General features: G+C 47.2%; 6 protein-coding genes across 15 annotated transcripts in view; 4 read left to right on the top strand and 2 right to left on the bottom strand.

Moving 5' to 3' along the window:
* The first annotated feature begins 124,037 nt into the window (after nucleotides 1–124,037).
* SHD (Src homology 2 domain containing transforming protein D) lies at nucleotides 124,038–214,071 on the top strand. 2 transcript variants are annotated; one of them, XM_069216885.1, is made up of 6 exons: nucleotides 124,038–125,748; nucleotides 136,270–136,399; nucleotides 143,935–144,165; nucleotides 184,108–184,285; nucleotides 185,920–186,039; nucleotides 213,393–214,071. In XM_069216885.1, the coding sequence occupies exons 1-6, from the start codon at nucleotides 125,410–125,412 to the stop codon at nucleotides 213,403–213,405; spliced, it is 1,011 nt and encodes a 336-aa protein (XP_069072986.1). In that variant the 5' UTR covers nucleotides 124,038–125,409; the 3' UTR covers nucleotides 213,406–214,071. The 2 variants fall into 2 exon arrangements, with proteins under 2 accessions (XP_069072986.1, XP_069072985.1); XM_069216884.1 differs by lacking the exon at nucleotides 213,393–214,071 and adding an exon at nucleotides 188,721–190,704.
* A 168,599-nt stretch (nucleotides 214,072–382,670) lies between these two features.
* FSD1 (fibronectin type III and SPRY domain containing 1) lies at nucleotides 382,671–448,829 on the top strand. The gene is made up of 13 exons (XM_069217197.1): nucleotides 382,671–382,801; nucleotides 424,463–424,558; nucleotides 427,220–427,351; nucleotides 428,390–428,491; nucleotides 431,106–431,128; nucleotides 432,604–432,725; nucleotides 433,319–433,528; nucleotides 433,746–433,844; nucleotides 436,297–436,459; nucleotides 438,398–438,477; nucleotides 440,662–440,913; nucleotides 447,432–447,520; nucleotides 448,152–448,829. Exons 1-13 carry the CDS (start codon nucleotides 382,787–382,789, stop codon nucleotides 448,260–448,262), a joined length of 1,494 nt encoding a protein of 497 aa, XP_069073298.1. The 5' UTR covers nucleotides 382,671–382,786; the 3' UTR covers nucleotides 448,263–448,829.
* A 21,351-nt stretch (nucleotides 448,830–470,180) lies between these two features.
* STAP2 (signal transducing adaptor family member 2) lies at nucleotides 470,181–893,629 on the bottom strand. 5 transcript variants are annotated; one of them, XM_069217057.1, is made up of 17 exons: nucleotides 893,490–893,629; nucleotides 848,217–848,291; nucleotides 824,649–824,820; nucleotides 616,134–616,205; nucleotides 609,524–609,643; nucleotides 607,810–607,866; nucleotides 604,623–604,756; nucleotides 600,896–601,027; nucleotides 599,269–599,338; nucleotides 567,576–567,678; nucleotides 566,016–566,117; nucleotides 549,747–549,887; nucleotides 540,742–540,831; nucleotides 498,251–498,361; nucleotides 496,336–496,428; nucleotides 486,482–486,577; nucleotides 470,181–472,138 (listed from the first exon to the last, which is right to left on the bottom strand). In XM_069217057.1, the coding sequence occupies exons 5-17, from the start codon at nucleotides 609,605–609,607 to the stop codon at nucleotides 472,086–472,088; spliced, it is 1,266 nt and encodes a 421-aa protein (XP_069073158.1). In that variant the 5' UTR covers nucleotides 609,608–609,643; nucleotides 616,134–616,205; nucleotides 824,649–824,820; nucleotides 848,217–848,291; nucleotides 893,490–893,629; the 3' UTR covers nucleotides 470,181–472,085. The 5 variants fall into 5 exon arrangements, with proteins under 5 accessions (XP_069073158.1, XP_069073156.1, XP_069073160.1 ...); XM_069217059.1 differs by lacking the exons at nucleotides 848,217–848,291; nucleotides 893,490–893,629 and adding an exon at nucleotides 706,214–706,263 and having other exon boundaries at nucleotides 471,948–472,138; nucleotides 824,649–824,752; XM_069217055.1 differs by lacking the exons at nucleotides 824,649–824,820; nucleotides 848,217–848,291; nucleotides 893,490–893,629 and adding an exon at nucleotides 674,541–675,765.
* Nucleotides 893,630–893,683: 54 nt separating this feature from the next.
* Nucleotides 893,684–941,849, top strand: MPND (MPN domain containing). Of its 2 annotated transcripts, none has more exons than XM_069217061.1 (13): nucleotides 893,684–894,239; nucleotides 901,260–901,528; nucleotides 903,787–904,017; nucleotides 907,707–907,854; nucleotides 909,071–909,155; nucleotides 913,199–913,295; nucleotides 922,610–922,682; nucleotides 935,225–935,301; nucleotides 936,398–936,566; nucleotides 937,249–937,319; nucleotides 937,886–937,975; nucleotides 938,380–938,472; nucleotides 941,140–941,849. In XM_069217061.1, the coding sequence occupies exons 2-13, from the start codon at nucleotides 901,316–901,318 to the stop codon at nucleotides 941,224–941,226; spliced, it is 1,434 nt and encodes a 477-aa protein (XP_069073162.1). In that variant the 5' UTR covers nucleotides 893,684–894,239; nucleotides 901,260–901,315; the 3' UTR covers nucleotides 941,227–941,849. The 2 variants fall into 2 exon arrangements, with proteins under 2 accessions (XP_069073162.1, XP_069073163.1); XM_069217062.1 differs by having other exon boundaries at nucleotides 894,102–894,239; nucleotides 901,314–901,528.
* A 27,121-nt stretch (nucleotides 941,850–968,970) lies between these two features.
* Nucleotides 968,971–1,074,451, bottom strand: SH3GL1 (SH3 domain containing GRB2 like 1, endophilin A2). Of its 2 annotated transcripts, XM_069216497.1 has the most exons (10): nucleotides 1,074,180–1,074,451; nucleotides 995,841–995,909; nucleotides 995,171–995,243; nucleotides 994,284–994,427; nucleotides 993,164–993,297; nucleotides 986,434–986,592; nucleotides 985,582–985,685; nucleotides 980,236–980,360; nucleotides 976,172–976,225; nucleotides 968,971–973,299 (listed from the first exon to the last, which is right to left on the bottom strand). In XM_069216497.1, the coding sequence occupies exons 1-10, from the start codon at nucleotides 1,074,222–1,074,224 to the stop codon at nucleotides 973,103–973,105; spliced, it is 1,104 nt and encodes a 367-aa protein (XP_069072598.1). In that variant the 5' UTR covers nucleotides 1,074,225–1,074,451; the 3' UTR covers nucleotides 968,971–973,102. The 2 variants fall into 2 exon arrangements, with proteins under 2 accessions (XP_069072598.1, XP_069072599.1); XM_069216498.1 differs by lacking the exon at nucleotides 976,172–976,225.
* A 42,807-nt stretch (nucleotides 1,074,452–1,117,258) lies between these two features.
* The window catches only part of CHAF1A (chromatin assembly factor 1 subunit A), a 270,727-nt gene continuing 234,552 nt past the window's right edge, over nucleotides 1,117,259–1,153,433 (top strand). For all 3 annotated transcript variants that reach the window (XM_069216496.1, XM_069216495.1, XM_069216494.1), the window contains exons 1-3: nucleotides 1,117,259–1,117,522; nucleotides 1,127,756–1,127,809; nucleotides 1,129,048–1,129,871. In XM_069216496.1, the coding sequence (XP_069072597.1) occupies nucleotides 1,117,465–1,117,522; nucleotides 1,127,756–1,127,809; nucleotides 1,129,048–1,129,871 (936 nt within the window). In that variant the 5' untranslated portion in view covers nucleotides 1,117,259–1,117,464. The remainder of the gene's footprint in view (nucleotides 1,117,523–1,127,755; nucleotides 1,127,810–1,129,047; nucleotides 1,129,872–1,153,433) is intronic.

Genomic DNA, 1,153,433 nt, shown 5'->3' with positions numbered 1-1,153,433 from the left:
CCTCCATCTTTCTATTCCCCCCGCCTCAGCCTCTCCATCTCTTTCTATCCCCCCAGCCTCTCCATCTTTCTGTTCCCCTCCTCAACCAATCCATCTCTTTCTATTCCCCTCCTCAACCAATCCATCTCTTCCTATTCCCCCCTCAGCCTCTCTATCTCTTTCTATTTCCCCCCTCAGCCTCTCACTTTCTATTCCCCCTCAGCCTCACTCTTTCTATTCCCCTCCTCAGCCTCTCCATCTCTTTCTATTCCCCTCCTCCGCCTCTCCATCTTTCTATTCCCCTCCTCCGCCTCTCCATCTTTCTATTCCCCCTCAGCCTCACTCTCTTTCTATTTCCCCTCCTCAGCCTCTCCATCTTTCTATTTCCCTCCTCAGCCTCACTCTCTTTCTATTCCCCTCCTCAGCCTCTCCATATTTCTATTCCCCCCTCAGCCTCTCACTCTTTCTATTTCCCTCCTCAGCCTCACTCTCTTTCTATTCCCCTCCTCAGCCTCTCTGTCTTTCTATTCCTCTCCTCAGCCTCTCACTCTTTCTGTTCCCCTCCTCAGCTTCTCCATCTTTCTATTCCCCTCCTCAGCCTCTCCTTCTTTCTATTCCCCTCCTCAGCCTCTCCGTCTCTTTCTATTCCCCTCCTCAGCCTCTCACTCTTTCTATTCCCCTCCTCAGACTCTCCATCTCTTTCTATTCCCCTCCTCAGCCTCTCCATCTCTTTCTATTCCCCTCCTCAGCCTCTCCATCTTTCTATTCCCCTCCTCAGCCTCTCCATCTTTCTATTCCCCTCCTCAGCCTCTCCATCTTTCTATTCCCCTCCTCAGCCTCCCACTATCTTTCTATTCCCCTCCTCAGCCTCCCACTATCTTTTTATTCCCCTCCTCAGCCTCTCCATCTTTCTATTCCCCTCCTCAGCCTCTCCATCTTTCTATTCCCCCCCTCAGCCTCTCCATCTTTCTGTTCCCCTCCTCAGCCTCTCCATCTTTCTATTCCCCCCTCTGCTTCTCCATCTCTTTCTATCCCCATCCTCAGCCTCTCCATCTTTCTATTCCACCCTCAGCTTCTCACTCTTTCTATTCCCCTCCTCAACCTCTCGCTCCTTCTATTCCCCCCCCCAGCCTCTCATACTTTCTATTCCCCCCTCAGCCTCTACATCTTTCTGTTGCCTCCCTCACTCTCTCATTCCTTCTATTCCCCTCCTCAGCCTCTCCATCTTTCTATTCCCCTCCTCAGCCTCTCCATCTTTCTATTCCCCTCCTCAGCCTCTCCATCTTTCTATTCCCCTCCTCAGCCTCTCCGTCTTTCTATTCCCCTCCTCAGCCTCTCACTTTCTATTCCCCCCTCAGCCTCTCTATCTCTTTCTATTCCCCCCTCAGCCTCTCCATCTCTTTCTATTCCCCCCTCAGCCCCTCCATCTTTCTATTCCCCCCTCGTCAGCCTCTCCATCTTTCTATTCCCCCCTCCTCAGCCTCTCCATCTCTTTCTATCCCCCCAGCCTCTCCATCTTTCTGTTCCCCTCCTCAACCAATCCATCTCTTTCTATTCCCCTCCTCAACCAATCCATCTCTTCCTATTCCCCCCTCAGCCTCTCACTTTCTATTCCCCCTCAGCCTCACTCTTTCTATTCCCCTCCTCAGCCTCTCCATCTCTTTCTATTCCCCTCCTCAGCCTCTCCATCTCTTTCTATTCCCCTCCTCCGCCTCTCCATCTTTCTATTCCCCTCCTCCGCCTCTCCATCTTTCTATTCCCCCTCAGCCTCACTCTCTTTCTATTTCCCCTCCTCAGCCTCTCCATCTTTCTATTTCCCTCCTCAGCCTCACTCTCTTTCTATTCCCCTCCTCAGCCTCTCCATATTTCTATTCCCCCCTCAGCCTCTCACTCTTTCTATTTCCCTCCTCAGCCTCACTCTCTTTCTATTCCCCTCCTCAGCCTCTCTGTCTCCTTCTATTCCTCTCCTCAGCCTCTCACTCTTTCTGTTCCCCTCCTCAGCTTCTCCATCTTTCTATTCCCCTCCTCAGCCTCTCCATCTTTCTATTCCCCTCCTCAGCCTCTCAGTCTCTTTCTATTCCCCTCCTCAGCCTCTCCGTCTCTTTCTATTCCCCTCCTCAGCCTCTCACTCTTTCTATTCCCCTCCTCAGACTCTCCATCTCTTTCTATTCCCCTCCTCAGCCTCTCCATCTCTTTCTATCCCCATCCTCAGCCTCTCCATCTTTCTATTCCCCTCAGCCTCTCCATCTTTCTATTCCCCTCAGCCTCTCACTCTTTCTATTCCCCCCTCCTCAGCCTCTCCATCTTTTTCTATTCCCCTCCTCAGCCTCTCACTCTTTCTATTCCCCTCCTCAGCCTCTCCATCTCTTTCTATTCCCCTCCTCAGCCTCTCACTCTTTCTATTCCCCTCCTCAGCCTCTCACTTTCTATCCCTCCTCAGCCTCTCACTTTCTATCCCCCCTCAGCCTCTCCATCTCTTTCTATTCCCCCCCTCCTTAGCCTCTGTCTTTCGATCCCCCCTCCTCAGCCTCTCACTCTTTTTATTCCCCTCCTCAGCCGCTCCATCTCTTTCTATTCCCCTCCTCAGCCTCTCCATCTTTCTATTCCCCTCCTCAGCCTCTCCATCTTTCTATTCCCCTCCTCAGCCGCTCCATCTCTTTCTATTCCCCTCCTCAGCCTCTCCATCTTTCTATTCCCCTCCTCAGCCTCTCCATCTTTCTATTCCCCTCCTCAGCCTCTCCATCTCTATTCCCCTCCTCAGCCTCTCACTCTTTCTATTCCCCTCCTCAGCCTCTCCATCTTTTTATTCCCCTCCTCAGCCTCTCCATCTCTTTCTATTCCCCACTCAGCCTCTCATCTATTTCTATTCCCCTCAGCCTCTTCATCTCTTTCTATCCCCCCAGCCTCTCAATCTCTTTCTATTCTCAGCCTCTCAATCTCTTTCTACTCCCCCCTCAGCCTCTCCATCTTTTTCTATTCCCCCAGTCTCTCCATCTTTCTATCCCCATTCACAGCCTCTCACTCTTTCGATTTTCCTCCTCAGCATTTCACTCTTTCTATTCCCCCTCAGCCTCACTCTTTCTATTCCCCTCCTCAGCCTCTCCATCTCTTTGTATTCCCCTCCTCAGCCTCTCCATCTCTTTCTGTCCCCATTCTCAGCCCCTCCATCTTTCTATTCCCCTCCCCAGCCTCACACTCTTTCTATCCCCCCTCAGCCTCTCCATCTTTCTATTCCCTCCCTCAGCCTCCCACTCCTTCTATTCCCCTCCTCAGCCTCTCCATCTTTCTATTCCCCTCCTCAGCCTCTCCATCTTTCTATTCCCCTCCTCAGCCTCCCACTATCTTTCTATTCCCCTCCTCAGCCTCCCACTATCTTTTTATTCCCCTCCTCAGCCTCTCCATCTTTCTATTCCCCTCCTCAGCCTCTCCATCTTTCTATTCCCCCCTCAGCCTCTCCATCTTTCTGTTCCCCTCCTCAGCCTCTCCATCTTTCTATTCCCCCCTCTGCTTCTCCATCTCTTTCTATCCCCATCCTCAGCCTCTCACTCTTTCTATTCCCCTCCTCAACCTCTCGCTCCTTCTATTCCCCTCCCCAGCCTCTCATACTTTCTATTCCCCCCTCAGCCTCTACATCTTTCTGTTGCCTCCCTCACTCTCTCATTCCTTCTATTCCCCTCCTCAGCCTCTCCATCTTTCTATTCCCCTCCTCAGCCTCTCCATCTTTCTATTCCCCTCCTCAGCCTCTCCGTCTTTCTATTCCCCTCCTCAGCCTCTCACTTTCTATTCCCCCTCAGCCTCTCTATCTCTTTCTATTCCCCCCTCAGCCTCTCCATCTCTTTCTATTCCCCCCTCAGCCCCTCCATCTTTCTATTCCCCCCGCCTCAGCCTCTCCATCTCTTTCTATCCCCCCAGCCTCTCCATCTTTCTGTTCCCCTCCTCAACCAATCCATCTCTTTCTATTCCCCTCCTCAACCAATCCATCTCTTCCTATTCCCCCCTCAGCCTCTCTATCTCTTTCTATTTCCCCCCTCAGCCTCTCACTTTCTATTCCCCCTCAGCCTCACTCTTTCTATTCCCCTCCTCAGCCTCTCCATCTCTTTCTATTCCCCTCCTCCGCCTCTCCATCTTTCTATTCCCCTCCTCCGCCTCTCCATCTTTCTATTCCCCCTCAGCCTCACTCTCTTTCTATTTCCCCTCCTCAGCCTCTCCATCTTTCTATTTCCCTCCTCAGCCTCACTCTCTTTCTATTCCCCTCCTCAGCCTCTCCATATTTCTATTCCCCCCTCAGCCTCTCACTCTTTCTATTTCCCTCCTCAGCCTCACTCTCTTTCTATTCCCCTCCTCAGCCTCTCTGTCTCTTTCTATTCCTCTCCTCACCCTCTCTCTTTCTGTTCCCCTCCTCAGCTTCTCCATCTTTCTATTCCCCTCCTCAGCCTCTCCATCTTTCTATTCCCCTCCTCAGCCTCTCCATCTTTCTATTCCCCTCCTCAGCCTCTCCGTCTCTTTCTATTCCCCTCCTCAGCCTCTCACTCTTTCTATTCCCCTCCTCAGACTCTCCATCTCTTTCTATTCCCCTCCTCAGCCTCTCCATCTCTTTCTATTCCCCTCCTCAGCCTCTCCATCTTTCTATTCCCCTCCTCAGCCTCTCCATCTTTCTATTCCCCTCCTCAGCCTCCCACTATCTTTCTATTCCCCTCCTCAGCCTCCCACTATCTTTTTATTCCCCTCCTCAGCCTCTCCATCTTTCTATTCCCCTCCTCAGCCTCTCCATCTTTCTATTCCCCCCCTCAGCCTCTCCATCTTTCTGTTCCCCTCCTCAGCCTCTCCATCTTTCTATTCCCCCCTCTGCTTCTCCATCTCTTTCTATCCCCATCCTCAGCCTCTCCATCTTTCTATTCCACCCTCAGCTTCTCACTCTTTCTATTCCCCTCCTCAACCTCTCGCTCCTTCTATTCCCCCCCCAGCCTCTCATACTTTCTATTCCCCCCTCAGCCTCTACATCTTTCTGTTGCCTCCCTCACTCTCTCATTCCTTCTATTCCCCTCCTCAGCCTCTCCATCTTTCTATTCCCCTCCTCAGCCTCTCCATCTTTCTATTCCCCTCCTCAGCCTCTCCGTCTTTCTATTCCCCTCCTCAGCCTCTCACTTTCTATTCCCCCCTCAGCCTCTCTATCTCTTTCTATTCCCCCCTCAGCCTCTCCATCTCTTTCTATTCCCCCCTCAGCCCCTCCATCTTTCTATTCCCCCCTCCTCAGCCTCTCCATCTCTTTCTATCCCCCCAGCCTCTCCATCTTTCTGTTCCCCTCCTCAACCAATCCATCTCTTTCTATTCCCCTCCTCAACCAATCCATCTCTTCCTATTCCCCCCTCAGCCTCTCACTTTCTATTCCCCCTCAGCCTCACTCTTTCTATTCCCCTCCTCAGCCTCTCCATCTCTTTCTATTCCCCTCCTCCGCCTCTCCATCTTTCTATTCCCCTCCTCCGCCTCTCCATCTTTCTATTCCCCCTCAGCCTCACTCTCTTTCTATTTCCCCTCCTCAGCCTCTCCATCTTTCTATTTCCCTCCTCAGCCTCACTCTCTTTCTATTCCCCTCCTCAGCCTCTCCATATTTCTATTCCCCCCTCAGCCTCTCACTCTTTCTATTTCCCTCCTCAGCCTCACTCTCTTTCTATTCCCCTCCTCAGCCTCTCTGTCTCCTTCTATTCCTCTCCTCAGCCTCTCACTCTTTCTGTTCCCCTCCTCAGCTTCTCCATCTTTCTATTCCCCTCCTCAGCCTCTCCATCTTTCTATTCCCCTCCTCAGCCTCTCAGTCTCTTTCTATCCCCTCCTCAGCCTCTCCGTCTCTTTCTATTCCCCTCCTCAGCCTCTCACTCTTTCTATTCCCCTCCTCAGACTCTCCATCTCTTTCTATTCCCCTCCTCAGCCTCTCCATCTCTTTCTATCCCCATCCTCAGCCTCTCCATCTTTCTATTCCCCTCAGCCTCTCCATCTTTCTATTCCCCTCAGCCTCTCCATCTTTCTATTCCCCTCAGCCTCTCACTTTCTATTCCCCCCTCCTCAGCCTCTCCATCTTTTTCTATTCCCCTCCTCAGCCTCTCACTCTTTCTATTCCCCTCCTCAGCCTCTCCATCTCTTTCTATTCCCCTCCTCAGCCTCTCACTCTTTCTATTCCCCTCCTCAGCCTCTCACTTTCTATCCCCCCTCAGCCTCTCACTTTCTATCCCCCCTCAGCCTCTCCATCTCTTTCTATTCCCCCCTCCTTAGCCTCTGTCTTTCGATCCCCCCTCCTCAGCCTCTCACTCTTTTTATTCCCCTCCTCAGCCGCTCCATCTCTTTCTATTCCCCTCCTCAGCCTCTCCATCTCTATTCCCCTCCTCAGCCTCTCCATCTCTATTCCCCTCCTCAGCCTCTCCATCTCTATTCCCCTCCTCAGCCTCTCCATCTTTCTATTCCCCTCCTCAGCCTCTCCATCTTTCTATTCCCCTCCTCAGCCTCTCCATCTTTCTATTCCCCTCCTCAGCCTCTCACTCTTTCTATTCCCCTCCTCAGCCTCTCACTCTTTCTATTCCCCTCCTCAGCCTCTCCATCTTTCTAATCCCCTCCTCAGCCTCTCACGCTTTCTGTTCCCCTCCTCAGCCTCTCACTCCTTCTATTCCCCTCCCCAGCCTCTTATACTTTATATTCCCCCCTCAGCCTCTACATCTTTCTGTTGTCTCCCTCACTCTCTCATTCCTTCTATTCCCCTCCTCAGCCTCTCCATCTTTCTATTCCCCTCCTTAGCCTCTCCATCTTTCTATTCCCCTCCTCAGCCTCTCCATCTTTCTATTCCCCTCCTCAGCCTCTCCGTCTCTTTCTATTCCCCTCCTCAGCCTCTCCATCTTTCTATTCCCCTCCTCAGACTCTCACTCTTTTTATTCCCCTCCTCAGCCGCTCCATCTCTTTCTATTCCCCTCCTCAGCCTCTCCATCTTTCTATTCCCCCACTCAGCCTCTCACTCTTTCTATTCCCCACTCAGCCTCTACATCTTTCTATTCCCCTCAGCCTCTCACTCTTTCTATTCCCCCCTCCTCAGCCTCTCCATCTTTCTATTCCCCCTCCTCAGCCTCTCCATCTTTCTATTCCCCTCCTCCTCCTCTCTCTCTTTCTATTCCCCTCCTCAGCCTCTCACTCTTTCTATTCCCCTCCTCAGCCCCTCACTCTTTCTATTCCCCTCCTCAGCCTCTCACTTTCTATCCCCCCTCAGCCTCTCCATCTTTCTATTCCCCCCTCCTCAGCCTCTCACTCTTTCGATCCCCCCCTCAGCCTCTCACTCTTTCTATTCCCCTCCTCAGACTCACTCTTTTTATTCCCCTCCTCAGCCGCTCCATCTTTCTATTCCCCTCCTCAGCCTCTTCATCTCTATTCCCCTCCTCAGCCTCTCACTCTTTCTATTCCCCTCCTCAGCCTCGCCATCTTTCTATTCCCCTCCTCAGCCTCTCACTTTCTATCCCCCCTGAGCCTCTCCATCTCTTTCTATCCCCCCTCAGCCTCTCCATCTCTTTCTATCCCCCCTCAGCCTCTCACTCTTTCGATTTCCCTCCTCAGCCTCTCACTCTTTCTATTCCACCTCAGCCTCACTCTTTCTATTCCCCTCCTCAGCCTCTCCATCTCTTTCTATTCCCCTCCTCCGCCTCTCCATCTTTCTATTCCCCCCTCAGCCTCTCCATCTCTTTCTATTTACCCTCCTCAGCCTCTCACTCTTTCTATTCCCCTACTCAGCCTCCCACTATCTTTCTATTCCCCTCCTCAGCCTCTCCATCTTTTTATTCCCCTCCTCAGCCTCTCCATCTCTTTCTATTCCCCACTCAGCCTCTCATCTATTTCTATTCCCCTCAGCCTCTTCATCTCTTTCTATCCCCCCAGCCTCTCAATCTCTTTCTATTCTCAGCCTCTCAATCTCTTTCTACTCCCCCCTCAGCCTCTCCATCTTTTTCTATTCCCCCAGTCTCTCCATCTTTCTATCCCCATTCACAGCCTCTCCATCTTTCTATTCTCCTCCTCAGCCTTTCACTCTCTTTTTATTCCCCCTCAGCCTCTCCATCTCTTTTTATTCCCCTCCTCAGCCTCTCCATCTCTTTTTATTCCCCTCCTCAGCCGCTCCATCTCTTTCTATTCCCCTCCTCAGCCTCTCCATCTCTATTCCCCTCCTCAGCCTCTCCATCTCTATTCCCCTCCTCAGCCTCTCACTCTTTCTATTCCCGTCCTCAGCCTCTCCATCTTTCTATTCCCCCCTCAGCCTCTCCATCTTTTTCTATTCCCCCAGCCTCTCCATCTCTTTCTGTCCCCATTCTCAGCCCCTCCATCTTTCTATTCCCCTCAGCCTCTCCATCTCTTTCTATTCCCCCCTCCTTAGCCTCTGTCTTTCGATCCCCCCTCCTCAGCCTCTCACTCTTTTTATTCCCCTCCTCAGCCGCTCCATCTCTTTCTATTCCCCTCCTCAGCCTCTCCATCTCTATTCCCCTCCTCAGCCTCTCCATCTCTATTCCCCTCCTCAGCCTCTCACTCTTTCTATTCCCCTCCTCAGCCTCACTCTTTCTATTCCCCTCCTCAGCCTCTCACTCTTTCTATTCCCCTCCTCAGCCTCTCCATCTTTCTATTCCCCTCCTCAGCCTCTCACTCTTTCTATTCCCCTCCTCAGCCTCTCACTCTTTCTATTCCCCTCCTCAGCCTCTCACTCTTTCTATTCCCCTCCTCAGCCTCTCCATCTTTCTAATCCCCTCCTCAGCCTCTCACGCTTTCTGTTCCCCTCCTCAGCCTCTCACTCCTTCTATTCCCCTCCCCAGCCTCTTATACTTTATATTCCCCCCTCAGCCTCTACATCTTTCTGTTGTCTCCCTCACTCTCTCATTCCTTCTATTCCCCTCCTCAGCCTCTCCATCTTTCTATTCCCCTCCTTAGCCTCTCCATCTTTCTATTCCCCTCCTCAGCCTCTCCATCTTTCTATTCCCCTCCTCAGCCTCTCCGTCTCTTTCTATTCCCCTCCTCAGCCTCTCCATCTTTCTATTCCCCTCCTCAGACTCTCACTCTTTTTATTCCCCTCCTCAGCCGCTCCATCTCTTTCTATTCCCCTCCTCAGCCGCTCCATCTCTTTCTATTCCCCTCCTCAGCCTCTCCATCTTTCTATTCCCCCACTCAGCCTCTCACTCTTTCTATTCCCCACTCAGCCTCTACATCTTTCTATTCCCCTCAGCCTCTCACTCTTTCTATTCCCCCCTCCTCAGCCTCTCACTCTTTCTATTCCCCCTCCTCAGCCTCTCCATCTTTCTATTCCCCTCCTCCTCCTCTCTCTCTTTCTATTCCCCTCCTCAGCCTCTCACTCTTTCTATTCCCCTCCTCAGCCTCTCACTCTTTCTATTCCCCTCCTCAGCCCCTCACCCTTTCTATTCCCCTCCTCAGCCTCTCACTTTCTATCCCCCCTCAGCCTCTCCATCTCTTTCTATTCCCCCCTCCTCAGCCTCTCACTCTTTCGATCCCCCCTCAGCCTCTCACTCTTTCTATTCCCCTCCTCAGACTCACTCTTTTTATTCCCCTCCTCAGCCGCTCCATCTTTCTATTCCCCTCCTCAGCCTCTTCATCTCTATTCCCCTCCTCAGCCTCTCACTCTTTCTATTCCCCTCCTCAGCCTCGCCATCTTTCTATTCCCCTCCTCAGCCTCTCACTTTCTATCCCCCCTGAGCCTCTCCATCTCTTTCTATCCCCCCTCAGCCTCTCCATCTCTTTCTATCCCCCCTCAGCCTCTCCATCTCTTTCTATCCCCCCTCAGCCTCTCACTCTTTCGATTTCCCTCCTCAGCCTCTCACTCTTTCTATTCCACCTCAGCCTCACTCTTTCTATTCCCCTCCTCAGCCTCTCCATCTCTTTCTATTCCCCTCCTCCGCCTCTCCATCTTTCTATTCCCCCCTCAGCCTCTCCATCTCTTTCTATTTACCCTCCTCAGCCTCTCACTCTTTCTATTCCCCTACTCAGCCTCCCACTATCTTTCTATTCCCCTCCTCAGCCTCTCCATCTTTTTATTCCCCTCCTCAGCCTCTCCATCTCTTTCTATTCCCCACTCAGCCTCTCATCTATTTCTATTCCCCTCAGCCTCTTCATCTCTTTCTATCCCCCCAGCCTCTCAATCTCTTTCTATTCTCAGCCTCTCAATCTCTTTCTACTCCCCCCCTCAGCCTCTCCATCTTTTTCTATTCCCCCAGTCTCTCCATCTTTCTATCCCCATTCACAGCCTCTCCATCTTTCTATTCTCCTCCTCAGCCTTTCACTCTCTTTTTATTCCCCCTCAGCCTCTCCATCTCTTTTTATTCCCCTCCTCAGCCTCTCCATCTCTTTTTATTCCCCTCCTCAGCCGCTCCATCTCTTTCTATTCCCCTCCTCAGCCTCTCCATCTCTATTCCCCTCCTCAGCCTCTCACTCTTTCTATTCCCGTCCTCAGCCTCTCCATCTTTCTATTCCCCCCTCAGCCTCTCCATCTTTTTCTATTCCCCCAGCCTCTCCATCTCTTTCTGTCCCCATTCTCAGCCCCTCCATCTTTCTATTCCCCTCCCCAGCCTCACACTCTTTCTATCCCCCCTCAGCCTCTCACTCCTTCTATTCCCCCCTCAGCCTCTCCATCTTTCTATTCCCCTCCTCAGCCTCTCCATCTTTCTATTCTATTCCCCTCCTCAGCCTCCCACTATATTTTTATTCCCCTCCTCAGCCTCTCCATCTCTTTTTATTCCCCTCCTCAGCCTCTCCATCTCTTTTTATTCCCCTCCTCAGCCTCTCCATCTCTTTTTATTCCCCTCCTCAGCCTCTCCATCTCTTTTTATTCCCCTCCTCAGCCGCTCCATCTCTTTCTATTCCCCTCCTCCGCTCCATCTCTTTCTATTCCCCTCCTCAGCCTCTCCATCTCTATTCCCCTCCTCAGCCTCTCACTCTTTCTATTCCCCTCCTCAGCCTCTCCATCTCTTTCTATTCCCCCCTCAGCCTCTCACTCTTTCGATTTTCCTCCTCAGCCTTTCACTCTTTCTATTCCCCCTCAGCCTCACTCTTTCTATTCCCCTCCTCAGCCTCTCCATCTCTTTGTATTCCCCTCCTCAGCCTCTCCATCTCTTTCTATTTCCCCTCCTCAGCCTCTCACTCTTTCTATTCCCCTCCTCAGCCTCCCACTATCTTTCTATTCCCCTCCTCAGCCTCTCCATCTTTTTATTCCCCTCCTCAGCCTCTCCATCTTTTTATTCCCCTCCTCAGCCTCTCCATCTCTTTCTATTCCCCACTCAGCCTCTCATCTATTTCCATTCCCCTCAGCCTCTTCATCTCTTTCTAACCCCCCAGCCCTCCACCTCTTTCTATTCTCAGCCTCTCAATCTTTCTATTCTCAGCCTCTCAATCTTTCTATTCTCAGCCTCTCAATCTTTCTACTCCCCCCTCAGCCTCTCCATCTTTTTCTATTCCCCCAGCCTCTCCATCTCTTTCTGTCCCCATTCTCAGCCCCTCCATCTTTCTATTCCCCTCCCCAGCCTCACACTCTTTCTATCCCCCCTCAGCCTCTCCATCTTTCTATTCCCTCCCTCAGCCTCTCCATCTTTCTATTCCCCTCCTCAGCCTCCCACTATCTTTTTATTCCCCTCCTCAGCCTCCCACTATCTTTTTATTCCCCTCCTCAGCCTCTCCATCTTTGTATTCCCCTCCTCAGCCTCTCCATCTTTTTATTCCCCTCCTCAGCCTCTCCATCTTTTTAATCCCCTCCTCAGCCTCTCCATCTCTTTCTATTCCCCACTCAGCCTCTCATCTATTTCCATTCCCCTCAGCCTCTTCATCTCTTTCTAACCCCCCAGCCCTCCACCTCTTTCTATTCTCAGCCTCTCAATCTTTCTATTCTCAGCCTCTCAATCTTTCTATTCTCAGCCTCTCAATCTTTCTACTCCCCCCTCAGCCTCTCCATCTTTTTCTATTCCCCCAGCCTCTCCATCTCTTTCTGTCCCCATTCTCAGCCCCTCCATCTTTCTATTCCCCTCCCCAGCCTCACACTCTTTCTATCCCCCCTCAGCCTCTCCATCTTTCTATTCCCTCCCTCAGCCTCTCACTCCTTCTATTCCCCTCCTCAGCCTCTCCATCTTTCTATTCCCCTCCTCAGCCTCCCACTATCTTTTTATTCCCCTCCTCAGCCTCCCACTATCTTTTTATTCCCCTCCTCAGCCTCTCCATCTTTCTATTCCCCTCCTCAGCCTCTCCATCTTTCTATTCCCCTCCTCAGCCTCTCCATCTTTCTGTTCCCCTCCTCAGCCTCTCCATCTTTCTATTCCCCCCTCTGCCTCTCCATCTTTCTATTCCACCCTCAGCTTCTCACTCTTTCTATTCCCCTCCTCAACCTCTCGCTCCTTCTATTCCCCTCCTCAGCCTCTCCATCTTTCTATTCCCCTCCTCAGCCTCTCCATCTTTCTATTCCCCTCCTCAGCCTCACTCTCTTTCTATTCCCCTCCTCAGCCTCTCCGTCTCTTTCTATTCCTCTCCTCAGCCTCTCACTCTTTCTGTTCCCCTCCTCAGCCTCTCCATCTTTCTATTCCCCTCCTCAGCCTCACTCTTTCTATTCCCCTCCTCAGCCTCTCCGTCTCTTTCTATTCCCCCCTCAGCCTCTCCATCTTTCTATTCCCCCCTCAGCCCCTCCATCTTTCTATTCCCCCCTCCTCAGCCTCGCCATCTCTTTCTATCCCCCAGCCTCTCCATCTTTCTGTTCCCCTCCTCAACCAATCCATCTTTCTATTCCCCTCCTCAACCAATCCATCTCTTTCTATTCCCCCCTCAGCCTCTCTATCTCTTTATATTTCCCCCCTCAGCCTCTCACTCTTTCTATTCCCCCTCACTCTTTCTATTCCCTTCCTCAGCCTCTCCATCTCTTTCTATTCCCTTCCTCCGCCTCTCCATCTTTTTCTATTCCCCCTCCGCCTCTCCATCTCTTTCTATTCCCCCTCCGCCTCTCCATCTCTTTCTATTTCCCCTCCTCAGCCTTTCCATCTTTCTATTCCCCTCCTCAGCCTCACTCTTTCTATTCCTCTCCTCAGCCTCTCACTCTTTCTGTTCCCCTCCTCAGGCTCTCCATATTTCTATTCCCCCCCTCAGCCTCTCACTCTTTCTATTTCCCTCCTCAGCCTCACTCTCTTTCTATTCCCCTCCTCAGCCTCTCCGTCTCTTTCTATTCCTCTCCTCAGCCTCTCACTCTTTCTGTTCCCCTCCTCAGCCTCTCCATCTTTCTATTCCCCTCCGCAGCCTCACTCTCTTTCTATTCCCCTCCTCAGCCTCTCCGTCTCTTTCTATTCCCCTCCTCAGCCTCTCACTTTCTATTCCCCCTCAGCCTCTCTTTCTATTCCCCCCTCAGCCCCTCCATCTTTCTATTCCCCCCTCCTCAGCCTCTCCATCTCTTTCTATCCCCCCAGCCTCTCCATCTTTCTGTTCCCCTCCTCAACCAATCCATCTCTTTCTATTCCCCTCCTCAACCAATCCATCTCTTTCTATTCCCCCCTCAGCCTCTCTCTCTTTATATTTCCCCCCTCAGCCTCTCACTCTTTCTATTCCCCCTCACTCTTTCTATTCCCCTCCTCAGCCTCTCCATCTCTTTCTATTCCCCTCCTCAGACTCTCCATCTCTTTCTATTCCCATCCTCAGCCTCTCCATCTTTCTATTCCCCTCAGCCTCTCCATCTTCTTCCCCTCAGCCTCTCACTCTTTCTATTCCCCCCTCCTCAGCCTCTCCATCTTTTTCTATTCCCCTCCTCATCCTCTCACTCTTTCTATTCCCCTCCTCAGCCTCTCACTCTTTCTATTCCCCTCCTCAGACTCTCACTCTTTTTATTCCCCTCCTCAGCCGCTCCACCTCTTTCTATTCCCCTCCTCAGCCTCTCCATCTCTATTCCCCTCCTCAGCCGCTCCATCTCTTTCTATTCCCCTCCTCAGCCTTTCCATCTCTTTCTATTCCCCTCCTCAGCCTCTCCATCACTTTCTATTCAATTCCCCTCCTCAGCCTCTCACTCTTTCTATTCCCCTCCTCAGACTCTCACTCTTTTTATTCCCCTCCTCAGCCGCTCCATCTCTTTCTATTTCCCTCCTCAGCCTCTCCATCTCTATTCCCCTCCTCAGCCTATCCATCACTTTCTATTCTATTCCCCTCCTCAGCCTCTCACTCTTTCTATTCTATTCCCCTCCTCAGCCTCTCACTCTTTCTATTCCCCTCCTCAGCCTCTCACTCTTTCTATTCCCCTCCTCAGCCTCTCACTCTTTCTATTCCCCTCCTCAGCCTCTCCATCTTTCTATTCCCCTCCTCAGCCTCTCCATCTTTCTATTCCCCTCCTCAGCCTCTCACTCTTTCTATTCCCCTCCTCAGCCTCTCCATCTTTCTATTCCCCTCCTCAGCCTCTCACGCTTTCTGTTCCCCTCCTCAGCCTCTCACTCCTTCTATTCCCCTCCCCAGCCTCTTATACTTTATATTGCCCCCTCAGCCTCTACATCTTTCTGTTGCCTCCCTCACTCTCTCATTCCTTCTATTCCTCTCCTCAGCCTCTCCATCTTTCTATTCCCCTCCTCAGCCTCTCCATCTTTCTATTCCCCTCCTCAGCCTCTCCATCTTTCTATTCCCCTCCTCAGCCTCTCTGTCTCTTTCTATTCCCCTCCTCAGCCTCTCCATCTTTCTATTCCCCTCCTCAGACTCTCACTCTTTTTATTCCCCTCCTCAGCCGCTCCATCTCTTTCTATTCCCCTCCTCAGCCTCTCCATCTCTATTCCCCTCCTCAGCCTCTCACTCTTTCTATTCCCCTCCTCAGCCTCTCCATCTTTCTATTCCCCTCCTCAGCCTCTCACTCTTTCTATTCCCCTCCTCAGCCTCTCACTTTCTATCCCCCCTCAGCCTCTCCATCTCTTTCTATTCCCCCCTCAGCCTCTCACTCTTTCGATTTCCCTCCTCAGCCTCTCACTGTTTCTATTCCCCCTCAGCCTCACTCTTTATTTCTCTTCCCCTCCTCAGCCTCTCCATCTCTTTCTATTCCCCTCCTCAGCCTCTCCATCTCTTTCTTTTCCCCTCCTCCGCCTCCCCATCTCTTTCTATTCCCCCCTCAGCCTCTCCATGTCTTTCTATTTCCCCTCCTCTGCCTCTCACTCGTTCTATTCCCCTCCTCAACCTCCCACTATCTTTCTATTCCCCTCCTCAGCCTCTCCATCTCTTTCTATTCCCCACTTAGCCTCTCATCTATTTCTATTCCCCTCAGCCTCTTCATCTCTTTCTATCCCCCCAGCCCTCTTCATCTCTTTCTATCCCCCCCAGCCCTCCATCTCTTTCTATTCTTAGCCTCTACATCTCTTTCTATTCTCAGCCTCTCAATCTCTTTCTATTCTTAGCCTCTCAATCTCTTTCTACTCCCCCACTCAGCCTCTCCATCTTTTTCTATTCCCCCAGCCTCTCCATCTCTTTCTATCCCCATTCTCAGCCTCTCCATCTTTCTATTCTCCTCCTCAGCCTTTCACTCTTTCTATTCCCCTCTCCAGCCTCACACTCTTTCTATCCCCATTCTCAGCCTCTCCATCTTTCTATTCCCTCCCTCAGCCTCTCACTCCTTCTATTCCCCTCCTCAGCCTCTCCATCTTTCTATTCCCCTCCTCAGCCTCTCCATCTTTCTATTCTATTCCCCTCCTCAGCCTCCCACTATCTTTTTATTCCCCTCCTCAGCCTCTCCATCTCTTTTTATTCCCCTCCTCAGCCTCTCACTCTTTCTGTTCCCCTCCTCAGCCTCTCCATCTTTCTATTCCACCCTCAGCTTCTCACTCTTTCTATTCCCCTCCTCAACCTCTCACTCCTTCTATTCCCCTCCCCAGCCTCTCATACTTTATATTCCCCCCTCAGCCTCTACATCTTTCTGTTGCCTCCCTCACTCTCTCATTCCTTCTATTCCCCTCCTCAGCCTCTCCGTCTCTTTCTATTCCCCTTCTCAGCCTCTCCGTCTCTTTCTATTCCCCTCCTCAGCCTCTCCGTCTCTTTCTATTCCCCTCCTCAGCCTCTCACTTTCTATTCCCCCCTCAGCCTCTCCATCTTTCTATTCCCCCCTCAGCCTCTCCATCTCTTTCTATTCCCCCCTCCTCAGCCCCTCCATCTCTTTCTATTCCCCCCTCAGCCCCTCCATCTTTCTATTCCCCCCTCCTCAGCCTCTCCATCTCTTTCTATTCCCCTCTCAGCCCCTCCATCTTTCTATTCCCCCCTCCTCAGCCTCTCCATCTCTTTCTATCCCCCCAGCCTCTCCATCTTTCTGTTCCCCCTCCTCAACCAATCCATCTCTTTCTATCCCCCCTCAGCCTCTCCATCTCTTTCTATTCCCCCCTCAGCCTCTCTATCTTTCTATTCCCCCCCTCAGCCTCTCACTCTTTCTATTCCCCTCCTCAGCCAATCCATCTCTTTCTATTCCCCTCCTCAGCCTCTCCATCTTTCTATTCCCCTCCTCAGCCTCTCCATCTCTTTCTATTCCCCTCCTCAGCCTCACACTTTTTCTATCCCCCTCAGCTCCTGCATCTTTCTATTCCCCTCAGCCTCTCACTCTTTCTATTCCCCCCTCAGCCTTTCCATCTTTCTGTCCCCCTCCTCAGCCTCTCTTTCTATTCCCCTCCTCAACCTCTCCATCGCTTTCTATTCCCCCATCATCCTCTCCATCTCTTTCTATTCCCCCTCCTCAGCCTCACACTCTTTCTATCCCCCTCAGCCTCTCCATCTTTCTATTCCCCTCAGCCTCTCATTGTTTCTATCCCCCCTCCTCAGCCTCTCCATTTCTTTGTATTCCCCTCCTCAGCCTCTCACTCTTTCTATCCCCCTCCTCAGCCTCTCACTGTTTCTATTCCCCTCCTCAGCCTCTCCATCTTTCTATTCCCCTCCTCAGCCTCTCCATCTTTCTATTCCCCTCCTCAGCCTCTCCTATTTCTATTCTATTCCCCTCCTCAACCTCTCCATCTCTTTCTATTCTATTCCCCTTCTCACCCTCCCACTCTTTCTATTCCCCCTCCTCAGCCTCTCACTCTTTTTATTCCCCTCCTCACCCTCTCCACCTCTTTCTACTCCTCCCTCAGCGTCTCCATTTCTTTCTATTTCCCCTCTCTGCCTCTCACTCTTTCTATTCCCCTCCTCAGCCTCTCACTCTTTCTATTCCCCTCCTCAGCCTCTCACTCTTTCTATTCCCCTCCTCACCCTCTCACTCTTTATATTTCCCCCCTCAGCCTCTCACTCTTTCTATTCCCCCTCACTCTTTCTATTCCCCTCCTCAGCCTCTCCATCTCTTTCTATTCCCCTCCTCAGACTCTCCATCTCTTTCTATTCCCATCCTCAGCCTCTCCATCTTTCTATTCCCCTCAGCCTCTCCATCTTCTTCCCCTCAGCCTCTCACTCTTTCTATTCCCCCCTCCTCAGCCTCTCCATCTTTTTCTATTCCCCTCCTCATCCTCTCACTCTTTCTATTCCCCTCCTCAGCCTCTCACTCTTTCTATTCCCCTCCTCAGACTCTCACTCTTTTTATTCCCCTCCTCAGCCGCTCCACCTCTTTCTATTCCCCTCCTCAGCCTCTCCATCTCTATTCCCCTCCTCAACCAATCCATCTCTTTCTATTCCCCTCCTCAACCAATCCATCTCTTTCTATTCCCCCCTCAGCCTCTCTCTCTTTATATTTCCCCCCTCAGCCTCTCACTCTTTCTATTCCCCCTCACTCTTTCTATTCCCCTCCTCAGCCTCTCCATCTTTCTGTTCCCCTCCTCAACCAATCCATCTCTTTCTATTCCCCTCCTCAACCAATCCATCTCTTTCTATTCCCCCCTCAGCCTCTCTCTCTTTATATTTCCCCCCTCAGCCTCTCACTCTTTCTATTCCCCCTCACTCTTTCTATTCCCCTCCTCAGCCTCTCCATCTCTTTCTATTCCCCTCCTCAACCTCTCCATCTCTATTTCCCTCCTCAGCATCTCACTTTCTTTCTATTCCCCTCCTCAGCTTCTCCATCTTTTTATTCCCCTCCTCAGCCTCTCCATCTCTTTTTATTCCCCTTCTCAGCCTCTCCATCTTTCTATTCCCCTCCTCAACCTCTCCATCTCTATTTCCCTCCTCAGCATCTCCATCTTTCTATTCCACTCCTCAACCTCTCCATCTCTATTTCCCTTCTCAGCCTCTCACTCTTTCTATTCCCCCCTCAGCCTCTCCATCTTTCTATTACCCGCCTCAGCCTCTCCATCTCTTATCCTCTCATCTCTTTCTATCCCCCTCAGCCTCTTCATCTCTTTCTATTCCCCTCCTCACCCTCTCCATCTCTGTATATTTCCCTTCTCAGCCTCTCTCTTTCTATTCCCCCCTCAGCCTCTCTATGTCTTTCCATTCCCCGCCTCAACCTCTCCATCTCTTAGCCTCTCATCTCTTTCTATCCCCCTCAGCCTCTTCATCTCTTTCTATTCCCCTCCTCAGCCTCTCACTTTTTTTCTATTCCCCTCCTCAGCTTCTCCATCTTTCTATTCCCCTCCTCAGCCTCTCCATTGTCACGTAGGCTCTCATTATTCTAATGAGACTACTGGATTTTTGGGTGGCAAGATCATTCACAGTGTGGGGGACTAAGTCTGACCCACGGTGAAGGACCCTTGTCACTCCAAATCCGGTTTTCGCTCCGGCTAACTAGCAGTGCCTCATCTCTCCCAAAGGGAGGAGACGTTTGGGCAGCCGAGCGCATGACATCTTAGTATTTCCCAGGGAAGTCATGGTCACTCAGGTCACAACCGGTTCTCTCGTACACAGCGCGGTCTCATATATAAATGGCAAAGGTATTTTGAGTTTTAAAGGTTGGTTTAATAAAACAACTGCAGTTTAGATAACAAAGTGTGAGCTGCAATAACCAGAACTAAACAACACAATAGGATTGAAATAGTAACGAGGAGAGTGAAGCACAAGAATAAAGCTATCATAGTGCAACTAGATTATGTTCTCTCTGAGTTATATTTTGAGCACAGCCTATGAAGCTCTAACCCTGCCTTTCAGGTTCCCCTGGGAGGACATCAACCCTCATACCTGAGCAAAGGCCTGTAATCTGCATCAGCATCTGCAACGGGGCAGTCAGCATCTAGTTGTAGGTTCCTGGTCGGAATCTCCCTCTCCTGTGTACTAGAACTAGAAAGTGTTTTTATAACTAACACGCCGATGTTCTAAGAAATGTCCCTAAAGCACAGAGCGAGCAAGAATGTATTGTTTGAGAACACAGTGCTGAAGTAAGCTCAACAGTGTGATAGAATGAAATAAAAACAGGACCGTGGAACTGGTTATTGTAAAATAACAGTGCAAGGTTGAATAAAATGCATCTAGGGCAAAGTGCAGAGAGGCCTAATATGTTAAGCAAACGTGCATAAAGCTACATTAAAAATGGCTACACTACACCCTCCCCTTGTCGGTAGAAAGTGGTTTGAGCCGAAACTAAAAAATGCCCTAAGCAAAAAATATAAGTAAAACCCTATTTAATTTCAACAAGTTAAGAGGACATACAAGCATAATGATTTGTCAATTTAAAAAAATGAGCATGCGGCCAAATGCCGAATTCAAAGGACAATGTCAATTTAGAATAAGTCCAAATCAAGCGGTGTTCATGGAAAGCAGGAGAGTCTCCACTTCGGCTGATGACAAAACCGGAAAATCCACGCCAAAGATTATCAAGAAGCAGGTGTGTTCCAAAGCCCCAGTCAAATCAAATCATAAACATTTATCAAGCGCGTTACTCACCCGTGCGGGTCTCAAGGCGCTAGGGGGAAGGGGTTACTGCTGCTCGAAAAGCCAGGTCTTGAGTAGTCTCCGGAATGCAGAGTGGTCCTGGGTGGTCCTGAGGATGGTGGGGAGGGAGTTCCATGTCTTGGCCGCCAGGTAGGAGAAGGACCTCCCACCCGCAGTGGAGCGGCGGATGCGAGGGATGGCGGCGAGAGCGAGGCTGGTGGAGTGAAGAAGACAGGTGGGTGCGTAGAAGCTGAGGCGGCTGTTGAGGTATTCGGCTCCCTTGTTGTGGAGGGCTTTGTGTGCGTGGGTGAGGAGTTGGAAGGTGATCCTTTTGCTGACGGAAAGCCAGTGCAGGTGTCTCAAGTGGGCGGAGATGTGGCTGTTACGGGGTATGTTGAGGATGAGGCGGGCGGAGGCATTTTGAATTTGTTGCAGATGTTTCTGGAGTTTAGCGGTGGTTCCGGCGTATAGGGTGTTGCCGTAGTCCAGGCGGCTCGTGACGAGGGCGTGGGTCACGGTCTTTCTGGTGTCGGCGGGGATACAACAGAAGATCTTTCGGAGCATGCGGAGGGTGAGGAAGCAGGAGGATGATACGGCATTGACTTGTTTGGTCATGGTGAGAAGTGGGTCCAGGATGAAACCGAGGTTGCGTGCGTGGTCTGAGGGGGTCGGTGCGGTGCCAAGGGCCGTGGGCCACCAGGAGTCGTCCCAGGAGGTCAGGGTGTTTCCGAGGATGAGGACTTCCGTTTTGTCTGAGTTCAGTTTCAGACGGCTGAGTTTCATCCAGTCTGCGACGTCTTTCATTCCGTCTTGCAGGTTGGTCTTGGCGCTGGTGGGGTCCTTGGTGAGGGAAAGTATCAGCTGGGTGTCGTCGGCGTAGGAGGTGATGATGATGCTGTGTTTGCGTACGATGTCGGCGAGGGGGCTCATGTAGACATTGAAGAGAGTCGGGCTGAGCGAGGAGCCTTGTGGGACGCCGCAGATGATCTTGGTGGGGTTTGAGCGGAAAGGTGGGAGGTGGACTCTTTGGGAGCGGTTGGAAAGGAAGGAGGTGATAGGGCCTGTCCTTGGATCCCGGTGGAGCGGAGGCGGGTTATTAGGGTGCGGTGGCACACGGTGTCGAAGGCAGCCGAGAGGTCGAGGAGGATGAGGGCGACTGTTTCTCCGTTGTCCATCAGGGTTCTGATGTCGTCTGTGACTGAGATGAGGGCGGTTTCTGTGCTGTGGTTGGCTCGGAATCCAGACTGAGAGGGGTCGAGAAGGTTGTTGTCGTCAAGGAAGTTGGTAAGCTGGCCCAGTGTCAACCAAGGCGGCATCCCGTGTAGAGCCTGTAAACGAGTCAATATCAACTTCCTCCAGGAAGGGTATCTCGTAAGTAGCCTCACGAAGCAAACGCAGCTGCAGCGCGCATGTCTGGTTCTGAGCCCTCATCAGGAACATCAATAGATAAGCATCCACCACTGGGGGGTGTCGCCCCGAGAGACCGACATCTAGTGCATGTTCAAAAGAGCACCAACAGCACCGAAACACGGGCTGCACACAATCCAAAACTGGCCTGAATGACAGAGACCAGTCACACTCCAAATATTCCAGGAGTGTTGCTCCAAAGTGCTGCATCATGCGTTCACGACACAGCTGCGCTGATGGGAGCACCCTCATTTGTCCTTGTTGCGGTGGGACAGCCATTGCGGAAAAACAACAGCAAAATGCTGGCTAATAAGGCCAAAGTTATCGGAAATCCCCCAAAATTGCTTCCGAAAATTGAATGAATAGCCGAAGGTATTAAACTGAATATGGAAGAGAAGGTGTGAATGAAACCAACATCAACAGCTTTGAAAAAATGTGCTAATCCAGCTGTGCTGGACGCATTAAATATACGTCCCACGAGTTCACCAAAGTGGCTCGGAAAGTTGTTTTTTTAACAGGGACTGTATTTCCGCTGATGACCTTGCCACCTGAAGTGCGTAGGTCTCGCGTGCAGATATAAGGGCCACATGCTTCTGAAACAATAAAGCCTTTAGTCTACTTAACTTGTCGAAATTCACCTTGGAAGTAGCAATGTGAGGCCAAATATCTGCTACCTCCCTCAATTTAGTGGGGGTAAACAACACACTCCCGCAGCAAGTGACGACCTTAGTGACCGAAACAATGTAAACTATTCCGGGCCGCATGCCACAACAGTCTTCATTATTAAGGAGGACATACCTGCGGTTTGAAAGCACCTGGAATGTGCGTTTAATCAAAGGGACCGGAGCTCCCTTCAGATAGCAAGCCAAGTTCCCTACCGAGGCATTACACGCCCCATGCTAGGACAGCTGCTTACAAATCATTGAATGGCTGACTGAAGTCTCACATTCACTGCCGCTAAGAAAGACCTCTTTCATGCCATTGAGGCATTTGTACAAGAAAGGAAGCTCCCACACCTCATGGATGTAACTATCTCCCAACTTTTCGTATCTGCCTACCGGAACATGTTTCAAACAAGAAGTGATTTGTAATGTAGAAATAGGCAGATTAATAACCCTGTGTATCAACCACTCTGCAGAGGGAATCTCGGCCACGGTAAAAGGCAATCTTTCTAACTTTTCAATGTTGAACATGACATAAGTCACCTCCTTCTTAGCCATTAGTTGTTGTTGCGTTAAATTAAAGGAAAAAATATTTCCCTGGCACTGATGTGCTGCCACGGAACGCGACCCGCCTTCAATGTCTGAAGCGTCCAACCCAACTGCATAATGGGCCTGGTCTGACTCTGTCCATGATATAAACAAGACATATCAGATCGTATAATGTCTATAGCAGAGGAAACAATGTTGTTAATTGTATATATCCGGTCGGACAAGGTGTGAATTCCATTATCCACAACAGCTAATGCTTTTTTCAAATTTTCCTGATCTATCTGCCTTAACCGGGCCGCAGCCTCTTGTTGGGAAAGTTTCCATATTTCATTGTATACTTCATACAAGAAACGTTTCCTACGTGGCATCTTCGGGCCTGACCTACTCGTTCGGAAACCCCGCGAGGAGGTGACAAAACATTGATGACACCCGTTGGTGTCTATTGGCCACACTAACCACCCGCCTGGACGTGTCCATGAAGCGTTAAACGTACCATTCTGGACCCATTCAGTAAGCTCACTAAAGGTGGCATTTACGTATTTCTGCCAATTATCAATTTTTGCCGGGGCAGGTATACTAGGCATGTTCAATTCTCTGATTGTGGCTAAGCCTAAACAGCTAGTCTGTTGTACTGTTTCATTTTAAAAAATCATCTGAACAGGAATGAGACATGCTCTAAACAATGTTTCTCTATCCTTTGTTTGCCAATTTTTTGTTCCCCAAACACTTTTCAAATCAACATTTTTTGACCAATATTCATAACCTTCAATTGACAATCGGGAAACAAAGGAATCCGAATATATAAATTTCGTGTTGGTCAACAACATTTGTTTATCCTTAGTCGGAGTTAATCTAAAATAATATGACTTAGCATTCTTTTGACGATGCCCAGAAAAATACGTAAATTTATCAAAATATGTTTTGGAACTCCCTTGCGGTGGAGTTGGGCAATGTTCCCATTGCGTATAGTCAAATATTGTTTTTGGACTACTTGCTTTATGTATGAAGTGGTGCCCATAATAATTATAGCAAAACATGTCACCATAATTCTCTTTAAACTGGTAAACGTCTTCATTTTCATAGACAGTATAATATTGTAATTCTGTCATCATTGAATCAACAGTCTTCACATCCCAATCATCAGATACAATGCCTGGTATTACTATATCATTCATAGATAACTTTAGTACATATGGTATTTGAATTATCTCAGGGGGACCATATATATCAAACATTACTCAATCCCATCCGGAATTGGTACCGCAGATATGTTCACAAAGGACAAGTCTCTTCGAACCCTATCTGATGAAACATGTGATTTCAACACCTCCTCCACCTGTTCAACCGCTGATCTCTCAGGAAGAAAATGACATGTATCAATAGAAAAAAGGTGATAACAAACCCAATCCAAAGAAAAAATACTGTCATAGTCAATATTAGCCACAGATAGTTCCATGGAGAAACAAAATCCGTATATTTAAGCCAACACATCAGCTTACGTGGACCTGACAGGTCAGTAGTCAAAGAGGCAAACGAGTCCAATAGACCATTGTTGTAGTCGGCAAAGTAACCAGAGGCAGTTCGTGCAAAAGGCGTCGCCGTAGTCAATGGAGGAGTTGGTGTTTCTCGCGGTGGTACTCTGTAGATAGCACCATCCATAACGTCTGTAGTCATGGTGACTTGATCAAATGTTTCTAAATTAGTCATTGTTAGTGGAACCAATGCTAGATCATCGTCCACCCTCCCTAAGCTCTGAGAGGCAACAGTATTAGTATAGATGACTTGAAGTGGAACTTCTTCTCCAGTAGTAAGAGGGATTCGGGAACTACTGGATGTTCCTCTTGGTCGGCTGTGTAGAATCGGCCACATGTAACTTGACATTGTCAATAGAAACAAAGCGATTTTCTTTGGCACCTGGCAACGGGGGTAGAATAACAGTTCTCGTTCTGTGTATCCCCAACACAGGGACTGGTGCGCGATAAGAAGGACCAAATTCTTTCTTCACTGCAACTTTTTCACGCACAAGATCCCCAATCCTGGGAATCCAGCCGGTAGGTGTTACTGGTGTATCCTTAATTCCTGTGGAGGCGGCACTTTTAGAAGAGTTATCTTCACGGAACTGCTGTAATTCCTGTAAAACAGTGACACAATCATTTATGTCAAAAGGTGTTTCAGCTGCCTCCACACCAGGACCATCAAGATCCGGAACAAACATTTGTGTTCCGAACAGGCACTCATATGAAGTACGACCCCCCCAGGGACCTTCTAGGCAGGTTATTTAGTACTCTCTGAACACCATACAGGTGGGTTAGCCAACCACGACCCGTACCTAAGACTCTGGCTGTTAAGGATTGCTTTAAATCGCGGGTTAATCGATCCACGACAGAATTTCCCTCGGGATGAAATGGAGACGAGTACTGAAGCTGGACCCCCAATGAAACCATGGTGTCCCCGAATGCCCTTGAGGCAAAAGCAGGGCCCTGGTCCGAATGGAATGCTGCAACTGCATATGTACCAACAAAGCCTCGCAAATCTTTAATAACAGTCCGAGTGTCAGCCGAGCGCTGTGGTCACACCCACACAAATCTGGAACAAGAATCGACAGCGACTAGTATATATTTGTATGCATTATCTGGTGTTAGTGGACCGCAATGATCCAAGTACACACATTGTAATGGTCTGTTAGATATTAAGAGGGGTGTCTGCGGCGGGCGCTTAGCCGTAGAAACTTTAATTTGTTGACAGATATCACAACAAAGGATGTACTGCTTAGTCTCTTTGTAGAGACCAGGCCACCAGTAACGGGCCTGCAATAACGATATTGTGGCTGCCACGCCAGCATGTGCAGATGCCACTCCCTCATGCGCTGCTTTAATCAATTGTGGTCTTACATCTTTATTGGGGATGTCGGGTACGCCTACGCCAGGAATTTTAACTTCAGTGTACAGCATACTTCCCATGAAGTATTGATATTTATTTGGAAATCCTTTTGGATAAGGCGTGCCATCAACTGTAGCTTTTATGGCAGCCATAATCTCTGTCTGGTTTGGAACTCGAACGAGTCTCTACAGTTACAGTGGCAATTGCCACTGCCGACTTTGCGGCTTCATCAGCCAAGGTATTTCCAGCAACGTATATTCCAACGCGCTGGTGTCCAAGTGTATGCACAACATGGACTTTGGGTAGCGTCTCTTTCAGGTCTGCTACCTTCCCCCACAGTAGTCTGTGTTTTATGGTGTTGCCTTTCGAACCTCTGAACCCATTCAAGCGCCAGTAATATAGATAGTCATTAAAAGACTGGATGCAATAATTCGAATCACAAATAATCAGTGTGAACTACGTCGGATCCGTATGTTCTAGTGCCATCAATAGAGCCTTTAGCTCAGCCAATTGTGCTGTACAATCCCCTAGAGTTTGCGTATAGGTATGTTGGGGGCAGAATTTCTCCCCCTCCATACAGCCGCTCACTACCGCACATGCAGCTGAATATTGGTGTTTTGTTCCAACCGCCAGTTGCGGAGAGCCATTGGTGTACATGACTTCTTGATATTGATCAATCGGCAACGTGTCGGCGGGAACTGGATATTCAACTTCATATTGCAGAAATTCCTGAGTTTGTAACATAGGGTCAAAAATGTAATCTACATCAGTGGTTGTTAAAGACGTTGCCCATTGTATCCATCGCGGGTGAAGTGCTTTTGCGTTTCCCCTGGGCAAGAGGTCTTTCTTTAATAACAGCCATCTGTGCAGCAGTGAGAATTTTCTCTGTGGGTGCAAAACGTTGTTCAGCAGCAGAATACAAGTGTGACGTGTATCCTACCGGGACTGGTTTACCCTCGTTAAATGTGACATATGTAAACCCAATGGCCCCAGCTATCACCCTGATGACCAAATGCGTCTTATTGTCCCATGTGTGTACATTTTTCGTTGCTAGCAGATCTTCTTGCAACTCCCGAAGGGTATGTGTGTGTTCAATTGTCCAGAATTTACTTGAAAAATCAGGACGTATAAATTCATATAATGGTTTTATGCGTGTAGCATATTCAGGAATGTATGTTCTGCCAAAATTTAGAAAGCCCAACAACGATTGAAGTTTCTTAATGGTGTTTGGTGGTTGAAATTGGGCACATTTTTCTAAGAATTGTGGCGCTAGGCTCTTACCTTCATTGGACAGCTCATATCCCAGGAATATGACGCTGAGGAAGGCAATTTTTTGATTTTTTGAAATTAAATTTGTAGCCGATTTCGGCAAACCCCACAACAATGCGGGCTACCTGTCTTAAATGTTGTAGTAACTCTTCATCCGTGAGATATATATCATCCACATATCACGGGGGCGGAGCCAAGATGGCGGCCGGAGCGGACACGTAGCTCAGAGCTCCGCACCGGCCCCGGAACATTTCTCCTGACACAACAGTGTCGCAGCCCTGGGGCCCGAGGGAACACTGTCTGGATGTAGCCTGGAGGCTCCAGGGACAGCTGGCTAGTGTTTTTGGGGCGGCGAGGTGCCCCGCCGTCCCGCACGCACCGCCACGGCCTGGATGGTGTGGCCTGACACTGCGCTGGGGAGGCACCGGCGGAGGAGGGACCCATTAGCGCGCCAGCGCTGGCCAGGTGAGCGCTGAGTGGGGCGACGCGAGGGAACCCTAACGTGTTGCCCCAACCGGGCCAGATACTACCTGGGTGGACCTAGGCGAGCACCCGGCCTCATTGTGGGCGTGCCCCGCCTCCGGATCAGCGGAGCCTCCGGACCTGGCGGAGGACCGCAAGTACTGCACATCTCCTCATCGTTCTTGCGGGTGCTCGTGCCGTACCCCCACCGCTTGGGAGGCCTCCCCCGCGGGTGACGGCCCGCACGATCTACCCAGCTGGGCCTACTGCGGCCCCACATACTCATGCTGTACGCCGGAGCTGCTGGTTGGCCCCTAGCCGGGGGTCCCGGGGCGTTTGGGACACATCACTGGTGACCGCTGACTACCCGCAACGAGCTGGTCAAAGACGGCAGACGACCTTTCCTCTTACCGGGGTCCCTACAAATAGTACTTACAACACGCTCTGCAGACACCGAGAGGGACTTCCATCAGCGGGTACATCCAGCAAGGCGATGAACTACTATGCAGAGGTGAGCAGAGTTGTTAAAGGCACCCTAAAACTGGTGATTACTGGATCATCTGATACTGATAGGGAGTGCTCTACCTCGAGCTGGTTGCGTCATAACTGAGAAAATACTACCTCACCTATTACCTGCCTAGAAACGTTTTGCGACTCCTCTGGCCTTGGAGGTATCTGGCAACTTTCTTTCGCTCCGGCGCTGCCTGCTCTTGACATATCGATTTCACGGAACTACACACCGCTGCCTCTGCTCATTGCTTGGCTTCCACCGATACCCTTCTTCATTGCTCCATTCTATCCCTCCCCGGGTGGCAATGATGGGCAAACCTAAGGCGCCCAGGGCTCCGGGACCTGAGCTGGATCTCACCTCAAAGGAAGGGGGAGTCTTGGAGACCCTGGCACAATTAGACACTACACTCAAATCCCACTCTGCCCAATTCGATAAGGTTCTACAGGCTATTCTTAACACCAAAACGTCCTTGGAAACCAGAATCGACACAATCGCCACAGACGTTACCCTACTCCGGGCCGACCATCGTAAATTGGCTGATCGTGTGGAAGAAACGGAATCCTCATTGGCAGCTCTCTGTCCCACGGTGCAAGACCTGCATTCCCAACTGAAACAAATGCAATTGGATCTAACCACCCTACATAATCGCGCAGAGGACGCCGAGAGCAGGTCCCGTCGGAACAACATTAGACTTGTGGGGTTTCCTGAACAGGTTGAAGCACCCAATACTGAACTTTTTGTGGAACAATGGCTGATTGACCACGTGCTAGATGGCAAGCCTCCAAAAATGTTCTCCGTAGAGAGAGCACACAGAATCCCCGGCAGGGCCCCCCACCCGGTGGCGCCGCCACGACCCATTATCGCCCGGTTATTGAATTTCCGCAAAAGAGACTTAATTCTACAGCGCTCTCGCTCCCACGGCCCATGGCAGTACAAAAATGCTGCGATATCAGCATATCCTGACTTTACAGCTGAAGTACAGGCGAAGCGTAACTCCTTCACCAAAGTAAAACAACGCCTCCGGGAACTAAATTATAAATATGCGCTCTTATTCCCAGCTAAATTACGGGTGATTGACGGTGAGGCCACTAGACTTTTTCAATCCCCGGAGGATGCGTGGACCTGGTTGCATGCGAAGGGATTGGTGCACTCAGTTACGGACACTCTGGAGGACGCCACTTGGTTGACCCCACACTCTAAACGATGCAAGCGGAAATCAAGTAAAGCTGGCCCCTCTCGCGCTCAAGCGGTCACTGAACAAGAGAAAGCGATACAGGAAGCAGCGCACTTCTCTCACAACTCCTTTCTGGCCTTATCTTACAAGTTCCAGTTCCCCTCCGATTCAGATACTGGAGCCACGTCGCCTTCCAGGACTTCTGGCGATAAACGTGCCCCCCTGATAACTCCAAGACTGGCTGATGATCTTTGACACACCATAATCTATGGCTCCTAAATATTGGTGATGTTTGTCCCGTGTCTCCATATCATTAGCGCTTCTTATCCTTCTCGTGGCCCCAGGGCGCAATTGTATGAAGCTATTCCGGGGTCCCTGGGATGCTCTCTATTGTATTTCATGATACATGCACCACCCCCCCCCCAGACCACAGGGGATACTGTGGATATACTATCTCTTAGTCAGAGCTGTTTCATATAAAGTATTATGTGCTTTTGTTCCCTTTTAATGGGGTTATGGCATGCTATCTGTTACGATACAGGCCTGGGATCCGGGAGTTGTTCCAATGTTTTTTGTGGTTAGAGCCTGCTTGGTGTTAGACATGAGGGAGATCGCTTCCTTTTGGGGATTCCGGAGGGGGGGGAGGGAGTATTGTTATACTTTTACACTCCTACTCCCTATGGCTACGGACTATAACATATTAACCTGGAATATCCGAGGATTGGGTAATCCCATAAAAAGATATAGAATATACACTTACCTCCGACGGTGCCATATCCATATCGCCTGCCTGCAAGAAACACACCTGACTCACGGTGAATTACTTAAATTGCAGCGGCGCTGGAAGGGTCAAGTTTTTGGCACTAGCTATTCCGCGTATGCCAGAGGCTCCCTGATATGGCTCGCACCGGAAGTACCATTCACTAAAACTAGATCTCATGTGGATCGGGAGTGCCGGTATGTCATATTGGACGGCCTCCTAAATGGGCGTCCTATACTCTTGACTTCTATATACGGCCCTAACACCCTGCAAGGCACGTTTTTCGATGATTTGACTCCTACCCTATTGTTAGATCCCAATACTCCTAGTCTATGGGGTGGCGATTTTAACTGTATTCAACATACTGCAATGGATCGCTCGACTCCTCCCATGCCAAACACCCCTGGTCTCCTAGCCACTAAACATTTTCAACGCTGGTCACACACTATGCACTTACCCGACATATGGCATTTACACCACCCAGACGATAGGGAATATTCGTATTATGCCCCCAGCTACCGTATACACACTAGACTAGATTATATTTTTTGTAATTCCCTATTGTGGCCACACATCTGTAGCTCTGAATATCTAGGTAGAACTTGGTCGGACCATAATCCCCGTAAAGTGTCGTTCCAATGGGGGCCAACCAGACCGCGAATCCCATTATGGAGGCTGCAAGTGGCAGCTCTTCAAGACACGACTTTTAAAACTCAACTTTGTACCACCGTTACAGAGTACTTTAAACACAATGAAGGATCTGTTGGGGACCCTAGAACAGAGTGGGATGCTATGAAGGTTGTGATTCGAGGCCATTGCATGGCCTCCTCCTGGGAGCAAGATCGGCCCTTACCCACAGTATAGGGAAGCTTGAACACGAAATACGACAATTGGAAGTTGCAGCTGTTACTGACCCTTCCGTTCGTCAATGTCTATCCACGCGGCGCCGCCAACACCGGGAGGACTCCCACAGACTCGGCAAATTAGATTATAAGACATACTCTCTGCAACAACACAGAGAGGGTGACAAACCAAGATGTATATTAGCATGGTTACTGCGTTCTGAGGTTCCGCGAACAGTACTAGGTGCAATCCGTAACGAATATGGTACAGTGGTCAATACACAGGAAGCAATTAACGCAACCTTCGCTCATTATTATAAAAATCTATATACAGCACGGCCGACTCCTCCCACGTTTGATCTTCACCCGTTATTAAAGGATCTTCGGGTGCCCTTCCTTACACAACAACAGAAACAGGACCTTGACTTCCCACTGCACACAGATGAGGTGAACCTCGCAATACAACAGATGGCTAGTGGGAAGACTCCAGGCCCAGACGGTTCTACACCTCTTATGGGACCACTCTCGCACCCAAATTATTGACTTTGTACAAGACATCGTATCAGCAGGGCGCACTGCCCGCAACATTGAACGAAGCACTCATTGTGGTCCTTCCAAAGATGGTTTGGGATCCCCTTGAAGTGGGATCCTATCGTCCCCTCTCCATGCTCAATATTGATTATAAAATCCTTAGTAAACTATTGGCCAACAGGTTGCTCCCCCTTCTTCCCTCCTTGATCCATCCCGACCAAAATGGTTTTGTCCCTCACAGAACTACTTATGGTAACGTTAGACGTCTTTGCCACCTCACTGATACACTGTCCGAGGGAGACGGCTGCCCAGTGGCAGTGTCTTTAGACTTTGAGAAGGCGTTCAATACTTTGGGATGGCCATACTTATTGTGGGCACTGGGGCGCTTTGGTGTTGGTCCCCAAATGTTGCGATGGATAAAACTTCTCTACACAGCTCCTTGTGCTAGGGTTCGTACTGGGCACTGCGTATCTGAGTCCTTCCCCATTCAAAGGGGGACCCGTCAGGGATGCTCCCTATCACCGATACTCTTCGACCTGGCGATGGAACCTCTTGCTACACGATTACGGCAGGAGGAAACCGCGTGGGGCTTGTGGGCCGATGGTAACTGGCACATTACTTCTTTATATGCTGATGACGTACTAATTTATCTACGCGATAGGACTGCTGCCCTAGCCGATTTATTCCTCCTATTAGACCAATTCAGCGAGTTGTCCGGCCTCCGAGTGAACTGGAGTAAGTCCTGTATGTTCCCCTTATGCAAAGAACGCAACGCTGCATCCTGGACATCTCCTCAGGATAGACTTCCGTGGGTGGCAAACAGCTTCCGTTATCTCGGTGTAGATATATATCACACCACTACAGATTTTGTAGAAGGCAATTATAATAGTGCTCTCTTCCATTCGTGGGTCCATGCCCTTCTGGCTGTGTTTGCCTCTCTCCCCAATGGGTAGAGCGGCTATTGCCAAAATGCTAATACTTCCCCGGTTCTTATATCTCTTCATGGCCCTTCCATTCTTTCCGAGGTGACCTTTTTTCACAGCAGCACGCAGCTTATTGACCTCTCATCTGGGGCTCGGGCCGCAAACGGGTCTCTCTCGAGATATTACACAATCCAACTCAGGATGGGGGTATGGCGATTCCGGACTTGTGCCGTTATTACGCTGCGGCTCAACTCCACTGGCTTATGACGTGGCTATCAGAGACCCCTTCCATAGAAGGGACCATGATTCGCCAGATGACAGGTGGAGCGGGGGTACTGCATTGGCTCTTTGACCGTCCTCAACCCGGCATACGCGCGGGCCTGCTCCTTCGCACGGCGAAGGCCACCTGGGTTAAATTTATTCACAAACGTCGACAGCGATTTCCCTACACCCCGGAGCTCCCAATCTGGGAATTGCCCCAGATTCATGACCTCCAGCGACGATATGATCTTCACATGTGGCGCGAGGGAGGGTTGTCCCGCGTCGGTGAGCTGTTTCAAGATGGGAAACTACATACTTTCCAGACACTCAGTACCCTCTACCTTCTAGATCCCGGACAATTCCTAGCCCACGCAGCTTTACAAGCTGTAGTTCGACAAATGTGGTCCCTTGGTTCCTTGGAACCCCCAACACACGCCATACTTCACCATTTATTGACTAGGACGGGGAAAGGAAAGCAATCACTAACTTATATGCCCTATTGAGAGACACAACTGTAGTTTCCCACTCTCATAGTAGAACTAAATGGAACCACAGCCTGGGAGTGACCCTCACGGACCCCCAGTGGAAGATGGCCTTACAACAAGTCAAATACGTATCGCGGAATGCCAGACTGAAATTTACACACTTCAATTACATCCATCAAACTTACCTGGCCCCCCACAGACTGTATCGAATATTTCCAGGCGCTCCCTCGGTGTGCCCACAATGCGCCCAAAACAATGCCACCTTCCTACATATGACATGGGAATGCGCTGATATATCCCTTGTAGGAGGCTGGACTGGCTTGTAGTGAGTACCAAGGGGTACTTGCACCTTGCACCAGGCCCAGTTATCCCTTATTAGTGTATAGGGTGTCTAGCAGCTTAGGCTGATAGATAATGGTATCTTAGCAGAGCAGCTTAGGCTGAACTAGGAGACGTGTGAAGCTACTACAGTACCACTTAGTGTCATATACACAATATCATAAGAAGACACAATGCACAGTTATACTAAAAATAAAGGTACTTTATTTTTATGACAATATGCCAAAGTATCTTAGAGTGTACCCTCAGTGAGAGGATAGGAAATATACACAAGATATATGTACACAATACCAAAAATATGCAGTATAGTCTTAGAAAACAGTGCAAACAATGTATAGTTACAATAGGATGCAATGGGGACACATAGGGATAGGGGCAACACAAACCATATACTCCAAAAGTGGAATGCGAACCACGAATGGACCCCAAACCTATGTGACCTTGTAGAGGGTCGCTGGGACTATTAGAAAATAGTGAGGGTTAGAAAAATAGCCCACCCCAAGACCCTGAAAAGTGAGTGCAAAGTGCACTAAAGTTCCCCCAAGGACATAGAAGTCGTGATAGAGGAATAATGCAGGAAAGACACAAACCAACAATGCAACAACAATGGATTTCCAGTCGAGGGTACCTGTGGAACAAGGGGACCAAGTCCAAAAGTCACAAGCAAGTCGGAGATGGGCAGATGCCCAGGAAATGCCAGCTGTGGGTGCAAAGAAGCTTCTACTGGACAGAAGAAGCTGAGGTTTCTGCAGGAACGAAAAGGGCTAGAGACTTTCCCTTTGGTGGACGGATCCCTCTCGCCTTGGAGAGTCGTGCAGAAGTGTTTTCCCGCCAAAAGAACGCCAACAAGCCTTGCTAGCTGCAAATCGTGCGCTTAGCGTTTTTGGATGCTGCTCTGGGCCAGGAGGGACCAGGAGGTCGCAAATTGGACCAGGAGGTAGAGGGGACATCGAGCAAGACATGGAGCCCTCTTAGCAGCAGGTAGCGCCCGGAGAAGTGCCAGAAACAGGCACTACGAGGATGCGTGAAACGGTGCTCACCCGAAGTTACACAAAGGAGTCCCCCGTCGCCGGAGACCAACTTAGAAAGTCGTGCAATGCAGGTTAGAGTGCCGTGGACCCAGGCTTGGCTGTGCACGAAGGATTTCCGCCGGAAGTGCACAGGGGCCGGAGTAGCTGCAAAAGTCGCGGTTCCCAGCAATGCAGTCTAGCGAGGTGAGGCAAGGACTTACCTCCACCAAACTTGGACTGAAGAGTCACTGGACTGTGGGAGTCACTTGGACAGAGTTGCTGGATTCGAGGGACCTCGCTCGTCGTGCTGAAAGGAGACCCAAGGGACCGGTAATGCAGCTTTTTGGTGCCTGCGGTTGCAGGGGGAAGATTCCGTCGACCCACGGGAGATTTCTTCGGAGCTTCTAGTGCAGAGAGGAGGCAGACTACCCCCACAGCATGCACCACCAGGAAAACAGTCGAGAAGGCGGCAGGATCAGCGTTACAGTGTTGCAGTAGTCGTCTTAGCTACTTTGTTGCAGTTTTGCAGGCTTCCAGCGCGGTCAGCAGTCGATTCCTTGGCAGAAGGTGAAGAGAGAGATGCAGAGGAACTCGGATGAGCTCTTGCATTCGTTATCTAAAGTTTCCCCAGAGACAGAGACCCTAAATAGCCAGAAAAGAGGGTTTGGCTACCTAGGAGAGAGGATAGGCTAGCAACACCTGAAGGAGCCTATCAGAAGGAGTCTCTGACGTCACCTGGTGGCACTGGCCACTCAGAGCAGTCCAGTGTGCCAGCAGCACCTCTGTTTCCAAGATGGCAGAGGTCTGGAGCACACTGGAGGAGCTCTGGACACCTCCCAGGGGAGGTGCAGGTCAGGGGAGTGGTCACTCCCCTTTCGTTTGTCCAGTTTCGCGCCAGAGCAGGGCTAAGGGGTCCCCTGAACCGGTGTAGACTGGCTTATGCAGAATTGGGCACATCTGTGCCCAAGAAAGCATTTCCAGAGGCTGGGGGAGGCTACTCCTCCCCTGCCTTCACACCATTTTCCAAAGGGAGAGGGTGTAACACCCTCTCTCAGAGGAAGTCCTTTGTTCTGCCATCCTGGGCCAGGCCTGGCTGGACCCCAGGAGGGCAGAAGCCTGTCTGAGGGGTTGGCAGCAGCAGCAGCTGCAGTGAAACCCCAAGAAAGGCAGTTTGGCAGTACCAGGGTCTGTGCTACAGACCACTGGGATCATGGGATTGTGCCAACTATGCCAGGATGGCATAGAGGGGGCAATTCCATGATCATAGACATGTTACATGGCCATATTCGGAGTTACCCTTGTGAAGCTACATATAGGTAGTGACCTATATGTAGTGCACGCGTGTAATGGTGTCCCCGCACTCACAAAGTTCGGGGAATTGGCCCTGAACAATGTGGGGGCACCTTGGCTAGTGCCAGGGTGCCCTCACACTAAGTAACTTTGCACCTAACCTTTACCAGGTAAAGGTTAGACATATAGGTGACTTATAAGTTACTTAAGTGCAGTGTAAAATGGCTGTGAAATAACGTGGACGTTATTTCACTCAGGCTGCAGTGGCAGGCCTGTGTAAGAATTGTCAGAGCTCCCTATGGGTGGCAAAAGAAATGCTGCAGCCCATAGGGATCTCCTGGAACCCCAATACCCTGGGTACCTCAGTACCATATACTAGGGAATTATAAGGGTGTTCCAGTAAGCCAATGTGAATTGGTAAAATTGGTCACTAGCCTGTTAGTGACAATTTGGAAAGAAATGAGAGAGCATAACCACTGAGGTTCTGGTTAGCAGAGCCTCAGTGAGACAGTTAGGCACCACACAGGGAACACATACATATAGGCCACAAACTTATGAGCACTGGGGTCCTGGCTAGCAGGGTCCCAGTGACACATAACAAACATACTGAAAACATAGGGTTTTCACTATGAGCACTGGGCCCTGACTGGCAGGATCCCAGTGAGACAGTGAAAACACCCTGACATACACTCACAAACAGGCCAAAAGTGGGGGTAACAAGGCTAGAAAGAGGCTACTTTCTCACATCCCTTACCTGGGCACACGTTGTGCAGCATATTTCTGATATTGTAGACTTCCCCATCCCATTAGACCCACTGCTATGCCTCCTAGGGATAACCCGCAGATCCAAATTGTCCAAGTATTATTTAAAGTTTGTGGATCTCGCCCTTATCCTCTTTAAATGCTTGACTGCTATGAACTGGAAGGCCCGAAACCTCCTGACATATCGAAATGACTTCCAGGGGTACTACACTGGGCTACGATTGAAGCACAAGCACTTGAATATGATAACCACAAACGTGGGGGCGAAGGTGGGATTACACTATGGGACACGTACTTAGTGAAAGTAGAAGATAAATTGGCCGCTCCCGCCCCCATCGCCTCACCTTGTGCGGACACCTCATCCAACCCCAGCTAAATTAATCAAATGTGTCAGCTCCACGATCCTGACCCAATAGCAGCTCTCACGCTCCGAACTCGCTGCCTCCTCATATCATTCCATCCCGACCTTACAATCACTGTATCTCATCATTCATTGTTTCCCTCTCTTCTCCACCCTCTCCGATTGCGGTTGTTTCACATTAAACTACTGCGCCCCCTTCGATGATGTACCTATCCAAATCGTGAGCCAATACACCCTCTCTTCGCCAAGCAGCTCTTTATTGTTGTTTTCACTGTTTTTTCTTCTTTCCGTTAGACCTAATTGGTCTCTGTTGCTTATTATATATTTTTCCTGCATTGGACTACAGTACACCCCATAATGTCTCTATTTATAGAATAGTGTATACTCAATCATTCGCTCATATATCTCTGACCTTCTCTATTATGTATGAATGCAATACATTATCTCTCACCATCTGAATCACGCACGATGCACCACCACACTTATGCCCTACTAGCGTTAACGGATAATGCCTGACTGGTGCAGATATGTTTTCCTTCTTCATAACTATAATCCTTATCCGCTGTGCGTGATTGTATAATAAACAGATAATGATATGTAACAGATAATTTATACAAAGATACTTCATTGTGTATGTTTTATTCAATTTAAAATACCAATAAACACATTTAACAAAAATATCATCCACATATGACAACGCTTCAGGGTCTAACTCGTGTAAAATAGTCGTCACACGAGCCGCAAACAGTCCCGGGCTGTTCTTAAACCCTTGAGGCAAACAACAGAATTTTTTCTGGAAGTCTAGTGCGCTAAAGCTTGTTAAATCTCGGCTTTCAGGAGCGATATTCTGGCAGAAGAATCCATTCGAGATATCTAAAGGTGTTTTATATTTGTTTCGCACAATGTTGCTCATTAGTGCTGCGCTATGCGAGTTCTGTATAGCCTATGTACGGGTATGTCCATTCAAATGTCTGTAGTCTAAGACTATTCTATATGAATGGTCCGGTTTAGCTACAGGGAATAAGGGATTATTCATTGGTGAGACACAGGGTTCAATTGCCCCCTGGTATTCCAATTGTGTAAGTATTTCTCTCACTGGTGCCCTTGCTTCATGTTTTATTGGATACTGCGGTTGTGGCTAAGGATCACCTTTAATGGGAATTACATGATATGGAGAATCCCTGTCCCACCCTACGTGATTTCTATATAAGGCAGGTGCTTGTGCAAGAGCCCATTTTATCGAATAAGACTCTGCGAGTTCCTCTGGAACAAGGGGCGAGAAGGAGGGTTTAATAATCTCCTCCCCTACTGGGCAGGGGCGGACAAAATCAGGTGGGCAATTTTGTTCGGCCAGCAAGATATCATATATCTTAACTACACGATCCCAAAAGATTGCGTGTATAGTGCGCTCAATGTCTCCTTCCAATTGTAAAGTCACTGTATACACCCTATCGGGTTCGGAGACACGCATATCTGCGATTTCTACTTGTATGAAGTCATCAGTTGCTTTCACCTCCAGATGCTCTAGAAGATTCCGGCAAACTATTGTGACCTCTGCCGCGCTGTCTAGCAGTGCCAGAGCCCATGTCTTGTTCTTCAAGAGAACCCTCTTCCTGTGTGCATGTCTAACTGAGACTGCTGCCACCTTTTTCTTTTTAAACTGTTGTTTTAGGTGTATCGGTTTCTCTTCCTTCTTGACAGAAACCTCCGAAGAGCGTTGTGATTCCTGTCTCGGTTTCACGTACTCTGTTTTCCGCTCTGACCGCCCACCTCTCTCATTTCTCTTTTTCAATGAGTCCTGAAAGGAACGAGATTGGCGTGTATCAGTATATTGATATCTATCAGGCTTTTTTATATTATCTCTATTTCTGAGATTATACCTATTCTGCGGGTCTCCGTACGTGGAGATTCTCCCCTTTCCTTTTTAGGTGTTGTTTGTTTTTTCTCCCAGCGCTTCTTATTACCCTCAGGTTGCTGTTTAGTATTATCTTTATTAATTTTCCCCTGGAATTGAGGTTTCTGTGGTCTAGCCCCTAGGCTATCTCGACCGATACTGGAATATTTTTCCGCTATTATTTTAGGCAGTTCCTGCTCCTGATCTTGTTGCGGGACGTCACAAAGACGCATGCGCACTGCAAGTGCAACTGCTTCTCGTTTAAGATTGCTTAGGATTATTGAAGAAACCGTGGCAAAGTTGCCCATCAGTTGCATTCCCAAATCTAAGGCTGGGGCAGCCCCATATTCATCTTGAATTTGTTTAAGCACTTCCGGTAGGTTGGCTAATGTCGGTGTACCGTGTGCCGTTGTATAGAGCGCGGCAAATACCGTGCCCCATGTATTACAATGTTCCACTGTGGGAACCATCCCAAAGGGTAAACACATAGTACATATAAAAGAGAGGGTGAGTAAAGAGTAATAGGCGCTCCTGCCCTCAAATGAAAACTAGCCTTACTATAACACACTGCACGGTGCAAAACACTAGGGTTTCACCCTCCAAACACCCCACACGATAACACTATTTTTAAATTATCAATTGGTGATTGATGTACTGTTTCACTGTAATTTATACACGTGTGCAATTACCTATTGTAAACACATAGTTAGTATTCTATGTTTGTCCTGTATGGGGAAATACTGCTTCCAGCATGTTAATTCTCTGCGCTAGCCAAAATGGAGTCTCCTCCCGTTTCGCTGGTACTTTACCCATAATAGAGTGAACAGTCACCGGATTTATTCCTGGTGTTACTGCATGTGGTTGTGCTGGAGCAGCACGCGCTGGGTTTATATTTAGGGTCTGCATCACAAATTGTATGAATCGTCTATATATTGCTGTTAATTCAGTATATAAGCGTCGAACCTCAGCCACCGCCATATTAGCAGCCGCAGGATGTGGTTTATATGTGGCCAATAAAGGCCAGGTAGGACCATCATTACTTAGTGGACCTAACCTTACTGGTAATATTGTATGGGGTAGGGCGCCATCAAGCCAATTATTATGTTCTTGATAAGATAGAGGTATCTCTAAGTATGCATACGCCCTGTATTGTCCAGGCGCGTTCGCTACTGTGTATGTATGCAATGTATTTGTGTTACCATCAACTGCTGGAAGTGTGACCCAAGAGTAAAACAGTTCTGTTCGATAGGCTGCATGGCGTCCACCACAAACGTGACTGTACCACCCTGGGCCGTAAGGCCATGTGCTAGCAAATGTGCTGTGAGCGGTTGTCTCATGTTAAGAGCTATTTGTACAACCTGGGGATTCGCCATTTATAAAACCACCAGAATTCAGAGAAGGCACACCAAGACGTTTTTTTTTTCCTTTTAAGGTTCAAGCTTGAACAACCACCCGCTGTAAATAGGGTTACCTATACAGTGGTGGTGGAAGTCCTCAGTGCCACGGACGTCTCTGCAAAACGAACTGAGGGATCATTATATTATATGAAATTAGAGCCAGACCAAACGTTGGCGGCGTCATGTCGCGTAGGCTCTCATTATCCTAATGAGACTACTGGATTTTTGGGCGGCAAGATCGGTCACAGTGTGGGGGACTAAGTCTGACCCACGGTGAAGGACCCTTGTCACCCCAAATCTGGTTTTCGCTCCGGCTAACGAGCAGTGCCTCATCTCTCCCGAAGGGAGGAGACGATTGGGCAGCCGAGCGTATGGCATCTTAGTATTTCCCAGGGAAGTCGTGGTCACTCAGGTCTCAACCGGTTCTCTCGTACACAGTGCGGTCTCATATATAAATGACAAAGGCAGTTTGAGTTTTAAAGATTGGTTTAATAAAACAACTGCATTTTAGATAACAAAGCGTGATCTGCAATAACCAGAACTATACAACACAATAGGATGGAAATAGTAACGAGGAGAGTGAAGCACAAGAATAAAGCTATCATAGTGCAACTAGATTATGTTCTCTCTAAGTTATATGTTGAGCACAGCCAGTGAAGCTCTAAGCCTGCCTTTCAGGTTCCCCTAGGAGGACATCAACCCTCATACCTGAGCAAAGGCCTGTAATCTGCATCAGCATCTGCAACGGGCAGTCAGCATCTAGTTGTAGGTTCCAAGTCGGAATCTCCCTCTCCCCTGTACTAGGACTAGAAAGTGTTTTTTATAACTAACACGCCGATGTTCTAAGAAATGTCCCTACGTAAGGATGTGTACTTTCTATGAACCCTAAAGACTAAACTTCTACCACGTCTATTGGCAATGTACCTGACTGTATCCTTGGCTGAAGCACAGAGCGAGCAAGAATGTATTGTTTGAGAACACAGTGCTGAAGTAAGCTAAACAGTGTGATAGAATGAAATAAAAACAAGACCGTGAAACTGGTTATTGTAAAATAACAGTGCGAGGTTGAATAAAATGCATCTAGGGCAAAGTGCACAGAGGCCTAATATGTTAAGCAAAAGTGCATAAAGCTACATTAAAAATGGCTACCCTACACCATCTCTGTCTATTTCCCTCCTCAGCCTCTCATCCTTTCTATTTCCCCCCCAGCCTCTTCATCTCTTTCTATTCCCCTCCTCATCTCTTTCTATTCCCCTCCTCAGCCTCTTCATCTCTTTCTATTCCCCTCCTCAGCCTCCCACTCTCCCCCCCCTTCAGCCTCTCCATCTCTTTCTATTTCACTGCTCAGCCTCTGACACTTTCTATCCTCCCTCAGCCTCCCCATCTGTTTCTATTCCCCTCCTCAGCCTCTCACACTCTTTCTACCCCCCTCAGCCTCTCTATCACTTTCTATTCCCCTACTCAGCCTCTACATCTCTTTCTATCCCCCCTCAGCCTCTCACCCTCTTTCTATTCCCCTCCTCAGCCTCTTACTCTTTCTATTCCCCTCCTCAGCCTCTCCACCTGTTTCTATCCCCCCTCAACCTCTCCGTTTCCTTCTATTCTCCCTCTCAGCCTCTCCATCTTTGTCTTCCCCTCCTCAGCTTCACTCTTCCTATTCCCCCCTCAGCCTCTCACTCTTTCTATCCCCCCTCAGTCTCTCACTTTTTCTATTCCCCCCTCAGCCTCTCCATCGTTCTATTCCCCTCCTCAGCCTCTCCATCTTTCTATTCCCCCTCCTCATCCTCTCCATCACTTTCTATGCCCCTCCTCAGCCTCTTACTCTTTCTATTTCCCTCCTCAGCCTCTCGCTCTTTCTATTCCCCTCCTCAGCCTCTCCATCTCTTTCTATTCCCCTCCTCGGCATCTCCATCTTTTTCTATTCCCCTCATCACCCTCTCACACTCTTTCTACCCCCCTCAGCCTCTCCATCTCTTTCTGTTCCCCTACTCAGCCTCTCCATCTCTTTCTAGTCCCCTCCTCAGCCTCTCACTCTTTCTATTGCCCTCCTCAACCTCTCACTCTTTCTATTCCCCACCTCAGCCTCTTTCTATTCCCCCCTCAGCCTCTCACCCTCTTTCTATTCCCCCCTCAGCCTCTCACCCTCTTTCTATTCCCCTCCTCAGCCTCTCCATCTTTCTATTTCCCCCTCAGTCTCTCCATCTTTCTATTACCCTCCTCAACCTCTCACTCTTTCTATTCCCCTCCTCAGTCTCTCACTCTTTCTATTCCCCTCCTCAGCCTCTTCATCTCTTTCTATTCCCCTCCTCAGCCTCTCCATCTCTTCATATTCCCCTCCTCAACCTCTCCATCTGTTCATATTCCCCTCCTCAGCCTCTCCATCTCTTCATATTCCCCTCCTCAGCCTCTCCGTCTCTTCATATTCCCCTCCTCAGCCTCTCCGTCTCTTCATATTCCCCTCCTCAGCCTCTCCATCTTTCTATTCCCCTCCTCGGCCTCTCACTCTTTCTATTCCCCCCTCGGCCTCTCACTCTTTCTATTCCCCTCAGCCTTTCCATTTCTTTCTATTACCCTCCTCAGCCTCTCGCTCTTTATATCCCCCCTCAGCCTCTCCATCTCTTTATATTCCCCTCCTCAGCCTTTTAGTCTTTCTGTTCCTCTCCTCAGCCTCTCACTCTTTCTATTCCCCCCTCAGCCTCCCACTCTCTTTCTATTCCCATCCTCAGCCCCTCCATTTCTTTCTATTCCCCTCCTCAGCCTCTCACTCTTTCTGTCCCTCCTCAGCCTCTCCATCTCTTTCTATCCCCCCTCAGCCTCTTCATCTCTTTCTATTCCCCTCATCACCCTGTCTCTCTTTCTACCCCCCTCAGCCTCTCCATCTCTTTCTGTTCCCCTACTCAGCCTCTCCATCTCTTTCTAGTCCCCTCCTCAGCCTCTCACTCTTTCTATTGCCCTCCTCAACCTCTCACTCTTTCTATTCCCCACCTCAGCCTCTTTCTATTCCCCCCTCAGCCTCTCACCCTCTTTCTATTCCCCCCTCAGCCTCTCACCCTCTTTCTATTCCCCTCCTCAGCCTCTCCATCTTTCTATTTCCCCCTCAGTCTCTCCATCTTTCTATTCCCCTCCTCAGCCTCTCCATCTTTCTATTTCCCCCTCAGTCTCTCCATCTTTCTATTTCCCCCTCAGTCTCTCCATCTTTCTATTACCCTCCTCAACCTCTCACTCTTTCTATTCCCCTCCTCAGCCTCTCACTCTTTCTATTCCCCTCCTCAGCCTCTTCATCTCTTTCTATTCCCCTCCTCAACCTCTCCATCTGTTCATATTCCCCTCCTCAGCCTCTCCATCTCTTCATATTCCCCTCCTCAGCCTCTCCGTCTCTTCATATTCCCCTCCTCAGCCTCTCCATCTTTCTATTCCCCTCCTCGGCCTCTCACTCTTTCTATTCCCCCCTCGGCCTCTCACTCTTTCTATTCCCCTCAGCCTTTCCATTTCTTTCTATTACCCTCCTCAGCCTCTCGCTCTTTATATCCCCCCTCAGCCTCTCCATCTCTTTATATTCCCCTCCTCAGCCTTTTAGTCTTTCTGTTCCTCTCCTCAGCCTCTCACTCTTTCTATTCCCCCCTCAGCCTCCCACTCTCTTTCTATTCCCATCCTCAGCCCCTCCATTTCTTTCTATTCCCCTCCTCAGCCTCTCACTCTTTCTGTCCCTCCTCAGCCTCTCCATCTCTTTCTATCCCCCCTCAGCCTCTTCATCTCTTTCTATTCCCCTCCTCAGCCTCTCCATCTCTTTCTATTCCCCTCCTCAGCCTCTCCATCTCTTTCTAGTCCCCTACTCAGCCTCTCCATCTCTTTCTATTCCCCTTCTCAGCCTCTCACTCTATCTATTCCTCTCCTCAGCCTCTCCATCTCATTCTATTCCCCTCCTCAGCCTTTCACTCTTTCTATTCCCCCCTCATCCTCTCCATCTCTTTCTATTCCCCTCCTCAGCCTCTCACTCTTTCTATTCCCCCCTCAGCCTCTCCATCTCTTTCTAGTCCCCCTCAGCCTCTCAATCTCTTTCTATTCCCATCCTCAGCATCTCACTCCTTCTATTCCCCCCTCAGCCTCGCCATCTCTTTCTATTCCCCCCTCAGCCACGCCATCTCTTTCTATTCCCCCCTCAGCCACACCATCTCTTTCTATTCCCCCCTCAGCCACACCATCTCTTTCTATTCCCCCCTCAGCCTCTCACTTTCTATTCCCCCTTCAACCTCTCATCATGTTTCTATTCCCATCCTCAGCCTCTCCATCTCTTTCTATTCCCTTCCTCAGCCTCCCACTCTCCTTCTATTCCCCTCCTCAGCCTCTCCATCTCATTCTATTCCCATCCTCGGCCTCTCACTGTTTCTATTCCCCTCCTCAATCTTTCTATTTTCCTCCTCAGCCTCTCCATCTTTCTATTCCCCCCTCCTCAGCCTCTCACTCTTTCTATTCCCCCCTCCTCAGCCTCTCTATCTCTTTCTATTCCTCTCCTCAGCCTCTCCATCTCTTTCCATTCCCCCCTCCTCAGCCTCTCCATCTTTCGATTCCCCCCTCAGCCTCGCCATCTCTTTCTATTCCCATCCTAAGTCTCTCGCTCTTTCTGTTCCCCTCGTCAGCCTGTCCATCTTTCTATTCCCCTCCTCAGCCTCTCCATCTTTCTATTCCCCCCTCAGCCTCTCCTTCTCTTTCTATTCCCCTCCTCAGCCTCTCCATCTATCTATTCCCCTCCTCAGCCTCTCCATCTTTCTATTCCCCTCTTCATCCTCTCATTTCTTTCTATTCCCCTCCTCAGCCTCTCCACCTTTCTATTCCCCTCCTCAGCCTCGCCATCTTTCTATTCCCCTCCTCAGCCTCTCCATCTCTTTCTATTCCCCTCCTCAGCCTCTCCACCTTTCTATTCCCTTCCTCAGCCTCGCTATTTTTCTATTCCCCTCCTCAGCCTCTCGCTCTTTCTATTCCCCTCCTCAGCCTCTCCATCTCTTTCTCTTCCCCTCCTCGGCCTCTCTATCTCTTTCTATTCCCCCTCCTCAGCCTCTCCATCTCTTTCTATTCCCCTCCTCAGCCTCTCCATCTTTTTCTATTCCCCTCATCAGCCTCTCACACTCTTTCTACCCCCTCAGCCTCTCCATCTCTTTCTGTTCCCCTACTCAGCCTCTCCATCTCTTTCTAGTCCCCTCCTCAGCCTCTCACTCTTTCTATTCCCCTCCTCAACCTCTCACTCTTTCTATTCCCCTCCTCAGCCTCTCCATCTCTTTCTATTCCCCCTCATCCTCTCCATCTTTTTCTATTCCCCTCATCAGCCTCTCACACTCTTTCTACCCCCTCAGCCTCTCCATCTCTTTCTATTCCCCCCCTCATCCTCTCCATCTCTTTCTATTCCCCTCCTCAGCCTCTCACTCTTTCTATTCCCCTCCTCGGCCTCTCACTCTTTCTATTCCCCCCTCGGCCTCTCACTCTTTCTATTCCCCTCAGCCTTTCCATTTCTTTCTATTACCCTCCTCAGCCTCTCGCTCTTTATATCCCCCCTCAGCCTCTCCATCTCTTTATATTCCCCTCCTCAGCCTTTTAGTCTTTCTGTTCCTCTCCTCAGCCTCTCACTCTTTCTATTCCCCCCTCAGCCTCCCACTCTCTTTCTATTCCCATCCTCAGCCCCTCCATTTCTTTCTATTCCCCTCCTCAGCCTCTCACTCTTTCTGTCCCTCCTCAGCCTCTCCATCTCTTTCTATCCCCCCTCAGCCTCTTCATCTCTTTCTATTCCCCTCCTCAGCCTCTCCATCTCTTTCTATTCCCCTCCTCAGCCTCTCCATCTCTTTCTAGTCCCCTACTCAGCCTCTCCATCTCTTTCTATTCCCCTTCTCAGCCTCTCACTCTATCTATTCCTCTCCTCAGCCTCTCCATCTCATTCTATTCCCCTCCTCAGCCTTTCACTCTTTCTATTCCCCCCTCATCCTCTCCATCTCTTTCTATTCCCCTCCTCAGCCTATCACTCTTTCTATTCCCCCCTCAGCCTCTCCATCTCTTTCTAGTCCCCCTCAGCCTCTCAATCTCTTTCTATTCCCATCCTCAGCCTCTCACTCCTTCTATTCCCCCCTCAGCCTCGCCATCTCTTTCTATTCCCCCCTCAGCCACGCCATCTCTTTCTATTCCCCCCTCAGCCACGCCATCTCTTTCTATTCCCCCCTCAGCCTCTCACTTTCTATTCCCCCTTCAACCTCTCATCATGTTTCTATTCCCATCCTCAGCCTCTCCATCTCTTTCTATTCCCTTCCTCAGCCTCCCACTCTCCTTCTATTCCCCTCCTCAGCCTCTCCATCTCATTCTATTCCCATCCTCGGCCTCACTCTTTCTGTTCCCCCCTCAGTCTCCATCTCTTTCTATTCCCATCCTCAGCCTCTCACTGTTTCTATTCCCCTCCTCAATCTTTCTATTCTCCTCCTCAGCCTCTCCATCTTTCTATTCCCCCCTCCTCAGCCTCTCACTCTCTTTCTATTCCCCCCTCCTCAGCCTCTCACTCTCTTTCTATTCCCCCCTCCTCAGCCTCTCTATCTCTTTCTATTCCTCTCCTCAGCCTCTCCATCTCTTTCCATTCCCCCCTCCTCAGCCTCTCCATCTTTCGATTCCCCCCTCAGCCTCGCCATCTCTTTCTATTCCCCTCCTAAGTCTCTCGCTCTTTCTGTTCCCCTCGTCAGCCTGTCCATCTTTCTATTCCCCTCATCAGCCTCTCCATATTTCTATTCCCCACTCAGCCTCTCCATCTCTTTCTATTCCCCTCCTCAGCCTCTCCATCTTTCTATTCCCCCCTCAGCCTCTCCTTCTCTTCCTATTCCCCTCCTCAGCCTCTCCATCTATCTATTCCCCTCCTCAGCCTCTCCATCTTTCTATTCCCCTCTTCATCCTCTCATTTCTTTCTATTCCCCTCCTCAGCCTCTCCACCTTTCTATTCCCCTCCTCAGCCTCGCCATCTTTCTATTCCCCTCCTCAGCCTCTCCATCTCTTTCTATTCCCCTCCTCAGCCTCTCCACCTTTCTATTCCCTTCCTCAGCCTCGCCATTTTTCTATTCCCCTCCTCAGCCTCTCGCTCTTTCTATTCCCCTCCTCAGCCTCTCCATCTTTCTCTTCCCCTCCTCGGCCTCTCTATCTCTTTCTATTCCCCCTCCTCAGCCTCTCCATCTCTTTCTATTCCCCTCCTCAGCCTCTCCATCTTTTTCTATTCCCCTCATCAGCCTCTCACACTCTTTCTACCCCCTCAGCCTCTCCATCTCTTTCTGTCCCCTACTCAGCCTCTCCATCTCTTTCTAGTCCCCTCCTCAGCCTCTCACTCTTTCTATTCCCCTCCTCAACCTCTCACTCTTTCTATTCCCCTCCTCAGCCTCTCCATCTCTTTCTATTCCCCCTCATCCTCTCCATCTTTTTCTATTCCCCTCATCAGCCTCTCACACTCTTTCTACCCCCTCAGCCTCTCCATCTCTTTCTATTCCCCCCCTCATCCTCTCCATCTCTTTCTATTCCCCTCCTCAGCCTCTCACTCTTTCTATTCACCCCTCAACCTCTCCATCTTTCTATTCCACCCTCAGCCTCTCCATCTCTTTATTTTCCCCCCTCAGCCTCGCCATCTCTTTCTATTCCCCCCTCAGCCTCTCACTTTCTATTCCCCCTTCAACCTCTCATCATGTTTCTATTCCCATCCTCAGTCTCTCCATCTCTTTCTATTCCCCTCCTCAGCCTCTCCATCTCATTCTATTCCCATCCTCGGCCTCACTCTTTCTGTTCCCCCCTCAGTCCCTCCATCTCTTTCTATTCCCATCCTCAGCCTCTCACTGTTTCTATTCCCCTCCTCAGCCTCTCAATCTTTCTATTCTCCTCCTCAGCCTCTCCATCTTTCTATTCCCCCTCCTCAGCCTCTCACTCTTTTTCTATTCCACTCCTCAGCCTCTCCATCTCTTTCTATTCCCCCCTCCTCAGCCTCACACTCTTTCTATTCCCCCCTCCTCAGCCTCTCTATCTCTTTCTATTCCTCTCCTCAGCCTCTCCATCTCTTTCTATTCCTCTCCTCAGCCTCTCCATCTCTTTCCATTCCCCCCTCATCAGCCTCTCCATCTTTCGATTCCCCCTCAGCCTCGCAATCTCTTTCTATTCCCCTCCTAAGTCTCTTGCTCTTTCTGTTCCCCTCGTCAGCCTGTCCATCTTTGTATTCCCCTCATCAGCCTCTCCATATTTCTATTCCCCCCTCAGCCTCTCCTCCTTTCTATTCCCCTCCTCAGCCTCTCCATCTCTTTCTATTCCCCTCCTCAGCATCTCCATCTCTTTCTATTCCCCTCCTTAGCCTTGCCATCTTTCTATTCCCCTCCTCAGCCTCTCCATCTCTTTCTATTCCCCTCCTTAGCCTCTCCACCTTTCTATTCCCCTCCTCAGCCTCGCCATCTTTCTATTCCCCTCCTCAGCCTCTCCACCTTTTTATTCCCCTCCTCAGCCTCACCATCTTTCTATTCCCCTCCTCAGCCTCTCCATCTCTTTCTATTCCCCTCCTCAGCCTCTCCATCTTTCTATTCCCCTCCTTAGCCTCTCCATCTCTTCCTATTCCCCTCCTCAGCCTCGCCATCTCTTTCTATTCCCATCCTCAGCCTCGCCATCTCTTTCTATTCCCCTGCTCAGCCTCTCCATCTCTTCCTATTCCCATCCTCGGCCTTGCCATCTTTCTATTCCCCTCCTCAGCCTTTTCATCTCTTTCTATTCCCATCCTCAGCCTCTCCATCTTTCTATTCCCATCCTCAGCCTCTCCATCTTTCTATTCCCCTCCTCAGCCTCTCCATCTTTCTATTCCACTCCTCAGCCTCTCTCTTTCTATTCCCCTCCTCAGCCTCTCCATCTTTCTATTCCACTCCTCAGCCTCTCTCTTTCTATTCCCCTCCTCAGCCTTTTCATCTCTTTCTATTCCCCTCCTCAGCCTCTCCATCTTTCTATTCCACTCCTCAGCCTCTCTTTCTATTCCCCTCCTCAGCCTCTCTTTCTATTCCCCTCCTCAGCCTCGCCATCTTTCTATTCCCTTCCTCTGCCTCTCCATCTCTTTCTATCCCCCCTCAGCCTCTCCATCTCTTTCTATTCCCCTCCTCAGCCTCCCTCTCTCTTTCTATTCCTCTCCTCAGCCTCTCCATCTCTTTCTATCCCGCCTCAGCCTCTCCATCTTTCTATTCCCCCTCAGCCTCTCCATCTTTCTATTCCCCTCCTCAGCCTCTCCATCTTTCTAGTCCCCTCCTCAGCCTCGCCATCTATTTCTATTTCCCTCCTCAGCCTCTCCATCTCTTTCGATTCCCCCCTCCTCAGCCTCGCCATCTCTTTCTATTCCCCTCCTAAGTCTCCTGCTCTTTCTGTTCCCCTCGTCAGCCTGTCCATCTTTCTATTCCCCTCATCAGCCTCTCCATATTTCTATTCCCCACTCAGCCTCTCCATCTCTTTCTATTCCCCTCCTCAGCCTCTCCATCTTTCTATTCCCCCCTCAGCCTCTCCTTCTCTTTCTATTCCCCTCCTCAGCCTCTCCATCTATCTATTCCCCTCCTCAGCCTCTCCATCTTTCTATTCCCCTCTTCATCCTCTCCATCTCTTTCTATTCCCCTCCTCAGCCTCTCCACCTTTCTATTCCCCTCCTCAGCCTCTCCATCTCTTTCTATTCCTCTCCTCAGCCTCTCCACCTTTCTCTTCCCCTCCTCAGCCTCGCCATTTTTCTATTCCCCTCCTCAGCCTCTCGCTCTTTCTATTCCCCTCCTCAGCCTCTCCATCTCTTTCTATTCCCCTCCTCTGCCTCTCTATCTCTTTCTATTCCCCCTCCTCAGCCTCTCCATCTCTTTCTATTCCCCTCCTCAGCCTCTCCATCTTTTTCTATTCCCCTCATCAGCCTCTCACACTCTTTCTACCCCCTCAGCCTCTCCATCTCTTTCTGTTCCCCTACTCAGCCTCTCCATCTCTTTCTAGTCCCCTCCTCAGCCTCTCACTCTTTCTATTCCCCTCCTCAACCTCTCACTCTTTCTATTCCCCACCTCAGCCTCTCCATCTCTTTCTATTCCCCCCTCATCCTCTCCATCTCTTTCTATTCCCCTCCTCAGCCTCTCACTCTTTCTATTCCCCTCCTCAGCCTCTCACTCTTTCTATTCCCCCCTCAGCCTCTCCATCTCTTTCTATTCCCCCCTCAGCCTCTCCATCTCTTTATATTCCCCCCTCAGCCTCTCCATCTCTTTCTATTCCCATCCTCAGCCTCTCACTCTTTTTATTCCCCCCTCAGCCTCGCCATCTCTTTCTATTCCCCCCTCAGCCTCTCACTTTCGATTCCCCCTTCAACCTCTCATCATGTTTCTATTCCCATCCTCAGCCTCTCCATCTCTTTCTATTCCCCTCCTCAGCCTCTCCATCTCATTCTATTCCAATCCTCGGCCTCACTCTTTCTGTTCCCCCCCTCAGTCTCTCCATCTCTTTCTATTCCCATCCTCAGCCTCTCACTGTTTCTATTCCCCTCCTCAGCCTCTCAATCTTTCTATTCTCCTCCTCAGCCTCTCCATCTTTCTATTCCCCCTCCTCAGCCTCTCACTCCTTTTTCTATTCCACTCCTCAGCCTCTCCATCTCTTTCTATTCCCCCCTCCTCAGCCTCTCTATCTCTTTCTATTCCTCTCCTCAGCCTCTCCATCTCTTTCTATTCCTCTCCTCAGCCTCTCCATCTCTTTCCATTCCCCCCTCATCAGCCTCTCCATCTTTCGATTCCCCCCTCAGCCTCGCAATCTCTTTCTATTCCCCTCCTAAGTCTCTCGCTCTTTCTGTTCCCCTCGTCAGCCTGTCCATCTTTGTGTTCCCCTCGTCAGCCTCTCCATATTTCTATTCCCCCCTCAGCCTCTCCTCCTCTTTCTATTCCCCTCCTCAGCCTCTCCATCTTTCTATTCCCTTCCTCAGCCTCGCCATCTTTCTATTCCCCTCTTTATCCTCTCCAATTCTTTCTATTCCCCTCCTCAGCCTCTCCACCTTTCTATTCCCCTCCTCAGCCTCGCCATCTTTCTATTCCCCTCCTCAGCCTCTCCATCTCTTTCTATTCCCCTCCTTAGCCTCTCCACCTTTCTATTCCCCTCCTCAGCCTCTCCACCTTTCTATTCCCCTCCTCAGCCTCGCCATCTTTTTATTCCCCTCCTCAGCCTCACCATATTTCTATTCCCCTCCTCAGCCTCTCCATCTCTTTGTATTCCCCTCCTCAGCCTCTCCATCTTTCTATTCCCCTCCTTAGCCTCTCCATCTCTTCCTATTCCCCTCCTCAGCCTCGCCATCTCTTTCTATTCCCATCCTCAGCCTCGCCATCTCTTTCTATTCCCATCCTCAGCCTCGCCATCTCTTTCTGTTCCCCTCCTCAGCCTCTCCGTCTCTTTCTATTCCCCTGCTCAGCCTCTCCATCTCTTCCTATTCCCATCCTCAGCCTCTCCATCTCTTCCTATTCCCATCCTCGGCCTTTTCATCTCTTTCTATTCCCATCCTCAGCCTCTCCATCTTTCTATTCCCCTCCTCAGCCTCTCCTTCTTTCTATTCCACTCCTCAGCCTCTCTCTTTCTATTCCGCTCCTCAGCCTCATCATCTTTCTATTCCCCTCTTCAGCCTCTCCATCTCTTTCGATTCCCCCCCTCCTCAGCCTCGCCATCTTTCTATTCCCTTCCTCAGCCTCTCCATCTCTTTCTATCCCCCCTCAGCCTCTCCATCTCTTTCTATTCACCTCCTCAGCCTCCCTCTCTCTTTCTATTCCTCTCCTCAGCCTCTCCATCTCTTTCTATCCCTCCTCAGCCTCTCCATCTTTCTATTCCCCCTCAGCCTCTCCATCTCTTTCTATTCCCCTCCTCAGCCTCTCCATCTTTCTAGTCCCCTCCTCAGCCTCGCCATCTATTTCTATTTCCCTCCTCAGCCTCTCTATCTCTTTCGATTCCCCCCTCCTCAGCCTCGCCATCTCTTTCTATTCCCCTCCTAAGTCTCCCGCTCTTTCTGTTCCCCTCGTCAGCCTGTCCATCTTTCTATTCCCCTCATCAGCCTCTCCATATTTCTATTCCCCACTCAGCCTCTCCATCTTTCTATTCCCCACATCAGCCTCTCCATATTTCTATTCCCCACTCAGCCTCTCCATCTCTTTCTATTCCCCTCCTCAGCCTCTCCATCTTTCTATTCCCCCCTCAGCCTCTCCTTCTCTTTCTATTCCCCTCCTCAGCCTCTCCATCTTTCTATTCCCCTCTTCATCCTCTCCATCTTTCTATTCCCCTCTTCATCCTCTCCATCTTTCTATTCCCCTCTTCATCCTCTCCATTTCTTTCTATTCCCCTCCTCAGCCTCTCCACCTTTCTATTCCCCTCTTCAGCCTCGCCATCTTTCTATTCCCCTCCTCAGCCTCTCCATCTCTTTCTATTCCCCTCCTCAGCCTCTCCATCTCTTTCTATTCCCCTCCTCAGCCTCGCCATTTTTCTATTCCCCTCCTCAGCCTCGCCATTTTTCTATTCCCCTCCTCAGCCTCGCCATTTTTCTATTCCCCTCCTCAGCCTCTCGCTCTTTCTATTCCCCTCCTCGGCCTCTCCATCTCTTTCTATTCCCCTCCTCGGCCTCTCTATCTCTTTCTATTCCCCCTCCTCAGCCTCTCTATCTCTTTCTATTCCCCTCCTCAGCCTCTCCATCTTTTTCTATTCCCCTCATCAGCCTCTCACACTCTTTCTACCCCCTCAGCCTCTCCATCTTTCTGTTCCCCTACTCAGCCTCTCCATCTCTTTCTAGTCCCCTCCTCAGCCTCTCACTCTTTCTATTCCCCTCCTCAACCTCTCACTCTTTCTATTCCCCTCCTCAGCCTCTCCATCTCTTTCTATTCCCCCTCATCCTCTCCATCTCTTTATATTCCCCTCCTCAGCCTCTCACTCTTTTTATTCCCCCCTCAGCCTCTCCATCTCTTTCTATTCCCCCCTCAGCCTCTCCATCTCTTTATATTCCCCCCTCAGCCTCTCCATCTCTTTCTATTCCCATCCTCAGCCTCTCACTCTTTTTATTCCCCCCTCAGCCTCGCCATCTCTTTCTATTCCCCCCTCAGCCTCTCACTTTCTATTCCCCCTTCAACCTCTCATCATGTTTCTATTCCCATCCTCAGCCTCTCCATCTCTTTCCATTCCCCTCCTCAGCCTCTCCATCTCATTCTATTCCCATCCTCGGCCTCACTCTTTCTGTTCCCCCCTCAGTCTCTCCATCTCTTTCTATTCCCATCCTCAGCCTCTCACTGTTTCTATTCCCCTCCTCAGCCTCTCAATCTTTCTATTCTCCTCCTCAGCCTCTCCATCTTTCTATTCCCCCTCCTCAGCCTCTCACTCTTTTTTTATTCCACTCCTCAGCCTCTCCATCTCTTTCTATTCCCCCCTCCTCAGCCTCACACTCTCTTTCTATTCCCCCCTCCTCAGCCTCTCTATCTCTTTCCATTCCTCTCCTCAGCCTCTCCATCTCTTTCTATTCCTCTCCTCAGCCTCTCCATCTCTTTCCATTCCCCCCTCATCAGCCTCTCCATCTTTCGATTCCCCCCTCAGCCTCGCAGTCTCTTTCTATTCCCCTCCTAAGTCTCTCGCTCTTTCTGTTCCCCTCGTCAGCCTGTCCATCTTTGTATTCCCCTCATCAGCCTCTCCATATTTCTATTCCCCCCTCAGCCTCTCCTCCTCTTTCTATTCCCCTCCTCAGCCTCTCCATCTTTCTATTCCCCTCCTCAGCCTCGCCATCTTTCTATTCCCCTCCTCAGCCTCGCCATCTTTCTATTCCCCTCTTTATCCTCTCCAATTCTTTCTATTCCCCTCCTCAGCCTCTCCACCTTTCTATTCCCTTCCTCAGCCTCGCCATCTTTCTATTCCCCTCCTCAGCCTCTCCATCTCTTTCTATTCCCCTCCTTAGCCTCTCCACCTTTCTATTACCCTCCTCAGCCTCTCCACCTTTCTATTCCCCTCCTCAGCCTCGCCATCTTTCTATTCCCCTCCTCAGCCTCTCCACCTTTTTATTCCCCTCCTCAGCCTCACCATCTTTCTATTCCCCTCCTCAGCCTCTCCATCTCTTTCTATTCCCCTCCTCAGCCTCTCCATCTTTCCATTGCCCTCCTCAGCCTCTCCATCTCTTCCTATTCCCCTCCTCAGCCTCGCCATCTCTTTCTATTCCCATCCTCAGCCTCTTCATCTGTTTCTGTTCCCCTCCTCAGCCTCTCCGTCTCTTTCTATTCCCCTGCTCAGCCTCTCCATCTCTTCCTATTCCCATCCTCGGCCTTGCCATCTTTCTATTCCCCTCCTCAGCCTTTTCATCTCTTTCTATTCCCATCCTCAGCCTCTCCATCTTTCTATTCCCCTCCTCAGCCTCTCCATCTTTCTATTCCACTCCTCAGCCTCTCCATCTTTCTATTCCCCTCCTCAGCCTCATCATCTCTTTCTATTCCCCTCTTCAGCCTCTCCATCTCTTTCGATTCCCCCCCTCCTCAGCCTCGCCATCTTTCTATTCCCTTCCACAGCCTCTCCATCTCTTTCTATCCCCCCTCAGCCTCTCCATCTCTTTCTATTCCCCTCCTCAGCCTCCCTCACTCTTTCTATTCCTCTCCTCAGCCTCTCCATCTCTTTCTATCCCTCCTCAGCCTCTCCATCTTTCTATTCCCCCTCAGCCTCTCCATCTCTTTCTATTACCCTCCTCAGCCTCTCCATCTTTCTAATCCCCTCCTCAGCCTCGCCATCTATTTCTATTTCCCTCCTCAGCCTCTCCATCTCTTTCGATTCCCCTCCTAAGTCTCCCACTCTTTCTACTCCCCTCGTCAGCCTCTCCATCTCTTTCTATTCCCATCCTCAGCCTCTCCATCTTTCTATTCCCCTCCTCAGCCTCTCCATCTTTCTATTCCACTCCTCAGCCTCTCTTTCTATTCCCCTCCTCAGCCTCATCATTTCTTTCTATTCCCCTCTTCAGCCTCTCCATCTCTTTCGATTCCCCCCCTCCTCAGCCTCGCCATCTTTCTATTCCCTTCCTCAGCCTCTCCATCTCTTTCTATCCCCCCTCAGCCTCTCCATCTCTTTCTATTCCCCTCCTCAGCCTCCCTCTCTCTTTCTATTCCTCTCCTCAGCCTCTCCATCTCTTTCTATCCCTCCTCAGCCTCTCCATCTTTCTATTCCCCCTCAGCCTCTCCATCTCTTTCTATTCCCCTCCTCAGCCTCTCCATCTTTCTAGTCCCCTCCTCAGCCTCGCCATCTATTTCTATTTCCCTCCTCAGCCTCTCCATCTCTTTCGATTCCCCCCTCCTCAGCCTCTCCATCTCTTTCGATTCCCCCCCTCCTCAGCCTCGCCATCTCTTTCTATTCCCCTCCTAAGTCTCCCAATCTTTCTACTCCCCTCGTCAGCCTCTCCATCTCTTTCTATTCCCCTCCTCAGCCTCTCCATCTTTCTATTCCCCCCTCAGCCTCTCCATCTTTCTATTCCCCCCTCAGCCTCTCCTTCTCTTTCTATTCCCCTCCTCAGCCTCTCCACCTTTCTATTCCCCTCCTCAGCCTCTCCACCTTTCTATTCCCCTCCTCAGCCTCTCCACCTTTCTATTCCCCTCCTCAGCCTCTCCATCTCTTCCTATTCCCCTCCTCAGCCTCTCCATCTCTTCCTATTCCCCTCCTCAGCCTCGCCATCTCTTTCTATTCCCATCCTCAGCCTCGCCATCTCTTTCTGTTCCCCTCCTCAGCTTCGCCATCTCTTTCTGTTCCCCTCCTCAGCCTCTCCGTCTTTCTATTCCCCTGCTCAGCCTCTCCGTCTCTTCCTATTCCCATCCTCAGCCTTTTCATCTCTTTCTATTCCCCTCCTCAGCCTCTCCATCTTTCTATTCCACTCCTCAGCCTCTCCATCTTTCTATTCCACTCCTCAGCCTCTCTCTTTCTATTCCCCTCCTCAGCCTCATCATCTCTTTCTATTCCCCTCAGCCTCTCCATCTCTTTCGATTCCCCCCCCCCCCCCCCCCCCCTCAGCCTCGCCATCTTTCTATTCCCTTCCTCAGGCTCTCCATCTCTTTCTATCCCCCCTCAGCCTCTCCATCTCTTTCTATTCCCCTCCTCAGCCTCCCACTCTCTTTCTATTCCCCTCCTCAGCCTCTCCATCTCTTTCCATTTCTTTTCCTGCTGTCCCCATCTTTTATCCCTTCCGTCCTTCGTCCAATCCCCGCACCGCCCGCCCACCCACCCCACAACCAACTGCGCCTTGTCCTGGAACGACCCAGCACAAAAACTTATCAACCCCACCACCCTCACAACAGCGCCACGAAGCCGAGTCAGTTGTCCTTACTGCGCTGTGAAACAAGCATGTAATATGTGAAATTTCACTGTGCGATAATCCGCGTTTCACTGTGATCAGCGCGTGTCTGTACATTGTGTGCACACAACATCTGGAGTACATGAAGTGGTACTCCTGCAGCATACTTTTAGGTACTCCTGCATACTTTTGCAAATTGGCTCCAAAACATGCAACATGGTAATATTCACATACAGTTGATACAAACGCAGAGGACTGTGTATAATAGGGAGTTGGCCGTTTCGGAGCAGAATCACAAAGCCATGAAGGAGTACGGAAAGAGTACTCCTGCAGTACCACTTCCCTTACTCATAAATGCTTTTGTGAATTGACCCGGTGAATTCAGTGCTCGTCCTTCATCTTTGTAAGGTCGGTTAATTGAGTACCATTAAACTGGGCAGTAGTAACAGAAGATATTTACAGCTCTTAGAAAAGTCATCAGTGCGGTATTGAGCGCTATATTACAAACAGGTCATTATACGTAATAATCTTTCCAGTGTGTAAGGTGCTAGGACTTGCTCCATTTTAAAAAATGTTGACATTAACGCAGAATCAGTGTATGTTTTCAGTATCTTTTCATTCTAAACACCGCAGTCGATAGATAAATGATTTTGCTTCTAGAAGTGAATTGATCTCACATCTCCCGTGCGCCCGGGGCATCCGTGCCACATCCAGCCCTGTGCCGGGGGAGGGCGGCGAGGAGTGGGCCTGGCTGTTCACAGAGGCCTCTGAGCCTGGAGCCTCGAGTCTCTTTTAATGATACTGAGATGAAAGGCGGTCGGCCTCCCAGGGGCTCGGGGAGGCGGAGAAGGGTTGAGGCTGGATGCTTCCTATTGTAGGGGGGTGACCTTTGCTGCCGTGAAGGTCGGGGCGCGCTGTGGCCGGATGGAGCTCTTGCTTTGTGGAGGGATGCTCTGTATCTACACCTGTCAATCAGCACCCCTCGCAGCCCGCTATCGATGAATTTCACCCGGAATTAATGCGGCGCCTTTATGTGGAGGAAGGAATTTCATCCCAGACTAAAAAAGCTAAATTCCAGCCATGCTGGGGACAGACACTATTTGTGTTTTTGAAGGGGTGGTCTCCTAAGAGTGTGAGAAAGTGGCTTTCGCTTAATTACATGAAATGGAGGGGAAAGTATGTGAAATGGCGGGCACGCTTTTATTTTATCCCAAACGCGTCTTGTCGATTCTTTTCACATTTCGTGAAAACATATTGGCAAAAACACAAGTGCCATCAACTGCAGGTGCTTGCGTCCTGGTCGCAGGCATAGTTTCACAACACGGTGTGATTACGCAATGTGGCTTGACGGCGTAATTTTGGGGATTTCGCGTAATATGCGTGCTTATACTTTGTAGAGTCACGTTCGAATACGGCAGATGAGCGGAAATTTCACCGAGGCTTCATCTCAACTTACACCTATTAGGTGTACTGTTGTGCAGCACAAACGTGTCTCCTTACAGCTGCTTCTGAGCTGTCTGGGATACAATCCTGCAAAAATCCCAAAGGACTACGGTAGACTTAGTGGGCATGATGCATCGAAGTTCATACATTGGGAGACGATGCTCTGTCCCTGGTAGCTATTGAATCGCTGCCACACGGGGGTAGGTTCTAGATGTCTGCTAGACGCCTTAAAACTACTGCCTCTTACTCTTGTTCACTTCCTTCTCTGACCAGACTCTTTTCCAAGGCTTAACCACATCAGCAGACATAGCTCATGGATGCTATCTGATGATAAAACCACTGCAGACTGTTTTTTTTTTTTTTTTTGGTTGCTTAACTTACTAATGCCACTGTAGACTGAGGGTAGAAGCCCTTCATAAAAGAACACTAGTTATGTAATATTCTCCTAGCGCATAGCCTGCCATTGGTATGGTCTCGTAGCACTATCTAATGAGGATGGCTTTTTTTTTTTTTTTTTTCCAAGTTCACATATATGTGCGTTGGAACATGAGCAGTTGCTGTTCCCCTGTGTCTTTGCTCGTTTTGTTGTCTAAACCTTGTATCTTCTCTGGCTCAGAGAAGCAAAAAAGTTTGCGCTACTCAGACGCATCAGTTAAAGCACCTCAGCCACATCGGTTAAAGCACCAACTTCTCGAAGAACTCATCAAAATTGTCAGAGTTATCCTGCTCAGCAGCCACCGAAAACACAATCCAACCCACTCAGACCCTCTGCGACTCACTAGCTGACTACTTCACGACTAAATCACAGTCATCTACAGAAACTTTCACCCCCAACCCACCAGCACCAAACACCTACTGACTCCGTCTGAGGACTCCCCAGGCCACCTGATCACCAACTGGAAGCCACTATCCATCCAGGGAACAGCAGCGCTCATGATTTCGACCCACTACACCTCACCCAGCGACCCGTGCCCACATTGCATCCTCAACCTGGGCCAGAAGGAAATCAGCAGCATCCTCGCTCCCATCTCAACACCTCCATCAGGACTGCCACCATCCCAGAAGCACGGAAACGGTCAAGCCGCTCCTTAAGAAACCGTCCGCTGACCCCTGCGAACTCAAAAATTACCACCCCATTTCACTGCTTCCCCTTCCCAGCCAAGGTCCTGGAAAAAGCCATCAACAAACCGCTGTCTGAACATGTGGAAAGACACAATCCACTAGACTCCTCCCAATGCGACTTCCGTTCCAACTGCAGCACCGACACCACCCTTACCGTTTCAACGGATGGTATCCGGTCCCTCCTCGACCACTGAAAGAAGGCGGCCTTGATCCTCCTTGACCTCTCTGCCATGTTAGACATCATCTCCCACTACACCCTCACCTCCAGACTCCACCTCATTGGGATCCGAAGCAGTGCCCCCTCATGAATCCATGCCCTCCTTACAGGTCTCACCCAGAGAGTCCGCCTCTCACCTTTCACCGCAGAAGCTAAGAGCAAAATATGCGGCATCCGCCAAGGATCCTCACTCAGCCCCACCCTTTTCAACATCTACGTGATGCCGTTGGCTGAGATTGTTCGTTCCCACGGACTCAACATCATCTCATACGCCAACGACACCCAACTTATACTCTCCCTCTCCGAAGACCACACCACCCCAGAGACAGCTTCAGCAACGCCATGACACATGTTGCCGAATGAATGAAATCCAACTGCTTGAAACTGAACACAGACAAGACAGAGGTGATTATTTTCAGAAGTAACCTCTCCCATTGGGACGTCCCCCGGTGGACCTCTATGCTCAGAAAAGCCCCTGACCCGACCGATCATGCCCGCAATCTTGGCATCATCATCAACAGCAAACTCACCTTTAAACAATAGATAACTGCAGTGGCCTACTCCAGCTTCCACAATCTCTACATGCTACAGAAGCTTTTCATATAGATCCCCATCGAAACCAGAAAGACGGTGACCCAAGCCATTGCCAGCAGACTAGACTACAGAAATGCCCTTCACGTCAGACTCCCCACACCAGCTCATCCACCGCCTCCAGACCACCCATAACGCAGGAGCTAGACTCATCCTGGATCTCCACAGATGGACCCGCATCACCCCCCACCTCGAAGGTTTCCACTGGCTGCCTGTGCACAAGAGGGACAAATTCAGGGTTCTCACCTTCGCATACAAAGCTGTATCCAACATGAGACCCAATCTCATCAAGCACAGACTCTCCTTTCATCAGTCCAACAGGGAACTCCTCTCAACAACTCTTCCCTCTCGCTGAAGTCCTGAGAGTCCAACGCAGCTGGAGTAGAGGAAGCTCTTTCTACCTTGCTGCCAAGATCTTCAACGACCTTCCCTCCTATCTGTGCACCACGCGCACCCTCCTTGACTTCAGGAGAGAGCTCAAGACATGACTCTTTGAGGAGTAGCTGCTGATTCGCAGCAACAACCCACAGCATCTGGATGCCCTCTGGGGTGATAAGCCGCTCTTTACTACTTTAATGATTGATTGATTGAAACCACTACATTGCTACAAGCATCAAGTACATTGTTCCTCTGTGTATTTCTGGTCACCTCCACCTCTTTGGTGCCTTCTCCAGTGCCCATGGTGTTTACACACAGCCAGTCGGCCCCCATCCTTGCATACTGTGTTCTCTAGCCTTAAAGGTGCGCCCTCTTTGAGACCACTCATTGACCTTGCACTCTGGAATCTGTCCAGTCTCCTCCTGTACTAAGCCGAACATTTGTGCATTCCTGACACACACTAACATTTCTCATAGGATAATACAGGCCACCTTCTTTCCAGTGGTTGCATTCACCCGATATCTGTTTGGGGTATTCATAACTGTGGAATTGGATGTTGTGGAGACATCGGATTGTCATCTGTGTACCTTAAGTTCACTTTATATGTTGTGTTAATAGTTGAAATAAATATTACCTTTGCGTTTATTGTTGATTTTAGGGGTAACTCTGCTGTAACTGTTAACCACCCCTCAAAGCTCCAGTTTTAAAGTCTAGTCCTGGATTGATCGACCCTTTCTGACCCCATCGACAGAAACAAGCAAAGGGGGAACGATCTGACGAGGCTTCAGTCTGTTGTTTTTAATGTCTTAGAAACAGGATTCTCATAGTGAAGTTACTGGGGCTATAGTGAGATGTATCCTGTTTTTGAGTACTTTTGGGTACTCACTGTCACTTAATATAATGAGATGTTTAACCATATGTGCGTTCAAAAGAGATGCAATAGTGATGTGTTTCTGTTGAGAGTGTTTCTCCAGCTGCGCTCGATCTCTAAATGCAAACTTCATATCAATCAATCAGTGAGGATTTATAAAGCACGGCAAATTAACCATGAGCGTCTCAAGGCGCTGGAGTTGATAGTTGCTTTGTAGTGCTCTTTTAATTCGAACAGCCATGTCTTGATTTATTTCCTGAATTCCTAGAGCGATGCAACCATCCTGAGGTGCAGGGGAAGGTTGTTCCAAGCTTTGGGCAGCAGATGAGAGAAGGAGTGTCCTCCGCTGTTGGATCGGCAGCTCCGGGGGGGTGTCTGCAAGGAAGAGGGAGGCAGATCGCAGTTGTCTGGTCAGTTGGTGGAAGGTCATTTGTTTGTTGATGTGTGCTGGTCCGTCGCTGTGCAGAGCTTTGTATGTGTGGGTCAGCATCTTGAACTGCATTTCTTCTGTATTGGGAGCCAGTGTCGCTTCTTGTGAAGATCAATGTAGGAAAGTGCCCTCTTTCTTGGCATGGTTACCCCCATTTTATGCCTGTTGTCAGTGTGTTTGACTGTGTTCACTGGGATCCTGCTAACCAGGATCCCAGTGATTATGCTCTCTCAAAATTTGGTTGCTACTAACCTTTTCTCCCCACAATTGTCATACTGGTGCCCCCATGTAAGTCCCTAGTATGTGGCACCTAGGTACCCAGGGCATTGGGGTTTTCAGGGGATCCCTATGGGCTGCAGCAGTTATTCTGCCACCCATAGGGAGCACTTGCAAAGGGCTCTGCAGGCCTGCCATTGCAGTCTGCATGAACCGGGTGCACACACCCGGTTTCACTACAGGTCACTGAACCAGGTAACTGTAAGTCACCACTATGGTAGGTCCTCTCAGCCCCAGAGGGCAGGGTACAGGTACCTTGTGTGTGAGGGCACCCTTGCACTAGCAGAGGTGCCCCCACGAATTCCAGCTCCGTTTTACTGGACTTCGTGAGTATGGGGACACCATTTTATATATGTACTGGTCATAGGTCACTACCTATGTCCAGCTACATAATGGTAACTCCAAACCTGGGCATGTTTGGTATCAAACATGTCAGAATCATACCCCAATACTGTTGCAAGTATAGGAAGTATGATTCCATGCATTCTGGGGGCCGCTCAGAGGACCCCCAGCATTGCTACCACCAGTCTTACAGGGTTTGTTGGGCCCCCAGCTGCTGCTACCCCTCAGGCAGGTTTCTGCCCTCCTGCTGCTTGATCTGATCAATGTCAGGAAGGCAGAACAAAAGATTTCTTTTGGGAGAGGAGGTAACACCCTTTCCCTTTGGAAATAGGTGTGACTGGCTGGGGAGGAGTAGCCTCCCCAAGCCAGTGGTTTTGCCTTGAAAGGCACATTTGGTGCCCTCTGTGCATAAACCAGTCCCCACCGGTTCATGGACCCTCAGTCCCTGCTCTGGCGCGAAACTGAACAATGGAAAGGGGAGTGACTACTCTCCTGTCCATCACCACCCAAGGGGTGGTGCCCAGAGCTCCTCCAGAGGGTCCCTGGGTTCTGCCATCTTGATTCCAAGGTTGGCAAGGAACTCTGGGAGCATCTGAGTGGCCAGGCCAGGCAGGTGACGTCAGAGGAACCTTCTGATAGGTAGTTACCTTGTCAGGTGACCAAGCCCCCTCTTTGGGCTATAAAGGGTCTTCCTTTGGTGTGGGTCCTCAGATTCCGCTTGCAAGACTCCAGCAGGACTCCTCTGCTTCGACTTCTGGCCTCAAGAACCGCGACTGGACCCTCCCAGAACCTACAAGCTGCAGATCCACGAGGAAGACTCTTCTGAAACATTGTATCGGGAACTGCTGCCAGCTTTGCTACATTTTTCCGGCTGTGCATCCTAAGAAGACTGCAATTGTTCAGTCTGCACAAGAAGAAGAAGAAGGAATCTCCGTTGGGGTGTAGGGTTCATTCCCCTGTAACTACAGGTACCTGTCTGCATCGACAACCTGCTGCGTGGATCTCCCCTCATCCTGAGTGGCGTGGGTCCTGCATCACGAGTAGTGGTCTGGAGTGTGTCCCTTGGTCCTGTCTACCAGCTGTCGCACTTTGGTGGTGGTAATTCCTTTCCATCCCACGCAAGACAGTACCACCATGCACCGTGTCCTTTACAGCTGCCAAGGCTTGTTGCTTCACCTCAAAAGGGAACTTCAGGCGATGTGTAGCTCCAGCCCTCAGCGCTCCCTCCTGCAACTTCTGGACCTCTGCGTGGTCCTCCGGCGACGTGAGAGCAACTTCTGTAATGATGCGTGGGCTGCTTCTGCGACTTCTGTGTCCCTGCCCTGTGGGACACCTGTGGGTGCTGCCTCTGCTCCTGTGGGCCTTCTGCAACGCAGAGGGTCCCCTGTGACACTCCCTCCTAGGTGGAGTCGTCCTGGACCTTGTTGGTCCCTGACAGCACTTCTTTTCCTCCAATCGTGAGTTTGCGTTTGCCAGGACCTGTTGGTGGAAATCCTTCACTGACACCCATCTGCAATCCAGCTTCCAGCGTGGGACACCTTTTGCACACATCAGGAACTCTTCCCCAGCTTCTGTGCTGCAGTGCTGACCTGTTTTTCTTCTTCGTTGACCAACTCCACAGGGTACCTCTGGGTTGGTAATATCTCCCACTACCCCTGGACTACACAGACACTTCTGGACTTGGTCCCCTCTCTACACAGGTCTCCATCTTCAGTTTTCCACTGCTGGTTCCTTGCATGCTGTTCTGAGTGTCTACTTTTTTTTCTTTTTATCCTTTGGGGTGGTTTTGGAGAATATCCAGTGTTTTACTCCTGCATTCCTGGTCACTGGGTGGGGGGTACCGTATTACTTACCAGTGTGGTTTCTTAGTACTCTCCTATTCACTATTTAGTTACGTAGGTGGGGCCCTGTGTTCACATTCCACTTTCTTAGTATATGGTTTGGGCTCCCCCTAGGGCTACTTTTGCATATTGCTATTTTACAGTGTTTTCTATGCCTCTTACTGCTAGTGTGTGTGTATGTATGTGTGTGTGTGTATATATATATATATATATATATATATAGATATATATATATATAGATATAGATATAGTGTATTTACTTAGATCCTATTGGAGGGTTGCCTCTCTAGTATTTTCTGATACTGTGTTCCAAAAATAAAGTACCTTTATTTTTCTACAACTGAGTGTTTTCTTTCATGTGTAAGTGCTGTGTGACTATAGTGGCATTGCATGAGCTTTGCATGTCTCCTAGATATGGCTTGGCTGCTCTTCCACAACTACCTCTAGAGAGCCTGGCTTCTAGACACTGCCTACACTTCACTAAGAGGGGATACCCGGACCTAGTGTAAGTACCTTAGGTACCCACCACACACCAGTCCAGCTTCCTGCAGTCAAGGATGAGTCTATTAGGCTGTAATGCAGAGACAGCAGTAAACATCAAATGAAAAGAAGGGACTTTAAAACAAATGATCCAGCATGGTAAAAATTTGTCTTGTGAGGAAAGTGTATTCAAACATATTTTGATTTCAGTTCTTTTTTAGCAGCCACTACTTGCGTGAAGAATAAATAGTTCTTGTAATGTTGCTCTTCACAAGATCTACATCCATACTTCGCAGGACAAGTACATTGGGGAAACGCAAAATGCATCAGTATGTATATAAATACCCATGAGAATTTTTTTATAAAAAGAGATGAAGACCAATTAAAGTTTTATTAAAAAAAAAACTAAACAAGTTAACACCGTGTATTTAACCAACTTGTTAAAAATAATTTTAAAGAACAAAATTCTTGAGTGGTAATAAATCTAGATGCAGAATAGGCATTAGATGATATGATCTGGAAATGTCTATTTCTGATAATGGACCAGTTGAATTTAGCTGGGAAACTAGCTTCTAGTCTGAGCCCTTCATGCAATAGTTTGAAAGAAAATTTGTTGGGTAATGGAACCCTGTCTTACGAACTCATTATAGAGAGAGGAACAAAGCAAGGTTGTTACTTTTCACCTTTTTAGGGTTGAGCCTGCGTCAAATGTGCTTGCGCATGCATATCGCGTGCGAGACGCTTTAGTAGTTAGAAAAGGGCTCGGAGCCCCGTCCATGTCACGTCAGTGTCTTTCATTGGTTTGTGGGCTTGCCTTTTAAAATCTGCTTGCTTTCATTAATGGAAGGCATGCATACGTCATGCCTTTTCCAGTGGTTAGCCCTCCTCGAGGGCAGCGACCAAGTACTGAAAACATACAAGGCTTGCTGTTTTCTGTCCGGTTTGTGAACTACTTTTTATCTTTTTTCGCAGCGCGATCTCGCTTGGCAGAATTCGAGCGCTTTGCATGACATTGTTTCTGTTACATAGTTAATTGCACTTTTGCTGGTTACGTAGATAATTGCACTTTTGCCGATAAGTTTCACTACGAGTAACTGTAGCAGCGCGATCGCGCTCTTTTTTTTCCATTTAATGTGGCAAGAAAAGTCCTGTTGGGAGTTTACAACTGCTAATAGCTCTAACTCGTAGAAATGCGAAACCACTTGCATTGCAAATGCTTGTTAACATTGCAATCAAAATGTTATCTGAAGCAGTAACAAGAGAACAAAAATAAACTAGACAAATTTTGTTGTCAAAGGGATGTATAGTAAGTTTGTAAGGGGATGATAAGGGCTTATTCGAGACAACCCCTAAAACTTCTGTCCCATCGATTTCTGACGCGGTCAATTCCTTTGGTAGCTTATCAGGACACTGGTTTAATTAGAATAAAGCCAAGTTAATGAATGTGAATATGAAGTTAGATAAGGCAGATTTTGATAAATGGGTTATGGAGGAAGTAAAACATTTGTTTTGCTACCTGGACATTCAGATTTCCAAAATAAACTACAAAACCTGATCTCCAATAGTTTGTCAACCTTTATAAGCCAGCTCAAAAAACACAGGAACAAGTACCAAGATCAGAATCTGGGGAAAGGCGACTGTAATAAACATGAATGTGATGTCTAAACTACTTAAACCCGTTGTGTGCTGAGGACGGCTCTAAGCCATCCTCTCACCCACCCACAGGTGGAGCGCCAGCGCTCCCCGTGGGAGCCCCCACCAGGTCTGGCAGCACAAGCACTTCCACTGCCACCCCAAAGTCCCCGAGATCTAATGACATCGGCAGGCATGCTGCAAGCCGACGTCACCAGAGCAGGCTGAGGACATGCTGGAAGCAAATGGCTTCCAGCGCATCCAAAGGGGAAGGTGAGTTTTCCTCTGGGGAGGGCAAGAGGCACCGGGGGAGGGGAAGGAAAGTTTTTTTTTCCTTTCCCCCGGTGTTCCTTTGCAGTGCATTCCTGCTGCTCAATTGTGGGTGGTGCCACAAATGCACCCAATAGCCAACAGGGATTATTTTTGGTTGCAACTTCTGCAATTTTGTGTAGGGCAGCAGCACCTTGGGCAAAGGTTGCTCTCAATAAATTGGCCATATCTTTCGACCGATGTGCCCCGAAGGGGTGGGGGCAGAAAGCCACTATACACCAGGTATTTTATTTATATGTTAGGGAGCGTCCCCTTGGGTAAGGGATGCTCCCCATTATGGGGGCAATATTTTGGCTTTTTTCTGCTCCCTGGTGGCTGTTAAGGCTATATTTTTAGGCACATCTGCCTCCAAGAGGGGCAGAAAATCACTAGACACCGGGAATAATGTTATCAATATGTCGGGAAGCAGGATGGCCAGGGTCTCTCTTCACATCTGGGACAATATTTTGGCCATTTTCTTACTCACCCCCCCCCCCCCCCAACTCCCTCCCACCCGGGGGGCAAATGAGCCAGATTCTTAGGCCCATAAAAAACCTCTAGGCACCAGGAAACATTGTTGTGTGTGTGTGTGTGTGTGTGTGAGAGAACTGGAGTTCGTCTGACGGTCTGCATGCACTGGCGTTTGGCTGGCGCTGTGTGTAGATTGATGTTTGGCTGATGTTGTGTTTGAACTGGGATTCAGCTGGCGGTGCTCATGGATTGACGCTTGGCTGGCGGTGTGCATGGATTGGCGCTTGACTGGCGGTGTGTTTGGCTGGCGATATGTGTGGGCTTTGTGGTTGGCTAACAGTGTATGTAGATTGTAGACTGGCACTTGGCTGGTGGCGTACAAGGACTGGTGGTTGGCTGGCAGTGTGCATGAACTGGCGGTGTGTTGGTAGCTGAGAACCAGTATTTGTATTGACTTGCTTGAGGTGTGTTTGTCTTTTGTTTGGGTGCTTGGTGTTGTGATTGGTGTGTTAATCCTGTTGGCGTATGAAAGTGATGGGCTCTTGAATGGCACGGTTTGTAAATGTAAGTGTCTGTAGGCAATATTACTAAGACCAAGTCAGTTGTTTTCACATCTAGTCACTTTATTTACTGTTCAAAGCATGAAGATAAAAACTGGTTTTGGAGAACAACACGTCTTCATCTTTCATTCCTCTCAGCTCCCAATGGAGGACACCGCACCACCAGTCCCTCGGAGAAAAGGAAGCCTATGCAGGTAAGTGCCTATATTCCTGATAGGGACTGAATACCATCACATGCATCGTGCTTATAAAGTTCAGTGACCATTTTTATAAGGCAGAGGTTTCTGTGTAGAGTGTTCTTTGTGTAAAAACTGGGTATCAGCCACAGAGTATAAACCTTTAAGTGTTCCTCGAGTGCTACTGTCACCGAGCCCTGAAAGTGACACAATGGGGAAATAGATAATGAGAGAAAAAAAGAACTCGCTTTAAGACCCAAATCAAATCCCTGTGTGCATGAAGAATTCTGCCTTCACCCAGCCACTCTCCCTTCCTTGCACCTTCCCATTTTCCCCAGCCCCGTACCTGGCCACACATCTGTGTTGTGAGGTTACTTTAGCTATTACACAGGCAGTTATTTTAGCTTTCATTACGTTACTAATGAGGTAACCCAAACTCAGCCCAATGGATAGCTCATGCCTGCACCTTGTGCCCTTTCACTCCGAGGCATGCATTTTTTATTCTTCTATTATTTTAGCAAAAGCCTTATTTTAATGGAGATGTTTTTATTGTTTTATCAGCTTGTCCTTTCATGCAGAATTGTGTTATTCTGTTCTTTGCCCAGTATTTTCATTGTGTGCTGTATTCAAGGCTGTACGTGATGAATTACAAGTTATTGCCGGCACCTAGTGTTCATCGTGTCCCCAGCTCTCATACAGAGAAATATACCTGTTGTTATTTCAGGCCAGTTTTCTCTGAACACCCAATGTTTTATTGTAAAACACCTCACTGCCCCCTACACGATAGAGGGGAGTTCTGCCCAGTTGCCATTGTGCACTGTAAGTCGCTTTTGCAGCTTCTGGCGCGGTCACTTCCTCCATGTGGGAGGATTTGCAGTAAACCAATACACCTCTTCTTTACCTACAATCACAGTTATGGGGGATGGGGTTCTCCCAGGGGTCCTGGTGGGCAGATTAGGGCTTAGACTGCCATGCTGTTGTATAGAATCTTAGTAGTGAAAGTAGGGATACCAGAACCATTGCTGTGACAGTATGGGGGGAGGCTTTTCCTACGTTTCACTTTCCTTATCACTGCCTTGCTTTTATTATGTTTCATCATCCTTTTAATTGCGATACATGCCTTTTTACATAGAATGCAGTTGATTCAATAAAACGTATTGACCCTAGTCCTGCTTCTGTTTTGCCTTTGTATGCGTGAGACATATATGTGAATAAGAGAAAGGGGTAAGATCTGTTCCACCATGATTTGCCTGAGAAATCCAAATGTCATGCGTAGGACTGACAAAAATCACCTTTACCCTCAGGTACTGGTGAGCTGCTGCTAGCTGGCCAGAAGGGTTAGGCCAATAGCCCACACATGGCAAAGGATCAGACTCAGTCCCCCACACTCGATGGTGCTGCCACACAAATCCAGCAGCCTTGTTAATATAACGGGAGTCATTACAACACCTGCGTTAGCCACACTCCTACTGGAGCAAGGCTGGGAAAAGCAGCCTGCAGGTGGGGTTCTTTTTCGCCGCAGCTTCTCACTGGGGTGGCGAGTCCGCTCTTGTTTCATCTTCGAGTCGTGCTGTTCCTTCTGCTGAGGTCACATCTCCTTTCCGGGCCTCCAGGAACATTGCAGACAGTGGAATATTGGTGTCTTCCTTCTGCTTGACGTTGTATCTTTGTAACTCCTCCTCCAGCCACAATGACATGCTCTCAGGTTTCTCCACCGCCTCTTTGTTCCGGCCGTCCATCCCATACCACTCCTCTAGTCCTGTCTCCTCAGCTGCTGGAAAGCCTTTTTTAAAGAGGTAGAAGCTGGCTTGCGGAAAAGAAGGTGCCTTTACTGGTATCTTGGTCACCTGGTTACAGTGTTGTATTTTGTTGGGCCTGCAGCTGGCAGTGTGAATGGTTTTCTGTGTGTAATGCATGAAAGGTGTGTGAATGGACTGTAAAGTAGTTGGTGCCTTGATGTGGCCATACAGCTGACAAGCTGTAAGTCAGTGGTTCTCTGATCTGATCTTGAAATAATTAACAATGATTTTTGCACATTTTATTTTGTAAAGTCATTTGTAAAATGTTTTGTATGAACCATATCCTTACCCTCTTGCCAAATCCCACCAGTATGCCCGTGATTAACTAGTGAATGGGTGTGCATTAACATTTTGGTATTTTTTGCTTTTTACCATCAGCGCATACTCTCTTTGTAGTGAACACCTTCTGCCCTCATATCTTTTTGGAAACTGGTCACTAAAGGAATAGTTTGTGGTATTATTTGTGTGCATCCCACAAGGTTTATGTAGGAAAGTGCCCCTTTTTCACATGGCCATCCCCACTTTTTGACTGTTATTGATACAGTTTTGACTCAAGGTGCACTAGGGTCCTGCTAACCATGTCCCCTTTGCCAGTGCTTGTTCACTAAAACAAGCTAAATGTTTGATTATCTACCAATTAGCAAGAACTTTAGCACCTCTATAAGTCCCTAGTAAATAGTATCCTTGGTACTTAGGGCATGGGTATTAAAGAGGGTCACTAAGGACTGCAGCATGTTTTGTGCCTCCCTAAGGGACCCGCTCACAAACACATGCAGGTTGCCCCTGCATATTGCGTGAAATGGTAAAAGCCATTTTGAAAACACGACATGGGACGCACCCTGTGTGCCATGCCCACAAATACTTCTTGCAGTATATGTAAGTCGCTCCTAGAGCAGGCCTTACAGCCCTAAGGTTGAGACACCTCGAAGTGCATTATATTACATGTGAGGACATATCTGCATGAGCTCTACCCCACTTGTGTGCCTGGGCCTAGTTCCTGCAGTTAAAATGCATAAAAACAATGTTAATGTATGCCATGATATGTGCCAGCATAACAATGAACTCGTATCACTGTTGTCGAATCCACTTGACATGACCTCCCCATCAACCCTGAGTCAGAAGTATGTGGTCAGGCAAGCCCTGCGACCTATGCCTCAAGTAACTGATTGACAGATCACAGGTGTTGTGACTCATAGCCCATAGACAAATGTGCAAACAGGAAAAACCCAGATTGATTCCCCCAGATAGGCAGCAACACCACAAAAGGTCCTAGGAGATTGGTCCCCAATAAAACGCATTTGGCCGGAGGCATTCCTAAAACACCATAAAGTTAGATGCCTCATAAAGTTAGAAACACTCAACCAATCAGAACACAGCACGCACACTACCTGCAGTGATCACGCTCTCCCCATGTCGCACATCTGGACATGTTACCTACTGGCCCACACTATGTCCACACAAGGTCGAGACCCACCTGAACACTTTATCAGATGGTCAGATAGACAGCCTTGTGACTAGGCCCAGATTCCTTTCTCCAAAGAATGCATACAGTTGTTTTAGTGCACCTCAAGAAAATGTATAGAATTGCGCTCAGAACTAATGAACTTTGAGACTGTCATCAGACCCCCAAATCTTTACTATTCTCCTGGCTGCTGCGTTTAATTAAACCAACTGTTCCTGCTTTGGTAAACTCCTCTTGTCTTTCATTTTTTTAAGGTAAATCCGCATTCGAGTAACATTTTTAGTGAACCAGCAAGGAGAGAATAGCCCTCCGATCCTCGTCTGCAGCCGAAAGAAGGGGACTCCACCAGTACAGAGTCACATCTGCGAGTGGTAAGCAGGCGCCGCAATCGGCTGAAAGATCTACTGGGTGAAGGTCCATCCTGAAGATGCCATCAGTGGCTAAGATACTACACCTGATCCTTAGTCCCATCATTTGACGTACAACAAACTAGGGCTCTGCTTGGACCGCTGGGCAAGACAGATGGCATGCATGACCCTGGGTGTGATATAGGGTTCCACTTGGACCTCTGGGCAAGATACAGATGGTACGTGTGACCCTAGATGTGATATAGGGTTTTGCTTAAACCACTGGGCGAGATACAGATGGTATGCTTGATCCCCGAGTGTGACATAGGGACAAGGCCCAAACACTTGGACTGCTGGGTGTGACACAGATGGTACACTAAGCCCCTAGATGTGAAACAGGGTGCAATTCGGATGTTACAGAAAATTTGGATCTTGGAAATTAGGTGTAGCTTGTGCTTGGCCAAGGGAGGGCCTGTAGTTGTCTACTTGTTCCTTCTTCTCTATGTAAATTGTTGCTATCTTTGTCCGAGCCAAAGATTGACAGACTGTCAGGCTCACTTGGTCTGGTGTACTGTGCAAAGCCTCCCCTCTGCATCGGGCAGCATGTGCTAGGAGCGGGCTAAGGTTTTTTTATGGACAAAGCCATCATTTTTTTATCTGTCATTTTTTCCTCTCTTTTCTCTCCATTCCCATTGTGTTTTTTTCAGTTGATGCATTATTGATATTGTGGTGCTGATAAACTGTTGCAACTATATTCCATGTTAAAATGTTATGTCTTGTTAACTGTTTTTAATGTGCGTATAAAGAAGTCACTCTTTCTCCCTCACAAAGTTTTATCCCGTATCTGCTAATTCGCTGCTACAATGGTTTACTATGTTTTAAATTAAAAATTGCCCTTTCTTTCAGTTTGTGACCCTTTATATGTGTTGTTTTATGTGTTGTGAAAAGTCTGTTTGATGCATCAGTCTAAAGTTGAGTTTGTTGCTAATAATTATTGCGGGCATAATCCCATGTACGTATTTCCACACGATCAGAGTAGGACTTAGAATTTTAGAAGTTAGAACTGTACCAGTCCCCTCAAAAGGTTCCCGTCCCATCATGGAGTCGTCATTAAGTTACATGCAAACTAGATTCCCCATGCAGGCTAAAAATCTAGATAAATACTGCCATGAGTGGCACATACTAAGGCATACGTATTCCCCTGGCCAGAGGGGGGGAACCTTCAACTTCAGCACAGTAGAGCACACAAGGACACACATTAACACCAAATTTGTAGGGCGAAAAAAGGCTAAAAGAAGCACTGTTGGAACTATGGGGCAACTTCGAGGTGCCTCAACCTGCAACCACCCACAGCCCATAAGCAAGGTTTCTGCACCCCAGCCCCACGCATCACCATGCGTAGGTGCGGAGGTGCTCTCTCTGATGCCTGCCATCCCAGATGTTACTGCACTAGGTTACACCAATCCACCGTTTATGGGGCCGGAAGGCCCCCCCGCCGAACCGCAAGCTGCTGGATCCAGGACTGGGGGGATGCCAGCCCCAGGCCAGGTTGGCACTTGGGTTATCCTAAGTTTGACTCCACCCCGTCTGCTGCAGTCTGTCATTCACACCCCAGCACCGCAGGGAGCATACGCTCCAAGCCATCTGGTAGAACACTCTCAGGTAAATGGGAGGTTCATAGTGGTCCTGGGCAGTGACACCACCAGTGGAGGAGCAGAAAAAGATCCCAGCTTTCTAGAATCTGACATTGGGGAGGAAGCCACAGGGCACACTCCCCCACAATACTCTCAGGCAGCAGAAGAGATGACTGAAAGTGAGCTTGAGGGTATGTTCTCACCAAGGAGAAGCGCTTACAGCATCGAGCGAAGGAGGCAGCCCAGGTGGCATTTAGAAGAAAGGCAAAGGTTGAGGATAGAGAGTTAGCTCTCACCTGGGAAGTACAAGGAGAGAACAGAGCAGCGCATTCTCTGGAGGACAGCAGAGCTAGACCCTGGACTCCACATGAAGCGGAGTCGGAAGTAGAACCCGAAGGAAGGCCCCTTTCTGCAAACTAAACCACGCCAGACTGTCAGGGTAGGAGAGGGGCTGACCAAGAAACGAGAGATCAGAGTAGCCTAGTACAAACCTAATTAAAGTATAGGAGAAGCAGAATGGCACCTTTACACACAAGGAGAGTAGCGATGAAGATGTCTGTCACTCCCCCCGAACGTGCAGGTCAGACAGGCTGACCACTAGAGAAAGTGTGTGTCTAGAGAAGACTGTGAGGCCTTTGTGTGGCCATTTTGCTGCTCGCTGGACTAAAAGGTAGGGCCAGTATGACAAACCCTGGCCGGAGGAGGGATCCTTCGAACCAGAAAACATGGTGGTCCTGGAAGACTGCATCCAGCATGGAGGGGGAGGTGCCAAATAGAACTTCCCCTTCATGAGCAATGCCTGAGAAGATGTGAGTGCTACATTAAGGAAAAACCTGCAGAGCCACTCCAAGCCAAAATATGCCCATTGTTACAAAATAGCACGTCAGGGACCATCTATGTGCCAGGAGTGCAGATGGACAAAGAAGGGCTCATGACCAAACTACCCCCATTGATGGATGGGGGCAGGTAAATGGATCTCATATTTTAAGAAAAAAACCACGGGAATAAACCTATCAATAGGTGACGTCAAGCGTCTGCTCAGCAGCCTCAGCGGAGAGCAGACCTACACAGTGTTTTCCCGAGCCTGCTTCCCAGCAGTCACACTGACTGACACTGAGCATAGCGGGCCACATTAAATTCATTCAGACACCAGATATGGATGGCCCTGAGGGAAATATACTCTGACTGCCCAGATGTATGAGTATTGATGGCGGAGAGTATGAAACCATGACTGACTTTCTACATAGAGTAAGGGAACGATGGGGGCAAGAGACATGACAGCGATGGACCACCACAAGCCCCAAGATTGCATTCTTTTACAACATCCTCAAAAAGGGGATGCCCACCGAAACATAGAGTGGACTGGACAGAGTAGTAGGATTAGACACTGAAACCTTGGCGGGAAATCCGGGCCCACATATTACGTTACTATAAAAAAAACATGAAAAGGACAGGGAAAGCAGGCGCAAACCCAGAGAGACATCGCTAAACCGGTCCAACATAAATTTAAAAAGACTGCCCTTGAGGGGATGACGTTGACTGCAAGGTTGCAAATGGCACCAGTTTAGAAGGGAGCTCCGCCTCAGGACCCCAAGGGGTTTCCACCCAGTCCTAGTGGCAGAGGACAGGGAGGCTGGCAACTGCCAGACCTCAGAGGGTGCTACTATTGTCACAGAATGGGCCACATGGCCAACCAATGCTGCTTAAAGACGTATTATGAGCAGAGAGGGGTAAGCCTAGGACAGTCCCAGCAAAATCCCCATCCACAAAACCAAACCCAGGCAAACCCAAATGCATCCTACATTCAGTAGACAGGGAAACTCATCCCAGCAAGAACCGCAGCCACAACCACGGCAGGGAGGGGTGACTCTCTGGGAAGGCAATGCCTTTACACAATCACAAAACACAAATATGCAATAAGTCAAAACTCCCAATGAGTTTACATTCACCTACCCACTCCAAAACTCATTTCAACGATAAAGGCCAGTGACACAACATTAGGAGAAAATTCACACCTTTACTTGCGTTCTGGAAAACCTCAGGGCTGCTGTACATTTTGTCGATCGGGAATCCATACTAGATTCTGCCATTTGGGTGCCTGCAGCAGCCTAGGCCCTACTCTGCTGCTGGTCCCCCTGTCCCCCAGGGGGAGAGCAGTCTGATGACTGGGCAGGGCAGCCCCTGACCAACATATAAAAACAGGCAACCCCAGGTCCCCTTATCCAAGTCCAAATTGGGATGGGTCCTAATTACTAAGTGGAAAGGACCCCATTCTTCAACAACAGGCCTCCAGCTAGTGGAGGCCCCCTTCTCGGTTCCAAAACGAAGCGATGACCAGTGCTGGGAGTCAGGTTTGGGATGATGAAGACCCCTTAAATTCCATAGCACACGTACAAAATCTGACAGATTGTGAAGCATCGCATAGCACCAAGTCAGTAGGAAAATTCAATCCTCTACTCAGCTCATTGCCCAAATTGGGCAAATCTTGCTGAGTCCTGATCAGGAACCTGACTGCCATAGTAGAAAATGCTCTGCCTCTCCTCTACCCAAAAGGCTTCCAAAGGTTCTAAGCACGCTCATCGGATCATGTTTCTCCAAAACAACGAGAGTGGCATGTCACCGGTCAGAGGTCCCTGACCACAGCTAGGGGCAGCAGGTCTAAAACATCCTGCATCTGAGGAGAGGGGGGTGCAGGGAGGGAAAGGGACTCTGTAAATGACCATCACAGACTTGTGCGAGGCTCACAAATACGTTCGCCACTGAGTCCGACCTGTGGGTCAGATCACACAAGGCCTCACACACACACAGTCTGGGGAAGCAATAGTCCTGATCCCAGTCATTGCAGCATCAAAATCATATGGGGGCCACGGAGCATACCTCTGACCCCTCTGACATACCAATAAAACACCATCACATGAAGATTTAGGGAAGCATCCAGTGACCCGCAAAAAGTAGCCAAAAACGAAGTTTCCAGAAAAGGGGCTTAGACAAAAACACCTAACTCCATTAAGGAGAACCTCATTGCACACCACATGCAGTGACTAAAGGGGGCATACACGTGTCCTCTGAGCACGGTGCGAACACCAGCAACCCCCAAATTGTGAGAAGCCCCCTTCCTTTCACAGCGTTCCACGCACGTGTATATCAAAAAGATCCAGCCGCATCGGTAAAATAACCACAAACACATATGTTAGGGAAGATAGCTAAGATATAACCCCATGAAGATCACCCCTTAGAAACACTCCCTTCTACCATGGTGAGAGGAGAGGACCAAATGAACCACAATATAAAACTCAGGAGACCCATGACTAAAACACTCACCGCTCCCTAAAATAGTTATCCCAACTGGAGCCACTTCAAAAATAAATGTACAGAGCATCAGTAAAGAAGAAAGGCACAGGAATCTTCCGAGATTAAATAATGATGTATGTTTTTCTAAGCTAACATACAACCCATAGCTCTTAACCAGCAGGTCTACAACCAAACCAGGAGTGCACCACCTTTACCGTGGCCTGCCACCTCTTCAGCAACAACTGCCAGAACTCTGACAAGACCCAAGTGTGCAAAGACAAAGAACACAGATTGTTTTTTGGACATTCTGCTTCGAACTCTCTTGCACAAGCAAAGGCACCCCCGATACTGCAGCACTTGGCCAAGCAAAGACACCCCGATCGCTAAAAGACGGCAGATGTTTCCCCAGAAAACCATCCCAAGACCTGCAAAATTCCAAAAGTTATGTATTTTTGCACCATTGTATACCCTTTGTCTGTTATGGCTGTGGCCGCACCACTCCATAGCGAGAAATCTGCCTAGTCACACCAAGCCTACCTCGACATTATTACAGCGCTTGCGAAGGGGCCTTTCCCACATCACTAAGAATTGCACTGAACCTAATGTTAGTATTCCACATGTACTATACACGCACTCTTACACAACACATGGTATCAGCACATGACTGCCCAGACATCGGCCAGACCATGCTACGTCTGTTCACTGATACCACAAGCTGTAAGCGCAGATAGGCTTTATTTATCCCAGGATATAGCCCTCGAAAAAGCAAAATGTCTCATCCACCAGTACCTTTGGTAGAATCAGAGCAAAGAGACAACCTAATAGGCTAGAACCCCATAGAGTAGTAGTAAATATCACTCGATATTAGACCAATCCCACCGCACTGTACCTTTACACCAAGCCTAGCGATATTCAAACTGAGCTAGACAGGATGCGCCGGTGAGGCACTGTAACAGAGGGCACTGTTTGGCCCGAGATGTTCCAGAAAAGAGGTACTTGGAGGTAGCAAAACCACCACACCAGTGCACAAACACGTCCACTCCTGCTTCAGTCTGTGGTCCCAGGGTGGCCCTTAGCATGTCTGGGGCAGTTTTCATTAATAACAATTGGACCCTAGACATGAAGTTCCTGTGTAGGGCCATCCACCTCAATGATACAAGGTGAAATTAGTCTCATAGGGGAGGATTAAAAACCAGCATAGATACCCCATGTCAGGAAATCTGGGGTATTGAAAGATAGGTATTCGTGGTTGGAAGGGTAGGGACAACCCCTAATTGTATGGAAACTTACACTGTATCCCTTGTGTTTTACACCACATACAGGGACTAAAGGGTCATACACGTGTCCTCGGAGCACGCTGCGAACACCAGCAACCCCCAAATTGTGAGAAGCCCCCTTCCTTTCACAGCGTTCCACGCACGTGTATATCAAAAAGATCCATCCGCATTGGTTAAATACACACAAACACACATATGTTGGAAGATAGCTAAGATATAACCCCACGAAGATCACAAAGGGACAATTCCTCTCGGCAAGAATGAGAATTGCAGAGCAATGCTGCATGTACCAGACATGAACTGAGGCACCTCTGCGCTGATGAACTTCTACTGGCAGGAGAATTTGCCTACGCTGAGCTCATCCCCGGATGGCGGGACCTGTGCTCCATCATGACTGTGCACACCCCGTCCCTGGTCATCCCTGGAAAAGACCTGTCCGAGTTGTTCCAACATTCGCCACAGAAGAAAACAACTCTGTTGCATCAGGCTGGAGAGAAAAGAAGTGCTTATTATTTTGGCTTGGCTCAGTACAAGGACATTCCGGAAGAATTTAGACTATTCACTGACACTCAAGTAAATGTGGGAGGGTCCATACCCCTCTCTCTTCACCCTACATACAAAAGCGAACGCCTGCTGATTGCAGATAACCCAGTGGGAACTGCTAAAAATGATTAACAATGCTGAACTTTGCCTAAACGATGTCAAGGAAGAACTACTATCCATCCACCTCTTGGTGATGCAACATTGGTATGTGTTGGACTTGGTGACCACAATGGAGGCTGGGGTATGCACCAAGATTGGTGCATCCTGTTGTACATTTATACCCAGTAAAGACCTGGACAATAGGGCACTGACTTTCGCCATCCAAGCACTGCATTGTCTACAAGCCGACATGAAGGAGGAGGGAGGTGCCTCTGAGAAGGACTGGTTCTTCGATTGGTTTTACTGGCTCCCCCAGTGGGTGACCAGACTGTGCATGTCATTGATGCCAATTCTCATTCCTCTGCTGTGTTTGTGTTGTTTCCTACAAATGGGGGTTTCCAGCTGGAAAAAGCAGTCCTCAAATTAGGTAGAGTGCAAGTAACTAGGGAAATAGTAATAGACACAACAGAAACACGTCAAACCTCAAATAATGTGACTGTCATAAATGATGTGGTGGATCAAATAGTTGAAAATTCAACTACATGAGGGAATGTTAATATGCATAAAATTGATGTCAATGTACACCATGATATGTGCCAGCATAACAACGGACTTGCATGACTGTTGTCAAATCAACCCAACATGACCTCCCCATCAACCCAGAGTCAGAAATACGTGGTCAGGCAAACCCTGCAACCTAGGCCTGATGCAGCTGATTGACAGATCACAGGTTGGGTGACATGTAGCTCGTAGACAAACGTGTAAACAGGAAAAACCCAGATTGATTCTCCAGATAGGTGGCAAAACTCAAGGTCCTAGGAAATTGGCCCAATAAAACACATTTGGCCAGAGGGGTCCGCGTTCCCAAAACACCATAAAGTTAGATGCCACATAAAGTTAGGAACACTCAGCCAATCTGAACACAGCACACACACTACGTGCAATGATCAGCCGCTCCCCATGCCAGACAACTGGACATGTTATCTACTGGTGCCCACTATGTCCACGCAAGTTTGAGACCCACCTGCACACCATGATATGTGCCAGCATAACAACAAACTTGCATCACTGTTGTCAAATCCACCCAACATGACCTCCCCATCACCCCTGAGTCACAAATACATGGTCAGGCAAGCCCTGCGACCTAGGCCTGTAAACTTTGCACTTGTATAGCGCACTACTCACCCGTTAGGGTCTCAAGGCGCTGTACGCATACCGCTGTGGAACCCCTCCTGGCTTTTCCCTGTGAGGCACCCACTCCTGGACAGCCCCAGGGTGAAGCCAGGCATCCAAGCGCTGTGAAGATTAAGCAAGCTATTGCCCAGAGTTACAGAGTGGGACTCATTAATTAGATTAGGCACCGGGCGAGAATTATCTGGTCCAAGGGAATTGAGCCCAAGACCCGCTGAGGTGGGAATTGAACCCTGGTCCCAGGCTAGATCTCTGCATCAGGGTCTGCCACTCTAACCATTGTGCCACACTTCTCCACCTGAAGCAGCTGATTGACAGATCACAGGTGGGTTGACATGTAGCCCGTAGACACATGTGCAAACAGGAAAAACCCAGATTGATTCCCCAGATAGGCAGCAACAACACAAAAGGTCCTAGGAGATTTGCCCAATAAAACACATTTGACCGGCAGGGTCTGCGTCCCCCAAAACAACATAAAGTTAGATGCCACATAAAGTTAGGAACACTCAGCCAATCAGAACATAGCACACACACTACGTGCAGTAATCACGAGCTCCCCATGCCGGACAACTGGACATGTTACCTACTGGCCCACAGTGTCCACGCAAGTTCGAGACCCACCTGCACCCTTTATCAGATGGTCAGATTTACAGGCTCATGTCTAGGCCCAGATTCCTTTCTCCAAAGGAGATTGCAAACAATTGTTTTATTGCACCTCAAGAAAATGTATAAAATGGCGCTCAGAACTAATGAACTTTGAGACAGTCATCAGACCCCAACTGTGTACTGTTCTCCTGGCCGCTGTATTTCATTTAACTGACTGTTCCTGCTTTGTCAAACGCCCTTTGTCTTTTATTTTATTTTTATTTTTTAAGGTAAATCCCCATTCGAGCAACACCGCCACAGGAGTGGATCGCATGAGGGTCAACAGTAGTCCTTGCACTAGGTCCAGGTACACAATTGGGGCAGCATATTTGTTGCGACAAATGTGGGAACGCTGGGTGGTAGGAATTTTGTCGATGTCTGCACATTCCTGTTGTTTATGTCGCAGAAATGCACTGAAAAATAGTATTTTTATTCAACTATACATCTTTGCAGGGTATTTTGGGTAGGAAAACATTGGGGGACCCACCCAAGCTACACTTCCTTAGACTTCCCCTGTGTGTCTATTTTTCATAAATGTCTGGGTTTGATAGATTTCCCTAGATGTCTGCCAAGCGCTGGACAAATATCACAGATGAGGTGCCCCCTTGGAAAACCAGGTTGTGATAGATAATTTTGATGTATCCACAATATGTTTTGGGCCCTTTCCTGTCCTGGGCACGTGGCCCACCCACACAAATGAAGCACTGTTTTTCTCGGGCGACTTTGAGGAATGGTGGGTGGTAGGAAGTTTGTGGCTCCCAGCAGATTCTAGGACTTTTCCTCACAGAAATGCAAGAAAAATGTGTTTTTTTTATGCAAAGTTTGCATTTTGCAGGGGATTCTGGGTAAAAAAAAATCCTAGTGAGAGCCACACAAGTCACCCCGCCCTGAACTCCCATGGGTGTCTAGTTTAAAAAAAAATGTGTGGGTTTGGTAGGTTTCCCTAGGTGCCGGCTGAGCTGGGGCTCAAAGTCCACAGCTACCCACATTGCAAAAAACACATCCCTTTTCAGTAGAAAAATGTGATGTCTACATCTTATAGGAAAAATGGGCTATCTCCCAGTAAAATGTCAAAACTGAGTTTAAAAAATGTGTTTTTCTGATTCAAGTCTGCTTGTTCCTGAAAACTGGGAAGATGGTGATGTTAGCACCACAAACCCTTCCTTGATACCATTTTCAGAAACAAAAACAGACATTTTCTTCTGCAGCACTTTTTTTTCCCCAAAATCCAAAAATGTAACTATATTTTGGCTAATTTCTCAGTCCCCTCCAGTGGAGTCTGCAAACCCTAGGTATCTTTTGAATTCCCAGGATGTTGGAAAAAAAGGATGCAATTTGGGTGTGGGTGGCTCATATGGACAAAATATTATGGAGGCCTAAGTGTGAACTACCCAAGTAGCCAAAAAAAGGCTTCGGACTGGTGGGGGAAGGCCTAGCAGCGAAGAGGTGAAGAAGGAGATTGGTGTTTACAAACACCTCTCATTTTGCAGTCAGAGAAAGAAAAGTAAAGTGAATTATGTGACAATCTTGCTAGGGTACAGAAAGCGTGAAAGGAAAGGCTTTAGGATGTCATCAACAGCATGTAAATACTTGTAACTTAACTATACATATTCAGCAGTTAGGAAAGCAAAAATGAAGCACATTTGTGGTAATTCCGAAGTGTGATAGAATCAGAGATTTTAATTGGATTGAAAAATATCAAGACACTTTACTTGATGAAGCACAAATGATAAATATTCACTTAAATCTTACTTCCACACATTTTAATTTGTATGCAGTATAATTGTATCAGTAAAACTGTGTCTGTGCAAATTTAGCACCCATTTCAATAGAAAATATGCTGTCTGTAATTGACAGTACAATGCCACACAATGCTTTACTTACATTAAAACATTTCTCAACTCATCCACTAAACCTAGGTGGGTCACAAATGTTCATTGATCTAAAAGGTTTGAGAAACACTGTTCTAGAGCCTTGAATCCTCAGGTTACATACTATCTCAAAATACATATCCTTTGCTCTCTCTGACCACAAATTTCTCTAAATTACATGCATGATTGCTTTAATCTCGATGTATGTGTTTCTGCAATTTGCCCACAACTCTGTTCACTGATGACAACTTCTCCGAAGGCCCTAACCCGCAAACAAAAACCCCAAAAAACACAATGCTTAATGTCTTCTCACTCAGCTATTCTGTCTACCAACCAACTGCATGAACTCACAAACCTGATTCCCCAATGATCACACATGACTCCTATTAATTTAACCTACCACAGAAAAAGCAGAGAGAATGCATGGAATTTCTTTTGCTTGAGCACACAAGATTATTCCTAATAACCAACAAGATCCAGTAACACTGAACTAACCAGTAATCGTTGGGTTCTGAAGCAGAGAGCTGCCTGGCTGTAGGAAGCTGGCTCTCTATATAGTGTGCAAAAATGATGTGCACTGTGTAGAGAATCCAAGCAACCTCGCTTTCCTTTCCAGAGGTAAAAAAGCAGACCACCTAATTCTGTTTTTGTGGTAGTGTGGGCGAGCAGTTGGCTTATCTTGGAGAAGTGCTAAGCATTTGTTGTGCTCACAGTATCCATAAATGTGGACACACACACGAAAGAATAACTTGAGACCAATTTACAAAAATACTTCAGATTTTTATAAAAATGTTAAGACCTAGATCATCAAAATCGAGTAAGTACCTCTAAGTTATGATTTTTCAAAGTTTAGAAAAATGTTCTGTTTTTGTGCGTAATTACGCTCCATGGGAATCAATGGGAAAAAAACGTTTTAAAATCCAAATAAAATCAGGCAATGCTCTCACAAGTGTCACCTTTTGTTTCTAGGTCAAGGTCGTTAAGATGTCCTGTGGGCCAGCCGGAGAAGTTTGGGCGGTTCTAAATTTCGGTGGGAGCATCGGCTAAAAGTCTTGGAGCTGGTGCACCACAGAGAAGGGGACCACTGGGAAACACAGTGCACACATGGACTTAAAGGTAAGTCCGGTGTGTCCCCTTGGAGTGTAGAGGTCACAAGGGGTTGGGGACCCATAGAACACAGCTGGTTTGTCGATGCAGGGGCCAGGGAGGCCGGGCGCAGCATGGTTTGGTCAGCCAATGGTGTGCGTCCTAAGGTCCTTGGAGCCAGGGGTGGGTCACTTGGCGGGTGGATTGCAAGTCAGCAGGGCCACTAGGGGGTGCATATGAGGGGGTTGTTTATGGGTGTCCTTAAGCCCCTTGACTGGTGCTTGCTTATGGTCCTTTTGAAGTTCAGAGTGGACTTTTCTTCTGGGTGCCCAATGTTTGGAGTCCAGTACCCCGGGTATTGATACTTCTCGGGCCCTGAAACTCGCAGTGCCACCAAACTTGGCACACTGGTAGGCTTTTTCCTTCAGGTTTGGGTGGAGCTTGGTCATGCTACTTTGTCTGGTGTGTTGGTCAATGGCTGGTCAGTGAACTGGACTTCACTGGTTTCTTGCCTGCTGGGTGCAGAGAGTGATGCCTTCACTCTGAGGGAGGTTCTTGGTGATTTTCAGAAGGCTGAAACCTTCTGGGGTTCTTAAAGTCCTTCAGTGGTCCAGTCAAGCCCTCAGTGGCGATTGTCGAGTCCTGGGTGCAACAGACAGGGTTCAGCGCCTTTTTCTTCTCACAGCAGGGCATCTGTTCTCGTGCCCTGGGTCTTAATTGTCACTGGTCTTCTTGTGTCCATTGAATCTAATCTGCAGGTCTAGGGATGCCCACTGAATACTATAACCCCGATTGACTATTTTCCTGCCAATCAAGATGGAGGAAATGAAATGGAGTGGTCGCCTTGGCTGCCACTCCCGGGGGTGGTGCAGGCTAAGGGGGTGGCACTCCTTCTTCTCTGACTAGGATTTCACATCAGTTTTCCCACTCAAAGTGGGGGGGGGCCATTGGGGGGCCCTCTGCTGCTAGCAGCAGAGTCATGGGTCAGATTCCAAAGGTGGTAAAGCCTTTGAAGCTGACCGCTGGGCCTGAGTGGGGGAGGAGGTGTAACACTTCCACCCAGGAAAGGCTTTGTGTTCTGGCTCCTGAGAGCAGAGGCTCGCACTCCAGGAGTCCAGATCTCTGTCTGGTGATGGCAGGCTGGTAAAAAGCAATCAGCAACCATGCCACGATTGTTAGGTTTTGCAGGGGGCATGTCTAAGGTGCCTTCTGGGTACATAGTGTAATAAATCCAACACTGGCATCAGTGTGGGCTTATTATTCTAAGTTGGTTGATACCAAACAACCCAGTATTCAGAGAGTCCATCATGTAAATGGGGAGCTTGTAATGACCAGTGTCCAGCACATGTATTTGCTATGGCTTCCCTGTACACTTACTAAGTCTTAAGGTTTTGTAAAGATAAAGTAGGGGCACATTTGCTCACGCAAACATATGCATTATAGTGCACCCTGCCTTAGAGCTGTAAGGCCTGTCAGAGGGGTGACTTACCAATAATGCATGCAGTTTCAGTGGGCAAGGCACTTTTGGTGAGTGCCATTTAGAGTTTGCAACTTTTAAATTCACCTGGCAGTATGCATGAGGCTGGTTTGGAATCTCTCAGAGTGGCACAAATGATGCTGCAGCTCTGGGGGGCCCACTTCAGTACCCATGCCTATGGTACCAGTGATACATTTTACAAGGGACTTACAAGTGTGGCTGAAATACCATTACATAGTACTGTTTTGGGGCAAGAGATCTGGCCCTGGGAACCTACTTAACAGGGGCCTAGGGCACTTACATTTCAAAACCACATCAGGTTCCAGGCAAAAAGTGGGGAGAGGAGGTACTACAACCAAAGCCCGGCTTCCCACACTGGCATAAAGTGCTTCAACTCCTCCTCAGTGGTCGTAAGCGCTACATAAATAAATATAAATGCAATTACAATGCAAAATCAGAGATTCTACCAGGCCAGGCGGCCCTTCTGAGGTAACTGCTCTGACTCCACGGAGCCAATCAAGGAGCTATGGTGAGGGGGAGGCGGCCGGCTCCTTTAGGCTGCAGACACAGAGGAGGTCACTGCCCCGCCCCAAGGAGTCAGTCAAGGTGCTATGGTGAGGGAGAAGCGACCGGCTCCTTTAGGCTGCAGACACAGAAGAGGTCACTGCCCCGCCCCAAGGAGTTAGTGAAGCAGTTTTAGTCCTCCAATGTCCTCTAAAACGAGTATGTAGGTGGCCTACCTCTCTTGATTACAGGGGAGAGAGAGAGTGAATCAGTGGCCTATAAATGTATCACCATTTGGCAGCTGAAAAAAAACCCTCATTGCGGGTATTGGTGAGGGATAAAAGGTAATGCGTTTCCTCACCGAAGGAGTGCTCTGAATAGCCCACAATAAATTATGTCTCATTTTATGGGGTTTGCGCACGGCTCTCTTCTGCATGCATAGAGTGGAGCTGGCACTCTAAATGCTTAGGCCATCAAAATGCAGTTATAATGTTATAATTGGAATAGTGAGTGTAAGGAGGGGTGAATGGAAGAAACGGGGGCGCAGCGAGCAGTGGAACAGCAAGTTCCACTGGTGCCCAGGGTTTTGGGGAGCCACCGGCACCCAAAGTAAGCATTTTGTTTATTAACCCTGCAGGCAGTGCTTTAATTGGAAATATAAAAGTGCAGGGACTCACTATTCACAGTAGCTGTTTGCCGCTGAGAAGTGCTGGTACTCTTGCGTTAAATGTACTGCAGCAATGCTGAGAAGTGCAGGTACGGACAGAGTGTAGGTACTCAGTACCAGACAGCACCTGCCCATTTAAAGCACTGCCTCAAGGTGATTGGGCCCCGGGGGTAGGGACTTTATTCATTATGGTCCATGTTACCCTTTCTACATCATTAAGAGGCCAGTGGAATTAAATGTGCCTTACGGAACACTGAGAGAGCGTAAGAGAGTGCGCATATGTGAGAGAAAAGGTGCACGCGGGAGAGATGCGAGGGCAAAGGAAAGGGTTGCAAGTGCACTATGAGGTTAATAGCATCGTATGACGTAGGCAGGGGGAGAGTGGGTGAACTGGGAGCATTAGGAGGAAGAAATGGTTGAGAAAGCTGAAGAGAAGTATGGAGGGTAAGGAGAAAGAGAGATGGAGGGGAGGGGAAGGATAGCACTGCAGTAGAGGGGTCCCCACCCCTCAGCATCTCCTATTAGTATCAAGGCCCTCATAAATCTCTCAACCATCCACTCCAAAGTCGAACATTAGTGCCCCCCCTCAATCTTAAAGGGATTCCCATAAATCCGGGTTACAAATCCAGGTGGGGGATAATGAAGGCTAGACTGGAGGGTCGGTACTGGATGGAGGAGAGTAAGCGCTTGTATGGGAGCCGGTTGATCAGTGTAAGGCACATGCATCAGAAAGGCAATGGCCAGCGTCCGTTTTGTCTTGGTGACTCCTCAATGCTGTGCCCATTCCCAACGGCTGTTCAAGTGGCTGCCATTTTGTATTGGGAACTCCTCAGTGCCTGTGCGTATTCCCCACTATTGGCACTGTTGCCTGCCATTTTGTCCTAGGCCATGCTTCAAACCTTTGCTTTGCCATTTGATGCAGAATGACGATGGCTGCGGCCATTTTGTGCTGGGATCTCCTGAGTGGTTGCCCTGCTGCATACATGCCATCATTTTAAAACTGGGAAGTGGTGGATTTTGAAAAACAAAATTGGGGGGGATGTGTTTTCCCCGCTTGCTTATGTTGAAGAAGAGCAATTTTAGGTGGGAGCAGCTAAAATAAAGTAATTGTTGGCTCAAACAAATCGTGATTCCCCGCCTGAATCGGTTCTATTGGCATTAAGGCAACTGATATTTTCTTCATACGGGTGAAGGCTGGCTGCCATTTTGTCCTGGGACTTCCCCGGAGGCCTTGTTAATGTCGACCACCCCCCTCTGTAGAAATAAGGCGCGTGCTGCCCCTATGAACATTGGCTCTGCTAATGGCCCCCGCCTCCGTAGAGAGCGCATGGCCGCAGGGCGCAGGTTTCTCCTGCGCTGCAGTTCCCCCCCCCCACCCCCCCCCCCCCTTTGAGTTATGAGCGCACTATGTCGTCTGGCAGCCCCTATTCCGTCTATCGACCTCTCCAGCCCCCCCACCCCCGTCTCTTTTATTCCCAGGGCCCTCCCCTCAGGGCCTGCCGGACCCTTTTAGCCTCGCCAAATTGCTAGTTTGTGCAACATGTCATCCTGTCAGACTGACGCCCCCCCGCGCCAGCGGCAGAGGTGTACTAAAGGGCCTTTTCATTCCAGACACGGAATGGCATTACCTCACTGTGGGGAGACGGCGGGGCTGGGCCAGCGTGCATGTGTCAGCAGCGGTGACGGCTCCATCTCGTGTTATTGTACAGGGGGCTCGTTTATCTCCCTGTCACCCCTCCGGCCCCGTGGCACGGTCTGGCGTGGTTTGGAACAGACTAAGAATGGACTGGGAGGCACTTTGTGGACCAGGAAAAAGTTGAGGATAACATGTTAACTTGGAAAGCGTTGTGGGAATAGGTGGGCCAGGAAAGTATTCGGGCAAGACATTGGCTCGAGAACTAAAGTGGCCTTATTTTGGGCCAGGAAGGCGAGGGGCACAATCTTGGTTAGGTAGGTCTTGTGAGCATATGGTAGTAGGGTGACCACCTGGCACTGAGGCAAATTCTGGACAGGACTGTAAAAAATTCAGGACAAAGGGTCAAAATTCAGGACAAAAATTCAGGACAAAGGGTCAAAATTCAGGACAAAAATTCAAGAACAAACGTCAGTTTTACAGACACACGCAAGAGAGGCCATGCCTCACTATGTTGTCAGTGCATTTATGTACTCTTTTTTAACATAGCACTATTAATTCACTGTGGACCTTTTGTGATTGCCTCCTGGTGTGCTACATTCAGGTGTCACATTACGTCCTTGTTCAGTAGTAAATTAATGCCCTTCACGGCAAGGCCATCACCCCTACCCAAATCTACCCGATCTTTCCTGAAGAGAAAATAACAGCAACATTTTGATTATGTTTCTGAACATTTCAAAACCCCTGGCAAACAGTTTGGGAAACATTAAGGTAATTAACCTTATGCTAGTTTAAACAAATTGAACAAAAACACCTGGCTTACCCCAACCGCCCATGGACTTTCAACCTAATTTATTTTTAAAGAGGCAGGGCAGATGGTGTGGGTGACAGTCCCACACCTAATGACAGGATGTGATGTACCCATAACTTGTCTGTAGTCTCACTGCACTAGAGTGTATGTTTGGGACTCTACATTTATCTCAGAAATGGGAGCCCGGACTACCAATCAAAGATAATAAAAGAGTAGGATGAAATCGAGATCAAATGGGAGATCCACAGCAAGTAATTCAAAGGGTTGTTGCGAACAACTGGATAAATAAAGAAGAGAAGAACAAGGTGGGACAATTCCTAAAATCAGACAAGATGGGTCCACCAAGACTATTTGAAGGTATTGGGTACCTGGGGAGTTGTCTGCACACAGGAGCAAAACAGAACTCTTCTGGTGCAATGGTTTGCTGTTAGTGCTTGTGAAGGGTGAGCAGGGGCCAGACCCCTTGCAAGGTTGTGCAAGGCAATTGCCCACTTAGTCCATGTCTTTATATGGTTTTGAAATTGAGCAAAAGCCAAACTAGAGATCTGGGTTATCTCTAAGTGTCAAGTACACATAGAATCTTCAAAATATTTGGGATGTAAATTGCACAAACAAAATTTACAAATTTTAAAATGTAATTAGTGTTTCTTTAGCATATGGCACTGTTTTCGCCTTCATGCACAATTAGATCTCAGATTGAACTAGGAACCAGTTACCTTTCGATACCTAATGATTAATATCTACCATTCTTACACTGATTTCCAGGATGAAAATCTCGGCAGAGCGAACGGTCCCTCCAAGCCCAATTTGCTTTTTCGTCTTCTCTTCTGCTTTCTGTAGAGGCCATGTGGCACTAGCGAAGATGGTGTGCTACCACAATGATAGTATTATTTTGCAAACCTTCCCCTGCTCGTCCTTCATTCCTTCTTCAGACAGGCCACACATCTGATTTGGTCACTGCGGCGCCATCGGGAGCTCTTTCCACTCCAAAGCTAACTGTGACTGCGGGTGGATTAGATCTTCTGGACTTGGAATGCTTTTATTCAGCTGCAGATGTCCAATGGGTGGCTCACTGGCTTTCTGCCCACCTCTCTGCATGAGATGGGGTTTACCACTAAAGACTTTTAAGGAAGGCTTAATGCACTGCTCATCGTTTCCTACTGACCATTCTATGGATCACCATCCGGGGTTATCATGCATGGCTTTCTCTTGCCTTGCCAGAACCTGTAAACTCACTGACACGAAGAAACCCTATGCTCCTGCACTACCTTTGCTAAGCCTTCCCACTCGCACAGGATGGCTGTGCTCAGAGCAACTCCATCAGTGGCATGCTGCAGGTGTCTTAAAATTGGGGACTTTGTTTCAGTGAGCTACTAAATTTCCAAACCCTTGTGGCAGACTACCATCTTCACCCGGTCAACTCCTTACTTACAACCACCTTAAATAATCATTAAATGCCCTATTTCATGTCTGCTACCTAGCACTAACCCTACAAGAGGTGTGCCAGAAGCTCTGTACCATAGGAAATGGTGGCAAACTGATGGAATGGGTGTACAGACCTATCCTGCAACATGGAAACCACTCCAGGTCTTCTTGTCATACTGCCTGGGTGATTGATGTACCAAACCTCTGCAAGATATGGACTAAAATACTGGACTTTCCCCACAAAGTATCCCACAGCAGTCACTTTAAGTAAATTCATTGTGCTTCCTTGTGAATGCATTCTTCCCGTTGCTTGCCATTGGCCTTGTGGTTTCTAACTCACAATTTGTTGCTTTCAATTTGCTGGCTTTATTTGTTTTAGGCTATGCAGCTTGAATTCCTCCCTTCCCTTGCCAAACCCTTATTTACAGTATCCTGCTGAGTGCCCCCTTTCTGTAAACAGGCCTGTAAATCTTGTTCTTATCTTATCATATTTGCTGTGCATTCAAAGAACAAAGTCAAATATCAGGCTCTATCTTCATGGGAACTTAGGGGGTCATTCTGACCCCGGCGGTCAAGGACCGCCGGGGCCGGGGTCGGCGGGAGCACCGCCAACAGGCTGGCGGTGCTCCCATGGGCATTCTGACCGCGGCGGTTTGGCCGCCGTCAGAACAGGAAAACCGGCGGTCTCCCGCCGGTTTTCCGCTGCCCTGGGAATCCCCCATGGTGGCACAGCTTGCTGCGCCGCCATGGGGGATTCCGACCCCCTCACCGCCATCCTGTTCCTGGCGGTTCCGCCCGCCAGGAACAGGATGGCGGTGAGGGGTGTCGTGGGGCCCCTGGGGGCCCCTGCAGTGCCCATGCCAATGGCATGGGCACTGCAGGGGCCCCCGTAAGAGGGCCCCACTTTGTATTTCAGTGTCTGCTTTGCAGACACTGAAATACGCGACGGGTGCCACTGCACCCGTCGCACATCCTCCACTCCGCCGGCTCCATTCGGAGCCGGCATCCTCATGGAGGGGTGTTTCCCACTGGGCTGGCGGGCGGCCTTTTGGCGGTCGCCCGCCAGCCCAGTGGGAAACTCAGAATACCCGCAGCGGTCTTTTGACCGCGGAGCGGTATTCTGGCGGTTCCCTCCAGGCGGGCGGCTCCCGCCGCCCGCCGGGGTCAGAATGACCCCCTTAGTGTTTACTTTCCTTTCTCTGATTTCAAAGTGAGAGGATTTATGAAACAATCTTGCTGGATACTGGGGTTAGGAAAGAGTTTTTTCTATCACATGACAACATTTAAATAGACTTCAGAATATATCAGAATTTGAAGTACAAATCAAGCACATTTTTGTTAATTCTGAACTGTGCTGGAAACAAATACCTTGACATGATTAAAACAAATCATTGCATTAGGTGATGCAATTTCCACACATCATTGTCTCTGCACAATATAGTTTGATTTGAAAAACTGTATATCTGTGCAAATGTAATGGTAATTTCAATCCAAAATGTGTTGTCTGTAATGGCAAAAATGTGTTGTCTGTAATGGCATGCATGCTCCACTCCACTCTGCTCTGCACCACTCCACACCACTGCACCCTACTCTGTATCACTCCACTTTACGCCACTCCATGCCACTGCACTCTTCTCCATTCGGAACCACTCCACATTATGCCACTGCTCTCTATGCTACTTCACACTATGCCTCTCTACTTTACTCTGTACTACTCTACTCTAAGCCACTGCACTTTACGCCTCTCTACACCACTGCGCTCTGCTTGTCTGCACGCCATACCACTCCAGTCTAGGCAACACCAATCTAATCCGCACAACTCCACTCTCTGCCACTCTGCAATGCTGCACTGTACGCCACTGCACTCTAAGCTAATACACTCTATTCTAATGCACTTTACTCTGTAACACTCAACTCTATGCCCCTGCACTCTACAGCAATACACTGTACATCATTCTAATCTACTCTTCACCTCTGCACTCTATGCCCTGGCACTCTACACTACTTTACTCTATGCCATCACACTCTATGCCACTTTATGCAACTCGACTCTAACCTGCACTTCTCCACTCTAAGCCACTGTGAAATAATCTACTTTATGCCACTGCATTCTATGCCACTGCACTCTACCCTGCACCTCTCCACTCTATGCAACTGCACTCTACTCTGAAACAATCTATTCTACACCACTGTACTCTATACTACTCTGACCACTGCACTCTAGTTCAATGCACTCTACACTACTGCAAGCTGACACTCTGCAACACTGCTCTGGCCGCCACTATACTCTACACCACTCTGCTCTGTACTACTGCATTTTGCACCAATATACTCTATTCCACTGCATTCTATGCCACTCTACTCTGCCCAATGCCACTCTATGCAACTGCACTCTACACCAGTGTACTCTAAACAACAGCACTGCCCTTTACTCTGCACCACTGTACTCTATGCCACTGTTCTCTGTACCACTCTACACCACTGCACTGACACTCTACTCTGCAACTCTGCACTCTACACCACTCTACTCTATGCCACTGCACTCTAGGCACTATACTCTACTCTACACCACTCTACAATACTCCACTCTGCACCACTACACTCTATGCCACATGATTCTACTCTGCACTCTATGACACTGCACCACTCTGCATTACTGCACTCTCTGCTACTCTATTGTATGCCACTCTACTCCACTGCACTCTATGTAACTCTACCCCATGCCACTCTATGCCACTGCACTCTGCGCCAATGCACTCTAAACAACTGCACGCCACTGCCCACTGCCCTCTACTCTGTACCACTGTACTCTACGCCACTGCTCTGTGCCACTCTACTCCACAAAACATCACTGCACTGACACTCTACTCTGCAGTGTTGCACTCTCCACCACCGAACTATACACCAATGTACTACTGCATTCTATGCCACTGCACTCTATGCCACTCTACTCTGCATCACTCCACTCTACAGCACTTTGCCCTACTCTGCACCACTCTACACTACACCACTGCACTCCCTGCAACGTGAGTCTACTCTGCAATCTATGCCACTGCACCACTCTACACTACTGCTCTCTCTTCCATTCTATTGTATGCCACTCTACTCCACTGCACTCTATGCCACTCTACTCTGTCCAATGCCACTCCATGCCACTGCACTCTAAACCACTGCACTCTACGCTAACGCACTCTAAACAACTGCACTGTACCCCACTGCTCTGTACTTTGCACCACTGGGCTCTATGCCACTGCTCCTATGCTACTCTACTCCACTCCACACCACTATGCCACTAGCTTTAAGTCATGCTGAACAGCAGCTACTCTGGTGTATAACATGGCTAATGGCTAAAACACATTTGCAAAGCCAATAACTCTTTCGTAGATGAGACCTACTGGCTTTGCCAATGTTTGTTAGTACAATGAGGTACCGAGGTACCTGAAAGAACTGTAAAAAATACAATGACATCATAATAAAGGCTGCTACAAAATGTGCGAATACATTTCGGTTAAATAAAAAAAAAAAGAGCTTCTCAAATACAGATTTGAATAATATACAGTTTCTACCTAGTGCTAAAAAAATGTTATAACACTCCATTAAAACCACACACTCCACAGCTCACCTTGGAAAACCATTACAATACCTCTCTGAAAGAAATATCTTTCCCACCAGAAAACTTCAAGTGGCTCCTTTTAGTAAATTCAATGGAGGTTTTCAAGCCCCTTTGTATTTGAAAATTTACCAGTTGGGCACATTTGCATGTCTTTAGGGAAGGAGACTCCCTGGCAAGAAGGCCTTTTCTTATCTGTCTGCCCCCCCCCTCCCTCAGAGCACAGGAGACCCCCTGCCTTCCAGCCCAGCTGGGGAAACTCCTCCGCCCGTAATTTCGCCCTGCCTCCGTTGTCCTTTAGGTGAAAGGCTAAAATTACGGACAAATGCCGTCCGTTAAAACTTTCATCACGGACAACGGACAGCAGGGCGAAATTACGGACAGTCCGTGAAATTTACGGACGGGTGGTCACCCTATATGGTAGATCAGGAAAGCAAAGGCATACATGCCAATAGACCGGATTTAAACGGGAGACTTCCCATTTTTGAAGCGGAAAATAGCTGCCTCGCGCTTGAAATTACCTCTTCTTCAATAGAAGGTAAATGAGAGAAAATATATTCTCCCAAATATTTTTTTGATCTCTCACCTTCTTCTAAAATGTCGGCATGTATGCAAAGGGGCATATTGTTAGATAGGTTAGTGTTGAGGGCAGATGGTATGCCAGGAAAGCTCTGGGGCACAATGTGGGCCTGAAAAGAATTGCTCCCCCCAAGGGGAGGGGGTGGGAGGATACAAGGGGGGTAGGCAAGTGCTAGGGGTACTTGGAAAGCATCAGGGGGAGACAGTCTCAGCTAAATAAGTTTAGATGGTATCCCAGAAATAAAGTAACTTTTGGGGGTGCGCAAAGTCTGCCCTACAAAAGATTCCGCTGGGACATTGGAGTCTGGAGGTCTGGAGTACCGTACCCCTGCAGTTTTCCTCCTGCCCCCCGGTGCTTCATCAGTCTAGCTGCTAGCGCACACTCATCACAATTGTCCAGTATGGGTGGCTCCACCAGTTTTATTTTTGGCCCCTTGAGAACCTTCTTAAAATAATTTCAAGAGGCTGTACTGGAAGCACCTTTGAAGGCTCAGAACCCCTTTTTGGGTGCACCCAGAATCACGGCTCGGGGTGATGTAGGCAACACATACTGTAGAAAGAAAGACTTTCAGGGGGTATATTCTGAACTTTGAAGGCTAAAAGAGCCGCAGTCTTAGCTAGGAACACCTCACCCATTTGCGGGGTGTGAGGGTGGACACATTGAGGTAGTAAAGCCTTGAAGGACATAGGGGGTTATTCTAACTTTGGAGGAGTGTTAATCCGTCCCAAAAGTGACGGTAAAGTGACGGATATACCACCAGCCGTATTACGAGTTCCATAGGATATAATGGACTCGTAATACGGCTGGTGGTAAATCCGTCACTTTTCCGTCACTTTTGGGACGGATTAACACCTCCTCCAAAGTTAGAATAACCCCCATAGTCAGGAGAAAAAAAATAGTTTACAGGGGCCAAAGCCTCAAAATATCTGAACCACCATGGGATGTAGGAATGCTTTGGGCACAATCTGAGCTGGTAAATTTTGTGAGGAGTATCACCCAGGGGCGGCTCCTCCATTAGGGCGGAGGAGTCCCTCCCCTTCCCCCCATCCCCAGCCAGCAGCGGCAGCTGCAAACCTTTGAAAGAAAGGGATAATAAACTTTCTTTATTATCCTTTTCTTTTAAAGGGGAGGGGCCATGTGGGTGACGAGCAGCGAGGGGTGAGTGTTCAGCACTCCCCCTCAGAGCGCATGTGTTTGCCCGGCCATCTCGGGCCAGCCAAACATACATGCGCTGTAGGCTGTCTCCAACCCGGCAAGACCCTGCGCAGGCTCCCAGTCTGCCTCGAAGCACCCTGGCTGGGCGCTCCCAGCCAATCCTGACCCTGCTCTTAGCGACGTCAGGATTGGCCGCAGAGCAGGCTGGTAGCCTGTGCCTGCAACAAGAGTGGAGAGGAAAGGAGTGGAGCCGGCACGGCGAGGAATTAGGTACGTGTTTTGATTTTAATGTTAATTTCTCTCCCCCACCCTTGTGCAACACCGCACCCATTCCAAGCCCCGCGAGCTGCTCCTGGTATCACCTGAAATATGAAATCCCTGTGGGAAGAGACTGGGCTGGGAAAGTCTTGGGGCATTCACCCACCTGTAACGGTCCTGGGAGAAGGTAGCACAGTCTGAGTTAGGAAAAACGTAAGCAGGCACAGTCTGAGCTACTCAAGCCTTGAATGATGGCCCAAAGTCTGAATGTCTGGCGCATCCCGTTTCCTGGGAGTTACACGCTCACACTTGTGTGAAATTTCGGAAAATGTGGTTCACGTGACTACTTGCGTAACATTAAATTTTGAGAAATTTCACACATTTTACATAATGCAAAATTTGGGAATTAGATTTATATCCGCTGCGTAATTGAAATTTCACCTAGACCTCACTCACACCCACAAGAACTGCACATGGTTAACTTAAAATACGTTTTTAGCACCTTCCCAACATTTGTAGACCCAGCTGAGCGTGCAGCCTGGGCCAAACCTACATTTATATAGAGGAAACTAACATATTAGATGTCTATGAGTGCACATACCCAGTGTGGACACAGTGCATAAAAATAAAATAAAATGTTTCACAGTTTACCAAGCCCCACCTTTTTGTCAATTCAGAGGTCTGATTACCGGACTTGCATGGTCTGACTTGAGGCAGAGGGAGCGATTGCCAAAACACACTGAAAAACCTAAATTTAGCTGCTTTCTTGGTCCTGGAAAAGTAATATTTCTTCAGAGTTTAGTGGCATCCAATTTCTTACCCAGCCCTTGGAGTGCATAAAATCAGGCTTCAGGCCAACCCGTCAGCTTCAGTTGGTTGTCAAGTTCTAACTGATCCTTGGCATCTGGAGGCCATCTATGAACACTATAGTTAATATATAAATCATACTTTTTGGCACCCTGAGGTACCCTTAACTCTAAGCTGAAACACACCTGCACCTCCCCACATCAAAAGGTCTAAAAAAAAAAAATGCCCCTTCCTTGCAGGGCTCTGCACAAAATGTTAGACCCATAACCACATTCGCCAGCTGTGGTTGTGCTTGGTGACTTCACACCTCAGCAATGAGGCAGCAGTGCTTTCTCCTAGCAGGCTCTTATCCGTGCCTTTTGAACTACGTCTATGCGTTTTTTCAATACGTGTATTTTATTAGTGGAAGCCCTACCTCCCAGGTAAATTCTGTTAGCTAGAAAATGCATGGAATTATGTTAATGGATGTATTTTTCCTCTTGCTGTAATCACCTACGGTAGTACATGCCCCAGCTTTAATGCTGATTAGAAATTCTAGCTGGTAATCCTAGTGGAATGTTAATCTCAATGGAACAGTAATTCTCATCTGTCGCAACGTATCTGAGGGATGGCTAGTATATTTAAAAATCGGTGGGGCGCAGCGACCAAAAACTTACCGAAATGATGCTGTCCAGTGTCTCTCCTTTCCTGGATGACAAGCAGGAAAGGGAAAGGAAGGTGGTTAACTTCCTGCATTCCAATCCAACCAATCCTGGATCTGCTCTTGTGCTGTTTTCAGCATGAGAGCAGCTCCAGGATTGGTTGGAGCAGGCTAACCCAGCACTCATTTTGAGGCTGGGGGCCTGTGTCTGCAGTCCCCCAGCTGTTTTACAGTGCTGGGATTGCTGGCTCTAAAGTGCGCATGTCGGATAGGCCGGCTCTAGACAGCTGGGCGATCTGACATGCACCCAGACCACCTGCAAATGCCATACTGCAATCCGCAGGAATCTGCCCCGCCCCCACCACCACACTCACGCAAGCGCGGCTGGCAGCACACAGAATGATAAAATGGTAATGACTATTTTATTATTCTGTGTTTACATGTTGCGCAGCAGCCGGAGTGATGCTCCTCTGCCGTAAAACATAGGAGCTGCAGCTGTGATAGAGACTTCTAGTTGCAGATTCCTTACCTTTGAATTTCCCCCCGGCGTCAGACTGGGTCCGGAGATTTTCGTGAGCTCTATACCCCTGTGCGCCATTAGGTGGCTTGATTGGCACCATATCCGGCGGTGGTGGTGTCTGCTCCTGATATGATGTTGTGGTTCATATATAGGTGCCACCTTGGCATGCTGACTTCAGTTCTTTGCTTTCCGCACCAGCAAGCACTGATCGAAAGAGAGCTACCCCTCAGTCACTTTTTGACTGGCTTTTTTCGACTTTTTGTCAAGATTTTTTCGAGTGTTCTACTACAATAGTGTTTAGGATCTCATGTAGAAAGACTGACTTCAAGCCCTGTTTATATTGTCATAAGGCGATGTCCTTGACGAAACCGCACCTTGTGTGTCTTTGGTACCTGGAGCGCCACCATGACCCGAAGCTGTGCTCCGAGAATCAGGCTATGCATCCAAAGGCTTTGAGGAAGCAGTCCCTAAGCTGATAGCGGTCCGATGCTCGACTCGACGCAAGTCGAGATCTCAGTCAAGAGGAAGGTCCCATGATCAGTCGCAGAGTCCTCTTTCATCGTCATCCCATTCCAAGTCCTCTGGGCAATCGGGTAAGGAAAGGAAAAAGAAGTCATCCAAGAAGTTGAAGTGTTCTTTGACTTCTTGTCTGTCGGCCGGCGAGACGAAGGAGCGTCGACATTCTATGCCGCGCTCTGCGGATCTTGCGCTTGGGCCGACTCCATGCCTCCCCAAGTTTCTGGGAGCTGGAGCACCCCAGCCCAACTCAGGGAGTTTTATGAGGCCATGAGCCTAATTTTTGGGCAGCCCGACACTGATGGAGCTGCCTTGGGCCCCGTGGAGTTGAAAAGGACCCCCTTGGGTCCAGACCAGTGGCTTCAGCCTCTGCGTCGAGGGGCACCAGAGGATCCAGTCCTGGATCTGGACCAGCATCAGTCGTACAACCTTGACCTACCACAATGCAGGTCCCGACGTCGGTGCACCCGGTGCCACCCACGGACATTGCCATCCCCTCTGTAATTCCCGACTCTGACATGGAGCTGGATGAGCGTTGTATGATGCCGACTGCGAAACCGGCAGGAGCCTTGCCTCCTAGATCGGATTCTAATCTCTTTTTTATGGGTTAGGCCTCGGGGATGAATGGGAGGGGTTGCTGGACCCTTTAAAATACCAGCCCATGAAACCATGGACTGACATGAAGACTTGGGTGAGGCCAGCAAACTGGATACTTCTCCAGATGCTGGCATGCTATTCCCCCCCCCACCTTGGCTACCGTGGCTATGGAGGAGGGATCATCTTATGCTGTGGTGGTGAGAAGAGCAGCCAGCAGCCATCGCCTTCCACCAGGCGACCCACCTCTGAGAGCTTGATGGTCCAAGACTCTACCTCGCTGGATGCATTCTCTTCCGCACCCCTGGATAGGGAATCCAAAAGGTTGGACTCACTTAGGAAGAAGATGTTTTCTTCCACCAGCCTTGCATTGCAGTTCGTGAACACTACATGCCTTTTGGGCCTTTATTACCATGCGCTGTGGGACACGGTCATGGAAGTGCTGCCACAGTTACCAGAGGAGGCTCAGGCTGGAGAGACACAGCCAGGTTTACAATCCATTTTGGACTGCCTGCAACCAACTCACTGGGCAGAGCAGTTTCATCGACAGTGATCCTGAGGCACCACACCTGGCTGAGAACATCTGGCTTTTCAGGGGATGTCCAAGCTTCCATGATGGATATGCCATTTGATGGCACCCATCTCTTTGGAGACAAGCCAGGCTCAGCGCTCAAGCGTTTCAAGGATTCTGTGGCTACAGCCAGGTCCTTGGACTTGCCGCAACCCCAGTCTCCTGAAGTCTGCCTTTCACTCCTTTTGTGGTTACAGAAAGGGCCTCCAACCACATTTATTCAGAGGCAGCTACTGTGAGGCGCAAGCTGGCCAGCCTCTGCGTGGCTGAGGGTGCGGGATCCACCGACCTCATGGATCAGGTGGCCAGCCGTCAGGACAGTCCGTTGCCCTTCCCCCCCACTCTGCAGCAGCCTCTAAACCAGTGGTCTCCAAATTTGTTAATGCCGCGCCCCCCCAGTTGAAAAATAAAGATCATTGGGCCCGCCTCCGAATTTTTCACAATTATTTTATAAAGATGGCAATGTTTAAATATGTCTAGACCTATTTAAACATTGCAGTTAAGTACTGTTACCTTTTAAAAAATGCAATAACATGCTTCTGCTTAAAACAAAGGCCTGTTATCTGTATATGCTTCTTTTGGCCAGTGTCTGGCGCCCCCCTGGGATCACTTGAGGCCCCCCTAGGGGGGCCCGCCGCCCAGTTTGAAGACCTCTGCTCTAAACCTTCCTAATCTGTCTTTTCCTCACCATGGGGCAGTTTGCGGCAGGATGCACCATCACCTGCTTCAATGGCAATCCATCACATTAGACAGGTGGACTTTGCAGATAGTCTGAAGGCACTACTCCCCTCCCCTTCCAGACTACCCTTCAATCCATGCCACCATCCTACGATTGGATGAGGGAGGATCACATGTTTCTTTTCCGCGAATAAGTTACAGCTTTCTTGGCCAAGAGAGCCATAGAGAGGGTTCCCGTACCAAGAGTAGGTGATGGTTGCTATTCCCAATTCTTTCTGGTCCCAAAACGGACATGGGCCCCCACCCTATCCAATACCGTCAGTCCCTCAATCTCTTCCTCAAGAAGGAGAAGTTCAAGATACTCACTGTGGCTCAGGTTCTATCTGCCCTGGACCCAGGAGACTGGATGGTAGTGCAACTTGCAGGATGCGTATTTTCATATCCCCGTCCTGCCTGCCCACAGATGTTATTTGCGGTTCACGTTAGGCCACAAGCAGTTTCAGCTCCCCATGCTCCCCTTTGGCTTTCCAGGGCCCCTCGTGTGTTTTACCAAAGGGATGGTGGTAGTTGCAGCTCATCTCCAAAGATCAGGGATTTCAGTCTCCCCCCTATCTCAACAACTGGCTGTTGAAGGCGGGCTCTCCCCAGGCTGTTGTCTCCCACTTCCAGACTACGGCAGACCTGCTTTTGGTGGGTTCCACTATAAACGTACCAAAGTCACATCTGACTCCCTCTCAGATGCTCCCTTTCATGGGAGCTGATCTGGACACAGAGCAGTTTCGTGCTTATCCTCTGTAGCGGTGAGTCCAGGATCCTCAGGTATGATACTGATGTTTCAGCCTCTATCATGGAATTTGGTGAGAGTGACTGTAAGGCTGCTGGGCCTCTCCTGCAATCTGTTGGTGACACATGCCAGATGGCATATGCAGACTCTGTAGTGGGACCTGAAGTTCTAGTGGGTGCAGCATCAGGGGAATCTCTCAGACAAGGTCCAGATCTCAGTGGGAACTGCAAAAGATCTGCAGTGGTGGTTAACAAACCACGACTGGGTTGGAGGCGGATCCTTTTCCCTTCCCCAACCAGATCTGACAGTAGTGACAGATGCATCACTATCTGGGAGAGGTGGAGATCAGAGGCATCTGGTCTCCAACAGAATCAAAACTCTACATCAACCTGTTGGAGCTCTGTGCGGTTCAGCTTGCATTTAAAGCATTTCTTCCCTCTATCAAGGGAAAGATGGTGCAGGTGTTCATGGGCAACACCACCTCCACCATGTGGTATTGCAACAAGCAGGGCAGGTTGGGGTCGTGGCCCCTTTGTCAAGAGGCTCTGTGCCTCTGGATGTGGCTGGAACAGCACGGCATATCCCTGGTGGTTCAACATCTGGCAGGATCTCTGAGTGAAAGAGCCGACAAACTCAGCCAAAAATGGATCACGAATGGCATCTCCATCTGGATGTGGCACAAGGTCTCTTTCAGCAGTGGGTAGAGCCTTGGTTAGATCAGTTTGCCTCCTCAGAGAACGTGCAATGTCAACAGTTTTGCATGTTGGAGTTCCCTAGACAGCAGTCACTCATGCTTTTTGCCTCGAGCAGACCTCAGGTTTCATGTATGCCTTTCTGCCCATACCTCTTCTGCCTAGAGTTCTTCTAGCCAAGTGGTAGTATTAAGTGGTATGACTTGGAAGTCTTACCATGTAATACTACCATGTTACCCAGATGAAGACCTCAGGTTCACACAGTAAACCTTTGCTTAGTCCTAGTAGTGTGGCAAAGAGCAGTCGGGCTGCTTAGAGAATCATGTGTGAAGCATTTCACAACTGCCACATGGACGATAAGTAAATGACACAACTCGGGAGAAATGCAACACCAGTTGTGAAAAATAAAGCAGATTTTTATCTTATCTTACATACAACCCGAGTTGTGAATTTTTAAAGCGTTGACAAATAGACAATTCCCATTGAAGTCAATGGGAAAAATCACTGTGTGCAATCGGTCACTTGTAGGGTGAGCTCTGTGGAATCCACTTGGAGTTATGGTCTTGTGGCTCCCTAGACCATGCCTCAACAGTCAGTTTTTAGTTACCTTGCCCAGGAGGTCCCGATGCAGAGGTGTCCTTGCTGTCCTTGGTGCTGATGGGATCTGAAGAGGGTGTCAAAATTACAGAACTTGACAAAAGCACACTTCGATGTGGACTCACACGCTACCCTTGGGGAGTAGAGGCCTTTGAGGTCCCACGACCTGGATTCCACAGCTGGAGCTTTGCCACTACATCTGGCGGCTCCAGGTGCAGAGGTGGCCTTCAGCTGTCAATCACTGGACTGGTCGTGCCAAAGATGCTTTCCTGCTCCTCTCGAAGTCGCCTTCTTCAGGATGCAGGATCTCAGGTGATGGGTTGTTGCTGATGTCGGCATCTATGCTGAGAAAAGCTCTAGAGTCAGTGATGTCCGAGAAGCTGTCAGTTATTGGGCTGGCGACACACAAGCTTTGGCAGCTACAAAAGTAGTCAGTGGTTACTTTGTTGGCTGGAGGTTGTCCAGAAGGAAGTAACAGCTCAAAACTTGGTGAGAGCCTCTCTATCACTCCCCGGGTGCAGACCACCAACTTTCTTTGGGCTCACTCAAATGGGGCCCTACGGGTTGCACTTCTTATGACGCAGCGCGATGATTCTTCTGCAGGTTACAGGTGACTGGTTCCACCAGATAGGGGAATCTGTCTTAGTTTCTCAGTGTCGACTGGGATCCCTCTTGCTGGGACCAATAAGCTTTCACCACAGCCACATGTCAATCATGCAGTTCCAGTCGTAGTCACCTCAGGGCACTTAGGTGTCCTCTTCATGCATGGCGGCGGAGTCCTATGTCCTCTTGTTGGTGGCGGCATCTTCTTTGTGCCTCTTCTCGGTTTCAAGTCAGATCTGAGTTTCTGGTGCCAGAGGAGCCCTTTAAATCCTGGTTTAGGGGGGCGTTTAAGGGTGAGGGGGACAGTGGCCAATGGGCTACTGGTCCCTGAGGCTAGCTCACCCCTGAAGTGATGACTTCTTGTGGGAGTACATCACTTTTATACCCAGAACCCACTATTTCTAACGTTTGCCAACATGGCCAAACCTTCCCTCAGCTGTACAGACCTCGTAGCCCACCCTAAAGGTGTGTCTAGCCTTTTGGAGGTGTGCACCTCCTGAATAGCTAATTTTACCACCTACCAGCCTGGACAGGGTGGGAAGGGCTTTGTCCTCGAGTTGGGGACAAGACATTACACATCAAGGGCGGTAAATCCTTTGAGGTTCTCTGCCTTGATGACTGTGCACTAGCCATCCTGGAAGGGAGGAGGTTTGACTTCCTTCCTGCCCAGGTCTTTTGTGTCCATCCTGGGGGAAGTGTTAGCACGACCAGCAGGAGGACAGACTCTTGTCTTGGCGGTTAATGATTCAGGAGAGCCCGCCAAGGCAAGAGGAAGCTGGAAGCTGGTATCTTAGTGGGCATCCTCTAAGAATGCCATGAAGGTACATCCTAGTTAATTCTGGGCACAAAAATCATGCTCAGGTTTAAAAACCGTGGTGTTTGATACCATACACAGGGGGAATCAGCCGGGCCATCATGGAGCTGGACATCTGGGGACTGCCCAGGTGCCAGTCCATGTTATCATATGGACCATCGGTCACTTGTGATAGCTTTAAGTTTTAAATGCTATCACAGGATCATATATGCTTGTGTATGTATGTCCATACTCATAATACAGTGCACCCTGCCTCCTGGGCTATAGGGGGCCTGCCTTAGGGGTGACTGACCTTTGCTATGGGCAGTGAAGGGACTTTGTCTGCCCTTGGTGTGGCCAGAGTCAAACTCAAACAGACAATCTGCTCATGCCGGCTGACCTGGCAGCTCTTCAGGCTTTGCTTTTACTTGGGTCATACAGGGTGGCACAATCAGTGATGCAGGCCTGTTGACCCCTTTATCATCCCTGCTTTGGGTACCACTGGCACTATTTACGAGGGCCTTACAGGGGTGGTAAAGTCCTTGCTCAGTTGGGTTTGCAAAATTTCTATACAGTTTAGGAGAAAGCACTGGCATTTGGGTCTGTTTAGCAGTCCTCCGAACACTGTCCGGTCAAAAGCAACAGCATCCAACAGCAAAAAGTGGGTGGTGACCATCCTACACTTCTCAAAAACATCAAGAACAACAATGCCAAATTAATCCTTGTGGCTCCAGACTGGGCATGGAGAGTCTGGTATCCCGAGCCGATGAACATGTCCATTGATCCTCCAGTCAGACTACTCCTTCAGGAAGACCTTCTGTCGCAGCAGCAGGGGAGGGTTCTCCACCCAAACCTGTCCACTCCACCTTCTTCTGTAGAGATTCAGTTGTGATCGTTGACAGCTTTGACCTTCCTCCCGAAGTCTGTAAAGTAATCTTGGCAGCCAGGGGTCCCTCCACCAAAACTGTATATGCCTTTTGTTGTAAGTAATGTGTGGCATGGTGGCCAGACAAGTCTTTTGACCCCCCTTTCTGCCCCTCTCTCTGAGGTCCTGTTGTTTATACTTTGGCTGGCCCAGAAGGGCTCTGCTGTGGGTACCCTACAAGGTTATTTGTCTGCTATTTCTGCTTTTTTGAGGTTGCCTGATCAACCTTCTTTATTTAAGACCACTATCTGTACTTAGGTTCCTCAAAGGTCCGACACACATCTCTCTTCCATCCCCATTCATTATGCCCCAACAGGATCTGAATTTGGTTTTGGCATTTTTGATGTGCGCTCATTTCGAGCCTCTCCATAATTGACCTCTCAGGTTTGTTACTTTGAAAAAAGCCTTCCTTGTGGCCATTACATCTGCCCGCAGTGTGAATGAACTGCAGACATTCTCATCTATACCGTCCTACCGTTCCATCTATCCTGATAAAGTGGTGCTTCGCACTAGGGCTTGTTTTCTGCCAAAAGTGGCCACACCCTTTCATGTAGGCCAATCCATCACCTTGCCTACTTTTCATACACCCCCACATCCACATAGAGCATTGCTGTTCTGCGTTGATCATAGAAAAGATGTCCGGGTGGATGATTAACTCTTTGTATGTTATGTGGGTGCGAAGAAAGGTCATGCAGTGCAGAAGCAGACCATCTCTAGATGGGTAGTATTCTGCATTAAAATCTGCTACGCTCCGGCCAAAATGCAACCCCCTTAGGGTTTGCATGCTCATTCTACCTCAGCTAAAGCTGCGACCTATGCCTTAGCACACGGAGTTCCAGTCCTTGACATCTGTCAGGCGGCAACGTGAACATCTCTGCACACGTTTACGAAACACTAGTGCTTACACAGTCAGGTCCATGGGGGCGGGAACTTTGCCCGTTCAGTCCTGCAGGACTTTCTAGTATGGACGTGATTTGCAGTCCCACCTTCTGGGATGGTATTGCTTGAGTAACTATTCTAAGTTAAGGAATCTGCGCCTAGTAGTCTTTATCAGATGAACAAGTTACTTACCTTTGGTAATGCCTTATCTGGTAGAGGCGTGGAAAGTTATGAAAAGAAACTCCCATCAGCGTGCTGGGGTGGTGCCTATACAGGAACTGCCGGACGACGCCAACGATGGACGCAGAGCCGATTGACTCCACCTAACAGCGTGCTGGGGTACTGCTCATTAAAGTCTCTGGATTCATTCTGACACCTGGGGGAAATTTAAAGGTAAGAAATGTGCATCTAGATACTGTCTCTACCAAGATAAGGTGTTACCAAAGGTAACTAACTTGTTCTTTATGGAATGTGGGTCGTAGTTTTCAAGTATGAGTAGGTGGGTTTTTTTTTCCCTTCATGCTATGATTTTCTAGTTCTGTGTAACCTATTAAAAAAATAGGAATACAAGTCCCAAATTTCAAAGAAAATCCCTGAATGTGATTGGCTACTTACTCATGAAACTAGAAACTTGAGAGCTCCATGTTTAGTGAGTTGTGTTTTTGGTTGGTTGTCTTTCGTGAGAACGCCAAAAGTGCTGAAATCCAGTGACTGGGGATATGAATGCAATGTATCAAGCACTATGTAATTGCTACACTTATAATGTGTGTGAATAGCACCCGTGCGCTTTCACTGGGCTCTAAAGCCCAGAGATGTCCGGCGGGTTGGCAACAGTGCAGGTTTTTGCTTTGTATTCAGATTTTTGTAGTCATGACTTTGGCCCTGATTTAGAGATTGGAGTGCTGATTGTACTCCGTCCCCTTGATGGAGTACCAAACTCCATGTTTAGAGAAGTCTGCCAGCCCAGTGGAAAACTCTAGTCATTGACTGGAACTGCTGTCACAGTGGTTCTTGTCAGTTACTTAAATGTCTGATGGACAGCTCTGTCAAGCGTGCAGTCACCTGTCAAACCTTTAACTTGTTTTTGTTCCTTCAAAAACAAAATCTCAAAGTGGGATTTTGCTTTTGAGAAAACAAAAATAATGACCCTACTTCTCAGATCGTGTTTGGGGGGGGTCATTTAAAAATGTTTTTACTGTCTATTACCACCAGATGTTTCATGACCTTAAGGGATGCTAAAACTGGCCATTCGAACGCCCACTCTGTATTGATCAGGTGAGTGGTCAAATTGCCAAAATTTCAACGCCCCTTACTCCTTCGGGCTGTTGATGAGTATGCCAGCAACGGAGCCAGTGTAATATCTGTCACAAACATATTTAAGGCTCGCCCAACTCTAAATTAGATGGCCAAACCTTCAGTTTGGTAGAGAGGGTACTCCTATCTGAAAAAAACATCCTCACATCAACAGTATGGAGAGGTACCTATTTTGAGAGACCTACACAAGCGGCCACATACTTTGTTGCTCTAGGCACTTACTTGGGCGCCCACGTTTTTACCAACTACCCCTCTTAGCAAAGGCTGTAGCTGATCTTCTTCGCAACTAGGTTCCAGAGAGGAGAGTGGGAATAGAGGAGTCACCTGGTAGAATCTGCTCGTCCAGTCTTCACTTGGAGCCCCGTGTAGTTCTCTGACAAGCATGGGACCGGGGAAGGCTAGGCATTGGACCCCAAAGAGGAGATGACGTGTGGGGTCCAGGTTAGGGATTATGTGAACTGTGGCAATGCATTTAAAGGGCACGTCCTTCTTGACAGCCAGTTCCTTTGAGATGTTCACTCGTATCCAGTTGTACAAAAAGTAGAACTGAACGCTTTTGCAACCAGTTTGAATCACTCAAATTCAGTGGTCTCCAAACTTTTTAATGCTGCGCCCCCCCCGTTGAAAAATAAAAATTATTGGGCCCGCCTTAAGAATTTTTCACAATTGTTTTATAAAGATGGCAAATTTTAAATAGGTCCAGACCTATTTAAACATTGCAGTTAAGTACTGTTACCTTTTAAAAAATGCAATAACGTGCTTCTGCTTAAAACAAAGGCATGTTATCTGTATAATGCTTCTTTTGGCCAGTGTCTGGCTCCCCCCCGGGATCACTTGCGGTCCCCCTAAGGGGGCCCGCCGCCCAGTTTGAAGACCTCTGCTCTAATCCGTCAGAATAAACAGCTGTTATTCAGCTCCAATGATCCCCAAGGGTTAACTGTGAGCTCTACAATAAATACCGCGGTTATGTTGTGTGGTGCTATGTTAAGACTTAATGCAACTTGTTTTATCTGTAGTCTGAGGTGCCGTTTTTGCGGTGGGGTTGCGCTAGAGCAGACGGGTAGGTTAAGATGGGTTATTTTGAGTTTCGAAGTGTGCAGCCGGGAGTCCTACAGCCTCTGCCGCATCTGTATCACCAGGCAACGCATTGCTTTCCTCCCCTGAGGTTTCTCTGCTTTTCATCTTTTTCACCTGCTCACGTCCGAATCCCAGAGACTACTCAGATGCCATATTTCTTTAGATTAGGTTTGGTTGTGGCTGTTGCACTTACCAGGGTCCAGTTATTTCATAATCAGGTTTCCTACCTGTCAAAAGGGTGATTTGGACCAGTGCTGTGCACCACGGTTCCAGCTGCTGCACAGAGTAGGGCTGCAGCCATGTTTTCATTGCCAGTTTAGTGGATGGCACAGTAGGTGCTGCAGTCTACAGGTGGCATTTAACTTCCCATACCGGAGGTGTAATTCTGTCCTTTTAGGAAAGTTAAATGTGCCAATTGTGTTTTAAGCTAATTTTGAGATGTTTAGGGCTAAGAGCACATACACTGGACACTGGCTAGCAGTGCCCAAGTGTTAAGAGTTCGACATTACCAGCAACTGAGGCCCAAAAAAATCAAGCATTGGCAAAGCCAATAGGTGTCGCCTATGCAAGAACTTTTAGCTTTGCAACATTTTTTAGCCATGTTGCAAATGCCTGAATCTAAAGATAAAAAGCTTTATTACACGGACTGTGTTGACTGTGTTATAGTGTTTTGTCTTTACTTGCAGCTGCGCTGGGCTGAAGGCCAGCTCTGCTGTATAATCTACACTATAATATCCCTGTAGATGTAGAAGCGCCCTCCTGAACTTTGCACGTGCCCCCTGTTCATAGCGGGCAAGCATTTATTTTCAAGTTAATCGACGTGAACAAAAGCAAGTAACTGGAGTGTCCTGCACAGTTATCTTTAGGGCCACCTTCATTATGAAAGACAGTCTGCAATAAATGTGCAAAATATGAAAAAGTCTCTTCAGAAATTTCAAAAATGTATTTTATTCACATGCAGAACTGTCTCATCTTAGTAGTACATCAGATTACATAAGTGCACATATTTTGTTAAGGAATAGTTTTCAGACATGAATTTTGAAAAATTCATGCTTCCACCCACCCTGACAATGTCAATAGTGAACTAAGAGGCAAGTCAGTTATGTGCACCCTTTGGATGGCCTGGGTTGCTGTTTTACATGGACAACATTTTAGTCAAATCAAATGTTGGAGAAGTTTTCCCACAGCACACATCCTGAAGGTATATATTTTAAGATCATATTATGTATAATATTAAAGAACAAACATTGGCAAAGCCTATAGATTTCTCCTATGCGAAATCTGTTGTCTTTGTCAATGTTTTTGTACATGTTGCATATGACTATAATAAAGGGGGGAAGTAACGGAAAGAGCTGCCAACTTAAGGAACTGGGTTCGAGGTCCTGTGATCTTTGCCAAATCATGTTTTCTCCCCAGTGCCATAAAAAAGTGTCTTTCTACGATATAATTGGTGCTCTTGTTGAGCGCTGAAATACTTTATAGAACTTTCAAGTGCCTTTTAGGTTGAGCAGTGCCCAAGCGCTGCTTTTCGACCTGTTGTAATCTATTCTGTGGGATTTAATCACGCCCATCACACTCCCATAACGTTCATTCGTTCCTGGGCCTGCCTTTCAAAAATCCCTTGATGTCATTGGCAAATGCTTTACGTTTGTCCTGCCTTGAGGCTGTTTTGTTACTGCCTTGGAGACTGACTCTGTTACATGGATTATTGCACGATCAGCCAGATAGCTCCGTGTTGGCGCACTATTTTTCCTTTTGCCTCGCAGCTTTGCTCATGGCGGTATGTTGTTTCTTCGTCTTCCTTGGTTTCGGGCATCTAGCTGTTTCTTTGCGATGTCTCTGGGGTCTTTTTTATTTTGTTATATTTTTTGGAAGTTGTATGTAGCACAAACTCAACACTAAGGTATTGGGGTGCTTGATTTTTTTTGCAGTTTTATATAGCGCAAACTTGATACAAAGGTATACAGCGCTTTACATGAGCATCCACTACATTACGCTAAGAACACATTCATTTTAGGTAGCAAGGGGAGATTAAGTGATTTGCCCAGAACCACAGGATGTTGAGCTGGCACTGAGACTCAAACCGTGTTCTCCAGCTCCAAAGTCTGCAGCTCTGGCCCTTACACCACATCCTCTCCCATAGGTTTCTTTGGTACGTGCTGGGGCAGTCTGGGAATAACTATTTTGTTTTATATAACGCTTGGTAATACAGGTTCTGCCATTTCATAGCACTGCAAACAGGTGCCATTCATAACAAAATCTCTATAATTCATTTGCATCAACCTTGCAGAGATGAAGAGGTGAAAAGGCTATGTCAGGATTGTAATCTGTGGCATTTTCGTTCTGTCAAGACCTCTGCAGTTGGTGCATTAACCAACAAACTTGAGTGGAGCTTAACACTAGGCAATAGCACATGCGCTTGATAACCTCCAAGGGTCACCAGCCAAGCACATATGTTAGTTCTAGGCAAGAAGTGACAAAAGGTCTTGTCTCCAAAATGGTGGAAAAGGAGTTGTGATTCCAGACCCAAGCACTTCACGGCCTCAAGCTTGATAGCAAAAAGCATCTAGCCGTTGAATGTAAATGGGCTTCTTCAAATAGGGCGCACCCAATACAAAGGTATTACAGCGCTTTACACGAGCACCGGTTACATTACACAAGTACACATTCATTTTTGGTAGCAAGGGGAGATTGTGATTTGCCCAGAATCACAAGATGCTGAGCTGGCGACAAGACTGGAACCATGTTCCCCAGCTCCAATGTCGGCAGCTCTGGCTCTTATGCCACACCCTAAGGTTCTGTGTCAGGTGGGTGTTGGGGCAGTCTGGGAATAACTTGTTTTTTTAATATAATCCTTGTTAATACAGGGTCTGCCATTTCATAGCCCTGCAAGCAGGTGCCACTCTTAACAATATCACTATAATTCATTTGCAGTTAAGCTGCATCTTCTGTTATTCTCTTTGGATACAGTCAGTGCTTTTAAAAGTTAGACTGGTATTGCCAATGTAGAGGAGTAATTCCTTTAATAGTTTAACATACAGAAGTATGGCGTCCCCCTTTTCTTTGCTCCCAACTCTTTTGACCACCCTCATTCTATGGGTTAAATGCCACAAATGTGCCTCTTTGTGGCTTGTTTGGTTCTGTAAACGTTTAGGTACACACACTACAAAGTGTTGCATCTCTAAGGTATCGCAGCTAGTCTGTAAGAATGAGGAAAAAATACTCCCAAGACGGCGGCCTTGTTGTGTCCTCTCGCCTTCAGCAACAGGCCTGGGAGGGTTGCTGTGGCACCTGGCAAACACCCACTACACTCCAAACCAAAACACATAGGTAAAAGACAGTCAATTACAATGCTAATAGCTCTAACTCTCACAAGTGTGAGAACTATTGCATTGCAAATGCTTGTAACTAAAGCTTTAGAAAAAGGTGATCCATACACTTTTAAGGTGTGCCAGTGTGCTGGGTGAGAAGACGAGGAACCCTGCAAACAAGGAAGCATGCGAGGGGAGAGAGGAGGCGTGGAGGAGGCGGCGTTCACACTGCACCGCAGTTACTAGGGAGCGTGAGATATCAGCCATAGCTGGTTTTGAGTTAGAGGTCGTAGTAAAACATAGCAATTATTGGTGTTCAGTGGGCTTTTGGCCCCTGTGCTACTGCACCTGTTGCACCTTTCAAATCATGACCCTAGTACCTGCAAGGTAACTGCACTTGAGACTGCCTATTTAGTAGCAAAAGATAGCAATAACCGGTGTTCAATGGGTTTCCTAGAGCTTTTGGCCACTGCACCTGCTGCACTATTCAAATCACGGCCCTAGTGCCTGCAAGGACAAATCAGGAAATCATTTATATCCAATAATATATGTGTTCCTAAAAAGGCACACCTGCATACGGAATATATAATTGTTATGTAGCTAAACATCAACACAAAAGCTTTCATAAACAGTGCTTTTAAACGTATCCAGCTCTCCAAAACGAGTTGCCACAGATGTCATAAATATAGCATATGCTTCAGGCATCAAAGTGAAAACCAAGCATTGGATGTGTCATAAATAGTGTAAATTGCCTAACAGTTTTCAACCATGATTTTAGACATGTTCGTGCCTCCAACCACCCTGACAATGCCCATAGTGAGCTTCGTGCCCCACGAATGAAAGGCAAATATTTTGTGCAACTGAAGAACAAGATACATTTTGAGATGGCTGTCTCTAAAATAAAATTAAACAAGCATTTGCAACGCAACCGGTCTCACGTTTTCTCGAGTTAGAGCTATCAACGTTGTAAACTCCTAACTGGACTTTTTGTGCCACATAAACTAATAATGAAAAGTAAAACATTTTCACATATGTGAGCCGATGGTCACCATGAGTGTGAAAGAAACACATAAAAGGAAACAGAAGTTTGTTCTCAGAGAAAATTATCGGCAAAAGTGCAATTATCCATGTTACCGGCAAAAGTGCAATTATCCATGTAACAGGGTGAATATCATGCAAAGCGCTCAACTTCTGCCCAGCGAGATAGCGCTGCGCAGGAAATGAAAAGATAAAGTAGTCCAGAAACAAACTGAAAACATGGAGCCTTGTATGTTTTCAGTAGTTTACCAGTGCGCTCGAGGAGGGCTAAACACTGGAAAAGGCATGACGTATGCATGCCTTTCACAAATGAAATCAACTGATTTTTAAAAAGCAAGCCAACAAACAAATAAAAGAGGTGGTTATGACATGGGCGTGGTTAGAAGCCTACAGAGAGATTACAACATGGTCCAGAGCGCTTGCGTGAACTCGACCCTAAAAAGGTTACAACAGGCTTGATACGCTGTATTCCTCTTTCCTATAAATGCTTTCACCCTGAAGTCAGCCAACAGCAAAGTAAACACCAGAATCCCTCACAGACAGCGCTTGACATTTGACCTCAGTCTTTGAATGCCAAGCAAATGTGACAGCCAACATGATTTACGGTCCTGTTTAATATAGAAAACAAGTTAGTGGAAGGATACTGTAAGCGCTGCTTTGGGATGGGAAGTGTAGGAAGCTGGCTCTGTATATACTATTTCAAAATGAGATATAGTGTGCACAGAGTCCAGGGGTTCCCCAGAGGCTTAACAGAGGCTAAAGTAGATAATTCTAATGCCCTCTTTTGTGGTAGTGTGGTCAAGCAGTTAGGTTTATCAGAGGGTAGTGCAAAGCATTTGTTGTACACACACAGGCAATAAAGGAAGCACATACTCAATTACTAACTCCAGGCTAATGGTTTTATATAGCAAAAATATACTTTGTTACTTTATTTCTAGAACCACAAGATTCAGTTTGCAGGTAAGTACATTTGCAAGTAAGTATCAAACATGTATCAACACCACCTTGTTTCAATTTTGCAAGTTAAACGGTTCAAGAAAATAGCAAATATCTGTTTTGAAAGTTAACAGTGCAGTTTTCAGAGATAAGTCTAGGGGGGAAGAAAAGTTAGTAAGGTTCTGAGGTAAGTACAAAACTTACAGTTCCAGTCTCCGGGGGTTAGAATGTCCACAGGTTGGGGTTCAAGTTAACTCCAAACACCCACCACCAGCAACACGGGGCCAGCCAGGTGCAGAGGTCAAAGATGAGGCAAGATTGAAATGTATTCATATGGAAACTGGGGCATTCGGAATCAGGCCTGCTTGCAGGTAAGTACCTGCGTCTTTGGTGGGCAGACCTGTGGGTTTAGGAGGGCCACAGGTCAGCACCAAACACACACCCTCAGCGGGGGCAGGGTGGCCTGGGGCAGGGTGGAAACTCAGTATCGGCCTCCCAATGCTTTTTAATAGGGGGAACCTGGGGGTCACAAAGATGCTGCCGGCTAGGTCCAGGGGGTCGGTTCCAAGAAACCACAGGCTGGGCAAGAAGGAGGGTCGCCTGCTGAATGTTGCTGAACCAGTGTTCGGATTTTCCAAGGCCAGGGGGCTGCGGATACAGAGGTACACTCTTCGTCCAGTTTTCTTGCGGTCAGCAGGGTTCTCCGGTTTTAGGCTGCAGACGTTGTCATATTGGCTAGAAGTGGTCAACCCACAGTTGATACAAAGTCAGAATCGCCTGGGGACCTGCTCTGGACTGGTGGGCCACCTGGAAATGGGCTGTGGGTGTCTGGTGCAGAGTGGGCAAGGACTTTCGGATCTGGGGCAGTTCTGGAGTCTTTTGCTGGAGTTTCTTTCTGGACAGGGCCGCTGTCCATGGGAGATCTTGGTCCTCTGGTGTACAGGCAGTCCTCTTGAGGCTTTTAAGAGGTTGCTGGTCCTACAGGGTGTGTTGCCTTTTTTGTAGCAGGGCTTCAGAAGCTGGAGACAGGCCTGTAGGGTTAGAGCCAAATCAGGTGGTGTCTTCAGTCTTCTCTGCTGGGAGTCAGCTTAGCAGTCCTTCTTCTTTCTTGTCATCTTCTTGAGGTCACCAGGAATCTGTCGAGCTAGGTTCAGGGGAGCCTCTAAATCCTGGATTTAGGGGCGTTTCAGGGGTCAGAGGGCAGTATCCAATAGCCACTGTCCCTGAGGGCGGCTACACCCTTATTGTGTCCACTCCCTTTGGGGAGAGGGACACATACCTAGCCCTATTGGTCCCTGTCCTCCAAACCAAGATGAAGGATTTCAGCTTTTGACACGTTATGGGTGGTCCTGGCTGAAGTGGTTTTCCCTTGCTTTCCTTGTTTTTCCTAATTTTCCCTCCGGAATTGCTGCCAAAAGTGGGACTTTGTCTAGTGGGTGGGCATCTCCACTAGCTGGAGTGCCCTGGGGCACTGTAACAGGAGACCTGAGACTTTGAGGCTCACCAGCGGGTGTTACAGTTCCTGCAGGGGGAGGTGTGAAGCACCTCCACCCAGAGCAGGCTTTGTTTCTGGCCTCAGAGAACACAAAGGCTCTCATCTTATGAGGTCAGAAGCTTGTCTGGAAGTGGTAGGCTGGCACAGACTGGTCAGCCCTGCACTAGACGGTTGGCTAAAATACAGGGGACATCTTTAAGATGCCCTTCTGTTGCATTTTTCAATAAATCCAACATTGGTATCTGTGTGGGTTTATTGTGCTGAGAAGTGTGATACCAAACTTCCCAGTATTCAGTGAAGTCATTATCGAGCTGTGGAGTTCGTAATGACAAACTCCCAGCCCATATACTCAATATGGCCACACTGAACTTATAATGTCTAAGAATGGACTTAGACACTGTAGGGGCATATTGTTCATGCAGCCATGTGTGGTATAGTGCACCGTGCCTTAGGGCTGTAAGGCCTGCTAGAGTGGTGACTTACTTATGCCACAGGCAGTGGTTTGTGGGCATGGCACCCTACCAGCACACACAAGCTGCAATGGCAGTGTTTATTTGTTTGGTGGGGAGTCCCCTAGTGTGGCATAATACATGCTGCAGCCCTGGGGTCCTTCCCTGCCGACAGAGCCCTTGGTACCATGGATACCTTTTACAAGGAACTTAGATGTGTGCCGGGGGAGCCAATTGTGGAGAAAATGGTACAGTTTTGGGAAAGAACACTGGTGCTGGGGTTTGGTTAGCAGGATCCCAGCACACTCTCAGTCAAGTCAGCATCAATGTCAGGCAAAAAAGGGGGGAGGGTACCATGCCAAAAGTGGCACTTTACTACACAGAGGTACAAACTTTAGCTGGGGAACCTTAAGCAAATAAAGACAGCAAATGGAAACTCAGAAAATGTGAGTTACAAACCACAAAGCCAATCGCAAGCAAAAGGTAGAATGCATTCCCAGGTCAACTTTCTGAAACCCCACAAGATGTATTTCGCATACCACACTGCTACGCTGTCTGGTAGGCTGTGAATTAAAACCTCACAAGATGTCTTTTGCATACCGTACAGCTACGCTGTCTGGTAGGCTACAACCTAAAAATGAAAAACCGGGGATGACTCACAAAAAAGGATCACTATACAACCTGGATAGAATCAAACGAATGTACCAATGCTGGGAAATTGTGTACTGAGGCGTGGGTGCGATTGGTACAACTGGTGGCAATGAAATTGCTGTAATTTCCAGGCATTGGGGCGCAGGGTGGGGGAGATGAGGGAGCCTTTGTTTTGTCAGTAAATTTTTAGGTTTTTTTTTATATATGTAAAATACTATCTTATTAGCCTAAATCGTGCCTAAAGCCATGCGCGGCACAAGGTAGGCTAATTATGAATGGTAATAACAAAAGTACTTTACCTTAACAAAGCCCTAGGAATTCACTGGGGAAAAAAAAGTTAGTGATGTTATAATTGGGCATTGTTACATTATTTTACTTTACATTAAAAAAAACTCACTGAAAAACAAAGGTTAAAGAGACATTATAGTTAAATGAAAATGTCAGTTAAAATGTAACATTTCCAACAACAAAAAAATTATATTCACCATAGATAACTAAAGTTCCTTTGACTAACACACTCGCCTTGCACTACTTATTTTAACTGACTTTTCCATCTAACTATAAGGTCAATAAAATAAAAAAGTGATATATTTTCTGGAGTGTTTACTGGGTTTTTTTCTGCTTTGCCTGCGAGGTACACTTTTATACGCTCACACCATGACTGGGGGCGGGATCACTTTGAAATTAAATAAAATGCCACTAATGCAGATGTAATGGGGACGTGCCTCTGCGCCGCGATGGGGAAGGGAGGCGTGATGTGTAACTTACAGCCTCCCGGAAGCAGGGCAGGCCTCTCTCCCAGCAGGCCCTGCATTATTGTGTCATCTCTTCCAGCAGGGGGGACGATAAAAGCTTCAACCATGAATTAAACACAGAAAGCCCGCACCGTGCGAGTCCTACAGTGACGTCTCCTTGATTTAATGCCTAATATATCCCGGGGTGGCTCCCCGGGGGCCTGAGAGAGCCGGTACATCTCCATCTGGGCAGCCCGGGCCGGCCCTGCTCTCTCTCAGCTCATCGGGAGACGACCTCACACCGCAAACCCACCTCCCAGGGGGCGAATCAACGCAGAGAAAAACAGGCCGCTCTCCTGTGAGCTCACGAGGAAAATGATCTGAGAGAGACGGAAGCATAAAAAACATTAGTCACTGTCTGCGGGTGAACCAGCCCTGGGGTGACTGACTGTGGACTGCAGGCCGCTGCAGGTCAGAGGTCGCCAAAATGGTGTCCGAGTGTATGGAAACCAGTGCTTCATATGTAAAATAAAATGTGTAGGTTTCCGAGGCTTTTCTTAGGGTCCACCTAATTCGAAAATTGTAGAATATAGAGGCTGCTTGGTCTTGATAAGACCTCATGCCTCTTTCTTCCACCCCCCACACGTCCTGTCTCATTATCTCACGAATACCAAGGCTGCCTGGTCTTGAGTCCACCTCATACCTCTTTCTTCCACCCCTACAACCCTGTCTCTTTATCTCATGAATACCAAGGCTGCCTAGTCGTGATTCCATCTCATGGCTCTTTCTTCCACCCCTACACGTCCTATCTCTTTATCTCATGAATACCAAGGCTGCCTAGTCGTGAGTCCATCTCATGGCTCTTTCTTCCACCCCTACACGTCCTGTCTCTTTATCTCATGAATACCAAGGCTGCCTAGTCGAGATTCCATCTCATGGCTCTTTCTTTCACCCCCTACACTCCCTGTCTCTTTATCTCATGAATACTGAGGCTGCCTGGTCCTATTTCCACTTCATGTCTCTTTCTTCCACCTCCTACACTTCCTGTCTCTTTAGCTCATGAATATCAAGGCTGCCTAATCTTGATTCCATCTCATGCCTCTTTCTTCCACCTCCTCCACTTCTTGTCTCTTTATCTCATGAATCCCAAGGCTGCCTGGTCCTGTTTCCACTTTGTTTCTTTCTTCCACCTCCTACACTGCCTGTCTCTTTGTCTCATGAATACCAAGGTTGCCTGGTCTTCATTCCATCTCATGCCTCTTTCTTCCACCTCCTCCACTTCTTGTCTCTTTATCTCATGAATCCCAAGGCTGCCTGGTCCTGTTTCCACTTTGTTTCTTTCTTCCACCTCCTACACTTCCTGTCTCTTTGTCTCATGAATACCAAGGTTGCCTGGTCTTCATTCCATCTCATGCCTCTTTCTTCCACCACCCCACACCTCCTGTCTCTTTATCTCATGAATACCAAGGCTGCCCAGTCTTAATCCCACCTCACACCTCTTTCTTGCACCACCCTACACTTCCTCTCTTTTTATCTCATAAATACTGAGGCTGCCTGGGTTTCATTCCATCCCATGCCTCTTTTCTTCACAACACAATACTTCTTATCTCTTTATCTCATGCTTCAATGTGAGGTTGAAGCTCCCACCAGTATTATATTAATACCAGTGTTTACAGGTGATGGGCATTAACACTAATTTTTGGGGACCAGGACTTACTTTTCATCAGACTCTGACTGAAAGCAAGAGAGATAAGAAAAGTCACAAAATGGAGAAAGAAAGAAGGAGAGAAAAGTAGGAATGAAGTCACAAAACGTGAAAGGAGAGGTGAAAAAGAACATGCAAGAGTCTGATAAAGAGAAAAGTGTACATTGGTGGAAGAAAGAGACATGAGGTTGATCGAAGACTAGACAGCCTTTGTATTCATGAGATTAAAAGACAGGAAGTGTAGGGTGGTGGAAGAAAGAGGCATGAGGTGAAATCATGATTTCTCTAAACCTGTCCCCTACCTCAGCCAATACCTTACCCACTCACCTAATTAGCTTATTCACAAATGTTTTGCTTTGTTTTAATTAAAATTGCAAGTATTCACATTTTTAGAAGATACTTTTTTATGTCACATTTTTTTCTGTGAACTGATTAGACATGAGCCCTCTGCTCTGGGTGTCACCACCCCATGAGGATAAGTTTCCAATATCCGTGCATGATGCACAGCTCCAGTCCAGATTTTTTTTTCTTTGAATTCTGGGACTTGTAGTCCCCATCTATGTTTTATAATGGCATAAACAAGACTACAAGTTCCTGAATTCAAAGAAAACCCTGGACCGGAGCATCTCATCACACAAGGGCCTGGGAAATTTGTGAGGGCTGCCACCTGGGACGCCCCCCAGGAGAGAGAGAGAGGAGTGGGATGCATGAGTGTGGAAGTAACAAGTAGCCAAAAACATAGCATGTTATTTCTGTGCTCCACTGGTACTCCCCCGCCCCCACAAATGTAAGACTCCTGCATCCTGCCTGTGCCCAGATCACCTGCTGCTCACGGCCTTGTTCCATGCATCCATGGAATCTCACACCTTTGCCTGGGTGTTGTGCCCCTCCCCACTCTACGCAGAGTAACATCTGCGAGGGGGTGCTAATGAGTGAAGTAGCACATGCTCCCCCCAGCATGTGCAGCAGCCTCTGCCAGTGCCTCACAGGAGCACGGGAGCTGGAAGGTGATGGTGGGCTGTGCCTTTATGGGAGGAGGGCTGCGCAAATGTGAGATTGTCAACAGAGCCGGCCTTTGCTAAGATAGCACCCGGGCAACAGAGCCGGCCTTTGCTAAGATAGCACCCGGGCATGGGCGGAGAGACATTTGGCACCTCGCTGATGGTAGTGAATTAAATAAGACAGCAGGGGGGTCCCTTTTGTGTTAACTGGTTAGTGCCTGGATGAGCAGAGACTGCTCTTTGTACACAATCGTCTCCGTCTCCAGACCTCCCAGCTCACCTAAACCACCCATAGCGCAAGTAAACCACTCATAGCTCACTTAAATCACCCATAGCTCATCTAACTCACCCCAGCTCACCTAACTCATCTCAATCATCCACAGCTCATCTAACTCACCCCAGCTCACCTAACTCATCCATAGCTCATCTGACTCATCCATAGCTCGCCTAACTCATCCATAGCTCACCTAACTCATCCATAGCTCACCTAACTCATCCATAGCTCACCCCAGCTCACCTAACTCATCCATAGCTCATCTAACTCGCCCATAGCGCATCTAACTCACCCAGCTCGCCTAAAGCACTCCAGCTCACCTAAGTCACCCATAGCTCACCTAAATCACCCCAGCTCACCTACGTCACCCATAGCTCATCCCAGCTCACCTAACTCATCTATAGCTCACCCCAGCTCACTTAACTCATCCATAGCTCACCTAACTCACCCATAGCTCACCTAAATTACCCATAGCTCTCTAAATCACGGTGAGCTCACCTAAATCACCTAACTCAGGCCAGCTCACCTAAGTCACCACAGCTCACCTAAACCACCCATTGATCACCTAAACCATCCATAGCTCACTTAAAATCACCCATAGCTCACCTAAATCTTCCATAGCTTAGCTGCCTCCCTCAGATGATGGTTTTGTTGATGTGGTCAGCAGGGGTGAGAGGCTGAAGGGAGGGTAAGGAAGGGGGCTATAGGGGGTTAAAAGCATTGCCCGAATGTATGACAACGAAAGACTAAAACCAATGTAAGCTGACAAATCAGACCGAAACCAACAGGCAGGGACCAGGACAAGGCTGGAGCAAGATGAGAAGGGCGCTGCTGATGATATAACCTTAATGCACACAGCTCCATGCGCCCCTCGGGATACTGGCGCCCTGGGCCTGGGCCCAGCTCACCCATGCTAAAGGCGCCCCTCGGGATACTGGCGCCCTCCCTGGGCCTGGGCCCTGCTCACCCATGCTAAAGGTGCCCCTCGGGATACTGGCGCTCTGGGCCTGCACACCCATGCTAAAGGCGCCCCTCGGGATACTGGCGCCCTGGGGCCTGCTCACCCATGCTAAAGGCGCCCCTCGGGATACTGGCGCCCTGGGGCTGTGCCCAGCTCACCCATGCTAAAGGCGCCCCTCGGGATACTGGCGCCCTGGGCCTGGGTCCTGCTAACCAATGCTAAAGGCGCCCCTCGGGATACTGGCGCCCTGGGCATGGGCCCAGCTTACCCATGCTTAAGGCGCCCCTCGGGATACTGGCGCCCTGGGCCCTGCTCGCCCATGCTAAAGGCCCCCCTCGGGATACTGGCGCCCTGGGCCCTGCTCACCCATGCTAAAGGCGCCCCTCGGGATACTGGCGCCCTGGGCCTGGGCCCTGCTCACCCATGCTAAAGGCGCCCCTCGGGATACTGGCGCCCTGGGCCTGGACCCTGCTCACCCATGCTAAAGGCGCCCCTCGGATACTGGCGCCCTGGGCCTGGGCCCTGCTCACCCATGCTAAAGGCGCCCCTCGGATACTGGCGTCCTGGGCATGGGCCCAGCTCACCCATGCTAAAGGCGCCCCACGGGATACTGGCACCCTGGGCCTGGGCCCTGCTCACCCATGCTAAAGGCGCCCCTCGGGATACTGGCGCCCTGGGCCTGGGCCCTGCTCACCCATGCTAAAGGCGCCCCTCGGGATACTGGCGCCCTGGGCCCTGCTCGCCCATGCTAAAGGCCCCTCTCGGGATACTGGCGCCCTGGGCCCTGCTCACCCATGCTAAAGGCGCCCCTCGGGATACTGGCGCCCTGGGCCTGTGCCCAGCTCACCCATGCTAAAGGCGCCCCTCGGGATACTGGCGCCCTGGGCCTGGGCCCTGCTCACCCATGCTAAAGGCACCCCTCGGATACTGGCGCCCTGGGCATGGGCCCATCTCACACATGCTAAAGGCGCCCCACGGGATACTGGCACCCTGGGCCTGGGCCCCGCTCTCCAATGCTAAAGGCGCCCCTCGGGATACTGGCGCCCTGGGCCTGGGCCCTGCTCACCCATGCTAAAGGCGCCCCTCGGGATACTGGCGCCCTGGGCCTGGGCCCTGCTCACCCATGCTAAAGGCGCCCCTAGGGTTACTGGCGCCCCGGGCCTGGGCCCTGCTCACCCATGCTAAAGGCCAGACCAGATTGTCAACGAGGGGGCTTCCACTGATGTGTAAATGAGAACAGTCACGTTTCTTAGGTTCCAAGCCTGGTGTTTTCTTTCCATTCTGAGACAGGTAGTCTTCACATCATCACAAATTAAAAACCTGGAACAGATGAGATAGTCATGCATGGACCTGGAAAACCTAAGAGCTCGTCGTTAACTCTGTAGTCCTGTAGCACACACAAAGATCACCTTCACAGGTTTGACTCCATTAATATTTTGCATCCTGAATCTTGTGTTTTTTTTGCTTCACATTATAATTAGTAAACCCCAGTGTTGCCCGTCGTGATTTGGTGCTATTTACAAGTGTTTTTCCCTCACCCAGTACCAAGGACAAAAGCAAAACTACAATTCCCAGAATGCAAAGAGTTGCAGGCTAACATGGCACCACTGGCAGAGAATGGTGCTACTTGGTCCTCATGTAGCTAATGAACCTTGCATATTTCAGTCAACAAACACTGGATGCCCTTATTTCTCCCCCCCTGACTTGAACCACTTCCAACCAACTGCAATCCTAGCTCCGAACTCCATGGTTACTTTTAGGTCTCAGCTATAAAGAGCAGACCTATTATGTCCGCTGCATAACATATGCTCAAAGTGGGATTTGGGTCAGCCCCTTGCTCGTCATTGGATGGCTCTGTGTCTGTCTCAGTTGTCTGTTCTTGATCTGATTGCTTTCATGTGTGACTTGTGTCTGTCCCACACAGGGGTATATTTCACTATCATGCATCCGATTGTATTCTTCCACAGCACACGTAAGGGGACTTTTTTTTATCTTTTTGTTAATTTATTTTTTATTGTTATTGAGCAATCGTTTGGAGTGCATGTGTTTTCCTGGGCTTTCCTATTTTTTCAAGATTCTTGACCGTGGGTGTGCATGCGCCTTGACTAATGCGTTCGTATACCAGTGCCCACAGGCAATGCTGAAGCAAATTAGTCATCGTCTTTAAAGGAGAGAACTATTAGCTTGGCCAATGCTTGTTCTTTTTCTGTAGTTCTTTAACTTTCCATTTCACAAGGCCGCTACTTCACAATGGGTGCACACCGGATGCGTTTACGTAACTAGATGGCTTTGTCATTAAGACACAGGGCTCCAGTGCTTTTGCCTTGCTTTTACACATCCATTGTTCTCAGGTGTATATGGTCAATTGGATTATTGAAGTGAATTTGGACTACAACACCCAGAATACAATTTGGTTGTTAAGCTGAAACTGGGAAGTGGAGCACAGCCGTCTTGTTGACTTCTTCATCTGGTAGCCGGGGGCTCACTTGGGAGCCTCAGCAGAGAGACCGTGGAACGAATGGGCGTGGAGTCTAAAGCCTCTTTCCAGCTCAGCCAGTTTGCTCACCTCCTGAGCACGTACGCTCATCTGGAGTCCTTCTGGCAAATGTGCACTTTCAAGGGTATCTTCAGGCCCAGTCTAACTGTCTTACCCTTTATCTAGTCACCAAAGTCGCCTCCCAAAACCACTCAAGCGCCTAGAGGCGTTTCCATTCACAGTGTTCATAAACAGAAATATGATTGCATCCAGTTTCCTCAGACTTTCTTGCTATCAATATAGATCATAAAAGAAGCTCTTGAGCTGGACGGGAGGAGAGAGAGAGAGAGAGATGGGTGTATATAAATACAAATTAAAAATATAGAAGAAGAAAAGAAATCGGATCACCCCATGCAGAACAGAGCCAATGTCCAAGGCCCTCTGTGTGCGTGGGAACATTCCGCGTGGGACAGTGGGTCGGCGACTTTAGACATTAGCTCTGCTACCAAATGAATGACAGCACTTCTCTCCTCATATGCACATCCACTTGAAAATAAGTGCACTTCAGTGGCACGTCTGTTGGGCAGTCCTTCAGTTTTCCAGTTTTTCCCTATCATTTAATTTCTTCTCATCTTTTTATTGTAACTATTTTTAGAGGATACTACAGCTGTCCAGACAGTGCTAACTCACTGCTTGCCTGCAGATTTTCATCTGCAGTGCACCTCATCCTGCGAAGCACCAGCCTGTAGACTAGGCCACCATCGTAGAATGGTATTGTCTATTCTAAGATGGACAAATCTTTGGTACTTAATGTGGCAGCTAGGGCTTTAAGTGGGATGAAGACACTGGGGGGGCAGAGGTGGTCTAAAATTGGTGTGGACTTAGGGTGAGGCGGTTCTTCCCTTCACACCACATTCCTATGTAGTCTGTCAGACACTTGTGACCTTTTTCTATTGAACCCAAAGGCTTTGAGGGAGCGGTCCCTGCACAGACACAAAATGCACCCACTCACCTCTAGGCACTGCATTTTCTTTTATATGTGTCTTGTGAATGTTTTAACCACTGTTTATCTTCTTCACCCACATTTGCGTAGAATCACAGTTGCAACAGGCATATATGACCATACTCTTTGCAGAGAGGCCAAGGATTGGATGACCAACTACTTTGAACAGCTTTTGGCCCAGTGACAGCCCCTTTGAGGAATTTGCATTCCTTTGAGTCTCGACTCCAGAACTCACTCGTAATCCATCAAAAACACATGGATGCGACTCAGTTCAAAGTTTTCAATACACAAGAGTATTATGCTACAAAAAATGCAGAAACTTGACACCCAAGAAATTGCAAACACTTGCAGGGGATGAAAGATTGAGTAAACATGTAAAATATTTTACACATCCACGAACTAAATAGCTGAATTTGATTACAATGAAATACCATGTACAATACCGTTGCAAGATGGCCACATGCAGCTATGTTTAATTGTATTTATTGCAAGCTCATGTTTGCCATATTTATATTCTTTTACCTTATATAAGTTGTTTTTAGGTCGAGCATAGCAGCGCAAGCCCTGCTTTTCCAACGTGTTACTATGTATCTGAGCTTTTAACCACGCCCATCACTATCACTCGTTCATGGGCTTGCTTTTCAAAAATCCTTTGTTTTGGTTGATAAATGCTTTAGGTTTGTCCCTCTTTGGGGCAGTTCTGTTACCGCCTTAGCCATCTACCCTGTTACATAAATAAATACACTTTTGCCGATAACTTTGACTGCGAGCAAACTTATTTTTCTTTGTGTGTCTCTACTTTGGGCTCATGCTCATAGCAGATGTGGTGCTTTGAATTGTCTCCCTTATGTCAACTGTTTTACTTTTTATTTTCAGTTTGTGTAGCAAGAAAAGTCCAGTTAGAAATGTACAACGCTAATAGCTCTAACTCGAGCAAACGAGAAACCCATTGCATTTCAAATGCTTGTATATATCTTGCATAAGTTGTTGAGTTGGTGTGCAAGTTTACTGCATAAGTTGCTGAGTTGGTGTGCAAGTTTACTGCATAAGTTGCCGAGTTGGTGTGAAAGTTTAGTGCATAAGTGGTGGTTGAGTTGGTGTGCAAGTTTAGTGCATAAGTTGCTCAGTTGGTGTGCAAGTTTACTGCATAAGTTGCTGAGTTGGTGTGCAAGTTTACTGCATAAGTTGCCGAGTTGGTGTGCAAGTTTACTGCATAAGTTGCTGAGTTGGTGTGCAAGTTTACTGCATAAGTGGTTGAGTTGGTGTGCAAGGTTACTGCATAAGTTGTTGAGTAATGTTACTGTACGTCGTTGAGTTTGTGTGCAAGTTTACTGTAGTTGGGTGGGGGCTGAATGCCAGAATGAGTTAATGGGTGGATGAATGCATGGGTGCTAGGAAGGGTGACCGAGTGCTTGCGTGATGACTTTGTGAATGGCTAAACCCATCACTTCTTAGGAGACACTGATTTAAAAGACAGAGCTACTGGCATTCCCAATGCTTGTTGGTTCTTATTCTCGGTTTCTTTTTCTTCCCTCCCTCTCACGATCCCCCCTATATTTTTTAACCCCTACCCCCTCTCTTCTCCCTCGGTTCCTCCTCCTCTCGGCTTCCTCTCCTCTCTCTCGCTGTGTGTTCTGTGTCTTCGCCTCCTTCCCCCGCCCATGTCCAGCCTCTTTCATCTCCTCCTCCTCCGCGCCCTCCCCTGTCGCCCTCTTCCCCTCCCACATCGCCTCCCTCTCCCCACCCATCCATTGGCAGCCACCGGTCCAAGAGCGGCCACTGTCTCCGGAGCTCGGTCGGGATGCTGCGCTGTCCGGACCCCCCAGAGTAGCTGCTGCACCCCCTCGTTAGCTGTTCACTCCCCCTCCCAACCCGTCGGGGGCCCTGGGGGCAGCCTCCATCCTACGCCTTTGTGCGCTGCACGGGCGCCGCTCCGTTTCTTATCTCCTGCAGCTACCTGGTGACTCCAGGGACCGGAGGCATCTTCGGCGCCACCCCCGCCCCTCCACCATCCACCATCCATCATCCGAGCACGAAACAACAGCCCTGCATCACTTTCTGCAACTTCCAGGCGAAAACGGACCCCCTGGCAGGCGGCCGCCTACTTTTACAGAATTTATATAGCGCCAACAGGACGGTATTTCAAGGCGCCGAGAGCGGGCGGGAATATTAAAGCACTTTGGTTTGTGGGCCGCTGCAGGATGAAGAGCGGGGCCGGCCTCCGATCTGCGGTTTCTTCTACATCGCAGCGGGCGCTTTAACCCGCTGAGCCCGCGCATTGTTTCCTCATCTAGGCACTCTGCTGGACTTCCGGGGCCGGGTGATTGCTGAATGCCCCCCCCGAAACTGGAATTAGTTCTGGAAGAGTTGTTGTGGCACTTGAGGAATTGCGCAGGGGCAAAGGCCGGCGGGGCCTGGGCGCGAACCCTCTGAATAAACCCTGCAAGACCCAGTGGGACCGGATTAAACCCGTCGTCGACGCACGGAGTTACGTCGATTCACTCTAAGTTTGGCACTTTCTACAGCTGACTGTGAGAAACTTCCCTCTAACCTTTCCTTCAGCACCCGGAGTGGTGTTTTCACATCAGACATTGACTTATTGCTTCAGCCATAAGGATTTGTACTTTTTATGTGTTTGTAAAGCGCCTACATACCGACAAGGACCGGTTTTAAGGCGCACCCGGGCGACCAGTATATCAAAATCCCATGAGCCCACTGGAGTTGTCTACTCGGAGTGTGACATTGTACAACAGGTGCATTTGTTGCTCTGCAAACTGTAGCTGCTTCTTGCGGCGTTTACACCCCGAATGCAGCGCTGCCTTTGAACAGGACCTCTTTTGGGCGCTTGAGAGAATCTGGAGTGGTTTAAGTGTTTGAAAACTGCAGTTTAATAAGAAGTGTCGGGGTGGAGGGTCAGTCACCCTCTTGTGAGTGACACTGGGATGGCCATCGGAGGGGTGGGAGCTGCTGCTTGAATCCTCACCCCCCTCCCGCCCCCACACACATATACACGCATACACATATATTGCACTCATCTTCTCTTGACCCGGTGACCTCTGCGTCGCGAGGATGGAGCACATGGCCAAGTGGCTGAGGGACTACCTGAGTTTGGGGAGCAGGAGGTCTCCCCCGCAGCCCCCCAAGCCCGACTACACGGAGAGTGAGATCCTGAAGGCCTACCGTGCCCAGAAGAGCCTGGACTTTGAGGACCCCTATGAGGACTGCGAGGCCCCCCCGAGGGAGGAGGGGGCCCCGGAGGGTCACGAGTCTCCCTCGAGGGTGGGGGGCCCAGAAGTGAGGTTTGTGTCCCCCAAGCACCGGCTCATCAAAGTGGACTCCAGCGACCTGAACAGGAGCAAAGTGCTGGCGGCGGCGGCGGCAGGGGAGGCGGTCGGCAGGGCCGAGCCGGTGAGTGAGCTACGAGGACTGGCAGCTTACTGCTGACTGAGCTCCGGATGAGTGTGCAAAGAGGTCTGGCAGGTTACTGTGTGACTGAGCTCCCAGGGCAGAGGAATGTGCAGCAGAGACTGGCAGAATACTCAGTGACTGAGCGGAGCGTGCAGCAAGGACAGTCAGGTTACTGTGACTGAACTTCCAGGACAGATGCATGACCAGCAAGATCTAGCAAGTGTGCAACAATGACTGTCAGATTACTAGTGACTGTGCTCCTAGGACAGAGCAATGTGCAGCAAGGCCTGGCAGGTTACTACTGACTGAGCTCCAAGGACTGATGAGCGTGCAGCCAGGACTGGCGGGTTACTGTGTGACTGAGCTCCCAGGACAGAGGAGCGTGCAGCAATGACTGGCAGGTTACTCTGTTACTGGGCTCCCCAAGATCTAGCAGGTTATTGCGTGACTGAGCTCTCAGGGCAGATAAGCATGCAGCAAGGACTGTCAGGTTACTGTGTGACTGAGCTACCAGGACAGATGCATGAGCAGCAACATCTAGCAGGTTACTGTGTGAGTGAGCTCTCAGGGCAGATGCGTGAGTAGCAAGATCTAGCAGGTTACTGTGTGACTGAGCTCCCAGGACAGAGAAATGTGCAACAGGGAGTACCAGGTTACTACTGATTGAGCTCCTAGGACACAGCGGTGTGCAGAACGACATTGGAGATTACTACTGACTGAGCTCCTAGGACAGAGCAGTGTGCAGCAAGGCCTGGCAGGATAATACTGACTGAGCTCCAAGGACCGAGCAGCGTGCAGCAAGGACTGGCTGGTTACTGTGTGACTGAGCTTCCAGGACAGAGGAGCGTACAGCAATGACTAGCAGACTGGTGTGTGACTTAACTCCCAGGACAGATGGGTGTGAAACTGGGAGTGCCAGTTTAGGATGTGACTCGGGTCCCAGGGCCGATGAGTGTGCACCAAGGACTGACGGGTTACTGTGTGACTGAGCTCCCAGGACAGAGGAGTGTGCAGCAAGGACTGGCGGGTTACTGTGTGAGTGAACTCTCAGGACAGAGAAGTGTACATCTATGACTAACAGGTTATCGTATTGCAGAGTTTTCAGGGAGGATACACGTGCAACTAGAGCTTTCAGGGCAGGAGTGAGTGTAACTGGAGATCACAGGTTTGTGTGCGACTGAGGTCCCAGGGCACAGAATCATGTAACTGGTGTTCTCTCGGCGGGTGAGTTTGCCATAAAGTGGCAGATTATTGTGTACATGAGCTGGCAGGGCTCGTGAGTGCGCCCCTGGGACTGAGCTCCCAGGACAAGGGTGACTCCGCCTCCAGGGCAGGAGTTGCACGTGGACAGCGAGGTTAGTGTGTGGCTCGGCTCCTTCGGCAGGTGTTACCAGTGACCTATAAGGGAGTGGTCACAGATGCAGCTCGAGCTCACCCGATGCACGAGAGCCTGAACTGGAACTGACAGGCCAGTGTGCGCACGAGCTCTCGGGACAAATGCGCGTGCAACTAAACACGTCAGTGCTACACAGCTCCCAAGGCAGGCTAGGGTGGGCTGTGACTGACAGGTTAGTGTGACTCAGCTCCCAAGGCAGGCTAGGGTGCGTCTGTGACTGACGGGTTAGTGTGACTCAGCTCCCAAGGCAGGCTAGGTAGGGTGCGTCTGTGACTGACAGGTTAGAGTGTGACTCAGCTCTCAGGGCAAGTGAGTGTGCAACTATGACTGACAGGTTAGTGTGACTCAGCTCCCAAGGCAGGCTAGGGTGCGTCTGTGACTGACGGGTTAGTGTGACTCAGCTCCCAAGGCAGGCTAGGTAGGGTGCGTCTGTGACTGACAGGTTAGAGTGTGACTCAGCTCTCAGGGCAAGTGAGTGTGCAACTATGACTGACAGGTTAGTGTGACTCAGCTCCCAAGGCAGGCTAGGGTGCGTCTGTGACTGACGGGTTAGTGTGACTCAGCTCCCAAGGCAGGCTAGGTAGGGTGCGTCTGTGACTGACAGGTTAGAGTGTGACTCAGCTCTCAGGGCAAGTGAGTGTGCAACTATGACTGACAGGTTAGTGTGACTCAGCTCCCAAGGCAGGCTAGGGTGCGTCTGTGACTGACGGGTTAGTGTGACTCAGCTCCCAAGGCAGGCTAGGTAGGGTGCGTCTGTGACTGACAGGTTAGAGTGTGACTCAGCTCTCAGGGCAAGTGAGTGTGCGTCTGTGACTGACAGGTTAGTGTGCAATTTAGCTCCCAAGGCAGGCTAGGGTGAATCTGGGACTGGGAAGTTAGTGTACGACTCAGCTCCCAAGGCAGGATAGGTTGGGTGCATCTGTGACTGACAGGTTAGTGTGCAACTCAGCTCTCAGGGCAAGTGAGTGTGCAACTGTGACTGACAGGTTAGTGTGACTCAGCTCCCAAGGCAGGCTAGGTAGGGTGCATCTGTGACTGACAGGTTAGTGTGTTACTCAGTTCCCAAGGCAGGCTAGGGTGCATCTGTGACTGACAGGTTAGTGTGTGCCTCAGCTCCCTAGGTAGGGTGAATCTATGACTGACAGGTTAGTGTGCAACTCAGCTCCCAAGGCAGGCTAGGTTGGGTGCATCTGTGACTGACAGGTTAGTGTATGACTCAGCTCCCAAGGCAGGCTAGGGTGCATCTGTGACTGACATGTTAGTGTGTGACTCAGCTCCCAAGGCAGGCTAGAGTGCATATGTGACTGACAGGTTTGTGTATGACTCAGCTGCCAAGGCAGGTTAGGGAGGGTGCAACTGTGACTGACAGGTTAGAGTGTGACTCAGCTTTCAGGACAAGTGAGTGTGCAACTGTGACTGACAAATTAATGTGACTAATTTCTCAGTACAGGTGGGTGCAACCGGAATTGATGGCTATGTGTGTCTCATCTCTCAGGCCACGTGAGTGTGACTCTGGAATTGACATTTTAGTGTGTAACTGAGCTCCTAAGGCACGTGAGTGTGCAGCTTTAATGTACAAGTGAGTGTGCAGCTGCAATGTACAGGCGAGTGTGCAGCTGGAATGGACAAGTGAGCGCACAGCTGTAATGGACAGGTTATTGTGCAGCTTGAATGGCAGGTGAGTGTGCAGCTTGAATGGCAGGTGAGTGTGTGGCTGGAATGGGCAGGTGAGTGTGCAGCTTGTATGGGCAGGTTAGTGTGCAGCAGGAATGGACGGGTGAGTGTGCGGCTAGAATGGGCAGGTGAGTGTGCAGCAGGAATGGACGGTGAGTGTGCAGCTGGAATGGACGGGTTTGTGAATGGACGGGTTTGTGTGCAGCTGGAATGGACGGGTTTGTGTGCAGCTGGAATGGACGGTGAGTGTGCAGCGGTAATGGACGGGTTGGTGTGCAGCTGGAATGGGCAGGTGAGTGTGCAGCTGGAATGAACGGGTTAGTGTGCAGCATGAATGGGCAGGTTAGTGTGCAGCTTGAATGGACAGGTTAGTGTGCAGCTTGAATGGACAGGTGAGTGTGCCAATGGAATGGACAGGTGAGTGTGCAGCTGGAATGGAGAGGTGAGTGTGCAGCTGAAATGGACGGGTTAGTGTGCACCTGGAATGGACGGTGAGTGTGCAGATGGAATGGACGGGTGAGTGTGCAGCTGGAATGGACAAGTGAGTGTGCATCTAGCGGGACAGGTGAGTGTGCAGCTGGAAGGGAGAGGTCAGTGTGCAGATGGAATGGACGGGTTAGTGTGCAGCTGGAATGGACAGATGAGTGTGCAGCTGGAATTGACAAATGAGTGTGCATCTAGCGGGACAGGTGAGTGTGCAGCTGGAATGGACAGGTTATTGTGAAGCTGGAATGGACGGGTGAGTGTGCACTTGGAATGGACGGGTGAGTGTGCAGCTGGAATGGATGGGTGAGTGTGCACCTGGAATGAACGGGTGAGTGTGCACCTGGAATGAACGGGTGAGTGTGCAGTTGGAATGGACAGGTGAGTATGCAGCTGGAATGGACAGGTGAGTGTGCATCTAGCGGGACAGGTGAGTGTGCAGCTGGAATGAACAGGTTATTGTGAAGCTGGAATGGACGGGTGAGTGCAGCTGGAATGGACGGGTGAGTGTGCAGCTGTAAAGCACAGGTGAGTGTACAGCTGGAACGGAGAGGTCAGTGTGCAGCTGGAACGGACGGGTTAGTGTGCAGCTGGAACGGACAGGTGAGTGTGCAGCTGGAATGGACAGGTGAGTGTGCAGCTTGAATAGACAGGTGAGTGTGCAGCTGGAATGGACAGGTGAGTGTGCAGCTGGAATGGACGGGTTAGTGTGCAGCTTGAATGGGCAGGTGAGTGTGCAGCTGGAATGGACGGGTGAGTGTGCAGCTGGAATGGACGGGTGAGTGTGCAGCTGGAATGGACGGGTGAGTGTGCAGCTTGAATGGGCGGGTGAGTGTGCAGCTGGAATGGGCAGGTGAGTGTGCAGCTGGAGTGGACGGGTGAGTGTGCAGCTGGAGTGGGCGGGTGAGTGCGCAGCTGGAATGGGCGGGTGAGTGCGCAGCTGGAATGGGCGGGTGAGTGTGCAGCTGGAATGGGCAGGTGAGTGTGCAGCTGGAGTGGACGGGTGAGTGTGCAGCTGGAGTGGACGGGTTAGTGTACAGCTGGAATGGGCAGGTGAGTGTGCAGCTTGAATGGGCAGGTGAGTGTACAGCTGGAATGGGCAGGTGAGTGTGCAGCTGGAGTGGACGGGTTAGTGTACAGCTGGAATGGGCAGGTGAGTGTGCAGCTTGAATGGACAGGTGAGTGTGCAGCCGGGGCTCCCACGGTAGGTCTGAGTTAACTGGACTAACTGGATTGAGGAGTATATCAATCAGGCTCCTTGGCAGGGATGTTTGTAACTGACCTCCCGGCTCGGGGGGAGGGAGTGGTTGTCTGGAAAATAGTTTGCAGTCATGACAGCTGAGAAGGCAAGCCGGCTGGAGGTCCTGACAGCTGGGAGGACTCCGTAAAACCTAAAGCCTCTCTCTTCCACCCCCATGGCTGCTGAAGGAATGGGTCCAAGTTTTGTTCTATAAAGCAAAACAAAGGCTCTTCAGAAACAAGTCTCAGCTGTCGGTCTGGGTGATATCAGGATAAATCCAGTGCTGTGCTTAGGCCCACAGTGTCGATGAAAACCGTGTCTCACCTCTTCCGCTGAGTCTGAAAGCGTTTATTGCAAAAATGAGTAGTCTGTGAGTATCCCAGCTTACTGACAAGGAGCTCGCCTTACACCAGCTGTGGAGCCGGGCTACCCCGCGGAGCGCGGAACCCCGAAAATACTTTAATACTCACTCTGATTGTCTGCCAGAGTCTCTGAGTGAATAACCACCTGGCTAGATGAGCTCATAGGACTTAGTGGCTGCCTTGATGAGTAACAGAAATGGAAACAGTTGCAATCCAGCAAGTAGGTTCTCAAGGTTCACAGCTTGAGGGCCAGGATGAAGCGTATCCACAGCTCAGAGACGGTGCTCCCGGTCCGCTAAGTTAGCATGAGCAAGAAAACATAGCAGTAGTACGTTGCGTTTACCGTAAGACAGGTAAATACATTTACACTACTCTGTAGTTACTTCCCGGCTGTCCCTGGATGCACTCATTTCTCATCACACCACAGGTGGCGCTGCAGCGAGGTTACCCTGCGGAGAAAAACGCAAGCTGGAATTATCTGCGCAAGCGTTCTGCAATCTTAACCTTCCATGAGGAAGATCATGGGTGGAAGGATATTCTTTTTTCCATAATGGGTGGGAACAGGGTGGACAAAATTAGGGCCTGATTTAGAGTTTGGCTGGTGGGGTTACTCTGTCACCAACATGTCGGATATCCCATCCGCCGTATTACAATTCCATTATATCATGTGGAAATTGATTCCATTATATCATGTGGAAATTGATTCCATTATATCATGTGGAAATTGTAATGAGGTAGACGGAATATCTGTCACATTTGTGACTGAGTATCCCATCCGCCAAACTCTAAATAAGGCCCTTAGTGACTGCAGTTAAAATAACTTAGTTAGATCTGTATGTATGTATATGGTATTTCTATAGCCCGAACCTAGCCAGAAGGCCATGATCCTAGTCTGAGGTGCCTTAGCTGTGATCTCAGGTGGCTGTTGTCTGAGACTCCGGCTGCCACGGCCTTAGTCTCAAGTGGCTTCTGTCCTCGTCTTGTGTCACTCTAGTCTGAGTTTGGGTCGGTTGTGGTCTCAGGTGATACGAGAACCCACCACTAGATACTAAATTTCCATTTTTATTGGCCTGGGCTGGAGACCACTTTGGATGTCTAGCCGCCACCTATAATAGAAAAATCCTGAATAACAATTGCATGCCTACATTGGTACATAAAGGGCCTTCAGGTCAGTCCGCTTCATCCGTACGTCTGTTCAGCTGTCATTCACATTTTGTTTCTGCCTATCACAACATACAGGATGGACAGTGGGTCAGCCAGCTTCAACCACAGGCTTCTTGCTCTGTGAATGATTGCATTTTGTCTGATCACACGTGCACATCCGACAAATGCATTGTTGACCAGCGCTAGGGCTCGAGAGCAAATCATTTATTTTGCCTATGCTTTTTTCTTCCTAATTTTGTTCCATTTTAATCCTTCTTTTTAACAATCTACATGTTTTTAAAGTGTGCCTTTAAATTAGAGTGATGTAAAGCCTGTGATACACCTTCCTGCACCAATTTAGCTTGATGTCCATTAAAACTACGAAGTGTTTCTACCTATGCTTGCGTTTTAGGAAGTACCCATACTGTTCTGTTTAAAAAATGGGATGGTAGCTTTTTATTTTATTTTATTTTTAATTTCAAGCACTTGGCGGCTGCTTTTAGACAGTTGTATATTTTCTTTTCTGTTTTTGGCATATGTTTGGAATTAAAAAAAAGTATTACAAACATAAATAGCTATCACATTAGCTTGCCAACGCCTGATCGGATGTCTTTGACAATGCTTGGTTTAATTGCCTTCTTAGTTGCTTATTTCCTGGACTTTCAGGGCTGTAAAAAAAGCACACCAAGGGCCATACAACCAGGTCAACAAATAACCAGAAGGCTCCTGTTATAGGACACTCTCTGATCTATAGGTTTATCCTAGCTTAATTTGTCCCTGGAGCTTGGGGCACACCTCATAACTCCTACTCCCTCCGGTTGCTTCCACCATGATTCTTGTCAGCTCTTGGTGACCTGTGCGAACTTCAGTGGGTGTCTTCTGCGTACGGGTGGAGTTGTTTGCCTGGGAAAGTTCTCAGAATCTGACAATCCAGTCTCCCTCTGAAAGACTGAGAGTTTTTGGAGAGACCCCAGTCTAGAGGCTTTATAAAAGTGGTGCAGATGAACCATAAGCTATAGCTTCAAGGAGCTAAGATATGTGCCAGGAAGGAACGCCTGATGCGCCGAACATGGGACAGTCAGAACGTGAAAGATCTAGAAGAAAAAATATAATTTCTCACAACATTACGCCCAACGTACAGTGTGTCCCGGAGCTGCAACAAGTCCTGAAAGAACATTTCTAAAAAATAAACATGCAAGATTCTAGCACTGAAACTTTAGTGCAGATCCTTGTGGTTCACTCTGTCCTTCCTACCTGGCCTGATTCAACGTTATTGCTTTAACTTTCCAAGTTGCAAGGCAAGGGTTACTTTTCGTTAACAAAAGGCTTGGATTTCAAACTCCTTTGTGCCTTTGGTCGGATTTTGAGTTATTCGGATGTTGGACACATCCATTGCCTCATTTACTGTGTGAAACCTCACAATAGAAGTTACTGACCGCACCAGTATATACCTCACTCCGCAGTGTCAGTATTTACCAGATTCCTCGTTCCTATCCCTCCCAGTTGGGACCTCAGTTACTGTAATTTTATAGAATGTTCCTCCAAGCTCTGGGTTGAAGTTAAGCCCCTCCTGGCCTTACCTTTAAGCAAAGCAGAACGGGCAAGAACTTATCTTTCGAATTCTAAAGATAACATATCATCTCAGCGCATCAACAGTCCCCACCAATCACAGTTCGAGAATCTCCACGTGTTTGACTTCTAGTTCCCTTTACTACGTCCTACGTCCCAACCACAGGGTTCTAGAATGTCCCTTCGTTTCATGAGACCAGGTTCACCTTACTCAGTCCAGAAGCAGCAGCACCAATCAGGGTTCCAGCAAGTCCCTTTGTTTGCTGACACCTGGTTCTCTTTACTCAATCCACAACACAACCAGTCAGGATTTCAGAATGCCCCTTTGTTGATGGTTTCTGGTTCTCCATCCCATGCTGCAGCACCAACCATCAGATTCTAGAGTGTCCCTTTTTTTTGCTGCCACCTGGGTTTACCCCATCCCACGTCACCAACTATCACGTTCTAAAATAAGCCTTTGTTCATTGGTGTCTGGTTCTCTATCCCATCCTTCACCACCAACAACCAGATTCCAGAATGCCCCTTTGTTAGCTGAGCTGGTTCTCCTTACTGCATCCCACATCACCAACAATCAGATTCCAGAATTCCCCTTTGTTTGACGATCTCTGGTTCTCCACCACATCCCACACCACATCCCACATCGCTATCAATCAGATTCCAAAATGTGCCTTTGTTTGGAGGTGTCTGGTTCTCTACCACATCCCACACCGCTGTCAATCAGATTCCAGAATGTCCCTTTGTTTGGTGGTGTCTGGTTCTCTACCACATCCCACATCGCTATCAATCAGATTCCAGAATGTGCCTTTGTTTGGAGGTGTCTGGTTCTCTACCACATCCCACACCGCTGTCAATCAGATTCAAGAATGTCCCTTTGTTTGGTGGTGTCTGGTTCTCTACCACATCCCACATCGCTATCAATCAGATTCCAGAATGTGCCTTTGTTTGGAGGTGTCTGGTTCTCTACCACATCCCACATCGCTAACAATCGGATTCCAATATGTCCCTTTGTTTGATGGTGTCTGGTTCTCTATCATATCCCACATCGCTAACAATCCGATTCCAGAATGTGCCTTTGTTTGGAGGTGTCTGGTTCTCTACCACATCCCACAACGCTAACAATCAGATTCAAGAATGTCCCTTTGTTTGATGGGGCCTGGTTTTGTTTGATGGGGCCTGGTTCTCTACCACATCCCACATCACCGACAATCAAATTTCAGAATGTCCCTTTGTTTGATGGGGTCTGGTTCTCTGTCATATCCCACAACACTAACAATAAGATTCCAGAATGTCCCTTTGTTTGATGGGGTCTAGTTCTCTACCACATCCCACATCGCTATCAATCAGATTCCAGAATGTCCCTTTGTTTGATGGTGTCTAGTTCTTTACCCCGCCCTGCATCACCAACAATCAGATTCCAGAATGTCCCTTTGTTTGATGGGGTCTGGTTCTCTATCATATCCCACAACGCTAACAATCAGATTCCAGAATATCCCTTTGTTTGATGGGGCCTGGTTTTGTTTGATGGGGCCTGGTTCTCTACCACATCCCACATCACCGACAATCAGATTCCAAAATGTCCCTTTGTTTGATGGGGCCTGGTTCTCTACCACATCCCACACCGCTAACAGTCAGATTCCAGAATGTCCCTTTGTTTGATGGTGTCTAGTTCTCTACCCCTCCCTGCATCACCAACAATCAGATTCCAGAATGTCCTTTGTTTGATGGGGTCTGATTCTCTATCATATCCCACAACGCTAACAATCAGATTCCCGAATGTCCCTTTATTTGATGGTGTCTAGTTCTCTGTCATATCCCAAATTGCTAACAATCAGATTCCAGAATGTCCTTTGTTTGATGGGGTCTGGTTCTCTATCATATCCCACAACGCTAACAATCAGATTCCCGAATGTCCCTTTATTTGATGGTGTCTAGTTCTCTATCATATCCCAAATTGCTAACAATCAGATTCCAGAATGTCCTTTGTTTGATGGGGTCTGGTTCTCTATCATATCCCACAACGCTAACAATCAGATTCCCGAATGTCCCTTTATTTGATGGTGTCTAGTTCTCTATCATATCCCAAATTGCTAACAATCAGATTCCAGAATGTCCTTTGTTTGATGGGGTCTGGTTCTCTATCATATCCCACAACGCTAACAATCAGATTCCCGAATGTCCCTTTATTTGATGGTGTCTAGTTCTCTATCATATCCCAAATTGCTAACAGTCAGATTCCAGAATGTCCCTTTGTTTGATGGGGCCTGGTTCTCTACCACATCCCACATCACCGACAATCAGGTTTCCAGAATGTCCAGAATGTCCCTTTGTTTGATGGTGTCTAGTTCTCTACCCCGCCCTGCATCACCAACAATCAGATTCCAGAATGTCCCTTTGACAGATGATGTCTCATTCTCTTTACCAAAACCAACATTGCTAGCTATCACCAACAGTAGCGATTCCAAAATGTCCTCTTAAAATGTCTGATTCTGTTTACCCATCGTCCAATCACTAACATACAGAATTCTAAAATGTCTCCTTGCTTGCTGGTGTCTTAGCTGGGTCTAAAGCCTCTTGTTACATATTTTCCATGATGGACTTACTTACCATCCTGATAATGCGATAAACGGACTAAGACTGATCTCCTTGTTTTGCAGGTCTTAGAGGACAGTGAATATTCAGACCCTTTTGATGCACAACGCGGATCAAGAGAGGAGACAGAAGACGCACCGAGACTGGAGAACAATGGCTACATGGAACCCTACGAGGCCCAACGGGTGATCACAGGTAACCGCGCAGAGGACCACAGGTCAACGGTAGGGGTGTTACTTCAGAGAATGTCCCTTTGTTTGATGGTATCTGATTCTCAAACCACATCCCACATCACCAACAATCCGATTCCAGAATGTCCCTTTGTTTGATGAGGTCTGGTTCTCTACCACATCCCACATCGATAACAATCCGATTCCAGAATGTCCCTTTATTTGATGGCGTCTGACTCTCAAACCACATCCCACATCACTAACAATCAGATTCCAGAATGTCTCTTTGTTTGGTGGTGTGTGGTTCTCTACTACATCCCACATAGCTAACAATCAGATTCCAGAATGTGCCTTTGTTTGATGGGGTCTGGTTCTCTACCACATCCCACCCTGCTACCAATCAGATTCCAGAATGTCCCTTTGTTTGATGGTGTCTGATTCTCAAACCACATCCCACATCGATAACAATCAGATTCCAGAATGTCTCTTTGTTTGATGGTGTCTGATTCTCAAACCACATCCCACATCGATAACAATCAGATTCCAGAATGTCTCTTTGTTTGATGGTGTCTGATTCTCAAACCACATCCCACATCGATAACAATAAGATTCCAGAATGTCCCTTTGTTTGATGGGGTTTGGTTCTCTATAATATCCCACATCACCAACAATCAGATTCCAGAATGTCCCTTTGTTTGATGGGGTCTGGTTCTCTACCACATCCCACATAGCTAACAATGTCGCGGTTCTCAACGGTCTTACCCTCGCAGCGGAGAGGCGTAGGGGAACGGTCCTTGTTCCGACGGGTTCTGCTCTGGCCGAGGTAGGGGCGACCCCTTCCGGTAGCCACTGTGCTGTTTGGTATGAGCGAACCACTACAGTCCGTGCCCTCCAGAAGGAGTCCCAGAGGAAAAACCCCAGTAGGGTAAAAAACCTCCACAGGAACTCCCTGAAACGAAAAGGAGGACACCAGGGTATTAGGACCGCAGTTCAGGAAGGCAGGAAAACAAAGCAAATCAGGAACAGACATGATTCGCAGAAGGATATCAAATAGGAGCGTGACTATCACCAAGGAGTGTTGCAACGCAATGAACAGGCAGTTGGAATCCCCTTAAATACCCCTGGACAGGAAACAGGAAACAGGAAGTAGAACACCGCCATCTTGGATTGGGGAAAAGAAAACAGTAATGAATTAGGTATGTGTGTTAGACAATGCATGCTGGGTAGAGAGGAAGTGGTAAGCATGCTGGGAAGAGAAAAAAGGCAAGTATAAAGAACCCCCAGTGTAAGGGTTCGGTTTGTCCTAGGAACATCGGTAAGTGGTGGTGGGCAGGTGAATACATGCAAGGGAAATAAATGTTAAGCGCATAATGCGCTGTGTGCGGCCATGCCTGAAACCCCCTCGGGGTTTCAGGCTCTGCCGCGTCTGCCTTTAAGGCAGAACTTGAAAAAGGGGGAGCGGCGAGCGCCGTGACCCCCAGACCGGCTCCCTGGAGCCTTTATGGCCCTTGCCGGAGCCGCGGCGACCCCCGCGACCTGGGTGTCTGCCTCGGCGTCTACCGCGGCCCGGGCGTCGGCCGCGGCAAAATGAACGTGCCTCGCCGCGGCAACCTGAGCCCGCGGCCGCAGCGAGCGCTGCGGTGTAACAGTATGCCCCCTCCCCGAGGCCCCGGGTTTGTGAGGGAAGAGCCGAAAAAAGCGGCGGATTAAAAGAGGAGCATGGACCGAAGAGGCATCCTCCCAGGAACACTCACTCAAAGGGTACCCCTTCCAATGAATAAGGTATTGGAGGCGCCCATGGAAAAATCGAGAGTCACAGACCTCCTGCACTTCGTATTCAGGCACATTGTCAACCAACAAAGGAGGGGGACAGGGCAACTGCCTATGAAAGAGATCAGGACGGTAAGGTTTCAGTTGCGAGACATGGAATACTGGGTGGATCTTCCATGTCCGAGGTAGGCGAAGACGCATGGACACTGGGTTGATCTTCTTGAGAATGAGAAAGGGACCATAAAAGCGGGGCTTGAATTTGTTTTGGGTGAGTCGGAGAGGTAGGAATCTAGAGGAGAGCCAGACCTTATCATGGACTTGATATAGAGGAGCCGCACAGCGTCTCCTATCTGCTATTGTCTTCATGCGGGACTTGGTGGACACAAGGTTAGAATGGATAATTCGCTGTATACCCCGTAGCTGTCGAACGAAAGAGGAGATGGCGGGAAGGTTGGAGTTGTCTCTCAGGGGAGTTGGGAAGGCCCTGGGATGGAAACCATAGGAGCCATAGAAAGGAGAGACTTTAGAGGCACTGTGTAGAGAGTTATTATAGGAGAATTCGGCAAGCGGTAAGTAGGGAGCCCAATTACTTTGTGTAGCGTTACAGAAGCTACGTAAGTACTGCTCGAGACCCTGATTGAGTCGTTCTGTTTGTCCATTGGTTTGAGGGTGGAACCCGGATGACAAGGCCACCTGGATCCCCAAGATCTTGCAGAATTGGTTCCAGAAACGGGAGATATATTGGGGACCTCTGTCTGATATAATAACTTGGGGTAGCCCATGTAGCCTGAAAATTTCTTGAGTAAAGACCTGACTTAACTCCTTTGCCGTGGGTAACTTTCTCAAGGCCGTGAAGTGGGCCATCTTGGTGAAGGAGTCCACAGTTACCATTATGACGTGGTTTCCCATTGAGGAAGGTAAGGCGCACATAAAATCGGTGGATATGGTAAGCCATGGGCCTGGGGGAACAGGTAATGGGCGGAGTAAGCCCACAGGTCTGGTTCGGGGTGTCTTGGCTTGAGCACATGTAGGACAGGATAACACATATGCCTCAGTGTCAGCCTTGAGAGTTGGCCACCAGAAAGAGCGAAGCAAGAGATCTTGAGTCGCTTTCACTCCTCGATGACCCGCAATAGGAGAATCATGGCACATGTGTAAGGCTTCGATTTGCACTGTTTTAGTGGGTAAAAACAGGGCCTTATCATGATAATAGTAGTCATGATCTATGTGCAGCTGTGGACGTAACCTCTTTAGTTCTGTTTCGTGTAGACGGGCATATTCAGACTTAACTTGATCTAAAAAGGTCTGTGCTACCCCTATGATTTTATTGTTGTCAAATAAGTTTTGAACCGCGGAATCACCGCACCCAGGATAACGTCGGGACAGGGCATCCGCCAGGATGTTCTGAGAACCAGGGATGTAGGTGATATAGAAATCATACTGGCTGAAGAAGAAGGCCCATCGAGCTTGCCGGCTATTTTGGCACTGGAAATTTCTTAAACACTGTAGATTTCTATGATCGGTCCGGGCTTCGAAGGGCTCCTTTGATCCCATCAAAAAGTGTCTCCATTCAGTGCACGCGACCTTTAAGGCGAGTAATTCGCGTTCTAGCACGGAATAGTTTCGCTCAGAATCAGATAGAATGTGGGATAGATAGAATACAGGGTGTTCTAGGTCATCATCGTCTTGTCTTTGTAACAAGGCAGCCCCAATGGCTCTTTCTGAGGCGTCTGTGACAACAATGAATTGTTTGCTAGTGTCTGGGTGTCGAAGAATAGGGGCTTGACTAAAGGCTTTCTTTAAGTCCTGAAAAGCTGACTCAGCGCCTGGTGTCCAACAAAAACCTTTCTTTAGGTGTTCCTTTTTGAGGGTTTGAGTAATGAAGCTGGTTCTCTGGGCAAAGTCTGCTATGAACTGCCGGTAGAAGTTGGCTAGTCCCAGAAAACATTGAGTCTCCTTGATGGAAGAAGGAGATGGCCAGTTCAATATAGCCTGTACTTTGTCTGAGTCCATGGCAATTCCGGTTTGGTCTATACAGTATCCCAAATATTTCACTTCTATCTGATCAAATTCGCATTTTTCAGGCTTACAGAACAAATGATGTTGTCGGACTCTTTCTAAGACTTGGCGGACGTGTTTGGAATGTTCCTCTGGATGAACCGAATAAATTAGGATATCGTCAAGATACACTACCACTGTTTGTTGCAAAAGATCAGAAAAGATAGAATCCATGAATCTTTGAAAGATGGACGGGGCATTAGTGAGTCCGAAGGGCATTACTCTATATTCGTAGTGACCAAAAGGTGTTCTAAAGGCGGTCTTCCACTCATCACCTTCTCTGACTCTTAGCAGATGATAGGCTCCTCGGAGATCCAGCTTAGTGAACCTCTTGGCTCCTCTGACTGCTTCTAAGATGTCTTTGATGAGGGGTAGCGGATACCGGTCTTTGATAGTGATCCTGTTTAACCCTCTGAAGTCGATACAGGGACGCAGGTCTGTGGTTTTCTTTGGTACAAAGAAAAGAGGAGCCCCGGCGGGTGAAGAGGAGGGAGTTATTAACCCACTTTGTAGATTCTCATCTAGGTACTCCTTCAGAATTTGTTTCTCTGGTTCGGTGAGGGAGTACATCCGCCCAAAAGGAACTACAGTGTCTGGCTCTAAAGAAATGGCACAGTCGTATTCTCTGTGGGGTGGCAATTCAGGTCTTTCTGGCTTCTGGAATACATCGATATAGTCCTGATACTGTCTGGGAACTCCCTGTAGAACATTAATGGATCCTCCCACCTGGGCAGGTGCTGTTGAGAGACTTTTTGGGGACCAATAATCCCCGGCCGGATAGCAATGGTGTTGACAAAAATGGGAGGATAACGAAATGGTTTTTGTTTCCCAGTTGATGTAAGGATTGTGCCGTGTAAGCCATGGAATTCCCAGGATCATGACATGGTGTGGTGATGAGATTAAGTCAAACGAGAGAATTTCCTGATGTTTACCGAACTGTAAACAGAAAGTAGGGGTGGTGTATTGTACCGGTCCAGAGGCCAAGAGTGACCCATCAACAGTATGTACCTGTTCTGGTATTTCTTTGGGTATTTGTGTTATTTGTTGTTCTTTGGCCCAGGTTTCATCTAAATATAGGCCACTGGCTCCGCAATCCAATAAAGCCAAAGTTCTTGCTTCACGGCCATCAGTTAAATGGAGGATAACTGGTAAGAGAAAAAGAGCAGTTCCTTCCTCCCTGGAAGAGCAAATAGAAGGTATATCACGATATCCCGTCCTCACCCTTCTTACTGGGGACGGGAGTTGGCGTTTCCCAAGGGCTTGGTTGGACGAATGGGGCAGGCGCGAATTAGGTGACCAGCTGCACCACAATATAGGCAAAGCCCCTTCCTTCGTCTATGTTCCCTTTCGCTGGCGGATAGAGGTCCGCGAGCTGTGTCAATCTGCATGGGCTCTTCCTCGGTATTCCCTTTGGATTCAGGACGGGCTTCCTCGGAACGATGGGCGAAGGGACGAGATGGTACTGAGTGAAAAGGCAAACGACTCTTCTTTTTCTCCATTCGTCGTTCATTTAACCGATACTCTATAGTTAGTGCTTGGTCCATCAACCCTTTGAGGTTTTCTATCCTGGCAGAATGCACTAGTTCATCTTTGATGTCCTCTCTTAGACCTCTACGGAAGAGTGTCACCAAGGTACGTTCCACCCAGGTTGTTTCTGCAGCTAATTGTCTGAAACGGGTGATGTATTGTAATACATCCTGACTCCCTTGTTGGACTTCGCAAAGAGCCTCTTCTGCTGACGCCTCGAGTCCAGGGCGTTCAAACATCTGTTTAAAAGTAGTGATAAAGGTGGAATAATTAGATAGACAGGGATCGTTTCTGGTTACTAGAGGTGTGGCCCAGGCCAAGGCTGGTCCTGATAAGGCACTAATCAAATACCCCACCTTGGTCTTATCTTGTACAAATTGCGAGGGGCGAAAGGCAAAGTACACCGTTAAGGCATCCAGGAATTCTTTTAATGTGGTGGGATCCCCGGAAAATCGAGGTGTAGAGGCGGCTACTGCAGGAACATCTGTGGTCCTGGAGGCAAAGGTTTGTCGATAAACAGTATTCTCAGTACGTAATTGCTGGAGTTCTTGAGCCTGTTGTTGTATCGTCGCCAGTAGGTCCTGGTTAGTAGGTTCCGTGTTTACCACTGGGTTATCCATAGTTCCGGACTGCAACAGGAATTGTGGGCGTTGCAATCTGTCGCGGTTCTCAACGGTCTTACCCTCGCAGCGGAGAGGCGTAGGGGAACGGTCCTTGTTCCGACGGGTTCTGCTCTGGCCGAGGTAGGGGCGACCCCTTCCGGTAGCCACGGTGCTGTTTGGTATGAGCGAACCACTACAGTCCGTGCCCTCCAGAAGGAGTCCCAGAGGAAAAACCCCAGTAGGGTAAAAAACCTCCACAGGAACTCCCTGAAACGAAAAGGAGGACACCAGGGTATTAGGACCGCAGTTCAGGAAGGCAGGAAAACAAAGCAAATCAGGAACAGACAGGATTCGCAGAAGGATATCAAATAGGAGCGTGACTATCACCAAGGAGTGTTGCAACGCAATGAACAGGCAGTTGGAATCCCCTTAAATACCCCTGGACAGGAAACAGGAAACAGGAAGTAGAACACCGCCATCTTGGATTGGGGAAAAGAAAACAGTAATGAATTAGGTATGTGTGTTAGACAATGCATGCTGGGTAGAGAGGAAGTGGTAAGCATGCTGGGAAGAGAAAAAAGGCAAGTATAAAGAACCCCCAGTGTAAGGGTTCGGTTTGTCCTAGGAACATCGGTAAGTGGTGGTGGGCAGGTGAATACATGCAAGAGAAATAAATGTTAAGCGCATAATGCGCTGTGTGCGGCCATGCCTGAAACCCCCTCGGGGTTTCAGGCTCTGCCGCGTCTGCCTTTAAGGCAGAACTTGAAAAAGAGGGAGCGGCGAGCGCCGTGACCCCCAGACCGGCTCCCTGGAGCCTTTATGGCCCTTGCCGGAGCCGCGGCGACCCCCGCGACCTGGGTGTCTGCCTCGGCGTCTACCGCGGCCCGGGCGTCGGCCGCGGCAAAATTAACGTGCCGCGCCGCGGCAACCTGAGCCCGCGGCCGCAGCGAGCGCTGCGGTGTAACAAACAATCAGATTCTAGAATGTCCCTTTGTTTGATGGGGTCTGGTTCTCTATCCTATCCTACATCACCAACAATCAGATTCCAGAATGTCCCTTTGTTTGATGGGGTCTGGTTCTCTATCCTATCCTACATCACCAACAATCAGATTCCAGAATGTGCATTTGTTTGGTGGTGTCGGGTTCTCTACTACATCCCACCCTGCTAACAAGCGGATTCCAGAATGTCCCTTTGTTTGATGGGCTATGGTTCTTTACAACATTCCACATAGCTAACAATAAGATTCCAGAATGGCTCTTTGTTTGGTGGTGTCTGGTTCTCTACCACATCGCTAACAATCAGATTCCATAATGTCCCTTTGTTTGGTGGTGTCTGATTCTCTACCACATCCCGCACCGCTAACAATCAGATTCCATAATGTCCCTTTGTTTGTTGATGGCACCTCTAGAAAGCACCTAGTAATGGAGAAACCTCCCCATTTTCCATTGAGTCCCCTATACATCCAGAGGCTAATATTCATAGAATGTGGGGTGAGGTGGGGTGAACTGTGTCATATGTCAGTATCTCCCCCTCCATCCTTGTGTCCTTTCCAAATCCATGAACTTCATCAAAGTCTTATTGACCGTGTTCTTCTGGCCCCAGATTACCACTGGAGAGGAGACCGGGATCCTGAGGGAGCCAAGAAATCCACAAGGGTCCTACAGCTGTACGACACCCCATACGAGACGCACATCAGAGCCGACTCAGACCCTGAAGTAAGCATAGTGGGCCGGGGTCGCGAGAGCCGCCTGCCGCAAGATGACGAGAGGCCTGCCGACGAGTATGACCAGCCATGGGAATGGAAAAAAGACAACATCTCCAGAGCCTTCGCAGGTACCTCTCATGCCCATGTCACAGTCGCTCTCCTCTTGTTGGTGGGTAGTGTTATGGGTACGGCAAGTATACACTCTCTTTACCACATAGGTTGGGGGGATCTCATGCTCATGTCAACCACTATGCGACTCTCTAATTTTAATGTAATGTGACGCCCCTTGCGTTGACCACTACTAGGGCCCAGGATTGCCGAAGCCCTGATTTTGTGTGAGCCCACAATGGGGTGAGATTTTTACTCCTTCAGGTTAATACTGGGCTTCGGAGTGTGATATTTACCAGGTGCTGTAAATGCCTCTAATTTAATTTTGACACTCCAAAATAGGAAATGATATGTGACAGTATGAGCCTACCACATGTTTCATAGTTTCCCTGCAAGTTACACCCAGTAAGTTTCATTAGGTCTAACCTGTCAACATTTGCCAGGGGAAAATTGTGGGAAGTGCGATAATTACTTCCATACTTGCGAAACCTGCACAAAGAGAAGTTTACGCAAATAGAATGAGCAGCCCTCCCGTAATAGAGGCCTTTGTGTTATTCACTAATGCAGTTGTTCATGAAAAAGGACTTCAAGAGGTAAACTTGCAGAGAACAGATATCAAATATGCATAAATTTGGCATTGTGCATAAGAAAATCAGAAACATGTGAACCAGTTGAGAAAAGTCGTGCGTACATTTTTCGTTGGAGGTGAAATTAATTTGCTATATGTGAAAAGTTATTTTAATAAGTGATGGAAAAGCTTTCAGCACACAATGGACTTGGTAAACCGGGAAACTTTGTAAAAGTTGGGAAAGACAAAAACTTGAAAGGCTGCTAACATTTAGCAATGAAAAATATCTTGGCACACTCCTGTTTCAGCCAGATGTTGGTTTGGCTGCCGCTCACATGATGAGGTGTGTCTAGGTGTCTACATTTGGAACCAAAGATGGTGCCCTTCCCTGACCTGAGTTACTGAGTGCATGCAGGACGGGTTTAGGTTAAAAAAAGGTCCAGGTAACCCAAAAAAAGTGGGCCACATTCTCTGCTTTGGCTCCTTTGCAAGACACTACTTGGGTAGAATCGGGGGCTCATTTTTGGAGAAATAGGTAGTAAAATAAACATTTTGAGCCTTGTAAGGCCTTTGATATTGGTCAATACTTAAAACACTGCAGCTCCAGAGCTGCAACAGGGCTCATTGGCTAGCTGAGAAGGGGGGCGTGGCCAGTGTCACTCAAGCGACAATCTTCCTCTGGGCCTAATTTCCGGTTCATGTAGTCCAAGAAGGGTGAAGGGGGCGTGGTCATACAGAGGTGAGGTGGGCAGGCATACTTCTCGAACGTTGAATCTCCAGAGTTCGTATGTATCACTCATCTTCCCACTCTAGGAACAGCACACTCCAGAAGCCATGTTTTATTTAATTTATTTTCCTGTCCTGTCTGCTTTACCACTGTCCATTCCACTATCGGGGGGCAAGGCAGCAGAAAAGTTGTCGCAGTCAGCGGGAGAAAGCAGTCCTGCTCAGCGATCTCACTGCCACCAGACCAGTCAAATATTTATTTTGCATATCACTTTATCTGCTATAGCAGGATGGAGTGGCCTCCTGTAAACCTGTCCAGTGACAACTGCGGGGGGGAGGGGTCTCTAGCACAGGGGGTGGGGCGTAAAGTAAGGGCATACTGGGGTACTACTAGAAATGTTAATTACACCTGAGTAATTTAAGTAATTACGCATTACTCTTGTGCTCTGAAATTTCACGATTACACAAGCTTGAGTAATTAAAAGTAATTTGGGACAAAAATCCTGCTGCAGGATTAAATGAACAATAATCTAAGAGAGAGCGTGCGCCTGCTGGCTACAGCTGTACGTTTTCTGTCACGTTTAGTGCTAGTTTGTTGGCACAAAATACCTCCTTCGGCTCATTTGGGATGCGAGGGTCCATTGTGAAGAACCCGCGCTAAATGCTGGATTGCGCTTCTCAAGTAATTACGCATAACTACAAGTAATTTTGAGGTCATTACGAGTTATTGCCCTAGAGAGAATTACGCCAGCCACAGCCACCCCTAGGTACCACAACAGCACAGCCATGATCCTTTGTCCCATTGTTCACGTGAACACATATAAGAGAGATGTGCTGCAGCACGGTAGCTGTCAGGTACAATTAAAGTTCAGTCATGCTTCTGCCTCGTGCCCTGGTTCTGGAGGTTAGCTGGACTGCAGGAGCGACTGTCGGCAGGGCCGGACAGGCCTTTTACCCCATGGGCACTTCCCCAGTGGGCTGGATCCCTCAGAGGCCAGTTTTAAAGGTCCAGGCCTGCTCCCAGCTCCCTGGGGTTAATTGCTGCAGGCCTGAGGAGGCTGGAAGAGAGGGAGGGAGGCAGAAGGTGGAGAAAAGTGATCATAGAGGGAAAAGAGAGAGAGAGAGGGAAGAGGAGGAGAGGGAGAGAAGGGTTGGATGGAAAGAGAGAGATTGTGCAATGAGATGAAGGAAGTGGGGCGGGTTTTATCATCTTTGGGAGCTCTACATGAGTCATTTAGGGATCGCCCTTGTGACCCAGGGCCTCAGTTGTGGCACAATCAATGCCAGGAACATGAAGGACGCTCGTCCTTATGGACATGGGTGGGGGCTCCGCTCTCCTTGTTTATTGACACTTTTTTATTACATTAATAATGAATAATATTCACTATTAGAGTAACAAACATGAAGTACAGTTAGCTGAAATATGACCCTCACTGGCAGCTCAGGTAAGTAACAAATGCTTTTAAATGTTATGTGCATGCCTGTAGGTAAGAGTGCGTTCATGTGAGAGAGAGTGTGCGTATGTGTCATTGTGTATGTGTAAGTGTGTGTGAGTGAACGAAAAGGCCAAATGTCACGTGATGTCACTTCCGATACCCCTGGCCCTTTGGTGATTTTTCGGTCACTCAGGGCTGTATTTGGTTCTCCAGCCTGCCTGTGACTGTCAGGATGACCCCCGAGTGCCCCCAATGACTAATGGACGCCAAACCTCAGGCAAGAGACAGCTTTTCTGTCACATCTCTGTGTTAGCATTAGTTAGGCTGATCCATGTGAAACACTCTCAGGATGTTGGATCTGTTCTAAACGTCCATCAATAACAGGGTTGGACTACGGTTTGCCATAGTTGACCCTGGTGAATTCATGGTGGTGGCTTAGACATACCATAGGAAATAGATAAGCAAGCTGAGAACTCCTTCTTGTTCCCAGTGTACCGCAATGGGAAGACACGGTGCAACAGGTGTAGTGACACCGGCCTGGAGGTGAGAGAAAACCTCTACACCCAAGCGCAGTGGCGAGAGAGGTGAGTGACCCACCTGGTCTCCTCTGCTGGCCTCCGGGGAGGGTCCTTGGCCACCTGTCACCCCTTCTCTATTGAGAGTGTAACCATCAGGGTCCCCAGGAGTCGCCCGACCAGTGAGCCCACCCAGCAGCAGTCCGCCTACCCCTGGAAGGAGCCAACATCTGCTCCGTGCCTTTCCCCCTAGCGTGATCAGCCTATCAAGACGCCCCTCCCCGTAGACCCAGCTTTTCAGTCCAGCTTGTTCGGCATCCTAGCCAGTCCTGTACAATAGGGGGGGGGGTCGATAGCAGCCAGATAGCCCCCCTTCCCCCAAACCACCCCAAACTCACCCTCCACACTGCCCAAATAACCAGCACAAAGTTGTCCCTCAGACACTGGGCTGCGCCCGTACGCCCACATTTCCAGCCCGACACTGAATGCATGGATGAGTTAACATCTGTGCGCGCCCCCGAGCCCTGTGGGGTCCGCATACGTTTTTTGCGGGCTCTGTTGGGAGGTGACCTTTCCGATTTGCTGACACTGGTAGTGAGGAAGGAGGGGTCCGGTTCAGGCGAGTTGCTGACACGTCAGCCTTTCATGCAAGAGGAGGGCCGGTGTCCCTTGGTGTGCGGTGTGGTCTCGGGAGGTGACTCTTTCCGCCGGTCTCTATCCCGGGGGGGGGGGGGGAGACGCTGGTGGCATGGCCTCCCCCCTGGCACTGCTTTCTAAGCGCATCACGTGCTGGTCCTCTCCGTGCCCTGAGGGCGGTACTGTCTCTGGGTACGCCAAGGACACAGCAGTAACACTCTACGTCTGTGTGTGCACTGAACACATCTCGTCATGTTAAATGTGGGTGTGCGCACAGCGCTGTGTTTATAGGAGGTGTGTGCGTGGGAGCACAAGATACACACAGTCTGCACGTGGGAGCCCTGAGTACACTATAAACACAGTGTGAAATTTATAGTCTTTGTGTCTGTCTGCGTGTGTGTGCTCCATAAACACAGTGTGAAGTTTATAGTGTGTCTGTGTGCTCCATAAACACAGTATGACGTGTATAGTGTGTGTCTGTGTGTTGGTGTGTGTGCTCCATAAACACAATGTGAAGTTTATAGCATGTCTTTGTGTGTGTGCTCCATAAACACAGTGTGAAGTTTATAGTGTGTCGGTGTATGTGTGCTCCATAAACAGTGTGAAGTTTATAGTGTTTTTGTGTGTGTGCTCCATAAACACAGTGTCAAGTTTATAGTGTGTCTGCGTGTGTGTGCTCCATAAAAACAGTGCGAGGTTTATAGTGTGTGTGCTCCATAAACACAATGTGAAGTTTATAGTGTGTCGGCGTGCTCCATAAACACAGTGTGAAGTTTATAGTGTCTTTTTGTGTGTACTCCATAAACAGTGTGAAGTTTATAGTGTCTTTGTGTGTGTGCTCCATAAACACAGTGGCAAGTTTATAGTGTGTCTGTGTGTGCTCCATAAAAACAGTGCAAAGTTTATAGTGTGTGTGCTCCATAAACACAATGTGAAGTTTATAGTGTGTCGGTGTGCTCCATAAACACAGTGTGAAGTTTATAGTGTCTTTGTGTGTGTGCTCCATAAACACAGTGTAAAGGTTATAGTGTGTGTGCTCCATAAACACAGTGTGAAGTTTATAGTGTGTCTGTGTGCCCCATAAACACAATGTGAAGTTTATAGTGTGTGTGCTCCAGAATCACAGTGTGAAGGTTATAGTGTGTCTGCGTGTGTGTGCTCCATAAACACAGTGTGAAGTTTATAGTGTGTCTGTGTGTGTGTGCTCCATAAACACAGTGTGAAGTTTATAGTGTGTCTGCGTGTATGTGCTCTATAACCACATTGTGCAGTTTATAGTGTGTCTGCGTGTATGTGCTCTATAAACACAGTGTGGAGTTTATAGTGTGTCTGTGTATGTGTGCTCCATAAACACAGTGTGGAGTTTATAGTGTGTCTGCGTGTGTGTGCTCCATAAACACAGTGTGAAGTTTATAGTGTGTCTGTGTATGTGTGCTCCATAAAACAGTGCGAAGTTTATAATGTGTGTGCTCCATAAACACAGTGTGAAGTTTATAGTGTGTCTGTGTGTGTGCTCCATAAACACAGTGTGAAGTTTATAGTATGTCTGCGTGTATGTGCTCTATAAACACAGTGTGGAGTTTATAGTGTGTCTGTGTATGTGTGCTCCATAAACACAGTGTGAAGTTTATAGTGTGTCTGCGTGTGTGTGCTCCATAAACACAGTGTGAAGTTTATAGTGTGTCTGTGTGTGTGTGTGCTTCATAAACACAGTGTGAAGTTTATAGTGTGTCTGTGTGCTTCATAAACACAATGTGAAGTTTATAGTGTGTCGGTGTGCTCCATAAACACAGTGTGAAGTTTATAGTGTCTTTGTGTGTGTGCGCTCCATAAACAGAGTGTGAAGTTTATAGTGTGTCTGTGTGTGTGCTCCATAAAAACAGTGCGAAGTTTATAGTATGTGTGCTCCATAAAGACAATGTGAAGTTTATAGTGTGTCGGTGTGCTCCATAAACACAGTGTGAAGTTTATAGTGTCTTTGTGTGTGTGCTCCATAAACACAGTGTCAAGTTTATAGTCTGTCTGCGTGTGTGCGCTCCATAAACACAGTGTGAAGTTTATAGTGTGTCTGCGTGTGTGCTCCATAAACACAGTGTGAAGTTTATAGTGTGTCTGTGTGTGTGTGCTCCATAAAACAGTGCGAAGTTTATAGTGTGTGTGCTCCATAAACACAGTGTGAAGTTTATAGTGTGTCTGTGTGTGTGCTCCATAAACATAGTGTGAAGTTTATAGTGTCTGTGCTTGTGTGTGCTCCATAAACACAGTGTGAAGATTATAGTGTATCTGTGTGTGTGTGTGCTCCATAAACACAGTGTGAAGTTTATAGTGTGTCTGTGTGCTTCATAAACACAATGTGAAGTTTATAGTGTGTCGGTGTGCTCCATAAACACAGTGTGAAGTTTATAGTGTGTCTGTGTGTGTGCTCCATAAACACAGTGTGAAGTTTATAGTGTGTCTGTGTGTGTGTGTGCTCCATAAAAACAGTGCAAAATTTATAGTGTGTGTGCTCCATAAACACAATGTGAAGTTTATAGTGTGACGGTATGCTCCATAAACACAGTGTGAAGTTTATAGTGTTTGTGTGTGTGTGGTCCATATGTGAAGGTTATAGTGTGTCTGTGTGCTCCATAAACACAGTGTGAAGTTTTAGTTTGTCTGCGTGTGTGTGCTCCATAATCACAGTGTGAAGGTTATAGTGTGTCTGCGTGTGTGTGCCCCATAAGCACAGTGTGAAGTTTGTAGTGTGTCTGGGTGTGTGTGCTCCATAAACACAATGTGAAGTTTGTATTGCGTCTGTGTGTGTGCTCCATAAACACAATGTGAAGTTTATAGTGTGTCCGTGTGTGTGTGTGCTCCATAAACACAGTGTGAAGTTTATAGTGTGTCTGTGTGCTCCATAAACACAGTGTGAAGTTTATAGTGTGTCTGTCTGTGTGCACCATAAACACAGTGTGAAGTTTATAGTGTGTCTATGTGTGTGCTGCATAAACACTGTGTGAATTTTATAGTGTGTCCGTGTGTGTGCTCCATAAACACAATGTGAAGTTTATAGTGTGTCTGTGTGTGTGCGCTTCATAAACAGTGTGAAGTTTAAAGTGTGTCTGTGTGTGCTCCATAAACACAGTGTGAAGTTTATAGTGTGTCTCTCTGTGTGCTCCATAAACACAGTGTGAAGTTTATAGTGTGTCTGTCTGTGTGCTCCATAAACACAGTGTGAAGTTTATAGTGTGTCTGTGTGTGTGTGCTGCATAAACACTGTGTGAAGTTTATAGTGTGTCCGTGTGTGTGCTCCATAAACACAATGTGAAGTTTATAGTGTGTCTGTGTGTGTGTGTGCTTCATAAGCAGTGTGAAGTTTATAGTGTGTCTGTGTGTGTGTGCTCCATAAAAACACAGTGTGAAGTTTATAGTGTGTCTGCATGTGTGTGCTCCATAAACACGGTGTGAAGTTTATAGTCTGTGTGTGTGTGTGTGCCCCATAAACACAATGTGAAGTTTGTAGTGTGTCTGGGTGTGTGTGCTCCATAAACACAATGTGAAGTTTGTATTGTGTCTGTGTGTGTGCTCCATAAACACAATGTGAAGTTTATAGTGTGTCCGTGTGTGTGTGTGCTCCATAAACACAGTGTGAAGTTTATAGTGTGTCTGTGTGTGTGTGCTCCATAAACAGTGTGAAGTTTATAGTGTGTCTGTCTGTGTGCACCATAAACACAGTGTGAAGTTTATAGTGTGTCTATGTGTGTGCTGCATAAACACTGTGTGAATTTTATAGTGTGTCCGTGTGTGTGCTCCATAAACACAATGTGAAGTTTATAGTGTGTCTGTGTGTGTGTGTGCGCTTCATTAACAGTGTGAAGTTTAAAGTGTGTCTGTGTGTGTGTGTGTGTGCTCCGTAAACACAGTGTGAAGTTTATAGTGTGTCTGTGCTCCATAAACACAGTGTGAAGTTTATAGTGTGTCTGTGTGTGTGTGCTCCATAAACACAGTGTGAAGTTTATAGTGTGTCTGTGTGCACCATAAACACAGTGTGAAGTTTATAATGTGTCTATGTGTGTGCTGCATAAACACTGTGTGAATTTTATAGTGTGTCCGTGTGTGTGCTCCATAAACACAATGTGAAGTTTATAGTGTGTCTGTGTGCTCCATAAACACAGTGTGAAGTTTATAGTGTCTTTGTGTGTGTGCTCCATAAACAGAGTGTGAAGTTTATAGTGTTTTTGTGTGTGTGCTCCATAAACACAGTGTCAAGTTTATAGTGTGTCTGCGTGTGTGTGCTCCATAAAAACAGTGCGAGGTTTATAGTGTGTGTGCTCCATAAACACAATGTGAAGTTTATAGTGTGTCGGCGTGCTCTATAAACACAGTGTGAAGTTTATAGTGTCTTTGTGTGTGTGCTCCATAAACAGTGTGAAGTTTATAGTGTCTTTGTGTGTGTGCTCCATAAACATAGTGGCAAGTTTATAGTGTGTCTGTGTGTGTGTGTGCTCCATAAAAACAGTGCGAAGTTTATAGTGTGTGTGCTCCATAAACACAATGTGAAGTTTATAGTGTGTCGGTGTGCTCCATAAACACAGTGTGAAGTTTATAGTGTCTTTGTGTGTGTGCTCCATAAACACAGTGTAAAGGTTATAGTGTGTGTGTGTGTGCTCCATAAACACAGTGTGAAGTTTATAGTGTGTCTGTGTGCCCCATAAACACAATGTGAAGTTTATAGTGTGTGTGCTCCAGAATCACAGTGTGAAGGTTATAGTGTGTCTGCGTGTGTGTGCTCCATAAACACAGTGTGAAGTTTATAGTGTGCCTGTGTGTGTGTGCTCCATAAACACAGTGTGAAGTTTATAGTGTGTCTGCGTGTATGTGCTCTATAACCACACTGTGCAGTTTATAGTGTGTCTGCGTGTATGTGCTCTATAAACACAGTGTGGAGTTTATAGTGTGTCTGTGTATGTGTGCTCCATAAACACAGTGTGGAGTTTATAGTGTGTCTGCGTGTGTGTGCTCCATAAACACAGTGTGAAGTTTATAGTGTTTCTGTATGTGTGCTCCATAAAACAGTGCGAAGTTTATAATGTGTGTGCTCCATAAACCGTGTGAAGTTTATAGTGTGTCTGTGTGTGTGCTCCATAAACACAGTGTGAAGTTTATAGTGTGTCTGCGTGTATGTGCTCTATAAACACAGTGTGGAGTTTATAGTGTGTCTGTGTATGTGTGCTCCATAAACACAGTGTGAAGTTTATAGTGTGTCTGCGTGTGTGTGCTCCATAAACACAGTGTGAAGTTTATAGTGTGTCTGTGTGTGTGTGTGTGTGCTTCATAAACACAGTGTGAAGTTTATATTGTGTCTGTGTGCTTCATAAACACAATGTGAAGTTTATAGTGTGTCGGTGTGCTCCATGAACACAGTGTGAAGTTTATAGTGTCTTTGTGTGTGTGCGCTCCATAAACAGAGTGTGAAGTTTATAGTGTGTCTGTGTGTGTGCTCCATAAAAACAGTGCGAAGTTTATAGTATGTGTGCTCCATAAAGACAATGTGAAGTTTATAGTGTGTCGGTGTGCTCCATAAACACAGTGTGAAGTTTATAGTGTCTTTGTGTGTGTGCTCCATAAACACAGTGTCAAGTTTATAGTGTGTCTGCGTGTGTGTGCTCCATAAACACAGTGTGAAGTTTATAGTGTGTCTGCGTGTGTGTGCTCCATAAACACAGTGTGAAGTTTATAGTGTGTCTGTGTGTGTGTGCTCCATAAAACAGTGCAAAGTTTATAGTGTGTGTGCTCCATAAACACAGTGTGAAGTTTATAGTGTGTCTGTGTGTGTGCTCCATAAACACAGTGTGAAGTTTATAGTGTCTGTGCTTGTGTGTGCTCCATAAACACAGTGTGAAGTTTATATTGTATCTGTGTGTGTGTGTGTGCTCCATAAACACAGTGTGAAGTTTATAGTGTGTCTGTGTGCTTCATAAACACAATGTGAAGTTTATAGTGTGTCGGTGTGCTCCATAAACACAGTGTGAAGTTTATAGTGTGTCTGTGTGTGTGCTCCATAAACACAGTGTGAAGTTTATAGTGTGTCTGTGTGTGTGTGTGCTCCATAAAAACAGTGCAAAATTTATAGTGTGTGTGCTCCATAAACACAATGTGAAGTTTATAGTGTGACGGTATGCTCCATAAACACAGTGTGAAGTTTATAGTGTTTGTGTGTGTGGTCCATATGTGAAGGTTATAGTGTGTCTGTGTGCTCCATAAACACAGTGTGAAGTTTTAGTTTGTCTGCGTGTGTGTGCTCCACAATCACAGTGTGAAGGTTATAGTGTGTCTGCGTGTGTGTGCCCCATAAACACAGTGTGAAGTTTGTAGTGTGTCTGGGTGTGTGTGCTCCATAAACACAATGTGAAGTTTGTATTGTGTCTGTGCTCCATAAACACAATGTGCAGTTTATAGTGTGTCCGTGTGTGTGTGTGCTCCATAAACACAGTGTAAAGTTTATAGTGTGTCTGTCTGTGTGCACCATAAACACAGTGTGAAGTTTATAGTGTGTCTATGTGTGTGCTGCATAAACACTGTGTGAATTTTATAGTGTGTCCGTGTGTGTGCTCCATAAACGCAATGTGAAGTTTATAGTGTGTCTGTGTGTGTGTGCGCTTCATAAACAGTGTGAAGTTTAAAGTGTGTCTGTGTGTGCTCCATAAACACAGTGTGAAGTTTATAGTGTGTCTCTCTGTGTGCTCCATAGACACAGTGTGAAGTTTATAGTGTGTCTGTCTGTGTGCTCCATAAACACAGTGTGAAGTTTATAGTGTGTCTGTGTGTGTGTGTGTGTGTGTGCTGCATAAACACTGTGTGAAGTTTATAGTGTGTCCGTGTGTGTGCTCCATAAACACAATGTGAAGTTTATAGTGTGTCTGTGTGTGTGTGTGCTTCATAAACAGTGTGAAGTTTATAGTGTGTCTGTGTGTGTGTGCTCCATAAAAACACAGTGTGAAGTTTATAGTGTGTCTGCGTGTGTGTGCTCCATAAACACGGTGTGAAGTTTATAGTCTGTGTGTGTGTGTGCCCCATAAACACAGTGTGAAGTTTGTAGTGTGTCTGGGTGTGTGTGCTCCATAAACACAATGTGAAGTTTGTATTGTGTCTGTGTGTGTGCTCCATAAACACAATGTGAAGTTTATAGTGTGTCCGTGTGTGTGTGCTCCATAAACACAGTGTGAAGTTTATAGTGTGTCTGTGTGTGTGTGCTCCATAAACAGTGTGAAGTTTATAGTGTCTGTGTGCACCATAAACACAGTGTGAAGTTTATAGTGTGTCTATGTGTGTGCTGCATAAACACTGTGTGAATTTTATAGTGTGTCCGTGTGTGTGCTCCATAAACACAATGTGAAGTTTATAGTGTGTCTGTGTGTGTGTGCGCTTCATTAACAGTGTGAAGTTTAAAGTGTGTCTGTGTGTGTGTGTGCTCCGTAAACACAGTGTGAAGTTTATAGTGTGTCTGTGCTCCATAAACACAGTGTGAAGTTTATAGTGTGTCTGTGTGTGTGTGCTCCATAAACACAGTGTGAAGTTTATAGTGTGTCTGTCTGTGTGCACCATAAACACAGTGTGAAGTTTATAATGTGTCTATGTGTGTGCTGCATAAACACTGTGTGAATTTTATAGTGTGTCCGTGTGTGTGCTCCATAAACACAATGTGAAGTTTATAGTGTGTCTGTGTGTGTGTGTGTGTGTGCCCCATAAACACAGTGTGAAGTTTGTAGTGTGTCTGGGTGTGTGTGCTCCATAAACACAATGTGAAGTTTGTATTGTGTCTGTGTGTGTGCTCCATAAACACAATGTGAAGTTTATAGTGTGTCCTTGTGTGTGTGTGCTCCATAAACACAGTGTGAAGTTTATAGTGTGTCTGTGTGTGTGTGCTGCATATACACTGTGTGAAGTTTATAGTGTGTCTGTGTGTGTCCTCCATAAACACAATGTGAAGTTTATAGTGTGTCTGTGTGTGTGTGTGTGTGTGTGTGTGCTCCATAAACACAGTGTAAAGTTTACAGTGTGTCTGTGTGTGTGTGCTCCATAAACACAGTGTCAAGTTTACAGTGTGTCTGTGTGTGTGTGCTCCATAAAAACAGTGCGAAGTTTATAGTGTGTGTGCTCCATAAACACAATGTGAAGTTTTTAGTGTGTCGGCGTGCTCCATAAACACAGTGCGAAGGTTACAGTGTGTGTGTGCTCCATAAACACAGTGTGAAGTTTATAGTGTGTCTGTGTGGGTGTGCTCCATAAACACAGTGTGAAGTGTATAGTGTGTCTCTGTGTTTCTGTGTGTGTGCTCCATAAACACAGTGTGAAGTTTATAATGTGCCTGTGTATGTGTGCTCCATAAAAACAGTGCAAAGTTTATAGTATGTGTGTGCTCCATAAACACAGTGTGAAGTTTATAGTGTATCTCTGTGTGTCTGTGCTCCATAAACACAATGTGAAGTTTGTAGTGTGTCTGTGTCTGTGCTCCATAAACACAATGTGAAGTTTATAGTGTGTCCGTGTGTGTGTGCTCCATAAACACAGTGTGAAGTTTATAGTGTGTCTGTGTGTGTGCTCCATAAACACAGTGTGAAGTTTATAGTGTGTCTGTGTGTGTTCTGCATAAACACTGTGTGAAGTTTATAGTGTGTCCGTGTGTGTGCTCCATAAACACAGTGTGAAGTTTATAGTGTGTCTGTGTGTGCTTCATAAACACAGTGTGAAGTTTATAGTGTGTCTGTGTGTGTGTGCTGCATAAACACTGTGTGAAGTTTATAGTGTGTCCGTGTGTGTGCTCCATAAACACAATGTGAAGTTTATAGTGTGTCTGTGTGTGTGTGTGTGCTTCATAAACAGTGTGAAGTTTATAGTGTGTCTGTGTGTGTGTGTGTGCGCCATAAAAAACACAGTGTGAAGTTTATAGTGTGTCTGCGTGTGTGTGCGCCATAAACACAGTGTGAAGTTTATAGTCTGTGTGTGTGTGTGCCCCATAAACACAGTGTGAAGTTTGTAGTGTGTCTGCTCCATAAACACAATGTGAAGTTTGTATTGTGTCTGTGTGTGTGCTCCATAAACACAATGTGAAGTTTATAGTGTGTCCGTGTGTGTGTGTGCTCCATAAACACAGTGTGAAGTTTATAGTGTGTTTGTGTGTGTGTGCTCCATAAACACAGTGTGAAGTTTATAGTGTGTCTCTGTGTGCACCATAAACACAGGGTGAAGTTTATAGTGTGTCTATGTGTGTGCTGCATAAACACTGGGTGAATTTTATAGTGTGTCCGTGTGTGTGCTCCATAAACACAATGTGAAGTTTATCGTGTCTGTGTGTGTGTGTGTGCTTCATAAACAGTGTGAAGTTTAAAGTGTGTCTGTGTGTGCTCCGTAAACAAAGTGTGAAGTTTATAGTGTGTCTGTGCTCCATAAACACAGTGTGAAGTTTATAGTGTGTCTGTGTGTGTGTGTGTGCTGCATAAACACTGTGTGAAGTTTATAGTGTGTCTGTGTGTGTGCTTCATAAACACAATGTGAAGTTTATAGTGTGTCCGTGTGTGTGTGCTCCATAAACACAGTGTGAAGTGAATAGTGTGTCTCTGTGTATCTATGTGTGTGCTCCATAAACACTGTGTGAAGTTTATAGTGTGTGTGTGTGCTCCATAAAAACAGTACGAAGTTTATAGTGTGTGTGTGCTCCATAAACACAGTGTGAAGTTTATAGTGTGTCTGTGTGGGTGTGCTCCATAAACACAGTGTGAAGTGTATAGTGTGTTTCTGTGTGTGTGCTCCATAAACACAGTGTGAAGTTTATAATGTGCCTGTGTATGTGTGCTTCATAAAAACAGTGCGAAGTTTATAGTGTGTGTGTGCTCCATAAACACAGTGTGAAGTTTATAGTGTATCTTTGTGTGTCTGTGTCTGTGCTCCATAAACAAAATGTGAAGTTTGTAGTGTGTCTGTGTGTGTGCTCCATAAACACAATGTGAAGTTTATAGTGTGTCCGTGTGTGTGTGCTCCATAAACACAGTGTGAAGTTTATAGTGTGTCTGTGCTCCATAAACACAGTGTGAAGTTTATAGTGTGTCTGTGTGTGTGTGTGCCCCATAAACACAGTGTGAAGTTTATAGTGTGTCTGTGTGTGCTTCATAAACACAATTTGAAGTTTATAGTGTGTCTGTGTTCCATAAACACAGTGTGAAGTTTATAGTGTGTCTGTTTGTGTGCTCCATAAACACAGTGTGAAGTTTATAGTGTGTCTGTGTGTGTGTGCTGCATAAACACTGTGTGAAGTTTATAGTGTGTCCGTGTGTGTGCTCCATAAACACAATGTGAAGTTTATAGTGTGTCTGTGTGTGTGTGTGGTCTATAAACACAGTGTGAAGTTTATAGTGTGTCTGTGTGTGTGTGTGTGTGTGTGTGCTCCATAAACACAATGTGAAGTTTATAGTGTGTCTGTGTGTGTGTGCTCCATAAACAGTGTGAAGTTTATAGTGTGTCTGTATGTGTGTGTACTCCATAAACACAATGTGAAGTTTATAGTGTGTCTGTGCTCCATAAACACAGTGTGACGTTTATAGTGTGTCTGTGTGTGTGTGTACTCCATAAACACAATGTGAAGTTTATAGTGTGTCTGCGTGTGTCTGTGCTCCATAAACACAGTGTGAAGTTTATAGTGTCTGTGTGTGTATGTTACATAAACACAGTGTGAAGTTTATAGTGTCTGTATGCTACATAAACACAATGTGAAGTTCATAGTGTGCCTGTGCTCCATAAACACAGTGTGAACTTTATAGTGTCTGTGTGTGTATGCTACATAAACACAATGTGAAGTTTATAGTGTGTCTGTGCTCCATAAACACAGTGTGACGTTTATAGTGTGTCTGTGTGTGTGTGTACTCCATAAACACAATGTGAAGTTTATAGTGTGTCTGCGTGTGTCTGTGCTCCATAAACACAGTGTGAAGTTTATAGTGTCTGTGTGTGTATGTTACATAAACACAGTGTGAAGTTTATAGTGTCTGTATACTACATAAACACAATGTGAAGTTCATAGTGTGCCTGTGCTCCATAAACACAGTGTGAACTTTATAGTGTCTGTGTGTGTATGCTACATAAACACAATGTGAAGTTTATAGTGTGTCGGTGTGCTCCATAAACACAGTGTGAGGGTTATAGTGTCTGTATGTGAATGCTACATAAACACAGTGTGAAACTTATAGTGTCTGTATGTGTATGCTACATAAACACAGTGTGAAGTTTATAGTGCTTCTGTGTGTGTGTGCTCCATAAAACACAATGGGGGTCATTCTGACCCTGGCGGTCGGCGGTGAAGCGGCGGTAAGACCGCCAACAGGCTGGCGGTCTTTTTTCATGTATTCTGACCATGGCTGTTACCGCCATGGTCAGCCGCCGCTTCACCGTTCCGACCGCCACGGCGGGAACGACCGCCGGGCTGGAGACCTGGGTCTCCAGCCCGGCGGTCGTCACATACCGCTGGCGGTATTCCAACCCGCCTGACCCCGGCTTACCGCCATGGATTTCATGCGGTTGGGGACCGCCATGCGATCCATGGCGGTAAGCACTATCAGTGCCAGGGAATCCCTTCCCTGGCACTGATAGGGGTCTCCCCCACCCCCAACCCCCACCCCGACTCCCTCCCCTACCCCCCCCACCACCCCTGCCACCCCCAAAAGGTTGCAGGACCCCCGTCCCCCACCCCGATCCCCAACATATACACACACATACACACATACAGGCACGCATTCATGCACATACACACACCCCCCGCATTCATGCACGCATTCATGCACATAGACACACCCCCGCATTCATGCACGCATTCATGCACATACACACACCCCCCCGCATTCATGCACATACACACCCCCCCCCCGCATTCATGCACGCATTCACACGCCCCCTCAATATACACACACGCACACCCCCATGCACGCACACAACTCACAACACCCCCCCCTCCCCCCTTCCCTAGCGGACGATCACCTTACCTGTTCCTGGTGATCCTCCGGGAGGGAACGGGCAGCTCCGCCGACACCGATACACCAACAGAACACCGCCACAGCGAATCACAGGTCGTGATTCGCTGGGCGGTGTTCTGTTGGCGTGGCGGTGGAGGTGGAGCTACCTCCACTTCCCCGCCTGCCGCCAGTATGGCTGTTGGCGGCTCTTCGTCCGGTAACGGGCGGAGCGCTGCCAACAGTCAGAATGGCCCATGTGGAAGACCGCCAGCACTGGCGGTCTTCCGTACGGCGGTCCCTCGGCGGTCTATTGAAAGACCGCCGAGGTCGTAATGACCCCCAATGTGAAGTTTATAGTGTGTCGGTGTGCTCCATAAACACAGTGTGAAGTTTATAGTGTGTCTGTGTGTGTGTGTGTGCTCCATAAACACAGTGTGAAGTTTATAGTGTGTCTGTGTGCTCCATAAACACAGTGTGAAGTTTATAATGTGTCTACGTGTGTGTGCTCCAAGCAGTAATAAACCGAGTAATGTTTACAGAGCGTCCTTGTGTGTTTTAAGCACAGAATACTCATAACACGTTTTTATAGTGTGTGTTTCTGTGTGTATGTGTGTGCACTAAGCGTATGATAAATACAGTGTGTATGTTAAGTACACAGTGAACACACTGCAGTGTCTAAATCACGATAGACATGTTGCTATGTTTCTAGTACATCCATGTGTGCACTAAGCATATTGTATATGCTGTTTGATGCTTACAGTATGTTAGGGTGGGTACTAAACACTCAAGACAAACGTTGTCATGTTTACAGTCTGCCCGTTTGTGCGCTAAGTGCACGATACACAATGTGGCATCTTTACAGTCTGCCTGTGTGTGCACTAAGTGCACGATACACACAGTGGCACAGGTTAAATGGTGCACATAGTGGCATGTTTACAGTCTGCCTCTGTGTGCACTAAGTGGACGATACACACAGTGGCTACAGTGGCACAGGCTATATGGTGCACATAGTGGCATGTTTACAGTCTGCCACTGTGTGCACTAAGTGCACAATACACACAGTGGCATGTTTACAGTCTGTGCGTGCACAGGTTTAAATGGGGCACATAGTGGTATGTTTACAGTCTGCCTGTGTGTGCACTAAGTCCACGATACACACAGTGGCATAGGTTATATAGTCCACATAGTGGCATGTTTACAGTCTGCCTGTGTGTGCACAAAGTCCACGATACACATAGTGGCATGTTTACAGTCTGTGCGTGCACGGGTTAAATGGGGCGCATAGTGGTATGTTTACAGTCTGCCTGTGTGTGCACTAAATGCACAATACACACAGTGGCGCAGGTTATATGGTGTACATAGTGGCATGTTTACAGTCTGCCTGTGTGTGCACTAAGTGCACAGTATACATAGTGGCACAGGTTATATGGTGCACACATAGTGGCATGTTTACAGTCTATGTGCCTGGAGAATACAAAGTACTTAGTGCCGCATTTGTAGGCTGTATGTGAACCTAGCACATGATACACACAACACCAGATTTATAGTCTGTAAGCGTGTACTCAGAATACACGAGCATGCATAGTCCAAGTGTGCACCAAGCACATGATACAACTAATTACATAGTTATTGTCTGTATGAGATGCATGGGGAAAAGGCAAAGCACACAGTACTGTGTCTGTAGTCCGTGTACACACTAAGCACATGACACACATACATAACTGTGTTATAGTATCTATGTGCAACCTGCATACAATGCACTTTGTTTCATATTTACAGACTGCGTGTGCAAATAGCATTTGACCCACTTGGTACTTTGTTTATACCCTGTGTATGTATTGAACACATGATGCACACAGTGCCATGTTTATGTCCTGTGTGTGTATTGAACACATGATGCACACAGTACCATGTTTATACCCTGTGTATGTATTGAACACATGATACACACAGTCCCATGTTTATGTCATGTGTGTATATTGAACACATGATGCACACAGTCCCATGTTTGTCTTATGTGTGTATTGAACACTTGATGCACACAGTGCCATGTTTATACCCTGTGTATTTAGTAAACACATGCACACAGTGCCATGTTTATACCCTGTGTATGTATTGAACACATGATGCACACAGTGCCATGTTTATGTCCTGTGTATGTATTAAACACATGATGCGCACTGTTCGCTGTTTATACCCCGTGTGTGTATTAAACACATGATGCACACAGTGCCATGTTTATGTCATGTGCGTGAATTAAACACATGATGCGCACAACCCATGTTTATACCCGTGTATGTATTGAACACATGATGCACACAGTGCCATGTTTATACCCCATGCATGTATTAAACACATGATGTGCACAGTTCCATGTTTATACCCTGTGTGTTTATTAAACACATGATGCACACATTACCATATTTATGTCCCATACCATGTTTATGTCCCATGTGTGTATTGAGCACATGATGCGCACAGTGCCATGTTTATACCCCGTGTGTGTATTAAACACATGATGCACACAGTTCCATGTTTATGTCCTGTGTGTGTATTAAACACATGATGCACACAGTCCCATGTTTATGTCCTGTGTGTGTATTAAACACATGATGCACGCAGTCCCATGTTTATACCCGTGAATGTATTGAACACATGATGCACACAGTGCCATGTTTATACCCCATGTGTGTATTAAACACGTGATGCCACAGTCCCATGTTTATGCCCCATACCATGTTTATACCCCGTGTGTGTATTAAACACATGCTGCACACAGTGCCATGTTTATGTCCCGTGCGTGTATAGAACACATGATGCTCACAGTTCCATGTTTATACCCTGTGTGTATTAAACACATGATGCACACAGTGCCACGTTTATACCCTGTGTGTTTATTAAACACATGATGCACACAGTACCATGTTTATGTCCCATACCATGTTTATGTCCCGTGCGTGTATTGAACACATGATGCTCACAGTCCCATGTTTATACCCTGTGCATGTATTGAACCCATGATGCACACAGTGCCATGTTTATACTCTGTGTGTGTATTAAACACATGATGCACACAGTGCCATGTTTATGTCCTGTGCGTGTATTGAACACATGATGCTCACAGTGCCATGTTTATACTCTGTGCGTGTATTGAACACATGATGCACACAGTGCCACGTTTATGCCCTGTGCATGTACTGAATACATGATGCACACAGTCCCATGTTTATACCCTGTGTATGTATTGAACACATGATGCACATAGTCCCATGTTTATACCCTGTGTGTGTATTAAACACATGATGCACACAGTGCCATGTTTATGTCCTGTGCGTGAATTAAACACATGATGCGCACAACCCATGTTTATACCCGTGTATGTATTGAACACATGATGCACACAGTGCCATTTTTATACCCCATGCGTGTATTAAACACATGATGTGCACAGTTCCATGTTTATACCCTGTGTGTTTATTAAACACATGATGCACACATTACCATGTTTATGTCCCATACCATGTTTATGTCCTATGTGTGTATTGAACAAATGATGCGCACAGTGCCATGTTTATACCCCGGTTGTATATTAAACACATGATGCACACAGTTCCATTTTTATACCCCATGTGTGTATTAAACACATGGGGGGTTATTCTAACTTTGGAGGAGGTGTTAATCCGTCCCAAAAGTGACGGAAAAGTGACGGATTTACCACCAGCCGTATTACGAGTCCATTATATCCTATGGAACTCGTAATACGGCTGGTGGTATATCCGTCACTTTACCGTCACTTTTGGGACGGATTAACACTCCTCCAAAGTTAGAATAACCCCCATGATGCCACAGTCCCATGTTTATGTCCCATACCATGTTTATACCCCGTGTGTGTATTAAACACATGCTGCACACAGTGCCATGTTTATGTCCCCTGCGTGTATAGAACACATGATGCTCACAGTTCCATGTTTATACCCTGTGTGTATTAAACACATGATGCGCACAGTGCCATGTGTATACCCCGTGTGTGTATTAAACACATGATGCACACAGTGCCATGTTTATGTCCTGTGTGTGTATTAAACACATGATGCACACAGTCCCATGTTTATGTCCTGTGTGTGTATTAAACACATGATGCACGCAGTCCCATGTTTATACCCATGAATGTATTGAACACATGATGCACACAGTGCCATGTTTATACCCCATGTGTGTATTAAACACATGATGCCACAGTCCCATGTTTATGCCCCATACCATGTTTGTACCCCGTGTGTGTATTAAACACATGCTGCACACAGTGCCATGTTTATGTCCAGTGCGTGTATTGAACACATGATGCTCACAGTTCCATGTTTATACCCCGTGTGTATCAAACACATGATGCACACAGTGCCACGTTTATACCCTGTGTGTTTATTAAACACATGATGCACACAGTACCATGTTTATGTCCCATACCATGTTTATATCCCATGTGTGTATTGAACACATGATGCGCACAGTGCCATGTTTATACCCCGTGTGTGTATTAAACACATGATGCACACAGTGCCATGTTTATGTCCTGTGCGTGTATTAAACACATGATGCGCACAGTCCCATGTTTATACCCTGTGTGTTTATTAAACACATGATGCACACAGTACCATCTTTATGTCCCATACCATGTTTATGTCCCATGTGTGTATTGAACACATGATGCGCACAGTGCCATGTTTATACCCTGTGTGTGGATTAAACACATGATGCACACAGTGCCATGTTTATGTCCTGTGTATGTATTAAACACATGATGCGCACAGTCCCATGTTTATGTCCTGTGTGTGTATTAAACACATGATGCGCACTGTCCACTGTTTATACCCTGTGTATGTATTAAACACATGAGGCACACAGTCCCATTTTATGTCCTGTGTGTGTATTAAACACATGATGCGCACAGTCCCATGTTTATGTCCTGTGTGTGTATTAAACACATGATGCACGCAGTCCCATGTTTATGTCCTGTGTGTTTATTAAACACATGATGCACGCAGTCCCATGTTTATACCCGTGAATGTATTGAACACATGATGCACACAGTCCCATGTTTATGTCCTGTGTGTTTATCAAACACATGATGCACACAGTCCCATGTTTATACCCGTGAATGTATTGAACACATGATGCACACAGTGCCATGTTTATACCCCATGTGTGTATTAAACACATGATGCGCACAGTCCCATGTTTATGTCCCATACCATGTTTATACCCTGTGTGTGTATTAAACACATGATGCACACAGTGCCATGTTTATGTCCCGTGCGTGTATTGAACACATGATGCACACAGTGCCATATTTATGTCCTGTGCGTGTATTAAACACATGATGCGCACAGTCCCATGTTTATACCCTGTGTGTTTATTAAACACATGATGCACACAGTACCATGTTTATGTCCCATACCATGTTTATGTCCCATGTGTGTATTGAACACATGATGCGCACAGTGCCATGTTTATACCCCGTGTGTGGATTAAACACATGATGCACACAGTGCCATGTTTATGTCCTGTGTATGTATTAAACATATGATGCGCACTGTCCACTGTTTATACCCTGTGTATGTATTAAACACATGAGGCACACAGTCCCATGTTTATGTCCTGTGTGCGTATTAAACACATGATGCACGCAGTCCCATGTTTATACCCGTGAATGTATTGAACACATGATGCACACAGTGCCATGTTTATACCCCATGTGTGTATTAAACACATGATGCGCAGTCCCATGTTTTTGTCCCATACCATATTTATACCCTGTGTGTGTATTAAACACATGCTGCACATAGTGCCATGTTTATGTCCCGTGCGTGTATTGAACACAAGATGCTCACAGTTCCATGTTTATACCCTGTGTGTATTAAACACATGATGCACACAGTGCCACGTTTATGTCCTGTGCGTGTATTGAACACATGATGCTCACAGTCCCATGTTTATACCCTGTGCATGTATTGAACACATGATGCACACAGTGCCATGTTTATACCCTGTGCGTGTATTGAACACATGATGCACACAGTGCCATGTTTATGTCCTGTGCGTGTATTGAACACATGATGCTCACAGTGCCATGTTTATGCCCTCTGCGTGTACTGAATACATGATGCACACAGTCCCATGTTTATACCCTGTGTATGTATTGAACACATGATGCACACAGTCCCATGTTTATACCCCGTGTGTGTACTTGAACACATGATGCACACAGTCCTATGTTTATGCCCCATGCGTGTACTAAACGCATGATGCACACAGTGCCATGTTTATGCCTGTGTGTGTACTAAACACATTATGCACACAGTCCCATGTTTATACCCCGTGCGTGTAATAAACACATGATACACACAGTTCCATGTTTATATCCCGTGCGTGTATTGAACACACGATGCACACAGTGCCATGTTTATACCACGTGTATGTATTGAACACATGATGCACACAGTGCTATATTTATACCCTGTGTATGTATTAAACACATGATGCACACAGTGCCAGGTTTATCCCCCGTGTATGTATTAAACAGATGATGGACCCAATCCCATGTTTATAGTGTGTATTTGCACTAAGCAAGATACACACAGTGCTATATTTACCATATTCGCTTTCAATAGCACTTGAAGTAAATAATGCCACGTTAACAGTATTGTGTGCAGCAGAAAGTGACATGCATAGTGTCATGTCTACAGTACTGGTGTGCAACAGCACAACGTGTATAGTGTCATGTCTACAGTACTGGTGTGTAACAGCATAACGTGTATAGTGTCATATCTACAGAACTGGTGTGCAACAGCACAACGTGCATAGTGCCATATCTACAATACTGGTTTGCAACAGCATGATGTGCATAGTGCCATGTCTACAGTGCTGGTGTGCAACAGCACATAAAGTGCATAGTGCCATGTGCACAGTACTGGTGTGCAGCAGCACATCATGTGCATAGTGCCAAATCTACAGTATTGGTGTGCAACAGCACAACATTCATAGTGTCATATCTACAGTACTGGTGTGCAAAAGCACAACGCTCATAGTGTCATATCTACAGTACTGGTGTGTAACATCGCAACGTACATAGTGCCATGTTAACAGTACTGGTGTGCAACAGCACATAACGTGCATAGTGCCATGTCTACAGTACTGGTGTGCAACAGCACATAACGTGCATAGTGCCATATTTACAGTAGTGGTGTACAACAGTACATAACGTGCATAGTACCATAGCTACAGTACTGGTGTGCAACAGCACATAGCTTGCATAGTGCCATGTCTACAGTACTGGTGTGCAACAGCACAACATGCATAGTGCCATATCTACAGTACTAGTGTGCAACAGCACATGATGTGCATAGTGTCATGTCTACAGTACTGGTGTGCAACAGCACAACATGCATAGTGCCATATCGACAGTACTGGTGTGCAACAGCACATGATGTGTATAGTGCCATGTCTGCACTACTGTGTGCAACAGAACATGGCATGATTAGTGCCATATGTACAATACTGGTGTACAACAGAAGATGACATGCATATTGTCATATCTACAATACTGGTGTGTAACAGCACGACATGCATATTGTCATATCTACAGTACTGGTGTGCAAAAGCACGACGTGCATAGTGCCATATCTACAGTACTGGTGGGCAACATCACATAACATGCATAGTGCCATGTCTACAGTACTGGTGTGCAACAGCATGACGTGCGTAGTGCCATACCTTCAGTACTGGTGTGCAATAGCACATTACGTGCATAGTGCCATGTCTACAGTACTGGTGTGCAATAGCACAAGAGGCACATAGTGTTGTCTCTACAGTACTGGTGTGCAGCAGCACATGACACATATATGGTTTTGTCTCTACAGTACTGGTGTGCAAATGCACAAGATGCACATTGTGCCTTATCTACAGTACTGGTGTGCAGCAGCACATGACGCACATAGCGCCGTGTCTATGGTACTGTTGTGCAACAGCACACAGCACACATAGTTTTGTCTCTACAGTACTGGTGTGCAGCACCACAAGAGGAACATAGTGCCTTGTTTACAGTACTGATGTGCAGCAGCGCAAGATGCACACAGGGCCTTGTTTATAGTACTGGTGTGCAGCAGCACCTGATGCACATAGTGTTGTCTCTACAGTACTGGTGTGCAGCAGCACAGGATGCACATAGTGCCTTGTTTACACTACTGGTGTGCAGCAGCACAAGATGCACACGGTGCCTTGTTTACAGTACTGGTGTGCAGAACACCTGATTCACATAGTGTCGTCTCTACAGTACTGGTGTGCAGCAGCACAAGATGGACACGGTGCCTTGTTTACAATACTGGTGTGCAGCAGCACAAGATGCACACAGTGCCTTGTTTACAGTACTGGTGTACAGTAGCACAAGATGCACATGGTACCTTGTTTACAGTACTGGTGTGCAGTAGCACAAGATGCACATGGTGTGCAGCAGCACACGGTGCACATGGTGCCTTGTTTACAGTACTGGTGTGCAGAACACCTGATGCACATAGTGTCGTCTCTACGGTAGTGGTGTGCAGCAGCACAAGAGGCACATAGTGCCTTGTTTACAGTACTGGTGTGCAGCAGAACAAGATGCACATGGTGCCTTGTTTACACTACTGCTGTGCAGAACACCTGATGCACATAGTGTCGTCTCTACAGTACTGAGGTGCAGCAGCACAAGATGGACACGGTGCCTTGTTGACAGTACCGGTGTGCAGCAGCACAAGATGCACACAGTGCCTTGTTTACAGTACTGGTGTGCAGAACACCTGATGCACTTAGTGTTGTCTCTGCAATACTGGTGTGCAGCAGCACAAGAGGCACATAGTGCCTTTTTACAGTACTGGTGTGCAGCAGCACAAGATGCACACGGTGCCTTGTTTACAGTACTGCTGTGCAGAACACCTGATGCACATAGAGTCGTCTCTACAGTACTGGTGTGCAGCAGCACAAGATGCATACGGTGCCTTCTTTACAGCACTGGTGTGCAGTAGCACAAGATGCACACGGTGTGCAGCAGCCCACGGTGCCTTGTTTATAGTACTGGTGTGCAGTAGCACAAGATGCACACGGTACCTTGTTTACAGTACTGGTGTGCAGTAGCACAAGATGCGCACGGTGTGCAGCAGCACACGGTACACGCGGTGCCTTGTTTACAGTACTGGTGTGCAGTAGCACAAGATGCACACGGTGCCTTGTTTACAGTACTGGTGTACAGAACACCTGATGCACATAGTGTCGTCTCTACAGTAGTGGTGTGTAGCAGCACATGAGGCAGTTAGTGCCCTGATTTTAGTACTGTTGTGCAACAGCACATGAGGCACTTAGTGCCCTGATTACAGTACTGTTGTGCAACAGCACACGAGGCACATAACGCCTTGTTTGCAGTACTGGTGTGCAACAGTACATGAGGCACATAGCGCCTTGTTTGCTGTACTGGTGTGCAACAGTACATAAGGCACATAGCGTCTTGCCTACAGTAATAGTGTGCAGCAGCAGAGAGGGCACATAGCGCCTTGTCTAGCGTCTCTGGATGTGCGCACCAGGCGCATTAATAAAAGCAGCTTTCTTAAAAGAGGGTACAAATGCAAGCCTTTGTCTGCTTAATTAGAGTGATGTCTGCTCTCTCCTCTCCGCCTCTCTGTCTCCTCTCATCTCTCCCTCGACGGCTCTCACTTCTCGCTCTTCTCATTCTCTCTCTCTCGGGAATCCTCCCCCGTCCAGCCAAGATCCCCATCCGTTTCTCTGTCTCAGCTCTCCCTGTGGACGCCTCTCTCTTCTTCAGCTCGCGTGCTTTCTCTCTCTCTCTCATTCACACACACCCTCTTCCGCGACTTTTCTCCCCCCACCCATCCCCCCCTACATTTCTACATGTGTCAACTCCTCTCTCTACCCCCCTCCCTCCTGCACTCCCTTCCCCTCCTCCTCTGACCCGGCCTCTCACGTGGCGCTGCATCCCCTGGTCCCTTGGAGTATGTCTCTCTCATTCACCCGCCCCCCCACACCCCCACCCTCCACACTGCGTACACGTGTTCCCACCGCCTTGTTCTACCTGATTGTTCTTCAGAGCGGTACAAAGGCCTCTCCGGGGCCTGCAGTGGATTCTGCTGGCACCAGTCTCAGCCCACAGGCCTCAGATGCCACCGGGCACGTGAAGCAGCTGCAGGGGCTGTGCCCTCAGGGCCCCTGCAGAATAGCGCCTCGTTAATCTGCTGCCTCTACACAGAGTGCGCGCGACCCCTGCCTTTTCCACCTGTGAGCCAGCCTAAAGAGGCACTGTGTCCTCGTAAAAATAACATAAAATAATTTATAGAGCAACTAATGGATTTTTTATTTCTTGTCGGTTATGATAATATTAAAATCAAACAGCCGGGACATATAGCGCATAATCAGTGATCCTCTTCGGCCATCAAGTTAAAGTCCTGCACAGGATCCAGCGCTTTCTTCAGGGCCTGGGCCCCTCACTCCAACCGGCCTATTGTTCTCAATAATAGTGACAGAGACACGTGTAAGGCTAAAATGTCAAAGTCAAACACAATAATTCAAAACGATATATACTTGTGATTATACCTTTTACAAATTTCGATTACTCACCATATTTTGGGCGGCAGGATCCCGATCAAGAAGGCAAACAGCAGAAAGGAGGGTCAGACTCGAGGAAAGGAGATCCAGAGCTAGCCGGAGGGCATCTTACCTAAGTGAGCAGGAATATGAAGCGCCTTAAGGCGGTGCGCCTACAGACGGTATCAAAGCGCTAATACTGCGCTTCATGTTCAGAGAGCCTGAGGTGGCCGGGGTCAGCATCACACTTTCTAACTACTCCCACTCCGAGTGGTCCTTCGTGAGGCACAGCCCACGACCTTAAACTGAGTTCTGGTGCATCACTCGTTCCAAGGAAAAGCATCAGTGCCCGATACACCCCCCTTCCCTATCTCAGCCCCTATTCTTTGACTTAATTTTTTTAGCCCCCTTTGTACCAAACAACATTACTTTAAACAGAAGAATGCATGAACCATGTTCTTATTTCTGTCCGATCCCCTACAACTTTTTTTCTTGGCAATAGTTGTATACAAAACCCCACTCCTAACGCTCATTGAAAGAATTGTTTTCTAGCTCCTCAGAGCTGAGCGATCTGAGTCACGCCACGACTGTAGGAGTAAAATAACTCCGTACAGTGCAATGTAGGCAGAATATGAAGAAAGCAATTGCTGATGGCCACAAAAATAATAAAACATTCAAACAGGGTTTTTTTCTAGACAAAAAGTGGAGATTCCCCCATCACAGGATGATCTCACCTTCATACACTGCTTAGTGCTGGAAACGTATGAAGAAAAGGACGTCCCTTAATTTCAGGTGGGGTTTTCCTGATATTCGCATAAAAACCAAAATGCATCTCCTACAAGGCCGTTCATTTGACTCATGTGTCCAAATCTCCAGTTTTTACCTTGTTCTCCTGTTCTTCCTCTTTTGTCCTAGTTTTGTGTTCAGTGCCACGTTTTTGATCTCTGTGCTCAGGCCTTGTTCTTTATACCCGGGGGTATGTTTGCTACTTCCGCCCTGGAGGTTTCTGGGTAGTTTTTGGCCTAGAGGGCGCTCCTTTGATGGTGGCCTCAGCAGCATGGCTTGTAGTGCTTCTTGTTCTCTCCTCTCGTGTCATGATCTCTCTCTTCTGTTTTCTCTCCGCCCTCCCTGCCCCCGATGCCCATCGCCTCCGTAGAGGAGCTCCAGGCCACACAAGACCTCCCGTGACCTCCTCCGGTAGGACAGGCCTCTAACCAGCCCTTTAGTGACACAGGTGAATTCACAATGCACGTCTCTGAAGGATGCACTGAGCATCCCACCCCTGGGCACAGCACCCGCACTTGTGCACTCACCCTCTCACCCTCTCAACCCTGTACCCACCATCCACCCTTTGACTGCTGGCACCCTTGCATATACTGCACGCTTGTACACACCGACCCTATGCACACCCCAATCCTGCTCACAGCTTTCTTTGTCTTACAAATTCTTCCCACCTGTGTATGTCCCACTGTTGCATATATCGCTTCTGTGCACATCCACTAGCCTGGCCATGCTGGCGCCCCTACAGTCCCTGTAAGCCTGTGCACACAGCCTGGCACCCCTACAGTCCCTGTAAGGCCGTGCACACAGCCTGGCACCCCTACAGTCCCTGTAAGCATGTGCACACAGCCTGGCACCCCTACAGTCCCTGTAAGCCTGTGCACACAGCCTGGCACCCCTACAGTCCCTGTAAGCCTGTGCACACAGCATAGCACCCCTACAGTCCCTGTAAGCCCGTGCAAACAGCCTGGCACCCCTACAGTCCCTGTAAGCATGTGCACACAGCCTGGCACCTCTACAGTCCCTGTGAGCCTGTGCACACAGCCTGGCACCCCTACAGTCCCTGTAAGCCTGTGCACACAGCCTGGCACCCCCTACAGTCCCTGTAAGCCTGTGCACACAGCCTGGCACCCCTAAAGTCCCTGTAAGCCCGTGCACACAGCCTGGCAGCCCTACAGTCCCTGTAAGCCTGTGCACACAGCATAGCACCCCTACAGTCCCTGTAAGCCTGTGCACACAGCCTGGCAGCCCTACAGTCCCTGTAAGCCCGTGCACACAGCCTGGCAGCCCTACAGTCCCTGTAAGCCCGTGCACACAGCCTGGCAGCCCTACAGTCCCTGTGAGCCTGTGCACACAGCATAGCACCCCTACAGTCCCTGTAAGCCCGTGCACACAGCATAGCACCCCTACAGTCCCTGTAAGCCTGTGCACACAGCCTGGCAGCCCTACAGTCCCTGTAAGCCTGTGCACGCAGCCTGGCAGCCCTACAGTCCCTGTAAGCCCGTGCACACAGCATAGCACCCCTACAGTCCCTGTAAGCCTGTGCACACAGCCTGGCAGCCCTACAGTCCCTGTAAGCCTGTGCACGCAGCCTGGCAGCCCTACAGTCCCTGTAAGCCTGTGCACACAGCATAGCACCCCTACAGTCCCTGTAAGCCCGTGCACACAGCATAGCACCCCTACAGTCCCTGTAAGCCTGTGCACACAGCCTGACATCCTGTATAATGCTCTGCAGACCTCTGCATGCCCACCCCTTGCCTCCCTCAACCCAGCCTGTGAAGACCACCACCGGCCCTGAGTGGGCAGCGCTGGTCCCATACACACCCCTCTTTACTGTACCCCAGGGATGCACATGCCCCTTCCTCCTCGTGTACTTCTTAACCCAGCCACACCCCTTCAAAGCTGTCATTCCATCCTTCTGGTCCCTGGTCACCGTCCTCTTGAGTGTCTGCGGCCTCTCGCCTTCTCCCTCGCCTTCTCCCTCGGTTCTGCCTTTCCTAAACATGTCTTGGGTTGTCTCCCTGTACGGGTTGGCTGTATAAACCTTTCTCTGTGTCCTCCTTTTCTCATTTCCTCTGTTCTCTCTGTTACCCTCTTGTTTTCATCTGTCTCTTCTTGTCTGTTTCTCTCCTTCTCCGTCACTCTCATGTCTGTCTCCGCCTCTTCTGTTATTCCCTCTCTCTGCCTCTCTTTTTTTGTTTTAATATTCTCGCCTTTCATTTTAACATGTTTCTTTAGCCTGCATTACCCTGATGTCAGTCCCTTTCTCGAGATCCTATTGGTTGTTCGGCTGCTACTGGCTCTTACCTGTCCCTACTGGCCCACGTCTTGTCTGGTAGCTGAGGTCACGGCTGTTACCAGATCCAGTATAAGACGGGAGATTGCACTGTTCACCCTTTGAAAGGGGCCAGTCAGTGTATGACGTCACAGCCCAGCTGACATCATGAAAGAGGGCAACATTCTAGAATGCCTATTGTTGGTGATTGTTAGGGATGCAGGGATTGAGTTAAAAGATTGTTATGGGTGTAAGGATTGGGTCAAGATTGTTAGAGATGCAGGGATTAGGTTAAAAGAACAGTTTTTTATCATCTGCGCTGTACTGTAGCATCACAGCCTGCTGTCATAGGGTATACCACTCATCAAAGACTCTCTACCTGCGGCTCAGGTCTATCGCGAAGGCCCTTAATGACTGGTACAGGCCGATGCCAAAGGGTTAAAAGGGTTAAAATGCCAAAACAATATTCGACTATTGAGAGACTGAAGGTGGAGTTTTCAGGCTTTGGGTAAATGAGAGGGCTACTGTTATTCAATAGCTTAGGGGCTGTCTATGTACTAATGCTAGCCTATGGGTCTTTCAGCACCATGGATAGCACCCGAGTCATCCTTTATGATGAAAGTCTATGGGAGGAAAGTTCAACATCGAAATATGATTCGAGTGGTTTCGGGGGCTGTCCTGCTAGGATTAGAGCTTGTGACACCCAGAACACTGTCTTTTGTCGTCAGAGAACATTCAGCTTATTGAGCCATCCAGGAGACAGGGTAGCTGGGCAACAGCCCAAGGTTTTGGAACGCCAATATGATGAGACACTTGGAGATGTACTCTGATGCTGCCGTGGAACTAGGATAACCTGGTGGTGTACCCAGAGGTGCACAACGATAAACAGGGGGTCACAGACCCAAACCAACACTTGTGGGTGGAGGGAACAGGCTGTTGGGATTCGCCAACAAGAGGCTTCTTTTGCCACAGACGCTGTGGGTCCACCAGGATTGGGGTGCTCCCAGTTCAGTGGAGAAGCAGGGCAGGTCCTCTGGTCCAGGAGTAAGGCTTCGCTTGGTGGTCTAGATGAAACATTTGTACATGCCCTCGATCAATCATTGGATTTATAAAGCGCACTACATACCCGTGAGGGTTTCAAGGCGCTGGGGGTGGGGGGGGCTGGAGTTAATGGTCGAAGAGCCAGGTCTTGAGGAGTCTTCTGAAGGTGAGTAGGTCTTGGGTCTGTCGCAGGTTGGTGGGGAGGGTTTTTAAAGTACTTGTGTGTGCAGTGCAGTTCTTACCCAATTCTATGGGAGCCTTGACAAGTTTACTGCTCCCAATGAGAGTAAGTAATTATTTAAGTTCGGGTGACAAACATACTTACAGGGCATACTGCTGACTTTCTGACACGGGACTAGATTTGTGGAAAATGTGTGTATTCGCCCACGAATATCCATACCAAAACCAAAGAGTCCTTATATGCTTATCTGGGCATTGTTGGTCTAGCAGTGGCTTCGGAGGTGAGGGGGTGTTTGTGTTTTGAAGGGGGAGGGTGTCCTGTCCCACCTGAAAGTGGAGGATAGGAGGTAACTACACCTTTGGAACTCAATGAAGTAGAACCCCATTCTCATTTATGGAAGCCCACACCTCACGGTATGGATAGAGGGTCCCTTGAGGGGGGCAGCATTGATCTCTCTTGGAGAAAGTGGTAGCCATCATAACTGGTACAGCCAGTAAGCTGTACCCCAAATTTCGACATGGATTTCCACAAACCAGGTAGTATCCCACAAGGTAGGAATTCTGGGCACTTCCCGGTTAGAGACAGACCAGAATCCGCTGTTAGAGATCTTTTCAGAATTGGTAGAACTTCCTGGCTCTGAAGATTACAGCCCAAGGTTGAGGATGAAGAGGGGTAACTGGGGGGGAGATGCTTTTAGGAAAAGTGCCAGTTGCAGCTCCCTAAGTAGGTCCTCTTTTCTGTTTCATATTTTACTTCTTCTGCCCACTCTTGTTCCCCACCCATCTTCATCTTATTGTCTACCTCTCATGCTCTCTCTCTCCTTCAGTTGTCTTCCTGTCTTCTTTCTCCCGCTCTTTGTTTATTCAGTATTCTCTCTGCCTCCCACTATCCTCCCATTCTTTGTTCTCTTCACTACTCTTTTTACTCACTCATTCCTCTTTCATTCACGTCCTCATCTTCCTCTACCTATTTCTCTATGTCTCCCTTTCTCCATCCATCCATCCTTCCACCTCTCCCTTCCAACCTCTTGCACATCACCTTGCTGGCCTTCCCAGCTCCTGCACTGCTCTCTTGTTCGGTCAATTTAGACCAGGTTCAGCAGCTTCTTGTGATCAGAAAAATTAATTGTTGGAAATTGGGTTTCTAGGTGGCAGAGGTAGGTACCCTGTCCAAGTAGGGACCACAATCCTAGTCAGGATAAGTCAGATACACAAATTAAATTAACCTGTGCTCACCCCCTGGTTGCTTGGCACAAAGCAGGCCAGCTTAGCTTAGGAGGCCATGTGTAAAGTATTTGTGCAAAGGTGATTTACAGTACCACAGTGAAAGACACCACAAAACAACTCAACACCAGTTTAGAAAAATAGATTTATCTGAGCAAAACAAAACCAAAATGACAAAAATCTAATCAGTAGAAGTTGAGATATTAATTTTTAAAGATTAAGGGCCTGATTTAAAACTTGGTGGATTGGTTACTTCATCACAACGGTGACAGATACTCCCCTTCGCCAAAATCTAAATCCTATAGGACATAAAGGGATTTAGATTTCGGAGGACGGGATATCTGTCACCATTGTGACGCAGTAACCCATCAGCCGAGTTCTAAATCAGGCCCTAAATGTGAAGCTAGTGCTTTGGAATCTGTAGCTATAAAAAGGTTACTTGAGGTCGCGAGGGACGGGTGCAATCCGGAATCTAGGCTGCGATGGAGGGTAGGCCGGCTACAGAATGCCCACAAGGTCCACTGAACAGTACATTAGTTGGAACAACGCGTTGATGGCCAGGACCCAATGCGTCAATATTTCTGCAGCACTCGGAGTGATGAATCACTTTTTGAAGTTTGTAGCTGCAGAACCCCTTTCTGAGGCCAAGGACTGGAGGGTGGGGACGCCTCAGGCAGGAGTAGGACTCACAGATGGCAGAGTCCAGCAGCACCAAGAGAGTTGTAAGCAATCTTTGATGTCCCTGAGACTGCAGAAGAACAGGGGGCAAGCCAGCAAGCCCTTTAAGACTCTTGGGTTCAAGTATGTAGAGAGTAAATCCAGTCCCTCTCACTGCAGGACAGAAGGAGCATGCAGCAGACCAACACGGCAGAGCAAACAGCAGAGTGGCAGTCCCTTCTCCAGCACAGTCCACAGCAGCAGTAGGTCAACATAGGAATACAGTTGCAGAGTGGCAGTCCTTCCTGGCAGCACAGCTGTCCTTCTTCCTGGCAGAGTGTCCTTGGTTCCAGTAGAGATCTGCTTTGGTGGGGTTTGGGGTGCAGTATTTATACTTTGGTGCCCTGGTTCTAGAAGGTGGGAGAAGCTTCCAGAAGCAGGCCTTTGAAATGTACAGATGCCCTGCCTCCAAGATGGCTGAAGTGACACTAGAGGGTTGTTAATTCCTAATATGGGTAGACAGGACAAGTCTATTCAGGTGTAAATGAAGCAGTGCTAAGCTCTGCCCCCCATCAAGCCAGTTAATTGACCACTAAGGCCCATCACGTCACACCTAATCTCCCATTGTGTGTGGCTGTCTAGAGGGAATGCACAGAGTCTAGCTGTCACCCAACCCAGACATGTTTTCAGAGGCAGGCAGAGGCACAGAATGGTTAAAGTAAGAAATGCTAACTCTCTAAAAGTGACTTACAATTTAAAATCCAACTTTACCATAAGTTGTGATTTTAAATTGTGAGTCCAGACACACCAAACTCCACATTTCTATATTTTCCTAATTGGGAGTTACACTTAAAATATGTCCTAAGGTAATCTCAATGTTTCCTATGGGAGAGATAGGCCTTGCAATAGTGAAAAACGAATTTAGCAGTTTTTCACTACTTAGGCATATTAAACTTAAAAGTAAATTACCAACTTTTTTAATACAATGCACCCTGCCTTTGGGGCTAACTAGGGCCAACCTTAGGGTGTGACATACATGTAATAAAAACAAAGGTTTGGGCCTGGTAAATAGTTGCACTTGACAGGTCAATATGTCAGTTTAAAAATGCACACACAGGCTCTGCAGTGGCAGGTTGGAGACATGGTTTAAGTACTAAAGTCGGTGGCACAATCAGAGCTGCAGGCCCACTAGTAGCATTCAGTTTACAGGCCCAGGGCACCTATAGTGCACTTTACTTGGGATTCAAAAGTGAATTAAATATGCCAATTGTGGATAAGCCAATGTTACCATGTTTTAAGCAGAGAGCGCGTGCACTTTAGCCCTGGTTAGCAGTGGTAAAGTGCTTAGGATCTTAGAGCAAACAAAAACGAATTCAGCTATAAGTGGAGGGAAAAGGGAAAAAAGTTGGAAGCTGACCATGCAGAAAGAGCCATTTCCAACATTAATGAATAAAGATAAATACATAAATGGGCTTTGTGTCAACCACTTCATTGATTGGTTTATTCAACTGTCAATCAGTTTGCTTTTGCCCAACACAGCATCCAAGATGGAGTAGTGGGTCACCCTTAGCTTTCTGCCTAATCACATTGTGCACATCCATCCCATTTGGCTCCACACACCTCCAGCATCCCCTCCCACACACCCCAGCACTCCCACACCCCCCACACACTCACACCCCCTCACATCCCCCCCACACACACAATCTCCAACAGTGGAGCTGGAAGGTGCGTGCGGGGTGGGGCGCTGCAGCGCCCCCTGTTACCCTGGATGGAGTTCAGGTGGAGAATGAACAATAACGAGGTCTTGGGGTGTCCTCTGCTCTCACGCACAAGCTGCCACCTGACAAAGCGCTGCTATGTGTTTTAACACGAGCGGTGTGTTTACAGTTACTCTCTCTGGCTGCAAATCTAGGGTTTTTAAACATTTTAATTTGTGAGCGTCTTCATGAGGTTTTCCAACACACATGCAAATAAGGACACGTGCTTGCTTTATCAAGTGAGGAAGAAACATCTCAAAGTGCCCATCAGCAGCACGCGGAAACAAGGGAATGGGCCCCCGTTTGCCAGGGTTGATAAAACCAGATGGTGTTGATGGTCAGCACCCCCTCCCCACTCTGAAAATGGTTCCCGCCCCACTCATCACCAACCCAACAAAAGACCCCCGGCAGCACTCTTTCACCCACCGAAGGTACCCGGCAGAGGAGTCCACCCCCAGAAACTGACAGAACCCGTCTCCTCCTCCCCCACTTTCTCCCGCCCGTCCGACCCCCCCCCCCACCCCCCCCCGGGATGACAGACATATTTTGACAGATTAGGAGCCGTGCCTCTGCAGACAGTTTGTTAGGAGATAATGATTTGGCTGTGAAAGTCAATTCCTGGCATGTGCTGGCACTTGCGCGCGAGCCTCCCTACTCAATCTCCCCTTCACTCTCCCCATCACTCTCGCCATCACTCTCTTGCCCCTCTCGCTTCCCCTGTCCCTTTCTCTCTCTCTCTCTATCCCTCCATCCCATCTCTCTACTTCTTCTCCCCTGATGTGTCACTAACCCCCTGTTGAGCATCCCCTCGCCTCACCGTACGTCTCTTCTCTCCTCTTCCCCACAGCTGTCGCCTCACCCCTCCTCTCCACCAGTCCCTCCCTCTCTCCAGCTTTCGCACTTTTTGATTTCGGTCTTTTCTCCGGCTCTCGTGGTTGGTTTTATTTTCACCCACCTCTCCCCCACTTCCTCCGTCTAATGCTCTATGGATCTTCTTCTGTCCCTCTTCCCTCAGCTGTCCTTCCTCATACCCCTTCCTCCGTCTCTCTCTTCCTCGCTCTCTGCTACTCCCTCCTTTATCTCCCAGTTTTCCCTCTTTCTGCCTTTTATATGTTTCCCCCATTTTATCCCTCCTTCCTGAATCTCTATTCTGCCATTTCTTCCCTTTTCCCTCACAGGTTTTTCTCACCCTTTTCACCTCATCTGCCCTCCTTTCCCTTTCTTCCCATGTCTTCTTCTCCTTCCCTGTCCCTCCCACCCTTCCATAGCTCTCTGACTTCTTCTCACCTATATTCCCTTATTCTCTTCTTTACTCGTCACCTAGTTCTTAACTCTCTCTCTACCTCTCTTGTCTCCCTCTTTCACCCCCCAGGTATTCTTGCACTCTTTCTTCTCCGCTTTTCCCTCCCTCCTTCTCTTCTTCGTCCTCACAGGTAGGTGGGTGGATAGATACACTCACACACGTGGTATTGGGGGAAGGGGCCCTAAAGTGAAGGCCTTTTCAACCCAACTCAGGAGTCGGTCATTTTTCAACTTTTTCACATCAGGATTTCGGTCAACAAAAATACTGATATATCTTACACGGATTCAGTGTTTGCAGATACACTTATAGTTCTTTGGCCCTGAAGTCTCCCCTTAGCGTTATCTCGTGGCAGGTTCCGCTCTATAGAAAGTCCAGGCTTCCCTCGGTGTTTTCCTATGGTGGTTTAGCACCATGGATAGCTCATTCTGTGTCCTTTTTCCTGCAGTCTCCTCCTCAGTCTTGTCCTGTGTTCTTTCAGTACCACGGATAGCCCATACACCCTTTGTTATCCCCTAGCAGGGGCAGCACCATGGATGGCTCAGACACCCTTCATGTTACTCTATGGAGGGTTCAGCACATTCGATAGCTCATACTTCCTTCAATGTTAGCCTCGGCAGGTTCAGCACCATGAATAGCTCGCACACCCTTCTAAGTTATCCTGTGGCGGGGTCAGCACCATGGATAGCTCAGGCTCACTTCCGTGTTATGTTATGGCTGGTTCAGCACCGTGGGTACCTGAGGCTTTCATCAATGTTATCCCTTGGCAGGTTCAGCACCATGGATAGCTCAGGCTCACTTCCGTGTTATGTTATGGCTGGTTCAGCACCGTGGGTACCTGAGGCTTTCATCAATGTTATCCCTTGGCAGGTTCAGCACCATGGATAGCTCAGGCTCACTTCCGTGTTATGTTATGGCTGATTCAGCACCGTGGGTACCTGAGGCTTTCATCAATATTATCCCTCGGCAGGTTCAGAACCATGGATAGCTCAGGCTCCCTTCAATGTTATCCTACGGCGGGGTCAGCACCATGGATAACTCGGACCCTCTTCAATAATGTTATCCTGTGGCGAGTTCCGCACTATAGATAGCCCAGGCGCCCTTAAGTGTTATCCTATGCTGGGTTCTTATCGCAGGTACAGCTCTATAGGTTGCTCCGTCTTCCCTCGACGTTATCCTATGTCGGTTCAGCTCTAGTGATATCTCATTCTATGACTTGTTCCTGAAGTCTCTTCCTCAGTGTTATTCTATTTTATTCAGCACAGTGAGTAACTACATTTCTGTCGGTTCTTATGAAGTTCATGCTATATGATTTTAACAGTTTCGTCTCCCTCGTGTGATGCACACGCACACACACTCTTCATCCATTGGCCTTTTCAAGTGTCAGTCACATTTTCCTTCCACACAGCATGGAGCCACGCTCTGAGATGACATTTTCCTTGTGCAGAACTGCACAAGCACCACAGAAAACGTCCATTTCACAGACAGGCCTCAAGGGCCAACCTTTGCCTTAATTTCTTCATCAATTTCGTTAACCTTTTTATTTATTTTTTCCAATGTGTAATTTTTTTCTTACGTTTTGTAAAAACCATACATGCACAGGGATGATATTGGCTGGTATCATCCTTCTGCTCAATAATTCCAATGTTTGTCCTTCTGCTTCTCCTGTTTATTTAAAGCATTCTACCCTCAGCCCGGGGAATGTCCTAATAGCCTCACAGCCCTTCTGCCTCAGATCTGCGGCTCCTGCCTGGAACTCAAGGAGGAGGCCTTTAGCAACTGTTAGAGCCCTGAGCATAGGGCTATAATGTTGTTACCAATATTATCATTATTATGGCTGCAAATATCATTGTCTTCATGGTTTATTGTTATGCTGGGGCTATTATTACCATTCTTTAGCTTGTTTGATTATTGTTATCACTAGCAAAACCGACATCATCTGTTTCATTACTGTCATTGTGAGGCTTATTTCATTTGTATTAGTGGTAGTGATGGTTCGGGGAATCATTAGTAGAAGCAGTGATGATGTTAATATTAGTAGAAGTGATGATGTTAGTATTATTATTAGCAGTGATGATGTTAGTATTATTAGTAGCAGTGATGAAGTTAATATTAGTAGAAGTGATGATGTTAGTATTATTAGCAGTGATGATGTTAATATTAGTAGCAGTGATGATGTTAGTTTTATTAGTAGCAGTGATGATGTTAATATTAGTAGTGGTGATGATGGTAGTAGTGGTGACGGTGGTAGTGGTGTTAGAAGTGGTGATGGTAGTAGAATTATTATTAAGAGTAGTAATGGTGGCAGTAGTAGTAACAGTAGTAGAGATCAACCTAGTAGCATTATCATCATTAATAGGTATGGTAACAGAATTATGACTAGTAGTAGTCATGGTAGTATGATTAGTAGTAGTGATTGCAGAATTATTAATAATACTAGTGAGTACTACTGATTGATTGCAGTAGTATTATTAGTAGTAGTGATGGTCGTAGTAGCATCATCATCATTAGTAGTGATGGTATTAGAATTATGACCAGTAGTGGTGATGGTGGTAGTATTATTAGTAGTTGAGTTGTGAGGGTGGTTGTAGTATTATTAGTGGTGGTGATGGTATTATTATTACTAGTAGAATAAATACTAGAATGCATGCTATTTTTTACATATTTATTAGTAGTTGTTATGGTAGTAGAATTCTTATTAATATTAGTGATGGTGATAGTATTATTAGAAGTAGCAGAGATGCTGGTAGTAGAATTAATATTAGTAATTGTGATGGTGGTAGTATTAGTAGCAGTGATGGTTGTAGTAGCATTAATATTAAAAGTGGCAGTAATAGAAGTAGTAGTGGTCCTATTATTATTATGTTACGGTATGTATCTTTTCAGGTTCCATCGCCTTCTCTCTGCGGTCCAGTCCTGCTGGGCTCCTTACTCCGTCCTAAGTCCAGTAAGGTGAGATCCCAGTCTACCAGCTGCCTCCGACCCATTTTCAGTCCTAGTTCCACTGTCCCTCTCACCCTCAGTCCAACACCCTGTTATGTTTTTTATTAGTTTTCAGCCTTATTTCATCCTTTGCACCCACCACCAAAGCCCAGTATTGGGTACTTCTCAAACCATACAAGTCTTCTAACTCCTACGTCTTGCACCCCGACTCCTCCCTTTTCAAAGGTCTCCTACCTTCGCTGTCCTCCAACCCTACAACTACGCCCCTCGCCTCCTTTTTTAACTTACCTCCATGTCTCGTATCCCAAACCCTTCTCCTTTTCTTCTTTTTTTCTGCTTCCAACTTTGCACCTGTTCATTGTCTCTGGTGGTTTCCAAGCTCTGCCAACGTCTTCCCCTTGCTGCAGTCTACAGTCCACTCCCCAACTGGTGCCAACTATTGCTCCCTCCCATAGAGCCCGATTTCCCACTCCTTCCCCTTTATTTGGGACCCCCTCACCTTCCAGGTCTCTTCGTCTCAGCATCTTGTGTCCTTCTGTACTTTTCACAAGTCTTCTAGCTCACCGCCTCATAGACTGTCTCGATAACTCGTCCTCACATCACGATGATCCATTTATATCATTACTTAAACTAAATGTACTGTGTTTTGTGTCACCGGAGGCAGCACTCTGATGAAAGCGCCTATAGGGTCAATAAATAGAAACACAAACAATGTATGGGACGCGGCAACTGCCTCAGCCAATCAAATGATTGAAATACTGGCACTAGCTAGAGTAGTTCGACAGCATTCTGAGCCCATTCTCTGAGTGTGCCGAGTGAGTAGGAGGTTGGGTAATACTGCCCATGTGTTGTTGTGCATTAACCATTGTTAACTGCCCTACCCCTAATTATGCCTTGCCTGTAGTTCCAGCATATAATTGTATCGCAAGCAATTAATGCGTATTAATGACCTCTGCAGAGAGCGTTAATGGCTGTTAACACGAGCAGAGGGTGTTAATAATAATAGTTCTCATCTTTATTATTACTGTTATCAACATTTTTGTACTGTTTTATCTATATAAATATTACTTTTATGATTAATATTCTCATCACTCTTCTAATTATTTTTATATCAAGTGTTTAATGTTTGAATTTTCTAATATTCATTTTATTGTTATCAACACCAATGTTATTTTATTTCTAATTCATTTATTACTCTCACAATCCCCTAATATCTTTTGATTTGTATTATTATTATTAATAATAATATTGTTATAATTGTTGTTGTTACATTGAGGGTTGTGGCCTGTGGATATATCTACCCCCCTCTTCTTGTCTCCACAGTGCAGTTTGAGAGCCCGGCCTGGGACCTACCTCCTACCCCATCCATGGAGCGCCTTCAGCAGACCCGCCAGCTGAGCCCACAACTTGGACGATGCCGCCATGGCAGCGGTCGCAGCCAGGAGCGCCGGCCCAGTGTTGGCGAGAGGGTGGACCCCACAATACCGCTGGAGAAGCAGCCGTAAGTCGCTCGATGGGAGAGGCTGCAAGATGGCCGCTTGCCCCGGATTGAAGGCGGGAAGGGAGATGGCTATATGGATATACTGATGATTACAGCATTGCAAGAAGTGGTTTAATACCATGTGAAGGAGAAAAGCTTGTGTACCAACTAGGGGAAAACATAAGGTGCGGTTTGCAATGAAGTAATTACATTTGTTTAGTGCAGCACCTTAGACTAGATCAACTCGAGACCCTTCCTGAATGAAGAATCAATGGCCGATGGACTTTACAAGACTAAGACTGATAGGTGCTTCCTTTAACATCTCGGGGTAAATCTATATCAAGAGAGGCCAGTGGGGAAACAAATAGATTTCCAGATATGCTGGCGCCTCTAAAGAGCATATGGAGTGGTCCTGAGTGCAACATATCAGTCTTGCAGCGCTTCTTCAGAGGCATGCAAATGAATACCCAATCCTGCATCCTAAAATGTACTCGTACGCAGCGGAGTACCCTGTCCTCCAAACTCTAAATAAGGCCTCTAGTGTTTTTATACTAATGCCAGAGACAGAGTGTCTAGACAGTGTGTTTGAGAGATAGTTAGACTCCAAGGGGGGACAGAGATAGTTTTGTGGTACCAGTTGGAGCATGAAATAGGGATGGATCAGTGCCGCAGGGTGCTAGCAACACATTCTGTGAAAGATTATTTTTAATGGCTGAGCCAGAAGTTAGCAAAGTTGAAAGTTCTGTGGCAGTGCAATATAGTGCCAGAGATACGTGTGTGGTTATAGCATGGGGGGTGTTAATGACGATGCTAAAAGCTTTCAGAGATAGTTTTGTGTCATTGCTGGCGGGTACTACTGACAAGATTTGTCAAAAGTGTGACTATCTCAAATACAAAAGGGCAACTAGTCTGGAAGAGTGTAGAAAAGGGGGGTGAAAAAACACTTAACTGTCTGAATTAGACATCCAAAGATATTTGGAGAAGGTGCCTCATCCACTAAATAGTAGCATGCTTCATCATCGGCACCTATCCAGACACTGGTGGGATGATACCACCAGGGTGGATCTGACCAGATTTGGGAGTTCTTACGTAAAGTATCTATCTGGATAAAGCAGGGATCCAGGAATGAAAGAAACAGCTAAAAATACCTCCTGGTATACCCCGAGGGATTCCTCTTTATTCCAGGGTACTGGGGGTATGAGTAAAAACAAATGTGTGGTTTACTACATAATTAGTGCCTCAATTTCCCCTTGTTCGCCAACATGTTTTGGCCCTCGTCAAGAGCCCGTACGGGCCTGGGGCCTTCATCAGGGCTGTCGATATATATCCCTGCCTACCTACACATGCACTCCACGCATAACTGTCAGGCCTAATGCTCTCACCTGGTCTGGAGGAGATTGCTCGGTTAGAAGTTCCCTACTATTGGGTGGTTGTTGAATCATGCGTGTCTGGCTGGCGGTGCCATCCTATAGTCAAACATTCGTAAAGGGTCGGTCACCGCCACTCGCGCTTAGAGGCTCCACTTCAGACCAGAAAACTGTGCATATGCCAGTTGTTGGAAGGGCAGAGGTTTGTACGACAGTGCCTCAACACTGTGTTTCAGGAGGTGCTTCACCCCCCACTCACATCTGTGCTTTTCTCACCCTATTCTGCAGGTGGTTTCATGGTGCTATCAGCAGAGCCGATGCTGAGACCCTGCTGCTACTGTGCAGGGAATGCAGTTACCTGGTGCGGAACAGTGAGACGAGCCGAAATGACTACTGCCTGTCTCTCAGGTGAGCCGCTCAGTCACCTGCTGCTTGCTAGCATGTCTTCATCCGTGTTGCCTGTGTCGCTTACTGTTTGAAAACGGTTTACGCAGCCATTTACAGCAAAACAGCACAGATTTGTGAGGTCACTCACGTAGGGATTCCCTTGAGCACTGATGCAAAAAACAAAAAAAAAACTAATATGCATAATCCCACACTCCTTGATTCATTCACAAGTTTACAAAAAAGAGTTCTCTACAATTAAGTTTAATTACATTTAGGCTAAACCTGTAGATCTTTTAAAACACATCAGTGGCACATTTATTTACAACAGTCTTAGTGAAACACATAAACCCATAGAGGAAAGGACCTGATATTACACATCTACTCAATTACAAGCAAACACCCAAGAGTGCAAACTCAAATACTGAGGTAGGTGGAAGGCGCTGTATTCTCATGTTGTGCTCATCTAGGACCCTAACATCAGCTGATAAGCAAATCTTGCGTTCTCCCAGCCTCCATTGGTGCACTGTCGAAGACTTTCAGAAAGTGCCCAAAGAACCTCCGCACAAAGCACCACCGATGTAAGCCATCGTGTAGAGATGACTTTACAGAGAAATTCAAACTAGAGTAACACCTTACAAGACAGACTACAGAGAACAGATGTTACAGAGAAACTTCTTTGCAAAAAAAGACAGAAAAAAGTTGGTTTAGAGAAATGCCTCCAGAGAGAAATGTTTTTTTTTTATGGAGAAAAAATGGCATCTTCATTTTTGAAGTCCGTCTAGTGCTAAATGAATATATCCCTGTTGGGTTTTGATGTTTATCTGTAAAGGTATTTCTATGGATGGCCTTCTGTATGGAGATGTTCTTTATAATGACATCAACCCTTGGCGCGCTCCATCCACGGCAGTCTGTCTCCTATTTCACTTCTTGAGGGGTCAGGTGGGGGACTTTGGTTGGTTTTGCTCTCTATCACTAACGTAAGATTTCTCTCCGTTTATTCTGCCACGTGACTGAAACCTTGAAGGAGCATTTGGAGGTCCAGACTCCTGCAGGGAAGGCCCCCCATTGCAATGTGGATGTCCATTCTCACTGGGCTAGTTAGATAATAGTATATGCTCGACAGGATCATATGGAAGCTTCAGGCAGAGCCAGCAAGTAGCTGGAAGGAGCAGAAAAGGAACACAAGAGAAAAAATACAAGTACAGGCAAGAGAAAGATGCATGGATGAAGGAAAAGGCTGTCGGAACAATACTTAGTCCGAGGTGTAAACACCAAATCATTGTGTCCCAGCTAGGCATCCAGCTAGTGCATAATTTGTAAATAAAAACGTGCCGGTGCCCAAAGCCCTCCTCTTAATCACGCGGCTGCTGCAATTTAGTGTGCGAACACGGAATACTGAGGCAGCGTAATCCTGAAGCCATCTCGGGCCTCTTTAATCCATTTACAGCCACTCCCTGCCCCTTCAGCTCACTCCTGCAGCTTTCTCCCTTTGTGACGATTTTTCGTTTTTCTCTTCCTCCTTCTTTCCCATGTCTTTTGCTCGTAGTAAATGCTTGAGGCAGAAAAATAAGCGCCAGCCCTCAAAAATAAAATGCCGGTGCTCCGCACCGGAAACAACAAGCACAAATTAAGCACTGCGTCCAGCCAGCCTATCTGGGACATGATCCGCTGTGTGATCAGGTACACACTGAAAATTGCTATAAAAATGGGGAAAATTAAACTAGTGTAAAAAATGACAAGCAGCTCTTTTTAATAACTCTAAAGCCATGCAGACTAGTTTCTCAACACAACCCTGACGTATTCGTAAATGCTCTGTGTTGTCCTTTGGTCTTCCTGTCTCGTTCCTCACGTATGCAATATCAACCTCAATCATTGCTTGTGTGACACTGCCCAACATACCTCATCATGTCCATCAGATGCCCCTCTCCTTCACTGTGGACAAACACTGATGTGTTTAATTACTTAATCAGGCCTTACTCGTCATGCACACCACCGCATTGTTTCATTCCTTGTGTGCGCACGGTCACCCTGTCTCTTTCCCCAACTGAGTTATCTTACATATTGTTATTCAGCGCCAAGAGGCATATGGGTGAACGTGCGCTTTACAAATACACATGTTATGTTATGCGCAATGCCCTAGGCGCTTTCTCGTTGGGTGCGCAAGATGGTCTCATCAGGTGGCTTGGGTTGGCCTTCATCGTCCCCAGTTCAACTCGCCAGTACATAGTCTTCTACACCTCTTGCTACCAAGATTCTATCATCATACAAATATTATCCAGACCATCAAATTAAAGCGTTTAAATGGGACCATCCGACTGCATCAGGTATAATTCGACCAAACAGTCAATTCCCTGCCCTCAGTGCTCTCCTTTGTCCATCCAGCCTGACAAGGTCCAGTGTCCACGGAGACTCTGGTACGACCCCAAACCTCCTGGATATTTCTTAGTACTTGCCAAATCCTTGCATAAAATCCCGCAACCCCACCTTACACCCCAGACTGCAGACTGCTCTGAGATGGTTGCCTGCTGCATACAGCCCTCCAAAAAACAAAATCAAGGGTAATGAACACATAATTACCTGTCTGTTTTCTTCTCCACCATGCTCCCTCATCCACTGCCCGCGTTGACTTGTCTTGCCTCGTTCCTTTCTTCTGTTACTTAATATCACTTGTCACGCTCACTAATGGTGTTTTCTGCCCTCAGATGCTGCCAAGGCTTTATGCATGTGAAATTCACACACACAAAGGACAACAAGTACATCGTTGGTCAGAACAGTGCCCTTTTTGGAAGCATCCCAGAGGTGATACACTATTACAGCACTCGCAAGCTGCCCATCAAGGGGGCAGAGCATCTATCTCTGCTCTACCCAGTCACAGCCCAGACTCTCTGACAGGACATCTGAACAGCCTGGGAACCTACCTGCCCTTCTGCATCCTGCACACAAGGTCAGGTTGTTGGGAACTAAGGAAGCCAAAGGGCCAGATTCTGCTTTAGATATATCCAACATGCACATGGGCAGCAGGTTCTGCCTAAGAGGGTAGATACCAGGTGGAAAGGGCTCAGGAGGACTAGCTGAGAGCTGAGGTAGGTGGAGAACACACAAGCAGGCAACCACCGCAGCCAGACATAGCATCCTCCTCCGACTGACATAAGAAAGCCAATGAGAGTGGTGACCAGACAACTCATGCGATAGAAGCAGGAAACCACCAGTGTTGGAGAACACCTTCACCAAACACGGCAAGGCTAGTAGGAAGATGCCAGGACTGACGCTTGTGTGAAGGGTGGAATTGGCTTAAAAAGAGACGAGTAAGGAGGCAGTGACGAGTGAGAGGGTGATTTACCCCAAGCAGTTACGACAGAAGTGGCAAAAGGACATGAGCAAGGTAGAGGGCTGTATGAATCAAAGTGGAGGCTTTAGAACTGCATAAGCAACAAAAACAATGACTTTACTTGGCTAAAGCCTGGCCAACAGACATCAGCGAGGTAAAGAACTACTTCAACCAAAGCCAAGCCAGCGGAGGACAAGAGGCACAAATGGAAGACACTCAATGACTTAAAAAAGGCAAAAGAAACATGGCTAGCAACAGACAATCGCCTAAAATCAGGAGGAGCGGGGTGAAGGAGAACCCTACTTCATTCAGACCAAATTGGAGGACATCTTGGGCAGAGAAGAATGTCCCACTGAGAACCAGAAAGAAAAAGTACACCGACAGAGAGATAGGTCCATCAACACAATGAAGACAACAGAAAATTTGTAAAGAGAACACTAACACAAATATATGGAACATAACATGAGCCCATTGGAAATCCATTTTTACTAGAGGAGAGTAACGATAAGGAAATGGGCCTAATGTTACCAACAAAAGAAAGAAAAGGAAAGAACAACAAAAAGCACAGTGTCCACCACAGTTAAAGGGAATGCTCTCACAAAGGCAAGAAAGAGGCCACCGTAACCGTAAACAAGAAGGGAAGTTGCGCACATGAATAAGAGGGAGAAAGATGGCTAGACAGCGAGAAGAAAAAGGATGGCCTCAAAGGCAACTGAGTTGAACGTGGCACTGCCATAGACCGAGGAAAGAAGGAGATGGCCTATTAAATGTGAAGAGGAACGGAGCATATCAAAAAGATTATTAATAGGCGATCGAGGGACTACCTTTTCTGTAGCCCTGATGAAGTCCCGTAGGCGGGTCGAAACATGTAGCTGTTTAAATCCACTAATAATACTGGTATTTTTGTGATAGAATAATGATGAAATAAATTGTGAAGAAATGTTTCTACTTTTGATAGAGGACGAGCTAGTTTGGACTTTTCTGGAATTAAAGATGCAGAACAATGTGAAATCTGTGAACGGAGGGGTAGGAGACATATTAGGAGCGAAGGATTGTCGATTCTTTAACCTGCTTGGATTGCTATCAACCAAACACAGATTTTTTTGTATCCTGTTGTACTAGAAACGGTATTTCAGCAATAAGAGCCTCGCATTGGCTGCTCCGTCGGGTTGATCTCTGGACAGCGCTCGCAGCTTTGAAAACCTTTTCAGCTGACATTTGAGGGATAAGGACAATATGAAAATGTTTCAACTTCTCACATAAACTTATGAGGTTCATTTTGTGCGGGGAACACGCAGGCATTCACAAATGAGCACAAGGCATCGGAAATGTATCCATTAAACTCACTGCATCGTAAATGTAAAAGTTGTCGAAGTTATTACTTGTACAGTGAATACTCCTTGCTACGGTTAGCCTAACTCTCCCAGAGTGTGGCGGATGAAACAATGTGCCAACGAGCACACAGTGCGGTCCATCAGGGAAGCCAAGATTAGCACAGGTCTACCATTCGTGCGTCACATGCACGGCCCCCTCCCCCGCCGTCTCAGTGAGGCCATAGAGACATGATCTCGAGGGACACTGCTGTAATGATGAGTGCTGCAGGGAGGAAACAAGCTCAGGGGGTCTCCATTGAATACTTGGATCGGATCTGTCCAACGTAGGTCAAGGAGGGTCGCAACGAGACAACGTCACATACAGTGAATCTAATTTCAGCTCATTCACGTAGTCGCATTTTGGCATGACTTTGGCGCGCTTGAGCTAGGTTGAACACTCCTCTTTTGCAGGAGCACGGGTGGCTTGAAACAGCTGCCCAGAAAGCTCAGTAGATTAAGCCCCAGCTGTATACATCTGTGGGAGTTCATAGGTCAGCGATCTGATTCCTGGCTGGGCACACTCGGTCTTTCATTCTTCTGAGGTCGTTAAGGCAATAGTAGAAAATATTGTAAGTGCTTCGAAGCCTGCCAGTGTGATGAGCAACAGGCATTAAATATATGGCCGGGGTCAGCTGAGACGTGCAAGGCTCTCTGGAGAGGGGGGAACAAATGCTGCAGTGAAAACTCCGATTAACCAGTTACAGATGGTTTCACTGCATCCCGTTGTGACGTAGACATTAGAAAAAACAATATCTGCTGCTAAAATAAAAAATACACCTGCACCCAGGGAAGTAGCCTATAACTCCCACTAGGCTTATCTACAGAAACTTTATACCAGTCAAAAAACAGGGCAAATCCATTCAGCATTGTTCTGCTACTCGTGTAATCAAGGGGTTAACAAAGATTTATTCCAAGCTTAAGATAATGAGCTATTGCTAAAAGGAATCAATAATTGCTATAAAAAAAAAATCAAGCGTGCTCCTTGGGTAGCAACAAAAGACTGGCAAATTCTATGTTTCTGAAAGCGGCTGGGGTTCGGGGTGTCAGCCTTTCCCATTGAATAGCAGCCCTGCTTATTACAGCCCTGGACGCCTGTAATTACATTAACAAGCCCTTGCTCAGAGCAGTGATTGTGCAGTCTTTGTGAAGCTGTCGATGGCGAGGACGTGGAGAGGGCAGCATCACACTGGGCCCAGGCAGTCTTTGAGGAGGGGTGTGAAATCTGTTTTGCAAAAATACGCTTTTTTATACAAATTGCATATATTATGCTAAATTCATTTTGTCAGTACATCGAGAAACTTTTCTCCATCGGGGTATATCTTGCCAATAAAAGCCATTGAGATACCAGCCGAAGAGTGCTTCAAGTGGAGAAACAACATTGGCCCCAAAATCTTAATTATATTTAGGGCTCCCGGTTTCATGGTATTTATTTTTTTGCTATTTTCATCTGTATTTATCCATATTTATTTTTTGCTCATTTTATCTGTATTTATCCATATTTATTTTGTGCTTAGTGTAAAAAATGATGCTGGAATTGGGTATATTGCCCCCTTCATTTAACCGACAAATGTTTACTCATGTTTTAATTTCCAGTGAGTTGTCAATTTACAATGCAATACAGTCGTGAAATTATTTGCATTTTAGAGCATCTTAAACAGCTGTACTCCTGCAGTTATTTAAGCTTCATTACGAAATCGTTTTTCAACTCCCCTACATGTCAATCTGCACAGCTATTGACCTAGCACGCATGACTGACAGTAGTGGGACTCATACGCAATGATTGACAGTAGTGAGAATCACACGCAATGATTGACAGTAGTGAGAATCACACTCAATGATTGGCAGTAGTGAGAATCACACGCAATGATTGGCAGTAGTGAGAATCACACGCAATGATTGGCAGTAGTGAGAATCACACGCATGATTGGCAGTAGTGAGAATCACACGCATGCTTGGCAGTAGTGAGAATCACACGCATGATTGGCAGTAGTGAGAATCATCCATAAGACAATGTATTTTCTGATTTTGTCCATATTTAAAAATAAACACAGACAGGAAAATAGATTGTTTTCTGTCTATATTTATCTGTAAAAATAAGTAAAAACAGAAAATTGAGAACCTTACTCATACTTAAAGAGTGCGGCAGGCAATCCGTTTGGGTCCAGAACAATATCTGAGCCCCCTTTTTTTATTTAATAAGGGTGACAGTAAAACCTGACCTCTGACAGGGAGTGTAGGTTATAGATGAAGAGCTTAGTACATGGTCACGGCCTAGACTGTGAATGGAGGGTTTAAATCAAGGGTTAGGAGGTCTAATCATCAGAGATGGTGTAGACCAGAAGGGGTGGTTTTTAGCCACGATAGATGCCATAGATCATGGGCAGAGGGTTTAAATAGTGTGTGGGTGGTTTCAGTCATGGATGGATTGCAAAGACTGAGCATGAAGGACTTAGATCATTGTCAGAGGGATTACATATTTATCACATGGTTTAGGTTATAAACAGAGGGGATTTGATCATGGCCAGAGGTTCAAATCATGGATTGATGATTTAGATCACAGTTAGAGGGAACAATTCCTAGACAGAGGATTAGATCACGGTTGGAGGCCTTAGAGTTTTGACTGAAAACGTATATCTTCAGAGGACAGCAACAGAGATTAAAAAAAATATATTAAATGTGAGCGTTTCATTAATAAGACATACCTTAGATTTTGGGCAAAGAGCTCGCCACTGAAAACTCATCATCACATGTCAGTAAAGTGGAGCTTATTACTAAATACCAAAACCACTACAATTATGCTATCCTGCGGGTGTGGCGTTTTCCACACAATTATGGATTTGCCACAAAAGCCATCACCTGCTTCATAATCTGCACATTTTGAAAACAGAAATTGTTTGTAACGCAAACAGATCAAAAGTTAGTAAAATTGTAGCAATTTATTTCCCCACGCAGTGAAAGGCCCTTCGAAAAGGATGACTGGTCGTCTTTCATTTGCTTCTTTCTTTTTGTTAAACTGTTAGTAATAAGCTGCAATATTTCCTGAGACAGTGTTGCCATGTGTAAAATTGACAAAAAGTAATACTATCACAAAATGTGGCACGTACAGCACATAATGTGCCTTTTCTTGCTAAATATAATGTTGACAAACTTACCCCATAATTTGGCCCTCTCATGCCACATAATTCCTATGGCTCTCCTAAATATGTCACACACATCATTAAAAAAAATCGATAGCATGCTGAATGGGTTGACTGACTAGAAAAGACCTCCCAGAGGGTTACGTTAAAGGTGCCCGAGCAGAGCAGTGTGCAACATCTACATAGCACTTACAACCGCTGTGTGGGTCATTAAACTTGTCTACGTTGACAGCAAGCTACACCCTGTAGGGTGTGTGGTTGGAGGGTGTTGTCTTTGTCTTTTGATCTTGTATTGGAAGTGTTTCCATGTTGTGTGTGATGACCACTGAGGTGCGATTATCGTGTTACGGGGTGCAGCACTTAGCAGTGTGATGGATGAAGTGTGAGAGACAGGTGTACCATTTATGGGTTCAGAAAAAGAGAGGGATAGGGAGGGATTATGGTCCAGTGTATATCCTCCCAATCAGGCTATGAAAAATATATAATACACTGTTCCAATTAGAAAGAAGGGAACACATGGGGGGTCTTAAATTTTAGGAGCAAATAACCTCACACATCCATGAGGATGTCATGCTTCATCATCGGTGTAGCTCCTCGTCAGACCGGCACTGCAATGTCTGACAGGCACCACCCCAGATGGGAGGGCTCTTTGCCGGAGATCTTTTACAATGATGGTGCCGTGACCCCAAGAATGAGTAGGCAAAAAAAGTAGATCAAAACAGGAAAATGATTAAAATTGGCTCTAAAAACCTCCAACGGGTAAACGGTTTATTAGACCAGATGGAAGGTAGGGACCAAGATTAAAAAAGATGTAGTCAGGAGAGTGAAACAGAGATAATGATCAATCACTCTATATTAGAAAGAATGAATGGGAGGGAGGTTGGACAGTTTCCAGACCAACCCTTTCATGGGTCAACATGTTTCGCATCCTGGTGGCCCATACGGGTCCAGTGATGCTTCGTCAGGACCTAGATGACTACGTGTATCTCCTAATCATAAAGGGCAAGTGTGCCTTCTTAGTCTAAGTATATAGGTTACTAATAACCAGAGAGTTATGGAAAAAATAACCAATCACTTACATCAGTCGGGAACATATAGGCCCTCATTCTGCCCGCCAAAGTCCCGCCGTCAGATTACCGTTCCGCGGTCGAAAGACCGCGGCGGTAATTCTGACTTTCCCGCTGGGCTGGCGGGCGGTCGCCTTCAGACCGCCCGCCAGCCCAGCGGGAAAGAGGCTTCCACGATGAAGCCGGCTCGGAATCGAGCCGGCGGAGTGGAAGCTGTGCGACGGGTGCAGTTGCACCCGTCGCGTATTTCACTGTCTGCGCAGCAGACAGTGAAATACATGTAGGGGCCCTCTTACGGGGGCCCCTGCAATGCCCATGCCAGTGGCATGGGCACTGCAGGGGCCCCCAGGGGCCCCGCGACCCCCCCCCTACCGCCATCCGGATCTCGGCGGTCCGACCGCCGGGATCTGGATGGCGGTAGGGGGGGTCGGAATCCCCGCGGCGGTGCAGCAAGCTGCGCCGCCGCGGAGGATTCAATGGGGCCGCGGTACACTGGGGGGACCCCGCCAGTGGTGCCGGTCCGACCGCGGCTTTACCGCCGCGGTCGGAATCCCCATTGGAGCACCGCCGGCCTGTCGGCGGTGCTCCCGCGGTCCTCCGCCCTGGCGGTCCAAGACCGCCAGGGTCAGAATGACCCCCATAATTCCTATCTATGGCCCATCCCCATTAAGGGAGTGCGCTCCATAGGACCACATAGACCAATGGTCAGGCGCAGTTTAAGTTTTGAAATGCTGCCGAGACCGTCAGGGAACCTACCCGGGTCCGTGGATCCTGTATTGTAGAATTGTACAATTATGATTAGGAGATACACGTAGTCATCTAGGTCCTGACGAAGCATCACTGGACCCGTATGGGCCACCAGGATGCGAAACATGTTGACCCATGAAAGGGTTGGTCTGGAAACTGTCCAACCTCCCTCCCATTCATTCTTTCTAATATAGAGTGATTGATCATTATCTCTGTTTCACTCTCCTTACTACATCTTTTTTAATCTTGGCTCCTACCTTCCATCTGGTCTAATAAACCGTTTACACGTTGGAGGTTTTGAGAGCCAATTTTAATCATTTTCCTGTTTTGATCTCCTTTTTTTGCCTACTCATTCTTGGGGTCACGGCACCATCATTGTAAAAGATCTCCGGCAAAGAGCCCCCCCATCTGGGGTGGTGCCCGTCAGACATTGCAGTGCTGGTCTGACGAGGAGCTACACCGATGATGAAGCGTGACATCCTCATGGATGTGTGAGGTTATTTGCTCCTAAATTTTAGGACCCCCCCATGTGTTCCCTTCTTTATAATTGGAACAGTGTATTATATATTTTTCGTACCATTTATGGGTTTCAGTAAGCTGGAAGCTTTCAGCATCTCTATAGATCCCTTTATTAGGTTGAGCGCGCAAGTGCTCTGACCTGTTGCAATCTCTCTGTGGGCTTTTTAGCACGCCCACTGCACACCCATCACTATCACTGGTTCATGGGCTTGCCTTTCAAAAATCCTTTGTTATCATTGGTAAATGCTTTATGTTTGTCCCTCCTTGGTTCAGTTTTGTTACTGCTTTGAGCATCGACAGTGTTGCATGGATAAATGCACTATTGCCAATACGTTTGACTGCGAGCGAACTTATTTTTCTTTTTGTCTCTCCTTCGCGCTCACGCTTATGGCGGCCGTGGCTCTTGAATCGGCTCGCTTATGTCAACTGTTTTACTTTTCATTTTCAATTTATGTGGCAAGAAAAGTCCAGTTAGGAATTTACCACATGAACAGCTCTAACTGGAGCAAACACGAGACCCATTGCATTGCACATGCTTGTATTAGTATTATTATCACAGTCCACAGAGCTGGTTACTGCACTGGGTTGTAAAATGTGAGATATTTTGTTTATAGGTTTCATGGTCCTTAGATATCTCTGTCTCCTTCCCTCGTCTTGTCACCTTGGCTGTTGAGATCTCAATCCAGAAATCTATTTCCCACCTCCTCTGTTTCTGTCACATCATGTTAGCTATTTTTAGTGCGTCACACTTTAGTTCTCTTGTGCGTACTTCAAGTGTCTCTCTTGTGTACCCCTCGCGCATGTCTCTTTCTCTCTCCTGCTCCCCTGTCCTTGTCACCTTGAGCCTCTCTCCCTCCTCGCGCGCGCTCTCTCCTGGCCCTGGCTCCGTCCCAGCCCAGTCTCCACGCGCACAGTCATCTCTATGGCAACGCCAGGGTTCCCACCAATAGGAGCTGCTGTCATTTCAAGGTGAAAGGCGCCCGCACCATCACAATGGCCGCCGTTGAACTCCTCCACCTGACCCCCAGCTTCATTTTCATTTAAAAGACCGAAACATATGTATTTTATTTGTCTTACAGAGTGTCAAACACAAATCCCTCCTGCAAATTTAACACACTTCCCACCGTGACGTACTGGGGGACAGCTGCTCCCAGGGGTCCACTTACCCTGAGGTCCCAGGGTGGATGGGGTGCAAAGAGCAGGTGGGGTTATTTCTCTAAGTGCCTTTAGGCCGCATTCATTTGTGAAGCCCTGTCCAAGGCTGGGGCAGCTGTTGTAGACAAGCGCACACACCAGACGGTGCCTCTCAGACCGCATTGTGACTTGCCAGAGGAGGCGGGAGAGAGTTTTTGTTGTTAATGCAGCTGGAATAGGAATCAGCCTGGCACTTAGGAATAAAAACACACGAAAATTACTATAATTGCATTTAAAGGGGATTCACCGTGTAAGGATTTTGGGTGTGCGCAAATAGCTTATGTATTTCTTGAGCAGTTTTAAAAAGTGCCCGGGGAATTTCCGATACTACAGGATGTGCTGCACATTCACAGGCAGAATCAATATTTAATTTAAATTCTTAGAGTTGCCAGAAAAGGGACCAGTTCCTTTGAGTGCCTGAACGGGCTGCATGCCTTGCCTGGGTCTGACGGATCCAGTCTCATTTACATCTGAGTGGCCACAGCTTCACAAAATGCCTGCAACCTTGGATTCACAGTGCGTTCAAGCATTTCACTGTCTCCATACAATGAATCGTGTCACAAAAAACCTTCTACCACTTATGAATCCTCTGTGAAATCTATCCTGCGCTCCTACCGCCTCATAGGACTGCTCTCGACAAAGCCGATAGGTCTGGCGCTGGCCGGTTTCTTGGAGATACATAACCCGAACCAGGTTAATACCTAAATCGTATTGTTTGGGAAATAAAAAGGTTTCTAACCATTTCGCTGCCCCCCCTCAGGTGCCAGGACTTTTTTTGGCTATTTGGGGCAGGTCATGCTTAGGCCTTCATAAATTTTTGTCCACATAAGCTACCCACGCCAAATTTGTGTCCCTTTTTTTCCAACATCCTAGGGATTCTAGACGTACCCAGAGTTTGTGGGTTCCCCTGAAGGAGACCAAGGAAATAGCCAAAATATAGTGACAATTTCGTTTTTTTTTTTTAAATGGGAAAAAGGGCTGCAGAAGAAAGCTTGTGTTTTTTTCCCCTGAAAATGGCATCAACAAAGGGTTTGCAGTGCTTAAATCACCAGCTTCCCAGCTTTTAGGAACAGGCAGACTTGAATCACCAAATCATATTTTTCAACACAGTTTTGGCATTTTACTGGGACATACCTCATTTTTACTGTTTTTTGCTTTTAGCCTCCTTCCAGTTAGTGGCAGAAATGGGTGTGAAAGCTAAACTTAAAAGTAGACAATTCTGAATTCAGCAAGGGGTCATTTGTGTAGATCCTACAAGGTTTTCCTACAGAAAATAACAGCTAAAATAAAAAAAGTATTGAAATTGAGGTAAATAAAACAGCCATTTCTCTCCACATTTTACTCTGTAACTTTTTCCTGCAATGTCAGATTTTTTAAAGCAATGTACCATTACGTCTGCTGGACTCTTCTGGTTGTGGGGATATATGGGGCTTGTAGGTTCATCAAGAACCCTAGGTATCCAGAGCCAATAAATGAGCTGCACCTTGCAGTGGGTTTGCATTCTATACGGGGTATACAGCAATTAATTTGGTGAAATATAAAGAGTGAAAAATAGGTATAAAAAAAACCTTTGTATTTCCAAAATGGGCACAAGATAAGGTGTTGAGAAGCAGTCTTTTTTTGCACTTCTCTGAATTCTTGGGTCCCCATACTAGCATGTGAATTACAGGGCATTTCTCAAATAGACTTCTTTTTTACACACTGTCTTACATTTTGAAGGAAAAAAATGTAGAGAAAGACTAGGGGAAATAACACTTGTGCTGTTATTCTGTGTTCCCCCAACTCTCCCGATAAAAATGGTACCTCACTTGCATGGGTAGGCCTAATGCCCGTAACAGGAAACACAACATGGACACATCACATTTTTACATTGAAAACTGACGGCGTTTTTTGGAAAGTGCCTAGCTGTGGATTTTGACCTCTAGCTCAGCCGGCACCTAGGCAAACCTACCAAACCTGTGCATTTTTTAAAACTACAGACCTAGGGGAATCCAGGAGGGGGTGACTCTTGGGGCTCTCAGCAGGTTCTGTCACCCAGAATCCTTTGCAAACATCAAAATTTGGCCAAAAAAACACTTTTTCCTCATATTTCCGTGACACAAAGTTCTGGAATTTGAGAGGAGCCACAAATTTCCTTCCAACCAGCGTTCTCTCAAGTCTCCCGACAAAAATGGTACCTCACTTGTGTGGGTAGGCCTAGTGCCCGCGAAAGGAAATGCCCCAAAACACTATCTGGACACATCAAAATTATCAAATACAAAACTACGTGTTTTTGCGGGGGGCACCTGCGTTTTTGGTCCTGGGCTCAGCAGCCATACAAGGAAACCTACCAAAGCCAGACATTTCTGAAAACTAGACACCCGAGGGAATCCAGGGAGGTGTGACTTGTGTGGATCCCCCAGTGCTTTCTTACCCAAAATCCTCAGCAAACCTCACATTTAGCTAAAACAAATCACATTTGTCCCACATTTCTGTATGGGATCACCGCACCGGGACAAATTTCCTACCACCCAATGTTACCCTCAGTCTCCCTGGAAAAATGATTCCTCACTTGTGTAGGTGGGCCAAGTGCCTGTGACAGGGAAGAGCGAAAAACATGTCGAAATTGAGGGTGGACCAAAGTGGCTCCAAAAGGGCAGTTTGTTAAAAAAAAAAAAAATCATTTTTAGGCTGACAAGTGGGGCAGAATTTTTATTGGTATAGAGGTATAGAGGAGACGATGCTGGGTGGTAGGAATTTTGTGGATTCCTGCAGATTCCTGAAGATTCCATCACAAAAATGTGGGAAAAATGAGTGATTTCCAGCAAAGTTGGAGGTTTGCAGGGCATTGTGGGTAAGAAAATGGTACGGTGCATGTGAAGCACACCACCTTGGGCTCACCCAGATGTTTAGTTTTCAGATGTGTCTAGGTCTTGTGGATTTTTCTACATGGCAGCGTCCCAAAGTCCAAAAAGTGCAGCCCTCACCATTCCAAGTGGGACGATTTTGAGAGTTAGCCAAGCTCTTATGGCCCAAATGTAAAATTCTAAACCCAAAATAATCAAATATCCTCTTGCCTGCCATGGGATAAGATGTTTTCGTGTGCAGGGGGGGAGGTGAAAGACTGTTACCCCCTTCAGTTGGGGTGGTGGCATAACCATGCCCATACTGGTTGGTAGCCACCACCCCACTTTTTTTTTTTAATTCCCTGGCATCTAGTAGGCTTTCTGCCCCCCTCCCCGGGGTGTGGATCGGGGGTAATTGCCCCCTCTGCCTACAAGTGAGCAGAACAACTTTGGTCCCATTTATTTGGGATGGGGGTATGACCATACCCCCACTCTTATTTTGAAAAACAAATCTTCCCTGGTCTCTGGTGGGCTTTCTGCCCCCCTTGGTGGTAGATGGCCTTCCATAAATAGGCCGATCTGCCCCCAAGGGGGGCAGATAGGGGCAACAGTAATGTGCCCCCATGGGGAGCGACCCTTGCCCAAAGGGGCTGCCCCCCCAAACAAAACACACACACCAATCCCTGGTGCCTGATTGGGTATGTCCCCCCCGGGAGCAGATTGGCCTAATAGAAATAGGTCGATCTGCCCCCAAGTGGAGCAGAAATGGCCTAAAATAAATTTGCCCCCCAGGGAAGTGACCCTTGCCTAAGGGGTCGCTCCCCTTGCGTGAAATTGGCGCAAAATAAAATCCCCGGGGCCTAGTGGTTTCTGCCTCCCTTGAGGGCAGATCGGCCTAATGAAAATAGGCTGCTCTGCCCCAATGGGGCTGAAATGGCATAAAATAAATTTGCCCCCCAGGGGAATGACCCTTGCCTCAGGGGTCACTACCCCTGCATGAAAGTGACGCAAAAAAAAATCCCTTGTGTCCAGTGGTTTCTGCCCCCTTGGGGGCAGATTGCCCTAATATTAATAGGTAGATCTGCCCCCAAGGGGGGCAGAAATGGCCTAAAGACAATTTGCCCTTAGGGGAGCGACCCTGGGGTCACTCCCCCTGCATGAAATTGACGCAAAAAAATAAAAATCCCTAGTGTCCAATGGTTTCTGCCCCCTTGGGGGCAGATTGCCCTAATAAAAAGAGGTAGATCTGCCCCCAAGGGGGGCAGAAATGGCCTAAAGACAATTTGCCCTTAGTGGAGCGACCCTTGCCTAAGGGGTCGCTCCCAACATATAAAAAAAGAAAAAAAATAACATTCCTAGTGTCTAGGGGTTTCTGCTTCCCTGGGGCCAGATCGGCCTAATTACAATAGGCCAATCTGCCCCCAAGGGGGGAAGAAATGGCCTAAAACAAATCCCCCCCCCCAGGGGAGCGACCCCTGCCTAAGGGGTCGCTCCCCTCACGTGAAACTGGCATAAAAAAATATCCCTTGTGTCAAGGGGGGCAGAAATGGCCTAATAATAATTCCCCCCCCTCCCCGGGAAGCGACCCTTGCCTAAGGGGTCGCTTCCCATGTGTACAACATAAAATAAACAACAACAACAACAAAAATCCCTGATGTCTAGGGGTTTCTGCCTCCCCCACCCCCGGTGGCAGAAAAGGCCTAAAAATAATTTGCCCCCCTGGGGAGCGGCCCTTGCCCAAGGGGCCACTCCCCTTATACATGAACAAAACAAAAAAACTCCCTGGTGTCTAGTGAGCATTTTGTCTAGTGAGCATTTCTGCTGCCCGATCGCATTGCGATCGGGCAGCAGAAATGCTGAGAGAGACATGAAGGGAAAGGAAAAGCCTTTCCTCTCCTTTCATGCCTCTCTCGCCCCCTCCATGTGATCGGAGGAGAAATGGATCGGAGGGGTAGGCCTCGGATGAGGTCAGCGCGCAATCATGTGCTGACGTCACCATACGCCACGGGGGTGAGGGGATGGGGTGGAAGGGGAAGCAATTCTCCTTCCATCCCTGCCCAGGGAAGGGGAGAGCGCTAGAGCTTCCCACAAGGGCCCTACCCGGACGTGACGGTTACGTCCTGGGCTCCGAGCGGTGCTGCCCAGGACATAACCGTTATGTCCAGGGCACCCTAGGGGTTAATTGCTTTCTGAACTGTATAAAAGAGGGTTTGGAACAGATAGCAATATGTAAGGCATTCCAACAGTTGGCAGCCGCAACACAGAAGGCACAGCCCCCAACCATAACCATTCGTGTTCTGGGATCTTTCTGGCAATAAAGGCCATTTGACCTCAGGTGGCGATGGTCCATGGACCATTCAATTTTGCTGGCCTTAAAGTCACAAACTTTTTTGTTCACCACCCGGTGGATTATAACTATGGCTTTATAAATTATTATTTGCTGTATTGGGAGCCATGTAGTTCTTTGAAAGAAAAGAGGATATATGTTTAGGTTTAGGAACTCTGTAAACCAACAGGGAGCCACATTTCGGATCAGTTATAATTGAGGGGGATATCTTTGAGGAGCAGATGAAAGAATGCTCCTGCAGAACTGAGGAAGAGCATTGATCACTAGAATAGGATGATTTCTGGCCAAAAAAGGTAAAGATGTTCTGAATTGTTTTTAAGTTGAAAAAGCAGACACTCGAGAGTGTAGTGATATGCAAGCAGAAGTCCAGATTATTACCAAGGTAAATGCCCAGTATGAGAAGAGTTGTGGTGGGAGTTGAGCCATGGGCCTCCAGGAGAGGGTCATGATAATGAAGTTTTGGGTAAAAACCATTAGGAACCATCAGCAATTCGGATTTTGATGGATTTCACTTTAAGAAGTTTTTTGGCATCTACCAATGGACCAAATGCAGGGCGTAAGCAAGGGAAGAGGCGGTAGTGGAATCCTGTGTAAGTCCATAAATCAATTGGGTGTCATCTGCGTACATGTAGAGCTGTAACCAGAGTGATGCCAAAAGTTGAGAAAAAGGGCCCATATAGATGTTACACAGAATAGGGGTAAAACTAACACTGGCTGGACACCACAATTGAGAGCTTTGGGCCTGGACTCACACAATGGGGGTACCCCTGCCTGCAAACTGTTTGTTTAGATAGGAGATTAGCCTTTCAGGGACACGATATGCGAACATTGTAGAATGAGTCTCCATTTGTTGTTTTATGTTCCTGTATCTGTACTAAGTAATTTGGTTTAAGAGCATGGATGTAATCTTTACTCCATTTTCTTTCTCCTAATTGCACTGATAGCTTTAAATTGTCTAATGCAGAGCTTAATCACGAATTCTATCCTTGTCTTGTTTTGTCATTATTTTTTCAAACCTATTAATGTTAGGGAAACTGCTGGGCCCTCATCAATCTAAAAAATAATTGGCTAAAAGCAAAAATATGTTTTGGTCTCAAAAAGCATGCACTGCTATAGTTGTCTAGTAGGGATACTTAACAGAAGTTCTTTATGTTTGCTATCAAACATCTTGCTTTTTAACCCTGAGCATGATGCCATGCTCAGGATGAACTAGCATGTGCCCAGGTGTCACCCTTATAGGGTGCTCACCATGTTGCCAAGCTCCCTGCTGTTTTGGCAGGCTCTGTCGCGAGCCTCTGCCACCACAGACAGGAGTCTGCCCGTGCTGGTTGTGCTAGCACTTCCCCAGGATAGAGACAAAGGCCCTGGGCAGGCAGTAGGTCAAACTTCCTCCCTCCGAGGATGGCTATTATAAAAGGTAATCAAGGCAGTGAGCCTCAAAGGTTTCCCATGCTCTTGATATGTATTTACTTGGGCCCCAGTGGAGGACAAAGGCCGTCCGGCCCTGTCCAGCACGACGGGCAGGAAAATTAGGTATGCAGGATGTGAACCCCTTTGTTAGAAATGGGGTCTCTAGTTGGCAGTCGGTTTGCAAGTAGGAACCCTGACTCTAGTCAGGATAAGGGAGATACCCGCTCATATAACCCCTGCTCTCTCCCATGGTAGCTTGGCATGAGCAGTCAGGCTTATCTCAGATGCAATGTGTAAAGCATTTGCACATAACACACAGTAACACAGTGAAAACACTACAAAAGGACACCACACCAGTCTTAGAGAAATAGCCAATATTTATCTATTTAAAACAAGACCAAAGACGATAAAAATACAACATACAGTAATAAAAATATGAATTCTGCATGATTTACTCAAAAATACAGTTCCTTGAAGTCAATAGCTCCACCTGGGGCTATCACGGCGTGGTGAGCAACAAAACCAACAGTTCAGGCTGGCCGTGGCGTAGCAGGCCAGCTACGATGTCGGGAAGACCCGCAAACAGTACCTTGGATTTGTAGGGTGTTGTGATCCTTGCGGTGAGCTCCGTCGCTGATGTCGTGGTGTCAGTTCCAGAGTCGGTGCAGGAGTCGTTGGGTCCTTGAAGTCACACGCCCTGCGGATCAAACTCCGGGCTGATGAAGTCAGGTGCGCCGACGTTGATGGCGTAGGGGCTGTGGTGCGAAGCGGGACAATGTGACGTGCGGTGCCCACAGGTCACAGTACAGGCAGTTGCTCAGTGACGGCATCCAGCGGTGTCAGTGAGACCAGGGCTGCGATGTGAAGCGTGGCGGTGCAACGTGCGGTGTCCACAGGTCACGGTGCAGGCATCGGCGTCGTCACTGCGAAAGCGCTGTCGTCGGTAGGCCCAAGCCAGCGGTGAGGGACGGAACGGTGCTTCGTGACCCTCACAAGCGGTGTCCACAGGCCACGATGAAGGCAGGGATGCCTGATGATGACACTGGAGTAGATGGTACTGGCGTCGGTGGACATGGGGCTGCGGTGTGGGCCGGGACGGTGCTTCGTGCTCCTCACGGCAGTGTCCACAGGTCACGGTGCAGGCAGCGGCACCTGTGTCAGCAGGAGCATTGTCGTCGGGGAGGCACAGGCAAGCAAGCAGCGGCTTGGTGAAGTCATCAGATGACGGCGTTGGTGAGACCAGGATCGCGGTGCGAAGCAGGACAATGCAACTCCGTGCGGCTTTGGCAGGTGTCACGGTGCAGGCCAGTGGCTTCTTTGGCGGCAGCGCAATGGTTTTTCCTCTCGAACAGCACAAAACACACAGTTCCAAGTGCTGCAGGTCGAGGAAACTGAAGTCTTTGGTGTCCTTGAGACTTCCAACAGGAGGCAAGCTCTACTCCAAGCCCTTGGAGAACTCTCTTAAGCAGGGCACACAGCAAAGTTCACCCTTTGCACTCTTTTCAGGCAGAAGCAGCAACTGCAGGCCAGTCCAGCAAAGCAACACAGCAAAGGGACAGTACTCCTCCTTCAGCTCTTCTCCTGGGCAGAGGTTCCCCTTGATTCCAGAAAGATTCTAAAAGTCTGGGGTTTTGGGTCTTCTTCTTATACCCTGTTCTGCCTTTGAAGTTGGCAAACTTCAAAGCAAAGGGGGTCATTATGAACACAGCGGTAAACACCACTGTGTTCATGCTGGAGGTCTTTCCATAGACCGCCAGCCCCCTTGAGAACCCGCCAGCCGCATAAAGAACATTCTGCTGGGCCGGCGAGCGGAAACATTGTTTCCACCCGTAGGCTCAGCAGAATGCAGGACTCTGGGACATTGCCGACGGCTCCACATGGAGCCGCTGTCATTGCCGCTGTGCGGCGGGAGCAGCAGCACCTGTCTCGCAGATCACTGCCCGTAAATCATAAACCAAGTGCATGGGCAGTGCAGGGGACTCTAGGGGGGCTCCGGAGCACCCCTTCCGCCAGCCTTTTCCACCAGGGAAAGGCTGCAGGAAGCAGGGTACATGCCCTATCGGATAATGTATTCCGCCATCGTCAGGCTGTCTGTTGGCGGTAGCCTGGTGGTGGTGGAGGGCCGCCGCAGGCGGCTCTCCCTTTGTTAATTATATGGCGGTTCTGACCGCCATGCCGGTGGCGGTCTTTTCCGCCATCGCTGGCTTGGCGGTCTGAACCGCCATGTTCATAAGGGAGGCCCAAAGTCTCAAGTGTTTGCAAGATCCTTCCTTGTCCATGCCCCCGACGCACACCAGGGGGTCGGAGACTGCATTGTGTGAGGGCAGGCACAGTCGTTTCAGGTGTGAACGGCCACTCCTCCCTCCCCTCTAGCTCAATGGCTCATCAGGATATGCAGGCTATACCCCTCCCCCTTTTGTGTCACTGTCTAGAGAGGTGCAAAACAGCCCAGCTGTCAAACTGATCCAGACAGACAGACAATCCACAAACAGGCAGAGACACAGAATGGTTTAAGCAAGAAAATGTCTACTTTCTAAAAGTGGCATTTCAAACAGACAATTTAAAAACCAACTTCACTAAAAGATGTATTTTTAAATTGCGAGTTCAGAGACCCTAAACTCCACCTTTTGATCTGCTCTCAAAGTGAAGCTGCGCTTTAAGGATATTTAAAGGCAGCCCCCGTGTTAACCTATGAGAGAGATAGGCCTTGCACAGTGAAAAAACAAATTTGGACATATAAAACACACTTGTATATGTCGTACTTTAAACATACACTGCACCCTGCCCCTGGGGCTACCTAGGGCCTACCTTAGGGGTGCCTGACATGTAGTAAAAGGGAAGGTTTAGGCCTGGCAAGAGGGTACACTTGCCAAGTCGAATTGGCAGTTTAAAACTGCACACACACACACTGCAGTGGCAGGTCTGAGCCATGTTTACAGGGCTACTAATGTGGGTGGCAAAACCAGTGCTGCAGGCCCACTAGTAGCATTTGATTTACAGGCCCTGGGCACCTCTAGTGCACTTTACTAAGGACTTACCAGTAAATCAAATATGCCAGTCATGGTTAAACCAATCCACAGTACAATTTACACAGAGAGCATATGCATTTTAGCACTGTTTTAGCAGTGGTAAGGTACCCAGAGTCCTAAAGCCAACAAAAACTGGTCAGAAAAATTAGGAGGAAGGAGGCAATAAGACTGGGGATGGCCCTGCAAAAAGGGCTAGGTGCAACAACCTCCAAAAGGCTAGCCACACCGTTCGGTTGGGCTAGGAGGGCTGTACAGCCGAGGAAGGGTTCTGCCATCTTGGCAACCTTTAGGAGTAGTGGGTTCTGGGTAGAAAGTGACATCATCCCACAGGAAGTTGTCACTGAAGGGGGCAGATTAGCCGCGAAGACCAGTAGCCCATTGGCCACTATCTCTCACACCCCTAACGCCCCCTAAAACTATGATTTAAGGGGCTCCCCTGACACCAGACCCTGAACGGGACCTGGACTCAGGCCACAGCACGAAGAGAGGACACAGAAATGACCCACAGAGACCATTATTGGAACTGAGTGACCGGGGTTGTCCGAGGTGAAAGCTCATTGGTCCAGCCAAAGAGACCCCGGGGACACTGAGAAGCCAAGAAAGATCGACCTGACTGGTGGTACCAGTTCCCTTTAAACTGCAGGAGTAAATGCCATGCTGAAGTGGGAGTGAGCCTAAAGAAACACTGTGTTGAGCATCCAAAGAGTGGGAGTGAGGCCTCAGACAAATTTCAAGCCTTTACCCCCTTTCAGACGACCTCAAGCCAACGAAGTGCCAGTGGACCACCTTTGCAGCTACCAAAGCTTGACCTTCGCCAATCTGGTACCAACGGCCACTCAGACATCACTGACTCCAGAGCAGACCCCCAGCATAGAGACCGATGCTGGCAATGACCCCGGTTATGTAATTCTGCATCCATAGGAGAGTGATCTTAAGAGGAGCAGCAAAGCATCTTGGGCACGACCACTTACCATGATTGACAGCTAGAACCACCTCTGCACCCGGCACCACTGGTCATGATGGCAAAGTTCCAACTGTTGATTCCTGGTCCCCAAAAGACCTCTACATCCAGAGAGTAGAGCGTGTGTCCACCCCCAAGTACCCGTTTGTCAAGCGGAGCAAACGCACCAACAGTGGCAAACCCATCAGCAACCAAGGACAGCCAAAGTTCATCTGCACCCGGACTCCCTGGGCAAAGTAATAAGAAACGGACTGTTAAGGTTCTGCAGGGCCCTAGACCACGACTTAAGTCCAGATGGGCTCCCTGGAACTCACCCTGCAGGTGCCCGAGCGCACTCTTAAATTTCCTCCATTGACTTCAATGGGAGCGCTTTAAACTGTGAAAATACCCTCTTTTCTAAAGCTTCTAAAATACACAACTCCGGTTGTGTGTAACATAAAAAGTTCATTTTGGTGTCTAAATTCATATACAAATCTGATTTTCTAAATTGGTGTTGGATTTCTGTTGAGTTGTGTCATTTACTTACCGTCCCTGTTGCTGTTGTGAAATGCTTTACACATGTTCCTCTACGCAGCCTCACTACTCTTTGCCACACTACCAGAACTGAGCTGAGGTTTGCTGCGGTGAATCTGAGGTCACTTCTGGGTATTGTGTTAGTGCTACATGGGAAGACTCTCCAGTCATACCACATAATACTGCCACTTTGCTACAACAAGCATTGGCAAAGCCAACAGGTCTCACCTATTCAAGTTATTGGCTTTGCCAAAGTGTTTTAGTCATGTGGTACACCAGCGGGGATTCTGTACAGCATGGCTAAAAGGTAGTGGCATAGAGGAGAGTGTTTTGCAGTATTATAGAGTGGAATGGCGAAGAGTGGAGTAGAGTGTCGTAGAGTGGAGTGGCAGAGAGTGTTGTGTATTGGAGTGCTATAGAGTGGATCTTCATACAGTGGAGGGACTGGGAGACCTAATTGGTCTGGTATACAGCATCCCAACTATCATGTACAATGCATCAAAGTACAAGATCAACTGGGCACCTCTATAATTAGAAACAAGAGCCCTCACACACCCAAATAGGTGTCATGCTTCATAACCAGGCCTGCTCCTCGTCAGGCCGGCACTACAATGCCCAACAGGTCCCGCAAGAACATTATTTCCTTTGTCACTCCCCCCTGTTTTTAACCTTGACATAGATCCTTCAGGGATTAATAAACACACATGTACAGTCAATTTTAATACACACTTTCCAGTCCTTCATGCCCCAACTTGCAGGGCTAAGTTTATTCCTACATCCAACAACGTCACTTATCAAAAGATCTCTGGCAAAGAGCCCCCCTGCAGATCCTGTTGGACATTGCAGCACCGGCCTGACAAGGAGCAGGCCTGATGATGAAGCAGTTGATCTGTGTTAAGTAGTGGGTTCCAATTGGGATCCCCTATTTCGGAACCTTGTACCTTGATGTGTTGTCATCGTGGTATAGAGTGGAGTCACGTAAAGTGGCGTACGGAGGAGTGGCGTACAGTGGAGTGGACTAGAGTAGAATGGACTTTTGCAGAATATAGTGGCGTGCAGTGCAGCATCATAGAATGCAGTGGAATAGATTTGAGTGGTGCATAGTAGAGTGCATTGGCTTGGAGTGGTGCTGAGTGGAGTGGCCTAGAGTGAAGTGGTGCAGAGAGAAGTAGAGTGCAGTGGCTTGGAGTGGCATAGAGTGCAGTGGTGCAGAGTGAAGTAGAGTGCAGTGGCGCATAGTGCAGTGGCATGGTCTAGAGTGGAGTGGTGTAGAGTGCAGTAGTGCAGCATGGAGAATGCATAGTGTGGTAGCACACTGCCAGTACAGACAACGCATTTTCAATTGAAATGTCCATTACATTTGCACATACAGTTTTACTAATAAAACTATATAGCATGCAAACAATAATGTGTGAAACTGCCATCACCTAGTGTATTGATTTATTTTGATCATATTAACATATTTATTTCCAACACACTTCAGAATTATTAAAAATGTGCTTCATTTGTGCTTTGCTAATTCTGACATATTCTGAAATACTTGCACAGTTCATTTAAATGTTGTGTTATAGACAAAAAAACCTTTACAGCCCTTCCCCCGCCATATCCAGCAAGATTGTCAAATCCTATTACTTTAAAGTCCAAGAAAGAAAAGTAAACACCAAGCATCCTTGGAAGACAGCCTGATATTTTATGTCTGTCTTTGACTGCAGAGCAAATGTGACAAGACAACAACAAGATTTACAGGCCTGATTACAGAAAAGGAGCACTCATTGAAAAATACAAGGAGTGATATTGTGTAAAGACGTTGCTCCTTGAGAAGGACAAATTGAACATGGACAGTATAAAACAAATAAAGTCAGCAAATAGAAAGCCAAAAAATGTGAGTTGCAAACCACAAAGCCAGTGGTAAGCAACAGGTGGAATGCATCGCCAGGGAAGGTTTCTGAATGCTCCCCTAGATGCCTTAAACAAACCAGAGAGCTGTGCTGTCTGGTAGGCTTCAACCTTAAGAGAGGCATTGCGAAGCCAGCGCTGGGAACAAGGACAACAGCAGGAAGGTGAATGGGAGGGGGAAGACAAGGTGTGAGGGAGGTGACAACATGATCAATAGCAGGAGGGGGCAACAGGAACAATGGAGGGATTGAGTTGGGGGGGCAGCACGACAGACAGCGTAGGGTCTGTGGGTGGGAGAAACTCGGAGGAGGTAGAAGGGAGACTGCTGAAAAAGAAAACAGAAAATGAAGAGCCTGACAAAATGAGCAGTGGAAAGACATAAGTAATGCACATATGCTTCGTGGGAGGGATAAACACATGAAGAGGAAGGACTGCACCAAAAAGAACAGAAATCGTTTGAAGGAGATGGTGATGTGGCTACATGAAATTCAGTGTCAATTGTCAAAAAATTTAATTTTGCAACATAAACCAAATCTTGGGTCTGTGGACACATACTGAGCCCACCATGGATTCAACAAGCCTTAAATCCAGGTAGAAGGATTATTCCTCCAGTGATTCTTAGCACTATATTGCTCAGGGAAATAAAGTGTTTTATTGAGTTTATTTTTGGGGGGGAGTGGAGGGGTTAGTTTCCTATCTTGTTTTTCTAGGCATGCATTTATGGTAGTTGATCAATGTACAGATCTCTGTGTTAATGGTGCCAATTGCAGAACATTACCAGGTACTTCAGGGCATTGGTGGGGGTCGGCAGCATACAGTTGGCTGGTATCAGTAGTGGAGAAGCTGAGGGTAATGAAAGGGTGCGAGGTACTGTAGAACAATGTTGCAGTGCACTAGCAGATCAGTGGAGGAGTCACGGTACTGGAACTAATGGTGGTCTAGGACCAGTGCTGAAGATGGAAATATAGAAATGCATGTAGACGTTCAGGTACTCACTGTCCGAAAGACCTGTTTGCTACCAAGAAGTGACTGTACTCTCCCATTAAAGGTAACGCACCAGTGCTGGTACTCACCCTTTCAAATTAAGTGTAGGTATCAGTACCTACCCATTTAAATCACTGTCTAGGTAGGACATGACCTAGCCACAATCAAGGTACTGCCCCATATCCAAGGTCATTGGAATTATGCGGCAGGAGAGGGCCAAATCATGCGGCAGGATTGAGTAAATTATGCAGCAAGAAAAGGCAAATCATCCAGCACATTTTGTAATAGTATTATTTCATTATTTTTAAACTTGGTAGTGCTGTCTGGGCGTTGGTTGCATCTCATGAGTACCAGTTGAACACCCTAATTTAGCAATAAACAGAATGGTGACCAGTTCAGCTTTGCAAAGAGACTTCCACTGTGCAGCAACACGTCCCTGCATTTTTGTAACTTTTGAACCATTTGAGCTAGAACATTTTTTTTTTGTTAAAATCTGCAGATTATGTAGCAGATGATGGATTATGTAGCAAATGTGGGAAATCTATATTGCGAAAATTGCCAAGGCCACACAATCGCATAATTCCAGGGACCCTGTCAATACTACTGGTATTCCTGCTTTGTGATGGGACTGCATCACCAAGAGTGAACTGTTGGAAGTGTGTGTATTGTGTCAACCTTGAAACTTGTTTTGTGAAGTGAACGCATCTTGTCTGGGGAGTGGAGCACCAGTTACGAAATAAAACCCTGATCCAGTGACAGATAATTCTAAACCCGACATCTCCGTACCTGTGAGGCACCCATTAATTCACACCTAGGCTTTCCTTTTACTACGGTCGTTAACACAACATGTTCAGTGCTGCGCAGTGCAGATGAACCAAGACTATAAGCAGGGCATCTGGAATAATTATGTGGCAGGGTTGAGTACATTAGACAGCAAGAAAAGGCAAATCATGCAGCATAATGCGCAACATTTTCTAATAGTATTACTTCATTATTTTGCCATTTTTAAACTCAGTAACACTGTTCATAGCATTGGTTGCACCTAATTAGTACAATTTTGATACTCAAATATAGCAATAGGAATATGACCAGTCCAGCTTTCTGAAAGGGCCTTTCACTGCTCTGTAACACGTGCCGGTGCATTTCTAGTAACTTTTGAGCCATTTGAGCTGGAAACATTTTGTTGGGTTAAAATCTGCAGATTATGTGGCTAATGTGTAATTATGCAAAAATTGCCTCTTCCGCACAATCACATAATTCCAGTGACCCGGACTATAACTCCCAGAATGCGTTAGATTGGCCGAGCAAAATCCACGACGAGAAAGCAAGGGCTGATGAAATAGAAGCAAGTGACAGCCCTAACCCGTTTCTCCACTTTGCTTTATTCTCACCCAACAATGGGGCTACTTCCCCTATAGCTCCTGTCAATAAACTGTGCACGAGATACTCCCCTTTTCAAGTTAGTCATCCAAGGAGTTAAAGGGCCTGCTCAGACCAGAGACAGTCACTCACATGGCTGTGGCCTGTCCCCTCTCAGGTCCCTAGAAGTCTCCGGTAGATAAAATAGACACAGCTGGCACGAGCTCCCTAACCGCACCTGTCCAATCCCAGCCCCCGCTCTCACTCATGAGCCAATGAATTACACCCGGATTGTTCACCTGGCTGCATCCCATCGAGCTCCCATATGCTTTCTTCTCGCTCCCGCCAAAATAACATGGAAGCCTTGGATTGGCCAGGAGATTGTCACATTACTGAAATAGGCGTGGCCTGGAATTATCGGAGAGCCTCTGATTTGTCCAAAGGTGACCACGTGATCAATGCGAAGCCTGTCCTGCTCTATTTTTTTTTCTTCTGGTAAATAGCTTTGCATGTAAAATGGTGGGGGCGATGTTTATGTTGATAATTTTAGTTTTAGAAGTTGCGTTTCTTTGTTGTATTATTTATGTGTTTGTGCTGCTTAATTTTTGTAGCAATAATATTGGGTTCTTTTGCTGACAGAAAGTTCCCGGGTGATTTTGGTTTCTCTAATTTACTTGTTTTGTAGTTCAGGATTTTGATGCCCATTTACTATCGAAGTAGAACACGGATGAAGGCTAAAGATGGAACGGGTTTTCGGAGGTGGATGGACGAGCGTCGGTTGTATATTTGTTTTATCGCCTTTGTAAATCTTTATTTGTTTTGCGGTTCTTTGTTGTAATCTTTCTTAATCGGCCGTGAAGATGTTTTGTGACCAGGTAATGCGTGCCTTTCAGAGGCTGTCATAATTCATTTTAAAGTTCCAGAAGATTATTCTGTGTTTTTATTTATTTATTTTTAATTTTATGTCTCGTTCTTCTTTTGTTAGTATTTCAAGTAAACGTTAATTTGTTTTGTTTCGTTTCGTTTTTATGAATTTCATCCCTGGCCGTTTTGAGGTTAAATTGTTGTTTACTTCTAAAAATGTTATGCTTTCTCTATCGCTGAATGCTTCTTTCCACTTCCTCTAACAATAACTGTTTAATTTTTTTTTTTTTTGGTGTAGTTACTGTTAGATGCCTTGTCAAGTTAACTTTTTTTTTTTTATTACTACACGATTGTATTCTGGGAGTTGTAGTAAATATGTAAGAAACTGGAATAACTCCTAGCTGGAAAGGAAGCAGCGGTCTGTTTCTCCTAGACACTGTGGGCCTGATTCTGACCCTGGCGGCCGGTGACCGCCAGGGTCACCGGCCACGGGAGCACCGCCGACAGACCGGCGGTGCTCCGAAGGGCATTCTGACCGCGGCGGTTCAGCCGCGGTCAGAAAGGGTAAACCGGCGGTCACCCGCCGGTTTACCGCTGCCCTTCTGAATCCTTATTCAGACACCCCCTACCGCCATCCTGTTCATGGCGGGAAACCCGCCATGAACAGGATGGCGGTAGGGGGTGCCGCGGGGCCCCTGCAGTGCCCATGCCAATGGCATGGGCACTGCAGGGGCCCCCGTAAGAGGGTCCCGCAAAGTATTTCAGTGTCTGCTATGCAGACACTGAAATACGCGACGGGTGCCACTGCACCCGTCGCACCTTCCCACTACGCCGGCGTGGGAAGGTTGATTTGCCCTGGGCTGGCGGGCGGCCTTTTGGCGGCCGCCCACCAGCCCAGGGCAAATCTCAGAATCACTGCAGCGGTCTTTCGACCGCGGTGCGGTGTTCTGACGGGGTTACTTTGGCGGGCGGCCTCCGCCGCCCGCCAAAGTAAGAATGACCCCCTGTATCAAGTAAGCACTTTAGTAGGTTTAAATTATTCTAATGTCATTGTTAATTCACGGATACAGTGCGACTGATTGAAGCCTCGCAAAGAGAAGGGTCTCGGGGCTAATCTGAAATGTAGATGATTGAAGCAAATGTTACTTTCTTTGCGTTTCCAATGGATGTTGTTGGAACCGATGTTAGAGGTGGAAGATGGGACATTTTTATAGATTTCGGGCTTTAAGATTGGAGGACATCTAGTTCAGGCTGTTGGCCTTTGAAACTGAAGTCAGTTTCATGATTATATTGTACAGTAATGCTGTTTGGTGTGTGTGTGTGTTTTTTTTTTTTCTTCTTTTTTTTCCTGCAGGTTATTCTTGAAGCCCATGCGTCCTTCTTCAAAGTGAGGCACCAATGATGTTTTCTTAGGATGCAGCTTAAATGGGGGGGGGGGAGCGGTGGGGGGGGCTTCTGCAAGGTTATTTATCAGAGGGTTGTACTGCTTGGAGCACTGTGAGTTCAGTTAGAGAACATGTTATTTCTGATGGTGGTAGAGGCGCTTCAAGGGCGAGGAACACTTATTATGAATTTGGGGAGATGATGCCCCAGAACATAGTTTTAAGCAGTTGTTGGTGTTCGCTCTCTGTTTCCTGCGTAAGCAGCTGCAAGATCAGTGCAATTCCTTAGTTTGGTTACCCTTTTAGGGGCTGTTAGTAAGAAAAATATTTCTCTTTGCGAGGTTCTATTCGCGCTTTGGACCAGTAGAAGATACCACAGTTGGTACGTTGGTTGTGTAGGGGACACATTTCTCTCCATTTATGAGAGGGCGGTTTTGGGTTTCAGTGGGAGCACTGTTGAGGTTCTATGTCTTTCTTTAAATACAGAGTGTATTGCAATGTCTACTTTTTAGGGTCGAGCCTGCGTTGCATGCGTATCGCAGCAAGACGCTTTAGGGTTTAGAAAATGGCTCGGAGCCCTGTCGATGTCACGTCAGTGTTTTTCATTGGTTCGTGGGCTTGCCTATTAAAATCTGCTTGCTTTCATTAGTGGAAGGCATCCATACGTCATGCTTTTTCCGGTGGCTAGCCCTCCTCGAGCGCAGCGACCAATTACAGAAAACATGCGAGGCTCGCTGTTTTCTGTCCGGCTCGTGGACTACTTTTTCTCTAATTTACTAGCGCAAATTCGCTTGGCAGAAGTCGCGCGCTTTACATAGTTAATTGCACTTTTTCGGGTTACGTACATAACTGCACTTTTGCCGATAGGTGAAAAGTCGGGTTAGGAGTTTACAACGCTATCAGCTCTAACATGAGCAAACGCGAGACCCGTTGCATTGCAAATGCTTGTTGTTTTCTTGCAGGCTTGTAGCTGGTTCTTTGCCGTATGCAACTTTTCAGAACTCATATCAGTGAGTACAGTTGATCTTTGCAAGCGGTTGGGATGTAGCGGGATGGGATTTTGCCCACTAGCCTGTGTGATCCGCTGGAAGGTAATCTTCAGTGTGGTGGGCGCAGCTGTCTTTGACCGTCTGATGGGGCACTTGCATGTTTTCAGACTTAACCAGAAGTGAAATTCCTATCTTGATTTGCTTGAATGCTTTTTTTTTTTTTTTCTCTGTTCCCTCAATTTGAGTGGTCTGTTTTGAAGGGCTGCTGTCTTGGCTTGAGTTTTCCTTAGCTCTTAGTTCTTCTCTTAAGTTGTTGCAGAGGTGCAGCGTAACAAGTGGGTACGCTGTGGTATAATTTGCATTAGGAATTCCAAGACTTTCAATTTCTTTGGCTGCCGGTCTGTTGATTTAAGTCCTGATCATGGAGTACTTGGCTGGTTCCCTAGTGGGTCTTGCCTGCGGACATTACTCTAAGAGTGATCTTTCCTCAGCAGCTGGAGATGGGTTACCTAGCTTCTTAGTCATTGCGATTAAATTCTTCTGGTTTGCAAGTGGTTTGTGTGGACTATCCACAAAATTAGTGTGCTCATGACTTTAATTTGTACAAATTAAATTGGTTCAGCGAAAGTTGCTGACTGTCACTGAGACACAATTTCTCCAGCCCTGGGATCTGGATTCTCCAGGTTTAGGCCAGTGTTGTTTGGTTTTCTTTGAGTTGTCCTTGCAGAGCATTTTCAGGGAAGAATGAGATGAGCGCATTAAAATGTAGTGTGGTCCTGAGTGATCTGGCAACAGTGGTACTGATGCACGTGGTCAAAACTTACTGTGACAGTCAAGAAGGCTGCTTCTGTTGCGGACTACAATGTGGCTCTTGCCACGCGGACAGGGAGGACACAGGCAGAGGGAATCTACTACAGCAGCTGTGCAGACGGGGATTGTTCAAACCGGTTTCCTGGGCACTCGGGTTACTTCCTTGTACTTTTTAAGCACTTGACCCTCTCAGGTAGCGAGCCAGAGTAGTCCAAGGCGTACTCCAGGAGATGAGGTGAGTTTAGAAATTCAGAATACAGTGCACACATAATACCAGCTAATAAGATTGTTTTCCAGCCTGTGATTTACTTTTTTAAAAGAAAATTACTTTTATACACATAAGATAATTATACTACACATAAAACTAGGATAAACCGTGAAAACCAGACATCTCTTCAATCCTCTGGGCCAGAGTTCTGACCCCAAACAGTATTCTAGTGCCTAATCACTAAGCACTATAAAAACACAGCATGTAGACACGCAATTAGCATTGCGTATTACAGACCATGTTGTACAGGGCTGCTTATTTGCTAGAACCATGACACTAATCCTTTTATTGCACCGCTCTAATGGCGTCAGGGATCTGATCACAGATGCCTGATGTCTAAGCACAGTTTACTGGAGTCCTGCTAGTCCAGGAGCCACTGGCCAGCTGTAGGATGGGAATGGCCGGCCAGAGTGCCAGTACACCCTGGTACCCTGAGGTGTTGGAAAGAGAAATGTAGGGGGCCTGCACCACAGGACACACTCCACCAGCTACAGATTGTAACTGGAAGTATTGCACAGGCTCCCATAGCACAGGGGAGAGGTCTGGGCAAAGTGATCTAACGTTCAAGGACTGGAATCAAGTTTCCTCTTCTCCCTCTGTCTCTGTGCTGCAAGCTTTCTTATCTTGAGCAGCTGTTTGCAATTTCCTTGTCTTCCTAGCGGTTGCTCGACCAGCCTCGCACCACAGCTGATCCTCTGCGTTCATGCCGCTGACTGATGCCTTTGGTCCTTCACGGCAGTATTCATGCGTCACAGAGAAGTCAAGTTCAGACGCGGTGAGCAAGCTTCCTTACCTTTACACCAACGGCCCACAGCTGGCTTCTGTAGATGTTTGTTAAAACCGAAGACCACTCTTGAACAACCACTGACCACTCAGGCCAGACTTATCACCTCTGATTGATGGGCTGATTCAATCGGAGGGTCAGCTACTTTTGAATCCTCGTGCCTCTCCAATCGTGAGGCACGTGTTTCATGATTGCTCTGTGTGCAAAGACGTGCAAGGATGAGTTACTGTCCTTTCATTCAGGACAGGCTCTTGGTGTCAGCCTGGGCTATTCCCCATAGGACTTTTAATTAATTCCAGACCAGGAAGCATTGAACAGAAAGGTCCCTCCTAGCAGAGCTAGTGCAGCTAAACACAGATAAGAGCAAGTGTCTAACCCCAGCCCACCAGGCTTGTCCAAGGAAAAGGGAGGGCACGGGGGAGCTGGAATGTCATGCATAACAGCTCTGATCATAATAAACATGATGGCTCGCCTTACCCTCCTCCCCTAGCGAACCTACTGGTTCTCAAACACATCCCAGGTAGGCAAAGGCAACCGGACCACAGGCGAAGGCTAACAGTTTGGATCAGGAGAGTGGCTAGTAGCCTTAACCCCTTCCCCCACCCCACCCCCCACATCTCTCTCACTCCCACACCTCTACCTAGGGTACAGGTATCCCTGACTGTAGATTTATTGCTGCCACCACTGTCCATCTGCCACCGCCTTGGTAGAAAGGGCAGTAACCACTCTGTGAAATAGGGGCACATTATGCATGCCCCCCTCGACCACCGAGCTAAGCTCTGGGGTCTCAGTCCATGTAAACAGGGAGATCCTCCATGGACATGCATGATTGTCATATTCACTGAAGTATGGATCTAGAAACATACAGTAACCTTTTACGTGACTTGCCTGTAGAATACTGTAAGGCAGAGGAAGCACGCTCTCCAGAGACATGCAGAAGATGTACTGTCCCAACAGGTATGCAAGGGGAAATGGAGCCCTTAAAGCTGCAAAAAAAGTAACTGCAGAATCTCTGCCTTGTCATTAGTGCACATTATCACAGTAGTGTGAAGTACGTTAAACTATATATCTTTCCAGAAAAAGGCATTTCTGCTGTCATCTCATTCTGTTTGTGTGCTTGAGTTCTCTCAGTTGAATAACCTGGGCTAAGCTGACTCCTCACCCCCCCCCCCGATGAAACTGGCCATCTCGCTGAACTTAGTGCAGTAAGAGTGCTTGAAAGCCAAATCGGATCCTGCCATTGTACGATTCTGTGTATCCCACAAACTACAAGGCTAAAAAAAAAAAACACTTTCAGCTCTACATTTCTCAAGGCTAGAACATCCGACGTTTGAATGAACATATCTGGGAATGGGAATTAATTATATTGCCTGTCTCAAGGATGGACTTGCCCACATAAAATGAAGGAAACAGTTCAGTCTAGTTTTCATTATGCTCCTGCCTTCACCAAAGAATCTGATGCCAACCAGACTGCCACCCATGTGAGCAAGTCAGCCCCACCTCCAACACTTTCCCCTGTACCTCTGATATATCACAGTTCATAGTATGGATTCTACCATCTGTTCTTGTTTCTGTGCTTACTGTTCCTAAACAATTTCTTTCTTTGGCCCTTTCTGCAAACCCCTGTATCATGCTACTTTGCTGTTCTGTTTGCAGGTAGTCAGGCACCCTTGTTTCTGCAGTTAGTCTGCACATCTGATTAGTGTAGAGGGGCATCTTCTCATGAGTTTAAACATCCCGCATGCAGGGCTCTGATGTACCTGTTAACTGACTTGTGCGTAGAACATTTATAACCACAAACCTCCCCCAAACAGCCTTTTTGACTGTCCTTTTATGAGCATAGAGTGATGGTTTTGAGAAGCCCTTATTTGAATTGGTGAGTGATCTTCAGCTCAGATAAGGAAAGATCCCTTCATGAGTATCCAGCTAGCTTTAATAGTTGTAACTGCACCTGTACGTGGCAAACGAATAAGTAAAATTGACTACCAGTGTAGTAATGTTCTAGTTCTGTGGTCTTTACACAAGATCTTTGCATCTGTTTGCCTTCAGAAGGAGATGGTGGTCTTCATCACTTGAATCTGAAGTTAACTTGCATAAACCTAGTGGTAAGGAGTGTTTTTATTTTTTATTTTGCAGTGCCACCCTATATCCATCATTTCTGTTTACCGTACACTCCTACCAAAGTGCACTAGTGCCATTGAGGGCCTTGAAGGTTGTGCTTCGGCCATTACCTTCTTGTTACTGTGTCTTGGGCCTTGCCCTTAGGTGCAGGCTCTGAACTTCATGACCCTACTAAGCTGACCTAGCCAGAGAAAAGGTACAAATTGCACACTGCAAAGGACAGATCCTCATGGCCTGTCCCATGAGCGCTGATCTCCAGGGATGGCTGCATTATCTTCTGTGCTCGACTTCGGAAACTAAGGCCAGGCTGTTTCAACTTAACTATAAAAGGAATCTGAGATTCTGAAGACAAGGACTGTGGAAAGGTGCACAGTGGACATGTTCTAATCCATTCATTCTCGGGGAACGGGGGGCGTAGCTTGATCAGTGGGTATGAGCTTGATTTTCCAACAATCACACTGACATATTAGGTTAGAGTACATTATACAAGGGCAGGATGTGAGAGGGGCCTAAGGGGCTGTTGAAAGGGAGAGGAATGCAGATTGGTAGGGGAACTAAGTGAGGTGAAACAGTGCTGTGTAAACTTCCAAAAATTTTAAGAATTTCAACAGAGAAAGGAAGAGTAAGCATTTTTGTCTGTGTACATAAATTCCTCGTGCGTTCCGACAGACACCTCTCCATACTATACCAGACTGAAAGCACCTGTACCCAAATATTATTATTTGTTTATTTTTTTTATTTATTTTTACGCCTAGTGAGTGCATATTGTTCGATACAAATTTGGCTTAATTTGGAGCTTGTTTTAGTGATTGGATATTTCTGTGGGGGGGGGGGTGGGGGGCGAGGTACTAACATCCTGCTCATACCATGCTCTTGTAGGTCTGCTAGCAATAGTTATTCTTGTCTCTTTCCTATCCATGGAATCTCCACTCCCTCTACGTTATTATTCATACTTTTATTTCTATTATAGTATGACATATATATATATATATTTTTGTGGCTTTTATTTAAGCCTGACCTCAGCACTGCAGCCGGGCCCCCGTGTGGGCACCTGTTTTTGGGGGGTGCCCATTGGGTGAACCGGATGTAGTGCTGACGTCATCTGAGAGGTGGCAGAGATTGGCTCTGGTCTGTCACCTCTCTCTGGAGATAGTCTGAATTCTGGCACCCAAGGGCCCCTCAGGACGCCTCTATTCAGCCATCTCGCAGTGAAATATACTCCAATTCCTGGAGGAGAAACCCTTCTGGTGGACAAAGAGCTGCTAGCCTGGACTCCGGAAGGCTCTATTGCAGGTACAGGATGTACAAAAATTTGTTTCCTTCCCACCTGAAGATATTGGACTCTCCACTTAAGCTTTTTACCAGTTTGTCCTTTATCTTTAGCAGATTCCCACAGCTTCAAAAGCAGACTTTGGTGTCTCAGTACTGCACCACTTCCTGAACCACAGATGGTATTTAAGTTGCCTACATGTCTACCTTGACCCTATCAAATTCAAGCTGCAGTATTAAGGGTAAGTCATGAGTGTATATACAATGTATGGCAATTAATGGAAATTAAAACTGAGGTAACTAAATCGTGGAAAACCAATTTTAAGGAAATGTTATTCAAACTACCATTTAAAAAAAAAAAAAAAAAAAAAACACGAATTCAGTATGCAATATTTTATGTTGAAGAATGCAATATAATATACATTAACAATTGGGAAACTGTTCCCATATTAAATCCCAGTTAGACTCGTTTTAAAATGTACCAGAAAATATATTTTTCATTAAGTACCTGTCTATAGAACCTGACTGCATTTTATGTTTTTAAAAAAAGCGTTTGAGATAAGAGGTGGTGGGGAGACCATGAACACTGAAGAAAACCAATAGTATTGTTTTTCAGGATTAAAACTGAATCTACACCTCAAATATGCGTTTGGTTAAAAAAAAAATATATATACTTTATTGACTGGCATATTCACCATTTTATAGAAACCATTCACCCTGCAAAATTTCATTTAGCAGTAATAGTATTTCATGAAATAGCTTCTGAAGTCTGTTTGCATCACATTTTGGATACAAACCTCTTTGGGTGCTGAGTACCATCAACACCCACTGAGAAATATAATTTAAATTGTGTAATTTATTTACATAGTAACTGACACTACTTTGTCCTGCCTCTCGTCATTTATATTCCACCTTTCATCGGATTCTGCTTTCTTACCCTCATTTCTGTTTTATTGACTGCATTAAAAAAGTAATTGTTCTAGCTTGACTGTGGCGCCACAGGCGGGGCCCTACATGGCGTCTCTTGTGCCATTCGGCCGCCTGTTATCCTTGGAATGACCAAGGAGTGAACAGGCTGTCGTACTGGGGCCAACTGAGAAAGGGACGGAGGTTGGTCCGATCTCACCTCTCGCTGGTATCCCCAGTGCCTTTCTTGAGGGACTGCACAATCAGATGTACCCCATATACCCAGAAGTGACACTCTTGGAGTGAGGCAAAAGCTGGAGCCTTCAAGACTGAGGAGTCTGTGTCCTGCTGCTGTTACAATATTTTGATCAATTGATCACCCTCTTGATTTTCTTCCAAGTTTTGTAATAATTATTATCATTGTAAACTGACCGGTGTACGCGGTGCCTTCGGATTCTAATGTGTTGCCGTCTTCCACAGCCTCGGCGCGTAGCCTTCCGCGGCTGACCTGGTGATGCTCAGTTGTTGTGCATCCCGGTTTGCCTGCACCATGAAAGGTGCGTTTTGTGTTGATTGTGAGAATGTAACATGCGCTATAAGGAAGTTTGTTAGGCATGTGACTGCACTTGTTATAGTGGCTTGGATCACAGCCTTCTCCGAGGGGGCGGGGGAATGGCACGAGTAAGGTGACTGGAGGTGGAGGGCTCTTGCAGAATAGAAAGTGTCGAGAGGTAAGAGGTTAACGGTGCCATGAGCATACATCTGAGAAATAAACAGATGTGCTGCGCCAGCTGTGACTTGGATGTGGTTTGGGAGGTAAATCTGGAAGGGTTTAATGGCCCAGACTGAGAAGCTGTCCAAGACGTTGGGAGAATGCTCACCTTATGAGAACTTAACCAGGAGGGATGGCGATATTTAACTGTTTGCACAAATCTGTCGTTTGCTTTGCATCACTTGGCTAAAGCTTTAACTGAGGCTGCAGGAAATTGAGGAAACTGTTTATGTAAAGCTTAAAGGGTGCATAGAAAGCTCTATGTGAAGCTCAAAGGGTGCATAGAAAGCTCTATGTGAAGCTCAAAGGGTGCATAGAAGGCTCTATGTGAAGCTCAAAGGGTGCATAGAAAGCTTTGTCTGAAGCTCAAAGGGTGCAAAGAAAGCTCTATGTGAAGCTCAAAGGGTGCATAGAAAGCTTTATGTGAAGCTCAAAGGGTGCATAGAAAGCTTTATGTGAAGCTCAAAGGGTGCATAGAAAGCTCTATGTGAAGCTCAAAGGGTGCATAGAAAGCTCTGTGTGAAGCTCAAAGGGTGCATAGAAAGCTCTATGTGAAGCTCAAAGGGTGCATAGAAAGCTCTGTGTGAAGCTCAAAGGGTGCATAGAAAGCTTTGTGTGAAGCTCAAAGGGTGCATAGAAAGCTCTGTGTGAAGCTCAAAGGGTGCATAGAAAGCTTTGTGTGAAGCTCAAAGGGTGCATAGAAAGCTCTGTGTGAAGCTCAAAGGGTGCATAGAAAGCTTTGTGTGAAGCTCAAAGGGTGCATAGAAAGCTTTGTGTGAAGCTCAAAGGGTGCATAGAAAGCTTTATGTGAGGCTCAAAGGGTGCATAGAAAGCTTTGTGTGAAGCTCAAAGGGTGCATAGAAAGCTTTATGTGAAGCTCAAAGGGTGCATAGAAAGCTTTGTGTGAAGCTCAAAGGGTGCATAGAAAGCTTTGTGTGAAGCTCAAAGGGTGCATAGAAAGCTCTATGTGAAGCTCAAAGGGTGCATAGAAGGCTTTGTGTGAAGCTCAAAGGGTGCATAGAAAGCTCTATGTGAAGCTCAAAGGGTGCATAGAAAGCTTTGTGTGAAGCTCAAAGGGTGCATAGAAAGCTCTATGTGAAGCTCAAAGGGTGCATAGAAAGCTTTGTGTGAAGCTCAAAGGGTGCATAGAAAGCTTTGTGTGAAGCTCAAAGGGTGCATAGAAAGCTTTGTGTGAAGCTCAAAGGGTGCATAGAAAGCTTTGTGTGAAGCTCAAAGGGTGCATAGAAAGCTTTATGTGAAGCTCAAAGGGTGCATAGAAAGCTTTATGTGAAGCTCAAAGGGTGCATAGAAAGCTTTGTGTGAAGCTCAAAGGGTGCATAGAAAGCTCTATGTGAAGCACAAAGGGTGCATAGAAAGCTTTATGTGAAGCTCAAAGGGTGCATAGAAAGCTTTATGTGAAGCTCAAAGGGTGCATAGAAAGCTTTGTGTGAAGCTCAAAGGGTGCATAGAAAGCTCTATGTGAAGCTCAAAGGGTGCATAGAAGGCTTTGTGTGAAGCTCAAAGGGTGCATAGAAGGCTTTGTGTGAAGCTCAAAGGGTGCATAGAAGGCTTTATGTGAAGCTTAAAGGGTGCATAGAAAGCTTTGTGTGAAGCTTAAAGGGTGCATAGAAAGCTTTATGTGAAGCTTAAAGGGTGCATAGAAAGCTTTATGTGAAGCTCAAAGGGTGCATAGCTTTATGTGAAGCTCAAAGGGTGCATAGAAAGCTTTATGTGAAGCTTAAAGGGTGCATAGAAAGCACCCTAAACCATCCTTCTACAGGAAGAATGGTGAACTTTAAACCTGGTCCTCTGCCGAGACATGTACCACAGCAGACTACTCCCATGGAGCTGGTTTTAAACCGATGTTTCAAGTACCCAGGCATACATACACCCGCTTGGTAATCACTCCTTGAAGCGTGAGTTGCTGGGCTGCCCTTTGCAGAGATTACAGCATGTGAGAACTGCATGATTCTCATGAAGCCTACAACCCTATGTGCAGACTTACTACATACATGTAAAGTTGCAGGCTCCCAAATGTTGTAATCTGTGGTAAGGATGGCCCAGCAGCTCAGGTTTCGAGGAGTAAAGGTTACCAATGAGGTGTAGGTATACCTGTGTACTTGAAACATCAATTTAAAACCAGTTAACAAGGCAATTACATGTGCATACCCTTCTTTTCTATTTACCCTTAATATACAGGCATGCCTGAGAGGGCCTTCTCTCCACTGTAGGTTGAGGAGGAATCTTACCTGCTTGGTTTACAGCAGAGAGTGGAGTAAACTTGTAAATAATCTGTTAGTCGTAGTTGATCATATTGGATGCTTCAACGTCTCTGGCCTCACCTGTCTTCATTCACGTTCTTCTTGTTTTCTTGTAGGTGACTCTCGTCCCACAGGAAGCCTCTTGGAGGAAATCATGGGTGCCCAGACCTCGTCTCACTTCACAGCTTCACATTATTGTAAAATAAAGTACTGAACTGGATTACTGTGTCTGTGCTAATTTTGAGAAGGGGAAAGAGTGATCAAGGTTTCCTCGGAGGGGCTCTCCTGTGAGTTGATAGTTTGCAAATGTTATTCAGGTCCATCTTTAGAAGATGGAATATAGCACTTTCTTGTGATGGGTAGTGAACTCATTTCACAAAACTGCTTGTCCCATAAGTTTCTTCCAATGCAAGCTGACCATTAGATTAGTGTTTTCGTGGTGTTTGTTTGGGAGGGGGCAGGGGTGAGGGAGTAGGTGCTCTTGAGCTCTGGATGTTTACAATTGTAGTACAGTGCCATGGTTTACCTCTCTGAATCATTCCTTGTTAATGGTCTTAACCTCATTCGACTTTCTTAGCAAAATCATACAAGTATACTCGTTAAAACATTCCATCATATATATCCATTCAGTAAGCAACAGATCAGGGAACAGTACAATATAGATATACACAGAAAAATAAAAGTAAAATGTCATCAAGAAAAGAAAGACAACACCCCTTGCAAATAACCTGTCTACATGTGAAACAGTATAGAAACCCAGTGGGGTAATCTTTAAAACTGGACGGCATGGGGATAGCAGCGTTATACAAACAGATGTTTAAAATATTCTAATATCTAGAGCTAAAACCCCGCCCAGAAACCAAGGCACATAAACACAAGTTGTATGTCTGGATAAAAGCTGTAAGTGTAAAAAGGCAGGTCCAGACTGTCAAGTCCATAGGCAACAAAAGGGCCTAATACATTTGCCAGGGTGACCCAAGCAGATATTGAAAGTTCTGGGCTCACCGAGTCTCCTTCCTAATCTTCCCAAACGAGGACAAACTAAAGTGGAGACGCGGGCCCAGAAACAGCTGAACTAGGAAACAAATGACTAGAAGGTTAAAGGACCTTAAGACTTGGGACCAGGAAAGATGGGGTGCCTCTTCCTGTCGCTGACGAGTGCAAAACTGGCCTGCCCTCGGCCTTGGTTTTGCCTGGTGGCGCCCGGCACAGCAGAACTCCCAAAGGCACTTTATAGAGCTACTGATTGCTGGGGGTCGCCACCTCTGCCCAACCTCACCTGGCCGCAGTCTTCGTTCACTAGCTGCACCTGCCATAGCAAGGCTAACCTGGCTGCATCCTCAGCAGCACGTGGGAACCTTACTCTAAGGCTGCCAGGAAGTGGGTTTGATTCAGGGGTTTTATGCCCCACCTCCTTGTGACATTGGGTGGATATGAGGGCTTTGGGGTTTAGTCTTCTACTACATTGAACCAGCTTTCTGAACTATTCTGGCCTCGGAGTTCCTTCCAACACCCGGCTAGGCAGTATTCCACAGGGCAGGTTAGAGGTCTGCCCCTGTTCCAGACACTGGGTGATGCTGCTACCACAGCACCCCACAAGACCATGTCCGGCAGAGTCACTGCTAGGGACCCATAGAGCACCATCTTTCCAAATCGCGACTTCATTCCCAGTACTCAGTATTTCCGACGCTTAGTTGGAGAGCCTGTTAACCACGCCTTTCGTTGTTCTTCCTCCTTGGAGTGCAGAGTTCCAGTTCGTGTTTTTACCTAACACCTGATCTGTAGACCAAGCGAAGGATCGTGTAATTCCTATATATGTAGGTGAGACAATAGGTACTTGGTCTACATCGCATTAGGAATCTACTCCTAATGTTTTCTGGGAATGCTGGAATCACACCTGACTAGTCTGGCATTTGGCATCCTGGACACATGAAGGGGAATCTGTGCTTTTCTGGTTTTTTTTTGGGTAAATTGGGCCACTGTCTAACATGCTTCAGGAGAAACCTCCTATTGGGAGTAAAGCAGCGGGCATATCCAATGGGAGGCTGTGTTGGTAACCCTGCTGTGTTGGCAAAATAATAGCTGTATCCTCCCCCTTCAGGGAAGGGGGAAGTGCAATATTGCAGCTTAGATTCTTCATTGGTGCACATTTGTCCTAAGAATATTCGATGGGTAAAGCAGAGCAATTTATAGTGTATCTTGGTGCCCTGCAGGAAAAATCACTTAACAAATGTGCTTGAAGGAGGGAGAGCATCCCACCTCACAGGGTGCTTGTGCCCAGGCATAGGTCCCCCTTTTGGGGGATATGGTTGAGCATCACTGCTGTTGCTGTAGTTCTAATAAGGACTTTAGCAGATCATACATTTTCTTCTTATGGCTTCTAAGACTCCTATGGCTTCAGTGTAAATACTCCTGGGGGCGGGGGAGGGGGTATTTGTTCAATATCTATCTTGTCTGTTTTCTTACTTCATCATTGTCCAGTGATGTTGCATAGCTGGTGGTCTGTTGGTTGATGTTATTTCTGGTTGGCATGGTGTGCTATCAAGTTTGCTTCATCCGGATCATGTAGTAGACCACACCTGTGGTGTAAAGTGACATGTGAGGAGCAGCAATTATAGAAGGCATGCATTATTGTGAAAGATGTTTTTAAAATGTTTATGGGCCTTGTCAGGCTAGCATTGGCATGCAGAGGTTTGTTATGTGGTGCGCATTAAGGCAGTGAGTGAACTACTGTGTGTTTCCAGTGATCTTGGAGTACAAGGCAAAACAATGGAGATGTGTGCAGAGTCTGAAGGGGAGGTTTAATGGAAGATGAGTTTGTAAGACAACCTTAGGCTGGTTAAGGGGAACGTGAGATTGGATGGGTAGTGTATATTTGCATTTAGTTGGGTATGGGAAAGGCTGGGCGCGGCAATGGTTGGAGGATGGCTGGTGGGGGCTGGAACTGTTAGCAGGCGAGGTAGTGATGGGATAAGATTATTTGTTGCCCACGTGGGTCTCATGGATCATGGCACTTTGTGACTGGCCGTTCATTGACATTTTCTGGCCTGCTTGGAGCAGGCTTCAGAGCCACAGAAGCCGATGGTGGCTATGAGCAAGACTACTGGAATAGTGCTTTATTTTGCCCTGGCATTTGCCTCATGGGGTTACTGAATTCTGCAAGATGTTGCTGCACAGTGGACAGTTCATCTTTCTGTTACGTATTGCTGTATTTGGGTGTCAGTCTGGTACCAGTGAGGTGAAACCGTTGCCTGGCTAGTGTAACCATATGTAACCAGCATTGACAAAGCCAGTCTGTCTCACCTATGCAAGAGCTATTGGCTTGCTCCTGTGTCAGCAGTGTTGTACAACAGAGTGGCTGCTGTTCAGCAGGGCTAAACGTTAGTGGGGCGAAAGAGTGGAGTGGCATACAGTAGTGTCATGGAGGGATTAGTGTCTGAGTGAAAGAGCATAGAGTTGAGTGACGTAGAGTGCAGTTGAGTGTTGTGGAACGGAGTAGACTATTGTAGCGCTGAGAGGCATACTATCAGAGCGGGGTGTCCGAGCTGAGTGGTGTCATAGAATAGAATGGAGTAAAGTGGCGTTGATGGTGTTGCGTAAGTGGAGTAGTGTTGTAGAATGGTGAGTGACATAGGGTGGACTAGAGTATCAGTGGAGCGGAGTTAAATGGAGTTGAGCATCAGAGAGTGCAGAATTGGAGTGTCGTGGAGTATAGTAGAGTGGACTAGAGTGAAGCGGCGTAGAGTACAGTGGTGCAGAGTATACTAATGTAGAGTGCATTGATTTTGAGTGGCATGGAGTGCGGTGGCAGTACAACTGCACTACAGTGACATAGTGCAATGGCATAGAGCGTAGTGGCGTAGATTGGCAGAGTGCATTGGTTCTGAGTAAAGTGGTGTAAAGTGCATTTGCATAGTAGAGTAGTGTGGGGTAGAGTGCATTGGCGTGGGGCAGCATGGAGTATGGATGGTATGGTAGCATACTGCCATTACAGACCAACACATCTTAAATCGAAATAACCATTACACTTGCACTCACATGCAGTTTCACTGTTAAAAGTATGCAGCGTACAAATGATGTGTGAAAATGTCATCACCAAGTGTATTGATCTGCTCATCAGCACAGTACATTTATAGACATTTAAATTTTGTTGTATGCTAGATCAAAAAATATTGTACAGCCTTCCGCAATCAGACCCACAGCAGCCAGCATGATTGTCATATACTTCCTCTCACTTTGAAGTAAGAGAAAGAAACATCAAGCTCCCTGGAAGACTCAGCCTGACATTTGACCTCTGTCTTTGAATGCACAGCAAATGTGACATGATAAGAACAAGATTTAAAGGCCTGTTTACAGAAAGCGAGTTTGTGGAAGAATACAATAAATAAGGTTTGGGCAATGGGAGGGACGAACTCTAGCTGGACAGCCTAAAGCAGGGGTCTCCAACTGGTCGATTGCGAGTTACAGGTAGCTCGCAGACGCCCTATGAGAAGCTTGTAACCTGTGTCTCCTTTCATGCTCGTATAGCCAGTCCTTATTATTTTGTTTAATTTCAGGCCTCTTTGCAGCCTTTTCCTGGTCTCAACTAAACCATCAGCTCTGATTGGCTCAATTGAGCTTAACTTCGGTGGGGCTGGCTGAAGCCGGTGATATCAATGCTGAAAGCCTGACTCCGACACAAGCATTGTTGGACTGCCCAACAGGAATTGTGTGCTTGCCTTCTACAGTCGGGCACCATGCTTCCACTCTGCACAGCCTGTGCAGCTAGGGGGGTGAAGCCGCAGCCTTGACACTGCAGCCTTATTATAAGGCCCAGGTCTTCGGTTGCATACTGTGCTGGTGGTGGATCACAAGAGTGCGATCAATCAAAAGGTCAGGGGCTGCTATAATTTCCGGCTTGAGAGCTGTGCTGTCGCAAAAATTAAAAGTTCCTTTAGTTTAAAAAAATGCAAAACTGTGAATTAATATCAATATTGTTACAAGGCCCAGCTGAGCAGGCTGACTTTCTCTTTTGTTTCAGGCGTGAAAATGGATATGTGCTTATGTCAGGTGTGTGTTAAATCTTCCCCTACAAAGGAGAGAGAGGAGTGAGTTTGCAAATCAAAGCTCTGCTGTTTTAACTTACCGGAAGCTAATGAGATGGAACTGTTTTGATTTATTGAAATGCCCACATGAAGCTTTCTTCTTCTCTGCTGTGCATATTCAAGAGTGAACTATCTCTTCAACTTCAGAGCTTATTATATAATTCACTGTTGTATTAAAGTTGCCTGAATTTCCTTTCTTTATTCAGCTTTTTTCCACCCTGGTAGTGTAAGCTGAATCAAGAGGGAAAAGCCAGTCCATTCAAAGCAACGTAGAGGCAACTCTGAATTCTTTAATCATAAATACGTGCAGAGGGCGATCAGGGAGCTACACTTAAACATGCACAGCAGAGAAGGACTACGTTTCATGTGGTCATTTCAATTGATAGAGGTTTCTATCTCTTCAGCTTCAATTGAGTTCAAAACTGCACTACCTTTATTGCAGATTCATTCCTCTCCTTCCATACTGTAAAGTATGGTGACTACACAAACCCAAAGACATTCTTATCCGTGCTTCTAGAAAACTGAATGTATTTTATTCAAACCACAGTGGTGAATCTGTACACTTTAAGCTTATAGTTGGTGAAACTGGATCTGGGATCATCTCTCGGATCAATGCGCAAGCTGCACAGCCTTTAGTAGCTCACAATGATTTTCGGTGATCAGTAGTAGCTCTCACTGTAGTAAAGGTTGGAGACCCCTGGCCTAAAGCAAATAAAGCCAGCTAGAAGAAAGACAGAAAATGTGAGTTACAAACCACAAAGCCAACAGGTAAGCAAGGGGCAGAATGCATTTCCAAGTCAACTTTCTGAATGTCCCCAACCATAGTTGTCATTTAGGGGTCGCCGCTGTGACCTCTGTCTTGTCCTTTGCTACCCCTTGCACTGCCTTTGTGACCCCTAGCCTCAGAGATGGCAGATAGGGTGCCAGGACTGGAATCCAGAGGTAGGTCGTCAGTTGGGGCCCGCTCTGTTTTCTGTCTTTTTTATTTTATTACACTAATAGTGAATACTATTATCCATTACCTAATATTACTCTAATAAAAAATTTAGTACAAGTAGCTGAAACATGCCCTTCCATGACAGCTAAGGTAAGTAAAAGATGCTTTTAAATGTATGTGCTGACGGGTGAGAGCATGCTTATGTGAAAGAATGTATGTGTGAATTTGTGTGTGTGTGTTTGAGTAAGTGGAGATGAAAGGGTGTGTGATGTCACTTCCACTACCCCCTGGCATGTTGGTGAACATGTCCCCAAGATGTAGGGTGACCACCCATCTGTAATTTTCATGGACTGCCCGTAATTTCGCCCTGCTGTCCGTTGTCCGTGATGAAAGGCTTCACGGACAGCAGTTGTCCGTAATTTTACCCTTCCACCTAAAGGACAAAATGTAATTGGGACAGATCAGTTTCCCCAGCTTGATTGAAAGGCAGGGCGTCCCCTGTGTGAGGGAGGGGCAGACAGATTAGAAACAGTCCTTCTTGCCAGGATGTCTCTTTCCCTAAAGAAATGCAAATGTGCGCAACTGGTAAATCTGCAAATGTAAAGGGGCTTGGAAACCTGCATTGACTCTAATCTAAGGAGTCACTTGAAGCTTTCTGATGACAGATATTTTCTTTTAGAGCGGTAGTGTAAGGGTGTTCCAATGTGAGCTGTGGAGTGTGGGGGTTTTATTGGACTGTTATAAAAAAAATTAAAAAAGTTAGTGCTATGTATAAACTGTGTATTATTCAAATCTGTATTTTAAAAGATCTTTTTTATTTAACAAATGTATTTGCGCATTTTGTAGCAGCCTATATTATGATATGTAATGCTTGTTTAAAATAAGGACTCACACATTCACAGTTCTTTGAGCGATCTCCGTACCTCATAGTACTAATAAACATTGGCTTTGCCAATAGGTGTTGTCTACGCAAGAGTTATTGGCCTTGACAATGTGTTTTAGCCATATTATACACCAGAGTGGCTGCTGTTCAGCATGGCTAAATGTTAGTGGCATAGTGGAGTAGAGTGGCCTAGGAGCAGTGGCATAGAGCACCTTGGTGCAGAGTAGAGTGCAGTGGTGGGTACAGTGCAGTTGTTTAGAGTGAATTGGTGTAGAGTGCAGTGGTTCAGAGTACATTGGCGTGGAGCAGAGTAGAGAGGCATAGAGTGCAGTAGAGTAGAGTGGCACACTAGAGTGGCAGAGTGCAGTAGTGTAGTGGCAGAGAGTGCAGAGTAGATTCGTGGGGCATGGAGTGCAGTGGCAGTGCAGAGTATAGTGCTGTAGAGTGCAGTGGCATAGAATGCAGTAGTAAAGAGTAGAGTGGTGTACAGTTTCAAAGAGTGCAATGTTGCAGAGTGGAGTGCAGTGGTGTAGTGGTACAGAAAGCAGTGGTGCAGAGTAAAGGACAGTGGTGTACATTGCAGATGTTTAGAGTGCATTGATGTAGAGTGCACTGGCATGGAGCAGAGTAGAGTGGCAGAGTGCAGTGGCATACAATAAAATGGCAGAGTGCAGTAGTGTAGAGTGGTGCAGTGGCATAGAGTGCAGAGTAGACTCAAGTGGCATAGAGAGCAGTCACGTAGAGTGGTGCAGAGTGTAGTAGTGTAGTGTGGTGCAGAGTATAGTGCTATAAAGTGCAGTGACCTAGAGTGGAGTTATGCAGTAGTACAGATGAGAGTGGTGTAGATTATAGGGGCGGCCAGTGCAGTGTTGCAGAGTAGAGTGTCAGAGTGCATTGAAGCAGAGTGCAGTGGTTTAGAGTGCAGTGGAGTAGAGTGGTGAAGAGTGCAGTGGCGTAGAATAGATTGTTTCAGAGTAGAGTGCAGTGGCACAGAGTGGAGAGGTGTAAGGTAGAGTGCAGTGGCAGAGTGGAGAGGTGTAGGGTACAGTGCAGTGGCATAAAATGCAGTAGCACAGAGTGGAGCGGTGGCATAGCGTGCAGTGGCATAGAATGCAGTAGTACAGAGTAGAGTTGTGTAGAATAAAGTGCCAGAGAGTGCAATGTTGCAGAGTAGAGTGTCAGTGCGGTGGTGTAGAGTGGTACAGAGAGCAGTGGTGTAGAGTACAGTGGTGCAGAGTAAAGGGCAGGGGCTTAGAGTGCAGTGGCATGGGGCAAAGCAGAGTGGGATACAATAGAGTGGCAGAGAGTGCATTAGTGTAGAGTGGTGCAGAGTGGAGTATTGTAGCGTGGTACAGTGCAGAGTAGAGTATAGTGCTGTAAAGTGCATTGACGTGGCATTATGCAGAGTAGAGTGGTATAGCGTGCAGTGGAATAGTGTATTGGTGCAGAATGCAGTAGTGCAGAGTAGAGTGGTGTAGAGTATAGTGGCAGCCAGTGCAGAGTAGTGTGGCATAGAGTGCAGTGGCATAGAATAGAATGTTTGAGTAGAGTGCAGTGGCATATAGTGGAGAGGTGTAGGGTAAACTGCAGTGGCATAGAATGCAGTGGCGCAGAGTGCAGTGACATAAAGTAGGTTGTTTCACAGTAGAGTGAAGTGCCGTAGAGTGAAGAGGTGTAGGATAGAGTGTGATGGCATAGAGTAAAGTGGTGTAGAGTGCCCTGGAATAGAGTAGATTTGAGTGACTTAGGGCCATATGTACGAATACATTTTCCCATAGACACAGAATGGGCAAAACTGCTTGCTACATCTGGCCCTATGTGTATTGATGTAGAGTGCAGGGACATAGAGTTGAATGTTAGAGTAAAGTGCACTAGCATAGAGTGTATTAGCATAGATTGCAGTGGCGTACAGTGCAGTGTTGCAGAGTGGCATAGAATGGAATTGTGCAGAGTAAATCTGCGTTGCCTAGACTGGAGCGGTATAGCTTGCAGAGGCGCAGAACGCTGTGGGGTAGAGAGGCGTAAAGTGCATTGGCATAGAGTAGAGTGGTACAGTGTAGAGTAGAGAGGTGTAGTGTGAAGTAGCATAGAGTGCAGTGGCTTAGAGTGTAGAAGTGCAGTGTCCCACAGTGCAGTGGCATGGAGTGATGTAAAGTGGGGTGATGCAGAGTAGGGTGCAGTGGTGTGGAGTGGTGCAGAGTGGAGTATGCATGGTGTGGAAACACACTGCCATTACTGACAACACGTTTTTGTTTGAAATTACCATTACGTTTGCACAGACATACAGTTTTTCAAATGAAACTATAGAGTGCACAGACGATGTGTGGAAATTGCATCACCTAATGCAATGATTAGTTTTAATCAAAGAGGTATTTGTTTCCAGCACCGTTCAGAATTAACCAAAATGTGCTTCATTTGTATTCCTAATTCTGATATATTCTGAAGTTTATTTAAATGTTGTCGTGATAGAAAAAAACTTTTTCCTAACCACAGTAGCCACCAAGATTGTTGCATAAATCCTCTTACCTTGAAGTCAGAGAAAGAGAAGTAAACACTAAGGGGGTCATTACAACATTGGCGGTAAAAGCCGCTTACCACCGTGCAGAAGACCGCCAACACACCGCTGCGGAAATCCGCCACAGCTATTATGACCCACAGCTCGGAATCCGCCAAAATTCAGACACCCACACAAGTCCGCCACACCAAAGGTCAGTGATAAACTGGCGAAAACAAAACCTCCACCGTAACGCCAACAGAAATACGCCCACACTATCACGACACACGAATCCACACGGCGGTCTTTCAAACGCGGTATCCCATTGGCGGTACACACCGCTGCGCTCAAAATACACACACATTTCCAAAACACAGCCACATTGGACAATTCAAAATACACACACCTGATATACATACACACACCACTCCCACACACCCATTACAATATAAAACACACACCCACATCACCCACGAACCCCTACGACCACAATTACTGAGAGAAGGCCAGAGAGAGACACCACAAACAACTACCAAGCATCCACAGGCACACAATACCATCACCCACAGAACTTCCACGCACCTCACACAACACACCACTAAATATCACCCCACTTATCACTACACACACCACCCCACACATCACCCACACCACCCCATGGCACGGCAAAGACACCCAAGGTTCTCTGAAGAGGAGCTCAGGGTCATGGTGGAGGAAATCGTCTGGGTAGAGCCACAGCTATTCGGATCACAGGTGCAGCACACCTCCATAGCTAGGAAGATGGAGCTATGGCGCAGAATAGTGGACAGGGTCAACGCAGTGGGACAGCACCCAAGAAATCGGGATGATATCAGGAAGAGGTGGAACGACCTACGGGGGAAGGTGCGTTCCGTGGTCTCAAGACACCACCTTGCGGTTCAGCGGACTGGCGGCGGACCCCCACCTCCTCCCCCACAACTAACAACATGGGAGGAGCAGGTCTTGGCGATTCTGCATCCTGAGGGCCTCGCAGGAGTAGATGGAGAAATGGACTCTGGTAAGTCAAATCTTAACTATTACATCCCCACCCTACCTGCATGCCATCACATACCCCCACCCTCACCCACATCACTCCAACTCCTCACAAATGTCCCAACATCACAAACCACCCATCCCAGCACCAAGCCCTGCATGCAACAACAGAGCATGGACACCCATCACCAAAGCATGGCCACTGCACATACCCATACACCCCCCTAAACCACCATCACACAAGGACCCACACAGGAATGCAAGCACTGGGGTACACGGTCACCAACCTATTGCACACCATGGCACACACAGATGTAATAAACATCCTTTTATACCCCTGCAGGACCCCTACCCAACGTCACCAGACAGGAGGGTCCACACCACCAACAGAAGAGGCCCACTGTGATGACAGCAGCTCTGTCCAACTGGATCTAGATGACCAGCCCGGCCCATAGGGGACCTCAGGACAGTTGGTTCCCCTCACACAGTCACAGGCCACTACAGAGCTTCCCCCCCTCTGGAAACACCAGCACAGCACCCACCCAGCAGGCCCATACCTCTGTCCCCAGGACACGTCAATCAGCAGTGTGTCCACCAGTACAGGGAACCCAGGCTAACCCACCACCCCCAACAACACCAGGGACCTGGGGGCAGTGGTAGGGGACGGAGGCCCAGGAACACAGGGGAACTGGGAGGGCTGCTGTGCGACAGGGGGAGGACAGGCCAAGGGAACCCACTCTCCACGAGGCCCTCTCCAACATCATGGGAGCCTACCACCCAGGAGACGATGGCAACGGTACTGGGCAAGTTTCAGGAGACCCAGCGCCAGCAGGAGGAACAGTACTTGGGCTTCAGGGAGGAACTCGGAGCCATCAATTCCACCCTGGGCACCATCGTAGGGGTGCTGAAGGAAGTACTCAATACCAGGAGGGACACTGTGGCACAACAAGGGGCCCCTGACACTAGCCTGGACGATGAACTGCCCACCACCTCTGCCGGAGCCAGTGGACAGGAGGCACTGCCACAGGACCACCACACCAGCACCCCACCCCCTGCAGAGGGAGAACCACCGCGCAAGCGGTCCCTGAGATCCAGGACAAAGACAGAACGATGCCAAGACCCCCGCCAAGAAATGAGACCACCCTGAATGTCATCTGTCTGTCTCACTTTGTCACCCTGTCCATCCTCAAACTGCCCCAGCTCCACTTCCTATGGCCATTTGGGCAATGCACCTGTGAGACTAATAGACTGGACTCTGCCATGGACATTCCTCCACCATCACCCCTCACCATTTTACAACCCCCACCAATATTGAGCACTGAAATAAACACCCTTTAGGCACAAAACAATCTGGAGTCAGTCTGTGATTTCGAAATAGTGTATTAGCAATTACAGTGTAAAAATGCTCTTTCATATGTAATGTCAACATATCTATGTCACACAGCTCTAGTCCATGAGGAAACAAAGCAGATGTCACACAGTGGGACCCACATCTGTGAAATCGTAAGGGAAAGTGACAACTCAGTGACCATACACTGGGTGAAAACGACAGACAGTAGAGAGGTAGTAGTGTTAAAGCACATGTAGTAGGCAGGTTTGTATTCTTACCTGTGTCTCACTGGAAGTATTGCTGGATCACCGAGTTCCTGTTGTCTATGTCCTCTTCTTCTACTTCCTTGTCTTCACTGTCCACAGGCTCCACAGCTGCAACAACACCGCCATCTGGACCATCCTCCTGCAGAAAAGGCACCTGTCGTCGCAAAGCTAAGTTGTGAAGCATACAGCAGGCCACTATGATCTGGCACACCTTCTTTGGTGAGTAGAATAGGGATCCACCTGTCATATGGAGGCAACTGGACCTGGCGTTCAGGAGGCCGAAGGTCCGCTCTATTATCCGCCGAGTTCGCCCATGGGCCTCATTGTAGCATTCCTCTGCCCTTGTCCTGGGATTCCTCACTGGGGTCAGTAGCCATGACAGGTTGGGGTAACCAGAGTCACCTGCAAATGGCGAGGGACAACTGTTAGACACGCACTAACCTGTACGGATATCCCCAGACCCAGACAATCATTCCCACAGACTTGCTTCCAGGTGCTCACCTAATAGCCACACACGGTGCCTCTGGAGTTGACCCATCACATAAGGGATGCTGCTATTGCGCAGGATGTAAGCGTCATGCACTGAGCCAGGGAACTTGGCATTAACATGGGAGATGTACTGGTCTGCCAAACACACCATCTGCCCATTCATGGAATGATAACTCTTCCGGTTTCTGTACACCTGTTCACTCCTGTCTGGGGGATGGGGGGTACCAAAGCCACATGTGTCCCATCAATGACACCTATGATGTTGGGGATATGTCCCAGGGCATAGAAGTCTCCTTTCACTGTAGGCAAATCCTCCACGTGAGGGAAAATTATGTAGCTCCGCATGTGTTTCAGCAGGGCAGACAACACTCTGGACAACACGTTGGAAAACATAGGCTGGGACATCCCTGATGCTATGGCCACTGTTGGTTGAAATGACCCACTTGCAAGGAAATGGAGTACTGACAGCACCTGCACTTGAAGGGGGATTACTGTGGGATGGCGGACATCAGGTCTGGCTTCAGCTGGGCACACAGTTCCAGGATTGTGGCACGGTCAAGCCTGTAGGTAATTATCACATGTCTTTCCTCCTTTGTCGACAGGTCCACCAGCGGTCTGTGCACCGGAGGATGCCGCCATCTCCTCACATGTCCCAGCTGACGGTGCCTATGAAGGACAACAGCGAGCACAGAGTCCACAAACTCAGAGGTACGTACCCACAGCTTACACAGAACACGAATCATAATCCAATATTTGGCCTGTATGAGTGTTGAGTCTAGGCCTAGGTATGTGTGACGCAGTTAAAAATTAAGCCATGTGGGCCCCTGAAACGGCAGCTGCCTGACCTGTAAAGTGGGACAATGGGATGTGAGGTAACTGCGCTGGCATGTACTCCCTCGCGGTAGGCGGTCGAAGACCGCGGCGCAATGCTGCATTGGTTAACATTGGACCCTATGGGTCCCAGGAGCCAATGACTATGTACGCCGGTGGTGACGGTACGCACGGCCGCGGACGTGACCGCCATTTTCTATCTGTTCAATCACTCGATACCTGATCTTCAACAGGAGAGGACCTACACTGCAAGTGCTGCTGTGACCTCAGTCTGGAAGAGACAATGGCTCGTGCGTCTGGGGAAAGGGCCCCTGCCTTCACATCGGAGGAGTTGGAGAAACTCATGGATGGGGTCCTCCCCCAGTACACGCTACTCTACGGTCCTCCAGACAAACAGGTAAATACATTGGGAGCATGCTGTATGGGCTATGACTGTGTGGAGTGGGGTGGATGAAAGACGGGGGAGGGGGAGATTGAGGCGTGCATGAAACGACGGTGAGTGCATGTGCATCATGGCAAGGGTAGGGATGGGGTCAATGACTGTGACGGTGCATTTGGTAATAACTTTTCTTTTCCCCCTGAACAATTCATGTAGGTCAGCGCCCACCAGAAGAAGGATATTTGGCGTGCCATCGCCAAGGACTTCTGGACCCTGGGGGTCTACCACAGACTGAGCACCCACTGCCGTAAGAGATGGGAGGACATTCGCTGCTGGAGCAAGAAGATGGCGAAGGCCCAGCTGGGGATGGCCTCCCAACGTGGGAGGGGTGCCCGTCGCACCATGACCCCCCTGATGTACAGGATCCTGGCGGTGGCGTACCCGGAGTTAAATGGGCGCTTGAGGGCATCACAGCAGCCACAAGGGGGTGAGTACACTCTCATTCTGCTGATTTTGCACGCAGTAGAGGTGTCTGGGTGGGGGAGGTGGGCTTTGGGTTTCCCTAGGCCAGGGCGAGTGTGCTAGTTAGGTCCCCTTGTTCTGGCAGACCCTGTGGCACCCCAAACCCACCTGTGTACAGTGCCAAGTACACCTAGTCAGGCTCCTGTGTCATCCATGTGTGCAGATGTCATCCATAGCCTTGTAGGCCATGTCCCAGGGATTGAACAGTGGAGGCCAAGTCCGTGGCGTAGTGCAGGGGGCTTTTGTGTTTGTCGTGTCCGCCAACGGTAGCGGTAATGCATGCACTCAACATGTCTTTCTTCTGTCGTTTCCCCTCCCCTTTTTGTGGTCTCTCTGTTCTTGTGTGCATTAGCATCATCAGGCGGAGGAGCAGTGGCACCGGAGCAGGAGGGAGCTGCATCCCACATGGCCCTGGATGGCGACACTACGGACTCTGAGTTCACCAGTGGGACGGAGGGCGAGGGGAGCTCCATGGAGGGGACAGGAGCTGACACCAGTGACACAGACTCTTCCTCTGATGGGAGCTCCCTTGTGGTGGTGGCAACATCTGTGCCCCCTGCATCTACAGGTACAGCCGCCACCCGCCCTACCAGCACCGCCCTCCTAGCAGCCCCTCAGCCTTTGCCCCATGCCCGCTCACCCAGGAGGGTGGGCATCACCTTCGCCCCAGGCACCTCAGGCCCTGCCCCAGTCACCCCTGCTGCCCTCAGTGAGGAGGCCATTGACCTCCTCAGGTCCCTCACTGTTGGGCAGTCTACCATTTTGAATGCCATCCAGGGTGTAGAAAGGCAGTTGAAACAAACAAATGCATTCCTGGAGGGCATTCATTCTGCTCAGGCGGCCCTTCAGCGAGCTTTTCAGACTCTGGCCTCAGCACTGATGGCAGCCATTGTCCCGGTCTCTAGCCTCCCCCTCCAACTTCCTGCACCCAGACCCAATCCCCTGTACCTCAACCTATCCCAAGCACACCTTCAGACCAGCATGCACACACGTCAACACACAAGGGAAGCTCTGGCAAACATAAGCACCACACATCCCACAGGCACTCACGCAAGCATCACACACATGCAGACACACCAACATCCACTGCCTCCACTGTGTCCCCCTCCTCTTCGTATCCCTCCTCCCTCCCTGTCTCGTCTACACTCACACCTGCATGCACTACATCTACAGCCACTACTTCCATCACCAGCACACCCACCACCACACCCCGCTCACGTGCAGTCACCACCCCCACTGCCATTCACAGGTCCCCTGTGTCCTCTCCCAGTGTGTCTGTGACTCCCCCTCCCAAGATACACAAATGCAGGCACACACCCACCCAACAGACATCCACCTCACGACAGCCTCCAGCGCATGCACCTTCACCCAAAGTCACCAAACGTACACCTCCTACAACCACAACCTCTTCCTCCACTCCCAAACCCCCTCCAGCTACCCGTCCCAGTGTTCCCAAAAAACTTTTCCTGTCCAACCTTGACCTCTTTCCCACACCTCCTCCACCCCGTCCGTCTCCTAGGGCCGACTCTCCAGGTCCCAACCTAGCACCTCAGCCACAACATCTCGGGGAGCAGTGGTGCCTGTAGTCACCAGAATCTAGAGTGCACCGGCCACCAGGGCAGCCAGTGTTGCACGGAGCCACAGCATGGACAGTCCCCCACCTGTCAAGCATCAAAAGTTGGCCAGTGCCCGGCGGGAGAGGGGGAAGACTCCAGCCACCAAAGCCGCTCCCAGGGGTGCAGGTGGGAGCGTAGATTCAGCTGCGACACCTTCCAAGGTGGGGAAGGGCCACAAGAAAGTCCGCAAGGCTGGGAAGAGCAGCACGGTGGAGAAGACCTCCATCATCCCCGCTGCCCAGGAGGCCACCGCTAGCACCCTCCATGCTGCCCAGGAGGCCACCGCTAGCACCATCCATGCTGCCCAGGAGGCCACCGCTAGCACCATCCCTGCTGCCCAGGAGGCCACCGCTAGCACCATCCCTGCTGCCCAGGAGGCCACCGCTAGCACCATCCCTGCTGCCCAGGAGGCCACCGCCAGCACCATCCCTGCTGCCCAGGAGGCCACCGCCAGCACCATCCCTGCTGCCCAGGAGGCCACCGCCAGCACCATCCCCGCTGCCCAGGAGGCCGCCGCCACCATCCCCGCTGCCCAGGAGGCCGCCGCCACCATCCCCGCTGCCCAGGAGGCCGCCGCCAGGACCAGCCCTGCTGCCCAGGAGGCGACCTCCACCATCCCCGCTGCCCAGGAGGCGACCGTCATCATCCCCGCTGCCCAGGAGGCCACTGCCAGCACCAGCCCTGCTGCCCAGGAGGCGACCACCACCGGCACAGCTGCCCAGGAGGTCTCTACCAGCCCCGCTGGGCCATGAAGGACCGCCAGCACCAGCCCCGCTGGGCCAGACAGGACCGCCAGCAGTTGAGTCACTGCAAAGGACCCCGCCGCAACAAGCACCGCTGAACAGGGCACCACTGCCGCCACAAGCACCGCTGAACAGGGCACCACCGCCGCCACAAGCACCGCTGAACAGGGCACTGCCGCCACTAGCACTACCTCTGTCCTTGGCAGGATGAAGCACTCTGGGCACAAAGTCCCCTCCAGAACCAGTTGAGAAAGACATCCACTACCTCTGTCCTTGGCAGGATGAAGCATTCTGGGCACCAAGCCCCCTCCAGAACCAGTGGAGTATCACATCCACTACCTCTGTCCTTGGCAGGATGAAGCACTCTGGGCACAAAGCCCCCTCCAGAACCAGTGGAGAAAGGCATCCACATGAGAGACTGTTGCTTTGCACTCCCCAGGATGGTACAGTGGGCAAACCACCCACTGTAGAGACTTGAGAGACTGTGGCTTTGCACTCCCCAGGATGGAACAGTGGGCATGTGGCCCCCTCGTGGATTTGGCGTTGTGCACTCAACCGGCTGAGGTGCCCCCCCTTTCCCTTCCCCATGAGGTGCCTGTTTTCTTGCCATCTGATGCCCCTGCAGTGTTCTCTCCGTCATGGTCGGGGATTGAGTGTGGGCCTCGCCCATACAGTGTGGGCCCAGTGTTCCACGGACTTCAATGGAACATTACCTGGACTACTATTCTTGGTGTATATTTTGTTTATAGTGTGTATATATATATATATATATATATATATATATATTTTTTTTTTTTTTTTTTTTTTTTGCGTCCTGGATTTTAATATATTACAATGGTTACAATAATTTCCTTTTGTCTTTGCATTCTTCCGGGAGGGGGGGGTTGGGGGATGTAACTGTAATGTATCAATATGTATTAGTGTGTGTGTTGTCGTGGGTGAGGGTGGGGGTGGGGGTGTTGCGTGTATTGCGTGTGTGTGTCCCTGTTTTTTCCCTCCCCTGTGTCGTAGGTGCAGTACTCACCGTGGTCTTCGCCACCGGCGTTCTTGCTCCTGGTAGAGGAGCAAGAAGATAAGGGCTGGCAGGATCTGGAGCTCATGGCGTCCAAATTCCTCGTGGGGTGTGTAGAGGTGAGCATTTTCCCTTCGAAGTCCTGTTTCCGCCGTGTTTTTGTTCACGGGGAATCCGCACCGGAAAAGGTGGCGGATTGGTAGGTTGTGATACTGTGGGCGGTACATTGTCCTCTGCCTGTCTGTTGGCGGTGACCGCCAAGCTGTTTGTTTGTACCGCCGTGGCGGTCTGAGTGTTAAAGTGGCTGTCTTTGTTGGCTACTCACCCATGAGGGTCTCAAGGCGCTGATGGGTGGGTGGGGGGAGGGGCTGCTACTGATCGAACAGCCAAGTCTTGAGGTGTCTCTTGAAGGTAAGTAGGTCCTGTGTCTGTCGTAGGTGGGTGGGAAGAGTGTTCTACATCTTGGCATTGAGGTGGGAGAACGATCTGCCTCCGGTGGTCATTCTGTGGATGTGTGGGACGGTGGTGAGGGAAAGGTCAGCAGAGCGAAGCTGTTGGGTCGGGGTGAAGGAGAGCCATCTGTTGAGATACTCTGGTCCGGTGTTGTGTAGTGCCTTATGAGCATGGGTGAGGAGTTTGAACGTGATTCTCTTGTTGATGGGGAGCCAGTGCAGGTGGGCTGTGATGTGGCTGTTGTGGGGGATGTCCAGGATGAGGCGTGCGGAGGCGTTCTGTATGCGTTGCAGTCTTTTCTGGAGCTTGGCTGTGGTTCCTGCGTAGAAGGCGTTGTTGTAGTCCAGTTTGCTGCTTACGAGGGATTGGGTGACCATCCTTGTTTCAGTGAGGATCCATTTGTAGATCTTCCAAAGCATGCAGAGGGTGTTGAAGCAGGAGGAAGAGATGGCGTTGACTTGCTGGGTCATTGATAGTGAGGAGTCCAGGATGAATCCCAGGTTGCGTGCGTGGTCAGTGTGGTTCCCAGTGTGGCAGGCCACCAGGAGTCGTCCCATGCGGAGGGGGTGGAGCCGAGGATGAGGACCTCAGTTTTGTCCGAATTCAGTTTCAGGCAGCTGTTCTTCATCCAGTCGGCGATGGCCTTCATTCCTTGTGGAGGTCGGTTTTGGCAGTGGCGGCGTCCTTGGTGAGGGAGAGGATCAGCTGGGTGTCAACAGTGTATGAGACGATGTTGAGGTTGTGAGATCGGGTGATGTTTGCAAGCGGCGCCATGTAGACGTTAGAGGGTCAGGCTGAGGTACGATCCCTGGGATACGCCGCAGATGATTTTGGTGGCTTTAGAGCAGAATGGAGGGAGGCGGACTCTGAGTTCTGCCGGTGAGGAAGGAGGTGATCCAGTCCAGAGCTCAGTCACAGATCCCTGCGTCGTTGAGGTGTGTGCGTAGGATGTGGTGGCAGACGGTGTCGAACGCAGCCGTGAGGTCCAGGAGGATGAGGGCTGAGGTTTCGCCATTATCAAGTATGGTCCTGATATTGGCGGTGGAAGCGATGAGGGCGGTTTCGGTGCTGTGGTTGCTGGGGAATCTGGATTGGAATGGGTCCAAAGTGGTGCTCTCCTTGAGAAAAGAGGTCAGTTGTTTGTTGACAATCTTCTCGATGCCTTTTGCTGGGAAGGGGAGCAGGGAGATGTGCCGGAAGTTCTTGAGTTCCTTTGGGCTACGCCTTGGGTTTCTTGAGGAGGGCTTTGATCTTGGTGTGTTTCCAGCTCTCCAGAAAGGTGGCAGTCTCGAAGGAACTGTTGATGATCTTCTGGAGTTGGGGTGCGATGACGGAACTCGCTTTGTTGAAGATGTGGTGAGGGCAGGGGTCAGATGGTGAGCCGGAGTGGATGGTGTTCATGGTTTTGATGGTGTCGTTGACATGGGTCCAGGAGAGCAGGAGGCTGGTGAGTCAGTGGTTGACGGGGTTTGGTCTGGCTATTGAAGCTGTCATGGATGTCTGCGATCTTGGGGTAGAAGAAGGTTCTTTGAATGCACAGCAAATGTGATGAGATAAGAACAAGATTTATAGGCCTGTTTACAGAAAGGGAGCGCTCAGAAGGATACTGTAAATAAGGTTTGGGCAAGGGAAGGGATGAACTCAAGCTGCCTAGCATAAAACAAACAAAGCCAGCGAATTGAAAGCAACAAAATGTGAGTTACCACAAAGCCAATGACAAAAGCAACAGGCGGAATGCATTCCCAAGGAAGCACTATGAATGTACTTAAAGTGACAGCCATGGGGTACTTTGTGGGGAAAGTATAGTATTTTAGTACAGTCTGTATCTTGCAGAGGTTTGGCCACATCAATCACCCGCGTAGAATGACGAGAAGACCTGGAATGGTTTCCAAGTTGCAGGAAAGGCCTGTACACCCATTCTATCCATTTGCCACCAGTCCCTATGGTGCAGAGCTTCTGGCACACGTCATGTAGGGTTAGTGCTAGGTGGCAGACATGACATAGAGCATTTAATGATTGTTTAAGGTGGTTGTAAGTAAAGAGTTAACCGGGTGAAGATGGTAGTCTGCCAAAAGGATTTAGAAATTTAGTAGCTCACCCCAATTTTAAGACACCTGCAGCATGCCACTGATGGAGTTGCTCTGAGCACAGCCATCCTGTGTGAATGGGAAGGCTTAGCAAAGGCAGTGCAGGAGCACAGGGTTTCTTCGTGTCAATGAGTTTACAGGTTCTAGCAAGGCAAGAGAAAGCTGTGCATGATACCCCCGGATGGTGATCCGTGGAATGTCCAGTAGGAAACAATGAGCAGTGCAGTGAGCCCTACTTAAAAGCCTTTACGGATAAACCCCATCTCATGCAGGGGGGGTGGGGGGGGGGGCGGGCAGAAAGCCAGTGAGCCACCCATTGGACCTGTGCAGCTGAATAATAGCGTTCTAAGTCCAGAAGGCCTAATCATTAATGTTTCCCAAACTGTTTGTCAGGGGTTTTTAAAATGTTCAGAAACATAATCAAAATGTTGCTGTTACTTTATCTTTAAGAAAGATTGGGTAGATTTGGGTATGGGTGATGGCCTTGACACAGTGCTGAAGGGCTTTAATTTACTACTGAACAAGGAGGTAATCAACACCTGAATGTAGAATACCAGGAGGCAACCACAAAAAGACCACAGTGAATAAATAGTGCTATGTTAAAAAAAAAAAGTGCACTGATAACATAGTGAGGCATGGCCTCTCTTGGGTGCGTCTGTAAAACTGACCTTTGTTCTTGAATTTTTGCCTGAATTTTGACCCTTTGTCCTGAATTTTGACCCTTTGTCCTGAATTGTTTACAGTCCTGTCCAGAATTTTCCTCAAGGCGAGGGGGTCACCCCACCAAGATGTCTTCATCAAACCAAAGAGCTGCGACCTAAAAACCATCCTGGTGGAATCTTTTTACCTGTCTGAAACCAGCCAGCCTGGGTTGCAGAAGTGGCGTGGCACTCCGAAGCCGCTATCTGCGCGTGAATGGACCACCGGTGCTTGTCTCGGGTTCAGCGAGCTCAGGCCCCCGCAGGACCCTCACCGCCGTGGCCCGGGGGCTGTCGGTATTCGCAGATCTGAGCCCCGGCTGCTGAGTGCCCCTGCTCCCCGGACCCCGCTGTTAGATTCATTATTAATCGGACACGCTTTTGCACTTCTCTGCGCTGAATTATTGAGGGGCCCGGGGGCTGCCTGTCACTAGTAATCACCCTCGGTCTTCGGGAGGGTGGTGCGGTGTCTGGTCCTGCTCAGCCCGACCCTTATTCCACTCGATCTGACTGCATCAGGGATGTTTACGCGGCTGCGTGCAACAACACGATTCCCAAAGTGTATCCTCCTTCGAATATTTCAAGTTTTTTATCTTCCTACAATTTTGGAGTCATTTTTTTCCTACTTTAATCTTTCTTTCTCATTCGTCTTCCTTTCTCTGTTTTTCACTTCCTATAGCCTTCTTTATTTCATTAGTTGACTTTTCAGGTTCTTTCATTCTAGATTTCATTCTTTCTTTGTATTTTCTTTCCTTCCTCTGTTTGTATGTATTGCCTATGTTTGGAATTTCTATACCATGGACTTGACCAAAAGGCAGTGGACTCCAGTACGGGGTCAAAGACCAGGATAAAGTCAGTGGCTGACACATATCCTAGGTATAGCACGATGAGCTGCTCCAGTCCAGGTTTTTTTCCTTTGAATTCTGGGACTTGTAGTCTTGTAGCAATAAAGAAGACAAGTCCGTAATGCAAAGAAGAAACCTGGGCTGAAGCATCTAGTGAAGCACAGACCTGGGAACTCGGCAGGGGTGTAGGAAAGGTGTCTGGGTTGTTGACAGTTCATTTATTGTGATGAAGAGTTTTTAAAGGGGTGTATTTTCACCTCTTCCATAAATTGGGGCAGTGCTGTGGTGGTCCTGATGAATGCAGTGATGTTGTTCCAGATCCTGGGTGCATAGATAGAAATGACGTCACGACTTGTGGGTGCTTTTGAACTCTTCGTGGTCCTCAGTCCGATGGTGTCCTGGCTGTGGGTGTCCAGAGAACCACTAGATATGGTGAATTTGTCTGCAAGATAAGGGGGTGCTGCTAATGTTGGGTTTCCATACTTGGTTTCATCCTTCTTTTAATACTTTCTCTTTTTCTTTCTTGGTCTCTTTTTTTTTTTTTGTAGTCCCTTGCTTGCTTTCCATTTTTCCAATAAACGTTTTTTTGCCTCTTCTAATTTTCCCTGCTCTGTCATTGGTGGAGTAATTTTGCCTTTTCTTCTGTTGCAATCTTTTCATCAGCATTGCACAAAGGGTTCTCCCAGCTCTCTTTTTCTCACCTCTTCCGTCTGTATTCTGTTGTTCCTTTCCACCTTCTCAAACTCCTTTCTCCCCTCACCACCCTCTTTTTCCTACCATGACACCCCCCACCAGCCTCATCCCTCTTCTCCCTTGCCCTTCTTGTTCTCCTTGCAGTGAAGACGCGTCTTACATCAAAAGCTCTGTTGAGTCTCACAGGGATTAGGTGTGTTTACTATTATAATTGTTTTTCTGAGCCAGAGTTTGATGTGGCAAAAAGGGAGGGGTGGGGGTGGTTTGTGAAGGGAGGTTGGGTGATTGTAGTAAGGAAGGGGGTGAGGGGAGGCAGAACACCTCATCCTTCCCATACAGATATTTTCTTTTTTTTATTGCCTTTTAATAGTGCTTCTCTGGCAGAAAGAAAGATATATATATATATATGTATATATATATATACACACACACACACACATATTAATGTGTTCCTAGTGTTGTAAGGGCAGCAGTATAAGGACCAGTCACATGTATCTGCCATGATAAGATCTGGGCTGTATTTTAGTGGCAATGACGAGCGTGAGGATCAGTGATGTTCTCGCGTTGTGGCACTGTGAGTACTACAGGCAGAGAATAAATTGAAGGTATTTCATGCACATTCACCTGCATCCAAGGCTGTTCCTGTGACACTCATTACCGTAGGACCCAGTGAGAATGCAGCTGGTCCTTGCCAAGAGTGTGGTGTGGTTGCGCTGGATGGAAGCAGCCGTGTTGTCAGTGATTTACAAAAGGCTAAGCGCTTGTGATGCTTTGAGCATGTTCAAGAGTTCTGCAATCTTGACTTGCCAAGGATCTCCCAAATTCAGGATCTGCTGTAGGTTGGTGTAGATTCTAAACTGCATCTTTGAGCAGGGACTTCGGGGTGGTATAATGAGACTGGTAGGTGACCTGTAGTGCGGAAATTAGATGGCTTTGTAAGTTCTCCTTGGGAACGGGGTGTGGGGGGGCATGTAGCAAGGTGGCAGTATTATGTGGTATGACTGGGGAGTCTTACCATGTAATATTAGCCCATTGCCCAGTAGTTGACCTTGGGTTCACACTAGTAAACCCTAGTTAGCTCAGTCCTGGTAGAGTGTCAACGAGCAGTCAGGCTACCTAGAGGAACTTGTGTAAAGCAATTCACAATATCAACATGGACAATAAGTAAATGACATGACTCGAAAGAAATTCAACACCAATTTAGAAGAATAAAGCAGAGTTTTATATAAATTTAGACACCAAAACAAGCTTTTTATGTTACATAGAACCAGAGGTATGAATTTTGGAAGCTTTGGAAAATACTGTATTTCTTACAGTCAAACAGTTATCATTGAAGTCAATGGGGAAAATCAAAGTGTGCACTCGGGCCACCTGGACTTAAGGTTCTGCGGGGCCCTAGACCAAGAGCCAAAAGTTTCTTATTACCTTGCCCAAGGAGACCGGGTGCAGAGGTGCTTTGGCGGTCCTTGGTGCCGACAGGATCCCAGGGACTTGGCAAACAGGTACTTGGGGGTGGATGCACACTCTACCCTTGGGATGTGGATGTCTTTGGGGGGGCAAGAATCAACTGTTGGAACTTTGCCACCACGTCCGCTGGCTCCGGGTGCAGAGGTGGCTTCTAGCTGTCAGTTACAGGAGCTGGTTGCACCAAAGATGCTTTGCTGCTCCTCTCGAGGTCACTCTCTTCAGTATGCAGAACCATAGGAGAGGGGTCGTTGCCAATGTCAGTCTCTCTTCTGGGATTCTGCTCTTGGAGTCTGTGATGTCCGAGTGGTCGTCAGTTTCCAGATTGGTGAAAAACAAGCCTTGGTAGCTGCAAAGGATGTCTGCCAGCACTTCGACGACTGGATGTCGCCCGGCAGGGAGTAGAAACTTGAACTTTGGCAGAGACCTCACACACACTCTTTGGATGCTGGACACAGAGTTTCTTTAGGCTCCCCGACGCGGAGCCTGTTGGGTCACACTTCTTCGACTTCAGCATAGCGTTACTCCTGCAAGGTGCAGGGGACTGGTAGCAAAGATGAGGAGAGTCTTTCTTGGCTTCTCGGTGTCCACAGGGGTCCCTCTTGCGGGGACCAATGACTTTTACCACAGGCACACGTCAGTCACTCCATTCCAGTGATGGTCTTCTATGGTCACTTCAGTGTCCTCTCTTCGCTCTGTGGCGGAAGTTCAGGGCCTGTTGTCGGTGACAATGACGTCTTTGTTCCTCTTCTTCTGTGCAAGTAAGAACTGAGGGTCTGGTGTCAGGGGAGCCCCTTGAATCCTAGTTTAGGGGGTGTTAAGAGTGTGGGGGACAGTGTCCAATAGGCTACTAGTCCCTGCGGCTAGTCCGCCCCTGCAGTGACAACTTCATGTGGGATGATGTCACTTTCTACCCAGAACCTACTACTCCTAAAGGTTGCCAAGATGGCAGAACTCTTCTTTGGCTGAAGCAACATCACAAAACAAAATAAAATGATGGACGGAGTGTTGAAACTTTTCAAACACTCACCCCCAGTCACAGATCTGGGTTTAATCCATCATTATTTTGCTTGCCACGTCACCCCAGTTTGGACCCAGCCATATGCAAATCAGTCTTGACCCTGTTCCCCATGGGAACAGTCCAGCCCGAACTGCTAGGCCAGGTCCTCCCTGGACAGGAAACAAGCATCCTGGGACTGGTTTCAGGGTATCACCCTTCATCAGCCAGGCTAGCTTTAATCCAGTAGCGCAGCGAGCAAGGGACCCACGTCTGGGCATACTCCTGCCACTTAGAGCGCACAAAGCAACATCACAAAACAAAATAAAATGATGGACAGAGTGTTGAAACTTTTCAAACACTCACCCCCAGTCACAGATCTGGGTTTAATCCATCGTTATCTTCCTCGGCTGTACAGACATGCTAGCCCACCCTAAAGGTGTGGCTAACCTTTTGGAGGTGTACGTCTCCTGCATATCTAATTTTCCTGTCTGTCGGGCTAAATAGGGCGGGATGGGCTTTGTCCTCAACTGGGGAGACAAGGATTTACATATCAAAAGCAGGGGAAGCCTTTGAGGCTCGGCCCCTTGATTACCTTTCAGACTAGCCATCCTAGGAGGGAGGAGGTGTGACCTCCTGCCTACCCAGGCCCTTGGTCTCCATCCTGGAGAAGTGCTGGTGCAACCAGCAAACGGGCAGACTCCTGTCTGTGGTGGCAGAGGCTCGAGAGAGAGAGAGCCTGCCAAAACAGCAGAGAGCTTGGCAACTTGGTGGACACTGTATAAGGGTGCCACCTGGGCACAAGCTAGTTAATCCTGAGCATGGGCATTGTGCTCAGGGTTAAAAAGCAAGTTGTTTGATACCAAACATGGGGGGATCGGCCAGACCATCACAGAGCTGGACATCTGGGAAGTGCTCAGGGGCCAGCCCATGTTATCCTATGGACCACTGATTGGAATGCCAGCACAGGGTCATAGGTGCTCATGCACATATGTCCTCACTCATAGTAAAGTGCACCCTGCCTCCTGGGCTATAGGAGGCCTGCCCTAGGGGTGACTGACTTGTACTATGGGCAGTAAAGGGACTCTGCCAGCTCCTGGTGTGGAAAGAGTTGCACTTCAGCAGCAGGCTGCTCATGCATGCTGACAGGGTAGCTCTGCAGTTTCACTTTTACTCTGGTTACACAGGGTGGCACAATCAGTGCTGTAGCCCTGGTGACCCCTCTTTCACCATCGCCCTGGGTACCACTAATACCAATTAGTCCTTGCCAATTGGCCTATGCAATTCAACATACAGTTTAAGGGAAAGAGCAGAAGTTCTGAGGTCTGGTTAGCAGGCCTCAGTACACTAACAGGACAAAAACAACAGCATCAAGCAGCAGAAAGTGGGATGGGGGGGGAGGCTATCCAAAAAGGGGCACTTTACAACAGGGGGCAATTGGCTGTTGTGTAGTACTATGCCCACTTGCCTGGTGCCTTTCTTCATTTTACGTTTTAGAATTCTCTTCTCTTCTCTGATTTGAATGTGGAGGTTGGTTTTGTGAAACATTTCAGGTCTTTGAGGAAGCCCAGCCGAAGTTGAATGTTATCTAGAAGTAAAGTGTGTCTATGACCCAGTGTTCGAAGGATGGGGCTCAGTGATCCATTTGACAGAGTACCTCTAAGGGACTGTTGAGGTCATTTGGGATAGTCCACAGTATTCCAAATTTGCTGATAGTGGTAAGATTTCTGCATTTAGTTTTTATGGGGGTTGTCTTCAATGAGAGAGGCACAGCCTAGTGGTTTTTTAGGGCAAGTGAGTAAGGTTGGTGAGCCTAAGAGATTTTCCCCTTGGATGATCACATTGTACATTTGTTCTTCTGAGCATGTAGGAACAGAAACTCAAAGGCATTAGTCAAGATATTTATGCGGGTGGAGGGTACATTTTTTTGTTGCTAGGAACAGGCAACTTGCTCCATTTGTTGAAGTCACTGAAGATGACCGAGAGGGGTAGCAAAGCACCACTGAATGAATAAAACTGCTAAAGGAGTCTGGGAAGGAATGCTTTGAGGGCATCTTCAGTACAATAGTATTTAGGAGAGGGAGATCCTATGAGACATGGTTCACATTCAGGTGTTGAGAGTGCAGAATTGTGGTTGATCACAAGAGACCCAGCTCTTTTGTAGAGTCGATTATGTAGGACGCCTTTGTACCCTTCAGAAATATGACTTCAATAGCGGGTGCTCAGCAGTCCCTAAGTCATTCCTGGTAAGAAAAAAGTAGGTCAGGGTTGTCCTCGCTGAGAAAAATAGCAATTCATGGGCCTGTGTCTTGCAACGATCAGAAAACCAATGGTAGAACAGTGACAAAACTGAGACATGGTTGGAGTTGGGGTGAGGTACCAGGGCAAGTAGCAAACAGGAGTAGGGGGATTTGATGGAATCAGAAGAGATCGAGGGAGTATGATGAGGAGAGGGCTACATCTAATGTCAGAGGGCAACAGAAGCATCATAGGCATGTGGGGTAGAGGTGCCAGAGCATAATGTTCTTGTTTCTTTCTCTCAGTATATCATCTCAGTGTCTTGCATCTTTCTCAGTACATCATCATCTCTGTGTCTGACTGTTCTTCTATATCTCTCTGTGTAGGAAGCTGGCTCAGTACATACTATATCAAGTTGAGGTATAGTGTGCACAGAGTCCAGGGGTTCCCCAAGAGGCTTGACAGAGGCAATAATAGATAATACTAATGTTCTATTTGTGGTAGTGTGGTCGAGCAGCTAGGCTTATCAGAGGGCAGTGTTAAGCATTTGTTGTACACACCCAGGCAATAAATGAGAACACATACTCAATGACTTAACTCCAGACCAATAGATTTTTTTTATATAGAAAAATATTCTTTCTTAATTTATTTCTAGAACCACAAGATTCATTTAGCAGGTAAGTACATTAAATGAAAGGTACTTTGCATAGTAATACTTAGAACTTTGAATGGAATCAACAATGTACACAGTTTTCTTTAACCGCTTCTATGCCTTGGACGAGATGATCTCGTCCAAGGCTACAGTTCCCCTGTGCCTTGGACGAGATCATCTCGTCCATGGCACAGGGGAACTTGGGGGCATGCTAGCGCACCCCCCCCCCCAAGGCGGGGATGGAAGGGGAAGACCTTCCCCTTCCACCCCGACCCCCCCCCCCCGTGACGTCAGCGCACGAGCGCGCGCTGATTAGTCACAGGGGCCTCCCCCGATTGAAAGAGAAATGCTAAGCATTTCTCTTTCAATCACGTGGGGGAGGCCCGGAGGGCTTCAAAGGGAAGGAAAAGTATTTCCTTCCCTTTGAAGTCTCAACGAGGGTTTCATTTTTGTTTTTTAAAATTTTTTTTTTTAAGGACACGCAGCGGGTCACATGTTTGCAATAATAAAGAGAAAAAAAACAAAAAAAAAGAAGCATAAATACATCAATATTGTCGTACAGGTGAAGCAAACATTCTAAACAAGAGTCAATGATAATAGTTTCTACTCTTAGGGATCTCATAAATTTACTTATTTAGTCGGCACATTCTCGGGGCCCAAGAGCCATACGGAGAAAGGTGCCCAAGCTCTAGTGAATCTTTTACAGGCCGCTGCTCCTTTTAGTTCATACAGGCTATTCTCCAGGTGATACATAGATAAGAGTTGTGAAAACCATTGATTGAACCGTGGGGGATCAACATCACGCCACAGAGATGCTATGCAGTTACGAAATACTGACATTGCTATGAACAGAAAGTATCTATCTCGACTATTGCAGACTGAATGATCAACTCCCAGTAAAACCATTTGAGGTGTCAGATAGATAGTCTGTTTCAAGATTTTCTTCAATATATCGGATATCCCAGTAATCAAACTTCCCAGTTTTACACATTGAAAGAACATATGACAGAGATCTGCTTTCGGGCAACCGCATCGTGGACACATAATTCCCGCCGTTTTGCCCCAGCTCGCAATCTTAGCAGGTGTATAATATAAATTGTACAATACCATAAAATGTTGAGCTTGCGGTCCAGCAGACACTAAAACAGTCCGTGCCATTTCCATAGACTCACAAACCTCTGTCTCTTTAGCTCCAACCCGTGCTTCCCATTTTTTAACCAATGACGCCAGGTCATCTTGTATAGCATTTAAAAGCAGTGGATACAGGTTTTTAATACCGCAGCTAGTAGGGTGTTGTGAGACTTCCATTAGCTTAATCTTATCCGTGTGCCAACCTTGGGTCATACTAGTTAGTAAAAAGGCTCTAATCTGTAAAAATTTAAAAAAGTCTATTTTTTCCAACGCAAATTCCGCACTCAGTTCCTCAAATGATTGGAGGTGGCTGCCAGAGTGAAACAAGTCCCCGACTTTGTGAATACCCTGATTACTCCACCTCAAGCAATAGTGGTCTTTAAATATTGCTGGAAGCGTGGGGGTAATCCACAAGGGAGTGTAGTGGCAGATTCGTCCTATACCTATCTTACGCTTAACCTGGGTCCATGCCTTAAATGCAACATAAATTACCTTAAATTGAACCTTTTTATAATAGCTGGGTTCCAGAATCCGCAGGAAGACTGCGTCTGCTTCTTTGCCCAGAATCAGGGTATATATCGAAGGGAGAGCATCTTTCCCAGGTCTATCCGTAACATAAAGTATCTGTGCATACTGAAGCACTGCTGCCAGATAATAAAGTTTAAAATTGGGAAGTGCCCACCCCCCTTGCTCTCTTGGGAGAGTCATATAATGGAAAGCCCGGCGCGGCTTTGTATAGGACCAAATGAAGCTATTAACCAATCCCTCTATTAGTTTGAACCAATCTTGCCCAATCTCTAGGGGGATTGTTCTAAAGAGGTAGAGTACTTTGGGTAGAAACACCATTTTTATCACATTACAGCGTCCCATGAGTGACAAGTGTAGATTGTTAATGCGAGCGAGATCTTTCCTAGTCTTTGTTAAAATTGGGCACATGTTTATTTTCACCACTTTGTCAAGGTTTGCTGTAAGTTTAACACCTAAATATTGTACCTGTGTCAGCACCTGCTTGTCCTTAAAATCTACTGATTCATTCACCAATATTTGGCATTTACTCTTGTTCAGCAAATAACCAGATCTTTTCCCAAATTGCAGGGCTTCCTGCTCTATTTCCAATATAGCAGTCCTGGGGTCCGTGGTCACCACCGCAATATCGTCTGCATATGCTAAAATCTTAGTACACCCTCCTTTCAATGAGACTGGCATGATCCGACCATTCCGGATCATTTTCCTGATCAAGGGATCAATATATAGCGCAAAAAGCAGTGGTGAACACGGGCACCCTTGTCGCGTACCTCTCTGAATATTGATTGAGGACGACTTTAGCCCGGCAACTTGTATCGTAGTCGTTGGGTTTTGGTAGAGCTGTTGAATTGCCTTGACAAACCCGGGACCGATGTTGTTTTTACGCAGGACAGACCATAAAAAGGGCCAATGGACCCGATCGAAGGCTTTTTCCGCGTCTAACAAGATTACTGCCATGGGAAGCCTGGCTGTTGCACTAACATCAAGTAACGTAATAACTCGTCTTATATGATCTGCTGTGCTTTTCCCCGGGATGAAGCCATGCTGCCATGGAGATACTAAACCTGAGATTACCAAACTCAAGCGGCTAGCAAGTATTTTAGCGTAGATTTTGGCATCGCTGTTAATTAAAGAGATTGGGCGATATGAACCAGGCTGAGTGGGTTCCTTGTCCTTTTTAAAAAAAACTACTATCTTAGCCTCTCCCCAGGAGGCCGGTTGAGGAGCCCCTGCTTGTACTTCAATAAATAAATTAAGTAGCTGTTTACATATCTCCACAAAAAAAACTTTATAGAATTCTAGTGGAATTAGATCCCCCCCTGCCGCCTTCCCGCTTGCCAAGGCACGAGTTGCTACATCCAATTCTTCCAATGTCATAGGTGCTTCTAAACCTGCCTTATCTTCCTCTCTTAACTGACCTGATATCTCATTGCCCGCGGCATCGATCCCTTCCTCTTCTTGGGGCTGTTCTTCCTGGGTATATAATTTTTGATAGAATTGTCTAAAGACTTCCATATTCTCAGGACCGTTGTGTACCATAAATTTTTTATAGAATTGTCTAAAGACTTCCATAATCTCAGGACCGTTGTGTACCATCCGCCCTTCTTCATTCACTAAGCTTTTAATACTCCCAAATACCTGCTTTTGTCTTATTCTTAAGGCCAGCTGTTGGCTCACTTTCCCGCTATACTCATAGCATTTCTGACGATATACTAAAAATTTTGCAGCAGCCTTATCCATGAAAATCTTGGCGGCTTCTGCCTTAATGATATTCACATCACACAAAATGTCTGAAATATCTACTCCACTGCGGATCACTTCCCCTAGTCGCTGCTCAGCTTTAACCAGCTTTGTCTGAACTAATTTTAGCTGATCCGTGCGTATTTTCTCCTTTCTTAACCCATAACTCAGGGTTTCTCCTCTGACAGCAGCTTTAAAAGTATCCCAAACTATCTGGCAAGAAGCAGAGCCCTGATTTATCTTAAAAAATTCAGGGATCCATTCCTTCATTTTATGGATATACACTGGATCAGCTAATAGTGTCCTATCAAATGTCCAAGATCTAGGCTGCGGGCCCTTTCTCCCGGTCTCCAAAGCCAAAACCAATGGGTTGTGGTCTGATATGATTCTAGGAAGTCTATTGACCCCTATTTGGTTTTGTAGAGAGGCTGTCACAAAAAAGTAGTCTAACCTGACTAATTTCTTATGCGGAGCAGAGAAAAAGGTGGACCCTGAATCCTGCGGGCAACACAACTGCCAGACGTCGATCAAGCCATGATTAATGGCCAATAACTGAAGTGCCCTAAAAACTTTGTTTTTTCTACCCAGGTAGAGTGTCTGTTCCTGAATGGGTTCTTTACTATCTAAATGTATATTGAAATCTCCACACATTATGATAGGTGTTGCCCAATTCGTAAGTTCTAAATTAAGCCAATCCAGTATCTCTGGATCATCTGTGTTAGATCCATAAATAGAACATAGAGTGAACCTTAGTCTCTTAGCCGAGCATTCCAACAGAGCAAGCCTGCCAAGATTATCAGCAAATTGTTTATGTATAACCAGAGTACTGATCCGAGTTAATATCGCTACCCCTCTAGTGGTTGTGTGTTGTCGTGTAAAAACCGCTAGCTTCCACCCATAAAACTCCATTAGCTGCTTTTGTGTACCTGGAATATGTGTTTCCTGCATACAAATAATATCGACATTCCATGACTTGAAAACCTCTCCTACAAACTGCCGCTTCTTGTTATTATTGAGCCCACAAACGTTCACTGTGGCAATACGTATTTCACTTTGCTGTCCCATTTTTATGGATGCTGATCCTTCTAGTTCCCCTGTATGCCTCGTTCGACTTTACTGCTTTCACACCCTGACACCTTTTCCACTGATAAGAGCCATCCCTGCTCCCCCTGCTGCGTGTCCCATTGTCCTTTTTGTCCCTGTGACCCCCCCACCCTCCTCTAACCCACCCCCCAACCCTTACCCCTACAAATGGAATCGCCAGGCTTCTGAGCCTGTAAGATGGTATTTGCCAGTCCCGTTAGCCCACCCATACGTAAAACACCTTCACACACTTATGGCTTGCCAATCCATACACGCGGCCCCTCATCTTCACCCTCCCGATCAAAACCCTTAACCAATAAATGTTAAAAAAAAAACCACCCCAATCAGTATCACATACATTTACATATAAACAACTATTCACGGCAGTCCCTCCCCCCCCTTCTCTTGTACCCCCTGCACTTGACCGGTTTTCAGCTGCTGTACATATTCCCCCGCCTTAATTTCTGAAAGAAAAAATCTTGTAGTTGTTTTGTAGACAACTTTTAGACGCGCAGGGCTTAGCAAGTAGGCTTCCGCCCCCAACTCTTGAAATTGAGCAATCATCTGCCTAAGTCGCCACCGTCTTTCTACAGTGGCATGTGCGAAGTCTGGCCTACTAAAGAATGATACACCTTCCACCGTCACCTTTGAGTTGGGGCGAGCTTTTTCAAACACAGCCTGTCTCAGTAAAAAATTACCAAAATACACTATAATGGCCCGTGGGTAACTCTGGTCTCTATTAGTAGCAGTCAAAGCTTGTTTTTTCTTCATTAACGGAAAACGGTGTGCTCTCTAAATCTCCTTTTCCCAATCTCACCCATTCAAGTCTGGGAATGCTTTCTTAAAAAATGAAGCTATATAAGCCCTAGTATCCTGCCCCTCGAGGTCCTCTGCTATACCCAAGATCCTCAAGTTATTCCGCCGCTGACGGTTTTCAGCATCTTCCAGTTTCCATTGAATATCCGAGATCTGCTGCCCTTGTGTCGTCGTCTGTGCTGTTGCTGCTTTAACTTCGATTTCCAGCTCCTCCGTTCGAGTCTCCATGGTGGCGATGCGAACACCAATATCCTGGCAGGATTTGACCACTTTTTTAATAGATAGTTGTAGCTGTGTGCTTGCTGCTTTAATTTTCCTGCTCTCCCTCTGAGTCTGTTCATGATTCTGAACCATTGTCCTGTAAATAAGATCCAAAGAAGGAGGTTCTGCAAGGTCGCCCGTGGGGGGGGCACCAGAGTACTACAGGCCGAATCCCTTTTCGAAAAGGCCTGTTGGGTGGCCGTATAATCCCACTGCATTTCACCATCCTCCTCTTGAGGCTTAATCGGGTCTCTCCTAAGCGTGGCTCCTGAACTGCTCCTGGCTTCAGTTTGCTCAACTGATTTTCTTCTGCATGTTAAGTAGTTCGATACCCAGATACTTGCAGCAGAGCTGCTCTCGATATCTGAATCTGTTAAAGGAATTTCTTCGTCCAAATCTGAGTCTTTAGACTGATCGGAGAGAGAAAAAAAACTCTCTGCTGTATCAAATGGCCCCTGATCGGTGTTTGTTGGTTTCGCCTCTTTTCCCCTCTGGGCAGGAGCTAGGGGGGTAGTCTCATATATCGTTGAGGACTTGGCCATATCATCAATTTGTTGCAAATTTAAGTTGCAGCTTGATGGACTAGATTGTACTACACATTTCTCTGGAATGGATTCCTGAGACCTCTGATTTGACTCCTTAAGTTCCTGCTCAGATAGCTTTGCACACCCCATTGGGGGGAGGGCCACCCCCTCCCCGCTATTTCCTGGACTTGTACTGGCGGTCTCTTGACAGGGTGGCTCCCTCCCCCCTGCATCGAACATAGGAGTGAATGCTTCAGGAGATGTAAATGCAACAGGTACATGCTCATCGTTGACTCCTAACACGTTTGATTGCGCATCACAAGCTGCCTTTTCCGTGGACCTTTGCTTAGGCCGCATCATGCTAGAAAACCTTGTTGGAACAGAGTACCTTGCGTCTTTTTCCATGTCGGTTGTTTTATGCGGGCCCCCTTTCACATGAAGATTGCTGTGCTCCTTTGATCCGGGGACCGGTAGCTTTTTGTCCTTTCTGGTTCCTCCTGGGTCTTGGTTCTGCCGTGCCCGTAAGGAGCGAGGGGTCCTGATTATCTTCGGCGCCATCCGAGCGTCCCACACGCCCCAAACACCAACTAATATTGCCAGGAAGCGGCGGGAATCGCGCTTAGCCGAGAGGGACAAGAGCGCGGGTCTGGAGCGAGCGCCACGCTCGCCTATTCTTGCGGGGCCCACCAGTGCCTGCCGTTGCGGCCCCGATCCTGGCAGGGACCACCAGAAAGCCGAAAAGCGCCCGCAGCGGTCCGTGCTGCCGGCACACAGCGTCCGCGGCATCCGCGGCCGCGGGTGAGTGAGAGCCGCGTGTAGTCTGGGGATGGGCTAGAGCGGTAGTGGCGATCAGCCGGGAAATCCGGCCGCCATCTTGGATTCCCAATGTACACAGTTTTCTTTTACCGCTTCTATGCCTTGGACGAGATGATCCCGTCCAAGGCTACAGTTCCCCTGTGCCTTGGACGAGATCATCTCGTCCATGGCACAGGGGAACTTGGGGGCGCGTTAGCGCACCCCCCCCACCCCCCCCCAAGGCGGGGATGGAAGGGGAAGACCTTCCCCTTCCACCCCCAACCCCCCCCACCCCCCCTCCCCTGTGACGTCAGCGTGCGCGCTGATTAGTCACAGGGGCCTCCCCCGATTGAAAGAGAAATGCTAAGCATTTCTCTTTCAATCACGTGGGGGAGGCCTGGAGGGCTTCAAAGGGAAGGAAAAGTATTTCCTTCCCTTTGAAGTCTCTCCGAGGGTTTCAAAAGCCGGATTGCTTGCAATCCGGCTTTTGAAACCCCATTAGACACCAGGGATTTTTTTTTGTTTTGCTGATATTGTGATAAGGGAGCGACCCCTTGGGCAAGGGTCACTCCCAGGGGGGGCATGTTTTCGTGAAGGCCTTTTCTGCCCCCCCTGGGGGCAGATCGGCCTATTATTAGGCCGATCTGGCCCCAGAAACCTCTAGGCACCAGGGATAATTTTATTTTATTTTTTACGTTTTGTTTTGTTTTTTTTAGGTGGGGAGCAACCCCTTAGGCAAGGGTCGCTCCCCTTGGGGGGAAATTATATTTTGGCCATTTCTGCCCCCCTTGGGGGCAGATTGGCCTATTTTGATGAGGCCAATCTGCCCCCAAGGGGGTTAGAAACCACTAGACACCAGGGAGTTTTTTCTTTGCGTGAATTTCACGCACAGGGAGCGACCCCTTAGGCAAGGGTCGCTCCCTGGGGGAGGCCAATTTATTTTAGGCCATTTCTGCCCCCCCTGGGGACAGATCGGCCTATTATTAGGCCGATCTGCCCCCAGGGGGGGCAGAAACCTCTAGGCGCCAGGGCAAATTTTTTTATGTGTTTTTTTTTTTGTTTGTTTCTTTTTTTAGAGATGGGGAGCGACCCAGTGGGGGTTGGTGGGTCAAATTTATTTTAGGCCATTTCTGCCCCCCCTGGGGGCAGATTGGCCTATTATTAGGCCGAACTGCCCCCAGGGGGGCAGAACCCTCTAGGCACCAGGGCAATTTTTTTTTTTGTTTGTTTTTTTAGAGATGGGGAGCGACCCATCAGGCAAGGGTCGCTCCCCTGGGGGGCAAATTGTATTTAGGCCATTTCTGCCCCCCTGGGGGCAGATTGGCCAATTTTAGGTCAATCTGCCCCCAAGGGGGCAGAAACCACTAGGCACCTGGGATTTGTTTTTTGGCGCCAATGTCACGCAGGGGGAGCGACCCCGTAGGCAAGGGTCTCTCCCCTCTCCTGGGGGGGGGGGGTTGGGGGGACAAATTTATTTTAGGCCATTTCTGCCCCCGGGGGGGGAGGGCAGAACCCTCTAGGCACCAGGGCAAATTTTTTTATGTGTTTTTTTTTTTTTGTTTGTTTCTTTTTTTAGAGATGGGGAGCGACCCAGTGGGGGTTGGGGGGGCAAATTTATTTTAGGCCATTTCTGCCCCCCCTGGGGGCAGATCGGCCTATTATTAGGCCGAACTGCCCCCAGGGGGGGCAGAACCCTCTAGGCACCAGGGCAATTTTTTTTTTTGTTTGTTTTTTTAGAGATGGGGAGCGACCCATCAGGCAAGGGTCGCTCCCCTGGGGGGCAAATTGTATTTAGGCCATTTCTGCCCCCCTGGGGGCAGATTGGCCAATTTTAGGTCAATCTGCCCCCAAGGGGGCAGAAACCACTAGGCACCTGGGATTTGTTTTTTGGCGCCAATGTCACGCAGGGGGAGCGACCCCGTAGGCAAGGGTCTCTCCCCTCTCCTGGGGGGGGGTTGGGGGGACAAATTTATTTTAGGCCATTTCTGCCCCCGGGGGGGGAGGGCAGAACCCTCTAGGCACCAGGGCAAATTTTTTTATGTGTTTTTTTTTTTTTGTTTTTTCTTTTTTTAGAGATGGGGAGCGACCCAGTGGGGGTTGGGGGGGCAAATTTATTTTAGGCCATTTCTGCCCCCCCTGGGGGCAGATCGGCCTATTATTAGGCCGAACTGCCCCCAGGGGGGGCAGAACCCTCTAGGCACCAGGGCAATTTTTTTTTTTTGTTTGTTTTTTTAGAGATGGGGAGCGACCCATCAGGCAAGGGTCGCTCCCCTGGGGGGCAAATTGTATTTAGGCCATTTCTGCCCCCCTGGGGGCAGATTGGCCAATTTTAGGTCAATCTGCCCCCAAGGGGGCAGAAACCACTAGGCACCTGGGATTTGTTTTTTGGCGCCAATGTCACGCAGGGGGAGCGACCCCGTAGGCAAGGGTCTCTCCCCTCTCCTGGGGGGGGGGGGGGTTGGGGTGACAAATTTATTTTAGGCCATTTCTGCCCCCGGGGGGGGGAGGGCAGAACCCTGTAGGCACCAGGGCAAATTTTTTTATGTGTTTTTTTTTTGTTTTTGTTTCTTTTTTTAGAGATGGGGAGCGACCCAGTGGGGGTTGGGGGGGCAAATTTATTTTAGGCCATTTCTGCCCCCCCTGGGGGCAGATCGGCCTATTATTAGGCCGAACTGCCCCCAGGGGGGGCAGAACCCTCTAGGCACCAGGGCAATTTTTTTTTTTTGTTTGTTTTTTTAGAGATGGGGAGCGACCCATCAGGCAAGGGTCGCTCCCCTGGGGGCAAATTGTATTTAGGCCATTTCTGCCCCCCTGGGGGCAGATTGGCCAATTTTAGGTCAATCTGCCCCCAAGGGGGCAGAAACCACTAGGCACCTGGGATTTGTTTTTTGGCGCCAATGTCACGCAGGGGGAGCGACCCCGTAGGCAAGGGTCTCTCCCCTCTCCTGGGGGGGGGGTTGGGGGGACAAATTTATTTTAGGCCATTTCTGCCCCCGGGGGGGGAGGGCAGAACCCTCTAGGCACCAGGGCAAATTTTTTGGGGTGTTTTTTTTTGTTTTGTTTGTTTTTTTTTTAGATATGGGGAGCGACCCATCAGGCAAGGGTCGCTCCCCTGGGGGGCAAATTGTATTTAGGCCATTTCTGCTCCCCTTTGGGGCAGATTGGCCGATTTTAGGTCAATCTGCCCCCAAGGGGGCAGAAACCACTAGGCACCTGGGATTTGTTTTTTGGCGCCAATGTCACGCAGGGGGAGCGACCCCGTAGGCAAGGGTCGTTCCCGGGCAGGGGGGCTTGGGGGGGTGGGGGTTGGGGGGCAAATTTATTTTAGGCCATTTCTGCCCCCCCCCCCTCCCGGGGCCGGCTGAGCTAGAGGCCAAACTCCACAGGTAGGCACTTTGCAAAAAACACCTCTGTTTTCTGTGAAAAAATATGTTGTGTCCACGTTGTGTTTTGGGCCATTTCCTTTCGTGGGCGCTAGGCCTACCCACAGAAGTGAGGTACCATTTTTATCGAGAGACTTGGGGGAACGCTGGGTGGAAGGAAATTTGTGGCTCCTCTCAGATTCCAGAACTTTCTGCCACAGAAATGTGAGGAACATGTGTTTTTTTAGCCAAATTTTGAGGTTTGCAAAGTATTCTGGGTAACAGAACCTGGTCCGAGCCCCACAAGTCACCCCATCTTGGATTCCCCTAGGTCTCTAGTTTTCAAAAATGCACAGGGTTGGTAGGTTTCCCTAGGTGCCGGCTGAGCTACAGGCCAAAATCCACAGGTAGGCACTGTTTTCTTTCAAAAATTTGGATGTGTCCACGTTGCGCTTTGGGGCGTTTCCTGTCGCGGGCGCTAGGCCTACCCACACAAGTGAGGTATCATTTTTATCGGGAGACTTGGGGGAACGCTGGGTGGAAGGAAATTTGTGGCTCCTCTCAGATTCCAGAACTTTCTGCCACAGAAATGTGAGGAACATGTGTTTTTGTAGCCAAATTTTGAGGTTTGCAAAGGATTCTGGGTAACAGAACCTGGTCCGAGCCCCGCAAGTCACCCCTCCTTGGATTCCCCTAGGTCTCTAGTTTTCAGAAATGCACAGGTTTGGTAGGTTTCCCTAGGTGCCGGCTGAGCTAGAGGCCAAAATCTACAGGTAGGCACTTCGCAAAAAACACCTCTGTTTTCTTCCAAAAATGTGGATGTGTCCACGTTGCGCTTTGGGGCGTTTCTTGTCGCGGGCGCTAGGCCTACCCACACAAGTGAGGTATCATTTTTATCGGGAGACTTGGGGGAACGCTGGGTGGAAGGAAATTTGTGGCTCCTCTCAGATTCCCGAACTTTCTGCCACAGAAATGTGAGGAACATGTGTTTTTTTTGCCAAATTTTGAGGTTTGCAAAAGATTCTGGGTAACAGAACCTGGTCCGAGCCCCGCAAGTCACCCCTCCTTGGATTCCCCTAGGTCTCTAGTTTTCAGAAATGCACAGGTTTGGTAGGTTTCCCTAGGTGCCGGCTGAGCTAAAGGCCAAAATCTACAGGTAGGCACTTCGCAAAAAACACCTCTGTTTTCTTCAAAAAATTTGGATGTGTCCACGTTGCGCTTTGGGGCGTTTCCTGTCGCGGGCGCTAGGCCTACCCACACAAGTGAGGTATCATTTTTATCGGGAGACTTGGGGGAACATAGATTAGCAAAACAAGTGCTATTGCCCCTTGTCTTTCTCTACATTTTTTCCTTCCAAATATAGGAGAGTGTGTAAAAAAGACATCTATTTGAGAAATGCCCTGTAATTCACATGCTAGTATGGTCACCCCGGAATTCAGAGATGTGCAAATAACCACTGCTCCTCAACACCTTATCTTGTGCCCTTTTTGGAAATACAAAGGTTTTCTTGATAGCGATTTTTTATTCTTTATATTTCAGCAAATGAATTGCTGTATACCCGGTATAGAATGAAAACGCACTGCAGGGTGCAGCTCATTTATTGGCTCTGGGTTCCTCAGGTTCTTGATGAACCTACGAGCCCTATATATCCCCGCAACCAGAGGAGTCCAGCAGACGTAACGGTATATTGCTTTCGATAATCTGACATTGCAGGGAAAAGTTACAGAGTAAAACGTAGAGAAAAATTGATGGTTTTTACCTCAATTTCAATATTTTTCTTTTTCAGTTGTTATTTTCTGTAGGAAACCCTTGTAGGATCTACACAAATGACCCCTTGCTGAATTCAGAATTTTGTGTACTTTTCAGAAATGTTTAGGTTTCTGGGATCCAGCATTGGTTTCATGCCCATTTCTGTCACTGACTGGAAGGAGGCTGAAAGCACAAAAAATTGCAAAAATGGGGTATGTCCCAGTAAAATGCCAAAATTGTGTTGAAAAATTGGGTTTTCTAATTCAAGTATGCCTGTTCCTGAAAGCTGGGAAGCTGCTGAGTTTAGCACCTCAAACCCTTTGTTGATGCCATTTTCAGGGGAAAAACCACAAGCCTTCTTCTGCAGCCACTTTTTCCAATTTTTTTGAAAAAAACGAAATTTTCCCTGTATTTTGGCCAATTTCTTGGCCTCCTTCAGGGGAACCCACAAAGTCTGGGTACCTCTAGAATCCCTAGGATGTTGGAAAAAAAGGACGCAAATTTGGTTTGGTTAGCTTATGTGGACAAAAAGTTATGAGGGCCTAAGCGCGATCTGCCCCAAATAGGCAAAAAATGGCCTGGCACAGGAGGGGGAAAAGGCCTGGCAGCGAAGGGGTTAAAATGGTAAAAAGCTATTTTAAAAGTGGACACAGTGCAATTGTCAACAGTTCCTGGGTGAGGAGAGTAAAGTACAGTTTTTGAGGTAAGTAACAAACTTAAGGGTTCAGTCTCTGGGGCATAGGTAGCCCACTGGCGGGGGTTCAAGATAACCCCAAACAACCAGCACCAGCAACACAGGGCCGGTTAGGTGCAGAGGTCAAACAGGAACCAAAATAACAAGAGCGCCTATGGGGACAGGAGATACTCTGGTTCGGTCTGCTTGCAGGTAAGTGCCCGAGCTGTCGGAGGGCAAACCGAGGGGGGGGGGGTTTAGAGGAGCACTGGGGTGTGGGGGGCAAGTAGGCACCAAACAAGCACTGGGTGCAGAGGTGGCCTTGCAGCTGTCAATCATGGGAGGGTTGCGCCAAAGATGCTTTGCCACTTGGGCGAAGTCACCGTCTTCATGATCCAGGATCCCAGCAGTGGGGTTGTTCCTGATGTTGGTCACTATTGCTGGGAGTTGCTCTGGGGTTGGTGACGTCTGGGGATGGGTCGGTTACTGGGCTGGTGACCAACCAGCTTTGGCAGTGGCAAAAAAAATTCACAGGTACTTCATTGGCAGGAGGTTTACCGGAGTGGTGTAGTGGCTCAAAACTTGTTTTGAGCCTCACTACAACTCCCGGGGTGTGGGTCACAGATTGTTTTTGGGCTCACTTAAGAGGGGCCCAACAGGTTGCACTTCTTGTGACACAGCACATCGATTCTTCAGCAGGTTGCAGGTGACTGGTTCCACCAGACAGGGGAGTGTGCTCCAGTTTCTGGCATCCACTGGAGTCCCTCTTGCTGGGGGCAACAAGCTTTTGCCACGGCCACACGTTGAACACACAGTCCCAGTATATGGTCTCCTCAGGGCACTTAAGTGTCCTCTCTTTGCTCTGCATCGGAGTCCAAAGTCTTGTTGTCTGTGATGGCGTCTTCTCTGTGCCTCTTCTCGGATTCAAAGTCAGAACTGAGGTTCTGGTGCCAGGGAAGCCCCTTAAATCCTAGTTTATGGGGCATTAAGGGTGTGAGGGCCAATGGGTGACTGGTCCATGCAGCTACGCTGCCCCTGAGATGACAATTTCCTGTGGGAGTACATCACACATTTCTACCCAGAACTCCAATTCCAAGATTTTCCAACATGGCAAGACCTTTTCTCAGATGTGCAGACCTCCTAGCCTACCCTAAAGTCATGGCTAGCCTCTTGGCGGTGTATGCCTCCTGAATAACTAATTTTCCCACCTGTCAGCCTCGACAGGGTGGGAAGGGCTTTGTCCTCGAGTGGGGGACAAGCTATTACTATCAAGGGTGGTGGAAGTCTTTGAGGCTCACCGTCTTGATTACTGTAAGCACTAGCCGTCCTGGAAGGGCAGACGTGTGGCCAGCTCCCTGACTAGGTCCTTTGTCTCCATCCTGGGGGAAGTGTTAGGACAACCAGCAGGAGGGCAGACTTGTCTGGGCCACAAAGGGCTTGGGGAGCCCACCAAGGCAAGAGAAAGCTGGGAACTAGGTGGGCATCCTCGAAAGACACAACCAGGTTACATGCTAGCTAATTCTGGGCATGAGAGTCATGCTCACGGTTAAATAACATGGTGTTTGACATCATCATGAAGCTGGACATCCAGGGGTTGCCTGGTTGCTAGCCCATGTTTTTCTATAGATTGCCCGTCACTTGTGGTAACATTAAGTTTTAAATGCTATCACAGGGTCATATATGCTTGTGTGTATATGTCCTTACTCATAACACAGTGCACACTGCCTCCTGGGCTGTGGGAAAGCCTGCCTTAGGGGTGGCTGATCTGTACTATGGCACTTGGTGTGGGCATAGTTAAACTCGAGCAGGCAAGCTGCTTGTGCAGGCTGACAGGGCAGGTCTGCAGGCTTTGCTTTTACTTGGGCCAAGCAGGGTGGCACAATCAGTGCTGTAGCCCTGGTGACCCCTTTACTATCCCTGCACTGGGTACCACTGGCACCATTTACTAGAGCCTTCAGGAGTGGTGTTGAACAGGACTCACAATCTTGGGTTGGGCAACTTAGCAAACGGTGACTTGCTGGTCGAGTTCAGTGAAGCCATTTGGAACTTAAACTTGGAGTTGGCCTCGGACTAGGAATCACCAGGCAGAACAGCTCAGCTACACTGTGGCATCTTGGGTGCAGAGGTGCTTCTAGGTATCCGTGGTGATGAAGGGGGTCCGCAAGTGCTGTCTTTATCCAGCTTAATGTATGCTGAAAGGAGATGCAAGACTGGACAACGGAGCCACTGAGGTGGGTTGTTCAATGGTGGCGATGGATCTTTGGACCTGGAGCGTCGAGTAAAGCAGGTAGTAGTGGGGCTGACCACCAGCAGGCCTTGGTTCCGGCATGCACAGCATTTGGAGAAATGTTCTTCCAGAGGACCAGGTTAACGATGCAGAAAGCTGAGCCTTGCTGAGCATCGGGTTTGCATTTCTCTGAAGGCTCCTGATGTGTTACTTTGGGTGACCACACTTTAGAGCCTGGTGGGCAGTTCTTCAGTGGTCATGGAAGTTCGGCCTGGTCCTTCCATCATCATGGGACTAGTACCTCTAGTTGTATGGAGTCCTGGTGAAGGGGTTCGATTGCAGAGAGGTTCACCTTCCATTTGGAACAGGTCTCTGCTCCCGGGGGAGTCGAAATCCAGTAGGTGCAGAGTGGCTACCACAGGTGCTGAGCATTGCGCCTTGCTTCGTGGATTCCTTCCTTGTCGTGGACTCGGGTCTCTTTCTTGGTTCACAGCAGATCTGAGTTTCTGGTGTCAGGGTTGCCCCTTCAATCCTAGATTTAGGTGGTGTTAAAATGTCAGATCCTATGTGATTCATCAGAGCTTGCTCCGTGTTTAGACTGTCCACCTCCAGGTACCCCCAAGTCCGAATGTCGTTATGGCATAGACTGTTGGAGTGGCCAAGTGAGGGAAAGGGTGGCTGGGGAAGGAACTGTGGGAGGGAGACTTGCTAGGGAATAATAAAGAGCGGTAACTGTTCCTAACTAAGTTCCCCCTTCAAGCTTTCATGACTTGGGCTTCTATATGGTATTCACCTGCACCGTATCTCACAGTCTCCGTGTGATGAAGTGATATGGGTATCTCTACAAATACGACAACAAAGATTATCAGCAAGGAACTACCATAAGTGATATGACAATATGCAGAACTGACAATCATGGATTCCTTTGCATATGCCTACGAGACTGCTCTTTAGTAGACTGAAGCAAGGCTTGTGGGTAATTCTGCAAAAACAGTTGCACAGTCACTGTAATACTCTGCTTTAGTTCAACATTCATAACAAGCGGAATCGGTAGTCACTCCCCAACAGTCTCTGTCAGTCTCCTGATCACAGTGTCTGGTAGTGTTTGTGTATTTATGTCTCAATATATATCAGTCTTCTTGTGTCTCAGTCTCCTGATCCCAGTGTCTGGCAGTGTTTGTGTTTCTGTGTCTCAGAATATGCCAGTGTTCTTGTGACTCAGTCTCCTGATCTCAGTGTCTGACATTGTTTGTGGTTCTGTGTCTCAGTATAGGTCAGTGTTCTTGAGTCTCAGAATCCTGATCTCAGTGTCTGGCAGTATTTGTTTTCTCTGTCTCAGTATACGTCAGTATTCTTGTGTCTTAGTTTCCTGATCTCAGTGCCTGACAGTGTTCGGGTTTCTGTGTTTCAATATACTTTTGTTTCAAAATCCTGATCTCAGACACAGAAACACAAACACTGCCAGACACTCAGTATACTTCAGTCTCTGTGTCTGGCAGCCCTCTTGTCTCTCTATGTTAATTTCCTTGACTCAGTATGTCAGTGCTCTTGTGTCTCCGTCTCTTGATCTCAGTCTGGCAGTGTTTGTGTTTCTGTGTCTCAGTATACGTCAGTGTTCCTGTGTGTCAGTCTCCTCATCTCAGTGTGTGTTTATCTGTCTCACTCGGTATACGTCAGCGTTCTTGTGTCTCAGAATCCTGATCTCACAGTCGGACAGTGTTTGTGTTTCTGTGTCTCAGTATGTCAATGTTCTTGTGTCTCAGAGTCTGTCAGTCTTTGTGTTTCTGTGTCTCAGTATTCTTGTGTTCCCATCTCCTGATCTCAGTGTCTGACAGTGTTTGTGTTTCTGTGTCTCAGTACACATCAGTCTTCTTGTGTCTCAGTCTCCTGATCTCAGTGTCTGGCAATGTTTGTGTTTCTGTGTCTCAGTATACATCAGTCTTCTTGTGTCTCAGAATCCTGATCTCACTGTTATGTTAGGAACATTTATAGAGCGCATTGAACCCGAGGGGCTGACAGAAACCCAGCAGATGGCAAAAGCATTCACTCAAAGCTGTATAAAGTAGAAATTTTAAAATGTTTTTTAAAGATAGAGAACATTTCTGTGTCCGCAATGTGAGATGACGAAGTATTCCATATTTGAGCCGCTCCTACAGAGAAGGCCCTTCCGTACCATCTAGCTTTGTGAAATCTAGGAACGACTACAAGTTTATGCAGAGAAGACCTGAGAGGTCTGGAAGGAGTATCCCACCGGAACATGGCATTAGGCTGCTCCGTATTCTGGGAGTAGAGGGCCTTATGCACCATGCAAAGAGCTTTGAAAACCATCCTCTTACTGCTAGGCAGCCAGTGAAGAGCATGCAGCCCCCCTCTCGCTGATGTCCATCTAGGGATGTTCAAAAAGAGGCCGGCCGCTGCGTTCTGGGCGACCTGCAATTTGCAAACACTGTCACGTTTGGCATTCAGAAATATAGAATTGCAGTAGTTCAAATGCGAAGTAATGAGCGCAATGACAACCCCTTGACTCAGCTCTGAAGGAATAAAAGGAAAAATGATGTGAAAACAAGTGCCAGCTGTGCGGTGAGCCTGGGTGTCGAAGCTCAAGGAGTTATCCAACAGAATACCCAAATTCTTAGATTTCACAAGAGTAGGAAGAGACCCACGTTCCTCTGGCCACCAGTTCTTAGACTGGAGGGAATCCTCGGCACCGAAAACTAGTACCTCTGTCTTGCCAGCACTAAGCTTCAACGCATTGCTGTTCATCCACTTCTCAGTACTGGCCATACGGTGCATAAAAGATTCAGCAACCTCAGTCACATTGGAGGAAATTGAGACGATGATTTGGGTGTTGTCAGCATATGACTCAACCTCAAAGCCAAAAGATTGCACAAGAGCTGCCAAAGGTGCCACATAGACATTAAAGAGGGTTGGGCTTAACGTGCGGCCTTAGGTGACCCCACAAGGAAGTGTAAAGGCGTCCGCTTTGAAGTCACCACAGCTGACCACCTGTGCACTGTCCAAGAGGAAGGAAGAGAGCAGACTGAGGGCGACACCGCCAACCCCTATCTCCTCCAGCCATTGTATCATACGAGTTGGCCAAATCGTATCAAATGCCGCGGACAAGTCAAGCATTAGGAGAATGGCCGCACCCCCTGGTCAACATGGCGGTGGATGTTGTTGATTATTGCCACAAGTGACCAGCCCTGAAACCATTTTGTGAAGGGTCCAGGTAGCCATGGCTTTCTATATAGTTGACCAGTTCCTGACTTAAGATTTGTTTCAGAACTTTGGCTGGGAAAAAGAAGCCGGGAGATCGGGCGATAGTTCTTAAAATCATCCAGATTTGTGTTTGATTTTTTCAGTAGTGGAGTGACTATAGGTTTTTCCTAGGCTGAACAATACTTCTAAAAGTATTATGCAGGAAGTCAGCGATGAGGTCGGGCGCCAGATGAAATTTTTAGCCCTGCAGGAGTCCCAAGGGGACCTGGATTTAATGATCAGAAGCAGCTCTTTAGTTTGCTGTAGAGAGATGGTCAGAAATTCCAACAATTTATGTTTTAAGGAGTCTACAGTCAAGGAATTACCCTCTAATTTAAGATCAAAGGTGGAGTAAATATCTAGTATCTTATTTTTAAAGAAAAGAGCCATCCCATCACAGAAGGCTTGGGAGGTGGAAGCCTTGTTCTGAGAAGGAGGTTAGGTCAGATCTTTGATGGTTTCAAACAGCAGCTTAGAGGAGTTACCCGCCGTCCTAATTTTACCAGAAAAGAAAGCTGTTTTTGCGGCCCTGCTAGCTGATTTGTACTGAGCTAGCAGTTTTTTATGTTTGGCTTTTTCAAAAGCTTTACCCTCAGTGGGGGTAGTAAACAACCACTTGCGTTCTTGTCGCTGACATTTCGAACGCAGCTCCTTAAGTTCAGCCGAGAACCAGGGGCAGAAGGTTTAGTTCTGGATGTAGTTTTAGATCTTATCGGGGCGAAGGAATCTAAAGAGGAGGAGACCCAAATGTCAAAACTTTCCACCGAGTAGCTTGACGGGGTGCAGAGTTCTGTTTGGAGGTGCAAAGCACTCTTTCTAAGTTGGCTGGAGTAATCTTGCTTACATTTCGGCTCTTAATGGGCTTTACAGGGATTTGATGAACCTTAGAGTTAACCAAGGGGATCTTAAATGAAACAATGTGATGGTCTGTCCAGCTCAGAGGGGAATTACATTAATACTGAGATCAGGCTGATTAAATAAAAATGCCATCCTGAGTAGGACCTGAAGTGTGAGTGGGACTGGTAAATTTTTGAGACCGTTCAAAATTGAGAATTCCCTCAAGTAGAGAGGCAGAATCTTTATTAGATGAGTCGTTGAAATGAAAATTGAAATCCCCTAAAATGGTGGTGAATCTACAATTTAAATAGGGTTCAATAGATTGACCCCACACTTTTAGGAAATTGGCCCTTAAACTGGGTGGTCTGTAAATGAAGATCCTTCAAAAAGTATCCTTTGCTGAGAGCTTAAGTCTTAAAAAGGCCTCAGTGTCATCTTTACTGTCAGAAATGATAGGCTCCAGCCTACAACCAAGAAAATTCCTAAAGATAACCAGATAATCGCAGGTCCCCGCCCATCCGACCTTAGCAATGGCATAACCAGGAGGAACAGCGTCAACAAGGTCGTGATCAGAACCAGCCTTGGCCCAAGTCTTAATAATAAAGAGGCAATCAAGGGATATGGTTAAGATTAAGTCATGTGTTCCAATATTATGTTTAATTAGCGAGCGAGTCTCTGACTGGTCAAACCACAGCATTCCAGAGCCTAAGGATGTTGCACATAGGTTATTGGCCTGAGAGGGGCCTGAGTTGTCTTTTTCATAGGGGTCCGCTGATTAAGTATTAGACATCAAAAGTCACAGTTAAGTTAACGCTTTATAGAAGAATTAGAGACGTCCAAAACCATCGGGCAGACCGCCTGGGAATTCCCAGCTTGCAGGTCCAGGAGCTGCTCAGGTGAGAAATAATGCACTTGATTCAGGTCAGTATTTGGGCTAAAAGCGCCTCACGCCGTCCAGGCATAGGTGGGCTTGCCTTAAGCACTCCAGCTGCGCGTCCGTGGTGACATGCTGATTATAAGGCAGGATACAAGTGTGTACCGCCACTAGCACGCTGACCTGCACAATGGCGGGGTGCAGAGACCGGAAGAGTAGAAAGAATGAACTTGGCACCCTCGTTGTACAGCCAGGTGTGGCTGCGGCGGACCGGGGGGTGACAGTGTTTGTGTTTCTGTGTCTCAGTATGTCAGTGGTCTTGTGTCTCAGTCTCCTGATCTCAGTGTCTGGCAGTGTTTATGTTTCTGTGTCTCAGTATGTGTCAGTCTTCTTGTGTCTCATTCTCCTGATCTCAGTGCCTGGCAGTGTTTGTGTTTCTGTGTCTCAGTATACGTCAGTGTCCTTGTCTCTCGCTCTGTGTGTCTGGCACTTTTCTTGTCTCTCTGTGTCAGTATCCTTGTTTTGGTATGTCAGTGTTTTCTCAGTCTCCTGATCTCAGTGCCTAGCAGTGTTTGTGGCTCAGTATACATCTGTGTTCTTGTCTGTTGCTCTCTGTGTGTGACAGTCGTCTTGTCTCTCTATGTCAGTATCCTTGTTTCGGTATGTCAGTGTTGTCTCTCAGTCTCCTGATCTCAGTGCCTAGCAGTGTTTGTGTCTCAGTATACATCTATGTTCTTGTCTGTTGCTCTCTGTGTGTGACAGTCGTCTTTTCTCTGTGTGACAGTATCCTTGTTTCGGTATGTCAGTGTTGTCTCTCATTCTCCTGATCTCAGTGTCTAGCAGTGTTTCTGTTTATGTCTCAGTATACATCTGTGTTCTTGTCTGTTGCTCTCTGTGTGTGACAGTTCTTGTCTCTCTCTGTCAGTATCCTTGTTTCGGTATGTCAGTGTTCTTGTCTCTCATTCTCTTGATCTCAGTGCCTAGCAGTGTTTGTGTCTCAGTATACATCAGTGTTCTCGTCTCTCCGCCTCACTGTCCGAATCCTGGTGCACACGTGTCTCTGCCACAGCCCAACATACGTGTATTATCTGTGCCCCACTTGGGCTTCTCTGGCAGGTGCCCACACGGGGGCCCCCCACACAGCCCCGGGCAGGGTCTCTTCCTGGCACGGACTGGCAGCTGCACCGCTGAGGTTTCCATCAGCGCGGCCATTAAAAGGGGGGGGGGGGGGGGGCTGTAGAGTGAGTGTGAGGGTGGGGAGCGGGGGGGGGGGCGGGGGTGAAGCACCGAAATCAATTAATTAAGGCATTAAGTGACAATCTCATTTGTAGCCATCTTGCCGCGCGCCAGGCACAATCTGGGCCCCTTCTCCACCCGTCCTCCTCTGCACCCCCTCTCCCCCCCCCCCCCCCCGTCTTCTCTCCTTCACTCGCTCCCCCCGTAAACAATTTGATTCACATTATTGATGCTTATTGGCAAGGCGTGCAGTAGTTTATATTCCGCGGGCGTCTATATTGTGCCTCAGTGTCCCCCCCTGGTCAGCCCTCCTCTCCCCCTCTTCTCACAACATCTGGAAGGCCCCTCCCTTTCTCTCCTCCTTTGCCTCGCTCCTATCCTTCCCTTCTTATCTTGCTCGCTTCTTGCATTTTCTCTTTATTCCTGCCCTCCTCACCTCTTCTTTCTCACCTCACTCCCCTCTCTCCTCATATTTAATTTCTTCCCTCCTCTCATCCTTGCATCTCCTTTATCCCCGTTCTGCGCCCTCTGTGCCCTCATACTCTCTGTACACACCTCCTCCCTCTCCTCATCCTCTCCATGCCCTCCTCCCCATATACCCCACCCATTCCTGCCCTCCCACGTCTCCTCTCTCTTCACTTTCACCATCTTCCATCCGTCCATCCTTTCCCTGCCCCTTCACTCGTCTATTCTCTGTTCGCACCTTCTCTCTCTCCTCTTACGTACGGGGGCTATCCCCCCGCTCTTGTGTTTCACGCTTTCTTTACTTTCCTTCCATCCTCTGCCCTGTTTTTTCTCTGCCCCCATTCTTTTTCTCCCCCCTCTCTATCGATTTGTCCACTTCCTCCCATTCTCATTTCGTTTCTGCTTCGCCTCTCCGCATTACGGACGCATCCCAAGCTTGCTGCAAACTATCCTGTTACATTTCGTGCATTCTTCCTGCTGTGTGGAGGACGGTCACTGCCGGCCTTTAGCATGGGAGAGCGGGGCCCAGGCCCAGGGTGCCTATCCCGAGGGGCGCCTTTAGCATGGGAAAGCTGGGCCCATGCCCAGGGCGCCAGTATCCCGAGGGGCGCCTTTAGCATGGGCGAGCAGGGCCCAGGCCCAGGGCGCCAGTATTCGAGGGGTGCCTTTAGCATGGGTGAGCAGGGCCCAGGGCCCCAGTATCCCGAGGGGCGCCTTTAGCATGGGTGAGCAGGGCCCAGGGCGCCAGTATCCCGAGGGGCGCCTTTAGCATGGGTGAGCGGGGCCCAGGCCCAGGGCGCCAGTATCCCGAGGGGCGCCTTTAGCATGGGAGAGCGGGGCCCAGGCCCAGGGCGCCAGGATCCCGAGGGGCGCCTTTAGCATGGGCGAGCAGGGCCCAGGGCGCCAGTATCCCGAGGGGTGCCTTTAGCATGGGTGAGCGGGCCCAGGCCCAGGGCGCCAGTATCCCGAGGGGCGCCTTTAGCATGGGAGAGCGGGGCCCAGGCCCAGGGCGCCAGTATCCCGAGGGGCGCCTTTAGCATGGGCGAGCAGGGCCCAGGGCGCCAGTATCCCGAGGGGCGTCTTTAGCATGGGCGAGCAGGGCCCAGGCCCAGGGCGCCAGTATCCCGAGGGGCGCCTTTAGCATGGGCGAGCAGGGCCCAGGGCGCCAGTATCCCGAGGGGCGTCTTTAGCATGGGCGAGCAGGGCCCAGGCCCAGGGCGCCAGTATCCAGAGGGGCGCCTTTAGCATGGGTGAGCAGGGCCCAGGCCCAGGGCGCCAGTATCCAGAGGGGCGCCTTTAGCATGGGTGAGCAGGGCCCAGGGCGCCAGTATCCCGAGGGGCGCCTTTAGCATGGGAGAGCGGGGCCCAGGCCCAGGGCGCCAGTATCCCGAGGGGCGCCTTTATAGCATGGGTGAGTAGGGCCCAGGCCCAGGGCGCCAGTATCCCGAGGGGCGGCTAGGCCCAGGGCGCCAGTATCCCGAGGGGCGCCTTTAGCATGGGAGAGCGGGGCCCAGGCCCAGGGCGCCAGTATCCCGAGGGGCGCCTTTATAGCATGTGTGAGTAGGGCCCAGGCCCAGGGCGCCAGTATCCCGAGGGGCGGCTAGGCCCAGGGCGCCAGTATCCCGAGGGGCGCCTTTAGCATGGGTGAGCTGGGCCCAGGCCCAGGGCGCCAGTATCCCGAGGGGCGCATGGAGCTGTGTGCGTTAAGGTTATATCATCAGCAGCGCCCTTCTCATCTTGCTCCTGCCTTGTCCTGGTCCCTGCCTGTTGGTTTGGGTCTGATTTGTCAGTTTACATTGGTTTTAGTCTTTCATTATCATACCGCGGACGATGCTTTTAGCCCCCTGTAGCCCCCTTCCTTACCCTCCCTTCAGCCTCTCACCCCTGCTGACGCACATCAACAAAACCATCATCTGAGGGAGGCAGCTAAGCTAGGCAGCTAAGCTATGGGCGATTTAGGTGAGCTATGGGTGAGTTAGGTGAGCTATGGGTGAGTTAGGTGAGCTGGGGTGAGTTTGGTGAGCTGGGGGAGTTAGCTGAACTATGGGTGAGTTAGGTGAGCTATGGGTGAGTGAGCTATGGGTGAGTTAGGTGAGCTGGCGGAGGTCCAGAGACGCGTGTGTCCTGGGGCCAGTCGCTGCTCTTCAAGGTACTGATCAGTGAACACATAAGGGACCCCCTGCTGCCTCATGTAATTCACTACCATCAGCAAGGGCGCCAAATGTCTCTCCGCCCACGCCCAGGGCGCTATCTTAGCGAAGGCCGGCTCTGAGTACGGGTGTTCAATTCCAGTGGAAAGGTTTTATGAAGGCAGCTGTGGGTGAAATTTCCCACCAAAACAAAATTCAGTTGCAGAACCTCCCCTCAGAGAAAGTGGGTTTTACTGCTGTTTTTGGCCTGCAGCCCTCCAGGTTTTGTAAGATTCTCCATCTCCTATATTTCACAACTTTGTGTTTCAACACTGCACTTCTGATGTCTACGCATTTCACGCCACTGTACTCCACATAAAAACATTTAGGAAAGAAGAAAGCTGGGATGGAAAAAGAACCTGGAAGAGTGAGATAAAGAGACAGGCAGTGCAGGAGGTGGAAGAAAGAGAGAGGTGGAAAGAGGACCGGGCAGCCTTGGGATTCATGAGATAAAGAGACAAGAAGTGGAAGAGGTGGAAGAAAGAGGCATGAGATGGAATCAAGATTCCATGAGATAAAGAGACCGGATGTATAGGGGTGGAAGAAAGAGCCATGAGATGGAATCACGACTAGGCAGCTTTGGTATTCATGAAATAAAGAGACAGGGAGTGTAGGGGGTGGAAAAAAGAGACATGAGATGGAATCAAGACTAAACTGCCTCTGTAATCATGAGATAAGGAGACAGGACATATAGGATGATGGAAGAAAGGCATGAGATGGAATCAAGATTAAGCAGCCTTGGTATTCATGAGATAAAGAGACAATAAGTGTAGGGTGTGGAACAAAGAGCCATGAGGGGGAATCAAGGACAGGCAGCTTTGGCATTCAGCAACCTTTTCGTTCCTCAGCATTGTGATACACTTCAATAAAACTTTGGACTCTTGCCAGGGCCCAACATACCAAGACGCATTCTCAAAGCCTGATGTGCACTTCACACACTAATAAGCAAATGGATATGAAATGTGCAGGGTGTCCTAGGAGTTAAAATGTTCCATCACATCACATTTGCAAGAGGTTACAAATCAAACCAAGTATGGTGGCCTGCAAGGGTCAGCAGACCACAGTCCCAGAATTTGTTTTCTCAAAAGTGAAACAAAATCAGCCTAATTGTAATTCAGGAGTCATGAGCTCCTTTAAGAAAAGCTTTCCGTTTAGGGAACATATTTGGGCAGCATGCAGTGGTTCCACAGACCACTGCCTGACATGACTCCATATGGAGAATCTGTCCCTGTGACCAACCCATTTCAGCTTTTGCAGGTGTGGCCACAAACCATTAATTCATACAATTGTGCATCACAATTAGGAGATGAGGCCTCTTTCACGATTCCTTCTGATTGTGATTTGGACTGACTGGCAGAACTCCTTCAACAAGCAGAAAAGGTTCATCACCACATTGCAGTCAAAACCCCTGCGATTTTGCGAGCTGATTGGTTTGCGACCTCCAAATGGTTTAGTGCACCTGCCTCTTAGCTTGCTACAAACTCAGCAATGGCGCCATCAGCTGGTCTCCTTGGCTTAGGTGGTTGAACCACCACCGGATGGGAGCAAGAGATACGCAGTCTGCGCCCTTTAGAAAAAAAAACAGTGAAGTGAAAACACCAATTACAGGAAAGTCCTAAATACATTTTCAGACAAGACGAGAAGGTGGGTAAACAACAACATTGTGACATCACTAGTACACAGCCTTTTTATTGCTGCTCCTTCACTGAGCTAAATGGATTTTTATATCCTCTGCTGGACTACCTAATCTTCCGTTTGATTTTCCATTCCCACATTTGGACACTGTTCCTTTTCCCCTCATTTGCTTTCACATGTTCTGAGATCTCTGAGCGCCGTAAAAAGTGGATGAAACTAGGATACATTCAACCTACACACTTGCCATTCACAGTTGGATAAAGTTGATCAGAAATGTGATTGGCCAACCATAAATCTCACTGACCAATTAAATAGTCTCACCAGAGTTAGATCTTTCCAAGTCCTCCATGGGTGAACCTTTACAACTAGGCGAGGTTTGGAAAGGTGATCTCACTAAGGCAGATGGCAGAGGAGAGTTTTTACCCAATATCCTGAATTTCTTCGCTCCACAAAGATGTTCCACATTTCAACAAGTGTATTTGTTTCAGGGACTTGACTCATTATGTCAGTCGTTTCAGGGACTTACCAGAAAATTGTAACTATATCTTGGAAATACGGGGCATTAATTCTTTCCAGAGAGATTTTGTTAAATTGCATAAAATTTGGGGTGGTTTACAGAATGCTTCACAACCACCACATGTGTACTGTGAGCAAAATGCATTCACTCTGTTTTTGAAACAGATATTTAAAAGGAAGAAGGATGGCGGCCATGTTGGATTAGGATCCAGTTGTTCAATGAAAGACAGCGGAAGCAATTGCCTCACCTTGGTCCCTTTTCGATCTTGTTTGCCATTCTATCTGATTGTGTCACTAAAATCATCTGCCAGCCACTCGTTTACCGGTTCACACATTCTCCGGCTGTCTCACTATTTTATCCGCCCATCCAGCCATTCATTCACCAACAATTACATCTATCCTCCACCAATTCATTAACTTATCCATTTAATCCCGTCACTCATTATTCTAGCTACTAACCCAGCCTCTAACTTCCTCATCCATTCACTCATCCATATCCATTCACTCATTCACCCTCTCACCCATCCACTGAATCAACCCTCCATTCACTCACAGAATAACTCACTGTTTTACCAGTCAACTGTCGCTCATTCAACCTCTCTCTCGCCCATTTATACTTCACCTACGCACCCATCAATTCACCCACTTATCCATGCACACAACTGCACAAACATCCTCGTAAATTAACAAGCAAAAAGTGTTCACGAAAAACGAGTTATTCAGATTACAAAACTTCACGCATCCCCCCGTCGACTCGCTTGTCCATTTACCTCCCTCACCAATACATTCACTTCCTACCCACTCATGAACCCACCTGCTCCCTCATCCACTCATTCATTCAGGTAACTCTCCATGCAAACACTGGTTGAGTCTCACATCCATGCATGAACTCACCCATCCAATAATCAACTCATCCAGCCAAACTACAAACTCACATAAAACTTCAAAAGTGGCACTTGGAACTGTATATATAATATTTCAAACGTGACTCGAGGATGTGAGACAATATCCCATAGGTGGCCCTACATCTGGACACAACTAAGCAATGAACTAAACACAACACAACAAATGTCGCCTCCACAAAGAACACAAGTCACCATGGTGTGCTCCTGGATTGGACAATATGTTAGACAAGGACTTTGAAACTATGCCCATCCTTGCATTTGTGACCTTCAGAACTGTAAACAATATCCCACATGGGCCATTTAAAAATACTTGCAATAATCAGATATGGCAACAGCAACTGCACCCAGATACTGCTGTGTGGCATGGAGTAGGGGGTGCAACACTACTCATGACTGCCAACGAACTCAGCACAATAGAAGGTTAATGGTCTGACTTAGAGCTTGTAGCACACGTTACTTCATCACAAACGTGACAGATACACCCTGCTGGCCTTATTTGGATCGGACTGACCTACAGGGAGGTTTGGCGGTGCTTGAAGGCCTGGTCTGACGGGTCAGTGTATTGGCTGGTTTTTTGGCTCTTTGTGGGACAGTTTTTTGGTATGGTGGGCAGATATTTACTGTTAATTTCTCTGATAATACCACAAACATTGCCTTCTGCAAGCACAAGAGGTGTTCCATACCGCCTGGAACACCCACGCAGCTTGTCTTTACAAGCTCAAAACTGTTTTGATTTGCAAATGTGGACTTTTAATTTGGTACCCAGGTCTATTTGCTGTCCCAGTCCAACTCGGCATCTTATTACATGTGCATTATATTCTGCGGCACTTGTAATAAGGAGGACAGGACGAAGTAATCTTCCCGCCAAACTCTAAATCCGGTTAGTGGTGGTTTTCCACATTAAGCTAGGAGGGGGCTTTCTGCTCAGCAGAGGGGATTTCGGGCCATATGTACGAACACATTTTCCCATTGACATAGAATGGGAAAAACCCTTTGCTACATCTGGCCCTTAATGTCATGAATATATGAGCTGTAAACAGTTTGAGGAGGACTTTATGCTTTTTGAAGCATCCCTGATTCTTTCATGGTGGGTCCATCGGGGGTGGGGCCTGTGGAAGAGAAGTGTGATGAGATGGCACCTCTTTCATTAGCAGCTGCCTGGCAGTTCTTTCCCGCAGAGGTGCCAGTGAGTGAACAGCTGCTGCCATCGGAGGTGTCAGACTGGAAGCACATGGCACTGAGATCTTCTCTGTCTGTGCCTGGGGCACCGGGTCTCTGATTCTGGCGTAGTGAGGTGGTAGCAAGTCCTGCACGCAATGCACAGGCTATGCCTGGCATCACGACAGATGGCATGGGAGGAGATGAGCTTGATTTTGGAGGCAGGGCCTGGGTAGAGCCTTCAGAAGTTCTTGAGTTGGGGCAACCGAGCCAAGGTGAAGGCTGTCGTGTCTGGAAGGGAAGTGCAGAGCCAGTGTGGAAGGTGCAGTCACTGAATCACATAATTCCTCGGGCCCCAGGCATTAGTTTTCACTGGTGTAGCAAGGAGTCAGTGTTATGTGGTATGACTGGGAAGTCTTACCATATAATACTAGCACATTACCCAGTAGTGGACCTCAGGTTCACACTAGTAAACCTTACCTCAGTCCTGGTAGTGTTGCAAAGAGCAGTCAGACTACTCAGAGGAACATGTGTAAAGCATTTCACAATACCAACATGGACGATAAGTAAATGACATGCCTCAAAAGAAATACGACACTAATTTAGAAAAATAAAGCAGATTTTTATATAAATTTAGATGCCAAAATGAGCTTTTTAAGTTACACACAACCGAAGTTATGAATTTCAGAAGCTTTGGAATATAGGGTATTTTCACTGTTTAAATGGCTCCCATTGAAGTCAATGGAGAAAATCAAAGTGTGAACTTGGGTATTGTAGGTTGAGCTCTGGGGAACCCACTTGGACTTAAGGTTTTGCAGGGCCCTAGACCAAGAGTCAACAGTCAGTTTCTTTTTACCTTGCCCAGGGAGTCCAGGTGCAGAGGTGTTTTGGCTGTCCTTTGTGCTGACGGGTCCGTGGCGGCTGGTGTGTTTGCACCACTTGGCAAACGGGTACTTGGGGGTGAACACACGCTCTACCCTTTGGTTGTAGAGGTCTTTGGACAGCCATGACCATGAATCAACAGTTGGAAATTCACCACCATGTCTGGTGACTCCAGGTGTAGAGGTGACCTCTAGCTGTCAATCTTGGGAGGTACTCGCACCAAAGCTGCTTTGCTGCTCCTGTCGTGGTCACTCTTTTCAGGATGCCGAACCACAGGAGAGGGGTCATTGCTGACATCGATCTCTATGCAAGGGGAGTCTGCTCTGGAGTAGGTGATGTCCAAGTGGCTGCCGGTTTCCGGATTGGCAACAAGCAAGCCTTGGTAGCTGCAAAGGTGGTCCCCTGGTACTTCGATAGCTGGTGGTCGTCCGATTGGGGGGGGGGGGGGTAGAGGCTTGAAACTGACAGAGGCCTCACTCCCACTCTTTGGATGCTGGACACCGAGTTTCTTGAGGCTTACTCACACAGAGCCTGTCGTATCGCAATTCTTTGACTTCAGCACATTCATTTACTCCTGCAGTTAACATGGGACTGGTACCACCAGTCAGGGTAGTCTTTCTTGGCTTCTCAGTGTCCACTGGGGTCCGTCTTGCTGGGACCAATGAGCTTTCACCTCTGACACATGTCGGTCACTCTGTTGCAGTGGTGGTCTCCGTAGCTCACTTCTGTGGCTTCTCTTCACACTGTGGCTGGAGTCAAGGTCCTGTTGTCGGTGACAATGTCTTCTTTTGGCCTCTTCTTCTTTGCAAGTTAAAACTAACTTTTTGATGCCAGGGGAGCCCCTTAAAACCTAGTTTTAGGGGGCATTAGGGGTGATGGGACAGTGGGCAATGGGCTGCTGATCCCTGCAGCTAGCCCAGTGGGTGTTTGCCTCCTGCATAGCTAATTTTTCTGCTTGTCAGGCTGGACAGGATTGGAAGGCCTTTGTCCTCCACTGGAGGCCATTAATTACACTTAAAGAGCGGGAGAAGCCTTTGAGGCTAACTGTCTTGATTACCTTTTCACACTAGCCAGCCTGGGAGGGAGGAGGTGTGACCTCCTGCCTGCCTAGACCCTTTGTTTCCATCCTGTAGAAGGGCTAGTACAACCAGCAAAAGGGCAGACTCATGTCTGTGGTGGCAGAGGCTCGAGAGAGCCTGCCAAAACAGCAGAGAGCTTGGTAACTCGTTGGGCACCCTCTCAGGGTGCCAACTGGGCACCCGCTAGTTATTCTTGAGCATGGGCATCAAGCTCAGGGTTAAAAAGCAAGGTGTTTGATACCAAACACAGGGGAAATTGGTCGGGTCATCATGGAGCTGGACATGTGAGAACTGCCCAGATGCCAGTCCATGCCATCCTATGGACAGCTGGTTACTCGTGGTAGCATTATGTTTTAAATGCTATCACGGGTTATATATGCTAATGCATATATGTCCTCACTCATAGTAAAGTGCACCCTTCCTTCCGCTATAGGAAGCCTGCCTTAGGGGTGACTGACCTTTACTGTGGGCAGTAAAGGGACTCTGCCCACACCCGTTGTATGCAGAGTCACACTCGAGCAGCAGGCGGCTCTGGCAGGCTGACAGGGCAGCTCTGCAGTGTCACTTTAGCTTGGGCAACCAGGGTGGCACAATCAGTGCTGCAGCCCTGGTGACCCCTTTACCCTTGCCCTAGATACCACTGGTACCAATTACTAGGGACTTACAGGGTTGATAAAGTCCTTGACAATTGGCTTATGCAATACGACATACAATTTAAGAGAAAGAGCATAAGTACTGAGGTTTGATTAACAGGCCTCAGTTCACTAACAGGTCAAGAACAACAGCATCAAGCAGCAAAAAGTGGGGGGTGACCTCCCAAAAAGGGCACTTTACAACAACTGGGAATACAATGCCCATTGGCACTCCTGGGCTGCAGCAGCCAGTCGTTAAGTGCAGAGGGGCTTCCCCCCCTCCACCTTTTTCTGACGGATGAAGAGTGTATGTAAAGCTGAGCAAAGGTCAACCTGACCGATACCCTTTATATTTCGGTCAGACATCCAGGCGCTGTACGTGAGCTAAATGGGCAGGTGCCTGAGCCAAACTTTGACGGGCTGAAGATTTCACATAACAATGGGCGTGACCTCCTCTACCCGGCAAAGCATTCTGTGAGCATGGCCTTCATGGCGAGGGGGGCGTCACTGATACGCTCAGACCTGGGCGCTTCAGTTTTAAGCCCTCGAGTCCTCAGGGCCAGAGGTTCATCAGTGACGCTCATCACAGAGTGGGGTGGGGTTGGCAGTCTCACTAACTCCACTCACTGTGTGCCGTAGAAGGGTCTGCCCTCTCTGCATATTGGCTGAAGGTTAGCTAGTGAGTGGACATGGCAGCCCCAAACCTTCAGGAAGCACTGATGCTTCTCTCCTGCCTCTCAAGTCTTTTTTTAATGTTGGGTGCATGCATGTGTAGGAATCAATGTACGTGCTGGGTGTGAGTATGTGTGTGAAAGAGTGTGTGTGCCCACCAGACCCCTGCTGCACACTTCAGACTGCCACTGTCTCTGGATGCATCACTGCGGAAACATTTCAAAAGGAAGTTGAGCAGAAATGACAGCTTGAATTTCATATTCCTTTTTAAAGTGATAAAATTGAAGGACTCTATGGTAGTTTTGTCAACAGAATACCGCAGTGCTTGGATTTTGGTGAAACAGTTGTGATCTATTGACTGGAAAACTGTGAAGGAATGTGAGCAATTGTGACACTCCCCTACAGCCTCCCTCATGCTGGGGAATATCTATGTTAATTTATCTTCCTCTGGCTCTCCTTTGTAATGATACCTGGGATGTATAGGTTTATTTCTGACTGTGTCAGGTTTGTCCCATGTGTTTAAAATGCATAGTTTGACTCGTTTGAGTCTTATATTGACACTGAGATTAACTCTGCCTCCATTGCTTGACATGTGGGCCCCACCCCCTCGCGGTTCGGGTCTAGGAGTGCTCCTGGGGCAAAGTATGGGTAGAGGGCACATATTGTGAATGGGTTTCAGTTGTGGTGTGAAGGGCTTCAATGGAGGCAGCAAAATGTACTTGAATGCTGCTGAGTCTGGGTGGTGGGCACATAGCCTGGGCACAAGGCCTGAGTGTGAAGCCAAGGCCCTGGGTGAAGGCTTCAAAGCTTGGGTTTAGGCAGCAGAATGTGGCCAGGGGGTTGCAGAGACTGAGTGAACTGTACAAGACCTGGATGGAGACCACAGGCCTTGATTGGAGGGCACAGGGCTCATGGATGTCAATTCACCAAAATGCCAGGGGTACTGGAAGTGACATCACATGCTTTTTGACCTTCTCTTTTGCTCACACACACAAACGCTTACACATACGTTCACATGTATACACACACTCTGCTTACACATGCACACTCTCTCTTACAGAAACCCATTCAAACCTGCAAGCATGCACACTACATACATTTAAAAGCAGTTTTGTACTTACCTCAGCTGTCAGGGGAGGTTGTATTCTTGCTATCTGTACTCCATTTTATTACACAAATAGCAAGTAATGTAATATTATTCACTGTTAGTATAGTTTTAAAAGTGACAGAAAACAAGGAGAGTGGAGTTCCAAACGATATTCATAAGGACGAGCTGCCCCTGTGTTCCTGGTACTGATTTTGCCACCTCTGAGGCCAGGGTCACAAAGGCAGTGCCAAGTGTCACAAAGGGGCAAGTGCGACCCTTGGCTACCCCTAAATGATGTCCATGACAGAGCCTGGGCAGCGGCTGCAGAATTCGGTGGAAGCCACATTGCCTGGGTGGAGGCTGCAGAGCTTGGGTGGCAGGAGAGACTTTTTAAGGCATTGGCAAAGTGGGCGCTGGCCCAGGGTCCTAGCCTTTCAGGGCCCCCCTGAAAGAACTAGCTCTGTTCTGCAGAGAGGCAACCCAGATTATCTTGAATAATTCTTAAACAGATTTAAAAAACGTTTTCCTTTATTTTTTTAATGTGGGTGATGTGCGTCTTTTATAGACATTTTGCAGAGAAATGTGTTTATGTTGCATGCACAATCCATTAAAATGCTTCTTGTAAATCAAAACAGGACCTTACATATGACAAATGGGAGTGTCACATAGATTATTTGCAGTAATATTAGTGAGCTGCTGCTGTGTTACCGTATTGAAAACATGCATCACTACCCCTGAATATTAGATGTAAACACCAGGGGCGGCCCCTCCGCTATGGTTAAGGAGAGTCGTCCCAATGCTAAAAGGCAGCAGGAAAATAAAAGAATAATAACTTATTAGCATTATATTTTTCCACTGAGTCTAGAGTGGGGTGGGGCCAGCATTCGCCGTACGTATGTCAGGTTTGCAAGCCGTCGGAGGCCGTACAAACTGACACGCACACTTAGAACTCTCCACCAGCGATGTATTTCACAGCGAAGTGGAGACCAATCACAGGTTACCACTCCCTCCCTGATCAGCAGCATGAGAGAAGCATCTGGATTAGGTGGGGAGGGGAGCAAGGCAAGCGGGCGGGTGTGGCAGGTAAGTGTAATTGTTTTATTTTTTATTATGGGGCACCCGCCCCCAACCACCCACCACTCCACGTGCTACCCCACCCACCCTTCCTGGCAGCAGCCACCACTAGTAAACACATTTTGAATACGGACACATGCACCTGTGCACTGCCAGTGACTGGGCCAAAAAGGACATGAAAGAAGTGAAATTGAATCATGAATTCAAAGCTGTTTGAACATGGGCCTCCAAAATATGTTTGGCCCAGGGCCCCAAAAATTCTTAAGACGTCCTTGGGTGGTGGGCACAAACCCCCGAGCAGCAGCTGCCGGGGCAGATGCTTTAGATGGTGGGTGGACACCACATGCCCTGTACTGAGGCTACACAGCTTGGGTGCCTCAGGACCTGGAAAAAGCTTGCCAGCCTTGGGTGGTGGGCACAAACCGAGCAGCAGCTGCCTGGGCAGATGCTTCAGATGGTGGGTGGACACCACATGTCCTGTACTGAGGCTACACAGCTTGGCTGCAGGGACTGGGCAAGGGCTTCAGATGTTGGTGGAGGCCTAAGGACCTGGAAAAAGCTTGCCAGGCTTGGGTGGAGGGCAGAGAGCGGGCAAAGACCGTTGGGGGCCACTGGACCGTGATGTGTACTGCAGTGCTTGTGTAGAGGGGCCAGAACTAGGTAGGGGCCACACACCCAGCTTAGAGGCTGCAGGGTCTGGGCTAGAGGGAGAGAGTGCGGGGCGTGGCTGCAGAACGTGGGCAAATGGTGCCGGCCCGTGCCACGATCAAAGGCGGTTGCCTAGTGAAACCATCGGATAGGTGGAGCTGCGATTTGGTCATCTATAGTCTACGTTGTCTGATGGCCTGAGTAATAATCCTGGCGCTCCCACTTGATGAAATTGTGTGATCCTTGGAAAATCACTACATCGCGCTGAGCTTGAGTGCTATATATATTTTTTTTTAAAGTATCCCTATAACGTGCGCTTGTTTCTCACTAAATCCCCCCCTCCACCCCCCCCGTTTAGCTACTGCCCCTCTCAGGCTAACCCTGCTCCCTCTGCTTTAGTAAACCACGCCCAGGGCTCCCATCTCCCCCCGCCCTTGCTTATCTCTGTATACCCCCACCCCTCACCCCGTCCTGGCTGCCAGAGCCACATGTCAGAATTGACATTAATGAAATCTCCCAATTAATTACAGCCCCATCAGGAATCCAATTACAGGCGCTAACTGGCCTCAGGGAGGGGGTGGTGGGGGGCTTTAAATCAGAGGAAAGAGGCAATTTCGTTATTATCGTCCCCGTGTGCTGGAACGGTGACAAACCCCACCCCCCCCCCCCCCCAACTCTCTGCACCTTCAAGTCACCAGTTGCATTTGTCACTCACGCCAGCTTTCCACATATTTAACCCTTGAGGACCGCAGGGGGCGTCATCGGTGATGGGTGAAGGTCCAGTCCGGAGACGTCTGATTCGGACTCCGGAACTAAAGATAAAAGTTGGTGAGAGGATAGAAGCGTTGAGTTATCTGTTCCACTTGCTCCAATCTCATTTTTTTACCTCTATTTCACCATGTAACTCTCCTGTCCTCTTAGTTTATTTTCAATTTTAGTCTGCTTATTTTGTTTTAAAATAGAGCCAGCTGCCAGGGTTGCCGAACAGTGGAATTGGTGTATACCAAGGCTGCCTGATCTTGAATACATCTCATGCGTTTTTCTTCCATCACACCAGAAGTCCTGTCTCTTTATCTCTTGAATCCCAAGGCTACCTGGTCTTGATTTCACCTCGTGCCTCCTTCTCCCTCCACCCTTCACTTCCTGTCTCTTTATCTCATGAATACCAGGGCTACTGGGTCTTAATTCCATCTCATGCCTCTTTCTTCCACCCCCTTACACTTCCTGTCTCTTTATCTCATGAATAATGAGGCTTCCTAGTCTTGATTCAATCTCATGCCTCTTTCTTCCTCCACCCTACGCTTCCTGTCTCTTTATCTCATGAACACCAAGGCTGCTTAGTCTTGATACCACATCATGCCTCCTTCTCCCTCCACCCTAGACTTCCTGTCTCTTTATACCATGAATACCGAAGCTGCCTAGTCCTGAGTCCATCTCATGCCTCTTTCTTCCAACCCCTACACTTCCTGTCTCTTTATCTCATGAACACCAAGGCTGCTTAGTCTTGATTCCACCTCATGCCTCCTTCTCCCTCCATCGTACACTTCCTGTCTCTTTATCTCATGAATACCAAGGCTGCCAGGTCTTGATTCCATCTCATGTCTCTTTCTTCCACCATTGTACAGTTCCAGGCTTTATATAACTTTTGCAGATTTGTTGCTACCCCTGCTTTCTACCTCTGTTTCCCTTTTTATGTCTTTCCTTCTGTCTCCCTTGTTTCTCTTTATTTCTCTTGCTGTTGGTCAAGGTCTGATGATGAAAAAGGAGTCTTGGTCCCCAAAAACGATTTCCGGAGCCTACCACCTGTGAACACTGGCACAAGTAAAGCACTGGCACATAAATCGCCATACGTAGGTGCCGTTTTAGAGACTTAGGCCCTCATTACGAGCCTGGCGGTCTGTGACCGCCAGGCTCGCGGTTGGCGGGAGCACCGCCGACAGCCTGGCGGTGCCCCTTAGGGCATTCTGACCGCGGCGCTTTGGCCGCGGTCAGTGCAGGAAAACCGGCGGTCTCCCGCCGGTTTTCCGCTGCCCGTCAGAATCCTCCAAGGCGGCGCAGCATGCTGCGCCGCCTTGGGGATTCTGACACCCCCTACCGCCATCCTGTTCCTGGCGGTTCGCCCGCCAGGAACAGGATGGCGGTAGGGGGTGTCGCGGGGCCCTTGGGGGCCCCTGCAGTGCCCATGCCAATGGCATGGGCACTGCAGGGGCCCCCGTAAGAGGGCCCGCTTGTATTTCACTGTCTGCATAGCAGACAGTGAAATACGCGACGGGTGCAGTAGCACCCGTCGCACCTTCCCACTCCGCCGGCTCGATTCCGAGCCGGCGTCCTCGTGGGAAGGTTGTTTCCCGCTGGGCTGGCGGGCGGCCTTAAGGCGGCCGCCCGCCTGCCCAGCGGGAAACTCAGAATGCCGGCCGCGGTCTTCAGACCGCGGTGCGGTATTCCTGCGGCGCAACTTTGGCGGGCGGCCTCCGCCGCCCGTCAAAGTTGTAATGAGGGCCTTAATGTGTCTCTCCAGCGTATCTTCAGAGGTACTCCGTCCCCACCCCTTGCCGTAGTTACTGGGTGTTTATTGACCCTTCTCGCATCCACTGGGGCTTGGTCTTCATCTGGCCTTCCTTTAAAGGAGCTTGTTTCTAGCCGCCTCTTAGGTGAGATTGGTAAACACACGCCTTCTTGCCCAGTTTACTCCGAAAAGGTGTGAGGAAAGCTCACGCTGTCCCCTTCAGAAGCTTGCCATGAACTCACCCTTTTACTCAAAGCGGTCCCCCAACAGTACCTGTGTCACAAAAGACAAGGCAGGTTAAGTCCAAACTTGTATCCAGGCTTGACAGAGGATGGAGAACCCAGCCTGAGTAGTATTCAGACAGTGGGGGGCAGAAGCGACATGTGTCCTTAGAGAGGCCATGTTGGTTGGCTTTGCTTCATTGAGCAACATACACACTTTGGGCCTGTTTCAAAAAGTTTTTTTCTGGCTGATTTAGATGCGACTTAATGCAAGAGTGTTATACATTTTCCACTCTACACTCAATATAATGCCAGTCCAGTCTCATGAAAAAGCACTCTGCCCACCCTCCACTCCACTCATTAAATAATAGACAATCTGAACTTTCAGATGGTCAACCTACCTCGCTTTATGCCGTATAGACAGTGCCCTTCTGATCTTCAGATTACACCACACTTCTCCTCTCCGCAGCACCACACCTTGGAGGCAGAATATTACATATAGTCAAACCCTGTACACCTACAGATACTCTACAACACAAAACCTGTCAAAACTGACAGCACCCCACAACTCCACATCTAACACCTTCTAACACTCTAAGCAACCTTTTCAGCACCACAAACCTCAGTCAACGCACAACCTGTTGGCTTTAAGAGGTCCATGTTGCATCTAGCCCTTCTTGCAGGGTCATCCCCAATCTTTTTGCCTCCTTCCTCCTAACTCTTCTGACCAGTTATTGTTGGCTTTAGGACTCTGGGCACATTACCACTGCTAAACAGTGCTAAAGTGCACATGCTCTCTGTGTAAATTGTACTGTTGATTGGTTTATTCATAATTGGCATGTTTGATTTGCTGGTAAGTCCCTAGTAAAGTGCACTAGAGGTGCCCAGGGCCTGTAAATCAAATGCTAGTAGTGGGCCTGCAGCACTGGTTGTTATTAGTAGCCCTGTAAATATGGCTCAGACCTGCCACTGCAGTGTCTGAGTGCAGTTTTAAACTGCCAATTCGACTTGGCAAGTGTACCCACTTGCCAGGCCTCAACGTTCCCTTTTACTACATGTAAGGCACTTTAAGGTACGCCATAGGTAGCCCCATGGGCAAGGTGCAGTGTATGTTAAAGGTAGGACATATACTAGGGTGTGTTTTATATGTCCTAACAGTGAAATACTGCCAAATTCGGTTTTCACTGTGCAAGGCCTATCCCTCTCATCGGTTAACATGGGGGCTGCCTTTAAATATCCTTAAAGTGCAGATTCCCTTTGAGAGCAGACAAAAATATGGAGTTTAGGGTCTCTCAACTCACAATTTTAAAATACATCGTTTAGTGAAGTTGGTTTTTAAATTGTCTGTTTGAAAATGCCACTTTTAAAAAGTAGGCATTTTCTTGCTTAAACCATTCTGTGACTCAGCCTGTTTGTGGATTGTTTGTCTGGGTCAGTTTGACAGTTGGGCTGTTTTGCACCTCTCTCTAGACAGTGACACAAAGGGGACGGGGTGTAGCCTGCATATCCTGATGAGCAATCTGAGTTAGAGGGGAGGGAGGAGTGGTCATTCACACCTGAAAGGACTGTGCCTGCCCTCACACAATGCAGTCTCCAACCCCCTTGTGCGTGTCTGGGACCTGGCCTGGGCAAGGAAGTGTCTTGCAAACACTTGAGACTTTGCTTTGAAGTTTGCCAATTTCAAAGGCAGTAAGGGGTATAAAAAGAAGACCTAAAACCCCAGACTTTGGAATCTTTCTGGAATCGAGGAGAAGAGTTGAAAAGCTGGAGGAGGAGTACTGTCCCTTTGCTGTGTTGCTTTGTTTGACTGGCCTGCAGTTGCTGCTTCTGACTGAAAAGAGTGCAAAGGGTAAACTTTGCTGTGTATCCTGCTTGAGAGAGTTCTCCAAGGGCTTGGAGTAGAGCTTGCCTCCCATTAGAAGTCTCAGGGACACTAAAGACTTCAGTTTCCTCGACCTGCAGCACTGGGAACTGTGTTTTCTGTGCTGTACAAGAAGAAAAACCACTGCGACGCTGTCGCTGGCCTGTACCATGACCTGCCGATGCCGCACAGAGCTACACTACCCGCTTCGCACTGCAAGCCTGGTCTCACTGATACAGTCATCAGACGACTTCAGCGAGCCGCTGCTCGTACCACGACCTGTGGGCCCCGCACTCCAGCATCGCCTGCTCACACCGCAGCCTGGTCATCCCGGCAACGCTGCTCCTGCTGACACCGACGCCGCTGCCTGCACCATGGCCACCACTCGTGGGGTACACGAAGCACCATCCTGTCCCGTCCCACACCTCAGCCCCAGTCCACCTACGCCAGCACCATCAACCCCAGTGTCGTCACCAGGCATTCTGCCAACACAGTGGCCTCTGGACACCGCTTGTGATGGTCACGAAGCACCGTCCCCTCTTGCACCGCTGGCGATAGGGCTTCAGCAACGTCAACGCCGCTGCCTGCACTGTGACCTGGTGACACCACACTTTGCACCGCCCGCTTCACACCGCATCCCTGGTCGCACCGACACTGCTAAACGCCGTAACTGAGCCGCTGCCTGCACCATGACCTGTGGGCACCGCACGTTTCATTGTCCCGTTCGTTCCACAGCCCGACGCCATCCATGCCAGCGGTGCTGACTTCATCAGCCCGGAGTTCGATCCCTAAGGCGTGTGACGTCAAGGGACTGACGACTCCTGCACCGACTCCGGAACTGACACCGCAACGTCAGCGACGCCGCTCTCCGGAGCTCACTGCGAGGATCCCGACGCCCTGCAATTCCAAAGGTACTGTTTGCAGGCCTTCCCGACACCGTAGCTGGTCCACAATGCCACGGCTTGCCTGAACTGTTGGTTTTGTTGATCACAACACCGTGATTGCCCCAGGTGGAGCTTTTGACTTCAAGGAACAGTAATTTTGAGTAAATCTTGCAGAATTCATATCTTTATTACTGTGTAGTGGATTTTAGTCATATTTGGTCTTGTTTTATAAAGAAAATTATTGGCTATTTTTCTAAAACTGGTGTGGTGTCCTTCTGTAGTGTCTTCATTTATTACTGTGTGTTATGTGCAAATGCTTTGCACATTGCTTCTGAGATAAGCCTGACTGCTCGTGCCAAGCAACCAAGGGGGTGAGCAGAGGTTATCTATGTGGGTATCTCCCTTATCCTGACTAGAGTGAGGGTCCCTAATTGGACAGGGTTCGAACTGACTGCCAACTAGAGACCCATTTCTAACAATCCACATGAACCGAACTTGGGTCAGGGTGTTTTTTTTTCCTCCTATGCAAAGACTTAAAGTCAGAAAATGTAGATCTCTGCACCAACATACAAAGTTTTATAAACTCTTGTATTTTACAGACACAAAGGCCCTCATTATGACCCTGGCGCTGAGTGATAAAGTGGCGGTGGAGTGGGTGACTTTTCCGCTGGTTCTGGAGGGAACTCCATGCCCATTTCTCTTTCCTGGGGAGCGCAAGGTCACAATTTCTCAGGTGGGGAACATGCCCACTGCTACTTGAGGAGGCCCCTTGTACAGCAGTCCCTGGAGGGTGGCCTACATGTTTTTGGCTGGTGGTGATGGCTGCACTGTGTCACCTGGAGGTGAGGGCTGCACAGTGTCAGCAGGTGTAGGTGCCTCCTGGGCAGCCTCTGCTGGAGGTGAGGGCTGCACTGTTTCAGCAGGTGGAGTTGCCTCCTGGGCACCCTCTGCTGGAGGTGAGGGATGCACTTCCTCAGCTGGTGGTGAGGGACCCATGACCACTGGTGGTGTCGGTGGTGGTGTCACCCTGACAGCCTCTGCTGGAGGTGAGGGCTGAACTGTGTTGGCAGGTGGAGGTGCCTCCTGGGCAGCCTCTGCTGGAGGTGAGGGATGTACCTTGTTGGCAGGTGGAGGTGGCTCCTGGGTAGCCACTGCTGGAGGTGAGGGATGCACTTCCTCAGTTGGCGTGGGGGCCCTGCGACCACTGGTGGTGGTGGTGTCACCCTGACAGCCTCCGCTGGAGTTGAGGGCTTCTTCCCCTTCATGGCAGGAGGTGTTGGATCTTTACCCTTCCTGGCAGGGGTTGAGGGCTTCTCCCCCTTCATGGCAGGAGGTGTGGGAACCTTAACTTTCCTGGCTGGTGGAGTGGGATCCTTCACTTACTTGCCACCACAACTAGGCGGTGCCACCATTGTCTGCGTGAACTGTTTGGCTGAGGTGCTTGGCTGGGTCGTTGGGAGGGGAAGGGAAGAGGTCAAGTTGGGCAAGGAAAAGCTTTTAGGGATGGTGGGGCATGATGAGGGAGGAGGGATGGGAGTGGAGGTTGAGGGAGTGGTTGTTGGAGGTGCATATCTGCTGGACTTGGGTGCAGGTGCATGGGCAGTGTGCTGATGTGAGGTGGATGGCTGTTGAGTGTGTGAGTGCTTGCATTTGTGTCCTTTAGGAGGGGGGACAGACAGGGTGGGAGAGGACATAGGGGACACGTACATGGATGTTGGTGAGGTGTCTGCTAGTGAGGTGTGTGTGCTGCTTGGTGTGGTGATGCTGGTGGTGGATGTTGATGCAGTGCATACAGGTGTGAGTGCGGATGTGACTGTGAGGGAGGTGGAGGAGGAGGAGGGGGAGACAGTGGAGGCAGTGGACGTGGTTGTGTCTGCAACTGTCTGGTGTTTGCGTGAGTGCTCATGGAATGAAGTGTGGTGCCTGTTTTTGACTGTGCCACTCTTGTGTGTTGTCTCGTGTGCATGCTTGTCTGTATGTGTGCATGGGATGGGATGGGTTGGGGTTGCGAGACTGGGAACTGGTAGTTGGAGGGGGGATGGTAGGAACAGGGGCAATGGTTGCCATCAGAGAGAAGGCCAGAGCCTGAATCAATCTCTGTTGAGCCGCCAATCCACCGTAAATGCCCTCCAGGAATGCATTGCATTGCTGCATCTGGGATGCCAGCCCCTGGATGGCATTCACAATAGTTGACTGGCCTACAGAGATAGATCTCAGGAGGTCAATAGCCTCCGCACTCAGGGCAGCAGTGCTCACTGAGGCAGGGCCTGAGGTGCCTGAGGCGAAGGAGATGCCCACCCCCCTGGGTGAGCTGGCATGGGCAACTTGCTGAGGGTCTACTGGGAGGGCGGTGCTAGTACAGGGGTGGGGTGGCTGTACCTGCAGCTGGGGTGGTCACAGAGGTGTCTGCCACCACCAGGGACCTTCCAGCGGAGAAGGTATCTGAGTCTGTGTTGTCGCCTCCTGTCTCTGCCGTGGTGCTCCCCTCACCCTCCGTCCCACTGGTTCCATCGGCGTCGGTGGACTCTACCTCCAGGGTCCTGTGGGATGCAGCTCCCTCTGTCGATGGTGCCCCTGCTCCTCTGCCAGATGATGCTAATGCACACATGGACAGGATGACAGAAGAAAAAAGGGTGGGAGAGAAAGGAAACACTGGGTCAATTACTGCACCAACACCACAGTTGGCATCCACAGCACCGTCACACACACAGGGATCAGGCTTGAGCACTATGCATTGCACTGCCAGTGATTTGGCTAGATGCCACGGCAAGATGAGGGCCATACACTGCTACCGACATGGAATGATAGCAAGCTAGGTTACCTGCATTTGCCATACACCCATTACCCTTGAGTTGGGTCACGCTGCAATGTGTGGCCTGGCTTTAGGGGCACCCACTAAGTCACACCCATCACCCGGATCCCATGCCACCTGCCAATTATTGTAGTAATGGCCACTGTATGCACCCCCTTGTGGCTGCTGTGATGCCCTCAAGCGCCCATCCAGCTCTGGGTAGGCCACCGCCTGTTTGGGGGCCATTGGGGGGGTCAGATTCCAATGGGCACTCCTTCCTCATTGGGAGGCCATCCCCAGCTGGGCCTCCGCGGTCTTCCGAGCCCAGCGTCTCAGGTCCTCCCACCGTTTCCCACAGTGGGTGCTCCGCCTGCCATAGACCCCAAGGGCCTGTACGTCCTTGGCCATGGCACGCCATAATCCCCTCTTTTGAGGGGCGCTGACCTGCAGAGGTAATACAGATAGGAGGACACCATTAGACATACAATCCAGCCTGTCACATATATGGCCCACCAATCCCGTTTCCGTCACCACTGGCACACACATCGTCCAGCGCCCACCATGTACACTACCACCAGGCATCCCCCCGACGACATGATGCTTGCACACACATCCCCATGCATCATTTCCACATGCATCGTGCCCAAGGTGTACTCACCTGTTGATCTGGAGGCCCATACAGCAGTCCGTACTGGGGTAGGACCCCATCCACCAAATGCTCCAACTCCTCCGAAGTGAAGGCAGGGGCCGTTTCCCCAGTCACACGGGCCATGGTAGGTTCCAGACACAGGTCACAGCAGCACACGTAGTGTAGGTGTTCTCCTGTTGAAGGTCAGGAAACAAGTGAGGAATCAGATAGAAAATGGCGGTCATGTCCACGGCGGTGTACACCGTCACCGCCGGCGCAGATCACCATTGGCCACTGTATTCCATAGAGCCCCATATTATCCAATGAGGAATTGCACATCAGTGCAAGATTGCCTTCCGCCATGACGCCCAACGTCGGCCGAGTTATCTCACTTCCACCTGTCCCTAAATACAGGACAGGCGGTCGCCATTTCATAGTGGCGGACAACGGTCACATTAACCTTAACTGCGTCACAGCTTAGATTAACACATACCTCGCTGTCCCATCAAATAAATACACTATGTACACTGACGTTGGGGTTCCATTGTTCAAATTGTGATAGCCTACTTATTCTTGTGTCCCTTAGATACCCACTGCTGCAGATAAATAGGAGGAGGAGACATACCCCTGTATACAGACCCCTTGTGTACACTGGAGGACAGGCACGTTATACTCACCTATAGAGTGGACAGGTCCACAATCACAGAACTGTGTGCCCAATTGGAGCCTGACCTGATATCTGCTATCCATCATCCAACTGGGATCCCCCCTCTTGTGCAAATGCTATCAGTGCTCCATTTCCTGGCAACTGGTTCTTTCCAAGTGACAGTGGGCTTGGCACCAGGAATCTCACAGACAATGTTCTCAATAGTGCTGGCAAGAGTTTTGTCTGCCCTGGTGAAACACATGTGCAGCTACATAGCTTTCCCCCAGGTGGAAGGCCAGATTCTATGCAATGGGACATATACCAAATATTGTTGGGGCCATTGACGGGACCCAAATTGCGTTAGTCCCCCCACCCGCCAGAATGAACAAGTGTTCCGGAATCTGAAGAGTTTCCACTCACTGAATGTGCAAATTGTGTGCCTGGCGGACCAGTACATCTCCCACATCAATGCTAAGTATCCTGGGTCAGTGCATGGCGCCTTTGTTCTGAGGAATAGCAGCATCCCAATGTGATTGCCCAACTACAGAGGCACAGGGTGTGGCTAATAGGTGAGCCATGGTCCCCACCCACTGTATGTTAGTGCATGCCTTCAGGTGTTATCCCCAAATCATTGTGTCAGGCTAAATGTTGTCCTTCAATACTTGCAGGTGACTCTGGCTACCCAAACCTATCGTGGCTACTGACCCCTCTGAGGAATGCCAGGACAGGCGCTGAGGAACGTTATAATTAGGCACATGGGCGAACCAGAAGGATCATCGAGAGGACCTTCGGCCTCCTGAAGGCTAGGTTCAGGTGCCTCCATCTGACAGGTGGATCTCTGTGCTACTCACCCGGGAAGGTCCGCCAGATAGTAGTGGCATGCTGCACAACCTGGCCCTCGGACGGCGTGTATCTTTTCTGCAGGAGGAGGAGACTAGAGATGCCCCTGTGGCAGCAGTGGACCCTGAGGACAGTGAGGATGAGGACAACAGAACATCAGTTACATGTCAATACTTCCAATGACACACAAGTGAGACAGTGCAACTGACCATTCCTCTGACTATTGATGTTTTCTGTGTGGCTGTAGCATGATGGCATTAACTTCAATTGCATCTCAACTTACTGTCACCTATGGCTTGTCATTTTAACAGATGTTGGTGAGATCACAACTGTGTACTGATGTGATGAGTACAGAGAGCTACCGGTCATTATTTCTAAGCTCTCACAGTGTTCAGATCATTTGCACTAGATGTGACTGTTTCCTTAAATGCACATTTTCAACACATAAAATACAAGTAGTCAAGTTGTGTTCAAGGGTGTTTATTGTGGTGCTATGAAATTGAGGAAAAGGTGCAATGGAATGGGGTGATAATGGAGGAAAGTCCAGGGTATTGTTTGAGTCTGTTTGTAGCACAGGTGCAGTGTCCAAGGGGGCATAGGAAGGGGAGCAAAGGCAGTTCAAAGTGGACAAGGTGACAGTGTGGGACACAAGGGGGACAATCAGGAGAGTCTAATTTCCTGGCAATGGTCTTGGCAAGTGTCTCTGGCTTCTGTCTGGTTCGCAGGGAACATTTGCAGGGTGGTTCACATTCTGCACGGGGAGGAGTGGTGGTGGCCTGTGGGTCCTGTGGCAGGGCCTCCTGCCCACTAGCTGTAGTGGAAGAGGGCTGGTCAATGGACAGGCTAGTGGTAAGGGCCCGTTGGTGTGCTGTTGCTTCCCTCAGGATGTTGGCCATGTCTGCCAGCACCCTTGAGATGGAGATAAAGGTGGTGTTGATGGCCTGCAAGTCCTCCCTGATTCCCTGATACTGTTCCTCCTGCAGCCGCCTGTTCTCCTGCATGTTGTCAAGGATCTGTCCCATCGTGTCCTGGGAATTTTGGTAGGCTCCCAGGATCTCAGTGAGTGCATCCTGGAGAGTCGGCTACCTGGGCCTGTCCTCCCCCTGGTGCACAGCGGTCCTCCCAGTGCCCCTGTTGGTCTGTGCCTCTGTCCCCTGAATGGTGTGCCCATTGCCACTGACCCCAGGTCCTGATTATCTTGGGTATGAGGTGTGAACTGGGGTCCCTGTACAGGTGGGCACACTGCTGATTGACGTGTCCTGGGAACAGAGGTGTGGTTACGCTGGGTGGGTGCTGTGGTGTTGGATACTGGTGGGGGAGGCTCTGTGGTGCACTGTGAGTGGGCTTGGGTGACCGACTGTCCAGTGGTCTCTGATGGGCCAGGTTCTTGGTCCAGATCCTGAAGTCCAGAGTTACTGTCATCACTGGGAGCATCTTCTGTTGGGGGACTGGATAGTCGTGGCACCTCCTCTCCACTGACATTGGCTGGGGCACCTGCGGGATGTAAGTGATGCATTATGCTTCATGTCTGTGACATATTGTACATCCCTGGCTTCCCCTCTATCATTGCTGTTTCCCTGCCACCTTCGTTTGTGTATGGTGATGTATTGTGTGATTGTTAGTTTCCCTATGCTGTGCATGTTGCGCCGCGTGGTGCGGCGCGAGCCGAGCATTCGGCTCGCGCCGCGCAGCGCGTTCTCAGTACGCGGCGCGCCCCGAGTCTTCTTTGTACAGCGCGAGGCCCCAGATATTATTTTGGGCCTCGCTCTGTCTTCTGTGGTGTCCCTGTTCTCCCCTGACCCCTCCTTACCTGTTTCTTTTTCTTTCTTCTTCTTCTTTTTCTTCTTTACTTTTTCGAGGCATTTTCTGTCCTTTCTTTATGTCTTTCCCCCTTCCCATGTTACCTTTTTCTTCCCAGCATTCCTTGGTCCCTATTTTCTATGGTTCCTGTTCTATTCTATCCTATGTACTTTTTCCCTATCTAAAATGGTGTCTTTTTACTTCCTGTTGGTCACTTCCTGTTTCTTGGTATATAAGGGCTCTGTTTTCTCCCTTTCCTTGCGCTGCATCTCTTTCTGCTCAGATTGTGTCTTCGCTCCTGATTCTTAGCCTTCGGTTCTGAATCTTTTCAATTTTGCATTTACCTGCATTTTGTTCCTGTTTGATTCCTGGTTTTGTTTTCGTTTCAGCAATCCATTTTTTGGAGGTTTTTTCCCCTTTATTGGGGTTTTTTCCCTCTGGCACTAATTCTAAAGGGCACGGTCTGTTCTTGGCATTTCCACTGCCTGCAGCACCGTGGCTACTAGAAAGAGTCGCCCCTTTCTGGGCCAAAGCCGAACCCTCAAGACCTACGCCACTAGATCTGCGGTTTCCAGGCGCCAGCAGCACGTGAGTCGTGACAGAATGCAGCGCCAAACCATTCCGACATCTTCTGATACTATGGATGACACAGTGGCGGCGGTTGCAGATCCTGATTCATCTTTTTTGACTACTATTCAGCAACAAGCTCAGGAATTGCAACAATTGCGCAACGAGAATGCGGTCTTACGACAGGCTTTGGCCCTCCGCAGTGGCGATGTTCCAACTATCTCCGCCTCAACGCCTCGCTTCTCTGGTGAACCAACTAAACTGCGTGAATTCCTGGATGCATTAACGGTTTACTTCGCCTTCAGACCTAGCCAATTCTCTCATGACAGGACAAAGGTGGGATATCTTATTAGTGCATTATCCGGTCCTGCCTTGGCCTGGGCAACCCCGATGGTGTCATCCAACGATCCAGTATTGTCGGACTATTCTGCCTTCGTGACCCGCTTCAAACAAATGTTTAGTCGCCCAGGATTGGAAGCCTCGGCAGAGGAAGCATTATGTGATATCCAGCAAGGTTCCCAGGATGTCCTCCGATATATTACACGTTTCCGTCAATTAGCGGCAGAGACCACTTGGGTGGAGCGTACCCTGGTAACTTTGTTTCGCAGAGGACTTAAGGAAGAAATTAAGGATGAATTAGTACATTCCACCAGAGTTGAAGATCTTCGTGGCCTCATGGATCAAGCACTTTCCATCGAGTATCGTCTTCAAGAACGACGAATGGAGAAGAGAAGGAGTAGAGGAACGTCTCAGCCAAGCTCTTCACGGATGTATCCACCTCATCCTGAGGAATCTCGTCCTCCTGCTAAAGATATAGAAGGGGAACCCATGCAAGTGGATACTGCTCGAGGGCCACTCTCTGCTAGTGAGAAGGAAGACAGACGGAAGAAGGGATTGTGCCTCTACTGTGGTTCTGCTGGTCACCTGCTTCGTACATGTCCTGTACGTCCACCTAGACCCTTGGGAAACGCCACCTCCCGTCCTCTGTAAGAAGGGAGGGGACGGGATCATCGGCTATACCTTCTATCAGCTCATTCAACGACAATACAACTTACTTGTTCGTGTTACCAGTCATATTACAACTACCTGATGGCCGCCAAGAAAGAACTATGGCATTATTGGATTGTGGTGCTAGTGGTATATACATGGATAAGACATGGGCCACTAATCTGCAAATTCCCACTCAACCCAAAGACATTCCTGAACAAGTACACACCGTGGATGGATCTTTAATATCCTCAGGTCCAGTCGATACTACGACCTTGATGTTAAATTTACAGTTTGGTAATCATCAAGAACACCTCTCTTTTGATCTCATTTCATCTCCCAACCATACCATTATTCTCGGAATTCCATGGTTTACTAGACATAACCCATATGTGAACTGGGTAACCCGGACAATTTCTTTATCCTCACAGTTTTGTCAAGAAAATTGCTTTGCTTCCGATAAATATTGGTCACCAAACAGATTAACACCTATGAAGAGTACTACGGAGTATTCCATCAACACTGTACAAGGGGTTCCTGAACATTATTTAGAGTTCCAAGACGTGTTTCAAAAACCATCCAGACCTGTATTACCTCCACATCGAGAGTACGATTGTGCTATTCCTTTGGAACCTGGAACAGTCGTTCCCTTTGGGAGGATGTATTCTCTCACGGAACCTGAAAAGGAAGTTCTTAAGGAGTATCTGGAGGAAAATGTACAGGGTGGTCTCATTGTTCCATCATCTTCTCCAGCAGGGGCTCCTCTCTTTTTTGTACCTAAGAAGACCAAAGATCTTCGTCCTTGCATAGACTTTCGAGGCCTAAACAAGATAACTATAAAGGATCGTTATCCTTTGCCCCTCATTAAGGATATTTTAGAGGCAGTCAGAGGGGCTCAACGTTTTACCAAGTTGGATCTTCGGGGAGCTTACCACCTTTTACGTATAAAAGAAGGAGACGAGTGGAAAACAGCATTCAGGACACCGTTCGGTCATTTTGAATATAAAGTCATGCCCTTTGGTCTTACGAACGCTCCTGCTATATTTCAAAGGTTTATGGACTCAATATTTTCCGATCTCTTGAACCAGACACTCGTAATCTACTTGGACGACATCCTTATTTTTTCCAGACACCCCGAACTCCATTCTTCTCATGTGAAACAAGTCCTTCACAGACTCCGAGCACATCAACTATTCTGTAAACCCGAAAAGTGTGAGTTCGATAAGACGGAAGTCAAATATCTGGGTTATCATTTAAGTTCCACCGGCATAGCTATGGACCTAGAAAAGGTACAAGCAATTCTAGAGTGGCCTTCTCCCTCTTCTATCAAAGAAACACAATGTTTCCTAGGATTAGCAAATTTTTACCGACAGTTCATTCAAGACTTTGCTAAACAGACCAGCCATATAACCCATACCTTAAAGAAGGAAAATCTAAAACAGGGGTTTGTCTGGACCAAGGCGGCTGAAACAGCTTTTCAAGAATTAAAGAAGGCATTCACTCAAGCTCCCATCTTGAGACATCCAGATACCAATAAACAGTTTATCGTAGTTACCGATGCTTCCGAAAAAGCTATTGGAGCAGTCTTGCTTCAACTTCAAGAAGATGATGGTCTTGAACATCCTGTTTTCTATTTGTCCCATATTCTCTCTTCAGCTGAACAACATTACTCTGTACTAGAAAGAGAGTTGTTAGCTCTGAAGACAGCCTGCATCGAATGGAGACAGTTTCTGATGGGATCCAAGGAGCCTTTCGAGGCGAGAACAGATCACCGTAATCTGCAATGTCTACGTAATTTTGTATGCCAAAATAGTCGCCAGGCGCATTGGGCCTTTTTCTTTAGTCAGTATGACTTTTACATCACCTATATTCCTGGATCTCAAAACATTCTGGCTGATGCTCTGTCTCGACGCTATCCAGATTGTACTCCTTCCCCATCTCAGTTTCTACTGGAGCCTAGTAAGATCATTGGAGTTGCTCAATCTTTTCTGGATGAGGTACAACTGGAGTATTCCAGCCTGTCTAATAGCGAAATAGAGAAATTAAGAACCTTTTTATGCAAGAAAGAAGGATTCTTTTTTCATCAGAAGCTGTTATTCCTCCCTACTAACAGAGTGCGAGACAAAGCATTACAGATGTGCCATGATTCACCGGTTGCTGGACATAGAGGTATTAAGGCCACACAAGAACTTCTTTCGCGATCTTTCTGGTGGCCTACCTGGAAATCAGATGTCGAAAGATATGTTCAGGCTTGTCCCATATGTGCCCAAGTCAAGATTCCCCGTAGCAGACCTGCAGGATTACTACAGCCTTTGCCAGTTCCACCAACGCCATGGCATACTATTTCCACTGACTTTATGTGTTCACTTCCGCCATCAGCTGGAAACCAGGTTATCATGGTCACTGTTGATTCTTTCACTAAGATGGCCCACTTTACTGCTCTAAAGAAATTACCAACATCCCAAGAATTGAGCCAGATATTTATCGACCATATTTTCCGTCTCCATGGACTTCCACATACCATTGTGTCTGACAGGGGTCCCCAGTATATTTCCCGGTTTTGGAAACATTTTTGCAAGACACTGAATATCAATATAGCACTATCATCCGGTTTCCATCCTCAGACCAATGGACAAACTGAGCGTTTGAATCAAGGACTAGAACAATACCTTCGTTGTTTTTGTAATTCCACCCAAAGCAACTGGAACACTTATCTTCCTATTGCTGAATATTCCTACAACAATTCTGTCCATAGTGCTTCCAAGGTCACTCCTTTTTTCTGTTCCTATGGCTATCATCCGACCTCTTTTCCTACTGCTCCTCAATCTACCTCTCCTCTGCCTGCCATTACATCTTTTTCCAAACGTCTCCTGCAACTCCATAAGCTAATTAGATCTAATTTATTGCACACTAAGAGATATATGAAGAAGATCGCTGATAAGAAACGTGGACCCACTCCTGATTATCACCCTCAGGATAAAGTCTGGCTTTCTTCCAAATTCTTGCCCTCTCGTCTTTCTCTGAATAAGTTCACGCCTCGCTATTATGGGCCTTTTCGTATTCTTCAGTTGCTCAATCCTGTCACTGTTCGTCTTCGCTTGCCTCATACTTGGAAAATTCATCCGGTCTTTCATGTATCCCAACTCAAACCTTATGTCCCTGATCCTTTCTCTCGTCAGTTTCCTTGTCCTCCTCCTGTGTTGGTGAATGATGTCCCTGAATATGAGGTTCAAGAAATTTGTGACTCTCGCCTTTTTCACCGGCGTCTTCAGTATTTGATTCACTGGAAGGGTTATCCTCTTAGTGAATGCTCTTGGGAAGATGCTTCTTCTGTTCACGCCCCTGTTTTGATTTCTCGTTTTCATCGTTTGTTTCCCTTCAAACCTAGACCTTCGGGGGGGGGACCTACTGTTGCGCCGCGCAGCGCGTTCTCAGGACGCGGCGCGCCCCGAGTCTTCTTTGTACAGCGCGAGGCCCCAGATATTATTTTGGGCCTCGCTCTGTCTTCTGTGGTGTCCCTGTTCTCCCCTGACCCCTCCTTACCTGTTTCTTTTTCTTTCTTCTTCTTCTTTTTCTTCTTTACTTTTTCGAGGCATTTTCTGTCCTTTCTTTATGTCTTTCCCCCTTCCCATGTTACCTTTTTCTTCCCAGCATTCCTTGGTCCCTATTTTCTATGGTTCCTGTTCTATTCTATCCTATGTACTTTTTCCCTATCTAAAATGGTGTCTTTTTACTTCCTGTTGGTCACTTCCTGTTTCTTGGTATATAAGGGCTCTGTTTTCTCCCTTTCCTTGCGCTGCATCACTTTCTGCTCAGATTGTGTCTTCGCTCCTGATTCTTAGCCTTCGGTTCTGAATCTTTTCAATTTTGCATTTACCTGCATTTTGTTCCTGTTTGATTCCTGGTTTTGTTTTCGTTTCAGCAATCCATTTTTTGGAGGTTTTTTCCCCTTTATTGGGGTTTTTTCCCTCTGGCACTAATTCTAAAGGGCACGGTCTGTTCTTGGCATTTCCACTGCCTGCAGCACCGTGGCTACTAGAAAGAGTCGCCCCTTTCTGGGCCAAAGCCGAACCCTCAAGACCTACGCCACTAGATCTGCGGTTTCCAGGCGCCAGCAGCACGTGAGTCGTGACAGTGCATGCTTTAGTGGTTGGTGTCTATGCAGGGCTGGGAGGGCTATCTATGCATTGGTATGGCATGCAGGGCTAAACACTGGGGTTAGTCATATGTGTAGGTGCAGTGTGTGGGATGGAGTGGAGTGATGGGAGTGAGGGGGTGTGATGGCATGCAGCTTTGGGGGGGGTGATAAGGGGTAAATGTTGACTTACCAATGTTCGCTCCTCCGGCTACTCCATCGAGTCCCTCAAGATGCAGTAGTGCCAAGACTTGCTCCTCCCATGCTGTGAGCTGTAGGGGAGGAGGTGGGGGTCCACCGCTAGTCCTCTGTATGGTGAGCTGGTGCCTTAGTGCCACGGAACGTACCTTCCCCCATCGGTCGTTCAACCTCTTCCTGATGTCGTCCCTTGTTATTGGGTGCTGTCCCACGCCGTTCACCCTGTCCACAATTCTCTGCCATAGCTCCATCTTCCTGGCAATGGATATCTTCTCTACCTGTGCTCCAAACAGCTGTGGCTCTACCCTGACAGTTTCCTCCACCATGACCCTTAACTCCTCATCAGTGAAACGGGGGTGCCTTTGTGGGGGCATGGGTGTTGTGCGGTGTGTGTTGGTGAGAGTGTGTTGAGTACTGTGGTGGGGTGTGAGATGTGGGGTGCATGAGGGATGTATGGGTGTATGTGGTGTGTGTGTCTAGTTGTCTCTGTGCTGTTCGTGTCAATCTCCTGGCAGTAAGTGTTGTTTGTAAAGGGTTGTGGGTAATGTGGTTGTGTGTTTTATAGTGCTGTGGTGGGTGTGTGTGGTGTGTGTATGAGTGTCAGGTGTGTGTTTTTAGTATTGCCCAATGTAGTGTTGTTTTGTATGTGGGTGTCGATTCTGAGCGCGGCGGTATGTACTGACATTGAATGTCTGCCTTGATGATTCGTGGGTCATAATGTGGTGGGCTTTGTTCTGTTGGCGTAACGGTATGGGTGTTGGGACTGTCACTTTATCACAGAACTTTGGGCTGGCGGATTTGTGTATGTGGCTGTATTCTGTCAGATTGTTTTGTGTGTGTCATAATATGGTGAATGGATATTCGCCACTGTGGTGGTATGTTGGCGGTCGTCACCGTGGTGGTAAGCGGGATTTACCGCCAATGTCATAATGAGGGCCAAAGTCCTTCCCACTGCCAGAGCACACCCCCTTCACCCAAACTGTGCTGTCTAAGTAGGTGTGGAGGGCTGCAGCAAAGTTTCTTTGGGAGTGTGTGTTGGCAGGCTTCAGGACTGGACAATGGGAGCTTGCCTGTGGTGGGGGACTGCAGAAGTAGTTTGCCGCTGAAGGGTGCCTTATGGGACTAGTCCGTGGAAGTGTGCCTCAAGTAAGGTGCAGAGAGAGGCTGGGCAGTGAGTATTTGCCTGGGGCATGAGCGGTTCTCAGCAGGACTTTGCATGGGCTACTTGGGGCGAGGGCAGAAGGACCTGATAGTGGATCTTTCCCTTTAAGGATGACTGTTAGGAAGTTGGGGTCTGGCAGCATGGTCTTGATGGGGACAGTAGCGAGACCTGACCGGGTTCTTTGACGAGCGGTGAGGGGGAAGCTAGATTTTGTCTTTGGGATGTGAGCGGGTAATCGAACTTTGCCTTGGGATGAGGCTGCTAAAGAAGGCCCTTTTTTTGAAAAAAAGCTTTGCAAAATTTGCAAACTTAAAAAAAAAAAAATAATTCAGCAGCTGTAGGGAAGCCACTGATACAACTCTACATACCAATAACAAATGATAGAATGTGTCTGTTGGTCCTAAACCACCACACAAGAGACAACCCTCTAAAATGCTACACATTCGAACAGGCATGTCACAATTTTTTGCAGGGCCCAGGTCAACAAATTGAAGTGGAGCCCTCCATAAGATGCTTGTAGGAAGTTGGCTCTGTATATACTATCTCAAAGTGAGAGATAGTGTGCACAGAGTCCAAGGGTTCCCCTTAGAGGTTGATAGTGGCAAAATTAGATAATACTAATGCTCTATTTTGTGGTAGTGTGGTCGAGCAGTAGGCTGATCAGAGGGTACTGTTAAGCATTTGTTGTACACACACAGGCAATAAATGAGAACACACACTCAAATACTTAACTCCAGGCCAATAGGTTTTCATATAGAAAAATATTATTTTCTTAATTTATTTTAGAACCACAAGATTCAGAATTCAAGTAAGTACATACAATATAAGGTACTTGGCATAGGTAAATGTGGAACTTTGAAGTAAAACAGTAAGGTACATAGTTTTGGCAAAAATGGCAATAAGCTATTTTAAAAATGGATACTGCAAAAATCAACAGTTCCTGAGGGAGGTAAGTACAAGTTAGTTTAGCAGGCAAGTAAAGCACTTTCAAGTTCAGTCTCTGGGGCATAGGCAGCCCACTGTTGGGGGTTCAAGTCAACCTCAAACACCCGGCACCAGCAACACAGGGCCGGTCAGGTGCAGAGGTCAAAGTAGGGCCCAAATAACATAGGCGCCTATGGAGACTAGGGATGCTCCAGTTCCAGTCTGCTAGCAGGTAAGTACCTGCGTCCTCTGGGAGTAGACCAGAGGGGTTTTGTAGATCACTGGGGGAGTCACAAACAGGCACACAAAATACACCCTCAGCGGCACAGTGGCGGCCGGGTGCAGTGTGCAAAGTAGGTGTCGGGTTTTGCGTTGAAAGCAATGGAGGGACCCGGGAGTCACTCTGTCGATGCAGGCAGGGGCACAGGGGGGCTTCTCGGGCCAGCCACCGACTGGGCAATGATGAGGGCCGCCTGCTGGTCACTCCTGCACCGGTAGTTGGTTTCTCTCGGGCCTGGGGGCTGCGGGTGCAGTGCTTCTTCCAGGCGTTGGGTTCTTTGTTACCAGGCAGTCGCGGTCAGGGGGAGCCTCTGGATTCTCTCTGCAGGCATCGCCGTGGGGGGGCAGGGAGGCCATCTCAGGGTGTCCACGTTATGGGAGTCACCTGGGGGTCCTCGCTGCAGTATTGGTTCCTATGGACATAAGCTGGGGGCATCAGGTGCAGTGTGTTGGGGACTCACGCTTCCAGAGTGAGGCTGGAGTCCCTTTAAAGATGGTTTCTTCTTTGTAGATTAGATAGAGTCGCTGTCCACAGGAGTTTCTTGGTCCTTTGGGTTGCAAGGCAGTCCTCTGAGTCGGCAGAGGTCGCTGGTCCCGCTGGATGCGTCGCTGTTGCAGGTTCTTCGAGTCTGGAGACATGCCGGTAGGGCTGGGGCCAAGTCAGTTGTTGTCTCTGTCGTCTTTGCAGGGCTTTCAGGTCAGCAGTCCTTCTTCTTGGTCAGGTCGTCAGGAAATCTGTTTTCCTGGGTTCAGGGTCCCCCCTAAATACTCAATTTAGGGGGGTGTTTAGGGCTGGAGGCCAGTAGCCAGTGGCTACTGTCCCTGAGGGTGGCTACACCCTCCTTGTGCCTCCTCCCTGTGGGGAGGGGGGCACATCCCTAATCCTATTGGGGGAAATCCTCCAAAGCAAGATGGAGGGTTTTCTAAGGCAGGGGTCACCTCAGCTCAGGACACCTTAGGGGTTGTCCTGGCTGGAGGGTGACTGCTTGTTTTTCTCATTATCTCCTCCAGACTTGCCGTCAAAAGTGGGGGCTGTGTCCGGGGGGGGAGGGGGGCGGGCATCTCCACTAGCTGGAGTGCCCTGGGGCGTTGTAACACCAGGCTTGAGCCTTTGAGGCTCACCGCCAAGTGTGTCAGTTCCTGCAGGGGAAGGTGTGAAGCACCTCCACCCAGTACAGGCTTTGTTCCTGGTCACAGAGTGCACAAAGGCACTCATACCAAATGGCCAGAAACCCATCTGGATGTGGCAGGCTGGTAGAAACTGGTCAGCCTAGCACTCGTAGTTGGGCTGGTATACAGGGGGCATCTCTACGGTGCCCTCTATGTGCATTTCTCAATAAATCCCACACTGGCATCAGTGTGGATTTATTATTCTGAGAAGTTTGATACCAAACTTCCCGGTATTCAGTGTAGCCATTATGGATCTGTGAAGTTCGTGTTTGACAAACTCCCAGACCATATACTCTTTATGGCTACCCTGCACTTACAATGTCTAAGAATTGGCTTAGACACTTTAGGGGCATAGTGCTCAGGCAACTAGGCCCTCACCTGTGTTTTAGTGCACCCTGCCTTAGGGCTGTAAGGCCTGCTAGAGGGGTGACTTATCTATGCCACAGGCAGTGGGTTGTGGGCATGGCACCCTGAGGGGAGTGCCATGTTGACTTAGGCCCTCATTACGATCCTGGCGGTTTGTAACCGCCAGGGCCGCGGGACGCGGAGGCACCGCCGACAGGCCGGCGGTGCCCCGCGGGGCATTCTGACCGCGGCGGCTTAGCCGCGGTCAGAGAAGGGAAACCGGCGGTCTCCCGCCGGTTTCCCGCTGCCCCCAAGGAATCCTCCAAGCCGGCGCAGCTTGCTGCGCCGGCTTGGGGATTCCGACTCCCCCTCCCGCCATCCAGTTCCTGGCGGTTCTCCCGCCGGGAACCGGATGGCGGGAGGGGGAGTCGCGGGGCCCCTGGGGGCCCCTGCAGTGCCCATGCCAACGGCATGGGCACTGCAGGGGCCCCCGTAAGAGGGCCCCAAAATGTATTTCACTGTCTGCCTTGCAGACAGTGAAATACGCGACGGGTGCAACAGCACCCGTCGCACCTTCCCACTCCGCCGGCTCTATTACGAGCCGGCATCCTCGTGGGAAGGGAGTTTTTCCCTGGGCTGGCGGGCGGTCTTTTGGAGACTGCCCGCCAGCCCAGGGAAAAACTCATAATACCCTCCGCGGTCTTCTGACCGCGGAGCGGTATTACGGAGGGCGGAACTCGGGCGGGCGGCCTCCGCCGCCCGCCGGAGTCGTAATGAGGGCCTTAGTCTTTTTCTCCCCACCAGCACATATAAGCTGTGAGGGAGGCAGTGTGCATGTGCTGGGTGAGGGGTCCCCAGGGTGGCATAAGACATGCTGCAGCCCTTAGAGACCTTCCCTGGCCACAGGGACCTTGGTACCAGGGGTACCATTTAAAAGGGACTTATCTGTGTGCCAGGGCTGTGCCAATTGTGGAGACAAAGGTACAATTTAGGGAAAGAACACTGGTGCTGCGGCCTGGTTAACAGGGCCCCAGCACACTTTCAATTATAACTAACATCAACAAAAGGCAAAAAGTTAGGGGGTAACCATGCCAAGGGGAGGCATTTTCCTACAATGCTCTATTTCAAAGTTTGAAAATATATGCAACAGAGGGAAAGGGCAACAAAGTGAATTCAACATATTGGGCCTGATTCTGACCCTGGCGGCCGGTGACCGCCAGGGTCACCGGCCACGGGAGCACCGCCGACAGACCGGCGGTGCTCCGAAGGGCATTCTGACCGCGGCGGTTCAGCCGCGGTCAGAAAGGGTAAACCGGCGGTCACCCGCCGGTTTACCGCTGCCCTTCTGAATCCTCCATGGCGGCGGAGCGCGCTCCGCCGCCATGGGGATTCAGACACCCCCTACCGCCATCCTGTTCATGGCGGGAAACCCACCATGAACAGGATGGCGGTAGGGGGTGCCGCGGGGCCCCTGGGGGCCCCTGCAGTGCCCATGCCAATGGCATGGGCACTGCAGGGGCCCCCGTAAGAGGGCCCCGCAAAGTATTTCAGTGTCTGCTATGCAGACACTGAAATACGCGACGGGTGCCACTGCACCCGTCGCACCTTCCCACTACGCCGGCTCAATTCTGAGCCGGCGTCCTCGTGGGAAGGTTGATTTGCCCTGGGCTGGCGGGCGGCCTTTTGGCGGCCGCCCGCCAGCCCAGGGCAAATCTCAGAATCACCGCAGCGGTCTTTCGACCGCGGTGCAGTGTTCTGACGGGGTTACTTTGGCGGGCGGCCTCCGCCGCCCGCCAAAGTAAGAATGACCCCCATTGTGTCATTTAGTGAGATTAGCCTTGTTAGCTGCCTCTTCAGTAATAAACAGGGCAGCTTTACTGTAAAATCTATAAATAAATCGATGGATTGAGTGCTTCCGGAAAAACCTCCAGATGAGTCACAAAGCTTGATATCTTGTTTCTTATTCAAAGGATGGAGAATGTGCTGCCTGTGAGCATGATAGCAGTTTGTACTTTGGTATCCTTTCATGATTCCCTCTTTGCAGACACATAGAGCCAGTGAGGCCTGTATTTCCACCGGGCGTTTCCTTGGTGTCCGAGTCGCTGAAAGCTCTAGGCAGGCTTGAGCCTGATGCCTGGCTCTGCACAGGGTCCAGCTGGAGCTCTGAGCCCAAAACCAGCCGAGCTTTGATGTGGTTTTGGCCCACCACCCTCGCTGTACCCTCGTGCACAAAGAGCTGGAAACGAAGCATTAACATTGTGGTAAACAAGGAGATTCAAACAGATGCCCATCAGTGGCTGATTTGTACGAAGTGAAAGCAGAAAACCTCGATTATTAGCAAATATTTTATTCTACTGCGCCTCCTTGTTTTCGCTACTGCGTATGAAAGCGCCTTCAAATACGCGAGTTCAGAACACCAGCTGCACAAAAACCTACTGCATTTGATGTAATAGACTAGAATGTTGCTTTATCTGTAAGAATCTAGCGACATCCAGGGTTCATATCACAATTGTATTGGCTCCTAGTTCACTGTTGGCAATGTCTCCCTGGGGTTGGGGGAGGGGGGGATTGGCGGGGGTCATGTTTAAAAGCTATCAGTGTTAAGAAGTACTTCTCAGTGAAGAGCTATAATGTGACCTATTGTCATCAAAGCTTCCCCATATTAAAGTAATACACTTTTTGAAGATACTTTATCATATTTTCTGTGATGTTCTGATGGATGATTTACTTGGCAAACATTTGGGGGGCACAACCCATGCACGGGCTCGAAGAGCCAAGCTAGACCCTTGGCTCTGCTCGCACTGGTCATTTGTTGGCTTTCCCAGTTCTGGAGCTGGGGCCCATGAAGGCTACTTTCGAAGGCCGGGCCACCTCCGATGCCTCTATCACTTATTCCATCTCCCCGAGGTTAATTTCAGCAGGAGCAGGGCGGCTTCAAGGGGAGAGAGGAGGAAGGGGGAGTGAAAGCACCGGAGAGGGATAAAAGAGAAGGAGAGAGGGAGTGGATGGTGTAAAGGGGAGATGCCGCGCGCTAATGAAGGGAGTGGGGCTCATTTTGCGGGGCTGCTTTTGGTTCCCCACTTCTTCCCGGAAGACACCCTCACACACAGGGGGTGCGTCCTTGTCACCCAGGTCTTCGCCCTTCTTGCAGATGTGAGTGTTTAGGCCACAGACCAGAATTAAAGTCCAGTCAAGCTTGACAGTAAGGGAGCGCGTGAAAAGCCCCTTTTGATATTCCGGACGGGTTGTCCATTTTAAATTTTAAAAATTGTTTCCGTTTAGTGGGATCTGGACCCCTGACCAGCCCCATCTGCCAAGGAATAAATGCGGGACCTGCTGGAGCAGAAAATTAGACTGCAACCTTTTAGCGACTTGAAGTGGACAAGATTGCCTGTATGTAAAGCTGCATAGCGCTGCTCCCTTCCTTGCAGAGGGGACATGGTTGGACGTGCCTAAAGGGAAATGTGGCAGTGACATATGAGCATGCCTGTCAGGTCCATCTGTGGGCTGGTTTTGTGGCTGTCTGGGGGCTGGTTTTGTGGCTGTCTGGGGAACGCTTTTGGGGCTGTGTGGGGTACTAGTTCGGTGGTGGGACTATGTTGTGGCTGTTTGGGCTGGGTTTGTGGTGTGGTAGGCCAGTTTTGTGGCTGTGTGGTGTCTGGTTTTGTGATGTTGTGGGCCTGTGTTGTAGTTGTGTGGGGTCTGGTTTTATGGATGTGTGTGGGCTGTTTTTGGTGGGCCCGAATTGTGGTTGTGTGTGGGCTGGTTTTGTGATGTGGTGGGCCCGTGTTGTGGCTGTGTGTGGGCTGTTTTTGTGATGTGGTGGGCCCATGTTGTGGTTGTGTGCAGTCTGATTTATGGATGTGTGTGGGCTGTTTTTGTGATGTGGTGGGCCCATATTGTAGTTGTGTGTGGGCTGGTTTTGTGATATGGTGGGCCCGTGTTGTGGCTGTGTGTGGGGTGGTTTTGTGATGTGGTGGAACTGTGTTGTGGCTGTGTGTGGGCTGGTTTTGTGATGTGGTGGGCCCGTGTTGTGGTTGTGTGTGGGCTGGTTTTGTGATGTGGTGGGCCCGTGTTGTGGCTGTGTGTGGGGTGGTTTTGTGATGTGGTGGGCCCGTGTTGTGGCTGTGTGTGGGGTGGTTTTGTGATGTGGTGGAACTGTGTTGTGGCTGTGTGTGGGCTGGTTTTGTGATGTGGTGGGCCCGTGTTGTGGCTGTGTGTGGGCTAGTTTTGTGATGTGGTGGGTCCGTGTTGTGGTTGTGTGTGGGCTGGTTTTGTGATGTGGTGGGCCCGTGTTGTGGCTGTGTGTGGGGTGGATTTTGATGTGGTGGGCCCGTGTTGTAGTTGTGTGTGGGCTGGTTTTGTGATGTGGTGGGACTGTGTTGTGGCTGTGTGTGGGCTGGTTTTGTGATGTGGTGGGCCTGTGTTGTGGCTGTGTGTGGGCTAGTTTTGTGATGTGGTGGGTCCGTGTTGTGGTTGTGTGTGGGCTGGTTTTGTGATGTGGTGGGCCCGTGTTGTGGCTGTGTGTGGGGTGGTTTTATGATGTGGTGGGCCCGTGCTGTGGCTGTGTGTGGGGTGGTTTTGTGATGTGGTGGGCCCGTGTTGTGACTGTGTGGGGTCTGGTTTTATAGATGTGTGTGGGCTGGTTTTGTGATTTGGTGGACCCGTGTTGTGTCTGTGTGTCTGCTAGTTTTCCGGTGTGGTGGGCCGGTTTCGTGGCTATGTCTGGGCTGGTGTTGTAAACATCTTATAGACTAGCTGGCAGCAGCAAGCAGCACTGCTCAGGCTTTGGCGCTGAGATCTCATTGCATGCAGCGCTGATGGACCAATCGCACTTTGTGGGTAGAAGAGCAGAGATGTTTCACTGTTTTCATTTTTTTGTTGATAAGGAGGAAACATATTGAATTTCACTTCCACATTTCTCGAATATTACCACACACATTGCCCTCGGCGAGCACCCATGACTGTTGTCCCCTCCCCGGAGAGACCACCCAGACAGCATGTCTTAAAAGGAGTTTCTCAGTTTACAGATGTGGACCGCCCTTGTTACTTGCCTGTTCATACATGTGAGTTACCATTTCACCTTCCTACCTCTTGTAAAGCTTGTACTTTCTGCCCCAGTCCCACCCTGAGCGGGGACCACACTTGAGAAGTTCCCATTGGCTCCTGAGATGGCGAGGGGGTGAGAAACAAGCATTGGTGAGAATAGAGAACTTGCCTCTATCTATATAGCGCCAACCACTCTGCGAGGGACATCAGCGCGCTACATCTGCGCGGGATGTGCAGCAGAGAGGGATGCTCAGAAGCGGGCGATCACCTATGCCGTAGTACGTGACTTCCAGCTCAGTGCACCTTATTATTACCTTTGGCCGTCCTTGTATTTTGACAGCAGAAGTTATTGGTAATTGTGTTATCATCAATGAACATGCACCGTCGAACGTGTTAAGGCGCGACTACCGTGCAAGGTCGGATAGCTCCAGTAAAGGACGAGCAACTAAGATAACCAAGTGACAATGTCGCCCTCCTATGTCAGAACATAAGAACTGCAAATTTGCTTTAACCATGGATGTGTTAAAAGCATCGGACTCCGTACGAGAAAAGCAAATACTATTCCGACACCCTGATTATTATTTTTTTTTAAATACAAATAAATGCTCGGGTGCAGATTTGCAACATTTTTAGTCTAGCATTGCCTACTGCCCGCAGTGACAGTGCTGAACGTCTCTGGGGCGCGCTCTACACCTCGACAAGTTATTCTTTGGGGTTGAGGGAATCCATGGGGTAATTTTTATTTAATTCTTGAACCTTCGGCTGCTGATTCCCACAACAGATTAAGGGGGTTATTCTAACTTTGGAGGAGTGTTAATCCGTCCCAAAAGTGAAGGTAAAGTGACGGATATACCACCAGCCGTATTACGAGTTCCATAGGATATAATGGACTCGTAATACGGCTGGTGGTAAATCCGTCACTTTTCCGTCACTTTTGGGACGGATTAACACCTCCTCCAAAGTTAGAATAACCCCCTAAATCCTTCTCGAGAGAATTAAGAGTTCGCTTCGGCAAAGTTTGAGGATATTGGGTTAAACATTTCAGTTAGCAGCACAATTTCCACTTAATTCTGCTTTTTAAAAGTCACAGGCCATGGAATTGCGCTCATTGATTTTCTAGAATTTTCATGGCGTGCCAAGCAAGCCTGCCCAACCCGAAGAGTATTACAGATCTGCCCGCTCCCTTAAAATAATCTTGAAATAATGGTGCATTGTCCCGCACAATTTCCCTAAAATTGTCTATAAAGCCACAGGTGTTAAACGAACATTCTCAAAAAGCCGTTTCGCGTGGCCTTTCATCTCTAATAGCACCCGCACTCCTTATAATTTTTCCATTCTACCCCTTGCATGTCGGTTCTCAGTCACATGTTATATACAAGAATATCCCTGGAAGAGGGTGGGAAGAGACAGAAACATAATACACACAGTCTCACATTCTCAGGCAGCACTAGAAGGGTTTTACAGTATCATACAGCAGGGCTATCGCTCAGGTTACAAAGGCCCTGCAGGTTTGGACAGCACATGGGCTACATTCACCTTGCAGATCAGGGTTTCTGACAGCTTTAACGAGTGCTTTAAATGTATATTAGGATGGACCACCCTTTCAACTCTTACCATAAACATCAATGAAATCACACACATTTCGCTATGAAATGCCTGCTTTTCTTTTTCAAATAAAATACTCAATTTCCCAAATTCTTATATTTATGAAAAAAACATTAAAAAAAGGCCAGGGCCAGCATTAGATCCGTCTGATGTGAGCGTCAACGCAAACGTCAACAGCGATTTGCTTCCTTGAAAGTATTTTTCTGCCACACACAGCACTTTTGCAGAAAGTAGGCCTTTAGCACAGAGTGCCTGCTGATGACTACATTTTGTTATCATGCCCTTATTTTCGCACTCTCTACAGCAGAGGTCTTCAAACTTTTTGATGCAGAGACCCTCCCCTGTCAACATTTCTTAGGGGTAAGGACCCCTTTAGACAAAATATTCTAGAACATGGTACTGCTCTTCATCGACAATCATAAACGCCCCCAGTTCCCGCGGCAAATCATTTTTACAGTGGAGAAATATTAAACATTGTTTAGCAAACCAAAGGTTTGTGGGTGACTCCTGGTTATGTTAGTTTGCTGCTGCTGTTGGTTTCAGTCATGTTTGGGGGGGAGGCTAGTGGGCCTTGAGAGTCTGAGCAGGGAGAGAGCCGTGTGATAGCGCTTTCCGACCCGGAAGTAAAACTTCCTGTGCCCCCATGCATCATCGAGCTTAATTAATGTGTGCACTTGCAGCACACAGCTTTCTTTCTCTGCTGCCTGGGAGTGAGAGTGGGCCTAGAGGCAGGGGTGCAGCCATGTGCTGAGGCAGGCACTGCCTGGGCGGGAGAGCAGCTGTGGCAACAGCTAGCACAGTACTATAGGGCAGTGCATGTCTGCACGACTTAAAGGTTGAGGTGCCCCTCACATTAAAAAAAACACATATAGAGGGTTCAGTTTAGCTCAGAATTAAGTCAGTGGTTCCACATTGTCAATGAGGCATGCACCAAACTGGAGGCACAGGCAGCAGCGTGAAAAAGTAACATAGATTCTGCTTGCTGCCCGGGCTGGGTGAGTCTCGGGTGTGGTCAGACTGCTGCAGCCAGCACAGCTGAGTCCCCAGGCCAGTGCCACCAGTGCCAGCTGTATTGTGATGCGTGAACTGTACTCACTGAGGCATCCGTGCTGTGTACAGTGCAGCGCTCCAATTCTTGTCAACCTCTCATCATCCATACAGGAATGGGTAGCCAGGCCAACCAGCTGTCGAAGTGCATTCAAGAAAAGTATGGGAACTGTGATGCTGCATGCAATAGGGGCGGAGTCAGTGAGCGTGGGATCGGGGTCAAAGGTGTGTCAAAAAACAAAATATTCTCTAAGTTTTTTTAAGTCTTTCACCATCAGGTGGCTACATATAAAATAATATGCAGCTGTAAGGAAATGGCTCCCTGTTGCAATTACCCCCCACTTTTTGCCTGATACTGATGCTGACTTGACTGAAGTGTGCTGGGACCCTGCTACCCAGGCCCCAGCACCAGTGTTCTTTCACCTAAAATGTACATTGTCTCCACAATTGGCACAACCCTGGCACCCAGATAAGTCCATTGTAACTGGTACCCCTGGTACCAAGGGCCCTGATGCCAGGGAAGGTCTCTAAGGGCTGCAGCATGTCTTATGCCACCCTAGGGACCCCTCACTCAGCACAGACACACTGCTTGCCAGCTTGTGTGTGCTGGTGGGGAGAAAATGACTAAGTCGACATGGCACTCCCCTCAGGGTGCCATGCCAACCTCACACTGCCTGTGGCATAGGTAAGTCACCCCTCTAGCAGGCCTTACAGCCCTAAGGCAGGGTGCACTATACCACAGGTGAGGGCATAGGTGCATGAGCACTATGCCCGTACAGTGTCTAAACAAAACCTTAGACATTGTAAGTGCAGGGTAGCCATAAGAGTATATGGTCTGGGAGTCTGTCAAAAACGAACTCCACAGCTCCATAATGGGTACACTGAATACTGGGAAGTTTAGTATCAAACTTCTCAGAATAATAAACCCACACTGATGCCAGTGTTGGATTTATTAAAAAATGCACACAGAGGGCATCTCAGAGATGCCCCCTGTATTTTACCCAATTGTTCAGTGCAGGACTGACTGGTCTGTGCCAGCCTGCTGCTGAGAGACGAGTTTCTGGCCCCATGTGGTGAGGGCCTTTGTGCTCTCTGAGGACAGAAACAAAAGCCTGCTCTGGGTGGAGGTGCTTCACACCTCCCCCCTGTAGGAACTGTAACACCTAGCAGTGAGCTTCAAAGGCTCAAGCTTCGTGTTACAATGCCCCAGGGCACTCCAGCTAGTGGAGATGCCCGCCCCCTGGACCCAGCCCGCACTTTTGGCGGCAAGTCCAGGAGAGATAATGAGAAAAACAAGGAGGAGTCACTGGCCAGTCAGGACAGCCCCTAAGGAGTCCTGAGCTGAGGTGACTCTGACTTTTAGAAATCCTCCATCTTGCAGATGGAGGATTCCCCCAATAGGATTAGGGATGTGCCCCCCTCCCCTCAGGGAGGAGGCACAAAGAGGGTGTAGCCACCCTCAGGGCTAGTAGCCATTGGCTACTAACCCCCCAGACCTAAACACACCCCTAAATCGAGTATTTAGGGGCTCCCCAGAACCTAGGAAACTAGATTCCTGCAACCTAAGAAGAAGAGGACTGCTAAGCTGAAAAACCCTGCAAAGAAGACGAAGACACCAACTGCTTTGGCCCCAGCTCTACCGGCCTGTCTCCCCACTTCTAAAGACACTGCTCCAGCAACGCTTTCCCCAGGGACCAGCGACCTCTGAATCCTCAGAGGACTGCCCTGCTCTAGAAGGACCAAGAACTCAAGAGGACAGCGGCCCTGTTCACCAAAGACTGCAACTTTGAAACAAAGCAGCAACTTTGAAACAACTTGTGTTTCCCGCCGGAAGCGTGAGACTTGCTACTCTGCACCCGACGCCCCCGGCTCGACTTGTGGAGAACAATCACTTCAGGGAGGACTCCCCGGCGACTGCGAGACCGTGAGTAGCCAGAGTTGCCCCCCGAGCCCCCACAGCGACGCCTGCAGAGGGAATCCCGAGGCTCCTCCTGACCGCGACTGCCTGCTTCTCAGATCCCGATGCCTGATAAAGACTCTGCACCCGCAGCCCCCAGGACCTGAAGGATCCGAACTCCAGTGCAGGAGTGACCCCCAGGAGGCCCTCTCCCTTGCCCAGGTGGTGGCTACCCCGAGGAGCCCCCCCCTTGCCTGCCTGCATTGCTGAAGAGACCCCTTGGTCTCCCATTGATTTCAATTACAAACCCGACGCTTGTTTGCACACTGCACCCGGCCGCCCCCGTGCCGCTGAGGGTGTACTTTCTGTGTGGACTTGTGTCTCCCCCGGTGCCCTACAAAACCCCCCTGGCCTGCCCTCCGAAGACGCGGGTACTTACCTGCTGGCAGACAGGAACCGGGGCACCCCCTTCTCCATTGAAGCCTATGCATTTTGGGCACCACTTTGACCTCTGCACCTGCCCGGCCCTGAGCTGCTGGTGTGGTAACTTTGGGGTTGCTCTGAACCCCCAACGGTGGGCTACCTTGGACCCAAACTTGAACCCCGTAGGTGGTTTACTTACCTGCAAAAATTAACAAACACTTACCTCCCCCAGGAACTGTTGAAAATTGCACTGTGTCTATTTTTAAAATAGCTATATGTGATTTATGTGGAAACTGTATATGCTATTTTGCTAATTCAAAGTTCCTAAAGTACCTACCTGCAATACCTTTCATTTGAAGTATTACATGTAAATCTTGAACCTGTGGTTCTTAAAATAAACTAAGAAAATATATTTTTCTATACAAAAACCTATTGGCCTGGAATTGTCTTTGAGTGTGTGTTCCTCATTTATTGCCTGTGTGTGTACAACAAATGCTTAACACTACTCCTTTGATAAGCCTACTGCTCGACCACACTACCACAAAATAGAGCATTAGAATTATCTCTTTTTGCCACTATCTTACCTCTAAGGGGAACCCTTGGACTCTGTGCATACTATTCCTTACTTTGAAATAGTGCATACAGAGCCAACTTCCTACAGCAGCTTAAATGAAAAATACATTTAAAAAAAGTTGTTACACATTCGGAAATGCACTGTAATGCCTCTGTTAGTTAATGCACTGCAGAGGTCTGTGTGTAACCAGAGACCCACACAATTAAGACATGGTTGGTGCAGTGGAGAGCAGTGACTTGTGTATTTTTAGCGCCAGCTATGAGGTCACAGCCTGTGATAGAAAGCACTGTGAATATATAAGCAATTACTTTATACTTGCGTTACACACAGTATAAGATAGACTGCTACTAAATCCCTAAAACGTTTACGCTAAAATGGTGCTTACAAAATATAGATTTTAGTAATACCCAGACTGAACGTAGTGTAATTTATTTTACATAAGTGCCTCTTCATCACCTCTTCAGGGGTCGTAAGCGCTATGTAAATACAATTACAATTAAAAGCACACACTTCACAGCTCAGTTGTTTACTCTTTTCACTGCCACTCAAAAAGAATAAATATTTGTCATCACAAATCTTCGAGTGATTCGATCAATTAAAGCCGGGACCGGCTCCCAACGATCCTTCACATTTGCAGATCACCCTTTACATTTGCAGATTCACTTGTAGCGCACATTTGCGTTTCTTTCAGGCAGCAGGCACCCTGGCACGAAGTTGTTTAGTTGTCTACCCAGCTTTAGTTTCACAGGACAGTCCTTGAATGACATTTCAGATGAAGCATTTAAACTATTGGAATAAACCATCCAGGACCGTTGTCTTTTTCCAAAAAGTAGGGGAATAGTTTTTCATAAATCCTTTTAGTTCCGACAGTATGACTGGGGAACGCATTCCCCCTCTCCTGTGACTCCTCAACCACCCCCCCCGGGTTGCACCCCACAGATTGAAGACCTCTGCTCTACAGTAAGCACATTAGAAAACAAATACCACTTGGTTGAGGGTGGCCCTTTACATGTTAGACTAATGCAGCAAAGGATGTGTATTCTAACTGTACCAGACATGGACAGTGTATGAATGTTGTGTAAGTGTCGTGAACTTAGCCAAAAGGCAGCGGAGCGCTACAGAGGGTCAAAGGTAAAGAAATAGTCAACGAGTAAAAACAAGGAGTAAAACTGCTGCTCATAGCCTACAAATTTGAGGATTGAGCAATTGTATATGAATAAAATGATGCATGTTCTTATGATACAGAAGTAATCGTACATGCGTCTTCTTGAAAAAACATTTTCCAAAGTCATTTTGTTGTCTCACAATATTATCTTATCTCATCACCATAGAATTGTTGTTGAAGTTTTTCTCCTGGTAGAACAACTATTTATGTTTGAATCTGCTCTAGATTGTCTCCTCTTCTCTCGTTTTTCCATCCTCCCGCTCCTCCAAGCCTCTTCCTCCACTCTTCTAAGCCCTCTTCATCTTTAAACTCTTCTTCCTGGTCATCTTTACTCTCTTCCTCCAATAGGGATGCGTGCGACTTGTAGCCTGAGATGTCTAGCTGGGCCTAAGCTTAGATTTGAGCGTGGTCCATTTATGAGAAGACCTCGCCGCCTTAAAGAGGGATCCTGAATTTTTTGGGGCAACAGGCAGGCAGGGTGAGAGGATAGGAGGTGATACTGATTGCCCCTCGACAAGTCAACTCAGCTTGCAGGTGGAGGCCCAGTACCACGAAGAGCTTGTGTGTCCGTGACAGTCAGACCACAGGGAGCGAGTGCAGATCAGAGTCCCTTGGAGTGATGCGCTCGTCTTGGCCTGCGAGAATCCCAGCACCACTAGAAGCCTGAGCATCAAAGACGCAAGAAGCTATGTGTCTAACCCTATTCTGTACCCTCAGCATGTTGGGCTGAAGGGATGGCCTGTGGGCTAGAGGATACACCTCCCTGATGGAGAGAAGCATCTCATAGAATGAGTGTAGAGTGTTTTGATAGACAAACACTGCCTTACCTCCTGCAGCGATGTCTTGTCTCTCTGGGAGCTATATGGGCATCTGTGCTGAGATGGCTGTTGAGGTAACAAACATTGGCCAAGAGAATTGAACAGGCTCCAATCATTCCTGGCAGGTCAGAAAGGGCCACCAAAACCATTTGTAGCAAAATGTTCAGCTCATCCTCAAGCTGCACTATTTAGATGAAAGTGAAGAGCAAACCGAGACATCGCCCCTGGATTTGGGCAGGTGTCTGTGCCACTCAAATTTTATGAAAAATCTGGGGTCTGTGGTGAGACCTTTACAGCCTTGGTGGGAATTGCCATGCAAGCCTTTTAATATTTTCTCTATTTAGTGTTGCATATGTGATTTCACTATAGAACTACTGTGCGTTGTTCTGATCTTTGTAATAAGCGCAGTAAAATTGAATTCTGAAAGTGTTGGTACTGACACACAGAAGAAAAATAGCACCTTTTTAAGGTCCATTAAGCAAACCACTTTATTCTTCCATCTGAATTAGATTACAGTATTCATAAAATCAGAATGAACAAAATTGTTAGTAGGCTTGATGTCACTGATATTAGTCACACATGGGCACCCGGCCGCAGCTGGTACTCGTAGTAACAAACACAAAAATTAATGTCAAGTTGCATTATTTAATAAATACTGCACAATGCTCTTGAGAGCTGCAGGTCTTAGATTTTATCTTGGAGTTAAAATTCAATCTTTCAGGGAATTAGTAAATTTTAGGTGGGGAATAATCACAGCTGCGGATTATTGGAGCACAACTAAGAAATTGAATTTGTCGGTCGCGGTATATTGGTAGTCGATATTTCATTTCATGCACAAAGTAAATTGACAAGTCAAAATATTCACCAATAAAATCAAACAACGCAGAAGTTAATTTTCCTCAGCGTCATGCCTGCGCCCAAATCTGCTAGGTTTAAAAACAAAAATATAGATTTGAGCTGGCGTGGCCCCTCTCTCCCTCCCAGCCTGTAGTCCAAGCTCTGAATTAAATGCAATCTTGTTTATACTGTGGCACCCCAACTTGAGGCTACTTCAGTGCACAACACCATTAAACACAGAAGAACTGCAGCTCAGGGTAACATGGTGAGAGGTAAAGCATTCACTATTCAACAGTGCATACACAGGGTGGCAATTCCCACACCACTGCAGAAACTTTGTGGGATTTCGGTGGCACTGAGTTTTTTTTCTTGTTGGTGATGCCCTTTGACTTCACAAAAAATTCGAACCATAGCTGGGAACAGTCTAACTTATCTCCTCAATGTTCAGGATTTAGATCATAAATTGGGAATCATCACGATTTGACCTTGACACGGATGGTGGTCTGCTGAGGTCAGCAGACACCCATCTCTATAAACACCTTCCAGTAAAGTGCATTTCATTTTTGAATGCACTGAGTTTTATTTAAAAGAAACAGGTCTGGATGTAAGAAAACACATTTACTCTTCTTTAAAGATTATTTAAGACTTGACCGTGGCCACCTGGACCTCTGCCCACTCCCAAACACGCTTGTTTTTTCAATACAAAAAGGGGCAGGGGGTGCACAGGGACCCTTTCCGCTTTGCAAATGGTTTACCATCACCTGTAGGTGTTGGTCAACTTTTAATGGATTTCAGCCAAAAAGCATTGATACATTGCATTACAAACCATTATTAGAGAGGGACTCCCTAAACGCGGGCCTTCCAAATAGCGATTCTTAATCTTAATACATTTCCAAATCCATGAAGCGATTCTGTACCCTATTACCAAATCGATGAATGGTTTTAGTACGTCACTAAGCCATTTAGTAGTTGCAAAGGATGCGATTTGGCAGATCCATAGGTTTGCAAACCTCTAAATGGCTTCTTACATCTAGCCCTAAATCACTATGCCTGGGGTTCTTCTGAGTGCCTCGCTGCTCTGCCCCTAAAACTACCAAGACAACACTGTGACAAGACTGATTCTTCTTTTGCTGCCGTTCAATGACCTTCGCTCTCCCTCTCTGCTCACCATGGACCTTGGCGTTTGCGTGTGTCAGCCTCTATAATCACATTGTTTTTGTGATTGGCAGGCTACTCACTGACCATTTCATCTGCAATTTGAGTAATATCAACGTTTGTGGCTTGTGCGCTGCTTGTTGATACAAGTTTTTGGTGCTGTTCTTGGTGCATTAACATAACTGTTTGATTCCCGTGCTGCAACCTCTACAGCAACTCGTTGTGCTGCTGGTGTGTTGATATTTGTCTCTGCTTGTGGTTGGTCAGCACTGTTTGCATATGTAGCTCCTGAGGAGCTTCTGGCTGTAAATTCTAGTTGTACTTTTGCAGTCACTTGACTTGAGGTTGGCCTGCTCATTGGCATTCTTTCATTTTCTAGATTCACCTGGCTTGAAACTGGCCTTTTCATTGGTATTGATGGTTTATGTGCTATCACTTGGCTTGTGGTTGGTTTCGTCTTTGGTCCCCTTGGCTTTTGTGCAGCCGCCTGGCTTGATGTGGGCCTGCTCATTGGCACCATTTGCTTTTGGGTCCTTGTCTGCATTGCAGCTGGATTACTGGTAGGTTCTGTTTGTTTCTTTGAACCTGCTTGGCTTGACATTGGCCTGCTCGTTGGCACTATTTGTGCAGTCTGTGCTTTGATACCTCTTTGATCACGCCGTACCTCAAAGCCTGCTGGCCTTTGCCTCTCCACCTGTTGATCTGTGTGTTTTGGGGTGCAGCTTGCAGCTCTTGGTTTGATGGCACTTCTTGATGAATTAGGACTTCTTGGTGCTGTTCTTGGCTTGCCGGTTCTCCTCCAGGAGACCCTGTTTTGTTGCTTGCCGCCTGGCCGGCGATTGGTGGTGTAATGGCTGTGCGAGCATCTCTCTGGACATGTGAGATTTTTGGCTGCCGTTTTCCTCTTCTTGCTGAATATGACATTTCGGTAGAAAGGATCATCTGGGAAAAAATACACAATGAAAATGAGCTACAGATCAGAAGGGGGTTATTTTTCAAGGAAAGGGCTTTTATCCAACTTGTTGCCTTGCATTTGATTTCTTGGTAAAATACCTTGTATTACAGAATTTGATGCATCCGTACAGAACTTTCACTACAGTCAATGTCAGTGAATTTGTTTTGTGCCCAAATGGATGGAAGTGATTTAATAAAAGGAGTACATCAGAATATTTTGGTAGACAGAAAGTTTTCTAATTAAACCTTAAGTCCAAAATTTGACATTAACATTACTTGGTACTTCAGGTTACATTTTTTTGTTTGAAAACATTTCATTTTTTATTCAAAATGTATTTAATTCCTGCTCTAAATCCAGCCATACAGCTTTTGCAGCGAGGGACATGCCATAGATTGTGGGCTTAGTAGTGTTCACCACATTATAATCTATAAAGAAATAATCACATTGAGATATTTCTACTGTGATAGTTTTAATATAATTTTACAAAATGTGTTTTCTCTAAAGAAAAAAAGCTTTTGAGCAAATTGTTTTGACTGCAATTTTTTAGTCAGTTTGCTGTTCTACCAATAGTTTTCTAACTAAAGAAGTAACTATGGAAAGTGTTGCCCGCATGCTATATTGTCCACTTTTCCAACATATCAGCTCACCCATGCTCCAGAGACACTCTTCTCTGAAAATCCCATCTAAAGCACACAGGACTGCTAGGAGCTTTGGACCGTTGCTGACCGGCCTGCTAGAGTGGTCCATCGTGTCATGCCAGCTAGACGTGTGACTGACTGTCCCAACCCTCCAGAATTTCCGAACCAATATTCTGTTGGGGACTCTCCCTACAGGCTACAACGCTGCACTCCTGCTGTCCGGTCATTGCTGCCTACACACTAGCAAGTAGGTCCCTTTACACACCCCCCATTCCATGCTGGATGGCGCAAAACTGGTCAATAGGAGATCAGGCAAGAGTGACATAGGAGGTAGGAAAAAAAAAAAAAAAATAGTGTTCAGATCTACCCCAAGAACAGACATTCTTATTAGGGGTGGGTGAAAAATTCCGCTCTGCCGGGGGAGTGCGATGAGTGTTGCCCACACCGCATTACACATGTAATGTGGATTTCCGGAAAAACTCCGCCAACCGCCACATGCCAAAGCTTTTTCTCACATGTGCTTTGCCGGCGTTAAGTTGGCAATCAAGACGAAGAACTGGCATCCCCTATTGCAATTTTTTGGCACTAGAATGGCACAGGTGAGATTTTCTCAATGCAGGCGGTTGCTATAGTTCGGGTTGAGAAAGTTGCTGCTCGAGTAGAAAATCGACTCAAGAAGCAGCAAAGAAGCAGCCCCCTCTGGTGTGCTGCATGGTGCCTTTTGCGCTGGTTTTGCAGCACAGAACAAGCTTCCAGTGCTAAATATTAGCACAAGCAGCACAACATACCGAATTTCCGTCCATTCGTGGAACTCTGCAGACCTTGCAGAGTTTTTATGCAACTCTCTGGAATTCCGCAGCATGAAACTCCGCTAGTTCCGCCCACCCTGAATTCGTATAAGTGAAAAATCTGTGTTCCTGATGCCAGGACAGGCAAGTGTAATAGGATTAAAACAAGCAACTTTCATTGGTGAAGAGTCTGAAGGTCTCACCTCAGGCACAGAGGTTTCACAGTTAAGCGCCAGGAGCTTCTGACCCCTTGACAGGTAAAGGCCGCACATTAAGATATCGAGACCATGAGATCTACGCAGGTGAGTCTTGCAGGTAAGACTTGGGTCCTTACCCCTGGATGGGTGCTCCTCACAGGTTAGGGCTCTGGAGTCGATGATTACTGGACAGGCGATTGTCACAGGTTAACGACCTTGGGACCTTAATTCCTTGATTGGTGTGTTACAGGGGCTAAATGTCTGGAGCACCAGACCTTTAAACAGGTGACTATTAAGTGTTAAAGGTCTTGAGATCCTAATCCCTCAATAAGTGAGTTTCATGGTTTAAGAGTTTTGGACTTTGATCTCTGGACAAGTGAGTGTCACATATTTATGGCTGTGAACTCTGACCTCCAGACAGGTGAGTCGCACAGATCAGGAGTCTTGAGCTGTGGTCCGCGGACCGTCGATCATGGAAGGTTCAAGACTTTGATCTTTGCATAGGTGAAGGCTCTTGAGCACTACTTGACAGGTAAGTCTGATGGGTTTAGGAGTTAGGGGTTTCTGGCTCATATAAGGAAGAAACTTCACGCACACCTGTTGCCATCTCTCTATAATGGGTTCCTGAGACTACTATACCTCTGTTGCTATATCTATGGGGATCATCCTAGCATGCACTGCGGTGTAGTAAAATGGTATGGGCTGTCAAAAGAGGATCTTTAGATTTTTTTGATTTTTTTTTACCTTTTACAACATGTCTTCGCCGCTTTCTAAAATAACATACAACAGACAGGATCAGGGCAAAGAGAACCACCGTGGCCACTCCTAGCGCAATCCATCCCCACACCGGTAAACCTGCAGAAGAAATAGAAGAGGTTTGAAGGGTTCCGCCCCAAAGAAGTGACATAGATGGTGGTGCACAGAACATTCACAAACGAGATAAGGCAGATGTCTTTCAATAACAATCAATAATTCCCCCAATCTCTAGGTCTTATAAAAAACATTTCTAAGAACCTTATATCCCATCTTTTCTGTATACCAATTATGATTCAAATTTAGAGACTATCTAGGGTTACAACTGTGGTATCTTGATGTGAAGAGGTAACCAGACCACTGTGAAAATAGAATGTAGAACCTTAAGGCAGAACTCCACTTGGAGAATGTTGGGTGATGTTAGAATTTCATAAGTCGGTTCCCTGCCAGCAGCTGTTGTGGCTGGGTCATTTGTTTGTATCGTGGTATCCTAATGAACTACTTTTACTGCACTCAGTCTGGAAGACCTCTACTTTTTCACATTGGTGATGGTCTTGGGATGACCTGCTGTTGGTGCTTTTCAACTCTATCTGGTGTCTTCAGGGGACAACCCTCACCTGTGTTGTTCATCAAGAAACGTCTCAACACCTGCACAGCCCTTTCATTTAGGGTACTGTGGTTTTAAGCTGTTTACTCACTTTGGAAGATTTATGTGTGGTGGTGCTGCAAAGAAACAAGCATTGGCGTGAGGAAGGGTGCGTGGAGGCAGTGATTAATTTGAGCCAGTAGTTACCTGTGGGGTGCACCAGCACTTATTTTTGGACACTGGCACTTATATGTTCACATCAGGTGGTTCCAGAGTGCAATAGAGGTAAAAACACACAGATTGGAAGACGGAGGAAGCGAAAGACAAGCAAACCGCCAGGAAGGGAGAAAGCAGGAACCTGCAAGAATGAGAGAAAGGGGCAGGGAGTGTTGGGTAGTAGGTTGTAGAATGCAATTCTTGGTAGCATTCAATTACAAAGGCTGCCAGGTTCTGAGCAGAGCTTCTGGCGCCTGAACTTTTTATTTTACAAATTAAGTACTGCGTGGAGGCAACCAACGGAAAGCTCGCGCATGCTTGTACAATCAGTGCATGGAAGTGTGTGCGCATCGAGAGTCTCGTGGCAGCAACTGACTGCAGGTTAGCTCACATCCATGCAACCTATCAGGGAAGCGCGTGCGCATTGCAAGTCTCGTGTAGGCTCAGAGAAACATTAAGATCTGGAGGCAGCAGAAGCAGTGACGCGACCAGCTGGAGTCATAGGGTTGGTGGAAACGTAGACAGAGCGCAGCATGACAAGCTTCTGTGATGCGCACACAACACTTACGCGTAGAGTCAGCGTGGCGAGCTTCTGTGGCGCGCACACAATACTTACATGCCTAGTGCAGCGTGACAAGTTTCAGTGACATGCACACAATTATCAGCGCAACATGCTCCTGTGAAGTGCACACAGTACTCAGACTGTTGGGCAAGGTACAGCGCGATGTTTAGTGATGCGCACACTTCATAAAACAACTAGCCTGTGTACATGTTTTTTTTTTACTCAATACATGTACGCAAACAGTGGTGTGAAAAACTGTACAATTCTTTTGGGCAAGTGTAAGTGAGATGATATATGATAGTAACTTATTTAACAGCATTTTGTAGATTGTTCTTGTGAACATACTAATGTATTGTGGAAGAGGTCCTTTACAATTGATTCAATTGCTATGTGCACAAGTGCTAGTGTGAAGTTATTTTCTTAAGTGCACTTGGTTTATATGTTGCTGACTTATTATGTTAACGCATCACTAACCTCATCTTTCCGTAACTCAGGTGTAGAACTCACACACCGGCGTTCTACTTGAGATACCTATTGGTTAAATTATCAATACCACCACTACACCTCTTTTAAGATGCAAAATGTAACACCTCCAAATTTCTTTTTGTCTACCCCAGGGGAACCGCCTATTGGGTGGGCCAAGTGGAAAAAAGTCTTCCTGCATTACACACGTGTGCGGGGTTTCCTTAAGTGCCAAAAGGAAGACATCTTTTTTGCTACATTGTTTAGGGTCAGAAGGTCTTCGAATATTTGCCTGACCTATGTGACAAAGGTTCTGATAATTGTTCCAACATTGAGGAAATAAAAGATGAGCTTTGGTAGATCCCCAATTAGATGAAGTGCTGATGGTCGCCAAGTGTATTGAGCATTCTCTTGCCTATGTTGAGGTATTAAAAAAGGAGAATGTCTCTGATCAATTGGAGAAAGTACAAGTATTGCTGGGACATCTGTTAGGAAGACAATTAGTTCTAGGTCCAATGATAACAAAAAACGACTAATGATTACAAGAAAATAACCAAAGTAAAATGCTTTCATTGATTGGAGTAGTGGGCATCTTGCTAATAATAAGTCATGTCTTGCTTTCACTGTCAAATGTCACAATTGTGGCAGAGTAGGTCATTTTGCCAAAAACTGTAGGACACTTCAAGAAACTAAACATGTGAAGGAAGTAGATTTGAATGATGAATTCAACTGTGAATATAATGAATTACACTGTGGCAAGGTTGTGCTCAAAATTGATCTCCGTAAAAACAAAGGCCCTGTAGATACAGTATTAGTTGATAGTCAACATGTTCAGAAGCTGTTTGACTCCGGCGCAAACATTTCACTGGTTCTGAAAATATTTTACTTGGAGCAACTTATTGGGAAGGTCAAACTATTTAAACCTGACATTAGACCATTGCCATATGGTGGCCAACATATAAAGATACTGGGGTATTTTAGGGTGTTCTGGAGTACAAAGGTCAATTAACAGCAGGCAAAGTGTACGTCTCATGTAAGGGGGACAGTATAATAAGTTGGATCCACCAGGGTGATATGAGGATCATGTTGAATCCAAGTAGTGAATCCAACTTTATTTTGAAGGAATTACCTTCCTATGGGGAAGTGAACCAGGATGTGAAGTCTGATTCAGAAGTCAGCTTCATGGGAAAAGGTAGTGATGATATAAGTGTGTGTTTGTGCAAAGAGTTTGAGGCGGTATTTACTGACAAATTGTGTTGTCTGAGTACCTACACTACACTGTACTCAAGGAAGGGGCAACGCAGTATCCTATAAATTACATGAGGTACTGATAGTTTTGCATGGTTCCATGCTCTCTGAGCTCAACAAGCTAAAGAGTGAAGGCATAATTGTTGAGACAGTGGCGATTGAATGGTTGGCACCAGTAGTACTTGCACACAAGGCCTCTGGAGAGATAAGGCTCTCTGTGGATTTAAGGGGCCTTCACAGAAACATGGTGGCTGATAGCTATCCACTCCTCAATATTTCAGAGATGTTAATTTCACATGATGATGCTGTGGCCGTTTCGACCCTGGACCTCAGGGCAGCATATCATCAAGTTAGGTTAGAAGAGGGGTCTCAAAAACTAAGGAACGGATCAGGTTATACTTCTGGTGGCAAGGCATGGATGATCCGGTAGAGAGAGCAGTGAGGGCTTGATTGAAATGTGTTCAATCAATCAATCAGGAATTTGTAAAGCGCACTACTCACCTGTGAGGGTCTCAAGGTGCTGAGGATGGGAGGGAGCATAAGGGGGGGAGGTGCTGCTACTGCTCGAACAGCCAGGTCTTGAGAAGTTTCCTGAAGGTAAGGAGGTCTTTGGTCTGCCGCAGGTGGGTGGGAAGAGTGTTCCATGTTTTGGCGGTGAGGTGTGAGAATGATCTACTGCCGGTTGTAGTTCTGCGGACGCGTGGGATGGTTGCGAGGGTGAGGTCGGCGGAGCGGAGATGCCAGGTCGAGGTGTAGAAGGAGAGCCATCTGTTGAGGTATTCTGGTCTGGTGTTGTGCAGTGCTTTGTGAGCGTGGGTGAGGAGTCTGAAGGTGATTCTCTTGTTGAGTGGGAGCCAGTGCAGGTTTCTCAGGTGGTCTGTGATGTGGCAGTGGCAGGGGATGACCAGGATGAGGCGTGCAGAAGCGTTCTGGATGCGTTGCAGCCTCTGGAGTTTGGCCGTGGATCCTGCGTAGAGGGAATTGTCGGAGTTCAGTTTGCTGCTTACGAGGGCTTGGGTGACTGTTCTTATGTTTTCGGTGGGTATCCATTTGTAGATCTTTCTGAGCATGCAGAGGGTGTTGAAGCAGGAGGAGGAGATGGCGTTGACTTGATGGGTCATGGATAATGAGGAGTCCAAGATGAATCCTAGGTTGCGTGCGTGGCCAGTGGGAGTCGGAGCGGCTCCGAGAGTGGCAGGCCACCAGGAGTCATCCCATGCGGAGGGGGCGGGAGCCAAAGATGAAGACTTCTGTCTTGTCAGAATTGAGTTTGAGGCAGCTGCTCTTCATCCATGCGGTGATGGCCTTCATTCCTTCGTGGAGGTTGGTCTTGGCGGAGTCCTTGAGGAGGGAGAGGATCAGCTGGGTGTTGTCCGAGTATGAGATGATATTGAGGTTGTGGGATGGGGCTATGTTAGCAAGTGGGGCCATGTAGATGTTGAAGAGGGTCGGGCTGAGGGACGAACCCTGGGGTACGCCGCAGATGATTTCGGAGGCCTCCGAGCAGAATGGGGGGAGGCGGACTCTCTGGGTTCGGCCGGTGAGAAAGGAGTTGACCCAGTCCAGGGCTCTGTCGCAGATTCCTGCATTGCTGAGGCATGAGCGTAGGGTGTGGTGGCAGACGGTGTTGAACGCAGCTGAGAGGTCCAGGAGGATGAGGGCCGCGGTTTCGCCGTTGTCCAGTATGGTTCTGATGACATCGGTGGCGGCGATGAGGGCGGTTTTGGTACTGTGGTTGCTGCAGAACCCAGATTTGGAAGGGTCCAGGGTGCAGTTCTCCTCAAGGAAGCGGGTTAGTTGTCTGTTGACAGCCTTCTCGATGGCTTTTGCCAGGATGGGATGCAGGAAGATAGGCTGGAAGTTCTTGAGGTCCTTTGGGTCCACCTTGGGTTTTTTGAGGAGGGCGTTGATCTCAATGTGTTTCCAGCTCTCCAGGAAGGTGGCAGACTCGAAAGAGCTTTTGACGATCTTCCGTAGTTGGGGTGCGATGACAGAGCTTGCTTTGTTGAGGATGTGGTGAGGGCAGGGGTCAGATGGAGAGCCGGAGTGGATGGTGTTCATGATTTCGATGGAGTTGTTGCCGTTGAAAGGGACCCAGGAGAGCAGGAGGTTGGTCAGAGGTGAATCTGTGGTGTTGGTGATTGCCGGGGGGGGTCTGGGTGCTGAATCTGTCGTGGATGTCTGCAATCTTGCAGTGGAAGTAGGAGGCTAGGGAGTCGCAGAGGTCTTGAGATGGCGGGATGTCGTTGGCGTTGGAACTGGGGTTGGAGAGTTCCTTCACGACTTTGAAGAGCTCCTTGTGGCTGTGTGCATTGTTGTTGATTCGGTCTTTGAAGGTGGTTCTCTTGGTGGCTCGGATGAGTTGGTGGTGTCTGCATATGGCGTTTTTGAAGGCTGTGTGGTTGTCCAGAGTCTGATCTTGGCACCACTTTCTTTCAAGTCTTCGGCAGGTTTGCTTAGATTCATGTTGCTAGTGACAATGTTTGCAAAACCAGCATTTAACCCATGGTTGTAAGTGAGATGCCGATAACAGATTGGCAAAAAGTAGCCCTAGACCACAGGTCTTCAAACTTTTTGATGCTGAGACCCCCATCAAAATCTTTTAGGTGCAAGGATCCCCTCCTGACAAAAAATCTAGAACCTGGTACTCATCATTATCAACAACCATAACCCACAGCAAATCATTTTTATGGTAGAAAAATAATATCAGCCAGTGTTTAGCAAACCAAAGTTTGTGGGTCACTCCTAGTTATGTTAGTTTGCTGCTATTGTTGGCTTCAGTCATGATTGGGGAGGAGGCTGGAGGGCCTTAAGAGCCTGAGCATGGAGAACCATGTGATAGTGCTTCCCGACCCAGTGGTATAACCCCATGTGCTGTGCCTCCATGCACCATAGGGTTTAATTAATGTGTGCACCTGTAACACACAGCTTTCGTTTTCTGTTGCTGCCTGGGAGTGAGAGTTGGTCTAGGTGCAGTGGTGCAGCCATATGCTGAGGCAGGCACTGCCTGGGCGGGAGAGCAGCTGTGGCAGCAGCTAGCACAGTACTGTAGGGCAGTGTATGCCTCCACGACTTAAAGGTGAGGTGCCCCTCACATTAAAAAAACACATACACATGGATCAATTTAGCCCAACATTGTCAGTGGTTCCACATTGTCAATGAGGCATGCACTAAACTGGAGGCACAGGCAGCAGCACAAAAAAGAAACATAACTGGTGCCTGCCACCCGGGCTGAGTGAGCCTCAGCTGTGGTCAGACTGCTTCACCCAGCACAGCTGAGCTCCCAGGCCAGCGTGACCAGTGCCAGCTGTATTGTGATGAGTGAACTGTACTCACTGAGGTATCAGTGCTGTGTGCAGTACTCCAATTCTTGTCAACCTCCCGCCATCCACACAGGAACGGGCAGCCAGACCAACCAGGTGTCGAAGTGCATTAAAAAAAGTATAGGAACAGAGATGCTGCATGCAATACGGGTGATGTCGGTGAACGTCGGAGGGGAGTCAAAGGTGTGGCCAAAAACTAAATATTCTGTACGTTTTTTAGGTCTCTCACCATCGGAAAGCTACAAATAAAATAACCCATAGCTTAAAAGGAAATTAAATTTAAAAAGTTGTTACTCATTGGGGAATGCACGATAGTTCATTGTGAAACCTCTATTTGTTAATGCACTGCAGTGGCCAGTGTGTAACCAGACAGCCACACAATTACATCTTGGGCGGTGCAGTGGAAATTATTGACTTGTGTATTTTTAGTTCTACGAGGTCACAACATGTGACAAAAAGCACTGTAAATATGCAAGTCATTATTTTAAGCTTGCATTACACACAGTATGAAATATACTGCAACAAAATGCATTAAACGTTTTACGATAAAATGGTGCTTCCAAAATATAGATTTTAGCAATATCCAGACTGTGTAATGCAAAACATATCTGCCCCTTCAACACCTACTCGTGGTAGTAAGCGCTAAGTAAATACAATTACAATTAAAAGCACTCACACCACAGCTCAGTTCTTACCTGCACTACCACACAAAAATAATAAATCTTTGTCATCACAAAGATTTGATCAATTAAAGCCAGTACTGGCTCTCAAGCATCCTTTACATTTACAGATTACCTTTTACATTTGCAGACTAACTCTTAGCGCACATTTGCATTTCTTTAAGGTAGCAGGCACACTGACAGGAAGTTTGTTTATCTGTCTGCCCGGCTTCGATTTCACAGCACAGGACACTCCCTGAATGACACTTCAGCTGAAGCATTTACAAAATCAGAATTAACCGTCCCCTGATGGTTGTTTTACAAAAAGTAGGAGAACAGTTTTTCATAAATCCTTTTTGTGCTGACAGTAAAGCTGGGAAATGCAGGACACCCTTCCCATGACTCCATGCATCCCCCCCAATGGGGGTCGCGTCCCACAGATTGATTGAAGACCTCTGCCCTAGACATTTTGGGTCCATTAATCTGCAGAACAGGACAATTGTACCTTCTGGTCTTGATAGGTCTTTATTCTAGATGGCCAGAGATTTGCATCACACAAAACATTGAGATGTGAGATGTTCCGTAGAGAAGGATTACCAGAATGTCCCTTAACTGACAAGGACATGCAGTTGGTCTCCAAAGAAATGGAGGAATGTTTGTATGAACATGGTATCAGACATAAAAAAAATTCTCTCTACCATCCCGAGACCAATTGGATGGTAGAGAGGTTCAACAGGGTGTTGAAAGAATCTATACAAATGACAAAGTCTCAGAAAAGAGACAGGAAGTCAGAGATTGTAGAAAGAGTGAAACTGTACAGACTTGCTCCCCATTCCATCACTAGTAAAATGCCTTTTGAATTGTTTAGGGGTCGCAAACCAATCACCCTGATGTGTCTGGGATGGGTGAGGAGTAAGGATGTTGGCAAGATTCCAGTCTCAGACAAATGGATGGTGACTCTAAATGAGACAAATTGTGAGAAGGAAACTCAATTTGGATTTGAGACATGCTGCTTCTTCAACTAAAGATGAGGTGGGGGATATGGTGAGAGTGAAGAATCCCCAGAGGGTGGCTTCCGCTAAATTCTCCACTCCACTTAAAGTGAATACATTGTTCCACAATGCTGTCAAATTAAGTGATAATCACATTTAGAACTTGAACAGGGTGAAATTGTGTGGCCTGATGCAGAGAATTTCGGTGCCATGGATTTAAACGGTACTGAGAGTGGGGAACCTAATGCCTCTGGTTCAAGGTGAAGTGGCTGAGTGGTTACCCGTCCCAAATATTTAATAGATTTTGCTTGAAGTTCCTTGTCTTTGATGTGCACAGACACTCTTATGTTTTTGCCCCTTTCCTTATCCACTGCATAGTGTTTATTTATGCTGTATAGGTTTTCTAAGATATATATTTGTATGCTTCTTCCTCCTTCTAAGTCTATCTATTATGCTATATAACATCCTGTTATGTGTTTTTTTTTTGTATTAAGGGGAAGATGTGTGGTATTTTGTTATGATGATGTAACCAGGCCAATGTGAAAAGGAAATGTAGAACCTTAAGGTTGAACTCCACCTAGAGAATGTTGGGTGATGTTAGAATCTCATAAGTCAGTTACCTGCCAGCAGCTGTCACGGCTGGACCATTTCTTTGTATCTTGGTATCCTAATACACTACTTTACTGCGCTCAGTCTAGAAAGTCAGACATCTTTCAATAACAATCAATCATTACCGTCATCAATCATTTAGGTCTGTAAAAGAAATTTCCAAGAACCTCAGATCCCTTCTTTTCTGTATGTCAATTATGATTGACATATACAGACTGTCTAGGGTTACAACATTAAGCCATGCCCCAGACTAGAGGGTTTAGTGGAGAAGGGACTGGAGAGTTTGTCAAGTGTGTGGTTGTTTGACAAGTTTCTAAGGACCATGACCGAAAGACCATTGGTTGCATCTGCATCTCTTAATTTGAAGAACGACTTCCTAAATTTCTGAGTGGCATGGAAGAGCACTCCCAGGAATTGAAGATATCCACGTTGTCTCTTCACCTCCAGCCGAGATCAAACTGAGATGACATTCTCGCAGGGCTGGAATAGGAACCATTTAAAAGAAAATGTGACCACCCCGCATTGCTGCAATCAAGCTTAACAAGTGACCATCTCAGAAGATGTTTAAAGGGTTTGTCCCATCAGGACAATATTTGATTTTTTTTTCACCAAATAGTACATTGTGCACCATCAATTTTCACACAAATTAAGTAGAAAGTCATTGGATTTACAGACATTTCTGTAGGGTAACAACTGAAATAATATGATCCTCCCGATATTGAGTAGCAAATAGCTCTAGTGGTCCACTGCACCTACAGGAAAACACCTCTCTTGGCAAAATATTGAAGATGTTGTTATCATTTGATATAAAACTCGCTTCTTAAAACAAATGTGAAACTGCACAGAAAAATGTCATCAGTCCATGTGTCCCAAATATCACAGATGACATCTTCCCTGACTAACAAAGAAGTGAGCTTGCATCCATTGTGGCCTTTATGTTTGACACATGAAGGCATTAATAATGGGCATTAATAATGCAAATTAGGAATCTGGTGAACATGATATTGCTCTACAAATAGTGTTTTTTCAACAAAACAGCACCAATAAAAATGAGATGCCCAAAAGGCTTTGTTTTGATTCCCAAAATGCTGATGAATACAGACTTTAAATGGAGGAAAAATGCGGAGAGCATATGTGGCACAATTTGTTCTTCTTTATTTTTGTAATATGTTACAGTGTCACAACTAGCATAAGCACACACTTTTCTAATTTTTAATCAGGCTGCCTTGATTCTTGCATTAAGAAGCTGCAAGCTTTCGCTTGGTGGCCCGGGTGACTTTATGTCAAGCTACTGGAATTATGCGGCAGGGAATAACAAATTATGCTGCAAAAGTGACAACATTTTCCTGCAAGAAAAGGAAAAGTATGTGGCATAATATGGCATATTTTGTGTTATTATTTTGGCTTTTGTACATCCGTTAACACTTTATGGGCAATACTTTCAACTCATTAATATCACTTTAACACCAAAGACAGAAATGATCAGCATAAAGGTGACCGGTCCACCCTTGCAAAGGGCCTCCCACTGTGCTGCACCACATGTTGCTGCGTTTTTAGTAACTTTTTATCTGTTTGAGATAGAAACAACACTTTTTGCTGAAATTTTGCAGATTATACAGCAGGGGATGGATTATGTGGCAAATGCATCAAATCCATAATTATGCAGGAAACATCACAGACGCAAAATCACTCAATTCTTTGTGGTGGCTTGTACTATCTGTTTTTGCTGGTTTAAGAAAATTCGACCTTTTCTTAATGACACAGAAAAAAACATTGTCCTGTCAACCATCATATGCTTGGCCTTTGTTAACTCATTACATTTGGGTCTTAGCTAATATTTAACAAATTGCACCCAAGCAATTCAAAATCAGGATCCTAAAAGAATATCTGAATCGTGAAATTTAGCCATGTAAAATCTGCTGGCATCTCTTCATTAGCTCCCTGTAAGGGACAGCCCCCAAATATTGCCCATCGATCCATTTTAGGACATGACAGCGTTATGTTAAACAGAAAACTCACCCCATGGAATAATCACCATCGGACTCTTTTCTAACACACTTGAGAATCTTTACACATAAAGAGGCTCACTCTGGAGGCAGGACATTCTCAGTTTTGGCACCAAAGCTTTGGAACTCTCTTCATCTAATCTTTTATTCCATTAGTACACACACCTAATTCCTGTAAAGGTTTGATGGTTTAGGTCAGTGGTTCCCAACCTTTTGACTTCTGTGGACCCCCACTTTATCATTAATGGAACCCAGGGACCCCCACTGAATCATCATTGGAATCCGGGGACCCCCACTGAGTTATTACTGCAAGCATGGGACCTAATTTGTCAATATTTTTTAATTTTCTAAGCAGTCGCGGACCCCCTGAGAAGGCTTTGCGGACCCCCAGGGTTTAGGTCTTCAAGGCTGCATTCCAATTTATGAGCTTCCTGTGCTTGCACCAGCTCAAAGTGCCATGAAGCTTAGCAGCTGTACATGCCAGAATACATGTTTACATTCATGAAGTCACAAAATACTATGCTAATTTCCCCAACCACCTCAAGATTTGCTCATTTCCACCATCTCTATGGCATGGAAATGTTCTTGCTCCACTGTAGACCCTTGCACCACAGCCCTATCACTCTGCCCTGCGTTGCATCAAGCGGGCTGGACCAATGATCACAAATATTGACCGGTTCACTTTAATGAGAGTGTCCACAAGGTCTGTAGGAACCTTCAGGTGGAAGATAAAGCTTTTTCCAACTTTTATGTCCCGCTAGACTGTGTGTCCTGGACCATTACCATAAAAGCAAGGTGTCAGAGACCAAAGCTACTCTCAGAAGTAGAACGTGAAGAAAACAGCGACAAAGGAAGAAAGCAGGGATGAAAAGATCTTGGAAGACTGAGATAAAAAGACAGAAAGTGTTGGGTAGTTGAAGAAAGAGGCTTGAGATGGAATCAAGACCAGACAGCCTCTGTGTTCATGAGATAAATAGACAGGACGTGTAGGGGGTGGAAGAAAGAGGCACGAGGTGGAATCAAGTCTAGGAGGCCTCGGTATTCATGACATAAAGAGACAGGGAGTGTAGGGTTTGGAAATAAGAGGCACAAGGTGGAATGAAGAGCAAGCAGTCTTGATATCAGCAACCCCAGCATTCGGCAGGACCTGAAGCAGGTCCCCTAGAGAAACATTGGACCCTCTACTTAGGATGTCTAGAAATTAAACCCTGGTTGGGAGGTGATGAAGAATTACTGAAAGGTGCTCTACAAGACTTGCAGAAAGGCCTGACAGCAAAACCTTCTCACCACACCCTTGGATAGTAGCCCACACCAGTATCTGGGGACTTAGGGGTAGTAAATGCCCATGTAGGGTGGTGACTTGGTGATAATAAGATTAGAACTGTCAGGTCTCTCTCCCAATGTACCTGTTATTAAATAGTTCTGGGGTGTAATATTGCAGTCCATGGCGACAGCCGGTTATCAATTAATAAGGTTCATTCTTCTACAGTTGTTGCTAATTGGTTACCAGGTTGCATGTCAAAATATCACACACAGAAATATTTTCTGACATATATATTGTGTTTAAATCATCTTTTACAAAAATATTGCTCTAATGGGTGTAGATATCCTTTTATTAAATGCAATGGGGTAATATTTTCATAAATTTTTATTTAGGATGCAATATTTATGTCTGGTGTTATTCTGACAACAATAATCTTTTATCATAGGTTCTGCATATATGGAGTAAATTCTGTTCTTAAAGGGTTGATTTAGTTTGTGTGTTATCAAAGCCTGACCATTTATAAGGCCTCATAGTGCTTTAGCCCCTTTTCTAAATGTGTTTTCTAAGATGTTAGGTGTAATGAGGAACGTGCAAAATTATTTCTATAGTAAGGCAAAGGTAGTTAGCTGGGGGAGTGTTTATTAGTTGGAGTAACCTATATTACTTTGACAATATCACTTCAACGCACTATGACTGTGACAAACTTACCTCACAAGACTGCTTCTTTGAGACTGCTAGTGTAACAATGTACAAATATACTAGCTTTACATGTAGGGTTAGGGTAAGTCACTTAATTTGTGTTAAATTCATGTGCTTTGATTTACAACAGAGTTAGGATTAGCACAAAGTTTAGTGTAATACTATTTAGTTATTTAGATTAACATCAATTGGCCTAAATTTACATTAGGAACTAAGCTAAGGTTAGGCTTAGCACTCGGGTAAGGTTAGTTGTAATTTCAAATTGTTCTAAATTAATTTGGTTTGATTTAATATTATTGTTACAGGCCTGCATGACTGTTTTGATTTAAATTTGTTATAATGTATTTCAATGTAATTTAATGTTGATGTATAGTTAGGACTAGGGTTAGGGCAAAGTTATTTTTTAATGCAAATTTAATTAAATGTAACTTTAATTAGGTGTAGGGGTCAGGGTTTGCATTACAGTAAATGTACTTAAATGTTTAATGTAAATAAATAAAGGATTAGTCCCATGCTTTTATTAGTGATAGAGGGATTGAGAGTTGGTTTTGGCCCATTGGATAATGGTTTAGCATCTCAAAGACTGAGTATATTGGCATAGACGTTTTGAAGTGATGGTATTTCATAGTAATAGATATCAAGGCAACATATATATCCCAAGGTGAAATGCTGTGATGAGGGTGTTTTGTGGAGAGATATTGGAAGAAGAGCCATAGTTGAGCTTCTCAAAACTAACATTTGCAATTTACACCAATATATAGCTCACCTAACCTAGAAAAACATACATGGTACCGCTCCTTCAATTTTCCTAATATCTTGTGCAGAAAAGCTGTCTGTATCCTCCATCAGATCTCTTCACCGCACCAGCCTGAAACTCTTGGCAGCCGTAAATCTCAGTCTCTGTGGAATTATTTTCTGGTATGCCTCCAAGATGTAGACACACTTCCTCTGCAACCACAGGAGGCCCCATCCCTAAAATCTTTTCCCTGACTAATGTTGACTCACAAGTAAGGGGGGTCTCTCCTAACTGCTTTGAGAGTCCCTCTTGCTATATATTTACTCAGCATGCAGTGCTTAGATGCTTAGAAACCTCAAACACAAACTCATCTCACTGATTCATCAGCACACATTCACCAGTAACAGAATAATGTGGTGGTCCACACAAGCCCATTGTGGGCAGGCAAAATGGTCAGCATATTCTTTGGACAATCCAGCACTTGTTGCCTTACCTCCTTTGCTGAGCCAGTGTCCAGGATCACTCTGTGCTGTCAGAGAAAAGAGAGAACAGTCAGAGCCCTCCTCTTAAACATGTGGCTGCTGCAGTTAAATGTGTGAACAAGGAATACTGAGGTGGCTTAATCCTGAAGCCATCTCGGGCCTCTTCGAACCATATAAAGCCACTCCCTACCCGTCCAGCTCACTCCAGCAGCTTTCTACTTCCTCCCTTTGTGACGCTTTTTCGTTTTTCTCTTCCTCCGTCTTACCCATATGTGTCTTTTGCTCGCAGCAAATGCTTGAGGCAGAAGAATAAGCCCCGGCTCTCAAAAATAAGTGCCGGTGCTCAGCACCGGAAACAACAATCACAAATTAAGCACTGAGTCAGAGACCTGTGTAGAGACTGCCACATAAATTGAGAGTCCTGTGCAAGGTTGCCCTAAATTCAATGCAAAGAACAAACAAGACCGCAGTGAGGCACTGCATGAAGTCAGACCATCCAACAGGCTACAGCTGGCATTCTGTGAGATTGAGACCTGCGACAGATTGAGGTGAGGCCTTTAACAGACTATGCCATGTGAGATCATAGACAACACAGGCTTCATTCTCATTGTCTACCTGATGTACCTTGGAGCTTCTCAGTAGACATAACTCCATTACTGACAGACACATCTTTTGTGCTATATGGTGTGTTTAGTGTGCTCACAACTGAGGACGGGGGATCATTTATTGTGGATTATATTGATCTGGTGGTGTGTGGTCTGCGTCCCTGTATTCAGCTCAGAGATATTCCATTTCATGTTGGCCATGCACGTCTATTCCCTGCCAATCTTGGATGATGGACTCTTCGATGTGTCGCTGAGTGGGTGGACTGACGGATAGGCCTGCAGGTGGAGGATGGAAGAGGAGGATAGATGATGACGCCGGTGGGGGAAAATTCTCCTATCAAATTGTAATCTTGATTTGATCAGAAAGTGGGTTCATTTGAGGTTGATGTGTCCTGATCCTACCAGCCAAAGGGCAGTTTTCTGATACAGCTGTGGTAACAGGCTGACCTTTTCTGGATCAAGATATCAGACATGAGGAAGCAAACATCTACAAATGCTGAAGGCTGCCGCTAAATGTCATGCCAATTCCTTTCCCATCGGAGAGCCTGCAAGTGTCCTAATGTTGGGACAAGAACTTCCCCTGTTTGGTGAATATTGCTGGATGCCTGGTTGCAGGTGAAACTGGAATCCTGACTTTAATTTTCGCCCTAGTGTCACAGTAACATAACATTTGCACAGAGGCATAGGCTTGCGATAGCCAGGGCTTGCCCGGTTACTTAATAAAATAGTGCAACCCCTCAATCCAAGGAGACAGGGAAGATTTAACAAAATATATAACACATTCCCATAGGTGCTAATTAATTCATGCATGATAAATCCACTTACACACTTCCCTGTATCATCAATAAACTCTGTGAACACTGCGCAAAAACCATACGCATGCCATGTAAATGAAGAATTAGTGAGTTTTTCCAATTACCTAACAGTTTAATCAATTCCAAAAAAATTCTGCAACATAATTAACAACAAAACCAAATTCTTTAGTTAAAATAAACATAAATTTCGGACATATTTTGTCACTTCATAATCATGAATTGATTTTCATGTATAATCATTCAGACGGACAGATTATGATTTCAGTTTTTCATGTATGCATTCCAGTGGATGGATTTTTCTTGGCTACCTTCACCAGAATATTTTATCAGTATGTTCTTCCAAGCATAGAATTCATCATGTGCAGCATCTAAAAACAACATTATACATCAACGTACCAAAATGCCATTGTATATACCTTTTTTACTGAACAGTGTCAATATTTCCCATCCTAAGTGTTCTGCTGTTGCACATTTATTCCCAAATCTTCATGCGACTCTCTCACATCACACCTCTAATGGAGACACAGCTGAATTCTACATGGCCCTCCAATTGTTTAAAAAAAATAGGGCTACAAATACAATTTATCTCCAATTTGTCAATACCCATAACCAATGGAAACCAAATAACTTCTTTTGGTTCTTCCTTACAATCTCATAGGGATCATCACCAAAATAATCTATTTATTTACTTACCCATAGACAGATTTCTGGAGTTACATCCAATTTATACCACTATTACCCCATATTCACTATCATGCAGTTGCCACTCTCACCATCATAAGGAAAGAACTTATTCAAGATATGTACTCTCATCGGAATCCTCACCGAGACCAGACACCGGAAATTAGATTGATCTGTGATACCAATCTTCTACAAATAACTATTTCTCTGGCCTTTCACCTTCTGATATCTATATATGAAATAAAAAACTTAAATGAAAAATGAATGCAACAACATGTATCTGTGGCAGAAGCATTTCAGTTGGTTAATACAATCACTTTCGATGTCTGTGGGTGTAACCGGACAGTCACTGATTTGACTCCTGGTCAGTGAACTGGGCAAATAGTGATGCGTATTTATAGTGCCAAGAGGTTCAAGTCTGCGTCAGAAAGCACTGTGAATATGTAAGTCATTGCATTCCAAAAAATATTAGACAGTATAAATAGGCTGATGAAAAGAGATTGTGTTTATAGGTTTACAGTGCTTTAAAAAGCTATTTCTTTAGTAATTGGCTGAGTGGACTTTGGCATAGGACTTTCGTCACAGGACAAGACTGCTGGATTCGGGTGACAATACTACCACTTGAGGGGTGACTGAGCCAATCCTACACCATTTGATAGCTGTCGGCCTAACCCTTTCGGCTAGCTAGCAGCACCTCGCCCAACCCTAGAAAGTAAAGGTGATTTGTGGCAGCCTGACGCATGACACTCTGTAACTCCTCACGGAAGTCGTGCTCGGCAGAGCTTACCCCTTTCTCTCGTTGGCACAAGTCTCACACACACGTAGGCAGACAAAGAGATGCAGGACAGTTTTCCAATGTATTTATTGAAAAGACTGCAATCTACAATAAAACGTATGGGCTGCAATTATTAGCAAGATGAGACAGAGCCCGATCAGGGTTGTCACCACAGTGAAAAGAAAATAAACAACCCCAGCATATTGGAATAAACAAGTGCATCAGAATCCTACCCAAACACCTAGCTTGTAAGTGAGAGCATAGCAGTGATAGCCCAGATCTGCCCATACTTAGTCCATGGAAGGAACACCCACCCTAATTACCTGAAAACAGGGGTATACCTGCCGTCTCCTGGGTTGGTTGCAGAGACGGGACTGAGGTCAGGAAAGTAGCAGTGAAATGGCATGTAGCCTGGAATGAACTTGTTCACTTTCTTTGGCCCTTGTGATGTTTTTATAATGAAACATGTTTGTGTTCTGAGAAACAGTCCTGACGTGATCATGTGTCTAAGTGTTCGGTTGCCTGTGCACTCTTGTGACGGCAATATTAGATAGATTATCATGTACAACCTTGGACAGAGGTACACAGTGAAATGTCATGCACTGAGAACAATAACCATGCTTTTGCAGAATAGCAGCTGGTTAGGGACAAGAAAACATCCCGCTAAAAGCAGTTTATGCTAAAATGAATTAAAATGAATAAATGAAAATAGAGCATATATCTGGGTAAAAGGGCACAGGCCGCAGGCTTAAGCTAAAATAGATGTGCCCAAGCAAGGCCTAAAATTAACCCATGACAACCTAGAGCAAATGTCTTTGCACATTTCCATTAAAATAACACTTTCCAGATTTTATCAATTACATGCTGAACTGGCGCCCCAAGCAGCCTTCAGATTAATTGATTAATTGAACACTTTAACATTTCTTTCCAGTAGCAAGCACCCTTTAGAGAAGGTTCACTTCTTCGTTAGCTGCCTTTCCCTTTTCCCACTTTATCTTTCCCTTGCCCACTTCGCCTTTCCCTTTTCTCTCTTCACCTTTCCCTTTTCTCACTTCACCTTTCCCCACTTCACCTTTCGCTTTTCTCACTTCGCCTTGCCCTTTTCTCACTTAACCTTCACCTTTCTCTTTTTTCACTTCAACTTAATTTCGCCTTTCTCTTTTCTCACTTCGCCTTTCCCTTTTCTCACTTCGCCTTTCCCTTTTCTCACTTCACCTTTCCCCACTTCACCTTTTGCTTTTCTCACTTCGCCTTGCTTGCCCTTTTCTCACTTAACCTTCACTTCGCCATCCCCTTTTCTCACTTCACCTTCACCTTTCTCTTTTTTCACTTCAACTTCATTTCGCCTTTCCCTTTTCTCACCTCGCCTTTCCCTTTTCTCACTTCGCCATTCCCTTTTCTCACTTCACCTTTCCCCACTTCACCTATCGCTTTTCTCACTTCACCTTGCCCTTTTCTCACTTCGCCTTTCCCTTTTCTCACTTTGCCTTTCCCTTTCCTCACTTCGCCTTTCCCTTTTCTCACTTCACCTTTCTCTTTTCTCACTTCGCCTTTCCCTTTTCCCACTTCGCCTTTCCCTTTTCTCACTTCGCCTTTCTCTTTTCTCACTTCGCCTTTCCCTTTTCTCACAGCACCTTCACTTCACCTTTCCCTTTTCTCACTTCACTTTTCCTTTTTCTCACTTCATCTTTCCCTTTCTCACTTCACCTTTCCCTTTCTCACTTCACCTTTCTGTTTATTCATTTCACTTTTCCTTTTTCTCATCCCACCTTCACTTCACCTTTCCTTTTTCTCACATCACTTTTCCCTTTTCTCACTTCACCTTCACTTTGCCTTTCCCTTTTCTCACTTCACCTTCACTTCACCTTTCCCTTTTCACCTTTCCCCTTTCTCAACTTACATTTCCCTTCTCATCTCAGCTTCACTTCACCTTTCCCTTTTCTCATCTCTCCCTTTTTTCACTTCACCTTTCCCTTTTCTCACTTCACCTTTCCCTTTTCTCATTTCACCTTCCCTTCAACTTTCCCTTTCCCCACTTCACCTTTCCCTTTTCTCACTGTGCCTTTCCCTTCTCTCACTTCACCTTCACTTCGCCTTCCCCTTTTCTCAAGTCACCTTCCAACTTGTGAAAATTCAACCGTTCAGGGCCGGGTGTTTTTAAAAAAAATAGAAAGTATGGGACATGGTATGACCAAATTAAGAAAAGCTTGCGAACCTTGTTCCCCAGTTCTCCTGTCCACTTTGACCTCTGGTCCTAATCGCCCTGCAGGCTGAAACTTCCCTCTAAAGACCTGACCACTAGGCACTTGGCCTAGAGGCCGCCCTGCTCTTGCTGAGTGCCTGAGCACTGCTGACCAAAAGGGCCACTGCTACAGAAACCAGGTGCTGCCATAGACCTGCCTTCTTAAACCTAACCCAAGAATGTAGAATGTGACTATGGAGGAGACATCTTAAGGATTGTGGGGTTCCTGGGCCAAACATATTTTAGGGGCCTCAGCTCTTTCATGCCCTCTTCAGCTAGGCCACTAACAGGGCACAAGCACACTTGTCCAAATTCTAAATGCGTTCACATCTAATATTCGGGGCGACTCCTCTGCAATGGCAGAGGAGCATCACCCCCCTGGCCAAGAGATGGAAAATAAAACAATAGTTGGCTTTTGTTTTGTCTTTCAGCTGCTGGCTCAGCCAGCAGTGCAGGGAGGGGTGGGTCTGGGTCACCGGAGGTGGGAGGGGGGAGGAGGGGAGAGTGCATCTATGTGTGCATGTGTGTTTGGCCAGCCGTCTCAGGCCGGACAAACACACGTGCGCATTTAGGTTTCTCCAGCCCGGCTGTGTAGAACAGCCAGGCTTGAGAAACTGAACAGACCCCAGGGCTGTGTCTGAATAGCAGTCCAAGCCGCTGAGACCATTCCTAGTGCTGCTTTGGTGCTAGGTTTACCATGAAAGCAGCGCCAGGATTGCTGGGAAGTCCCACTGAATGCTGGGACACCATCAGGAGCAGAGAAGCGAGGTGGCAGGAGGCGGCGGGAACGGTAAGTTTTATTTCTTTTTATTGTTTCCCCCATCCTTGCCCCCCCTGACATTTGCGGTGGTGGCCACTGTTAATATTCAGGGTTAGTGATGTGTATTTTCAGTATTGTAACACAACAGCAGCTCACTCATAATACTGCAAATAATCTTTGCACCGACTGCCATTTCTCATATGTGTAGTCATGTTTTGATCTAAAAGGAACTTTTTCATGGATGTCGCATGATGCTGAAAAACAAACATATCTCTGCAAAAGACTCCCACGCATCACCCGTATTAAAAAGTACATTAAAGGAAAATGATATTTAACACAATCTATGTTTAAGAATCATTCAAGGCCATCAGGGCAGGACTGTGTGGAGATAAATCTATCAGGGGCCTCCCTGAAATGCTGGGGCCCTGGGACAGGGCCCACTTATTAGCCTATGCCTTAATACCTCTCTGTGCTTGGGACATAACAGAGCTGTCCTGTCTAAAATCAGCTCCTAGCCTGCAGCCCAGGACCATGGCAAGAGGCAGTCAGAGGCTGCAGTATGTCCAAAACTATTAAAGCCTATCCTGTTTCTTCACGGCAGCTAACAAGACTTCTGCCACTAGATGGCGCCAGATACGCATATATACAGGCTATCGTCCAGGAACTCACTAAAAACTTGAAATGCCTCTTGCAGCCTTCCTATGACTTCCCAGAGTGGCGGAATTCATAGCTGCCAACACTCCCGATTTCTTGGCTAGTCTCCCGCTCCAGATTCGGGCGGCAGACTACCGATTTCGAGGATAGTCTCCCGATTCCTGTATGGAAAAACCCAATTCCTCTGCGAGCTTCAGTTGAAGGGGCCTGGGGCCAGATGTAGCAAAGGTTTTTACCCATTCTGTGTCTATGGGAAAATGTGTTCGTACATATGGCTCCTGGTCTTGTGCAACTAGTATTCGCTGCCAGGAACCTTCTCCTGCAGACCAGTGCACAGCACTTGCATCACGCTCGCTCTGCCTGCCGTAGAGCGTCCTGTGCTCCTGACAGGTAAGGAAACAAATGCACATTTGCGTATCTGATATCTGATCCTGCAGCAGCAGATTTGCAAATCCCATACATACCAGTAACCCCGTTTAGGCACCAAGAGAAGTCAATGGGGGAAATACATTCTCCTGATTTTTTTCTAGAAACCTCCCAACTTTCTCTTCTAAAATGTTGCCATGTATGGGACTCGCCAATCCAGACAGAATTTCTTGTGTGGATAAAGGTTGTTTGCAAGTAGCACACGTAGAGTTTGTGTTGGATGCTCAGTGAGCATGCTCTTTGAGCATACTGCCAGCCTGTAGGGATCTTTATTCATTTGCGAATAAGTCTTCAGGTATGTCTCTTGTTTAAGAGCCTGATTTAGAGCTTGGTGGAAGGGAATACTCATTCACAAATGTGACGGATATCCCGTCCGCCCTATTAAGATCTTACTATATCCTAAGGAGATCGTAATGCGGCGGACGGGATGTTAGTCATGTTTTTGATGGAATATTTCATTTGCCGAGATCTGAATCAGGCCCTTCCTACAAGGGGATCACACTGGGGTCGCTCAGTAACATAAGATCATTTGAATCAAAAACAAATGTACTCTTTATTCAAATCTGCAAGGTATGCTGCAGATGTTGCATTATGTGGGAAGTGGGCCAGTTCCGTAAATATGAAGAAAAAGTTGCAGATTAGCATAATTTCAATGGCCCTGGCTTGTTTTTATGGGAGTTGCATGGATTTAAAGCTTTTTGACGGAATATATTGTAGACTACAATTGACATAAGTGCTCCCCTCACACACCGGCAGTAGAGTAGCAACGATACCATTAGCCCTGGTGCACGCAAGAAAATGGCCCCTTTGACTGCTGTAAAAGAAATCATTGTCAGGGTTCAATAGGACCCTCAGGGCTCTAAGCACCAGTGCCACTGCACCTGCTGCACCAACGGTAGCTACACCCCCGCACACCGGTCTTCAGAGGCACCGGTCTGTTGCAGATTCTAATGACGTGTCTCTGAATGAAGAAGAGCAGTTTACTCACACACACAAGTGTCACTCAGCGACATCCACTCTTGGTGCACAACTGTGGTTCATCGGGCAGTAGGGTAATATCTGAACTCCCTCAGATCTGCATCCTCCATCCCAAGATCCTTGATTCATTTTAAAGTCAGCCGCCCACTCTGTGTAACAGGTAAGCTATGATGGAAGCTACTGGTAGAGTTCATATGGATGCAAGATGGAGACAAGGCCTTCACTTCCTCAATGACTCAGCTCTCCATGAGTTTCTCTATACGTAGTTTTGTAGTTTTTGTCACCACCAAGGGTGTGGAATGTCAAATACAGTCATAAAGTCACTACTAGTAGTAACTGCAGATGCATGTGTTATTTTCGCAGACTCCACTCCCTATTACAGGAAGTCGGGACATGTAAGTCTACACTTTTGAGTAACTTTGCGCTTGTAAGTGGTGGATAGCCAAAAGCCGCAAAGTTACTCCAAAGTGTAAGAATAAATATACTTGTAGTAAATCTACATGTGTAGAAATACCTTTGTGAATAGGCCTCACAGTGTCTGGCGCATTTAGTTTAATTCACATAGTATCTAGACAAAGCCCATACGATATACCAGAGAAAAGAGTACTTGTGACAAAAGATGAGGACTTTCAATCTTTATTCATTAGAATAATGTTATCTACAGACATTGGTGTTATTTGGATGATAGCGCCCTTCTGCACAAGGATGGTGGAACTGTTCAAAAAGTCCTATTTTGGCACCAAAAGGTTAGAACCAACTAGTTTTATCTGTTGTCCAGAGTTTTAACTACTTTACAATGACAGTTTATTTATAAAGACCTGTTCTTTTTAACCATAGCTCTGGCTAAACATTCAGCTTATTGAGTGTGACTATTGTGTCTGGAATCATCCTTGCTAATCATTGCTGCTCACGGAGAGTTAAGCACACAGAGGGGCTCTAGATTTTGCTATTGGAGAGGATAGTGCTTAAGGTCACCAAAGACTTCTCAATTAACCCAACTTCCCCAGAGCCTAGAGACAAGGCCCTGGTACCCTTATTAAGGCACCAACTGGCTAGAAAATCTCACATGGTTCCTATAAACTTGCCCATCCTTGACCAATATGCCTCAATACAATGCAAGAAGCCCATGTGGCTGCCTAGAAGGAATATTATCATCTGCTACTGTAGGAGAACAGAGCCTTCTCTGCCACAAGCATTAACGGGGAGCCTTTCGACATACCTGTCACATTGAGGGTAATCCACAGTCCTGATTTCCTTATGAAAGGAGGGGGCAGCTCAATAATGACCTCGCATTTGTATTTTCCAGAATCCGCTATCTGAGCATCCTCAATGATGAGTGTGACGACATTCTCCTCCAAGGCACAGTATATTCTCTCTGAGCACCTCATCTCACTTCTAAGATGGCTGCTGTTGAAAATATGACAGCAGTTCCACTGCATTTCTTTTATCCATTTCACACGGATACTCTCCGCGTCTTGGCTCATGTTCACCTGGCACCTGATTCTGACCTAGCTACCCACGTTAGCCTGGAGAAGTGCACTGGTCTGCCCCACAGTGTTCCCGAGTCGATGTGCGCTCACAGGAGAATATGTAACATGTAAACTGCAAACTGTGGAAAAAAGAGAAAAATTACACTAGTTAGCAAATATTTTGTTACACCTCAGAGCTCAGTAATCATCCTTAGTTTTAAATCCTGGCTCTTTCACATTGTCAGTGTGTTGGTATCCCTATCACCTAGTGGCGGGATTTTAAGGTGCTTCATGGCATGCTTGGGATTCCCCCATCCCGTATACGTGTGCATGCCACATACGACGTGTCGCTAACCGTTTGCAGCAGCTGACTTACATAACCTCTGCATCTCCTGGAAACAATCTTCGGGCATGAGGTTGCATTCTTTTTGCTGCTATCATTCTGATCTCTCTCCAAAGCAGCTCGGTTTGTGTGAAGGGTAAGGATGCACTGATCATGTACAAGACTTTGCGGCTCATTTACAAGCTCCTTCCGCCACCGTAACATCACTTTTTTTTTTACGCTACAGTGGTGCAAAACAGTCCCTCACCCGCGCCATGTTTACAAACTGGCGCAATGTCACCATTGCCCCAGTTTGTACACCCTTGCGCCAAATTATACCAGCACCAGGTATGATGTATGCAAGGGAGGCATTACCCCCAGGTAGCCCCAAAGAAATGGCGCAGTGCAATCTACAAGATTTCACTGCTCCATTCTAGCGTCATTTTTCAACGCCTGCCCAGGGGAGGCGTTAAGCGGACCCTAGGCTGTTTTCAATAGACCTCCCCGAGCTTTGCTGGACTAGCATCAAACATTTTTACACTAGTCCAACAAAGCGCCACAACTGCATCAAAAAAAGTTGGTGCAGTTGTGCTAACAAGTGCCATGGTGTGCTGTATTATAAATGCAGTGCTACTATGGTGATGTTAGGGGACGCAGGGTGATGCACGGAAACTGGCGCATTGAAGCAGATTTGTCACTTCCTTGTAAATAAGGCCATGTGTACTTACTCTTTAGGAAGGAGCCAGGAGGAGAGTACAGGTGCTCTGGTAGCACCCTTTCTGCAGACCAGGTGGCATGGAGATACATCTCACAGGCCCTGCATAAGTAGTGTAAACTCATGTGTTATCATTGTAGATGATGCATAACCATTTTCTACTCAAGGCAGGGGTGTAGTTACCATTGGTGCAGCAGGTGCAGTGCACCAGTGCTAAGAGGCCTGAGGGGCCCATTGAACCCTGTAAATACCTACATGTGACTATCCGAACAGCAGCCAAGGGGGTCTTTTTCCTTATTTGCACCAGGGCCCATGGCATCCTAGCTACATTTACTGCCCCAAGGAAGTTGTGCCAACTGACCAGAACAACAGACCCTCTGCAGATTAAGCATCTTCCCTAGACTCTGTGACAGTGACAAGTTAAGCTCATCTCCAGAGATGGGCACTGGGGTCCTAGAGGAATCTTAAAGGCACTTTTTACCAAATGTTTAACCAAGCCTCCCTCCCAGGGTGACCAAGTCTCACTTTGATTAACTGGCACTGCAGATTTGAACTTGGGAGCAGAGGTCAGGCCTTACTGTGGTGCTCTTTTAATCAAGCCCCTCTCCTGACTCTTCCTCTGCACCACTGATTACACCTCGCTCCCACTCTGTGTAGGTAGTTGTTGAGAAAGAGAGAACCGCGTGAAGAAGTGTAGGGGCCACATACCCACCACCCCCTGTGCTTACGCTTCGCTGCACTCCCCATCCTGCTCTCAAACAACAGGAGGAGCTGCGCAGGACTGGGCCATGCTGATCCCACCTGAGGCTCAGGGAACTGAGGAGGGTCTGTTTGTGAGGATCTCTTCCGGGATCGCCCCAAGTTGTCTTCCTGTCATGAAACACGTATTGCATGACAGACAGGTCTGTTTCACATGACTCATCAAACCAGGAGAAAAAGGATCTTAAACACCCTCCACCTCACCACTCATCCCCTAACCCCCCCACTCCCCTCTGAGCATCCCTGGGGTCCCAGTGCAGGATCTGCCTCCATGGTGTGATCCATCCTCAGCTAAGAGTATTGCATCCTGTGGATGATAGTCTAAGACTGCAGCATCCCTGGCTCTACAGGCACAAACAGTCCAGATCTAGAGCCTTCACTGATAGGAAGTCTTCCTGTGGTACATCCCCCAGAGATCGTCCCAAGAAAGCATGCAGGGGAAGGCTGGACACTGATCCTCAGCAGCACAAACTCCGGTCCCAGAGGTCACAGTCACATGTTGATTTTGTAAAGCGTGCTATCACCGGGGAGGGTATTCTGGCACTATGAAGGTAAGAGTCTAGCCTCACCCCAGGCAGACGGACAGGCTATTCGAAAAGCCAGGTCATCAGCTTCTTGCAGAACTCAAGAACTGAAGAGAAGGTTCTGATGTGTAATGGCGAGTAGTTCCACAATTTAGGAGCGATGTAGGAGAAGACAGCCACATCTGGTTTTCCTTATGCATGAGTAGGAGTCTGACCGAGAGGAAGTGTCATTCATGAGAGATTATTTGGAAGCACTATCCTCAGAAGCCCAGGTGATCAGCGAGATGACAAGGGTGTCTGTGCTGTGGAGGAGGCCTCGACTCGTCCACCCATACCCACTCTAGCCATGAAACTCAATTACTCAGGTACGCTGCAGAGATGCAGAGGCAGCCACACTCAGAGCAGGTAATCACAAAGGGCCACATGTACAAAGCTTTGTGTTTGCGATTCTCTAATAGCAAATTTTTGCCATACGCAATTAGGAAATCGTAAACTGTGATGTACAACATTGTGAATAACACTGTTTGCGAGTGCCAAATAGGTTGCAAGGTACCTGCCTCATCAATATTCATGAGGTAGGTCGCAATTTGCAACCTGATGGGAACGGCCTATACTCACAGAGATGGTGGCCTGCTGTGATCAGCATACCCCCATGTCTGTGATTGTTCTCTAAATAAAGCAGTTTTTTTGTAATGCAGCCTGTTTTTCTTAAAGGAAAACAGGATGGATTAAAAAAACAATAATTCCAAGTTTTGTTTACATTTTTTAAGAGTAGGTACTGGTCGCCTGAAAAAAAAAAATGTAAAAAATTTTTTTGGCACCCACATTCACAAAGTGGAAGGGGTCCCTTGGGGAAAGGGTTACCACCAATTTGAAATTGGTGCTAACCTGCGTATGTTTTGTGACCGCTTTTCGGACGCAAAACATTCATACGTGGACCTGCAACTCGCTATTAGGGAGGGACGCCCTTAGCACACCCCTTCCTAATGCAGACTTGCAAACCCTAGCTTGTGATTCGGTAATTGGTTGCCAAATCATAAAATAGGATTGATACATGGCAAAAGGCCACTTAGCGTTCACAAATGGCCCAATTCACAGTTTGCAAAAGCTAATTACTTTTGTGCATGAGACCGAAAGTCTCTAGACAATAAATATTGGAGTTGCAAATACACCCCAGTTTGTGTCTCCAGGAACCCTCTCACCTCAGACTGTGATGGTAGTGGTTGCTATCCTCTTTGGGAAGACAGCAGGTGCAAAATGGCATTGCTGTGCTAATAAGAGGCTTCTCTGAATTTCATCAGGTGTTAACCTGTCTGCCGACAAGAAGAGAATCCTTTAATACTGCTAGTGTTAGTGCCCCAAGCCATCATCGACCATAGTGACCACCTTCCTCCAGGTCATTACAGATGCTGTTTCAGTCTTTGACTTTTCTGATAGCCTAATGCATTCTGGATGTTGTAGTCTTACCTTGCTTCCATTTAATTAATTATACAAACACCCCCAGAATCAATGATTTGTAGGTCAAACATTGCGGACTGGAGACTCTGGGGGTGATTCTGACCCCGGCGGCCGGGGTCGGCGGGAGCACCGCCAACAGGCTGGCGGTGCTCCGCAGGGCATTCTGACCGCGGCGGTACAGCCGCGGCCAGAAACGGAAAGTCGGCGGTGTACCGCCGACTTTCCGCTGCCCATGGGAATCCTCCATGGCGGCGCAGCTTGCTGCGCCGCCATGGGGATTCCGACCCCCTCACCGCCATCCTGTTCCTGGCGGTTTCGACCGCCAGAAACAGGATGGCGGTGAGGGGTGTCGTGGCGCCCCTGGGGGCCCCTGCAGTGCCCATGCCTGCTCCTAATAAGCACCGCAAGCTGCTCCTGTATGTAACACTCATCCACATCCAGCAAGAATTCTAATTACTTCCGTTAACGCAAGGCCAAAGGCGTGCCTCTACAGCCACTCTGATTTGTCCACTGTGTGATCACGTGATGTTTCCCTACAGCCGCACCAGGAAGCCCCAGTGGTAAGAACAGAATTGAAAAATAAACACAACATAAGGAAAAACTAAATGCAAGGCAGGATTTTACATAGAATTACAATGCATTCTGAAGTTCCCAGGACGCTTTCTGCAGCACAACACATCTCTGTATTTCTACACTAGGAATGACCTGGTACTTGTCGACATTTTGTTTCTAAAACAAGGTAGGATATTTCTGGTTTCTAAACAACTAATTAACATGCTATGACGTGGAAGGAAATTACATCCCAACATGACCTTTGCTTTGGCAGTGACATCACAGAAGTCGTATGACCTGAGATGAGTGGAAATAACGGCAGCTTCTGAACTAGAAACCATCATCAGCATAAACAGGACCACTGGAACCATGCATCAAGGGGGGACCAACTTATGCGGCGAGGTTGACAGCAACAAAAAGCAAATTATACGGCATAATGCGCCACATTTTGTGACAGTATAATTGCATTATGTTGCCTTTTTTACACTAGTTAACACTGTTTGCGGAAATGTTCCGCCTCACTAGTAACAGTTTAACACTCAAATACAGCAAAATGCAATTCAAAGGTTACCAATCAACTTTTACAAAGAGCCTTCCCTTGCGCGGCCACAAGTATTGCTGTATTTTAGTCATTTTTGATCCATTTGAGCTAGAAACAATTTTTTGGCGTAAAATCTGCAGCTGATGTTGCATTGTGTGGCAAATGTGGCAAATCCATACACATACGGAAAACGCTGAGGAATCTCATGATTCCAGCGAACCAGGCTATAAATAACAGGACATAAGAGCCAGCCTTGGAGTCAGGAGCACATTGTCTCTGACACCAGCAGCAGCTGCCCGGCCTACATTTTAAACCACGGCACTGCCTTCGGGGGGATTGCTGTTGATAGCGGCCATGTTCAAGCAGCTGGAATTACCTGTGAACAGGTGAACGCCACGGCCTCCATAGAAGCAGTTGGTGACGCAGGAACCCGTAGACTGCACCGCTAACCTAACAAGAGCCTCCTTTAGGAATCTGGAAGTTTGGCAACTAATGAGTCTCCCTACTTGAGGACAAACTAAGGCCTTACACCAGTGGTTCCCAATCTGTGCGCCGTGGCACCCAGGTGCGCCATCTAAACTAGCCAGGGGCGCGATGCACCAAGCACACGGTTTGGTAACGAAACGAGGAATAGCTATCAATATCTGCTGTCACTACTTGCCCTGGCCTCCTGCTAACTGCAGTGTTAATGGATGACACTGAAACATAAAACCATCTCTCATCTCAGAGTTATTTAACAGGTCCTGACCCTGAGCTAAACAGTTCAGAAGTGTTGCTCGAGTGAATTTTAGAAATCCCTTCATGCAATTTAACAAACCCTTTTGTGCAGTATAATTAAAATATACATGCTAATTCTTATAACCTCGACCTAGGTAAGGAGACAAGGAAGACTGCTTATAAAGGTCATTAAGGGTGAATATGAATAACATTAATTTAATACACAAGCTCCAAAAATAAAATAAACGGTAAAGAAATATGCAGTAAAGCACTGTAAAGGGCATTTCTTCTGCTCAGCAAATAATGCATACTCAGGCCTTCATGGAAGACCTGCTGTCACAGACAACTAACTCTGTCCCTTCAAGGATAGGTCATAGACACTTTACTCGGAATAAGCCACCCTAAGACAAACACTTTTGAAAAATGTGTGCAGTACAGATGCATTGTCTGTATGTAGGTACCTTTATTGTCTTGTGCACTTTGTTTTTCTTGTCAGCAGGGCCCTACAGATAGGCAGTTTATTACACAGCTAACATTTGTCTATAAGACGAAGATCATAGGATACTCAGCCTAGCGACTGCAGTCAAACCTTGGCTGGATGCCTGCTAATGCACCACAGCCCACCTTCCACTGCACTCTTCTTCCATACAAGGTATGTTACAGAGACAGGTATAGCTGTAAACTATTGTACAGATAGACATTGTACCTTAGTGAGCCAGTGAAACAGCAATAACGTGCTTATAAATGCCAGGTAGTGCATATCAGCAGTGTCTGATCACCTTAAAACGTGTAAATATTACCTATTTCAGCTGCGTGCATTTGATATTTAACCAACTGAAGCAAGCTGCAATAGTGCTTAATTAAAGTCCCTTACTTCAATGTGATCTGTGCATGAAACGGAAAGCACATCCAGCTTTACTAGCACAGATTATTTGTTAGAAGTAAATGAAAGGATTTGGGCGGTCATTCCAACCGCGGCGGGCGGCGGTCGCCGCCCGCCAAGCGGTTACCGCCGAATGACCGCACCGGCCATTCTGGCTTTCCCGCTGGGCCGGTGGGCGACCTCCAAAAGGCCGCCCGCCGGCCCAGCGGGAAACCCCCTGCAACAATGAAGCCGGCTCCGAATGGAGCCGGCGGAGTTGTAGGGGTGCGACGGGTGCAGTGGCACCCGTCGCGATGAAAATCTTTGTGGGGCCCTGTTAGGGGGCCCCTGCACTGCCCATGCCAGTGGCATGGGCAGTGCAGGGGCCCCCAGGGGCCCCACGACACCCGTTCCCGCCATCCTGTTCCTGGCGGTAAAAACCGCCAGGAACAGGATGGCGGGAAGGGGGTCGGAATCCCCATGGCGGTGCTGCAAGCAGCGCCGCCATGGAGGATTCCCTGGGCCAGGGGTAAACCGGCGGGAAACCGCCGGTTGCCCATTTCTGACCGCGGCTTTACCGCCGCGGTCAGAATGGCCCTGGAAGCACCGCCAGCCTGTTGGCGGTGCTTCCGCGGTCCCCGGCCCTGGCGGTCATGGACCGCCAGGGTCGGAATGACCCCCTTGTTCTCTTATCATCTTTATCTCATTCTGTCATTCTCACTTTCATCACTTTACTAGCAACAAAGCTTCTGCTTATTCCAAATAATATTCCTTCTTACTCTTGCAGCTATTCGCTGTCTGTTACTTTGCTAAATCTTCCTACTCTTAACTCTACTTCCTCCTTCTTACTCTGAATACTCCTATTCTTACTCCTACTGAGTCCCTCCCACCTGCAGCAGCGGTTCCTGCTCTAACCTGCATTTCAGCAAAGAGAGAGATGGGTGCCTCAACTGCTACAGTTTTGCATGTGTGAGAAATGCAATGATGAGCACAGGGTTTGGATAGCCATCTTAAAGGGTGCTCAGAGGTTCGTGCTGCCCTTCTTTGCCTTTAAGGAAAACAGTGACCTGCCTGCTGCTGGAGGAAGGTTGGCTTACTCAGCATCAGGTTCATGTCTGAGGGGATATCACCTTCTTAGTGTACTGGCACTGAGATAGTTTGAATAGGAAGTTACTCCCATTGCATTTCAGTTATAGCTCAGCTATATATGGCATTCGGATGCCATCTGCAACAGACTTTTCTATTCAAGGTCCTTCTGCGAATGTAGCCAACACTGCCCTTTTCAGATTGCTGATGTTAATGCCAGAATTCCCAAGAAAATAAATGTTTAAATTGGCTGCTTAGTGGTTGTGTCATATTTGTTGCTAAGGATTGTCCGAGATATGTATTCTATTTAGTTCTGTGACATGCAGAATATGATGCAAGCTGCTGCCACTCAAGAAGATGCTTTCATGGCAGGAACGTGTGGTTTAAGGCTTCAAGGCCTGGAGTAAAAAGTAGAGGTGGTAAAGTGAGTATTTGTTACTGATAAAGTGCTTTATTACAGGATCAGTTCAGTGACAAAGTAGATCACAACTACGATTATAATACCTTCACTGCAATTAATTTCAGGGAGGAAAATGGAAGTACCCCCGATGCCGGGCTTACATCCTCCCACCTGCCAAAAAAAGGAACGTAACGGCGAGCCAGGCCAACTGCCAATAGGTCAAGGGAGCCGCGGGTCGCAAAAGTTTGGGAACCACTGCCTTACACAAAGTGTGTCCACCTTACAGGGCCTTAGAAACTTCAGCAGAATTCTCCACTTTCTTTCACGTTTAGAATCTGGAAAGCAATTAATATACCCACATCTTTAAAATATTTCCTAACCACCTCAGCACCAATGGGTCTTTTCTAAAGTGCTGCAGTACCTGGTAATATTACCACAGTCAGGGAGTAGATAATTTCTGCTCCATTGAGGGTTTTTTACCATAAATTATGAAAAGCTTGCTCAGAATTACTGATATCTTTGTGTCGCGGTAAAACATGAGACTTTTTTGTGCTATGATGTTGTATTACCATATTTGTAACGCAGTACGCACAGTGGGTACCGAGCAAGCGCTGCTACATGTGTACATATAGTGCTAGTGTTGTTTGCATGACGGATATTCCAATCATGCTACACATGACGGTGCCTTCTAGCAAGGACCATTAGCTGTCAATAGGCTCCATGTGGTGAGTTTCACCGTCAGCCAGTTCTGGCTTCCCAGTCAATAGCACTGTGATGGGAACAATGAAACTACAAGCCAGCATAGTCTTTGTGCTGTAAGATGGATATCAAGGGCTGGCACACAGTCGCACTCAGGCGACAGGGCGGTGTGCCCTCTGAATATCGATGGCACAGAGTATTGACGACAAAATATAGCATCAGAAATATCGACAGATAAGTAAGTGTACCTTTTTTACACCTAACGCCACATATTTGTACCGGACAACATGTATATATATATATATATATATATATATATATATATATATATATATATATATATACACATATAAATAACTTCAAGGGACGTAGATATGGAGTTAAGAAGAGTAAATCTATACTTCTATATATGCACTTACCTTTCGATATTTTGTCTCACAATATTCTGGCCACTATATTCTTGTAGGTCGATATTCTTGGGCTCGATATTCAATAGTACAACCAACAGGGCAGCATTAGAGGAAAGGAAACCTCAGGCAAGGTGATCTGGGCACTGCACAAGAGTAGTGAGACCTGTGGTGCAGGAGACACTTACCTGAGAAGCTGATGAGTCCGAGCAGCAGAGCCCTGGACAGTCTCTCCATGGTCACTCCAGAGATGAGAGACACACTGAGGCCCAGAGGCACTGCCTCCACAGCAGCACATGGTGACTTCCTGCCACAGGGCCTGACCTCAGACAGCCTCGCCAGCCTTTGCACCGCCCTCGTTTCAACCACACATGGGGGAGTCAACAACTTTCAGCACTGGCAACTCCTGAACTTTTAATTTCAACTGAAATTTTAAGCCAATTTCTTGCCTCTTCCTGTTTAATTCATGAATTGTTCTCTTTTGTACATTTGTTTGGTTTCTGAGTGCGGAGGGGGAGATGAGTTGTATAGCAAGACCCAGGCACCTGTTTCGCATCTCTTTGGTAGGTCAGTCCTCCTTGCTTGGATTCAGTCACTCTTCCATCACAGGAGCCAATGAACTAGAGCCGGCTCATCTGTTTAAAACCCCAATAAAGAGCCATGTGGAGCTCCTCAGGGGCCTGTCCCTCTCCTGGCTACAGTAGCCAAAGCGGAAACAAGAACTAAAGCCCTAATGTGTGTAGCTCACACTAATGGGCCATCACTCAGTCAGTTAGTGTAGGAGGCTGGACTGGCTTGTAGTGAGTACCTAGGGGTACTTGCACCTTGCACCAGGCCCAGTTATCCCTTATTAGTGTATAGGGTGTCTAGCAGCTTAGGCTGATAGATAATGGTAGCTTAGCAGAGCAGCTTAGGCTGAACTAGGAGACGTGTGAAGCTACTACAGTACCACTTAGTGTCATATGCACAATATCATAAGAAAACACAATACACAGTTATACTAAAAATAAAGGTACTTTATTTTAATGACAATATGCCAAAGTATCTCAGAGTGTACCCTCAGTGAGAGGATAGGAAATATACACAAGATATATATACACAATACCAGAAATATGCAGTATAGTCTTAGAAAACAGTGCAAACAATGTATAGTTACAATAGGATGCAATGGGGACACATAGGGATAGGGGCAACACAAACCATATACTCCAAAAGTGGAATGTGAACCACGAATGGACCCCAAACCTATGTGACCTTGTAGAGGGTCGCTGGGACTATTAGAAAATAGTGAGGGTTAGAAAAATAGCCCACCCCAAGACCCTGAAAAGTGAGTGCAAAGTGCACTAAAGTTCCCCAAAGGACAAAGAAGTCGTGATAGGGGAATAAGGCAGGAAAGACACAAACCAACAATGCAACAACGCTGGATTTCCAATCTGGGGTACCTGTGGAACAAGGGGACCAAGTCCAAAAGTCACAGGCAAGTCGGAGATGGGCAGATGCCCAGGAAATGCCAGCTGCGGGTGCAAAGAAGCTTCTACTGGACAGAAGAAGCTGCGGTTTCTGCAGGAACGCAAAGGGCTAGAGACTTCCCCTTTGGAGGACGGATCCCTCTCGCCTTGTAGAGTCGTGCAGAAGTGTTTTCCCGCCGAAAGAACGCCAACAAGCCTTGCTAGCTGCAAATCGTGCGGTTAGCGTTTTTGGACGCTGTTGTGGCCCAGGAGGGACAAGGAGGTCGCAAATTGGACCAGGAGGTAGAGGGGACGTCGAGCAAGACAAGGAGCCCTCTTAGCAGCAGGTAGCCCCCGGAGAAGTGCCAGAAACAGGCACTACGAGGATGCGTGAAACGGTGCTCACCTGAAGTTACACAAAGGAGTCCCACGTTGCCGGAGACCAACTTAGAAAGTCGTGCAATGCAGGTTAGAGTGCCGTGGACCCAGGCTTGGCTGTGCACAAAGGATTTCCGCCGGAAGTGCACAGGGGCCGGAGTAGCTGCAAAAGTCGCGGTTCCCAGCAATGCAGTCTAGCGAGGTGAGGCAAGGACTTACCTCCACCAAACTTGGACTGAAGAGTCACTGGACTGTGGGAGTCACTTGGACAGAGTTGCTGGATTCGAGGGACCTCGCTCGTCGTGCTGAGAGGAGACCCAAGGGACCGGTAATGCAGCTTTTTGGTGCCTGCGGTTGCAGGGGGACGAGTCCGTCGACCCACGGGAGATTTCTTCGGAGCTTCTAGTGCAGAGAGGAGGCGGACTACCCCCACAGCATGCACCACCAGGAAAACAGTCGAGAAGGCGGCAGGATCAGCGTTACAGAGTTGCAGTAGTCGTCTTTGCTACTATGTTGCAGTTTTGCAGGCTTCCAGCACGGTCAGCAGTCGATTCCTTGGCAGAAGGTGAAGAGAGAGATGCAGAGGAACTCGGATGAGCTCTTGCATTCGTTATCTAAGGAATACCAAGAGACAGAGACCCTAAATAGCCAGAAAAGAGGGTTTGGCTACCTAGGAGAGAGGATAGGCTAGCAACACCTGAAGGAGCCTATCACAAGGAGTCTCTGACGTCACCTGGTGGCACTGGCCACTCAGAGCAGTCCAGTGTGACAGCAGCACCTCTGTTTCCAAGATGGCAGAGGTCTGGAGCACACTGGAGGAGCTCTGGGCACCTCCCAGGGGAGGTACAGGTCAGGGGAGTGGTCACTCCCCTTTCCTTTGTCCAGTTTCGCGCCAGAGCAGGGCTAAGGGGTCCCCTGAACCGGTGTAGACTGGCTTATGCAGAATTGGACACATCTGTGCCCAAGAAAGCATTTCCAGAGGCTGGGGGAGGCTACTCCTCCCCTGCCTTCACACCATTTTCCAAAGGGAGAGGGTGTAACACCCTCTCTCAGAGGAAGTCCTTTGTTCTGCCATCCTGGGCCAGGCCTGGCTGGACCCCAGGAGGGCAGATGCCTGTCTGAGGGGTTGGCAGCAGCAGCAGCTGCAGTGAAACCCCGGGAAAGGCAGTTTGGCAGTAACAGGGTCTGTGCTACAGACCACTGGGATCATGGGATTGTGCCAACTATGCCAGGATGGTATAGAGGGGGCAATTCCATGATCATAGACATATTACATGGCCATATTCGGAGTTACCATTGTGAAGTTACATATAGGTAGTGACCTATATGTAGTGCACGCGTGTAATGGTGTCCCCGCACTCACAAAGTCCGGGGAATTGGCCCTGAACAATGTGGGGGGCACCTTGGCTAGTGCCAGGGTGCCCACACACTAAGTAACTTAGCACCCAACCTTTACCAGGTAAAGGTTAGACATATAGGTGACTTATAAGTTACTTAAGTGCAGTGTAAAATGGCTGTGAAATAACGTGGACGTTATTTCACTCAGGCTGCAGTGGCAGGCCTGTGTAAAAATTGTCAGAGCTCCCTATGGGTGGCAAAAGAAATGCTGCAGCCCATAGGGATCTCCTGGAACCCCAATACCCTGGGTACCTCAGTACCATATACTAGGGAATTATAAGGGTGTTCCAGTAAGCCAATGTAAATTGGTAAAATTGGTCACTAGCCTGTTAGTGACAATTTGTAAAGAGAGAGCATAACCACTGAGGTTCTGGTTAGCAGAGCCTCAGTGAGACAGTTAGGCATCACCCAGGGAACACATACCTTTAGGTCACAAACTTATGAGCACTGGGGTCCTGACTAGCAGGGTCCCAGTGACACATAACAAACATACTGAAAACATAGGGTTTTCACTATGAGCACTGGCCCCTGGCAAGCAGGATACCAGTGAGACAGTGAAAACACCCTGACATACACTCACAAACAGGCCCAAAGTGGGGGTAACAAGGCTAGAAAGAGGCTACTTTCTCACACAACCCCCCCCCCCCAAACGAAGGGCAATAAGGCTAACCTTGGCCAGTTGAGACTTTATTGTCTAAGTGGTGATAAGTAGAGAGTAGCTCTGCAATAGACTGGTTACTCCCTTTATCATCCACTATATGGTTACTTCCCTGTGGGGATGTAAACCACCCTGTTTGAAGTTTTTTAGCTAAGCAACAATGTGAAGATGTATTTTCAGAGTTTCTATCAGTAAGTTTTAGTTTAGAGCAGTGGGAATTGTCCACTGAACCCATTTGTAGTGATGGAAATGCCAGACAGGGATGCTGTCTCAGAAAAGCCATAGCTGGGCAAAAACTTTGTCCATATGGCTGGAAGAGAGAACAGGGATGCTGTTTCTCTTGGGTTGGAGCAGGGCAGGGATGCTGTCCTAAGTGTTGTGAGGCAGTGCAGAGTTTCTGCACTAAAGTTTCTCTGGGAGAGTTGGAGGGATGCTCCATGTTAACTAAAATGGTGCTCTTTTTGTCACCAATGTTAGTTATCCCACAGAGAGGTACTTCTACCTCAGGGAGTACAGCTTTGCCAGCTGATGATTCCCTTGGAACAGGTGCCACCCCAGGAGAGGTTTCTCCCACCACAGGAATGGTATCCTGAATGGCAGGGTGGTTAGGGGATACTGTGATACCCTTTTTACCTGTTGATGGAGAGGGATCCTGAGTTTTCAGGCCTTCTCTCCTTTGCTTTTTCATTTCAGTAGAAATGAGAGGGAACAATTCCTCTGGGATGCCCAGCATGGCTGCATGGGCATAAAACTCTACATCAGCCCAACCTGAGGCCTCTAGGTCATTACCTAAGAGACAGTCTACAGGTAAGCTAGGTGATACCACCACCTGCTTAGGGCCAGTAACTCCACCCCAACTAAACTGAATTATAGCTAAGGGAAGAAACTTAGTGGAGTTATGGACATCAATACTTTTATACTGTTGTCCAATGATGTGTTGTTCAGGAGCCACTATGTTTTCAGTCACCAAAGTGATACTGGCACCTGTGTCCCTATAGGCCAAGGCCTCAACACCATTTATTGAAACTGCCTGTACTTATCCATTGTAAGGGGACAAGCAGCCAGTGTGGCAAGGCCAATGCCACTAGGTGTGACAGAAACTGTCTTGGGACTGACTACCCCAGTTTCTATGATGGACCCATAAGTGAACCCAACTACACCCTTTGCTTGACTGTTGCCAGCAGTCCCACCACTAGTACCACTACTGCTAGGGGCACTTGAGCTTGATGTATTAGTGGTGGTAGGCTCAGCGGGTTTACCTGGACAGGACTTATCCCCTGGCCTATGGCCTCTGTTTTTACACACAAAGCACCAAGGCTTTTTAATGTGTGCAGGTTGAGAAGAAGAGGAAGAATTTGTTTTATCCCCACCCTCTGAAGAGTGTTTAAGATTTGAAGTGGGATCTTTGGTTTTACCCTTATCCCCATGCTTATCTTGAGATTTTTCACCATCTTTCTTCTTATTGCCATCTTTGTCACCCCCTGTATGAACTTTTCTGTTCACCCTTGTTCTGACCCATTTGTCTGCCTTCTTTCCCAATTCTTGGGGAGAGGTCAGATCAGAGTCCACCAGGTACTGGTGCAACAAATCAGACACACAATTATTAAGAATATGCTCTCTCAGGATCAAGTTATACAGGCTGTCATAATCAGTAACTTTACTGCCATGTAACCACCCCTCCAAGGCCTTCACTGAATGGTCAATGAAATCAACCCAGTCTTGTGAAGACTCCTTTTTGGTCTCTCTGAACTTTATCCTGTATTGTTCAGTGGTTAAGCCATAACCATCCAGGAGTGCATTCTTAAGAACTTTGTAATCATTAGCTTCATTTTCTTTTACAGTAAGGAGCCTATCCCCACCTTTTCCACTAAATGATAGCAGCCCACTGCCTTTGAGGGACATCCTGTACAGCACAGGCCCTCTCAAGTGCAGCAAACCACTTGTTAATGTCATCCCCCTCCTTATAAGGGGGAACTATCTTATGCAGATTCCTGGAATCATGCTCTTTTGCAGGATGACTATGGGGAATACTGCTGCTGCCACCATGGGTTTCTAAACCCAGTTTCTGTCTCTCCTTCTCTACTTCTAAAGTCTGTCTATCCAAATCCAGCTGTTGCTTCTTGAGCTTCAGTCTGGTTTGTTCCACTCTCAATCTATTGAGTTCCCTTTTTAACAATCTGTCATCAGGGTGGGTGGGAGGGACATGCCTTGAAACAGAAGTATGGTGAGAATGGACAGAAGGAGACCTGTCCCTTACAGAGGGCACCCTAACAGCTTGGCTAACAGAAACATCAGTACCACAGTGGTGAGAATAAATGCTTTTGCTATGATGTGAGACAACACTATTTGTATGGTGTGGCTCTTCATCATTACCAACTATGCTAGACTGTCTAGTAATGGGCAGGCTTTGAAGTTTCTTTCCTGAATCTTTTCCTGGGGGAGTCCCTGGATCAGATTGGGAACCATTAGCTACTTTTTCAACAGATGGGGCACTTCTTGCCTTATCTTGTTCTCTAAGCATGTTAAGTAACAATTCCAAGGAAGGATTCTTCCCTACACTCAAACCTCTCTCTACACAGAGACTCCTTGCTCCTTTCCAGCTAAGGTGGTCATATGCAAGTTTGGACAGATCAACATTTTGGCCTGTGCCAGACATTTTTAGAGAGAGTTAAAGTGATAGAAAAAGAGAAAAAAGTTTGTCAGAGCTTTTAGAAAGACAGAGAAAAAAACTTGTAAAACTTTTTAGAATTTTTTAGAAAGTTAGAAGTACTTTTCAGCACTTAGAAAAGAGTGAAAAGAGGAAATGCAAAACTTTTTGGCAATGTGTATATACACTGAACTTGTTTTGTATATTTTTCTCTTATGAAAAGTACAATGACAAGAGTGGTAAGTAGTCTCAAAGCACTTATCCCACCGCTGCACAACCAATGTAGGAGGCTGGACTGGCTTGTAGTGAGTACCTAGGGGTACTTGCACCTTGCACCAGGCCCAGTTATCCCTTATTAGTGTATAGGGTGTCTAGCAGCTTAGGCTGATAGATAATGGTAGCTTAGCAGAGCAGCTTAGGCTGAACTAGGAGACGTGTGAAGCTACTACAGTACCACTTACTGTCATATGCACATTATCATAAGAAAACACAATACACAGTTATACTAAAAATAAAGGTACTTTATTTTTATGACAATATGCCAAAGTATCTCAGAGTGTACCCTCAGTGAGAGGATAGGAAATATACACAAGATATATATACACAATACCAGAAATATGCAGTATAGTCTTAGAAAACAGTGCAAACAATGTATAGTTACAATAGGATGCAATGGGGACACATAGGGATAGGGGCAACACAAACCATATACTCCAAAAGTGGAATGTGAACCACGAATGGACCCCAAACCTATGTGACCTTGTAGAGGGTCGCTGGGACTATTAGAAAATAGTGAGGGTTAGAAAAATAGCCCACCCCAAGACCCTGAAAAGTGAGTGCAAAGTGCACTAAAGTTCCCCAAAGGACAAAGAAGTCGTGATAGGGGAATAAGGCAGGAAAGACACAAACCAACAATGCAACAACGCTGGATTTCCAATCTGGGGTACCTGTGGAACAAGGGGATCAAGTCCAAAAGTCACAGGCAAGTCGGAGATGGGCAGATGCCCAGGAAATGCCAGCTGCGGGTGCAAAGAAGCTTCTACTGGACAGAAGAAGCTGCAGTTTCTGCAGGAACGCAAAGGGCTAGAGACTTCCCCTTTGGAGGACGGATCCCTCTTGCCTTGTAGAGTCGTGCAGAAGTGTTTTCCCGCCGAAAGAACGCCAACAAGCCTTGCTAGCTGCAAATCGTGTGGTTAGCGTTTTTGGACGCTGCTGTGGCCCAGGAGGGACCAGGAGGTCGCAAATTGGACCAGGAGGTAGAGGGGACGTCGAGCAAGACAAGGAGCCCTCTTAGCAGCAGGTAGCACCTGGAGAAGTGCCAGAAACAGGCACTACGAGGATGCGTGAAACGGTGCTCACCCGAAGTTACACAAAGGAGTCCCACGTCGCCGGAGACCAACTTAGAAAGTCGTGCAATGCAGGTTAGAGTGCCGTGGACCCAGACTTGGCTGTGCACAAAGGATTTCCGCCGGAAGTGCACAGGGGCCGGAGTAGCTGCAAAAGTCTGCGTTCCCAGCAATGCAGTCTAGCGAGGTGAGGCAAGGACTTACCTCCACCAAACTTGGACTGAAGAGTCACTGGACTGTGGGAGTCACTTGGACAGAGTTGCTGGATTCGAGGGACCTCGCTCGTCGTGCTGAGAGGAGACCCAAGGGACCGGTAATGCAGCTTTTTGGTGCCTGCGGTTGCAGGGGGACGAGTCCGTCGACCCACGGGAGATTTCTTCGGAGCTTCTAGTGCAGAGAGGAGGCAGACTACCCCCACAGCATGCACCACCAGGAAAACAGTCGAGAAGGCGGCAGGATCAGTGTTACAGAGTTGCAGTAGTCGTCTTTGCTACTATGTTGCAGTTTTGCAGGCTTCGAGCGCGGTCAGCAGTCGATTCCTTGGCAGAAGGTGAAGAGAGAGATGCAGAGGAACTCGGATGAGCTCTTGCATTCGTTATCTAAGGAATCCCAAGAGACAGAGACCCTAAATAGCCAGAAAAGAGGGTTTGGCTACCTAGGAGAGAGGATAGGCTAGCAACACCTGAAGGAGCCTATCACAAGGAGTCTCTGACGTCACCTGGTGGCACTGGCCACTCAGAGCAGTCCAGTGTGCCAGCAGCACCTCTGTTTCCAAGATGGCAGAGGTCTGGAGCACACTGGAGGAGCTCTGGGCACCTCCCAGGGGAGGTACAGGACAGGGGAGTGGTCACTCCCCTTTCCTTTGTCCAGTTTCGCGCCAGAGCAGGGCTAAGGGGTCCCCTGAACCGGTGTAGACTGGCTTATGCAGAATTGGGCACATCTGTGCCCAAGAAAGCATTTCCAGAGGCTGGGGGAGGCTACTCCTCCCCTGCCTTCACACCATTTTCCAAAGGGAGAGGGTGTAACACCCTCTCTCAGAGGAAGTCCTTTGTTCTGCCATCCTGGGCCAGGCCTGGCTGGACCCCAGGAGGGCAGATGCCTGTCTGAGGGGTTGGCAGCAGCAGCAGCTGCAGTGAAACCCCGGGAAAGGCAGTTTGGCAGTACCAGGGTCTGTGTTACAGACCACTGGGATCATGGGATTGTGCCAACTATGCCAGGATGGTATAGAGGGGGCAATTCCATGATCATAGACATATTACATGGCCATATTCGGAGTTACCATTGTGAAGTTACATATAGGTAGTGACCTATATGTAGTGCACGCGTGTAATGGTGTCCCCGCACTCACAAAGTCCGGGGAATTGGCCCTGAACAATGTGGGGGGCACCTTGGCTAGTGCCAGGGTGCCCACACAATAAGTAACTTAGCACCCAACCTTTACCAGGTAAAGGTTAGACATATAGGTGACTTATAAGTTACTTAAGTGCAGTGTAAAATGGCTGTGAAATAACGTGGACGTTATTTCACTCAGGCTGCAGTGGCAGGCCTGTGTAAGAATTGTCAGAGCTCCCTATGGGTGGCAAAAGAAATGCTGCAGCCCATAGGGATCTCCTGGAACCCCAATACCCTGGGTACCTCAGTACCATATACTAGGGAATTATAAGGGTGTTCCAGTAAGCCAATGTAAATTGGTAAAATTGGTCACTAGCCTGTTAGTGACAATTTGTAAAGAGAGAGCATAACCACTGAGGTTCTGGTTAGCAGAGCCTCAGTGAGACAGTTAGGCATCACACAGGGAACACATACCTTTAGGTCACAAACTTATGAGCACTGGGGTCCTGACTAGCAGGGTCCCAGTGACACATAACAAACATACTGAAAACATAGGGTTTTCACTATGAGCACTGGGCCCTGGCAAGCAGGATACCAGTGAGACAGTGAAAACACCCTGACATACACTCACAAACAGGCCCAAAGTGGGGGTAACAAGGCTAGAAAGAGGCTACTTTCTCACAGTTAGGAAAATCACATGGTGGTTTTACTACAATTTCAAGATGTCACTTTGCCGTCGCAGTTACTTAGGTACCACCAAAAGAAATATTGTGCGAGTCCAAAGACAAAATGTTAACAAATATACAGGGGAGAAATCAGGTAAGCAATTACAGAGACGCAGTTCGAAAACTAAATATTAAATTTAGTGAAATTGCAAAAGGGTGATTTTTGGGAGTGCACTTAGCCAAAAGTTAAAAGGCAGAGTCGGTCTGCATGTGACTCAGAAAAATACAGAACTTAACTAGAGAACCATCACCCGAAATCTTCACAAAATGGGGACGTGATCGGAGAGTGTTCCCCCTTGTAATCAAATACTGAATAACAGTTCCTTTGGTAGATGCCACACTTCCAGATTTAGGTGGGAGATTTCAGGTTTGTTCTGGCAAAACAACAATACTTAAACTTTTTAATGATTCAAACTGTTTTGACTTAAAAGAATGTATTGGTAAAATCAAATTCTCGTGTTTTTTGATATATTAATAACCCTCTCATGTATTCGCAAATCTTGGTACATGTGAATGTGCAGTGGAATCTTCTATCAAGCTTGCAACCCTTTTTGTTTTATATGATTTGATTAAATATTACCATGCAAAAAACTATTGACCAAAAAGTCAAAACTGACATAATCGTGAGCTGCTTGGCATCTACAATTATTTATTTATTTATTTCGCTAATAGACTTGAAATGCTGAAGCTTTTCTTCCTTGTCTCAGATAAAAATCCCATTCCCTTGCCATGCATCCAAAGGGAAATTAAGAAACTGAGGAGCTTCTATGAGTTGTGGCAATTTATAAAAATTCAACATATAATATTGTCATTGGAAATTGTATGTTTATTGTGCTTACTACTTATGACGAGGCATTGAAGAGCTTTGTGGTGAGTAGCACGCTTCTCTGGAACCCAAGATTAGAGGTTAATAGTAGATTAGTAATTTTTTACTTTATTTGCATTAGTTGTGTTAGGTTTGTGCTTTTGATTTCTTGTGTGTTCAGTAGGGTTTGGAGAAGGGATAGGATGATGGGAATTGATTTGAAGGGGAACTAGTGAGTTGTGTTGTGTAAGTAGTGATTGTGTGTGTCTGTTAGTTGGGTCACATGGCTAAAAAAGGAGGGGAACGTTTGAGGAGGATGTTAGGGGTTCATAGTAGTCAGACAGATTTGGGATGAGTCAGACAGGTAGGAGGGAACAGGTTGAAAGTTTTTTTTTTTCCTTATTAGCAAAAAAATGAAATGATCTTATATATATCAAATATATATGCAACTGACACTTGGTAAAGGTAATTGGCTGGCGGAAATCCCTCTATATAAATATGCATAAGTGCAAAGAAGCAGCAATATTTACGTGGTTGGATGTGCACATTTATCTTGTGGTGAATTTTGCAAATTTTTTCCATGACCTTTCTTAAAGTTTTAGTAGCAGGTTATACTCCTCTATATATGCATCTACACATATATAAAAGTAGCAATTATGACATTGGCCTATATATACTCATTTTCCCCTTATACATTGAAATAAATCTTCCTAATGTATCCACCCTGGTCAATATTTTCCAGTAAGGGCATTCTTGGTCATAGGCTGGTGATTAAGGGTGGGCGAAATATTGAATTGTGCCAGCAGATTTGGCGGAATTTTGATGACAATTCTGCCAATCGCCATGTGGTGGAATTTTTGTCTCACGTGTGGCTTCAGGAAGGTAAGTAGGTGAGCGCAAGTCACATTTGGGGTCCCCTACCACGATTTCCGGTTGCTAGGGGAACAGCCGGCAAAATGTTTCTAACGCAGGTGGCAACAATAATTCACAATCATAAGGCTCCTGCTTGAGAACAAAATCTACTCAGGCAGCAGCAAAATCAACTTGAGTACCACCGCCCGCTGTGTGGTGCCGTTTGTGCTGATTTTTCAGCATGTAATGCGCTCCTGGCACCAAATCGCACAGCAAGCAGCGGACAAGCTTTTCTCTGCCTGTTGGCGGAACTCCGCAGAATCTCTCAGTGTTCTTATTTACTTAACTCCACTGAGTCAAATTCCACGAGCTCCACCCACCTCTACTGGTGATAGCAGAACCTCAAATTGAAACATAGAAGTGCTGGTTCTCATTAGTAAAAGTACCTGGTTGGTACTTGTAGGAGGCTGGCCTGGCTTGTAGTGGGTACCAGAGGTACTTACACCTTGTGCCAGGTCCAGTTATCCCTTATTAGTGTAGAAGAGGTGTTTCTAACAGCTTAGGCTGATAGAAGGTAGCTATGGCAAAGCTGCTTAGGCTGAACTAAGAGGCATGTAAAGCTCCTACTATACCACTGGTGTCATATGCACAATATCATAAGAAAACACAATACACAGAAGTACTAAAAATAAAGGTACTTTATTTTTATGACAATATGCCAAAAGTATCTCAGTGAGTACCCTCAGTATGAGGATAAGATATATACACAAGATATATGTACACAAAACAAAATTAGGTAAGTAATAGCAAGAAAAGTAATGCAAACAGTGTAGAATTACAATAGATTGCAATAGGAGCACATAGGTATAGGGGCAACACAAACCATATACTCCAAAAGTGGAATGCGAACCACGAATGGACCCCAAACCTATGTGAGCATGTAGAGGGTTGCTGGGATTGTAAGAAAACAGTGAGGTTTAGAAAAATAGCCAACCCCACGACCCTGAAAGGTAGGTGTAAAGTGCACCTACTACCCCCAGAGAGCACAGAAGTCGTGATAGGGGGTTTCTGCAGGAAGAACAAACACCAGCAATGCAACAACAGTGGATTTCCAGACCTGAGTACCTGTAAGCCAAGGGGACCAAGTCCAATAGTCGCGACACTGTTGAGAGTGGGCAGGAGCCCAGGAAATGCCAGCTGAGGGTGCAAGGAAGCTGCCATCTGTTTGAAGAAGCTTGGAGTTCTGCAAGAAAGAAGAGAGCTAGGGACTTCTCCTTTGGAAGAGTGATGTCCCATGTCGCGATAAAGCTTGCAGAGGTGTTCCCACGCAGAAAGACCGCAAAGAAGCCTTGCTAGCTGCAAGGGTCGCGGTAGAGGTTTTTGGGTGCTGCTGTAGTCCAGGAGGGACCAGGATGTTGCCACTTGGAGGAGGAGACAGGGGGGGGCACCCAGCAACTCAGGGAGCCCTCACAGAAGCAGGCAGCACCCACAGAAGTACCTGAACAGGCACTTGGAAGAAAAGTAAACCGGAGTCCACCCGAAGTCACAAAAGGGAGTCCCGCGACGCTGGAGGACAACTCAGAAGGTTGTGCACTGCAGGAAGGAGTGTCAGGGACCCAGGCTTGGCGACGCACAAAGGAAATCCTGGGAGAGTGTACAGGAGCCGGAGCAGCTGCAAATCACGCGGTACCCAGCAATGCAGTCTAGCGTGGGGAGGCAAGGACTTACCTCCACCAAACTTGGACTGAAGAGTCACTGGACTGTGGAAGTCACTTGGACAGAGTTGCTGAGTTCCAGGGACCACGCTCGTCGGGCTGAGAGGGAACCCAGAGGACCAGTGATGCAGTCTTTTGGTGCCTGCGGTTGCAGGGGGAAGATTCCGTCGACCCACAGGAGATTTCTTCAGAGCTCCTGGTGCAGGGAGGAGGCAGGCTACCCCCAGAGCATGCACCACCTGGAAACAGTTGAGAAAGCCGGCAGGATGAAGCGATATAAGGTTGCCAGTAGTCGTCTTGCTACTTTGTTGCGGTTTTGCAGGCGTCCTGAGCAGTCAGCAGTCGATCCTTTGGCAGAAGGTGAAGAGGGAGATGCAGAGGAACTCTGATGAGCTCTTGCATTCGTTATCTGGTGAGATCCCCAAAGCAGAGACCCCAAATAGCTAGAAAAGGAGGTTTGGCTACCTAGGAAGGAGGATTGGCTACCAAGAGAGGAAGAGCCTATCAGAAGGAGCCTCTGACATCACCTGCTGGCACTGGCCACTCAGAGCAGTCCAGTGTGCCACAAACACCTCTGTTTCCAAGATGGCAGAGGTCTGGGACATACTGGAGGAGCTCTGGGCACCTCCCCTGGGAGATGCAGGTCAGGGGAGTGGTCACTCCCCTTTCCTTTGTCCAGTTTCGTGCCAGATCAGGGCTGGGGGATCCCTGAACCGGTGTAGACTGGCTTATGCAGAGATGGGCACCATCTGTGCCCATCAAAGCATTTCCAGAGGCTGGGGAAGGCTACTCCTCCCCAGCCCTCATACCTATTTCCAAAGGGAGAGGGTGTGACACCCTCTCTCAGAGGAAGTCCTTTGTTCTGCCTTCCTGGGCCAGGGCTCCCTGGACCCCAGGAGGGCAGAAACCTGTCTGAGGGGTTGGCAGCAGCAGCAGCTGTAGTGGAGACCCCGGAAAGGCAGTTTGGCAGTACCCGGGTTCTGTGCTAGAGACCCGGGGGATCATGGAATTGTCACCCCAATGCCAGAATGGCATTGGGGTGACAATTCCATGATCTTAGACATGTTACATGGCCATGTTCGGAATTACCATTGTGACGCTATACATAGGTAGTGACCTATGTATAGTGCACGCGTGTAATGGTGTCCCCGCACTCACAAAGTCCGGGGAATTTGCCCTGAACGATGTGGGGGCACCTTGGCTAGGGCCAGGGTGCCCACACACTAAGTAACTTTGCACCCAACCTTCACCAGGTGAAGGTTAGACATATAGGTGACTTATAAGTTACTTAAGTGCAGTGGTAAATGGCTGTGAAATAACGTGGACGTTATTTCACGCAGGCTGCAGTGGCAGGCCTGTGTAAGAATTGTCAGAGCTCCCTATGGATGGCAAAAGAAATGCTGCAGCCCATAGGGATCTCCTGGAACCCCAATACCCTGGGTACCTCAGTACCATATACCAGGGAATTATATGGGTGTACCAGTATGCCAATGTGAATTGTTAAATTTAGTCACTAGCCTGTTAGTGACAAATTTGGAAAGCAGAGAGAGCATAACCACTGAGGTTCTGGTTAGCAGAGCCTCAGTGAGACAGTTAGGCATCACACAGGGAACACATACAGGGCACATACTTATGAGCACTGGGGCCCTGCCTGGCAGGGTCCCAGTGACACGTAGACTAAAACAACATATATACAGTGAAATATGGGGGTAACATGCCAGGCAAGATGGTACTTTCGTACACAACCCCCCCCAAACGAAGGACAATAAGACTAGCCATGACCTGATGAGTCTTCATTGTCTAAGTGGAAATATCTGGAGAGTCCATCTGCATTGGAGTGGGTACTCCCAGGTCTATGTTCCACTGTATAGTCCATTCCCTGTAGAGATATGGACCACCTCAACAATTTAGGATTTTCACCTTTCATTTGTTTTAGCCAAAGTAGAGGTTAGTGGTCTGTCTGAACAATAAAGTGAGTGCCAAACAGGTATGGCCTCAACTTTTTCAGTGCCCAGACCACAGCAAAGGCCTCCCTCTCAATGGCAGACCAACGCTTTTCTCTAGAGGTCAACCTTCTGCTGATAAAGGCAACTGGTTGATCCTGGCCCTCAGAATTCAGTTGTGATAAGACTGTCCCTAACCCTAATTCAGATGCATCAGTTTGAACAATGAATTTCTTGGAGTAACATGGGCTTTTTAGGACAGGTGCAGAGCAAATGGCCTGTTTGAGCTCCTCAAAAGCTTTCTGACAGCTGGCTGGCCACAATACCTTTTTAGGCATCTTCTTACTAGTGAGCTCATTAAGAGGGGCTGCTATGGAGCCATAGTTTTTAATGAATCTCCTGTAATACCCAGTGAGGCCTAAGAAGGCTCTCACCTGGGTCTGTGTTGTAGGGGGAACCCAATCCATGATTGTCTGGATTTTCCCCTGAAGTGGTGCAATCTGTTCTCCACCTACCAGGTGTCCCAGATAAACCACCTTTCCCTGCCCTATCTGGCACTTTGAGGCCTTGATAGTGAGGCCTGCCTTCTGCAGGGCCTCCAAAACTTTCCAAAGGTGGACCAGGTGCTCATCCCAGGTGGAGCTAGAGACAGCTATATCATCTAGATATGCTGCACTAAAAGCCTCCAACCCTTGCAGGACTGTGTTCACCAACCTCTGAAAAGTGGCAGGTGCATTCTTCAAACCAAAGGGCATCATTGTAAATTGGTAGTGCCCTCCTATAGTTGAAAATGCAGTTTTAGGTTTAGCATCCTCAGCCAATTTCATCTGCCAATACCCTGCAGTCAAATCAAAGGTGGTTAGATACTTGGCAGATGCCAGTGTATCTATGAGCTCATCTGCCCTGGGTATAGGGTGAGCATCAGTTTTTGTTACCTGATTGAGACCTCTGTAGTCTACTCAAAACCTCATCTCCCTTTTTCCATCTTTTGAGTGAGGCTATGGTACAAGCACCACAGGACTCGCCCATGGGCTTTCAGAAGGTTCAACCACTCCTAGATCAAGCATTTTCTGAACCTCTTGTTTTATGCAGTCCCTGACATGGTCAGGCTGCCTATAGATTTTACTTTTGACAGGCAAGCTGTCTCCAGTATCAATTGTGTGTTCACACCAAGATGTGGTGCCTGGCACAGTTGAAAAGAGTTCAGAAAATTGTCCAAGGAGATTTATGCAGTTGTCTTTCTGTTCTGCAGTCAGACAATCTGCCAAAACGACTCCCTCCACTAAAGCATCATTTTCAGTGGTGGAAAAGAGATCAGGGAGAGGGTCACTCTCTTCCTCCTGTCCCTCATCTGTTGCCATGAGCAGGGTGAGATCAGCCCTGTCATAGTAGGGTTTTAGGCGGTTGACATGAATCACCCTAAGGGGACTCCTGGCAGTGCCCAGGTCTACCAGATAGGTAACCTCACCCTTCTTTTCAACAATGAGATGGGGTCCACTCCATTTGTCCTGGAGTGCTCTTTGGGCCACAGGCTCCAATACCCACACCTTCTGTCCTGGTTGGTACTGAATCAGAACAGCCTTCTGGTCATACCATTGCTTCTGGAGCTCTTGGCTGGCCTGAAGGTTTTTACTGGCCTTTTTCATGTACTCGGCCATTCTGGATCTTAGGCCAAGTACATAGTCCACTATGTCCTGTTTGGGAGCTTTTAAAGGTTGTTCCCAACCCTCCTTCACAAGTGTTAGTGGACCTCTTACAGGGTGTCCAAAGAGGAGTTCAAAGGGGCTGAAGCCCACTCCTTTCTGGGGTACCTCCCTGTAAGCAAAAAGGAGGCAAGGTAACAGAACATCCCATCTCCTCCTGAGTTTTCCAGGGAGTCCCATTATCATACCTTTGAGAGTTTTATTAAACCTCTCTACCAGTCCACTAGTCTGTGGATGATAAGGAGTGGTGAATTTGTAGGTTACACCACATTCCTTCCACATTGCTTTCAAGTATGCAGACATAAAGTTGCTACCCCTGTCTGATACAACCTCTTTTGGGAAACCCACCTTGGAAACGATTCCCAGGAGGGCTTGTGCCACTGCAGGTGCTGTAGTGGTCCTTAGAGGAATTGCTTCAGGATATCTTGTGGCATGGTCCACAACCACCAAGATAAACCTATTGCCTGAAGCAGTAGGAGGTTCCAGGGGGCCAACTATGTCAACCCCTACCCTTTCAAACGGGACCCCAACCACAGGTAGTGGAATAAGGGGAGCCTTTGGTGTGCCACCAGTCTTGCCACTGGCTTGGCAGGTCACAAAAGACTTGCAAAACTCTTTTGTGTCCTCTGACATCCTAGGCCAGTGAAACAGGGGGACAAGCCTTTCCCATGTTTTGATCTGGCCCAAATGCCCAGCCAAAGGAATGTTATGTGCCAGAGTTAGGAGGAACTCTCTGTACTGCAGGGGAATGACCAATCTCCTGACTGCTCCAGGTTTTGGGTCCCTTGCCTCGGTGTACAAGAGGTTATCCTCCCAGTAAACTCTATGTGAGTCACTGACATCCCCATTTTTCTGCTTGACAGCTTGCTGTCTGAGACCCTCTAATGTGGGACAGGTTTGCTGTGCCACACTCAGCTCTTCCCTGGCAGGCACCCCTCCACCCAAAAGCTCAGCAGTGTCTGCTGCCAGCTCATCTGGTGAAGGTTCTGCACAGGGAGGAAATTCTTCTTCCTCTGAAGGATAATCATCTGTAGAGGGAGGGATAGTGGGTAGGGATTTACCCTTACTCCCCTAGCTTTAGGGAGCACTTGGTCCATTGTTCCAGGAACCAAGTTACCCTGTCCTTTTTGCTTTTTGGCCTGAGCCCTTGTCAAAGCAAAAATATGCCCAGGAATGCCCAGCATTGCTGCATGAGCCTCCAACTCCACTTCTGCCCAAGCTGATGTCTCTAAATCATTCCCTAGTAGACAGTCTACAGGTAAATCTGGCAACCATAACTTTCTTTGGACCAGTAGCCCCCCCCCCATTTGAGATTCACAACAGTCATGGGGTGGCTAAGAGTGTTGTTATGAGCGTCTGTCACTTGGTACTGCTGACCAAGTAGGTGTTGTTCAGGGTGCACCAGTTTCTCTATTACCATGGTAACACTGGCACCTGTGTCCCTGTAGGCCTGAACCTCAACACCATTTTTATTAGGGGAAGTTGCTTGTACTTATCCATATTAAGGGGACAAGCAACCAAGGTGGCCAAATCAATGGCACCTTCAGAGACAAACACAGCCTCTGTGGTCTCCCTAACAAGACCAACCCCAACTAAATTACCAAAAGTGAGCCCAGCTACTCCCTTGGATTGGCTATTAGAAGGTTTGTTCCCACCACCACTGCTATTACTAGGGGCACTAGAATTTGCAGTAGGGGTTGTGGTAGTGGGAGGTTTGGTGTTTTTCTTTGGACAACTGGCATCAGTTGTCCAATGGCCTTTCGACTTTACACAAATAACACCAAGGCTTTTTAGGTTGATTTGAAGAGGATTTGGACCCACCACCCCCACCAGAGGATTTTTGTGAGCCTGATGAAGACTAATTTTTACTTTTGTCCCCACTCTTGTCAGAAGACTTACCATCCTTCTTCTTGCCATCCTTGTCACCCCCTGTATGAACTTTTCTGTTCACTCTTGTTCTGACCCATTTGTCTGCCTTCTTTCCCAATTCTTGGGGAGAGGTCAGATCTGAGTCCACTAGATATTGGTGTAACAAGTCAGACACACAGTTATTCAGAATATGCTCTCTCAGAATAAGATTATACAGGCTTTCATAGTCAGAAACTTTACTGCCATGTAACCACCCCTCCAAGGCCTTCACTGAACAGTCAACAAAGTCTATCCAGTCTTGGGAGGACTATTTTCTGGTGTCTCTGAACTTAATCCTGTATTGTTCAGTGGTTAAGTCAAATCCATCCAAGAGTGCATCCTTCAAAACTGCAAAATTGTTAGCATCACTTTCCCTAACAGTAAGGAGCATATCCCTACCCTTTCCAGTGAAAGATAGCCACAATATAGCAGCCCACTGCCTTTGAGGGACCCCCTGAACCATACAGGCCCTCTCAAGTGCAGCAAACCACTTGTTGATGTCATCCCCCTCCTTGTAAGGGGGGACTATCTTGTGCAGATTCCTGGAATCATGCTCTCTAACAGGATTACTATCAGGAATACTGCTGCTGCCACCATGGGGTCCTAACCCCAACCACTGTCTCTCCTTCTCAATGTCTAGGGATTCCCTATCTAAGGCCAGCTGTTGCTGTTTAAGCTTCCGTCTGGTCTCTTCAACCCTCAACTTTTTGAGTTCCCTTTCTAACATCTTGTCTTCAGGATGGGTGGTTTGGGAATGCTTGGACACAGAAGATAAATTAGAAACAGCAGAGGGGGATCTGTCCCCCTAACTGACTGAACCCTAGCAATTTGGCCTCTAGGAATAAAGACTTCCCTACTGTGATGGGAACCTCCATTACTACCAACATTACTGGGTGTCTTGTTAGAGGGCAAATCCTGATCAGAACCCTCCCTACCTCCCTCAAGAAGATGCCCTGAGTCAGATTGGGAACCTTCTATTAACCTCTCATTTGAAGTGCCTGCTTGGGACTCATCATTCACAATACGCATGTTAAATAGAAATTCTTTGGTAGGGTTCTTTCCTATCACTAAACCTCTCTCTAAGCAGAGACTCCTTAGGCTCTTGTAATTCAAATTGTCATAAGTAGTATTGACCATTTTAAGAGTAGAATCTTCTGTAGACATGATAGTAAAAGGTTTAGAAATAGTGAGAAGGAAGAAAAAGTTTAAGAACTTTTTAAAGAGCAGAGAGAAAATAACTTTTTCTAACTTTTTAGAAACTTTTAGAAGTTTTAGAAAACTTTTCAGAACTTTGTAAAACGTTTAAGAGGAGAAAAGCAAAACTTTTTGGTTAGGTGTACATACACTGAACTTGTTTTGTATATTATTCTCTTATGAAAAGTACACAATGACAAAGTGGTAAGTAGTTACAAGTACTTATCCCACCGCTGCACAACGAATGTAGGAGGCTGGCCTGGCTTGTAGTGGGTACCAGAGGTACTTACACCTTGTACCAGGTCCAGTTATCCCTTATTAGTGTAGAAGAGGTGTTTCTAGCAGCTTAGGCTGATAGAAGGTAGCTATGGCAAAGCAGCTTAGGCTGAACTAGGAGACATGTAAAGCTCCTACTACACCACTGGTGTCATATGCACAATATCATAAGAAAACACAATACACGGAAGTACTAAAAATAAAGGTAATTTATTTTTATGACAATATGCCAAAAGTATCTCAGTGAGTACCCTCAGTATGAGGATAAGATATATACACAAGATATATGTACACAAACCACAATTAGGTAAGTAATAGCAAGAAAAGTAATGCAAGCAGTGTAGAATTACAATAGATTGCAATAGGAGCACACAGGTATAGGGGCAACACAAACCATATACTCCAAAAGTGGAATACGAACCACGAATGGACGCCAAACCTATGGGAGCTTGTAGAGGGTCGCTGGGACTGTTAGAAAACAGTGAGGGTTAGAAAAATAGCCCACCCCAAGACCCTGAAAGGTAGGTGTAAAGTGCACCTACTACCCCCAGAGAGCACAGAAGTCGTGATAGGGGGTTTCTGCAGGAAGAACAAACACCAGCAATGCAACATTTCCGGACCTGAGTACCTGTAAGACAAGGGGACCAAGTCCAATAGTCGCGACAGTGTCAAGAGTGGGCAGGAGCCCAGGAAATGCCAGCTGAGGGTGCAAGGAAGCTGCCATCTGTTTGAAGAAGCTTGGAGTTCTGCAAGAAAGAAGAGAGCTAGGGACTTCTCCTTTGGAAGACAGATGTCCGACGTCGCGATGAAGCTTGCAGAGGTGTTCCCACGCAGAAAGACCGCAAACAAGCCTTGCTAGCTGCATGGGTCGCGGTAGAGGTTTTTGGGTGCTGCTGTGGTCCAGGAGGGACCAGGATGTCGCCACTTGGAGGAGGAGACAGAGGGGGCGCCCAGCAACTCAGGGAGCCCTCACAGAAGCAGGTAGCACCCGCAGAAGTACCTGAACAGGCACTTGGAAGAAGAGTGAACCGGAGTCCAACCGAAGTCACAAAAGGGAGTCCCATGACGCCGGAGGACAACTCAGAAGGTTGTGCACTGCAGGAAGGAGTGTCGGGGACCCAGGCTTGGCTGTGCATGAAGGAAATCCTGGGAGAGTGCACAGGAGCCGGAGCAGCTGCAAATCACACGGTATCCAGCAATGCAGTCTAGCGTGGGGAGGCAAGGACTTACCTCCACCAAACTTGGACTGAAGAGTCACTGGACTGTGGGAGTCACTTGGACAGAGTTGCTGAGTTCCAGGGACCACGCTCGTCAGGCTGAGAGGGGACCCAGAGGACCAGTGATGCAGTCTTTTGTTGCCTGCGGTTGCAGGGTGAAGATTCCGTCGACCCACAGGAGATTTCTTCTGAGCTCCTGGTGCAGGGAGGAGGCAGGCTACCCCCAGAGCATGCACCACCTGGAAACAGTCGAGAAAGCCGGCAGGATGAAGCGATACAAGGTTGCCAGTAGTCGTCTTGCTACTTTGTTGCGGTTTTGCAGGTGTCCTGAGCAGTCAGCGGTCGATCCTTTGGCAGAAGGTGAAGAGGGAGATGCAGAGGAACTCTGATGAGCTCTTGCATTCGTTATCTGGTGAGATCCCCAAAGCAGAGACCCTAAATAGCCAGAAAAGGAGGTTTGGCTACCTAGGAAGGAGGATTGGCTACCAAGAGAGGTAAGAGCCTATAAGAAGGAGCCTCTGACGTCACCTGCTGGCACTGTCCACTCAGAGCAGTCCAGTGTGCCACAAACACCTCTGTTTCCAAGATGGCAGAGGTATGGGACACACTGGAGGAGCTTTGGACACCTCCCCTGGGAGGTGCAGGTCAGGGGAGTGGTCACTCCCCTTTCCTTTGTCCAGTTTCGCGCCAGAGCAGGGCTGGGGGATCCCTGAACCGGTGTAGACTGGCTTATGCAGAGATGGGCACCATCTGTGCCCATCAAAGCATTTCCAGAGGCTGGGGGAGGCTACTCCTCCCCAGCCCTCACACCTATTTCCAAAAGGAGAGGGTGTTACACCCTCTCTCAGAGGAAGTCGTTTGTTCTGCCTTCCTGTGCCAGGGCTGCCTGAACCCCAGGAGGGCAGAAACCTGTCTGAGGGGTTGGCAGCAGCTGCAGTGGAGACCCCGGAAAGGCAGTTTGGCAGTACCCGGGTTCTGTGCTAGAGACCCGGGGGATCATGGAATTGTACCCCCAATGCCAGAATGGCATTGGGATGACAATTCCATGATCTTAGACATGTTACATGGCCATGTTCGGAGTTACCATTGTGACGCTATACATAGGTAGTGACCTATGTATAGTGCACGCGTGTAATGGTTTCCCCGCACTCACAAAGTCCGGGGTATTTGCCCTGAACGATGTGGGGGCACCTTGGCTAGTGCCAGGGTGCCCACACACTAAGTAACTTTGCACCCAACCTTCACCAGGTGAAGGTTAGACATATAGGAGACTTATAAGTTACTTAAGTGCAGTGGTAAATGGCTGTGAAATAACGTGGACGTTATTTCACGCAGGCTGCAGTGGCAGGCCTGTGTAAGAATTGTCATAGCTCCCTATGGGTGGCAAACGAAATGCTGTAGCCCATAGGGATCTCCCGGAACCCCAATACCCTGGGTACCTCAGTACCATATACTAGGGAATTATATGGGTGTACCAGTATGCCAATGTGAATTGGTAAATTTCGTCATTAGCCTGTTAGTGACAAATTTGGAAAGCAGAGAGAGCATAACCACTGAGGTTCTGGTTAGCAGAGCCTCAGTGAGACAGTTAGGCATCACACAGGGAACACATACAGGGCACATACTTATGAGCACTGGGGCCCTGCCTGGCAGGGTCCCAGTGACACATAGACTAAAACAACATATATACAGTGAAATATGGGGGCAACATGCCAGGCAAGATGGCACTTTCCTACAGTACTGATAAGTGACAGTACTCTCACATTAAATGTTTTCCAGTAGTGGTGAGGATTGCAGGTACTCTCCTTTTGAAACTTAAAGATGTGCAGGTACTCTTTATCGGACGGTACTTCCCCCTTTAGAGCACCGGGTGATAGCAAATGTTAAGTTAGCGCCACAGTGTTGGAACAAACTATGACTACCATTTAAACCCCTTGTTAGACTACATTTCCCAGCATGCTCGATCCGCGGCCCGCGCACCTGTTCAGATGCATTCTTGGTTTTTGAGCCGCAGGCAGTTTTACGCATGCCCAGTTAAGGGAACCTGAAGTCCCGGTTAGAGGACTACATTTCCCGTGAGGCTCCGGCACTACGCCTGCGCAGTACTCTAAGCTGCTCCCGGCTGCCGCAGCTTTGTTGGTGCAGTATACGTGATCCCTGGCTAGGGTAGGAGGCTTGAGCTCCGCAGGTGGGAGCCTGTGCCGGGGAGCGCACGATGGAGGACCAGAAGGTGAGGGGTGGAGGAGGGGAGCAAGGCAACAACGCCTTGGAGGGGTGGGATGCTGCAGAGCGGGAGCAGCTGAGACTGGTGATCTGAGGATGCTGCGGGATGGAGGACGGGAGTGTTAGAGGGATGGGAGGCAGGGATGCGGAGAGTGAGGGTCTGGTGGTATGACGTCATGCAGGCGGAGGCAGGGAAGGTACTAGATAAGAGAGTGCCTGGAAGTGAGATGTTGCAGGCTCCCAGCTGGAAAAAGTATCAGGAGGTTGAGTGGAGGGCCCCGGACAATTTGGGAGGGAGCAGGGATATGGCTGTTTCCGGGATGTTGCGAGAGTGGAGGTGTCCTCTGTAGGGAGTACTGCAAGAAGTGGGCGGCAGGGTCAGGGAACTTCTGTGGAGATGTGGAGAGTATTGGGGGGTGACTGCTGAAGGAATGATGCACACGAGATATTCTGGGTGTGGATGGATGGACAGATGGGGGCGTGGGTGGTGGAGGGTAGGAGCCACTTGACGTCGGCTAGTGGAGAGATGAAGCAGGCGGGGGAGCTAGGGTGGGTTAAGGTGGGAGCAGACAATGTACTTATGTGGTGTAGGGGTACAGCAGGCACGGGCCTGGGTGATGTAGGCATGTGCTAGGCAGGGGGACTCGGTGATGTACTGATGGAGAAGAGAGTGTCTGGGTAGTTTGAGTGCTGAAAGGATGGGCCATACAAGGAACATAGCTTGGTTGAAAATGTGCTGCCTACCATCTAGACCTCTAAAAGGAAGTAGGGTGCCATGAACTGTTTGAAGTCAGGGAAGCTGAGCAGGGGACCTGGTCTCTCAGAACTGAAGCAGGCAGACGGGGGTGTATTTCAGAGAATATGGAGACAAACGAGAGACCGATGCTGCTTGGATGGAGCAAGCAGGGAGTCGGGGTGACGTATGGGAGGCAGGAAGTCTTGATGAGGAAATCGGGTTATATGCATCCCCTGGGACTTTGGAAAGGCCTGAGAAAAACAGCAAAATGGGAAAGCATACTAGAGACATAAGTGGCAAACAGCCTGTACCAGGCATGCCTTTACCACACATGCATTTAATATGCAAGATAAGTGTAGTTAAGGTAAATATATAATAATATACATACACATATATATAGCTTTGGGATGGGTGGAGGTATAGGGTGATAAGGGTTTTTTAGGATATGTTTTTTTTAGGGTATAAGGTGTCAGTGGTAATTTTAGGGTTGGGTAAGGGTATAGGGTAGCTAGGATAATTTAGTGGTATAGGTTGGTAGGAGTAATTTTAGGGGTTATGGTGGGTAAGGGTATTTTTTAGGGTTTAGTGGTATAGGGTGGAAGGGGTCGTTTTAGGGTGGGCTACAGTATAAGGTGGCAAGCTTATTGTTAGGATTTAGGGTGAAAAGAGTAATTGTGGGGTTTAGGGGTGGGTAATTGGGTGCACACTTAGTATTTACCCCATTTTCTGTACACAACAGATAATTTTCTGACTCTCGAGGCATAAATGTATCTGATGTCATAGTAGTGCAAATATTTTCAGACCTGCTGTATTGTTGGGTTCTAATTTTGATAAATATTAGCAAGCAACGTGTTTTATACTTTCCGTAAAACACAAACCAGTATTTCCAATCTTTTTCTTAAAAAAATGAATTTTGAAGATCTAGTGTATTTTAATTATAGCCAGTGAACTATTATTTATGTACTGATGAAGTAGATGCATTTGGCCCCTGGACCACTGAATTTACTTTGAGAAAGAGAAAAAATGTGGATACACATTTCAGGATCTTGGAGACGTTTAAGGACCGTGCATGTTCCCCAGTAGGAGCTCTCGCACATTTATCCGTTGATGAATAGTAAACATTATATAAGAGCCATGCAATGGTAGTACCGACTCACGAACCACCTAGATTAAGTCTTGCACCCTGGGACTTGGAGGAATGGATCAGTGCAAGATTTCCAGGACAAATTCCGATTATGTAAATTTGTTCCATTAATTTTCTTTGAGTTGACCCTTATGTTGTGTGGCAGTCCTGACCATGTGTCCCTACACTGGTCACTTGTTGATTGATTCCACTGAGGTCAGCGGGTTGTTTGAATGTCGCAAGCGATTTGCAGCTCTTTAGTACTGAATAGGTCTCCTTGGGTGATCTGCTCGATTGGTTGCTGGGATGAGTCTGTGGAATTTCCTCCCTTTCTTTCCAAGTCTCTCGTTATTGGTTTCTCCTTGTAGCTGGAAGGACTGCCTCTTTCAACCACTTTTCATAAGCAGTGCCCTCTGTCACATTTCCTTGTCTATGGACTTCTGAGAACACCATATTTGCTTTGTTCCTTGGACCAGCTGTGATCCCATTGTGACTTCATCGCACTTCTGTAGCTTGGAAGCATCACAGATGGGCTAAAGCTTTCTGCTTGATTTTAACTCCTCCATCTCTCCTACTTGAGTGCTGAGGCAGTGACGTACACTTACATGTATGTGCTTCAAAGGGCACGTGTATGTTATGTCTGTAGTATTTATATAGCACCTTCTGCTAACAGAGCCTGGCGCCTTCCAAGCCTGATGTCAAGATTTCCACCACCTACCGGAGTCTGTCTGTGTTTAGGAGCTGCACATCCGTGGTTAACTTGTGGTGGTGCTATTGTTACCCAGCGAGAGTGCTATATTATTTAATAGGTCAGTGGGTTGCAAAGTTTTGCGAGTTTGGCTGGAGATGTTATTGAAACACTTAGGTTTTTTGTGTGCAGTGTGTAACCTGTAGGTGGTGGGTGTGTTTGGGCAAGGTGCCAGAGGTAGCAGGCTGGCACGATGGGTCTTCAAGTGCTGAGTATCCACACAACCATACACTCACTCTTGGTACCTCTCGCTACATCTGAGCGCTTTACCACCTTATCCCGTCACACGGACCATCAGGGGCCAGATCTGGGCAATGCTGAGCTGCCAAGAGTGTGCAGATCAGAGCCCGGTTAGAAGACGCAGGGGCCAAACGTGCAGAGCTCTGTAATAAGCTCTGTGTACAGGCTCAGTCCTGCAAGAAGCTCTGTGTACAGACTCAGTGCCCTGTGAGAAGCTCTGTGTACAGACTCAGTGCCCTATATGAAGCTCTGTGTACAGTCGTACTGCCCTGCCGGAAGCTCTGTGTAAAGGCTCAGTGCCCTGCAATAAGTTGTTTACAGGCTCAGTGCCCTGCAAGAAGCTTTGTGTACACGCTCAGTGCTCTGTAACAAGCTCTGTGCACAGGCTCAGTGCTCTGCATTAAGTTCTGTGTACATGCTCAGTGCCCTGCAAGCTCTGTGTACAGGAACTGTGTTCTGCAAGAAGCCCTGTGTACAGACTCGGGTGTCTGTGAGAAGTTCTGTGTACAGACTCGGGTGTCTGTGGGAAGTTCTGTGTACAGACTCGGGTCTCTGTAAGAAGCTCTGTGTACAAACTCAGTGCCCTGTGAGAAGCTCTGTGTACAGGCTCAGTGCCCTGCAGTAAGCTGTTTACAGACTCAGAGCCCTGCAAGAAGCTTTGTGTACACGCTCAGTGCTCTGTAACAAGCTCTGTGCACAGGCTCAGTGCTCTGCATTAAGTTCTGTGTACATGCTCAGTGCCCTGCAAGAAGCTCTGTGTATGGACTCTTTAAGAAGCTCTGTGTACAGGAACAGTGCTCTGCAAGAAGCTCTGTGTACAGGAACATGCTCTGCAAGAAGCTCGGTGTACAGGAACATGCTCTGCAAGAAGCTCTGTGCACAGGCACAGTGCTCTGCAAGAAGCTCAGTGTACAGGCACAGTGCTCTGCAAGAAGCTCAGTGTACAGGCACAGTGCGCTGTAAGAAGCTCAGTGTACAGGCACAGTGCTCTATAAGAAGCTCAGTGTACAGGTTCAGTGCTCTGTAAGAAGCTCAGTGTACAGGTTCAGTGGCCTGCAAGAAGCTCTGTGTACAGGTTCAGTGGCCCGCAAGAAGCCCTGTGTACAGACTCAGGTCTCTGTGAGAAGTTCTGTGTACAGACTCGGGTCTCTGTGAGAAGTTCTGTGTACAGACTCAGGTCTCTGTGAGAAGCTCTGTGTACAGGCTCAGTGCCCTGTGAGAAGCTCTGTGTACAGGCTCAGTGCCCTGCAGTAAGCTGTGTACAGGCTCAGTGCCCTGCAAGAAGCTTTGTGTACAGGCACAGTGCTCTGTAACAAGCTCAGTGTACAGGCACAGTGCTCTGTAACAAGCTCAGTGTACAGGCACAGTGCTCTGTAACAAGCTCAGTGTACAGGCACAGTGCTCTGTAAGAAGCTCAGTGCCCTGTGAGAAGCTCTGTGTACAGGCTCAGTGCCCTGCAGTAAGCTGTTTACAGACTCAGTGCCCTGCAAGAAGCTTTGTGTACACGCTCAGTGCTCTGTAAGAAGCTCAGTGTACAGGCACAGTGCTCTGTAAGAAGCTCAGTGTACAGGCACAGTGCTCTGCAAGAAGCTCAGTGTACAGGCACAGTGCGCTGTAAGAAGCTCAGTGTACAGGCACAGTGCGCTGTAAGAAGCTCAGTGTACAGGCACAGTGCGCTGTAAGAAGCTCAGTGTACAGGCACAGTGCGCTGTAAGAAGCTCAGTGTACAGGCACAGTGCGCTGTAAGAAGCTCAGTGTACAGGCACAGTGCGCTGTAAGAAGCTCAGTGTACAGGCACAGTGCGCTGTAAGAAGCTCAGTGTACAGGCACAGTGCGCTGTAAGAAGCTCAGTGTACAGGCACAGTGCGCTGTAAGAAGCTCAGTGTACAGGCACAGTGCTCTGTAAGAAGCTCAGTGTACAGGCACAGTGCTCTGTAAGAAGCTCAGTGTACAGGTTCAGTGCTCTGTAAGAAGCTCAGTGTACAGGTTCAGTGCTCTGTAAAAAGCTCAGTGTACAGGTTCAGTGGCCTGCAAGAAGCTCTGTGTACAGGTTCAGTGGCCCGCAAGAAGCCCTGTGTACAGACTCTGGTCTCTGTGAGAAGTTCTGTGTACAGACTCGGGTCTCTGTGAGAAGTTCTGTGTACAGACTCGGGTCTCTGTGAGAAGTTCTGTGTACAGACTCGGGTCTCTGTGAGAAGTTCTGTGTACAGACTCAGGTCTCTGTGAGAAGCTCTGTGTACAGACTCAGGTCTCTGTGAGAAGCTCTGTGTACAGGCTCAGTGCCCTGCGAGAAGCTCTGTGTACAGGCTCAGTGCTCTGCAAGAAGCTTTGTGTACACGCTCAGTGCTCTGTAAGAAGCTCAGTGTACAGGCACAGTGCTCTGTAAGAAGCTCAGTGTACAGGCACAGTGCTCTGTAAGAAGCTCAGTGTACAGGCACAGTGCTCTGTAAGAAGCTCAGTGCCCTGTGAGAAGCTCTGTGTACAGGCTCAGTGCCCTGCAGTAAGCTGTTTACAGACTCAGTGCCCTGCAAGAAGCTCTGTGTACACGCTCAGTGCTCTGTAAGAAGCTCCGTGTACAGGCACAGTGCTCTGTAAGAAGCTCCGTGTACAGGCACAGTGCTCTGTAAGAAGCTCAGTGTACAGGCACAGTGCTCTGTAAGAAGCTCAGTGTACAGGCTCAGTGCTCTGTAAGAAGCTCAGTGTACAGGCTCAGTGCTCTGTAAGAAGCTCAGTGTACAGGCTCAGTGCTCTGTAAGAAACTCAGTGTACAGGCTCAGTGCTCTGTAAGAAGCTCAGTGTACAGGCTCAGTGCTCTGTAAGAAGCTCAGTGTACAGGCTCAGTGCTCTGTAAGAAGCTCAGTGTACAGGCTCAGTGCTCTGTAAGAAGCTCAGTGTACAGGCTCAGTGCTCTGTAAGAAGCTCAGTGTACAGGTTCAGTGCTCTGTAAGAAGCTCTGTGTACAGTCGCAGTGCCCTGCAAGAAGCTCTGTGTACAGTCGCAGTGCCCTGCAAGAAGCTCAGTGCACAGGTTCAGTGCTCTGCAAGAAGCTCAGTGTACAGGCTCAGTAAGAAGCTCAGTGTACAGTCTTCGCGCCCTGCAAGAAGCCCTGTGTACAGACTCGGGTCTCTGTGAGAAGTTCTGTGTACAGACTCGGGTCTCTGTGAGAAGTTCTGTGTACAGACTCTGGTCTCTGTGAGAAGTTCTGTGTACAGACTCTGGTCTCTGTGAGAAGTTCTGTGTACAGACTCGGGTCTCTGTGAGAAGTTCTGTGTACAGACTCGGGTCTCTGTGAGAAGTTCTGTGTACAGACTCGGGTCTCTGTGAGAAGTTCTGTGTACAGACTCTGGTCTCTGTGAGAAGTTCTGTGTACAGACTCTGTTCTCTGTGAGAAGTTCTGTGTACAGACTCTGGTCTCTGTGAGAAGTTCTGTGTACAGACTCTGGTCTCTGTGAGAAGTTCTGTGTACAGACTCGGGTCTCTGTGAGAAGTTCTGTGTACAGACTCGGGTCTCTGTGAGAAGTTCTGTGTACAGACTCGGGTCTCTGTGAGAAGCTCTGTGTACAGGCTCAGTGCCCTGCAAGAAGCTTTGTGTACACGCTTAGTGCTCTGTAAGAAGCTCAGTGTACAGGCACAGTGCTCTGTAAGAAGCTCAGTGTACAGGTACAGTGCTCTGTAAGAAGCTCAGTGTACAGACACAGTGCTCTGTAAGAAGCTCAGTGTACAGGCTCAGTGCCCAGTGAGAAGCTCTGTGTACAGGCTCAGTGCCCTGCAGTAAGCTGTTTACAGACTCCGTGCCCTGCAAGAAGCTCAGTGTACACGCTCAGTGCTCTGTACGAAGCTCAGTGTACAGGCACAGTGCTCTGTAAGAAGCTCAGTGTACAGGCACAGTGCTCTGTAAGAAGCTCAGTGTACAGGCTCAGTGCCCTGTGAGAAGCTCTGTGTACAGGCTCAGTGCCCTGCAGTAAGCTGTTTACAGACTCAGTGCCCTGCAAGAAGCTTTGTGTACACGCTCAGTGCCCTGTACGAAGCTCAGTGTACAGGCACAGTGCTCTGTACGAAGCTCAGTGTACAGGCACAGTGCTCTGTACGAAGCTCAGTGTACAGGCACAGTGCTCTGTACGAAGCTCAGTGTACAGGCACAGTGCTCTGTACGAAGCTCAGTGTACAGGCACAGTGCTCTGTACGAAGCTCAGTGTACAGGCACAGTGCTCTGTACGAAGCTCAGTGTACAGGCACAGTGCTCTGTACGAAGCTCAGTGTACAGGCACAGTGCTCTGTACGAAGCTCAGTGTACAGGCACAGTGCTCTGTACGAAGCTCAGTGTACAGGCACAGTGCACTGTACGAAGCTCAGTGTACAGGCACAGTGCTCTGTAAGAAGCTCAGTGTACAGGCACAGTGCTCTGGTAAGAAGCTCAGTGTACAGGTTCAGTGCTCTGTAAGAAGCTCTGTGTACAGGCTCAGTGCTCTGTAAGAAGCTCTGTGTACAGGCTCAGTGCTCTGTAAGAAGCTCTGTGTACAGGCTCAGTGCTCTGTAAGAAGCTCTGTGTACAGGCTCAGTGCTCTGTAAGAAGCTCTGTGTACAGGCTCAGTGCTCTGTAAGAAGCTCAGTGTACAGGCACAGTGCTCTGTAAGAAGCTCAGTGCCCTGCGAGAAGCTCTGTGTACAGGCTCAGTGCCCTGCAAGAAGCTCAGTGTACACGCTCAGTGCCCTGTACGAAGCTCAGTGTACAGGCACAGTGCTCTGTACGAAGCTCAGTGTACAGGCACAGTGCTCTGTACGAAGCTTAGTGTACAGGCACAGTGCTCTGTACGAAGCTTAGTGTACAGGCACAGTGCTCTGTAAGAAGCTCAGTGTACAGGCACAGTGCTCTGGTAAGAAGCTCAGTGTACAGGCTCAGTGCTCTGTAAGAAGCTCAGTGTACAGGTTCAGTGCCCTGTAAGAAGCTCTGTGTACAGTCGCAGTGCCCTGCAAGAAGCTCTGTGTACAGTCGCAGTGCCCTGCAAGAAGCTCTGTGTACAGTCGCAGTGCCCTGCAAGAAGCTCTGTGTACAGTCGCAGTGCCCTGCAAGAAGCTCTGTGTACAGTCGCAGTGCCCTGCAAGAAGCTCTGTGTACAGTCGCAGTGCCCTGCAAGAAGCTCTGTGTACAGTCGCAGTGCCCTGCAAGAAGCTCTGTGTACAGTCGCAGTGCCCTGCAAGAAGCTCTGTGTACAGTCGCAGTGCCCTGCAAGAAGCTCTGTGTACAGTCGCAGTGCCCTGCAAGAAGCTCAGTGCACAGGTTCAGTGCTCTGCAAGAAGCTCAGTGTACAGGTTCAGTGCCCTGTAAGAAGCTCTGTGTACAGTCGCAGTGCCCTGCAAGAAGCTCTGTGTACAGTCGCAGTGCCCTGCAAGAAGCTCTGTGTACAGTCGCAGTGCCCTGCAAGAAGCTCTGTGTACAGTCGCAGTGCCCTGCAAGAAGCTCTGTGTACAGTCGCAGTGCCCTGCAAGAAGCTCTGTGTACAGTCGCAGTGCCCTGCAAGAAGCTCTGTGTACAGTCGCAGTGCCCTGCAAGAAGCTCTGTGTACAGTCGCAGTGCCCTGCAAGAAGCTCAGTGCACAGGTTCAGTGCTCTGCAAGAAGCTCAGTGTACAGGCTCAGTAAGAAGCTCAGTGTACAGTCTTCGCGCCCTGCAAGAAGCCCTGTGTACAGACTCTGGTCTCTGCGAGAAGCTCTGTGTACAGGCCCAGTGCGCTGTGAGAAGTTGTGTGTGTGCAGGCACAGTGCTCTGTGAGAAGTTGTGTGCGCACAGGCTCAGTGCTCTGTGAGAAGTAGTGTGTGAACAGGCTCAGTGCTCTGTGAGAAGCTCTGTGTACAGGCTCAGTGCTCTGTGAGAAGTTGTGTGTGCACAGGCTCAGTGCTCTGTGAGAAGTTGTGTGCGCACAGGCTCTGTGAGAAGTTGTGTTTGCGCACAGGCTCAGTGCTCTGTGAGAAGTTGTGTTTGCGCACAGGCTCAGTGCTCTGTGAGAAGTTGTGTTTGCGCACAGGCTCAGTGCTCTGTGAGAAGTTGTGTGTGCGCAGGCTCAGTGCTCTGTGAGAAGTTGTGTGCGCGCAGGCACAGTGCTCTGTGAGAAGTTGTGTGCGCGCAGGCACAGTGCTCTGTGAGAAGTTGTGTGCGCGCAGGCACAGTGCTCTGTGAGAAGTTGTGTGCGCGCAGGCACAGTGCTCTGTGAGAAGTTGTGTGCGCGCAGGCACATTGCTCTGTGAGAAGTTGTGTGCGCGCAGGCACATTGCTCTGTGAGAAGTTGTGTGCGCGCAGGCACAGTGCTCTGAGAAGTTGTGTGCGCGCAGGCACAGTGCTCTGTGAGAAGTTGTGTGCGCGCAGGCACAGTGCTCTGTGAGAAGTTGTGTACGCGCAGGCTCAGTGCTCTGTGAGAAGTTGTGTACGCGCAGGCTCAGTGCTCTGTGAGAAGTAGTGTGCGCGCAGGCTCAGTGCTCTGTGAGAAGTAGTGTGCGCGCAGGCTCAGTGCTCTGTGAGAAGTAGTGTGCGCGCAGGCTCAGTGCTCTGTGAGAAGTAGTGTGCGCGCAGGCTCAGTGCTCTGTGAGAAGTAGTGTGCGCGCAGGCTCAGTGCTCTGTGAGAAGTAGTGTGCGCGCAGGCTCAGTGCTCTGTGAGAAGTAGTGTGCGCGCAGGCTCAGTGCTCTGTGAGAAGTAGTGTGCGAACAGGCTCAGTGCTCTGTGAGAAGCTCTGTGTACAGGCCCAGTGCTCTGTGAGAAGTTGTGTGTGCGCAGGCTCAGTGCTCTGTGAGAAGTTGTGTGTGCGCAGGCACAGTGCTCTGTGAGAAGTTGTGTGTGCGCAGGCACAGTGCTCTGTGAGAAGTTGTGTGTGCGCAGGCACAGTGCTCTGTGAGAAGTTGTGTGTGCGCAGGCACAGTGCTCTGTGAGAAGTTGTGTGTGCGCAGGCACAGTGCTCTGTGAGAAGTTGTGTGTGCGCAGGCACAGTGCTCTGTGAGAAGTTGTGTGTGCGCAGGCACAGTGCTCTGTGAGAAGTTGTGTGTGCACAGGCTCAGTGCTCTGTGAGAAGTCGTGTGTGCACAGGCTCAGTGAGAAGTCGTGTGCGCACAGGCTCAGTGCTCTGTGAGAAGTCGTGTGTGCACAGGCTCTGTGAGAAGTCGTGTGTGCACAGGCTCTGTGAGAAGTCGTGTGTGCACAGGCTCTGTGAGAAGTCGTGTGTGCACAGGCTCTGTGAGAAGTCGTGTGTGCACAGGCTCTGTGAGAAGTCGTGTGTGCACAGGCTCTGTGAGAAGTCGTGTGTGCACAGGCTCTGTGAGAAGTCGTGTGTGCACAGGCTCTGTGAGAAGTCGTGTGTGCACAGGCTCTGTGAGAAGTCGTGTGTGCACAGGCTCTGTGAGAAGTCGTGTGTGTGCACAGGCTCAGTGCTCTGTGAGAAGTCGTGTGTGCACAGGCTCAGTGAGAAGTTGTGTGCGCACAGGCTCAGTGCTCTGTGAGAAGTCGTGTGTGCACAGGCTCAGTGCTCTGTGAGAAGTCGTGTGTGCACAGGCTCTGTGAGAAGTCGTGTGTGCACAGGCTCTGTGAGAAGTTGTGTGTGCACAGGCTCTGTGAGAAGTCGTGTGTGTGCACAGGCTCAGTGCTCTGTGAGAAGTCGTGTGTGTGCGCACAGGCTCAGTGAGAAGTCGTGTGCGCACAGGCTCAGTGAGAAGTCGTGTGCGCACAGGCTCAGTGAGAAGTCGTGTGCGCACAGGCTCAGTGAGAAGTCGTGTGCGCACAGGCTCTGTGAGAAGTCGTGTGCGCACAGGCTCTGTGAGAAGTCGTGTGCGCACAGGCTCTGTGAGAAGTCGTGTGCGCACAGGCTCTGTGAGAAGTCGTGTGCGCACAGGCTCTGTGAGAAGTCGTGTGCGCTCAGGCTCTGTGAGAAGTCGTGTGCGCACAGGTTCTGTGAGAAGTCGTGTGCGCACAGGTTCTGTGAGAAGTCGTGTGCGCACAGGTTCTGTGAGAAGTCGTGTGCGCACAGGCTCTGTGAGAAGTCGTGTGCGCACAGGCTCTGTGAGAAGTCGTGTGCGCACAGGCTCTGTGAGAAGTCGTGTGTGCACAGGCTCTGTGAGAAGTCGTGTGTGCACAGGCTCTGTGAGAAGTTGTGTGTGCACAGGCTCTGTGAGAAGTCGTGTGTGTGCACAGGCTCAGTGCTCTGTGAGAAGTCGTGTGTGTGCGCACAGGCTCAGTGAGAAGTCGTGTGCGCACAGGCTCAGTGAGAAGTCGTGTGCGCACAGGCTCAGTGAGAAGTCGTGTGCGCACAGGCTCAGTGAGAAGTCGTGTGCGCACAGGCTCTGTGAGAAGTCGTGTGCGCACAGGCTCTGTGAGAAGTCGTGTGCGCACAGGCTCTGTGAGAAGTCGTGTGCGCACAGGCTCTGTGAGAAGTCGTGTGCGCACAGGCTCTGTGAGAAGTCGTGTGCGCACAGGCTCTGTGAGAAGTCGTGTGCGCTCAGGCTCTGTGAGAAGTCGTGTGCGCACAGGTTCTGTGAGAAGTCGTGTGCGCACAGGTTCTGTGAGAAGTCGTGTGCGCACAGGCTCTGTGAGAAGTCGTGTGCGCACAGGCTCTGTGAGAAGTCGTGTGCGCACAGGCTCTGTGAGAAGTCGTGTGCGCACAGGCTCTGTGAGAAGTCGTGTGCGCACAGGCTCTGTGAGAAGTCGTGTGCGCACAGGCTCTGTGAGAAGTCGTGTGTGTGCACAGGCTCAGTGCTCTGTGAGAAGTCGTGTGTGTGCACAGGCTCAGTGCTCTGTGAGAAGTCGTGTGTGTGCACAGGCTCAGTGCTCTGTGAGAAGTTGTGTGTGTGCACAGGCTCAGTGCTCTGTGAGAAGCTCTGTGTACAGGCTCAGTGCTCTGTGAGAAGCTCTGTGTACAGGCTCAGTGCTCTCTGAGAAGTTGTGTGTGCACGGGCACAGTGCTCTCTGAGAAGTTGTGTGCGCACAGGCTCAGTGCTCTGTGAGAAGCTCTGTGTACAGGCTCAGTGCTCTGTGAGAAGCTGTTTGTGAACAGGCTCAGTGCTCTGTGAGAAGTTGTGTGTGAACAGGCTCAGTGCTCTGTGAGAAGTTGTGTGTGAACAGGCTCAGTGCTCTGTGAGAAGTTGTGTGTGAACAGGCTCAGTGCTCTGTGAGAAGTTGTGTGTGAACAGGCTCAGTGCTCTGTGAGAAGTTGTGTGTGAACAGGCTCAGTGCTCTGTGAGAAGCTCTGTGTACAGGCCCAGTGCTCTGTGAGAAGGTGTGTGTGCACAGGCTCAGTGCTCTGTGAGAAGTTGTGTGTGCACAGGCTCAGTGCTCTGTAAGAAGATCTGTGTCAGGCTAGGACCCCTGTGAAGAGCTCCATGTACAGGTTCGGGCTCACGTGAGAGACACTGTGAACAGGCTCGGTATCCTGTGAGAACTGTGCATATAGACTTGGAGCCTCTGAGAAGCTGCGTCCACAGTGTGGCTCGCATCCCAATGACAAGCTCTGGGTACAGAATCGGACTCTAGTGAGAAGTTATGTGTTCAAAGTTACTCAGACCCTTGTGTACCTGTGTGTACAGAATCAGAGCCCTGTGAGAAGCTATGTGTATAGTGTAACTCCGAGCCCTGTCACAAGCTCTTAGCACAAAGCAATATGCGAGGCTCGGCACCCTGCTAGAAGCTCTGTGTACAGAGTGACCCAGAGCCCTGTTACAGGTTACAGAATCAGAGTCCTGTGAGAGGCTCTGTGTACCGAGTGACTCAAAGCTCTGTTAGAAGCTCTCTGTACAGGCTGAGAGCCCTATGCATGTGTCAGCACCATGTGACAAGCTCTCTGTGCAGAATCAGAGCTCTGTGTGAAGCTGTGTGTACAGAGTGACCCAGAGCCCTGTTGGAACCGTGTACAGAGTGACTCAAAGCTCTGTTAGAAGATCTCTGTACAGGCTGAGAGACCTATGCATGTGTCAGCACCATGTGACAAGCTCTCTGTACAGAATCAGAACCCTGTGAAAGAGACTGTGTAGTGACTGAGAGCCCTATGCGAGGTTCAGCATCCTGCTAGAACCTCTGTGTAGAGTGACTCATCTGTCTAAGAAGCTCTCGTACAGAATCAGAGCCCTCTGAGAAGCTCTGTTAAAAGCTCTCTGTACAGCCCTGTACGAAGCTATATGTACAGTGACTTTCAGGCCAGTGAAAAGCTCCCTGTACAGAATCAAAGCCCTGTGAGAAGCTGTGTGTACAGTGACTCTCAGGCCAGTGACAAGTTCTCTGTACAGAATCAGAGCCCTGTGAGAAGCTTTGTGTATAGTGACTCACAGGCCACTGACAAGCTCTCCGTAAAGAATCAGAGCCCTGTGATAAGCTATGTGTACAGGGACTCGAAGGCCATTGTCAAGGCCAAGCTCCCTGTACAGAATCCGAGCCCTGTGATAGCTCTGCACAGAATCCTAGCCCCGTGACGAGCTCTCTGTACAGAGTCAGAGCCCTGTGAGAAACTATGTGTACAGTGACTCTCAGGCCAGTGACAAGTTCCCTGCACAGAATTAGAGCCCTGTGTGAAGCTACGTATACAGTGACTCTCCGGCCAGTGACAAGCTCTGTACAGAATCAGAGCCCTCTGTGAAGCTAAGTGTACAGTGACTCACGGGCCAGTGACAAGCTCTGCACAGAATCTTTGTGAAGCTATGTACAGGGACTCTGAGCCCTGTAACAAGCTATCTGCACAGAATCCGAGCCCTGTGTAAAGCTATGTGTACAGTGACTCTCAGGCCACTGGCAAGCTTTCTGTACAGAATCAGAGCCCTGTGCGAAGCTGTGTGTGCAGTAACTCTCAGGCCAGTGACAGGCTCTCTGTACAGAATCAGAGCCCTGTGTGAAGCTGTGTGTGCAGTGACTCTCAGGCCTGTGACAAGCTCTGTACAGAATCGGAGCCCTCTGTGAAGCTGTGTGTGCAGTGACTCTCAGGCCATTGACAAGCTCTCTGTCCAGAATCAGAACCCTGTGTGAAGCTGTGTTTACAGTGCCTCTGAGCCCGGCGGAAGCTCTCTGTACAGAATCAGAGCCCTGTGTGAAGCTGTGTGTGCAGTGACTCTCAGGCCTGCGACGAGCTCTCTTTACAGAATTAGAGCCCTGTGAGAAGCTGTGTACAGTGACTCTGAGCCCTGTGACATGCTCTCCATACAGAATCGGAGCCCTGTGAGAAGTTGTGTGTGCAGTGGCTGAGCCTTGTGACAAGCTCTCTGCACAGAATCGGAGCCCTGTGAGAAGCTGTGTGAGCAGGGACTCTCAGGCCAGTGACAAGGCCAAGCTCTGCACAAAATCCGAGCCCTGTGTGAAGCTGTGTGTATAGTGACTCTCAGGCCAGTGACGAGCTCTGTACCGAGTGACTCAAAGCTCTGTTAGAAGCTCTCTGTACAGACTGAGAGACCTATGCATGTGTCAGTACCATGTGACAAGCTCTCCGTACAGAATCTGAGCCCTGTGTGAAGCTGTGTACAGTGACTCCGAGCCCTGTGACAGACTCTCTGTACAGAATCAGAACCCTGTGAAAGAGACTGTGTAGTGTCTGACACCCCTATGCGAGGTTCAGCATCCTGGTAGAACCTCTGTATAGAGTGACTCATCTGTGTAAGAAGCTCTCGTACAGAATCCGAGCCCTCTAGGAAGCTCTGTTAAAGCTCTCTGTACAGCCCTGTATGAAGCTATATGTACAGTGACTTTCAGGCCAGTGAAAAGCTCCCTGTACAGAATCAAAGCCCTGTGAGAACCTGTGTGTACAGTGACTTTCAGGCCAGTGACAAGCTCTCTATACAGAATCAGAACCCTGTGTGAAGCTATGTGTGCAGTGACTCTCAGGCCAGTGGCAAGCTCTCTGTACAGAATCGGAGCCCTGTGAGAAGCTGTGTGTACAGTGGCTCCGAGCCCTGTGACAAGCTCTCTCTACAGAATCAGAGCCCTGTGAGAAGTTCTGTGTACAGTGATTCTGAGCCGTGTGACAAGCTATCAGAGCCCTGTAAGAAGCTGTGTGCGCAGTGACTCTCAGGCCAGAGACAAACACTGCACAGAATCAGAGCCCTGTGAGAATCTGTGTGTGCAGTGACTCGAAGGCCAGTGACAAGGTCAAGCTTCCTGTACAGAATCCGAGCCCTGTGATAGCTCTCTGTACAGTCAGAGCCCTGTGAGAAACTAGAAGCTGTGCGCACAGTGACTCGAAGGCCAGTGACAAGGCCAAGCTCTCTGCACAGAATCAAAGCCATGTGAGAAGCTATGTGTACAGTGACACTCAGTCCAGTGACAAGGCCAAGCTCTCTGTACAGAATCAAAGCCATGTGAGAAGCTATGTGTACAGTGACTCGAAGGCCAGTGACAAGGCCAATCTCTCTGTACAGAATCAGAGCCCTGTGTGAAGCTATGTGTACAGTGACTCTCAGGCCAGTGACAAGCTCTCTGCACAGAATTAGAGCCCTTTGTGAAGCTACGTATACAGTGACTCTCCGGCCAGTGACAAGCTCTGTACAGAATCAGAGCCTTCTGTGAAGCTAAGTGTACAGTGACTCTCGGGCCAGTGACAAGCTCTACACAGAATCTTTGTGAAGCTGTGTACAGGGACTCTGAGCCCTGTAATAAGCTTTCTGTACAGAATCAGCGCCCTGTGTGAAGCTATGTGTGCAGTGATTCTCAGGCCTGCGATGAGCTCTCTGTACAGAATCACAGCCCTGTGAGAAGCTGTGTATACAGTGACTCTGAGCCCTGTGACAAGCTCTCTGTACAGAATCAGATCCCTGTGAGAAGCTTTGTGTGCAGTGACTCTGAGCCGTGTTACAAGTTCTCTGTACAGAATCAGAGCCCTGTATGAAGCTTTGTGTGCAGTGACTCTGAGCCCTGTGACAAGCTCTCTCTACAGAATCAGAGCCCTGTATGAAGCTTTGTGTGCAGTGACTCTCAGGCTCGTGACGAGCTCTCTGTACAGAATCAGAGCCCTGTGAGAAGCTGTATGTACAGTGGCTCTGAGCCCTGTGACAAGCTCTGTCTACAGAATCAGAGCCCTGTGAGAAGTTCTGTGTACAGTGATTCTGAGCCGTGTGACAAGCTATCAGAGCCCTGTAAGAAGCTGTGTGTGCAGTGACTCTCGGGCCAGAAACAATCACTGCACAGAATCAGAACCCTGTGAGAAGCTGTGTGTGCAGTGACTCTGAGCCCTGTGACAAGTTCTCTGTACAGAATCAGAGCCCTGTAAGAAGCTGTGTGCAGTGACTCGGAGCCCTGTGACAAGCTTTCTGTACAGAATCAGAGCCCTGTGAGAAGCTGTGTGTGCGCAGTGAATCTCAGGCCAGAGACAAGCTCTCAGTACGGAATCAGAGCCCTGTGAGAAGCTGTGTGTGGAGCGACTCTCAGGCCAGCGACAAGGCCAAGCTCTGCACAGAATCAGAGCCCTGTGTGAAGCTGTGTGTACAGTGACACTCAGGCCAAGTGACAAGCTCTCAGTACAGAATCAGAGCCCTGTGAGAAGCTGTGTGTGCAGTGCCTCTGAACCCTGTGACAAGCTCTCTGTGCAGAATCAGAGCCGTGGGTGAAGCTATGTATGCAGTGACTCTCAGGCCAGTGACGAGCCCTGCACAGAATCCAAGCCCTGTGTGAACCTATGTGTACAGTGAATCTCAGGCCAGTGACAAGCTCTCTGTACAAAATCAGAGGCCTTTGAGAAGCTCTTTGTCCAAAATCAGAGCCCTACGTGAAGCTGTGTACAGTGACTCTCAGGCCAGTAACACAGCCAAGCTCTGCACAGAATCAGAGGCCTGTCGGGAGCTGTGTGTGCAATGACTCTCAGGCCTGTGACAAGCTTTGTACAGAATCAGAGCCCTATGTGAAGCTGTGTACAGTGACTCTCAGGCCAGTGACAAGACCAAACTCTGTACAGAAACAGGGCTCTGGGTGAAGATGGGTGTGAAGTGACTCTCAGGCCAGTGACAAGCACTGCACAGAATAAGAGCCCTGTAAGATGCTGTGTGTGCAGTGACTCTGAGCCGTGTTACAAGCACTCAGTACAGAATCAGAGCCCTGTGTGAAGCTGTGCGTACAGTGACTCTCAGGCCAGTGACAAGCTCTCAGTACAGAATCAGAGCCCTGTGAGAAGCTGTGTGTGCAGCGACACTCAGACCAGTGACAAGGCCAAGCTCTGAACAGAATCAGAGCACTGTGCGAAGGGTTGTGTACAGTGACACTCAGGCCAAGTGACAAGCTCTCAGTACAGAATCCGAGCCCTGTGACAAGCTCTCTGTGCAGAATCAGAGCGTGTGTGAAGCTATGTGTACAGTGACTGTCAGGCCAGTGACGAGCACTGCACAGAATCAGAGCCCTCTGTGAAGCTATGTGTACAGTGACTCTCAGGCCAGTGACAATCTCTCTGTACAGAATCAGAGGCCAGTGACAAGCTCTTTGTCCAGAATCAGAGCCCTACGTGAAGCTGTGTACAGTGACTCTCAGGCCAGTGACAAGCACTGCACAGAATGAGAGCTTTCTGTGAAGCTATGTGTACAGTGACTCTCAGGCCAGTGACAAGGCCAAGCTCTGCACAAAAATCAGAGCCCTGTGTGAAGCTGTGTGTACAGTGACTCTCAGGCCAGTGACAATCTCTCTGTACAGAATCAGAGGCCAGTGACAAGCTCTTTGTCCAGAATCAGAGCCCTACGTGAAGCTGTGTACAGTGACTCTCAGGCCAGTGACAAGCACTGCACAGAATGAGAGCTTTCTGTGAAGCTATGTGTACAGTGACTCTCAGGCCAGTGACAAGGGCAAGCTCTGTACAGAATCAGAGCCCTGTGTGAAGCTGTGTGTGCAGTGACTCTCGGGCCAGTGACAAGCTCTGTACAGAATCAGAGCCCTCTGAAGCTAAGTTTACAGTGACTCTCGGGCCAGTGACAAGCTCTGCACAGAATCTATTTGAAGCTGTGTACAGGGACTCTGAGCCCTGTAACAAGCTATCTGTACAGAATCAGAGCCCTGTGTGAAGCTGTGTGTGCAGTAACTCTCAGGCCAGTGACAAGCTCTCTGTACAGAATCAGCGCCCTGTGTGAAGCTGTGTGTGCAGTAACTCTCAGGCCAGTGACAAGCTCTCAGTACAGAATCAGAGCCCTGTGAGAAGCTGTGTGTGCAGCAACTCTCAGACCAGTGACAAGGCCAAGCTCTGAACAGAATCAGAGCCCTGTGTGAAGCGTTGTGTACAGTGACTCAGGCCAAGTGACAAGCTCTCAGTACAGAATCAGAGCCCTGTGACAAGCTCTCTGTGCAGAATCAGAGCTGAGTGTGAAGCTATGTGTACAGTGACTGTCAGGCCAGTGACGAGCACTGCACAGAATCAGAGCCCTCTGTGAAGCTGTGTGTTCAGTGACTCTCAGGCCAGTGACAAGCTCTCTGTACAGAATCAGAGGCCAGTGAGAAGCTCTTTGTCCAGAATCAGAGCCCTGTGTGAAGCTGTGTGTGCAGTAACTCTCAGGCCAGTGACAAGCTCTCTGTACAGAATCAGAACCCTGTGATAAGCTGTGTACACAGTGACTCTGAGCCCTGTGACAAGCTCTCCATACAGAATCGGAGCCCTGTGAGAAGTTGTGTGTGCAGTGGCTCTGAGCCTTGTGACAAGCTCTCTGCACAGAATTGGAGCCCTGTGAGAAGCTGTGTGTGCAGTGACTCTCAGGCCAGTGACAAGGCCAAGCTCTGCACAAAATCCGAGCCCTGCGAGAAGCTGTGTGTGCAGTGACTCTCAGGCCAGTGACGAGCACTGCGCAGTATCAGAGCCCTGTGAGAAGCTGTGTGTGCAGTGACTCTGAGCCCTGTGACAAGCTCTCTCTACAGAATCAGAGCCCTGTAAGAAGCTTTGTGTGCAGTGACTCTCAGGCTCGTGACAAGCTCTCTGTACAGAATTAGAGCCCTGTGTGAAGCTATGTGTGCAGTCACTCTCAGGCCAGCGACAAGCTCTCTGTACAGAATCGGAGCCCTGTGAGAAGCTGTGTGTACAGTGGCTCCGAGCCCTGTGACAAGCTCTATCTACAGAATCAGAGCCCTGTGAGAAGTTCTGTGTACAGTGATTCTGAGCCGTGTGACAAGTTATCAGAGCCCTGTAAGAAGCTGTGTGTGCAGTGACTCTCAGGCCAGAGACAAACACTGCACAGAATCAGAGCCCTGTGAGAAACTGTGTGTGCAGTGACTCTGAGCCCTGTGACAAGTTCTCTGTACAGAATCACAGCCCTGTAAGAAGCTGTGTGTGCAGTGACTCTGAGCCCTGTGATAAGCTCTCTGTACAGAATCAGAGCCCTGTGAGTGCAGTGACTCTCAGGCCAGTGACAAGCTCTCAGCACAGAATCAGAGCCCTTTGAGAAGCTGTGTGTGCAGCGACTCTCAGGCCAGCGACAAGGCCAAGCTCTGCACAGAATCAGAGCACTGTGTGAAGCTGTGTGTACAGTGCCACTCAGGCCAAGTGACAAGCTCCCAGTACAGAATCAGAGCTATGTGAAAAGCTTTGTGTGCAGTGACTCTGAGACCTGTGACAGGCTCTATGTACAGAATCAGAGCCCTGTGAGAAGCTGTGTGTACAGAGTGACTCAGAGCCCTGTTGGAACTCTGTACCGAGTGACTCAAAGCTCTGTTAAAAGCTCTCTGTACAGGCTGAGAGACCTATGCATGTGTCAGCACCATGTGACAAGCTCTCCGTACAGAATCTGAGCCCTGTGTGAAGCTGTGTACAGTGACTCCGAGCCCTGTGACAGACTCAGTACAGAATCAGAACCCTGTGAAAGAGACTGTGTAGTGTCTGAGACCCCTATGCGAGGTTCAGCATCCTGCTAGAACCTCTGTGTAGAGTGACTCATCTGTGTAAGAAGCTCTCGTACAGAATCAGAGCCCTCTGGGAAGCTCTGTTAAAAGCTCTCTGTACAGCCCTGTACGAAGCTATATGTACAGTGACTTTCAGGCCAGTGAAAATCTCCCTATACAGAATCAAAGCCCTGTGAGAAGCTGTGTGTACAGTGACTTTCAGGCCAGTGACAAGTTCTCTGTACAGAATCAGAGCCCTGTGAGAAGCTGTGTGTGCAGTGACTCTCAGGCCAGTGACAAGCTCTCTGTACAGAATCAGAGCCCTGTGAGAAGCTGTGTGTACAGTGACTCAGGCCAATGACAAGCTCTTCGAAAAGAATCAGAGCCCTGTGAGAAGCTGTGTGTACAGTGACTCACAGGCCAGTGACAAGCTTTCCGTAAAGAATCAGAGCCCTGTGAGACGCTATGTGTACAGTGACTCGAAGGCCAGTGACAAGGTCAAGCTCCCTGTACAGAGTCCGATCCCTGTGATAGCTCTGCACAGAATCCGAGCCCCCTGACAAGCTCTCTGTACAGAGTCAGAGCCCTGTGAGAAACTGTGTACAGTGACTCGGAGGCCAGTGAAAAAGCCAAACTCTCTGCACAGAATCAAAGCCATGTGAGAAGCTATGTGTACAGTGACACTCAGTCCAGTGACAAGGCCAAGCTCTCTGTACAGAATTAGAGCCCTTTGTGAAGCTGTGTGTACAGTAACTCTCAGGCCAGTGACAAGCTCTCTGTACAGAATCAGAACCCTGTGTGAAGCTGTTTTTACAGTGACTCTGAGCCCGGTGCAAGCTCTCTGTACAGAATCAGAGCCCTGTGTGAAGGTATGTGTGCCGTGAATCTCAGGCCTGCGATGAGCTCTCTCTACAGAATCAGAGCCCTGTGGGAAGCTGTGTGTACAGGGACTCTGAGCCCTGTGACAAGCTCTCTGTACAGAATCGGAGCCCTGTGAGAAGTTGTGTGTGCAGTGGCTCTGAGCCTTGTGACAAGCTCTCTGCACAGAATCGGAGCCCTGTGAGAAGCTGTGTGTGCAGTGACTCTCAGGCCAGTGAGAAGGCCAAGCTCTGCACAAAATCCGAGCCCTGCGAGAAGCTGTGTGTGCAGTGACTCTCAGGCCAGTGACGAGCACTGCACAGTATCAGAGCCCTGTGAGAAGCTGTGTGTGCAGTGACTCTGAGCCCTGTGACAAGCTCTCTCTACAGAATCAGAGCCCTGTAAGAAGCTTTGTGTGCAGTGACTCTCAGGCTCGTGACAAGCTCTCTGTACAGAATCGGAGCCCTCTGAGAAGCTGTGTGTACAGTGGCTCTGAGCCCTGTGACAAGCTCTCTCTACAGAATCAGAGCCCTGTGAGAAGTTCTGTGTACAGTGATTCTGAGCCGTGTGACAAGCAATCAGAGCCCTGTAAGAAGCTGTGTGTGCAGTGACTCTCAGGCCAGAGACAAAAACTGCACAGAATCAGAGCCCTGTGAGAAGCTGTGTGTGCAGTGACTCTGAGCCCTGTGACAAGTTGTCTGTACAGAATCAGAGCCCTGTAAGAAGCTGTGTGTGCAGTGACTCTGAGCCCTGTGACAAGCTCTCAGTACAGAATCAGAGCCATGTGAAAAGCTTTGTGTGCAGAAACTCTGAGACCTGTGACAAGCTCTATGTACAGAATCGGAGCACTGTGAGAAGCTGTGTGTGCAGTGCCTCTGAACCCTGTGACAAGCTCTCTGTGCAAAATCAGAGCCCTGTGTGAAGCTGTGTGTACAGTGACTCTCAGGCCAGTGACAAGCTCTCTGTACAGAATCAGAGCCCTGCAAGAAGCTGTGTGTGCAGTGACTCTCTGCCAGTGACAAGCTCTCTGTACAGAATCAGAGGCCTTTGAGAAGCTCTTTGTCCAGAATCAGAGCCCTACGTAAAGCTGTATACAGTGACTCTCAGGCCAGTGACAAGCACTGCACATAATCAGAGCCATCAGTGAAGCTATGCGTACAGTGACTCTCAGGCCAGTAACAAGGCCAAGCTCTGCACAGAATCCGACCCCTGTGTGGAGCTGTGTGTGCAGTGACTCTCAGGCCTGTGACAAGCTGTGTGTGCAGTGACTCTGAGCCCTGTGACAAGCTCTCTCTACAGAATCAGAGTCCTGTGAGAAGTTCTGTGTACAGTGATTCTGAGCCGTGTGACAATCTGTGTGTACAGTGACTCTCAGGCCAGAGACAAACACTGCACAGAATCAGAGCCCTGTGAGAAGCTGTGTGTGCAGTGACTCTGAGCCCTGTGCCAAGCTCTCTGTACAGAATCAGAGCCCTGTGAGTGCAGTGACTCTCAGGCCAGTGACAAGCTCTCAGTACAGAATCAGAGCCCTGTGAGAAGCTGTGTGTGCAGCGACTCTCAGGCCAGCGACAAGGCCAAGCTCTGCACAGAATCGGAGCCCTGTGTGAAGCTGTGTGTACAGTCACACTCAGGCCAAGTGACAAGCTCTCAATACAGAATCAGAGCCATGTGAAAAGCTTTGTGTGCAGTGACTCTGAGATCTGTGACAAGCTCTCTGTACAGAATTAGAGCCCTGTGAGAAGCTGTGTGTACAGAGTGATCCAGAGCCCTGTTGGAACCCTGTACAGAGTGACTCAAAGCTCTGTTACAAGCTCTCTGTACAGGCTGAGAGACCTATGCATGTGTCAGCACCATGTGACAAACTCTCCGTACAGAATCTGATTCCTGTGTGAAGCTGTGTACAGTGACTCCGAGCCCTGTGACAGACTCTCTGTACAGAATCAGAACCCTGTGAAAGAGACGTCCTGTTCCAGCTGTTAGACAAAATTGTGCTGGTGTCAGCTCTGTATGAGAAGGAAGCTTGCACAGCTACAGCCATTGTGTGAGAATGAAGCTTGCACGGCTGCCAGTTCTGTGTGAAAAGGAAGCTTACACTACTACTGACTGTGAGAATGAAGCTTGCACATGTGCCAGCTCTGTGTGAGAAGGATGCTTGCACCGATGCTGGTTCTGTGTAAAAAGGAAGCATATGCTGCTAACAACTCTGTGTGAGAATAGAATGAAGCTTGCACTGCTGCTGCCAGCTATGTGTGAGAAGGAAGTTTCTACTACTACCAGCTCTGTGTGAGAATGAAGCTTGCACAGCTGCCGGCTCTGTGTGAGAATGAAGCTTGCACTGCTGCTGGGTCTGTGTAAGAATAAAACTTACACTGCTGCTGGCTCTGTGTGAGAAGGAAGCACACACTGCCGCTGCTGGCTGTGTGTGAGAAGGAAGCTCGCACTGCTGTTGCTTGCTCTATGTGAAGCTCTTACTGCTGCTAGCTCTGTGTAAGAAGAAAGCCTGCGCTGCTACGGATTCTGTGTGAGAAGGAGGTTTGAACTGCTGCCAGCTCCATGTGAGAAGGAAGATTGAACTGGTACCAACTCTGTCTGAGAAGGAAGCTTGCACTGCTGCTAGCTCTGTGTGAGAATGAAGCTTGCGATGCTGGCTCTGTGTGAGACTAAAGCTTGCACTGCAGCTGGCTCTGTGCCAGAAGAAAGCTTGCACTGCTGCTGGCTCCATGTGAGAATGAAGCTCGCACTGCTGCTGGCTCTGTGTGAGAATGAAGCTCACACTGCTGCTGCTGGCTCTATGGCTCTGTGTCAGAAGAAAGCTTGCACTGCTGCTGGCTCGGTGTGAGAATGAAGCTTACACTGCTGGCTCATTGGCTCCGTGTCAGAAGAAAGCTTGCACTGCTGCTGGCTCTGTGTGAGACTGAAGCTTGCACTGCGGCTGTCTCTGTGTGAGAGTGAAGCTCACACTGCTGCTGGTGGCTCTATGTGAAAATGAGACTCGCTGCTGTTGCTTGCTTTATGTGAGATTGAAGCTTGCAGTGCTGCTGCTGGCTCTATGTGAGAATGAAGTTCACACTAATGCTCCTGGCTCTGTGTCACAAGAAAGCTCGCACTGCTGCTGGCTCTGTGTGAGAATGAAGCTCACACTGCTGCTGCTCGCTCTATGACTGTCAGAAGAAAGCTTGCATTGCTGCTGGCTCTGTGTGAGAAGGAAGCTTTCACTGCTTGTATTGCTGCTGCTCGCTCTATGACTGTCAGAAGAAAGCTTGCACTGCTGCTGGCTCTGGGTGAGAATGAAGCTCGCACTGCTGCTGGCGGCTGTGTGTGAGAATGAGACTCACACTGCTGCTGCTGGCTTTATGTGAGAATTAAGCTTGTACTGCTGGCTCTCTGTGAGAATGAAGTTCACACTAATGCTCTTGGCTCTGTGAGGATAAAGCTTGCACTGCTGCTGGCTCTGTGTCACAAGAAAGCCTGCACTGCTGCTGGCTCTGTGTGAGAATGAAGCTCACACTGCTGCTGCTGACTGTATGTGAGAATGAAGCTGACACTGCTGCTGGCTCTGTGTGAGAATGAAGCTCGCACTGCTGCTGCATGACTTATAAAGCGCATGGCTAACCGAACGGGCTTCCCAGCGCCAACAAGCCTGGCTGGAGAGGAAAGGATTAGCAGAAATTAAGGATAAAGATACATTTTTCTAAAGCTGGTTAAATTGTCCTCTAGTCTCAGGCTGGTTGGTGAAGAGTTTAGGTGCAAGATATGTAAATGAGCGACCGCCACCTCTCTTGATTCTGGGAATGACAAGGAGACCTAGATTATTTGATCTGAGATCCCTATTGGTCTGGTGAGGTGTAAACAAATGATGGAGGACGCGTGGGCCATCTTTATGTTTTGCATGATATGTCATACATAGTGCCTTGATTTGTATTCTGCAATTAATGAGCACCAGTGAGGAGTTTAAAGCGCTGCTCGAGCTGTTTGTGTTTTCGGAATACCCACCAGTGTTCGAGCCGAGCCTTCTGGATAATCAGAAGTTCTTTGATGACGAATGCTGGACCACCTAGATAAAGTGAGCTGCCGTAATCAAGGCGAGATAGAATAAGCCCTTGAATCCTATGCTGCGGGCCTCCATCGAGAGCCATTTTAGTGCCTTCCTTAAAGCTCTCGGAGGCTGAAACAATTGGCACCTACCTTCTGTGCCTGGGACATCAGAGAAAGATGTCTGTCCAATGTGATCCCCAGGCTCCTAACTTCCAAATTAGTGGCAGGGCGCTCCCCTAGGGACAGAAGCCACTTGATTTGCTCTCAGAATCTTGGGCTATTACCCACTGCCAGGACCTCCCTTTTATCCCCAGTTATTTTTAAACAACTGGCTGCCATCCAGTTGGACACTGTCTCGAGACAATTGTTAAATTTGAGAGAGCTATATCCTTAATCTTGGAAAGAGCGATGATGATTTTAGTATCATCCGCATAAGAAGCCATTGTAAAACTGAATGAACAGATGATATCCGATAGAGGGTGGACATACAAGTTAAAGAGTGTAGGATAGAGCCCCGTGGCACCCCGCATTTCAACTGATGATTAGCAGAGAGGAAAGGTCCCTCACTGACCTGAAAGCTCCGGTTCCCCAAAAACAACCAGAACCAGTTCAGGGTGCTTCCCGTTATGCCTGCCTCTTCCAAACGGTAGAGAAGAACAGAATAAGAAACCATATTGAAAGCAGCACTTGAATCGAAGAGAATTAGGGCTGCTGATCCACCATGGTCCAAAACCATTCTAGGATTTTCAGTAGCCATCAGGAGCGCGGTTTCTGTGCTACAGCCCATGCAACATCATGCATGGGTGGGGTGCAGAATATCATTGGTTTCTAAATATTCTGTCTAATGCCTATTTATATTCTTCTCTAGGATTTTACTGACCCCTGGGAGTAGTGATATGGGCCTGTAGTTTCCTGCTACCTCCGGGTCCAGAGTGGACTTCTTCAGCAGAGGACATACAATGGCATCCTTCCATGCCTCAGGAACCCTACCATTATTTAAGGAGGAGTTGTAAAGCTCTGTCCAAGCAAAAAGCATCACATGGTCTCCCTTCAATGGAATATCTATTGGGGCAGGGTCAAGCGGCGAGCCTGATTTAATGTCCTCTCCACTGCTACGACTTCCTCTTTGACTAATTGAGGGAACGAGGAGAGCATGACATTGGTTTTACTAGTTAGAGATCTAGTGTCTGCCTTGTGATGAGCTGCCGAACCCGATAGGGATTCGTAAATACTCCTTCCTTCTTCCAGAAAGTGACTGGCAAATACTTCACAACGTGCTTTAGATGTGTGGGTTGTCCTAACACATCAGGTTTTAGAAAGAAATTCACAATGGTCTAAATTTCTTTTGAGGAGTTGTGGGGGATTGATTAATCCCCTCTGCAAGATAATTCATCTGGACTGTGCTGATAGAGTACTGATATTTTTTTAAAGGCTTTTTGTAGGTCTGTCTACAAGCTTTATCATAGTTCGCCCTCCACGTTCTTTCGCACTCGTTTTCAGTTCTCCTAATTCCTATGTAAACTATTGAATTTATCCCCTTGCTAGCTTTTCTAATTAGTTTTTAATGGTATTAAATCATCTAGGGCCGTGTTGAACCCATTTTAAACGCTACATAGTGTGTAGAAACCTCTCCCTTCTGTGCTATATTTGCCATTGAATTGCATAAAGTCCGCTTTCAGCTGGCGGTATCCAAATTGGACCATTGCAGAGTAATTTTAAGATGGCTTGATTTAGAAATAGCCCTCCTGCTTTAGGAATCGAAACAGGATCAAATAGTGGTCTGACCAAGCAACTGGCAGAAGTGGGTTTACTGCCATGTTGGAAATGCTGGTAAAAATTGGGTCCAATATATGGCCCTTATTGTGTGTTGGGGAGTTATCCGCTGAGTTAAATGGATCACTGAGAGGTCCTGTGGGAAATTAACATCCTGAGTACATGCAGTGTCTTCCAAATGAACATTTAGGTCACCTAATAATGTAAAGCTGGCAGCTCATAGTTTCCATACAGGCAAAATATCTGGCATGATCTGCAGAAAATCAGTAGCAGGGCCCGGTGGGCGGTAAACAAGCATCCCTGAAAAGGTATACGTGCGAGAGACTCAGAGAATATAGCAGGCTTTCACAGCCGTGAATTGCAGTTGGCGTGAATTTGCAATCTGAAATCTTGGTGATTATAGCGACACCTCCGCTGATCCTGTTAGTTCGAGCACACCTAGCGATTGTATATCCAGGTGGAATGGCTACTGCTATATCTGGCTAGCAGTCTTCGTTAAGCCAAGTTTCTGTCAAAAAGAGAACTTCCGGTTGGTTTTCTTCTAAAAAGGAAAATAGCTCAGTCTTGCGCTTTGGGGGTGATATACAGTTAACTAAATAAATGTGCCACCAGTGGGCTGGTTGACTTTGAGTGAGCTGGTTACTATTGTTTGAGGGTATAAATTGATCCGCTTTTACCATTGTTTTAGCCATATTTATAGTTATAAACAGAACACTCACCCGAAAAGTGTCCAGGGTCCAAAGAATGACGGCAGGCCTCATTAGGTAACCTATTCAAGCTCATCAAATGTGCCGAAGAGTAACTTAACCTATCTGACCCAATACGGACAGGGTCCTAGGTCCTGGCCGTGGCCCCGTACGGTCACGAACGGGCATAGATGGGCTTGCCTTTGGTGTGCCCTTGGTGTGCCAGCAGCACATCCGCACACCGGCCCCCATTAAGTCCCCTGGCCAGGGAAAAGACAAGATGGTGTCTGGTCGACAGTAACAAAAGACTACCGGCATTGAACACAGCCAAGTAGTCAAGACATGCAAAAAATGCAGTCAATCGTCACCTAAGCTTCAAACAACAGTTGCCCCCCAGGCAGCAGTATTGCTGTCCACTATGGTATAGATACTGTTGCTACCCAGTAAAGATGAAAAGTGCAAAAGAATAAAACCCACAATAAACAAATACTTAAGAAAATGTTAAAAACACTTAAAATCATACGGATGTACGTTTAGCACTCACTCTTCTTCTAGCTACTGTGTCCGCGCGCCTGCCCCATTAAGTGCTCTGGCCTGAGTAAAGACTAGAACGTTGACCGAGATGGTGTCTAGTCGACAGTATCAACCGCCACTGAACACGTCCAAGTAGTCAAGATACAGAAAAATGCCCCCAGATGTTACCTGGGCTCCAAACAACAATTGCCCCCCATGCAGCAGTATTGCTGTCCACTCTGTTGTAATTCCTGTTGCTACCCAGTAAAGATGCAATTTGCGGATAAAGTGCAAAAGAATAAAACCCACAGTAAAACAATACTTAAGAAAATGTTAAAAACACTTAACATCGTATGTAATGAAGTTTAGCACTCATTCTCCTCCTAGCTGCACTGTTACTGGCTTTGTGTGAGAAGGAAGCTTGCGGTACTGCAGACTGTGTGTGAGAAGGAAGCTAGCTCTCCTGCCGGACGTGTGTGAAAAGGACGCATGCGCTGCTGCTGGCTCACTGTGAGAAGGAAGCTGACGCTGCTGTTGGCTCTGTTTGAGAAGGAAGCTTGGGCTGCTGCCAGCTCTGTGTGAAAATTATACTGTGTAAGAAGAAAGCTTGCACTGCTGCCGGTTCTGTTTGAGAAAGATGCTGGTGCTGCTGTCGGCTTTGTGCGAGAAGGAAGCTTGCGCTGCTGCCAGCTCTGTGAGAGAAGGATGCTTGGGCTGCTGCCAGCTATGTGAGAGAAGGATGCTTGGGCTGCTGCCACCTGTGTGAAAAAAACGCTGCGTGAGAAGGAAGCTTGCACTGCTGCCGGTTCTGTTTGAGAAAGATGCTGGTGCTGCTGCCGGCTTTGTGTGAGAAGGAAGCCTGCGCTGCTGCCAGCTCTGTGTGAGAAGGATGCTTGTGCTGCTGCCAGCTCTGTGTGAAAAGGTAGCTTGCACTGGTACAAGCTATGTGTGAGAAGGACGCATGTGCTTCTCGGCTGCCAGCTCGGTGTTAGAAGGAAGCTTGCACTGCTGCTGGCTATGTGTGAGAAGGAAGCTTGCACTGCTGTCCTCTTTGTGTGAGAAGGAAGCTCTCTGCTGCCCTCTTTGTGTGAGAAGGAAGCTCTCTGCTGCCAGCTCTGTGTGAGAAGGAAGCTCACTCTGCTGCCAGCTCTGTGTGAGAAGGAAGCTCACTCTGCTGCCGGCTCTGTGTGAGAAGGAAGCTCACTCTGCTGCCGGCTCTGTGTGAGAAGGAAGCTCACTCTGCTGCCGGCTCTGTGTGAGAAGGAAGCTTGCACTGCTGCCGGCTCTGTGTGAGAAAGAAGCTTGTGCTGCTGCAGGCTCTGTGTGAGAAGGAAGCTCACTCTGCTGCCTGCTGTGTGTGAGAAGGAAGCTCTCTGCTGCCAGCTTTGTGTGTGAAGGAAGCTCACTCTGCTGCCGGCTTTGTGTGTGAAGGAAGCTCACTCTGCTGCCAGCTCTGTGTGTGAAGGAAGCTCACTCTGCTGCCAGCTCTGTGTGAGAAGGAAGCTCACTCTGCTGCCAGATCTGTGTGAGAAGGAAGCTCACTCTGCTGCCGGCTCTGTGTGTGAAGGAAGCTCACTCTGCTGCCAGCTCTGTGTGAGAAGGAAGCTTGTGCTGCTGCAGGCTCTGTGTGAGAAGGAAGCTCACTCTGCTGCCCGCTTTGTGTGAGAAGGAAGCTCTCTGCTGCCCGCTTTGTGTGAGAAGGAAGCTCACTCTGCTGCCGGCTCTGTGTGAGAAGGAAGCTCACTCTGCTGCCGGCTCTGTGTGTGCAGGAAGCTTGTGCTGCTGCAGACTCTGTGTGAGAAGGAAGCTCACTCTGCTGCCCGCTGTGTGTGAGAAGGAAGCTCTCTGCTGCCCGCTTTGTGTGAGAAGGAAGCTCTCTGCTGCCCGCTTTGTGTGAGAAGGAAGCTCTCTGCTGCCCGCTTTGTGTGAGAAGGAAGTTGTCTGCTGCCAGTTCTGTGTGAGAAGGAAGCTCTCTCTGCTGCAGGCTCTGTGTGTGAAGGAAGCTCACTCTGCTGCCAGCTCTGTGTGTGAAGGAAGCTCACTCTGCTGCCGGCTCTGTGTGAGAAGGAAGCTTGCACTGCTGCCGGCTCGGTGTGAGAAAGAAGCTTGTGCTGCTGCCGGCTCTGTGTGAGAAGTAAGCTCACTCTGCTGCCGGCTCTGTCTGAAAAGTAAGCTTGCGCTTCTGTCTGATCTATGTGGCGAAGGAAGCTTGCACTGCTGCCTGCTGTGTGAGAGAAGGAAACTTGCACTGCTACTGGCTCTGTGTGAGAAGAAATCTCACTCTGGTGCCAGCTCTGTATTAGAAGGAAACTCACTCTGCTGCCGGTTCTGTGTGAGAAGGAAGTTTGCGCTTCTGCTGGCTGTATTGGTGTGAAAAGGAAGCTTGCGCTGCTGCCGGCACTGCGTGAGAAGGAAGCTAGCGTTGCCGCCGGTTGTGTGTGAGAAGGAATCCTGCGCTGCTGCTGGCTCTGTGTGAGAAGGAAGCTCGTGCTGCTGCCAGCTCTGTGTGAGAAGGAAGCTCACTTTGCTGCTGGCTTGGTGTGAGAAAGAAGTTCTCTCTGCTGCAGGCTGTGTGTGAGAAGGACGATCACTCTACTGACGGCTCTGTGTGAGAAGGAAGCTTGCGCTTCTGCTGGCTGTGTGTGAGAAGGAAGCTTGCACTGCTGCTGGCTCTGTGTGAGAAGGAAGCTCAGTCTGCTGCCGGCTCTGTGTGTGAAGGAAGCTTGTGCTGCTGCAGGCTCTGTGTGAGAAGGAAGCTCACTGCTGCCTGCTGTGTGTGAGAAGGAAGCTCTCTGCTGCCCGCTTTGTGTGAGAAGGAAGCTCTCTGCTGCCCGCTTTGTGTGAGAAGGAAGCTCTCTGCTGCCCACTTTGTGTGAGAAGGAAGCTCTCTGCTGCCAGTTCTGTGTGAGAAGGAAGCGCTCTCTGCTGCAGGCTCTGTGTGTGAAAGAAGCTCACTCTGCTGCCGGCTCTGTGTGAGAAGGAATCTTGTGCTGCTGCCGGCTCTGTGTGAGAAAGAAGCTTGTGCTGCTGCCGGCTCTGTGTGAGAAAGAAGCTTGTGCTGCTGCCGGCTCTGTGTGAGAAGGAAGCTCACTCTGCTGCCGGCTCTGTCTGAAAAGTAAGCTTGCGCTTCTGTCTGATCTATGTGGAGAAGGAAGCTTGCACTGCTGCCTGCTGTGTGTGAGAAGGAAACTTGCACTGCTACTGGCTCTGTGTGAGAAGAAATCTCACTCTGGTGCCAGCTCTGTATTAGAAGGAAACTCACTCTGCTGCCGGTTCTGTGTGAGAAGGAAGTTTGCGCTTCTGCTGGCTGTACTGGTGTGAAAAGGAAGCTTGCGCTGCTGCTGGCACTGCGTGAGAAGGAAGCTAGCGTTGCCGCCGGTTGTGTGTGAGAAGGAATCCTGCGCTGCTGCTGGCTCTGTGTGAGAAGGAAGCTCGTGCTGCTGCCAGCTCTGTGTGAGAAGGAAGCTCACTTTGCTGCTGGCTCTGTGTGAGAAAGAAGCTCTCTCTGCTGCAGGCTCTGTGTAGAAGGACGATCACTCTACTGACGGCTCTGTGTGAGAAGGAAGCTTGCGCTTCTGCTGGCTGTGTGAGAAGGAAGCTTGCACTGCTGCTGGCTCTGTGTGAGAAGGAAGCTCGCACTGCTATCAGCTCTGTGAGAGAAGGAAGCTCGCAAGGCTGCCGGCTCTGTGTAAAAAGGAAGCTTTTGCTTCTGCTAGCTGTGTGTGAGAAACAAGCTTGCATTGCTGATGGCCCTGTGTGGGAAGGAAGCTTGGGCTTCTGCTAGCTCTGTGTGAGAAGGAAGCTTTCACTGCTTGTATTGCTGCTGCTGTCTCTGTTTGATAAAGGAAGCTTGCACTGCTGCTGGCTCTGTGTGAGAAGGAAGATTGCACTTCTGCAGTCTGTTTGTACCTGTGCTGTGTAGGGGATGCGTGTCCTGTGGCTCTCTGTTGAGTATGTTTTGTGTGACAGAATCTTGCCCTGTCACTGGGTTTCTGTGTCTGTTGTGTACAATAAACGGCTCCACTGCTACTGCCTGGCCTCTGTCTTGGAGATTGAACAGGAAGGAGACATTGCTGTATATTTGAAGTTCAAAATTCAGTCTATTCTGTTCACTGCTTAACTCTTTCAGTCTGATTATTTACTCACAGTGCCCCATTCCAGTGATTTTTGTTTTTATTGAGGGCTGAATTCTGCAAGAGTCGGTAAGTCTGCCTGCTGTGAAACTCTCCATTGGTTGCAGGCAGTGGGGGAATCTGCAAGTCGGCGGATGAGAGCTGAAAGGCAAAATATAAGCCCCTTAGTGGCAGACAAGAGTAATCCTCCTTATCTGCATGTTTTGCATCACGTTGCTTGTGAGGCACCGTGCAGCCCAGCTTTAAGTGGGATTATAAAAAGAAGGTGGGGAGGGGCGAGGCCACAGAAGCTTAGCTGGGAGCCATTTTTAGGGTCGAGCCTGCGTCGCACACGCTTGCACATGCGTTTCGCTTGCGAGACACTTTAGGAATTAGAAAAGGGCTCGGAGCCCCGTTGACGTCACGTCAGTTGTCTTTCATTGGTTTGTGGGCTTGCCTGCTAAAATCTGTTTGCTTTCATTAGTGGAAGGCATGCATACGTAATGCCTTTTCCAGTGGTTAGCCCTCCTTGTGCGCAGCGACCAAGTACTAGAAACATGCAAGGCTCGCTATTTCCCGTCGGGTTTGTGGACTACTTTTTAGGGTTGAGCCTGCGTTGCATGCGCTCGCACATGCGTATCGCAGCGAGATGCTTTAGTGTTTAGAAAAGGGCTCGGAGCCCTGTCGACGTCACGTCAGTGTTTTTCATTGGTTGGTGGGCTTGCCTAATAAAATCTGCTTGCTTTCATTAGTCGAAGGCATACATACGTCATGCCTTTTCCGGTGGCTAGCCCTCCTCGAGCGCAGCGACCAAGTACAGAAAACATGCGAGGCTCGCTGTTTTTTGTCCGGCTCATGGACTACTTTTTCTCTAATTTACTAGCGCGATTTCGCTTGGCAGAAGTCGAGCGCTTTACATAGTTAATTGCACTTTTTCGGGTCACTTTTGCCGAAAGGTGAAAAGTCGGGTTAGGAGTTTAGAACGCTATCAGCTCTAACATGAGCAAACGCAAGACCTGTTGCATTGCAATGAAAATGTCACTTACCCAGTGTACATCTGTTCGTGGCATCAGTCGCAGTAGATTCGCATGTTCTGCAATAGCTCGCCATCTGGTGTTGGGCCGGAGTGTTACAAGTTGTTTTTCTTCGAAGAAGTCTTTCGAGTCACAGGACCGAGTGACTCCTCCTTTTGTCTCCATTGCGCATGGGCGTCGACTCCATCTTCGATTGTTTTTCCCCGCAGAGGGTGAGGTAGGAGTTGAATTGTAGTAATAGTGCCCATGCAATGGAGTGACTAAGTATGCACCTATTTAAGGTTGAGATGATACATATATAAATAATTGAAGGTAACTTCCAAACTGCTACAGGCTTCCGGGGAGGCGGGTGGGCACATGCGAATCTACTGCGACTGATGCCACGAACAGATGTACACTGGGTAAGTGACATTTTCAGTTCGATGGCATCTGTCTCTGTAGATACGCATGTTCTGCATAGACTAGTAAGCAGTTATTTCCCCAAAAGCGGTGGATCAGCCTGTAGGAGTGGAAGTAGTCTGAAATAATGTCCTTAATACGGCTTGACCTACTGTGGCTTGTTGTGCGGATAACACGTCTACACAGTAGTGCTTGGTGAATGTGTGAGGCGTAGACCATGTGGCTGCCTTACATATTTCTTGCATTGGGATGTTTCCTAGAAAGGCCATGGTAGCACCTTTCTTTCTGGTTGAGTGTGCCCTTGGTGTAATGGGCAGCTGTCGTTTAGCTTTAAGGTAGCAGATTTGGATGCATTTAACTATCCATCTGGCTATACCTTGTTTTGAAATTGGGTTTCCTGCATGAGGTTTTTGAAATGCAATAAAGAGTTGTTTAGTCTTTCTGATGTTTTTTGTTCTGTCAATGTAATACATCAATGCTCTTTTGACATCTAATGTATGTAGTGCCCTTTCAGCTACGGTATCTGGCTGTGGAAAGAACACTGGAAGTTCCACTGTTTGATTTAGATGGAACGGTGAAATAACCTTTGGCAAAAATTTAGGATTGGTCCTTAGGACGACTTTATTTTTGTGTAGTTGTATAAAAGGTTCCTGTATAGTAAACGCCTGAATCTCGCTTACTCTTCTCAGGGAAGTAATGGCGATGAGAAATGCCACCTTCCAGGTTAGGAACTGTATGTCGCAGGAGTGCATGGGTTCAAAAGGTGGACCCATAAGTCTAGTTAGGACAACATTTAGGTTCCATGAAGGAACAGGTAGTGTTCTTGGTGGTATAATTCTCCTAAGGCCCTCCATGAATGCTTTAATGACTGGTATTTTATATAGGGAAGTTGAATAGGTAGTCTGCAGGTATGCAGATATTGCTGCAAGGTGAATTTTAATGGAAGAGAAAGCTAGGTTAGATTTTTGTAAGTGAAGCAAGTAACCCACTACATGTTCTGGAGTTGTGTGTAATGGTTGTATTTGATTAATATGGCAGTAGCAAACAAACCTCTTCCATTTACTTGCATAGCAGTGCCTGGTGGATGGCCTTCTTGCTTGTTTTATGACTTCCATACATTCTTGGGTAAGTTGTAAGTGCCCGAATTCTAGGATTTCAGGAGCCAGATTGCTAGATTCAGCGATGCTGGATCTGGGTGTCTGATCTTTTGGTTGTGCTGTGTCAACCGATCTGGCCTGTTGGGCAATTTGATGCAGGGTAGCACTGATAGGTCTAGTAGCGTTGTGTACCAGGGTTGCCTTGCCCAAGTTGGTGCTATCAATATGAGTTTGAGTTTGCTTTGACTGAGTTTGTTTACCAGGTAAGGAAGGAGAGGGAGAGGAGGAAAAGCGTAAGCAAATATCCCTGACCAGTTCATCCATAGGGCATTGCCTTGGGATTGTTTGTGTGGGTATCTGGATGCGAAGTTTTGGCATTTTGCGTTCTCCCTTGTCGCAAACAAGTCTATCTGAGGTGTTCCCCAGAGTTTGAAATAAGTGTTCAGAATTTGGGGGTGAATTTCCCATTCGTGGACCTGTTGGTGATCTCGAGAGAGATTGTCTGCGAGTTGATTTTGTATCCCTGGTATAAACTGTGCAATTAGGCGAATTTGGTTGTGAATTGCCCAATGCCAAATTTTTTGTGCTAGCAGGCTTAACTGCGTGGAATGCGTCCCCCCCTGCTTGTTTAGATAATACATTGTTGTCATGTTGTCTGTTTTGACGAGAATGTATTTGTGAACTATTATTGGTTGGAAAGCCTTTAGTGCTTGAAAAACTGCTAGAAGTTCTAGGTGATTGATATGCAGTTTTGTTTGATGTACGTTCCATTGTCCTTGTATGCTGTGTTGATCGAGGTGTGCTCCCCACCCTGTCATGGAAGCATCTGTTGTTATTACGTATTGTGGCACTGGGTCTTGGAAAGGCCGCCCCTTGTTTAAATTTATGTTGTTCCACCACAGAAGCGAGAGGTAAGTTTGGCGGTCTATTAACACCAGATCTAGAAGGTGACCCTGTGCTTGAGACCACTGTGATGCTAGGCATTGTTGTAAGGGCCTCATGTGCAGTCTTGCGTTTGGGACAATGGCTATGCATGATGACATCATGCCTAGGAGTTGTAATACCATCTTTGCCTGTATCTTTTGTGTTGGATACATGCGTTGTATGATGGTGTTGAAATTTTGAATTCTTTGTGGACTTGGAGTGGCTACTCCTTTTGATGTGTCTATTATGGCTCCCAGGTATTGTTGTACCTTGCGTGGCAGAATTTTGGATTTTGTGAAATTGACGGTGAACCCTAGTTTGAAGAGGGTTTGTATGATCTGATTTGTGTGATTTGAGCACTGTCTGAACGAATGAGCCTTGATTAGCCAGTCGTCCAAATATGGGAACACATGTATTTGCTGCCTTCTTATGTGTGCAGCGACTACCGCTAGACATTTGGTAAAGACTCTTGGTGCGGTTGTTAATCCGAAAGGCAGTACCTTGAATTGGTAATGTATTCCTTTGAATACAAACCTTAGGTATTTCCTGTGCGATGGGTGTATTGGTATATGGAAATAAGCATCCTTGAGGTCTAAAGTTGCCATGTAGTCGTGTAGTTTTAGCAATGGCAATACTTCTTGTAGTGTGACCATGTGGAAGTGGTCTGATTTGATGAAAGTGTTCACTACTCTGAGGTCTAGGATTGGTCTCAGTGTTTTGTCCTTCTTTGGTATCAGAAAGTACAGTGAGTAAACTCCTGTGTTTATTTGTGTGTTTGGCACTAATTCGATTGCATTCTTTTGCAATAGTGCCTGCACTTCTATCTCCAGGAGATTGGAATGGTGTGTTGTTAAATTTTGTGCTTTTGGTGGTATGTTTGGAGGGAATTGTAGAAATTCTATGCAATAACCATGTTGGATAATTGCTAGAACCCAAGTGTCTGTAGTGATTTCCTCCCATGCTTTGTAATAATGGCCTATTCTTCCCCCCACTGGTGTTGTGTGGAGGGGGTGAGTGACCTGTGAGTCACTGTTTAGTAGTAGGGGCTTTGGGGCTTTGAAATCTTCCTCTATTTCTAGGGAATTGCCCTCCTCTATATTGTCCCCGAAAACCTCCTCTATACTGTCCCTGGTAACTGGACGGTGTGGCTTGTGAGGTGCTGGCTTGTGTGCTTTGACCTCGAAACCCCCCTCGAAAGGGCGTTTTACGGAATGTGCTGTAATTCCCTCTGCTCTGCGGGGAGTAGAGTGCGCCCATGGCTTTGGCAGTGTCCGTATCTTTTTTGAGTTTCTCAATCGCTGTGTCCACTTCTGGATCGAACAGTTCTTTTTCATTAAAAGGCATATTGAGAACTGCTTGTTGAATCTCTGGTTTAAATCCAGACGTTCGGAGCCATGCATGCCTTCTGATAGTTACAGATGTATTAATTGTCCGTGCAGCTGAATCTGCAGCGTCCATGGAGGAGCGGATCTGGTTGTTGGAAATGGTCTGTCCTTCCTCAACCACTTGTTTTGCCCTATTTTGTAAGTCCTTGGGCAGATGTTCAATGAGATGTTGCATCTCGTCCCAGTGGGCTCTGTCATAGCGCGCAAGTAGTGCCTGTGAGTTCGCGATGCGCCACTGGTTTGCAGCTTGTGCTGCGACTCTTTTACCAGCTGCATCGAACTTGCGGCTTTCTTTATCTGGGGGTGGTGCATCTCCAGATGTGTGAGAGTTGGCCCTTTTCCTAGCTGCTCCTACAACGACAGAGTCTGGTGGCAGCTGTGTAGTGATGAAAGCCGGGTCTGTAGGAGGCGCCTTATACTTTTTTTCCACCCTTGGTGTGATTGCCCTACTTTTGACCGGCTCCTTAAAGATGTCTTTTGCGTGCCGGAGCATACCAGGGAGCATAGGCAGGCTTTGGTAGGAGCTGTGGGTGGAGGAGAGGGTGTTGAATAAGAAATCATCCTCGACCTGTTCTGAGTGGAGGCTTACGTTGTGAAATTGTGCTGCTCTAGCCACCACTTGAGAATACGCGGTGCTGTCTTCTGGTGGAGATGGCTTTGTAGTGTATGCCTCCGGACTGTTATCTGACACTGGGGCGTCGTATAGGTCCCATGCGTCCTGATCTTGGTCACCCTGGCTCATGGTGGTGTGAGCTGGGGAGTGTGATGGAGTTTGTGCTGGTGAGACGTTAATCACAGGCGGAGGAGAGGGTGGTGGGGTAACTCTTTTCACCACTTTTGGTTGTGGTGTCTGTTCCGTCTGGAACTCCAACCTTCTCTTTCTCCTAATGGGGGGAAGGGTGCTTATTTTTCCTGTCCCCTGCTGTATGAAGATACGCTTTTGCGTATGGTCCACATCAGTTGCTTGTAGCTCTTCCTCAAACCTATGCTTCTGCATTTGGGAGGTTAGCGAGTGCTCTTCTGTATAAGAGCCTGAAGCTGGGTCGCTTGCAGTTTGTTTCGGCATCGAAACCCTGTCTGCGTGTTTTTTCGGCTCTGAGGTGACTTTTCTTTTTCGGGGCCGAAACCTCTCGGCGTCGATCTGTTTCGGTGCCGCTGTCTCGGCGTCGAGCCGTGTCGGCACCGGCATCTCGGTGTCGAGGCTTGTCTCCAGCACTTTCTCGGTCCCGAGAAGGCTGCGTGCCGGTGTCTCGACCGGAGTCGGACGATCTCGGCACTGTTTGGGCCTTTTTCGGTGCCGACGGGCGGTCACCGAATTTATGGGTCGAGCCATGGCCTGGTGGCAGTGGCGTCCCCTGGGCCTTGTAAATGTTCTTCTGAGTGGATTTCGACGTCTTACTCACGGTTTGTGTATCGTCGAATCCTTCGGAGTCTGAGTCTTGGATCGAGAAGGTACCTTCTTCTTCCTGTTCCTCGAACTCCCGTTGGGCTGTCGGTGCGGACGCCATCTGAAGTCTTCTGGCTCGACGGTCTCGGAGTGTTTTTCGGGACCGGAACGCACGACAGGCCTCGCAGGTGTCTTCGCTGTGCTCAGGTGACAGGCACAGGTTGCAGACCAAGTGTTGGTCTGTGTAAGGGTACTTATTGTGGCATTTGGGGCAGAAACGGAATGGGGTCCGTTCCATCGGCGTTCTTCAGCACGCGGTCGGGCCGACCAGGCCCCGACGGAGGATCGAAAAACTACCCCGAAGGGCACCGGAGCTCTTCGATCTTCGATGCGGTGTGGAATCAAAGTACGCCGATCCCGAACGCAACAATACCGACGAAAATCTTCCGAAATTAGCTAATTTTCCGTTCCGAAACTCGGAGCGACAGGAACACGTCCGAACCCGATGGCGGAAAAAAAACAATCGAAGATGGAGTCGACGCCCATGCGCAATGGAGACAAAAGGAGGAGTCACTCGGTCCCGTGACTCGAAAGACTTCTTCGAAGAAAAACAACTTGTAACACTCCGGCCCAACACCAGATGGCGAGCTATTGCAGAACATGCGTATCTACAGCGACAGATGCCATCGAACATGCTTGTTATCTTTTGTTTGCAGCACGATCTCGCTTGGCAGAAATCGAGCGCTTTGCATAACATCGACCCTGTTACATAGTTAATTGCACAATAGGTTTCATTCCGAGTGAACTGTAGCAGCGCGATCGCACAGTTTTTTTCTTTCAATGTGGAAAGAAAAATCCGGTTGGGAGTTTACAACTGCTAATAGCTGTAACTCGGAGAATTGTGAGACCCTCGTGCATTGCAAATGCTTGTTCTAAGAAGTGTGGCCTATCTCACTGAGGGCGTGGCTTGAAGCATGTTTGTGACTGCATCCAGACATGTCGCCAACCTTTTTATGTTCAAGCCCATCATGTTGTCTTGCGTTCTCCCTCAATCTCGTTTCTACTTCCCAGTCCTGTCTCCATCACTCTTTCTTTATCACCAAAACACTCTCACCATCTCCCTCCCTCTCACACTGTTTCCTTCATTCCCCAGTGGCGTAACAAAGGCCCCAGCAGGAAAGTGCATGTCCTGCATGCAGGTATTTGCAAAAGGACCTCTGGGGTCCCCTTTAGGTCGTAGGATGCAAGGGGGCCAGGTCACAAAAAACACTAGCAGTTTAGTTTTACCTGCCCTTGGGACTCCATGTGCCCTGGAGAGCCCGTGTGCAGAAGTGCTGGTCGGGGGCCCTGCACACTGTATGGTTAGCAAAGAGGGGGGATGGAGTGGTGGGTTGGGGGGGCTAGAAACAGGTTGCAATGGGGGACTTAAGGACAGGTCCGGGAGCTCCCAACGGGAGGGTCTGTTCATGTGGTTCTAGGGAGCACTGGGCACAGTCAGTGGTTGTGAGCCCGGGCTGGAGCGCTTGAGTGCAAAGGGTTTGGGTTGACGGGGCCTGTGTGTCGAAGCCGCTTACGGTGCTTGGTCAGACCTGCAGAGCGGGGAGAAAAACAGACAGTCGGGCCACTCTCCTGGACAACCTCATCGATTCAGTCACCCCTCAGGTGCAGGTCACCTTTTTGCAGTGGTGGTGTCTGGTCCAGCCACAAACAGGCCTTAGTGCTTGCAACTGCTGCAGTACCCAGGGTTTGGGTGCAGGACAACTCCTGGTGGGCTTGGCATCTCTAGACTTTGTGGAGAGATGGGTCTGTCCTTCTGCAGCACATCAACTTATTCCTGAGTGACTGCTATGTCTGTGGACCGAGAGGTCAGCAGATCTGTGGTCCGGTTTTCTCGGTTGGTTCCTGCAGGTTACAGGGAAGTGGCTCCTCCACTCCAAGTGAGATCCTGACTAGTTTGGGAAGTGCTGGCAGCCCTCCAAGGCTTTTGGAAGATGAACAGCTGCAGGACGAGTTGGGTCCAGGCGATTGGACAGCAGCAGGGAGGCAGGGCTTGGCACCAAAAGTCTAGGCTGGGCCTTAGTTCTCATGTTGGTTGACTTTTCTTTGTCCTCCTTCTTTTTTAGTCACATGAAACCGAGTTCCTGGTGTTAGGGGGCCACCTTAATACTCAATTTAGGGGTGTTTAGGGGAGTGAAGGGTAGTAGCCAAAAGGCTACTCCCCCCTGGGGTAACTACACCTCCTTTATGACCACTTCCTGTTGGGAGTAAGCACAACTCTGTCCCAGAATTCCTAATTCCACCAAAAAAAAGATGGTGGACACCTTCTTTCGTGGAGCACATCAGTCTGTCCAACTTAGGGGTGTGACTGGCTTGCTAGTGCATAATAATTTCCTATCTGTCATGGTGCCAAATGGGCCTCAGGTCTGGGGGAAGCAGGGGTTGCATATAAAAGGTGGCAGGGACTTTAAAGTCCCTGGCCTTGGTATGCAGATTCACTAGCCATCCTGCTGGAGGAGGGGATACCATCAGGCATTGTTTCTGGACTCTTAGCATGCGTCTATGGGTCTGAGTCTGGGAGGTTTCATGGGTCACCTCTAGGGTGCCCTCCGGGTGCTTGTCATAATAAATCCAATACTGGCATCAATATGGGTTTATTAAGATGAGGTGTTTGATCCCAAACACCATAGGTTTCAGTGAAGCCATTATGTAGCTGGAGAACTTGTAATGATGAGTGTTCAGTACATACCTTAAGATGGCTTCCCCTTTTACCTTAAACATCTAGTAATCAAACTAGACATCACAAGGGCATATCTGCTCATGCGGATAGGTTCTCACATCAAATATAATGCACCCTGCCTTAGGGTTGTAAGGCCTGCTGTTAGGGGTGGCTTACATATATTAAATGCAGTGATTTGGGGCATGGCACACAATGAGTGTGCCATGCTGTGTTTTCACTCATGACTTGCACCATGACACGTAGTCTGCAATGGCAGGCTGGGTGCAATTTATAGAGTGGTCCCTTAGTGTGGCACAATACATACTGCTGCCTTTAAGGACCCTCTTTAGTACCCAGGCCCTAGGTTCCAGGGTTACCAATCAATAGGACTCACAGATGTACTAAAGTGTGTGCTAATTGTACACAATTAGACCTGTACCTTCTTTTAGGGGAGAGAGCACTGGCATTGTGAAGCTGGTTAGCAGGAACCAAGTGCACCTTTAGTCAAAAAACCTCAGCGCCAGTGGCAAAAAAGTGGGTTGACCATGTCGGAAGGGGCACTTTCCTGCAGTGATGTTTGACGTTTCATGCTTAGGCTTGCGCTCTTAGAGTATCTGTAGGGATTAATCGGTGACAACATACTGTAATTGTAGAAATTCCAATTTATTGTACCACTGGCTCTGTACCAAGCCCGGGTGTGTTAAAAGGTCGAAACTCAATAAAAAAGTTTTAAACACATTGTTTATTAGAAAGGGAAAGACAGGAGTCAGTGTAGAAAATACTGAGTGAATGTCTTGTGGCTGGAGTGGAGCGATCTTCCTCAAAAACCTAGTATCATCTTGCACTAATAGATAGTCCATTGTGTGTAAATGTGTTTAAATGTCTGGCTGCACGTAGGGGGAAGAGGGAGGACGCAGGAGTCAAGGCAGAGATTAAAGGGTGATGTGAGACTAATTCACGCCTAACCGAATTAGAAATTGTACCCCAAAATATGATCTCTGATGAATCCAATGATGTGGTCATTACAGAACAGATAAAAAAAATCAGTGTACAGAAAGCATCAGCCTCACTGTTGCAGAGTCTGACCTTCTGTGTTTTGTCTCTCTGCTCGCGGACCCAGGAGGACCTGAGAAAGATCCGCACCACCCTGGCGATGAAGAATGAGGAGATCCAGAACTTTGTCTATGTCCTAAAGCAGATGCTGCAGAACGTGGAGGTAAGGCCGACCTCTTCCGAGTCCAGGAATTGCTTACTCCTACTTTCCCATATAACTCCTGACTTAGGTTTCTCCTTCACTGAGGACCTCTCCCGACTGTTCTCCGAACCAAATGTCTCCTCATCACCCCTCTCACTGTTGCTCATATTTGCTCTTCTCAGACCGAAGGTCTCCATGCTTTCCTTGTCAGTCTCTCTTTCATAGCTCTCCGTGAACTAGAGGCCTCGTCATCCTGACTGTCCAAACAACTAGAAGCTTCAACATCATCTCTCATCGGGTCTTTCTTGGTTCTCTGAGGCTTCATCATCACCTCTTTTGGTCTTTATTGGCTCTGCTCACCAGAAGCCAGTGGTCTTAGTGTCACCTCTGTATTGTCTTGCATGGCCTTACCCACACCAAGGCTCCTCGTCCTTTAAGTTGGTCCCCTAACTGCCTCCCAGAGTTTTCTAAGCCAGGGTCTTTTGGGGTGTGTCCCACCATCTCCTTTGGTGTCAAAAATGCCTCATTCTTTCTATCCATCTTCAGTCCTTTTGTTCCCCTTTCTGATCTACTTCGCCCTTCCTTGAAAAAACTTGCGTGAGACTCCTTTTCTTCTGGGTTTGAAGACTTTCGCCATTGTTTTGAGGCATGCACTGTCATTACCAGTGGCGCAGGAGTGGCTGTCATACATCCTGCGGCCTCTTAGGTCTGTTTGCACTCTGCCTACCGCCTGTTACGCTTACTTTTAAAGAGTGTGTCCTTCGCGCAGAAGATATGATACGGGTTCAATCTCCCCTCACCCCACATGCTTTCCGAGGCCTTCAGTTGACTGTAGGCTGAGCTGAGGGTCACACACTGTTGTGGGCAGGAAGTTCACTGCTTGTCTGCTGTGGTCAGTGGGTGCTAAGAACTTGCTAATTGCTGGTGAATTGTTATATGTGAGGCACCCAGCACTCTAGTGGTGTCAAGTCAGTCACAGTCTTGTCACACATAAATTAATCTCTGTCTCATACAGACCACCCAATGAAAAGTGCATCACACACACTTGCATCTCACACACATACATATGGAGAAACAAAAAGTGAGTCACAGACACTCATCACAACAGCCTTAGAGAGACACACACAGCACTCTTACATAGACACAGAAAGTGCATCACACAGATGCGTATCATTCAGGCTTATCATACACACGCCTCTTTCATACATCACATTACGCATAACATATACTCACACGCTGTTAAAAAGTACAACTATCTCCTCCTTCCCAGAAAACCCATTAACACAGGTACATGAATTAGCTTATGAAATGAGGTTTTCACACAGAGAGAGACACAATAATAACACAAACATTCACACATACACAACGAGCAAGCAAATACATATGTAACTATGTACCACCTAACTGGCACAAAGATTCAGAAAACAGGCAGCCACACTCATGGCAAAAGCAGGGAATCTCACTCGAGATTAAATGCAAACACATTCCACTCCCAATCTGTCAAACCAATTTAAGATTCTTCATGCAATGGAAAGAAAAAATGCAGTAGACAGTGTAGTCCACACCCAGACAAGCAAATGTGGCACATAGACAGAGGCACACAAATGTCTATATCTCATAAACACTTGATGTTGTTGTGCAGCCACTGACTAGACAAATATACTTATGTCACATTTTCCTATCACCTTTGCTTATTCTGTTTGTATTTATCTGTCTTTGTATATGTTCCCCCTTGTTTATACTCCTTGATCTAATGCTCTCAATCTTTCTTTGCCCTCTTAAACCTCTGGATTGTCCTTTACTTTCTCATCCCACCGTCTTATCCTTTCTTCTTCATCTGTAAGGTTTGTGATTGCTAATGGTAAATTAGTGACCAGCTCCTACTGATGTTTTAAATGCTGGATTGCTTGCCTTTTAGCCTTTTAAATGTCTGCACACATTCTGTCAGCCTTTGCCAGCTGTAGTAGCTTTGCGTCCCTAAGTTGATTAATAAAGAATGTCTTTACAAAACTTTGGGTGTCAAAGAATTTGTGATGTTACTTTCTGTGATTTCTTTGGGCTCAAGTTACATGCAATATTTATTCACTACCCCTAGAAGTGTGGTGAAATAACACATCACTGTGTTCACCCTCCCTCTTTGTTGGTACAACTATTGTACGCACCTCCATAATTGCTCTACCTCTGTCGCTTCCATTTACAAGAATAGTTGTTTGAAAGGCTGAGTATTGTCAAGCACGGGGGGGACTATGTCGCTGGTGAGGCTGGGTGCAGAATTGTGCTGATATTTGATAAACTTACATTTTTTACTTAGTGATTTATGAGTGGCTCCATGCTGTTGGGTTGAAGCTGGGATACTGTTACATAGACGGATATAAAGTAGGCCTAGGAGTGGGGTTTGCAAGACCACATTGGAATGGTGAATAGGTTTGTGGGATTCAAGATCAATATCACAGCGTAATGTGAAACTTTCGTCTGAACCATAGTGGTGGTGCGCCCAACTCACTTGTCTCTGTGATTAGAAAACACACTTTTCTATCACATTGATATGGTTTGCATATGTGTTTTCTATGTGTATTTATACAGTGTAAATGGTTCTGGGTGGTGATTTCAGCCTACCACCCAGAAGGAGTCAGCTTTTGGCTTTCTCCATTGTCTCATACTCCTGCTTCTTTCATCTGCCAGGGAAATTCAAAGAAGGTGCAGGAAGACCTGGAGGGGGAGTTCCAGATGCTTTATAGCCTCCTGGATGAGCTGAAGGAAGGGATGCTGATGAAGATCAAGCAGGACCGCGCAAGTCGCATCTACGAGCTGCAGGTAACGCTAAGGGGGATTGTGCATGCTCTTTCTGCGAGCTGAAGGTAAGGCCAGCTGGACGGTAGGTTTGGTATCTACAAGCTGCAGGTAACGCTAGGGGGATTGCACGCGCTCTTTCTGCGAGCTGAAGGTAAGGCCAGCTGGACGGCAGGTTTGGTATCTACGAGCTGCAGGTAACACTAGGGGGATTGCACGTGCTCTTTCTGCGAGCTGAAGGTAAGGCCAGCTGGACGGTAGGTTTGGTATCTACAAGCTGCCGATAAGGCCAGTCAGTGTCTGTAGACCTGACTTTGATACTGCAGTGTTAGCCTACAATACCAGATGATGCCCAAGCACCCATTACTAAATGCTGCCACTCTGCATCCAATCCCTCTCCCCAGCCCTTTTCTCTGTTGTTTTTCAGCCCAGGGGTTAATGTGTTGGTGTTGAAAGTGCAGACGAAACAGTCAGGTGTGAAAGTGCTTTGCAAGATTTGCACATGCCTCCAGGTGATCAAAATGTTCACCTGCACTTCCAGTGCTTTTCAAACTGACTTACGAAAGGCTTTTAAGCAGAGCCTGTAACCAGATCTGTTTAAACACTCCACCCATTTTCTGTTGCCTTGAAGAATGCCCAACCCCAAGTAAAGTACAGTTTACAGAAAGGGATGGCAAGAAGATTTGGAATGAGAAGTGAGCTTTCAATTGGATTAAAATGCCAGAAGACCATACTGAGCACAAGCAGGATTAATCCAGGCATAGATTTATCAATCCGAATTTTATACTCAAAATGAGCACATATCGGAAGTCATTGTGACAAGGTTGCTGAGTGGGAGGGATGGGTTAGGAATATTATGTCTTTTAAGATGGTATTTAGCCTGTCTGCCATGTTTCTTACTATCTATGAACACAGCATGATTCACGTATACGTTAAGGTGCAAAATTGCAGGGACTGTGTATACTGAAGTCCTGTTTTAGAGGTCTCCTTCTGAATCCGCCTTGTTTGACGTTCCTGGACACTCTTGCGTCCTGATGTCCCCTCTCCTCTCTTTACCTTCAGAATCAGCTGTCTACCTGCACTAAGGCCCTGGAAAGTTCAGAGGAACTCCTAGAAATGGCAAACCAGACTCTGGAAGGGGCTGAGAATGACACCTTCTCCAAGGTACACTTGGTGTTCACTTGTGCTTTTGGTGGTTTGAGGAGGTGCGTTGCATTGTATTCGTGGTTTACTTGAAGCACTGTCGTTGTTGGTGCCATCCCCTTGACACCCATGGTTGTTGACATTGGTGATGGGAAGATGAAGCTGCAAGGAATGTGTTCTGCCAATAACCCCGCTAGATGTGATGGATGTATCACCATTATAATGATCAGGAGACTCTGCATCATATGTCTTCAGGTGGTAAAGCATCACTCTGGGGTGTCTGGTGTGTGTGTGTGTGTGTGTGTGTGTGTGTGTGTGTGTGTGTGTGTGTGTGTGTGTGTCAGGTAGCTATTTTCAAAGATACAAAGCGGTCTAAAGGAGACACCTTTCAGGCTTCTGAGTTGTCAAGGTCTTCGTGATGACGCTCTCTTATCTAAACTGATGTTTAGTGGTTTCAGTCTGTATTTGAGATTTAAGATTCTAGTGACAGAGCTAAATTCCCTTTTATAAATGTGATGTGTAATTTGCCTCTTCTAGTTAGAACTGCTGACTCATGCTTTGTGAGCCCAGCGGTGAGGACATTTAGAGTTGGAAGAGATTGTGAGAGGTGGATGAGGACATAAGTTGGTTGGTGAGAAATGTAGGAAACACATGATGGTTTGATGAGGAGTTTGAGAACTGCATGTGGTAGGTGACATGGAACGAGGATGGGCGAGCATGAGAGGAGTTGGACTAGGGCAGGTGGAGGTGGATGAGAGAAAGTGGGGGGGACTGGAGGTAGTATAATAGTCAGCCAGTGAGAGAGGGCAGAAGTAAGTGCCCTTGGGTAGACTGGTAGAAGGATGTGGTCAGGTGGGAAATTTGTGAGATGGAAATCTTGGGCAATGTCAGGAAGATATGGATGAGATATGGTTGGAGGATGTGAACGGAGGATGGCCAGGCCCGGAGGTCGCCAAGGACATGAAGGTGAATGAGAACAGGAAGTGGTGGGTGATGCCAAGTGGAGGTGTTTCTGAATAGAATAGGAGGTTAAATAGTTATTGAGGGCCGGATGAAGAGGCTGACAACAGATGGTGATGGGCAAAGATTGGCATAACCAAACGTTGGTGGGCCAGGAGTCAAGGTGGCCAAAGACTGGAACGGTGGACCAGATTGTGAGAGGGTGGTGGCGAGAAAGTGATTGAGAAGTGAGTGACCACAGGAAGGTGAGGAGGTGAGATGAGGTGGTGAATAGAAGATGAGGGACCAGAACTGATGTGAATGGTTAATCAGGGCAGGAAAATGACTGAAGTGATAAAGCAAGAACGTCCAGTGCAATCGGAGGAAAGAGCCAGGAAAGTCAAGCATCTTTTATAGATAGATCAGCTGCCATGGTCTCACCTGACTCCGTGGGTTCCCGTGCTTCTGCTCATTTGTGCCTGTGGGGCCTATGATGGTCCAAACAAGAAAATACCTTCCTGCATTTCAGTATCTGCCCCATGTTCGGTGTGTTTCAGGTCTATCCTCTCTGTGACTCAGCAGAGTATGTCTCTGAATGCAAAACATTTCATTGTTCTCCTTTGGTACTTGGTTCTCTCTCAATTGCTTCCATTTTTATGCATACCTGTATGCATGTTGCACACACAAATTGCTTATGGTCAGGACCGCTGGATTTATGTGATTGTGCGGCTGCAGCATTTTTCAAATAATTCTAGGTTTGCCACATTAACCACATGATCCATCATCTGCTGCATAATCAGCAGATTTTAACAAAAAAATTGTTTCTAGCTCAAACGTTTCAAAAGTTACAAAAAAAATAGCAACACATGTTGCTGCACAGTGGAGGCCCTTTGCTAAGCTGTACCGGTCTCTCTACTGTTTATGTCTGATTGTTAAGCGGGTGCTGTGGAGGTGTAACCAATGCCCTGACACTGCCAGCAAGTGTAAAAATGACAAAAATAATGAAGTTATACTATTACAGTATGTGCCTCGTTACAGCGCATAATTTGCCTTTTCTTGCTGCATATTTTACTCACCCATGATGCGTAGTTCCAGTGGCCCTGCTTATGGCGTGTTGCATGCGACAGCAGCCAGTGCCTCTAAAGCATTTTGTAACCTTCTCCTAAGTTTTTCTTCTCACTTTGACTTGCTGGCCCTGGTGACTGTGGTCTTCTCTTTAGGACGCTGCTCCTATGGTTGGTCTGAATATTTTTCTGGAAGTGAGAGTGGTGTTCTGCTTAGGAGATTTAAGATTCTGGCGAGAGAGCGGAATTCCCTTTTATAAATGTGATGTGTCATTCGGCTCTTCTGGCTAGAACTGCTGACTCAGGCTTTGTGAGCCCAGCGGTGAGGACAGCTCGAGTTGGAGGAGATTGTGAGAGGTGGATGAGGACAGAAGTTGGTTGGTGAGAAATGTAGGAAATACATGATGGTTTGATGAGGAGTTTGAGAACTGCATGTGGTAGGCGACATGGAGCGAGGATGGCCATCTGCATTGATTGGTGTAGTGTGTCCTCAGTTACCCCACAGCACTGTGCACTTTGGCTTTCTTGGCTTCTCTGTTATGTTGGTGAAAGAGCTGGTGTTAAATCTGTCTCTCAATCCCTCTTTCTCTCTCCTGCCCGCCTGTCTCTCTCGCTGCCTCTTTGCTTCGAAGGCCGCCAAGCAGATCAAGGATAGGTACGGTACCAACCTCCTCATCTTGCCACATCTCAGCATTTAATTCTCCATGTCCACCTACCTCATCTCTCCATCTTTTAGCCATCACCTACTTTAGCACAGGGCATTTTCCTGCTCCTGGCATGAGGCCACTGGTCCTACCTGCGACAGGGAGACCTGCCTCAGCATCGCAGTAATTTGCTTCCAGGCTCAGGTCCTTGCCTTGTAAACACATCACATGCTGAGCAGTCCATCTCCTGCCCCTGTAAGATGCTCTAACTATGAAACAGGGCTTTGTGTACACAGACCAGGCAATCCAAGTGATTGCTAGAGCATGCACCGACAATTCAGAAACTGCACACAGACTGCCTGCGTTCCCTGTTGCTTCACATGGTCTGTGTCCTTCTCCACTCCTACCTTGGGCACATATTAATTTATAATCTTAAGCATCTGTTCTTCTCCGTCCTGTCACCCATCTTCTCTTAACTCTTCTTTTCTCAGTCCTCTTTGTCCTTTCTTTTTTTCACCTATGTCTATTTTATATCTGCTCTTACCTTTACATCTTCTTATGTTTGTTCTTGCATACTTCCTGCTCTGTTTGCCCTTGCATTTTTCATTTGCACCCTCTGCTCTGTCCATTTACATAATTCCTTCTATTTGGTTGTATTCAATTTCTGCTACCTATATTTGCATTAAGCCTTTTTTAATCCTATGAATTTGTTTTTTGGCCATCGTTTAGCTCCTACCACACATTCTCTCCTCTTGGCTTCCATGTCTTTGTTCCTTTCTGCTATTGCACCCTCCTGGTCCTTCCATCTGTACTCCACTTTACCTTTATAACCTCTCCCTTTTACCCAGAAACTGTAAACTGTAAACTTCGTACTTGTATAGCGCACTACTCACCCGTTAGGGTCTCAAGGCGCTGTACGCATACCGCTGTGGAACCCCTCCTGGCTTTTCCCTGTGAGGTGCCCACTCCTGGGCAACCTCCAAGGTGAAACCAAGCATCCCAGCGCTGTTGGGGCCGTTGTGGAGATTAAGCAAGCTATTGCCCAGAGTTACAGAGTGGGACCCATGAATTAGAACCAATTATCATATTCTCCTACTCCGCCTTCTTCATCTGACCACTGCTAAAAGTGATGTCACATTTTCCCTGACAATTAAACATCCCCCTCTTTTGATGGGCCCAGTAGACATCCTGTAAACAAAGAGGCCTTTCTTTGAACAGGTAATGACCCTGTTTCTATATTAATGCCGCACTAAAGGAAGTCAGCCTGACCCTGTTTCACGTTTGTGTGCACCATCCACGGCAAAGTCCATGTAGATGTTTTGCAGATAGCCCTCTAAATAAACCATTGGAGTCGAGCATGAGAATCTTGCAAGTGGCCATGGGAGACCCTCTCTGGAGGTTGGGTGTCACGTAGGTAAAACTGTGCTTCAGTAATTCATGTCTATTTCTTTTACTTCCCATCTCCTCCTCATACATCCACCGTCAGTGTAACCATGGCACCTGCATTCCGAATTTCGCTGAAAGCGAAGGTGACCGATAACATGAGTCACTTGATGGTGGACTTCACACAGGAGAGACGCATGATCCAGGCCCTCAAGTTCCTGCCAGGTACCCGAAGGAGACACTGCCTGCTCCTCGATTGATCTGTCTTTGTGTATTAACTATTTTGATGCAGTGAGGAAAAGGGAAATTAGGAGATGTGGGAGTGGGAGATGGGCCGCACGCATGAGGATGGGAGAGGGAAATATGGGAAATGCGTGAGGATGTTGAGGGAGGAGAGTGAAAGACGGGACATGTTCAAGGGTGTTGAAGAGGGAGAAAAAAAAGATGGGATGTGAATAAGTATGTTGGGGGAAGAGAAAGATGGGACGCATGCAAGGATGTTGAAGGTCAGAGGGAATAATGGGATGCTTTGAGGATGTTGAAGGGGGACAGAAAATGGTATATGCATGCAAGGATGTTGAGGGGGAGAGAAAGATGGGACACGCACAAGGATGTTGAGGGAAAGATGGGTCACAAGCAGAAGATGTTGAAGGGTATACAAAATATCTCATTTTGTTGACAGAGGACGATGTCAGGAGTAGCCATTTCCACTGTTGTGGTAGCCTGGAGCGTTTGGAATCCATTAGCTCGCTACCTTTGTGTAAGGCCTCCTACTGGCTTTGCCTTAGACCTTTGTTCTATTTTTTCCCCGTTTCCAGTTCCAAGTCAGCCGGAGATTGACATGACTGAGTCCCTGGTTGCTGATAATTGCGTGACCCTGGTTTGGAAGATGCCAGAAGAGGACAGCAAGATTGATCACTACGTCCTGGAGTATCGCAAGACAAACTTCGAGGGACTGCCCAGAGTGAAGGAGGAGCACCCTTGGATGGTGATCGAGGGGATCAAGCAGACAGAGTACACCCTTTCAGGTCAGTAGTTTGAGTACTTAATTCTAGAGCAGGTTATTCTATAATCTCTTATAATGTCTAATTTGATCATTGTTCATAGCCTTATGGTCTCTCTGTGAGCTGGTTGTTTTTCAGCGACAGCTTCTTTTCCTTGTGACAGGTTGTGAAATTGAGATTGTGGTCGGCTTCTAGATGGTGTCACACAAACAAATCTTTGACCTCTTTTTGTTCTTGTCAGGTCAAAGATTTGACACCAAGTTCATGAATTTCAGAGTGAAAGCCTGCAACAAGGCGGTGGCGGGAGAGTTTTCAGAACCTATTACGTTGGAAACTCCCGGTGCGTAAGAGACATCTTTTTATTCCAGTGTTTCCACTCTGCAAAACTAGAAAATGTATGTGAAATTAAGAGATGTTGCTATGTGTATGATATGGCTAGCTCTCAACTTTGCTCATATCTGTTTGTGCCTTGTGGCTTACCTTTTAAGCGTATACATCTTTATGATATTGTACATATGTTGTAAAGTGTCCTTTAGGATGATCTACCCCCATTTTTTCTGCTGTTTGATGCTGTTGTTTTTGATCTGAAAGTGCACTGAGGCCTGTTAAACTGACCCCCATGCCATTGCTCATTCCCTTATACTGTACTGTAATAGGTAATCCCAGATGGCAAGGCTTTTACCACCCTTGTAAGGCCCTAGCAAATGGTACTAGTGGTACCCAGGGCAGGGACGGTGGAGAGGTCACTAGGGCTGCAGCACTGATTGTGCCACCCTGCTTGACCAGAGTAAAAGCAAAGCCTACAGACCTGCCATGTCAGCCTGCATGAGCAGCTGGCCTGCTCAAGTTCAACACTGCCCACACCAGGTGCAGGCAGAGTCCCCTCACTGCCCATAGCACAGGTCAGTCACTCCTTAGGAAGGCATCCCATAGCCCAGGAGGCAGGGTGCATTGTGGTATGAGTGTGGACATATATGTGCAAATGTATATGGCCCTGTGGTAGCATTTAAAACGTAAAAGTACCACAAGTGAAGGGCACTCTGTAGGATAACATGGGCTGTCACCTGGTCAAACCCTGGATGTCCAGCTCTGTGAAGGCCAGACCGAATCCCCTCATTTTTGGTGTCAAACACTGTGCTTTTTAACCCTGAACACAAGTCTCATGCCCAGGTTTACCTAGCATGTACCCAGGTGGCGTCCTCAGAGGATGCCCACCGAGTTGCCAGCTTTCCACTTTCTTGGCAGACTTTTCCGCCTTTGCCTTGGTGGACTTTCCCGAGTGTTTGCCGCCAAAACAGAGTTCTGATCACATGCAAGGGAATGTGTGCCGCTCCCAGAGGTCAGAACAAAGACCTGTGCAGGAAGGACGTCACACCTCAGTCCTGCCAGGATGGCTAGTGAGTAGACCCATCACGGCGGTGAGATTCAAAGGCTGCAAAGCTGCTGCTGGACAAAGGAATTTGCCCCCCCACTCAATGACAAAGCCTCCCTAACTAGTCAGGAGCCTTCAGGGAACTGCAACACTGACCCTCGGCAAGGTTCAACTTCCTGCATCGTTCCCTTGGTCCTCTAGAAGAAGATTTCCTAAACCACTGTACTTGCCAGCACCAAAGCTTGTTGGTGGTTAGCCTGACTACTACCTGTTTTACATGACGCTCCTAGCCCAAGGAACCATGGTCACCAGGGCAACCACCCCACCTCAGTGGCCCCGTTGTCCAGTCTTTGCATCTCCTTCCAGCCTGCATTGGCTTGCCTGGTAAAGCAGCCACCCGCCGATCCTGTTTAGCATTCCAGACAGCCAGGAGCACCTTTGCAGTCAAGTCACCTGAGTATCGCCTAGCTGCTCTGCCTGATGATTCCTGATCTGAGGCCAAGTCCCAACTCAAGAACCAAAGGACTCTACTGAACTTGGCCTGCAAGGTACCTTTGGAAAAGGTGCCACTCCCAGGACCGTGATTCCCGTTCAGCACCACTCTGCATCCCAGCCCACCGAGATAGATACATTTGTACTGTCTGTTGTTGCTTGGTCTGTGGGCCTGCAAGACCTTAACCCTTAGGTGGGTTCTACAGAACTCACCCCTCAAGTGACCAATGGCATACTGTGTTTTCTCCCATTGACCGCAATGATAGAGTTTGACAGCTCTGCAAAGTACTGATTTATTTAATACTCTAAAATCAATAACTCTTGTTATCTGCAACATATTGACTTCATTTTGGTGTCTAAATTAATATAAAAATTCACTTTATTTTTATAAGTTGGTGTGTGATTTCCTTAGATTCGTGGCAATTACTTATCGTCCATGTTGGTATTGTGAAATGCTTTACACATGTTCCTCTAAGTAGCCTGACTGCTCCTTCCCACTCTACCAGGATTGAGCTAAGGTTTACTAGTGTGAATCTGAGGTCCACTTCTGGGTAATGTTTTAGGATAACATGGTAAGACCCCCCCAAGTCATACCACATAATACTGCCACCTTGCTACAACATAGAGTACCATTTGACTGCTGTGTGAAAGGAGCATCCGGCTGAAATTAGTGTAGGATGAGCCATGTGTCTGGTTCAAGTATGTATTGTCCTTTACTTGTTGGTTGCAGTGCATGAGATTTGTTCCATGTGTTTGCTATATGAAGGAGGCCAACGAGGGTACATGCACTTTGTGTTTAGTAAAGGTGAGGCATGTCATTCAATTCCGATGTGTAACTTGCATCTTGTTCTGATTCTTAAGTGTGTCTAATCAAATGTGCTGGTTTTCTCTTAGTCTAATTTTGAAATTTTTCCTTTGTTTTGTGCAGCCTTCATGTTCCGGCTGGATGCCGGTTCCTGTCACCAGAACTTGAAGGTGGAGGATTTGAGTGCAGAGTGGGATGCTTTGGGTGGGAAAGTACAGGACATCAAAGCTCGAGAGAAAGAAGGCAAGACTGGTAGGACTGCGTCTCCTGTCAACTCACCAGCCAGGTACTTCTGAATCTCCTTTCCCAGAGCCCGAACAGCTGCTGAGCTCCACTTGATCACATAACATTTGAGCTCCCTCTCCTCTCTGCCACAGTGTCAAGCACATGTCTTCCATGTCCGACATGCCTATAGAGAATATAAGAGTCTGGTTTGCCAGTGCCTGTGGCCAACTTTACTTGCCTTCAAGAGGCAGCGGTCTAGTGGGAACAATTCCCAGTTCAAAATAAAAGCCGCCCAGTCTCTGCCCAGCCTTCAAAGTTCTCCAAACTCCTGAGCAGTAGCTAGTAAGATCATCCTGTGGTCACCTCTCTCCACCCTTCCCACAGCCTCATGTCTAAATCCTACAGTCCTCCCCTTTGTCCCCCCACTACTCTAGAGTCTTCCTAGCTCCAGGCTCCCTCTCCGCTTGAGATGTAGTAGGTCCCAGTACACTCCTCATCACACTCCTGTTCATAGGCGTTTTGGGCTTTCTAGAGCAGTTTCAGGATTTCCGTCCCTCTTCGTTTGCAGCTTCCCTTCTCCAGATTCCTTGCACAGTAGCCCTCCATTTTCCCTTTCTCTTTTAGTGTTTTTCACCAATTTTCACTTCTCTTGCTAGAGCTGTGGAGTCAGGTACACCTTACCTCACCATTACCCCCCCCCCCCCACACCCCCACCCAAGAGAGAGACATCCTCTGACTTTTTTTTTTTTAACGAGTCACATTTACTGCTGGCTTTTATTCAATAAAAACTATATTCGTCCAAATGAGATCCAAGCTCAGAAAATGCATTATACCAAACAGTCTAAATACACAAACATATCAATGTATCATCTCTGTTTCCAATCCATAAATAAATAAATAATTCCACATACAGTGTAACTGTAATCATTCTGAAAGTATTTTGTAAAAACTAGAATGCTAGTTCTCCACCTCATTATGTGACCCAAACTCAGGCCAATGAGATGGCGAGGTTGTGCTCCACTCCCCAAGAGGAATATTAAAAAAATATAATGGATGGAATGAATGAATTCATCTCAGCCGCTGGCAATTGCTCTGGGCCACATCACAATCTATCGTTTTTCACTCACCATGCCACCCCAGTTTATATACCAATGGACACCATAATCACAAAATTGTTCAGATACGTCAAAAAACCCTAAATGCAAACCTTAGAAAAACAAAAAGAAATGGATGCCATATGTAATCATGTTTGAGTGGTATTATCAAACCTCTACACTACAGACAGAATTCTTCCTGTGAGGCAAATTCTTAATTTTCCTAGAAATTTCTTATCATTTATATACATTCGTGTGTGTGTGTGTGTGTGTGTGTGTGTGTGTGTGTGTGTGTGTGTGTGTGTGTGTGTGTGTGTGTGTGTGTGTGTGTGTGTACAGGAAATGTATTTTTGTAATTGTGTATTACGGTTCTGATTATAGGAAGAGCTTTTCAGTTTGTTTTTTGCTAAACAAGGAAGGTTCCATAGAAAGCATGTCAGCATGCAAGTTGAGCCCTGTGACCTTTGACATAATGAATAAATCTGTTTTGATGTTCTAGAAACCTGTAGCCCACACTGCCAAAGGTTTTTTTGTTCAACAGCTGCTCATGTTGGAGGACCCCTTTGCTTGCCCTCACTCAGCATCACCTTGACAGGAGATTGTACCTTTCATACAAACAAGGCAATGGATGTTTTCTAAAACAAATTCTTTAGAAGTATTTTATTTGCAGCAACCAATGACACAGGATGGACTAATGTCAAATGGCAGCAGGGTGTGGGAAAACACATTATTCCTTTGAATGACAATGCTAGAAATAAGCGTGTAAAGAGAATGTTATGATTTAATAAAGCTATAAATTGAGCTGTTTAGTGAGCGAATCATAAGAGCTCAATTGGTGCTTTAAAGTGAGGTTTTTAGGTATATTCAAAGCATAGGCTACTGACCTTCTCTCGTGCTTTCTGCAGGTGCACACCATCGCCAAAGAGGACGCCGGCAGGCCGGGGGGGCAGGGACCGCTTTACTGCTGAATCCTACACTGTCCTGGGTAAGTGCTGGGTATGTGTGTTTAAAGCAGGGAGTGCCTCAATGTTGTAAAATATGTGGAAGCCCTGCGGTCTCTGCCAATCCCTTCCAAAGCCCTCACCTTGCTGCAACCTCTGTGATGACAGAGTAGTCTCTAAAGGTAACACACCTCACTTGCTTCCACTTCCTCCCTCCCATGTGTATGAAACCATCCTCCTGTCTCCAGATTGTGACTCCTTCGTTTCCCCCTCCCCCCCCCCCCCCCCCCAAGGTCTTGTCCCGCTTTCCATTCCTGTGTCACCCGTCCCTCCGCCTTTTAAAATAGCACCTCCCCAGTGAGATTTCTTTCCAGTGAAGCAAAGAAGTGATCCCTCCTAAAAGTCCATGTAAAAGAATACTAATTAGGTTCCAAATTGTCTAGAGGTTGTGTTTTCCCATGATGGTGATGTGACATAGAGTACATTTGTTAATTCTTGTCTATTAAAGCATCTTTGAGGTGCCCCCTCCCTTGCAGCCTTTTTTCTAAGCTATGTGAGACATCTGATGAGACCCCTCTTTCTCTGAGCCCTTACCTATGCAGTTACAATCCCTGTGTTTCTTAGGGTAACCACTTATTTTCTAAGATTTCTGTTGTAAACATTACAATGTCGTTTTGGGTGACTCAGGCCTTCGCTCATTCCTCCTAAGGAAACAATTCCTCTGTCTCCTTGGATAACGCATCCCTCCCTCCCATCTCTGCTGTAAATAATCCTGATTTTTTTTTTTGTTTTTTTTTTTGTACAAAACATCCTCCATCAATGCCTGGTTTTTGTGAGACTTCTGTTTACTCATTCTTAATGTAACAAGACCAGTGTTCCTGCGGGTGACACTTCCTTTCTTCCTTTTAATATTCTCTAAAGCAACAATGTTTCTGTTTTTGTTGTCGTTCCCCTTCCTTTCCCCTTCCTGTTTCTCTCTCCTGTAACAATCTTGGGTTTACAGCCCATTATCCTCTCTCCCTACACCCTTTGGCATCCTTGGGTAGGTCGCTGATGATAAGCACAGGGTACGAGTGGGTTTGTGTTGAGTGATACTCTTAGCCAGAAATGAAAGTTCCAGTCCATGTAGTGCCTTGAGGGCTAAGCAGCAGATTTTAAACTGAATCCTCTGCCTAACTGGGGATCAGTAAATCTGTTTCCACAAAGGTGTTACATGATCTTTTAGGCACTTTGACAATTAACCATGCCGCTGTGCTTTGCGCTTCTTGTGATCTATGTAGGAAATGGTTGGGGAGCCCCATGTACAGAGAGTAATCAAGCCTTGACACACTGAGTGCTCCGAGTACCATTTTAAGAGCTTCCACAGAACGAATGGGTACTAATCTTTATGTTCCTTAGTATAAAACACCCCTTTCACTTGTTTAAGGCAATACTGTAACAATCCTTTTGTTTCTTTGCATGACACATCTCATTGTCTCCCTCCTGTCTGTCTAGTCATTATCGTCATTTTCGTTCGGATGACGTCCTTTTATCCTTTCGCCCATATCGACAGTTATCGCTCCAAACTTCCTTACATAATACAGACTTATCACTTCTCCATTTATCTACAGTAACAATTCCTATTGTACTTTGAGTCACACCCATTTGTCCCATGCTCCCACCTCTGCGGTAATAATATCCATGTTTCTATGTTTAAAGTCACTACAGTAAAAATGTAAATTTGCTTGGGTGAGGCACCCCCTTCCTACATGCACTGCAGTAACAATCATTTGTTGACTGGTCTCCCCTCTCTTGCCTCCTTCTGTTTTTACAGTAAGACTCTCACTGTCCAATCTGGAGATCCTTCACCTATTCTCACCTTTTTGCTTTCAGTCTGTGTAGTAATCACTGCTCCATCTTATTACAATCTCTGCATTCACTAGTCTGCCTTCTCAAGGGATCTCCCCAGCTTTCTCATCTCGAAATCAACTAATCCTTGGTATTTTCTTCAGTAGCTGCTTCCATTCTCCACTGCATGCCTCTACCCGCCAAATTATATCTTTTTCAGTCTTAGAAGACATCTCCCTGACTTTGCAATTTTCAATATCTGCCCTAACTATCCCCTACTTATCAAGTGACACTTCTGTCGTTCTAACTGAAAACTATAAATGAAAGACCCCTATTGTTCTCCCCTGTTCTCAATTCCTTACCCTCTATTCTGTGCAGTAACCATCCACCCATCTCTTCAGGTGACACCTTGATCGACGGCGGAGATTATTACTGGGAGGTCCGCTACGACCCAGACAGTAAAGCATTTGGCGTGGGGGTGGCGTACAGGACGCTGGGGAAGTTCGACCAGCTTGGGAAGACATCCGCCTCCTGGTGCCTTCACCTCAACAACTGGCTGCAAGTCAGCTTCACTGCCAAGCATGGGAACAAGTCCAAGGTGCTTGATGTGGTGGTGCCAGACCGTCTCGGTGTCTACTGTAACTACGATGAAGGTGAGTAGGCAACGTACTGCTGGAGGGGAGCGAGAGTTGACAGAGGAGCAAGTTGACAGGTAGTCAGAGAGTGGGCCGGGAGTAAGTTGAGAAGGCATTAAACATTAGAATTAAGCTGAAAGCGAATACCCTTCATGAGTCAAGCAAACAGCTGGGGAAACCCAGTGAATACACAAGGAATTCACCATAAGGTCTACTACGGCTTTGGCAAGTCTGCTTCAATCAGTTGTCTGATCGATTGACCTGAAATCCATTTCATTTCCACTCCCAGTAGCCTTTTTCCCTCAGTGTGGCCTTCTTTTGTCACACAGAACCTTACTGAAATCAATACATCAACAGCGCAAAATGAAAAGTTTGGCTGTGCAATCTGAACACAGCACTAAGTAACTCACTGCAGCAGTGGAATGTGTATTAAAATACCTTACAGTTTAAAGCCCTGCAAATTCACAAATTTCTACTAATGCCCATTCACATTACTATTCTCATTCATTTGGAAGTATTTCTTTGGGGAGGAGGGTCAAGACTGATTTGCATATGGATGGGTCCAATTGGGGTGGCGTGGTGAGCTAAAAAACGATGGATTAAACCCAGGTCTGTGACTGGGGGAGGGCGGGGGTTTGAAAAGTTTCAGCACTCTGTCCATCATCCTTTTGTGTTTCTAAAACCTAACTTATGGCATGCAGTCTGCAGCCCATCGCCTACGCTTTTGTGGCATAATCTCATGTAAAGCCAGAATTCCAGTTCTCACATTGTAGTACCAAAAACGTCAAAGTTTAATAGTTGTGTAAAGTGGTTATGTATGTAGTGTGTCAATGTAGGGGTGCACTATGCAGATAGTACAGGCTACCCTTGTTGCTGGATAGAGGCTTAATGTTGTAACCCTAAATGATCTCTTTTGTGGAAGTGTGGGTGAACAGTTAAGGCTTATCAGAGGGTAGTGCTAAGCATTTGAACACAGTAAATAAATGAGACACACACTCAAGAAGAAATTCAAGACCAATTTTAGATAAATACAACACTTTTATATTATGTTTCGACACCAGACTTCAAAAGAATATAAGTAGTGTTGTAGAGTTTTTGTTCTTTGTGAGGTAAGTAAAATACACCAATGCCGTTTTACGCTGGAATGACTTTCAATGGGTAAAGTACATATACTGAATACAGGTATTTGCAGTCGTATCTCGGGGGTCCTCTTTAGGTCATAGAGTGCTAGGGTGCAAGGTTACAAGAAACCTCAGCAGTTCCATTTTACTTGCCCCGGGGAGTCTGGGTGCAGAGGTGCTGGATGGGTTGCGTGCCTTGCTCACTGCACAGTTGGCGAAAAGGGGTCCCTCTGGAAACAGGCTGCAGACAGAGACTTGGGCACAAGTCCGGGAGCTCCAAATGTAGGGTCTCGGTCTGTGGGAGTCTTTGGAGCAGGGGAGCACCATTGGTTGCCATAGACCCAGGCCAGGATGCTTGGGTGCAGGGGGTTTTGGTCAGCGGGTGCTCGTGCATCAAAGGCACACAAGGCTCTCCCTTAGACCTGCAAGAGGGGGACAGCTGAGTGCTGGCCTCTGCGAAGCTGACATCTCTTGTCGGCTGGTCAGTCTTTGCGGTGTTGGATTCCGGATTGGAATCAAACAGGCTTTGGTTGCTGCAATGGGTCTGCTACCAAAAGTATTGGTGCAGGACGCCTCCAGTGGGTCCTGGAGTTTTCTCACTTGGTGTGGAGACCGAACATACCTCCTGGACCACTGTGATCTCCTGGGTGGCTGCTGCATCGATGGACCCGGTGTGCAGCAGAACAGTGAGCCGGACATTGCGGTAGGTGCCACAAGCTGCAGGGAAGTGGCTGCTCCACTTCAAGAGAGATGCTGGAGGCCCTCTGAGGCGTTTGGAGGATGCACAGTGTAGGAAGCTGGCCCGTTATATAGTGGATCAAAAAGAGGTACACTTTGTAAAGAGTCCAGGCAAATCCCTATTGATTTACAAATGGCAACACTAAATGCTCTCTTTTGTGGTACTGTGATCAAGCAGTTTAGGCTTGTCAGAGGGTGGTGCTAAGCATTTGTTGTCCTCACAAAGGCAATAAAAGATGACACACACTCAAAGAATAAATCTGAGACCAATTTAGAAAAATAGTACGTGTTTTATGTAAATTTTGATACCAAGAACTTCGTTATCAAGTTTTTTTAAATATCGATTTTTACAGGTAAATAAAATGTTAACCCAAATGCGGCTTTATGCAGCAATGTTTTTCTATGGAGAAAAAGGCATATGTTGCATACAGTTATTTATGGTTGGTTTCTGGGGGTCACCTTTGGTACTTAGGGTTGTAGGGGGCAGGGGCAATCAGACCCCTCCCCTCTCCCCCTCCACTAAGAGCCTGGAACTGTAAAATAAAACAATATTTAATTATCGTCTTATTTTACAGCTGCTGGTTGAGCCAGCAGCAAGTGCGGGGCTGGGCTGAGCCACAGGAGGGGGAGTTTTTTTTTTTAATTACTATTTTTTTAAATTATTTTGCCTCATCAACCCCCCCACCCCCCTCCATGCTCCTCCCCTTGAGTTTTGCTGCCGCTGGTAGGGGGGCAATGTCCAAAGTGCCACCAGCAGATACTTGTTTCCTGCCCTGGGGCACCCGGGTGCAGAGGTGCTGATCTGGTTGGTAACTTTGCATGCTACACTGGTGGAAAGAAGGGAAGCTACCTAGAAACAGGTGGCAAAGGGATACTTGGGGACAAGTCTGGGATTTCCCAACTTGGGGGCTTGGGTCACATGGGTCATGGGAGCAAGAAAGCTCAGTTGGATCTCTGTGCTGGGGCGCTCTGGTGCAGAGTAGAAAGGTCGTCTGGGTTAGATGTGTCAAGGTCCTCGTGGGTGTCGGTTTCACCAGTAGAGGGTGCAAAAGCAGGACAGGTGGGTCTCTCTGGTACTGACATCCCTCCAAGGCTGCTTGGTCTTGGTGCAGTGGGAGTCCACCTGGATCACATGGGCTTGGTTTGGTGCATGGGGGGTCCAGTACCCCCGGTATTGGTGGTTTGATTCTCCAGTTGGTCCTAGTGTCTTCAAAGTTGGTGGGTCAACAGGTCCGACCTTCTGGGGCACAGGTACCGCTTCCTGGGTGACTGCGGTGTCTGGCTGGCTGGGGAGCTGCAAGATGGTGGACTGGATTCTGGTGCTTCGGTGCTTGCGAACTGCAGAAGAGTAGCTCCTCTACTCCAAGGGAGATTGCTTGCAAATTGCGAATGGCTGGCAGTCTATCAGGGTTCTTGGCAGATGCTCCAGCGCGGGCAGGTAGGTTTGGTGCCAAAAGTCCATAACAAGTCTTCTGTTCTTCCAGCTCTTCTTCTGGATCCGTTGAATCTGAGCTCCTGGCATCAGGAGTGTCTCTTAAATACTCAATTTAGGAGTGTTAAGTGGAGTGACAGATAGTAGCCAGTCTGCTGCTTACCTTTAGGGTGACTACACCCATATATAACCACTTCCTTTGGGAAGTGGCCATAACCTGTCCCAGAGTTCCTAATTCTTCCAACACCAAAATGGTGGAATTCTACGTTTTGTGTTCACATCAGGTAGCCCACCGTAGTTGTGGAACTAGCCTGATAAGGAACATGCCTCCTGAGTAGCTAATTTTCCCACCTGTCCTGATTCCAAATAGGCAGGGGTGGCATCTCCACTGACTGGGGAAGTCATGGTCACATAACAAAGGCGGCAGATGCGTCTGAAGCCTCCTGCCTTGGAATGCTGATAACTAGCCATACTCATCGGAGGAGATAGTAACACCTCCATCCATAGCAGGCTTTGTTTCTGCCCTCAGAGAGCGTAGGCTCTCACCCCCAGGTTGTCAGAAACCTGTCTGTGGTGACAGGCTGGTTAGGACCAGTCATCCAGCATACTAGTAGTTGGTACTCTGGGTGCATGTATTATTAAATCCAACACTGGAGTCAGTGTGGCCTTATTAATATGAGATGTTTAATACCAAACATCCTTGGGTTCAGTGAAGCCATCATGGGGAATTCATAATTAGCAGTGTCCAGCGCACATTCTCAAAATGGCTTCCCTGTTCACTTGAAATATCTAAGACTCGACTTAGCAGATATGTCCACACGTGTAGTATAGTGCACCCTGCCTTAGGACTGCAAGGCTGCTGTGGGATGACTTTCCTATACTGCATGCAGGGTCTGTAGGGGTGGTACAGAGGAGGTGTGCCATGTCATGTTTTCACTTTTCTTTGTACCATGTCACGCAGCCTGCGATGGTAGTTCGCCTGAGTGTGCTCATGTGTCCCTTACAGTGGCACAATACATGCTGCAGCACCTAGGGACCCCCTTTAGTACTCCACGCCCTAGGTACCAGGGGTATTATTCACTAGGGTCTAAAGGTATAGTCAATTGGGGGAACAACACAGTTTTAGGGAAAGAGCTGTGGCACTAAGGGCCTAGTTAGCAAGAACCCAGTGCACTTCAGTCAACATTGCATCAAATACCAGGCAAAAAGTGGGGGTGACCATGTCAAAAAGGGGCACTTTCCTGCACACAGCTGCAGGATGAGATGGGTTGTCAAGATGGTCGGGAGAGGAGCAGGCAGACAGTGTTTAGCTCCAAAAGTCCACCTGCACTCAGTTCTCAGTCGATTCTGAAGTCCTGGTGTCAGGGGGGCATCTAAAGACTGGATTTAGGGGCGTTAGGAGGAGTGTAGAACAGTACCCAATGGGCTACTTACCCCTGGGGTGACTACACCCCCTATATGACCACTTCCTGTGGGGAGTGGGTATAACCCTGTCCCAGAATTCATAATTCCACCAAAAACAAGATGGTGGAATCCTTCCTTCGCGGAGCACATCAGGCAGCCCACCTGAGCGGTGTGGCTAGCCTGGTAGTGCAACACAACTACTGCATAACTAATTTCCCACCTCATGCCAAATGGGCTTCAGGCAGGGAGGTGGCAACTCCCAGGTCTGGGTGAACCCAGGATCGCATATCAAAGACGGCAGGGTCTTTGAAATCCCTGGCCTTGGTATGCAACTCCACTAGCCGTCCTGCTGGAGGAGGTGATAACAGCAGACATTATTTTTGGCCTCGGAGAGCGTGGGCTCTCACCGCAGGGGGGTTGGGGGGGGTGGTTTGAGAAACGTATCTGTGGTGGCAGGCTGGTTGATAGCCAGCACACTAAAGGACTAGTAGGTTTTTAGGGGGCATCTCTAAGGTGCCCTCTGGGTGCATGTCATAATAAATCCAATACTGCCATCAGTATAGATTTATTAAGATGAGGTGTTTGATACTAAACACCATAAGTTTCAGTGAAGCCACTATGTAGCTGGGTAACTTGTAATGACGAGTGTCCAGTACATACCTTAAGGAGGCTTCCCTGTTCAACTGCAATATGTAGTAATAGAACTAGACATCACAGGGTTGTATCTGCTCATGCAGATATGTCCTCCCATCAAATATAATGCACCCTGCTTTAGGTTTCTAAGGCCTTCTGTAGGGGTGACTTACTTTTATTAGATACTGTGACTTGGGCATGCACACAATGGGTATGCCATGTTGTATTTTCACTCACGGTTTGCACCATGACACGCCAATGGCAGGCAGCATGCAGTTTGTAGGGGGGTCCCTTAAGGTGGCATAATACATGCCCTTAGGACCTTAGGACCCTTTTTAGTACCCAGGCCTTAGGTACCAGGGGTACCATTTATTAGGAACTTAGAAGGGTGCTAATGTGGGAGCTAATTGTGCACAATTAGACCTTTTACTTTGTTTTAGGGAAAGAGCACTGGCACTGGGGACCTAGTTAGCAGGGCCCCAGCGCACCTTCAGTCAAAATACCTCAGTACCAGTGGCAAGAAAGTGGGGGTAACCATGTCAAGAGGGGCACTTTTCTACAATAGTTCTCTGGAAAATCCAATCCCAAAATCAGAAAAACACTTCAGCAATATAAGCCTGTGTTGAATTTTACTATCTTTTACTAATAAATTGTCAGTCGGTTAAAAGCAGAGTTTACCTTTGAACTTCCTTACACCTCGTATGTTTAAGATTCCAGTAAAGTTTGAATATAAAGTCTAAAAGTAGTATTAATCATTATAAATTAAACTCACCCATTCTTGATCAGAGTGCTACAACTGGGGCAGGGGCGCTATTAAAATAGCAACTGCACAGAAATCATTGTAACCAAGCTATGGATCCCAATCAGAAATTATAAATATACTGCAAGCCCTGCTAGGTCGTACCTCACAAAGGTGGGTTCACACTGAACAAATACAGGGTTAAGGCAGTCTACGAAGAGTCTCAAAATAGCAGGTGCTTAAAGCACCAGAAATCTTGTAACTATAGACATGTGCTCCCTTGCTGTCCTTCTGCAACCATATCGGTCAAAGTTGGTGGCGTTGTCAGTAAGATAGCATTATCAAACAATCGCTAATTGAAATTATGTTTCATAGCCTCACTCTGCTTTCCCCTGCAAGTTAACTTTCCTTTAACAGTTTTTCTCCATGTTTCTCCTCCTCTCACACTTGTTCCTTCATCTATCTGCAGGTTACTTGTCGTTTTACAATGCCCGAACCAAACAGCTCCTCCACACGTTCAGAACCAGGTTCACCCAGCCTGTGGTCCCAGCCTTCATGGTAAGAGAACCGTCCAACTCCAGCTTTTCTCTTTACACCAAGAGAGCGATGCCATAAATATGTGTCTCCTAGTCGTAGGATGCAGTGGCTTTACCAGATGAAGACCGCTCTGTTGAAGTATAATAACACTGGTATTTCACTGTAACCAGAAGCTTACTCCACAACACTACTACACCACGTGGAAGCTCACACTACCCCACCTTTGTCTCTTACAACTGCAGAAATTAAGCATATGCTGCTGGTAGCCAGCGCGATTGACTGGTCACTGCTTAGGAGTAAGCTCACACTGTCCAACCCTACCCCACTGGCACTGCTAGGAGCAAGGTTACACTGCTCGCGTCCTGCACCCTTGAGCGATACCAGCTTATAGCGAGCTAACACTACTGGAGTTTCCAGCCACTATCTGACTGCTACTGGTAGCAAGCTCATACTGCTGAACTGTTGCAGTAACCTTTGTACTACTGAACCATAGAACACTGGTATGCTACTGCTGGTAGCAAGCTCAGGCTGCTGAGGAACACACACTGCAGGGATCTCCCTCGTTACCCTCAATCCCAATCCTATCCTTTCTTCTACTTGTACAAGTTCTTTCTTCTCACCCTTTACTTGTTCTTCTCTTCTCCTTCTGTAGGTCTGGTGTGGGAGTTTCCACGTGTATTCCGGGCTCCAAGTCCCCAGTGCAGTGAAATGCCTTCAGAAGCGCCTTAGCACGGCCAGCAGCTCTGGCACCAGCCTGACCTAATTTGGGTTCGGTCCATCTTCTGGAGCCACCTTGCTTTAGAACCAGGTCTTCTTTGCTGAGGATACTTCAACTAAAACTTTCCATCGCTGGAAAATCAGTAGTGTTGTCTGAGAGGTGTCCTCCGTAATGTGGAGCTAATCCAGTATGAATACAGTCTGTACACAGTGTGCCCTTAAACCCAGAGAAGAGGTGGCTAATCTGCACTCCTCCTGCTGGCATCTGATTGTATTTTTGGTGTCACTATAGATTGTAATAACACACTTCACCTTCACGGGGCACTGTAGAGACACTGACGCCGCATCCTGTTCCTGCCACAGAGAGGCAGCGGGCAATGAGGGGAAGCGAATGATGCAATGTTGCTATGCTTAGCCAGCAACAAGAAGCTGTACCTTGACCTTTTTTGGGCCAGACAAGTTATCTCTATTGAAATGAACAATGTTGTGCCTGGCAGTCAGAATGCCTTCGCTCCTCAATCCAGCACCCTTAAAATAGCCACTCGCTGCAGGATGCCAGAATCTCTTGTGACCAAAACAACTGCTTCTGGCCTTAATAAACATAGTTAAACTAGGCAAGTAATTGGCGTTCCTTTGTCCACCTCCACCTTAGAGGCAGCAGGAGGGTACATATTACTCAAGGATCCTTGCATGTAGTTTTGTAGAGAATGGAAAACATGCTTTAGGTATTGTCTATGTATTGTGTGCATTCATGTACTTTATGAGAAATCATTTTGTCGGCGCGTGGAAGGCCCACTGATGATGATGTAAGCAGCTGTGAGTGATCATGTGAGGTTGCCGACTTGACTGGTTGCGAGTGATGTTAGCATGCTGGCAGTGAGTGATGATGTTATCTTGCAGACTTTGAGTGACTGTGCATTTGGTTTGCTTTCAGTACTTAAGCTCTGCATTATATTCATGTCCCCGCCTTAGTGAGCTTCTAGGTTCATGGCAGCTTCACCTTGGTCAGGGATTGCCAATGGTTTTTCTCCCGTACATGAAGGATAGAGATGTTTGTGGATTGGACGTGAGAAGCCTAGTTTGCCTTGTGTATTGCCTGCGTTTCCTTGACCAGAATGTGCCATCATGATGTGGATTGCTGCACCGCATTTATTGATGTTTTAGTCTATCCACTGGAATTCTGTTAATGGCTTGCACTCTCTGTCCTTTACTTTTCTACTTCCTGTATACAACAGGAAACATAAGCCAGCACAGCAGCCACACCAGCAGCACTGTAGAGATACATCTTATAGTTGGTCACCAATAAACTCAAGTCAAGCACTCATTCCAGGCAACAAGAGAAACACCCCAACCGTTTTGTATCAACGAGCTCGCAACACCATGCGTGGCAGTAAACAACACAAACAAGGGTGCACATTGACAAGGCTGTCCACATTGGTGCAGGGCTGCACAGATGCAATCACTGCTTGGACTTCCATCCAGAAACAACAGACCACATTCAACTGATCACTGAAGACAAATCCAACACTTCATTGAGATTCTGTGTAGTTTAGTATCATCAAGTTAACAATACTACCAACCATAATGAGTAGTATTTCCAACCTCTAACACAACACATCATTCTTAACAACACAAAGTTCCAAAATGGCTCGGAGACACTAAACGATTGGAGTGTCCCTTGCGAAGCTCACAACAGCACTTGTCATAAAGCGTTGAATCTTTCCAAGACGACAAATACCACAATATACTGACCCAATACACTGCTGCTCATCAGGATAAAAGGGATAGAATGTAATTGTAATTGTATTTATATAGCACTTACTACCCCTGATGAGGCACTGAAGTGCTTTTCGGCAACTAGCACGCTATTCTGGAACCCAAGAGGAATTGGTGGTGGATTAGTATAGGGAAATATGAGTACAGTAGTAGTAGTATTATTATGAGTTAATTTGAGCTGAGGATATGTGAGTTTGTTAGTTGGATTGACTAGAGTAATGGAGGGTTAGATGGAAGAACCCAGAAGTGTTAATTGGGAGTTTATAGTAATAGGATGAGGCTTGGGATGAGTAAAGGAGAGATGGAGGAGGGAAGAGTCTTTGGAAAGAGTTAGGGAGATCATAGTAGGAAGAGGGGTTTTGGATGAGCCAAAGGTGAGATGAATGAGGTAGAATTTAGTAGGGTTGTTTGGGAGATCACGGTAGTAAACTCTGGTTTGGGAGGGAGTTAGATGCAGTAGAGGAGGGAAGAGCTTAGGCAGGGTTATTTTGGAGAAGAAAGTAGTAAAATGGGTTTAGGATGAGCCGGGGGGGATGGAGGATAGATTGATAGAGACGTAGGGTGATGGGGAGACACAGTAAAGCTTACAAGAGAGTAAATTTATATAATTTTTATTTATTTTATTCACATACATTTTTATATTTATTTTTAGTTTATTATTTTTATTTAATTAGTTATAATTTGAATTTTAGTTATAGATTTTATTTCATTTATTTTTCTCTAGTACAGTAGGACTAGAGTAATAGATATATAAATACATAGTAAGGGAATATATGTGCAAAGAATATAATAACTGGTATAATAATATGAGAAGAAAAGTATTATTGTATAAACACAGACTTTCAAGATTTGTAATATTTGATGTTAATTAACAAGTGTACTTTTCTAACATTAATTTATCTTTCCTCCGTTTTTTGAATAGCGAAATGTTTATGATAATAAAACATTTGATCATTGTGATATAAAAACGAAAGCAGGGATTCAGAAGTATCTAATATAACAACTTATCTAGGAGCTATGTAATGACCTATTAACATGTTAAGCAGAGAATAATATGCACATATATATGTACATACACACTCATATATATATATATATATATATATATATATATATATATATATATATATATATATACCCGTGAGTGAATATACATTGTTTTAAACAGGATTAAATGTGTATGTGTTTAATTTATTATTATGAAATAGTAACAATACCTTTTTCTTAAAAGAACTATACGTATCTAGAATATACACATAATCAGATTATAAATATTTATCAACACAGGCATATGCAGTCCATTGCTGTTTGGATATGGTGGTTATGAAGGAAAGAGACAACTCTTGAGTAGTCTCAAATAGCTCAGGCACCTACTCTAAACGAACTTCTTAGAGATATCTTGTACCTAAATTGGGGAAGACTTCCTGTTACACTCACCAATAGATAGAAACAACCAAACATCCTGAAAGCAGCACGCAAGCCCCACCCACACTAGGATCCTCCACACAAACAATCAGAAACATGCTCTGCAACAGAACCATTCAGCTTGAGATCCAAAAGTGCTGTAAGGCCATACAGATGGCAATATAGCTCTACACAGATCTGTTACTTAACATGACTTGAGTGTGAGTGAGCTCAGTCGGTGTTCATCCTAAGGTATTAGAGCCTGTACCCACTCGTCTCTACTAATGACCTGTTAAAATCGGCTGCAGGGCATAAAAATGTGGAGTGACAGGAAGATCAATGGGTGTAAATTTTAGCCTTCCGGGTACTGCAACTTACCAGCCGTCTGCTGTGGTTACTGGTATCAACCAAGTGACTGTCAGTGTGGGCAGACTCTGTCACCCACAGAGTGGCTTCCTGTACATGCGCTAAACCACCAGTTGTCGTGCAAGGCTGGAGGCCTCAGACAGACCCTACCAGAAGAGCTTCGGATGATGCTAAATTTGGTGTGCCACTTTCCCCTCTGTCTCTTCGCTCTTCCTGCAAACTTCTTTCGGGTTTTACTCAGAAAGGGGCACATAGGTTACCTTGTCACTGTTTGTATAATAGTCTTGTGGTCTGTGATGTAAAGGCTGGGAGGGCCCAACATGTATTGTGCAACAATGTGCTACCCTTAGCAGATGCTGCAAGGCCAATGATCCCTCATCACCAGTCGGTCAACACAGGCTGTACTCCCTATCACCAGCATTCTGTCACACTCACCACAGATGCATACGCCCACCATCCCACAGCCAGTGCTCCTACAACATCATCACATTCAGTACTAATGGCCTACCCCGCCTAAGTCACCACTCCCTCCCTGCCAATAATGAACACATCACCACATTCAGTATTAATGGCCTACCCCGCCTAAGTCAACACTCCCTCCCTCCCAATAATGAACACAGTATTCACAGGGTTCCTCCAACACTCATCGCAGGGAACACTCCTCTGCCAACCCAACAGCCAGTGCCCCCAGCCCACCAACCATAGCAATCACTCCTACATCAAAAGCAACATGTCTCACCCAGCAACCACTCCTACAGCAAGGGGAACGTGCCTCACCCAGCAAACACAGCAGGCACTCCTACAGCGAGGGCAACGCGCCTCGCCCAGCGACCACAGCAGGCACTCCTACAGCGAGGGCAACGCGCCTCGCCCAGCGACCACAGCAGGCACTCCTACAGCGAGGGCACCGCGCCTCGCCCAGCAACCACAGCAGGCACTCCTACAGCGAGGGCAACATGCCTCACCCAGCAAACACAGCAGGTACTCCTACAGCAAGGGTACTGCGCCTCGCCCAGCAACCACAGCAGGCACTCCTACAGCTAGGGCAACATGTCTCGTCCAGCAACCACAGCAGGCACTCCTACAGCAAAGGCAACATGCCTCAGCCAGCAACCACAGCAGGCACTCCTACTGCAAAGGCAATGTGCCTCTCCCAGCAGGCACTCCAACAGCAAAGGCAATATGTCTCGTCCAGCAACCGCAGTAGGCACTCCTACGGCAAAGGCAACGTGCCTCGCCCAGCAACCACAGCAGGCACTCCTACAGCAAAGGCAACCTGCCTCACACAGCAGGCACTCCTGCAGCAAAGGCAACGTGGCTCGCCAGCAGCTAAAGCAGGCACTCCTGCAGCAAAGGCAACGTGCCTCGCCAGCAACCACAGCAGGCACTCCTACATCCAAGGCAACCTGCCTTGCCCAGCAACTAAAGCAGGCACTCCAACAGCAAAGGCAACATGTCTCGTCCAGCAACCACAGCAGGCACTCCTACGGCAAAGGCAAGTGCCTCAGCCAGCAACCACAGCAGGCACTCCTACTGCAAAGGCAGTGTGCCTCACCCAGCAGGCACTCCAACAGCAAAGGCAACATTCCTCGCCCAGCAACCACAGCAGGCACTCCTACATCAAAGGCAACCTGCCTTGCCCAGCAACTAAAGCAGGCGCTCCTACTGCAAAGGTAACGTGCCTCGCCCAGCAAACACAGTAGGTACGCCTACATCAAAGGCAACCTACCTTGCCAGCAACCAAAGCAGGCACTCCTACTGCAAAGGCAACGTGCCTCGCCCAGCAGGCACTCCTACTGCAAAGGTAACGTGCCTCGCCCAGCAACCACAGCAGGCACTCCTACATCAAAGGCAACCTGCCTTGGACAGCAACCAAAGCAGGCACTCCTACAACAAAGGCAACGTTCCTCACCCAGCAACCACAGCAGGCACTTCTACGGCAAAGGAAACGTGCCTCACCCAGCAACCACAGCAGGTACTTCTACGGCAAAGGCAATGTGTGTCCCCACTGCCACAGTGGGCACACCAGCAGCTAAGGCAACGTGCGTCCCCAGCAGCCAAAGCAGGCACTCCTACAGCAAAGACAATGCGCCTCGCCCGGCAACCACAGTAGGTGCTTCAACAGCAAAGGCAGCTTGCCTCCCCAGCAGGCACTGATACAGCAAAGGCAATGTGCCTCGCCCAGCACCCACAGCAGGCACTCCTACAGCAAAGGCAATGTGCCTCGCCAGCAACCACAGCAGGCACTCCTACTGAAAAGGTAACGTGCCTCGCCAGCAACCACAGCAGGCACTCCTACTGAAAAGTTAACGTGCCTCGCCTAGCAACCACAGCAGGCACTCCTACAGCAAAGGCAACGTGCCTCGCCTAGCAACCACAGCAGGCACTCCTACAGCAAAGGCAACGTGCCTCGCCCAGCAACCACAGCAGGCACTCCTACAGCAAAGGCAACGTGCCTCGCCCAGCAACCACAGCAGGCACTCCTACATCAAAGGCAACCTGCCTTGCCCAGCAACCACAGCAGGCACTCCTACAGCAAAGGCAATGTGCGTCACCCAGCAACCACAGCAGGCTCTTCTACAGCAAACGCAACGTGCCTCACCCAGCAACCACAGCAGGCACTTCTACAGCAAAGGCAGTGTGTGTCCCCACTGCCACAGTGGGCACACCTGCAGCTAAGGCAACGTGCGTCCCCAGCAGCCAAAGCAGGCACTTGTACAGCAAAGGCAATGTGCCTCGCCCAGCAACCGCAGCAGGCGCTTCAACAGCAAAGGCAAGGTGCCTCCCCGACAATCACAGCAGGCACTTCTACAGCAAAAGCAACGTGCCTCACCCAGCAACCACAGCAGGCACTCCTACCGCAAAAGCAACATGCCTCACCCAGCAACCACAGCAGGCACTTCTACAGCAAAGGCAACATGTCCTGTCCAGCAACCACAGCAGGCACTCCTACAGCAAAGGCAACATGTCCCGTCCAGCAACAGCAGCAGGCACTCCTACGGCAAAGGCAACATGCCTCAGCCACTCCTACTGCAAAGGCAATCTGCCTCGCCCAGCAGGGACTGCAACAGCAAAGGCAACATTCCTCGCCCAGCAACCACAGCAGGCACTCCTGCAGCAAAGGCAACATGCCTCCCCAGCAGGCACTCCTACAGCAAAGGCAATGTGCCTCGCCCAGAAACCACAGCAGGCACTCCTACAGAAAAGGCAATGTGTGTCCCCACTGCCACAGTGGGCACACCAGCAGCTAAGGCAACGTGCGTCCCCAGCAGCCAAAGCAGGCACTCCTACAGCAAAGACAATGCGCCTCGCCCGGCAACCACAGTAGGTGCTTCAACAGCAAAGGCAGCTTGCCTCCCCAGCAGGCACTGATACAGCAAAGGCAATGTGCCTCGCCCAGCACCCACAGCAGGCACTCCTACAGCAAAGGCAATGTGCCTCGCCAGCAACCACAGCAGGCACTCCTACTGAAAAGGTAACGTGCCTCGCCAGCAACCACAGCAGGCACTCCTACTGAAAAGTTAACGTGCCTCGCCTAGCAACCACAGCAGGCACTCCTACAGCAAAGGCAACGTGCCTCGCCTAGCAACCACAGCAGGCACTCCTACAGCAAAGGCAACGTGCCTCGCCCAGCAACCACAGCAGGCACTCCTACAGCAAAGGCAACGTGCCTCGCCCAGCAACCACAGCAGGCACTCCTACATCAAAGGCAACCTGCCTTGCCCAGCAACCACAGCAGGCACTCCTACAGCAAAGGCAATGTGCGTCACCCAGCAACCACAGCAGGCTCTTCTACAGCAAACGCAACGTGCCTCACCCAGCAACCACAGCAGGCACTTCTACAGCAAAGGCAGTGTGTGTCCCCACTGCCACAGTGGGCACACCTGCAGCTAAGGCAACGTGCGTCCCCAGCAGCCAAAGCAGGCACTTGTACAGCAAAGGCAATGTGCCTCGCCCAGCAACCGCAGCAGGCGCTTCAACAGCAAAGGCAAGGTGCCTCCCCGACAATCACAGCAGGCACTTCTACAGCAAAAGCAACGTGCCTCACCCAGCAACCACAGCAGGCACTCCTACCGCAAAAGCAACATGCCTCACCCAGCAACCACAGCAGGCACTTCTACAGCAAAGGCAACATGTCCTGTCCAGCAACCACAGCAGGCACTCCTACACCAAAGGCAACATGTCCCGTCCAGCAACAGCAGCAGGCACTCCTACGGCAAAGGCAACATGCCTCAGCCACTCCTACTGCAAAGGCAATCTGCCTCGCCCAGCAGGGACTGCAACAGCAAAGGCAACATTCCTCGCCCAGCAACCACAGCAGGCACTCCTGCAGCAAAGGCAACATGCCTCCCCAGCAGGCACTCCTACAGCAAAGGCAATGTGCCTCGCCCAGAAACCACAGCAGGCACTCCTACAGAAAAGGCAATGTGCCGTGCCAGCAACCACAGCAGGTACTCCTACAGTAAAGTAAACGTGCCTTGCCAGCAACCACAGCAGGTACTCCTACAGTAAAGGCAATGTGCCTCACCCAGCAACCACAGCAGGCACTTCTACTGCAAAGGCAAAGTGCCTCGCCCAGCAACCACAGCAGGCACTCCTACTGCAAAGGCAAAGTGCCTCGCCCAGCAACCACAGCAGGCACTCTGGCAGCAAAGGCAACGTGCCTCCCTAGCAGGCACTCGTACAGCAAAGGCAAATAATCTCTGCTTTTATTAATTGCCAATGAAAGTTGGAGTGAATGTGTTTCTCTGTATAGGGAAAACAGATACACTTTGTGAGCCTTATTGACAAAGCCAATTTCACATGCAGGTTCAACTTCCTCCTGCAAATAGCTTGATTTCTGCATACAAATCCACCTTTGCGATTCACCAGAACATGAATTTGAATTTGGAAAGAACAAGTTACTTAGCTTCGGTAACACTCTTTATGGGTGGATACTCTATCTGACCAATGATTCATCTCTTTAGAATACTCTCCACGTGCCAGACTGCATCTGGAAACGTTTCCTACAGCAGTGTTTCTTCATGCCACTAGGTGGTGGTGTGTGGCCCTGTTCTGATTCTTTACTGCCCAGGATGTTATGGAGCAGAGCCGAATGTAAACAGAACCCTCTGTGCAGACATTGTTCATACTCCTTGTCTGAGACAGTTATTGGTTAAATAGTGTGTTGTGTACTAATGTGGGACCTTTTTAAATGTTAAAAAGAGACCACTCCATAGAACAGGGAGGTGAAAGGGCAGTGAGGAATGTGCGGTTAGATAGCCTATCCACCAGAATGAGCATTACCGATGGTAAGCAACTTATTATTTTGAGGAATACTTCTAACCACAGATTCTTCACCTCAGAATAGATACCAAAGTAGTACCTCTCTAGGTGGAGGGCTGTGGAGTGGGCTCAGACCAAAACATCCTGCAGAACCAGTAGTTATTCATGAACATATGCACTGACACCCACATCGCAGCCTGGCACATATCAAGGACAGGCACTCCATGTGCCACTACAGTGGTAGCAGCCTTGGCCCTGGTGGAATGGGCCCTAAATCCTGCTGGAGACTTTCTTGTCCTGTGCATAATAGATCTTAATTCAGAGGACTATCCACCCCAACAAGGTTCACTTCTGCACAGCATTCCTTTTCTTTGCTCCAGAGGACCCAACAAATATCTGCCCATCTACTTGATGGACCTTTATATGATCAATTTAAAAAGCTGGACCCCTTTTGGGGTCCAGCTGATGTAGCCTCCACTCCACTTTCGAGGCGAAGGGAGGGTGGGCAAGGAATGCTAGTAGTGTGATAGTTTGCCCAACGTGGAAGTGCAACACAACTTTTAGGAAAGAATGCTGCCTGACTCCTCAACACCAACTTGTTAGAGAAAAAGGTCATATAACGCAGTTGCACTGAAAGTGCCTTAATTTCTACTCATGTGATGAGTAGACTTAATTGCAATGAGGAAGATGGTCTTTAACATGAGGTCACTGTGAGCAGCTGTGTTTCGGCTCCAATGGACGTACACGTGAGAACATGAAGACCAAATTGTGGTCCCACTGTGGCATCAATGTTGGTTTGATAGGAAACATCTGTGTCAAACCTTCAATAAACCTCATCACAACAGTGGACTTGAGTAAGAGCGGTTGGTCCAGCAAACGTAAAAGGGCCAGCAAATAACATTTAAAAGTACCCACTGCAAACCTTGTTGGGCCAAGGCTAAAACAAAGGTCACCCAACATTTTTGCTTGTAAGGGGTCAGTCTTGTGAACACCATAAGAGCCACAAATTGTCCCAGCCTCCAGCACAAATGGATTTCATGGAAGGGACTAGTGTCAAAGATGGCCTTCAGCACATCAGGCAGTATATCAAAAGCTTGTCAGCTGCTGCCTCTCAATCTCCATGCATGTGGTAGTAGAATGTGCAGATTTGGATCGAAGATCTTGCTCTGTTGCTTAGACAGGAAGTCCTTTGTAAAGTGGCAGCCTGATCCAACAAGTATCTGCTCTAATATTGTACAGCATGGAATAAAGACACTGGCAGAGCCCAAAAGTCCCTAAGGTGATATCTTTTGGCTTTGCAAATACTCTTTTCAAGATGGCAGTGTAGGAAGCTGGCTCTGTTTATACTATAACAAAGCTAAGGTATAGTGTGCACAGACTCCCGTGGATCCCCAGAGGATTTACAGAGGCTAAAGTAGATAAATACTAATGCTCTCTTTTGGGGTAGTGTGGTCGAGCAGTTAGGCTTATCAGAGGTTAGTGAAAAGCATTTGTTGTACACACAGTCAAGAAATGAGGCACACACTCAATGACTCCAGGCCAATGTTTTTATGTATCAAAAATATACTTTGTTACTTTATTTCTGGAACCAAAAGGATCTTTGTTGCAGGTAAGTATGGTTTAAAAAATGTATCACTTTGAAGAATCGAATGCACTTTGCTTAGAATTCACAGATAAAACAGTTTAAGATAAGTAAGACTATTCAGTTTCAAAAGTGGACACAGTGCAATTTCTCACAGAAAGCAATTCAATCCTAGGGGAGGAAAAGTCACAACACAATTTGCAGGTAAGTACTCGACTTATGATCCCACTCTTTAGGGGTTAAGGTGTCCACAGGGCAATGTTTAGGAAGACACAAAGAATGCACCACCAGCAACACAGGGTTGGCCAGGTGCAGAGGTCAAATTTGGTGTTGGGTGCCCAATGGAATGCAATGAAGACCGGGGGTACTCCGAAAGAAACAACTTGCAGGTAAGTACTTGTGACTTCAGGGCACAGACCTGGGAAGTTTAAATCAGCACTGGGGGGACCACAGGTCAGCAAAAAGCAAACACCCTCAGTGGCATAGGGGGGGCGGGGGGGGGCGGTTTGCAAAGTGCAAACACAGCCTCAGGCGTCCGATGCTTTTCAGTGAGGGAAACCCAGGTGTCACAAAGATGCTGCAGGCGTTGTCTAACTCAATTGGCTAATATCCTCCAAAGCAAGATGGATGATTCTGCCAGGAGGGGTTCACCTCAGCTCTGGGCACCCTAGGTATGGTCCTAGCTGGGGTGGGCACACCTCCTGGCTTTTACTAATTTTTCCTGCCGGACCTCTCGCCAAAAGTGGGGCTCGGGCCAGGGGGCGCGCATCTTCCACTAGTGGCGTGCCCTGGGGCAGTGTAACGCGAGGCAGGAGCTTTTGAGGCTCACCCCCAAGTATTGCAGTTCACACAGGGGAGAGGTATGAAGCACCTCCACCCAGAGTAGGCTTTGTTCCTGACCCCAGAGAGCACAAAGTTTCTCACCCCATGGGGTCAGAAACTTGTCTTTTAGTGTCAGTCTGGCACAGTCAGGTCAACCTTACACTAAAGGGTTAGGTGAAATACAGAGGGCATCTCAAAGAAGCCCTCTGTGTTAATTTTTCAATAAATCAAACACTGGTGCCAGTGTGTGATATTTGAGCTGAGAAGTTTGATACCAAACTTCACAGTCTTCAGTGAAGCCATCCTGGAGCTGTGGAGTTCGTAATGACGAACTCCCAGCCCATGTATTCAACATAGCCACACTGCACTTACAATGTCTAAGAATAGACTTAGACAGTGTAGGGGCACATTGCTCATGCAGCTATGCCATCACCTGTGGTATAGTACACCCTGCCTTAGGGCTGTGAGTTCCGATAGAGGGGTGACTTACCTGTGCCACAGTCAGTGGTTTGCGGGCATGGCACCCTGAGAGGGATGCCTTGTCAACTTTATCTTTTTCTCCTCACCAACACACAATATCTGCAATGGCAGTGTGCATGTATCTGGTGAGGGGTCCCTTAGGGTGGCACAATATATGCTGCAGCCCTTAGGGGCCCTCTCAGGCCACAGGGCCGTTGGTATCACTAGTACCTTACAAAGGGACCTATCTGTGTGGCAGAGTTTTGCCAATTGTGGAAACAATGGTCCAGTTTTAGGGAAAGAACACGTGCTGGGGCCAGGTTAGCAGGATCCCAGCACACACTCAGTCACTTTTGCATCAGATATCAGGCAAAAAGTGTGTGTCTGTGGGGAGGAAGGGCAGGGGGGTTTACTGCAACTAGGGGGCCAGTTTCCTACAGGCAGTATTTTTTGCTGGTTTCTGTTGATGAGGTACCCACCTCACCTTTATAGTCAGTCACCATTCCTGGTCCTTCCTGTCATGGAAATTTGTCAAAAAAGTCTAGCCACTATGTGTGGGTGTGTGTTCAGCCTTACAGACTCTCATAATATTAAGGACTGTGAGATCCGTCTGCATATAATTAAATAGAAGACTGATGGACAAGCAGACAGTTTGCCTAAGAGGCAAGGAAAGTGCAAAGATATGGCAACTTTTCAGTGTATTTTATCAAACAAGAAAAGTGGACCAATTTCCTCCTCTGCCACTGAAGGAGTGTCACCTCAGAAAAGACTATCTTCATGAGAACCATCCATGGTTACCACTCCTACAAAAAGGATTTAGGGAGGAACATAGTGTTACAGTAGAGCAGCTCTAAACAATCCATGTCCGTTGACGTCGACCTTGACTCTGAGAAGATGCCACAGTGTTTCTGATACGGACTTTGCTACAGATTGGGTAAATCATTATTCCAAAGCTTTGGGTCTATTGCATTGCAGATTTCATCAGTGGATGGCATTGTGGGTTTCATGATTTTTTTCCACAGGGCTCTGAGGAAACCTTTTAAAAAATCCCCACTTTCGTGTGAAAGCTTTTATGATTCTGGAAACCCTACAGATAAAGCAAGAGGTCACACAAATCGTTCAGCTAGTTCGCTGCCTTCTGAAATCTTTTCTGGACACTTTCCTCACATCTTTTTTCAGTACAACACGTTAAAAGTGATAAAAAGAACAAGTCACATATGAGCCCATATTCCTCAGAGAACCTGCTTCCGTACACTGTGTAAGTGGTTGTAACAAAACAAAAATGCTCTAGGATCCTCTCTTCTGCTTCACTAGATAGAGAGGGCAGACTTATGCATCTTCTGGATATGGAAGTGCATGAACCTCCGCAACCATTGCAACAGCTTCAAGTTCCACTGCGTTGTTAGATTACAATGATCATGACCCAAGGGATTCTTATGGCATTTTGACCGCCTACCTAAGGAAACAAATGAATACTTCCAAGAGATCATGATGGCAGGTATGCACTTCCTTTGGACAAATCACAGTTGCAGCAGTGGACGTTGCTGACGTATCTATGGAAGATTACTGCCATCATCTCTCAAAGAGGCAAAGCTCTTCAATACAAGTCACCTATATGCCTCAAGCAAAGCAAAAAGGAGCTACCTTACTCTCTTTGGATAAAACACAGATTTAAAAAGCTCATATAAGAAGATTGAGTGTCCTAAAATCCAGTTAAAATATTACAGTAAAGGAACCAGCTGGTTTATTCTCCCCAAAGATTCTCCATGCCAAATTCCATTGAAGTTGTTAACTTCTTTTTTTAATGGACCAATTGGTCAGGATGTGAACAGTTTAAGAAAGAAGAATATGGTAGAGCCTGTTCCGGAACATCCAAGAAATATACTCCTCTTACTTCCTTTTTAGGAAGAAAGACAAAAAGAACAAATTATTTACCTTTCATTAGTGCTTTAACTAACCACTTATTCCTTACCTTAGGATATTCCCAGGCATGGGACTGGATCCAGAATTTTTTTTTAGCAATTCCCCCAGTGTGTTGGTAGGTGGCGTCCTTAGGCTCTGTGTGGCATCTGCGGCTTGAAGTGATGTATGTAGGCACCACCCCAGTGCGCTGACCTCAGTACTTTTTTTTTTTCCCCGTCATAGGAAGTTGTTGTCAGTGATTTGAATAGATGGTGTTTTACTATATCCTCAGATCTCTGCACCTCATGTGCTTGCTGCCCTCGCTTTCATTCTATACGCTAGCAGCTACTGAGTGGTTTCAGGTCAATTTAGCAAATCTCAGCACCGCTCCAGCTTGCTGGTGTTACTCTTGGATAGTTTTGATGCCAAAAAGAGACTGTCGTCCAGACTGATTCCCTGGTAATCGTAGGTGGACACATGATCCAGAGACTTGTTGTAGAGCCTAAAGATCGCTCTCACATTGTTTTTTTGGTTAAAGATCATGTATTTTGTTTTCCCAGCATTAATGGTTAAACTTCTGGTAGTGCAGAACGACTCCAAACCTGCCAGTAGACAGTGCATTTATAGCTCTGTTCTGGCCATTAGCACCACATCGTTTGTGAAGAGTAGTGTTGGGATCAGCTCCTTGTTTATTTTTGGCACATCTAGATTGAGGTTTGTGAGTGATTTCACAACATCATTAATATAGCAGTTAAAAAGAGTTGGCGCTAGAATGCACCCTTTCTTGATGCCTCACTGTATCGGGATCTTTGCTGTATATTCGCCTCTGGTACTATACTACACCCGGGTGGTCTTACCAGAATGTAGTGCGGTTATCAGATTTAGTAGCTTCTCCTGGATTCCCAGCTCTTTTAAGGGTTGCCATAAGGTGGGATGATCAACGTTGTCAAAAATGTTTGGAAATCCATGAAAAACAGATAAAGTGATGACTTTTTGAGCGATATGTATTTAGAGCAGATAATATTTAGTCTGAAAACTTGATCTACTTTACTCTGACCTCTCCTGAAACCTGCTTGATATGGAGATATTAAATCTTTCTCTTCCAGCCACTGCTCCAAGCGGGATAGTAGAAGCTTCCAGAAACGTTTTCCCACTTCATCTACCAGTGAAATCAGTCAGTAATTCCCCACAAGAATCCAGGGTCATTTATTTTTAAATCTAATGGCACTGTTACTTATTTTCTACAGGAGGATGGAATTTCCTCAACAGACTAGATGTTAAGCAAAAAGCGAATTAGTGCAGGTGACCATGGGGTTAAGTGGTTATGATTGACATCCAAAGGGATTTTGTCCGCTCTAGTAGTTTTACCCGGCTTTTGAGCTTGAATCGCTTGGACCTCTTTCTTTTCACCAAATTCATCTGTTGGCCCCAGAATTAAGTGATGGGGGAATGCACCAACGGAAACAGGGGATTGCAAGAATTGGAGGTATCTGTAGGAACCTGGCTCCTCATATAGAGTACCATAGTGAGGTGTACTGTACAAAGAGTCCAGGCAAACCCCAGAGGCACCAATGGCATCCTAAATGTTCTCTTTTGAGGTAGTGTGGTTGAGCAGTTAGGCATATCAGAGGGTACATGCAGTAAAGTTATCCTATAGGGGAAAAACATGTACTGCATTCGGACACTTCACAGCAACTTATTGGACTGTTCTCCAGGACTTAGGTGAGTATTGGACAGGGTCCAAGGCCACACCAATAGGTTACCTTGGGAGTCTCTGGGGCATCCGGGTGCAGAGGTTTGTTATGGCATTGGATGTCCTATTCACTTAAATGGGAAATGATCCAGTTGGGAAGTTGCTGCAAGCTCAGTCCAGGGGAACCCACAGGGGGGCTAGACCCTTGAGGTCCTCCAGCACATGGGGACACCATTGGTCCACTTCCCCTCTGGCTTTGGGGCTGGGGTGCAGTGGTATCTTTTGGCATCTGGGCTGGTGCTGCAGTTACTCCTGGTTGCGGGGGGGCTGCAGCTGTGGACTGGGCATCCAGTCCGATCAAGCCAACAAGTGGGCTCAGGAGGCTGAGAGAAGTGGGGATACCCTTGGCCCTCTCCTCCTCGGTCCAGGGTGAACGAGTGCAGAGGTGTCCTGAGGCATCGGGTCTTTATCTCCTGGTCACTCGCAGTTACGGGGGGGGGGGAGCTGCAGACACCATTGTGAAGTCCACAGTGGGCGAACTCCAGGTAGGCTTCATATCTGGAGGGCCTGGGGACCACATTGACACTTTTGGCTCACATCACTAGGGTGCAGTGGTGATATCTGGCGTCAGGTTTTGGCAGGTCTGGTCTTCACAGTTCTTTCTTGGGTTGCTTGCAGATGCAGGGAAGCAGCTCCTCTGCTCCAAGAGAGTTGTTCTTGGTGATTTGCGAACCACTGGCAGCTCTCCCAGTTTCTTGGAGGCTGCAGCGACAGGACAGGTCAGATGCTCCTTGAGGGTTGGGTGCAGCAGGCAGGCTAGCAGGGTTGGCACCAAGTCAGTTGTGCTCCTCGGTTCTTAGGTTCAGCAGACTTCTTGTCCTCTCCTTTTGAGTCCAGCAAAGATCTGAAGTCCTGGTATCAGAGAGTCCACTAAGTACTGTTGTAGTTTGACTCTTGCTCTAGGCAAGACTGCTGGTTTAAGGATAGTAGTACTTATGTTTGTAGGCGACTAGGCCAATCCTACAACAAGTCGCAACTGTCGCTCCAACCCTCCCGGCTCACAAGCAGTACCTCACCAAAAACCCAAACAGTAAAAGGTGATTTGTGGCAGCCTTTATGCATGGACTCAACAGTGCAACATCTCTGGGAGGTTGTGGTTAGACGGAGATTACCCCTTTCTCACATGAACAATATGTCTCAGTCAAACACAGACAATGAAAGAGATGCAGTAGAGTTTTCAATAGCTTTTATTAACAAGACTGCAATCTATGATAAATTGCATGAGCTGCAATGATTAGCATAATGAATAATGCAAGGAACAGAATGGTAAAAACAAGAGTCATGAATACAAAGACCCCACCATCTTGCAACAACATGAAGTGTAAAGCAGGTGTGGTGTATTCCCTAATACCCTATCATGATGAACCTAATCTCTAACCTAAAGAGAGCTAGGTGTGTTAAACCTAATCTGCCCGTACCATGTCCATGAGAAGAGTCCCCCAACCCTCATTTCCTTGGAATGAGGTCTCTAGATCAGACTTCGTAGGGACACGAAGACTGGGTCAGCATCAAGGCGACGTGTAGCATAGATGGCGTCGATGGTATCTGATAGGAATCCCTCTCATTATCTTGTCTGTGTGAGATATATTTATACAGATGTGGTAGGACCCCTTACGCAGATATGTTTCGAAACAATAGGTAAGAAGGCATGCTTGGGGCAGCAATTTTCGAAACAATAGATAAGAAGGCATGCTTGGGGCGGCAATTATATAAACCTACGTATCTCATTTATCTTTGATGCTGATAGTGACGCCTTCACAGAATGGCACTGATAACGTGAAACTAAAACATCTTCCTAACTATAAACATGGCAGCCATCTTGGAAGAAATAATTAAATAAATGTGCTAAAACAGAGCAAGCTAAGTACGTTAAAAGCCACTGGGTGACGGGGACACAGGCCTGCAAGCCAGAAGGCTAAGCTATCTCCTGATTCCCATTAAAAACTAAATAGGATCCACTACAGTACTCAATTTAGGGGACATTAAGGGGAGTAAAGGGTAGTAGCCAATGGGTTACTTACCCTTGGGGGTCACTACAACCCATTCATGAACACTTCCTGTGGGGAGAGGGCATTATCCTGTCCAGAGTTCCTAGCTTTCACCACACACAAGATGGTGGAATTTCTTAGGCTGTGTCCAATTCAGGCTGGTCACTCTTAGGGGTATGTCCAGCCTGGAAATGTACCACTCCTCCTTCATTGCTAATATTCCCGCCTGTCCAGGTGCCAAATGGGCCCTAGGGCGGGGGGGGGGGTCAGCATCCTTCTCCTGAGGAGAGCCAGTTGTGCATACCAAAGGCAGTGGGTGTCTTTGAAGTCTCCTGCCTTGGAATGTGTCGATTTGTGGGTCATCCTGTTGGGTGGGGTGTGATAACACCTCTGCCAGAGCAGGCTTTTTTTATGACCTCCTTAGAGCAAAGACTCTCACCCTTCAGGGTCAGAATCTCGTCTGCTGGTGGCAGACTGTCTAAAACTAGTCAGTGAGCCCACTAGCAGTTGGTTAATTTTCAGGGGGCACCTCTAAGGTGCCCTCTGTGTGTATGTATTACTATATCCATCACTAGAATCAGTGACGGTTTATTAATACAAGATGTTTGATACCAAATATCCCTAGTTTCAGTGAGGCCATCATGTACCTGGGGAACTTGTAGTGACCATTGTCCAGCACATGTACCTAAAATGGCTTCACTGCACACTTACTATGTCTAAGAATCGACAAAGACATAGCAGGGGCATATCTGCTCTTGCAGATATGCCCACACATGTAATATAATGCACCCTGCTTTAGGGCTGTAAGGCCTACTGTGGGGGTGACTTACAAATACTGCAAGCAGTGTTTAAGAGGCATGACACACATGCTGTGTTCATGTTGTTTTCACTTTTAAGAGCACCTTGTCACGCAGCCTGCAATGGCAGTCTGCATGGGGTTGGTGCCGGGTTCCTTAGAGTGGCATAAGTTTTGCTGCAGCTCTTATGGACCCTTAGTACCTATGCCCTAGGTGCCAGGGGTACCACTTACTTGGGACTTACAGAGGTGCAAAAGGGGCCAGCCACTTCGGGAATCAAGTGACCAGGTGTCTCTTTTTGGGGGAAGATCTGGTTAGCAGGAACCCAGCGCACTTTTGTCAAAGTTGCATCAAAACTAGGTGTGTGAGGGGAGTTACTGCAACCAGGGTCCAGCTTCTTACAGTGGTTATTGTAGGTGGTAAGTGGTCCGAAAAGTGTTGTTCTGGACTGAGATTTCAGTTTGTGTGAACCTTCAAGTTCAGCTTTGGTTGGAAGTGCTACCTCCTGGCACAGCTTGGTTCTGCAGAGCTGAAGTGTTTGTTTTGCTGAATGCATGAACTCCTTCCTTCTGGTAAAGAATTGTAAAGTAGTTTATCCAGAGTTCTGAGCTTATGTTCTGCTCCAGGTTCTTCGGAGGATGTCCACAGCCCCATCTTACAATCTCCCAAAATTTCATGGAGTTATTGTATTTTAGTGGGGCTTGCCAGTGCTTTTGCGCATGGTCTTTCTTCTTAAAATTTATCAGCTGTTTATACTGCTTTCTGCTGTAATTAAAAATATAAGCTGTTCATTGTAGTCAGACAGATGTCGATTTTTCAAGGCTAAGGAAAGTGACCTTTTTAGTTTTAGGCATTCCACATCGTACCACTCTAGAGAAGAGTATTCAGATGTGACTTGGATTTTGCTTTATCTGACCACGAATGTCTGCACCAGCAAATCTTCAATTTTGCTCAGCTGCTGCTCCTCCTCTTCTAGAACTGGGGTTGTGCTAGAAGATTGCAGAGTCATCCATTCCTGGTCAGAAGTGTAAATCTTTGTGTCACATTTGTCGTCAATATCGACTATGTTCTTCCTGTTTGATTTCATGGCAATATTTTTGCTGCTTGCATGTTTTTCTGAGGTAGAAGCAGGAAGGCTTTGGGCTGGATGCTTCATAACCAAAAGTAGTGGGTCATGATCACTTTCGATCCTGCCATGAACTTTCATATCAATGACACAGTGCCATGCTTCAATATCTAGGGTCATATAGTCGATGATACTTTGCCTTGACAGCTCTAAAAGTGGGTTTTGGAGGGTTCTCTGATGGTGTTCAGCCATTCAATGGGCACATGCTTCCCTAGTCTACAGCTTTGAACATAAATTCACCCTTCTTTGTGCATGTGCAGTGCTCTTTGGCTGCTAGAGGGATGTTCCATGCACTATCTTTGTGGATTATCGAGTGATCCAACATTAGGGGGTGCATTTTTGTATTAAAGTCACCACAAACCAATGGGCAATTGCCTTTAGTGCAAGTGAGCCCCGCAAGCGTGCTATCGGGTTGGGTCATCATCGCCCCTTCCAATCTTTTCACCATAAGCTGGTCTTTACCAGTAGGATATCAGACTTGACCAGAGTCCTTCTGCCTGGGGGAAAATAGACATTCCGGATCTTAAGTGTCCATTCCTTGTTTTTGAAGTCGATAATTTGTATGTTCATATTTACTATATTATGAATTATCTCAGCATTAGCTGCCAATAATGATCTTATCCAAGTGGTTAAGCCCCCTGAAGGTCTGCCCTTTTGTTGTTTGTTGGCAGATACATATATTGTGTAACCATCAAGATCTATGATATCAGTTGACCATGTTTTTTACAAGCAGCAGATGTCCTGCTGTTTTAAAAAAGACAGCCAATCCTTGTCCTCCATTTCTTTTTACTTTAAGCCTGCTATGTTCCAACTCATAATTTTTTAATATACTTTCATCCCAATTTCTGGATTGAAGATTCTGGGTTTATCCAATAGGCGATCCACACTAAATCAGTCAATGATGTCTTGTTAATGGCACGTAATCAAAATTTTGATTCAAACAGACTATTTGTTGTTGCGTACCTATAAGTGTTTGCGCTTGTTGATTCCGTGATACAGCGTTCGTTATGCAGAACTTAATTTTGGTCAAATTGCCTTGCTGAGGAAGAGGTTAATTTGAGCTGAATAAGGCTCGGATTAAAGATCCGACTGGACTTGAACAGCTTTCCAGGTATAATTGAATTTGGGTGCTGTAAGAAAATAGATGGCTACAATGCTAGATTTGGTGACTCTATTAGAATGCCCCATGCTTTCATCGAATCCGCATGGTTGGGGCTTTCATTTGTTATTTTCGTACTGGACCATATTGTGTGTGTGTAGATTCTCTACGACCTGGCTTATTTGATTGGACGAAGCTTACTGCCAACAGGTCAACTGAAACCCTGCAGTCAATACCTACAATCAAGCTACAGATACTCTTGTTTGGTATGTTCTGATATACACATATATCCTTTTTCTACCTGCAAACTGAGTCATCAATATTATTACATAAATAGTCTATTTTCATGTCGCCTGAGGCAAAAAACAGATTGTTGAGCATCTTCTAAAATGTCTCGTAATTTAGCAATGTTTATTAGTAAACACCTACTTGTGCACTGGTAATCGCCAATTGATGAGAAACCAAAAATCCCATTGTTAGGAAGTATGCCCTGCAGAAAAAATGCCCAAAGGCGACACTTAATGCTCAACAAACCACTATACAATGGGAATAGTACAGTGGTTTCTATGTATAAAAACTTTGAAAATGTATTGAGCGCTCACATATTCTGTCATTTAAAGCCTATATTGGACCCAGTCGATGTTTCTGTTTTTTTAGATTTTGGATCCAGAATCTTTTGTTGAGTTTATTCCATTAGGAACTGTCTTAGAGATATATCTGACAGAGTTTGTGACACCCAAAGATACTCTGCCATTTTGATGCCATCCAATGAAAGCACTTCAGAAAGGGTTAATGGGACTTAATCAACAATTTAGTGAGCAAGGAGTTAACCCATAGCAATGTAAAGTCCTAGCGATCTACTGCTTATGACTGATGGGGTGCAATAAATACGTGGAACGCAATCCACTATACATATCAATATTATAAAAATGTCCCAGCGTGATGAAACCTTTACTTTTTAATGTACAGAATGTGGAGATCCTAATTATTGGGGTAAGGTCTATGAACTATATCACTGGGACAATAGGGAACTATGTGAGGACTATAGTAGGTATGATTTAATCTCTAAAGGTACGAGTCCGTAAATTAAATACAATCATAAGATTAACCGCACGCTATCCAGATAGTTGGTGCTGTTTTTAAAATGTATTCACTTTCACAGAGAGTAGCAACTGTGAAGTGAAGTGATGCACATGTTCACTTCTTAATCTCCTGGTGAACGAAGGGATGCAACAAGCACCTGATCTGTGAAAGCCTAAAACCGCATGGAAACAGACAGACTACTTCAAACTATTGGGTGGGGACTGGCATCCTGTACTAAAGGGTAGAACTGTGGGACCAATAGACAAATATCTTTTAAAAAGTTGATAATGCAATAGTCAAAGTTTTCTGCTTTCATTTCAACAGATGTAAATCTCTCACTCTGAGGTTTCACAGATATCCTCAGATGTGATTGTGATCTGTGCAAGTTGTGGACTTCCATTAGAATGTTCGTTTCCCTACACTTGCCCCTCCAGTCCTACTAATGTCAGTGATTCATGCCAACCTCACGTCCTAAACAAAATCCAGCAGTACAGGTTTGTTGATTAAATGAAGCAAAATAGATCGTAGGAAGTGCGACGAAGTTTAACAGTTATTTAATGTTTATTGGCATAGTTAAAAGAATGACAATATACTTAAAGTGATTTAAGGCACTAAAATCACAGCCCTTATACATTTAGATGATTCACTGTTGTAAAGCCCATCCTCAATCAAGCTGTTTATTGAGTTTTAGCAGTCTGATGATCCTCAAATGCAACACCTCTAACTCTTCATGTGAAGAATGTGCATATTTTGGCCACACCGACTCTTCCAAGTGCCCGTACCCCTTCCACTCTCAACCCTCTTTTCGTCTTAGAATGTGTTTCCCTTTCAGATATCATGCTTATCTCTCCCTCTGATGGGTCATCCACACGGCCACAGTAGACGACGTCTGCCTTCTTCATTCATGCCTTCATCCTGTGTTTTTTATTGTGTCATCCCTTTCTTCCCATTGCCCTTTTCCAGTTTTAGAGACAGTAAAATATCAAACACAAATCTTTCTAGGCCTTCATGAGAAAGAACTAATGTTAGGAACTTGTAGTTAATACGGTACCATATACTTCTTCATGTAGACAAAGAAGAGACAGAGAGCTAAGAACCAACACATGTTGATGCCTTTAGTAAAGAATACCATTCCCTTACTCCCTCCACAACCTCCATTTGATTCCCTTCTTCAGTTTATAACAAAGTTTTACCAGGTTGGTACTGGAACCATCAGAGGGTGGCAGGACTACAGAAACAATGCTTGGGCCTCCCCCTGTATCTCCAATGTCCTACTCCTACTTTTATTTCTCTGCCTTTTGGAAAGCTTAATACCTGCCATATGTAAACAGAAGTTGTATGGCTGCTAAACACGAGAAGCCAGGCAAGCACTGATAATAATTTATATGTGGAAAACCTGGTCAGTGGTGGAAAGTGTGACTCTCGTTTCTCATTAAAAGGATAATTAGAAGCAGGCTCCATCATCTGAGAGACCGAGCTTGAAGGAATAAAGTGACTGGGACCACTCAAAGGACATTGAACTAAGTTTGTGCAACTAAGAACTGTCCATTGGACTGCAGAGGCTCAATTCTTTGGTGCAAATTCAGACACAATCCACATTTAATTAGTTATATAAGCTTAAATGCTGCAACATGGCTACGTTGGCACACAAAGTTTGTCAGTCTGGACTCGTTGAAAGAAGATGTTGAAGTTGATCTCCTGGTCAGGAACAGGGTTTGAGTTGCGGGATAAGCAAAGTTCCAGCTGATTGTTGACCGAATGTGTCCATTGCAGGCTATCTGTGAATGAGTTTGGCACAGGTGGTTACAACAAAACACTTGTTTACTGGTCCCTCCTGGTCTTAACTTATCACCCAGCTACCTAAAAAATACAGATCAGGATTCATCCCACTCGATTTGTGTCCCTGTTAGTTTGAGGTCTGTTTTTGCAAAACAGTTGCTGAGTTTGCATACATCTCCCCACTTTGGAATTGGTCCAAAGCTTTCATCGTTTTGAGTATAAGCGTTTTTGCAGGCTTGGGCAGATGTATTTGCTGGTGCTTTCCAACAATTGTTCCCACTGTTGTATCGGTGATGTGAGACTGCTGTGGTGTCCACTGTTATATTTATCTCAGGTTTTGCCTCAGAGAAGGACCTTAAGTTAAAACCATGACCTCCGTTGTACGACCATGATTTTTTTGGTGGTTTTCTGACACTGAACTGGGCAATCAAGACAACAACAAACTCTTCCTGAGTTTAAGATCCACTTCTGTATGTTTTGTGGTCCTTCAGTTTGTCCAGCACACTGGAAGGCACATAGACATATCACACTAAATCCAGAGGAACAGAGACCCTTTCAAGCAGGAGGGGTCTCAGTGGAATACAAGTAGACAGACACACCCCAAGTCCCTGTGTCCACGTAGTAAAACACCACTATTAATAGGGCCAAATGTGATGCAGGAAGATGGTTCAGCATTGATTGTAGCGCAGCTGCAAGGCCCGTTTCAGCTCTTCCTCAATGCCTTCGAAGAGGAAATTCAGCCATGTTAGAATAGAGACAATTGTATATAGTCAAGGCTGTATCTGATTTCAAACCAGAGTAGCGCTTTGAAAACAAAGTTGACATGCACTGGGTGTTAGCATGCAGGATCCACCCAGACAGGATGCAGATGTGCTCCACAGAAAGACAAGGCCACAATTTACAGAAACACCAAACATGAGGACAGTGCAGATGAATACTGCGAGAGGGACGACAGAAAAACTGCATGCTCCAGCACTGAACAGAGAAAGAACACAGCAGCAGCATGTGTGACCAATGTGGGAGGAAAGACCGGATCAGGCTCCACAAGCACAGAAGGCAAATCACCATGTACAAACATAGACTACTAGACGAACAGAGCATGAGAATGCACCAATGCAGAAGACCGTGGCAGTGCCATCTAGTGTTTGGCTCGGACGTGTACAACTTATTTTTGTTCAAAGAAGTCTTTCAAGTCAAGATGTGTAATGGCTCCTCCCTTAGCTGGCAATGCGCAAGGGCATCGACTCCATAGGTAGATCGTTTTCCTGCATGGCAGGTGAGTATGGAGACAGAGCATGATAATGAGTAAAGATGTCCATGCAAGAGAAAAGGTCAATAGGAAAGAGATATCTGCAACAACCAAAGACTTAAGAGGAGAAGGGTGGGCGCATGTGAATTTACAGCACTGCATGCCACTAACAAATGTTAATAGGGTAAGCAACACTTTCTGTTTGTTGTACAGTGTAGCTACACATGCATGCTCTGCTCTGCACAGAATGTAAAAGCAGTTCCTCCTTAAGGCAACAACTAGCCAGAGAATGTTGCAGAACAGTAAAATAGTGTACGCTGGACAGCTTGACCACTTGGGCCTGCTGCCTCACTAGGGCATCAACACAATAATGTTTGGTGAACATGTGCAGTGTGGGGCAGGTGGCTGCTTTGCAGATATCAGCCATTGGAATATTGCCTAAGAAAGCCATTAAGGCTTCTTCACTTGTAGAATGTGGCCTTAGCAGAGTAGAGAGCTGCCTTTTGGCTGTGGCATCGCAGGTTAGAATACAGTTGAGTAGCCATAGGGCTATTACTGCTTTTAAAATTGCACTGCCTTTGTGGGGTTTTGAAAAAGCTACACATAACTGTTGTGTCTTACGAAATGTTTTCTTCCTATCTGTGTAGTACAAGGGCCCTTTTTACATCTAATGTATGAATTGCTCTTTATTGCTATTGCGTTTGCATGCAAAAAGAGCACTGGTAGATCAATTCTATGGTTAAGGTGAAAATAAGGGATCAAGTTGGGTAAAAGTTTTGGATTAGTTGTAAAATGTACCTTAAAAAAAGGTTCCTCTAACATGAGCACTTGAATCTTACTTACATGTCAAAGGGAAGTGATGGCAAACAAGACTCAGAGAGAGGTACCCCCCCCCCCCCCACCCCCACCCCACCCCCATGAGCTTGGTGAGGCTACATTGAGATTCCTGGATGGGACTGAGGGTATCCTGGGAGAGATAACCCTCTTTAGACCTTCAATGAAAGCTTTAATAACAGGGATTCTTAAAAGAGAGGAGTGCTCCTTTTTCTCTAAGTATGCAGCCATCACAGCTAAGTGTAAACAAATTGATGTGTAAACCCAGCTTCGGCCTGCAGGTCTTAAATATGGTGGGGTGTGCCAGGTCCATACTCACCATATCTGCAGCTCCCCCAGCGTCCACAAGTAGGAATGGAAGGGCTTCCTTCCTGCTTTGTGGAACAAGATTCTAACCAGTTCAGAAGCTGCTCTCATGTTGTTTTTAGGATTGGTGGGAGCAAACTAACCCAGAGCTCATTTTGAGGCTGGGGCCTGTGCCAGCAATCCCCCAGCTGTTTGACAGCACTGGGATTGCTGGGTCTACAGTGCGCATGTCATGCAGGCCATAGATAGACAGCTGGCCAACCCAACATGAGCACTGTAAGGGGCAGCAGTCATCCTGCAATTGCAAGATGCAGCCCCACCCCCTACCCTCAGCGCGAGGGAAAAATAAAATGGCATTATTATGCCATTATATTTATTTGTTTGCTTGCTGCGCTTGCTTATCTGCTCCGTTGGAGGAACCGCCCCTTTGTAAACCAGGACTGAACATTGCCAGTGCAACAGGTAGCAAACAAACAGTGTCACCCCCACACATCCCACCCCACCACCCCCAAATGTCAGCCATTGTCTACCCCCCTCCTCATCCCCTCCCCAAAAGGTATTCCTCCAGGAGGTGAACCTTGTGGATTGCTCATCGCCAAATATCCTGTGCCAGCCCCAACAGCTGTGGGTAGTGCATGCCCCATGTTCCTGTAGCTTGTACAAAACTGTCATGTTGTCTGTTTTGATCAGGGCTGTTTTGTGGTGAACTTAACAAAAGAAAGCTCTGAGAGCCAATTGGACTGCCAAGCACTCCAGACAGTTTATGTCAATGGCTTGTTGGAGGGAAGTCCACAAATTCTGAACTTTGATGTACTGTAGGTATGCCCTACAGCATGTGAGAGGTGTCCATGGTGATGGTCACTTGGTGAACTGGTTCTATGAAAGACCTGCTCTGCAACAGTTTGTTGTTCTTCCACTTCCACCACAGCATAGAGCGGTGGGTACTGGCCTTTATCAACACTAGAAGACTGAAAGGCTTAGATTCAAGCAGGATTTGGGTAAGCCTTTCCAGTTATTGAATTCAGTATCGCCCCTAGACAGGGTTGTATCCATAGAGGCTGAAGGTGGAATTTCCCCACGTTGATGGTGAAGCCCAGTTCATGATGGAGATATAAGGTGACCTGCATGTGAGCTAGACACTGCAAATTGCTTGTACTCCTTATCAGCCAATCGTCAAGGTACAGGAAGATGTGGATGCCCCTCCTCCATATATGAGCGTTGACCACTGCCAGGCATTTTGTGGAAACACCAAAGGGAAGAACCTTGAATTGAAAGTGTTGTCCACTTACCATGAATCTGAGGTAGCAGCAATGTGCTGGGTGGACTGGGATGTGGAAATAGGCATCCTTCAAATCGAGGGCAGTCATGAAGTTGCCTTGCTGCAGCAATGGTATGACATCTTGTAGCATGACCGTGCGGAAATGCTCTGACATGATGTACTTTTTTGAGAAGTCAAAGGTATTTTGTGGGGATTAGGAAATACACCCCTTTTCCGTGTTGATGAGGTGGCACTGGTTCTATAGCGTCCTTGAGTAAAAGGGCAGCTACCTCCTCTTTGAGGAGCTGCTGATGTTGAGGGATAATGGAGTGTCTATGTGGCGGGGTGTTTGATGATATGGTAGTGAGCTCCAGGGAGTAACTGTGTTCTATAATGGCCAGGACCCACTGGTTTGAGGTGATGTTTTGCCATTGTGAAAGGAAGCCCTGGAAACGTTCCCCGACAGGTGTTGTGGGATCAGGGGAAGGGAGAGTGAGTCACTGCTTGGAAGGGGTGGCTCCCTTAGCTGCTCCACCTCTACCCTTACCTTTGGTATTGTTTCCCCCGATGATGCCCCTGGAGTATCCTCGGGAGGCTTGGGGCAGCTGTTGCTGCCTCTGGTAGGGAAAGGAAGCCTCAGGGAAGGTGACTTTTTCACTGCCAACAAACTGTGTGCATCGAAAAGTGGAACAAGGCATGGGAACTGAAGAGTTTCCATCACTTTGGTTGTATCAGTGGCCTCTCTGATTTTTTACAGCACATGATCAACTTGTGGGCCGGAGAAGTGTTCTCCATCAAATGGCATTTTAATCAGATGCTGGCTTAAAGCCAGAGATACGAAACCAAGCATGCCAGCGGATTAGGACACTGAAGTTTACCACCCTGGTGAGAGCTGTGTTGAGGGTGCCTCTAATAAAAGTGTGGGAGATAATATACCCTTCCGACAATGTCCTGAGCTTGCTGCTAGTATTGGTCAGGGAGATGTTGTATGGGCTCTCCCATTTCATCCCATTGGGTATGGTCATAACTTGTCAACAGCCCTACAGAACTGGCGATGCACCAATGAGTCACATAGACCACAAAGCAATTGTTTTCCCCAATGCGTCAATCTTTTTACTTTCTTTATCTGGGGGCAGGGTGTCCCTTGGGCTTTGGCTGATTTGGGGATGGCATGTACCACCAGTGAATCTGTTGGGAGCTGGCCTCAAATGTAGAGTGGATCAGAGGGCGAGGGCTTATATTTTTTTTTGTAAATCTTCCAGGTGACATCTCCTGCCTTCACCAAGACCTTACACACCTCCTGCATAGTGGCAAGAATTGAGTGGCTGTTAGAAATAGGGTCTCTAGTCGGTTTACACCCTGTCCAAGTAGGGACCCTCACTGTAGTTAGGGCAAGGGAGATACCCAGCTCAGATAACCCCTGCTCACCCCCTTAGTAGCTTGGCACGAACAGTCAGGCATATTTTAGAAGCAATGGGTAGAGCATTTTTGCATAGCACACAGTAATACAGTGAAAACACTAAAAAGGACACCACACCAGTTTTAGAACAATAGCCAATATTGATCTGTGTTAAACAAGACCAAAACAAGAAAAATCCAACATACAGTAATAAAGATATGAATTTTGCAAGCATTACTTAAAATGAAAATGTCACTTACCCAGTGTACATCTGTTCGTGGCATCAGTCGCAGTAGATTCGCATGTTCTGCAATAGCTCGCCATCTGGTGTTGGGCCGGAGTGTTACAAGTTGTTTTTCTTCGAAGAAGTCTTTCGAGTCACGGGACCGAGTGACTCCTCCTTTTGTCTCCATTGCGCATGGGCGTCGACTCCATCTTCGATTGTTTTTCCCCGCAGAGGGTGAGGTAGGAGTTGAATTGTAGTAATAGTGCCCATGCAATGGAGTGACTAAGTATGCACCTATTTAAGGTTGAGATGATACATATATAAATAATTGAAGGTAACTTCCAAACTGCTACAGGCTCCCGGGGAGGCGGGTGGGCACATGCGAATCTACTGCGACTGATGCCACGAACAGATGTACACTGGGTAAGTGACATTTTCAGTTCGATGGCATCTGTCGCTGTAGATACGCATGTTCTGCATAGACTAGTAAGCAGTTATTTCCCCAAAAGCGGTGGATCAGCCTGTAGGAGTGGAAGTAGTCTGAAATAATGTCCTTAATACGGCTTGACCTACTGTGGCTTGTTGTGCGGATAACACGTCTACACAGTAGTGCTTGGTGAATGTGTGAGGCGTAGACCATGTGGCTGCCTTACATATTTCTTGCATTGGGATGTTTCCTAGAAAGGCCATGGTAGCACCTTTCTTTCTGGTTGAGTGTGCCCTTGGTGTAATGGGCAGCTGTCGTTTAGCTTTAAGGTAGCAGATTTGGATGCATTTAACTATCCATCTGGCTATACCTTGTTTTGAAATTGGGTTTCCTGCATGAGGTTTTTGAAATGCAATAAAGAGTTGTTTAGTCTTTCTGATGTTTTTTGTTCTGTCAATGTAATACATCAATGCTCTTTTGACATCTAATGTATGTAGTGCCCTTTCAGCTACGGTATCTGGCTGTGGAAAGAACACTGGAAGTTCCACTGTTTGATTTAGATGGAACAGTGAAATAACCTTTGGCAAAAATTTAGGATTGGTCCTTAGGACGACTTTATTTTTGTGTAGTTGTATAAAAGGTTCCTGTATAGTAAACGCCTGAATCTCGCTTACTCTTCTCAGGGAAGTAATGGCGATGAGAAATGCCACCTTCCAGGTTAGGAACTGTATGTCGCAGGAGTGCATGGGTTCAAAAGGTGGACCCATAAGTCTAGTTAGGACAACATTTAGGTTCCATGAAGGAACAGGTAGTGTTCTTGGTGGTATAATTCTCCTAAGGCCCTCCATGAATGCTTTAATGACTGGTATTTTATATAGGGAAGTTGAATAGGTAGTCTGCAGGTATGCAGATATTGCTGCAAGGTGAATCTTAATGGAAGAGAAAGCTAGGTTAGATTTTTGTAAGTGAAGCAAGTAACCCACTACATGTTCTGGAGTTGTGTGTAATGGTTGTATTTGATTAATATGGCAGTAGCAAACAAACCTCTTCCATTTACTTGCATAGCAGTGCCTGGTGGATGGCCTTCTTGCTTGTTTTATGACTTCCATACATTCTTGGGTAAGTTGTAAGTGCCCGAATTCTAGGATTTCAGGAGCCAGATTGCTAGATTCAGCGATGCTGGATCTGGGTGTCTGATCTTTTGGTTGTGCTGTGTCAACAGATCTGGCCTGTTGGGCAATTTGATGCAGGGTACCACTGATAGGTCTAGCAGCGTTGTGTACCAGGGTTGCCTTGCCCAAGTTGGTGCTATCAATATGAGTTTGAGTTTGCTTTGACTGAGTTTGTTTACCAGGTAAGGAAGGAGAGGGAGAGGAGGAAAAGCGTAAGCAAATATCCCTGACCAGTTCATCCATAGGGCATTGCCTTGGGATTGTTTGTGTGGGTATCTGGATGCGAAGTTTTGGCATTTTGCGTTCTCCCTTGTCGCAAACAAGTCTATCTGAGGTGTTCCCCAGAGTTTGAAATAAGTGTTCAGAATTTGGGGGTGAATTTCCCATTCGTGGACCTGTTGGTGATCTCGAGAGAGATTGTCTGCGAGTTGATTTTGTATCCCTGGTATAAACTGTGAAATTAGGCGAATTTGGTTGTGAATTGCCCAATGCCAAATTTTTTGTGCTAGCAGGCTTAACTGCGTGGAGTGCGTCCCCCCCTGCTTGTTTAGATAATACATTGTTGTCATGTTGTCTGTTTTGACGAGAATGTATTTGTGAACTATTATTGGTTGGAAAGCTTTTAGTGCTTGAAAAACTGCTAGAAGTTCTAGGTGATTGATATGCAGTTTTGTTTGATGTACGTTCCATTGTCCTTGTATGCTGTGTTGATCGAGGTGTGGTCCCCACCCTGTCATGGAAGCATCTGTTGTTATTACGTATTGTGGCACTGGGTCTTGGAAAGGCCGCCCCTTGTTTAAATTTATGTTGTTCCACCACAGAAGCGAGAGGTAAGTTTGGCGGTCTATTAACACCAGATCTAGAAGGTGACCCTGTGCTTGAGACCACTGTGATGCTAGGCATTGTTGTAAGGGCCTCATGTGCAGTCTTGCGTTTGGGACAATGGCTATGCATGATGACATCATGCCTAGGAGTTGTAATACCATCTTTGCCTGTATCTTTTGTGTTGGATACATGCGTTGTATGATGGTGTTGAAATTTTGAATTCTTTGTGGACTTGGAGTGGCTACTCCTTTTGATGTGTCTATTATGGCTCCCAGGTATTGTTGTACCTTGCGTGGCAGAATTTTGGATTTTGTGAAATTGACGGTGAACCCTAGTTTGAAGAGGGTTTGTATGATATGATTTGTGTGATTTGAGCACTCTATTAACGAATGGGCCTTGATTAGCCAGTCGACTAGATATGGGAACACATGTATTTGCTGCCTTCTTATGTGTGCTGCGACTACCGCTAGACATTTGGTAAAGACTCTTGGTGCGGTTGTTAATCCGAAAGGCAGTACCTTGAATTGGTAATGTATTCCTTTGAATACAAACCTTAGGTATTTCCTGTGCGATGGGTGTATTGGTATATGGAAATAAGCATCCTTGAGGTCTAAAGTTGCCATGTAGTCGTGCAGTTTTAGCAATGGCAATACTTCTTGTAGTGTGACCATGTGGAAGTGGTCTGATTTGATGAAAGTGTTCACTACTCTGAGGTCTAGGATTGGTCTCAGTGTTTTGTCCTTCTTTGGTATCAGAAAGTACAGTGAGTAAACTCCTGTGTTTATTTGTGTGTTTGGCACTAATTCGATTGCATTCTTTTGCAATAGTGCCTGCACTTCTATCTCCAGGAGATTGGAATGGTGTGTTGTTAAATTTTGTGCTTTTGGTGGTATGTTTGGAGGAAATTGTAGAAATTCTATGCAATAACCATGTTGGATAATTGCTAGAACCCAAGTGTCTGTAGTGATTTCCTCCCATGCTTTGTAATAATGACCTATTCTTCCCCCCACTGGTGTTGTGTGGAGGGGGTGAGTGACCTGTGAGTCACTGTTTAGTAGTAGGGGCTTTGGGGCTTTGAAATCTTCCTCTATTTCTAGGGAATTGCCCTCCTCTATATTGTCCCCGAAAACCTCCTCTATACTGTCCCTGGTAACTGGACGGTGTGGCTTGTGAGGTGCTGGCTTGTGTGCTTTGACCTCGAAACCCCCCTCGAAAGGGCGTTTTACGGAATGTGCTGTAATTCCCTCTGCTCTGCGGGGAGTAGAGTGCGCCCATGGCTTTGGCAGTGTCCGTATCTTTTTTGAGTTTCTCAATCGCTGTGTCCACTTCTGGACCGAACAGTTCTTTTTCATTAAAAGGCATATTGAGAACTGCTTGTTGAATCTCTGGTTTAAATCCAGACGTTCGGAGCCATGCATGCCTTCTGATAGTTACAGATGTATTAATTGTCCGTGCAGCTGTATCTGCAGCGTCCATGGAGGAGCGGATCTGGTTGTTGGAAATGGTCTGTCCCTCCTCAACCACTTGTTTTGCCCTATTTTGTAAGTCCTTGGGCAGATGTTCAATGAGATGTTGCATCTCGTCCCAGTGGGCTCTGTCATAGCGCGCAAGTAGTGCCTGTGAGTTCGCGATGCGCCACTGGTTTGCAGCTTGTGCTGCGACTCTTTTAGCAGCTGCATCGAACTTGCGGCTTTCTTTATCTGGGGGTGGTGCATCTCCAGATGTGTGAGAGTTAGCCCTTTTCCTAGCTGCTCCTACAACGACAGAGTCTGGTGGCAGCTGTGTAGTGATGAAAGCCGGGTCTGTAGGAGGCGCCTTATACTTTTTTTCCACCCTTGGTGTGATTGCCCTACTTTTGACCGGCTCCTTAAAGATGTCTTTTGCGTGCCGGAGCATACCAGGGAGCATAGGCAGGCTTTGGTAGGAGCTGTGGGTGGAGGAGAGGGTGTTGAATAAGAAATCATCCTCGACCTGTTCTGAGTGGAGGCTTACGTTGTGAAATTGTGCTGCTCTAGCCACCACTTGAGAATACGCGGTGCTGTCTTCTGGTGGAGATGGCTTTGTAGGGTATGCCTCCGGACTGTTATCTGACACTGGGGCGTCGTATAGGTCCCATGCGTCCTGATCTTGGTCACCCTGGCTCATGGTGGTGTGAGCTGGGGAGTGTGATGGAGTTTGTGCTGGTGAGACGTTAATCACAGGCGGAGGAGAGGGTGGTGGGGTAACTCTTTTCACCACTTTTGGTTGTGGTGTCTGTTCCGTCTGGAACTCCAACCTTCTCTTTCTCCTAATGGGGGGAAGGGTGCTTATTTTTCCTGTCCCCTGCTGTATGAAGATACGCTTTTGCGTATGGTCCACATCAGTTGCTTGCAGCTCTTCCTCAAACCTATGCTTCTGCATTTGGGAGGTTAGCGAGTGCTCTTCTGTATAAGAGCCTGAAGCTGGGTCGCTTGCAGTTTGTTTCGGCATCGAAACCCTGTCTGCGTGTTTTTTCGGCTCCGAGGTGACTCTTTTCTTTTTCGGGGCCGAAACCTCTCGGCGTCGATCTGTTTCGGTGCCGCTGTCTCGGCGTCGAGCCGTGTCGGCACCGGCATCTCGGTGTCGAGGCTTGTCTCCAGCACTTTCTCGGTCCCGAGAAGGCTGCGTGCCGGTGTCTCGACCGGAGTCGGACGATCTCGGCACTGTTTGGGCCTTTTTCGGTGCCGACGGGCGGTCACCGAATTTATGGGTCGAGCCATGGCCTGGTGGCAGTGGCGTCCCCTGGGCCTTGTAAATGTTCTTCTGAGTGGATTTCGACGTCTTACTCACGGTTTGTGTATCGTCGAATCCTTCGGAGTCTGAGCCTTGGATCGAGAAGGTACCTTCTTCTTCCTGTTCCTCGAACTCCCGTTGGGCTGTCGGCGCGGACGCCATCTGAAGTCTTCTGGCTCGACGGTCTCGGAGTGTTTTTCGGGACCGGAACGCACGACAGGCCTCGCAGGTGTCTTCGCTGTGCTCAGGTGACAGGCACAGGTTGCAGACCAAGTGTTGGTCTGTGTAAGGGTACTTATTGTGGCATTTGGGGCAGAAACGGAACGGGGTCCGTTCCATCGGCGTTCTTCAGCACGCGGTCGGGCCGACCAGGCCCCGACGGAGGATCGAAAAACTACCCCGAAGGGCACCGGAGCTCTTCGATCTTCGATGCGGTGTGGAATCTAAGTACGCCGATCCCGAACGCAACAATACCGACGAAAATCTTCCGAAATTAGCTAATTTTCCGTTCCGAAACTCGGAGCGACAGGAACACGTCCGAACCCGATGGCGGAAAAAAAACAATCGAAGATGGAGTCGACGCCCATGCGCAATGGAGACAAAAGGAGAAGTCACTCGGTCCCGTGACTCGAAAGACTTCTTCGAAGAAAAACAACTTGTAACACTCCGGCCCAACACCAGATGGCGAGCTATTGCAGAACATGCGTATCTACAGCGACAGATGCCATCGAACATACAGATCCTTGAAGTTGATAGCTCTGTCTGGGGCTATCACTGCATCGTGAATAACAAATCCAACAGTTCAGGCTGACCGCGGCATTGTGGGCCAGCTACGGTGTCGAGAAGAACCGCAAACAGTACTTTGGAAATGTGGGGCGTCATGATCCTCGCGATGAGATCCAGAGTGTGGCATTGCTGGAGTGGGCAGGTCTGAGGTCGGTGCAGGGGCCATGAGGCCCTTGAAGTCACATGCATTGCAGATAGAACTCCGGGCTGATGACTAAGTCAGGAGCGCTTGTGTTGATGCATCGGGCTGTGGTGCGAAGCAGGACGATGCAACATGCAGTGCCCACAGGTCACGGTGCAGACATCGGCTCAGTGACTGCGTCTTGCAACATCACTGAGACCAGGGCTGTTGTGTAAACTGGGGCAGTGCTATGTGCGATGTCTCCAGGTCATGGTGCAGGCAGCAGCGTTGTCGCTGCTGAAGCGCTGTTGTCGGTAGGCCCAAGGCAGCAGTACGACGTGGGGCGGGCTCCGTGCGGCGGGCTCCATGCGGTGTTGACAGGGGCGTCTATTGACAATGCTGGAGGCAGTGGCGCTGGCATTGGTGGGCCAGGACGGTGCTTTGTGTACCTCCCGAGCGGTGTCCTCAGGCCACATTGCAGTCAGCGGCATTGGGGTCAATGTAGAGTGGTGGGGTCGGGGATTACCAAGGCTGCGGTGTGAGCAAGGCTATGCTGAGTGCAGGTCCCACGGATCACGGTGCAAGCAGTGGCTCAGTGACTGCATCGGTGAGACCAGGGTTTCGGTGCGAAGCGGGGCATGGCTCCTTGGGTCGTCATCAGGTCATGGTGCAATCAGCAGCATCAACGGCCTCATGGTGGTTTTTTCTTCTGTTGCAGCACAAAACACACAGTTCTCAGTGCTGTAGGCAGATGAACCTGAAGTCTTTAATATCCCTGAGACTTCCAACAGGAGGCAAGCTCTGCTTCAAGCCCTTGGATAAACTTTACAAGCAGGATGCACAGCAAAATCCAGTCTTTGTCCTCCTTAAGGCAGAAGCAGCAACTGCAGGCCAACCCAGCGTAGCACACACAGCAAAGGGGGCAGTACTCCTCCTCCAGCTTAGCCTTGGCAGAGGTTGTTCTTGATCCAGAAGTGTTCTGAAAGTCTCGGGTTTTGGGTCCACTACTTATATTAATTTCTTCCTTTGAAGTAGGCAAACTTCAAAGTAAAGTCTCTGTTGTTCACAAGATCGTGCCTTGCCCAGGCCTGGCTCCAGGCGCACTCCAGGGGGTTGGAGACTGCATTTTGTGAGGACAGGCACAGCCCTTTCAGGTGCAGGTGTCAGCTCCTCCCTTCCCACTCTAGCCCAGGTAATTACATCAGAATAGGCAGGACACACATAAGCTTCCTTTATGTCACTGTCTAGAGGGAATTCACAAATAGCCCAACTGTCAGTCTGACCCAGACATGGATTCCACAGGCAAGCAGAGGCACAGAATGGTAAAGCAAGAAAATGCCCACTTTCTAAAAGTAGCATTTTCAAATAGACAATCTAAAAACCAACTTTACCAAAAGATGTATTTTTGAATTGTAAGTTCAGAGGCACCAAACTCCACATCTCTATCTGCTCCCAATGGGAAACTACATTCAAAATATATTTAAAGACAGCCCACATGTTGACATGTGGGAGAGATAGGCCTTGCAATAGTGAAAAACGAATTTGGTAGTATTTCACTTTTAGGACGTGAAAAACACACCAGTACATGACCTACCTTTTAAGTACACTACACCCTGCCCATGGGGACAAGGGATGGCTTACATTTAGTGAAAGGTAAGGTTTGGACCTGGCAAGTAGGTACAATTTTCAGGTCGAATTGGCAGTGCAAGACTGCATATATACAAGTAGGCCTGTAAACATGTCTCAAGACCTGCCACTGCAGTGCTTCAGGCCCACTAGTAGCTTTTGATTTACAGTCCCTGGGCACCTCTAGTGCGCTTTACTAGGGACTTACTAAAAAATCAAATATGCCAATTATGGATAACCCAATAACCAATACAATTTACACAGGAAGCACTGCAAAGGTAAAGTGTGCATAGACAATAAACCAGCAAAAACAAAGTCCAGCATACCATAACACAGGAGGTCAGAAGGCAAAAAGACAGGGGGAAGACACGGCAAAAGATGCCAGGTCTAACAATGGCCCACTATGTGTGGGAGGGCGTTTCCAACAAGAACTCATCCTCTTCAAGTATGGAGTGTAGATCCACCATGTGGAAGGTGGCTGCTCTATGAATAATCTCATGGTAAGAGAAGGTTTCATCAGGATGGGAAGCTTTGGCATGGTAAAGCTCAGGGTTGTTGGGCCCTGGATGGACGGACAACCCCATAATCCCCCTAGGGGTCATCCTAAGGATCCTAGCCATACAGAACATCTTAGGTATTTAAGGGTGAAGGGCTTCTGTCCCCATAGGATAAATGGGTAGACCCATATGGCAATCAGGGTGGGTGTTTCTTTGGTGTTGGTGGGGGAGGTGGAGGACTGGGAGGAGCAGGCCTTTTGGGCAGTGGACTACAGCCCCCATCTTGTTGCTTTTTTCTGCTTTGGAGGCTCCAACAACAGTTGCTCCTCAGTTGAGAGCTGCCTCTTGTGAGAGAGAGTCTGCTGCACTTGTGGCGGGGGCTTAGCAATGATCTTGCCTGTATGAGGATGAATAAAAAACCTTTGCTGCCAAGAGTCCAATACCTCCTGAAGACACTGTAAGATGAGATGCTGTTTGAGTATGCCATAGGCAAGCGACTGGACGCCGAGGTCTATTTGGGCTTTCGTGTTTCAGCTCTGAGGAGTTCTTCTGAGGCGGTGTCGAACCACCAGATGGCACCAAAGGGAGCTGTTGGCATCAAAGCAGGCTGGGACTTAAATGACTGGCTAGGTGTCTGAGTCTACTCCAAAACCATAGGTCAGTACTAGTCATGGCTGGGAGGCAGTGGCGGCCTGAAGGCTGTATCCAAGAATGACTCAATACCCATACCCTTAAGAGTACAAGAGCACGTTGGTGTAATATGGACTCTCTGTAGCCATCTGGTTGAGCCACGGTCAGCTGCAGGTCTGGATTCTCAGAGTCCAACAGGATATCTGGTTCCAGGCTGAAGGTTGCTGCCTTTTTGGAGGCAGTGTTTTCCTCCGCTTCTTCCCCTACTATGCAAATCGACGGTCCATTTGATTCCAAATGGTCTTTTTCAACCAAATTGTGAGGCAGGTGGAGCAGTGGGCCTCATTATGGTCCGGGAACAGACAAAGCTTGCAGAGGGCATGCTGGTCTGTCCACAAGTACTTAGAATGGCACTGTGGACAGTATCAGAAGGGTGTTTTTCCCATTACGCATTTAACTGTCTTGAGCTCAAGACTCTATGAAAGCGGCCCAAGAGGGGCAAGGCCTCCGTGTGGGCCTGAGTAACACTGTTGAAGCAAATCGGAAGGAGGAGCCATGATGGTGAGAAGAAAAGAGGTGCACTGAACGATTTTTTGAGGGCTACTGGGAGCAGAGAACCCAAAGCCCCAACAAAGATTGGCATGAAGCATTGAGGTGGAACCCCAGCAAAGCACGTCAAACCCCAACGACAGAAGAAAACAATCTAACTATGGAGTCAATGCCCATGCACATTGCAAGCTAAGGGCAGAGTCACTACACCTCATTACTCGAAACACGTCTTCAAACAAAAATAAGTTGTACAAGTCTGAGCCCAACACTAGATACCAGGAGTATGCCGAGCTTGTGTATCGACAGCTACACATGCCATAAACATGACATTAGTGTTACTCGAACCAAACCAGAAATGACTGTGTGGCCAAAGTTCTGGGCTCATGGCTGCCATGTCTTGCTACTTACCATTTGCACTGCTGGTGGGAAAGCATTGTTGCCTGGTAGCAGAGTTACGTGGCACATCACCTGCTTGGCCCTCACTGCTCCTTCGGGCTGTAGGCTCTGTAGGAAACAACAAATGATAAGGTATTAGATTTTAGCCATGTCCTTGCATACAGTGAGCTCTGACCTCCTGAAGGATGCTGCCTGTGTAAGCATCCATACGAAAGTCGAATACTTTTCTATATTGCATACCACATGATAATAAAACATCTATTTTATGGGTGTATACTGCATGACTGTACAATACTGTTGTATGTGGGGCGCTGAAGCGCTCACCTACATGAACAGCATGCTACACCATGTAGGGTGTGTGGTTGAAAGGATGTTGTTTTTGTTTTGATCCTATGTGGAAAGTGCTTCCATGTTGTGCAAGATGACCACAAGGTGTGGTTATCGGGTAATGGGACGCAGCGTGTAGCAGTGTGTTGCCCATTGACTTCATCTTAATAATCCACTCCACTTGTGCTATTTCACACTAGTCACCTATTCTTTTGGGTATAGCCATCTATGCACTGCTTACTTACCCTGTAACCATCTGTCTTGTAGCTTCACTAGCGTTGCATACCTCTGCCATTTTGTGTTGCTGTACATACACATGCTGTGCATAGACTATAAAGCAGTGTCTCCCATAAACAGAGGCTAGCGAGTCGATGATGCAGATGTGTGGAGGAAGGTTCTTAATACAGTTTGGCCAACTAAATTGTCCTGATGAGCCTGATGTCTAGTGTCTAGTGAACACGTGTGGTGTTGACCCTTAGCAGCTTCACAGATGTCTTCTATGTGAATGTTTCTGAAGAAGGCCATAGTAGCTCCTTTATTGATGGCCCTACATATTGCAAGCAGTGTACCCTTTGCTTTAAAACTGCATATCTGTATAGTTTTAACATCGACCTGGCAATGCAACGATTGCAAATGGGGTTCCCCTGTGGAAGATTTGCAAATCCAACAAAAAGCTGCTTTGTGGATGGATTTTGTTGTGTCAGAGTATTAAATTGGGGCCAAATCAAGTGGGTTTAATTCCCTTCCCACCACTGCCTTTGGGTATGGGAAGAAAATGGGTAACTCAATTGTTTGGTTATATAGAAAGCAGAAAACACCTGTGGAAGAATTTGGCATTTGGTGCTTAAGACAACTGTACCTTTGTCTACCTCAATAAATAGTACCTCCAGTGTAGTACTTGCAGCTCACTTGACACTTCTTAGTGAGGTAATTGAAACAAGAAAGGCAACCTTCTATGACAGAAATTGCATTTACCTAGAGTGTAGAGGCTCAAATGGAGGCCCTTAAGTCTGGTCAGCGCTACATTGGAATCCCAGGCAGATGCTGGTGCATTTTGTGAAAACAATACTCTCTTGCAATCCTATGGAAAACTGGACGAACAAGTTACTTACCTTCAGTAATGTCTTAACTGGTAGAGACTCTATCTTGCTGCCAATCTGTACCTTACAATAGTCCCCAGGCGTCAGGCTGGATCCAGAATTTTGCCCTGAGTAGTATCCCTGCATGGCAGTAGGTGGTGGTGTCATTGGCATCTCCAGCTCCAGCAGTGCCAATATAGGAGTAGTTAGAGCTGACAGCCTTAGGACGGTCTTTCACCCAATATTTTGCCTACCTCCACTTTTCTGACCTAATTTTTGCTGGCTTTAGGACTCTGTGCAGTTTACCACTGCTAACCAGTGCTAAAGTGCTTGTGCTCTCATCTTAAATCATGGTGATATTGGCTTATCCCCAATTGGCATATTTAATTTACTTATAAGTTCCTAATAAAGTGGTGCTCCATGTGCCCAGGGCCTGTAAATTAAATGCTACTTGTGGACCTGCAGCACTGATTGTTTTTCACACTCAAGAGGCCCTTATCGGAATCAACACATCGCCTCGATGTGGACCCTGCCAGCACCTGCACCCGAACTCCACTGGATCTCGGAACTGATGCATCACCACCGCTGCGTGGGGAACTTCGCTGCATCTCCCTGATGGTGTGATTCAGAACCAACCAAATGCTTCTGCACCAGGATTTTAAGGTACTTTGGTTCAGCTGGCCCAATGGGGTCCCTGTATCTTGCCCGTGCTCCATCGCAGTCGGCCTGAACTTTTTATTTTGTCCCGGAACGCCATGAGCAGATATCCCAGTTTGGCACTAGTAGCTTCCAGGTGCTATTTTACAGTTTAATCTTTTTTTTAATCATATCTTGAGTTCTACTTATTGGATTTTTGGTATTTTGGTCCTGTTTATTAGAGTTTGCCCTGTTTGTCTAACCTGGTGTGGAACCTTTGTGTGGTGTTCCACAAATACTTAACACACTGTCTCTAAGTTAAACCTGACTGTGCTGTGACAAGCTACCAGAGGGTAAGCAAAGGTTAATATAAGATTTGCCTGACATTTACCCTGACAAGGCTTGTGGTTGCTGCTTGACTAAGGTTAACAACCCAGTCAACCAACAACCCAATTTCTAGCAAGCCCCACCTCAGTGCGCTGATGTCAATTTCTTTTCATGACTTTCCATGCCAGGAGCACAAAGCCACTGACCACTGATGTGTAAAACTAGAGCCTCTGAAAAGGGAACAGCCCTGCCCCACCCCTAATAGTCTGTTCACAGAGGGGGGAGGTTAATTGGGTCAGTAAGGTATCTGCAGCTAGACAGAGTCTTTACCAGATAAGGCACTACCGAAGGTAAGTAACTTGTTCATCTGATCTAGCTGCAGAATCCTTACCTTAGAATATATACCCCAGGAATACCTCCCCGAAGGTGCGTCTGCGAATATGATTTAGACTAGAAAGTCCTGCAGGACCGAACAGGCAAAGTGCCCATCCGGAGAGACCTGAATGTCAAGGCATTAGTGTGTGGTGAACCTGTGCAACAAAGCCCACATTGCAGTCTGACAGAAGCCCAAACCAGAACTTTGTGTGCTAATGCAGCTGTCACAGCCTCAGCTCTGGTGAAAGGGCACACAAGCCCTCTGGGGGTAGCTTCTTGGCCAATGTCTAGCAGATCTAAATGCAGACAATGATCTTTCGGAGATGGTTCCCATCTGCATGGTCTTATTTTTCTTGGCTCCAATGTAGCTCACAAAGAGTTGATCATCCATCCGAGGTTGTGTTTAGTCAAGTTAGAACGACAATGCTCTTTTGGGGTCCAGAAGGTGGAGCCCCTCCTCAGAAGGATGAGGCAGAATGTACAAGGTAAGCAGGGTGATGGACTAGCCTATGTGGAACGGGGAGGCTTATTTCTGGAGGTAGGACAAGGCAGCTGTGCTGTCTGTGCGTATCAAGACACTCTTGTCCTGAATGATGGAGTGGAAAGCACAGAGAGCAAGCTGGATCACCGGCAGCTCCAGGTGATTGATGTGAAGGATTGCTGTACAGGGGACCATTGACCCTGAAGAGTGAGACGATTGAGATGCTCACCCCAACCTGTGAGTGGGGCGTCCGTGGTGATAATCTCTTGCAGAACTAGGTCAAGGAAGGGCCACCCCTCTAACAAATTGTTGTGTTCCACCACTGCAGAGAGCGATGTGTATGCCCTAAACCAACACTATATCTTGTAGGTGACCCTCTATTTGAGACCACTGTGCCTCTGAGCACGCCTGTAACTGGTACATGAGGAGCCTGGCATGAGGAACTATAGCTGTGCAAGACACCATCTTGCTTAGTAGGCGTATCACTGTTCTGATTGTTACCTGTCGATCTGGCTGAAAAGAGGCAGCAAAGTTTGGAAAGCCTGTACTAAGGCCAGGCTAAGCTTTTTTCTACCGGCACATCCAGGATGGCCCCAAGGAAAGGCTGTACCTGAAGGGTTGATGGTGGTATTTGGTCAGATTGATGGTTAAACCCTTACTATGTAGGGTGTGAATTGTGGTCTGGGTGTGCTCTAGACAGAGCTATTGCATGGCGCTCTTGATCAGCTAGTTGTCTAGGTAATACGTTATTGCTACTGCTCCAGAGGGGGGCAACCATCATGAGCAGTCATTTGGTGAAAACTCTTGCTGCAGTGGTAACCTTGAAGGGGAGCACCTTGAATTGATAATGGTATCCACTTACCACAAACCTCCGGTGTGCTGGCTGGATGGGTATGTGGAAGCAGGCGTCCTTCAGATCTAGGGCAGTTATAAAGTCACATTTCTGCAAGAGTGGTATAATGTCCTGTACTGTCACTATATGAAAGTGTTCTGACAGAATGTATTTATTGAGAGGTCTGAGATAGAGGATGGATCTGAGGGAACTGTCCTTCTTTGGAATAAGAAAACAGAGTGAGTATACACTCTTCCCACAGTCCTGAGGTGAAAACATCTCTATGGCCCCCTTGTCCAGGAGGGCTTGTACCTCCTCATGAAGAAGGCATGGATCTTCTGCGGACAATCTGTGTGACGAGGGGGCTGTTTGGTGGCATTTGCATGAGTTCTAGACAATACCCCTCCAGTATAATATCCATAACCCAACGGTATGATGTGATTTCTGCCCATCGGGGCAGAAACTACTAAAATATTCCCTCAACAGGTGTGGTGTGATCAAGGGGAGCTGTAGGGGTGTCATTGTTTGTTTTGGGGGGAGACAGCTCTTTTACCTTGATCTGTTTTGTTATTGCCCCTATAACCGCCTCTATAGTAACCCCTCGAGGGCAACTGCTGTGTTGGTTTCATGAACGTAGAGGAGGTTTATGGTGGCGGGGGGGGGGGGGGGGGGTATTAGATGTGCCACGAAACTGTGTGTGCTGAAAGGGGTCTGTGTGTAGGGCACCTAAGGCCTGAGCGGTCTCTGTGTCCTTTTTGATTTTCTCAAGCATCTCATCAACCTCACGGCCAAACGGATGCTGACAATCAAAATGGAACACTGAGTAGGCGCTGCTGGACTTCCAGCTTAAAGCCTCAAACATGCAACCAGGCTTCACATTGCAGCAGAATACTAGTATTATTGTTCCAAGTGGCTGGATTTGTGGCATTCAGAGCACAGCGAATGTTAGTGTTAGAGATGACCCTCCCTTCTGCCACTGACTGTTGTCCTTTCTTACAATACTGCGCTGGGAGGTGCCATTTGGTCCCAGTGTGCACAGCAGTGGAGAGCAAAGTGACTGAATTTGCAATTCACAAATGGGACGCAGACTGCGCTGCCACCCTCTTTCCCCCTCCATCAATTTTCTTGCTCTACTGGTTGGGAGGAGGTGCGTCACCTGTCCCATGAGTGTTGGCACACTTTATGGATGTATGAACCACCAAAGGCTCTGGGGTATTTGGCCATGGATGTATGAAGGGTCATTAGGTGTGGCTTTATACTTTCTACCCACTTTAAGCGTGATCAAGTTCACCTTGACAGGGTCCTTCAAATTCCTGGTGGCAGACTTGAGGAACACCCTTAAGCATGGGCAAATACTGAAGGAAGAGTTGGCTAGAGACTAGAGTTCCCACAAGGAAATCCTCTTCCTGCACATGGAGTTCTACATTGTAGAATGTGGTAGCTCTGTTAACACCTCATGGTAAGAAGTAACATCATCCGGAGGTGATGGCTTAGAAGGTTAGAGATCTGGGTCCGCATCTAGGGAGAGGGGGGTTCATCATCATATTCATCCCATGGGTAAGGACCCTGTGAGTCATGCGGGTGGTCATATAGGTCATAGGGGAGCCTACGACTGTCCCCACCCCCAAAAGTAAAGCACCTCTAGGTGAATGGTGAGACAACCTTAGCAGCAAGACAGAGACACAGGTGGAGTTGTAGAAGGAGGCATTAAAGGAGGGGTTATGAGCAGAAGGCAGGGTAGAGATTGTCCTGTCATGGCTCTTTTGCTTTTTGGGAGCCATAAGTTCAAGTGGGTTGATGGCGTCCTCAAAAGTCAGCTTCCTCTTGTGGGGTGCAGAATCCTTTGTGATGTGCAGAGGCTTTGCCAGAATCTGACCTGTGCCTCAGAATTGGCAGAGGATGCCAGAGTGGAAGGTGGCCTAGATGGGGCTGCAGAAGTGCACTAACTGAAAAGCACTGAGCTCGATTTCGATTCTGAATGCTTCGAGTCAATGGGTCTTAACACCAACCTTGGCTCCAAATTTCTTGAGGCAGGCAGTCTCAGCTTTGAAGATTTTGGCTCCAGCCCTTTTGAGTCTGAAGGTGGCCGAGGATGTGCCTTCAGGTCCACAGCTGAAGCTGCACTCGAGGCTTGGAATGGGACTTTGCTGGCAAGTTTAGCTTGGGCGTTGGGTCCCTCTCCGAATGCCGGAGTCGACCATGGCCAAATGGCTGTGGTGCACCGGAGGCCTCATAATCAATCTGGGAGCTAAAAGCTTGCAATTCTGTGTGGTGAGTTATGGAGGATAACGTACTCACTGCAATATTCTGCGGGCACTGGGCTGGCGGAGGCTCTTAGGACTCGACATCTGCACAGGACCCATTGCTTCTGGGTGAAAAGTTACCTCCATTTCGCCGCCTAAAGCATCTACCTTTTTGACATCAAACTTCTGTTCTCCATGGATGTCTGGAGTCTCTTCTTCCTCCCTTCTACGTGTAGTAGCAGCCGAGGTGATACAACCGGCGTTTCAGTTCCAAAGAGGTTGCTTGTTACGAAATGCAAGACAGGCGGATCAGCAACCTTCACGATGGTTGGGAGACAGAGTAGAGGTTGCAGACTTGGTGGAAGACGGATCTCAGAAACTTGGCCTGAAAATTAGCACAGACTTGAAACAGAGTCATTTCTATCACAGGACACAAGGACTAAAACGCAATGGTGTGAAAGCGACAAAAACTCAGGATTGATTTTAGGCAGCCCCTAGAGGATGGCTCTGAGTCCCAGCAAGAACACCACACGGCGTTAAATCTGAGCCACAAATGACATGTCTGAACCAGATGGTGGAGAAAAAAAACAACAATCTAACTGTGGAGCCGATGCCCATGCGCAATACAACCAGGAGCGGCTCACGTGGCATGGAAGGGGCGGGGCGGCACGTGCGATGGGGGGAATTTAAACATTAAAATATATTAAATTAAAATAATAATAATAACTACCTTGCTTTTCGCCACGCCTGCGCTGCTCCTCTCCTTCGTCCTGCTGCAGGCACAGGCTCTCAGCCTGGCCTGCGCCAATCCTGACGCTGCATAAAGATAAACATACATGCGCAGTGAGGGGGAGTGCACTCCCCCTCACACTGTTCTCACCCCTGTGATCCCGCCTTTTTAAAAGAAAAGGATAATAAACAGGGGGAGTGCACTCCCTCCTCACACTGCTCTCACCCCGTGACCCCGCCTCTTTAAAAGAAAAGGATAATAAACTAAGTTTATTATTCCTTTCTTTTAAAGGTTTTGCAGCTGCCACTGCTAGCGGGGGGCAACGCTCCTCCGTCCAGATGAAGGAGCCGCCCCTGAATACGACTAATAGGTGGAGTCACTAGACCCTGTGACTTGAAAAGACTTCCTTCAATGAAAAACAAGTTGCATACGTCAATGCTCAACACTAGATGGTGGAAGTATGCATAGCCGGTGTATCTACAGATTCACTTTCCACGAACATGACTTTACAAAGGTCTTCAATGAAAACAAGGCCTAGTAGTTGCGATCCTCCTGCAAATACATTTTGATGCTCACCCCAGAAAAAACAATATCTCCACATGAAACTACAATATGAAGGGAAGCACAAAATAAGATGTAAATAACTACATCATCTAAAGTTGCACCCAGTGGCGGAGGTAATTTTAGGAGGGAGGGGGCGGGCGGGACACACATGCACACTCACTCAGACTCATTCATGCACACACACATCCATTCACAACACTCATTAGCAGATATTGAAACATACATACACGCACAAAACATTCATTAAAAAAAAAAAAAAAAAACACATACTTACCTGTAGCTCTGCCTTGGAGGTCCCAGAAGGGTTGGGACTGCTGCCTTCCTTGACCTTAGGTTAGTCAATGAGGAAAGGCAGCAGTCCCAACCTCGACACAGTGGGATGGGGTCGGTAAGACTGTTGACCCCCCACTATGTGACAAGGTGTCACTGATTGACACACACCCTGGGCATTTAAGGGATTAAAACTGAAGCGCCCAGATTGGAGGCAATGAGTAACACTACTCCTTGTCATCAAGGGAGAAGGTCTCAAGGACCTTTACTGAGCTGAGGAGGTCACACCCCCAGGAGTTGTGACCTCCTCAGCAAAGTTCAGCTCAGGTAGCCAGGACCCTGCGCAAGTAGTGCATGTCTAGCTCCTGGCTGTCTGACCTGAAAATGACGAGTGTCTGTCAGACTGACCTTTGCTCAGCCTGACAAACACTCTTCTTGAGGGGCAAAAGGCGAGAGGGCATGGCCCCTCAGCCCCAAAGGACGGGCCGCGGCTGGTTGCACTAATCTTTATTTTAAATTGTCATCTATTTCTTTAACAACAAAGTCTTGATTTTAAAAGATCTGTGTAATTTCCATTAAGGAAAAGTACCCTGCCACTAATCCCACTGCTTCTACCTAGTTCCACTATTGCTCTAACAAGTTAAGGAAGCTAACACCTACTCATAGGTGGCAGGCGTGGACATGAGAGGAAGACTGATTTAAAAAAAAATATTTTTACAATTGATTAAGTAAGAATTGTGGAAATAGTATCAACACTTTGAATATTGTGTACTTTTGGTGTTTATTCAATAGACTGATTTAATCTGGATGAATGTTGGTCCATCTCAAACAGGTATCAACCTGATCACGCTAATGCCATTTGTTTGCAAAGTTGAAATAAAGTGTACATTTTCTCCTCAGTGTTGCACGTCTCCCAAAGTCTTCCTAATTCCTGCTTAAAAGCCCGAAAGATGCAGTTAACAGTGGGCCTCACTAAGGTACTTTAAAAATGTTCTATAATTCTGGGGGGGTGGGGGGGGGGGTCATCCTATCTTCAAAGAGACCTTCCTCTGCTTTTCATCAAAAAGCACCTCCATAAAACTGGACAAAAATGATGCTGTGAGAGTCTAGTTGGTTGAAGAAAGCCTTTACCATAGCTCCAGTACCTCCCTGTCCTGGGGACTTGACACATCTGGTAGTGCTTTCAATGTTATTTTCTAACAAATGTAGTACTCTGTGATGTATAATCCTCACTGAGCGAGGCCATATGATGGGTGCTTCATCAGGACTTATGTTCGGTAGCCCTTCACCGTCCGCATCTTTATCAGTTTTGTCCAGAGTGGTATTTAACTTGGGGTGTTAACTGACCTAGAATAGACTCATCAATTTTAAATTCTAATTAATCTCCACATAATGAGCAACTGATCGTTGTGCATGATGTCATGATACATCAGCCACTGAATACGTTTGTGCCCAAAAGGACTCAGACATGTTTCAACAGCATAAACTTTGTGCTGAAAATCAAATACCGCATAAGAGAACCACTGACTTAGGCCAAACATGTCACAATCTTCTTCCCATTTTGCCTTGGTTTCATTGCTTGCCTGAGTCCTTCATGATGAATCACTTCACCATGCCTGCGCACACTATCTCATTGGAAAAAAAGCAGGCAACAACTTGTTTTTTTTTTTTACTCCATTACTACCACTGTTTTGCCTTTTGATAAGGCTGTAACTAACAAGTGTCATTACAGCCCAATTGAATGATTCCCAGCCTACTGTGCCCAGAATAATGGATGAAGTTGACTCTGCCATGGGCCAAACTCAGGATCTACAGATCACCCAGATGTCGGCGACAAACACTTTACTGACTTACACATCTCGTAATTATTTCTGTGCAATTATCGAAGACCTAAAGGGGGTACAGATTTGGTCTATCTTCCACTGTACTGCTGTAATGTGGAAGTCACATAGTATATGAATGAACAACTTCCAAAACATGGCATGAGTATCTGGAAGCTTACTTTTTTCAACGTTAGGAAGATAATGCTGTCTGGGAAGAGGTTGTGGTGGCAAGTCACTTTCCTTTCCGTTACTGCTCCTACGGATTTCACAACCTGGAAGGAATGACACATAGCATATCAAATGACTGTGAAATACACCCCTTATATGTAGGTATATGTCCATATATTCTGTATTACACAACTGTAAAATACCCTCTTATCGCTACCTCTATCTATAAAAAAGATATCATATGTCTCTAAAGTACCCTACTCTTATTGGCGTATCCCTCTGTGTGCTTAATAATTGGTTTCTCCATCCACAGATTGTGTATAACATTTCTGTATGACGCGCTGTGCGTATTGGTCTGTCAGTGCACACTCTACAGGACTGTAAATACCACACTACTATTGGACTTTCCACTCACAATGTGTTATATGTCTGCACAACACTCACCTCTGATTTGTTTGTCCGCATCATATGCTTATTACATGTGTGAAACACACTCTCTTATTGGTCTACCCACTGTCTTACATGGGTCTACTAGTTCTGCTCCTGCTGGTTTACATGTTGCAATGTGCAGGTAAAACACCTTTCCTTGCTCTGCGTATCCATCTTCTTCCTGAATATCAGCTCACTCTAAAACACTATTGTGATTGATGCTTCACACAGAGGAATCCAGCCTCCACTGTGTGCATCTATATATGCACTGAATATTACATCACTGTAAAATATAAATAGGGCTCCCGGTTTTATGTTTATTTTTTTGAGCATTTTTCTCTGTATGTATCCATGTGTATTTTTCGTTTTAGGAACAAATGGAATTGTAACTTGTATATTTCCATGTTTTAAACTGATAAATGCGCACACAGACTTCGCCACCTTTCTGGTTTTAGCACACTAGAAAGCCAAAAAATAAAAAAACATCCAAATGAAAATATAAAGATTATAACACAAATGTTGAGATTTGGAGTTATTTAAAGAAATCTCATCCTATTTCTAGACTCCCTAAATGTGTACAGCTATTGGCCTGGAGGTCATGAATTATAACTTGGAGAATCACTCAAAGGAAGCCTGATTACCTGTATATTTACACTTTTAAAATATAAATACAGACAGGAAACACACTATCTTCTGTATGTACATGTAAAAATAGAAAACTGCGAGCCTTAAATATAAACCTCTGTAGTGTGTATCCATCGTGGCATTGTATACAACATCACAGTTGAAATACCCACCTCTGTTGTGGATATCCATCTACTCACTGAATATTACATCTCTGTCAAGCAGCCCACTGGACTGCGCCTATCCGCGACACACAATATTACATCACTGTGAAACACCACAGGTTTATCCACCCGAAAACACAATTGTCAAATACTGTCAGTTAACTTGTCCTTATATCTGAACATACTGTATGTTACACAACTGCACATTAGTGTGAGGTGTGCGTTTATCCACATACTAAAACATCTCTGTGCATCCCTCTTGACACTAGCTTGCAAAATAACCTACATATGTGTCTACTTTTACACTGTGTATTACAAGACTCCAACCTGATAGCCTACTCATATGAGAATATTAATTCACACATTCTAAAACTGTAGACATGATATTGAGCCATACAATTTACAATAATTGTTTGTAAATGATCACTGTCCAAGTGTATTGTTCAGCACACCAATCAAATTCCTTGCAAAGACACAACTAACATCACATAAACATAAGTAAAGCATCTTTCTAGGTACACTTTATATTTTTGGTTTTATATACATCCACACAAAACAGATCAGTTCTCTTATTCACTAGTTCATCCCTATCACTTCCTCTTTCGCAAATAAATAACTATTTACAGACATAACACTTTGTATGACCATTTCCATTTCACATGTTACTTATAAATGTGGATGCAAAATATCTGAATGAACTTGACCTTACCTCTTCCCTTTGGCACCAATGCTTGTTTAGGCAGCGGGGGTGGGATTCTGCTCACATTTCTGCCCTCCTGGGTATCAATTGAATACCGCCTAGCGGAGAAAGACTCCTCTGCTACGGAGAAACACAAAATACCTAAATTTACTATTCTTGGAGGGAAGAGCGAGGGAAGAATTGTGAAGAAAGAGCCAGGAGTGAATAATTACTGGCTCAAGCGTTTTCATCCATTGCTTTGTTGTTGCTCTTCATGTTAGATTTCCTAGACGGGTAGCCAAGGTGTAGATCCAAGCGGACTGTGCCTAATAATTTATGCTGCACCCCACTGATGTGCCCCAATAATTTCGGAGCACTCTGGTGTTGGCTTGTGACCAAGCCAATCAGGAGTTACTGTTTTTATTGGGGTGTGGCCAAAACGGACTGAAATTTGATTGGTTCCTTTCAATCATGTTATGGATGGGCTAAATCAATAATATGGAACATTGCGTAGAAGCATTACCAGTTGTTAAGAGGTGCTGTCTTTGGCATGTATATCATCACATTTGTTTTGCAGTTTGCGTGAGGTGAAAATACAGCAACTTTTAATGGAAGAAGTGTGCCTTAGAGGAAGCAGTAAATTAAATGATTCCACCTCGCATAGAAAGAGTGCAAGAAACGAGATCATCTCTCCGAGGTAGAAGTGAATGGCAGGGTTGTTTTTCTCAGATTAATGAACCACCTCTCATAGGAAGGAGTGCATTAAACTGGATTTCTCAGAAGAGGGTGGCATTGATTATATCTTCATTCGTGGATTCACTCCAGCGCTCAAGATGTGTGAAATTATACCAACTTTCAGTCAGACTGAATGAAGTGTGTCACCCCATATGGCGGATGTGGACATTTACCATTTCTCAGATTGTGTGCATGAAATCTGTCATAGAAAGGAGTTATTGAAACTATGCAATTTCTTAGAGAACGTGATGAATGACATTATACAATCTTTTCAAGAAATGGCAACGTGACAGTTTATTTCCTCCTATTGGAAGAAATGTGTAAAGTGAAACTATCCCATATGAAATACTGCATGGAATGATAGCTAACATCACCTTGTGGGTCAAAGGTGGAAGTGAACTTATAAAATGTCTCAGAGAAAGGTGAAAATATTGGAAGAAATGTGTAAAGTGAAACCATCCCATATGAAATACTGCATAGAATGATGGGTAACATCACCTTGCGGGTCAAAGGTGGAAGTGAACTTATAAAATGTCTCAGAGAAAGGTGAAAATAAAGAAGTAACAACATTTAGAGGAAGGAACGGGTGAAACTGTGATTATTTTGCCCTGTAAAAATCTCCCTTTTGGGAGTTGTGAATACCATTCCATGTATAGGTGTTGTGCTTTTGGATGGCATGAGATTTTGAGAATGTTCTCAACAGCCTGTGCACAATTCAATGGCCTGCCGGCCTTTGCACCCAAAGCCACTAAGAAACTACGGCAAGGACAGAAGCAGAAGTAGACAAGTGATGTATTTGTAACTTTCCCCACAAGAGAAAGCTTATACCTGTAGTTTCAAGACACTTCTGATTACTCGAGGTCTCTGGTCCATCAGACAAACTGTACATTTACACCCAATGCTATTTTGAGTGGAATGACTTATTGTATAGATTCTAGAAAACAAGATGGGGTTGTGTCATAACACCAAAATGTGCTGGGACCTTCTGTTTTTCTGTTGTGCTTAACTTTCTACCTTCTAAATAAGGCTTGCCTGCTTGGTCTTGCTACCATTGGCAAGTCAGGTGTACTAAGGAAATAACCTGGTTATCCAGTCGCTGTGCAATTAACTGCATATGTCACAGTGAAAACAGGCCATAACTCAATCCACCATAAATACCGCCCCATAACCACAGACTGGGCCCTTTAGAAAAGGTCTCACAAAGGGATATATGAAATTATACCCTCTGCTATAAGGAGGTGTGCTTCAGTGTTCTATGTCACTAAGAAGAAGCAATGGGTACAACTAAAGAGCATCCAAAGATAGGAGAACATTTGTTTGTATAATCTCAGTGGATGGAGAAAGTGAAAATGTTACAATCTCTCAGAGAAAGCAGTGCTTGGAATATGCCATCTCTAATGCAAAATAAGTGCATCGGACCATGCCCTGTCCTACAGGAAGAAGTAACTGTATGTTCTTCGAAGATGTGAGTGAAACTAAACCTTTTCAAAAGTGAACAATTTAGGAGAATTATATCATCACTTTAACGAGACAATGCATGAATCGGACACCATTTCTCAGGGACATGAAGAGTGAAATTGTTCCATGAGGCAAAGGGTGACTAAAATCATAGTATTTTAAAATAGCGAATGAAAGTCTACCACTTTCTAAATAAAGGGAATATATTTATACCATGTATGCAAGTAATGAGTCAAAAAGATGGTAATACCGGGGAGAGAAAATTAATTATTTAGTTAATACCATGCTCTATAAGATACTAAGACTGAATTTACACAATGTCCCTTAAAGAATGGTTCGATTACATGATACCATTTCTTAAATATAATCCTGTATAAATGTTATAAATAGGCATGCTATTCAAAAATAAGTTCTGAATCCACAGGTTTTTGACCTTGAATGAGAGCAGAGTTCCACATTTTTGGAATTCAGATTAGTTTCCCAAGTAAACTAGTAGACCAGTGGCAGATTCATTTTTCAAGGCAAACTATGTTAATTGTTTGTGAATTCTATTTTTGAATTTGAGAAATATACAATTTCGCATTTAAAAAAATGGCAAATGTGCTCACTAATGCTTACCAATTTTCTAAAACACTTTATACACACAAACATATATATATAGTTCCCTTTGCCTTCCAACCCGAAAAGGGTTTTGCTTGACAGGAGTAAACCTCTTACCCCATCTGTTTTGTTCCAGTTCATAGTGTGTAATTTATGAATCTCAGCCGCACAAGGTATTATATTTATTTTATTTTTATGTATATAAATACCATCTTGTCACAGTATGTCCAATGTGCGTTACATACCTAATCAACAAACACAATGTGTTACAAATGCACACACTTAAAAAAAAGTACCTTATAGCCACCTATTAGCATCCAGAGTGTATTATAAGACGTGAGGGAGAGCGGCAAGGAAAGATCTGTGGAGGGTTATGGCCCTGAACTCAGCTGCTTGCACTGAGTGTTGGAATATGGTTCACTGTTGGTCTCTTTGCTGTTACAAGGCAGGATTGGCAGGGGATTTCGGGGCAGGGAGCAATATACCTAAAATGGGGTTAGTCCGAAGTGGAACTGACTTATTTATGATGCCTATGTGAGAAACAAGTCTCTCTGCCTTCCCTTGCTCCCTCACCTAACCCTCTGAACTTACTAGCAGGACGATCAAGTTTTAGCCAATGCAAATTTCACGGCGATATTAGGAACGTGGGACATGTGATTTTTGTTTTTTAAATACAGTGATTGTTTCTTATTACGTATTACTATGTTATTTATATTTGCAGTAAATGACTAAATATAAACATGAGAATGATTATACCATGTTATAAATGAGACAAAGGAAAGAGTGACATCACTTACAACAGAAAATATTCAGAACCTGCGTGGCCGACAAAGTTCTCACAAGCTGCTGCTAACCCAATACATATTTGAATGTAATTGTTCATTGAAATGTCCAGGGTATTGCATGCCACTTCCAGGCTGCTTCACTTTACCAAAATCAATTTTCAAAATAAAAAAGATGATGTTTCATGCATTGTTTTTGTGCTGTGGCCTTCATCACGATAGTTTACTACTTCTCTTCTGTAAAGTCACTTCCAGATCTTCTTCCGACTACTGGTAACCGGAAGGAAAAATAATCCTAAAAATTGGAATCATTTAGTGCAATCAATATTAAGCATCTAAAGGGGTTAAAGTTACCAGACCTAAACAATGGGATTTTATCTAATTGAAATTTAACTTTATGGGCTTGTGCCAAACAAGAATATCCCTGTTAACATCATTAAGTTGTTTCAAACATAAGACTAGATCATTCGTTTCAACATGATAGTTTATCTAACCTCCAAAATAACCACAAATGATTGGTCAGAAATTAAGCATCTCACGTCTTTTTCAGTATAAATCTTTTTTATTTGGCCATTCCAAAATACTCTATTCTTTATATGTGTAAGAAACAACACTATTCCTAGATCAGAAGAAAATTAGTTAATTACCAGTAACTATAGTTCTCAAATCTTTCATAGATTCATATGCTTAAATCATTCCCCGTGGTCGAGATGGGAGCCCACGGTACTTTTTACAAACTAGGATTAACACAGGCCTAAACCTAAAGGCCCCTCAGTTTAGAATTCTATAATAGTCACTTTCAGAAAATAACTAAGTTTAAGAGTCTACCAATCAGGCAACGTCACCCTCTAGACCCTCCCCGAGGGATGTTCCAGTCCCACGGATTTTCCTAGCACTAGTGCATAGCCATAATAATAAATCAGATAGGTTATGGTGAGCTTCTCTGGGGAAGTGGGTGGGTCGCATGTGAATCTATGAAAAATTCCAGTACTGAAGAACTATAGTTACAGGTAAGTAACTCATTTTCTTACTCCAAAATTGGAACTTTCATAGATTCACATGCTTGAATCAAAGTAGTAAGCAGTATAGATGCACATTGTTGTATAAACTATGATTGTTTCAAATGAAAATGAACAAGATGCACAGGCAAACGTATATACATAAGATAGCCTAAAATCCAGCTTTTTAGACTTGGTACTAAAAATGATACTGTATATCAACATCTTTGGTAGATTTGAAAATAAACAATGTGTAGATCTGACCTTAGGATGGCGGGATGGTAGAGATAGCTCACCTTTACTGGAAAAGATGTCTTAGGACCGCCTGGCACCACAGCTACTTCTACTTGAGGCGCTGTATCCAGGCATTAATGTTGGGTAAATGTGTGGCAGTTCTTCCAGGTTGCTGCCCTTCAAATGCCCTGGAGCGGCACCCCCGCAAATAGTGCAGTGGATGTTGATACTGCCCTGGTAGAGTGAGCGTGAACAGAAGCGTTTTAGCGGCTTGCATGCTGCTTGATGGCAAAACCGGACTGTTGATGAAATCCATCTTGCAATGCTTTGCTTGGAAAGAGATTCACCCTTTCTAGGCACACTGTAAGCCACAATTGACTAGACTTGCAAAAGGATTTGGTTCTATCCAGATAGAACTTTATGCATCTTTTTACATCTAATGAAAGAAGAGCCCTTTCCGCTGCCGGTTTCGAAGAATGTCTTTAAGACCCGCGGTTCATTGATATGAAAGTCAGATAGAACTTTCGGTATAAACCGAAGGTTTGTGTGCAGGAGTATTCTATCTTCTCTAATTTGTAATAAGGGTTCTTGGAAAGAAAGTGCTTGGATCTCACTGACTCGCCTGGCTGATGTGAGAGCTGTCAGAAGAGCTACCTTCCATGAAAGAGATTCCAGGAAGGAGGAAGAGGACTCAAAGGTGGAAAAACCCTGAATAGGCTCTATAGGAATTGCTCAATAATTCTGGAGGACCACAGAGAAGGGGAATTGTATGAGCGTATAAACGACGAGATGGCCACCAGATAAACCCTAATGGAGGAACGTGCCAGATGTAATAAATATGGCAATATTTGTTCTGGTGAGGACGATATGGATTGTATCAGTTGTTGTTGGCACCATATACAGAATCTCTTCCACTTACAAGAGTAGGGCCCTCATTATAACCCTGGCGGTCGGTGACCGCCAGGGCTATGGTGACGGTAGTCCTGCCAACAGGCTGGTGGTACTGCCTGCCTTATTTAGACCGTGGCGCTTCCGCCACGGTAATACCGCCAGGACCGGCGGTATACCGCCATGGCGGTCCCGGCGGTCGTAATCCACCAGGGCAGAGCTGCATGCAGTTCTGCCCTGGGGATTTCGACACCCCTTACCGCCAGCCTGAACATGGCGGTACAAACCGCCATGGAAAGGCTGGTGGTAAGGGGACTCGGGGTGCCCCTGGGACCCCTGCACTGCCCATACACTTGGCATGGGCAGTGCAGGGGCCCCCATGCACAGCCCCATTGCGCATTTCACTGCCCGAATTCCAGGCAGTGAAATGTGTGACGGGTGCTACTGCACCCCCTGCACATCAGCATTGCTGCTGGCTCTATTACGAGCCGGTAGCAATGTTGATGTGACTTTTCCGCTGGCCCAGCAGAAAAGTCGTAATAGGCAGCCAGAACTACCTCCAGCACTGGCAGTATTCTGGCACCCGCAGCCTGGGCGGTCTTCTCAGAAGACTGCTGAGGTTGTAATGAGGGCCTAAGTTTTATTAGTGCTGACTACTCTGGCCTTGGACAGTATATCCCTGCATTCTGGAGGGATGTCTAGATGTGCGAACTCATTGTGCTCAGGAGCCATGCTGATAAGTGCAGTGATTGAGGATTCGGGTGCAAGACCTACCCTTTGCTCATTGTCAGCAGAAGCGGAGGTATCTTCAGTGGAATGTGAGGCTTTACTGAGAACAGTAGAAGCTCCATGAACGAATGCTGTCGAGGTCAAGATGGCACTATTAAGACCAGCCTGCAGAGTCCCATCTTCATCTTGGTGAGAACCATTGCAATGAGGGGAATGGGCGGAAAGGAGTAGGCAAAGATTCCGCACCATGCCAGGGAAAACGCATTCCCCCATAATCCCTGATGGTGATGCCAGCAAGCGTAGTATTGGCATTTGGTGTTTGACTGGGTGGCAAAGAGGTCGAGATTGGGTGTCCCCCTCTGAGAGAATATGTGGTCGACTGTTTGCTGATCCAACTCCCATTCAGGGCAGACTGATTTTAATCTGCTGAGAGAATATGCTATTTTGTTTTGTTTCCCTGGGACATGCTCTGCTTGTAGCAGTACCCCATGTTGCATGGTCCATTCACATATTTCCTGTGCTTTTCTGGAGAGGAGTAGGGAACTTGTTCCTCCTTGCTTGTTGAGGTAATACATTGTGGTGATATTGTCTGGTCTTATTACTACCTCTGAATTGGCAGTTCTGGGAAGGAACGCCTGCAAGGCTAGATGGACTTCCTTTAGCTCTAAAATATTAATGTATAGGTTCTAAAGAGGCGGTGGCCATTAGCCAATGATCCGTAGGTCCTGCAGAAATATTCCCCAACCTTCTAATTAGGCCTCTGTGGTAATGACCCATGGAGATGGCAGAGGTTAGAAAGACAGGTGGATCATTCTGAGTCCACCAGCCCAGAGCTTTGATTTTGGGAAGAGTGATCTTGACTTGATTGAAGCTGCCTGTGGCTTGAATCCATTGTAGGCTGAGCTGTTCCTGGAGGGGGTGCATTTTTAGTCTGCAAAATGGTACTAGCGGGATGCTGAGGGCATCATCCCCAATAATAACTTGTAAAGGCCTACTGAAATGTATTTTCTTCTCTGAATTGACTTTGCCGAAGTTATAAGCCTTTGCTGTCTTTCTATAATGGGGCAGGCTATGTTGGAGTTGGTGTTCAGGTTTACTCCTAAAAAAGCGATCATACGCAAAGAGTGAGGATTGGACTTTTCCCAATTTATGGTATAGGCCCAAGCTGTTGAGCAGGGCAATGCACTTTTTGGGTGACTTGTTCGCTGCTGAGAAGGACTTTGCTTTTATCAGCCAGTCGTCAAAGTATAGGAATACTTGGAGCCTTTGTCTTCTCAAAAATGCGGCCACAGGTGCTAGGCCCTTTGTAAAAATTCCTGGGGCTGATTTTAGACCGAATGGCAGAACTCGAAACTGTTCGTGGCTGCCAGCTACTGTGAATATTAGGAACTGTCTGTGGGAAGAGTACTGGAATGCAAAAATATGCGTCCTTCAAATCTAGGGTGGACAGGTAGTCTCCATGGTTCAAACGGAGAAAAACATCCTGCAGACCTGGCCTTCAGCCAACCTTGTCTACTAAGCACAGCAGCCCCTGCTAGCTGATGGATTGCAGTGATGGCAATATCCATTGCACAGTCAATAATCTCTGCGATGTGTGCTCTCCTTCCCTACCGCTTAGCATTTTCTAGCAGATATACGGGGCAATGTCAGCCCACTATTGTGTGTTGTACCTAGCAAAGACTGCTAGAGAATTTTCAGCTCTTAACGTTAGGCTTGACATTGAGGGGAATCGCTTTCCAATAGTATCTAACTGTATTTCTTCCTTATCAGGAGGTGCCAACATTTGTGTGGATGGGTTTTTGGATCTCCTTTGGCTTGTGCTATCATAGAATCTGGATGAGGGTAACCAGTTGAGCACAGCGGGGCATCTTCCGGTGCTTTATCCTTTTTATCCAGATGCTGGAGTACTGCCGTGACTGTTGTGCATGACCTTTAATCCCTCTTCCAATATATTACTGACCACTGACATGGATGTTCGAAGTCGTTTATAAAACAATCCATTTGCTTGGATGACACTGAAAGCGCAAATCTTTTGGCAGCCCTTTCCAGCGGATTGTGAAATCCCCCAATGTCATCTGGGAGTGAGTGTACCTTCATAGGTGAAGGAGATGATGGAGCTGGGAGGACAAAATCATCCCATTCTGAGTGACTGTCTTGAAGGTCACAATCCTTCTGCGATGTTGGTGTCCTGTAACAGGGCTGTACTAGCTGTATAAACATTAGCCAAGGGTAAAGATGTGGGCCTCTGAAGTGTCATTTGAGACGCTGGTGACTTTACTGGCAAAGCCGACTGAGTCGCTGCTTCTCCAGTGAGTGGGAATCTTTTTTTATAGTCCACCAACATGGCTCGAAAAGTCCGTAATGAGGGAACTTGGCATATAGACCATTCCCTCTTGGTGTGGTTGTTCTTTAACTGTGTAATACTGTGGATCATAGTCCTCGTAATATTTGTCATCATATTTACATTCAGCTGAGAAGGACTATGTGCTGTTCCACAGGGTCCCCCCTTATCAGATTCATCATCCCTCTCCAGCAGGTGGGCTGGTATCAATGGGGTTATCTTGCTTGGGGAAGTATGCTTCTGGGTTATTTTGACAGTTTCTTGTCTTGTCTTTTTTGCTGTTTTCCGCTCACCGACGGGGTAGTCGACGTCGTCATCAACTGTGCTGAAAGCGAAGTCCTCGACAGTGCAGTAGAATCGCTTCTTGTCGGTGGAGTTGTTGGCATGACAACTTACAAGATATCTTTATCATCGACGGCTTACTGGATGAGGCCACCGCCGACGAGGTCATCGTTGGAAAAGATAAAGACGTAGAAGCGATGGTTATCATCAGCTTTGACTACGATGTACAAGTCTTTGTTGACGACGCCCTAATCAATGGTGGATAACTCGTTGTCACCGGTGGTAGGGTCATCAATGGCACCAACGATGAAGCTGTCGTCGACTGTGGAGACCTCATAGACAGTCTCTCAACAGGTGGAGCAGGGGAAGGCTTCCTAAATGTCTTGTTCTCAGAAGAGTGGTAGCTGGTTCTATGAGGAGATGAAGAATGGCTGCAGCCTTTGTAAGACCCTGAGATGGTCTTTTTATGGGTCTTCGTTGGCTGCTCTTAGGAGGATCTTCCCTGAGGTGATCTTTTTCTTTTCTGTGATCTTCTAGAAGTAGTAGAGGAGTCTTCACTGTCAGAATCAGAAACTGGTTGATCTCTAGACGTATGTTTCTGCAGCTAGATTAATAGCATGCCTTCACTGTCCTTAAAGGTTTTGGTGAAAAAGATACAACATACCTTACAATCCTTTGCGGAGTGGTCTGGAAAGAGCCAGTAGATACAATTCTGGTGTGGGTCTTCAGAATGTAATCACTTCTTACCACAGGTTTTACAGGATCTGAATAGACCCTTTTTTTCTTTGTCAGACATGGTGACAGTCTTCTGAGAAGGTATAGATGTAAGAACTAAAGGTAAAAATATTTAGAACCCAGATATAAAGAGAGAAAATCTTCAGAGTATCAAAAAAACAGAGAAAAGCTGAGCAGAGCTCTGTGGAGACTCCCTAGCACGACCTGCGGTAGTAAATCTGAGGGACTGGAGCTTCTCTCAGGAGGGTTCTAGAGGGTGGTGTCGCCTGATTGGTGGATTCTTAAATGTAGTCTTTTTCTCAGAATGACTCTGATAGAATACTAAGCTGAGGGGCCTAGGGCCTGTAGGTTTAAGCCTATGTTAAAACTACTTTATCAAAACTACGGGGGACTCTTATCTCGACAACGGGGAATGATTCAAGCATGTGGATATATGAAAGTTCCAATACTGGAGTAATCATGCTCGTTCCAAATATTTTTACATGCCCCTTTAGGGGCCCCACTAGCCAAACGCATGTGTGTTTTTCATTTGAGCAGTCAATCTGCACATTTTAAGTAAGAGACAACCATTGTTTTGTATCACATCACTTGACATGGAGTAAATTCCATTGGAACTGGCTGGCACTGGTGGAGGGAGGTTAGGATAGGAAATATATTGACACAGTTTGTTGTCATACTTTTTGGGACGGGGAGTCAAGTACTCAGACAGGGAGTTTCATGAATGGAAAACAGGCCAACTTAAGGAGACTCATACATGGGACATCATCCACACATCACTTTAATGAATCTGACATTAACATCACGTTAATGGTGGCAAGGAGACACACAGATTTAGACAGAACCACAGGCACCTGTACAAGGGACATACATTTACAATGCTAGGAGACACATTTAGCGAATCTTGTACACTGAATCAGGTAATACAGAGTTGCTGGATATACTTACACTGGGATAAGAGTACAATGCCACTAGGATATCAAGTGTACAGATCTAAATAGTGTGAATTCATGGACATTGGTTCAGAGAATAGGACAATTTAACAAGTTACTTACCTTCAGTAACACCTTATCTAATAGAGACTGTACTCTTACCTTCAAATTATCCCCACGCGTCAAACTGGACCTGGAATTCTTTTGTTAGCAGTACCCCTGCCTGCTGGTAGGTGGCATCATTCATGCTTGAAGTGGCATTCGTAGTGCCTATAGAGGCACCACCACAGCTTGCTGAAGTCAGTTTCTTTTTGTGACTTTCCAAGTCAGGAGCATTGTAAGACAATGCCTCCTTGGCATGGTTACCCCCTAACGTTTTGCCTTTGCTGATGCTAAGTTATGATCTGAAAGTGTGCTGGGACCCTGCTAACCAGGCCCCAGCACCAGTGTTCTTTCCCTAAACTGTACCTTTGTCTCCACAATTGGCACAACCCTGGCACTCAGGTAAGTCCCTTGTAACTGGTACCCCTGGTACCAAGGGCCCTGATGCCAGGGAAGGTCTCTAAGGGCTGCAGCATGTCTTATGCCACCCTAGGGACCCCTCACTGAGCACATGCACACTGCTTCACAGCTTGTGTGTGCTGGTGAGGATAAAATGACTAAGTCGACGTGGCACTCCTCTCAGAGTGCCATGCCAACCTCACACTGCCTGTGGCATAGGTAAGTCACCCCTCTAGCAGGCCTTACAGCCCTAAGGCAGGGTACACTATACCACAGGTGAGGGCATATGTGCATGAGCACTATGACCCTACAGTGTCTAAGCAAAACCTTACACATTGTAAGTGCCAGGTAGCCATAAGAGTATATGGTCTGGGAGTCTGTCAAACACGAACTCCACAGCACCATAATGGCTACACTGAAAACTGGGGAGTTTGGTATCAAACTTCTCAGCACAATAAATGCACACTGATGCCAGTGTGCAATTTATTGTAAAATACACCCAGAAGGCATCTAAGAGATGCCCCCTGAAAACATACCCGACTTCTAATGTAGGCTGACCAGTTCCTGCCAGCCTGCCACACACCAGACATGTTGCTGGCCACATGGGGAGAGTGCCTTTGTCACTCTGTGGCCAGGAACAAAGCCTGTACTGGGTGGAGGTGCTTCTCACCCCCCCCTGCAGGGACTGTAACACCTGGCGGTGAGCCTCAAAGGCTCACCCCCTTTGTTACAGCGCCACAGGGCATCCCAGCTAGTGGAGATGCCCGCCCCTCTGGCCACTGCCCCCACTTTTGGCGGCAAAGCTGGAGGAGATAATGAGAAAAACAAGGAGGAGTCACCCACCAGTCAGGACAGCCCCTAAGGTGTCCTGAGCTGAGGTGACCCCAGCCTTGAGAATCCATCTTGAGTTTGGAGGATTCCCCCAATAAGATCAGGGATGGGCCCCCCTCCCCACAGGGAGGAGGTTACAAGGAGGGTGTAGCCACCCTCAAGGACAGTAGCCATTGGCTACTGCCCTCCCAGACCTACACACCCCTAAATTCAGTATTTAGGGGCTCCCCAGATCCCAGGAAATCAGATTCCTGCAACCTGAAGAAAGGGGAAGGACTGCTGACCTACAAGCCTGCAGAGAAGGAAGAAGACGACAACTGATTTGGCCCCAGCCCTACCTGTCTCCAACTTTGAAAACCTGCTCCAGCGACGCATCCGACAGGGACCAGCGACCTCTGAAGTCTCAGAGGACTGCCCTGGACTACAGGACCAAGAAACTCCAGTGAACAGCGGCCCTGTTCAAAACCTGCAACTTCTTTGCAACAAAGAAGCAACTTCCAAAGACTTCACGTTTCCCACCGTAAGCGTGAGACTTCACACTCTGCACCCAACGCACCCGGCTCGACCTGCAGAAAACCAACACCTCAGGGAGGACTCCCCGGCGACTTCGAGCCCGTGAGTAACCAGAGACGACCCCCCGGAGCCCCCACAGCGACGCCTGGAGAGAGAATCCAGAGGCTCACCCTGACCGCGACTGCCTGTAACAAGGAACCCGCTGCCTGGAACCAACACTGCACCCGCAGCCCCCAGGACCTGAAGGAACCGAACGTCAGTGCAAGAGTGACCCCCAGGCGACCCTCTGCCTAGCCCAGGTGGTGGCTGTCCCGAGAAGCCCCCCCTGTGCCTGCCTGCAACGGTAGAGTGACCCCCGGGTCTCTCCATTGTTTTCAATCTAAAACCTGACGCCTGCTTTGCTCACTGCACCCGGCCGCCCCTGTGCCGCTGAGGATGTACTTTGTGTGCCTTCTCGTGTCCCTCCCCGGTGCTCTACAAAACCCCCCTGGTCTGCCCCCGAGGACGCAAGTACTTACCTGCTGGCAGCCTGGAACCGGAGCACCCCTGTGCCCCATAGGCGCCTATATGTTTTGGGCACCTCTTTGACCTCTGCACCTGACCGGCCCTGAGCTGCTGGTGTGGTAACTTTGGGGTTGCCCTGAACCCCCAGTGGTGGGCTGCCTATGCCCCCTGAGAATTGTAAGTGTTTTATTTACGAAACAAGCAAAGGGCCCGTACTGACGGACCAGACTGTCGAGGCCATAGTGCTTGGTGAACGTGTACAGCAAGGTCCACGTTGCTACCTGGCAGATGCCCATGACCGGAATTTGGCATGCTAACACAGAGGCCATAGCCTTTGCCTAGGTGGAATGAGCATAGAAGCCCTCTGGGGGTTGCTTCTTGGCCAATGCATAGCATATGTTAATGCTGAGCACAATCCATCGGGAGATGGCTAGTTTCTGCACAGCCCTCCCGTTCTTGTCTCTGACATACCCCACAAAAAGTTGGTCGGTCTCTGGAACTCTTTTTGGGTCCAGCCAGTGGAGTCCCTACTCTTCTTTAGAGGAGTGAGGTGCAGCATAGAAAGAAGGCTGGACGATATACGGTCCTACATGAAAGGGGTGACCACCTTCGGTACAAAGAACGCTCTAGTCTAAAGAACCAACTTGTCTGGGTAGATGTTAAAATACAGAGGCTGAGATGACAAAGCCTGAAACTCACTAACCCTCCAAGCAGATATTATTGCCAATGGAAAGGCTGTTTTTATAGTAAAGAGCCTGACAAGGCAGTTGTGTAATGCTAGAAGGTAGTACATATCAGAAAGTTTAAGACTAAATTTAGGTCCCAATGAGGCATGATGAAAGGTGAAGGTGGGAACGTGTTGGAGGCTTTTAAAAAAATGATGTACAATAGGGGAATGGAACAGGGATGGCTGATCTGGCAACCGCAGGGATGGCAGAAAGATAGCCTTTTAAGGAGCCCAAAGCAGAGCCCTGCTGGGCTAGAGAAAGAATAAGCAAAATAACCTGGAAAAGGGAGCGCACATAAGATGTCAATCTGTTTTTCTGCACACCATGGCACACACGTGCCTCAACAGCAGCCATGTACTGTCTTGGTGGAGCAATGCCTGGCTGCCAAAATGACATTACAAACTTTGGGCAGAAGGTCGAACGCTGCCCACTGTTGCTGCTCAATCTCCAAGCTCAATTGTTCCTGATATTCTTGAGAACTCTGAACAGGAGTGGTATTGAAGAGCCAGCCAGGTGTTGAATCACCAGGGAAATGCCCCAACGTTCAAGCCATGTCCAGAGGAGCAGAGCCTCTTACAGAGGCTCCACAACCCCACTCTGCCCTGTTTGCTGCAGTACCACATGGTGATGGTAATGTCTGTAAACATCTGCACCAGAGCTCCCTTGCTCAAAGGAATAAATGTTTTTATTGCCAATTGGATCACCCGATGCTCCAGCAGTTTTATGTGGACCTTGGACTCCACCGGAGACAAAAGTCCTCTGACCTCCACCTCCTGCTTCCCCAGATGGCCACCCTATCTCAGAAGTAACACATCTGTCACTACAGTTAAGTCTGGTTGGGGAAGGGAGAGGGGTCTGCCACTAACCTAATTGGGTATGTCAGCCACCACTGCAAAGCCTTTGCAGTTCCCTCCAACGTCTGGACCATGTCGGAGAGACTCTCCTGATGCTGCGCCCACTGGAATTTCAGGTCTCTCTTCAGAGCCCCCATATGCCAATGGCCATGTTTTACCGACCGGATGCAGAAGCTGATGAGACCCAGCAGCCTCAGACTCAGTCTCATCGAAATCACGAAGAAATCGAGAGGGCACAGATCTAGGGTAGGAATAAGGCCTCTATCATTCTTGGGCACTAGAAAGTAGCAGGAATAACAACCACAACCTACTTTTGATGCCAGCACCCTCTCTATGGCTCCCTTGAATAAGAGAGCCACCACTTCCTGGAGGAGTAAAGTGATATGGTCCTCAGTCAACCTGTCGCACTTGGGTGGCATGGGTGGAGGGGTAGCCACGAAGGGAAGGAGCCCCTTCGAACAATCTGGAGAACCCAGCAGACAGATGTTATTGGCCTCCAGTGGTGCAGGTGATGGTGTACCCTGCCTCCCACTGGATGCCCATGATGGTCGGAGGGCAAACCAAAGAGGCTTGGAGGCTGAAGCTGCCAGGGGGTGGTGGACTGGCCCAACCTATGGCTAACCTGACCCACGAGGGTCGGTCATGTCCTCGGTTACACAGGGGCTGAGAAGCTTGTGTGCCCTGGTGGCTAGGTGGGTGGGGACAAGGCTGGAAGCCCCTTCTGTAGCCATACAAAGTACGAAAGGAAAAATGTGGTTGGCAAGGGGCCATGGAAAGGACCTGGCTGTCCTTGAAACCCTCTAGCTCCGAGTCTGTCTTGTCTCCACAGAGACGGGACCTATCAAAGGGCATGTCCATGGGCAAGACCTGGACATCCCTTGAAAAGCCAGTGGTTCTTAACCAGGTGTGGCTCCTAAGAGCCACCAACGATGTCATATCCAGCCCACAATGTATAGCAAACTTAGCTGCATCTCTCTCGTCAGCAGTAGCTTGGGAGAGTATGAGTATGGTTCCGGCCTCCTGCAAGACCATATTCAGCATCTACGGAACTGAGTCCCTGAGGAAATAAGAGTATCAGCCCAAAAGGCATGCAGTGCTTACTGACTGCAGTGCCAGGCTAGTGGAAGAAAACATCTTCTTTCTCAAGGTATTCAGCCTTTTGGATTACCTGTCTGGTGGAGGGGTGAGGAATGCATCAGGATTTAATCTGGAAGTGGGAAGCTTGGACCACTAACCTCTTGGGGATTTCTGTGACTGGATGGCTTACTAAAATGAAACTCAATGTAATCTGGCCATTTATAGCCTCTTTATAGGGTGCAGACGATAGGCCCTCATTACAACCTCGGCGGTCTTTTCAAAAGACCGCCCAGCCTGTGGGAGCCAGAATACCACCAGTGCTGGCGGTATTTCTGGCTCCTTATTACGACTTTTCCGCTGGGCCAGCGTAAAAGTCATATCAACATTGCTGCCGGCTTGTAATAGACCCGACGGCAATGCTGATGTGCAGCGGATGCAGTAGCACCCGTCGCGCATTTCACTGCCCGAAATTCGGGCAGTGAAATGCGCAACGGGGCTATGCCTGGAGGCCCCTGCACTGCCCATCCCAAGTGCATGGGCAGTACAGGGGCCCCCAGGGGCACCCAAAAGTCCCCCTTACAGCCAGCCTTTCCATGGCGGTGTTTGCATTGCTGCCCTGGGGGTTATGACCGCCAGGCGGAAGCCTGGCGGTATAGTGGATGGGCCGGCGGCATGGCAGTAGCTATTGCGCCACGGTCATATTAGCTGGCGGAACACCACCAGCCTGTTGGCGGTGATACCGCCAGCTTACTGCCAGCCGCCAGGGACATAATGAGGCCCATAGTTACTTACCCAGTAAACATCTGTTCATGGCATGTAGTGCTGTAGATTCACAGGCTTAGCATAATCTCGCCATCTAGTATTGGGCTCTGATGTGTGCAAGTTGTTTTTCTTTGAAGAAAGTCTTACAAGTCACAAGGTATGGTGACTCCTCCTGCTGGCACTGTGCTTCATCATCAATTTCATAGTTAGAGGCGGGTGAGGATGGAATGTGAAGTACGATGTAGGATCATGTGTTATTTATGTTAAAGCCAACAAAGCAACTGCAAAAACAACAGGTGTCCTGGGAGGAATGTGAGTCCATGTAAATCTACAGCACAACATGCCACAAACAGATGCTTACTGGATAAGTAACATCATCCGTTTGAAGCATGTGTGGCTGCAGATACACAGGCTTGGCTGCAGATACACATGCTTAGCATAGACTAAAAAGCAGTTTCCTCCATAAGCGGTGGCTAACCTGTGGAGGTTGTAGTTGTCTAGAATAATGTACGTGGAACTACTTGGCTAACATTGGCTTATGACAGTCTAGTACATCTACGCAGTAATGTTTTGTAAATGTATGTAGTGTAGACCAAGTGCCTGCTTTATATACATTATCTATATGTATAGTTCTAAGGAAAGCCATAGAAGCTCCTTTTTAACAAGTGGAGTGCACCCTAGGAGGGGTAGGTAAAGTTCTCTTATCTTTAGAATATCATGTTTGAATACATTTGACATTCCAACACGCAATGCCTAATTTAGAAATGGCTTTCCCTTTGTGTGATTTAGAGAAAGCAACAAAGAATTGTGTCTCTCTAAATGTTTTGGTTTTATCAATACAGTACATGAGGGCTCTTTTGGCAGCTAAGGTGCGTAGATCTCTTTCTGAAACGATCAGGTTGCGGAAAGAATACTGGCAATTCAGTAGAATAATTAAGGTGAAATTGAGATACCACTTTGGAAAGAAATTTAGGATTGGTACGTAGTCCCAACCTGCCTCTATGTAGTTGGAAGAATGGTTCTTCCAAGGTCAAGGCTTGTAGCTCACTTACATGTCTGAGGGAAGTGATGGCAAACAGAAATTATACTTTCAAAGACAAGAACTCAAGGGGTTGGAAGTGGAGGGGTTCGAATGTATGGCCCATTAATCTTGTCAACACAATATTGAGATTCCAGGGAGGAGCTGGTGGCAACCTAGGAAAATGACCTCATTACAGTTTTCCAAAAAAGTCTTTAACAACTGGGATCCCTAATAAGGATGCATGTTGTGTGTTTTGCAGATATGCAGACAATGCTGCTAAATGTAATCTTATAGGTGTAAAGGCTAGACCACAGGTGTGTAAGTGAAAAAGGTAACAGGCAATGGTCTGAACACTGGGTTATAAAGATCAATTTGTTTGGAATGACAGTAATTGACAAATCATTTCCATTTAGCTGCATAACAAGTATGAGTAGTAGTCTTGCATGCTTAATTAAGAATGTCCATACTAGGTTGCAGTAGCTTTAAGTAACCAAACTCTTGGTATTCAGGAGCCATATCGCAAGGTCGAGAGACCTGGTGTCTGGATGTCTGACTTCCCCATGATTCTGCGCGAGTAGGCCCTGCCTGTTGGGCAGTATCTTTTAGGGGAACTACTGAGAGTTCCAGGAGTGTGGTGAACCACAGTTGTTGTGCCCATGTGGTAGCCACCAGGGTGAGTGGGAGGAAAATCTGCTGAAGTTGGTGAACCTCAAATGGAAGCAGTGGGAGAGGTGTAAAAGCATGAGCCTAACCAACTCATCAATAGTGTGTTGACCCTGGAGGTGAAGTTTGGGCATTTTGCCTTTTCTGCTGTGGTGAAAAGGCCTATTTCTGGATGACCCCACCTCTGGACGTATGGGAGGAGGACATGTGGGTATACTTTCCACTTGTGGACTAGTTGTCAACTCCCGCTGAGGAGATCTGCAAAGTTGTTGTCCGCCCCCAGAAGGTACTCCCTTAACAGGTGGATGGTGTAACTGAAAGCCCACTTCCAAATGGTCTGGGATAGTTGATTATAGTTGACAGGACCTGGTGCCCCCCTGATTTTGGAGGTAATATATGGCATTCATGTTGTCTGTTTTTTTATCAGGACCTCCTTGCCAATAAGGTGAGGAAAAGAAGCTTTGATTACTAGAGGAACAGCTAGCAACTCCAGGTGAAGGATATGGCGATGTCTCCAGCTGATCATCCAGCATCCCTGGACTGTGAGATGTTGTGAATATGCTCCCCATCCTGAGAGAGAGGCATCCGTTGTTATGGCTGTCTTCAGAACTGGGTCTCGGAACGGCCGTCCTTTGAGGAGATTGTTGGTGTTCCACCATTGCCGAGAGTGGCAAGCTTTACGGTCTTGCAATTTACCCTCCGCTTGAGTCCACTGGTGTGCTAGGCATTCCTGCAACTGACACATGTTGAGTCTGGCATGAGGCACTATGGCTATGCATGAAGCCATCATACCTAGGAGACGCATAACTGTCCTCACCGTTACCTGCTGATAGGCCTGAAACTGTAAAATGAGTGCTTGGAAGGACTGAATTCAAGCTGCATTGGGGTAAGCTATCCTCCCCTGGGAATCGAGGATGCCTCCCAAGTAGGGTTGTACTTGGAGGGGCCGGAGGTGGGATTTTACTGCTTTGATGGTAAAGCCTAATTGATGGAGTAGATTTATGGTGGCTTGAGTGTATTGAAAACACAGTTAACAAGTTGCGCAAATTGTCTAAATATGGGGAAAAGTGTATGTTTTGCCTGCACAGGTGCGCTGTTGCTACTGCAAGACACTTGGTGAAAACCCTTGGGGCAGTTGTGACTCTGAAGGGGGGCACAATGAATTGGAAATGTTGGTTGTTCATTATGAACCTGAGGTATCAGTGATACACCGGGTGAATGGGAATGTGGAAATAGGTGTCTTTCAGATTGAGTGCTGCCATGAAGCAGCCTTGTTGTAGTAATGGAATGTCATGTTGAAGAATAACCATGTGAAGGTGCTAGGGGTCTGAGGTCCAAAATTGGCCTTAAGGACCCGTCCTTTTTAGATATAAGGAAATAGAGTGAATAAGATCCTGTGCTTTGTTGGTGTGCAGGCATTGGTTCTATGGCACCTTTTTCAGGAAGTGCCTGAACTTCCTCTTTGAGCAACTGTTGACGTTCTGTTGAAAGTTTGTGTTTGCGAGGTGGGATGTTTGGAGGTGTGCTCTATACAATAACCATGTTGCATAATACCACCCACCAACTGGTCAGAGGTGATGTTCTGTCATCCTGGTAAGAATCTTTGTAGTCAACCCCCGACAGGTGTAGTGTGATCAGGGAGAATGGTTGGCAAGGAAAAGTTACTTACCTGTAAATCCTAGTTCTCTTCCAGGGGTATCCTCATCAAAGTCATAAACATTTAATATTCCCGCCCTCGTGTGGGGATCCCGGAGCATATACAAAAACACACATGTGTAAGTATGAAATATATATGAAAAATATAGCATTTTTTAGTAGACAATTTTCATACCAGATTCTTGTATACATGTGTATAACAGCAATGCAGACTATGGGGGTCATTCTGACCCCTGCCGGCGGCGGAAGCCGCCCGCCTGGCGGGAACCGCCAGAAGACCGTACCGCGGTCAAAAGACCGCGGCGGTCATTCTGACTTTCCCGCTGGGCTGGCGGGCGACCGCCAAAAGGCCGCCCGCCCGCCCAGCGGGAAAGCACCAGCAACGAGGAAGCCGGCTCCGAATGGAGCCGGCGGAGTTGCTGGTGTGCGACGGGTGCAGTTGCACCCGTCGCGATTTTCAGTGTCTGCCAAGCAGACACTGAAAATCTCAATGGGGCCCTGTTAGGGGGCTCCTGCAGTGCCCATGCCAGTGGCATGGGCACTGCAGGGGCCCCCAGGGGCCCCATGACACCCGTTCCCGCCAGAAACAGGATGGCGGGAAGGGGGTCGGAATCCCCATGGCGGCGCTGCTTGCAGCGCCGCCGTGGAGGATTCCCTGGGGCAGCGGGAAACCGGCGAGAAACCGCCGGCTTCCCTTTTCTGACCGCGGTGTCAGAATTGCCCCAGAAGCACCGCCAGCCTGTTGGCAGTGCTTCCTCCGTCCCCTAACCTGGCGGTCTCGGACCGCCAGGGTTGGAATCACCCCCTATGTTTTTTTAAAACACTCTCCTTTATAATTACAAGAAAAACTTTCTAAAGCCCCATAGCCAGGCACAGAAAAAAAGTACCAGCAACACATGTGAAAAAAGAGAAATAAAAACGACATTGAAAACAATAGAGCATTGTTAGCCAATAGGCTGCATGCAAGTAAATACAGCAGAACCACAAAATTTGGCACTGTGCCTTTAAGACCCTGAGCACCTCCAGTATCCCACCATGCCTCAGGGGTGAAGGAGAGGTGACAATTGGTTCACAGTTAGGTCAGTACTTTTTTACGGTGACAAAGCATCCAACAGATTAGATAGATGGCCTGTACTGCACTTCTAGGAGACTTGCGTCCGGGGAGGAGGGTGGGTTGTTTATGACTTTGATGAGGATACCCCTGGAAGAGAACAAGGATTTACAGGTAAGTAACTTATCCTTCTCTTCCAGGGGATCCTCATCAATAGTCATAAACATTGAATAGATTAGCAAGCCCATCCCTTATCTCTGCGGACTGTCTAATAGAAGTGCAGGAAAGAGACATACACTATGCAAACAAATTTCTCAGAGACGCTTGACCAACTTGAGCGTCCGCTTTGGCATCTGAATCTAAACAGTAATGCCTAGTAAACGTATGTACAGATCTCCATGTAGCGGCCTTACAGATTTCAGAGATTGGAACATTATTAAGGAGGGCATCAGTAGCCGCTTTTCCTCTTGTCGAATGAGCCGTAGGCCTACCCAATAAGGATAAGTTACTTACCTGTAAATCCTAGTTCTCTTCCAGGGGTTAGTAACTTATCCTTCTCTTCCAGGGGATCCTCATCAATAGTCATAAACATTGAATAGATTAGCAAGCCCATCCCTAAAATCTGCGGACTGTCTAATAGAAGTGCAGGAATAGATACGTATTATGCAAATACATTTCTCAGAGAGGCCTGCCCAACCTGAGCGTCTGCTCTTGCATCTGAATCTAAACAGTAATGTCTAGTAAATGTATGTACAGACTTCCATGTAGCAGCCTTACAAATCTCAGAGATTGGGACATTGTTAAGGAGGGCAGCAGTAGCCGCTTTTCCCCTTGTAGAATGCGCTTTAGGCCTAGCTAGTAATTGTTTATTAGCCAGCTGGTAAGTATTAACAATACAAGAAACTATCCATCTTGATATCGTTCGTTTAGATGCTGCCTCTCCTGTCCTCAAATGACCATAATTTACAAACAAGTGGTTGGAATGTCTAATCGATTTTGTCTTATCCAAATAAAATTCCAGCACTCTTTTCAAGTCTAAGGAGTGCAATGCTTTCTCCGCCGGAGTCTCCGGATTGGGAAAGAAAGTCGGTAAAGATATAGTCTGATTGATGTGGAATTCTGACACCACCTTCGGAAGGAAAGATGGGTGAGTTCGCAGAACCACTCTATTGTCGTGAAAAACTGTGTACGGTTCTTTGGAAGACAAAGCCTGAATTTCACTGACCCTCCTCGCGGAAGTAATGGCCACCAAAAAAGCTGTCTTCCACGTAAGGTGTTGTAAAGAGGCCTTGTGTATAGGTTCGAAAGGAGGGCCCATAAGTTTTGACAATACTATGTTCAGTTCCCATGGAGGAGAGGGTCTCCGAATGAGCGGAAAAACTTTTTTCAAACCTTCTAAGAAATCCTTGACTACTGGTTTCGTAAAGAAGGATTCCTGAGAAGGTGACTTACGATAGGCTGTAATGGCAGACAAATGTACCTTAATAGATGATACCTGCAGACCGGACTTCGCCAGATGAAGTAAATAAGATAGTATGACTTCCTCCTGAGCCCGTATGGGATTCTGCCCTTGTTGACAGCACCATATGTAGAATCTCTTCCACTTAAAAGCGTACGAACGCCGCGTGGAAGGTCGTTTGGACTCTTTCAAGATGTTCATGCACTCCTGCGAGAGCCCTAGGTGTCCATACTGCAGGAATTCAGGAGCCATGCTGTTAAGCTCAGAGAGGGTAGGTTGGGATGTAGAATCCTGCCCTCCATCCTGCTCAGAAGATCCGGTCTGCACGGCAGCCTCCTGTGAGGTTTTTCCGAAAGGTTGCGGAGATCTGTGTACCAGAATTGACGGGGCCATTGCGGCGCTATGAGAATCATTCTGGTTCTGGATTTGTAAAGTTTGTTGACCACTGCCGGTATGAGGGGAATCGGTGGAAAGGCGTAGAGAAATATCCCTGACCAGTCGATCAACAGGGCATTCCCTCGAGATCCCGGACGGTAGAACCTGGATGCGAAGTCTGAGCATTTCTTGTTTATTTCGTCTGCGAAGAGATCCAATTGAGGTCGACCCCATTGAGCGAAGATGTCTTCGACGACTTCGCCGTGTAGGACCCAATCGTGTGCGTCCTCTAGGTGTCTGCTCAGGAAATCTGCTTCCACGTTTTGTTGACCTGGCAGGTGAACCGCTGTAAGTGACATTCCCCTGGCCAGGAGACAATGCCATATCGTTTGGGACTCCTGAGATAGGGGTAGGGATCTCGTTCCCCCCTGTCTGTTCAAATAATACATTGTGGTTGTATTGTCCGTTTGTATTAGGAGAGATTTCCCCTGAATCAATGGAGTGAAAGACTTGAGAGCCAGATGGACCGCTCTGAGTTCCAGCAGATTGATGTGGTAGTTCTTTTCTTTGTCGGACCACAGGCCCTGAGCTTGAAGGGAACCCAGATGAGCCCCCCATCCCTGAAGAGATGCATCCGTTACCAGAGTGTCGGATGGAACTACCTGGTGAAACGGAGCACCTACTGACAGGTGAGGTCTGTGCATCCACCATTGCAATGACTGAAGTGCCGCTGTCGGCAGCCGCACTCTGTCCTCCCAGCGACCTGTCCTTTGGCTCCAGTTGCTCTCCAATGCCTCTTGAAGGGGCCTCATGTGCAGCCTGGCATTTGGAACAATGAAAATGCATGATGCCATGGAGCCCAGCAGCGATGTCACCTGACGGGCCGTAGGTGCGTCGGCTTTCAACAGGTCTCGACACTTCCTGTCTATTGATAATAGTCGTTCCTCCGAAGGATACACTCTTTGGAGCTCTGTGTTTAGTATAGCCCCCAGGTAGTGAAGGTTCTGTGTTGGAATCAAGGTTGACTTTTGGTAGTTGATTTGAAGACCTAGAGACTCGAAAACTCTGAGCACAATGTCCCGATGGCTTCTCGCCTGATCCGGAGAGGAAGCCTTCAGTAACCAGTCGTCTAGGTATGGGTAGATGAAGATCTTTTGTTTTCGAAGATGTGACGCTACCACTGCCACACATTTCGAGAAGACGCGGGGGCAGATTTCAGGCCGAATGGTAGAACTCTGAACTGATAGTGCTGTGAAGCTATTTGGAAACGCAAGAATTTCCGATGCTTGGGAGCTATTGGGATGTGAAAATATGCATCCTGCAGGTCGATGGAGCACATCCAGTCTCCCTGATGTAGTTGAGGGAAAATCTGGTGAAGAGCTAGCATCCTGAACTTCTGTTTTCTTATGTACTTGTTCAGCAGCCGTAAGTCCAGAATTGGTCTGAAAACGCCCTCTCGGCCCTTTTTCGCCACCAGAAAATAACGGGAGTAAACCCTCTTTCCTCTGTGCGCAGGTGGAACCTTTTCTATTGCTTTCTTTTGTAAGAGGGCGAGAGCCTCTTTGCGCAGCAGGCTGAGATGAGATGGAACGCATTTGGCTGGAGGCAAGTGTGGTGGAGGCTGTCTGAAAAGAAAAGAGTAGCCATTTTCGACAATGTTGAGCACCCATTTGTCTTTTGTGATAGAGTGCCACTCGTGAAGATAACCTGTGATACTTCCCCCCACCGGAGTGGTGTACAGTGTCGAGGGAAGCGAGATCTCATTGTTTGGCCGGCGCTTTCGGTGTGCACTGTTGAGGTCTACTTGCGGGCTTACGAGCCTGAAAAAGGGGGCGTCCTTGCCGTTGTTGTGGCCTTTGGGACCAGTGAGGGGTTTGAACCCTCTGTTGGAACGGGCGCCTGTCATAAGGCCTGTACCTCCGTCTGAAATCTTTCTTCCTTTCCAGGCCTACTGCCCTCATGGTGTCCACCTCGGTCTTCATGCGGGCCATCTCTTCATCTGCATGGGTACCGAACAGCGAGTTCCCGCTGAATGGGAGATTTAGGATGCGCTGTTGTGCTTCCTGCTTTAAACCAGTCAGTCTCAGCCAGGAAGACCTTCTGGCACAGATTCCATGTGCGTACCCATGTGCAGCTAAGTCCGCCCCATCCGCCGCCGCGCTGACCAGGCATCCCTCTTGCAGGATTTCTTGAAAGTCCTGTCTGTCTTCTCTGGGCAATTTTTCTGTGAATCTGTTGAGGGAGTCCCACAGAGAACGGTCATACCTGCCCAGGAGTGCAGAAGCGCTGGAGACTTTCATTATAGATGCCGCCGTACTGCACATTTTTCTCCCCAGAGAGTCTAGATGCCTGCTCTCTTTATCCGGGGGGACCGTGGAGGATGATGCCACAGAGTGGGTTTTTCGGGCTGCGGCCAATATAACAGGGTCCGGTGGCGGATCCTTTCTGAGGAATAAAGGATCCTGTTCGGGAGCCTTATATTTTTTCAGAATCCTGGCCGGGGCAGACTTGAGTGTGGCTGGGGTCAGAAAAGTGTCCATGGTTGGCTGCAACAAGCCAGGCACTAGCGGCAGTAGCTTTTTCGACACTGATCTATGCTGCAGAGTCTCAAAGATGACTGACGAGGAGGTAGATGGCTCTGGAACCTCTATATTTAATTTCTGCCCTCCCCTTAACAGCACCTCGTTAAAAGTGGTAATGTCATCCACCGGTGAGATCCTAGCAGGTGGAGAATCTGTTAGGGTGGGGGAGTAACGCCCGACAGATGATCCTGACGACGACCAAGAGGGTGATCTTCTGTGTCGTGATCGTGACCTGGATCGCCGTTGGGAACGAGACCTGCTGCGAGACGCTGTAACAGAGCGCCCAGGCCTCGCGGTCGGTTGGCGAGGAGCAGAACGAGCCCGTCCTGCCCGCGCTGTCGGTGATGGAGTTCTCGGGAGAGAGGCAGTAGGAGAGTACATTCGAGAGTACTGTGAATCCGGGGAGGCCGCTGGTCTATTAAGGCCATCTAGGTGATAAGTTGATGGGTGAAACATGCCCCGATGATGCCGCTCTCGAACGAGATGAATCGCTCCGTATGGAGACCACTGGAGATGGTGCGGCCTTATCTGCTGGAGGACGATGCTCTACTCCCTGCGAGACAGGTAAAACCTGTGTCGACGTCGACTGCTGTGCCGACGTCGAAGGGCACACTGGTTGGTCTAGTCTCGACGTTGAATGTCTCGACGTTGAGTGCCTCGACGTAGAGTGTCTTGACGTCGAGCGGCGATCTCTGGACCTTGACCTACTCGCCGTCGTGTGGCTCGACGTGGAGCGGTGAGTGGCCGACGGTGGATGTCGCTCATGCCGTCCTGGCGATTTCGACATCGTGTCCCTTCACGTCTGGGGGCATACGGTCTTCGGCAGCGAACGGGCACGCCGGTGATGGCTTGACATCGATCGGCGGGCTGCCGTCGACGGAGATATGCCCCTGCGATGGCCATGTTCCCTCGACGCCGTATCCTTCGGCGTCGGGCGGGTCGCCGTCGACGGCGATCTATGCCGGTGAGACGGTGGCAGCGACGACGTCGACGGAGAACAAACAGGTACTTTCCTACCTGTCGACGTCGACCTGGCCATTCTCTCCTGAGAATGGCCTGTTGGTTGCCTGGGAAGTGAAGAGGACGATGTTTTCTGCCTCTCATGAAACCCATGGAGTCTGATCTTTTCTCTGTCCTTCAGAGTCCTCTTCGACATATTCTTGCAGTGCTTGCAAGTGTCAGGGCAGTGACTCTGAGGCAGGCACACAATACAAAGAGAGTGTGGGTCTGACTGGGCCTTCTTCTTCCCACAAGAAGGGCATTTGACAAAAAGTGAAGGCATTTTTCTGTCAGGAAAAAGCTGCCAAACTCAGACAAAGATGTTATCTGTCGAGTGAAACAGGAAAAAACGCTGTTTTAAAGGATTTTTCTGAGAAAAACTCAGAAAAACTGAGAGCTCAATGCTCCAGGATCCTCTCAGAAGAAGCCGGATAAAAGAACTGTCCTAACTGTGAACCAACTGTCTCCTTTCCTTCACCCCTGAGGCATGGTGGGATACTGGAGGTGCTCAGGGTCTTAAAGGCACGGTGCCAAAGTTTTTATGGTTCTCCTGTGTTAACCTGCATGCAGCCTATTGGCTAAGAATGCTCCATTGTTTTCAATGTAGTTTTTATCTTTTTTCTCTAGTGATTACTACTGCTTATTTCCCTAAGCCAAGTTTTGGGGGCTTGGGTAGATATCTATTCTCTATTGTAATTTTATTAAAAAATAAAATAAAATAAAAAACTTCATAGAAATAAAGCATTTTAGCCTGTTTATGATTATAGCCTGCATTGCTGTTTCACACAAGTATATATGAGTTTAGTATGAAAGATATGTCTACTAAAAATGCTATATATATATTTTTTGTGCATATTTCCTACTTTATATGTGTGTATTTTATATATGCTCCGGGGTCACCGCACAAGGACGGGAATATTCAATGTTAAGACTATTGATGAGGATCCCCTGGAAGAGAACTGTTTGTTAGCCAATTGATATGCAGTTACAATACATGAAACTATCCATCTAGATATGGTTCGTTTTGAGGCTGCATCGCCTGTTCTCATATGTCTGTAATTTACAAACAGGTGGTGAGATCGTCTAATCAATTTGGTCTTATCCAGGTAAAATTTTAGCACTCTTTTCAGATCCAGGGAGTGCAAGGGTTTCTCCGCTGGGGAAAAAAGTTGGGAGTGAAATAGTCTGATTGATATGAAAATCCAACACCACCTTCGGTAAGAATGATGGATGTGTTCTTAGAACAACTCCATTTTCATGGAAAACCGTATGCGGTTCCTTGGAGGACAAAGCCTGAATCTATAGCCAAAGTAATGGCTACGAGAAAAGCTGTCTTCCACGAAGGTGTTGCAAAGAAGCTCTGTGGATAGGCTCGAAAGGAAGGCCCACAAGTCTAGATAATACTATGTTCAGTTCCAATGGAGGCGAGGGTTATTGAATGGGTGGAAAAACCTCCTTTAAACCTTCTAAGAAATCCTTGACTACTGGCATTGTAAAGAAGGATTCCTGAGAAGGTGACTTATGATAAGCTGTAATGGCAGATAAATGTACCTTAATAGATGACAATTGCAGACCTGATTTCGCCAGATGGATTAGGTAAGACAATATGACCTCCTCCTGAGCCGGAATAGGATTCTGACCCTGTTGACGACACCATATGTAGAATCTCTTCCACTTGAACGCGTAAGAGCGCCGCGTGGAAGGCCTTCTGGGCTCCTTTAAAATGTTTATACATTCCTCCGAGAGCCCTAGATGCCCATACTGCAGGAATTCAGGAGCCATGCCGTCAAGCTCAGAGAGGGAAAGTTGGGGTGAAGAATCTTGCCTTCCAGCCTGCCAAGGAGATCCGGTCTGCACAGCAGCCTCTTGTGCGGTTGTTCTGACAGGTTGAGGAGATCCGTGTACCAGAACTATTGAGGCCATTGCGGGGCTATGAGAATCATCCTGGTGTTGGATCTGTAGAGTTTGTTTACCACCGCTGGTATCAGGGGAATCGGTGGAACAGCATAGAGAAATATCCCTGACCAGTCTATCAACAGGGCATTCCCTCGAGACCCCGGACGGTAGAACCTGGACGCGAAGTCTGGGCATTTTTTGTTTACCTCGTCTGCAAACAGATCTAACTGAGGCTGACCCCATTGAACGAAGATGTCTGCGACGACCTCGTCGTGAAGAACCCAGTCGTGGGCGTCCTCCGGGGTTCTGCTTAGGAAGTCTGCCTCCACGTTTTGCTGCCCTGGGAGGTGAATTGCTGTATGAGACATTCCCCTCGCTATGAACCAATGCCAAATGGTTTGAGACTCCTGAGACAGGGGCCGGGATCTTGTACCTCCTTGCTTGTTCTGATAATACATTGTCGTCATATTGTCCGTCTGCACCAGCAGAGACTTTCCCAGAATCGATGGTGCAAATGATTTAAGAGCCAGATGAGCTGCTCTGAGCTCCAGCAGGTTGATATGATACGTCTTCTCTTTGCTGGACCACACACCCTGAGCTTGAAGGGAATCCCAGATGAGCTCCCCAGCCCTGAAGCGATGCATCTGTTACCAGAGGGTCGGAAGGGATTGGATGGTGAAAAGGAACTCCTACTGACAGGTGATGTCTTCGCGTCCACCATTGTAATGATTCTCCCGGAAGAAGCATCCTGTCCTCTCAGGGTCCAGTGTGTTGATTCCAGTTTTCCTTTAGAGCCTCTTGAAGAGGTCTCATATGCAATCTGGCGTTTGGGACAATAAAAATGCAAGAGGCCATGGAGCCCAACAGAGATGTCACCTGCCGTAGGAGCGGGGGAACCAAGAAGATCGCAACACTTCCTCCTTATTGATAACAGCTGTTCTTCCGAAGGATACACTCTTTCTAGCTCTGTATTCAGTATCGCTCCCAGGTACTGGAGGGTTTGAGTTAGGATGAGGGTGGACTTTTGGAAGTTGACTTGCAGACCTAGAGATCGGAAAACACTGAGAACAATATCTAGATGCTTTTTCGCCTGCTCCGGAGAGGAGGCTTTCAGTAGCCAGTCGTCTAGGTATGGATAAATGAAGATTTTCTGCTTCCTTAAATGCGCTGCTACTGTTGTTACACACTTGGAGAATGCGCGAGGGGCAGATTTGAGGCCGAAAGGAAGCACCTTGAACTGATAGTGTTGAGAGGCTATCACAAACCGTAGGAATTTCCGATGTTTGGGAATGATCGGGATATGAAAATACGCATCCTGCAGATCTATGGAGCACATCCAGTCTCCTCAATGCAGTTGAGGGAAAATCTGATGTAGAGCCAGCATTCTGAATTTTTGTTTCCGTATGTATTTGTTGAGCAGCCTCAAGTCTAGGATCCATCTGAAGACTCCTTGCCGACCCTTTTTTGCTACTAAAAAAATATCGGGAGTACACCCCCTTTCCTCTTTGGGCGGCTGGCACCTTTTCTATCGCTCTTTTCTGCAACAGGGCGCAAACCTCTTTGCATAGTAAGTTCATGTGAGCAGGTCTCGACTTGGTTGGTGGCAAATGAGGTGGAGATTGTCGGAAAAGAAGAGAGTATCCATTCTCTACAATGTTCAGCACCCATTTGTCTCTTGTTATGCCATGCCATTCGTGAGCGAACTCTGTGACACTTCCCCCAACCGGAGTGGTGTACAGTAATAAGGGAAGCGAACCCTCATTGTTTTGCAGGGGCTTTGGGGGTAGACTTCTGAGGTCTGCTTGATCCTCGCCTCTTGTGGCCTTGCGAGACTGGAAGAGAGGACGCCCTTGTTTCTGTTGCGGTCTTTGAGACCAATGAGGGGCTTGAACCCTCTGTTGGAACGGGTGCCTGTCGTAAAGCCTATATCTCCTTCTGAAGTCTTTCCTTCTTTCGAGACCCACTGCCCTCATTGTGTCGACCTCCGCCTTCATACGTGCCATCTCATCATCCGTGTGGGCTCCAAATAACGAGTTTCTGTTAAACGGAAAATTCATGATACGCTGTTGCGCCTCCTGCTTAAACCCTGTGAGCCTCAGCGAGGAAGATCTTCTCGCACAAGCCCCATGCGTGTATCCATGCGCTGCCAAGTCTGCACCGTCTGCGGCTGCACTGATGATTTGATTGGACACCAGTCTTCCCTCTTGAAGGATCTCCTTGAAGTCCTGCCTGTCCTCTCTAGGCAACTTTTCCGCAAATCTGCTCAGCGAGTCTCAGAGGCATCGATCGTATCTGCCTAGGAGTGCTGAGGCGCTGGAGACCTTCATCATCGACGCCACCGTGCCACATATCTTCCTACCCACAGAGTCCAGATGTCTGCTCTCCTTGTCCGGTGGAACCGTTGAGGATGACACCACTGAATGCATCTTGCGGGCTGCGGCTAATATGACTAAGTCTGGTGGTGGATCAGCCTGGAGAAACAAAGGATCCTGATCAGGGGCCTTGTACTTTTTCAAGATCCTAGCAGGAGCTGAAGGAGGTTTGCTGGCATTACAAAAGTCTCCATGGTCGGCAGGAGAAGACCAGGCATGAGTGGTAACAACTTCCTTGAAACCGTCCTGTGTTGCAGGGTTTCAAAGATTACTGATGAGGAAGTTGAAGGTTCTGGGAAATCAATATAAAGATTTTGTGCTTCCCTGAGCAGCACCTCATTGAAAGTTGTTATGTCATCCACCAGGGAAACTCTAGCTGGTGGAGAATCCGTCAGAGTCGGGGAGTAACTTCTTATGGAAGACCTCGACGATATGGACCAAGAAGGAGACCTTCTGTGATGGCGCGACCTTGACCTAGACCTCCTCTGGGAGCGTGACCTGCTCCTAGATCTTGTGGCCTAGTGGCAGATTGGCGAGACGTAGAACGAGCCCGTTCTGTATGCACCGTTGGCGATGGTGTCCTCGGACGCGACGCTGATGGTGAATACATCCGCGAGTATTGAGAGTCTGGAGAAGCTGGCGCCTTGTTAAGGCTCTCCAACCACCTTGGTGATAGGTTTATGAGCGAGATGTGCCATGACGATGAGGCCCTTGACCGTCTAGACGATCCACTCCTTATGAAGACCACTGGACTTGGTGGAGTGACATTCTTGTCAGCCGGTGGCTGCTGACGCTCTTACCCTTGAGAGATAGGCAGTAACTGTCTCGATGTCGAAAGGTGTACCGACGTCAAAGGAAGTACCATGGCTCGTATGTTTCGCCGTCGAGTGATGGACCGCTGATGACCGAAGCCTCTGCTCTCCCCGCTGAGGCGATCTCGACGTCGTCTTCCATGCGTCGAGGGGTGTGATGCCTTCGACGGCGTACGAGCACAATGGTGCTGGCTCGACTTCGATCTGTGGGTTGCCGTCAACGGAGATCTGTCCCGATGATGGCTGTGCGCCTTCAACGTCGTATCCATCGACGTTGGTCGGGTCGCCGTTGACGGCGATAAGCAATGATGCTACGGTGACAGCAGTGACGTCGACGGGGAACAGACAGGCTCTTTCTTACCAGCTGAGGTCGATCTAGCCTCTCGCTCATGAGAATGGCTTGTTGATTGCCTGGGAAGCGAAGAGGACGATGTTTTCTGCCTCTCATGAAGTCCATGAAGTCTGATTTTCTCTCTGTCCTTCAGGGTCCTTTTGGACATGTTTTTACAGTGCCTGCATGTGTCAGGGCAGTGGCTCTGAGGCAAACACACAATACAGAGAGAGTGTGGATCAGACTGGTCCTTCTTCTTCCCACAGGAAGGGCACTTCACAAAAAGAGAAGGCATTTTCCAGTCAGGAAAAAATCCCCTCACTCAGAAAAAGGTGAAAAACGTCAAGTGAAGGTAGAAAAAACAATGTTTTTGAATATTTTTCTGTGAAAAACTCAGAAAAATTGAGAGCTCAATGCTCCAGGATCTTCTCAGAAGAAGCCAGAAAAAAGAACTGACCTAACTGTGAAGCAACTGTCACCTCTCCTTCACCCCTGAGGCCTGGTGGGATACTGGAGGTGCTCAGGGTCTTAAAGGCACGGTGCCAAATTTTGTGGTTCTGCTGTGCTGTATTAACTTGCATGCAGCCTATTGGCTAACAATGCTCTATTGTTTTCAATGTTGTTTTTATTTCTCTTTTTTCACATGTGTTGCTGGTACTTTTTTTTTCTGTGCCCGGCTATGGGGCTTTAGAAAGTTTTTCTTGTAATTATAAAGGAGTGTGTTTAAAAAAAAAAAAAACTCCATAGAAATAAAGCATTTTAGCCTGTTTATCAACATAGTCTGCATTGCTGTTATACACATGTATACATGAATCTGGTATGAAAATTGTCTACTACAAAATGCTATATTTTTCATTTATATTTCATACTTATACATTTGTGTTTTTGTATATGCTCCGGGATCCCCGCACGAGGGCGGGAATATGAAAATAAGTTACTTACCTGTAACTGTGGTTCTCCAGTACTGGTATCTTTCATAGATTCACATGCTTGAATCATTCCCCGTCGTCGAAGTGGGAGTCCCACGGTATATAGAAAGCAATAAATAGAATATTTTTTTTTTCATTGAAGTCAATAGGAAAAAACATATTCAATTGTACAACCATCAGCCTCATTAGCAAAGGCCCAAACTTCAGCCAATCAGGCGAGACCACCCCTTTAGAATCCTCAGCACAGAGGCTCAGTCTCTCAGATTTCTCCGCACTAGTGATTACAGGAAAGTAAAAGAGGTGAGCCCCTCTGGGGAGGAGGGTGGGTCGCATGTGAATCTATGAAAGATACCAATACTGGAGAACCACAGTTACAGGTAAGTAACTTATTTTCTTCTCCAGTATTGGGGTATCTTTCATAGATTCACATGCTTGAATCAGAGTAGTCAGCAGTAAGAAAGATGGTTGAGTTCTGAAACACCAGAAGTATGCCTGTGCATAATTCGTCCTATATGGATTCATATAGGTAATTAACATTTGCAAATCAACCTTCTAAAAGATTATATACATGAATATATACATCTACACATAGATATATTTACATGAAAATATCAGTCTGGCAATACGTAGAGGATGGAGGGTAAAAGGTTATTGGCTCACCTTATGCAAATAAATTACGTAACACTGCTTGTCCTACCAAGGCATCCATTCTGTCCGTAGCTTCCAGGCAGTAGTGCTGGGTAAAGGTGTGAGCACCTGTCCACGTTGCCGCTCTGCAGATCTGGCTCAGAGGGACTCCTGCGAATAGAGCCGTCGAAGTGGATACCGCTCTAGTGAAGTGCTCTCTGACACTGGATGATAACGGTTTCCCTGCCAACTGGTGGCATAGCTGTATGGCAGAAGAGATCCAGCGCGCTATGGTCTGCTTAGTAACGGCTTTGCCTTTATTGATCCGTCCATAACTAATAAACAGCTGCTTAGATTTACAGAAATTGCTAGTCCTTTGTATATAAAACTTTAAACATCATTTAATGTCCAGAGAATGTAATGCGTGCTCCGCTGCAGTTTGCGGATTTGGAAAAAATGTTCTCAGAACCACAGGCTCATTTAGATGAAAAGACGATGGAACCTTAGGTATAAATTTTGGATTAGTTCTCAGAATGACCACCTCTGATTAGAATTGGAGGAAAGGTGGTGAGATTGTGAAGGCCTGGATATCGCTAACCCTCTTCGCTGATGTCAAGTCCAGAAGGAGGGCTGTTTTAAAAGAAATGAATTTGAGGTCTACCTTATGAATGGGTTAAAATGGATGCTTCATTAACTGGGAGAGCACAATATTCAAATGCCACTGAGGTGAAGGACGGTGAATCGGCGTAAACATCCTGAACAAGCCCTTAAGAAACTGTTTTATTATTCTGGATGACCATAAAGAAGGTGACTGAGACGTTCGTCGGAAACGGGATATGGCAGCCAGGTGCACTCTAATAAACGAATGCGAAAGGCTGGATTTAGCTAAATGCAATAGATATGGCAGAATCTGTTCAGGAGAGGACTTTAGAGGATGAACGCTGGAAGATGTACACCATATGCAAAATCTCTTCCACTTGAGCTTATATGTCCTGTTTGTAGACTGAGCCCTGGCACAGGCAAGTACCTCCCTGCAATCTGTAGGAATATCTAGGCCATCGAATTCATAGAATTCAGGAGCCAGGCTGATAAACGAAGAGACGTCGGGTTGGGATGACGGACCTGCCCCTGATTCGTTGTTAACAAATCCGGTAGTGTCTTCAGTCGAATGTGAAGCTGCTCCGAGAGTAACAGAAGTTCTGTGAACCAAAACTGGTGTGGCCATTTGGGAGCAATTAATAGAAGTCTGCATGGTTCCCTCTTCATTTTCTGCAGAAGTCTCGGGATGAGTGGAAGCAGGGTAAAAGCGTATGCATAAATCCCTGACCATCTGATCAAAAACGCATTCCCCTTTGATCCCTTCTGCGGTCGCCAGCTTGCGAAGTGTTGGCATTTCTTGTTGTCTCTGGTCGCAAACAGATCCAGACTGGGTTTGCCCCAAAGACGAAAGAGGCGGTCGAGAACTGACTGATTGAGTTCCCACTAGTGGCAGCTGGTTCGAGTCCTGCTTAAGGCATCTGCCCAGGTGTTGATGATCCCAGGGGGATGTTCTGCTCTGATGGATTTCCGATGTTGAATTACCCAATGCCACAGCTTCTGCATTTCTATCGATAATGCTTGCGATCTTGTGCCCCCCTGTTTGTTGAGGTAATGCATGACTGTGGTATTGTCTGTTCTTATCAAGACTGAAGAACCCTTGATGTTTGTGAGGAAGGACTTGAGTGCCAAGGAAACTGTCCTTAACTCCAATACGTTTATGTGAAGAGTGGACTCTTGAGTGGACCATTTCCCTCTCACTGAAAGATCCTGCAAATATGCGCCCCATCCCTCTAGGGATGCATCTGTTGTTATAATGTGCACTGGCTTGTCCTTCAGGAATGAAAGACCTTCTGAGATGAGGGGCGTATACTTCCACCATTTGAGAGCTTGTTTTGCTGATGGGGTTATCCGAATTACATCGTCGAAAGAACCTTCTATTTGCTTCAATTGATTGTCTAACTGCTGTTGAAGTGTTCTCATGTGCAGACGACAGTTTTCTATCAATGGAATGCAAGACGAAAGCATCCCCAGAAAAGACTTGTAAGTCCGCACAGAAGTGGACCTTCTTTTGCTGAGACGTGCTGCTAAATCTCGAAGTTTCTTTCGTCTGTCATGTGAAGCAAAGGCTTTTGCTTGGACTGTGTCCAAGACGGCTCCTAGAAAAGTGATGTTCTGGGAAGGATCCAGCTGAGACTTGGGGTAATTGACTGTCAAGCCTAGTGTTCCGAAAAGAGATAGACATGTCTTTGTGTCCCTGGCAGCTTTTGACGTTGTTCGTGCCTTTATTAGCCAGTCGTCTAAATACGGGAACACTTGTATCCCTAGTTGCCTGAGGTGGGCTGCAACCGGTGCCAAAACTTTGGTGAATACTCTTGGGGCCGACCTGAGGCCAAAGGGCAACACTCTGAACTGGTAGTGAGTGCCTGCAACCCTGAATCGTAAGAATTTCCGATGACTGGGGTGAATGGGAATGTGGAAATATGCGTCCTGGAGATCTAAGGATGTCATAAAGTCCCCTCGGTTGAGTAGGCGCAGGACGTCCTGAAGGGAAATCATGCGAAAAGATTGCTTCTTGAGGAATTTGTTGAGAGAACGAAGATCTAAAATAGGTCTCCAGTCTCCTGTCTTTTTCCGTATAAGGAAGAAGCGGGAGTAAAAACCTGTTCCCCTCTGGCTCCTTGGTATGATCTCTATTGCTCCCTTCTTCATTAAGATAGCAATCTGTTCCAGAAGTTCGTTGAGATGGGCTGGCGGGGGACCTCTTGGTGGCACATGAGGGGGAGGGTGGTTGAATTCTAGTGTATGTCCTCGGTTGACAATATTGAGTACCCATTTGTCTGAAGTAATTTTGGACCACTGGTGGAAATTCTGCCCCCTATTAGAGTGTTGATATAGGGGCTGGGTGCAGGCATCCGATAAAGGTCAGTGCTTTCTTGCCGTCTCCTTGGTCTTGTAAGTCGACTTTCCTCTCGCTTGTTGCCTGAAATGCGTGGATGACTGTTGTCGAAAGGAATGTGGTTGTTGCTGGCCAAAGGTGGAACAAAACTGTCCCTGGTAAGAGGAGTATTGGCGATACTGTTGTGCGCCTCCTCTATAAGAAAAGGTTCCTCTCCCTCTCTCTCCCCGAAAGGGCTGCCTCTTGTATTGCAATGTTGCCAGAGATCTGGCTGTCTGAGTGTCTGCTTTAATGGATTGTAACGCATCATCCACATGCTTGCCAAACAAGAGCTCGCCATCATACGGCATGTCCAGGATCTTTAATTGTACTTCTGGCCTAAATGAAGTAGCTTTCAGCCACCCTTGACGCCTGAGTACGGCCGCTCCGGCTAACTGGCGAAAACCTGTAGACGAGACGTCTATGGCGCAGTCTATGATCTCAGCCGAGATCTTTTCACCCTCCTGTAGAATCTTGCGCGCTTCTGCTCTACTATCTTCAGGTAACATGTCTATAAACTGCGACATATCAGACCACATCTGGCGGTCGTACCTTCCTAGGATTGCTAGGGAATTTGCTGCTCTAACTGTAGTGGCCGCCATCGTTGAGAACTTTTTCCCAATCAAATCCAATCAACGTCCTTCCTTGTCTGGGGGGGCAGTCAGAGATGCCGATGGATTTCTGGACCTTCTCTGAGCTGCCTGCGATATGACCGAGTCTGGTTTAGGGTGACTAACCAGACATGCTGGAGAATTGTCCGGTGCTTTATATTTCTTCTCAAGTCTCGGTAAGACTGCGGGAATGGAGAATGGAGTCTGCATGACCTTAAGGCCCTCCTCCCAAATGAAGTCAACTATGGCAATAGCCCTTACAGATTTCCTAGTATCCTCTTTGAAGTCATAAAGAAAACAGCCTGACTGCTTTGATGTTATTGGCAGTTGGAATCTTTTAGCAGCTCTTTCCATCACACTATGAAAACCACCAATATCCTGCGGTGGAGAGTCTACTGGCGGTGGCGTAGAAGGAGATGGTGTTTGAATTTGATACTCATCCCATTCTGGAATGAGTGAGTCAGTGTCCTGAATTTCACCTTCTTCCTGCTCGTCCTCAGATGAAGGTGGAGCCATATCATGTCCAGATGAAGGAGCTGTGGTAGGATCAGGAAATTCAGATGGTCTAGCAGGGGTGGACACTGGTGTATGCGAAGGTTGCACCGGGGTAGAAGAGCCTGGTGGAGGAAATCTAAAATAATAATCCTGCATCATCTGTTGTAGGTTAGCTATCAACGAGGTAGGCATCTGAACTGTCTGCTCCTGTTGCTCTTGAAGTTGCAGGTGACTTTGATTCTGCTGATCCGAATAAGGCTGATCATCTTCTTCTTCATCTTCCTCCTGACACTTAATCCGTAGTTCAGATGGGCTACGTGCCACTGGGAAGAAACCATCATCAGAATATACATCATCTTCATCCTCCTCATCAGCAAAGAGATGTTGCAGAGGTACTGGTGTTACTTTACTGGGCGATGTATGTGATGGAAGTAGGAGAGAAGCCTTGCTCTTTACTGGAAGAATTCTCTGTGGTAGGTAAGGAGATGCTCCAAAATGTTTTGGTATCTGATCAGGGTATTGAGCCATCGGCGGAGCCGTCGTCGACGGAGCGTCCGTTGATGGTGTTCTCGCCGACGGAGTAGGCGTCGACGGAGCCGTCGTCAGTGGAGCTGTTATGGATGCTGTGAGCGTCGACGGAGTTGCCGTCGACGGTGCCACCGTCGATAAGGTTTCCGTCGACGAGGCCGCCGCCGACGGGGTTGCCGTCGACAGGTGTGTCGCCGTCGCTGCTTTCATCGGTGAGATCGTCGACAAAGAACTTCTGAATTTACTCGTCGATGAGAGCATCGACGGTAGAGATTTCATCTTCTTACCCGTCAACGGTTTCTTTGTAATCTTCAAGGTGTGAGCTGACGATGGACCGTATTTCAAGCTCACCGATGTTATAGTCGTAGATGACAGTGGAGACGAGGTGACGATCATTGGCGACGATGGAGCCGTAAACGTGGCCATCGCTGTTGTCGTCGATGAAGGAAGGCCTGCCGTCGACGATGCGCTCGACGACGGTGTCGTCGACGGTGTGGATCTCCTGGACGCCGACTGTGGCAGGGAACTTGAAGTTTTTTTTAGCTTCTTTGAGGAGGAAGCAGGTGTAGATGGCTCTGAGCGAACCTTACCACTCATTTCTCTGGACGTTGAAGCTTGTTCCTCCGGCTTGTCCTTAAATGCATGCAGCTTCTTGGCTGACTTACTGCTCTTGGGGGAGAAGCTCTCCACAGACCTCTTCCTCTTCTTTGAGGCCACTGATGCGTCGCTGTCCTCCTCCTCAGAAAGAGCTTCTCTGGCCTTTCTTTTCTGAAGCCAAAGTAAGAGCCTGGCTTCTCTGTCTCTCAGAGTCTTGTTGGCAAAGGTCCTGCAGATCTTACAGTCTTTGACCTTATGCTGTGGATGGAGACAGTATATACATTCCTTGTGAGGGTCCTCACAGTGAAGTCTTAATTTTCCACAGGTCCCACAAGGTCTAAACAAACCTTTTCTTGCTGTAGACATGATGGAATAATACTACAGTAAGAACAAAAGTGAAAATTTAAGATTATCTCTTGAAGAGAAAGAAAACTGAGCAGAGCTCAGGGAGACTCCCTTACACACGACGTGCGGTAGAAAATCTGAGAGACTGAGCCTCTGTGCTGAGGATTCCAAAGGGGTGGTCTTGCCTGAATGGCTGAAGTTTGGGCCTTTTCTAATGACGCTGATAGTTGTACAATTGAATATGTTTTTCCTATTGACTTCAATGAAAAAAAAAATATATATATTATATTTATTGCTTTCTATATACCGTGGGACTCCCACTTCGACGACGGGGAATGATTCAAGCATGTGAATCTATGAAAGATACCCGAATACTGGAGAATCAATGTTTATGACTATTGTTGAGGATCCCCTGGAAGAGAAGTCAGGGTTTTGTGGAGGTTGCAGCAGGTTTGGTAAAACCACCCTTGCTTTTACCTCTGAAATTGTTGCCCCTAAAGAAGACGCTGTCATCTAATCCTGGGTGAGGTGTTGTGTGGCTAGGGACGTTGGTAAGTTTGTGGTGGGGGGGTCTGTGGAAGTAGGTTTTGTTGCTCCACAATATGGGAAGCCACGCAAAGAGCTGCGTTGTGAACATGTCAGCAACTAGCCCTTAGCTTTGACCGTCTCATTTTCTTTCTTTATCTTTTCTAGTACAGTGTCTACTTTAGGGCCAAAGAGTGTGTTCGTCATCAAAAGGCAGTGCTAGGATGTGTTATTGCACCTCAGGTTTAAAACCTGAAACCCTAAGCCATGCATGCTGAGGAGCACGCTTTAATTGATGCCTCTTGCTGCTGTCGGCTGCATGAAGGGCGCATTTAATGGAGGAGTTGGCAATTAATGTACCATCTGCGGCTATCTCGAAGGCCCTCTTTTTATGTTCCTCAGGGAGGTGTTAGGGTAGTCCCAGTGAGCCCTGTCGTAACAAGAAAGTGGACCAAAGGAGTTGGCAGTTCACCACTGATTAGCAGATTGGACAGCTACCCTTTTTGATGCAACATCTAAATTTTTACTCTGTTTATCTAGGGTAGGTGCCTCACCAGAAGTTTGCAAGTTTGATCTCTTCCTTGCTATGGCAACCACCAGTCAAGAGAGTTGTTCTCTTATGTAAATAGGGTCCATTTAGGACAGTTTATATTTCTTATCTACCCTCTGAGTAATGACACACGCCTTAACTGGGTCTTTAAAGATGTCAGGAGTGTATCTAAGCACGCCTTTCAATATGGGCAAGTACTGTGCAGATCGTTGACTAGAAGAGATTATCTCAAATTTAAAAAATCATCTTCTAGTGGTTCTATATGTAACTGTACCTTGTGATATACAGCTGCACTAACTACGATATTGTGATCGGTAGGGGTGTCATTAGGTGGAGACGGCTTTGCCAGATAAAGGTCAGGGTTTTTATCAGTAGGAGGGTCTATGTCAGCAGCCCACAAGTCATCATGTGGTGGAATAGAGTATTGGTCTTAATCATCCCCCTCAAAAAAATGAGTAGACCCTTGTGGGGGAACACAGTGGTGGTGCGGGGGGTGAAGGAGGTGCAGGAGCTGATGGTGGGGTAATGCTAGCCTTGTCAGCCTTTTCATTTGCTTTGGTGGTATAGGTATGTCCAAAGCCTACTCAAAAGTGAGTTGTCTTTTAGCTGGCTGTGCAGCAGTCTGTGGAGGTATTGCAAGAACACGACCAGTGTCTGGGTGGATAACCAGGAGTTTCTGGTGTAAATCAATGTCCTCCTGTGTCCGTTTGAGCACAGGTTTGATATTTTCCAGATCGACTGTGCATTTTGGTGCTGAGAGAGAGTGATGTTTCGGTTCTGAACCTCTTAGATCCGAAGGTTGGCTCTAGTCTGATGACTTGAGAGTCAGAGTGAGAGTGGGTGGTTCCTGCTGTTTTTTCGGCTCCAAGGCTACGCATTTTCAATACAGCTGCTCAGTTCTGACCATGGCCCGAGGGCAGTGGTTGTCCAAGGGAAGTGTTTGGTTGGTCCAGGCCCTTTGGGATTGACTGTTGGTGTGGAAAAGTTGCCCAAATATGAGGTGCATAGCCTCATAAAAGTCACGGAGTTGGGTAAGGGCGGCTCTGTCTCCTAGAAACTCAGGGAGACACAGAGACAGCGCAGGCTTAACTACAGAGCCAGGCCTCAAATGGCGATTGTAACTTATGTCGTCAGAAGGGACGCCCAAATATGAGGTGCATTACCTCATAAAAGTCACAGAGTTGGACGAGGGCAGCTCCGGCGCCTGGAAACTCGGGGATACACAGAGATAGAGCAGGCTTAACTACAGAGGCAGGTCTCAAATGGCGATGCTGCCTTATGTCATCAGATGACTTCAACGGACAGGGAAAAGTGAAAGACCTCTTCGTCCTCTAGTTCTTTTTCAGCTCATGGGACTTACCTGAATGCCTAACAGCTTACAGTGCGATGATGAGTTCTTGCAGGGGCTATGCAACCAATTCCAGGACATTCCTCTTGACTGGGATCTAGGCCATTGTGGAGTTGCACGTCGAGCAGCAAGGCGTTTGGGGGACCGCTACCTCAAGGCTTTGGTGTGCATGGCACGACAATCGACACAGGTCTTGGCGTTGTGGTGACGCTCAAGGCACCAGAGGCAGACGAGGTGCGGGTCTGTCACCGACATTTACCAGTGAGAGGCGCCATAGAGCTTTAAACAGCCTTCCTCACAAACATCCCTGCCACACTAGGAGACAAAGTTTAAAAAATCTTCAACAAAAGAGTCAGAAAAAGGTCTTTCAAAAAGTGACTGGGTGTAGCTCTAATCTGGATCTGTGCTGACTGATGTGGGAAGCAAAGAAGTGACATAAGCATGCTGGGGTGGCTCCTATATAGACACCAAACACGTCACTTCCGGCACAGACGACACCATGTGCAGCTGAACTACGCCAATTACTGACGCACAGGGATACTGCTTACTAAAAATGTCCTGATCTAGTCTGACGCCTGGGGATTTAGTTTAAGGTAAGGAATCTTAGTTGAGATGTCGCTATCAGATACGTGAACCAGGAATAAACTGTGAGACAGAGAACGCATTCACACTAGGAAAGGAATACACAAACATCAGTTACACAATAGAGACTGACTTACATACTGGGACAAAGAGTAACTAATACATAGAGTAGAACAGGCAAACGCTGACACTAAGACAGAATATACAATACCGCTAGGGGTAGAATACACAAACTTTAGTGGAATGATAGGGAGACAATTATTCAAACACTGGGAAAGAGATTCAGACACACACACCAGGACAGTGGAACAGTGAAATCACAGACACATGTACAAGGAATACAGTAACAATGAGACACAGTAGATTAACTCTAGAATTGAAAGGCACAATCACAAATTGTGTCATAGAGAGATATTGACTCATACGCTGAATGACTTCAAGAGAAGATACAGACTATGGAACAGAAAAAAACAGGCATATGAAGAGTTAACAATAATACCTGGTCAGACTCAACAAAGTATAGTGGAACTCTGTAAATCTGTACTTCGATTGGTGAACTCCTAGCCCAATGTGCAGACTTACTTTTCCAAGTGTACCCTATTGCTGAGATGTCATAAGAGGTTCTTAGCGACAGAGGAATGTTAGCAAGATGGCATTATGACTGGCGATGTACCATGCGCAACCATAGAGAAGTAGAACTCTCTGCCCTTACCTGTCTGCACGGGCTGCGCTGCAGGTGTGGGGGGTAACTTGGTCTGCGTTCTGGGCAAAGTCCCGTGATCGCCTGATAAGTTCTTTACCACTGTGGTCAAACAAAGTGAGTAAATATGTTAATGCCACCTCTGGTCTGCTGTTGTTTCTTAAGTCTGCATGTGTGAGCTCTGAGTGGGGGCTGACAAATATATGTATACATGCTAGCTGGTTCCACGACTTTATGTAAAATTGCCAGGCAATCTACTCCTGTTTATAAAACTGCATGGCTTCACTACTCGTGGGTGAAAATCTGCAGGCCTTTGCAAGTGTACGTACAAGCGCAAGCTGGGTCCATATATGCCAGCCTCAAATGTACATGTACAATTGCAAGCCAGCTCCGCTTAGAGAACAAGCCCACCGCACTGTACAATTGCACAACTCTATGTAAATGTGCATGGCAGCTTTGCACCTGTATGTGAAGCTGCTTGCTGGCTCCATGTCTGTATGCACAGCTGAGTGGCTTGCAGACATATGTACAAAGGTTTGCCAGTCCCACACTTTACATACAGCTGTCTCTAAAACTGCCTGGACCCTTTTCACCTGCAAGAGGGTCAGCAAGCCAGATCCACTCTTGGATACGTAACTGCACTCTGAACCTAGACCTGCATGAGAAACTGTACACCAGCTGCACTTCTGTACGTAAAGCTGTGTGGCTTCTCACCTTTGTGTGCAAAAATGCATGTGGGCTGCACAGGTGTATGTACAACTGCAAGCTTGGCTCATGCCTCTATGTTCACCCGCATGTCTGCTCGACAACTGCAAGTGAAACCCACAGCTGCATGTAGAAATGCAGAAGAAAATAAGTTACTTACCTGTAACTGTGGTTCTCCAGTATTGGTATCTTTCAAGGTGTGGGCACGTGTCCACGTTGCCGCTCTGCAGATCTGGTTCAGAGGGACTCCTGCGAATAGAGCTGCCGAAGTGGATACCGCTCTAGTGGAGTGCGCTCTGACATTGGATGATAACGGTTTCCCTGCTAACTGGTGGCAGAGCTGTATGGCAGAAGAGATCCAGCGCGCTATGGTCTGCTTAGTAACGGCCTTGCCCTTATTGATCCGTCCATAACTAATAAACAGTTGCTCAGATTTACGGACACTGCTAGTCCTTTGAATATAGAATTTTAAACATCGTTTAATGTCTAGAGAATGTAATGCGCGCTCTGCTGTAGTTTGCGGATTTGGAAAAACAATTCTCAAAACCACCGGCTCATTTAGATGAAAAGACGATGGAACCTTAGGTATAAATTTTGGATTAGTTCTCAAAATGACCACCTCTGATTTGAATTGGAGGAAAGGTGGTGAGATTGTGAAAGCCTGGATATCGCTAACCCTCTTCGCTGATGTCAAGGCCAGAAGGAGGGCTGTTTTCAAAGAAATTAATTTGAGGTCTGCCTTATGAATGGGTTCAAACGGATGCTTCATTAACTGGGAAAGCACAATATTCAAATGCCACGGAGGTGGAGGACATTGAATCGGCGGAAACATCCTGAAAAAGCCCTTAAGAAATTGCTTTATTATTCTGGATGGCCATAAAGATGGTGAATGAGATGTTCGTCGGAAATGGATATAGCAGCAAGGTGAACCCTAATAGACGAATGGGAAAGGCCTGATTTAGCTAAATGCAACAGATATAGCAGAATCTGTTCAGGAGAGGAGTTTAGAGGATGAACGGTGGAAGTTGAACACCATATGCAAAATCTTTTCCACTTGAACTTATGTAGACTGAGCCCTGGCACAGGCAAGTACCTCCCTGCAATCTGAAGGGATATCTAGGCCGTCAAATTCATAGAATTCAGGAGCCAGGCTGATAATCGAAGAGACGTCGGGTTGGGATGACGGACCTGACCTTGATTCGTTGTTGACAAATCCGGCAGTGTTCTCAGTCGAATGTGAGGCTACTCCGAGAGTAATAGAAGTTCTGTGAACCAAAACTGGCGTGGCCATTTGGGAGCAATTAATAGAAGTCTGCATGGCTCCCTCTTCATTTTCTGCAGAAGTCTCGGGATGAGTGGAAGCGGGAGAAAAGCGTATGCATAAATCCCTGACCATCTGATCAAAAACGCATTCCCCTTTGATCCCTTCTGCGGTCGCCAGCTTGCAAAGTGTTGGCATTTCTTGTTGTCTCTGGTCGCGAACAGATCCAGACTGGGTTTGCCCCAACGACGAAAGAGACGGTCGAGAACTGAGTGATTGAGTTCCCACTCGTGGCAGCTGGTTCGAGTCCTGCTTAAGGCATCTGCCCAGGTGTTGGTGATCCCCGGGAGATGTTCTGCTCTGATAGATATCCGATGTTGAATCACCCAATGCCACAGTTTCTGCGTTTCTAGTGATAATGCCTGCGATCTTGTGCCCCCCTGTTTGTTGAGGTAATGCATGACTGTGGTATTGTCTGTTCTTATCAAGACTGAGGAACCCCTGATGTTTGTGAGGAAGGACTTGAGTGCCAAGGAAACTGCCCTTAACTCCAATACGTTTATGTGAAGAGTCGACTCCTGAGTGGACCACTTCCCTCTCACTGATAGATCCTGCAAATGTGCGCCCCATCCCTCTAAGGATGCATCTGTTGTTATAATATGCACTGGCTTGTCCTTCAGGAATGAGAGACCTTCCGAGATGAGGGGCGTATCCTTTCACCATTTGAGAGCTTGTTTTGCTGATGGGGTTATCCGAATTACATCGTCGAAAGATCCTTCTATTTGTTTCCATTGATTGTCTAATTGCTGTTGAAGTGTTCTCATGTGCAGACGACCGTTTTCTATCAATGGAATGCAAGACGAAAGCATCCCCAGAAAAGACTTGTAAGTCCGAACAGAAGCGGACCTTCTTTTGCTGAGACATGTTGCTAGATCTCGAAGTCTCTTTCGTCTGTCGAGTGAAGCAAAGGCTCTTGCTTGGACTGTGTCCAGGACGGCTCCTAGAAAGGTGATGTTCTGGGAAGGATCTAGATGAGACTTGGGGTAATTGACTGTCAAGCCTAGTGTCCCAAAAAGAGACAGACATGTCTTCATGTCCCTGGCAGCTTTTGACGTTGTTCATGCCTTTATTAGCCAGTCGTCTAAATACGGGCACACCTGTATCCCTAGTTGCCTGAGGTAGGCTGCAACTGGTGCCAAAACTTTGGTGAATACTCTTGGGGCCGACCTGAGACCAAAGGGCAACACTCTGAACTGGTAATGAGTGCCTGCAACCCTGAATCGTAAGAATTTCCGATGACTGGGGTGAATGGGAATGTGGAAATATGCGTCCTGGAGATCTAAGGATCTCATAAAGTCCCCTCGGTTGAGTAGGCGTAGGACGTCTTGAAGGGAGATCATGTGAAAAGATTGCTTCTTGAGGTATTTGTTGAGCGAACGAAGATCTAAAATAGGTCTCCAGTCTCCTGTCTTTTTCCGTATAAGGAAGAAGCGGGAGTAAAAACCTGTTCCCCTCTGGCATCTTGGTACGATCTCTATTGCTCCCTTCTCCATTAAGATAGCAATCTGTGCCAGAAGTTCGTTGAGATGGGCCGGTGGGGGACCTCTTGGTGGTACATGTGGGGGAGGTTGATTGAATTCTAGTGTATGTCCTCGGTTGACAATATTGAGCACCCATTTGTCTGAAGTAATTTTGGACCACTGGTGGAGGAACTTGGAAATTCTGCCCCCTATTAGAGTGTTGATATAGGGGTTGGCTGCAGGCATCTGATGAAGGTCAGTGCTTTCTTGCCGCCTCTTTGGCTTTGTAAGTCGTCTTTCCTCTTGCTTGCTGTCTGAAATGTGTGGCTGACTGTTGTCGAAAGGAATGTGTTTGTTGCTGGCCAAAGGTGGAATGAAACTGTCCCTAGTAAGAGGAGTATTGACGGTACTGATGTGCGCCGCCTCTATAAGAAAAGGTCCCTCTCCCTCTCGCTCCCCGAAAGGGCTGCCTCTTGTATTGCAATGTTGCCAGAGACCTGGCTGTCTCAGTGTCTGTTTTAATGGATTGCTACGCATCATCCACATGCTTGCCGAACAAGAGTTCACTGTCATACGGCATGTCCAGGATCTTTAATTGTACCTCTGGTCTAAAGGAAGTAGCTTTCAGCCACCCTTGACGCCTGAGTACGGCCGCTCCGGCTAACTGGCGAAAACCTGTAGACGAGACGTCTATGGCGCAGTCTATGATTTCAGCCGAGATCTTTTCACCCTCCTGTAGAATCTTGCGCGCTTCTGCTCTACTATCTTCAGGTAACATGTCTATAAACTGCGACATATCAGACCACATCTGGTGGTCGTACCTTCCTAGGATTGCTAGGGAATTTGCTGCTCTAACTGTAGTGGCCGCCATCGTTGAGAACTTTTTCCCAATCAAATCCAATCAACGTCCTTCCTTGTCTGGGGGGGCAGTCAGAGATGCCGATGGATTTCTGGACCTTCTCTGAGCTGCCTGCGATATGACCGAGTCTGGTTTAGGGTGACTAACCAGACATGCTGGAGAATTGTCCGGTGCTTTATATTTCTTCTCAAGTCTCGGTAAGACTGCGGGAATGGAGAATGGAGTCTGCATGACCTTAAGGCCCTCCTCCCAAATGAAGTCAACTATGGCAATAGCCCTTACAGATTTCCTAGTATCCTCTTTGAAGTCATAAAGAAAACAGCCTGACTGCTTTGATGTTATTGGCAGTTGGAATCTTTTAGCAGCTCTTTCCATCACACTATGAAAACCACCAATATCCTGCAGTGGAGAGTCTACTGGTGGAGGCGTCGAAGGAGATGGTGTGTGAATTTGATATCAGTGTCCTGAATTTCACCTTCTTCCTGCTCGTCCTCAGATGAAGGTGGAGCAATATCCTGTCCAGATGAAGGACCTGGGATAGGATCAGCAAATCCAGATGGTGGAGCAGGGGTGGATATTGGTGTATGCAGAGGTTGCACCGGGGTAGAGGAGCCAGGTGGAGGAAATCTAGAATAATAGTCCTGCATCATCTGCTGTAGGTTAGCTATCAACGAGACAGGCATCTGAACCGTCTGCTCCAGCTGCTCTTGAGGTTGCAGGTGACTCTGCCTCTGCTGATCTAAATAAAGCTGGTCACTTTCTTCTTCATCCTCCTCCTGACACTTAATCCGTAGTTCAGAGGGGCTACGTGCCACCGGGAAAAAACCATCATCCGAATATACATCATCTTCTTCCTCCTCGTCAGCAAAGATATGTTGCGGAGGTATTGGTGTGACTTTACTGGGTGATGTATGTGATGGAAGTAGGAGAGAAGACTTGCTTTTTATTTGTAGAATTCTCTGAGGTAGGTAAGGAGATGCTCCAAAATGCTTGGGTATAGGATCAGGAAATTGAGCCGTCGATGGTGCGTTCGTCGATGGTGCTGTCGACGACGGTGTAGGCGTTGACAGAGCCATCGTCAGTGGAGCCATTATCAGTGATGTGAGCGTCGACAAGGTTTCCGTCGACGGGGCTGCCGCCGACAGGGTTGTCGTCGACGGGTGTGTCGTCGTCGAAGAACCCCGGAATTTACCCGTCGATGAGTGCGTCGACGGTAGAGATTTCATCTTCTTACCCGTTGACGGTTTCTTTGTAATCTTCAATGTGTGAGCCGACGATGGACCGTATTTCAAGCTCACCGACGTTATAGTCGTAGATGACAGTGGAGACGAGGTAACGATCATTGGCGACGATGGAGCCGTAAACGTGGCCGTCGCTGTTGTCGTCGATGAAGGAAGGCCTGCCGTCGACTATGCGCTCGTCGACGGTGTCGTCGACGGTGTGGATCTCCTGGACGGTGGCAGAGAACTCGAAGGTCTTTTGAGCTTCTTTGAGGAGGAAGCAGGTGTAGATGGCTCTGAACGAACCTTACCACCAATTTCTCTGGATGTTGAAGCTTGTTCCTCAGGTCTGTCCTTAAATGCATGCAGCTTCTTGGCTGACTTACTGCTCTTGGGGGAGAAGCTCTCCACAGACCTCTTCCTCTTCTTTGAGGCCACTGATGTGTTGCTGTCCTCCTCCTCAGAAAGAGCTTCTCTGGCCTTTCTTTTCTGAAGCCAAAGTAAGAGCCTGGCTTCTCTGTCTCTCAGAGTCTTGTTGGGAAAGGTCCTGCAGATTTTACAGTCTTTGACCTTATGCTCTGGATGGAGACAGTATATGCATTCCTTGTGAGGGTCCTCACAGTGAAGCCTTAACTTTCCACAGGTCCCACAAGGTCTAAACAAACCTTTTCTTGCTGTAGACATGATGGAAGAAGTACTACAGTAAGAACAAAAGTGAAAATTGAAGAATATCTCTTGAAGAGAAAGTAAACTGAGCAGAGCTCAGGGAGACTCCCTTACACACGACGTGCGGTAGAAAATCTGAGAGACTGAGCTCTGTGCTGAGGATTCTAAAGGGGTGGTCTCGCCTGATTGGCTGAAGTTTGGGCTTTTTCTAATGAGGCTGATAGTTATAAAATGGAATGTGTTTTTTCCTATTGACTTCAATGAAGAAAAAAAAAAAAGGTTTTTTATCTATTTATTGCTTTCTATGTACCGTGGGACTCCCACTTCGACGACGGGGAATGATTCAAGCATGTGAATCTATGAAAGATACCCCAATACTGGAGAACAAGACAACTCCACATCTCTACTACACCATGCGGGCACCTGACCCGCTGCTTCAAAGTCTAACATGCCTTACCCGAAGCTTTCTTCTTCAAGCTTCAACCCATACCCAGTCTGACTTCAACCCCCAGATTCCAAACCATGCCCAGACTGACACTAGTGAGCAGGGTCCACCCAAGCCCAGTCCGACCCCCGAAAGGGAAATGCAATCCTCTCCCAGCAAACGATTGGCTGCATGAGAAAACCTGCTACCCAGCTCTTAAAATCTGCATCTTTAGAAGTGAATCAGTCACCTGGTCAGCTCCTACACCTAGAAGTGATTTTTAACCCCCCAGGTGATCTCACTTTCTGGCTGAGTATCATGTGCAGGCTCTGACTTCTGGAAGTTCTTGTCCAAAGAATGACTTACAAAACACATATTCCCATTGCAGCTCTGTGAGTACAACATATGTCTTTTGATTTACTCTGCTGTCTAACACACTGTATTGCGCACTTGGTGGTCTAGATGCCCCCCTTTGTAAGGAGGCCTGGTAGTCAGTTCACAAAGAGAATGCTAAGGGCGCCATGTCATTCCTTCCGGCAATCTTCCTTCTGTGACTGGCTGTCTCTCCAAGTAATCAGGATTTTGTCTCTGCGTGTTTTTCCTTAACAAAGATTGTAATTTAGCAGCTTTTGTTCCTGCTGTAAATTGTCCGTATATGTACTATGACCAATCTCTACAATACCCTCTTGTGACACCTCATGAACCTCAAATATTCATTTTAAAGTGGTAAAGCTCTTTACCGAATCCTGCATCATCAACAAATATGATTTTGAAATGCTCTTTGTTTTGTGGGCGCCTGGCTCTCCTTACCAAACCCGGCAACATCAACATCCCTTATAATCAAACGTCCTAGAAGACCAATTGTTTGATGATGTCTGGATGTCTCTATCATAGCCAGTACTTTGTTCGATGGCACCTGGCTCTCTATCCCCAAAGCGCTATCACCAACAACGAGGATTGTAGAATGTCGCATTGTTGGATGAACCTGACTTTCCATCCCCCAATGTGTCAAAAACAACAATGGGGGTTCTAAATGTTCTTTGTTTGCGGGCACCTGGCTTTCCAAACACAGTGCACCTTCTACAACAACGAGGATTCTGGAATGTCCCTTTGTTTGATGGTACTTGACTCTCCAGAACAAACTTGTTATAACCAACAATGAGTATTCTGGCTGTCCAGACCCAGTGTCATAACCAACAGCAAGGATCCTGGAAGGTCCCTTTCTACGATGGCACATGGCTCTCAATCCTCACTGCACCTTCACCAGCAACGAGGATCCTGGAAAGCCCCTTTCTAGGATGTCACGTGGCTCTCAATCCTCACTGCACCTTCACCAACAACGAGGATCCTGGGAGGTCCCTTTCTATAATGGCACGTGGCTCTCAATCCTCACTGCACCTTCACCAGCAACGAGGATCCTGGAAAGCCCCTTTCTAGGATGGCATGTGGCTCTCAATCCTCACTGCACCTTCACCAACAACGAGGATCCTGGGAGGTCCCTTTCTATAATGGCACGTGGCTCTCAATCCTCAGTGCGCCTTCACCAACAACTAGGATTCTGGAAGGTCCCTTTCTACGATGGCACTTAGCTCTCAATCCTCACTGCACCTTCACCACCAACGAGGATCCTGGGAGGTCCCTTTCTATAGTGGCACTTGGCTCTCAATCCTCACTGCACCTTCTCCAACAATGAGGATCGTGGAAATCCCCTTTCTACGATGGCACATGGCTCTCAATCTTCACTGCACCTTCTCCAACAACGAGGATCCTGGGAGGTCCCGTTCTTTAATGGCACTTGGACCCCCAGACCCAGAGCGTCATACCCAGCCACGAGCATCTTGGAAAGCCCCTTTGATAGCCACTGGTTCTCTGTACTCATTTCATCGTAACCAGCAATGAAGTTCCTAGCACCTCCATATGTTTGAGAACTACAGGAGGGGTTTTGAGAACTATCCTAACATCATTCAATCAATGTCCTATTACACTTTCAAAGGTGTAAAGAATGGAGGTTAGAGCTCAGTAATATGTGCTGTTGCCTGGTGCTGGTTGAATGTTGAGAGCAGACCCTGCAGCCATGCTGTGTGTGGCAATGGTGAGCTCTGACGCGTTCTGTTAAGTTGATGTATCCAGCTGGCAAAGCTGGGCAAGATCTGGACTGAGTATTGTGTGCTTTTTCATATGGTGGGGTTAGGTTATATTCTACTTATATTCACTATAAAATGTTGCCACCTCATGACGCTAACAAGTGCTTTCAGAGATGTGCCTAGTCTCCAGCTCATTATATCTTCCATTCCATATGTTTCTCAAAGCCCTGCCAACCTTATGCCAGCCACTACTGAGACAAATTCCTAATCCGGCTTACCGTCACCATTTATGTAGAACTGTGCATCTTCCTCTTCACGGTCGCCTTTCTTATCTTCCCCGTCCTCCTCCTCCTCATCTGGTGGTGGGACCGAAGGGATGGGTGGTGGGTCCCAGCTATTAAATTGAGGCCTGGTGGCTCCTTATCAGAAACAACAAAACAGATTAAACGGTGCCAAAAATGAAACAAAAGTAAAAGTGTCCGCCAGGCCACCAGGTCGGGTAAACTCACACAGTCCACATTAAAACATCAACTTTCATGTCTTATGGGGATAGTGACACTGCCCTGATTTCCTTAGAATCTGGCACCAGCAACCTAAAGACATTCATCTCCAGGTTAAGAGAAGCTGTAGTTATGTAGCTTTCACTCCAGTGGATAAAAAACTAATTCACTTCAGAACGAAGTGTGCGGAGGTTGAAAGACTTCAGATTGGTCAATTCACACGTTTTTTCGCGTTTCACACGTGCTGGTCAAACCCCGCAGCATATCACCACATCGTGAATCAAAACACACAAAAGGCCTAAAAGTATGGACATCCTCGAGGCCAACCACACAAGAAGGACAAACTGGATGAGGGCACTTCTTATGGTGTTAAAGATGTGGAGAAAGGCATGGTCCACATGGTTTCCTAAAAGACATTTGTAAGGCCTAAACCCCAAATCAGCTGTCACTGGGAGCATTTTAACCTGGTGTCACAAAGTCAAAGACTTGATCCATCTTTGAAGTAACTTTATGCACTTTACTTCCAATTGATTGAAGCATTTTGTTTATCTTTAATAAATATATGTTTTTGAAAGTCCTGTATCCTGCCATGATGAAACGAGGTACTATCTGTACAGTTCCTGCAGTATTCACCTGAGCATTTAGCTGCTACTTTTGTTTACCACAAAAGATACCTGGACTGTTCACTGTGTTTCCCCATCTATACTGGGTGGTACCCTATGCCTTGGCAAACCTGAGCACGTCATAAAGTTTGATCAAAGTATAAACAAACTCCTCACCTGGGAACTGCTGCTGATTAAGCAAAGGGTGGCAATCTATCATCCGTGGCTTCAGCACCCCTGCCGCACTCGGCCCCTCTCGCCACAAGAAGTCACCCAACAGCACCCACACCAGGGCTACCTGCTGTCAAAGAGCACCATCTCCTCACACCTTGTACCGGTGCAGCTCATTTCATGCCTTCAAGGGACCACCCTGTGCGAAAAGAGCATTGCTTGGTCTTTACCCGAACATGCACCGCTAACAGTCACCGGCAGTAGGTATTCTAGAATGTTCTGTGGCTGGATGACATCAGCTAGGCTTCTGAGATATATTGCCACATCAGTCATCAGGTGGCCACAACTCCAAAAGTAAGCATGTTACTATTTTGACTTAAAAATCTTATCTTGATCGGAGGTTTAAACAATCTAAAACTAAATTTGATTTGTAGCTACCACTGATGATGCGTATATTGAATATTACTAATAACGAGTTATTTGGATTATGTTCTGAAATAAACTACATTTGACTCAACTTTGAACTAAATTCATCCAAGAGAGAAATCTTAGGGCATGATTTATATGCTTGCGGTATGTATACTCCGTCGCACCTGACCTTATGTTTGACAGCCGCAGTGACTACTCCATCACTGCCATAGCCAAACCTCTCCGATGGCCCAACAGAGTAATGGCTGTCAGAGAAATGGTTATATATGTCCACCCACCCAATTAGGTGCCTCCTTAAGAAACCATCCGCTGACCCAGAAGAACCAAAGAACTACTGGCCCATCTCCCTGTTCCCCTTTACTGCAAAGGGTCTCAAAAAGGCAATCTACCAGCAACTCACCGAATACCTGAAACATCACAACCTCCTGGACCACTCTCAATCTGGATTCCAAACCAACCAAAGCACAGAGACAGCCTAGATAGCAGCCATAGACAACAGGAGCCCTCCTCCTCCTCGACCTGTCAGCTGCTTTCGACACCGCCCCCAACCACACCTTGATCAACAGACATCACCAAATCAGAATTCAGGGAGATACCCTCAAATGTATCACCTCATACCTCACCGGAAGAACACAGAGAATCAATCTCCCAGCATACACCTCAGAAACTCAAGATAATCATCTGAGGCGTCCCACAAGGATCATACCTAAGCCCGGCCCTCTTCAACACATACATGATCCCCTAGCCAACACAATGTTGAATCTGTGCAATCTGACTATCTCCTACGCCAACAACACCCAGCTCATCCTCTCGCTGTCAGAAGACGCCTCAAAAACCACCACCACCACCACCACAGCCAACTTCCACAGATGCATGATGAATGTCGCTGACTGGATGAAGGACAATTGTCTCAAGCACAACACGGACAAGACGGAAGTCCTCATCTGTGGGAGCAACACCTCGCCATGGAATGATGCCTGTTGGCCTGCTAAATTCAGTCGTCCACCACCCCGACAAACCAAACTCTGCAACATAGGCATCATCCTGGACAGGAAGATCTATGCAGAAACAGGAAGACACAGTCTTATCCACCTGCTTCCACACCCAATGCTGCTCTGCAAGATCTTCAGGTGGCTCCCAATCAACACTAGAAGGGCCATCGCCCAGGCCGTCGTCACTAGCAGGTTGGACAATAGAAACACTTTCTACGTAGGAATCACTGCACACCTCCAGAAGAGACTACAAGCAATACAAAACTCAGCGGCAAGACTCATCCTCGACCGCTCCGGACAGACTCACATCACCCCACACCTCAAGGAACTACACTAGCTCCAGATCCAGAAGGGATGACATTCAAGATTTTGACCCACGCATACAAAGCCCTGCACAACAAAGGACCAGCATACATCAACAAACAAGTGGTCTTCCACCAACCAACCAGACACTTGCGATCCGCCTCCCTCTCCCTCGCAGACACACCCCCGGATCAACCAAGCCAACAGTGGAGGACGCTCATTCTCTCACCTGGCACCCAAGGCCTAGAATGACCTTTACCTCAGGACTGCCTTATCACTCCAGGAATTCAAGAAAGGACTCAAGACATGGCTATTCAAATGAACAGAGCACCCCAAAGCAGGCAGCTATAATAGCAACTTGAGGCCCTCCAGGGTGATTTGCTGTGCTTTATAAATCCTGACTGGAGGATGACTGGGACAATTAGCTATTTTGTTACTGTCTGTCACCGCCAGGTAACCATGGTGGTGAGGGACAGTAAAAAGCACATAATGATCCCCCAACCATGGGAGATGATTCCCATGGTGAATGGAGCATTACGTTTTGTTTTTTTAAATCCTGGTTTAGGTATTTTGTTTCTGAAAATAAAAAAGAAAACTGTTTGGTGCAGGGTGGCATGATGCTGACACAGTCCTCCACCAAACAGCAACATGCACTGACAGGAACCATTATGATGGCAGTGCCTGCCAATGCATTTGAAATGATCCCCTGCTTGGCGGTCCCTCTGCCATGGGGACAGAGTAATGATGATTCTTATAGATTTACTGAATTAAGAATCAAGATTTTATTAAAGATAAGGAGGCTTGCATTATGCATGTAACTTGTATTTCGCTTTCAAATACAGCATTAAAACATCTCAATGAAAAATAGGATGCTCAGTCCCATGTATACTGCTTGACCTCCATCTTCCTCCTCTTTGTTTGCTCTTCTTCTTGACTCTACTTGAAGAAAAAAAAAATCAACTATCAATCTATCCTCTTAATTATCTGCAAAAGGAAACCAATTCATAAACCCTTAACATCAACATAAAAGAAGAATCTTTCCAGCTTAAAGATCTGTAACAACAGCATCACAGGAATATATCAATCTTCACCCCTCAAACCCTCCACAAGGGAAGGGCAGGTGGGATAATACTAGTCTTTAATAAAATCGCGTTTCTTAATTCAGTAAACCTATAAGCATCATAATTGTATGTCAAAAGAGGAGGCTAGCATAATGCATGTTCAAAATCTTTCAAAACACATTTTGAAACATGATCTACAGATTTAAAATAAAACCTCCTAAACCATCTCTGTAGATGACAAATCCGCTGCCTTCAAAATGTCCTCCAAACGACCACCCAACATACAAACCTTACTCGCCATAGCTCCCCGTACTGAGTGAGCCATAAACTTTGACACATCCACACCTGCCTCCTTCATAGCAGCTTACACCCATCTAGGAATTGAAGCATTTGTTACTGCTCTAAAAGGTTCCACATCAAAGATTAATAGTTGGTCTACTCCTGCACCTCTCTTCTCCAGCATCCTGGTCTCATACTCTTTCAAACATCGTACCACACATAAATCAGTTGAGTCGTCAAACCTTGGATAAAAAATAGACCCAGACATAGGGCCTCATTACGACTCTGGCGGGCGGGGGAGAAGTGGCGGTAATACCGCCAACAGGCCAGCGGAAAAAAAAATGGAATTATGACCTTGGCAGTTACCGCCATGGTCATCCGCCACTTTTTCACTCCGACCGCCGGCGGTATCAGGACCCTGCATACCGCCATGGATTTCGGGTGGTTTGGAACCGCCAAGAAATCCATGGCGGTAGGCACTATCAGTGCCAGGGAATTCCTTCCCTGGCACTGATAGGGGTCTCCCTCCCACCCTCCCCCACTCCTGAATCCTCCTCCCACACCCCCTACCCCCCTGCCACACCCCAAAGGTGGCAGGACCCCCCTCCCCACCCCCACCCTTAACATGCACATGCACACATCCCCTCCCCACCGCCACCCTTAACATGCACATACACACACCCCTACACTCACACATAGACTACAACACATACCCCCACACATACAGACATGCACACATACCGACCCGCACACATTTCCCATACGCACAACACCCCCGCATACATACATGCACTCACACACCTCCTCTACATAGTCACACGCACACACCCATGCACGCACACAACACCCTCCCACCCCCCTCCCCTAACGGACAATCAACTTACCTTGACCGTTGATCCTCCGGGAGGAGATGGGATCCATGGGGGCTGCTCTGCCGCCAGCACCCCGTCACCAGACCACTGCCACGCCGAATCATGGAACGTGATTCGGTGGGCGGTGTTCTGATGACGGGTGGTGGAGGTGGGGCAGCCTCCACTTCCCTGCTGACTGCCAATATGGCTGCTGGCAGCTCTCCGTCCGAAAAAGGACAGAGGGCTGCCAGCAGTCATAATACGCTGCGTGGAAAACCACCTGCACTGGCGGTCTTCAGCACGGCGGTACCTCGGCGGTCTTTAAAAAAGACCGCCGAGGTCGAAATGAGGGCCATAGTCTTAGTTCGTCTACAAATGTCAAAAACCACACCATTCGGTTGAAAACATCTATGTGACACCTCCAAAGATATTACATCTGAAACTCTACGGAAATAAATGAGACAAAGCAACATAGCCATCTACCAAGACAATTTTCTTGCCTCTAAATATCTATTGGTTGGCCAACCCTCAAATATTTGAAGACCCAAATCTATGTTTCATATGGTCTGATAATTTGAATTGGGCAGTCTCCTCAACCACATCCCTTTCATCACCCTGCAAACCAAAGGACTTCTACCAACAGATAAACCCTGCTGAAGTCACAGCTGATCTGTAACAATGTACTGTCCTACATGACAAACCTTTATCAAAAAAACCTGCTAGTAAATCTGGCACCACAACAGGATCCAAAGCCTTTTCCATGCATCAATGTAACCATACCATCAATGCCCCTCTACACCTTCTCTTTGTACCTGGTGCCCATGATTCATCAGGAAAGCTTGCAGCCTTACCTAAAAGTTCTGTGAATCTTCCAGAGCACCTGATATCCTAAACACTAGATGATTGAGAGAACCCGACTCCACCAACGGATGTTCTGTGCCTTCTGCACCTACCAAAAGACCTTTGCAAGACATTATCAAAATTGGCTCTTACGCTGCCATTTTCATTACTGTCAGAAACCACACCTGAGTTTCCCAAAAGAAAATTAGTTACTTACCTGTAACTGCAGTTCTCCAGTATTGGTATCTTTCATAGATTCACATGCTTGAATCATCCCCGTCGTCGAGGTGGGAGCCTCACGGTAAATTTAAATATATAAAAAGCAGTAAGTCAGTAAAAATAAAACCAGTAGGCCCAAGTAGGCCTCATAAGGTATTTTACAGTCTATCCACTTTGTTTTGTGAAAAGACCCAAACTTGAGTATCAACCAATCAGGATTCAGCCCCTCCCAAACACTCCCAACAGAGGCTGAATTCCCTCAGATTTTCTATTAGGAGTGTGAAGTTTAATATCTGTATAATAGGGGAGCCTCTGAGGGGAGGAGGGTGGGTCGCATGTGAATCTATGAAAGATACCAATACTGGAGAACTGCAGTTACAGGTAAGTAACTAATTTTCTTCTCCAGTATTGGATCTTTCATAGATTCACATGCTTGAATCCGAGTAACGAGCAGTAATGTTTTCTTACTTACTGAATTACATTGACTGTAATTCCATCGTAATTCTATACGTGATGTGATTCACATTAGTTCAGTTTTAAATATGCACTTACATATAATTATATTTATATTCACAAACATACGAATATAAAAGCAATAAAATGTGTGTGGCAAGAAATCCTGACACAGTTTATGGTATTATTATGGAGAATACGACACGTTAAACAGTAGAAGAAAATGAACCATTAATGACCATACCTCGAGTGTGGTGGTGGGATGTGTAAGAGGCTCACCTTAACGAAATAGATGCCTCAGCACTGCTTGTCCCACTGCTGTATCGACCTGGTTTGTCTCCTCTAGACAGTAATGTCTTGTAAATGTGTGTTGGCTGGACCATGTTGCTGCTCTACAGATGCTATGTAGTGGTACACCTGCAAAGAGTGCCGCTGAAGTGGCTACCGATCTTGTAGAGTGGGCTCTCACCTTGGTGTGGAGCGGCTTTCCTGCTTTTGAATGGCAGAATTGAATCGCCAGGCCAATCCATCTTGCTAAAGTCTGTTTGGACACCGCGTGTCCCTTCTTTGTTCCGCCGAACGCTACAAATAATTGATCCGACTGGCGGATGGCCTGAGTTTTCTGTAGATAAAACTTTAAACATCTTTTAATATCGAGAGAATGTAATGTTTTTTCAGCCACTGTTTGCGGATTTGGAAAAAAGGTTTTTAAGATGACTGGTTCATTTAAATGAAATGTTGAGGGAACTTTCGGAATGAATTTAGGATTTGTCCGCAGGATGACACCTGAGTTTGTAAACTGGAGGAACGGCTGTTTGATGGTGAAAGCCTGAATGTCACTGACTCTTTTTGCCGAAGTAAGAGCTAACAGTAACGCTGTTTTCCATGCGAGGAATTTTAGGTCAGCTTTGTGGATCGGCTCAAAAGGAGCTTTCATGAGTTGCATCAACACAACATTCAATGACCATAGAGGCGGGGGTTTCCTAATTGGCGGGAAGACCCGAAAAAGGCCCTTCATAAATTGTTTGACAATTCTTGTGGAACACAAAGAGAGTCTATCTGGTGATCTGCGGTATCTGGAGATTGCTGCCAGATGTACCCGTATGGAAGAATATGCAAGTCCTGATTTTGCCAGGAGCAGGAGATATGGAAGTATCTGTTCCGGAGTAGAAGATAAAGGATGTATATTTTCCGCTGCACACCAAACACAAAACCGTTTCCATTTAAGTCTATAGGTTTTGTTGGTAGTGTCAGCTCTAGCTTTTGCTAAGATGTCTCTACACTCTGGGGAGATTTTGAGATTTAAGTATTCATTGTGTTCAGGAGCCAAGCCGACAAATGAAGAGACGATGGATGTGGGTGTGTGACTTGTCCCTGGTGCATCGTTAAAAGAGTCGGACTCTGTCTGAGTGGTAGATGTGGTCGTTCGGAGAGCATGAGGAGCTCCGTATACCATATTTGTCTGGGCCATCTGGGAGCTATGAGTAGAAGTCGACACCCCTCCGTCTTCATTTTTCTGATGACTCTCGGAATGAGCGGGATCGGAGGAAAAGCGTAGGCATAAACTCCTGACCATCTCATCGAAAACGCATTCCCCCACGAATCTTTTTGGGGAAGCCAACTTGCGTAGAACTGGCATTTCTTGTTCTCGAGAGTGGCAAATAGGTCTAAGTTTGGTTTGCCCCATAATAGAAACAGGCCATTGAGAGTTTTCTGGTCTAGCTCCCACTCGTGATAAGGAATTACTGTCCTGCTCAAGGTGTCTGCTAGAACATTGATCTGTCCTGGCACATGCTCCGCTTTTAGTGAAATATTGTGTTTGATGGCCCATGTCCAAATTTGTTGGGCTAGCTGCGAGAGTTTTAGGGACCTTGTGCCTCCTTGCTTGTTTAGATAAAACATGCTGGTCATGTTGTCCGTCCGGATTAAGACGCTTGAACATTGTATCTTTGGCAAGAAAGCTTTTAGAGCTAAATGTATTGCTTTGAGTTCTAGATAATTGATGTGGAGCTGGCTCTCTTGCTGATTCCAGATTCCGCTGATTTGCAGGTCCTGGCAATGTGCACCCCATCCTTCGAGAGAGGCATCCGTTGTTACTATGTAACTTGGTGTTTGAAGAAGAAAAGACAGCCCTTTTGAGAAATTGGTTGGAGTCGCCCACCACCTCATAGTGTTCTTCATTAGAGGCGTTATGCGAATCTTGTCTTCGAAGGAGCCGAGGACCTGTGTCCATTGTATGTCCAATTGCTCTTGCAGGGGTCGCATATGGAGCCTGCAATCTGGGACTAGCGGAATGCACGATGATATCATTCCGAGCAATGATTTGTAGATGCGGACTGAAACGAACTTTTTTCTGGATAGGTTGTTTGCCAACGAGGTTAACTTTTGTTTCCTCTCGTGTGATGGGTACGCTTTGCTGCGTACTGTGTCCAAAATTGCTCCCAAGAAACTCAATTCTTGTTTGGGGTATATCTGAGATTTCTGGTAGTTGACTACAAACCCCAGGCTGTGTAACAAATGAAGGCAATAGGAAATATGATTTGTTACTTGGAATTTTGAGGGTGCCTTTATAAGCCAGTCGTCCAGGTAAGGGAAGACCTGGATACCTGCCTGGCGAAGATGTGCTGCTACTGGAGCTAGCATTTTTGTGAAGATTCTGGGGGCTGATTTGAGACCGAATGGTAGAACCCGGAATTGGAGGTGCATACTTCCTACCCTGAACCTTAAAAATTTGCGATGGTTGCGATATATGGGGATATGAAAATAAGCATCCTGGAGGTCTAGGGATGCCATCCAATCGCCCGTGTTTAAGAGACGCAGGACATCCTGCAACGTTACCATCCTGAACGATTGTTTCTTTAGAAACTTGTTTAGTGCTCTCAAGTCCAGGATGGGGCGCCAGTCTCCTGAGGGTTTCTTGAGAAGGAAAAACCGGGAATAGAATCCCTTGTTCCTTTGAGATAAAGGGACTGGTTCTATTGCTCCTTTTGTTAGCATTATCCTTACTTCCCTGAGAAGTTGGCTCAACCTCAGAGGCGGTGTACCCGATGGAGGGACACTCGGTGGTGTTTGGATGAATTTCAGAGAATGACCTCTGGTCACCACATCTAGTACCCATCTGTCCGATGTTATAGCCTTCCACTTGGGGAAATAAGAATTGATGCGACCTCCGACCTTCAATATTGATTGGGGAGGTGTTGAGATTATCCGCTGGTCATTGCTTTCTGCCTGTATCTCTTGCTCGGGCAGCTCCTCTTCCTCTAGCCGGATGTTTGTAAGCTGCGGCTGGTGGTAATCGATAATGCTGCTGTTGTTGATGGTGCTGATGTCCTGGTCCTGTGGAGGAAGATGTATATTGTGACCTGTATTGTTGGTATCCACCTCGAAAGGAGTAATTACCTCTACCCCTTGCTCCACGAAAAGGTAGTTTTTTATATTGCAGGGTACCTAGGGATTTTGCCGTATCGGTATCCGTCTTGATAGCCTGCAGCATATCATCGACATGTTTGCCAAACAAACTCTCTCCATCGAAGGGCATGTCGAGAACACGAGTCTGGACTTCTGGTCTGAATGAAGTAGCTTTAAGCCACCCTTGTCTGCGCAGGACTGCTGCTCCAGCTAATTGTCGAAAGCCAGTGAGGGAAATATCTATTGCACTGTCTATTATCTCTGCGGAAACCCTTTCTCCCTCCTGCAAGACCTTTTTAGCCTCCACCTTGAGATCTTCTGGCAGTGAATCTACAAAAACGGACATGTCTGCCCACATCTGCCGATCGTACCTTCCCAGGATGGCGAGGGAATTTGCCGCCTTGACCGTTACTGCAGCAACCGAGGAGAATTTCTTACCGATATTGTCTAGTCTCCTTCCCTCTTTGTCTGGGGGAGACGCAATAGGTGTAGAGGGGTTTTTGGATCGTCGTTGAGCCGCCTGTGATATAACCGAGTCAGGTTTCGGTTGTGAGACTAAACAGGCCGGAGAATCATCTGGGGCCTTGTATTTTTTCTCTAGCCTTGGCATTTGTGAAGGCACTGTTGCCGGGTTTTTCATTGCCTTCAAACCCTCCTGCCACAAGAAATCCACAATAGGTATGGCTCTTACAGATCTCTTTGATGGCTCTTTAAAGTCATACAAAAAACACTCAGTTTCATGGGAAACAATTTCCAGGCCAAAACGTTTCGCCGCTCTCTCTATGATATTATGGAAACCTCCTATGTCTTCTGGAGGAGAATCCACTGGAGCTGCTGGAGGTGGAGATGGTGTGGGAACGAGATAGTCGTCCCATTCACTAGCCGCTGAATCTGCTAGCTCGCCCTCTTCCCTTTCGTCGTCCGACGAGAGGTAAGCTTCCGGAGCTTGGCTAGTTACAGGTCTACTAGCCTGTGGCGTTTCGGAAACATTAGTAGTTTGAGCTTGCTGGTAACTCTGAGGTCTAGGTGGCGTGGACTGAGTTGACGGTGGGAACCTTTTATAGTAGTCCTTCAACATATGTTGTAAATCTGTCACTAATGTGCTAGGCATAGCTAGAGGCGATGGTTGGTTTGCCTGTGGATAAGATGTTGAAGCATAACTATGCTGGTAATGTTGATCCTCTTCTTCATCAAACTCTTGACATTTGACATTTAGTTGGGACGGGCTACTAGCTGCCCCAAACATGCCTTGAACGTCATCATCCTCATCGTCTAAAAGATGTTGCGGTGGGTATGGCAGCACCTTACTTGGTGATGTATGCATCGGCAAAATGTCAGATGGCTTGTCCCCTATATTAATAAGGGAAAGGGGTAAGAATCTGGTGGAGTCCTCATGATGGTATGAGGAATGAGCTGGTGAAATGTCCAAAGGTTTGTAAACTGTTAATGCTGTGGTGATCGTCGGATCCATCGTCGACGGTTCCCTCGTCGACGGTTCCCTCGTCGACGGCTCCCTCGTCGACGGTACTGTCGTCAACTGTACTGTCGTCGACGGGTCTCTCGTCGACGCTTCCGTCCATGACTGCGTCTTTTCCTTAGTCGACGGTCCCTTCGTCGACGGGTATTTTAGCGACGACGGTCGCTTCGCCGACGTAGTTTGCGTAGATGGGAGTGCCCTGGATGATTTGTGAACCCAGGAGGCCTCCGCTGTCGACGATGTGGTTGCCGACGAAGCTCTTTTGAAGATTTTTGCAGTAATAATCGTCGTCGATGACAAAGGCGACGACGTCATAATCATCGGTGAGGATGGTGTTGTGAACGTCGACGATACCGTGGTCGCTGTTACCGTCGACACTGTCGTCGACGGGGCGGTCGTCGACGGTTGTTTTTTCACCAAAAAGAGTTTTTCTGACTCTTTTTGTGGTGACAGAGACAGGGATGGTTTCTTTGAGGTGCTTTTCCGGTGTAACGGCGTAGTAGGTTCTGAATGAACCTTTTTTGGTCCATGTTTAACTGCCTCTTCAGTTAAGACTTGTTTAGTCTTTTTGTGCATTTTTCTTGGTGGTTCATCCGCACCTCTATCTCTCTCACCTGTTCTTTTCTGAGGGCGAGAAGTTTGTGGTGACTCTTCGCTGTCTGATGAAGGATGCTCTAAGGCTTTCTGTTTTTGCAGCCATAAGAGAAGTCTACCCTCTCGGTCTTTGAGGGTTTTTTGACTAAAGGTGCGACAGATTTTGCAGTCTCTCACCTTATGGTCTGGATGAAGGCAGTAAATACACTTCTTGTGGGGGTCATCAATATGTAGTCTCTTCTTCCCACAGTTGTCACAGTCTCTGAACAGACCCTTCTTTGCCTTTTCAGACATAGTAAAGTTGTAACTAGTTTCCTGAGAGAAAAAACAATCTTCAGTCAGAAAATAGGAAAAAAACTGAGCAGAGCTCAGGGAGACTCCCTTCACACGACGTGCGGTAGAAAATCTGAGGGAATTCAGCCTCTGTTGGGAGTGTTTGGGAGGGGCTGAATCCTGATTGGTTGATACTCAAGTTTGGGTCTTTTCACAAAACAAAGTGGATAGACTGTAAAATACCTTATGAGGCCTACTTGGGCCTACTGGTTTTATTTTTACTGACTTACTGCTTTTTATATATTTAAATTTACCGTGAGGCTCCCACCTCGACGACGGGGATGATTCAAGCATGTGAATCTATGAAAGATCCAATACTGGAGAAGGGTGTAATCAATACCATTCAACACGTCTGTCTCCTCACCTGCACCAACACTGTATGAATCATTAAGAATGGGAGAAATAATAACCCCTCATTCCTTCACAATTCGGTGTAAACGTATCCACTGCCATTGCTCCCAGATCCAGCCTCCAACTGGCATATTTTGGTAATTGAATGGTTAGCCTGGAAGCAAAATGGTCCACCTCCAAAGGCCCTGTCATGTTTACAATAACCTGAAAAACACCCTCTCGTAACTTTCAATCGCTTTAATGTGACACATTCTGAGAATTCAATTCAACACCCCCGCGAGTATTCTGCCTTCAAGCTTATTTTGTGCTCCAAACAGAATTCCCACATCTCCTTTGCTAATTCAAACAGTCCTTTGGATCTGTTTCCTCCCAACATGTTTATATACGGCACGCCAGTCAAATTGTCCATTCTCAACAATACAGATCCCCCTCTCAAGTCTGCCCTGAAACTCTGTAGGGCAAAAAAAACCTGCCTGCAACTCCAATCAATTTAAGTGTCTCCCCCTTTCCAACGGAGTCTAAACTCTCCCGGTCTCCTGACCCAAACATGCAGCTCCCCGACCTAAGTTGCTTGCATCCGTCTCTAATACAAAATCTGGTTTTGTTCCAAAAATTGCCCAACCATTCCAAACATTAAAATTCTCCTTCCACCAAATCAACTCCTCTCCTGCTTCCAAAGATAGAGACGCCAAGTCTCTGTACCACAAACCTCCTCTTGCTAGACCAGAAGTCTTAAAATGCTGAAGGGCCCTGTAATGCAATGGGCCTGAAAAAGCCAGTTGAATTGACAAAGACAATAAACCAATCACTCAAGCCAACGCTCTCAACTTAACCTCCTTTCTCTTCAACATCATCTGCACCTCCTGCTTTATTTTCCTCACTTTCTTCTCTGGAAGTCGCAAGTGACACAACACTGGGTCCACCACGAACCCCAAGAATCCCACATACTGCAAAGGAATCAATCACCATTTCCAACTGCTCCTTCAATTCTTCCATATCCAGATTCATTATCAAGATATCGCCCAGATAAATGATTATCCTTACTCCCCTCTCTGTGACTCATCGGTCTCAACAACTTCGTGAAACACCAAGGGGCTGCCGCCAGCCCGAAAGTAAGACTTTGAAACTGATACAGTTGGCCTTTCCACTTGAACTGCAGGTACCTCTGACTCTCCTTTGTACCTGGTATTGTGAAGTATGCATCCTTGAGATCCATCTTCACCATCCAATCCTGAAGCCTATCTCTCATTAGATGTATACTCTCCATCTTGAAATGTTGTTATGTCACAAACTGATTCAAATCCCTTAAAGTTATCACCAGCCTCCACCCTTTGCCTTTCTTTTCCACTAAAAACAAAGTACTGCTCTCCTACTTTTATTATCACACCCTTTTCCAACATCTGTAATACCTCCTCTTGCACTATCTGTTCTAACTCTTTTTGAAACACCAACCCATTGGGTTCCCTTCAGTTGTACTGGTTCTCTATTTGATAACCTTCTATAGTCTGTAACACACAGGTTTCTTTTGTCACTGCCTTCACACGAATATGTGATGAGCTCTGGATTCAGATTCGGTGTCATAGTCACCTTCTCATCAGCAAAGGGCCTGGAACACTCAGCTCGCATTCCATTTCTTTCATCTTGTCCCCAACAAGATTCAGGTTTCCTCCTCGGCGCCGAACCAGGTCACAGACAAGTAGTAGATCTTGGCGTAGGGCCAGGACAAGATCCTCTATGCCTGCCCTAAGAGCTCAAAGGTCTTGATCACGCAACTCCACACATAGATCCCCTTCATGGTCTACGTCCACAAGATCATCAAAGAGGGATTACTCACCAACACTTACGGACACTTCACCAGTGAGAGTATCCTCAGTAGATGACCTGAATATGTTTAATGAGGTATTGGTTAGAGGAGCTGATAAGCTGAACATTGATATTCCAGAATGTGCTGATCTGCGGGGCTGGTACTGAGATATGGCTTGTTGATGCTGTTGGTGGCCGGGAACCCAGTAAGGGGTCTGAACCCTCTGATGGTAGGGGTGTGCCTCTCATAAGGCCTATGCCTTCGATGAAATTCTTTCAGCTGCTCAAGGCCCACAGCCTTGAGCGTGTCCAACTCGATTTTCACCTTTGTCATCTCGTCATCCGTGTGAGACCCAAATAATGAGTTGCCAGTGCAAGGAAGTTAGGATGTGCTGCTGCGCCCCTGGCTTATGACCTGTAAGACGAAGCCATGATAAGCATCCGGCACATATATCGTGTGAATATGCGTGCACTGCCAGGTCAGAACCATCTGCTACCGTCCTAATTATTTGTTTAGAAACCAAACCTTCATCTTGCAGGATCTCCTTGAAGTCCTGTCTGTCTTCCCTGGGTTGCCTTTCTGTAAATCTGGCCCGTGAGTCCCAGAGAGAACTATTGTATTGCCCCAGTAATGCTGCAGCACTAGACACCTTCATAAATTAGGTTGATGTGCCACACATTTTCCTGTCCAAGGAATCTATTTGTTTACTTTTTTTATCCAGCGGGACGGACGACGAAGCTGCAATGGAGTACGTATTCTTGGTGGCCCCTATAATAACCGAATCTAGTGGAGGGTCAGTTCTTAGAAATAAAGGGTCTTGATCCTGGGCCTTTTATTTCATTGAAATTCTCGCTGGAGCTGCTCGAATGGAGGCTGCTGTAAGAAAAATGTCTATCACTAGTTGTAGAATACCTGGGACCAAAGGTAGCAGTGGTCTTGAGGAAGACTTGTGATTTAGGGTCTCAAAAATGTCTGGTAAGAGGTTTATCAAAGGGAAACTCAATGTAAATTGGGCATTTTTAGCCTTTAATATAGGCTGTATTCCATGATTGAGATATATATATATATATATATGTATATATATATATATATATAAATGTTGTATTTAATATGTGGTCCAGGGTCCCCGCACGTAGGTGGGAATATTCAGTGCCATGACTATTGATGAGGATGCCCTGGAAGAGAACCATATCTGCACAAACATGATTTGTGCTTCTCAAATCCTACCCACCCAGGACTACATAGGCATGAACAGGATTTGTGCATCGCACACCCACCCTAGACTACATATATAAGAATACAACTCAAGCTTAGCCCAATTCATTCTTTCATGGTACCATGTCCGCTCGAACTTGACTAGAGTGTTGCAAAATCCTTTCCACCTTCAACCACATATGCATGAACATGACTCAAGCATCACACAAATCATCCTCGCCCTGGACATAAACATGACTTGTGCATCACCCAAATCCCACGCGCCTGAGACCACATCAGTATCAGCATGACTCAGGCACTGCCCAAATTCCTAAGCACCATGGCCCTAAATCACATCATGTATGACCATGATTACACATCTGAATGAGCAATACAAATACACACTTAGCACATCACAAATAAAACACCACGTGATGAAAGTGTTGATCTAAAGTTTCTTAACTAATGGCAAACAACATTCATCGAGGTCCCGAGAGAAATATCTCTTACATTTTTTAGTTTTCATTCTGCGATTAAGAGAGAAACAAAAAATAATTGTTTTTCCTTTGTCTTTTTTTTATGTAGCGTGAAGCAATAGATCATTTTTGTCGCCAGGTGTCTGTTCCTGTGTGGTTGGAAGGTCAAGAAGGACTAAAGTTCAATTTAAGTAGATAAATGTAAGTTACCTCTTGAATCCTGTTGGCTCAGGCCCCTGGGGCCACTGAGGCTTCCCCCTGCAGTGTTCTTTACGATGCCTGCTCCATTGTCCTCGTTAATAGGTATGAATTCTACAAAAATAAACATAAGCTGAACATAAGTTCTCCGTAGTTTTCGGAGGGAGAACAGGATCCCCTGTGCATAAAACATTTTTATAATACATTTTTCTCCTCTATGAAATTATTTTTCCTGGTGGAGAAAGTCCTTCCCCTCCATGCATTGGTTGTTGAACCCTGCATGCCTGTAGTACCTTCGAATTCGTTGTCTCTTAAGTGTATTTCAATGTGGTGGCTGGTTCCTGCATGTGTAGCTTCTGAGGGATAGCAGAGATTCATCACCTTGTGAATATCCCCAGATTGGATCTAGAAACCTCAAAAAGCAGTGCCCCTGCATGTAAGTGGTATCTTTGGACTCTGCGTCAACTCCGTTCTGCTTCCGAAGTGACAAGCGGAGCCACATTTAAGTGTCATCCATGCATGCTGATGTCAGGTTCTTTCCATAAGCCTGCCCGCGCCCACAGAGGCAGAACTCATCAGCAAATTTAAAATCAGTGCTCAGATTCCTAAAACTGGGACTTTTGTAGATGGCAAAATATTATTCTAGCTGACGGGGATCTGAAAGAGCGGTGAGGAATCTGAAGGTACATAACTGGAACTTGTTCTTCTAATGGATACTTCTAACCACAGATTCCTCAGTCTGTGAATAGACACCAAAGCATTACCTGCCAAGGTGGTGGGTCTGAGAAGTAGCCAAAAGTGAGTAACTTTTTCATCGGCATGATCCATTATTGCACATGCATGCCTGTTGATCTGTTAATGCCATAGCACCTTTAGTGTGATTACTCACCTCCTAACTCTATTACATTGTGGCTGTTCATTCTTGCATGCCCTTAGCGCGATTCCTTATCCTCTAACTCTACTGCACTGTGGTTGTTGATGCCTGCATGCCTGTAGCATCAGCTTGGTTGCTTCTTTCTCATCTGCTTTGCATGTGGTTGCTGGTTTTTGCATGCTTCTCCCACATCTAGCTGGATAAACACGGCTGATATTATCCAAAGTAAAGAGAACTGCACTGAATTTCAAGAAGCCTTTGGTTCACTTCTGTCAGTGAAAAGCTGCATTTGGTGTGTTGGGGAAGCTCACAGAAAGCACATTCAGCAGCTGAACTCACCTGTGATCGGTGTAGACGAAGGTAATATTAAGCTTGTCTTATTTCATATGTGATACCAGGGGACAACTGAGCATACTGGTGAGCTTTACGAGCCTTCATTCAACAACTCCACAAACCCATGCAATGTGTAGCTTTAATAACAACCTAGTCCTACCCCCATCACAAACTTCAGTGCAAAAGGCAAACTTACCAATAAGTTATCCCTTCCGCTCCTTTCACACCTATGTATAGCTGCACACGATGCAGAATTGCGAAGGACATATTCCCTTATTACAACCCCACACGCACCCATACATAACGCAGAACTATTCAGACTCATGTTTCGCTCCTACTCACACCGATGCACAGCCAAGACTTACTCAGGGTATCCTCATAGTCGGTCTCCATGCAATATGGCACCAGAGCCCTGCTGGTTTTCTCTACAAAGTAATTCATGACTTCGAAGAGTGTCTTGCAGCGAACCTGGGGGCGAAAACATGTAATTACTTCCAGTGAGTACAAAGGGCAGATAGAGACACGGTAGCCTGACAGAGAGACAATTGTGAGAACTGACAAGAAACGAGAAGGGATTTGAGAGAAGAGGCTGAAAAACAAGTGATATCAGCATGAAAAAAACCAGGAGAGAAACTGACCAAGAGGATTGGAAATTAAAGACAGCGGGAAACAACGGGGAGCAAGGAAAGAGGGGCTTTCGGCATCAGAAGTCACATCTGCAGGTACTCTGTGGTACCTGTTTGGCATTGCCCAGCCACTGCGGTCACCGGATGCCCATGATGTGCCATTACAATTACAGGGTCTGAACCACATAGTTGTAAACTCGGACATATGGTGCATAAGCCTACACCTAGTGGAAATTCACGCTGTGAATCGTATTCGCCAGTCTTTCTGCAGAGCCATGTGTAAATTACAATAACCAGACTTTGTGCAAGAAAAGACATGGGGGCCTGAGTATTACAAAAAAGAAAAATATTCATGACGAGGTTTGTTACCTCCAAATTTCGCAGATATCCGCCACTGGGCTATTTAGAGGTATTTCTACAAGTACATCCATAAAGCTGCACCAATTGCAGGCTTGATATGTCTACTTTAGGAAAAACATATTTTCACATGCAAAAAAAACATAAGCAATTCCCTATATTACCTGGATTTACTCCTGCTTTGACATCAATAAAAGTCCAAACCTTTCCAGAACAGGAGAGTGTCTAACATAAAACACACAGTCCCCAATCAGAGATGGGATTTACTTTCATAAGATGAACAAATGTGCACAAAATATCTTTTTTACTTCATTCTTATAACTGATCGGACTTGTTTAACATTCTCGCTTGTTCTTACCCTGGAAAAAATGGAGAGCACCGGTGCTCTGTCACACACCGCCGGCACCTTCCACTCCAGGGTCTGGCCAGTGTGCAGACGAGTGGTGCACTGTGCGGATCTCATTTCGTTTGTAATTTCACGGATTGCATACTTGGCCCACTCCTGGGAACTTTTGTGAACTTGCTGTAACTTACACACACATACATGGAACTTGTGTGAACCTTCTGTAACTTGCACACATGAATATGGAACTTGGTTGAGTCCTCTGTAAGTGGCACACATAGCTAGAACCTCCACATATATTTTAGGTGCTGGCATTTACAACCTAAGGTCCAACCCTTTCTCGCCAGTAACAGTTACTTCAGAAAGAGAACAGAGATTTACTAGACCAAATGGCTGGAGTAACCACCTTCCAGCGTGGGAAATGGAACGGATCATCTCCAGATCTGGAGTGGGTTTAGGGAAGCAGTTGTCTCGAGAGGAAACAAGCATTTGCAATGCAATGGGTCTCGTATTTGCTCGAGTTAGAGCTATTGGCGTTGTAAATTCCTAACAGGACTTTTCTTGCCACAGGGTCGATGTCCAAGGCGGTAACCAAACCGCCCCAAGGAGGGACAAACATAAGGCATTTACCAGAGATAATAAAGGATTTTTGAAAGGCAGCCCAGGAACCAGTGAAAGTGATGGGCGTGAGGGGGGTGTGGTTAAAAGCCCACCATACTTACAACAGGTCAAAGATCATGCACTCTTGACCTTAAACAGAGCAATGACTGCTTCCCCCTCCGTCCAAGGATGGATTTGTACACTATGTAAAATTCAGCACTGGGAAATGGGACCCCATGGAACTTGTCGCACCAAATTCTCAGTACTATACCTGACTGCAGGAGTACGGGAGGGATTTAACACTTTTTGTGTGCTTGGGGCCCAATGTATTTGCATGCTTAATTTATTGTGATGCTTCAGTAAAGTATTCATTTCTCTTTGCACCACTCGCATGCTATATTTCATGAGGTGTATTCCTGTGTTTATGCAGTTGGGTGCCATTCTCAGGCTACTTGCAGCAGTTTGGCTTAGCCTTACAAGTGCAAAACATCGTTTTCAGGATGAGTCTGTGTGAGTAAATCTATTCCAGTAGTTTGGAAGGGACTGTTGCAGGAGTCAAATGCCAAGAAGGTTTGTGAAATTCCACAAACGTATATATTTGTGAGTATTCCTAATCCATTTTCTGACCCATTCCCATTGTGGTATGGTAAGATGTATTCACTCCAATCATGGGCAGGAGTAAATTATTTTCCAGGTTGGGAAAGAAACACGTCCAAAATCAATAGCTGTGCAAGGGAAGGGGTTTTCCCAAGGAAAAAGTATTTTCCCCGTGGAAAAGAAACATCACAAAACAATTATCGAGTGCATTTGTACTTGCTCGGATTTTTTACATGCACAAACATAGGCCTGCAAGTTATTGCATGCAAAAAAAGGAGTTTGCAAATGTTTTCCAGGAGTACGCCTGAAAACCTATGATGGCCACTCCGTCTTGTAGACTTACTAAAGTTTTGTGAATCCTAGAAAGTCATCAATACGCTGCCTGTCAGGGGAGTAAACTTGCGGTACAGTTTTATGTCATTCTTAATCAACTGGGCCATCAGTCTAGGTCGGTTTTGTTCCCTTTTGTGTGTCGCTGGATGACAAACAATCTCTTTTCAGATTGGCTTTGCAAGAAACTGTACATCCAGAGAGTTGAGTCAGAGCTGAAGGGTAGTGGACGGTTCTCAGAAAAGCAGTTGGTTTTAACAGTAACGCAGGACTATATACTGGATGTGCTTTGTTTTATATTGTAGGGTTTTTAGAGGCCGTAATGAAAACAGTTCTTAAGCTCATAAAATATAGGGACTTTTTGTGGCATAGAAAAGTATGGCTGACACTGTACACTGTCTTGGTTCCAAGGATAGGGCCAAAAATCACAAACTAAAAATATCTACACCTGTAGATTTACATACATCTACTGTCTTACTACTACCTGGGCCAAGGAGTAGGGTATAGACTGACTTGGAAACCTGCATGTGTTTATCATCGGAAACCCACAGTTCATGAATAGCAAGAGTCGGTTTGCACACGTAAATGAAGCCATTTGAGTGTGTAAGTCAAATTTTACACACACAAACCGCATTCTGAAGTGGCCTATACAATTCATAGTTTGCAAGCAAAGTGGCAGAAAATATCCCTTACATGAATTTTTGATAGGCATCATTTTCCCCATGAATCTAAACCTTATTTTACTTGCTTGGTACAAAGGTACAAACTATCCTCTGCCTCCACTCTCTGACTCAGTTCAAACTTCATTCTACTAATATGATCTCCAAAATAACCCCTCCTCTATCCCTCCTTGGATCACACCAAACCTCATTTAACGACTAGGATCTCCCAAACAACCCTTTGTAAATACTTCCCTCACTCATCCCACAACTCAATTCACTAGTATGATCTCCCTAAATTCATCTCGAGATACTCTTCCCACCTCCATCTCCCCTTTTACTCATCCCATACCTCATCTTACTACTATCATCTCCCAAATAACACTTTCTAGACTCTTCCCTCTTCTATCCCTCCATTATCCTATCCTATCCAAATAAAGGACACAGCTCAGAAGAACTCATATTTCCCTAAACTAATCCACCACCGATCTTTTTTGGGTTCCGGAAAAGCGTGCTACTTGCCAAAAAGCGCTTTGACGCCTCATCAGTGGTAGTAAGCGCTACATAAATAAGATTACAATTATACAAATAAACGGCCTGGCATTATTTATTGAAGTAGAGAGATTTCAGGGAACTGATTGTTTTATATCTCCCCCCACCTCGCCATGGTGTCCAATTAAAGCAATCATTGTTGCACAGGGCGCCACCAGCGCTACGGCCGGCCCTGAAAACAATGTGAGCTCCAGAATCAACATATTTTCTGCATGGCACTTGGGTAATCTCACAGCTTTCATGGTTATCTTTTCCGAACACTCACTCGGTGTGAGGAGTAGCATTTATACATTCCATTGAACGTATCCTGATTCACTAGTTAACCTCACACTGTGCGTTGGAATTAACTATCTGCGTTTCCCCAGCAGGTGTTGGTGTCATTCTTTTTGTTTCTGTAGAATAAATTGACTTGTTTTAAATATTTGAATTAAACAATTTTGCAATAGAGATATACAATATAGAAACAATTACCTTTTCTGAATATCTCTTATTTTTGTTGCAACATTGAAAGCTACAAAAGATGAGGCATTAGGCACCCGCTAAACAGAACCTAGGGGATGCTTTCTAAAACTTACAAAAGCATAGGAGGGGGTTATAGTCAAGTATTTCATCTGAGGTCTTCCAAGAACCTAAAAAAGATAATCAGTGCTACTACAGATGAGAGGGTGTGTGACAGTCAGGTGTACAGACCCAAGCCCCTTCTGAGAATCACCCCATAACAATGTGTGAAAGGATTTGTCTAGTTACAGGTGAGAATGTTCAATATCCGAAGCAGAATAAAATGGAGAAATACCCTACACTTGCTTGGACAAGATATTGTGTCTCTCAAAGCATGTGACGAGCCAGAATCCCGTGGTATTCACAGAGCTGCTATATGGAACATCAAAGGAACAGCAATAATATTTCAACAATGAATAGTCCTGCCAGGCTTGGTAGAGAACTGATGTTACAGATTAGTCTAGAATCCATAAACAGAGTGGCAGCACTCAGCCCGAATGAGCTTTCCTCAACCATGTTTAAGGTTGATATGAAGTTGTTATCTGCTACGTTGCATACTCAATTGAAATCATGCCAGCAGGATCTACCCTGAATATTGTAGTAAAATAATACATTGGTGTACTGTTAATATAACATTAGCAATCGAACTAACGATGCTCTCGAAAGGTATAATGAGTCCAATTCTTCAGTGAAGAATTTGACCACAAAAATATCATTGTGTTTGGGAAGTGAACTGGAAAGAGGGATTACACCGCTTGGCATCTCAACTGACATCCCATCTCAAGGGTGCCAAGGTATTGTTTTCTCACAGTGTGGTTTAGTAAAAGTGGTGTTTCCAAACAACATGCTACTTATTTAAATTTGAAAGCAATCAAAATAAATATTATGCTGGGCTCTTTAGATTATAATTGCCAATCTCCACCAATGATCCAGTTGCGGATGCTATTCAAAGCAAATTTCTTCCATCCTTAACTTATGCATTAGAGGCATTTGTAGGTACAGTGGAGAAGTTCATTGAGTTTGCAAAAATCTTTTTCATTCTCTGCTAGACGTTTCTGAATTCACATCCGAAAGTCCCGTTAGGCTGAAATTTGGCCCACATCATCAACCACAGGTAGAGAGCACTAGAGAGCTTCAGGGGTAAGCAGATATGCAAGGAAAGTATCAGATTAACCCTTTTAAAGAGGTTTCTGAAGAATTTAATGAAATTATAGAGTTTTTAAGAGGACTATGTTGATCTTATTTTTTAAGATATTAAGGGTTTATAAATGCTTATTATATGATTTTTGAAAATTCAAAATATTGTATACTGCTATAAATCACATTAATAAATGTAAGTTTTTAAAATCCACTTCCAACAACTTTCATCAGTCAATCTCAGAGGATCATGGAGAATTCCATGGACAATACCACTGGTGTAGGAAAACCATGCAAATCTGTCAGAAGGCAGTTGCCAAAGGCATGGCGGTGGATGACATGCCACTCATAGGTGCTGTGGTCAAAGCTATGGATTAGCCTTACTACATCTGGCCAGATGTTAATGCACTTTAAGTTGCAGGAAATGCCACCATTAACACTGATTTACATTTTCGGCACATTGTTTAATATCATCTAATAATGTTTATTATAGTTTATGTATCGTGCAAATGTTTTTGTTAATTATAAAATACAATTTTCCACTACAAGTAACATGTAGCGGCATTTCTTGGAACATTACGATATCTCCTAGGAATATTGGCAATGTGTGTGTTGCACTACAATTCCCCTTGACTCTTACTGCAACATTGTGGCTTGGTATAACACAGGGCACTGACAGCAGTATATCGCAGCACTGAAGGAGCTAGCTTATGGCACTGCCTTGAATAATGTGCACCACCGAGGGGCAATGATTTCTCTCACTGGTGAGATATTCTCTGGGTCACAGACTGCCAAGTATCTGTGCCACAAATGGGCACTGCTCTGCGCCAAGGGCGGACACTTTTCTTTGCCACAGACTGGCAAATAGTATGGCACTTCTGGGAAGTGCTCTGTAACACTGCCAGACATGGCTTTGTGCTGAAAGGCACATATTTTTGGGCGCCAGTGCTCGTTGGTACAACAATGGGATCATTCTTGTATTGTGGGCTTCAGATGCAGGCCCGACGATGGGACATTCCACGCTGGATTGCTATTTGTACATTATACCCAGAGTGGCTGGAATTCTGCAAATATGTGGCAATGGAGGACCGAATTATGGACAGGGCTGTGCAGCAAGAAAATGCAATCAGTGACTCACAGGTGACAACTGGACACTTGGAAAGGGTCAGCCACTGCTCGGCAGCACGCATGGAACTTTGTTTAGTAACCTTTGATCCATTTGAGCTAGGAGCTATTTTTTAGTTGAAATCGGCTAACTCTGCCGCAGACTGTGGACTACGTGGCAAGTGTGGTACTTCTATTATGATGCAGGAACCAGTGCAGACGCAGAATCGCATGATTGCAGTGCCACAGGTTGCACCATGACGAGTGCCCTCTGACACAAAAGGCTGTGAGATTCAAGGCCAGAATATTACCTGGAGGTAGTTGGACCTGAAAAGTATGAATTCTTGTTAGCACGGGGCCCCTTGGCCAGGGACACGGTTTAGGGAATCACAGACCCAGGGAACACAGTTTGCAGCAAGAATTTTGACTCGGCATGCGTGCCGATTTACGACCCTTAAAATTCACAAAGCGTCCCAGAACTCCGTCTTGAAAACTCCATCGTTCGCAGGGTTCCATGTGTACTTTTGGAAAACGTTTAAAATTCCTATTTGTGACAATGGAGAGGCATTTCTGCATACAGAGATCTGCATGATGTACACTCACACGTAGTGACACAATATTGTTTGTAGAAGGGCACATTTTTTGATAAACAGGGAAAATAGTTTTCTGCAAGTAAAACCTAGGGCCAGATGTAGCAAGCAGTTTTGCCCATTCTTTGTCTATGGGAAAATGTGTTCGTACATATGGCCCCTAATCTTCACATCAGCAGGAATTTTAGGGGCAGGCCTCTGCACTTTCCATCATGGAAAGACATTGACTGATAACCAACCATTTCCAGGGTGGGAACGAGCCGAAGAGGAGTTTGAAAATAACCTGCATCTTCTCAAGTTTCCAAGTTAACAGGGGAATTCCACAGGAAAACGCCCACATAACACCCTTTCTGAGGAATTTACTCATGTGCAATTCTACTCCACCACAGGGGGATTTTACGCTTGAGTAGAAGGAGTTGCAAGTGCATGGTCAGCTTTTGTGAATACCATGCACTAGTAAAGGGAGCAAATTCCCTCTTGTCTAATCTCCCTGGTGATGTTGATAGAATCAGTGACCGCTCAATTTACCGTATGCGTGCAGTTGGGGTGGTATAGAGTACCTGAATCAATTAACAAAACATCTCCCACACCTATATGCCGCAACACTGGAAATAGGAAGCCTCACTCCACTGAGTCGAAGTATTTCTCAGCATCTAGGCGCACAGCAGCTGCTTTTATGTCTGGGTTAAGGCATATAATTGTAGTGAATACAGTCCAGAGATTGGGGTGAATCTATTTTAGTTCCCCAACGGGGCACAGGAGTCAGCTTAGCCATGGGCTTGCAGGCCTGTTGCCCTTTTTACCTAGTAACCTTTTACCCACTTAGCATATTCTGTTTCATCCTATTTATTTAATTATTTCTTGTAGCACTTCTGCAGCTGCTTATATTTTATCAGAAATATTTAGCTTTTGCTTATCAGTGCTATTCTGAGAAGGCATCATTATCAGTGATGAACACAGGTATTGTCATCATGTTCCTTTCTCACTTCTGTTGGACAGGAACATAATGCACACTTGTTAGGGATTGTTTGTGTAATTGCTGACACAAGTCTGCTACATTATCAGTTGTTGTGCTACATACCTGTGGCAGGAATCCTACATGATCAATATGAATACACCTCACACGGACAAGGTCATTAGAGGGGTTCCTTCCAGATGCTGTCTATGCTGCATGTCACCTTGCTGCAGAACTCAGCCTTTGTGTCTTCACGGAGTCTGATCTAGAGACCTTATTCCAAGGTAACAGGGACTGGGGGTGCTTCTCATGGACATTGTACTGGCAGATTAGGGCTTATCACACCTAGCTCTAATTAGAGTAGAGATTAGGCGCTCTTTGTTAGGAATTTCATATCTTATGTTTATTGCAATATGGTGGGGTTTTCATATTCACAACTCTCATCATCATGATTTTGCTTTTATTATTGCTCATCCTAATCATTGCAATTCATGCATTTTACCGTAGATTGCAGTCTTTTCAATAAATATGTTGAGAACTTTCCTGCATCTCCTTTCTTGCCTCTGTGTGTATGAGACTTGTTGCTAACAAGAGAATAGGGTAACTTCTGTTTCACCACAACTCCCCTGAGAAGGCTCATCTAGAGACCATACATAAGGTTTGAGGTCTGAGTTTCGGTGAGGCACGGCTTGTGAGCCGGGAGGGTTGGGCCGACAGTTGCGACTTGTTGTAGGAGTGACTCACTTGCCTACAAACAGAAGTGCTCCTCACCCTTAAACCAGCAGTCCTGCTAAGGAGCGAGAGTCCAGCAATGACAAAATTGTAAGATAGTGCACAGGCCAGTAGAAACCCAGACTGCTCTTATCCCACTAACTCAGGAAGCAGGGGTGCTAGCCTGTTGGGCAAGATTTTAGCTTATATTTGTTCGGGTCTACATTCAATAGTGATAATGGTCTATAGGACCGACAATTGTCTGCAGGTTTGCCAGGCTTCAGAAGGGTCACCAACAAGGCCTCTCTCATGGAGGATGGCATGCTTCCATCTTTCACCATTTCCTCATATAGAGAAATCAAATACGGGATCAGTTGATCTTGGTAAGCCTTGCAAAAGGTGACTATCATTCCATCTATGCCTGCTGCCATGCCAGCAGGCATATCCTTTAGTGCAGCCCTGACTTCCGCTGTGCACAGCAGGGCAATAAATTGCTCCCTATGCTCATTGGTAAGCCAGGTCATAGCAATATGAGCTAAAATGTCTTCTGCAATGTGGATTTAGAGGCGTAAAGTTTGGTGTAATATTGACAAATTCAGTCTGATATCTGTTCCGACGCATACAGCAGTATTCCTTCTTCATTTTCTCATATTACCAGGATAGTATCCTCTTTGCGTTGTGGGTGAAGAAGGGCAGCCAGTGTGGCATCATGGTGCTGCCCCTCCCCATACACTGGAGCCGTTGTGTACTTCCTTAAGTGATTAAGCTTACTCTCTGCGGTGTGTTGATAGTATTCAAGCTTATCATGAATGTCCCCCAAAAGTGTAGGATCTGGGTTTCTCTATGTCTATGCTCTATAGGCCCGAGTCCTGCTTCCAGTCTCCTTAAAGGATAACAAATAGAACAGAAGACTCCAGCATGTTTACAGATGGTGACCCCCTTAATGTATACTTTAAACATCTCCCAGACTGTGGTAAAGTTAGCAAATGAGCTCATATTTAGTTGAAAAAAATCATCTATTGCCAGGGCCAGCTCATCTTTAAAGACCGTTTTGAAAAATGAATAAGGCAGAAATTGCAAAATAAATGGTGCAAGGTGAGTATGGATAAGTTACTTACCTGTAAATCCTAGTTCTCTTCCAGGGGTATCCTCATCAAAGTCATAAACATTGAATATTCCCACCCTTGTGCGGGGACCCCGGAGCATATATAAAATATATACACATTATACATGTGTAACAAACAGTCATGCAGGCTATCATGTTAAAAACAGGCTAAAATGCTTTATTTCTATGAAGTTTTTTTTTTTTTTTTTAATTAAATACTACAATAGAGCCTAAATAAGTACCCAAGCTCCTAAAACTAGGCTTGGGGAAGTAAGCAGTAGCAAACTCTAGTGAAAAAATAGAGAAAACTGCATTGAAAAACAATGAAGCATTCTTAGCCAATAGGCTGCATGTAGGTTAACACAGGAGAACCATAAAAACTTTGGCACTGTGCCTTTAAGACCCTGAGCACCTCCAGTATCCCACCATGCCTCAGGGGTGAAGGAAAGGTGACAGTTGGTTCACAGTTAGGTCAGTTCTTTTTACGGTGACAATTTGTATAATTGAATCAAAATACTGTCTGTCCTGCACTTCCAGTAGACGTGCGTCCGGGGAGGAGGGTGGGTTGTTTATGACTTTGATGAGGATACCCCTGGAAGAGAACTAGGATTTACAGGTAAGTAACTTATCCTTCTCTTCCAGGGGATCCTGATCAATAGTCATAAACATTGAATAGATTAGCAAGCCCATCCCTAAACCCAGCGGACTGTCCGATAGAAGTGCAGGAATAGACATGTCTTACGCAAATAAATTCCTTAGAAAGGCCTGCCCCACTTGGGCATCCGCTCTTGCATCTGAGTCTAAACAATAATGTCTTGTAAACGTATGGACAGACTTCCATGTAGCAGCCTTACAAATCTCAGATATAGGAACATTGTTAAGGAGAGCAGCAGTAGCCGCTTTTCCCCTTGTGGAATGCGCTCTAGGCCGCGCTAGCAATTGTCTATTAGCTAGCTGGTAAGTATTAACAATACAAGAAACTATCCATCTTGATGTTGTTCGCTTAGATGCTGCTTCTCCTGTCCTTAAATGACCATAGTTCACAAACAAGCGGTTAGAGTGTCTAATCGATTTTGTCTTGTCCAGATAAAATTTCAGCACTCTTTTCAAGTCTAATGAGTGCAATGCTTTCTCAGCCGGAGTTTCCGGATTGGGAAAGAACGTCGGTAAAGTTATGGTCTGATTAATATGGAATTCTGACACCACCTTCGGAAGGAAAGATGGGTGAGTTCGTAGAACTACTCTATTGTCATGAAAAACCGTGTACGGTTCTTTTGCAGACAAGGCCTGGATCTCACTGACCCTCCTCGCTGAAGAAATGGCCACCAGAAAAGCCGTTTTCCACGTAAGGTGTTGTAAGGAGGCCTTATGGATAGGCTCGAAAGGAGGGCCCATAAGTTTTGCTAGGACTATGTTCAGTTCCCACGGAGGAGAAGGCCTCCGAATTGGCGGAAAAACTTTCTTCAAACCTTCTAAGAAATCCTTGACTACAGGTTTCGTAAAGAAGGATTCCTGAGAAGGTGACTTGCGATAGGCAGTAATAGCAGACAAATGTACCTTAATAGATGATACCTGCAGACCGGATTTCGCTAGGTGAAGCAAATAGGACAGTATGACGTCCTCCTGCGCCCGTATGGGATTATGGCCTTGCTGACAGCACCATATGTAGAATCTCTTCCACTTAAAAGCGTAGGAACGCCGCGTGGAAGGCCGTTTGGACTCTTTCAAGATGTTCATGCACTCCTGAGAGAGTCCTAGGTGCCCATACTGCAGGAATTCAGGAGCCATGCTGTTAAGCTCAGAGAGGGTAGGTTGGGATGCAGAATCCTGCCCTCCATTCTGCTCAGAAGATCCGGTCTGCACGGCAGCCTCCTGTGAGGTTTTTCCGACAGGTTGAGGAGATCCGTGTACCAGAATTGTCGAGGCCATTGTGGCGCTATAAGAATCATTCTGGTCCTGGATCCGTAAAGTTTGCTGATCACTGCCAGAATGAGGGGAATCGGCGGAAAAGCGTAAAGAAATGTCCCTGACCAGTCGATCAACAGGGCATTCCCTCGAGATCCCGGACGGTAGAACCTGGATGCGAAGTCTGGGGATTTCCTGTTTACATCGTCTGCGAAGAGGTCCAGTTGAGGCCGACCCCATTGCGCGAAGATGTATTCTGCGACTTCGTCGTGCAGGACCCAATCGTGAACGTCCTCCAGGTGTCTGCTTAGAAAGTCTGCTTCTACGTTCTGCTGACCTGGCAGGTGAACTGCTGTGATTGACATTCCTCTGGCCAGGAGCCAATGCCATATCGCTTGGGATTCTCGTGAAAGGGGTAGGGATCTCGTTCCCCCTTGTTTGTTCAAGTAATACATCGTGGTTGTATTGTCCGTCTGTATCAATAGAGTTTTCCCCTGAATTAGCGGTGTGAAAGACTTGAGAGCCAGATGGACCGCTCTGAGTTCTAGCAGATTGATGTGGTACTGCTTCTCCTTGTCTGACCACAGACCCTGCGCTTGAAAAGGACCCAGATGAGCCCCCCATCCCTGAAGAGACGCATCCGTTACCAGAGTGTCGGATGGAAGTACCTGGTGAAACGGAGCACCCACTGACAGGTGAGGTCTGTGCATCCACCATCTCAATGACTGAAGTGCTACCTCCGGTAGCCGCATTGTGTCCTCCCAGCGACCTGTTCTTTGGCTCCAATTGGCCTCCAATGCCTCTTGGAGGGGTCTCATGTGGAGTCTGGCATTTGGGACAATAAAGATGCACGATGCCATGGAGCCCAGTAGTGATGTCACCTGACGTGCCTTAGGTGCGCTGGCTCTCAACAGGTCCTGGCACTTCTTGTTTATTGAGGACAGTCGTTCCTCCGAAGGATACACTTTTTGTAGTTCTGTGTTTATGATAGCTCCTAGGTAGTGAAGACTCTGCGTTGGAGTCAAGGTTGACTTCTGGTAATTGACCTGAAGACCTAGAGCTTCGCAAACTCCTAGTACAATGTCCCGATGGCTTCTCGCCTGCTCCGGAGAAGAAGCCTTTAGTAGCCAGTCGTCTAGGTATGGATATATGTATATCCTTTGTCTTCGTAGATGTGCCGCCACCACTGCCATACATTTCGAGAAAACTCTTGGAGCAGATTTCAGGCCAAAGGGTAGAACCCTGAACTGGTAATGCTGTAACACTACTCGAAAGCGCAGGAATTTTCAATGCTTTGGAGCTATTGGGATGTGGAAATACGCATCCTGCAGGTCGATGGAGCACATCCAGTCTCCCTGATGCAGTTGAGGGAAAATTTGGTGAAGCGCTAGCATTCTGAACTTCTGCTTTCTTATGTATTTGTTCAGCAGTCTTAGATCCAGGATTGGCCTGAAAATGCCCTCTTGACCCTTCTTTGCTACTAGAAAGTAACGGGAGTAGACCCCCTTTCCTCTGTGGGCAGGTGGAACCCTTTCTATGGCATTCTTTCTTAGGAGGGCGAGAGCCTCCTTGCGTAGCAAGGTGAGATGAGACGGATTGTGTTTGGTTGGTGGCAAGTGTGGTGGGGGCTGTTTGAAAAGAAGAGAATAGCCATGTTCGACAATATTGAGCACCCATTTGTCTCTTGTGATAGAGTGCCACTCGTGAAGATGAGCAATAATATTTCCCCCCACCGGAGTGGTGTACAGTGTCGAGGGAAGCGAGACTTCATTGCTTAGTGGGTGCTTTTGGAGTGGACTGTTGACGTCTGCTTGACCCTCGCTCCCTTGTGTTTCTTCGCTGAAACAGAGGGCGTCCCTGTCGTTGCTGAGACCTTTGCGACCAATGAGGGGTTTGAACCCTCTGTTGGAAAGGGCGTCTATCGTACGGTCTGTACCTCCGCCTGAAATCTTTCCCTCTTTCGAGGCCTACCGCCTTCATGGTATCCACCTCGGTCTTCATGCGGGCCATCTCTTCGTCTGCATGGGCACCGAATAGAGAATTCCCGGCAAATGGGAGATTCAGGATACGTTGTTGTGCCTCCTGTTTCAAGCCAGTGAGCCTCAGCCAGGAAGATCTCCTCGCACAGATACCATGTGCGTACCCATGAGCCGCCAAATCCGCCCCATCCGCTGCCGCGCTGATAACTTATTTAGATACCAGGCATCCTTCCTGTAGAATCTCTTGGAAATCTTGCCTGTCTTCTCTGGGCAGTTTTTCTGTAAATCTACTGAGGGAATCCCACAGAGAACGATCGTACCTGCCCAGGAGCGCAGACGCACTAGAGACCTTCATTGCTGAAGCCGCTGTCCCGCACATCTTTCTTCCCAGAGAGTCTAAATGCCTGCTCTCTTTATCCGGGGGTACCGTGGATGAAGATGCCACCGAGTGGGTCTTTCGGGCGGCAGCTATGATCACTGAGTCTGGTGGCGGATCCTTCCTAAGGAATAAAGGGTCTTGCTCTGGAGCCTTGTACTTTTTAAGAATCCGAGCCGGGGCAGACTTAAGCGAGGCTGGGGCCAGAAAAGTGTCCATGGTTGGCTGCAACAAACCAGGCACTAGAGGCAGCAACTTTTTCGACGCTGATCTCTGTTGTAGCGTCTCAAAGATGATTGATGAGGAGGTAGACGGTTCTGGAACCTCTATATTGAGTTTCTGCGCTCCTCTTAGCAACACCTCGTTGAATGTGGTTATGTCATCCACTGGTGAGACTCTAGCAGGTGGTGAATCTGTAAGAGTAGGTGAGTAACGCCCGACAGAAGAACCTGATGAAGACCAAGAGGGTGATCTTCTTGAGCGCGACCTGGATCTCCGTTGAGAGCGAGATCTGCTGCGGGACGCTGTAGCCGAGCGCCTAGGCCTCGCGGTCGGCTGTCGAGGAGCTGAACGAGCCCGTTCTGCCCCGGCTGTCGGCGATGGCGTTCTTGGCGGGGAGGCAGTGGGTGAATACATTCGCGAATATTGCGAATCTGGGGAGGTCGCTGGTCTGTTGAGGCTCTCCAGCCATCTCGGAGATAGGTTGATGGGCGAGACATGCCCAGGAGATGCTCTTGATCGAGAAGAGTCGCTCGGTATGGAGACCACTGGAGACGGCGCCTTGTCTGGCGAGGGGCGATGTTCTGCTCCCTGTTGGACAGGTAAAACCTGCGTCGACGTCGATGGCTGTTTCGACGTCGAAGGACGCCCAGTCGGTTGGTCCTGCCTCGACGTTGAGTGCCTCGACGATGAGTGCCTTGATGTCGAACGGCGTTCCTTGGACCTCGACCTGCTCGCCGTCGTGTGCCTCGACGTGGAGCGATGGGAGGTTGACGGCGGATGTTTCTCGTGCCGTCGTGGAGATCTCGACGCCGTGTGTCCTGACGTCGGGGGGCGCACAGCCTTTGGCGGCGACCGGGCACGCCGGCGATGGCTCGACGTCGATCGGCGGGCTGCCGTCAACGGAGACCTGCCCCTGCTCTGATGTTCCCTCGACGCCGTTCCCTTCAACGTCGGGTGTGTCGCCGTCGACGGCGATCTATGCCGGTGGGACGGTGGTAGCGACGACGTCGACGGTGAACAAACAGGTATTTTCCTACCTGTCGACGTCGACCGGGCCATTCTCTCCTGAGAATGGCCTTCTGGATGCCTGGGGAGTGAGGAGGACGATGTTCTTTTCCTCTCCTGAAGCCCATGAAGTCGGATCTTCTCTCTGTCTTTCAGAGTCCTCCTAGACATGTTCTTACAGTACTTACAAGTGTCAGGGCAGTGACTCTGAGGCAGGCACACTATGCACAGAGAGTGGGGATCTGACTGGGCCTTCTTCTTCCCACAAGCAGGGCATTTGACAAAAAGAGAAGGCATTTTTCTGTCAGAAAAAACCTTCCTAGCTCAGACAAAGATGTTACTTGTCGAGTGAAAATGAAAATGTCACTTACCCAGTGTACATCTGTTCGTGGCATCAGTCGCAGTAGATTCGCATGTTCTGCAATAGCTCGCCATCTGGTGTTGGGCCGGAGTGTTACAAGTTGTTTTTCTTCGAAGAAGTCTTTCGAGTCACGGGACCGAGTGACTCCTCCTTTTGTCTCCATTGCGCATGGGCGTCGACTCCATCTTCGATTGTTTTTCCCCGCAGAGGGTGAGGTAGGAGTTGAATTGTAGTAATAGTGCCCATGCAATGGAGTGACTAAGTATGCACCTATTTAAGGTTGAGATGACACATATATAAATAATTGAAGGTAACTTCCAAACTGCTACAGGCTCCCGGGGAGGCGGGTGGGCACATGCGAATCTACTGCGACTGATGCCACGAACAGATGTACACTGGGTAAGTGACATTTTCAGTTCGATGGCATCTGTCGCTGTAGATACGCATGTTCTGCATAGACTAGTAAGCAGTTATTTCCCCAAAAGCGGTGGATCAGCCTGTAGGAGTGGAAGTAGTCTGAAATAATGTTCTTAATACAGCTTGACCTACTGTGGCTTGTTGTGCGGATAACACGTCTACACAGTAGTGCTTGGTGAATGTGTGAGGCGTAGACCATGTGGCTGCCTTACATATTTCTTGCATTGGGATGTTTCCTAGAAAGGCCATGGTAGCACCTTTCTTTCTGGTTGAGTGTGCCCTTGGTGTAATGGGCAGCTGTCGTTTAGCTTTAAGGTAGCAGATTTGGATGCATTTAACTATCCATCTGGCTATACCTTGTTTTGAAATTGGGTTTCCTGCATGAGGTTTTTGAAATGCAATAAAGAGTTGTTTAGTCTTTCTGATGTTTTTTGTTCTGTCAATGTAATACATCAATGCTCTTTTGACATCTAATGTATGTAGTGCCCTTTCAGCTACGGTATCTGGCTGTGGAAAGAACACTGGAAGTTCCACTGTTTGATTTAGATGGAACGGTGAAATAACCTTTGGCAAAAATTTAGGATTGGTCCTTAGGACGACTTTATTTTTGTGTAGTTGTATAAAAGGTTCCTGTATTGTAAACGCCTGAATCTCGCTTACTCTTCTTAGGGAAGTAATGGCGATGAGAAATGCCACCTTCCAGGTTAGGAACTGTATGTCGCAGGAGTGCATGGGTTCAAAAGGTGGACCCATAAGTCTAGTTAGGACAACATTTAGGTTCCATGAAGGAACAGGTATTGTTCTTGGTGGTATAATTCTCCTAAGGCCCTCCATGAATGCTTTAATGACTGGTATCTTATATAGGGAAGTTGAATAGGTAGTCTGCAGGTATGCAGATATTGCTGCAAGGTGTATTTTAATGGAAGAGAAAGCTAGGTTAGATTTTTGTAAGTGAAGCAAGTAACCCACTACATGTTCTGGAGTTGTGTGTAATGGTTGTATTTGATTAATATGGCAGTAGCAAACAAACCTCTTCCATTTACTTGCATAACAGTGCCTGGTGGATGGCCTTCTGGCTTGTTTTATGACTTCCATACATTCTTGGGTAAGTTGTAAGTGCCTGAATTCTAGGATTTCAGGAGCCAGATTGCTAGATTCAGCGATGCTGGATCTGGGTGTCTGATCTTTTGGTTGTGCTGTGTCAACAGATCTGGCCTGTTGGGCAATTTGATGCAGGGTACCACTGATAGGTCTAGCAGCGTTGTGTACCAGTGTTGCCTTGCCCAAGTTGGTGCTATCAATATGAGTTTGAGTTTGCTTTGACTGAGTTTGTTTACCAGGTAAGGAAGGAGAGGGAGAGGAGGAAAAGCGTAAGCAAATATCCCTGACCAGTTCATCCATAGGGCATTGCCTTGGGATTGTTTGTGTGGGTATCTGGATGCGAAGTTTTGGCATTTTGCGTTCTCCCTTGTCGCAAACAAGTCTATCTGAGGTGTTCCCCAGAGTTTGAAATAAGTGTTCAGAATTTGGGGGTGAATTTCCCATTCGTGGACCTGTTGATGATCTCGAGAGAGATTGTCTGCGAGTTGATTTTGGATCCCTGGTATAAACTGTGCTATTAGGCGAATTTGGTTGTGAATTACCCAATGCCAAATTTTTTGTGCTAGCAGGCTTAACTGCGTGGAGTGCGTCCCCCCCTGCTTGTTTAGATAATACATTGTTGTCATGTTGTCTGTTTTGACGAGAATGTATTTGTGAACTATTATTGGTTGGAAGGCTTTTAGTGCTTGAAAAACTGCTAGAAGTTCTAGGTGATTGATATGCAGTTTTGTTTGATGTACGTTCCATTGTCCTTGTATGCTGTGTTGATCGAGGTGTGCTCCCCACCCTGTCATGGAAGCATCTGTTGTTATTACGTATTGTGGCACTGGGTCTTGGAAAGGCCGCCCCTTGTTTAAATTTATGTTGTTCCACCACAGAAGCGAGAGGTAAGTTTGGCGGTCTATTAACACCAGATCTAGAAGGTGACCCTGTGCTTGAGACCACTGTGATGCTAGGCATTGTTGTAAGGGCCTCATGTGCAGTCTTGCGTTTGGGACAATGGCTATGCATGAAGACATCATGCCTAGGAGTTGTAATACCATCTTTGCCTGTATCTTTTGTGTTGGATACATGCGTTGTATGATGGTGTTGAAATTTAGAATTCTTTGTGGACTTGGAGTGGCTACTCCCTTTGATGTGTCTATTATGGCTCCTAGGTATTGTTGTACCTTGCGCGGCAGAATGTTGGATTTTGTAAAGTTGACGGTGAACCCGAGTTTGAAGAGGGTTTGTATGATCTGATTTGTGTGATTTGAGCACTGTATGAACGAATGGGCCTTGATTAGCCAGTCGTCCAAATATGGGAACACATGTATTTGCTGCCTTCTTATGTGTGCAGCGACTACCGCTAGACATTTGGTAAAGACTCTTGGTGCGGTTGTTAATCCGAAAGGCAGTACCTTGAATTGGTAATGTATTCCTTTGAATACAAACCTTAGGTATTTCCTGTGCGATGGGTGTATTGGTATATGGAAATAAGCATCCTTGAGGTCTAAAGTTGCCATGTAGTCGTGTAGTTTTAGCAATGGCAATACTTCTTGTAGTGTGACCATGTGGAAGTGGTCTGATTTGATGAAAGTGTTCACTACTCTGAGGTCTAGGATTGGTCTCAGTGTTTTGTCCTTCTTTGGTATCAGAAAGTACAGTGAGTAAACTCCTGTGTTTATTTGTGTGTTTGGCACTAATTCGATTGCATTCTTTTGCAATAGTGCCTGCACTTCTATCTCCAGGAGATTGGAATGGTGTGTTGTTAAATTTTGTGCTTTTGGTGGTATGTTTGGAGGGAATTGTAGAAATTCTATGCAATAACCATGTTGGATAATTGCTAGAACCCAAGTGTCTGTAGTGATTTTCTCCCATGCTTTGTAATAATGACCTATTCTTCCCCCCACTGGTGTTGTGTGGAGGGGGTGAGTGACATGTGAGTCACTGTTTAGTAGTAGGGGTTTTGGGGCTTTGAAATCTTCCTCTATTTCTAGGGAATTGCCCTCCTCTATATTGTCCCCGAAAACCTCCTCTATACTGTCCCTGGTAACTGGACGGTGTGGCTTGTGAGGTGCTGGCTTGTGTGCTTTGACCTCGAAACCTCCCTCGAAAGGGCGTTTTACGGAATGTGCTGTAGGTCCCTCTGCTCTGCGGGGAGTAGAGTACGCCCATGGCTTTGGCAGTGTCCGTATCTTTCTTGAGTTTCTCAATCGCTGTGTCCACTTCTGGACCGAACGAACGAGTTACTTACCTTCGGTAACGACTTTTCTGGTGGATACATTAGCTACCTGTGTATTCCTCACCTCATGAATACTCCCATGGCGCCAGCATTCGACGGAAATCTTCTTACCAGTCTCTGCACGTCGACGAGGACGTCACTGTCTCGCACGCGACGCCGTCTGACGTCATACAGGCAATAAGAGGTCCTCGACGACGTGCGGACGTCAGTACCAATCATTTTTTACGTGCATGAGAACAACCAGGCAATGCAATGAAAGAACAAAGCAACATCCATTATATTGTAAAAATACACCACATTGTATGAATAACTGTAAATCTTTTTATGTACATATATATATATATATATATAAAACTCTCTCTTTTAAAATATATACACACACCAAGTATATACATAAAGATATATACACATATACCCATATATATATAAATATATTATATATATACATCTATTGCACCCTCAAAGATCAAGAGGAGCGCACTCAAGGATTACTTGGCAAGACCATAAAGGCAACGGGGAGGCGGGTGGGACCGTGAGGAATCCACAGGTAGCTAATGTATCCACCAGAAAAGTCGTTACCGAAGGTAAGTAACTCGTTCTTCTGATGGATACAACTACCTGTGGATTCCTCACCTCATGAATAGAGTCCCAAAGCAGTACCACGCCCGGCGGTGGGTGCCTAAATGGTCAAACCAAGAAATCCTGCAGCACTGACCGTGCAAAATGGCCGTCCCTTCTAACCTCAGAATCTAAACAGTAATGTTTTGCAAAAGTGTGAAGGGACGACCAAGTTGCGGCCTTGCAGATGTCGACCACAGGAACACCTCTGGCTAAGGCCGAAGTGGCCGACTTAGCTCTGGTGGAATGAGCTCTAATGCCCTCAGGAGGATCCTTCTTTGCCAAAGAGTAACATATTTTAATGCAAAGAACAACCCACCTGGATAGTGTTCTCTTGTGGACTGCCTTTCCTCTCCTCTTGCCCACGTATCCAATAAACAGCTGATCCTCCAGCCTGAAATCCTTTGTTCTATCGATAAAGAAGCTCAACGCTCTCTTTGGGTCCAGACGGTGCAGTCTTTCTTCCTCTTTGGAAGGATGAGGCGGAGGATAGAACGTGGACAAAGTAATTGCCTGAGCCAAATGGAAGGGTGAAACAACCTTCGAGAGGAAAGCAGCCTTGGTCCTCAACACCACCTTATCCCCATAAAAAGTTGTATAAGGGGGTTTTACTGATAAGGCCTGCAACTCACTCACTCTCCTTGCTGATGTTATAGCTATCAGGAAGACTGTTTTTAAAACCAAATACCTCAAGGGGCAAGAATGCATAGGTTCAAAAGGGGACCCCATAAGGAAAGTCAGGACTAAGGACAAATCCCATTGCGGCATAACGAATGGCTTTGGAGGATATTGATTTAGAAGACCTTTCAAGAATCTGATAACAATAGGGGATTTAAATAAAGATGGTTGGTCTGGAAGACATATGAAGGCTGACAAGGCCGATAAATAACCTTTAATGGTAGCCACTGCACAACCTTTCTGCGCCAGAGATAGAGCAAAAGACAAAACGTCCGATAGATGAGCATGTAAAGGATCAATCTGCCTCTCTCCACACCACGCAACAAATTTAGACCACCTATTAGCGTAGATAGATTTAGTGGAGTGTCGCCTGGCCGCTAATATAACATCCACTACCTCAGGCGGGAGAGAGAAGGAACTCAGGTTGCCCCGTTCAATCTCCAGGCATGTAGGTGCAGACTCTGGAGGTTGGGGTGTAGAACCTGCCCCTGCGACTGCGAGAGGAGGTCTGCCCTGAAAGGGAGACGGAGCGGCGGGCACGTTGAGAGTTGGAGAAGGTCGGAGTACCACACCCTCCTTGGCCAATCCGGAGCTATTAAGATTACTAGAGCCCGGTCTTGGCGAATCTTCCTCAATACTCGAGGAATCAAGGGTATGGGAGGAAACGCGTAAAGCAACTGGCCGCACCAGGTCATTTGAAACGCGTCCCCCAACGCTTCCTGCATCGGATACTGAAGGCTGCAGAACAACGGACAATGCGCGTTCTCTCGAGTGGCGAACAGATCTACCCGAGGAAACCCCCACTTCTGGAAGATTAAACGGACTTGATCTGGATGGAGACGCCACTCGTGGTCTGCCGAGAAATGGCGACTGAGACTGTCCGCACGCACGTTCAAGACTCCGGCCAGATGGTTTGCTATCAAGCAAATCCGATGGTCCTTTGCCCAGGACCATAGTCGAAGAGCTTCTCTGCAGAGAAGGTACGACCCCACTCCTCCCTGCTTGTTTATGTACCACATCGTGGTAGTATTGTCCGTTAGGACCTGTACCGACTGACCACGAAGGGAAGGGAGGAAGGCCTTGAGAGCCAGACGTACAGCCCGTAACTCTAACAGATTGATGTGAAAAATCTGTTCCTCTGGAGACCAAAGACCTTTGATCTCCAGATCCCCCAGATGAGCTCCCCACCCTAGAGTGGAAGCATCCGTTATGACTGTGGCCACTGGTGGCGACTGCTGGAACGGTTTTCCTTGTGAAAGATTGTTGCTTGCAATCCACCACTTCAAATCCACAGCAGCATCTCTGGAGATCTTGACAGTACCCTCTAGATCCCCTCTGTGTTGAGACCACTGCCTTCGGAGGCACCACTGAAGAGCCCTCATGTGCCAGCGAGCATGCGTGACCAACAGAATGCAGGAGGCAAAAAGACCGAGCAGACGAAGGACCTTGAGGACTGGAACTACCGCTCCATTTCGAAACATTGGAACCAAATCCTGAATATCTTGAATCCGCTGAGGCGGAGGAAAGGCCCGACCCAATGTCGTATCCAGTACTGCCCCTATGAACAGGAGGCGCTGAGAGGGCTCCAGGTGAGATTTGGGCTCGTTCACCGAAAAGCCCAGGTCGAACAACAACTGGGTTGTTGACTGCAGATGACGCAACACAAGCTCCGGGGACTTGGCTTTGATCAACCAATCGTCCAAGTAAGGGAATACTGCTATCCCCTTCCTTCTGAGCTCTGCCGCAACCACCGACATCACCTTCGTGAAGACTCGAGGTGCTGAAGTAAGACCAAACGGAAGGACCGCAAACTGGTAGTGTTGCGATCCCACCACAAACCGGAGATACTTCCTGTGTGACTTGAGTATCGGGATATGAAAGTAAGCATCCTGCAAGTCGACAGACACCATCCAGTCTTCCATGTTCAACGCCAAAAGCACCTGTGCTAGGGTCAGCATCTTGAACTTTTCCTGCTTGAGGAACCAATTCAAGATCCTCAAGTCCAGAATTGGTCTCAAACGACCATCCTTCTTGGGAATCAGGAAATACCTTGAGTAAACTCCTTGACCCCTTTCCTGCTCCGGGACCAACTCCACCGCGCCCTTTAAAAGGAGGACTTCTACCTCCTGTTCTAGCAACAGGAGGTGTTCTTGTGAACAATACGAAGGGCGGGGCGGGATGAGGGGCGGAAACTCCCGAAAGGGAAGGGTGTAGCCTTTTCCCACAACACTGAGAACCCAAGTGTCCGACGTAACAGTCTCCCATTTGGTGAGAAAATGCTGTAATCTTCCCCCTACAGGAGAGGAGTGAGTGGGAAATGGTGGAAGCCTAAGGCTGCTTCCCCTGCTGCACCCCGCCAGAGGATGAGGAAGAGGCAGAGTGCTGCTGAGAGGCTCCCCTGGTGCGGACCCTACCCCTCCCCCTAAAAGATCTATAGGGATGGGAAGAGGCAGGTTGCTGATATCTTCCCCGAAAGGAAGAGGAGGAAGAGCCACGCCCAAATCCACGAAACCTCCTGAAGAATCTGGAAGAGGCCGTGGAAGAAGGAGCTTGGAGTCCCAACGACTTAGCCGTGGCCCTGCTCTCCTTAAAACGTTCCAAGGCCGAATCAGCCTTAGCCCCAAACAGTTTGTCCCCATCAAACGGGAGATCCAACAATGTGGACTGTACATCTGCCGAAAAGCCCGAGTTACGGAGCCAGGCCTGTCTCCTTTCCACCACAGTTGTGCCCATTGCTCTGGCTACCGAGTCGGTGGTATCCAGTCCCGTCTGGATAATTTGGGTCGCAGCAGCCTGGGCATCAGAGACAAGATCCAAAAGACCCTGGGGAAGCTCTGTAAACGAAGAGGAGATGTCATCCATCAGAGCATGAATATACCTCCCCAGGATACAGGTCGCATTAGTGGCTTTTAACGCCAGACTGCAGGACGAAAAAATCTTCTTCGACTGCGCCTCTAGCTTTTTTGAGTCTCTGTCCCCAGGCACCGTCGGGAAAGAACCAGGCGCTGACTTGGACGAACAGGAGGCCTGCACAACCAAGCTCTCCGGCGTAGGGTGCCTAGATAGGAAACCAGGATCAGTTGGAGCCGTCCGATACCTCCTGGCCACGGCTCTGTGAACTGCTGGGGAAGATGCCGGCTTCTTCCACACCTCTAAAACCGGATCCAGCAGAGCGTCATTAAAAGGTAATAGAGGCTCCGCCGCGGCTGAGGCCGGATGCAACACCTCTGTCAAAAGGTTTTGTTTCGCCTCCACCACCGGCAAAGGCAGGTCCAAAAAACTAGCTGCCTTCCGTACCACTGTATGAAAGGAAGTAGCTTCCTCGGTATATTCCCCCGGGGACGAAAGGTCCCACTCAGGGGAAGTGTCCAGCCCACTGGCCGACTCCAGTCCACGCAGCCCATCACCCGAGTCCTCTAGCTCTCCTTCCTCTAGGGCTCGTTGGTACTCCTGCTCCTCTAGTACCTGGAGAGCACGCCTCCTTGAACGCAGTCGTTGCTCAATCCGCGGAGTCGACAACACCTCCGCTGAAGTCGGAGATCGGCGCCGATCTTCCGAAGCCACCGACGCCGCATCCGGCGCCACAGGTAACTTCGGCGCCGACTGAAGAGCAGATGAAACGGATGGACCCACCGGAGTCACAGGCCGAAATCTCGACGTCGACGGGATGGAAATCCCTGGGGCCAATCCCTCCGAAGCCATCGGAGCGGCCACCGGCGCCGACACTGGCGCCGAGCCCACGTTCCCAAACGGGAGAAAGGGCATAAAGGGTGCCGGCCGAAGAGGCGCAGGATCACCCAAAGAAAAGGCCAAAGGCCCAGCCGGAGCACCCACTGGAGCCATCTGTTGGAAGATGGCATACATCGCATTCAAGAATGCGGAACTATCGGCTCCAGGGGTGGGAAAAGCCGGATACTGGGGTGCCTGACTCGGAGGCGACCCCGACGCCGGCCTCGGCGTCTGCGCCGGAGAAAACACCTGAGGCTCCAATACCTCAATCACCGACGCCTGTCCAGGCGAAGTTGGAGACGTCGGAGAGAGCAACGGCGTCGAAGGATGCGGCGTCACCGTGGGGCTGACCTCCCATGTCCTCCGGCGCCGATCCGGAGACCTGGAACGAGCCTCCCTTGAATGACGCCGAGATTCTCTACGGCGCCGGGATTCTCGATGACGCCGATGTCTTGGAGAAGACTTTTTCTTGTGATGCTTCTCCTTTGACTTGGCCATAAACAGCTTCGCCTCGCGTTCTTTAATGGCCTTCGGATTCATGTGCTGACACGAATCACAAGTCGAGACGTCGTGGTCGGAGCTCAAACACCAAAGGCAATCGGAATGAGGATCCGTCACCGACATCTTGCCTCCACACTCACGACAAGGCTTAAATCCAGACTTTCTCTGCGACATTATTTCCACAGAGAAAGAGTACGCAGCAAGATATACACTGTAACCGCAAGAGTAACAGTTGCTCCCTCGAAGATAACCGTTTCGAATGCACGGAAAAAAGGGAACTGACGTCCGCACGTCGTCGAGGACCTCTTATTGCCTGTATGACGTCAGACGGCGTCGCGTGCGAGACAGTGACGTCCTCGTCGACGTGCAGAGACTGGTAAGAAGATTTCCGTCGAATGCTGGCGCCATGGGAGTATTCATGAGGTGAGGAATCCACAGGTAGTTGTATCCATCAGAAAGTTCTTTTTCATTAAAAGGCATATTGAGAACTGCTTGTTGAATCTCTGGTTTAAATCCAGACGTTCGGAGCCATGCATGCCTTCTGATAGTTACAGATGTATTAATTGTCCGTGCAGCTGTATCTGCAGCGTCCATGGAGGAGCGTATCTGGTTGTTGGAGATGGTCTGTCCCTCCTCAACCACTTGTTTTGCCCTATTTTGTAAGTCCTTGGGCAGATGTTCAATGAGATGTTGCATCTCGTCCCAGTGGGCTCTGTCATAGCGCGCAAGTAGTGCCTGGGAGTTAGCGATGCGCCACTGGTTTGCAGCTTGTGCTGCGACTCTTTTACCAGCTGCATCGAACTTGCAGCTTTCTTTATCTGGGGGTGGTGCATCTCCAGATGTGTGAGAGTTGGCCCTTTTCCTAGCTGCTCCTACAACGACAGAGTCTGGTGGCAGCTGTGTAGTGATGAAAACCGGGTCCGTAGGAGGCGGCTTATACTTTTTTTCCACCCTTGGTGTGATTGCCCTACTTTTGACCGGCTCCTTAAAGATGTCTTTTGCGTGCCGGAGCATACCAGGGAGCATAGGCAGGCTTTGGTATGAGCTGTGGGTGGAGGAGAGTGTGTTGAATAAGAAATCATCCTCGACCTGTTCTGAGTGGAGGCTTACGTGGTGAAATTGTGCTGCTCTAGCCACCACTTGAGAGTACGCGGTGCTGTCTTCTGGTGGAGATGGCTTTGTAGGGTATGCCTCCGGACTGTTATCTGACACTGGGGCGTCGTATAGGTCCCATGCGTCCTGATCTTGGTCACCCTGGCTCATGGTGGTGTGAGCTGGGGAGTGTGATGGAGTTTGTGCTGGTGAAACGTTAATCACGGGCGGAGGAGAGGGTGGTGGTGTAACTCTTTTCACCACTTTTGGTTGTGGTGTTTGTTCCGTCTGGAACTCCAACCTTCTCTTTCTCCTAATGGGGGGAAGGGTGCTTATTTTTCCTGTCCCCTGCTGAATGAAGATACGCTTTTGCGTATGGTCCACATCAGTTGCTTGTAGCTCTTCCTCAAACCTATGCTTCTGCATTTGGGAGGTTAGCGAGTGCTCTTCTGTATAAGAGCCTGAAGCTGGGTCGCTTGCAGTTTGTTTCGGCATCGAAACTTTGTCTGCGTGTTTTTTCGGCTCCGAGGTGACTTTTTTCCTTTTCGGGGCCGAAACCTCTCGGCGTCGATCTGTTTCGGTGCCGCTGTCTCGGCGTCGAGCCGTGTCCACACCGGCATCTCGGTGTCGAGGCTTGTCTCCAGCACTTTCTCGGTCCCGAGAAGGCTGCGTGCCGGTGTCTCAACCGGAGTCGGACGATCTCGGCACTGTTTGGGCCTTTTTCGGTGCCGACGGTCGGTCACCGAATTTATGGGTTGAGCCATGGCCTGGTGGCAGTGGCGTCCCCTGGGCCTTGTAAATGTTCCTCTGAGTGGATTTCGACGTCTTACTCACGATTTGTGTATCGTCGAATCCTTCGGAGTCTGAGTCTTGGATCGAGAAGGTACCTTCCTCTTCCTGTTCCTCGAACTCCCGTTGGGCTGTCGGTGCGGACGCCATCTGAAGTCTTCTGGCTCGACGGTCTCGGAGTGTTTTTCGGGACCGGAACGCACGACAGGCCTCGCAGGTGTCTTCGCTGTGCTCAGGTGACAGGCACAGGTTGCAGACCAAGTGTTGGTCTGTGTAGGGGTATTTATTGTGGCATTTGGGGCAGAAACGGAACGGGGTCCGTTCCATCGGCGTTCTTCAGCACGCGGTCGGGCCGACCAGGCCCCGACGGAGGATCGAAAAACTACCCCGAAGGGCACCGGAGCTCTTCGATCTTCGATGCGGTGTTGAATCTAAGTACGCCGATCCCGAACGCAACAATACAGACGAAAATCTTCCGAAATTAGCTAATTTTCCGTTCCGAAACTCGGAGCGACAGGAACACGTCCGAACCCGATGGCGGAAAAAAAACAATCGAAGATGGAGTCGACGCCCATGCGCAATGGAGACAAAAGGAGGAGTCACTCGGTCCCGTGACTCGAAAGACTTCTTCGAAGAAAAACAACTTGTAACACTCCGGCCCAACACCAGATGGCGAGCTATTGCAGAACATGCGTATCTACAGCGACAGATGCCATCGAACATGAAAAAACACTTTTTAAAAGAATTTTTCTGAGGAAAACTCAGAAAAACTGAGAGCTCAATGCTCCAGGATCCTCTCAGAAGAAGCCGGAAAAAAGAACTGACCTAACTGTGAACCAACTGTCACCTTTCCTTCACCCCTGAGGCATGGTGGGATACTGGAGGTGCTCAGGGTCTTAAAGGCACAGTGCCAAAGTTTTTATGGTTCTCCTGTGTTAACCTACATGCAGCCTATTGGCTAAGAATGCTTCATTGTTTTTCAATGCAGTTTTCTCTATTTTTTCACTAGAGTTTGCTACTGCTTACTTCCCCAAGCCTAGTTTTAGGAGCTTGGGTACTTATTTAGGCTCTATTGTAGTATTTAATAAAAAATAAATAAAAAAAAACTTCATAGAAATAAAGCATTTTAGCCTGTTTGTAACATGATAGCCTGCATGACTGTTTGTTACACATGTATAATGTGTATATATTTTATATATGCTCCGGGGTCCTCGCACAAGGGCGGGAATATTCAATGTTTATGACTTTGATGAGGATCCCCTGGAAGAGAATCCTCAGTTCCAATAGTACCGGTGAATGAACAGAATAAGTGCGTGGCAATGGTTCACAATTACGAACTCAATGCATCAAGCTGCATGATAGTAACCAATAAACTATGCATGTGTGGACATCATGCACTGTCCAATAAAGCGTATAACCATCACCTTCTGGGTGATGAAATCACCAAACATCTAGTAGACCATGCTGCGCATCAATCTCCTGTATAACGCATGCTGCTGCAGCAGTACATTGCAGTGCTCCTCTTGAGGGATCAAAGAGTGGATCTATTAAAGTCACCACCCCATATCTGAGGGACGTCACCCTATCGCATCAGAAGTGCATCTAATGCTTGCTAGAAATCAGAGTCATCATAATTGGGGCCATACACTCCCACTAACAGTACTGCAAAATCGTTTCTCGTACAACGAACCATCACATCACTACCACTCTGATCCACACACAGCTCCTGTAAGCACATCCCTGACCCTCATCAAACCCAAATCAGGACCCCACATGTGTGCAAGTTGAAGCCTGCTGCACAGTAAGTGCTCTGCATCCTGTGCTGTGTGAGTATACCACTCCGTAAATGGAGATGTGTCTCCTGCAATATAGCTATATCTATTTTATTGGAATACAGGTACGCCACCACCTTACAACAGTTGTTGAGGCCTCTTACATTCCAGGTGAGTAGCATATTGAGGGGGGTTTACATCACTCTCTGCACCACAATTCATGTTCATCCCCATATCTCTGTGCTTAAATCAGATAACCAAATAGGATCCGCAACCTTGTGACTCACATCTGCTATCACCAAAGCTGTCATAGACTGTGTAAAACATGTCCCACCCCTTTCCCATACCATGCAACAAAAAACAAGCGCAGTGAAAAAAAAAGTAACCACCCCAGCTCATTCAACCACAGCCATTTAAAGAGTAAAGAACAACAATGTGGAGCACACATGGGGGCAGATGTTACTTCGGCTGCTCCTTCTCAACCAACCTGAATGCTGCCAGCCATGTGTGGGTTTATACTTGTACCACTCTGTTCAATTCAAACATTCAATACAAAGCCCCCTCTATCTTCCATAACACTAACTTCAGTCAAAACCTGTCCACCCCTTCGTCCTAGGGTCAAAATTTAAATGCATGTGAACAATCAAATGGCAAGTACTAGGTAACCCTGTGTGTAAATACTGATGCCCAACAGACTACAACTATATCATATTGTGGTTCATTAACATTAGATCCTCAGTAGGCATCAATGGGTACTTCGGTACAACAAGAGTTTCCCAACAGCGGGGGGTATACCCCCTAAGAAGCATCCTGCAGTCATCTTGAGTGTTCAACTGCCATATATTACACTGGCTGGTTCCCTAGTCTTCCAGGCCCTGAGAAGCCCCCTCATACATGTCTTCTGACCCCGGTGACCTACACTTCAACCTCGTAGACTCATAGCGCTTCGGCAACTGGGCCAACTGTTTTGGGTCTCCAAAGGAATGAAGTGTTTTCAGACTTCCTGGACTTGCTGTGTAAAGTCAGGGTAGAACGCCAGGACTGTCCCCTCATAACACAGGTCTTTGAGGTCCCTTGCTTTGCGTAACACCACATCTCGATCTTTGCAATTGACTAGGCATGCTATTATTGGATCTTGAACCGGGTACTGGCTTGGGAGCCAACCAGCGATGAGCGCAATCCACCACAAACATACTGGAGAAAGTATTGTTTCCCAGTAAACTGATGAGCAGTGTCTCTATGAAACTTTCCATGTTGGCTATGTTTGTAGTCTCTGCCAGCCCCACTACGCAAATAATATTGCGGAATGATCTGGCCTCTAGGTCCTCAACCTTGGTTTGCAGGGTGAGCATCAATGTATCCAACTGCTTCTGCACTGCTACAACTGTAACTTGTTCGTCTTCTGCCTCCAATACCCTACATTCTACCATATCTAAGCACTCAGGGGGTGATTCCGAGACTGGCGGGCGGCGGAGGCCGCCCGCCAGTCTACCCCCGACAAAATACCGCTCCGCGGTCGCAAGACCGCGGAGGGTATTTTGAGATTTGCCCTGGGCTGGCGGGCGGCCGCCAAAAGGCCGCCGGCCAGCCCAGGGCAAATCTACCTTCCCACGAGGACGCCGGCTCCGAATGGAGCCGGCGTAGTGGGAAGGTGCGACGGGTGCTGTTGCACCCGTCGCGTATTTCAGTGTCTGCTTTGCAGACACTGAAATACTTTGTGGGGCCCTCTTACGGGGGCCCCTACAGTGCCCATGCCATTGGCATGGGCACTGCAGGGGCCCCCAGGGGCCCCGCGGCACCCCCTACCGCCATCCTGTTCCTGGCGGGAGACCCGCCAGGAACAGGATGGCGGTAGGGGGTGTCAGAATCCCCATGGCTGCGGAGCGCGCTCCGCAGCCATGGAGGATTCTCCCGAGCAGCGGAAAGTCGGCGGGAGACCGCCGACTTTCCGTTTCTGACCGCGGCTGAACCGCCGCGGTCAGAATGCTCGAGGGAGCACCGCCAGCCTGTTGGCGGTGCTCCCGTGGTCGGTAACCCTGGCGGTCACCGGCCGCCAGGGTCAGAATGACCCCCTCAGTGTATTTGTTAAGACACTCTGACATTCGGTCCATATGGAAGGACAGGGCCTCAATCTTAACATCTATTTTCTCAAGGCTCTTTTGCATCGCTGTCTATATTTGGTGCATTTCTCTGCCAGTCTCTGATTCTACCTCTGTCGAGGCTTCCCCTTCCTCATGAGGCTTAGTCGATTTGCAAGTGTCAAATTGTAATTTGGGTTGGGACTTATCTGTCGATGCAGTAGTCTAACAGGGCCCAGTGGTTACCTGACGTGTGACAGTGAACAGTCTCCCAAAGTGGCAGTGAGCAACAGATTCCCAGAGCCAGACCATGCATGCCTTTCCTTTCCTCTAGGACAATCACTGTCTGCGCAGTACCGTTTTGTTTGCCAAACAACCTCTCTAGCCGCTTGGCTCTTTATGGTTCACAGCGGTATGGTAACCCGCAGGAATCCCCCAGAGTGGTAGGCACCAGCCTCTGACATCCACTGCTGAGGACCCCTCCCAAGTGCATTACTGTTTCCTTTTAAGGCACACATTTTAGGCCTCCTCCAGCACTGTCTGTTACTATTTCTTGCTCAGAGGTGGTGCAGCAGTAATGCCAGCCCTCCACCCAGCTGGGTAAAGAGCAAATTTCCCACAAATATTCCAGGAGGCTTATTTAGTATTCCAACTTCAGTCCTGGAATATTTTGGAAAAAGCTATAAATTCCTCAAGTATTTTTAGGAATGGTTGAAAAGTAGTAATTTTGAATTGGAAAAAGTGCTGTCCTGAGGGTGTGACTCAGGGCAAAAAACTAGGAACACCTGAAGTAAGAGTGAAGATAGAGGGAGACAACATAAGAGTGAGAAGTGGGGTGTAGGAGAGGACCCTCATAGAAGGAGACAAAAAGTGGAAGAGGTAGAACTGGAAGAGGGGTCAAGATGAAGGGAGGAGTCATGAAGGAAATAGAGTTAAAATAGAGGAGAGACGGTAGGAGTCAAACAGAAGAGTGTGAAAGAGAAGAGGAAAATAGAGGCAGGAACCAAAGGGGGAAAGGCAGGGAAGGAAATGTGGAGATGTTCTTACCATCTGGTCCACCTCAATGATGTACACTCCACGGTTTTGGCTCACTGCGTAATGTCGCATCAATTTCACACTGAAACACAAAGCAAGTGGATTGCATCTGGGTGGGGGTATTTTAGAATTTAATACATTCAAACATTGGAAACCTAACCATGAGTTACGAAGGTGCTAAATAACAGTTTTATCAATAGCTCTGAATAACAAAAATACAATATTGTATTGTGGGGGCCTATACAAGGTCCTTTCAAGAAGTCACAGTCAGCAGGTAAATGCTCAGCTTGCCTGCAGGATTACAAAGGGAAGTCGATTCACCCCAAATACTGTTCATCAGGAGATAATGAGGACCTCAACGTTATTTATTTCCATAGATAGAGACCCCAAGGGGACATATCATGATCCCTGGAGGAAACCTATGAGCTGCTGGCAGGTCCTTTTACATCTCCCACTCTTTCAGGGACAGGTTTCAGGAACCTGCCCCTGAAGACCACAGGAAAAGACGGCAGGCCTACATACCACGCTTCCCCTGTTTCCACACCCCAACCCTTCCCCCCCAAGGAGAAGACAATGAGAATCATAGAGGCATTCACAGGCAGATAGTAAGGGCCACAGAACCCCCCTGCCAACCCTCAGCAACCCTCAGCACCCTCAGCCCCCTCAGCCAAATATCAGGACCATAGATAGAAACCCCTTGCAGGCAAATGTGATCCAAAGAGAAACCGCAGCAGCAGATATCCCTAGAACCTCAAATAGAACATCAGAGCCCATGGGCTAGCAGACAGAGGGGCTCACAATGAGCTTCCAGCACTGATTTTGGAACCTACCTACAAAGATGCTAGGAATCCTCCTCTCTCTTGCCTCAGTGAGGACATTAAGAATCACTGAGAAACCTGTGGGCAAGCATCCCACAAACCCCACTAGAAGAATTTGCAGGTCTTGCAGTGATATTCTTGTGGCAGACACTAGTTCCTGTCAGAAGCCCACCCAAAAGTAGTATCTCTGCAGACTTCCCCTTGACACCCACAAGAGGGCCAACAGCAGAGATCACTGTGACAATGGCTGTACCCTGCACCTTCACTCAAACGACCAGCATTTTGGCAGGCCTCACTCTGACACACTTTGCCAGGTGTGAAAATATACTGCAGCCTTTGCCACACAATATGGTCCCTGTGTGTGGTCATGGCAGACCAAGGAAGTGGAAACTAGTGGACCACTGCCCAGATATTGGTTTGTGTAAACCCCACAGTGGGCTGTTGCAAGGAGACAGGCAGATCACCACACTTCACTCCCAAGGTACTGAGAGATCTTGCACCACACCCGGGCACAAGCCTGGACATTTTCAGGTTTCACCTATGTGTGGACATTGGCACCACAGTGTGAGCATCAACAGGGATCACCCCACCGCTCATTTCACAACATAAATACGGGCAGGCAGCAAGTGTATCTCATCAAGGACAGTGACAATTAGCTGGACAAACCTGACCCAACCCTAAGGGCTCTAGTAGGGAGGCAGGCAACCTCACCACGGGGACTGCTATTTCAGCCCACAGCATCATGACCACTGGTGAACAGCATTACAAGCCTCTGTCCCACATTTATCCCCAACTAATGTAAGTTCAATTGTGCCACTTACCCATTACATTCCTGGCAGGTGGAGACAGAAATGCCATTACCGTCCTGCTTTGGGCGTAAGATGAAGTTGCCACGCTCAGGATGCGTATTCAGCATGTCCTCGGCTTCCATACGTGACACCTTGTAGAAGCAGCTGAAATGAGAAGGTAGGAAGTGCAATGCATTTACAACAGAACCAGTTGAAAGGAGTGGATAGAACATGTGATGAGGTAACATCAGAAGCAGATGAAGAGAGTGGGTGGAACAAATGATGAGTTTATACCTGAAGCAACTGAACAGAGTAGATAAAACATGTGATATGGTAACACAGAAGCAGCTGAACAGAGTGGATAGAACATGTGATGAGGTAACATCAGAAGCAGCTGAACAGGGTGGATAGAACATGTGATGAGTTTACACCAGAGGCAGCAGAAGAGAGTGGGTGTACCATGTGCTGAGTTTATACCAGAGGCAGCTGAAGAGAGTGGGTGGAACATGTGATGAGTTTACACCAGAGGCAGCTGAAGAGAGTGGGTGGAACATGTGATGAGTTTACACCAGAGACAACTGAAGAGAGTGGGTGGCACATGTGACCAGAGACAGCTGAAGAGAGTGGGTAGAACATGTGATGAGTTTACACCAGAGGCAGCTGAAGAGAGTGGGTGGAACATGTGATGAGTTTACACCAGAGGCAGCTGAAGGGAGTGGGTGGAACATGTGGTGAATTTACACCAGTTTGGGTGGAACATGTGATTAGTTTACACCAGAGGCAGCTGAAGAGAGTGGGTGGAACATGTGATGAGTTTACACCAGAGGCAGCTGAAGAGAGTGGGTGGAACATGTGATAGGTTTACACCAGAAGCAGCTGAATGGAGTGGGTAGAACATGTGATGAGTTTACACCAGAGGCAGCTAAAGAGAGTTGTGGAACATGTGATGATATAACATCAGAAGCAGATGAACAGAGTGGACAGAACATGTGATGAGTTTAAATCAGGGGCATCTGAACAGAGTGGGTGGAACATGTCATGAGGTAACATCAGAAGCAGATGAACAGAGTGGGTGGAACATGTGATGAGTTTACACCAGATGCAGATGAAGAGTGGTGGAACATGTGATGAGTCTGTATATAGTAGTGGTGCTTATAGACAATTCCTTATAATATATTACATATATATGCTCAAATGAACTCCTAATAATACTAATACTGTGCTCATATTTTCCTATACTAATCCACCAGTAATTCCTCTTGGGTTCCGGAGTAGCGTGCTACTCGCCGAAAAGCGCTTTGACGCCTCGTCAGGGGTAGTAAGCGCTATATAAATACAATTTCAATACAATTTCAATACAATACAATACAATTACATGGGTAAACCTTCTTATTGAACTTTGCCAACGGATTCGAAGCTCGCATTTCTCAGAAAAGAAGTCTTAACTGAATTATAGTCTGTACCTCATGGTGCTGAAATAATATGCACGGAATTTAGCTTCCCTAAATAAATAAAACAGTTATTTGTGTGGTTAACACAGCATTTTGTCTTTCACTGCTGCTAAAAAAAGAACGTTCACAATGGCAATGCTGCCCTGAGGTCTTTAAGGAGCACACCTGACAGGCTAACCATTGCAGTCTCATCCTTGATGCAAGCATCTTCCAAGGACTCTTCCCCTCAGAGGGGGAACATAAGAACTGTAAAAGCGGAACCCTGTCAGCAAAGAGTTACACTGTACCACATTGCACTTTATGTATGTCTTTTTGCAGTCAAGATCTGTTTGATTGTAAGATAAATGTTAAAAGCAAAGCTTACAATTAAGTACATATATGCATAAACCTATTTGAAATATTAGCACATTATTCTCAACAAAAAGACAAATTTATCAAAACTTTGACAAACATTTGTAGTCTGAGGGAAACAAAGAGTCTATGATGCTCAAATGCTCTAAATCATTCTAATGAGTACTAAAATCAATTAAGAAATCATTGAATATAAAAGACACATGACGAGTAACAATTGTGATGTGGCCCAATTTAGCCAGCTCAGGGTTCAAGTGAGAGAGACGTCTATTAGAGTAAAGTATTCCTATTGAGGGGAGCTCGTGGCATCATAAACCACAAGACCAAAGACATTGTGCAATGTCACCAGAAGCCCGAGATGGCCATATAGCACCATTGTGTTTTTTTATATTACATGTTTACCTTTTGGTAGTTCGTTTGATAAAGCTGCCTTGAAAGTGCAGCTAACCACGGGTGTTGATTGGAATGAATTGGTTTTAAGTTTACCTTTCATGAATACATTGTAGATGGAACAACAGACAATTGCGAGCATCCGCGGATAAAGGATTTAGCACACTTGCTGTATACTTTGCCTTTTTGCTGCACAGTTTGGATAACCTTGATGCAGAATCTGTATAAGCCTATTGGGCCTGACAAGTGAAAGCTCTACAGAGTGGGGGCTGCCATTATGATGACAAAACCTGCATTTCGCAGGGTGAAATACCTTCTTTATTTCATGGTTCTGTCTGAAATATGGGTTTTATACCACTGCATTTTGTGCTATAAAAGCACCCGAACGTATAATGTATAGAGGGTATGTAACTCGTAACTGTGTACTATGGTCCTATTTTGCCATCCAGATGTTCTGGTGACATCATAGACTTGACGCTGAAGTCAGAGTGTTTTTCAGTATTGCCAGAACCTCGCAACAATAACTTAGGAAGGTATTAGTCAAGGTACGTGTTAATTATATTACATGTTTATTTTTCGACAGGCAGCTTGAAAAATAGCTTTCTTCAAAGTACTGATAACAACAAACACCGACTGGAATTGGAATGTTTAGGTTTTGTCCAATTTTCAGTAACAGATTGTTGATAAAACTATTGATAACAGTAAAGGTCAGTGGGGGTCTGTCATTCTGTGGCAGCTGCATTTACTGCATAGCTGCGGATTTACCCCATTTGCCATAATTTGCACCGATTTCACCAAAAAATGTGAGTTGCTGAGATGAATGGAGATACTGTAAGAAGATATGACACCCAGTCTACCATTTTTGCTGAATAATTTGGTTCCCTGTGCTATATAATCAAAGTAGCCCTAACAATGCTAAAGCTCTGTAGAGTGGTTTGGGACTGTCACTATAATGATGAAACAGAAGCTTCACCATGAAATATTTTCCATATTGCACAGATCCCATTGAAATATAAGTTATTATACCACTGCATTCTCTGCAATATAGGGAGTGAAATAATGTGTGTGTGTGTCTGTGGAGAAATAGAATAAAACATTTTGTGAATTCCAGTCTTTAATGTATTCACATAAAATGCTATAATGTAAAGTAAATTTCCCAACTGTTTTTGATTTTCAGCGATTCTGGCTGAGCCACCTTAAGTCCTGTGTCTTGCCGTAGGACGCCCATTGACGCCACCAAAGGCGGGTAGTCCCATAGTTTGAAGAGTTGTGTCCTAGGGCAGGGTGTGGCAGCGAGAGGTGACCGACTAGGGACCACCAATAGAAAGTGTTGTATTGACTGTAGAATCACTAATTATCGCGCCACTGCCAGGACATGGTGTCAAATGTGATACTTCGTCTAGAGTGCCAAAACTCCTTGCACCACCATCATGACTGCAAACACTCTGTACTTGTGTGGAAGATCTGGGGAGGGCTTTTGTCTAGGGTGAAGGAACACTGAAAGAAAGAGAATCAAGCGACAGACTCAGCAGGTCGTGGTCCTTCCTGCACAGCACATTGGTACTCACGGGGGCAGCTCCTCGTCTTTGGCCACATCGTATTCTAGCTCAAGCTCTGCTCTGCGCCTCTGCTCCTTCTGAAGCACCTCAGACATCATGTGTCGGGGACCAGGCAGCAATGACAGACCTTCAGGAACCTTCAGCTGTGGAAACATGAAGAAAGGTGCTCATGGGCACTGCTCTGGGATACCACCACCAATCACCCTGGCACTACCAGACCAACTGATCCAAAGCAACACCCATCAACCTAGCAAAACCCATCACACTGATCTAGATCTACACCGAACACACTGCCAAAACTGTAGCTCCTGTGAACCACCAACTACACTGGTGCTAGTAAACCCTGTTATGCAGCACAACATCGAGCATCCTGGCAATATTAAACTCACTGCTACAGACAACACCCATCACACTACTCAATCCATTGATGAGGAGTAACAGTCATCACACTACCCAGCCCACTGCTGCATGGTAACAAGAACAACCACCCAGGGGCTACTCAAACTACTGATCTTGAGCAACAACAGTATAACTCCCTCATTGCCACCGACCAACAACAACCATCATCATCCTGTCCAACCCACTCTGCAGGGCAACACTCAGTACGCTGCACGAGTGTTCAGAGGAAGGCCCAGTACACTGCCCTCCCCACCGACCCACCCTAGTGCCCCACCCCACTGCTCTACCCCACTGCTCCACAACACCCATCACAATACACAACATCAACACCAACCATAAGATCCAAACCACTGCTCCATGGCAACACCCATCCCAATGCCCAATAGCAACATCAACCATACGACCCAAACCACTGGTCCGTGGCAACACCCATCAAAATTCCCATTCCAATGCCCAATCCCAGCACCAAACATGAAACCCAAACCACTGCTCCATGGCAACACCCAGTACTCTGTCTACCCCGCTTCTCCAGAGCAACACCCATAAATAATGCCCAGCTCCCTGCTCAACAGCAACACCCAAACCACTGCTCCATTGCAACATCCAGTATTCTGTCTACCCCGCTTCTCTAAAGCAACACCCATCACAATGCCTAGCTCCTTGCTCAACAGCAACACCCAACCACTGCTCCATGGCAACATCCATCACACTACCCAATACGCTTCTCTAAAGAAACGCCCATCATACTGAACAACTCACTGCTCAAGGGCAAAATCGCATTTTGCTCCACCCAACCCATTGCTCCAGAACCTCACTGATTGATCAAGGATAAACACATACATGACACTGCCTCTCCCTGCCTCACCCGCTGATCAAGGCAAACATCCACTGATTCCACTGCCCAGATCACTGCTCCAGGCAGGGCTTAAGTTGCAAAAAAATAAGTGTCAGGGCCCAAGATATTTCTCAGGAGGCCACTGCAGCTTGCATCTTCCACCGTTGCTGGCACCGCTGCCAAATGCCAGCACAAATTATCCATCACACCCCTACAAATGTAACAAATCTAGGTCACACAAAGCTGTACGAGTTACCTGGACAGGCTGGCAGTTTTATTTTCTAATATACACATTGAACTGTTGAATGTTATTTGATGTGCCCCCTTTAAAACTAGACAGACAGCACCCCAATGTGGAGGACCATCATAAGTATGTGCCACTGTTAAGAAATAAGTGCTGGTGCTGAGTACCCACAAACACGACTGACGAGGGCAGGACGGCTGCCTTGGTTTTACTGGATTTGAGTGTGGCCTTCAACACCGTATCCCATAGCCTTCTTCTTGAACAGCTGCGGGGTCTCGATATCGAAGGTTTAGTCTTAAGCTGGATACTCAATTTTCTCCAGAAACCGTACATTCCAGGTGATCCAACTGCCCTTTGCCTCAGAGATCCTCTCCCTCCAGCAGGGGGTGCCCAGGGTTGTGCTCATAGTCCATTTGTTAAGCTTAGCTGACTGGATGGACCTCCTGAAACTTAATGCTGGTAAAACACAGGTGCTGATTGTGGGAAAACAGCCATCTATCTGGTCCACTGCATGGTGGCCAGATGTGTTGGGACCTATCCCAACTCCAGAATCCAAGATAAAAAATTTAGGAATATGGTTTGACAATACTCTTGCTCTTTGATCATTAGATTGTCAACCTTGCAGGGGTCTGCTCTGGCATCTTAAAGATGCTCCGTAAGATCCTGGGGTCACTCCTGGATGTGGCCAAAATGACAGTAGTCCATACTCTACTGGTGTCCAGGCTGGACTACTACAACCTGCTCTACCTGGGGGTTACCCAAGGTAGAAAGGGTACTCTTCAACTTGAACAGAATGCTGCGGCTAGAACGCTGCTCCACACCCCTAGACTCTCCTCTACAGGTACCGCCCTTAGACAACTACAGTGGCTTCCGATGAGGGAAAGAATTTCTTTTAAAGCACTGTGTCTGCCACATAAGTATGAACTCAAAGGGTCCTCGTTAGAATTACCATCCTAATTGTTGTCTGAAGACTTCTGGTGCTGCTCTGGCTATAGTTCCCAGGACAACTAGAGCACACATAGGAGGTCGTTCCTTCCTCTATCTTGCCGCAAAACTGTGGAACTCTCTTCCTGTGGATCTGAGGCAGGAACGGCCTGAAATAATTTTCAGGAAGAAACTAAAACCTGTTTTTAGACAATCTTAAAACTTTCTTTCTTTTAGGCAGCGCAAATCAGGTTACTGTTGAAGTGTGGAATCTCAGTGGGGGGGCACTCCGGTTGGAGTAACCATTGCGCTTCATAAATGAGATAACATAACATAAATGGCAAAAATTAAGCAGCAGCTCCAGGGCAAAGCTCACTGCACAGCCTAAACCATTCCTCCAAGACAGCCACGCCCACTATACTACCCAACCCAGTGTTCCAGGAAAACCATACCCACTGCTACAGGGCATCACCAATCGCTTGGCCCAGTCTCCTGCTCCACGACCACAACCAGTGCACTGCACAACCTACTGCCTGACAGCAAAGCTTCCCAATTTTCCCAACCAAATAATATCCAAAGCACTGCCAACCCCCATGTTCCAAAAAAAATACCCACACTCATGTAGTGTCCCTTACATGAACTCTCCAGAATGCCACCTGATCTGGCACAATGCACAGAGAGCACCAGTGCTTGTTGCCCCAATATGACTCAGAAAGTTCATTAACACCAATTGCTTTGCATGCCAAAACGTTGCCGCCCTGAAGGTTACTTAGGATTTTTTATCAGTACTGTACCTCAGTCACCGTCACAATGAAACCCTTCCACATCTCGCGATGTTCCATGCTGTCAAACTGCCGAAAAAAAGGATTAGGAAGAAAATTAGAACGTGATGTCCAAGCTGTGCTTCTTAATGTATAGGGTATCATGTTAACTCAACACTCAGCAGAACCCTCTCACATTCTGATGTAACCCCATTATTTAGTTGCACCTTAAATAATCCCCTGAAATTAGCAACGTCATAATACAAAGTTAGATGGAATACACACTCAGCAGTACTGTTTTACATTCAGGTGTAAACACTAGTGCCCAGCTGAAATCTCGCACTACTGCCTTTCAGCCCGACGCCGAGGGTTCCACCGGTTGTTAAAGGCCCTGAACTCGAGTTATAGGCCCGGGCCGCAGGCGTTCTAATGAGACGTTCTAATCTCAGTTATAAACTCCCACACAGGACAGTTACCGTAAACACTCAGCTCCTTAGTCCAGCACTGAGCGGTAACATTAATCACCCGGCTATACGTCCCGGAGACAATATACACTCAGTTATAAGCCCCAACATTAGGCCATAATCTCACCCACCAAGTCATAGATACAATCTCTGACCAGTAAACCTAAAATCACTAGCACTAGGCAGTAACCTCATACAGTCAGTAACTAACACCATCACTGGGCAATAATAATAAAGACTGAGCTAAAATTACTAGCACTAGCCAGTAACCTCATACACTCCGTTATTAAAACCAGCACTTGGCGGTAACTTCAAATACTGGACATTAACAAACATTGTGCTAAAATCACTAGCACTAGGCAGTAACCTCATACGCTCAGTTATTAAGCTTGCTACAGGGCATTAACTTTAAACCCCGGGCATTAACGGCAAACACTGCGCTAAAATCACTAGCACTAGGCAGTAACCTCGTACATTCAGTTATTAAGCTCGGTACTGGGCATTAACTTCAAACACTGGCCATTAACTGGAAAAACTGTGCTAAAATCACTAGCACTAGGCAGTAACTTCATACACTCAGGGGGTTATTCTAACTTTGGAGGAGTGTTAATCCGTCCCAAAAGTGACGGTAAAGTGACGGATATACCACCAGCCGTATTACGAGTTCCATAGGATATAATGGACTCGTAATACGGCTGGTGGTAAATCCGTCACTTTTCCGTCACTTTTGGGACGGATTAACACCTCCTCCAAAGTTAGAATAACCCCCTCAGTCCTTAATGTGAGCACTGGGCATTAACTTCAAACACTGGGCATTAACTGCAAACACTGTGCTAAAATCACTAGCACTATGCAGTAACCTCATACGCTCAGTTATTAAGCTTGCTACAGGGCATTAACTTTAAACCCTGGGCATTAACCGCAAACACTGTGCTAAAATCACTAGCACTAGGCAGTAACCCCGTACATTCAGTTATTAAGCTCGGTTCTGGGCATTAACTTCAAACACTGGACATTAACCGCAAAAGGTGCGCTAAAATCACTAGCACTAGGCAGTAACCTCATACTCTCAGTTTTTAAGCTTGGTACTGGGCATTAACTTCAAACACTGGGCATTAACCGCAAACACTGTGCTAAAATCACTAGCACTAGGCAGTAACCTCATAGGCTCAGTTATTAAGCTTGGTACTGGGCAGTAATAACAAATGCTTTCTCCCCATCACCGGACGGTACCCTCGGACACATTACCAATAACGCTTTGATGTCAGTTCTTTTGGGGATACCTTTAAGTGTATGGTTCGGTCCCTCAGTTTTAGGGTCAGCTTGGCTTCTGTCGCGATTTTACAGCTGCTGTTGTCGTCCAACATAGACACAAACTGATCCAAGTTAATGACGTCCACATACTGGAAAACACGAACAAACGAGAAGCCATTGGTATAGATCCTGAATATATCGCAATCGGTAATTAGTAATCTGTTTCCATATGTTAATGTTAACAGGAGCGTAGTAATTTGGTCTTATATAGCGCTTCATATTGCTGCTTTAGGTTTCTATATGCTGTAACGGTAACTGTTACTGTTGCCAAATAAAATGGTGCTCAGTCAATCGTCCTCCTAAGGTTGAAAGTCTGAGGTGGTCGTGCCGTGCTTCCAGCCTGTTGTTACCTGGAGGCCAAGTAGAGATGTCAACAGAAAACACATTACAATTAATAAATCAATATCTGTATAGTGCAGCTGTATAGACCCGTGAGGGCCTCAAGGCACGGGGGGGGGGGGGGGGAGGCCTCACCCGAAGAGCCACGTTACATATGGGCAAGCTGTGGCGACTTTTTACACAAAGCCTTTGCTTGGCTCTGACTTAGGGTGACCACCTGGCACTGAGGCAAATTCTGGAAAGGACTGTCAAAAATTCAGGACAAAGGGTCAAAATTCAGGACAAAAAATCAGGACAAAGGGTCAAAATTCAGGACAAAATTTCAAGAACAAACGTCCGTTTTAAAGACACACGCAAGAGAGGCCATGCCTCACTATGTTGTCAGTGCATTTATTTACTCTTTTTTAACATAGCACTATTTATTCACTGTGGACCTTTTGTGATTGCCTCCTTGTGTGCTACATTCAGGCTTCACATTACGTCCTTGTTCAGTAGTAAATGAATGCCCTTCACGGCAAGGCCATCACCCCTACCCAAATCTACGCGATCTTTCCTGAAGAGAAAGTAAGAGCAAAATTTTGATTATGTTTCTGAACATTTCAAAACCCCTGGCAAACAGTTTGGGAAACGTTAAGGTAATTAACCTTATGCTAGTTTAAACAAATTGAACAAAAACATCTGGCTTACCCCAACCGCCCATGGACTTTCTCCGGTCAACTCCTTACTTACAACCACCTTAAATAATCATTAAGTGCCCTATTTCATGTCTGCTACCTAGCACTAACCCTACAAGAGGTGTGCCAGAAGCTCTGTACCATAGGAAATGGTGGCAAACTGATGGAATGGGTGTACAGACCTATCCTGCAACATGGAAACCACTCCAGGTCTTCTTGTCATACTGCCTGGGTGATTGATGTACCAAACCTCTGCAAGATATGGACTAAAATACTGGACTTTCCCCACAAAGTATCCCACAGCTGCTACTTTAAGTAAATTCATAGTGCTTCCTTGTGAATGCATTCTGCCCGTTGTTTGCCATTGGCCTTGTGGTTTGTAACTCACAATTTGTTGCTTTCAATTTGCTGGCTTTATTTGTTTTAGGCTATGCAGCTTGAATTCCTCCCTTCCCTTGCCAAAACCTTATTTACAGTATCCTGCTGAGTGCTCCCTTTCTGTAAACAGGCCTGTAAATCTTGTTCTTATCTTATCATATTTGCTCTGCATTCAAAGGACAAAGTCAAATGTCAGGCTCTGTCTTCGGTGGGAACTTAGTGTTTCCTTTCCTTTCTCTGACTTCAAAGTGAGAGGATTTATGCGACAATCTTGCTGGATACTGGGGTTAGGAAAGAGTTTTTTCTATCACATGACAACATTTAAATAGACTTCAGAAGATATCAGAATTAGAAGTACAAATCAAGCACATTTTTGTTAATTCTGAACTGTGCTGGAAACAAATACCTTTACATGATTAAAACAAATCATTGCATTAGGTGATGCAATTTCCACACATCATCGTCTCTGCACAATATAGTTTTATTTGAAAAACTGTATATCTGTGCAAATGTAATGGTAATTTCAATCAAAAATGTGTTGTCTGTAATGGCAGTGTGTTACCACACCATGCATGCTCCACTCCACTCTGCTCTGCACCACTCCACACCACTGCACCCTACTCTGTATCACTCCACTTTACGCCACCCCATGCCACTGCACTCTTCTCCATTTGGAACCACTCCACATTATGCCACTGCTCTCTATGCTACTTCACACTATGCCTCTCTACTCTACTCTGTATTACTCTTCTCTAAGCCACTGCACTTTACGCCTCTCTACACCACTGCGCTCTGCTCGTCTGCACGCCATACCACTCCAGTCTAGGCAACACCAATCTAATCTGCACAACTCCACTCTCTGCCACTCTGCAACGCTGCACTGTATGCCACTGCACTCTAAGCTAATACACTCTATGCTAATGCACTTTACTCTGTAACACTCAACTCTATGCCCCTGCACTCTACATCAATACACTGTACATCATTCTAATCTACTCTGCACCTCTGCACTCTATGCCACGGCACTCTACACTACTTTACTCTATGCCATCACAATATATGCCACTTTATGCAACTCCACTCTAACCTGCACTTCTCCACTCTAAACCACCTCACTCTACTGTGAAATAATCTACTTAATGCCACTGCACTCTGTGCCACTGCATTCTATGCCACTGCACTCTACCCTGCACCTCTCCACTCTATGCAACTGCACTCTACTCTGAAACAATCTATTCTACGCCACTGTACTCTATAAAACTCTGACCACTGCACTCTAGTTCAATGCACTCTACACCACTGCAAGCTGACAATCTGCAACACTGCTCTGGCCGCCACTATACTCTACACCACTCTGCTCTGTACTACTGCATTTTGCACCAATATACTATATTCCACTGCATTCTATGCCACTCTACTCTGCCCAATGTCACTCTATGCAACTGCACTCTACACCAGTGTACTCTAAACAACTGCACTGCCCTTTACTCTGCACCACTGTACTCTATGCCACTGTTCTCTGTACCACTCTACACCACTGCACTGGCACTCTACTCTGCAACTCTGCACTCTACACCACTCTACTCTATGTCACTGCACTCTAGGCACTATACTCTACTCTACACCACTCTACAATACTCCACTCTGCACCACTCTAAACCACTACACTCTATGCCACATGAGTCTACTCTGCACTCTATGACGCTGCACCACTCTGCATTACTGCACTCTGCTACTCTATTGTATGCCACTCTACTCCACTGCACTCTATGTAACTCTACCCCATGCCACTCTATGCCACTGCACTCTGCGCCAATGCACTCTAAACTGCACGCCACTGCCCTCTACTCTGTACCACTGTACTCTACGCCACTGCTCTGTGCCACTCTACTCCACAAAACATCACTGCACTGACACTCTACTCTGCAGTGTTGCACTCTCCACCACCGTACTATACACCAATGAACTATGTACTACTGCATTCTATGCCACTGCACTCTATGCCACTCTACTCTGCATCACTCCACTCTACAGCTCTTTGCCCTACTCTGCACCACTCTACACTACGCCACTGCACTCCCTGCAACGTGAGTCTACTCTGCAATCTATGCCACTGCACCACTCTACACTACTGCTCTCTCTGCCACTCTATTGTATGCCACTCTACTCCACTGCACTCTACGCCACTCTACTCTGTCCCATGCCACTCCATGCCACTGCACTCTAAACCACTGCACTCTACGCTAACGCACTCTAAACAACTGCACTGTACCCCACTGCACTGTACTTTGCACCACTGGGCTCTACGCCACTGCTCCTATGCTACTCTACTCCACTCCACACCACTATGCCACTAGCTTTAAGCCATGCTGAACAGCAGCTACTCTGGTGTATAACATGGCTAATGCTAAAACACATTAGCAAAGCCAATAACTCTTTCGTAGATGAGACCAACTGGCTTTGCCAATGTTTGTTAGTACTATGAGGTACCGAGGTACCTGAAAGAACTGTAAAAAATACAATTACATTATAATAAAGGCTGCAACAAAATGCGCAAATACATTTCAGTTAAATTAAAAAAAAAGAGCTTCTCAAATACAGATTTGAATAATATACAGTTTATACCTAGTGCTAAAAAAATGTTATAACACTCCATTAAAACCACACACTCCACAGCTCACCTTGGAAAACCATTACAATACCTCTCTGAAAGAAATATCTTTGCCACCAGAAAACTTCAAGTGGCTCCTTTTAGTAAAGTCAATGCAGGTTTTCAAGCCCCTTTGTATTTGCAGATTTACCAGTGGCCCACATTTGCATGTGTTTAGGGAAGGAGACCCCCTGGCAAGAAGGCCTTTTCTTATCTGTCTGCCCCTCCCTCAGAGCACAGGAGAGCGCCTGCCTTCCAGCCCAGCTGGGGAAACTCCTCTGCCCGTAATTTTGCCCTGCCTCCGTTGCCCTTTAGCTGAAAGGCTCAAATTACGGACAAATGCCGTCCGTTAAAACTTTCATCACGGACAACGGACAGCAGGGCGAAATTACGGACAGTCCGTGAAATTTACGGACGGGTGGTCACCCTACTCTGACTCCTCGAGCACCCCCTGGATACTGGACATCAGCCTCAGAATGCTGTCTGGCAGCACTGGTGCACTTCCCAACCCTAGTTATGCAGGACTCAGGCAGAGTAGTCCCACACCCCTAGGTACAGTCCTGGCCCGCTGGCACTGGTCTCCACTCCTGCAACAGAAGAATGCCCCGCCCACTCCATGAGGTTTTAATCACCTTCCTACTGTAGCCAGGGTGAGCTCTCATAACAGGTACAACCAAGCCCATAAATCGCAAATACCAACAATTAAAAGATACAACAAAAGTTAGGGTTCTGGGTTGGTTTTGGTCTTAGGATCCTGCTAAGGAGGCTGGGTAAATTGTAGGGTCAGTTCCAACCCTAGACTTAGGGCTAGGTTTAGGGTTAGACTGAGGGCCTAATAATGGCATTAGGCTCGTGTTCAGACTAGCCCTGGCCTTGGTTCCTCACATTTGGAGCTTTTTTAAGATTAGAGTAATAAAATATACAATTGTTTTATTATGTTATGTTATTCATATTTGTTTAGTGCACAAGTCACCCTAGAGGGTATCCAAGCGCTTGCAGATAGATTTGTACCCCCAGGAGGTGGGTACTTGAAGAGCCGCATATTCAGCTTCATGCAGAACTTGAGAAGTGATATGGAGGCTCAGATGTGTTGGGAAGGTCGTTCCAGGCTTCTGCGGGCGATGCGAGAGAAAGTAGGCCGCTCATTTCTGTTCTTTTGTATGCTGGATGCCTGTGCTAGTGACAGTCCTGCGGATTGGAGGTGTCTGGTTGTGTAGTGGAAGTGTATGCAGCCACTGAGGTAGGTGGAGCCTATGTTGGGTGGTGCTCTGTATGTTTGTGGGAGTAGATTGCATTGAGTGCGCTTGCAAACACTGCAGTCTTCAGGTATAGACAGATGTTGGTGCAGCGAAGTAGGTTGGGGATGAGTCTTGGTGTTGTGTTCTGGATGGTTTGGAGCCTGTTTAGGAGTTGGTTGGTGCTCCCTGCATTGAGTGTGTTGTCATAGTCGAGTCTGCTGGTAATCAGGACCGGTTTTACTGTTTTTCTGGTATTTTGCGGGAGCCACTTGAAGATTTTTCGTAGCATCCTCAGGATGTGGAAGCAGATAGATCACTGCACTTATCAGGGCTGTCTTGTTCAGTTTGCCATTTAGGATGATTCCTAGGTTCCTTGTGTGAGCAGTGGAGACCGGTGTGGGGCTGAGGTCTGCTGGTCACTAGGTGTAGTCCCATGCAGAAGTCTTCTTTCTGAAGATCTCCACTTCGATCTTGTCCGTGTTGAGCTTTACACAGTTGGATCTCAGGTTGTCACAGGGAACATGCGTCTGGTGAAGTAGTTTTTGGTTGAGGGTTCTTGTTCGAAAGGGAAAGTATCAGTTGAGTGTCGGCTGCGTATGAAAGAATATTGTTGCCGTGTGATATGCTGAGGTCTGTGAGTGGGGTCACATAGATGGTGAATAGGGTCGGGCTGAGAGATGACCCTTGGGGGACTCCGCATATGAGGTTCTTGCCTTCCGATTTGTATGGCGGCAGGCTGACTCTTTTAGTTCTTCCTATATGGAAGGAGCAGATCCAGATGAGGGCAGGACCCTGAAGGGCCACTTCATGAAATCTACTGATGAGGCTATAGTGGGAGACTGTTTTGAAGGCTGCAGCGAGGTCAAGCAGGATGAGGGCTGCTCTTTCTACGTGGTTGAGAATCATCCTGATGACATCAGTCACTGCGAGTTTTGATATTTTGTTTTCCATGTCATTGTTTTTAGGTATTACAATTGAGGTACTCTGGCCCATACCCTGGTGCCACCAAATGGTTCCAGGAAGGATAACCTAAAGCGAGTGTGGAAGATGTCAGCCTGTTTTCTTAGCTACGGTGCCATTGTGCACGGTGATGGAAAGTAGAGGGCCTCAGCAAAGAACGCTGTCCTCCTCCACACCTGTGGGCAGTAGTGGCTTTGTGAACAAGCCATTTGTGCATCATGCATGGGTACTATACATTACAATAGAAAATATATATGGGAGACCCAGCATCTCACAGCTGCACCTGTACATTGATTTTTTTTAACAAGATGAACATATAAGGTTCTTTCACATAAGTTACCTGCGTGTCTTTATGGTGGTTATAGAAGTAAAGTGCACTTCCCTGGAGTCCAGACCAGAACTTCTTGTAGACCTGGAAACAGAAATAAGATAGCATGATCACTGTTTTGATAAGAATGAACGTGACAGAGAGTATAAATACATTCTAATTTTATTTTTGGAGTTGTATTCAGCACAGACCACGTCACTTCAAAGACCAAGCAGTTTTCACACGAGAAAACATCATGCTGACAAGTAAAGGGCATAAAATTACAGAGCATGTTCACCTTGACATTAGGACATCAGGTTACTATCTGGAGTTCCTAACCTCTGATAAACCTTCATGATTACTGAAAGACTAGAGGGTTTTAAACGCTGAAGACTATGCATTAAAGTAGAGTACAGACAATCAAGGCACAAGAAGAACAGTGATGTGGTATTGCTGCTTACTGAGTAGGGCCATAAAGAACAGATTTAAGGCCTGATTTAGATGTTGGTGGACGGAATACTCTTTCACAAACGTGATGGATACCCCATCCACTACATCACAATCCCCATAGGATACAATGGGATCATAATATGTGGTGGGATGGGATATATGTCACGTTTGTGATGGAGTATTCCCCTCTGCCAACATCTAAATCATGCCCTTAATCTAGCCAAGTGCTACATTTCAGGATACTCAGCTGGAACAAGCATTTCAAAATAGATGTTTTGGTCCCCAGTACTTAAGGCTACCAACCAGGCTAGCAAAGTTAAGGTCCAATAAGGCCGCCATTCATCTTCCACTGGAGGTCATCCAAGTAACCAATGGTTCGGTCCCATGCAGGTGTCACAATCGTGGCTAGCCTGAGCTCAGTAGTTCTAGGACATGTTATCAAAGTCAATAAAATTGGCCTATTGCAATACTTTATGCAGTAACATTGCCTATGAATGCTTCATTATTATAAGAACGTTATTACTGTTTTCAGCAGTGCGTCATCCACCTAACCAATTAACTACTTACTTATCTACTTTACTCATCATGGTAAGTGGTGGTTGGGTTGATATAGTGGACGCGAAGTTGTAGTCATGCAGTATAATGCCAATGATGTACGGGGTGTACTGAGCCAAACAGATTATTAGAACCTCCAAAATGACTGCAGCGCTTCCAGGACTGTGCTTTGCTTTAGTTCAATATGTCAAGTTGTAGGCAGGTCAATAACTTGCCCTCTCCCCAGGAGCAGCTTCTAGCACTTTTATCAGAGGTGGTGTTAATGCGCTTTTAATTTGAATTGCATATCCCAGTGGTAGCTGGAAGTAAATCCACCATCTCTCCTCAAAGACCCAAGGTCCTTTTTTTTTTTTGAGACATCCTCCTCCTGCGCACGATTTAATTATGTCACTCTCTTTTCTGTGGGTCACACTAATGATGTCACTCGACCTGGTTCACACTAATGACCTCACTGTCTTCTTCTGAACCCACAGGAATGATGTCACCTACTACTTCTTCTGGGCACACACTGATGGTATAACTCTCCTCCTAGGCTCCCATTTTTAATCTCACACTCTTCTCCCGTGCATAGTTTAATAATGTCCCCCTTTCCATGCTAAGGAATAAAGTAATGTTTGGTTGCAGCTCCCATGTGATGTGACATAATTCATCTGCGTGCTCCCGGGCTGTGGAAGTCACTACAGTGTCAACTCACCTTGCATTTTTGCTATTTCCTACCTTGTGATTTACATGTTTTCATCATTTGTTCTGTCACTCCGCCCTGACTGACATGCCTGAATGGACCGCAGGCCCTGGCTGGCATGCTTACCGGATCAGTGCTTGGCCTTGGGTGCGTCTGGAATGCACCTCTTCTGCCCCAGGGGGTTTGGTAACAAAGAGGAATGGGCCAGAATGGTCCGGATCAGAGGACAGCGCCAAGTGCCACCTCTACGGGGCATCAGAAGAAAAAAAAAAACTACATTTGTGTGTCTAATATCCAATCTGACAGCAGCAGACTTGCAAATCCCATACATAACAGTAACTCGATTCAGGCCTCAATAGAAGACAATGGGGAAAAGACATTCTCCCAATTGTTTCTAGAAACCTCCCACTTTTCTCTTCTAAAACGTTGGCATGTATGGACACCTACTATGACATGTAATACATGGATTATCACCCTGCTGGGCACTTGGTCAGGGGTGGGGTGGGGGCAGCCCGGTGGGTATTGCTGAAGCAGAGTTGGTTCGTAATTTAACATTTTAAATGTTAAAGCTATAATCCTGTCATTTTTTTATCACACCATTAGTTTGCAACTTAAGGCTCTTACAAACTAGTTTCACATGTGGGGGACAAACACACATACCTTGCCAACAGAACAGTCAGGGTTGCCACCAGCTCCAAGTCACAAGGGGCCACCCTCAGCAGCCCGAGCCTTTGTTTCACAGCCTAGTGTATTCTGGGAGTGTGCACGTCGAATGAGCTCCCTGGAATGACACACCTGCCATGGACTTCTGATACCCACACCTGCCCACCGGCCTTTCCCGGCTACTATCGCGTCTCACTTCACATTACACGCTACTGATTGCTCGGTGAGTTTTTTAGGCTGGTACTCATGCGGGGTTTGGACTTAACGGCAACTGGGCGCAATGTAAGAAGGATTTATCTGGAGCTCTCCGCTCCACGCTCTACGGGAGTCATGTCACTGATAGCATTATTCACGCTTGCTTCCTTCTTACCAGCGCTCAGCTCTATGATCCGTCGTGCATTACTGCCCTATGTGAGTACACAGAAACTAACACTGCTTTCCCCTTAAACACCCTTTATACTTACAACTCTTTTTTTCTTGTGCACTCCCCCTCCATATTCACATGTACGCATGGTATGCATATTTTGGATTTCAACAACAATGCGCCTGATCACTTGCGCTCTGCACTTTTGGATGCCACACAGTTCTTTCAATGGCTACTTCTCTTTATGTCCCTTAGGCTTATCATGGCCTTTCTTTTTCCGACTCTCCGAATTAATTCTCTACACTGAAGACAGCTCAATATAGGTATGTGTGCTTGCTGATGTTATTCCTACTCACTCGCGGTGGTAGTTTTACATTAATTACTTTTCGGATTGCTACCTGGTGTATATATAGAATTAAAATACCGTAATGGCTGTAGTTTCACAATAACTATGCGGGAGTTCATTATTTGGGGAGTCCTTTACCGTCTACTGTATCTTATTATGGCAAGGAATTCTCTGCTTACGAAAGGGTGAATTTAGCTCGTGGTGAGAGAGACACTATGTAACATATACATATACTGTGGGCGGCTTTTTGGTTTATGCTTTTGCTCTTTTCTCAAGAGTACTGTATTCGACACAAACTTTGATCTACATTTGGACGCTTTTCCATTGATTATGGTATGTCTTTTCTTGTAGTTCCTCTTGTTTAGCCTAACTCTGCATGGTTTTAGGACGGACACACATTCGCCACCGGGGATTGTGGTAGACTATCTCTATTATCATCACCTTCTCACTGATTTATACCGGATTCTTCGATCTGGAATTTTTGAACACCACAATCACGCCTTGCATGTATGTTTTATTCCTTGACCACACTTAACCTCACCATCATTGAGCATTATGGGTATCAGAGGGTGATAACAATAAAAAATGTTTTGCTTGTTTCCTAATAACCCCGTTGCTCTGGGCTACTTAATCAAATACCGTGAGTAAAGATCACTGTTTAAACTAATATTGGGTTTTCCCAAACCTCAACAATTTCTACTATTCCCTGTTATCGTCATTCCATGACAGTGAACTTTCTTTCACAGATTACATTTTGCAGCCTTGAGAAAGTCTTGATGACGAAACACGTGTCAGCTGTTGTTATTGGACTCATCATACCATGGGAAGAATAAATCATAACCAGCAACAAGACATGTCCGGAATTCTTATCGGCTTGCCTTACAAAGTACATACTTTGTGGACTATCTTGGTGTGCCTTGGTTTTTGGAAATAACTGTATGTTTGTCTGCTGCCCTGTATTAACCAAGGGCTAACCATGGATTGAACCATTAACCCTTAGTTATTTCCACTAACAACTGCCTGCAATCTGCCTTCAACCTTACAGTGATGTGACCTATAGCCGGGGTGCAACATTGCAAATGTCAACTCTCAACGCTTCAGATGTGTGCTCCAGCCTAGGCCAAAACATCCCGGATGTGGTTTCGGGACATGGGCACCGCACTTCTAAGGTATCCTTGCAATATCACAGAAGCGGCTTCCAGACGTGGGTGCCATATAATAGAAGGGGGCTCACATCTCTCCATTGGGGGCTCCCAATTTTAGCACAACACTCCAGGTGTGACCTGACTAGGGTACAACACACCAGTGCTGGCCTTAAGGTACAGAGGAAAACAATTAGGTGGTTGGGGGAAATGTTTGAAATAACCTCAGCCCATGGTTATTATCTGGTGTTTGTGTACAGCCTAGACACCACTGGTGTGGCATCGCAGCGTTGTTGCTGGAGTCCGTACTGGGCCTGTATTTGTGGTAGGACAGGTGGAGGTATCCTGTGTTGGAAGAATTAGATGCAGTACTTAATATGAGTCTGTGGTTGCAAGTGGGGCCCACCGGCCCTTGTTTTTAGGAACCTGCATTTATTTTTTCTCACGAGACTTTCATCCCGGGCAAGAGAGAGAGAAAGAAAAGGGGAAAGAAGGGCGGAAGATAAAAAAGGGGAAAAAAAGAGTAAAAAGGGTGAAAGCAGAGAGGTAAGTAGAAGTGAGGAAAGGGACAGGTCATATGTCTGGGGTGGATGAAAGAGGCATGGCGTGGAGTCAAGACTATGCATCCTTGGTATCCAGCACCTCGATCTTCACAGCACTGGGCCTGGGCACTTATGGTTTTACAAATGAAGCTCTGGTTGGGGAAGTTTACAGATGGAAAGTGCGCCACAGAGAGTTGTGTTGTTCTACGTTGCTCGTATTTCATACACACCGTGCTGAGGCCCCTGGGGACGAGGAGTGATATTAAAGGGGTCCTCCTACGCGAGTACTGCGTTGTGCAGACAGTTCCATCGCAGGATCTGGGCCCAATGAATAGTGTTTTAAAGAGCCCCGTGCGGTTCCAGCTTCAGTCTTGGCGGCCCCTTGAGGCTCACCGGTGAAAGAATATGCTCAGGGCAGAAATTTGCGAATACCTTCAGTTGTTATGTAGAACATTTCCTGACAAACCGCTTTGGACCTGTGTCACCCTGGGAGGGCGGGTGCACTCCCAGGCAAGCAGTTAAGAACCTAGCAGCATCCAGAGATGCACAAACACGGGCAAATGCAGGGAAGGCATGCTGATGGGCACAGACGCACTCACTGGTACCCACTAGCACATGGAGAGAAGGACATGCACCTGTACATGCACACTCACAAAGACACACACGACAAAATACATACCAGAATAAGACCATCATGTGTACAAATGCCAGACATACACCAACACAAGCAGACACAGTGACGCTTAGATGTGCAGACAAAAACTGAGCACTGGCACATACCGTGAAGTACGTACTAACATACATGCACCGCATCACTGGCACATACCGTGAAGTACGTACTAACTAACATACATGCACCACATCACTGGCACATACCGTGAAGTACCTACTAACATACATGCACCACATCACTGGCACATACCGTGAAGTACGTACTAGCATGCACATACCGTGAAGTACATACTAACATACATGCACCACATCACTGGCACATACTGTGAAGTACGTACTAGCATGCACATACTGTGAAGTACGTACTAACATACATGCACCACATCACTGGCATATACCGTGAAGTACGTACTAACTAACATACATGGACCACATCACTGGCACATACCGTGAAGTACCTACTAACATACATGCACCACATCACTGGCACATACCGTTAAGGCACATACCATGAAGTACATACTAGCATACATGCACCACATCACTGGCACATACCGTGAAGTACATACTAGCATACATGCACCGCATCATTGGCACATACTGTGAAGTACCTGCTGGCATACATGCACCAGATCACTGGCACATACCGTGAAGTAGGTACTGGCATATATGCACAACATCCCTGGCACATACCATGAGGTACGTACTTTCATACATGCACCAGATCACTGGCACATACCGTGAAGTACATACCGGCATACATGCACCACATCACTGGCACATACCGTGAAGTACGTACTAACATACATGCACCACATCACTGGCACATACCGTGAAGGCACATACTGTGAAGTACGTACTAGCATACATGCACCACATCATTGGCACATACCGTGAAGTACGTACTGGCATGCATGCGCCTGATCACTGGCACATACCGTGAAGTACGTACTGGCATACATGCCACAGACCACTGGCACATAACGTGAAGTAAGTACTGGCATACGTGCACCACATCACTGGAATATAACGTGAAGTACATACTACATACATGCAGAAAAAAACACATGCATGGTGAAACATTTCTATTAACATGTACAGACAAACTGCCACACCCTGAGGTGCATAGTAGCAAGTAGACAAAGTGACATGTACAAACCTCAGTCACATACAAGCACCAGCAGAGACATACACACCACTGCAGACACAATCACACTTACATGTGGAGACACAAAGACATAATCACAGGCACATACTGTGGAGTGCATATACACCACATTAGCACATGCAGAGACAGACACACACATGCAGATACGGTGCCACTAACATGTACAGACACAAACTGGACTCCGTGAAGTGAATCGTTGCTTGCATGCACAATGACAGGTACAAACCTCAGAGACAGACACCAGCACAGGCAGGGATGCATTCATATTTGTAGACACAGTGACAGAAGTATGAACTGAGACAAATACTCAAAGACACATACCGTGAAGCACATTCTAGCATGCAGGCACAGTGATATGAACAAACATCCCTAGAAGCAACAGGCATGTCACAAACACGACCTTGCAGAGACTGGCATTCGTCATATAACTTTTAAGGCGAAGGCAAGACCTTGAATTTGCACAGGGATCTTCCAAGACTCCACTGAAAGTTGTCGCAAAGCTGAGACAGGTTAGGTGGATGCCAACGAATTCGACACCCTACCCGCAAAGCAACATACACAGCTAGCCAATAGCTCAAACACACACAGATTTTGGAGAGGCTATTGAGATGCAACTCTTCTAAATTGTTGTTGTAGATCGGTGCATATTCATAAGAAACAGTTGATGCGTGGCAGCAAATGAGGCTTCATTAGGGGTTAAGTCTTCAAATAACCATTTATCAAGATGCCATAAGGTTACTTTGTATGTCGTCAGATTATGCTAAATGTGCCTGAAGGAGTTCAACAATTTGCAGACATAAGCCAGGTATTTAAAAGGATTAAAGCAGGGGTGTAGCTTGGTCACTAAGATTGGGGGGCTGTGAATTTAAGATTTTCCGACAATCACGACGGCCTATAATGTTAAAATTCACTATACGACTAGCAGGGCGTATGAGAGGGGCTTAAGGGGCAGCGGAAAGGGAGAGGAATGCAGATTGGTATGGGTACTAAGCGAGGGTAAACTAACCTCATTTTTAAATACAACAGTGAGAGGGAGAGTTTGTGCGCACGCGTTTTTGTCTCTATGTAAAAATGCCTGGTAAAATCCAAGAGACACCCCACCATGCCTGACTGAAAGCACCTGTACCCAAATATTTACGAGAAAATACATGTATTTCTCCCCCCTCCCTCCCCCCCCGAGCTATGCCCCTGGATGAAAGGCATGTGAGCCTAACCATAATTAAGGAGTAACATACTGGGGGAGCTTAGATTTGTTACAGCATTTTGAGTCTTGCAAGGGTTACAATGGAAAGTTGTGAGGTCTACTCCACTCTTCCGGGCTGACACACAATTTAAACCACTTTACTTGTAGGTACATGGCTAGAGGAAGGAGTCTGACCAAAGGTCTTCCGCTTACAGGTAAATCCCCTAACAATTACATCCACAAACTCAATCCCACATGCCCTGAGGGTTAGCTGGCAGTGAGCGTTCTATAAAGGCTCCAGCGACGGTGGAAGAGTGACAAACATCCATACCACCTGTAGAGGATCAGGATAGGAGCGGGGTTAGCTTGTCCATCATCACCCCAGAAGGGCAGGAACTGTAGTAGATTTTCAGGATATCCACATGGGATAAAGTGACATCTAGTTATTCTAAATGAAACACATTTAGACAGTCAGTGGCTAGCAGGTAAATATAGTGCATGGACCTGTATTCAGCACCCCTGACAACCTCTAGAGAGGGGTGGGTGTAAGGAATGTTTACTCCCATGTGCCAGTAGCTTTAGTTCAATCGCCAAGATTTAAAACTTTCAACTTTGCCTATGTCTTCATTTGAGCCTGGGTTTTGTCCTGGGCCGGGCTTCAGATCGCAATGTCCCAATCCGCGATTCCCAACCTCCGGATCAGCCATATGCTGGCATCCTCCCCATGTACACACTGAGAGTTGGGGCCTATCTGTGAGCACCATGGCAACAGCACATCTCACACGTGGCAGTCCAGCTACTCTCTGGCAAAGGGCCAAGGGAAATTCCCAGGTTTCAGCACACATAGATAAACTGATATTCTAGCATTATTGAGTGCAGTTGTTTCCGTCCCCGACCAAGAGTACCAACATGATAAAGATGGCACAGGAGAATTGCTGTTGGCAGGAACATGGTTTTCCTTAGCTTAACCACATTTAACCTTCTTACAGAGATTGCCCGAGTCACCCTAATTCTAACCAGAACTTCCCAAAACGTTGGCCAGGCTGGCCTCGGGATTCGAAGGCGCTGCACCTAAAAGATGGCCCAACAGCAAGGTTAGAGAAATTGATCGGTATTGATGAACATCAAAATAAAATATTTAATCTTGTCTTAAAAACTACTAAGGTGACCTTTGTTCGCTCTACATGCAGTAAACCAGGAAACAAAACACCAATATGACACATTCTACGCACTATAATTCTTGGCATGCCGGGACATCAGAAGGAGAGCATTTGCCCTCAAGAGTAACAGTCAGAGATTTCAGAAAGGAATTTCAAAAGCATGCAGGTAGCGTGACAGCAACCACGGGCAGGAAGATTACTGACTTGGGTTGGGTCCGCGTAAATGATTGGAATACACTGAGAATTAGAAGTGTCCAACAAGGTTCACACAGAGTTGCAGGAGGATGAAAAATGGGGAACCGACAAGCGTGTTGGATACAAACCGTATTTATATTTTTCCCTTTTTAAAAAAAAATATTGTGTTTTTAGCAGATGGTAAGTACAATGTGCTTCTATTAATTACCATATCATTGTTTATAACTATTTAGTTGCCTGTTATTAATGTGCTGCTATTGCACACAGAGACAAGGATTAACGCCCAGTCATTGAATCCTTCGGCCTTGGCCAAAGGCCACTGCAACTGCACATCCCAACACAGTGAGAAAAGAGTTCACAGTCCTTGGGGGAACTCTCAGCAGTGCAAGAAGATCACATGACTCCAGGAGACAGCCTCATCCACTGCTGGAAATTCCCAAAACAAAAAAACAAACAACAATTCTGAATGGAGTGTTCTTCTGCATCATACAAAGAACATTGAGTCACCTACCTGAAGGCATGTGCTTCAGAAATCAAAGGGTGAAAATATCAAACGAAATCACTTGAAGAAAAAAAAAAAAAAGTGGTAAAGTGGGACAATTGCATGCTACAGCAATGGACGTTATCTTTACAACAGAGATCCACGGAGCAACTTCCTACTAAAAGAATCCATGGGAACAGAAGAGCACAGTACCCTGTTATCATGTGACATTTTTCTATTTTCACCTATAAATTCACCTCTGTAAAAATGTCCTCACAGTTGATTCCACTGGGGAACTCTCCCTGGTAGATGGTGGATATCTGACTGATTGGTGGCAGTATAAAATGAAAGGTCCATCTTAATTATATGTCCAAAGTACTAAGGTCCACTGACCACCCCCAAATACCACTCAGTGTGGCTACTCTACGGTGTGATCGTTCCTCTTTTCTGTGTGTGTGCACGCACATGGATGCAGCAGGTTGCTGTCACACGGATACAAAAAAAAACAGAAGAACTGACTGCCTGTGACCATAGTCCCATACTGCAGAGCACCCTTGAGTATGTCCCTACATACAAAATATACACATACTCTTTAGGCCTGCTTAACAAATATTTATATTACTTACGGTTAAATATATATATTATCCGAAGCTTAACCGGTTCATAAGTCATTGCATAGTTTCTATATAAGTTGTTTTGATTAGATGCTTATAAGTCTCTGTTTTATTTATCTATTATCTATCACAATAGGTAAATATATTCTTAACTATTTATCTACAGGCATTTCACTATTGAAATATTGAGGAAAACGATAAAATTAATGTTATAAAAAGTAAACAAAAATGTACCTTCAAAAACCAAAACAGTTGAAAGTCTGTGTTTGTACAATACAACTTTATATCTCAATATATTATCTTCCTTATATATATAGCCCCTTTCTATATAATCATATATCTATGAAGGAAAAAAAGACTCTCTCCAATGCACTACTCTGTCTCACCCTAAACCTCTCTCAATCTATCCTCTATCTCTACTCTCTGACTCACCCCAAACCTCATTCCACTACTATGATCTTCAAGAACTTCAAAATAACCCTTCCTAGATTTCCTTCCTGGCTCACCCCAAACCTCAACTTACTACTATGATCTCCCAAACAACCTTACTAAATATTCCCTCATGCATCTCTCCTTTGACTCACCCCAAACCTAACTAACTTACCAAACTAGTACTATACTTTCCTATACTCATCCACCACTAATCCTTTGGGATCCGGAGTAGCATGCTACTCGCTGAAAAACGATTTGACGCCTTGTCAGGGGTAGTAAGCGTGATGAATAAAATTAGAATGTGTATAGGATGCCTGGTTCTGCACCAGAGCCTGGGCATAAGATGGCAAAACTTTATTTTCCGTACACTTAGGCTGACTACCCATATTTTCAAAGAAACAACGGCGCCATTTTGGGCTGGACCCTTGTCCAGCTCTTCCAGAACTAAATACACACTGAACCCATCTGACTAGTACAACAAAAAATATCTGCACAGACTGGACGCACAAGGCTCCCTAGTGCATGGACCGATCGGCAAAGCAGCCCCTTCCAACTGGGAACAAACTAGGACACAGGGCTGCTGAGAGGACGCCCCCTGTCTGTACCTGTATTCATACCTCAGGGTGGCCCTCCCCTTCATTCTTGTGCGGTTCGAGATCCCTCATAAATCACATTCCCCACTCACTCTGAAAGGTCTTTGTGCCCCTCTCTGTGTTCGCCAGTGGCCCGCAGCACACTCAAAGAGTCCAACCAATATCACCAGGGACATCATTTAGGGGTCGCAGCTGCGACCCCCGTGTGCCCGTTGCGACCCCTGCCGCTGCCTCTGCGACTCCTGGCCTCAGAGGATGCAAAATCCGTGCCAGGGGCACAGGGGCAGCTCGTCCTTATGGACGTTACTTGGGGCTCCACTTCCTTGTTTTAATAGGTTTTTTATGACACTAATAGTGAATAATATATCATTATTATTCACTATTAGTATATTAAAAACGGAGTGCAGGTAGCTGGAATATGACCCTCCTTCGTAGCTGAGGTAAGTAAGAAACACTTTGAAGCGTATGTTGTGTGCGTGCGTGCTTATGTTAAAAGAGGGTGTGAGCATGAGTGAATGTGTTTGTGGAAGGACACGTGTGTGTGTGTGTGTGTGTGTGTGTGTGTGTGTGTGTGTGTGTGTAAAGATGAAGTGGTGCGTGATGTCACTTCCGCTACCCCTGGAGTTTTGGTGAACTGACGTCCATGTATATCACCTGCTGTTAAAGGCATGCCTTTTTAAAACTTCTACACCAGAAAACACGAGGGTCTGAAAACACACACAGCTGACACAGTCAGGTATAATATCCGGGACAGCCGGGTCTCACGGTCTGGGGGTACAGAGCTGTCATTTTATTTCCACGCGCCCTCAATATTAGGAGGTTTCGCTTCCTCACTCGGTTTCACACCGCTATGCAGGCTACTTTGCTTTCAGCAAACGTCTGGTATTTGATTTGTATGTGCTCACGCACCACTAGATTATATTTACAACACTGCTGCCACTGTTTCCCTTTCCGGATATATTGTTTTATAGATCCAATTAGTTATGACAGCCTATAATCTTCTATAAACAAAACTACATTTATGGTGTTTAAAATTATTTATATTTTAGGCATAACTCCAGATCTGATTCTTTCTCTGACAATCATCATATTGAAAATATACTGGAATGCTATTTTGTATTTCATGACTTTATTCATTGTTTTGGAAAAGTGTAGGTGTAATTATTTTTATTCTGTTACTGAACTAATTTGACATAATGCGTTTCTTGGTTTTGTTATGAAAATCGATTACAATCTTTCCGACTCAAAAATAAATGTAATATACAACAGATCTATAAAACACTAGAGATCCTGTGCAAGGGACAACTGGGTGGGAACGGGGAAGGCGCAAATGTGAGCAACATTGAAGGGAACAATTGCAGACATCTCCCATAGACGACTATCCAAACCAGTGCTTAAGTTGTGCCAGTGGTGGGAACCAGCACTCCTTGTAAGCGACAGGGAGTTCTTTTCAACATCAGACTTTGACCATGGGCGATAAAAAGAAAAACAATGGTGAGAAAGAAAGAGGAAGAGAAAAATAGGAAGCAGTGACTTGGAGAGCAACCAGGGATGAAAAACAACCTGACAGTGAGTTAAAGAGACAGGAAGTGTAGGGTGATGGAAGAAAGAGGAATGAGGTGGAATCAAGACCAGGCAGCCTTGGTATTCATGAGATAAAGAGACAGGAAGTATAGGGTGGTGGAAGAAAGAGGAATGAGATGGAATCAAGTTCAGGCAGCCTCAGTATTCATAAGATAAAGAGACAGGAAGTGTAGGGGTGGAAGAAAGAGGCATGAGGTGGAATCAAGACTAGCCAGACTTGGGAATCAGCAACCTCATCATTCAGCAGAAAGCTGAAGAGGCTTGTACTTACATTTTTGTAGCAATATTAAGCACTGGTGGAGAGGTCTCTTTTAGCAGAGGGGAGGTGGGGTTAATTACTGCCATTGAAGGTAGTCTGGGAAAGAGTTCACTAAAGACAAAGTTGAGAACTGGATACTACAGTTTACCTAGTGACTTGAAAGAGGTTTAGTCGAGTAGTTTGCTTGTTGGGGCAAAGTGCAGAACTGAGTAAATTCCGCTCTGCTGAAACCCTGGAGATTACCCACCAAGATTGCACTAATTTGTAAATGCAGTAATTCCATTTCTCACGGTTTTATTCAATAGTGTGGCAAATTTATGTTCCAGATTTATAATCATAACTGCATTTATGACGTATTTCTCATATTTCAATAACATATTTCCAATAGTCAGAAGTGTCAGAATGGAAAACAACCTTGTTGCTAAAAATTACGTCAGAATGGGTGGATTATATTCTTCACCACCGGTGGTAAAACCACAGCGCTGATAAATTAAAGACCAGCTCTACTGGTGAGTAAGGTTGATATGGTATTATTATAGTTGGATATTCTGAAGCCTTCAGGCCATATGCCGTGTCCCATGCACTAGGGTCTCTGAACCCCTAGTATACCTCGGACACCAACAAACCATGGTGGACCCACGCATTAAGCACCTAAACCCCTTCTAGTAAAAAAGCCTACACATTGCTGATTTTGCTCCGGGTGGCGATCCCCTACCAACCACCAACGCTGTGATGGCAAATGGTGCTGCAGTTACGTGGTACTTTTGCTTAGTTAGCCTTCTGTGACCCTGATGCACTGGAAGAGAACCTTTGTTAGGTGAAGACTGGCACCGCACCCCCACTCTAAGTGCTACAATCCCAAGACCCACATATGGTGGGATCAGTTCAATCAAGGACCACAAGCGCAGTGGGATGTTGACCACAGAGTGTTTCCCAGAAGTGCCTCCTATCATTCAGCCAGAAACTACCTTGTGGAGGACGGGAGGCCCTGTGGCCAGAGCAACCACCTGTGATTGTGGCGGAGGTGGAATGTCCCATCTACACAAGTGAGCTGTTTGTCAGATTATCTTTGAAAAAATACTGTCTTATATAATTTATTTTCTCCTAAATATCGTTTAGAAAATTGTAGGGCCACTTGTAGATGTTCCATTACTAAGTCCAAAGGGGCGATATTTTTGTAATAATAGTGAAGAACGCAACATTTGCGTTGGGTGATATTTAATATACGATATTCTTATAGCATATGTTCTAGGCCTGGTACTCAAACAGCATTTTCTGAATCGACCTCAAGAGGATAAAAGGCTGCAATGAAACTAAGCTGCGACCTGCATATGTCACCTAAATGTCTGCAACAGTTGCAATAACCCACCCCGCTGTCTTTGTGGCTTTGAATGTGATGATGTACTAGGTCACAAGGACGGTCGGGGTTGCATCATTAGTATTTTCATTGTTGACAACTCATATTTGTCAAAACAAGACCGTGAAAGCCAAAATCTGGTGCGAGTAAGTAGCTTTGTTCCTTTTGACGGAAAGTCGAAAAGGAACACAGATTTATGAATGTTCCCATCAGGAATGCAAAACTTCCACTTAAGCCTGATGGAAATAAAGTACTGTGCTCATTAACGAACCCAAGAGCGCGACTATCTGAATTAGTGCCAACTACTATCAAACTGAAGAACAGACATTGGAGCTTCGGTAAACAGGGTGCGGATCGTTCTGCATGTATCAGGTGCACAACTTCTTAGAACAACAAAAACAGCAAGTTTAGCAACATACACATACTCTCCTTCAAATATGACTATCTCTTACACAGGAGGAAGGCTAAACAGTCTTCTAAGTAGGTATGAAAGTGTGATGGACGGTCGATGTGCGAGTTCCTCACTCACTTCAAGGCCCGGTTCTGTACACTGGAGAATTACACCAGAAAGCGAAAAAGCAACCTTGCTGCACGATGCTAACAAAGACAAAAAGACACAGTTTTGACTGTTTGAATCCTGTCTGAGCCACTGCTTACGACTTTAGGTGCTTCCCATTATATCATTTTTGCTCACACTGCCATCAGAAACGGGGTCAAAACAAATGCAAATCAACCTTTGCCATGCTTTAGAAAGGAACAGCGCACCTGGGACTGCTAGGCCATGCACTCTATAGACCTGAGCACAAACCATCCCCGAGGTGTTTAAGACTTATTGGGTCTCATTAATGAAGTGATAACCATGACACCCACGTCTCCGCATCCCCGCTGCACTGGGAAACTCACTGGGAGACACAACTAGATGGGAGAACGGCTTGATTTAACCTCAGCCTCCTGGAATTGCTCAGCATCACATTCCGATCAGTCATGTTTCTGCTAACTGTATCAATCCAGACAGCTGCAAACCATGTGCAAAGCAGACTTGGCGACAAACGAGTGGCTGGTTTTCATATAGCTGATCCCTGTCAGGAGGGTCTCTGAGCAGAAAAATGATGGGCCAGAACGAGCCCAGCATATTAACCAGTAGTTGATATTTACTCAAGCATTTCCATCATCCAGGCAAATGTTGGTCTACAATTGAGGAGCCTAAAATGAGTCTAAAAGCCACAGCCTGAAACGTTATCTATGATGACATAGGGCCAGTAGGCCACAGTAGACTACTAGGAAAACGTGATGGGCCTCAGTGTACAAGGTTCTTCTGGTGCATGGTGGCTCAAGGAACCACATATCGGCCCAGCTCGAACATATAATTACAATACCACCCACTAATAATACACTGAGTTTTAAAACATAAACCTGTATATATATATATATATATATATATATATATATATATATATACACACCCTACAATATCTACCTGCACTGCATTAGTAAATATGGAGTTGGAATAGTAAGTCTATACTTCCCCAGAGGCGGCTCCTCCATATGGGTGGAGGAGCGTCGCCCCCCCCCATCAGCAGCAGAAGCTGCAAACCTTTCAGAAGGAAAGGATAATAAACTTTGGTTCTGAAAGGCGCGGAGCCACGGGGGTGATGTGCACTGAGGGAGAGTGCTCAGCACTCTCCCTCAGAGTGCATGTGTGTTTGGCCAGCCGGCTTGCAACCGGTCTTGGATTTCTTAAAGATAAGATGCTAAAAGATAAGGTTTATCCCCCTGTGAGCAGTGGTTCTGAACCTCGAAGTAAAATCTGAATCTCGAAGCCAATGTGCTTCTGTCCGTGAGCCTCGACCCACATCTATTGCCTGCTTAGTCTAATGGCTCACGATTCTTATAGAGATCATACACTTTTCATTTCGTTCAAGTTTGAAAGTTTTGTGAGCCTGCTGCTTTTTTTAAATGAAAACTTTCATTGTGAATCACAAGACAATACGGAATAGGCAATAATGCTATTCCACAAACTGGGGGAGGTACAGGGTAAGTCACAGTAGTTCTATGTATCGCCGCAATACCTGGCACAATGTAAAAAGTACGTGGATCTCTCTTATTCAAGGATTTGACGCTAGGAGAACAAAACAGACAAGACTCAACATTGAAGATTTTCCCTAAAATGGACGATGGTCGTTACTAACCGAAGTGATATGTTTCACCGCTGGACCTCTCCTCATCCTGGTGAAGTCCAGTTACACACGGTGAACTAACACGTGTAAAAAAACATGAGTTTTTAAACAGCTGATAGGGAGGAAGCAATACAATTCACTTGGGTGTTTTCAACCACCATATACATTTTTCAGCTGGTCCTCCTTTTTGGAAATAGGCACATTTACCTCTTTTCTCCAAAAGGTTTCAGGCCTAGTCCATCATGTAACTGGATGTCACCCTGGTGAGGAGGGGCCCTATGACAAAGAATGGCACTTTGGTGAGTAAAGGTCCTCTTCCTTTTTGGAGAACACCCTGTATGTTGGGAATGGCCAGTTTTCTTCTCTTGGTGTCAAATTTGGGAATAGAAGGGTCTAGCACTTTATGCATTGTGAATGGTGTTGCATTCATATATAGTTAATACCGCACCAAGAATTACCAGAACTGTGAGAATTAGTAATTCTGGGGTTTGCGTTTTGCCCTGAAGAATGCGGAAGAATGACTGGACTCTGTGTTTATGCCTGACTCTTACATGTGTTTCCTCATTCCAGGCATATGTTCCCACACAGGTTACACTAGTTTTTTCCAGCACGATGGGGTGAAAAAAACAACAGTGTGTGTTTCTGCATAGCTTGTATTTCTGACTTGAACATAAACTGTTGTTGGTGGATGAATCAAGACTACAGTAACTCATGAACTACAGACATAAATTGTTTCTGACTTACAACAGATTTGTATGGTGCCACCTCGTGATCCCTTCACAAGCTTTTGCCTGGTCCACTGGCATCCTGGTACATGGGTTGGGAAACCTTGCTTTCAAGCAAGTCCTACTTGTAACTCTCTGTGTGAGTGCTCAGTATCACAAGGACTTTTAAAATCTCCCAGCTCTTTCCTCCAGGTAAAGGTTGTGAGAGTTCACATTTACGTGGTGTCGCGTTTGCAGATTATATAGCACACATCTATGTGTTCATTGACTATTGTGCAGTTCATGCTTGGAGTGATAGTCCGCTTCATTATAATCCACAACAACAGTACATTAATGACCAAGTGATGAAACTACTACCAGAAGCCATCGATGACCACAGCTCATTTTATTTAATAAAAGCATACATTTTTTTTTTACTTTTATTAAAAATTAACAAATATTTTCATGAATGAAAACCTTTTACCTTAAATAAAAGGCGCGGTGGGATTTTTACCTTAAACATTAATATTCAGAAACTAAGTGAATATACTTAAATTATTAAACATTAATTGTGAAGAGTTAATGTTCTGTAACATTTTACTTTCAAGTAGAGGCGACATAACATGGAATAATTTCTTACAAAAATAGCTGTTACAAAAATTGTCAGATGGAATGGATGGGGAGCACAAACTCCATGTTTGAGTTCAGTAAGTGGGTCACTCACAGCCACCCACCGAACAGCTAGCAATACGCTGCAGGGCATTCAGAGCTTAGAGAGTGACTTTTAAAGTACTTCCCAACCAGTTATGCATTTGCCCTCTGCCATGATTGTGACTTTCTGACCACCACACACATGGCCTCCGTTTTCTGCAAATGGTACTTTGGAGCACTAAGCGAGCACAAGAACTACTGAGTATCTGCTCAGAAGTCAGATTAACTGTTGTGTGAAGGTGCGCTGCAACTATTCTCAGAAGTCAGATCATCTGCTGTGAGAAGGTGCGCTGCAACTATTCTCAGAAATCAGAATAACTGTTGTGTGAAGGTGCGCTGAAACTATTCTCAGAAATCAGATTAACTGCTGGGTGAAGGTGCGCTGCAACTATTCTCAGAAGTCAGATTATCTGCTGTGTGAAGGTGCACTGCAACTATTCCAAGAAGTCAGATTAACTGCTGTGTGAAGGTGCGCTGCAACTATTCTCAGAAATCAGAATAACTGTTGTGTGAAGGTGCGCTGAAACTATTCTCAGAAATCAGATTAACTGCTGGGTGAAGGTGCGCTGCAACTATTCTCAGAAGTCAGATTATCTGCTGTGTGAAGGTGTGCTGCAACTATTCTCAGAAGTCAGATTAACTGCTGGGTGAAGGTGGGCTGCAACTATTCTCAGAAATCAGATTATCTGCTGGGTGAAGGTGGGCTGCAACTATTCTCAGAAGTCAGACTAACTGCTGTGTGAAGGTGCGCTGAAACTATTCTCAGAAGTCAGATTATCTGCTGTGTGAATGTGCGCTGCAACTATTCCAAGAAGTCAGATTAACTGCTGTGTGAAGGTGTGCTGCAACTATTCCCAGAAGTCAGATTAACTGCTGTGTGAAGGTGCGCTGAAACTATTCTCAGAAGCCAGATTAACTGCTGGGTGAAGGTGTGCTGCAACTATTCCCAGAAGTCAGATTAACTGCTGTGTGAAGGTGTGCTGCAACTATTCCCAGAAGTCAGATTATCTGCTGTGTGAAGGTGCGCTGAAACTATTCTCAGAAGTCAGATTAACTGCTGGGTGAAGGTGCGCTGCAACTATTCTCAGAAGTCAGATTAACTGCTGGGTGAAGGTGCGCTGCAACCATTCTCAGAAATCAGAATAACTGTTGTGTGAAGGTGCGTTGAAACTATTCTCAGAAATCAGAGTAACTGCTGTTTGAAGGTGCGCTGCAACTATTTTCAGAAGTCAGATTATCTGCTGTGTGAAGGTGCGCTGCAACTATTCTCAGAAATCAGATTAACTGCTGTTTGCAGGTGCGCTGCAACTATTCTCAGAAGTCAGATTATCTGATGTGTGAAGGTGCGCTGCAACTATTCTCAGAAGTCAGATTAACTGCTGGGTGAAGGTGGGCTGCAACTATTCTCAGAAATCAGATTATCTGCTGGGTGAAGGTGTACTGCAACTATTCTCAGAAGTCAGACTAACTGCTGTGTGAAGGTGCGCTGCAACTATTCTCAGAAGCCAGATTAATTGATGTGTGAAGGTGCGCTGTAATTATTCTCAGAAATCCAGAAGTCAGATTAACTGCTGTGTGAAGGTGTGCTGCAACTATTCCCAGAAGTCAGATTATCTGCTGTGTGAAGGTGTTCTGAAACTATTCTCAGAAGTCAGATTAACTGCTGGGTGAAGGTGCGCTGGAACTATTCTCAGAAGTCAGATTAACTGCTGGGTGAAGGTGCGCTGCAACTATTCTCAGAAATCAGAATAACTGTTGTGTGAAGGTGCGCTGAAACTATTCTCAGAAATCAGAGTAACTGCTGTTTGAAGGTGCGCTGCAACTATTTTCAGAAGTCAGATTATCTGCCGTGTGAAGGTGCGCTGCAACTATTCTCAGAAATCAGATTAACTGCTGTTTGAAGGTGCGCTGCAACTATTCTCAGAACTCAGATTATCTGCTGTGTGAAGGTGCGCTGCAACTATTCTCAGAAATCAGATTAACTGCTGAGTGAAGGTGGGCTACAACTATTCTCAGCAATCAGATTATCTGCTGGGTGAAGGTGTACTGCAACTATTCTCAGAAGTCAGACTAACTGCTGTGTGAAGGTGCGCAGCAACTATTCTCAGAAGCCAGATTAATTGATGTGTAAAGGTGCGCTGTAACTATTCTAAGAAGTCAGATTATCTGATGTGTGAAGGTGTGCTGCAACTATTCCCAGAAATCAGATTAACTGCTGTGTGAAGGTGCGCTGCAACTATTCTCAGAAGTCAGATTATCTGCTGTGTGAAGGTGCGCTGCAACTATTCTCAGAAGTCAGATTATCTGCTGAGAGAAGGTGCGCTGCAACTATTCCCAGAAATCAGATTAACTGCTGGGTGAAGGTGCGCTGCAACTATTCTCAGAAGTCAGATTAACTGCTGTGTGAAGGTGCGCTGCAACTATTCTCAGAAGTCAGATTAACTGTTGTGTGAAGGTGTGCTGCAACTATTCTCAGAAGTGAGATTATCTGCTGTGTGAAGGTGCGCTGAAACTATTCTCAGAAGTAAAATGAACTGCTGTGTGAAGGTGCGCTGCAACTATTCTCAGAAGTCAGATTAACTGGTGTGTGAAGGTGCGCTGAACCTATTCTCAGAAGTCAGATTATCTGCGGTGTAAAGCGCTCTGAAAACATTGCAAGACTGCAGTTGCTGGACACTACAGACCAATGTAATTAAATGCGTTTACTATTGAAATTAAAGCATTTCATCTGCAAAATCATTATTCATGAAAATCACACTGACTGCACCTTTTCAAATTAATTTGTATTTCATATGTAAAATACTTCTCAGTTCAGGCTGCTGGCCTTGTTGAAAGGAGGTTCACGCAGAGTCAATATCCGTGTACGGGAAGGGCTGGCAGGAATGCAAGGCTGCGCCATGTCTGGAGCAGGACCCTGGCACTAACTCGCTAATCACTAATGTCAAGCTTTGCCCCTTCGGTTGTTTGCTTTGCAGTAAGTAAACAAGCTCTGTGTTTTTGTTATTACATAATAATTAAAAATGTGTCCTCGTCTTCATGAGCTCGTGTGCTGGTGCTCTTTTATTCTCCAAATGCAGAAGAAATTGACATCCACTCTACACTGTTCACATGTTCAAACAAGCATTTGCAATGCAATAGGTCTCGCATTTGCTAGAGCTATTGGCGTTGTAAATGCATAAATTGACTTTTCTTGCTACATAAATTGGTCCTCTCTGCCACATAATTCCAGTCGCCCTGCAAATAACTAAAGCACTGCCATTTACCTTCGTCCTCTATTTGCTGCAAAAAATGAAAAAACTTGCCACAAACATCTGTCTCACCCAGTGTCCCAAGGGACACCTGCTGCACCTTTTGTACATGGAAACACTACCGGTATTAATGCATAGGGAAGTGTCTAATGCACAGGGGAGGACCACACTTCACATTACCTTCAAACTTCAATAGTGTACATAGAAGCACTGAGTAATGTGTATGGCAATATCTAGCGGTGCACTGGGAGATTTGCCAGGGCCAGCCTACAAGGGGCATCTGACTCTGAGGTTTCTAGCGAGTATAGAACAGTATCCTGGGAGACATTTACCTCTATCAATATACAGCAAGACATCTAGCTTGACTGTACATGACGATATGTACCTTTTATAGAACTGTTTAGCTATTAGGGAAGTGTCTGCACATGGATATATCTGCCTTAGCCATTGGACAGTGTACAGTGGGCACCTGATGTACTGAATGGCATCTGGCAGATAGACACAACAAGTGTCCCCAGAAGTGCCGACATTTAACTTATGCAGGGAGACAACTGTACAGGAGATATCTACCTTAGTGAGTACATAATGGGACATTGTAGGTACAAGGGTTCATCAAACTTGACTCTGCATATTAACGATTAGTGTACATGGAGTTCTAGGCAGTGTATATCAGTACATCTTACAGTGTGCTTGGCCAGAGGAGAGGCCTGACAGAGCCCAGGGTACAACTGAAAGGAACTCACCTACGAAATGCAAGCCCGTCCGCGATCACAGCATATTTATCAACTGGAACAAAGTGACCAGTGCTCCGACAGTATTACAACCCTGAGTGCCACGGGGAGACCCACCTGGAGGTGCCTAACAGTATATGCACACACTCAGCGCCTAGAACCGATAAAAGTGCAACATAAGTCACTCTGTAAAAAATGTTATTATGTTTGGTACATCCACAAAGCGAACTTAACAACCAAAGACATCCTGGACCCTGCAGACCTCTACTCTTCATGACACCCGGAAGACAACTGAACCACTCATCCTGTTGTCTCCATGGGGCTTAATGGTGATAAAACTTTTTTTTGGGTGGACTCTGGACTGTTTTTATGGGGGTAGGTTTACTAACTCTTTGTGATTCGGGCCCTTCATCTCTAGAGAACCTGACCTGAAGCTCCTTCAAAGAGACACTGACAACGAGAACCGTGTAAGCATATGCCCTCCTTCCCACGCTAAGACATTAAAAAGTGGTATCTACCACAAATTGTCTTCTGACCCCTATTTGTGCTCAGTTGTGGTAATTGTCTGGTGCTGCCTGCCTTGTACTGCAGCTCCGTCATTGTGGCAAGCAGAGTATGCATTTTTGGCAACTGAGATTCACATTTTTGCCGTTCCCAAAGCCATCTTCATCCCAAAAAAGTAATGTGCTATTTTGGAAAGTGGCAGCAGAAATCATCAATCTATATTACAGTATATATATTCAGAGAACTCACAAAACTTACAAAATGTCTGAAAAGCTGATACACTTTCAGCCCGGCCACCGAGACAGTCATGTAATTTTTTTTTAAAACGTTCCTACTTTCTCAGTGATGAATATTCCTCGGTCTGCAATGCCGTGAAACGAAGGTGTGATGGGTAGGGTAGGTGTACAACTTGTTTTCACTTATTTACATTACACAAATTAACAATTTGAGGGAACGGTTATAAAAGTGACTTACCACATATTCATACAATTTGTAAGTCAAGTATTGAAGCAAGGATACTCTTCAGGCTCCAGTATAGACCACACCACCCTCCTAGTTACAATGGGAAAAACAAAAGCACAAGCCTCAACAAGCAAAGGCCTGCTAGCTGAATTTTTCAGTACTGGGTAAAGGGGCTCCGGGTGAAACGGAACCAGGGTTTGGCGTCAAAATAAGCCACGTGAATCCTAAAACAATTCAAATAATAACTGAATTCATATCGTTTTCAAGAATACACCTAGCAAGTGTGAGCAAACCTATGGAACAGCCGGCAACGGGACGGGTCCGGTACCTAAGGTTTTTCGGCTATTATTCTATAGCCTGCCGCTTTAAGTCTAGAAGTTATTAAATCTGCTTAATGTGTTCCCAATCAAAAGAGGACCAGCCTGCATTTCACTTTATGTGTGTTAATGTATACAGGCGTTCTGAAAAGCAAGCGACAAAGAGGCGGGGTAGGCAAAACTGTGGTAAGTAAATATAGTGGGAAAGTGAGGGAAAGAAACAGAATCTTGGAGAGAAAAAGAAAGAGCAGGAGACTGGGTACAGGAAGAAGAGAGGAAAGAGAGAGGGTGAAGACCCAGCAGAAAACGCTGAGACACAGAGCCAGGAAGAAAGAGGGCACAGCGAAGTGACATTAAAAAGGAGACTAAGCTGGAGGAAATGGCTGGAAAGAGAAACGTGGAAGGAAATGATAAGAGAGAAATCTGACAGAGGGGGGAGCGAAAATTAAGGAAAAGACCGTGAGGGAGCAAGTGCATGAGAGAGGGGAGAAAGACGGGGAAAAGAGGTGGCAGGAAAGGGAGTTTGATAAAGAAAAAAAGTGGAAATATAGTGAGGTAAAGGAGAAATAGGGAAAGAAGAGATAGCAGAGAGAGGGGGGGTGAAAGATAAAGGCATTGAGAGAGAAGAGAAGTGTGAAAAGGTGAGCAATAAAGGACGAGATTAGCTGCTGCGTGAACAGAAAGAGGCTGTAAAGAGTGAGCGGAGAGCCATGCGGGCTCTCCGTGCTTGAATAGCGTGCTCGGCGTGTCCGGGAGGGGCACGGAGCACGAGGCTATAAATAAAGAAGGAACTGCAGTGACGCAGTTCCGAGTGTGCTGGCAACCAAGCAAGGTCTACGAGTGTTTGTTAACTGGGTGCTGCGTCACAAATTACAATGGCGACGAGCTGGATGCGAGGCATCACGCAACAAACAAGTGAAATAAACAGGGTGTTATAGAGGTGACAGGCCCCTGATCGGAGAAACAACGTACCGGTAGAAACGTGGTGCGGTGTTGGCCGCTGTGCGGGCGAAAACGAAGGCGACTGGTGGAGCCCGACCGCCTTGTGTTGGGCGGAAGGAAGTGCAGGTCGGCTTCCCGATCGGGGAAGCCAAAGACGGTGAGCCCTGCCCCGCCCCAGATGAAAATCACCACGTGGAGCAGAACGCTCTGTCCAGCGCTCTGCCCTCGGGCGTCTCCTCGCTGCCGAAGAGCCGCTGAAAGTGACGCCGCGTGCTCTCCCAGCCGAGCGCTCTGCTTATGAGCGTCTCTGTGCTGCGAGAGCAGCTGAAATTGACGCGCGTCTTCCCCGAGGCTGGGGATCTCTGAGAAAAGAGGCTGGGAAGGCGTGTCTGTACTGCAGACAACGAAGAACAACTCTGAAGTAAAGGAGGGGGTGCAGCTGGCAGGTGGAGCCCCGAGTCAAAAAAAAAAATAATAAAGAAAGAGAAGTAAAGTAAAAAAAAAAAAAGAAATAGTAAGCTGAGGGGGATCAAAAAAAAAAAAAAAAGGAGTTTGGAGGTTAAACACAAAAAAAAAAAAAAAACGAAAGGAGGGAGAAGTTCAAAGGAAAAGAGGCATTAAAAAAAAAGAGGAACAACATTAACTCTTGTAAATCACTGGAGTGAGAGAGTGTGAAAATGAGTGCCCCACCACAAGATAATGCCAATAATGCCAATCCTCCTCCACCACCAGGTAATCCTCAACTTCCAGCACAGCTAAACAATAGTATTCACTCCTCAATCACTTCATTACCACCGTTTAGCCAACTGATTGACCCGGCCACAGCTGCGCCCAGGTGGCGTCTATGGATAAATCGCCTAGAAAATTAATTCTGCGCCACCCGAGAGACAGATGGGGCAGTGCGTAGGTCTGTAATGCTGCTGATGGGTGGAGATGAACTACAGGAGCTCTTTGATTCTCTCCCTGATACAGGGGACAAATCTGACTTTGACGCAGCGGTAACCGCTTTGAATAGGCATTTTGATCCTCAACTTAACTCGGATTACGAATGTTTCAAACTGAGACAGGCGCAGCAGACCGAAGTTGAGTCAATGGACATGTTTTACGCCAGGTTGAGAAAACTGGTGAGCTTGTGCACAGGACTCAACCAACAAGAAGAGATCCGAGCCCAGATCATCCAAGGCTGTCGGTCTAATGCCTTGAGAAAGCTTATTCTTCGGCAACAGGGCATGTCCCTTGATGACATTCTGATTCTGGCAAGGTCACATGAACTATCTGCGGTACGAGCAGATGCGATGGCGGCAGTGAGAGGTCAGTCGTTAGCTGCTGCGTCATCGACTCACGTAGTTCAAGTAAAAGAGGAACAAGTGGATGTTGTCCAGACACGTCAGGCAACACAGCGTAAGCTGAACCCTGCTAAACCCAGTGATAGGGCCTGTGGAAGCTGTGGCTATGAACATCGACCGAACATGGGGTGCCCGGCAAAAGGGAAATCCTGCAACCGTTGTGGCAAGCCAAACCATTTTGCTAAAGTGTGCAGGTCCAGGAGGACCAAGCCAGGAGAACAGAAAGGAAGGGATACGAATGTCAGAGCTGTATCCAAAAGTGCGGAGGAGGTAAGGGACCATGCGACGGCGAGCGGCCCGGTCTTTGAGGAAGATGAAGAAGAGGACATTTTTGTAATATCCTTCACAGGAGGGAAGCCAGGAAAAAAGAGACCGCCGCCCATGAGTGACGTTCACGTCAATGGCACGCTTGTTTCCGTACTCATTGACACAGGAGCGTCTGTCAATGTCATGGATGAAACCCTTTTCAAAAAATTAGTACCTGCCCCGCCACTTACCCCGACGGCTACCAAGATATATAATTATGAAGGGCGAGACCCCCTTCCCCTCAAGGGAACAGTGGAGGTGGCTGTAAGCAGTGGAGACAGATCAACAGATGCAAAGTTCTATGTCGTGGCTGGGGATCGCGGCACCTTGCTAGGATGTCACACGGCTGAAGAGTTAGAACTAGTATTCTTTGCACGTCAAATATATGACACTCAAGTGGAACGCCTTCTCAATGAATTCCCGCAGCTCTTCGAGGGATTAGGACATTTGAAAGGAAAACGCATCAAGTTGCACATAGACCACAGTGTGGTTCCTGTGGCACTAAGACATCGTTGGGTGCCATTTCATCTGCGACCTGTTGTTGAGAAAGAGTTGCAGTTGTTGGAAGACCAAGGAGTCATTGAAAAGGTGGATGGGCCTACGCCATGGGTGTCACCGTTGGTGATCGCGCCGAAACCCAAGCAGCCGGGAGCGATTCGCCTCTGTGTTGACATGCTCCTGCCGAATAAGGCTATTCGAAGAGAGAGGCACATAACGCCCACAATGGATGACATCATTGCAGATCTGAATGGGGCACAATGGTTCTCAAAGTTGGATCTTAATGCGGGGTATCATCGGCTAGAACTAGACCCTGAAAGCAGGAACATCACTACCTTCTCGACACATGTGGGGCTGAGAAGATACAAGAGACTAAGGCCCTCATTCGGACCTTGGCGGGCCGTGGAGGCCGCCCGCCAAAATCCCGCCGTCAAAATACCGTACCGCGGTCGCAAGACCGCGGCGGGTATTTTGACTTTTCCCCTGGGCTGGCGGGCGGCCGCCGAAAGGCCGCCCGCCAGCCCAGGGGAAAACGACCTTCCCACCATGAAGCCGGCTCGTAATCGAGCCGGCGGAGTGGGAAGGTGCGACGGGTGCTACTGCACCCGTCGCGTATTTCACTGTCTGCTATGCAGACAGTGAAATACGAGCGGGGCCCTCTTACGGGGGCCCCTGCAGTGCCCATGCCATTGGCATGGGCACTGCAGGGGCCCCCAGGGGCCCCGCGACACCCCCTACCGCCATCCTGTTCCTGGCGGGCGAACCGCCAGGAACAGGATGGCGGTAGGGGGATTCAAATGGGCAACGGAAAACCGGCGGGAGACCGCCAGTTTTCCATTTCTGACCGCGGCCAAAGCGCCGCGGTCAGAATGCCCAAGGGAGCACCGCCGGCCTGTCGGCGGTGCTCCCGCCCCCGTTGGCCCTGGCGGTGCAACACCGCCAGGGTCATAATGAGGGCCTAAGTTTTGGAGTGTCCTCAGCTGCCGAAGTATTTCAGAATGCGATTCGAGAAACGTTGTCTGGATTACCGGGAGTAATCAACTTAAGTGATGATATCTTGATACACTCCAAGACGAGAGAGGAGCATCATCGTCATCTAAGGGCGACGTTGAAACGGTTGACTGAAGCAGGGCTAACACTTCACAAGAAGAAGTGTGCCTTTTATCAAACCTCGGTAGAATTTTTCAGCTATGTATTTTCAAAAGATGGTCTGCAAGTGGACCCACGGAAGGCTGAAGCAATCCGTCAAGCCCCTGTTCCGCAAAATCCTACGGAAGTTCATAGTTTTCTAGGGGTGGCCACGTATTGTGGAAGGTTTATACCACAGCTCGCCACCATGTCTGAACCTCTTCGACGACTCACGAAAGGGCAACACCGTTGGGACTGGACTCCAGACGCACAACAGGCGTTTATGGATATTAAGGATGCATTGCTGGATAAGGCGACTATGGCTTACTTCAACCCCGGTAGGAAAACTGAAGTGGTGGTAGATGCGAGCCCCGTCGGGCTTGGAGCCGTGCTCTTACAGGAACAGAGGTATCAAGAGTGGATCCCTGTTGCATATGCCAGTCGGGCGTTGTTGGCGGTTGAAACCAGGTATGCACAGATTGAGCGTGAGGCTCTAGCCATTCGATGGGCATGCCGCCATTTCCATTTGTACTTGTATGGGCACGAGTTTCAAGTAGTGACTGACCACAAGCCTTTGGTTTCATTGTTTGCGGGTAGCCCACGTCTTGCACCTCCGAGAATTGAACGATGGACTGTTCTACTTCAACCTTATAGGTTCACGGTTGTTTATCGGCCTGGTGCGAACAATCCTGCAGATTATCTGTCTCGCCACCCTTCTCCGAAGGTGTTTGATGCTCATCAAGAACAAGATGAAGAAAGTACTGAAGTTTTTGTCAGCATGGTCGTGCAGTCGCCATGCCCTAATGCTCTTCTCGTAACTGACATTGTAAGTGCTACCCAGGAAGATGTGATGTTGAGTTATGTCAAAGAAGCATTAAACCACAAAAAATGGAAATATTTTCTAGAGAAGACCCATATGTCCTGCCCTGATCAGAAGGTGGCTATGCAGAGTATCTGGAAGGTGCGTGATGAGCTGTCTACCGATAATGATGGGTTGATTCTGAGGGGAAGACGAATCGTGCTTCCACAATGTCTCTGGTCGAGAGTGATTGAGTTGGCTCATCAAGGGCACCAAGGGGCTGCTAAAACCAAAGCGAGATTACGTGCCAAAGTCTGGTTCCCGGGTATGGATACTCAGGTTGATGAAATGGTAGGGAGGTGTAATTCCTGCATCATCACATCAATAGAACCTCTGAGTTGCCCAGTGGTGACCGAACCGGCCACTCTGAAACCTTGGGCTAAAGTGAGCATGGACTTTGGGAGTTTCCCAGATGAGAGGCTGACTGCTGTTCTGATTGATTCATATACAAAGTTCCCAGTGGTTGAGGTTGTAGCGTCAACGGCGTTTGAAAATGTACGGCCAGTTCTACAAAAGACGTTTGCCTTGTTCGGTTTGCCTGACGAAATTCGAACTGACAATGGTCCTCCTTTCCAGGGGCAAGAGTTTAGGTCGTACCTTGATGGTTTGGCAATTCGTCATCGTAAGATAATGCCCTACTGGCCTCAGGCAAATGGGGACGTGGAAAGGTTCATGCGAACTCTGAACAGGGCTCTAAGGATTGGAGTGGAGCAAAAGGAAAATAGTGAACAATGTCTGTACCAATTCTTGAGTGCTTATCGTCAAACGCCTCATAGCACCACTGGTTGTGCTCCCTCCTCTTTGATGTTCAAAGTATCTCCACGTGACTGTATTCCCTCAGGTCCTAAATGGAAACCTCCTGTATTGGACGTGAAGGCCACTCAAAAACGACGAGAAGCTACTAATCAGCGGGCGAGTGTCCAACGACGAGCGAAGTATCGAGGGTTTCAAGAAGGAGATCGAGTGGTAGTGAGATGTCGGCGAGGAGGAGGGAAGTTCAGAACGCCGTTTGAGCCTGAGGTATGGGAAATAATTGGTATAAAGGGATCAATGATAACTGCAGCCAGAGGAAGACAAAGAGTGACACGAAATGTGTCACATTTTAGGAGAGCTGGTCTGAGGGAGTCGACTGGTGAAGAAGGAGAAATAGAGGACATAACCAGTGGTTCATCACTGATGGCCGAAGAAAAGAAGGATGTTACTGAGCCAACGATGACTGAGCAAACCCGGCCTGGTTGTGCTCCTGAGCATGGAGGTGTGCGCACTAGAAGTGCGAGATATGACTTACGCCCTAATCCTGTACCGAGCAGTCAGCTGAAAGACTTTGTCTGTCAAATAGATTGCTTGTAAAGTAAGTGTCGGTGTCGTCTGTTAAGGCAAGCACACTGTGGGAGAAAGATGTGGACAGTGTGAAAAGACTTACAGCCGTCTACAGTGGACACTGTGTGCGATACTAGGATTCAGGGTGTTAAAAAGTTGTGGTGTTTTCAGTTATTTAGGATATTTCTTTCAATTTTATTTCTGAAGCTTTCCGTGTGATAATGTTTCAATCTTTTGCTTAAGTTTATCTTATTAATCCCTGTCCATGTGGAGTAAAACATGGGGGGATGTAAAGAGTGAGCGGAGAGCCATGCGGGCTCTCCGTGCTTGAATAGCGTGCTCCGCGTGTCCGGGAGGGGCACGGAGCACGAGGCTATAAACAAAGAAGGAACTGCGGTGACGCAGTTCCGAGTGTGCTGGCAACCAAGCAAGGTCTACGAGTGTTTGTTAACTGGGTGCTGCGTCACAAATTACAGAGGCGAGACCGCGAGCCTGGATAAAGGACAGCGAAAAGAGACTAGCCGTTCTTAGCTGTGGGCCTGGGCCTGGGACTGCAGGGGCTGACGGGGTGGGATGGACTGTGTTCGACCGGTGTCGTGGGGCTGCGAGCGCTTCTGCTGAGCCGCTGTGGGCTGTGGCTTAGCCGTGGGCCTGGGACCGCAGGGACTGACAGGCGGGGAGGGACTGTGTTCGACCGGTGTCGTGGGGCTGCGAGCGCCGCAGTTGAGCTGCTGTGGGCTGTTGCTTAGCTGGGATGGCTGCTCAGACCGCCTCTCCTCCAGCCCTTCCGCCCGGCATAATATGTAGTCATACAACAGAAAATGTAATAAGGATATATACATTAAAAGGATATTTCAAGATAGAACAAGGACTGCTCTCCTTAATTGCAAGCTTCCAATTTTATTATTTCCAAATGTTAGGGGTTTTACAAAGAGGAAGAGCGGGTCTGAAAACAAGGGAACGGTATTGGTGAGACTTTCCCGTTCACCTGACTTGCTCCGAGAGCGGTGTTCTACACCCAATAAGGGATTTTCCACCACATGTGTTTCCAGTATCCTAAAAGGGGTTGTTGAGAGCACAGATGGACGTGAGCGTCAAAGAGAAAGGAGATAGAACAAGAGACGACGTGGGAGGGGTGTTGGGGACCGGCAGACACGAACCGGAAATTGAGGGGCAGGCGGGAGGTGCTGGGTGGTGTCAGTGGGAGCCAATTCAAAGCTACATGGCCTCCATGAGTGTGAAGGAGGGACACAAAAGAAAAAAAGTAGTCGTTCACAGTAAAAAGTATCGGCACTCGTGCAGTAACCCGGTAACAAAACCACCCCAAGGCGGGACATACGTAAAGCATTTATCAATGTCATCAAGGGATTTTTTAAATGCAAGCCCACGAGTGAGTGAAAGTGATGGGAGTGACATTGGCGAGGTTAAAAGACTACAATACTTACAACAGGTCGGAAGCACTTGCGCGCTTGACCTAAAAACTCAACAAGCATTGCCAAAGCCAATAAGTCGCACCTATGAAAAAGTGATTGGCTTTCCCCAATGTGTTTTTCATCCATGTTATACCCCCATATCCCTGCTGTTCGGCAAGGCTAAAGGTTAGTGGCATAGAGGTGAGTGGGGTGGAGTGTTGTAGAGCAGAAAGGTAAAGAGTGGAACAGAGTGTTGTACAGAAGAGTGGCAGAGAGTGTCGTGTAGTGGAGTGACATACACTGGAGTGGCATAAAGTAGAGTGGACAGGTGTAGAGTCCATTGGCCAGAGTGTTGCAGAGTTTTGTGGCATTCAGTGCAGTGGCATTGAATTCAGCAATGTACAATGCAGCACTGTAGAATGCAGTGGCATAGATTAGAATGGTGCATAGTGGAGGGCAAAAGTGCAGAAGGTAGTGGTGCAAAGTGGTGTGGAGTAGTGTTGAGTGATGCAGAGGGCAGTGGTGCAGAAAAGAGTCAAGTGGCATAGAGTGCAGTGGGGTGGAGTGGTTCAGAGTAGCATACAGTGCCGTAGCGTGGAGTAGCATACAGTGGAGCAGTGCAGAGTATAGAGGAGTAGCGTTCAGTGGCAGAGAGTGTCAGAGTGTAGTCAGAGTACAGTGGTGTACAGTGGCGTAGATTGAAGTGACAGTGCAGTTGTATAGAGTGCAGTGGTTGAGGGTAGCGTGCAGTGGCACAGAGTGGAGTGGCGCAGAGTTGAGTAGAGTAGCATAGAGTAGATTGTTTCAGAGTAGAGTGAAGCAGCATAGAGTGGAGTGGTAAAGGATAGAGTGCAGTTGCCTAGAATGGCAGAGTGTAATGGCGTGGAGTAAAGTGGCTTAGAATGCAGTGGTGCAGACTAGGGGGTCATACAGTGGATTAGCGTAGAGTGCAGGTGCAAAGAGTTGAGTTTTACACAGTAAAGTGCATTGGTGTAGAGTGTATTGGCATAGAGGGCAGTGGCATAGAGTGAACTGTTGCAGAGTGGCATACAGTAGAGTGTAGTTGTGCAGAGTAGATCAGTGTGGCCTAGACTGAAGTGATGTAGAGTGTAGTGGTGAAGAGTGTAGTGGTGAAGAGTGCACTGGCATAGAGTAGAGTGGTACACGGTAGAGTAGAGAGGCGTAGACTGAAGTGGTGTGTCGTGGAGTTGAAAAGTGTAAAGTGGACTAGTGGAGAGTAGAGTGCAGTGGTGAGGAGTGGTGCAAAGTAAAGTGGACTGGTGTGTCGTGGAGTTGAGTGGTGTAAAGTGGTCTAGTGCAGAGTAGAGTGCAGTGGTGAGGAGTGGTGCAGAGTAAAGTGGACTGGTGTAGAGTGGAGTTGAGTGGTGTAAAGTGGACTAGTGCAGAGTAGAGTGCAGTGGTGTGAAGTGGTGCAGAGTAAAGTGGACTGGTGTGAAGTGAAGTATTCATGGTGTGGTAGCACACTACTATTACAGATAACATCTTTGTAATTGAAATGACCATTACATTTGCACAGACATACAGTTTTACTAATAAAAATATACAGTGCACAGCTGAAAATGTGTGGATATTACATCACCTAGTGTAAAGATTTGTTTGATCATATTAAAGTATTTGTTTCCAACACACTTCAGAATTTTAAAAAATGTGCTGCATTTGTGTTTCTAATTCTGATATATTCTGAGCTACTTACACAGTTCAATTAAATGCTGTGTGCTAGGAAAAAAACTTTCCTACCCTCCGCCCAGCAATATTGTCATATAAATCCTCTCACTTTGAAGTCAGAGAAAGAAAAGTAAATAGGCACTCTCCGAAAACAGCGTCTGACATTTGACCTTGGTCTCTGAATGCACACCAAATGCAACAAGATAACAACAAAATTTACAGGCTTGTTTACAGAAAGGAAATACTCAGAAGGATATTGTAATTAAGGTTTTGGCTGGGGAAGGTACAAACTCAAGCTGGACTGTGTAAAACAAATAAAGCCAACAAATGGAAATCTAGAAAATGCGAGTTACAAACCACAAAGCCAATGGCAAGCAAAGAGAAGAATGCATTCCTAGGCCAACTTTCTGAATGTCCCCAAGATGTCTTTAGCACATCAGACAGCTGTGCTGTCTGGTAGGCTGCAACCTAAAAAGGTGATGAAACCACAGGGCAAACTGGATCCATGGATGCAGGGAGATTTCGTTCTCTTTGTACCAACAAGCACAGCAAAATCTTTTTATATCGTACTTTCCTTGTTCAAATTACACTTCCTTGTAGAAATGTAAACAAAAATGAAAAGCCCTTAAGTTTGAAATATACACCCTGGCTAATGATCTTGCAAGTCGGGAGGCATACAATTGTTTAAGAAACATTTGCACTGTAGGTAAGTGCCTAGAGACATACTTGTGAAGATAAGGCACCCTAGTTGGAGTCAGGTAGGCGCGTTCTGGAGGAGATGTGGAGGTGGGGGAGAGAATTTTATTTATTCTGTGGCAGTATGCTGGGCTGGAGGGAACTGTTTATATTTTGGGCTCCAGACCTGGAACCAAAACGTTAAGTTCACCCAAAGCATACTTTAGCACCTGAGGCCCCACAATCATAATGATGCAACCCAATGGCTGGCTTGAGTATGACCGCGGATGAATTATTTCCCTACCTTGAATTGAAATTATAGCCTAATATTATTGCACCTGATTACTGAATTTAAATTCATGATTCCGCTCATTTAATTAAATGTACTTATCCATCACCGTTTGCTAACCGTTGGCCATGAGAGTGTTGTGCTGGGAATGCCTGCTGGATGTTTTTTTATTACTAACACCCTGCCTCCGAAACATGCTACAACGCCTGTCCTACTATGTTATGCAGGCTTCACTCCTGACATCAGTACCAGGCCTAAGTCTCTAAAGGAGAGTTACTGTTAGATGGCGCCTTCCAGATGTTGATGGTGGCTTCCACCGCCTAAGCCTTCTGCCGTGCACCAGAACAGAGGCTATCACTGAGCCTAAAACTCATGTGAGGATGTTGGGTGGGTTATGTGCACCTCATCGCTATGTGCAACACCCCCAAAAGAGACAAGCTGCACTGTGCCCTACGAGCCTAAACTGTGGGATGCCAGCCTATGTCATGACCACACGCAACTGCTTCGACACAGTAACATGTTGTACTTGTTGGGCTCCCTTCGAGTGGCTGATATCATCCTCACTCTTCATCCCCTGGGATTAGTCAGCTTTTTGGGGATGAGGATGTGACCAGCGGTGCAATTTGTAAAAAAGCCATCAACACAGTACAGTGGAGACCCAGATACAGCCAACAGTCAACCAGGGCACAAAAGGACAGGAACGCTTAGTACCGGATGCTGCAAGAGGGAGGACATACAGGCATTAAAGAAGACACTTGCGACCTAATATTTTGTATCCATCCAGTCATAATTTCTTGAATTCCATTCCATCTTTTAGAGCACACTATAAGGTTCTCGAACGAGGGCCATGCTTTACAATTCAAGCATATTTATTTATTTGACATTTTAGCAGAGCGAAGCAAGTCCGAGAGGTATCAGTGCACTTTACATCCAACATACAATTTCAAGTGAATCTGATGCTAAATGTTTCCAAAACCGTAGTCGAGGTTTAGTAAAAAAAAAAAAAATAATTGTACAGATTGTCCACATCTTAAGACAGCAAATGGAAAATCACTTGGAGGATCAGAAAGAAGAAAGGATGGAGCATAACGAAAGTGATAGTTGGAAGATAGTAGAAACATTATAAAAGAGAAGAAGGAAGAATGGAGAGAAGACATAACATTAAGTATGAGATCAAAATTTCGAATATCAGGAATAGCGATAAATTGAGAAACTTTAGGAGTTTTCAATTTCAGTATTGGAAAGCAAGATTCATGGTGAAACTTATGTTTTCTGTTCTAAAGGGTGCAAACAGTAACTGAAAAAAGACTGGTGAGCCCCCAAGTTATATAGGATTTTCTGTTGATTCCAGGCAGAAACTTTATTTACTCCTAGAACATAAATAAAAGTCTAAGGTCCTCATTACGCCCTGCTTTGGCGGCGGTTCGACCTCCACATTATGACCGTGGCAGAGCTGCCACGGTCGGACCGCCGACAATGCCAGGTTGCTGCCAGCAGACAGCCTGCCAGTGCCAGCAGTCTCAATCTGCCAGCGCAGTGCTGCTTTCAGTGCTGCCCCTGGGGATTACGAGTCCCAGCGCTGCCCTGCCATACAAAAGCTGCCAGAAAGGGGGTGCTGGGGGCGCCATGGGGGCCCCTGCACTGCCCATGCACTATGCATGGGCAGTGCAGGGGCCCACATGGACAACCCCATCATGCTTTTCACTGTCTGAATTACAGGCAGTGAAAAGTGAAACGGGTGCTATCGCACCCGACGCACCGCCACATTGCCGCCGGTTCAATTATGACCCGGCATCAATGTTAAGGCCCTGCTCCCCACTTGGCTGGCAGGCAGAAAAGCAGTTTCTACCTTCCAGCCCATCGGGGAACTCTTAATTGGGCCGGCGGGCAGAAGACCGGCGTGGCGGTGTTCCGTGCGAATGAGTTTGCCGCCCGCCAAACTCATAATGAAGGCCTAAGAGCTTTCAAAGGTAAGCCTAGAAGGAAGAAATTTAAGTGCCCTGAGCGAGTGGTGCAGGCGCAGGAAATAAGGCAAGAGCCACCTGGGATATACAAAGCAGAAGGAAAGACACAAATGCCTTAGGCCAGGCTGAAAGAAGATATTAAAACACCTTTCATGGATAGGGAATCTAGAAAGAAGAAACCAAGAGCCATCAGTCATAAGCAAAGAAGAGACACCAAAGCTGCAGGTGAAGGCCAAGAAAAAGAAAGATGCCTAGAGACCCTAGTGGTAGGCCAAGGAGAAGGAAGAGGCCGTGTGCCATTAAGAGTAGGCCATGCACAGGAAAGCAGCCAAGTGACGTTAGGGATAGGACAGGAGGAAGAAGACACAAAAGTGAAGGAAACGCTCATGTAAGAAACCATGGCCATTCAAGGGTAGGCCAAGCAAATGGAAAGCACCAAAGGTCTTCATTGCTAGATCAAACAGAAGTAAGAGATGAAAATCTATGAAGGTTAGGCCAAACAGAAACAAAGAGCCTTAAGTGGTACGTCAAGCAAAAAGGACAGGCCGAAGCCTTCAAGAGGTGGCCAAGAAGGAAGAGAAAACAACAGCAGGCCAAGCAGAAGGAAGAGGCCATGATGCCTCAAAGGTAAGCCAAAGTGACGAACGAGACCAACAGCCTCAAGTGGAAAAAAGGATCCATGAGTCTTCAAGGATAGGCCAAGCTGAATGAAGATTAACACAGCAGACACAACACAAGCCCTTGAGTGAGGGAATAGATTTATATGGTTAGTGACCATGACAAGCACGCAGGTTTAAGGAACTAGGGAATCCCAACATCTGAGGTAGTCTTTTGGTTAGTTATATTCACATGGGACACATCATTAGAAGGTTCCCTGCCTCACCATCTCCTATCACATCCTACGAGTCTGCAACTAATGACCTGAGGCCAATTTTGGAAGCAGGCAGGCAAGGCGTTGTGTCTTACTGCTGGTCCGGTTCCCTAATGGACCAAATGTCAAAAACCACACATCGCCAATGGGGATACACAACTAAAGAAAATGAGCAGTGGCCTAGACTGCAGAGGGTTATGAGAACAGATCTTCAGCAAAGCTTTAGGGATGAGGATTTTGCCTACTGCCTTGAATCATGTATCCTTTCTCACAGGCCAGTAGTCTATAACCTAGAGTCAGTACAATATGGTAGCAATCGCCAACAAATCAGACTTGCAAAACCACCAGGTTCCGCACTCAGTGTAGTGTGGGCACCTATAAAAAACAGTACCAGGAAAAGCCAGCTAGTGTAAGCTCAGAATTCACACAGTGCACAACACTGAGAACAGAATCCTCAGTCACCCATAACTGAGTCCTGAGCTGACACAAGCTCAGAAATTGCACCCATCCACATTCATGGTGGTACTGTCTGCGGCTTTGATTGGTACGAAATCAAGAAACCTGTGTTTTATTTTTAGCCAATCACTTTATCTCCTTGTGACATACCAACCTTTTCTGCCAGCGTTGGGATGGTTTAAAGCTCTTAGCAAGAAGGTAAACATGATTTGACATTGCTGGCTGCAACTTCCACCCTGTGGCCACCAGATACAAGAAAACACATTCCCAGAGCTGCCACTCCTTGATGGGATTACCTGTTGGCTCTATTTCATCAAGAAGCCATACTTTTTTTTTTTTTAGCAACCATACGCCTTGGCAGTGCCGGATTAAACCTTGTGGAGGCCCCTAGTCAGTCAAAATTTCGGGCACCGCCGCAAATTATCTCCTAATACATTTTAATTTTACCAACAGTTGGCGGGAACTTGTGACACACTAACGCACAGAAAGCTTAGTTACTGGAGGTTAGAGCCACTACATTTTACAGAGTACGGCAAACAATGTCCTAATGTGTAAGACAGAGAAGAATGATTTCCGACCCAAAATGACGGTTTTGAAAATAAATAATTGTGATACCAATTAAAAATCTAATTGCTTACCAATACATTTTAATTCAAGTTTACTCATTTTTGTTGTTAGATTTATATAAAATAATAAATGCAAAATAAGTTATTTACAGATTCTTTATTATTAACATTATTAGGTTATTTTCAATATTTTGACACTTGTTGATAATTTACTTTAATAATAGAGGCAGTACTATTCAATGTGTAAAAGATCAACAGTGATTGCATAACAACCTACACAAATTTCCCGCTTTAAAACAGACCCAAAATGGCGGTAGTTTGCGGTACTCTAAAATGTAGTGACTCTACTGGAGGTTTCTCGCGCACGCACTGTAGTGGGATAACAACATTGAACTAAGTATTCTGCATGTTGGCCGCTAGATGGAGATGACCACCAGTACTGTACATTACACGTACGTAGTTTGCACCACATTTTTTTTACAAGCTGACAGAAGATGAGCTTTTAAGAAACAATCTGTTATGTAAATCTGATGTCTATTTTTTATGTGCTTTAAGTTGTTAATGGGTACATTACATTAGTACAGTATTTTCTCTGTAGCAGTGGTTCCCAACCTGTGGTCTGGGGATCCCTGGGGGTCTGCAGCTGCTTAGAAGATTAAATATTATTAACAGATTAGGTCCCCAGCTTTCAGTAATGATTCAGTGAAGGGGTCCCCGGATTCCAATAATGATTCAGTGGGGGTCCCCGGGTTCCAGTAATGATAAAGTGGGGATCCACAGAAGTCAAAAGGTTGGGAATCACTGCCCTATAGAGTCTCTAATGTAAAGTGTTTGTTTCTTTGAGTTGATTCATTTTTTTCTATCTTTTGGACACAATTTAAGAAAGCTTGATAGCAATTTTCTTTCAAGAATGAAACAATATTATTTTGGTTTGTTGCCGCAGTGCCCCTAAAAGGAGTGGGCAGCGGTGTTACAAAAGTTGAGCACCCCCACCCCAAAAGTATCTTGAGGGGGCTACCTCTCCTGGACCCAGTTAGGGGCCTGCGCCCGTGCACACTGTACTGTGCTGAGGGGGGGCCCTGGAGCTCCTGCCCCTTTCCCCCGCACCGCAGGGGCGCAGGGGCCTTTATTACACCACTGGGAGTGGGACCCATAGGCCGGGGCCGATTTTGTCTATTTGGTAAACCGGAACTGTTTCTTGGAGTGTTAGCCTTGGACCAATTGGACTAAAGCAATATCTTACAAAAGGAAAGCCCAGGATTGGAACAATGGTGTCTCTGGTGACATGGTGTATGACTACACTGCCGGTCCGCAAAGCAGGACACATTTCATTGTAATATCTCCGAAACCGCGAAGTACTGGGGAAGCCGGGTAGGAGTCCTCCGCCATACACACAGAAACCTACACCAAGCAGGCGTAGGAGGCCTGCGCCTCTAGTTTCACATATTGTAAGGCTGCAACAGCTACGAGAAAGAATGGTTGGCCTGGATAATCGCCTGGGCTACAATAAAGGCATTGTACGTGAAGGGATCTTCTGAGATCATATATCCGAACTCTGGAAGCAGGCCAGGGGGAAGGGGACCTAGAGGCGCACTGGAGCCAGAAGGAACTGAGGAGAACTGGTCGACACAATCATGGGAAGACTCTGCAAACTGGCAGAGCATCTCAGAGCCTTACCGCTGGGGACAAGTGACTGAATCCGCCACAGCCCTACTGCCTTTTAAAGACCCCATGGGCCTGTGGTGGTGTCACATACCTCGTGAATGTGACCGAGTCTGACTCTGGACCACCTGATGCCCCTTAATGAAGAATGCTATAATTAGTAGAAAACTCATTTTACAAAATACAAAATTCAGTGCTTAATTTTCCACGAATGGATAAAGATAATCAGATAGCTCCGTCATTTGAGTCCATTACGTTTATTTTGGGACAAAACTTATAAAACTAAAAACAATAAAAAAACACTGAAAATGGTATAAAGTAAAAAAAAAAAGAAACAGTTAACAAATATCTTGCGATAGCAATACTCTTATCAAAGAAAGTTATAAACCCAACCAACACCCAACTATTACCAAGCATTTCACATCATATTTCTAAAAGAGGCTCTCCCAGTGGACTTGAAGGAAGGAAAAAATAAAATATAGTTCACTCTTTAGAACATCAGAGTGATTTCAGCTTAAATCCCGGAAGGGAAGTCTCGACTATTCAACATTCCAAGATCGAGAACACGTGCCGGTCAGAAACCATTCCTACCCCTGCTGTACCACCAGACCTTTTGATTTTGAGCCCTCTGAATGCTTTACCTCTTCCGGGTTTAAAGCACTTTTAGGCCAATATATGCTCCATTTAAAAGGGTCGTCCCTTTACCTCGTTGCAAACTTGTTAATAAAAGACTAGAACGACACCTGGGTAGGCCACTGTCGATAAAGATTATGTAATATTATTAACCAGGGCGCTGTAACTAGTCTACAACTGTTAACAGTGGTAAAACCTTCTCCCTGCGGTCGGGGCAACGTCTGGTGGGTTTCTTTAACTACAGATGACTGCGGGTGTCTCACCTCTCACCCCAGCAGCTGTGGGCTTTGCACAACCTCTCTCGAACTCTTCTAAATTCATAATCATATTTTTTTTTATTTATGGCGGCTGATAAGCTATTCAGAGTTTTAATTTGGGAATAAAGTTATAAAATGACAAGGCTGCAAAGAGAGCCCAGCCAAGGAATGTCGCGTCCAGTAGGAGCCATCTGCTTGCCTGGCTCCAGCGGTAGGTCACCCACAGGAGTGATGTCAGGGATGAAACAGTGCCAGTGCACTGCAGGCTGGGGTGACATGCTCCTTCACAGCTCTCCTCTCTCCTGGTGACCTCGCTGCAGGCCTGGCTCTGCCAGTGCACTGCACGCTGGAGTGAAAGGCTCCTTCACAGGTCTCCTCTCTCATCTAGTGACCTCGCTGCAGGCCTGGCTCTGTCACTGCACTGCAGGCTGGAGTGAAATGGTCCTTCATAGCTTCCTCTTTCTCTGCTGGTGACCTCGCTGCAGCTCTGGCTCTGCCAGTGCACTGCACGCTGGAGTGAAAGGCTCCTTCACAGCTCTCCTCTCTCTCCTATTGACCTCGCTGCAGGTCTGGCTCTGTCACTGCACTGCAGGCTAGGGTGACATGCTCCTTCACAGCTCTCCTCTCTCATCTAGTGACCTCGCTGCAGGCCTGGCTCTGCCAGTGCACTGCAGGCTGGGGTGACATGCTCCTTCACAGCTCTCCTCTCTCATCTAGTGACCTCGCTGCAGGCCTGGCTCTGTCACTGCACTGCAGGCTGGAGTGAAATGCTCCTTCATAGCTTCCCCTTTCTCTGCTGGTGACCTCGCTGCAGCTCTGGCTCTGCCAGTGCACTGCAGGCTGGGGTGACATGCTCCTTCACAGCTCTCCTCTCTCATCTAGTGACCTCGCTGCAGGCCTGGCTCTGTCACTGCACTGCAGGCTGGAGTGAAATGCTCCTTCATAGCTTCCCCTTTCTCTGCTGGTGACCTCGCTGCAGCTCTGGCTCTGCCAGTGCACTGCAGGCTGGGGTGACATGCTCCTTCACAGCTCTCCTCTCTCATCTAGTGACCTCGCTGCAGGCCTGGCTCTGTCACTGCACTGCAGGCTGGAGTGAAATGCTCCTTCACAGCTTCCCCTTTCTCTGCTGGTGACCTCGCTGCAGCTCTGGCTCTGCCAGTGCACTGCAGGCTGGAGTGAAGTGCTCCTTCACAGGTCTCCTCTCTCTCCTATTGACCTCGCTGCAGGCCTGGCTCTGTCACTGCACTGCAGGCTGGGGTGACATGCTCCTTCACAGCTCTCCTCTCTCATCTAGTGACCTCGCTGCAGGCCTGGCTCTGCCAGTGCACTGCAGGCTGGGGTGACATGCTCCTTCACAGCTCTCCTCTCTCATCTAGTGACCTCGCTGCAGGCCTGGCTCTGTCACTGCACTGCAGGCTGGAGTGAAATGCTTCTTCACAGCTTCCCCTTTCTCTGCTGGTGACCTCGTTGCAGCTCTGGCTCTGCCAGTGCACTGCAGGCTGGAGTGAAGTGCTCCTTCACAGGTCTCCTCTCTCTCCTATTGACCTCGCTGCAGGCCTGACTCTGTCACTGCACTGCAGGCTGGGGTGACATGCTCCTTCACAGCTCTCCTCTCTCATCTAGTGACCTCGCTGCAGGCCTGGCTCTGCCAGTGCACTGCAGGCTGGGGTGACATGCTCCTTCACAGCTCTCCTCTCTCATCTAGTGACCTCGCTGCAGGCCTGGCTCTGTCACTGCACTGCAGGCTGGAGTGAAATGCTCCTTCATAGCTTCCCCTTTCTCTGCTGGTGACCTCGCTGCAGCTCTGGCTCTGCCAGTGCACTGCATGCTGGAGTGAAAGGCTCCTTCACAGCTCTCCTCTCTCTCCTGTTGACCTCGCTGCAGGCCTGGCTCTGTCACTGCACTGCAGGCTGGAGTGAAATGCTCCTTCATAGCTTCCCCTTTCTCTGCTGGTGACCTCGCTGCAGCTCTGGCTCTGCCAGTGCACTGCACGCTGGAGTGAAAGGCTCCTTCACAGCTCTCCTCTCTCTCCTATTGACCTCGCTGCAGGCCTGGCTCTGTCACTGCACTGCAGGCTGGAGTGAAATGCTCCTTCATAGCTTCCCCTTTCTCTGCTGGTGACCTCGCTGCAGCTCTGGCTCTGCCAGTGCACTGCACGCTGGAGTGAAAGGCTCCTTCACAGCTCTCCTCTCTCTCCTATTGACCTCGCTGCAGGCCTGGCTCTGTCACTGCACTGCAGGCTGGAGTGAAATGCTCCTTCATAGCTTCCCCTTTCTCTGCTGGTGACCTCGCTGCAGCTCTGGCTCTGCCAGTGCACTGCAGGCTGGAGTGAAGTGCTCCTTCACAGCTCTCCTCTCTCTCCTATTGACCTCGCTGCAGGCCTGGCTCTGTCACTGCACTGCAGGCTGGAGTGAAATGCTCCTTCACAGCTTCCCCTTTCTCTGCTGGTGACCTCGCTGCAGGTCTGGCTCTACCAGTGCACTGCACGCTGGAGTGAAAGGCTCCTTCACAGCTCTCCCTTTCTCTGCTAGTGACTTCGCTGCAGCTCTGGCTCTGTCAGTTCACTGCACGCTGGAGTGAAATGCTCCTTCACAGCTCTCCTCTTTCCTGGTGACCTCGCTGCAATTCTGGCTCTGTCAGTGCACTGTAGGCTGCAGTGAAATCCTCCCTCACAGCTCTCCTCTCTCTCTTAGTGACCTCGCTGCAGCTCTGGCTCTGGCTGTGGCTCTGCCAGCACACTGCAAGCTGGATTGTAATACTCCTTCACAGCTCTCCTCTCTCCTGGTGACCTCGATGCTGGACTAGCTCTGTCAGTGCACTGCACGCTGGAGTAAAATGCTCCTTCACGGCCTCTCCTCTTTCCTGGTGACCTCGCTGCCCGTATGGCTCTGCCAGTGCACTGCACGCTGGAGTGAAATGCTCCTTCACAGCTCTCCTCTTTCCTGGTGACCTCGCTGCAAGTCTGGCTCTGTCAGTGCACTGCACGCTGGAGTGAAATGCTTCTTCACAGCTCTCCTCTCTCTGCTAGTGACCTCGCTGCAGCTCTGGCTCTGTCAGTTCACTGCACGCTGGAGTGAAATCCTCCTTCACAGCTCTCCCTTTCTCTGCTAGTGACCTCACTGCAGGTCTGGCTCTGTCAGTTCACTGCACGCTGGAGTGACATGCTCCTTCACAGCTCTCCTCTCTCTGCTAGTGACCTCGCTGCAGGTCTGGCTCTGTCAGTGCACTGCACGCTGGAGTGAAATCCTCCTTCACAGCTCTCCTCTCTCCTGGTGACCTCGCTGCAGGTCTGGCTCTGCCAGTGTACTGCAAGCTGGAGTGAAATGCTCCTTCACAGCTCTCCCTTCCTCTGCTAGAGACCTCTCTTGCAGTGAAATGCTCCTTTACAGCTCCCCTCTCTCCTGACGACCTTGTTGGAGGTCTGGCTCTGCCAGTGCACTGCAGGCTGGAGTGAAATGCTCCTTCACAGCTCTCCCTTCCTCTGCTAGTGACCTCACTGCAGCTCTGGCTCTCCTTCACAGCTCTCATCTCTCCTGGTGACCTCGCTGCAGGTCTGGCTCTGCCAGCTGCTGAGGATTCCTACCTGCTGTCCCTCAGGGAGGTTTGGAGTGTCTTTCATGAGGAAGGGATGGAGCTACCCGCTTGTTCGTGCTAATTTGTCCACTTGGGCATTCATAGTTAACTTGCAATCCATGGTGATTCCTAGGTTTTTAACTTCCTTGGATAATTGAGGAGGTGGTCCGAGATCGTCAGGCCAGACGCACAGAGGGTCATCATTTTTCCAGTCACCACATATGAGTATTTCTGTTTTGGAGGTATTTAGTTTGAGATGGCTCCAGGTCATCCACTGATCAACGGCTCTGAGGCAACTGAAGATTTGAGAGTTTTTAATGTTTTTGGGGCATTCTAATTTAAGTAGTATTTGTGTGTCATCTGCATAGTTGTAGCATGTGAGATGGAACTCATTGATCAGTTCTGGTAAAGATATCATGTAGATGTTAAAAAGCAAAGGTGAGATGATTGACCCTTGGGGTACCCCTGCTTTTGTGAGGTAGGGTTCAGACGAGAAGGGGGGCAAGTGGATGATATTAGATCTTTTTTGAAGATAGGAAGTAATCCAGTCAAGAGCAATCCCTTGTATGCCGGCTTTGTGGAGTCTTTGAGTTAGGGTGTCATGGTCAACCTTATCAAAGGCAGCTGAGAGGTCCAAGAGAAGTAGTGCAGTAACTCCATTTCGGTCGACTGTGTTTTTAAGATCATCCCAGATTGCTATGAGTGCCGATTCAGTGCTTCTTCCTGGGCGGAATCCAGTTTGGAGGTCTGAAAGTATAGAATTGTCTTCAATGAATTGTGACATCTGGGCGAATGCTGCTCTTTCTATCAATTTGCCCAGGAAAGGTCCATTTGTGATTGGTCTGTAGTTGTTGGGGTCTTGCGGGTCTAGGTTTGTTTTCTTTAATAAAGGTCGTATGTATGCCATTTTCAGGTCTACAGGAAAAGTTCCTGAAGTTAAAGAGTTGTTGATGATTCTTCTTACAGGTGTGGCAGCAGAAGTAGATAGAAGAATGTTCTTGAAGATTTGTGGTGGGCAAGGGTCAGAAGGGCAACCATAATAACAATAAGTAGTAGATACAAGACACGCCAGAGAGACAGTGTTGGCACTTTTGCAAGTTTCAGTGGCCTCTGCCACTCTGCTGTCGATTTCAGTGGCATGAGGTCGGGAAAGAACAGGGCGCACTATGGCGAGACCTGGGAAACTGCCTGTGAGATGGCGACTAATGCTAAGGCCTGTCACCCGACTCTGGGTCAGGGGCTGGTTGGGGGCAACGCACTGAAATCAGGGACTGTCCACAAAATCGGAGGCCAATGGTAGCATCATCGCACGCTCATTTTGCTGAATAAACACACAAGCGCACTTCTGCACAACGGTGGACTGGGATTTAAAAAGCACCCCTGTAGAATGGGTCGATTTCAGCCTCAGACTGTACCCAGTCCAGTGAGTGTAGTGGGTCTATTTAGGGAGTAAGTTATATATGAATCTACGAGAAAAGTATGTGTGCTGCCCTGAGGGTGTCTGCCACACCAGACAGCAGCTGCCCACTAGGCCCATGCACTCCTATGGGCAAAGCCCACCGGGGATGTCCCAGTGTGGCACACGGCCACTCCACCCCGCTTCCTCGAAGAACCATTTAGTAATGGTCCGTACACAAGACACTAAATCTGGCTTTAACCAGGGACCTTGAACTCAAATCCCAGCTTCACTGCATGACAAACTACTGTAATCTTTGGCAAATTTCTTTATTGCTGTTCGCCTCATTTTTCTTATCTGTCTGGTGTGGGTGCGTTTAGAAACAAGCTACCCAACGGTATTCATACCACTTGCTAATCAAACAGTTATATGCACTATGTTTGTTTGTCATTAAATTTGTTTTATCTACTAGGCCTCAGCACAGGCCGCTAGCTCACCTGTACCGCTACCTGGATCATCATCGGTAAGGACATTCTGAGGATCACTTGGGAAAAATATACTTTTGCAAAAATAAAACTATGCTAAATAATCTTGGGAGAAGGGGAAAAGCTGAAAACGGGCGAAAATTCTTAACGACCCCGCTGTGCCCCCTTGCCACCAAACCCGGCCCCACTGTGCCCCAAGATCAGAAATGTTAAGCTTTCTTAAGGATTTAGGCTCACGTTTTTTTTTTTACCAACAATCTTGATATTTCACATTTGTTTACGTTTCTTAATCCTAAAATATCCCTCACTCTATTGAATAATTGTATTTATATAGCGCTTACTACCCCTGACGAGGCGTCGAAAGTAGAATGTATATTGCGCGCCCTACCCCATTGACGAAAGCCAAAGCGCATTCTCAGTCGGGAGGGCGCACGTGGCACCTTATGGCTGGAGAGAGAGCTGCCTTTTGCTGTGATCCTACCAAGCAAGGTTTAGTATGTTGTCTTTGGGTGAACACAGAGGCGCTATTATTACCTTGTGTCGAGATGAAGCGCTGCGGAGGAGGTCTGAGAAACAAGCGCACACAGGCCCTGTAGTAGCCTGGAAATCATAGGAAATGCCCACTCTGCGGCACTCCGAGGGGGCCTGTGGGCGCAATAAAGTCCCAAACAAATTATCACCAGAACCTGAGGCTCAGTGTCACTACAATACCCCGTGCTGCCGTGTCCGGCGCGCACTGCCTCCTGCGCATGCGTGAACCGCAGAGTAAACTTGACGAGCCGGTTTGGAGGAGCTGGCGGGGGAGCTCCCCCATTTACCGGTAGAGAGCAGGGAGGCTGTGTTTGTACAGCACTTACCTGCTGTACATGGTAACACGTGACGTAGGATAAATAACTAGCTACTAGGGGAGCAGAATTAAAAACACGCCATGTTGCTGTGGTGTGGCAGGGTCCGTGGGCAGGTGCAAACTTGCCCCGGACAAATGTTCCTGGGCTGGGTCCGGCATATTCTATTTGGTCCCTTGTCCAGTAGGACAAAACCCCCCATCTATTGAACACAGATATTCTCTACCCGACACAATAACAGACCACCTTTGTTCAGGTTAACGAGAATTCCACTTCCCTAAAGCGCCCAGACTCCAAAGGCGCTACGGAGTTGTACAAAACGGTAGTCATGATATGTATACTCCAAAGGCGCTACGGAGTTGTACAAAACGGTAGTCATGATATATATATATATATAATAATAGAGAAGGAAGAGATGGTTTAAGGGACAAAGGAGAGAGTATAAGACAAGACGCTGTGGTGAGGGAATTCCAGTGTTAACGGCTAAATAATAGGGTCAGGGCTACACAGACCCCCGCTAAAGTGCCCACTTGTGCCAGTGGTTGCTGGTGGTGAGAAACAGCTTGTGCTTAACTTGTAAAAGAATGAGTGCCGGAGCCCAGAGCTTTGCATAAAAGCCTGCGTGGGCGCTATCATATGTCAGCGCGCCGGATACCAAGGCTGCGTTCTCTTGTATCCACCGTTTTCCCCTCTAATACAAAGCCAGGCATCCTCTGTCCCTATGTCTCACTCTTGCGGGTTTCCCACTTTCTCCCTTTGCACATGTTTTACCATCTTTCTCTTCTTTTGTCTATTCGTTTTGTGTGTTTTTGTCTCTCTCTTGTAAATGTCTAATGCAGAAAAATAAGTGCCGGTGGCCCCACTGACTCAAGATGAGCACTGGCAACAGCACTCATTTTTAGATGCAGGTGCTTATTTTTCATTAAGAGAGTTTGACCATGACCAACAGAAAAAGGCAGCAAGAGAAGAAAGGAAGAGGGAGACAAACAGGGAAACAGTAACAAAGTGGGAAAACAGGGGTGTAAAGGAGCCCGGAAGAAGCATTAAGAGACAAGAAGTGGAGGGTGGAGGGAGAAAGAGGCAGGAGATGGAATCAAGACTAGGCAGCCTTGGAATTCAAGAGACAGGAACTGCAGTGTGTGCAAGAAAGAGGGATAAGGTGGAATCAAGACCAGGCAGTCTCATTATTCATGAGATAAAGAGATGGGAAGTGTCAGGGTGGAAGAAAGAGGCATGAGATGGAATCAAGACCAGGCAGTCTCAGTATTTATAAGATAGAGACAGGAAGTGTAGGGTGGAAGAAAGAGACATGAGGTGGAATCAAGTCTAGGAGGCCATGCTATTCATGTGATAAAGAGACAGGATGTGTAGGGGGTGGAAGAAAGAGGCATGAGATGGAATCAAGACCAGGCAGTCTCAGTATTCATGAGATAGAGAAGGGAAGTAGAGAGGGGTGGAAGAAAGAGGCAGGAGGTGGAATCAAGTCTAGGAGGCCTTGGTATTCATGAGATAAAGATACAGGAAGTGTAGGGGGTGGAAAAAAGAGGCATGAAATAGAAAAAAGACAAGGCAGTCTCAGTATTCATGAGATAAAGAGACAGACAGTGTAGGGTGATGGAAGAAAGAGGCACAAGGTGGAATCAAGACTAAGCTGCCTCCGTATTCAGGACATAAACAGTCAGAAATGCAGGGTGGTGGAAGCAGTGGCATTACAAAATTTTAGCGGGCCAGTTTCAAGGAATAGTGAAGAGGGACACACAATGCCCATTCCCTCGCAGTCGCCAACTACTCTCTAAAAGTACTTCACCTTTGCCTCCTACACCCACATGACAACAGCAGGAGTTTCCTTGATATGTTTAAAGTAATGGGAAAAAAGTTATCCTTGTGGGATGAGCATGCTTTAGATACATGAACACTGAAAAACGAGTCGTGTATAAATGTTTATCACAATATTATTATTTTTATTAACAAAAATGAACTTTAGGGGCTGAGTTAATGTCCCCCTCATTGGCGCTTAAATAAGAGAGTAGGTTTGTGAAGGATGTGCAGATGCAAATTAAATATACCACTAAGACGAGAAGATTAAGCTAGTTATTTATATTTTGATAGAGCGAGTTAATCTACCATACATTTGCGGAACTCTCATTTTATGAGACTGGCAGTTTTCCCTTTCCATTTAATATCTTATTCAGAGTGCCCAGTTGTAGTACCAGTTAATGACTTCTAGGGACACCAATGATAGCCTGGCTAGTGGCATTTTTAACTTTGCATACAATAAAAACAGAGAAAATAATGCTGATGTATGTGTTGGCCCATGCTGACATAGCTAATTGCAGTTTTGGTTAATAAACAGGGTGTTGGAAATGGCCTTTTTTGCAGGGTTATCCTTCTCTTTTTTTCTGACCTGTTTTTGCTCGCTTTAGGACTCTGAGGACTTTACCACTACTGACCAGTTCTAAAGTGCAAGTGCTCCCTGTGTAAAATAGTATTGGTGATTGGTTTGTACATGATTGGTCTATTTGGTTTACTAGTAAGTCCCTAGTAAAGTGCACTATGCGTTCCCAGGGCCTGTAAATCAAATGCTACTAGTGGGCCTGTAGCACTGATTGTGCTACCCACATGAGTAGCCCGTATGTCTCAGACCTGCCCCTGTAGTGTCTGTGTGTGCAGTTTTTAACTGCCAGTTCGACTTGGCAAATACCCCCACTTGCTAGGCTCAAACCTTCCCTTTTGCTACATGTAAGTCACTCCCAAAGTAGGACCAAGGGAGCTCTACGGGCATGGTGCAATGTATTTAAAAAGTAGGACATGTACTGGTGTGTTTTACATGTCCTGGTAGTTAAATACTGCTAAAGCCGTTTTTTCACTATTGCAAGGCCTATCTCTCCCATAGGGTAACATGGGAATTGCCAAGTGTAGTTTCCCATTGGGAGCTCATAGAGATATGGAGTTTTGGGTCTCTGAACTCAAAATTTAAAAATACATATTTTGGTGAAGATGGTTTTTAGAATGTAAATTTGAAAATGCCACTTAGAAAGAGGGCATTTTCTTGCTTAACCATTCTCTGCCTCTGCCTGTCTGCTGAATACACGTCTGGGTCAGGATGACAGTTGTGCTGTTTGTGTAATCACTCTAGACAGTCAAACAAAGGGCGCTGAAGTGTGCCCTTTGTATCCTGATGGGTCTTCCTGAGCTAGAGTGGTGGGAGAGGCTGACACTTGCACTTGAATAGAGCTGTGCCTGTTCTTAAACAAAGCAGTCTCCAACCCCCTTGAGTATGTCTGGGGCCAGGGCAGGAAAGGAAGGAGCTTGTGCACTCCAAAGACTTTCCTTTGAAGTTTGCCTACTTCAAAGGCAGAAATGAGTATAAGTATTGGAACCCTAACCCCACAACTTTAGAATCTTTCTGGACTAAGGATATTCTGCCAGGAAGAAGAGCTCAATGCTGTAGAAGGGACTGCCGCTCTGCCTGTTGTTTTGCTGTGCTCGCCTGATGCTTGCTGCTTTTGTCCTCGGGGTGAAAGGACTGGACTTTGCTTTTTACATCCTGCTTCCAAAGGCTCTCCAAGGGCTCGGACTGAGCTTGCCTCCTGTTAAGAAGTCACAGGGACAGCAAATACTTCACCTACCAACAACTGAGCTCTCTTGCTGAGAGTCCTGATTTGCCAATTGGTGCCAAATCCAGTCCATATGCCCTTGGAAGTGAGTTCTGGCATAACCAAGAAGAAACAAGCACCTCAACTTCAGAGTGACTTCAGAACTGGTGCCACTGACAGAGTCCCTGCCGCTTCCTGCACCGGAGCCTTGGTTCCTGCTGAGTGCAACAACCGCGACTGATGATGCAGGCCCGACGGTACTGCAGCACCTCCGAAAAAACGCCACAGCGTTTCACCAAAGTCCGTGGCACCTGACTCCGCCACAGCACCTGTGGCACCATGGTGTGATCGCAACAATGTGAAGGTGATGCCTTGCATTTTGACCTGCTGGATTCATCAACCATGCCTTATTGTAAGGAACCGCCACCTTGCTGCCAATGCGGCACTACTTCCCCTGCAATCGTAAGGTACCAATGCCTCCCTTACCCAGCCTAGCAGTAAGGAATCAATGCCTCACCTCCCTGGTGACAGTAAAGAACCATGAAACACAAAAAGAGAGTTATGGGAGTGATACCATCCCACACACACTCCCAAGATAAATCTACATATCCGTAAACCACTGAAGGTGTGGGGTAGTAAAAGTTGAGGGTGAGACTTGATCAGTGTACCCTCAGTTGTTGATACCGGCTAGGGGGGGGTTTGTGCTATGGGAAATGTGTATTGAGTGTCTCTATAAGGGTTGCTGTATTAAACCAGGGGGAGTTCCTTTTACAGACTAGGTGGTCTCACACACATAATAGTGTCATGCTTCATCATTTGACCACCTAGCCCAACCCAGGGAAGATGGTACTACCTGTGCGGACTCAACCTCTTTGTTAAAGGAACAAGAGGGAGTGCTGAAATAAATCTTACTGGATAAATATCAGGGATCCAGATAGGGTTAGAATAATATTACCATATGTGTCACCTATTTCAATTGATTACATTTAATAGAGGTGCATGCAGGTAAGGATAAAAAATGGGGGAGAGACTCAATAGAGTATTATGTCTCTTAGAGTCTAAAAGATAATCATGACCAACATGTTTCTGTCCTCTCTATGTGCTGGAAGGTTAGGGGCATTCGTCAGGGTCTAGGATCCCCAGAGCACAGCTGCTAATGGGTGTGCTCGCTAAGTGAAATAAAGGAGGTCTGAGGGCCTACCTGAACAATTGGTTCATTATTGGGGTAGGTCTGTGAGGAAGATTGATAAACTAAAAGTTACAATCAAATAAAATATGGTGGCACACCACAGCACACAACACAGCAAACAAGGTGGTGACACACAAGGTTAAAGATAAAAACACTCGCAAACACATGCAGTGGTGACTTACCCTAGAGATAGAGGCCATTAGCCTCTGGTCTGGGTCATGCCGGGGGGGGGGGAGGGTTTCCCTTGTAGTCACACTCTTGGGGGGAAGGGGTGGGGGGGGAATAAAGAAAGCAAGGAGAGTTAGATAAAGATAAAAGAGGAAGGAAGAAAAAAAGGGGGGAAAGGAAGACAAAAAAGGAGAAGAAAGAAGAAAAAAAGGAACAAGAAGGGCTGGGACAAGCCCAGTAGTATCGAGTTAATGGCTCCATTGGTGGTGTTCAGTGGGGATTGCCACAGAACTGAGGAGGGAGGGAGGGGTCAACCTCCTGCCAAAAGACAACGAAAATCCAAAATGCAGGCAATGCCTGAATAAAGACTTACCACTCCAAAGGGAATACCCAGTGGGAGTACCTACATGCCGGTGCCCAAGCGCTCTGCTGTCGAGCTGAAGGTGGGCCCGGTATTTAAGGTAACTGGTGAAATGGGAAAGTAATGCATGCTGGGCCGGCGGTGTCCAGCGTACAGAAAACGTATGCGGCGCTCCCGAAAGTTCGCCAGGGCGAGTATTCCACTGAATCCGATAGACAGGAGTGCCATGCTCAAGGGATGCACCGTATTCGAAAGGCGCGTATGAGGTAAAAACCGGGAGGTGCCGGGATGACTGAAGCGAGAGCGCTTCAACTGCGTCCCAGGACTGGGACACGGAGAAGCGCGTAAGGATGACGCGTCGCGGGGGTCGTGGTGCGTCACATGGCTCCCCGGGACGACGGGAGTTGTAGTCCCGTGGGAGCAGTGCTCGATCCAGAACGTGCCAAAAAAGGGCACGGGGAGAGCACGCATGGATGAGCTCCCCCACCCCTTCCCCCAAGAGTGTGACTACAAGGGAAACCCCCCCCCCCCCCGGCATGACCCAGACCAGAGGCTAATCGCCTCTATCTCTAGGGTAAGTCACCACTGCATGTGTTTGCGAGTGTTTTTATCTTTAACCTTGTGTGTCACCACCTTGTTTGCTGTGTTGTGTGCTGTGGTGTGCCACCATATTTTATTTGATTGTAACTTTTAGTTTATCAATCTTCTTCACAGACCTACCCAAATAATGAACCAACTGTTCAGGTAGGCCCTCAGACCTCCTTTATTTCACTTAGCGAGCACACCCATTAGCTGCTGTGCTCTGGGGATCCTAGACCCTGACGAATGCCCCTGACCTTCCAGAACATAGAGAGGGCAGAAACATGTTGGTCATGATTATCTTTTAGACTCTAAGAGACATAATACTCTATTGAGTCTCTCCCCCATTTTTTAGCCTTACCTGCATGCACCTCTATTAAATGTAATCAATTGAAATAGGTGACACATATGGTAATTTTATTCTAACCCTATCTGGATCCCTGATATTTATCCAGTAAGATTTATTTCAGCACTCCCTCTTGTTCCTTTAACAAAGAGGTTGAGTGCGCCCAGGTAGTACCATCTTACCTGGGTGGGGCTAGGTGGTCAAATGATGAAGCATGACACTATTATGTGTGTCAGGCCACCTAGTCCGTAAAAGGAACTCCCCCTTGTTAAATACAGCCACCCTTATAGAGACACTCAATACACATTTCCCATAGCACGAGCCCCCACCTAGCCAGTATCAACAACTGAGGGTACACTGATCAAGTCTCACCCTCAACATTTACTACCCCACACCTTCAGTGGTTTACGGACAGTAAGGAACCGACATGCAGCGGCTCCAGCGACGCCTTCACTTTCCAACTCCGTGCAACACCTTTGTTTCCTCATCATTTAATGTACTGTAACCGGTGTACATGCGACTCCATGATTGACCCGCACTCCCTTGTAAGTAGATTCGGACTGTTGGAGATGACTCGTCAAGATGTCGTGACAGCTCCAGTTGGAGTTAATGTGTTTCTAAGTGTTATACTAAGATTTCATCTTTACATTTTTTTATTTTTGCTTGTGTATGTTGGGTTTTTGTTGTTTTGGTCTTATTTTACTCAGAAAAGCATTGGCTATTTTTTAAAACTGGTGCAGAGTACTTTAATGGTGTTTTCACTGTGTTACTGTGTGTGCGCGTGTGTGTGTAAAAATACTTTACACATTGCCTCCGAGATGAGCCTGACTGCTTGAGCTAAGCTACCAAGGGGGTGAACAGGGGTTATCTTAGCTGTGTGACTCCCTTACCGTGACTAGAGTGAGGGTCTCTACCTGGACAGGATGCAAACCATTGCCAACTAAATACCCCATGTCTAACACAGGACCACTGGAAATATGTGATTCTGCAGCTGCTTTGCTTTCCTCATTATTATTGATTTGCCGAATTTGCCACATAACTCATCATCTGCTACATAAGCTTCAGATTTTGGCAAACATATTTGTTTCTAGCTGAACTGGCTCAAAAGTTACTAAAATCTCAGTGTCATGTGTTGCTGTGCAGTGAAAGGTCCTATGCAAAAGCTGACATTGTCAACTTTCTGTTGCTTCTTACTGTATTTGTATGTTAAACTTGTACACATTAGGTCAACCCTTTGCCCAGGCAGTGTTAATGTTTAAAATAATGACAAAATTATCAAGTAATACTATCACAAAATGTGCCATATCACATCGCATAATATGCCTTTTATTGCTGCATAATTTAGTCAACCATGGTGCATAATTTGGTCCTTTCATGCTCCATAATTTCAATGGTCCTGGTAACAAATTGAATTACTTGTCTAGGGAATCACATTCCATGTAAGAGATGCTGGTACTGTTTCAATGCATCTGCTTGGAGTAAAATAAATCACATGCTACATAACTCCTCCCCTTAGTTTATTGCATATGCCAGGGACACCATGTATACATTTAACTATGTTAAACAGGGCTATGAAGTCGTAAGTCTGCTTATGGGTGACATTTCATTGTTTGTGGCAGCTAATGTGTGACATTTCCAGGTCTCATGTGTAACACTGAGTGACACCTTAGGTAAAACTTTGTCCTTTACCAAAGCAGATCATTTTTTGCACATATAGGAAGATTTTTCCCTGAGGCACATTCAAGGAACTTTTGTGGGTAATTTACCCTAACTGTGCCAGGAATTGTACCAAGCAATACAAACTGAATACATTTGAACCTGTCACAATATCATGACCCCCCTTTCAACAATAATTACCTTCTGGAAGCCTGCCAATATTGTTACCTGCCCAATAAAATCATGTGCTTGGTCCCCTTCCTCACAGATATTGGACACTGCTTTGGTATCAAGGACTGCCTTGTTATACACGAGGGAAGGATTTTATTTTGGAAATCCTAGAAAAAAATGTTAACCAGTGCTGTACATTCTTGTTATGGGAGCTACTAGTATGAAAAAAAAGGTAATGCGTTGAAACAATGAAGGAAAAGGTTTCAGTGCTTCATATGAATGCACACAATCACCCATTAGACCTCACACAGTGACCTAGCATTTTTCTATTTCAGGTGTGAGTAGGTGATATATTGTATACTGGTACTTGTAGTCCTGTCCACAATGGGAAAAGCAAAATAACAAGAACTAGGTTGTAAAAAAAAAAAGTTACATCTGACAAGCGAGAAGTTGAGATCTACGCTTTACAATATTGCAGCTTAATGTTGTTTTTAAAATATTGAACTAACTGAGTCTTTTTATGCAACACAGAGGCAATCTGCTTTGTTGACTTTACTTTGGTTTAAAAAAAATACACAAACTGTTTGTAAATATTTGAGTAAAGCTGGTCACTTTTGTTTTTCCAATGCTGCGCTTGTATATATTTGTCAATTATTTTTAAACTATATGTATTGCAAATTGCTTTTAACATTTGCCTGACATCTTATTCAGAACGTGCCAAATGATACCAGAACTCAGGTGTTTCATCCAGATCCTTTAATGGAAACAATGTGAAATCACTTTCAATTACTAGAATCTAATGTCTTGGACAGTATTTTTCCCCTTATCAGTACACACTTTAAACAGTTAATGTAAGAGGAAACCACTTTAAATGTGCTCTACAGCAGCCCTAATGACCCTTGACCAATAGCTTCATTAAACAAAGACAGAAAGGCCAAGTTAAAATGAATGCAGATGATTTACTGTAAAGTTATTCTTAGGAATCATAGGCAGGCCTTTGCAGAGTCTTAAAACGTGAAGCACAGGCTGACATTTTTATCTAGAAAAGGTGGCAACCGCAGACCTGCAAACTTCACCAGAAACCTCACAGTGTGAGGAGGAGGTGGGGCCTTGGAGGGGGCGTGGCCTCGTGCCAAGAAGCACAGAAGAGGCACTTTTGCCCTCACCCCGGCCCCAAACCCCCTCCACACAAAAAAAGAAGCTTGCTGAGGCTGCTGCTCGTGTCCTGGGGTGTTTTCACACTCATTAATGGACATGGGCAGTTAAAAGCCTCCGAAAACTACTATTAACAGTGGTTTACAGCTTGATTTCCCTGCCACCCTCTGATATTGGCTCCTCACCAGGAGACCGAGTGAGGGGGTCAATATCGTGTGTCACACAGTGGCATGGTATGAGTTGGCAGGTCACCACACCTCTGCTCAGTGAGTTCTGTGCTGCCTCTTCCACTCTAAAATGAACAGTGCTTTAAAAGGACGCTCTCAGAGGGCCCCACCCACCCTGGTAAAGTAGTGTGGCAGGCTGGGACTGAAGTCCAACACATATGTTATTTAGTTTATTTTCAGTCATGGGTCCCTGCGGTATCAGCTCAGAGCATGCAACACACTGCAGCTGCTTTAAGAGACACTACACTGACAGGCTGATGGGACTCGTTCATGTAGAGAAGACTGGTGGTCCCCCACACTGTGGAGCTGTGGCCGTGTTCATTAGGCCCCTGGGCGGAATAATGGGGTATGAGGAGACCTCAAGTCTAGTCAGCCTTGGGGTTCTTGAGAAAAAGCGACAGGAAGCTTAGGGGAGTGGAAGACGCCTGAAGTAGAATGAAAACTAGGCAGACTTGGTATTCAGCAACCCCAGCATTCAGCAGCTGGCTGCTACAGATAGGTTTGAGCCTCTGCACTGATTTTCTTATAATTTTGTATATAACATCAGCACCGCCCTGCACCTGTTATCACTAGGGCCGGAGGTATCTCAACGGACTAGTGTGAAGTTGGTTAGGCTTTTTGCACCCAGTAATCAACGATAGCTCTGCCAAAGCTGCAGGGAAGGCTGTGGAAAGTATTTCTAGTGGAGATAAATCTAGAGGGGCTGCCTGATGCAATACCAGCCGTGCACCCTAGCTCGTAGGGAAAACACTCGCTAGACGGGAGATGCATTTAGGACTCGATGGACTCAGTGGGTCTCAAAGCAGCTCTGATACAGGTTTCACAGAGGCACATATTAGATTTGCTACTGTGGGGAAACATTGGACATGGGCCCTGTGCCAGAGAAAACTGTACTTCTAACTAACCTATGAGATGGCCACATAGAGCGTCACTAGCTTCTTAATGGGGAACTATAAACTTTATAACCCCTGACCATGCCTACATGGTCTGTGGGGTCAGTATCGATACCAAAGTCTGAACCAGTAGCATCTGTATAACCTGAGAGATAACGCAGGTTTCTGAAGCAGAATGTATGCCAGATAAGCTACCGCAGGGCTAGCTCAGCAGCCTATAGGCGGACCCTGTAAGAACTACGTAACCTGTGAGATAGCTCTGCTGTTCAAACCCTGAACCCATAACATCAGTATAAGCAAAGGCATAGCTCTGTTGTCTGAAGCTCAGTCTACGCCAAATAAGTCATAGGAGAGCTAGCTCAGCTGCCTACAGGCGGATCCTGTAATAAGACCATAATCTGAGTGACAGATCTGCTGTCCAAAGCCTGAACCTGTAACATCTGTATATCCTGGGGAATAACTCTCCTGTCTGAAGAACACTTTATTTCACGGGCCACCAAAGGACTAGGTCAGCTGCCTACGGGCAGACCCCGTAAGAACTACATAACAGCTCTGCCGATAAAAACGTGAACCTGTAACTACCGTATAACCCGAAGGATAACTCTGCTGTCTGAAGCTCAGTCAGTGCCATATGTGTCACTGGAGAGCTAGCTCTGGTTGACCATATTAAAACCTGCAGAACACGAGTGACACCTTGTAGGTACAGCCTCCTACACACCCCCGCTGCCTAAAGCTGGAACCTGTAGCATCTGTGTAGAACGAGAGTCAGCACTGCTGTCCGAGGCCTGAAGCTGTGTGTCACCTGATGGATGCTTCTGATTTGTGAAGCACAGACAGCTATGCAGGTATGTAAACTGTGTGGTAGGCAGCTCTTCTGCCACTTAAGTCCAAGTCAGTGCCTGAGTAAAAGCTCTATATATTCTAAGTGTCACAGTAATGATAAATCAATGATTTGCGGTAGGTAACTGCTCTGAATATGCCAGGACAAGAGGTGAAAGAGTAATTATTTCCAAAACATTGTTGGAGAAAGATTAGCGAAATTTCAACTTAAATGTTCTCGAGCAAAGCATTTCATCCAAACTTACTAAGTAATGTAAGGGGTACATTTTCAGTCTAAAACCTTTCAAACAAAAGGCTTCGCTCAAAAGCCATTCCAATTTCCTTTCACTAAAATACATAAATCTATTCCGTGAACAGCTGCAGGGTGGGATCCTGGAAGGGTGCACTCAGTCTTTCATCTTTGAAGTGACAACACAATACATCTTACTCGTGACAGGCTAATATTAATGGATATTAAAATGGTCTACGTACAGCATTTTAGGCACAGAATCTCTATAAATGAGAAGTTATTACTTTAAGAGATGCTTCCAATAGCCTAAGAAATCGAAACCTCAAGGCCCTGTAGGGAGGTCACGCAGTGCCTGGAATGGGAGTGACTCTGCCCCAGACTTGGTGGCCTTTCAGATGCTTCGACTCGATCGTCTGCCTACGGCCCTGCAGGTCTTTAAGAGACACAGGGTTGGTGGGTTACAGGGAGATTTGCTGCAGATCCGACTGGGTCTGATGACCTGTTAGAACCGGGCCAGACTGGGCCTGACAATCTGTTAGAAGAAATAACCAAGGGCGCCACTTACCGTCTCCCCTGGACCCTTCTTCTTTATCATGCCCTCGTAGTAGTGCGATGGCCTCACACGGGCAGCTTTGGGATTGGGCAGCCCCGATGCCATCACGGGAGTCACGCCGGCCAGAGGCGCAGCAGGAGAGAGAAAGAGCCGCAGGGCCGGTGGTGTGAAGGAGCTAGAGACACAGAAGAACGAACCCGTGGTGTACAAAGCTGAAGGTCAAAAACCAGGTACAGGGAGCAGGTGTGGGAAGAGGAAAGAACCAGGGACCGTGTACACCGGAACCAGGTCCCTCTTATAGGCGGGGATCAGAGACAGAGACTTGGAGCGCAGGTCCCCACTGTGTGCAGAGTTCTGGAGCAGGTACATACGAGGCGGGCGCCAAGAGTGAAGAGCGAACCAGGTACACTATGTACAGGAACCAGGCCCGCTGTGTGCACAGCTGAAGGCCAAGGACTTCCTGCACACGGCACAGGCCCCTCCTGTGTGCAGAGCTAAAGTCCAAGGACCTGATACACAGGACGCAGCCCCCCGTGTGCCGAGCTGAAGGCCAAGGACCTCCTGTACACAGCACAGGCCCCTCCGGTGTGCAGATCTAAAGTCCAAGGACCTCCTGTACACGGCACACGTCTCTCCTGTGTGCAGAGCTCAGGACCGGGGGCAGGTACCCATGATGCAGCCCCCTCCTGTGTGCAGAGCTCTGTGGCAGGAGTACAGGAGGCAGGTACTCAGCTACGAACCAGCAGGCCGGTGCAAAAGTGAGAAGCAGGCAGCAGGTACACGGGATGAAGACCCGTCCCGTGTGCAGAGCCGAAGTACGGCAGGCTGGGCAGTACACGGGGCACAGGTGCCTCCTGCGTGCTGCGCTCTGGAGCAGGAAGCTGACACAATAATTCAGGTGCTTTCGTCCCTAGAATGACTCTCCCGAGCCCGCCCAGCGCAGAATCCGATTGGACGCCTCGATTCACAAGGAAGTGGAAGGAACGGGGCACCTGACACCGCCTGTAGGCACTGTAGAATCAAAGGCAGCGTATTTTGGGAGGGGGGGGGGGGGGGGGTCACACACTTCGCTGGCAGTGCAAGAGCATAGGTAGCATGGGACTAGACAGAATTGTCCTAGCTGGCCCCGTCTACAGGCAGCTGGATGGAAGCAGGGTCCATTCCACAGATGTGTACGCAATGCAGGTGCACGCACAGCATTGGGCTGGAGGGAAGCAGGGCACCACCACCACGTCATGCAGTGTACATGCTGGCACAGCATCGGGCTTGATGGAAGCAGGGCGCCACCACCATGTCATACAGTGCAGGTGCACGTACAGCATTGGGATGGATGGAAGCAGGACACCAGTCACCATGTCATGCAGTGCAGGTACACGCACAGCATTGGGCCAGATGGAAGCAGGGCACAGCCACCATGTCATGCAAGTGTAGTTGCACATCCAGAATCTGGCTGGAGGGAAGCAGGGCACAGCCACCATGTCACGCAGTGCACATGCTGGCACAGCATCGGGCTTGATGGAAGCAGAGCACCTCCACCATGTCATACAGTGCAGGTGCACGTACAGCATTGGGATGGATGGAAGCAGGGCAACACGCACAGCATTGAGCCAGATGGAAGCAGGGCACAGCCACCATGTCATGCAGTGTAGTTGCACATGCAGAATCTGGCGTGAGGGAAGCAGGGCACAGCCACCATGTCATGCAGTGCACATGCAGGTGCAGCATCGGGCTTGATTGAAGCAGGGCACCTCCACCAGGTCATGCAGTGCAGGTGTACGTGCAGCATTGGGATGGATGGAAGCAGGGCACAGCCACCATGTCATGCAGTGTAGGTGCATGCGTAGCACTGGGATGGGTGGAAGCAGGGCACAGCCACCATGTCATGCAGTGTAGGTGCACGCGCAGCACTGGGATGGATGGAAGCAGGGCAACAGTCACCATGTCATGCAGTGTAGATGCACGTGCAGCATTGGGATAGATGGAAGCAGGGCACAGCCACCAGGTCATGCAGTGTAGGTGCACGCGTAGCACTGGGATGGGTGGAAGCAGAGCACAGCCACCATGTCATGCAGTGTAGGTGCACACGTAGCACTGGGATCGGTGGAAGCAGGGCACAGCCACCAGGTCATGCAGTGTAGGTGCACGAGTAGCACTGGGGTGGGTGTAAGCAGGGCACAGCCACCATGTCATGCAGTGTAGGGGCATGCGCAGCATTGGGATAGATGGAAGCAGGACACCTGTCACCAGGTCCTGCAGTGCAGGTGCACGCGCAGCATTGGGATGGATGGAAGCAGGGCACAGCCACCAGGTCATGCAGTGTAGGTGCACGCGTAGCACTGGGATGGGTGGAAGCAGGGCACACCCACCATGTCATGCAGTGTAGGTGCATGCGCAGCATTGGGATAGATGGAAGCAGGACACCTGTCACCAGGTCCTGCAGTGTAGGTGCACGCGTAGCACTGTGATGGGTGGAAGCAGGGCACAGCCACCATGTCATGCAGTGTAGGTGCACACGTAGCACTGGGATGGATGGAAGCAGGGCACAGCCACCATGTCATGCAGTGCAGGTGCATGTGCAGCATTGGCATGGATGGAAGCAGGGCACCAGTCACCATGTCATGCAGTGTAGGTGCACGCGTAGTACTGGGATGGGTGGAAGCAGGGCACAGCCACCATGTCATGCAGTGCATGTGCATGCGCAGCATTGGGATGGATGGAAGCAGGGCACAGCCACCAGGTCATGCAGTGTAGGTGCACGCGTAGCACTGGGATGGGTGGAAGCAGGGCACAGTCACCATGTCATGCAGTGTAGATGCACGCGCAGCATTGGGATAGATGGAAGCAGGACACCTGTCACCAGGTCCTGCAGTGCAGGTGCACGCGTAGCACTGGGATGGGTGTAAGCAGGGAACAGCCACCATGTCATGCAGTGTAGGTGCACGCGTAGCACTGGGATGCATGGAAGCAGGACACAGCCACCATGTCATGCAGTGTAGGTGCACACGTATCACTGGGATGGGTGGAAGCAGGGCACAGCCACCATGTCATGCAGTGCAGGTGCATGTGCAGCATTGGCATGGATGGAAGCAGGGCACCAGTCACCATGTCATGCAGTGTAGGTGCACGCGTAGTACTGGGATGGGTGGAAGCAGGGCACAGCCACCATGTCATGCAGTGCATGTGCATGCGCAGCATTGGGATGGATGGAAGCAGGGCACAGCCACCAGGTCATGCAGTGTAGGTGCACGCGTAGCACTGGGATGGGTGAAAGCAGGGCACAGCCACCATGTCATGCAGTGCAGGTGCACCCGTAGCACTGGGAGGGGCGGAAGCAGGACACCTGTCACCAGGTCCTGCAGTGTAGGTGCACGCGTAGCACTGGGATGGGTGGAAGCAGGGCACAGCCACCAGGTCATGCAGTGTAGGTGCACACGTAGCACTGGGATGGATGTAAGCAGGGCACAGCCACCATGTCATGCAGTGCAGGTGCATGCGCAGCATTGGGATGGATGGATGGAAGCAGGGCACCAGTCACCAGGTCCTGCAGTGTAGGTGCACGCGTAGCACTGGGATGGGTGGAAGCAGGGCACAGCCACCATGTCATGCAGTGTAGGTGCACACGTAGCACTGGGATGGATGGAAGCAGGGCACAGCCACCAAGTCATGCAGTGCAGGTGCACACGTAGCATTGGGATGGATGGAAGCAGGGCACAGCCACCAGGTCATGCAGTGTAGGTGCACGCGTAGCAATGGGATGGGTGGAAGCAGGGCACATCCACCATGTCATGCAGTGAAGGTGCATGCGTAGCACTGGGATGGGTGGAAGCAGGGCACAGCCACCATGTCATGCATTGTAGGTGCACGCGCAGCACTGGGATGGATGGAAACAGGGCACCAGTCACCATGTCATGCAGTGTAGGTGCACGCGTAGCACTGGGATGGGTGGAAGCAGGGCACAGTCACCATGTCATGCAGTGTAGATGCACGCGCAGCATTGGGATAGATGGAAGCAGGACACCTGTCACCAGGTCCTGCAGTGCAGGTGCACGCGTAGCACTGGGATGGGTGTAAGCAGGGAACAGCCACCATGTCATGCAGTGTAGGGGCATGCGCAGCATTGGGATGGGTGGAAGCAGGGCACAGCCACCATGTCATGCAGTGTAGGTGCACACGTAGCACTGGGATGGATGGAAGCAGGGCACAGCCACCATGTCATGCAGTGCAGGTGCATGCGCAGCATTGGGATGGATGGAAGCAGGGCACCAGCCACCATATCATGCAGTGTAGGTGCACGCGTATCACTGGGATGGGTGGAAGCAGGGCACAGCCACCATGTCATGCAGTGCAGGGGCATGCGCAGCATTGGGATGGATGGAAGCAGGGCACAGCCAGCAGGTCATGCAGTGTAGGTGCACACGTAGCACTGGGATGGGTGGAAGCAGGGCACAGCCACCATGTCATGCAGTGCAGGTGCATGTGCAGCATTGGGATGGATGGAAGCAGGGCACAGCCACCATGTCATGCAGTGCAGGTGCACGCGCAGCACTGGGATGGATGGAAGCAGGGCACAGCCACCAGGTCATGCAGTGTTAGGTGCACACGTAGCACTGGGATGGAAGCAGCACACCTGTCACCATGTCATGCAGTGTAGGTGCACGCGCAGCACTGGGATGGATGAAAGCAGGGCACAGCCACCATGTCATGCAGTGTAGGTGCACGCTTAGCACTGGGATGGGTGGAAGCAGGGCACAGCCACCATGTCATGCAGTGTAGATGCACGCGCAGCATTGGGATGGATGGAAGCAAGACACCTGTCACAAGGTCCTGCAGTGCAGGTGCACGCGCAGCACTGGGATGGATGGAAGCAGGGCACAGCCACCAGGTCATGCAGTGTTAGGTGCACACGTAGCACTGGGATGGAAGCAGCACACCTGTCACCATGTCATGCAGTGTTAGTGCACGCGTAGCACTGGGATGCATGGAAGCAGGACACAGCCACCATGTCATGCAGTGTAGGTGCACACGTATCACTGGGATGGGTGGAAGCAGGGCACAGCCACCATGTCATGCAGTGCAGGTGCATGCGCAGCATTGGGATGGATGGAAGCAGGGCACAGCCACCAGGTCATGCAGTGTAGGTGCACGAGTAGCACTGGGATGGGTGGAAGCAGGGCACAGCCACCATGTCATGCAGTGTAGGTGCATGCGCAGCATTGGGATAGATGGAAGCAGGACACCTGTCACCAGGTCCTGCAGTGTAGGTGCACGCGTAGCACTGGGATGGGTGGAAGCAGGGCACAGCCACAATGCCATGCAGTGTAGGTGCACACGTAGCACTGGGATGGATGGAAGCAGGGCACAGCCACAATGTCATGCAGTGCAGGTGCATGTGCAGCATTGGGATGGATGGAAGCAGGGCACCAGTCACCAGTCACCAGGTCCTGCAGTGTAGGTGCACGCGTAGCACTGGGATGGGTGGAAGCAGGGCACAGCCACCAAGTCATGCAGTGCAGGTGCATGCGCAGCATTGGGATGGATGGAAGCAGGGCACAGCCACCAGGTCATGCAGTGTAGGTGCATGCGCAGCATTGGGATGGATGGAAGCAGGGCACCAGTCACCAGGTCCTGCAGTGTAGGTGCAGACGTATCACTGGGATGGATGGAAGCAGGGCACAGCCACCAAGTCATGCAGTGCAGGTGCATGCGCAGCATTGGGATGGATGGAAGCAGGGCACAGCCACCAGGTCATGCAGTGTAGGTGCACGCGTAGCAATGGGATGGGTGGAAGCAGGGCACAGCCACCATGTCATGCAGTGTAGGTGCACGCGCAGCACTGGGATGGATGGAAACAGGGCACCAGTCACCATGTCATGCAGTGTAGGTGCACGCGTAGCACTGGGATGGGTGGAAGCAGGGCACAGTCACCATGTCATGCAGTGTAGATGCACGCGCAGCACTGGGATAGATGGAAGCAGGATACCTGTCACCAGGTCCTGCAGTGCAGGTGCACACGCAGCATTGGGATGGATGGAAGCAGGGCACAGCCACCAGGTCATGCAGTGTAGGGGCATGCGCAGCATTGGGATAGATGGAAGCAGGACACCTGTCACCAGGTCCTGCAGTGTAGGTGCACGCGTAGCACTGGGATGGGTGGAAGCAGGGCACAGCCACCATGTCATGCAGTGTAGGTGCACACCTAGCACTGGGATGGATGGAAGCAGGGCACAGCCACCATGTCATGCAGTGCAGGTGCATGCGCAGCATTGGGATGGATGGAAGCAGGGCACCAGTCACCATGTCATGCAGTGTAGGTGCACGCATATCACTGGGATGGGTGGAAGCAGGGCACAGCCACCATGTCATGCAGTGCAGGTGCACGCGTAGCATTGGGATGGATGGAAGCAGGGCACAGCCACCAGGTCATGCAGTGTAGGTGAACGCGTAGCACTGGGATGGGTGGAAGCAGGGCACAGCCACCATGTCATGCAGTGCAGGTTCATGCGCAGCATTGGGATGGATGGAAGCAGGGCACAGCCACCATGTCATGCAGTGTAGATGCACATGCAGCATTGGGATAGATGGAAGCAGGACACCTGTCACCAGGTCCTGCAGTGCAGGTGCACGCGCAGCACTGGGATGGATGGAAGCAGGGCACAGCCACCAGGTTATGCAGTGTAGGTGCACGCGTAGCACTGGGATGGGTGGAAGCAGGGCACAGCCACCATGTCATGCAGTGTAGATGCACGCGCAGCATTGGGATAGACGGAAGCAAGACACCTGTCACAAGGTCCTGCAGTGCAGGTGCACGCGCAGCACTGGGATGGATGGAAGCAGGGCACAGCCACCAGGTCATGCAGTGTTAGGTGCATGCGTAGCACTGGGATGGAAGCAGGACACCTGTCACCATGTCATGCAGTGTAGGTGCACGCGTAGCACTGGGATGGATGGAAGCAGGACACAGCCACCATGTCATGCAGTGTAGGTGCACGCTTAGCACTGGGATGGATGGAAGCAGGGCACCAGTCACCATGTCATGCAGTGTAGGTGCACGCGTAGCAATGGGATGGGTGGAAGCAGGGCACCAGTCACCATGTCATGCAGTGTAGGTGCACGCGTAGCACTGGGATGGATGGAAGCAGGGCACCAGTCACCATGTCATGCAGTGTAGGTGCACGCGTAGCACTGGGATGGGTGGAAGCAGGGCACAGTCACCATGTCATGCAGTGTAGATGCACGTGCAGCATTGGGATAGATGGAAGCAGGATACCTGTCACCAGGTCCTGCAGTGCAGGTGCACATGCAGCATTGGGATGGATGGAAGCAGGGCACAGCCACCAGGTCATGCAGTGTAGGGGCATGCGCAGCATTGGGATAGATGGAAGCAGGACACCTGTCACCAGATCCTGCAGTGTAGGTGCACGCGTAGCACTGGGATGGGTGGAAGCAGGGCACAGCCACCATGTCATGCAGTGTAGGTGCACGCGTAGCACTGGGATGCATGGAAGCAGGACACAGCCACCATGTCATGCAGTGTAGGTGCACACGTATCACTGGGATGGGTGGAAGCAGGGCACAGCCACCATGTCATGCAGTGCAGGTGCATGCGCAGCATTGGGATGGATGGAAGCAGGGCACAGCCACCATGTCATGCAGTGCAGGTGCATGTGCAGCATTGGGATGGATGGAAGCAGGGCACAGCCACCATGTCATGCAGTGCAGGTGCACGCGCAGCACTGGGATGGATGGAAGCAGGGCACAGCCACCAGGTCATGCAGTGTTAGGTGCACACGTAGCACTGGGATGGAAGCAGCACACCTGTCACCATGTCATGCAGTGTAGGTGCACGCGCAGCACTGGGATGGATGAAAGCAGGGCACAGCCACCATGTCATGCAGTGTAGGTGCACGCTTAGCACTGGGATGGGTGGAAGCAGGGCACAGCCACCATGTCATGCAGTGTAGATGCACGCGCAGCATTGGGATGGATGGAAGCAAGACACCTGTCACAAGGTCCTGCAGTGCAGGTGCACGCGCAGCACTGGGATGGATGGAAGCAGGGCACAGCCACCAGGTCATGCAGTGTTAGGTGCACACGTAGCACTGGGATGGAAGCAGCACACCTGTCACCATGTCATGCAGTGTTAGTGCACGCGTAGCACTGGGATGCATGGAAGCAGGACACAGCCACCATGTCATGCAGTGTAGGTGCACACGTATCACTGGGATGGGTGGAAGCAGGGCACAGCCACCATGTCATGCAGTGCAGGTGCATGCGCAGCATTGGGATGGATGGAAGCAGGGCACAGCCACCAGGTCATGCAGTGTAGGTGCACGAGTAGCACTGGGATGGGTGGAAGCAGGGCACAGCCACCATGTCATGCAGTGTAGGTGCATGCGCAGCATTGGGATAGATGGAAGCAGGACACCTGTCACCAGGTCCTGCAGTGTAGGTGCACGCGTAGCACTGGGATGGATGGAAGCAGGGCACAGCCAGCAGGTCATGCAGTGTAGGTGCACACGTAGCACTGGGATGGGTGGAAGCAGGACACCTGTCACCAGGTCTTGCAGTGCAGGTGCACGCGCAGCACTGGGATGGATGGAAGCAGGGCACAGCCACCAGGTCATGCAGTGTTAGGTGCACACGTAGCACTGGGATGGAAGCAGCACACCTGTCACCATGTCATGCAGTGTAGGTGCACGCGCAGCACTGGGATGGATGAAAGCAGGGCACAGCCACCATGTCATGCAGTGTAGGTGCACGCTTAGCACTGGGATGGGTGGAAGCAGGGCACAGCCACCATGTCATGCAGTGTAGATGCACGCGCAGCATTGGGATGGATGGAAGCAAGACACCTGTCACAAGGTCCTGCAGTGCAGGTGCACGCGCAGCACTGGGATGGATGGAAGCAGGGCACAGCCACCAGGTCATGCAGTGTTAGGTGCACACGTAGCACTGGGATGGAAGCAGCACACCTGTCACCATGTCATGCAGTGTTAGTGCACGCGTAGCACTGGGATGCATGGAAGCAGGACACAGCCACCATGTCATGCAGTGTAGGTGCACACGTATCACTGGGATGGGTGGAAGCAGGGCACAGCCACCATGTCATGCAGGGCAGGTGCATGCGCAGCATTGGGATGGATGGAAGCAGGGCACAGCCACCAGGTCATGCAGTGTAGGTGCACGAGTAGCACTGGGATGGGTGGAAGCAGGGCACAGCCACCATGTCATGCAGTGTAGGTGCATGCGCAGCATTGGGATAGATGGAAGCAGGACACCTGTCACCAGGTCCTGCAGTGTAGGTGCACGCGTAGCACTGGGATGGATGGAAGCAGGGCACAGCCAGCAGGTCATGCAGTGTAGGTGCACACGTAGCACTGGGATGGGTGGAAGCAGGACACCTGTCACCAGGTCTTGCAGTGCAGGTGCACGCGCAGCACTGGGATGGATGGAAGCAGGGCACAGCCACCAGGTCATGCAGTGTTAGGTGCACACGTAGCACTGGGATGGAAGCAGCACACCTGTCACCATGTCATGCAGTGTAGGTGCACGCGCAGCACTGGGATGGATGAAAGCAGGGCACAGCCACCATGTCATGCAGTGTAGGTGCACGCTTAGCACTGGGATGGGTGGAAGCAGGGCACAGCCACCATGTCATGCAGTGTAGATGCACGCGCAGCATTGGGATGGATGGAAGCAAGACACCTGTCACAAGGTCCTGCAGTGCAGGTGCACGCGCAGCACTGGGATGGATGGAAGCAGGGCACAGCCACCAGGTCATGCAGTGTTAGGTGCACACGTAGCACTGGGATGGAAGCAGCACACCTGTCACCATGTCATGCAGTGTTAGTGCACGCGTAGCACTGGGATGCATGGAAGCAGGACACAGCCACCATGTCATGCAGTGTAGGTGCACACGTATCACTGGGATGGGTGGAAGCAGGGCACAGCCACCATGTCATGCAGGGCAGGTGCATGCGCAGCATTGGGATGGATGGAAGCAGGGCACAGCCACCAGGTCATGCAGTGTAGGTGCACGAGTAGCACTGGGATGGGTGGAAGCAGGGCACAGCCACCATGTCATGCAGTGTAGGTGCATGCGCAGCATTGGGATAGATGGAAGCAGGACACCTGTCACCAGGTCCTGCAGTGTAGGTGCACGCGTAGCACTGGGATGGGTGGAAGCAGGGCACAGCCACAATGCCATGCAGTGTAGGTGCACACGTAGCACTGGGATGGATGGAAGCAGGGCACAGCCACAATGTCATGCAGTGCAGGTGCATGCGCAGCATTGGGATGGATGGAAGCAGGGCACAGTCACCATGTCATGCAGTGTAGATGCACGTGCAGCATTGGGATAGATGGAAGCAGGATACCTGTCACCAGGTCCTGCAGTGCAGGTGCACATGCAGCATTGGGATGGATGGAAGCAGGGCACAGCCACCAGGTCATGCAGTGCAGGTGCACCCGTAGCACTGGGATGGGTGGAAGCAGGACACCTGTCACCAGATCCTGCAGTGTAGGTGCACGCGTAGCACTGGGATGGGTGGAAGCAGGGCACAGCCACCATGTCATGCAGTGTAGGTGCACGCGTAGCACTGGGATGCATGGAAGCAGGACACAGCCACCATGTCATGCAGTGTAGGTGCACACGTATCACTGGGATGGGTGGAAGCAGGGCACAGCCACCATGTCATGCAGTGCAGGTGCATGCGCAGCATTGGGATGGATGGAAGCAGGGCACAGCCACCAGGTCATGCAGTGTAGGTGCACGAGTAGCACTGGGATGGGTGGAAGCAGGGCACAGCCACCATGTCATGCAGTGTAGGTGCATGCGCAGCATTGGGATAGATGGAAGCAGGACACCTGTCACCAGGTCCTGCAGTGTAGGTGCACGCGTAGCACTGGGATGGGTGGAAGCAGGGCACAGCCACAATGCCATGCAGTGTAGGTGCACACGTAGCACTGGGATGGATGGAAGCAGGGCACAGCCACAATGTCATGCAGTGCAGGTGCATGTGCAGCATTGGGATGGATGGAAGCAGGGCACCAGTCACCAGTCACCAGGTCCTGCAGTGTAGGTGCACGCGTAGCACTGGGATGGGTGGAAGCAGGGCACAGCCACCAAGTCATGCAGTGCAGGTGCATGCGCAGCATTGGGATGGATGGAAGCAGGGCACAGCCACCAGGTCATGCAGTGTAGGTGCATGCGCAGCATTGGGATGGATGGAAGCAGGGCACCAGTCACCAGGTCCTGCAGTGTAGGTGCAGACGTATCACTGGGATGGATGGAAGCAGGGCACAGCCACCAAGTCATGCAGTGCAGGTGCATGCGCAGCATTGGGATGGATGGAAGCAGGGCACAGCCACCAGGTCATGCAGTGTAGGTGCACGCGTAGCAATGGGATGGGTGGAAGCAGGGCACAGCCACCATGTCATGCAGTGTAGGTGCACGCGCAGCACTGGGATGGATGGAAACAGGGCACCAGTCACCATGTCATGCAGTGTAGGTGCACGCGTAGCACTGGGATGGGTGGAAGCAGGGCACAGTCACCATGTCATGCAGTGTAGATGCACGCGCAGCACTGGGATAGATGGAAGCAGGATACCTGTCACCAGGTCCTGCAGTGCAGGTGCACACGCAGCATTGGGATGGATGGAAGCAGGGCACAGCCACCAGGTCATGCAGTGTAGGGGCATGCGCAGCATTGGGATAGATGGAAGCAGGACACCTGTCACCAGGTCCTGCAGTGTAGGTGCACGCGTAGCACTGGGATGGGTGGAAGCAGGGCACAGCCACCATGTCATGCAGTGTAGGTGCACACCTAGCACTGGGATGGATGGAAGCAGGGCACAGCCACCATGTCATGCAGTGCAGGTGCATGCGCAGCATTGGGATGGATGGAAGCAGGGCACCAGTCACCATGTCATGCAGTGTAGGTGCACGCATATCACTGGGATGGGTGGAAGCAGGGCACAGCCACCATGTCATGCAGTGCAGGTGCACGCGTAGCATTGGGATGGATGGAAGCAGGGCACAGCCACCAGGTCATGCAGTGTAGGTGAACGCGTAGCACTGGGATGGGTGGAAGCAGGGCACAGCCACCATGTCATGCAGTGCAGGTTCATGCGCAGCATTGGGATGGATGGAAGCAGGGCACAGCCACCATGTCATGCAGTGTAGATGCACATGCAGCATTGGGATAGATGGAAGCAGGACACCTGTCACCAGGTCCTGCAGTGCAGGTGCACGCGCAGCACTGGGATGGATGGAAGCAGGGCACAGCCACCAGGTTATGCAGTGTAGGTGCACGCGTAGCACTGGGATGGGTGGAAGCAGGGCACAGCCACCATGTCATGCAGTGTAGATGCACGCGCAGCATTGGGATAGACGGAAGCAAGACACCTGTCACAAGGTCCTGCAGTGCAGGTGCACGCGCAGCACTGGGATGGATGGAAGCAGGGCACAGCCACCAGGTCATGCAGTGTTAGGTGCATGCGTAGCACTGGGATGGAAGCAGGACACCTGTCACCATGTCATGCAGTGTAGGTGCACGCGTAGCACTGGGATGGATGGAAGCAGGACACAGCCACCATGTCATGCAGTGTAGGTGCACGCTTAGCACTGGGATGGATGGAAGCAGGGCACCAGTCACCATGTCATGCAGTGTAGGTGCACGCGTAGCAATGGGATGGGTGGAAGCAGGGCACAGCCATCATGTCATGCAGTGTAGGTGCACGCGCAGCACTGGGATGGATGGAAACAGGGCACCAGTCACCATGTCATGCAGTGTAGGTGCACGCGTAGCACTGGGATGGGTGGAAGCAGGGCACAGTCACCATGTCATGCAGTGTAGATGCACGTGCAGCATTGGGATAGATGGAAGCAGGATACCTGTCACCAGGTCCTGCAGTGCAGGTGCACATGCAGCATTGGGATGGATGGAAGCAGGGCACAGCCACCAGGTCATGCAGTGTAGGGGCATGCGCAGCATTGGGATAGATGGAAGCAGGACACCTGTCACCAGGTCCTGCAGTGTAGGTGCACGCGTAGCACTGGGATGGGTGGAAGCAGGGCACAGCCACCATGTCATGCAGTGTAGGTGCACACGTAGCACTGGGATGGATGGAAGCAGGGCACAGCCACCATGTCATGCAGTGCAGGTGCATGCGCAGCATTGGGATGGATGGAAGCAGGGCACCAGTCACCATGTCATGCAGTGTAGGTGCACGCATATCACTGGGATGGGTGGAAGCAGGGCACAGCCACCATGTCATGCAGTGCAGGTGCACGCGTAGCATTGGGATGGATGGAAGCAGGGCACAGCCAGCAGGTCATGCAGTGTAGGTGAACGCGTAGCACTGGGATGGGTGGAAGCAGGGCACAGCCACCATGTCATGCAGTGCAGGTTCATGCGCAGCATTGGGATGGATGGAAGCAGGGCACAGCTACCATGTCATGCAGTGTAGATGCACGCGCAGCATTGGGATAGATGGAAGCAGGACACCTGTCACCAGGTCCTGCAGTGCAGGTGCACGCGCAGCACTGGGATGGATGGAAGCAGGGCACAGCCACCAGGTTATGCAGTGTAGGTGCACACGTAGCACTGGGATGGGTGGAAGCAGGGCACAGCCACCATGTCATGCAGTGTAGATGCACGCGCAGCATTGGGATAGACAGAAGCAAGACACCTGTCACAAGGTCCTGCAGTGCAGGTGCACGCGCAGCACTGGGATGGATGGAAGCAGGGCACAGCCACCAGGTCATGCAGTGTTAGGTGCATGCGTAGCACTGGGATGGAAGCAGGACACCTGTCACCATGTCATGCAGTGTAGGTGCACGCGTAGCACTGGGATGGATGGAAGCAGGACACAGCCACCATGTCATGCAGTGTAGGTGCACGCTTAGCACTGGGATGGATGGAAGCAGGGCACCAGTCACCATGTCATGCAGTGTAGGTGCACGCGTAGCACTGGGATGGAAGCAGGACACCTGTCACCATGTCATGCAGGTGCACGCGTAGCACTGGGATGGATGAAAGCAGGGCACTGCCACCATGTCATGCAGTGCAGGTGCATGCGCAGCATTGGGATGGATGGAAGCAGGGCACCAGTCACCATGTCATGCAGTGTAGGTGCACGCGTAGCACTGGGATGGATGGAAGCAGGGCACAGCCACCATGTCATGCAGTGCAGGTGCATGCGCAGCATTGGGATGGATGGAAGCAGGGCACAGCCACCATGTCATGCAGTGTAGGTGCACGCGTAGCACTGGGATGGATGGAAGCAGGACACCTGTCACCAGGTCATGCAGTGTTAGGTACACGCGTAGCACTGGGATGGATGGAACCAGGACACAAGTCACCATGTCATGCAGTGCAGGTGCATGCACAGCATTAAGCCAGATGGAAGGAGGGCACAGCCACCATGTCATGCAGTGCAGGTGCATGCGCAGCATTGGGATGGATGGAAGCAGGGCACCAGTCACCATATCATGCAGTGCAGGTGCACGGGTAGAACTGGGATGGATGGAAGCAGGGCATTGCCACCATGTCATGCAGTGTAGGTGCACGCGCAGCATTGGGACAGATGGAAGCAGGGCACAGTCACCATGTCATGCAGTGTAGGGGCACGCGTAGCACTGGGATGGATGGAAGCAGGGCACAGCCACCATGTCATGCAGTGCAGGTGCACGCGCAGCATTAGGATGGATGGAAGCAGGGCACAGCCACCAGGTCATGCAGTGCAGGTGCACGCGTAGCACTGGGATGGATGGAAGCAGGGCACAGCCACCATGTCATGCAGTGTAGGTGCACGCGCAGCATTGGGATAGATGGAAGCAGGACACCTGTCACCAGGTCCTACAGTGCAGGTGCACGCGCAGCACTGGGATGGATGGAAGCAGGGCACATTCACCATGTCATGCAGTGTAGGTGCACACGTAGCACTGGGATGGAAGCAGGGCACAGCCACCATGTCATGCAGTGCAGGTGCCCACCTGGCGAAGGTAGCTGGATGGAAGGTGGCACTTGCCAATATGCGCAGGCAGTGTAGATTGATCCGAATTATTATCAGGTTGGAATTATCCGGTTCCAGCAATCAGTGTTGTTGCAGCATGAAAAACTCCCGCAAGTTCGAAGAGATTCAACATACATTGATTTTCAGAGACTTCGGGTACAGATGCGCCCATCAGAGGAATGTCCAGCTTTGGTCCACGGAAGCTGGTTCCATGCCAGATGTTCAGTATAACCACTGACTATGTGAATTTAGATCTATGGGGTCCAGTGCATGAAAATAAACAGTAAAGTATGGGGAGGGACATTTACACCTCCGCCAGAACATACTTGTCTTTTTATTTCTTATTTACTACCGTAATGCGTGGCTTACTACCACTGAACTAAAGTAAAAGGAAAAGTTGCATACCTGTTGACATAGTTCTGCATCGTAGGATCTTCATTGAAGTCATATACTCTGAATAATTTTGTGCTGTTTGCCCGGACCCCAGAACATCTTCTTCAATATATATTTTAAGAATCCAGGAAAATATCTGCATAGTGTTCATCACTGGAAGACATTTCCCATATAGTCACAGTGTAGACCAGTGGTTTTCTAATTTGTTAATGCTGTGCTCCCCATTGGGAAAAAATAAATCAAAGGCCTCTCCCCTCAGACGTTTTTCATAACTATTATATTAAGTTGGCAATGTTTAAAAATGTCTAGACATATTTAAACATTGCAGGTAAGTCATGTTTACTTTTTAAAAATGCAATAAGCAGTTTCTGCTTAAAACAAAGCACCATTATGTGCATAATCTTTCTTTTGGTCAGAGCCTGGCGCCCCCTGGGTTCACTTGAGGCTCACCAAGGGGGCCCGCCCCCCAGTTTGAAGACCCCTGGTGTAGACTGTCAGAGATGTATTTTCGAGGAGAATAGCAGGTTGTATATAGTAAAAATGCCTTTCTGACATTTGCAATACATTGTCATAGAAAAAAGGCTGCTCGTAACCAGAGACAGCCTAAGGAACCTGGAAGACTAACACTGCAAAGCTTAGAAAAAGGCCTGTACATTTAAGGACCCCAGAGGGACCCCATCCCACAATGCATTGCAGTGGCAGTTTGCCTGTGAGTGACAGTTGTTTACGCAATGTACAGGATATGAATACAAACGGACAGTTGGGCTGCAGGGAGGGTGTTTATGACTTCAATGAAGATTCGTATGATGCAGAACTAGGTCTACACGTATTCCTTCTGCGTTGTAGGATCTTCATTGATAGTCATAAACCTTGACCCTGTGAACCATTATGTGCTTGATTTAAGACTTGTTAAATTGATTAAGGAGTTCCGGGCCATGGGGACAAAATATACTATTTGAATACATTTCTTAATGTGCCTTGTCTGAATCTAGACTCAGCATGGGTATCAGTGTCTAAACAGCAGTGTCTTGTAAACGTGCATAGAGACCTCCAAGTGGCTGCTTTACAAATGTCTAGGATTGGGGCTTGTCTAATCCAAGCTGTGGTTGCAGCTTTTCTTCTTGTAGAGTGGGACATAGGCCTGCCTGGTAAAGGCTTGCTTGCACTCTGGTAACATAGAGAAATACAAGGGACTAGCGATCTAGCTGTTAATTGTTTGGAAGTCGCTAATTCCTGTCTCAGAAGTACCATCATTTATGAACAGGTGGTTGATTTTCAAATGGATTTGGATTTATCTTAATAGAAATGTAGTACTCATTTGACATCTCGAGAATGTAATGTTCTCTCTGCCTCAGAAGTAGGATTTGTAAAAAGGTAGGTAGAGTGATAGATTGGTTGATATGGAACTCTAACACCACTTTAGGCAGAAAAGAAGGGTGCTTACGTAGAACAACCCTATTATGGTGAAAAACTGTGAAAGGTTCTAATGCAGATAAAGCCTGCAATTCACTAACTCACCAAGCAGAGGTAATTGCTATTAAAAATGCTGTTTTCCATGACAAGTGTTGCAGCGCTGCTTTGTGCATAGGTTCAAATCGAGGACCCATCAATTTTGATAGCACCAAGTTCAATTCCCAAAGGAGGGGGGGGAAGTCTCCTAACTGGAGAAAAGACATTCTTTAGACCTTCTAGAAAGTCTTTAACTACTGGAATCTTGAAAAGAGATTGTTGCATTGGTGACCTTCAATATGCAGTAATACCTGATAAATGTACTTTAATGGAGGAAATTGTAGGCCTGACGTGGTGAGATGCAAAAAGTAAAGGAGTATGGCAGTTTCCTGTAATGTAATAGGGTCACAGCTCTTAACATGCCACAATATGTAGAAACGTTTCCACTTAAAAGCATAGCATGCTCTTGTGGACGGACGCTTAGCTTCTTTTAAAAATATTCATGCAATCTTCTGGGAGGTTTAAAAGTCCATACTGTGTGATCTCAGGAGCCATGCTGCTAAATTCAATGACTGGATGTAGAATTTTGCCCTGAAGTCTGGAGTGGAGACCAGGTCTTAGTGGCAGACACTTGTGACGGGCTATAGAGAACTGAAGGAGATCTGTGTACCACCATTGTCTCGTCCGATATGGAGAAATCAGTATCATTGTGATGTGTCACATTATCAGTTTCTGAATTACTGGTGAAATGAGTGGAATTGGTGGATAGGGGTACACAAATTGAGTCAACCAGTCTATCAAAAGGGCATTGCCCACAGAATGTGGATAGAGAGCCCTGTTTTGGGTGTTTGCAAACAAATCTAGTGTTGGAGTGCCACATTCTTCGAAGATGTACTCCACTACTTTGTCGTTGGGGACCGATTTATGATTTTTCCCATGGAAACTAATGAGAACACATGTCTCTACGTTCTGAGCTCCTGGAATATGAAAAGCTGTGATGGAAATCCCTCTTGCCAAAGCCCAACCCCACATTGTTTGAGCCTGGAAAGACAATTGTCTTGATCTTGTTCCACTGTGTTTGTTTATACAATACATTGCAGTGGTGTTGTTTGCTTGAATAATGAGGTCTTTGGATTTGAGAGATGGTAGGAAAGCTTTGACAGCTAGATGTACAGCTTTCAGTTCTAACAAGTTTAGATGATAGGATTTTTCCTTTTGAGACCTAAGACCTCGAGTGGTAAGACGGTTCATATGAGCGCACCATCCTGTCAGTGAGGCGACTGTGATGATGGTTTGAGATGGTGTTACTTTCTGAAAGGAAACTCCTATAAGAAGATTTTGAGGGTTGATGCACCAGAAGAGGGAGTGATGTGCGTTGTCTGTTAGGAGAATCTGATCTTTCCAAAGACCTGGACTTTGTGACCAGTAATCCTCTAGGAACATTTGGAGAGGTCTCACATAGAGGTGTGCATTCGGGACTAAGGAGATGCAGGATGCCATTAATCCTAGAAGAGATGCTACCTGGCGAACCGTTGGCCTGGTCTGCTGCAGAAGTTGTACCCACTTGGTTTGGATTGATAACACTCTCTCCAACGAAGGAAACGCTTTTTTGCTTTTGAGTGTTTAATGTTGCTCTGTAGACACTATGGGGGTCATTCTGACCCTGGCGGTCATTGACCGCCAGGGTCAACGACCGCGGGAGCACCGCCAACAGGCTGGCGGTGCTCCCAAGGGCATTCTGACCGCGGCGGTATGGCCGCGGTCAGAAACGGAAAACCGGCGGTCTCCCGCCGGTTTTCCGCTGCCCTGAGGACTCCTCCATGGCGGCGCAGCTTGCTGCGCCGCCATGGGGATTCCGACCCCCTCACCGCCATCCTGTTCCTGGCGGTTGTGACCGCCAGGAACAGGATGGCGGTGAGGGGTGTCGTGGGGCCCCCGTAAGAGGGCCCCTAAAAGATTTTCAGTGTCTGCCACGCAGACACTGAAAATCGCGACGGGTGCTACTGCACCCGTCGCACCCTTCCCACTCCGCCGGCTCCATTCGGAGCCGGCTTCCTCGTGGGAAGGGGTTTCCCGCTGGGCTGGCGGGTGGCCTTCTGGCGGTCGCCCGCCAGCCCAGCGGGAAACACGGAATAACCGCGGCGGTCTTCTGACCGCGTAGCGGTATTCTGTTGGGGGAACTTTGGCGGGTGGCGGGAAAGTTAGAATCACCCCCTATATTTGCCCATGGTGATGAAGAAATCACCTTTTTCTGTATCATGATTGGATGATGTATTTTCACGCCTTTGTGGTTTTCATGCATAAAAGTTTTGGCAGATGTTTCTCTTATCGAACATGTTATTTGGTAACTCTTTGCCCCATGAATTCATAAGGACAGCCGCGCATGAAACTTGACTTTGCCTGTGTGTCTTTATTTAGCTTTGACACTGGTGTGGAGATTGATTTTTCTGTATTGACCTGTAGTCCCAGTTTTGCCAGAAGAGATGTTGTAGTAGGGTAGTCTTTTTTGCCTTGTCTAGAGAGTCAGCCCTTATTAGCCAGTCGTCCAGGTGTGGATAAACCAAAATACCTTTTTTCCTTAGATGTGCCGCTACCACTGTCATGCATTTGGAAAAAGTTAGAGGAACGAACTTTAGGTAGAAAGGAAGTACAGCGTACAGATAGTGGTGCGTTCCTACTACAAATTTCAGGAACTGCTTGTGACGTGTGATAGGGAATTATTGGAATGTGAAACTAAGCGTCTTGGAGGTCTACTGCTCAAAGACAATTGGTCTTTCTTATGTGTGGGAATATTAGGTGCAGTAATAGTATTCTGAATTTTTCTTTCTTTATAAATTTGTTGAGGAGCCCGAGATCCAGTATTGTCTAAAAATTATTGGATTTATTTTTCCTTTGGACAAGAAAGTATCTGAAGTAGACCCCTTGGTTCTTCTGATGTAGTGGGACTTTTTCTACTGCTTTTTTTTCTGCAGTAGAATGGATGTTTCCTACTTGAGGTTATTTAAATGGGCTGTTGGCGACTTGCTGTGGAGGGACTGATGGCTGAGTGTTTGTGAAGCAAAGTGCATATCAACTTTGAATGATGATTAAGGCCCATTTGTCTGTAGTTATGTTTTTCCACTCTTCCTGTAAATATTTCATCACTTCCCCCATAGGAGTAGGAAACTGTGCGGGGGTTGCGTGCCTTTCATTGTTTTGAATGAGAAGAGTTTTTGCCCTTGATCAGCGAGGGCTTATGTGGAGAAGATGATCTTCTCTCATAGCGGCCCTGGTATGGTCTTGAGCCTGTCTTTGTTGTTTCAGATACTGGTATGGCCACCCATGGGTTTGAACTCTATGGTAGTAATATCACCTGTCCCTGGGCTTGTACTGTTGTTTAAGGGACTTCTTTTGTACTTCCAGGCCAACTGCTTTAAGTGTTCCAGCTTCATTCTTCACACAAAGCAATTTCTCCTCTGTATGTTGTCCAATAAGAGAGGAACCAGAAAAGGGTAAGTTGGCAATCTTCAATTGTGCATCTGGCTTTAAAGATGAAATCTTAGCCAAGATGTACGCCGGAGTGAAATGCCATGAGAAAAGGCAGTGGCTGAAACCTTTACCAAGTCCACTGCAGCACTGATTGACTGGTTTGAGATTAGGTAGCTCTCATTAATCACCTCAAAGTAATCTTGCTGCCTGTGAGTGGGCAGGTCATCCATTCTTTTACTTTCTCGGTCCGGTGGTTCTGTGGTTTCCAGACCCGAGACATGTCTTCTTCGTACCACTGTAAAATGATGGAATCTGTTTAGGATCGGATTTAAGAAATACAGGATCCTGTTGCAGGGTTTTGTATTTTTTTCAACAGCCTAGGTTGGCAGATTTTAATGTGGCTGGATTCAAGAACTTTTCTTGAGTAATGTCTATGAGACCTGGAAGCAGAGGAAGAAGAGGTCATGGGGTAAGTCTAGGTTGCAGGGTCTCCAAGATCACAGACACTGTAGGTTGAGGAGTGTCAAATGGGATGTTAAGTTTAGATGCTCCTCTTACTAGGGCGTCTTGAAACGTGATGATATTGTCCACTGGTGAAACACTAGTTGGAGACTGAGCTGGTGAAATCAGAGTATATGATGTAGTAGAAGTTGTATCAGGAGATCTTGTCCTTGATCTCGTTGAAGGAGCCATGGTTCTTTTGGGAGACTGTGTTCTAACGGGGAATGGAGTCTTCCACTTCCGAACTGGTGTCACAGATGTTGTCCTGGAAAACTATTGCACTGGAGACAGATTCAAAAGTTGTAAATGAAGCTGCACAGGGTCATTAGATCGAATTATGGTTCAAGTTGGTGGGAGACCCGTATTTTATTCGGGAGATAGAGGCTCAAACGCTGCAATGATCCTGACCAGTGAGAAGAGGAAGAAATCTCCATTTGAGTGATTCTGGATCTCGAGAGTGCAGTTATCAACGTCATACATATCTTTTTAGGCATAGCCGGAGTCTTGGGTGTAGAGATATCTCTTTGACGCAGAGTGAGACTTTGTCTTCAATGTTGATTGATGGGATTATGATGCTGAACGGTGTGACCTTAACGTCAAGTGATGGGATTTTGACGTCAATCGGTAAGACCTTGACGTCAAGTGATGTGACTTCATTGTTGACTGTGATTGCTACGGCCCTGCTGAGATGGGTCTTCAGCATTGTAGGAAGTCTAGCCCCAATCTTGACATCGAACTGTGATGGTGATGGAGTACTATCGATGTTGAGTCTTCCTCCAAAGGTGAACAGAATGGAGCCAAACCTCTCAATGGCCAAGTCAATGTCTTTCACATCAGTGAATTACATTGATGGGAGTGATGTCAGTGCCCATGCCGAGAGGGAGACCTTTTTGGACTCATATCTCCTTTTGTGGGAGTCTGTACCTGCTCTCTGCCCTTTTTCTGGAGACTGGTGTGAGGAAGAACTCACCAGAGGTGTTCTGATATCCTGCCTGAAGGAGCTGGAAAAAAGAACTTCTGCACCCACAGGCAAACTGCCACTGCTATACATTGTGGGATGGGTGCCTCTGGGGTCCTTAAAGGTACAGGTTATTTTCTAAGCATTGCAGTGTTAGTCTACCAGGCTGTCTTTTCCTCCTCAGGCTGTTTCTGGTTATGGGCAGCCTTTCTGTCCATGACAATGTGTTGTGTCAAATAAGGCCTTTTTAGTATATACAACCTGCTATTCTCCTCCATCATTCTCCAGGAAAATACATCTCTGACAGTCAACACTGGTACTATAAGGGAAATGACTTCCAGTGATGAACACTATGAAGATATTTTCCTAGATTCTTAATATATAGAAGGTGTAGTGAATCCATTTTAGTTACCGAGTGGGCACAAGAGACAGCTTAGCCATCGGCATACAGGCCTGTTGCCCTTCTTACCTACTAACCTTTCTCCTACTTAGTATGCTTTGTTTATTTCAGGTATTTTTTTTTTAGCACTTTGCAGCTGCCTACATTTCATAAGAAATGTTTAGCTTTTGCTTATCAGTGCCATTCTGAGAAGACATCATTATCAGTTATGTACGTAGGTATTGTCATCATGTCCCTGTCTCACTTACATTTGACTGGAACATAATGCACACTTGTTAGGGTTGTTTATGTAATTGCAGACACAAGTGTGCCACACTATCCGTTGTTTAGGAACATACCTGCGTCAGGGATCCCATATGAGCCGTGGACAAGGTTATTAGCGGGGTTCCTTCCGGGTGCCATTTACGCTGAACGTTACCTTGTTTCAGAACTCAGCCTTTGTGCTTTCACCGAGTCTGATCTAGAGACCTCATTCCAAGGTAACGAGGGATGGAAAGTGCTTCTCATGGAAATGGTACTGACAGATTAGGGTTTATCACACCTAGCTCTTGCTAGGGTAGAGATTAGGGGCCAAATGTAGCAAAGGGTTTTAACCCATTCTCTGTCTATGGGAAAATGTGTTCGTACATATGGCCCTAGGCTCTCTTTGCTAGGAATTGCATATCTTATGTTTATTGCAATTTGGTGGGGGTTTTCATATTCACAACTCACATCTTCACGATTTTGCTTTTATTATTGCTCATTATCCTAATCATTGCAATTCATGCATTTTACCGTAGATTGCAGTCTTTTCAATAAATATATTGAACATTTTCCTGCATCTCCTTCATTGCCTAAGTGTGTATGAGACTTATTGCTAACAAGAGAAAAGGGTAACTTCCATTCCACCACGACTCCCCTGACAAGTCTCTTCTAGAGTCCATGTATAAGGCTGCCAGAAATCACCTTTACTATGAGTTTTGGTGAGGTAATGCTTGTGAGCCGGGAGGGTTGGGCCGACATTTGCGACTTGTTGTAGGAATGCCTTAGTCGCCAACAAACAGAAGTGCTGCCACCCCTAAACCAGCAGTCTCGCTAAGAAGTGAGAGTCCAACTACGACATGGCACCACCAACTATGGTGTTTTGGCACTCATTTACATATAGCCTGAGTATCTCTGTCTCACACACAGCAGGCACCCACAGTACCATGATATGGAGACGTCCATGGTCTTAGGGGTAATCCTCCTCAACTGAATAGGGAACACCTATATGGGCTGTAGGTTGTTCATGCTTGAACAACCTGAAAATTATATTCCCCATTCGATGTTCCTTCTCTGTACCCATTATTCAACATGTCTAATGCCATAGACATTCCAGAATATGTAAGACATGCAATAACACAATGTCTAGTAACCCATGGCTTAGCAGATGAGAGTGGGGATGTCACATTCATCGTGGAAGCTCAGGAGGCTTACCAAACAGAAACATTCTATACCTGGGTCATTTTTCCTGAAGAAAACACTACAACTTATACATTTCACACATATCAAATCGCGAATGTACTGCAGCAGTACCAGGCTTACCAGTATCTAGAGATACCTCTGTCTTATCAAGAACATCAAAACTGGTTCAATGGCACCCTACCACATGTAATACAAACCATGAGATTAGGTCCCTTAAGCAATGATGGACCAACGTGGCACATGTTTGCCATGTACACACCACATCCTGGCATACAGGCAATGCAAATAGCTGACATACGCACACTTTATAATGAGTTAGTAGCACTTTATAGCCAGCTAGTACAGTTTGCTATGCGGACCTTGAATACCGCCGCAGCACAGGTTACAGCAGCTGGTCACCAATTGGCCGTTACTAGGATTAACCCACACAAAAGCAAGGCGCCCACTGAACGTGAGAAAATTCCGTTCTAGATAGCACAAAAAACGAACTAGCTGGAAGCAGTGTTTCCCCATTTGGGATTCCAAGATAAACATAGAATTCTCACAATGTGCTTGCCATTCAAAATGGTTCTCTCGGTGGACGATTGCACTACATGGGGTACAGTCTTTGTTGCAATTTACACAACCACGCATGGTAGCCCAACACTTGCCAACTTATTGAAAGTGTTAAAACAGATACAAAATTAACATGGGGCTGCTCCAGCCCTGGATTCGGGGATGAAACTGATGCGCAATTTTGACACAGTCTCCTCAATAATGTTAACTAACATTAAAGGCGAAGCGGTAGCGTTGGCTATACACTAGATGCTCTGGGAGATTCCACAGTTAGAACAGGAGCATCAGCTACTGAAAATGATTTCCGAAATCTATATCAGTATAGGATGGGATAGTTTGGGGGTCAAGCCGAAAAAAACTTTAAACTCAGAGTACCACCCCTAAGGAAGGTACTAAACAAGCACAAGTGGGTTCTAAAAAACACTGGCATAAACAAAAACAAAATAAAGAAAAAAGTCAGAGAGCAGACTCTCCACATCCAGAGAGCTCCGAAAGGAGATATAGGCGGTCATTCTGACCGCGGCGGGCGGCGGTTGCCGCCCGCCATGCGGTTACCGCCGAATGACCGCCCCGCGGTCAAAAGACCGCGGCGGCCATTCCAACTTTCCCGCTGGGCCGGCGGGCGACCGCCTAAAGGCCGCCCGCCGGCCCAGCGGGAAAGCCCCTGCAACGAGGAAGCCGGCTCCGAATGGAGCCGGCGGAGTTGCAGGGGTGCGACGGGTGCAGTGGCACCAGTCGCAATTTTCACTGTCTGCAAAGCAGACAGTGAAAATCTGTATGGGGCTCTGTGAGGGGGCCCCTGCACTGCCCATGCCAGTGGCGTGGGCAGTGCAGGGGCCCCACGACACCCGTTCCCGCCATCCTGGTTCTGGCGGTGAAAACCGCCAGAAACAGGCTGGCGGGAAGGGGGTCGGAATCCCCATGGCGGCGCTGCAAGCAGCGCCGCCATGGAGGATTCCCTGGGCCAGGGGAAAACCGGCGGGAAACCGCCGGTTCCCCTTTTCTGATCGCGGGTTTACCGCCGCGGTCAGAATAGCCCAGGAAGCACCGCCAGCCTGTTGGCGGTGCTTCCGTGGTCCCCGGCCGTGGCGGTCATGGACTGCCAGGGTCGGAATGACCCCCATAATCTCAGAAGTAGAGAAACTTTAAAGACTTCTGACAGATATACTGGTACGCGTCCCTCTCGTTCCTTTCAGGACACACTGGACAAATGGAGTGAGAGAGCGGGTCAGTCAGAGCAGCGCACCGACTACGTGAAGCAGAAAAAAGACTCACAGCGTTCTTCAGACAAGAAAGAGAACAAATCTCCCGAGCAGAAGCTCCAATTTAAAAAGGTGACTGCAATCACAATTAAACATGCCAGCAATGTTGAGGATGTTTGTTAAAGAACAAGACATGGGCAGAGACTCTGCCAGACAGCACAGAAGAGGTCACAATTTGTTGCCAGTGTCTGAAAGATCATCTGGGTGTAACAGCAACAACTGACTTTCTCGTAGTCAAGACTGCAGACCGGCGCATCTTCCCATCCAACAGGGTTTATGATTTAAGTATCCAAATTGAGAGATATAGAGTGCACTATTAGTGTAATTTTTTGGGAAGAACTTAATTGTGATATCCTATTGGCAGAAAAAGACTGGCCACCCGAGCTCCCACATGGGAAAGATGTAATTTTGCCTTCTTTCTCAAATTGTGTTCCGGATGTGGTAAAGGAAGCCTATGCTGTTGACTGGGCTTTGGCGCAGGCACCCACACTGTACTGCAACCACGTAGGATGGGATGAGGATTCCGCTTACCATGTAATACCTATTAGGTCTACACCCCAGCCTCAACCCCAATATCCAGTCAAACATTGGGCTAAAGCCACAGTGAAGGAGATCCTCACTCAACTCGAGTACCAGGGAGTAATAAAGCCCTGTGTCTCTGCACAAAATAACCTGTTATTCCCCGTTGCAAAAACCAGACCATTCATATAGAATAGTCTTAGATTATAGACACTTAAACAACTACACACAACACATATGTGATACAAAATGCACACAGCACTGCACTAATTAACAACATAGATTGTAAGAAATACAAAACAACCTTGAATATTTTCAATGGTTTTTTCTGCCAGAACTTAGGGCATGAAAGTCGGGACCTGAGTGCATTCTAATTTGGGTCACAAAAACACTTTTGTTGTTTGCCCCAGGACTATAAGAACAGCCCAAGGTTGTTTTCTGCTCGTGTAACATAAAAAATGCATGATATTGATGCTGAGGCGTTGTCCTATGGGGATGGTATCTATCTCATAGATGACGACTTCGACATTCATCTTGCCAGGGTCAATCAGATCGTCTTAAGATTCGCCACCTTGGGCTAAAAATTAAATTAAAAAAAACTAAAATAGCCTTTCTCAGTGTATTGTTCCTGGGATAGGTGCTATCAGATGAAGGCAAGAGCCTGGCCCTGCACTTCTGAGAAAAATGCATTCAACTTCAACCACCAAATACCATCAAGAAACTGCAGTCATAATTTGGTTACTTTAACTTTGGCAGAATTTATATTCCAGATTATGCACAATACATAAAGCTACTCTATGATTTAATTCACCCAAATTTTTCAAGCAAACACTGGACAGTTGAACACACGCGGTTGCAGAAAGACATGCTAGAAGCAAAACACTTACACACATGTGACAACAAAACAAATTTGGTCTTTAGAATAATTGCTGGTGCCATCTGATTCACCTATGTCACCGTTAATGAGGGCGGCACAGTGCCTAAAGCATACAAATAACATTTGTACTCAAACACAGAGCAATGCTTTGCACCCACGTTAAAAATTCTGTCTCCTGTACAGATGGCTGTCATAAAGGAGAAGCCAACTGCCCAAGGGAAACGCATTCTTATCGTTACCCAAGTGCCGGCCTTAGAGGCTGTCACCAAAGCAAGCATTCCTAACGCTTAAGCGTTACATCCACGTTGGATTCAATGGGCAACCTCCCTGACTGCCACTGATGTGGACTACATTTTTGACCAAAAATTTCGAAAAAAGAATTTTTCCAGTACGAACAGGAGTACCCCCGCACCAACTAATATTTTGCCTTTTGACAGATACCAAACTGTCATTTACGCTGACAGTTCAGAACAACCAGCTGTAGGTACAAAACATTAATACGCAGCCGCTTGAATGATGAGGGAAGGTGTATTCCACGCTCAAAATACCTACATGCAGACCCTGGGGGACTGCACAGCGCAGTTGGCTGAGCTTAAAACTCTTATCTTGGCGCTGGAACATACGGGTCCAGAACAGTTCATATTGATTGTGTATGATTTGTGTTACTGTGTCCATTTCTACATTGATCTCAATCATTGGGGGTTGAACGGGTTCAGAGACTCACAGGGTAACACCATAAAACATAACTCTGTGGGGAGGGTAGCTGATCGAAAGGATAAACTACCAGATCGTTAAGTAGTACATACACCGGGCCATCAACGTGTAGGAGTACACATTGTAGGAAATACTTTGGCTGATGAAGCAGCCAAATCAGCAGTAGCTACGGCTTCTGTTGCTGCAGGGACCCATTCTGATACGAGATTGGATAATGAGATTTAGGCCTCAGAGAAAGCATCAGCTGAGGGCAAGCCTCTTCCTGAAGCATATCCTGCAAAATATTCCTACCATATCAGTGCACAGAATGTTGCCTTTACAACAATTCCTGGAGTGGGAGATTGAATGATTACCAACCAAGACCAGAGATTTGTTCTCATCAAAGCAGCGCATGAGGGTGCTGCATCTGCTCATGCTGGTGTAGCGGTCACAATATTACTTTTACAGAAACGCTTCTGGTGGCCGGGTCTATGTAAACAGACCAAGCAATATGTCCTCTGCTGTGACATTTGCAAACAAAGGGCTCCAACATCAAACGCCCACTGGAGACATCCCTCTTAGTGTCCAATAGGCCACTATGATGTGTGAACCTGGACCATTGTAGTCCCTTACAACCTGGTGGCGCATACAAATACATCTTAGTCGCTGTTGATTCTTGTTCTAGATTCCTCTGAGCATGGCCACAGTGGTCAGCTGATGCTCAAACTGTTATTAAAGACTTGCTGGTTTTTATCGGTACATATGTGGATGCAGCATTCCACTCAGACCAGGGCCCTGCTTCTGCCTCTAGGGCAGTGGTTCCCAACCTTTAGACAACTGTGGACCCCCCACGTTATCATTACTGGAGCATGGGGACCCCCACTGAATCTTTATCGGTGCCTGGAGAGCCCCCACTGAGTCATTACTGAAAGCTGGGGACCTAATCTGTAAATATTACTTAATTTTCTAAGCAGTCGCGGACCCCCTGAGGAGGCTTTGCGGACCCCCCAGGGGTCCCCGGATCACAGGTTGGAAACCACTGCTCTAGGGCATGCAGGGACACCATGAGCACAATGGGTGTTGAACTCCATTACTCTTCCTCATATCATCCAGTGTGTAACAGTGTTGTGGAAAAGAGGAACTGTGACCTAAAGCAGCCCTTAAAAGCAAGAGTATTAGGTTCAGGCCGCAGTTGGCTTCATCACCGATAAGGGGTCCACAGAGCACTGTATAATGTGCCTCTTTGGGATACCTATGCATGTCCCAGATCTAGATGGCCCTGGTATGGTGGTGGCAGACACACCATTTGACATAAATGAACATCTCACAGTCTTACAGGAGCTTCAACAATTTTAAGATGACAATTCATCCACCAGTGCCGCCACCTTAGGAATAAGGGATTTTCCAACAACATCCACAGGCTGGATTCCTAAAGTTGGGGATATGGTTCATGAGAAGATTGCTGTGAAGAAGGAATTTGGCCAATCTTTCAGAGTACCGGTTCGAGTCTTGGGAATTCAAGGTACCTTAACACTCATTCTACCACCGCTGCCAGGTTCCAAAGGGAACAGATTCGTCTCCATTGACAACATCAAATTGCACCATGTGCCAGGTCCTGCACAGTACACCCCGAGGTCCCTTGGGTAGTTCCCAGTCCCCTCTCACTACCCAACAGGATATACCTCTTCAAAGAATAAACGTTTCTGAATATACCAGTATGTACAACAATGTTACCAATGCCTCCTCGAGCATGGGGAGGGTAGAGAATGAGCTTCTGCTAATTCCTGTTACCATTTCACCAACATAAACTGTCCAAGATGTGGCTATATATTACTTAACTGCAGTGCAAACTGACAACATCACCTACTATGAACCTCCACATAAAGTGGATCCATCCACCAGCAATGCACCAGCTCCTGTGTTTTCACAGACTGCTTCTGGTTACTTCATCGATCAATATGACTTTCCTTCAACTTCATCTAAAACTACAACTGAAACTCTTTCACAAACATGTAAGCTGTACATATGGTTTAACAATAACTATCTGGTCTATCCATGGTGTTATCTGTGGACACTACTGACACTGCTTGCCTTTCTGTTATAGATTGGTTTTGTGACTGTTTTCTTTCTCCTCATAAATGGTCATTATCTTCCTGAATGCTCTGCTCTTGAGCCAGTGGATGAAGTTTCAACACCATATCTCTCCTCACATAAGGTCCGAAGAGGCTTGCCCCTTGTGAACATTTCAGCAGTACCAATTTCTGACAGTACCATTTGATATACATGGGCCTACTGAGGTTCTCCAAATTCCTTATGTATTTAAGATTTCAATGACTGATGTAATTGAACTTAGTGTTGTTTTCAATGACTTGGATAAAAAAACAGTTGATTCTATGCTGTATGAACTGCAGGATTACAATGTATTTGAAAGTGAAGATGTGTATATGAACACAGCAAATTGTGTGGAAATGTTCTGTTATCATCATTGGGGACATTACTTTCTGCACCAAGCTAACAGACCTAGAGCAGTATTTAATTACACACAATGGGAACACTGTTCAACTCCACCTGTGGGGATCCCCAAAACATATGTAGATACATTTGCATATTTATCTGGGCATGGCACTACAAATGCAGATTCATATTATTTTAAATTACCACCTTCTCAAATGCAGAAAATTTTGCTAACTGACACCAAATTAATCTATTCAGATTCCTTTGTTTCCCGGCTTACTATTAAAGGTTATGAATACTGGAAGAACACTATTGATGTGCAAAGTGTTTGGGGAACACAAGATTGGCAAATTCAGGGTAGGGAGGCTTTGTTTAGAGCGCACCTTATTCCTGTACAAATGATATTTTAAAATGACACAGTTCAACAAACATCCTGCTTAGTGTTAGCAAAAATAAAAGAAATGAACATGCCCAGGATCCACACACCGACAAAATTCACCAATTGGCAAAAATACTTAAGTGTCATAGAAGAAGAACTGAATGCTTGGGTCAAGAATGGTACCTTTAATCCACACTTTCAAGTCCCAGTGGGTGGTTATTTTGGCCTTTAAACACAAATGGATGTCAGGCACGTTTTGTTAATTCCTCAGGGGGTTTCAGGGGCCAGATCCTCGCTATGTTTCTGGTCGATACTCTGGTATAGTTACTACGTACATGTGGGAAAACAGTGCCAACAATAGTTACATGCTAACATCTTAGCAGCAGTTAAAGAACATCTTAGTCTCCTATAAAAGGAAGTAGAATTGCAGGATTTCTTGCTAGGTCCAAGAAGACCCTGCTCTAAACTATTCCTGTATGCCATGTAAAATGAGACTTGGAAGCTTTCTCATATGGACATGGCTGCACGTTTAAGGCAAATAGATAAGGAAAATATGGAAAAGGTTTTAGCTGTTGTCAATAATGGCATGAATTCTCTATCCAACATAATATATGCCCTTAATAATATTGTGTCATCTTCAATTGACATCATTCAGAATGACATGTCCCTTTTACAATACAGGCAAAGTCAGCCGTGTTCCATCCATCATGCAGTTGAGTTGGGCAGTGCAGATTCTGAAAAATGTCTGCGTCCCTTGGAAAAACATAAACAGTAGTGAATTGTTTGCTGCTTTAATTTGTCCAGGGAGCAACATATAATGGTTAAATAGGAAGCAAGTTACATTATGCTTAACATTGAAAAGTTAGAAAAGCTGCCTTTCACTGTAGCAGAGACACCATCAACAGTATGCCTAGCACATGGGATTATAAATCTGTCAATTTCTGTCACGGTTTCGGGTGGGTGTGATCAGGACTCTGGTTGGGACACCCCTTGAGGTCACCGAATAGCCTAAAGAGGTAGTATACTGGGGCAGAAGAGCAGCTAAAGGCATACACGGAAAGGACAGCTATGGAGAGGCACAGGAAAGTAAAAGCAGAGCAACCCTTGTGTGAACAAACAGGATCAGATTACTAATGGACAAACACGCTGGGGTTGTACACAGAGTAAGGTGCAGAACCTCCCACAGTGACAGGGAATGTCAATGCCTCTGTGCAGTTTTGCTCTTACAGATAGTCACCCTGCTAGCCCCATAGAAAGGAGGCAGCAGAAGTGATTCTTTCTCTGGACCCTAGAGCACAAACAAGGACAGTACTTACATACACAAGACACGCACTTGTGGGTCCAGCTGGAAACACAGTGGCGATTCCTGAGAAAACAGCAATAGCACACTGTCACTGTTAGGCACAAAAGACAACGTATAACACTAGACAAGGATGGGGGCTGGAATTGCCTCCTGGAAACCAGGAGCCAACCCCAGTACAAAGGAGGATACTTATACAATGGTGAAGACTGATAGAACACTCACCAGACACAAATAACCAAGAAGAAACTGAAACAGAAGGGAACAAACTAAGAGGCAGAGACAAGAACTGGGAACTGGCTCAGGCTGAAGCAAAGTCAGGACTAGGAATTAAAAACTGGGCGTAAACTTCTGGCTGGAACAAACAGAGATAGGACTGGGAAACTGAGAGCAGGCTCTGGCTGGAACAGGCAAGGACAGGGCTGGAATATAGGGTGTAGGAATAAGCAGAAAACAGGACTGGGAAACAGAGATCAGGTTCAGGCTGAAACAAGGCAGGAGCAGGACAGAGAAACGGGGAGCAGGCTCTGGAAGAAACAAACAGGTACAAGGCTAAGAGATAGGTAGCAGACTCTGGCTGGAACAATCAGGAGCAAGGCAGAGAAACAGGAAACAGGATAAAGCTGGAACAGAACAGGAACAAAACTGGAACACCATCCGAGAAGGGGTCTATAACACAAAGGAATCGAACTCCAATGCACAACGGGGATCTTGAGGAAATGGCTGCTTATAAGGAGTTCCAAGCTGGGCTGCACAAGAGAGGTCTCAGGTGTGTGTAGTTTCAGATACTTGCAAGTCCTGGAGGAGAGGATCCGGTGAAAAGGAGCAACTGGACTAATCCCATAGAAAACAATAGGAAACAGAATCTGGGCTTTCCTGACTACCAGGCTGAGCATTATGGGATTTGCAGTCCCAGGAAGCAAATGTAGTACTACACAAGCATACCATGGCCATAAGAGAAACAAACCAGAGTCAGCAAGGAACTCTAGATAACTGTTCAAGGTGATTCCCAGGCTTCCAACAGTCCCCGTACAGCGCCCCCTAGAGATGGGACGACCGAGTCGTAACAGTATACCACCCCCCACCAGTCTGCTCAAGAAGAGAAGGTGATCCTTTGGCTGAAAAAAGTTGAAGAGGAAAAGCCACAGCAAGAAAATCCAACACCAATCTTGGTGGATAGGTTTACAGTCCTGCCACAGGTGAATCTTCCAATGAGCAAAGCGTGTATTAATACCCATATGGGCTCTGACTTCTTTCCTCTTTATTGTTCGATTGATATGGGAGGAGTGAATGGAGTTGGTTTCTGGTGAAGTGGATTCCAGAGCCAGGAGATCTGGAATGGCATTATGGGTGGTATTCTTTAGGACATTAGTTTCCTGTTCAGTACTGTCTTCTTTGGAGGAGATAGTTGGCGTATTAGTAACTGTAAGGTCTGTAACTGCTTCCGACAAGCAGGATATGTCTGTTTCTGCAGCAGTATTTGCATTGATTGTGGTCTGAGGCTTGCAAAGCATAGAGACTTGGGAGACATAGGTAACTGGTGTTCTCAAGGTAAACATGAAAAAGTCAGAATTTTCTTTAGTTTTGGATGACTTCGGAGTATCAATTACAGGATCAACAAGAGTTTTTAAGTCTTTAGAAACTGGATTAACATCTGAAAATGTGCAAGTGTTCCCTGTTTAAATTGTATTGGTGATTGGTTTATCCATGATTGGCCTGGTTGACTTACTAGTAAGTCCCTACTAAAGTGCTCTATGTGTGCCCAAGGCCTGTAAGTCAAATGCCACTACTGGGCCTGCAGCACTGATTGTGCCACCCATAAGAGTAGCCCTGTAAAAATGTCTCAGACCTGCCACTGCAGTGTGGGCAGTTTTAAACTGCCAGTTCAACCTAGCAAGTACACCCACTTGCCAGGCCCATACCGTCCCTTTTACTACATATAAGTCACCCCTAAGGTAGGCCCAAGGCAGCTCCATGGGCAGGGTGCAGTGTATTTAATAGGTAGGAAATGTACTGGTGTGCTTTACATGTCCTGATAGTAACATACTACTAAATTTGTTTTTCACTGTTGCAACGCATAGCTCTCCCATATGGAAACATGGAGATTGCCTTTAAATATAATTTAAGTGCAGTTTCCTTCTGGGAGCAGATAGAGATGTGGAGATTGGGGTTTCTGAACTCACATTTCAAAAATACATCTTTTGGTGAAGTTGGTTTTTGAACTGTGAGTTTGAAAATGCCACTTTTAGAAAGTGGGCATTTTCTTGCTTAACCAGTCTGTGCCTCTGCCTGTCTGCTGAATACATCTCTGGGGCAGGATGACAGTTGGGCTTTTTGAGTATTCACTCTAGACAGTCACACAAAGGGAGCTGAGGTGTGCCCTACATATTTGGATGGGTCTTCCTGAGCTAGAGTGGTGGGAGAAGCTGACACTTGCACCTGAATAGGACTGTGCCTATCCTTACACAAAGCAGTCTCGAACACCCTGGCGTGTGCCTGTGACCATGGAAGGAAAGGCAGAGTCTTGTGCCCTACAAAGACTTTCATTTGCAGTTTGCCTACTTTAAAGACAGAAATGAGTATAAGTACTGGACTTCTGAGATCACAACTTTAGAAGCCTTCTGTACTGAGGACATTCTGACAGGACGAAGAGGTGGATATTGTAGGAGGAACTGACTAGACTTTGCTTTCTACATCCTACTTCCAGAGGTTCTCCAATGGCTTGCTTGATTTTACCTCCTGTAAATAAGTCTCAGGGACAGCAAAGACTTCACCTGCCGTCGCCTGTGATCTCTTGCTGAGAGTCCTGATTTGCCAAGTGGTGCCAAATCCAGACCCAGGGCCCTTGGAAATGGAAGCTGGTGACCTGAAGTAAAATAAACGCACGAGGTCGTTGCGGCAGAAAAATCAATGCAGCGCCTGCACCGCGGCTGAAAAATCAACGCAACACCTTTTTTTGTGGCTGCGAAATCGACGTATCACCTGCTTCAGCACAGATCCATTGTTGCTGTGCTTCTGGATTTTCCACGTATCATCCCTTGGTGTCATTTTCATAATTGATGCTGCACCTCAGTAAGGAATCAGTGAATCAGTAGCCCGTCGGGAAAAAATCCATGCATCACACGGCAGGAAAAGAATTGCGCATCGCAAACTTGGCAAGAAAAGAATCCATCTGTTGCCGGTCCAGCGGGGCAATAATCGACGCATCGCTTGTTCTTCTGATGTACCACCTCCTTTGCGGCCCGCATCATTTTTTTTCTTGATGCATCCAAGGTACTGTGTGTTATAAGGATACAACCACTGATTTTTCAGGATTAAGACACTTTTAAACCTTTAAAAAGTGATACCTTTATTTGTGTACGTTGGCTTTTTGTCGTTTTAGTCTTGGTTTACTCAGATAAATATTGGCTATTTTTCTAAACTGGTGCTGAGTACTTTTGTTTTGTTTTCACTTTGTTACTTTGTGTGTACAAGTACTTTACACATTGCCTCTGAAATTAGGCTGACTGCTTGTGCCAAGCTAACAAGGGGGTGAGCAGGGGTTATCTGAGCTGTGTATCTCTCTTACCCTGACTAGAGTGAGGGTCCCTACTTGGACAGGGTGTAAACTGACTGCAAACTAGACACCCCATTTCTATATATCTATTCATATACATTTGAAATTGTAAGCATTCACGTGTAAACCTTTAGGTAAATAAATGTTAATAGAACTACCTAGTAGCAATATCGAGTTGACTGAAAAATATTTGAACTTAATATGAATAAAACACCTCTATATAAAGAGGCTCACCTTATTGAAATAGATTACATAAAACTGCCTGTCCTATGACTGCATCGATTTCCTGCGCCGATTCCAGGCAATAGTGCTGTGTGAACGTGTGGGTGTACTTCCACGTCGCAGCACAGCATATCTTCCACGTCGCAGCACAATATATCTTCTCTGGAACGCCAGCAAACAGAGCAGCTGAGGTAGCTTTCGATCTTGTTGAGTGTGCCTTAGCTTTTGCTGAGCGTGGTTTTCCAGCTTTGCTGTGGCAAAAATGTATGGTGGCAGAAATCCATCTTGTGATGGTAGCTTTAGTGACAGCCGTACCCTTCTGAAAGAGTCTGTAGGAGACAAACAGCTTATCAGATTGCCTAATTGCTTGATATGGTGTAGGTAAAATTTAAGACAGCTCTTACTGTCCAAGTCGCAAAGAGATCTTTCAGCTGGAGATTCCGGATTTGGGAAGAAAGTGCATTAGGTTCATTGAGGTGAAACTGCGATGGAACCTGGGTAATAAACCTTGGATTTGTTCTGAGAAGTACATAATCATCAGTGAAAAGCAAAAACGGTTCCTGAATTGTAAATGTTTGGATCTCACTGACCCTTCTAGTAGATGTGAGGGCAAACAAAAGAGCGACCTTCCATGTAAGGAATTTCAGATTGTCTTCTGAAAGTGCTCGAATGGAGGCTTCATGAGCTGAGATAGAACCACGTTGAGATGCCATTCTGTTGGAGCTCATATTGGAGGAAAGACTCTGAACAATCCTTTCATGAATTGTTTGACTATCGTAGTCAAACATAGAGAGGGAGAATGAATAGAACGTTTGTATCTTTAAATCGCAGCTAGGTGAACTTTCACAGATTTGTGAACAGAGCCTGATCTGGCTAGCTAAAGTAGGTACGGTAAAATCTGCTCCGGTGGTGCTTCCAAGGGATGTAGGTTAGATTACTGACAGTATAAACAGAATCTTTTCCATTTCAACCTGTATGTCTTGTTTGTTGGTTTGGCTCTTGCATTGGCTAAAATGTCTCTACAATCTTGAGAGATATTTACATCTCATAATTTGCTGGATTCAGAAGCCATGCGTGTAATTGGAGAGAGACTGCTTCTGGGTGCAAAATGTGGCCTTCATTCCTCAATAGGGTTTGGATTTTGGGTAGATGGATGGAACTGGTTTCCGAGAGTACAGGAGATCCGTAAACCAATGCTGCCCGGGCCATTTGGGTACTATTAGAATGAGGTAGCAGTGCTCCCTCTTTATCTTGTTGAGGATTCTTGGTATGAGAGGGAACGGGGGAAAAGGGTATGCATACATCCTGGACAATCTCATTGAAAGGGCATTCCCCCTCGATCCTGGGAGTGGGTATCGACTGGCATAGAACTGGCATATGGATTTCTTGTCTGTCGAGAAGAGGTCCAACGCTGGCTTGCCCCAGCATGAGAATATCCTGTCCAGTACCAGTTGATCCAGTTCCCAATTGTGAACAACTGCCTGTAGATCTGCTGAAAGTGTCTTCTATGATATTGTTCACTTCTAATACATGTTCGGCTATGAGCCAATTCTAACGATTTTGAGCCTCTTGAGAGAGAGAGAGAGAGAGAGCGAGACTTGGTTACCTCTTATTTGTTGATATAATACATGCTGGACATGTTGTCTTTATGGACCATCATGGAGTTTCCTGCTATTCGTGGTACAAAAGCTTGCAGAGTAAAAAATATTGCTTTGAGTTCCAGACAATTGATGTGCATTAGTTTTTGCTGTGTGGACCATTTCCTCTGTATCTGTAGGCCCTGCAGATGGCCACTCCAGCCCCCCAAGGAAGCATCGGTCGTGTACTGGAGTCAGGAATGTAAGGCCTTGAGAGATATGGTTTATCTGAGACTACCATGCTAGTGTCTCCTTCATCCATGGGGTAATGCTGGTCGCGTCTTTGAAGGAGCCTTGTGATGCGATCCATTGTATCTGGAGCTCCTCTTGTAATTACCTCATTTTTAGTTGTGACAGCAGGACTTGTGACAGCAGGACTAGGTATATTGAAGAGGGGATCATTGTCAGGAGAGACTTGTAAAATCTTACAGAAACAGACTTTCTTCTGGAGATTTGCTGAGCCAACCTGAGCAACCTTTGTTGCCTATCTTGTGATAGATAGGCCTTTTTTCTGATTGTACCGAGGTTGGCACCCAAAAACGTTATGGTTTGTTTTGGAATGGTGGAAGATTTTGGGTGATTCACAAGGCAGGCTTTGGGGGCTTTAGGAGCTTGATTTGCTGTTGAGGTTGTTAGAAGCCAGTCGTCCAGGTAAGGAAACTGGAGTGGGGCTGCTACCAGGGCGAGACATTTGGTGAAAATTTGAGGAGCGGATTTTAGGCCGAAGAAAAGGACCTTGATTTGGTAATGGGTGCCAGCTATGGTGAAATGGAGATACTTGTAGTGCTTGGGATGTATGGGAATGTGGAAGTAAGTATCTTGAAAGTCCAGGGACGTGATCTAATTGCTGTTTAACAGGTAGAGGATATCTGATGGAGTAATGATACGGAAAGATTGTTTGCTCAGAAACTTCTTCAGTTTCCTGAGGTCCTGAGGTCCAAGATGGGTCTCCATTCCCCTGTCTTCTTTCTTACAAGGGAAAAGCGGCAGTAGAATCCCTTGCCTTTTTGATGAGAAGTAATCTTTTCTGTTGCACCCTCGGTCAGCTTTATTAGGGCTTCTTTCCCTGGTAAGTGAACACGAGGTGGGTGCGCTCTTTTCAGAGGATTGTTTTGTGGTTTCTGCACAAACTCCAGGGTATGGCTGGTAGTTGGCGATGTTCGCTCTAGGAAAGTCTCCTCTTTCTGGCATGGTTACCCACTCTTTTTGCCTGATGTCAGTGTGCTTAGACTGTTTTCACTTGGATCCTGCTAATCAGAACCCCAGTGATTGACTTCACTCCTCTACATTTGGTTGTCTTGGTACTACTTAGAACCCACAATTGGCATACTGCTGTACCCCTATAAGTACCTCGTAGATGGTACTTAGGTACCCAGGGCATTGGTACACCAGGATTCTCCCATGGGCTGCAGCATGTATATTGCCACCGAAGGGATCCCATGCAAACTGTGCCTGTCCTTTGCAGCCTGCGTGAAATAGTGCACGCACCCTTTCACTGCTGGTCACTACACCAGGTCACTGTAAGACATCCCCATGGTAGGCCCTGTCAACCCAAAGGGCAGGGTGCAGGTCTCATTGTGTGTGGGGACTGCTGCATGAGCAGAGGTGCACCTACAAACTCCAGTGCCAATTCCCTGGACCTCATAAGTGCGGGGAAGCCATTTTAGCTATGTACTGGCCACTGGTCCACCTGTGGTCCAGCTACATAATGGTAACTCCAAACCTGGGCATGTTTGGTATCAAACATGTCAGAACCATACCCCAATACTGATTCCAGTATTGGTGGCATGATTCTGTGCATTCTGGGGGTTCTTTAAAGGATACCCCAGTTCAGCTCCGACTAGTCTTCCAGGGTATGCCGGCAGCCCATGCTGCTGCAGCCACTCAGACACGATTCTGTCCTCCTGCTGCTTGACCAGCTCACGCAGGGAAAAGCAGAACAAAGGATTTCCTGTAGGAGAGGGGTACAACCTCCTTGTCTTTGAAAATAGGTGTTACTGAGCTGGAGAGGGGTAGTCTCCCTGCGCCACCGGACTGCTTTGAAGGGCACATTTGGTGCCCTCCTTCCATAATCCAGTTTGCACCAGTCCAGGGACCACTGGTCCCTGCTCTGGCGCGAAACGCACAAAGGAAAGGGGAGCGTCCACTCCCCTGTCCGGCTCCACCCCTAGCCTGGTGCCCAGAGCTTCTCCAAGTGGCCACTTGGTCCTGCCATCTTGGAAACAACATGGGCAGAGGCCTCTGGGAGCATCTGACTGGGTAGGCCAGTTAGCTGACGTCAGTGATTTATATTGGTGGTGGTTGACCATGCCACCAGGTACCCAGAGGCAATTCCCCTTAGGACCACTACAGCACCTACAGTGGCCAAGGTCCTCCTAGGAATCTTTTCCTGGGTTGGTTTTCTAAAGAGGTATTGTCAGTCAGAGGTGAAAACTTAATGTCTGCATACCTGAAAGCAATGTAGAAGGCTTGTGGTGCAACCTATAAATTCATCATCCCTTACCATACACAAGGAAATGATTTGGTTGAAAGGTTCAACAAAACCTTAAAAGGCATGATCATGGGACTCTCTGAAACACTGAGAAGGAGATGGGATGTGCTATTGCCTTGCCTCCTCTTCGCCTACAGGGAAATTCCTCAGAAGGGAGAGGCTATCGTCCATTTAAGCTTCTGTTTGGACATCCAGTTAGGGGTCCATTTGCCCTTGTAAGGGAGGGTTGAGTGCAACCTCTCAACCCCACCTCCTTGTACTGCCATTTGTTAAATTTTGTTTTGACCAATGACTTTGTGTTTCACCACTGCGCATATTAGTTGCTCAATGTTAACCAGTAGCACATGGTATGTTTTGTTTAGTTTAGCCGCCTATGGGCTTTGACATGGCATTAGCCATTGCTTTCTGTATTCAGTTTAGCCGCCTATGGGCTTTGACATTGCATTAGCCATTACATTCTGTATTCTGCCTATTGGCTTTGACATGCTGTATCCAGTCTAGCCGCCTATTGGCTTTGACATTGCATTCCTATTGGCTTTGACATGATGTATTCAATTTAGCTGCCTATTGACTTTGACATGCTATTAGATATTCTGCCTATTGGCTTTGACATGATATTGTATATTGCATTTTGTATTCAGCTTGGCTGCCTATTGGCTTTGACATGATATTATACATTACATTTTGTATTCAGCTTAACTGCCTATTGGCTTTGACATGATCTTATACATTGCATTTTGTATTCAGCTCAGCTGCCTATTGGCTTTGACATGATATTATACATTGCATTTTGTATTCAGCTCAGCTGCCTATGGGCTTTGACATGATATAAGACATTGCATTTTGTATTCAGCTTAGATGCTTATTGGCTTTGACATGACACTAGACATTGCATTTGATATTTAGGTTAGCTGCCCATTGCCTTTAACGTGGAGTTAGACATTGCAGTTGAGAATCCAAGCTGTATTTTTCCAAGCTGTGTTTTTGCACCAGAGAACCAAGATGTTTTTCTCACAGTAGACTAGACATGATAAGAGAGAGTACATGGGTGTTGTTTTTTCTTCGCTTGAGCTTGGGAACAGGAGTAGTCTTGGAGACCTGGCCAGTCTCCAAAAGGCTTGCTCAGTTTCCCAGGTCTGAGAGGAGGGGGCACACCTTTGTAACGAATGTAACAGGCTGCAGAGAGTCAGATTCGAATCTGCCGGACCTCGTGCTGGAGCTTGGCGCAGGCTGCCAGCAATCCCGTGTGGGTAGATGAATCTCTCTTTCTCGCGGCTGACAGGGGTCATCAGCTTGCAGACCTTAGAAAGATGAAGCTGTAGATAGTTCCCACACGGTGAAGTATTTGTTTTGCTTTGCATTCAATATCTTATAAATATAACCTGCTGTGTATATTGCAAACTGATATATTTTGTTTGATTAACGCGGACTTGAAAGCTACTAATTCGTCATTCATAAATATTGTGGTTGGGGAAGAATTAACAACAATAAAAGTCTTCTTTGACCTCAGAAGTGCATTTCTGTTGTGTTATGTTAGTGCTTAGAAACTAGATAAGAGGAAAGCACTACACTCCTCAAGCAAGACATAGTAGACTATATACTAGGCCTAAGATCTAGAATGGCAGGGTACATGAAGAGGGCAACCAAAAACCTTGAGGCCAGCCAGGAACTGCAAAAGCAGTGGCATGCACAAAAGGCTGCACTGGCTGTTTATCGGCTAGGACAGAAAGTGTGGGTCTTAGAGCCTGTGTCTCCCAGGGCACTCCAAGACACGTGGAGTGTCCCCCACAACATTGTGGAGAAGAAAAGTGAGGTCACCTATTTAGTTGACCTGGGTACCCCAAGAAGCCTCCAGAGGGTGCTTCATGTAAATCGCCTAAAGTCTTATTATGATAGAGCTGACATGACTTTGCTCATGATGAAGGGTAGGAAGAAGAGAGTGACCCTCTCCCTGACCTATTCTCCCACAACCCAGCTGATGGTTCATTGGAGGAAGTAGTTCTTGCTGAGTGCTTCTCTGACCAGCAACAAGCTTACTGCAAAGATCTCCTCAGTCAGTTCTCAGAACTCTTTTTTTATTTTTACCCCTGGTCAAACTACCTGGTGTGAACATGACATTGATACAGGTGACAGGCTGCCTGTAAAGAGTAAAATCTATGGGCAGCCTGACCATGTCAGAGAATGCATCAAAGCAGAAGTGCAAAAGATGCTAGAGTTGGGAGTCATTGAGCCTTCAGACAGCCCTTGGGCTGGTCCTGTAGTCTTAGAGCCAGATGTATCAAAGGGTTTTACCCATTCTGTGTCTATGGGAAAATGCCTTGGTACATATGGCCCTGAGTACCCAAGCCTCACTCCCAAAATGGAAAATGAGAAATTAGGTTTTGAGTTGATTACAGAGGCCTCAATGCAGTCACCAGTACTGATGCCCATCCAATCTCTATGACAGATAAACTAATGATACTCTGGCTGCAGCCCAGTATCTCAGAACATTTGACTTCACTGCAGGATATTGGAAGATCAAGTTATCTGATGCTGCAAAGCCAAAACAGCATTCTCAACACCTAGTGGGCACTATCACTTCACAGTGATGCCCTCTGGGTTAAGGAATGCCCTGCAACATTTCAAAGGTTTGTGAACACAGGTCTCGAAGACCTGGAAAGCTTCAGTGCAGCATATTTAGATGTTATAACCGTCTTTAGCGCCACCTGGGATGATCACCTAGTCCTTGGAAGTGTACTGGAGGCCTTGGAAAAGGCAGGCCTCACTATCAAGGCATCCAAATGCCAGATATGGCAGGGCACAGTAGTTTATTTGGGTCACCTGGTAGGTGGAGGCCAAATTCGGCCACTCCAGGGCAAAATCCAAACCATAATGGATTGGGTAGCCCCTACCATTCAAACCCAAGTCAGAGCTTTCTTAGGCCTTACTGGTTATTACAGAAGGTTCATAAAAGGGGTTGGATATGTAGTAGCCCCCTTGAATTTCCTCACATCCAAAAGGATGCCCAAGAAACTCCCCTAGTGAGGCCAAATCCCATTCAGGGGAAGCATCCAGCCCACTGGCTGAGTCTAATCCCTGAAAGTCACCCAGGAGCTCCACAATCTCCCCTTCCTCAAGGAGATGTCTCCGGTACTCTCCTTCCTCCAACAATCTCAGGGCCTTCCTTCGGGAGCGCAACTTTGCCTCCAGCCCCGGCGTCGACAAAGAGTTCACTGACGTCAAAGAACAGTGTCGAGTAGGTGCCACCACCCGATCTCCGGAGCCATCCGACGCCGGAGAAGGATCCATCGGCGCCGTGGGCAGCCGATCTCTACCAACCGACGCCATCCGGCTTGGGGACGACTCCATCTGGATAGACACTGGCGTCGAAGGTCTTTCCACCGACGTCGACGGCTGCACAGCCGGCGCCAGACTAGCATACCCTGACGGACAGAATGGCATGAACGGCGTCGGTCTATAAGGAGCCGGAGCGCCTTAATTAAATGCCAAGGGACCAGTGGGGCCAGCTGGCACAGCACCTCCCGGCGCCATGCTCTGAAACATGACAAACATGGCATTAAGGAATACCGCCGAATCCGATCCCAGAGTAGGGAAGACAGGATACTCCTGTGGAGCCGGATCCTGGATATCCGGCTGTGCCGGAGAGAAGCGAGGACTCCGAGGTTCCACCACCTCAAAGACCGACGGTGCCGGAGAAGTCTGCAGAGTCGAAGTCTGAGGAGTCACCGTCGGGCTGATCTCCCATGACTTATGGCGCCGAGCAGATGGAGACCTCGACCTCGAACGGCTTCCTCTGGAACGACGCCGGGAATCGTGATGGCTCCGCTTCCTATGACTCTTCGCTGACTTCCCCAACGAAGATCTATGGTGACTCCTCTTCTCCTTTTTAGATTTTGCTAAAAACAACTTGGCTCCACGCTCCTTAAGAGCCTTAGGATTCATTTTCTGGCACGAACCACACTCCTGAACGCCGTGGTCCGAGCTCAGACACCAGAGGCAGTTATGCGGGTCAGTAACTGACATACGACCTCCGCACTCTCTGCAAGGCTTGATTCCTGACTTCTTCGGAGCAGACATTTCCGAAAACACAAAGTATCCCTCTCAACAGCAATCGACACAAGAGCTAGAGAAATAACTGTTATTGAAGGCACGGAAAAAAGGGAACGGGCGTCAGCACGCCAGCGGGGACCTCTTATTGCCACGACGACGTCAGACGGAGCTGCGTGGAGTCGGGCAATTGTGATGTCCTCGCCGACTTGCAAAGCTGGAAAGAAGTTTCCGTTGAATGTTGCGCATTGGGGGAGAATTCATTAGGTGAAGAATCCACAGGTAGTTGTATCCATCAGAATTATGCTTCAGAGGTAGGAATAGTGGCAGTACTTTCCAAACTTAATGAAGAGGGCCAGGATCAGCCTGTTGCTTTTATAGGTCAAAGCTTGTCCCCAGAGAAAAGTGTTGGTCAACCAGCGAGAGGGAGGTCTTTTGATGTGGTCTGGACCCTAAAGAAGTTGAGGCCACACTTGTTTGGCACTCACTTCCTTGTTCAGACAGACCACAAGCTCCTCCTATGGCTTAAGCAAATGAAATGTGAGAATCTCAAATTGATAGGGTGGTCCATTTCCCTACCGGGAATGGACTATACAGTGGAACATAGATCTGGGAGTAATCACTCCAATGCAGATGGATTCTCCAGATACTTCCACTTAGACAATGAAGACTCAACTGGGCAAGGTTAGTCTTATTGTCCTTCATTTGGGTGTGTGTGTGTAGGAAAGTACAGTCTTTTTGGCATGGTTACCCCCACTTTTTGCCTGCCATCAGTGTGCTCAGGCTGTTTTTACTGGGGTCCTGCTAACCAGGACCCCAGTGATTGCACCCCACCAAACTTGGTTACCTTTGACTTTTGTGCACTCCACATTTGGCATACCGGTGTCCCCTTATAAGCCCCTATTATAAGGGACTTGGGCATTGGGGCACCAGGGGTCCCCCATGGGCTGCAGTGTGTACTATGCCACCCATGGGAGCCCATGCAAATGTGTCTGTAGGATTTTCTATGGGAGAGGGGAGGCAACACCCTCTCCCTTGAAAATAGGTTGTTGTCTCCTGCTACAAGGGATCTTCAGGCTCCGAGTAGCCCCGGCCCCCAGCACTTCATCCTTGCAAGGACAGTCTCTCCTCTGCTGCTCCAGCGACGTGAGACTCCTCTCCAGGTGTGCTGATTGAGCCTCACTGCAACTTACTGTGTCTGCTGCCGGTGGTTTGCCTGTGGAGGCTGCAAATCTTTCTGCTGGCTCTCCCGATTGCTGACGGTCATCCCAGACTCCCCTCCAAAGGTAGAGTCATCCAGACCTTGCTGGTCCTCCTCAGCCTTGCAACTCTTCTTTTTCCTCCTCCTGCATTTGCCAAGGCTTGTTGGTGGCTCTCCTAACCAATAACCAGTTGCAACCCGGAGAACTACGTGGGACGTCGTCTGCATGGCTCCAAGAACTTCTCTGAGGTTTCTGGATTTCTGATCTTCATCTCGCCTTGTCGACCCGGATCTTTATCCACAGAAGGGTGGGTAGGGGCTCCCGCCCCAACTGGTCATTCCATTGTAGACTGGACTCTCTCCCCTTCTTTTGCAGGTCCTCCTCTTCCAGAATCCTTGCCCCCGGGAGTGGGATCCTCAATGGAGGTTTGAACAGCGGATAGCTTTTTACCCTGCCTGCCTCTCTTTTTAGGAACCTCCTGGGCCATCGTTCCAGTGCTCCTGTCTCCCTTTGTCTTTTACCCTGTGCCCTGGTTAAAGCAAAGATATGCCCAGGGATGCCCAGCATTGCTGTATGGGCGTCCAAATCCAGTTCAGCCCAAGCTGAAGCCTCCAAATCATTACCTACAGGTAGATCAGTGGACACTACAATTTTCTTTGGGCCAGTAACCCCCCCACAGCTAAAGTCAACAACTGCCATGGGGTGACGCAGAGTGTTGTTATGAGCATCAGTCACTTGGTACGTGCGACCAAGTAGGTGTTGTTCAGGTGACACCAGTTTTTCAGTCAACATTGTGACACTGGCACCTGTGTCCCTGTAGGCCTCAGCCTTAACACCATTTATTAAGGGATGTTGCCTCTACTTATCCATGTTAAGGGGACAAGCAGCTGGGGTGGCAAGGTCAATAGCACCCTCAGAAACTAAAACTGCTCGGTAGTCTCCCTGATTAGCCCAGAGCCCACTACAGTCCCCAAGGTGAGCCCAGCTACACTTTTGGACTGACTATTGCTGCCACTATTGTTGCTACTCCTAGGGGCACTAGGGTTAGAAGTGGTAGTAGTAGTGGTAGCAGGCTTGGTGTTCTTTTTAGGACATGTGCTGTCACCTGCCCTATGGTCTTTCTGTCTACAAATATAGCTCCAAGGTTTCTTGTGTGAAGAGGAAGAGGACTTAGACCCACTCCAGAAGAATTTTTATGGGCCTCAGGAAGACTATTTTTCTTTATGTTTGGCCCCACCCTTGTACTGATTCTTGGTAGAATCCTTCTTCTTGTGGTCACACCCTGTGGGGGCCTTCCTACCCACCCTGGTGCGGACCCATTTGTCTGCTTTTTGTCCCAGTGTTGGGGAGAGCTCAGATCAGAGTCCACCAGGTACTGATGCAGCCGATCAGAAATGCAATTGATAAGAATGTGCTCTCTTAAAATAAGATTGTACAAGCCCTGATAATCACTTACTTTGCTTTCATGCAGCCAGTCTTCCAAAGGTTTAACGGAGCAATCCACAAAATCTACCCAATCCTGGAAGGACTCCTTTTTAGTATCCCTGAACTTGATTCTCTATTGTTCTGTGGTTAGCCTAAACCCATCTAAGAGTGCATTCTTTAAGGCCTGATAACATATGCATCTTCCTCCCTGACACTGAGGAGTTTGTCTCTGCCTTTGTCAGAGAAGGAGAGCCAAATGGTTTCTACCCACTGTACTTTACAGGCCCTCTCCAAGGCAGTGAACTACTTTTGGCTATAATCTCCCACCTTGGAAGGTGGGACTATTTTGTTTAGGTTCCTCGAGTCAAAGGAATCCTCTCTGACCCTGGGGTTCCTAAAATTATTGTTGCTGCCACCATGGGGAGCTATCCCCAAATTCTATCTTTCACTTTCCACTGCCAGGGCCTCCCTTTCTAGAGGTAACTGTTGCTGCTGCAGCCTCAATTTGGCCTGGTCTAACTTCAGTCTGTGGAATTCCCTAGGGACCTCCCCCCGATTTAGAGTGGTCTGTCTCATAAGAGGTCCTTGAGACATGGGTGTGGACACATGAAGAGGAGACCCTTTGTACCAGCTTTCTAGGAGTAAAAGTGGGCCTACTTGAGTGTCTCCCCTTTTCACTACCGGCAGTGCTCCTAACAGGGCTATGGTGTTCCCCAGTTTCTTCCTGACCCTTATCAGTGTAGCCTAAGTCTACCCTATCTAAGACTGGAGGGTCAGTCTCTACTTTTTCCTCCCCCTGGCTGCCTGAGTTTTCCTGGTCAGTTTGGAGTAGTAATCCCAGAAGTAGGTTCTTGTTGGGATTTCTCCCTGTCTTCAGCTTCCTGAAAGCACAGAGCTACCGCAACTCCTGAAAAGTGCAGCCCTCATACTGAGAGTCTGGGACCTGAGTTGTGTTTTCCACTGAAGACATTCTCCCTGAAGTAGTGTGGGTGCAACTACCTACTCTAAGTAACTAGACTACCTAACAGTTTGGGGAAAGGGCTATGTCAGACCCCAAATTTACCCAAACTAGGAGACTAGTGATCCTAATCACTATGTGCAGTGTCCTAAAGACTAGTAGTGGGCTTTTGTAAGGAAATGCCTCCTTGGCATGGTTACCCCCTGACTTTTTGCCTTTGCTGATGCCAAGTTATGATTTGAAAGTGTGCTGAGGCCTGCTAACCAGGCCCCAGCACCAGTGTTCATTCCCTAACCTGTACCTTTGTCTCCACAATTGGCACACCCTGGCATCCAGGTAAGTCCCTTGTAACTGGTACCCCTGGTACCAAGGGCCCTGATGCCAGGGAAGGTCTCTAAGGGCTGCAGCATGTCTTATGCCACCCTGGAGACCCCCCACTCAGCACAGACACACTGCTTGGCAGCTTGTGTGTGCTGGTGGGGAGAAAATGACTAAGTCGACATGGCACTCCCCTCAGGGTGCCATGCCAACCTCACACTGCCCTAAGGCAGGGTGCACTATACCATAGGTGAGGGCATAGGTGCATGAGCACTATGCCCCTACAGTGTCTAAGCAAAACCTTGGACATTGTAAGTGCAGGGTAGCCATAAGAGTATATGGTCTGGGAGTCTGTCATACACGAACCCCACAGCACCATAATGGCTACACTGAAAACTGGGAAGTTTGGTATCAAACTTCTCAGCACAATAAATGCACACTGATGCCAGTGTATCTTTTATTGTAAAGTACACCCCAGAGGGCATTTTAGAGATGCCCCCTGAAAACATACCCAACTTCCAGTGTGGGATGACTAGTTGCCAGTCTGCCACACCACAGACATGTTGCTGGCCACATGGGGAGAGTGCCTTTGTCACTCTGTGGCTAGTAACAAAGCCTGTACTGGGTGGAGGTGCTTCTCACCTCCCCCTGCAGGAACTGTAACATCTGGCGTTGAGCCTCAAAGGCTCACCCCCTTTGTTACAGCACCCCAGGGCACTCCAGCTAGTGGAGATGCCCGCCCCCTCTGGCCACGGCCCCACTTTTGGCGGCAAGGCCGGAGGAGATAATGAGAAAAACAAGGAGGAGTCACTGGCCAGTCAGGACAACCCCTAAGGTGTCCTGAGCTGAGGTGACTCTGATTTTTAGAAATCCTCCATCTTGCAGATGGAGGATTCCCCCAATAGGATTAGGGATGTGCCCCCCTTCCCTCAGGGAGGAGGCACAAAGAGGGTGTAGCCACCCTCAGGGCTAGTAGCCATTGGCTACTAACCCCCCAGACCTAAGCACACCCCTAAATTGTGTATTTAGGGGGTCCCAGAACCTAGCAAGATAGATTCCTGCAACCTAAGACGAAGAAGGACTGCTGACCTGAAAGCCCTGTAGAGAAGACGGAGACACCAACTGCTTTGGCCCCAGCCCTACCGGCCTGTCTCCCCACTTCAAGAAAAACTGCAACAGCAACGCGTTCCACAGGGTCCAGCGACCTCTGAAGCCTCAGAGGACTACCCTGCATCTAAAAGGACCAAGAACTCCTGAGGACAGCGGCTCTGCTCCAAAGAAGAAACATCTTTGCAACAAAGAAGCAACTTTTAAAGACCACACGTTTCCCGCCGGAAGCGTGAGAATTTGCACGCTGCACCCGACGCCCCCGGCTCAATCTGCGGAGAAACAACACTACAGGGAGGTCTCCCCGGCGACTGCGACCCTTTGAGTAGCCAGAGCTGACACCCCTGAGCCCCCCCAGCGACGCCTGCAGAGGGAATCCAGAGGCTCCCCCTGACCGCGACTTCCTGCTTCTAAGAACCCGATGCCTGGTAAAGACACTGCACCCGCAGCTCCCAGGACCTGAAGGATCCGACCTCCAGTGCAGAAGCGACCCCCAGATGGCCCTCTCCCTTGCCTAGGTGGTGGCTACCCCGAGGAGCCCCCCCTTGCCTGCCTGCTTCGCTGAAGAGACCCCTGGGTCTCCCACTGAACTCCATTGCAAACCCGACGCCTGTTTGTACTCTGCACCCAGCCGCCCCCGTGCCGCTGAGGGTGTACTTTTTGTGCTGAATTGTGTCCCCCCCGGTGCCCTACAAAAACCCCCTGGTCTGCCCTCCGAAGACGCGGTTACTTACCTGCTGGCAGACTGGAACCGAGGCACCCCCTTCTCCATTGAAGCCTATGTGTTTTGGGCACCACTTTGACCTCTGCACCTGACCGGCCCTGAGCTGCTGGTGTGGTAACTTTGGGGTTGCCCTGAACCCCCAACGGTGGGCTACCTTGGACCCAACTTTGAACCCTGTAGGTGGTTTACTTACCTGCAAAACTAATAAACACTTACCTCCCCCAGGAACTGTTGAAAATTGCAGTGTCTAGTTTTAAAATAGCTTATTGCCATTTGTGTGAAAACTGTACATGCTATTTTGCTAATTCAAAGTTCCTAAAGTTCCTAAGTGAAATACCTTTCATTTGAAGTATTACTTATACATCTTGAACCTGTGGTTCTTAAAATAAACTAAGAAAATATATTTTTCTTTACAAAAACCTATTGGCCTGGAATTGTCTTTGAGTGTGTGTTCCTCATATATTGCCTGTGTGTGTACAACAAATGCTTAACACTACCCTCTGATAAGCCTACTGCTCGACCACACTACCACAAAATAGAGCATTAGAATTATCTATTTTTGCCACAATCTTACCTCTAAGGGGAACCCTTGGACTCTGTGCATGCTATTTCTTACTTTGAAATAGTACATACAGAGCCAACTTCCTACAGCTTTCCTGTGGAAAGTTACCAGTGACAGAGTGGTAAGGCAGTTGCAACTGTTTAATCCCACCGCTGCTCTACCAATGTAGGAAGCTGGCCTGGTGTGTGGTGGACATCTATGGTGTTGGTAACCCCAATTAGTGAATGAAGACAATGTCAAGGAAGGATAAGTTACTTACCTGTAAATCCTAGTTCTCTTCCAGGGGTATCCTCATCAAAGTCATAAACATTGATAATTCCCGCCCTTGTGCGGGGACCCCGGAGCATATATAAAATACACATATATTATACATGTGTAAAACAGCAATGCAGGCTATAATGTTAAAACAGGCTAAAATGCTTTATTTCCATGAAGTTTTTTTTTTTTTTTTTAATATTATAAAATTACAATAGAGAATAAATATCTACGCAAGCCCCCAAAACTGGGCTTAGGGAAGCAAGCAGCAGTAAACTCTAGAGAAAAAGAGAAAAAAACTGCATTGAAAAACAATGGAGCATTCTTAGCCAATAGGCTGCATGCAGGTTAACACAGGAGAACCATAAAAACTTTGGCACCGTGCCTTTAAGACCCTGAGCACCTCCAGTATCCCACCATGCCTCAGGGGTGAAGGAAAGGTGACAGTTGGTTCACAGTTAGGTCAGTTCTTTTTACGGTGACAATCTGTGTAACTGATTCAAAATACAGTCTGTCCTGCACTTCTAGGAGACGTGCGTCCGGGGAGGAGGGTGGGTTGTTTATGACTTTGATGAGGATACCCCTGGAAGAGAACTAGGATTTACAGGTAAGTAACTTATCCTTCTCTTCCAGGGGATCCTCATCAATAGTCATAAACATTGAATAGATTAGCAAGCGCATCCCTAAACCCTGCGGACTGTCCGATAGAAGTGCAGGAATAGATATGTATTATGCAAATAAATTTCTCAGAGAGGCCTGCCCCACTTGGGCATCCGCTCTTGCATCTGAGTCTAAACAGTAATGTCTAGTAAACGTATGCACAGACTTCCATGTAGCAGCCTTACAAATCTCAGATATTGGAACATTGTTAAGGAGGGCAGCAGTAGCCGCTTTTCCCCTTGTGGAATGCGCTTTAGGCCTCGCTAGTAATTATTTATTAGCTAGCTGGTAAGTAGTAACAATACAAGAAACTATCCATCTTGATATCGTTCGTTTAGATGCTGCCTCTCCTGTCCTCAAATGACCATAATTTACAAACAAGTGGTTAGAGTGTCTAATCGATTTTGTCTTATCCAGATAAAATTTCAGCACTCTTTTCAAGTCTAAGGAGTGCAATGCTTTCTCTGCCGGAGTCTCCGGATTGGTAAAGAAAGTCGGTAAAGATATAGTCTGATTGATATGGAATTCTGACACCACCTTCGGAAGGAAAGATGGGTGAGTTCGCAGAACCACTCTATTGTCATGAAAAACCGTGTACGGTTCTTTGGAAGACAAAGCCTGGATTTCGCTGACCCTCCTCGCTGAAGCAATGGCCACTAGAAAAGCCGTCTTCCACGTAAGGTGTTGTAAAGAGGCCTTATGTATAGGTTCAAAAGGAGGGCCCATAAGTTTTGCTAGGACTATGTTCAGTTCCCACGGAGGAGAAGGCCTCCGAATTGGCGGAAAAACTTTCTTCAAACCTTCTAAGAAATCCTTGACTACAGGTTTCGTAAAGAAGGATTCCTGAGAAGGTGACTTGCGATAGGCTGTAATAGCAGACAAATGTACCTTAATAGATGATACCTGCAGACCGGACTTTGCTAGATGAAGCAAATAGGACAGTATGACATCCTCCTGAGCCCGTATGGGATTATGACCCTGTTGACAGCACCATATGTAGAATCTCTTCCACTTAAAAGCGTAAGAACGCCGCGTGGAAGGCCTTTTGGACTCTTTCAAGATGTTCATGCACTCCTGTGAGAGCCCTAGGTGCCCATACTGCAGGAATTCAGGAGCCATGCTGTTAAGCTCAGAGAGGGTAGGTTGGGATGTAGAATTCTGCCCTCCATTCTGCTCAGAAGATCCGGTCTGCACGGCAGCCTCCTGTGAGGTTTTTCCGACAGGTTGAGGAGATCTGTGTACCAGAATTGACGGGGCCATTGTGGCGCTATGAGAATCATTCTGGTTCTGGATCTGTAAAGTTTGTTGATCACTGCCTGTATGAGGGGAATCGGCGGAAAAGCGTAGAGAAATATCCCTGACCAGTCGATCAACAGGGCATTCCCTCGAGATCCCGGACGGTAGAACCTGGATGCGAAGTCTGGGCATTTCCATTTCTTGTTTACTTCGTCTGCGAAGAGATCCAGTTGAGGCCGACCCCATTGCGCGAAGATGTATTCTGCGACTTCGCCGTGTAGGACCCAATCGTGAGCGTCCTCTAGGTGTCTGCTCAGAAAATCTGCTTCCACGTTTTGCTGACCTGGCAGGTGGACCGCTGTAAGTGACATTCCTCTGGCCAGGAGCCAATGCCATATCGCTTGGGACTCTCGAGATAGGGGTAGGGATCTCGTTCCCCCCTGTTTGTTCAAATAATACATCGTGGTTGTATTGTCCGTTTGTATTAGGAGAGTTTTCCCCTGAATTAGTGGTATGAAAGACTTGAGAGCCAGATGGACCGCTCTGAGTTCTAGCAGATTGATGTGGTACTGCTTTTCCTTGTCTGACCACAGGCCCTGAGCCTGAAGGGGACCCAGATGAGCCCCCCATCCCTGAAGAGACACATCCGTTACTAGGGTGTCGGATGGAAGTACCTGGTGAAACGGAGCACCCACTGACAGGTGAGGTCTGTGCATCCACCATCTCAATGATTGAAGTGCTACCGCCGGTAGTCGCACTCTGTCCTCCCAGCGACCTGTCCTTTGGCTCCAGTTGCTCTCCAATGCCTCTTGGAGGGGCCTCATGTGGAGTCTGGCATTTGGGACAATAAAAATGCATGATGCCATGGAGCCCAGCAGCGATGTCACCTGACGTGCCGTAGGTGCGTTGGCTCTCAACAGGTCCTGACACTTCCTGTCTATTGAGGATAGTCGTTCCTCCGAAGGATACACTCTTTGGAGCTTTGTGTTTATGATAGCTCCCAGATAGTGAAGGTTCTGTGTTGGACTCAAGGTTGACTTTTGGTAATTGACCTGAAGACCTAGAGACTCGCAAACTCCAAGCACAATGTCCCGATGGCTTCTCGCCTGCTCCGGAGAAGAAGCCTTCAGTAACCAGTCGTCCAGGTATGGATATATGAATATCTTTTGTTTTCGAAGATGCGCCGCCACCACTGCCATACATTTCGAGAAGACACGTGGGGCAGATTTCAGGCCAAATGGTAGAACTCTGAACTGGTAATGCTGTAACGCTACTTGGAAGCGCAGGAATTTTCGATGTTTGGGAGCTATTGGGATGTGAAAATACGCATCCTGTAGGTCGATGGAGCACATCCAGTCTCCCTGATGTAGCTGAGGGAAAATCTGGTGAAGTGCCAGCATCCTGAACTTCTGTTTCCTTATATATTTGTTCAGCAGCCGTAGGTCCAGAATTGGCCTGAAAACACCCTCTCGACCCTTCTTCGCCACCAGAAAGTAACGGGAGTAAACCCCCTTTCCCCTGTGCGCAGGTGGAACCTTTTCTATGGCATTCTTTTTTAGGAGGGCGAGAGCCTCTTTGCGCAGCAGGCTGAGATGAGATGGATTGCCTTTGGTTGGCGGCAAGTATGGTGGAGGCTGTTTGAAAAGAAGAGAGTAGCCATGTTCGACAATATTGAGCACCCATTTGTTTCTTGTGATAGAGTGCCACTCGTGAAGATAAGCTGTAATACTTCCCCCCACCAGAGTGGTGTACAGTGTCGAGGGAAGCAAGATCTCATTGTTTGGTGGATGCTTTTGGAGTGGACTGCTGAGGTCTACTTGACCCTCGCTCCCTTGTGTTCCTTCGCTGAAAAAAAGGGCGTCCCTGTCGTTGCTGTGACCTTTGGGACCAGTGAGGGGTTTGAACCCTCTGCTGGAAAGGGCGCCTGTCATAAGGCCTGTACCTCCGCCTGAAATCTTTCTTTCTTTCCAGGCCCACTGCCCTCATGGTATCCACCTCGGTCTTCATGCGGGCCATTTCCTCGTCTGCATGGGCACCAAATAGAGAGTTCCCGGCGAATGGGAGATTCAGGATGCGTTGTTGTGCTTCCTGCTTTAAACCAGTGAGCCTCAGCCAGGAAGACCTCCTTGCACAGATTCCATGCGTGTACCCATGTGCAGCTAAATCCGCCCCATCTGCTGCCGCGCTGATAACCTGGTTGGATACCAGGCATCCTTCTTGCAGGATCTCTTGGAAATCTTGTCTGTCCTCTCTGGGCAGTTTCTCTGTAAATCTATTGAGAGAGTCCCACAGAGAACGATCATACCTACCCAGGAGTGCAGAAGCACTGGAGACTTTCATTGCCGAAGCCGCCGTCCCGCATATCTTTCTCCCCAGAGAGTCTAGATGCCTGCTCTCTTTATCCGGGGGAACCGTGGATGATGATGCCACCGAGTGGGTCTTTCGGGCTGCGGCTAATATTACCGAGTCCGGTGGCGGATCCTTCCTTAGGAACAGAGGGTCCTGTTCGGGAGCCTTGTATTTTTTGAGAATCCTAGCCGGGCCAGATTTGAGCGAGGCTGGGGCCAGAAAGGTGTCCATGGTTGGCTGCAACAAACCAGGCACTAGAGGCAGCAGCTTTTTTGATGCTGATCTCTGTTGTAGAGTCTCAAAGATGACTGATGAGGAGGTAGATGGCTCTGGAACTTCTATGTTTAGTTTCTGCGCTCCTCTCAGCAGCACCTCGTTAAACGTGGTAATGTCATCCACCGGTGAGACCCTAGCAGGTGGTGAATCTGTTAGGGTGGGTGAATAACGCCCGACAGATGATCCTGAAGACGACCAAGAGGGTGATCTTCTTCGTGAACGAGACCTGGATCGTCGTTGAGAACGAGACCTGCTGCGAGACGCTGTAGCAGAGCGCCCAGGTCTCGCGGCCGGTTGACGAGGAGCAGAACGAGCCCGTCCTGCCCTTGCTGTCGGTGATGGCGTTCTTGGTAGGGAGGCAGTAGGCGAGTACATTCGCGAATATTGCGAATCTGGAGAGGCCGCTGGTCTGTTAAGGCTCTCCAGCCATCTTGGAGATAGATTGATGGGCGAGACATGCCCAGATGATGCCGCTCTTGACCGATAAGAGTCGTTCGGTATGGAGACCACTGGAGATGGTGCGGCCTTGTCTGGCGTGGGGCGATGTTCTACTCCCTGCGGGACAGGTAAAACCTGTGTCGACGTCGATGGCTGAGTCGACGTCGAAGGGCGCCCCACCGGTTGTTCATGCCTCGACGTTGAGTGTTTCGCCGTTGAGTGTTTCGCCGTTGAGTGTCTCGACGTCGAACGGCGATCTTTGGACCTCGACCTGCTCGCCGTCGTGTGCCTTGACGTGGAGCGGTGGGAAGCCGACGGTGGATGTCTCTCATGCCGTCGTGGCGATTTCGACGTCGTGTCTTTTGACGCCGGGGGGCGCACAGCCTTTGGCGGCGACCGGGCACGACGTCGACGGGGAACAAACAGGTACTTTCCTACCTGCTGACGTCGACCTAGCCATTCTCTCCTGAGAATGGCCTGCTGGTTGTCTGGGAAGTGAAGAGGACGATGTTTTCTGCCTCTCCTGAAGCCCATGCAGCCTGATCTTTTCTCTGTCTTTCAGAGTCCTCTTTGACATATTTTTGCAGTGCTTACAAGTGTCAGGGCAGTGACTCTGAGGCAGGCACACTATACACAGATAGTGTGGGTCTGACTGGGCCTTCTTCTTCCCACAAGCAGGGCATTTGACAAAAAGTGAAGGCATTTTTCTGTCAGGAAAAAACTGCCAAGCTCAGACAAAGATGTTATTTGTCGAATGAAAAAGGAAAAAACGCTTTTTTAAAGGATTTTTCTGAGAAAAACTCAGAAAAAACTGAGAGCTCAATGCTCCAGGATCCTCTCAGAAGAAGCCGGAAAAAAGAACTGACCTAACTGTGAACCAACTGTCACCTTTCCTTCACCCCTGAGGCATGGTGGGATACTGGAGGTGCTCAGGGTCTTAAAGGCACAGTGCCAAAGTTTTTATGGTTCTCCTGTGTTAACCTGCATGCAGCCTATTGGCTAAGAATGCTCCATTGTTTTTCAATGCAGTTTTTTTCTCTTTTTCTCTAGAGTTTACTGCTGCTTGCTTCCCTAAGCCCAGTTTTGGGAGCTTGCGTAGATATTTATTCTCTATTGTAATTTTATAATATAATATAAAAAAAAAAAATTTAAAAAAAAAAAAACTTCATGGAAATAAAGCATTTTAGCCTGTTTTAACATTATAGCCTGCATTGCTGTTTTACACATGTATAATATGTGTGTATTTTATATATGCTCCGGGGTCCCCGCACAAGGGCGGGAATATTCAATGTTTATGACTATTGATGAGGATCCCCTGGAAGAGAAGTCAGGGTTCTCTAGAGGCAACGGTGGATGAGCAGCCAAGACTTATCTAGGAGGAGTGTAAAGCATTTGCAATACCACACCAGTCATCCAGCAGCTTATTACACCTGAAAGAACAAATAAAGCTACTTTGTTATAGTAACACTGAACTAGATTACTTATAGGCTATCCCCCAACTGGAGGTAAGTACACCATATATATATATATATATATATATATATATATATATATATATATATATATATATATATATATATATATATATATATATATATATTTACCCATACACACACAGTAATAATGAAGAATTAGCACAAGAAACAACAAACATTGGTAAGAATTAGTGAAAAATAGTGAGGGCTCTAGGGTAGGGCCAAACCATACACTAAATAGTGAAATGTGAAGTGAAGTCCCGCACCAAAGGATATGGAGTCGTTAGAGGGGAGCTGGGAGAACACAGGACCCCAAGAGGTGAGAACCTAAGTGAACCCCAGCGACCAGAAGAGCAGAGGTAAGTACCTGGTCTTCCCAAGGACTAACAAGAGGACTTAGAAAATGGATTGTGCAAGAACAGGACCAGACCAAAGGAAACCAAAGGAGGATTCTGTAAAAGTAGGACCTGCAAAAGAAGGGGATAGAGTCCAGTCCATTATGGAGTGTCCAGTCTGGCGGGAGTCGCTTCTGTGGATGAAGATCTGGGTCGACAAGGAGAAATGAAGATCAGCTGTGGAGCCTAGGAGCTTCAGAGAAGTTCTTGGAGCCATGCAGACGATGTCTCACGTCGGTTGCCAGGTTGCAGTTGGTCAGTGGTTAAAAGAACCACCAACAACCCTTAGCTACTCGGAGCCTGAAGATTCCTTGGAGCAGGGAACAACAAGCATTAGTTGCTGCAAGAGTCGCGGTACACAAGGGTACTGTCCTCCAAGGAGAGGCAAGGGCTCACCGGCTCGCAAGGTGGAGAGAGGGCGGAGGGGACCAAGGGGACCACTCCAGACCACCACCTGTGTTGCAGGATCCGCGCAGTTCCAGAGGAGAGCAGATCCACACAGCGGGTCGTCACTGCTGTAGGTACCTGCAGATGCAGGGGAGTGACTCCTTCACTCCAAGGGAGATTCCTTCTTGCTTTGTTGTGTAGCCATTTTAGCTATCTTTATATACACATTATTTTATCAAACTAGGCCTGCTGCTGTGCACTTTAACTTAGATATATTTTATTCAGCTTCGTTTTTATTATTTTAACAATAGCCACATTTGTGGTGGTCTTGTTTAGTTTTTCTCTATCTAGCTGTTCTTTGCCTAGGCCAGCACTGCGTTCTTAAACAAGACATTTCTTTCACTCTGTGCTTTTTTCAAGGCTGCAGTAAGATAGGGTGCCAGCAAAAGTGGTACACTTTGTCTCTAATGTTCACAGAAACATACACACTCTTATGTGGGGATCCTTTCTTGGAACACCAGCTGTTTTATCATAAAAGCACTACTTTGACCCATGTACAATAGAGGGAGATTCCAGCCAGATGACCACGACTGTATGCTGAGTGCTTTGCTGCAGCTGCTTATGTAAACTACTGGCCTCTTTCTCAGGTATGAGAGATGATCGTCTTCCCAGGGGGAACCTGAAGGGCAGAATTAGAGCTTAACATGCTGTGCTCTAACATAGCCTACATAGGAACTATTCTTAAAAACCGTAGTGACAGCATGGTAGCGTTATTTTTGTGTTTTACTCTCCTTGTTACAATTTTAATCCTGTCATGCTTCATCGTCCTAGTTATTGTAATGCATGCTTTAGTATCTAAGATGCAGTTACTTCAATAAAACCTTATTGAACTATACTCTGCCTCTGACTGTCCTTGCATATGTGAGACTAATGTAACTGAGAGAAATGGATGAGATCTGAGTGACCACGATTTCCCTGAGGAGTCATTTGTGTCATGTGCCCGGTTCCCAAATCATCCCTGCTCTTGGGTGGAGATGAGGCACTGTTAGTTAGCCAGACGAAAACCTGGATTAGGCCGACAGGTGTCACCTGGTGTGTGTTCAGACTCAGTCCCCCGCAGTACAAGTGATTCTGCCACCCAAATCCGGTAGTCTCATTAGGATAATGAAAACCTACGCAACAGCTTCCTGGTGCAGCTGAAGTCTTGCCAACCCCAGAGGATGCACAGCCAGGAAAATGTTGCAGTTGCTGAAAGGAGCCGGGGAAACAATGTTGCAAAGTGAGTTCGTCTCCGGAGTTGCAGTCTTGTCGGTTACGTTGGCCAGGAGCAGAAGTAGACATTGCAGAGGAGTCCTGGTGGAGTCTTGCATGCCGAATCTGGGGACCCACCCACAAGGGAGTCCCTAAATAGCCCTAAAAGGGGGTTTGGTACATTTGCACGGTGCCCACCTATCAGAGGAGTGCAAAAAGAACAGTTGATGGACGGAATATAGACCAAATCAAACATTCTCCCCCAGTCACAGATCTGGGTTTAATCTATCAGTTTTTTTGCTCACCATGCCATTCCTGTTTGGACCCAGCCACATGCAAATCAGTCTTGATCCAGTTCCCCATGGGAACAGTCCAGCCCGAACTGCCACGCCAGGTCCTCCCTGGACCAGAAACAAGCATCCTGGTACCGGTTTCGGGGTATCACTCCTCTTCTTTCAGACTAGCTTGAATCTTGTGGCATAGTGAGCACAGGACCCACGTCTGGGCATACCCTTCCCACTTGGGGCCACAAATGCAAAAAGAACAGTTGATGGATGGAATGTAGACCAAATCAAACATTCTCCCCCAGTCACAGATCTGGGTTTAATCCATAATTTATTTTGCTCACCCTGCCGTTCCAGTTTGGACCCAGACATATGCAAATCCGTCTTGACCCTGTTCCCCATGGGAACAGTCCAGCCCGAACTGCCAGGCCAGGTCCTCCCTGGACCAGAAACAAGCATCCTGGGACTGGTTTCGGGGTATCACCCTCCTTCAGCCAGGCTAGCTTGAATCTGGTGGCATAGTGAGCACAAGATCCACGTCTGGGCCTTCCCACTTAGGGCAACAAATGCAAAAAGAACAGTTGATGGAGGGAATGTAGACCAAATCAAGCATTCTCCCCCAGTCACAGATCTGGGTTTAATCCATCCGTTGTTTTGCTCACCATGTCATTCCAGTTTGGACCCAGCCATTCCAGTTTGGACCCAGTCATGTGCAAACCAGTCTTGACCCTGTTCCCCGGATCTGTGACTGGGGGTGAGTGTGTGATTTGCTCTGCATTCCGTCCATCATCTGTTGTTTTTGCACCTATCAGAGGAGGACACTGACATCACCTGCCTGACCTGGCCACTTAGATGCTCCTAGGGGCCTCTGCACATCTTATTTTCAAGATGGCAGACTCGAGTGGCCACCTGGAGGAGCTGTGGGCACCATCCTTGGGGTGGTGATGGACAGGGGAGTGGTCACTCTGCTTTCCTTTGTCCAGTTTCATGCCGGAGCAGGGGCCGGGGGGTACGGGACTGGTGCAAACTGGTATATAAAGCAAACTGGTCGCTTGGGGAGGCTGCCCCACCCAAGCATTGTAACACCTATTTCCAAGGGAGAGAGTGTTGCCTCCCCTCTCTCACAGGAAATACTTTATTCTGCCTCCATCTGCCCGAGCTGGTCAAGCAGCAGGAAGGCAGAAACCTGTCTGAGGTGCTGCACCAGTGTAGGCCGTCCACAAAATCCTGAAGACTGGTAGGAGCAATACTGGGGAGTCCTCTAAGGAGCCCCCTGAGTGCATGGAATCATACAACCAATGCTGGCAACAGTATTGGGGTATGATTCCAACATGTTTGATACCAAACATGCCCAGGGTTGGAGTTTATGTAGCTGGGCACAGGTGTCCACTATACGGGTAAAATGGCTTCCCAGCACTTAAGAAGTCCAGGAAAATGGAGCTGGAGTTCCTAGAGGTCCCTTGGCTCATGCAAGGGTGCCCGCACACATAGGTACTTGCACCCTGCCCTCTGGGTGTTAGGGAGGCCTGCCATAGGGGTGACTTAGAGTGACCTGGTGCAATGACCTGAAGTGAAAGGGTGCATGCACCTTTTCACGCAGGCTGCAATGGCAGGCCTGCAGACACATTTTTCATGGGCCCCCATGGTTGGCATAATACATGCTGCAGTCCATGGGGAATCCCTGGTGCCCCAATGCCTGGGGTACCTAGGTACCATATACTAGGGACTCACAGGGGGCACCAGTATGCTGTGGGTTGTGCTAAGTCCTAAGTAACTAAATTTAGAGGGAAAGAGCACAGTCACTGGGGTCCTGGTTAGCAGGATCCCAGTGAACATAGTCAAAACACACTAACAGCAGGCATTAAGTAGGGGTAACCATGACAAAATGACAGTACTTTGCTACATAACCCCCCAAACAAAGGACAATAAGGCTAACCTTGTCCAGTTGAGTCTTCACTGTTTAAGTGGAAATATCTGGAGAGTCCATCTGCATTGGAGTGGTTACTCCCAGGTCCACTGTACAGTCCACTCCCTGTAGGGATGTGAACCACCTCCTCAAGAGTTTGGATTTTCACCTTTCATTCGTTTTAACCATAGAAGGGGCTTGTGGTCTGTTTGAACAAGGAAGTGAGTGCCAAGTAAGTATGGCCTCAGCTTCTTCAACGTCCAGTCCACAGCTAAGGTCTCCAGCTCTATGGCTGACCAATGCTTTTCCCTGGAGTATAACCTCCTACTAATGAAAGCTACAGATTGATCATGGCCCTCATCATTTAGTTGAGACAGTACTACCCCTATCTCAGTAGCATCTATCTGCAAGATGAATTGCTTGGAGTAGTGAGGGCTTCTTAATATAGGAGCAAAGCACATGGCCTGTTTAAGGTCATCAAAAGCTTTTTGGCAGCTAGCTGTACACAAAACTTTCTTTGGCATCCTTTTATAGCCAAGGTCATTTAGAGGGGCTACGATGCAGCCATAGTTCTTCATGAACCTCCTGTAATACCCTGTCTGGCCTAAAAAGGTTCTGACTTGGGTTTGTGTAGTAGGGGCAGTCCAATCCAGAATAGCCTGGGCTTTGCCCTATAGTGGTTGGATCTGGCCTCCACCTACTAGGTGGCACAGATATACCACTTTCCCCCACCCTATCTGGCACTTAGAGGTCCTGATAGTGAGTCATGCCCTTTGCAGAACCTCTAAAACATTCCCTATGTGGACCAGGTGATCCTCCCAGGTGGAGCTAAAGACAGCTATGTCATCAAGATAAGCTGCACTGAAGCTTTCCAATCCTTGGAGAACTTTATTCACCAATCTCTGGAATGTGGCAGGTGCAGTTTTCAACCCGAAGGGCATCACAGTGAAGTGATAGTGCCCATTAGGGGTGGAAAATGCTGGTTTTGCTTTAGCATCCTCTGATAACTTGATCTGTCAATAGCCACCAGTCAGATCAAAGGTTCTCAGATACTTGGCAGATGCCAGTGTATCTATAAGCTCATCTGCCCTAGGGATAGGGTAAGCATCTGTTTTAGTAACAGTGCTGAGACCTCTGTAGTGTACACAAAACCTAATTTCCCTTTTGCCATTCTGGCAGTGGGTTTTGGGCCAGGCAGTACAGGACTAGTCCAAGGGCTGTCTGATACTCAATGACTCTTAGGTCTAGCATCTTCTGAACTTCAGACTTGATGCATTCCCTGACATGATCAGGTTGCCTGTATATTTTGCTCTTAACAGGCAAGCCATACCCTGGGTCAATGGTGTTTTCACACCATGTAGTCTGACCAAGTGTCATGGAGAACAGTTCAACTGTCCTAGGAGGTTTCTACAGTCTTCTTTTTGTGACTCAGAGAGGCAGTCTGCAAGTACAACCCAATCTACTGAGCCATCTGTTGAGTTGTGGGAGAAGAGGTCAGGGAGAAGGTCGCTCGCTTCTTCCTGCCCGTCATCAGTTGCCATGAGCAAGGTCATGTCAGACTTGTCATAGTAGGTCTTCAGGTGATTCACATGAAGCACCCTGTGGGGGCTTCTTGGAGTGCCTAGGTCAACCAAGTAGGTGACATCACCCTTTCTCTCCACAATGGTGTGGGGTCCACTCCAATTGTCTTGGAGTGCCCTGGGAGCCACAGGCGCCAAGATCCACACTTTCTGTCCTGGCTGGTATACAGTCGGTACAGCCTTCAGGTCATGCCATTGTTTCTGCAACTCTTGGCTGGACTGAAGGTTTTTAGTGTCCCTTTTCATGTACTCAGCCACCCTTGATATGAGGCCAAGCACATAATCCACAATGTGTTGTTTAGGAGGCTTGAAGGTTTGCTCCCAGCCTTCTCTAACAAGAGGAAGAGGACCCCTAACAGGGTGCACAAACAGAAGTTCAAATGGGCTGTAGCCCACACCCTTCTGAGGAACCTCCCTATAGGTGAAGAGGAGGCATGGTAACAGGACATCCCACCTCTTTTTGAGCTTTTCTGAGAGTCCCATTATCATGTCCTTGAGAGTTTTATGAAACTTTTCAACTAAGACATTTGTTTGGGGGTGGTAAGGAGTGGTGAACTTGTAAGTAACACCACAATCTTTCCACATGGCTTTCACGTAAGCAGACATGAAGTTTGCACCCGTGTCTGATACCACCTCTTTAAGAAAACACACTCTTGAAAAGATACCAAGGAATGCTTTTGCCACTGCAGGAGCTGTAGTGGTCCTAAGAGGAATGGCCTCTGGGTACCTGGTGGCATGGTCCACTACCACCAGTATAAATCTGTTCACAGAGGCTGTTGGTGGTGGGGGGTTGGTGTCTTTCTTAGGACAGGAGCTGTCTCCTGCCCCATGGCCTTTGTTTTTACACATGTAGCACCAAGGTTTTTTTAACTTGGAAGAAGAGGAAGAGGAAGAGGATTTGTTCCCACCCCAAGAGGAGTTTTGTGGGCCTGATGAAGACTCTATGGGGGTGATTCTAACCCTGGCGGTCGGTGATAAAGCGGCGGCCAACCCGCCAACAGGCTGGCGGTCCAAAAAATGGAATTCTGACCCTGGCGGGAATCGCCAACACAGCCCGCCACATTAACACTCCGCCCGCCGCGGCGGTACACACAAACAGCGCGGCGGTCACCGCCAACAGGCAGGTGGCAGACAATGTACCGCCCACCCTATCACAACTCACCAATCTGCCACCTTTTCCGGGGCGGGAGCCCCGCCGATAAAAACACGGCGGAAACAGACTACGAACGGGAAAACGCTCACCTCTACGCACTCCACGAGGAAGGAGGATAGCATGGAACCCGAATTAAACATACTACCTGCTCTCGTCTACCTGCTCATCTACCACGAGTACGAACGCCGGCGCAGACGACAACGGTGAGTACTGCACCTACGACACACGGGAGGGGGGAGGAGGAAAGCTTACGGGCACACACATATGCGACCCCCACCCCTCCAAACTATGTACACACCAATGCAGAGCAACAAGTCACAGTGACACCACCCAAACCCCCCTGATAAATGCAAAGACATAATTAAATTGTGAATAAAAATTTATGTACAAAATAGGCTCTGAAAAGTTATGGTCAACTAGCCAAAAAATCAATATCAAAATAAGTCTATATACAGTGCAATGGATAACCGAGGCAATTAGTCCTGCACATCAAAAGAAAATCGAAGTGTCCGCGGGCCAAAGTGTAACAACACAAGGGCAAAGCCCACACAGGAGACCTGAGTCCTCTGGAGAGAACACTGCAGGGGCATCTGATGAAAAAACTACAGGCACCTCAGGGGGAAGGGAAGGGGGGGGCACCACAGCCACATGAGTCCACGACGCCAGAACCACGAAGGGGCCACCATGCCTACTGTGCCATCCTGGGGAGTGCAAAGCCACAGTCTCTCAAGTCTCTACAGTAGGTGGGTTGCCCACTGTTCAATCCTGGGGAGTGCAAAGCCACAGTCTCTCAAGTCTCACAAGTGGGTGGGTTGCCCACTGTGCCATCCTGGGGAGTGCAAAGCCACAGTCTCTCAAGTCTCACAAGTGGGTGGGTTGCCCACTGTGCCATCCTGGGGAGTGCAAAGCCACAGTCTCTCAAGTCTCACAAGTGGGTGGGTTGCCCACTGTGCCATCCTGGGGAGTGCAAAGCCACAGTCTCTCAAGTGGATTACAGTCTCCACTGGTCAAGGAGGAGGCATGGTGGGCACAGTGAACCGTTAACAGTGCATGCAGGAAGGGCCCAGCGGAGCGGTGCTTGAGACGGCGGGGCCCAGCGGAGCGGTGCTTGAGACGGCGGAGCCCAGCGGAGCGGTGCTTGACAGGAAGGGCCCAGCGGAGCGGTGCTTGACAGGAAGGGCCCAGCGGAGCGGTGCTTGAGACAGCGGGGCCCAGCGGAGCGGTGCTTGACAGGAAGGGCCCAGCGGAGCGGTGCTTGACAGGAAGGGCCCAGCGAAGCGGTGCTTGAGACAGCGGGGCCCAGCAGAGCGGTGCTTGAGACGGCGGGGCCCAGCGGAGCGGTGCTTGACAGGAAGGGCCCAGCGGAGCGGTGCTTGAGACGGCGGGGCCCAGCGGAGCGGTGCTTGAGACGGCGGGGCCCAGCGGAGCGGTGCTTGACAGGAAGGGCCCAGCGGAGCAGTGCTTGACAGGAAGGGCCTAGCGGAGCGGTGCTTGAGACTGCGGGGCCCAGCGGAGCGGTGCTTGAGACGGCGGGGCCCAGCGGAGCGGTGCTTGAGACGGCGGGGCCCAGCGGAGCGGTGCTTGAGACGGCGGGGCCCAGCGGAGCGGTGCTTGACAGGAAGGGCCCAGCGGAGCGGTGCTTGACAGGAAGGGCCCAGCGGAGCAGTGCTTGAGACGGCGGGGCCCAGCGGAGCGGTGCTTGACAGGAAGGGCCCAGCGGAGCGGTGCTTGAGACTGCGGGGCCCAGCGGAGCGGTGTTTGAGACGGCGGGGACCTGTTCAGCGGTGCTCTTCTGCACGGCGGGGCCCTGTTCAGCGGTGCTCTTCTGCACGGCGGGGCCCTGTTAAGCGGTGCTCTTCTGCACGGCGGGGCCCTGTTCAGCGGTGCTCTTCTGCACGGCGGGGCCCTGTTCAGCGGTGCTCTTCTGCACGGCGGGGCCCTGTTCAGCGGTGCTCTTCTGCACGGCGGGGCCCTGTTCAGCGGTGCTCTTCTGCACGGCGGGGCCCTGTTCAGCGGTGCTCTTCTGCACGGCGGGGCCCTCTTCAGCAGTGCTCTTCTGCACGGCGGGGCCCTCTTCAGCGGTGCTCGTCCAGTAAGTCAAGGGAGCCAGACCTGGCCTGGACTCCCTGCTCAGTCGCCCTCCGACCGTGCTGTTGCTGGACCCTTCGGTGACGGAGTCCTGGGCCCTTTGGTGTTCTCCCTAACACCCGGGATGGGGCTTGTGGGCCCCTCCTGCTCCGCGCTCCTGCTGGCTGACTTCTCCGCCCTGCTGCCCTTTCGCTCCTTAGATGGGGCTCTCGGGCCCTTGCCTCCCCTGGCTGTTGTGGCTGGTGAAGTGGGCGAACTTGGCTCCTTGGGGGCAGCCGTGTCAGTCCTCTCACGGCGGCCCTTTAGTTTCCGGGTCCTCTTGCCTGGGGGGGGGGCTGGCTGTCCCCTTGCTGCTGATTGAAGTGTCACTGCTGGCAAAGGGTGGACTCCAGAACCCATGCACCACAGTGACACTCGAAGCTGGGCTGGTGGTGGCTGAGGTGCTCTTGGGACTCTTTGCAGATGGAGGGGGTGGGTCAGTGGAGGGAACGAGGTCAAGATTAGCGAGGAAAACTTTCTTAGGACCAAGGTAAAAGGTAGGAGAAGTCGTGATGGGAGTGGAGGAAGAGGATGTGGTTGTAGGAGAGTCAGGTGTGCTGTCTTTGGGTGCAGGTGCTTGTGCTGGAGGCTGTTGTGAGGTGGATGGCTGTTGGGTGGGTGTCTGCCTGCGTTTGTGTGTCTTGGAAGAGGGGGTGACAGACACAGTGGGAGAGGACACAGGGGACGTGTAAATGGTAGTGGGGGTGGTGACTGCACGTGTGCGGACTGGACTGGAGGGTGTGCTGGTGATGGAAGCACTGGCTGATGGTGGTGTGCATGCAGGTGTGAGTGTAGACGTCACAGGGAGGGAGGAGGGAGACGAGGAGGAGGGGGACACAGAGGTGGTAGTGACTGTTGGAATGTCTGCATCTGGGAGTTGCTTGCGTGAATGCTTGTGGGTTCTGTGGTGCTTGTGTCTGGATGAGCTGCCCTTGGGTGTTGAGGTGTGTGCAGGCTGGTCCGATGGTGTGGATGGGATAGGCCGAGGAACAGGAGACAGAGACAGGCTGGAGGCAGTCAGAAGAGGGAGGCTGGAAACAGGGACAATGGCTGCCGTCAGTGCTGAGGCCAGAGCATTGAACGATCGTTGATGGGCAGCCTGACCCGAATGAATGCCCTCCAGGTAGGCATTGCTCCGATGCACCTCCCTTTCTACCCCCTGGATGGCATTCAAAAGGGTAGTCTGCCCAACAATGATGGTCCTCAGGAGGTCAATGACCTCCTCACTGAGGGCAGCAGGGGTAACAGGGGCAGGGGCTGAGGTGCCTGGGGCGAAGGAGACGCCCGCCTTCCTGGGCGAGCGGGCACGGAGCGTAGGCTGAGGGGCTGCTGGGAGGGCGGGGCTGGTGCGCTGGGTGGCGGCTGTACCTGTAGAGGCGGGGGGCCCGGATGTTGCCGCCACTGCTAGGGAGCTCCCATCCGAGGACGTGTCGCTGTCGCTGATGTCGCCACCGGTCCCCGTTGTGGTGCTCCCCTCGCCCTCCGGATCACTGGTGCCCTCGGTGTCTGTTCCTGGTCCCACCGGGGCCTTGTGACTTGCAGCTCCCTCGTGCTCCGATGCCAATTCTCCTCCGCCTGATGATGCTAATGCACACATGCACAAGAAGATGAAGAAGAAGGGTGGGGGGAGAAAAACAAAGACCAGGTTGAGTGCATGCAATGTCAACACCGTTGGCGGAGAGGACAGACACAGGAGCCTCATGCACTAAGCCGCGCATTCGGGGTACACTACTCAGTACTTCTGACTAGGACAACAGGTCTAGAGACGACAAAGGCGCACATGTGTGATGCTGGACCATCGATAGCTGTACTTGTCACCCTACAGAGGTGGGGGCCGGGAGCACAGGGCCATGCCTAAAGGAGAGGACTACACTACAAAAAGCGCCCTGGCCTAATGTCACCCACAACCCTCCTCCCCCACCCAGACGCCTCCACTGCGCAGAGAGATAGCAGAATGTGCTGATACTCACCCCCTTGTGTCTGCTGTGATGTCCTCAAGCGCCCATCCAAATCAGGGTAGGCCACCGCCAGGATCCGGGACATCAGGGGGGTAAGGGTACGACTGGCACCCCTCCTAGGTTGGGAGGCCATCCCCAGCAGTGACTCGGCGGTCTTCCTGGTCCCGCGGCGGATGTCCTCCCACCTCTTGCGGCAGTGGGTGCCCCGTCTGACGTGGACCCCCAGGGCCCGGACTTCCTTGGCGATGGCACGCCAAATGTCCACTTTCTGATGGGCGCTGACCTATTTGACATGTACAGGGTGGGAAGGAAAAATCATCAATTTTCTGCATGTTAGATGCGATTGGCCCCCCCTCCCCAACCTTGCCATATGGCACATGCTCTCATCTGTCGTGCGTTGCACTCCTCATTCGCACCCCACCCCACCAACTTACATCCACCCCACTCCACACAGGCATAGCCCATTCAATGTGCACCCAGTGTACTTACCTGTTGGTCTGGAGGACCGTAGAGTAACGCATACTGGGGGAGGACCCCATCCACAAGTTTCTCCAACTCCTCAGACGTGAAGGCAGGGGCCCTTTCCCCAGTCGCAGCAGCCATTGTCACTTCCAGACCGAGGTCACAGCAGCACTTGCAGTATAGGTCCTCTCCTGTGGATGATCAGGTCTCGAGTGATTTAGCAGATAGAAAATGGCGGTCACGCCCGCGGCGGTGCGTACCGCGGAGGTGCGTACCGCGACCGCCGGCGCACCTCGTCATTGGCTCCTGAAACCCATAGGCCTCAATGTTAGCCAATGCGGCTTCGTATAGCGGTCTTCGACCGCCTACCGCCACGGTGTGCCACGCCAGCGCATTGACCTCACATCCCATTGTCCCACTTCACAGGTCAGGCAGCCGCCATTTCAAGGGCCCACATGGCATAATTTGTACTGCGTCACACAGGCCTAGGCCTTGCATTGCCACACATACACGCCTTTCAATACATAGATAATCGTGTGCTATGCATGCAGTGGTGAACGTACCTGTGATTTGCTTGACTCTGTGCTCCATGTTGTCCTTCCTGGGCACCGTCCGCTGGGACTTGCGAGGAGAAGGATGAATCCTCGCGTGTACCGACCGCTGGTGGACCTGTCGACAATGGAAGAACGCCATATCATACTACGATACCGACTTGACCGAGCCACTATACATGAACTGTGTGCCCAGCTGGAGCCAGCCCTGATGTCCCCCATCCGCCAACCCACAGGAATTCCCCCTCTAGTGCAGGTTCTGTCAGTCCTCCATTTTTTGGCAAGTGGCTCATTCCAGACAACAGTGGCCATGTCATCTGGAATGTCTCAGCCTATGTTTTCAAAAATCTTGTCTAGAGTGTTGTCTGCCCTGACGAAACACATGCGGCGCTACATTGTATTCCCTGAGGAGGTTGATTTGGCCACTGTGAAGGGTGATTTTTATGACCTTGGACATATCCCCAACATAATTGGTGCCATTGATGGGACCCATGTGGCTTTAGTACCCCCAAAAGACGATGAGCAGGTGTACAGAAACAGGAAAAGTTACCATTCTATGAACGTCCAGGTGGTCTGTTTGGCTGACCAGTACATCTCCCATGTGAATGCCAAGTTCCCTGGGTCAGTGCATGACGCGTATGTGATGGGAAATAGCAGCATCCCTTATGTGATGGAACAGCTACAGAGACAACGTGTGTGGCTAATTGGTGACTCTGGTTACCCCAACCTGCCTTGGCTATTGACCCCAGTGAGGAATCCCCGGACCAGGGCAGAGGAACGGTACAATGAGGCCCATGGGCGAACTAGGAGGATCATTGAAAGAACCTTTGGCCTCCTGAAGGCCAGGTTTAGGTGCCTGCATATGACAGGGGGATCCCTGATGTACTCACCAAAGAATGTGTGCCAGATCATCGTGGCCTGCTGTATGCTTCACAATCTGGCATTGCGACGTCAGGTGCCTTTCCTGCAGGAGGATGGTCCAGATGGTGGTGTTGAAGCAGCTGTGGAGCCTGCGGAGAGTGAAGAGGAGGAAGACGAAGAGGACGACCCAGACAACAGGGACAGTGTTATCCAACAGTATTTTCAGTAGCACACAGGTAGGAATCACCCACGCCATTTAACATTTACTGAAAGCCCCCTGCATCTTTACTTTGTGTATTTCCCCCCAGTTCTTTTAAACTGATGTTTGATTTTCCCTTCCCTTTTCAGTGCTGTATGACCCACAGCGTGACTTCTGCTTGGTTAGCCCATGGACTAATGCTTATTGACATTGGTATGTTGTCATCACATAAATAACAGAACATTATTGATAAGTAATGTGTTATACATTTGTAAATAATACAGGCTGACTCCAGAATGATTTCAGTGCAATGAGTGATTTATTTTTAGTGCTAGATATTGGTACATGATATTAAAACGGTGATGGGTGAGGGTGGAGTTATGTCCATGGCAGAGTCCAGTTCTCGGTCGCACAGGTGCATTGTCCATATGCCTGTGGAAGGATGGAGCAGGGGCAGTTCAAGGTTGGACAGGGTGACACTGTGGGACAGTGGAATGACATCCGGGGGGATATTAGGCTGGCGGGGGTCTTGGCATCCTACTCGGTCTTCCTTTGAGATCTCAGGTTCCTCTTGCGGGATGGTTGTTCTTCAGCAGGAGGTGGGGTTCTGGTGGCCCGTCGTTCTGTGGGGGCCTCCTGACCACTAGCGCCGGCGGAGGTGGTAGGCTGTTCCTGGCTAGTGACAGGGGCCCTTTGTGGTGCCACATGGTCCCGCAATGTGGTTTCCATACGGTTGAGGGCCTGGACTATGGTCCCCATAGCGGTAGCGATGTTCCTGAGTTCATTGCTGAACCCCATGTACCGTTCCTCCTGCTGTGCCTGGATCTCGGTGAACCTGGCCAGTACCGTCGCCATCGTCTCCTGGGAGTGATGGTATGCTCCCATGATGGTGGTGAGGGCCTCTTGGAGAGTCGTTTCCCTGGGCCTGTCCTCCCCCCCCTGTCGCACAGCAGCCCTCCCAGTTGCCCTGTTTCCCCGGGCCTCTGTCCCCTGGACGGTGTGCCCACTACCACTGCCCCCAGGTCCCTGTTGTTGTTGGGGTGTTGGGTCAGCCTGGGTGCCCTGTAGTGGCGGACACACCGCTGATTGACGCGTCCGCGAGACAGAGGCATGGGTCCGCTGGGTGGGAGCTGTGCTTGTGTTCCCAGAGGGGGTTGGGTCTGCTGTGGCCTGTGTCTGTGTGTGGGGAACCGACTGTCCAGAGGTCCCCGATGGTCCGGGCTGGTCATCAGGTTCTAGGTCGACAGAGCTGCTGTCCTCGCTGGGGGCCTGTTCTGGGGGTGGGATGGACAAATCTGGACCCTCCGTGGCGGTGTGTTGGCGTTCGGGCCCTGCAGGGGTAAAGGAGTATGGTTATTGTTTCGGTGTGTGCCATGGCGTGCATTTTGAGTGCCCTTGGCCCCCAGTGCTGGCATTCCCTTGTGGGAGGTGTTGTGAGGGTGGTGGGAGGGGGGGGTGTATGGGTATGTGCAATGGTCATGCTTTGGTGGTGGCTGTCTATGGTTTGTGTTGGCATTCAGGGGTTGGTGTTGTTTAGGGTGGGTTGTGCTGGTGAGACATTGGCAGGGAGGTTGTGTGCTGGGGGGTTGAGATTGGGGGTGAGGGGGGGGGTTGGCATGCTGGTGGTTGGGGGGGGGGGGGGGTGAAGTAGTTGAGATTCGACTTACCAGAGTCCATTCCTCCGTGTACTCCAGCGAGGCCATCAGGATGCAGGATGTTTACCACCTCTTGCTCCCATGCTGTGAATTGGGGTGGAGTGGGTGGGGGTCCGCCGCCAGTCTTCTGCACAGCGATGTTGTGTCGCGACACCATCGAGCGCACCTTCCCCTGTAGGTCGTTCCATCGCTTTCTGATATCTTCCCGATTTCTGGGATGCTGTCCCACAGCGTTGACCCTGTCTACGATCCTTTGCCATAGCTCAGCCTTCCTTGCTATAGTGGTGTGCTGCACCTGTGTGCCGAAGAGCTGGGGCTCAACCCTTATAATTTCCTCCACCATGACCCTGAGTTCTTGGTCCGAGAACCTGGGGTGTCTTTGGGGTGCCATGGGGTGGTGTGGATGAGGTGTGGGGTGGTGTTTGTGGTGATGTGCGTGGTGATATGTGGTGATGTGTGCGTAGATGTGGTGTGGGTGATGAAGTTGGGTTCCTGTGTGTGTTGGGGTTTTCTATTGCTGTGCTCGCTCTCTCTATCTCTATCTCTCTCGCCTTCTCTCCGATTTCCAACTAGTGGGGGTTTGTGGGTGATGTGGGTGTGTGTTTTATAGTTGATTGGATGTGTGGGAGTGTTGTTTGTATGTGTCAGGTGTGTGTATTTCAAATTGTCCAATGTGGCTGTGTTTTGGAGCTGTGTGTGTATTTTGAGCGCGGCGGTGTGTACCGCCAATGGAATACCGCGGTTGAAAGACCGCCGCGTGGATTGGTGGGTCAGAATGGCATGGGCGTGTTTGTGTTGGCGTGACGGTGGAGGTTTGGTCATCTCCAGTTTTCCGCGGCCCGCTGATGAGGCGGCCTTCCTTGGATGTCGGATTGTTGGCGGTTTCACAGTTGGTGGTCAGAATGACCGTGGCGGTTTACCGCGGCCGCGGCGGTAGAAGGGCGGACTTCTGACCGGCGGTAAGGGCCTTTTACCGCCGAGGTCAGAATGACCCCCTATGTGTTTATCTTTGTCCCCACCCTTGTCCTGAGACTTACCTGCTTCCTTCTTTTTGTGGTCACCCCCTGGGTGAGATTTCCTACTTACCCTAGTGTGGACCCTTTTGTCTGCCTTCTTTCCCAATTCTTGGGGAGAGGTCAGATCAGGGTCTACCAACTACTGATGCAGCTGAGCAGATATAAAGTTTTTCTGAATGTGCTCTCTCAGGATTAGGTTGTACAAACCCTGGTAGTCACTGACATTGCTTCCATGAAACCAGCCTTCCAGAGCCTTCACAGAACAGTACACAAAATCTACCCAATCTTTGGAGGACTCTTTTTTGGTTTCCCTGAACTTGATTCTGTATTGTTCAATGGTTAACCCAAAGCCATCTAACAGTGCATTTTTCAAAGCTGTATAGTTGTCTGCATGTTCCTCTCACAGTGAGGAGTTTGTCTCTGCCTTTGCCAGAGAGGGCGAGCCACAAGATTGCTGCCCACTGCCTTCAGGGAACCTTTTGGACTTTACAGGCCCTCTCCAAAGCAGTGAACTACTTGTAAATGTCATCAACCGCCTTGTAAGGTGGGACTATCTTGCTCAAATTCCTGGAATCATGAGTCTTCTCTGATTCTGCTTTCCCTGAAGCTCAAATTGCTGCCACTGTGGGGTGCTAACCCCAACCCCTGTCTTTACCTTTCCACTGCCAAGGCCTCCCTATCTAAGGCCAGCTGTTGCTGCTGCAGCCTCAGCTTTGCCTCCTCCAACCTCAGTTTCCTAAGCTCCCTATCTAAGTAATCTCCCCCTGAGGTGGAACAGTGGGTCCCCTCAGAGACTGAGGAGACATGGGAATGAACAGAGGAGGATCTACCCCTCCTCTGTACCAACCCTTTAGGAGTAAAGGTGGGCGTACAGGAATGACCCTCCTTCTCACTACCTGCAGTGCTCCTAACAGGGCTGTGTTGTTCCCTGGGTTCGTCCTGACCCGCCCCAGTGTAGCCCAAATCTACCATGTCTGGCACTGGAGGGTCAGCTTCTACTTCTTCCTCCTCCTGGCTACCAGCATTGTCCTGGTCAGCCTGGAGGAGAAAGGCAAGAAGCAGACTCTTGTTGGCATTTCTCCATGTTTTCAGTTTTCTACTACCACACATCTATCTAAACTCTTGGTAGGCGAGACTCTCATTTTGAGAGTATGGGGCCTGAGAGTTGTGCTCTACTGAAGACACTTTTTCTTTCTAGAGTGGTGTAGGTGTGCCTAACTACTCTAACACTAGGTGCCCAGAAAAGTTTGGAGCAAGGGCTATGTTCCACTGGTCCCTGCTCTGGTGTGAAACACACAAAAAGAAAGGGAGTGTCCACTCCCCTGTCCAGCTCCACCACTAGGGTGGTGCCCAGAGCTCCTCTAGGTGGCCAATTGGATGTGCCATCTTGGACCCAAGATGGGCAGAGGCCCCTGGTAGCATCTGACTGGGTAGGCCAGGTAGCTGACATCAGTGACCCCTCCTGATAGGTGGGCACCCCAGAGAGTGACCAAACCCCCTTTTTGGGATATGTAGGGACTCCCTTAAGGGTGGGTCACCAGATTTGTCATGCAAGACTCCACCAGGACCTCTCTGCAAAGACATCTTCTGCTCCGGGCCTCCAGAACTGCTGCTGGGTTGCAAAGGAACCAAACAAGACTGCATCGCCTGAGAAGACTTCTCTTTCCAACAGTGTTTCTGCAGCTCGTCAGCATTCTGCAACATTTCCACAACTCTGCATCCTCTAGGGTTGGCAAGACTTCAGTTGCACCAAGAAGCAAGAAGGAATCTCCCTTGGAGTGAAGGTGTCACTCCTCTGCATCCGCAGGCACAGATGGCAACAACGTCCGACTGGTGGGATGTCCTGTCCTCCGGATCTGCAAAGATTCTCCAACACAGGTGGTGGTGCTGAGGGATCCCCTGGGTTCTCTCTGCCTTCTGTCCAACGTGGAAGACGGTGAGCCTTTGCCTCTGCCACTGGTGCAAAATCCATGTGCACTGCGACTGTTGCACCCACCAAGGCTTTGTGACTCCTGCTCTGAGGGATCTTCAGGCCCCAAGTAGCCCCAGCCCCCAGCACTCTACATCTGTAATGACTGTCTCCCTCTCTGCTGCTCCAGCAACATGGGACTCCTCTTCAGGCGTGCTGACTGGGCCTCACTACGACTTACTGTGCCTGCTGCTCATGGGTTGCTTGTGGGGGCTCCGACTGCTTCTGCTAGCTCTCCTGTCTTCCGAGGGTCAGCCCGGACTCCCCTCCAAAGGTCGAGTCCCCAGGACCGTGCTGGTCCCCCACAGGTCTGCAAAACCTCTGACAGCTCATTTTGCATTTGCCTTTTTGGTAGTCCTTCTCACCACTTACCCATCTGCAGTCTGGCGACCGTCGAGGGACAGCTCATAGGTGACTTCATGGACTACTCTGCAGCTCCTGGACTCCTCAGCTGGACTTATCCATCACAGTTGATCCGCCTCTTCAGCTTCAGAAATGTAGACATTGGCTCCTGCCCCACCTGAACACTCCTGCATGGACTGGACTATTTACCCTTCTTTTGCAGGTCCTCTTCACCCAGAATCAGCTTTTGGGTTCCAATGGTCAGGTCCTGCTTCTGCATTCTCCAACTGTGATGTCCCCATGTTAGCCTATGGGAGATCCAGGTGACTTACCTCTCGGCACCCGGTCGCTGGGTATCTTCTATGTACTTACCTTTTGGGGTTCCACTCTCCTGAAGCCTTTGTCTAACTACTCTATACACTCTCGGTTTGGGGGCACCCATTTGCATTCCATTTTTTAGTATATGGTTTGGCCTCCCTCTATGGCCCTTGCTGATTTATGCTTTTCCCGAGTACTTAACTGTGTATATCTTGTGTGTTCATACCTCTAGAGACAGGCATACCAATGGTAGTCTAGTTTGATGTGCCTATAATAAAGTACCTTTATTTTTGCAACACTGTGTGGCTCCTTTCATGTGTGATAAGTTACTGTGTGCCTACTGTGGTATTGCAAGTGCTTCACATGCCTTCTAGTACAAAAACTTTATTCGACTTTCCACAAGTCATAAAAGTATCAAATATTCTACATTTCAATATACAATAAATACAATAAATAAGCAAAAAATATTTAATAATTTACAATAATAAAAAGATCCATAAATGAGAAATGTTTAAAATTCTTTAAGGAAAATGCCCTAAAAACTAACCATTGGGTGGACTAGATAAAATTACATTGCTGCCCCCATGCGCTTTCTTGTGTTTAATACAGAGCATAGAAAATTGGCCAGGATTCCGCACATCTCAATCGAGGATAGCACCTAGAGGCTGGCATACGCGGTGCGACACTGGGGGAGATTGATTAACCTTAGAAGAGGGGCTACTAAGCGCTTTCTTTGCTTGGCATAGAATTTACTAAATAAAACCACGTGAATTGTGGTTTGGAGTGCCATTGCATCACATGGACAAGGCTTCATGGTGGTACTCCAGTCATTCATAGTTGGAAAGGTCACTAGACGATGGAATATGTCTAGCCTCAATCTGGTGAGAACAAAACGATGGCGGGGGATTATCACATTCGTCAAATAAGGCTGAATGGCCTCTGTTGACAAAATTATTTGATTATAAATGACGGTAGGCTTTTTTGATTCGACTTCCCATCGTAGATCTTCTAGATGTTTTAATGCCAAAGCAGTCAAGTCCTTCCTAGAGATTTCCCCCAGCGAGGCTGGGTTTGTGTAATAGGCTTTATTGCCCATGTTATCAAAGAAGGTCATAATGTATCGTAGCCAGGGCACCCTTGCTGCGTATATGGACTCCATACAGTCAGTCAGAATGGCCTTATTTAGTTCAGTATGTTCCGAGGTCCAAACTTTGTGCCATAGCAATAAGGGTTGGATCTTTATCAAGTCAGTAATAAAGGGGAGCCCCAGTTCTGAGTGGATAATGTATGATGATGTACCTTTTGGTACCATCAATAGATGTCTCATAAAATCGTTTTCAGCCATCTGCACCAGATTACAATTGGTGTATCCCCAAATTCCAGACCCATACATGGCAGCTGGGGTGCACTTGGCTTTATAAATTTTTATCATATTTGGCGGGGTGATCCCCCCTATCCTTTTGGAGAAAAGCCTTAAAGCCACTGTTGTTTTAATAAGCTGAGCTTTTTTCATCTTCCTGCAGTTAGCCCACGAACCCTGTTTGTCAAACATTATGCCCAGGTTAGAAAAGGTTTGCGCAATTTCTACTCTCCCATCTGCGGTAGCAATATTATAGGACTTGCCGCGTTTCCCGCCACAGTTCATAATGAACGTTTTTGAGCGATTGACAGTGAGACCCAGTTGTGACATGAATGTGATACAGGTAGTTAGGAGTTTTTGTAGGGCTAACGGGGTCCTGGACATTAAAACTGCATCATCTGCGTAGAATAAAACCGGAACAGCACGTTTGCCTATTTGGGGTAGGTCTTTACAGTTACTAGCCAATACGTTTTCTAAATTATTTATATACATTGAAAACAAAAACGGGGCAAGAACGCAACCTTGGCGCACGCCTCTATGTATGCCGAAAGGGCGAGTACTTTCCCCCTTTAGGCCATACCTCACTCTTGCACTTTATCCTGTATACATTTCTCGTATAAACTGAATTATAGCTGGTTCTACCCCCATGGTACTTAAAATATCCCATAGTTTGTCATGTAAAACACAATCAAATGCTGATGATAGGTCGATGAAGGCCAGATGCAGGTTACCTTCTCTAATCCTTGTATACTTTCCTATAATAATACTTAGATTCAGTCTTTGTTCTACTGTCCCAATTCCTTTGCGGAATCCATATTGGACAGGAGATAATACACTCTTTTCTTCCGCCCAAGTTTGTAACCTGTTCAAGATAATTCTCCCTGTTAATTTAGCCGTTGAATCCAACAAAGAGATTGGTCTGTAACAGGCTGGATTGAGGCGGTCACCTTTTTTATATATTGGGACTATATTAGAGTCTCGCCAAGATGGTAGGGGACCTTGTATGCAAATGGCTCTCAATGACTGCGTCAGTACGGGCCCCCATAACTGGATATTGGCCTTGTATATATCGATCGGAACACCATCGGGGCCCGGAGCTTTCCCTGATTTACTTAAGGTTATGGCTTCCTCTACCTCCTCAAGGCTAAATTGTGGGGTTATTAACAGGCGTGTATCTTCCTGGAGGGGTTGATCATGTACAGAAAACGTAAGGTTCGCGTCGCTAACCCGGGAATATATTTTAGAAAAATATGCAATCCAGTCTTCTTCAGAAATCGCTGTTTCCATCCTGGGGGAGCTTCTATCCCCAAGCACAGGAGAATGCCTTCTAGATAAGTCTTGGATGCTCACCACAGCTACCCTAGAGAGCCGTGGCTGTCTAGACACTGTAACACTAACTAATAGGGGTTTGTTTGGACCCGGTACAAGGTGTAACACCATAGGTGTCGACCACACACTGGGCCAGCTTCCTACACTCGCCCCCACCTGTGGGAAAGGGACGGATGTAGCCGGTACCTGGTCCAGGTCATTATTTACGGCTTGTATCGCGACCCTGGGGGGGGTTTGCTTTCAGCATGCACCTTGCTTGTTGTAAGCTGTTGAATGCGGTTGGCGATAGGCCTGTGATTTGAGGGCCTAAATTGAGACTGAGGTTGAAAATGTTGGAGCAGTGATAGCCACCTCTGTAAGAGGAGAAACCTCTTCTTCTAGCGCCTTGAAGGGCAATTTCTTGAACTATAAAGTGCGGAGGGATCAAGCAGTGTCTGTATCTGTTTTTATTGCTAATAAGGCATTGTCAATATGCTTCCCAAACTAAGTTTTGCCATTGTAGCCCATGTCCAAGATTTTTGATTGGACTTCCGGTCTAAAAGATGTGGCCTTAAGTGATCTTTGGTGTTTTAAAACTGCTGCTCTGGCTAACTTGTGGAAACCTGTGGAAGCGATGTTGAAAGCAATATCTATAAACTCTGAAGGAGTACTTTTGCCCTCTTGCAGTATCTTCTTTGCCTCACGCTTCTTGTCTTCAGGGATGAGATTGAGTAAGCTGCTGACATCTGACCACATTTGGCGGCCATAGAGCCCCCGAATCGCATGAGTGTTGGCTGTTCGGATGGTAATTGCAGACATAAGAGAGAATCTCTTCCCTACATTGTCCCGACGTCTGCCTTCCTTATCTGGTGGTGAAGAGATGGGAACAGAAGGATTTTTCGAACGCCTTTTCACTGATTGTGGGATATCAGATTTGTGCTTAGGGTGATCACTGAGGCAAGTACGGGAATCATCCGTGGCTTTGCATTTTTTGTCCAGGTGAGATGGTACTGCAGGTACAGTAGCCGGATCTTTCATAATTTTAATTCCCTCATTCCAGATGTGGTCTATGATGGGGATGTTTAACAGAGGTTCGCAAATGGAATTGTGCTGCAGCTCGGTTCATTACATTGTGGAAACCCCCGAAGTCTTCTGGAGGTGAGTCTGAAGGATGAGGAGGCAGAGGAGATGGAGTAGGGACCAGGTAATCATCCTATCCATCCTGTGGATGTTGTGGAGCAGGGATTTCACCTTCTTCTCTCTCATCCTCTGAGGAAGTGTTATCCTCCCTCAGAGGTGCAGCAAAAGTTGAGGCTGGTGTGAACCTGGGCGTCGGCGGAATGTTTCTTGGCATGGCAGGAGAAGCAGTCTGAGGTTGCGTTGGATGCTGTTCTTGAGGAGGTTAAGGAAATCTTCAGCTATAGTCCGCAGGGATGTAGAATTTCTATCGCCTGACACCTGGATCATATTCTTTGGGGTCAAGGGCAACAAGTTTTCAGGTTTATTTTGTCCTTGGGACAAGTAGGCCAACCCCCCTGCAGCACAAATCCTTTGGCTGCCAGTTTACAGAGAAGGGAACTGTCTGCAGTTGAGGTAATGTGTGTGTCTGTATGTTAATGCTGTTCAAACTTGTATTTATGGTTCATTAATGAAAAAGCTTCATTATTAGGGTGAGCGCTGTAAATAAACGCTTTAAGGTTACACTGCACTATTGGCAGTGGTTCTAGTGAAAAAACAAAAAAGAGTACACATGTTTGAAAGGTTTAACAATATGAGGCTAATTATTATGCTCCCAGAATGCGCTCTGATTAGATGCAAATGTTTGCAGAAGCTTGTAAGCAAGAGTGATGATTGTTTGCTTCCAAAATAAAATGTTCAGAAAAAAATGCAAGTAGGAAAAAAACATTTTGCTACTATGAAATTTTAGGTGCTATTTCTTTGAAGTGCCATTTAAAAAAATGTGTTGATGCATGCTAGTATTTACAAAAAATCTTCCTAATGGAAAATCAGTGTAACCGTTTTCAACAAGATTATGGAATGCATGAAAATAAACAAGCACTGGCAAAGACCACTGAGCCAACATTTTTTTGTCAGTCTTTTGGTTTCTTCAATGCGTGTCTTGTTTTGACATGGCTTTCTTAACACTTTATTGTAGCGGAAGCTGCCGGGCCCTCACCATTGTAACAAACATTCACAAAAAGAACAAAATGTTTTTGGCCTCAAAAAGAACACATTGCCACCAGTGGCATAACAAAGGCCCTGCAGCCCCCCCCCTGCCTGGGGGCCCCCTTAGCACAGCACCTGCCCTGAGTGATTCTGGAGGTAAGGCCCCTCCATGTTCTTTGCAGGGGGCCCCCTCCAGTTTTGTTATGCCACTGATTACCAGAGTAGTTCCTGGCACTGAACAAAACTACTTTGTGTGCCAATATGCTCTTTGTTGAAGAGCAGGATGCGATCACTCTCAGCCAAGCCAGCCGATAGATAGAGAGAGAAATAGAAGTTTAATAAAAACAAGATGTCTTTGTTAATGCCAGACCTAATTAGGGACCCAATTCTTAAAGAAAGTCACAAAAGTGCACCCATGGTATATGTCTTTAAATTAGTGATTTTCATGAATTCACAAAAACTTACAGGAGTAGACCAGGAAATCATACCCATAGAAAATATTTGTGAACTGTATTTTAGCATGGGCAAATATGCATGTGTAGATTTGCTCATGTGAAAATATATTGAGCGTTTACAAGTTCACTTTCCCTCCAACCACTTTTTCCCAACCCTGGAAGAACTTCTACTTCTGCCATTGTCAGGAGTAAATTTCCAACCTTTATCATTATGGGAAAAGATTAGAAAAGAGCTGGTGAAAATCCTTAAAAAATGCAAGTTAGTAGGTTTGCAGACTCAAAGGCATTCCATCCCTGGATCTATTGCTTATTGCTTCCTCCAGCCCCATTATGTACATCGGCAGAAAGGTGGCAAAATAAGAAAATTGCTATGGTAGGGATTTAAATTGCAAGTATTCAAGCCATACTATAGCTGTAGTCCTGGAATAATCAGACAGGCTATTATCAGAGCTCTTACATAATGAGATTGCTGCCATAATATGCCACCTCACTACATGGCACCAAAGGCACAAGTAGATTTTTTTACTGAACAAGTAGATTTCAGAAGCAACATGTCCCACGGACCAGTAGATATTTTATTAAATTCCACACCCCTGAGTCCTGCAGCATGGCCTACAAATATTGAACCAACAGGTAGGCATTTGCTTAATATCTTGCCTAGGCTCAGAATATTCATAATGCCTACGATGAGGGGTTGTAGGAAAGTACCCTCTTTCTGGGCCTGGTTACACCCATTTTCTGCCTGTTGTCAGTGTGTTTGACTGTGTTCACTGGGATCCTGCTAACCAAGACTCCAGCGATTATGCTCTCTCCCTTCAAACGGGGTTTCTCAAACCATTTACACCTCACATTTGGCATACTGGTGCCCCCATGTGAGTCCCTGGTATATGGTACCCAGGTACCCAGGGCATTGGGTTACCAGGGGATCCCCATGGGCTGCAGCATGTATTATGCCACCCATGGGGAGCCCATGCAAAGTGTATCTGCAGGCGTGCCATTGTCAGACAGGTTTATGCCCTCCTGCTGCTTGCATACCTCAAACCCAGGAAGGCAGAACAAAGGATTTCCTTTGGGAGAGGGGGTAACACCCTCTCCCTTTGGAAATAGGTGTTACATAGTTTGGAAGGGGTAGACTCACCAATCCACTGGTGTGCTTTGAAGGGCCCACTTGGTGCCTTCCGTGCATAAACCAGTCTACACCCGTTCAGGGACCTCCAGTACCTGCTCTTACGAGAAACTGGACAATGGAAAGGGGAGTGATCACTCCCCTGTCTATCACCACCCCAGAGGTGGTGCCCAGAGCTCTTCCAGAGGGTCCCTGGGTTCTGTCATCTTGAATCCAAGGTGGACAGGGATCTCTGGAGCATCTGCGTGACCACGTCAGGAAGGTGACGTCAGGGACCCCTTCTGATAGGCGGTCACCTGGCTAGGTGACCAATCCCCCTTTCAGGGCTATTTAGGGTCTCTCTCTTGGGTGGGTCCTCAGATTCAGGCTTGCAAGATTCCAGCAGGACTCCTCTGCAACCTCTGCTTCAACTTCTGGCCACTGGAACTGCAACTGGACCTTCTAGAATCGACAATCTGCATCCACGACAAAGACTGTGCTTACAACATTATTTCCACGGCTCCTTCCAGCTTCTGCAACTTTCCCCAGCTGTGCATCCTCTGAGGGTGGTAAGTCTTCAGCCTGCATGAGAATGAAAGAAGGAATCTCCCTTGGAATGAATGAGTCACTTCCCTGCATCCACAAGCACCAACTGCAACGACTACAAGCTGCATGTATCTCCTCTCAACCTGATCTGCGTGGATCCTGCATAACAGGTGGTGGTCCGGAGTAGTCTTCTTGGTCCTACCTGCCAGCTGTCCTCCTTTGATGGAGGACAGTACCCCCGTGCACTGCATCTCTTGCAGCTACCAAGGCTTGTTGGTATCTCCTCCAAGGGATCTTCAGGCTCCATGTAGCCCCAGCCCTCAGCACTCCTTCCTGTAACGCACAGCCATCTGCGTGCTTCTCCTGCGGCATGGGACCCTTGTCGACTTGTGCTGCCTGGATTCCTCTGTGACTCCTGGTTCCTCTTCCAGTGGGTCTCCTGTGGGGGTTGCCTCTTCTTCTGTGGACTCTCTGCCTTGAAGAGGGTCTCCCTAGGACTCCCCCAATAGGTCGAGTTCTCCTGGACCTTGCTGGTCCTCAGCAGCTCCACTTTTGCTTCACAGTGACTTCTGCCTTTGCCAAGGCTTGTTGGTGGCCCTTCCACTCCACTGACCGCCTGCAATCATCCATCCGGCGTGGGTTATCGACTGCATCCTCCAGGAACTCTTCACCTGCTCCAGGGCTGGATTCCTGACCATCTTCGTCAAACTGTCAACCAACTCCTCCAACCACAGACGGGTGGGTAGTAGCTCCTGCCCCTCCGGACACTTCTGGAACTTCTGGACTTGGTCCCCTTTTCCCAAAGATCTTCCTCTTCAGGAATCCACCACTGGTTTCTTGCAGTCTTGTCTGGGTGTTGCAATATCCTTATTTTCCTTCCTTTTGGTGGTTTGGGGAAAATCTAGTAATTTACTCCTTTCCTCCTGGTCGCTAGGGGGCATTGTGGTACTTACCTTTGAGGTTCCCTAGTTCCTCCAGCTCCCCTCTATACACCCCACTTACCTAGTTGGGGTCCTGCATTTGCATTCCATTTTTTAGTATATGGTTTGGGCTCCCCCTAGGGTCACTATTGTCTAATTGTATTTGCACTGTTTTTTATCACTGTCTATGCCTATTACTGATTACTAGTGTACATTTTTGGTGTGTTTACTTACCTCCTATTGGAAGGTTGCCTATCTAGTGTTTTGGTACTGTGTTACTGTAATAAAGAACCTTTATTTTTGTAATACTGAGTGTTTTCTTGTATGTGTGTAAGTGCTGTGTGACTACAGTGGTATTGCATGAGCTTTCCATGTCTCCTAGATAAGCCTTGGCTGCTCATCCACAGCTACCTCTAGAGAGCCTAGCTTTTAGACACTGCCTACACTATGCTAATAGGGGATACCTGCACCTGGTATAAGGTCAAAGTACCTTAGGTACCCACCACACACCAGGCCAGCTTCCTACAGGGGTGTAATAAGGATCATAGCCTTGCTGTTCATCCTCATCGTCTTCTTCCTTCTGATACTTCAAGTGAAGTTCTGAAGGCTATGTGCATCTCCAAAAGGCCCCTCATCCTCTGATTTTTCCCAATCCATTAATGGCTTGGTTGAAAAGCTGAGACTTTGCTTGGAGAAGTCACTTCAGGTCGTAAAGCACTTTTTGTGATCTTTATAGTAGTTGTTGCATCCGTTGACAACGTAAATGTGAATTGCGATGTTGAAGGTATAAAATCTCCCGTCTATGGTGCTGACGTCAACTGTGTTGTCACTGTCGATGCTGCCTTAGATGGTATTCTTGCTGATGCCATCTTCCTCGACTGTATCTTCTTCGACTGTGTTGGAGAGGTCAAATCCACCATCAACGGTGACTTGGTGGAAATAAATACCTTGGTGGATGAAATGAGAGCAGTGATAGCTGCCACAGCTGATGTTCTTGACAATAATGCCTTAATCGATGAGACTATTGTGTCGGTCGATATCGTTGTCGATACCAACGTCGACTATGCCGCTGTCGTCAGAGTCGTTTCGTGTGGAGTTTTAGACCTTGATGTCAGCGGGTCTGCTAAGAGAAAATGGTGTGGCTCCCTTTTCTTTAGAGATGGATTGGAAGGTTGGGAGGAGGCTGACCCTGTGGAGATAATGTTCCACTTTTTTGAGAGTCTTTGTGTAGTAACTTCAAGGCCTTACTACTCTTCTCTGAAACCCCTGGTCAGAGGATCTTGACCTTTTATGGGGCCTAACAGATTAATAACTGTCCTCATCAGAAGAACTGATGTCTGGGATCTAGTCTTCTATGGCCACAGAAGAAATCTTCCCTCTCAGTCTCTCAAAGTTTTTGATGAAAAGGTATGGTAAATGTTGCACTCCTTTAACTGATGTTGTGGGTAAGGATAAGTTACTTACCTGTAAATCCTAGTTCTCTTCCAGGGGTATCCTCATCAAAGTCATAAACATTGAATATTCCCGCCCTTGTGCGGGGACCCCGGAGCATATATCAAATATACACATATCATACATGTGTAATAAATAATCATGCAGGCTATCATGTTAAAAACAGGCTAAAAATGCTTTATTTCTATGAAGTTTTTTTTTATTATTTTTTTTTAATATTAAATACTACAATAGAGCATAAATATGTACCCAAGCTCCTAAAACTAGGCTTAGTGAAGTGAGCAGTAGCAAACTCTAGAGAAAAAATAGAAAAAACTGCATTGAAAAACACTGAAGCATTCTTAGCCAATAGGCTGCATGCAGGTTAACACAGGAGAACCATAAAAACTTTGGCACCGTGCCTTTAAGACCCTGAGCACCTCCAGTATCCCACCATGCCTCAGGGGTGAAGGAAAGGTGACAGTTGGTTCACAGTTAGGTCAGTTCTTTTTACGGTGACAATTTGTATAACTGATTCAAAACACAGTCTGTCCTGCACTTCTAGGAGACGTGCGTCCGGGGAGGAGGGTGGGTTGTTTATGACTTTGATGAGGATACCCCTGGAAGAGAACTAGGATTTACAGGTAAGTAACTTATCCTTCTCTTCCAGGGGATCCTCATCAATAGTCATAAACATTGAATAGATTAGCAAGCCCATCCCTAAACCCAGCGGACTGTCCGATAGAAGTGCAGGAATAGATATGTCTTACGCAAATAGATTTCTTAGAGAGGCCTGCCCCACTTGGGCATCCGCTCTTGCATCTGAGTCTAAACAATAATGTCTTGTAAACGTATGGACAGACTTCCATGTAGCAGCTTTACAAATCTCAGATATCGGAACATTGTTAAGGAGAGCAGCAGTAGCCGCTTTACCCCTTGTGGAATGCGCTCTAGGCCGCGCTAGCAATTGTCTATTAGCTAGCTGGTAAGTATTAACAATGCAAGAAACTATCCATCTTGATATTGTTCTCTTAGAAGCTGCCTCTCCTGTCCTTAAATGACCATAGTTTACAAACAAGCGGTTAGAGTGTCTAATCGATTTTGTCTTGTCCAGATAAAATTTCAGCACTCTTTTCAAGTCTAATGAGTGCAATGCTTTCTCTGCCGGAGTCTCCGGATTGGGAAAGAACGTCGGTAAAGTTATGGTCTGATTAATATGGAATTCTGACACCACCTTCGGAAGGAAAGATGGGTGAGTTCGTAGAACCACTCTATTGTCATGAAAAACCGTGTACGGTTCTTTTGCAGACAAGGCCTGGATTTCACTGACCCTCCTCGCTGAAGTAATGGCCACTAGAAAAGCCGTCTTCCACGTAAGGTGTTGTAAAGAGGCCTTATGGATAGGCTCGAAAGGAGGGCCCATAAGTTTTGCCAGGACTATGTTCAGTTCCCATGGAGGAGAAGGCCTCCGAATTGGCGGAAAAACTTTCTTCAAACCTTCTAAGAAATCCTTGACTACAGGTTTTGTAAAGAAGGATTCCTGAGAAGGCGATTTGCGATAGGCAGTAATAGCAGACAAATGTACCTTAATAGATGATACCTGCAGACCGGACTTCGCTAGATGAAGCAAATAGGACAGTATGACATCCTCCTGTGCCCGTATGGGATTATGACCTTGCTGACAGCACCAGATGTAGAATCTCTTCCACTTAAAAGCGTAGGAACGCCGCGTGGAAGGTCGTTTGGACTCTTTCAAGATGCTCATGCACTCCTGCGAGAGTCCTAGGTGCCCATACTGCAGGAATTCAGGAGCCATGCTGTTAAGCTCAGAGAGGGTAGGTTGGGATGTAGAATCCTGCCCTCCATTCTGCTCAGAAGATCCGGTCTGCACGGCAGCCTCCTGTGAGGTTCTTCCGACAGGTTGAGGAGATCCGTGTACCAGAACTGTCGGGGCCATTGCGGCGCTACAAGAATCATTCTGGTCCTGGATCTGTAAAGTTTGCTGATCACTGCCGGAATGAGGGGAATCGGCGGAAAAGCGTAAAGAAATGTCCCTGACCAGTCGATCAACAGGGCATTCCCTCGAGATCCCGGACGGTAGAACTTGGATGCGAAGTCTGGGCATTTCTTGTTTACTGCGTCTGCGAAGAGGTCCAGTTGAGGCCGACCCCATTGCGCGAAGATGTATTCTGCGACTTCGCCGTGCAGGACCCAATCGTGAACGTCCTCCAGGTGTCTGCTTAGAAAATCTGCTTCCACGTTCTGCTGACCTGGCAGGTGAACTGCTGTAATTGACATTCCTCTGGCCAGGAGCCAATGCCATATCACTTGGGACTCTCGCCATAGGGGTAGGGACCTCGTTCCCCCCTGTTTGTTCAAGTAATACATCGTGGTTGTATTGTCCGTCTGTATCAAGAGAGTTTTCCCCTGAATTAGCGGTATGAAAGACTTGAGAGCGAGATGGACCGCTCTGAGTTCTAGCAGATTGATGTGGTACTGCTTTTCCTTGTCTGACCACAGACCCTGCGCTTGAAAAGGACCCAGATGAGCCCCCCATCCCTGAAGAGATGCATCCGTTACTAGGGTGTCGGATGGAAGCACCTGGTGAAACAGAGCACCCACTGACAGGTGAGGTCTGTGCATCCACCATCTCAATGACTGAAGTGCTACCTCCGGTAGCCGCACCGTGTCCTCCCAGCGACCTGTTCTTTGGCTCCAGTTGGTCTCCAATGCCTCTTGGAGGGGTCTCATGTGGAGTCTGGCATTTGGGACAATAAAAATGCACGATGCCATGGAGCCCAGTAGTGATGTCACCTGACGTGCCGTAGGTGCGCTGGCTGTCAACAGGTCCTGGCACTTCTTGTTTATTGAGGATAGTCGTTCCTCCGAAGGATACACTTTTTGTAGTTCTGTGTTTATGATAGCTCCTACGTAGTGAAGATTCTGCGTTGGAGTCAAGGTTGACTTCTGGTAATTGACCTGAAGACCTAGAGCTTCGCAAACTCCTAGTACAATGTCCCGATGGCTTCTCGCCTGCTCCGGAGAAGAAGCCTTTAGTAGCCAGTCGTCTAGGTATGGATATATGTATATCCTTTGTCTTCGGAGATGTGCCGCCACCACTGCCATACATTTCGAGAAAACTCTTGGGGCAGATTTCAGGCCAAAGGGTAGAACCCTGAACTGGTAATGTTGTAACGCTACTCTGAAGCGCAGGAATTTTCGATGTTTTGGAGCTATTGGGATGTGAAAATACGCATCCTGCAGGTCGATGGAGCACATACAGTCTCCCTGATGCAGTTGAGGGAAAATCTGGTGAAGCGCTAGCATTCTGAACTTCTGCTTCCTTATGTATTTGTTCAGCAGCCGTAGATCCAGGATTGGCCTGAAAACGCCCTCTTGACCCTTCTTTGCCACTAGAAAGTAACGGGAGTAGACCCCCTGTCCTCTTCGTGCAGGTGGAACCTTTTCTATGGCATTCTTTCTTAGGAGGGCGAGAGCCTCCTTGCGTAGCAAGCTGAGATGAGATGGATTGTCTTTGGTTGGTGGCAAGCGTGGTGGAGGATGTTTGAAAAGAAGAGAATAGCCATGTTCGACAATATTGAGCACCCATTTGTCTCTTGTGATAGAGTGCCACTCGTGAAGATAAGCCGTAATACTTCCCCCCACCGGAGTGGTGTACAGTGTCGAGGGAAGCGAGATTTCATTGCTTGGTGGGTGCTTTCGGAGTGGATTGTTGAGGTCTGCTTGACCCTCGCTCCCTTGTGTTTCTTCGTTGAAAAAGAGGGCGTCCCTGTCGCTGCTGTGACCTTTGCGCCCAATGAGGGGTTTGAACCCTCTGCTGGAAAGGGCGCCTATCATACGGCCTGTACCTCCTCCTGAAATCCTTCTTTCTTTCGAGGCCCACCGCCTTCAAGGTATCCACCTCTGTCTTCATGCGGGCCATCTCTTCGTCTGCATGGGCACCGAATAGAGAGTTCCCGGCAAATGGGAGATTCAGGATGCGTTGTTGTGCTTCCTGTTTCAAGCCAGTGAGCCTCAGCCAGGAAGATCTCCTCGCACAGATACCATGTGCGTACCCATGAGCAGCCAAATCCGCCCCATCCGCTGCCGCGCTGATAATCTGGTTGGATACCAGGCATCCTTCTTGTAGTATCTCCTGGAAATCTTGCCTGTCTTCTCTGGGCAATTTTCCTGCAAATCTACTGAGGGAATCCCACAGAGAACGATCGTACCTGCCCAGGAGCGCAGACGCACTGGAGACCTTCATTGCTGAAGCCGCCGTCCCGCATATCTTCCTCCCTAGAGAGTCTAGATGTCTGCTCTCTTTATCCGGGGGTACCGTGGATGAAGATGCCACCGAGTGGGTCTTACGGGCGGCAGCTATGATCACCGAGTCCGGTGGCGGATCCTTTCTAAGGAATAAAGGGTCTTGTTCTGGAGCCTTGTATTTCTTAAGAATCCTAGCCGGGGCAGACTTAAGCGAGGCTGGGGCCAGAAAAGTGTCCATGGTTGGCTGCAGCAAGCCAGGCACTAGAGGCAGCAACTTTTTCGACGCTGATCTCTGTTGTAGAGTCTCAAAGATGATCGATGAGGAGGTAGATGGTTCTGGAACCTCTATGTTGAGTTTCTGCGCTCCTCTTAGCAACACCTCGTTGAATGTGGTAATATCATCCACCGGTGAGACTCTAGCAGGTGGTGAATCTGTAAGGGTGGGTGAGTAACGCCCGACAGAAGAACCTGATGAAGACCAAGAGGGTGATCTTCTCCTTGACCGCGACCTGAATCTCCGTTGAGAGCGAGATCTGCTGCGAGACGCTGCAGCAGAGCGTCTAGGCCTCGCGGTCGGTTGGCGAGGAGCTGAACGAGCCCGTTCTGCCCTGGCTGTCGGTGATGGCGTTCTTGGCAGGGAGGCAGTAGGTGAATACATTCGCGAATACTGCGAATCTGGGGAGGCCGCTGGTCTGTTGAGGCTCTCCAGCCATCTCGGAGACAGATTGATGGGCGAGACATGCCCAGATGATGCCGCTCTTGACCGAGAAGAGTCGCTCGGTATGGAGACCACTGGAGATGGCGCCTTGTCTGGCGTGGGGCGATGTTCTGCTCCCTGTGGGACAGGTAAAACCTGTGTCGACGTCGATGGCTGTTTCGACGTCGAAGGGCGCCCAGCCGGTTGGTCCTGCCTCGACGTTGAGTGCCTCAACGTTGAGTGTCTTGACGTCTAACGACGCTCCTTGGACCTCGACCTGCTCGCCGTCGTGTGCCTCGACGTGGAGCGATGGGAGGTCGACGGCGGATGTTTCTCGTGTCGTCGTGGTGATCTCAACGTCGTGTGTCCTGACGTCGGGGGGCCCACAGCCTTTGGTGGCGACCGGGCACGCCGGCGATGGCTCGACGTCGATCGGCGGGTTGCCGTCAACGGAGACCTGCCCCTGCTCTGATGTTCCCTCGACGCCGTTCCCTTCGACGTCGGGTGTGTCGCCGTCGACGGCGATCTATGCCGTTGAGACGGTGGTAGCGACGACGTCGACGGTGAACAAACAGGCACTTTCCTACCTGTCGACGTCGACCGGGCCATTCTCTCCTGAGAATGGCCTTCTGGCTGTCTGGGAAGTGAGGAAGACGATGTTCTTTTCCTCTCCTGAAGCCCATGATGCCGGATCTTCTGTCTGTCTTTCAGAGTCCTCCTAGACATGTTCTTGCAGTACTTACAAGTGTCAGGGCAGTGACTCTGAGGCAGGCACACTATGCACAGAGAGTGGGGATCTGACTGGGCCTTCTTCTTCCCACAAGCAGGGCATTTGACGAAAAGAGAAGGCATTTTTCTGTCAGAAAAAACCTTCCTAGCTCAGACAAAGATATTATTTGTCGAGTGAAAAGTGAAAAAATGCTTTTTTAAAGAATTTCTCTGAGAAAAACTCAGAAAAATTGAGAGCTCAATGCTCCAGGATCCTCTCAGAAGAAGCCGGAAAAAAGAACTGACCTAACTGTGAACCAACTGTCACCTTTCCTTCACCCCTGAGGCATGGTGGGATACTGGAGGTGCTCAGGGTCTTAAAGGCACGGTGCCAAAGTTTTTATGGTTCTCCTGTGTTAACCTGCATGCAGCCTATTGGCTAAGAATGCTTCAGTGTTTTTCAATGCAGTTTTTTCTATTTTTTCTCTAGAGTTTGCTACTGCTCACTTCACTAAGCCTAGTTTTAGGAGCTTGGGTACATATTTATGCTCTATTGTAGTATTTAATATAAAAAATGAAAAAAAAAAAAAAAACTTAATAGAAATAAAGCATTTTTAGCCTGTTTTTAACATGATAGCCTGCATGATTATTTATTACACATGTATGATATGTGTATATTTGATATATGCTCCGGGGTCCCCGCACAAGGGCGGGAATATTCAATGTTTATGACTATTGATGAGGATCCCCTGGAAGAGAAAGGCAGAAGAGACAGTCTCTGTGTGGGTTATCCACACATACGGTCTTTTCTTCCTAGAGGAACAGACCCTTCTCAGAAGAGTCCAACATTGTAAATGCAGAAAAAATGAATTCACAGGAAATTCAGGGAGCCTTCCTTCACACGAAGTGCCGTAGAAAATCTGAGGGAATCAGCCTCTCTTGGGAGTGTTCTAGAGGGTGCTAGCATCTGGTTGGTCATAGTTCAAGTTTGGTCTTTTAAATAAAAATAAAAAAGGCATAGATAGGCTGTTAACTAATGGCCTAGTGCCATTATAGCCTATGATAGTTGCACATGCTGCTTTGCTATGATACAGTGGGACTCCCACTTTGACAATGGGGAATGATTCAAGCATGTGAATCTATGGAAGATCTAATACTGGATAACTCTAAAACTAACCCTAACACTCTGCTCTGACCCCAAGATGAATGTAGACTATGAGCCCAGAATCTAACCCCTTTGGGACCATAGGCCAATTTTAACAATATATATGAACCTGTCTAATTATTGCAAATATTAATCATAAACATATTAAACCTGGCCCCGAGAATAGGAATATCCGAAAGTCTAAAACTAGCCACCACACAAAGCCCAATGCTAACCCTAAAATCAACTCTACCACTATGCTCTGACCCCAAGACTAAAGGTAGGCCCAAGTGCGGAGCCAAAACTTAAACCTAATATTAATGAGGGGTGTGTGAAGTTCACATAATTTATGTAATTGTACAAAAGTGAAGGAAAATTATCCAAATTTTGCAAAATGCAAAACCTGGATTTAGCCCTATGTTTTAGCACAAAATATGGCTTTTTATCCATTTGGTATGTGAGAATGCATTTCACACTGAAAGAAATAGTAACAAGGTAACACACACAACAATAAAGAAGGCTCCCATAACTTTACTTTAGATAATCATTAATACATCATTAATTGTAATATCCAAATGAATCAGTACACAACTTTCTTATCATACTTTCTTGAAAAATTGAATTTCTACATCCAGTTAGCGCAATAAATGTCAGATTCAACAAATTCACCTTGTGATATTAACGATTAAGAAGTGAAGCTGTGAGAGTTATTCTTCACTGGTTTGTGTCAATTTCTTCTTGGGGACTTGAGCCTTTGGAGGAGGGAAGTCAAGAGACTTGAAGGTCGCAGCCAAGCGAACCGGAGCAGGTTTGTCTTTTGGGAATGGTGCTGAAGACTCTGGACCCATCCTGAAGAAGTCCAGCACTACCAGACAGAAGTCCATGCCCTGTGTCCAGCCAGCCATCGGAACTGGAAACTTCCATCTAATTTTTTCAATATAGGGATTCTATCTAAGAATGAGGAGCTCTCAGAAAGTGGCTGCTTCTTCAAGTAAGAAGAGAACTGATTTCTCCTTCTTGCACTTTTAGTGATATCTTTTCGGAAGATATGTTTAAGATTGTTCCCTCTCATCAGGCAGGCTTGAAGGAGAAAATGGGGATCTGCGTCTATGAGGGGCGTAAAAACAGGAACTGACGTCAGTGCACCTGTCACGATTCACCCTGGGCTTACCGTCGAGGTTGGAGAGAGGTGGTGAGCGGCCCCGGTTCCTGCAAGTCCTGCTCTGGCCGAGGTAGGGGCGACCCCTTCCGGTAGCCACAGTGCTATTTGACAATAGTAAGCCACTACAGTCCGTGCCCTCCAGAAGGAGTCCCAGAGGAAAAACCCCAAAAGGGTAAAAAACCTCCAACAGGAACTCCCTGAAACAGAAGGAGGACACAAGGACGTTAGGACTTAAGATTCTGGAATTCAGGAATTCTGGAGACGGAAGACAGATCAAGAACAACTGGCGCCACAAGAGGAAACCAGCCGGAGCGTGACTACCACCACAGGAGTGTTGCAACGCAATGAGAAGAAAGAGAGATTCCCCTTATATACCCCTAAACAGGAAGTGGAAAACAGGAAGTAGTAAAACCACCATCTTGGTTTGGGAAAAAGATCAGAACTAGAATAGAAAACATGCTCAAATGCATGCAGGGAAAAGAGGAAGTGAACAGCATGCTGGGAAGGGGAAAAGCATGCATAAAAATGAGTCATGTGCATGCATACGGCTTTTGGGCGTGTAAAAGGTAAGTGGTGGCAAGGAGGGTTTCCCGGGGAATCCCTGATGTGTGTTAGTTAATTAAATGTGCTGCGCGCGCTGAGCGCGCTAAGCGCGGCAAGGATCGAGACCCGACTCGGGGTCTTCTATCCTGCCACGCCTGCCCTGGAACAGGCAGCCGGAGAAATGGGCTGCGGCGTGTGCCGCGACCCTGAATCTGAGCCACGGCTTTCCGAGCCGCGGCTTTCTGAGCCGCGGCTTGCCCCGCGATCTGCCCGCGGGCTGCCGCGTTCCCTGTATGTTGCGCCGCAGTGGCCCTAGGACGCTGCCGCGGCGCAACAGTAGGTCCCCCCCCCGAGGCCCCAGGCTTGTGAGGAAAAAGTCGGAAAAAACGACGGACCAAAAGAGGGGCATGAACTGAAAGGGCATCTTCCCAGGAACACTCACTCATAGGATAGCCTTTCCAATGAACAAGATATTGAAGGCGCACATGGAAAAACCGAGAGTCACAGATTTCCTGGACCTCGTATTCGGGTACATTATCAATCAGCAGAGGGGGAGGACAGGAGAATTGTCTGTGAAAAGGATCAGGAAGGTAAGGTTTGAGTTATGAGACATGGAACACAGGATGTATTTTCCAAGTCTGGGGCAAACGAAGACGCACAGACACCGGATTGATCTTCTGGAGAATCAGGAATGGACCATAATAACGAGGTTTAAATTTGTTCTGGGTAAGTTGGAGAGGCAAAAATCTAGAGGAAAGCCAAACCTTATTGTGGACCTGATACTGTGGACCCTCACAACGATTCTTATCAGCCTTCCTTTTCATGTGTGACTTAGTGGCCACAAGGTTAGAATGGATAACACGTTGGACACCCCGTAGTTGCCGAACATAGGAGGAGATGGCAGGAAGATTGGAAGTATCTTTTAGGGGAGTTGGAAAAGCCTTAGGATGGAAACCGTAAGACCCATAGAAAGGGAGACTTTCGAGGCACTGTGTATTGAGTTGTTGTAGGAGAATTCTGCAAGAGGTAAATAGGTAGACCAATTACTCTGCGTAGCATTGCAGAAGCTGCGTAAATATTGTTCGAGGCCTTGATTTAGTCGTTTCGTCTGCCCATTAGTTTGAGGATGGAACCCTGATGATAAGGCCACTTCTATTCCCAGGGTCTTATAAAATTGTTTCCAGAACCGGGAGATATATTGAGGACCCCGATCTGAGATAATGACCTGAGGTAGTCCATGAAGCCGAAAGATCTCTTGGGTAAAGATTTGGCTTAGTTCCTTTGCCGTTGGTAGTTTTCTTAACGCCGTGAAATGTGCCATCTTAGTGAAGGTCACCATTATTACTCGATTTCCAACTGAAGAGGGTAAAGAGCACATAAAATCAGTGGAGATAGTGTGCCATGGACCTGGGGGAACAGGTAATGGGCGAAGTAATCCTACTGGTTTAGTATGGCGTGTCTTGGCTTGTGCACATATGGGACAGGATGACACATAGGGCCTCATTCTGACCTTGGCGGGCGGCGGAGGCCGCCCGCCAAAGTACCGCCGTCAGAATACCGCTGCGCGGTCAAAAGACCGCCACGGTAATTCTGAGTTTCCCGCTGGGCTGGCGGGCGACCGCCAGAAGGCCGCCCGCCAGCCCAGCGGGAAACCCCCTTCCACGAGGATGCCGGCTCCGAATGAAGCCGGCGGAGTGGAAAGGGTGCGACGGGTGCAGTTGCACCCATCGCGATTTTCAGTGTCTGCTATGCAGACACTGAAAATCTTGGTGGGGCCCTGTTAGGGGGCCCCTGCAGTGCCCATGCCATTGGCATGGGCACTGCAGGGGCCCCCAGGGGCCCCACGACACCCGTTACGCCAACCAGGTTCTGGCGGTCAAAATCGCCAGAACCAGGCTGGCGGTAAGGGGGTCGGAATCCCCATGGCGGCGCTGCCTGCAGCGCCGCCATGGAGGATTCCTCAGGCCAGGGGAAAACCGGTGGGAAACCGCCGGTTTCCCTTTTCTGACCGCGGCTTTACCGCCGCGGTCAGAATAGGCCTGGATGCACCGCCAGCCTGTTGGCGGTGCATCTGCGGTCCCCGGCCCTGGCGGTCCATGACCGCCAGGGTCGTAATGACCCCCATAGTCTTCAGTATCCGCCTTGAGAGTGGGCCACCAGAAGGAGCGAAGCAGAAGCTCTTGGGTAGCCTTCATTCCGCGATGACCTGCGATGGGGGAATCGTGGCACATACGTAGGGCTTCTGTCTGGACTAACTTAGTGGGTAAGAACAGGGCTTTGTTATGGTAAGAGTATCCTTGATCTATATGAAGTTGCGGGCGCAACTTGTTCATCTCTGTAGTTTCCAGACGGGAATATTCAGACTTGACCTGGTCTAGAAATGTCTATACTAAACTAATGATCTTGTTACTTTCAAATAGGTTCTGTACAGGAGAATCGCTACACTCAGGATAACGCCGAGACAAGGCATCGGCCAAGATATTCTGAGAACCAGGGATGTATGTTATGTAAAAATCATATTGACTGAAAAAGAAAGCCCATCGAGCCTGCCGGCTATTCTGACACTGAAAGTTTTTCAAGCATTGTAAGTTTCAGTGATCTGTCCGGGCTTCAAAGGGTTCTTTCGAGCCCATCAGGAAGTGTCTCCATTCCGTGCACGCGGTCTTCAAGGCGAGTATCTCTCGTTCTAACACTGAATAGTTCCGCTCTGAATCGGATAATATGTGTGAAAGGTAGAATACAGGGTGCTCTAACTCATCATCGTCTAGTTTCTGTAGTAAGGCAGCCCCTATGGCTCTTTCGGAGGCGTCTGCGACAACGATGAACTGTTTGTTGGTGTCTGGGTGCCGTAAAATGGGAGCTTGAATAAAGGCTTTCTTTAATTCTTGAAAAGCCAACTCTGCGTCTTGTGTCGAACAAAAACCCTTCCTTAGATTGTCTTTTTTAAGGGTTTGAGTAATGTAACTAGTTCTCTGGGCAAAGTCCGCTATAAATTGTCGATAGAAATTAGCCAATCGCAAAAAACACTGAGTTTCTTTGATGGAAGAGGGGGACGGCAAATCCAGTATAGCTTGAACCTTATCTGAATCCATGGCAACCACAGTTTGGTTAATGCAATATCCCAAGTATTTTACCTCTGTTCGATCAAACTCGCATTTTTCTGGTTTGCAGAATAAATGGTGTTGTCTGAGTCTCTCTAGGACTTGGAGAACATGTTTAGTGTGTTGTTCTGGGTGGACAGAAAATATTAAAATGTCGTCTAGATAAACAACCACTGTTTGCTGTAGAAGATTGGAAAAAATAGAGTCCGTGAATCTTTGAAAAATGGATGGGGCATTGGTGAGCCCAAATGGCATTACTCGGTATTCATAGTGACCGAAAGGTGTTCTGAAGGCGGTCTTCCACTCATCCCCTTCCTTTATCCATAAAAGATGGTATGCTCCTCTAAGATCCAACTTGGTGAATCTCTTTGCCCCTCTGACAGCTTCTAAGATGTCCTTAATAAGAGGTAGCGGGTACCGATCCTTCGTAGTGATCTTGTTTAATCCTCTAAAATCAATACAGGGATGCAAGTCTTTCGTCTTCTTTGGCACAAAGAAGAGAGGAGCCCCTGCAGGTGAAGAGGAGGGAGCAATCAATCCACTCTGTATGTTCTCCTCTAGGTATTCCTTGAGGATCTGCTTCTCAGGTTCTGTTAGTACATTCGCCCAAAAGGAACCACGGCATCTGGTTCCAAAGGAATGGCGCAATCGTATTCTCTATGGGGTGGCAGTTCAGGTCTTTCTGGTTTCTGGAATACATCGGCATATTCTTGATAATGTCTGGGTACTCCCTGTAGGATGTTAATAGAAAATCCCACCTTAGGGGGTGCCGTTAAGAGACTCTTTGGGGACCAATAGTCTCCTGCTAAGTAGCAGTGGTGTTGGCAGAAGTGAGAGGATAAATAAATGGTTCTTGTTTCCCAGTTAATGTAAGAGTTATGCTGAGTGAGCCATGGAATTCCCAGGATCATAACGTGATGTAGTGAAGAAATCAAATCAAAAGAAAGGTTTTCTTGATGTTTCCCGAATTGGAGACATAAGGTAGGGGTGGTATACTGTACTGGTCCTGAGGCCAAGAGTGATCCATCCACCGTGTGGACTTGTTCTGGTACTTCCTTAGGTATTTGCAAAATCTGTCTTTCCCTGGCCCATGCTTCATCTAGGTAGATACCACTGGCTCCACAGTCCAACAAGGCCAGAGCCCTTTCTTCCCGGCCATCAGTTAAGTGGAGGATAATGGGTAAAAGGAAAAGAGCAGTTCCTTCCTCCCTTGAGGAACAAATGGAAGGTATTTCGCAATATCCCGTCCTCACCCTTCTCACTGAGGACGGGAATTGGCGTTTCCCAAAGGCTTGGCTGGACGGACGGGACATGTGCGAATTAGATGACCAGCCGCACCACAATACAGACAAAGTCCTTTCCTTCGTCTGTTTTCTCGTTCACTAGATGATAATGGCCCTCGAGCCGTATCGATTTAGATAGGCTCTTCATCGGTAGCACCCTTAGTTTCAGGACGAACCTCCTCGGAACGATGAGGAAGGGTGCAGGACCTCATCGAGTGTGATGGTAAGCGACTCTTCTTTCTCTCCATTCTTCGCTCATTTAACCGATATTCTATCGTCAAGGTCTGATCCATTAACCCCTTAAGATTCTCTATTCTGGCAGAGTGCACCAATTCGTCCTTAATGTCCTCTCTGAGACCCCTGCGAAACAGGGTCACCAAGGTACATTCCACCCAGGAAGTCTCTGCTGCCAATTGTCTGAAACGAGTGATGTATTGTAATACGTCCTGATTTCCTTGTTGAATATCGCAGAGAGCTTCTTCTGCTGAAGACTCAAGTCCAGGGCGCTCAAACATCTGCTTAAAGGCAGTGACAAAGCTGGAATAATTAGACAAGCTAGGGTCGTTGCTTGTTACTAAAGGAGTTGCCCATGCTAAAGCTGGGCCAGATAGGGCGCTAATCAAATACCCCACCTTGGTCTTGTCTTGCATAAATTGTGAGGGGCGGAATGCGAAATAGACTGTCAAGGCATCCAGGAACTCTCTTAATTTGTTAGGATCCCCGGAGAAACGAGGCGTAGTGGCGGAGACCGTAGGAACATCAGTGGTTCTAGAGGCAAAGGCTTGTCGGTAGACAGTGTTTTCAGTACGTAGCTGTTGGAGTTCTTGGGCCTGTTGTTGTATAGTCAAAAGCAGGGTTTGGCTTGTTGGTTCTGTACTCATCACTGGACTCTCCATGGTTCCGGACTGCAACTGGAGTTTTGGGCGTTGCAATCTGTCACGATTCACCCTGGGCTTACCGTCGAGGTTGGAGAGAGGTGGTGAGCGGCCCCGGTTCCTGCAAGTCCTGCTCTGGCCGATGTACGGGCGACCCCTTCCGGTAGCCACGGTGCTGTTTGACAACAGTAAGCCACGACAGTCCGTGCCCTCCAGAAGGGGTCCCAGAGGAAAAACCCCAAAAGGGTAAAAAAAACTCCAACAGGAACTCCCAGAAACAGAAGGAGGACACAAGGACGTTAGGACTTAAGATTCTGGAATTCAGGAATTCTGGAGACGGAAGACAGATCATGAGCAACTGGCGCCACAAGAGGAAACCAGCCGGAGCGTGACTACCACCACAGGAGTGTTGCAACGCAATGAGAAGAAAGAGAGATTCCCCTTATATACCCCTAAATAGGAAGTGGAAAACAGGAAGTAGTAAAACCACCATCTTGGTTTGGGAAAAAAGATCAGAACTAGAATAGAAAACATGCTCCTAAGAAAAGGGAAAAATGCATGCAGGGAAAAGAGGAAGTGAACAGCATGCTGGGAAGGGGAAAAGCATGCATAAAAATGAGTCATTAGCATGCATATGGCTTTTGGCCGTGTAAAAGGTAAGTGGTGGCAAGGAGGGTTCCCCGGGGAATCCCTGATGTGTGTTAGTTAATTAAATGTGCTGCGCGCGCTGAGCGCGGTAAGCGCGGCAAGGATCGAGACCTGACTCAGGGTCTTCTATCCTGCCGCACCTGCCCTGGAACAGGCGGCCGGAGAAATGGGCCGCGGCGTGTGCCGCGACCCTGAATCTGAGCAGTGGCTTTATGAGCCGCGGCTTTCCCCGCGGTCTGCCCGCGGGCTGCTGCGTTCCCTGTATGTTGTGCCGCAGCGGCACCAGCTCGAGATTATATGACGGAACACCAAATTAAAAACAACTACTAGCCTTAACAACGAGGTCGGAACACCGACCTCGTCCTTACTACTAATGATTTTACCACGAATGCCTTAACAACGATATTTCGTTGTAAAGGCATTCCTGATATAATCATTAGCAATAGGCACCATTCACCCTACATCCCTCACCCCACCCCCAACCCCACCCCAAAACCTAAAACCCCCTGACCCCCCACCCACTCCCCAAAACCAAAAACGCCCCACCCCAAAATCTAAAACCCCCCACCCACTCCCCAAAACCAAAAACGCCCCACCCCCCCAACCCCACCCCAAAACCTAAAACCCCCTGACTCCCCACCCCCTCCCCAAAACCAAAAACGCCCCACCCCCCCAACCCCACCCCAAAACCTAAAACCCCTAGCCCCCCACCCCCTCCCCAAAACCAAAAATGCCCCTCCCCCCCAACCCCACCCCAAAACCTAAAACCCCCTGACCCCCCCAACCCCACCCAAAAACCTAAACCCACCACTTACCTTCGCCAACTCCCTTCTTTGTACCTTAACCACGCATGTTCGTTGTTCAGAACATACGTAGTTAAGGCACAAAAATACGAAGTCGTGGTTAAAAAAAAGCGTTGTTACGCTTTCGTTAACCACGACTTTCGTAATAAAAAAGTCGTAAAAAAGGATGTTTCCCCCAGCTCGAGCTTAATATACTCCAAAGTTGTTACATCTGGTAAGTGGGTTGTAGCTGAAGGTGGACAGCGCAACTGAGCAGTATTGGATAGCTATTGCTGCAGAAACATTCCAGATCCAGACTGGCCCCTGGGGAATCTTTTGGAAAATTTGCCCATCAGATATTTATTTTCTAATGTTCTTGCCCACTTTTTAGTTCTAGCTTGACGATACAGGTGTCTGGAAGATCTATCATTAACAGTTCTTTAAAATATAAATCGATACACACCGGGCAGTTGTTCTCTCTCCCCTTAGGCTATTCACTGTTTGTTGTGTCATTCTGCTTCCAATGGAGCACTTGCAATGCAGTGCACGAAGAAGTATTTTACATCTCAAAGATCAATGATTTATAACTTAAATAAAGTATTCAAATAATTGAGAAACTATTGTGACACACATCTGCTAGAGTGGCACATTAGGGAAAAAAGGCAAATTGGAATATGACCTAGAACGATAGCCAAATGCTAAGGCTTTTAAAAGAATTCTATCCATCACCTTATGTTGCCGCAACATACCTGATAAGCTCAGTCCTCACACCGCAGAACTAGCTCACAGGTCACAAAGACAAACAGAATTTGGCTTTAGAGCTATCACTACAAGACACAGAACTTAGTGGGTCTGGCCGCACACAGTAATGCCATCCCTCTGTTAACACGGACCATATGTACATATGTACATTAGCTTTGGACAGCAAAACTCTTTACCAGATTACACATATCTTACAGACGATAAGCCTCTAAGTAAATATAACTCAGGCACAGTCCTAACTGGTGCAGGCTTCAAGCAACAGAGCTATCCTTCACTTGACAAAGAACATAGGGGGTGATTCTAACCCTGGCGGTCGGTGATAAAGCGGCGGCCAACCCGCCAACAGGCTGGCGGTCCAAAAAATGGAATTCTGACCCTGGCGGGAACCGCCAACACAGCCCGACACATTAACACTCCGCCCGCCACGGCGGTCACCGCCAACAGACAGGCGGCAGACAATGTACCGCCCACAGTATCATAACTCACCAATCCGCCACCTTTTCCGGGGCGGGAACGGCGGAAACAGACTACGAACAGGAAAACGCTCACCTCTACGCACCCCACGAGGAAGGAGGACAGCATGGAACCCGAAATAAACATCCTACCTGCTCTCGTCTACCTGGTCATCTACCACGAGTACGAACGCCGGCACAGAGTACAGAGTACAGAGTACAGCACCTAGGACACACGGGAGGGGGGAGGAGGAAAGCTTACGGCACACACATATGCGACCCCCACCCCCCCAAACTATGTACACACCAATGCAGAGCAACAAGTCACAGTGACACCACCCAAACCCCCCTGAAAAATGCAAAGACATAATTAAATTGTGAATAAAAATGTATGTACAAAATAGGCTCTGAAAAGTAATGGTCAACTAGCCAAAAAATCAATATCAAAATAATTCTATATACAGTGCAATGGATAACCGAGGCAATTAGTCCTGCACATCAAAAGAAAATCGAAGTGTCCGTGGGCCAAAGTGTAACAACACAAGGGCAAAGCCCACACAGGAGACCTGAGTCCTCTGGAGAGAACACTGCAGGGGCATCTGATGAAAAAACTACAGGCACCTCAGGGGGAAGGGAAGGGGGATGCACCACAGCCACATGAGTCCACGACGCCAGATCCACGAAGGGGCCACCATGCCTACTGTGCCATCCTGGGGAGTGCAAAGCCACAGTCTCTCAAGTCTATACAGTAGGTGGGTTGCCCACTGTGCCATCCTGGGGAGTGCAAAGCCACAGTCTCTCAAGTCTATACAGTAGCTGGGTTGCCCACTGTTCCATCCTGGGGAGTGCAAAGCCACAGTCCATCAGGTGGATTACAGTCTCCACTGGTCAAGGAGGAGGCATGGTGGGCACAGTGAACCGTTAACAGTGCATGCAGGAAGGGCCCAGCGGAGCGGTGCTTGAGACGGCGGGGCCCAGCGGAGAGCGGTGCTTGACAGGAAGGGCCCAGCGGAGCGGTGCTTGAGACGGCGGGGCCCAGCGGAGCGGTGCTTGAGACGGCGGTGCCCAGCGGAGCAGTGCTTGACAGGAAGGGCCCAGCGGAGCGGTGCTTCAGACGGCATGGCCCAGCGGAGCGGTGCTTGACAGGAAGGGCCCAGCGGAGCAGTGCTTGACAGGAAGGGCCCAGCGGAGCGGTGCTTGAGACGGCGGGGCCCAGCGGAGCGGTGCTTGACAGGAAGGGCCCAGCGGAGCGGTGCTTGACAGGAAGGGCCCAGCGGAGCGGTGCTTGAGACGGCGGGGCCCAGCGGAGCGGTGCTTGACAGGAAGGGCCCAGCGGAGCGGTGCTTGAGACTGCGGGGCCCAGCAGAGCGGTGCTTGAGACGGCGGGGCCCAGCGGAGCGGTGCTTGACAGGAAGGGCCCAGCGGAGCGGTGCTTGAGACGGCGGGGCCCAGCGGAGCGGTGCTTGAGACGGCGGGGCCCAGCGGAACGGTGCTTGACAGGAAGGGCCCAGCGGAGCGGTGCTTGACAGGAAGGGCCCAGCGGAGCGGTGTACTGCCATTTGTTAAATTTTGTTTTGACCAATGACTTTGTGTTTCACCACTGCGCATATTAGTTGCTCAATGTTCACCAGTAGCACATGGTATGTTTTGTTCAGTTTAGCCGCCTATGGGCTTTGACATTGCATTAGTCATTACATTCTGTATTCTGCCTATTGGCTTTGACATGGCATTAGCCATTACTTTCTGTATTCAGTTGAGCCGCCTATGGGCTTTGACATTGCATTAGCCATTACATTCTGTATTCTGCCTATTGGCTTTGACATGCTGTATCCAGTCTAGCCGCCTATTGGCTTTGACATTGCATTCCTATTGGCTTTGACATGATGTATTCAATTTAGCTGCCTATTGACTTTGACATGCTATTAGATATTCTGCCTATGGGCTTTGACATGATATTATATATTGCATTTTGTATTCAGCTTTACTGCCTATTGGCTTTGACATGATATTATACATTACATTTTGTATTCAGCTCCGCTGCCTATTGGCTTTGACATGATATTATACATTGCATTTTATATTCAGCTCAGCTGCCTATTGGCTTTGACATGATATTATACATTGCATTTTGTATTCAGCTCAGCTGCCTATGGGCTTTGACATGATATAAGACATTGCATTTTGTATTCAGCTTAGATGCTTATTGGCTTTGACATGACACTAGACATTGCATTTGATATTTAGGTTAGCTGCCCATTGCCTTTAACGTGGAGTTAGACATTGCAGTTGAGAATCCAAGCTGTATTTTTCCAAGCTGTGTTTTTGCACAAGATGTTTTTCTCACAGTAGACTAGACATGATAAGAGAGAGTACATGGGTGTTGTTTTTCTTCGCTTGAGCTTGGGAACAGGAGTAGTCTTGGAGACCTGGCCAGTCTCCAAAAGGCTTGCTCAGTTTCCCAGGTCTGAGAGGAGGGGGCACACCTTTGTAACGAATGACACAGGCTGCAGAGATTCAGATTCGAATCTGCCGGACCTCGTGCTGGAGCTTGGCGCCAGCTGCCAGCAATCCCGTGTGGGTAGATGAATCTCTTTCTCGCGGCTGACAGGGGGTCATCAGCTTGCAGACCTTAGAAAGATGAAGCTGTAAATAGTTTCCCACACGGTGAAGTATTTGTTTTGCTTTGCATTCAATATCTTATAAATATAACCTGCTGTGTATATTGCAAACTGATATATTTTGTTTGATTAACGCGGGCTTGAAAGCTACTAATTCGTCATACATAAAAATTGTGGTTGGGGAAGAATTAACAACAATAAAAGTTTTCTTTGAACTCAGAAGTGCATTTCTGGTGTTTTATGTATGTGCTTAAAAACTAGATAAGAGAAAAAGCACTACAAGCGGTGCTTGAGACGGCGGGGCTCAGCGGAGCGGTGCTTGACAGGAAGGGCCCAGCGGAGTGGTGCTTGACAGGAAGGGCCCAGCGGAGCGGTGCTTGAGACGGCGGGGCCCAGCGGAGCGGTGCTTGAGACGGCGGTGCCCAGCGGAGCAGTGCTTGACAGGAAGGGCCCAGCGGAGTGGTGCTTGAGACGGCGGGCCCCAGTGGAGCGGTGCTTGACAGGAAGGGCCCAGCGGAGTGGTGCTTGAGACGGCGGGCCCCAGTGGAGCGGTGCTTGACAGGAAGGGCCCAGCGGAGCGGTGCTTGAGACGGCGGGGCCCAGCGGAGCGGTGCTTGACAGGAAGGGCCCAGCGGAGCGGTGCTTGACAGGAAGGGCCCAGCGGAGCAGTGCTTGACAGGAAGGGCCCAGCGGAGCGGTGATTGAGACGGCGGGGCCCTGTTCAGCGGTGCTCTTCTGCACAGCGGGGCCCTGTACAGCGGTGCTCTTCTGCACAGCAGGGCCCTGTTCAGCGGTGCTCTTCTGCACGGCGGGGCCCTCTTCAGCGGTGCTCTTCTGCACGGCGGGGCCCTCTTCAGCGGTGCTCGTCCAGTGAGTCAAGGGAGCCAGACCTGGCCTGGACTCCCTGCTCAGTCACCCTCCGACCGTGCTGTTGCTGGACCCTTCGGTGACGGAGTCCTGGGCCCTTTGGTGTCCTCCCTAACACCCGGGATGGGGCTTGTGGGCCCCTCCTGCTCCGCGCTCCTGCTGGCTGACTTCTCCGCCCTGCTGCCCTTTCGCTCCTTAGATGGGGCTCTCGGGCCCTTGCCTCCCCTAGATGTTGTGGCTGGTGAAGTGGGCGAACTTTGCTCCTTGGCGGCAGCCGTGTCAGTCCTCTCACGGCGGCCCTTTAGTTTCCTGGTCCTCTTGCCTGGGGGGGGCTGGCTGTCCCCTTGCTGCTGATTGAAGTGTCACTGCTGGCAAAGGGTGGACTCCAGAACCCATGCACCACAGTGACACTCGAAGCTGGGCTGGTGGTGGCTGAGGTGCTCTTGGGACTCTTTGCAGATGGAGGGGGTGGGTCAGTGGAGGGAAAGAGGTTAAGATTAGCGAGGAAACGTTTTTTAGGACCAAGGTAAAGGGTAGGAGAAGTGGTGATGGGAGTGGAGGAAGAGGATGTGGTTGTAGGAGAGTCAGGTGTGCTGTCTTTGGGTGCAGGTGCTTGTGCTGGAGGCTGTCGTGAGGTGGATGGCTGTTGGGTGGGTGTCTGCCTGCGTTTGTGTGTCTTGGAAGAGGGGGTGACAGACACAGTGGGAGAGGACACAGGGGACGTGTAAATGGTAGTGGGGGTGGTGACTGCACGTGTGCGGACTGTACTGGAGGGTGTGCTGGTGATGGAAGCACTGGCTGATGGTGGTGTGCATGCAGGTGTGAGTGTAGACGTCACAGGGAGGAAGGAGGGAGACGAGGAGGAGGGGGACACAGAGGTGGTAGTGACTGTTGGAATGTCTGCATCTGGGTGTTGCTTGCGTGAATGCTTGTGAGTTCTGTGGTGCTTGTGTCTGGATGAGCTGCCCTTGGGTGTTGAGGTGTGTGCAGGCTTGTCTGATGGTGTGGATGGGATAGGCTGAAGAACAGGAGACAGAGACAGGGTGGAGGCAGTCAGAAGAGGGAGGCTGGAAACTGGGACAATGGCTGCCGTCAGTGCTGAGGCCAGAGCATTGAACGATCGTTGATGGGCAGCCTGACCCGAATGAATGCCCTCCAGGTAGGCATTGCTCCGATGCACCTCCCTTTCTACCCCCTGGATGGCATTCAAAAGGGTAGTCTGCCCAACAATGATGGTCCTCAGGAGGTCAATGACCTCCTCACTGAGGGCAGCAGGGGTAACAGGGGCAGGGGCTGAGGTGCCTGGGGCGAAGGAGACGCCCGCCTTCCTGGGCGAGCGGGCACGGAGCGCAGGCTGAGGGGCTGCTGGGAGGGCGGGGCTGGTGCGCTGGGTGGCGGCTGTACCTGTAGAGGCGGGGGGCCTGGATGTTGCCGCCACCGCTAGGGAGCTCCCATCCGAGGACGTGTCGGTGTCGCTGGTGTCACCACCGGTCCCCGTTGTGGTGCTCCCCTCGCCCTCCGGATCACTGGTGCCCTCGGTGTCTGTTCCTGGGCCCACTGGGGCCTTGTGACTTGCAGCTCCCTCGTGCTCCGATGCCAATTCTCCTCCGCCTGATGATGCTAATGCACACATGCACAAGAAGATGAAGAAGAAGGGTGGGGGGAGAAAAACGAAGACCAGGTTGAGTGCATGCAATGTCAACACCGTTGGCGGAGAGGACAGACACAGGAGCCTCATGCACTAAGCCGCGCATTCGGGGTACACTACTCAGTACTTCTGACTAGGACAACAGGTCTAGAGACGACAAACGCGCACATGTGTGATGCTGGACCATCGAGAGCTGTACTTGTCACCCTACAGAGGTGGGGGCCGGGAGCACAGGGCCATGCCTAAAGGAGAGGACTACACTACAGAAAGCGCCTTGGCCTAATGTCACCCACAACCCTCCTCCCCCACCCAGACGCCTCCACTGCGCAGAGAGATAGCAGAATGTGCTGATACTCACCCCCTTGTGTCTGCTGTGATGTCCTCAAGCGCCCATCCAAATCAGAGTAGGCCACCGCCAGGATCCGGGATATCAGGGGGGTCAGGGTACGACTGGCACCCCTCCTAGGTTGGGAGGCCATCCCCAGCAGTGACTCAGCGGTCTTCCTGGTCCCGCGGCGGATGTCCTCCCACCTCTTGCGGCAGTGGGTGCCCCGTCTGACGTGGACCCCCAGGGCCCGGACTTCCTTGGCGATGGCACGCCAAATGTCCACTTTCTGATGGGCGCTGACCTATTTGACATGTACAGGGTGGGAAGGAAAAATTCATCAATGTTCTGCATGTTAGATGCGATTGGCCCCCCCTCCCCAACCTTGCCATATGGCACATGCTCTCATCTGTCGTGCGTTGCACTCCTCATTCGCCCCCCACCCCACCAACTAACATCCACCCCACTCCACACAGGCATAGCCCATTCAATGTGCACCCAGTGTACTTACCTGTTGGTCTGGAGGACCGCAGAGTAACGCATGCTGGGGGAGGACCCCATCCACAAGTTTCTCCAACTCCTCAGACGTGAAGGCAGGGGCCCTTTCCCCAGTCGCAGCAGCCATTGTCACTTCCAGACCGAGGTCACAGCAGCACTTGCAGTATAGGTCCTCTCCTGTGGATGATCAGGTCTCGAGTGATTAAGCAGATAGAAAATGGCGGTCACGCCCGCGGCGGTGCGTACCGCGACCGCCGGCGCACCTCGTCATTGGCTCCTGAAACCCATAGGCTTCAATGTTAGCCAATGCGGCTTCGTATAGCGGTCTTCGACCGCCTACCGCCACGGTGTGCCACGCCAGCGCATTGACCTCACATCCCATTGTCCCACTTCACAGGTCAGGCAGCCGCCATTTCAAGGCCCCACATGGCATAATTTGTACTGCGTCACACAGGCCTAGGCCTTGCATTGCCACACATACACACCTTTCAATACATAGATAATCGTGTGCTCGGCATGCTGTGGTGAACGTACCTGTGATTTGCTTGACTCTGTGCTCCATGTTGTCCTTCCTAGGCACCGTCCGCTGGGACTTGCGAGGAGAAGGATGAATCCTCGCGTGTACCGACCGCTGGTGGACCTGTCGACAATGGAAGAACGCCATATCATACTACGATACCGACTTGACCGAGCCACTATACATGAACTGTGTGCCCAGCTGGAGCCAGCCCTGATGTCCCCCATCCGCCAACCCACAGGAATTCCCCCTCTAGTGCAGGTTCTGTCAGTCCTCCATTTTTTGGCAAGTGGCTCATTCCAGACAACAGTGGCCATGTCATCTGGAATTTCTCAGCCTATGTTTTAAAAAATTTTGTCTAGAGTGTTGTCTGCCCTGACGAAACACATGCGGAGCTACATTGTATTCCCTGAGGAGGTTGATTTGGCCACTGTGAAGGGTGATTTTTATGCCCTTGGACATATCCCCAACATAAATGGTGCCATTGATGGGACCCATGTGGCTTTAGTACCCCCAAAAGACGATGAGCAGGTGTACAGAAACAGGAAAAGTTACCATTCTATGAACGTCCAGGTGGTCTGTTTGGCTGACCAGTACATCTCCCATGTGAATGCCAAGTTCCCTGGGTCAGTGCATGACGCGTATGTGATGCGTAATAGCAGCATCCCTTATGTGATGGAACAGCTACAGAGACAACGTGTGTGGCTAATTGGTGACTCTGGTTACCCCAACCTGCCTTGGCTATTGACCCCAGTGAGGAATCCCCGGACCAGGGCAGAGGAACGGTACAATGAGGCCCATGGGCGAACTAGGAGGATCATAGAAAGAACCTCTGGCCTCCTGAAGGCCAGGTTTAGGTGCCTGCATATGACAGGGGGATCCCTGATGTACTCACCAAAGAAGGTGTGCCAGATCATCGTGGCCTGCTGTATGCTTCACAATCTGGCATTGCGACGTCAGGTGCCTTTCCTGCAGGAGGATGGTCCAGATGGTGGTGTTGAAGCAGCTGTGGAGCCTGCGGAGAGTGAAGAGGAGGAAGGCGAAGAGGACGACCCAGACAACAGGGACAGAGTTATCCAACAGTATTTTCAGTAGCACACAGGTAAGAATCACCCACGCCATTTAACATTTACTGAAAGCCCCCTGCATCTTTACTTTGTGTATTTCCCCCCAGTTCTTTTAAACTGATGTTTGATTTTCCCTTCCCTTTTCAGTGCTGTATGACCCACTGCGTGACTTCTGCTTGGTTAGCCCATGGACTAATGCTTATTGACATCGGTATGTTGTCATCACAAAAATAACAGAACATTATTGATCAGTAATGTGTTATACATTTGTAAATAATACAGGCTGACTCCTGAATGATTTCAGTGCAATGAGTGATTTATTTATAGTGCTAGATATTGGTACATGATATTAAAACGGTGATGGGTGAGGGTGGAGTTATGTCCATGGCAGAGCCCAGTTCTCAGTTTCACAGGTGCATTTTCCATATGCCTGTGGAAGGATGGAGCAGGGGCAGTTCAAGGTTGGACAGGGTGACACTGTGGGTCAGTGGGATGACATCAGGGAGTATCTTATGCTGGCGGGGGTCCTGGCATCCTACTCTGTCTTCCTGTGAGATCTCAGGTTCCTCTTGCGGGGTGGTTGTTCTTCAGCAGGAGGTGGGGTTCTGGTGGGCCGTCGTTCTGTGGGGGCCTCCTGACCACTAGCGCCGGCGGAGGTGGTAGGCTGTTCCTGGCTAGTGACAGGGGCCCTTTGTGGTGCCACATGGTCCCGCAATGTGGTTTCTATCCGGTTGAGGGCCTGGACTATGGTCCCCATAGCGGTAGCGATGTTCCTGAGTTCATTGCTGAACCCCATGTACCGTTCCTCCTGCTGTGCCTGGATCTCGGTGAACCTGGCCAGTACCGTCGCCATCGTCTCCTGGGAGTAATGGTATGCTCCCATGATGGTGGTGAGGGCCTCTTGGAGAGTCGGTTCCCTGGGCCTGTCCTCCCCCCCCTGTCGCACAGCGGCCCTCCCAGTTGCCCTGTTTCCCCGGGCCTCTGTCCCCTGGACGGTGTGCCCACTACCACTGCCCCCAGGTCCCTGTTGTTGTTGGGGTGTTGGGTCAGCCTGGGTTCCCTGTAGTGGCGGACACACCGCTGATTGACGCGTCCGCGAGACAGAGGCATGGGCCCGCTGGGTGGGAGCTGTGCTGGTGTTCCCAGAGGGGGTTGGGTCTGCTGTGGCCTGTGTCTGTGTGTGGGGAACCGACTGTCCAGAGGTCCCCGATGGTCCGGGCTGGTCATCAGGTTCTAGGTCGACAGAGCTGCTGTCCTCGCTGGGGGCCTGTTCTGGGGGTGGGATGGACAAATCTGGACCCTCCGTGGCGGTGTGTTGGCGTTCGGGCCCTGCAGGGGTAAAGGAGTATGGTTATTGTTTCTGTGTGTGCCATGGCGTGCATTTTGAGTGCCCTTGTCCCCCAGTGCTGGCATTCTCTTGTGGGAGGTGTTGTGAGGGTGGTGGGGGGGGGGGGGTGTATGGGTATGTGCAATGGTCATGCTTTGGTGGTGGCTGTCTATGGTTTGTGTTGGCATTCAGGGGTTGGTGTTGTTTAGGGTGGGCTGTGCTGGTGAGACATTGGCAGGGAGGTTGTGTGCTGGGGGGTTGAGATTGGGGGTGAGGGGGGGGGTTGGCATGCTGGTGGTTGGGGGGGGGTGAAGTAGTTGAGATTCGACTTACCAGAGTCCATTCCTCCGTGTACTCCAGCGAGGCCATCAGGATGCAGGATGTTTACTACCTCTTGCTCCCATGCTGTGAATTGGGGTGGAGTGGGTGGGGGTCCGCCGTCAGTCTTCTGCACAGCGATGTTGTGTCGCGACACCATCGAGCGCACCTTCCCCCGTAGGTCGTTCCACCGCTTTCTGATATCTTCCCGATTTCTGGGATGCTGTCCCACAGCGTTGACCCTGTCTACGATCCTTTGCCATAGCTCAGCCTTCCTTGCTATAGTGGTGTGCTGCACCTGTGTGCCGAAGAGCTGGGGCTCAACCCTTATAATTTCCTCCACCATGACCCTGAGTTCTTGGTCCGAGAACCTGGGGTGTCTTTGGGGTGCCATGGGGTGGTGTGGATGAGGTGTGGGGTGGTGTTTGTGGTGATGTGCGTGGTGATATGTGGTGATGTGTGCGTAAATGTGGTGTGGGTGATGAAGTTGGGTTCCTGTGTGTGTTGGGGTTTTCGATTGCTGTGCTCGCTCTCTCTATCTCTATCGCCTTCTCTCCGATTTCCAACTAGTGGGGGTTTGTGGGTGATGTGGGTGTGTGTTTTATAGTTGATTGGATGTGTGGGAGTGTGTAGTGCTTTCCTCTTATTTAGTTTCTAAGCACTAACATAACACAACAGAAATGCACTTCTGAGGTCAAAGAAGACTTTTATTGTTGTTAATTCTTAATATTTATGAATGACGAATTAGTAGCTTTCAAGTCCGCGTTAATCAAACAAAATATATCAGTTTGCAATATACACAGCAGGTTATATTTATAAGATATTGAATGCAAAGCAAAACAAATACTTCACCGTGTAGGAACTATTTACAGCTACATCTTTCTAAGGTCTGCAAGCTGATGACCCCTGTCAGCCGTGAGAAAGAGTTTCATCTACCCACACGGGATGCTGGCAGCTGGCGCCAAGCTCCAGCACGAGGTCCGGCAGATTCGAATCTGACTCTCTGCAGCCTGTTACATTCGTTACAAAGGTGTGCCCCCTCCTCTCAGACCTGGGAAACTGAGCAAGCCTATTGGAGACTGGCCAGGTCTCCAAGACTACTCCTGTTCCCAAGCTCAAGCGAAGAGAAAACAACACCCATGTACTTTCTCTTATCAGGTCTAGTCTACTGTGAGAGCAAAACATCTTGGTTCATCTGGTGCAAAAACACAGCTTGGAAAAATACAGCTTGGATTCTCAACTGCAAAGTCTAACTCCACGTTAAAGGCAATGGGCAGCTAACCTAAATATCAAATGCAATGTCATGTTAAAGGCAATAGGCAGCTAACCTAAATATCAAATGCAATGTCTAGTGTCATGTCAAAGCCAATAGGCATCTAAGCTGAATACAAAATACAATGTCTTATATCATGTCAAAGCCCATAGGCAGCTGAGCTGAATACAAAATGCAATGTATAATATCTTGTCAAAGCCAATAGGCAGCTGAGCTGAATACAAAATGCAATGTATAATATCATGTCAAAGCCAATAGGCAGCGGAGCTGAATATCATGTCAAAGCCAATAGGCAGTTAAGCTGAATACAAAATGCAATATATAATATCATGTCAAAGCCCATAGGCAGAATATCTAATAGCATGTCAAAGTCAATAGGCAGCTAAATTGAATACATCATGTCAAAGTCAATAGGCATGCAATGTCAAAGCCAATAGGCGGCTAGACTGGATACAGCATGTCAAAGCCAATAGGCAGAATACAGAATGTAATGGCTAATGCAATGTCAAAGCCCATAGGCGGCTCAACTGAATACAGAAAGTAATGGCTAATGCCATGTCAAAGCCAATAGGCACAATACAGAAAGTAATGGCTAATGCCATGTCAAAGCCAATAGGCGGCTCAACTGAACAAAACATACTATGTGCTACTGGTGAACATTGAGCAACTAATATGCGCAGTGGTGAAACACAAAGTCATTGGTCAAAACAAACTTTATCAAATGGCAGGACAGAGTGTTGTTTGTATGTGTGTCAGGTGTGTGTATTTCAAATTGTCCAATGTGGCAGTGTTTTGGAGCTGTGTGTGTATTTTGAGCGCGGCGGTGTGTACCGCCAATGGAATACCGCGGTTGAAAGACCGCCGCGTGGATTCGTGGGTCAGAATGGCATGGGCGTGTTTGTGTTGGCGTGACGGTGGAGGTTTGGTCATCTCCAGTTTTCCGCGGCCCGCTGATGAGGCGGCCTTCCTTGGATGTCGGATTTTTTGCGGTTTCACAGTTGGTGGTCAGAATGACCGTGGCGGTTTACCGCGGCGGTAGAATGGCGGACTTCTGACCGGCGGTAAGGGCCTTTTACCGCCGAGGTCAGAATGACCCCCATTATGCTTGACTTTAGAAAGCGGACATATCTCAAACTAATGCAAAGGGTAAGGATTCTGGAAGCCGATCTAGGTCTCAGGAAACACCAGACGAACGAGTTACTTACCTTCGGTAGCGACTTTTCTGGTGGATACATTAGCTACCTGTGGATTCCTCACCTCATGAATACTCCCATGGCGCCAGCATTCGACGGAAATCTTCTTACTAGTCTCTGCACGTCGACGAGGACGTCACTGTCTCGCACGCGACGCCGTCTGACGTCATACAGGCAATAAGAGGTCCTCGACGACGTGCAGACGTCAGTACCAATCATTTTTTACGTGCATGAGAACAACCAGGCAATGCAAAGAAAGAGCAAGGCAACATCCATTATATTGTAAAATACACCACATTGTATGAATAACTGTAAATCTTTTTATGTACATATATATATATATATATATATATATATATATAAAACTCTCTCTTTTAAAATATATACACACACCAAGTATATACATAAAGATATATACACATATATATATATAAATATATTATATATATACATCTATTGCACCCTCAAAGACCAAGAGGAGCGCACTCAAGGATTACTTGGCAAGACCATAAAGGCAACGGGGAGGCGGGTGGGACCGTGAGGAATCCACAGGTAGCTAATGTATCCACCAGAAAAGTCGCTACCGAAGGTAAGTAACTCGTTCTTCTGATGGATACAACTACCTGTGGATTCCTCACCTCATGAATAGAGTCCCAAAGCAGTACCACGCCCGGCGGTGGGTGCCTAAATGGTCAAACCAAGAAATCCTGCAGCACTGACCGTGCAAAATGGCCGTCCCTTCTAACCTCAGAATCTAAACAGTAATGTTTTGCAAAAGTGTGAAGGGACGACCAAGTTGCGGCCTTGCAGATGTCGACCACAGGAACACCTCTGGCTAAGGCCGAAGTGGCCGACTTAGCTCTGGTGGAATGAGCTCTAATGCCCTCAGGAGGATCCTTCTTTGCCAAAGAGTAACATATTTTAATGCAAAGAACAACCCACCTGGATAGTGTTCTCTTGTGGACTGCCTTTCCTCTCCTCTTGCCCACGTATCCAATAAACAGCTGATCCTCCAGCCTGAAATCCCTTGTTCTATCGATAAAGAAGCTCAACGCTCTCTTTGGGTCCAGACGGTGCAGTCTTTCTTCCTCTTTGGAAGGATGAGGCGGAGGATAGAACGTGGACAAAGTAATTGCCTGAGCCAAATGGAAGGGTGAAACAACCTTCGGGAGGAAAGCAGCCTTGGTCCTCAACACCACCTTATCCCCATAAAAAGTTGTATAAGGGGGTTTTACTGATAAGGCCTGCAACTCACTCACTCTCCTTGCTGATGTTATAGCTATCAGGAAGACTGTTTTTAAAACCAAATACCTCAAGGGGCAAGAATGCATAGGTTCAAAAGGGGACCCCATAAGGAAAGTCAGGACTAAGGACAAATCCCATTGCGGCATAACGAATGGCTTTGGAGGATATTGATTTAGAAGACCTTTCAAGAATCTGATAACAATAGGGGATTTAAATAAAGATGGTTGGTCTGGAAGACATATGAAGGCTGACAAGGCCGATAAATAACCTTTAATGGTAGCCACTGCACAACCTTTTTGCGCCAGAGATAGAGCAAAAGACAAAACGTCCGATAGATGAGCATGTAAGGGATCAATCTGCCTCTCTCCACACCACGCAACAAATTTAGACCACCTATTAGCGTAGATAGATTTAGTGGAGTGTCGCCTGGCCGCTAATATAACATCCACTACCTCAGGCGGGAGAGAGAAGGAACTCAGGTTGCCCCGTTCAATCTCCAGGCATGTAGGTGCAGACTCTGGAGGTTGGGGTGTAGAACCTGCCCCTGCGACTGTGAGAGGAGGTCTGCCCTGAAAGGGAGACGGAGCGGCGGGCACGTTGAGAGTTGGAGAAGGTCGGAGTACCACACCCTCCTTGGCCAATCCGGAGCTATTAAGATTACTAGAGCCCGGTCTTGGCGAATCTTCCTCAATACTCGAGGAATCAAGGGTATGGGAGGAAACGCGTAAAGCAACTGGCCGCACCAGGTCATTTGAAACGCGTCTCCCAACGCTTCCTGCATCGGATACTGAAGGCTGCAGAACAACGGACAATGCGCGTTCTCTCGAGTGGCGAACAGATCTACCCGAGGAAACCCCCACTTCTGGAAGATTAAACGGACTTGATCTGGATGGAGACGCCACTCGTGGTCTGCCGAGAAGTGGCGACTGAGACTGTCCGCACGCACGTTCAAAACTCCGGCCAGATGGTTTGCTATCAAGCAAATCCGATGGTCCTTTGCCCAGGACCATAGTCGAAGAGCTTCTCTGCAGAGAAGGTACGACCCCACTCCTCCCTGCTTGTTTATGTACCACATCGTGGTAGTATTGTCCGTTAGGACCTGTACCGACTGACCACGAAGGGAAGGGAGGAAGGCCTTGAGAGCCAGACGTACAGCCCGTAACTCTAACAGATTGATGTGAAAAATCTGTTCCTCTGGAGACCAAAGACCTTTGATCTCCAGATCCCCCAGATGAGCTCCCCACCCTAGAGTGGAAGCATCCGTTATGACTGTGGCCACTGGTGGCGACTGCTGGAACGGCTTTCCTTGTGAAAGAATGTTGCTTGCAATCCACCACTTCAAATCCACAGCAGCATCTCTGGAGATCTTGACAGTACCCTCTAGATCCCCTCTGTGTTGAGACCACTGCCTTCGGAGGCACCACTGAAGAGCCCTCATGTGCCAGCGAGCATGCGTGACCAACAGAATGCAGGAGGCAAAAAGACCGAGCAGACGAAGGACCTTGAGGACTGGAACTACCGCTCCATTTCGAAACATTGGAACCAAATCCTGAATATCTTGAATCCGCTGAGGCGGAGGAAAGGCCCGACCCAATGTTGTATCCAGTACTGCCCCTATGAACAGGAGGCGCTGAGAGGACTCTAGGTGAGATTTGGGCTCGTTCACCGAAAAGCCCAGGTCGAACAACAACTGGGTTGTTGACTGCAGATGACGCAACACAAGCTCCGGGGACTTGGCTTTGATTAACCAATCGTCCAAGTAAGGGAATACTGCTATCCCCTTCCTTCTGAGCTCTGCCGCAACCACCGACATCACCTTCGTGAAGACTCGAGGTGCTGAAGTAAGACCAAACGGAAGGACCGCAAACTGGTAGTGTTGCGATCCCACCACAAACCGGAGATACTTCCTGTGTGACTTGAGTATCGGGATATGAAAGTAAGCATCCTGCAAGTCGACAGACACCATCCAGTCTTCCATGTTCAACGCCAAAAGCACCTGTGCTAGGGTCAGCATCTTGAACTTTTCCTGCTTGAGGAACCAATTCAAGATCCTCAGGTCCAGAATTGGTCTCAAACGACCATCCTTCTTGGGAATCAGGAAATACCTTGAGTAAACTCCTTGACCCCTTTCCTGCTCCGGGACCAACTCCACCGCGCCCTTTAAAAGGAGGACTTCTACCTCCTGTTCTAGCAACAGGAGGTGTTCTTGTGAACAATACGAAGGGCGGGGCGGGATGAGGGGCGGAAACTCCCGAAAGGGAAGGGTGTAGCCTTTTCCCACAACACTGAGAACCCAAGTGTCCGACGTAACAGTCTCCCATTTGGTGAGAAAATGCTGTAATCTTCCCCCTACAGGAGAGGAGTGAGTGGGAAATGGTGGAAGCCTAAGGCTGCTTCCCCTGCTGCACCCCGCCAGAGGATGAGGAAGAGGCAGAGTGCTGCTGAGAAGCTCCCCTGGTGCGGACCCTACCCCTCCCCCTAAAAGATCTATAGGGATGGGAAGAGGCAGGTTGCTGATATCTTCCCCGAAAGGAAGAGGAGGAAGAGCCACGCCCAAATCCACGAAACCTCCTGAAGAATCTGGAAGAGGCCGTGGAAGAAGGAGCTTGGAGTCCCAGCGACTTAGCCGTGGCCCTGCTCTCCTTAAACCGTTCCAAGGCCGAATCAGCCTTAGCCCCAAACAGTTTGTCCCCATCAAACGGGAGATCCAACAATGTGGACTGTACATCTGCCGAAAAGCCCGAGTTACGGAGCCAGGCCTGTCTCCTTTCCACCACAGTTGTGCCCATTGCTCTGGCTACCGAGTCGGTGGTATCCAGTCCCGTCTGGATAATTTGGGTCGCAGCAGCCTGGGCATCAGAGACAAGATCCAAAAGACCCTGGGGAAGCTCTGTAAACGAAGAGGAGATGTCATCCATCAGAGCATGAATATACCTCCCCAGGATACAGGTTGCATTGGTGGCTTTTAAAGCCAGACTGCAGGACGAAAAAATCTTCTTCGACTGCGCCTCCAGCTTTTTTGAATCTCTGTCCCCCGGCACCGTCGGAAAAGAACCAGGCGCTGACTTGGACGAACAGGAGGCCTGCACAACCAAGCTCTCCGGCGTAGGGTGCCTAGATAGGAAACCAGGATCAGTTGGAGCCGTCCGATACCTCCTGGCCACGGCTCTGTGAACTGCTGGGGAAGATGCCGGCTTCTTCCACACCTCTAAAACCGGATCCAGCAGAGCGTCATTAAAAGGTAATAGAGGCTCCGCCGCGGCTGAGGCCGGATGCAACACCTCTGTCAAAAGGTTTTGTTTCGCCTCCACCACCGGCAAAGGCAGGTCCAAAAAACTAGCTGCCTTCCGTACCACTGTATGAAAGGAAGCAGCTTCCTCGGTATATTCCCCCGGGGACGAAAGGTCCCACTCAGGGGAAGTGTCCAGCCCACTGGCCGACTCCAGTCCACGCAGCCCATCACCCGAGTCCTCTAGCTCTCCTTCCTCTAGGGCTCGTTGGTACTCCTGCTCCTCTAGTACCCGGAGAGCACGCCTCCTTGAATGCAGTCGTTGCTCAATCCGCGGAGTCGACAATACCTCCGCCGAAGTCGGAGATCGGCGCCGATCTTCCGAAGCCACCGACGCCGCATCCGGCGCCACAGGTAACTTCGGCGCCGACTGAAGAGCAGTTGAAACGGATGGACCCACCGGAGTCACAGGCCGAAATCTCGACGTCGACGGGATGGAAATCCCTGGGGCCAATCCCTCCGAAGCCACCGGAGCGGCCACCGGCGCCGACACTGGCGCCGAGCCCACGTTCCCAAACGGGAGAAAGGGCATAAAGGGTGCCGGCCGAAGAGGCGCAGGATCACCCAAAGAAAAGGCCAAAGGCCCAGCCGGAGCACCCCCTGGAGCCATCTGTTGGAAGATGGCATACATCGCATTCAAGAATGCGGAACTATCGGCTCCAGGGGTGGGAAAAGCCGGATACTGGGGTGCCTGACTCGGAGGCGACCCCGACGCCGGCCTCGGCGTCTGCGCCGGAGAAAACACTTGAGGCTCCAATACCTCAATCACCGACGCCTGTCCAGGCGAAGTTGGAGACGCCGGAGAGAGCAACGGCGTCGAAGGATGCGGCGTCACCGTGGGGCTGACCTCCCATGTCCTCCGGCGCCGATCCGGAGACTTGGAACGAGCCTCCCTTGAATGACGCCGAGATTCTCTACGGCGCCGGGAGTCTCGATGACGCCGATGTCTTGGAGAAGACTTTTTCTTGTGATGCTTCTCCTTTGACTTGGCCATAAACAGCTTCGCCTCGCGTTCTTTAAGGGCCTTCGGATTCATGTGCTGACATGAATCACAAGTCGAGACGTCGTGGTCGGAGCTCAAACACCAAAGGCAATCGGAATGAGGATCCGTCACCGACATCTTGCCTCCACACTCACGACAAGGCTTAAATCCAGACTTTCTCTGCAACATTATTTCCACAGAGAAAGAGTACGCAGCAAGATATACACTGTAACCGCAAGAGTAACAGTTGCTCCCTCGAAGATAACCGTTTCGAATGCACGGAAAAAAGGGAACTGACGTCTGCACGTCGTCGAGGACCTCTTATTGCCTGTATGACGTCAGACGGCGTCGCGTGCGAGACAGTGACGTCCTCGTCGACGTGCAGAGACTAGTAAGAAGATTTCCGTCCAATGCTGGCGCCATGGGAGTATTCATGAGGTGAGGAATCCACAGGTAGTTGTATCCATCAGAAACAGAAGATTAAGCATCAGTCAAGCACAGCCGTCTCAGAGATGCAGAAATCACAATGAAGAGGTAGTTTGAGATTACACAAATCCAGCAGGATGAGACTAGGCGGAAGAGCTGTCCCTTCTGTATAAATATGAATTTATCGTACTTCACACATAATCAGCCATTGTCTGCATCATTTGCAGATTTTTTTAGTTTAATTAATTTCTTTAGTGTCATTTAGAAAGTTATTACATACAATATGTCCGGAGCAGTGACGTATGTGAAAGATCACATTATGAAACTGATAACATTCTTTCAAGACATTTTAGTAACTTTTAAACTTAATAACCCCAGACCAAGTCACCTCTTGTATATTATAGGATGCAGTTTCCCTCAGACCACGTCCTCACTACTGTTTGTGCCGTGCGAAATGTACCTCACGTTTTTCCCACCGTATGTTTCAGTCATTAATTGTGCATAAGCCTTGATACATGGACGTCTAGCTACATCTCAGATGTAGTCTATCCATTAACCAAGGTTAACTGTGGTGTGTTCTTGCCCATGTGGGTCGAGATGTAGTAGTGTTTGGGTTATGGCCACCCAGGCCTACAGTACCTCCCCTGCCCTCGCATCTGAGTTTTTCTCAGGTGTGCATTCTCTGCACTTGCCAATTTCAATAAATCCTTTCTCCAGTCTATGGCTGTCAGGGTGAGGGCTGATCCAGCGTATGGCAATGCGTTGTCTAGCCACCACCAAACCCAAGATCGTTTCATACAGTCTAGTGAGTTTTCTTTTCGGGTTGACCAGCAGGTGTCCCAGTATACTATCTGTAATAGTTAGGGAAACATCCCAACCTGTCACTAATTTTAGTTGTGCTATGATCTGTATCCAGAACTCAGATATTTATGGGCAGTACCAGACCATATGGACAAAGTTCGCCCCAGCGGGGCTGCATCTAGGGCAAGAGCCAGATCTAGAGAAGTAGATTCAGGAAGAGGCGTTGCGGGGAAGGTTAAGTCGTATGGATAAAGTTATACTGAATTTGTTTAAATTTGGCCGATGTGGCTGTCTTACGGACTTCCTCATGTTTTTTTCCTGTCTTGGGGAGAAATCTATTCCATACTGTACTGCTGCCATGCCTGCTCAACCCCCAATGTCTTTTGGTGTCTGTCAGCTCGAAGAGCATGATATATGTGCGTAATAAATCACCTTCCTCCCGCCATATCCAAGAGTGTGGTCATAGATCAGGTCGGATCCGGTGCTTTAGGGAATGTAGGCCATAATTGGCAGGCTGTGGCAGATATTTTGACATATTGAAGAAATTGCCCCCCTCCTAAGTGAAAGCCTGTTTGTGCCTCCTAGAAGGACACAAAGCGGCGCTCAGGGTATAGATCTGGTAGTATTATGCAGACCTCCTGCCACTTATCCGTTGTCATCACTTGGGCTATCTGCTTGAACTGAGGGATTATCCATATATCTAACTCTAAGGCAAGGGGGACTCGTTTCAGGACTCTTCTTACTATTCGTTCCCAAATCCGACCCATAAGGCTTATTAAATGTGGGAAGTGCTTAGGTATTCCTGTTCCCAGCAACAAGAGTTCACCTAGTTGGTGTCCCCTGTGCGATCTCTCTAGGAGGCGTCTCTCCCAGTTCCATTCCCCATCTAACCAGGAGATAGCATGTTGGTGCTGGGCTGCAAAGTAGTACAGCTCCAGATCTGGGACGTACAATCCCACCCCAGCCCATTCTCACTTCAGGGTGGCCAGGCTGACCCGACATCACTTACTCTGCCATAAAAGCTCTACCAAGCTTCTGTCCAGCTTTCGGAACACTCCCCTTGGAATATAAAAGTAGGAGCCTTGCATTTTATAGAGACATCTGGGCAAGACGACCATCTTCACGAGTGACACTTTTCCCATTAGGGACAACCCAAGGCTGTTTCAAAAGCGCACAGAAGATTGCAGTCCCGACAGTACTCTTGCCATATTATTAGTGTAGAATAGGTTCTAGTCCTGCATTATATAGAGGCTTAAGTATTTGACCTTATCTAACTCCCACCTAAGTTCAGCTTTGGGGAGCGCTTCGTGAGGTTCACCTGTCAGTTTTCCAAGAGGGAAGAGGGTGGATTTCTTCGCATTGACAAGTAGGCCCAACACCTCCCCAAATTCATCCATAACGTTTAGAGATATATCTTGAAGCCGTAGGTAGATCAATGCATCATCCGCATATAAGGAGACTATGGGGGTTATTACAACTTTGGAGGAGGTGTTAATCCGTCCCAAATGTGACGGATATACCACCAGCCGTATTACGAGTTCCATAGGATATAATGGACTCGTAATACGGCTGGTGGTATATCCGTCACTTTACCGTCACTTTTGGGACGGATTAACACCTCCTCCAAAGTTGTAATAAGCCCCTATATGCTCCCTCAGACCCACCTGAATACCTCACCCCTGCAGGACTTGGTGGAGTCTACACGCCAGGGGTTCTATTGCTATTGCAAATCGTAGGGAAGAGAGGGGACATCCCTGCCTTGTACCTCTTTGTAGTACGATTTCGTCTGAGGCACAAGTTCCAGTGCGGACACTGGCTCTGGGCTGAGAATATAATAGTTTAATCCACCGAATGAACCAATGGCCCAGTTGCATTTTCTCCAGTACAGACAAGACATAATCCCAATTGAGGGAGTCAAAGGCCTGTTCAAGATCTAAAAAGGCTAAGATGTATTTATCATGTCGGAGCTGCGGGTCGATAAGCACGTGTGCGAGTCGACGTAAATTACAGAGGGTATCTCTGTGTGGAATGAACCCCGACTGGTCCCTGTGGATAAGGTTTGGGGGATGTGGAAGCAGTTGCATTGCTAGGATTGGCTCTGCTTAGAATCTTTATATTGATATTAAGCATTGATATGGGTAGGTAGTAGCCTGCATCCAGCCGATCTTTGCAAGATTTAGGTATTACTGTAATGAGCGCTTCTGTCATTGATTGGGGGAGATGTCCAGTTCTATACGCTTCCTCATAGACCTCTTCTATTTTCTCTGCCAAGACTCCCGTAAATGTTTTGTAAAACTCAGACGGCAAGCCATCACTCCTGGGGGCCTCGGCTCTCTTCAGCGCTCTGATAGCCTCTGAGATTTCTGGTTTACTAACCGAGGCCCCAAGGTTTTTACGGTCTATTTCTGAAAGTGTTTTTAGGGGTAGGCCTACAAATACAGTTGTCTAGATGTCTCATCAGTATCAGTGTTCGGTTAGGTATATACCAAAGAAGACACTGTTGAGGGCCTTCTGCCCCCCTTGGTCTTGTATGGACAGTATGGGCCAAGTGTTTTTTCTGCCTTGATTAGGTGAGCTAACATCCTCCTTGCTTTATCTCCCTCTAGGTACCATAGTCTATGAGCCGCTGTTTTATTGTGTTTATCGAGTTGGAGCCAACACACATTCAGTGTACGTTTCAATTGCTCCCATTTCACCCTGAACTCTGGGGCCTCAGGGAGCCCTGACCCCAGCTTCTCCTGCTCCCGTTCTCGCTCTGTTAGCTCCTTTTCAAGCACTCGACATACACCCATTGAGGCAGCCATACAGACCTCTCAGATGACCACTTTCATGGCATCCCACTCAGTAGCCCGACTCCCAGTAGTGTGCCTTTTCTCGTTGAAATATTGTGTTAACGTTTCTTGGACTGTTGCCCAAAAGGCATGGTTGGTTAGAGTTTCCGGCTGTAGATGCCATTAGAGCACCGTAGGGGGCTGTCTCTTTAGTGTGTAGGTAGCAAGGAGTGGGGAGTGGTCAGAGAGATACCATGCCAGATAATGTATGTTTGTTATGGAATGTGCAGACGTCGCTGTAATAAATATAATCCAAGCGACTACAGGTCGTTGTTGGAGGGGAATAGTATGAGTAGGCTCTTGTGTGTGGGTGATGTTGGCGCCATATATGCAGCAACCCAATTGTACGCATGATCTGGGGGAGTAAGGCGATCAAACGAGGCTTAGTATTAATTTTAGGGGGCAATCTGTCTGTATCAACGTTGAGTACACAGTTAAAGTCGCCTGCCATAATTATTTTGGTGGTAAGTGGAATCTGTGCCATCTTCAACTATGAACCCAGGAAGTCACCATCATCAGTATTTGGCCCATAGACATTAAAAATGCAAGTATGATGAGCACCTAACGATCCCTTGATCGTCCCCTCTCATCGATCAGTAATCTATGAACTTTAAAGGGAACTCCCGGGGCCACCCAGATGAGTGCTCCCCTTGCGCATCCTGATCAAGATGTGGCAAATATCTGGCCGCGCCATCTTCTCTGCAGGTATTTGAGACAGTCTCCCCAGAGGTGTGTCTCTTGTAAGAGAGCTATAGCCAACCCATAACGTCTCAGAAAGGCTTACATCCCTGTTCCGCTTAGTGAGGTTATTAAGGCCCCTACACATTCCATGTCAAGATTTTATAACTTGTTCCTAAGCCCTCCATGTGTAGTTAGACAGCAATGTGTCTTCTCCTTTATGTGGGGTACACATGGAGGCCGAGGGGACAGAACTTTTCCCGGCAGGTATGCTCCCCCCCAGTGGATGTGAAACTGTGTTATGACCGGTCTCAGGTAATAACAAAAAACAACTTGCAACAATTAAGAATATATATCACAACCTCTGAATAGCCCTGGGGATGGCAACTCTTGTCCCTTCCCACAGTCCACCCCTTCCCCAAAGGCAGTGGCCACATAGCCCTCCCGAAATACCTGTTACCAAGAGGGTCAGAGACCCGAAAACTAAAAACCCTTTACAGTATTAAAACATGTGGTATTGAAAAATCTGTCCAGGACCCCTAGTGACCCTTCGTTAGGAGCCCAACCAGGGCTCAGCAATTCTGAGGCACCCTGGTCTTGAAGCACACCATCCAGAACATTTTGTATATCGGTCCCTTGCCGCATCTCAGGAATATGTTATGTACCGGATGTCGAAACTAGAAAGAAATAAAAAACAAAATTCAACCATACTGAAGGAGTAGGGTAAACATGAGACCCTGTCTTTCCTAAGATGGTGACCGGGTCTCTAATCTAGGTGGATATAGACAAGCCCCTTACACATCGGGAGTCCAGTAGTTGTAAAATCAAACCATCTCTCAGACGGCCGAGCAATCTGGGTTTTGGGTGTCTGAGAGTGAGAGATAAGTCGAATGGAGGAAGAGGTTCGGGGTCGAGTCCAAATCATTCTCCATGCCAAGTGTTGCGTCCTCTGCCACCATTACTTTGTTGACGCTCAGTGATTGTAGGAAGTTGGCTCTGTATATACTATTTCAAAGTAAGAAATAGTGTACATGGAGTCCAAGGGTTCCCCTTAGAGGTAAGATAGTGGAAAAAAGAGATAATTCTAATGCTCTATTTTGTGGTAGTGTGGTCGAGCAGTAGGCTTATCAGAGGATAGTGTTAAGCACTTGTTGTACACACACAGGCAATAAATGAGGAACACACACTCAAAAACAAATTCCAGGCCAATAGGTTTTTATATAGAAAAATATATTTTCTTAGTTTATTTTAAGAAAAACAAGTTCAAGATTTACCAACAATACTTTAAAGGAAAGGTATTTCACTCAGGTATTCTAGGAACTTTTAATTATCACAATAGCATGTACAGTTTTGGCAAAAATGGCAATAAGCTATTTTAAAAGTGGACACTGCAAAAATCAACAGTTCCTGGGGGAGGTAAGTAAATGTTAAGTTCACAGGTAAGTAAAACACTTACAGGGTTCAAAGTTGGGTCCAAGGTAGCCCACCGTTGGGGGTTCAAGGCAACCCCAAAGTTACCACACCAGCAGCTCAGGGCCGGTCAGGTGCAGAGGTCAAAGTGGTGCCCAAAACACATAGGCTTCATTGGAAATAGGGGTGCCCCGGTTCCAGTCTGCCAGCAGGTAAGAACCCATTACTTCGGAGGGCAGAACAGGGGGGTTTTGTAGAGCACCGGGGGGGACACAAGCAGGCACAGAAAGTACACCCTCAGCGGCACAGGGGCGGCCGGGTGCAGAGTGCAAACAGGCGTCGGGTTTTCAACAGTAATCAATGGGGAGACCCGGGAGTCTCTTCAATGATGCAGGCAGGTACAGGGGGGCTCCTCGGGGTAGCCACCACCTGGGCTAGGCAGAGGGTCGCCTGGGGGTAGCTCCTGCACTGGAGTTTGGTTCCTTCAGGTCCTGGGGGCAGTGGGTGGAGTGGGGTTTCCAGGCGTTGGGTTCCTTGAAGCAGGCAGTCGCGGTCAGGGGGAGCCTCTGGATTTCCTCTGCAGGCGTCGCTGTGGGAGCTCAGGGGGGTCAACTCTGGCTACTCACGGGCTCGCAGTCGCCGGGGAGTCCTCCCTGTAGTGTTAGTTTTCCGCAGGTCGAGCTGGGGGGGTCGGGTGCAGAGTGGAAAGTCTCACGCTTCCGGCAGGAAATGTGTGGTCTTTAAAAGTTGCTTCTTTGTTTCAAAAAGTTGCAGTTTCTTGAACAGGGCCGCTGTTCTCGGGAGCTTCTTGGTCCTTTAGATGCAGGGTAGTCCTCTGAGGCTTCAGAGGTCGCTGGACCCTGTTGGATGCGTCGCTGTTGCAGTTTTCTTCGAAGTAGGGAGACAGGCCGGTGGGGCTGGGGCCAAATCAGTTGTCATCTCCATCTTCACTGCAGGGCTTCAGATCAGCAGTCCTTCTTCTTCTTTAGGTTGCAGGAATCTATCTTCCTCGGTTCTGGGAGCCCCTAAATACTCGATTTAGGGGGGTGTTTAGGTCTGGGAGGGCAGTAGCCAATGGCTACTGGCCGGAGGGTGGCTACACCCTCTTTGTGCCTCCTCCCTGTGGGGAGGGGGGCACATCCCTAATCCTATTGGGGGAATCCTCCATCTGCACGATGGAGGATTTCTAAAAGTAAGAGTCACCTCAGCTCAGGACACCTTAGGGGCTGTCCTGACTGGGGAGTGACTCCTCCTTGTTTTCCTCATTATCTCCTCTAGCCTTGCCGCCAAAAGTGGGGGCAGTGGCCGGAGGGGCGGGCATCTCCACAAGCTGGGATGCCCTGTGGCGCTGTAACAAAGGGGGTGAACCTTTGAGGCTCACCGCCAGGTGTTACAGCTCCTGCAGGGGGAGGTGAGAAGCACCTTCACCCACTACAGGCTTTGTCCCTGGCCACAGAGTGAAAAAGGCACTCTCCCCATGAGGCCAGCAACATGTCTGGTGTGTGGCAGGCTGGCAAAAACTAGTCAGCCCACACTGGAAGTCAGGTATGTTTTCAGGGAGCATCTATAAGATGCCCTATGGGTGTATTTTTACAATAAAGTGCACACTGGCATCAGTGTGCATTTATTGTGCTGAGAAGTTTGATACCAAACTTCCCAGTTTTCAGTACCGCCATTATTGTGCTGTGGAGTTCGTGTTTGACAGACTCCCAGACAGACCATACACTCTTATGACTACCCTGCACTTACAATGTCTAAGGTTTTGCTTAGACACTGGAGGGGCATAGTGCTCATGCACCTATTCCTTCACCTGTGGTACAGTGCACCCTGCCTTAGGGCTGTAAGGCCTGCTAGAGGGGTGACTTATCTATGCCATATGCAGTGTGAGGTTGGCATGGCACTCTGAGGGGATTGCCATGTCGACTTAGTAATTTTCTCCCCACCAGCACACACAAGCTGGCAAGCAGTGTGTATGTGCTGGGTGAGGGGTCCCCAGAGTGGCATAAGACATGCTGCAGCCCTTAGAGACCTTCCCTGGCATCAGAGCCCTTGGTACCAGGGGTACCAGTTACAAGGTACTTACCTGGGTGCCAGGGTTGTGCGAATTGTGGAGACAAAGGTACAGTTTAGGGAAAGGACACTGGTGCTGGGGCCTGGTTAGCAGGGTCCCAGCACACTTTCAAATCATAACTTGGCATCAGCAAAGGCAAAAAGTCAGGGGGTAACAATGCCAAGGAAGCATTTCCTTACAGTGATGGAGCTCAATCCCCTCCTCTAGAATTCAGAGAAGAGCGGGAAGGCTGTTGTGTCTTTCCTCTCTTAAGTTCCCTCCAACCAGGAGAGTGCTCCCCCTGCGAGAAGCCTTGGGCTTCCATCCAATCAAATGCCTCCTGCGGAGTTTCAAAGAAATCTACTGACTTTCCATGTTGTATCCTCAGTTTAGCTAGGAAAAGGAGACTGTATTTGATATTGTTCTCTCTCAGCTTGCCCCAAGCATGTAGGTACAGGCTCTGGAGGTGGGGGTGGAGAACCTGCCCAGAGACTGCAAGAGGAAGTCTTCCCTGAGCAGGAGATAGAGAGGAGGGCACAGTCAGAGTTGAAGGAGGTCTGTGAACCACACCCTTCTTGGCCAATCCGGGGCTGTTAATATGACTTGAGCCCAGTCTTGGCGAATTTTCCTCAAAACCCAAGGAGTCAATGGTATGGGAGGAAACGTGTAAAGCAACTGGCTGCTCCAGTTCAACTGAAACATGTCCCCCACCGTTCCCTGCATCGGATACTGGAGGCTGGAGAACAACGTGCAGTGTGCATTCTTGGGAGTGGCAAACAGGTCTCTCTGAGGTGTCTTCCATAACCGGAAGACGTGATGAACCACCTCCAGATGGAGTCGCCACTCGTAGTCGGCTGAAAAGTGCTGGCTGAGACTGCCCGCACGTATGTTTAGTTTAGTTTAGTTTTATGCATTTACAGAGCCCGTAGCTACCCTGGGGCCTCCCAGCGCTGAAGGTACAGGAAAATTCTTGAGAGGAGCAGGAGGGAACAGGCTAACGACTAAAGAGAGTGGTTTTCAACCTCTTCCGAAAAAGAGATTCCTAAGGCTCATGGCGGAGCTCAGAAGGTAGGGCATTCCTGAAACGGGCATCCTTGATAATAAAAGAGTTTCCTCCCCATGATCTATAGACACAGGGTATATGAATCTGTCGAGTAGAAGATGATCTCAGATGTCTCAAAGGAGCGTAAATGGAAATTCGTTTTCTAAAGAAATGTGGGCCTCTCTTATGTAGGGCTCTATGAGTGATACACATGGATTTAAAATGTATGCGCTGTTTGATCGGCAGCCAATGGAGTGCTGCAAGAGCCGGCTTGGCAGATAGATGTCTGGGACAGTTCGTAAGGAGCCTAGCTGCCGCATTCTGCACAATCTGCAGTTTCCTTTTTACATATTCCGGGGAACTAAGATAGAGAGAGTTCCCATAGTCCAGGCGGGAAAGAACTACTGCCTGGACAAGGATTCTTCTGGATGAGACAGGAAGAAGATTGAGAATGTTCCTAAGAGATCTAATAAAACCAAAGCAGACAGAAGACATTTTCTTTGCTTGTAGTTCCATTGTAAGCCGGGAGTCCAGTACAAAACCTAGGCTTTTTACCTGTCCTTTAGGCGGAGGCAGACTGGTAAAGGCCTCTGAGTAACATGTTAGAGGGGATGCTGGAGAGCCATTGCCTAAGATGAGTACTTCGGATTTGCCATCGTTAAACTTGAGTTTGGATTGAAACATCCAATCGCCGATGTCCCTCATACAGCTGGCTAGGTTGACGGAGGGAGAGTTCCCAGTACTAGAAAGGGAGACCACTAGTTGAGTATCATCAGCATAGGTGACCAATGAAAGATTGTAGGGTGTGACCACTTTAGCCAAAGAGGATAAATAGATATTAAAAAGAGTTGGACTTAAGGAGGAACCTTGAGGGACTCCACAAGTTAGGGGAACGATGTCCGAGAGAAAAGAACGGTCCAAAACTTGGAAGGTTCTTCCTGTGGAAAAGGAAGATAGCCAGGAGAGCGCTAGGCCTCCCACGCCTGCCTTGGAGAGTCTGTCACAAAGGAGAGAGTGGTCAACCGTATCAAAGGCTGCGCTAAGATCAAGGAGAAAAATGTCCGAATGTCCTCCCTGGTCTAATAGTTGACGGGCAGACTCAGTCACCGTTAGGAGCGCAGACTCAGTGCTGTGTTGTGCTCTAAAGCCCATTTGAGTGGGGTGAAGAAGCGCATTACTCTCAAAATAGTTCATTAGTTGCAAGTTTACGTGTTTCTCCAATATTTTAGCTAAGATGGGGAGAAGAGCAATGGGTCTGTAGTTGTCCAGGACAGAAGGGTCAAGTTTTGGCTTTTTAAGAAGGGGTTTTACGATGGCATGTTTGAGAGATTGGGGAAGAATGCCAGAGGTAAGGGAATTATTAAGTATTCTTGTCAGTGGAGAAATAATGATGTCTGCGGCCTTTGCCAGAATAGCCGGAGGGGCCGGATCCAAAGGGGAACCTGATTTGATATTAGTAAGTAATTTAAGAGGTTGCACATATGTGACCGGTAGAAACAGTTAGCGAGGACCCAGCTGGTAGGGAGTTATCCACCTGCTTATCAGATGACTTCTGGGGAGGGACCAAAGAAAAGCCGGTATATAACTTCGTAACCTTGTCCTGGAAATGAGCTGCTAGGGTTACTATATATAGTGGAAGCTTCTATCGAAGAAGCCGGCATAGGAATAATAGTGAGTTCTTTGAAAATCTGAAATATTTCCTGTTGAGAACTCCGGCTAAATGGTTTGCTACTATCCAAATCCGATGGTCCTGAGCCCAGGACCTGAGTCGTACAGCCTCTCTGTAGAGAATATACAACCTTACTCCTCCCGGTTTGTTGATATACCACATTGCGGTAGTGCTGTCTGTCAAGACTTGTACCTAATGACGGCAAATATAACGGAGGATGGCCTTGAGAGCCAGAAGTATTGCCTGTAATTCCAACAGATTGATGTGAAACATCTGTTCTTCTGGAAACCAAAAACCCTTGATCTCCAGATCTCCCAGATGTGCTCCCCACCCTAGAGAGGAAGCATCCGTTACGACTGTGGTCACCGGAGGTGATAGGCAAAACGGTCTTCATTGTGTCAGGTTGCCATCCACAGCCCACCATTGAAGATTCGCCGCAGTGCTCCTAGAGATCCTTATTGATTCCTTGAGATTTCCGTTATGTTGAAACAACTGCTTGCGCAGGCACCACTGGAGGGCCCTCATGTGCTAGTGTTCATGAGTGACCAACAGAATGCAGGAAGCAAATAGACCGAGCAGACATAAGACCTTCCGGACTGGAATGAGCGCTCCATTCTGAAACATCGGAATCATAGCCTAAATGTCTTGAATCCTCTGAGGAGGAGTTTAGGCACAATTCACTGTGGTATCCAGCACTGCCCCTATGAACATGGTGCGCTGAGAGGGTTACAGTTGAGATTTGGGTACGTTGATGGGAAAACCCAGATTGAACAACAGCTGAGTTGTCAAATGCATGTGATGTGGTACCAACTCCGGAGACTTGGCTTTCAGCAACCAATCATCAGGTAAGGGACTTCTGGTATTCCCCACCGCCTGAGATGTGCAGCAACCACCACCATCACCCTCGTGCAGACTGGAGGTGCAGAAGTAAGACCAAACAGAAGGACTGCAAACTGATAATGTTGCGACCCTACCGTGAACCGGAGACACTTCCTGTGCAACTGCAGAATGGAAATATGAAAATACGCATCCTGCAAGTCTAAGGAAACCATCCGGTCTTCTTTGTCCAGAGCAAGAAGCACCTGTGCTAGGGTCAGCATTTTTAATTTTTCCTGTTTGAGAAACCAATTCAAAATCCTCAAGTCTAGAATCAGTTGTAAACGACCATCCTTTTTGAAGATCAGGAAATATATTGAATAACATCCCTGACCCCTTTCCTGCTCCAGAACCAACTCTACTGCGCCCTTTAATAGCAGATTTTGCACCTCCTGCTGTAGTAGCAGTAGATGTTCTTTCGAACAAAAACTTTGCTGGGGAGGAAAGGGAGGGTAAATTCTTGAAAGGGAAGAGCATATCCATTATCTACAATGTCTAACACCCAACTGTCCGTTGTTATGGCCTTCCATTCTTGTAGGAAATGAATCAACCTCGCTCTCACAGGTAAAGCATGCTCGCTTAAGATGGGGGAACTAGGGCTGCTTCCCTGAAAGATTAGCAGAGGAGGTAGAAGAAGAGGAGAGGGAAGGCTGGTTGACTGCACCTTGTTGCTTAACTCTACCACAACCTCTATAGAATCTGTGGAGAGGGTGGGCCGGCTGAAGTTGCTGGAAATGCTGTCTCCCTTGAAAGGAGGTGCCCCTGCCAAACCCCCTGAACCTACGTAGAAGTTTGTAGGTCACAGAGAGGGACTGAAGACCCAACGATTATGCCTTTGCCTTGCACTCTTTAAATCATTCCAAGGCGGAGTCGTCCTTGCGCCCCAAACACTCTGGACCCGTTGAAAGGCAAGTCTATGAGTGTGGATTGTGCATGCAGGGAGAACCCCGAGCCCCTCAAGCAGGCTTGTCGTCTATTGGCAATAGAAGCTCCCATGGCCCTAGCCACTCAGCTCACTGTATCCAGGCCCAATTGAATCACATGTTTTGCTGCAGCTTGACTGTCATTTAAAAGCTCTGCAAATTGGCCCTGAACATCCTGCAGAAGCTTAGGAATGACATCCCTAGCCGAACCCATTAAAGTGTGTATATATCTGCCCAAAAGACAAGTAGCATTCACAGATTTCAATGCCATGCTACCAGAAGAAAATATCTTTTTCGCTGATTGTTCCATCCGTTTATATTTTTTATCTGCCCGAGTTGCTGGAAGGGAACCAGGGGCAAATTTAGAAGAACAAAAGCTCGGACCACCAAGCTTTCCGGTGTCGGGTGCTGACTCAAAAACCCAGGATCTCCCAGTGCTCTCCTATACTTCCTAGTAAATGACCTTGGCACTGATGGAGTTGATACCGGCTTCTGCCACACATTCAACACTGGTTCCATCAGAGCCTCATTGAATGGCAACAAAGGCTCTGATGCAGACGAAGACGAATGAGGAATCTCCGTCAATATATTAGACTTTAACTCTATTGTGGGAAGAGGCAAGTCCAACAGCTCTGCCGCCTTTCTTACTACCCCATGACAAGATGTAACCTCCAGCGGAGGTATGTCTACTGGGATAATAGCTCCCACTCTGGGGAAGTATCCAGGGCACTTGCCACATCAAGCTTTTGAATTCCTGTGATGGTACTAGAATCTCACCCTCTTCTAATTCAGTGTCTTGTTGCTCCTCTAAATACTGTTGCTCCTCCAAGAGCCTCAAGGTTTCTGTTCATGATCTCAACCTTGACTCCAGCAATGGCGTCAGAAGGGAATATACTGACCTCGAAGATGTGTGTTGCGGCGCTGGTGAAGCCAGTGTCGGTGCTGTAACCTAGAACCTGAGACCAGTCGAGCAGGAGTATAGAGATGCAACATCGGATATGATCCTTCTGATGTCTGTATCGGCACGGATAAATCCTGCCGAACATCAGTCAGCAAAGGTGTCTTCTCTCTTGGCACTGCTAAAGACCAGGGATACTGAGCAGTTGGCATAAAATACTAGAACTGAGCATGCCTATATGGCGCCAGGAAACCTCTCAGAGAGAAAGACAATGGACCCGTGGGGCCAGTGAGCCGGTGCACCGGAGGGGGTCATTGCCCTGTTGGAAATGCTATACAAAGCATTAAAAAAGTTAGTTGGGTCTGTCCCTGAAGCAGGAAAAGCAGGATATTCTTGCTCATGTGGAGGTGGTCGAACAGGACCCACTGACTGTGCTTCAGTCTCCTGATCAGGAGGTGTCACAGGAAAGAACTGGGCTATCGGAGTCGCAGGTGACGCCGTGATCCCTACCAAAGACGGCGCTGGGGAAACATCAGGGGACTTTGAAGGAGGAGGAGACAGAGTCTGAAGATTCAATTCGGAAGTCGATTGGTGCCGGGACTTCTTAAATCTGGCACATGGCATGATTGCCCGTGTACTTCAAGTGGTTGTTTTTAAGGGTTTGTTTAAAAAAAAAAAAAATTGAGAACCAAAGTGAGTTACCTCAGTTCACACATTGGGCTCAGTTTACAACCCGTATTTTGTAGCCCGTCAAGCAGTACTGCAATAGTACTACAAAATTCAATTCACAAACCTACAGCCGGAGATCACATTCTCTGCCTTTCCTATCTGTTCCCTGCTGAAAATCACGGTCGCAGTGACAAAGATCTCCACGCATGTTACAGTAAGAATTAGTAGTAAATGTTGGAGGGACCATGGGAAGTGGTGGAAAAACGGGGATTAATTACTAATAAAAGGGAGGGACTTAAGGAATTTTAAGGAGGGGGTTTGGAGGAACAAGCTACAACAAAACACACATCCACAAAAGAGTAAGACAACTGCAATTCTCAAAAATATATTTCTAAAGTTATTACAGCACTAAAGGCGAAAAAACAGGCTCAAATGTACTGTATCTTATTCCTGAATAAGTCAAGCACCATACAGGGCTAGCCGCTGGTATTACAACACACTACCATAGTAAACAATGGAGGTGGGGATAGTAAATAACACCCTATCTGAACTAATGTCAACATTTAATTATTATAACATTTACCATCATATATATTTAAGTGAAATATTTATATATAAATATTGATTACTTGTAATAACCTTATTTTTTTTTGTGAAGCAAACTTCTCATTTATATAAAATAAAAGATTTTTAAATTAATTATATAAGCAAGTTAGCTAACTATTAAATACAATTAAAGCTGTTTAAACATTAATATTTATAAGCTAATATACTGAAATTATTTTATTAATCTATTAAGTTGATTCATGCACTGCAAACTTGTACTTATTATTTCCAGTTTAATAATAAATATTTTAAATTTGATTCTATTTATGCCATACATTAAAATATTTTAGGTGTAGCAGTAAACACACAGGTGAGTATATATACACATTTACCACTGCCATTGTCAATTGGGCCTCTAGAGTGGTAAGGTGCTGGGTACTGCACTTGTAAGCTTACTGCCTCGCCCTGCCTGTCCTCAAAAGGATTTTGCTTCTGGATTTTGAGCGTTTGGGCTTCACTCAGGTTCAGGGGCGGCTCCTCCATTAGGGCAGAGGGGCGTTGCCCTGCTGCCAGCAGCAGCAACTGCAAAACCTTAAACAATAATAAACTGAGTTTATTATCGGTTTCTGGTAAAGAGGTGGGCCACGGGACTCCCTCTCACTGCACATGTATGTTTGGCCTGCCATCTCGGGCCGTCCGAACACACATGCGCAGTAGGCTCTATCCAGCTCAGCAACACAGTTGCCAGGCATCAGAGAACAGGCACGGGCTCCCAGTCTGTCTGGGAGCGCCCTGGCTGGGAGCTACCAGCCAATCCTGATGCATGCAGGCCCAGACCTCTATTCTCATTGTAATGTCAGACATCCTTCTATCCATACAGTATCAGACCTCTTCTGTCCATGCAGTGCAAAACATCTACTTTCTCAGTAATCTCGGACATCTATGGACCACGCACTACTTAACCCCTTTTATCCAAGCAATCTCAAACCCTGATACCCAAGCAGTGTTAGGTCTGACAGGTGACTTATTTCCTGGCACCGTCAGACCTCTCCTCCCAAAGAAAGGTTACAGCTCTCCTGCCTAATCAGCATAATGCATCTCAGTGTTAGACTTCTTGTTTCAAAGGTATGTTGTATGTATCTCCACCTAGCTCGGTAAGACCACTACTATCCAAGGCGTGTTAGACCACTCATCCCCAAGCTCTATGAGGCATCTACTCTCCAAGGAGTGCCAGTCCTCTACTCTCGAAGCAGTTTCAGACCATTCCTTTACCAGCAGTGCCAGACCTCTGTTCTTTCCAAATAGGTCCCTATCTCTCCTCTCTGAAGCGTTTCAGATCTCGCCTCTCGAAACAATGCCTGAGATCTCCTCCACAATCAGTGACAAACATCTCCTCTCCAAGCAGTAGATTGCCTTTTCAAGACTAGTTCTTCTCCTCATCTAAAGAGCTCTTGCAGATTTCAGTTATTCCACTCAACAATCTGACGATCCTCAAATCTTTTCTAGATATAAAGGGAGCAGGTGAGTAGACCCCCCTCCCCTGTACTAAATTCTTTGCCTTTAAAACCAGAGGACACCAATGGACCACCACAGTCCGTAGAGGGTTAGCTAGATGGGCCTAGAGACACTCTCAAATTATTTATTTCCCAAACTGTACCATTTTGCAATACTTTTACATATCTTTTCATGGCCACGACTATCAATACATTCCTGAAAACCTCTTCTCGTTAGGTGTATCCACTGGAATTTTGCATTAACACCTGTTATTACTTCGATTTTTCCGTTTCTTTCCCTCTAAGGTATTTTTCACATCTTCCTTCGGGTAAACCTGTAGAACATTGTACCCGATCTACGTTTTTGAGACAACTAGGTGAACCTGTGAGCGCAGGTCCATCAGCAGTAGATAGAGTCCACAAGCTTACCCTACTTGCAAAAAAATGTATTGTAGAACTGAGAATTCACAGAGACTCAAAGAGCTTCCGGCTCTGTGTGAAACTTACCAAACCTGTTCTTTGCCCTTGTTTTCAAAGGAATGTAACCTACAATCTGAAATTTTGGCAGCATTTAAAGAAGCTGCTACAGGTAATACTTTCGCTTACAAAAGGTTCACTGTCTTCAAAACTAAACTTTATTACTTGGCATCATAGTAAAGGGCAGCGCTCTTAAAGAGAGATTTCAGCAAATCAGAGAGCACATCACAGAAAGCCACAGCCTATCAGAGAATACCACAGTCTATATCACCGAACTGCACAGAAAATACCAGCAATGATCACAGTCCATGTCACCAAAGTAAGAGTATGTTGTATGTATTACTAATGTCAGAGGTCAGAATCCACACTGCCTAAGGACAGAACTCAGATCAACACAGTTTAGAGGTCAGGACACCAAAGGTCAATTCCATATCACCAAAGGTCACCGGCAAAATCTCTAAAGGTTAGATCCAACATCACCAACGTTTCCGTTCATTTCACTTAAGGAAACGGTCCCTACCACCACAGGTAAAGGTCAAAAATCTATTTCATGAACGGTCAGGGCCAACATAACCAAAGTCATCATTAAGGGTTCATCAAAGATGCCATACCACCAGAAGTCAGAATATAAATAGCCAAAGATCATAATTAGGTATCACCAATGGTCAAAGGTAATACCCCCAAATGTCCAGTCTGTATCTCTAAAGGCCAGAGCCCGCATCATCAAAGATCACAGCCCATTTCACAAAATTTCACCCTCATATCACAGAGAGCCATCACTGAAGGTCATGATGCATATTAGCAAAGTTTGTAGTCCATACCAGCAAAGGTTGAAGACCACAATATCAGAGGTCATAGTTCATATCACTGAAGGTAACAGGTCAAATGCAAAAGTAAGTCTGCTGTATGTGCCAAGGGCTGGAGTTAGGGGTCGATCCTTTACCACTTTCTTAGAGTCTCTGAGGGAAGGGCGACCACTTCCGGAAGCCACACTCTCTGGTGCCAGTTGCAAAGTGCTGGGTCCCAGTAGAGGATCAAATCTTGCAAGGCAGATGTTCTGATCTGATAAGACGAGGCCTGGAGCAGACCTGGATAGTTGCAGGAGTAAGGTCAGGGTGGAAGTAGAACCGGAGCTGAGGTAAGATCAGGATTGGAGCAAAGCTGGAGCAGGCAGGTCTGGAGCAGAGATGGGGTAAGGCAAAGGACTGTGCAAACGTGGAGCTGGCAGGCCTGGAAAGGCGATAGAGTAAAGCCAGGATCGGGGCACAGTTTTAACTGGTAGGCCTGGAGCAGAGTTGGCGTAAGACCAGGAATGGAGCAGAGCTGTAGTTGAGCAGAGCTAGAGCACGAAGGATCTAGGGCAGACAGCACTAAAGCAAAGAGGAACTGGAGCAGAGGGAGAACCCAAGCAAATAATCTAACAGCGGAAGCAAGCCAGAGAAGTTATGATGCACTGGTATTTTGATAAGAGGCTCTTTGTATACTGTTGGAACAGGAACCATCTCACAAAAAACGGCTAATCTGAGAACAGAACATACTGAAAATTGAAAATGTGGTGTCTATCTTTGAGTGGAATCTGCCTTTGCTGGCCATCTTGCAGTGGAATCTCAATAAAAGAGTGTTGGACTGAAGCTTCCAAGTGACATCCTTCCTCTTTGCTAGTCCAGAACCATGACACTATCTCAGTCCCAGTACATTATTTCTCAATCCACAGCCATTAGAATTTCCTCTCTTACAACACTGTCTGCGCATGGTCAACACTCAATGTTACTTTGAAACATCAACCCCTCTAAGAGGAAAGGGAGAGTCAGATGATGACCAGTCGGCCCCCTGGCTCCTGAATTAAAGCAGTGGCTCTCAAAGAGGTGTCACAAATCTCAAAAATGTGTTCCCATACAGCACTGTTCAGGAATTCACTGAATTTTGGATGTGAGACATTTGATTTCAGCCCCAGGATTAGTTTGTTCCATTTAGATCATTGCTTACTGAGGGTTTGTCTGCCTCCCATCATTCTTGCCCCTTTTTTTACCACACTGCATCAGAGAAACATGTCCCATTCAGGTCGGTAACGTAATATGTTATGTAATGTGAGGCTATCTTGTGTAAGTATTTGAAGAGCTTCTTTATGTGGAACCTCGTTCACCACAAGGAACCAACAGAGGGATTTTTGGGCTATGTTATGTGACAATTTGTCATGGTTGATGGTTCATGCATATACAGTAGAATGCTCTCTGAAGCACAACAATAGGGCGCAAAGTCATGTCTCAGCAGATGGGTAACTTTAGTCTGATATGTCACTGTCGAAACACTTCCAAGTCCTGCCATCTGGTGAATGATACCAATACAGTCAAGCTTAACTGCTTAGACTGGTCGGTACAGTGCATTATGAGAGCGCCAGTTATAGTTAGCTCAGGTAACTATAACTGCTGAATTTCTAAAGTTTTGTACAAGTAAATTCAGCACCTAACTATAATGTCCTTGTAACCTTTGGTTTTTCCAGTGAATTTCTATTGTTTTTTTAATGTATAGTAATTTTAATGACTGTACGTTAATCCAACCACCGCAGGGCACAGCATTCGGCCGTGCACAACAGCAGTTGGCCAGCCAGGCCCTGAGGCCAACCCCCTATAAGCACCCAACCGTACACGTCCTTCACCCATGTGCAGGGGAGGATGCCCGCAAGACCTGGACTGCAGCCAGACCCCGAGGCCAACACTCCCCAACCACCCAAACCCACGCTGTGCACAGCCCTGGTGTTGTCCGCGGCAGGAGTTAGCTGCAGCTCCTCTGGGTGTGAGAATAGGTGTGAGAGGGTTATCTGGAATTGAAAGTGGCTGTCAGATTGTCTGTCTGGATGCGAGGGTGCATACATCAGTGTTTTAGTCGGTGCGTCAGTCTGTGCACGGGTCTATGAGTGGCTGCATGAGGGTGTCTGTGGGTATGGGTGCGTGAGTTTCTGAGTGGGTGTTTGAGTGGGTGCGCAAGTGTCTAAGTGGGTGTGTGAGTGGGAGCAATTCATTGAAAGAGAGAAAGAAAGTGAGAGAGTTTTTTTTAGGCTCTAATATCTCATATCCTTAGAATGAGATATTTTTGTTAGATTTAACAAAAACAATGTATTTAATATATTTCAAATAAAAAAGTTAAAAAAAATTCATTAAAAAAAAATGGAAATGAGTCCAGCTGGACTCAAAACCCCATAGCTCAGTGTGAAAGGTCAAGCCACAGCAAACAGCTATGTCCTGGGGGTGTGCACCCTGGGACATAGCAGGAGCTGTCCCTGTGGGATGGTGGTCCCCAGGGCCATCAGAGGCTTCTCCAGGGGGGCTGTGTAGCTCCCATCCAAAGAGATCTTAGCCATAGGGGTGGTGGACCCCCTTTATTTTTTAAAACATTCACCCTGGGAGAGGTGGTGGTCCCTGGGGTGCAGGGGGGCCACATGCCCCGCCCGCTGCAACTACAGTCTTGCCCCAGGTGGTGATTCCCCTGGGCAGCGGGGGAGAGGGGGCCGAGGGCCAAACTGCAGTAATTACAAGATAGTACCGGGGGTGGTGGCTCCGGGGCAACATATTACAATGAAGCCCTGGGGAGGTGGTGGTCCCCAGGGCAGAGAGAGGAGGCCAGGAGCCCCCCCACTCTTCTTTTTAAAAAAGCACCCAGGACTTGGTCCACCCAGGGGCATTACACTAATGAAGTGCGGGAGCCCACCCTTTGGTTTGGATCTACCCCAGCTCCGCTCGTAAAATTTTAAAAAAAAGCTTTTTAGCCCTCGGGGATCCCTTTGGAACCCCAGCACCATAGCTCAGGGGCCAGGATGTTCTTAACCTGGCCCCTTTTGTGTTTTTATACTTGTTTTGTATTTTTGGTACTTGACTGAAACCGAAACCCTGGGTGGCTGACAAAACTTCAACAGCTTCTGTTGTTGAAGTGTTAACAGCCAATCGGATCTCAGTATGAGATCGTTAGGGGATGTGAATCCTTTGATATACAAATTTGTTTACCCCTTAATTTCTCAAAAACTACTGAACCGAATTAAACCAAAACAAAAAAGTACTCCTTCTGGACCAGGGCCTAACTTCCTGCCAAATTTGGTGTAATTCAGTCCAGTAGTTTTTGCACTATCGCTGTTCAAAATCCCTATGGAAAAATGAATGGGGAAAATGTGTTTTGGGACCCCCCTTCTTTCTTGGCCCCCCTGGACGGATGACTCCAAAACTTTCTAGGCAGCTGTTGATGGAACTGGCAAATTTTGGGGGAAAGTTTTGTGAAGATTTGGCAAGCGGTGCCAACGATATAGGCAAGTAAAAAACGCTTTTTTGTATAGAAACGTGATCCTACCTATAAATACCTAGATATATTTTTATCTTTCAGACATAGACAGCTGTCAGGCAGCAATAAAAATGTCATGATAACTCTTGTGATTATGTTCCTTCTAGAGAAACAAATCAGACTTTTGTCTAGTGGCAGTTTTGATGCCATAAATTAGCGGAGAAGGTTTATATACCTGCTGCAAAGAACAGATCTGTATTATATGGGACTAGCTGAGTGGATTAGTAAAGCCAGCCGTTATTCATGCTGAGGGGGGCTATTGAAAAATGAAGGGCACTTTTGCTGAGTGGTAGTGAGGGAATACAAGGAGGAGGTCATGGGACGGGAGCGCCAAAAATGATTGTCACACTAGGCGCCCCTATCACTAAAGGCTGTGATGATCGGTATGTGGAACGGTAAAGTAATAGTGTGTCTTTTTTATAGTAGCAGAGATGTCGTCTTGTTGGATGACTGCTGCTGAAGCCATAACTCGGGATATGGTGGACAGCTCTGAGGCAGGATCAGAGACTGAGACAGCAGACACTGAGACAGCATCTGTGGGAGAGGACAAGTAGCAAAATCTGGGAGTGATTTTTCAGTTGGCAGAGTCCCATCCAACGACACCTCTTCCAGTGTTCAAAATTCAGCCAGTCGTGGAACATCTGTCTGCCAGGTTTCCAGCGATCTGTACTCTTGTAAAGAATATAGCAATCACTGAGTCCTTGATCCTGTACAAAGGGCGGCTGCTGTTCAGACATTACATTGCGAGCAAAAGAGCTTGTTATGGCATCAAGCTATACATGCTGTGTGAGAGCTCTTCTGGCTGTGTGTACAGCTTGAGAGTGTATACAGGGAAGGACTCCGTGCTAAACCCTGTAGGTTGCCCTCCCACATTAGGGTTCAGAGGGAAGATTGCATGGGAGCCTGTCTAGCCACTCCTTCGCAAAAGTTATAACCTTTATGTGGTCAATTTCTATATAAGAGAAGGGTTGAGCTCTACAAAGCCAGCACTGTGGCTTGCGGTACAGTTTGTTGTAACCACAAAAGATTCCAGCAGGAGCTTGTTTGCAAGAAGCTCCAGATACCCCAAAGTACTGCACTGTGTTCCAACGAACTGTTCACAGTCAAGTTCTCGGATAGGCATGATGTATACGTGCTCACTACAATTCATGATGAAAGCACTTCCCCATCACGGTTTGGGGTCAGATGGCTGAAGTCCACGAGCCCACCTGTATACTGGATTACAATAAATACATGGGTGGAGTGGACAAGAATTACCAGGTTCTTCAACCATACAATGCATGTCATAAAGCTCGCACTTGGTACAAGAAACTGTTCACCCACCTGATCCAGATGGCAACATACAATGCGTATGTTGTTTATTGTCAGACAACCACAGAAAGACTTCTGTCTTTCCTTGACTTCCAGTTGTCTGTAATTCAAAGCCTCACAGCTGCTAAAGAAGCAACAGCCTCCACTTCCTATGTTCTGGAGGACGTGGAAAGGCTGAAGAAGCAACACATTGATGATCGCATTCCTAAAACACCCAAAACGGATCGACCGCGTAGTCGATGTAAAGTGTGCTCGAAGCAGAGAAAAAGACATGAGAGTCCTGTTTACTGTCCTCGGTGCCCATCTCAGCCAGGCCTCTGTTTCCCTACTTGCTTTACGCTGTATCATACTAAAGCAAAGTTCTGGGAAATCGACTGAGGTGGAGCTGCCGTTGGGTAAACCTTTCAGTCGCTGTGCATGGATACCGAAAGTCTATGGGCTACTGCTTCGTTAGGCAAGCAGCCACAGAATTTTAGTTCATCTACTTCAGGAAATCATAGACTTCCTTATGGCCTGCTCGACACTTTTATCCGCTGTCAGAACGTGGTAGGTGTTCTGTTTGATTAACGTGCATTATAGTTCCCACACTGCACATACTAGTGGATAGAACATATGTCACATTGTCACGGAGTATCCTGTGTGGCAAAATGTTAAAGGCGTGACTGAATTTTGAAGTGCACGCTACACAAGGACCACCATGATTGCCAACAAGAACCAGAGTAAGTGTAATAAGTCAAACAAATGTCCTGTGGGGCATATTCACCAACATTTCTACTTGTTTGAAAATGTGCAAACCCAATTTGTAGCTTCACTTTCAAAGCAAAAGTAGACGTGTTGGTGAATGAGTTCCACAGGACATTTGTTTGACTTCTTACTTTAGAGGCCTTAGGTAGTATTCATCATCATGTCTGCCTTAGTTTCAACTGTAGATATGCTCCCTCAGTTCGAGGAATAGGCATCGCAAGGCATACCCGGACACCCCCAACTTGCATCCACAAACTGGAAGAAGTTGGATTTAGCACAGTAAGTGTGCTGATGGCGCATGAAAGACATGTTTTCTTGAGCTTCAAGTAGCTAATGGCGGAAGGCATTAGTACAGGTTCACTTGGCAATTGTACAGGATTAGTCAGGACTCTGATGAGGATAGAGACATGAACAGTTAAGAAAAGCTTATGGTAGGTGTGCTTTCCCAGGGATATTGCACAGATAGAGGGCAGGCAGTAAAGGTAGTACAGATGCACATCATCTACACCTATGAATTCAAACCCATTGGTGCCACGCTGGCACTGAAGGACAATGACACGTATGGTTCAGTGTTTGACCTGCTTGCCATGTTTATCCTCCGTCAGAACTTAGATGTTCAACTTGCTGTATGATAAGTGCATTACAGTCACAGCAGTGCACATAACAGTGGCAGGGACATATGCTATGTTCTCACGGACTACCCAGTGTGCCAAACACTACGCTTCTTCATAGTTTATGACGTTCTCTTTAGGGAACTTTTCAAAAATTCCTCTGCATGTCTGCCATAGTTTCCAAGGTAGATATGGTCGCTTAGTTCGAGGCATAGGCATCACAAGGCATACTTGGATCCCCCCCAACTTGCATCCACAAACTGGAAGGAGTTGGATTTAGCATAGTGAGTACGCTAAAGGCGCATGAAAAACATGTCTTCCTGAGCCTCATGTGGCTGTCGTGGGAGCCATCAGTTAAGGTTCCTTATGCATGCCTTTGGTAATGTTCAGGAAGAAGGAGGCGGTTACTTGACAGGTGGTAAAATGTAGTCAAACGTATTCCACCCTGTGGTGTATAAATGTGATGGACCCTTGTCTGGTGGCTGTAAATTTATGTGAGCGCAGTGATTGGTTGGATTGGGCCCGTGGCCAGTGGTATGAAAGTGCTGTGTGTTGTGCGTGAATGGCATGTGAATGGACCCTAAAGCTTTTGGTGCCGTAAAGTGGCCTTATGGCTCACCTTCAGAAGGCTTGGTTTCAATATTCAGATACTTTGACAAGTATTCATGCTTTGAAACCATAATTTCGGGATGTGCTAAAACCAACTAGTGAGAGCGGTAGATTAACTTTAACATACTAGGTCCAGGGGAGTCCAGGGGTGCAGGACTTGTGTGGCTCTCACCAGTTTTCCTTCACCCGGAATACCCTTAAAATCACAAATGTTGCTTAAAAAACACATTTTCTTTGCATTCCCGTGGGAGAAAGTCCTGGAATCTGCAGGTAGCCACAAATTTTCTACCACCTAGCATTCCCCTAAGCCTCCTGAGAAAAACATTGCCTCACTTGTGTGGGTGGGCAAGTGACCGTATTATGGAGACATCGAAATTACCTATCACAAAATAGCCTGGTTTTGTAATACGTCACCTGTGTCTTTGGTCCTGGGCTCAGAGGCCACATAGGGAAACCTACCAAACCCAGACATTTCTGAAAAATAGTCACCCGGGGCAGTCCATGGAGGTGTGGCGAGTGGGGAATCCGCAAAGTTCTTTACCCAGAATACTCTGTTTGTCCTTGCTTTTTTATCACGTAAACTACAGGAATTTGCAGGGATCCACAAAATTTCTACCACCCAGTGTTTCCCTACTTGCCCTAATAAAAACACAACCCCACTTGTGTGCCTGTGCCTACTGCCCGCGTCAGGAATGGATCACTCCAGGGTCAACTGTAGCCCTCATGCAAGGACTACCATTGACCCTTATGTGATCCATTCCTCTCACAGACAGTAGGCCCAGACACACCAGTGGGGTGGCATTTTTATTGGACAACCTGGGGAATGCTAGGTGGTAAGATGTTTGTGGATCCATGCATATTCCTGTAGTTTACTTCACAGAAATGCAAGAAAAAATAGTGGTTTTATTCAATGTTTCACCTTTGCAGGGTATTCTGGGTAAAAAAAAAAAAAAAATTGGGAAATCCACACAAGCCATACCTCCGTGGACTTCCCTGGGTGTCTATTTTCTTTTAAAGAAATGTCTGGGTTTGGTAGGTTTCCCTAAATGGTTTCAGATCTCAGGACTAATTAGTACACTCACCTCAGTTATCATTGTTGTCACAGTACATTTTGGGCCCTTTCCTGTTGCAGGTACTTGGCCTACCCACACAAGTGAGGTACCATTTTAATTGGGAGACTTAGGGGAATGCTAGGTGCAAGGAAGTTTTTGGCTCCCCTCAGATTCCAGAACTTTGCATCGCTGAAATGTGAGGGAAAATTTGTTTTTTTAGACGCCTTTTGAGGTTTGCAAAGGATTCTGGGTGACAGAACTTGGTGAGAGACCCACAAGTCGCCCTATTCTGGATTTCCCTAGGTGTCTAGTTTTCACAAATGTATAGGTTTGCTAGGTTTCCGTAGGTGCCAGCTGAGCTAGAGGCCAAAATCCACACATAGGCACTTTGCAAATTAATTTGAAAAATATGATGTGTCTACCTTGTGTTTTAGGGCATTTCCTGTTGCAGGAACTAGGCCTACCCACACAAATGAGGTACCATTTTTATCAGGAGACTTTGAGGAACACAGAATAGAAGAACAAGTGTTATTGCCAGTTGTCTTTCTTTACATTTGTGCCTTCAGAAAGAAGTCATTTTGAGAAATGCTCTGTAATTCACATACTAGTATGGTACCCCCAAATTCAGAGATGCACAAACAACCATTGCTTCTAAACTCCATATCGTGTGCCCATTTCGGAAATACATGGGTTTCCTTATACCTATTTTTCACTCCTTATATTTTACCAAAATAATTGCTGTATACCTGGTATACAATGGAAACCCATTGCAAGGTGCAGCTCATTTACTGGCTCTGGATACCTTAGGTTCTTTATGAACCTACAAGCCCTATATCACCGAAACCATAAGAGTCCGGCAGACGTAACAGTACGTTGCTTTTAAAAATCTGCCATAGATGGAAAAAGTTACGGAAGAAAATGTAGACAGAAATGGCTGTTTGTTTTACCATAAAAAAAATTATTTTTTTTATTTCAAATGTTACTTTCTATAGGAAAACCTTGAAGGATCTACACAAATGACCCCTTGCTGAATTCAGAATTGTGTCTACTTTTCAGAAATGTTTAGCTGTCCGGGATCCACCATTGGTTTCACAGTCATTTCTATCATTAACTGGAAGGAGGCTGAAAGCACAAAAAATAGTAAAAGTGGGGGTATGTCCCAGTAAAATGCCAAAACTGTGTTGAAAAATTTGTTTTTCTAATTTAAGTCTGCCAGTTCCTGAAAACTAGGAAGATTGTAATCTTGGAACTGCAAACCCTTCGTTGATCCTATTTACAGGGAAAAAAACTAGATGCTTTCACATTTTCCTATTTTTCCCCCAAAAAAACAAATTTAGCTGTAGTTTACCTAATTTCTCGGTCTCCTCCAGGGGAATCCACAAACTCTGAGTACCTTTAGAATCCCAAGGATGTTGGAAAAAATGACACAAATTTGGTGTGTATAGCTTATGTGGGGGTGGGGGGTGGGTAGACCCAGCAACTAGGGAGTTAATTAATAACATTGTGAAGTGGTGCATGACCAGCAAAAAAAACTGAAATGTTCTCCATTCCTCTTTCAGCACAGCACTCCATTGATCTAAATTACGTAAGAGTGCACAGGAGTTAGGCAAAGACAACAAGTACTGAGGCTTGGGTTCCGAGCCAAGAAAGCTGGTGGATATTGGAAAGACTGACAGAAAAAAATGCTCTGCAGGTTTGAACCCTGACCCCAGACTAAGCCGTTATAGTGAGGTTCTAAGATGGGGTCATCTGTCTGGGATGCCGAGGCCTTGCTTTAGTCTCTTCATTACTTGTTGGGTACCCTGCCTTTATATAGGCTCCTATTTACTTCCTCAGTATCATGCCCATACTTCATGATCCTCTTTACCTCTTAGCTGCCATGTTCATGCTTTACGTATCTTTTTAATCGTTAAGTACTATGCCCATTATTTATGTTACTCTTCTTGGGCCCATGCTCATACAATATGTTCTTCTTTTCGGTGCCATGCCCATACATTATGCTCCTCTTTATATATTTGGTGTTCTGCTCATATTGTATGTTCCTCTTTCCTTCTTGCATACCATGCCTGTACATTATGCTGTTCTTTGCTTGTTGGGTGGCATGCACATAGTTTATATATCTCTTTGCTTGTTGGGTGCCATGCTAATAGTTTATATATCGCTTTAATTGTTGGGTGCCATGCACATAGTTTGTATATCTCTTTAATTGTTGGGTGCCATGCTCATAGCTTAAATTCCTCTTCATGTTCTGGGTGCAATACGGACCCCATGTACACAAGAAAGCTGACACAATGGCTGTGTTCTTGGTTTACTGACAGTCATTGCGCAGTACACCCAGGGAAGGGCTGGTGGAGTGCCCGATCGCTCTTCTGGCTGAAACACCTCTCGTCACACTGACCCCAGAGGCTAGTTAGCAACTGGAGGAACCTATCACAGAGGGGGGGATAAGACACGCAATCAAACACCTGGAGACGGGGAAGATACCGGGCAGTGATGTTTTTTCCCTGGAATTTTACTAATGCACCGAAACGAAACTCATTAAGCCCTTTGCTAAAATGTACACGGAGGCACATGAGCTGGTTCTTTCCCAGATGCTTCCCGGGAGGCGGTCATTGTTATGATCCCAAAATGAGGGAGAGATCTGTCGGACAGGAGTACATATAGACCAGGCCCCTCCTCAACCTCGAATCTAAGATCCTAGGGAAAGTCTCTGCAAATCGAATCCTGCCCTGCCTACCAATCCTGGTCCACCCAGGCCAATGCAGTTTTGTCCATGAGAGAAATACTTTACAAACGGTTATTCCACATCATGGATGCACTGCTGATAAGACTCGATCGTGCGGCTGCAGTGTCGGTGGACATGGAAAAAGCCTTTGACAGCATATCTTGGAAGTACTTATTTGTGGTTTTGCATAGCATTGGGTTCGGCCGCGACCCGATAGTCTAGTTACAGGTATGATATTGAGCTCAGAGCAAAGACCTGGTTCAGCTGCGAGTACTCAGAATGGTAGTGATTATGCAGGGGCACCCGGCAGGGGTGCCTGCTGTTGCGCTGATGTTCGCACACACCATGGAACTGCTGTCATGTGAACACAGCACGCTACACCAGGAAGACGGACTGACACTGAACAAACATAAACACATCATATCCCTTTACATAGACAACTTTGTGATATACTTACAGAACTGCATCACCAGGCTGCCGTCCATTATGCAGACGCTGGAGGTTTTTGGTGAATGATCTGGCCTACGTATGAACATAACAAAGATGTTTCTCTTCCTTCTGTCGGATCAGGGTGCAAAGGCACCTTTATGGACAGAGTCCTTTGGTATACCAATTGCTACTCACACTTTCTGATACCTGGGGGTCCAGGTGTACGGAGGTCCATATTTGATGTTCCTCTTCTTGGGTGCCATGCTGTACATTATGTTTGAGACTTCATGGATGCCGTGCCTATACTTTTGGCTTCTCTTAACATGTTGGGTTCTGTGCACATTTTGTATGATGCTCATTGCTTGCTGGGTAACATGTCCATGTCAATGACACTGTTTGCAATTCCCAATTGGTTCGCAAATGACCTACCTCATGAATATTCATACAGTAGGTCGCAATTTGCGACCCTATTGGGAATGGCCGCCCTCACAGGGATGGTGGCCTGCTGGAGACAGCAGACCACAATGTATGTGACTGCTTTTAAATAAAACTTTTTTTTTTTTTTTTAAATGCAGCCAGTTTTCCTTAAAGGAAAACGAGATGCATTTCAAAAGCAAAAATGAAAAGTCCATAGGACCACTGCCTGCTCTGAAAAAATATTTTTGCTACCATTCACAAAGGGGAAGGGGTCACATGGGGACTCCCTCCCGTTTGCGAATGGAGTAGCACCAGTTTGAAACTGGTGCTAACTGCAATTGTTTTGCGACTGCATTCGCGGTCACAAAACAATCATACATACCAACTGGATTCGGTATTAGGAAGGGACGCCCTTGTCACGCCCCTTCCTAATACCGAATCACAAAACCCAAACTGCGATTCAGTAACAAGTTACTGACTCGCAGTTTGGGCTTTGTACATCCCAAATAGAATTTTTCAGGTCGCAAACGGGCTGATTCGCCATTTGCGACTTGAAAACGTCTTCGTACATCTGGTCCTTAGTTCCTTGTTTGGTGCAATGCCCATTCTTCATGCTCCATCTGACTTGATGGGTGCCAAGCCCATACTTTAGGTTGGGAACGAATGAAAGAGAAGAGCTGCAGAGCACTTTCGGTAAAGAACAAATGTCTATGCTTTCATAACAATCCAACAAACAAATTCATAAGTGAAACATTCTACTTACAAATGCTAAACACATTTCTAATGGCTGAACTCCAGGCTGGGGCACTAAAAACCAAAAGCAGACCGATTCATTACCTCCACAGGGCATTTCTAATGTATTCAAAATGTTTCATGCAGGAGTACAATTTTGCCTTTTTGCATTTACGTGAAAGTATGTAACTTGAAACCAGAAACGGGTTCACAATGACTGCCTCTTCCAGTAAGCGGTGCACAGTCGCCTCCCACCTACAGATCCCCACAGTGACTGGTAATGACGCTGCATCTACGGCCACTGTGGATATGCCAGGCGGTGTTGGGCCACGTGTTCGCTCCTCACTCGTTTGTCCCACCCAGCTCAGCCTTGCATTTCTAAGAGACCAGGCACTAGATCTGAAAGCACGGACTCTAAACAGGGCTTGTGTGGCTGCGAAGAAACACGCAGCAGCAAAGATGTCTTTGTCTCCCAGCCCTACAAATCTTGAGGGAGTGTCTGTGGTCCAGCAGCAGCACTACCATTTTCGCTTCTATTTTGCCCACATAAAAAGAGAAAGTAATATTGATGTTACGTTAACAGATATTCTTATTAGAGGTGGGCGAGTCACTGCAGCTCTAGCCTGAAGCCCGACTGTGGCTCACCACCAGCCCATAACGAGTCCAGCTTTCACGTGGCTTCTCCCTGCCCTCCGCTGTACTTAGGATGTGGCGCTATGGCCAGAGCGCTGACTTTGGAACTGGGAAGCCAGGTTCAAGTCTCGGCATTGGCTCAACTTCCTGTGATTCTAGGGGAATCACTTAATCTTCGTGTCCGTGAAGTCATTTAGGGGCTGCAACTGCGACCCCTGGCACTGCGGTAGGCGTCAGTCGGGGCTCCACTCCTAGTTTTCTGCCAATTTGTAGTACACTAATAGTGAATAATAGCATATTATTCACTATTAGTGTGATACAAACGGAGTACGATTAGCTGGAATATGCCTTTTCATGGCAGCTGAGATAAGTTAAAAAAAAAAAAGCTTTCAAGTGTATGTTGTATGCATGCTTGCGGCTGGGAGTATGTTTATGTGACAGAGTGTATGTAAGTGTGAATTTGTGTGCATGTGTGTGAGTAAAAGTGGAGGTTAAAAGGCATGTGATGTCACTGCCACTACCCCTGGCATTTTTATGATTTAACGTCCATGTTTCCTGTGCCTAAAAAGCAAATGTGACCTTGTGCAATGGAGCTGGTGCTCATATAAAGCGCTCCAATACCTTCGGGTTGAGTTTGCGCTATATAAAACTGCAGACAAAAAGGCAAAAACAAAGCATTAACATAGAAAGGAGAGAAACAGATACCCATTTTGAGGCCAATTTTTGCAAAGTGAAACCAGAATATGTGGAAAATTGTAGCTTCCTACTTAAACTGTGTGATCTTAGGCACATATTTCATTTCACCAAAACTCTTTTTTATTTGTAAGTGCGTATGAAAGCAGTTTCAAATACCTGTGTTCAGAACACCAGCTACACGAAAACCTATTGTCTTTGATGTAATAGACTATAATGCCACTGTTTATATCAATCTGGGCCACATACAGGCTTCCTGTGACAAGCGTCTTGCATTTTGGTTCACTAATGGCACAGTCACCAGCGTGGAGATGGGGGCAGAAATAGTTCTAGTTCTAAGTTCAGGTTCAAAAACTATTAACTTTTAATTAGTAGTTCTCAGTACAATGCTATAATGTGACATATTAATGTCATTCCACATTTTAAAGAAATAACTTTTTGAAGTAAGAGACTATCATATTTTAAGCGATATTTGTTGTATGATTTTCATAGGAAACGTATTTGGAGCTTGGCTCATGTATGGGCTTTACCTAGGTTAGAAATTTAGCTATGCTCTCCGTGTTAAATTGTAGGCTCACCCACCTCTAATTTTTATAGCATTGTTTAAATATGACATCAAACTGCGCTGGGAATTGGGTACCTTTAATGCCCTTGCTTTGTGGAGTATGTCGCAGACCAGTCTTTTTTCTCTTTTCAGTCAGATCATCAGTAATGTGGGTGTGGTTAATATCTTTTGTGCATACTCCATGGTAAGAGCGATCTAATGGTTAGGGTTTAGAGTGTTTAGCCAGAAAGTTTTACAAATTTGTATCAGTGCCCCCTCAAGGGTTACTCAGTGCATTGCCTGGCTTGAGGTATAAAGGCTCGAGTTAAGTGAGTCTAGGGTGACCTAGTGTCCACAGTGTCCATTAAAACTATTCAAGCATCGGATGTTGGCTTGGTGCTGGTTTAGTGTGTTTTCTTGGAGATGTCTATTGTTTTTTTAAGCCTGAAGTGATGTGATTTTGGCGAGTCCAACTATACTGCGCCTCTGTGCTTTCTTAGATGTATACACATTATTCTACCTATGCAACCATGCCAAATTTTCTGAATATCCCTGTTACATCTATCAATCAATCAGGAATTTGTAAAGCGCACTACTCACCTGTGAGGTTCTCAAGGTGCTAAGGGGAGGGAAGGTGCTGCTACTGCTCGAACAGCCAGTCTTGAGAAGTTTCCTGAAGGTAAGGAGGTCTTTGGTCTGGTGCAGGTGGGTGGGAAGAGTGTTCCACGTTTTGGCGGCGAGGTGCGAGAATGATCTACCACTGGTTGTAGTTCTGCAGACGAGTGGGACAATAAACAATGAAAATAAATAAAAGTAAAGTATTCATCAGCACACTGAAAAACTAGAATTGAATAGTTGGCTGTGGAATAAAGTTTGGACAACCCTCATTTAACACTCTTAGAAAACCGGTGTCAGTCGTTCGTGTGACCAACTGGGCACTTACATTCAAACACCAGCAAACTGCTCCCTAGAACCCGCCAGGTTCTACACTGAAACTTGTAATGTAAAATGCCAGAAATATGTGTATGGTAAAAATACTTATACATTCATCCACTTCTGAAAAAACAAGAATGTGGTCCACTGTGGCACTCTTGTGCTTCTGTATATTTTTTAAAACTTTAAACAGTCTTTAATGCCAAAGAGACTTGCATAAAGAAATCGGTAGGTGCAAGCCAGCAGAAAGTACGACTGAAAGGGAGTTTAGTTTGAAAACATGCAGGACCTAAATCTGATGAATTCCTCAGAGAACCATAATTTTTTTCCAAGACAAAACAGGCTTAAAGCTAATGCAGAAAACCTTAAAGGACAACCGAAAACGAACACGTGGCTGCTGCAGTTTAACCTCGTCAGGGCTCTAGCAAACATGTTCTATCCAAGGTTAGTTGTCAGCTGAGAAACAGACTGAACACCCTTTGAAAAGAGCAAAAAATGTCACATTAAACATGACCCCATATTACTGTGCGCCCCTGCTAGCTAGAATGAAGGCTGGTCGCAGGTGCTGAGGAAACAGGTACAGAAGACTTTCTAACTACACCTGTAATTAGAACAAGTGAACAAAGACAGTGGAAGTTATGACCCTCGCAAAGTTATGATACCCGACACCTCTCTGTTACTGAAGCCAATGCCAACTTCCTTGATAGAGCTTGCAGAAAATGATGCAGAGGTATTCCTAACTGGAGGAAGCTGTGCACACTGTGAGCACGTGGCAATGCTACGGAAGTGAAGACCTAAGTAAGGCAGACCTGGCCGCGCACACGATGCTACCTTGTGACACACAATATTGGCTCCCTCACACGGTCTCCCAGTGAGGAGGCAATATCACACGGTGGCAGGGAAGATTAGCTGAAAACCACTGTCAACAGTGGTTTTCAGATTGGTTCCGGAGGCTTTTAACTGCCGCTGTCCATTAATGGGTGTGAAAACACCCCATGACATTGGCAGCAGCCTCAGCAAGTTTTTTTTTGTTTTTTTTGAGGAGGGGGTTTGGGGCCAGGGTGGGGGCAAAAGTGCCTCTTCTAGGCACAAGGCCACGCCCTCTCCAAGGCCCCGCCTCTTCCTCATACTGTGATGTTTTTGGTGAAGTTGGCAGGTCTGGTAAGGCCAGATGTGAAACCATGTTGATCACTATAGCTGCAGTGCTGCACGGTTGCTGCTGCACTGCCATGAAGACAGGAGCTGAGTTACCAATAACAAATTTCCCTGTGTCAGTCCCTGCCTTGAACTTTAGAGAATATTTACTTACAGGATAGAAAATGATGTTGGATTATCTTGGTTTCTGTCCACCGATTTGGACCAGGTATCTAGCAAGTGTGCAGTGGGATTGTGCAGAGCCTAGGCATTACCACTGTGTGCCCACGCTGAACGAAAACTGATCACAACTTCTTGGCCAAGGACTTGGAAACAAGACTCCAGACCCAGAACAATACACTTTGCAATGTAAAAAGTGCCTTCTATGGATGTCTTGTGCTGTAAAAAATTCTGGCGGAGATTCTTGCCGCAGTTTTGACTGATTATTTTCTTCAAAGACAGATGACTTTTTCTCTGGGAAAGGCCTCATTGATCACATTAAGGCCAACCTGTTAGCTTTAATTAATAGGTGCCCTATTAAAGTAGATCATTCACAGATGGAGAAACTGGGTTGAAGGAACCTCCACAAGAATTCAAGAGAGTTCATTCCTTTGCCACATGATGTGCTTTTTGTGTGGTGTTGCGTTTGTGTTAGTAACTGGATGTTTTTCTGTAATTAAGAAAAGAATGCCTCAAAACCCAAGGGAGAGGGATCTGCTTGGGACTGGTAGATGTTCCGTCAACTCTACATGTCTGACCCTTGAAGTGCAGCTCAAAAATGAAAGTAGATATTAGCGAGACATGATGCTTCAAAAGCAACGATAATTGAAAACTCCACACTTTGATACACTCTGCAATGAGATGGGGTGTAGCTTTGAGCAGTGCAGCAGGTACTGTAGCTCTGTGGCCAAGGGGTGGCGGGTTGCCCATTTCACTCTATGTAGGAAGTTTGCTCTGTATATTCTATTTCAAAGTAAGAAATAGTGTGCACGGATCCAAGGGTTCCCCTTAGAGGTAAGATAGTGGCAAAAGTATATAATTCTAATGCTCTATTTTGCGGTAGTGTGGTTGAGCAGTAGGCTTATCAGAGGGTAGTGTTAAGCATTTGTTGTACACACGCAGGCAATAAACAAGGAACACACACTCAAAAGACTTACTCCAGGCAAATAGGTTTTTATATTGAAAAATATATTTTCTTAGTTTATTTTAAGAACCACAGGTTCAAGATTTGTAGTAAACACATTAAATGCAAGGCACTTCACTTAGATACTTTAAGAACTTTGAATAAAAGCAATATCATATACAGTCTTTGTAAAAATGGCAATAAGCTATTTTCAAAGTGGACACAGTGCAAAAATCAACAGTTCCTGCGGGAGGTAAGTAAAGGTTAGATTAGGAGGTAAGTAAAACACTTACAAGTCTCAGTTCTGGGACATAGGCAGCCCACCGTTTGCACCGTGACAGATTTGGATTGTCAATATGATTTATGGTCTCACTGTGAGCGCCCAATTCCTATGACTTGCTTCCTATGTGCTTTTGTCTTAAAAAGCCCACCGTTGGGGGTTCAAGGCAACCCCAAAGTTACCACACCAGCAGCTCAGGGCCGGTCAGGTGCAGAGGTCAAAGAGGTGCCCAAAACATATAGGCGCATATGAAGAACAGGGGTGCTCCAGGTCCAGTCTGCCAGCAGGTAAGTACCTGCGTCCTCGGGGGAAGGCCAGGGGGGTTTTGTAGAGCACCGGGGGACACAAGTAGGCACACAAAGGACAAGTTACTTACCTTCGGTAACGCCTTTTCTGGTGGATACACTAGCTACCTGTGGATTCTTCGCCTAAAGAATTTACCCCACGCGCCAGCTTTCAACTAAACTTTTCTTCTAGCTCTGCACGTCGACTATGACATCACAATTGGCCGACTCCATGTGATGCCGTATGATGTCATCCAGGTAAACAAAAGGTCCTCGTCGACGTGCAGACGTCAGTTATCACCATTTTTTTACGTGCCTTTGAGGCGAACATTGACATTACAGATGTGATATGAGTACATCAATGAAACTTTTATTCCAATAATATGAAACGTAACTAGTAGAAATAAAGAACACAAAATATATATACATAAATATATATACAAATATACACGTTTCCATATATATATATATATATATATATATATATATATATATATATATATATATATATATATAAACCTTGCATCAGCCTAAACATATGTACAATATACGGGCACTCACCCAAGGAATTCTTGGTAGGACCAATCAGGCAACGGGGAGGCAGTGGGACCGTGAGGAATCCACAGGTAGCTAGTGTATCCACCAGAAAAGGTGTTACCGAAGGTAAGTAACTCGTTCTTCTGATGGATACAACTACCTGTGGATTCCTCACCTAAAGAATAGAGTCCCAAAGCAGTACCACCTCCGGAGGTGGGTGCCTGAATAGTCAAACCAAGAAATCCTGCAGCACTGAGCGTGCAAAGTGGCCATCCCTCCTAACCTCAGAGTCCAAACAATAATGCTTGGCAAAAGTGTGGAGGGATGCCCAAGTTGTCGCCTTGCAGATGTCAACCACAGGAACACCTCTAGCCAAGGCCGAAAAAGCAGCCTTAGCCCTAGTAGAATGGGCTCGTAGCCCTACAGGAGGTTCCTTCTTTGCTAAAGAATAACATACATTGATGCAAAGAATGACCCACCTGGACAGAGTTCTCTTGTGGACAGCTTTGCCTCTCCTCTTCCCCACGTAACCAACAAAGAGCTGATCATCTTCCCTGAACTCCCTCGTGCTGTCGACGAAGAAGCTCAACGCTCTTCGTGGATCCAACCAGTGAAGTCTCTCCTCCTCCTTAGATGGATGAGGTGGAGGATAGAAAGAAGAGAGAGTAATGGACTGTCTTAAATGAAAGGGTGTAACAACCTTCAGAAGGAAAGCTGCCTTGGTCCTTAACACCACTTTGTCCCAGTAAAAGGAAATATAAGGGGGTTCTACGCTAAGAGCCTGGAGCTCACTCATTCTCCTAGCCAATGTTATGGCCACCAGAAAAACAGTCTTCAAAACTAGAAGCCTCAATGGACAAGAGTGCATTGGCTCAAATGGCGATCCCATAAGAAAGGTCAGTACCAAGTTAAGATCCCACTGTGGCATCACAAACGGAGTGGGCGGAAACTTATTAGTGAGGCCCTTAAGGAACCTTAAGACAATGGGAGATTTAAACAACGATGGTTGATCTGGAAGGCACAGAAAAGCCAACAGCGCTGATAAATAACCCTTAACTGTGGCAACTGCACAACCCCACTGTGCCAAGGATAGAGCAAATAACAATACGTCAGACAAATGGGCCCTCAAGGGATCAATTTTGTTGTCTCCACACCAACGCACAAATCTGGCCCACCTGCTTGCATAGGTCGATTTGGTGGAGTGTCGTCTGGCCGATAAAATAACTTCCACCACCTCCATCTGGAGAGAAAAGGAACTCAGATTGCCCCATTCAATCCCCAGGCATGAAGGTGCAGGCTCTGGAGGTGGGGGTGTAGAACCTGCCCCTGCGAGAGGAAGTCTGCCCTATACGGGAGACAGAGCGGAGGGCACAGAGAGAGTTGGAGAAGATCCGAATACCATACCCTTCTTGGCCAATCAGGGGTTATTAAGATGACTTGGGCCCGATCTTGGCGGATCTTCCTCAGAACCCGAGGAATCAAGGGTATGGGGGGAAACGCGTAAAGCAACTGACCTTTCCAGGACATCTGAAACGTGTCCCCCAAAGCTCCTTGCATCGGATAATGGAGGCTGCAAAACGACGGGCAGTGCGCGTTCTCCCGCGTGGCAAACAGAACTATCTGTGGATATCCCCATCTCTGAAAGATGTAAAGTGCCAGATCTGGATGAAGACACCACTCGTGAACGGTTGAAATGAGCCGACAGACTGTCCGCACGCACGTTCAGAACTCCGGCCAAATGATTTGCTACCAAGCAAATCCGATGGTCCTGGAGCCGAAGAGCTTCTCTGCAGATAAGATACAACCCCACTCCTCCCTGCTTGTTTATATAACACATCGTGGTAGTATTGTCCGTCAGGACCTGAACCGACTGACCGCGGAGGGAAGGGAGGAAGGCCTTCAGAGCCAGACGTATCACCTGCAGTTCCAACAGATTGATGTGAAAACTCTGTTCCACTGGAGACCAACAACCTTTGATCTCCAGGTCCCTCAGATGAGCTCCCCACCCTAGAGTGGAAGCATTCGTTACCACTATGGCCACTGGAGGAGGTAGCGAGAACGGCCTTCCTTGCGAAAGGTTGCCGACCACAGCCCACTATTGAAGATCTGCTGCAGCGTCTCTGGAGATCCGTATTGAGTCCTCGAGATCTCCTTTGTGTTGAAACCACTGCCTGGGGACGCACCACTGAAGGGCCCTCATGTGCCAGCATGCATGAGTGACCATCAGAATGCAAGAAGTGAACAGACCGAGCAGATGAAGTACCTTGAGGACTGGAACGACCGCTCCAGTTTGAAACATTGGAATCAACGCCTGAATGTCCTGAACCCACTGCGGTGGAGGAAAGGCTCGATTCAATGTTGTGTCCAGTACTGGCAATATGAACAGGAGGCGTTGAGAGGGCTCTAGGTGAGACTTGGGCACATTCACCGAAAAGCCCAGATCGAACAACAACTGAGTTGTTGAGTGCAAGTGATGCCGCAAGAGCTCCGGTGACTTGGCTTTGATCAACCAATCGTCTAGATAAGGAAATACTGCTATCCTCTTCCTTCTGAGCTCTGCTGCAACCACCGCCATCACCTTCGTGAAGACTCGAGGTGCCGAAGTAAGACCAAATGGAAGGACCGCAAACTGATAGTGCCGCGATCCCACCACAAACCGGAAATACTTCCTGTGCGACTTGAGGATCGGAATATGGAAGTAAGTATCCTGCAAGTCGACGGACACCATCCAGTCTCCTTCGTTCAACGCCAAAAGAACCTGTGACAGGGTCAGCATCTTGAACTTTTCCTGCTTGAGGAACCAATTCAAAATCCTCAGGTCCAGGATTGGCCTCAACCGACCATCCTTTTTGGGGATCAGGAAGTATCTTGAGTAGCAGCCTTGACCACTCTCCTGCTCTGGGACCAACTCCACTGCGCCTTTCGACAAAAGGGATATCACCTCCTGTTGCAGTAACAGAAGATGGTCTTCCGAACAGAAGGATGGGTGGGGAGGGATGGGAGGAGGAAACTCCCGAAAGGGAAGAGCATAACCTTTCCCCACAATATCAGTGACCCAGGAGTCTGATGTTATGGACTCCCACATGCGAAGAAAGTGGGATAGTCTCCCCCCTACAGGAGAAGTGTGAACAGGGAGCGATGGAGAACTAAAGTTGCTTTCCCTGCTGCACCCCTCCAGAGGAAAAGGAAGAGGCAGAGTGCTGCTGGGCGGTCCCTCTAGTGCGTACACTACCCCTGCCCCTGCGCCTGAAGGATCTAAAAGGGAGAGCTCCTGAAGATTGCTGTCCTGCCGCATGGAGCCTGCCACGAAAGGAAGCACCACGACCAAATCCTCTAAACCTCCTAAATGATTTTAACGAAGAGGAGGTGGCTGCTTGCAGTCCCAAGGATCTTGCCGTGGCTCTACTCTCCTTAAACCGCTCCAAGGCAGCGTCGACTTTTGATCAAAAAAGTTTGTCTCCATCAAATGGCAGATCAAGCAGTGTGGTCTCAACATCAGGAGAAAACCCTGACGATCGCAGACAGGCATGCCGCCTCGTCGCTATGGACGTGCCCATAGCCCTGGCCACCGAGTCCGAGGTGTCCAGCCAAGATTGAATCACCTGGGTCGCCGCCACCTGAGCGTCTGACAAAAGGTTCTGCACCTCCTGCGACAATCCAGGGTGCCCCTTAGCCTCGTCCATAAGGGCATAAATTTAACGTCCTAAAATGCAAGTAGCATTTTTGAATTTCAAAGCCATGTTACATGACGAGAAGGCCTTGTTAGCTGAGTGGTCCATTCTCTTAGACTCCCTGTCCGCAGGAACTCCGGGAAACGATCCAGGAGCAGAACGAGAGGAACAGGAAGCTTGCACAACCAAACTCTCCGGAGTCAGGTGCTTGGACAAAAATGCCGGATCACCTGGGGCCACTCAATATCGTCTCGCCACCAACCTGCTCACAGCAGTCGTAGTCACCGGCTTCTTCCAAACTTCCCTAATGGGGTCCATAAGAGCCTCATTGAATGGAAGAAGCGGCTCCGCCACAGCTGATGCCAGATGCAACACCTCAGTAAGGATGTTGGTCTTAACTTCCGCAGCTGGAAGAGGAAGGTCCAAAACGTCTGCTGCCTTCCGCATCACTGCATGAAAAGAGGCAGCCTCCTCTGTATACACCCCCGGAGAAGCCAAGTCCCACTCCGGGGAAGTGTCTAGACCGCTTGCCGTGTCCAAACCCTGCAGGTCAGGTCTCCTGACGGCTCCATGATCTCTCCTTCTTCCAAGTGCTGCTTCTCGTATTCCTGCTCCTCCAGCAGCCTCAGAGCCAACCTTCTGGAGCAGAGCCTGGACTCGATGCCCGGAGTCGATAAGGCGTCAGCCGACGCCGAAGACCTCGGATGTCGTCGATCCCTGGAGTCATCCGACGCCGGATCCCTCGGCGCCACAGGCATCTTTAAGGTGGATTGGATCTGTGGTGAATCCATCGGCGCCGGGACGGCGGACGTCGTTGGCGTTACTGGTCTTCTGGGCGACACCGTAGGCATCGGCGCCAAAGCAGTACTTCCCAAAGGAAGAAAGAGCATGAAGGACGTCGGCCTGTAAGAAGCCAGAACACCCATGTCGAAGGCCAAAGGGCCTGACGGCCCTGCATGCACACCTCCAGGCGCCATGGTGGCAAAGATATTAAACATAGCATTGAGAAATTCTGCCGGATCCGTGCCCGGCGCCGGGAACGCCGGATCAGCTTGAGGAGCCGGTGCTTGGGGTAAAGCTGGCGTCGGCTCAGGCATCTCCTGCTCCGGAGAAGCCCTCGGCTCCTGATGCGGATCAACTTTATACACCGACAGAGGAGACGCCGGTGAAGCTGGAGTCGGCGGAGGCCTAACAGTTGGGCTGACCTCCCACGTCGGTCGGCGCCGAGCCAATGGTGATCTCGAACAGGAGCGGTCCCTGCTCGACCGGCGCCGTGATCCATGCCGGCGCCGAAAGTCCCGATGACGCCGATGAGACCTCGAGGATTTAGAAGAAGATTCTCTGTGGTGATGCTTCTCCTTCTTCTTCTTGGACCGAGCCAGAAATAACTTGGCCTCCCGTTCTTTCAGGGCCTTTGGATTCATGCGTTGACATGAACCACACGCCTTGACTTCGTGGTCAGAACTAAGACACCACAAGCAATTGTCATGTGGGTCCGTGACCGACAACCGACCTCCTCACTGCTTACAGGGTTTAAAACCCGACTTCCTAGGCTGCGACATTGTTACACCGAAGTGAAACTGTAGCTCCCTGGTAGCCTTGAAGAAAAAAACGTTACTCAAGGCGCGGAAAAAAGGGAACTGACGTCTGCATGTCGATGAGGACCTTTTATTGCCTGGATGACGTCATACGGCGTCGCGTGGAGTCGGGCAATTGTGACGTCATCGTCGACGTGCAGAGCTAGAAGAAAATTTCAGTCGAAAGCTGGCGCGTGGGGAAAATTCTTTAGGTATGGAATCCACAGGTAATTGTATCCATCAGAAACACACCCTCAGCGGCACAGAGGTGGCCGGGTGCAGTGTGCAAAACAGGCGTCAGGTTTCAGGTAGAAAACAATGGAGGGACCCGGGGGTCACTCTAGCGGTGCAGGCAGGCACAGGGGGGGCTTTTCGGGACAGCCACCACCTGGGCTAGGCAGAGGGTCGCCTGGGGGTCAATCCTGCACTGGAGTTCGGTTCCTTCAGGTCCTGGGGCTGCGGGTGCAGTGTTGGTTCCAGGCATCGGGCCCTTGTTACAGGAAGTCCCGGTCAGGGGGAGCTTCTGGATTCTCTCTGCAGGCGTCGCTCTGGGGGCTCAGGGAGGTCGTCTCTGGTTACTCACGGGCTCGCAGTCGCCGGGGAGTCCTCCCTGAGGTGTTGGTCCTCTGAATCTCAAGCCAGGGGCGTCTGGTGCAGAGTGAGAAGTCTCACGCTTCCGGCGGGAAAGTTGCAGTCTTGGAAAGTTGCTTCTTTGTTGCAAAGAAGTAGCTGGTTTTGAACAGGGCCGCTGTTCACGGGAGTTTCTTGGTCCTTTAGTCCAGGGCAGTCCTCTGTGGCTTCAGAGGTCGCTGGTCCCTGTCGGATGCGTTGCTGGTTGCAGGTTTTCGAAGTTGGAGACAGGCCGGTAGGGCTGGGGCCAAAGCAGTTGTCGTCTTCCTCCTTCTCTGCAGGATTGTAGGTCAGCAGTCCCTCTTGTTTCTTCAGGTTGCAGGAATCTGACTTCCTGGGATCTGGGGTGCCCCTAAATACTAAATTTAGGGGGGTGTTTAGGTCTGGTAGGACAGTAGCCAATGGCTACTGTCCTTGAGGGTGGCTACACCATCTTTGTGCCTCCTCCCTGTGGGAAGGGGGGCACATCCCTAATCATATTGGGGGAATCCTCCAAACTCAAGATGGAGGATTTCTAAAGGCAGGGGTCACTTCTGCTCAGGACACCTTAGGGGTTGTCCTGACTGGTGGGTGACTCCTCCTTGTTTTTCTCATGCTCTCCTCCAGCCTTGCCACCAAAAGTGGGAGCAATGGCCGGAGGGGCGCGCATCTCCACTAGCTGGGATGCCCTGGGGCACTGTAACAATGAGGCTCACCGCCAGGTGTTACAGTTCCTGCAGGGGGAGGTGTGAAGCACCTCCACCCAGTACAGGCTTTGTTCCTGGCCACAGAGTGACAAAGGCACTCTCCCCATGAGGCCAGCAACATGTCTGGTGTGTGGCAGGCTGGCAGAAACTGGTCAGCCTATACTAGAAGGTGGATTGGTATTCAGGGGGTGTAAGGAAATGGCTCCCTGTTGCAATTACCCCCCACTTTTTGCCTGATACTGATGCTGACTTGACTGAGAAATGTGCTGGGACCCTGCTAACCAGGCCCCAGCACCAGTGTTCTTTCACCTAAAATGTACCATTGTTTCCACAACTGGCACACCCCTGGTACACAGATAAGTCCCTTGTAAAAGGTACCAGTGGTACCAAGGGCCCTGTGATCAGGGAAGGTCCCTAAGGGCTGCAGCATATGTTGTGCCACCCAAAGAGACCCCTCATCTACACATGCACACTGCCATTGTAGACTGTGTGTGTTGGTGGGGAGAAAAAGGCAAAGTCGACATGGCATCCCCCTCAGGATGCCAAGCCCACAAAATACTGCCTGTGGCATAGGTAAGTCACCCCTCTAGCAGGCCTTACAGCCCTAAGGCAGGGTGCACTATACCACAGGTGAGGGCATAGCTGCATGAGCAATATGCCCCTACAGTGTCTAAGTCCATTCTTAGACATTGTAAGTACAGTGTGGCCATATTAAGTATACGGTCTGGGAGTTTGTCAAAAACGAACTCCACAGCTCCATAATGGCTACACTGAATACTGGGAAGTTTGGTATCAAGCTTCTCAGAATAATAAACCCACACTGATTCCAGTGTTGGATTTATTAAAACATGCACCCAGAGGGCATCTTAGAGATGCCCCCTACATTTTACCCAATCCTTCAGTGCAGGACTGACTGGTCTGTGCCAGACTGCTGCTGAGAGACGAGTTTCTGACCCCCTGGGGTGAGGGCCTTTGTGCTATCTGAGGACAGAAACAAAGCCTGCTCTGGGTGGAGGTGCTTCACACCTCCCCCTGCAGGAACTGTAACACCTAGCAGTGAGCCTCAAAGGCTCAGGCTTCGTGTTACAATGCCCCAGGGCACTCCAGCTAGTGGAGATGACCGCCCCCTGGACACAGCCCCCACTTTTGGCGACAAGTCCAGGAGAGATCATGAGAAAAACAAGGAGGAGTCACCCACCAGTCAGGACAGCCCCTAAGGTGTCCTGAGCTGAGGTGACCCCTGCCTTTAGAAATCCTCCATCTTGATTTTGGAGGATTCCCCCAATAGGAATAGGGATGTGCTCCCCTCCCCTCAGGGAGGAGGCACAAAGAGGGTGTAGCCACCCTCAAGGACACCAGCCATTGGCTACTGCCCTCCCAGACCTAAACACACCCCTAAATTCAGTATTTAGGGGCACCCCAGAACCTAGGAAACTAGATTCCTGCAACCTAAGACGAAGAAGGACTGCTGACCTGAAGCCCTGCAGAGAAGACAGAGACACCAACTGCTTTGGCCCCAGCCCTACCGGCCTGTCTCCCCACTTCGGAGAAAAACGGCAACAGCGACACGTTCCCCAGGGTCCAGCGACCTCTGAAGCCTCAGAGGACTACCCTGCATCTAAAAGGACCAAGAACTCCAGAGGACAGCGGCCCTGTTCCAAAGAAGCCAAAACTTGCAACAAAGAAACAACCTTAAAAGGACTCCACGTTTCCCGCCGGAAGCGTGAGACTTTCCACTCTGCACCCGACGCCCCCGGCTCGACCTGCGGAGAAACAACACTACAGGGAGGACTCCCCGGCGACTGCAAGCCCGTGAGTAGCCAGAGTTGTCCCCCCTGAGCCCCCACAGCGACACCGGCAGAGGGAATCCCGAGGCTCCCCCTGACCGCGACTGCCTGCTTCCAAGAACCCGACGCCTGGTAAAGACATTGCACCTGCAGCCCCCAGGACCTGAAGGATCCGACCTCCAGTGCAGAAGCGACCCCCAGGTGGCCCTCTCCCTTGCCCAGGTGGTGGCTACCAAGAGGAGCCCCCCCTTGCCTGCATGCTTTGCTGAAGAGACCCCTGGGTCTCCCTTTGAAACCTATTGCAAACCCGACACCTGTTTGCACGCTGCACCCGGCCGCCCCCGTGCCGCTGAGGGTGTACTTTTTAGGCGGACTTGTGTCCCCCCCCCCCGGTGCCCTACAAAACCCCCCTGGTCTGCCCTCCGAAGTCACAGGTACTTACCTGCTGGCAGACTGGAACCGGGGCACCCCCTTCTCCATTGAAGCCTATGTGTTTTGGGCACCACTTTGACCTCTGCACCTGACCGGCCCTGAGCCTCTGGTGTGGTAACTTCGGGGTTGCTCTGAACCCCCAACGGTGGGCTACCTTGGACCCAACTTTGAACCCTGTAGGTGGTTTACTTACCTGCAAAACTAACCAAAACCTACCTCCCCCCAGGAACTGTTGAAAATTGCACTGTGTCTAGTTTTAAAATAGCTTATTGCCATTTTTGCCAAAACTGTACATGCTATTTTGCTGATTCAAAGTTCCTATGATACCTAAGTGGAGTACCTTTCATTTGAAGTATTGATTGTAAATCTTGAACCTGTGGTTCTTAAAATAAACTAAGAAAATATATTTTTCTATACAAAAACCTATTGGCCTGGAATTGTCTGAGTGTGTGTTCCTCATTTATTGCCTGTGTGTATGTACAACAAATGCTTAACACTACCCTCTGATAAGCCTACTGCTCGTCCACACTACCACAAAATAGAGCATTAGAATTATCTCTTTTTGCCACTATCCTACCTCTAAGGGGAACCTCTTGGACTCTGTGCATGCTATTTCTTACTTTGAAATAGTACATACAGGGCCAACTTCCTACAGGGGTCATCTCCAAGATGCCCTGTGGGTATATGTTACAATAAATTTCACACTGGCATCAGTGTGCATTTATTGTGCTGAGAAGTTTGATACCAAACTTCCCAGTTTTCGGTGTAGCCATTATGGAACTGTGGAGTTTGTGCTTGACAAACTCCCAGACCATATACTCTTATGGCTACCCTGCACTTACAATGTCTAAGGTTTGCTTAGACACTGTAGGGGCATAGTGCTTATGCACATATGCCCTCACGTGGGGTATATTGCACCCTGCCTTAGGGCTGTAAGGCCTGCTAGAGGGGTGACTTATCTATGCCATAGGCAGTGTGAGGTTGGCATGGTACTCTGAGGGGAGTGCCATGTCGACTTAGTCTTTTTCTCCCCACCAGCACACTCAAACTGTGAGGCAGTGTGCATGGGCTGAGTGAGGGGTCCCCAGGGTGGCATAAGACATGCTGCAGCCCTTAGAGACCGTCCCTGGCATCAGGGCTCTTAATACCAGGGGTACCAGTTAAAAGGTACTTACCTGAGTGCCAGGGTTGTGCCAATTGTGGAGACAAAGGTACAGTTTAGGGAAAGAACACTAGTGTTGGGGCCTGGTTAGCAGGGTCCCAGCACACTTTCAATCAAAACGTAGCATCAGCAAAGGCAAAAAGTTAGGGGGTAACCATGCCAAGGAGGCATTTCCTTACACTCCAGTTATAGCTGTTTTTTAGGAGCGACCGCAAAGCGCACGTCCCCTGCTGTAATCTCTCTTTGGGCTTCTAACCACGCCCATGTCACGTCAGTCACTTTAATTGGTTTGTGGGATTCCTTTTAAAATCTGATTGCTTTCATTAGTGAAAGGCATGCATTTGTCATGCCTTTTCCGGTGTTTAGCCCTCCTCAAGCGGATCGACCAACTATTGAAAACATACGAGGCTCAATGTTTTCTGTCTGGTTTCTGGGCTACTTTTTCTCTTTATTTCGCAGCGCGGTCTCGCTTGGCAGTAGTCTAGCACTTTGCATGACATCGATCCTGTTACATAGGTAATTGCACTTTTGCCAGTTGCATAAATAATTACACTTTTGCAGGTTACATGGATAATTGCACTTTTGCCAATAGGTTTGACTGCGAGTGAACTTTTATTTCCCTTTGTGTGTCTGTTTTGGGTTGTTGGCGGCCATCAGCTCACTTATGTGAAACTTTTACTTTTCAGTTTATATGACAAGAAAAGTCTGGTTAGTTATGTGAAATTGTTTTACTTTAAATTTTTAATTTATGTGGCAAGGAAAGTCCAGTTAGGAGTTTACAATGCTAATAGCTCTAAATTGAGCAACCGCGAGACCCATTACATTGCAAAGGCTTGTTCTACCCATCCAGTTGGCAAGGGGCTATTTGTAGCTGGCCACGTCGCACAGCTCTCTAGCGTCGCTCCCCTGTTAAGGAAGCAAACGGCCAGGAGGGGCCTCCGAACTCCTGGCCGTTTGATCCACCTCTTGTTTATGGCCCCCAAGGTGTGAGGAGGGAGGAGTGAGACCAGGAGGTCCTTTTAAGGGGGGACCTCGCAGAGCTGGGCCTCTTTGGTTGCAATGGAGCAGCAATCTCTGCTTTTGCAGAGATTTCATCTGACATGGTACGTGGTACTGCAGTATCACATGACTCTCTCATAGCAGCAGGCAGGGTCTGTGGAGCAAAAAACAGTTTTACTGCACATACCATTGGACAGGGTCCATGCTAGGTGGAGAGCCATTAGCGGCAAAGATTTTACAAAGCATTTAAAGATTGAACACCGGGTGTCCCCTACAAAGGGGTGTACAAAATGGGTAGGTAATTGGTCATCCATGATTGGCATATTTGATTTATTGGTAAGTCCTTAGCACAGTGCACTACAACGGTACGCGAGCTATGGTGCGGAGGTTTCAGTGAAGGTTTTTAGGTAGCTTTCACCTCCTAGGTATGCAGTGGGCAAGTCAAGACTTTACAGGAAGTGCATGCCCACGGGTTGGGGGTGTCATGTTCCTTAGTCGAAACCTTTGTATGCTTCTTGGCAGGGCCGGTTCCGGCGAGTGTAGGGCAACCCTCAGTGCATTTCAACACCCAGTCAATCACTGGGGGTGCCATTGGCCCCTGGAAGGACTCAAGGACCTGGGCATGGAGAGTGATTGAACAGAAGGGAGGTGCCGATTGCCGGAGGACAAGATCACGGCACGGCAGGCCGACATCCGCAGGTGCGTAGCAAGGATAAAGCGATGCTAGCCGCAAATCAGCGCCTCCTAGGCGGGCCCAACTCCGCAGCTAGGATTATTCCAGCGGGCAGAATATTTGCCAGGTGGCTAGCAAGGGCAGCAGCGAAGAGAAAGAAATACCGGCACTTGTGGCTGTCAGTTCGGAAGGAATGCAATGGTACCTTATTGTGGCGCACTCCTTGGTGCACCAGTCAGCAGCTTCAGCCTCAGGCAGAGAAGGCTTTGGGGTCACACTTGACCGCCAGTGGTGCGGTGAAATGGCCCAATGCATGGTTTAGCCAGGGACCCGCAAAGAGCAGTACCTTACAGGATATGTTCCCAATTGTCCTACTCTCTCCATCGGTGGCCACAATGGTTAGCTAGCAAGAGGATTGCATTCTGGCGGACAACGTGACCGTAGTGCAGGCCATCTATTGTCAGTCAGGGAATCGCCCAGTATTGGTAGGGTTGTTGAGGGAGCTGGTGGGCGTTTGCTGGTTATAAAGAATGGAATGATGCGGACAGGAGACCGTTCATGACGAGCGTAGGAGCCAATGTAGGAGGCTTGCCTGGCCTGTAGCGGGTAGCAGAGGTACTTACACCTTGTGCCAGGTCCAGTTATCCCTTATTAGTGTAGAAGAGGTGTTTCTAGCAGCTTAGGCGGATAGAGGGTAGCTATGGCAAAGCAGCTTAGGCTGAACTAGGAGACATGTAAAGCTCCTACGATACCACTGGTGTCATATGCACAAGATCATAAGAAAACACAATACACAGAAGGACTCAAAATGAAGGTACTTTATTTTATGACAATATGCCAAAAGTATCTCAGTGAGTACCCTCAGTATGAGGATAAGATATATACACAAGATATATGTACACAAACCAAATTTATGCAGGTAATAGCAAGAAAAGTGATGCAAGCAGCGTAAAGTTACAGTAGATTGCAATAGGAGCACATAGGCATAGGGGCAACGCAAACCATATACTACAAGAGTGGAATGCGAACCACAAATGGACCCCAAACCTAGGTGGGGGGGGCACTCCCGGCCAGCTGTAACACACAGGACAAGGAGCTGTTGTTCGGTTAAATTTCCCCCGGCTTTCCATGGAGTGTTCTGCACCTTATAGTTAAGGGCAAAGGCGAAGGGCAGCACTTCCGTTAGGGCACTAAGATGGGGGTGATCTCAAAAGAGGGCAGGACACAGCAGAGCGGAAATTACAGCGCTCAAAACTGAACAGAAAGGAAAAGGCAGGGGTTTGTTTGAGAGGAATAGGGGACCCCCCCACTATTGTTGCCCGACAGAACTAATCAGGAGGTACATGGCATGCCGTCCCTCACAACCAGGATACCTATTGCTTCAACTAGACGGCCAGCCTTAACACAGTTCCAAGATAAGAGTGTCTTGAGGGGGGCAATAGCAAAAGCAGGGTACCAAGGGTGGAAATGGCAGACACATACGAGGTGGGATAAGGGCATGGCCATGGCGCTAAACATAGTGAATGTATTGTGGCATGGTGGAGCCATAACATGTGCTGTAACAGAAGTCAAGAAAATTGTGTGTTAATGCTTTCCTTCTCGTCCATATAGGGCTGCGACAGTATGGTGATGGGGCCACTCCTTGGTGGCCAGAGCAGAACGCCGGGCCAACGAGGGTGGCTGGAACCCGGTTTCAGTAACATCAAACTTGCCTGGACGGGAACCCCACGTATGAGCTGGGCCATGTGGAGACTAGAGTTGGCCAGCTGGTGGGGAAGAGAGGGTTGAAGCCTGACATGCTTGTAATACACCTGGGAACACAACTTAACTACTGATGTGAGAGGTCCACTGCGGCAGGCCTTGATGCATGGTATAGCCAGAATTGCCACCAGAATGAAAGATGGGGAAATGACTTGGTCTGAGATGATCCCAGGGGAGGTGTAGCAAGGTGCCAGGTCCCCGGCCACAATGTAAATGTCCAGACAGAGATTCAACCGCCGCTACAATTATTGAGAATCAGCAGGGATTTGTTTTCAGCAGACGGGGTACACCGGTCTGATGCGGGCACGTATATTCTAATAATACTAGAGAAGCTCTCGAGATAGCAGCATGTAATTAGCAAGTAAGGGAGGAACACAGGTGGGGGGGGCCTCGGTTATAGCGAGATGCCATCCCCGAGGCTTGGCCGAGTTACAGGGTGATCCTAAAGCTTTAAAATTGATTAAGAGGCCTCCAGATGGTGATTCCTGGAGCCAAAAACGATTCCTCAGGCTACTTGGAGCCTTTACGGTGGGGCCTGGGATGACGCGACAGCGCCCCTTAATCCAGCAAGGGATAGTTGGAATCCTGAGCAACTGTGGAGACTGGCCGGGGTCTCACTCTGACTTGTCAGGAGCATGACAAAATTGATAAAGTGGTAATACCACAAGAAAGGAACGAGCTGTAAGATGCTAAGCACGTTGGTGCAGAGAACACCAGACGGAACAGCTCTAGCTTTCTCAGGATGGGTGTCGGCCAATGTTTAATAAACTCGTCTCCGACACCGGGATTGCCCGTAAGCTAACCCAACCTGTGAAAATAATAAACTTGCGACATATTATACCCACAAATGTTGTCTTAGCATTTATGTTGCATGCATGATATTGTGATAAACGCCAATTGCACACACCCTAAGGGACTAGGGGTATCAGCGCTATGTAGCTGGCCACGTCGCACGTAGGGCGACAATAGGGGGGACAGCTCTCTAGCGTCGCTCCCCTGTTAAGGAAGCAAATGGCCAGGAGGGGCCTCCGTACTTAAGGAGGGTGGTCCACCTCTTGTTTATGGCCCCCAAGGTGTGAGGAGGGAGGAGTGAGGCCAGGAGGTCCTTTTAAGGGGGACCTCGCAGGGCTGGGCCTCTTTGGGCGAAAGGTGAGCAACCTCCCACCCACCCCTACGTCATGGCAAACAGGAGCCTTGATGCATTTATAGAGGAAGAGATGGTCACATAAGTGACATATATGTTTAAAACATGATTTTCTTTACAGGAAATTCAAGAATCGTCGCAAAGCGGAGTTACAGGGCGATCCTAAAGCTTTAAAATTGATTAAGAGGCCTCCAGATGGTGATTTCTGGAACCAAAAACTATTCCTCAGGCTACTTGGAGCCTTTACGGCGGGGCCTGGGATGACGCTTCGGTGCTCCTTAATCCCGCAAGGGACAGTTGGAATCCTGAGCAACTGTGGAGACTGGCCGGGGTCTCGCTCTGACTTGTCAGGAGCATGACAAAATTGATAAAGTGGTAATACCACAAGAAAGGAACGAGCTGTAAGATGCTAAGCACGTTGGTGCAGAGAACACCAGACGGAACAGCTCTAGCTTTCTCAGGATGGGTGTCGGCCAATGTTGAAGAAACTCGCCTCCGACACCGGGATCGCCCGTAAGCTAACCCAACCTGTGAAAATAATAAACTTGCGACATATTATTCCCACAAATGTTGTCCTAGCATTTATGTCGCATGCATGATATTGTGATAAATGCCAATTGCACACACCCTAAGGGACTAGGGGTAGCAGCGCTATGTTTGCTTGCTTGATGGGCCACGAATTACTTGCTACCCCACTAGCAATGAGGGACTTTGAAGTGTTAGAGGAACCTCAAAAAAGATTTTAAAAAGGAGGCTGGTTAGAGTGACAAGTTGATAACCAGAACCACGGGGAGGACCTGCACTGCTGAAACAAAGTGTACAGGGGATTTGTAATCTCTCTGGATGAACAAGATTTAACTAGAGAAAGTGGCGAGCAGACCTGGCAAAGGTGGGTAAAGCTGATGTTTTTTTTAATGGGGGGAGTTCCCTCATACAGTAGATTGATACAAAGCGTACACGGACGAGTTGCCCGCCAGCGTTATACTTGGAAAGTTCTTTGTACGGATGCCGAACGGGATTTTCTCTAGTTTCCAGTTACACGCGCTCTCCACGGACTTGTAAACAGGTCTGAACAATCGATGGCTACAAACAATAGCTTTCAGCTACAGCGACGTTCTTGAACTCGGGCGGGATTTTTTCCCCTACTGTCCCCGCTGAAGCCCGCACTTCCTCGAGTGACGTCTCTGAATCTAGAGCAGACTCAGCTACAACGAGGGCGTTTATCAGTTCATCTCAAAGACAAATATTAACTGACACGCAAGAACAAACCTGTGCGTTGTCCAGCGCCCCCTAGTGGGTGAGGCTGGCCCTGAAACAAACTGAAAACACCAAGGAAGCGCATCGCTCTGGCTCCTCAGGTGTGCCGGTTGAGGTCACACTAGCAGGAGTGTAAGGCAACCCGGTCCTACAGCCCCTGACAGTAGGGAGGCGGGGGTGGGGATGTGGCTCTAGCTGTCACAGGTCCCCTCAACAATTCAGTGGGGACCCACTCAGCCCAAAGCCGATGAATATCTGTGAGATATGCAGGGCTTTAAGTGGGATGAAAAAGGAGGGGTGTCTATAAAAAAGGCGAGACCTATGTAATTAAGGGAGGACGTGGCTCAAACATGTAAACTACATTTCTGTTATTCCCACAGTGTCACCAAACTGGTATTGTGGTGCCTCTATGATCTTTTTTGCATGAGTGTTAGCTGTTTAGGATCTGGCACTAATTGAGTAATATGCTACACAGAAAACAAGCATTGGCAAAGCCAATAGGTCTCGTCTAAGAAAGAGCTATTGGCTTTGCCAATGCGTTTTAGCCATGTTGTTCACCAGCATGGCGAATGTTCAGCACAGTTAAAAGTTAGTGGCATAAAGGAGAGTAGCGCGGAGTGTCGTAGAGTGGCATGGCAAAGAGTGAGTAGAGTGTTGTGTGTTGGAGTGTCATAATGCGGAGTCGTGCATAATGGCATACACTGGAGTGGCATAGAGTAAAGTGGACTGGTGTGGAGTGCACTGACATAAAATGTTGCAGAGTATACTGGCATAGAGTGCACTGGCATTGAATTCAGCAGCGTACATTGCAGAGTCATAGAATGCAGTGGTGTAAATGAGAATGGTGCGTAGTAGAGTGCAATGGTACAGAGGGGAGTGGTGCAGAATAGAGTGGCGCAGAATAGAGTGCCACAGAGCAGAGTGGCACAGAGTGCAGTGGTGCAGAGTACAGTGGCAAAGAGTGGTGCAAAGGCGTAGAGCTGAGTGTTGCAGAGGGCAGTGGCGTAGAGTTAAGCGGAGTGGCATGGAGTGCAGTGGCATAAAGTCGAATGGCGCAGAGTGCAGTATTGTAGAGTGGTGTAGAGTAGCATAAAGGCATGGAGTGGTGCAGAGTGCAGTGGCATGGAGTGGTGTAAAGTGGGGTGGTGCAAAGTAGAGTGCAATGATGTGGAGTAGTTCAGAGTGGAATGACACAGGGTGGAGTATTCAAGATGTGGTAGCATACTGCCATTACAGAAAACACATTTTCAATTGAAATGGGCATTATATTTGCGCAGACCTACAGTTTTACTAATAAAACAATACTGTGCACAGACGAAAATGTGTGGAAAATGCACCACCTAGTGTAATGATGTGTTTGATGATATTAAATTATTTGTTACCAACACACTTCAGAAATAACAAAAATGTGCTTCCTTTGTACTCCTAATTCTGATATATTCTGAAATACTTAGACAGTTAATTTAAATGTTATCGTGTGCTAGAATAAAACGTGTTCCTACCCCCAGTATCTAGCAGGTTTGTCACATATATCACAGTGCCTGACATTTGACCGCAGTCTATGAATGCATAACAAATATGACGAGATAAGAATAAGATTTACCAGCCAGTTTAGAGAAAGGGAGCACTTGGAAGGCTACTGTAAATAAATAAATCCAGCAAATGGAAAACAAGAACATGTGAGTTACAAAGCCAATGGCAGGCAACAGGCAGAATGCATTCCTAAGTCCACTTTCTAAATGTCTCCAAGATGTCCTTAGCAAACCAGACAGCTGTGCTGCCTGGTAGGCTGCAACCTAAAAACTACTCAGGCTTCTTTGCCACAGCCATCACCCACACTATCCCCTTGTTAAAATCACCACAGTTAACCTTCTCAAGCAATTGTCCATTTGGCTGAAAGCAAAAAGTATGACCTGGAAATGCTATTTAACCATCATATTGTCTGTTTTGAGGGCAAGCAACTCCCACTGCTACAGATGCCTTATTACGCAAAGCAATCTTCTGGCCACACCTTGTAGCGAAGGCTAGGAGAAGCAAGAATTATATCCAGCCAACCTTACTTTCCTCCCTTTCAATTTTTTTGTGTATAGTGACTCACTGTCGCAGATAAATAGGTCGCAATTGTCTGCAGGTAGAACATGTGGCGTTTAACATCTCAAAGAAAATCTTGTTCTTCATTATACAATATAGTGGCTCCAGTAAGTGCGTCAATGTCTTGCTAAATAGACACAAAAGAGTGTCATACGTTTCTGACTGTCCCCACTATGATACGTGCTGAACCAACTTTTGATGAGATTAGAAGCATGTGGCATTAAGATATGGATGTCTTTATGTAATTGCAATTGTCCATAATTTCTTAAAATAATTACACATGTGCACAGTTAAATACTGTCATATCTTGCTCACAATTTTACCTGGCATCTCAACTGCTAACATTGCAAGTGGTTTATGACATTAATGTGGAAATCTAATAGTTGCAGTTTCATATTTTGCACAGCCCACATTATTGTAGGTCATCTTGGAACACCTGTTCTTCAAAGTAAGTAAATTGGTACTTAATTTAATTGATATTCCTTGCAATATATTCATTAGATGTTCCTAGCTGTTGGCATGCTTGTGCAAAACAGCTCATAATGACAACGTGCCTAGTGATCTGAAATGTAGATTGTCTCACGTTATCGAAGGTAAGTAACTTGTTCTTTTGATGGATACAAACTAAGTGGATTCTCCACCTTATGAATAGAGTCCCAAAGCAGTACAGAACTCGGAGGTGGGTGCCTGTCTGATTACACCAAGAAATCCTGTAAGACAGATCGTGCAAAATGGCCGTCCCTCCGAAACCCAGAGTCCAAGCAGTAATGCTTTGCAAAGGTATGGAGGGACGCCCAAGTTGCCCCCTTGCAAATATCAACCACTGGAACCCCCCTTGCCAGGGACAAAGAAGCAGACTTAGCCCTGGTGGAGTGGGCTCTGATACCTTCAGGGGGAACTTTTTTGCCAATGAGTAGCAGATCTTGATACAAAGGATAACCCCACCTGGAGATAGTTCTTTTATGGACTGCTCTGCCCTTCCTCTGTCCAACGTACCCCACGAACAGCTGATATTCCAGGCGGAAGTCCTTCGTCCTTTTAATGTAGAAACTAAGCGCCCTTTTAGGGTCCAAACGGTGGAGTCTTTCTTCCTCCTTCGAGGGGTGAGGAGGAGGGTAGAAAGAAGGAAGGGTAGTAGTCTGCCCTATATGAAAAGGAGTGACAACTTTTGGCAGGAAAGCCATCCTGGTTTTAACACCACTTTATCTGGGAAAAACAAGGTAAAGGGTGTGTAGCCGGGCGCCAGAACACCGGCTACCATCAATGGTGGCCCCCAGGCAGCAGAATACCCTTGGGGCACCGCCGGAGTTGACCCGAAAGGGGAATGCATTGGGAATCCGGATATCCAGATTCCCTTAGCAATAAAGGACGGACTTCTGCGGCAGCCCATGGAGGAAAAGGAGAGGAACGCAGAAGGAACAGGACGACAGCCGGATCAGAAGAGACCAGAAGACCTAAAGAAAAAAGGAACCTCAGACGAAGGGCAAGGAGGCCCAGAGACGGGAGGATTCCGCCACATCCCTGGAGGGGCATGGCTCAAGCAGGTACGGTCCTGCTTTGAGAGTGGGATTAAAGCCCTGGTGGGGAGGGAGGAGGGAGGTAAAAGTGAAAAGAGGGAGGAAAGGGAAGGGAATTAAACAAAGTACAGGACGAGGAAAAGAAGGAAAGCTAGCGGGGTTCCCTATACAGGTTGCTAAAGGAATTACCTGACATTTATATATATATATTTTTTTTTTGGGGGGTGTTTGTTGTTGGTTGTTCTGGTGAAAAGGGGTGAATCCTATCCTTTACGTACGTCCCCCATCACTAACACCAGCACTTACCTTCCTACACGGGCGTTGCGAGATTTAAGTGTTTGCTTGAGAGGTCTAGCCCGCATAGAAGACTATATTAATTGGTTATTCTACCCCCCCCCACAACTCTGTTTCCTATCACCTCACCGCACCCCCTCAAGACCCTCCCACTTTACTAAAACGACCCCAAAACAACCCCGAAGTAAAGACTTACCTTGCCTTCTTTCTTTTCCCGGTTCCCCTGACGACGCCACTCCGCCACGAGACCTTCGGCTGGACCAAAGAGAACCTGACAAGAAGGAAGAGAAAGAAAGAGTTATATTCACTGGGAGATAGAGACTTATGGACTGACAGAAAATAACTCTGTATTACCAATAAACGTGAATCTTCCACACACCTAAACCCGAGTTGTATTATATGTCCTTGTCGGTACACCCACCGCTATAGGGGGGTTTTACAGAAAGAGCTTGGAGCTCAGTAACCCGCCTAGCAGAGGTTATGGCAACAAGAAAAACTGTCTTAAGCACTAACGGGCAAGAGTGCATGGGCTCAAATGGAGACCCCGATTAAAAAAGTTAAAACATGATTCAGGTCCCACTGAGGCACATTAAAACGAGTGGGAGGAAACTTATTAAGTAAACCCTTAAGAAACCTAACTACAATAGTGATTTAAACAATGAGGGCTGATACGGGAGGCAAAGAAAGGCTGACAAAGCAGCTAAATAACCTTTAACCGTAGCCACCGCACAACCCTTCTTTGCTAAGTCCAAAGCAAACAATAAAATATCAGAAAGGTGGGCCTTCAAAGGGTCAATTTGCTTTTCTCCACACCAAGCCACGAATTTTGCCCACCTACCGGCATAAATGATCTTAGTGGAGTGTCGCCTGGCCGATAAAATAACATCCACTACATCTGGTGAGAGAGAAAAGGAACTCAGGTTGCCCCGTCCAATCTCCAGGCATGAAGGTGCAGGCTCTGGAGGTGGGGGCGTAGAACCTGTCCCTACGACTGCGAGAGGAGGTCTGCACTGAGAGGGAGACGAAGCGGAGGGCACAGCGAGAGTTGGAGAAGGTCCGTGTACCACACCCTTCTTGGCCAATCTGGGATATTAAAATAACCTGAGCCCGATCTTGGCGAATCTTCCTCAGCACCCGAGGAATCAAGGGTATGGGGGAAACGCGTAAAGCAATTGGTTGCACCAAGAGATCTGAAAGGCGTCCCCCAACGCTCCTGGCACCAGATACTGGAGGTTGCAGAATGATGGGCAGTGCGCGTTCTTCCTAGTGGCAAACAGATCTATCACCGGCGTACCCAACGTCCGAAAAATGTGCAGGACCAGATCCGGATGGAGACGCCACTCATGATCGGCCCGAAAGGAGCCGACTGAGAGAGTCCACACGCACGTTGAGCACCCCGGCCAGATGATTTTTTATCAAGCAAATCCGTTGGTCCTGAAGCCAGGACCAGAGTCGCAGAGCTTCTCTGCAGAGAAGATACGACCCTACTCCTCCCTGCTTGTTTTTAAACCACATTGCGGTAGTGTTGTCCGTCAGGACCTGAACTGACTGACCGCGAAGGGACAGGAGGAAGGCCCTGAGAGCCAAGCCTATCGCCCGCAATTCCAACAGATTGATATGAAAAGTCTGCTCCACTGGAGACCAACGACCTTTGATCTCCAGGTCCCCCAGATGAGCTCCCCACCCCAGAGTGGAAGCATCCGTCATGACCGTGGCCACCGGCAGCGGCAGTGAAAACGGCCTTCCTTGCGAAAGGTTGCTGTCCACAGCCCACCATCGTAGATCCGCTGCAGCGTCTCTGGAGATCGTTATCGAATCCTGGAGATCCCCTTTGTGTTGAAACCACTGCCTGCAGAGGCACCATTGGAGAGCCCTCATGTGCCAACGTGCATGAGTGACCAACAGAATGCAAGAAGCAAACAAACCGAGCAGGAGTAAGACCTTGCGGACTGGAACAACTGCTCCATTTTGAAACATTGGAATCAACGCCTGAATATCCTGGCGCCGCTGAGGCGGAGGATAGGCCCGATTTAGTGTTGTGTCCAGTACTGCCCCTATGAACAGGAGGTGTTGAGAGGGCTCCAGGTGAGATTTAGGTACGTTGATTGAAAAACCCAGCCTGAACAACAACTGAGTTGTCATCCGCAAGTGATGCAACACAAGCTCTGGAGACTTGACTTTGATCAAACAATCATTCAGGTAAGGGAATACCGGTATCCCCTCCCTTCTGAGACTTGCTGCCACCACTGCCATCACCTTTGTGAAGACTCAAGGTGCCAAAGTAAGAACAAACGGGAGGACCGCAAACTGGTAGTGTTGCGATCTGACCACAAATTGGAGGTACTTCCTGTGCGACTTGAGTATAGGGATATGAAAGTACGCATCCTGCAAGTCGACAGATACCATCCAATCGTCTTTGTTCAACGCCAGAAGTACCTGCGCTAGAGTCAGCATCTTGAATTTCTCCGATTTGAGGAACCAATTAAAAATCCTCAGGTCTAGGATTGGTCTCAAACGACCGCCCTTCTTGGGGATCAGGAAATATCTTGAATAACAACCCTGACCCCTTTCCTGCTCTGGAACCAACTCCACCGCACCTTTTGATAACAGGGTCTGAACTTCCTGTTGCAACAACAGGAGATGGTCTTCTGAACAAAACAAGGGACGGGGAGGGAAGGGAGGAGGAAACTCCTGAAAAGGGAGAGCGTATCCTTTTCTCACAATGTTTAGCACCCATGAGTCTGATGTAACTAACTCCCACTCGTGGAGAAAAAGACGTAATCTTCCCCCTACAGGAGAAGTATGATCGACAAAGGGGAGAAAACTAGGGCTGCTTCCCTTGCTGTTGTCCTCCAGAGGAAGAGGATGATGTAAGGTGCTGCTGGGTGGCCTCTCTCATTCTAACCCTCCCCCACCCTCTAAAGAACTGATATGGGAGGCTAGTAGGATGCTGGACTGAGGACTGGGGTCTCCCTCGATAAGCTGCCCCACGTCCAAACCCCCTGAACCTACGAAAGGACCTAAAAGGGGTAGAGGGAGGCTTGCAAACCTAAAGACTTTGCCGTGGCCCGGCTGTCTTTAAAGCGCTCCAGGGCAGAGTCTGCTTTATCTCCAAACAGTTTCTCCCCATCAAACGGCAAATCCAACAAGGTGGTCTGTACATCTGTAGAAAATCCAGAGGACCTTAACCAAGCGTGCCTCCTAGTAGCAATAGATGTACCCATTGCCCTGGCCACCGAGTCTGTAGAGTCCAGGCCAGACTGAATTATCTGCTTCGCCGCAGCCTGCGCATCAGACAGGAGTTCCACAAAAGGTCTCTGTATATCCTGCGGCAGATCAGGAACCATGGCTTTTGCAGAGTCTATGAGGGTATGGACATACCTACCCAGCACACAGGTGGCGTTTGCAGTCTTAAATGCCATGCTGCAAGAAGAAAAAGTCTTCTTTGCGGATTGCTCCATCTGCTTGGATTCCCTGTCAGATGGAATCACAGGGAAAGAGCCAGGAGCAGACCTCATAGAGCAAGATGCCTGGACCACCAAACTTTCCGGGGTAGGATGTTGAGATAAAAACCCTGGATCGCAAGGTGCTACTCTACATCTTCTTGCCACAGCTCTATTCACCGTAGGAGACGAAACTGACTTCCTCCACAGTTCTAAAATGGGTTCCGTAAGAGCCTCATTGAAAGGAAGCAAAGGGTCTGCAGAAGCCGAAGAAGGATGCAGCACTTCCGTTAATATGTTGGTTTTAACTTCTGCAGCAGGCAATGGAAGTTCTAAAAAGTCCACTGCCTTCCTGATGACTATGTGAAACGAAGCTGCCTCCTCCATAAATTCCCCGGTAAAGACAAGTCCCATTCTGGGGAAGTATCCAGCCCACTGGCCGACTCCAAGCCCTGATACTCTCCCAAGGGCTCGACAATCTCTCCTTACTCGAACTGCCTTTGATATTCCTCCTCTTCCAAGAGGTGCAAGGCCTTCCTACGCAACCTCAAACGAGCCTCCAACCTCGGCGTTGACATGGAGTTTGTCGACATCGAAGACACCTGCTTCAACACCTGACTAGGCGTCGGAGAGGAGGGTTGACTCCGCTGGAATCCATCACCCGAGTCCGGCGCCGGCACGGATCCTAATGAGGCTGAAGATGCATGTGACTCTACCATCGGCTGACGGGGTGATGATATCGGCGCCATAGATATAGTTGGCGATGTCATGGGATTCACAGGACCTCGAGGCGATGTCATCAGCGCCGGTCCGGTACCCTCAGCCGGATAGAACGGCATAAACGGTGCCGCCTTGTACGGAGCCGGGGATCCCAAAGAAAATGCCAATGGACCCATGGGACCAGCCGGTGCACCAGCAGGGGCCATGGTGTTGAACATAGCAAACATGGCATTCAAGAATGCCGCCAGATCCGCTCCTGGAGCCAGGAAGGCAGAATACCGCAGGTCTTGTTGCATCCGTACTTGCTGACCATCTGACTCTTGAGCAGCAGGTGAAAACTGAGGACTGTCCTGAGGTGCCACAACCTCAAAGACGGACGGTGCAGGAGAAGCCTTAGGACTCTGGGGTTGCGGAGTCACCGTCGGACTCACCTCCCACGTCGCACGGCACCGGCGAGATGGAGACCTTGATAGGCTCTGAGCCGAACTGCGCCGAGAGTCATGACGCGTGGGAAGAGGATCTTTTATGGCTCCTACGACCCTTCTTCGCTTTTGCCAAAAAGAGTTTGTCCTCCCTTTCCTTTAAGGCCTTAGGATTCATGATCTGGCAAAGACACCAAAGACAATCAACATGAGGGTCAGTGACCGACATGCGACCGCCACACTCTCTGCAAGGCTTGAAACAGGACTTCCTCGGGGGAGACATAGTAACTACAAGGGTAACAATAAGAAACCTCCAACAGAAGCGAGAGCTAACAAAAAAACTTTAGTGTTGAAGGCACGGAAAAAAGGGAACTGACGTCAGCACACCACCGAGGACCTCTTATTGGCACATTGATGTCAGACGGAGTCGCGTGGACGTGCTCGTTGACGTAGAGAGCTGGGGAGAAGATTTTCTGTTGGATGCTGGCGCAAGGGTGAATTGATACGGTGAGGAATCCACAGGCAGTTTGTATCCATCAGAATATGAGGCGAATGTTAGACACTGATTAGGCTTATCTACCCAAATGCTGTGGTCTGATGCATCCTGTGAAACAGTACATCTGACTGGAGTCAATAGGACTGGAAAGACCGGAGATGAGTGAACTGTACAAATACACCATGTAAAAATATAGAAAATACAACAATTTTAACTGAACAGAGTATGTCAAACATGAATGTGTTACAGTGGTTTCAGAATAAGAAAATCATCTAGCAGCGTGTAATACAAACTGAAATGTAAACAGGAACGTATACCTCCTATAAGTAGTAGTAGTGGCACGCTTTTGCTTCATAGTCGCAAAGCAGAAAGGTTCACCTATGCCATTAATATTGTGATGTGGATAGAATATTAGAAAAAAATAATATCTGGTGTAGGGTGTCGATCGATCTTCCCTGGCAGCCAACTGCTGAAGTTAAAGTGTCATGTGGAAAGGTAAACTGTATTTCACTACTGCAAAAGAGTTCAAAACGGGTGGCTGTAATGGCAGAAATGGACACTGACACCTAAATTAAGAATGGAAAAAGGATGGCGCATTGTATGCATGTCCAACTTCATTTCATGCTGCTGAAAGGAGCCATTTGCTGAATTACCTTCAAAGAAAAACGCAGAAAAACCGTCCCTAGAAGCAAGAAAAGTCTTAGCGATCCCAAACCTAAAAGGTAAACTTTCCTTGCTGAATCACACAAATATGACAGCCTAAGAAGTCAAATACATAAAGCCACTGAAGCCCAATAGTGAATTTCTATATCTCAAGACAAACAGTCCGATGCACGCTAGAAAAGGGGACTTTGTTATGTCGTGCAAAATGCTGGTTAAACAACAACAAAAGTTGACGCTAGTCCATTGTACCTTTGCCGTTTGCCCTAAACACTGTCACTACCGCATATTTGATCAAGTAAAAAAGCGCAAGCGCTATGGAGGGAGCAGCAGCAGAGGGATTGGGAGGTTGGAGAAATAGTACCTCAATCACATCAGGAGCAGAGGACGGGCATTGACCAACTTTAATCAATCTGTGCTTGGTCCCTGCGCCACGAAAATAATCTGAAATTACGTTTCACATCCACTGGCTCAGTGCTTAATTTGTGCTTGTTGTTTCCGGTGCTGAGCACCGACACTTATTTTTTAGGGCAGGGGCTTATTCTTCTGCCTCAAACATATGCTGAGAGCAAAAGACACATATGGGACAGACGGGGGAGGGAAAAACGAAAAAGCGTCACACAGGGAAAAAGTAGAAAGCTGCAAGAGTGAGCTGAAGGGGCAGGGATTGGCTTTATATGTACTGAAGAGGCCCGAGATGGCTTCAGGATTACGCCGCCTAAGTATTCCGTGTTCAAACATTTAAATGCTGCAGCCGCGAATTTAGGAGGAGGGCTTTGGGCACCGGCACTTTTTTACTTACAAATTAAGCACTGTACTGGCTGATTACGGAATTGGCAAAGAAGAGCTACCTGAAGGCAGCAAATGGTAAGCACTGGGTGGGCTCGAAGCCCTTCTCTGTATACAAGAGTGTCTCGCAGCGAGACGCCTGCACTAGCGCATGCACTCACATGCTCGACCCTAAAAAACAGCCTGGAAATAGCTAGCACTGCTAAGGATTACAACATTAAATAAAATATGTAAAATATAAACTAGACCTAAATCGTCGACATGGATGACCCTAACATTTTTTACATTCACAGTTCAGAAATCAATCAGGTTTTCAGCAGTAAGGTTCAGGACAATGATAGAGGACACAATAGGGACCCGTTTCTTGTCAGTTTGTGGTTATTGCCGGGTCTGAGACTCGAATGGACCCTGCCCACTTAAAGCCCAGGAGATACGGGAGACCCTTCTTCATATTTGCAAGAGAGGGGCCTTTTATTTAGCATTACTCAGGTGCTTTTCTGAAGAACAAATGACATTTCCTGATGTTCCTTTTAGTCATTTGGTGTTCCTGCAATAGCTCATTCGATAGGAAAACACACTTTCAGCGTTGCTTACAACAGTTATGCCTTTTGCATTGTGGAGAGGGTTGAAAAGTGCACTGTGTCCTCAGTTACTGTCCTCAGTAACTGCACTGTGGTGCTTTTTTCACACAAATACTGCCCACGACACCCCATGACATCAGCGCGCGTCCACAGCATGGAATATACCAGTAACCACCAGCGATGGATCACCCAGTAGGGCAGTGGTCCCCAAACTTTTTAATGCTGCGCCCCCCCAGTTAAAAAATAAAAATCCTTGGGCCCCCCTTCAGAATTCTTCACAATTATTTTATAAAGATTGCAATGTTTAAATATGGCTAGGCCTATTTAAACATTGCAGTTAAGTACTGTTACCTTTTTAACAATGCAATAACATGCTTCTGCTTAAAACAGAGCCCTGTTATCAGTAAAATGTTCCTTTTGGCCAGAGCCTGGCGCCCCCCCTGGGATCACTTGAGGACCCCCTAGAGGGGCCCGCCCCCCAGTTTGAAGACCTCTGCAGTAGGGGATGTAGGCACTGCCTTTGCTTTCCGCCCCTCAGTTCAAGAACATGAAGCTGTGCACCACTTCTTTATACCTTCAGAGTGAAGGCAGAAAATGCGCACACGAGCGACACGCTGTGGCCGGTGAAGATATCTCATCCTAGCCAACATGCACATTTTGTTGTCTGAGGCAGGGCTATGTTTCGGGAGGCTGGCTGTCAAAGAGGCCTCAGAGGCCTCTAACAGATTGCTGTCTGCCAGCACTCTCACTAGTTAGACCTAGAGTAACTTCGCAGCGTGACTGACAGTCAGGGAGCCAACCCCTCGGATGACTAAGAGGAAAATTGTGAAGAAACTTCTTCTTGTTCTCATTTAGGTGATGGCCTATAGGAGGCCATCAATACTACTATCCAACAGTCCATCCAAAGAGCTTTGGTAACTGCTTTAAAACCATTCACTAGATAACGACAGCGCATGTACCCGTCATTGGGGGGGGGACCAACCCAAGGGTGAATCTACCACTTCTAATCAGGAGGGTTCTACAAAGATGGCAAAAGAGGCTGAGCAAGAATCTAAGCACTGGGTTCCCTCGTTCCTGGTAGACTATAACTTACGCGCACCAGTTGGCACCCCTTGCTTCTGGAGTGAAACAAAGAAGGTTAATGATACAGAAGGTCAAATTCTTTCCTCTTAGTCATCAGTCAGAGCTGTTTTAATTCAGTCCAGAAGACATAGTCCGCCCCACGTCGGTTGACCTAATGCCCGGACCAGCTGGGGCCGTGTATGTCCCATCCCATTTAAGGGAGGCATTTGATTAAGAGGTCCGGGAAAGGTTTGAGTAGAATGTCCCAGCTTCTCTTAGTAGGGCAAAGTTGGTGCAATCCACGGAATCCACCCAACTATGTTACTTTTCAAGATGAAATCCACCAGATGATGAGGCGCACTGGAGACTGAGGATGGGGTTGAAATCCCAACCCTTTTGATGGGCGGTGGGGCAAGGCCTGCTGCAATTGTCTTGATGACAGGACCAAGCTCATGGAGGCGCATTCTTCCCATCTAGAGCCTTGAGCGAAAGCTCTAAATTTGGCTGAGGCGATAACAGCAACATCAATGACTTCAATCCAGCCTCTGGCTACACAGGTAGCAATTATCCCCCCCGCTTTCTCCCCAAGTAAGATTTGGAGGGCAGGCTTTGGCTGTGTGTGCACAAGTGGTACATTTTAATGAAGGATATGAAGGCTCTGAAAACGATGCAAGCGTTTCACCTTGATTTTCACGAAAATTCTCACCCTTGTCCACCCTAACCTGTTATTTTCCTACAACAGCAGTCCTTTATACAAGAAACGGTAGACACAAGAGTTGTTGCACAAAGGAGCAATTTGTATAATAATGCTCTTGGTGATGCAGGGGATTCATCAGCAATTTCGTTGTGAATTCAATGGCTGGATTATTTATCCCCATTTCAAGATGAAGGGCATTCATCTGTTAAAGACCTACCAAGAGAAGCTGATCAGGTGATCCAATGCATATTTACCAATTCCTATTTTCCCACCACATTGACAACTTCTCCAGCTACAGTGGATGGGTCAAATATACAAGTTTAGAAACCTTACGTTTTGATTGTTTCCAGACCATTAGTGCTTCACAGGAGTTATAAACCCAGTTGGAATGCTTCATTTACCCAGAAACATGATTATCATGTTTTAGGAACAACAAGAGTTGATAACCCACCTACAGTGGTCAATATCTTTTCTGCAGGAGCAGATCATGGTCAAGGTAGTGAAATCAACACTTAATGGATACAGTACCTGCAGTTTCTGTCAAAGCAAAAATATGTGAACCGCCGGTCAACCATTTTGAAATGATCTTCCATTTTATATCTTATAGAAGCTGTTCTTGTGTAAAATGCTTGTTTAAATAGAAAGCTTATCAGCAAGAAAACTAAGTTCCACTGTTCCTTGCAAACCGAGATAATGCTGGTGCTGGGTAAGGGTTGTGATTGCTCGTGATAAGTTTCCAGTCTTTGACTTAAGTATGCAGAGGGCACGCAGTGGCAGCCCTGTCTGAGAGAAGTACGACTGGGGCTGTAAACTTTGAAAAGTGAGAAAATGTATTAGTTGTAAGCAATGGCTGTTCTGCCAAGACATTTAATTGCAAAACTAGTTCTTAAAATTTGTTGAAAGCAGGACTGAATTATTCGAACTTCTTGAGACTGACCATTATCTATCACTTTACAGGTTGTTTTCCAATCTGTTCATTAGGCAAACATTTGTAACTTTCTATCCCATGGTCACAGACTGAAAAGAATGCAATGGGCCTTGGGCTTGCTACAAGTACCAGAATTACTGCCAAGACACAGAACTGTTGAAATGTTTACTTTGAAGCTCCTGATAAAGCGACCTTGCAGGTGCCAGGACTATGTATTTCAATGTGTGATTTCATCTATAAAAAGCACAACACTACCCTAGCAAGGTGGAATTTGCCAGTCAGACACTGCAGGTTCACGCTACAGCTAGGCAGATAAAGTTTGCTTTTTATTACACGTACCACCTTCCATGTGTTGCCTGTTTATTTTCTTTCAGATAAATTGTGCTTTCACATTTCAAATAGACTTGGTATCAATTCTATGACAGTACCGGAGGCTCTGATTATGCTTCTCTGTCTTTACTGCCTTTGTTCACAGCAGCCAATAACAAATAAGAAAAATAAAAACTATATTTCTCATGACCATCATAATTGCATCACATATCACATGCTCCAAACCCCATAAAACCAGTCCTTTAAGTATCATATTGTTTCCTCTTTCTTTGCTGCTGCACAGCCAGTTAAGTACTCCTTTTATAAAATATATTAGCAAGGCCAAGAGTATTATTGATTAGCAAAGGGCCTTGTGTATCAGAGAGCGATGTGTACCCCACTGCTAGATTACGTTTATTGCATTATTGAATGTGCTTTGCTCTTGCTGAATGCTTCTTTTGCAGGCTCTTTTTCAGGTGCATAGATTCATAATGGGAGGGTGCACCCTCCGTTTCGTCCCAGCTGTCGCCGAAGCTGGCAGCCCTTCAGTGGAGTGGGTGCAGGGACTGGACTGCACCAGTCCTGAGCAACAGACAGTCCTCTGGCTGTTGTGGGGTTGGGCGCTTTCAGCACATGCGCGGCAAAACCTTGTGCTTCATTTCTGAATCAAGCTAGCTGACTGACTGACACGGCAGCAGCGCATCTGCAATCTCCACGCTCTCCCTGACCCCCCATAACTCCCCCCGACGTCCTGTTAAAAAAACTCGATCAGGATAGTATGAATCTGATAAGGCTCTGCCTAGAGTGTTTCTTCAGGCTGCTCCCTCCACACTCGATTTTGGGCTCATATATTGCCTGACTGGGGTCCCAACACTCCCCCTCGCCTCGTGAACTCTTATACTAGGGTGTTTAATTTTGTGGTGAAAACATGGCTCAAAATAATCCTTATGCAGCTGACATGGAGGCCTATCAAGAAGAACCAGATGACAATATCAAGCAGTACCTGGTGAAGGCATTGGGTTGCAACATGCAGCATTCAGTGAACAGGGCCCTTACCCAGACTCTGGGGCCTTTTATTCAGCAATTCAATAATTATGCCCAGCATCAAGGCTGGGTCCATCACAGGTCTACATCAGAGGCTCCCACTGCTGCCCCTTCCAAGGCGGCGAAGGTGAAGACCCCTAAATTGCCCCACTCTGAAGCCTTTGATCTGTTGTCTGGCTCCTTGGTGAGCAAACATTGCTACAGTACCCCTTGGTTGAGGGAAACTTATATCCTTAAAGTCCCTCCCAATTTAAAGTCCCTCACTGATACTGATTCAGCCTCCTCACACTCCAGCAATAGTGCCCTAGATGATGAACCAGGGCCCAGCAAAAAGAAGCACGCTGACCTTTCAGACAACCCCTCTTTGGGCCCTAAAGTCCCAAAAGTCTTAGACTTGGAGCCCAATGACATCATTCATCCTCGTTCTTACAGCTGGGTGCCCCCGCAAGAAGTGGAGGATTATGTACAAGTACACATTTGCCAGGGTTTTGAGAAAAAAGTCAGGGCTCGACTTTGCGCCAAATGCCCGAGACTGGATCTTCCCGGTAAGGCTGCAGACTTCGGATGTTCATGAAGAAGTTTCCAGGGACCCTAAAAAGGGTTTGGACAGGGCTTGGGGCAGTTGTCAGGACAAATTGCTAGACACATCCTATCCCTTATCTGAGATATTCAAACTCGCCTACCAGGTGAAGGACTCAGGCAAACCCACAGGCCTGGACATCTTAGTAGGTTGGACCCAAAGGATCATCTGCCAATTGTCAGTTGTACCATTTCAGATGAGTGCAGATGTTTAATCTTCATGCGCATAGACCGGAAGTTGAACAATTTGGCCACCTCTGAAGCTGGACCTGTGGCAGAAGGCCTTCTCTTTGGGGATACTTTTGTGAAAGACCTGGTTAGGTTTGTGAACACCTTTACTACGTTGGCAAGGCACAAATGTCACTCCAAAAAGTGTTCAGGCAAACTCTATTTGGCAGGGCTGGGTGAGGCAGGGGGCGCTCGTCAGGCCGTGGTGTGTTCCAAGGCCTCCAACTAAACTTTTGGTTTGGCCCCATGAAAGAGGAGGCTGGTCTGACGCCTCAACAGGCACCACCTTCTTACCCTCCCGCTCCTGAGGAGGTAGGAATCATTTCTGCAGACATCAAAGGAGAGTGCAAGAAGCCACCCAAAACTCAGGAATTGCAGAGTAGCATCATCCCTCTTTCAGAAGTGGTGTTGGGGAGCAGACTTTGTTTATTCCTCCACAAATGGCAACATGTTAACAAAGACCTGTGGGTCCTGGAGACCGTTCAAGGTACAAATTACTTACAAAACCCCAAACCAATCCACTCCCTCTCAGGAGCTGTATTTTTCCCTAAACAAGCTGACCTTTATGGCCTCAGAGATTTTTAAAAAGGGGCTATCTGTCCTTCAGGATTCCTCAGAACTATTTTGCTGGTAGAGAAAACAGGGGGTAGTTTGCTTCTGGTTTTGAACTTCCTCGGTTACTTTAGACACTTAAAGATGGAGGGGAACTGTAAGGAAATGGCTCCCTGTTGCAGTTACCCCCCACTTTTTGCCTGATACTGATGCTGACTTGACTGAGAAGTGTGCTGGGACCCTGCTAACCAGGCCTCAGCACCAGTGTTCTTTCACCTAAAATGTACCATTGTCCCCACAATTGGCACACCCCTGGCGCACAGTTAAGTCCCTTGCAAAAGGTACCAGTGGTACCAAGGGCCCTGTGACCAGGGAAGGTCACTAAGGGCTGCAGCATATGTTGTGCCACCCTAAGGGACCCCTCACCTAACACATGCACACTGCCATTGCAGATTGTGTGTGTTGGTGGGGAGAAAAAGGCAAAATCGACATGGCATCCCCCTCAGGATCCCATGCACACAAAATACTGCCTGTGGCATAGGTAAGTCACCCCTCTAGCAGGCCCTACAGTCCTAAGGCAGGGTGCACTATACCACAGGTGAGGGCATAGCTGCATGAGCAATATGCCCCTACAGTGTCTAAGTCTATTCTTAGACATTGTAAGTACAGTGTGGCCATATTAAGTATATGGTCTGGGAGTTTGTCAAAAACGAACTCCACAGCTCCATAATGGCTACACTGAATACTGGGAAGTTTGGTATCAAACTTCTCAGAATAATAAACCCACACTGATGCCAGTGTTGGATTTATTAAACAAATGCACACAGAGGGCATCTTAGAGATGCCCCCTGTATTTTACCCAATTGTTCAGTGCAGGACTGACTGGTCTGTGTCAGCTTGCTGCTGAGAGACGAGTTTCTGACCCCCTGGGGCGAGAGCCTTTGTGCTCTCTGAGGACAGAAACAAAGCCTGCACTGGGTGGAGATGCTTAACACCTCCCCCCTGCAGGAACTGTAACACCTAGCAGTGAGCCTCAAAGGCTCAAGCTTCGTGTTAAAATGCCCCAGGGCACTCCAGCTAGTGGAGATGCCCGCCTCCTGGACACAGCCCCTACTTTTGGCGGCAAGTCCCGGGGAGATAATGAGAAAAACAAGGAGTCACCCACCAGTCAGGACAGCCCCTAAGGTGCCCTTAGCTGAGATGACCCCTGCCTTTAGAAATCCTCCATCTCGGTTTTGGAGGATTCCCCCAATAGGAATAGGGATGTGCCCCCCTCCCCTCAGGGAGGAGGCACAAGGAGGGTGTAGCCACCCTCAAGGACAGTAGCCATTGGCTACTGCCCTCCCAGACCTAAACACACCCCTAAATTTAGTATTTAGGGGCTGGGAACCCAGGAAATCTGATTCCTGCAACCTTAACCAGAAGAAGGACTGCTGACCTGAAGCCCTGCAGTGAAGACGGAGACGACAACTGCTTTGGCCCCAGCCCTACCGGCCTGTCTCACAACTTTGAAGAAAACTGAAACAGCGACACATCCAACAGGGACCAGCGACCTCTGAAGCCTCAGAGGACTGCCTTGCAACCAAGGACCAAGAAACTCCCGTGAACAGAGGCCCTGTTCAACAATCTGCAACTTTCTTGCAACAAAGAAACAACTTTAAGGACTTCGCGTTTCTCGCCGGAAGCGTGAGACTTTCCACTCTGCACCCGACGCCCCTGGCTCGACCTGCGGAAAACCAACACTACAGGGAGGACTCCCCGGCGACTGCGAGCCCGTGAATAGCCAGAGACGACCCCCCTGAGCCACCACAGCGACGCCTGCAGAGGAAATCCAGAGACTCCCCCTGACCGCGACTGCCTGTAACAAGGGACCCGACGTCTGGAACCAACACTGCACCCGCAGCCCCCAGGACCTGAAGGAACAGAACTCCAGTGCAGGAGCGACCCCCAGGCGACCCTCTGCCTAGCCCAGGTGATGGCTACCCCGAGGAGCACCCCTTGTACCTGCCTGCATCGTTGAAGAGACCCCGGGTCTCCCCATTACTTCCTATACAAAACCTGACGCCTGTCTGCACTCTGCACCCAGGCGCCCCTGTGCCGCTGAGGGTGTACTCTCTGTGTCTGCTTGTGTCCCCCCGGTGCCCTACAAACCCCCCCTGGTCTGCCCCGAGGACGCTACTTACCTGCTGGCAGACTGGAACCGGGGCACCCCTGTTCTCCATTGAAGCCTATGTGTTTTGGGCACCTCTTTGACCTCTGCACCTGACCAGCCCTGAGCTGCTGGTGTGGTAACTTTGGGGTTGCCTTGAACCCCCAACGGTGGGCTACCTTGGACCCAACTTTGAACCCTGTAAGTGTTTTACTTACCTGTGAACTTAACCTCTACTTACCTCCCCCAGGAACTGTTGATTTTTGCACTGTGTCCACTGTTAAAATAGCTTATTGCCATTTTTTCCAAAAATGTACATGCTATTGTGATTATTCAAAGTTCCTAAAGTACATAAGTGAAATACCTTTCATTTGAAGTATTACTTGTAAATCTTGAACCTGTGGTTCTTAAAATAAACTAAGAAAATATATTTTTCTATATAAAAACCTATTGGCCTGGAGTAAGTCTTTGAGTGTGTGTTCCTCATTTATTGCCTGTGTGTGTACAACAAATGCTTAACACTACCCTCTGATAAGCCTACTGCTCGACCACACTACCACAAAATAGAGCATTAGAATTATCTCTTTTTGCCACTATCTTACCTCTAAGGGGAACCCTTGGACTCTGTGCACACTATTTCTTACTTTGAAATAGTATATACAGAGACAACTTCCTACAGGAACCACCTTCTCTGAGTTATTCTTCAGGATAACTAATAAATTGTCCATTTGAATCTGAAGGCTGTCTATTTGTCAGTCCCCATTTTCCTCCGCACAGACGGTTTTTGCATTTACAATGACAAGGCCACTGTTTCAAGCTCAAAGTCCTCCCATTCGGCCTCTCATTGGCCCCTTGATGCTTCACCAAATTGACGAGACCGGTGGTGGAACATCTGAGAGCTAGAGGAGTTCGCATGATAGTTTAACAGGACAATCTCATTCTGATGGCACAAGACCGCCAGACGGTGCTGCTCCACTTGTCCTGGACCATCCAACTTTTTCAACAGTTTTTTTTTTAATCATAAACTATCAAAAGTCTGCTCTGCGTCCATTCCAGCAGGTAGACATTTGGGGTTTGAGATATACTCGGTGCTAGCACAGTTGATTCTACACCCTCAGAAAATTAGACCATCACGAAAAAATTCAGGTCTGTGTTAAACAACTAGACTGTATCCTTGAAATTGGTGGCCTGGATTGTGGGCCTTCTAACTCATCCATTCAGGCTATATTCCTGGGCCCTTTCCATTACAGAGCCCAGCAGAGGTTGAGGAATCAGCATCTGTGGAAGGGGTTGATGTATGCAGAACAAATCAGTTTGTCAGACGAAGCCAAAATGGAGTTGGCTTGGTGGTTAAATTTCATGGAGTCCTGGAATGGCAAAGAGATTTTCAAGAACTCCACAGTAGTCCTTATAGAATCTGATGCCAGCCAGTTGAGCTATGGAGTGAGATGCGGCCCATTACCCACAGGGTGTGGCTGGCCGAAAGCAAGGTTGACACTCCACATAAATTGCCAGAAGCTTCTTGTGGGCTCCCTTGCCATAAAGAGTTTGTCTCCCTCAAGGACTGTTAAGGATGTACAACATCTCAGCGGTGCACTATGTCAACAAGTTTGGAGGCACAAAATCACTCCTGTTAGCAGAGATTGCCAAGGACTTTTGGCACTTCTACCTCCAACACCAGATATTGGTCAAGGAGGAATACCTTCTGGGATGGAGCAACTGCAGCGGATAGACACTCACAAAATCTCACAAATGCCAGTGGCTGGAGACTTCATCTGAAGTACCTTAGGTCCCTCAACTCCTTGTGGGGTCCATGTAGAACTGACTTATTTGTGTCTTGGCTCAACTGTCAAATTCCAGTCTTTTTAAACTAAAGCCCGGACTAAAACCTGAACACTCTGGTGACAGATATGTTTCTCCGGAACAGGTCTCAGGTCCAGGGGTTACGTTTCTCCCTTTCATAATGATCCCCAACGGTACTCTCTCAGTCAAACCTCAGAAGGCAGAAATCGTTCTAGTGACTCCTCTGTGGAAGGCACAGCAATGGTTTTCCAGTAGCTCTAGTAAGTGTGTGTTCTGCTGAGAAAATGCCTCTTTGTCAGAATCTGTTGGCAGACCTGATGGAGCGCTTTCACCCATTGATCGTCTCAGGCCGTTTTGATGGCGTGGCAAGTTTCAGGAAAAGATGGAGTCTGCCAGGCATTTTCCATCAGGCTACTGAATACATCAATTGGGCTTGGTCTGCAAGCACCCACAAAGGTTAGGTTTCGGCATGGAGGAGATGATTTGGTTGGTGTAACAAACAGGGTGTTGATCCCATGGGGGCAGAATGCTATCTGGTGATTACTTTCCTGACCAAACTGGCAAATTGTGGTAAAGCATACAGATCCATTAACAATTTTAGATCGGCTATTTCAGCTGGGCATCTGCCAGTTGAAGAGAAAGCTATTGGGGAGCATCCCTTGGTATGCAAACTCTTGAGATGTATTAGATTATCAACTCCTCTGCAAACTAGGTATTCTGTGTTATGGGATGTTAACGTTGTTCTTATGTTTTTGGAACAATGGCTGAGTAACAAGTATTTATCAAACAAACAAATCTCTGCTAATATTATCATGTTGTTATGTTTGATTTCATACAGGAGTGTTGGATGTCCAAGCTCTGAACCTGGATGGTAGGACTTTTTTCCAGAAGGCATTTCCGTTGCTATTATAAAATGCACAAAATCCAATTTGAGATCTGTGTTTTATCCAGCCTTCCCAGATATTCCCAAACTGTTGTCTGGTTCAATGTCTCAAAGAATACGAAAAGCATGTACTAGTAATGTGCATCGAGATATGAGAGGACAATTGTTTATTGCCTTATAAAAACCTGATAACCCGGTGATATCAGCTACGCTAGCCAGATGGATGTATTGGCTTCTAGAGGAAACAGGTATACACATCTCTATTTCTGAAGCTCATTCAGCCAGGAGAGCAATGGCCTCCAAATCTTTTTCCTAGACGCACAACTGGATGATATGATGAGAGCGGCTGATTGGTCCTCAGAATCTACTTTCAAAACGTTCTATTACAAACCAACTGTGTATTTTGTGTCAGTGGTGGTTACACAGTTTCAAACAAGCATAATCTGAACTGCTGATCCTGACACAGAATAAAACATTTTTGAGCTTACACATCAAGAATTTTCAATTCTACTAACCCCTTCCCTGCCAAGGACGTAATGGTTATGTCTGTGGCTGCGGCGCTGGGGCGCCATGGACGTAACCATATTGTCCTGGGACTGGCCCTCGGGGGACGCACTAGCGCTCCACCCGTGGGCCGCCCCCCTCCTGCCCAGTTCTCGCTTCCCCTTCCACCCCTGACCCCCCCCACCCTCAAATGACGTCAGCGCACAATCGCGCGCTGACATCATCAGAGGGTGCCAGACACGCTGGAAGGCATTTGCTTCCAGCGCATCCAGGAAGAAGGAGGTAAGTTTTTCCTCCGGGCCGGGGGGATTGCTAAAAAAGAGTTTTTCCTCTCCCTCGATGTCTCTTTCAGCATTCCTGCTGCCCGATCGCATTTGCCGATCGCAATGCGATCGGGCAGCAGGAATACCCACTAGACACCAGGGATTTGTTTATGTGTTTACAGTGAGGGGGTGCAACCTCTTGGGCAAGGGTCGCTCCCCTTGAGGGGCCAATGTATTTATCACAGTCTCTGCCCCCCTTGGGGGCAGATCGGCCTTTTATTTTTAGGCCACTAGAAACCAGGGATTGTTTTTGTGTTTTTTTTATGGGGGGGGGGGGGGGGGTTGGCCCCTTGGGCAAGGGTTGCCCCCAAGGGGAAAAAGCATTATTGGGCAGATGAGGCTAATTATTTTTAGGCCCATCTGCCCCCAAGGGGGGCAGATTCCACTTAGCGCCAGGGATCAATGTTCAAAGGGGGCAATATATTCTATGCCATTTCTGGCCCCCTTGGGGGCAGAGTGGTCTATTTTTTTTAGGCCCATCTGCCCCCAGGGGGGGGGCAGCAGAAGCCATAAAGATGGCAGGGATTTTTTTTTTCTTTGTTTTTTTTGTGTTCGGGGGTGCCCCCTTTGGCAAGTGTTGCCTCCCGTAAGGGGGCAAAGCACTGTTGGGTAGTTCTGCCCCATCTTGGATTCCCCTAGGTGCCTATTTTTTTAGGCCCATCTGCCCCAATGGGGGGCAGAATCCACTTAGCGCCAGGGATCATGTGTGTGTGTGTGTGTGTGTGTGTGTGTGTGTGTGTGTGTGTGCTTTGTGTGTGTGTAGGGGTGGCCCCTCGCCCCCCCAAAGGGGGCAATATATTCCATGCCATTTCTGTCCCCCCCCCCTTTGGGGGCAGATTGGCCTATTTATTTTAGGCCCATCTGCCCCTGAGGGGGCAGAGAACACTGGACACCAGGGAAAAATTATAAATGTTTGGTGGCGGTGTGTTTGTCAACTGGCGAAGTATTTGCATTTGTGATTATAACTGTTTATTTCTCCTTTTTGTTCTAGTTCAAAGCTTTTGCTTCCTTTGCTGTGGCTTGTTACGGTTTTGGCAGTGGTTGTCCTGTGGTTTGCATAGTTGTATGTTTTAGGTAAGTAAATAAATTTACTCCAAAGAAGTATTGTTACCATGCATGATTGACATGTTTGTAGATGGTGTACTAAATGCAGGATTGTGTGTGAAATTGTCCATAGATTTATGCACAATGATATTTGTGTTGTCTTAAGTCTAATTTGATTTTCTTTTTTCTTTTTAGTGGGATATCACGGGTGATTGCTGTGGCTGTGCAGAGTAGTTGCTGGTGAGTTTAGCTTTTTCAGCAAGTGAGCGGTATAGTTTTTGAGTTTATAAATCCTAGTGATAAAGCCACACTTTGTTTACTACTTATCTTACACAGTGCTGGTTGTTGGTGGTGCATTTGTCCTGTTACTTTTTGTAGGAAGGATCATGGATAGCCATAGGATGACCACTCAGCAGGTTGTTGGTGTGCTTTTTGAGTCGTCTTCTGAACATGAATATGAGACTGACCCTGCATCTGAGGCAGAGGAGAAAGTGCAAGATTCTGGAAGTGAATTTTATATCAGAGAGGAATCATCTGAAGATGAAGCCACTCTCAGTGCTGATGAAGTGCCTGTTTTAGAGGAGGACGCTGATGTGCCAATGGTGCAGCAGCCAGGGCTGAAAGGCTTCCCTCTGGAAGACCTGACACCTGTGTTGCACCAAACATGAAGCAGCCACAGTTGCCTGGCTTTACTGGTTTCCCAGGGTGTAGAGTAAATACGGAAAACGTTTTGCCTGTCAACTTCTTTGAGTTGTGTATGGACGATTTATATTTGGAAGAGCTTGTTGAGCAGACTAATTTGTATTAGTATTTGAGGGACAATGCTGCCTGACTTAGGCCACACTCTAGAGCTAGCCGGGGGATTCCCACAAACCTGGAAGAGTTGAAAAAGTTATTTGGCTTATCTTTTTTGATTGGGCTGATAAGGAAGCCATCACTGTCTTCATATTGGTCTACTAGTCCCTTGATGGCAACTGCTATATTTCCTGCAATCATGAGTCGTAACCAGTATGAGCTTCTTCTTCGGATGTTGCATTTTGTTGTTAATGCTTTAGCCTTGCCACAAGATCACCCTGATTCTGACCGTCTTTTTAAGATTAGACCTTTCCTTGATCATTTTGTAGATCGGTTCTCAGAAATCTATGTTCCAGGCAAAGAAATATCTGTAGATGAGTCTTTGGTCCTGTTCAAGGATCGTTTGTTTTTTAGGCAGTACATTCCTAGCAAGAGGACACGGCATGGAATTAAATTGTATATGCTGTCTGAAAGTAGTACAGGATATGTTTATAATTTCCGGGTCTACACTGGTAGGGATTCCAGTATTGACCCCCTGATTGTTCGTCCACTCTTGGAGTTAGTGAGAAAATTGTGTGGAAACTTGGTAGACGACTGTTTAACAAAGGTCACCATTTATATGTAGATAACTTCGACACTGGAGTTCAGTTATTCAAGGAATTGTTCAGAGTCGACACTGTTGCTTGTGGCACAATCCCCTCTAATAGGAAAGGCTATATAAGAGAGCTTGTCTGTAAAAAACTTGAGAACGGACAGTGCAGTGACTTGTGGACTGATGAGCTGCTAGGTCTTAAATTTGTAGACAGGAGGGATGTGTACATGCTAATTACCATCCATGATGAGAGTATTTCACCTGTGGGGAGTTTGGGGTCAAGTTGCTGAAGTGCGCAAACATGTGCATTTTAGACTACAATAAGCATATGGGTGGTGTTGATAGAGTAGATCAGAGGATGGAACCTTACACTGCTGCTCGTAAGGCATATGTTTGGTATAAGAAATTAGTGGTTCACCTGTTCCACTTGGCTACTTTTAATTATTTTGTTGTGTTCAAGAATAGGTCTCCAGAGTCAAGGGTGACATTTGTGAAATTTCAGGAGTCTGTCATAGAGAGCCTTTTTGTGCTGGAACAGGCAAGTGTTCCTAGAGAAGCAGTGGTGGAGGATGTGGCTAGATTGAAAGATCGTCACTTTGCTGAGCACATTCCTCTCACGGCCAAAAAAGACTTTCCTGCTAAGAGATGTAGAGTCTGTGCTCTAAGAGGTATCAGGAAGGAGACTAGGATGTATTTCCCTGATTGTCCTTCAAAGCCTGGGCTGTGTGTGGGTGGCTGTTTCAGGAGCTACCACATACAGAAGAATTATTCCGAAATACCGTGAGCGTAAACTTGTGTTTTATATTTTCATATGTTCAGTTTCACGGTTGGCATTACTGTCATGTATTCAGTTAGAGCTTTTGTGTTTGTTGTTTTGTAGTTATTTATAATTAGTGGTTTCTTTGTTGTTTAAAAACAAAACAAAAAAGTGATGGCAGTGTGCATGGACTGGCGCTTGGCTGTCGGTGTGTGTGGAGTGGCGCTTGGCTGGCAGTGTGTGTGGGGTGGCACTTGGCTGGTGGTAAATGTGGGGTGGCGCTTGGCTGGCAGTGCCAGCCAAACGCCAGTCCACACACTCCCATCAGCTGGTGTGATTGCTGTATTAGGCATGTGGGCATATGAAAGGGATTGACCCTCGAATGGCGCTGTCTGTTGATGCGAGTGTTGTAATGTGTTGGGCCCGCGGCTGGCGGCGTGAATGGTCTTGTGCATGTCATGTATGGAAGGTGTGTGAATGGACTGTAAAGCGATTGGTGCCTTGACGCGGCTTTACAGCTCACGAGCTGTGAGTCATTGGTTCAGTTTTTTGGTCTTTCAGTTATTAACAATGCATTTCACTTTTGTGAAATCTCTTGTCAATAAAATTTGATCTACTGAACCATCACTCACCCTCATGCCACATCCAACCAGTATGTGTGGTAAAAATGACAAAACCTGCTCCGCTGTAATCAGGTGTCGCAGCACACCCGTGACACACTAGTTATCTCGGGTGGGACCCCGATGATGAAGCATGCCACCAACTTGGTTGGTGGGTGAGGGGTCCTTTAAACATAACCTAAGTGTGTTTCTTTTTACAATTTGAGTGTTTGGAACATCACAGAAGTACGTGGACACATCAAAATGATCTATGACAAAACTACCTGTGTTTTGGGGGTGGGGGGACACCTATGTTTTCGGTCCAGGGTGCGGCCTTCATCTAGGGAAACCTACCAAACCCAGACATTTTTTTAAACTAGACACCCCAAGGAGTCCAGGGAGTTGTGGCTTGCGTGGATCCCCCAACATTTTCTTACCCATTCTCCTCTGCAAACCTCAAAGTTTGCTCACTTTACTTTGTAGGATCACCGCTCCGGCACAAATTTCCTACCATACAGCATTCCCCTCAATCTCCCAAGTAAAATGATACTTCACTTCTGTGGCTCCCCAAAGGAGAATCGGCCTAAAGATGTATAAAAGAAAAATACGTGCTTATCAATTCGCTGTGCTATCCCCTCAATCCCTAAAGGTTGTTGGCCTTTTTCTGTTGCAGGCACCTGGGCCACTCACACAAGTGAGGTACCATTTTTATCGGGAGACTTGGGGGAATGCTGGGTGGAAGGAAATTTGTGGCTCCTCTCAGATTCCAGAACTTTCTGTCACCGAAATGAGAGGAAAAAGTGGGTTTTTTTGCCACATTTTAAGGTTTGCAAAAGATTCTGGGTAACAGAACCCGGTGAGAGCCCCACAAGTCACCCAATCTTGGATTCCCCTAGGTGTCTAGTTTTCAAAAATGTGCAGGTTTGGTAGGTTTCCCTAGGTGCCAGCTGAGCTAGAGGCCAAAATCCACAGCTAGGCACTTTGCAAAAAACAGCTGTTTTCTTTGGGAAAATGTGATGTGTCCACGTTGTGTTTTGGGGCGTTTCCTGTCGAGGGCACTAGGCCTGCCCACACAAGTGAGGTACCATTTATATCGGGAGATGTGGGGGAACGCTTGGTGGAAGGAAATTTGTGGCTCCTCTCAGATTCCAGAACTTTCTGTCACCGAAATGAGAGGAAAAAGTGTTTTTTGGCCACATTTTGAGGTTTGCAAAGGATTCTGGGTAACAGAACCCGGTGAGAGCCCCACAAGTCACCCCATCTTGGATTCCCCTAGGTGTCTAGTTTTCAAAAACGTGCAGGTTTACTAGGTTTCCCTAGGTGCCAGCTGAGCTACAGGCCAAAATCCACAGCTGGGCACTTTGCACAAAAAGCTCTGTTTTCTTTGGGAAAATGTGATGTGTCCATGTTGTGTTTTGGCGCATTTCCTCTCGCGGGCGCTGGGCCTACCCATACAAGTGAGGTACTATTTTTATTGTGAGACTTGGGGGAACACTGGGTAGAAGGAAATTTGTGGCTCCTGCCAGATTCCAGAACTTTCTGTCACCGAAATGAGAGGAAAACGTGTTTTTTTGGTCACATTTTGAGGTTTGCAAAGGATTCTGGGTAACAGAACCTGGTCAGAGCCCCACAAGTCACCCCATCATGGATTTCCCTAGGTTTCTAGTTTTCAAAAATGCGCTGGTTTGCTAGGTTTCCCCAGGTGCCGGCTGAGCTAGAGGCCAAAATCCACAGGTAGGCACTTTTAAAAAAACACCTGTTATCTGTGTAAAAATGTGATGTGTCCACGTTGTGTTTTCAGCCATTTCCGTTCGTGGCGCTAGGCCTACCCACACAAGTGAGGTACCATTTTTATCGGGAGACTTGGGGGAACACAGAATAGCAAAACAAGTGTTATTGCCCCTTGTCTTTCTCTACATTTTTTCCTTCTAAATGTAAGGCAGAGTGTAAAAAAGACGTCTGTTTGAGAAATGCCCTGTAATTCACATGCTAGTATGGGCACCCCGGAATTCAGAGATGTGCAAATAACCACTGCTTCTCAACAACGTATCTTGTGGCCATTTTGGAAATACAAAGGTTTTCTTGATACCTATTTTTCACTTTTTATATTTCAGCAAATGAATTGCTGTATACCCGGTATAGAATAAAAACCCATTGCAAGGTGCAGCTCATTTATTGTCTCTCGGTACCTAGAGTTCTTGATGAACCTACAAGCCCTATATATCCCCGCAACCAGAAGAGTCCAGCTGACATAACGGTATATTGCTTGAAAACATCTGACATCACAGGAAAAAGTTACAGAGTAAAACGTGGAGAAACATTGCTGTTTTTTTACCTCAATTTCAATATTTTTTTATTTCAGCTGTTATTTTCTGTAGGAAACAATTGTAGGATCTATACAAATGACCCCTTGCTGAATTCAGAATCTTGTCTACTTTTCATAAATGTTTAGCTTTCTGGGATCCAGCATTGGTTTCTCACCCATTTTGGTCACTAACTGGAAGGAGGCTGAAAGCACAAATAATTGTAAAAATTGGGTATGTCCCAGTAAAATGTCAAAATTGTATTGAAAAATTGGGTTTTCCAATTCAAGTCTGCCTGTTCCTGAAAGCTGGGAAGATGGTGATCTTGCCACCACAAACCCTTTGTTGGTGCCATTTTCAGGGAAAAAAACACAAGCTGCCTTCTGCAGCCCTTTTTTCCCATTTTTTTGAAAAAAACAAAATTTTCACTATATTTTGGCTAATTTCTTGGTCTCCTTCATGGCAACCCACAAAGTCTGGGTACCTCTAGAATCCCTAGGATGTTGGAAAAAAAGGAAGCACATTTGGCGTGGGTAGCTTATGTGAACAAAAAGTTATGAGGGCCTAAGCGCAAACTGCCCTAAATAGCCAAAAAAAGGCTCGGCACAGGAGGGGGAAAAGGCCTGGCAGCGAAGGGGATAATAACAATGCAGTAACAAAACAAGAACTGTAACTGTGACTGCCACCCAGCCAGGATGACATCAACCCACTTCTTTCAGTTAACGCAGCACCTTTCTGCTGGGGGTATTCACTGTACGTACCATATCTACTTCAATTGTTACTCCTCCCATTGAAGTTCCTGTAACGCAAATAACCTCCTCCATACCTCTATCAAAGGGGGTTCTGCAAATTTCCACCTCTTGGTGATAAGCCTCTTGGCCGTCAAGAGACCTAGATCTAGAAACCTTGTTGACGCTTTATGTTGTTTAACTCTGGGAAAGAGACCCAAGATACACTCCTCGCATGTGGTCAATAGCTGGCGTGTCGTGCATTCTGACAGCTGCACCAGCACAGCGTGCCTATAAGTACCTAATGAGGGAAAGGATCATAACATGTGTAGCTGATCGGCTGCCACCAACGCGCATCGGGGGCATGCTGCGTCTGTGCGCTGGAAATACTGATTAATCTTTTCTGGTGTGAGGTATGCCCTTTGTAGGATGGAAAACTGGATCAGGCAGAAGCGTGCATTACGAGGTACGCTGACACAACTCTGGAAAGCAGTGGCCCACTCCCCAGCTGTACAGGGGCTATCCACGTCGCCAGCCAGCAGCGAGGCACAGTCGTTGATTGTGTGTGTACAGAGTGCATTTGTGAGCCAACATACTAAATGGCTACTGGATCCCATAACATGCAGGGTTTATATCAGAAGATGCGCTGGTAGTTCGACAGATATGTCTCCCAGTGTCTAGACAACAACGCTATCAGGGAGATGTGTAATAGAAATTGTCCCGGTGAAAAGTTTGTCTCCTCCGCCAGTGTGTCAAATAGGGTAAGTTTTCCCTCAGCATATAGGTCCCACAGTGTGTGTATGTCCGTAGCATGCCAGACCTACAGTTCTGCTGAAGTTGTGTACCATGGTCCACGTGGTGTGCCCAGAAGAGCCAGTTCTGGTGAATATGGAGTAACTGCATGGGTAAGGTGCAGGCTACAACGGTAAAATTGGTGGGCCACATCTATCAGGAGCAAGTTTGGCGCTTTAGTCCGCGTGGCCGGATGGAACAGATATAATATCTCAGAGAGTGACCAGGGCCACCCTTTGCAGCTGGGAGGCAATGTCATAGTGTTCCATGTTCGGTACCGCCAGCCCCCCTCTTTCTAAGGTGAATATCATTTAGTCAGTGCAACCCTACAGCGGCTTTTGTTCCAAATGAATTCCCCAAATTCTGGACTCCAGTTCTCTGAAAAATTTGGCCGGGATTAGAAAAACTGTAAAGCAAACGGGGGAGGACCACCATTTTCAGGAGTGCTATCCTCCCCATTACAATGAGTGGTAGCGTCTGCCAAAAGGTCATTTGGGCACGGATTGAAGACACTGTTCTCTTGAGATTTCCGTCCAGTGGGTCATCTGCTGTGTAGCAGACATTAATGCCCAAGTATCGAAATGTCCGGGGTTGTCAAGGGATAGGCACTACCGATAGCGTGAGACCCGTGTCTGTCCGATCGGGACTAAAGGGGAAAAGGCACGAATTCGCCCAATTAACACGTAGCCCTGACAATATGGCGAAGCGCTGGAATATGTCTGCAACTTCCTCTGGAATGCTATAGATGTCCCTGAAATACAGGAGGAGAATGTCCGCGTACAGAGACATGGTGTGACCACTATCCCCCATCTGGATGTTCCAGGCTGTTCCCAATCGGCGGAGCTCTTCAGCCAGGGACTCTATTGCAAGCAAGAATAACAATGGATGAAGGGAGCAACCCTGCCGAGTACCCCTGCCCACCGCAATCGGGTTCAAAATAATTGAGCCCATTCAGACCCTGAACTGTGGGTATATGTAGAGTACTTTCACTAATCGTATGAAGCCTGGTCAAAAACCCAACAGACGGAGCACCACAAATAAGAAGAGCCATTCCAGGGAGTCAAAGGCGTTCTCCAAGTCTAGCACCAGGCAGCCCAATTCAGGCCAGTTCTACACAGAGTGTCTTATCACTCAGAACAAGCGTCTAATGTTCAAGGAAGTGCTACATTTCGGTACAAAACCATTCTGATCAGTATGGGCCAGGCGAGGCACCATTGGCGATAACCTCATCGCTAACAGTCTGGCCAGGATTTTATGATCTGTATTAAGGATCGCTAAGGGCCTGTATGATCCCAACTCTACTGGGTTCCTGCCCGGCTTAGGGAGGGAGATCAACAGTGTCTCGCGCTGGGATGCTGTCAAGGATGTCGCCTATTAGGCCTCCTCAAAGATCTGCAGCAGGCGAGGTGCGATTATGGAGGAGTATGCCCTGTAAAACTCTGGCAGTAGACCATCAGGGCCCAGGGTCTTGCCAGTGGCCAGCGAGTAAATGCTAACCTGTACCTCAACCAAGATTAACGGTTCATCTAGTTCTGCCCTTTGTTCATCTGTGAGGCAGGGCAGTGTAAGTGGGGAGAAAAACTGTATAATTTACAGGCCCCGCTGGCACTCTTGATTGATGGTATAGTAGCGTGTTACTTTTAAATGAATCTCACCCTGTGTGTATAGTGTGTCACCTGTCACCAAACGTAGCTCTAGAATAGGGGTATGTTCATTCTCTTGGCGAATCAACCAGGCCAACAGTCTGCCCGATCTCTCAGCCGTAGCATGTGTACGTGCCTAATGAGCTGCATAGTTAAGACAGCGCAGTCTCTCTACCAGAGCCAAGTACTCAGTCCTCTTTTCTGTGAGCGTTCATGTCCCTGGGGAGCTTCGGAGGGCGCCCCTCTCATGATGCAACAGGGTTTTTTCCATTAGGGTTAGGTCACGTTCGATGGACTTACGCATGTTCCCTTGTGTGCTCAGGCAGTGTCCCCATATGTAAACCTTGAACGCATCCCATTCAATAAGACCTGTTGAGGCAGTGCCCGCATTATGATCAAAGTCTCGGCAACGGCTGTGCCAAGCGACACCCTAAAGGGGGCGTCTTCTAACATTTCCGGCTGCAGCCTCCAGGTGAGAACTGCTGGGATGGGTGTGTCCCATCCCATTTGTAGGATTTAGGGATTATGATCCGAGTGTGTACAGCCAAGGTAGTCTGTCTGTAACATCGCGGAGCACAGGTTTTCTGAACAGAGGATTCTGTCGAGTCATACATGTAGCCGGTGCGGTGCTGAATAACACAAATAAACTCTTGCCATCGCATTTAGGTGTCACCATATGTCTACCAGTTTCCAGTGTTGGAACCATTCATTCAGCGAACACGCAGCAGTCACCGCAGGCGCAGTAGACAAGTTGGGGGAAAGTCCGACCAAGGGTAGGATCTAGGACGCTGTTAAGATCACCTCCAACAAGCCATTGGAGGACACTCAAGTGGGAGAGGTCTCCGGACAGCCGGTGGAGAAAAGAGGCTTGGCCCGTATTAGGCGCGTAAACAGACCCCAGCAACAGTGCGCCCCTCTAGGCGTCCCCACACAAACACATATCGACCCTCTGTGTCCGCCTCCCATTCCTCGATCACAAATGGAGTGCCCGGTTTAATCCAAACAAAGGCCCCCCTGGCATATGAGGAGAAATGAATCGCAAATTGCTGTCCCCGCCAGCGCTGCTGCAACCTGGCGCCCTCCAACCATGTAAGGTGAGTCTCCTGTAGTATCGCTATGTGTATCTTGTGTAGCTTAAGGTATGAACAGATAAGAGTATCTGCGTGCCAGTGTGTGTATGCTTCTCACGTTCCACGTGAGAAAGTTAGTGGAAGCCATAGTCGAGGGAGCAAAAGAAGATCTTGGAGCCCACTTCTTTTCCAAGCAACGAACATAACTGGATGATCTAAGAGTCTCTTGAGGAGATGGACATAGTAGGGGTCTATAACCAGTTAGTGTAGGAAAGTACCATCTTGCCTGGCATGTTACCCCCATATTTCACTGTATATATGTTGTTTTAGTGTATGTGTCACTGGGACCCTGCCAGCCAGGGCCCCAGTGCTCATAAGTGTGCCCTATATGTGTTCCCTGTGTGATGACTAACTGTCTCACTGAGGCTCTGCTAACCAGAGCCTCAGTGGTTATGCTCTCTCTGCTTTCTAAATTGTCACTAACAGGCTAGTGACCAATTTCATCAATTCACATTGGCATACTGGAACACCCTTATAATTCCCTAGATAATGGTACTGAGGTACCCAGGGTATTGGGGTTCCAGGAGATCCCTATGGGCTGCAGCATTTCTTTTGCCACCCATAGGGAGCTCTGACAATTCTTACACAGGCCTGCCACTGCAGCCTGAGTGAAATAATGCCCACATTATTTCACAGCCATTTTACACTGCACTTAAGTAACTTATAAGTCACCTATATGTCTAACCTTCACCTGGTGAAGGTTGGGTGCCAAGTTACTTAGTGTGTGGGCACCCTGGCACTAGCCAGGGTGCCCCCACATTGTTCAGGGCAAATTCCCCGGACTTTGTGAGTGCGGGGACACCATTACACGCGTGCACTATACATAGGTCACTACCTATGTATAGCGTCACAATGGTAACTCCGAACATGGCCATGTAACATGTCTAAGATCATGGAATTGTCACCCCAATGCCATCCTGGCATTGGGGAGACAATTCCATGATCCCCCGGGTCTCTAGCACAGACCCGGGTACTGCCAAACTACCTTTCCCGGGGTTTCACTGCAGCTGCTGCCAACCCCTCAGACAGGTTTCTACCCTCCTGGGGTCCAGCCAGGCTTGGCCCAGGAAGGCAGAACAAAGGACTTCCTCAGAGAGAGGGTGTTACACCCTCTCCCTTTGGAAAAAGGTGTCAGGGCTGGGGAGGAGTAGCCTCCCCCAGCCTCTGGAAATGCTTTGATGGGCACAGATGGTGCCCATCTCTGCATAAGCCAGTCTACACCGGTTCAGGGATCCCCCAGCCCTGCTCTGGCGCAAAACTGGACAAAGGAAAGGGGAGTGACCACTCCCCTGACCTGCACCTCCCAGGGGAGGTGCCCAGAGCTCCTCCAGTGTGCTCCAGACCTCTGCCATCTTGGAAACAGAGGTGCTGCTGGTACACTGGACTGCTCTGAGTGGCCAGTGCCAGCAGGTGACGTCAGAGACTCCTCCTGATAGGCTCTTACCTGTGTTGCTAGACTATCCTCCTTCATAGGAGGCCAAACCTCCTTTTCTGGCTATTTAGGGTCTCTGCTTTGGGGAATTCTTTAGATAACGAATGCAAGAGCTCATCAGAGTTCCTCTGCATCTCTCTCTTCACCTTCTGCCAAAGGATCGACCGCTGACTGCTCAGGACGCCTGCAAAACTGCAACAAAGTAGCAAAGACGACTACTGCAACCTTGTATTGCTGATCCTGCCGCCTTCTCGACTGTTTTCCTGGTGGTGCATGCTGTGGGGGTAGCCTGCCTCCTCTCTGCAGTAGCTCTGAAGAAATCTCCCGTGGGTCGACGGAATCTTCCCCCTGCAACCGCAGGCAACAAAAGACTGCATCACCGGTCCTCTGGGTCCCCTTTTCAGCACGACAAGCGTGGTCCCTGGAACTCAGCAACTCTGTCCAAGTGACTCCCACAGTCCAGTGACTCTTCAGTCCAAGTTTGGTGGAGGTAAGTCCTTGCCTCCCCACGCTAGACTGCATTTCTGGGTACCACGTGATTTGCAGCTGCTCCGGCTCCTGTGCACTCTTCCAGGATTTCCTTTGTGCACAGCCAAGCCTGGGTCCCGACACTCTAACCTGCAGTGCACAACCTCCTGAGTTGTCCTCCAGCGTCGTGGGACTCCCTTTTGTGTCTTCAGGTGAGCTCCGGTTCACTCCTCTTTCCAAGTGCCTGTTCCGGTACTTCTGCGGGTGCTGCCTGCTTCTGTGAGGGCTCCCTGACTTGCTGGGCGCCCCCTCTGTCTCCTCATCCAAGTGGCGACATCCTGGTCCCTCCTGGGCCACAGCAGCATCCAAAAACCCTAACCGCGACCCTTGCAGCTAGCAAGGCTTGTTTGCGGTCTTTCTGCGTGGGAACACATCTGCAAGGTTCTTCACGATGTGGGACATCCATCCTCCAAAGGGGAAGTTTCTAGCCCTCTTCGTTCATGCAGAATCCACAGCTTCTACCATCCGGTGGAAGCTTCTTTGCACCCTCAGCTGGCATTTCCTGGGCATCTGCCCAATCCCGACTTGGTCGCGACTCCTGGACTTGGTCCCCTTGTTCCACAGGTACTCTCGTCCGGAAATCCACTTTGGTTGCATTGCTGGTGTTGGTCTTTCTTGCAGAAATCCCCTATCACGACTTCTGTGCTCTCTGGGGAACATAGGTGGACTTTACACCTACTTTTCAGGGTCTTGGGGTGGGCTATTTTTCTAACCCTCACTGTTTTCTTACAGTCCCAGCGACCCTCTACGAGCTCACATAGGTTTGGGGTCCATACGTTATTCGCATTCCACTTTTGGAGTATATGGTTTGTGTTGCCCCTATACCTCTGTGCTCCTATTGCAATACATTGTAATTTTACACTGCTTGCATTACTTACTTTTGCTATTACTGCATATTTTTGGTATTGTGTACATATATCTTGTGTATATTTGGCATCCTCATACTGAGGGTACTGTGTCTGTTTACAAAGTGCAGCAGGCGGAACAAGAATGGACTTGGATCTGCGCCTGGCAGCCAGGGTCTCGTTGGGACTCGGTGGGCTCGCTCGACTGAAAAGAATGGCGTAAGAATGTCTGCTGGGACTAGGTCACGTATCAATTTTTCTACATAGGAGACAGCATCCTCACCTTCAGTTCCCTCCAGAAGGCCCAACACGTGAATGTTGTCACGCTTTGTACGTCCCTCCACATTTTCTGCCCGAAGTTCCAGTGCCATGAACCTGTCGGTTAATTCTCGCTATGAGGCATCTTTTTGATTAGTCTTGGGGGTAAGATCGGTCAAGGTACTTTCCAGTAATTTGGTTTTGTGCCCCAATTTACGGCAATCTGCATGTAATAGGTTGAGGTCACTTGCTACGTCGTCTATTTTATGTTCCAGTGACGTTCACGTCTAATCTAGTGTTGCACTTATGCGCTCCACTGCTGCCAGTACTGCGTCTAGTTTGTGGCCAGTGGAGGCATGAGCCCCAGGTCCTGATGCCTGCAAGCTGCTCCCTGACCCAGAGCTAAGGCGACCCATCGCAACAGCAACAGGGGCCTTGGTGTCTCAGGCAGCAGTATCAGAGGAGGGGTGATGTAGCAGAGTCGTTATACTTTGTTGGGTGTACAGTCTTTACCACTCCAGTTATCTCAGCCAATCTCACTTTGGTCACAGGTGTTATTTCACTGTGTGTGCACTCAGTTATAGGAGGGGGGCTTCACATTATAGGAGGCTAGCATGTTGGGAGCCCGCTTGTCTGCGCAGCCTGGTTTGCTGTAGGCGCAACAGCACGAGCAGCTCCCCACTCCAGTGGCCCCTGTGTTTGAGTGTTTTTTGCTGCTTTTTCGGTGTTCTCTCCTGTCGAGGAGGGCGCTAGAAAAAAAGGCTCACCCCTCGTTGCTGAACCAGATGTTGCCAGGGATCCCCTCTCCAGGAACCGCACCATCGGACCAGGGGCCCCTTTAAGGCTGTGTTCTCTGCCTGGGGCACCTTGCTCCCAAATGGGTGTGACTTAAGGTTCAGGCTGCCGGGGGGGGGGGGGCGCAAGATCTTCCAAAAATACTTCACGGCGGTCATGGCCGTTATTTTTTGCTGTTCAGTCCTCAGGGGTCTCCTGCTGTATCAGTTCATACAAGGGTGGTGGGAGAATGGGAAGGTAAAAGGAGAAGCAGAGGCATGGAAACCGTGCGTGGGGCCAGGAGCATGCCGCAGCTCCAATATCCCACCAGGCCTCAGCACATAAAGCCTCTCACAGGCTGCGCCCGTCCCGCAGCACCACATTCCCCCAGGAGTCTACTCATTGGTCCTCCAGTGGCTTTTGGCTTCCCGCCTCACCTCCACAGGTCCTGGGCAGGGCCCTGCCCAGCTTCCACCTCAGAGGCGCCCGGCATGACATATCTTGTTGCCGCTGCATGCATGCGGGCCGCACCCTTCCCCGCTATCGGCAGCTGTGTCCGGCGTCCCCCGCAGTCGGCTGGCCACAATCCGCTACCTGGGGTGTCACCACACCCCTTGTCTGCTCTGCAGCGACACGCAGCTTACCAACCCGCTGATAAACGACGGATTAGTGGGTGCAGCCGCGGAGCTCCACTAAACTTCAAAAACCATTTTGGCCAGCCACGCCCCCCCTCCCGATTGCCTCTGAAGTTGATGATTGGAGCTGGAGATGGAGTTTTGCTAAAGCATAAGTAGTTCTCTCTGCCTTAGTTCTCAGTACCGCTACCTGATATATTTTCCCCTTGTTCGATATCCAAACTCCAAGGTAGTGATATTTTTCTTCCATTTCTATTTTTAGTGGACAGAGTTTCTAATCTCTTTGATGCTTTTTGGTCTGACGTCCAAAGGCCCAGACCTTGGTTTTTGCCGCGTTTGCCCTTAATGCATTTTTTTTTGCTGTAGCTATGTAATATGTCCAGGCCCCTTTTCAACCCTATCTGGGTCTGAGCAAGCAGGACCAGGTCGTCCGCATATTGAATTATGGGGAGCACTGTCTTGCCCAGTTTCGGGGGGAGTATATTTCCTCTGAGCCATTCTGCGTCAAGGTCAGCCGTGTACAGATTAAAGAGAGTAAGGGCGATGACATATCCTTGTTTTAATTCTTAGTAGGTGTGGATTTTCTTGGTAACAAGTGTATTTGTGATCTTGATTCTCATCCAAGTATCAGAATAAAGTGTGATTATGGAAGCTAACAATTTCCTTGGTATCCCCCAGGCCGCCAGCTTCTTCCAGAGGATGTGGCGCACCATACCATCAAAGGCCGCACTATAATCAATTAAACAAGCAAAAAGCAGCTGAAAATGTGATTTCAATGCTTTCTGGCCTAGGTATGAAAGAGCAAGAACATTATCTAAAGTGAATGAGCTAGGTCTAAAGCCGGTTTGATATACTGATATGATGCTATTTTCAGTGATCCAATTTTCAAGCTCTTGAAGCAGAACCCTTGCATAGGCCTTGCCATCCACAACCAGTAGGGCTATTAACCCATCGTTTTCTGGGAGAATAGTTTCCTTTTTTGTAGATTGGGTGTAGTATTGAGCCTTTCCAGGCCTCTGGGACCACAGAGTAATGTAGACAGTCATTGAAAAGAATAGTCAGATGTTCAGCCCAAAAGTCTTGGTCATCTATAAATATGCTCCCTGGGAGGCCATTTGGTCATAGTGGCCCATCCTGCCTCCTGCTGCTGAGCACCATTTTTTCTGATTTGACAGTGACCATTAACGCTGTATTTTCTAGGCCGTCTAGATTGTGTTGCCACCCCGTAGTACCCTGGACTTCAGTATACTCTAGGTCCACATAGAGGTTGCCCATATGGCTTTCCCAAGCGCTGGCAGATATTGCATTGACCTTGCTTACCGATGCGTGTAGCAACGAGTTAACATAGTCCCAGATTCTTTGCTTTTGCTCGGTGGCAGCAATGCATGTAAATGGATCCAGCATGCTTCGATCTCCATTTGCTTCAGTTTCCATATTACTCCCATGTATTCTTTCCTCACCTCCCTCCTGAGAGCTTCTGCTTCAGGGGTTTTATTCCTTCTACATCGCATTTCTGCCCACCTGCATTTCCTTTTGCTCTGTGTATATTCCCTAGTTGCTGTGAACATGTCAACTTTTTGCCTTTTGCTTCCTACAAACCATTGCTGCGCTGGACTGCATAGAGAAGCGTCTAAGTTCCTTATCATGTTTGCCCACTGGTTACTTAATGGGCCTTTAGCCTGCTTCCAGAGGTCGTATTGTGCCTTGCATGTCCACGCTCCATGTGATCCCTTTTGTCAATGGGCATGTCAGTTGATAACTCCTGTCCGCTGGCCTTCTAGGACTGATGTCTCACTGCTTCAAGGTCTATATCTATTGCTACAGGGTTGTGGTCACTCTCAGATCTATTTGTCACCTTATGACAAACATCTGCACAGTAATGCTGGGCTTAGGAAAATGTAATCTGATGTGGAGATGTTTTTGAAAGTCGGAATGAGTGTGCCCACAACTGTGTTGCTGATCTTATGGAGTCTCCGGGGAGCCCTACCTCCTGACCGAGTGGTCGGATATTGAAATCGCCTGCGATTAGATGTTCGTGATCCCAATGCTTGTATAAAAATGCCTTTAGTAGGGACAAAATTGGTTTAACCTTCGTCTGTTTGCTTTCCCGATTGGGATTATGTACAAATTTATGACTGATATCGGTGTTGGTTTTTTGGTGACGGCTAAGCCACATATGGTTATCACGTGGACATCACTAGTTGATTTTTTCCAAGGCACCAATTTAACCTCTAAGTCTAATTGGACGTATGTTGCAAGACCTCCCATAGGTCTTCCAGACAAGTTTTTCTTTCGTGCAGTGGACTGAGTTGTTACGAAGCCCGGTATGGTTTGTGGCTACGTCATCCAGGTTTCCTGAAAGCACATAATATCTGCGTTGTTTAAGAATCCCTCAATGTTGGGGCTAGCAATGAGGGAGGCCAATACAGCCACGTTCCAGCTATCAATCACCTTGTTTGGTTTATTTAGTGAGGCTCCTTTATGGTTAAAGATGCATTTTTCCTTTAGTATTCAAAGCTGCAGAACACCAGTCCCAGTGCCCCCCTTCCAAATTGCTGTAATTGTTTCTTGCGTCGTCAAATTGAATCCCTCCTGTATTCCTTGTCAAATGCATGGTAATTTTCTTATCTACCACCAGCGGCTTTATCACTGGGGTTCCCCTCAGGGCACTGAAAGTTTTTTTTAGTTGGGCATGCTGTTTGATTTTCCATAGACAGCACTCAAGGGTAGCGTTCTTTTTCTGGTTTGCTGATTTTTATGCCCCAATTTTCCAGCAATCCCTCATATTCGAATATTCTCTCAACTGTGCCTTGGTCAGCCCATGTCGTCAGTGTAGATTCTCTCTGGCTGATCCATGCATATGTGTTAAAGTTTACTGTTGAGAGGTCCCCTGTTGTGAGATTCGCAAGTGATGGTATATGATGCAACAGCCACAGGATATTTGACCTAATTAGTATATCCCAAGGTCCCTGTGATGCATATAGAGAAGTGAATATTATTGTCTGCTGTTCACTGGGTTCCTGTAAGTTTGCAGTGTTTGTATTTAATGTCCCATTGTACTCCTGCTCATCTCTAATCTATGTATGGTGGTATATTCTCGAGTAGTTGTATGAACAGGGGATCAGTGGCTTTGTTCTCTGCTCCAGGCATGCTCCTGAGCCACCTCTGTGAGAGGGATTATTCCTTGCTTGGGTTTGTGATCCTGATAGTTACATTTTTGTTTCGCTAGTCTTGATACCGGGGGACTTGCTCCCCGCATCTCTTTAGCTTCTGTTCTGATTAGTCAATTATTGGATCCTTGTGTAGATTCTTCCTGGGGTTGTTACCAGTCCTTGTCTGCTAACTTGTGACGCCGGACTCCACGTTCATCCAATCAGAAATAGGACTTATCATGGCCCTCTAAATTGCTATCATTTATTATTTTGGAAGTCTTGGAAGTTGTCAAGTTTGGGTACATCACATTCATTGGCCCTCTATTTTGCTTTATTGCAGGTATACATCTATCCTTGGCCTGTTTTATCTTCACTGACCACTTATAAATAAAATATTGAACCTGCCAAAAAAAACATTTTTTACATAGACAACTTGATTCTGATCTCTCTGCCTTGAAAAAGTCATTGCGTGACTAAACACATGTTGGCTGCCATTGTTGAGAATAATTACGTGTGGCTGTTATTACAAGGATGGACTACGAACTATCACCTCTTGGACATAAATGAATGGGAATTTAAATTATATCAAGGCGGACTTTCTCTCTATGCAACCAAATTATGAAAGCGTTCTTTAAGTGAATCTTTGTTGAATAATATATTTATTCAGAGACAAAATACAATGAGCATCAGATTTTCCAATAACATAGGATTACTGTTTACATATTTTTTTGTTGTTGTGCTGTGGTCATTAAATAAATATTTATATGTTGTTGCCAGGTTGCAGGGATCATCATAACCTCTGTTGCATTTTTTTGTAGATTTGGATCTCCAATATGTGTGTATAAGGGTGACCCTGCTACCTAGGCCCCTGTGGAGCTCCTCCTCCCCTATAGATCTGGCTGATAAATCGAGGGTTCCTTCTTGGGGATAGCCCCTCTCCTCACCCCCCTCAACCACAATGAGTTGCTCTAGACCCACCACAGATTCTGTCTCACCAGTCTGTGAGGATGCTTGTTTTTTTGTTGGAATTAAGTCATCTATTTCCTTTTTGCATCCTGGGTGTGCCTGGTCCGAGTTTGCTGTGGACCTTGCCAACAGAGTGATATGACTGCCATCCACATTTTTGACCGTTTGAGAATTATATTTTCCTTTTCCGCCTGAGTCCTCCCCAGTACTGGGTAATGTGTGCGTGGGAGCAGATTTAAGGTGCCAAAATAGTGGTCTCTGCTGGAAAATTGGGTAGGTCTCGAACTGTACTGGCATATTACCTGATGTGTCTGTGACTTTCCCAGTGCAGTTCAGTCTATTCGTTTTTTGTGTGTCTTTGAATGTTTTTTTCATCTTCTTCTGTCATCTTGTTAGTTGTAATTGTTGATTGTTCCTGGTATCAAACTCACGCAGTGACTTAAAAGTTACTCCCGGGACTTGCTCTTCTGTGCTATTTTCAGCGGCATTAGTATATGGAGAGGTCACCAGAATTGGGTGTGCCATAACTGATTGCCTATTGTTTGATTCCATCTCCCTACTTTCTTCCTCACCTTCCATGGATGCCGAAGACCCCACTTTACGGGTTAATTGGGTATTGTGTCCTGCTGCTTTTCCACTGGCCTCCCACCTTTCATTTTTTTATTGGATTAATCAGCAGTTTTTCAATGATGGATGAGGCTAGTCAGAAGGTCTCTCAGGGTCGATTGTCTATTATTTCATCGTTGTGGGTCCCTTCCACTGCATTGTCATCTTTCCATTTGTTACCCTACTTATCTACCTTTCCACTTAATGAGTTCAACTTATTATCTAGCATAAGTACATTTTAAGGCAGCATGTGGGTTAGTTCTAGATGGATCTCCATCTTGTGTGACTGCCAAGTAAGTGCTTTAACTGCAGCTAGGAGAGAGGCATTAATGGTATTTATGATATAGTCCGATCTGCCCACTTCTCCCGGTTCCTCTTTGGGCGCGTTTTCCTCTCCCATGACCTCCACACACGTCCCCCTAATCAAATTTTTGTGGCCTGGCGCTTCCGCACTCGTTTCTTGCAATGTCCAGCCATCCTGTTACAGTGAGCAACGCCTGGGTAACTTCCTTTGTGCCTTGTGGGGGGGGTAGAGCAGGACTGGCTGTTGCTGGAGATTTCATGTGCATGGGATTCCCCTGTTTGTGATTGTGCCGACTGATGAATCTCTGCCATTGTTTGTCGTTTGTTATTGCTTGGAGATTCAGCCTGCCCCCTTTTTGGCTGGCTGGATGTTGCTACCATGGGAGCTGTTCTAGTTACCTCAGGTCGGCAGTCAAGGCCCACTGGGCAAATGTTGATGCTAGTTGTTCTATTACTGTTATTATGACTGTGCCTGCTTTCTCCCAATGCAGTAACTGCCAGTTCCAGCAATTCTCCAATTATTGAAGCATCCTGGCTGAAGCTTGTAGCACAGCTAGCGAGGTCTTGTGCTTGCTCAGTTTGTGTGGACCAAAGTAAAGGTTCAAGCTCCAATATCGGAGTATGAGGAACAGTGGAAGGAAAAGTCTGTGTGACTTGTTATCCATAGGTTTTGTAGATTCTCCTACTCCATTCCTCACTCTTGTAGTTTTTTATATATATATATATATATATATATATATATATATGTTTTCCTAGTATTTGGAACCTTTCCCTTAAGACCAGTCTTGTGATCCTTCTGGGCTTTAGGCCGGCAACTGACCTGAATCGGCTTCCGGCTCATTGTCATCTCCAACATGACAATTCATTTCTATGGGTTCTGTAACAATTTCAGTAGTCCTCGTAGAGTTTCACAGGAGAGATGGGTCACCCTCCTTCCTCTTCTTCCACTGCTCCAATTTTGATCATGTTTGAGTGGTCGGATGGCCTCACTCCTGTGTACCTGGATTGAGGCTGTTGTACTGTTTCGAGTTGTCTCCTTAACTTGCCACAAGCCCTACGTATGGAAAAGATACTATGAGCTGGTTTCCAACAACCCCCAAATGTTTTGAGGGCTCTATCTTCTTTCCAATTTTTCTCGTTTTTCTGTGCCCCAAGAACCAGCCTTGGAGAATTTGAGATTCCAAGCGACTTTAGTGTGGGTGAGTGGGTTGTTTCTCCCAGCCTTAGCTCCAGCGCCTGCCCCCCTTCCAGGGGAGACATAGGCAAGCTTAGCACAGGATTCACTTAAGTTGTTTGTCCACTGAGCTGGCTTGTGACCCCAGGAGGCGTCCTGAGTGGTGTCCTGAGTGGGGTGGTATGTCAAAGGTGAGCTAATAGTAACATGTTGAACATTTGTTTAGATAATTGCTTACTTGATTTCGAGTGGTTGCGCAGTTTTCACAATACAGAAATAAAGAAACTTCTTATCAGTTTGATTCAGATTGGTTTAGCTACTTGCCTCAGCACAATTGAGCACCGCCTCACCCCCTTTCCCTTCACACACTCTATTTTATCACTGCAGGCCAGGGGGGCACTAGCACACTCTAAGGAATACTGTGTTCAGTCGTAGTCGCAATTGACTGCTTGCAGTGCCATACAATGTTGCAGTTCAATGTTGCAGATCTGGGGAGTGCTTTGAGAGCCCCCTTATAGCTCCAGTGGCTTTTTAACTCTTTAGCATGTGGCTCTTGTAAACTGCCTTATAGTTGGGCTCATTGCTCTTATGATTGCAGTTTAAATCTATTTTGTGACTAACAAGATGCAGGGAGAGTAGAGCAAAGTCTGATCTCGGCGTTCCACTATTCCAACCTCCAAGGCACAGTAGCAGATCAACAGACCTTGTAGGTGATCCAGGCTTTGTGGGGTTTTGGCGGGCTTCGGTGGGTGGTTCAGTAGGAATCACCCAGGCGAGGTTTCAGCCCGTTCTGGCCCCGTGATCAACACTCAGCGTTCACTGAGGCAACGTTCAAGCAGAGCGGGGTGTGCGCCAATCTCCAGGGCGATTCACCAACTCTCCCACAATCTTCCACATTCCTGGTCTCACAGAGTGCTCTCTCTCTCGGGCCGCAGCTCCAACTGCTCCGATGGCCCTGTTCTGACCAACCAGACCCCTCTGCCCTCTCCTCTGACCTTCAAGGGATGGTGCGGCATGGGAGAAAGAACACCGCTATACCCTCGGGGGGTAATTTATATCCTGGCTGGCAGAAGGTGTCAAAAGGGAAGGGACTTTAAATAGTCTTCAAGACCCTCACCCACATTTCTAAAAATCACTCTGGCTACTTTTACACATTAGTAAAGCCTGCCTGACCAGAAAAATATGCTTGGCAATCATGTATTTGATTGCAATTTTAAATTGGTAACAGTACGTAACTGCAATGTTTAAATAAGTCTAGACATATTTAAACATTGCCAGTTTAATAAAATTATTGTGAACATTTTTGAAGGGGACCCAGATGATTTTATTTATTTATTTTAGGGGGGGGGGGGCAAGGCATTAAAAAGTTTGAAAAACACTGCCTTGGATCAAGATGGCAGAATATTTTCGCAAACCCAAAGGGTGTTCCCTCACCAAGTTTTCCACATAACCACAAATTTTGTACTGTACATTACCGCAAAGACTATGAACACTGCATGTAGGAAGCTGGCCTGGTGTGTGGTGGGTACCTATGTTACTTACACCTTATACCAGGTATCCCCTCTTAGTAATGTGTAGGAAGTGTCTTGAAGCCAGGCTCTCTAGAGGTAGGTGAGGATGAGCCGCCAAGGCTTATTTAGGAGACATGCAAAGCTCATGCAATACCACCGTAGGCACACAGCACTTACACACATGAACAAAACACTCAGTTGTACAAAAAAAGGTACTTTATTATTGGAACACAATACCACAAAGTACTAGAAGGGCAACCCTCCAATAGGAGGTAATACACTAATTATATACACTAGTAACCCAAAATAGGTATAGAAAAGGTTAGAAAACAGTGCAAATGTAGATAACCAATAGTGATCCTAGGGGGAGCCTAAACCGTATAGTAAAAAAACATGGAATGCGAACACAGAACTCCCACCTAGGTAAGCGGAATGTGTAGAGGGGTGCTGGGAGTACTAGAAAACCACATGGGTAAGTAACACAATACCCCCCAGCGATCAGGAAGGCAGGAGTAAATCACTGGAATTTCCCCCAAACCACCCAAAAGAAAGGAAAAGAAGACACCCAAACAAGACTGCATGAAACTAGCAGTGGATTCCTGGAGAAGAAGACCTGTGGAGAGAGGGGACCAAGTCCAAACGTGTCAATGAAGTCCAGGAGGAGTAGGAGCTACTACCCACCCAGCTGTACTTGCAGGAGTTGGTCAACAGTGAGGAAGAACAGGTCAGCACTGCAGCCCTGGAGCCGGCAAAGAGTTCCTGGAGGATGCAGAACATGTCCCACACTGGAGTGAAGATTGCAGATGGGTGTCGGTGCAGGAATTCCACCAACAAGCCTTGGTAAAGGCAAACTTGTGGTTAGTGGAAAAGTGGTGCTGCCGGGTCCAGCAAGGCCCAGCAGGACTCAACCCGCTTGGGGGGGTGGGGTGGGGGGAGAGAGTGAGTCAGAGGAGACCCTCAGTGACACAGAGAGCCCATATGAGCAAAGTCAGCACCTACAGGAGTCCGGGACCATAGGATAGGGACACAGAAGTCACAGGAGATCACGCAGCACTTCAGAAAGGGATCCCACGTCAGGCAACCACGCGGAGGGCTGTGTGTCACAGGAAGGAGTGCTGGGGACTCGAGCTACATGTCGCCTGACGATTCAGTGGAGGAGATGTAAACAAGCCTTCCAGCTGCAAGAGACACTGTGCACGGGGGTACTGTCCTGCATGGGAAGGCAAGGGCTTACCTACACCAAAGTTAAACAGCTGGCAGAGAGGACCAAGAGGACTACTCCGGACCATCCCCTGTGACGCATGATTCAAGCAGCTCAGGATGAGAGGAGATCCACACAGCCAGTCGTCGTTGCAGCAGGTGCCTCTGGATGCAGGGGCTTTCTTCTAGTGCAGACTGAAGGCATGCCACCTTCAGTGGATGCACAGCCAGTGAAAATGTTGCCATTGCTGGCAGGAGCCCGAGAAACAACGTTGCATAAGAGTTCTTCTTGGCGGCAGATTGTCGGGTCCTGGAGGTTCCAGTCTCAGTTCCAGAAGTCAAAGTGGAGGTTGCAGAGGAGTCCTGCTGGAATCTTGCAAGTCGAATCTGAGGACCCATCCAAGAGAGAGACCCTAAATAGCCCTGAAAGGAGGACTGGTCACCTAGCCATGTAAGCACCTATCAGGAGGGGGCTGTGATGTCACCTGTCTGGCCACTCAGATGCTACCATAGTTCCCTGCCAACCTTGGAAACAAAATGGCAGAACCCAAGGACCCTCTGGAGGAGCTCCGAGCACCACCCCAGGGGTGGTGATGGGCAGAGGAGTGCCCCCTCCCTTTCCATTGTCCAGTTTCACGCCAGAGCAGGGACTGGGGGTCCCTGAACCAGTGTGGACTGGTTTATGCAAGGAGGGCACCAAATGTGCCCTTCAAAGCACACCAGTGGCTTGGGAAGGCTACCCCTCCCAAGCCAGTCACACCTACCTCCCTCTCCCAAAGGAAATCCTTTGTTATGCCTTCCTGGGCTTGAGCAGATCGTGCAACAGGAGGGCAGAAGTATGTCGGAGGGGTGGCAGAAGCTTGGGCTGCTCGGAAAACCCTGTAAGACTGCTGGTAGCAAAGCTGGGGGTCCTCTAAGGCAGTGTTGTCCAACCTTTTTATCGCCGCGGACCGGTAAATGTTGGATAATTTTTCCGTGGCCCGCTTGGGAGGGCGCAATGCTCTGCGCCTTGGCCGCCCGCCACAGTGAAATGAAGTTGAAGTTCCTCGGGCGGCCCGGTGCCGATTGATCCACGGACCGGCACCGGTCCGCGGCCCGGGGGTTGGGGAACACTGCTCTAAGGAGCCCACAGAGTGCATGGAATCATACTTCCAAATCTTGCAACAGAATTGGGGTATGATTCCGACATGTTTGATATCAAACATGCCCAGGTTCGGAGTTACCATTATGTAGCTGGACATAAGTAATGACCTATGTCCAGTACACACGTACAATGTCATCCCCGCACTCACAAAGTCCAGGAAAATGGATCAGGAGTTTGTGGAGGCACCTCTGCTAGTGCAGGGGTGCCCTCACACACAGGTACCTGCACCCTGCCCTCTGGGCTGAGAGGGCCTACCATTGGGGTGACTTACAGTGACCTGTAGTAAAAATGGGTGCATGCACCCGTTTCATACAGACTATAATGGCTTGCCTGCAGAACCCTATGCATGGGCTCCCTATGGGTGGCAGAATAACTGCTGAAGCCCATAGGGATCCCCTGGTACCCCAATGCCCTAGGTACCTAGGTACCATACACTAGGGACTTTCATGGGGGGGAGGGGTCAGTATGACAATTGTGGAAGGAAAAAGGTAGTGTTACCAAAATTTACAGGCGAGAGCATAACCACTGGGGTCCTCCCAGTGGACACAGTCAAACACACTGACAACGGGCAGAAAATGGTGGTAACCATGCCAAGAAAGAGGGCACTTTCCTACGCTGCACTTGGGAGTTCAGAACGAACAAGAGACCAAGTACAGATTGCAGTCAAAAAACTATATTAACCAGCTACCTCAGCCACGTTTTCCAGGTGGATAAAACAGCTTATTGGAGGAGACAAAGATCTAGGCTTGTTTAGTGCCCTTTCTAGAAGAGGGCCATTAGTTTCCATGTCTTTCGTTTTGTGGGCCAGACTGGAAGACATCCTAAATGCTGATGTTCAGACTCTACCCTTAATACTTTTTACTCCAAGCCTATTATAGATATAGCATCAGCTTTGAAGAATCATAATCTGAGCTTCCAGTCCTGCTACTGAATATAAAATTGCATACCTTACACAAAAAAATATTTTAAACTCTATTAAAGATTCTGGGGTAAGATTATTCCACCCTTTTTCAGGTATTTGGTGTAATACAGTATAATATTATGTTGCTTATTTCAAACGTCAATAAAAGGCGTAATTACTGTAGGTTATTTGATTCCTCTATTTATTCCTCCACCTGAATGCCTATTAAAGAAACTATTCATGGTTGAACTTGGTTGCGTCCGAATTGTGAAATTCAAACTAGTGCACTACAATCAAGTCACTGCAAAGAAAGACGCAGTCAAAATTGGGTGATTGCTTTTCGGACTCATATAGGGTTATGATTGGCTCCATTCCCAGTAGTTTTCTACCACTGTATCATGGAGTTGTAGTTTTCAAATTTGTTACTTTGCTTCGGTCGAGTTTGAGTAAAGAAAACCATAATTTTCCTCTCTGTGCCCTTAACAGAAATGAAAATTCTTTGTGGATTAAGCTATAAAGCCTTTTTAGGGACGACCCCTGTAGTAATTTCTCTTTCGGCTTCCAACTACGCCCATGTCACGTCAGTCACTTTCATTGGTTCGTGGACTTGCCTTTTAAAATCTGCTTGCTTTCATTAGTGAAAGACATGCATACGTCATATCTTTTCCGGTGCTTAGCCCACCTACACAATACCGGTAAACTACTAAAAACATACAAGGCTCAATGTTTTCAACACGGTTTCTGGACTACTTTATCTGTTTATTTTCCATGCAGCGCGATCACACTTGTTTTTTCCGTTTTCAATTTCAGCACGATCGCACTGCATTTTACATACTGCGACTGCGCTGCGTTTTTTTTACTTTTAATTTGTGTGGCAAGAAAAGTCCGGTTAAGAGTTTACAATACTAATAGCTCTAACTCAAACAAATGCGAGACCCGTTGCACTGAAAATGCTTGTTATTCTTGTTAGGAAGGTATGCAAGTCTGCACAAGACACTGTCCACACAGGTTATCACCAGTACTCATTCAATTCCTGGTATTTTCACCTCCAATTAACCAATCTTAGCAAAACTGGAGATGCCTGTTATTGCTTTGAGCTTTTCCCGGCCAGGCTGGAGCCCTTGGATGCCGGTTTGCAAGCCCCCTCCTGGTGACTTTGTAACTTTCCCCAGTTCGCAGAGTTGAACTGCAGTAGGCATAGTGAGGCTTCAAGAAAGAGAGGGATGGATGACTAAGAAAGTAAATAGAGAGGGCTAGATAAAATGGATGAAGTGCTTGATGGAAGGAAAGATAAAGATTGCAAAAGGAGAAGTGTTGGCGGTTGATTTTAGCATTTTTGCCCGGTCGGCTTTTGGTTCCCCGTTGCGGCCCTGGCTTTCAGCTGCCAAACAGAAGACGGAGCGAAACAAAAACTCGAACACCAGGAACTCATTACATGGACGCACTGACCGTGTCCGTGACATGGTTTGAGGCCACGAAACTCACCGTCCGCGAGGAGGGGCCGCATTTGACACTTAATCCCCCAGAAGGCTCAACAGTCACTCAACGGTCTCTCAGTCAAGGACGTCAACGCTCAACGTCCTCGCGGAGGAGCATCAACAACGCTCCCACGCGCATTAATCCTCGCGGGGGGAGGGGCGAGCCGCACGTCACACACCCGTCTTCGCGACGAAATCAGCACGTCACGCTCTGTTTCATGAGGACGTCGCGGGCACTGTCCTCGCGGACGGAATAAACCGCCACACTCTAAGCTTAATATCGAGGTCACGTTCACTGTGCCAGCGGACGGAATAACACGTCACACACTTCGTACTCGAGACGAGCGGGTCGGAAATGGTTTGAGAATGCACGGGACAAAAGTCCGCAAGTTCCTGCTTGTGTCTACGCGACGACAGTGACAGACTAACCTACAAGACGTTATTCTTTTCTCCTTCGCACCACTGGAAGCGCTACACACGTCGTTGACGTCACAGACGCACTATTTCGTGACTGGTCTCTTTGCATGTTTCCCGTCACGTCACTGAACGCAAGCGAGTGGAGGCGAGGCTCGTGTGACGGATGTACGGGCCGGGTGGCTCTCGCCGTCGCGGGTCCGAATGTCAACAATGGAGTCGCTCGCGTGCATCTACTGGCTGCCTCCGGCCGAGATGCCGGCTCACTGAGAGAGTCCGGCGGGGTCATCTTCTGAGGAGCCAGGCAGTCCTCTAAGGACGGCAGGCAGGTGTCAGAGGCGAGGTATGTGCCATACTCGCGTAAATAAATGGTAGGAAGCTGCGGCCTTACTTTCAGTCTCCCCACAACAAAGTAGTGGTATTATCGAGCTGGCCAGTGGGTGCATTGGAGGTAAACCGCTGTTCTGTACCCCGTCACGTCTGATGTGCTTACTCTGTGCCAGTGAACTACGGCATCTCAGCAAGGATATCTGTGTTACTTCTGTTTCGCGTGATAGCTCATGTGTACAGGTGCCTGCGTAATTCTCACGCTGAATGCGAGGGAACGCAAGTCTCTGCTATTACAGCTGTTCTAAATGTTATATAAAATCAGATTCATTGCCAGGATAGGAGGCTGGGATTATATATTTCTTTCTGCTTTCTTTGTTATTGAGCAGTAGCTTCAAACTATAAAGAAAAAACAATTACTACATTCCCTGTGAGTACAGTAGTGTGAGCAACCATTAACCAATCATAAGGCAGACTGCAGTGTGTGTGTGTATATATATTTATTTATATAATGACGTCGTTACCCCTTTCTATTTATTCTCTCCTATCATCAGTTAAGCCCCTGCTTACCATGACTCTCTCTCGTGGTTGTGGGTTAAATTGGGATTAAGAAAGTGCCTTATGTTGTGCATGTCACTGTTCTCTATGTTTATTTGTGATCAGTGTCACTATATGTTTATCAGCATCACACAATAGGCTCTGTCCCGAGCATTTCTTTATACAAAGAGGGTCCACTGGGTGGTGCTCTTTTGCACCACTAGCAGTTCTTGTCAGGCGAACCGCACATCCTGAGAGAGCAGCATTTCTTTCATTCCTCAGTTTGGCGGCGCGTGCTAGGGGGACGACTCGGAAGGCTCCCAGTTGGAGTTCTTTTGTTGTTACGCCCTTCACTGGGAGTGCACCAGTTCCTGGATAAATTACAATCTAAAACAGTTCAAGGCACCTGGGAGGGGGGGTGCCCACATGTATCAAAGTTTTTCTGGTTGATTGTTGGCAAGTTTGCCTAGGTGCTCACACCCTCCACTCCTGGATTCCTTCAGGAACCATGAATACACACTCCTGGTTTTGCGTCAGAAGAGGAGTGGCCTCCCCAATGCTGTTTTCCTGGAGAGGTGGATATGCTGCTCTCTGTGGCTATATCTAGGGCACTTGCACCTCAGCAGGAAAGCATGGATAGGTTAATGTCACAGGTTTCTAGGGGTTGGGGTCACAACCCGATGCCAGGACTGGTCCCAGCAGATTGTCCGCAACAAATATGCATAGGGTCCTGAAACGTGACTGGGCACCTGGAAGGCTTTGACTATTTACGGGAAGCCTTCCATAAGAGTACACGCATGTTAAAACACTGACCCTTCTGGGGTGGGGGGGGGGTTCCCCTGAAGAAAAGTGTGACCTGGTGAGTCCAAATATTGAACCTGACAATGGGTCCCCCACAAAAGGGGAGAGTGAGATGGATGGACATACCCAGCAACAGCCACATCTCCGCCCACTTGAGACACCTGCACTGGCTTCCCGTCAGCAAAAGGATCACCTTCCGACTCCTCACCCACGCACACAAAGCCCTCCACAACAAGGGACCCGAATACCTCAACCGCTGCCTCAGCTTCTACACTTCCACCCGTCTTCTTCGCTCCACCAGCCTCGCTCTCGCCGCCGTCCCTCGCATCCGCCGCTCCACGGCGGGTGGGAGGTCCTTCTCCTACCTGGCGGCCAAGACTTAGAACTCTCTCCCCACCATCCTCAGGACCACCCAGGACCACTCCGCATTCCGGAGACTACTTAAGACCTGGCTTTTCAAGCAGCAGTAACCCCTTCCCCCTAGCGCCTTGAGACCCGCACGGGTGAGTAGCGTGCTTTATAAATGTATTTGATTTGATTTTGATGGAGGCGGTTCCTCAGACGTGGATCAGGATTCCTGATGCCCTTGGCCGCCTCTGATTGAGTAAAACGGGAGTCATGCTCCAAAGAATTCTTTGATCTTGAGGGGATATATCATTCTAGGCCCTCAGAGGGGCTTCAAGAACAAAAAGTGGCAGAATACATGGCCAGCAAAATCATACAGCCCCTAGATAAGGAAGTAAATGCTCAGCTGCAAGCAGAATGCCCATGGCCTTTCCTCTAAGGCAGAATGCCTCAACCGCAGACATTGTTTACAAGATGTGCACGTTCTTCTCCAAGTATATGATGGACCCCAAAAAAGGGGATTGACCACTCCTGGAGAGCACGTCAAGATATACTTCTTGAGATCTTAGGACCTCTAACCAAAATCATTGAACTGGCTGAAAATTCCAGCCAATCCAGGGAGCCACTCCCTACTGACATTGTAGTGGGCTGAGCACAGAGAGAGAGCTTTGTGCTTCCTGAGAAATGCCAACTGTGCCCTTTCAGATGAAAGGAGACAATCTTTACTAATAAAGATTGATTCCCAAACTTGGGTAACTGGCCATGTCAAAAGCAGGGGCAGTAGCACAGGGCAACCTGTTCGGAGACCCTTTTGTGACGGAACTGGGGACATTTGTGGCCACCCTTTCAGCACTGGACAAGACCCAGCCATCAAACAAGAACATTTTCCTGGAGACGGTTGTCACCGTGGCCAGGAGAGGAATGAAACTATTTTTTCACAAATGGGCCGAAATTACTTCAGGTGTTAGAAACAGTGCAAGGATATCACATAGAGTTCTGCGGAACTTCAGTACATGTAATAAGATCAATAGAGGAACTCTTGCACAAGGTGGAAATATGGAGGTCGGTTTACCCTCATGGGATCCTCAGCAATCTATTTCTTGTAGAGAAAAAAGATAAGGGTTATTGACTAGTAATGAACCTGAAACATTTAAACTAGTGGCTGGCTTACCGCCACTTCAAAATGGAGGGGATCCACCTATTGAGGGACTTTCTTTTACAGGAATACTGGATGGTCTCACTGGACCTTAAGGATGCGTACCTAACAGTCCCTATTTTTCCACCTCACTGATGTTTCCTCCAGTTTGCGTGGAAGTGCGGCAACATGGTGTTTCACCAAGCTCCTCTGTCCAGTGGTGGAGATCGTCCGGACGAAAGGGGTCAGGTTGATCAACTACTTTGACATCTTCATTATAGATCAGTCCCAGTTGAAACTACTTTCGCACTTGACCATGACAATTGCGCTTGTCTAGAACTTGGATTTGTAATCAATCAATGGTCAGAACTCAGATTTGAATCCAGCGCAGATTATGGCTTTTCTGGGCTTTCTCATCATCTCTATATCAGCAACCCTGAGCTTGCTGGAACAGAAGATACACAAGGTCAAGAAGGAACTGACCAATGTCCAGAGGAGAGACAGGATATCCCTACGAAAGCTGGTCAGAATTGTCGGATTGTTGTAATCCTCAATACAGAAAATGTTCCTCTGCCCTCCTGAACTACAGGGAACTAAAGCGACTTAAGGCAGTCCATTTATGGAAGGGCCTTACATACTCTGAATTGATCCCCTGATGCCAGAAGCCAAGACGGTGCTGCAGTGGTGGATAGACTACATGGAAGTGTGGAATGGCAGGGCGATCTTCTGATCAGCCCCGGACCTGGCCGTAGAATCGGATACCAGCTGTCATGGCTGGGGGGCCAGATGTGGAGAGATCTCCATGGGGGAAATGGATGGAAGAAGAGCTCGATCTACACATCAACTGTCTGGAGATCTTAGTGGGATCCTTTGCCATTCACTTCCTTACCTGAGACAGGGTTTCATGTTGTATCCTCCTCAGGAATGACAACATATCAGCGGTCCAATACACCAACCAGCTGGGAGGAATGAGGTCAAGAGCTCTCTCAGAACTGGCAAACGATTTCTGGCAATATTGCAGAGATCACCAGCCTGATTCCCCTCTCTGCTTGAAAAGTCCTGGGTAGACCGAGAGCTGCCATCTTGTTCAGAGATTCTCCGGGATCCCCACAGCCATCAACACCCTCTAGTTCCTAAGGGACATCTCAGGGTCATGGCTTGGAGAATTTCAGGTGATGTTGGCAAAGCAGAAGACTTTCAATCGATGCTAAACACTTCATCCAACAGGCCTGGGCTTCCAGTACTACCAAAAGATATCGATCGGATTGGACACGATGAATGCGTAGGTGTGTGGAGAGGCATCTGGATCCCACAGGGACAAAGGTTACTAATGTCTTAAATTTCCTGATGGAACTGGCACAATCAGGCTTAGCTTATTGCACAGTGAATTTGTTCAGATCAGCGATCTCAGCGGGGCATTATCCCATTTACAATCTCCCGGTGGGTGAACACCCATGGGCGTGTAAACCCATGAAGGGTATTAGACTGTCTGAACCTCCCAAATCCAGGTATGCTGGCCTTCTGGGATGTCATTCTAGTTTTGAAGCTCCTTTTGAGTTGGCAGGTTAATCAATATCTCTCTCTGAAAGAGATTTGGATAAAACTAGCCATGCTCCTTTGTTTGATATCTTGTAAAAGAGTATCCAGTGTCAGGGCTTTGGATGTATCGGCTAGAGTTTTCATACCAGAGGGAGTCCCCTTCACAGTTTCTAGGAGGATCAAAATAAATATCAAGTCAGTATCTGACCCAGCTTTCAAAGATTCTCCTAAACTATGTGTAGTACGGTGCATGCATACGAGGAGATGACAGCAGATGTCAGATCGCATGGGGAGAGACAGCTACCGATTTACTTTCAAGAAGCCTTTTAAAGTTGCTTCCTCCCCATCCATAGCCAGGTGGGTAAGGTGGATTATGTCGGAGGCTGGCATTGATGTCCGCCAGTTTGGAGCTCATTCGGCAAGAGGAGCTTTGGCATTTAAAGCCATTCATGTAGGTGGCAGACTTGAGGATATCATGAATGCGGCAGACTGGTCATCCAACTCCACGTTCAAGAGGTTCTATTTCAAACATATAAATGATGTCACATCAGTGGTGGTAAGTAAGCTTTGAACTTGCATAATCCTTGTCTCCAGTCCTGACATAGAAAATTTCCTAGCTAACAAACAGGAAAGTTTCAATTCTGTTAGGCGCGTAGGCGAGGATTAACCCACCCAAGGTCTGTCTCAAGGTCCATACCTCTGCCTGCCCGAGCTTAAGAGTGACAAGTAGTATGTCATGTTTGGTATACTGAGGTGTCTGATATGAATTATTAAGTGGTATTATTGTAATCTGATTTTGTCAAACTGTTTGCTCTCATATGTAATATCACAGATGGCCTACGTTTTGTAAGATGCATGTTGTTTGAATCGTATCAATGTTCAGAAGGGTTACTCTTCTGTTGTGTTTTCTGGTTTAGAAGTATATTGGCAGGATAATAGTTTTTTTTTTTCCAATTAAGAATAAGAACAGATTTAACAAACTTCAGTTCTTCCGTAGGCACAGACACAAAGAACAACTAATGGAGCATCAATCTTAATTTCCTACAGTGAAGACGAGGAAGGGGCAACAACGTCCAAACATATATATAATTTTTTTTTTTGGATTGTGCAGATATATTTTGAATTGGCACTGCAGTTATGGACACTATGCGGTATGATTGATATATGACTGCAGTTTGCTAAGAATTATGGGACATGTAGTGTTTACCATAAAGGCAAGTGACTATGAGTTTAAAAAAACAGTTGTGCCTTGAGAAGTTGACTCACCTGTGATCAAGTCAATTATGCCGAAACACATCAGGGTAGAATACTGATTGCGTGTACCACTGTTATTTGAATAAAATGCTGTGGTTTATCCGGAACTGGGCTGTGGCACTCTTTGCGTTGGATTTATACTACGTGAATCTCCATCCCCGCCATGCCAAGGCCACCCTGCAGGGTTGGGGGCCCCTTTAGATGGAGTTCTGTGTTTGGATTAATAAAAAGTGGGGCATGACCCACTTGCCTCTGAATGGATCAACGGATTTTCCTAATATTTTCCATATCGGAGGTGAGAAAGGGAGACAAACGGGATATGTATCCAGTTTGGCATGATCCGGATTCCCTGAATTTATTATATAAGTATTACGGCAGCAGCAAGGGTACATATTTGCTTCAGAAGGCCCTTTTTGAATGGAACATTCTTTGATCGTGCTATTACATTTTATTGGCATTGCAGCATTGAAAGCTATGCAGTATGATTTATATGTAACTGCAGTTTGCAAAGAACTATGGGACACATAAATGAAACAGGCAGTTGTGCCTTGAGAAGTTGACTCACCTGTGATCAAGGCAATTATGCCAAAACGCATCAGGGTAGAATACTGCTTGCGTGTAGCCCCTGTTATTTTAATAAATGCTGTGGTTTATCCGGAACTGGGCTTTGGCACCCTTTTGTGTTGGGGGGGGGGGGGTGTGTGTGTGTATGTGTGTATATATATATATATATATATATATATATATATATATACATACACCACTGCGGACTGCATTATGATTGGTTAAGGGTTGTCATGGTTGCTAACACTACTGTACTCATAGGAAATGTAGTGATTGTTTTTTTTTTTATACATTGAAGCTGCTGTTTAATAAAAAGCGAAGAAAGAAATGCATAATCCTAGCCTCTGTGTCCTTAATAGAATTGAAACTTTCCCTCTTGTTAGGAAATTTTTCATTATCAGCCACACATATTGCAGCCAATATCAGGCACATGTCAGGTGGTATTATTCACCCTAATCCAATTACAACTGAGGTGTTTTTGCTCTGGTGTTAGTCATCACATCCTGCTTTAATCCAGTGTAAGCAGCCGCTAATCAGAAATTTTTGCATGGGACCCCTTTAACACGAAGACAGTAGAATGAGGCAGCAATCACGGGTGAGTGTGAGCTGGAGCACCCAGGATTTTTTTTAAAAATCATAATGCAGCCTCTCTTTTGAGTGACATAGATTTTTGGGTGCAACAGTACAATGTGTATTAGGTTTATTAGCTAAGGTAGAAACGGGGCAGTTGTGAGCGCTTGCAGTTGAAGACATTTTGGGATAGTTGGGAAATATATATTGCCTTTACTGGCTATGATTTGGCTCTGATCATTATCTTTCCCTCCTGCGTTTTTTTTTTTTCTTTCTTTCTTTCTTGTGCAGGAGTCACTAGGTCTAATCCCCTTCAACAGTGATCTGGTGATTTTGGTTCTTTAGCAATGGACTCGCAATCCCCAGGGGCAGAGGAAGGCCCAGAGGAAGAGGAGGAAGAACTAGAGACTAGCATGGAGGACCATGAGAGTGAGATCCCTGTAAAAGTGATGCAAAGTGTGCGAGGCTGCATCCTGACCAGACGGGGGATCACATTGCGGGTTCTGCTCAAGGATGCATTGATTGAACCTGGCGATGGTGTACTGTCCATCCACTACCTGGTGAGGCTGTAGGGATGGTGGGTATTGACTGCATGGTGACATATGGCACTTCATGAAAGTTTAGCAGAAGAAAGCTACACTGGTGACATCTCATCTTCTGCCAAGCTAGGCTGTGAATTTTGTAAACCATAATCTCGCAAAAACTTGGATAACAATTTGAGAGCCTTTCTTCAATTAAGAGTAAAGATTGTTAGTGGTTATGTAGGTTTGTAACTCTAAAATAACAAATATACCATGTATTACACGAGAGAAAGAGATAGGACTGAATGATCACTTCACCAAAACATGCATTGGGAAAGTCAGTAGGTCTTGCCTTTGGGATCTGTTGGCTTTGCGATATGCTGTACTGCAACCACAATGCTCTACAGCATGGCTAAAAAATAAGCAGGTAAAAAAGGTACTGCGACGCAGCAGTTGCATCAGTTTGCGTGCACGCTCACACACCCATGCACATGCCTTCAAAATTGCTTTGCATGGTTTTTTTTTTATTTAAAGATGTGGATTGGTAAATTAAAAAAGCAGTGCAAAAACATTTTTTAAATACATTTTTGAAGTGCTGGTGGGGTGACTCAACACAGAGAGACTGTTGGGAGTAAGCAACATGGAGAGTGTGGATGGGGGGGAAGCAAGTCAGAGGGGAGAGATGTAATAGAAGCAACATGGAGGATGGGGTGTGGAGGAGAACAAACTGGTGGGATAGAAAGAGGTCGCAGGCGGGGGAAGCAGCACAGAGAGTAGAGATGAGGAGCAACAGGTGAGAGAGAAGAGACCATGACTGGGGTGGTGCAACACAGACAATGGGGAGGCGAGGCAATGGGCAAGGGCAAAAGACGGTGTGGGTGCAGGGAAGCAATACGGAGGGCGGGTGGGAAGAAGAAACAACAGGGAAGATAACATTGTGGAGCAGATGGGGAGAAGAACATGGGCGAGAAAGCAATAGGGGAAATACACGAGTGCAAGTAAAAAATGTTGGGGGGCTAAAATTACACAGGCGTCAAAGAACAACCTAGAGCGCAGCGGAGGAGAAGTACACTGGAGTGATAGCTGGAAAGCACATGCACTCCCATAGAGTGCTTAACCCAAAAGAAAAAAAAAAGTGCTTACTAAGCAGTAAACGCTAGCCAATCAAACGCATGGTAAAGAAATTATGTTCCATGGAAGGGACAAACACAAGATGGGACACAAATAAGAAGCAGGCAGTTCCTAGTGACAAGAAAGCCAAACAGTGGGTAAGCAGTGGGTGTGCTCCAAGCCCCTGTATATTTTTAGTAAACCCATGATGTCTCGCAGCAGACAGTGAATGCTCATTCTAGTAGGCTCAGCGTAAAAAGAGATCCCTTCCAAGAGAAGCCAATGAATAGATGTCAATAGGGACTGAGAGGGCAACAATTTATTGCTGTCAATACAACCTTCATGAATGTTGCCTGCTACAAGCCATGCCTTTTTGACCACCATTAGATTTCTTCTGTAACTTGTAATAGTACTTGTTCCAATTAAAGTATGTAACTTTGTTTGCTGGAATGAAAGGTGCTGTTAGCTCAAATACCAGACAAACAGAGAGTGTCTCATATGACAGGGGCCACTTAGCAGCCACAAGTAGCAAAAAGATATAGAGACTATAGTCCCTTCCATCCAAAGAGCATTATTTTCTTTAGTGATCAGTGAATGAAATGAGACAGAATTCTTTCTCACATGGACCAAAGCTTCAGTGTCCATGCAGACTGCTCCCTTCTAGTGGCTACGGGTATTTAGGCTGTATTTTATACCCTCACAGCAAGTGTTGCTGTAATATATGGAACCTATAAGTATCCTACTCAGTATTCTTTCTACTGTATAGAGCCTGCCTGTTCAGCTTTGCAAATGTTTGCCAAGTGAACAAGCTCTGGATTCACTTTTTAACATCACATGGATGGGTTTGCTAATGTTCTACTTCTCAGTGCTGTTACCATTTGCACCTTGAGCAGTGCTTTCTTTATCCTAAGGTTACCATATATTCCCAGAGCCATGACAAAATAATCCAGTAGATATGAGAAATTGATGGATGGAAAAAACCTTAATGTAATGTTGGCGGAGGCGGGTTGGGTCCCCTTACCTTGCGTTTGCTTTTTCCTTGGGCTCACCTGAGCTGTTTGATTGTATTTGTACCAGGATTCTTTAGCTTCTCCTTTGGGTGGACATAGCGGGTGGAGGAGAAAGCTCGTTCAACATCATGCATCTTTATCTCATGTGTCTTTTCTTCTTCCATTTGAATTTCTTAGGGCAAGAGGTTTGTTGGCGATCTGTTGTCTGATGGCAAGATTCGGTGGCAGGAAACAGGGCAGGTCTTCAATTCTCCTAGTGCCTGGGCCACGTATTGTAAAAAGTTGGTGAACCCTGCAAAGAAGTCTGGGTGTGGCTGGGCCTCTGTAAAGTACAAGGGACAGAAACTAGACCAGTACAAAACAAACTGGCTGAGGAAGCACCAGAGCAGCATTCAAAACATGGATGTGGTAAGTATACCATTCTATATTCTGCCCCACCGTCTATCACTTCTTTTTGGTACTTTAATTATATCTGTGCATGAGGCCAGACCCGGGTGGGTTTAAGATAAATTAAGTCAGATCTGAGTTACAGAAAATTTTCTGAGGCTGATGTGAATAATATCATTAGTTAAATAGCCATGTTACAACATGAGCCCTAGTCTTTTTCTTATCAAGAATATCAGAAGTGTTAAACATGAGGCATTTCCTTACTGTGGGTATGTTGACGAGATCCACTGGTCTAATGATTCCAGGTCCCTAAATGAGAAGTTGTCCAAAATCCTTTTGGACGTTTAAATAACCTTTCGTAGCGTGTAGCAACAGTTTGGGCTCTCGTATTTGATGTAGGGGGACTAAAAGTTTGAATTTACACATCTCGGGGAAAGGATATGAGTAGTGTCTGGTGGAGAAGCCTAAGGGGTGGAAGATTGGGAGCTGGAATTCCTATTCTTACAAATTCCATCTTGTTGAGGTCTTTCTCTTCGATGTTGTAATGCAGAAACTCAGTCCTGAGACCGTAGCATCTATCGGCTTCTTGTTTTCTGTTGAGGAAAGTTCAGCCCATTGTTTTGTTTATGGGTAGAGAGTTGGTCCAGTGGTTTGTCTTGGTGTAGTCTCTGAGGAGACCACCACAGATTTGTTTATGGAGAGTGTAGGAAGTTGGCTCTGTATGCACTATTTCAAAGTAAGGAATAGTATGCACAGAGTCCAAGGGTTCCCCTTAGAGGTAAGATAGTGGCAAAAAGAGATAATACTAATGCTCTATTTTGTGGTAGTGTGGTCGAGCAGTAGGCTTATCCAAGGAGTAGTGTTAAGCATTTGTTGTACACACACACAGAGACAAATCCAGCCAATAGGTTTTTGTATAGAAAAATATATTTTCTTAGTTTATTTTAAGAACCACAGGTTCAAATTCTACATGTAATATCTCATTCGAAAGGTATTGCAGGTAAGTACTTTAGGAACTTTAAATCATAAAAATTGCATGTATACTTTACAAGTTATTGACAAATAGCTGTTTTAAAAGTGGACACTTAGTGCAATTTTCACAGTTCCTGGGGGAGGTAAGTTTTTGTTAGTTTTACCAGGTAAGTAAGACACTTACAGGGTTCAGTTCTTGGTCCAAGGTAGCCCACCGTTGGGGGTTCAGAGCAACCCCAAAGTCACCACACCAGCAGCTCAGGGCCGGTCAGGTGCAGAGTTCAAAGTGGTGCCCAAAACACATAGGCTAGAATGGAGCGAAGGGGGTGCCCCGGTTCCGGTCTGCTTGCAGGTAAGTACCCGCGTCTTCGGAGGGCAGACCAGGGGGGGTTTTGTAGGGCACCGGGGGGGACACAAGCCCACACAGAAATTTCACCCTCAGCGGCGCGGGGGCGGCCGGGTGCAGTGTAGAACCAAGCGTCGGGTTCGCAATGTTAGTCTATGAGAGATCTCTGGATCTCTTCAGCGCTGCAGGCAGGCAAGGGGGGGATTCCTCGGGGAAACCTCCACTTGGACAAGGGAGAGGGACTCCTGGGGGTCACTTCTCCAGTGAAAGTCCGGTCCTTCAGGTCCTGGGGGCTGCGGGTGCAGGGTCTCTCCCAGGCGTCGGGACTTTAGGTTCAAAGAGTCGCGGTCAGGGGAAGCCTCGGGATTCCCTCTGCAGGCGGCGCTGTGGGGGCTCAGGGGGGACAGGTTTTGGTACTCACAGTATCAGAGTAGTCCTGGGGTCCCTCCTGAGGTGTCGGATCTCCACCAGCCGAGTCGGGGTCGCCGGGTGCAGTGTGGCAAGTCTCACGCTTCTTGCGGGGAGCTTGCAGGGTTCTTTAAAGCTGCTGGAAACAAAGTTGCAGCTTTTCTTGGAGCAGGTCCGCTGTCCTCGGGAGTTTCTTGTCTTTTCGAAGCAGGGGCAGTCCTCAGAGGATGTCGAGGTCGCTGGTCCCTTTGGAAGGCGTCGCTGGAGCAGGATCTTTGGAAGGCAGGAGACAGGCCGGTGAGTTTCTGGAGCCAAGGCAGTTGTCGTCTTCTGGTCTTCCGCTGCAGGGGTTTTCAGCTAGGCAGTCCTTCTTCTTGTAGTTGCAGGAATCTAATTTTCTAGGGTTCAGGGTAGCCCTTAAATACTAAATTTAAGGGCGTGTTTAGGTCTGGGGGGTTAGTAGCCAATGGCTACTAGCCCTGAGGGTGGGTACACCCTCTTTGTGCCTCCTCCCAAGGGGAGGGGGTCATAATCCTAACCCTATTGGGGGAATCCTCCATCTGCAAGATGGAGGATTTCTAAAAGTTAGAGTCACCTCAGCTCGGGACACCTTAGGGGCTGTCCTGACTGGCCAGTGACTCCTCCTTGTTTTTCTCATTATTTTCTCCGGCCTTGCCGCCAAAAGTGGGGCCTGGCCGGAGGGGGCGGGCAACTCCACTAGCTGGAGTGTCCTGCTGGGTTGGCACAAAGGAGGTGAGCCTTTGAGGCTCACCGCCAGGTGTGACAATTCCTGCCTGGGAGAGGTGTTAGCATCTCCACCCAGTGCAGGCTTTGTTACTGGCCTCAGAGTGACAAAGGCACTCTCCCCATGGGGCCAGCAACATGTCTCGGTTTGTGGCAGGCTGCTAAAACTAGTCAGCCTACACAGATAGTCGGTTAAGTTTCAGGGGGCACCTCTAAGGTGCCCTCTGTGGTGTATTTTACAATAAAATGTACACTGGCATCAGTGTGCATTTATTGTGCTGAGAAGTTTGATACCAAACTTCCCAGTTTTCAGTGTAGCCATTATAGTGCTGTGGAGTTCGTGTTTGACAGACTCCCTAGACCATATACTCTTATGGCTACCCTGCACTTACAATGTCTAAGGTTTTGTTTAGACACTGTAGGGGTACCATGCTCATGCACTGGTACCCTCACCTATGGTATAGTGCACCCTGCCTTAGGGCTGTAAGGCCTGCTAGAGGGGTGTCTTACCTATACTGCATAGGCAGTGAGAGGCTGGCATGGCACCCTGAGGGGAGTGCCATGTCGACTTACTCGTTTTGTTCTCACTAGCACACACAAGCTGGCAAGCAGTGTGTCTGTGCTGAGTGAGAGGTCTCCAGGGTGGCATAAGACATGCTGCAGCCCTTAGAGACCTTCCTTGGCATCAGGGCCCTTGGTACTAGAAGTACCAGTTACAAGGGACTTATCTGGGTGCCAGGGTCTGCCAATTGTGGATACAAAAGTACAGGTTAGGGAAAGAACACTGGTGCTGGGGCCTGGTTAGCAGGCCTCAGCACACTTTCAATTGTAAACATAGCATCAGCAAAGGCAAAAAGTCAGGGGGCAACCATGCCAAGGAGGCATTTCCTTACAGAGAGGGATAGAGTCCTTTTTCTCCGTTGTTACAGCCAGTATTTTGCAACCTAAGGTAATCTTAACTCCGTATTTTGTTTTAAGGGATCTCAATACTATGCTTTCTAGCAGAGGACAAATTAGGCCAGTACATTATTACCTCAGATGGGCTTGATGTTTTGTCAGACGTTGCCTTATCACTATGTTTGTGAGCCATGGAGAGCTTTGTCCTTTATTTTTGTCTCTGAAGAGAGATTGGCTCTCTTTTTCATCTCAGAAATGGCTCTGAGTTTCAGGGCTGACTGGCATTTGGGTGAGTGTTGAGTATTTTTCAGTGTCGGGTTGACATAGTTATTTTCCCCCACAGAGCCCTGTTAGCGAAGGGGAAGATGAGGAAGCTGCTGAGGAAGATGACAAAGAAGCAAGAGAGGGGAAAGGGCCTTCTTCGGACACTAAGAAAACTGAAGACCTGAGCAAGAAGCATCAAAGCAAAATGCTCTTGGATCAGAACACTGGTAACTGTAGGAAACTCATCTGGTAATGGAGAGACTAAATATGGTGGAACGGGACAACTGGAATAGGGAAGCAAAATGTATAGTGAATGGGCATTTTTCGGTGTAGCAAAGTATTAAGTGAGCCCAAGGGTTAGGTGAAAGATGTGGGAGGGTGGGTTGGGGTGGATGGCTTGGGGGGGGGGGGGGGGGAGGGTGAGGGGAAGAGTAGTTCTGTGGGGTGTCTCTATTTGAGGCAGAGCAATGGAAATCAGAGCTGGTACTATCAAAAGATGAAGATAATTAACTTCAAAGACACCCTTGCTAGTGATCACTCCATGATTTCCTATGAAATCCATCTGTGCATGAACGACAAAGGAAAGTTTCCTTTATGGAAGAGGTGGTCTCACACACTAAGTAGTGTCATGCTTCATCATAGACCACCCCTACCCACCCTTGTAGAACAATGTCACCAGGGTGGATTCAACCATCTGGTTCAGATGTACCAGAGGGAATTCTTATACGAAGCGCGATGGACAAAACCGGGATCTAGATAATTAAAAATACCAAGTGTACTACCTGTAATACACCTTTATTCTCGGCGTCCACTGTTATGGTTAAAAAACTAATGGAAAGTGATGGTCCTGAGTATAATGGCTTCGCTCATCTATGAATAAACCAACATGTTTCTGCCCGTTTACCAAGCCTCAGCCGGTCTAGGGCGTTCATCAGGGCTGAGGATCCCTATTTAAACCAAAAGCTTGAAAGTTTGAAACTAATAATATAGTTCATGTCCGTCAATTATCTTCATCTTTTGATATTAGGGGCTTGGATTTCCATTGGTCTGCCTCAAATAGAGACACCCCACTGAACTACTCTTTTCTTTTTCACCCCACATCTTTTTGTGTCTATAGACTTACCTTTGGGAGGACGTGTGGCGGGATCTACCTCTCAACTCTCCCTTTATAAAAGGCTTTGGTAAAAGAGGGATAACAGATATTGTGGAGGAAAAGATATTCCAGGAAGGAGCATGGCTGATATTTTTGGAATCCAAACCCTGGGGATTGGAGAAGGAAGCAGAAAAGCTGGAACGGAATGACAAAAAGTGAGCAGGAAGGTGTTGTTATTGGGAGTTGAGGTAGGTTTAGAGGGTATAAAATAGGAATGTGTAAGAGTATTTTACACTTTGCAAGTGTTGAGGAGTTGGCAAGCTTTAAGACAAAACTATTTCTTCTTCTAGATAACTGTCAGAATGGAAAGAGCCTGGAAAGCAGGAGCCGCACACCTGTGCGCTATGCCACCCTGGGAGCCAGAGATCCTTCCAGGTATCTTACAGTGCTTCACACTCCTCCAGTCTTTGGTGTCATGTTTATTCTTATGTTTCATTGATTGGGTGTCTTTCCTGCTGAAAGCCGGGCACTTGTCTGTCTGCATCTCTTAGGTAAGAGAAGTAGAACTCTGGCATAGGCTCCTGATCAGTGGGGATAGAACCAAGTGAGCCAAGGGTTCGATATACAAAAACTAACAGGACAAGGCTTCAGGTCTGTTTCGTTTATTAAGATGGGCTAGACTTGGGAGAGGGCTTGGGGTAAGTGTATTGGAAGAGAACTAGAGGAAATAGGACTGAAGGAGGTGGGCATGGTATTGTGTGGGAGATTAGGGAGGAGGGTCAAAGAATAGAGGGATAAGTGGAGAAGAGGGAACAGTAAGGAGAGTGGGCACACACCTTTATACACTAGTTTGTTCCTTGCTCGGGTACTCTAATATCTCAAACATCCACTTCATTTATCTTCTCAAGATTACAACCTAGTGAAGCAAGGCAGCTGGAACTGTGTGACCTGCAAGACCTTCGGTCATTTGGTTCGCTTCAGCTTGGGCACCATAATTCTTCACAGAACTCTGTGATGTGCTGCCTGTGTCTCACTATTATTGTCTCCCTCTTGAATCTTAGAATGTAATTTGCTGCACAGGGCAGCTTATCCCTTTAGATGCTCGAGACAAAGCAGCAGGGTTGACTAATAATACTACTGGTTCTTTGGGTTCTAGGTTCTATGGTGGACATCTGAATGTGTGCTCTGTTCAGACTGCGAAGAGAGAGCTGGAAAAAAGATTCAGACCAACCGATTCGGAGCCCAAATTTCTGAAAGTCTTCTTTCAGAGTTTTTTGTGGTGGCAGCAGGAAGTTCAACCTCAGCAAGTTCTGAAACACAGAGAGAGAGACTGAACAGTGTAGGCAAACAGGTTGGTTGGACATTGACAGGCAATATATGGGCTTCCAGCTCTACGGCTGTTTTGGACAGTAATGACAAGTTATCATGGTATTCAAAGAGCCAGTTGGTGGCGTATCTTACTGAGAACTCTCGGGAGATAGATAAAGAATGAATGATCACGTCTGACAGGATAATCAGAATGGTGCCAGCGGCAGCTGACCTCTCTACATCTAATTATTGCCATGGGCTTTCAATAAAGCACACTTCATGTCCACAGCTTTCGCCTAGGTCTGCATAGGTGCTTGGTGTACTTTTTTTTGTACTTCGTTGTTTGATAGATATGGAGGTCTAAACAATAAAACGGAGACCATGATGTTAGCAGGCTTAAAGAAAAGGACTATGGCTATCTCTTGAGCTCCAGAAACATTCTGTGGGTGGGAGAAATTGGTTTGGGTCATCACTTCCTGACAGAAGGGCTCATACAAAGTAACAGCTCATTGTTTTGCCTCACCAACCAGTTCCTCCAAGTGAGCAGCAATTTGATATTGTAGAGATTAGAGAGAAAATCAGATTTAAGAGTTCCTGTCCTCTTATTCCAAAAAAAGGTGGCAAATCCTGTTAGTTTGAGCCAACTGGTTCCAGAGACAAAATTTCTGTTGCAAGAGAAAATAATAGAAAATGTTCCAAAACAATAGAGTAACTAACAAGTCTGTTCTGAACAAAAAGGCTGGAAACGAGAATATCACTTTTTGAGATCGATTTAAAGTTAAACAAATATGTATCCTATTGATTCTTGAATAGTAACAACAGAAGACCATATTCTACAGAAACCTAGACATAGAGAACTACACTTAAAATGGTTCAACACCCCCCCAGGCTATATTGGTAGTATATTGAGAACATCATTAAGGCAAAGGGCCTCAAAATTAAACCCTCAACTTTAAAGAAGAGCTTTGTCAACCTTTGGAGGCTAAGCCTTGTTTAGGAAACCTGCCTGGAGGTTCTAGGATGGACACAGAGTAACTTTAAAATGGTAATCTCTGCCCAAGCACTGGCATATTTATTTCCTGTGTAGTTGAGATTTTACACTGGGGAGGCCAAACAGTTAAAATGTTGTTGTCTGGGTAACCAGACTTTCTAGTGGGCATTGTCTCAGTGGACGCTAGGCTTTTTATTTGTATTTCATGAGTACATAGTTATACAGCGTGATACTCTGTGCCAGTCATATAATACATTGCTAATGTAAATTGTGATGTTGCCAAACATTAATGTGAATTGTCTCTCCCTCCCCTCTCACCTTTCTCAGCTCCAATATTATAGGGATATGGGAATGGTACTTGGTCATTATGTGATGTTTACTACCGCCTGAAGAATTCGTGTCAGTAGCCTAGAGCAAAGCCATTGTTGAGAGTCGCCTAGGGTAGCCACTTGGCTCTATACCAAATGCATTGTGTAAACACAGGCTGCGAGACTTAGAGAAGAAGCTCACTTTGGCCACATGTGCAGACTTGATCAGACCTAAACAATTGCCTTTTCTCTGCTTTGTAATCGGTCCTCAAAAGCTGGCGTTAGAGATGAGTAGGACGCAAGGGCAGGAGTAATCTTGGCACTTAAGCGCACCTCTCAATTATCAACTCAGTCGCCATTCTGGCTTCGGATATGCCCCATTGTTGTACTTTATTACTGCAGTATCATTCATTCAGAGGAACTCCGAGCGTAGTGACAAAACTGCACTGAGGCGTTACTACAGCTGGCGGAATTGGTATTTATTGGGTGCGATATATTACCCCCAAAAATACCACAGTACTCGAATTGTGCATCTTTGGTCTGTGTATGTATTCTGGATTTAAAGCCTAAAACAGATCAAGGGTGGTTTGGAGTCCCACCAAGAGGTGGTACTTGGTTTGTAGTAGCTGGTAATGGAGGGGATTCTGTGGCATCCACGTTAACTGTGGCTGAGTGACTTTGTAATTCACAGACTGGTTTGTGTTTAGCTCAGGAGTACATTCTCAAAGGACAGATTTGTGCAATGTACAGATTGTCCCCATACTTTGCTTCGGGGCAGCTCAGGGTGTCGCTGAGGCTTTGCTGTTGTATGGAACAGACACACTGATTTTTACTTATTCCATTCATACATTCTCAGTCGCTTTACGTTTTGTCAATTTAGTCATTTTTCACTGAGCCATGGTGCTTACAGTACAGTCGCTGAAAGTAACCAGATGCATCACAGTCTCTTACTCCGCATGTACGGAGTGCCCTCTATTGCAGTCACGGTTTGCCTGCTGATGCACTTAATGCAAATGGCTGCTTAGCCGCCTCAGATCAGTTGCTGCCTGTAAAATTCGAGATGCAGTACTTGTGTCCATTGCAATATGTTTCAATGTCTGTGACTGGAAGTGAAGCTTTGAGCGGCACAGGGAAACTGCAGTCTGCCTTCTCAAAGATGGCAGTACTCTGGCCTCCACCACCAAACCTTGCCTTTGTCACATTTGGTTGGCTACCCCACTGCCCTGTGGCGAGCAGACCCTGCTCATCTCTCGACAGGCATTATTTTGGGCCCGATTCCGCTCATTCTTGTGTCTCATTCTCCCATTAACATCACACAGATGATCACTTGCATCCTCACAAACACTGGTGCAAACATTACGCACATACATTCACTTCCCACACACTCCTGCACCGCCATTCATCTATCTTTGCACACGCACACTCACGGGGCATGAATCTTACATTGATTTGCGACATGTTTGTTTCTGTCAGACGTGCACACATAGGGAGAGGGTAGCTTCATTGCTGTGTGTGTGAGAGAGATCGTGCACAGCCTCTGCTTATGCTGTAACTGGTCTTTGTATGTGAATTAATTTTCGACTGCTGCTGTTCATGTATTTCCTGTTTTCTAGTGTGTGAGGTAGCATGATTGATGTTGTTTGCGCTGTATCTGATCTGTGTGTTGGGGAACCTTTCATTCCTTCCACCACGTTTCCTGTGTCAGTTGTTTGTATTTTGGAACCTCACACTTCTGCCAAAGCTGTCAAAGAGGCCACTCACGATACAAAAGCCAAACGATCTCTGTGGACCGTATGGATTCGGACTGTTGTTAGTACGTTCAGATGTGACACACTGCGTAGAGTTTCATGGCTTGTGCTTCTACTTTGCAGGGATCCGCACACTCTGGTGGAAATAACTTCCTTCGCAGCAGTTAACAAGTTCCAGCCTTTCAATGTGACAATATCCAGCAATGTATTGTTGCTGGTGGTATGTATTCATGACTATATAGTGTCTCACCTTCCTCACACTGGTGTCAAAAGTCACTTAACTGCATGCATACTGAATGCACTAGATGGTTTTCAGCTTCAGATTTAGCATTTTCTGTTGCACTAATGGTAGATCACAAGGCCTACATCAGCAGGAACAGACTGCAGTAATCGCTGGGCACTGAAGTGCTGCATTCTGAGGTTTGAACAGTTAATTTTATTGATTATGACTGCCTGATTAGGGTTTATGAATAAATCATTGCCCCTTCTGATGGATACAACTACCTGTGGATTCCTCACCTCATGAATACTCCCATGGCGCCAGCATTCGACGGAAATCTTCTTACTAGTCTCTGCACGTCGACGAGGACGTCACTCTAGCCCACGCGACGCCGTCTGACGTCATACAGGCAATAAGAGGTCCTCGACGACGTGCGGACGTCAGTTCCCTTTTTTCCGTGCATTCGAAACGGTTATCTTCGAGGGAGCAACTGTTACTCTTGCGGTTACAGTGTATATCTTGCTGCGTAGTCTTTCGCTGTGGAAATAATGTCGCAGAGGAAGTCTGGATTTAAGCCTTGTCGTGAGTGTGGAGGCAAGATGTCGGTGACGGATCCTCATTCCGATTGCCTTTGGTGTTTGAGCTCCGACCACGACGTCTCGACTTGTGATTCATGTCAGCACATGAATCCAAAGGCCCTCAAGGAACGTGAGGCGAAGCTGTTTATGGCCAAGTCAAAGGGGAAACATCACAAGAAGTCTTCTTCCCCAAGACATCGGCGTCATCGAGACTCCCGGCGCCGTAGAGAATCTCGGCGTCATTCAAAGGAGACTCGCTCCAGGTCTCCGGATCGGCGCCGAAGGACATGGGAGGTCAGTCCCACGGTTACGCCGCATCCTTCGACGCCGTTGCCCTCTCCGTCGTCTCCAACTTCACCTGGACAGGCATCGGTGATTGAGGTATTGGAGCCTCAAGTGTTTTCTCCGGCGCAGACGCCGAGGCCGGCGTCGGGGTCGCCTCCGAGACAGGCACCCCAGTATCCGGCTTTTCCCACCCCTGGAGCCGATAGTTCCACATTCTTGAATGCGATGTATGCCATCTTCCAACAGATGGCTCCAGGGGGTGCTCCGGCTGGGCCTTTGGCCTTTTCTTTGGGTGATCCTGCGCCTCTTCGGCCGGCACCCTTTATGCCCTTTCTCCCGTTTGGGAACGTGGGCTCGGCGCCACTGTCGGCGCCGGTTGCCGCTCCGGTGGCTTCAGAAGGATTGGCCCCGGGGATTTCCATCCCGTCGACGTCGGGATTTCGGCCTGTGACTCCGATGGGTCCATCTGCGGCAGTTGCTCTTCCGTCGGCGCCGAAGTTACCTGTGGTGCCGGATGCGGCGTCGGTGGCTTCTGAAGATCGGCGCCGATCTTCGACTTCGGCGGAGGCATTGTCGACTCCGCGTATTGAGCAACGACTTCATTCAAGGAGACGTGCTCTCCGTGTATTAGAAGAGCAGGAGTACCAACGAGCCCTAGAGGAAGGAGAGCTAGAGGACTCGGGTGATGGGCTGCGTGGACTGGAGTCGGCCAGTGGGCTGGACACTTCCCCTGAGTGGGACCTTTCGTCCCCGGGGGAATATACGGAGGAGGCTGCTTCCTTTCATGCAGTGGTACGGAAGGCAGCTAGTTTTCTGGACCTGCCTTTGCCGGTGGTGGAGGCAAAACAAAACCTTTTGACAGAGGTGTTACATCCGGCCTCAGCCGCGGCAGAGCCTCTGTTACCATTTAATCACGCTCTGCTGGATCCGGTGTTAGAGGTGTGGAAGAGGCCGGCATCTTCCCCAGCAGCTCACAGAGCCGTGGCCAGGAGGTATCGGACGGCTCCAACTGACCCTGGTTTCCTATCTAGGCACCCTACGCCGGAGAGCTTGGTGGTGCAGGCCTCCTGTTCGTCCAAGTCAGCGCCTGGTTCTTTTCCGACGGTGCCTGGGGACAGAGATTCAAAGAAGCTAGAGGCGCAGTCGAAGAAGATTTTTTCATCCTGCAGTCTGGCGTTAAAAGCCACCAATGCAACCTGTATCCTGGGGAGGTATATTCATGCTCTGATGGATGACATTTCCTCTTAGTTTACAGAGCTTCCCCAGGGTCTTTTGGATCTTGTCTCAAATGCCCAGGCTGCTGCGACCCAAATTATCCAGACGGGACTGGATACCACCGACTCGGTAGCCAGGGCAATGGGCACAACTGTGGTGGCAAGGAGACAGGCCTGGCTCCGTAACTCGGGCTTTTCGGCAGATGTACAGTCCACATTGTTGGATCTCCCGTTTGATGGGGACAAACTGTTTGGAGCTAAGGCTGATTCGGCCTTGGAACGTTTTAAAGAAAGCAGGGCCACGGCTAAGTCGTTAGGGCTCCAAGCTCCTTCTTCCACGGCCTCTTCCAGATTCTTCAGGAGGTTTCGTGGATTTGGGCGTGGCTCTTCCTCCTCTTCCTTTTGGGGGAGATATCAGCAACCTGCTTCTTCCCATCCCTATAGATCTTTCAGGGGGAGAGGTAGGGTCCGCACCAGAGGAGCCTCTCAGCAGCACTCTGCCTCTTCCTCATCCTCTGGCGGGGTGCAGCAGGGGAAGCAGCCTTAGGCTTCCACCATTTCCCACTCACTCCTCTCCTGTAGGGGGAAGATTACAGCATTTTCTCACCAAATGGAAGACTGTTACATCGGACACTTGGGTTCTCAGTGTTGTGGGAAAAGGCTACACCCTTCCCTTTCGGGAGTTCCCGCCCCTCATCCCGCCCCACCCTTCGTATTGTTCAGAAGAACACCTCCTGTTGCTAGAACAGGAGGTGCAAGTCCTCCTTTCAAAGGGCGCGGTGGAGTTGGTCCCGGAGCAGGAAAGGGGTCGAGGAGTTTACTCAAGGTATTTCCTGATTCCCAAGAAGGATGGTCGTTTGAGACCAATTCTGGACCTGAGGATCTTGGATTGGTTCCTCAAGCAGGAAAAGTTCAAGATGCTGACCCTAGCACAGGTGCTTTTGGCGTTGAACATGGAAGACTGGATGGTGTCTGTCGACTTGCAGGATGCTTACTTTCATATCCCGATACTCAAGTCACACAGGAAGTATCTCCGGTTTGTGGTGGGATCGCAACACTATCAGTTTGCGGTCCTTCCGTTTGGTCTTACTTCAGCACCTCGAGTCTTCACGAAGGTGATGTCGGTGGTTGCGGCAGAACTCAGAAGGAAGGGGATAGCAGTATTCCCTTACTTGGACGACTGGTTGATCAAAGCCAAGTCCCCGGAGCTTGTGTCGCATCATCTGCAGTCAACAACCCAGTTGTTGTTCGACCCGGGTTTTTCGGTGAACGAGCCCAAATCTCACCTAGAGCCCTCTCAGCGCCTCCTGTTCATAGGGGCAGTACTGGATACAACATTGGGTCGGGCCTTTCCTCCGCCTCAGCGGATTCAAGATATTCAGGATTTGGTTCCAATGTTTCGAAATGGAGCGGTAGTTCCAGTCCTCAAGGTCCTTCGTCTGCTCGGTCTTTTTGCCTCCTGCATTCTGTTGGTCACGCATGCTCGCTGGCACATGAGGGCTCTTCAGTGGTGCCTCCGAAGGCAGTGGTCTCAACTCAGAGGGGATCTAGAGGGTACTGTCAAGATCTCCAGAGATGCTGCTGTGGATTTGAAGTGGTGGATTGCAAGCAACAATCTTTCACAAGGAAAGCCGTTCCAGCAGTCGCCACCAGTGACCACAGTCATAACGGATGCTTCCACTCTAGGGTGGGGAGCTCATCTGGGGGATCTGGAGATCAAAGGTCTTTGGTCTCCAGAGGAACAGATGTTTCACATCAATCTGTTAGAGTTACGGGCTGTACGTCTGGCTCTCAAGGCCTTCCTCCCTTCCCTTCGTGGTCAGTCGGTACAGGTCCTAACGGACAATACTACCACGATGTGGTACATAAACAAGCAGGGAGGAGTGGGGTCGTACCTTCTCTGCAGAGAAGCTCTTCGACTATGGTCCTGGGCAAAGGACCATCGGATTTGCTTGATAGCAAACCATCTGGCCGGAGTTTTGAACGTGCGTGCGGACAGTCTCAGTCGCCACTTCTCGGCAGACCACGAGTGGCGTCTCCATCCAGATCAAGTCCGTTTAATCTTCCAGAGGTGGGGGTTTCCTCGGGTAGATCTGTTCGCCACTCGAGAGAACGCGCATTGTCCGTTGTTCTGCAGCCTTCAGTATCCGATGCAGGGAGCGTTGGGGGACGCGTTTCAAATAACCTGGTGTGGCCAGTTGCTTTACGCGTTTCCTCCCATACCCTTGATTCCTCGAGTATTGAGGAAGATTCGCCAAGACCGGGCTCTAGTAATCTTAATAGCTCTGGATTGGCCAAGGAGGGTGTGGTACTCCGACCTTCTCCAACTCTCAATGTGCCCGCCGCTCCGTCTCCCTTTCAGGGCAGACCTCCTCTCGCAGTCGCAGGGGCAGGTTCTACACCCCAACCTCCAGAGTCTGCACCTACATGCCTGGAGATTGAACGGGGCAACCTGAGTTCCTTCTCTCTCCCGCCTGAGGTAGTGGATGTTATATTAGCGGCCAGGCGACACTCCACTAAATCTATCTACGCTAATAGGTGGTCTAAATTTGTTGCGTGGTGTGGAGAGAGGCAGATTGATCCTTTGCATGCTCATCTATCGGACGTTTTGTCTTTTGCTCTATCTCTGGCGCAGAAAGGTTGTGCAGTGGCTACCATTAAGGGTTATTTATCGGCCTTGTCAGCCTTCATATGTCTTCCAGACCAACCATCTTTATTTAAATCCCCTATTGTTATCAGATTCTTGAAAGGTCTTCTAAATCAATATCCTCCAAAGCCATTCATTATGCCGCAATGGGATTTGTCCTTGGTCCTGACTTTCCTTATGGGGTCCCCTTTTGAACCTATGCATTCTTGCCCCTTGAGGTATTTGGTTTTAAAAACAGTCTTCCTGATAGCTATAACATCAGCAAGGAGAGTGAGTGAGTTGCAGGCCTTATCAGTAAAGCCCCCTTATACAACTTTTTATGGGGATAAGGTGGTGTTGAGGACCAAGGCTGCTTTCCTCCCGAAGGTTGTTTCACCCTTCCATTTGGCTCAGGCAATTACTTTGTCCACGTTCTATCCTCCGCCTCATCCTTCCAAAGAGGAAGAAAGACTGCACCGTCTGGATCCAAAGAGAGCGTTGAGCTTCTTTATTGATAGAACAAAGGATTTCAGGCTGGAGGATCAGCTGTTTATTGGATACGTGGGCAAGAGGAGAGGAAAGGCAGTCCACAAGAGAACACTATCCAGGTGGGTTGTTCTTTGCATTAAAATATGTTACTCTTTGGCAAAGAAGGATCCTCCTGAGGGCATTAGAGCTCATTCCACCAGAGCTAAGTCGGCCACTTCGGCCTTGGCCAGGGGTGTTCCTGTGGTCGACATCTGCAAGGCCGCAACTTGGTCGTCCCTTCACACTTTTGCAAAACATTACTGTTTGGATTCTGAGGTTAGAAGGGACGGCCATTTTGCACGGTCAGTGCTGCAGGATTTCTTGGTTTGACCATTTAGGCACCCACCGCCGGGCGTGGTACTGCTTTGGGACTCTATTCATGAGGTGAGGAATCCACAGGTAGTTGTATCCATCAGAAGAACGAGTTACTTACCTTCGGTAACGACTTTTCTGGTGGATACATTAGCTACCTGTGGATTCCTCACGGTCCCACCCGCCTCCCCGTTGCCTTTCTGGTCTTACCAAGTAATCCTTGAGTGCGCTCCTCTTGGTCTTTGAGGGTGCAATAGATGTGTATATAATATATTTATATATATGTGTATATGTATATATCTTTGTGTATATACTTGGTGTGTGTATATATTTTAAAAGAGAAAGTTTTATATATATATATATTTATATAAAAAGATTTACAGTTATTCATACAATGTTGTGTGTTTTTACAATATCATGGGATGTTGCCTTGCTCTTTCATTGCATTGCCTGGTTGTTCTCATGCACGTAAAAAATGATTGGTACTGACGTCCGCACGTCGTCGAGGACCTCTTATTGTCTGTATGACGTCAGACGGCGTCGCGTGGGCTAGAGTGACGTCCTCGTCGACGTGCAGAGACTAGTAAGAAGATTTCCGTCGAATGCTGGCGCCATGGGAGTATTCATGAGGTGAGGAATCCACAGGTAGCTAATGTATCCACCAGAAAAGTCGTTACCGAAGGTAAGTAACTCGTTCATCTGTGCGTTAAGACTGTATAATCCTTATCTTGAGTTTATGAATCATTATTTTCCCCATCTGTGTGATAAGTGTAGGAAAATGCCTCCCTTGGCATGGTTACCCCCTAACTTGTTGCCTTTTGTTGATGCTAGTTATGATTGAAAGTGTGCTGGGACCCTCCTAACCAGGACCCAGCACCAGTGTTCTTTCCCTAAACGGTACCTTTGTTCCCACAATTGGCACAGCCCTGGCACACAGATAAGTCCCTTGTAACTGGTACCCCTGGTACCAAGGGCCCTCTGGCCAGGGAAGGTCTCTAAGGGCTGCAGCATGCATTATGCCACCCTAGGGACCTCTCACTCACCACATGCACACTGCCTCACAGCTTTTGTGTGCTGGTGGGGAGAAAATGACTAAATCGACATGGCACTCCCCTCAGAGTGCCATGCCCACAACCCACTGCCTGTAGCATAGGTAAGTCACACCTCTAGCAGGCATTACAGCCCTAGGGCAGGGTGCACTATACCACAAGTGAGGGCATAGTTGCATGAGCAATATGCCCCTACAGTGTCTAAGCCAAATCTTAGACATTGTAAGTGCAGGGTAGCCATAAATAGTATATGGTCTGGGAGGTTGTCACAAACGAACTCCACAGTTCCATAATAGCTACACTGAAATCTGGGAAGTTTGGGATCAAACGCCTCAGCACAATAAATCCACACTGATGCCAGTGTGGGATTTATTGAAAAATGCACCGGGAGGGCATTGTAGAGATGCCCCCTGTATACCAGTCAATTCCTAGTGTTAGGCTGACCATTTCCTGCCAGCCTGCCACAACCAGATGAGTTTCTGGCCACATGGGGTGAGTGCCTTTGTCACTCTGTGGCCAGGAACAAAGCCTGCACTGGGTGGAGGTGCTTCTCACCTCCCCCTGCAGGTAATGGTAACACCTGGCGGTGAGCCTCAAAGGCTCAAGTCTGTTGTTACAGCACCCCAGGGCATCCCAGCTAGTGGAGATGCCCGCCCCTCCGGACAGAGCCCCCACTTTTGGTGGCAAGTCTGGAGGAGATACTGAAAAAAACAAGGAGGAGTCCTCCACCAGTCAGGACAGCCCCTAAGGTGTCCTGAGCTGAGGTGACTCCTGCCTTAAGAAATCCTCCCATCTTGTTTTGGAGGATTCCCGCAATAGGAAAAGGGATGTGCACCCTCCACTCAGGGAGGAGGCACAAAGAGGGTGTAGCCGCCCTCCAGGACAGTAACCATTGGCTACTGCCCCCCAGACCTAAACACACCTGTACATTGAGTATTTAGGGGCGACCCTGAACCCAGGAAATCAGATTCCTGCAACCTGAAGAAAGAAGAAGGACTGCTGACCTGAAAGCCCTGCAGAGACGACAACTGACTTGGCCCCAGCCCTACCCGCCTGTCTCCAGACTCAAAGAACCTGCACAGCGACGCATCCAGTGAGACCAGCGACCTCTGAGGACTCAGAGGACTGACCTGCACCTAAGGGACCAAGAACCTCCTGAGAACAGCGGCTCTGTCAAGAAACAACAACAAAGAAAGCAACTTTAAAGACACTCCAACTTCCCGGCAGAAGCATGAGCCTTCCCACTCTGCACCAGACGCCCCTGGCTCGAGTTCAGGACAACCAACACCGCAGAGAGGACTCCCAGGCGACTCCAACGACATGGACACCCTGAGTCGACCTCCCTGCACCCGCACAGCGAGGCCTGCAGAGAGGATCCAGAGGCTCCCCCTGACCACGACTTCCTGGTAACAAAGGAACCCGACGCCTGGACCAAGAACTGCACCCACAGCCCCGAGGACAGAGAGGACCCACCTACCAGTGCAGGAGTGATCAGTAGGCAGCCCTCATTCGAGCCCAGTTAGTGTCTGGCCCGAGAAGCCCCCCTGTGCCCTGCCTGCATCGCCAGAGTGACCCCGGGTCCCTCCATTGTTTTCAACGACAAACCCGACACCTACTTTGCACACTGCACTTGGCTGCCCCTGTGCCGCTGAGGGTGTGTTTTGTGTGCCTGTGTGCTGCCCCCCCCTCCCCCTCCCTAGTGCTCTACAAAACCCCCCTGGTCTGCTCCCGAGGACACAGGCGCTTACCTGCTAGCAGACTGGAACTGGAGCACCCCTGTTCTCCATAGGTGCCTATTTTATTTGGGCCCTCCTTTGGCCTCTGCACCTGACCGGCCCTGTGTTGCTGGTGTGGTGGCTTTGGGGTTGCCGTGAACCCCCAGTGGTGGTCCGCCTATGCCCAGGAGACTGAACTTGTAAGTGCTTTACTTACCTGAGAAACTAACCCATATTTACCTCCCCCGGGAACTGTTGATTTTTTCCAGTGTCCACTTTTAAAATAGATTATTGCCATTTTTACCAAAACTGTGTGTACTACTGTTTTAAATCAAAGTTCTGTACTTACCTGTGTGAAGTACCTTACAATTTATGTACTTACCAAAAATCTGAATCTCATGGTTCTAAAATAAATTAAGAAAATAATATTTTTTGTATATAAATCCTATTGGCTTGGAGTTAAGTCTTTGAGTGTGTGTTCCTCATTTATTGCCTGTGTGTGTACAACAAATGCTTAACACTACCCTCTGATAAGCCTACTGCTCGACCACACTACCACAAAATAGAGCATTAGTATTATCTAATTTTGCCACTATCTTACCTCTAAGGGGAAACCTTGGACTCTGTGCACACTATCTCTCACTTTGAGATAGTATATACAGAGCCAACTTCCTACAGTAAGACTGTGTGGTCTGTCTCCTGTCCGCATGAGCAAATTCATGATTCAGTATTTTGACAACCTCCCCAAACATACACCTTGTATTCAATTGTTAGTCTGTATTTGAAGATTTGCTGCACCATACAGAAATGTATGCCCTGTAACATTAATAGCATCCACATCAGTTCATTTGAGATTCATAAATCAGTGTCTTTAGGTTGCTTTCCGGCCTTGCGTTCATACTCTTGTACCAGAGGTTTATGCTTTGTTGCTTCCTGAATGCAATATCACATGCTTTAAAGTGAGACATTCTGGTTTACTCCAAACCTTTCTTTGTCTGTCTCTTCAGGACTTTCACAGCCACTTGACTAGGAGCGAGGTAGTCGGTTATCTGGGAGGTAGATGGGACACCAGCAGCCAATGTAAGTATCACAAAGTTTGGCTCATTACTGCTGTTGGGCTTGTATAAACAACTTTATTTGTATGCGGTTAAGTAAAACAATTACATTAAAAGACGCACAATAGATACAAAATCACAAATCTGGGCCTTGTACATCCTTAAGGGTTCGCAAGCATAAGATAAAAAAAAAATGACTCATGTTGTTATGGCAAGTTATAAATACAGCATTTAAGCAGAGGACGAGGGGATGCCTATGCAAAAAGAATTGTAGCAGCGTGCAAAAAATACACACAAACACATATATATATATATATAGTATTATTATTATTTTTAAAAGCTTCTGCACTTACAAAAGTGCCTTGTGCGTCCATGGATTTGCACATAATGGGAAATAATGCAAATTATATAAAACTCAGATAATTCAAATAAATACATCACAAAGGACAAGGCTAACCTGGAAATAAGGCAAGTGTCAAGTGATGCACTAATTCAGGCTATCCTCCAATTTTTGCTAGACGCGAAGTTCCCTGAAACTTTAAAGCAGGATCTAAGGATGCGCTACATGGCGAGACTCAAGAGGAATATGCAATTTGTGAGCGAGACTGGACAAATAGTTTTTAAAAAAAATAATAAATTGCTTACATGAACAGTAGTACTAATAAATAAGAAAAGCTTTTCCTTCCAACAAATACAAGGACCACGTGTGTGTAATTCCTGAAAGTGCTTGTACAGCAGGAAGTGCTATGATAGATCACTGGATGGAACAATCCGAGCCCGATCCTGATGCTGGGGTACCTACGTGTGCTAAAAGACACATTAAAACCTCAAGTCTCCATTAATTTAAAATGTCAGAGCGGGTGCAAAAACCATTAAATGAGCCAAGCTGACAGTGTAATATAAAAAATATTTAGTCAAGTGGTAGGGGTACAGTAGCTGGTGATGAAGTGGTTATCTTGTGACTGACTCAAGGGATGATCGATGGACTAGTGCTTGCCTGTGGAGATCCTAGATGACGCAGTTTGTTCTAGGCTAAGGTGACATAATTTTTTATTAATAATTTATTCACTTTTAGGGTGTTATACTCATCTATTTTATTCCTATACTGTTGCATAGGTCCTTGGGGAGGATAGCGGCGCACATATACATTCTCCTGTTGCTGAATTTGTGGGGTTTATTTACAATTTCCTAATCGATAACAATTTGACCTATGATATGGATCTATTAATTAATCTCTTCAGATTCCTTTTAGAATATATTAATTTATAGGACTATGTCTAATTTAATGAATTATGATGATGAATATCCATTTATTTATTTATTCCACGTTGAAATCGCTTTTACTTGTATTTTATTTTGTATTTTTAGAATTGACTGAATTTACTCTATTTATTTGTCATCATTTGTCATCTATTTATAGCCTGTATATGAAGTGGATGTATTGCAATCAATTGGCAGTACATATATTTATATATCTATATATTTATATTATTAATTAATTACATTTATATATCAGGCTTTTAAAATTAAAACTAAAATCAAAATTAAAATTATTAGGTATAAGTGGGCAATATGTGGACATCAAGAGTAAAAGGAAAAAGGAAAATTGAGAAAGAGAGAAAAAAATAGCATACATGGGATTTGTTTTGTATTCAAGAATTGTAGACTGTGATTACAATTAATTAATTTTTTAGTGTTCACAGGTGACCAGACTATATTTGTGATAATGTATTATAATATGAGAGAAATATATAATGTCACATTTTTAGTTCATAGTTTATTTCAAAACATGCACAGGATTAGGAGTTTCTAATTTTTAAGTTAAAATTGTGACGTTATAAAATGGCCGCTCCATTTGCACTTCTCTTGAACTATGCAATGAACATCAAAGAAGGACTATATGGTTTAAATAGTTGAGTGTAAAATGTCTGCCAATGTCCTGTTGAAGGCTTCGGCCGAAACGCGTAGACATTTGGTTGGGACAGCGTGAGTGTCTTTTGAATGGTGGGCACATTGTCGATCTTTTTTTTGTGCTTTTTGTACCAACTTTAGCTGGTGTGATTTACCTGCAATCTAATCTTTTTTCAATAAATAGCAGCCGATGAATTTATCGAGAATAAGTGTTTTTTTGAGTATTTTACCAGCTGGTATTGAATGATGTGCAGCCCTTGGTGTGCGATTTAAATACACCATTTTTCTGGATATTTTTGTTTCGCGTTATGTCTGGTTCGCGGTAGGGCTAGCACGCCGCTTGGAGTGCGTGTGATACAACGTTACCAGACTTGCTTTCAAAGGAGGATTCTTCACGCTGCACCGCGTCGTTTGGATACATTGTAGCTCCCCCGTAGAGATTGCTGTTGCCATCGTAGCAAATCTTTCCCCCTTGGAGGTAAGGAGGATTGGTGCCGGGGGTAGCCGAGATTCATTCATTGGATGTATTACGACGCTCGACTCGGATAGACTAGTATAGTCGTACATCCGAATCATTCATTTGAACTGTGTCATATTGCACAGATTTTTTCTGTGTAACCAGCGCTGCGAAATACGAACCACTAACGTACATCGGCGTGCTTTGTGTTTCTTTGAATTTTTCACACACGCTGTCCGTATAGTAACGGTCCGGCATTTGAGTTTGGTTGAACTATTTATTTTTGTTTTGGATTCTAATTTTTGAATGAAGCGTTTGATTTTTTCTTTCTTCTTCGTTTTTCTATCTGGAACTCTGTATTGGGACTGATTCTGAATAGACGACAGTTTTTTCACATATTTTCACACTGGTAACCTGGTACAATTTTTTGGACTCATTTTTCAGTTTTTGAATTGTTTAATGCATCATGGCGAATCGGAAAGCCCTGTGGGAACAAGCTGCCACTACTCTATTTGATAATGTTTCTGGAACCTCAATGCCTTCGGACTTATCTACACGCACAGCAACCACCATTATTTCTGAACTAGAAAAGGCAAGAATCTTAGAATTAAAAAAATGGTGGGAAATGACCTCATTGACCAAATATATACAAAATGGTCGTGTGCCACGAGGTCTCAGAATTCTAATATTGCCTACCCTGGGTGATATAGATCCTGATCTTCTAGAACAATGGAGAGCGCATACATCTGAATGCTCAGTTAAATTGATGGACACTTTGATTATTCAATCAAAACGTCGTATGGAAGAACAAACCCATAAAATTGAACTTCTTACTAAAGAACTAGAAAAAATGGGTACCTCCTCAGAAATACAACAATTGTTAATGAAGATGGAAGAACGTATAACTAAAAAAAGAGGATGAAATCAAGCTCCGCAAGGCCTCTAAATTCAATAGAGACAAGAAAGATTATGAAATAGGTAGAATTTATACATTTGCTCGTAAATATAATACACTTAGAGCACAAGACAAAGTTATGATGATGGACAGTCCTAATATAACAACTAATACAGCAGAAGACAGCTCGGATTTGAGCTCATCAGCTGACGAAGCTTCTGCTAATAAACTGGATTTTCACGGGGAAATGAGACTACTACGATCAATCACGCCACAATCAAACAGAAGTCGAGGACGAAGTCGAGGAGGTTCAAGACGCTGAGGGGGAAGAGGCAGAAATCACAAATATCAAGACTAGAGAGGACCTTTCGATCTGACAATTCCAATATCATTGTAAATATCTCTAAAGTACAGCTCACCTCTAATCAGGAGCGAATTCTAAATTTAGGATTGAGTTTTTGTCCTGATAATCATTGGGATTATGTTGACACCAGAATAGAATTGTATAAATATACACGTAAGTTGCGGCTGTTGAAATATTTTTCCAAGACAACACAGGCCACTACATCTTGTTCCAACATTAATGTAGACACTTTATCTGGTTTTCATGTCAATGAAGCGCCTGATTTAGTAGAAATTGGCAGGTTGGGTTGTTTGGATGATGTTAGCAATGATATAGGTGAAGACAATAACACTTTGACTGATATGGGATTTGTTACTAATAAGACCGTTGCCAGTAGGTTTAAGCCCTCCAGCAGATTTAATCCCCAATTACCGACTGGTAATATGATTGATTTGTTCTATGAATTGGTAGTTGATGACGTTGATCGGTTTCGGAATGATTGGAAAAGGGTTAAAATGAAAAAAGCCCAAAGAGTGAATTTCTCAGCCTCAGATTGGAAAGATCTAAATGAGCTTAAATCCAATAACACAATTATCATCAAACCCTCCGATAAAGGAGGGAATATTGTTATTATGGATATTAATAGCTATATGAAGGAGGCTAATCATCAACTTTCCAATAAACAACATTATCAAAAACTAACTACTAATCCCACTAATGAATATCAAACCATCTACTGGGAGATGCTTGATAGCTGGCACACTAAAGGGCTAATTGACCAAAATGAATATCTTTATCTCAAAGTTTTGTTTCCTAGAATCCCTTGTATTTACTTTCTACCAAAGATTCATAAAAATACAAAACATCCTCCTGGTCGACCTATAGTGAGTATGAACTCATCCCTATTAGAAAATACCTCCCGTTTCTTGGACCTTTTCTTATGTCCTTTTGTCACCTAATTGCCGTCTTATCTTCGAGACACCAATGACTTTCTTGCTAAGATTCACAATGTTCCATGGCAACCCAACTATCTATTGGTAACCATGGATGTGACTGCATTATACACTTCCATCAAGCATGAATTTGGCATTCAAGCATGTTGTCACTTCTTGGGCACTCGTAAAATTGAATTTCTTCAACATACTAACATGCTAATTAGCATGTTAAGATTTTGCCTCACCCACAATGCCTTTCTATTTGACAATCAACATTACTTGCAGAAACAAGGGACTGCAATGGGAGCTTCATTTGCTCCCACGTACGCCAACCTTTACATGGGCTGGTGGGAAAAGGAGATAGCTTGGTCTGACTCTAATGGTAAATACATGGAACAAGTGATACTATGGGTCAGATATATTGATGATCTCTTTCTTATCTGGGATGGTGACGAGATTTCTCTCAAACAATATGTTGATATCTTGAACAACAATGAGCTGAACATTCACTTAGACTTGAAATATAGTGCACAAACTATAGAATTTCTTGATGTCCAGATCTCTATTGAAAAAGATGTCTTACAGACAACCATTTTTCGTAAACCAACAGCCTGTAATTCAATCTTGCATGGCAATAGTGGTCATCCAAAAGCTTTGAAATGGAGTATTCCATATAGTCAATTTTTACGGGCTCGTAGAATCTGTTCTAATGATGATTGCTTCAAGACTGAAATCATGACGATGACACAGAGATTTTTAGAGAGAGAATATCCTTTGAAGATCCTTAAAGATGCACACTTGAGGGTCTTGAATATGTCTCGAGAAAAATTGCTTTTCAAGCCTGATAATATTCATAATCAAGATCACAATAAGGTATCATCACCTAGACTGTTCTTGGAGTTTAATTCTCAACATTCGCATTTAAATAATATCATACAGAAAAATTGGCATGTTTTGAGACATGATTCTGCCATCAAGGACAGTATAGGTCCACATCCATGTATCACATATCGCAAAACTCAATCTTTGGGTAACCATCTTACCAGAAGCCTATTTCAGAGTCCCAAAACTAATATGTCATGGTTGGCTAAAAAAAGCTTGGGCTTTTGGAAATGTGGACATTGTAAATCATGTTTGTATGCACAGAATACTCAGACATACACCACGTTCGAAGGAAAAATTTGTGACATAACTGAACGTATCACATGCGAAACTGAATACGTTGTATATGTCATTGAATGTGGGTGTCGCAAAAAATATGTGGGAAGTACCATTCATAAACTGAAAGTCAGGTTCCTGCAACATCTCAGAGCCATTAAGAATCATGATCCATCTTATCCTTTAGCTAAACACTTTTGGGATGTACATGAAGGTAACTGTAGTTCCCTAACATTTTATGGTGTTAAAACCATTGCGGCCCATCCCCGAGGAGGCAATAGAATTGCACATTTGAGACAAATGGAGTCCAAAACTATTTTACTTTTAGGTACAGAACACCCTTGGGGTCACAACTTGGACGCAGAGCTTCATGTACATCTGTAAGTTTTTAGATTTTCCCATACAGATATATACACATTTTTTTACATTTTCTCACACATAGATTTTGTCCAATAGAAAACATGAAATGAAATTGATGACTTTTTTAGAATATTGTGTTTTGTTAGGATCCTTACTGATTGATTTTATCATTATTGTTATTATTATTATTATTAGCATGTTGCCGGATTGAAACTTAGTGTATTTTGGTAATAATTTTTTATTAATAATTTATTCACTTTTAGGGTGTTATACTCATCTATTTTATTCCTATACTGTTGCATAGGTCCTTGGGGAGGATAGCGGCGCACATATACATTCTCCTGTTGCTGAATTTGTGGGGTTTATTTACAATTTCCTAATCAATAACAATTTGACCTATGATATGGATCTATTAATTAATCTCTTCAGATTCCTTTTAGAATATATTAATTTATAGGACTATGACTAATTTAATGAATTATGATGATGAATATCCATTTATTTATTTATTCCACGTTGAAATCGCTTTTACCTGTATTTTATTTTGTATTTTTAGAATTGACTGAATTTACTCTATTTATTTGTCATCCTTTGTCATCTATTTATAGCCTGTATATGAAGTGGATGTATTGCAATCAATTGGCAGTACATATATTTATATATTTATATTATTACTTAATTACATTTATATATCAGGCTTTTAAAATTAAAACTAAAATCAAAATCAAAATTAAAATTATTAGGTATAAGTGGGCAATATGTGGACATCAAGAGTAAAAGGAAAAAGGAAAATTGAAAAAGAGAAAGAGAGAAAAAAATAGCATACATGGGATTTGTTTTGTATTCAAGAATTGTAGACTGTGATTACAATTAATTAATTTTTTAGTGTTCACAGGTGACCAGACTATATTTGTGATAATGTATTATAATATGAGAGAAATATATAATGTCACATTTTTAGTTCATAGTTTATTTCAAAACATGCACAGGATTAGAAGTTTCTCATTTTTAAGTTAAAATTGTGACGTTATAAAATGGCCGCTCCATTTGCACTTCTCTTGAGCTATGCAATGAACATCAAAGAAGGACTATATGGTTTAAATAGTTGAGTGTAAAATGTCTGCCAATGTCCTGTTGAAGGCTTCGGCCGAAACGCGTAGACATTTGGTTGGGACAGCGTGTGTGTCTTTTGAATGGTGGGCACATTGTCGATCTTTTTTTTGTGCTTTTTGTACCAACTTTTGCTGGTGTGATTTACCTGCAATCTAATCTTTTTTCAATAAATAGCAGCCGATGAATTTATCGAGAATAAGTGGTTTTTTGAGTATTTTACCAGCTGGTATTGAATGATGTGCAGCCCTTGGTGTGCAATTTAAATACACCATTTTTCTGGATATATATATATATATATATATATATATATATATATATATATATATATATATATATATATATATATATATATATATATATAGTATTATTATTATTTTTAAAAGCTTCTGCACTTACAAAAGTGCCTTGTGCGTCCATGGATTTGCACATAATGGGAAATAATGCAAATTATATAAAACTCAGATAATTCAAATAAATACATCACAAAGGACAAGGCTAACCTGGAAATAAGGCAAGTGTCAAGTGATGCACTAATTCAGGCTATCCTCCAATTTTTGCTAGACGCGAAGTTCCCTGAAACTTTAAAGCAGGATCTAAGGATGCGCTACATGGCGAGACTCAAGAGGAATATGCAATTTGTGAGCGAGACTGGACAAATAGTTTTTTAAAAAAATAATAAATTGCTTACATGAACAGTAGTACTAATAAATAAGAAAAGCTTTTCCTTCCAACAAATACAAGGACCACGTGTGTGTAATTCCTGAAAGTGCTTGTACAGCAGGAAGTGCTATGATAGATCACTGGATGGAACAATCCGAGCCCGATCCTGATGCTGGGGTACCTACGTGTGCTAAAAGACACATTAAAACCTCAAGTCTCAATTAATTTAAAATGTCAGAGCGGGTGCAAAAACCATTAAATGAGCCAAGCTGACAGTGTAATATAAAAAATATTTAGTCAAGTGGTAGGGGTACAGTAGCTGGTGATGAAGTGGTTATCTTGTGACTGACTCAAGGGATGATCGATGGACTAGTGCTTGCCTGTGGAGATCCTAGATGACGCAGTTTGTTCTAGGCTAAGGTGACAAACATTTTCAAATGGATAATAAGATGAATATTGTGCTGGTTAGCTGAAGCAATGATGGCTTGGTATGCGTGAACAAACTCCAAGAATATTCCATTCTTTCTTTCGCCTGATTATTCATTCAGCCGGCAGTGCGGGACAAAGACACCCAACATGTTCAAGGGATTCCCCGCACTGCCCACAGCCTTTACAGAGTATGCCTTGATTAGGTTGACACCAGCTAGCAAGGTGTTTCAAGAACGGCCACTCACCCAGCCTCAGAGCCATGAATCTTGTCTTCATTTGGTTGGAATAAACGCAGGCGAGGTGAGTGACTGAAGATGCTGGTTGGTAGATATTAATGACCGCCCAAGGAGTGCTAGCGTTTGGCAAGGGCATCCCTATCAGAGAGGTATGGCCAAGTACGGACGCCTTGTTAGATGCCCCGCTTAAAGGCTTGATGGCTCACGTTGCTGTCCCAGAGGTCTTTCATGTCTAGAAGCTGCTGACATTCCTCAAAAAATTGATGGTGTGTTTGACTTGGGCTGTTGATTTGTATTTCAGCCCATAGCAGTACTTCCAGATGAGCTCCCATGGCTGTCTTCAGCTTGTGACACAGATTGAGGTTGGCTCAGGCACTTACAACCTGCTGGTCAAGTAGGCCTGATCTGGGTGGCAGGCGAGAGCCTTGGCAGGTGTAGTACTCTTTTGTAAATTCTTGTGACAAGTTTGTTGAGTCCACTGCTATGTTTTCCCACTAGTATTTCGGTATTTCGCTACTGCAGGACAGCGTGGGCGAAGTTTTAGCTCTCATGACTTCCAGTGACGAGGATAAGGTTGGACCCTGAAGGGTCTTTGATAGTTTTAATAGAACCGTCTGAACTGTCAGAGCCTTTGCTTAGACTCCCTTCTGATGCTGAACAAGTGAACCTCTTTCATCTATAAGTACCCCCCCCCCCCGATACGCAAATGATTGGTCTACTGTAACACAATTATTGTCATAAAGCCAATCTCCCCCACAATGTGTTTTCCTTCCTAGCTTTACAACCTTGGTTTTCTTTAAGTGTTCCTCCAGAGTGTTGGCTGTTGTGTAGACATATAGTTGATTCAGCAGACGCTGTACCCCGATACCGGTGAAACCGAGCATGGCGAGGTTGTTAGCATGCAATAGGTTGCCTATCTTTTTACCACCTAACTTAAGGGGGTGGCTATTAACAGCGTCAGGGTTTGCGACAGGTCGGCAATGAATAAGGTGAATAGCAGGGGGGTCAATATGGACCCCTGCTTTACTCCTCCAGTTGTAGGTATTTTCCTTGACAAACATGCTTTGTCGCCTAGTTTGATATTGATCCAAGTATTGGAGTGGAGCTGGATTATTGCGTCCCTGAGTTTTGATGGAATTCCCCAGGATTTTATTTTGAGCCTAAGGGCCCCCCTTAGGCCCTGATCAAACCCTGATCAAACACTGCTTTAAAGTCAACAAAACAGCAGTGCAGAAGAAAGTTTGAAGAATTTGCTTTGCCCAGCAGAATTGAAAATGCCACCAGGCTGGAGAGCGTACCAGATTTACCGGTGAACCCTTTTTGTTTTTTTGGGATCAGGTTCTTCGACTCCACCCATTGCTGTAGATCTTCCCGGAGCTAGCTGGTGTGAAATGTAGCTTTGCTTTCAAGAAGCGATATCAGTCTATATTTGCCTGGATCAGATTTAGGACCCCAGTTATGAGTAGGATGAATTATGGCCCCATGCCACGAATCTGGGATTGTTGAACTCCTGAGGCAGTGGTCGAAGAGCGGAGAGAGGGTCTGTCGAGAATGGAATATCGTATTTAAAAAGTGCTTGAGAAAGCCCATTAAGCCCAGTTGCCCCATCTCTTCTGGCTTTTGTAATCACGCAGTCCAGCCACCTTGTCAGAAGGGCCATATCTGTGGCTTGACCGGGCGAACTATCTTGATCTTGAAGGGCACAGGTAGTGGTAAGTAGGAATGGGTTTTGAAGACCTTCATATGAGTCTTGGTCGGCGTCCCCACTTGCCAGGAAGTGCCCAGAGAGAAAGGACAGCCATTCCGGCTCCGAGATGTTCACACAGCCCAGACTGCTGGAGCCATTCAGCTGGTTGTTGATCAAGGCCCCAAAATTCCTGGAGTTAGATTTCTTGTTCTTGTGTTGGAGGATTAACCAGAAATAATTAAGCCGTGTTAGCTTTTCCTCGTAAGAAGCCTGCCCAGAAGTTTTTCTGCACTAGTTTAAATGCTCTGATTAATTCTTTGGAATCGGGATTCTTCTGAACTCTCCATAGTGCCGTATTGCGGCCTTTCTTTAGACATTGAATCGTTGTCGATGTGATGGCCGGTTTGGAGGGAAAATGCTGGTGGGTGGAGCATGGAAGTTTTGCAAGAAGCCTGGTAGTGAAACATCTCCATGCGGTGGGTGACGATTCTGCATTTCCGCTGCTAGCTTGGTATATTCAGCCTTGATGTCACCGCTAATGGCATCACTCCATTTGAGGGGCTTTAAATTCTCAGTGTGTGTTCCTGTGCAAGTTGCAGTGGCTGAGGAGTGACCAGACAGATCTGATTTTGTTGTAATGATTTGAGGCCAGCGGTCACTTTCGTCGCGTTGAACGATTCTTTAACTTTGCACTGATGTAAACATTTCTATGTTAGTGTGTAATCCAAGTAAGAACAAGTTTTCCCATTACTTCTTGACAAGCCTGGTGGTATATCTTGAAGCAGACTGTTGTTTAGCACTTTGAAGCCCACGCTGTTAAATTGCAGAATTAGGAGCTTGCCTACTGGGCAACGTTGGCAGCCCCTCAGTCTGATTTGGTCTAATGTCCCTTGAGGTCCCCAAAGAAAACACATGTGAGTCCTCCTGATCGTCTCGAAAGAGGTTGGTGTTAAAATCCCCAGTTATCATACAGTCAGGTTGAGGATTATCTCCCATTAAATTGCATAAAATCTGGGTCAGCCGGTTTAAAATCTGTCTCGTCTCCTTTGCGCTGGGGTTGACAAAAACGTTGACTATCAACAGCGGACGCTACGACCTCCAGTTACTTATTTTAATTCCTTGTAGCCAACTCTCTTGAATTGATAACAGCTTGATGTTCACTCGCACTTTAACTGAGACATATATGGACAGGCCACCCTTAGGTCTACCAAACTTATGCTGTCTCTGGGCTGGCTTCCAGTGCTTGATAAATCCCATTATAGGGTTGTTCTGCCCTGCCCACGTTTCCTGTTCGATTATTATGCTGTGAACTTTTAAAAAGGGTAATAGGTCCGAGGACAGGAATTTCTGCAGGAGGCCATTAATATTCCACGAGCCGAGTGGTAGCACAAGTGACTTGGAAAGCTTAGAGATCGACCGATCCATTCAGTGAGAACTTCCTTGTGAAAGGACTGAGGGGAGCCAGTTTCAGCTGCTACTTGGGCATTTGGTTGCTACTACCCTGGATTCCCCGCTTGCTTTGACTGTACACCATAGGGTTTTCTTCAAGACTGAGAACGCTCTCTTCTGAGCATCTCAGAAGCCTGACGTGTAGCCAGGATGGTTGGGTAGCCAGTTTCTTTAAAAGTACTGATCTTAATACCCCATTGATGGAATACGTCTGATCTGGAAAGAATTAGCTGCACAGCATCTGGTGAGACAAACGTCGCTAGTGTAGGTACTAATGACTGAAAACCTCTTGTAGGAAGTAACTCAATCAATGTGATATCATGTGAGTTCAGGCCACGTAGCTCCGGAACAGCCTTCAGTAACCGTAGAATGTTCCCCCTATTCATGATGTCACTAGGGCCCTGTGAATTATATTCTGGAGTAAACAGCAATTTAGAATTCGAAAATTCCGCTGTTTCTTGTTGTAGAGAACAAGGTATTTAGGGCAGATCAGAAGTTGGATCGTTATTTGACTGGGTGGGCACGGAGGAGCCGCCCGGTGGGCCTGACCTCAAGGACCCTCTAGAATGGACTGAGTCCGAGCGGGAATCCTTGTTATCACCACATGGAGGGTGTCGTCCTTGGTAGAGCGGCTCACAGTGGTCTTTCCTGCTGGTGTTTTTAGTACCTGCCACACCAGGGTGGGACGTGGGATGGCTGAGCTCTGGCAGGCAGTTGTAATAATGGGAAGGGGAGTAGATCAGAGAAGGAATTCAAATGCGAGTAAAATACATATTATGTGAGTGGAGTCTAGGGCCTGCCTCCATCATGCCGCCAAAGTGGCAGCGGCATCTAGAGCGAACAATTAGAGTAGATTTTCCATCCTTACGAGGGTGCATGTGAGAAGGGCTTCCTGCTGCCTCATTAATCCTTTTGATTTGCTTTCCACGTTCAGTGCTGACAGTGTTGCGTGCATTTCCCTGCCGCACGAGCCTCGGCGACGCAGACTCGGCTGCCGCGGTGGAGGAAGAGGTAAGCCGGTTTTGCAGAAGCATGCTTTGTGTTCCTTGTACGGTATCGGGCTTGTGTGCTGCAGGGTTTAGAGGCATGTTATATTTCATCACAATCAGGGTAAGGGAAATAGGAGTGAGTGGCCAAGCACTTCATTTGAGTGATGCAAAGCTCTAAACCATCCCAATCGACCATAAAACTGAACGAATGGTTTAGATCTTCTAGTTTATTTAATGTAGGGAAGCGTTGTTAAACACTAACACACGCTCGTGGTCTTGGCTGGGGCCGTGTTAGATACAGAGAGGTATATACCAGTTTCCAAAAGGACTCTTGGCGAGGTGGACAGGAACACGGGTATATTCAGTTGATGCATCTAACAAGGCCCTCTTTTAAAAAGTTCACGTGAACTATGGAGCCCAGAAAGTGTCATAAGTGATGACCGCTTTCTCTTGGAGGAGTAGGGTGTGATAGCCTCAAGAAGGGGAGGACCCAAAACATTAGTAATGTTACTGATTCTCTTTCAACTTGCGAATACATTTTGGCAATTACTACAGCTTGCTGTATTGACTTGGAATCCTACAGGACAGGTGCCTACAGCATATGGCTGAGTGCAGTGAACCCACTGGTGGAGGATGACTGGCAGTTTAAAAAAATCTTAGGACAGATGAAGGTGAGTGTAGAGTCAGAAGACATTTGGGCTCTGTTATGACCAGTTGAGAGCTCATTAATCCAAATGAAAATCTAAGCGTTGACAAAGCTAGTCCAACATTCTGTGTAATTGTCATACTCCCAAAGGACTAGTGGTCCCAGTTCATTACATTAGCTTTGTGGGAATACCCAGATCTACTTGCTGTGAAGTTACTTGGCAGGATTTATAAATCATATATTTCTGCTATGGAGTGGAGTTACAAGTCTCGCTCCTAAATCCATAATTTTGATACCATCTGATCAGTAGCCTGCATTCTGGTTGGCTGGTCATTTTGCACTTACGGGATTTGGGTCTGTGGTGGATCCAGAATAGTATTTTGTGAGCAGTTCTGTACTAATCTCTACCCTTGATGCTCTTTTGCCTGCCTCACGTGCTTGTCGTAATAATTTTTCATATCATTGCCTCTAGATCTGCCAGAATCTTTTTTTGCGTGGCCTGTCTTTGGTTGGCTGGTACCACAGTCACCCCTTCAGCCCTGCAGCACCCTCTCTTCAGGATATTGATGCACAGATGGAGTACCAGCTCAAGCTTCAGGGCAGTGACAACTGCTTTCAGCCCTGCCTTGCCCTCATTTGTGGTGAGTGTAAACTGGGATGGGTAAAAGATTTATTTGCAGTAATGCATTAGATAAAAATATAAAAGCTTCAGACCTCTGTCGTGGCTTTTGATTGCTGGAGGACCTCCTAAGAGTGAACATATTCACAACAAGTCTTGATGACATGAAGGCATGTGCATTCTGGTAACTGGGCGGGCATGGGCGCTAAATCCTTAACGCCACCTGGGTTTGTGGTACACCCTTGCTGGAAAATGTAGAGACAGACCGTATTTTTCTTGAGAGTGTGATGCTGGGGTGAATGTTAGATATATGAAAACATGTTCCATGCTGACATACCTCAGACACATTGTACTGATTCTGGATTTCTGCCAACTGACAGAATCCGTTTAAATCTCTGGTGGTCTGGGTTGTATTGGGGTACTTCTCCCTGGAGAAGGTGCAAGTCCTGTACCACTACTTATGCCCCCAGTACTCAGAGACTTCCTTTCCGGTCAGCAGAAGTGTACAGCTGCTAACTGGAGATCCATTATGAGCTAGAGTGTGCACCACCACAGACACACTGGTGAACGTTTTATCTGACAAGGAACAATGCTGCTTTCGCTCCATAAACCCATATCCCTCCAGCTTTCTGGGTCTTTCAGCGCCAATAAATGTTTACTACTTTGTTTGTTCTGTTCTGAAGCAATTATCCCTTTTCTAATAGGCCCATATCATCATGGTAACCAAGGAATGGAGTCCAAGATGGCCCCCTTTTGGGTCATGCCACCTGCAGAGGTAGGTTCCGCATGAGAAGTGTACAGTTCTTGCTATCAGGGTCATAGATGTTCAGATTACGACGTGTGGCAAATGATTGGTGGGAGCCCCAGCTGTGCCAAGGTAGTAACAAGGGCCCCTGTGACCGGATTACACCTTACGTGAGCGCCTGTAACAGTACTAGGTGGTCCGCTGCTCAGTACAGTGGCGGTCACAGGCTTGCCTGATTCCAGGGTTTCCAGTGTGCACTGGATCTCTGTTGGCGATGAGTGAGAAGACGTGGAGAAAGAACACTGGCTATTGCTTTAACGCGAGTTGCAGTTTGGAAAAGTTAGTATGACCTTGAGACGGGGATCTTAAGCAAAGCTTTATGCCAGCTAGCATAACAAAATCGGCCAGAATTATTTTGCAGCATCTGGTGCCAGCGTTATTCTATAATCTGACAGCGGGGGGAGCGGACTGTGCGTTGAGTCTTTTGATTTGTAGAGCGGGTGTGGGAAGCCACAGCTGGGACCGTGTGTTGAGTGGCGCTTCCTCATCTCTGGGGCGTGAGACATCCTGACGCGCTTGTTCTTACATTCCTTCAGCAACGGCCCAATGATTATGGAATCCCCATGGAGGTGGAAGCGACCTATGTTCAAGACACCTTCTTGACCAATGATGTCCTTCATGAGATGGTGAGGCAAGGCTTATGCCAATACCACGTAAAATAGTACATACCTCGCTTTAAAGTGCCATTGATCTGCTTGCGACAGCTTACGTGAATGTTTGTGTCAGCATGTTTTCTGTTGGTATGGCCTGGTAGTGCTCTTGTGTGGTCGGAGGCAAATTCCAGTACAGTTCTTGGTGGGGGGGAGAGTATCTACGAGACAACATCTTTGGCGCTACAGCAGTCGTCATTAATTAAAGAATTGTTATAAATTGTTTTTTCTGCTAGTTGAACGTGGGCATGCTTTAGGGAATTGCAAGCCTCGTTGGTATTAAAGCACTTAAATGGTGTCTTTCCCTGGATCTGTCACGGGGAACGTCTCATGGCAGAATGGAATGGCTGTATGTGAATCCTGTTCTTTTGTTGCTGCAGATGCTGTTGGTTGATTTTTACAAAGGAGCCACCGACATGGTGAAGTTTCAAGAACTTTGGAACGAAGAGCAGACCTTCTTGGATAAATTAAAGGTACTCCCAGGCCTCTCCGGCTTCCCCCTTGGCATCTTTCTGCTAACACGATGCCTTGCCTACTGTTCACAAGTGCAGCGCACACACTTGGCTCCTCAGTCGATCTTCCTGTCTTCTTTTTCGTGGGTTTTGATATTAGTAAACTGCCGCCACCTCCTCCTCACATTTAATACTATATACCTGGCAAATGGCATGAAAGTGCTCACCTGCTACAGTGTCGCCTTCCTCTCTGAGCCATCACCTTGATAGTATGGCAGGGTAGACAGAGGCCCCCTGGCTATTGTTACCCAGGCATGATTGTGGTATGCCCCAGGGGCAGAGTAACTGGATAGCTGCGCAGACATACATGCTTTGGGGTCACAACTTCTTTAATACACCAACGTTTTTCTTAGTGTTTATATCTTGTTAAGGGCACTCCAGTCATGCCAGTGCCACAACCTCTCTAGAAATAATTCATCTGCCCCTAGTTGTAGTGATGCACCTCACATCCCTGGCTATCATTTTTGTTCCACGCCCCTCCTCAGTTCTTGTGCTACGGCATTTGTCTTCTTCTTGATTGTCTGTTTTGGAGCCTCTCTATGTGCAGATTGCGTCCTGCAATAATGATGTTGGGTCTTTAAGTCTCTTCCATCCCTGGCCTTGTTCAGGAGAGATTTTCACTACATTTGTATTTAGGGTTTGGCGACACGATCTATGGACTCTTATAGTACAGGCTTCTCATAGGTGGCTACTTTCCCTAAGGTGTCACTGGCCTTGTTTTGTAGGCGATCCCCTCTAAAAGTGAGCAGGCATTTGGTCTTGTTGAGTAAAGAGTCTCTGTAATAGCAAGCCACAATATTTCAACGGTCCTTGTATATTTGGGCTTGCCCTTTGGCGCTCCCATGTGATAGCGAACAGTAACATGTCTGTGTTTCTTGTATCTTTGTATTTCTTGTCTTGACATCACTTGTTATGTTGAACCCTTCTTTGGACGTTTGGAGCAGAGCCCTCCTGTAATAGTGAACTGGAATATCTGAATGAGAGTAATCCTGAACTTGTTATTTGGAGAGCCCCTTTGTTTGCCAACAGTGACATCTCAACCTTAATTATACCTTCCTAATTTTTTAGTATAGATGCCCTTTAATAATTGTCAGTTCTCAATGTTGATCATATGTCAGAATTTGTGGATAGATATTCCCCTTAATAGTGAACAGGAATATATGTTAATTGTATCAATGAACTGTTGAGTAGAAATCCTCTCTCCCAGTGAATTGGGAGTTTCACATTTTTATATTTGTATCATTAAACAGTAGATAGCCCTCTGGTGGTGTCGGTCTGTCTGCCCCTTGCATTGTGGCTTTGCACAGCACATTTCACCTCTTGTACTGATTGGGATGGGGGGGAGTAGTCTGTCCACCAGTGGCTTTTCTTGACCTTGTTCAATAGATACCATGGATGTAGAGAGTTTCATTTCTGCCACTGTATCACTGAGATACAGAGAGTTCATCTCCAAGACTGGGAGGCGGCAGGTATCACCCATATGCTCTACTCATTAGACATGGAGAATTCAACTTCGGGACAGAGGGGGGACAAGCTCCGAACTTTGTATTGTTTTCACTGTTCGCCGGAGTGGGAGATGCGCAGATTCAAGGAAGAGCAGGTTCAATTTGTCCCTGGGTGCTCGCTCCACGTTCAGCCTCTTAGATGAAACTCCTGCTTGAAAGATGACTCTTTGCACTGGTAAGCGCGCCACCACAAAACCAGTTCATGCTTTATCACTGCTCGAGTAATACAGAGTGGAGCAAACAAATATAAGAACATTGGTCACCTTAAACTGTGTTCTGCAACATTGAAAAATCACCGCATAGCTGCCAGTCTGCTGTATCAAAACAGCTAGTATCCAACATGGGCTTGACCTCCATTTTACTTGAAATAATTCTATACTCTATTTTGTGTGTAATTTATAATCCAAATTCTGGCTACTTCTTAACACTTTGTATTTCATCCAAATTGTTTAACTCCTATTCTCTTACTCGCTCAGGACACCTGTCCCTTTATCATAATAAATCACTATGAGTTATAAAACAAAAACGTTTTCTGTCCAAGAAAGAGCTGTAGATCTTAAAATAAACATCATATATTGGAGCATTTTAAGAAATTCTACCATAAGAGGCAGTCTGGCGATCAATGTACATTACAAGGTTCCGTCTCCTGCTGGAATGCAGCAGTCAAAGCTAACAATCACCACACACCATGTACAAATCAGAAGATAGACTGTGCTGCCCTTGCTTAACACACAGCACACTCTTTGGGCTTATAGACAATTCAAGTATTGTACAGGTGTCGGTGATGAAACACTTGTTCTTGAGCAACCCCTAACAAATATATAATGCAAACTGGCCTGGCACTTTTGCTACTTATTTTAATAATATGATGAAACCCATTGTGCCTCACAGCTGGTCCCATCATTCAACTTCAAGGGAAACAAAACATAAGGAGAAATCTGTATGTGCCACGTTTGCCTTGGTGCTAATACATTTCTCCTTTTACCCAAGAAGCAAAATTGGTGTGACTGGCTCTTTTAGCACCAGTGTAAGCTTTCTGAAGTGCGACCACCTATGTTAAGACATCAACATGTGTGTTCCGCCTGAGCGGGGGCTTTTTATGTTCTTTCTCCTTCTGTTTTAGGTCTCTTTGGCCAGCAGAACTCCCAAAGACCAAGGATTCAGCGTCGTCCTGGAGCAGGTCTACAGTCTCCTCAAACATCTCAACTGAGCCAGAGCAAGAAAAGCAGCACAGAAACGAACTTGCACTCAGTCTCACAACCTCATACCCAGACTGCACTGCAGTAGTAGTTGCAGCATTTGCTTGGGGACAGACAAAAAAAAGCAACGCCATATAATTTAAGGGCAGCAAAATCAATTATTTGATAACTTTCTTGGACATCAGATGTTCTTCCTCATTCCAAGGTTGTAAAACCTCTCATTTTTAATGATTGTATCTGACCTCAAAGACTTCAAGATAAAAATAAAAGTGATCCTAGCCTGTTTTTCATTTGAACCGATGGATAGGAGATTTATGTAGGAAAATAAACTGAGAATAGGATTTTCTGTTCTGCTTTGTAAATGGTCACAGGAGTTACCACTGCATCCCTGCCTCTACCAACCCACTTCTTCACCAGAGAAAAAAGTTGTACGTAATTCGGAGAGGAGTTTCCGCAGGAAACAAGAACAAAGCAAACCACTTGCAGCTACAGATGAAATGTGTGTCATGCTCACCATGAACAATAGAAATCTCCAGTGAGGTGGATTTCACCTAACATTCAGGGCACCACTCCCTTTTCCCTTTGTATAATGTGTAGGTATTCTAAGTTTTGCTAATAAAATAATTTAACTGTGGAGATCTCGGTTTGTCTCGTCCTTTTCTTTGGGTTTTACCAAGTTCTGGTTTGCTGCACATCTGTCCCAAAACATGCAACATCATAGAATCAGTAGTCCTAAAAAAAACCTCTCAGATAAGACATCAAGACCCATGAATTTATTGTAATAGTACCTATGTACTGCTCCTGGAATGCATTTATCAAAAGCCCTTGAGATCTTGCCAAAGCTATCTTACACCCGCAGGGTGACCTCCTGAACTGCATCGCTTTTAGCAAATTCTCGTGTCCTTTCTGTCCCTAAAACTTGCCAGCTACACCAACCAAAAAACTCCATTTAAAATGCTGTACATCCAACTCGATACAGATGTAGTAGAGCTTGGATTGGTATTTTTATTTTAGACAAGTAGAAGATATCACCCATTGTAAGTAAGTAAATGATATTTCCACGTGCCCACAACAGCAAAGAACATTAGTGAGGTGGCTCAGAATGTCTGACAGGGGTCTTTGGGAAATTGACTATTGAAGAAGCACATAGACGGTGCTCGAGTAGAGCAAAGAAATAACACAATTCCTCTCCTAACAGGTAGTCTGTAGCCCTTCTTTGCTGTTTTTTTTTTAACTCGCTCCCTAGTATCCGGACTTTAGATCAGAGGTATGTACGTCTACTGTGCAATAGGTTCCTTCTGATCAGACTTACTGCAGCCAGGGAGAACTGGACACAAAAGTCGTTCTGTCTAAGCTGGAGGTCTTCAGTGGACAAAAGGACACCGAGCCCGCTGAAACCTCATGTCAGAACCCCGATGCACGTGATCCTAACCAACATGTTTTTCTGTTTGATTTTACACGTGTACTTTTGAAATGTTCATTTTAACTACTTTAACATTTTTCTAACATGCTCTCTTTTTCTGTGATAAATACTGTGCTAAAAATGTATTTTTTTCCTATTGTGTAACGCATGTGTGAGACTTTAGGGTTCAAAACAGATTTATTTTCACTTGGTGTAAGGTGAAGCAGACAGAACAGTGTAGGGTAAGACACTTGGTGCATTTGTTAGATGGAACTTGGTAGGCCTGCTACCATTTCTTCAGCGTACAAGGCAAGCTGAGCGTGTCAGCACATGCAATTTGCTTCGTTTGAGGTAGTCACATACTCAGATGCACATCCAGTGTTTGGATCTGGGTGAACGTAGAGCGCGATCCTCAGGTTTTAGTTCCACACCTTCAGAGGTACTGACCCTAGGAGTAAATACTCAGAGTAAACCAGCCGCCTTCAATGCAGAGATCTCTTGATGATCAGATGGTCTCCGTGTTCTGCAGGCTGAGGCCTGTGCGTGACCACTGAAAACAAACGAAGGGCTCTCTTGAGTTCAGTTAGAATAGAAAACTCCTGTAATTTGCTGAGTAAATGTTAAAGCGGGTGGTGAGCATCACTGGTTTTACCATTTCCCCCAAAACTGGAAGCCTTTCCATTACTGCTGAATTCAAAATTCTGCCATTAGCTCGGAAGCTGGCAATGAGACTTCACGAAATCTCCCTATCCAGGTCCTTTGGTCTAACTTTTTCGTACAGCGCGAAGGTAAAATTGGAAATGTAGGAGTCCGACTGAAGTGTAAATATTTGCACGAGTTCTCACTTCCCCACCCTTCAGTCCTCTGGAAGAGGTGTTCGGACCAGACAGTACTTTTCCCCTTGCTTTTACCATTGCTCCTCTGAATCCATTTTACATTGTTCTCAAGGACTGCAGATTTGCAGTCATCCTTTCTGATCTAAGAATCAAGTTCACGTGTTGCCTTTTAGACCTCGGTATTTCCATATTATATACACAAGTGCTGCACTATCCTCCTTCAGTGAATGTGTGTTCGGAGGTCTCAAATTGCTGTCGGACAGAGATTCCTTAAAAATAAACCACACTTGCCAGTGGAAGGAAACAAATGTCAGTGAACATAATTTTCCCTTTGAGTTTGCCAGTGCTATTACCAATAAGATTGGGTAGGTCACTTAATTAATTTTTAATTTAATACACATTCTCATCAGAGATTTTGCGTCCCTTAGTCCTTATTCAGCAGTTGATCAAGATTCCCCAAAATGAAGTTCTTCATTCAAAGTTTCACCATGGGGCCTGCCTGTCAGCCAGATAGACTTTCTTCAGCAGTGGACCCTTCCCTTAAATTCCCACTTTGATTCTGCCTAAAGGCAAAGTGAGTGCTGGTAATGGCAGCACTTTGCTGCGACATTTGCAAAATCGTGGTATTTCTGATCTCCCCAATGGCAGGCCCTGCTTTGTTTGCCACTCCCTGCTGGATAATCAAAACTAGGGCTTCAGTTCACTCTCCAAGTTATGGATAGAGGTATAGCAGAATTTAAGCTCTTCGCTCAGTTACCAGGGTCTCGGGCAATAAATAGAGAGCGCTGCCACAGTTGGGCATTTGTATTTTGTTCCTTGCCCTGTGGCACTGTTCTGTGAGTTGAGGCCAGGGGAAAGGGACTGACACCAACAGAGTTCTCATCGAATAGCAAGATCTGTCCCGAACATCCCTTATAGGGACTTGCCTAGCCAATGCTTCGAGTGTTTTAGCACGTTTGCTCACTTTGGATGTGAGAGGAGGTTAGGTAGAATAGTTACTTGCTGCCAATGCAGCCAAGTACCTATCTCAATCAGAAGTCTTAGAATGAGGTCTCACCAATCCCATTTGATAGGTTTGTTCCCCATCATCCTCTCCCCCGCCGGTCGAGATTCTGACCTTATGCATGCTTGCTGCATTTAATTCTGCTATTTTATCCCAACACCACAAGTGCCCCCATGCCAGCAGCAACTGTTGCAGACATGGTACAGCTCGCGGAGACTGCGCTAGAAAAAAGTGAAAGCAATGACACCACAAGGCCTCAGTCAGCAAACTGGCCTGTGGGGGAGAATGAAGATTTAGAGGTGATAGACATCTCTTCAACAACGAACGCTGAGGAAACTAGTGCTGGCCCAGACATATTGCCCGTGGGCACCACCACAGAGAGGCCCAGTTCAAATAGGACCTCAAGTCCCTCTAAAACAGAGGTCTTCAATCTGTGGGGCGTGGCCCGGGGGGAGGGGACATGGAATCATGGGAAGGGGGTCACGCATTCCCCAGCTTTACCGTCAGCACAAAAAGGATTTATGAAAAAACGTTCTCCTACTTTTTGTAAAACAAGTCAGCGGACAGTTAATTCCGATATTGTAAACGCTTCAGCTGAAGTGTCATCCAGGGAGTGTCCTGCGCTGTGAAACCAAAGCCGGGCAGACAGATAACTTCCTGGCAGGGTGCCTGCTGCCCGAAAGAAATACAAATGTGCGCTAAGAGTTATTCTGCAAATGTAAAAGGTAATCTGTAAATGTAAAGGATGCTTGAGAGCCAGTACTGGCTTAAATTGATCAAATCTTTGTGATGAGAAAGATTTATTCTTTTTGAGTGGTAGCGTATTTAACAACTGAGCTGCGATGCGAGTGCTTTTAATTGTACTTGCATAGCGCTTACTACCATGAGTAGGTGTTGAAGGGGCAGGTGTGTACAAAAAAAAAAAAAAAAACATTTAAAAAATGCATTACACAGTTTGGGTATTGCTAAAATCTATATTTTGGAAACACCATTTTATCGTAAACCTTTTAATGAGTTATGTAGCAATACATTTCATACTGTGTGTAATGGAAGTTTAAAATAATGACTTGCATATTCACAGTGCTTTCTGTCACAGGTTGGGTCCTCATAGCACTGAAAATACAGAAGTCACTATTTTCAACTGCATCACCCATGATTTAATTCCGTGGCTCTCTGGTTAAATACAGACCACTGCAGTGGATTAAGTAATAGAGGTTTCATAACATACTATCAGGCATTTCCCACAGAGTAACAACTTTTTTCTATTTAATTTTCTTTTGTGCGGATGGTGGGAGGTTGACAAGCATTGGAGCACTGCACACAGCACTGATGCCTCATTGAGTACTCACAACTGTATAGCAGGCACTGGTCGTGCTGGCCTGGCTCAGCTGCAGCAGTCTGACCACAGCTGAGTCTCACTTAGCCCGGGTAGCAAGTGGCAGTTATGTTTCTTTTTCGCACTGCTGCCTGTGCCTTAAGGTTGGCGCATGCCTTATTGACAGTGTGCAACCATTGACTTAATGTTGGGCTAAATTGAACCCTGTATATGTGTTTTGTTAATGTGAGGGGCACCTCACCTTTAAGTTGTGCAGACATGCACTGCCCTATAGTACTGTGCTAGCTGCTCTCCTGCCCAGACAGTGCCTGCCTCAGCATAGGGCTGCACCCCTGCTCCTAGGTCAGCTCTCACTCCCAGGCAGCAGATTCTCTGTGCTCAGACTCTTAAGGCCCTGCATAAATGACTGAAGCCAACAACAGCTGCAAACTATCATAACTAGGAGTCACCTACAAAACATTTGTTGGCTACACACTGGCTAATATTATTTCTCTACTGTAAGAATGATTTGCTGTAGGAATTGGGGGCATTTATGGTTGTCGATGATGAGGAGTACCATGTTCTAGAACTTTTTGTCAGGAGGGTGTCCTTAGCCCTTGGGGGGGGGGGGGGGGGGGGGGGGGGGGGGGGGGGAGGGGGGAGGGGAGGAGGCTCAGTGTCAAAAAAAGTTTGAAGACCTCTGCTCAAAAGACTTTGGCCCATAGGTACGAACACTTTTTCCCATAGACACAGAATGGGCAAAAACCTTTGCTACATCTGGCCCTAAGAGTGGCTTGTCAGCAGACACCCAGGCCTCCGCACTAAAGAAACAGAAAATACTAGTAGAAGCAATGATACATTAGTCCCTCCCCTTTCAATTAGGTGCACCTTTTGAACAAAGACTTGTGGGGTCTAGTCAGACATGCTCTACTCCCTTAAAAAAACCAAGGATTGTGCTTCGGCACTTAACCACCGTGCCCCCACAGAAACAAAGTCTATCACAGTGAAGTTGTAACGGGGGCAGAACCTAGCCCAGTACACACAGATCATTCACCAAGCATGGCTGCAGCAAGTGGGGAAGTCCCGACTTCATCATAAACACCTCTCTGTTAGCAGCAGTCAAAGCCCTCACCGGGCAATCGCACAACCTTGAGGTTCAAGTAGAATTAACACACATGCTCACTCAAAGTGTGCTTACGGTTGACAGGAAAATTGACTCGCTAAGTATGAAGCTTGATAACAGGATTATTAAATGGAACGAAGGGAGCACTGCAGTCAATAGCTCAAACAATGCAATAATAGACTAACTACTTTGCCAGTCGTGCTATCCACATTGATGAGCTATTATAAAACCACCCATGAAAGGAGCATGAAAAGTGGCAGTACAGCGGTTGAAAGAAAGTCAGGGGCAATAATGGCCACAATGCCAACTGAAAACGGGAGAATTACAACAACAAAAGAGCCCCCCCGAAGAGGAAATGGAAATTATTATTCCACCTCAAATTGAAGAACCACCAGAGATGATGACCGCTGTACCATTTTGAATAATGGGGCAGGTATCCGAAGGCCCTAACTTCATGGCTGGCAGTCAGGATGTCCAAAGCAGTCACCAAAAACAGTTATCGCGATGCCAGAGGAAAAACTAAAGAAATCACTCAAAGACACTAAAAACAGAATGAGCCATAATGGACAAAAAGAAAGCTTCCATGCAGCAAGTCCCGCAGTTGAGAACAGAAAGGCAGAGGAACCTTGGTGCAGGGGACAATTCCTAACAACTAGAAACATACCCAATATTCCAACCAAAATCCCTGCCACACAACGTGCCCAGTCACCCTTCACACTTTGATCATGTGGCTGAAGCTGCAGAAGGGCAGGCTCCTTCAGAAAGCACCAAACCTTCTAAACCACAGTTAGCTGGAGACGGCGTGGAGGAAGCCAGCCACGACACCCACTTAACACTGAGCAAAGCACAAAATGTTCAAACAACTTACGCACAGGCTGTGTGCTCCAAGCCTAAAGGGAGTACAATAGAAACTGAACGCCTTTTGGAAGCCAGAAATTCATCAGGGCCACAGATGGCAGGTGTGGAGGAGATGTCAGTTTCTGATGCACAAAGCCCTGGGACACACCAATCAATTTTCCAGAGAACTAGCGCAGCTCAGACAACACGGAGCTGCGACGTGCTACAGATGTTACCACATAGGGATAAAAGCAACAACTTCATGACTGTTCAACCATCCACATGGCAAAAGGAGGCGGCCCCGGCAGAACAAAGAGTCCTGCAGCCGGCAACTCCTTCCAGGGGGCACTTAACTTCAGAGAATGTGCAATGCCCGGGTCCAGGGCATGAGCACTACGTAAGTACAAGCCTCTTATCTAAATGCCCTCCAGCTGGTATGGAAAACATGGAGTCCCTGAGTGTGAACACAACTGGTCCACCGTATGAGCTAGATGCAAGACCAATCACTCACTCAAAAGGCTGCTAGACAGTAGAGATATCACGAGGGCAAGTGAAATGCCTGCTTTAATATTTACCCCGCAATACACCACTCAGGGGCCCTGGTACACCCTTAGCAGGTCGAATATCCTGCGCCTCTTGCACTATATGCCATCACTCTATAATCTTACTTCAGGGCACCTTTTATCAGTGAATTTCAATTTTTACTCTTGGATCAGCCAGAGAGAATCCACGTTAACAAAGTGGTCTGACCAGAGCATTGTTGAAGGAATTCTTGAGAACAGCAATTCAAAGAATGGGGCATATTAAACAGCCTGCCTGCAAAAGAAAGATATCTGCATGTTCTGCCACAGGGACACCCACGGCAGCCAGACAGAGAAGTAAACAGCATCTCGAGAGGAAAACCTTGAATAAACCCCCTTGACAATGGACGAAAGAATTACATTACAACTGGCAAGAGATATGGGTGGTCCACAAAGTTCAGAAGTCGTTACAGCAGTGGTTCCCAACCTTTTGATTTCTGTGGACCCCCACTTTAACATTAATGGAACAAAGGGACCCCAATGAATCATAATGGGAATCCGGGGACCCCCGCCTGAGTCATTACTGGAAGCTGGCAACCTAATTTGTCAATATTTGTTAATATCTTTTAATTTTCTAGGCTCTCGCGGACCCCCTGAGAAGGCTTCGCAGACCCCCAGGGGTCCCTGGACCACAGGTTGGGAACCACTGCCTTACAGAACACATTGATTGAGATCAAGGTTCTCAAATTGGGCTTGGCTCCCCGAAGCCCTGCGTACCACAGGGCACCGAATTGTTAGCCATAATTGGACAAAGGTAAGATCCACAATACCCACCATTAAGATAGTAAGGTGGAATGTGGTGGGCTTGTCCTCCCTTACTGTGAATACTGCAACCCTGGAGTATTTAAATTCTGCTGACATTCTGTGCTTTCAGGAAACCTGGTCAGTGGAGCCACTGCCCATTCCAGGGTTCTTAACACAAACCCAGGCTCAAAAGGAAAATGTGTTTGGCAGACCAGTAGGTGGCCTCGCAACATATGTGAATTAGACCTGCAAGTGAGGGTAGAGGTAGAGAGCAGATCATCTTGGGAGGTGCATACTGTGAGCATACACAGTCTGGTACTCGACAGGAAGTCCACCCCGATTACAATTATAAACATGTACATCAATCCTCAACGGGAGCTTTAAAAATGCCAGTGTTAAGCACACCACCGCTCTGTTAAAGGCTTTCCTTTGTGAGCACCACAAGTGTGTGTTTGGGGGAGACTTTAATGTTCGCGAAATGGGCCAAACTGAGGTATTCCCCATGGACCTCACAAGCGTTTCCCTAGAAACTTGCCTCAACGAGTTTGGCCTGAGAACAACCAATCAAAAAGAACTCAAATTTGGCACACCTATACCCACCTGTAAAAATATCTCCACATGGAATTACATATTTGTAAACTCGTCCTTACTGAAGAGATGCCCGAGCCACCAGGTTTTACATAGAACTGAAAGCGATCACAACCTCGAGTCAATAGTAATCAACCTCAGCGTGACGACGCACCAGACATATATAGCAAGTGGTAATCCCACACTTCATAACCTAGACCCGCTAACAAAAATAATCAAATTGGGTCCGGCCTGCCTGAACAAGTACTCGCAGTGGAAACTCACTTTTGCCTTTCCGACTGGTAAACAGAAGAAGTTGTACGGTGGATCAGTGGAACACTATGACAACTACGCTCAACAAAGCTCTAACCAGCATTGGGCTGTGGTATCAACAAATAAGAGCTAAGAGAGAAGCACCCACTCATTACCCGTGTCCAGCGAGTACCAACTGAGAAAAAATCCCTGCCGTCAGGCACAACAGCAACACTGAAAAAAGAAGACCACCTTCACAGAAGGCAAAACGAAGTGAGCCAGGAAACAGCATAGGAAAGTAATCTGGAAACTGAAACTTAAGAAAATAGAGGCACTGTGGAAATGTATGTATGCTCTCTTGCGGCCATGTAACTCCAGAGAACTTTGGGGTTATGTCAACATCCTGATTAAGTCGACTACTGCCATGGAGTGTGTTGTATTGGTCACTGAATGGGAGGGCCACATGGAAAAACTATCATGTGGCTCCATACAATGCAGCAGCCTGCACAAGTCTACGTTGCTTCATGCATTAAATGGCCCGGACAATAGCTCGCTGAGTGTCACTGAAGAGGACACACAAAGCATTTGGAATAATGGGGCCCCTGGACCAAATGGTCTTCCTGGGAGTACCTTTAAGGTAGAGCTGGACGTTTGGGCCTCTCACATGACGGCTTTGTTCAATAAATACCTCTATTCATCCATGGTCCCAGAGGCATGGAAGGGCTTTAACGTGCAGCCAATCCACAAAAAGGGGGTTTCTCTCATCCTGAAAATTACAGGTTAATAGACATTCCCTGGAGGTCGTCGGCAAGGCTTTCGCTAAAGTGCTCTTACAAGAGCTGGAATCAGGGATAATGGAAAACAACGTTATATAAATGTATCAGACCGGGTTCAGACCTAACTCCTCTACTGTCGACAATGTGAATGCACTTTAGTTGGGTGCTAAGGTACTGAAAATATCTTTGCCGCCCCTATGTTTGCTTCATAGACTATAGTGCGGCTTTCGATGGAGGTACCTGCAACACACTCTGGAAAACACTGGCAAATTGGGGCATACCCAAAAAGCTGTTGGCAGTGATAACAGCCTTATGGACAGACACTTGGGTACAGGTTAAGATATCACAAATGCATGCCACAGGGCAAATCTACACCAACAGAGGTGTTGAACACTGTGTTATCACTGTTCCTTGTTTAACCAATATACAGCTGACCTGGGCACGGAACTGCTCAAGGGGAAATACATTCCCTCCCAAACTGGGCGAGAAAAGCCTTCCCATTTTACAGTATGCTGATGATCAGGTTCTGTGTGCTCAAACACAGATTGGGATGAAAATGGTCTTAGAAACACTCCACCTGTACGCGCTAAGAATGGGTTCAAGGCGAAGGCTGCTAAAACTAAGGGTCTGATCTTTTGTTCTATACAAAAAACATCAACTGGATTGGAACCTAGGACCTCTAATGAGAAGTCAGCAAGTAAATACAACTACCTTGGGGTTTAGGTGTCAGACACTGGCAGTTCCTCGCATCAGGCCTCTGCTTTGGTAGAGAAAGTGGGGAGAACCACCTATGCCCTCTCCAAATTACACACAGGCTAAAATCTCCCACTGTGGAGATGATCCGGAGAGTTATCAAGGCAAAATTACCTATGGCCATTGTGCATGCCCCGGCCGGCTCAATGCACCACTTGATCACTCAACAGGCTAATAGAAAATATTCCAGATCCCCAGATTTTCATTGTGCTTCGCTTGGGGTTTGACTTGTTGAAGATGGACATAGAATGTAAAAAGGATATAATCAAATTCCATCATCAAGCGACCAGGGCTGAACCGGAGTCTCAGCGTGGGGCCCTGAAAGTAATCTTTACAGACAACCCCAGCAATTGGGCCAGTTATTTGAGTTGCACACAGGCCAGCTTAAATCTGGTTCCAGCCTATTTAGAAGACCCCCTCTTAACGATGGCCCTACTGAAGAGGTCCTTAAAAGAACAAGGGATAAGGGTCTCAAGGAAATCAGTTATTGCGTGACTCACAAGAGGCTGCACGCTGTCAACCATATCTAAAAGTAGCCATTGGATACTGTGCGCTCAGGAGTATATTGCTGATGCAGCTTCTACATCTTCCAGTATGGGAATATAGATGCCATTGGAAGTCCTTGACCAGCATGTGGCAACCACGCCGGCGGTGTCAATATCGCACGGAATCAGTGTCCCACATTGTATATTGTTGCACTGGCCTATTACACGTGCATGCTTCTAAACCCCTATTTCTTCAGCACAGATTGAGAACATGTTAAAAAAAAAAAAAGTGCTGACATATCTGTATTCTGCTGAGGCTCTGACAGAACTAGCCCGTTTTGGCAAATTCCTAATCTGAAGCAGGCAGGCAACTACGTGATATATAGGGTCCACAGGGACAGCCTGTAGAAACCCTCTGCCCGCAAACAGGGTCCCAAGCAGTAAGCACAAAGGGTATGGGAGGCTGTGTAGGCTACCTGTATGCTGACTGGACTGCATATTCAGCGAACAACCAGCTACTGAGGTTGCAGCCCTAGTAGCAAATCTTACAACAAAATGGCTTGGCTTTGCACATGGCACTTTAGAATCTGTATTTCATATTATCCTGCAAAGTATAAGATTGATCTACGTGCTGCAGCTGGCCTGCACCCTCAAAGTTAGTATCATTCTACGGTCATTGTTTATTTTATTTAGGAAACAACCAGTCTCTGAGAGTGCTGGCCCAACAGCAAGTATTAGCACAACATGGCGTGGTTTTGCACAACGCTTTAGTCTTTGTGGATTTTGTATTATCCCACAAAATAGAAGAGTGATTTTCTTGTTGCTGCTGGCCTGCTCCCTCAATGCTAGTACTACTCTGCATTTACTGTCTATTTAAAGATCAATCACTATAACGGACTGCAGGCCTGAAAGCAAACGACTGCACAAAACGACTTGGTTTGCACATGACACTTAAGTCTTGGTGTATCTTAAGTCAATGCACGTGCCCAGCGGATTGGCATCTGCACATGCCTCTTTGACCCCAGCGTAGCCTGGTACCCGGGCTGTTTAATAACCATAGTTGGCATCCTCCTTATTGAAGCAGGACGGTCTGTGGCAGCAGTGTACAATATGCTCTGGTGTCTACTTTATTTCCTATGGTAGACACCATTTTATCAAATTCTGTCATTTTATTCTGAAATATTTATTTAATTCATTTTATGTGGTTTGTAACGATTTTCAGTAATTATGCAATAAAGTGAATACCTACCATGTCAGTATGAGTGGGTGTTTTTCTCCATCAAATAAAAGGCACAAGATTCGGGAAAGCATCCTCCACTTGCTCTTTGAAAAGATGACCTTGATTCAAAAGAATGAGGTCAACAGCACTGGTTTCCGAATTAACCTAGTACTAAATGTATCATAGCACACTTATGCCACAATTGCATGCAAAACGTTGCTCCAATCTTCCAGGGCACTACATTAAAAACAGTGTAGCCCTATGTCTAGTATGTATCCACTCAGTCACTTGTCACCTCAAAATTCCATGTGCCTACCGTAGGTGGTTATATAAATATAAAAAAATTAAAAAAAATACTCCCACTGACGATTTGAAACAGCCTTAAGTGAGACGTGTAATCCTCCCCATCTCTGGAAACTCCTCAAAGCTACTATGATTATTATCCTCTAATTGTATGTCTCTAATGCCCTCCCTCCTTAGGGCTAGTGCTATCAAAGTAGATTTAGGATGAACTATAAATGCTCTACCTATACGTATCTTTTATTGATTGCACCAAACAATTTCCTATTCTCCACCAACCAGACGATTGGGAATATAGATTTTGAAATTATAAATGGTTCAGGTTGCAAAATGAGCACAGAGGCACAGCACAAAACATTATTTTCTGGATTGTGCCAATATACAGGACATTAACATAGCTGCAGGCCAAATTCTACAATGGTTTGCAGATGTGTGAAAGGACTTGTGGTAAAAGCCAAGAACCGCAGGAAAGGCATTCCGCAAGCTGTTGCTGGCCAATGTGTGAACCAATCAAAAACTTGCTAAACATCTGTTTCAGGGCCCCAGATAATACTCACAACCCATGGGGTGATCAGTGCATGATGTTTAATTATTGCAGTCACACTGTGATTACCTAGGTTTCAATGAATTTGTTTACAAGAATATTTGTGGGTATGACAGTGGACTCTAATTGGCAATAAAGGATTTAAGACTAAGAAATATTCAACAACCTGAAGAAAGTGGGACAGCGGACACACGAATCTATAGATGTTTGCATTGTGAACGTAGGTCTAAAGCTTCCTGCACTATTACACTATGGCCTAATTTCAGATAGTCAAATAATAGCCTGGAGTACATATATTTGTTTAGATCAAACTAATATGGTGATAAACATTTTTTAATGTCTTGAGACACACAGAGCAGAAATTAGGTGGCTTTGCACAGATACGGTTGATGAGTAGGACAAATACGTTAGGGCATGTGTTCTAGGGGAAAGCAGGGTTGCTAATCAAGGATGGACAATGGATCAGTTATCCAAATGTTTTTTTCCAGCATCTTTTCAGTTTCTTTTGACTCCATTGAAATAAATATCTGAAGGCGCACACGTGAGGCTGAAGAACAAGATGATCTGCCTCACAGCATTCATAACAAGCATTGACAATACCAACAGATCGGGCATTGGCTGCCAGCCTTTTGGCTATGTCACTGCTTGTTCTATTTTTTCATGGTTGTTGTAAACCTTTATTGTTAGGTAGCTGCCTGGCTCTAGTCAAGCAAAGCAAAAAGCAAAAAAAAAAAAAGGAAATTGCCTAAAAGCAAAAGTATCTTTTGGCTTAAAAAAAAAGCATACATTAACATAGTAATCACTGGCACAGAAGGGAACTACTTTGTGGGTGGATGTGCTCCTTGTGAAAGGGCAGAATGCGGTCACTCACTGAGAAGTTAGCCAGTGGTTAACCACTGCCCAAATCTGAATGATGTACTGGGTAGAAGAAAAACTCAATGACAACAACAGACCAATGGATGAAGAGGGTTGAATGAAATCTCCTGCAAAGATAGTTTATTCTACATATGTATAAAACTGTAGTTCAATTAAAAAATCTTGGCACGTGCCAGACCTAAAAGTATAATCCTGTTGAGACAACTGGTAGTGGAAGGCAGCCTTCTAAGTTGTCTGATTATTCTCAAAGTGGGGGCCTATTAATTAAAAAGAATTTAAGTAGAGTGTGACGTGAAGTCGCTAATACTTCCTCAAGAAAAGTAACAAAAGAAGAGAGCCCAAAACCCTAAAATTTCCAAATTATCGACAGACGAGAAAAAGAAATCTATGTGGAGACTGAGGCGATGAAAGCATGCAGGTTTCAGAATCAACCATATTGAGGTGAAGAAAAGTATTCAACATCACCCATGACGATGAGGTGTTCACTCTCTCAGGAGGCCCCCTAAGGCCCCTTTGCACAGCTGCGAATGACACAAACACTCAGCAAAGACTAAGCCAGAACAGACACATGCATCATTCCTCTAAAAGAGGGGCATTCAGCATTACGATGGAGGGCTAGATAGTCCTGGGCACTGTGATATACCTCCATAAAAAAATTGTTGTCCAGAGATTTTTATTTTTGATTTGTAGCATTAGAGAAGTAATTAAGCTTGGGTAGAGATTGCTAATCCATGGCGATTTTCTCTGAACAACATTTGCAATGCATTAGGGTCTCGCATTTCTCAGAGTTACAGCTATTAGCAGTTGTAAACTCCCAACCGGACTTTTCTTGCCACATTAAATGGAAAAAAACAGCACAATAGCACTGCTACAGTTCACGCGTACGGACAGTTGAAGATGGCATGGAGGTAGGAAGAAAAAAAAAAAAAAAAAAAAAAGCTAATAAAGAGCGCGATCGCGCTGCTACAGTTCATTCGTAGTGAAACCTATTGGCAAAAGTGCAATTATGTACGTAACCGGCAAAAGTGCAATTAACTATGTAACAGGGTCGATGTCATGCAAAGCGCTGGACTTCTGCCAAGCGAGATCGCGCTGCGAAAAAAAGATAAAAAGTAGTCCACAAACCTGACGGGAAACAGCGAGCCTTACATGTTTTCAGTACTTGGTCGCTGCACACTCGAGGAGGGTTTACCACCGGAAAAGGCATGACATAAGCGCGCCTTCCACTAATGAAAGCAAGCAGATTTTGAAAGGCAAGCCCACGAACCAATGAAAGACACTGACTTAACATGGATGGGGCTCTGAGCCCTTTTCTATCTACTAAAGCGTCTCGCAAGCGAAACGCATGCACGGCTCGACCCTAAAAATGGTGAATGTGTTGCAGTGATGATTTAATATTTCAGGAACCATGAGACCTATATACTTCATTTTGTTGTCAAAACAGGTTTGGGGGGTCAAGTAGTCTTATAGGGACAGAAATTAACTCCTCAGAGCAACCCATCCGCCATTTTAAAAAATGGCAGCTTTATAATGATGCATTTTAGCCCTCGCTCCCCACCAACCCTCCTACAAGACTGTTGAGATCCACCTCTACAACCTATAACACCGCACCCAGGAAAAGGCAATATTGTCGGAAAGGCAGTCCTAAAAGGGGAGCACTGCACTAAAGGGACTAAACAAAACGCCTGCAAGGGTCTCTTGGTGTGGACCTGCTGGGGTAGGAGGCATGGTACAAGTACACTATAACGCTTCCAGTGCCAGGCACTGAGATAGACTTTCCCGCCACAGGAAAAGACACCTTGAGGATCCAAAGGGAGCGAGATCCCTCACTACGAGGAATCATGGAAGCCAAACAATCACTTAGAGTCACAACAGAGCCGAAAATGTTTGCAGTAACAATAGATGTTAAACCCTTGAGAGTTGACCTTCAGAAAGTCACAGACAAAGTAACCATGGGAGATACCCAGATTAATGAACTCAAAGCAGTGACCGAAAGACTGGAAGAATGGGTGCAGATGCTCACAAAACAAACGCTGCTGTTGTGGCCCAGTTGGAGGATCAAGAAGGCCGGGCGAGACATAATATATGGGTCGCAGGCATTCTGGAGGGGGCAGAAGGGCCCAGCATGGAACTCTTCATGGAAGCCCTTATTCTGAACAACCTGCACCCGAAGAGACTAACTATTTTTCTAATAAAAGGCCCCACAGGGTACCAGTCCGACTGCCACAGCCCTGGGCACTGCCGCGCTAACTCATAGCTAGTCTTCAACTACAGGGAGCAGGATACAATCCTACAAGTGGCCCGTGCTAAATGAGACTTGAAGTATAAAAACGTGACTATCAGTTTTTTTTCAGTGCTGAAACTTTGAGGAAGTGAAGAAAGCACTCTGTGCCAAAGACATTAAAAACATGATGTTCTTTCAAGCCAAATTGCTTGTGGTAGCGGAGGGCAAGTCCTGGCACTTCTCATCTCCAGAGGTGTGGAACTGGCTAGAGGGCTGGTGGACAGTGGGGCGAGGAGGCAATCAAACCCAAGAGAAGCAACAAACACCCAAAACAGAGAAGCCAACTGGCCTGAATCCTCGAGGGACCCATTGGACAGAGTGGTGCCTGTGGACCTACTATCAGTCCGGGGGACGGACAAGAAGGTCCCCCACCAGACTCTGGGACTACACCGAGCCACGGGGGATCTGGAGTGGACCGGGCTGAGAATGGGCGGGAGACCTAGAAAAAGAATGGGGGGGGCCTACTGAGCCCACGGAGCTCAGGAGGATTCACAATGATGAATACAGGTTAAATGACAACACATTCTCCTGCATATAAGGGAAGTGAAAATCCATGCAAAGAACTATTTTCCATACTGCTTTGGCGATGCTAGCCGACCCATAGTTGTGTTTTTAAGTTATGGGGCGACAGGCAATCTGCCAGTTGAAACAGTGAGTAGTTGGGAACGCGCAATGCAGGGTAGCAGGGAGAGTGGGGGCTACGAGAAAAGTTGGTGGGGGGCTTACATGTACAGTTCATTTGTAAATGCGTATATGCAGAAAACAGAGAATGGTTAAATAGAACACATAGGCCATGCGTGATAAGAATTCCAGGGTCTGGGATCTCAGTGGGAGGAGGAGTGTGGGGGGCTGGGGAGTAAGATCAAAAGTAGTCCTGCAGCATCTCCACCAGCACGCCCCGGATATAGTCCTGATGCAGGAAACTCACCTCCATGGGAATTATTATAAGGCCATAGATAGATTTGGATATGCCCTGGTGGCACACGGGTACTCGAAGGATGACAGAGGAACAAGTATTCTACTCAGAAAGTCTATGCCCTACACAAAACCATAGGTGGTCAGACCCCCCTCGGCCGATATGTGGCTGTAACAGGCCAGTGGGAGGGCCATATCCTCAATCTCTGTTATATATCCCTCCACAACTCCATGGGATAACATTCCCGGATGAAAGTGCACTCCTCTTGGAAATGCCGTCAGGGATCCTACTAATGGGAGGCTGGGGGTCGGGGGGGGTTGGAGGATACAAATGCAGTGGCAGTCCCAGGGAGGGATAGATTGAGTAAAAATACGCCCCAGCCTGAGGTGGGTCAGCTGCAACCCTTTATGGATGCCATGGGACTGACAGAAGTGTGGCATAACGAGCACCCACATTCCTAAGGCTATACGTATTACTCCGCTCCTCAAAGGAGTTTCTCCCGCATCAATCACACACACATGGTCAGGTGCCGGCACCAAGGCTGTACACATGGTACCTGAAAGACACAGAAGTTAAAAGGGAGCTTAGCAAGGGGGCAGACCGCTCTTTCCAAGAGAACAAGGGGACAGTCGACTCCAGTTGTGTTTTGTGGAAGGCTTTTAAGACAGTGGTCCATGGGCAGGCTCTTGCTCAGACTGGGGGTTTAAAAAAAATTAAAAAAGGAGAGGAAACTGAAATTTTACGCCCTAGAAGGAGAGATACGATCTCTTGAGGCCCGACTCCCAACAGATAGTAGTCTAGATCTGCTCTGCCGTCTTCAAGCAAAGGAAACTGAGTTGCAGGACATGGTGGAAGACAACGCCCGAGCAACACAACAGCAGTTACACAATATAGGTGATAAAGGCATGGCTTGATAGGAGAGACCAGGGCCAGAGAGGGGTGCAGGAAGTCTTGAATGAGAAAGGGAGGGCCCAACGGACCAGTGTATAAATACCAAACACATTTGCCTCCTACTATGAAAACCTTTATACCTCCAAGATGAGCATGACAGAAGGACTGTGCTGACTTTCTGAAAGATAATGACCTAGCGACTCTCACGACTGATGGAAAGGAGGCCCTAGAGAAGGACCTAAAGGCAGAGGAAGTGGGGCAGGTAATAAGAGCACTGCAATCGGGACCAGTGTACAGCTATGATTGTGGTAATACATAAAAAAAAAAGGGAGCCAGCAATCAATTGTGGGTCATATTGGCCAATATCCCTCCTAGTCGCGGAAGCCAAAGTGTTGGCCGAAGTCCTAGTGACCAGGCTGCAGAAGGTCATCGCCTTGATTTTCTGCCCAGACCAATCAGGCTTCATGCCCCACAGAGGTACCCGTCTCACTGTGCACAATTATACCAGGTACTACATATGACACGGCCCTCACAGAACACTCCAGCAGTACTCCTGGCTCTTGACGCCAAAATGGAGTTTGACTGCGTTGAATGGAGGTATATGTTTGCAACATTGCGAAGTATGGGCTTTGGCCCACGGTTTTGTGACTGGGACGAACTGTTACATCAGGAACCACTGGCAAGGGTTAGAGTAAATGGCACAGTGTCCCATGCCTTTGCCCTCCAGAAAGGCACGAGGCAGGGGTGTCTCTTATCCCCAGTGTTATTTGCGTAGGATCTAGAGCCGCTGTGGCATGGTTCCGTCAAGACCCACTTTTCTGGGGGATTCCAGGAACATGGGGTCCTGGGAGGAATGCATCTCCCTATATGCAGATGATGTGCTGCTTTATGTCACCGACCCTTACTGTAGATAGACTACTACAAATATTCAAGATATTTGAAGATCATTTGGGATACTGCATTATTTGGAAAAAATCCCTCCTCTCCCTGCTGGCAGGGGGTGCCCCGTGTCTAACTCCCCGTTGTACAATCCTGATGGAACTTGAGAGCTTCCAGTACCTAGGAATATACGTCACAAGAGCCGCTTGAATTCCTCCGTCTGAATTTGATCCTGCAACTCGACAGGCTATGCAGGGATGTGTATCATTGGAGACATTTGCCAATCACTCAGCGGGACACAGGAACTCTTGATGATGTCGACTGGGCGAAGGCCCCAAGGAGCGCACGAGAAATAGTGATACAAGCCTGCTTTCACCTAGTGCAACTCGAGCTCCTGCATAGGTCCTACTTCTCCAGGGTAAAACTTAAAAAGATGGGAAGATGGGAAGATTGACCTCCGAGCTCTGCACGTGAGGGTGCAGGATGGCAGGTACATTCTACCACATACTCTGGGACTGTCCCTGGATACAGCTCTTTTGGGGCAAAATGGTGAATAAAATGTCTCTGGAACTTGGTGCGCCAATCCCTAGTGATCCCAGATGGCTTTTCTTAGCTATAATGGGTGAAACCTCGTGGATGCAGTATCAGCGCATATGGCTGTGACAGCAGGAGTAGCCTAGCCGAACAGGGCCCAGGCCTGGGATGCCCCTCAGCCCTGCGTATTGCAGAGTGGGAATGAGCTATAGACTGGTGTCAAAGGGCTGAAGAGGTCATTTACCAAAGTAGAGGCTGTCCCAAGAAAAGGAAGAAGGTGTGGGTCCCACATCTTTGAAGGAACTTTAGGGAGGGTGGGAGGAGATGAGAGAATGGGGGTTATTTTCTCAAGAGGAAGTAATACCGTGCAAGACGGTCACAGCCCAGTTTGACTGGAAGGGACCTTGAGATTGCTTATTCATAAAGTTATCTTTTATGGTGTTCTGTGCTTTGGACTACATGTATACAAGATGATAACTGCATTTCACTCAAATTATCCACTGTATGCTACACACTGTTTAATAAAAAAAAAAAGTCTACAAAAAACCCAAACATTATCATTGTACAAACAAGTGCTGCAAGTCGTATACAATGGAAAAAAAGACTAGAAAAAAATTGTCAAAAAATTGCAGAAGCCAGTGAATCACAACAAGAATCTAAGTCTTCTGAGAAAGCAACAACAATCAAACCCAATCCCCATCTACTTAGAAGATCAATGGCTACACCTCGTCCACCTTCAACAACTGATCAGAAAGCAGAGGATCTTCAATGTGGTTTAGCCAAAAAAAGGACCAAAGGGATTGACCTAAGAACAAAGTACAGAGCATGTGAGTCTCATCTTTTTATCTGCAGCCAGTTCCTTCCAAGATGAAGTTTTCAGCAGAGTAGCTGATCTAGACAGCGAGGTGAATATATGTGCAGTAGATTTGTATGCCCAGCTACACTGCATGCATACATACATTTGAAAATATGAATGTACAATGAGTTTCCAGCAGCAACGTAACCGTCAGCCTTCAGTGAAGTTTGCACTCTGAAAAAGCAAATTAAGTTTTAAAGCCACCCTTGAGTGCTGGCCACAGGTTCACACTAAGTGAAATCAGATAAATAATGGTCACACATTGATGAAACTGTATTAATCCATAATAATGAAGATTTTTCTGGTGAGAATGTACAATGACATTTTGTTTTATTAGACTGACAAAAACAAATTCTGAGCCACTTACGGTGTTCTCAGCTGATATGACTCCTGGAGTTCTTGCTGCCAAAATAAGATCCCAGGATGCAGTATAATTAATAGTAACCATTGTAAGAAATGTCCTAAAAGATTTAGATTTTGGACTCAATGACACATTTTGTGATGACTCAGCTCTGCAAGATCATGGAAGTCAGCAAGAATGCTTGATGCTGCCCTAACCTTTTTTTACATCATTGTTTAACATCTGCAAAACAAAACTGTTACAAACTAAAGTTCTTGTGTTCGGGGCAGAAGCCGACAACCTTGATGGTGGCTTTGAAGATACAAGCAAAGAAGTGGAAGGCGATCCCAGGAACTGAAAGGCTTATGCTGTGCAAATGTGCTGTCTTTTCCAACTCATGTTTAATGAATTACATCAGGCAAAAAGAAAACTCGGCTACACCTGATGACTGCCTATCCAATCTATGACAAGTGTAAAAGTAGAGAGCTAATCACTTCAATGAATAGGACTGGTGCATCAACGAGTTATAATGACATAGTACGGAGCAGGAACTTGTTAGCAGCTCAAATCTTAAGAATCCTACAGCACACCACCTCCAAGTCACTTTACCAGGGAAGGATTTATAATTACTGCTTTTGATAATTTTGAAGACAGCTCTTCTTTGTCTGGAACATCAAGCCACATGATACTGCCATGGTGCTTTTTCAAAATCATACCAATGAAGTAGCTGCTGGAAACCAAGCTCCGTCAGCAGTAGGCAAAAACAAATGAAGCTGCAAGCTTATAACCCAGCTCACTTGCCAACATGTGCAAAATCACTACAAGGCATCAACACGCCGCAGTCTGCCAGAAAGTTTAAAAGTAGCTGAGGGCATGGATGTTCTTCTACCTGATGCTGCAGTCCCAGTTCCTCCGCAGGCTGGAATTCATGCCCTGATCTCCCAGAATACCGTCCCGCTGAAGAAGGATTTTTTTTTACCAGTGATACATCTCCAGTCAAAAACTACGCAACAGTATACACACCTCTAAATAAAAAAATTCCGAAATGTGTGTGCTCAGATTGAAGACCAGCCTAGTCTGCCAATTTTCTGCGATGAAGGTGTTTTCTGTTTTGTAGCGGACATCTTTATGAGCAATCCAGTAAAATGTGATGATCTTTATCCAATGATGGGTGTTTTAAACATGACAAAAGATGCGTTGCAGTGTGCAGGTAGTTATCTCAGTGGGTGTGGCATAGACAATGCCCTTATTGAGGCTGAAATCTTTGGAAGCAAAACTATCCAGTCAGTATTGAGCGGAACTCATTATGTTCGTTACAAGATACGCTCATCATATCTGAGGCTATAGAAACGTTGCGTTGGAATTCTTTCTAGAAAAAGAATGACAAATTAGGTTCTGCATATTTTATCTCAGAAGGGAACACGGCACAGGGTGCACTTCCTTCAAAAGATCCAATGCAAAGCCTAGAAATGTTCAATACACTCAGTTCAAAATCAGAAAACCTGAAAACCAAGAGTTTGTCAAAGAATGAGAAGAAAAATTAGAACTTTACAAGTACTGGAGAAATGTTTTACACGTGATAGCTCTAGTGAAAAACGTGGTGCAAGCTGATCAGGAAGATAATCAGGAGCTGCATGTGAAGACTGTGGTTACTGTGTTCCATGAATTAGATTGCCTGAGGCATGGGTCCTGGCATTTGGAAAGAATGAAGTAGCTAGAGGTGGAAAAACCATACCACTACAAAAAAATAAATAAACCAAAGACATTTTGTAGTGAAAGACAGAGAAGGAAGGTTCAATGCTGCGGCTCCATATGTAAAAGTGGAACAGACGATCCAGAGATCACAGAAAGGATCCAGGGGAAATGTTGGTCAGACACGTAGAAGTGAATATGTTGCTTAATGGCAGCTAGTTTACCATGAAGCCCTTTTTATTTGCAATGTCTTCAGAGAGATGACAAATTCAAAATGAACGGACCATTGTGAAACTCATCTTTACAACAAACATTTGGGAAAGAGAGGGGAACATTTTGATAAACACGTTGACAGCCTTCATTTCATGCAGCAACAAAGAATCCCCTTGAAATGACTGAGTCTCTGCGACTACACAACTTTGTGACTAATCAATAACAATATAAAGACACGTCTACTAGATACCCTGGAACATGGATTGAAGCTATACACAGAACTGAAGCAGAAGAGATTTGTATTGGAAGAGAAAAAACTGTTTGACATAATCACTAAAGCTAAACTTTCAGTTTAATTGCCATAGTAAGAGTTTCATCCAGCCAGCACTACAAAACAGGTTACAAAAGAACAACATTTGCAAGCACACAGATGGATGTAGCAAAGGAAAGGGGTGAGTTTATCAAGGACATTCTGTTGCATGATCTGCCAATAAACGCATTATTTGAAGGAGATGCTGCAATAAAAACCAGTGAAACACAAAACTCGTACAAGAGCTTGAAAAAAAACCTTTCACCTTAAGAATTTCACTTCGACAAGTTGTCCTCATTGAAAACTGCTGTTGTTGTGGACTATATGTCACAATTGCAAACAGTCAAGATTTCATCCATGCAAAAGTTCGGAGAGGTCATTCAAAAGGTTCTACAGATATCAAAGTCAGTGTGAACCTTGCAAGAACTGCACATTGTCTTTTGACAGTTGTCTGCAAGTGGAACAATTGACCTTACCTGCATCAAAAATTTGACACCTATACCTGTGCAACCTGATAAATTCTGGTCATCAACATCGAGCACGATGAAGATGTTAACTCACCAAACCGTTGCTGATGCTTCAGAGAACACTCAATTTCAAATTATTGCAAGTGGAATGACTGTCAATAAGGAGTTGGTCCGACCCCAGCACAAAAGGCGTTGGACAGAAGAGCAGCCCTAGAGGCAGAGACGTTGCTGCGGAATGCAGACCCGAGCGGAGAGCCCATCGGAGGGGACTCAGACCACCACACCCACTCCATGGACTCGAACTCGCACCATTCTGATGAGGCTCCAAAAGTGACCTCCCCCAAACAGCAGATGATCTGGGATGATGCTACCCTGGTGTCTTCGACCACTCGATGAGAGTTCTTGTTTGACTTTGGGGCCATGACAGCCACGCACCCCCCCAGTTTCTCGACTGCTCCTATACAAATGGGGAGAACACTATATGACCCAACGTTATTATTAAGTTTGTTCTACATATGATGGGTAACCAAGTGTTGCCCTGGGGATTGAAGTTGCATGTTTTTGTTGCACGCAGGAGATTAGATATTGCTGAAGTGAGGCTGACATTGGTGACTGGGGACCGAGAGGAAGAGACGGAGGATGACTGACACTGGCAGGGGTGGGTGTGCCCCCGGGTTCTGACTCCATCCAATGGCGGACTACAAACTAGTAACCTGGAACATCTGAGGGATAGGGACTATTATCAAGCACCACAATATCCTGGCATATTTAAAAAGAAGAGGGGTACATATAGCAGTACTCCAAGAAATACATATTACTTCGCGAGAGGTGGACAGGCTACGACGCAGGTGGAGAGGGCAGATATTTGCCACTACATACTCAGCATTTGTATGGGGCACACTGATATGGGTGAGGGCTGGGGTCCCATTTGAGGCCATGTCCACAGACATAGACCAGGAAGGCCGATACGTAATAGTGGAGGGCAGATTATACAGACGACATTTAGTGCTGAGCTGTGTGTATGCACTTAACCCGGAGCAAATCCCTTTCTTACAAACCCTTTCTGGACATTTGGCTAGACCCTCGGGAGGACAGTTACTGATCGGGAGGCTTTAACTGTGTACTAGATACGGTAATGGATCGCTCCCTTCCTCCCTTGCCTGGGACAATGGCACACAAGACGACAAAGGGCCTGAATGAGTGGGTAACACACTGGGGGCTTGAGGACGTCTGGCGGGTCCAGCATCCTCTGGACAGGGATTATTCATACCACTTAGGCCTCCATCAACTGCATACTAGAATAGACCGGGTGCTGTGCACTGGAACTCTAACTCCTGAGATTGCCCAATACGAATACCTAGGCCGAACCCTATCAGACCACAGCCCGTTACTTATCACCTGGTGCTGCGCCAGAGTTAGGGCCCCCATCCCGATGTGGAGACTTCAGTCGATGGCACTAGAAGACTCGCTGTACAGAGAAGCTCTGGGGACACATGGAATGGGAAACCCTAAAAGTAACGACACAAGGCTACTGTACGGGACAATCGGTGGGGATTAGATGAACCCTTGAGCTTGAATTAAATCGCTTGGAAAAGGAGATGCGAGCAATGCAGCCAAGTGCAAATTATGGCCAATGCAAGCTGCCTTCAATTGTCACCAGGTTTTGTTCTGAGAGCTGCTGGGACATCATTGTTCTTCCTTATATAACATATGAGCAAAGCACTTTTTTTGTATAAACTTCAACTCCTCAAATGTTTTTCTGGGGAGTCCCTAGGATGATACAGGACTGTCACTGTTTTCAGTAAAGAACTGATCCTGACTTAGCAGGGTTTAGTGATAACAAATTTACAGAGAACGCCATGATCGCGCACATAACAGATATCTTCTGTACTTACAATTTTTACCAAAAGACAGCAGCAAGAGGAAATTAAAGCAAATCATTACAAAAACTTTGAACTGAGCAGAAAAGGCTTAAGCTGCAAGACGTTAAGATGACAAGGCTTCGTAAATTACAAAATTAGCCCGGTAAGACGCCTAAGCAAAACATCTGACCCCAGGGTTGTGGTATGAATTCACTACAGTCACACATATTCGCTTGAGGTTTTTTGAACCTTGTGGATTGTTGCAAAACAAAGTAATACCCGGCAATTAACTTGTGCACGTGTTGCAGTTATTGGGCCAGCTCACATTTGCCAGGACCAGAATTTATTTTTCATGGTCATATTTTGACCGAGAGTAAGAGAAACGAAGGCAGAAAGGGGAGATTAAAAAAAAAAAAAAAAAAAACAAGAGACAGCATGACATCAAGCCTAGACAGTCTTGGTTTAAAAAAAAAAAAAAAACACTCTGATGCCCTGCACTTTTATTTCTTTAAACAAATTAAGAATTTAAGTCTCGGGTATACATTTTCAAAATGTCAAAGTTTTTCTTTATCTCATGTTAGACAAATTCCACGTATGTATTTCTCGTGGTCAGTGCTGACTATTCCACTTGTGCCAAAGGTGTTAAAGCAACTGTTTCTCTAACATATTTCAAATGATGTCATACAATTTCAATTTTTTTAACCCTGGAGAAACTAAGGCAATTTGGAGACAAAGGTATTACTTTTTTGCAGCGATCTGAGGGATTTAAAAAAAAAAAAAAAAAAAAGATCACCACTACACAACTATTGACAACATGTAAAGGTACAAGGCAGAAGGACCCGAATTCAAGTAATCTAGTGCTCTTCAATGCTACCATTTAATATTAGACACCAATTATAACAAAACAAACGAGTTACTTAAGTTCTGTTACACTATTTCTGGTGGAGATTTTATTTAACCTCAGGTTAGAAGCACAGTAGTACCCGCAAAGGTGAAGGGCCCGAGGAGTGGATTCTGATGTACAAGGAATGTAGAACCAAGCCAGCGAAGTGACCTTACCATCAAGCATTAGTGTTTTGCGTACATATCCATATCGCAGCCTGGCAGATGACTAGAGCAGCACCCATTGCTCCAAAGATGTGCTAGCAGCTTTAGCCCGGGATGCGGGAGCTACAGGGGGCAGTTTCTTGGCCAGTGCGTAGCAGATTTTCATACAGAGAACCATCTGCCTTGACAAGGTCCTCTTTTGCACAGCCTTTCCTTTCTTTGCCACAGAGAAACACACTTAGAGCTAATCATCCATGCAATGGTCTTTTGTGCAGTCGACGTAAAAGCTCACTGACGCGTAGAGTTGTGATGGACCCTCTCCTAGTGAGAGGGGGGTGAGGCAGGGACGACGGTAGAGTGATTGGCCAACATGAAAGAGTAACAACCTGAGGCCTCCTGTCCTCCTCCTGAATCAGGAAGTAACATGAATAGCAGCATTGCCCCATCTCGGAATCTGGCACCCACTCAATGACACTCCTAAACAGCAAAAGGTTGACTTCATACATCAGGATATCGGAGTGCCTCTCCAAGAGTCGCTCCCAAGTGGGAGGAACATAGTCGGAGGAAGCGAGAAAGGCGGGGCATAGCACCTGTAAAAAATTTGTAGGAGTCACCTGTCTAAAATGATGGATATCCAGCAAGGGAGGCAATGCTATATTTTGCCTCCTACTTGCAATGCATGAACCTTGGAGGGCACTGTGTCTACCAGGGTATGGACCCGAAATTATAGGGTAGGCTGTTGCAGTAAAGGATGGGTGGGATAGTGTCAGTAAGCTAGCCCACTGGAATTGCCTGTGATTTTCCTCTATTAGTGGGGAAATTGTTACGCTGGTGTCAGTAGTCCCAGAGAACATCCTGTGGTGTGACTGCCCTTGGATAGTTCCAGCGCTGACTTTTTTCTACTAAGAGCCAAAAGTCATCGAAGGGCATACTCATTCTGGATGTTTTGAGGGCTCCAGAAAACCCAGTTTATCTCATCCAGGCATGCCTCTGAGCATGACACTTGTGCCAATAGCACTGCTCATGCAGTCTGTAGTGTTGATGCTGCCCAGAGCACATACCTGCCCACATCCTGACCAAGCATCATTTGGGCCAAATCCCATATTGCTTGGGTGTATCTACCCAAGAGACAAACTGCATTAAAAAATCTACAGGCTGGACTAGCCGAATAAAACATTCTCTTTCTAAAAGCATCCACTTTTTTTTGATTTGCTAAACGAGGTTTGATGAGGAAGAAATTTGGCTGAAGCTAATCACATTAAGACATTAAGATGCATGAGGACATACCTGTTTTAAACTTCAAAGTTGTAGCCTGAGACCATGCACCATAGGCATGCTTTAGGTGGGCCCCTGACAGACATCTGCTTCCAGCGCTGTTGGCATGGTTTGAACCCTGCTTTTTTCTGTGATGACAGTTTTCTAGCAGATAGTGAACAGTATATGGAGTCACTGGCAGACCAACAAGTTGGGCGGGGAGCTCTTAATCCATGTCGAAGAGCACAGAAAGAAAGGAACTAATGTCAGCGAACAGGGGTGTCTCTTATCTGCATGTCCTCTCAACACTTCCACGGCGTTACGGGGTCACTGTGGAACCGTACAGCCCCGACTCCTGGTGACAGGGAACTTTAGAGGAATAATTCTTCAGATCCAGTCTGGAACCTGTGGCTATTCTAGGAATTTATTCAGTTAGAAATTTCCAGCAGAAATGAAACATACTATCAGTGCACACCAATCATACCACTAGTAATATGGAACATCCATTATAAATTCTGTGCCCGCGTAACATTTCATTTTATCAGTCACAATAAACCTCAAATTTGTTTCATAAACGAAATACAAAATTAGGAGGGAAACATTTAATACTTTTTATTTCAAGATTACAAGAAACAAAAATTCTTTTTTTTCTAAACATAGGAAAGTGACTGTAACAAAAGAGCTTTTTTCACCCACCACAAATTTCTAATATAATTTGTCTTTCAATGAGACAAGGCAGGGATTTGGCAGGGCTCTCGGAAGAGAGATATACATCTATTGGTTCAGAGATCATAAGCCAGGCTCAAGAATGTTTTTAGCTCGTCTTTCAAAGACGGAAGTTCACAGCCATCCCATCTTCAAAATTTTAGAGGCTGGAGGGTGAAGCTGTGTGGATTCAGGAGAGCCCAGATCTTGCCAATCCCTTCTTTCCCTTGATGAGTAATAAAGATACTTCTACATGCATGGTTAAAAAAACAGGGTTAAAAAGGTACACTTAATATGTAACGTGATACTGAGCCTGTATATCAAATTGCTTACATGATGAATACATAATATCTATACAGTGAATCTGGCAGGAAGGATGTTTTCTTTAATTAAAAAAAAATCATGGGGTTTTGAAATAGGCCAATATGGTGTGTTTGGTCTTTCAACCAATCCGGTTAGTGACCATTCAGAATTTCATAGGTGTGCCTGGAAAAGGTAGTGCGGGTCAAGTTGCGGATAGGGCCTCCTGTTCCAGACCGGTTTCCCTTATTCCATCATAAATTTCAAATACATAAAGCTCACAAGGGTTGCAGTACATTCCTATGAGAGGGGGTTAACTACCCGCATATATCCTGCCTCTACCTATACCTAAGGCTTCGTGAGTGCGGAGACCGGGGAAGAGGCCGGCTCTTTCCCTTGACAGTACTCCTGGAAATCGTAGAAGGTAAGTGTGGTCAGAGCTCCCATTCACCAGCGGGATCTTTGCCTTCACTTTAACTCCTCGCTTGCGTGGAGGAACGGACACAGGTAAAAAGCTATTACACTCTAAAGCACATTGCTTGGTGCAGGCACAACCAAAAAGTTTCTGCAAGCCAGAATACGTGGGATTGGAAAGGTCCCTGGCACCATGGTGTTACATGACCCGGCAGTGACACCTTGAAAGAGTCGCCGTTTAAGAAGATATGAAGCAAATATACAATAAGAATGCAGAACGTAAGCCTTTGAGTATTTCCTGGCAGGGAGACCATGAGTACTGTAAAATAAAAAAATAAAAAAGCCCTTAATTCAGAGCATATGCAATAATCCATTCAACTGCTACTAAAGGTCTTCAATGATTGTTGGAATGCTGCAACGTGCTAATGTATACCACTGCCACAGAAGCTTATCCGTAACCAACAAATATTGCGTGTACGGAGGCCACAGGAGCCCGAGTGTTTCTGCCTGCTAATACTGCGTAAAACCTATGCAGTCACCACTGCAACAAGCTCTGGCCCCTTAGTGGCCCTCTGTACGAAGTCACTTTACAGTATATAGCTTCAAGTCTTAAGAGTTTTAACACCATGCAGAGCATCCTGTATTGTACTTAGAGTCCCCAGTGCATCTGCATATAAAAGGGCACCAAGTCTCCTCCACAGCCTATCAATGTACACTTCTGTTCGAGTTCCTAAACCTCTTTATACCTTCTACATAAAGTCTCGCCCGATCTCCAGAGTCTGGTCATATATTATGAGTACATCTCGTGATCACTAAGTGCATGTAACATTCAACCCACGCAGCCTTAAACCTTACGGACGCAAGTGCTTTAAGAAAAAATACTCCCTTTCTCCACTGACCGCCAACATATGCTACATGCAGATCACCAACCTGCTTTCTAGGGCTGTGACGCGGGCTATATATCAGGGCACAACATAACATCTCTACCCTCTACCCGTGCAAGCCAGACAAAGTGCAACTACACGTCCTTCAACCTCACACATGAAGAATGTACCAAAAGGATTTCATCACCTTCACACTCTAAGAAAGCACACTCCTTATGGAGTGGCTGACCCTGCAGGCACGGATGGAGGCTAAAGAGACTCTGGACAGATCTACCAGTCTGCATCAGTGGAAACCGAGCCAGGGAACTCTACATCAATAGATGCAGGCTGTCAGAGGATCCACGTCTGGCCCCTGCCAAAGCAGCAAGAGTCGCTAAACATTATCGTATGAAAGTCACAACTTCTTCGGAAAGCAGACAACACAACATAATCAATGTTGGCAGGCACAATTTTCAGTGGGAACGGAAACCACATCAACTAATCTCACCTGAAAGGTGTATCCCAACAAAGCAGATGAATTTCAGGAACACAATCCTTTCCCTGGCCCATACCTCGTTGATAAGATCCCAGGAAACAATGTTGCAGCAGCATCCGTGCAATGGGAAGTACACATTGTCACAATGTGCACAAACTGAAAAACTCATGACTGTTCGAGAGGACGTGGTGGGACTGTATAGTGCTTCATTCTACGACCGAGAACCCTTGCTCCCAAATCTGCACCTCTTTCTAGGCCCGGCGACACCTGATCCACGACCTGTGGTACCCACTGTTGTTTGGGCAATACTTGCATCCCAATAAGAACTACAAACCTCCCCCTGGACTTGGTATGTAATACATCTACACCCTGCTATGCAAGCACATAACTGGGATGTGGTGGAGGAGGCGGGGGTTTCAGAGTGCGAGGGAACCTGAAGGTGTATCTAGGAGGACAGGTTTAAGAGTAGGGTCTTCCCAACAAACACAACACATTGCAACATTCTGTATGGCAAGGATGTCCATGCGGAGAGGACGGTGCTGTACCATTCTGCCTCACTCTGGTACGGACTATCCCCGCATCTTAACCAATGATTCCTGCCTGATTCTGCGAGTCTAACCACTGCATACATGCTTGAAGCTTCAGTAAGGGAACCCCAGGCACCGTAGGTTTGCTTTTCGCTTCATTCTTGAGCTACCAATGATCACATGAGAACGCGCTGCCTGGAAATGGCAGCGACTGCATCCATGCTTCCCAATTCATTGCAGAAACTGCTACCCTCCTACCTGACCCACACACAGGTACATAGCACAGGAGACAGTTGTTTCAAGACGAGAACAATCACGTTTCTACAGTTGGAGAGTTTACAGCAGTGTACAACAAAATACATTGTCACATGATGCACACTTTTCAAGCCAATCATGACTGCGAAGAGGACAATATTCTACTGCGCTGATCGTGTAGGGGTTGGCCACGCTGGAATAAAAACTGTACAACCCTCATTCTGGGACTGGAAACCTCTGCACTGGGAAGTCTGCATTTTGTTTCTTTCTGGGCCTGGGAAGTATCACATTTGAACCTGTGCTACCCACAAAGAATAAAATGGCACACATTAGGAAAAAGACTATGTGCATCATTTGTGGGCCACAGGAAAGGGGCGGGCCGGGAGGAAGTTAATAGGATGTAGTGTTTTCGTTGTAGCATGTAGTGTTCCCACTATCAACAGGGTTGCTGCACAGTAAAGGGAATGTTTGCTTCGCACAGCGCAAGCACTACCGAGGGGGAACGCAGAGCGTGGGGGGTTCGCAGGCTGCCCACTGCGCCCGGGGCACCTTGCAAGTCTCTGGGAGCATAAAAACAAAAAATGGTGACTGCCCCTGGTGGTGCTTTGCAGTTTGGTCCATTAACGGGCAGGACCCAAGCAGATACAGCCAGGTTCCTTGCTCCTCAGTGATCAGGATGCTGCAGGGAAAGAGGACCTGCTCTGCCCGTCCTAGATGTGCAGCGGTGTCTTGAAGCGTTTCAGTCGCGCAGAAGCAATGGATCCTGCGTGAACATCAAGCAGCCACCCCATTTTAGTTGACCATTTTATGCCCTTTCTGAACGACAACTAATAGATCACATCTCTGGGTTGTCCAGTTAGAATATGGACAAGTTAGCTCTTGTGTTTTCAGTCAGTGAACATTTTACAAAGGCAACCTCTTGCAAAGACAATGGATAAGCAAACTCTCACTGTCTGTGAAAACTCTGCACAGGTTGACACCTTAGCAGTCCCTCTCCTGCATGGCTTTGCAAGAGGGCTATGAACAGCTTAGGTCGCTCTTGGGGCAGGGGGATCAGGGTTTAGACCAAATGTGGGGGATGAATAAGCTCACCCCTCACTCTGGGTTCTGCTTGGTAGAGCTTGTCAATTTGTCGATGGTTGTGATGAGGTTGGAGGAAAAGGACTGTTTCACTGAGGTAGCGGGACCAGCACGTCCACATAATTCAGAGGAAAGAATCCCGATTGGCCATTGATCATGCCTTCATACCAATTTTCATCGATCTGGTTGGTCAAAGTGATGATGTCACCTTCTCTGAAGCCTAACTCCCCATCGTTTTCAGGATCAAAGTCGTACAGCGCCTTGCAGCAGGGCTGGTCAAGGTGTGCTGAAAGACAGGGAAAACAAACATTAGTTACACCAGCATCCAGAGTTAGACAGGACAGATAAATGTATCCATATGTTCGTACTACAGTCTACACCATCACAACAAAGGAAGAAGAACCCACACTGTTGCAAGTAAGGCAGTCCGGGAAACTGCAGGGGGTCTCAAAAAAGGAGTCCGCATCACTGTGTGACTATTTCCGCCATTCTAGCAAACCCTTAGTAAAGTCACTGAGGATCATTCCTTAAGAGCACGGATAGTCTCTAACTCCAGCAACTAACAGCGGACAGCAGAATCCGCCTGCGTCTTTCTTTTTTTTTCTATCCCTATTAGCTTTCCTCCCACCTTCTTCAGTTGCACTGCAGCAGCTTGAAACCGCTCCTGCAATGTACATGCAAGCAAATAGCATACCAGGCCATAAAATGACATTGTCTTGAATGTCCAACATCACAATCTCAGTAAGGCGCATCCTAAGGCCCACATCCCAAATAACGCCATCTAGAGGTTAAATGACAAGGCAGTTCATCCATCTATACTGGTTTCATAGATCATGCTGGCTTCCCCTTTGCAACCAACCTCCAACAGCCAACCCCACTCCACAGCTACAAGGGTTGTAGCAGACTGCTTCAATGGTATGAACATGCTACAAAAGACTGCACATCATCCTGCTTTGGAAAGAAAACCAGTTAGTACTGAAGAGAGGAAGCAGAAGCGCGTTGTTAAAGTGGCTTCGTTCTTCAATGCCTAGGATTAGATGTGAAAATCGAGGAATCACAGGATGGCATCAGGTGCTGGATTAGCCCAGAGACCCATCAAACAGGTTTAAATGGTTGTTGTCAGGTCATGGAAGGTCACCATGATATTGGCACATTTAAGTTTCACTCTCTGTCATTAATGATGAACCACAGAATCATATCCATTGCCTGGTTTACCAGCTTCCTGGCAGCAATCCTGAGATCTCTGGATGCAGAGAAAAAACAGAAACAAGACGGAACACAGAAGTAGTAGTATTTTAACACTGGTGCCCTGTGTAACATTATCAAATACGTCCAGACTCTCACCAATAAAGAATGTTAAATGTTGCACTTCTCTGCCTTTGTGTAGCAAATTGCAAAATATAAGCAACGTTTTGGTTTGAAGCACAGAGGAAAGCATGACCCTGCAGAGGGATCCACAAATCACTGAGAATCTGCACGACTGAAGGGAATCTCCCCTGGTAGTTTCACACTCTCAAATATGAAGAAGCATCTCGTAGAATCTTATATTCGACTGGCAAAACAGTTAATCTTCAGAAGCACTCCAACACACCTCCTACTGACTAACACTCACCTAAGCAAGCTTGCACTTTGTGCAAGTTGCTTTCATTTAATTGAAAAAGGTCTCAATGCAGTTTTGAAAACGATGAACAGCACATTAGCTGTAGATCTGAATGTTGACTTACAAAAGGTACAGCAACTACAGGAATCAACTGCTTAGCTGGAAACCCTAAGAGGCATAGGGCTGACATAACGTACCGGCTCAAACTAATATGGGACAAAAAATGAATAAAGAAGTGTACAAACACACCACAAAATACCCAGCTCATTTATTTGGAGTGAATTGCCCACTGGTGATCCTCAAAAGATTGAGGATCAATAAACCTGTACTCCAGACAGGACTGGATATGCCCCATCAGCAGTGATGAGCATCTTCTCTAAGAGCGTTGGATAACAACAGCATGTGTGTACCCTCAAGGACCCCAAGAAGACAAAGGCAAGTGGTGAAATATGGTTATCTACTGTTGAAATCAACAGCTCAAAGAATGCTGAAATGTGGATATCATCTAAGCACCGTCACACCAACAACAGACATGAAGAAATGTGGAATCTACTAGGACACGGATGTACCAAAAAGTAATGAAACGGAGAACTCAACAAATGGCATTTGCCTATAATAGTGATGAGGTGATGAGACATGTTTCTCCAAGAACGCTCTTTCAAACTGAAATGACCAAAAGTGGATTTAATACGAGATTAGAAAAGGGGCTCTTCCAGTGATAGACAACATGCAAGATTATAAATAGACAAATACAATAACAGTAATGATTTTTAGGTGGTTACCATCCAGAGAGACATCTGAGATACACGAGATGAAAGATGTTAGTGCATTACAGGTACATAAGCTTCCCGTAAAGATGAGCTGGTATATTTGTATTGTTCTAGACCAGGTTTATGGAACGTGTGATTCTTCTAAGGGTGTTGTGGTGACACCTCCACATAAGTCATGAGTTGAAGGTCCATTTCTGGACATGATTCTTTCAACGTGCTTTCGAACTCCGATTTGCTTTTCAGGGCACCTGTGCATGGACCATTTGGATTTTCCTTTAAATTGATTTCCACTCACAGCTAAAACACAGAGCTATCTTAACAAAAGTTCTGGACTCTAAAAACCCTGCATCCTCCAAGTAATAGCCTCTACCTTGTAAAACTCCACCCGACAACAAGTTCGCCATCTTTTTGTTTACGTAAAACACTGGTTCAGTTCGAGCAGAGCAGCTGCTGGATGCAAGAACCTATTAGAGCAATGCTTTATGTAGGTCCGCCCAGAGCCATCTTCACCTAAAACAGAGCTATTGTATCTGTCATAGGCTAAATTCAAAAGGACATTTTATTCCAGTTCTTTACAGGAAAAAGGTATGATCTCTCTCAGGGACTGCCAACAAGTTTGTGACTTCTTTAAAACTACCATGTGGTACGTTCCACTTCACACACTGAACATCCAGACTGCTCCATGGGATATTCTGGCACGCGGACGTATCGTAATGTTACACGTGGCTGCGTACATAAGGAGGGGACAGAAAGGTACACGCATGCAGGGTGTGGGAGGGGACACTCACAACTCCGGTTGCTCGGGGTCCGGGCAGGCTTGTCAGATCGGAAGGAGGAAGACACTAACATCACCCAAAAAAAGAAAACATAAGACATGACAATGTTAAACACAAACTAAAAACATACATTAAAATCTGTTTGAACAAACGGAAGGCTGAGTCAAGGTCACACCACCACCAGTCGACAAAGTTTCAAGAGGAGTGAAAGAGAAGACTAAACAATAGAACAATCAATCTATAACAACAAAAATAAAAATACCACTGTGTCATTTTAGAGCCTAGGTATACTCTACAGATGCACTTGCTTAGCACTGTAAATGAACACTCTTTTAAAACAAATACATTGACTATACTGGACCTAGACAGATCTCTTCTTTCTCAGAATCTCAGGTTTTTAAATTCATAAGCCGCTGTGAGGCACCTTTTTTTTTTCTTTTCAGATGGTAAAAAACATGGCCAAAATCATATGCTAGTGAAATGGGGTTTCATATAGCTCTACAGACCAAAAAAAAAAAAAAAGAGTACAATGCCCATTGGAAGACAGAAACGGCCAAACTACAAGCCCTGAGAAGCTAGGATGTGAAAGTTCAGTAATTCCATCCTTTAGCGCGACCAGGTCTGAAAGTTCTGGGCATTTCAGCTCAAGAGGCAACTGAGAGCAAATTTTTGTTCTGTCTAATCAAGGCTGGAGCTCCAAAAATCATTGGCCAATGGGAAGAAAAGCTTGTAGTATTTTACTTCTCCTATCATATTCACCAACCCACGTAAATAATATCTTGAAATGAAATCTCCTTTGGGACCTGTGCGGCACACCTGTCTAAAGAAACGCTGCTTCTGGTGGACACCAACTGCAGATGCTACATCTTCTAACAGCACTAGCGCGGCGCAAGACTGGACCCCCAAAACCTTTTTCAAATAGATTTCTTTATTGTGGTTTTACAAATGTAAACAACACGTCATTCATTAAGGCTTTATTTGCTGTACAGTTCCAGTTTCCATTTCAGTTATGCAGCCAAATTCAGGGATGAAGGTTTAGTTACCATTAAGTAGGCATATTTAGCAACCTACTGCTAGCTTTATTTTAAGCGAGGGTATGGTTCAACCGGGATCCAATATATTTATCCCATGTATTACTCCTCCCATTTGTTATTTTTTCCCCCCCGGTTAGGGAATAACCTCAGCCGCATACATTAAAATCTTGAGGGTACGGCATCTATCAATGCCACTTTCCAAACAGCAGCATTTGGGGGATGTTTTACTCTCCATTTCTGGCCGATGTATTTTCCCCAATGTTCAAAGAAGCCTCAAGAATTACGAGTCTGGCGGTCGTGGGACTGCCCGGCTCGAGGTTGAGGTCGGACCGCTGCCAAAGCAGCTGTCTGGCCTCCACATTCCGACCGTGGCGGAGCCGTCACGGCCCGACCAAGTTGCAGCCAGTCGACAGCCTGGCGGTGCCGGCTGTCTTAATCCGCCAGGGCAGCTCTGCAAGCAGCGCTGTCCCGGGGATTACAAGTCCCCTCTCCGTCATCTTTTGCATGGTGGTCCCACCGCCATGCACAGGATGGCGGAGATGGGGTGCCAGTGGCCCGATGGGGGGCCCTGCACTGCCCATGCACTTGGCGTGGGCAGTGCAGGTGCCCCCATGGACAGCCCCATTGATCTTTTCAATGCCCGAATTACAGGCAGTGAAAAGCATGACAGGTGCTGCTACACGCAACGCACCACAACAATGCCGCCGGCTCAATCAATGTTGTGGTGAGTATTCCGCTGGGCCAGCGGGTGGAAACACTGTTTCTGCCTGCTGGCCCAGCGGAAAACTCATAATAAGGCCAGCGGGCGGAAAACTAGAGTGGTGGTTTTCCGTCCAAAAGAGTTTGGCGGGCGGCCTCCGCCATCCTCCAAACTGAAAATGAGGCCCATAGTCTCCGCTCTTGTGAATCTTTTATCCTCCAGTACATTGAGCAAAGCCAATGTTGGACTTAAGTATATTGGTTGGCCCAGAATAGACAAAGTGTACAGAAAGCCTATGACAAAAAGGGCTCCAAAGCCGGGAGGTCCAAACAATGTGTATAAAAATTCCTATTGCTGTTTGACAAAGTACGCATTCTTCCCTAATCTTTTCTCAAAATGACAGAGTCTCTCTAGAGTCAAGGTATATGAAATACTAAGGAGGTATTTAAACCGTATAAGATGAAGCAGACCCCAAAAGATTTCTCCACCAACGCAGAGCAGCTCCACATTGGTGGTGTACCTTCCAAGACATGATGGTGCAGAACCACATAAAAGCACCAACCCTGGCAAACTTAAGTCTGTTTCTTAATTTTCACTTTCTGCATCCTCAGACTTGGAGTGTGAACAAACATCAGAGCAAAGTCTACCCTATAAAATCTGAGCATCAGGCATGGGTGGGTGCTTGCTTATCTAACATGACTTTCAATTATTTACTCAGATTTCACCAAATGGTTGTCTCTTCTTCCAATCTTGTTACCTAGTGCCACCTTTTGGAGGTGTATATATATAGCAGTCCTGGAGCAGGTGGTGTGCTTTTCTTGTACTGTACCAAAAGCCTGACTAAAAAACACACAAGCTCTTTATTCTAGTTGACTAGCACCTTCATGATTTGTGTAGTCTCTGCTTTTTGGCCATACACACATACTTTGACTGATTTTGCTGAACTCTCATTTGCAACAGCATTTTTTAATCACACATTCAAATCAATCATTATAGCAATAACAATATACTGCTATTACAACCTCAGCCTCCGAGCTCTGAGGCACATTAGAGTTGGGTATATTTTTGGGAAACAAAGTAAATTAAAGTAGATCATTAAAAAGCCCATGGCTGCAAGTGAAGAAACATGATTATGCTAAATAATATACAAATTAAATATATATTTAGTTTCATAGAGATGGCCAGAGGTGTTACACTGCCCATGAATGCGCTGATGCTCAAGGGACAGGAACCACCTACCTAAAAGAGAATTTTAGTCACAGGCATGATTCAATAAAGTAGAGCGCCTATCGTGAGATCAATGGTGACTTCAGACCAGGAGTCGTAACCATGATGTGTGGAGGACATCTCCTGGATGGAATTGCTATTTTGCGCGTATTGTCTCTGCTTTTAAGTTTGAATATAAGGCTTTAATTGACTTTGTTAGGACAGGCTCTACTCAGCGGTGACTCAATCCACGTGTCTTGTGATTACACAAAGTGAGAGGCCCCAAAACACTTGAAGCTGGTGGCCTCACTGTGGCAAAGCAAAACATCACCAGACACTAGGATGCTAAAGAGCGCCAGTCTTCTATCACTGGAAAAATGATATGGACTGGTGTACGCTTGCAGAAAAAGTGGTACACAAAGATAGGGAACGTCTTAAGCAATGGGAGCAAACAGGGGGATGTGTGGAGGTCCTACCAGGAAATATGAATAGGTGCATTGGTGGAAATGTATGTCTAATGAACAAACCTAAGGAGCGCCCTCTACAGGCAACTGCGGGGATGTGCGGGGACATGTACTGATGTTTTATTGGGTTCTGCAAATGGGTGGATTGCCATAAGAAGCTGGACGTTTATGGTGACAAAACTTATTGTTACTGTTTGTTTATAAAACCCAGTAAAAATTGTTTATAAAATAGGAAAATAGACTGCACACAGACACACACTCATGTTAGAGTGGGTATCAAGTTAACATCCAAGCTTGTTCTCGAGAACATACTTCGATACGCAAAAGTAACATTACAAATGAGGCATAAGCTTCAACAAAATGATGCTTTTTCGCAAATAATGAACATTCCCTGAAATGTAAAAACACACTGAAGAGATGCACAGAAAACATAATTAAACCAAACAGGCTTGCAGATCGCATTCCTGTGTGGGCTCAATGTTTGCTTTGGAGAGAACCCAAATACCTCCAAACTTAAGGAAAATGAAGGTGCCTGCTCCTGGAAATTCAAACCCCACGCTGCAACTGAGTCTCAGCATATGTTCCTCATACCAAGGCACAGCCATTGCAAATCCCACCCGCGTCTCCTGGAAAACTACGAATTCACAAGACACAGCAGCGAGAGTCCTGTACCTGGGACCTTGCTGGGCACGTTGCAGGAGAAGCCCCCGTTCGACTGGTCAGCATCCCCGAAGTCGTAGGTTTCTCTGGGCCTTGGCTTGTACTCTCGCTTAGGCCGCGACGATGCTTCTCTCATCCTAGAAGGGAACAAAATAATCAGAGGGAAAAAAGTAGAAAACATTCTGACAAGGCTGATCATGCCGGTCTATGAATAAGGACCTACATAAAATGACCAGTGGCTATTTTAGGAACAATACACAGTGGCAGGATGTTAAGGAAGAAAGTTAATCTGCTCTGTTTTTGTTTTTTTTAATAGTTAATTTTATATCCTGAAGCTCTACGCAAACTGTTGTACAAAATAACTTCTGCTCTCGCGTCCCTCCTCTTTCCACTCCAAACTAACTTTGCATTCACTTTTCCACTGAAGCAGCTTATTCCAAACCTCCAAGGATCTCCCTGCTGCCAAGTTTACAGAAAAATACAAGTTTCATTTACTGGATGGAGCTGCACTTTTGACACACATAAGCACTCCCAGGTCCAACTTCGTAATGCTCCAAGAATGCAAAGCTATTTTTCTTTTTTACCTTCATAAAGACTTAACCAGGCCCTCCTCAGTCTACCACGTGCTGGATGGGCCGGGCGCACAGCATTACATTATTTCCCTTCCTTAAAACACAATCTGCATTGAGGACCTGGCAGACACATCTGAATTCAGCTCCCAAATCGCCACGCTCCACCCGAACCTCGTGGGCTTGAAACGAGACGTCTTTGCAATCTTCCATGAACGTCGCCGTCCTCTGCATTTGGTAAAACCGAAAATAACTATTTCCATCTCATCTGGCCACTGTTTTCCAAATGCAGATGAAAACGATCATGGTATATTTTCCTCTGCCTGGATCATTTCTTCTACATTAATCACACGTGATTAATCAAGGGCCTGTTATCCCAGGATTTTAGTTTTTCACTCATTTTGGCTTTTTATTTTTGACAATTTAGAGTTCAGTTTTATTAACTCCTTTATATTTAAATGCACAAGTCGGTATGTAGCAGTATCTTTACTTTCCCTTACTGTTGACCTTCTTAGGTCTCAGTTACAGACTGCTTTCACTGCCTGCTGGCCAGACCTATTATTTCCAGTACATTAGGTACACACTGGGTGGGTTCTGGGCCTGCCCCTTGCTCCTGACTAGATGTCTTTTCTTATCCATCTCAGTTCCCCGCTCCCGATACAACAGCGTTCCTCATTATTCTTGTGTTTGTTATGTTGAGGAGCATTTCAAAGTCTCACTGTGCTGATTGGATAAACTGTGTCCTTTCACTAAATACCCGAGGGGACTTTCTTCCTTTATAGGGAGTGTCTGTGTTTACTTCCTCTTTCTACCCCGGTTTTCACGCCCACTGCCCCTCACCCCAGACATCCTCTTACCTGCTCCCACACCCTGTGCTCCCAATACCCCATATCCATCAACAGGTATATTTTAAGTTTTAAAACTTGATCACTATTTGCTTCTAAAAGCACTCCCTTTAGGTCTATTTTTTTTTTTTTTTTTTTTTTTTTATTATGGACATACAGCTGCAAAACACTGAAGGTCGCTTACTTTTTGTGTTTTGAACAATGTTTTTTAATTGTTTTTACAATTTAATTTACAGGTCTAACATTGCAATCGGCCATATTAGAACAGTGCATTAAAATACCCGCCATGCAATTGGAGGCATGCAGAGGTCTGATTGGCAATGCACACATGCGATGCAAGAAGACAGGCAACCATCTAGGATTAGGTTTCTTTAGCAGAAAACTCTGCAGACATTGATTATTGCTCACTGGCTATGAAGTTTCTCGTACAGAAGGCAAACCTTGGCTTCTTCAATTTCCCTCACCACTTCTACCTGTGCACAACAGCTTTCTTAGGCTCCCCCCGCGACGCCCCCACACACACCGACTAAAGCCCTTGCTTCAGTAATGCAGACCTCAACCATGACAGGAATTACTTACCCACTTCCTGTCCTAAAGATGGCTACACTTAAGTTTGACTGTTGGTCAACTCTACCTGCTACGGTTCCCCCCTTCACACCATCTCAGCAGATTAGATGGACTCTACAGCTTTCAATTAAATACCAGATCAAGTTTTTATCCTCAGTAGGGCAAGGACCTACAAAGTGTGGCATCCTGGATGTCTTGATCCAGAGAAGGAATGAGTATATGGCTGGAAAGCCACCTATTCCTTGCATGTTAGGTTATGGAATCATGGCTTAGTGAACTGGATAGTCCACAGAAAATGGTAAAAATACGTAAAGTCATGAATCTCGGAATTGTAACAGCTGGGCTTAGAGATGGCACATTTCAGCAAACTGTGCTACATGTACCAGTGCCCTCATTCATCACTATTACATCTCCGGTCGGACAGACCAGATGTGAAAACTTTTAAACAGATTAGGCGTAGTGCTTGCTGACGCCTGCAAAGACGAAAGCGGGGCCATTATTGAAACCCAGCATTTTCGTCACCTTTTTATGATGAGTCAGATGGTGCTTTACTGGCTATGCATTGGACTGTGTCAGACTACGCATGAAGGAAGGATGTCCAGGGTCAGAAAATTGGCAGAAATACAAGACGGGAAGATTACAGCAACTTCCCATGCACAAGTCAGCAAGTGTCCCTCAGCTCAACGCGTGCAGCCTACTAAAGCGGTCTGGTCAACGTCCTCCCACTCGCAGTCAGGGGACGGTAGGGCGGATGCAGAGCACCTGCAATACTACCCAGACACTTGGTCCTCCCTGTCACAGGAGTGAGACAGGAATCATTCACTGTTAGCTGAGAAAAGGGTATAAGCGAAGGGCAAGACAGTCATTGGCTGCCATGAATGTTATATGTTATGTTGTCCAGTTGTCACTTTAAATTTTGAGCATGTGTGCAGAGTACTTTGCAAGAACAATTATGGAAGTATCAGTGGCACAGAAAGAAGCAAGGCGTAAAGCAATCAGGATGAAGAATACTTCTACAATTTCTTTTGATAATACACAGTAAGTTTGGGATCAGGATCTCAGCATCGGTGTTTCAACAGTAACCAGAGACTGGTACGGAAGGCCTGACAAGAGGATGCTAGTAGAGTCGCACAAAGAGGAGGTTCTCGGCTCAGGGAGGATCTCATCACCTATTCATGAGTAGTTTTATGTATGAAGGTAGCACCAAGATAGCACGGTGCAGAATGGCTAAGAGTGATGTGGGCTACCAAGGCCTGAAACTAAGGGCACATCTTCAAAGTGCTCACTCGAGCTTCTACTAAGCTCGGCCTCTTGTTGGACACTGGAATTATGCGATTGTGCGGCTGCAGCATTTTCCACAAAATTATAGATGTTAAGCATTTGCCACAAAATCCACTTGCATAGGCTACAGATCTTAACAATAAAATGTTTGTAGCTCAAATGGTTCAAATGTTACTAAAAGTGCAGCAGCATGTGTTGCCACGCAGCAGAAGGCCATTTGCAAAGATTGGTCACATTTCTGTTGCTGGTTGCTATATTTGGGTGTTAAACTGCAACTAATTTCCAGGCAGTGCTAACACTTGTAAAAACGACAAAATAATGAACTAATAATCACAAAATGTACCGCACATACACCACATAATTCGCCTTTTCTTGATGCATAATTTACCAGACCCTGCCGCAAAATCTGGCCTTCGCCTACCTCATCCTTCCAGTGGCCCTGTCGATAGGAATTTAAGTGAATGACTGCAGTCCCAGAACTCTTGAAGTATATGCTGTGCAGATACAGCTGCAAATAAGTCCATGTTCCCTCGGGCATTCAGACTGTACAACAGATGGACACAGTGTACCACAGTGGGGCCAGCTGGACTGTTGTCCACGCAGGGCCACAGCAAAAGACATCAAGCGCACAATTAACAGCTCCCTGCCTTGATCTGGAGTCCTCTCCAGGTATTATCCCCTCCAGGAGCCATCTATCCTGCGTCCATCACGCGTTGAGCCAGGGACCTCCAGAGACACCAGCATGTGGTAGGGGAACTTATGCTTCTTAGCTCAGCTGGTAAATATCCAATTACTGCAACATGCAGACCTGGAAAAAGAAATGTCGTGCTTTGCAGGCAGTGCAAGGTAATGCTGAACAGATGCACCTTTTGAGTCTTGCATAGTGCCAGCAAGAGAAGCACAATCCACCCTAGAAGCCTCCCGAACCAGCCATTTCTAGTATCCAACAGCAACAGGGTTTAGGATAAAAGAGCCAGCATGGGTGGGGTTTTAGTTCAGACAGAGCAATAGATGGATTGTAAAGCCAGAAGAGAGTCTCGAGTCAGCACAGCACTGTGCAGAAATGAGCACTATTAAACTCGCTAGTCGAGAACCTCTGTGTGAGGGATACCAAGCTGTAGTCAACTTAGGGACTTTAAAAGACAGATAATGAAGTACTGTTACTGCTCTCCCTCACCGAGGCTCTCGTTTCACCATACGTCTGATGACAACAGTGGTACTTGTGGGTGTAGAGTTCTAAACAGACATATTTTAGGGAAGGGACGGGGATAGACGTGGATTTCCGCCACAAGAAATCCTTCCATTTGGCTTCTCCTATGAAAATTGCTACTGGCTTTGAAGAGGAGGAAGGGGCTCTTGAACAGCTGAGGCGAAACTTGTAAGGTGCTCGCTACACTCGGCCTTTGAAGGCCTGTAACAGAAGGACTAGTTCTACCTACAGGCTTTGACAGCTGATCTAATGACTGTGGTAGACCGACCGAAACGCGGTTCTCAAATACTCATGGAATATCCGCCTCTTACTCGGTTGTTGCCAAATGGCTGCTTAGCTTACTGCAATAGATATTTGTGCGACCTGTGACATCTATTTCTTCTTGAAGGTGAACCTGACTTACCACTTGGCCTTCTCTCAGTGGCCAGCAGCTGCACAAGTATTTTGTTATCTTTGAAATATAACTGAAGTTTTACCTTCTGAGGTAGACCTAATCAGCTATGAAAATTTGCAAATGGAGCTTGTTTGTAGCGCTCTCTCTTTCATGTCTTAAATGTTGTCCCTGCCAGCTTTCACTAAAGCCTATTAGTCACCTGAAACAGGCATTGGAGCCAAGCTAGGATTAGAGTTGATGGATTCTTGCATTAGGGATGGAAACTTCTTCACTGATCAGAGACTGGAAATATCCATCAGATCAATAGTTCTATTTTACTAATTTTCATAGTTAACAACACTGTGGCTTTTAGACTGCAGACCTAATCTTGTAACCCTTGCTATGTTGCTGCAATCTAAGTCAATTATGGAGGTGTGAAATTGGGTTAAGGTTGGAGGCTGTGTACTGTATGAAGAGACTACACTTAGTCTGAGCCGGGAAGCCTGCTCTCACCTTTCTTTCAGTTTGTCTGTAAGTTCATCCAGGATTTGCACGGCTTGCCTGTGGTAGTCTAACTGCGCGTCCACCAGTGCCGACAGCTGGCTCACCTGCTCTATCTGAAAGAAGAAGGCACGAGATCATGACACGACAAAAAAAGCAACACTTCTGAACTATTTCATTCACACTCCGCACTAACCGACCATCAGTCTTCTAAACATACAAAGGAGATGTGCCATTGCACTAACCTTCTTCAACATGCAAATGTTTGGCCATCAATGTCAGATCTCCTCGCTGACGTCTCTGTGGCTCGTTAAACTTCACACAAACTCATCATAAGGTGCAGATGACCCAGTCATTTCTCTTAAAATATTTTACTTCATACATAACCTCAAAATATATCATCTCACATCTCTAAATCATTGTCTCATCAACCCTTACACAACAGAGCACAGACCTTCCAAGTGACTCAATACAAAAAATAAATGCCTTCCAGGACTTCTCAAGTTCTGTTTCCCTTCAGATCAAATCTCTGCACTCTAAGACCTCTAACTTGGCAGTCACTCCATCGATATCTCCTCATAATTAGAAACATTACTCCAAGCCATGTGAGGTACAAACAACTCCACAGCAACCGCTCTCAGTGTGCACATCTACGGTTCGCTGGACGCTTCCCTGCTCCATGGCTGACTAGCACTTGCCAAGAGGCTTTGGGATCATAAAGCCTCCGCTTTACTGCAACAACGCTATCTGCATTAATCTTTCAGCGTGCACTGCTCCTCCCAAGTTAGTGGATTCACCCTCATACCTCCCAATTGTGGGCATATTCTCTATCATAGTTGTAACTCCTGTCTACAGCTCCCTTACATCAGTCTCTAGCAGATTGTGCATGCTGGTCTCGGCCACTTCTTTTGATTCTTCAAACTTTTCCAGGGCCTGGCGGAGCTCCTCCTCCGGTATCTTCCCCTGCCGCTTCTTTTTGTAATCAAAGTCCAAGCGCCGACCCTCCAGCTTCTTCAGATGGTGCTATGTAAAGATAGTCAAGATTCACAATACACAATCAACATTCATACATCAAAACAGGAAATCAAAGGATCTGTGAAAAGGAGCGGACTGTCTTCACCATAGGGAAGTAGAATGAGGGCAAACATTGAACAACTGACTGTACACCACAGCCGCTCACCTAGTATCTGCAGCTAATCATCTGACATTCTGACCCTTTGGCGACAGAACAACTGATGATGGCTCAGACTGACAGAGCAGACGCCTATAGCCAAATGAAAATAAAGCGATTGACGAGCAATACAGGGAAGAGGAAACCAGCATCCAATTCCAAAGGGAGGAGAAAACACCAGGCACTCAGATTCATCCCACTACAAGAAAGACAAAGAAGAGCCAACCAGTGTAAGAAATGTGGACTAGCTGTGGACGTTGGCACCAAACCTTGACTACCTGCTCCTGTCACGACAATTGCAAAGGCCCGACTCGTCCTGCAGCTGTGCATTCTCCCAAAGCCTCTGGTGCCTGCCAGCACTTCGCCAACCAGCCAGCACCTCCCTTGCAGTGGAGACGCCACTTCCTTACATTTGCAGGCATCAACTGAGACTACCCTGATAATCAGGTGCACAGGATGAGCAACTCACCAGGAAGAGGATCCTGAATGTCCAGGAGTGCAGCTCAGATGGCCCATCCAGTCCTCAAGATGCTGAGCCTGCCCACAACCACCCTGCACCAATAGCAGTTACACCACCAGTTACAAGTACCAAGGCTTGTTAAGTGTCCAGCCGGACACCGCTAAGACTGACCTACCAATGTGAGATGCCAGCATCACCAAGGCCATCAGAGTGCCCCTGTTGTCCAGTTTTGTCCCCATCTCCAGGTCAACCTAAAAAGTGAGAACCTCCAACGCAAGTGAATTCCCCCTCCACCCACCTAACCCGGACAAAACACTTCTGCACCCGAGCCCCACAGCCAGAGTCCGAGTCTACCGACTTTGCACCCATGCTCCAGAGACCCTCAAGCACCAAACACCCCTTTGGACTCTGCTGGACTCGACCCCAAGCCCCCACTTGCAGCCTTTGTGGTGTTACAGGATTCTCCCTTGCCTCCAGCGGTAGTGTTCGAGGCTACCCTGGAGACCAGCACCTCTGCACCCGGACACACCATGGCAGGTAAACTGAAACTGCTGGTGACTCCAAGGAGCCTGCCCCCCTACGTACCTTATATCCGGAAGATCAACCCTGTAACTCAATTGCAAGTATCCCTATGCAGTGTATGTTTCTCCCATAGGATAACAAACGGGTTTGAGGTTCATGTCTCAAATGTGAGCGCTGTATTTTCTGTAACTTTAAATATTGCTAACTCAAAAAGTACTTACCTGATCTCGAAGATCTTGGTGTCTAATTTAATATAACCACCTATGTTATTTTTCTAATTTGGTCTTGGGTTTCTTCTTGAGTGTGTTCAACAAATGCTTAACACTACTGTCTAGGAAGCCTAAACTGCTTGCTCATACTATCACAAAGAGAGCATTTGGGATTATTAATTTAAACCCTGTAAGCGAAGAAGGGTTGAGTGGACTATCTGCATGCTGTAACCCTACATAGATGGCCAGCTTCCTATCCTCATTATGTCCTGCACTGGGCCAGTCTGTTCCCTTCCTACTCATAGTCTTGAGCCAGTGCAGCCAGTTTAATGTCGCAGGAACTTCGGCTAGCCTAAAGACTTCAGATGCTCTTCCTACTAGGATGCTGCCATAGCACAACCTGGGAAGCCCCTGTATATTCATTTGCTTCATCATTTTAAACGTGTATTATTTTTTTTCTTTTAAATGGCATGAGATTTTGGTGAGACACACAGATATCTTGGTGCCTGAAAGTGTACACTGCACAAGAACTGGGCACTTCCTACTTGTGGAGTCACACCTAACAAGGAGGGTGATTGTGATGAAACATAGGAGACAAACACTCAATGAAAGGTTATTAACCTAAAAAATACTACAGAAAGATAATCTTACTCAGACTCATCACTGTTACAATAATTACCGCCTGTCACCCACATAGACCTCAGAAAAAAAAAGCATTTTTTGCTTGTTTTTTTAACTTATTTCATGATATTTTTCTTCTTCTACATGTACGAAAAAACTTTTCCAGGTTTATTTATGAAAGTAGAACCACTTATACATATAGATGTTTGCACTATACATTTATCTCACTTCATGAACCATACATCTTATCTCACCCCTCCAAATATAATACTAGTCCATGTCAATTCAGCCATTCTCAGCCGTTTTCGGAATGCTACAATACAGAACATATGGTCGAGCAACACAGTAGTGATTGCACAGTGGTCCATCGCAGCTGTGTAACACTTGAATACAGTAGTAATGGGCAAGTCCGTCCGTATCAAGCACAATGCATAGTACATTCACTTTTAACAATTTAACTATGGTACTGTAATGCATATTACCAGATACAAATGTTTAGAGATGACAACTGCTGCATACCACCGGACCAGTCTACAAGCATGTATGAAAAAACTAACAAATAAGAACCTAAAGAAAATAAACTTTCAATCTGCAGTCACTAGTGAGACTGTGACTGCCTAAAAATCTGTGTTAATTGATTATGGCTTTCTTTGGGTCTGAGAATTTGGCTTTTATGCTGCGTCAGGTGTGCCACCAGCCACCAACATGTAAAGAATAGGAGGGTCAAACATCAATCTGAGGTACCCTTTTTTCCTGGTACCTGCATGGATATATCAAATATTCATAAGCTTAAACATAAATGCCCAAACAGGGGAGATGCCAACTGGAGGTACCCAACCAAACGGATTTAAAAAGGGACGCCTTGCCCACCTGGGTGTCAGTGCATCTAATCAAGCCCAAACAATAATGCAACTGTGTAGGCGTGACCCCAACCATCAAATCACTGGTTTATAAATATCAGCAAAACTAACAACGTGAAACAGTGTCCCTTTAACAGCCTTAAGCCCCCCACCCACTTACCACTTGGATAGAGATTGCACACTGACTGACTGACTAGATGGTCGTCTGCACTGGACAGTGACTCACCCCTTATATTCAGAAATTCCAGATCTCTGAAAGACCTTTAAAGACCCAACGTGTACAAATCGTGTTTTTCCAGTGTTAATGAGCTATGGGAGAACGAATTGGCAAGATCCACGGACTGATTGACCTAAAGGTTTGATACAGCTTTAAAATAGAAACATGTGGTGTGTTCTCATCTACCCACCGTGTGTCTACAAAATAGTGTCTAGGGATGATCATCTGAGAAAGCATGCATTTCAACATTCTCTCTTGGCAAACTTCATCACAATCAGAGAAGTCATTTCTGGAACAGAAACCTGTGATCAAATTTACATTTCACATACACATCTCAATCTCTATATGAAATCATGACTGGGAGCAACAGAACAAATAGGCTTGATCGGGAGAATTGCTATAGAAAGTTGAGTGCTCCGGTAAGAATGATTTCCAATAACTGGCAAGCAGCCAATGTCCAGTTCTTTCAAATTCCAAAAGGGGCTCCAGCACCCAGCTGCCAGATGTAATATTCTCCCATCGGGGATAAATAACAAGGCAATGAAAAGAGTCACTGCTTGGGATCTACTGGTTCTGAGGCAAGAGGATGGCTGTTTGAGCTCCTCGTCGGTTGCAGAAGAATTAAGACAGAATGTGAATTCCTTTGGCCAATGTCTCTGCTTTAGGAGGTTTTCACTACATTGAAAGTATGGCTGGCATTGTTTTAGGCTCTTTGCCCACCTTCATTTTTTCAGTTTTGTTATTTATTGTTTGGCACTCGTACGCCTTATGAAATCAGAGATTGCAAGTTAGCAAGCCTCTTTTGAGCCCACAACGTAAAAGCTGAATTCTTAATCCAGCAGTGTCCAGACTTCCCACCCCAGGTGATAGTTGTCAGCTCGCCTGGTCAGCCGCACCACCTCCTGACCAAATGACTGCATGTAAAAGATCTTCCTTCGAAGAGCAGCAGCTTTTCAACAACATGTTTTAGGCTGACAAAAAGGACCATCCTGCTTTGTCACAACGTTATGGTCATGTCTGCAGAAACATACAAGTTGCATAAGTTGCTAAAATTGAGATCATCCAAAATTCACACCTTTCTGTTAACATGTGCTCAGCTCTCCTCACCAGGAGGGATGGTGACATCTGTACGTCCGAGGTACACCTTGGCAACGACTAGTCAGCTGGATGAGAATCACTAAGAAACAGCACCTATGACCTTAAAATCATAGCAGGGAGAGGGTTAGAGGCTGGTAAACTGCCAGTATATCAGCACAAAAGTTGTTAAAGCCATTCTGACAGGGGAGGCAGATACGGGGATCCTGGCATACACCCTCTTGCACTGAGGCAGATTCAGGAATCCTGGCGTACACCCTCTTGCACTGAGGCAGATCCGGGGATCCTGGCGTACACCCTCTTGCACTGAGGAAGATTCAGGAATCCTGGTGTACACCCTCTTGCACTGAGGCAGATTCGGGGATCCTGGTGTACACCCTCTTGCACTGAGGCAGATTCGGGGATCCTGGCGTACACCCTCTTGCACTGAGGAAGATTCAGGAATCCTGGTGTACACCCTCTTGCACTGAGGCAGATTCGGGGATCCTGGTGTACACAGTCTTGCACTGAAGCAGATTCGGGGATCCTGGTGTACACCCTCTTGCACTGAGGCAGATTCGGGGATCCTGGCGTACACCCTCTTGCACTGAGGCAGATTTGGGGATCCTGGCGTACACAGTCTTGCACTGAGGCAGATTCGGGGATCCTGGCGTACACAGTCTTGCACTGAGGAAGATTCAGGAATCCTGGTGTACACCCTCTTGCACTGAGGCAGATTCGGGGATCCTGGCGTACACCCTCTTGCACTGAGGCAGATTCGGGGATCCTGGCATACACCCTCTTGCACGGAGGCAGATTCGGGGATCCTGGCATACACCCTTTTGCACTGAGGCAGATTCGGGGATCCTGGCATACACCCTTTTGCACTGAGGCATATTCGGGGATCCTGGCATACACCCTCTTGCATTGAAGCAGATTCGGGGATCCTGGCGTACACCCACTTGCACTGAGGCAGATTCGGGGATCCTGGCGTACACCCTTTTGCACTGAGGCATATTCGGGGATCCTGGTGTACACCCACTTGCACTGAGGCAGATTCGGGGATCCTGGCGTACACAGTCTTGCACTGAGGCAGATTCGGGGATCCTGGCGTACACCCACTTGCACTGAGACAGATCCGGGGATCCTGGCGTATACCCACTTGCACTGAGACAGATTCGAGGATCCTGGCGTACACCCACTTGCACTGAGACAGATTCGGGGATCCTGGCGTACACCCACTTGCACTGAGACAGATTCGGGGATCCTGGCGTACACTCTCTTGCACTGAGGCCGATTTGGGGATCCTGGCATAGACCCTCTTGCACTGAGGCCAATTTGGGGATCCTGGAGTACACCCTCTTGCAATGAGGCAGAGCCGATTTGGGGATCCTGGCGTATACCCTCTTGCACTTAGGCAGATTCGGGGATCCTGGCGTACACTCTCTTGCACTGAGGCCGATTTGGGGATCCTGGCATAGACCCTCTTGCACTGAGGCAGAGCCGATTTGGGGATCCTGGCGTACGCCCTCCAGCACTGAGGCAGATTCGGGGATCCTGATTTACACCCTCCTGTACTATCTGGACAATTTGCACCAACGAGGCACACCCGGTGCAGTGTCGGTTAATGTGTGTGTGGTGTGAGGTGAAGAGGGTGACGGGAAATGGATGAAGAGTATCTTACATCATGTTCACATAGCACATAGTGACTCTTGCCATTGCCTAAGTGTATAATGTTCTTGCCCTGTATAGTGCTTTAGTGTATGGTGCCTACACCCATGCATATGTACCGCACACTGCTATTCATGGTGCAGAGGGGCACGTATAAAGTTGCATGTTTTCTTCTTGCATTCATTAAGGACATTTAAATATATATAGCTGTATGTATGGAACTTCTAAATATGTAAGTAACAGTTCCAAGGTACTCCTACAAAAGCTCATGCGTTTGAACTGTGACCTAGGGATCGCTTTTTACACACAGACCCCCAGTTTAGGTTGGGAATGAAAGGCTTCCCAAACATGAATCCTCAAGTGTGCAGAAGTGTGTATAGCTGATCTTATTAGATCCCCCATGGAGATCTAGCCTGCCAGTTAATGGGATGCGTTCTTCTTCAGTCCGTGCATGTTTGAAATGAGTAACGCCCCATCCCAACTGGAACCCAATACGAGAAACCTAAGCAGCACAGCAACAGTGCTAGGAATGTCGCTACCTTCACAAGTACTGAAAATATCCATATTGTTTGCCTGTTCCAACACCGCCAACCTACTGCCAATCAGCTGCAAAATCCATGAAGCAAGTACCACGGCAGCCCCTGGTCACTTACACACCCTACTCCTGGCAGACAAGGGGCTACTGCACAACCACCCGTGGCGGTCTCCAGGGATGAGGAAGCCCTGCAGCGGCACTGACGGGATGCAGTGTCAGAGACGACGGTGCAATGAGAAGCCTTGCCGAGTTACCTGTATCTCTTTAAGATCTTTGTCACACAGGTTCTGCAGTGGGTCAATGAAGTTCTGCTTGACTTCAATATCCAACGAATCCTTTACTTCTGCCAATCTCTTCATTGACTCCCCGGCATCCAAAAGCGCATCACCTGGGGGCAATGAACAACAAATGAGCTCAAAGGGAAGAAAATGCAGCTTTACATGCGGGGTCTGAGAACAGTGAGGGTGTGTGGCCCAGAATACAGAAGTATCTCAAATCAGGTGACGCTGGTCAGAACTAGGAGCCTTAGATTCCTTAGGTCTGGAAGGACCGTGGGTGTGGCCAGGTAGGTCGCATATTTCTAGTTTCTTACTCACGGGCCATCAGACTTAGATCAGCGAGTCATTCCCTTTTCTACATCTCACAGGGTGGATCTGTTCCATATTAATAGAATGTGCTGCGCTAAATTTAAGTCACCTGCCCATGGTGTGTAAGCAGAATTTGGAACACTAGTGCAGGTGGTTTCAATTAGTAGGCAAAGATGTAATTTTAGTAACAAAGGCTGAACATCTTGGATCAGAGTCACTTTTCCATACATCAAATAATACAAATGTATCTCTCTATCAACTTCAGCAGAGGTTAAAAGGATTAGCAGAGAAAGAACTCCGCTCTTCCTAAGGGAGGGTTTCTGCTATGGAGTGAAGCAGTCTGCAGAAGTAAATCTTGCACTGTCCTGAATTATATCAAGCACAACATAAAATGAAAAAATAGCAAAGCTGCCCCAAAGCGAGACAATTACAAGAATGATTGGTTGGACGGAAGTGAAGGACATTGATAAAGGGCATTAAGGCCTCACGATCTGTGAAAAATGAATTGAAATTGCACGGGTTAGAGCTGAAATACCTGGGAGAAGAGGAGCGCCCTGCACACAATCCCACTGTAGGAGATCTTCTGCGTGCGTAGTGTTGTGCGGAAAAAAGGATGGGGCGTGAGGCTGAACTTAGGCCTGTGTGTGAAGCGTGCAAGATAATGGTGGTAGTAGTCGGATCTATGGGTATCAGTGAGGGGTATGAGGGAGCAGAGGATCAGGGGGCAGCCACCGATCATCCAAGCAAACTTTCCAAAATATGTGCCAGAGAACTGGAAGATACTCACCGAACTTGGAGTCCTCCCCCAGCTCCTTCCCAAACCGAATCATGCTCTCCCCCAGGAGCCCCTCTGGCTGGGGGTAGCCAGGGTTCTTCACTTGCCCTCGAATCTTGGAGACCGTGTTCAGCATTGAGAGTTTAGCCCTGGATGCTGACAAAAGAAGAGGCACATTCAGGATGCAAGAGGCCACGTAATCCCAGAGGAAAGAGGAAAAGTGAGAAGAGAGGTGAAAAGAAGCAAAGAGTAAGACTGGGAAGGAGCCAGAGAAAGGGAGTGAGCAAGCAGACTGGAAAGAGGTAGGGTACAGGGACACCAGCGGTGAGAAACAGTAAATGTTTCAGATAAAGTGAAAGGGAGCTAAGCACAGTGGAAAGCAAAACTCGAAAAATAGAACTCCATTTCCAGTCTCCTGTGCCCCCTCATCATTTTAGTGACTTGCTTAAGCTACAGGAATCAGAGGGAAGACTCTCCACTTTTACATTTGGAAATCACCCCACCAACTTCTAAAAGAAACTCCAACCATCACACCCACCCTCCGGCGGACAGTATTAGCACCCAGCTTAGGTGTACTCAAACTACCCCTTCCAGATGTGGCTAGCCCTTGGGTACAGCAGTAAGACTAAAAATAAAAGGAAACAAAATCACCCCAAATAAATTTCACCCCGCAGAGGACTCTGACCACTCAAATATACTCCAACTCCTTCGAAGAAATTCCCAATACTCAAAGAGAAACCTATATAACGATCCCAAACTTAAAGGACTCTGCTCCATGGGACACGTTCCGCACTCCGTGCCAGAGAGAACATTTGGCCCCAACTCGAAGAACTCGACACAGATTCCCCCAAGGGCCACTGCCCGCCGAAGATACAACACACAGTGTAGGAAGCACTTACCTGGGTTTGGCTGGAGATACTCAATGGTTTTTATTAACACTTCAGACACTGCTTTGCTGGTCAGGTCCACTTTCTACAACAGAGGGTAACAGAGTCTTATTTTTATCAACAAATGCTTATAAACGTATGTTAAATATTTATACCCTAGCCACGTTTAGTCAAAAACAGGGAAAAAAAGAAACCATTTCAGGCATGAAATTCACAAACCTGGCCTGTTCAAGGGGCGTCGCGGACATGGTACATAAACCGTGCTTGTGTACGTTAAACACCCCTATTACTAAACTGGATATTCTGCAAGATTACTCCAGCAATAACAGAATTCACACCACAGGCACTGAAAGCCGAAAATGAAGTATGTTAAAAAAAAATCATCAATATATAGGGATAGAGAATTTACTCTACAAACAAGTGTCTCGAAGGGCTCCTGCAACAAGCACACATCAATCTATTTTTGCAGCTATCTGGACCCAAGCAATTTATAGGTCTATACAGCTTCTAAGTTACTGCCATGAGGTGCCCCTTATAGTGTTTATAGCTCCAGAACCACATAGGGGTGGGACGGCACATGCATTCCTGCACTCGTTTCACTAGAGGGGTCTCAAGGCAGCCTCTTGAAGAACAAACCCTATGATGGGTGCGTAGTCCCAGTACTGGCGAATGGCATCTTTACCTTCTCCATTTCTTTGAAGTCCTCATCCAGCTTGGTCCCTTCGGCTCCTCCAACCTTCTCACTGACGAGCTGCAGAGAGCAGAGATATGAGAGTGAGGCTATGGTCTGATCCTGTGTTCTGTGCTACAGCTACTTGTCAGGATCCATCCCATCCTGGTTCTCTACCCAGGAAGATTGACCAGTTTACGAAACAGACCAAAGAGCAGCCTAACCTTCAAGCACTACTGCTTGTGGAGTCACTAGGACCTTGTTTTTAATGCTTCGCATCTTATTCTAAATGCAAACAGCTCCAGCCTTAGCAGACTCAGTTTATACAGGCTAAGCAAGTCAAAAGATGTAAAAATAACTGAAAGCGGGGATAGGGTAAGAGAACATTTATTTCAAACAGTGGGTTGTGGGATCTACACAACAAGAATCATTTGTCGGCAAGACACCTCATTTAATAGCTCCGCAATCTCAGACAATTGTATTTGGCAGTGTTCAAGCACTGCACTCCTAAAATATGTCAATTCGTTTTCACTGTTTGAAATCTGGCACACAACTTGCCCAGGTTTCAGGAACTGTCGCTGTACAACGTTTCACATACTTGATTTTGACCCTCTTGCAACAAGCCAAGTTGTGATTTCTCAAAATTGCAGCTTGGAGAAACAGAACTTCCTATCCTACTCGGGAATGTTTATCAGTCATGAAAGCAGAGTTAAACTAGATTATTCAGGGACTGCGTTTACTGCAAAACTTTCTAAAAAGAACTGCATAGACACTATGCAGGCTTGGTCTGGGTGATCTATTCTACTATAATGCCAACCCTTCAGCTGGTGGGAGAATCCAATTACAACCAACGTTCATTTTAATGTGAAAAGAGGCCAGGACTTTTAAAAGTACTGACCATGGGGAACAAACCACAGGCGACCTTAGCTTGCCACAGATCATCTGCACAAGGTCCAATGACACCATCTTAAAATCAAACCACGTGGCAAAAACACCCATGAAACCTGCAGATCTGGATTTACAACAACATTGGAACATATTCTTGTCTTTCTTTTGCAGCAAGGATTATGCCACAGTCTTGAACCCATAAATAACACCGCTGACTTCCATCTCAATGCAGTTCCCTGTGAAAAAAGCAGTTACTAGCCGTAGGCAACCTGCCGCACAAAACACAATACAAATATTTGCCACTCGTGCCAATGTATCTTTAGTTGTCACCGCTAGGACTTCCACATTCTCACGTCTTCCATTATCCCCGTGATACGCATTCTTGTGAGCACAATCACACACATTAAGTTCCTAGAAAAGCCTTTAAGTATGAGTAGAAACATTCCTAACCTGAACTGACATCCACTCTGTCTCTAAGCAAGGATGGGCTTTCCTGTGTATTCTATATCTAATGAAATACTTATCTCTGTGACTGTGCAGAAGTGATTTAATTCATTTCTCAGTGTTTGCAAATATCTCGTCTATATGGAGTAGCATTTAATTCTTGGAAATTAGGTCCTTTCAAAGTTCTTAGGGCCACATCTACAAGAGGGAACAGATAGACATTCCACTCAAATGTTAGGAATACTGTTCTGCTTTGCTGATGTGTCCCCCATATCAAGGAACACACAGGGAAGGTGCCATCACCGGGCCACACACACAGGTGTTAGTCCATCCATGGGCATGAACAGTACATACTCAAGAAGTGATGTCAGAAGAAGGAAGAAGCACGCGAATTCCAACACATTCTCCCTCTTCCCAGTCTACCTTAAGAACAATTTACGCATGTGCCACGTGTTTCGCTGGAATGTCTGCCCACGTCCTAATCACAGAGCCAGGAGGTGGCAACGCTAACTGCCTTCCACCCAGAGTGAGTCACTGCTCCCTCTGATAATTACAATCATGTGTCTCACAGCGAAAAGGCCCGCAGAGACGTATGTGGTTCAGGAGCGCCTCCCATTCTGTGCAGTATTATTTGTCAGGTCCCTTCTTCCCGTGTAGGTCACTCCACCCCAGAAGCAGTGCCACTTCTCCATTCAACGGATGGTAATGTTGGAAAGGACTTGGTGAATCATCACAACCCATCTTTATAGTTAGACCAGCCTGGCTGGCAACTCTACACCGCTTCGGTCATACATCCTGGCAGCCCTCTGCTCCAATGTACACATGGATGGATACTGAAGTCTGCGGATATCAGAACCATGTGACGCACTGTTGACAAAATAAGCAGCAGAGGAGATAATACGGCACACCATGCGGCACTATCATCTAGTTACTTGAAGGGGGAAGTGACGCAGATGCAAAGGTGAACCAATGCATATAGAATGTGTAGGGCAGAGATGTTTTGTAAGAAAAAATATTCACATTGTGATTAACCTATTCACAATGTTCCCTACTATGATTCTGTATTGCGTGACGGCACATTAATTTGTTTCAACAGCATTTCCTTCCTCCCAGGGCTAAGTTTGTGTAAAACATTTGCAGCATTGCACTTAGTAGAAACCATGCTTACACATACATTCTCTTGTAAAACAGGTGCTCGTCTGCAAGTGGTACTTTATTTTACAACTTCACTTCACGTTCACATGTTTGGTGTTCACACTACAAGGTCTCTGGGCACACCTTGTACCTTTAGGAACAGTCTTTTCAACATTCAAGACATTAGTCCTTAAAAACAGATGCATGGGATTCTAAACCAAGTTTGAGGAAAAAAATAAGCAAACTGGGGAACAGAATCAAAAACAACATTTGACTGGCAATGTGCAATGCAGGAAGGTGCAGAACAGCCTATGCCACTCTTTAGGAGCCGCCAGGGAAATGGGGCAGCACTTTTCCACCTCCGGAGTTACAGATTCCAGGAGCACAAGTAACTCAGTGCGTAGCGAAAATCCAGTCCAGTGACCAGTGTCCGTGGACTCCGAAGATTCCACTAAGGAACGAGGAGGTACCAGGAGAAAAACTGAAATGCCGGATGAGATTCCCAAAGTTTATTCCTCATTTGGCTCAGTCTTTCATCTGGAAATTGTGGCTGCTTAAGTAGCTAACATCTCTCGGTGAAAGTAAACAGATCAGTGGTATTTCCTCCGACATCTCCAGGTGAAAGTAAACAGATCAGTGGTATTTCCTCGGACATCTCCAGGTGAAAGTAAACAGATCTGCGGTATTTCCTCGGACATCTCCAGGTGAAAGTAAACAGATCTGCGGTATTTCCTCGGACATCTCCAGGTGAAAGAAAACAGATCTGCGGTATTTCCTCGGACATCTCCAGGTGAAAGTAAACAGATCTGCGGTATTTCCTCGAACATCTCCAGGTGAAAGTAAACAGATCTGCGGTATTTCCTCGGACATCTCCAGGTGAAAGTAAACAGATATGAGGTGTTCCTGCCACATCTCCAGGGTAAAGTAAACAGACGTAAACAGATTTGGTGTTCCTGCAACATTCCCAAGTGAGAACAAACAGATGTGCGGTGTTCCCGCTACTCCTCCATGTGGAAGTAAACAGATCTGAGGTGTTCCTGCCACATCTCCATGTGAAAGTAAACATTTGTGTGATGGTCCCGTGACATCCCCATGTGAAAGTAAAGAGATCTGCGGTGTTCCTCTAACATCTCCAGGTGAAAGCAAGCAGTTGTGCGGTGTTCCCGCTACACCTTCATGTGAAAGTATACAGATGTGTGGTGGTCCCGTGACATCTCCATGTGAAAGTATACAGATGTGTGGTGGTCCCGTGACATCTCCATGTGAAAGTATACAGGTGTGTGGTGGTCCCGTGACATCTCCATGTGAAAGTATACAGGTGTGTGGTGGTCCCGTGACATCTCCATGTGAAAGTATACAGATGTGTGGTGGTCCCGTGACATCTCCATGTGAAAGTATACAGATGTGTGGTGTTCCCGCTACACCTTCATGTGAAAGTATACAGATGTGTGGTGGTCCCGTGACATCTCCATGTGAAAGTATACAGATGTGTGGTGGTCCCGTGACATCTCCATGTGAAAGTATACAGATATGTGGTGGTCCCGTGACATCTCCATGTGAAAGTAAACAGATTTACGGTGGTCCCGTGACATCTCCATGTGAAAGTAAAGAGATCCGCTGTGTTCCTCGGACATCTCCAGGTGAAAGTAAACAGATCTGAGGTGTTTACGTAACATCTATAGGTGAAAGTAAACGGATCCGAGGTGTTCCTGTGCTATAGCCAGGTGAAAGTAAACACGTGGTGTGTACGCGGTGGCAAAAGTAACTCAGCCACAGTAGTTCCTGGCGCACAAGGGAGCTACATGATACGAGGATGAGCTCCTTAGAAGGTGGAAGGATGCAGCCACTCACAGTAAAGTCAACCAATGGGTGGCGTGGACTAGCCAACGCCCCATGCTGTAAGCTGCAGAGTGTGTAACTGAAATGTCATTACACAACAGCAGACTCATGGGTGGGCAGCTGTAAGCACCAATACGCAGGCATCGGAGGTGTACACACATCATTTTAGTACCCAAAGAGACTGCAGCTATGTCCCAAGCTTGCTTTGTCTCTCATGTTCAATCATCTAAGTCTAACCCCCACCCCTGCACCCCCTACAGCACGTAAATCACCTGACGAGTGCAAGGACCATCCGTACACTAATGTACTGTGGGCCGATGGATGGAATCCAACCCCCCACTAAAGTGCAGGGACTTTAACTAAACCAACATATCAGGACACCATGGATTGAGTACAATTATTTGGTAAAGGGCAAGACCACTTCTATACCAACTGACATACGTGCCACCCTGCGCTTCCTTGCACACCATGCTCTTGGACATGTCGACACTCCACCCTTACCTCTGACCACCACACAAACACACCTGCTACTGCGCAGCTACACTCACCCTCTCAGCACAGCTTGTACCTCACTCCCCACAGCTCCATACAACATCTAAAACATGTCATGCGTTCACGTACTTCATGCGGTTGCAGCTACATACCCTAATACACCTCTTTTTTGAAGCTTCATACATCATTTACGCTACACTCCTATGTAACTCCACTTGGAGCCGCAGCAGATCCACTTGGATGAGCGCCCCCCAAAATGGGGGAGCGCGGCCCCTTAGAAAACGGGACCGCCGAGGCCCAAGAACCCCTTCGCACTAGTGGTGCGATGGGCTGGCCTGTTACTTCCGCCCCCAAGCCTCGCGAGGTGTGGGGGCGGAAGTTTAGGAAGGTGAATGTTTCGGCTGCACCAGCTCCGGTCGGTTCTAGCCGCTGCATGCCAGTGGGGGGCTACATAAGCGCCCTCCCAGGAAGGCTCGGCCTTCTTGCATTGTGGCGGCTGGAGTGGCGGTTCAGGACAGGAAGGGATCCTGTCATAAGTAAATGATTTATGGTTACTGAAGATATCTTATGGATGTGATTTATGTTTTTTGTAAATATGAAAAGTTTATTTGAAGTGATTTATGGTGAATTTATATGTATAAATATCATAAATATCTTGTAATAAAAACTTCTTCCAACCAATAAGTTTGTCGGTCTACGTATGGCTGGTGGTGTGGGGGTGAGGGCTTGCTGGCGGTCTCCGGGTTCTAACCAACCATGTCCTTTTAGCAAGCTTCCCATCCTCGCTGGCCACCATCCTACTTGTGCCTGCACAGCAGGGCTGTTCATTGTAGCATTCCTACTGACCCCGAAGGAACTATAGGTACCAGCAACCTTAGCTAAACAGTACGGATTTAATTACAGTCACGGTTCCAGGAGCTCGCTTTTCTGGTTTAGTCTGAAAATTACTCACGAGAGACTGGACCTGATCACAATCCAGTCACGGCCTTGTTCATTCCTTTCCCTCCCTGTACTCTCTTTGCAGCTGTTTGTTTCACCAGTCAAATATTTACAAAAGGCGGGATATCAACTTGTACATAAAATGCCTGTCCTCCCAACAGAGTACAGATTGAGCCAAGAGTGGCACATGACCCCACAGGGTAAAGAATAAGAACTGAAGTATGATAAACCTAATCGCCACAGAAAGGCTGTAAAATAGCAAAAGGAGTGAATATATTGTTGGGTGGGGATCCCTTTCAATTACAGGGCATCGGCCTCGAATCAGGGCAACACCAAGGGTTTGGGAAACAAGAGAGGGGTGTGGCCTAAAGCTGGGGACACAATGTATCTGCTACTTGAGATAGTAGAAACAGATGAAAATATCACAGTCTGATCCAGGCACACAGAGGGAAGACAAATATGCAACCAGCAGAGGACACCTTTCTCGACTATCAAGGGACAGGGAAATGGATAGAAGCTAGCAAGAGACACCAAGTGCATCTACAGAGAGCAAAGGGATCATTCAGGAGAAAACGAGTGTCACCAAATAGGTCTACAAAGGTGAGGTGAACAGCTAGCGCTGGTAACAGTACAATGAAAGAAAGGGAAGGCAATCACTGGGAGATGGCAGAGGGCTCCCTGCTCACTGAGACCAGGGAATGGCAGGGCACCGAGTACTGCAGAGCACAGGAAGAATGTAAAGAGATCGGAAGGGAGCTAGATCCACCCCGTGAGAAGGAATCGCGAGAGCTTGCAGGGGACATTGTGATCTTAGCAATGGACAACTCGCCTTACGTGAGGGTGAAATCCACACGGAGCCACACAGAGACTGATCCTTCACCTCCGCTACATCAGAACTGGAACCCCCGGCTTCACCAATCTGGCTTCGCAAAAATCAGGAAACCGAGTACTTAGGATTAAGGGAGCAGGCATTTGGCACCATAGCATGCCAATCTGAGGGATGCCCTCTTTTCTAATGATTTTTTCAATTGGACCACTGAATTGAATTCAAGTAAAAAACCTACCACTTCTGGGAAATGTGAACCATGTTTTTTCCTTTACACAGAGGTTACTGTTACATAAACTTTAAAACTGCACTAAAGTCACCAACCCAGAAGGGGTATTTCAGTTGTTTTTCAGTTTATTTTGATTTAGTCAATTCATAAAACACCAAAAAGTTATAAAAAGCAACACTATAGCATAATAAATAAAATATAGTGCCATAAATCACATACATGGTGCCAGGTAAAGTAAAAATAAAAAGATAAAAAGAAAAGAAAAGTTAATGCACTAACTTAAGACAACTAGATAACAGTCCATCTTCAAGCTCGTTTGAGGACACTGGCATAAAAAGAATCCTTCAGGTCAATCAATCACATACATAATGCCAAGTAAGAGACAGTGCAACAACTTAAGGCAAACAGAGTAAAATACCATCTTCAGACTTATTAGGCACACTGACATGCAAAGTCCACAAAATCCTGCAGTTCATAAAATAAGTAAGACAGCAGCAACAATCCGAGAGAAGTGAAGTAAGGTGCAGCTGTCAAAAGGCAAGACCAAACTATAAAAGGATTGCACCGATTAACAAATACTGTGGAATCTGTGTCACTGCTTACTACAAGTGGAGTGGTTATGAGTAAGCCAAGCAGCGTGTAGAAATTTCGCCACCGCAGTCACAATCAATTCTCTCGTATCAGTGTGTATTTGTATCAAACAGGGACAAATCGAGCAACTCCAAGGAGCTTACATATAGGTTTACGCCACTTTTTACGAGTAGGTGCATACGCGGGACAGAGGAAAACAACGTTTTATAAAGTTTCCTTGACTGTGGTGCAGGAGAGGCACTTACTGGTGCTACAGTATTCCTCGCCCCATCTGGCACAGAACCTGTTAACAGGGAAAACACCTTGCCCCCATTGTAAGTAAAGCTGTTAAGGGATGCATCCTGGGACAACATCAAGATGTGGTTCATATACAGGGTAATCTTTATACCTAGAAACAGGTCAGTTAAACTCCCTGCCTTTACCCCCTTGAGTTCACGCTACCAGAGATGTTCTTTTAGGAGTTTTTTTGTTTGATTAAATCAAGATGTGCACAACTCACATGGCTTGATCTTGGTTGTCCCAGATGGAGGGGAAGCCAATCTCAAAGAGCCCAGACTTAATGTATAAAAACCAAGGTATTTTCTCCCAACCTGGAGTTCCTAGAAGAGCCTTAATCGTGACTCTGGAAGAGTCCAGTTTATTTGTGGACCAGATCCTATGTCAATACAAGATGGTTTGGAGCATCACACTAAGGTTAATCCGGAAGACACCAATGTCCATGTGTTGGGGAAGGAGAGGGGTACTCTGTGGAAGGTTGAGAAAGCTCCTGACAAACCAGTTTTCAGGTTTGAAGGGGGTACTTCTATTAGCTCTTTCTTGTCAAAGCCCCGGCACCGATCCAACTCACCTTTATTTTAAAGCAGGCTCTATAAAGATAGGTTTCGACAGAGCGCTTAACATGAGCAATTTGAGTCTGCTAGAGTTTAGAACCTGCAGACAGATGAAATGACACATGGTGTTCGCCCCTTAAGCACCCAGGCTGGGACAGAACCCTTCTGCAGAGGTGCTTAGAGCCAGCTATTATAATTATTAAAGAAACAATGGTCCCTAATCATACCCATAGACACAGTCCAATCAACAGAAGATATATTTTATGAGCAAATGAATTACACAAAGAAATGTAAGTGGGAAAACATGTTCAATAAGAACAAGGTGTACAGGTGCTTAGAAACCCAGCCTGTTAACTTCAACATTACCCTATCCCAATTCTCCTTATGGGTTGACGTGACTGTTATTTTCACCACTGTCCAGCTATTAAGTTTATTGGTTGTGTACTACTATTAAGGTACCAGCACTTTTTGAACTTTTTGCTGCTCATTGTCAGTCCGTATTAATGTAATTTGCCTTACATGCTCATTTCCCCAAGGCTTATATTTATTTTAGTCCTGATGATTATCCTAGTATTGCTAAAAGGATCAAAATGTCATTGACTGACATCTTGACCCTCTGTGAATTGTTCATTATATGTATAAAGGCTATGTGGTGTCTTTGTTGAATTGTGTCTTATCGGATGTATTTATTTTTGTCATAAATTTGTCTGAGTCTGTTCTTATTAAACATGTTTTCCCACTTACATTCATTTGTGCCATTTGGTGTGGTGTACATTCGTTCAATAGTTCACGAAATTATTAGAATAATATATATTGAAAATGTTTCAAAAGGTTAATTTTAGAGACACCCTGATGAATAAGTTCACAAACTGCAGAATCTAAACTCTAACTTGAAATTAACAAAAAAATGTATCTGCTGAGAAAGTGGTTTCCTAGCACTCAGACTTGCAGTTCATAATCCACTGGAACCAGCACTTCACTTGTAACACTGATCTGGGTAGCAAAAGGTGAAAATGTTTGCACCACCAGCCATTACATGAAGGGAAAGTTTGTGAACCACACAAGTCTGCGAACACATGTCATGTCCATGTCAGGGCACACCTCAACAACAAGGGACAAGGTCCCAATGAAAGTCTTGAAAATACCCTTTCCTACAGCAGAACAAGTATTGGAAAAGTCAAAAGGTCATACCCTTGGTACCTTTTGGCTTTGCCGATGCTCTTTTGAATGCTGTATAGCACGATCAGACAAAAGTAGAAAAAAATGCAAGATGACACAGTAGCTTCATTTTGTGGGTGCCATTTTTTCATTTAACGATCCAACATGGACAAATTAATTGACAAAAAAACCTCAGAACTAGTGACCCCCCCCTTTTTTTTTTTCGTTTAAAGATGGAGGGGCTGACAGCAAATTAATGCATGGCACTACCCCCCTCCCCTCCACCCCACCAAGGGCTGCTCCCCACCCCCACAGGCCCCCTCCCTATAGCATCTAATGATGTCAGCACAGATGTTAGACATGGCTGAGGACGTAAGGCTTCAGACACCCTGATTTCACCAGATGTGCTCTCTGGTGGGCCTAAAGAGTGAATATTTTTCTGGGGGAACGTGAACCATGCCATTTCGACAGAGAGGTGCTGTTTGCTCCTCATCAAAATAGACCCCAAACTTGGGGCTCTCGCCACTTCACAGGCAGGCCGAGTGGCTCAAGGGGGGCTGTCCAGGAGTTGGGCAAGTTCCTCCAGACCTTCAACTCTCTGGACAAGGCACAGACTTCAATCAAAATAATCTTCACCCCCCCAGGGCTTTCACCAGGCCTGGTCGTGGCAGGGGGCACTCAATCGGCCACGCACAACACCCAGTCTCTGGCAGAGGACAAGGTCACAAGGGGGGGGGGGGGGGCAATACCAAGACACCTCCAAGTTTGGAACCTTCTACCCCACCGGACCCCATCCTAAGTTCAGAGAGGCAAAAGATGTCCCTAGAGTTGGAGGCTCCTACGGCTCCTCCCAAGGTAGGTGGTCCACTCTTTCCCTCGACACTCTCGGGGGGAGGGAGGGGTGGGGCAGGCTCTGACATTTCCTCTGCAACTGGGTGGCCCTCACCACTGGTGATGGAAACCGTCCAAGGGTTCCATATAGAATTTTTAGGCTCACCTGTTCAACTGCAACCTCCCACACCCATGGTATTTTCTGCCTCGGGCAAACAACTGGTTGACCTGGAAAGGGGCAATCACAAGAACATGCCCCCACGCAGCAGGGTTCCTCAGTAATCTTTTCCTGCCAGACAAAAAAAAAAAAAAAAAAGAGACGGGCAATGCCCAGTTCAACGAGTGGCTGGTCTACCGGCACTTCAAGATGGAGGGCATCCATCTACTACAGGAACAAGCGTATCGATCTCAAGGACGCATATGTAACGGTTCCAATAGCACCCCCCCCCCCCCCTGTTCCTCCAGTTCCAGTGGCAAACGTTCAATTTCACAACTCTCCTGTTTTGACTCTCGTCCGCTCCATGGTGCTTTACAAAGGTCATGCACCCAGTAGTGGGCTTCCTCAGAGCACGGGGAGTCTGTTTGATCATTTACTTAGACATTCTCCTCCTGATGGATCAATCTCCTCAGACTCTGCTATCGCACCTTCACATGGCGGTCTCCCTGATAGAATCCCTCAGATTTATCATCAACAGGCCAAAGTCTGTCCTCGAACCCACCCAGAATCTAACATTTCTAGGCTTTGTGGTGGATTCGGTACAGGTCACCCTCAGCCTTCCTTCCAGGAAGATGAACAAGATCAGACACGAGCTGCGTTGCCTGCTGGCCAAGTCAGTTTCTCTCCGCCAGACTGCAAGAGTTGTAGGCCTTTTAACTTCCATCCAGACCATATTCCCAGGCGCCCTCCATTGTCAGGCCCCTGCAATGCTCCAAGAGGTGCTCATCTCCGAAGAGACCTCACGTACTCTCAAGCAGTCCTGCTGCCAGACAAAGTGAGGGAAGAGATTTAGGGGTGCTCGACCACATGGAGGCCTGGAACAGCCGGGCAATCTTTGGTTCTCTTCCCGACCTAGTCATAAAATCAAACGCCGGTGGCTCAGGATGGGGCGCATGGTGTGGTGCGTTCTCCACAGGTCAGTGGTCTGCTCAAGAAAAATCTTTACACACCAACTGCTTCGAGCTGAAGGGCAGGATCTTTTGCAGTCCAATGCTGGGCCAAAGATCAAGCAAAATGCTGTGGCTTAGTCAAGATGGACAATGTGGCAGCTGTGAGATACATAAATTACTTGTGGATGGGGGAACACTCACACCAAGACCCAACCAACCAACCAAGTAGTGGACTGGCATTCCCGACATTTGAGAGATACCAGTCTCTGGCAACTGAAACCCTTCATCTTAAAGGCTCTTCAGGCACGCTGGGGCCAGTTTACGATTTACCTATTTGCGTCTGGTCCATCATCTCCCCAGGTACTTCAGTTGGACACCAGACCTGGTCTGGGGGTGACTGCCACAGACTTGTTCCTTCAGAACTGGAGCTCGGAGCGGGGGGGGGGTGTATTTCCCCCATTCGTCATGATCACTCGCCTATCGGCACAAGTGTGCCAACAACAAGGGCATTGGTATTGATAACTCCAGTCTGGATTCCAGTTCTTCTGAAACTTTCTTGGGATTCTCTAATCCTTCTACCCCACCTCCAGGATCTTCTCATGAGTCCCAATGGAACTCCCCATCCTCTCATGGTGGAGGGGTCTCTGTCGCTAATGGCTTGGAGGATTAAAGGCAACGCTGGAAGGTCCCGGGAATTTGGGGACAAGCAGTGAATTTCCTCTCCAAGGCATGGGCAGACAGCACCATTAAACAATATAGGTCGGCTTGGTCTCGATGGCTGGGCTGGTGTCATCAACGGCACCTGGATCAGATGGAGGCCCAGGCTGTGCACATCCTGAACTTCTTAGCCTCTCTGGCCGTAGGGGGCCTGGCTTATCAGCCAATCAACGCGTTCAAGTCTGCAATCTTCGCATGGCATTCTCCGGTGGGCGATCACCCAGTTGGGGAACAACCATTGGTGAGAAAATTCATGAGGTATCCATTTATCTCTGCCACAGGAAGCTCTGTACTCTGCATTGTGGGACGTAAATCAGGTCCTTAATCGTTTCCTTTCTTGGCCAGCAAACAATTATCTTTCACTCAAGAGGCTAAACTAGCCATGCTATTGTGTCTCACCTTCTACAGACGGGTATTGGATGTTAGGGCTCTCAACATCTCTGGTAGATGTAGATGGGTCACAATCCACATTATAAGAAGGACGAAGTGCAATTCACAGGTGGTATCCTATTCTTAATTTCCAGATTCACCCAAGTTGTGTGGTCAGATGCATTAAATGTTATAAGGCCATGACGGTGGAGCTCTGTCCTCATGGAGAAAGACAGTTGTTAATTGCCCTCAAGAGACCCTTTAGGGCCTTGTCTTCCCTAACTAACACCAGATGGGTCCATTAGGCGTTGCAGGAGCCTGGTATTGATACCAAAAAGCATTCTCTCTCAGAGCTCGATTGGAGGACATCCTCAATGCAGTAAATTGGTCCTTGGACTCCATGTTTAAAAGATTTTATTTTAAGACGATCCTCAATATGGCTTGGCTAGTGGACAAGCTTTAAACTTGCATAATCCTTGCCTCCGGTCCGGACATAGAATAAAAAATGTCCTAGCCATTGCAACAGAAAGTTTCAATTCTATTAAGGACACCAAGGCGAGGATTAAGCCTCCAACTCTGACGAGCCTTATCCCTCCCTGGAATTACTCTACTTAAGGGTAAGAATGACCACTGTTTAATGTTGCGATCAGAGTTTGGTGGTTTATTGCGGGAAGTTTTACTGTTGAGCATGTGCATATAAAACACGCTGTTTGCAGACTGTTGTATGAATGCCTTGCTATGCTGTATCCACATCTGGGAAGGGGCCTGATATGGTTTTCTTTCTTATTCTTCAGGATTGGACAGTTCCAGGAAAGACCGAGAGAAGTAGCAGGTGGCTTTCGGTTGCACCAAGAAAGAGGACGTGAACAGCAATGATGGACTATAAGTACCTCACGGGCTGGTGATTGTTGTTATTCTTTTGTCAATTTCTGGTTCTCACTGTTCATGGGAAATGTGGTTTTACACTGGCTGCTGCTCATAAAAGTAGTGTCGAAAGAAATCACAATCCTTGCCTCCGTGTCCTTTATAGAGTTGAAACTTTCTGTTACGACAGATTAAAAAATGTCCTATCGCCATTGGTTTCACACCCATTTCGGTTACTAACTGGAAGGAGGCTGAAAGCACAAAAATAGTAAAAATGGGGTATGTCCAAGTAAAATGGCAAAACTGTGTTGAACAATTTGGTTTTCTGATTCAAGTCTGCCTGTTCCTGAAAGCTGGGAAGATGGTGATTTTAGCAATGCAAACCATTTGTTGATGCCATTTACAGCGAAACAAAAAAAAAAAAACATCTGTTTACTTTGTTAGTTACACAATTCCTCCTTAAAAGAACACAAGTGGGGTGTGTGTGTGTGTGTATGTATATATATATATATATTTTTCTCTGTTTGCTGAACTGCATCGGGGTGTCTGTGTGAGCTTGTGTCAATGTGTGGGTCTGAGTGTTAACCTGCATAATTTTGTGCCTTCCCATGCGCATATGCTTCCATTTATGTGTGTTTATAGTTGGGAAGCTGTGAGTAAACATCAGGTTAACTATTTCCTCATCAGTAGAAGCAACGAACGAGTTACTTACCTTCGGTAACGACTTTTCTGGTGGATACATTAGCTACCTGTGGATTCCTCACCTCATGAATACTCCCATGGCGCCAGCATTCGACGGAAATCTTCTTACTAGTCTCTGCACGTCGACGAGGACGTCACTGTCTCGCACGTCGACGAGGACGTCACTGTCTCGCACGTCGACGAGGACGTCACTGTCTCGCACGCGACGCCGTCTGACGTCATACAGGCAATAAGAGGTCCTCGACGACGTGCGGACGTCAGTACCAATCATTTTTTACGTGCATGAGAACAACCAGGCAATGCAATGAAAGAACAAAGCAACATCCATTATATTGTAAAAATACACCACATTGTATGAATAACTGTAAATCTTTTTTATGTACATATATATATATATATATATATAAAACTCTTTCTTTTAAAAATATATACACACACCAAGTATATACATAAAGATATATACACATATACCTATATATATATAAATATATTATATATATACATCTATTGCACCCTCAAAGATCAAGAGGAGCGCACTCAAGGATTACTTGGCAAGACCATAAAGGCAACGGGGAGGCGGGTGGGACCGTGAGGAATCCACAGGTAGCTAATGTATTCACCAGAAAAGTCGTTACCGAAGGTAAGTAACTCGTTCTTCTGATGGATACAACTACCTGTGGATTCCTCACCTCATGAATAGAGTCCCAAAGCAGTACCACGCCCGGCGGTGGGTGCCTAAATGGTCAAACCAAGAAATCCTGCAGCACTGACCGTGCAAAATGGCCGTCCCTTCTAACCTCAGAATCTAAACAGTAATGTTTTGCAAAAGTGTGAAGGGACGACCAAGTTGCGGCCTTGCAGATGTCGACCACAGGAACACCTCTGGCTAAGGCCGAAGTGGCCGACTTAGCTCTGGTGGAATGAGCTCTAATGCCCTCAGGAGGATCCTTCTTTGCCAAAGAGTAACATATTTTAATGCAAAGAACAACCCACCTGGATAGTGTTCTCTTGTGGACTGCCTTTCCTCTCCTCTTGCCCACGTATCCAATAAACAGCTGATCCTCCAGCCTGAAATCCTTTGTTCTATCGATAAAGAAGCTCAACGCTCTCTTTGGATCCAGACGGTGCAGTCTTTCTTCCTCTTTGGAAGGATGAGGCGGAGGATAGAACGTGGACAAAGTAATTGCCTGAGCCAAATGGAAGGGTGAAACAACCTTCGGGAGGAAAGCAGCCTTGGTCCTCAACACCACCTTATCCCCATAAAAAGTTGTATAAGGGGGTTTTACTGATAAGGCCTGCAACTCACTCACTCTCCTTGCTGATGTTATAGCTATCAGGAAGACTGTTTTTAAAAACAAATACCTCAAGGGGCAAGAATGCATAGGTTCAAAAGGGGACCCCATAAGGAAAGTCAGGACTAAGGACAAATCCCATTGCGGCATAACGAATGGCTTTGGAGGATATTGATTTAGAAGACCTTTCAAGAATCTGATAACAATAGGGGATTTAAATAAAGATGGTTGGTCTGGAAGACATATGAAGGCTGACAAGGCCGATAAATAACCTTTAATGGTAGCCACTGCACAACCTTTCTGCGCCAGAGATAGAGCAAAAGACAAAACGTCCGATAGATGAGCTTGTAAAGGATCAATCTGCCTCTCTCCACACCACGCAACAAATTTAGACCACCTATTAGCGTAGATAGATTTAGTGGAGTGTCGCCTGGCCGCTAATATAACATCCACTACCTCAGGCGGGAGAGAGAAGGAACTCAGGTTGCCCCGTTCAATCTCCAGGCATGTAGGTGCAGACTCTGGAGGTTGGGGTGTAGAACCTGCCCCTGCGACTGCGAGAGGAGGTCTGCCCTGAAAGGGAGACGGAGCGGCGGGCACGTTGAGAGTTGGAGAAGGTCGGAGTACCACACCCTCCTTGGCCAATCCGGAGCTATTACGATTACTAGAGCCCGGTCTTGGCGAATCTTCCTCAATACTCGAGGAATCAAGGGTATGGGAGGAAACGCGTAAAGCAACTGGCCGCACCAGGTCATTTGAAACGCGTCCCCCAACGCTTCCTGCATCGGATACTGAAGGCTGCAGAACAACGGACAATGCGCGTTCTCTCGAGTGGCGAACAGATCTACCCGAGGAAACCCCCACTTCTGGAAGATTAAACGGACTTGATCTGGATGGAGACGCCACTCGTGGTCTGCCGAGAAGTGGCGACTGAGACTGTCCGCACGCACGTTGAAGACTCCGGCCAGATGGTTTGCTATCAAGCAAATCCGATGGTCCTTTGCCCAGGACCATAGTCGAAGAGCTTCTCTGCAGAGAAGGTACGACCCCACTCCTCCCTGCTTGTTTATGTACCACATTGTGGTAGTATTGTCCGTTAGGACCTGTACCGACTGACCACGAAGGGAAGGGAGGAAGGCCTTGAGAGCCAGACGTACAGCCCGTAACTCTAACAGATTGATGTGAAAAATCTGTTCCTCTGGAGACCAAAGACCTTTGATCTCCTGATCCCCCAGATGAGCTCCCCACCCTAGAGTGGAAGCATCCGTTATGACTGTGGCCACTGGTGGCGACTGCTGGAACGGTTTTCCTTGTGAAAGATTGTTGCTTGCAATCCACCACTTCAAATCCACAGCAGCATCTCTGGAGATCTTGACAGTACCCTCTAGATCCCCTCTGTGTTGAGACCACTGCCTTCGGAGGCACCACTGAAGAGCCCTCATGTGCCAGCGAGCATGCGTGACCAACAGAATGCAGGAGGCAAAAAGACCGAGCAGACGAAGGACCTTGAGGACTGGAACTACCGCTCCATTTCGAAACATTGGAACCAAATCCTGAATATCTTGAATCCGCTGAGGCGGAGGAAAGGCCCGACCCAATGTCGTATCCAGTACTGCCCCTATGAACAGGAGGCGCTGAGAGGGCTCCAGGTGAGATTTGGGCTCGTTCACCGAAAAGCCCAGGTCGAACAACAACTGGGTTGTTGACTGCAGATGACGCAACACAAGCTCCGGGGACTTGGCTTTGATCAACCAATCGTCCAAGTAAGGGAATACTGCTATCCCCTTCCTTCTGAGCTCTGCCGCAACCACCGACATCACCTTCGTGAAGACTCGAGGTGCTGAAGTAAGACCAAACGGAAGGACCGCAAACTGGTAGTGTTGCGATCCCACCACAAACCGGAGATACTTCCTGTGTGACTTGAGTATCGGGATATGAAAGTAAGCATCCTGCAAGTCGACAGACACCATCCAGTCTTCCATGTTCAATGCCAAAAGCACCTGTGCTAGGGTCAGCATCTTGAACTTTTCCTGCTTGAGGAACCAATTCAAGATCCTCAGGTCCAGAATTGGTCTCAAACGACCATCCTTCTTGGGAATCAGGAAATACCTTGAGTAAACTCCTTGACCCCTTTCCTGCTCCGGGACGAACTCCACCGCGCCCTTTAAAAGGAGGACTTCTACCTCCTGTTCTAGCAACAGGAGGTGTTCTTGTGAACAATACGAAGGGCGGGGCGGGATGAGGGGCAGAAACTCCCGAAAGGGAAGGGTGTAGCCTTTTCCCACAACACTGAGAACCCAAGTGTCCGACGTAACAGTCTCCCATTTGGTGAGAAAATGCTGTAATCTTCCCCCTACAGGAGAGGAGTGAGTGGGAAATGGTGGAAGCCTAAGGCTGCTACCCCTGCTGCACCCCGCCAGAGGATGAGGAAGAGGCAGAGTGCTGCTGAGAGGCTCCCCTGGTGCGGACCCTACCCCTCCCCCTAAAAGATCTATAGGGATGGGAAGAGGCAGGTTGCTGATATCTTCCCCGAAAGGAAGAGGAGGAAGAGCCACGCCCAAATCCACGAAACCTCCTTAAGAATCTGGAAGAGGCCGTGGAAGAAGGAGCTTGGAGTCCCAACGACTTAGCCGTGGCCCTGCTCTCCTTAAAACGTTCCAAGGCCGAATCAGCCTTAGCCCCAAACAGTTTGTCCCCATCAAACGGGAGATCCAACAATGTGGACTGTACATCTGCCGAAAAGCCCGAGTTACGTAGCCAGGCCTGTCTCCTTTCCACCACAGTTGTGCCCATTGCTCTGGCTACCGAGTCGGTGGTATCCAGTCCCGTCTGGATAATTTGGGTCGCAGCAGCCTGGGCATCAGAGACAAGATCCAAAAGACCCTGGGGAAGCTCTGTAAACGAAGAGGAGATGTCATCCATCAGAGCATGAATATACCTCCCCAGGATACAGGTCGCATTAGTGGCTTTTAACGCCAGACTGCAGGACAAAAAAATCTTCTTCGACTGCGCCTCTAGCTTTTTTGAGTCTCTGTCCCCAGGCACCGTCGGGAAAGAACCAGGCGCTGATATGGACGAACAGGAGGCCTGCACAACCAAGCTCTCCGGCGTAGGGTGCCTAGATAGGAAACCAGGATCAGTTGGAGCCGTCCGATACCTCCTGGCCACGGCTCTGTGAACTGCTGGGGAAGATGCCGGCTTCTTCCACACCTCTAAAACCGGATCCAGCAGAGCGTCATTAAAAGGTAATAGAGGCTCCGCCGCGGCTGAGGCCGGATGCAACACCTCTGTCAAAAGGTTTTGTTTCGCCTCCACCACCGGCAAAGGCAGGTCCAAAAAACTAGCTGCCTTCCGTACCACTGTATGAAAGGAAGCAGCTTCCTCGGTATATTCCCCCGGGGACGAAAGGTCCCACTCAGGGGAAGTGTCCAGCCCACTGGCCAACTCCAGTCCACGCAGCCCATCACCCGAGTCCTCTAGCTCTCCTTCCTCTAGGGCTCGTTGGTACTCCTGCTCCTCTAGTACCCGGAGAGCACGCCTCCTTGAATGCAGTCGTTGCTCAATCCGCGGAGTCGACAACACCTCCGCCGAAGTCGGAGATCGGCGCCGATCTTCCGAAGCCACCGACGCCGCATCCGGCGCCACAGGTAACTTCGGCGCCGACTGAAGAGCAGATGAAACGGATGGACCCACCGGAGTCACAGGCCGAAATCTCGACGTCGACGGGATGGAAATCCCTGGGGCCAATCCCTCCGAAGCCATCGGAGCGGCCACCGGCGCCGACACTGGCGCCGAGCCCACGTTCCCAAACGGGAGAAAGGGCATAAAGGGTGCCGGCCGAAGAGGCGCAGGATCACCCAAAGAAAAGGCCAAAGGCCCAGCCGGAGCACCCCCTGGAGCCATCTGTTGGAAGATGGCATACATCGCATTCAAGAATGCGGAACTATCGGCTCCAGGGGTGGGAAAAGCCGGATACTGGGGTGCCTGACTCGGAGGCGACCCCGACGCCGGCCTCGGCGTCTGCGCCGGAGAAAACACCTGAGGCTCCAATACCTCAATCACCGACGCCTGTCCAGGCGAAGTTGGAGACGTCGGAGAGAGCAACGGCGTCGAAGGATGCGGCGTCACCGTGGGGCTGACCTCCCATGTCCTCCGGCGCCGATCCGGAGACCTGGAACGAGCCTCCCTTGAATGACGCCGAGATTCTCTACGGCGCCGGGAGTCTCGATGACGCCGATGTCTTGGAGAAGACTTTTTCTTGTGATGCTTCTCCTTTGACTTGGCCATAAACAGCTTCGCCTCGTGTTCTTTAATGGCCTTCGGATTCATGTGCTGACACGAATCACAAGTCAAGACGTCGTGGTCGGAGCTCAAACACCAAAGGCAATCGGAATGAGGATCCGTCACCGACATCTTGCCTCCACACTCACGACAAGGCTTAAATCCAGACTTTCTCTGCGACATTATTTCCACAGAGAAAGAGTACGCAGCAAGATATACACTGTAACCGCAAGAGTAACAGTTGCTCCCTCGAAGATAACCGTTTCGAATGCACGGAAAAAAGGGAACTGACGTCCGCACGTCTTCGAGGACCTCTTATTGCCTGTATGACGTCAGACGGCGTCGCGTGCGAGACAGTGACGTCCTCGTCGACGTGCAGAGACTAGTAAGAAGATTTCCGTTGAATGCTGGCGCCATGGGAGTATTCATGAGGTGAGGAATCCACAGGTAGTTGTATCCATCAGAAAAGGTCTCTTTTCTTGTACTTGACTTGTTTATGGTTGTTGGCTAAGGAGTTCCTGACAGCATTGATAAACAAGCTATGCTACATAAGTGGGTATTCATTTAATCCTCTAAACACAATTATTGAATGGATGTTGTGGCTACTATTAATTTAAAAAAACAAAACTGCAAATTTCCCTTAACTGCATCTCACCCAAGGGAATGTAGCACACAGTTCTCAGAAGACATCACAAGTAACTGACGGCATCTGTTATTTCATCACCATTAATCTCATCAATGACTTCCAGCCCTTTAGATGCGGTTCTTGGGCTTCATGAAAACAAAGCAAGCTCTGAACCTACTTCCCCTAAGCCACAGAGCCTTAGAACCACCAGGGCCCTTAGAACAGTGCTATATATTGGTTATGTCATGTCCTAAGTATTACTGCTTCTGGTACCATAGATGGTCGTTAGCCAGGACCAAAGCCCTCTGGTCAGTGTTTTCGCCCAGGAGCACCACACCTTCGTTGCCCCCGCAGGTAGCCTTTTTTGTTGATGTTTGGCTGCACTAGACCAGCTGTTACTGCAGAATATGGGGTCTGGGCTTCTGGCCAGCCTACGCGTGTTCTGCCACGCCCAGTAATGACGGGGCATTGTGCTCAGGTAATGTTTTTGCTTTTCAATAATTCACAGAGGAATGTTCAGTTGACACATCAGTTTTAAGTACACCTTTTAAACTCCTTCCACCCCCTTGATGAACCTGCCTGCAGCTTGTTAGCAGTACATATTATAGTTGTTTAAAGATTTCTGCTGATTCACACAGGGCCACAGACATAGGCAATCTGAAACAGGCTTATTCTAAAGCTGTGTGCATTTTAACAAATATGCACTGGGACAAAGCTCAGGGCCTGGCCTTTCTCTTGCTGATACCTGAGCAGTGTTTGTCTTGAGTATAGGATTACAGAGTAGAACGTCATTAAAACAAGGGGGGGGTAGCACACCTCCTCTCATCACAGCACAGTTTACCCCAATGCATGTTGTTAAATGCAGTATGCTTACCTCAAAGTTGTTGTAATTTTCCACCAAAGTTGGTGCAGTTAGTGCTGTTACCTCTTGACATGTGTTTCTGGGTTTAGCCCCAATCAGTAAAGAACAGAAGTAGTAGAGAGCAGAGAAAAGTTATCTGGGGTTCCTGAAGTGCTGCCCGAGTCTTCACAGGTCACAGTACCACTCGACCGGCACACAGGTGCATTGCAGCTGAGCTCGTTGGCTCAAGGGAGCCTCATTAACCCCTTTGCTGGCAGGCCTTTTCTCCCTCCTGTGCCAAGCCCTTTTTTGGCTATTTGGGGTAGTTCGCGCTTAGGCTCCCATAACTTCCTGCCCACATAAGCTATCCACGCTAAATTTACATCCTTTTTTCCCCAACATTCTGGGAATTCTAAAGGTACCCAGAGTTTGTAGGTTCCCCTGGAAGAGACTGAGAAAGTAGCCAAAATACAGCTAAAATTTGAGTTTTTGTGCAGAATAATGGGTGGGGGGAAAGTGCTACAGAAGAAAGCAGATTGTTTTCTGAGCCCCAAGTCATAGCTACTTGTGATCTCTTAAGGAGGAATTGTGTAACTAACAAAGTAAACAGATGTGTTTGCTTCTTTGTGTCTATCAGGAAACACACTGCTTTCAAAGTCCTGGATTTAGAGTTAAGAGTTAGAGTTAAATTTGTACTAGCCCCAGGCAGTCCCAAATGCTGCACGCTTCCTTCACTGAGGTAGAAGGAACAGGCTCTTAAAGAAGGTGTCAAGAGACATTCTGAGGAACTTCTAGAGAATAAACAGGCTTCTTTTTAAGAGCTTGAAGCACCCCCAAACTGTGTGGGTTCTTAGCAACATTAAAGTCTGTGCAATTTTTTAAGGCACAAAGGGCAACTGCCACGAGTTAATCACAACAGTACGATTAGGTGTTTGCTGGTCTACCTGGGGTTTTTAGCCACTCATTTAGAACAAGCAAGGTAGAAGCTGTGTGCCAGCGATGAACCTGGTGTTCTATTCAATAACAAAAGCAACAAGATGCTCACAGGAGATATTTTCTTTCTAAAGTAGGCCATTAACAGGAACGCAAAAAACCCATACTTGGTACAAGGGAAGAAGCCAAGTGAACAGATTGGTTATCTTCAACTACTTCCACCCCAATAGAACAATCTCCATTGGATAAACTGTACAGCCAAGGGGAGAGCAGAAGCGGGGGCACTCACTTCACAATGGGGAGAAGCTGGCTAATAATATCAATCTTCGGATGGGCAAATTAATGGGAAACGTCTGGCAAAAGACTGGTGAAATACGATGAAGCACCACATTAGAAGATCCAATGAAGTAGGATTTCAATGAATGAAGTTGTACAGGAAAATGTATAAAAAGAAGCCAACAATATAGAAATGTATTTTTTTTTTTAACATGGTGTATGAGGGAAGGTTATTTTCTAGTGGGTGTTCGTACTGTCCACTTTAAAGACGGCCAATTTATTCACCTCAAAGGAGTCTGCAATGGCTGGATTCCTTCATTTCTATATTTTTCAGCAGCAAGCTCTTTGCTCACTAAGTCATTTCAATTACAGTGTTTTGAGAAATGAAAAATACTAAGTCTACTAGAAGTCAGGCAAGGTGTTGCAGCTCCTCCACAAGGAATCAAACACACAAAGTAACCAATTGGCTCAATGAGTCATCAGATGAGCTTCAAACTACCCAGGGGGAAAAGAGACAAACAAATGATAATGAAGAACCCCTGGAAGAAGTGAGGACAAGAGGAAAGGGTTCTGCAAGGACTAGTTCAGGAGTTGGCCTTTTTTTAAGGTCCTGAACAATGAAATTGTAGAAGATCAGGAGAGGAATAGAGTGCTTCTTTACAGAGTACCCCATGATCAACAACAGACTGATACCGCAGAAGTAACAGGACAATATAAGGAGACTGGACTACAGGTTAAGAAACTAAGCCTTATATCACACGATTCGTATGTAGCAGAAAAACCAAGGGGAGCGCAACACAGTGGATTCTATGACACAGCTACCATCTAACCGAGGTTCTTGGAGTCTGGCAATTGAATGATCCCTAATGTTTACAAACCACATCCTAATATGAGGAATAAAGCATTTTAATTGAGTCATGGTATTGAAAAGAAGACAGTGATAATAAATTAAACCCTGGTAATGATGTGTTAGTGAAATATTACAATGTTTCACCCGAATGAGTCAATTTTCAGGGGGGATATGTTTACAAGTAAAAAGCAAAAGCATCACGTGGATTAAACAGCAGCTCTTGAAGTCTTTTTATGTTAGCACTGTCAATGCAAAAGAACCAATTTCTTCTGCACGCTCCAGAAATCTTTTCAGACTACAGTGAAATTAACTGTAGACAAGGCAAGTAGACACTGAGCTGTCTGGGGGCTGCCAAGCAAAACTGCAAATATTGTTGACGAATTGAAAGAGGAATTCTGTAGTCCAAGTTGGCTACTGGAAGTGGACGTAGAGAAACACTGAAAACTAAGAAGAACACGAAACCTTGGAGGAAGGTACTTAAAGTAAAAGTGGAGCCAAGCAATTTTAGTATCCATATTCAGCACGAGCTGTAAAGTCTGCACAAGTCAAAGTAGTAACTCAGAAATGGCAGCATTTGTAAAGTCCGATTAATCATCAACACAAATGCATGATATTCTGCGTTTACGGAGTTCACTAGTACCAACCACTGAGAGATGTGAAAAAACAGGGTTCACCACAACAGCAATCAAGTTCTTATATCAAGCATTAAGAAGCTCAACAGCACCCCCTTCAGTTCCCCCACAGGGGTAAAATAGGATTCTTAAAAGGGCCTCTCAGATTCCACTATCTTTGATTAATTAATTTTTTTAGAATACGTTTTTTTTCTTTTTCTTTTTTTTAGTGCCCTCACCCGTAACAGCAATAAACATCAGAGGGAGGTCAGATACCACAGCATTACTATGTGCACACAAATTACAGGGCTTCCGGCGACACATTAAGTTCAAAAGCAGACTTACAGAAGACATAGATATAGTATGTTGAGCTTGTCACACTGGAGGCCTGGCCATCGGTGGGGACCAAATCATAATAGTTTATCCAGTACCCACCCGACTTTGACAGATTTACGGGCACACCCCATACTTTTAAAGGTCTCCTTCTCTGCCGCCATATACATGTCCATCCCAGCCCACCTCTCAGTGTCAGGACCTTTTAGGCAAGTACTTCAGATTTTCAAAAATCTTGCGCTGACATATTCTTCAAGTGGCTTTCAGAATGTGGCATCCATGGTTCACAGCTACAGTCTAGCAAGACTCTTGCTGAAAAGCCTGTCATCTTGCATGCTTAGAATTTTTCTGGGGATCAATTCCCCAAAAGCTTTGTTCTGTGGTGCTTACACTTTCTATAGCAGTCCAACTTTTCATCATATATAATCAGAACCAGCATGGTACCCAGCACAAAGTGGGGATATAGTTCTATATTCCCTTATGAGCTTAAAACGTTTCGGCAACCTCTAGGTGATCTTAAGAAAATAGGGCAAGGGAATGTCCATGCACCCTAGAAGTGAAATGGGTTAGATATATCTTTACTTGTATTAAAATACCCCAGCCAAGAGTGACAATTCAATTTTCTTTACTACTCTAAGGAACATCTCACTCCAGTTCAGAAATTAAAATATGCTCACATCAAAATCTTTTTGGGAACTCGAATCATTAACAAACAGAAAGCAGCCCATGCACACAGTGGAGTGCTAGAGTTGCCAATATATATAGCTTGGATTGTGTCCGGAAAAACCAAATGTGGGGGAGGGCTCAGGCACATGATTGAGGTCTTGACTAGAAGAGGGAGTTCACTGTGGAGGATCACAGCTAAAAGACACATACTTGATTATCTCCCGTCTAGTAGCAGAGGATATGGAACTGTTACTGCTGCATAACATTCGACTGGTCTACCTTACCTGTTACACACTATAAAAATCAATAAAATGCTTTTAGAACACAAAAATTATATCAGGAGCCTCAACTATATAAGACGGACATTCATCTGTACTACAAAAGGGCCCCTAAGTGACAAAGGTTTAGGGGCTCTGTCTCAGTGTCCAATACTGTAAAAAGTGAAGTATGAGCCTCGTCATGTCGGTGTCCACTGGGACAGGGGAACGATTCTGGAATTCAGCATCCGCGTGGAAGTCCGTGCCGTGTACTTTTCTCTTGCCTTAGAAGAAACAGGGCAAAATTCTCATAGTAAGCAAAAGCAGGAGTACAAGTGATGTTACTGTACACCCGTTCATTTCCGAGCCCACGCTTGTGAGGAACAATATGCAGCCTGTAGTAGGGAACAATGCAGGCTACGGCTAGAAACAATCACTCAGTATGTGAGAAAACTGCGCTTCTTGGACTGAAAGCTCAAGCACATTGGTCTGAAAGCCCCTTCCTGCAAACGAGTGGGTTGGGTAAGGGAGTGGGTGGGCCCGTCCTCTTTGGAAGACCACTCTTGATGCCGGACTTAGATTAGTCGCTGCCACTGAGAGATTAAGCAAATACAGGATGGTGCAGATTTCGAAGACAACCGTAGCTTTCTGATGGCACTTTGACATCTGTCTCCCTAACCTCAATACTTGGTTCTATCAACCTCAAAATCATGGAAGGCAAAAATACAATCGACAGAAAATACCTGTCCCTCAACTGCAATCTATGACCCTTCCGCGTAGAAGCCTTTCTTGCACTTCACACCATGCCCATTGTTTTACTGAGATGGAGCTGTTTGTATTTCATCTTACGGACAATTTGCTGTTAAACTGCAACCCCTCCACTCCCTGAATCTGCAAAGTACAAGTCCTGGAAAACTGAAAAAGGCAGGCAACCAACAGAGAAACTCCCCAAGTGATGGTCACCAGGTGTTCAGTGTTTTATGGATCAGTGAATGAGGGACGGTTCAATCAATTTAGGAGGCAGGCACTACACAGATACTCTTCCACTCCTTCGACTTCAAAGAAAAAGTACACTTGGAACTCCCTGGGACCACAGGCATTCAAGACCAAACATACCAGTTTAGGAGCAAGACCGCCTATAACTCAGCAGTAGAGACCCTCACGTGAGGGAAACCCCTATTACAAGTCATGCAGATAAAGGATGGGTACCCCTGTGAGTAAAGTCCTCCAATCTAGTATTGTGAAAGACATACTGGAGGTCAAAGGGAAGATTCTGACAAAGAGAACAAAAACCTTCCACTAGAATATCATATAGGAGTGGTTAGTATGAGTACATTTGCTACCTGTGTCCTCTAGATTACAACCAGTGCCTTTATTCACAATACCACAACTGTAAACAAAAGAACTAACATAAACCTTTGCTTTTAGCGCGAAGACCACAATTGAACAATGGTCCAACTTATTTTTGGCCTACCAATATATATCAAGTTTAAACCTTCTGCGCTGCGGAGGGAGGTCTTCTATTGGATATTTTAGCAAGGAGTGTGAAGCCTCCAACTGCCGTCAAGGGAGCGCTAGGAGTATGATCTTTTCTCCTTAATGACTTAGATAAATAAGAAGCTCCCACAATATCGAAATATTATGTGGTACAAGCCTATAAATGAGTGTCACGCAAGAACCTTGAGGCCTGAACATCTTATGGAATAAAGCTGCAATAAAAAGCCATTAAAATTAGACATTTTCTTTAGTCATGTTTCAAGATCCAAAAGAGGATGCTTAAAAAGGCAGCCACTGTCATTCATCATTCACAGAGGGATAAAAGGAATCCCAACAAATTGGAAAATAATTCCATCCTGTATACACGCAGGACAAGTTGTTTCAGTCAATGGTGCGTGCGGATAAATATTGCCAAAAAGGGGGAAACTATACCACACTTGAAATCCTCATAAGAGAGGTCTGCTTGGTCCATGGCATGTTAAAAGGTAAGCTGAACTGGGGCACGGATCCCATCCATTCTTCTTTATCAGGTTTAAAATCTTAGTACACAATCACTTCCGACAGTAGGAAATGGTTGTGTATAGCTATGAAGAAAGCCAATTGCCAGTCATATACGTTCTCGAAAACAAAAGCAAGACCCTGGATTATTTTTTCAGCAGGAAAAGGAAAAAACAGGAGAAGATCTGTTATCTGTAGCGCATTGTGTGGCTGCCTCGGTCAACTATGTAAAAGTCATGAGTGAGTTCAATCTTAGAGATTTGTATGTACTATCCATTATTCAATGAGCAACCAGATTAGTTAGCTGTCACAAGGATAATGTGTCCAAACAGTGAAAAACATTTAAGAGCTATCACCTGAAAAGCAGGATGCCAGTGTGCACCCTTGTGAAGGGTAAACAGAGTGTTTATGTAAAGTGAGTGGGCCACCTGCTAAACAAGTTACTGCAGGACTATCTTCACAAATACATACTGTGGTGATTATGTGCACATCACACTCTTAAGGGCACCTTAAAGTTCTGAAAAAATACAGCTGGGATCAGGTAAGGAGACAGAAAAGGTAGGAGCCATGCAGATGGGACGACTTTCTATAAAAAGCATCACACCAGCTGGAGGGAGTGCATTGTGGGAACCAAAGCATCGGATGGTGGCTCAGAAGAGGAATTAAAGCGGCAACAAACTGTTTAAGAGGGTAGGAATATAGTTTTTTTTCCTATGAAAAAGTTATGTACTTTTCTTCACAGTCACTCACCAAAAATCCTTGTCCTAATAGAGTAACTGCCACGTTCCTTTTATGCTCCGTGCCATGTGCCCTAAAACACTCCAGATAATACCACCTCTACGGATAAGGATCTTGAGCACTACTCACAAACGAAAAGGCCTCTCTCTGTAACCTGTAGCTTGATAATCAGGGCTTGTTTTACCAATTTGCCTCAGATTTCTTTCACAGGAGTTACAAGAAACTCTACAACCCCCCAAATCCATTCTGGTTATTGCGGAATGAAGCATACAGTAGTCATTGCATCAAAGAAATCAGACTGATGGTCTCCAAGGGCAACTCACACCACAAGTCAGTGGAAGCCAGAGATCAGAACTGCTAACCACAATGCAGAAGACGGTAGCTCCCACTCAGTACAGTAACTTCAGAACTGACCATAATGACAGGAGTGTTACAGAACCCCTCACTGACACTGACAATCAAGAAACTTTTCACTTTAGAGACCTCCATTCTATCTCTCTAGTCTTTGCCAAAAAAAAACCCTGGTGGTTTTGCCACACTTAAGTTTAACACACTGCACTGTAAATTAAACAAATAACAGTGAGCACACAAACTACCAAAATTGTAGGGTTCCTCTCCTAAGCATGTGTGCATCTCTCTGTGGTCTGAGAAGAAATCAAGAGCCAAAGGTGCAAAGCATCTTACCACTCTCTAATGGATGAAGAGCCGACATGCAGAGAAGGCTCATTTGTCTGCACTATGCCTCTTCTCCATGTTATTTTTAAGACTAAGTTAAAGAGCGGGAGTTAGTTTCAATAAAAAAAATTAAAAAAAACACAGTGGCATACACTTACAGTACAATACAAGTTGTATTGTACCTTTATTTTGTTCTGCATTGGCTACAGTTGACTTGTGTTTTCACCAACATCCCTTTTTAAGGCTTAAATCCAAAACATAAAAAAAAAAAAAAAAAAAAGGCAAATCAGAATCTCCGTCTTTCACACTTAAATAAATTAACTCAAGCCAAGTGATGCACTACATAAAGGAAGTGTCTCAAGGCATGCAAAAAAAAAATACGTGAATAAAAAATAAAGCTACTATTCAGTGTGACGGGAGACATGTGCATAGCACTCACACAAAATACAAAAAGATAGTGGGCGTAGAGCAAAAGCCCCCAGATCTGGTTTCAAGATAAAAGGGCGGACTGACCATAGGTCCAGGAGAAGAGCCATATTGAGAAACAGCCATGATTGGATAATGCTCTCGGACTAGAAGAAAAGAAAATAAGTGCGAGGCTGGGGTTTTGGCCAGTAACCCTGGAGTCCTACAACGGGGGAACCAAATGAACAGCTAAGAGAATAAGAGCTGAAAGAGAATAAGGAAAGTGAAGATGACTCATGCCCTTGAAGTTGTTAAAGAAGGTGGACATGCTTGGCAGGCCACGATGATCATAGTTTGTGGGAGAGCATGAGGGGAGCAATCCAAAAACAATTGTGAAGCGATCTGAGGTAATCAAGAGGGATCTCGAAGATTGTGTGAAGTTGCTGGGGTGAGGGAAGAGGCCCTCCAAGAGCTGGCTGAGTTAGATATTATCAGCAGCACACGTTGTCCATGAGCAAGGCGCAGGGACCAGGCCTCTGTTTATCTTTAACAAATCCAAGAACCATGGAATCAGAATGGAATCTGGGGGCAAAGCCAACAGGAGTCTTGTGTTTTCATTCTTTATAGATCTATTATATTTCACTGCTGCAATCCTAGTGCAGCATTCACAGTTGTATGCCGAAGCAGGGCGGAAATGTCTTTGCTTGATCGCTTATCCAGTTAATGCTTAGAGAGGCACCCGCGGCTTAACAAGCAGATCATAACACCAAACTCTTGCAGCTCAGTTACTGCATGCCCAGAAGCCTGGTCACTAGATTCAGCAACCTCATTTTATGAGTAGGCAGCTAGTCACCATCCACCCTAATCAGTTAATGAACCCCTTCATCCAACTCTTCAACCTCATAGGTTAACATGCAGATAACCACTTATCAAACTCTCCCACCTCAAGTAGTTGACCTCGGGAGATTTCGTCATCAAGCTCCTCCAAATCAATAGGTTCACGAGCGGAAATCCTAACATCCTCCTCATACTCTTTCACTTACATCAGTTAATGGGCAAAAACCTTGCCACCAAACTCTTTCACCTCCATCAACTCATGTAAAGGAAGACTGTTGTCAGATTCTCTCACCTCAGTCAGTTCACGTGAAGGAAGGCTGTGAAACAACTCTCCCAAGATGTTCAATTAATGTGAAGAAATGGCCTTCGATCAACCAGGTCAGGCGTAGGATAGCTGCTGGCAGGCAGTAAACAGTGACCGAGAACAGCGCGATCGAGAGTCTCCACCCTAAAATCTCCAAGCTTTCGAGGTCTGGAGGTGAAATGCCAAAGCCAACTTCTAAAACCGCTCTCTAAAGAGGATCTGACTAAGCTGGCAGGTGTAGCTAGTTGACCATTTCAAAATCTTAAATACATCTCGACAGTGTCCATGGACTTTAAGGAAAATGTAGTAAACATTACTGACTGCCCTGTTGTAATCCAAAGCAGTCAAATGAACGCAGGATTTCAAATAAAATCTGAAATTATGGACTTGACACTCATCCAAAATCTACTGGGCTCCTTTGTAACCAGGTGAACACTTATCTGTTTAATTTTTGTCATCCCCCATGCAGAGTGTCAGGACTCACGTCACGTTCATTGTGTAGGATGGATCAGTGAATCAAACACTTGCCTCCATCTTCTGTGACTGGCCAGTCACAAGTTTGAACTCCAGCAAGGACTCCACATTCATCCATTCTTATGAAGCTGGTGAGCTCAGGGCACCAATAAATTTGCTAATTGTTAAACTAGTCATCTTCTGCTCTTAGAAACAACACGTGCTGTATGAAGCAATATATATGAAAAAACTTGGATGTACCGCTCACATAAGGTTTAGATGGTCTCTGTACTGCCACCCAAACCTCCCCCGCATTCTTTCACTCTAAAAATCCAACAAATGCATCTACAACAGTCCACGTTGTTCCGTACATTCCAAATGAATTTTTTAAGACGTTTCCCCAACCACGACAAATGGATGAGATCAGTGGTTGCTGGGGCTAGTGAACTGGCTACAAGAAGGAAAGTCTGCAAGGGATGGGATGGACGGTAGCGCTGAAACAACTATTCAAGGGAGCAGGCACGAGGGACTGTGCAAAGAGGTATGGCTAGAGCCCTGCACAGCACGGGGAAGGCACTCAGGAGGCCTGGTTTATGCAAACAGGTTCTGAAATTGACCTTCAGATCTCAGTATCCTATGCACAAGTCTGCCCAAGAAATTCTCTGGCAGTTTACAAGGAGTTGAGAATGAGGCTGCCGGACTCTCTCAAACGCAGGAAACAAGACCATTTAAAACTAGCACTGAAATATCTCCGCTGACTCCCCGTGGAATCAAAAGTAAAGTCAAAATTATAAGCCCACTTCACAAAGCCTGTTGGGGCAAATGTCCCTGGTGCGTACAAAAACTGCCCAACGAGATAAGACCACCCAGTCTTTTCTACTATTTCCCAAAGAACTGAAGAAGGTTACGTGTCTAATCTCACGCAAACTGCTGCTCAAGCCCAGGTCACCACCAGGCTGGAGAGCAATAGAAGCAGGCGGGGAGAAACACATGGACAGGACAGAGATAATGCAACAAAGAGCGCGGAGGGGAAAAGAGAAGCTGGAAACCACACTCTCTTGGTTAAACAAGAAGAAAAAAGCATCTAAAAACGAGTAGCGGAATGACACATGTAATACATCCTCGCGCCAGGGGAGGGACAAACGCATGAAGAGGAAGGAAAACCCCCACACCAGCTAACAAATACAAAACAAGCATATTGAGTGAGATGCTAAGCAGGGGGGGCGAAGGACTAATCCATTGTAAACCAACAATACTTCTTGCAACAGATGCCACATGCACTCTCTAGTAGGTGAACCAGAAGCACCTCTTCATCATCTACTTGCACTCTCTCTATTCTCCCCATTCATATGTACTCTGTGCAACCCATTTTCTATATTCAATACTTGTAAACTTTTGGTAAAGGGCATCCCTGTCTGTTGCAATATTATTCAAATAGATATTCAGTAACAACTTCAATATCTCCCCTGGAGCAGGAGCTGTATACACAACCTAAAGAAGTTAATCTAAAAACATGGAGGAAGATGTCTGAGAGTCCAAAGGTTTCAAAGTCTAGAGCAAAATGAAACCTACGCCCACAATATAAACAACGTTCGTTTTAAAAACTCCTGAAAACTGAGTTTTTCGTACAGGCATTTAACTAAGTAATGCACTCCACCCTGTAACTATACTCATAGTTTATCATAATACTACCTGTGTTTCAAAATAACCACTAGGTGATAATGTTGTAACGGAAGATTCTGTAAATTATAAATTAATTCAGGCTACGCGTGGAATATTATATTGAGCTCAGGTCCTCATGACGTGCCTCGATTTGTGGCAGGAACCTGGGCTTCGACTATGCTCTCTGTGACAAAGACAGCATTAGGCACGGATGTTCCTGAACTTGAACAGTCTGTTTCCTCTAAAGCTGGCAGGATACCAAACTGGGAGTAACTTAATGACCGAGTACCACAGATCAATCCTAAATGGGAAGGAAAACTTTGCCTGATGCTCAAAAAAGAGCAAAGAAGCAGGCAACAGACACGTCGGGGAATGAGAGAGATGAGTTTCGTAAGGGTTCCACACCAAGTTCCTTAAAACAACCAGAAGAGTCAAACATTTAACAGTTAGCCAGTCCTCCCTTGGAGGCCAACTCCAGGATGCTATCATACTCAAAATCTTGCTTGTGCAAAAGTCAAAATTCACATCATTTTCTGCTGGAGCCCCAGGACTTCTGCAGCATGGTCTTGGAAAGCCCCCACCATTGAATCAGGCCAGATAACTAACAACTAGGTTCACCTCAAGCCCGCCAGCACATACCTATATAAGTCAAGTGATGGATTATTGTCCCTTTTTGGGCTCATGTTAGGAAGAGAGTGAAAGTGACTAGGATCAGTATTGTGCATGTACAGAGAGGACAGCTATGCTTTAAATAAATCTATCTTCAAGGCATCTTTCAAAGATACTCAAGGAAACGATGTCCTTTTAAGAGTGTGCTGGAAATAAAATAAAATGTGGGAACAACTGCTAGTGAACCAAGCTACTTGTCGATTTAGGAAGCTCCAATGTGGAAGTGGCAATGGCAGATCTTAACTGGTATGGGCTAATCGGATCTTAAGAAAGTAGTTTCTACATTCATACCAGATTGGAGGAGCAGGATGCTGGTTCCCACATATATTGTGAAGAGGTTACAACCAACAGTAAAATCAGAAGAATAGCTCTCACGAAGCACACCTCTAATGTTTCAGTAGGAAAGAAGAATGCCACTCTTAATATGTTGTAAAGTTTTCTTTGTTGATTTGATGGAGGAAATTAAGAATAGAAACTAGTAGTACAAAGACTTTATTCGACTTTCAGCAAGTCATAAAAGTAACAATATTTTACATTTTAATATACAATAAATAGGCTAAAATCTTAATGATTTACAATAATAAAAGATCTAAAATAGTTCAAGTTATGTTGCTACCCCCATGCGCTTTCTTGTGGTTAATACTGAGCATAAAAAATTGGCCAAGGTTCCGCACATCTCAATGGATGATAGTGCCTGGAGGCTGGCGTACGCAGTACGACACTGAGGGAGATTGATTAGCCTTAAGAGAGGGACTACTAGGCGCTTTCTTTGCTTGGCGTACAGTTTGCAAAATAAAACCACATGGATTGTGGTTTGTAGTGCCTTTGCGTCACATGGGCAAGCCTTCAAGGTGGTGCTCCAATCATTCATGGTTGGGAAGGTCACTAAACGGTGGAATGTATCCAGCCTCAGTCTGGTGAGCACAAAACGATGGCGGGGATTTATCACGTTCATCAGGTAAGGCTGGATAGCCTCCGTTGACAGGATTATTTGATTGTGAATGACGGTGGGCTTTTTTGATTTAATCTCCCATCGTAAGTCTTCTAAATATTTTAATGCCAGAGCACTCAGGTCCTTCCTAGAGATTGTTTCCAGGAGAGCTGGATCTGTGTAATAAGCTTTATTGCCCATGTTTGAAAAAAAGGTCAATGTATTTTAGCCAAGGCACCCTTGTTGCGTATATAGACTCCATGCAGCCGGTCAAAATGGCCTTATTTAGTTCAGTATGTTCTGAGGTCCAGATTTTGTGCCATAGCAGTAAGGGTTGAATCTTTATCAAGTCGGTAATAAAGGGGGATCCCAGTTCTGAATGAATTATGTATGATGATGTACCTTTTGGTACCATCAATAAATATCTTTAAAAAGTCATTTTCAACCGTCTGTACCAGATTACAATCGGTGTATCCCCAGATACCGGACCCATACGTGGCTGCTGGGATGCACTTAGCTTTGTAAATTTTTATCATATTTGGCGGGGTAATCCCCCCTATTCTTTTAGAAAAAAACCTTAAAGCCATCGTTGTTTTTATAAGCTGGGTGTAGGAAGTTGGCTCTGTATGCACTATTTCAAAGTAAGGAATAGTATGCACAGAGTCCAAGGGTTCCCCTTAGAGGTAAGATAGTGGCAAAAAGAGATAATACTAATGCTCTATTTAGTGGTAGTGTGGTCGAGCAATAGGCTTATCCAAGGAGTAGTGTTAAGCATTTGTTGTACATACACATAGACAATAAATGAGGTACACACACTCAGAGACAAATCCAGCCCATAGGTTTTTATATAGAAAAATATATTTTCTTAGTTTATTTTAAGAACCACAGGTTCAAATTCTACATGTAATATCTCATTCGAAAGGTATTGCAGGTAAGTACTTTAGGAACTTCAAATCGTCAAAATTGCATGTATACTTTTCAGGTTATTCACAAATAGCTGTTTTAAAAGTGGACACTTAGTGCAATTTTCACAGTTCCTAGGGGAGGTAAGTATTTGTTAGGTTAACCAGGTAAGTAAGACACTTACAGGGCTTAGTTCTTGGTCCAAGGTAGCCCACCGTTGGGGGTTCAGAGCAACCCCAAAGTCACCACACCAGCAGCTCAGGGCCGGTCAGGTGCAGAGTTCAAAGTGGTGCCCAAAACACATAGGCTAGAATGGAGAGAAGGGGGTGCCCCGGTTCCGGTCTGCTTGCAGGTAAGTACCCGCGTCTTCGGAGGGCAGACCAGGGGGGTTTTGTAGGGCACCGGGGGGGACACAAGCCCACACAGAAATTTCACCCTCAGCGGCGCGGGGGCGGCCGGGTGCAGTGTAGAAACAAGCGTCGGGTTCGCAATGTTAGTCTATGAGAGATCTCGGGATCTCTTCAGCGCTGCAGGCAGGCAAGGGGGGGGTTCCTCGGGGAAACCTCCACTTGGTCAAGGGAGAGGGACTCCTGGGGGTCACTCCTCCAGTGAAAGTCCGGTCCTTCAGGTCCTGGGGGCTGCGGGTGCAGGGTCTCTCCCAGGTGTCGGGACTTAGGATTCAAAGAGTCGCGGTCAGGGGAAGCCTCGGGATTCCCTCTGCAGGCGGCGCTGTGGGGGCTCAGGGGGGACAGGTTTTGGTACTCACAGTATCAGAGTAGTCCTGGGGTCCCTCCTGAGGTGTCGGGTCTCCACCAGCCGAGTCGGGGTCGCCGGGTGCAGTGTTGCAAGTCTCGCGCTTCTTGCGGGGAGCTTGCAGGGTTCTTTTAAAGCTGCTGGAAACAAAGTTGCAGCCTTTCTTGGAGCAGGTCCGCTGTCCTCGGGAGTTTCTTGTCTTTTCGAAGCAGGGGCAGTCCTCAGAGGATGTCGAGGTCGCTGGTCCCTTCGGAAGGCGTCGCTGGAGCAGGATCTTTGGAAGGCAGGAGACAGGCCGGTGAGTTTCTGGAGCCAAGGCAGTCGTCGTCTTCTGGTCTTCCGCTGCAGGGGTTTTCAGCTGGGCAGTCCTTCTTCTTGTAGTTGCAGGAATCTGATTTTCTAGGGTTCAGGGTAGCCCTTAAATACTAAATTTAAGGGCGTGTTTAGGTCTGGGGGGTTAGTAGCCAATGGCTACTAGCCCTGAGGGTGGGTACACCCTCTTTGTGCCTCCTCCCAAGGGGAGGGGGTCACAATCCTAACCCTATTGGGGGAATCCTCCATCTGCAAGATGGAGGATTTCTAAAAGTCAGAGTCACTTCAGCTCAGGACACCTTAGGGGCTGTCCTGACTGGCCAGTGACTCCTCCTTGTTTTTCTCATTATCTTCTCCGGCCTTGCCGCCAAAAGTGGGGCTTGGCCGGAGGGGGCGGGCAACTCCACTAGCTGGAGTGTCCTGCTGGGTTGGCACAAAGGAGGTGAGCCTTTGAGGCTCCCCGCCAGGTGTGACAATTCCTGCCTGGGGGAGGTGTTAGCATCTCCACCCAGTTCAGGCTTTGTTACTGGCCTCAGAGTGACAAAGGCACTCTCCCCATGGGGCCAGCAACATGTCTCGGTTTGTGGCAGGCTGCTAAAACTAGTCAGCCTACACAGATAGTCGGTTAAGTTTCAGGGGGCACCTCTAAGGTGCCCTCTGGGTGTATTTTACAATAAACTGTACACTGGCATCAGTGTGCATTTATTGTGCTGAGAAGTTTGATACCAAACTTCCCAGTTTTCAGTGTAGCCATTATGGTGCTGTGGAGTTCGTGTTTGACAGACTCCCAGACCATATACTCTTATGGCTACCCTGCACTTACAATGTCTAAGGTTTTGTTTAGACACTGTAGGGGTACCATGCTCATGCACTGGTACCCTCACCTATGGTATAGTGCACCCTGCCTTAGGGCTGTAAGGCCTGCTAGAGGGGTGTCTTACCTATACTGCATAGGCAGTGAGAGGCTGGCATGGCACCCTGAGGGGAGTGCCATGTCGACTTACTCGTTTTGTTCTCACTAGCACACACAAGCTGGCAAGCAGTGTGTCTGTGCTGAGTGAGAGGTCTCCAGGGTGGCATAAGACATGCTGCAGCCCTTAGAGACCTTCCTTGGCATCAGGGCCCTTGGTACTAGAAGTACCAGTTACAAGGGACTTATCTGGATGCCAGGGTCTGCCAATTGTGGATACAAAAGTACAGGTTAGGGAAAGAACACTGGTGCTGGGGCCTGGTTAGCAGGCCTCAGCACACTTTCAATTGTAAACATAGCATCAGCAAAGGCAAAAAGTCAGGGGGCAACCATGCCAAGGAGGCATTTCCTTACACAACCCCCCCCCAAACGAAAGAGGATGAGACTAACCTTTCCCAAGAGAGTCTTCATTTTCTAAGTGGAAGAACCTGGAAAGGCCATCTGCATTGGCATGGGCAGTCCCAGGTCTGTGTTCCACTATAAAGTCCATTCCCTGTAGGGAGATGGACCACCTCAACAGTTTAGGATTTTCACCTTTCATTTGCATCAGCCATTTGAGAGGTCTGTGGTCAGTTTGAACTAGGAAGTGAGTCCCAAAGAGGTATGGTCTCAGCTTCTTCAGGGACCAAACCACAGCAAAGGCCTCCCTCTCAATGGCACTCCAACGCTGCTCCCTGGGGAGTAACCTCCTGCTAATGAAAGCAACAGGCTGGTCAAGGCCATCATCATTTGTTTGGGACAAAACTGCCCCTATCCCATGTTCAGAGGCATCAGTCTGCACAATGAACTGCTTAGAATAATCTGGAGCTTTGAGAACTGGTGCTGAGCACATTGCTTGTTTCAGGGTGTCAAAGGCCTGTTGGCATTCCACAGTCCAGTTCACTTTCTTGGGCATTTTCTTGGAGGTGAGTTCAGTGAGGGCTGTCACAATGGATCCATATCCCTTCACAAACCTCCTGTAATACCCAGTCAAGCCAAGGAATGCCCTGACTTGAGTCTGGGTTTTTGGAGCTACCCAGTCCAGAATAGTCTGGATCTTGGGTTGGAGTGGCTGAACTTGGCCTCCACCTACAAGGTGGCCCAAGTAAACCACAGTTCCCTGCCCTATCTGGCATTTGGATGCCTTGATAGAGAGGCCTGCAGATTGCAGAGCCTTCAAAACCTTCTTCAGGTGGACCAGGTGATCCTGCCAGGTGGAGCTAAAGACAGCAATATCATCAAGATAAGCTGTGCTAAAGGACTCCAAGCCAGCAAGGACTTGATTCACCAACCTTTGGAAGGTGGCAGGGGCATTCTTTAAACCAAAGGGCATAACAGTAAACTGATAATGCCCATCAGGTGTGGAGAATGCTGTCTTTTCTTTGGCTCCAGGTGCCATTTTTATTTGCCAGTACCCTGCGGTTAAGTCAAAGGTACTTAGGAATTTGGCAGCACCTAATTTATCAATGAGCTCATCAGCTCTTGGAATGGGGTGGGCATCTGTCTTGGTGACAGAGTTGAGCCCTCTGTAGTCCACACAAAACCTCATTTCTTTCTTCCCATCTTTGGTGTGAGGTTTGGGGACTAAGACCACTGGGCTAGCCCAGGGGCTGTCAGAGCGCTCAATCACTCCCAATTCCAGCATCTTGTGGACTTCCACCTTGATGCTTTCCTTAACATGGTCAGACTGTCTGAAGATTTTGTTCTTGACAGGCATGCTGTCTCCTGTGTCCACATCATGGGTACACAGGTGTGTCTGACCAGGGGTTAGGGAGAAAAGCTCAGGAAACTGTTGTAGGACTCTCCTACAATCAGCCTGCTGTTGGCCAGAGAGGGTGTCTGAGTAGATCACTCCATCTACTGTGCCATCTTTTGGGTCTGATGACAGAAGATCAGGGAGAGGTTCACTCTCTGCCTCCTGATCCTCATCTGTTACCATCAACAGATTCACATCAGCCCTGTCATGGAAGAGCTTAAGGCGGTTCACATGGATCACCCTCTTGGGGCTCCTGCCTGTGCCCAGGTCCACCAGGTAGGTGACCTGACTCTTCCTCTCTAGCACTGGGTAAGGGCCACTCCATCTGTCCTGGAGTGCCCTGGGAGCCACAGGCTCCAGAACCCAGACTTTCTGCCCTGGTTGGAACTCAACCAGTGCAGCCTTTTGGTCATACCAAAACTTCTGGAGCTGTTGGCTGGCCTCAAGGTTTTTGGTTGCCTTTTCCATGTACTCTGCCATTCTAGAGCGAAGGCCAAGTACATAGTCCACTATGTCCTGTTTAGGCTCATGGAGAGGTCTCTCCCAGCCTTCTTTAACAAGGGCAAGTGGTCCCCTTACAGGATGACCAAACAGAAGTTCAAAGGGTGAGAATCCTACTCCCTTCTGTGGCACCTCTCTGTAGGCGAAAAGCAGACATGGCAAGAGGACATCCCATCTCCTTTTGAGTTTTTCTGGGAGCCCCATGATCATGCCTTTTAATGTCTTGTTGAATCTCTCAACCAAGCCATTAGTTTGTGGATGGTATGGTGTAGTGAATTTATAAGTCACTCCACACTCATTCCACATGTGCTTTAGGTATGCTGACATGAAGTTGGTACCTCTGTCAGACACCACCTCCTTAGGGAAACCCACTCTGGTAAAAATACCAATGAGGGCCTTGGCTACTGCAGGGGCAGTAGTCGACCTAAGGGGAATAGCTTCAGGATACCTGGTAGCATGATCCACTACTACCAGGATATACAGATTTCCTGAGGCTGTGGGAGGTTCTAGTGGACCAACTATGTCCACACCCACTCTTTCAAAGGGAACCCCCACCACTGGAAGTGGAATGAGGGGGGCCTTTGGATGCCCACCTGTCTTACCACTGGCTTGACAGGTGGGGCAGGAGAGGCAAAACTCCTTAACCATGTTGGACATATTGGGCCAGTAGAAGTGGTTGACTAACCTCTCCCACGTCTTGGTTTGTCCCAAATGTCCAGCAAGGGGAATGTCATGGGCCAATGTTAGGATGAACTCTCTGAACAGCTGAGGCACTACCACTCTCCTAGTGGCACCAGGTTTGGGGTCTCTGGCCTCAGTGTACAGGAGTCCATCTTCCCAATAGACCCTATGCGTTCCATTCTTCTTGCCTTTGGACTCTTCAGCAGCTTGCTGCCTAAGGCCTTCAAGAGAGGGACAGGTTTCTTGTCCCTTACACAGCTCCTCCCTTGAGGGTCCCCCTGGGCCTAGGAGCTCAACCTGATAAGGCTCAAGCTCCAAAGGCTCAGTTCCCTCAGAGGGCAGAACTTCTTCCTGAGAAGAGAGGTTCCCTTTCTTTTGCTGTGTTGCAGTTGGTTTCCCAACTGACTTTCCTTTCCTCTTGGTAGGCTGGGCCATTCTTCCAGACTCCAGCTCTACTTGTTCACCCTGTGCCTTGCATTGTGCTCTTGTTTTCACACACACCAGTTCAGGGATACCCAGCATTGCTGCATGGGTTTTTAGTTCTACCCCAGCCCATGCTGAGGACTCCAGGTCATTTCCAAGCAGACAGTCCACTGGGATATTTGAGGAGACCACTACCTGTTTCAGGCCCTTGACCCCTCCCCATTCTAAAGTAACCATTGCCATGGGATGTACTTTTCTCTGATTGTCAGCGTTGGTGACTGTGTAAGTATTTCCAGTCAGGTATTGGCCAGGGGAAACCAGTTTCTCTGTCACCATGGTGACACTGGCACCTGTATCCCTCAGGCCCTCTATTCTAGTCCCATTAATTAAGAGTTGCTGTCTGTATTTTTGCATGTTAGGCGGCCAGACAGCTAGTGTGGCTAAATCCACCCCACCCTCAGAAACTAGAGTAGCTTCAGTGTGGACCCTGATTTGCTCTGGGCACACTGTTGATCCCACTTGGAGACTAGCCATTCCAGTGTTACCTGGATGGGAGTTTGGAGTGGAACCTTTCTTGGGACAGGCCTTGTCTCCAGTTTGGTGTCCATGCTGTTTACAGCTATGACACCAGGCCTTTTTGGGATCAAAGTTTTTACCCTTGTACCCATTGTTTTGTGAGGAGGCTCTGGGCCCACCCTCCTGTGCAGGTTTTTGGGGGCCTGTGGAAGACTCTTTACTATTTTTAGTTTTGGTTGTCTCATCACCCTTCCCCTGGGGAGTCTTTGTGACCCCTTTCTTTTGGTCACCACCTGTTGAAGTCTTGGACACCCTTGTCTTGACCCAATGGTCCGCCTTCTTTCCCAATTCTTGGGGAGAAATTGGTCCTAGGTCTACCAGATGCTGATGCAGTCTATCATTGAAACAATTACTTAACAGGTGTTCTTTTACAAATAAATTGTACAGCCCATCATAATTACTTACACCACTGCCTTGAATCCAACCATCTAGTGTTTTCACTGAGTAGTCAACAAAGTCAACCCAGGTCTGGCTCGAGGATTTTTGAGCCCCCCTGAACCTAATCCTGTACTCCTCAGTGGAGAATCCAAAGCCCTCAATCAGGGTACCCTTCATGAGGTCATAAGATTCTGCATCCTTTCCAGAGAGTGTGAGGAGTCTATCCCTACACTTTCCAGTGAACATTTCCCAAAGGAGAGCACCCCAGTGAGATCTGTTCACTTTTCTGGTTACACAAGCCCTCTCAAAAGCTGTGAACCACTTGGTGATGTCATCACCATCTTCAAATTTTGTCACAATCCCTTTGGGGATTTTTAACATGTCAGGAGAATCTCTGACCCTATTTATATTGCTGCCACCATTGATGGGTCCTAGGCCCATCTCTTGTCTTTCCCTTTCTATGGCTAGGAGCTGTCTCTCTAAAGCCAATCTTTTGGCCATCCTGGCTAACAGGAGGTCATCTTCACTGAGAGCATCCTCAGTGATTTCAGAAATGTTGGACCCTCCTGTGAGGGACTCACTATTTCTGACTAACACAGTTGGAGACAGGACTTGAGGGGTCCTGTTCTCCCTATTTAGGACTGGAGGAGGGACATTGGCCTCCAAGTCACTAATTTCTTCCTCTGTGAGGTCATCATCAGAGGGGTTGGCTTTTTCAAACTCTGCCAACAGCTCCTGGAGCTGAATTTTGGTAGGTCTGGAGCCAATGGTTATTTTTTTGATATTACAGAGAGACCTTAGCTCCCTCATCTTAAGATGGAGGTAAGGTGTGGTGTCGAGTTCCACCACCTGCATCTCTGTATCAGACATTATTCTGCTAAGAGTTGGAATACTTTTTAAAGAATCTAAAACTGTTTCTAGAATCTAATTTCAAACTTTTAACAAACTTTTAAACTCTAAAAGACAATGCTAAACAGGGACTTAACACACAAGGCCCTAGCAGGACTTTTAAGACTTTAGAAAAATTTCAAATTGCAAAAATCAATTTCTAATGACAATTTTGGAATTTGTCGTGTGATCAGGTATTGGCTGAGTAGTCCAGCAAATGCAAAGTCTTGTACCCCACCGCTGATCCACCAATGTAGGAAGTTGGCTCTGTATGCACTATTTCAAAGTAAGGAATAGTATGCACAGAGTCCAAGGGTTCCCCTTAGAGGTAAGATAGTGGCAAAAAGAGATAATACTAATGCTCTATTTAGTGGTAGTGTGGTCGAGCAATAGGCTTATCCAAGGAGTAGTGTTAAGCATTTGTTGTACATACACATAGACAATAAATGAGGTACACACACTCAGAGACAAATCCAGCCCATAGGTTTTTATATAGAAAAATATCTTTTCTTAGTTTATTTTAAGAACCACAGGTTCAAATTCTACATGTAATATCTCATTCGAAAGGTATTGCAGGTAAGTACTTTAGGAACTTCAAATCGTCAAAATTGCATGTATACTTTTCAGGTTATTCACAAATAGCTGTTTTAAAAGTGGACACTTAGTGCAATTTTCACAGTTCCTAGGGGAGGTAAGTATTTGTTAGGTTAACCAGGTAAGTAAGACACTTACAGGGCTTAGTTCTTGGTCCAAGGTAGCCCACCGTTGGGGGTTCAGAGCAACCCCAAAGTCACCACACCAGCAGCTCAGGTGCAGAGTTCAAAGTGGTGCCCAAAACACATAGGCTAGAATGGAGAGAAGGGGGTGCCCCGGTTCCGGTCTGCTTGCAGGTAAGTACCCGCGTCTTCGGAGGGCAGACCAGGGGGGTTTTGTAGGGCACCGGGGGGGACACAAGCCCACACAGAAATTTCACCCTCAGCGGCGCGGGGGCGGCCGGGTGCAGTGTAGAAACAAGCGTCGGGTTCGCAATGTTAGTCTATGAGAGATCTCGGGATCTCTTCAGCGCTGCAGGCAGGCAAGGGGGGGGTTCCTCGGGGAAACCTCCACTTGGTCAAGGGAGAGGGACTCCTGGGGGTCACTCCTCCAGTGAAAGTCCGGTCCTTCAGGTCCTGGGGGCTGCGGGTGCAGGGTCTCTCCCAGGTGTCGGGACTTAGGATTCAAAGAGTCGCGGTCAGGGGAAGCCTCGGGATTCCCTCTGCAGGCGGCGCTGTGGGGGCTCAGGGGGGACAGATTTTGGTACTCACAGTATCAGAGTAGTCCTGGGGTCCCTCCTGAGGTGTCGGGTCTCCACCAGCCGAGTCGGGGTCGCCGGGTGCAGTGTTGCAAGTCTCGCGCTTCTTGCGGGGAGCTTGCAGGGTTCTTTTAAAGCTGCTGGAAACAAAGTTGCAGCCTTTCTTGGAGCAGGTCCGCTGTCCTCGGGAGTTTCTTGTCTTTTCGAAGCAGGGGCAGTCCTCAGAGGATGTCGAGGTCGCTGGTCCCTTCGGAAGGCGTCGCTGGAGCAGGATCTTTGGAAGGCAGGAGACAGGCCGGTGAGTTTCTGGAGCCAAGGCAGTTGTCGTCTTCTGGTCTTCCGCTGCAGGGGTTTTCAGCTGGGCAGTCCTTCTTCTTGTAGTTGCAGGAATCTGATTTTCTAGGGTTCAGGGTAGCCCTTAAATACTAAATTTAAGGGCGTGTTTAGGTCTGGGGGGTTAGTAGCCAATGGCTACTAGCCCTGAGGGTGGGTACACCCTCTTTGTGTCTTCTCCCAAGGGGAGGGGGTCACAATCCTAACCCTATTGGGGGAATCCTCCATCTGCAAGATGGAGGATTTCTAAAAGTCAGAGTCACTTCAGCTCAGGACACCTTAGGGGCTGTCCTGACTGGCCAGTGACTCCTCCTTGTTTTTCTCATTATCTTCTCCGGCCTTGCCGCCAAAAGTGGGGCTTGGCCGGAGGGGGCGGGCAACTCCACTAGCTGGAGTGTCCTGCTGGGTTGGCACAAAGGAGGTGAGCCTTTGAGGCTCACCGCCAGGTGTGACAATTCCTGCCTGGGGGAGGTGTTAGCATCTCCACCCAGTTCAGGCTTTGTTACTGGCCTCAGAGTGACAAAGGCACTCTCCCCATGGGGCCAGCAACATGTCTCGGTTTGTGGCAGGCTGCTAAAACTAGTCAGCCTACACAGATAGTCGGTTAAGTTTCAGGGGGCACCTCTAAGGTGCCCTCTGGGTGTATTTTACAATAAACTGTACACTGGCATCAGTGTGCATTTATTGTGCTGAGAAGTTTGATACCAAACTTCCCAGTTTTCAGTGTAGCCATTATGGTGCTGTGGAGTTCGTGTTTGACAGACTCCCAGACCATATACTCTTATGGCTACCCTGCACTTACAATGTCTAAGGTTTTGTTTAGACACTGTAGGGGTACCATGCTCATGCACTGGTACCCTCACCTATGGTATAGTGCACCCTGCCTTAGGGCTGTAAGGCCTGCTAGAGGGGTGTCTTACCTATACTGCATAGGCAGTGAGAGGCTGGCATGGCACCCTGAGGGGAGTGCCATGTCGACTTACTCGTTTTGTTCTCACTAGCACACACAAGCTGGCAAGCAGTGTGTCTGTGCTGAGTGAGAGGTCTCCAGGGTGGCATAAGACATGCTGCAGCCCTTAGAGACCTTCCTTGGCATCAGGGCCCTTGGTACTAGAAGTACCAGTTACAAGGGACTTATCTGGATGCCAGGGTCTGCCAATTGTGGATACAAAAGTACAGGTTAGGGAAAGAACACTGGTGCTGGGGCCTGGTTAGCAGGCCTCAGCACACTTTCAATTGTAAACATAGCATCAGCAAAGGCAAAAAGTCAGGGGGCAACCATGCCAAGGAGGCATTTCCTTACACTGGGCTTTTTTTGTCTTCCTACAATTAGCCCAAGAGCCCCGATTGTCAAACATTATGCCCAGATAGGAAAAGCTCCGCGCGGTTTCTACTCTCCCCTCCGCGGTTGTAATGTTATAGGATTTGCCGCATTTCCCACCACAGTTCATAATAAATGTTTTTGAGTGATTGACAATAAGACCCAATTGTGACATAAATGTAATACAAGTAGTTAATAATTTTTGTAAGGCTAACGGGGTCCTGGCCATTAAAACTGCGTCATCTGCATAAAGTAGGACCGGGACAGCGCGATTGCCTATTTGGGGTAGATCTTTGCAGTTAGTAGCCACCACATTTTCTAAGTTGTTTATATACATCGAGAACAGGAACGGGGCGAGAACACAGCCCTGGCGCACACCTCTAAATATGCCAAAAGGGCAAGTACTCTCCCCCTTTAGGCCGTACCTCACTCTTGCTCTGCACCCTGAATACATATCTCGTATAAACTGGATTATAGCTGGTTCTACCCCCAAGCTGGTTAAAATAGAATAGAAACTAAACAAATCCAACAATTTAAGAATTATTGTGACAAACCCTTCAGCTCCAACTTCTCAGCTGCTGCAATTAATAATTTAGCAGCCTTAGTCACATCCCTCTGCTGCAACCTCTGTTAATTAAGATGGATGTGGCAGGATGAAATGGCATAGTGGCGCTGGTGACCCACACGTCTTCCTGTGAATGGATCAGCCAAGCCCAACCCTTTGCGTTAAATGCATAATAGATGAAGAAAAAGATGGATAAAATAAAGAAGTTGCGATTGAAAGCCTTCAGAAAAAACACAGCCTCAAAAAGCCAGAGGCTGCTGCTTTAGAATGCCACATGCCTCTGTTCGTTCCTTTCAGATTATGCATTCCTGGTAGAAAGACATCTGCAAAGTAGATGATCAGGGGTGTGGAATTTATTAAAATATCTACTTGTCCAGGGGACAGGTTGCTTCTCAAATCTACTTGTCCTGTAAAAAGATCTACTTGGCCCTTTGGTGCCATGTAGTGTGGCGACAAATTATGGCAGCAATCTCATTATGAAGAGCTCTGATAATAGCCTCTCTGATTATGCCAGGGCTACTACCATAGTAGGGCTTGAATACTTGCAGTTTCAATCCCTACTGTAGCAATTTCCTTATTTTGCCACCTTTCTGCAGATCTGCATACTGGGGCTGGAGGAAGCAGTAAGCAATAGTTCCAGGGCTGGAATGCTTTTGAGTCTGCAAAACCTACTCACCTGCATGTTTTAAAGATTTTCACCAGCTTCTCTAATATTTTCCCATAATAAGAAAGGTTGGACATTTACTCCTGACAATGGCAGAATTAGAACTTCTTCCAGGGTTGGGAAGAAAGTGGCTGGAGGGAAAATGAACTTGCAAATGCTCAATAGATTTTCACATGAGCAAATCTACACATGCGTATTTACCCATGCTAAAATACAGTTCACAAATATTTTATAGGGGTACGACATATACCATGGGTGCACTTTTGTGACTTTCTTTAAGAATTTGGGGCCACATGTAGGTAGGTTCAGATTTGCGACTCACAATTTGCGAGTTGCAAATCCGAATGTAGGATGGTGTCCCTGACACCATCTGTGATTCGCAAGGGCTTCGCAAATGCTCACCTAATGAATAATCATGAGGTGGGTCGCAATTTGCAACCCCATTGCGAATAGTGGCCCTCACAGGGATGGTGGCCTGCTGGAGACAGCAGACCATCATGTCTGTGACTGCTTTTCAATAAAGCAGTTTCTTTTTTTTTTGTAATGCAGCCCATTTTCCTTAAAGGAAAACGAGATGCATTACAAAAACGAAAAACGCGAAAGTGTTAGCACCAATTTGAAATTGGTGCAAACTGCGAATGGTTTGCGCCCGCGTTCGCGGTCACAAAACAATCCTACATTGCACTGCTAGTCGCAATTAGGAAGGGAACACTCCTTCCTAATTGCGACAACCCGTTTTGCGATTCGGTAACCAGGTTACCGAATCGCAAAACTGGGTTTGTGCATTGCAATGTGCTTTTTGCACGTCGCAAACAGCGAAAGTCGCTGTTTGTGACATGCAAAAAGCTACCTACATGTGGGTCTGGGTCCCTAATTAGGTCTGGTGTTAACAAAGACATTTTGTTTTTATTATACTTATATTTCTTTCTCTTTCGGCTGGCTTTACTGTGAGTGATCGCATTCTGCTCTTCCACAAGGAGCATATTGGCACACAAAGTAGTTTTGTTCAGTGTCAGGAACTACAGTGGCAATCAGTGACGTAACGAAACTGGAGGGTGCCCCTTTGCAAAGAACATGGACGAGCCCCCTCTCCAGACTCACTCAGGGCAGGTGCTGTGCTGAAGGGGCCCCCTGGAGGGCGGCTGCGGGGCCTTTGTTATGCCACTGGTGGCAACGTGTGCTTTTAGAGTTCAAAAACTTTTTGGTTTTTTTTTGCCAGTGTTTGTTACAATGTTGAGGGCCTGTTAGCTCCCACAACAATAAAATGTTACAAAAGCCATGTCAAAACAAGACACGCATTGATGAAACTAAAAGACTTATAAAAATATGTCAGATCAGTTGGCTTTGTCAGTGTTTGTTTATTTTCATGCTTCCCATACTCGTGTTGAAAATGGTTACACTGATTTTCCATTAGAAATATTTTTGGGAAATACTAGCATGCATCAACACATTTTACTAAATGACACTTCATTTGCATCTAATCAGAGAGCATTCTGGGAGCATTATACTTAGTCTCATAGCCTAAACTTTTCAAACATGTGTATACACGTTTTTTTTTTTTGTACTGGAACCAACGTCAATAGTGAAGTGTGACCTTAAAACATTTATTTACAGCACTCACCCTAATAATGAAGGCTTTCAAATAATGAACCATAAATACAAGTTCGAACAGCATTATCTTTTGGAAACACATTACCTCAACTGCAGAGAGTTCCACTCTCTGTAAACAGGCAGCCAAATGGCTTGTGCTGCAGAGGGTTGGGCCTACTTGTCCCAAGGACAAAGTAAACATAAAAACTGGTTGCCCCTGACCCCAAACAAGATGTCCCGGGCACATCCCTGCAGATGTGCACGTCTTGCAGGTTGTGCAATTCAGGCCTTGTTCCTGCCTGTGGCTGGCCCACGCAGGGTAACGATTGGAGGTACCCTTAATTAGACTAATTTGTTTTTCATCAAGGGGAATAGCACTTGTTTAAACACAATCAATTTAGATTTGTTTCCACAAAATCTCTCCACAAACATTCATTAAACTGCAAACATCTCACAAGTAAAAGCATAAGAAATAATGTAATCAAGTTGAGGAAGAGGATTAGAGTGTTCTAGAGAAGGAGCCATGTACATAGAAAATGAGTGTCGCCAAGTAGATGGAGTGTGTTTTGGGAGGACCATCTCATACATCTTTTGGAAGGGGAGGTGTCATCAAGGTAGAGAGAGGGGACAAGGCACTCAACCAAGATGGGCCTTGTGCGTGGGGTTTGAAGTTACCCTTTCTTTGCTCAGGAGCCACAGAAGTGAAACGTGAGGGTGCACTTCATTTGGGCCACCTGGTTTTATACTCTTTGAAGCTTAACCATCATCATGTCAATGAGTCCTGCATGAATGCCACTACAACAGTCAGTTCTGGACGGAAAAATTGCTACGACAAGGACTATCTTCTGAGCAGGATGTAGGAAAAGTGGTATTCAAGGGAGTGCAGCAGATGACATTTTTGAGAAATGTTTCACCTGCTGGATCATAAACACAGTGGAGTTGAAGAGAATTCCTCTGTTTGCTTACTTTCTGAAACAGATGCAGTGGCTAACCAACACAGGATGCTCTCTGGCCTCTGGGCTAAGATGGCTGCTGTTGAAAATCAAGTTGGTTGTTTAATCACAACTTCCCAGTTTCAATAAATTGTGGGATACTGGCCAAATGAATGTGCCTTTACCTTCGCTCCTTAAATAAAAATAGTGAAACCTGGAAACAGGATAACGCCCAACATTAACAAGCTCTATTTAAATGCAACAATCGCACATCAAAGGAGACATGCTACTGCAGCTGTAATAGCTACGTTTAAGCCTTGAACAGACATACACTCGCCATCTCGCACGTCATTGAATTACGGATTCTAATGTTTTCCCCATTTAAAGTAGGCGACCAGAAGTTTGTATGCTGGGAGGGGTGGAGAATTGGAATTGTCAATATTTTATTGAAATGCAACAATTGTTTTATCCAGAACGTTGGAGCCAGCAAAAGGATAAAAAGAAAATTACCGAAAAACAAACATCTGTACCACAGTTTAAGGATGTAGGCAAACTAAAATGTCTGCCTCACTCATAAGGTCATAAAGTCTGAACAAGTGGAAGGATCAAGGTTTGAGATTCATTCCTATACTAAACCATTTATCAAAACCCACAGCCAACTCTTCAAGAGCGGTCCAGACAAACTCTCTATGCTGTCCATGGACAACTCGTGGCTGAACCTGCTACTGATATAAGACAAGGCCTTTCAGAAGCCTGATTGAGATTCAACTACTTTAAAATCCGCCATGTTTGGCACTGGCCCTGGCTAAACTGTGCATTGCAGGCCTCAGCCTGACCTCTCAATGCTGAGGTTGCGGACACGAGAATTATGATATAGTGCACATTCCATTGTCCTGTCTATCTCTGCCCATGTACTGGTCACACATCTGTTCTTCAATTAACAGTCAAAGTGAAAAGGTAAATCCTAGTGAAGCCAATTATCTTTTTCACATGCGTCCTGGGTGTCTAATGAGGACGCCCACCAGAAATGGCACATCCTTGTTACTGGTCATACGATGTATTTGGAGTAAACAAAAATCACCTTGGCTGACTCGTCCAGGCACAGTGACTAAAATAAATTATGCTCATTGCCTGCAATTATGGTCATGGCATCACATGAGACTTCTTTATAGAATAAATACCCACCAATCAAGGGGAAGGTGGTGGTTCTTGTCGACTGTGCAAACACATGATACTAACATACCAATTACACATTTCCACATCTCTGTGTAAGTAAATTAGTCAGTTGCCCATGAAATACGCCAAGGCAAATAGTTTCTTCATCTTGGGTGTCTGGGAAGAGTTGCACTTGTATTGCCCTGGTTAGAAAGGTGTTCTGTTGGCTCGAATACGCGCTTCCAGCCATTAGATTGGCCTTTCCTGCAGACCTGCTCACTCATGGATGGAAAGCTTGAAGTGACATTTACTATGAGAGATAAATCAATATAGACACCACGCTAACGGACCTCTTGCTTTGATACACCTACCATGCACATCCAAAAGGGAGGTTTAAACAATGGAGGATGCTGGACTTACTATGTACTACACTGCTGAATCTTCTTTCGTTCTGGAGGCTTGTTCCCAGGAGTAATCATTTTTACTGCTCTGTAAGTACCAACGCAAAAACCATTATAGCTGGTATATCTGTCGTGGTTCTCTGTTATTGGTATGTTTTATACTGTCTAAACTACAATAAAAAGCTTCATTAAAAAATGACCTTTTTTTTTTTTTAAAGGCTGCAAACTACAATCTCGAAAAAAGGCAAAGTACAAAAATGAATCCTTAACCCTGGTTAAGGTGAACACAATAACAAACACTTCAAGCCACAGACATATTTTTTTGCATTATCTGCACTTTACCGCCCATGAAGCTACCACATAATGACTAGTTTTGGGCCAGGGGGAGGTTTTCAGAGAAATGACTACCTTTGTAAATTTTTCCACATATGTAATGTGACGAATGGACCATCAGTGGCTAAACGACAAACTGAAAGCAGGCTCGTGTCCCGCGTAAGGTGCCAGGCGACAGCATGTCTTGTTCCGCTACCAACTGGATGTTGCTGCTGCTGGCAAGTTCAAATTCAAGCCTTTAATCATGCAAGCGTACATACTACATGAACAAAACGTTTGCGTCCAAAGAAATTATCTGCCGTATTACCACTGAGTTCTGAGAAAAAAAAAAAAAACGAGTATACTGAAGTGTGTGACCCGGTACAATGAAGTATAAGCCGTCTACAAGTTAAGCAAGTCCCCAAGCTAACACTAGGAGGAGAGGCTCCACATATGAACTGTATGTTCTCCTGTACACATAATATAATTGTTGGCAACAGCCATATTAGTTTTCTATTGCCGACTGCAAGGGTCACGTTCACAATATTCTCCCAGCTTGGGTAAGTCAAAACAATGCACAAGGGATGGAATCATCCATTTAAATCCGGTATCAACATAAACTCCAAGACCCTCGAGAAAATCACCTGGTTCTCCAAGAGCTGCCGTTGCCTTCTAGTGGTTGGCGACCACCATGAGCCCACTCCAGCAAGACTTCCATGGCCTCCATCTCCAGCTAGTAACTTACGAAAGATCTGTTCCCCGGGCGGAGGAGCTCCAGCGCCTCTGCACAGTATACACGTTACCTGATCATACCGGCCCCGAGCACAGCAATGTACAGAGAAAATAACACGCACTAAATCATGCAACTTTGGGACCGAAGGAGCAGACGCCAAACGGGGTGAAAGGGCGGGAAGAAGGCTCTTGTACTGTGAAGGGAAGGAGGAGGGAATCCGTGTTGTGACTAGAGGGTGGGACAGAGAGAGGGAGGAGGAGGGAAAGGAGGAGGAGGAGAGGGAGAAGGAGAGAGAGGGAGGGGAAGAGAGAGAGAAAAAATACGATTTATTCATTGGCAGCTGCGTCTATTATGGACGGCAATGCAAAATATTAAGAAATGTATTGATGACTCCCTTGGAAAGGTTTTCAATAACCTGCATTTCAACCCAGGCCATCCAGGCTGCCACGCTGAACAGCTGAAGTAGTAGAACTAATTGCCAAGCTGCAGGGATTTACATTCCTTCCATGCGCAAACAAAAGGTATTTTACAACCAAACGCCATTTAGTCCATGGGAATGTCACTGTAATTTACAATTTGTTCAGCTCAATCACATTCGATCAGTTATTTTTGCAGCACAGTTTTGCAAACTCCAACTAGCAACATTCATGTGGTATTTGCAAATGATACGTGGTGTGACTACCGCCTGTGTGAAAGATGATTTGCATGCACTGTGACATTTTCTGCATCCTTTTACTTACCTTCAGGAATGTTTTGCATGGTGCGATGGAAAACCCACCACATTAGCATGTCAACCTCTCCCTGGCAGAGCTCTTCGAACAAGCTTATCTTTCAAAGGCCCTACAGTATTTCAATGTAAGCTACAACGAAACATTACAAGCACTGGCAAATCCAACAGGTCATGCCTTTGTGACCCCTTAGATTTACCAATGGTTGTTAGACGATCCCCAATTCTATGCATCAATAGCTCAAGTAAAACAAAAACAAAAAAAACGTCGATGCAGCTGCCGGTGTCATTTTGGAGACGCTTGCACCGTGCACACCCACAAAATTAAAAGGAACACTTTTTGTTTTTAGTTACGAAAGCAAGCAACATTGGAACCTGGATTTTTTTTTTTTTTTTTTAAGTACAAAGCTTTTTTTATTTTCTTAAGCGGAAGATGGGAGCTGAGGCAAGGAACTGGGGAGGGTGGGAGAAGGAGAGGACAAAGGGATAGGGACCATCAGAAGCAACCTGGGAGAGGGATGGCGTCACAGAAGCAACTAACAGGGGTGCAGGGGGGACACGGAAACAAGATGGAGAAGCACACTGGCGAGTGCAATAGAGAGGGAGAAGTAGCACACAGGGACAGGCAGCGCCCCGAGAGGGGAGGTAAGTACTGAAGGGAGGCGGCTCTAAAACGCAAGCACTCACAGGGTGAGTACTAAGAAAAGTAGTTCCTTACTTCGAGCACAGACACCTCTCAAACACACACGTGTAAAGAGGGATTACTCCATGAAGGGACAAACATGAGACTGACAAGCTCGGACATGAATAAGAAGTAAGCAAATGAGTGACAAGGAAAGCCATCCAATGGTACGCAATGGGCGGGTTCCAAACCCCTCTAAGGTCATGGTAAGCTACAATATGCCTCGCAACGGATAGCACATGTGCAGTCTTGCAGGCTCGACCTAAAAATGGATTTACATCTCTAATCTTCAGTGCTGTAACTAGTAGATGCCTTGTGAAATGGATAAGCTTGACTCAGAATTCTACCTGGTCAGGCTGAATACACAAAGCATTATAAGGGGCTCACGTTTCTGGGCTCTGCTATCAAATCACTAAATTCTGCAGTGCCCCTAACCACTGAACAGCACAAGGTTCTTCCTCGTGACTTCAACTTGCTCCATTTTTGGGTCTTTGCTACTAGGCAGCACATGCCCTGTCTGTTGCAAGACGTATTAAGGACTTACCAAGAACATTCAGGGGCTTGAATCAAGCCCACTGCTTACCAGATGTTGCCTTTCTTCTCACACTCATTTGCCAGCTTCTTTTGTGAGTCTCAGCAAAAATATCGCTGTTGCGGTGCTTTCACAGACAGCCTGGGAGGGATTGCGTGCAACACAGTGCAAAGGAAAATTTGACAGCCGAAGCAGCACACAAAGAAAATAGAAAACAAGCACTCTAATGGAGAGCCAAATAAATAAAAAAAAAGGTAGTGTGAGCAGTGGAAGGATACAAGTCAGAGACTCAAAAGGATTGCAAAGAGACTATGGTCCAGGGGAGGGGCAAACAAAAGAGGAAGGCAAACCACTGAATAAGAAGCAATCAAATGAGAGTGACTATGAAGCCAACCAATGATAAGCAAATACAGGCTAACAGTCAACCGTAAGTTCACGATCTGTCTTACCCAAGCAGACAGCTTGCGTTGGCTAGAAGGATTGATCGAAAAACCACTACTATATTATTAACAATCCCATTATCTCGAAGGGCAGAAAGGTGATTTTTTAGTCTATTCTGGCAGTTCACAAGTGGCCTGTTACAAAATCTTTCATGCCAGGAGGCTAAAAACAATGGTTGAACTAAAAGGGAACGTGCACGCCAAATTCTTTCTTCAATTCCATTTTTTCTGAAAAATATCTTGGCAAAAAAGCCTGAAATAAAGTTTGTGTTCCGAACATTCTCCGACTAGGTAGGTAAACATGTACTTCGAATCAACTGTAAGAACATGCTTATCATTGCTATTTCACTTGAGAGAAACCTATTCTATCATAAGAGCTACTTCAGTTCAATGAAAGTCATCCCAAGCTACTAATATTAGTGTTGGAATAGTGACTACAGGAGTCAAGACTACACTAAGCGGCCACAATATACAAGATTACCATCAATGATTAACTCGGTTCATCAGGCACAGTTGCCAGTAGTAATGCAGAAAAGCCCTTGTCAATGTGGAATGCCCCGACAGAGGTAATAATACACATTAGCTGTGGTTGCAATGCCTTTGGTAAGGTATTATATTAGTAGTATGTCTCCCCAATGTCATATGATTTTTCAATGACTTATCAGCTTTAAATATGTTTTGTGAATTCAATCAATTTTCTCCAAAATATCAGCTTAAGATTTCTGAATATACACAGATCTTCATCTCCAATACATTTTTTTTCAATTTTGGTACACATATATTAATTCAGCCAAGTAAAGCTTATAATTTAGTAGGACGGCACACAGGAGAGCTACTTCTAGGTAGCTGGAGAGCTACCAGTAGAGCTCACAAGATACTGTTTGGAGAAGCCTGCTTTAGTGTACTTAAGATCCTCTTGGCTTCCCTGGTAAAGAGCAAAATATTTTAGGCGATTTTGGTAAATCTGGTGTACGCTGCGGTTATGAATGTCAATCACATTCTAGTCAATATAAAAAGGAATTGTTAGAACTTGTGTAGACGAAGAAGAAAAAATAAGAAAGCGGGGTGGGGGTAGAGGGACAGTGGGCACTAAGAAGAAAGATGGGTGAGAGGGCTTAATACGAGGGATGCTCATGATGAAAAGCATCAGCCAAATTCAGGCAGGGAAAGGTTTAGACTTCTTGAAAGAGTAGCTGACCTATGCGGTGCTTACTGACTGAATACAGGGTAGACGCATTGAAATAAGTCCGGTAAAGGAACCTTCCTTGAATTTGGTGTAACTCAGAAACTCTTTGGTCTGCAATGGAGCCAATTCCTCGTTTATGCTGAATTGGCAAATGCTGCTAGGAAATTGTGACCTAGCTTTCCGAGACAGGCACTTGCGTCCAGTCGTCGACTGTCTGGGCAACCGTGCCATTGGTAATAGCCTGTCTATACTGTAAAGAGCCATGTGGACAGACTATTGGTTGATAGATGTGCCCGTGAGATGACTGTGGAGCGCCTGTGTCATGCCAAAAGCTGACTTTACACACGTAAGGGGGCCTTGTGCAGTGAATGGGCACTACTGGGAAGCTACCTTAAACAGGATGGATGGCGTGGTGGGGGACCTGGGCAAAAGAAGATAGATGCTCATATCTTGGGGCTTCAGAAAAATCCCATAAAGTCAAGATGAGATTTAAGTTTACTGCTCTTTGTTACTGGCTCGCAGGAACATTTTCATAAATCGGAATCAACTAAAAATCCCCATATTGGTAAACAGATAAGGGGTGCAGGGGAATGGTCGGTTACTGAAGGGATACAAATGTTCAAAGAGATAGTGGGAGATAATGCAGCTGTTAGGCAGGAATTGGTGCGTGCATTCTTGTAGCCACCAAATGGCAGCCCACCTTGAATCCTTCCTGGGAATGGGAGCTTCGCCCTGTAAGTGGTTGGCACGATTCGGTCTCTGTCCTACTATACACTATCTACACACTAGGTCTGACTGTACTATTTATTGGAGGATTGAAACTATGACTGATGCTAGCGGGCTGCGCCACGATATAGGATAATTGTTTTTATGTAATATATATTTTTTGCCAACTAGTGAATAATTTAAAAGTTTGTTTTTTTTAAAACATGAATCCATTTTCTCTACACTCATAAGGTATGCATAAGGTGAGGTAATTATCCAAAGTCCACGTCAAGACCCAAGTCTTATTCACTTTAGCTCCTCTACATTAATATTTCTGGTTTCATTATTTATTGTTTTTAGTATTTTTCTCTTGGCTTAATCTTCATTTTCCTTTTACGTGGCGTTTCTATTTTTTATATTGTCAATTACCACGAATTACTGTTGATTACTACAGCACCCCAATGGCATTCTACGTCAACACACTTAAAATATAACTGAAGAATAAAAATAACAAAACCACAGAAAAGCTGGTTCTTGCACCATGGAAACATGCCCTTCTGCAAAAGTGCCCTTTAGTACCACAAAGCGTTTTTTTCTGGTGCTAATATGTGGCTAAAAAGCTTCCCCAAGTTAGCTTAAAAGCAGGTATTTTTCCTTCATAAATGAGGGTACTCACATGAAAGATACTCCCCTCTCTGCCCAGAACCAAGCTCAGTTAAGTATTACATGCTAAACTGACAGTTTCCTGTGTAGAAAGCTACCATCCTAAATTACATGCGTCCGATTATACAGTTTGCCTCCAGGACAAACCCCTGGGCTCTGCTGGAAAGCTTGTTTAGATTGCATGATAGTTCTCCCCTTGCAACAGGGGCCGTGTGCCAAGAATTCCAAAGAGCAAGAATCTCTAGCGAATCAACAGCGGATGATGTAGCGAGTGGATCAGCGCACTGACTGCTCAGATTTCAAGGCCCTGATCGGACACAGTCAGTCTATTGGCATTTTAAGGTCTAGAAAATAAGAAGCAAGAGTGTTGCGTATTACTGTTATCATCCAACTTACTGTGATCAGAAACTCTCTGGAAGGGGTTAAGCCATCAAAATAGTTCGTCTCAACCAGAGGATAGATGGCATTCACCATCAACCTCAAAACGTGTAGACACGATTTCTCCCAGCAAAGACTTCATGAGTCAACTACAGGGATCTCTGAGCCACTCTAGGCTCACCACGGACAAGACAACTGCAAGGAAAGAGAAATGATGTGCATTCTGATCATACATACCTCCTCTCTGAAAGATCTCCAAAGTTTTCACATTTGCAGCTGGAGCCAATATAAGCATGGGTGTGGTGAAAGTCATTAGTAAAGAGGAAATGTGACCTTTCTCCATGGTGATGCTTCAAAGTCCTCAGCCAATGGCAAACATTCGGACCACATCAAGAGGTGGTTGTGCCAGGATGAAGGACCTTGTCCTACAGACATCAACAAACTGCCCAGCTTAACTTAAAAAACAAATTGTGTGGCTGTATTGTCAGTATATTCTATGCTTTCTTTCGTGGATTTTCGACCTACAACAAAGCCTGCAATGATAATCAAACACGATTTCAAACTAATTTTCACTGTTCCTAAAACCATCAGTGGCCCCAAAGCATTGTGGGCGTGGATTAGATCCATCTGAGTACCTGTGTGGTGTCTGGAATGCTAGGTATGGCCTAATTTGTCTCACTTTCATTAACACCTAGAACAGGCACTGACAAATGTACCAACTGTCCAAAGTACACCGGGATTCGTTTATCGGCCGTCTCCAGCATCTATGCAAGACTTCTTTGCGCGGCTCGAAGGAAGCAGAGTTGATTAGATTTGGGAGTTTGGAAGATAAACGAATTAGAAGGAACACTTGCATGGCAGGCAGGGGAAAGCAGAGGCGCCATAACCCTCTCTGGGGGACACGTCGGGCCATGATCTGGGAGCCACAACACTGGAAGAGTGCCACACAAGCAGAACTTCAGTCAGAGCCATGAACCTCGCACAGACAGCGGGAGTCCACAGGAACGCAAGCTCGCTTTGGGGTGAAAAAGCTGCTGCAGAGGCTTGTTTTTAACCCGGACTGTAGATTTTGTTACCAGCTATAACAAGCATTTACAATGCAACGGGTCTCGCGTTTGCTTATGTTAGAGCTGATCGCGTTGTAAACTCCTAACCCAACTTTTCACCGATCGTGCAAAAGTGCGTTTATGTACATAACCCGAAAAAGTGAAATTAACTATGTAAAGCGCTCGACTTCTGCCAAGCCAGATTGCTCGTAAATTAGAGAAAAAGAAGTCCACAAGCCCGATGGAAAACAGCGAGCCTCGCATGTTTTCTGTACTTGGTCGCTGTGCTGGAGGAGGGCTAACCACTGGAAAAGGCATGACGTATGCGTGCCTTCCACTAATGAAAACAAGCAGATTTAATTAGGGAAGCCCACGAACCAATAAAAAACACTGACGTGAAGTTGACAGGGCTCCGAGCCCTTTTCTAAATACTAAAGAGTCTTGCTGCATGCAACGCAGGCTCGACCCTAGAAACGTTATAAGCCACATTCTAACACTTCAGCTATGTTTTCTTACGCAGGTTTTCTATAAGGTAATAACATACTTATGGATAATAACCGTGTAAAAATCTGATAATAAAACCCTGAAATAGAACAGAATTGAGTACTGAAATAAAAAACGGAATCCATGCTATTCCACATTTGCCAACCTACAGGTGGGGATGGGAGGGGTGAGGAGGGAGGAATCACAGAATGAAAAAGAACCAGCGCAGCAGTGCACATCTCCTCTCAGCCCCGCCCGTCCCACGTATCCCAAGGAGTGGAAACATGCTAATTACTTTATCATTTTATAATTAATGCGCTAAAAATATTCCTGTACTTAGGGCGAGAGCCAGTTGCTTTCTCTGAAAGGGCAAATAGACTGAAGAGTGTGATAAAAGGATGAAGACACACATAGCTGACAAGGACAAATGTTTAGCCTTGTGGCCTCTTTTGAACTCAATTGTAATCGGCCAGTTTTAGGCAGGACGGGATACCAGGGAGTATCAAAAGGTTGCGAATGCAGACCCACGTCAGAGCCCTTCTAGATAAAATAAACTTTTTTTTGAAGGACGCCGCACAAGTCGTTCTATGCTCAGCAGCAGCCCCACGTAGCTGAATAAACTAGAAAACACTTCCTTTCAATTCGTTCGCCGTCACCTGATGCTGATGGAAAAAAACACGCTGATGAGGTGGGAAAGCAACTTCATAGCCTGTATTTTAGCCCAAGTGCTCCTGAGTGGGAAACACCTCTCCTTCAAGACATGGGGCCTACGTTCCTGGGAAGAAGTGCAAATGGAGCAAACTGGGCAGAGCAGCCCGGAGAGCCAACAGAAATAGTATTTCCAGGCACTGCAAGCTCTGCCCGTGAAATGAGTAATCAGCATTTGCATCAGGCCAGGAGACAGGGAGCCTCCTGTTTCCATTCTCTCTCCAAACAAGGGCAGAATCTGTGGAGGGAAAATGAAATGTGGAGTAAGAGACGAGCAGAGGCGAGGGATTTAGTGGGGGCCTTTCCAGCCGAGGCTCCTAACTTGGACAGGGCGGAGTGGATTAATCCGAACAATCTTCTGATGGAGAGCAGACCAGGCAGAGTGCAGGCTGACAGTCCCAGGCAGGGCCCACCCAACCAGGAGAGGGCGGGGTGACAGTCCCGGGGCCAGCCACGACGGTCCCAGAGCCCACCCACCCAGGAGAGGGAAGGCTGACAGTCCCAGGGCCACCCACCAGTCCCAGGAGGGGGCAGGCTGACAGTTCCAGAGCCCGCCCACCCACCCAGGAGAGAGCAGGCTGACAGTCCCAGGGCCACCCACCAGTCCCAGGAGGGGGCAGGCTGACAGTTCCAGAGCCCACCCACCCAGGAGAGAGCAGGCTGACAGTCCCAGGTCCCACCCACCAGTCCCAGGAGGGGGCAGGCTGACAGTTCCAGAGCCCACCCACCCAGGAGAGAGCAGGCTGACAGTCCCAGGTCCCACCCACCAGTCCCAGGAGGGGGCAGGCTGACAGTTCCAGAGCCCACCCACCCAGGAGAGAGCAGGCTGACAGTCCCAGGTCCCACCCACCAGTCCCAGGAGGGGGCAGGCTGACAGTTCCAGAGCCCACACACCCAGGAGAGAGCAGGCTGACAGTCCCAGGTCCCACCCAACCAGGAGAGGGCGGGGTGACAGTCCCAGGGCCACCCACCAGTCCCAGGAACACACACCAGTCCCAGGAGGGGGCAGGCTGATAGCCCCAGAGCCCACCCACCCCTACAAGTCATTAGGCAACTCACTGAGCAGAAATTGTCTGTACTGATCCCAAAGATCAGAGATGGAAATACATGCCCTGGTAATGCTTTCATCATCATACTACAAAAGAAAGAAGTATCACTCGGTCAGGAAATACCAGCGCTTCTTAAGTAAGGACCTTGGGGTAGCTGGGTGTACAAAAAACAGGGCGAGACTATACTGCCAACAAAATGGAATAAGATTGCATCTGCTGGAGGGTCTCCGGGTACTTCTGGGTTTGTAGGAAGGTCTATGTGTCATCGTCAAAGGTTTGGGCCCTAGTGCAGCCTCGCACAAGACATCACCCACTGGGGCCCCAAAAAACAACCAATCCACAGCTTACACCTACCTTTGCTTATAAAAGCGCAACTATTCCCAGCACCCTTAACCATTTGGGGAAATTGAAAACGATGTGGTCCGGTCGCCATAGTGTGAATGAAACAAATAAAGAAAACAAAAACTAGAACCTATCCATGCAAACTGCCCTTTTTCAGCAGCACTGGCAAACGCCCCCCTCCTAGGCCAAGTACCACCTGAGATTTTCTTAGTTTTGAGAAGAAGCTGAAGAGTTTCTAGCCATGATACTACTGTTTGCACTAGGATCTGGTGTGGTGGCTCAGACTGCCCAGGTCTCTCCGGTGGTAAAAGATGTGCATTTTAAGTTTAATATAAAATGCGAGAAGCTATGATGTTTGCGAAGAAGCACTGTGCTGCTGTTACACGGTTACAGCATGCAGCATGGTCAGAAGGAGGAGTCGGTATATACTAGGAAGACGCTTAGTAAAAATCAAACACAAGGACATGAAACAGGGTGGGAACATGTGTCTTAAGGATACCATAACGTGTCCTCAAAGCGCCTATTTCCCTAAATCAGCAACAGATGGTTGAAGCTGTTCAGAATTACACAAAAATTCTCCAGCAGGAGCTCATCTTTGGAATGAATGTTATTTCATTCTGCAAGGGACCAGAGAGAAAGCCTTCAAGAACCATCATCATACTGGTCCCAGTAGAAAACCTAAGCATCTGAGGGGAGGAGGAGGAAATAGGCAAAACAAGCATATCCAACCACTCTTCAGGTTTTCATGAGGGATGAAAACTAGAGGTAGCACCAGACGCTGGCCTACCCCTGCCCACTGGTGCTCCTTAAGTCACAGGTTTAGAGTTGAAGAAAGCAGGAAGAGCCCGTGTATCTTGGCAGCAGAAGAACAATAACAATCAAACCTGAAAGCCTTAATAGGATCACACTCACATGACAGACCAATGTTTTCACTTTTAAAGTCTGCTGCAAACTGAAACGTGTAATTCATAATTATGTCCTCCTGATTTTAGGATAGGATTACAAAAGCTTACACTAAATACAGGTAAATCCAAATAAAATAGTTCTAAGAATGTTTAAATCCCTAATGACTACTCACTCTTCTTACTGTTAAATCATAAATGCAAGGACCCCACATCGCACTCAACACCCCACGGATTACTCCACTATCGCAATGAATCTTGTAAACTCGAACAATCAGCTAATCTCATTCCTCACAGCTTAGTACACTTTGTTTAGTTTATATATTGCTGACATTTGTAACTTTTTTTTTAGTTTCAGTAAAACACACGCCATTTTCTAAAACTGTGTGTGGTTTGTTTTTTTTTTTAAATAAAAAACAGGTTGGAAACAGAATGCAGACAGCCATCTGACTGAGGAACAGGCCATTTTCTGGCCGGGTTTCGGCTCTAAACTGTGGACTAATTTAATCACCCCAATTTCTCATTTAAAGTCCTCAAGTCTATTTTAGTCCATGGTGCCAAAAAGTATCCTTCAAGGTGGCACCTTTTACGATACAGCTGTAGATGCAACGGTCGAAGATGCTATCACCCCACCCCTGTGACCGAGGCCTTTCCCACCCACTCCCATTAATGGTCTACCCATGCCAGACTCCGCAATAAAGTCATCAAACAGCGTACCACAGGCTGTACCCTATCCAACAAAAACATGTTGACGCAGGTAGGAGCACAGAACATACCCATGTCCTTTCCTGTCCTCGGCTCCAACCTTCAGTTTACCATGGGCAGAGGATATCGCAATAACGGGAAGGAAACCAGCTGTGCTCTTAACACACTATTTCCTTTTTGAGGACAACATCAACTGTATGTTAGATTAAGAAAGAAAAGCTCATTTCATAATGTGTATATTTTAGGGAACTTTCTGAACTTAAGTATCTGTGAATGATTCAGCCTTTACCAAGCTCAATGAAGTGCTGTTAAAAAGGCTGATACACTTTTAGTCATCACCAGCAGGCAACATAATTCACCCTTGTTAGACCTGACAGCCTTAAGGTGGTTATCCCCCAACTTTTGGCTTGCCTTCCTCCACTTTTCTGACACTGGTTTTAGGACTCTGCACACTTTACCACTGCTAACATGCATATACTCTCTCCCTTAAACATGGTAACATTGGTTCATACCCAAGTGGCATATTTGATCTACTTGCAAGTCCCCACTAAATTTCACTACACGTGCCTGTAAATGAAATGCTACTAGCGGGCCTTCAGCACTGGTTGTGCCACCGACATAAGTAGTCCCTTAACCATGTCTCAGGCCTGCCATTTCAGTTTCACTGCCACTTCAACTTGGCGCTTAAAAATATTTGCCAAGCCTGAAACTCCCCCTTTTCTACATACAAGTCACCCCAAAGGTAGGCCCTAGGTAACCCATAGGGCGGGATGTTATGTAGCTAAAAGGCAGGACATATACATGTGTGGTTTATATGTCTTGGTAGTGGAAAACTCCTAAATTGGATTTCCACTGCTGTGAGGCTTGCTCCTTTCATAGGATAACGTTAGAGCTACCCTCATGTACTGTTTGAGTGGTAGATTTGGATTAAAAAGGGGGAACCAGGTCATATTTAGTATGGCCAGAATGGTAATACAAAATCCTGCTTATTGGTGAGATTGGATTTTATATCACTATTTTAGAAATGCCACTTTTAAAAAGTGAGCACTTCTCTGCAATTAAAATCCATCTGTGCCTTACAGCCTGTCTCTAATCCACATCTGGACTGAGCTGGTTGACAGCTCCCTTGTGCATTTCACCCAGACAACCACAAACACAGGATACTCAGTCATACCTGCAGTGATCTGCATACTGAATGGGTCTGGCTGGGAGGGCCTGACACATTTCAAAGGGTAATGGCTTACCCTCACACAATGGACTGCCAAACACCCAACTGGGACACTGGCAGACAGACCTGCACTGAAAGGGGACCTTGTGCACTATAAAACCACTCTTTGAAGTCTCCCCCACATCAAAGGCATTTTCGGTATATAAACTGGGTTCCCGACACTACCAAATCAGACACTTCTGGGCCTGAACCTGCAACCTGTCAAGAGGAACTCCCTGGCTGCCCCAAAAAAACTCATCTGGACTGCTTTGCTGTGAAGGACTGCTAGTTTCTGCCCTCTGACTTTGCTGAGAAGTGCTCTCCAAGGGCCTGGATTGAGTTTGTGTCCTGTGTCTGAAGTCTCAGGGCCAAAAAGACTTAATCTCGTCAAGTAAACTCCTTCTGTGCCGAAAATCGCTGCACAGCCTGCCGGAAACGACGCACAGCCTGCCCTGCAATGAGAAAATCGCCGCACAGCTGAGTTGGAACAATGCAGCCTGACTTCCCGAGCAAAGATCAACGCAGCACCTGCTTTGCAACTGGAAATTCGGCACACAGCCCTACAGGATCGACGCTCGGAGGAGCCAGAACAACGCAGCCCGACTTCCTGAGAGAAGAATCGACGCAGCACCTGCTGTGCGACAAAATTAGATGCATCACCATACTGGATCGACGCAACACCTGTGACTTTGTCCCGCACACCCAGGATTTACACGCATCGTCCCTGGCGTCAAAAAGAACCCCATATCGCAGTGAGGAACCAAGACTGCGTTGTGGAAATTAACGCAAAGCCCCTTGCAGCGTGGAAAGAAACAATGCATCGTCTTTGCCGTGCCGGAAATTCCGAAGCACACTGTTTTTCCACGCATCTCCTCCTCTGAGGTCTCCGTCCTTGTAATTTCTGATGCGAACCAGGTACTTTGTGAAACCAAGACACAACTGTTGATTTCTAAGATTTAAGACTCTTTTTAATCTTGTAAAAGTGATATCTCAAAATGTGCTAATTGGATCTTTCTCGTTTTGACCTTAATTTAACCAAATAAATATCTTATGTTTTTCTAAACCTGTGTGGTGTATTTTTGTGGTGTTTTCACTGTGTTACTGTATAATTTATTTCACAAATACTTCACACATTGCCTTCTTAGTTAGGCCTGACTGGTCAGTGCCAAACTACCAGAGGGTGGGCACAAGATAATTTGGATAGTGTGACTTACCCTGACTAGGATTGTGGTCCCGATTTGGACAAAGGCAAATACCTCTGCCAACTAGAGAGCCCATTTCTAAACCCCGTTTCATATGCACTGAAGCAAACTACTGTGGTGAAAATAATGGAACTGGGGATATGTCTCAATTTTGTCTTTGCGTTGGTGCCAAACTTCACTCACTAAGAGGTGGATTTTTTTCCAGGGCAGTGAATCAGTATTAAATATATAGGGAACAGGGGACGCCGTTCTTTTACAAAAGGAATAACCTAATGTGAAAAAATGTGTTCCTAAACAGTTTCAAAAGAGGACTTTGCCACTATACGACCAATGAGGAAAATATCAATTTACCAAAGCTTCGTGATAGGTTATATCACCAATACTTGCATGTCAAATTTTGTGAAAATTGATGCATTACGTTTTGAGCTATTTAACCACATTTTTAAAAAAGTGTGCACAAAGTTCTGAAAATTGACTTGCCAAATGAAACTATGAGACGATTGACAGGTAATCACCAAAGTTCACAAATAGATTCTATAAAACTTTTAGTAGGTTATTCAACACGTGGTATTTGGTCCACACCTGATGAAATCTCGTCAAGTTTTTAAATTACTTATTAAAAAAAAAAAAAAAAAAAAAATTCACAATGCTCCTATGATGGCTGTTTAGGACTAATTCTGCAAATAATATGCCAAATCAAATCAAAATACAAAGCAATAAACTAAAAGGGGCTGTAAAATATGACATATAAAAATTGTTGACTGAGTCCGTCCCTTTGGCTGAATAACCAGCTTCAAATATCAATACATTTCATCATAGATTCAAGCATGATTAGGTGATCAAAGACACTGAATATTTGACAATATATTTGCACCAAACGTGAATAGATATTGATGATACTGAATGCTTTTATTGTGGCCTTAATCGCCTTACACTGCAGAATGGCTGGCAATGAATGTCAAAACTAATTCATTAAGGAGTTACAGGTGTTAACTTCAAGCACACAATGAGAAAATATTCCACTATTATTATTTTTTTCATTTTTATTGCATCATGGAAGGAGAAAATAAATCCCTTAGCTGTAATTGCAGAGTAACAATAGTAGTTCAGAGATCAGCTGCTACATGAATAGGAACTCCATATTTACCTATTAAAGAAATACCACCTTTGGATTTTAAATTATGCTAATTATTTAACCCCACTATAAAGGGATGCTGGTGAAACAATTAAGAGGGACACCATAATCTGGATGATTTGGGATCAACAGGTCCAATTTAAACAATACTGTGCACATCTTATTAAGGTTTAGTAATTAGTTCAGTATCTGTAACCGAGATCTTACCAGGCTATCAGCTACACGTAGTTGACTCCTCAATCCTGCTGCTATTTTGAAGTAAAATTGAGTGTTGCAAGAGTAATGTTAACTCAGTTTATGGTTAAGCGTGTGGAGGTGGCAGGGTAGACCAATACCCCAGACCTTATTCAATTAGCAAAACTATTCAAGGGTTCAAAAACTGTAAATTGTTGGCCCTCCCACACCTTTACAATATAAAAAGCTTAATACATATAGAGTTTGTTACCTCAAATAAATGCATGTCACTACTGCATACTTAACATTTAACAAGCATTTGCAATGAAATGGATATCGCATTTGCATGAGTTAGAGCTATTGGCATTGTAAATTCATAACTAGACTTTTTTTGCCACATAAATTGGTCAAGCCTGCCTCATAATTTGGTCTTTTCCTGCCACATGATTTCAGTGGCCATGCATATAACTAAAGCACTTCCATTTACCTTCTTCCTCCATCTGCAGCCAAAAATAGAAATGTTGCCAGTTAGCACCCTAATTAAAATCGGCTGTGCTAATTCCAATAGAATATCACTTTCACCACTCCACCATCAGAGTTGCTTGCTGGCTAACACAATTCCCAAAACAACACAGCCACAGGGGAGAAACGAGAGAAATAAAGTAGAAGGGTCACCCAAACATACCAAGATTGTACAAACATAGTGTAATAAGGATGTTAAGCTGGCCTGAATCATGGTCATAATTGCAATAAGGAGAGGTTAATAAAACATGCAATTATCATATAAACCCAATAAAAACATATCAGAAATAAATGTTTGGCAATAGACTAATGCTCAAAACAGCCCAGGAGGACACTACAATGGAAACAGCATTAGTAGGACACATGGTCATGTTACCATATAGTTAGCCCCTAAAGGGCATAACCACATTAACAGAAAAGCATTTAAAGTTTTGCAGAGTAACCATATTTTAGCCACTAGATGGTGTAGTCCAGGGTCCATGCCAGATTTTTAGCATATCCACATTTAGAAAAATTTAGTTTTCTGAAATATCTTGTTTGTGGATATGCTAAAAATCTGGCATGGATCTGGCTCTCCAGGACCGACTTTGCAGAACCCTTGTGTAGTACATTACACATTTTTAGGGCTAGGAGGCCTACTGCAACGATATTACAAACAAGACCCTTAAAACACAAACTACTCTCAGCTGTAAAATTAAAGTTCTAGCCTAAGGATGAGGTTAAAAAAAACACTGAATGGGGTCAGGGGTTATTTTGGGGTCCTCGCTAACCTAGTTTGGGGACCCAACAATGATATAGACAGAAAAAGCAGATTGCAGTGGACGTTTTGAAGGTGGTCCCACTGTCTTATGACCGCCACAGGCTGAGTTATGGGTAAAAATGTTTTGAAAAAGAATGTTTGCAAAGCATTATGGGGCGACTTTTCGCAGGTTCAGTTAATATTGTAGTATTGGCTCTCCCACTGTGCCGGGAGAGCCGCTTAGCGGATTTCTGTGTTTTCTTTTAGTAAAGCATTTATCAATTATAGGTGTTTTGGGAAAGCTATAGAGTGAAGGGGAGAGCCAAAAGAAATTACCCTAATTAGGTAATAGTGTGAACAATGTGGCCAGTGCTCCAATACCGCTGATGGAGTCTGCGCTGTTGGCACTGTGAACGCTGTGAGGGCCATGGCTGCCATGGAGCACGAAGGGTGAGATAAAAATAAAATAGTTCACCAATTATCAATGTAACAGGGTCCATCAGCAAGCGAAAAAACTGCCACAAGGCAGGACAAACGTAAAGCGATTACCAAGGACATCAAGGGATTTTTGAAAGGCAAGCCCACGAACGAGTGAAAGTGATGGGTGTGAGGTGGGTGTGGTTAAAAGCCCACAATACTTACAACAGGTCAAAGCTCTTGCGTGCTCAACCTAAAAATTATCTGCTTTTTAAGAGGGCATTTTAAAACTTTCTTAGGCAACGATAATTCATGGGTCTATGCATGCCTACAGAAATAGCAGCTTATCACGCAAAGAAGTGCCTTGAAAACTTGATGGAATCAAAGTTTTAAACAAACTATTTAAATGTTAAAATAATTCACCGACCACACATGTTACAGTGTTTCTGGTAAACTTTTTTGGAAATTACTATATCTTTTCCCCAACATGCGCGTGACACATGAAATGACTAAGCAGATGCCAGCAATAAAGATGTGGCCACAACCAACATCTTCACCCACCAAGACACTGCAATAGCAAGAGTGAAAGACAGCATCATGTGCAATAACTAGAGCCAAGACCGAGGTCACAGTGCTGAGCAGAGAAGACCCACGTCACCCAATATGGGAGATTTACCACTGACTACCCACCAAGTGAAGACCATCAGAGCCCCTACAAGACTGTAGCTATTCTCCACTCCCCACATCAGCGATCAAACAGATACATCTAAGGATCTATTATTTAGAGTATCCTCTTGTGGTTCCTAATTCACAACAGGAACGGAGCTGTTGGGCCCCAACGTGATGACACAATCAGACTACTGTAGGCTCATTTATACTACGCCCCTCAAGGCACTTCTCAGTAGACCACAATAGCCCCAAAACAAGGTGGGACAGAATGTGCTTGAACCTCAGCCAGCGTGGACTTAAAAATACTTGAATATCTCCTTGTTGCTGCCAGAATGAACTACTTCTTGTACAAAACCTACTGGGACAAAGGAAGTAGATAGCTGTGGATCTACAATTCCACCACGAAGTTCTTCATTTGTCGATGACACACCCGCTCACCCAACAAACCTTTAAATGAATGAAACTTGAGGCACAACCCAGGACCTCTGGTAGGGAATGCTTTGAACCCAATCTGTGGGCTGAACCACAAGATATGCGGTCAACAAACAACCTTAAAACTGAATTGTTCAGGCTTGCCTACAACCCAATCTTATGCAAACAGAGAACATGAATGAAGGATTCCAGACTGTGGCTCAGTCTCTACTGAACCGGCTAACTTGTCCTTCCTCACAAAGTACAGAATCCCAAGTGCATCGCTTGGAAGTGTGTGAGAGGCGATGTGCTGCACTCAACCAAACTACTAAATAAATAAACAAATACTAAGGACCCACATGATCCACAATGTGACTGCACTATCCCCACTTCCACCGGTTTCCATTAGAAGTGGTTCAGTGTTAGAGTGTAAAATTGTAAAGCGAGGATTGAGATTCTAAAAACTGATGGTGCTGAACTTCTCAAAAGCCATGGTGATGAACAGGGACAAGGAAATATGTTATTCATGTTTATGCAGCAGCTGTCACAACTGTTACTACATTATAGAGCATTCATTATATGGGCACCCATTTTGCTCTGGTCTGGGAAGTCTAACTATGGAGCATGTTTTTTGACGAGTTGTTGGAGGTGGTTAGTAAAGAGTTTGTACGCTCTTTATGTTTCAAATTGGGCGAGTTGGTGAGAAAGTAACAAGAGTGTGAAAATAATATTTGACAAAGAATTCAGGATAAGTTTCAGATGATCTTGCCTAGGTGTCAATGGCCTATTGAGCACTAATTACAAATAAAAATTTGAACCTGGACAGTGGTGCCTATTTTAATATAAAGTAAGGCACTAGGTCCTAGTAAAGAACAGTTAATCCAATCCTCTAAAGATACGGACATGGTTTGTAACAGTCAGGGGTGTGGAATTTATTAAAATATCTACTTGTCCAGGGGACAGGTTGCTTCTCAAATCTACTTGTCCTGTAAAAAGATCTACTTGTCCCTTTGGTGCCATGTAGTGTGGTGACAAATTATGGCCGCAATTAATAGCCTCTCTGATTATGCCAGGGCTACTACCATAGTAGGGCTTGAATACTTGCAGTTTCAATCCCTACTGTAGCAATTTCCTTATTTTGCCACCTTTCTGCAGATCTGCATACTGGGGCTGGAGGAAGCAGTAAGCAATAGTTCCAGGGCTGGAATGCCTTTGAGTCTGCAAACCTACTAACCTGCATGTTTTAAAGATTTTTACCAGCTTCTCTCTAATATTTTCCCATAATAAGAAAGGTTGGACATTTACTCCTGACAATGGCAGAATTAGAACTTCTTCCAGGGTTGGGAAGAAAGTGGCTGGAGGGAAAATGAACTTGCAAATGCTCAATAGATTGAGCAAATCTACACATCGTATTTACCCATGCTAAAATACAGTTCACAAATATTTTACAGGGGTACGACATATACCATGGGTGCACTTTTGTGACTTTCTTTAAGAATTTGGGGCCACATGTAGGTAGGTTCAGATTTGTGACCTGCAAATTGCGAGTCGCAAATCTGAATGTAGGATGGTGTCCTTGACACCATCTGTGATTCGCAAGGGCTTCACAAATGCCCATCTCATGAATAATCATGAGGTGGGTCGCAATTTGCGACCCCTTCGCGAATGGTGGCCTGCTGGACACAGCAGACCACCATGTCTGTGACTGCTTTTCAATAAAGCAGTTTTTTTTTTTTTGTAATGCAGCCCGTTTTCCTTAAAGGAAAACGAGATGCATAACAAAAACGAAAAATGAAACGTTTTCGTTTAACTTTTTCAGAGCAGGCAGTGGTCCACAGGACCACTGCCTGCTCTGAGAAAATGTTTGCAGTGACATTCACAATGGGGAAGGGGTCCCATGGGGATCCCTTCCCTTTTGCGAAAGTGTTAGCACCCATTTGAAATGGGTGCAAACTGCGATTGGTTTGCGCCCACGTTCGCGGTCACAAAACAATCCTACATTGCACTGCGAGTCGCAATTAGGAAGGGAACACCCCTTACTAATTGCGAGTCGCAAACCCGTTTAGTGATTCGGTAACCAGGTTACTGAATCGCAAAACTGGGCTTGAGCATCGCAATGTGCTTTTTGCACGTCGCAAACAGCGAAAGTCGCTGTTTGCGACATGCAAACAGCTACCTACATGTGGGTCTTGGTCCCTAATTAGGTCTGGTGTTAACAAAGACATTTTGTTTTTATTAAACTTCTATTTCTCTCTCTTTCGGCTGGCTTTACTGTGAGTGATCGCATTCTGCTCTTCCACAAGGAGCATATTGCCACACAAAGTAGTTTTGTTCAGTGTCGGGAACTACAGTGGCAATCAGTGACGTAACGAAACTGGAGGGTGCCCTTTTGCAAAGAACATGGAGGAGCCCCCTCTCCAGACTCACTCAGGGCAGATGCTGTGCTGAAGGGGCCACCTGGAGGGCGGCTGTGGGGCCTTTGTTATGCCGCTGGTGGCAACTTGTGCTTTTAGCGTTCAAAAACATTTTAGGGGGTTTTGCCAGTGTTTGTTACAATGTTGAGGGCTGGTAGCTCCCACAACAATAAAGTATTACAAAAGCCATGTCAAAACAAGACACGGATTGATGAAACTAAAAGACTTATAAAAATATGTCAGATCAGTTGGCTTTGTCAGTGTTTGTTTATTTTCATGCTTCCCATAATCGTGTTGAAAATGGTTACACTGATTTTCCATTTGAAATATTTTTGGGAAATACTAGCATGCATCAACACATTTTACTAAATGACACTTCATTTGCATATAACCAGAGAGCATTCTGGGAGCATTATACTTAGCCTCTTAGTCTAAACCTTTCAAACATGTGTGTACACTTTTTTTTTTTTTTTTGTACTGGAACCAACATCAGTAGTGAAGTGTGACCTTAAAACATTTATTTACAGCACTCACCCTAATAATGAAGGCTTTCAAATAATGAACCATAAATACAAGTTTGAACAGCATTATCTTTTGGAAACACATTACCTCAACTACAGAGAGTTCTACTCTCTGTAAACAGGCAGCCAAAGGGTTTGTGCTGCAGGGGGTTGGGCCTACTTGTCCCAAGGACAAAGTAAACATAAAAACTTGTTGCCCTTGACCCCAAACCAAACAGACGATCTGTAAAAGCCAAAGGAGAGAGTGATCCATCTCCCACCATTCGAGGACTCACGCAGCCTCCTATCCCAGTAGAAAAACAAGCATCTGTAATGCAATGGGTCTCACGTTTGCTTGAGTTAGAGCTATTAGCATTGAAAATTCCAACCTCTGCTTTTCTAGCCACATAAAATTAAAAGTAAAACAGTTAACATAGGTGGGCCGATCAAAGCATCATGAGTGCAAAGGAGACACACAAAAGGAAAAAGAAGTTCACTTGCAGTCAAACATATGGGAAAAAGTGCAATTATCCCTATAACAGGGTCGATGGCCAAAGCGGTAACAAAACTGCCCCAAGGAGGGACAAGCGTAAAGCATCTGTCAATGATAAATGGTTTTTGAAAGGCAAGCCCAGGAACCAGTGATAGTGATGGGTGTGTAGTGGGCGTGGTTAAAAGCCCACAGATAGATTACAACAGGTCAGAGCGCTTGAGCGGTGGACCTAAAAACAAGTAATGCAAACATAGGAGTAAACAAGCCCTGGCAATGTCAACAGACCTGAAGTTGGTCAACAACCATTTGGCATTTTTTGTCAATTCTTGATTTGTCATGGTTTTTGTAAAAAATCATTATGGGGAATATGTGGTGCTTCCACCAACTGAAAACGTGTTGGATAAAAGCAAAGCACACAGTGTCGTAGTAGGTCGTGGCACATAACGGGGCCATGCTGTGCTAGGATGTGCTCCTTGTGAAAGAGCAGGCTGTGAAGTTCACTTCGCCAGTGGCTGACACGGGCTGCCAATTACCCCACGCTGTAGTGGGCGTTAAGAAATATCTGAATGACAGCAGGAAAGACCAATGGGCGAGGAGCGATGGTTCATAGGCCCCCATCACATGCAGTAGATTTATATAAATCGTGTTGGTGTAAATCGCAAGGACGGACTTCACCAACGCCGGGCCTATAACTTTCTAAGAGAGACACTTACGCAGCAAAAGCAACAGAAAAACAACAACAGCTCGAGACAGCGGAGCGGGTGTGAGTTTGGCAGGGTGTCTGGGGAGGTGGCGGGCCCGGGTCTCCGGCCAGGGCTTCAGTGGCGAGTGATGAACACGTACATTTATTTTACACCGTCCCAAACTCTGGACTAGATGCGGACTCTTGCGCAAGGCCCCACAAAGAATGCAGTGTTCAAACATAACAAGTAAGAAAAACAGAGTTCTGAGCTTGGCTGGTGAGTTCATCCACGGTTCCCATTCCCCGTGTGAAGGCCACTATCGGGGTGACTGTATTCGAGGTGGTCTTTACGTACCCCGGTTACTTCCTGTGGGCTACCATCTTAGCCAGAGTATTCACAAGACTCGCAGATCAAACTGTTAAGGGAGGGGAGCTAAAGTAAGGGTGCCTGCAATAACACAGCATCAATTACGTTTCAATCCCAAAAGTCTTAAAGCCAACTCGCTGCGGTCCTACAGACGTGAAACGTGTCTGAGCCCGACCAGGATCTCAACAAGACATGTGGACTACACACAGGGCCTGAACCCACCACACTATCTCGTCGGCTGAAGAATCCCAGGAACCCACCCACGGGAGCGGGAATGCAAGGGCAGGGGGTGCGGCAACGCCTCACGTGACGGGGCTCGGGGAATGCATGTTTAGTCCACGCCGCTGTCTCCTCCGGGTGCACGTCCGGCTGGGGGAGGGGAGACAGATGTTTAGGAGGGGAAGGCAGGAGGGGAAGGCAGGAGGTGGGCGGAAGGCGGCAGATGGGGCCTCTTCCAACCCCTGGCGGCCATGGCCGCGGCTTATCGTGCACGCCAGGCACGCCGGCTCGGCGCACCCCCAAAACGTACAATGACCTGTCTGTATTTCTGCATCGGCCACCATCCTTCCGGTGGAAACTGTACAGTGACCTCCCGGGTCAGGCATTTATCTCACTGGTATCGGTATCCGCTTCTTGTTTGTGCGCCGCAGGGGCACTGAAGTGTCTCCCCAACATACAAAATATCGTGGTCCGATCACCGGGTTGGCTCGGGCAGGGGAAGGCACCCTCTATGGGTCTCCCTCAATACCAAGAAATCACGTCCGAAGAGCACCCCAAAAGAGTGATAAGTACGACATTAACAAGATATTCATTCCCCCCCTCAATGAACTTATCCTGCGGTTATACGGCTACAGCGCAACACGACCAAACTGTGTGAAAGTGGGCAATTCTCTTCAAGTCTATCTCACTCAGTTCCGGTATGTGCAAATGAGGAAAGCACGTCAAAATAAAGAGGTTAACCTCAAAACTGGATAGTTACATTCTCCTCTGTAATCTCTACTAAATTAACTTCAATGTTCCACAGCATGCCACCCTCTTTAAAAAGCTGTAACTAGAACACAACACACCGGCTCTGTAATTTAACTAAACGAGTGTCCACCCCATTTAAACCTCCGAGCCGTTCGGTTTTGCTACTCAAGTGGTGAACAAATGTCACAGTTCGCAAACTGAATAGCCCCAGTTGCCCACTCTCAGAAGGATATAGTCTGCTGGGCTTCAAGCTCCGGACACTCTTATCGCACCACGCTGAGCCATCTCACCACAGCTCAAACCTGCACAGAGCTGGGTGATGTTCTGAATTTGAAACTACTAATGTCAGTTCTTGTGGTAAGACACACGAAGATCCAGACAATAAAACACTACTTACACAAAGATTTAGCATCCTCTGTCCCCAATCACACCAACGCATTCTTGGCTACTTTTTTTCAGTGGTTGTTCAATCACGTTCATATCTTAAATGTGATCTGTGACTACTAAATTCATAGCCAAAACGTATGAGTCCCACATCACAACTCCAAAATGTATTCTCCAAACGAATCTCTAAACCTGTGTGTACAACACGCAAAATAAATTGTATATCATTTTTCTAATTCATTAAATCGAAATTAAATTGCATTTATATAACGCTTACCACCCCTTATGAAGCGTTGAAGCGCTTTACGGCAAGCAGCTCATTACTCTATAACCCAAAGTTAGTGGTTAGTCTAGTAGTTACTGTGCTCTCAAGGAAACCATTCTGTGCACCTACTCCAGTTTCTCTCTGGTACATTAACACTTTAGGTGTTATCATTAGAGGAGGCTATGTGAGAAGCAAATAAATGAGGGAATTAATATTTTGTCGGGTTGTGGGGATACAATTTCATAGAAAGAATTAAGAGAGACAGGCATGTATTAATACTCACGAGGCATGCATAAGGTGGAAGGGAAGAAGAGGGGCAATTCAAAAGAAATAAAGGAAGAAACATTTTAAAGGTCAATTTTTCCATGCAGGATTTTAGGAATATATTCAGCTTTTTGTTGAGATAGCATGAATCTATTAGGGATGTAAACCTGTAGAAAGAAACAACAAATCATCTGCAGTGAGAACCTACTACAGCTTTACATTCTGCTGTAAAGGAAGGTGCTTTTTTAGCAGTCTTTCTAGAGACATTTCAACTGTCAATCAGGTGACAGATACTTGTCACGCCACAAATTAAACTGGCAAATAAATTGTTAGGCACCGAACCAGGATATCTATGAAGAATTGCAAACAGTGTTTATCAAAACACATCATCCATTTGAAACATCAACTTAACACACAGTTCGTATTTTTTTCGGTGGGTCGGATATAAAATAGCAATTGTATGACAGTTCCAAAAAGAACAGATAATGGACAGAATGCTGAACAATGTCAGACATTCATCCCCAGGCACAGATCTGGGCATAAAATCCATCCTTTTGTGCTCACCACGCCATTCCAGACCCAGCCATATCCAAATCAGTCTTAACATTGCTCCCCATGGGAACAGTCCAGCCTGAACTGCCAGGCCAGGTCCTCCCCTGACCAGAAACAAGCATTGTGGAACCGCTTCTGGGGTATCACCCTTCATCAGCCAGGATAGCTTAAATCCAGTGGTGTAGCGAGCACAGAACCACGTCTGGGAATACCTTTCCCACTTAGGGTGACACATGCAAAAAGAACAGATGGTGGATGGAATGCTAAACGTCATTCACCCCCAGTCACAGATCAGATGACAGTAAGCAAAAGATCATCTTGTTTCGAGGAAGGCTGAGAAACTTAAAAAATATTCAGTGGCTGAAACATGTTAACATTTAGGGTAGATCTAGAAAGCATGGACATGGTTCGACGATATGGTTATAATGTTGATCATGAAAGCATGGCACAAGAAATCTACTCCTGGATTTGCAACCTGACCATATTCTATAAAGAAAGGAAAACGCCTCTCTCCTGAAGCCACAGTTACCTATCTGGAAAAGTCCCTGTACAAGATTTCACCTAACTATAAAAACGAAGGGATATATATACACATAAATGAACATTTGCAAGCACATATTTTAATACTGCTCTGTTCCTTTCAATTCCAGGCACTGCGAAGATATGTTTATGTGCCACTAGAGTGTTTTTACTCTACAATTATTGTGACACCACTGAGTTTCCCAATAAACAAATAAATGCGCTGACAAGACCAGAAAATAATATTGTCACCGATTAGGAGTCAGTAAATGCAAACTATAGAAATGAATGGTGTTTACCGCCAGTACTGTGGAGGACTGACACTCCACCCTAAATGCTTTACAGTCAGTCCTTGTCACAACTGTGCATAGTTTTTTACTTAGCCAGAATGAGCAATCAAATGATGTGTCCCCAAATACGATGACAGGTTACTTGACTGCCGCCTTTCACAAACGTGACTTTGCTTAATTTAAAAAAAAAAAAAAAAAACACACAATTCATAAGCCAAAAGTCCACCCAAATATTAATGTTTGTGACAAGGCTCACCAGAGAAACTTGAAAGATAGTATTACTGCCAGGCCAAACAAGCCCACAAAACGACAATTAAAGTAATTTTTGTTTTAACCTTAAATGGACAAAACAGAAAACAACAAATGTATTTTCAGCGTCTTATAAGAACTAAGCTGGATCCACGTCTGAGCCCAAGCAGCACATGTCCGAATGTTTACTGCAACAGTCTATATAAATCTTGGCCACTGGGCTTTTCGGGTTGCCCTCGAGCAGGCTGTCCACAACCTGTGTCTGTTTAACAGTGCCACTAGAACCAACTGGCACGCCTCCCAGGGATCTTATCTCACACTGACAGTCTTCTAACTGCTGCCTCTCCTTCCAACGAAACACCAGACTTGGGTTTATGCTGCTGCATCCTACTTCTTGTAAAAGTTTCCTTATATTTTTATTTCACGATAACCCCATCAAGGAGTACTTTCACACGTCTCCACCCAAAATGCAGGTTTGTGCAGTCCATGTGCTATCACTGGTACTCCTGAGCATCTCCCATATCAACGCCAACATCAGCTACTGACCTATGCTGGCAGCACCCATTCACTCTATCTCAACCAGGGACTAAACACATCTCTGTAACATGCGGGCATGGCTTCGTCCACACGATAGACAATGCCCTCAGGTCAGGTCCGGCCCATCCAATCGCACTGTGACCGTACGTTATCTGCCCACCCCAGCTTCTCGCATCTGGATGTTGTTACGAAACCTCCATCCCATGTTGGCGCTGAACGGCTTCCTCTGCCCACTCAACCAGCCTTATTCGCAAACACGCTGTCATGATACCATCTAACCTCTTCCTGCCCAGGCGCTCAACGACCTGTGTCTCTACACGCTGGTGAACTATATAGGAGGGTGAGCAAAGAAAGGTTGGAGCGTGTTAACGCCAAATGTCGGGTCCGGGTCCCACTGCCCCTTTCTCTCTCCATCTCTCCCTCCATTCTAATGCAGCTTTGTAAATAATAAAAAGTAATCGGTCTCCTGTTAACTAAAAGAGATCCTCTAAAGCACTACAGGCGTATATCGCGCACACAACGTGTCTTTTGCTTCCACTAAAATAACGCTTTTAAATAAAACACAGAATAATACGAGATAATGATTCTAAGGCTTGCAGGACAGATGTACGTAGCTGTCATAATGACGGTACACAGACTGAGTGCCTTTTCTATTTTATTGCCACTACTTGGATCTTCTAGCCTCGTATTTAAACAGCGAATAACGACACTGATGCGTGTGTAGTCCAAGTGGTTTGATGTGTAATAAAGGTGCAGATGTTCATTTTCTTTTCTGTCCGCTCTGCCCCTTTCCATAGTTGATTACAAAGGGGGTTAGCCACCTCTTTCCTACAAAATTCTCCTTCACACACTTAAGTCGATTTTAGTAATCGATGTCTAGACATTGCCTCTCGGCGTCGGTGACGTCACAGGGAGCATCACGGTGACAACCTATCTATAAACCATTACAATTTATTGTAAACCTACACACAAGAGAGAACAACTTCTGCTTTAATAGCTGACTTTGTAAATTGGAAACCAGAGCTCAGCTCCCACCTTCACACTTGGCCAAACTGTGTCGTTCTGGGCAAACCACTATACATTAAAGTGGCTCGTTTTCCTAAACAACGTAGCGAGTTGAAGTGATTCTGATGAAAATGCACACTATATTTTTAAAAAAGCACATATGAATTAATGGACTGGAATGTTCACTAACATCTAATAGTACTACCACAGGGCATTTCAGATAAAACAATAAAATAAAGGTGTCCATTGGCTCGATTATGCCGAAGCTATAGCGGACCCCTCTAGTAAATCTAGATGTATACATTTTAACGAATGCCACTCAGTGCGCCCACGAAGCCTACTGTAATACACTGAAAGTGCAAATGTCAAAAATACCTTTTCCCTACGTTTAAAGAAGTGACATGTAGGAAAGTCGCCATAAGTTTACACGCCACCTGTTGAGCGACTAACAAGATACTTAATTCAAAGGCCCAATTTGCACTTGTTCTTTTAGGGCCAAGTCAGACCGATGGCACAGCTCTCTGTGTGCATGTGGTGCTTTGCCACCTCTTCTGCCCGAGGTTTTATATAGGCATGTGTATCCCAGATGTTGGCACTATGCAGGTGACCTGTCCACCTCGAGCCTTTGGCCCGTGCGACGTCCCCAGCCGTTGATTCTGTGCTGTCAGCCTCAGCCCCACCAGAGGTCCTCATGATGGCCCGGGTCAGCTTCATGCTGGTACCCACTGTCCCAGCCCGTGCCCTCCCTCCAGCTCCGCCCTCTCCCACCCAGCCTCCTCCTCTGCCCCGGTGCCGGGTCTCCCCCGTCCTCTGCCCCATCCCTCACCTGGCTCGCTTTATAAAACTGTTTCTTCAGCCCGGCCACCGACATCCTGCCTTCCCGAAGCCGGGCACACCCGGGGCCACAGAGAGAGGTAGAGGGGTCACAAACAAGAGAGGGAGGGGCGCCAACACTCGGTACCGGGAGCTCCGGACAGACCACGGGAGGGGGCACGGACAGGAGCGACAAACACAGCCCCGGACGGACCGACACAGACGTAAAGCTCCACCCCGCTCCCGCCTCTCAGGAAGTTACATGGCAACCACACACTTCCGGCGGCTGACAGGAACTGGGGGTGGCCCCGGAGGACTGACAGTGGCGGGTCACGTGGGGCGCGCTGTCCTCCCCGAGTCGCCATATTGGGGGCAGGCAGGGAATTATAACGTCTTTCGCCATATTGGAGGAGGCAGTGGACTGCTGCCTGGCCCGAGTCGCCATATTGGGGGCAGGCAGGGATGGTGGCTGAGAAGAACAGTCTGATCTGTTGGAAGTTGTGGGGACGAGATGCACCGACCATGACAAGTTGTGCCACGAAAGCTCTTCTAGTACCGTGACTGGGTACAACATCCTGTCGAGGAATTTTATCTGATTTCCCTTTAATGGATTGAAAAGGACAATGATGCCAAGCATGCAATAAAAAAAAACAGGACTGAACCTGCTATTTATACATGGAAATAGGTGATTGTAGAGCTCTGCATTTTATCTGTCTAATTATCTGCTCTTTGCTGTGTCACCCGCAGTACAATTCATTAGAAATTCTCGACTGCCTGTGTGACTCAGCAGGTTATGCTTGTCAGCGATCTGCTTATCTGATCTGGGGAAGCCCTCTGCTAAGAAAGGGGAAATCTTCTGCTGAGAAAGAAACCAAGCTCGTCAAACAGTAACGGTCATTAAAAAATGAGCATCTGGAGTTATGAGATGTAATTTAGGGCCATATGTACGTACACCTTTTCCCATAGACACAGAATGGGTAAAAACCTTTGCTACATTTGGTCCTTAGTTTAAAAAAAATTAAATTCACATATTTTTTCTGCTGTAGGAGTGTAACGCTAAGATCCTCTACATACATTGTAAGATGTGGGCTCATTTACAGCATTTGCATTTTTGTTATATTTTGTCCTAATGTGCTATGTGCATGTTACAGTTTATGTGTTTAACATGTCTTATTGTGGTGGCACCCAATCTCATTTTTTTACTACTCATTTAAATTGTAAAACGTGTATTTTTATTTTAGGCTTCCATTTTAGCCATTTGTGTAGCCCTTTATTTTTCTGCTTTCCTTAATGGCATCGTTTTAGTTCTCGCCTGCACAGCATATACAGCTCATGCACAGTGTGCTGTGAGACGTATTGTTAGAAATGGGGTTTGTGGTTGGCTAGGGTATGCACCTCAGCCAGGTAGTAACCACCACTCTAGTCAGGGCGAAGGAGTTGCACACCCAAGATAACCCCTGCTGAACCCTTTGGTAGGTTGGCACGAGCTGTCAGGCATATCTCAAAGGTGATGTGTAAAGCATTTGCACAACACACATGACACAATAAATACACCATAAAGGAAACGCTACAACAAGTTAGATAAAAATAAACTGTATTGCATAAAACATCATTAGACCAAACACGACATGTATCAGTAATATCCTGCTACACAATCAGTTGTCAGACCATCACACAGGTTACTAGTACTCTGCGAAAGCAAGCAGTAGTCAGGTAAACATATAGGTTACTGGTATTCTGCAACACAAGCAGTAGTCAGGGAAACATATAGGTTACTGGTATTCTACAACACAAGCAGCAGTCAGTGTAGGAGTAAACATATGTATCCTCATGAGTACTAGTCCTGTAGTGGCATAGTCACACATGCATCATCCTGCAGTATTGGGGCACCGCTCACCTGTGCTCCTAGTAAGTCTTATACAGTAACTAGGCTAGTATTGGGGGCTGCAGGGACACATGTGCTCCTAATAGAAGGGTTATTGTAATTCTAATTGCATGGATGTCTAGTTGTAAACTTAGGAGTTGCCAAATTCAATAGTGTGTCCTGGGATATGTCTTGTGGTATCCCAATATCAAAGGCCAACACAATGGCAGAAAGAATCAGGTGAGGGAACCTTTGCAAGAGTGTGCTGCCTAGAGCATAATAAAACTGGGGTTGTGGCACAACTGTGCTCCTATTGGGTTAATTACTGTAGTTTCTGTTGATTTTCCTTGAGAAAATACTATATCTCTCCTGGGGCTCTCTATGGAGGATTTTACCCCCAGCAAGCAATGTCCCAAGGTCCTGAACAAGGCAGAAGTATTGCAGGTGGACCCTGCAGGGCAAACAAAAAGGGTGGCTGCTCACGAACGCGCAACCAACAGCAGGGCAGTGTTTTACTTGCTGCGTTCCATCCCAGGACAGCGGTGGAAACACGCTCTGCGTCACTATGGATCGTGGGGGGAGGGGCCTTGCTCCGTCCCCCCCACGCTCTGGCATGCGGCCGCTCCTCTGCAAGGGGCAATACAATTTTCTTAAGCCGAGCCTCCAGAGGATCAGTAGACAAACACAGTCAGTCCGCGCCTCACCTCTCCTGTGGCTTCTATATACAGGCTCCAGAGGCGGGGGGGGGAGTGCAGCGGCGGTCACTCCCTCCTGTTCAGGGCAACTCATAGTGGAGCCGACAGGGCTCTTGCTTGTGGGTGTGGCGGTCTCCCCTCCCTTGCTTCTGGTCCAGGTGGGAGCTGCAGTGAGGGAGAGCAGCTGTCCCCCAGTATCTGGGTATCCCAGACCGGGTGGTGATTGTGGTCATGAAGGAAGCAGAACGCAACCATCCACCCAGCTCTGACTACAGGGACCCGCTTGTGTCAGAATAAGCACTCTCAAGCGCTAGAAATAAAAAGAAATGAAGCACTCGCCACGTACAGGGTGCAGAACAAAAGAACATGAGGCACTCTCAATACGTAGATTGGCAGAACCAGGGGCACACAGTGAACCATGCAGTTGCAAGACAACATTAACCCAGTACCAGCCCTTGGGAGAACACTAGTGGGGAAAACATAAGGCAGGAGGCTTGCACAGCTAAGTAGGTGACAGTTACTCCTGGCAGCCCCACAGTGTTGAGAGAACCCCAAAGTCAGGGAGCAGCTGGCATCAGAACAACCAGCAGAAAAGCAATCCAGATGAATCCTTTGAGCTACCCAGAAGACACCAGGCAGCAGCGCAACAAAAGAAGAGCAGTCCAGATGAGTCCTATGTGTAGTCCAGCAGTTACTCTGGCAGAGGTTCAGTCCCAGTCCCTGAAGTGTTCTAAAAATGTGGGGGACAACCCCCTGTACCTATACTCATTTTGTGCAGCTTCAACAATGTGGGCAGGGAATTCCAAGCAGCACTAACCGGTTCCAGGAATGTCCCCTTTTTCCTCCAGCACTGGCTCTAGACATCAGTAGGGGGTAAACAAGCCCTTCGTGTGAGGCCAGGGCACAGCCTCTACAAATGCAGGTGTGGCCTGCCTCTCCCAGCCAAGGAAGACCATTCAGTATGGAGATGCACTCTTGTGACATCTTCACTGTCCCTGTGTACAGGATGTCTAAAATGTCTGCGCAAAGCCCAGCTGTCACTCTGGCACAGATGTGAATTAGTGTTATGCTGCAAAACACCAGAGTCATAGGCACAGAAAAATGCTCACTTTTTAAAAGTGGCATTTCTACAATGGTAATAAAAAATCCACCTACACTAGTAAGCAGCATTTCTCACCACCATTCCAACCATGGCAAACATGCCTATGCCACCCCTCATAGATTAGACAATATCACTTAGACATATGTTAGGGCATTTCCAATGCAATCCTATGAGAGGAGCAGCGCTTACAGTAGTGAGAAACTACGTGGGCTGTCTGTCAATACTAGGACATGTAGTACATAAAGACATATGTCCTATCTTTTACATACACAGCACCCTGCCCACAGGGCTAACTAGGGCCTACCTTAGGGGTGACTCATATGTAGTAAAAGGGTCGTTTCCAGGCCTGGCAAGTAAATTTAGATGCCAGGTCCCTGTGGCAGTAAACTGGGCACGCAGGCTGTGCTGTGGCTGGCCTGAGACAGGTTTAAAAGGCTACTTCAGTGGGTGGCGCAAGCAGCACTGCAGGCCCTCTAGTAGTATTTATTTTACAGGCCCTGGGTATAGGGATTCCACTGTACAAGGGACTTACAGGTAATTTAAATATAGCAATTAGGTGTAAGCCAATCATACCAAGTTTAGAAGGGAGATCATCTGCACTTTAGCACTGATCAGCAGTGATAAAGTGTTCAGAATCCTAACATCAACAAAAAGGGTTCAGAAAAAATAGGTGGAAGAAGGCAACAATTTTGGGGATGACCCTGTATAAAGGGCTAGATCCAACACATATTGTTTACAATTCAGTGTACTTGCATCCCGCCAACAGCATCCCACCAGCAGCATGCCATTAGGTGTTTTCATTGGCAATCGTTTGATTGCTTAGCTTCCATAGGCTTCCCTTCCTTTCTTGAGTTAGCTCCTATTGGCACTTTAGTTTCTTACACCCACAACTGTACTACTCTTCACCACCCTACTCTACACCATTCCACTCCACTCTACACCAGTCCACTCTACAATACTCTACTCTGTGCCACTCCACTCTACACCACTCCACGCCACCCCATCAACACCACTCCATGCCACTCCACACAATGCCACTTTATGACACGCTTCTCTACGCCACTCTACCTTATTCCACCCCACTCTGCACTACTCAGCTCTGTGCCACTCCATTCCACTCTGCCATTCTTTCCCACTTTATTCTATTCTACTCTATTGTAGGCCACTCTACTCTATACCACGCCACTCAGCTAAACTCCACTCCACTGTACACCATTCTGCTCTATGCCGAGCCACTAACCTTTAGCTATGCTGAACAGCAGCAATACTGCTGTACAGCATAGCTAAAAGTAATTGTCAAAGCCAACAACCCTCATATGGGTGAGACCTATTGTCTTTGGCAATGCTTGTTTGCAAAGGGATGTAGATAGGTGCAGGAGATGCAGGAATCCACCACCCCGGCTTGAAACAATTTCCCCTCTTTTCAATAATTTTAGTAGTACCTTTTTGCAATGTGGTGTTTATAATACTAAGTATTTGAAGTATATTTCCAATCTTATTTAGAAGCTCATAATCATTTACTTGTGGAGCCTATGACTGAAAACATGCAAAGAGGCACCAAGATGTCCTCAGTTGGAATCACTGGTTGACTCAATAATCCCACATAAGTCTCTGCCTTTTGGTTCGGAAGTGCACGCCTTTTAATAAGGGGAAATCTTTATTTGGACAAAATACCTGTTAAAGTTAAGGCTGTTGCACTTGAAAATTTTCTTGGAAAAGACTTCAAAAGCTGTGGTATGATTGTGGATTAACTGGCAAAAATTAAAGACTAAAAGGTTGGCATCAGCCAAGGACCATTTGTGCCAGGGTCTGACTGGAAACCAAAATCAGCAATGGAAAAAAATGTTTGAACTAGCCATGCATTGTATGAGGCAGCAGGAATGGGGGTCATGATAGCTGATCCTGCTCCAAAAGCAATCCCAACAGACTACAAGGAAACCTCCAGAGTGGCACAATGGCCAATCCAACTCTGCCATGTGCCCTCTCTGTTATACATTTTGGAATCTTGGAAAGTATGTTAGGTGGTGGCACATCAGAAGAGTTCCCTTCTGGCTTTTAGTAACATTCTGTATTTTTTTAAATTTGATTTTAAAGACTCTGTGCCTGAAAAATAACATTTCCATGAATATACATAACCAGAAGAAGAAGTAAATGCAAAATCTGTTGCCTAGGGAAGAGGAAAAGCGAGAGAATTTATCAGTTAATTGAGAGGTTTTTAGACCAGTGGTTCTTAACCTTTTGACTTCTTGGACCTCTTCTTAATCATTATTGGAACCCTGGGACCAGTGCATCATTATTGGAATCCCCCCAAAATCATTATTCAAATGCAGTGAAACCCAGTAAAAGATTTCCGTTGATTTAACCAGAAAACAATTTGAAAAAAATAGAGAAACAAGCTTTCATGTGAAAAAATACACAAATGAGTCAATGTTTTATTTAATTCACAAAAAATATATATAAAAAATAATGTTAATGGGAAAATGTTCTAAATTCAGTTGAGTCCACTCATCATCCATACTATTTTCTGGTTGATGCATTTGGACACAATCAATTGGAGGATACTAACTTAATTTTTAGACTCTAATTCCAAGTTCCTTTCCATTACAGAATGTTTGAAAATGTTTACTTTTACATTTTGCTTCTTTATTTAGATACAATTTATTAATCTGTAAATGCTATCTAATTTTCTAAGTAGTTGCGGACAATTTGAGAAGGCTTTGCAGACCCCACATCGGGGTCCCCCAGACCACAGGTAAGCACCACTGATTTATGCTACAAGTTACTTCACACCTACTCAGCAGAGAGAAAACCTGATGGTGACTTCAACAGAACCTCAAGAGGCTTGAGTCAACAACACTGAGTACGAAGTAATATTATTCCTGTTTAATCCTGAGAACCCAGGGGAAATAACGCTGCTATTACAGCACAATACCTTTACCACATTACCAGGCATATGTCCTCACCATGCACATTTTTACTATGGATATGCCTTTACCACAGATACATTTACATAAAAAATGTAAGAATATCGCAGGTAAGTGAAACTGTATAGACAGTTTTTTTTATGGGAGATAGCGTTTTCATTTATAACGCATACAATAAAGCAATGGATTCTACGGGAAAGACTTTGTTTCCTCTTTTCGCAGACATGGATTGATCTCAAAATATGATATGGTGCAGCTGGTTCGATTAGTTTTTCTCACCGTTTTTTGCTAAATATATCTATAGATATATATATATATCTATATATTTATATATAGACATATTTATATATATGTATATATATATCTACATATAGATATATATAATATATATACATATATATATATATATATATATATATATATATATACATATATATATATATATAGATATATATATATATATAGAGATATATCTCTACACAGAGGCAGCACACCAATTTATCACATTCCTGTTTATTAGTTCAAAAGAACACAACACATTTCGGCTATCCTGTAGCCTCGGTCAAGTTAGAATTACAAGCCTCAAAAAATAGATACTGAAAATCACAGACATAGAAGACAGACCTCCAAAACAATTTGCTTTACGTCGTGAAGCCGCCCTGAAACAATTTTTAGTATTACCTTACAATAAAATCTAAACATTTCATCTTAAATCCTAATTAGTGTCAGCCTCACCTGAAAGAGTTTTACATTTCCTTTCAACAGACACAAAATAGTTGTGGTAACATTAAAGGCAGACCGCATAAGAAATCATGACCGCTCCCTCAAAGCCTTTGGCGCCATGGCCTAGTAGTTGGAGCACTACTTGGAGTCGTGGTCATGCTCCATACACCAAGACACACAAGATGTGGGTCCTTACCCAATGTGGCGTGGTGACAGGAGCAACATGGTTTAAAACCTGTCTTCCTCGTAGACATTGCGACACACAATAAAGAAGTCAACAAAACATCAAATAAATTCTTCAAAAACCGACTTCTCCGGATCAGTGCTAACTGGCGTAGAAAGAAAAGAACTGACATCAGCGCAACAAGGTTGTGCCTAGAAAGGTGCGAGGTTGTCACTTCCTGCGCTGATGATGCCACGCAGAGCTGATCAATGCCACCTACTGGCGCACAGCGGTACTGCTCATGAAAAATCTTCCCAATCCAGTCTGACTCCTGGGGAAATTCAAAGGTAGTGAATCTGCAGCTATTAGTTTCTATCAGAACAAAACAATCAGTGCAGCTACGATAAAACTGTCAGCACTGTAATCATATTTTATGTTACTGCATGATATACAAACAATAATTTAAATGACATTCAAATAAGCCGCATATTAGAGTATTAGATCCTAAGCATGGAAAACATATCCAATTATATCAGATACAAATAAAAAAACTCATATTATTGATCCCCTTGTAGCATTAATGTGAGAAAATAACGACGAAGAAAGAAAAAATATAAGTAGTAATAGATCAAGGTAAGCAAAAAGCACAATGCGGCTACTGCACAACTGGCGGTGCTCAAATCTATTGAGGATATAGATATAAAACAAGTGTACGCTACCAAAGGTGAGTTGCGCTGTCAACTTCAGTCATGTCTTCACAATAAATGTTATACATCAATTAGAATTCCACGAAGTATGGTGCCGTAATCACTCGGGAAAATGCAGGTATTAAATACACAAAAAGTATAAATAAACACCATGTGTAAGTAAATACTGCAAGAACTAAGACATCCATGGTCGAGGGTTGAAACACCCTATAATTTGTTCATTTCATATTTAATCAAATATAGTTACCATAGCAGAAAGTTAATGTGCTGGCCAGTTCCAATTATGAGATTATCGATAAGGGGCAAGTTCCCACCCACATGTGATGGCCAATTCCAGTATTCAGACTTACAATCAGGTCAGGTGTCCAATCACATGTAAATACCAAAAATGGGTATCTAGGTGCAAGTCCTCCCATATATATGCTGGTTGACCAAATGGCTGGGACACCGTACCATCACCTAAAAAGAGGGGGAGGTAGATGCCTTAATGAACTAAAGTTTGGAACAAACTCATACATCAGTGCACCCAATGGTGAATCAATGTAAATCAAAAACGCATTGATTGTCAAAATTCATAGTTTCACCCCCCAAAAAAGGGTCTACCACATCCTATGATATAACTGGTGGGGTCATTAAACTTTTTTTACGCATAAAGAAAGACAAGGAAGGTCATCGCCCCCATGCTACCTCCCAAAATCTAAACTGTGTACACAAAAAGTATGGGGGAAAAAAACTAAAAGCAAAGTAGGACCTGAAGAATGCCCCAGACCAGTAATGTCTCCATGTGTGGGCAGAAAGTTTTTGGCCGTCAGGATTAGAGTGACGCAATGAGTCATTATATTTAAAAACGGTCACCACTTTGCTTTTAATTTACCAGCAGACACCACTATTAAAAGGTGTGATCCACACTGGTGAGCTGCTAGGTAATTTTATTCAAGCAACTGGATCCCAATATTATTCAGAAAAATATCATTTCAGGAGTCCCTCTGGGTTCGTTTAACCACGGGATTGAGTCCGCCCAGGTGGTATTGTCCTACCTGGGTGGAGGTAGGTGGTCAAATGATGAAGCATGACACTATAATGTGTGTGAGAACACCTATTCCGTAAGGAGGAACCCCTGAGATAGGTCCCTAATATATGGTTTTCACAACCATGTTTCATTAGACTGAATCACGGAAAAGAGTGGTTCTACCACAGGTTGATCAGGTCCTGTAGGTTTGTTTTTTCCCTCCAATACTTTCTGTGTACACGGGGTCATTAAACCCCATGTCTGCTAAGTGACCTACATGGTGAATAATAAAGTGAAAAAGTAAAAAAGTGATATGGAGCAACTCAGGAAAATAAATGAACAAGGGGGAGAATTGGGGGGATGGGGGAGACAATTCCAGTGCTGATCCCAAGGTTACAGTAAGGGGAAAAGTCTCCAGACAAACAGAGGACCAATAGTCTCTTACAGTGATGGGTGCATAGAAGTTAAGATAAACACTAACGATATCTACAACAATCAGATAAGAAACACATAGTAGCCAACAGATAGAAACATGAATAACCACACTAATGTTCTATTCCAGTATCTATGGCTAACTCTTCATCACTGCTTAAACCATGCAGGAATTTGATGTTGAGCTTGATGATGTACAAAGATGTTTCTCACATTCACCCCCTCTAAGACTTTTTTTAATTCTGTCAATGGCAAAATATTCCAATAAGGTATTGTTCCCTTTATCCTTTAGATGAAAATGTCTAGCCACAGGATAGCTGAGTCATTGCTTTTTATGTCATGTAAGTGCTCCAGTATTGTCTTCTTGACAGGCAATTTGGTGCTGCTGACATATGTGTGGTAAAAATTTGCATAGAAAAGGCATGCATGGTAAAGGCATATGCATGGTAATGGACGTGCCGTAAAGGCATGTGTGGTAATGGCATGCGTGGTTCCATCATACAACAGAGCCCAGACCAGGAATTATATTAAATACCATAATCCAGTGGAATTTACAGGGGAGGAAGTATGCATGTTTAAAACATTAAAGACAGCGTGAAATTATGTCTTTTGGATAACATAAAATCATGGGGCACTCTACTATATTACAAAAGAGCAGGCTTGGCATTCGAGTCGGATAAAAATATGAAATGTGCTAAATCATACTAGTAGTGCCTTGGAAGTCAGCACTATAGAGATTGAGTGGTTGTATTCAGTGGTACATCATGTTGTTCTGCTATAGATGCTCAATTGAATGCTGCTTACAAACTGGTGAAGTGATACAGCTTTTCTCTGCCGCTAAAGGAAGAGTCGTGGAAAGCTGTGCTCCCTTTCTCATGGTGTGCTCATGTTTCAAGACCATCTTCTTTGTACACTGAGACCAGTAGGCAAGGTATGGGTACTGTGGTATCCATAGTCCAGTGGTGAGATCATGCACACAAGGGTCCAGCTGGGCTCTGATCTCAGCCCAGCAATCTAGGGAAGACAAGAGTGAATGAGAGGATGGTAAGGAAGTGACGTCAGGTCACTCTGAAGGAAGGACTTCCTGTCTTCGGTTGGGAACGCAGTACCAGACGTCACACTGGTCTTTAGACGGTACCTCACCCCAACAGGGTAAATGAAGATAATTCGCTCGTAGTGTGCAGTTGATCTCTGTTTCCCTCACTGGCATAGGATTTCCAACCTTCAAACTCCACTTTTAAACTTGCATTGTTTTGTTTGTACCGCTGTGTGTGTGTGTATCTTTAATATCTCAGAATTGAAGATCTCAATGTCTGCTTCACCAGACTTGCTCCTAAGCCATGCTGATGTGAAAAGATAACTGGTTACTGGACTAATCAAAACATTCTGAACACCACTGCCCTTAGGCCAATCAAATCGATTGGAAGTAAATAATACCTTGTTTGGGAACAAACAGTGCATACCAGTTGTAACAATTTCAAATCGGTGTCTTCAAGTTGTGCCCGACAAACTATCCATCATTGTTTGTAAAGTTAGACCAAATTGGTGTCATGATCTGAATGCTTCTTACCGCGATTGTTTGTCAATCTCGAGGCACCACCTGGTCTCTTGCTGGTTCTGGACTGACCAAGGTAAGGGTGACCTTTTCCAGTAGCCACGGTGCTGCTGATAGAGTAACACCAAGCAGACAGTGACCTCCAGAAGGAGTCCCAGAGGAAAAAACCTAGTCCTGGGAAAAACCTCAGAAGCAAGGACTCCTGGAAAGGAGGAAAGAAAAAAGAGAAGCGTAATATAAACTGGAAACAGCAATACTGCAGCCAAGAAAAAACAGGAGAAGTCAAAAAATCACCGGAAACAGGAGCGAGGAGCACCACCAAAACGGAAGTGTTTGCCTCGCAGGGAACAGAAGACTAACTGTGCTTATATACTGGAAAACAGGAAGTGACATGCAGGAAGTTCCAAAGACACCATCTTGAATTGGGAAAAGCCACATTTGAGTGAATGGAAAAATAGCCATGGTGTAAAAGAGGAAGCAAAGCATGCAGGGAAGGAAACACAGACTCCTGGGACGAAGAAAAGATGGCTAAGAGGAAAACCATAAAGAAAGAGAAAACAAGAAAAAAGGCAGAAAGAATAGGCGAGAGATATTATAAGGGTGAAAAGCGGACTCAGTGCGAAGCAGCACCCAAAGAAAGATTGACTGGTCATGCTGAGGACCGAAAAATAGGTAGCGGCCCAAAACACGGCCTGCGGCAGAAACGGCTGTCCAGGACTCGGACCGCCGATCTGAACGCGGTCCGCAAGTGTGGCGCCACAGGTCATCGCGGCGTCACAATTGGTAGCATTTGATTGCAAAGTTTAGTTTCTTTAATCATACAGTTGTTTAAGTAATTATACAGTTAAAAAGGCTCAGTGCTTGGGAGCATGCTGATGCGTAGATAGACAGGGATTATCGGAGCCCCGATAAAGACTGGAGATTCACATGCACTTTTTAAACAGCTGAAACATGTTTGGATAAGCTGTCAGCGAAATGATCCATTGAACCTCATCTGATGTCCGATACAGACAGTTTTTAATAATATCTGGGGTGCCCCATAATAAAAGGGCACCCCTTAGGCTTACCGTAAGATATTTTGACCATTTATCAGGATTCCTGCACTAAACCAGCTTGCTTTTATATAAGAACTCCCAGTAATGGACAAATCCACTGAGGTGATATTTACCTTCCACGGTGTGGGGAACAGCCAATGAAGAAGTATGCCACAATAAATTGTGGATGAGGAGTTTTCCTCAAAATCTTAGAGATTCTTTTAGGTTTGAGGAAACACTTCTTTCTTAAGAAAATAAATTACAGTCTGTCTCTGTCTATACTTCCCTCAATATTTGTTTTTTAAAACTTTGTAATTGATTTTAAAGGCACAGCAAAATCAAAAAAATACAGTCGGATGAAGTTGTAATTGTACAGTAGAGCCCCGCACACCCACCTACATTAACTGGATTCCCAGTGTCTAAGCTGGCCTTGTGCCATTAATTTCAGTAACCCTACCCTTGCCGACTCCCACCAAGGGGGTTAGTACCCTCAGTTTGATATTTCACTGTCTCCCTGGAGCTGCCGCAACACATCAACAGCATGATACTCTCTCCAACTTTCTTAGGGCATCCTCTGCCTTCAAACACTTCTCTTTCTGCCTCCATACACATGTCCATTCCCTCTTTCCACCTTCCCATGGTTGGGACTTGTGCCCTCCCCACAGTTTAGTCACATCTATATTGGCCACCTGAAGTCCAGCATGTATACACCAAGGGTCTACGTGGTATGTCCCAACTATCACTAATTGAGATGTTTTCTATAGCTCCAGATCCAGAACCGTCTCTAGTTCCCTTATCACCACCCTCCAATAGCAGGTGAGTTTGGGGCATCTCCATATTGCATGTAAGAATGTGCCCTCTTTGGTGACACATCTCAGACACTTATGATTGTTTGACCTTCTCATCCTAAATAATTTGCTATGATTGTAGCAAACGTGGTTCAGTATTTTAAGTTGTACAAATTGCAGCCTAGCCTTAATGTTCATCTCCTTTGGATGCATCAGGGATGCCTCCCCGTCTATATCCTCCAGCACGCCAATCTCTTCTTACTATCTGGCCCACAGATTATGGAGACTGCTTGGGACGTGTTTTATTAAAGTCAGATAAAAGTATGATAGTAGTCTCTGGTCTATCCCTCCCTGAGAGCACCCAGCCTCCAGGGGGTATGTTCTGGGACAGTTTACCAACTTCCTTTAGAGCTAGCCCCTTCCCCAGTGGAGTGGCCATTCCACGTGTCCCGCACCAAGTGACTGCTCTGCGGACCTCATCCCACACTTTCAGGGTCTCTATGGTCAGACTGGGCAGCCATTTTCTTTCTGATTTACCATATTACTACCCACAATATTATGGACCTTCTGCTTCTTCTTATTACTCTCACCCAATGGCGTGTGTTCTTTTCTGTGCCTGACTCTCGACTCTATAACATAATTGCTCTTTATCACTGAATGCTGTCTTTCACCCTTGTGGTAAACTGTAAACTTCGTACTTGTATAGCGCACTACTCACCCGTTAGGGTCTCAAAGCGCTGTACGCATACCGCTGTGGAACCCTTCCTGGCTTTTCCCTGTGAGGTGCCCACTCCTGGGCAACCTCCAAGGTGAAGCCAGGCATCCCAGCGCTGTTGGGGCCGTTGTGGAGATTAAGCAAGCTATTGCCCAGAGTTACAGAGTGGGACCCATGAATTAGATTAGGCACCGATGCGAGAATTATCAGGTCCGAGGAAATTGAGTCCAAGACCCGCCGAGGCGGGAATTGAACTCTGGTCCTGAGCCAGATTTCTGCATCAGGGTCTGCCGCTCTAACCATTGAGCCACACTCAATGATAATGCAACTTTTATTGAGAAATGCATGGAGCTCATAATTAACCAATCAATTCTCAGTGAAGAGGTCATTTTCCTTGCACATGTCAGTCTACAGTGGAGCAATGCAGATGATGCAGCAGTCAATCTCCCCATTTCTTTCTAGAAATGATCTAGTCCAACATAGCCTTAGACTTACCCAAAACAAAGGCTCCACACTAGACTTAATTATATCTAGTAGAGATCTGCTGTCAGTACAAAAACTATCAGCTTTGGACTCGATAGACCATTATCTTATTCCTTTCTCCAAGTTATTCTTCCATTCCATAGCAAGAGGCCAATCCAAAATGGAAATAGTGTGGTTTTGTGACATTGAAAATTTGGCATCAATGACTGAATCTGCTCTCTCCGATCAGTCCTGACACAGACATCAACGGCTCAACCACCCGTTATCTTTTTCCTACACACAATTTGGGATTGTCCAGTACTGAAGAGTTTGGGGAGAAAGTACATCAGAGGTGGGAGGGGGTTACTACAATGGGGCTAAAGGTGACTGCTCCCTTGGCCTTATTGGGGCTATGGAATAATTCAGATGACACTTCCTACAAACAGATGTTAATTAATGTGGGGTTCCTTCTTGCCAAACAGGAAATTGCATGTAGATGAGGTTCCTCTGGACCCTGAGGGATTAGAGATTGGGAAAGACAAATGGATCTGTGCTGTATACTGTAAATGCTGTATAGAAGAAAAAGCAATATATGCAGAAAGAGGTTGTCCAAAGAAATTCGAAAAAGCTTGGAAAGGATGGACATACAACAAATTATTATTCTATTGCCGGGCACCGGGAAAGGTGGGTATGGGAGCAGGGTGGGGGAAAAGGAAAAGGCAGTTAGTTTATTATATGTTATAAGATTTGAAAATACAATAAAATACTTTACAACAAAAACACTATCTTGACTACTTCTTGTACCTGCTTGAAAATCTAGAACCACTGAAGAGCAAAAAAGAAAAGACCAAAACCATTACCTCTCTAGTTCAATAAGGATCTTAACAAGATAAGGATGGCCCTTAGACTGGTGGAGTGGAAATGGAGCCAGTTACAGTCCATTACAAACCTCTCCTGTCTCAGGACTGCAAGATGTTTGTACAAGAAGAACATCCACAATATAAAGGCGACAAAAACTAAAATGAGATCTACTGAATAGTCACTGGTAATTCGCCCTCATTAACAATTCGATCTGATCACTAGGATGGAAAATGCTTTGCTTTGTAGAACTTATTATTCCAGATCCAAATTTCAAAACTCTGATGTAATCACTGGTGCTGTCAAGAACCTACTACTGCAATTCTCTTCTGACCGCTCTTCCCAAAATTCATCTTACTCCACTGAAAGTAGTTCTACATGTGGCAGTGTGCATTGTCTTTACGGCCATAAGGAATGACCACATTTTACCTGTACTTTTAACACTTTGCTGACTTCCCACTGATGACAGCACTACATATCAAATGGCCTGCGTCACTCACACAGACCTGCACACTTTCATAATACCTAGACCTCAAGCTAATCACACTTGGTGGAGGTAGACTGTTAAGGAATGCTGAATTCTGATTCTAGAACCTCTCCCCCCAAGCTTTTGAATTTATTCCACAATCCTTTTCGAAAGCTTTTAAACCTGAACTGAAAACCATCCTACTGGAAAGTAATTTTAGTTAACTTCTTATCCACCTACAGCCACCTCTCCCGGACTTGACTTTACACTGACCCCACCTTTCATTGCATCGTACCTGTTCACATTTGTTACTCACTAGCTGTGAGTGGTGTAAATACAACAGAAATGTGTAATAGTTATTTTGAAAAGCACTATAACACCTCTGGAATAAAATAGTTATGAAGTCGGCTCTGCCCACATTATTCAAAATGTTAGCTCCATCCTTCCCCTCGCCTAACCCTTCTCCTCTTTATTTGGAATTGTAATTGCATTTATATAGCGCTTACTATCCCTGACACGGCGTCAAAGAGCTTTTCGACGAGTAGCATGCTACTCTGGAACCCAGAGGATCAGTGGTGGGTTAGTATAGGGAAATATGAGTACAGTATTAGTATGAATTAATTTGAGCAGAGGATATGTGAGTTTGTTAGTTGGATCGAATAGAATAATGGAAGGATAGAGGAGGTAAGAATCCAGAAGTATTAATTGGGAGTTTATATTAATAGGAAGAGGCTTGTGATAAGTAAAGGAGAGATGGAGGAGGGAAGAGTCTTTAGAAAGGGGTTAGGGAGGTCATAGTAGTAGAAGGGGTTTTGGATGAGTCAAAGGTGAGATAAATTAGGAGTGAGGAGAATAAAAAAAATTCTAGCATTCACGTAAATGTTTTTAATCAATTCTATTAAAGACACTGATGCCAGGATTATGCTTCTCTTTCTTCATTTTTAATTATTTCAGCAGCCAATTACAAAGTTCAATACCAAAAAACTACAAATCCCATCAAAGAACATAACACGTGACAACCATAGAGTATACACACTATATAATGCGCACAACACAGTATCAACTCCTCTTTCTTTGCACAAAGTCAGAACATTAACCAACACCACCCAAAAGTAGACAAAACAAAAGAACCATAAACCTTGTAACTCCCAGAACTACAATCCCAGACAGCATCTCCAAAGTGACAGTCCAGCATGGAAGATCCGAAGGTGCTTGAAGCGTTCACACACAGGATCCAAATCCGAGGGTACTTCCTTCCAGATCGAAACAGGATCATTTATCAACATTTCCTGGGAGAAAGAAAAAATAAAGGCCAAGCCATAAAACCGAACCAGAACCACTAAATCTCTCCATACAGAAAGAAAAAGGGAGGGAAAGCACCATAAAGAAAAAAATCAAGCACAGAAATATCACATGATAAACAAATACTATTAAAAGATCATCTCAGTCAAAGTGCAGGTGGTATAATACTCACTTCCGTGTCCTTAATAGAATTGGAAAATTCTTAACACAAATGCTAGAAATTGTTTGATTCTATGTCAGGAAATGAGGTTCTGATTATGCTTGTTTAAAGCTGACCAACAGAAGCAATGTCAACAATAGGTTTACCGTAGAATGATTTCAACATAGATTCTGACAACCAGTAGGCCACCTTTAAAATGTCTTCCAACCTGGAACCCAAGGCACAGGACTTATACACCAAGGGCCATCTTGTAGAGTGGGCAATTTTGCAACATCAATACCTGCCTCACTCAAGAGCCATCGTACCCATCTAGCCAAAGTGGCTGATGTCACTGGATGGCATGGTTTCACAAGCAAAATTAACTGTCCTCCTATATTAGAACGAAACTCTGCTGTACTTACCTCGTAAACCTTCAAACACTGCACCACTCAAAACAAGAATGAGAACCTGATTTAGAGCTGCATTTAGTGCGGCAAGAAATGGAGACGGTCACTCCCTCAGGGGTAAAAACTTTGCATGATATCAAACACAAAAGCATAGTGAGCTTAGCCGAAAGCTGCTTCCTAGAGAGAAATTTGTCAACCGGCCAGGATTCCAGAAATCTTAGAACCAAGTTGACATCCCAAAGGGTAGAATATCGAGGATGAAGGGGATTAGACAACCTTATGCCTTTCAGAGGTTTACAAACGATGGGTAACTCCTCCACCAGTTTACCCTCCACTGGTAAGTGCCCCACTGAGATGGCTAATCTATAATTATTGACGGACCTGTCAGCCAAACCAGATGATATCAAGGAAGATAGGAAATTCAGGACCAGCAATCTGCTGAAGAGAGATCTACGTTCCGTGCACAGCACCAAGACCACCACTGTCTCCAAGCAGAAGCATACTATTTATGGGTGCTGGACGACCAGGCCTTTGAAATGAAATTGTTGGACTCCTGTGAAAGACCTGGGAGGCTTCATCTCTCCCTGAAACTCTCCATGCCACTAGCGAGAGGTATTCTGATAAGACCAGAGGATGTGGAAGGCCCATCGGATCTAGAAGGAGGTTTCACCTCTGCGACATCAGCACTGGAGGAGCACAGCTCAACTCCAGAGCCACCGGGAACCACGCCTGGGCTCTCCAAACAGGGGTCACAAGAATGGGATCTGCTTGCTGACGACGGGTCTGAGCCAGTACCCTTGGGATCATCATAAAGGGAGGAAAGGCATAACTCCGAAACAGGGACCAGTCCTGAAGAAACGCATCGGTCACCAGAGCCTCTGGATTCAGTCTTTAGGTGGGAGGCAAAGATATCTATGGAGATAGGGCCCCAGAGAGCTTGGAGAACTTGAAAAACCTTTGGATGAAGTCTCCAATCGCTGTGGTCCCGTAGATTGCCAATCTGCCACTGAATTGTTTCGACCCAGAAGATATTCCGCTGCTACTGAGATCCAATGTTTTAGGCAAAAATGCCAAAAAACCTTGGCAATCTCCGCCAGAATGCGGGATTTTATCCCGCCCAGCTTGTTGACATATCTCACTACTGAGACTTTGTCCATTCGAAGAACTATAAAACAATGATCGGAGAGAGACTTCGGATTGCAAAAGTGTCCTGGACCAACTGCCCCCTGTGGACACTGGGCCGCAATGAGACGCCCCCCCCCCAAAGGTTGGCATTGGACTCTATTACAGTCTCCAGAGAGGACCCAAAAATCACCTTTCCATTACAGGCTTCCATACGATCCAGCCACCACTGCATCTCCGTCCGAGCTTCCTCCAAGATGGGGAACTGATCAGCATACCATAGACCCTTCTGAAGATAGGAAATCTTCAGACACTGCAGGGCCCAGTAGTGATTGGAACCCAGGAAGATTACCTGAATCGAGGAAGATATCAGGCCCACCATCACCCTCAATGATACAGTCTCTGCAGCGGGCAATCGCCCTCAATGATACAGTCTGTCAGTCTGTCAGCGTTTGTATTTTGCTTTGCTTTTGCCGCCCTAAGTGCGCCGGGTATGCCCAGACGTGGGTCCCGGGCTCACTGTGCCACTGGATTCAAGCTAGCCTGGCTGAGGAGGGGTGAAACCCCGAAACCGGTCCCAGGATGCTTGTTTCCGGTCCAGGGAGAACCTGGCCTGGCAGTTCGGGCTGGACTGTTCCCATGTGGAACAGGGTCAAGACTGATTTGCATATGGCTGGGTTCAAACTGGGGTGGCATGGTGAGCAAAATAATGGATGGATTAAACCCAGATCTGTGACTGGGGGTGAATGTTTGATTGGTTCCGCATTCCGTCCATCCAGTTACGCTATCCCACAGCGTTTGTATTTTGCTTTGCTTTTGCCGCCCTAAGTGCGCCGGGTATGCCCAGACGTGGGTCCCGGGCTCACTGTGCCACTGGATTCAAGCTAGCCTGGCTGAGGAGGGGTGAAATCCCGAAACCGGTCCCAGGATGCTTGTTTCCGGTCCAGGGAGAACCTGGCCTGGCAGTTCGGGCTGGACTGTTCCCATGTGGAACAGGGTCAAGACTGATTTGCATATGGCTGGGTTCAAACTGGGGTGGCATGGTAAGCAAAATAATGGATGGATTAAACCCAGATCTGTGACTGGGGGTGAATGTTTGATTGGTTCCGCATTCCGTCCATCCAGTTACGCTATCCCACAGCGTTTGTATTTTGCTTTACAGTCTGTCTGCACAACAGTGACCTCAATTCCCTCTTGATGGAGTGAACCTTTTGAGGGGGAAGCCCTAACTGAGCTATAAAGCTCAGGATGCCCAGGAAGTCTATTTGTTGAGAAGGCACCAAGGCTCACTTCTGAGCATTGACAATGAAGCCTAGATCCTGAAGGAGGGAGATCGACCACTCCAGGTGGGTGAAAACTAGTTGGGGACATTGTGCCATGATGATGATGTCAATGAGGTAAATTATCAGACGATCACCCCTTGCTCTGAGGTACTCCACCACCGGTCGCATTTCCTTTGTGAAGCACCAAGGAGCTGATGACATGCCAAAGGTAAGGACTTTGTACTCATAACATCGCCCCTCCCACTTGAACTGGAGAAACCAACGATGAGGAGGAAAGATAAGGATGGTCAAGTAAGCATCCCTTAAGTCTAAACAAACCAGACTGTCCCGTTCTTGAAGGAAGTCTCTTAGTATGCGAATGCCCTCCATCTTGAAGTGGCGGTAATGAGCCATCCATTGAATTCTTTGAGATTCAGGACAAGGCGAGAGCCACCGCCATCTTTGTCTACCAAAAAGATCAGGCTGAGAAAACCCAGCGGGTGGTGAGAACTCTCAGCTATGGCGCTCTTGCATAATTGCTTGGTAATCTCTGCGGAAATTAAGGTGGTCATTATGAACATGGCATTAAAGCCGCTGTGGTGACGGTGAACAGAAGACCGCCTTGGCGGCGAACAGGAACCCGGCATATAAAGATGCCAAAACCAGAAACCACCAAAAATTCTGCAACCACCAGCCACCGCCAGGGCCTTATCGGCAGAAAGGCTGCACATCCCACCCCGCCACTGCCAAGAACACAAATCCCCCGCCCACCATATCAAGATGCAAATCACTGCGGCGGCTAGTGGAAGCCGGTACAGACCGCCACAGCCAGCAATGGGACCCAACAGCAAGAAATGCACACAGTGGCAAGTTTGAAACCCACACACCTGACACACATCCACAACACCATAAAACACGCACAGACACACCCCACAATCCTTTGCATTACCAATAGGAGAAGCCAGACTGACAACACTAGACGCAGACACTGAACGCCACATCACACAACTCACACACCCAATAGACTCGGTTAAGTCATCTACAATTACCCCATATCCACCACACCTGTAATGCATGCACCACCTGACCCCTCCAACTACCACCAGGATCACACCCCACCCTGGCCTTAGTCACTACATCCAGTCACCTTGCATGCCCACAAACCCACCAATAGGCCCACATCCCTCCCCCTGTACACAGCCACCCACCCCTGCAAGGTATCACAGTGGCACTACACCGCCCACAATGCACCACCACATCCCATGTAAAATGCAATGGCAACCCCACAAAAGATCCCTGCATGACCCAACAGGGGATAAACTGCACAAAATAGGCCTGACCTGTGCACCCTCATCCAAATTAGTAGATGTAACATACATGTCCATTCCCCCCCACAGGCACCACCACCCATGCCACCCTGACGTAAAGGACAAGGACTGCATATGAAGTCGTTAGAATGTCCGGTCGTTGGGTCCACATCAATAGGCTATAGGTTCCTTCGGTATTTTGGTCTGAGATTGTTGCATTACTAATATTGGACTTGTATAAACCAAATTTCAGTGATATTTATTAGGATATGTATCAAGTGTCTTTATATTTTCAGGAATTGTTTTGTTATTAGGATTATTAGGTGTTTTGTATTGTATTTTATGGATGTCTTGGCATGATGTGAATGTGGGGTGATTGAGCTAGTCTTACAGTATTTTTGTATTAGGTTTTACCTATTTTGTATTATGTATTTTGTAAATGAACTAAATAAAATCATGTATTGTTGATATAATCCAAATCTTGACATGTTATATATTGATGGAGATTTAAATTAAGATATTTATTTAGCCCAAGACCGAACATCTAGGCGTTCAATATTCATGTTTTAAACTATGCATGTTGGTAAAGACATACATTATCATTTTTATTAATATAAATTGCAATGTTGTTTGAGAGGAGTATCTATCCAGTTGTATACACAGTAGCTCATAACTTTGGTTTACTTTACAGTCTATATTTCCCTGCTTGAGCTACGGTAATCAGGTCAGGGAACCCCATTGGTCTTCTACCTAGGAAAGGACAAGGACTGCCAGCTCTCCACATGGAGACAGAGGCACCACTCAGGACACTGGAGCGGGAACAGTGGACACTGAGGAATACCCTGGTCCGTCACATAGTCCTGAACTGTCACCCTCCAGCAGCCCCACCCAGGACACCACTGACACCCCTACCACCCAGCCAACAACATCTGCACATGCCAATCGACCCCACACCAGTGTATCCAGGCCACAGGCTGGTGGAACACAAGTACAGAGGCCACAGCCTCCAACTACCAACAGGCAGGATGACTATGGCACCAGTACAAGTGGTGCTGCCAGACCTGTGCAGGGGACACAGGCCCCGGGGGCTAGGCCCAGTGGGAGGGCATCAGTGGCCCAGGGGGGAGTCCAAAGGATGGATGCAGCAGCCCAGGAGGTGATATCAGAGGTCATGGGAGCATACCACCATACCCAAGACAGAATGGGCCAGATTCTGGCCACCCTGGAGCAGAGTCAAAGGCTGCAGATAGCCCAACATCAAGAGACCATGGAGCAGTGGAAACAACTCAATGCCACCATGGCCACTATTGCAGGGGTGCTGCAGCACCACTACCCAACCCAGCCAGAGACCCCCACAAACCAGGAAGCTCCTACCACTGCCCAGGACACAGACCAGCCATCAACATCAGTGACAGCAACTGGACTGGTGTCACTGTCTAAGGAAACACAGGAGACCAGCACCCCTACCTGTACAGCCCAGCACCAGGCACTAAAACGGTCCCTCAGACCCAGATATGGCACTGGAACACCTGCCAAGACCAAGACAACCTCAAAGAAGTGACTTTGACACAAACTGTCTCCCAGGTGTGCCATTGTGCTACCATCCTCACCGGCCAATTGCAACTCAACAACCTGCAAGTTACAGAGGGACATATACCCACTGCCACCAATTACCCAGCCCATGTAGCCAGTATGGACATCCACCATCAGCCCACTCCCTATCACTGTAAAGAGCACCAATGCATCCCTGACAACCATTAAAACACATGTACACCATTTTCTATGTCCCCTGTCATTATGTTGAATCAATTATATGTGTAAATGCATTTGCCAGTTAAATTAAAAGTCAGATCTTTATTGCAGGAATGGTACCCCACGAACAACATTGTGTGGAGTAAACAGAAATGCACAACATGTTGGTTGTCATGTCACATGGCACCTGAAATTCATGTAACAGTGTCAATGACTACAGACCCCACATCCCCATTGAGAATAAGACAGACTGACATTATGCAGTGCAGACAACATCATCAGTGAACAGTACCTCATAGTCACTGGAAGTATAGTTGGATCAGTTGGTTCCTAGAGTGAACATCTTCCCCCTCTTCATCATCCCCATCACTCTCACCCCCTCTCAGAGGAAGCTGGCCTGGATACACAGCACCCTCCTCCTCCAGTAGGGGAATAGATTTCCTCACAGCCACGCTGTGCAGCATACAGCAGGCCACCACTATTCTACATACCTTTTCAGGGCCATAGCACAGGGATCCCCCGGAGAGATGGAGGCAACGGAATCTAGCCTTCAGGAGACCCATAGTGCACTCTATCACCCTTCTAGTACATCCATGGGCTTCATTGAAACTCCTCTCAGCATCTGTCCTAGGATTTCTCACTGGTGTCAGGAGCCAAAGCATGTTGGGGTAGCCAGAATCACCTGCAAAAGTGGGTGAAACAGGACTGTAAAAACCACCCTCAGGTGCAGACAGCCTGGCTGTCAACTATGTACAGAAATAGTGTAAAACACACTCACCCATGAGCCATCCTCTGTCCCATTGTAGTTGTTCCATCATGTGTGGCATACTGCTGTTCCTCGTGACAAATGAATTATGGACTGATCCAGAGAACATGGCATTCACATGTGAAATGTACTGGTCTGCAGTACACACCAATTGTATGTTCATGGAGTGGAAGTTCTTCCTGTTTCTGTACACCTGTTCATTTACCCTTGGGGGGATGAGAGCTATGTGGGTGCCATCGATGGCACCTATCACATGGGGAATGTTGTCAAAGGCATAAAAGTGGACTTGATGGCAGGGAGTTCAACAATTTGTGGAAACTTCACATAAGTCTTCAGGTGTTGTACAAATGCATCCAGGAATTTGGACAGTATGAGGCTAAACATTGACCGTGAGAACCCTGCACCCATGCCCACTGTCACCTGAAATGAGTCTGTAGCCAAGAAATGGAGTACAGAGAGCACTTGCACTTCAGTAGGTATGGCATGCTGATTCCGATTTGCCGGTCTCAGTACAGGATCCAGTGATGCACAAAGTTCATGGATAGTAGCACAAGTGAGTCTGTAATTGATAATGATGTGACGTTCCACCATAGTCTCCAAATCAACAAGAGGTCTGTACACTGATAGGGCCCTCCCTCGCCACATGGGTCTGTACCTAGGAGGAGTGGAAAACACATGTGAGGGAAACACATTCATTTGCACAACCTGTTGTGTATTAAACACAGCTGTCCAACATGTAGGTTACACATAAGCATTGTAGGATGTACAACTGGAGTGACATGTTTTAACTGATGCGTCTGGACTGTTATGGTGAGTAAATAGTAATTTTGGCATGCAATTGAGGGCTGGGGTTCATAGGACCTACATGGGGCCCATGACCAGGAAATATCTGCATAGTACTTGCAAAATGGCAGCCCCCTGTCATCTAGATTTGTAGCAGTGGAAGTGACCTCATACCGCTAGCGTTTGTTGTAATGGCGTAAGGCGGTGTTTACCGCTGTGCACCCATTAATTGGTTAACATGGATGTCAATGGGGAATATGGGCCTATCATGATCGCTGCCGCCGGTGACGGTGCACACCGCCGCGGAGCATACGCCATTTTGTCACCCCAGGTTCACTTAACTCACGGATTCCGTGCATGCAAGTACTCCACTGAGTGTGCTGCTGTGTCCTGACTCTGGTTACTCAAATGGCGTGAGTCACAGGGGAAAGGGCCTGGGCTTTCATCACGGAGGAGCTGGAGAAGCTGGTGGACGGGGTCCTACCCCTGTATGCTAAGTTGTATTGGCGACCAGAGGTGCAGGTGAGTAGGTGGATGGGGTGCATGGATGTGAGTGATGGCGGTGGATGCCTGTATGCATGTGTGCACGATTTGTAACTGCACAGGCGTTGAATGTTTGACAATCAGCGTGAGTAAGGTGGTGGAATGATGTTGTCAAGTGTCCGTCCCATAGGGTACGTATAGCCAGCGGTATCAAATGGGCAGTGTCTGACCTCTATGTTACTTTTCTGTGTGTCCTCTGTAGGTCAGCGCCCATCAGAAGAGGGGACTCTGGCAGGCCATCGCCAGGGAGGTGCAGACCCTGGGGGTCTACAACCGGCGGAGCACCCACTGCAGGAAGCAGTGGGAGGACCTGCGCCGCTGGTTCAGGAAGACCTGCAAGGCCCAGCTAGGGAAGTCCTCCCAACGAGGAAGGGGTTCCCATCGGGCCCTGACCCCCCTAATGTGCTGCATTCTGGTGGTAGTATATCCAGACCTAGATGGGCGCTTGAAGGCTGCACAGGGGGTGAGTACCGAGACAAGTTTCTGCCTCCTTGATGGATGTCTAAGGATGCTGTCTAGTGGCAGGGACTCTGACTGGTGTCTAATAGCAATACGGCCCCCATGGGCAATTAGATGATAAGGGGCAGGTCTGCAGTTCCTCAGGTCTTTCTGTAATGTGGGAGATGGTTGTATGCTCGGGTTGTGGCCACTAGTCCGGGGCATAGGCATGACTATAGCTGTAGGTGCTGCATGTTGGTGTATTAGCTGGGTGGGAGTATGAGTGAACCAAATATGTACATCCATTCAGATGTTAACATATTTCTCTCCTGTTTTGTCTCCCCACCCCTGTATTCTTGTGTTGTCTGTGTATATCAGCATCATCTGGCGAGGGAGCAGTGGCATCGGCGAGTGGGGATGCAACGGCCCGTGGTTCCAAGGAGGCAGAGTCTACCAACGCCAAGGGGACCAGTGGGTTGGAGGGTGAGGGGAGTACCACGGGGAGGCTACTACCACTGGAAGTAGTGATGCTGATACCTCCTCCGATGGGAACACCCTGGTGGTGGCAGACCCTACTGGGCCCACCCAATCTTTGACATCTTCCGCCACCCTCCATACCATCACCACTCTCCCAGTTGCTCCCCACCCAGTTGCCCATGCCTGCTCACCCAGAAGGGTGGGTGTCTCCTTCGCCCCAGGCACCTCACCCCCTTCCCCAGTCAGCCCAGACAACCACTGTGAATGCCATCCAGGGGCTAGCATCCCAGATGCAGCAGTGCAATGCATACCTGGAAGGCATTCACAATGCCATGTCTGGCCTACAGAGATCTTTTCAGGCTCTGGCCTCCTCTTTGATGGCAGCCAGTGTCCCTGGTCTTTCCGTTCCCCCTCCAACCACCTCTACCCCTTCCAGCACCCCACTCCCTATACCCACCCCAAGCGTACATTCAGACAGCCATGCACACACCTCAACACACAAAAAACATACAGAGAAACACAAGCACCACACTTCCCACCACAGGCATACACACAGCCAACATACAGAGGCACACACAACAACATCCACTTCCCCCAGTGTGTCCACCTCTCCCAGATCCCTGTCTGTCACCTCTACATGCACACTCACAAGCACTGCACCCTCATTCACTGTTGCTGGCCCCATTCTTGCAGTCACCCCAACATCAGACATCCTGTCATGCACCCCAGACACCATACCTGCACTCATCACAATGACTTTGAGTAACACTTGCAGCATACTCACCAAACTTGCAGACACCCAGACAACATCCATTTACACTGGCAGCCTGTCTTGTTCCACTCCTCCCAGGACACTCAAATGTTCCCAGACACCCACCCAACACACATCCACCACATGTCAGTATACTGTACAGGCACCTGTATCCACGTCACGCACACCTACACTTGTTACAAGTTCGGGCCATGTGGGCCCATCAGCCTTTTTGAGTTGGACTGGCCAACGGCCTCATTTGGACAATCTGATGTTACTTCATAATGCAGGACCCCTACCCAACGTCACCGCACAGGAGGGTCCACACATGTCCACATCACCAACAGAAGAGGTCCACAATGATGACAGCAGCTCTGTCCAACTGGATCTAGATGACCAGCCCGGCCCATCTGGGACCTTGGTTCCCCTCACACAGTCACAGGCCACCACAGAGCCTCCCCCCTCTGGAAACACCAGCACAGCACCCACCCAGCGGGCCCATACCTCTGTCCCCAGGACACGTCAATCAGCAGTGTGTCCACCACTACAGGGAACCCAGGCTAACCCACCACCCCAACAACAACAGGGACTTGGGGGCAGTGGCAGTGGGCACACAATTCAGGGGACAGAGGCCCAGGGAAACAGGGGAACTTGGAGGGCTGCTGTGCGACAGGGGGAGGACAGGCCCAGGTAACCCACTCTCCACAAGGCCCTCTCCAACATCATGGGAGCATACCATCATTCCCAGGAGACGATGGCAACGGTACTGGCCAAGTTTCAGGAGACCCAGCGGCTGCAGGAGGAACAGTATTTGGGCTTCAGGGACGAACTCAGATCCATCAACTCCACCCTGGGCACCATCGTAGGGGTGCTGAAGAAAGTCCTCAAAACCAGGTGGCACAACAAGGGGCCCCTGACACTAGCCTGGATGATGAACTGCCCACCACCTCCGCTGGCGCTAGTGGACAGGAGGCACCGCCACAGGACCACCACACCAGCACCCCACCCCCTGCAGATGGAGAACCACCCCGCAAACGGTCCCTGAGATCCAGGACAAAGACAGAGAACGATGCCAAGACCCCCGCCAAGAAATGAGACCGCCCGGAATGTCATCCTTTTGTCCCACCTTGTCACCCTGTCCATCCTCAAACTGCCCCAGCTCCACTTCCTATGCCCCTTTGGACAACCTGTGAGACTGATAAACTGGACTCTGCCATGGACATTCCTCCACTATCACCCCTCCCCATTTTACAGCACCCTCCAATATTGAGCACTGAAATAAACACCCTTAAGGCACAAAACAATCTAGAGTCTGTCTGTGATTTCGAATTAGTGTATTAGCAATTACAGTGACAAAATGCTCTTACAATTGTAATGTCAACATACCTATGTCACACAGCTCTAGTCCATGAAGAAACAAAGCAGATGTCACACAATGGTACCCACATCTGTGAAATTGTAGGGGAAAGTGACAACTCAGTGACCATACACTGGGTGAAAAGGACAGACAGTAGAGAGGTAGTAGTGTTAAATTACATGTAGTAGGCAGGTTTGTCTTCTTACCTGTGTCTCACTGGAAGTATTGCAGGATAACCGAGTTCCTGTTGTCGATGTCCTCTTCTTCTGCTTCCTCGTCTTCACTGTCCACAGGCTCCACAGCTGTCACAACACCTCCATCTGGACCATCCTCATGCAGAAAAGGCACCTGTCGTCGCAAAGCTAAGTTGTGAAGCATACAGCAGGCCACAATGATCTGGCACACCTTCTTTGGTGAGTAGAATAGGGAACCACCTGTCATATGGAGGCACCTGAACCTGGCCTTCAGGAGGCCAAAGGTCCGCTCTATAATCCTCCTAGTTCACCCATGGGCCTCATTGTAGCGTTCCTCTGCCCTTGTCCTGGGATTCCTCACTGGGGTCAGTAGCCATGACAGGTTGGGGTAACCAGAGTCACTTGAAAAAGGCGAGGGACAACTGTTAGACACATACTAACCTGTAGGGATATCCCCAGACCCAGACAACTATTCCCACTGATTTGGTTCCAGGTGCTCACCTAATAGCCACACACAGTGCCTCTGGAGTTGCCCCATCACATAAGGGATGCTGCTATTCCGCAGGATGTAAGCGTCATGCACTGAGCCAGGGAATTTGCCATTCACATGGGAGATGTACTGTTCGGCCAAACACACCATCTGCACGTTCATTGAATGGTAACTCTTACAGTTTCTGCACACCTGTTCAATCCTGCGGGGGGTACAAAGGCCAGGGCATAGAAGTCACCTTTCACTGTAGGCAAACCCTCCACCTGAGGGAAAACGATGTAGCTCTGCATGTGTTTCCGCAGGGCAGACAACACTCTGGACAACACGTTGGAAAACATAGGCTGGGACATCCCTGATGCTATGGCCACTGTTGTTTGAAATGACCCACTTGCAAGGAAATGGAGTACTGACAGCACCTGCACTTGAGGGGGGATTCCTGTGGGATGGCGGATAGCTGACATCAGGTCTGGCTTCAATTGGGCACACAGTTCCAGGATTGTGGAACTATCTAGCCTGTATGTGATGATTACGTGTCTTTCCTCCATTGTCGACAGGTCCACCAGTGGTCTGTACACCGGAGGATGCCGCCATCTCCTCACATGTCCCAGCGGACGGTGCCTATGAAAGACAACAACGAGCACAGAGTCAACCAACTCAGAGGTACGTACACACAGCTTACACAGAACACGATTCATAATCCAAAATAAGCATGTATGTGTGTTGAGGCAAGGCCTAGTTATGTGTGATGCAGTTAAAAATAGAGCCATGTGGGCCCCTGAAATGGCGGCTGCCTGACCTGTAAAGTGGGACAATGGGATATGAGGTTACTGCTCTGGCGTTGTACACCGTCGCGGTAGGCGGTCGAAGACCGCGGCGCAATTCTGCATTGGTTAACATTGGACCCTATGGGTCCCAGGAGCCAATGACGATGTACGCCGGCGGTGACGGTATGCACCGCCGTGGATTTGCCCGCCATTTTCTATCTGTTCAATCACTCGATACCTGATCTTCGACAGGAGAGGACCTACACTGCAAGTGCTGCTGTGACCTCAGTCTGGAAGAGACAATGGCTCGTGCGTCTGGGGAAAGGGCCCCTGCCTTCACATCGGAGGAGTTGGAGAAACTCGTGGATGGGGTCCTCCCCCAGTACACGCTACTCTACGGTCCTCCAGACAAACAGGTAAGTACACTGGGAGCATGCTGTATGGGCTATGCCTGTGTGGAGTGGGGTGGATGAAAGATAGGGGGGTGGAATGAGGCGTGCATGAAACGACGGTGAGTGCATGTGCCACATGGCAAGGGTAGGGATGCGGGCCAATGACTGTGACGGTGCAGTTGGAAATAACTCCTCTTTTTCCCCTGTACAATTCCTGTAGGTCAGCGCCCACCAGAAGAAGGATATTTGGCGTGCCATCGCCAAGGACGTCCAGACCCTGGGGGTCTATCACAGATGGAGCACCCACTGCTGTAAGAGATGGGAGGACATTCGCCGCTGGAGCAAGAAGACGGCGGAGGCCCAGCTGGGGATGGCCTCCCAACGTGGGAGGGGTGCCCGTCGCACCATGACCCCCCTGATGTTCAGGATCCTGGCGGTGGCGTACCCGGAGTTAGATGGGCGCTTGAGGGCATCACAGCAGCAACAAGGGGGTGAGTACACTCTCATTCTGCTGATTCAGCGCGTAGTGGAGGTGTCTGAGTGGGGGAGGTGGGCTGTGGGTTCCCCTAGTCCAGGGTGAGTGTGTGTCACGTACTGCGCTGGATTTCTCACCTCTGGATTTTGGATTGGCGAATACACCAAGTCTTCTACAGGCCCTGGATACTCCCAGATAAGGGCGACCCCTTCTAGTAGCCACGGTGCCCCTTGACAGGCTACGCCAAAGCAGACCGTACCGTCCAGAAGGAGTCCCAGAGGGAAAAAAACCCAACACTGGGGAAAAAACCTCTAACAGAAACTCCTGAAGGAAAACAAGAAAAAACAGGACTTGACAACAGGAAACAAAAATAGGCAATATCCAGGGTAAAAGGCAGGAAAAAAGGAACAGGTAAAAATATCCCACGGCAAAAGCAGGAACACAGAACAGGCAAAAATCTCCCAAGGCAAAAGCAGGAACAAAGAACAGGCAAAAATCTCCCAAGGCAAAAAAGCAGGAACAAAGAACAGGAGAGACAACACAACCAGAAGGAAGTGTTTGCGACGCAAGGAGGAACAAGACTGACTGACTTATATACTGAGAAAAGGGAAGTGACATCACAGGAAATGGAAGTAACTCCATCCTGGTTTGGGAAAAGCCCATAGACCAGTATAGGAAAAAGGAAGTAGTATAAAAGAAAAACAGAGCATGCTGGGACAAAAACACGAAGAAGACAAGATGGACACAACATGGATAGAGACAGGCAAAAGGACCAACAAAAAACCCACCACCAACTACAAAAGAAGAAAAAAGGCTACAAGTAAGTGTAGCGCGTCCGGAAGCGAAATATATGCTTCCCAGAAAGCATAGTCAAAAAACGCGGGGAATGGCGCTCCGAATATCGGTAGCGTGTTCCACCCGCGAGGACAGAAAGAGACGCCGCGTCAGAGCGCGGCGTTACAGTGTGCTAGTTAGGTCTCCTTTTTCTGGCAGGCCCTGTGGCACCCCACCCCACCTGGGTACAGTGCCAACTACACCTAGTCAGGCTCCTGTGACATCCATGTGTGCAGATGTCACCCATAGCCTTGTAGGCCATGTCCCAGGGATTGAATAGTGGACCCCAAGTGCGCAGCTTAGTGCAGGGGCTTCTGTGCCTGTTGTGTCCGCCAACGGTAGCGGTAATGCATGCACTCAACATGTCTTTCTTCTGTCGTCCCCCCCCTTTTTGTGGTCTCCCTGTTCTTGTGTGCATTAGCATCATCAGGCAGAGGAGCAGTAGCACCAGAGCAGGAGGGAGCTGCATCCCACACGGCCCTGGAGGGTGACACTACGGAGTCGGATTTCACCAGTGGGACGCAGGGCGAGGGGAGCTCCACGGCGGGGACAGGTGCTGACACAAGTGACACATACTTGTCCTATGATGGGAGCTCCCTTGTGGTGGCAGACCCATCTGTGCCCCCCCATCTACAGGTACAGCCGCCACCCCCCCTTCCAGCACCGCCCTCCCAGCAGCCCCTCAGCCTTTGCCCCGTGCCCGCTCACCCAGGAGGGTGGGCCTCACCTTCGCCCCAGGCACCTGCCCCAGTCACCCCTGCTGCCCTCAGTGAGGAGGCCATTGACCTCCTGAGGTCCCTCACTGTTGGGCAGTCTACCATTTTGAATGCCATCCAGGGTGTAGAGAGGCAGTTGCAACAGACAAATGCATTCCTGGAGGGCATTCATTCTGGTCAGGCAGCCCTTCAGCGAGCTTTTCAGACTCTGGCCTCAGCACTGATGGCAGCCATTGTCCCTGTCTCTAGCCTCCCCCCTCCAACTTCCTCTACCCAGACCCACACCCCTGTACCTCAGCCTACCCCAAGCACACCATCAGACCAGCATGCACACACCCCAACACACAAAGGAAGCTCAGGCAAACATAAGCACCACACATCCCACAGGCACTCACGCAAACATCACACACATGCAGACATAGCAACATCCACTGCCTCCACTGTGTCTCCCTCCTCCTCGTATCCCTCCTCCCTCCCTGTCTCGTCTCAATTCACACCTGCATGCACTACATCTACAGCCACTACTTCCATCACCACCACACCCCGCTCACGTGCAGTCACCACCCCACTACAATTCACACATCCCCTGTGTCCTCTCCCAGTGTGTCTGTGACGCCACCTCTCAAGGTACACAAACGCAGGCACAACCCACCCAACAGCCATCCACCTCACGACAGCCTCCAGCACATGCACCTTCACCCAAAGTCACCAAACGTACACCTCCTACAACCACAACCTCTTCCTCCACTCCCAAACCCCCTCCAGCTACCCGTCCCAGTGTTCCCAAGAAACTTTTCCTGTCCACCCTTGAACTCTTTCCCTCACCTCCCCCACCCCGTCAGTCCCCTAGGGCCCGACTCTCCAGGTCCCAACCTAGCACCTCAGCCACGACATCGCTGGGATCAGTGGTGCCAGTAGTCACCAGATTCTGGAGTGCACCAGGCAGCAGGGCAGCCAGTGTTGCAAGGAGCCACAGCACAGACAGTCCCCCACCTGTCAAGCATCAAAAGGTGGCCAGTGCCGGGCGGGAGAGAGGGAAGACACCAGCCACCAAAGCCGCTCCCAGGGGTACAGGTGGGAGTGTGGAGTCAGCTGCGACACCTTCCAAGGTGGGGAAGGGGCACAAGAAACCCGGCAAGTCTGGGAAAATCGGCACGGTGGCATCAGCCCGCTGCCCAGGAGGCGACCGCCAGCACCAGCCCCGCTGCCCAGGAGGCGACCGCCATCAGCCCCGCTGCCCAGGAGGCGACCGCCATCAGCCCCGCTGCCCAGGAGACGAGACCGCCATCAGCCCCGCTGCCCAGAAGGCGACCGCCAGCAGCCTCGCTGCCCAGAAGGCGACCGCCAGCAGCCCCGCTGCCCAGGAGGCGACCGCCAGCAGCAGCCCCGCTGCCCAGGAGGCGACCGCAAGCAGCAGCCCCGCTGGCCCAGACAGGTCTGCCAGCAGCAGCCCAGCAGGCCCATACAGGACCGCCAGCAGCAGCCCCGCTGGCCCAGTCAGGACCGCCAGCAGCTGAGTCGCTGCAATGGACACCGCCGCCACAAGCACCGCTGCATTGGACACCGCCGCCACAAGCACCGCTGCCAAGGACACCGCCACCACAAGCACCGCTGCCAAGGACACCGCTGCCACAAGCACCGCTGCAATGGACAACGCCGCCAAAAGCACAGCTGCCAAGGACACCGTCGCCACAAGCACCGCTGCAATGGACACCGCCACCACAAGCACTGCTGGCCCATGAGCGCCAAGAGCACTGACGCTACTGAGTCCGCCACGAGCAGGATGAAGCACTCTGGGCACAAAGCCCCCTCCAGAACCAGTGGAGTATCACATCCACTACCTCTGTCCTTGGCATGATGAAGCACTCTGGGCACAAAGCCCCCCCCAGAACCAGTGGAGTATCACATCCACTACCTCTGTCCTTGGCAGGATGAAGCACTCTGGGCACAAAGCCCCCTCCAGAACCAGTGGAGATTTACATCCACTACCTCTGTCCTTGGCAGGATGAAGCAACCTGGGCACAAAGCCCCCTCCAGAACCAGTGGAGACTGTTATCCACTTGAGAGACTGTGGCTTTGCACTCCCCAGGATTGAACAGTGGGCAAACCACCCACTGTAGAGACTTGAGAGACTGTGGCTTTGCACTCCCCGGGACTGGACAGTGGGCAATCCACCCACTGTAGAGACGTGTGAGACTGTGCCTTTGCACTCCCCAGGATTGAACAGTGGGCAAACTACCCACTGTAGAGACTTGAGAGACTGTGGCTTTGCACTCCCCAGGATTGAACAGTGGGCAACCCACCCACTGTAGAGACTTGAGAGACTGTGGCTTTGCACTCCCCAGGATTGAACAGTGGGCAAACCACCCACTGTAGAGACCTGAGAGACTGTGGCTTTGCACTCTCCAGTATTGGACAGTGGGCAAACCACCCACTGTAGAGACTTGTGAGACTGTGCCTTTGCACTCCCCAGGATTGAAGAGTGGGCAACCCACCCACTGTAGAGACTTGAGAGACTGTGGCTTTGCACTCCCCAGGATTGAACAGTGGGCAAACCACCCACTATAGAGACTTGAGAGACTGTGGCTTTGCACTCCCCAGGATTGAACAGTGGGCAAACCACCCACTGTAGAGACTTGGGAGACTGTGGCTTTGCACTCCCCAGGATTGAAAAGTGGGCATGTGACCCCCTCGTGGATTTGGCGTCATGCACTCATCCGGCTGAGGTGCTCCCCTTTCCCTTCCCCCTGAGGTGCCTGTTTTTTTTCTATCTGATGCCCCTGCAGTGTTCCCTCCGTCATGTTCGGGTACCTTGTGTGGGCGTCGCCCATGCAGTGTGGTCCCAGTGTTCCACGGACTTAAATGGAGCAATACCTGGACTTCTATTATAGTGTATATATTTGTTAATAGTGTATATATATTTTTGCGTACTGGATTTTAATAGATTACAATGGTTACACTCATTTGCTTTTGTCTTTGCATTCTTCCGTTGGGGTTGGGGGTGTAACTGTGATGTATCAATATGTATTAGTGTGTGTGTTGTCGTGGGTGAGGGTGGGGGTGAGGGTGTTGCGTGTTGCGTGTGTGTGTCCCTATTTTTTCCTTCCCCTGTGTCGTAGGTGCAGTACTCACCGTGGTCTTCGCCGCCGGCGTTCGTGCTCCTGGTAGAGGAGGAAGAAAATGAAAGCTGGGAATATGTGAAGCTCTGGTTCCATGGCGTACTGGTTCCTCGTGGGGTGTGTAGAGGTGAGCGTTTTCCCTTCGAAGTCCTGTTTCTGCCGTGTTTTTGTTTGCGGTGAATCCGCCCCGGAAAAGGTGGCGGATTGGTAGGTTGTGATACTGTGGGCGGTACATTGTCTTCCGCCTGTCTATTGGCGGTGACCTCCAAGCTGTTTGTTTGTACCGCAGTGGCGGTCGGAGTGTTAAAGTGGCTGTCTATGTTGGCAGTTTCCGCCACGGTCGTAATTCAATTTTTTTTACCGCCGGCCTGTTGACGGTCTTACTGCCGCTTTAACACCACCGCCAGGGTTGCAATGACTACCAAAATATCGAAATACATAGGAAGGGAATATATGTGTAAGGAATATAGTATTTGAGATTTAAAATTGTATTGCAAGGGGCGTGGCTAGAACGCCACCAAAGATGGCTGCCTGACTGTGGCGCTCTGTGCCGACTCGGAACTTCGAGAGCCTTTTCCTGAATTTTGCCGATTAAATGGATCACCCCAAGATATGAACATTTGATGGAATGATGCCTGCAATTACTTTTATTGTTTTTTAAAGTGTGTTCAAGGTATTTCTGACCTTATAAATTGCAGTTTTGTTGACTGAGTGACTCCAGACGCCATTTTGTTTTCCTCACTGCATTGTTTTTATTTTTCTGTCACTTCATGAATGCCTTTTTCATTATTTAACACTCTGACATTCATGGTCCTTCATCATTTCTTTACGTTTTTTTCATTTAAAATGGATAGTTAAAGGATGGATACTTATTTCTCCAATTTTCTTTGGATTTACACTATGTATTTTTAGATGAATGATTGTTTTTGGAGAACTTTGGTCTTTTCTCTTAGAACTGAGTTGGGGGTCTTATTGGTTTGTCTTTTACGTCATTTGCTTCAGATTTTTCTTCAATATTTGACATTTATGGGAAAAAGCAAGAAATTGTTGCAACATACTAACGCTCCCTCAAATTTTGTCTTGGGTTTAGATCACCCTTATGTGATTCTCTTGATGGAGGCTTCAATTTCTCCTGCTGACATGGCTCAAGCGAATTTTCCTCGTCCAACTACTTCTACGTTTCTACCCTCAAAGTCATCATTAATGTCTTTGGCAAATAAAATACATAAACATGATCCTCCTTCCACTCTGAAGTCTACATCTCAGGTTTCTCTTGACAATATACTGGAGGAAATCAGGGCCTTATGGACATTTATTGAGGAAACTAATGCTCGAATTCAAAATGGGGACGATAAATAGTCCTCTATAGAGTCTAGGATGAGTTTGGTGGAACAAAATGTCAGCAGGAATCCTCTTCTCAAATTGTATCTCTAGAGAAATATGTCTCAGAGTTGAAGAAACATGCTGAAGATCTTGAGAATAGAAATAGACACAATAATTTACGTTTATATGGTCTTCCAGAAAACATTGAAGGTGGAGATCCAGTTTCTTTCTTCACTTCTTTTCTACCAAAACTGTTGGATCTACCTTCAACTTCTACTTTGAATATTCAGCGAGTCCATCGGTTGGGCCCACGACTCACTTCTGCCTCAGCCCCAACAAAACTTTGGGGTTTGATAATTTTATTTTTGAAATTCACAGATCTTTTACAAGTTTTAAATGCTGCCAAAATTAAAAAGTAACTTATATTTTCTGGAGCAAAATTATTTTTGACCCAAGATGTGTCTTCTGCCGCTGCTAAACGTAGAAAGGAATTTCTTGATTTTCATCCTGCATTGCGGTCTTTAGGTGCAAGATATGATTTGTTTCATCCTTGCACTTTCAAAGTTACTTTCCAGAATAACATATCCTCTTTTGAAGATCCTGCAGATCTCAGAAAATGTATCCACTCTCATTCAACAGACTTGATGGACATTGCAGGCCCCCCAACTTTAAGATGATTTGATTGTTGATTCTAATTGTCTTTATTCTGAATCCATATGTTTTGGATTAATACGTATTAATGTTTATTGCTGATTCAACCATATTTCTTTATTCTCTTTACAGAACATCGTGGTCTCTTATGTCTTTGTGTCCCATATGCTCCTATGTGAAGTTCCGGTGTGGCCCATTCTTCATGTTGGTCATGCTGTCTCCTGTGTGTTACCACTCCCCATTTCCTTCTTGTTTCCTATAAGGTACTGTGTTCAGTCGTTGTTGACATGTACTGTCATTTCTTTTTTCTTTTTCTTATTTCCTGTATTCTTCTCTTTTTCTTTTCGTCTTTTTCCTACTCCTGAAAGTTTTTTTGTCTTCATTTACAATTTTTGCATTTTTGAAGGTTGTGTAGTTTTATCTTTATTCCCTGTTGGTTATATTCAGAGTAATATCCTGGAATGTGAAAGGATTTGTTAATCCAGTGAAAAGACAGAGAATCTTATCTCACCTTGCCTCTTATAATCCAGATTTATGGGGTCATTCCAAGCTTGGCGGGCGGCGGGAGCCGCCCGCCAAGCGGGAACCGCCAGAAGACCGTACCGCGGTCAAAAGACCGCAGCGGTCATTCTGGGTTTCCCACTGGGCTGGCGGGCGACCGCCAAAAGGCCGTCCGCCAGCCCAGTGGGAAACACCCTTCTACGAGGAAGCCGGCTCTGAATGGAGCCGGCGGAGTGGAAGGTGTGCGACGGGTGCAGTAGCACCCATCGCGAATTTCAGTGTCTGCCAAGCAGACACTGAAATTCAAAGTGGGGCCCTCTTACAGGGGCCCCTGCAGTGCCCATGCCATTGGCATGGGCACTGCAGGGGCCCCACAACACCCCTCACCGCCATCCTGTTCCTGGCGGTCGATCCGCCAGAAACAGGATGGCGGTGAGGGGGTCGGAATCCCCCACGGCGGCGCAGCAAGCTGAGCCGCCATGGGGGATTCCTCAGGGCAGCGGAAAACCGGCGGGACACCGCCGGTTTTCCGTTTCTGACCGCGGCCATACCGCCGCGGTCAGAATGCCCTTAGGAGCACCGCCAGCCTGTTGGCGGTGCTCCCGCCGACCCCGGCCCTGGCGGTCAAGGACCGCCGGGGTCGGAATCACCCCCTTAGTGTTTTTGCAAGAGGCTCATTTTACAGAAAAGGAGGCATTAAAACTCATGCAAAATTGGGTGGGGTCAGTTTTTGTTTCTCCCACCTCTACTAAAAAAAATGGAGTAGTTGTTCTATGTCACAAAAAGTTAAATTGTATTGTTCTGTCTCAAGAAAATGATTCTGAAGGTAGACGGTTGTGTGTAAAATTACTTATAAATGATATTCCATTAACTGTTCTCAATGTATATGGTCCGACTCAACTAGATCTTTTGTTCTGGGCCAATGTGGCTAAGAAATGTCTTCAACATAAAGATGATTTTTTTTTTTTTAGATGGTGATTGTAATCAGATTATGGACTCTTTTATGGACCGAAGATCTCACATTTGCTTTCTTCCAAATAAGCCTCATAAGCAATTCCACTCCACCATTTCCCAGAATTCTTTAGCTGATGCGTGGAGATTGTGTAATCCCACTGTTCAAGAGTATTAATTTTATTCCCCCCCCACATGGTTCTCTTTATCGGCTAGATTATATTTTTCTTAGCAACTCACTAACACAGAACCTTATCTCCGCCTCTATTGACCCTATAGTCATATCTGAAAATGCCCCTGTTGTTGCTGATTTAGATCTGGTTCGATCGCATCCCAAGTCTCCTAGATGGAGATTCAATAATTCTCTTTTGTTGGATCTAAACTTTTCCTCTTCTTTTGTCTCTTTCACTAATGAGTTATTTTTATTTAATACCACTTCTGACATGTCTCCCCAATTGATTTGGGACTCCTTTAAAGCCTCAGTTTGTGGTTTTAGCATAGATTTTGTCTAAAAAAAAATGTTTTGCTCACCAGCAGAAACTCTTATTATCTGATATCAAAAGTTTAGAACATAAATTTTATTCCCCAGCTTCAGATTCTTCATTACATGAACTAGTTCAGGCCAAATTAGCTTTTAATAAAAAATCAACTGATCAAGCTTCTCTGTATTTTTACGTAGAAGTGCCCTTTATTATGGTGGTAGTAATAGATTAGTAAATCTTTTAGCCAATCATTTGAAAATACGTAAGGACGCTCTTTTATTGAATCTATGCAATCATCAGATGGGAGACTTTTATTTAAAGAGGGTGACATTTTAACTGAATTCACAAAATTCTACAAAAATGTACATACTTCGGAACATCCCATTCATTCTACTTCTATTAATTCCTATCTTAACTCTGTTTCTCCTCCTTCCCAGCCTTTATTGAATTTTGATCTTCTTGAAGCTGATTTATCAATTACAGAATTTCTCAAAGCCCTTAACTTGATGAAAAAAGAGAAGTCACCTGGCCCAGGTGGGTTTACTGTAGAATTGTATCTACATTTTTCCAATCTTTTGATGCCTCAACTTTTACAACTCTTTCAATTTGTTTGCTTACTGGCAAGGCTGGTGGTACTTTTCAAGAAGCTACTATCTGCCTAATACATAAAGAAGGACGAGATCCCACACAATGTAAGACCTATCGCCCTATATCTCTTGTTAATGTAGAATATAAAATGTTTGCCAGATTACTAGCCATTCGTATTGAATTCTTTTTGCCCAAATTAATTGGTTAAAAACAATGTGGTTTTGTTAAAGGTAGATTAACTTAGCTCATTCTCGTTTATTTTTTAATGTATTAAATGAAGCACCTTCTCTTTCATATTTTCTTGCAGCTATTCCTATAGATGCTGAAAAAAGCCTTTGACAGAGTAAGCTGGTCTTTTTTACTCAAAGTTTTTAAATGGTATGAATTTGGACCCAAAATGATATCTCTTATTTCCTTGCTTTACACAAATCCTCTGGCAGCAGTATTAAGTAACGGTTGTGTACCTCACTACTTTTCCTTGCAACAAGGGGTTTGTCAAGGGTGTCCTTTATTGCATCTTTTATTTGTTTTAGCTCTTGAACCTTTCCTCTCTCATATCAGTGAAAACGCCTCTATACCAGGTTTTCAGTATGGTAATAAACACCTAAAACTATCTGCTTATGCAGATGATATTCTTCTTTTCCTTTCTAATCTTGATATTTCTATACCTGCTTTACTTAAAGAACTTTCAAGTTTTTTATCTGTGTCTGGTTATAAATTTAATTCAGAGAAGACCGAAATTATGCCCCTTTCAAAATGTTGTACTAAGCATTACTTTGACTCCACCAGGTTTCATTGGAATAATTCTAAAATTAAATATTTTGGCATTTGGCTTACTAACTCCGCTATAGAATCTGTTAAAATATGTATGAAGGATTGTATCAATAGAATTGACAAACTATTGTCCTCTTGGAATCCTCTTTATTTATTGTGGTGGGGTCATATGGATTCCATTAAAATTAGGATTATTCCCATTGTTTTATACATTTTATCTATGACTCCAGTTCATATACCTGATATTTACTTTTAAAAAATGTACTAATTTCTCTCCAAATTACTCTGGAATAAGAAACATTGTTGAATTTCTCTTTTACTTCTTAAAAAATCTAAGGATAATGGAGGGGTGAACTTTCCAGATTTTCGGACTTATCATAAAGCTTTTTGTTTGAAAGAAGGGACCAAATGGGTTTCTTCAGCTGCCTCTGTTTTAACTCCATTGTGGCTTGACATTGAACTAGCTTTATTTGCACCTTTCTCTAGTAAAGAAATGTTAACGTGTTCTTCAAAAAATAACATAATACCCTCACTGCTTTCTAAAAATACCTTCTGTTTACTGAGCCCTTATTATCAAAGAAAAATCTCATCTAGAGTCAATTATTTTGAAATCTCCACTTTGGTATAATAAACTCATACCTATTAATAATAGACCCTTATATTGGAAATCTTGGAGAACTAGGGGAACTATCTGGGTTCAAGATCTTTTTAATGGCCTCAATACTCATTCCTTTCTTCAATTCCAAGTGATTTTTGACTGTCCTCGATCATTTTTCCACAAATTTTTAATCCTTATGAAGACAGTTTAGACATTTTCTGTTCACTCCCATTAGAGTCCATAGCTCTTTTCCCTTCTCCCCCAGAATCACTTTTACATTTGTTATCCCTTAACCCTAAAGCATCTTTTATATACAAATATTTTTGATCACCTGATCCTTTTCGTCCTAAAGCCAAAGTAGACCTTTCTGGGGAAACTGATCTGGGTTGTGATTGGGCCATTCTTTTCTGGAAAAAAATATGGTCCAGAATCTTTAAAGTTTCAAGATCTGCCTCTACCACTCAATCTACGTTTTTTCTTTATCATAGGCTATATCATATACCAACATCCCAGGCCAAATTTGGTATCACGGCTAGTCCTGCCTGTTGGTCATGTCATTACTCGAAAGGTGATTTGCTTCATATCCTTTGTTTATGTCCCACTACTGCCATTTTTTTACAAAAACTTTGATCCCAACTCTCAATTATTTTTAAAATAAAATGCTGCATGTCAATTTTCTCAATTTTTTCAGGTAGTCTTTCAGATCAAATTGAATTACATGCCCATGACAAAGGATTATTTGATCCTACGTTGGCCTTAAATCTTCCTCTAGCATATCCTTTGCAGCTTGGTGGAATAATGTTTGCCTTTATCAACCTTAAGATACTATTTTTGCTTCTGTTTGTAGACCACTGGTGAATAGGGATTTGTATTGGTCCACATTAATGAACTTTCTCAATAATAACGCTAAACAATGTGATCAATCCATTAGGTCTGAGAATTTTAATCCACCATAATATGTTTATTTATCTATGTTCTTTTTTCAGTAACATGGTTCTAATTTTTCACATTATGCTTATAAATTATTATATCTACCTACATGAACTTCAAATGTTGAATTGCATTCCCCTTCCCACTTTTATGTCCTTCCTTTGCCCTTTATTTATAAAATTGTAAACAGCTTTTCTCTCTATAATGCTGATTAGCTTTGTATTGTTACTATTTACTATGTTGATGGAATTTTGTTGGGTTGTTTTTTAATATTCCATAATAAAGCTGATTGAACTTTAAAAAAAAAAGTTTATTGCATATACACACACTTATTTGGTTTTACTTAGGGCGTGCTTCTAGGTTCTCTACGCTCGTCCAGAAAACGAAATGCCGCATTTCACTACAAGCCCTTATTAACGCGCAAATGACGGAAAAATATCTTCGTGTTTCGAGTATTGTTTAGACGTCAGCTGTTTCCCACCCAGACTCTAATAATAAGATAAAAGCAGACTTTCAACACAGAGTGCGCAACGTGTTCTGAAGCTGAACACCAATCGCTACACTGGGGCGTGGATCAAAGATCCAACTACCAATAAAAACATACACGTCATCAGATATCAGCCAGTCACATTAAAACGTGCGCCTTTTGCAAAACATGCTGGACCATTTGCAAGAGCACTTTCCGTATTGCCGCGTGACGTACCAATGCAATAACATAATAAAACAAATAGGAACGTGATAATGGCGGCCATCTTTAAAGATAAATTTTTGCGGGCTCGACGCAGCAATGTTCTCAAAGACCGTCAAATAATGCAGCAAAAATAAAATATGTGTTACCATAGCCGATAGGAAAGTGAAATATCTGAATTATTTTATACCTTGGTTCATCTCGTTACAAGAAATGGAAGTGACTGTTGAAGGCTTAATTCCACTTTGTATAAAAAAGATAAACGCCTGCAAATAAACTTAGGGGCCATCTATCAATATTTTCTATTCTTTAAAATATTCTTTTTAACTTTCAAACGTTATTATTTTATTTGGCAATTTGTTTCTCTTTGTCATTTCTGGAAAGGCTTAAGGTTTATAATTGTTTATGTCATACACTTATGGGCAGTATGTTTGTAATATAGGTATGTACTAGAGTCATATAAACATCTAAAAATATTCGTCCACTACAAAGTACGTTTATAAATAAAGAAAATATTTACATTGAAAGCAGTCTTTTTGTTCAGACACACTGACATTTCATGGACCAGGATCAAAACTTTCGCATGACAGTGACGCTACCAAGAGGATCCAATCCACGTTTAGTTCACCTAGCGCAGGCCAATCACAACCTTCCAAAGAGATTGGGCGGACTCAGTAGACGGAGTTTCTATCTTCTGGCTCAAACCAAGTTACGGCGAGAGCGAAGTAGGTGTCACGTGATCTCGGTTCGGCCTATCGGATGCGTCCGCCGCGGCTCCCTCAGACGTTCCCGCCAAATACGAGAGGCGGCTGAGGAGAATCACCGGGAGGGCTGAGGGGTGCCGGGAAGTAGCTTTGGAGGGGGTACCCCGGGGAAAACAGGGGCTACCGAGCAGCAGAGACGACGGGACCGCGCAGGAAGCACTATGCCCACGTCCGAGGAGCCGGCGGTTACGACTGTCTGCCCCCGGAGGAGTCCGGGAGGTGAGTGCGCGCGAGAGCTGGATAGAGGGCTGAGAGGCCCAGGCCTCCCCCGGAGGGAGCGGCCGAGGCAGGGAGCACTACTACAGGCTGCACTACTGACATTTCCCTCTCACTTTCTTTCTCCTTTTTCTGTAAATGCCCCCTGACTGACGAGAAATGCTCCGGGCCCACCCCCAGTGTCCTCACCTCATCATCCAGGGCCCAAGCCTGTAATGTTGAGATGCATCCTGACTCTGTGTCTACATCCGTGTGTCACGAATATCCCTTTTGCGTAATATGATGTAGTCATGTCCTCCATAAAATATTTTGCGAATCATAAATCCTCACTCCCCTTTTCCTCAGACTAAGCACCCTCCCCCCCCCCCCCCCCTTCACCAGTGGACAGAGATACACCATAATTCTGAATGACCCCTTTCCCTGCCTTCTCCTCAGCCCACATCAGTAATGAGCCTCTGATATGTAGCAGTGCATTTCAGACGAGACTTCTCCTGGAAAAAAAAAATACCCTATGTTAATCGTCTTGCTTTCATTAATGCTTCAGTTGTCAGCGAGGCTCACCTCGCCCTAACAGAAGCAACTGGGAGTTACACTGTATTGCAGCTTTAACATAGCGCCTACTACCTATCTGTGGGACACTGAAGCGCTTACCTCTCATGTGTTCCAAACTGTGCATTGTATGGTGTGCGGTTGGAAGGGTGTTATCTTTGTGATCCTATGGGGAAAGTGTTTCCAGGTCATGAGTGAGGACCCCGTGGTGCTGTTATTGTGTTATGGGATGTTTTGTGTGGGAGTATGGTGGATGATGTGTGAGCCAGCTGTATCCTTTTTATGGTTTTCAGTATGCTGTTAGCCTTGAACAGCTCTGCAGGTACCCTTTATAGTATCTCTTATCATTAGAGTTTGCTTAGCTGGTTACTGCACTGGGTTGTCCTATCTGAGATTTTGTGTATAGTTGTGATCCTGAGCTGGCATGTTTAGTGGGAGAGAATAGTGGAGTGATCTGCTGGGATGGGCATTTTTTTCCTGTCATCCCTTCATTGTCACCGTGATCTAAAGAAACACCTGGTGTATAGATAATTGGGGCCTGCAGGGGTTGACTACATTAAAGTCCTCCCAATTGTCCAGTTATTCTATGCATGTTAATTTGGAGACATCTTTTTTTGTTTTTGTACAGTACTGTGATGGACATCCCTGGTAGTAGTTTTGTCTTTTGTGAATGTAAGAGGTATACGTTACAATTTGCTGCTGACAGCAGAATATCATGGCCGGCCTTGTATTGCATGTATGAAATTACATAAATATTTAATGCACTAGCAACTTTGCCATTCTTATCTGCACAGTGAAAACTGTTTTCAGGTTGGGTTGTTTTACTTCCGTGGGTTTTAAGCTGAAGGTGCCACTGCTTTTCTGGGCTCTGTTGCCAGAATGTGGGGTGGTGGAGTTATATTGGGAATAGCCATGTTTCCATCTTTTTTTCTGAATTGAATATGCTCCTGGATGCTTCCTGAAGCAGGCTGGTAATGAGTTCTAGAGCTTTGGTGGGTAGGAGGGTGGTTTACTGAAATAAGTGCCTTCTGCAGATTACTTATGGTAAAGTGGTGCAAACCTTTAGCCCAGTGTTCTGTTTTGGTTTGTATTGCTTTAGTTTAACTTGTAGGTTTAGCGGTCCTTTTCTTTGGGAGGCCCTGTGGAGACTACATAGGGCTTTGAGCATGTCCCTTCTGTCTATAGACTGGTGTGATCGCAGGGCTGGGAGTCATACGTTCTCTTGGGTGAAAGTGGAGAAGAAGCCCCCCATCAACTTTTGGATGAGTTATATTTTGCATATGATGAATGCAGGCATGCCAAGGTTTAGGCTGTTAGCATAGTACAGCTTGGATATTGAGGATGGTTTGAATTGTATGCAAGATATGGAAAGACGCGACATTGTGGAAAAGGCTATCTTTTTGACATTAACGTGCAGTTCCTAGAATAGGTCTGAATACATGACTGGTCTGAGGTTTTTATCCTGTCTTATTGGAGGAGACAACCTTTTCAGGCTATATAGCAGTAGGGTAGTATTCCAGTCATTGTCTCATGGTCATAATCTACACATTTCCAGTATTGAGCTTTAGATAGTTATTCATCATCCATGTGTTTATGGCATGAAGGCAGTCATGAAGTTTTGAATCATTGAGGTCTTCTAGGCTATCCATTTTCAAAATGATTAGGGTGTAATCTGCAGTTGTAAAAGGTGAGGTTGAGTAATTTATTCAGGTTTAGTAAGGGGTTAGGTAGATGTTGATAATAGAGGGACTATGATAATCCCTAAGGGATTCCACAGTGTGGTTTGAGGAGCAGATGTGAAACTACACTTTGTACGTCTGTGAGATAAGAACCAATCCATTATAAAGTATTTTTATTGACTGAGGTCGTGGAGGCTTTGTAGATACATGTCGTTGTGGACGGTGTCAAATCCTTTTGATAAATCCAGAAGCAACAAGGCAGCTCTTCTGTTCCTGTCCATTTTGGGGTTTTGATTATCCCTAGATGGATATAATGGCAGAACTGCCTCTGCCTGGTGTGACTCTGGACTTATGGTCTGACATAAAGCCATCATGTTCTGTAAAGTTTGAGAGCTAACATTGCTTCCTTAAATTATTTTTCCTATGAACAACTCATTTGAAATGGGCCTCTAGTTTGCTGAGTCAAATGCGTCGAGGTTTTTCTTTTTGAGATGTCGTCCGATATAGGATATTTTGAGCTCAGTTGGGAATTAATCTAGTACCAGGGGCTTGTTGAATAGGCATCTAGCTGCTTTTCATGCACAGGTTATTTTTAAAGATTTTTGGCAGTGCTGGGTCTGAAGGTGTGATCCAATTTGTGCGGCTGTAATAATAACACTGAGCAAATCTTTTTGCAACAGGATATTGAAATTATGCATTGCATGCATCGTTGTCTCTTTCTGTGGTGGTTAGCTCCAGTGTTTTCAATCTTTTTAATTTTGGAGATCAATTCATTGGATATTCTGTCACAGAAGTCTTATGATTGTGGTGTACTGGCACACTGCGCCACGGAATTCTGTTTAACTTTTATGGAGTTCTTTAGAAGGGCAGTCTGCCTCAGTTATGCACATTAAATAGTGTAGTTTTTGTGGTTCTGATGTTACTTTTGTAGAATGTTATAATGGCATGCATTTGTCTGTTTCATCTCTTGATTTTTCTCCACATGTGTTGTCGTATGGTGAATTGTTTTAATTCTTTTGATGTCATAAACCCATGTAGTATTTTATGTGGATAACCCCTTGATGTGGTTATTATTTTTGTCATGTTTGTCCAGTGCAGTGGCACTCGAGATTTAGACAATATGATTCCTTTTAGCTGTATGTATATTGTGTTTTTTTTTCAAGATTGGTACAGAGTTGTTGGATGTCTTGTTCTTTTTAATTGTCTTCACAAGTGTTTGTTAATGGGTTTTTGGTGTTACTGAAGTGTTGTCGTTGATCTTGAAAGTGATGATATTGTGGTTGCTGCTGCTAATTGTTGAGTTTTAACTGTAGTGCCAATATGACATCTAGAGTGTCCCACGCAGTGAGTTCGGCCAGGAACAATTTTTTGGGCGGTTGAGGCTTCAATGTTGGTTTTGTAAAGAGAATAGTGCTTTACCCATTCTTTCACCCTAAAAAGGGGAAGAAGGAGGCCATTGGATGTAATGTGGTGGTTTTGTCCTTCACTGTAACATTTTTGAGTTCATCATTACTCATATCCTTCTCCCCTTGTTTTTTTTTTTTTTTTTTTCCCCAGTTATGCCAGGTTGATCTGAGTTATGTTTTTGTTGGTTCCTAGTGCCTTTACTTGCTTTAGGAAGGTGGTCACTGTTTATGTTTTAGTTTTGAGGTCATGGTGGCGTGTGTGTAAGGAGAGAGACGATAAATGGAAGTTTCTGAGGTTTATTGAAATCTCACGAAGTGAAACACATCTTGTCGCTCCGGCCTCTCCCAACGATTTCCTCCCGAACCCCCACTCACTCCCACGTTCCCCGTTCTACATTCTAGACATTCCCCTGTTCTACATTCCAGGCATTCTCTGTAACATACTTTCCCTCTTTAAACAAAACTAAACAAAAACAAGAATGTATCTGACAAAATGATTAACAAACTTAACAAAATTAATATGGTAACCCACTGCAATAAAACATAATAAACAGAGTCCATTTTATTTTAATAGCCATTCTGTTAACCTAAACAAAATCCTTGAACTTGGCTGGTTGACGTCTTGCCCTAAAGTTGGACTTTACTCGTGATGCAACAGAGGTATCCCCCACACCAACGTCACTGTCACACGTCTGCACAGACTCTACCTCTCCAGATCGATCCTCCACCACATCCTGATGATCACAACCATCTTCATCAAATCGCATACCATTTCCAATCCTAATCAAAGGATTTAAAACATCACTCCTGTCCTGGTGCATGTCATTCCATGCACACTTTGCTAGTCTACTTACATTCCACACTTTTCCATCCTGCGTAACTCTATTCCTGAACACTTTTATAACCTTCAAAGCCTTTCCAAACTTAGCCGCACCTTTCACCAAGAAACCAGGTTCACGCACCTTCACCCACCTCAAAACAAGATTCTTTCACTTTCCACTTATCATCATACCTCTTCTTGAAATTCTCCTGTTTCCTTCTTACCCTCTCTCTAACTTCTTCAACAGAGACAGCCTCCCAGTTTCTACTCTGCTTCTTCTTAAACCACCACGGGCACAATTTAGACACAGGGTGTCTACCTTTTAAGTAATCTAAACGGACTCACCTCCGTGGTACTTTGTGGAGTAATATGATAATGCCACAGCTTCTCCCTCAATTTCTCTTTCCACAACCCACCAAATCCACGTGCCCAGAGAATACTATCTTTAAGAACCCGATTAAATCTCTCAACTTGACCATTCCCTTTAGGATCATATAAAGGAGTAGTTACATGTTTGATGTTACTGTACCTAAGAAAACTTTTCATCTCATTCGAAGTCAGCTGGATAACATTATCTGAAATCAAAACTTCGGGATAACCTTCTCTAGCAAACACCTCCTTAAAGAATTCAATAATAGTCGCTGATGTCACCTGGGCAACTAACTTTACCTCTGGCCATTTGGAAAAATAATCTAACACCAGAGCATAACGTGTATCTGTTGGAAGAGAAAAGAACGGGCCCGAAATGTTGAATCCTAATTTCTGCCAAGGAGAACTCGGCCAGGGAACAGGAATAAGAGGAGCAGGAACAGTCTTCAACATTTTTTCCTCCATTCTCACACACACACACACACACACACCACACTCCCTCACTACCCTATCTGCCATTTTATCCAACCCTGGCCACCAAAAACAAGTACGAATAAGTCTTTTCATGGATGACATACCTGGATGACCCTCATGAGCTAGTTTTAAAATCACATCCTGCATTCCCTTAGGGGGAATACATTTCCCTTACTTAAACAACATATCATTTTCTATGTCCAATTCATCTTTGACTTTACCATACGGCTCTACTTCAACAGATACACTCCTCTGGCTTGGCCAACCCTCCCTCACATATTTCTTTACCTCTTGGAGCAGTAGGTCCTCCTTATCACACCTGATCCACTCATTCTCATCTATACCACCAAACTCAGCAGACATATAACCCGACACAGCAGATACAACATCACACTCCAAAATACCCTCACAATCTCCTCTCCCCATCTGGGGAAGGCGTGACAAACAACCAGCTATAGCATTGTTTCTTCCTGGCACATATTCAATTTTGAAACAATACTCCTGCAACCTGGATACTAATCTGGCAATACGAGCAGTAGCATTCCAGCCTCCACCTGGAGATAAGATACCAACCAAAGGTTTGTGGTCTGTTTGCAAAATAAATTTAGACCCCCAGATATAGTCCCGGAAATGTTCAACCGCCCAAATGCACGCTAACAATTCCTTTTCAATTACTGCATACCTCCGCTCTGCCTCAGTCAAAGTACGAGATGCAAAGGTAACATTCCACCTGTCCTTCCCACACCACTGAGATAAAACACCCCCAATTCCATACATGCTTGCATCCACCGTCACAATGCATTGTGCTCCCACACAGAAAGGCTTCAACGTAGGTGCCTCAACAATTTCCTTTTTGATCTTCTCAAACGCATCACTTTGTTTACCAGTCCAAACATACTGGACTCCTTTGCGTGTGAGCTCCCTCAAAGGTTCCATCTTGGTAGCAAAATTCTTGATAAATTTGTTATAATATTCGCATAAACCATTGAAGGACAACAACTTCTCCTGATTGTCGGGCACTGGAGCATTAACTATAGCATCCACAAGAGATTGTTTAGGAACTACCCCTTCTCCTGAAATAGAGTGACCTAAATACTCAACAGATTTCGCAAAGAAATTGCATTTCTTCGCCTTCAAGGTCAACCCATTCTCACTCAGTACTCTACACACATCCTCCACATGCTGTTTATGTTCATTCTCATCCTTCGAAAAGATTAGAACATCATCTTGAAAACATTTTACGTATTTGTCCATATCCTTAAACAGAGGAAACATTGCTCTTTGGAAGACAGACGCAGCTGATGCTAAGCCAAAGGGCATCCCTTTGAACTGGTATAATCCTTGCGGGGTGATAAACGCTGTTAAATGCCTAGAGTCTTCTGTTAACTCAATCTGATGGTACGCTGATCTCAGATCCAGTGTGGAAAAGATGTTCGCCCCTTCCAACATACTAATGACCTCATTGATCTTTGGCAAAGGATGGCAATTCACGATGATATTGGCATTTACAGCTCTCAGATCTACACATAGTCTCAAAGATTTATCTGACTTTTGTGCCAAAACAATCAGAGAAACCCACTCAGAGGACTCAATCTCCTCTATCACATCTTCATTTACCATCTCTGACAATATCTGCTTTAACTCTTCTCTCACACTGATGGGAACATTTCTAAGTTTCTGAATCAGAGGTTTAGCATTAGCCTTAACCTTGATTTTATGGCTATAATTGGCTAATTTACCTAATTTATTAGTGAAAACTTGTGGAAATCTAGATGTAGCCCACTCACTTGCTTCTCGTGACTCTACCACCAAGACAGGCTCCTTGCACCGGGGGTTCAGAATTATCCCCAGTTTACCTTGGTCTCTCCATCCCAGGACATTCACACCCTTAGCAGCAACATACAATTTAATGTTCGCACATCTTCCTTTAAAATTGATATCAGTATCCACAAAACCTATCACCTCAATAGTGTGCCCTTCAAAACTTTCTGCAACAATATCAGATTCTTTTAGATCAGACTTATTCCATACCCCGTCAAAGATAAGGTTAAAATAATCAAGTGTAACAATGGTCCAAGGAGATCCCGAATCAGCCATTAATTCCAATTTCCTTCCAGCAACACGCACTTCACACCTTGGTTGACTTAAATGTTCATACCCTATCACATTTCCCTACTTAAGCGACAACACCATGCCTCTGTGCTCGCCATCAGACTCCTGACACTCTTCACTGTCTTTCTTGACACTCACACACGCCATCTTTCCCTTGGCAACATAGTTCCCTTTCTTAACATCTTTGCATACCCGTGCAAAGTGTCCCAATCTTCCACATTTCACGCACTCTTTTCTTCAGCAGGACACTGAGGTGACGAAGCCAGGTGGTTCAAACTACCACAACGAAAGCATGACGTTTTTTCCGGCCTGTCATGTTTTACCCACTTCCTGCTAGCTGTAGTATTCTTTGCAGCAACATTACTATTCACATTACTACCCATCATTGCACCCACCACCTCAGACTCTAAACATTTGACCTTGTCAGAATCTTGTACTGTTCTCATCCATTGTTCGGATTGCTCTAAAGCTTTCGCAGTTGCAATTACATCTTGTAATTTGGGATCACCCATAACCCAAAGATGCTCTTGGATTTTCCTGCTTTTAACATGCACAATAATTTGATCTCTGATCATCTCATCAGTCATATTTCCAAAATTGCAATGTACTGATAGACCACGTAACGCTGCAAGAAATTCATCAAATGTCTCTTCTGAATGTTGTACTCTTGTGTAAAATTTGAATCTATTCAATGCTAGACTCGTGGTAGGTTTGAAGCTCTTCTCCAACCTCATTAGCGCCTCCTTGAAGACATCCACCTCTCCATCACCTTGATCTTATACCAGTATCGGGGGTAAAGTTCTAAAAACCATTTGCCCTTCAGAACCCAAACATTGCAAAAGAATATTTTTCTTCCTTTCCTGTGACCTGTTGTCATCATCGATAGCTTTCATGTAGCTCAAGAACTCCTCCTTCCACCTAGACCAGTGCATTGGTGGATCACCTTTGCTCTGTAAAAATTTAGCTGGTGGTTCAAGCTGCATGGCTCTGTCTTTTCACCGTGAGGAGAAAAGAATAAATAAACAAGATAAATGTCAGATTCCACAAGTAATTTTCCTTTAAAAAAAAACTGAACCTTTCTAAGGTGTTCTAATCTGAAAAATAGAATTTTCAGATGTAAAAATTGGCCTAAGCAAAAAAAAACGTCAGAACAGTCCTCTTTTAATGTTGACACTAAAACAAGAAAGAAAGTCCTTCCACCATGTTCTCATAAAAAAAAAAAAATTGGCTCTGCCCACCGTCAAACCAATACAGCACAAGAGGCAGATATGTAGGACTTAGGTAAGCGATCCTTCATCAGCGCGGCCTCTGCAAGAAAAGAAACACTAGTAGAGCCCAGAATCCGTCTGAGTTCAAGAATTCCAACAACTGACGCGCTTCAGCAAGAACAAAAGACGTCGCGCGGCGCGTTGTTCAAAATAATACCGCGCGACTGTCTTTAACTGCCGTTAAACTAACAGGCAGAAAGATTAAAAAAATAATAATTTACTGTAAAGTCCTCGAATCAATTATATGTCTTTTCCAATATTCGCCGTATTAAGGCAGAGCAGGTAGCGTTTCTTCCTTGCTTAGCACTAAACTGTTCAGGCGGGCGTCTTCTATTTCTTTGCTGGGCTCATGCGTGAGGTCGTCATTAAATCGTCGCCAAAATGTTGTATATAAGGAGAGAGACGATAAATGGAAGTGTCTGAGGTTTATTGAAATCTCACGAAGTGAAACACATCTTGTCGCTCCGGCCTCTCCCAACGATTTCCTCCCGAACCCCCACTCGCTCCCACGTTCCCCGCTCAACATTCTAGACATTCCCCGTTCTACATTCCAGGCATTCTCTGTAACACATGGGTAGGTGGAAGAGTGGGTTATTTAAAGCCCTGAGAGAGGACGACTTGTGATAGGTGGAAAAGAAACTGTTGCTACAAAACGGAAGAGTTAAGGGATGTAGAAACATTGGATTCCACTGCATTGGTAAAATCCAGAGTTAATCGCCCACTCCGTTCAACTCAGACAGCAGATGTTTGAAGATAATCAGTCTACGTTTTGGCCAATTTGCTATGAGCTACAGTTTTGCTCATATTGAACGTATGTCATCTTAGAATGCTTATTCATTAAGCCATCATATCTTGCTTACTGGGGAAAGCAGGATTTAGATCGTCCCTCAAAATCCTTAGATCAAGGTCACTTACTCCTTAACCAGTGCTGGTCCGATTTTAAAATGGGCACTCGTTCAATTTCTAATTGAAGCAGGGCAATGGTGACAACGCACAGCATGACCTATGCACGTTTTAATAATCATGCTGACCGTAGGCCTGCACAAGACTTTAGGAGAAGGTCAAATTGTTTGAATATGGACAGCATAATAGATTCTGGATAAAACTGTTGCCTTTTGTCATTGTTTTGTGCCTCCTCATTTACTTGAATAGCCTTGCATATCCTCAACTTTTACAAGTCATTCACTTTCAAGATTTAAATTGAATAGGGTATTTAAAATATAAAATCTTGTTGTTTTTTGTGGGAGAGAAGGGCATGGTAAGGGCTTAAAGTATGTTGGCTGCTTTTTAATGTTTTAAATATCCAATTGACTTAATACATTGTAAAACAATCTTGAATTTTAACAATAAAACATAGGTGATTGTTTAATTTTAGTTTCCATAATTGTTTTGTGCCTGTGTTAATGTTGCTGTTGAATCCACCCTCCTTTCTTTCTCTCTCTCTCTCTCTCTCTCTCTCTCTCTCTCTCTCTAGTTTGGTTGTAGTTTTAGTTTCCACAATTGTTTTTCTGCCTTTGTTAACTTTGTTGTTGAATCCACCCTGCTTTCTCTCTCCCTAGTTGGGCTGTCAAAGGAAAAGAAGTCTACTCCTCCTGGAAAGAAACTCGTACAAGGTAGTGTGTTTGGGTTTTGGAGATAATAGAGCTCATGCACGTGGTTGTCTCATGAATGCCTATATTTCATTATTTGAGGTCTGTTACCAGGGCTGTTAAAGCCATTAAACGCCACATTTATTTTTGTTAGTGAAATTTATGTTGAATAAAGACCTTTTGTGGTGTATCACCTCTTGCAAGCAGTTTTTGCAGCTGGCTTTGTGGATTCTATGTGATCTGTGTCTTGGAGGACCAAGTGTTGAAAATTATATTGTCCTTTTGACATTGCAGGTGCTTTTTGTAACAAGGAGGAAGTCGGAGAATAACCTAAGCCAACAGACCAGAGGATCTGATTGCTCACGAGCAAGAGCCCTCGCACACCCAAGAGGGTGTCATGCTTCACCCTTTTGAGTCAGTTTAGATAATTATACCAGCTTCTGGCCAATGCCCTTTTAATCATAAAAAGGGTTCCTGTATACAGACTAGGATATCACTTAATTATTTGGAACTTTCTCCTTACTCCAGTCTACTCACATTGCCACACAGAACACTGCACCTCACTCTTCACATCAGCAAAAAACACAAAAGAACTCCGCCAGAGAGCCCCCTAGTGGGGCCTGTTGGGCATTGCAGCACCAGCCCAACGAGGAGCTGTCCAATGATTAAGCAGGACACGGTATTATTGAGTATGTGAGGGCTCATGCTCCTGAGCAACCAGATACAGTACTCGTTATTTGCACTGTGTATGACCAGTGCAGGTTATTTGGCCTACCCACTCCAAGTCCTCCCTATACATCCTTATTTGTCTCCCAAAGTACATGCCATGTCACCTGGCGCTTTGTCCCTGATTATTTGTATGAGATCTTAAATTCCAATGTACATACCATTAACTTAATGTATTGAGTATAACTTCTCTCGAGCAACTTTCAAGGTTTACTAGCTCTGGATTTAGAATCCGTGTGAGAAATTAAATAAGTCCATATATGCAACAATGATTTAGACACTCTTAAAGTGGTATGATTTTCTTTTTTAATGTGCCCTAGAGTAATAACTAGATCTACACAGAGAACATGAGACGGTCATTTCCTAACTGGGCTTGGGTAACTGCTTTGCTTTGTCTGCACTCATTTTATTGGTCAAACCTTAATTAAACAATTATTAGTAAATCTTCCAAGCTGAAAGTAATGAAAAGGTATGGTGTGATCTTGTATGATCACTATATATGCTTTTACACAAGAGATTTTATTCCTCTTTTGCAGCTCGGTTGCCTTTCAAGCGTTTGAATCCTGTACCAAAAGAGAAGGTGGAGGGAGTATCTGATGTGAAAAAAGTGAAGCCTTCTCAAAATGCTTCCAGTCAGAATCGACTCCCAAAGCTGGACACATCTATGGACTCCCTTGAGAATGATTGCCAGTTGAATCCTGAGATTGTCTCCCCGCCCCTAAAAACTGTCAATGGAAAAGGACCCCTGGATCAGTTTCTAAAGCGGAGGACTGATCTGCCTGACCCTTCAGCCATCACTATAGACTTGACTGAAGACTCGAACAGTGCACACGGATGTAGTAAAGAGCTAAATGCACAGAAAGATGCTTCTAATAGGACTGTACAGCAGGTAAAAATTCCACTGAAACCTGATTTGTCCAATCGGAATGATCAATCTGAAGTTCCCATGGAAACTGATGAACCAAGTTTGAATACATTGGCTTTTACGAATGGCGATTCCAAGGATAAGCCGTCCAACTTATCAAATGTATTATCAGATGGTAAGAGTTTAACCATGTCTCAGGAGAACCGGGCTGTGATATTTCAGGGTAAGAAGCCAGTGGTGGTTCTGGAGGACATTATGATGACAAAACCTGCTTTATTGGGGACCAGAGAAGGAAGTGTGGTGTTTAAGGACAGCAACGAGGTGGTAGAATCACATATCGAAGTAGAATCGGCAAGCCCTGTCAGTTCTCCTTCAGTAGACAGCTCACCTGTTGCTGGAAGGTCACCAGTGAATGGAAACTCGCCTTTGGCTGAATCTACTCAGGAGAACAAGAACAGTACAAGTCCATCATCGCTCACAACACCTAGGCGCAAGGTAAGTGACTTTGTCCTTTCAATATTTCCTATTCTCTTGTGCTGGTATAGTGCAAGTTGACCTGTAGCCTATTCACTCCTGATATTGGTCAAGATTTGATAATGGTTTCCAGATAGATGTAATGGTTGGGGGCCAAATGTCTCCTCACATCTATTAGATTTGGGTTTCTTGATGCTGATGCCCTACATCCCAATATAGAAACTGACATTGCTTCTTTAGATCACTGATAATAGATGGTTGCACCATGAATCCTGATTTGTGAATGATTACACTTAAAGTAGTGCCAAATTGTGAGTTGGCGTCTTGCCGTTTGCAGGTGCAACACGGAGTTGTCTTTGTCATGTGAGTACACTTGAAGTTTTGCATATTAGCTCCTTGAGTGAACAGACAGATCTTGCTGTTCTGAAAGGATTTGTTGTCTGCTTTTTGGAAATGAGTTTGATCTAGTAGTGGTAAAGCTTTTCTTTTGATTTTGCACATATTGTCAGTTGTGTTGGAGGCACACTAAATCTCTTAATTTATTCAAGCTGTTGTGGGTCTCCAGAATCTTTTTAGATACACATATTATAATAAACCCTGAATCCAGATATAGTTATATTAAATGACCTCCTTTTGTTTTCATCCTTTCTCTTCTACCATGGCCTTCTTGAAGACAATGTGTGTCAAATTGAGCATGATGGTTCTTACTCTAGAGATGAGTGCATGGTACTTTCAGGTGAAGAACCACTATGCTGCCTAAATAAGAACGTGGAACTGTTGCTTTTTATATCGCCTAACTACAGGGTAGATTTCAGTTAAGTGATCAAATTCTATTATTGATGCTGATTTACTACAAATTTAGACAAGATACATAATGTCAAAGGGACAGCATCCAATTAATGGAAAAAAAGTGATAAAAATATTCCAAATGTATTAACTTTTCTTACACACTTCTTTTATTTTTAATTGTGACCCACAAATCCTTGCACACTCTAGCAGTGTTGTAATAGTTCTGGGATGTGCGTTTCTACTTGGATGTAGAGGGTACCTACATACGGAGTCTGTCTGCTATTGTTCAGTGTCTCTATTTATTAGTCACTTGAGGTCCCATCAGCGGCCTTGTCTCCACCCACCTCCACTGTTTCTGCCCCTCGTGCATGCTCCCAGCATCCTGTCTCTAGTGTCTTTATTTTTTATTTTTTGTAACACAATCTTCTTACTCCTAATGTTCGTGCCTTAATGCATGTGTGATTACATCTTACTGTGATGCACTGAAGATGTTGTTTTCCTGCCAGGCTGCCTGATTGTTGTGTTTTTGGAAGGGCCTGTGAAATCACGTTTCTGTTAATATATTTGTGATTTCAGGTTTAGAGATTGGTTGACTGGAAGCATTTGCAGAGCCTGTTTAGCTGGGTGTGGTAGACACTATAGATGTTCATGGGTGCTCTTCTATGCCAAGAAGCAAACTAATTTTGAATGTCTGTAGACACTGATGCAGTTGCTGTTTTCGCAGTAGCTTGTGTTAATGCAGAGTAGTTTCAGCTTTTTTGTAAGCAACCTGAGCTACTTACCATTAAGCTGTTAATCCCTGTTGGCTGCTGGTAAGGAGTCCTATTGCCAGTACCCACATCCTCAAAGCCTGTATGCAGTATGAGGCAGGAAGCAAAGGTTGATGAACTGATGGTAGCAGGTCAAGTCCTTTTGACTGTTGATCCTTCTGGTACCAGCACAAGGACAAAATGTTGTTTTGGGCCCAGTCTCCTGTAGCTGGTTGCCTTTAAGGCCCTTTGCTATAATGCTGATTAAGGGGTTTAGAAAAGGATCTAAAGATTTGAGTAGCACCTGGTTGATCAACTTTGTCCTTAATACAATTTGACACTCTTCTACTTCTAGCTCAAATACTAAGTAAACCTCTTCAAACAAATTGCAGAAGCCTCTCAGCCTACCAACCCAAATTATTGATCAGAAACCAGCGCATTTATTTGCCTTGCCTACTAAAATGCATGTGAAGTGGAAGAATGCAGAATGCCATAGTAACCCAAATTTTGCTCGAAGCTTGACACCAGAATCAAAAATTTAAGGTCTTGATTCGCACATGTCCTATGCCACTAAAAGTTGGCTTGAACATTTTCTCTGAAGAGAAAGCTTTGATATGTTTAGCTTATATTTGACTCCCAAGAAACTCTTCTGCCAAGTGTGATTTCTCCTTCACCTTCATTATGACGCTGACAAAAGTGATTGCAAGAAATGTTATTATTAGTGTCTTGCCATCTCGAGGAATAATCATAATCCTTGTCAAGGTGATTCCGCAAAGTCACTAAATTAACATGCACTCTGTTCCCTGGTAGCTATGACACAGACGACCCATGCTTAACTTTGGGCAATGCATTATAAAAATATTCAGTGCCAAAAAAGTAATAAAGTAGAAATGCAGCCTAATAAAAATCTCTAACCAAATTACTGAAATAGAGTAAACATAATTACACCAAAATGAAAAATATTCAATCAAGGCAACAGAAAATATGGATTTTTAAAAAGGTTTCAAGTTGGAATAGTACCAACAAGCATAATGTGACATTGATAGTCAATGGTTGCTATAGCGTAGGGCCTAGGTGCCCCAATCAGGTTTGTCCTGATCGAAGATTTTAACTTATGACTTAATCCTTTAAGTAACAGTCCACCGCAGGTCCACTTTTAAATGGTCTCACACAATAGGCGCAGTCCTATTCTAGGCCTCGAGAAATGCCGATTCCCCAAGTGTAATGAAAAGAGAATCAAGATTTCATTTAAAGACACAGTATAACATTCATATCTTTTAATAATTGACACTCCTACAGCATCTGTAAAGAATCTTCAAACAAAATAATTCCAAAGTAGAATCAAAACCAAGGCCATTAGTAGTCCCTTCACAGAACATTCCTCCTCTTTAAATGCAGCAAACTTCATAAGCATGAAACTTCTGGTCATCGCCAGTCAATCTCCTTCTGTCAATATGCCTCTTCATCCTGTTCTGTTGTGTCTCTAAAAAAAGAAACCATAGTATTAGTGTAATCTATCCCCCAAAAACCCTTATAAACCTTAAAACAGTAGTTAATATCAACACACATTTCTTTATTTTTAATATTGCAGCCGATCTTATTCATTAAAAAAAAAAAAATCATATGGGTAGAGGTAGATGGAATGTTAGCCTCTGTGTCTTTTAATGAAATCTTGATTCTCTGTTCATTATGCTTGGAGAATCACCATTTCATTTCAAGACCAGAGGCTACTATTATGGATGTTGAAAACCCTTCAACACTGCATTTGTCAAATGCCTTACTGACCTAAAGTGATGCTTTACAAATGTTTCTGCATTCGACCAATCGGTCGCTTTTAAGATCTCTAATCTCCCACCAGAAAGATGAGCTTTAGAGGCCAATGCACCTCTCACAGTGTGCCTTAAACTGTTGAATGAAGTAACAAATAACAAGGGGGTGCCCCCCTAGTCACTGTTTCTCTGGGGAAAGTATGCTAACTAACAAGAACCTCTTGTTCGAGATGCCGAACGTGGGGTTTGAGATGCGGTACCTGACATGAAGGATTAAACTGTTAAGCACTTATAATAGAACTCTAGTAGTGAGAAGTGATTGGTTTGCTTTGCCAAGTCAGCCATAAGTCAGTAAATTATGCTGGCCAAAATAAGTTCCCAATAGTATTAAGGTGCCTGATGAAAAACATGGACATTGTCTGAAGCTGATGCTCTAGCAGTTCAATAAGCTGAGACACCCAAAGAAACATGTGTCTTTGCATATGGCTACCTGATGGGTGGATTATTGCTTGAGAATTTCACTGCATAGCCACCAGTGGACACTTTAGTCTAAAAATTATGGTTTTGATAGGCTGAGCAATGTCATGAATAAACAAATGGCAAATGCTATACATGACAACGTATGAATAACAAAATAGTTTTTTCATGAAAACGAAGCTTGCTGAATGGTTGTTCTCAATAAAACATTTGTATGTTATAAGAAGTACAGATTTGAATACAAAGTGCACAAATGCTGGATTTTGCAATTTATATATAAAATGTGAATTATCCTTTATTTTGTACACATCGATTGTTGCATCTCACAAACACTTATGTGTTTTTTTTTTAGTTTTTTTTTTTTTAAACAAGTGTTTGATGAAATGATTGGTCCTGTTTCTCCCCCCCCCCCCCCCCCCTCTTTTGGTAAACTGCTGAATATCAATACCTGCTTGCTCCATAGCCCATTTGATCCATCTTGCTCTAGTTGCACTAATCATTGCTCCAAACAGTTTCATGTACTAAATCAATAATTGATTCTCACCATCCTTCCTGAATTCCAGCATTCTGTTTGAATATTCATTCAGATATTCAATTAAAAACCATTTTTGACATCCTGTGAACTTTGGATAAAATTTAGAGGTAGACATCGTCTTTGTTCTTTTCCATATTTAAAAGTATACTCCACTTGGTCCATTAATTTTATTACTTACCTCCAACGCCTTCTCATCTGAAACCCTTCTGCAGGATATCAAACACAGCAAAGAGGCCAGTTTAACTGAAAATATTTTCAAATCCAGATACCTATTTCCTGGAAAGGGCTCAAACAACACTGAAAACAAGTTCACATCTCACAACACTTCATATCTTTCTCTAGGAGGCCTTTTTAACCTCATGCTTTTCAAAACTCTACACACCATAGTATTTCTTCCCACAGTTCTTCCATCCGGACGAAGGTGTCCAGCAGAATTAGCTGACCTATAACAATTCTAAGTTCTGTAACTTGGTCATGTCTCAAATTGCTCTACTAGGAAATTCACCACTTCTAGTACAGGAGCCTCCACGGGATCCATATTCCTCTCCATGCACCACCCTAGACCATATTCTCCATTCCCCTTTATGCCTTCTTGTTTCGGATGCCCAAGGCTCTTGGAGCAAATCAACAGCCCTACTCGAAAGCCCCTTGAACCTGTCAGATCTCCTGACGCCTTCCAGACAAGAAGGTTCAATATTCTGTCTAGCACTAATGGATGTTCCTCTCCTATTCCATTCTCTAGTTGCCTTCTGATGTCAGAATAAAAAAAATGTACCTCACATTCCAATTCCATTACTGTTGGAAACCACACTCGAACCCCCCCCCCCCTCGAAACAGCATCACCAACACAGTCAGATACTTCTGTCTTCACCTTCGTAAGAACTCTCTGAATCATTCCAAAAGGCGGGAAGGCATAGGCTCTCATTCTCTTCTATTTCTGTTGAAAAGCATCCACTGCACAAGACCCTGGATCTGGAATCCAACTGAAGTACTTCTTTAACTGGTATGTATGTCTGCTTGCAAAAGATCCACTTCCAGCAGACCCCATATGTTGTCTATCTTTCTGAAAAACAAAGAATTCAACTTCCATTCTCTGAAATCTCTTATCTTCCTTGAATTCCAATCTGTTAGCATATTCATTTGCCCTGGTAAATACTCTGCCATTGCCACAATCTTGTGCTCCATGCAGAAATAAAATGATTTTGCTGAATCTGACAGGCCACGGAATCTGCTCCCTCCTATACGATTGATATACGCTACAGCTGAGATGTCCATATTCATCAACACTGTCTGCCCATCTAAAAATTACTTGAAACTTTTTGAAGCATACAAACCTGTTGGCTCTAAACAGTTTGTTTTATGCATCTCCTCTCCTGACTACAGTCCCTCTTTCTGTCTCTTTCCCAAACGTGCTCCCCAGCCTCTCAAGCTGGCATCTGTTTCCAACACGAAATCCAGCACAACCAAAAATTGCCCGTCATTCCATGCTCTTCAACCCTTTCCTCTCTTGGTGATACTCTGTCCTCGCACCATAATGCTTTCCTCAAAGCCTCTATTTTATGCAATGCACGATAATGAAAAGGTGCTGGAACAATCACTTGGATGGATGAAGATAACAAACCTATCATCCCAGCTAAATCTCTCAAAGACAATATTTCCTTTTTTAATGCAAGCAACATTTCCTTCCTTATCAATTTAACTTTCCTCTCTGGAAGTTGAAGCATAATTTTCACAGCGTCTACCTCGAAGCATAGAAGTTCCATCCTCTGAGCTGGGACCAAATTTGATTTGTTAGTTATAAAACAGAGTTTTTTTTCTAATAAACCCCTAACCATAATTAACTCTTTCCTCAACTGTTCCCTTTCCTGAGACATAATCAAAATATCATCTAGGTAAACTATTAGCCTTGATCATCTCTTCCTCAAATAAGCCATCACTACTCTTGTCACGTTTGTGAAGCACCAAGGGGCAGAATACAAACCAAAAGGCATACACGGGAACTGATTAAACAACATTTTCCAACAAAACTGCAAAAACCACTGACTTTGCTCCTGAATTGGAATAGTGAAGTAAGTGTCCTTCAAACCAAACTTCACTAACCAGTCGTCTTATAATAACATCTCTTAAACAATGGATCCCCTCCATCTTGGAAGAGTCTGTATGTCAAAATCCTGTTCAACTCTTAGATTAATAACTAGTCTCCATACTTTGTCTTTTTTTTTCTGAACTAAAGTGTGCCTATGAATCCTCTGATAGCTCTGAAACTACCACCGACCTTTGCTCCTCTGGCATACTTAACTCTTTGTTCTCTCACCTGCTGTGGCTGATCCATAAGCTCTATCTCGTAACCTTGTATTGTTTTCAAGACCCAAGGGTCTTTCGTTATCTTCTCCCATTCTTTGCAAAAATGCTTCAACCGCTCTCCTACCCTTCCTCGAGGAAAAACCAATGGTAGTCACCATCCTCACCTTGGGTGTCTTGAAAATGTTGTCCTTGTCGCAAGCCTCATCCTGAGCGACCACCTCTAATTGGGTGGAATCCTGCTGAGGCCTGACAAACCCTCTTCCATAACCTCTGGCCTGGTTATTATAGTGGGACTTTTGTATTCGCCGGCTAGTGGAAAGTTCCCCCCCTCTACTGGCCCTTCCGAAAACACCTGTCCCAAAAACCTTTATCATATTCACCTGTGCTTTGTCTACGGCAACTAACAAGTCCGTGCCGTCTCCTCATCCTGCTTCAACACCCTCCACATGCTCCGCAAGATCTACAGATGGATCCCCACAGATACAAGAACAGTCACCCAAGCTCTCGTCAGCAGCAAACTTGACTATGAAATGCCCTCTACGCAGGAGCCCTGGCCAAACTCCTCATACGACTGCAACGCATACAAAATGCCTCTGCACGCCTGATCCTCGATGCCCACAGCCACATCACTCCCCTTCTGAGAGACCTACACTGGCTCCCCGTCAACCAAAGGATAACCTTAAAGCTCCTCACCCACGCACACAAGGTGCTTCACAAAACCGGTCCAGCCTACCTCAACAGACTACTCACCTTCTACACCCTGTCCCGCCAACTCGGCTCAGCTGACCTCACCCTCGCCACCGTCCCCTGCATTGGAAGAGCGACTACCGGAGGCAGATCCTTCTCCCACCTCGCCGCCAAGACCTGGAACACCCTTCCCTTGCCCCTACGACAGACTGAAGACCTACTGATTTTCAGGAAGCGGCTCAAAACCTGGATATTTGAGCAGTAGCAGCAACAATCTCCCCCCCCCCCCCCCCCCCCCCCCCCACCGCCCTTGAGACCCTCACGGATGGTAGTGTGCTCTACTAATACACTGACTGATTTGAATGTTGGCACATACTTTCCTAGGCTTTTAACAAAGCCTTCCCCAAATAACCACTTTGCGTCTTCTCTGGGGTCTTTGTCTGCCATATCACCCAACTTTGGGCTGATTTTCATAAGAACAGCTCTTCGTATTTCTGCCGACAAAGCTGCAGTGCCCTCTGGCACCATCCTCTTAACAGTTCCAAATTTACTTCTGTTTCATTAATATATGCCTATTATGCTATGTCAAATCCTAGATAATTGTCCCAGGGCGTCTAAAGCCTTATCCTGACATTGCTTTAAGAAAAGCTTCAGTCACTTTTGTGGGTCTCTGCCCATCCTAAACAAAAAAAACAATAATCTTGGGATCTAAATTTGATGTCTCACACACCTTATCAATCACAGGCCTAGAACATTCAGCTTTCAGTACTCTTCTTACTTCCTTTTCAAAGGGTTTTCTGAGCCACTGCTTTATAAACTTGTTGATGTGTTCCATTGGCCTCCACTCACCACTTTGCGGGTGTCTAGTCTTAAAAGGAGAGAACATCTATTCTACAGGATTCCTCAATACCTCTTTAGAGGTAGTATTCTCACTTTCATCATATTCGGTCTCAAATTCATCATCTTCAACTATGTCCAAGACACATTCATCCAAATCTTTATCGTCCTCAGTCAAAGGTTCCAAATCATTGAATTCCTCATCCTGAGTGTCACTATGGACAATTACTCTTTGTGTGCACCCTTTCCTTTCGTATTTATTTTGCTCTCTTCCATGTTTTTTTTTTTTCTTCTTTTTTTTTGTCTTTCTCAATCGTTCATCCTTTCTGTCCCATATTCTCATCCTCTGACACGGAGAAATTCCTTGCATGACTCATCTTTCCTTTTTTCCTCTTGTAAAATGCCATCTAATGTCTTTGACCTGTGTCCTCATTTCTTGCTGAATAAGTTTATTTCCTCATTCATCTCTGACTTCTGAAAACTCAACACTACTTCCCTACTCAGCCTCCATAGTAATATCTCAACAGCAATACCTTTTGATACCAAAAAAAGTTCCTATTCTGAAATACTTACTTAAACAACTAATTCTCCACAAAGAAATGCACTTGAAGTACTTCACTAAATAAACGTCCCCTTCTTCAGCTCAGACCGATATGAGTGTTCTACTGTTCTTTCTAACTGTATTCTCGCTAACACATGTACATTCATTTACAATAGCCCAATCTAAGATGGCTGCGGTAATCTCGCAAGATCATGGCAAGCCAACTAGTGTGCGGTCAAACAGCTGATCTGTCATGCCACTGAAACGTTTGAGGTTCCGGGCTCGAGGACAAAGAAAGAAAAGGCACGCACTACACTCACTCCAGCCTTAAGGGGATTTTTCATGTGTGCATGGGGCCATGCTGGTGAAGCACATCAACCAGCGCGCGTGAGAGCCTCATTTTTTGATCGGATAAAGGCATGCATGATTACAATTTACATACGCTCGCACGCCTCTTAAGACTACCCAAAAGGTAACAATGAGGTTAAAAAAAAAAAAGCAAAACTTTTTTTTTTTGTGTGAGAATTCCTGTAGTAAAATATGCACAATTATCATTAATCGTGCAAAACTTGTTAATTGTATCCTCACTTGAATGTATGCTTTCATAAACTAGAAGCCCCCTTAAATCAAACTAATGCTCTGTTTCTTTTCCAATTAATCATGCTTCTATTAATAATGCTAAAGGTACTTATCCCGTCGGGAGCAATATTTAAAAGAGGAGAAATGTGCTGTGAAGGGGCTATTTATGGTCTACTGTGCTCTGATTTTGGGAATTATTTTGTTTGAAGAGTCTTTACCGATGATGCAGTAGTGGCAGTTATAAGATATATGCATGACGGTAGCCTCTGGTCTTAAAATAAAATCTGACTCGCCATGGCGAGTAGAATTCATCAGGTCAAGGTAAATTTAGAAAATACTTGGCTGTTTTGGAGAGTTGGCATTGAATATGTGTTCTGATAACTCAAAGCGAAGGAGCAAGAAAATGCCTATACATCTCTCTCCTTATCTTTTTTTTTTTTTAATAAATCTTGTCACATCTGCTCTGTGCGCAGAGATCAGAAGTCAGTTTACTTCTCTGACTGCAGAGTTCCAGGATTTTGTAAAGTGAACCAGTCTGACCTGCTGTACAAAGAGTATGGAATGAGAGGCTGGAGGGTGTCTGATCTTTCCTAACACATTTAAATAGCTATAAATAAACTGTACTTCTGTGGGATGAAAAATATTTTAATAGGATGAAAACAAATCCGAACACTTTACTTGGTGATATGAAAATGAAATGTTTTTTCAAACCCAGTTTTCACTGATTTATTTTTAATGCACTATATAGCTTTATCAGTAAAGCTGCAAGTTTGTGGGAAATTGTTTGGCCATTTCAATGGAACTTTTACATCTGTGAATGGCACTTCCCTACCATATCATGCTTTAGTAATGTATTTATTAAAAGTGAGTGTTTAAACATCAACTGAGAAACACTCCTGGCAATGCTTTTAGAAAACTAAGAGGCAAGTTGGGGAATCGTGCGTACGCTATATGTTGGCTACATTCTTCATTTACATGAAGCAAACGTTTAGTCTGTTTAATCAAACAAAAGTTATTTTGTACAGCAGAAATGCTGAAGTTGCATATTTGCAGATGCACTCATATGTGAGAATGAACTAAAAGACCACTCTGCAAAATAAAATATTTGCCTAGAGTTGGGTCTGGTACTTTTTAGTTAAGTCGGGATAGCTTATTCAAGTTACTCCCTCTGCAGGTCTAGTAATGTTTTTAAGCTTTTTCCAGGCCTGTATTCTGATGTTCTCCAGGTTGAATGATGTTGTGAATTAGGTACTTGGAGATGCCACATTTATGACTGGCCCACACTTGTGGGTGGGAATGAGTTCTGGACATGTCTTAACCAAGGGGGTAAGTTTCCTTGCCAACCCTACCCCCTTTAACCACTCTGATGAATGTGAAATTCCTGGACCACCCTAAACTTGACATCTGAGGGCTAGTGGTGTGCACTGTTTTTAATCTACTTGTCCTTTCACATCTAGCAATAAAATCCAGTTTGGGGTAGTCACTGTTCCCACTATAAACCCAGAGTAAGAAGTCAGGTAGCACAAAAGGTTTTCCAGCTGATGCACCGCGGATACACAAGCGTTGTTTTGACATCCTGTCTCCTTTCCAGTGCACCCCCAGTGTTTTTATATAAGGTAAAAAATAAAATAAAAATAAAAAAGACCGATCAAGCAGGCATTGCCATTCAAGCAATATTGGACATTGCAATGTCAATTAGGATGCTCACAGTTCAATTTGGCATATTTTGTCAGGTTCAGAGGAGTCAATACTGCCCGTTTAGGTCAGCCTATTTATTGTTGGTTACTAGAAGTGGGACATCAACTGCAGATTTAGCCACCAGGAATTTCGGTAGGGAAATGAGTAACTTTCTAAAAGTTACTTTTTCTTAGTAATTATTAAAAAGCTGATAACCATTGAATTGAATTTTAAATAGCTATTTTAAAAAAATGCTTCCCTTCTTCTAACTAGTCCTTTTCCTGAGATACAGTATTAGGTCTTTTCAATCCATACTCTGGTTTTATATATAGGACATACAGGCCAGCCACAGTGGGGGGAAAACATGCTTTTGGGTGCTTGTCACTGTACGGTCATATTAATGTTAAATTTGTACATGTGCTGCTTTCAAACAGTGTGCGCCCTGCCTTTTTGGCTTGCAGGACTAGGTGGGGTGGTGAGGTTTTTATGCACCCACTCACAGCCCCTCAGACACCCACTCGCAGGCCCACGCACACTGACGCACCCACTCATGTAGTGAATCCTAGTTTGTTTTAATGGGATAACAGGAGTTAGCTTAGCCTTTATTTAATAAATTCTTCTAAGATGGCTGTCTTGTTTTTATAGTTAGTCCATTTTGTTTAGCTTTGTTATCAGTGCCACCACGCTAAGGTGTCAACTCCTGCGACAGACGGACAAACTGTAGGGGTTCACATTAGGTGCTTTCCCTCGTCACTCTTTAGAGGTAATGGTTTATATTAATTACTTTCCCAAGCATGCTGTCTTAGCTATTGTTTGGGAACAACCTAAGTCAGGGGGTCCAAGTAGATCTGTATAAATACATCACACTTTAGACAGATAATCAGAGGGATTCCGACCAGATACAATTGCTGCTATCTGCTGCATGTCGCCTTGACACTGACCCGGACTTCGTGTTCCTTCTGAGTCTGAGCACAAGACCTCATTCCAAGGTAACAAGGGTTGGGGGCTCTTTCCAGGGGCATGGCATTGGCAGACTAGGTTTAACATACCCAGCTCTCCTCTAGGTAGAAGGTTAGGCCTATTGTGATAGGGTATTTGGGCATATTATACACACTCTTTCCATTTTATTGCAAGATGGTGGGGGTCTTCATAATCATGACTTGTCTTTACTGTTCTATCTGCACTGTTCATTATCCTAATAATTGCATCCCATGTGATTTTCTGCAGATTGTATTAAATAAAAACCATTGAATCATTACTGCATCTTCGTTATGGCATGTGTTTGGTTGAGACATGACTTATCTGTGAGAAAGGGGTATTAACCACGACACTCCCTGAGATGTCATACTTCTGAGTCCATGCGTAAAGGCTTCCACAAATCACCTTTTAACAGTTTGGTTTTTGGTGAGGGACTGCCAGTGAGCCGGAAGGGTTGGGACTACAGTTGCAACTTGTACGATAGGCAGTCACCTACAAACATAAGTACCGACACCCTTAAACCAGCAGTCTTGCCCAGAGCAAGGGTTCAACTACGACACTCGCAGACCCCCCCCTGCCCATCCCCCCCCACCCACACAAACACACCCTGACCCATCCACTCGCAGACACCCCCCCCTGACCCATCCACTCGCAGACACCCCCCCCCGACCCATCCACTCGCAGACCCACACGCACACCCTGACCCATCCACTCGCAGACCCACACGCACACCCTGACCCATCCACTCGCAGACCCACACGCACACCCTGACCCATCCACTCGCAGACCCACACGCACACCCTGACCCATCCACTCGCAGACCCACACGCACACCCTGACCCATCCACTCGCAGACCCACACGCACACCCTGACCCATCCACTCGCAGACCCACACGCACACCCTGACCCATCCACTCGCAGACCCACACGCACACCCTGACCCATCCACTCGCAGACCCACACGCACACCCTGACCCATCCACTCGCAGACCCACACGCACACCCTGACCCATCCACTCGCAGACCCACACGCACACCCTGACCCATCCACTCGCAGACCCACACGCACACCCTGACCCATCCACTCGCAGACCCACACGCACACCCTGACCCATCCACTCGCAGACCCACACGCACACCCTGACCCATCCACTCGCAGACCCACACGCACACCCTGACCCATCCACTCGCAGACCCACACGCACACCCTGACCCATCCACTCGCAGACCCACACGCACACCCTGACCCATCCACTCGCAGACCCACACGCACACCCTGACCCATCCACTCGCAGACCCACACGCACACCCTGACCCATCCACTCGCAGACCCACACGCACACCCTGACCCATCCACTCGCAGACCCACACGCACACCCTGACCCATCCACTCGCAGACCCACACGCACACCCTGACCCATCCACTCGCAGACCCACACGCACACCCTGACCCATCCACTCGCAGACCCACACGCACACCCTGACCCATCCACTCGCAGACCCACACGCACACCCTGACCCATCCACTCGCAGACCCACACGCACACCCTGACCCATCCACTCGCAGACCCACACGCACACCCTGACCCATCCACTCGCAGACCCACACGCACACCCTGACCCATCCACTCGCAGACCCACACGCACACCCTGACCCATCCACTCGCAGACCCACACGCACACCCTGACCCATCCACTCGCAGACCCACACGCACACCCTGACCCATCCACTCGCAGACCCACACGCACACCCTGACCCATCCACTCGCACACCCTGACCCATCCACTCGCACACCCTGACCCATCCACTCGCAGACCCACACGCACACCCTGACCCATCCACTCGCAGACCCACACGCACACCCTGACCCATCCACTCGCAGACCCACACGCACACCCTGACCCATCCACTCGCAGACCCACACGCACACCCTGACCCATCCACTCGCAGACCCACACGCACACCCTGACCCATCCACTCGCAGACCCACACGCACACCCTGACCCATCCACTCGCAGACCCACACGCACACCCTGACCCATCCACTCGCAGACCCACACGCACACCCTGACCCATCCACTCGCAGACCCACACGCACACCCTGACCCATCCACTCGCAGACCCACACGCACACCCATCCTCTGACCCATCCACTCGCAGACCCACACGCACACACATTCTCTGACCCATTCACTCGCAGACCCACTCGCAGACCCACACCCTGACCCATCCACTCGCAGACCCACTCGCAGACCCACACCCTGACCCATCCACTCGCAGACCCACTCGCAGACCCACACCCTGACCCATCCACTCGCAGACCCACACCCTGACCCATCCACTCGCAGACCCACACCCTGACCCATCCACTCGCAGACCCACACCCTGACCCATCCACTCGCAGACCCACACCCTGACCCATCCACTCGCAGACCCACACCCTGACCCATCCACTCGCAGACCCACACCCTGACCCATCCACTCGCAGACCCACACCCTGACCCATCCACTCGCAGACCCACACCCTGACCCATCCACTCGCAGACCCACACCCTGACCCATCCACTCGCAGACCCACACCCTGACCCATCCACTCGCAGACCCACACCCTGACCCATCCACTCGCAGACCCACACACATCCTCTGACCCATCCACTCGCAGACCCACACACATCCTCTGACCCATCCACTCGCAGACCCACACACATCCTCTGACCCATCCACTCGCAGACCCACACACATCCTCTGACCCATCCACTCGCAGACCCACACACATCCTCTGACCCATCCACTCGCAGACCCACACACATCCTCTGACCCATCCACTCGCAGACCCACACACATCCTCTGACCCATCCACTCGCAGACCCACACACATTCTCTGACCCATCCACTCGCAGACCCACACACATTCTCTGACCCATCCACTCGCAGACCCACACACATTCTCTGACCCATCCACTCGCAGACCCACACACATTCTCTGACCCATCCACTCGCAGACCCACACACATTCTCTGACCCATCCACTCGCAGACCCACACACATCCTCTGACCCATCCACTCGCAGACCCACACACATCCACACATCCTCTGACCCATCCACTCGCAGACCCACACACACATCCTCTGACCCATCCACTCGCAGACCCACACACACATCCTCTGACCCATTCACTCGCAGACCCACACACACACACACACATCCTCTGACCCATCCACTCGCAGACCCACACCCTGACCCATCCACTCGCAGACCCACACCCTGACCCATCCACTCGCAGACCCACACCCTGACCCATCCACTCGCAGACCCACACCCTGACCCATCCACTCGCAGACCCACACCCTGACCCATCCACTCGCAGACCCACACCCTGACCCATCCACTCGCAGACCCACACCCTGACCCATCCACTCGCAGACCCACACCCTGACCCATCCACTCGCAGACCCACACCCTGACCCATCCACTCGCAGACCCACACCCTGACCCATCCACTCGCAGACCCACACCCTGACCCATCCACTCGCAGACCCACACCCTGACCCATCCACTCGCAGACCCACACCCTGACCCATCCACTCGCAGACCCACACCCTGACCCATCCACTCGCAGACCCACACCCTGACCCATCCACTCGCAGACCCACACCCTGACCCATCCACTCGCAGACCCACACCCTGACCCATCCACTCGCAGACCCACACCCTGACCCATCCACTCGCAGACCCACACCCTGACCCATCCACTCGCAGACCCACACCCTGACCCATCCACTCGCAGACCCACACCCTGACCCATCCACTCGCAGACCCACACCCTGACCCATCCACTCGCAGACCCACACCCTGACCCATCCACTCGCAGACCCACACCCTGACCCATCCACTCGCAGACCCACACCCTGACCCATCCACTCGCAGACCCACACCCTGACCCATCCACTCGCAGACCCACACCCTGACCCATCCACTCGCAGACCCACACCCTGACCCATCCACTCGCAGACCCACACCCTGACCCACACATCCTCTGACCCATCCACTCGCGGACCCCCACACACATCCTCTGACCCATCCACTCGCGGACCCCCACACACATCCTCTGACCCATCCACTCGCGGACCCCCACACACATCCTCTGACCCATCCACTCGCGGACCCCCACACACATCCTCTGACCCATCCACTCGCGGACCCCCACACACATCCTCTGACCCATCCACTCGCGGACCCCCACACACATCCTCTGACCCATCCACTCGCGGACCCCCACACACATCCTCTGACCCATCCACTCGCGGACCCCCACACACATCCTCTGACCCATCCACTCGCGGACCCCCACACACATCCTCTGACCCATCCACTCGCGGACCCCCACACACATCCTCTGACCCATCCACTCGCGGACCCCCACACACATCCTCTGACCCATCCACTCGCGGACCCCCACACACATCCTCTGACCCATCCACTCGCGGACCCCCACACATCCTCTGACCCATCCACTCGCAGACCCCCACACATCCTCTGACCCATCCACTCGCAGACCCCCACACATCCTCTGACCCATCCACTCGCAGACCCCCACACATCCTCTGACCCATCCACTCGCAGACCCCCACACACACATCCTCTGACCCACACACACACATCCTCTGACCCCCCCACACACACATCCTCTGACCCACACACATCCTCTGACCCCCCCACACACACATCCTCTGACCCACACACACACACACACACATCCTCTGACCCACACACACATCCTCTGACCCACACACACACACACACACACATCCTCTGACCCACACACACACACATCCTCTGACCCACACACACACACACACATCCTCTGACCCACACACACACACACACATCCTCTGACCCACACACACACACACACATCCTCTGACCCACACACACACATCCTCTGACCCACACACACACATCCTCTGACCCACACACACACATCCTCTGACCCACACATCCTCTGACCCACACATCCTCTGACCCACACATCCTCTGACCCACACATCCTCTGACCCACACATCCTCTGACCCACACACACACACACATCCTCTGACCCACACACACACACACATCCTCTGACCCACACACACACACATCCTCTGACCCACACACACACACATCCTCTGACCCACACACACACACACACACATCCTCTGACCCACACACACACACACACACATCCTCTGACCCACACACACACACACATCCTCTGACCCACACACACACACCCTCTGACCCACACACACACACCCTCTGACCCACACACACACACACACACCCTCTGACCCACACACACACACACACCCTCTGACCCACACACACACACACACACACCCTCTGACCCACACACACACACACACACACATCCTCTGACCCACACACACACATCCTCTGACCCACACACACACATCCTCTGACCCACACACACACATCCTCTGACCCACACACACACATCCTCTGACCCACACACACACATCCTCTGACCCACACACACACATCCTCTGACCCACACACACACATCCTCTGACCCACACACACACATCCTCTGACCCCCACACACACATCCTCTGACCCCCACACACACATCCTCTGACCCCCACACACACATCCTCTGACCCCCACACACATCCACACATCCTCTGACCCATCCACTCGCAGACCCACACACATCCTCTGACCCACACACACACATCCTCTGACCCACACACACACATCCTCTGACCCACACACATCCTCTGACCCACACACACACAGACCCACACACACACATCCTCTGACCCACACACACACATCCTCTGACCCACACACACACATCCTCTGACCCACACACACACATCCTCTGACCCACACACACACATCCTCTGACCCACACACACACATCCTCTGACCCACACACACACATCCTCTGACCCACACACACACATCCTCTGACCCACACACACACATCCTCTGACCCACACACACACATCCTCTGACCCACACACACACATCCTCTGACCCACACACACACATCCTCTGACCCCCACACACACACACATCCTCTGACCCCCACACACACATCCTCTGACCCCCACACACATCCACACATCCTCTGACCCATCCACTCGCAGACCCACACACATCCTCTGACCCATCCACTCGCAGACCCACACACACATCCTCTGACCCATCCACTCGCAGACCCACACACACATCCTCTGACCCATCCACTCGCAGACCCACACACACATCCTCTGACCCATCCACTCGCAGACCCACACACACATCCTCTGACCCATCCACTCGCAGACCCACACACACATCCTCTGACCCATCCACTCGCAGACCCACACACACATCCTCTGACCCATCCACTCGCAGACCCACACACACATCCTCTGACCCATCCACTCGCAGACCCACACACACATCCTCTGACCCATCCACTCGCAGACCCACACACACATCCTCTGACCCATCCACTCGCAGACCCACACACACATCCACACATCCTCTGACCCATCCACTCGCAGACCCACACACACATCCACACATCCTCTGACCCATCCACTCGCAGACCCACACACACACATCCTCTGACCCACACACACACATCCTCTGACCCACACACACACATATCCTCTGACCCACACACACACATCCTCTGACCCACACACACACATCCTCTGACCCACACACACACATCCTCTGACCCACACACACACATCCTCTGACCCACACACACACATCCTCTGACCCACCCACACACACACATCCTCTGACCCACACACACACATCCTCTGACCCACCCACACACACACATCCTCTGACCCACACACACACATCCTCTGACCCACACACACACATCCTCTGACCCACACACACACATCCTCTGACCCACACACACACATCCTCTGACCCACACACACACACATCCTCTGACCCACACACACACATCCTCTGACCCACACACACACACATCCTCTGACCCACACACACACACATCCTCTGACCCACACACACATCCTCTGACCCACACACACATCCTCTGACCCACACACACACATCCTCTGACCCACACACACACATCCTCTGACCCACACACACATCCTCTGACCCACACACACATCCTCTGACCCACACACACACATCCTCTGACCCACACACACACACATCCTCTGACCCACACACACACACACACATCCTCTGACCCACACACACACACACACATCCTCTGACCCACACACACACACACACATCCTCTGACCCACACACACACACATCCTCTGACCCACACACACACACACATCCTCTGACCCACACACACACACACATCCTCTGACCCACACACACACACACATCCTCTGACCCACACACACACACACATCCTCTGACCCACACACACACACACATCCTCTGACCCACACACACACACATCCTCTGACCCACACACACACACACATCCTCTGACCCACACACACACATCCTCTGACCCACACACACACATCCTCTGACCCACACACACACATCCTCTGACCCACACACACACATCCTCTGACCCACACACACATCCTCTGACCCACACACACATCCACACATCCTCTGACCCATCCACTCGCAGACCCACACACACATCCACACATCCTCTGACCCATCCACTCGCAGACCCCCACACATCCTCTGACCCATCCACTCGCAGACCCACACACACATCCTCTGACCCATCCACTCGCAGACCCACACACACATCCTCTGACCCATCCACTCGCAGACCTACACATCCTCTGACCCATCCACTCGCAGACCTACACATCCTCTGACCCATCCACTCGCAGACCTACACATCCTCTGACCCATCCACTCGCAGACCTACACATCCTCTGACCCATCCACTCGCAGACCCACACCCTGACCCATCCACTCGCAGACCCACACCCTGACCCATCCACTCGCAGACCCACACCCTGACCCATCCACTCGCAGACCCACACCCTGACCCATCCACTCGCAGACCCACACCCTGACCCATCCACTCGCAGACCCACACCCTGACCCATCCACTCGCAGACCCACACCCTGACCCATCCACTCGCAGACCCACACCCTGACCCATCCACTCGCAGACCCACACACATCCACACATCCTCTGACCCATCCACTCGCGGACCCCCACACACATCCTCTGACCCATCCACTCGCGGACCCCCACACACATCCTCTGACCCATCCACTCGCGGACCCCCACACACATCCTCTGACCCATCCACTCGCGGACCCCCACACACATCCTCTGACCCATCCACTCGCGGACCCCCACACACATCCTCTGACCCATCCACTCGCGGACCCCCACACACATCCTCTGACCCATCCACTCGCGGACCCCCACACACATCCTCTGACCCATCCACTCGCGGACCCCCACACACATCCTCTGACCCATCCACTCGCGGACCCCCACACATCCTCTGACCCATCCACTCGCGGACCCCCACACATCCTCTGACCCATCCACTCGCGGACCCCCACACATCCTCTGACCCATCCACTCGCGGACCCCCACACATCCTCTGACCCATCCACTCGCGGACCCCCACACATCCTCTGACCCATCCACTCGCAGACCCCCACACATCCTCTGACCCATCCACTCGCAGACCCCCCCACACACACATATCCTCTGACCCACACACACACATCCTCTGACCCCCCCACACACACATCCTCTGACCCACACACACATCCTCTGACCCCCCCACACACACATCCTCTGACCCACACACACACACACACATCCTCTGACCCACACACACACACATCCTCTGACCCACACACACACACATCCTCTGACCCACACACACACACATCCTCTGACCCACACACACACACACACATCCTCTGACCCACACACACACACACACATCCTCTGACCCACACACACACACATCCTCTGACCCACACATCCTCTGACCCACACATCCTCTGACCCACACACACACATCCTCTGACCCACACACACACATCCTCTGACCCACACACACACATCCTCTGACCCACACATCCTCTGACCCACACATCCTCTGACCCACACATCCTCTGACCCACACATCCTCTGACCCACACATCCTCTGACCCACACATCCTCTGACCCACACATCCTCTGACCCACACATCCTCTGACCCACACATCCTCTGACCCACACACACACACACACATCCTCTGACCCACACACACACACACATCCTCTGACCCACACACACACATCCTCTGACCCACACACACACACACACATCCTCTGACCCACACACACACACACATCCTCTGACCCACACACACACACACATCCTCTGACCCACACACACACACACATCCTCTGACCCACACACACACACACATCCTCTGACCCACACACACACACATCCTCTGACCCACACACACACACATCCTCTGACCCACACACACACACACACATCCTCTGACCCACACACACACACATCCTCTGACCCCCACACACACACACACACACACACACACACCCTCTGACCCACACACACACACACACACCCTCTGACCCACACACACACACACACATCCTCTGACCCACACACACATCCTCTGACCCACACACACATCCTCTGACCCACACACACATCCTCTGACCCACACACACACATCCTCTGACCCACACACACATCCTCTGACCCACACACACACATCCTCTGACCCACACACACACATCCTCTGACCCACACACACATCCTCTGACCCCCACACACACATCCTCTGACCCCCACACACACATCCTCTGACCCCCACACACACATCCTCTGACCCCCACACACACATCCTCTGACCCACACACACACATCCTCTGACCCACACACACCCTCTGACCCACACACACACATCCTCTGACCCACACACACACATCCTCTGACCCACACACACACATCCTCTGACCCACACACACACATCCTCTGACCCACACACACACATCCTCTGACCCCCACACACATCCTCTGACCCCCACACACATCCTCTGACCCCCACACACATCCACACATCCTCTGACCCATCCACTCGCAGACCCACACACATCCTCTGACCCACACACACACATCCTCTGACCCACACACACACATCCTCTGACCCACACACACATCCTCTGACCCACACACACACATCCTCTGACCCACACACACACATCCTCTGACCCACACACACACATCCTCTGACCCACACACACACATCCTCTGACCCACACACACACATCCTCTGACCCACACACACACATCCTCTGACCCACACACACACATCCTCTGACCCACACACACACATCCTCTGACCCACACACACACATCCTCTGACCCACACACACACATCCTCTGACCCACACACACACATCCTCTGACCCACACACACACATCCTCTGACCCACACACACACATCCTCTGACCCACACACACACATCCTCTGACCCACACACACACATCCTCTGACCCACACACACACATCCTCTGACCCACACACACACATCCTCTGACCCACACACACACATCCTCTGACCCACACACACACATCCTCTGACCCACACACACACATCCTCTGACCCACACACACATCCTCTGACCCACACACACACATCCTCTGACCCACACACACACATCCTCTGACCCACACACACACATCCTCTGACCCACACACACACATCCTCTGACCCACACACACACATCCTCTGACCCACACACACACACATCCTCTGACCCACACACACACACATCCTCTGACCCACACACACACACACATCCTCTGACCCACACACACACACACATCCTCTGACCCACACACACACACATCCTCTGACCCACACACACACACATCCTCTGACACACACACACACACATCCTCTGACCCACACACACACACACATCCTCTGACCCACACACACACACACATCCTCTGACCCACACACACACACACATCCTCTGACCCACACACACACACACATCCTCTGACCCACACACACACACACACATCCTCTGACCCACACACACACATCCTCTGACCCACACACACACATCCTCTGACCCACACACACATCCTCTGACCCACACACACATCCTCTGACCCACACACACATCCACACATCCTCTGACCCATCCACTCGCAGACCCCCACACATCCTCTGACCCATCCACTCGCAGACCCACACACACATCCTCTGACCCATCCACTCGCAGACCTACACATCCTCTGACCCATCCACTCGCAGACCTACACATCCTCTGACCCATCCACTCGCAGACCTACACATCCTCTAACCCATCCACTCGCAGACCTACACATCCTCTGACCCATCCACTCGCAGACCCACACATCCACTGACCCATCCACTCGCAAACCCACACACACATCCACACATCCTCTGACCCATCCACTCGCAAACCCACACCCACACACACATCCACACATCCTCTGACCCATCCACTCGCAAACCCACACCCACACATCCTCTGACCCATCCACTCGCAAACCCACACCCACACATCCTCTGACCAATCCACTCGCAAACCCACACCCACACACACATCCACACATCCTCTGACCCACACACATCCACACATCCTCTGACCCA

Source organism: Pleurodeles waltl, chromosome 12 (assembly GCF_031143425.1).
Source record: "Pleurodeles waltl isolate 20211129_DDA chromosome 12, aPleWal1.hap1.20221129, whole genome shotgun sequence".
Taxonomy (NCBI): domain Eukaryota; kingdom Metazoa; phylum Chordata; class Amphibia; order Caudata; family Salamandridae; genus Pleurodeles; species Pleurodeles waltl.
The sequence above is the reverse complement of the archived record's forward strand: the minus strand, read 5'-3'. Positions and strand labels throughout refer to the sequence as shown.

What these genes read in the sequence shown, in the direction of transcription:
- STAP2 (XM_069217055.1), bottom strand. Translation starts at nt 674,633, where the DNA reads ATGGCATCGGGGCTGCCCAATCCCAAAGCTGCCCGTGTGAGGCCATCG. An exon ending in TCATTGAGGTGGACCAGATG is followed by an intron (nt 567,679 to 599,268) that starts GTAAGAACATCT and finishes TTTCGCCCCCAG; the next exon opens with GTTCGCTGCAAGACACTCTT. An exon ending in TCTTCCTAACGTTGAAAAAA is followed by an intron (nt 486,578 to 496,335) that starts GTAAGCTTCCAG and finishes TGTTTCCTACAG; the next exon opens with AGCCTACAGCCCGAAGGAGC.
- SH3GL1 (XM_069216497.1), bottom strand. Translation starts at nt 1,074,224, where the DNA reads ATGTCGGTGGCCGGGCTGAAGAAACAGTTTTATAAAGCGAGCCAG. An exon ending in ACTTCAAAGAAATGGAGAAG is followed by an intron (nt 995,244 to 995,840) that starts GTAAAGATGCCA and finishes CCTCTGTTGTAG; the next exon opens with AAAGTGGACCTGACCAGCAA. An exon ending in GGGGGAGGACTCCAAGTTCG is followed by an intron (nt 993,298 to 994,283) that starts GTGAGTATCTTC and finishes CATTGCCCCCAG; the next exon opens with GTGATGCGCTTTTGGATGCC.
- MPND (XM_069217061.1), top strand. Translation starts at nt 901,316, where the DNA reads ATGGACTCGCAATCCCCAGGGGCAGAGGAAGGCCCAGAGGAAGAGGAG. An exon ending in GCATTCAAAACATGGATGTG is followed by an intron (nt 904,018 to 907,706) that starts GTAAGTATACCA and finishes TTTCCCCCACAG; the next exon opens with AGCCCTGTTAGCGAAGGGGA. An exon ending in GGGTCATGCCACCTGCAGAG is followed by an intron (nt 937,320 to 937,885) that starts GTAGGTTCCGCA and finishes ACATTCCTTCAG; the next exon opens with CAACGGCCCAATGATTATGG.
- FSD1 (XM_069217197.1), top strand. An exon ending in TGAATCCTACACTGTCCTGG is followed by an intron (nt 438,478 to 440,661) that starts GTAAGTGCTGGG and finishes CCATCTCTTCAG; the next exon opens with GTGACACCTTGATCGACGGC. An exon ending in CTACTGTAACTACGATGAAG is followed by an intron (nt 440,914 to 447,431) that starts GTGAGTAGGCAA and finishes ATCTATCTGCAG; the next exon opens with GTTACTTGTCGTTTTACAAT.
- SHD (XM_069216884.1), top strand. Translation starts at nt 125,410, where the DNA reads ATGGAGCACATGGCCAAGTGGCTGAGGGACTACCTGAGTTTGGGGAGC. An exon ending in CATCTCCAGAGCCTTCGCAG is followed by an intron (nt 144,166 to 184,107) that starts GTACCTCTCATG and finishes TTGTCTCCACAG; the next exon opens with TGCAGTTTGAGAGCCCGGCC. An exon ending in GACTACTGCCTGTCTCTCAG is followed by an intron (nt 186,040 to 188,720) that starts GTGAGCCGCTCA and finishes TTCTGCCCTCAG; the next exon opens with ATGCTGCCAAGGCTTTATGC.